General features: G+C 39.2%; 2 protein-coding genes and 4 pseudogenes across 23 annotated transcripts; 5 read left to right on the top strand and 1 right to left on the bottom strand.

The window, feature by feature from the left end:
* Positions 1-1,337: 1,337 nt before the first annotated feature.
* On the top strand, positions 1,338-138,053 carry CUL2 (cullin 2). Of its 5 annotated transcripts, none has more exons than XM_037131527.2 (22): positions 18,852-19,032; positions 36,365-36,421; positions 42,327-42,467; positions 54,281-54,383; positions 59,325-59,419; positions 68,607-68,712; positions 74,139-74,221; positions 88,694-88,790; positions 88,888-88,998; positions 90,912-91,074; positions 93,603-93,727; positions 95,435-95,542; positions 98,231-98,290; positions 99,448-99,576; positions 99,688-99,774; positions 100,236-100,388; positions 100,675-100,752; positions 108,529-108,595; positions 120,934-121,136; positions 123,361-123,462; positions 135,350-135,466; positions 136,441-138,053. In XM_037131527.2, exons 3-22 carry the CDS (start codon positions 42,349-42,351, stop codon positions 136,570-136,572), a joined length of 2,238 nt encoding a protein of 745 aa, XP_036987422.1. In that variant the 5' UTR covers positions 18,852-19,032; positions 36,365-36,421; positions 42,327-42,348; the 3' UTR covers positions 136,573-138,053. The 5 variants fall into 5 exon arrangements, with proteins under 5 accessions (XP_036987450.1, XP_036987442.1, XP_036987422.1 ...); XM_037131537.2 differs by lacking the exon at positions 36,365-36,421 and adding an exon at positions 19,210-19,315; XM_037131555.2 differs by lacking the exons at positions 18,852-19,032; positions 36,365-36,421 and adding an exon at positions 1,338-1,639.
* On the bottom strand, positions 64,175-68,575 carry LOC119038802 (ubiquitin-like protein FUBI; annotated as a pseudogene).
* A 9,417-nt stretch (positions 138,054-147,470) lies between the features above and the next one.
* LOC119038818 (peptidyl-prolyl cis-trans isomerase A-like) lies at positions 147,471-172,783 on the top strand (annotated as a pseudogene).
* A 1,106-nt stretch (positions 172,784-173,889) lies between these two features.
* On the top strand, positions 173,890-175,649 carry LOC119038789 (probable ATP-dependent RNA helicase DDX5; annotated as a pseudogene).
* Positions 175,650-235,801: 60,152 nt separating this feature from the next.
* LOC119038776 (ferritin heavy chain-like) lies at positions 235,802-236,351 on the top strand (annotated as a pseudogene).
* Positions 236,352-323,006: 86,655 nt separating this feature from the next.
* Positions 323,007-1,089,083, top strand: PARD3 (par-3 family cell polarity regulator). 18 transcript variants are annotated; one of them, XM_053668864.1, is made up of 25 exons: positions 323,007-323,433; positions 414,244-414,345; positions 582,414-582,594; positions 634,547-634,725; positions 669,282-669,413; positions 711,792-711,880; positions 714,034-714,117; positions 725,969-726,094; positions 727,421-727,803; positions 735,691-735,830; positions 739,193-739,321; positions 741,492-741,530; positions 759,055-759,243; positions 761,679-761,849; positions 772,633-772,783; positions 786,795-786,984; positions 792,657-792,808; positions 793,835-793,879; positions 799,060-799,287; positions 815,805-816,036; positions 851,093-851,203; positions 866,600-866,842; positions 1,070,797-1,070,917; positions 1,080,385-1,080,512; positions 1,087,082-1,089,083. In XM_053668864.1, exons 1-25 carry the CDS (start codon positions 323,314-323,316, stop codon positions 1,087,473-1,087,475), a joined length of 4,059 nt encoding a protein of 1,352 aa, XP_053524839.1. In that variant the 5' UTR covers positions 323,007-323,313; the 3' UTR covers positions 1,087,476-1,089,083. The 18 variants fall into 18 exon arrangements, with proteins under 18 accessions (XP_053524839.1, XP_053524838.1, XP_053524844.1 ...); XM_053668863.1 differs by having other exon boundaries at positions 1,080,382-1,080,512; XM_053668869.1 differs by having other exon boundaries at positions 772,633-772,792; positions 792,657-792,718; positions 1,080,382-1,080,512.
* Positions 1,089,084-1,153,433: the final 64,350 nt, after the last annotated feature.

Genomic DNA, 1,153,433 nt, shown 5'->3' with positions numbered 1-1,153,433 from the left:
AAAACTGAAGGAGAAGGGGGGAGAAGGTACAGAAAATAAGTAGCACAGACAGTAGATAGGAAATAGACAGGGGGGAGGGTAAGAATAGTAGGGGAAATACAGAATATAAAGAACCTGAGACACGTGTTCATGAATTAAAGGGGGAAATGGTGGGGGAGGGGTATGCAGGGTGGAGGGGAAAGGGGGGGAATATAACAAATGTAATGGCATAATCAATAAAAAATGTTTAAAAAAATAAAATTAACACTTTCACCACACACACACACAAAAAAAAAACACCTGAATTTCCTTCCTCACCTGTCAAAATCAGTCGTTAAACCTGTTGGTTTTAGTGACTAAATAGACCCAAATACAGAATTTTAAGAGGACCGGCGGTGCAAGTTTAGGATCCATTGCACCGTAGCGCCTGTATCGACGTGTGAAGGCGGCGCTCGAATACCCGCTCCTCCGCTCTTCCTCCACCCCAGCAGCCACCGCTGCAACTCGGCCTCGCCTGGTACCTGGTGAGACTGCGAATCCTTTCTCTGGTAGTGACAGCTGAAAAACAGGAAGCGAGACCACGACGTGAAACACCTTGAGGTGAAGGAAGAAAACACCCCGCAGCACCCCTCCCGCGGGAGAACCACCAGACGAACTGGTAGTGAGAGGAACACACGCACTCGCCGCTTCTACTCGCGCGACCCGGTCCTGCGCGCCCGCGCCCGCTCGCGCCCCGCCCAGCTGGAGCCGCAGCGGGGTTTAGGAGAGAAATGGCGGCTTCGCCAGCTGCGGACGGAGAGCATCTGCGACGCACGGACACCCACCCCGCAGCCGCCCCCCGCGACCCAGCCCGAAAGGAAAAGCCAATTTCCCCGTCGTGGAGTCTCTGCTGTTTCCTGACACGTTAACTCTCAGTGCACGACCTGCGAGGGTCTATCAGGAAGGGGAGACGCAGCCGGGAGAGGCGGGCGGGCGGGAGCACTGGCACCAGGGTCCGGTGAGCCCTCGGCGACTCTCTCCCTTCCCGGCGCCGGAGCTCCGGGGCCCTCTCCCTCCGGCTACAGCAGGCTCACTCTCAGCCCCCCGGAGCAGCCAACCTGGGGGAGGCGGGGCAACCAGGCGGGTCCCTTGGCGACTGCCTCCAGGCCTTCCTGCTCCTGCTCCGTTGCCTCCCACTCTCCTCACCCTTAGGCGCCGCTAGGCCCTGCTCCTCCCCGGTCGCCGTCGCGGCCGCCCCACCAACTCCATCCCAGCAACTCGGGTGCCGTGGACTTGGGCAAACCTCAAGAGTTTGCACCGTGCCCCTCCCTCCTCTGCCACCCTCAACCCGAGCAACTCCCAAACGCCGCCTACAGCAAACCTCGGCTCCCTCCGCTTTTCCTCTTCCTTTGAGGCCTGGCTCCCTGCGTCGTCGAGACTCGTCAGTTCTTTCCTGTTGCCGCTGCTCTTCTCACGCTCACACGGCCACTGCGGTCTCAGGTTAAGGAGACTCCCGCCCGGGGTCGGGGTGAGAGGGGAGGAAGTGCCTTGGGCTGGCGAGGGACTCCGGAGAAGCTCTCTGGGACTAAACAAGGAAGGTTTCGGCAACGGCGCCCGCACCGAGGATGGTCTGGCGGAGCGCTGGGGCACTTTTTTCGGACAGTGAGGATCTGAGAAGACGGTAGGTTATGTGCCCTAAAAACCATCTTAACATCTCATCTCAAGCATACCTTTTCATAAAGAGAAGAAAACAGTAGGTAAGGGATTTGGAAAAAAGTTAATTAGATAAGGGTTGCAGTCCAGGGCAAGTTTTCTAGTATTTCTTTACCTACTGATCAACAGTTCTGTGCCTGCATCTCAGACGTTTCCTCCCTGGAACACTGGCTCAGATACCTTCCCTATAGATAGCATCCCATTTGCTTGCAGACCCCTTGGAGCACAAAGGTTGAGTTTCTTGTCTCCCTGTCGACCTCCTGGAGTCACATAGGACACGTATTATAGTCCCTGGAACAATACCTTTCCACCTGTATTAATTACTGAAGTCTATCAACTATAACTAAATCTAAAATCTTTATCTCTTGAGTTCCTCTATCAGAGCTAATTGTATGTTGTGCTCTGTTGTGATCTGAAGCCCTCCACCAGGTGTCTTGGTTCTAGGGCTTGGGACAAACTGCAGTGCAGGCCAGTGTCATACTTTGCCTGTGACTGGCCTTAGTCTACCTGTTAGGAGCTACAAAGCAAACCACAGTTGAAAGTTGCCTGTGCTATGCCTAGGTGTATTTGCAGGTAGAACCAAGCTGTGAGTCAACTATGGCTTCCAACTGTACCAGGTCTGGGGTAAGTCAGCATGAAAAACCCAAGGTACTCTGAGACCTCCCATCACCTGACAGCTGACCACAAGGCTCAGACACTAAAAGAGCTTCAGAGAGTACTCGACTTTTGTGAGGGAGATTCTCAGAGAGTAACCAGGGTCTGGCAAGTGGTGTTCACTAGGTTCATACAGATTAAAACTCAGTTTCAGTGCTGGGTCTGAAGCCACTCTGGGTACACAATGACAAGCTGCCACCCTTCTGGGACTTGCAGACCCAAGCAGTGGCACAGGGGTCTCAGGATTTCAACGGGGTGGAGCAAGTAGAGTTCATAAGGCTAATGCAAACCAAGATTTGGCTGTGTGAAAGGGGGGAGGGAAGAACAGGATAAAAGAAGGTGAAGGGATTAGCCAAAGGATATAGATGCAAGACCCACAGTTGCAGACAAGTGTGATGATGGCCAGAGGGAAAGGAGGGGTAGGGGCTGCGTGGAGATGGGCAAAGTGGGGCAAAATGGGGACATGTATAATAGTGTCAACAATAAAAATAAAAATAAACTGTAGAAAAAATTTGGCTGTATGGAATGAGGTCTCAACCCAGGAATGACGACAGCGCCTGTGAGCCATGTGGGAGCATGGCCCTTGTCTTAAAGCCACGCAATTCAGATTCACCCACTGGGCTTGACTGGAATAACTCTTTTTTAAAAAGAGTTTTTCTTTTTAGACAGACTACAGTGCTGGCACAGACTGGTTGCTATTGAAGGAGCCTGGGATGGTGTGCAAATTGGGTAGGATGGGGCTTTAGGGAGTCATCAGGGTAGAGCTGGTATAGTTTGCCAGGCTAATGGCTGTGTGATGGAAAGGGCACCATATACGAAAGTTGGCCCTTGTCCACCATGCAGGAAGTCAGTCCTCGCCCTGAAGCTGCACAACTCAGTTTCTCCCTGCCTGTGTTTGGCACCCCCTGAACTTGACAAGAACTCTGACTCTGGTCATGTTTTAGTTGGGTAGGGTAGAGCTAGTGTACCTCACTAGGCTAATGCCTGTCTGGGGAAAAGGCCTAACCTAAAAAAATGGTGTCACCTTGGCCAGGTGGCTCAGTTGGCTGGAGCATCATTCTGTCACAGAAAGGTTGCAGGTTTGATTCCCAGTCAGGGCAAATTCCTAGGTTAATGTTTCTTTTTCACATTGACACATCTCTCTCTCTCTCCCCCCACCCCACCCCCCACCTTCTTCTCTCTCTAAAAGCAACAAACACCCTCAGGTAAGGATTTTTAAAAATGTTTAAAAGAAAAAAAAAACATGGTGCCTGTGGGGCCATGGGGGAGGAGGACTCAACACAGGGAAGTTGGAGACTGTTCCATCAGCCCTTGCCCCAAAGCCACACCACTCAGTTTCTTCCTGTATGTCTCTGGCTCCCACAAGCTATGGTCTCTTTGCTGGAGCCCAAGGTAAGTACCTGGCAGCATTTGTTTCTTGGCCTTTTAAGAGGATGCCTGGGTTTCCAACAGCCTTCCTTATCACCTGGATGGATGAAATCTCTGATTTTCACAGCCTCATATTATATGGATTCCTCTCCCAAGCATTGGTGCCTTGGGCTAGGGAGCCCAGTGTGTGGCTGAGACTCCTTGCTTTGAAGGGGAGGCATCTGCTGCTGAGATATTCCTCCAGATTCTCAACTGCCACTTGTAGGTGTTAATCAGGCAAGCCTGTTTTCACCATCTTACCATTCTCAGTGTGGCTGCTTTATATCCTTAGTTAGAGGACTTCTGTTCTGCTGGTCTTCATGTGGTTCTACAGGTTGCTTGCTCTGTGATTTAGTGGGAAGAGGTGAGTGCAGCTTCCACCTACTCCACCATCTTGACCAGAACTATTTTAGTTTAAATTGAAATATCTAAGAAAATGTGACTGTAAAGAGTATTGAAAGTTTTAAAGGGTCTGATTTAGTAAGCTGGTATGTTTAGACATTGATTTATAATAGTGTTTATATCCTAAAGATTTGTTACTATTGCTTTGCTTTGTTTAGAGTGTGAAATACTTGAAAATGTTTGACATATTGCATTTGTGATTGTGGTTTAAAAATTTAAAGGAAATTACTTAATAAAGCTTGTATATGTTTGGGAAAGATTTAAACAAATTTAATCTTTAAGTGTTATAAACTGAGCATTAATAGCAAGAAGAAATGAAGACATATTTTTAATATTTTAATATAAAGTATTGTATGGTTGTATAAACAAACTAACATTTGTAATTCGAGCTTAAGGGCTTATTACAAATTTGGCTTTTAATTTTAAGTTTAGTAAATTGAATATGAATTTTAAAAAATTAATATGTTTTCTTTTTGCTTAGTTAATGTCTAAATGCTTCTGGGTTTCAGGTTGTATACCTTTCTATAATGAAGGCTTCTGTATGGGTTATAATTGCATTTGACTGGGAGTAAAATAAAATCAACAGTGGCTTAAACATCTAATGGATTTATTTGTCTCACAAGATAACAAATGCAGAGATGATATAGTAACTTAAAGATATTTACATGGACCCAGAATTCTTTTATGCTTCTGCTATATTATCCTAAAAGTGTAGTGTGGCTTTTGTCCTTATGGTCACTAAGATGGCTGTTATATCTGAAGATATTGTACCAAAATTCAGGCAGAAAGAAAAAGACCAGGGACAAAGGGCAAAGAACAAAAGCCTTCTAGTGAGACTTTATCATTTTTACTCAGAAAAGATAGTTTTGGCTGGTGTGTCTCAGTGAATTGAATGCCAACCCAGGAACCTTTGGTTCACCAAAGGTTCCTGGGTTCCATTCCCAGTCAGAGCACATGCCTGGGTTTCGGGCCAAGTTCCCAGCAGGGGGTGTGCAAAAGGCAACCATGCATTGATATTTCCCTCTCTCTAAGACTACATTTTTTTAAAGGAAGAAAAGAAAAGATAGTGTTCCCCTGTAACTTTTGGCCAGAAATGTGTCACATGGCCACCTCTAGCTGCAACAAAGTATTTGCTGTATGTAGACTAAGTCAAAGGAGAAGTGAGTTGGAATTGGTGCTGAATGAACCAATGTCTCTGATCTCTAAGACTGGGTTAGATGCCCCCTTTATGTGCCTCATATTTCCCTGTAAATGAGGACACCAACTAGAATACCTTGAATACTATTGTATAATCAGTGCCAGTTTGAAATAGATATAAAAATGCAATGTGTGTATTCTGCCTATTGTTTTTTCCTACCTTGTATGCTGCCCATATACATTGATAAGTGACTGGATTAAAAACTCCTTGACAGCAATATATTGCATATATGATGGTTGCCCAGAACCTTTTCTTAAGGAGCTTGCTGCTGCAAGTATGGTCCTAGACTGGCAGCTTCAACATCAGTGAGCAGCTTGTCAGAAATGCAGAATATCAGGCCTTTCCCAGATCTATGAATCAGAATCTGCGTTTTAACAAGATCTCTAGGTGATTTGTTTGAACATTAAAGTTTGAAAAAAGTACTGCTTTACTGAATCAAGTTATGCCAGCTCACCTTCTGGACTTTGTAGTTATATGAACCAATACATTCATTTTGTGCCTGAACTTGTTTTTTCCATTTGTAGTTGAAAGAGTTCTCACTTGTCCAGGCAGTAACCATATATTATTAGGTGCTTAATTCTCTACAGTGATTCATACATTTTTGTTTAATTTAATTTATAATTGAATCAATCATCTTTTCATATGCATGGATCATAAAAAAATACATCAAGAACAACAAATGAATTCAGCTCTCATGTTAACCCTGGTCAATTGTTAGTGGCTCCTGGACATTCTCATTGTGTTGAGGAGTGCAAATTAGCATAAGGTCTCAACAAGAAAGAATACACTTACTGTTGACTGATAGCATGTGGTGACACTGATACCACCCTCCAATCTCAGAGGCAGATTCACATTTCATAGTGAAGGTGATGGGCAAGTCAACTCCAATATTGCTCCTTAGTTACTGATTCAACAATTACTTATTAAGATTTACTGTGTTTCAAGCACTGTACTGGAGGCAAGGATAAAGTGATACAAGACACATGTGGTCTCTGCTCAGCCAAAATTTATTGTTAATTGGGGGAGACAGACATTAAATAAACACTAAATGTACAAATAAGTACTTGACTAACTGCTAAACTGTGATAAAACTTCGAAGAAAAAATGCAAAAAGTTACAGAGACATGAAATAGAAATCCAATAAAGTCTAAAGAGCAGATTGGCTTCCATGAACAAGAAGCTTTTTAGCTGAATCTTGAAGGATGGGTAAGGAGTTAGCTTCGAGATGAGACAGTATAAAATTGTCCTGGGCAAAGAACAGCTTATAGAAAAGCTCTGCATTTAGAAGGAGTTTGGCATTTGAGGAAATAGAGGACCAGTATGGCTGGAGCATAGAGTACACACAAGACTGAGAACTCAAGGCTGGAAAATTAAGCAGGGGCAAAGCTCAGAGTCTCCTTATAACTATTACTAGGGATTATAAATCCTGAAGAGAGACTGGCCAGATTCACATGAAACCCATTTCTAATTAGAAAGTCAACTTAACGATTGATCCCAAAGCTTACCTCCAACATTATGAGCATTAGTTGCTGAGGAAGAAAATGGAACTAGAGAGACAAAGATGTCTACCATGGAAATATGCAAACCCACGTGGCCCAGTAATTTCCTATCCATTCAAATCATTCATGCAATTAATATTTATTATTAATCATCCAATGAGACATATTTCAGTCTTCTTATATTTTCTAGTGTTTTGTACACAGTAGCTGCTCAATTGCTTCTCAGTCTTAGTGTTGGCAGATAAATGCCCCATGGGTGTCTCATATTTCTGCACATTTTCCAGACATGCACTGATTTTTTTTGTTCCAGACTATTTTTCAAGAATGTTATATAACAAACAACTCTTCTAATGCAGCTGATTATTAAAATTGAGATTATTTATGAGCTCAGGGTTCCTCAGCTATAACAAACCCACTGTGTGCTCAACAATCACCTGGGCTGCTCCATTTCACCCCTCTGACACTTGGGGACTGTGGCAAGGGAAACAAGTGTGAACATGAAGTTGGTGCTTCCTGCTGTGCTGTAAGTAACAAAGTTTTGTCTCCAACCTGGGAGTTCCATGTCTTCTGCCAGCACTTAAGAAATTGTGGCAACTTGTCTTCTTGCAAGTGTTGTCAATTCTCAGGCCCTTCACAGTTCTTTACAGCTAGTTAGGGAGTCCAATATGTGAATACATAAGTTAGAGTATGGAAAGGAAGGTGTTCTCATACAGAAGTATGAATTTCAATACTAATTCAGCTTGGTCATAGTGGTTTAGAGAATAAAGGCTGTAGGATGAGTAGGACTTTACTCATTTACAAAAATATTACTGATAAAGGGTCAATGTACAAGAAGGCAAAGAGCCATTAAAGGGACCTGATTTATCTAGGGACAGTAAAAAGTTTGGTGTAATAACAGAATAATACATTGGGTGAGTACCAGGAAATAATATTGGAAAGTATTAACCCATTAAAGAAGGGTATGTTCAAAACGATCTAAGAAGGGTGGAATTGCAGTTTTCTAACTTTATTATCAACCAAATTAGTATTCTGGGAAGTAAGGATGTGTCTTTGAGCAAACTTGACTATTCTGGACAAATTTCAAATTCAAGTAGTGTTATTATTTTTCTGATAAAAGGAGACTTTAAATGTATGTTTACTTTTTTAAAACCTTGGAAGACAAAGAAGTTAATGTGGATTACAAAATGGTGGATTTTATTGTCTCTTTTTAACACATAAAAGTTATTGTTTGTAATGTATATATACTTATAACATATTTCAAAGTATTTGCAAAATATCTATTCTAAGATCAAGCGCTGTAGCTTGGGTTTTTTTAAAATATGAATTTTCATCTCTCTGTTTTATATATTCTTTCCCAGCACAGATAGGTAAAGCCTATACATAGAATTGTAAATGTGGAATCTGGAGGCTAAACTTGACTCTTCTAGGCCCTGGCTGGGTAGCTCAGTTGGTTAGTGTCCTCCCCATATGCCAGGGTTGTAGGTTCTATCAGAACACATACAAGAAGCAAGCAATGAATACATAAATAAATGGAACAACAAGTCCATGTCTCTATCTCTCTCAAATGAATTTTTCCTTCCTCTCTTTCTCTCTCTGTAAAATTAATTTTTGGAAAGACTCTTCTAGACTAGAATTCTTCAGTAAGCTAGTCTAGGTGTAATTATTCTATCACTAAAGGTGAAAAATAGTTGTTTTAATAAAAACCATTAGGCTAGTAGGCATAATATTCAATTCTTCATTTTACTTCAAATTTTCACACAATTTTTGCCTTGTATTATATATTTTTTAAACAGGAGAAAACTAAATTCAATATGTGTACATAGGAGAATCACAATGTGATGCTCATATCATAAAATAAGGCTCAAAGAAATGATCAAACCAGGTATTTTAAAAACACTATTTAGACAAAGAAACAATACATTTTGTTAGAAATTGGTAGGACAAAGAAAGTTAGTGCTCATTAGAAATGACCCTAAGCAAGGTTTGGGCTTAGGTGATAAATTAGTAAAAGTGTTAGAAGGTTTACTTACACAGACTTTTTTGACTCTGGATTTAAAAAAATATCTTGTGATAGGTTATCTCTCAGCCTTGAGGAGCAATGAGGGTGCTTACCACGTGGAGATTTATTTGCTGAATTTAGAGAGACAGAGGAGAGTCAGGCAGCTTCTCCTACTCTTGCTTGATTTATTTTATTTAAAAATTGATTTTATTTTTTATTTTTAGTTTTTACAATCTTATTTATCTTTAAATCATTTTTATTGATTATGCTGTTGCAATTGTCCCATTTTCCCCCCCTTTCACCCCTCCACTCAGCACACCCACTCCCTCAGGCAATCTCTACACTGTTGTTCCTGTCCATGCATGGGTCATGAATATAAACTCTGGCCATTCCATTTCCTATACTGTACTTTACATCCCCATGGCTATTCTTTAACTACCTATATGTACTTCTTAATCCCCTCACTCATTCACCCATTCCCTTACAACCCCCTCCCATCTGGCAACCATCAAAACACTCTCTGTATCCATGATTGTCTCTGTTCTTGTTAGCTTAGTTTGTTTTTTAGATTCAATTGTTGATAGATATGTATTTATTGCCATTTTATTGTTCATAGTTTTGATCTACTTTTTCTTAAATAAGTCCCTTCAACATTTTATATAATAATGGTTTTCTGATGATGAACTCCTTTAGTTTTTTCTTGTCTGGGAAGAGTTTTATCTGCCCTTTGATTCTAAATGATAGCTTTTCTGAGTAGAGCAGTCTTGGCTGTAGGTCCTTGCTTTCATGACTTTGAATATTTCTTGCCAATTTCTTCTACCCTGCAAAGTTTCTTTTGAGATATCAGCTGACAGTTACAGGGGTGCTGCTGTAGTAACAAAGTTCTTTTCTCTTGCTGCTTTTAAGATTCTCTCTTTATTTTTAACCTTTGGTGTTTTAATTATGATGTGTCTTGCAGTGGGCCCTCTTTGTATCCATCTTGTTTGAGATTCTCTGTGCTTCCTGGCTTTGCATGTGTATTTCCTTTGCCAAATTAGGGGAATTTTTTTCATTATTTTTTCAAATAGATTTCCAATTTCTTGTTCTTTCTCTTCTCCTGGCACCCCTATGAGACAAATGTTATAACACTTGAAGTTGTCCCACAGGCTGCTCAAACTATCTTCATTTTTTTGGATTAGTTTTTCTTCTTCTTGTTCTGAATGGTGGTTTTTTGCTTCCTTATCTTTCAAGTCATTGATTTGATTCTTGGCTTCATCCACTCTGCTGTTGTTTCCCTGTAAACTGTTCTTTATTTCAATTAGCGTATCCTTCATTTCTGACTGGATCTTTTTTATACTGTTGATGTCCTCAGTGTTTATCAGGATGTGTAAGTTCCTTGCACATCCTTATACCCAGTGTTTTGAACTCTGCATCTGATAAATTGTTTATCTCCATTTTGCTTAGTTCTTTTGCTGGAGTTTTAATCTCTTCATTCGAGCCATGTTTCTTTGCCTCCTCATTTTGGCAGCCTCCCTGTGTTTGTTTCTATGTATTAGGTAGAGCTGCTTTGACTCCCTTCCTTGGTAGCATGACCTAATGTAGTAGGTGTCCTGTAGGGTCGAGTAGCATAGGCTCCTCTCTCACCCAAGTGCAGTACTTGAGGTGTGCCTTTTGTGTGGGCTGAGTACACCCTCCTCTTGTGGTTGAGTCTTGATTGCTATTGGCAAGTCAATGGAAGGGATTTACCCAGGCCAGTCAAGCTGCAAGGACTGGCTGTGACCACTGACCATCAATGTCCACCCTTTGTGGAGGATCAGCTGTGCAGGGGCAGGGTGGTTGTTCTCTTACTCAGTGTGTAGTTGTCCACTGGATGTGCAGGTTCTGGGATTTCCCAGGTGGTACAAGCCAAGTTAAGTCCCCACTTGTGTTCTGCCCAGGGCCACTCTGCATGATCTATAAAGCAGTCTGAGATGGCTGCTACTTGTACTGGGGTTGGAGATTCCTAGACTAAGCCAAATTTTTAATCTAGGCTGGCTGTTGCTAGTGCCATGCCTGGGGCCACTTATCAAGAGGTAAGGGGGGGTTGGGGATCAGTGAGGCCTGCTGTTGCTTGTTTGAGAGGATTTAGGTAATTATGAAGCATAAACCAAGACCAGCCATTTATATGGTAAAGTCATGGTTAACCATTTGAGTGGGCCTGTAAGTTGGGTGGGACAGACTCTCCAGGGATTTCCAGGGTGAGACAAACAGTGTTAGCCAGGTTGATAGAGTCTCAGGGCAGCAGCCTGTCAGCCCTGTGGCTCTGGGGGAAAGGAAGGGCTCAGAAAGGGACAATGGCCTCTGCCCACCTTTCTATCTGGGAGAAAACTATACCCAGCTCTCACTTTGATGCCAGATGCTTCAGTTCCTTCCAATGTGTTACCAGTGCCTTGTAAGCTGCTACCCCAGTGCTGGAGCTCAGAGAGAGTGAATCTGAGTAAGTCTGTGTGTGGGTTCTTTAAGAGGAACTGCTTGGTACTCTAGAAGTTTCTTCCACCAACTCAATCCCCACTGGTTTTTGTAGCCAGAAGTTATGGGGACTTGTCTTCCTGGCAGTGGAACCCTGGGCTGGGGGCTTGGTATGAGGCTGGGACTCCCCTCTCCCATGATATCTCTCCCAAATTTTTATCTATCACATGTGGTTGTGGGACTAGCCCATTCCACATCTGTGCCCCTCCTACCAGTCTGGATAGATGTGGTTTCTTTAATTCCATAGTTGTTGGATTTCTATTCAACTTGATTTCTGATGGTTCTGAGTAATGGTTGTTCTGTATTTAGTTGTAATTTTGAGTTGGTTGTGTGAGGAGGCAAGCCATATTTACATATGCTGCTGTCTTGACCAGAAGTCCCTTTTGCCTTGTATTAAAAAAAATAGTATCTAGTTAAGATAGCATCTGAATTAGAATAAAATTATACTAACTGTTAAAATTATAAAATAATCATTTTACAGTATTCCTTTAGGAATGTCTTGATCCGGGTACTGTGTGTCTTACATGAGTTTAAATTCTCCAAATCCTACTTTCATAGATGAAGGACCTGAGACTTCCTTGAAGGTTATGAGACTTGCCCAGATGAAAGACTTGGAATCCCTGTGTTATGAATAAGTTCCCCCGCTTTCCCATTACCCTGAAGTCCTCTTCTAGGATCTTCTCACAACCAGGTACCCATCCACAGATACAGGCATTTTTCTTACTTCCATTCTTTCATGGGATCTATTGGTTAGAAATGGCCAGGAAGAAGGGAGAAAAACTTAAATGGTAAAGAACATGGATGTGAGCCCATGTTGACATGGAAAGAAAATAAAGTGATATTAAGGAACAGCAAGAAAGACTTTGTTGGGTGCCAGAATTCTTCTTAATCCTAATTACAGTGGTGGCTACACAGATCTATATATGTGTTAAGATTGATGGAACTATATACCCCTCTCCCAATAAATTTTACTTTATTATAATTTAAAATAAAAGTAAATACAGAAAACAAAATGTAAACCAGTGCAAGGAGGTCATGCCTCCAAATTTTCTTACCTTCCACAACAGTTCGAAGGGAAATGTGTTGAGGATCTAGGCTTTGAGTAACTTCTTATAAATTAGGTAGGTTAAAGATCCATCAGATATACACACATGCTGATTTCTAAGACTACATTGTGAATGTTTTACTTTCTCTCTCCCTAGCAAAAGACACCTTTTGGGAAGCAAGAGGTTGTTAACAATTTTTTTTTAACATTTTTAAATTGATTATGCCATTACAGTTATTCTATTCTCTCCCTCCGTTCCCCTCCACCCTGCACACCCCTCCCTCACCAATCCCCCCCTTTAGTTCATGAACACTTGTCTCAAGTTCTTTAGATTCCGTATTTCCCCTACTATTCTTACCCTCCCCCTATCTATTTTCTATCTACTGTCTATGCTACTTATTTTCTGTACCTTCTCCCCCCTCCTCCTACTCCTCTGTTGCTAATCCTCCATGTGATCTTCATTTCTATGGTTCACTCCTGATCTAGCTGTCCTCTTAGTTTGCTTTTGTTTTAGGTGTGGTTGTTGATAACTGTGAGTTTGCTGTCCTTTCACTGTTCATCTTTTTTATCTTCTTTTTCTTAGATAAGTCCCTTTAACATTTCATATAATAAGGGCTTGGTGATGATGAACTCCTTGAATTTGGTCTTATCTGAACTTTATCTGCCCTTCCATTCTAAATGAAAGCTTTGCTGGATAGAGCGATCTTGGTTGTAGGTCTTTGGATTTCATGACTTGGAATATTTCTTTCCAGCCCCTTCTTGCCTGTAAGGTCTCTTTTGAGAAATCCACTGACAGTCTGATGGGAACTCCTTTGTAGGTGACAGTCCCCTTATCTCTTGCTGCTTCTAGGATTCTCTCCTTCATTTTAATCTTGGGTAATATAATTATGATGTGCCTTGGTGTGTTCCTTCTTGGGTCCAACTTCTTTGGGACTCTCTGAGCTTCCTGGATTTCCTGGAAGTCTATTTCCTTTGCCAGATTGGGGAAGTTCTCTTTTATTATTTGTTCAAATAAGGTTTCCACTCGTGACTGTTCCTCTTCCCCTTCTGGTACCTCTATAATTCGAATATTGGAACGTTTAAAGATGTCCTGGAGGTTCCTAAGTCTCTCCTCATTTTTTTATATTCTTGTTTCTTCATTCTTTTCTGTTTGGTCATTTTTTTCTTCCTTCTGGTCTACTCCCTTGATTTGAGTCCCAGTCTCCTTTCCATTACTATTGGTTTCCTGTGCATTACCATTCATTTCAATTAGTTTAGCCTTCATATGTTCGTCTAATTTGTGACTAAAATCAACCAGTTCTGTGAGGATCCTAATCACCAGTGTTTTGAACTGTGCATCTGAAAGTTTGGCTATTTCTTCATCGCTTAGATTTATCAGCTCTGGGGCTCTGAGTTGTTCTTGAGCCATGTTTTTATCTGTTTGTGCCTGTTACCCATGAGGAGCAGAGCCTTAGTTGTTTACCAGTGTGGGGCCACCCAGGTCGCTGGTTTGTGATGCTGTATGTGGGGGCAGGGTCAGAGAGGGAGCAATGGCAGTCCTCTCCACTCACTGAGTCTGTCCCACCGCTCGCCCCCACCTGTTTATCTGAGTGGAAATGTGGGAGCCAGCCGCCCTTTGCCCTTTGCCCTGCGGTCTCAATGCTTGCCTCTTCACTGGTTTATCTGCACGCAAATGCTCAACTGACCGCAGACAGCCAGCCACGCCTCTTCCCTGTGTCCACCCATAGCTAGCCCATACCTGGGATCCACGCCTTCAGCTGCTGGCGCACCACCCTGGTCGGGGATCTTTTTGGCGAACCCGATCCGCTGCTGGCTTCGCCCCTCTTACTGGTTTAGCTGAGCATTTCATTGTTTTCGGACTCGGTATTGTCGATTTTCTGTGTGGTTTGGTTGCGTTTATTGTTGTTAAAACTTTGTTGTTTTTAGATTTGGTTGTGCGTGGACGCAATGTGTTTCCACCTAGGCCTCCATCTTGGCGGAAGTCTGTTAACAAATTTTTAGGTTGGTATAAAACATGAATACTTGTTTTATTAAGTATTAAACCATTGTACAATTCTAACTATATTATTAGTCTTATTTGCTTTCCCACAGATACCCAGCTGAGTAAACTATAAGGTTAACAATGGTTGATTTTTTTTGGAGGGGGGCTTACTGAAAAGTATCTTCTGCTTATTAGAAAAAGCATTGGTACCCAACTGAATCTCCTGTCCTTGCCATATGTAAATATACTGTTTTAGAAATCTGGTTACATAATTTTATACATTCCTATTCTCAACATTAATATTGAGCATACTTAAATATTTAAGACCTTCCTTTGTCCAGGGACTGTGTGGGTTTTTTGGGGGGTGGGACTGTGTTTTTTAGCCCATTTATCCTCTCTCTAATTAGCTTTCTTCCAGACTTGTTACATTTTATTTTCCCTGCTTTCTTTGTCCCTGTCTCCGCAAATGGATGGCCTACATTGCTTATTTTTATTAAGTTACAATCTCCCATCTTCTCTGTCATCACATTTATCTGGATGGATCATGATTCACATTATACTCGTAGTGATACACATACTTTTAATATGACATAACACTTAAGAAAAATGTCATCTCTCCTTCTTTCACATATCACATGGTATTTATTGTAATCCTTTGCTCAGATTCACTCCCTATTCCCAGTTCTGAGAAATCATCTTCTAAATGTACTATCTCAAATGATGTGAGTATTGGTATTTCTTTAAAATGAAGTTTCTTTGAACACAGCTTTGGTCTTGTTAAATTACCCGTCTGAATGTGACTGCAAAGAAACATAAAAACTTCATAGGTAATTTCTCTTTTATTTGAAAGAGAATACCTTTTTTTTCTTTTAAAATAGCTTTTTGCCAGAATTGTCTAGGAAAGTCAAAGATATAACCTCTTCATTTGGTTCCACTTTCTAATATAGAAAATCTTATGGGCTCCTAGCTTTTCTGATTAGAGACCTTATGCTTTTTTTTCCTCTTAAGTGTACAGTGGGTGATTTAAAAAAAAATGAGCATTTTTAGAATAGTTTTATATTTACACAGAAATTAATAGTTAATGGGGAGTTCCCATATACCTTCTTTGCCCCCCACTCCACCCCCATTTTTCCTATTAACATCTTAGATTAATATGGTAATCTGTTAAAGTTCATGAACCTATTTTGATACGTTGTTGTTAACTAAAATCTATATGGTTCAGATTTCCTTGTGTTTTACTAATGCCCTTTTTCTGTTTTAGGATCCTGTCCAGTATGCCACATTACTTTTAGTACTCAGGTCTCCTCTTGGCTTGGACAATTTCTCAAACATTTTGTTTTTGATAACCCTGATAATCTGAGGAGTACTGGTCAGTACTGGTCTATTTTGTAGAATGACCCTCTACTGGAATTTGTCTGATGTTTTTGTCATGATTTGGTTTGAAGTAGGACGATCACATAGGTAAAGAAAGTATCATTCTCAGCACATCACAGCAAGGGCACATATTATCAACAATGACTTATCATTATCACTGTGGATTATAATCATCTGGTTGAGGTGGTATTTGTTAGGTTTCTCTATTGTAAAGTTACTCCTTTAAAATTCCCTTTTCATGTTGTAGTTTTTGGAAGGAAGTCACTCTTCCTGGTCTACACTTAAAGAGTGAAGAGTTATACTCCCCTTTCTTTGCAGTAAAGTATCTACATAATTTATTTGGAATTCTTCTGCATAAGACTGTTCTCCATTTATTAATTTTTCAATCATTTATATTAGTGTGTGCCATGGATATTTATTTTATACTTTGGGTTATAATCCACCACTACATTATTTTCCTGACCAAGTTGTTTTAGCTTTGACCATTGGGAGCTCTTTCAGCTGATTCCTGTGCCCTTTGGTATAACTGCTGTCCATGTTGACATTTTTATTTCTGAGCACTTCCTTACTTTCTCACACTACAGCGTTCTCTAGGCTCATCCTATGTATTCCTGCTCAGCCCTAGAGTCAGATATTTTTCCCAATGGGAAACTTCCACTTTCATAAGCATAGAACAGCTCTTTAATTAGATGCTCCAAACATGAAAACTATTCTTCGATACCTCATCTTTGTTAGTTCACTAGAAACAAAAGTTGGGAAATGTTTAATAAATGGTATAACCAGGAAATGCAAATTCACAGTAAAGATTCAAGAAATGAAGATTCAGGTTTACTGTATAGAATATAAAAATGAGATAAATTATTTAAAATCATAAATGTTCCACAAAAATTAGGGCTTTTTTGGTCTTATGTCTGTATGACAATCTTATAAGGACATAAAATGATTCTGGTTAGGCTCTTCAAATAGTAGGTACAGGGAGATTATGAAATGAACTTGGAAAATTTTAAAGAAAAAATTATGTACATTCACAAGTAGAAAATGAATAGAAGTGAATATACATGCACATTGCATGCACATTATACATGCAATATACAGTAAGTAATAATACAGATATATTCTAAGTGTAGATATTCCTTTCTGACATTGCAGATAAATTGACAAGTGGTTGTTTTTTAACAGTTATAATGAGGAATCTAAAAACACATCAAGGAACCTTTGTATTCTGCTTTTTATGTGTGCATACACATGCATACAAGGTGGTACATGCATATTTATCTATTCATTGGTCTATCTTGCACTTTGAATGGATCTTTTATCTATGCATGATTTTGTAATGTCCTACACTAGTCATTTGGAAAATATTGGTTCATTGTGTCACATAGATGATCCATATATTGACATACTTCATACTATATCAAAAAGTAATATTTATTAAGAGCATTACAGTTTCATTAGAAAACTCTTAAGCTGTCAAACTGATGGTGGTGAACACGTTTTCCAAATTTCCAAATTTTACTTGAAATCTATAAAGTTTATCACTGGCAACAAATACTGTCAGCTGTTTTGCTGAAGTGACAGGCTCACTGTGTTCATTTTGCAGAAATATTTGTCAGTTCCCCAGTCAGAGTAACATTGGTTTGTCAATTGTTCTTTCAAGGAAAAATGGTGTTCCATCAAAGAAGCAGATAGTTCAGCTTACAACTCTGCCACACAGGTGTCTTTCTTCCACAGCCATCCTATCATGTACTTTCCATTTCTTCTCAGAGAATATTAAAAAGATGTGTACACAAGGGCTGACATTTACAAAATTAATATTTTTTTACTACTTCATCAAGGATATTTCTAAATCAATTTTAAAAAGGGGGAGGGTGTGGCAGCAAATAGTAGGAGCATTTTGTGCCATCCTCTCGATTCCTGATAAGGCAGTATCAGCAGTGTTACTATTGTTTGGAACACTGTCAGTACGAATGCCAGCCCAATAAAAAAGGACAAGGAACTTGTGTAAGTATGAAGATTGTTTTTAACCTCAGGACTCCAAATAGGCTTGCAGATTTCCTGAGTCTTGCGAACCACCATTTGATAATTGCAGAATTAAAACAGGGAGAACATGAGAAAGAGGTCATATAATGGAAACGAATGGTTGAATTGAAATCAGTATTTAATTTTATTAAAACAAAGAGTACAGACTTCAAGAGCCATGAGAAACAGATTAGGAGGAGGACTGGTGGGGTTTTATCAGATCAGGAGACAGGATTTCAAATAGGCCTTGAAGGATTGGTACAAGTCATTTGAAGAAAGGGGTGGAAGGGAAAACGCTTGCTCAAGGCGCGCAAATGAAGAAGAACTGACCAAAACTCTGGCAAGACTTACCGCTGGGATCTCATGGGTGTGAAAGGCAAATAAGGAGTAACGCCAGGCTTTTCCATTGTGGTCTTGTGTTTATAGGTGACAGGTAATACGTTGTCAACATTACTGTTTAAAATTGTGAGGGAGGAAAGCCCTTCACACTGATACGATGATGGAGAGGTGGCCAGTCGGTAGTGAATATTCAATTTGTCTTTAGATAAAAATGCTCTAGAAAAGGAGTATGTCAGAGGGAAAAGTAGTTTTGCTAATATATTTCTGATTACTTGAAAAGCCGGTGGAAGTGTGTGGCAGGGATATGGTGGTGCCCGAAAATATTCACACAGGTCTGAAACAACTCAAAGGAAAGTACTTTTGTTGAAAACACGTTCCTGAAATATTATTACAATGTCGGATCCAAAACTCGGTAGGTTCTGAGTCTCTCGAGCTCAGCGAAGGGGGCAGCACAAGCAACGCCTTCAGACTGGGCTTTCTGCGGCCTGTCGCAATCACACTAAAGCAGGCTCTTTGCGCTTGCCGTATGTGGACTGTACCACTGCTCTCTGAGGGGTGTTTGGCGGCGCCTGTGGAAAGGGAGCACGAGAGTGTGTGAGGGGGAAAGCAGGGTGCTAAAGAAGACTAATTTCACGGATCCTTAACCGACCTGTCCTTTTCCCCTCCGTACCTCCCCTCCGCCCCTGTGTAGTCCGGGCTTCTCTGTGTCTCCGCGCGGCCGCAGGTGAGCGTGGAGCGGCAGGCTCTCAGGCTTCGCAGCGCACCCCCCTGCCTCTGGGACGGGTGGCGGCGGCCCGCCGGGGAGGCGGCCGCGGGCACAGTAATGGCAGCGCTGTGAGCAGGGGAACGCGACTGACAGCCACTGCCGCCCACCCTCTTCGCCGGGGCTTCGTCTTTCATTCCTTCAGGCGGCCTCCCCTCCCCTGTCCCCTGCCCCTTGTCCCGCTTCTGCAGAAGGTAACCCCGTGGAGGGTCCGGGAGCCGGCTGCAGACGCCGGGAAACTTCCCTTCCCGGTTGATGGGTGGCGGGGATGGGGCGGAGGAAAGGAGTTAGGGGCGAGGAGGGGGAGGGGAGAGGGGGGAAAGCGGGTTCCCTGGGAAGATGGTGTCCCGTAAGTGTCCCTGGCTCCCTAGAGCGCTGTCTCCTAAGTCCTGCCACCCCTTGGACTGGATTCCGGGCCTCCCCCACCTGGCCTTGGCCGCCCCTCCCTCAACCCCATTTTCCTCCGAAGGAAGGAAGGTGAGAGTGCGTGTATTCATCTGCTTACTTACGTGCTCACGGGGACACACATCTCCTTGTATTTGGAGGTGGGGGTGGCATCAGTCTCTTACATCCTTACCACAAGAATTTCCACTTTTGTTTCCGCAGACAGCGAAGATTGATAGCTATGGGGAGAAGTGCCTAAGTGCGTGCTAGCCTGTCTCAACACTTAGGGTCAGGTGAAATAAGATCCTTAGACTCTCTTTAGAGCATTTACACACTAGGGAGTCAGGACCATTCTTTACCATCCCACAAATACGTGCGTGTAAATAAAACATCTGTAAATTACAGACTTATTGTTAAGTCCTCTCCTTTCCCCTCAGGTTACTGTTACCAGTTGAAAGGCAGTACTTCAGAAATTTAAATTTTGAAGCTAATGAGAACGTAAACTGTTAACATGCGCTATAGACTCTGTCTTTACATTATAAAAATCTTTTAACTAGACCTTTCCCAAACCTACATTAATAATAAACTATAGGAAGTTTGTTGAGATTGACTACTGACTTCATAATAGGTATTTTAAAACACCTGAAAGATTCTTATTTCCCACTCATTTCCAAGACAGATAAATGAGTAAATTGGTTATAGTTTGCCTCTTTTACTTAATACAGTTTGAAGAACCAAAAGAATCATAGGTGAAATAACAGATGTGCACATTGTTTTGAGTTATCCTTTTAAAAGTTTTTTTTAGATGTTTACAGGTTGCAGGAACATTTCTACAGTGTGCATGCACATGGTGTGTGAAAAATGACCTTTTCTATGTGTTTCAGTGTTCACATGCATCTGAAATACTCTTGCTTCACCGTCTACACTCTAGTGATTTTCAGTGTTTTAAAAGTGTGAAGTTAGTTTATCCATATCTTTTATTCTCACTAGTCTGTCACTACATTAAATGATGTACAGTTCTTTAAAGTCAGTTTTGTCTTGTCTATCAGTTAAGTATTTATTAAGCACCTAGTTCTTAAGCCAAACATAAGACTCTGAAATTCCTGCCCTCTGGAGTTTCAGCTGAGGAGATGGAGAGAGAGAAAGACAATAAATAAGTAAAAATAGCCCTGGCTGGTGTAGCTCAGTGGATTGAGCACGGGCCTGCGAACCAGACAATCGCGGTTCGATTCCCAGTCAGGGCACATGCCAGGGTTGCAGGCAGGTTCCCTGCAGGGGATGCACGAAAGGCAACCATACATTGATGTTTCTCTCCCTCTCTCCTTCCCTTCCCCTCTAAAGATAAATAAATAAAATCTTTAAAAAAAAAGTAAAAATAATTTTAGAGGATTGTATCATAAAGGAAATAAAACGTGGAGTTGTGGTAGTGACTGGGAGACTACTTTTGATGCTGTGGTCAGGAAAGACTTGTCTGAGATGAACTTTGACCTGATATCTGAAAAGTGAGGGGATATTTAGCCTTTGGAAATGTGAAAGGAGTGTTCCTGTCAAAGGGAACAACAAATGGAAATGCTCAGCAGTAGTATCAAGCTTGGGTTCAGCCAATTGAAAGAAGCTCAGAGAAGGAAGACCCTGTGAAAGATCACTGCCAGAGACCAGACCGTGTCAGGTCTTATTGTCCAAAGGCATCTGGCTTTTATTTTTAAAGTACATTGAAAAGCTGTTGGGATTATTGCAAAGCTGGGAGTGATAGGGTCTGATTTACAATTGGACTGTGGAGGAGATGGGATAATGGGGGAACAAAAGCGGGGAATTTGGTGAGAAGGCTTTGGCAGGCAGAGTAGTGACTGGAGTGTTAAGAGACCAGTAAAAAAGGTTTCGAGATACATTTTGGAATTAAAGGTATTTATTGAACTGGTGTTTGGATGAAAGTGCAGTTGGCTGGGACAGGTGATTCCTGGGTTTTGGGCTTCAACTGGAGGATGGCGATGTTGTGATTTGAAATGGGGAAGAAGTGAGGGAAGAATGGAGATAGGGTAGAAGTGGACGTGTTAAGTAGAAACTTAGATGTTCAAGCAGAGATGAGAAGTAGGCAATTGGATATACATGCCTAGAATTTAGTGGAGAGCGGTTAAGGAGTCATTTATTCAACAAATTGCAGTGGGGTTAGAATAGTGAGAAAATAGATTTAAAAAAATCTCTGCCTTAATGGAACTTAAATCTGGTGAGGAAAGAGAGATGAGGAATCATCAGCATTTATCTGTTGGCTTATTTATGTTTTGAATAAAAACTACATTCACATGATTCAAAATTAAACATGTTTGATGGGGAATAGAATAAAAGTCTATTTTTTTTTTTGGTCTTTTACCACACAGTTTGGGTTGGAGACAATGTTAGTGTTTTCTTACATGTAGTGCTTCCAAAGATATTCTTTGTGCACATACAAACAAGTATGTGTATATATTCTCCCTATTTGAAAAGTAGTAGCATACTTCACCTGCTTTGACAGAGTACATTTTAAGAGGATTAAACAGTATTTAAAAGTTATGAAATGGGATGGGACCACCTAAGTAAAGAATGTAGAAAGCAGAGAGGAAAGTCATGGGGCATGGCAACATTTTCTGACTTGGCCTTTGCCCAGTGACCTGCATATGTGCAGTTGTTTAAAGAGCTTTTGTGACACTTTTTTTATTTTTTAGATTTTATTTATTTATTGTTAGAGAGAGGGGACGGGAGGGAGAAAGTGGAGGAGAAACATTGATCAGTTGCCTCTCATATGCCCTCAGCTGGGTATGTGATCTTCAACCCAGGCATTTGTCTTACTGGGTAGGGTATGGAACCAGAGACCTTTCATTTTGTAGGGGGACACTCAACCCAGTGAGCCAGATCAGTCAGGGCTTGCAAGACTACAAAAGTTTGCATAGTTTCTTTTGTGTTCCCTGTTTCTTATCTGCCTGTTCTCTTTATATGCTAGAAAAGTATTTGATATTATTGAAGGCAGTGTTTTCATGTATGTACTGTCAGTTAAAATCAGATAAATCAATGATGGGACCAGGCCTTGAATTTTAATATTTTGAAGACTTTTGACTAATGTTAAGTCTTGGAGAAACAAGCAGAAATTTGGAATGTTATCATGAGATTTATAGTAAATTATTGCTACTTGAAATGTGTGACTGATTCTCAGTTAACGGTTAATCACAATATTTGTTCAGAGTGGTCTGGTTCCTTGCTTGGGTTTGATCCTTAACAGTAATGTTTCTACTACATAGCAGATGTTAGCATCATTCTTTTGTTGTTCATTTCATTTTATGTTGCTACTTTGATTTATAAAGACCTGTTAGAGATACTGGAACCTTGCAGTTCCTTTGATTGTTCAAAGTTTTGCAACAACAAGCAGTGTTAGGATCATGATATTAACATCTGCAACAACTTTTGGGGTGCAGTTGAACCCTGTTGATTGAGTTACCTGGAGGAGGGGAGATGGAATATTTTCTCAAAGTTGCTTCAAGCATTATTACTTTGAAGAATTAAAAATATGAACTCATATTGTGTTCTTCAGTGAATTTATAATACTTTCTGTATTAGTTAGCATTGTGATTTTCAGTTAGCAGTGTTTAGCCAGGTCCTCTCTATATGAGTTGATCTACCTGTTTTTTTGCTGGCATTGTTCTTGGTTTAGGAACTTTAGTTTGATTTTTGTGGTTATTTTTATTATTGTTACCTCTCTTATTTTTTGCCTGAGGTTAAAGTAAGTAGCTAGTTTCTACATTGGAGAAATAAAATCTTTGATAGAAAATATTTAATAGTACTTTCTGAAGCATTAGGCACTAATTTTTACGTATAAGACCACTGTATGAAATATGTGTAGTGAGTTTGTTAAGTTTACTTAAACTCTAAATGTCCTATTTGAATATTTAGTTATTCAAAATATTTTAATTTATATACTTTTACATTGTAAGTGATGTTACTGTTGTTACTTAATCATTAGATTATAGTTTGTGTATGTGTCAGAGTTTTTCATTAATCAGGTTAACAGTTTATCATTTTTGTTTCTTTTATCAACTGTAAGCTTCTTGAGGGCAACATTTCTAGCACCTGGTAGAGGTCTGGAATATAGGCAATGTTTAGTAAGTATTAACTCAGTGACTTAAGTCTTGGTTCTAATGTAGGTAGCTTTTAAAATGATGAAATTTTGGATTTACGCTGTATAAGTAGTTTTTGAATTTCTGAACTTTTTAAAAAGTTCAGAATGCAGTTGAAGGAGAAAAAGTACATAATACCTAAAGCATTAAAAAAATTCTTTTTGAAATAATTTTATACTTAGAGATGTTGCAAAAACTGGTACAGAGAACTCATGTGTACCCTTTATCCAGCTTTCCTTAATGTTAACAATTTATATAACCAGAACACAATGATGAAAACCAGGAAATCAACATTGGTACAATACTATTAACTAAATTACACACCTTGGTTGAATCTCACCAGTTTTTCCACCAGTCTCTGTTTTCTGTGTTAGGATTTGATCTAGGATCAGACATGGCATTTAGTTGTGTTTCCCTAGTCATCTCTTCCAATCCATGATAATGTTTTAACTTTCATGACTGCCACATCTGTGATGAATGTGATCAGTTATTTTGTAGAATGTATCCTAATTTGAGTTTGATATTTTCTCGTTATTAGATTGAGGTTACGCATTTTTGGCAAAAATGCGCAACATCACTACACAAGTGATGTTGCGTCCTCAGTATATCATATCACAGGGTACAGGATGTCATTATATTGTATTAGAGATTATATTAACTCTCATTTAGTTAAGCTCATGTCTGTTAAATTTCTCCCCTTATAAAGTTATTAAATATTTTTCTCTTTGTAAATACTAGCTATCTTGGGGAAATTCTTAGTAACATTGCAGATATCTTGTTCTCAAACTTTTACCCAGTCCTGACAGCATTCTTTGGTAGCTCTTGCCTGTAAATATTATAGTGGGGTTCGCCTGATGGTGACCTTATATTTTTCTCATTTCCTTCTATACTTAGTGCAATTTTTCTGTAAGGAAGAACTGTCCCCTTGCCACATTTATTTATTCAGTAATTTGTTTATATCAGTACAGAGTTATAGATACTTATACTTGTTTTATTCTGTGGTTTATAATCTAATACTATAATTGCTTATTTTGTTCAGATTGTGCTCGCTATAGCCTTCAGGTTGGCTCTTTGTCTTTTTAGTATGCTCCATCTTCTTTAAGTCTTGTATTTTCTCTGCTGCAGGCTTAGAATCAGTCATTTTTTCAAGGAGCTCTGATTCCTTCTATTGGAGAGTGGTAGTTAGAAACCAAGATCTGGATGTTGTGCGTAGTCATTGTCTCTGAGATGAGGCCCTTAGGACTAGAAATATATTTATGTATACTAACCCCTAACCCATGCACACATAAACATCTGTATTTCTGTATCTTTTATTTTAAAATTTGTAAAAGATTTTGTTTATTTATTGTTACAGGGGAAGAGAAGGAGAGAAGTATCAATGTATGGTTGCCTCTCGTGTGTCCTCTGCTGGGAACTGGCCTACATCCCAGGCTTGTGGCCTGACTGGGAATCCAATCTCAGTGGCCATTGTTTGGTTCTCAGGCCTGTGCTCAATCCACTGAGCTACACCAGCCAGGGCATATATCTCTATCTTTTAATCTGTGTGTTTGTGTTAAAAACCATGGGTTCATGCTGATAACTGTCATGGTGGTCAAACACTATAGTTTATGCTACCCATCCAGCTTTCTATATAACTGCTAGTTTCTGGTAGCGAGACATAGAGCATACTTTAATAATAGTCATCATAACTATGTAAGTAGTAGGAAGTTACCAGATTAATGAGTGATGTGACAACAAGGAAAAGATCTTCAAGTAGTCCTCAGTCTTAAAAAATTTAAACTATATCACAAAATTTTTTGTTTTATTTGGTGTGTCTGAACTAAAAATAATGACATTTTGTCTTCATAGTTCTAAGTATTGTTTTGATTAGTAAGTATACATTTAAAGTTTTTTAGAGAGCACTTTGCACTGAAATTTAGATATTTTTGCATCAAAACTTTATTGTCCATTTAAGCACTTACAATAAGGACAGTTACAAAAAAAAAAGAATAAGGACAGTATTGTTTGTTTTATAGTTTCTTAAATTGTGATAAAATACACATAACATAAAATTTACCTTTTTAACCATTTTAAGTGGACAGTTCTCTGGCATTAATTGCACTGACAATGTCTCCATCACCATTATATGTTTCCAAAACTTTTTCATTACTCTAAATAGAAACTGCAACTATTAAGCAGTAACTCCTTATTCCCCTTTTTGCTAGCACCTGACAACTTCTAGTCTACTTTTTATCTATATGAATTTGCCTAGTCTAGGTACCTCATATAAGTAGCATCATAAAATATTGGTGCCTTCTGTCTTGGCTTATTTGAATTGACATAATATTTTCAAGGTTTATCCATGTTGTAGCATGTACTAACTCTATTCTTTTTTGTGTGTGTGACCAAATCATATTCCATTTAAGTATATGCCACATTTTGCTTATTCATTCTTCTGTTGATGGGTACTTGAGTTGTTTCTACCTTTTGGCTATTGTAAGTAATGCTGCAGTGAATATTGGAACACAGGTATCTTTTCTAGTCTGTGCTTTCAATTCCTTTGGGTAAATACAGTGGAGTGCAGTTGCTGTATGCATCTGGTAATTTTATCTTTAGCTTTTTGAGGACCTGCTAAAGTCTTTGCCTTAGTGGTTGCACCATTGTACATTCCTGCCAGCCATGGGCAGGAGTTCAAATTTTTCCATGTCCTCTCCAACATTAGTTATTTTCTACTTTTTGTTTGACTTCATAATAGCTGTTTTAACTGGGTGTGAATTGGTATCTTTGGGGTTTGGATTTGCATTTCCTGAATTACTCCTGATGTTGATGATCTTTTCATGTGCTTATTGACCATTTGTGTATCTTAGGAGATGCTATTCAAGTGTTTTGCCCATTTTTAAATTGGTTTTGTTGTTGTTGAGGTATAGTTCTCATATACTCTTATCAGATATATGACTTGCAAATTATTTTCTCACATTCTGAGGGTTGTCATTTTACTCTCTTGGTAGTGATCTTAGACGCATGAAAGTTTTAAATTTTGTTGAAAACCAATTTATCTGTGTTTTCTTTTTTTGCCTGTGCTTTTGGCATTGCATCCAAGAAATTGTTCCTGAATCCAATGTCACAAAACTTTTCCTTGGATTTTCTTCTAAGAATTTTATAGTTTTAGCTCTTACCTGTAGACCTTTGGTCCATTTTGAATTATTTTTGTATATAGTGTAAGTAAGGAAAATATTTTACATGGATTATTCATAGATATGTTAATGTTCGCATTTATACAGATAGATATATCTGACTAGTTTGGAATTTAATTTTTAGAGGGCTATAAGCGCAATTACTAAAAAGATAAACAAAGATGAAGGAACTTGTATGGTTTTATGATGGAAGGGATTGCATTTTTTCCTAACACAGATAAACATTAAATAAACTGCTTATGAGAAAAATGGAATGAAAGAAAGCCTTTTTAATGGGTAACATGGGAATGAAGTATGAGAAAGAGTGAAGGTATAAAAATTTCAGCAGCATTACAGTTTTGGTCTTTACTTGGTTCAAAAGAAAGGATGGAAAAGTAAAATTACAGTGGAGAGGAGAAAATAGTGCTAACTCATCTTAGCATTGTCTAGCACACCTGAAATATATTTATAAATATTGTCCTCTATACTGGGTTTATGTTGTACAGATGGAGAAAATGAAATAGCAGATAGCCTAGGATCACATTGTCATTGACAGAGCCAATTTAGAGAATTAGTTTCTTTCTCCCTTTTTTAAAAGTATTTTATTTATTTATTTTTAGAGAGGGGGGAGGGAGAAAGAGAGGGAGAGAAACACCTAGGTTAGTATGGTTGCCTCTTGCACGCCCCCAACTGGAGACCTGGCCTGCAACCCAGGCATGTGCCCTGACCGGGGATTGAACTAGCAACTCTTCCATTCACAGACCAGAATTCAGTCCACAGAGCCATACCAGCCAGAGCTAGAGGATTCATTTCTTGACTCACAAACTTTTCATTTTAAGACCAGAATTTTTTTTGGGGGGGGGAGGGGCAATATATTGAAATCTAGAAGAAACTTCCTTGGCCACCCTGACATTCAGCTTTTAGATTGCAACTTGCTGTCCTCCAGAAAGCTACACTTGCACTGTCATCCATCCATTTCCTCTTTCTTCAATGGCAAATAATAAAAATGCAGTAGAGAGCAGTGAATAAGAGCTTTGTGTTGAAGCCAGATAGATCCAGTTTAAATTCCAGGTTTGGTAGTTCATAATTCTGTGTATATTACCCTAATTTTCTAAATGTCAGTCTCTCGTCTTTAAAACAGGGCGAATAGTAGTGATTTTACGGTGATTCCAAGCAATTAATGAGATAATGTACATAATGTAATATGTTTAGTGTTTTCCCACAGGAGGGACACTGAACAGGATGTACTCTGCCAATTTTTTACCATTACCGTAACAACATCTAATTACAGAGTTGTAAATAAAATAATAATAATTTTTTATTAACTGCATAATTTTTATGTGCCAATCTTTCACTTTGCTTAAATTTGTTCTTTAGTATTCTCTTTGAGGCGATTGTAAATGAGTTTTTTTCTTAATTTCTCTTTCTAATGTTTCATTATTGGTATATAGAAATGTGGTTGGTTTTTGTGTATTGATTTTGTGTTGTGCAACTTTAACAATTTTTTTGTGGAGTCTTTAGGTATTTTTGTATATAATATGTCATCTACAGATAGTGACAGCTTTACTTCTTTCTTTCTAATTTTATACCTTTCATTTTTCTTGCTTAATTGCTCTGGCTAGGATTTTCAATATGTTGTTAAATAATAGCGACAAGAGTGTAGAATATGAATGTGGGTGGGTTTGTCATGTATGGCCTTATGTAGAGGTACATTCCCTTTATAGCTGCTTTGTTTAGAGTTTTTATTATAAAGGAATGTTGAATTCTGTTATGCTTGTTCTGCATCTGTTGAGATGATCATTGATTTTTATTGTTCCCTTTGTTAGTGTGGTATATTACATTGATTGATTTGTGCATGTTGAACCATCCTTGTATCCCTGGAATAAATCCCATTGGATCATGGTATATGATCCTTTTAATGTTATTGAATCTGGTTTGCTAATATATTTTAGAGAGGGGGGAGGGGAGGGAGAAAAGAATAGAAACATCAATCTGAGAGAGAAACATTGATAAGTTGCCCTAACCAGGGACCAAACCTGCATCAGAGGCATGCCCCCTGACCAGGGATTGAACCTATGACCTTTCAGTTTGCGAGAAGATGCTCAAGCAACTGGACATGTTTGCTAATATTTTGTTGAGGATTTTTGCATCTGTGCTCATTGGGGATATAGACCTATAATTTTCTGTTCCTGTGGCATCCTTGTTTGATTTTGGTATCAGGGTAGTGCTGGCCTTAAAAAAAAAATTTTTTTTAAGATTTTTAATGTTTTTTTTTTAGAGGTAGGAAGAGAGGAAGAAAGAGAGGGAGAGAAACATTGACATGGGAGAGATACATTGATCAGTTGCCTATCACACACCCCCAACTGGGGACTTGGTCCACAACCCAGGCATATGCCCTGACTGGGAATCGAACTAGCGACCCTTTGGTTTGCAGGCTGGCACTCAGTCCACTGAGCCACATCAGCCAGGGCAGAGCTGGCCTTATGAAATGAGTTTGATAGTGTTTCTTCTACTTCTTTTTTTTGGAAGAGTTGAAGAGGATTGGTGTTAACTTTTTTATTTGAATATTTGGTAGAACTCACCAGTAAAGCCATCTGGTCCTAGATTTTGTTTGTTGGGAGGTTTTTGATTCTTGATGCAACCCTCTCTAATAATCTGTTTGTTCAGGTTTTCTGTTTCTTCGTGAGTCAGTCTTGGTAGGTTCTGTGTTTCTAGGAATTTATCCATTTCTTCTAGGGTGTCAAAATTGTTGGCATGTCATTGTTTGTATTTCTGTGCTATCATTTGTAATGTCTCCTTCATTTCTGATTTTATTTGAGTTCTCTCTCTCTTTTGTTCTTGATGAGTCTAGCAAAAGGCTTATGAGTTTTGGGCCAAAGGGTTGTCAATTTTGTTTATCTTTTCAAAATAATAGCTCTTAGTTTCATTGATCTTTTCTATTGTCTAATAAGTCTCTATTTCATTTATTCGTACTGTGATCTTCATTATTTTCTTTCTTGTATTAACTTTGGGCTTTGTTTATTCTTTTTCAAGTTCCTTGAGGTAAGAAATAAGGTTTATTTGAGGTTTTTTGTTTGTTTGTTTCTTGTTGTAGGCATATAGCACTATGAACTTTTCTCTTAGCACTGCTTTTGCTGTATCCCATAAGTTTTGGTATATTGGATCTCCATTTTCATTTGTTTTAAGGTAATTAAGATTTTTTTCCTTTGTCCATGCTACTGGTCACTGAGTAGCATGTTGTTATAATCTCCACATAGCTTTATTAACTCAAAAGAATAAACTATGTATTTTTTCTTTTTAAATTTATTTTTTGTTGTTCAAGTACAGTTATCTCCATTTTCACCTGTACCACAGCCCTCCACTCCCCCCTTCCTCGTCTTCCATCCTCAAACCTACCCCCTTTGGCTTTGTCCGTGTGTCCTTTATACATGTTCCTTGATTGCCCTTCAGCTATTTTCCCCCATTATCCCTCTCTTCCCTCCCCTCTGGTTACTGTCAGTTTGTTCTTTATTTCAATGTCTTTGGTTGTATTTTGCTTGCTTGTTTGTTTTGTTGATTAGGTTCCAGTTAAAGGCGAGATCATATGGTTTTGGTCCCTCACCACCTGGCTTATTTCAGTTAGCACAATGCTGTCCACTTCCATCCATGCTGTTGCAAAGGGTAGGAGTTCTTTCTTTCTGCTGCATAGTATTCCATTGTGTAATTGTACCATAGTTTTTTAGTCACTCATTTACTAGCGGTGCTTAGGTTGCTTCCAACACTTACTTGGCTTTTGTAAATTGTGCTGCTATAAACATTAGGGGACAAAACAACCCAATTAAAAAATGGGCAAAGGACCTGAACAGCATAAACTACATTTTGCATGCTCACAACTGTCAGCCTACCTTTGCCAACCATGTGTTACCAACACATGGTTACCAACAGGTTGCTACCTTTGCCAGCCTTAGTGTTTTCTTCTTGTAATTCATTTCTAGTTTCCTACTACTGTGGCTAGACAAGATGCTTGATATGGTTTTGGTTTTCTCAAGTTTTTAAAGACTTGTTTTAGGGCCTAATATATTATCATCTGTCCTGGAGAATGTTCTGTGTACATCTGAGAAGACTATGTATTCTGTTGCTTTTTGATGGAATGTTCTGTATATCTGTTAAGTTTGATATAATGTGTTATGTAAGGCTGATGTTTCCTTCTGATTTTCTGTCTGTATGATCTACACATTGATGTAAGTGGGGTATTAAAGTCCCTCCTCATATTATATTGCTGTCTATTTCTTCCTTTAGGTCTGTTTTATTTTCTTTATGTATTTAGGCATTCTTATGTTCAGCAAATAAATATTTGAAATATGATATTCTCTGTTTGAATTGGCCCCTTTATCATCAAGATCCCTTATTTGTCTCTTACTACAGTGTGTTTCAAAGTGTACTTTTTTCTTATAGAACTCTAGCTACTACAGCTTTCTTTTGATTTTTATTTGCATAGAATATTTTTCCATCCTTTCACTTTTAGTCTGTGTATGTCCTTATGCTTGTAGGCAGCATATAGATGAGTGTTTTTTTTTAAATCTATTCAGCCACTTTATACTTTTTGATTAGAGAATTTAGTTCACTTACATTTAAAGAATTATTGATATGTATGTTCTTACTGCCATTTTGCTTACTGTTTTCTGACTGTTGTTTAGTTCTGTCTGTTCTGTTACTCTCTTCCTTTGTGGTTTGATGATTTTCTTTTTTCTATTTTTTATTTTTTAATATATTTTATTGATTATGCCATTACAGTTCTATTCCCCTCCACCCTGCAAACCTCGTCCTTCACAATCCCCCCCTTTAGTTTATGACCATGTGTCTCAAGTTTAGATTCTATATTTCCCATACTATTCTTGCCCTCCCCCTATCTATTTTTTACCTACTGTCTATGCTACTTATTTTCTCTATCTTCTCCCCACTTCTTCTCCTCCCACTCCTCTGTTGCTAACCCTCCATGTGATCTCCATTTCTATGGTTCTGCTCCTGATCTAGCTGTCCTCTTAGTTTGCTTTTGTTTTAGGTGTGGTTGATAACTGAGTTTGCTGACCTTTCACTGTTCATCTTTTTTATCTTCTTTTTCATAGATAAGTCCCTTTAACATTTCATATAATAAGGGCTTGGTGATGATGATCTCCTTGAATTTGATCTTATCTGAGAGGCACTTTATCTGCCCTTCCATTCTAAATGATAGCTTTGCTGGATAGAGCAATCTTGGTTGTAGGTCTTTGGATTTCATGACTTGGAATGCTTCTTTCCAGCCCCTTCTTGCCTGTAAGGTCTCTTCTGAGAAATCAGCTGACAGTCTGATGGGAACTTCTTTGTAGGTGACTGTCCCCTTGTCTCTTGCTGCTTCTAGGATTCTCTCCTTCACTTTGATCTCGGCTAATGTAATGATGATGTGCCTTGGTGTGTTCCTTCTTGGGTCCAACTTCTTTGGGACTCTCTGAGCTTCCTGGATTTCCTGGAAGTCTATTTCCTTTGCCGGATCAGGGAAGTTCTCCTTTATTAGTTGTTCAAATAAGTTTTCCACTTGTTGCTGTTCCTCTTCCCCGTCTGGTACCCCTGTAATTCAGATGTTGGAACGTTAAAGATGTTCCTGGAGGTTCCTAAGCCTCTCCTCATGTTTTTGAATTCTTGTTTCTTCATTCTTTTCTGTTTGGTCATTTTTTTCTTCTCACTCCCTTGATTTGAGTCCCAGTTTCCTTTCCATCACTAATGGTTTCCTGTGCATTTCCATTCAGTTCAATTAGTTTAGCCTTCATTTGTTCCTCTAATTTGTGACTAAAATCAACCAGTTCTCTGAGCATCCTGATCACCAGTGTTTTGAACTGTGTATCTGATACGTTGGCTGTCTCTTGGTCACTTAGAAGTGTTGGCTCTGGGGCTTTGAGGTGTTCTTCTTGAGTCATAATGTTTTGGTCTGTTTGTGCCAGTTACATACGAGGCGTGGAGCCTTGGGTGTTCACCAGGGAAGGGTGACCCAGTCACTGGGTTGTGACACTCACTGCACGTGGGGCGGGGTCAGAGAGGGGCAATGGCGCTTTTTCCACACTCTCTCGGATTTCAGCCTCCTCTACTGCTTCCTGCAAGCAAAGCGGGCCCCCCCTGCTGCCGGATCCTGGGTGTGTGGACCTGTGTACCCTTTAGGACCCTGTGGGTCTCTCCAACAAACTCTCTGTGAGCCTGGGAGCTTCTCCTGGCACCTCGACCCCAAAAGTTTTTCCAGTTGGTGCTTTTAGGCTTTAATTTCTGTCACTGGGGCCCTAGCCTGCTCGGTCTGTCTCACTGCTTGCTCCTTGGCCTGGTTTATCTGAGTGTGAATGTGTGACTGTGGTCAGCCAGCCACCTTGCACTCCCACTGAGTCCGCCCGTTGCCACCCCACACCTGGGATCTGCCAACCGCTGCCTGCATGCCTGGGTGGGTCTGGCCACTTTTCCTGCACGACCCACTCCGCCAGCCACTGACTTTGCCCCTCTTACCAGTCTGGCTGAATGGTTCGTTGTTGTCGGACTTCCATACAGTTCAATTTTCTGTGTTTTGGTTGCGTTCTTGTTACTAAAACTTTTTTGTCTTTAAACTTGGTTGTGTGAGGAGGCACAGTGTTAACACCTATGCCTCCATCATGACTGGAAATCTGCCCCTTTGTTTTTCTGTGTTTATCTGGACGGCTTTGTTTTTAAAATCTGTATAACTGCTGTTCTGAAAAATTCCTGTGCCTTTCTCCTGTTTCTGGGATCACAGATCTTTCTTGCTTCATTCCCTCCTGATAAAGAATATATTCTATTGTATTTGCCTGAGGAAAAAAATGTTGCATTGGAAAATTATTTGCCATCACTCTTGGTAGAGAATTCTAGGTGATTATTTTCCCTGAGAATTTTAAAGGAGTTGCCTTATATTACCTTTTAGCTTCCAGGATTGCTATTAGGAAAGCTAAAGACTTCCCAATTTCTAATCTGTCGTAATCTGTTTTTCTTTTTTGGAAACTTTTGGAATCTTTATCCCAAGTATTTTAATATGTCAGAAGTGCCTTGTTATTTATTTTTATGATAAAAAAAACTCTGGGTATTGAGTAGGCCCTTTTTATTTTAAAAAAAATATTTATTTATTTTTAGAGAGGGGATAAGGGAGGGAGAAAGGCAGGGAAAGAAACATCAATGTGTGAGACATGCATCTATTGATTGCTGCTTGCATGTCCCCACCTGGAGACTTGGCCTGCACTGGGAATCAAACCAGTGACCCTTCAGTTTGCAGGCCAGCACTCAATCCACTGAGCCACATCAGGTAGAGCATGAATAGTTTCTTTTTAATTGGAAAACTCATGTTCTCCAGTTCTGGGATATATAGATGAAAAAGAGGTTTCTATGAAAAGTGACCTCATATGGTGATCTAATCATAAATTCCTAACTGGGCAGGTCATGATAGGTAGTGATGCCCTAGGCATATAACTTCTTTACTAAAAGGCTTATTTTTACCTTAAGTAAGCCCTGTCTGTTGTTTCTGTGCATCTAGATTAGCATACCTTTGAAATGTCCCTTTTCAGACCCCTTATTCTAAAGCATGCCCTCCCTCAAGAGAGCATATAATCTTTTTTTTAATAATTAAAATTTTTCAATGACAGTTAATATATAATGTTATATTAGTTGCAAGGGTACAACATAGTGATTAGACATTTATATTACATAAAAAGTGATCACCCCAATAATTCTGGTGCTGATCTGACACCATGCATAGTTATTACATTATTGTTAATTATATTCCCTATGCTGTACTTTACATCCCTGTGAATTTTTTTATACTAGGCACTTTGTACATTTTAAAGAACATATAATCTTGAAGTGTAATCTAATAAATGCCTTGCTTTCTCCTGCATTAATGTAATCTTTCTATGTTCCCTCTTAATCTCAACTGCATAAAAGAAACTGTAAAATATTCTCTGAAGCATTTTTTTTTTTTTCAGTTTCTTGAGATCTTGCTTCTAGGTATATCCTCTGTTCAACTCACATAAATTTCTGTAGAAATTTTCTATAGGTTTGAATGTGCTTATGTTGACATATATTTTTAGTAATACTGTCTCTAATTTTCTAGAATGCTTATTGATTGAATGTTAGACCTCTTAGATTAATACTCTTTTCTTAGCTTTCTGATTTTTCCTGTACTTAATTTCCCTCGTATTTATGAAACTATTAATGATTTTTTTTTTACCCTTTTACTTTGGAAAATCACAAAGCTATTACAAAAAATTAGTAGTATAATAAATCCCTATGTACTTGTCACTTATCCCCAACAATGATCTATTCATAAGCAAGTCATTCAGTTTTAAAGCAAATCTCAGATAACGCTCATAACATTCTTAAACATTTTAGAATGTGTTCCTAACAGAGAAGGACTCTGATTTAAAATAAGACACATTTTATAATTATCATTATAAAAATTTAATTCTTTAGCCATGATTGATGTGGCTGTATGGGTTGCGCATCACCCCGCAAACCAAAAGGTTGCTTGTTGAAATCCAGGTCAGGGTACATGTCTGGGTTGCAGGCCATGTTCCTCCTGTTGGGAGCTTGTGAGAGGTAACTTATAGATTTTCGCTCATACATAGATGTTTCTCTCTCTCTCTCCTACCTTCCCTCCTCTCTAAAAATAATAAATAAATAAAATCTTTAAAAATTTAATTCTTTAAAGTCTTCAAATACTCCCATCATTGTTAAAAATTTAGGGGTATCAAATATTTTTAAAAGTGTTAAATCTACATTCAAATAAGATCAATTGCAGTGATTGATGAAAGTCCTTTTTTATTCTGTTCTGATTCCCCCTTCATACGTCTCTTCCTCCCTCCTTTTCTCTTCTCTTTGTCTAATACATGTGTGCATAGTTTATTGAAGAAATCTGATTATCCAGTAATCAGTTTCCTACAGAATGAATTTTGCTGACTTGCATTTTGGGCATTAGTAATGCTTATATATATGCTATGTATAGCATGAAAGGCATACAGAAGGCATTTATAAATGGTAAAAATAATGATAAGATTGCATTTTCTATCATTAATAAATATGTATAGCAAATGCAACTTAAATTGTTATCAAAGTCTGTAGAAGGGAACCTTGTTAATGTCTATGTAAAAGAAATCTACTGATAATCCATTGTAAAAAATCATTTAACTCAAAACTCCTGATATTAAACTAGGCATTTTAATTTTGGAGAACTCATCTTATGTCATATCAAACATAGTAGACTGGATCTAGATACAGGGAAACAGTAAAATACTACTAAGATTAAAGAAATCCTTATTTATTAATGTGGAATACTTCCCAGATACACTGTTCAGTAAATATACTATTGAGTAGTACACTACCATTTATATAAAACAGATGAAAAAGATCGTGTGAATAAGTAATTTATATAAAAGGGAGGATAACAAACCATATATATGTGTAAAATACACCCAGACATAGTCAGTATTGCCTCCAGTGGTGAGAGCTGGTGACTAGAGCACAGGAGTGAAAGGGAGACTGAGATTTCAGAATTTACAGCCATGTAAATATACCTTTTCTTCTCTTCCCTCATTAAATCGCCCTAAAATTTTTGACAGAATTTTTATTTCAGTTTTTAAATTTGTAACAGCTTTATTGAGATATATGCAAGTACCATCCAGTGTACCCATTTAAAATGTAAAATTCATTGGTTTTTAGTACATTTACAGAGTTGTGCAACCATTATGACAATCAATTTTAGAACATTTTTATCACCTAATTTAGCAGGTACTTGCCATTTCTCCCCAAGTCCCCTAGCTCTTAAGCAACCACTAAAACACTTTCTGTCTCTACAGATCAAGCTAATGGAATAATACAGTATGTGTTCTTATGTGACCAACTTCATTCTCCAGGTATAATATTTTTGAGGTTCACCCATGTTGTAACATCTGTTAGTACTTTATTCCCCATATTTCAGAATAGTAATCCTTTCAAAGGAATAAACTACATTCTGCTGATCCATTTATCAGTTGATAAGACATTTGAGTTATTTCTACTTTTTGGCCTTTATGAATAATGCTGCTATGAACATTTATTTGTGTATAAGTTTTTGTGTAAACCTGTTTTCTCTTGGGTATATACCCAGAGTTTGAATTGGTAGGTCATATGGCAACTCTATGTTTATATAAATCACTTTTGTAATTATTTAAGTTTCTATTATTGACTATTTAGAAATGGTGCTCTAATCTACAAGAGAATATCTAATCTACAAGCCATTTTCCAATATGAGGGAAAATGTCAAAATATAATTAACATTGACATGTTATCTGGAAATGTAATTAAATGCCTATTTTTATTTTGTCTTTTAAATATATTTAGGCCTATGATTTATTTTCAGAGCGCATAACACTCATGTGCCTTAGTAGTACCTATGTGTCTACGTGTTAAAAACCCAAATGTCACATGAGTGTAACTCAAAAGAAAGCTAGAGGAAATTGTGGTAATGTGAGATTTGAACTATATTTTTTAGTTATATGTGCTTTCTTATTGGGCAAGCAGAGTTTTAATAGACGATTTCTGCTGTTGGTTTGTTAGATTTTAGTGTGTTTCACTAAGCTTATGCTTCTCTCACCTTGTCTTCCACGTTTCATTGAAGAATCACTACACAGGTACCCCATCCTACCATAAATCTGTTGGTGTCAGCAGAGAAGTCAGTGACAGTGATTAATCTCTGCAGCTATTAAAACAATTTTAACTAGTGTGTATAATATCCCATTTTTACAAGGAGAGAAAAGTAATGTAAAGGGTATATTGCCAACATTTTGTTATATTGTTACACAATAGTCCCTGCCCTTAAGAAAAGCTCAGATAATTACAGTAGATGTAGGCACAGAGTTATGTAATATGTAAGACAGGTTACCTGGCCTAGCTTAAGTTGGCTCAATAAAGTTTCTTTTAAAAATATTTTATTGATTATGGTATTATAGTTTCAATTTTCCCTCCTTTATTGCCCTCCACCCGATAACCCCATTCCCTCTTGCACTCCCCCCCCCCCGCTTAGTTCATATCCATGAGTCATGCATATAAGTTCTTTGGCTTTTCTATTTCCTATACTGTTCTTAATGTTTCCCTCTGTAATTTGTACCTGCCAATTTGTACTTCTTAATCCCTGCACCTTTTCCTGCTTTCTCCCCCTTCCTACTGATAACCCTCCAATTGATCTGCATATCCGTCTATGATGATGTACCTGTTATGCTTGTTTGCTTAGATCTGTAGATTCAGTTGTTGATAGTTGTGAATTTGTTGCCATTTTAATGTTTAAACTTCCTAGTGCTTATATAGTTCCTTTAACATTTCACGTAATAATGGCTCGGTAGTGATGGACTCCTTTAGCTTTTGCCTTGTCTGGGAAGAACTTTATCTGCCCTTCCATTCTAAATAGTAGCTTTGCTGGACAGAGTAATGTAGGTTGTAGGTCCTTGCTTTTCATTACTTTGAATACTTCTTGCCAGTCCCTTGTAGCCTGCAAAGTTTCTTTTGAGAAATCAGCTGATAGTCTTATGGGAACTCCTTTGCAGGTAACTATCTGCTTTTCTCTTGCTGCTTTTAAGATTCTTTCTATCTTTAACCTTTGGCATTTTACTTATGATGTAAAATTCATTGGAGGTTTACATTATCAGTCTGGGTATGGACATCTTTGGGTCCAATTTGTTTAGGATTCTCTGTGCTTCCCAGACTTGTATCTTTATTTCCTTCACCAATTTAGGGAAGTTTTCTTTCATTATTTTTTCAAATAAGTTTTCAGTTTCTCCCTCTTCGTCTTCATCTTCCGGCTCCCCTATGATTTGGATTTTGGTATGTTTGGAGATGCCCCTGGGACTCCTTATTCTATCCTTGTGTATTTTAATTCTTTGTTCTTCTGATTGAATGCTTTTTTTCTTCCTTATGTTCCAAGTCATTGATTTGATTCTTGGCCTCAGCCCCTCCACTGTTAGTTCCCTGTAGATTTTTTTCTTTATTTAATTTAATGCAACCTTTATTTCTGCCTGACTCTTTTTTATACTGTTGCAGTATCCAAAGAGTTATTTGAGCATCCTGATAACCATTGTTTTAAACTCTGCATCTGATAGGTTGCTTATCTCCATTTTGTTCAGTTCTTTTTCTGGAGTTTTGTTTTGTTCTTTCATTTGGGCCATATTTCTTTGTCTTCTCATTTTGGCAGTTTACTTGTGTTTGTTTCTGTGTATTTGTTAGAACTGCTTTGACTCCCTGCCTTAGTAGCATTGCTTATTGTAGGAAAAGCACCTATAAATTGTGTTGGGTGGGGCCTTAGGTAATTGCCAGGACAGGGCAACCTATGTCATTACTTTGTGGCTCTATGTTGGGGGAGGGCTCAGAGAGGGGACAGTGCCACTGCCAAGCCTCTGGAGATTCGCCCAGGAGGAAGCTGTCTCCTGACACTAACCCTGTTGCCATCATTTCACTTTCTCCCCATATGCCACTTGTGCCCTTCCATTTGTGGTCCTGGTGCTGGATCTCAGAGGGAGTGGGTCTGTATACGTCCTGAGACCTTTGCAGGCCTCTTAAGAGGAGTCTCCTGAGCATCCTGCAGTTTCTTCTACCCTTTGCACCCCCACTGATTTTTGCAGCCAGAAGTTATTGGACTTAGCTTCCTAGTGCTGGAACCCTGGGCTGGGTGTTCTGGATTGGGGTTGCGGTTGCAATCCCAAGGTGGTATCCCAATTTTTTTTCTACCATGTGTGAATGTAGGACAGCCTGTTCTGCCGCCTCTCTGTGCCTCTCCACACATCTCCACCCCTCCTACCTGTCTAGATGAATGTGGCTTCTTTAAATCCTCAGTTGTCAGACTTCCATACATCTGATTTTTCTGGCAGATCTGGGCATTATTTGTTTTGTAGTCTAGTTGTAATTTTTGCTATGAGGCAAAGTGTGAGGAGGTAATTGTGTGAGGAGGCAAAGTGTGTTTACCTGCACCTCCAATTTGACTGGAAGTCTCAAAGTACATTCCTTGGGAAAGTTTCTTAAAAGCAAATGTACTGGATGGACCAAGGCTTTAATATTGGTAATAGTTACTTGAATGGGTGGAAAGTGGAGGTAAGGAAAATAAAATAATTTTAGGTATAAAAAACAAGGGTAAAGGCAGGTTATATGAATCAGTTCACTGACCTCTAAGCAGAGAAATTAATGGATTATGATGTCAAAGAATTCCATAGGAAGAAGCTGGAGAGGTGCTTAAGTCTAAGGTTAATCATGGAAGCTTGGTATACCATGTAGTCATTAAACTAAATGTTGTGCATAGTGGAAAGCATCAAAACAAAAGAATGACATGCTTAACTTTTTGGTTTAGATAGGTTACTTTTGTCCTTGAATACCTGATGTGATATTCTAATCTTTTTGATGGTCAATAACTTTTCTTTGTTGCCTGCTGTATCCTCAGAGCCTAGAATAATGCCTGGCAAATATTTAAATGTTCACTAAAAATGTTAGTAAGGTAGTATAGTTGTATATAGCAGTTGAATGCTTGGGCTCAAGTACAGATCTGAATCCTGATGCCACCAATAGGTAACTCTGTGGTCTTTTTTCTTTTTTAAAGATTTTATTTATTTATCTTTAGAGGGGAAGGGAAGGAGAGAGAGAGAGAAACATCAATGTATGGTTGCCTCTCATGTGTCCCCTGCTGGGACCTGGCCTACAACCCAGGGATGTGCCCTGACTGGGAATTGAACCGCAATCGTTTGGTTTGCAGGCCCACGCTCAATCCACTGAGCTGCACCAGCCAGGGCATGATCTTAAGCAAGTTTCTTAATCACCCTTTGACTTAGCTTTCTTATCTAGGAAACGTAGAGAACAGTGAGACCTACCTAATCAGATTAAATGAGTTTATATAAAGCTCTTAGAGTATCGCCAGGCTCATAGTAAGCACTATATAAATATTGTTATTATTATTTCTTTTATGAATGAAAGATTAATACAAACTAGAGCTGCTAAGGGCCTGTCTCAGAGCATATGAAGGGTTACAGAGGAAGGGATGGATTTAAGAAATACTCAGAAACACAGTTAGATAGGATATGGTAAATAAGGATGAAAAGGAATTAAGGTTAATTCCCTGGTATAAAGGTGTAGAGCGTTAGGTTCTCTCTCCTCTATAGTGTTCTTGCCCCCATCCCCCACCAGCACCCAACACACACGCGCGCGCGCACACACACACACACACACACAGTTAAGTTATGACCAATTCATTCCTGTTAGTATAGGAAATTTAAGGCTGGAGGTGGGGTCTCTGGTATGTGGAGGAAACCGCTAATGAATTGTGGTACTCCCTCTTCTTGTGGATTTTTGTTTGGCTTCTCTTTGATTCCTTTTCTTTTTCTTCTTTAAATCTGTTCCTTGGACTCCTCTTGAATTCTTTTCTCCATAGGCCAGAAACATGAGAAGGACTAGGGTCACCTCAGGTTGTGGGTTGAGAGTGTTCAACTGGTTTCCTTTGCCTTGTTTTCTTTTCTTTTTAAAAAATATTTTTTTAAATTTATTTTTAGACAGAGGGAAAGGAGGGAGATAGGGAGAGAAACATCAGTGTGTGGTTGACTCTCACACACCCCCTACTAGGGACCTGGCCTACAACCCAGGCATGTGTCCTGACTGGGAATTGCACTGGCAACTCTTTGGTTCACAGGCTGGCGCTCCATCCACCAAGCCACACCAATAATGACAGCTCCTTTTCTTTCTTTATGCTTCCCTCCCCACCCCATTATTTTTCTATCCCCCTTTTTCCCCCAGTGACAGAGCAGAGAACACATTTATCCTCCTTTTCTGGCCTGGCTACAGACTAGCTTGGTGTTTCACACTCCCAGTAATAAGGGAAAAGGAGGGAGAATATTAAAACACGTGCCAGAAAAGTATTCCCTTGTGCACTTAAATTTAACTTTAAAAGATAAATTTAAAATTTAACTGTAAATTAAATTTGTTTTAATTCTGGTGTGATATTGAGAAGGATTTGAATGTAGTCAGTGAAGCAAGTTTCTGTAGCCTTGGACCTTTTTGTTCTAGAAATCAGCTAACTCCCAGAGTACAGCTTGTCTGCCGGGCAAAAGGAGTCTTGTTGTTCACTACCATGCTGGTCAAATTCTGAGCCAAGGGTTTCACGCTAGTTGTACTTTTCATTAGAGTAGTGGGGCTGGATACCCTAAGAATGCGAGAAAGAGCAGCCCTGATATTTCTTTGAAATCTTTTACTTTAACATAATGATTCATGTGAATTTTGTATTCTACTCTACAATTCATCTTTGTCTGTTTTAATATACATTTCCTTCCTAATTTTTTTTTTACCTAAACCGATGCTCCAGGAAGATAAATTCTTCCATTTTCTTATGTGTTCTTACATTCCCCTGCATCCTACCTCATTCTCCAGAATAAGGATTTGCAGCCAAACCATTTTATTGAGTGTTTCTTGCATATTTCTCGTGATAGAAGATAACTTTTGGCTATTTGGATCACAGCTCCTTTTTCTTAATGTTTTAAATGAGGGGCTGCTAATTATTGGGAATAACACTCCTGATTATAAATAGTTTGTACTAAAAGCTTTCCAGTTCCTAGAGTTTGTAAAGAATGCAAATATTCTGTGGAATTCCTGTATGGATAGTCATACAAAGATAATAGCCAGTGTGTATTGTGCTCTTACTGTGTTCCAGGTTCTGCTCTCACACTTTCCGTCTGTTATGCTGTTTAATTATATAGTGCTTTAAAATCGAATAACTGATCGTGTAGAACTCATGCTAATGTGGCTATTTATAATCAACAGATTTCAACACTAAACTTGCACAATGTCTTTGAAACCACGAGTAGTAGATTTTGATGAAACATGGAACAAACTTTTAACGACAATCAAAGCTGTTGTCATGTTGGAATATGTCGAAAGAGCAACATGGAATGATCGCTTCTCGTATCCTTTTATTGGCACCGATTAATGTTCTTGTATTAATAATGATATTATATTGATAAATGTATCAGTGAACACTAATACATATTTTAAAGTTGATAAACTTGTTAAAATGTGAGAACACGTTTAAGCTTATATAAATGGAAGAATATTTTAGTATGACTATTTTCAAATATATTATCTTTTACATCTCCACCTTTATCACCTACATGTGGCAATCATTAATCTCTGCTAACTCTTCGTTCAACAAATATTTAGTGAGCACAGGTTCCCCATTCTTCTGGCAGTGCTGGCCCTCAAATAAACCACTTTCCTTCTCACCAGCACCTGTCTCACAGTTTGGCTTTCATTGCCGCAGACAGTTGAAGGTGGGTTTGGTTTCATACTTACATGTCAGGTACTATTTTAGGCGTTGGGAAAACATTTAAAAATACATAAAGTATACTACTCCTTTGCTCTAATAAGGGAAACAGACAATAAACAGATATTTTTAAAATAAACAGATATTTTTAAAAATCTAATGCCAGTGCTTTTAATAACAGGTAGTGATAAATACTGTGGGGGAAGTAAAGCAGGGTAAGAGTCAATTCCAATGGAGATGTGTCTAAGAAATGAAGAGAATGCTGAATTTTGGAAGGGCAGCAATGGAAAAGTTAGAAAATACCATGAGGAGTAAGGATGTGTCATTATAGACCAGGTTGAGGTGATTCACACCCTCATATTCCCAGTTGCTATGTATAGATGCAGAAGCTGCACAATGAAGAAGGCTGGTAGGAAAAAAATTGATTTACTTAAAATATGGTATTAGAAGATAGCTGTGTGGATACCCTGAATTGCCAGAAAAGCAAACAAGTGGGTCCTAGAAAAAAAAAATTAAGCCTGAAACATCGCTGGAGGTAAAAATGACAAAATTGAAGCTGTGCTACTTTAGGCATATCATGAGAAGGCAGGGTTCTTTGGAAAAACTAATAATGCTGGAAGGAACAGAAGGCAGTAGGGAAAGGGGAAGACCAAATATGAGATGGATGGACTCCACAAAAGAAACCACAGACATGAGTCTAAAGCAACTGAGCAGGGCTGCTGAGGACAGACATGAAGGATATCACTCATATGGGGTCAGGAGTCAGAGCCAACTGAACAACATGTAATAGATACACAAAGGTGTAGAGAGAATGGCTGAAGTACCCATGTGAATGGCTCTCTTAGCAAGGGATGTCAAGGAAGGCCTCTCTGAGGAGGATATTATTTGAGCAGAGATGGAACAAAGTGAGGGAGCAAGTCCTACAGATACCTGGTGAGGAGGGAGTGAATAGCGAATTCAATAACTGAGACAGAAACATGTTTTTTAATTGGGTGGTTTATATTTGTGAATTAGGAATTCCGTATGAAGAAAAAAAACAAAATGTGGTTGCCCTAGGACTATCTGAAACCTTGGTGTCCTGCATTTCTACATGACAGCAATCTTTAAAAAAAAAATATATGTATTATTAACTTCCGGTCAAGATGGAGGCGTAGGTGTTAACACTGTGCCTCCTCACACAACCAAGTTTAAAGACAAAAAAGTTTTAGTAACAAGAACGCAACCAAAACACAGAAAATTGAACTGTATGGAAGTCCGACAACAACGAACCATTCAGCCAGACTGGTAAGAGGGGCAAAGTCAGTGGCTGGCGGAGTGGGTCGTGCAGGAAAAGTGGCCAGACCCACCCAGGCATGCAGGCAGCGGTTGGCAGATCCCAGGTGTGGGGTGGCAACGGGCGGACTCAGTGGGAGTGCAAGGTGGCTGGCTGACCACAGTCACACATTCACACTCAGATAAACCAGGCCAAGGAGCAAGCAGTGAGACAGACCGAGCAGGCTAGGGCCCCAGTGACAGAAATTAAAGCCTAAAAGCACCAACTGGAAAAACTTTTGGGGTCGAGGTGCCAGGAGAAGCTCCCAGGCTCACAGAGAGTTTGTTGGAGAGACCCACAGGGTCCTAAAGGGTACACAGGTCCACACACCCAGGATCCGGCAGCAGGGGGGCCCGCTTTGCTTGCAGGAAGCAGTAGAGGAGGCTGAAATCCGAGAGAGTGTGGAAAAAGCGCCATTGCCCCTCTCTGACCCCGCCCCACGTGCAGTGAGTGTCACAACCCAGTGACTGGGTCACCCTTCCCTGGTGAACACCCAAGGCTCCACGCCTCGTATGTAACTGGCACAAACAGACCAAAACATTATGACTCAAGAAGAACACCTCAAAGCCCCAGAGCCAACACTTCTAAGTGACCAAGAGACAGCCAACATATCAGATACACAGTTCAAAACACTGGTGATCAGGATGCTCAGAGAACTGGTTGATTTTAGTCACAAATTAGAGGAACAAATGAAGGCTAAACTAATTGAACTGAATGGAAATGCACAGGAAACCATTAGTGATGGAAAGGAAACTGGGACTCAAATCAAGGGAGTGGACTAGAAGAAGAAAAAAATGACCAAACAGAAAAGAATGAAGAAACAAGAATTCAAAAACATGAGGAGAGGCTTAGGAACCTCCAGGACATCTTTAACGTTCCAACATCTGAATTACAGGGGTACCAGACGGGGAAGAGGAACAGCAACAAGTGGAAAACTTATTTGAACAACTAATAAAGGAGAACTTCCCTGATCCGGCAAAGGAAATAGACTTCCAGGAAATCCAGGAAGCTCAGAGAGTCCCAAAGAAGTTGGACCCAAGAAGGAACACACCAAGGCACATCATCATTACATTAGCCGAGATCAAAGTGAAGGAGAGAATCCTAGAAGCAGCAAGAGACAAGGGGACAGTCACCTACAAAGAAGTTCCCATCAGACTGTCAGCTGATTTCTCAGAAGAGACCTTACAGGCAAGAAGGGGCTGGAAAGAAGCATTCCAAGTCATGAAATCCAAAGACCTACAACCAAGATTGCTCTATCCAGCAAAGCTATCATTTAGAATGGAAGGGCAGATAAAGTGCTTCTCAGATAAGGTCAAATTCAAGGAGATCATCATCACCAAGCCCTTATTACATGAAATGTTAAAGGGACTTACCTAAGAAAAAGAAGATAAAAAACATGTATAGTAAAACGACAGCAAACTCACAGTTATTAACAACCACACCTAAAACAAAAGCAAGCTAAAAGGACAGCTATATCAGGAGCAGAAGCATAGAAATGGAGATCACATGGAGGGTTAGCAACACGGGAGTGGGAAGGGGGGGGAGGAGGTACAGAGAATAAGTAGCATAGATGGTGGGGAGAAAATAAACAGGGAGGGCAATAGTAGTGTGGGAAATGTAGAAGTTAAAGAATTTACGACACATGGGCATGAACTAAATGGGGGTGTGTAGGTGGAAGGGGGTGTGCAGGGTGGAGGGGAATGAAGGAGGGAAAATGGGACAAGTGTAATGGCATAATGAATAAAATGTATTAAAAAAAAGAACAGTGCTTGTTATACAGAAGGTACTTGGCTATTACTATCCTAAATTCTAACTGAAATAAATATTCATGGGTTTAAAAAAATATTATTATATATTATTGTTTATATAATATAGTTATGATATAATACACTGTGAGTTATATAATATTATATGTGTATATAAACTACACTGGCAGCCTAGCACCTAGGGTTTATAAACTGGCACCAAGAAAAACCCAAAGGAGTCCTTGAGGACTGGATAGGCATTGGAGGAACCAGAAATCCTTTCTCAGAAAAGTGAGGTAAGATGTATGAACCAGCATGTGTATGGAGGTTTAGAGTTCTTTTGAAGTCTGCTGCCTGTTCTAGCAGTCTTTTGGGGCTAAAGGATGGCTGCCCTCCTTATGTGGAGCATACTTTTTAAGAAACACTTGAATTCTGGAAGACAATGTGATTCAAGTTATTCTCAAAGCTTAAGTCAGTTAATGTTAAGCTGAATGTTGATGTGAGAACAGTTCTTTTAGACCAACAGGAAAACATTTAATTCATTACATGTACAATTGTAATTTTAGTAAGAAATCTTTGTTAGGCTACCCTGTGTTCTAGGCAGTAATGATACATAAAATGATGGTAATGTTCGTAGAAGGCTTCATAGTTTGTAAAGATCTTTTACACTTTTAAATGTTATTTGCTACCTCAAACAAGCCTATTAGATTGGTGAGGCAGCAGTTATTGTCTTTATCTAACAGATAAGGAAACTGGTACTCAAGGGTAAAGGAACTTGCAGTTATTGTCTTTATCTAACAGATAAGGAAACTGGTACTCAAGGGTAAAGGAACTTGCCCAGGGTCATGCAGGTAGTACCTGATAGAGCACAGACTTGAATGCAAGATTTCTAACATCTGATTCCCTACACTTTTCAGTATATCTTAGGATAATTGACAGGGATTTCTGCCATTGAAGAGCCTTTTATTGAATTAGTTTTGTATGTCTTTATATGGATCATTGTGGGTTTTGGGGTAGGTATCTTAATCAAAATGGAAAAAAACGTTAATGAGATCAGCAAAGCAAGTGCTAAGGTACTTTTAAGGCTATTTTAACTAAAATGAGCAAAGGGAAGAGAAGGAATTGGTGATAGAAGATTGCAAGAAAAGGAAAAATGAGTATAAGGTAAAGAAAAAGAAAAGGGTAAATGTGTTCTTTAATACTGTACAGAATATGTACTTAATTGCTTGGTTTGTAAATGGTTTTTGAAATAGCCCTTACCTGGAAAGAGCTCTTTCAGTCACTTATTATTTCTAAGATCTTTGTTGTTTGATCCATCTAAGATGGTCCTGTTATTCTTGACCTGATAATAGCTTTTCTCCTCCCTTTAAAAAAAAAGTCTGCAAAACCAGTACATTTAAAAGTATAATCTCTCACCTTGAAACATTTTTTAATCCTCATCTAAGGTTATATTCACTGACTTTATTTTCATTTTAAGATTGTATTTATTTTTCATTTTTAGAGAGTTGAGAAGGGAGAGAAACATCTACATGAGAGAGAAACTGATCAGTTGCCTTCTCTTATGTGCTCCAACTGGGGATGGAACTTGCAACCCAGGCATGTGCCCTGACCAGGAATTGAACTGGCAACCTTTTACTTTGCAGCATGATGCCCAACCAGCTGGGCCACAGTAGTCAGGGCATGTTCATTGACTTTAGAGAGAGGAAGGAAGAGACAAACACTGTTATAAGAGCAAAACATCTATTTTTATAAAGCATTTTTTGGGGTGTGTGTGAAATATAATTCATATGTGGAAAAGTTTGAACAACATGTAGAGTTGAATGAATAATTATAAAGAAACACCTGTATAATCACCACACAAGCTGGTTAAGAACTAGAGCACTATTAGCATCTACCAACCCAGTACCACATGTCCCTCTCAGTTCACTAGTCTGCTTCTTTTCCTTGGAGGTACCACTATCCTAACTTTTGCACCTATTTTCTGTTTTTCTAAAAACAGTATAGCTTCTTATGTATACAACCCTGAACAATATTGGTTAATTCTTCCTGTGTTTTGAACTTAAATGAAATCATACAGTGTACATTTGTCGTTTTCTTTCACCATATGTGTGTATAATTAATTTTTTACAAATGACCTCGTAAAATATGTATTATTAGTTGAGTTTTACAGTTGAGAATTTGTGGCCCAAAAGGGGTAAGATGACTTACTATATTGTATGATAGAATGCTGGGGTGAAAATGCCAAAGTTTTCTATACTTTTGCAGTCAGCATTAAGGAAGCTTGGCTGCCAGTAGAAGTGTTCAACATGTACAAAAAAAAGCATGGAACTTATTGAACCCTTGTCTAATAAAGGTTCAATAAGTTCCATACTCTTTTTCCTAAATATAAGCTTCACAAGGGGAAGGTTCTTGTCTGCTTCATTGACTGCTATATTCCCAGCACCTGGTACTTACAGACACCTAGCAAATATTTGGTTATTGAATAGCTACTGTCAACCAAATACCATTAAAGTAAATAGTATAGATGAAACAAATAACATCAGAATTTGGCTAGTTCTCTTACTGCATTGAAAAGTGGGCCTTTTAACACTCATTACTCATAAATGTACTGGGTCCGAGTATGTATGCAGGTCATTCTGTTTGATAATTAATGTAAATAAAAAAATCAGTGTTTTTTGATGCATAACAAATTATCACGAATTTGCCAGTTTACAGAAACACTCATCTCACAATTCTGTTGGTCACAAGTCCATGGTGTGACTGGGTTCTTTGGAATCTCATAAGGCTAAAACCTTTTCTTCTAGAGCTCAGGGTCCTCTTCCTAGTTTTTCCTGTTGATTGGCAGAATTCAATTTTTTGCAGTTATGGGACTGAAATTCTTCCTGCTTGGTTGTTGGCCAGGAGTTGCTCTCAGTGACCTGTGGTCACGCTCCAGCCTTGGTAGGTAATCCCCCTCTATCTTCAAAGCCAGCAGTGGCATATCTAATCTTTCTGTGTTTTGATGGAAATCATTATGTGTGTAGCTCCTTCTGCAGCTGCCAACAGGGGTGGGAAATGGGAGGTGGAGGGATCTGCTTTTAAGGGGCTCTTGCTATTAGATTAGGCCCACTAGGAAAGTCCAGGGTAATGTCCCTATTTTGGGGTCAACTGATTAGTAATTGTAATTGCATTTGAAAAGTCATTTTTGTATGTAAAGTAACTTGGGTGTGATATTTTATATTCACAGCCTTGGGTATTAGGGTAGGAAACCTGGGAGTCCATTTTCAGAATTGAGCCTAACACAAGTAATAATGATGCTTCATAACAAAAGTTTTATGACAGCTTTGGAACAGTAGGGTGGTGTGGAATTTACACTTTATCAGGTGCTTTCCTATGGTAAGATAGAGACTAAGTACAGATCTATAGTATTTGTTTCTCTGGTTTGGAGTTCTTTGGTTGTTTTGGTTTACTTCTGTGGGTTTTGTTTGTTTGTTTTTTGCCTTTTGGTAGCTGTTAGAACAATTCCCAAACCCCAGCAGTGTAATACAGAAGTTCTGCTTAAGGGTAAGTCAGCTTTGAAGTGGTTGTATATAAATTCAGGGGGGTTAAGCAAGAGAAGATACAAGACTGCTTTCTCTGAATGTATTTTTTCCCCACCCAGGAAATCTGGGCTTTTCACAACGAGTTATACTATTGTCCTCCCTCATTTCTCATTTGTATTCCGTTAGGCTGTTTTTCAAACATAGATAGATGAGTTTTGAGTACACTGAAGAATGTTGTAATGATCTTCACAAGAGAAGGAGAATTTAGTAACCTTGGCAACTTCACTTAACCCCCTTCACTCAGATTGTGCAGTTAGAAAAAGGTTTTCTCTATAGTCATCTCTGGTTGGTGCACCAGCAATAGTTTCATTCTATGCTTCTAAATTAAATCGAATCAATATTTGATGTTGATGCTGATTTTAATGAATTATTTTATAGATTTGTTAAGATTATTTTTTATTATTTATTTTCAGAGGGAGGGAGAAAAACATTGATGTGAGAGAGACACGCCCCAACCAGGGACTGAACTCACAACCCAGACACGTAGCCTGACTGGACTCAAACTGGTGGTCTTTCACTTTGCAGAAGGGCACCCATCCAGCAGAGCCACACCAGTCAGGGCTTTCATTGCCCTTTCAAAACTAATTATTTGTGACCCACCACACAATAGAGTTAATAGTGTTAAAATTCAAAATTAGATAAAAGGATAGAAAGCACCTTTTAATGGAGAAAACGAACTAAAATAATTTTGCTGCTGGCCAACACTGTCTTGGTTTTAACAGTTCAGAGCTTTTGCTGTGGAAGTTTCTGACAGAATTTTAAGTGGAAAGTTCATAAGTAGATGAATTTTTACATTCTGGTTTCAAAAACAGTGATATAAGGAAAAGATGACTCTGGGGAAGAGAGTATTTAAATCTAAATCACCTTCTTCAGTTATTTCCCATTTTTAGCCTTTTAAAGTGAAAAATGCCCTTTTGGGTGTTCTAAGACGTAAATACTTCCAGCATGGTTGGATATTTGAGTAAGTTAAAGAAAAAGAACATATTTAGGAATATATTTTAGGCAGTTGAATAAAATTAGATGGTGGTTAATTCAGACCCCAAACTATGGTGAGTAAAAATGTTAATTAAAAAAAAATTAATTTTCCTGGCTGGGGTGGCTCACTTAGCTGGAGCATTGTGCAATTGACCAAAGGGTCATGGGTTCAGTTCCCTGTCAGGGTACATGTCTGGCTTGTAGGTGTGGTTCTTTGTTGGGATGTATAGGAGAGGCAACCTATTCATGTTTCTCTCTCACATGTTTCTCTCCCTCTCTAATCCCTCTGTCTAACATCAATGAGCAGGTCTGCCAGTGAGGATTTTAAATAATTTATTAAGATACATCCATTTAAAAAAATGAATACATTCTCACTGAGGAAGACAATGGAATAAAATGGGAAAGTCTGCACAGTTCTTTTTTCCTAAGCAGAAAGAAGGGGAGCCCTGAAGTGTAGTAGTAAATTTTGTGTACATGTACATGCACTGGCTATATTGAGAAAACATTTAGGCATATAAATAGCATAGTATGCTGAATTTATGGTATTGAATAATTTAAATTTTTCAGTATCAAGTAAGTTGTATATTCTAGAAATAAGTGTGTATCTAGCTTAAGAAGTAGGTTTTTAGAGCTTCATGATATTAAATACATCACACCTTTTGCTGAAAGGATTTTTGGTCTAGATTATGGCTGAATTTAGTATTTTAAAAAACCTTAATACATACTCACGAAAAATGCAGTAAAATTTCACAAAGCGAACATACCCATGTATTCAGTAAGTAGAACACTCTTAGCACCCCAGAAAAGTCTCTTTTCTTTTCAGTAACTAAAGTTAACTACTATCCTAACATCAATTGGGGTGTCCAGCCCATGGCCCAAGATGGCTGAGTGCAGCCCAACACAAAATTGTAAATTTACTTGAAACCTTTTTTTTTGCTCACAGTTTTTGTTAGTGTTTGTGTATTTAATGTGTTGCCCAAGACAAATTTTCTTCTTCCAGTGTGGCCCAGAGATACCAAAAGGTTGGACACTTGATTCTAATACATTTAATTCAGACAAGTCTTTTGTATCTGATTTTACTAGGGTAGTTTGTGATAAATAATTGAGATTTATTATAACCCTTTATGGTAAAAGAAAACAGGATAAAACATTTAGAGACTTAAATTATGTAGTGAATTAAGACTTTTTTTGGTTAAGGAATTTATAGCTGAAACCCAGAGGGGCACCAAGTAGGATCCAGAAATTCATATAATACATTATTCTGAAGCTCTTTCCTTTTCTGTTGATGCTTTTGTTTCATTTCCCATCCACCAAACCATTATAAATTCTCTATGGAATTTGTGTCTGGGTAAATTCTTCTTTCTTAAGTGGTATATATTAAATCTGTACATTCTTTGTAATGTAGGTTAATATTTTGATATGTTATTGCTGGGAGTTCATCTGTAGTATTTTACTTGGATAATCTAATTTGTTATTTTATCTAAGTCGATTTAAAACACTTGTAGGTTTCTTATTGTATATAGATATATATGTGTGTATATTTGTACATATATATATATATTTTTTTTACAAAAAAATCTGGCATGGTGATGTTATTGTATGGATGATATTTTTGCTTCACCTTGTTTATTTTTTTAAAAGAAAGAAAATTATTGTTTATATTTAATAGACTAATATATTTAAGAATATATATGTATATACAAGATATTTTATTAGTTACTAATATTAATTTAAAATAAATGAAAGGATTTAAAAGGAACATGGGGAAATCTGACAAATATCTACCAGACTTCCATGTGAAGAAGGCTCATATAAAGAGGGATGCTTGCTCTTTCAGGAGTAATTAATACTAGGTTAATAGGCAGAGAATATGAGGTTTGATTCCTATTTTTTTGGCATTCATCTAGAGTTCAGTGACAGTGAGTTCATGTTACATGCCAGGAACTATGTCTGGGCACTGGGAATATAGATTAAGAACAGGCTAGTATGGATAACAAAGATACAAATAATTTCTATTGCATAAAAATATATTCTACAGAAGACATATATTGGGTTGGCCAAGAAGTTCTTTTTGTTTTTTCTGTAAGGTGGCTGTGGTAGCATCTAGTTGTCTTTAACTTCATTTGAAACATTTTTGTTAGACTGTATTGTGACAACTGTCATATCAATGTGCATTTAAAAAAAATCAAAATTGGTGAATTTTTGTGTAGGCATTTTAATTTTGAAGATGGAAAAAATATGCAACATTTTCAGCATATTATGTTTTATTACTTCAAGATAAGTAAAAACTCACCTGAATTGCAGAAAAAGATTTGTGCAGTGTATGGAGAAGGTGCTGTGACTGAGCCAATGTGTCAAAGTGGTTTGCGAAGTTCTGTGCTGGAGATTTTTCACTGGACGATTCTCAATTGCGTAGACCAGTTGAAGTTGATAGAGGTCAAATCAAGACATTAATTGAGAACGGTCAACATTATGCCATGTGGGAGAAAGCTGACATACTCAAAATATCCAAGTAAATAGTTACTGGTGAAAATGAAAAATGTGTTTTTTATTTTATGGAAAAAAACTAAATGGACTTTTTCACCAACACAATGTGAAATGTTGTGGGGACTATAGAGGGGGAAGAACTTACATCCTACCTCTGATATATTTTTAGGCACAAATTTTTATTTTATAATATTTCTTGATCCTTATGTTCAATATAAATACTTGACTCCACCCAAAATAATCAACCTTATTTTCAGTTTTTATCTGTATCTTTAATTAAGCTGGTCTCAGATTGCTTCATGTGTGTTTTATTTTCCACATTTGGTGAATGATGCATAAATTAAAAAGTACTTTAATGTACATGAGCTTATTTGGATCCTACAGATATGTTAGGAGAGGGTTTATTATCCTTATCTTAGAGATAAGAAAATGACAGTTGCAGAGAGGTTAAGAGATTTGTTTAAGATCACTGACTAAGAGAACAAGGGGACAGTGACCAGAGGGGAGAGGGAAGGGAATTTAAGGGAGAAAAGGGGGAGGGGTCTTGAGGAACAAGTATGAAAGACACAGGGATGAGGACTAGGGGGGGAGGAAATGGGAGGGAGGTGGGGAGCACAGGGCTGGGGCGGGCTGGGATGGGAGAAATAGACAAAAAAATGTACTTGAAAAATAACTAAATAAAAAAAAAAATCACTGACTAGTAAACGCCTGAAGCAGATCCCATTTCCTCTGACTCCTGATTAAGAACTCTGTACGGTATACCACCTGTGATACCTAGCAAGGTATGTAGTGGGTGGTCAAAAAGTTAATTGATATATACTATTCATACTATAATTCTTCTAATAGAATAAATTGTGAAGGACAGTGGGTAGGTTGTAGAAGATTCTGATGAGTACTGTGGATATGGGAGAATATGTCAAATGAGTGATTTTTGTAGCTTTTGCTTTTCAGGATTGCCTAGTCACATCTGCCTCTTGTGATATTCCAGAGCCCTTTGTTGGTATTATGCTTATGTTCTTTTTAAAATAAACCTTATTTTGTAGGTGTCTAGGTAACTTGACTTCCCAGAATGCCCCTCCGAATTTTAATCTTTCTAAGAGTAACGATTTTTCTTAAAGTGCTGTCAAATAATTCTGAATAAATATTTGTTGAATGAGTAAATGAATGTATCTTCTACTGCTTTTTAAAATTAAGCATGGTTCTATATTTTATCATTTATTATATATCTGTATATAATCCTAAAGCACAAAAATGAAATAATGATTTTGCATTTTTTATGTGACACTTGAGTTAAATCTCATTTGTTTTAAAGAATATTTCCAATGAATGTGAAAACCTTAACAGTTTTTAACTAGAGATATCTATGCGTTATGTGTGGCCTATCCTGAACCTCTTGGAGAAAGACTTTATACAGAAACTAAGATTTTTTTGGAAAATCACGTACGGCATTTACACAAGGTAAGGAATGATACATACATGATATAAATACGTTTTAGCTGCAGAATTATTTGTTTATTAGTTCACTGTTTTTCAGCCCAGAATTTAGATCAAGTAAAGGCATATTTGTTTTATTTCTTAAATAGCATTTTTCTAGTTATATATATTTAAGATCTATGAATCAAGCACTGTTCTGTTAGGTTTCACAGGGGAAATTAGTATAGTTGTTCAAGATCATATAATCAGCAAGTGGAAAAGCAGGGTTTCAAATCAAGGATTGTTCACCTTTAAAATGTGCTCCTATGTCCTCTGGATAGAACCAGGTTTTCTCTTACTGTTGCTTTCTACCTCTTGGTTAATCTCTCTTTATTATTTTCATCTTTTTGCTGCCTCTTCATATCCTTTGTAAAGTCTTATAAAAACCTAAAATTAAAAAGGGAAATGCTAAATTTAAAAGCATGAGAGAAACTGTTTCTGACCATATTTTTGGCTAGTATGCCATATGTACAGGGGCAACATCACAGACTTGATCTGTGCATAAACGATGAATTTGCAGTATTTGACTGTAGACAGCATTTCTAACTTAACATACTGATCTTTTCAAGGAGCTAAATGAGATCATTTATTGTCTGGGCTAGCGACTCAGACTGTACCTTTTAATAGACCATGGACAACTCACATAATCTATTTTAAGTATCTTTATCTATAAAATGGAGATAAAACAACACAATTTAATGCTTAACTTTGAACAAGGCTTAGAGGATAGTTTTTAAAGTGGCAATAACTCATAAGTAGTGCTTGATCATGTGATAGTTTCTTTCAAACATTCAGAGGAAGTGCTGTACTTTTAGTTGTATATGGTAGATAGTATTCTGGTATGTACCTGTATAGTTCATGAAAGCAGTGTTGGTGACATACTTTAAATTGGTTTTAAAGTTTTAAAGTTAAAGTTCTTCTGTCATGAGCTAGTGAGCTTTGGTTATACTATAATGGATAGGTATGACGCATTTATGAATTTTACAGATTTATATTTTAGAATAAGTTGTAAGTGTAATTGTTTAAAAGCTTTGAAGTAATCTTAGATTTATAGAAAAGTTGCAAAAATAGTATAGAGAGTTCTTATGTTCTCATATCCAGTGATAAAAGAAGTTGGCTCAAGTGTAGATGACAAAGGAAATTGTTAATGTAGCCAAAAAAATCAGTTTCACCTGTGAGAAGAAATTTGATTGGGGGAGGGAACTTTTTAAATTAATGAAGTACTTACTACATTAGCATTATAGATAATTCAGTATATACAGATAAACAAAAAGAATAAAATAAACATCACCAATAACATAATTCCACAATTAACCATTGTTAATATTTATGATATATCTATATTGAAATATATCTCTTTTGGTACATATGTAATTTGATTTGATAATTCCTGTAATGCATACTTTTGCTTTGTGCAGACTTCCATTTTTTATTAGGAAATTGAGTCATGTTATACACTTTGTAGCCTGCCTTTTGTTTTTAATGATATTGTGAGTCTCTCTTTATTTGTCAGTAAATAGACTTTTGTAGTCCTGGCAATGACAATAAATTTTTTTGGGCTGTGGAGATACTATAACTTGTTTAAATGTTTTATATTGCAGGACATATACATTATTTCCAGTTTATATAATTTGTTATTATCAATAATACTTCTGTGAACATTCTTGTGACTAAATTATTTTTGCATAACCAAACTTTTTGTAGGATAAATTCCTAGACCTGGAATGTACTGGGTTCTAAGTCAAGACTTTTTTACTGTTTTTGACATATAATAACAAATTTTTCTTGGATTTAAATTGTTTCAAACCAGAAACAGTAATTACTAAGGGTACCCTACTCCCCAGGATTATTAATAGTTGCTATTTCTAATTTATTTACCAATAGGATTAGGAAGAAAAGCATGATTTATAGGTTATTTCTATTGTCCTAAGTCTTAATTGTTAAAATTCCAAGTTTAAAGGCTTTGCACTAGATAATTAGTTAGATGAAAGTTGAGGTCAAGATTTCTTAAGGTTATATGGACAGTTAGTTAATGAAAGAACGGAGAACTTCCGGCCAAAATGGAGGTGTAGGTAGACACTGTGCCTTCTCGCACAAATAAAAGAAGGACAACAACTTAGAAACAAAAAACGACCAGAACTGCAAGAAAATTGAACTGTCCGACAACCAAGGAAGTTAAAGGCCACACATTCATCCAGACCTGTAGGAGGGGTGGAGTCAGGCTGGGTAGACTTGGACAGCCAGGGAGGAGAGGGCTCCCAGTAAAGCAGCAGCTGGTGGATCCAGCAAGACAGGGGATTGTGGAATGGGGCACGGCAGGCAAGGCGGCTGGCAGACCAGATGGTCCCACATTTGCACGCAGATAAACCAGGCAAAACTGGGGAGCAAGACACACCACACAACCTAGGATCCCAGTGTAGGGAAATAAAGCCTCAAGTCACTGATTGAAAACACCTATGGGGGTTGAGGTATAGGGAGAGACTCCCAGCCTCATAGGAGAGTTCACTGGAGGGACCCACAGGGTCCTAGAATGTATACAAACCTACCCACATGGGAATCAGCACCAGAAGGGCCCAAATGGCTTTGGGAAGTGGAGGAAGTGACTGAAATCCAGCAGAGAGCAGAGCATGCACCATTGTTCCCTCTCGGATCCTTGCCCAAAATACAGTGTCACAACTCAGCTACGTGGGTTACCCTACCCAGGTGAATACCTTGGGCTCTGCCCCTCACTATGTAACAGGCCCATCAAGACCAAAAAAAAAAAAAAAATGGCCCAAATGAAAGAACAGATCGAAGCTCCAGAAAAAATACAACTGACCAACAAAGAGGTAGCCAGCCAGTCAAATGCACAGTTCAAAACACGGGTGATAAGGATCCTCACAGAATTGGTTGAATTTGATTGCAAATTAAATGAAAAAATGAAGGCTATGTGAAGTGAGATGAAGGAAAATGTACAAGGAACCATTAGTGATGGAAAGGAAACTGGGACTCAGATCAACAGTGTGGACCAGAAGGAAGAAAGGAGCATCCAACCAGAAAAGAATGAAGAAACAAGGATTAAAAAAAAATGAGGAGAGGCTTAGGTACCTCCAGGACATCTTTAAACTTTCCAACATTTGAATTATAGGGGTACCAGAAGGGGAAGAGGAACAGCAACAGGTGGAAAACTTATTTGAACAAATAATAAAGGAGAACTTTCCTAATCTGGCAAAGGAAATAGACTTCCAGGAAATCCAGGAAGCTCAGAGAGTCCCAAAGAAGTTGGACCCAAGAAGGAACACACCAAGGCACATCATAATTACATTAGCCAAGATTAAAATGAAGGAGAGAATCCTAGAAGCAGCAAGAGACAAGGGGACAGTTACCTACAAAGGAGTTCCCATCAGACTGTCAGTGGATTTCTCAAAAGAGACCTTACAGGCAAGAAGGGGCTGGAAAGAAGCATTCCAAGTCATGAAATCCAAAGACCTACAACCAAGATTGCTGTATCCAGCAAAGCTATCATTTAGAATGGAAGGGCAGATAAAGTGCTTCTCAGATAAGGTGAAGTTAAAGGAGATCATCATCACCAAGCCCATATTATACCAAATGTTAAAGGGACTAATCTAAGAAAAAGAAGATAAAAAACATGTACAGTAAAACGACAGCAAACTCACAATTATTAACAAACCACACCTAAAGCAAAAACAAAAGCAAACTAAGCAAACAACTAGAACAGGAACAGAACCACAGAAATGGAGATCACATGGGGGGTTATCAACAGGGGAGTGGGAGGAGGAGAAGGGGGGAAAGGTACAGAGAATAAGTATCATAAATGGTAGGTAGAAAATAGACAGGGGGAGAGTAAGAATAGTATGGGAAATGTAGTAGCCAAAGAAGTTATGGCACATGGAAATGAACTAAAGGTGGGGAACGTGGGTGGGAGGTGGAGTGCCAGCGTGGAGGGGAGTGAAGGGGGGAAAATGGGACAACTGTAATAGCATAATCAGTAAAATATATATTTTTAAAAACTGACATAGGAGAACCTGAGATCCCCCAAATATCAGTCCAATATATTTTTATGGTTAGACTAGACTTTCTTAAAAAATAATGTTTAAAAAATTAGACCTCAATTTTTGGTTCGATTTTCATTTAAAAAAATAATAGCTTTTGCCTTGGCTGGATGGTTGAGTTGGTTGAATCGTCATCTGTATACCAAAAGGTTGCAGGTTTGCTGCCTGTGGGTTTGATCCCCAGTTGGGATGTGTGCAGGAGGCAACCAGTTGAAGTTTCTCTTTCACATTGATGTTTCTTCCTGTCTCTGTCTCTCTCCCCTCCCCTCCCCTCCCCTCCCTTCCCTCTGTCCTTTTACTCCTGCCCTTCCTCCTCCCTCCTCTCTCTGAAAATCAATAAACTTATCCTCAGGTGAGAATGAAAACAATAAAAAATAGGTTTCTTTTAAGTAAATTTTTAGAAACTTGGGGAATGTAGAGAAGTCAATTTGCATAAAAAGTTATTTTCATAGTAATTTGGAATAATATAATTTTATCAGGCTGATTTACTAATATACTTAGCAGGTCGATCAGATGTGGTGGGTTTAAGGAAACACACAGAGACATGGCAATAGAATTACGTTCTACGTGAACTAATATTAATATATTTTAGCCCCAAGAGAGAATCACACCATTACATTTTGTCCTTTTATCTTAAAGAATAAAACAATTTACTGTCTAAAATGGATACTTCACTTTTATATCAAAGACTCATATTGTTTTGTAGTTGTTTCATTGTTACTAAAGGTAGTTAAATTAGAGTGGAATTTATAAATGCAATTTATAATGCTTAAATTATGTCAGTTACTTTATAATATTAACTTTTGATAAATTTACAGTTTATAAGTGAAAATGAGTAGTTCTTTAAGTAAAAATATTTTTCTTCCTTATATAGAGAGTTCTGGAGTCTGAAGAGCAAGTACTTGTTATGTATCATAGGTATTGGGAAGAATACAGCAAGGGTGCAGACTATATGGACTGCTTGTATAGGTAAGTATGCTTTTTTAAACTCTGGTAGTCTAAACAGTATTACTTGTGTTCATAATGGAAGGGTTTCAGAAAAAAATAGCTACCTGCTACCCATTGAAATGCACAAGATTAGAGCATTTCCTGCCATATAGACTTCTCAGCTATAGAAAAGATCTGCAGTATGGGTCAAGTGGGTATTTGGGAGCTAGGCCGTGTGTGGGAAGTCATTCTATGACAAGTGTATTCTATAGTATAGCTCTGTTTCTTCAGTTTATTTGGAACTACATAGTACATGTTAAATCTCAACAGAAATCTAAAGGGAAACCTTAGTTCAGATGAAACTTAGCAGAGTAAATAAGCCCGCATTCCCTTTCAGTAGGCTCTTATTTGACTCTAGGATCCAGTGTTTTATGTCATGGAAACACTATTAGTCAAACTACTTAGCAGTTTTCCTTTTCAATTTCCACCGTCTCTAGGCATTTCGAATTACCTCCAGTGTCATAATGCCCCATGGCTCTGTCTTCCTGCCTTTCCTCATGCTATTCTCTCTGTCTCAATTGCTTTTCTTCCTTTTTTGAATGACTAATTCTGATGTATTTTTCCACATTCCCCTCTCTGGACTTCCTTCCCCACCTCTGCCCAGTCTCCTGCTTAGATGTTTTACGTTAAGTGCCACACCTGCGAGTTCCATGGTATCTGCCGGTCCTCTTTAACCTGTTCGTGTAGACAATGGAAACAAGTACTTAGGTATGGAAGGCAGAGAACTATTTATTCAATAGTGGATAAATAAGAAATAGTACCAATAGCACCTGGGCCTTTCACATTTGAATGTGGGGTATGTGCTCTTGAAATGGTTGTAGCTGTGATGCATGCAGTGATAGTTCGCCCTGTGCGTGCCACAGACATACCTTTGCCTCATTTTCTCACTGGGGAGATGCTGAAGAGTAGAGCTGGTCTCAAAGCATTATCTGCACAGTTATACCATGCAGAAATACCACACTGGGGCCAAGGCTTGTTTTTCTTGGTGTGTTTGTCCTTTGCTTGACTGGTTCATGTTCCCTTAGGTTTTTTAACACTACTGGAGTTTATTCACTATCAGTTGCCTATATTAGAAACTGGAGCTTACTTCTAATGGCCAATACCTTTTATTTCTTCTTAGAAGAGCAAAATGTAATAAAACCAAAAACCAGCTATTGCTGAGAAGCACAGCATTTACTGTGGCATTGGATTTTATAAAACAGTATATTTGTTAAACATCCTGACATTTGATGTTTTTTTTAACTCATCCACCAAAGTAATATAGTCATAAATAGAACTAACAATTCCCCAACTAAATTGTGGGAGAGAGTTGGGGGAATTTGAAGGAGAAGAGCGTGCATGCCTTTGCCTTTGCTGGGAGTCTTGGGCCACTCTGTGGAAATGACAAGAGTATTTAAGGTTGCATGCCATGGAGTGGGATCTCTCTTTAACTGAGACAGTTCAGTAAAGATTTAAGTTGTTTTTCTATTCTTCATTTTTTAGGACATAATTCTCTTGGTTTTCCAGTATTTATGTTTTGATTTACCAAAATCAATTTGATACTATTTAAGTTAAAGCTATTAACTTAGTACATTAATGCGTTATTACAAGTTGCAGTCTGTATGATATCCATGCATGTGCATATGTATATAAAATAGTATGAGGTAGTTAGATCTCTGTTTTTATAGGTGAGTAAACTGAGAGTTGGAGAAGTTAAATGACTTTGCTTAAGGGCTCAGCTAAAAAAAAAAGCACAAGGGCAGGATATAAACCCAGATCAGTCTGATTAAATCCATTTAACTTATTTATTCTGCCCTACTCTCATTCTAGATGCTTTTTTAGTTACTTATGTAAATTCTAGTCTCATCTCTTTTCTCACACTACATTTTTTTTTAGGATGCTCTCAGTTACTCCTGGTTTTAGCTACAACCTACCTATTGATAACCACCAAAATATTTATTTATCCCAGGCAGTTTCAGAGGAGTATTTTTACTTAGTTCTTTATATCTCCAGGATGTTCTGTGAATATGAACATTGTATTACTGCAGGTTTTCAAAACTGAGCTCATTATCTTTTCCATGTACACTGTTCCAGCATGACTAATTTTAATGAATAGTAGTACTGTATGCCTAGACATACATGCCAGAAGTCTCAGTTTTCCTTCAGTTAGGGTTTTCCTCTCCACCCGACCCCTACTGGTTGACTTCTCCAGATATCTCTGAAATTCATTATTTCCTTTGCACTGCTATATAGCTCAAGGTTTTTATCATCCCTCACCAGGACCGTTAATGATAAAGTCCCTGTAATTAGCTCCCATTTTTTAATTTCTAATTTATTCTATTGCGTAAACTTCTGTTATCTAAAGTGCAAATTTGATCACTGTCTAACCTCTTCTTCACTCAGATTTAATTTATAAAATGGATGTACATTAGCATAAATGACTTAAAGAATTTGCTTTTAAAGAAAAATAATGAGCCCTGGCTGGTGTAGCTCAGTGGATTGAGTGTGGGCCTGCAAACCAAAGGCTCACTGGTTCAATTACCAGTCTAGGGCACATGCTTGGGTTGTGGGCCAGGTCCCTAGTTGGGGGCGCATGGGAGGCAACCACACATTGATGTCTCTCTCCTTCTCTTTTTCTTTTCCCCTCTAAAAATAAATAAATAAAGTTTTTAAAAATAAAGAAAAATAATATTTGTGCCCCACCTTTCCCAATACTACATATCTGTTTAGATCTTACTGGCCCTTGAAGTACAGTACTTAAAGTATTAGCTTGAGAATTAACAACTCTTAAAATCCAGTAGGTATTAGCATGAGAATAATGGAATTTTCTAAGATAGGTCAAAAAGCCTGATTTCTTAGAGTAGCACAATTTTCTTAGCAGTAACACAATTCCATTGTGTTATTGCTCATACTCCAGAAAAGCAAATATACTTACTTACTAACCACTTTCTTGACAGAATAAATTGTAAGAACACGTACTTTGCATTATACCTAAGCAGAACAAAAAGGTATTATCTGTTTGGTAGACTAAATTATTTTAAGAAATTATCATCTAATAATACATTATCTAGCAATTTTCTTTTATGATTTTTTACAACATGTCTTTAAAAAACAAGTATGTAGTTAATATTGTAAAATACCACAGTGACTTAGAAGTTAAGAATGGTATCTATATAAAAATGAAAATTGCACTATTTACATTTTAAATTATTTAAAGAATTTATTTTAAAATAATTTTCTTTAAATTATTTTAAAAGGTTGTATATCAAGCTAAACCTATCAAGAGTAGAAATCTGAAATAAGAAAGATATATTTAGTGTTAGTTTAGATTTTATTCCATGAAGGGGAAAAAATAGTGACTTGTCCTATCAGATATAAGCATATAAAGCTTCATTGAAACTGTGTCCTGGCCAGGAACAAGCACATGGTCTTTGGGACAGATTAGTGAATTCAGACCTGCAGAACTAGCAGCTGCTGCTTCAGAGCTAACAAACCACTGTTCTGAGAAGTTTACACTTACTATATAGGTATAAGGGAGCTACTGTAGGATTTTGAATGGGGAAGTGACATTGTGAAAACGGAATGTTTAGATGAGTTGGAGATGCCACAGACTGGAAGTAGAAACCAGTCATGAGAATGTTATACATGATCCAAGCAGAGAGTACACAAATGGCATTGGAAGTGGAAAGGAAACTCAAGGAGATGATGAATAGTTTAGTAGAACTATTGGTTAGTCCTACTAACCAATAGTTTAGTAGGTTTAGTTGGTCTTTATACACCAACTGATTAAAAAAGGCAAACTGGAAGGATGAGAAAAGGATGAGAATACTGGGATGGCCATGATATCATTGCCCCAAAAAGAAACTGGCTTGGAGCAAAGGATCCACAGAGAAAGACACATGTAAATGATAAAGATGGGACACTTAAGTTCTCTCGCCTCAGGGCACATATGCCATTACTGAAATATTATATTTATTGATGTTGGTATAGTCTGCCAGATGTGCAAGCTCTGTGTGGGTGGAGACCACATGTTTGTTTTTCGTTTCTGTCCTCAGTGCCTTGCATAGTACTTGCCATAAAGTATACCCTCAGACAGTACTTGTTGAATGAGAGTGGGAGAACTCATGAGTTTCTGTGTTCTACCACTTATTGGCAGATTGACCTTGGCAAGTTCTTTAAGCTAAGCTACAATTTTCATATATATGATGTTAGGATTGTGATAGTTCTGTGTGTGTGTGTGTGTGTGTATATATATATATATATATATATATATATATCTCATGGTATTCAGCTGTGTAAAATGCATAGGGCTATGTCTGACACATGATATGTACTCAGTAAATGTTAGTGATTATTTCTATTTCCTGTCATCCCTAGATCTTATGATCTGGCTCCAGGCTGCTTTTCCAAGTTTGTGTTCTGGTATTAGCTTTTGCTTTCCCTGCTATCTGAAACGTTACCCATTTATTTTGTCAGTAAATCACTGAAGAAGTAGTTTGAGAACTTCAGAGTTGCCTGTCACTGTTCTAGGTGCAGTGTCCAAGACATGCAGATGTATTCCAGAGGGGAGAGGGATGGCTAGAATGAGCAGACACATAGCAGAACAGAATTATTTCACACAGTAACAAGTACTATGAAAAAAATAGAACAGTTGTGTGTCAGATAGTTCTTTATTGGGGTTGAGAAGTTAAGGGTTTTGTTTTATTTGTTTGCCTGGGCTAAGTGGCTTTATTAGAGAAAGCTGGGATTACAAAGCACTTAAGAGTTGGTTTGGGGGCCCTTCTTGCCAAATATGGGCACAAAATTGACAAAGCACTGGTTACACCCTATCTGCTGCTTGGCCTAACCAGTCTTCATTTTCTTTTGTTTGGCCACTTTGGGAGTCTTACCTTTTTCCCAGCACAGGCCAGGGAACCATGGACTTTACCTCCAAGCATGCAGCTGGCTACTTCCAGAGTGGTCAGAACCTTCACCCCACACTGGCTTAGGGCAGTGTCCTTGTCTAGGGTGTGTGCCTGCCAGGAGCACAACTTGATCTGGAGCCATTCCCTCCAGAGAGGCCGTGTGAGCCTTGATCTGGGTGACCATCTCCTGGCTGATCACCTCCAAGGTGTGTAGTTTCTGGGTGAGAACAGAGAGTTGAATGGCAGCAGCCACTGCAGTTAACTACCTTCAGGTAGAATCAAGACAGAGAAAGGAGCGAGGACACATATGTCCTTGCTGCCTGCTGTGTGCCACGTCTCTCGGGGTTAATTTGGATTGGGGTCAGGTCAGACCTGAGAGAGGGGTGTTTGAACTGAGACCTAAATGACAGAGGCCAGAGATGAAGATATCTGAGATAGAGCATTTTAGGCATTTCATGTCCTATCCCAGATACTCTATTTCAGGTAAAAAAGCAATTCTCTTTGCCGTTTACTTCTGTCTTTCTTTTTTTTAAAGATTTTATTTATTTATCTTTAGAGGGTAAGGGAAAGAGAGAGGGAGAGAAATATCAGTGTGTGGTTGCCTCTCATGCACCCCCTGCTGGAAACTGGCCTGCAACCCAGGCATGTGCCCTGACTGGTAACTGAACCACGGTTGTATGGTTCGCAGGCCTGTGCTCAATCCACTGAGCTATACCAGCCAGGGCTACTTCTGTCTTTCAGTCCTGTTCTCCTTTCCCCTGCTGGAAGGCATGGTTGGAAACCCTGCATGAAACTATGAGGGTTACATAATGAAGGAAAAATAATAATGTGACTTTGTTAATGTATGGGCAGAGGAGACTAAATGTGAAATGGAGCCACCTAGGTTGTAAGCTTTGGAGTACAGAGGCTCGAAGTTAGTGCATATGGGAGTGGAACCTCTGCAAATAGTTGTGGCTGTGCCACTTTGGAGTTAATTCCAGGAATTATATTTTTCACACTTCTTCAGAATTGTTGGTGGAGGTAGGCAGTTGAAATTTTTGTCGTCTTTACTTTCAGTGTTGGTAAGTACTGACAATAAATGTTGTCTATAAATGTTAAGTGGGCCTTCTGTTTTTATGCAGTGAACATTAGAAAGTACGTGTTTTAGTATGGGATTTCATCGTTGTTGCCTAAATACTTGCATTGTCAATAGCTATTTAGTATATTGGCAGAACCTTTGAGGTGAATAGTTTTTTTTTGGTTGTGAACATCAGAGACACTGTAGTGAAATCTGGGATGGCAAAATGGTGAATGTGTGAATATTACAGGCTCTTCTTACACATTTTATTTAATTTTAGAACTCTGTTCATCTCAGTCTTAGAATTTATCACAGTATTTAGTCTTAGCATATATGGAAACAATTTCTTTTTTTAAAGTATATTTTATTGATTATGCTATTATAGTTGTCCCAGTTTTTTCTTCCCCTCTATCCCCCTCTGCCCTGTGCTGTCCCTCCCTCTAGCATTCCCTCCCTTTTTTTGTTCATGTCCATGGTTCATACAAGTTCTTTGGCTTCTCTACTTCCCAGACTGTTGGTAACTTCCCTCAGTGTAATTTGTGCTTACCAATTATGCTTCTTATTCCCTGTAGCTTTCTCCCCCTTTTCCCTGGCCCCTCCATGCTGATAACCCTCCATATAATCCTCATTTCTCTGATTCTGTTTCTGTTCTACTTAGGGGGTCAAAAATAAACTAATCTTAGTTTATTTTGTTTTTGTTTTTATTTGTTTAGGTTCAGTTGTTGATAGTTGTAATTTGTCAGTTTACTGTTCATTTTGATCTTCTTCTATTTCTTAGATAAATCCTTTTAACGTTTCATATAATAAGGGCTTGGTGATGATGAACTCCTTTAACTTGACCTTACCTGGGAAGCACTTTATCTGCCCTTCTTTTCTAAATGAAAGCTTTGCTGGATAGAACAATCTTGGATGTAGGTCCTTGCCTTTCATAACTTGGAATACTTATTTCCAGCCCCTTCTTGCCTGCAAGTTTTCTTCAAATCAGCTGATAGTCTTATGGGAACTCCTTTGTAGGTAACTGTCTCTTTTCCTCTTGCTGCTTTTAAGATTTTTTCTTTATTTATAATTTTGGGTAACTTAATTATAATGTGCCTTGGTGTATTTCATCCTGGGTCCAGTTTCTTTGGGACTCTCTGAGCTTCCCGGACTTCTTGGAAATTTATTTCCTTTTATAATTTTGGGGAATTTTTTCTTCATTATTTTTTCAAATAAATTTTCTATTGCTTGCTCTTCCTCTTCTCTTTCTGGTACCCCTATGATTAGGATGTTGGAGTGCTTAAAGTTGTCTGAGAGGTTTGTAAGCCTCTCCTCACTTTTTAAAATTCTTGTCTCTTCATTCTGTTGCGGTTGAATGTTTATTTTGTTCAAAATTATTGATTTGGTCCTGGTTTCCTTCCCTTCACTGTTGGTTTCCTGTGTATTTCTTTATTTCACTTTGTGTGGCCTTCAATTCTTCCTTCATTCTCTAACTGAGCTCAAGCATTTCTGTGAGCATTCTGATTACCAGATTTTGAACTCTGCATCTGATAGGTTGTTTATTTCCTTGCTGCTTAGTTCTTTTTTCTATAGTTTTGATCTGTTCTTTCACTTGGGCCATAATTCTTTGTCTCACTGCACCTGTTACATTGTAATGGGCAGAGCTTTAGGTATTTTCCAGGGCAGGGCAACCCTCGTGGCTGCATTGTGGCGCTCTCTGTGGGGGAAGGGTCAGAATGGGAACAGTGCCACTTGCTCAGTTTTCTGTCATTTCCCTTGCTTCCCACAAGTGGATTATTCCCTTCCTGGTGCTAATTCGCAGGTGGGTGGGTTTGTGTACCCTGTGTGAGACTGGGAGTTTCTCTCACCTTCTCAAGCCCTACAGGTTTTTACAACCAGAGGTTTTGAGTCTTTAGTTTACCATGCTGAAACCCTGGGCTAATCTGGGCTAGAATGTGGGAGTGCCCTGTCTTGCTATCACCCCCTTAACTGCATAGTCTGCAGCCTTGCTGTGCATTCTATGCCTGGCTGCCTGGCTTTGTCCCTCCTACCAGTCTGGATGAACATTTCTTTTATTTCCTTGGTTGTTGGAGTTTTATTGCATATTGATTTTTCTGGCAGTTCTGATCGCTTTTTGTTTTTAAATTGGTTGTTATCCTTTTGGTTGTGTCAGGAATTGAAGTGTTTCTACCTATGCCTCCATCTTGGCAGGAACTCTGAAACAATTTCTTCATAAAGCTCTTTTTCTTAGGTAAAGTGATCTTGCCTTTTACTGCCTATAACAATCAATTCCATGTTCTTACCCACTAATTGTGAAATTCGTCATTTGTTTAAAACTGAAAAGTTATATTTTTCCTGGGGAAAAGTATAAATTAGAGAACAGACCTAGGTAAGATCTTTTAACCATTTTCCGTTTAATTCTTTGCAAAGTAAATGTATCTTGACTTACTGACAGGAATCTGGGAATGAACAAATGAGTTTGTTGAAAGCTTGTCTGTTGAATAGGAGCTATTGTGCTATAAGACTTGGAATTTTTAGAGCAAAACCTTGGAGTTTAAAACAATTATTTATTCATTTTAGAGTGAGAGAGAGCCATTGATTTGTTGTTCCATTTATTTATGCACGTATTGGTTGCTTCTTGTATGTTTTCTGACCGGAGATCAAACCCTATAACCTTGGCATATCCAGACAATGCTCTAACCAACTAAACTACCTGGCCAGGGACCATTGAGTTTGTTTGTTTGCTTGTTTGTTTTAAGTGAGACTGGGGTAATAGGGTTTTTTCCACTAGTCTAGAAGTGGTGTGTTTTTTTTTTTAAGATTCTATTTATTTTTTAGAAAGAGAGGAAGGGAGGAAGAAAGAGAGGGAGAGAAACATCCATCTATGTGAGTGAGGAACACCAATTGGTTGTCTCTTCCATGTCCCCAAGCAGGGACCTGGCCCATAACCCAGGCATGTGTCCTGACTGAGACTCAAGCTGGGGACCTTTTGTTTCACTTCTCAGGCCAGCGCTCAATCCACTGAGCCACAGCAGCCAGGGATAGAGGTCTTCTTTGTCTCTTGGGGCCTTGTAGAGAAATTTGAGCTGATAATTTTTATTTTTTTAATTTGTACTTAATTTCTTTTGGATATATTACATAACTTGTTCTGTAGTTTATTTATAATCCTAAAATTATTGTTCCAGAGTTGCAAGTTACTTGTTTTCCTACTGGTTTTGACATACTGTCAAATGATATTACATTTATTTTTCAGGTATCTAAACACCCAGTTTATTAAAAAAAATAAATTGACAGAAGCTGACCTTCAGTATGGCTATGGTGGTGTAGATATGAATGAACCACTTATGGAAATAGGAGAGGTAGGAAATTCCTTAAATTACTGGCAAATATAAGAGTGTTTTTACTTAAGTAATTTGATTTACTGTCCTTTTTTTAAACTGAGTTGACTATCAAAATTGTCAAAATTAAAAAAATAAATGTTAAGTAAATAAAATACTTTAATGACTTCCTAAGAATATTCAAGTAGATAAGAAAAGCAGAAAAGATATGATGAGTATTGTTTTAATAATTAAGTTAATGACAGTTTAATGGTTTTATTATGTGGCAAAGCTCGTGAAAAGTATTTAGAAATGTTGAGATAGGTAGAAAGTGCAAAGGACATGGACATGCAGAAGAATCTGAAAAGATAATAAATGCAAATTTATGGGTATAGCCCGCCTTTTTTAACTTCTAAAAAGTAATAAACTCAGAGTAATACAATGAACTGTGCAGTTTAATTAACTCGGAATTTTGAGGTACAGTGCAAATTTAAATGTTGAAAATTACTTAATGTGTATATTTATTATGAAAGAAATATTGTAGTATAATGTTTGTTTATCCATGTAATACATTTATTGAGCAACCAGACATTGTAGATTTAGTGGTGAACAAACAAGAATGTTCCTGTCCTCATAGGGAAGCAGATGTCACATATATAAAGAAATCAATTTTAAATTGTGATGAGTGTCAATGAAGGGAACAGTAAGATACAGCATTAGTAGAGATTTAAATTAGAGCAATCTTTTTGGAAACAAATTTGTTAGTGTCTTTCAGTAAACTTTAAAATGTTTAGTACCTATTGATTGACCGTGTAACTCCAGGTCTAGGAATCTGTACCATGAAAATAATAAGTATGGGGGGGAAAAGTGTTTGAAAGCATTCCTTGCAATCATTGCTAATATGTATGAATAATGGGTAAGAAATCTAAATTTCCGATAGCTCACAATAAAACTCACACATAGAAGAATATATCCAGTATGATTTTGTTACAAAGGCAGACAAGGAATAAATTAGTAGTAGAAAATAGTTCATAGGCACTTTTAACGAAGGGGAAAATGGTTTATAAAGATAATTGGGCATAACATTTTATATTTAATAGGAATATAACTATACAGGAAAAAAGGATAGTCTGAAGCACATCAGTCAGAAATACCAAAATCTTAACAGTGGTTGTTTTAGTTATTAGGCTTATAAATGAATATTTTACTTAATGTTTGTTCCTTATTACCAACACTATCAAGCCTGCTCCTTTTCTTAGAGGAAATCATTATAAACAGTTTGGTTTATATCTTTTCTGAATGTTATGTGTACATTTGCATATAAATACTCATGTATACATAACATAATAGATTTTATTTTAAACACTGGTTTTATACCATATTAATAGTCCTCTGACTTCTATTATATACCTTTTTTGTTAACATGTTGAGTTCTTTTTGCTTAAGGTTACTTTTTCATGAGAGCTTAATATTCTACATCAGGGAAACTTCCACCAAGATGGAGGCGTAGGTGGAAACACTGTGACTTCTGCACAACCAAGTTTAAAAACAACAAAGTTTTAGCAACAAAAACTCAGCCAAATCACAGAAAATTGAACTATACTGTAGTCTGACAACAACGAACCACTCAGCCAGATTGGTAAGAGGGGCAGAGCTAGCAGCAGAGCGGGGTCAGGCAGGAAAGATCCACCAGACCGACCCAGGAGCACAACCCAGGCGCGCAGGCAGCCGAGGACAAATTCCAGGTGTGGAGTAGCAATGGGTGGACCCACTGAGGGTGCAAGGCTGCAGGCTGATCTTGGTCACACATTCGCGTGCTGATGAACCAGGCGAAGGAGCCAGGAGTGAGACAGATCACGTAGGCCCCAGCGGCGGGAAGCAGCAGAGGGGATGACCACTATCATCCCTCTCTGACCCTGCCCCCACATACAGCATCACAACCCAGCGACCTGGGTGGCCCCACCCTGGTAAATACCTAAGGCTCCTCTCCTCATAAGTAACAGGCACAAACAGATCAAAACATGGCTCAAGAAGAACTCAGAGCCCCAGAGCCGATAAATCTAAGCAAACAAGAAATTGCCAATTTATCAGAGGCACAGTTCAAAACACTGGTGATCAGGATGCTCACAGAACTGGTTGATTTTAGCCACAGCTAGAGGAACACATGAAGGCTAAACTAATTGAACTGAAGGGAAATGCACAGGAAAGCAATAATGATGGAAAGGAAACTGGGACTCAAATCAAGGGAGTGGACCAGAAGGAAGAAAAAAATGACCAAACAGAAAAGAATGAAGAAACAAGAATTCAAAAAAATGAGGAGAGACTTAGGAACCTCCAGGACGTCTTTAAACGCCCCATCATCCAAATTATAGGGGTACCAGAAAGGGAAGAGCAAGAGCAAGTGGAAATCTTAATTGAACAAATAATGAAAGAGAACTTCCCCAATCTGGCAAAGGCAGTAGACTTCCAGGAAATCCAGGAAGCACAGAGAATCCCAAAGAAGGTGGACCCAAGAAGGAACACACCAAGGCACATCATAGTTACATTAGCCAAAATTAAAATGAAGGAGAGAATCCTAGAAGCAGCAAGAGATAAGGGGACAATCACCTACAAAGGAGTGCCCATCAGACTGTCAGCTGATTTCTCAAAAGAGACCTTACAGGCAAGAAGGGGCTGCAAAGAAGTATTCCAAGTCATGAAATCGAAAGACCTACAACCAAGATTGCTTTGTCCAGCAAAGCTTTCATTTAGAATGGAAGGACAGATAAAGTGCTTCTCAGATAAGATCAAGTTAAAGGAGTTCATCATCACCAAGCCCTTACTATATGAAATGTTAAAGGGACTTACCTAAGAAAAATAAGATAAAAAAGATGAACAGTGAAAGGACAGCAAACTCACAGTTATTAACAACCACACCTGAAACAAAAGCAAATTAAGAGGACAGCTAGATCAGGAGTGAACCATAGAAATGAAGATCACATGGAGGGTTAGCAACAGGGGAGCGGGAGAAGGAGAAGGGGGGAGAAGGTACAGAAAATAAGTAGCAAAGACGGTAGGCAGAAAATAGATAGGGAGGAGGGCAAGAATAGTAGGGGAAATATAGAGTCTAAAGAACTTGTGACACATGAACATAAACTAAAGCCGGGGGGAATGGGGGAGGGGAATGAAGGGGGGAAATAGAACAACTGTAATGGCATAATTAATAAAATATATATTAAAAATATTCTACATCACGGATATAACAATAACTTCTTAATTATACCAGTCCTCTTTTCAGTTTTTTGTTATTACAAACAATACTACAGTGAACATCGTTGTTTATTAAATGTTTTTTGAGCCCCTCTATGTGTCAGGCACTGTTTTATATGTTAGGAATATATAGTGAACAAAGATGAAAATGTTACACTCATGGAATTACACATTTATGTTTATAACTCTTTATATACAGGCAGAAACTTTCACAGAGTGGGTACCTGGAGTTGATTTTCTGCCAACTTGTCTTTCAAAGGCTTTACCAATTCAACCACAACTATAAAAATCTCATTTTCTTATGTACTGTTACCTTCTGTTTTTCCCTGTTCATGCTATTTAAAAAGACAAAAAAGAAGGCAGAACTTGAAGGATGTTCCTTGTAAGAAGACTTGCTTTCACTTATTTGAAATGGAATTACCCATGGATCAGAATAGAGTTGCTCCAGGGAAACCGAATAGAAAAGCTAAAGACAGACTTATACCGCTGTGGATGTACTTCACTTAGTAACAGGAGCAATCAGTTTTTGATGCTGGAATAATTTGTATGGAAAAAAATACATTGGACTTTAAAGGCTGAAATGTGAAAGGAAAACTTTAAAACTTTTGGGAAACAATATAGAAGACTTTAAGATCCAATGACCATATCATTATGACCTTAGGGTAGGGAAGGAGTTCTTAAAAGACACACACAAAAAAAACCATAAAGAAAAAAATTGAATACATTAAAATACAATATGTTTTTACTAAAAACTACTGTAAAGAAACTCAGAAGTTCACAAACTGTGACAAACTGCAATATGTAAAACTGTCAAGGGATGAATTTCTACAATATATAAAGAACTCCTAGGCTGCATTAAGAACAAGACAAACATTAATGGGATAATGGGCAAAAGAAATGAATTTCACAGGAAAAAACTGAGATGCACAATAAACATATAAAAAGATGCCCAGTTTTATTTGGGAAAATGCTAATTAAAATTACAGACAGATGATGACATTTTACATCCGAGAGATTGGCAAAGTCTGCTAAAGACTGTCAGTCACACATGTTGTCAAGGAACTCACATTCATTGCGTATGCCCACGTAAATTACAAAACCACTTGACTCAGTAAAGGTGCATGTATTTCTAACCTTGTAGGGCATCATATCCACACGTAGGTGTATATCTGGGAATTTCTTGCTTATATTCACCAGAAGATATATATAAGAATAGCAGCATTTTTTTTCTCATTAGCCAGAAAACTGGAATCAAACATATCAGCAGTAAAGAGGAAAAAAATCATGGTATATTTATACAATAGGATACTACATAGCAGTGTCAATGATTGAACTATATATAGCTATATTTTTCAGTTTAGATGGAGTTCAATGACATGGTTAAAATTTTAAAAATTATACATAGAAGAGTATACAGCATGATTTTGTTATCAAGGTCAGAAGTGGTCAAATTCAAAATGATCCCCTCCCCTCTCCCTTCTGGTCACTGTCAGGGGAAAAGGGAATGAGTTTACAGGAACAGTATGAAGGACACATGGACAGAAACTAGGGGGGGGGTGTGGAAATGGGAGGGAGGTGGGGAGCACCTGGGGGAGGTGGGCTGAGATGGGAATAAAACAAAACTGTACTTGAACAACAATTAAAATAATTTTTTTCAATTAAAAAAATTTAAAACTATATGGGAATACTTGCACATTTGGTGGAATTATAAGCCAAGGAAAGAAGTAACACAAATTCAGGATTGCAAAAACCTGAGGGGCAGTAGTAATGGTGAAGTTGTATTTCATAAACTGCTGGGTGGATACAGGGGTGTTTTATTTCATTATTCTTTAAACTGACATTCTCTTATGTTTGTATGAGAGGCTTTATAATTTAAAAGTTAGCTAACAGCCAAATTATATTATTTTATTTAATATAATTAATTTTGTTACAATCTTGACATTTGTAATGGCTCCATAATATCGAGCATTTGATAAATAAGGTTTTATAAAAAACAATTATTTCTGTAAAATTTTCAGCTTAATTCTGTTCTTTGTACAAGTCTTATATAATGTCATTTATTAGTAGAAATTAACTTTTCTTACATTTACTCAATATTTATTTGAATTTTTAAATATTATAGATACTTTTTTGGTGGATTTTTTTTAAGTCTTAAGCAAATGTTAAGAAAAAAAAAACTTAAGTAATTTAGCCTTGATGGGTTTTATTTTTCTTGGCAGCTAGCATTGGATATGTGGAGGAAATTGATGGTTGAACCACTTCAGGTCATCCTTATCCGAATGCTGCTTCGAGAAATCAAAAAGTGAGTTCTGACATTTATCTTGTTGAGTCAGTTTTAATTTGCTATTTGGTATGGTTTAAAATAGTATACAGTTGCTTGGATTTTGACCAGACATAGACCTTATTTTCCTGTAATGAGCCTCATTTTCCATCTTAATAACAACACTTTAAAATTGTTTTTAAATTTTTTGGGGAGGTCTTTGGTCTTTACTTATAACTTAAACATTCATAGTAAATAAGTAAGTCCCTGAAGGAAGTGACTTACTTGTTTTCAATTCTGAAACTTGTTGGACCATCTAAGACAGTGCTGAGTTCTTTTTAAAAAATGTCTTTTCTTTTTTTTTAATTGATTTTACACAGAGAGATGAAGGGGGAGAGAGAAACATCGATTTTATTGTTCCAGTTATTTTATGCATTCATTGGTTTCTTCTTGTATGTGCCCTGACCTGGATCAAAACTGCATCTTGGACCTATCTGGCCACGGTCATGAGTTCTTTGAACATATTCTTTCAATTTAAATTCTGATGAGGATAACCTATTCAAGAAAGCAGATTATTGTAGTTAGTTGCTTACCTCTAAGGCCCACTGTTAACCCATAACTTGCCTGTTATTTTCAGGTAAATTTATGGGAAAACAGCTTCCTACTCTATTCCTGGCCCAGGGTGGTTGACTCTTTACCTGATTGTTGTGTTAATAGAGTTTGGAACAAAGCACATTTTCCTATGGAGTCCAGAATAGAATACCCTTGAGTCAGCTCTGGTTTAAAGGATTCTTAGTAATCTTTGGAAAATCAAAAGAACTCAGTCAGCTTTGGAGAATCACTAAAAAGTCAGTTATGCTGACCTACCATATATTTGGGGGCCATAAGACACACCTAGGTTTTAGAAGAGGAAAACAGGAAAAAAATTTTTTGAAGCAAAATATGTAGTAGAATATTTAATAACATAAATAACATAATATTTCACCAATGTAAATGTAAAGCTACATTTGGACTATAAGATGCATCCCCATTTTTCCTCCCAAATTTGAGGGGAAAGTGTGTATTATAAGTCTGAAAAATATGTATAATAAATTTTAGGTTACTGGAATTGATGTTATAGGAATTACTTAGACCAGTGAATTGTTGCATGATAATGACCATAGCATTTGAAATTGCTTTCTTTTTTTTTTCTTTTATTTTTAAATTTTTATTTTATTTCCAATTACAATTTATATTCAATATTATTTTGTATTAGTTTCAGGTATACCAGCATAGTGGTTAGTCAGACATACACTTTACAAAGTGTTCCCAATATTTTCAGCACCCACCTGGTACCATGCATAATTATTATAGCATTATTGACTAAATTTCCTAGGCTGTACTTTATATCCCTGTGATTATTTTGTGACTACCAATGTGTACTTCTTAATCCCTCATCTTTTTCTCCCAGCCCCCTATCCCCTCCCTCTGTAGCAACCACAGTGTGTTCTCTGTATCTGTGAATTTTTTCTGTTTTGTTTGTTTTGTTCTTTAGTGAATCTGCTTTCTTTAAGAAGACCCAGTTGTAGAGTGTTTTTATGTGAGGAGCTTCTAGTGAGAAGTAAGGGGTTTAAAAAAATAACAGAAGAAGATAGCAGACTATTTTAAAGTAAATTGATTTAAAAAAATTGTTACTCATCCTTTTAGTGATTGCACTGTTTTCAAAGATGACAAGATTGAGAGAAAGGGCAGAATTAAAGCAGTGGGTGAAACAACTTTTTTGCTTTCTTTTTTCACTGCGAAACTTATGACTAAAAACACTCCCAACAAGATTTGTAGGTTCTAACATAATTTCTTTTGCTAAGAATACTAACTTTTTTGACCTGGAATTCAAGTCATTTTTAAATTAAAAATATAATGAAAATATTGTTAACAATTTTCTAAGTATACTTTTATGAAAGATTTCTTAATATAATTATGTTCCAATCTTGTAAATTTTTCTTAAGTGTGATTGTTAGCTTGTTAAAAATGAATTTGGTGAAAAATTAAAATCTGTAATAAAAATAACAGAACTATAGTACATTAATTCTGGAAAAGACATATATATATATAGTCAGAAATGTTAGGCCAGCTTGCTTTAGTTTTATTGTAATCAGCTTCCATTAAAGTATTGTTTGACATGCTTTACTAATACTTTATTTATTTTTCATGTCTATTTGGTTAGATTGGTGTTATCTCACATTTGACAACTAAGCAAACTTAAGGGTTAATAATAATAATAAGATTATGTATGGGAAATATGTTCCAAGCATCATTTCATTTACTCCTCACAACCCTAGGAGGTCGACATTATTTTACAAATACAGAAGTGAGTGATGGTTCCCTAAACAAGGCTCATTTGACTTCACCCCCCATCTTCTTAATTCCAAGGATTGAAATCTGGGGTTTTCTGACTCTAAATCCATTATGCCTATCTTCTTAATCCATGGAACATTTCTTCCATTCTTCATTCTAATAGTTTAGCTTAGGGATGAATATATTTTAGTTTTATAATGCCTTAAGGATTCTAGTGTTTTTATACGTATTTCTTTATTTGATCTTAAGGAGCCAGGGCAAATTTTTTTTTTTATAAGTAAGTTGAACTTCAGCAGAAGTTCAGAGAGGGAGAGAAACATCAATGTGTGGTTACCTCTCATGCATCCCTTACCGGGGACCTGGCCCATGACCCAGTCATGTGCCCTGACTGGGAATCGAACCAATAACTGTTTGGTTCACAGGCCGGCATTCAATCCATTGAGCCACATCAGCCAGGGTCTTTATTCTTAACATGGCTTATTTTCATCTTTCCTTTCTTGATCACTTTTTGTTAGAGGTTTATGTGTTTGGTTGGATTTTTGTAAAGAACCAACTTTGTCTTAGTTGATCTTCCCTGTTGTATCTTTCTTTACTTTTTCATTATTCTGCTTTTAATTTTTATTCCTTGTTCTTGGAGATGAGTGGTTTTTTTCGCTGGGCTAGAATGAGTGCAGAATCCTTAGGAAAAAATGTAAAAATTTTTAGCCAAGTATTTCTTTTTGCTGTAATCTGACATATTCATTCATTCTCAGAATTACGGTATGATTATATAGTGTGGAGGCTGAGACAGTGTTTCAAAGATGAGACTGCTTTTCTCGTACAGTGACTAGAAATTCTGATACTTTAAAAAATACTGTTTCCTATGTGGTAATATTAGTTAAAGGAAATAAAGACAGCAATTTATTTAGCTCATTGTAGGGCTATTAGAGCTTCATCTGTAATTTATAAAGTTATTCAAGAAAAACAAAGAGAAATAGTAGTTGAATAACTAATTATACTTCCTACCCCAAGTACTGAAATTTTTTATAAAGAGAGCAGTTAGGAGTACAAAGCAAAATAAAGTTAAAATTGACCAAAAATTACTAGTTTTTCACTCACTAGAGTGGAGTAATTTATTCCTTAGGAAATAACTTTACATACTTATGTGATATGGAACTGTAGCTATTTTTTGTTTGAGGCCAAAAGGATTTTTGTCCATGTAGTAAATCAAGTTAAAACAGGTTCTTATGAACTCAGCCTTTTGACAGTTGCTAATGATGTGGTTAACATATCTGTTATTTCTCAGATAGGCAATATATTTATTAGGTCTTTCAGTAGGAACAAGTTTTTATACCCTTGGGGTTTATGCAATTTTACTTTCCTACGACTGATTGCAGACTTTTTTTTTTTTTTTTTAAGATTTTATTTATTCATTTTTGGAGAGGGGGAAAGGAGGGAGAGAGGGAGAGATACATCATTGTGTTGTTGTCTCTCCTACACCCCCTGTGGGGCTCCTGGCCCACAACCTAGGCATGTGTCCTGACTGGGGATTCAACTGGCAACCTTTCGGCTTCCAGGCTGGCACTCAGTCCACTGAGCCACACCAGCCAGGGCTGATTTTAGACTCTTGACACAGTATTCAGAGATGTATTAAAAAAAAATTCTCAGCCAATTTGTGTTTTCTCTGACACATTTATATGTTTTTCTTAATTGCTAAAATATTAGAATTTCATTGGGGAAAATATAATCTTAGGTAAAAATAAAACCTAACTTGATAGTCTTTATTCTTTTGTATTTCTCACTTTCTGAGAGGTATGTTTTGAAATCTAGCTTATTTTCGATTTATTGATTTTCTTTCTTATGATTCTTAGTTTTTGCTTTATACATTTGAGCTTCTGTTGTTAGCTGAATATCAGGATTATTATCTCCATGGTTAATTATTATTTTTAAATATTTTTCTTTTATTTATTTTTAGAGAGAGGGGAAGGGAGGGAGAAAGAGAGAGAGAGAGAGAAAGAAACATAACTGTGTGGTTGCCTCTCTTGTGGCCTGCACTGGGGACCAGGCCTGGAACCCAGGCATGTGCCCTGACTGGGAATCCAACCAGCGATGCTTTGGTTCACAGCCTGTGCTCAATCCACTGAACTATACCAGCCAGGGCATATTTTTATTGTTATATAGTAACTTTATCCATCTTACATTCTTTTTCCTTGTCTGTCACATATTTTTTAACTATATTTTCTTATGCTATTACAGTTGTCCTATTTTTTTCTCCCTCTTCATTCCTGGCTGCCCCGCATCCCCCAGTCCTCCAGCATTCTCCTGCTTTAGTTCATGCCCATGGGTCATAAATATAAGTTCTTTGGCTTCTCCACTTTCTATACTATTCTTAACCTCCCTGTCTATTTTGTACCTACCATTTATGCTTTTATTCCCTGTACCTTTTCCGCCAGTCACCTCCCTCCCACTTCCCACTGATAACCCTCCATGTGATCTCCATTTCTGTGATTCTGTTCCTGTTGTAGTTGTTTGCTTAGTTTGTTTGTGATTTTTTTTTAGGTTCAGTTGTTCATAGTTGAGTTTGTTGTCATTTTTCATGATCTTCTTTTTCTTAGGAAAGTTTTCATTGTCTTCTTTTTCTTAGGACAGTCCCTTTAACATAGTTTTTTAAAAATATATATTTTATTGATTATGCCATTGCAGTTGTTCTATTCCCCCCTTCATTCCCCTCCACCCTGCACACCCCTCTCCCCATTCTCCCCTGCTTTAGTTTATGTCCATGTGTCACAAGTTCTTTAGATTCTATATTTCCCCTACTATTCTTGCCCTCCTCCCTATCTATTTTCTGCCTACTGTCTTTGCTACTTATTTTCTGTACCTTCACCCTCTTTCTTCTCCTCCCACTGCCCTGATGCTAACCCTCCATGTGATCTTCATTTCTATGGTTCGCTCTTCATCTAGCAGTCCTCTTAATTTGCTTTTGTTTTAGGTGTGGTTGTTAATAACTGAGTTTGCTGTCCTTTCACTGTTCATCTTTTTTATCTTCTTTTTCTTAGGTAAGTCCCTTTAACATTTCATATAGTAAGGGCTTGGTGATGATGAACTCCTTGAATTTGATCTTATCTGAGAAGCACTTTATCTGTCCTTCCATTCTAAATGAAAGCTTTGCTGGACAGAGCAATCTTGGTTGTAGGTCTTTCGATTTCATGACTTGGAATACTTCTTTGCAGCCCCTTCTTGCCTGTAAGGTGTCTTTTGAGAAATCAGCTGCCAGTCTGATGGGAACTCCTTTGTAGGTGACTGTCCCCTTATCTCTTGCTGCTTCTAGGATTCTCTCCTTCATTTTAATCTCGGCTAATGTAACTGTAACTATGATGTGCCTTGGTGTGTTCCTTCTTGGGTCCAACTTCTTTGGGACTCTCTATGCTTCCTGGATTTCCTGGAAGTCTATTTCCTTTGCCAGATTGGGGGAGTTCTCTTTTATTATTTGTTCAAATAAGTTTTCCACCTGTTGCTGTTCCTCTTCCCCTTCTGGTACCCCTATAATTCGGATGTTGGAGCGTTTAAAGATGTCCTGGAGGTTCCTAAGCCTCTCCTCATTTTTTTGAATTCTTGTTTTTTTATCCTTTTCTGTTTGGTTGTTTCTTTCTTCCTTCTGGTCCACTCCCTTGATTTGAGTCCCAGTTTCCTTCCCATTACTGTTGGTTTCCTGTGCATTTCCCTTCATTTCAGTTAGTTTAGCCTTCATTTCTTCCTCTAGTTTGTGACTAAAATCAACCAGTTCTTTGAGCATCCTGATCACCAGTGTTTTGAACTGTGCATCTGAAAGTTTGGCTATTTCTTGGTCACTTAGAGTTATGGGCTCTGGAGCTTTGAGTTCTTCTTGAGCCATAATGTTTTGATCTGTTCGTGCCTGTTATGTTAGAGGAGCGGAGCCTTAGGTATTCACCAGGGCGGGGCCACCCAGGTCGCTGGGTTGTGATGCTGTGTGTGGGGGCGGGGTCAGAGAGGGTCTATAGCCCCTCTGCTGCTTCCCGCCACTGGGGCCTGCACGGTCTGTCTTACTGCTCACTCCTCACTCCTTCACTGGTTTATCTGCGCGTGAATGTGTGACTGCAGTCAGCCCTCAGTGGGTCTGCTGCTGCTACTCCACACCTGGGATCTGCCTACGGCTCCCTGTGTGCCTGGGTCATGCACCCGGGTAGGTCCAGTGGATCTTTCCTGCCCAACCGTCCTCCGCTGCTGGCTCTGCCCCTCTTACCAGTCTGGCTGAAAAGTTCATGTTGTTGAACTTCCATATAGTTCAATTTTCTGTGGTTTGGCTGCGTTTTTGTTACTAAAACTTGGTTGTTTTTAAAGTTGGTTGTGCAAGATGGCAGTGTTTCCACCTACGCCTCCATCTTGGCAGAAGTCCTGTTTTAACATAGTTTTCATTGTCTTCTTTTTTTCTGTTCATAGTTTTCATTGTCTCCTTTTTCTTAGGAACGAAAAGTTTTCATTGAAAACATAGTTCATAGTTTTCATTGTCTTCTTTTTTTTTTTAGGAAAGTCCCTTTAACATTTCACATCACAATGGCTTAGTTATGATGAACTCCTTTAACTTGACCTTATCTGGGAAGCACTTTATCTGCCCTTCCATTCTAAGTGATAGCTTTGCTGGATAGAGTCATCTTGGATGTAGGTCCTTTCCTTTCATGACTTGGTATACTTCTTTCCAGCCTCCTCTTGCCGCTTTTAAGATTCTTTCTTTATCTTTAATTTTGGGTAACTCAATGATGATGTGCCTTGGCATATTCCTCCTTGAGTTCAATTTCTTTGGGACTCTCTGGGCTTCCTGGACTCCCTAGAAATCTATTTCCTTTGCCAGGTTGGGGAAGTTTTCCTTCAGTATTTTTTCAAATAAGTTTCCAATGTCTTGTTCTTGTTCTTCTCCTCTGGCACTCCTGTGATTCAGATGTTGGGAAGTTTAAGTTGTCCCTTAGGTTCCTAAGCCTCTCCTCATTTATTTGAATTCTTGTTTCTTCATTCCATTCTGATTGAATGTTTATTTCTTCCTTGTGCTCTAAATCGTTGATATGAGTCCTGGTTTCCTTCCCTTCGCTGTTGGTTCCTTCTATATTTTTCTTTATTTCACTTTGCATAGCCTTCAACTTTTCCTCTATTTTTTGACCATACTCAACCATTTCTGTGAGCATCCTGATTACCAGTATTTTGACCTCTGCATCTGATAGGTTGGTTCTCTCTTTGGCACTTAGTTCTTTTTTTGGAGGTTTGATGTATTCTTTCATTTGGGCCATATTTATCTCTGCAGCTGTTACATTGTAAGGGGCGGTGCCTACGGTATTCACCAGGTTGGGGCAACCCTCTTTTCTGTGTTTTGACGCCGTATGTGGGGGAGGGGTCAGAGACTGAACAACGCTGCTTGCTTGGCTGTCACCCACCTTCAGTCCCTTCTTGCACTACCCACAAACAAATTGGGCCCTTCTGGTGCTGATTCCCCAGGTCAGTGGGTTTGTGTACATTTTAGGACCCTATAGGTCTCTCTAACTAACTCTCCTGTGCAGTTGGGAGTTTCTCCCACCTCCACAACTCCCACAGATTTTTATAACCAGAGGTTTTGAGGCTTTATTTCCCTGTGCTGGAACCCTGGGTTGGGTGGTCTGTCTGGCTCCTGTGTTGTTCATCCTGCTTTATTCACATGCAAATGTGGGACTGCCAGCTGTTGTCTTGCTTTCCCAGTCCTCCAGCTGCTGCTGCTTTGCCCCACATTTTCCCTGCTCAGGCTGCCTGTCTCCGCCCCTCCTACCAGTCTGGATGAATGTTTCATCTTTAACTCCTTAGTTGTCTGACTTCCATACAGTTTAATTTTCTTGCAGATATGGTTGTTTTTTGTTTTTAAATTTGTTGTTGTCTTCCTTTTGGTTCTACAAGGAGGTAAAGTATATCTACCTACACCTTCATTTTGGCCGGAAGTTTTATACCATAGTGTTTAATTGTGGCATATTATTATGTCATGATTTTGTGTTGGATTTTTGAGATTTTTTTGTGTATTAACCATTTTAGTGTAAAATAAAATATAGATACAGAAAAATATACAACACACTTGTGGCGCTTAATGAATTTATTATAAGACTTGTTACTATTTAGGAAGTAGAATTATACCAGCCACTCCTGGAACCCTGGCGTGTGTCCCATGTCCTCTCTGCAAAAGTTGTTACTATCCTGGCTTTTAGGGAAATCACTTTGCTTTGTTTCTGTGTGGTTTTATTACTCATGTGTTTATTCATAGACTTGATGGTTTAATCTTGTCCATCTTTAAAAAACCTTTGTGTGTCTTTTAAATCTTTTAATCATCCTTCCTTCCCCCATTGCTTTTTTCCCTTGTGATTTATTTGTTGATAACTTTTCCATGGTCTGTATTTTAATGATTGCACACATGAAGTACAGTTTAAATATGTTCCCCTGCCCTCTCTGTTTATCTCAAAGCTTACTCAGACTCCGGTTGGTTCCCTCAAGCTAAAGTATAGATTTTTTAAAATATGTTTGATTTTTCACTTTTTATGATGTAAGCAGCCTCTGATTTTAAATACTGAAATTTTTTAATCTAATGAGGTTTGTAAAATTGTCACTTTAATTGTATCATTTTGTTTTCATTTTTTACCTGGAATAATTTTATGAAGAAATGCTTACCCTCACCTACTGGTTGGTTATCCAGTGGTAAACTTTATATAGGAGCGAAAAGAATGGGTTGTTTAAATTTTCTTTCCTCGCCTGTCAAGATGAGTTGGTTTGTTGTTAGGCTTTTAAAGTGACAAATTAGTTTTTTTTCAAGGTATCATGGTGAGCTTTTAGACTTAAATATGTGCACTATTTAAATATGTGCACTATTAGGTTGTTTCAACTCCTTGTCTATTTTATGAAAATTTCAATTGCCTCATTTTGGTTAGAAGGCTTAAGTTTTTTGGCTGTGACCTGTGGCAGCTTTCTTACTCTCTGGTATGTCAGGAAGTTCCAGACCAATGTTTTACATTTTTTTCTCTGGATGTGGTATCAGCTACTCAATGAAAAATGTAAATACACAAATGATAGATAAATGCATTCTTGAAAAACTTGGAATATTCTAGATTATTTCCTCACTCTTTCTTTTCACAGAGGTAATCTGTTATCATTTGGTTAACTGTCTTTTAAAAATCTTCCTAATCTATTTGTTGAATTTTGTATGTCTATATACAGAAATAAGTACTAAACAGAATGTTGGGGTTTTTTTCCTTCTTTTACTGAGGCATAACTTAAAAAAAAAAAAAGATTTTTCCATTACTGTTTATTCTCCTTATACCTTCTTCCACCTGTACCCACCTCCCTGCTCTGCCCTGCAATCATCACACTGTTGTCCATGACCACGTCCCTGAGATGTTTTGTTGTTTTTTTTTTTTTGCTGGATCCCTACCCTCAACCCCCTGCCCAGACCTGACAGCCTGCTCTCTATCTGTGAGTCTGTCTCTTGCTTGTTAGTTCATTTTGTTCATTAAATTGCACAAATGAGGAAAATCATATGGTATTTGTTTTTCTCTGGCTGGCTTATTTCATTTAATATAATGTTCTCCAGGTCCATCCATGCTGTTGCAAAGGGTTAAATCAATTCCTTTGTGTGGCTGGGTAGTATTCCATTGTGTAAATGTAACACTCTGTCCTCCTTTTACTGGAGCCTAGAGTAAGTGGCTGCAAACAAAAGTTTTGTGTTGGCCTTTTAGGAGGCTCTCTATATCTCTTACCATCTCTCTCTGGCAGACAGAAATTCAGCTGCTTTTTGCAGCCAGATGTTATTTGGGTTCCTTTCCTGGTTCTAGTGCTTTAGGCTTGGGAGCCCAGCTTGGGGTTTATTTTAGATCCTACAGTTCTCAGGCGGAACCCACCCTCCACTGAAATATCCCTTCAGTACTTCAGCTGCAGCCCTTGGGAGCCCAGCCAGAGCTCTGGTGCCTCTATTTCCTGTCAGTCTTATTCCGCGATGTGGTTTCTTCTGTAAGCCCTTTGGTTACAAGGTTTCTCTCCAGCTAGTAGTCTTCAGTTGGTTATTCAAGAAGATTTTTCTATAATTTAGTTGTAGTTCCAGTTTGGTCCTGGGGGGAGGTTAGGGTAGCATCCATTTAGTTTGCTGCCATCTTGGATCTCTCTGTTTTCTTTTTTAATACGAGTTTTTCCCCTAGTTTTTGAAAATCGTAAGTAGTATTTATTCTTATTAAGTACTTTTTTATTCATGATATATCTTGGTAACTTTCCTATGTAAGTACATAGAGATGTACCTCATTCTTTTTAAACTGTTCCATACTATTTGGTATGGTTCTACCTCATTTTATTCAATGCTTCTCCTAGTGATATATATTAGGTTGTTTCCAACTTTTCCAATAATATAACTCTTGCTTCTGTGATGCACATATGCATGCAGTTGTTTGTCTGGAGCCATAGAGGCTATATTTATATTTTTGATAGTTTACCTTCTAAAGTACCTGTTCTTCCACTGCAGAGTCTGAGAAGACCTGCTTCTGTACCAATCAATGCTTGATATTATATATTTATTTCTCAGTGCCTTTCCAAGGTGACAGTGGGAGTTCTGGGTGGTGCTCTCAGATAAGTGCTGCAGCAGTCTTCAGGGTGCAGAGGTGTACCTCAGGCACCACAGTTGCTGCTCTTGCAGGACACAGACAGCTGCTCTTGTTGCTCCAGAGAGCAGCTGGTTCTCCTGATGATCTGGCTGGTTTTATTTACCTTTGTGCGCTCTCCAGATTTCAGTGTTTGCCACTTCTTGCCTACCTTCCTCTACTCTCTCTCCTTGTAGCAATTCTTTGTCTTGTGCATATTGGTTTGTAGTTTTATTTTTCTATGCTATCCCCTCTTCTTTCTATCTTTATTCACTTTCTACAAGTCCAAGGGCTAACTGCCAACAGTGGAGTATTAAAAAGTATCCCTCCTGTCATTTTTCAGGTACAGGAGGGAGCAGAAGCCTGCATTTAGTTTGCTGGATCTTTCTTCTTATTTTAAGCATGGAAATAAATGAAGGTTTCACTAAGAGATTAATTTGCCTATTGTCACATACTGATATCAGAACTTTTGAGAGCTCTAGCCTAACTTTTAATGGCACTCACCAACCTGGTCTACTATATTGAGTTAATGCCTAGTTAGTTGGCTTTAAAAGCCTTGATTTAGCAATCACAGTCAAGGTGATACTTTATGGGTCTCTTAGCTCTATTTTGTTCTGGTTGGTACTTAAAGCACTAGCTAATGTGTCTTCTGATTGCTTACTCATGTACCAGGTACTTTGCTTTGTGTTTTCTTGGCTTATACTTAATTTTTACCACATTCTCATGAGGTAGGGACTTTTATTATGTCCACTTTACAGAACAGGAAATCTCTGAGTACTAACAGATTGAGTGTCTACATGAAGTGTATATTTATTAACATAGCCAGAAATCGAACCCAAAAGTCTGACTCTAAAATCCCAGTCTTAAGGGCTAGACTTTTTCCTGTTAGTCCCCACTATCCAGATGAGTTTTGTTTTCTATTTTCTTGGGAATTTCATTATGATTGTCATAAGGTATTTTCTATATAATACTGTTATGGTCAAGTAAGTTGTATTTTTAAAAAATTCTTTGTATTCTTTTCTCAATACTCATCTCTTAGGACCACTGTTCTTAGATGAGACTAGAGTTTATTCAGATAAGCAGTTTAATCAGTGCTTTTGTATATTACCAATTTAGCATGATTTCACTGTTTTCAATCTGTGTCAGCCTAATAGAAATGAAGTATATTTATATTGATTTTGTATAGTATTTTTTGTGCAGTTATAAAAATATGTGGTGATCTTAAAGATTGAATACTTATGTCTAAGGGTTTCTGAATTTAGATGTTATTCTAATAGGGAGGACAACTTAGTTATTAAGCTCTAGGAATATCAGTGTTTTTTCTAGGCAGTAACTTATCTGAATCTAGCTTATCTGGGCCTTTTGTGATGAGAATCAAATGTCAAGATTGCTGAGAATAGTAGGAGTAGAAGTTTTCCTAGTGATGAACAGGGACAATAGGATTTGGTCATGAAAAGAATCTTAGATCACCTGATTTTCCAAACATTCAGGTACTTCTCATTCTTAGATGATTTTCATTTCATCCTAGGCAAAGTTAAGGGAAAAGAGTGATGTGTTTTAAATAGATAAGATGGTTAGATCATTATGTCACCAGACTTTCTTTGGGCTAAAGAGGAAACTAACTAAGGTGAGCAAAGGAAATGAGCTCACTGTGTGACCATATTGTTCTTATTAATGATATCAAAATGTAGGCTTTGTATCTAATATATGACTGACAGATTTACTGTAGCCATATTAATTCATGTACAAAACTTTCCCCAGAATATCCAGATAATTTAAAGGAAGAATGAAAGAGGATTAGAGGGATGCAGAGGCAGGGAGGGACATTGATACATTAAAGTATTTGCCTCAATACTGTCTTTAAATGTTAGAAAATCTTTATATTCTACTACAAAGAACAAAAAGCATTTACTAAGGATGATACTAATATATTTTCTCTTGCTCTTTGTAAAGTAATTATTCATTAAAAATCATTTTAAATTGAAGTGGAAGGTTGCCAGTTAAAAGGTAAACCTTTAACTGTATAATAGTTTGTACTGAGCATAGTATTGGAGTCATAAACTCCCAACTTAGGGCCAGACTGTTTTACTGTGGCTTTAGGCAAACATTTTTTTTCTGTTTCATTTCCCTGTTTCTGTAATTATAAAGGCTAATATTCACCTACATTTTTAATTTTTTAGATTATTTTTTCAAATTGGTAGAAGTTTGTTTACTGATTTGAGAGAGAGAAGGGGAGGGAGAGGCAGAAGGTGGGGGGAGAGACAGATAGACAGACAGACATTGATTTGTTGCTCCAGTTATTTATGCATTCATTGGTTGATTCTTCTATGTACCCTCGCCAGAGATTGAACCTCAACCTTGGTGTATCAGGATGACACTCTAACCAACTGAACTACGCAGCCAGGACCACCTATATTTTTAAAATCATTAAGATTCATATCACAGTAGTGCTAAGAAGAACTTACCAAATGTCAAATGATTAATTGAGATGATTAAAAATTTTTTTTATGTTTACCAGTTTATTATAAAAGATATGATAAAGGATACAGTTGGACAGCAAGATGAAGGGGTACATAGAGTAAGGTCTGGAAGGATCTGGAACACAGGAGCTTCTGCCTCTGGAATTTGGATGTGTTTGTCAATCTAGAAATGTTCCAAACATTGTAGTTTAGGGATATTTATGGGAGCTTCATCATGCACTCATGATTGATTATTAACGATTAAAATGATTTTAGATCCCTTTACAATTGTAAAGGAATATAGAAATACTAGAACATCTCACTGCACTTCTAAATAAAGAAATACCTTTGTGCTTGAATGGAAAGCAACTCAAGCAGTTCTAGCAGATCTCTTACAGAAAAAACACAGCTCATCAGTGAGTGATATCTGAGGGACACATACCATCAAGTTACTATAGGCGTACTTGTAATTGTTCAAAGGCCGAATTTCTCAGATCAAATCTAATAGTGTTTAGGGTGAGTGAAATGCAATTGTTTTTAATCCTTACTAAGGACATGCTTACTGATTTTGGAGAGAGGGGAAGGGAGCGAGAGAGTTGGGAGAGAAGCATTGATTAGTTGCCTTCTCATACGCTTGCACCCCTGACTAGGAATCAAACCTGCAGCCTGGGTACATGCCCTGCCTGGGAGTTGAACCCATGACCTTTTTTGGTCTGTGGGACAATGGTCCAACGAACTGAGCTGCACCAGCCAGGGTGAAATTCAGATATCCTTAACCACCAATATTAAAGTCTTGACTTTAATATGATGAGCTGATAACTACTCTAAAATTAAAGTATTTTAGTATCAACAGAATATGTTTAATTTTATAATCAAGGCTTTTATTTATTGAAATAACATCTGATATGTACATTAAATATTGAAAATAAATTCAGCTGTTATATGAACAGATTATTTTTAAACATTATGTATGCATTGACATTTAAAATGTTTTACAATTTGATTAGACCAATAGAATAAGCAGTCATATTTTGGCATGCTTTGGGATATTTCCATAGATAATTTGTGTTCTTAAGAATATTTTGTGTCACACCTTCTTTTAGTGATCGTGGTGGAGAAGACCCAAACCAGAAAGTAATCCATGGGGTTATTAACTCCTTTGTTCATGTTGAACAGTATAAGAAAAAATTCCCCTTAAAGGTAAAAAGCCTCCTTTAAAAACATGAATAATCAGACCTTTAATTTCTTAAATAAGTTGTTTTAATTTCTTCAATATGATTTTAATTGACTTATTTAGTTTTATCAGGAAATCTTTGAGTCCCCCTTTCTGACGGAAACAGGAGAGTATTACAAACAAGAAGCTTCAAATTTATTACAAGAATCAAACTGCTCACAGTATATGGAAAAGGTAAAAAAAGAAAATTTATGTTAAATACATCATCTATTATATATCAAATGTGGTTTTATGTAACAGTTTTCTTAGTTAATATATTTTTTGGTGGTAAAAGATTCTGTTTGGTCATCATCCCGAGTTATAGTTAATGTATATAACCTATTGATAAATCATTTTTCTTGCTATAGCATTTTCCATGAGAAAAAGTACTATTCCAATTTTTATCATGGTTGATGCTTTTTGATCAATCCTGATTGTTTGATTTGCTTGTATTTAAAATAATATGATTCACAATCTGGGCAAAATAGTCTATATGCTTAGTGGATATATGTTTAGGGAGTAGGATAAACATAACTGTAGGTGTTTGGGTTTTTATCTTTCTTCCTTTAACATGGAAGAAAAATAAGGAAAACTATAGTACTTCTATAGATACTTAGATAAGTCATTCTTTTTGTCTCTTAGGTTTTGGGAATACTGAGAAAAAATTTAATTTTACCATAAGAAATTTGAATTAATCATTAAACCAATACATACTGATTACCATATTTAAAATTTGTATATTTTCTCAGTAAAAGAACAGTCATAGTATAAATTCAGTAATCTTACAAGATATATTAGAAATTTTAATGAAGTTTTTTTCATCTGTAGTGTTGGATTTCAAGCTTTTTGTTTCGAGATCTTTATTGCTTTTTCTTAGTGTTGATCAATTACAGTTGTCCCCATTTTCAAGCAATTTTTAAAAGATTTTATTTATTTTTAGAAAGAAGGGAAAGGAGACAGAGAGGGAGAGAAACATTTCTGTGTAAGAGACATTGACCAGTTGCCTCTCACGCACCCCTAACCAGCAACTTGGCCTGCAATCCAGGCTTATGCCCTGCCTGGTGACATTTCATTTCATAGGCCAGTGCTGAATCCACTAAGCCACACTAGCTAGGGCTCAAGCATTTTATTATAGGATGATACGTGTTAGCTAGTTTAGCCAAGAAAGATAAAATGTAAGGAGAATAGCTATACTGTTTTTCCATGGAACATAGGACAAGAAATATCATTACTTTCTGATGAACTATTAACATATTTTATAAAGCTCAGGCCTAGAAGTCTGAGCTGTTTTTCTTCCTGCTGTTTTTACTCATTAGCTCTGGGACCTTGAGTAAGTCAACTAGGACATTTTCCTTCATCTATTAAGTGCCAGTTACACTAAATCAGTGATTCTCAGCTCTTATCTCTTTTTTGAATGAGACACTTTTTAAAGGATTTAGATTTAGTCATGAAAAGTACTCAAAGTGATAACTGAAACATCTACTCCTCATCGTATCTGACTCTCACAAAGAGGCCATTGACGAAAAATACTACATGGTTCCACTTATATGAAATATCTAGAATAGGCAAATTCTTAAGAGACATAAGTAGATCAGAAGTTACTGGGAAGGGAGGATAGGGAGTTATTGCTTAATGTTTATATAGTTTTTTTTTATTTAGTATGATGAAAAAGTTTTGAAAGTACAGTTGTACGTTGTGGATATAATTAATACCAATGAATTATACATTTAAAAATGGTTAAAATGACAAATTTTGTTATGTATTTATCACAATTTAAAAAACACTAATAATGTATAATATACCAAAAACTATTGAAGTGTATACTTTAAATGGGTGAATCATATATGTGCATTATATTTCAAACTATTAAAAGGAAGGCCATTAGAAATTTTTTATAATATAATTTCTAATGGTGAAATGTAAGTGACAGTAGCTTAAGTAAAAATTTGAAGTGATTTATGAAGTGTGGGTTTCAATTTGTTATGTAATGCTTATTGGTTACCTGGCCATGTTTAATTGAGCCATTAAAATTAGGCTATCTAAGTTATTTGCTGATAGTACAGATTTTTCTCATAGTAGTTTATGACTATAACAATATATTGCTAAAGGTTCTAGGTAGATTAAAAGATGAAGAAATTCGATGTCGAAAATACTTGCACCCAAGTTCATATACTAAAGTGATTCATGAATGTCAGCAACGAATGGTAGCAGACCACTTACAGTTCTTACATGCAGAATGTCATAATATCATTCGACAAGAGAAAAAAAATGGTAAGTAATTCAAAATGTAAATAAAAATTAAACTGTAAACCACTTTTTATGTAGTTTTCAAGTTACCTTAGATTTCAAGTATATTTTAGTCACACTCTCTAAAATATTTGAAGTGCTTTATTAATAATCTATTAAAAATACAGTTTTAGAGAAATATATTCTCAAAGTGTATTCTAAAGTAAAAAAAAAGACTGTAGGAAAACATGGCACGTTTTTATGTATCACAAAGGCTGATTTCTTTAATACATTAAAAATTCTAATAAGTAATAGGAAAAAAGCAAAGAATATGAAAAGGAAATATAGGTAAATTTTAAATATATAAAGATGCACAATCTCTCTCAGAATAGGTGCAATACAAAATAAAAATACCAGTGAGATGCTAAATATGCAGTGAAAAATGGAATTTTTTTAGAAAAAGAAAATAGCATTGAGAATTTTCAGATAGCAGGGAATAAACCTAATAATAAGATATGTGCCAGCCTTACACTGCAAATTAAACATTGTTGAAAGTAACAACATTGTTGTATAGATCCAGGGAAATCTACGTAAAACCAAATTGTTTTTTTTTTTTTTTTTATTCTGAATTACACTTTTAGACTAAGAACAGTCAAGACAGTGTTAATGACTACGATGCAAAAACTTTGCAGGATAGAATGACTTATCATAAAGCCACAGTAATTAAGACATTGAGGATAAACAAGTAGACCAGTGGAATAAAATAGCCTAGAAATAACCCATGCATACTAGATGCTCAAGACAAAAGGGACACTACAGAGGAGTGGGTGAAAGCCGATAGTCTTTTCAACAAATACTGCTCAGTCCACTGGATAGTCATTTGGAAAAAAGTGATATTTAATCTCTCCCGCAGATACTATATTCAGAATTGGTCAAGTCATTGTAGGCTTTTGATCTAAATATAAAACAATAATAATTTTAGGAGGTGATATTGGAAAATAACTTCATGACCTTGAAGTAGGAAAAAATATTTTAAATAAGACACAAAAACACTAACCACAAAGAAAAGATAGATGAAATGACTGCATTAAAATTAAGAACTTTGGATCATCAAAAGGTAGTCATAGGGTGGAAATATATTTGCAGTGACTAAAAAACATTCATGTCCAAATATAAAATGGTCAAAAAATTTGAATAGGCACAGAGCAGTAGAGAATATCCAAATGGCCAATAAACATAAAAAGGCACTTTATCTCATTAAAATAGGGGAGTGCAACTTAAAACCATACTAAGATATCAATACTTAAATAAAATTTTGAAGACTAAAAATAATAAATGTTGGGAAGTATGTGAAGTAGGGGGAACTTGTTATACAATGGGCTTTGGAAAACTGACATTAACTGCTAAAGCTGAATATATGCATGTTATTATGATCTAGCCATTCCTCTCCCATATATATAACTCTCTGCCAAAAGAGCATGCATGTACGTACAAAAACGTTCATAGCAGCATTATTTGTAATAGCCCCAAACTGGAAACAGCTCAAGTGTCCTATAATGGTAGAATGGATAAAGTATAGTATATTCATACAATGGAATAGAATAGAAGAGTGAAAATAAACAAATTATATCTGCACACATCATACATATATGAACCTATAGACATGTTGAGTGAAAGAAACTGAACATGAAAGAATTACATGATTCCATTTTTATAAATAGTTCAAAACAAGCAAAACTAATCTGTGGTTTAGTACTTATGACAGTGATTACCTTTGCAGAAGAGCAAGAGGAGTAGTGATTGGGAATAGGTGTGAAGGGGACTTCTAGGTGTAGGTAATGTCTGTTTTTTACCCTGGGTGGTAATTACATGGGAGGGAGGGTGTATATCCACTTGTGATATTTCATTGAGACATACACTTTTGGTTTACACGTTTTTTTGTATGTATACTTTAATAAAAGTAAAAAAAAAATCTTTACACCAACACATCATTTTTCACCTCTCAGTAGCAAAGATCAAAATGTTTGATAACACATTGTTTGTGAGGGAGTTAGCTCCATGCTTTTGGGAGCTCTGTTTAGAAGGATTCTTCTTGAAGATTAAGCTTTGACACCGCAGTCCTACTTCAAGAGGTTTATACTTTAGATATTCTTGTCTATATGCAGGAGTATTAATTATAACATTGTAATATCAAAAGATTGGAAACAGCCAAATTTCTGTCAGTTGTTAAGTAATCGTAATATATAATGGAGTGCTGTACAGTTATAAAATACAAAGAAATGCTCTGTATACTGATGCAGAAAGATCTTTAAGTGACAGTGTTGTGTTCTGTAGTTGCAAATAATACCCAAAATATACTACACTATTTTATAAAAAGGGGCAGAAGGAAGAATATGTGTATTTGCCTGAATGTGCATGACATAGCTTTGAAAAGATATTAGCCACAATATTTCTGTGGGGAGGATGACTGGGTATTTGGGAGGCAGGTGTGGGGGACTCTCTGTATTTTGAACTGTGTATTACCTAATATATTAAAATATTTGGAAATCTAATAATCAAATTTTCCCCCTCAGACATGGCAAATATGTATGTTTTACTCCGTGCTGTGTCCACTGGTTTACCTCATATGATACAGGAGCTGCAAAATCATGTTCATGATGAGGGCCTTAGAGCAACCAGTAATCTTACTCAGGAAAATGTGAGTTATATAAGGAACTGGAAAATTTTTCTCTTAATCAGATTGTCATGGAGTTAGGTTTTTTGTTTTTACTTTACTGTCTTAGAGAAATCAGTTTTACCATGCCAATAAATGCAGTATCTTTATTGAAATGTTTCAAGCCTAGAGTTTATTGGACACATTTTGGAATTATCAGAAAAATCACTGAACGAGGTAAACTTCTTAGTTACTTTGATGTGTTCATTTAGCAATTGTTAATTAACCTCATAGAAAAATATCTTTGCTATTTTTAAATATTTGTATTTCTATGTAACTGGCACTAGTAGTTAGTTGTAGAAGTAATGGAATTAATCAATGGTAATTGATTAATTATCATTGAGAACTCACAATTTGGTTTCTTTATATATGCTCTATATTTGGTAGTCCATGAAGCAAATTTAGATTAAAGAAATCAACTCTAAGTACATGCTTTCTACCCAAAATACTCAGCAGTGTCCATCATGTCCTATTAGCCATCTTTCTTAAGAGTTCTCTGACAATCAGATGCCTATTTACAACAAGGCATCTTTCCTATTAGTATATTTCTGTCATCAAAACTGATTGGACCACCTTGTTTTTACTAGTGATATTTGATAAACAGAGTAGACATGACCTGAAATATTAGTTCTTTTTCCTAGGTAGAGCTATTTACTTGTCATCTGTAATATGGTAATTTATGAATAGACAGCATTATTTAGGGGCATTTAATATATGCTCATCACTTTAGTTGTAGATTTATTTTTGTCTTTGGCAAACCTTAGATTTTATGTCCTACTACAGTATTACATACATTTTCTATTAAAAAACAATTAGTTTATATTTTTGTTTATTAGTCTGTTATTAGGTTTATTAATTTATGTTATTTTCTTTATAGATTCAGGTTATTAAATGACATTAGGCAAAGAGGTATAGAGTTTGATGTCAAGGACCAGGAGCCAGAAATACAAGAGAATGCATTTGTAATAAACTCAAATAATTTTAGTTGACTTAACTCTTAGATACTAACTTTTCTTTTAAATTGATTTTTTTTAGACAGAAAGTCATTGATTTGTTATTGCATTTACTTATGCATTCATTAGTTGCTTCTTGTTTGGGCCCTAACTAGAGAGCAAACTTGCAACTTTGGCATATGGGGACAATGCTCTAACCAACCGAACTACCCAACTGGGGCTAGATACACACTTTATCTCCATTATAATAAAAATTCACATTTGTTTAACTAAGTTTTTTCTTCCTTCTGAGGTGTGGGGAATTGCCCAGCCTCAGTTTTCACAGATACAGGCTTTTGAACTCTGCTCTCTGTCTTAGCCTTCAGTGGCTTTGAAGGCAGTTTTTGTTTATATAATCCTCTGTGAAAGTGATAGGCCTAGCTTGGTGGTTCAGAGATTGTGTCTTGTTACTCTTAAGATATAGTATTCCAGCACCAGAGAGAAGTGTGTTTTAGTGGGTTCTTTTGGCAAAGAAACTTGAGCCCTATATTTCTGGTGTTGAGTGATAATTAATTTCAACATCAAAGTTTTATATTTTTAAGATAATTTTTAGCTAAAATTTTTTTTTGAGGATGTGTGTGCAATGTGTAACATTAATTTGCATGGGGAAAACCTTACTCTTAATTAAATGGCTCTAATAAACCTAATTGTATCCTCAAAACTTCTTAAAGTATGTTTTTGTACTTACTTATATTTCTAGATGCCAACACTATTTGTGGAGTCAGTTTTGGAAGTACATGGTAAATTTGTTCAACTTATCAACACCGTTTTGAATGGTGATCAGCACTTCATGAGTGCTTTGGATAAGGTAACTTTAATAATATCTGTATCTACAGATGCTTTTCAACATATGATGGGGTTATTCCCTGGTAAAACCCCCCCATAAGCTAAAACTTCCATAAGTCAAAAATTCATTTAATATACCTAACCTACCTACCAAACATCATAGCTTAGCTGAGCCTGCCTTAAACATGCTCAGAACACTTAACTTTTGCTATTAATAGGGCAAAATCATCTAACAATAAATATAATTGTAGAGTATCGGTTGTTTACCATTGTGATCGTACAATTGACTGGGAGCTGTGCCCCACTGCCACTGCCCAGTATCATTAGAGAACATTGTATCACATATCACCAGTCTCAGAAAAGATCAAAATTTAAAATGCCAATTAAAATTTTTATTGAATACATATTGCTTTCTCACCTTCGTAAAGTCAAAAAAATTATAAAAAGCATTCTGAGTTGAGGAATGTCTGTATATAGTTGACCCTGGAACAATGCAGGGGATAGGGGTGCTGATACCCTGTAGTCAAAAATCCACTTAGAACTTTTGATTTTCCCAAAACTTCACCAGAAGCCTTACTGATAACATAGTCAATTAACATGTATTCTGTGTGTTTACTATACAAGGTCTGTCCAGAAAAAGTCCAGCCATTGTTAGTATAATGAGAATGGTTTGTGTGACATTGATATAACCTGGCAGCCAAGGAAAGTGGACTGAAATATGCATGCTTGAGCGATGACGACTTCACTGTACTAGTCAGTGGTGGTGAGTGAACAAGTGTACTGTGTGGTCATTGCATCCAGAATGAGTAGAGCAAAGAATCTGCTACAAATTTTGCATGAAGCTTGGACAGTCCTCTGCAGAAACTGTTCAGATGATTCAGAAGGCTTTTGGGGACGATGCAATGAGTGCAGTACAAATGAAAATTAGGCACAAATGCCTCAAACATGGTTGAGAATCTGTTGGAAGTGATCCATGTTCTGGAAGGCCTGTGACAAGCAGAACACCTGAGAATGTTGACTGTGTATGGGCTGCAATCATCAAAGGTCAGAGACTGGCAGTGAGAGAGAGAACTAGAAGCTGATCTGGAGATTCCAAAACTACTGTGTCCAAGATTTTGATGCAGCATCTTATGAAACATGTCATGGCAAAATTTGTTCTGGGGCTTCTGCTACCAGAGCAGAAGGAACATCGTGCTGCCATTGTTAATGACTTGATTCAAACCACAACCAATGAACCACATTTCCTCAAGAAGGTGATAACGAGAGATAAATCATAGGCTTATGGTTATGATCTGGAGACCAGGACCCAGGCATCCTAATGGAAGTCATCTGGTCCTTCCTGCCCAGAGAAGGCGAAAGAAAGTCACAGCAAGATCAAGACCATTTTAACAGTGTTTTTTGGTTGGGAGGGTGTTGTCCAGCATTAATACATTTCTCCAGGCTGAACAATTAATGAGTACTACCGCAATGTTCTTTGGTGGTTGAGAGATGCAGTAAGATGAAAAACAGTCACTGGTTTGGGCAACTGGGGATTGGCAGCTCCATTGTGACAACACACCTGCTTATGAGTCATGTCTCATGTAGAGTTTTTTGGTGAAACATCAAATTACCCAGGTGACTCAGTGCCCACTACAGCCCAGATTTGGCGCCCTGCAATTTTCCTGCTTTTCCCAAAACTAAGATCACCTTTGAAAGGAAAGAGATTTCAGACCATTGATGAGAATCAGGAAAATATGAGGGGGCAGCTGATGGCTATTCCAAAAAAGGATTTTTGCAGAGTGTTTTGAACAGTGGAAGAAATGCTGGAAGAATTGTGTGAGGTCTCAAGGTGCCTACTTTAAAGGGGACTGAGGTGTCATTGTCCTATGTACAATGTTTCTTGTATCCTTTAATGAATGTCTCTCGTAGTACATGGCTGGGTACTTTCTGGACAGGCTTTGTAGACTATGTTCTCACAATAAAGTAACCTAGAGAATAGAAAATGTTATTAAAATCTTAAGGAACAGAAACTCCATTTACAGTATTTAGAGATAAAAATCTAGGTATATAACCTGTGCAATTCAAACCCATGTTGTTCAAGGATGAATTGTTAGTCATTCTTCAAGGTGGTTTCAGGATTGGGGCTTCTAATTATGAGATTTCTGATCCCGACATGGAGATTAACTTTAATTTCAATGTGAAAATCAAAATAATAATAACTTTTAAATAATAACTGAATGGTTAAATTGCATGTTTGAATTATATGAGAATTGAATTTTCCATGATTATGCTATATAATAGGAATTGAATTGTTAATAAACTCATATGTTCTGAAATACATGTATAATTTTAACTTTTAGTGCTGATTTTCTTCTTTGAATATAATATGTAGGCTCTATATCAGAAAGAAAAATAAATATATCTTACAAACTTGAATTTCAGTATGCTCTAAAGGAAATTTGTGTACATGGTAATAAGATGTTTGAAAGTGTAGTCTTATCTGTTTTCAGATATCAGTAATGAGCTATAAAGAATAGCTTACTCTAGGAATAGGATATGTAATTGTTCTACAATTCTCATGAGGCATATAGTTAGAAACATTTACCCTGTGTTTGAAATGAAAATAAAATTAACAACCATCAAGATGCTGTTTTGTGTGGTGTAATAATTTATGGATGTACAGATTATACCCTATTGCTGGTGCCTAATTACTAATCTGTTTTCTCTTTAGGCTCTTACATCAGTTGTAAATTACAGAGAACCCAAGTCTGTTTGCAAAGCTCCTGAATTGGTAAGTATGGTGATTGCTTAAAAATAATCTTATAAAACATCAGTATTAGAAAAAGAACCTTGGCTGGCATAGCTCAGTGGATTGAGCGGGGACCTGCGAACCAGAGTATCGTGGTTCGATTCCCAGTCAGGGCACATGCCTGGGTTGCAGGCCAGTTCCCAGCAGGGGACGCATGAGAGGCAACCATACATTGATATTTCTCTCCCACTCTTTCTCCTTCCCTTCCCCTCTCTCAAAAAATAAATAAATAAAATATATATTAAAAAAAAAAAGAAAACTGAGGAGAATGTCAAATTAACTTGTTTCTGTAGCATTTTTCAGAAAAAAAGTACATGAAACTAAATTATTTTTTTAAATGATTATATATAATTTGGCATTTATTTAAGAAATGCAGTAGACTTTATATACTATACTCTTTTCTTAAGAAATAATTGAAGGAGCCCTGGCTGGTATGGCTCAGTGGATTTGAGCGCCAGCCAGCCTGTGAATCATATAGAATCCCTGGTTCAACTCCTAGTCTAGGTAGGGCACATGCTTGGGTTGCAGGCCAGATCCCCAGTAGGGGGTGCATGAGATGAACCACACATTGATGTTCTCTCCCTTTCTTTCTCTCTTCTTTCCCCTCTCTCTAAAAACAGATTAAATCTTTAAAAAAATAACTGAAGGAGAAAAGACTCCATTTTATAAAGTTCAGTTTTAAAGAACGGCTGGTTTGAAATTATTTCCATTACTTCTCAGAGATATCTTATTTTACATGAAATTGAAAAGAAATTTGGTGATTAATTTTTTATAACCATTAGAGGAAATTTAATTATAAGGTTGTAAAAGTTCAAAAATGTACTTGTTTACTGTCAAAAATTATAGAGCTATGCTAAAGTCTTCTAGGTGCTCTTTTGAAACTTCTGTTACTTATATCACTGTTTTATTTTTCACTGAGTATTGGTTAGATGTTTTTACTTGTTTATAATTTTTTAATTAAATTTGCCTTTTTGACATATTTTAAGCTCTTTAATGCATGTTCATAATTTTCGAAAGATAGGCTTTAGGATCTTAAGGACCCTGTTCATTGATATTTTGAATTGTCATTTTACCTCTTTTGAGGCATGATATGTGTAGAAGGGCTTTTTTATAACATTCACTATCTGTTTCTATTTGAGCTTGCTAAGTACTGTGACAATTTACTAAAGAAATCAGCGAAGGGGATGACTGAGAATGAAGTGGAAGACAAACTCACCAGCTTCATTACTGTTTTCAAATATATTGATGATAAGGATGTTTTTCAAAAGGTAAGATGTAAATAGAGAAGTTTAATTTTTTTTTTAGTCAGATTTGATTTATTTTTTACCCTTAAGTCATCAGAAAGGAAGTAATCTTTAGAAATTTTTTTTTAAATATAGTTCTACGCAAGAATGCTGGCAAAACGTTTAATTCACGGGTTATCTATGTCTATGGATTCTGAAGAAGCCATGATCAATAAGTTAAAGGTAATGTATGCCTTTGATCTCATCACGTCCTAGAAATTATTCACCTAGCACATAAAAATGTTCATTGCAGCATTATATATAATAACAGGAAATAATTCATCCACAGGTGACTGGTTAAATGCATAATGGTACATTCATATGGTGGGATATGCAAATAATGTATTAAAGGATAGATCTTTCTGTATATATTGATATGGAATTCTACAAGATAAATAATGTTAACAAAAGATTTGTATTACTTGTAAGTGTAATATTCCTTTAAGTACAAGTTTCGTAGTGCAGTTGAATTTTACTTTATTTTTGAATCATTGTAGCTTACACATTGATGAAATAAGTAATAGCTAATTGATATTTATATTGAGTTATTCAATGGGCAGATCTTTGACCGTAGACCTAGCAACAGTAATATGTTTTATTATTTTCCTTTTTAAATCATATATTTTCTAAAACTGTCTTTACAGCAAGCATGTGGTTACGAGTTTACCAGCAAGCTACATCGGATGTATACAGATATGAGTGTCAGTGCTGATCTCAACAATAAGTTCAACAATTTTATCAAAAATCAAGACACAGTAATAGATTTGGGAATTAGTTTTCAAATATATGTTCTACAGGTATGAATGTGTTTTATTGTAGGCATTTGCTAATTTCAAATAGTCTGATATAAAGGATTAACAAATGAATGGCTGATTACCTTTCTTTTAGTCAGTGGATTCTAGCTTCTAATGTTACATTGATTTGGAATGGAATGTGTCCTGATAGTAATACTGATGAATTTTATCAACATTTTGAGGAAAGAAAAAAAGAAGTGCTTTAGTTCTTTAAATTATTTTATAAATATTTACTTTCAAGTTAGGTCTTTATCTGCGTAACTTATTTATTTTACTTTTTTTTTTCTAGGCTGGCGCATGGCCTCTTACTCAGGCTCCGTCATCTACATTTGCAATTCCTCAGGAATTGGAAAAAAGTGTACAGATGGTAAGTTTTCAGGATATGTATTAGAAGAACTAAGGAATTTTAATAATTGTCTCCATGTTATATCACTTTAAATGTTTTTCCAAAATCTTAACAGCTTGTGTGATATGAAAATATATTCACAAATTATAGTTAATCTACCTTGTAGGAAGACTGTAAAGTATTATAGTCACTAACATTAAAACTCAAACACTAAGGTTGTCATAGAGTTTTTTGTCAAGACATGTCTATTACTCTTAGTTAAATCTATTATCTACTCTTACTAGTTTTAAATTACAAAAAATTTTGATTTTAGAACCTAATACTGTACAGTCATTTTCTAATTTTTCATTTGAGTTTTGAGCCATTTTTATAACTCATTTATCCTTTGTAGTAGTTACACTTATTTTGGGGGTATAACTTAGATAAATATATGTGGAATATGAAGTACTGTAGGAAAATGGATTTAAATTGGAAAATTCAAGTAAAAATTGCCTTAAAGTGTGATTGAATAGAAAACCTTAGAATGTTTACCAAAAGCTTTTGAAGAGATTATAGAGACTACTGTATCTTTAACAGCTTTAAGGGGATATAATTCATATACCATATTGTCTTAGTCTGTTCAGGCTGCTATAACAAAATACCACAAACTGAGTAGCTTACAAACAACAGAAATTTTATTTTTCACAGCTCTGGAGGATGGAAGTCCAAGATCAGGGTCCCGTTTATCAGGGCCCTTCTCAGGTTATAGACTTATAATATTCCCATTTGGAAGAAGGGGCTAGGGAGCTCTCAGGGTCCCTTTTATGAGGATACCAATGCCATTCATGAGGGCTCCAGCCTCATGACCTAGTTACCTTCCAAAGGCTCCACTTCCTAATACCATCACATTATGTATTAGGAGTTCGACATATGAATTTGAGGGAAGACAAACATTCAAACCATAATACTCTTGATTCACTCATTTAAACTGTAGTTTTAGAGATTTTTAGTATATTCACAGAGTTATGCAACTATGATCATCACAATTAATCGTAGAACAGTTTTATTACCCCCAAATTACTCCAAAAGTAATCCCCTATGCATTGGCTGTACTCCCTATTTTCCCCCAACTTTCCCTGCCACCCTTCTCCCAGCCCTATCCAGTCCGTAGATTTGTTTATTCTGGACATCTCTTGTAGAGTCATATCATATGTGGTCCTTGGTAACTGCCTTCATTCACTTAGTGTAATGTTCATCCATGTTGTAGCATGTGCTGGTAGTCCATTCCTTTTTATTGCCTTTTAACTGGAAATAATATTACATGTATGGATATACTACATTTTATTTATCTTTTCATCAGTCGATGGACATTTGGGTTGTTTCTACCTTTGTGGTATATGAGTAATGCTGCTCTGAACATTCATGTACAAGTGTTCGACTGGACATGTTTTTATTTTTCAAGAAAATGACCTTTCAATTCTCTAACCCACCAAAAGATGCTTCTTATTTCATGATTGGATAGAAGTATGGGTAGCATTTTCTGTCTAGAGAAATCTTCATTATCTTTTAAAAACTTCTAGTGTGGAAGTGATGTGAGGCTGTGAACCAGTGAGTTATATATACGTTTATGAAATTTAAAATAAAAATTGGTATTTGACTACACTATTTCCTAGAGATGTTCAACAATGGGTAGTTTGAGTTATTTTTTATAGTCAGTGTATTATTTTTGTTTCTTTCAAGATAAGGATTATGTATGAAATAACAATGTGTTTTTTGGTAAAAGGTGAAAGATTTATACAGTCTGAAGAGAAACCAGAGTATTAGTCTTTGAAATCATAATTCCTAGTTTCAAATATTTCTTACCCCATTTACTATAATCTTTGTATTTGAGCAATTAAAATTTTTTTAAATTCTCACTTGAGGACATGCTTATTGATTTTAGAGAGAGGGAAAGGTAGGGAGAAAGAAGGGGAGAGAAACATCAATTTGAGAAAGAAACATCTATTGGTAGCCTCTTGTATGTGCCCTGACCGGGGACTGAATACACAACCTACTCAGGTGCCCTGACCAGCAGTTGAACCCATGACTCTACAGTCTATGGGATTAAGCTCCAATCAACTGAGCCACACTGGCCAGGGCTGAGCAATTAACTTTTTAATTTTTTTAACTTATAATAGTACTACCTCAGAATGTTGATAGGAAGATGAAATGAAATCATGTAAAGCACTAAAGTACTTGGCCTGCTATATAGTAAGTACTCTATGAATGGTAGTGGTAATAGCAGAGTATGGTACTATAAACAGCCAGATATATTTCAGAATACCAGGCATTAGGTGGGTTTTCAGAATAGGAATATAATTTGGGACTTTTTGCATCTTCTTAGAAAAGTCATTCAAGTACAAGCCATAGAAACTGTGAAGAAGAGTATTCATTTGGATGGGCAGATTATGAGCCCAGACTAGTATGAATTTTGCAGAAAGAATAGATGCAAGTAAGAGCAAGGGATTGGGTAGCCACATAAAGCATTTTGCTATATTTGTGGTCAGGCAAGAGAAACTGACAGTTTTAAACATTTCTTCTTAGGAGCCTGTTTTTCCAATTGAAATTTAAGGCAGAATGAGGGATGGCAGAATTAGTTTCCTTCTAACTTTATGTTGTTATTCTCTCTTTCCTTGCAACAATTATTTTCCAATAGTGATTTTTTATTTTTTGGAAAAAATATTTTTATTTTTCAATTATAGTTGACATACAGTAATATATTACCTTTTAGGTGTACAACCCAGTAATTAGACATAATTTACTAAGTGACATCTGATAAGTATCATATCCATCCGATACCACACAGCTATTATAATATTATGGACTATATTCCCAGTGCTGTAGTTTACATCCCTAGGACTGTTCTGTGGACTGTTCTGTAACTACCAGTAGGATTTTTACTTAATTCCTTTACCATTAAGACCCAGCCTATCACCCCCCTCCTATCTGGCAAATGCTCTCTATGTCTGTGATTCTGTTTTTGTTTTACTTTACGTTATTTTTTTTTTAATGTAATTGTTGACATATATTTAAGGGAGGGACAAAAATAGATTTACAGTTGTTGATGCAGAAAATAATACAGTAATTAATAAAGAATATAGGAATAAACTGTTTTGCATACACCTGTAAACCAACTTTTGTCCCACCCTGTATCACCATTTTATTACTGAAATTTTTCATCTCTTTGGGTTTTTTTCCTTTTTAAAAAAGACCTGTAAACATTTCATGTGATACTGGTCTGATGGACATGAACTATTTTACCTTGTTCTTGTTTGAGGCTCTTTATCTGTTTTTTCTGCTTCCTTAGCTTCTAAATCTCTGATTTGATCCTCTGCTTTATCTACTACACTATTAATTCCCTGTAATATATTCTTCATTTCAGTTAATGTATTTTTTTATTTCTGAGTGGGTTTTTTTTTATGTTTTCTATTTCTGTTTTTATGTTTCCTATTTCTTTGTTGAAGTTCTAAGTTCATCTACTCTTCCCCTAAGTTCATTGATCATCCTTATTACCAGTCTTTTCCGTTTTGCTCTGATAGATTGCTAGTCTCCATTCTGTTTAGTTGTTTTTTTTAGAGCTTTGTTCTGTTCTTTCATTTGGGACATGTTTCTTTGTCTCCTCATTTTGGCAGCCTCCCTGTGTTTGTTTCTGTGTATTAGGTAGAACTGTTACCTCTCCCAGGCTTGGTAGAGGGGCTTTATGTAGTAGGTGTCCTGTAGGGTCCAGTGGCACAGCCTCCCCATTCACCCCAGCTGGACACTTCAGGTGCAGCCTCCACCATGGGCTGTGTACTCCCTCTTCCTGTAGTTGAACCTGGATTTATGTTGGCATGTCAATGGGAGGGATTTACCCCCAGGCCTATCAGCTGTAAAGATTAGCCGTGACCACTGGAGTAAAAGAATCAGCTGTGTAGGTTGCCTACCCCACAGAGCAGGACTTAGTTCAGAAGAGTTCTGGTACCCGCTGAGTCCACCCCTTGAGTGTGTCACTTGTGGAGGTGACTGGGTGGTGCTTTGACATGGTCTGAAGCTTTCTACAAGGCCCCCTGGCTCTTGGGCCTCATGGGAATTACAGGCCAATATCAGCTTCCATCTGTGTTGTGCTCCAGGAGTCACTTGGCATGAGCAACAAAATCTGCAGGTGGCTGCTACTTGTGCTGGGCTTAGAGGTACCCAGGAGAGGCCAAGTTGCAAACCAAGGCCTGCTAGTACTGTTGCTGGGCCTGGGGTTACTTAGGAAGAAGTAGGGGGTACACCAAGGCCAGATGCTGCTTGTTTGAGAAATTTTAGGGAAATTAATACTTTTTCAATACTATAAACTTTGTTAATGTGTGACCTTCATCAGGTTTCAGTTTCCTTATTTACGAATAGGAAGTAGGTTTCTTTCCTACTATAAAATTGTACTTCTAACAATACTTTTCTTTCCATTTGGATTTTTTAAATTACTAGTAGAGGGAATTTGTCCTCATATTTTTTTGCTAAAGGAGTTTTCAGTTACATAAGAATGAAAATCCATCGTGTTTACTTAGTAGTATACATTTTTTACATGCAAATTAATTCATTTTAATGATTGTTATATTTTTATCTTAAATATAGTTGTTCATCAGAAATTATTTTTATTTTACATGTATGTATCTCAAAACTATGGAAATTAAGCTTTAATTGGAAAGTAACTTATTTTGCACATTAGCTCAATAAATTTTCTTTTATTTCTTTTGTCTCCCTAATCCACAAACGTGAATAATAATAATGATCCTAAAGGAATATAAAGTTTGGTATTAGTGCAGCTCTTGATTAGATATGAATAAATTTATTGAATATGAATGACTTATTTTTAAGGCCTTTGCGTTCTAATTATTCCATCAAGTGAAATGTGAAATATGCTGAAGTTTAGTCAAGGTATATTTCTTACTAATTAACTTTGAAAATGATCAATGATATAGTTAAGCAAGGTTTCATAGCCTTTCTATTTTAATACCAGGTAAATTTATAATATTCTCATTTGAAACTAAATTGTTTTGTTATTACTAGCTAACCAGATTCTAAATTTCAGGATAACAAATAGGGTGCTTTGGGAGTGTTTTTGGTATATAGATATCATCATCAATAAAACTTTACTGGTAGTACCAGTTGCTAGGAAAAAAAAAAAGAGGTAAAACATGTGCCTTCACATCTTTGAGTATATATTTTAAATCTAGTTTTGCTTTAAACAATGTCTAAAGAGCCTTTTACACATTGGTTTTCTCAGTTTTAGAAATGTTTTATTTTGCTTTTGTCCACCAATTTATTATAAATGTTGCATAATTATGAGTTGTATAGTATTAATTGGAAACAAAGCCTCAAAACCTCTGGCTGTAAAAACCTGTGGTAGTTGTGGTGGCGAGAAAAGCTCCTAGCCTCACATGAGAGTTTATTGGAGAGACCCACAGGGTCCTATCTAGAACGTACACAAACCCACCCACCTGGGAATCAGCATCAGAAGGGCCCAATTTGCTTGTGGGTAGCACAGGAAGTGACTGAGAGCTGGCTGAGAGCCAAGCACATGGCATTGTTCCCTCTCGGACCCCACATACAGCGTCACAACACAGCAAAGAGGGTTGCCCCACCCTGGTGAATACTTAAGGCACTGTGCCTTACAATATAACAGGTGTGGCAAGACAAAGAAATATGCCGCAAATGAAAGAACAGATCAAAACTCCAGGAAAAAAATACAAGTGACAAGGAGATAGACAACCTGTCAGATGCAGAGTTCAAACATTGATAATCAGGATTGTTCACAGAAATGGTTAGGTATGGACGCAAAATAGAGGAAAAAGCGAAGACTATGCAAAGTGAAATATAGCAAAACATACAGGAAACCAATAGTGATAGGAAGGAAACCAGACTCAAATCAACAATTTGGAGCAGAAGGAAGAAATAAATATTCAACCAGAACATAATGAAGAAACAGGAATTCAAAAAAATGACTCTGGGACAACTTTAAATGTTCCAACATCCAAATCATAGGGGTACCAGAAGAAGAAGAAGAGCAAGAAATTAAAAACTTATTTGAACAAATCATGAAGGAGAACGTTCCCCAGTCTGGTACAGGAAATAGACTTGCAAGTCTAGGAAGTTCAGAGAGTCCCAAGGAGGAACACACCAAGACACATCATAATTAAATTACCCAAGATGAGGAGAGAATCTTAAAAGCAACAAGAGAAAAGGAGACAGTTACCTACAAAGGAGTTCCCATAAGACTATCAGCTGATTTCTTAAACCTTGCAGGCAAGAGAGGCTGGCAAGATATTCCAAGTCATGAAAGGCAAGGATTTACATCCAAGATGATTCTATCCAGCAAAGCTACTACTTAGAATGGAAGGGCAGATAAAATGCTTTCCAGATAAGGTCAAATTAAAGGAGTTCATTATCACTAAGTCCTTATTATATGAAATGTTAAAGGGACTTATCTAAGAAAAGGACGTTGAAAACTGTGAACAGTAAAATGACAGCAGACTCACAGTTATCAATAATTGAACCTAAAGAAACAAAAACAAACTAAGCAAACAACTAGAACAGGAATAGATTCACAGAAATGGAGATCCTGTGGAGGGTTATCAGTGGGGATTGGGAGGGGGATGAATGGGGGAAAATGTACAGGGAATAAGATGCATAAATGGTTGCTACAAAATAGGGAGAGGTTAAGAATAGTATAGAAAATGGAGAAGCCAAAGAACTTATATGTACAACCTATGGACATGAACTAAGGGGGGGATGCTGGCAGGAGAGGGTACAGTACTGAGGGGAATAAAGGAGAGAAGAAAAAGGTACAATTCTAATAGCATAATCAATAAAATATATTTTAAAAGGTTAGATGTTCCTAACTGCTTTATTTAATCTTCATTTTGAAAGTACAGAAAGTAGAGTTTGATATAAAAACAAAAGGTTTAGGTATGTTACATATGGCACATCATGCCAAAACATCTGTGTACAATTCCAAATAGTGACATGATGCATTTGTTTATTTTTCAATTTTGTAATAAAGTTGAGTTTTTAATCTTTTAATAGAGGCTTTTCAGTATTTTCTCACTTTGTATTATATAACAACTCTTTAAATGTTATAAACTGTGTTTTGGACTTGTGTTTTCCAATTAAATGTTAAATCTAATAAATGAATTTTTTATATTTCAAAGTTACAATAGTAGAATGTTAAATTTCTTTTTTTGCAATATCAACAAAAGGAGATACAAAAACAAGTACTCTGAAGCTTTTCTTGAATTAGTGTTTGACTGGATATGGAAGTTACATCTTAGATATCACTTTACGGGTAATGACAGATATATTAATAAACCTGCCTTTCAGCAAAGGTATACAGTGGCAAATAGATTAAAAATAAAGGTTGACTGGTATTTTTATATTGAAATTTATATGATCATGTTTTATCTACTAATTAGTATTTATGAACCCTAAATTGATAACTTTCAAAAATGATATGAATCACTGTGATTTCTGAATTTAGACAAAAAGTCATTTTCCTTCCAAAGGATTGCATTTTAGTGGACAGAGTATGCTGGGCAAGGTTGTGAGTGAAAAGAGCTGGAGCAGTATTTAATGATGTTGTTTAGAGACTTGCATGGATACATTTTCTCATCTGTAAAACGAGTAGTTATATCAGAAGGGCTATAATGTCTTTTAAACTAACATGAACATATTTTAACTTTTTAGTGTAGTAATATATTACTACACTAAATATATTATAGTAGCTGAAAATAATTTGATTTTTTTTAACTTTTTTTACAGTTTGAATTATTTTACAGCCAGCATTTCAGTGGAAGGAAACTTACATGGTTACATTATCTCTGCACAGGTAAAATGAACTTAACTATATCTAGTGTAACAAAACTTACCTGCTATGATTATGTTAATAATTTAGAAAAATTTCCTGTAGCCTAATTGTAGTTTTTTTTCTGATGATTTTATTAAACCTTTTCTCCTCTACCTTTCTTTTTGGTTGCCATGACAGCAACTATTAATGAAATTGAAGTGCAGCACTTTCTAATAGTATTTTATAGTTATGCTGCTTATTTTAAGTTTTTCTGAATTTTATAATGGCTTATTACATTTCTATGACATTGTCATAGATACTAGGATTTTATTTAGAAACCCAGACTTGATGAGTCAAATATTCTAAAATCCCTGTTCTCTCTAAATATGCCACATATTCTTGAAAAATTTATAAACTATTATAGCTTCATAAGATACAAACATTTGGTTTTTATTTGTGGCTCTATTAGTGAACAGCAGTAATAGATGCTTTTTCCAGAATGTCCAACTTAATTTCCAGCAGTTTCCAATTTTAGAAAACTTAGAATCTAATAATTTCCTTTCCTTTGCTTCTTTCTGGAACAGTAGGGGTTGCTGTTAATTATTATTATTATTATTAATTAACAGTAATAATAATCATTATTATCTTATGTAGGGGTAAAACCTGAATGATTATAGACTATATGCTCTAAGTTGCCTGAAGATGTTAGCTAAAGCAGTGACTCACATATTCTGTATTTTCACCTTGAAAAATGCAGTAAATTAACTTTCCTTTTGTATAAGAAGGAAAAGGTGTGTGTGTGTGTGTGTGTGTGTGTGTTAATATGTCCTAGAAATGATACAGGAAAGTGTGTCTCAGAAATGGCAGAAGAAAATCTAATTAATTGCCATAAACTTTATTAGGAATCTTTCTATTCATTCACCTAAGAAAAATTTTACGAAAGTAATTTAAGTGCCGTTTATTTGACATTTGGAATGTGATCTCTCATGTTAGTAATATTAGGTCATAATAATTAGTACATAATAATGTATATTTATACAAGTATACATTAAACAACTTGGGCATTTGAATTTTTTCAATAGTTTGTGAAATAGAGATGTTTATTGATGTTTTAATGTCATTGGACTTTTAATTTTACATCTGTCGTGAATATTTTCTACTCCCATTTAGTACATATAATTGATTTTAAGGAAAAAAATGACTAGACTAGTATTTCAGATAACTAAAAAGCAAATATATTTTAACATACTTGAATTTCATTTACTTCTATTCCTCTTTATATCTCTTTACCTTATTCTCTTTACCTTAGCAATAATCAACCTGTCTTCTAAAGTAACTTTAATGAGAAATGTACTTTTTTGGTGTTTGGCAACTAGTTGTATACAGAAAGAAAGGAAAAAGTACATACATAGTTTTTGCGATTGGAATTTGGCCTGACAATTGTTATCAATAATATCTAAGTAGGAAAGAAAATAATATTCTTTTTCTGTTTTTTAAGTCTATACTAAATTTCCAAGCAGGTCCATAATAACCAGATTTTTGGAGGTCTTTTGTCTTGTTTTACCGTGTTGTGTATTTGTATCTTTATTAAAGTCAAATAGTTTCTTGCTTTGGAAAGAGGTATTAATTAACCTTATAAATTTGTTTCTTGTTCTGAGTCACTGAAACCATTGGGTAAAGTTTGCTTTTGTTTTGTTAATAGAATTAAACACCTACACTAAACAAAAAGTTTAGTATCTTATCTTAAATAAGATACTTGTTGTGGCCCCGGCTGGTGTGGCTCAGTTGGTTGGACTGTCGTCCCATGGACTGAGGGGTTACAGGTTTGATTCCCAGTCAGGGCACATTCCTGAGTTGTGGGTTCAGTCTCCATTTAGGGACATATGTGAGAAGGCAGCCAGTCATTTCTCTCTCACATTTTTGTTTCTCTTCCTCCCTTCCCCTCCTCCCTTTCCCCCCCTCTAAAATCAATAAGCATTTCCTTGGGTGATGATTTTTTTAAAAGAGATACTTGGTTCTGGAGTGCCCAAAACATTGGCTTTGGTCCTGGCCTGATTTATTCAGAGTTATGTTTCTTGAGAACTACTATATTTTGTATTTACACAAATACAATTCCTCTTTAATAGTCCATTTCCACATACCCAGGTATTTTTATGTTATAAGCTGAGAGCCTTCACAAATTGTTGGAAATGGAGTATAAAATGGTATTTGAAGAGATTCAGAGTCAGAAGATGTAGGGTTAAGTACTAGCCTTCTGGCTTTGTAACCTTGAGGAAGTTACTTAACTTCTCTGAGTCTGTTTCTTCATCTTTTATTTTTGTAAAATTCATTGATCAAGTCAGAGAAAGTCTTCTGTGTTCCAAATACTTCTAAAACAAAGTATTCAGATACTCAGCCCTCAAAAAGCTCACATCTATTTGGTGGATAGACAAGTAAATACTTACAATATGATGTTTGGAATGTTGTAATGGAGTGGCAAGCCCAGGGAATTAGATATCACACAGAATGGTGGTAGCAAACAGCTAATGGGTAGATAACATCTAAACTTGATTTTCGAGGATGAATACAACTTAGCTGGAACAAACATAGAAGAGTGTTGAGAGTGTATGACCAACAGAGGTAAAAGTTTTAAGAATTAAGCAGTCTACAGCAGCTATTTTCAACCTTTTTCATCTCATGGCATATATAATTTAATTACTAAAATTCTGTAGCATGCAAAAAAATATATTTTTTGCTGATCTAACAAAAAAAATAGGTATAATTTTAATTCATACCTGATAGCTATTATTGCGTTGGCTGTCATTTTTATATTTGACAATTTAAAGGGAAAGAGGTCATTGCTCCTGACTAAATAGCCAGGTATTGAATGTTTTTTTTAAAAAATTCTTGCTACACACCCATTGAAAATCATTGATCTCTACAATATCAGATGTGACAGTTACTGAGAGAAAAATGAAAATTCCACTGGATTTATGATGAGAACATTGGATAGAATTATTATGAGAGAACAACTTGATGAGGACCAATAACAGAACCTGGAAGCTATTCCACTGTCTGGTTATAAGTAAGTTTCAGTTGTGGCAGAGCAAGAAGTTACAAGAGTCCCTGGTCAGTTGTGGAAAGATAAGTTGAGGAAAGATGAACTCAAGGGATGCAACTTTATTGCATAATACATAGACATGTAGGTAATACGCAGATAATACATATGATTAGCTCACATTAGCACATACTGAACTGTAAATCATTATATGTGTTAGTAGTTAATATTTGCTACTAAGATGAAATCTGGCAAGTCTGACAAAGTGAAGGTCACACTGTATTGTTGCACATATCTTAAAAGTGATTGGATCAGTGACTAAATTCTTCTCATTAGCGATTTCAAGTATTTCAGCAGCTAAAATGGCAAGGGGTTTTAATATTATCTAATGTCCAGTCCATGTTGAGATTTTCCTGATTTTCCAGTTACTTTGATGGCTGTTATTAATGTAATCAAATATTGTTAATTGCACTTGGTTTTGGTGTCTTCCCTCTTCCTTATGTTACTGAGCGCAAGTGGTTCACCACTTGGGGAGCTCTATTTAGGAATGAGATGTGGTTGTTGCAAGGTAGTTTTATTTACTTGCAGCAAGTAGAGGAAACAAGATTCATATCCAAAGCCCACTCTCTGGGAAGGGAGGCACAGTCATTACTTATATACACTATTTGTTCAGTTACTTAGTGATTACTTCCATCCACTTTAGTTCCTGTCAGGCTCATCATGTTTACAGCTGGTTTGCAAATACTGTGCTACAGTCTAACATTTAGCAAGAATAACATTCAGAACTGCCCAGACCTTGAGACAATTCGATTCTGTCAGTCCCCCTGAGATTTTTCACTCATCTTTTTTGAGGGAATAGGGACGAGGGTCATACTTCTGTAACTGCTCCCTACGGAACGTAGACTGAGCATATCTTTGAGTTAGAGGACTGAAATTTTTACCTATGAAAGTCTTAGGGCCCTTTAGGTTCTGGGATTCCTGAGAAGAGAAGTGTGTAATAGTTACTATTTCTTTTGAAGAGCAACTTGAGGTCAGACGGGTTCACAGGAGAACCATGGGTCTCATTCCTTGTTCTCACTGAGTCGTAGAGATGGCTTCAGTATAGAGTGATGTATCCAGCAAGTTATACCTTGTAATTTCAGAGAATAATGAGTTGTTAATAACACAGAACAAGGACCTGTCCATTTTGGGTTTAGTTGACCTTGTGGGGATCCTGATTTCCAGGTTTTTATATATACTCAGGTCCCTGGATCATACAGGCATAGCTTAGTATTTGATGGTGTGGGTAAAACCAGTTTGGCATATTCACTTAAGTATTTAGTTACCTTTCCTACTTGGATAATATGTGTAACAGCCTGTTCTATAAATGAGTCTGGGCATCCTAAAATTTGAGGGGAGCCCAAGAAGGGCCTACCATACATAATTTTAAAAGTTCTTAATTTAAGCATTCCTTTAGGTGCTACCCTGATCTGAGTCAGGGCAATTGGTAATAATTCAAGCCAGGTTTAATGAGTTTCTTGACACAGTTTGGCTAGGGTCTTTGTGAGCATCTGATTAAATCATTTTGTTTCTTCTGAAGACTGGTCTCCACAAAGAATGTTAAGACCCACCTAATTTGGAGAGCCTATACTACTTCCTTTATTGTGGCCACTGTGAAAGCTGGACCATAGTCACTCTGAAATGTCCTGAGGGATCCAAACACACCATTTTCTTAAGCTGGCTTTTACAACCTCATTGTGCCTTTCAGTTCATCCTGGTAACGCTTCAACCCATCCAGTAAATGTGTTCACTAACACTAATAACTATTTGAATCCTCCAGGAACACGGGGCACTACTGTAATGTCCACCTCCGCTCCTCTCTGGGCAGCATTCCCAGGCCAGGACAGCCTTACTCAAAGGTGGTACAAGAGGTCTAGTACATGCATGGTTCTTTGTGCATTGTACTCAGCTAGCCATACACTATTAATGATTCTTTTCATGTCCTCAGTCACTGTCACCCAAAGTAACCATTCCTTCCCATAATGTGTGGAATCATGGGCTTCTTTTACTATTTTCCAAGCTAACCCTTGAGGAACAAGTGTCTTTTAGTGTTCATGTGTCAGCCACAACTTGGACATAGGAGTCTCCTTAAAGCTTCATTCCTGGCAGTTTTTAGACCATTTCTGGTACACACAGGGGTGTTGTGATTAGAGTCAAACTGGGGAAGAGGGCCAGCTGCATTACTGTTTTGCTTAGAGCTGTTATTTTCCCTGTGGAATCTGCAAAGCTATGCCCTTTTACCAGCCCCAAATCTCCTCTCTGATGGCCACTGTGGTGTACCACTGCAGTTTTTTAGCTTTTGTATTGGCCTACAGTAATCTTAGAATCAGGGGTCCTAATTTACAGCTGTCAGCAATTCTGGCCCCTTCCAGGTAGCCCTGTGGGTGTGGAGTGAGCATATTTGTGAGAGTTTTGTTTCCTCCTCATTCAGGGTTCTGGGTCAATGCAATAAGCTCCACTTTTTGAGCAGAATTCCCAGGAGGTAGAGCCTCTGCTTCAGTGGTGTTGAACAAGGATACCACTGCGTATCCTACCCTTCTCACTGTACTGGTTATAAAGCTGCGCCCATCTGTACACCATATTCTTCTGAGTTGGCTAATGTACACTGTATTCTAGTAGAAATGACCTTACATGAATAATTTCAGCATAGTTAAGATCTGGGGCTTTGAAGGAGGTTGGCAGTAAAAAGTAGGATTGAGGGTGTGACAACTTTTTATAGTGATGTTAGGATCATCCAACAACCTGGCCTCCTGTTAACCAGTTATTTCCCTTAGTTTCAAGAACTGTAACTACCTGGTGTGAGGTCCATGTAGTTGGAGCTGTCTCATTGTTAACTTTTCTCTTTCTAACATTAACACACACCTTGCAGCCACTTCCCTCCGGCTGGTCAGCCACCCTTGTGCCACAGTTACTTGAGTCTCCTGCACTGACGATTCACAAGGCTTTTCCAAATCAAGCAAGCCCTAGGCAGGAGCTTCCTGTATTTTCAAAAGCATTTTGGTGCTCTTTGTCCTATTCCTGGGGAATATTCTCTTTTCCTTTCAGTTTATCATAGAGGGTCTTGGCTGTAAGACCAAAATTAGGTATCCAGAAAATTAGGTATCCATGTCCTACAAAGTCTTGTCATTCCCAAAAAAACCTCTCAACTGCCTCCAGTACCATGGTAGAGCTAGACTGGCTATTACTGCTTTTCAGTCTGTGGGTAGGCTTCTCTGTCCTTGAAAAATAAGAAAACTCAAGTACTCACCTTCTGGTTTGGGTGTCTGGACTTTTTTGTACGGTACTTTGTATCCCCTTTCTGCTAGATGGTTTAAGGTCAGAATAATATTTCCATCTTAAGTTTCTTTATCAGAGCCAGCAATTAGAATGTCACCTACATGTTGTAGGATAGTCTCATTTTCAAGCTGGACTCGAAAGGGCCTTTCCAAAGAGTGTTGGGGAGTTTTTGAAACCTTTTAGCAATTCAGCCCAGCAATACTGGGACTTATGATGGGTGTCAGGATCTTCCCATTCAAATGCAAAAATCTGGGACTCATAGTTCAAGGAAATGCAAAAAAAAAAAAAAAGCATCCTTTAAAATCTAGAATTGGGTAGTATTTGTTAGATCCTGGGGTATTGGCCAACAGGGTATACGGGTTAGGAACTGCAGGTAGAGTATAATATACTTCATTCACAGCCCTAACAAATCTATAGTCTTGTACAAATCTATATCCTCCTATGCCTGGTTTCTTAATGGGGAGGATGGAGGTGTTACAGAGTGACTGACAAAGCTGAATGAGGCCCTGTTTCAGAAGTGCTTTTAGGATGGGACCATTGCTGTTTTTGCCTCAAGTTTCAAGGGTATTGTTTAACCTTGTGCTGGTAGTCTGCTGTTTGAATACTACTCTAACAGGTAGGACATTCTTTGCCCTTCGACTTCTCCTTCTGCCCAAAGAGCTGGGTTAACCTGGTTGAAAATCTCTGGGCATAGGTTGCTGGTCTTTCAACACTCAGTGGAGAAGGACCATGAAATCTATTCCTTTATCCTTGGGAATCAGTAGTTCAACTTTTTCTTGGTTAAATGGATGGTAGCCCCCAATTTACTTAGTAGGTCCCTTTTTTAAGGGGAACTCAACACTCAGATACACTGAGGACAGAGTGTGACAGCTGTTTTGACCCTGTGTCACATGTCAGAGGCTCAAAGAATTTCTTTGTGTTGTCCTGACACTCCTTTAATATTACATTCCTTCTGAGAGAGGAGGCCTTTCTGGGTAGTAAGAACAGAGTAAGTGGCTCCAGAGTTTAATAGAAATTCATCTTTTTTCTCCTTTACTCTAAGTAACCCAAAGCTCCTCATGGGAGATTGAAATGTTACCTTTGGAACCAAAAAGGAGCTCTCAGTTTTCATCTTCTTTCTGAGGTAACTGCTCCTAATTTCTGAGAATTAGGAGCTTCCCTCCTTTATTCCCTGAGGACGCTTGGGGCATTCTTTCTCCCAGCGACCCTTTTATTTGCAATATACACGCTGACTATAGACTCCAGCTTTGTGGGACATCTTTGCTTGGTCTCATGGTGAGGGCTGGGGTTACTTACCCAGGGTGGTCTTCTGCCTCCTCCAATTACCCAAAGCCTACAAGGCAACAGCCAGAAAAGCAGCCTGCTCTTTCATCTTTCCTTCATCCTTCTTTTTTTCTGTCACATCTCTGTCGTTAAAAATCCTAAAGGCCACCTCTACCAATTGGGGGTGGGAGTGGTAGTTCCCACCTCTCGTAACTTCCTATAGGTATCTGGAACACTCTGGGATGTGAAGTGGGTGTTCAGGAGAGCTTCACTCCCTGGCTCTTTGGGATCTGCTGTGGTGTATTGTAAGCATTTAAATTTTTTTTCCTAAGAAGGCCAAAGGGTTTTCATGGGCCTATTGTTGAATATTTCTAACTTTGGCCCAGTTTGCAGGTGAGCAACCAGTGTCCTTCATACCCTTCAGCAGTAGGTTCCTGTAATACAGTGAGCCCAGGCTCTTTGGTCATTGGGGTCCCACTAAGGATTAGCATTAGGAACTTAACACATGTGCTGGCCACCAGATCTGCTTGTTAGGCCGAGTAGTATGTTGTTTATCAGTCACTTCCTTGATTTTTAACAGTACAGTAGGTTTTTCCTCGGTAGTGATAAGGATGATTGGGATTGAATATCTTCCCCAGTGGGATTATAGGTGGTGAATATACCACTAATCAAGCTAATAAACCCCTCCGGATAAGCTTGAAGTCCCTTAGTATTTCCCTTCCAGTATACACATCTGATGTCAAGAAAGGACCATTCCCCCATCCCTGTCTGGAACCTGTCTGAAGGGGCATAATTTAGCTTCTGGGCTGGGTAAAAACTAGTATCTTGATAGGTAGTGGACTCAGGTAGCCAGGGATACAGAATTGAGTATTAATTTCCTGTTCTGGAAAAGTTTTCAAAGGCATTCTTTTTTTTTTTTTTTTAAGATTTTATTTATTTATCGTTAGAGGGGAAGGAGAGAGGGAGAGAAACATCAATGTATGGTTGCCTCTAGTGCATCCCCGGCTGGGAACTGGCCTGCAGGGAACTGGCCTGCAACCCAGGAATGTGCCCTGACTGGGAATTGTCAAAGGCATTCTTAACAGATTAGAGGAACCAAAAGAGTCAGGAGGCTGATAGCTGGGAGCGGGAGCAAAAGGGATGCTGGAAGAGATAGGCCTTCCTGGGAGGGAGGCATGGTCCCCTAGCAAGAAATCAAGGAGGTCTTCTGGGAGGCTCTCAAGGACTTGGCAGTGTCTTGGCTGATGGCTCAATTTCCAATCCTTGGGTACTCTTTAATATATTTACCATTTTTCTTAAGAGGTGTTCCAAACCCCTCAGACAACCTGGACTGACTAGCCTACTATCAGTAACAGAACTAACTCCTAGCTGCCAGGAAGGAGAGTAACAACTCTAGGGTGACAAGCAGAAAAATATCCTTATATTTACATATCAGACAAATAAGGCAAATGCAAATATACACACAAGGAATGTAATCCAACTGTAGGGGATACAACCAGACCAGAGACTGTCACCCAAAGATGTCCTAGATTGCCCTGTGGGCATCCCTCAACCATCTAGAGCTAGACACCCAGAACAGAGACTGTCACCTGAAGATGGTCTTGTATTGTGTTACAGGCATTCCTCAACCCTCCAGAGTTAGACCTAAGATTGGCCCTGAATCAGGCATCCTGTGGACAGTTTCTGCCCAACCAACTGGGAACCAAACATGTACCAGAAATGAAACTACCTTTCTGACAACCCTATACCCAAAACAGATTAGAAACACTAATTATAGTGACCACAGAGGTTGACCTACCCACTGGCCTTTTTAAGCACTAAACAGAACAGGTTCAGGTGGCCACTCCACTTAACTGCCAAGACAGGCTAGGCACTATTTAGGTGATCCGCACTAAGCAGCCATCTTCTATAGAACAGACCCCTTATTCAGTGAAGACTTAGGTACGTAAGCCCTGTATGAGCTGCCACCGCTGACTGCTTCAGCAGTATCCACACCAGACTGAAATAGAAACCTTTTAAGAGTCTCACCTGGAGTCACCAAACTTATTACCTAACTGAAGAGGTTTGCCACTTAGGGAGCTCTATTCAAGAAGATGTGGTTGTCCCAAGGTAGTTTTATTTACTTGGAGCAAGTAAAGGAGATAGAATTCATATCCAAAGCTCTGTCTCCTGGAAGGGATGCTCAGTCATTGTTCATATACACTATTTGGTCAATTACACCTGATTTCTTCTTTGAGTTGCTGCATTTTTAGGCTTGAGACCCTGTCAGGTTCATCCTGTTTACAGCTGGTCTGTAAAGTACTGTGGTACATTTTAACATTTGGCAAGAATAACACTTAGTGGCACTGGCCAGGTAACTGAGAGCATTGTCCAGATACGCAAAGATTGTGGGTTCAGTCCCCAGTCAGGCCACATAAAAAAATCAATGAATGAGTGCATAAATAAGTGGAATGACAAATTAATGTCTCTCTTTCCCTCCATCCCTCCCTCACTCTAAAAATCATTCAGTAAAAAAATACTAACAGCATTTAGAACTGCCCAGAACTTGAGACCTTGTCTTATCTAACACTTTTTCCAACATCTGTCCCCTTCCCAACTCTAACCCTCTGGACATACCTTTTTAAAAAAAAGACCAGGCCAGTTGTCTTGTAGAATATCCAGAGAATATTCTGTATTTGTTGGAGTATTTACCTGTAATATATTTTGTTTGTTTTCTATTCTCTGTATTTTCTGTGAAATGGAAATTAGGTCTAAAAATGTGATTATACTCATATTAAATATTGTTGCCAAGACCACTACTTAGGTTATTCTCTGTTCTTCATATTACATTACAACAGAGGACAGGTAATGTCATATTGCTCCAAAGCAATATGTGTCACCACTATTAGTGACACTAAAGTTGCTCACTTGGTTAAGGTGACCAACAAATAGCTTCAGTGTAAAGACCAACATTCCCCTTTTCAGTTAACAGGTAATCTGATGGTGATACTTAGGTCCTAGTATTTTCAGCTGCGAACTGACCCAATAAGAGTGTAATGCTGAAAACCTGGGAAGAGGTCCATATACCTCTGATTTTGATAATTTATTGAAAAAAAAAATAGGAAAAGGCATAATACAATGCTCACTAGTTTACCCCCTTTTAAGGATTACAGGCTGTACTTAATAATGAGTGATACTCTGACCCCTTACTTGCACAATCTCCTCATGCTCTTTGGGTTCTAGTGATGGTGAAAGGCTGTTTGATGTGACAGAAGACTCATTCTGTTTCCAAAACCCATGGCAGCATGTTACAACATCAGGGACATATTGGCTGATGGTCTCATTCAGTCATAGAGGTGCTTGATGCATTGTTTTATACTTATTTCTGGCATATGATTAAGCAGTCATCGCACGAATGATGTAATGCAGTGTGTGTGGTGTTTTCCTCTTCATCACATTTTCTAAACTTAAATGTTGAGTATTCTTTATACTAATTGTTAGTAGTACATGCCTAGTAATAATTTCTTACTTAAACTCTGTGTGAATCAGATATTCTAATTAATATATTAAACCTCCTTTCATGAAAATTCAGAGATTAGGAATTTTTTCCTCGACCTGTTTCTATTCATAAAAATTTGAAAAGTATTTCTGAAGTAAATCAAGGTATGATGAAAGTTAGAGTAGGCTTCTGTATGATGATAATTAATTGAGTAGAATTGTATTCTTTAAAATATGTAATTACATGATGAATTAAAACACAAAATCTTGATCAGAGTTACTAATTCCCATGAACAAAGAGAATGCAGTCTCTTGGGTTAAGTTAATCTGAAATACAGCTTTCTTAAGTTAAAATATAGAGCTTAAAACCAAATTTCATGCTGGGTCAGTTTATAATTTATTGATAGTCAAGTAATGCAGAGTGTCTGTGTCTGTGTGTGTGTGTGTGCATTTGTGTGTGCACGTGTGTGTGCGCATGCATGCGTGCACTTGAGAGAGAGAGAATCACTATACCAAAACTTTATGCTTTAGGAAACAGTTCTTTGACTTACATTGACCTTTTTTTAACATGTAACAGAGTGTTACAGAATGTATACATGTGGGTCATAAGTTTACAATAAGTTTTTTTTTTTTAATGTTCTCCTTGGGATATGGCAGAGCAGCAGTACACCTCAATCTGTTGTATATTTCATAGCTCTTGGGGTGATGTAGAGAGCAGCACACTGTTACTCTACGAACTGTTTCAATACAATTTAGATGTCTGTCTCTCCTCCCATTCCTGTTTTCCCCTAGAAAATTGCTGGGAAGAAAAATGGTATTTTAACAATTTTGGCAGAAATTAGTTTAATCAGAGCTGCAGGATAAACATTTCCTGTGTGCTTATAGACAGACCTTTCTTACCTGGGATAGGCTAGATGGAGTTAGCAGATGAGTCACTTGCCAATAGCAAGCTGATATTCTCTCCTCTTTGTCTGCTTCTTTTTCTGTCCTCACCCCCTCTAACTAGTTTTTTTCTGCCTATATTTGTATTAGCATTCCAATGACTATTTAAATGCATTATTTAAACCCTGCTGGTAAAGTTCTAATAGCTTAATTGTGATTTATACTCAAAATAAATGGCCCTAACCCTACACAAACAAAAGGATTACATTGCTAGTGGAATGGCTTTGCAACAAATCAACAAGTCCTTACTTCAGGAGAAAATATCTGAAATGAAAAGTTATTTAAGAAATTTTGAAATGTTTCTTTGGATGATCAGTTTATTGTTACAAATCTGTTTTACTCGTAGGTGAAGTTAAAATGAACTATTTGGGCAAACCATATGTAGCCATGGTTACAACATACCAAATGGCAGTTCTTCTAGCTTTTAACAACAGTGAAATTGTCAGCTATAAAGAGCTTCAAGACAGCACTCAGATGAATGAAAAGGAACTGACAAAAACAATCAAATCATTACTTGATGTGAAAATGATTAACCATGATTCAGAAAAGGTATGGGAATTTAAAGGTCAAGGAATTTAAGCATTGTAAACATGAAATCTTTTTCAAGGGATAGTCACAGTATTGAAAGTAGATAATAATTGTTAATGCCCTTGGTACTTTGGAAAGCACTTGAATCAGTTACATTATTGCCAGCTCCTTATAGCTGTGAACTTGAGTCACAGAGAAGGCTGTGTAAGTTAGTGCCTATGTGCCCTTAATAGTTTGATTTCATTTGCCCTCTACTATGAGGGGAGGCATCTGCCCTCTAGTAGAGGAGAACTCTACTATGAGTTTACTGAAAAATGGGAAAAGAATTGCCATCGGGAGTACTTTGGTTAATTGAGGTTGAAAACTGTAGCTTATCGTAAAACTTTCCATTTTTTTCCCATGTCTTTAATTTATATTTAACTGCATGGTTCTGTAGTAGGAAATGACAGCCTTGTTGATGTTACTTGTATGATGTTTAAAATGTGTAACTTCTGCCCTGGCTGGTGTAGCTCAGTGGATTGAGCGCAGGCCTGCGAACCACACGATCGCGGTTCGATTCCCAGTCAGTGCACATGTCTGGGTTGCAGGCCGGTTCCCTGCAGGCCAGTTCCCAGCAGAGGACGCACGAAAGGCAACCATACATTGATGTTTCTCTCCCTCTCTCCTTCCCTTCCCCTCTAAACATAAATAAATAAAATCTTTTTTTTTTTAAATAAATAAAATCTTTAAAAAAATAAATAAATAAAATAAAAAATAAAATGTGTAACTTCATCCCAAATACTCTCATTCTCATCTTCTTTAATTTCAGGACTCAAATAACCAGCATATTTTTTAATATCTGTCACGAGAATAGCAAGCCAATAATAGTATATTCCTCTTTTTCTTTATAACTTTTTCTTTCCAGTAATAAGTTTTTGTTATTGTAGTGTACCTTGGATAGTTAAATGCTTAAAAAAAAAGCATCAGATGTAGGTTAAATCATCTACTTCAGATTATTGTGTCTATAAGAAAGAAATTCTTGTAAATTATATTTCATTTTTATTTTTTGTAAAGTTAATAGCCTATAATTTATTTCTTTCATGAATTCCTTTTGCTGACATCCCTAAGATTAACATTTTAAAATCAAAGTTTAAATTTTTAAGCCTAATTGTTATAGTTAGAAGTTATATAAATTTTTTAATTGTGTTATATTTGCTGCCCAGAAATGTACAAAATAAATACAGATTGCTTGTTTGCACATTAAATTTTAATTATGAATCTGCCAGTTGTTTAGAATTCCTTAGGTTAGTATTGAGAACGAGTCTATCCTCCAAGCGCTTCTTCTAGATCCTGCTGATAGAGAATGTCCACTATACGATGAGTGGCTTTCTTAAGCCTGATAGAATAAGTTGTGATTCTAAAAACTGACTTAAAAACTTTCAGTTGAGAAAAGGCTGTTTGCTTCTGGCAAAGTGAATAAAACATGAGCTAAAGAGCAAACTCTTATCAGAATCACACCAGGGTGATGGAGTATATCATTATACTTGTGTGCCACTGGAAAGAGCTTGCTTTTATACTTAGGTTATTTATAATTTGGTATTTTGTTATTGCAGCACTTAAAAAAAACTTGGTGGTTCGGTTTTTCAAAATGGGATTGATGGAAAAATTATGAGTGTAGGTATTTCATAAAAATTAAAATGTTAGCCCTGGCTGGTGTAGCTCAGTGGATTGAGCGTGGGCCTGCGAACCAGACTATCGCAGTTCGATTCCCAGTCAGGGCACATGCCTGGGTTGCAGGCCGGTTCCCAGCAGGGGCCAGTTCCCAGCAGGGGACGCACGAAAAGCAACCATACATTGATGTTTCTCTCCCTCTCTCCTTCCCTTCCCCTCTAAAAGATAAATAAATAAAACTTAAAAAAAAAAAAAAAGAACTACTATTAAAAAAAATTAAAATGTTAAATTCTGTTTACATCAGTGAGCTTGACTTCTTTTTGTCTTAGCCAAAGGTAATATATGTAATAATCAGGCCAGAAAATTGCTTATTTATTTAATTTAAACTGATTAAAATTCTATCAAGTGTAAAATTTAAAAAGAATTGTTTTTTACTTTGACAGAAGACATTTATTTTTCTCTTAAATAATTTTTATACTGTTAAAGATTATGAGAATTTAGGTTTTTTTCTTGGTTTTTCATAGCATACTATTGGTAGCAACTCATGTAATGGTTTTATGTATTACACGTATAAATGAGTTATTTTTAATTATAGGAAGATATTGATGCAGAATCTTCATTTTCATTAAATATGAACTTCAGCAGTAAAAGAACAAAATTTAAAATTACTACATCAATGCAGAAAGACACACCACAGGTAAGTGCTTTTCTATGTGATTTATTTTGGAAATATTTAAACATTGTACTTTGCAAGTAGTAACATTGAGATGATACAAAACTCTGCACATCAGAAAATAATATGATGCATTTTTTTTGGTTTATTCTTTGCATTTACTAACCTTACAAACAAAATCTGCCACTTTTTTAGATTTTAAAAATAATACTGTGTGTTTAAGGAAAAGGGTGTTGCATTGCTCTTAAATGTATGGCTCTACTTTGTATCTTTTCAAAAATTCCTTTCTTGAAGAGTAATATCTGATATTTTTCATTTGTAAAATAGTTTCACAACACATCATTTCAAAAGAAAAGTTGTTCAAAATGCTTCTTAAAATTCACATGCAATCGAACCACCGGATTATCTTGTGAAGATTCAAATTGTGATTTGTGAAGCATGGAATGGGTTCCAGATTACCAGATGAGCCAGTTTGCATGTGTACTGTTGATTCTTTTAACTTAGCAGTGATTATTGCTTAGTTCTCAGATAACTTGTCCATATCACTCATGTTTCCCTATTGCCATCTATGCACCATCCTGTCCTTGGACTTGGGACAGAATATAAAGGTATATAAGATGTCAGACTCTCTTCAGGATCTTTACCTTGGGGAGACAAACGTTAATGAAGTATTATAAAATTTGAACCCTTAAATGTTCAACATTCTCTTTTCCTGTCAACCAGTGAATAGTAACCTATAATATATGGGTTGTATTTTACCTTCTTTTTAAAATTTAATCTTTATTGTATTTTGTCCATTATCATTTAGTCCTCTTATAACCCTCCCCAGCATGTTGTCCATGTCCATGAGTCCTTTTGCTCAATCCTTCCATCCCCTACCCTCCCCAATCCTCACAGCTGTCATCTTGCTCTCCATCTATGAGGCTATTTTCATTTTCCTTATTAATTCAGTTTGTTTATTAGATTCCCCATATGAGTGAAATCATATGGCATTTCTTTTTCTCTAGCTTATTTCATTTAGCATAATGTCTTCCAGGTCCATCTATATTGTTGCAAAGAGTAAAATTTTCTTCTTTTACAACTGGGTATTACTCCATTCTATAAATATGCCATAGTTGTTTTAACCACTCAACTACTAATGAACACTTGTGCTGCTTCCATATCTTGGCAATTGTAGATAATGCTGCAATGAACGTAGGGTTTCTCATGTTCTTTTGAACTAGTGTTATGGGTTCCTTCAGATGTATTCCCAGATGTGGGATAGCTGCATTGAAAGGCAGATCCATTTTTAATTTTTTGAGGTATCTCTATACTGCTTTCCACAGTGGTGATACCAATCTACATTTCCACCAACAGTGCAAAAAATGTTCCTCTTTTTCCACATCCTCACCAGCACTTTTTCATTGATTTATTGATGATAAGCATTCTGACAGGTATGAGATAATACCTCATTGTGGTTTCAGTTTGCATTTCTCTGATGATTAGTGACATTTGAGCATTTTTTCATATGTCTGTTGACCATGTGTATGTCCTCTTTGGAGAAGTATCTGTTCAGGTCCTTTGCCTATTTTTAATTGTCTTGTTGGGGTAATTTTGGTGTTGAGTTTTATAAATTCTTATAAACTTTGGATATTAACCCCTTATCAGACATATCAGCAAATGTGTTCTCCCATTCATCCCACAGGTTGTGTTTTTATTTTGTTTGTGGTTACCTTTGCTGTGCAAAGACATTTTAGTTTGAGGTACTCTCCTTTGTTTATTTTTGCTTTTGTTTCCCTTGCCTGAGGACATATATATGATAAAATACTGACTGCTATAAGCAATGTCTAAGACTTTGCTGCCTATGGTTTTTTCTGCAGTTTTTATGGTTTCAGGTCTAACATTTAAGTCTTTGATCCATTTTGAATATATTCTTGTGTGTAGTATAAGAAGGTGGTCTAGCTTCGTTTTTCTACACATATCTGTCTAATTTTCCCAACACTGTTTACCTGTCTTTAGCTCATTATATGTGCTTGTTTCCTCTGTTGAATACTAATTGACTATAAAGGTATAGAGAGCCAGAAGTACTGGCTCTATTCCATTGGAATAGAGAGCCAGATCTATTCCATTGATCTGTGTGTCTGTTTTTATGCCAGTACCAAGCTGTTTTCATTACTATGACCTTATAGTATAGTTTGATCTTCAATAGTGTGATTCATCCAACTTTGTTCTTCTTTCTCAAGATCGCTGTTGTTATATGGGGCCTTTTGTGGTTCCATATAAATTTTTTAAATATTTGTTCTAGTTCTGTGAAATATGTCATTCGAATCTTGATAGAAATTGCATTAAATCTACAGATTGCTTTGGGTAGTATGGACATTTTAATGATGTTAATTCTTTGCATCCATGAACATGGTATTATGCCTCTACTTGTATCTTCTTCAATTTCTTTTCTCAGTGTCTTAAAATTTTCTGAATGCAAGTCTTTTATATACTTAGTTACATTTATTCCTAGATATTTTATACTTTTTGTAGCAATTGTGAATGGGATTGTTTTCTTAATTATTATTTGTTAGTTCATTATTGGCATATAAAAATGCAGCGATTTCTTGATATTAATTTTGTATTCTGATACTTTGCTGAATTTATTTATCAGTTGTAGTCATTTGATGGTGGAACTTTTGGGGTTCTCTATGTACAGTGTATCATATCATCTGCAAGTAAAGACAGTTTTACTTCTTCCTTTCCAATTTGGATGCCTTTTATTTTTTATTCTTGTCTGATTGCTGTGGCTAGTACTTTCAGTACTATGTTAAATAAAGGAGATGAGGGAGGGGAAGATGGCCGTAGTGGATTCCATCTCCTGTACACATGGGAGAAAATACTGGCAGATCTACCTGAGGAACAGCACAAAAAACCAACAGTTCCCCAGCATTTATGAAAATAAGACACCAGAGACTGTGACGGACACTGAAGGACCAGACAGCAGCAGCTGTGACTGTAAATATTATAAAATACTCTTTTGCTGTCATAAACCATTTTGCCTTCTTTTCCAACTGATCACACATACACACAAAAAGGAGTAGGTTGTAGTGGAGAAAATCAAGATACCTGAAGGACATTGCACCACTGAATTTCAAAGGTATTCTACAACAGAAGTTCACACCATAACCCCAGGGAGTCAGAACACATCAAGTTAAGAACCTGAGGCAAACAAGAGTCTCATAAACAATGGGAAGACAAAGAAACAGTCCCCAAATTAAAGAAAAGGAGGAAGCCTCAGAAAGAATGCTAAATGAAATAGAGGCAAGTCAACTATCAGATACTGAATTCAAAGTACTGGTGATAAGGAAGTTCAAAGAGCTCATAATGAGCTACCAGAAACTACAGGCGAGCTACAGTGAATTCACCACAAACTATATCAACATGAAAAAGGAAATGGAAAATATTAGCAAGGGCCAAAGAGGAAATGAAGAATACAATTTCCAAATTGAAGAACACAGTAGAAAGTTTCAAAAGTAGAATTGATGAGGCAGAGGATCGGATTAGCAAGTTGGAGGACAAAGTAGAAAAAACATCTCACAGAAAGAGCAAGAAAATGAAAAGAGGCTCAGAAAGAATGAAGAGGGATTAAGAGAAATACAAGACAATATGAAACGTAATAATATTTAAATAATAGGGATACCAGAAGGAGAAGAAGAACAAGGGATAGAAACCTATTTGAAAAAGTAATGAGGGAGAGCTTTCCTAATTTGAAGAAAGTGAAAATCACACAAATCCAGGAATCACAAACAAGAGGAACCCAAAGAGGCCCACTTCAGGACACAGCATCATTAAACTGGCAAAATTCCAAGACAAAGAGAGAATCTTAAAGGCAGCAAGGGAGAAAAAGGAAGTGACATACAAGGGAGCCCCAATAAGGTTAGCTACTGACTTCTCAATGGAAACGCTCAAAGCAAGAAGAGAATGGCAAGAAATATTCCAAGTAATGAGAACCAGAGGCCTGCAACCAAGGCTGCTTTACCCAGCAAGGCACTCAATCAAGTTAGAAGGCCAAATAGCTTCCAAGACAAAAGAAGTCTAAAAGACTATACCTCCACCAAACCAGCTCTACAAGAGATACTAAAAGGACTGCTTTAAGGAAAGGAAGGAAAAGAGGGAGACAGAGAGGAACACAGGTACAAAAATGGCAGTGAATAAGTACCTATCAATAATAACCTTAAACGTAAATGCGTTAAATGCTCCAAAAGACATAGAGTAGCTGAATAAATCAGAAAGCATGACCCACATATATGCTGCTTACAAGAGACCCACCTCAGGACAAAAGACTATCAACACACTAAAAGTGAAGGGCTGGAAACTAATTTTCCAAGCAAACGAACAAGGAAAAAAAAACTGTGGTAGCAATTCTCATATCAGACAAAATAGACTTAAAAAAAAGGGGCCATAAGGAGAGACCCAGAAGGTCACTTCATAATACTCAAGGGAAGAATCCACCAAGAAGACATTAACATTGTAAATATATATGCACCCAATATAGGAGCACCCAAATATATCAAGAAAATCTTAGAGGACTTCAAGAAAGATATTGACAGCAACACAATTATAGTAGGGGATTTTAACACCCTACTGTCAAAAATGGACAGATCTTCCAGACAAAATATCAACAAATATATTGTGGCATTGAACATTGCCATAGATGAAATGGACTTAACTGATATATAGAGTGCCCTTCATCCCAAAGATGCTAAATACACATTCTTTTCAAATGCACATGGAACATTTTCAAAGGCAGACCACATGATAGGACACAAAACGAGCGTCAGTAAATTCAAGAAAATTGAAATCATACCAAGCACTTTCTCTGACCACAAGGGACTGAAATTGGAAACCAACCCCAAAGGAAAAAACCCAAAGCACCCAGAATCATGGAGACTGAATGGTATGCTATTAAACAACGAATGGGTCAAGAATGAAATTAGGGAAGAAATCAAAAAGTTTCTGGAAACAAATGAAAATGAACTCACAACAACCCAAAACTTATGGGACACAGTGAAGGCAGTCCTGAGAGGGAAATTCATAGCAATACAAGCCTATCTAAAAAAGATAGAAACATTTCAAACAAATGACCTAACCCTACGTCTACAAGAACTTAAGGAACAAAAACAAAGACAGCCCAGAGCAAGTAGAAGGAAGTAAATAACCAAGATCAGAGCAGAATTAAATGACATAGAGACTAAAAGCACAATTGTAAGGATTAATGAATCCAGGAGTTCGTTTTTGAAAAGATAAACAAAATTGACAAGCCATTAAGTAGACTCATCAAGAAAAGAAGAGAGAGGACCAAATAAAGACAGCCAGACATGAAAGAGGAGAGATTACAACTGACACCACAGAAATACAAAAGATTGTGAGAAATTACTATGAAGTTCTGTATGCCAAGACATTTGAAAACCTAGGTGAAATGGACAAATTTCTAGGAAAATATAATCTTCCAAAATTCAGTGAAGAAGCAGCAGAAAGCCTGAACATACCAGTAACAGCAGATGAAATTGAAGCCGTAATCAAAAAACTCTCTTCACACAAAAGCCCTGGACCAGATGGTTTCACAGGAGAATTCTACAAAGCCTTTAAGGAAGAGCTAACCCCCTATCCTTCACCAACTATTCAAAAAAATCCAAAATGATGGAAGACTTTCACACTCTTTTTATGAAGCCAGCATCATCCTAATTCCAAAACGATATGAAGACACAACAAAGAAAGAGAACTTCGGGCCAATATTGCTGATGAACATAGACGCTGAAATTTTCAACAAAATATTGGTGAATCACATCCAACAATACATGAAAAAGATCATACACCATGACCAAGTGGGATTCATCCCAGGAATGCAAGGATGGTTCAACATTCGCAAATCAGTAAATGTAATACATCACATAAACAAAAGCAAAGACAAAATCACATGATCATATCAATAGATGCAGAAAAAGCTTTTGATAAAGTACAACACCCATTTGTGATAAAAACATTCAGCAAAGTGGGAATGAAGAGAGCATTCCTCAACATAATAAAGGCCATATATGAGAGACCTACAACCAACATCATACTCAATGGGCAAACTAAAATCCTTTTCACTAAGATCAGGAACAAGACACGGTTTTCCACTTTCACCACTTCTATTCAACATAGTATTGGAAGTTTTAGCCACAGCATTCAGGCAAGAAAAGGAAATAAAAGGCATTCAAATTGGAAAGGAGGAAACAAAACTGTCATTGTTTGCAGATTTCACGCAGCACCGTTTTTACTGATCTGTCCCCTAGAGCAAGGGACATAAAGTAAAGAATAAACAAATGGGATCTCATCAAAATAAAAAGCTTCTGCATGGCTAAAAAAAACAGTACTATGATAAAAAAGAACCAACCGTATGGGAAAACATATTTGCTAATGATACCTCAGACAAAGCTTTAATCTCCAAAATATACAAAGAATTCACACAACTCCACTCTAAGAAGACAAGCAACCCAATTAAAAAATGGGAAAGGTCTTGAACAGACACTTCTCCAAGGAGGACATACAGAAGATCCAGAGACACATGAAAAGATGCTCAATATAGCTACCTCTCAGAGAGATGCAAATTAAAACCACAATGAGATACCACTTTACACCAGTCAGAATGGCCATCATAAACAAAGCAACAAACAATTGTTGGAGAGGTTGTGGGGGAAAGGGGACCCTTGTTCACTGTTGGTGGGATTGCAGATTGGTACAACCACTTTGGAAAACAGTATGGAATTTTCTAAGAAAACTAAAAATGAATACTCCTTTTGACCCAGCAATTTCACTGTTAGGAGTATATCCTAAGAACCTTGAAACATCAATCCAAAAGAACCTATGCACCCAAATGTTCATAGCAGCGCAATTTACAATAGCCAAGAGTTGGAAGCTACCTAGGTGCCCATCAGCAAATGAATAATGGATCCAAAAACGATCGTACATTTACACAATGGAATTCTATGCAGCAGAAAGAAAGGAGCTCCTACCCTTTGCAACAGCATGGATGAAACTGAAAAACATTATGCTGAGTGAAATAGGCCAGGTGTTGAAAGACAAGTACCATATGATCTCACCTTTAACAGGAACCTAAACAATAAAACAGACAAGCAAAATATGACCAAAAAAACTGAAATTCAGAACTGGCTGACAAGTATAAAGGATACATGGAGAAAACTAAGGTGGGGCAGGTGGGAAATGGGAGGGAGGTGGGGAGCACTGGGGGGGGGTGGGCTGGTATGGGAGTAAAAGACAGGAAACTGTACTTGAACAAAAAATAAATTTTTAAAAAATGTAATAAAGGTGATGAAAGCAGATATTCCTGTCTTTATCTGAATCTTAAGGGGAGCACTTATAATTTTTGCCCATTGAGTATAATGTTGGTGGGTTTTTCATTATGACCTTTATTATGTTTAGGTATGTTCCTTCTGTTCCCATTTTGCTGACAGTTTTTTATCATAAATGGGTGGTGGACTTTATCAAATGCTTTTTCTGTATCTGTTGATATTATCATGTGGTTTGTATCCTTCATTTTGTTTGTATGGTAACTAACATTTATTGATTTGTGAATATTGTACCAATCTTGCATTCCTGGAATAATCCCTCTTGATCATGGTGTATGATCACTTTGCTGCTTTGCTGTATTTGGCTTGCTATTAATTTTTTGAGGATTTTAGCATCTAAGTTCATCAGGGATATTTACCAATGATTTTTCTTTTTTTGTAATGTCTTTATCTGGTTTTCAAAAATGTATTATATTTTATTGATTATGCTATTACAGTTGTCCCATTTTTTTCCTCCCTTTTATTCCCATCTGCCCTGCATGTCCCCTCCCACCAGCATTCCCTTTGCCCCCACTTGGCCAGAAGTCCTGGAATCCCTTTATTTGGCTTTGGAATTAGAATAATGCTGGCCTCTTAAAATGAGCTCGGGAAGCTTCCTTCCTCTTGAATGTTTTGAAATAGTTTGACAAGGATAGGTATTAGTTCTTCTCAGAATGTTAGGTAAAATTCCTCTGTGAAGCCATCTGGTCCAGGGTTTTCTTTTGTTGGGAGTTTTTGATTACTGCTTTAGTTTCATTATTCTAATTTGTTAAGAGTCTGTTTGATTGTTCCTGATTTAGTTTTGGAAGATTGTACATTTCTAGGGGTTTATCCATTTTGTGCAGGTTATCCAGTTTGATAGCATATATAGTCATTCATAATATTTTCTTAAATCCTTTGTATTTTTTTGGTGTCAGTTATTTCTCCTCTTTCATTCCTGATTTTATTTATTTGGGTCCTCTTTTTTTTTCTCCTCTTTTAATGAGCTTGGTATAGGGTTGTCAATTTTGTTTATCTTTTCAGAGAACCAGCTCTTGGATTCATTAATCTTTTGTATCATTTTTTTAGACTCCTTTTTGTTTTTTCTTCTCTGATGTTTATTCTTTCCTTTCTTCTACTCACTTTGGGCTTTGTTGTTCTTTTTCAAGTTCCTTTAAGTGTAAGATTAGATTGTTTACTTGAGATTTTCCTTGTTTTTTTAAGATAGGCTTGTAGTGCTATGAATTTCCCTCTTGAAATTGCTTTCCCTGTGTCCCACAGATTTTGGATAGTTGTGTCCTTATTTTCATTTTTTTCTTTGTTTCATGTTATCTTGTGATTTCTTCCTTGATCTCATTATTACCCCATTCATTATTTAATAACATCTTATTTAGCTTTCATGCCTTTGCATGTTTTTGTATGCTCTTGTGATTGATTTCTAATTTCATAGCATTGTGGTCAGAGAAGATGCTTGATATGATGTCAGTCTTCTGAAATTTATTGAAACTTTTTGTGTCCTAATGTGTGTTGTGTCCTACAAAGTGTTCCATGTGCACTTGAAATGTATATTCTCCTTTGGGGTAAAAGGCCTGATGATAATAATTAAATCCATTTGATCTAGTGTTAGTTAAGGCTGCTGTCTCCTTGCATTGATTTTCTGCCTGAAAGATCGATCCATTGAAGTCACTGGGGTGTTAAAGTCCCTGACTATGCCTGTATTTCTGTCGATCTCTCCCTTTATGTTTATCAAGATTTGCTTCACATATTTAGGTGCTATGTTGTGTGTGTAAATGTTTACTGGGGTTATATCCTCTTTCTTGTTGGATTGTATTCTTTATCATTATGTAGTGTCCTTCTTTATCTCTTACTATATAGCCTTGGTTTTAAAGTCTGTTTTGTTGCATGTAAGTATTGCTACCCCAGCTTTCTTTTCCTCTCCATCGGCATGAAATATATTTTTCCATACCTTTACTTTTAGTCTGTGTGTATCTTTAAATATGAGATGGGTCTCTTGGAGGCATCATATATATGGGTCTTATTTTCTTATCCATTTAGCTACCCTATGTTTTTTGGTTGTAGCATTTAAGACATTTATATTTAATATCATTATTCATAGATACATATTTAGTGCCAGATTATTGTTAGACTCTTTTCCTCTGTTTCCTTTTTTCTTCTTCCTCTTTCTTCTTCTTCCTCTTCCTCCTCTTCTTAGCCCTTTAACACTTGTTGTAGTACTGCTTTGGTCTTAACAAATTCCTTTAGTTTTTCTTGTCTGGGGAGCTCCTGATTTCTTCTTCGATTTTAAATGCTAGCCTTGCTGGGTAAAGTAGTCTTGGTTGTAGGTCCTTGCTTTTCATCACTTTGAATATCTCATTCCACTTCCTCTGGCCTGAAATTTTTCTGTTGAGTAATTATGTGACAGTCTAAATAGTGCTCCCTTGTATGTAACTACCTGCTTTTCTCCTGCAGCTTTTAGGATTCTCTCCTTGTGTTTAAGCCTGGTCATTTTAGTTATGTGTCTCAATATAGGCTTCTTTGGGTCCATCTTGTTTGGGATTCTCTGAGCTGCCTGGATGTGTGTGTCTTTTTCCTTCACCACATTAGGGAAGTTTTTGGTCATTATTTCTTCAGATAGGTTCTTGATTCCTTGCTTGCATTTGTCTCCTTCTGTATCTCCATGATGCGGGGGTTATTATGCTTCCTTTTGTCCCAAAGGTTTCTTAAGGTCTTTTCATTTTTTTAAAATTCTTTTTCTTTCTGCTTTCTGCCTGGATGATTTTTTCTACCTTTTCTTCTAAATCAGTGATTCCTTCCTCTTCTTCATCTAACCTTCTGCTTATTCCTTCCAATGTATTATTTATTTCAGATATCACATTCTATATTTCCGACTGATACTTTTTAATTGTTTCTATGCCTTTTTTCATGCTATTGAATATCCTTATAACCACTGTGCTGAACTCTGTCTTATAAATTTCTTGCCTTAATTTCTTCTAGCTCTTCTTCCTGCAAATTCTCTTGTTCTTTTATTTTGGGTTTGTTTTTTGTCTTCCCATTTGGGTGCATCTTTGTATTTGTTTCTATGTATTAGGTAGAGACTCTGCTGTAGGCCTTTGTCAGATGCTGCTTGTGGCTCGTCCTGGTCAATTAGTTTAAATTATCAGCCATCCACAGCATGTGGCTTCCTCTGCTGGGTTTGGGTGTTTGCAGAAAGAACCAGGCTGTGCACCACCGTGGTCCTTTATCAACAAATGGTACTGGAGAGGGTCAGGTGAAGTCTCAGAGCTCCCAGACATCTGATTTGGTTATTAAACTAATCAGTGATATAGCCTCCAGCTTAAGCTCCAGGGTGGGGCAGAGTAATTCCTGGGGCTGGGGCTATTTCTTCCCCTCAGGCTGATGCCTTTTGGAAAGGAGTGCTCTACCTGAGAAGGATTGTTTCTGTAATGCAGGGAATGACTCAGCACAGGTATCCTGGTGGCTGTTCCTTCAGTTCTCTCCCCAGAGCCACCAGTCCCAGGCTTTCCTCAAGTTCCTCCAGTCCCCTGTGCCTTCTCTCTGCTGGAGCCTTGGGTAAGTGGCTGCAAACGAAATGTTGTGTGTTGACCTTTTAAGAGGCTCTCTTGAGTCTCCAGCTGTCTCTCCTTGGCAGACAAAAACCCTGCTCCTTTTCACAGCTGGATAATATCTGGGTTCCTTTCTGGCTCTGTTGCTATAGACTGGGGAGCCTAGCTTGGGCTTTAGACCCCACGCTTTTCAGGTGGAACCCCCCCCCCCCCAGCTGTTTAAAGGTCTCTCCAGAAACTCAGCTGCTGCCCAGGGGAGCCCAATAGCCCTCTTATGTCTCCTCCACACTCTTCACCAGTCTTGTTGTGGGGAATGGGTTTCTACTCTCTGTCCTTGACTTCTTTCCAGCTAGTGTTCAGTTCGTTAGTAAGGATGATTTCTATACATTTTAGTTGTAATTCCAGATTGGTCCTTGGAGTTCATTAGAGTAGCTTTCACTTACTCCTCTGCCATCTTGTATCTCTCATGTATTTTATCTTTTAAAAGCTGTTACAAGGTCATATTAATGTGGCATCACTTCTGTGCCTTGCTTCTACTGTTTGAGCTGCATGGGGATGTTTTTTGTGGTTCATCATTCCTGGCTTCTCTGTTTGAGCCAAATAGAACCCTCCAAAGCTCTTCATCTTGAAGTCTTTTCCACTATGCACTTGGAGCCAATTACTAAAGCATCTAAAAGTATTGTGGTATAGTGGGTATAGTTTCTGCACTCATTGATAGGACAGTAGTCTTGAAAATTACTGCTCTGTGTCATTTAAGTTCTTTATTGTCTTATTTACATGGAATACAGTCTACAGTAGTGTTAATTTTTTAAATAATCTTCCAACTTTAACCCAATGAATTATGTATAACTTACTATAAGTATTCTTTTGGGAAAGGTTATGTGATATTGGGCACATTATAACTATAATATGATGTTCAGTATTGATCAGAAATTTATTTAAACTCACTGATAAAATTAATTAAGAACAATTTTTATGATTTAATGTCTCATTTGCTTTTTTCCCCCCGTAAAACAGGAAATGGAACAGACAAGAAGTGCTGTGGATGAGGACCGGAAAATGTATCTCCAAGCTGCTATAGTTCGCATCATGAAAGCACGAAAAGTACTTCGGCATAATGCCCTTATTCAAGAGGTAAAGGGGGGAAAGTCTTCAAAAGTTCTTAGAAATGTTTCTTTGTAAAGATAGTGCAGAAATAATATGATTCACAAATACCATAAAGAAATACTTCATTACTTAATGGGAACAGACCTCATTTATAATTTCAGTATTAAGTTCAGATTTGCTTTGGCTTGACTTTAGAGGTATAAATTTCACCAATTTATTGAGTCTTTTCTCCAGTTATTGAAGAACATTAACTACATTAAATACTCATTCCATAAATATAATGTGTATGATGTGGTAGTGCTGTGCTTGTCAATGAGGGTTTAATGCAGAGCAAAGCAAGATGTGGTTCCTGCACTTTTGGAGTTCATAGTCTAATAGGGAAGGAATACATTATTGAAATAATATGCAAGTATATGTAAAATTACAGTAGCATGCACTATAAAAAGGTATGCAGTACTGTGAGAATGTACATAAAAGTCTTGACTTAAGGCATATTGGGAAAAGCTTTCTTGAGAAAGGGTTACTTAAACTAAGAGCTGAAAGTTGAGTAGCAGTTAAATGGAAGCTTGAGAGTGTGGGTGTTTAGGTAGATTAATTGGTTTATAGTTTAATGTAGTTATCTGTGAACATTAGATTTGCTATATATGTCTTCTATATTTTATCCTTCACAACATAAACATTAGGTTCTTTTCTGACTTTGCATAAAAAATTATTTTTGTCATTATATCAAAATTGATCTAATTCTCTGTCTCCTATGCACTGCTGAGTTTAAAACTTTCAGTATTGTTAATGCACTTACTCACTTGACATATCACATGTATTCATTTAGGATAAATTTATTCAGTTTACTATAATTCCATAATTTTTAGTATATTTTCTTATATGACTTAGATATGCTTGATGAAACCTCGGTAAATATGAGACACCTTTATAGCTGGTTGTTTAAAATTATTTATAACTGATTACTTGACAGTAGTTTGACACCCATGTCTCTCTTACAGGTGATTAGCCAGTCAAGAGCTAGGTTTAACCCTAGTATCAGCATGATTAAGAAGTGTATTGAAGTGCTGATAGACAAACAGTACATTGAACGCAGCCAGGCTTCAGCAGATGAATACAGTTACGTAGCGTGATGTTGCTGTCCTCCTGTGTGGGTGTGAGAGGATCATTGCCATCACCATTTGGTGTGTTCCTGTGGGGTAAAAAAGCAGGCCTGTGCCTCCATAATTTGGTCATTCGGCAGCCCCTGTTTTCCTGCTGTTTACAACATCACCAGTGCCACGTCATGAGCATCAGAGAAAATGCCTAGAGATATTTCAAGCTCATGTCATTATGACATTTCTTAAAACTTTATTAAAGAATGAGTGAAGTATTGCTGAAATGTGGAAATTTGGTTGGGTACCATGCTTTTTCTCCCCTTCATGTTTGCAGTTGATGTGTTTTTTTTAATGTATCTTAAAGGACATAAAATAAAAAACTTAAATATTGTAATATGACAGATAACCTAATAATTGTATCTACATTAAATGACAAACATGATATTGCTGCTTGTCAAATAAAAAAATAAAGAAATAGAATGCCTTTTTTATGTGGATGGAGTATCACACTAAATAATATATATTAATGTTCATGAGTCATCAAAGCAGTAAATGCTGCTTTAGTTGCTTTTTATCTGAATGGTTTAATTCACTTGTACTTAAATCCTACTGAAAAAATGTCAATTATTGTTCTTGAGTGCATAAAAATGCATTCAACATAAATAATGTTTTCTTTTTAAGGATTGGGACAACATTGTATATAAGCATCTTGAATATGGAGGATTTAATTCCTTCAGGAGTTTCTGGTGATGTACTGTATACCATAGAGATGGTGTAAGGGAATATGTGGTTACTTCAAGTATGGCATAAGAAAGGGCCTTTCATCTAAAAACGGTCTTATGTTTTCATTGAATTAATTCTAACATAGACTAATGCCTATCTCTCTTGCCTTCCCCTCTACTTTTCTCTCCACTTTTCACAGGTGTAGGAGAGCCTGTGACACCAGTCTGTATGCCTGCCTACTTAAGACCCTTATACTTCTCTGACATTTCCGTGCTAGATGCACTCATAAGTCACAGCTCTGCCTGGCAGTGCATAACCTTAACAACTTCAGAAAAATCTGTATGTTGCATTATACCAGGTGCCATTTAAATAGACATGAAGTTCCATTATTTTGTTTATTATATATATCAACAAGCAGTATTAGAATACTCTGGTCTGTTATCATATTTATTATCTATTTAAACTGTTTTCCTTACCACAACACACATACATACACACACACAGTTTTTAAGCTGAATCTTTTAAAGCATATTCCACATGAATCACTTCACTTATAATACTTTAGTGTATATCTCTTAACGGATTAGGCTTTAGCAAAATAATAAAAACAAACAGCTTTTACAGTCGGTTTGTTTGACTGCACTTTTTCTAACTTATGTCTCTTAAGTGTTTAAAATCTCCTGAGCTTATAATGACTTATCTATTGTATATTTCATTGTACCTTTCTTCCTAGAGAGGAAATAATGGCAAACCATGTAATATTGTACATTTCACTGTCAAAAAGCAAACCTTTGTTTTAATAACTTGTTGATAAAGTTTTCCAAATTGGTTCCTTTTTTTCTTAAATATTTATATGTGTTAAATCAAGCCTTAGCCTGGTATCTGTCAAGAAAATACAGCATGGGGCAAAAATAAGGTTACAGTTATTTGTATGGAAAATAATAATAACTAATAATACAAGAATAAATTGTTTAATGTACTCACAACTGTAAGCCTACTTTTGCCCCACCCTGTATATTATATTGGAAAATGGGCAAAGTACTTGTGCTGAAGTCTATGAAAATGGCTGGCAAATTTTCTTCTCATCTTTTTCTCATTTTATCTGAAAGGGAATATATTTAAGATATACTTGTGCATGAATAAAGAAGAGGCCAGACCCATTTAACCAAGCTACCAGCCCAAAAGGGAGTAGTGATCAGAATGAATTTTAGACCTTCCCTCAGCCTCCTGAAATCCTTACTGCAGGAGATCTGAGCATACAGCCCAAAGTAGGCTATATGCCTTGTGCTTATAGGCAGGAAGAGTCAGAGTTTGAAAAAGGGAAGAGGAAGGAGAGGAGAGGGTTCTCTGCTTTATCTCAGAATAACAAAAATAATGTGAGTAAAATTTGCAGAGGTTTTAACAAGTACATTAACACTGAGGTGGTTAGCATTAGTAAGTATGCAATGTGTTTTACAGCTAGGGTAGCTCTTGTTGGCCATCCATTCTTCCCCTTTGAAACCAGGAATGTTAACTGCTACTGGAGATACAGATTTGTTCTAGGGTTTAGTCCAATATTGTATGACAGTTTGCTTTAATACAAACAAAAGAATAAAGAGTCTGGGATTTTTTTTTACTTTATGTATAATTTAGTATATCTACAGGATTTTTCAACCTTTGTAGTCTGCAGTGCCATAAAATTCCTGTTAATTTTTAAGCTTTATTAAGTGTAGACTGTGACAGGTGCTTCTATACATGTTACTTCATTTGATCTTTAGATAATCTTGTTAACTAGGCAGTGTTCCTGGTGTTACTGACCTGAAGCAGGTCTGGCCACTTGATAGGTATGAGCCAAGATAACTCTCCAAGTTGGTTCTGTTAGTAGGAAATGTATTGCAGGCCAGGGAGCAGGGAGTGCACTGGGGATCATTCCCTGAACAGTGCCTCCGCTCAGAGCCAAAAACAACGTGCTATTACAGGGCTCCTTGCTACATACAGAAAATGGCGATGTACTCTACTGTGGGCAGAGAGTTTAGTGTCATAATAGGGGTATAATGCCAAAGGTTATCGTCATTCAGTGGTCTCGTGGTCTGGGGAAGTTTTCTTATCTTTACCTTCTGGCACTGAAGGAAAATATCTTTGGCAAACTTTGTTAGTAATCAGTCAGTAAGCAAGCTTAGTAAGTGTTTAGGTCACTACATAGGTTTTCTTTTAGTTTTTAAAGCCCTTTTAAAGGGTTTTCTACCTGTATCAGCTGGAAAGCTAATACTGCCTTTCAGAGATGAGGAAACTAAATTTCTAGGAGTCATTGCCAGAAACTGCAGATCCTGAATTTAATCCCAGGCAAAGCTGTGCTAATAGTCTGTATACAGTGCAGTTTATAAGATAGATGAAAATTGCCCTGGCTGGTGTAGCTCAGTGGATTGAGCGTGGGCCTGCGAACCAGAAAATCGCTGTTCAATTCCCAGTCAGGCCCCATGGCTGGGTTACAGGCCAGTTCCCAGCAGGTGAAGCACAAGAGGCAACCGTACATTGATATTTCCCTTCCTCTCTCCTTCCCTTCCCCTCTAAAGATAAATGAATAAATAATCTTTTTAAAAAAATCTATTAAAGATAGATGAAAATAACTTCAATAGCTTTTGCTGACTTAAGGAAAAATTTCTAGTTAAATAATTTGTGGTAATACTCATTTTTTGTTTCTTCAGATACCTATTTAAGATGTAGATGAACATGGTTAAGTGACTTGGCTCACAGCAGATTTGTGGCAAAGGGTACTTACAAATATAATAGTTTACATGTACAACTATAGAACAGTTATTTCAAGTGTATATACTTAATGCAAACCTGTTTTCAGTTAAAATTTTTTTAGCTATATGTTAGGGTGGTCGGTGACACAGGCTATGAACGAATTCTCAGAGAAGAAAGTGTAGAGAATAAAGTTTTACTCACTCTCCAAGAAAGAGGGGCATGGTGTGGAGAGATACACCACCCTTGAGGGGTAGGGGCTTTGAGCTTTTATTGGATTATAATTGAGTTAAAAAAGGGTGACGGGGTGCTATTGTGTGGCCCATGGGCTGTTGGGGCATTGTAATGGGGCTGCAATTCTTTCCAATGTTATCTTCTGCCTGTGGCTATAGGGAGCAGTTAGTTCTGCTCTTGCTTCCAGTCATTGCCAATCCTGGGGATAAACTCAGAAGAGTAAAATTGCAGTAACATTTAACAGGGTTATCAGCCTGCTAGGCAAATGGTGCCACAATAGCAAATGGGGGTGGCTTTATCCTTATACTATATAATAGTAATGGATAATTTACTGAGCTCTTAATTTTTGGTTCCTAGGGAAAAGATTGATCAAGGTCAAAGTAAAGATGTGAACTTTTAAAATACTAGTCCTACCCTGGCTAGGTGGCTCAGTTGGCTGGAGTGTCATCTGTACACCAAAAGGTTGTGGGTTCAGTTTCCAGTGTGAGGCCACATACCTAGGTTGTGGGTTCAAGCCCCTGTCAGGACGTATACAAGAGGTAACTGATGAAAGTTTCTCTCTCACACTGATGTTTTCTCTCCCCCTCCCCTTCCTCTCTAAAATCAATAAGCACATCCTCAGGTGAAGAGATAGATACGTATGTCTATACATTTCATAAGGGTAGTTGTAAATGGACCTTTGCTGACTGGAAATTAATATGGAGAAGCCAACTAGTTGAAGGTTGATATATTCATGAAACATTTTTAAGGCTGAAACAATTAGGCAGTCCTTATAGGACATAAAACTGATAGGCTAGAATTAATTAAAGGTAGGATTCACTGATGAGAAGTAATTGTCATATGCAGTGACCACACTACCTAAGGTAATTGTAAGGTTCTTCCTTTTCCAGCCTTCCATCTGTAATCATGCAATTCACCTTCCTTTTGTCATCTAGCGTATGTTTACTGGTGCCTGTGTATTGTGGGAACAGTTACTGCAGTAATTGGCTGGAACTGTAAGGTCTGTGCCCACATGGGGTTTTTAGACTTGTCTCAGTCATGAATGTGTCTTTTCAAGGGTCAGCACTTGGGAAGGGAAATCCTAGGTAGTCTGAGGAGGGTTGCGTAAGAGAAGTTAAAGGGGCAGAAAATGAAGGTAGGAGAGAATATTTTAAACAGGAGTAACAGTGAAGATCTCAGGTAAGAAGCAACAGCCAGAACCTAAGAATCAAAGGAATTACACAGATTTTAAGCAGGGAAGTTATATTTGCATGAAGAAGTACTGATAAGTTTTTTTACTTAGGTGATGGCTGAGTGAATATTCATTTTTAAATTCTTTATAGTGTACATACATTTTTTTTCCTTTGGTGTTTGTGAACTATTTTATAATATTTGCAAGTTTTAGTGGAAAATGGATAGCCTGCATTAGGGTGAAGAATGGAACTCTAGATGCTAATGATGGATATGTGGGGTTAGACCTCGGAGAAGGTAAGCAGTTTACACGAGTGGCAGTGGTGATCTCTAGAGGAGTAAAGTAGATAAAATTGACATGGCTTAATAATGGGCTGGAATGGATTGAATGAGTGAGTGAGTGAGGGGAACCCTGGGACAGGACGAGGGTGGAGAAGGCACATACGGTCTTGGTTGTAGGTACCTGGGGCATTTGACCTGCTTTTCAGATAGTTGAGTGGAGTGGGCAGATCCAGTCTCTGCTGCATGGGAGCTCTGATCCTGAATCTTCTAAAGCAATTCATAGAAGTTTTTTTATCCATCTCATTGCTTTCATTAACACTTGTGGATTAATATCCAGGTGAAATGTGGCTAGACAGTAACTAATATTTAGCACATGAATATATTACATCGATTTTTAAGTAATAAACACAAGGATGGAAAGATTGAGAGTATTTAGTTTACAAAAGCTCTAGGATTTGGCTTAGAACGCAAGTGGATGTCTTTGCCACCCCACCTGCAGGCAAGGAAACATTTAAGAAGTCGGGTAAATGACCCAAATGGAAGCCTGCCATTTGATTACCTCTTATATTCCTGAGTCTTTGTTCCCTGTTGGTTGAGCACTGCCCTTGAGGGAGAAATACATCATTTGAGTTTTGTATTTTCATGACAAGTTTAACAATATCTTTTTTTTTTTCCAGCAAAAAGGGAACCTTTGGGAATCAACTTGTGGTAAAGAACTGGAATAAGAAAGGAAAGGTTTTAAAAAGGTTTTTGTTTATTATCATTTCCTTTTCCCCTGTTGTTAGTAACTTACTATTTATAGTTAAGAGTAGCTGAGAATTGCAGCCAGTGTTGAAGTTAGCACTCCTGGAGAGGGGGTAAAGTTCTTGGATTGCTAATTTTTTCCTGTATGGCCAGATTGATATTTTTCTTGGCAGAGCTTTGGTGTTACAGGAAAAGGATGTGAATTTTCTGTGGCTTTTATTACCAGCCTTGTTTCTGTATCTAGCTCACAGGAGTGCTCTCAACATAGCTGCAATCCTGTGCTGAGAGCCTTGGCTCCCTTAAGTGGGTGAGTTTATCTGGTCTTCTGGGGAAGAAGAGACAGATGTGGAAAGCAGAGATATGCTTTTAGCCGGTTTAGGGTAAAAATAAGCTGGTTTAGGGTAAACTGTTTAGCAGAGTATCTGCCCTAAAGAGGTCAATGAAATAACAGAAGCACTCTGGCATTAAAGGAAAAGTTGAATGCTGACTAGAAACAAAACAAAAAGCTGTTTTATCATTTAGTTTATATACAGCTGAAGTGACTAAATTCAAATCAATACTATGCTGTGAAGTAAATATCTGAGGTTTTTTGTCTAGATTGTACATTTTTAAATGACCATCTCTAAATGTTGACACACAAGAAAGATAATGACCTCCAGCCACTTGATAAGTGGAATATGGAGTGGAACTATGAGGTGCAAGAAATCTGGAAGCTGCATGCCCTTTCTGCTTGGCAACTATGTGCTTGACCCTGGTTGGGGCCACCTTCTCCACTGCTCCATGCTGCAAGGAAGGGAGGCACTCAGTGAGGATAAGGTGTCTACAGACACTTCACTTTGCTGCTCTCTTCCCACAGGCACTGGCCTGTGTCTAAACAGGGCTTCAGTTTGTGTTCCTTAGGAGGCTGCACATTTAGGAATACAACCTTGTAACAGCCTGTATCTACAGCCTGGCATACTAGCAGAGACTTTTTTATTAAGAGTTCATAACTTCGCTTAGATTAACCAGTAAACCCATTTACATCACCCTAGACATTAGGAAATTTATGTAACCATATCCTGTAACTTGCTAAGAGTTTTAATAGAAGGTCTGAGACTTAATTGGTTGAAGTTCCTTTCATACCTCCCCTACCTTTGACATCGACGAATGCCGGACCTGTCTTTTCAGAGACAAGCCCAGGAGGATTCGCAGGACCAAGGGGTTGAGCCGACTCAAGTTGCCTGGGACTGACCAAAGTGGCCTAAGAGGACCCTCTGCTGACCTCCCCATGAGCTTTTCTCATTATACGCTCAGTATAATACTAAAATCTCCCTGGAGCAGAGGTCTTCCACCATTTTTGAACATGTATATGAATAGTCATGTTTTCTAACTGCAGGCGCAGAAGTGTCCCCCCCATACATGTGATGACGAAGCTCACCTTGACGTTTATGCATGATTTCCCTGAGTAAAGACAACTCTAATACTTTGTTCAGGGACACAGTGTTTTTGGAAGTGGTCCCCACCCTCACCCTGAGTGCTAGAAATAAAGTTTGCCCCTTTTCCTAAAATCATCATCTAGGAGTTGTCTTTGGGCCGGCTGGCAACTACTGAGTCATAGGATCCAGTTCAGTCTGTTAACAGTCTTAGTTGCAGAAAAGTTGGGTTTACTGTTGACCCAGTAACCTAAATCCAATCTGATTAGGTCGGAAAGCTCTTGAGAGCCACTGGAAATTCTTGAAGCAAGCAATCTGGGATTCTCTGGGATGTGGAGATAAAGGAAGGGAAGGACCTAGCAGCCAGCTAATAATATACAGGGTCCAGCACAAATAACACCTTTTTTTGTTACAAAAAACTTATTACAAAACCTTTTATTACAAAATCATAAGCATGTAATTCTGTAACATAACAATACCACACTCAAGCACACCATATGATGTTTTAGGTGAAATGTTCAAATTAAAACTATATTACACCTATATTACCCTACCAACCACACCCAAGACTAGCTTTACTTCTGCTGGATCCTGTATTTTTGTCCATGCTACACCATCAAACCCACCAGGGATGACAGATAAAAGAACAAATATGTAGCCAACTGAGGAATTTCAGGGTGCATAGTGTAACATTGCTCAAATGCTGTGGTTTCTAAAAATACACGAGTAATACAGTGAAGTGTGATGTGAACTCAAGGTAGGTCCTTTTCTGTCTTAAGTGTTTAACTTTTTTGTTTTACAATTGGTATTAGATAATCATCTAATACCTTGTACTTAGTTACATATTGATTGTACATGGGCTTGACCCTGTTTGGGGCCACCCTATCTACTGCTCCATAGAACACAGAATTCAGTGACTGCGCTGGGTTGGATAGTGTCCCAGCCCCACACACCAAATGCATGTTCACCTGGAACCTGTAAGTGTGACCTTATCTAGAAATAGGGTCTGTGCAGATACAATCAGAGTCATAGGGTGGACCCTAATACAATGATTTATGTCCTCACAAGAAAAGGAAAATTTGAGCCCAGACATGTGGGACTGGAGGCTATGTGAAGACAGAGGCAGAGATTGGAGTAATGCAGCAACAAGCTGGGGGATGCCGGGGCTTGCCAGGAACCACTGGGAACTGAAAAGGCCCGAAAGGACCCTCCTCTAGAACTCTAAGGAGAGTGTGGCCCCACTAGCACCTTGGTTTCTGACTTCTAGCCTGCGTATCTGCAAGAGAATAAATTGTGTTGTATTAAGCCACCAAATTTATGGTGCTTTGTATTGGCAGCTCTGGAAAAACCAATACACTTCCCTTAATAAAGTTCTATAGATGGGATTGTTTAAAAAATTTGTGGGATTTTATATTTTAAATATTTTACAATTAGGAGATTATACTTGGGTATAAAAGCCAACTAAAAACAGTCATCTGGTTTTTCCTTAAAAAGACAAGAGAAAAAAGTTCCCAAAGAATCACCACTTACCAGGTGAAGAATATACATATAAATGTACATATATACATGAATAAAAAGCCAAAATCCCACCCACGAGTGTGACTGGTTAGCATATTTGGAGAGAGAAGATTGTTCTTGGACTTGGCATTCAGTCTCATGTGTGTCTGAACTGTACTGCTCATCAGTTGGTCTTCTCAAAGGCACACTGAGCCCACTCCTACCAGCAGAAAAGGAGGGAGATTTGGACCAAACTAAGCCTGCAGTAAAATCTATTCAGAAAGACCTGCTCATAGTGCATGTGTAGCATCCTCTCTGCATGTAAAGCAAGCACACTCCCTAGAGATGCTCAGAGGGAAATCTCTGAGTAGATCCCAGCACATGGATGTGGTCACTGCTGCCAATCATCTGCTGAGGAAAGCAAGCAGCTTCCAGTAAGCAGTCTTTGCTGATGTTTCCTTGTTTCCCCAGTCTCTTAACATGGGGCAATCTCTTGGTTCAGTGTTGAACTTTTTCTTTCTTCTCTTTTCATCAACCCTTTGGTGACCTCATGCAGTGCAAAGGCTTAAATACTGTTTACCTTCCAACAATATCCAAAATAACATCCTGTCCATATCTCTCTCCAACATTTAGGAAGTGGGCAGGGACCATCAATCTCCATACTTGGATGCTTAATAGACATCTCTAAGTTAGCATATCCAAAACTGAACTCCTAATCTCCCCAGCAACCCCATATGGGTCCTACTTACAGCTCCCCCCATTGTAGTTGATGGCAGTTCCTTCCGGTTTCTCAGGTCAAAAACTCGGAGTTTTCCTTCACTCGTCTTCCTCTCTTGTATGTGATGTGTTGTCGCTACTTTCAGAACATATTCACATCTGGCCAGCAGGTTGCCCCAGAGAAAGGGCCAGCAGCCTAGCGAAATAGGTATGTATCAAGAGGAGGCTACAGATGAGCAGGCCAGGACATGGGAGGCAAGGGCACTCAGCATGTGGACAAGTGGGAGGTCCCTCCTGAAGGAGTCAGCAGGTGCTAGGACAAAGCTACTGAGTGTAAGGTGCAAGCTGAGGCCCAGGGCTTCCCTAACGGATCCACGCATAACAAGACCAATCTCTAGTTAACTGCCATGGAGACTGAGTCTCAGAAACAGGTGGACATTGACTCATCAGAAATGCACACCAGACAAGTCCAAGTTAACAGTGCTGTATTACATATTTCTTCTCCTGTGCAGATTCGGTCTGGAGGCCACAATGGGGCCTGCAGGGGAAGTCAAAGGACCCTGATTTTGGAAAGATGCCAGATACTAGGGTCACAGTGGCCTGACGACATTTCAAAAGGATCACCAAGGAAACTTGTTTCTGAAATACTCTGATTACAAGCAAGAAAAACAGCAGACAGTTGTGTGTATATAGTGAGGGCCTGGGATGTAGTTACCAGGCTTTGTGTTATTGGCCCCCGTAGGATCAGTGCATTACAGTTGGATTGGGCCTTAAAGGACAGATAGTTAAAACTCTCACACTGAAAGGTGCCCTTCTGAGAGCCTTACAGCCTGGTCTCTGAACTATGTTATTTGCGTCATCACCGGCTCCTCAGATGGCCTCTCCAGTTGGCCCTGCCTTGCTGTCTCTGCCCCAGCTTCCCTAGCCTACCTAATTCCACACATGGTAGTCCATTCTCCAAACCCATATTCACTTCCAGACCCAGCATGCCTTGGTCCAGTGCATCCTGAGCCCATTAAATGACCTTAAACCACAGTGCTCCTTGTGCTTCTTCCTACCCCCAACCCCCATTTCACTGGCCAAAGTGCATGGGGCTGGGCTTTAACTAAGGGTCTCTTCCCTTAGTTTCTGGGCAGTTACCCAGTTTCACCTAAGATGGCTTTGTCCAGAACTCAGGTGCTTATGAGGGCCATTGTTCTGCCCTCAGGCTCCTTACCACTAGTGTTATGGTCCTTTGAGGAAGGATCTTGGCACTGATGCCTGGAACCCCTTGCTATTGTGCCCAGCTTGCTAGGTGGCAGCTCCTGCTTTCAGTGGCTGCCCAGATGGTGCTGAATTTACCATGCTCTCTGATATGGGGCTTTGAGGTAGCAAGAAGTCCGTGCTGGAGCCAGACTCTAGCTACACCTTTTTCCATTCCCTGCTTCCACCATGTCTCCAAAGACCTCTTCCCTACCTCTCTTCCCTTACGCCTTGTGTCCCAAAGCACTGCCGGGTTCCAGGTTCCAGGCTCTCTGGAGCAGCAGAAAGCACATCGGTAAGTTTTCACCACCCCTTTCATGCAAGTTGGGCATTCTTAATTTAATGTGCACACTCTTTTGCTCCCTACCATCCTGCTGAGAAGTCTGTTTGTTAGAACCAGACCAATTTATCAAGTGCTTACTGCTGAAGAGGCTTATGATTTATCTCGAATGACTACAGACAAAGAGTTTTGTTTTTATGAGAAAAGTTTACTTTTTAATTCAGTTCCCAGTTATGTTATTGGCTTAAATGAAAGAGCTTTTTCTCTCATGTGCAGCAGAAATGCCCAAGGAGACCCTTTCATTCTCCAGGTCAGAGTATAAGCGTTCTAGGTGTTCCCTTTGTGAGCCAAGTGAGAGAAAGGGTCTCTAGAGGAGCAGGGTATGTAAGACATGACAAATGCTACCTGTGTATCTAGAACAAAGAGGACTGAGGGCATCTTATTCCCTGACACTAGGCTGACATTGCTTGGAAAACCACAAATGCATTCTCCATAGGCTTCAGGCTTCTAAGCCTCTGTAAATTAAAGGGTCTGGAAAAACCTCAGACCAAAAGCACCTTGCGAACATTACCCTGATCTCAGTGTCTGAAATTTCTCTATTCAAGACTCCTTGGGGTTTAATTGTGCAACCTGGTTTGCTGCAAGCATGTACACATTTTGGAATATCTCTGCTTTCTCCCCAAACCAGAAAGCCAACCTCAGTCCACCTGAAGGAGTCAGGTCACAGATCTTGAGGTCTGGTGGAAATAAGACAGTCCGAAGGACTCTGGAAGTGTGAGGATCAATCAGCCCAGGGGATGGAGGAAAGTCTGAGACACTGAGAGGAAGCCCGGATTTGGGAAAAAACAAAACAAAACATTTTCCTCTGTTCTTGGCTGGAGCTCCTTGTCTCCCTCTGGTGGTGAGACTTTTGGCAAATAGAGGCATTCTTTGTAACACACATTCAAATGTTGGGGTGAGTGTTTACTCTTTAAAAAAATTTTGTATTCTTCAGCTGAGGACATACTTATTAATTTTAGAGAGAGGGGAAGGTAGGGGGGAAGAGAGGAAGAGAAACATCAATATGAGAGAAACAATGATTGGTTGCCTCTAGCACATGCCTCTCCCCATCACACCCTCCCCACCAAGTTGAGGACTTTTGGTTTATGAGAGGACACTCAATCAAATGAGCCACACAGGCCAGGGCTTTATTGTTTTTTAGAACATGAAGTTTTGTCCCCTCAATTAGGGTGGCAGCATTTTGTCACGTCATGACAACTGGTGTGCATATGCATGCATGTGTCTTGCAGGCTGCAGGAACTAACACTGCAGAACCTAGTTTGTCAGGAAGGCTGTGCTTCTGTCCCCAGCCTGAGGGTGAACTGCAGACCCTCTGAAGACAGTGGACAATTCGAGTTCCCCTAATTAGCTACCTGAAGTGACCCTGAGTAGGTTACTTTATATCTCCCAATGAACAATAAATGTAGCACTGTTGTGAGGGTTAAAGGAGATAAATTATTTGGAAAACATAGCACTAGGCTTGACATACCATTTTAAGTGTTTGTTAAATAATATTTGCCTGCTGATAGATTCAGTCTCCACAGGCAATAATAAATACTGTTCCAAATATTTCTCTGCAGTGAAGGAATAAGGTCTTTCATGGAAGTTGTCACGGTTTCTGGTACTGGATTACACCAATGCAATGATGGCAGCCTTTCCTTCCTAACTCCTTTCAGCCTTTCCTGATGTGGCAGAAGCTGAGGCCTGCATGCAGGTGAAGGGTGAGGCCTCCCGCCATACCCAGGGTGAAAAACTCAGGCCCAGGATCCCCCTGGGAAGAGCAGTAGGGAGCCCTGTGCAAGGACTAGAACACAGAACCTGAAGAGAGCTGGGCAGGAGACGACCTGTGCACCTGCTGCTTCCGCAGGCAGTGGCCCCAAGCCCTGAGTCTGCAGAGAGCTGGTTTTGCAGCTGAACAGAGCAGGGTCAAAAGAGCTTCCCTGGTCCTTGCACCCTTGCCACCTGCCAGCTGCCATAGCATCTGATATAGGGCAGCCAGAGCTGAACCTTTCACTGATCATGGGATTGCAACATGTCCCCTTGGAGCCATGAGAGAGAGCAGAGGAAAGTAGTAGCCCACCTGAAGGGATCTGGCCCACAGAAAAGCGAGAACCAAGGCAGACATTCAGCTACTTGAACCAAAAGGTAAAGAATATATAAAGTTGAAAAATATATATAAAATGACTCCCTTACAGCACAAAAATAAGATCTCAAAAATAAGAACTATGCCTTTGCATTTAAATTTTTAATTGATGAGTTGAAGCGGAGGATAGTTGAGATCTGCATTAGTGGCCCAGAAGATTCAACAAAAGAAAAATCTCAAAATTGAGAAAAATCTCAATTTTGCAGGAGAAAATTATAAGCAGATGGAAATATTGAAGGAACAGATAAAAATACTTGAAAGTTAGAGCCAGAAGACCTTCCATGTGAATGACAAAATTTCCAGAAAGAAATGCTAACACTTCCATTTCAGGAATGAATACAAGCATGAATGTCAGTTGGTTCTTGAGCCAGATTTGGGGCCATCAGAGCCTCACCATGGGAGCTGCAGGAAGGTGCGGGGCTGGAGCCCAGGCCTTCCTGAGTGGCCCCTCACATCCCTCTTTCTAGCTGGAAAGCCACTTGGCTGCAAATCTTCACATTAACAAGAAGGACAGGGGACACAAGAAAGGAGAATGTGATCACATCAGCAAACTCAAGGAAAAGAAAGATAGGAAACAAAGATATAAAATAAATAGTAAAGTAGTAGAAAAGAATTAAAATCAAGTACTCTATAATATTTGTTATATTAAATGTGAATCAGCTGAATGCCCTGTATATTAAAAGACAGAAATTATAACCTGTATGTTATTTCTAAGAAGCAATAAGGATAAGATGAACATAAACGAAGAGGCAAAGTGATCTGGGCAAACACTGGAGGAAAAAAAGAAGTGCCAATATTAACCTTAGATAAAGTAGCTTTTTAAGTTCTTTTCCTGCAACTAGATGGTCCCATCTGGGGGTTATAGGAAACAGTGACAGCTGAAATGTGTTACTAATTTTCAGTCTACTCCATAATCTCGTTTTGGTGGCTGGTCACTGCAGAAAACCCTGCTTCACAAAGATAGGATGCTGGAAATGGAAGTAGGCTATTTAGTGCTTTTGTAGTAATTTCAGAATATTCTTCCTTGACTTTAATCCAGAACATACGGAGATTTGCAATTGTCACAAATATACTTTTAAGGCCACCGTCATTTGCGATCTCAGGCATTTGATCCTCTTCTAGCACAAAGTCCATTCACCTGACTTATTCAAACATGGGTGATCCACTCCTTCCCCTTCAGGGATCTTTTGTCGTTGGGAAATAATGCTCAAACTCTTTTGAAAGCTGAGAAATGTGATCATGCACCAGCTGGGAAAAAGAAGGCCTTGGATCAGTCTCTTTCAGAATCTCTGCTAATGTTAGAAAAGTGTCAAGAATCCCAATGTTCAAGGCCTTGGATCAGTCTCTTTCAGAATCTCTGCTAATGTTAGAAAAGTGTCAAGAATCCCAATGTTCACACATAGCCTCCAAATTCCAGTTGGGCTTTGAATGCAGCCACGTTATCTGCCAACTTGAACACAGTTGTTCTCCCCTGAAGTGACAGATTGAGTTCACTGAGCAGGTTGAACATGTCACACAAATAAGCAAGATTTGTGATCCATTCTGTGTCACTGAATGTGCTGCCAGTGGTGACTGTTTTTCTAAAAGATGTCTCTGGAGTGGCTCTCATAACTCAAAAACTGGCCAGTGATCTCCCTTAGAAAGCCATCTCACTTCGGCGTAGAAGAGAAGATGAGTGTGCTCTGCATCCATCTCCTCACAGAACTACACAAACAGATGTGAGTTAAGGGCATGTACTTTAATGTGGTTGATAATTTTAATCACATCCTGCAAAACGTTTCAGGTGACATTTTTCTGCTAGCCAGCATTTCTTTGTGGGTGACACAGTGCATGGACTCACATTCAGAAGCCACCTCTTTGATTCGAGTTGTGAAACCAGAAAGCCATCCAGTCATGGCAGCTGCTCCATCCACATATATACTGACCAATTATACTGACAAAATGGCCGATTCAGTTTTCCTGATATGAAATCATTCAAAGACTTGAGCAGTTGTGCAGCTGTGGTGTTGGTTGGCAACAAAAGTGCACATAACATATCCTCATGCACATCTTCCTGAGAAATATGTCACACCAAAACAAGCATTCCTGCCTTGTCAACATCAGTAGACTCATCAACCTGGATTGCGTAACACAGTGACTCATTAATCTTCTCTAACAATTGTGCCTAAATATCTTCTGTTCTTTTATCACTTTGTCTAGTTATGGTGCTAGCCGAAACAGGAACACATACCACCTTTTGAAGTGCAGCCTCTCTTAAAAGTTCAAAACAAATGTCCTTAGCAGCAGGCAGGATCAACTCTTAACCAACAGTAAAGGGCTTCTTAGCTTCAGCAATGCAGTTAGCCACTTAGAATGATGCTTGCAGTGCAGATGCATTTGATGAAGTGGTGGCCTTCAATAATTGTTTCTGTTGGTTGTATTCATGTTTTTTTTTTTCTTTTGAAACATTCCAAAGGCATGTCTTGTAATGCAGGGTGCTTTCTCTCCATGTGGTGAAGCAGTTTTGAAGGTGTTATAGCTTTGTTGAATAGCTGGTTGCTAACTATTTTCTGCAAAGTGGGCTTAGAAAATGTGAATCACCTGTTCCAATAAACTCATAATTTAAGTAGGACTCTTAGTATTTTCTTTTAAATGCAGCTTTCTTTTTCTTGGCAGTCTTGGAGTTTTCTGCTATCTCATCATTACATCTTTCCCCCTTTTCAAAGAAGCTCTCTAGTGATGTATGTTTTTTATTCATTTTGGCTAAGGTTAGCATGTGGGCTTACCAAAACTGTGACTGAGACAAGTGGTGCAGCAGAAGTGGTAAATAAAATAATGGGCAGGCCATGTGTGAACTAAAATAAGCATCAGATTCTGACCTAAATCCTGCCACTAGATGTAGCTGTATAATTGAAGTACATCAACTCACTTACCATTGTAAAGTCTGCTACCAGATGTAGCTTAATTGTCACTTGCTAGTCACTGCTAGGGTTTTGATATGAGTTGGCAAGCAATTTATTATGGTCTATGTGCAGTCAAAACTCTCTGCTAATGATAATCTGTATTTGCAGCTGCTCCCCAGAGCTAGCATCACTGCCTTGGCTCCACCTCAGATCAGCAGGCATTAGATTCTCAGAAGGAGCACACAACCTAGATCCCTCACATGTACAGTTCACAGTAGGGTTCACACTCCTAATGAGAGTCTAATGCCGCAGTTGATCTGACAGGAGGTGGAGCTCAGGTGGTAATGAAAGTGATGGGGAGCAGCTGTAAATACAGATGAAACTTTGCCCACTTGTCTGCTGCTCACCTCCTACTGTGCAGCCCATTTTCTAACAGGCCATGGCCTGGTCCATGGCCATGGGGTTGGGGACCCCTGCTCTAACCAACTGAGCAACCTGGCCAGGGCTCTTAATATTTTTGAACCTGCATGGGGAGACCCCATTGGCTTTCAAGTCCAACACTTTCACTACTTGGCCACCACAGCCCCTCAAGCTCTTAATATTTTTAATATGGCAATACTTCCCAAGACAATATGCAGATTCAATATAACCCTTATCAAAATTTCAACATCCTTTTTTTTCAGAAATAAAAACTTGATCTTCAAATTTATATGGAGTCAAAATAAACAATCATGAAAAAGAACAAAGTTGGAGGACTCATACCTTCTGATTTTAAGTGTTACTAGAAAACTATAGTAATTAAGACAGTGTGCTACAGGCATAAGGAGAGACATAGAGATCAATGGAATAGACTTGAGAGTTCAGAAGTAAATTCATACATTTTATGGTCAATTAACTTTTGACAAGGGTGCCAAGATCATTCAATGGAGAAATAATAGTCTTCTGAAAAATGGTGTTAGGACAACTGGATATCCACATGCAAAAAAATTTTTGAATTTGGACTCCAACTTCACACCACTTACAAAACTAACTCAAAATTGATTAAAGACTTAAATGTAAGAATTAAAAGTATCAAATATCAAGAAGAAAACATGGAGGTAAATCTTTGTGACCTTGAATTAGATAATAATTTTAGGGACTTCCACCAAGATGGAGGCATAGGTGGAGACACCGTGCCTTCTCACACAACCAAGTTTAGAGACAACTAAATATTAGCAACAGAAAACACAGCCAGAACACAGAAAATTGAACTTTTCAGAAGTCTGTTAACAACAAATTCTTCAGCCTGACTGGTAAGGGGCGAAACCAGCAGCTGGCGGAGCCGGGTAGCACAGGAAAACTTGGTCAGATGGACTCAGGCGCTCGGAATCCAGGCACAGGGTCGGACCTAGTGAGAGACCCAGCGACCGCGGGGAAACAGCGAGGGAGCAGGGCTGCGGGTTGACTGTGGTTGCACATTCACGCGCGGATAGACAAGCGAGGGAGTGGGTGATTGGACTGGGACCCAGCGGGTCCCCACAGCAAGTGGCAGCGAAGGGCACCACCATTTTCCCGCTCTGACCCCACCTCCACATACAGCGTCACAACCCAGCGACCTGGGAGTCCAAGGCTCCGCTCCTCACACTTAATGGGCGTGAACAGACCAAAAATGGCTCAAGAAGAACTCAAAGCCCCAGAGCCTATAAATCTAAGCGATGAAGAAATAGCAAAATTCTCAGACGCACAGTTTAAAACACTGGTGATCAGGATCCTCACAGAACTGGTTGATTATAGATAATAATTTTAGATAGCATAAGAAAGCATAAGCATAAGAAGCCAAAAGCATAAGAAACCAAATAAAAATAGATAAATTGGATTTTATCAAAATTTAAAACTTTTTTTGTGTCAAAGAACACAGTAAAAAAACTGAAAAGTTCACCCACCAAATGGGGAAGAATATTTGCAAATCATGTATTTGAAAAGAAACTAATATCTGAAATATAAAAAGAACTTTTACAACTCAATACTGAAAAGACTATTAGCCCAATCAAAAAATGATCAAAGTATTTGAACATTTTTCCAAAAAACATTTCTATTTCCATACTAATGGTCAATAGTGCATAAAACATATGCTTAATATCACTGGGGAAATGCAAATCAAAACTGCCACGAATGTCTATGTCATGTGAATCAGGATGACTGTCAGAAGTGTTAGTGAAGATATGGAGAAATGGGAGCCCTTTGTTGATAGGAATGTAAAAATTTGCGCAGCTTCTCTGAAAAACTTGTTAGTTCCTCAAAAATTTAAAAATAGAATTACCATGTAATCCATCAATTCCCTCCTGGGTATATACCCAAAAGAATTGAAAACTGGGAGTTCTGGCCAAAATGGAGGCATAGGTAGAAACATTTTGCTTCCTCACTCAGCCAAAAGAGGGATGGATAACAACCCATCTGAAATCAATAAACAATCAGAAGTGACAGAAAAATCAAACTGCATGGAACTCTGATAATCAAGGAATTAAAGAAAAATCAACCAGACCAACTAGACCAGTAAGAACACATGGCGAGTCCATGTGGGTGAGGTGGTAGACTGTGTGGGCAAGGCTGGCTGAAGGTGAAACTGAGACTCAGAGCTGACTGGACTATTACAGGAGTTGCTGTGCTGGGAGAAACTCCCAGTCTCACACAGGAGTTTGTTGGAAAATGGGCTAGAGATGAGCAGGTGAGCTGCATTATTCCCTCTCTGGCTCCTCCCCTACAGGCAATGCCTTAGTGCAGCAAGGAGAGTTGCCCAGCTCTGGAGAATGCCTAAGGCCCTGCCCCCTTACATCTTAACAGGTGGGCCAAGACAAAGAAATATGGCCCAAATGAAAGAACAGAGCAAAACTTCAGAAAGAGAGCTAAGCAATGAGAAGATAGACAACCTATGTGATGGAGAATTGAAAGCCTTGGTAATCAAAACGCTCACAGATCTGGTTTTTGAGCTTGGTCAGAAAATGAAAAAAAAATAACGATACCAAAAATGAAATAAAGCAAAATATTCAGTGAACCAACAGTGACAGGAAGGAAATCAGGATTCAGAGCAACAATTTGGAACTAAAGGGAAAAATAAACGTCCAGCTGGAACAGAATGAAGAAACAAGAATTCAAAAAAGTGAAGAGAGACTTACGAACTTATGGGACCACCTAAAATGTTCCAATATCTGAATTATAGGGGTGCCAGAAGGAGAAGAACAGCAGCAAGAAATTGAAAACTTTTTTTGAACAAATAATGAAGGAAACTTCCCCAATCTTGAAAAAGAAATAGACTTCCAGCAAGTCCAGGAAGCTCAGAGATTCCCAAAGAAGTTGGACCCAAAGGGGAATACACCAAGGCACATCATCATTAAGTTACCCAAAATTAAAGACAAAGAGAAAATCCTAAAAGCAGCAAGAGAAAAGGAGACAGTTATCTACAAAGGAGTTCCCATAAGGCTATCAGCTTATTTCTCAAAAGAAATCTTACAGGCAAGAAGAGGCTGGAAAGAAGTATTCCAAGTAATGAAAGGCAAGGACCTACATCCAAGATGACTCTATCCAGTGAAGTTTCATTTAGAATGAAAGGGCGAATAAAGTGCTTCCCAGGCAAGGTCAAGTTAAAGGAGTTCATCATCACCAAGCCCTTATTATATGAAACATTAAAGGGACTTATCTGAGAAAAACAAGACCAAATATATGAACAATAAAATAAAAACAAACACAACTATCAACAAATGAACCTAAAAAGGAAAGAAAAACAAAGAAAACAAAAGCTAAGCAAACAATGAGAACAGGAACAGAATCAGAGAAATGGATATCAGTTGGAGGTATTCCAGTGGGGAGGGTGAAGGGAGGAATAGGGGGGAAACGTACAGGGAAGAAGCATAATTAGTAGGCATAAAGTAAATGGGGAGAGATAAAAATGGTATGGGAAACAGAGGACACAAAGAACTTATATGTACAACCCATGGTCATGAACTAAGTGTGTGGGGGGATAGTGGAGGGTGGGGGGCATAGGGGAGGGGGATAAAGGGGGAAAATTGGGAAAACTGTAATAGCATAATAAAAAATACTTTAAAGAAGGCACCATTGCATAGTAACAAAAACTTTAATGAATCTAGAAATAAACCTAATAGAAGATATGCCAGCCCTATACAGAGAAAACTGTATAACTGCATTAAAAAACATTGAAAAGACCCAGATAAAGATTAGACTTATATGGGAGGTAGGTTTAACTTCAAAGTGTTGTGATTCACATAATGATTTATAGATTTACTGCAACTCTAGTGAAAATTCACAAGTGTTTATTGTTTATTTTTGTGAAATGTATGAGGAAGAGTAAAGAATTTCTAAACAAAAAGGCTAAGGAGACACGGTAGATCTGCCAAACATAGAGACTGAGGATAAAGTTGGAGCAATTAAGAAAATTATATTATTGGCATAGAAAAAAAAGTAACCAACAGAGTGAAAAGGGAGCCCAGAAACAGAGCTATGCATACGAGGAATATTAATATATGACCACGGTGTCATGGCAAATCTTTGATGACAGAGAAAAGGTTCAATGACCAAAAATTAGTTATCTATGTGGAAAAAGGTGAATCTGGATCCCTACCATAAATAAGTCTTGAATAAATTAAGGAGTTGAATGTCAAATTAAAAAAACCCTGACTTTTAGAAAAAAACATAGATGACTTCTTCTAGCCTTAGAATAAGGAGTAATTTGAAAATAAGACCTAATCTACAAAATATTTGGCCAATACTTCTCAGAACTGTTAATGCATTAAAAAAACAGACAAACAAAAAAACAATGAGAGACTGTCCTAGGCCTGAAAAAACTAGAGAGACATGACATTTAAGTGCACTGTGGTTTCCTGGATGAGATCCTGGAACAAAACTTGCAAATATAAAATAAATCTGGAATTTAGTTAACATTAATGAATTAATATTATTGTCTTCGTTTCAACAATGTAATGTAAGGGTAGTGTAGGTAAACATGCCTTCTCTCAAAACCACATCAAAATCACAATTAAACTACACACACAAAAAAGCATCATTCAGAACCATCTGAAATCTGGCGGAATGGAATTCCTACAACTAGAGTATTAAAGAACAAGCCACACTGAGACTGGTAGGAGGGGCAGAGATGCAGTACAGGCTGGTCCCACACACACATGGAGCAGGGAAAAAATGAAATGGATATCATGGCTGTAAAGGTCCCCACTGGGGAGTGAGAGACTGCAGCCCTGTACCAGCCCAAGATTCCAGTGTCAAGAAAAGAAGTTCCCATAACTTCTGGCTGTAAAAAGCAGCAGAGATTGTGGCTGAGTGAGACAGAGGGCTTCTGGAGTCCCAGGCAGTTCCTCTTAAAGGGCCCCCACACAGACTTACTTGGACTCAATCCCTCTGAGCTCTGGCATCAGGGAGAGAGTTGGGGAGGGGATAGCTTTCTCCCAGCCCGAAGTGCTAGCAGAGGCCATTGATCCTTTAATGACACCTCCACCCACAAAGCAGGCAGGCAGGCACCATATCTGAGTTTCCATCAACCTCGACTAACACTTTGCCCCATTCTGGTGATTCCCTGAGACCCTGCCTCACCCAACTTGCACACCCACCCAAGCTGTTTCCACTGGCATTTCCATACAAATTGCCTGTCTTGGCTCATGCTTGAGATTTTCCTAAAATCTCTCAAACATTGCAGAACCTGGCCTCAACATGCCTTGTACCTCTCATTAAGTTGCCCAACCCTGGCACTAGAAGAAGCCAGTCTTGGTTTGTGGCTTGGCCTCTTTTGAACACCTTCAAAACCAACACGAGCCGCAGCAATCTGCAGATAGCTTTGTAGTGCATGCTGAGTGGACTGAGGCTGAACACAGGCGGCAGCTGAAGTTGGCCTGCACTTCCTGGGAAGCCCAAGAGCTAGTACACCCAGTGGAAAGCTTCAGACCATGTCACAGTACCACCCAATGACTTCCACAAGCACCACACACAAGGGGCAGACTCAGTGGGCACCAGAAACCCACTGAAGTAAGTCTTGCTCTGGGGGATGGGCCCCTGCACAGCTGATCCTCCATGATGATCTCAGGCAGTCCTTGCCACTGATTGACTTGGGGATAAATCTCTCCCATTGATGTGCCAATAGCAATCAAGGCTCAACTGTAATAACAGGGCATATACAGCTCACAAGAGGGCACACTTGGAGTGACCAGCTTGTGTCAGTAGGGAGGCTGTGCCACTGGGCCCTGCAGGACCCCTACTACATTACCTAGCCTGGGAGACATAGCAGTTCTACTTAATGCATGGAAACAAACAGGGTTGCTGAAAAATTGAGGAGACAAACGTGTCCCAATGAAAGAACAGAACAAAACTCCAGGAAAAGAACAAACAAAATGGAGGTTGGGGCACACAGGTTGTAAGCCAGGTTGACTGAGTCTCAGATATGGTGACTACCTGCTGGCTCTGTGGCTAGAGGGCTGATCAAAGGAACAATGGCTCTTGCTAGCACTTCTTTCTGGGAGAAAGCTGCCCACCCACACTCTCACCCCTTATGCCAGACAGCTCAATTCTTCCCCATACATTTTTGGTGCCTTTCAAGCTACTGCCCCAGACTGGAACTCGGAGTGAGTGAGTCCAAGTAAGTCCACGGGTGGGCCATTTGAGAGGAACTGCCTGGGACTCCAGTATCATTTGACCACACTCCTCACTGTTTTTTACAGCCAGAAGTATGGTATGGGGCTTCTCGGCAGTGGAACTTGAGGATGGAAGACTTGGTGGAGCCTGGGACCCCTTATTTCCGGACATTCCTCCTGATTTTTATCTGCCACACATTGGTGTGGAACCAGTATTTTGCTTCTCTGCCCCTCCTACCAGTCTCAATATGTCTTCTTCATCATATCTTCAGTTGTAGAACTCCCATTCAGCTAATTTTCAGGTGGTCCTGATGACGGTTGTTCTGTTGATTAGTTGTATTTTTGATGTGGTTATGGGAGGAGACCAGTACTGTATTTGACTCTGCATTTACCTACACTTGACCAGAATCCAACATTAGAAATTTGTTTCTCACAGTTTTGGAAGCTGGAAGTTCAAGATCATTGTGCCAGCATGGTCAGGTTCTGGTGAGGACCCTTTTCTTTGTTTCAGGCTGCCAAATTCTGGTTGTGTCCTCTTAGGGCAGATAGCAGAGAGAGAAAGCAAACTCACTTGTGACGCTTACATGGCGACTAAAGAGGGGTCCATCCTCATGACTTCAGCTATTCTTAATTACCTTCTCCAAAGGCCCCGCCTCCTAAAACCATTACATTATGGGGTAGGTTTCAACTTATGAATTTGAGGGGAAACCAATATTCAGTCTATAACACCACGTTATTACAGTGATCAAAGGTAACATCACCTGTAATGGGAGAACTCACAGTTGTGTCCTACCTGATGAAGTGCCATGAAGAGAATACACTTGTACAATATTCCTGCCAAAGATACATAATAACCAAAGATTCATCAGATGATGAAGAAACACCAGAATGTCCTCCAAAATAACGGGCCTAATCATCTTCAAACATGCTGAGGTCTTAAAGGTCAAGGAAAGACTGAGAAACTATTTCAAATTGAAGAGACTAAAAAGACATGACAACTACGTGCCCTACATGACACTGACCCAGATTCTTTCATTATAAAGGACATAATTAGAGCAAGGGGTCATTCTTAAGTGAGGTTTGCAGTAATGTATAATGTCAATTTCCTAATTTCAAGGGTTTTATTGTGATTATACAGGGAAATGTCTTCATTTATAAGAAATACTTGCTACCATTAGAGGTAATGGGGCATCAGATCAGCAACATATTCTCAAATTATTCAGAAAAAAAGAATTTTTGTAATATATTTAGTTTTCCTATAAATTTGAAATTTCTTAAAATACACCAAAAAAAAAGAAAAGAAAGAAGGAACTGAAGAAAGCCAGATCATACGCTTTGTCATGGTGAAGTGGGAGAAGGGATAAAAGGGAAAGCATGGTTGACAAATTATATTTACCATATAATTTTAATAATTTCATTTTGCCTCACATTCTGAGCAGTTGTGAAGAGTTAACTAAAGAAACCATTGTGGTTATTTCTCCTATTTTTCGTTGTTCATCTTGCAGTAGTTTCCACAAGGAGTAAAACCAAAAGATTCCAGGTGTTTCACAGATTAAGAATGGAGGAAGAAATATTCCTAACTCCTGCACTTAACCTGGAAATGATGGGACTTAATGATTGGTGGTGACAAACTTCCCCTGAAGCAACGGTCAGAGGTCATTGTGCTTTGACTTATGCACCTCTGAGTGGGGGAGGGTTCTCTAAACCTGAGTGCTGGGTTGCTCAAAGCTGGCCCACACACAGCTGTCCACAGGAATGGCTCTTCTTGCACATTCTAGCCCATCAGAGCTCTTAGGAGCCTCATACTTATAGTCTGCTGAGAGATCAGCATGATCTCCTCTCTCCAATCAGCTGCCTTTCCTACAAAAGCTCGAGGGGCTGAGTGACAGGAACAGACTCTGACCAGCTAGGAGACCTGAAGCTGGTCAGGGAGAATTCATGTGCTTCAGGCCCTCCCCATATGCTCTCCCTCATGTGAACTGGGTATACTACATTTCATTCATTTATTCTTCAGTTGATAGATATTTGGGTTGTTATCCTCCCCCTTTTTTGGTATTATGAATAATGCTACTATGAACATTTGTGTGCAAGGTTTTGTATGAATATAAGTTTTCCATTTTTTAAATTTTTTACTGATTATGCTATTACAGTTTTCCCAATTTTCCCCCTTTATCCCCCTCCCCTATGCCCCCCACCCTCCACTATCCCCCCACACACTTAGTTCATGACCATGGGTTGTACATATAAGTTCTTTGTGTCCTCTGTTTCCCATACCATTTTTATCTCTCCCCATTTACTTTATGCCTACTAATTATGCTTCTTCCCTGTACGTTTCCCCCCTATTCCTCCCTTCACCCTCCCCACTGGAATACCTCCAACTGATATCCATTTCTCTGATTCTGTTCCTGTTCTCATTGTTTGCTTAGCTTTTGTTTTCTTTGTTTTTCTTTCCTTTTAGGTTCATTTGTTGATAGTTGTGTTTGTTTTTATTTTATTGTTCATATATTTGGTCTTGTTTTTCTCAGATAAGTCCCTTTAATGTTTCATATAATAAGGGCTTGGTGATGATGAACTCCTTTAACTTGACCTTGCCTGGGAAGCACTTTATTCGCCCTTTCATTCTAAATGAAACTTCACTGGATAGAGTCATCTTGGATGTAGGTCCTTGCCTTTCATTACTTGGAATACTTCTTTCCAGCCTCTTCTTGCCTGTAAGATTTCTTTTGAGAAATAAGCTGATAGCCTTATGGGAACTCCTTTGTAGATAACTGTCTCCTTTTCTCTTGCTGCTTTTAGGATTTTCTCTTTGTCTTTAATTTTGGGTAACTTAATGATGATGTGCCTTGGTGTATTCCCCTTTGGGTCCAACTTCTTTGGGAATCTCTGAGCTTCCTGGACTTGCTGGAAGTCTATTTCTTTTTCAAGATTGGGGAAGTTTCCTTCATTATTTGTTCAAAAAAGTTTTCAATTTCTTGCTGCTGTTCTTCTCCTTCTGGCACCCCTATAATTCAGATATTGGAACATTTTAGGTGGTCCCATAAGTTCGTAAGTCTCTCTTCACTTTTTTGAATTCTTGTTTCTTCATTCTGTTCCAGCTGGACGTTTATTTTTCCCTTTAGTTCCAAATTGTTGCTCTGAATCCTGATTTCCTTCCTGTCACTGTTGGTTCACTGAATATTTTGCTTTATTTCATTTTTGGTATCGTTATTTTTTTTTTCATTTTCTGACCAAGCTCAAAAACCAGATCTGTGAGCGTTTTGATTACCAAGGCTTTCAATTCTCCATCACATAGGTTGTCTATCTTCTCATTGCTTAGCTCTCTTTCTGAAGTTTTGCTCTGTTCTTTCATTTGGGCCATATTTCTTTGTCTTGGCCCACCTGTTAAGATGTAAGGGGGCAGGGCCTTAGGCATTCTCCAGAGCTGGGCAACTCTCCTTGCTGCACTAAGGCATTGCCTATAGGGGAGGGGCCAGAGAGGGAACAGTTCAGTTCACTTGCTTGTCTCTAACTTGCTTTCCAACAGACTCACATGTGAGACTAGAAGTATCTCCCACCGTGGAAACCTTCATCTTGTTCCACAGTCAGCTATGAGTCTCAGTTTTCCCCTTAAGTCAGCCCCACCCCTCAGCCACTTAGCTGTGATTTTTCTGAGTTGGCTCTTGCAGTCAGCCTTACTGGTCTGGTTGTTTTGGTTGATTTTTTCTTTAATTCCTTGATTGTGGGAGTTTGATTTTGTGGTGCTTTTGGTTGTTTATTGATTTTAGATTGGTTGTTATCCTTCTTTTGGTTGTATGAGGAAGCAAAATGTTTCTACCCACACCACCATCTTGGTCGGAACTCTCCAATGGTGCCTTTTTAAAAATAACATTTTCTAATCAGTTGTTGCTAGTAAATAGATTGCAACTCTTGTTTATGTTTTTATATCCATCGTTCTGCCAAACTGCATCTCCTTTTTATATATACTAATTTATTTGTTAATTCTTTTTGGTTTTTATTTGTTTATTCTTTTCATATCATCATAAAATAGTACTATAATGTTATTTTCTTCCTTTTAGCTTTCATAACTTGAGTGTCTTTTTCTTGACTTGTTTTGGCTGGGATATGTTGACAGGACATGGTGAAAGTGGGCATCTTTGTCTTTTTTCTAGTCTTAAAGTTTGCTATTCCTACTAATTTTTAAATCAAAGTTACGCTTACCTCCTGAAATGAGTTTGGGTTAAATATTTTTCTCTATTCTTTAGACAAGTCTTTATAAAATTGGAATGACCTATTCCCCCATTTGGTAGACTTGTCTGTAAAACTAGCAGGGCTTAGGGTGTATTTTTTTGTTTCGTTTTGTGGGGAAAGAGTCCATTTCTGACAACCATTATACAGTTTAGCAAGACATTAATTTTACTTCATTTTATACATATTTTACACTAGAAAACTTTTTATTTTGTATTGAATTTATTGGAATGACATTTGTTGGTAAAACCATACAGGTTTCAAGCATGCAGCTCTATAACACATCATCTACACACTGCATCATACACTCACCACCCAAAGTCAAGTCTCTTTCTGCTACCATTTATCCCTTCTTTGCCCTCTTCCACACCCCTCATCAAATACACTACTTTATAAGTGAAAATTTATTTACGACACTATTTTGCTAGTAAAAAGACTCTCCTATTGAAACCATTGTAGTATCTGACAGCTGATTCTGCTGTGTGCCTTTTAGATTAAATGTTAACTGACTACTCTTGGAGAGCAAGTTCCTGATGAAAGAAACTGACTTCTGCTTAAGTGCATTTTAAAAGAACACACACAGAGATACACACCACAAACTCACAAATATATTTACATCATATTGTCTTTGCAAAAATATTTTGAAGAGCCCTGGCTGGTGTGGCTTTGTGGATTGAATGCTGTCCTGCAAACCAAAAGGTTGCCAGTTTAATTCCCAGTCAGGGCACGTTCCTGGGTTGTGGGCCAGGTCCCCAGTTGAGGGTGCACAAGAGGCAACCACACATTGGTATTTATCTCTCTCTCTTTCTCCCTTCCTTCCCCCTCTGTAAAAATAAATAAATACATATTTTAAAATATTTTAAAGAAAGTTACAGCATTTTAAATAAATGAATTTTTCGTGTGGATTTAAAAAATGTATTTTGTGATACTAGGCTGACTTCTTTCTGACACCAAGTTAATGTCTACTCATTTGCCACCTGACTTGCTGAAACATGAATCCTAGGAAAGGAAAGCTCTTAGTGAAGCAAAGATTACCTCTGTGAGAAAGAGGAAGAAAAACAGGAGTCTATAACAAGCCTGAGCAAGTTTCTCAAGTATTCTTTAAGTTTCAGTCCTTGAAGGACAGATTGAACTCTTATTCTCAAAGATAAAATCAACTTGTTGGAGGAAATGTCAAACATTTAAGAAATCAGAATAAAGCCTTTATTATTCATTCATTCATGTAGCAGTTATTGAATGCCTGTTATATACAAGGCAGCAAGATAGATACCAAGACTATGAAAAATAAATATGGAACAGTTTTTGCCCTCAAGTAACTCACAGCTTAAATTTATAAGATAATTAATATGCAATGGGTGAGGATGAGTGTTCAAAGACAGCTTTCTGGGGGAAGTGACTCTCCAAAGTATGAATTAAGCCTGTGGATGATCCACAGCATATAATGAAGACTTGGACTTTGTTTTCAGTAAAAAATAAATGAGGACTCCATTTTTATTATGAGGGCTGAGCCAAACTACCTAACACTCCAGTCCTCTTGCTGAAGCCAAAAAAAAAAAAAATTTAGACATATCATTAAAAAAAAAAGCCTCCCTGAGCATCAAAGACCTAGAAGATAGTGAAGAGTTATGTACATGGATAAGATCTGGGATGAGATTGCCCTGGCTGGTGTGGCTCAGTGGATTGAGTGCCAGCCTGTAAACCAAAGGGTCCTTGGTTCCATTCCCAGTCAGGGCACGTGCCTGGGTTGTGGGCCAGGTTCCTAGTAGTGGGTATGCGAAAAGCAACCAAACATTAATATTTTTCTTTCTCTCCCTTCCCCTCTCTCTAAAAATAAAGAAATACAATTTAAAAAAATAATAAGATCTGGGATGAGAGAGGAATCCAGAAAATTAAGTCCAGCACCCGGGACTCCTTTTGCCAAGAGGACATTTGCTATCCCAGAAGAGATGGCTAAGAGGTTGAGCAATGCTGTGACACCATCCAGGCATGTGAGGATGAACACTAGACTTGAGGGTTAGCCAACAAGGAGGACCTCATGTGCTTAGCACTGGGGCCTTCAGGTGCCGCACATTGAAAGTACAGAGAAACTGAAGTAACCATGACATCAGCTGCAGCTTGCTCTCAAGTGCTCTGAATTGTCCAGAAAATTTCAACTAATATATTGAGAGAAAGTTGGTTAGTGTGCCTAAGACCCTGGCAGTAACTTGAGTAAAACACCGTGGATGTTTTTTACATGAGAGTTAAATCATGCTTGGCCACAACTTATTTCTACAAATAATTGTAAAACTGTAATTAAGGATCAGCACAAAATCAAATATAAACCATGACATGAGGCGATAAAGCAAATAAATGAAAACCAGCACAAAAAGAAACACTAGGAATAGACTCACAGATAGTTCAATTTATTAGACACAAACTGTAAAATAACTATGCCTGTTACACTTATGGAAATAAAACCCAAAGTTAATTTTTCAGCAGGGAATTACAATTATAAAAAGTGATATGCTGTATTTGAAAAAGGTTTGTATCTGTCCAGATCCAAACAGGACAGAGAAGGCATAATAGAATTTAAAAAGGGGAAAGTTTAATATAAAGAATTGTGTTCTATAACAAATGACTAAAGTAATGAGGGATTGGCTAGTGAGAAGTAAAGGGAACTCTAAATAATATAGAAAAATCAGCTATAAAGAATAATCACTAGCCCTAGAACTGAAACAGTGCAACCAGGGAAGAGTCTACTTTCACCCCTGGGCTGACATTCTGGCCTTGTTCAGAGGCACTGTTCGGCATTGGCTCACTGGATGACAGAGATTGCTGTGGTCTTCACCACTGGAACTTGCTATAAATATGCACTCTGAAAATTCTTGGAAAGCTGCCCTTTAGTGTGTTGGGAAAGCTCTTCACAGGGAAGGGTTTCACTAGTAATGCTCTGCTGCACAACTGCTAGGACTGGTAAACCTGGGTGCACTGCTGAAGTTGAGTACTAGGGAGGCTGCACTAATTGCAGAACACTGACACTGGAGCCATGTGCTCTGCAGGAGCTCACCTAGTCTAATACACTGGAACTAGGAAGAAAAACCCTTTTCTTGCAGTGTCCTTTCAGCACACCCTACTGAGAAACCTCCAATGCCAGTTGGCATAGGAAAAAAAACTTAAAAGGACAAGCTCCATTTTCATAGAGCAGTCTGAAAGTGAACTTAAAGTTGAAAGGCAATAAGTTGATAACAAGTACCAAATAAATAAATAAATAAACAAACCAAGAAAAAATTACAGTTAAAAAATAAATGCAGCAGAAAATACAAAGAAGCAGCTAAACTAGGAAGACAAAGAAACAGACTCCAAATGAAAGGACAAGACAATGCTCCAGAAGAAATAGACGAAATGAAGTCAAGCAATTTATCAGATAGAGGGTTTAGAGTAATGATTATAAGGATACTCAACAGCATGAAAAAAGACATGGAAACAATAAAAAAGTACTAGTCAGAAATAAAGAATGCAATATCTGAAATAAATAACACACCAGAAGGAATAAAAAGTAGGTTAGATGAACCTGAGGATCGAATCAATTATTTGGAAGACAAGGTAGAAAAAATACATAAGTAGAATAGCAAAAACAAAAAAGAATTAAAAAATATTAGGAGAGCTTAAGAAACCTTTGCAACAATATGTGTAACAACATCCACATGGAGACAGGAGAAGGAGAGGTGAGCAAAAAGTGATCAAATCTTATTCGAAGAAATAATGACCAAAAACCTCTCTAATCTGGTGAAGTAAAAAGGCACACAAGTCCAGGAAGCTCTGAGTGTCCCAAACAAGTTGGACCCAGAGAGGTATTCATGGAACACATCATAATTAAAATGACAAGGCCTAAAAACAAGGAGAGAATCCTACAAGCCGCAAGAGGAAAGCAGTTAGTTACTTATGAGGGAGCACCCATTAGACTCATCTGATGACTTAACAAAAACATTTCGGGCCAGAGGGAGTGATGTAAAATATTCAAGCTGATGAAAAGCAAGTACCTACAACCAAGGCTGCTTTACCCAGCAAGGCTAACATTTAAAATTGAAGGAGAAATAAAGTGCTTCCCAGACAAAAAGAAGCTGAAGGAGTTTGTTAACATCAAACCATTGCTGAAACAAATGTTAAAGGTTTTGATTTAAGAAGAAGAAGAAAAAGAGAAAGAAAAAAAGGAACACAGTCTAACAATAAAATGGCACTACATCCATATCTATCAATAATTACCTTAATGTAAATGGCTGAAATGCTTTGACCAAAAGACATAGGGTAGCTGAATGAATGAGAAAACAAGACCCATATATATACTGCCTCCAAGAGACTGATCTCATATTGAAAGATACACACAGGCTAAAAGTAAAGGTATGGAAAAAATATATTTCATGGAAGTGAAAAGGGAAAAAAGCAGGGTAGCAGTACTTATATGTGGCAGAATAGACTAAACCAAGGCTATAGTAAGAGACAAAGAAGGGCACTACATACTGATAAAGGGAACAATCCAAGAGGATATAACCTAATAAACATTTGTACACATAACATAGCACCTAAATATGTGAAGGAAATCTTGATAAACATAAAGGAAAGATCAACAGAAATTCAGTCATAGTCAGGTATTTTAACACTACATTGACTTCGGTGGGTAAGATCTTCCAGGCAGAAAATCAACGAGGAGACAGCAGCCTTAAATAACACACTAGATCAAATAGATTTGATTATCATCTTCAGAACATTTCATCCCAAAGCAGCAGAATATACATACTTTTCAAGTGAACATGGAACATTTTCTGACAGACCACATGTTAGGACACAATAAGTCTCAAAAAATTTAAGAAGATTGAAATCATATCTAACATATTCTCTGACCATAATGCTATGAAACTAGAAATCGATCACACGAAGAACACTAAAAAATGCACAAAAACCTGGAAGCTAAATAACATGTCATTAAACAATGAATGGTTGTAGGGTGGAGGGGAATAAAGGGGGAATAGAACAACTGTAACAGCATAATCAATAAAAAAAAAAAGAAGAAAGGAGAGAGAAAAAAAAACAATGAATGGGTCAACAATGAGATCAAGGGAGATGTTCAAAGATACCTTGAAACAAATGAAAATAAACTCACAGAAATCCAAAACCTGGGGGACACTAGGAAAGCAAGCGGAAGAGAGAAGTGCAGAGCATTACAAGCCTATCTCAAAAACAAGAGAAAGCTCAAAGAAACAATATAACTTTATACTTACAGGAACTTGAAAAAGAACAATGTAGCCTAAAGTGAGTACAATGGAGGAAATAATAAAGATCAGAGCATAAATAAACAAAATAGAGTCTAAATAATGATACAAAAGATCAATAAATCCAAGAGCTGATTCTTTGCAAAGATAAGCAATATTGACAAACACTTAACTAGATTCATCAAGAAAAAAGGAGAAAGGACCAAATAAATAAAATTGGAAATGGAAAGAGGAGATATAACAACTGAAACCAAGGAAATACAAAGGATTGTAAGAAAATATTATGAACAACTATATGCCATCAAACTGGACAACCTACACAAAATGGATACATTCCTAGAAACATACAATCTTCCAAAACTAAATCAGGAATAATCAGAGAACTCAAATAGACAGATTACACCTAGTGAAATTGAAGCTGTAATAAAAAAAAACTACCAACAAACAAAGCCCTGGACTGAATGGCTTCACAGATGAGTTTTACCAAACATTCTGAAAAAAATGAACACTTCTCTTTCTCAAACTATTTCAAAAAAATTCAAGAGGAAGGAAACCTCCCAAGTTCATTTAAAGAGGCCAGCATTATCCTAATTCCAAAACCAGATGACGACAATGAAGACACTACAAAAAAGAAAATTATAGGCAAATATCCCTAATGACCTTAGATGCTAAAATCTTCAACAAAATAATAGCAAGCCAAATACAGCAATACATCAAAAAGATCATGTACCATGATCAAATGGGATTTATTCTGGGAATGCAAGGTTGGTGCAACTTTCACAAATCAAAAAATCTAATTTACCACATAAACAAAATGAAGTATAAAAACACATGATCATATCAATAGATGCAAAAAAAGCATTGGATAAAATCCAGCTCCCATTTATGATAAAAACTCTTAGCAAAGTGGGAATAGAGGGAACACACCTAAACATAATAAGGGGCATATATGACACATCTACTACCAGCATCATTTCAACAGACAAAAATTACAAGTGTTCCCTTAAGATCAGGAAATCTGCTTTCACTTCTCTTATTCAACATAGTACTGGAAGTCCTAGCCAAAGCAATCAGACAAGAAGAAGAAATAAAATACATCCCAATTGGAAATGAAGGAGTAAAAGTGTCTTTGTTTTCAGATGACATAGTACTGTATGTAGAGAACCCCAAAGATTCCACCAAGAAATGACTAGAACTGATTAATTCAGCAAAGAAGCATGATAGAAAATTAATATAAAAAAATTAGTTGCATTTTATGCCAATACTGAAAACAGAAATGGACACTATGAAAATAATTTTATTATCAATTGCTTCAAAAAGAATAAAATACTTAGGAATAAACCTAACTAAGGAAGTAAACACCTGTACACAAAAATTATAAGACACTGAAGAAAGAAATTGAAGAAGGTACATATAAGTGGAAGCACATACTGTGTTCATGGATAGGAAGAATTAATATTATTAAAATGTCCACATTACCCAAAGCAATCTGTAGATTCAATGCAAATTCTATCAAGATTCCAGTGATGTATTTCACAAAACTAGGACAAATACTTCGAAAATTTATATGGAACCACAAAAGACTCCCATAGCAACAGTGATCTTGAGAAAGAAGAACAAAGTTTGAGGAATCATACTAACTAATTTCAAAACTATAAGCCATCATAATCAAACCAACATGGTACTGGCATAAAAACATACACATAGATAAATGCAACAGAACAGAGAACCCAGAAAAAAACCCCATACCTTTATAGTCAATTATATTTGACAGAGGAAGCAAGCACATACAATGGATTAAAGATAGTTTATTCAATAAGAGGGGTTGGGAAAATTGGACAGATACATGCAGAAACATCAAATTAGACTATCTTCCTACACCATACACAAGAATAAATTAAAAAAAGATTTAAGACTTAAACATTAGACTTGATACCATAAATTCGTAGAAGAAAACATAGGCAGCAAAATATTGGTCATTGTGCACAGCAATATTTTATTGGATATATCTCCCCAGGCAAGGGAAACAAAAGAAAAAAATAAACAAAGGAGACTACATCAAACTAAAATGTTTTTGCACAGTGAAGGAAAACATTAACAAAATAAAAAGACAACCTACAGAATGGGAGAACATATTCACCAATACATCTGACAAGGGATTAATATCCAAAAATTATAAAGTACTTACAAAATTCAATGACAAAAAACCAAACAACCCAATATAAAAATGGAAAAAGGACTTGAATAGACACTTCTCCAAAGAGGACATTCAGATGGCCAGTAGACATATGAAAAAATGCTCAGTGTCACTAATCATCAGAGAAATGCAAATTAAAACCACAATGAGATATCATCTCACACATGTCAGAGTGGCTATCATCAATAAATTGACAAGTAAAGTGCTGGTGGGGATGTGATGAAAGGGAAATACTTGCACTGTTGGTGAAAATGCAGATTGGTGCAGCTACTGTGGAAAGCAATACCTCAAAAAATTTAAAATGAATCTGCTTTTCAACACAGCTATCCCACTTTTGGGAATATATTCAAAAGAACCCAGAACACTAATTCAAAAGAACGAAAACACCTCTATGTTCATTGCAGTATTATTTATAATTGCCAAGATATGAAAGCAGCCCAAGTGCCCATCAATAGATGAGTGAATAAAACAACTATGGGATGTTTACACATGGAATACTACTTGATTGTAAAAAAAGAAGAAAATTTTACACTTTGCAACAGCATGGATGGATGGACCTGGACAACATTATGCTAAGTGAAATAAGCCAGTCAGAGAAAAACAAATAGCATATGATTTCACTCATATGTAGAATCTAACAAACTGAACTAATAACCAAAATAGAGACAGACTCATAGAGAACGAGATGATGGCTTTGGATGGGTGAGTTTAGGGGACAGAGGAATCAAGCAAAAAGGTAAAAGGACTCATGGACATGGACAACACTGTGGTGATTGCTGAGGAGAGGGGTGTATAAGGGAATTTAACAGTAATAGGAAAAAGTGCAATAAAGATTAAATTTTAAAAATCTATGAGGCAAACACTTTTAAAACAGTTTACTTAATGACCTCAATCTGCTTTTCTTCCTATGAATCCTATAGGTCAGTGTTTGAACACACTTAAATGTAATTAGCACTAAATGAGGTTTTTGCATTCCCTTTTTAGCAGAGGATATCATTTCTAAATATTAACTCTTCTCACTTAATGATGAATACATGTGACTTCAGAGATAACGAAACCAGTTATTTCTAATGATATTTACTAAAAGTTTCTTAAAACATGATAAATTATTGTAATTAGTACATTTGAGTTTAAGCCTTATATTTTGGTTTATTGTGAGGGTACAGAATTGACAAGATAAAGTTAAAATTCAGGTTAGTTCTAGACTGAGGCACTGAATAGACAAAGGTAAACACAGTGTTAGTTTTATGTTTTTTAAAAAGTAAAATAACCAAAATTAAGAAAGTAGATGAATTTAATAATAGATTTAAAACAACTGGAGAGAGCTTGCCTTGTAGACGCAACTGCTGCCTTGGACCTTCCCACAACCAGCCTTGGTCAACTCCACCGTGTTCTTCCACATTGCTGCTGAGAGCAGCCTTCGGCTGCGTCTCCTTCAAGCTGTTTGCAGACAAAGTTCCAAAGACACAAGAAAACTTTCATGCTCTGAGCACCGGGGTGAAAGGATTTGGTTATAAAGATTCCTGCTTTCACAGAATTATTCTGGGATTTATGTGCCAGGGTGATGACTTCACATGCCGTAATGGCACAGGTGGCAAGTACATCTTCAGGGAGAAATTTCATGATCAGAATGTCATCCTGAGGCATATGAGTTCTGGCACCTTGTTCATGGCAAATGCTGGACCCAACACAAACAATTCCTAATTTTTCATCCACACTGCCAAGACTGAGTGGTTGGATGGCAAGCATGTAGTCTTCCGCCAGGTGAAAGACACATGGATGTTGTGACAGCCATGGAGTGCTATGGGCCCAGGAATGGCAAGAACAGCAAGAAGATCACCATTACTGACTGTGGAGAAGTCTAATAAATTTGACTTGTGTTTTATCTTAACCACCAGATCATTCCTTCTGTAGCTCAGGAGAGCACCCCTCAATTCCCATTTGCTTGGAATGTTCTATAATCTTTGTGCTGTCAACACAGTTCATTAGGTTCCATGTTTTCTTTACCCCTTCCAAGTCTAGCCGGTTTGAAGAATTAAGTTTATGATTATGAAATAAAAACTAAACAATGACAACAAAAATGAAACAACTGAAGAGAGAATTAGGAAACTGGAAGACAGATCAGAAGAACAGAATATACAGAGTAAGAGAGGATTGATAGAGTGGGTAGGTCTAAATCTACATTGTTCAATGTGGTGTGGCTATTTATACTTAAATTTAAATGAATTACAAGTAAATGAAGTTTAAAAATCTAGTTTCTCTATCACACTAGCCACATTTCAAGTACTCAAAATCCACAACATCAGTATTCAACATAAAGCCTTCATAGTGCCAGCATAAATATAAGACATTTCAATTGCAGCAGTTTCTGTTAATGATGGACTAAATACTTGTTTGATTGGAGTCTCATAAATAAAGAAAATGGGGCAGAAGCAATATTTGAGGGGGTGTGGCTGAAGTATATCCAAAATTATGAAAAGACACTAAGCTGCACTTTTCAGAAGACCATCAAATTCCAAAGAGGGAACTGAAAAAGAAATCTATAGCCAGACCTAGAAAATCTTCAGGAAAACCAAAGACTTAATGGTAAAGAATTGAAGGCTTTCCCTTTGATGTCAGGAACAAGGCAATGATGCCTGCACTGGCCAAGAAATGTTCTATGTGACATTTCTTGGCCAGTGCAGCAAATTTTTAAAAATTCAGAAACATAAGAATTGGAAAGAAAGGGCAAAATGTCATTATTTGAAGATAGTATTATGTATATAAAAATCTAAAAGAAATTGCACATGAATTATTAAAATTAATAAGTTGCTTTTAAAAAGTCAGTACCCCAAAACTGAGCCACAAATGGTTGAAAAGTGAATTTTAAAAGGATATTACCTATGAGCTCATTTATTGCCGCTGGTCTCTTGGCAAGCAGCTCTGGCTTCTGTCATTGCTGTCTCTACACTGTGGCCATTCCCACAAGTCTTTGTCACTGAAACCACCTCCAGTGGCTTGTTGCACCAGTTCTCTCCACTTTGTTTCCCACCAGCCGCATGCATCGATGCCATGTCAGGTTATTCAAGTGACCCAGACCATAACCAGGGTGGAAGGTTTGGGGCACTTCGGTTTGGAGGAGGTAGATCAGGGCCCCTATTAGGAAAAAAGTTTGGAACCCCTTGGGAGAAACTAATTTAAAAGAAGTGAAATCTTGATGAGCTCCCACACTTGAGAATAATTTTTATCAAGAACATCCTGATTTGGCCAGGTGCACTGTGCAAAATATGGAGACATACAGAAGAAGCAAGGAAATTACAGTTAGAGGTCACAACTGCCCAGAATCAGTTCTGAAGTTTTATGAAGCAAGCTTCCCTGCAAATGCCATGAATGTGATTGTGAGACAGACCTTTAGTGAACCCACTGCTGTTCAAGTTGCTCTAATTAGATTGGATATGGTTGGAGCAGCAAAAACTGGATCTGGGAAAACATGTCTTATTTGCTATCTGACATTGTCCACATCAATCATCGGCCATTCCTAGAGAGAAGTGATGGGCCTATTTGCTTGGTGTTGGCACCAATTCTGGAACTAGCCCAACTGGTGCAGCAAGTAGCTGCTGAATATTGTAAAGTGTGTTGATTGTAGTCAATTTGCTACAATGATGGCCCTCCCAAGAGACCAGAAGGACATGATTTGGAAAGAGGTGTGGAAATCTGTATAGCAACACCTGGAAGTCAATCAGATAAGACCTGATAGGCAAGCCCTAAGGTGGAGTGCGACTTGGCCAAAAGAAGTAAGAACTTGCAGAAGATTTCCTGAAAGACTGTATTTATATAAACACTCGTACACTGGAACTGAGTGCAAACAAACCACAAATTCCTCAGATTGTGGATGTGTGTTGTGCTGTAGAAAAGGATGAAAAACTCGTTTGAATGAAGAGATCATGAGAAGGGGAATAAAACCATTGTTTTTGTTGAAAATGAGAGAATGTGGTGAACCTACCACAAAAATGAAGAGAGACAGGTGGTCTGCCTTGACCATCCATGGTGGCAAGAGTCAACAGTACCATGATTCTATTCTAAATGAATTCAAATGTGGAAAACTCCTGTTTTGATTGTTACAGATTTGGCCTCCAGAGGGCTAAATGTGGAAGATGTGAACTTTGTCATCAGTTATGACTATCCTAACTCCTCAGAGGATTATAGTCATCAAATTGGAAGAACTACTTGCAGTACCAAAACAGGCACAGCATACACTTTCTTTACTCCTAATAAAATAAAGCAAGTGTCTGACCCTATCTCTGCTTCATGAAGTGCATCAAACAATTAATCTTAAATTGCTTCAGTTGGTCCAAGAAAGATGTTCATTCCAGGGGTAGAGGAGGCATGAAGGATGACCTCATGGATAGATGTGGGCAAAAGGAGTGAATTTAATACCTTCAGAGACAGGCAAAATTATGAGAGAGGTTACTCTAGTCTGGTTAAGAGACTTGGGGACAAAAGCCCGGAATGGTGTTCATAGTGCTGCAAATTACCCCAATAGAAGCCTTGGGTAAATGTGTTTCTGCTGGTATACAGCCCAGTTCTATGCCTAGTAATCCAATAGCAAAACCAGAATGGTTATGACAATTCAGTAATGTGGAATTAATGTTCAAAAAATGCAGTGGTACAAACCAACAGGCATATGCATGCCCTGCAGGTACAGCTGTGCTTATGATTGGTTATCCAATGCCAACAAGATATTCTCAATAAGACCTTACAAATATATGTAATGTCTTCTTTCTGTAATTGCTCCTTACATTGTGTATGATCAGACAAGACTGTTATTTAAGAAACCGGGGAAATGCAGAAATGACTGCAATGCAGTAGTAATTATGGTGCACTTCTTTGATATTTTTAAAAAATATATTTTATTGATTATGCTATTACAGTCATCCCATTTCCCCCTTTCATTTCCCTCCACCCTGCACACCCTCTCCCACCCACATTCCCCCCTTTAGTTTACATCCATACGTCATAAGTTCTTTAGCTTCTACATTTCTCATACTATTCTTGCCCTCCCCCTGTCTATTTTCTACCTACCATTTATGCTACTTATTCTCTGTACCTTTTCCCCATCTCTCCCCCTCCCACTCCTCTGTTGCTATCCCTCCATGTGATCTCCATTTCTGTGGTTCTGTTCTTGTTCTGGCTGTTTGCTTCGTTTGCTTTTGTTTTAGGCATGGTTGTTAAATATTGAGTTTGCTGTCATTTTACTATACATGTTTTTTATCTTCTTTTTCTTAGATAAGTCCCTTTAACATTTCATATAATAAGGGCTTGGTGATGATGAACTCCTTTAACTTGACCTTATCTGAGAAGCACTTTATCTGCCCTTCCATTCTAAATGAAAGCTTTGCTGGATAGAGCAATCTTGGATGTAGGTCCTTGCCTTTCATGACTTGGAATACTTCTTTCCAACCCCTTCTTGCCTGCAAGGTCCCTTTTGAAAAATCAGCTGACAGTCTGATGGGTATTCCTTTGTAGGTTACTGTCTCCTTATCTCTTGCTGCTTCTAGTGTTCTCTTTTTCATTTCTATCTTGGCTAATATAATTATGATGTGCCTTGGTGTGTTTCTTCTTGGGCCCAACTTCTTTGGGACTCTCTGAGCTTCCTGAACTTCCTGGAAGTTCATTTTCTTTGCTGGATTGGAGAAGTTCTCCTTTATTATTTGTTCAGATAACTTTTCCACTTGTTTCTCTTTCTCTTCCCTTTCTGGTACCCCTATAATTCAGATGTTGAAACATTTAAAGATGTCTTGGAGGTTCCTAAGCCTCTCCTCATTTTTTTGAATTTTTGTTTCTTCATTCTTTTCTGTTTGGTTGTTTCTTTTTTCCTTTTGGTCCACTCCCTTGATTTGAGTCCCAGTTTCCTTCCCATCACTATTGGTTCCCTGTGCATTTTTCTTCATTTCACTTAGCATAGCCTTCATTTTTTCATCTAATTTGTGACCAAATTCAACCAATTCTGTGAGCATCCTGGTCACCAGTGCTTTGAACTGTGCATCAGATAGGTTGGCTATCTCTTGGGTGCTTAGTTGTATTTGCTCTGGAGCTTTGATCTGTTGTTCCATTTGCGCCTTTTTTTGTTTTGTTTTGTTTTGTCATGCTTGTTATATATGAGGGGTGGAGCCTTAGGTGTTCACCAGGGCTGGGCAACCCTGTGGCTGGGTTGTGATGCTTTATGTGGGGGCAGGGTCAGAGAGGGAACAATGGTGCTTGCTCCGCTCTTCATCAGGTTTCAGTCCCTTCCACTGCTTCCCCCAAGCAAACTGGGCCTTTCTGATGCTGATTCCCATGTGGGTGGGCTTGTGTGTGTTCTAGGACCCTGTGGGTCTCTCCAGTGAACTCTCCTGTGAGGCTGGGAGTTTCTCCCTGTACCTTAACCCTCATAGGTGTTTTCAATCAGTGTTTTGAGGCTTTATTTCCTGGTGCTGGGCCCCTGGGTTGGGCGGTCTGTCTTGCTCCCCAATTTGTGGTTTATCTGCACACGAATGTGGGATTGCCCAGTTAGCCAGCTGCCTTGTGCATAGTGCCTACCTTCTCAATTGCTGTCTTGCTGGGTCTGCCCATTGCCACCCCATGCCCAGGGTCTGCCAGCCGCCACCTGTGAGCCCAGGGTCTGTCCGCCACCCTCTTGCACACCCTGGGTGCCTTGTGTGCCCAGTGCCACTGCTTCCTGTGCCACAATCCTTTACCGCTGGGCCGCCCAACTCTGCCCTTCCTATCAGTCTAGATGAATGTGTCTATCTTTTAACTCCTTAGTTGTCCAACTTCCATACAATTCAATTTTCTATCAGTACTGGTTGTTGTTTTGTTTCTAAATTGCTGTTGTCCTTATTTTGGTTTTGTGAGGAGGCACAGTATGTCTACCTATGCCTCCATCTTGGCCGGAAGTCCACTTCTTTGCTATTTTCACAAAAGTAAATGTACAGTAGCTTAAAATACAATGCATACCCTTCCAGTAAAAAATATTCAAAGACTGAAAAAAAGGATAACACTTACAGTGACATAAAAGTTATAAACTACCTAAAACCAAATCTTTCAAAACAAATGTAAGCTCTCTATGTAGAAAACTATAAAATATTTCAAAAAACCAAAAAGAACTGAATAAAGCAAGAGTTATGCCATGTTTATGAATTGGAGGGCTCAGTATTCTAAAGGTATCAGGTCTCTCTAAACTGAGGTATAGATTCAGTGTGATTCCATCTCAACAGATTTTTTTTGACAATCTGACTTAAAAGTTATATGGAAATGCAAATGACCAATATTAATTAAGTCTCTCCCTTGAAGAAAAGCAAAGTGGAAAATCTTGCTCTTTCAAGTACCAAGACTTAGTCTCATACAACGTTGTCAACACTTACTCATATAACAATCAGCAATAGAACAGAATACAGAGCCCCAAAACAGACACTTGAATATGTGGATATTGATGATAACAAAAGTGTCACTGCAGAGTAGTGGGGGAAAGCTGCACTTTTAAATAAATGGTCTCACAACAACTGGCCATTCATAAGAAAAAATAAAACTTCACTCTTACCTCATACTTCATATAAAAGTTAGCCCCAGATATGTAATGGACTAAATGTGAAAGGCAACACAATAAAACTTGTAGAAGATAATATGAAAGAATATTTTCATGACCTTCAGTTAAACACTAAATATTTTTAAAGACTAATATATTTGCCTACACTAAAATCAGGCTTATTAAAAGGCACTATCAGGAGAATACAAAATGCCGAAAGAGATTGGGAAAGAGCCTTGCAGCATTTTGAACTGATAAAGGGACTACATATGGGAGAGTAAAAGAAGTTCTGCAAATAACCCCACAGAATAATTGGCAAGAGATTGATTAAAGTTTATAAAAGTAGAATTCCAGATGGTCCATAAACATGAAATGATGCTCACTCTCATCAGTTATTAGGAAAATGAAAACTAAAATCACAATAATATACCATTTTCCACTCACCTGATTGGCTAAAATGTCAGAAAACTGACTGTTCCAGGATGTGAAGCTACTGAAAATTGTGTGCATTACTGGTGACCATAAATCAAAACAACCACTTTGGGAAACTGTGGTGCTGTCTCCCAAAATTGAAAATATGCATACTCTGTTTCCCAGCAATTCTACTCTTAGAGACATAGCCCCCAAATGTGCTTATAGGAATTAAATGAGATATATAAGAATGTACATACCAGCAGCATTATATAAACAGCCTGAGGCTGGATAGAAGCCAAATGACTATCAACAACAGAATGGATAGATTAGATTAGATTCACATAAAAAGTGCAATGAAAATGGTATTCTTTGAAGTGATGATAATGAATTACAGTTATGTGTTGTGAGATGAAAAAATGGGCTCAAGTAACAATGAAGTGATGAGGAGGAGCCTACCCTGAGCTGAAGAAAAGGGAACATGCCACACAAAGAAGCCCTGGGATGGAGGTGCCCTCCTTTGCTCGCCCCCAAACCGAAGTCCTGTCCGCTTCCCCACTCCCCCACTACTCCTCCTCTTCCTTGCAGTAAAGATGGTGTTCCTTTTCCCATCTGTCCTATGTTCTGGATCCCTTCTCATCTCTGAATCTTCAACTCACTGTCTTGATGGGAGCCTCTTCTCTCCCAGGGTTTCTCATTTGCTTATTGTCAGTCTCCCTACTAACATGCCCCTCAGGGCAAGTACCTCACCTGTGTGGACCATCTCTTATGGCCAGGGCCTGGTTTCACAGAGGCTCAGTGATGACAGTTGTCTACTTGAAACCTGGTCCCACATTTGCTTCGTGACAATGAGAGTGACAATGTGACACTTAACAATGATCTTACTCTTTTTGAGTTCCCATTTCTTTCCCTGTGAATGATCTACTCCAGATTCTAAGATTTCCTGACCTCCGGGATAGGCCTTTGTGACTGTAGGGCATTTCATGAAACCATTTGGATTCTCTAACACATACGGTTGAAGGTCTGACTCCAAGAACTTCCCAAAGACCTTACCCCTGGTCCTGCTCCATTCAGAGTCTAGCAGTGTCTACGAATCTCAGCTTTTTTATGGAGTTTCCACATCCTGAGGGATTGTAGCACTCAACAGGGAGCCTAAACGCAGTGCATCAGCCTCTATGCTCTTGCTAATCCTTTCTGCTTTCAGGGTCTTTCCACAGGTTTGATTCTATTTATTCCACGGAATCCCCTATGTCTGCCTGATTCTCTATACTTCACAAACTTTCTTGGCTCTGAACTTGGTTTCCCCGGTGGGCACTCATTTCAAACCAACAAACATTCCTTTAAATTCCAGAGATTTGGTCTCTGCCTTCAAGGAGTCTTTAACTTTGTAACTATTACTGAGCAAAGCTAGCCTGCCCACAGATAAATCCTAGGTGACAATTTTGAGAAGGAGCAAACTTTACTGCCAGCACACAGGGTGGTTTGGGGGAGGTTGTCGTGTAACCAAAAGCAGAACCAGCTGCCTGCTGCTAGAAGAGCCGATACTTGAGAGGCAGGTGCTGATGTAGAAGAAAGTGGTTTATTTTCAGATGCTAGCCATATGGAAGATGGGAGACTCATGTCACAAAGCCATGTCCACCTCTCATTGGAGACAGAGGCTTTTTTATAAGGAGGGAGAGGGGACCAGAACAAATAGATTAAAGAAGGGGATTGCAAAGTTCTCTATGTACAGATGAGCACAGTCCATTCCAATAGGGCAAGTGACAGTCTGGTGTGCACCATCTGGGTTTAGTCATCCTGGCTCTATGGTTGAAAGTCAGCAGATCTAGAGCTGAAGCTAGTCACCAGGCTGCCTTCAAGCGCATTCACTGCTAATGTACCACGCCTCCCACCCCTGCCCCCACAAACAGCCAGATTTGGTCTTTGTTAAAGTGCAAATCCAATCATTTCAATTTCCTGTTTTGAGACTTTCAAGAGATTCCCTTTACCCTTGGGATAAAGCCAAGATTCCTTTCTTACGCACACCTGTCTCCTGCTATTCTTGCTACAATATTAAAGGATCTGCAATTCTCCACTGCCTTTCTTAATGGGCACCTGGATGGACCTTCCAGGTTGGTGGGTCAGTTCAGGTCAGGTGTCACTGTCTCAGGGCACCAGGTCTGACTCCCACCCCATCCCCTGGCTTCTCCTGTTCCTCAGGCTTCCTGTTGTCTTAGCACTCATCACATAGTGTTGAAATGGTCTGTTGATGTGCTTTTCCCTGCTCTCTATTTTATTATATGGTCTGTGTTCCCACAGAGTAGGTACTTGGAACTCTAAATAAAATGTTCCCAAAAGGGTGATAAATGTTTGATTCCTCTCTGAATTGATATCTTCTGGCTCCCATAGTAGCCTCCATGCCCACTGGACAAATTTTTGCTCCTGTTTCTTCTCGTTTTCTTCCCACTGTCTTTCTGTCCCTAATTCTGTCTGCAGAGGTGATGGTGGTATAGTAGAAGAGTACACAAAGTTGTTTACAAACAGCCATGTAAGAAGGTGGGGTTAAATACAAGAAACTTAATAGAAGTTGCCTCTGGGGATGAGGACAAGAGGTGATATTTTATTCTTTTTATTTTACTTTAATTTATTAAATTTACTATAGTTTACAATGCGAAAAATACTTTTTTAAAAAAGAAAGACTACTAGACCAAGACTGAAAGAGTCTGGTTTCAGTCAAACAACGGAATCATATGTCTAAATAAAGAAAAGCAGAAAAACATATACTTACAAAATCTCTCTGAAGGGACCTATAAGAAATGGAGAATGTCAATCATCTTGGAGGTGAGCTAGGAGGTTAGGGCCTGGGAAGCCAACTTTATGCCATATCCTTAAGTACATTTTGGATTTTGAACCATGTGAGTATATTGCCTATGCAAAAAATAAATAAATAACTGAAATGTCAATTAAAAATAGCTGAGCTTGAATTCTAACCCACTGGGAGGCTTAGGAAGCCTTCCATTCTCCCTCTGTAAAATGGAGAAGACAGTCCCAAACTCACAGGGTTGCTGCAGGGAGTGGATGATGGAGTGGGGCAGACACACACGGTGAAGCTCCGCAGCACCACTGCGAGGTCAGGACAGGCGTCTGGCCTTCCAACACCCACCAGGCCTCCTCCTTCTCAGCCCTTATGGTCCTGCAAATGAAGCCGTCAAGGTCAAGCCCCATGTCTGCCAACACATCCCCCCAGAATTGCTGGGCCTGGCGCCCTGCCTGCTGGAACATAGCTCACAGCAGGAAAAGAAAGCTGCACTTGGAGGATCTGGGGCATTTCAAAGCAGCCAAAGAGCTCTTTTTGTTTCCTCAGGCTTTCAGCTTGCCAGCTAGTTCTGCACATTAGAAATATTTTGAGTCAGCACTAGAGTTTTCAACCGTAACAGATTCATTTTGTTTCATAATGACTTCCTTATAATAGCTCTGGGTAAAACTGCACTGGGCCTGTCCCAACCCTGATCCTGGCATAGCAAGGTGGGGGTCTTTGGGTAATAATCATAAAAGGAGTCAAACTGTCCTGCAACTCACTAGGATATGGTCGGGGAAAAAAGGACATTTGGGTTGAATTTCTTTTTTTTTTTTTTTTTTTTAAGATTTTTGTTTTTAAAAGATTTTATTTATTTATCTTTGGAGGGGAAGGGAAGGAGAGAAGGAGAGAAATATCAATGTATGCTTGCTTCTCATGTGTCCCGTGCCTGGAACTGGCCTGCAATCCAGGCATGTGTCCTGACTGGGAATCAAACTGTGATCCTTTGGTTCGCAGGCCTGCGCTCAATCCAATGAGCTACACCAGCCACAGCTGGGTTCAATTTCTTAAGGACTGTGATTGCCATGATCTTCTAGCTGTTTGAGAGAGCAAGAAAAGCTTACTTTACCATGTTTCTGCCTGTTTAGATATTCCTGCTTTTCTCTGCAGGAATATCCTGAACTTTTTCTCCCGTATGTGGATATTTACTGAGTGTTGATGAGAAGTGTGTGGCTGAAGGAGGTACCTTCTTTGTTGCCTAGCATAGGGCTGCCAGCATTGGCAAGTAAAAATACAGGACACTCAAACAGAAATTCCGGACAAGCAATGAACAGCTTTTTAGTTTATGTTCCATGAAATATTTTCATACTGATACTAAAAATTGTTCATTGTTGATCTGAGATTCAGATTTAATGGGAGAATTTTCTTTAGCTCTACAGAGGAGACAAGAGCTACCCATTTCTCTTGCTCTCTGGTGTGGTCCTGTTTTTTTAAACCAGTCCTCCAGCCTGGGCCACATATCAGGACCCAAAAGGGGTAAAGCCCCAGGATGCTCACTTTGTTGTATGCTCCCTCTGACCACTGTGCTTCACCTTGCCTGGCATCCCACTTTCAAAACAGTGTCTGCACTCTGGTCTCCTGCCTTAGCCCCTTGTTTCTCCACAGGTTCCCACTCTGCCTAGAACTCACCCTTTCCCCATACAGCTCACCTGGGTTGCCTCACTTCCCTTCAGCAAAAGACTCTGTCTTCTCAAGTGTTTTCTGTGTCAACTCTACAGAATAATCCAGCTTGAGCCAGAGTAGTCTCCAAAGCTTGCCCGGGCCCTAGACCCCTTCACCGCTACTCTCGCCAGTCCTCTTAACACGAATCTATCTGCTACCTCAGCATCTGGATCCAGCTCAGAAAGGAATGTGGTGAAATACTATCAGTCCAGAGGCCCTATTTTCATAAAGCCAGCTGCTTTTATTGAAAGCCTGTTATCCTAAGCTGTGAGTGAGTTAGAAAGGTAGGAATAACTCTGCAGTGGTTCTGGGCACCCCCTACCCATCAATACACCATCTCCACTGGGCTCAGTCTGCTTGGGGCAGGTGTTGATGGAGTTCATGTCCTGAGGTTTTGAGCTGGCCAGTAGGTAAGTCCCCAGTAGAGTCTGGGCCAGAGTCCTCAGAGAGAGCTGTGTCATCTAAGAAAACAGGATTCAAAATAAATTCTGAGTCACTTCTCATTGCCAGGTGCCCTGTTAACTCCAGGAGGCCCGTGCTTGGGCAGTGACTTTCTGCCCAGTTGTGCTTTGAATGTGGCCATGTGCTTCCTTTCACGGAGAGGCCATGTAACTAGAGCTGTCTTCCCATGGTAGTCACCAACATGGCGTTCAAAGACGTTGCCTCGTTGTGGCTTATTAATGTCTCATGTTGTGCTTCATGGCTGGTGTAAGCCAGAGAATATAATATACCAAAATCTGTGATGTTTTGTTAGGGCTGATGTAACAAAGTGCCACAAATTTATTCTCTGACCGTTCTGAAGGCTGAAAGCCCAAAGTCCAAGGGTCAAAGGGTCCACACTGCCTGAAAGATGTGGAAAAGGCTTTTTTTAAAAAAAAATTTGCCCCTCCCTGACTTCTGGTGGTTGTCTGGCTGTCTTCGGTATCCTGTGACTTATAGACATATTACTCCAATCCCTCATCCTCAGAGAGTCTTCTCCTTGTGTCTTCTGGTCAGCCAAGTGCTGCCACATGACATGCACTTCCACAAAAACTGATTGGTTGTGAATAAATAAAAATCGGAAAAATTTAAACAAAAGCCTGGATTACTGTATGCCTCTATAATTATGACTACAGTTTAGGCTTTGCTAGAGAGCAGGTGACAGTGTTGACACACACACGAGTGTCAATGAGTTTGTCATATATCTTTTTCCGAGAATAAGCACAGAAAAAGGGAGGGGGTGATAGGGACACCACTGTATGGAGCGGGGATGAGGGGAGGTTGACAGAAAGCCAAGGGATAGGTGGTGAAGGCAGTGTGCCCTTGGCAGTTTGGGACAGGGCAGCTCCACAGGCAGAGCTGGTGTGCAGACTCTGCTCCTGGTGTGGCACTGGGCAGTGGTCCAGTGCTCGGGTCAGCTGTACTCACTCCTCCCCGACCTCCATGTGCTTTTGATGCAGCCTCTAAGGATGTTTCATTCTCTGGCAATTTCCTCAGTCATTAGAAGAGGGTTTTCAAGGAGTATTTTTTGAGACTTTATAGTGCAGTTAAATTTTGGCTAAGAAAGTATTTGTTGCGATTCCTAGCTACACACACTTCACATGATCCTTGGGATGTCCTCACCCTTCAAGATAATTAGAGTTCTAATTTCCAGTGATATTTCTCACTTGCTCAGTTTTTGTACCATTCATAGTTTTGCTGAGAACAGTTCCACAAATTGTGTCTTTGTTTATTTTTCTGTTTCTAGGGCAGAGTGTGCAGTAATTTGTTCACATCCTTGCTCTAAGGCAACACCCAGCTAACATTCCTCTTCTTAATTTACTCCAAATTCTAACTTTCTTAGTCAACAACCATAACTTTCTTAATTTTTTTTTACTTTCATCACTGATATATAGCACATGGCTTTTTAAGGGCTATTTTCTAGAAAGCTATCAGTCTTTAAAAGTTTTTTTTAAGTATGATATATATACAAGCTAAAAGGTCATAATTCCTTCATGAGAATTGGAATGACAAGTGTTCTCTGAGCTTCAGCTGCTGGTGGTCAGCAAGGTGGGATGATTGGGACCCAGTATTCTGGGTTTACAACATACAAGACACTAGCTAGGTGTTTCACTTGGATGATGCAATGAGACAGACATTAGGAGCACACATCCATGGGCTGGAAAGAGGATGGCCAGAGCTCAGAGCCCAGGGCACTTGCCCAAGATCACTTAGCTACTAAATAACAGAGTAAGAATTCTAACTCGGTTTCCCTCATAGCAGGGCCCAATCCTTAACCACTGTGTTATTCTGCCTTCTACCCAGGTGACTAGCTGTCACAATCCACAGGAAAGTCTGGAAGTAAACACACCCTTCTCTGGGAAAAGTGGGGGGAGTTAACATTTGGCAATAAATATTAAATAAATAGTGATAAAATATTTACATTAATAAAATAATCAATGAGTAAAAATTAATATATTAAGGTTTCTGGCAAAGATGGAGGTATAGGTAGATATGCTTTGCTTCTTCCCACAACCCAAAGAAGGATAACAACCAATTTAAAAACAACAATCAACCAGAACTGCCAGAAAATCGAACTGTATGGAAGTCTGACAACCAAGGAGTTAAAGAAGAAACACTAATCCAGATTGGTAGGAGGGGCAGAGATGGGCAGCCAGGGCACAGAGGACTTGCAGCGAGGTGGCAACTGGTAGACCCGGTGGTCCCATGTTTGAGTGAGGATAAACCAAGAGGAATAACTGAGGAGCAAGAAGACCTCACACCAGGGCTCCAGTGTGGAGAAAGAAAGCTTCAAAACCATTGGTTGTAAGAACCTGTGGGGCTTGTGGTGGTGGGAGAAATTACCAGTCTCTTAGGAGAGTCCATTGGAGGCACCAACAGGGTCCTAGGATGTACACAGGCCCACCCACCTAGTTCTAAGCACCAGAAGGGCACTTGTGGGTAGCGGGGGAAGTGACTAAAAGCCAGTTGAGAGCCAAGCAAGCATGTAGCCCTCTCTGACCCCACACCCACATATAGGGATACAATGCAGTAAAGTGGGTTGCCCCACCCTGGTGAATACCTAAGATTGTATTCCTCCTTGGGTCCAGTTTCTTTGGGACTCTTGGAGCTTAAAACATAACATGAAAGAAATATGGCTCAAATGAAAGAACAGATCAAAACTCCAGAAAAAGAACTAAGTGATGAGGAGATAGCCAATCTATCAAATGCAGAGTTCAAAACACTGGTAATCAGAATCCTCACAGAAATGGTCAAGTATGAATGCAAAATAGAAGAAATGAAGGCTATGCAAGGTGAAAAAAAAGAAAAATATACAGAGAACCAACAGTGAAGGGAAGGAAACTGAGACTCCAGTCAACAGTTTGGAGGAAGAAGTAAACATCTAACCAGAACAGAATGAAAAAACAGGAATCAAAAAAATGAGGAAAGGCTTAGGAATGTCTTGAACAAGCTGAAACGTTCCAACATCCAAATTATAGGGGTGCAAAAAGGAGAAGAGGAAGAGCAAGAAATTGAAAACTTATTTGAACAAATCATGAAGGAGAACTTCCCCAATCTGGCAAAGGACGTAGACTTCCAGGAAGTCCAGGAAGCTCAGAGAGTCCCAAAGAAGTTAGATCCAAGAAAGCACACACCAAGACACATCATAATTACATTAGCCAAGAATAAAGATAAGGAGAGAATCTTAAAAGCAGCAAGAGAAAAGGAGACAGTTATCTACAAAGGAGTTCCCATAAGGCTATCAGCTTATTTCTCAAAAGAAACCTTACAGGCAAGAAGAGGCTGAAAAAAAGTATTCCAAATAATGAAAGGCAAGGACCTACATCCAAGATGACTCTATCCAGCAAAGCTTTCATTTAGAATGAAAGGGCGAATAAAGTGCTTCCCAGACAAGTTAAAGGAGCTCATCATCACCAAGCCCTCGTTATATGAAACATTAAAGGGACTTATCTAAGAAAAACAAGACCAAAAATATGAACAATAAAATAAAAACAAACACAACTATCAACAAATGAACGTAAAACAAAAACAAAAACGATCTATGGAAACAACTAGAACAGGAACAGATTCACAGAAATGAGATCACATGAAGGGTTATCAGCTGGGAAGGGGAAAGTTGGAGAAAAGGTACAGGGAATAAGAAGCATAATTTGCAGGTACAAAATAGGCAGGGGGAGGTTAAGAATAGTATGGGAAATGGAGAAGCCAAAGAACTTATATGTATGACCCATGGACATGGACTAAGGCTGGGGGGAGAGGGGTGCTAGAGGGAGGCAGGGCACAGGGTGGGGAGGAATACAAGGGAGAAAAAAATGGGACAACTTTAATAGCATAATCAATAGAATACACTTAAAATAGAAAAATAAATATATTAAACCTAAAGGAAAATGAAAGAAATTAGGAGCTCAAAAAATTGCAATTTTATATCACTGATTTTTTAATAATCATTTGAAAGTTGTGGAAACTGCCCTTAAATTAGAGAATATTTAGAGTCTGTGGTGGTAACTTAGATGCCATCAGCTTGTTTGAAAAAATTCAGATTTTTGTCTCACATGCTTAGTGATTACCTTGTTATTTTTTTTCATGGCACATATATATTAAAAATACACAAAAACTATATAGGTATTCATGAAAGATGGCAAGCCCCTCGGAATCTGGAAACTGTGTTCTCATTGTACCTGTGTAACAGGGTGCAGCCAAGTGGGGGAGCCCAAGTAGGAATTTGTAATGGGGTCCAGAATTCGGTGTCCAACTCTCATCATATATATATATGATGTTCTCATCCCCCACAAGTCTAAGTGGGGGGATGGGACACATGGAGCAAAGCCATTGAGAGCTGTTTTGAATAGCAACACTTTTGCAGTAACCTCTAGAATGGTCATTTAACATATCTATAACCTTTAACTGGTTTCATAGATGTATTAAATAGCTGTGGCCATGCTTTGAGCCAGAGGAATGGAAGTGACTTCCACCTAGGATGTAACTGGGAGGCAACTCCCCCTGGTTACAGAGCCTGGTAAGAGCTTGGAGGTGATTGGCTCCACACCACAGGGCCACACCTGCCTAGACTTACTGTGGCAGCCCAGTAAAGCTAGAAAAATACAGGAATGCTGGCAGCTATGGCCAATTGTGGGAGGAGTCAGAAATGGTGTGGCAGAAGAAGATTGGCACTGGGATTTAAATCCAGGCACAGCAGCCATGTAGCATCTTTTTGGGACCACTTGGCTTGGGCAGAGAAAAACCACTTCTATTTCTTTTTCTGAAATACAGTGCCCTGGACTAGGCAAAGGGGAAAGAAGGACTGTGTGTGTCTGCGGGTATTCTAAAGGACTTTGGGATCTCAATGAAGACATTAAGTCATTACTTTTAAGTTTGTATAACTCTTTAAATAAATAATCCCTTTCCTTTTCACCAACCTCTGGCACTGAGAGATGTCTTTCCCTGGTGGTGGGCAAGATGAACCTAGTACGGGCTGGGGGACCCTCAGAGCACAAGGGTAGGTCCATTCAGTAATAGTATATCATTCACCACCACCCCCTTCCCAGGTCTGTTCTGAAACACCTGTACCATCTGGGGCAAACTGTGCACATTCTCACCCTGGGTAGACATTGACAGTACTGTTGGAAATGAGAGCTGGACCTTATGTGGAAATGAGAGCAATAGATTATTTTGCTCGGAAAATTAACCATGGAGGTATGTTAGGAAAGTGAAAGAGAGAAATAGGAATAGATAGTTGTGTTAAGTTCACAAAACCTTGTGGAAACATTGGATCCAAAGTTAAAATATACCATAAGCATCAGCTAAACTGGTTCTAAGAGTTGCCACTGGAAGTGGGGCTTAGTGTGGGACTGCTGTCTTTCATAAAAAACACATAATCTATTATTGTTGAGGTTCTTGGTTGGGACAACAGAATCTACTCTAAAGAATAAAGGGGTTTGTTAAGGAATAGCTGTGGCTCCAAGAATAACAAGGAGCTCTGCAAGGGAGACTTGGGGCTGTGTTTCCATGACAGTTCCCAAAACATGACTGCACCAACAAAGTGCCTGCCTCTCTCCATGAGCACGTGGCTACCCTAGGTCCCTGCCCAGCTATCAAAGGCAGGCCCAGCCTCCCCACCACAACCGCATCTGCAAAACACACATCCACACTTGTCTCCTGTCCTGTTCACTCAGTTCCAAACCACAGGAGTGAAAAACTCCTGGGGATGGCAGAACCCACCTCACATGTCCCTGAGGGTGTGGGACCATAAAAGTTGAAACACTATGTTGGGAAGGTGTGTTTACACAACATGGGGCTGTTCGAATTTTATTTTTTGAAGCCGAGTAGACACATTACTGTGATAAAAATAAAAAGAATAAAAAAGAAAAGGGCTTTCTGATCTTTAAATGGAGCCAACTTCTAGCATTGTCAAGTACTTTTGTCATTTTCACATGGGATAGATAGAAAATTATTTGAAGGTTTGTTTTGTATTTTACTTCTTCATTTTAAGAGATGCAGAGTAGCCATTTTTCTGAGTACAGTTCAGCGAAGGTAGGCAATGGCGTTTGGGAGGTGGGTGCCTTCCTCTCCAGGGTCTTACTTTCAGCTCATATTCCAGATGTCCTTCTTCCTCTATTAGACCCAGATCTATATCGATATTTGGAAACCTGGAACTTGATTATCCTAAAAGCAGTAATCTGAAATTGCACTGTGTGCTTAGATAGCTGAGTGTCTTGCCAGGCACAGGTGTCCATGAAAGAAGTTGCAATGCCTAGGTACATATTTCTAGTAGTTGGAGCTAAACAAGAATACAAACAGCCTGACCCTAAAGCTCACACCAAACACAATGGTGTGAAGACCTCTGTGATGACTAAGCCTAATGGGGTGGGAAGAAAGGCCCACTCACCACAGAAAGCTCTAGGAGACAGCACTGGCCCAGTGGTCTGTGTTACCGATGAAAAGGGACACACAGAAGGTAACTGGCCACAGGTAGTCTGAGGTCTCTTTGCATACCTGGCTTCCCCTTCACTAGACCGTGGATAGTGGTGCACAGGGGCAGCCAGGAGCTGCAGAAACACTTTGAATGCCTTCTGGAGAGCCAGGGAGGACTTTCCAAAGGAACTGCACATATAATTGTTTTTTTTTTTAATTGAGATCTAATTGACACACTACATTATATTAGTTTTAGGTACTGACATCATAGTGATTTGATATATGTATATTGTGAAATAATCAACCACTGTTAGTTTAGTTAGCCTCTTTCATCTCATGGTTACTTTTTTATTCATAAATTAAAACATTGGTAAGTTTGTCACTGATGTACAGTGTGTCTTATCTGTTGAAATTGCACTTGTGGAAACAGATGGAACATTGGGGAAAACTGCTTCCACAGTGAAAACATTGTTGCAAATGATAAAACCACTTTCTGAGGAAAGAAAAAGGCTGGGAGGAGAAGCGGGGAGAATTCCTCTCTGCCTCAGATTGCCTTGAACCCAGTGCAGAGTGAGTACCCGGATGCAGCCAGGGACCCAGGTCCCAGATCTTGGAGGCTCTACCAGGCAGGCCTGGACTCACTGCACACACATGGCCAGAGAGAACCCCTGGGGAGGTGTCAGCTCCTGCTGCTTCCCACCATGGTCCCCCACCCAGGCAGTGAAGCTGGGGGCCTGTAGCCATGACCCTCATAGTGCAGGCTCAAAAAGGCGGACAGAACTGAGGAAAGGAAGAACTCACAGGAGCCGGGACTGACCAAGGAGTGCCCAGGGTGACCCACGCTTGAAATCACGAAAGAGATTTTTAACAAATCATGATTTGTTAAGAAGAGAAATCTGAGCTAAAAAAAAAAATACTGGCACGAAGCCTGGAACAACTGGACACAAGCCTCATTCCCTGGACATGTCCACTTTGTTGGGTTAATTACTCACAGCACTTGGGTTGTGGGTTTGTCAGCATATGTAGGTAGCTAGGTATTAATCAAGGAAGGAAACAAAGGGAATAGGACATTGTTGAGCTTAATGGGCTGGAGAGCTGAATCAGTCATTGAGCCTGTTTGCTTCCCTGGGAAGTTAGAACTTCACACACTCCCCAGGGAACCACTCATAGTTCCCCACAAGTCACTGGGGTAGGGATAGAGCAGTAAAGCGGGAGGTAAGCAAGTATGCAGTAGGAGCCAAGATAACTACCCTAGAGGCCTGTCAGTCTAGCCTTGGAAGAGGACTGAATTGGATAAATGGACACAGGACTCTGGAAAATCTAGGAAATAGATTGGTTAGGGGGTGGATCCATCAGAAGCCCTTGATAGCTTGGGAAGTTGAATGGTTAATTTAAAAAGCACCTAGTTTCTCCCAAGCCCAAGATAATATAACCTGAGCCTAACTAAAACAAAGCCCCTCACCCTGCTCTCTCTCCCTCACTCAATAATATGCACTCATCTGTGTGCTGGTGAGTTCTTTTTCCACACAAACTATATGAGTCAAGCAACCACCTATGGTCTGCAGCAGACCATGCAGATTCCAAAGGACCAAACTTTAATATGGTATGGAATCTCTGGATACTGGCTCTATTTCTGGGCCTGGTGCAGACAAAATTGGACTTTTTCCATGGTGGGAGGGACAGAGGGGATAGGACATTGGAAACCAGGGGCGCTCCATTGATTTTCCACCTGGCGCTACAAATATATCTTACCACACCCCACCTTCCTGTATGTGAGTCCCTGGAATGGTTTTCTTGACACTCCGTAAAAGTACATGAATTCCAGCAGCAAGAGGCTCAGGCTTTGCCTTGGGGAGTTGAGCCGTCACAGTTCTGAGGATTAAAACAAATAAAGATTGCACTCATGTGTAACTCTAAGTGGCTGGGAGGGAACAGACAAAGCAAACTCCCCGTCTCAAGCTGACAAATGGACTGAAAAAACATGGAAGAATTGTGTGTATCAAATTTCCTATGCCTTTGTTCCTAGGCCTCCAAAGCAAAACTAAAGTAAGCCAAACCTAACTAAGCCAAATGAACAAATACAAAAGTGGTGATGGTGGCTAGCTTATAAATACAGAGTTGTAAAAAAAATTCAAGCTAGATTTTCAAGTCTACCTGGATGCTCCTGCTTTATGCTACTTTCCAAGTGGTTAAATCAGTGATTCCCAGGCCTGGTTGTAGGACACCCCAGGTGTCTTTAATTATCCAAGGGCTGTTGTGAAATTCTAAAAATAAAATGATTTTAAGTTCTGCACTTTAAAGTAAGCTCACACCTTGTACTCTCTAACAGCACATACTTTTAGAGGGGAATGAGATTGTGAAACGCAGCAGACTGAGCTCATCAGTCATATTCCAATAGACTTGACACAATAATGAAATCACCTTATATTTGGGTAACACTACAGCTTTCAGAGCACTTTCTGATTGCTGGGTTGGTGACTAAGCGTATAAACTATTGCAAAATATGACTGTTCTAGCCTCAATGCTGCACTAGAGGCAGAAATAGAGACATGACCGTCCTCTGGCAGGAAGCTATTGCTATGTAGTAACTCATCTGTGAAACTGCAGTTTGTCAACCACACAGAAAGAGGCTGGTGGCATGACGTGGACTGCAGCAGCACAGTTTGAGCGAGGCAGACCGGGCAAGAAGGAACACTTGGGTCACTGTCAAAGAGAAGGAAGGGGAGACGCTCCAGGCTGGCTTTCCCACCAGCCGGAGCTTGTCTGGAAGTTGAAGTCCTGGGGAGCAGCATGAACGGCTGGTCAGGTCCTGAGGAAGGAGCCCCATTCTCGTACTTTCCCTGGCCAACAACAGAGATTTGGAAGACTGTTATTCTTTGTTTCTTAATAGGAGAGGGAAGTCATCAAGCCCCGTGTAAATAATGTCTTCATCAAGGGCTGTGACTGCCAGTGCTATTTTCTCTGTGGTTGTTTCTGCCCTCTATAGTTCCTAGGGATGCTGGTGAGGCCAGGGAATGAGCAGCCTTCTCTACAGGTGAAACCTGAGTCAGCATGCAGGATTGGAAGACCACTCAGCAAGGTCAGCTCCTTGGGGAAGCTGCTCTGGGCCTCTCATTCAAGGCGCTCAGAGGACTCTACACCCCTTGGACTCTGACGTTTTTCTAGATCAGGGCACTGAGCCTCAGGCCATCAGGTGGGAAGGCAGAGGACCCTGCTGCACCCCACCCCACCCCACCTCTGCCTCGGCTCCGCATCCCCAGAGCTGCTCCCCTCACTGCTGACAATGCAGGTTAACATCCTGTATTTGGGCATGATTCCTGGAAGAAATATGACATTTACTTGGGGACTGAAAGAGAAATTTACCCTTTCTGGGTTCTTCGCTTCCTGGCAGTCATAAAAGGTTGTTAATATAAAGTTCCTACTGGACTTTACAGTTTACAAAGTGCTTGTGCAAATGTCATTCAGACCTCTAAATGAACGTATGAGGCAATGACCTGCTAGTCAGGACACTTGCCTTGTGGCAAACACTGCAGTACCTTAGTTATTCCTCAAGTGGGCGTGGGTGGGTACTCCTTTCCTTGTTTTGCAAAAGAGGAAAAAAGAGTTCACATTAGTAGTGACAGGCTGAGACTGAGATCTGGGTCTACTTATTCTGAGCTCACATGCCCACCAACTCGACTGGCCACCTCTGAGGATAATTCTTAGAACTGAGTTGTGTTCAGAGAAACAAAGGTCTGCAGCCATGAGTTGATGTTTATTTTATAGCAATACTGTGTAAATCAGAGAGTGGAGAGCAAACTTGGTGGTAAAAAAATAGATAGCAAGACAAAACTGAGAGAAAATAATGTTTGTAATGGAAACACAACTTGAAGAGGTTCAGCAAGGCTTTCTGCTTAATTGAATCTTCTTTTTCCCCTCTAGGTCTACCCTGTTCACTGAACCCCAAGTGGCTGAAGTGAGTGTTCTGCTTGTGGTGTTAATGCCCTATTAGGACAGGGCAGCTCAGGGGCTCCTTGTAGGAGAGGGACAACTGATGGAGGAAGTGGCCAGGGCAGGGAAACCTGCTGAGAAGGCTGATAGACCAGCTAGAAAAAGCTAGTGAAGGATACAGTTAGTGAGGTTTGGGATATTTGTCGCCAGAAACTTAGTCCAAAGAGTATATTGAGAGTCTAAAATGAATTAAAGTTGGAAACATAAAAATGCATATTATATCAACAGTCCATGTGGCCACATGTGTGATATTCACATGTACTATATGCAATTGTTGTGGACACAATTTTCCAACCCAAAGATGAAAATAACTTGTCAAATTAGTAAGTTTGACCATCTATTAATGATACATAATCAACACATAAACCCACATGTGCTCCTAGAATTTAACATAGTTTATTTGTATTTTGGGAAGTCAGAACTAAAGCTGCAACAAAATTCACTTTATTAATTCAGGGACTACTATTGTGTTACTCTATATTTACTTTGAAAAAATAAAATTAAAATAATTTTAGGATAGCAAAACATTTAAGAAAAAATCTTTATTTCTTTTACTTCCTTTGTAAATTAACCATTTCTAACTGTATGATTTTAATTTAATCAACATTTTTACAATGTATTGTGAGATCTGAATAAAAATGTTATCATTCTCCAGGATATAATTACATTATAGGCAATTACTGTCATTCAGAATTTACACTGATAGACAGTTGCAAAGGGAAAATCTAGGATTTATATTCTACTTCATTTTCTGTAGTTGTCATAAAAATCAAATGTCTATTTTCACTTGGGAAATATGATACATTTAAAAAATCAGATTAGGTGTCTGGACAACATGGGCCTGCAAGTAAATGTGGTGCTCATATCCTCCCAAAACCACATCAAAATTAGAACTAAATTACGGAACAACCATCATTCCAAACTGCCTGAAAGGAAGTCTTACAACTCAGAATATAAAGAAGAAGGCACATACAGACTGGAAAGAGAGGCAGAGACATGGAATAGGCTAGTCCCATACCCACATATGGCAGTTAAAAATTGGGAGGGATATCTGAGCCCTGGAGGTCTCCCTTGAGGAGCAAGGGGTTCCAGACCCATAACAAGCAACCCAGGATGCCAGTACCAGGAAGAGAAGTCCCCATAGCTTCTGTCTGTAAAAACCAGTGCATACTGTGTCTGAGTGAGACAGAATGTTTCTGAAGTCCCAGGCAGTTCCTCTTAAAGGGCCCATTCATGGACTTACTCTGGACTCACTCCCTTTGAGCTCCAGCACTGGGGCTCAAGCTTAAAAGAAGCCAGGGCCATATGGGAGGAACTGAATTGTCTGGTACTATACCAAGAGCTGCTGTGGGAGCATCTTTCTCTCAGGCAGCAGTGCTGGCAGAGGCCATTGTTCCTTTTCTGACCCCTTCTCATACAGAGATCTCAGGTGGATGCCATATCTGTGTTTTATTTAACCTGGCCAACAAATTGTTCCATCCTTGTGATTTTCTGAGACACTGTGCCACCCAATGTATGAGCCCGCGCAAGCTATTCCCAGTGCTTTTCCATACAAATTGCCTGTCTTGTCTCATACCTCAGATTTTGCTAAATTCTCTCAAACAAGCAGCATCTGGCCTCAGCCTGCCCCATATCACTTGTTATGGGTCTGGAACCCCAGTTAAGTGGCTCCAGGCCCAGCACTAGCAGCAGCCAGCACTGGTTTGCAGCTTGGCTTTACCTGGTCACCTCCAAGCCCAGCACAAGTAGCAGCCATCTGCAGATAGCTTTGTGGCTCACGCTGAGAAGCCTGAGGCCAAACACAGGCAGCAACTGACATTGGCTTGCAACTCTCTGGAGGCCCCAGAACTAGCATACCTGGTATACAGCTTCAGATAACAACGAAGCACCACTCAAACACCTCCACAAACACCACATTCAAGGGGCAGATTCAGTGGGTACCAGAGCCCTACCGAAGTAAGTCTTGTTCACTATGGTGGCCCCTGCACAGCTGATCCTCTATGGTGATCTCAACTAGTTCTTGTAGCTGACTGAAATGTGGATAAAACCCTCCCACTCTTATGCCAATAGCATTCAAGGCTCAACTACAATAGGAGGGTATACACAGCCCACACAAGGGTACACCTGGAGTGTACACCTCAAGTAAATGGGGGTTGGTGCCCCTGGACCCTACAGGATGCTACTGCATTAGGCCATTTTACCAAGCCTGGGTGATGTAGCAGCTCTACCTGATACAGGGAAGCAAACACAGGGAAGCTCCCAAAATGAGGAGACAAAGAAACATGTCCCATATGAAAGAACAGAACAAAACTCCAGGAAAGAACTAAACAAAATGGAAACAAACAATCTACTAGATGCAGAGTTCAAAACACTGGTTATAAGGATGCTCAATGAACTTAGGGAAAAAGTCAATGAACTTGAAGAGAACTTCAGCATAAAAAAGGACATAGAAACAACAACAAAAAATCTAGAAATGAAGGATACACTAATTTAAATTAAGAATAATTTATAGGGAATCAACAGTAGAGCAGACAAAATTAAAGATTAAATCAGTGATTTGGAATCTAAGAAAGCAAGAAACAACCAATCAGAACAGCAAAAAAAAAAAAAAATGAATCCTCTCCAAATGGGAATAGTGTAAGGAGCATCTGGGACAACTTCAAGCATACCAATATTTGCATCGGGGAGGTGCTGGGAGAACAAGAGAGAGCAATAAATTGAAAACCTATTTGAAAGAAATAATGAAAGAACATTTCCTGGTGAAGGAAATAGATGTACAAGTCCAGGAAGTAAAGAGAATCCCAAACAAGAGGATCCCAAAGAGGCCCACACCAAGACACATATTTTAAAATTTATTTTAATTGTTGTTCAAGTACAGTTTTCTGTATTTTGCTCCCATCCCAGCCCCCCCCAGTACTCCCCATTTCCCTTCCATTTCCACCCCCCTTAGTTTTGGTCCATGTGCCCTTTATACTTGTTCTTGTAAACCTCTTCCCTTTTCCCCTGAAATTCCCTCTCCTCTCCCCTCTGGTCACTGTCAGCCTGTTCTCTGTTTCAGTGTCTTTGGGTTTATTTTCCTTGCTTGTTTGTTTTGTTATTTATGTTCCTGTTAAAGGTGAGATCATATGGTATTTGTTTTTTATCACCTGGCTTATTTCACTCAGCATAATGCTTTCCAGTTCCATCCATGCTGTTGAAAAGGGTAGGAGCTCCTTCTTTCTTTCTGCTGCATAGAATTCCATTGTGTAAATGTACCACAGCTTTTGGATCTGTTCATTTACTGATGGGCACCTAGGTTGCTTCCAGCACTTGGCTATTGTAAATTGTGCTGCTATAAACATTGGGGTGCATAGGTTCTTTTGGACTAATGTTTCAGGGTTCTTATGATATAATCCTAGCCGTGGAATTGCTGGGTCAAAAGGCAGGTTCCTTTTTAGTTTTCTGAGGAAATTCCATACTGTTTTCCATAGTTGCTGTACCAGTCTGCAATCCTACCAATAGTGCACTAGGGTCCCCTTTTCTCCACAACCTCTCCAACACTTGTTGTTTGTTGCTTTGTTTATGATGGCCATTCTGACTGGTGTAAAGTGGTATCTCATTGTGGTTTTAATTTCCATCTCTCTAATAGATAGTGGTATTGAGCATCTTTTTATGTGTCTCTGGATCCTCTGTATGTCCTCCTTGGAGAAGTGTCTGTTCAAGTCCTTTTCCCATTTTTTAATTGGGTTGCTTGTCTTCTTAGAGTGGGGTTGTGTAAGTTCTTTATATATTTTGGAGATTAAACCCTTGCCTGAGGTATCATTGGCAAATATGTTTTTCCGTACAGTTGGTTCTCTTTTTATTTTAATACTGTTTTCTTTAGCTGTACAGAAGCTCTTAATTTTGATGAGATCCCATTTGTTTATTCTTTTCTTTATGTCCCTTGCTCTAGGGAACATATCAGTGAAAATGTTACTGTGTGAAATGTCTGAGATTTTCCTGCCTATGTTCTCCTCTAGGACTTTAATGGCTTCATGGCTTATATTTAAATCTTTTACCCACCTTGAGTTTATTTTGGTGTATGGTGTAAGTTGGTGCTCAAGTTTCATTTTTTTGCATGTAGCTGTCCAGTTCTCCCAACATCATTTGTTGAAGAGGCTATCTTTACTCCATTTTATGTTACTGCCCCCTTTGTCAAATATTAATTGACTGTAGAGAGTTGGGTTGATTTCTGGGCTCTCTGTTATGTTCCATTGGTCTATGTACCTGTTTTCATGCCAGTACCAGGCTGTTTTGATTACAGTGGTCTTGTAATACAGCCTGATATCAGGTATTGTGATCCCTCCTACTTTGTTCTTCTTTCTCAAAATAGCAGCTGCTATTCGGGCTCGTTTATGGTTCCATATAAATTTTTGAAGTGTTTGTTCTATGTCTGTGCAATATGCCATTGGTACTTTAATAGGTATTGCATTGAATCTGTAAATTGCTTTGGGTAGTATGGACATTTTGATGATGTTAATTCTTCCGATCCATGAACAGGGTATATGTTTCCATTTGTTCATGTCTTCCTTGATTTCTTTGTTTAGTGTTGTGTAGTTTTCTGTATACAGGTTTTTTATCTCCTTGGTTAGATTTATTCCTAGGTATTTTATTTTTTTTGTTGCTATATCAAATGGGATTTTCTTCTTTATTTCTGCTTCTGCTGTTTCATTGTTGATATATAAAAATGCCTTTGATTTCTGAATATTGACTTTGTAGCCCACTGTTTTGCCAAATTCATTTATTACATCGCGCAGTTTTTTAGTGGAGTCTATAGGATTTTCTATGTACACTATCATGTCATCGGCAAACAGTGACAGTTTTGTTTCCTCCTTTCCAATTTGGATGCCTTTTATTTCCTTTTCTTGTCTGATCGATGTGGCTAAGACTTCCAATACTGTATTGAATAGAAGTGGTGAAGGTGGAAAACCTTGTTTTGTTCCTGATCTTAGTGTAAAAGCTTTCAGTTTTTCCCCTTTGAGTATGATGCAGTTCTCTCATATGTGTCCTCTATTATATTGAGGAATGCTCACTCTATTCCCACTTTGCTGAGTGTTTCTATCATAAATGGGTGCTATAACTTATCAAATGCTTTTTCCTTACCTATTGAAATGATCATGTGATTTTTGTCTTTGCTTTTGTTTATGTGATATATTACATTTACTGATTCGAGACTATTGTACCATCCTTGCATCCCTAGGATGAATCCCACTTGGTTATGGTGTATGATCTTTTTAATGTATTGTTGGATGTGGACTGCCAATATTTTGTTGAGGATTTTAGCATCTATATTCATCAGCAATATTGGCCTGAAGTTTTGTTTCTTTGTTGTGTCTTTGTCTGGCTTTGGGATTAGAATGATGCTGGCTTCATAAGAAGAGTTTGGGAGTCTTCCATCATTCTGGATTTTTTGGAATAGTTTGTGAAGAATAGGGATTAGTTCTTTCTTAAATGCTTTGTAGAATTCTCCTATGAAACCATCTGGTCCAGGGCTTTTGTGTGAAGAGAGTTTTTTGATTACGGCTTCAATTTCATCTGCTTTTATTGGTCTATTCAGGCTTTCTGCTTCTTCATTGAGTTTTGGAAGATTATATTTTCCTAGAAATTTGTCCATTTCACCTAGGTTTTCAAATGTCTTGGCATACAGTTCTTCATAGCAATTTCTTACAATGCTTTGTATTTCTGTGGTGTGAATTGATATGTCCTCTTTCATGTCTGGTTGTGTTTATTTGGGCCCTCTCTCTTCTTTTCTTGATGAGCCTGATTAAAGGCTCATTGGTTGTAACAATGTGTTGGTTAGTGTGTAACCAACACATTGGTTGTTACAGACTAATTATGGGGATGTAAAGTACAGCATGTAAACTATAGTCAATAATATTTTAATTGATATGTTTGGTGTCTGATGGTTACAAGATATACTGGGATGATTACTTAATAAGTTATACAATGTTTAATCACTGGGGTGTACATCTGAAACTAATATAATATGGTATGTCAACTGTAATTTAAAAAGAAATATGAAAAAATTATTTAAAAATGCAGATAGATGACAGTGACCTCAGCAGCATGGTGATATGAGAAGGCCTCCAGGTCTCTCACTTTTGAGTTACAACATGTTGGACAACTATAATTCAACAAGGGATGCTAGGCTCAGCAAACAGACATGTCTGAGAAACCCACACAGTAATCCATCTGAAAGTGGGCATATTGGAGTGTCAGGGGAGGCAGGTCAGGGGCATGGACAGAGGAGGGAGTTGCAGGCAGGAGCTCAGTGGATGTGATAGCATTCAGGGGCAGACAAGTGGGGCAAAGGGTGCTGGTAGGGAGTCAGAGACCATCACCAGGAAAACAAGTCGCATACACTGGAATTCATCATCTTTTACCCTCCCTCGCTGTCCCAGATATGCCTGGCATTACAACCATCACTTGGAAGGTTGTGAAGGGGCAAAAGCAACATTCCATCCTAGGAAGTCTATGCTCATTACAGCTGAACCCACCAAAAAAAACAGAGCCACAAACTGGTGAACCTGCCTCCCCTGCTATCCATCCCCTACCCATTGTGGTGGAGGCAAATAGCAGCCACTGTAACACCCCAGAGAGTGCTGCATGGATGGTGGCTTTTGGTTTAAGATAGAAGTGACAGAAACATACAGGCCAGGAATCTCATTGCCCACAATATCCCACCACAAGGAGAGAGTTGAATCCAATATTCAAAATATTGAAAGAGCCTTGGCTGGGCTGCTCAGTTGGTTAGAGTATCATCCCATGAACCTGGTTGCAGGTTCAATTTACAGTCAGGTAACTGGGTCATAAAGAGGGTGGCCACTTCCTCAGAGAATATGGGGTGTTTTCTATGGCCAAGGTGACATATTTGCAGAGGCTCCTGAAGTCCCAGTATTGCAGGTAAAAGAAAACAAAAGCTCATGTTATAGCAACATCTACTGGAAAACAAGGAAGACCTCTACTTAGCAGTGGGCTACACAGTCAAAAGCAGAATGTACTAAAAAAAAAAAGGTTTTATTCTCTCAAATGCCCAGGCAGAGAAATAATCCATCAAGTACCATGAATAACCAAGAGAAAAAGGTAGTTCAGAAAGAAAATGGAAAATCTCCAGCAATAAACTTAAAGACACAAAAGACTGTGATTTAAATGACAGAGAATTCAAGATTGCAGTTCTGGAAGGAACTTAACAAGATTCAAGAAAATTCAGGAAGGCAGTTCAGTGAGCTCAGGAATAAATCAATGAACAAAAGAAGTATTTTACCAAAGAGACTGAAACTATAACAAAGAACAAAAAAAAAAATTCTGGAGTTGAAGAACTCAATCAATGGGATGAAAATAGAGCAGAACAGATGGAAAAAAAAGAGTTAGTGATACTAAAGATAGAAATCTAGGAATGACTCAGGTGGAAGAAAGGAGCAAATTTAGAGTAGAAAAATGAAATAAAAGAAAAGAAGTCTACAGGAACCATCTGACTTCATTAGAAAGAAAAATGTAAGAATAATGGGGATTCCAGAAGGAGAAGAGAAGGAGAAGAAAACAAGAGAGTCTAGTCAATAAGAAAATTGACAAGAACTCCCCAAACCTATGGAAAGAGCTGGACCCTTGAATCCAAGAAGCTAACAAAACACCTAACTATCTCAACGCAAAAAGACCTTTTGAAAGGCACATCATATTAAAGCTGTCAAGAGTTCATCACAAAGAAAGAATTCTCAAGGCAGCCAGGTTGGGGTAAAAGGACTGAAACCTATAAAGGAAAACATTTGATTATTGGCAAATTTTTCAGCAGAAACCCTATAAGGTCTAGGAGAGAGTAGGATCCAATATTCAAAATATTGAAAGAGTCCTGGTTGGGTGGGTAAATTGGTTAGAGTGTCATCTTATACACAAAAGGTTGCAGGTTCAATTTCAAGTCAGGGGACATACCTGGGTCGTGGGTTCAATCCTTGGGGTGCATATGGGAGGCAAACAATTGATGTTTCTCTCTCACATTGGTGTTTCCTCCTCTTTCTCTCTCTGTTTCCCTTCATCTCTCTCTCTCTCTCAAATCAATAATAGAAAATATCCTCAGGTGAGGAAATATATATATATTGAGAGACAGAGAGAGAAGTCACCACGCAAAAATAATACATCCAGGCAAGTTATTATAAAGAAGAAATAAAGGCTTTTCCAAAACAGAAGCTGGGGGAATTTACTACCATATGATCTGTATTATAAGAAATGTTGAAAAGTGCTCTTCTGCCTGAAACAGAAAGACCGCCCCCCCAAAAAAAACAAACCCAGGACTTCCGGCCAAAATGGAGGCGTAGGTAAACACACTGTGCCTCCTCACACAACCAAAAGAAGGAAAACAATTTAAAAACAAAAACAACCAGAATTGCCAGAAAATCGAACTGTATGAAAGTCTGACAACCAAGGAGTTAAAGAAGAAATATCCATCCAGACTAGTAGGAAGGGCGGAGATGGGCAGCTGGGCAAAGAGGACTCCTGGCAAATCAGCTGTGGAGGACTGGGGCGGGCAAGACAGCAGCTGATGGACCAGCAAGGTGGTGGCTGGTAGAGCAGGTGGTTCCACATTCATGAGCAGATAAACCAAGAGGAACAGCTGGGGAGCGAGGCAGACCTCAAACCACTGATTGAAAACACCTGTGGGGGTTGAAGAGGCAGCAGGATAAACTTCCAGTCTCACAGGTGAGTTCATTAGAGAGACTCACAGGGTCCTAGAACATAAACAAGCCAACCCACTTGGAATCAGCCCCAGAAGGGCCCACTTTGCTTGTGGGTAGTGGGAGAAGTGACTGAAAGACGGCACAGAGCGGAGTAAGTGCCGTTTTTCCTCTCAACCCATTCCCCACAAACAGCATCACAAAGCATCTATGTGGCCTAAGGTTCTACCCCATATATGTAGCAGGTGTGCCAAAAAAAAGAGAAATGGTCCAAATGAAAGAACAAATTAAAGCTCCAGAAAAAATACAACTAAGGGACAAAGAGATACCCAACCTATCAGGTGCACAGTTCAAAGCAATGGTAATTGGGATGCTCACAAAATTGGTTGAATTTGGTTGCAAACTAGATGAAAAAATGAAGGCAATGCTATGTGAAATAAAGAAAAATGTACAGGGAACCAATAGTGATGGGAAGGAAACTGGGACTCAAGTCAATGGTGTGGACCAGAAGGAAGAAAGAAACAACCAAACAGAAAAGAATGAAGAAACAAGAATTCAAAGAAATGAGGAGAGGCTTATGAACCTCCAGGACATCTTTAAATGTTCCAACATCCGAATTATAGGGGTTCCAGAAGAAGAAGAGGAAGAACAAGAAATTGAAAACTTATTTGAACAAATAATGAAGGAGAACTTCCCCGTTCTGGCAAAGGAAATAGACTTCCAGGAATTCCAGGAAGCTCAGAGAGTCCCAAAGAAGTTGGATTCAAAGAGGAACACACCAAGGCACATCATAATTACATCACCCAAGATTAAAAATAAGAAGAGAATCTTAAAAGTAGCAAGAGAAAAGAAGACAGTTATCTACAAAGGAGTTCCCATCAGACTGTCAGCGGATTTCTCAAAAGAGACCCTACAGGCAAGAAGGGGCTGGAAAGAAGTATTCCAAGTCATGAAAGACAAGGACCTACATCCAAGATTGCTCCATCCAGCAAAGCTTTTATTTAGAATGGAAGGGCAGGTAAAGTGCTTCCCAGATAAGGTCAAGTTAAAAAAGTTCATCATCACCAAGCCCTTATTATATGTCATGTTAAAGGGACTTATCTAAGAAAAAGAATATAAAAATATGAACAGTAAAATGACAGCAAACTCGCAGTTATTAACAACCATACCTAAAACAAAAGCAAAAGCAAATAAAGCAAACAACTAGAGCAGGATCAGAAACACAGAAATGGAGATCACATGGAGGGTTATCAACAGGACAGTGGGAGGTGAACAAAAGGGGAAAAGGTACAGAGAATAAGTAGCATAAATGGTAGGTAGAAACAGGGGGAGGTTAAGAATAGTATAGGAAATGTAGAAGGCAAAGAACTTATATGTATGACCCATGGACATGAACTAAAGAGGGGGAATGTGGGTTGGAGGGAGTATGCAGGGAAGAGGGTAATAAAGGGGGGAGGAATGGGACAACTATAATAGCATAATCAATAAAATATATTAAAAAACAAACAATAAACCAACAACAAAACTATAAGATGACAGACAGAAGCAGGAATTTGCATTCTTGTTCAAAATAGGGTATCACACCAATAACTAATACAACTTAAAGGTTAAAGGAGGTATAAACCTTTTTAAAAAGACAATAGCTACTGAAATTTGAAAATGAAACCACAGCATAAAAAGGAATAATTTGCAACAAGGAAAACATAAAAGTGGAGAGGAAAAGGACTGAACTTGCACAGGTGTATGGAGATAAAACACAGCCAGAAAGGATTTTTGTACATATAAAACTTTTTTACATGAACCTAATTATAACAACAAAACATAACATCTAGAACCAAGACGTATAACATAACAAAAAGGTAGCAGAGAAAATAATCATAGGATACCATCGAACTAAAATAGCAGACAGAATCAAAAGGGGAAAGAAAAAGTGAAGACACAGAGTAACCAGAAAACAAAAGATAAAATGTCTATAATATATCCTCATATATCAATAATCACCCTAAATATAAATGAACTGAATTAATAAATGAAGAATGGGATGAAGTATAAAACAACACCCAAGTATATTTTGCTTTTAGGAGACACATCTCAGTTACAAAGACAAACATGGACTCAAAGTGAAGGGGTGGAAAATGATACTTTATGCAAATAGAGTATCCAGAGAAAAGCTGGTGTAGTTGTATTTATATCAGATGAAAGTTTACAAAATAAAAGAGGTAACGAGAGACTAAGTTGGACATTTTATAATGATAGAGGGGACAATACAACAAGAAGACAACACTTATCAATATATATACACTCAAAAATATATATATGGACTCAAATTGAGAACACCAAAATATATAAAACAATTGTTAACAGAATTAAGGGGAGAAACTGACAAAAATACAATTATAGAACCTTAGTACCCCACTGATAGCAATGGATAGATCACCCAAATAGAAAAGCAATGAGGAAACACTGCTTTTAAATGACTTAGATAAAATGAACACAGTTGATAGTTACAAAGTTTTTCATCCCAGAACACAGAACATATATTCTTCTCTAGTGCACAAGAAACACTCTCAAAGACAGACCAGCCCTGGCTGGTGTGGCTCAGTGCTTGAGTGCCAGCCTGTGAATCAAAGAGTCACTGAATCAACTGTCAGTCAGGGCACATGCCTGGGTTGCAGGCCAGGTCCCCACCAGGGGGTGTATGAGGGGCAACCACACATTAATGTTTCTCTTACTCTCTTTCTCTCTCTTCCCCTCTCTAAAAAATAAAATAAATAAAATCTTGAGCAAAAAGGACAGACCATATGTTGGTGCATAAAATTAGTCTCAATAAACTTTAAATGATTGAAGTTGTACCAAGCATATTCTCCAACCACGATGGCTTAAAACTGAAAATCAACTGTGAAAAGAAAGCTGGAGAAATCACAAATATGTGGGGATTAAACAACAGGCTACTGAGCAACTATTAAGTCAAAAAAGAAATAAAAGAAGAGATCAAAAGATACATAGAGACAAATGAGAATGACATATCACTATTTGAGGGATGCAGCAAAAACAGTACTAAGAGGGAAGTTTATAGTATTATTACAAGCCTAACACAAGTAACAAGTCAAGTTTTTAAAAAATATATTTTATTGATTATGCTATTACAGTTGTCTCATTTCCCCCCTTCATTCCCTTCCACCCTGCACACCCTCTTGCACCCACATTCCACCCCTTTAGTTCATGACCATGTGTCTCAAATTCTTTAGATTCTATATTTCCCATACTATTCTTGCCCTCCCCATCTATTTTCTACCTACTGTCTATGCTACTTATTTTCTGTACCTTCTCCCCCCTTCTCCTTCTCCCACTCCCCTGTTGCTATCCCTCCATGTGATCTCCATTTCTATGGTTCTATTCCTGTTGTAGTTTCCTTAGTTTGTTTTTGTTTTAGGCGTGGTTGTTAATAATTGTGAGTTTGCTGACATTTTACTGTACATGTTTTTTATCTTCTTTTTCTTAGACAAGTCCCTTTAACATTTCATAAAATAAGGGCTTGGTGATGATGAACTCTTTTAACTTGACCTTATCTGAGAAGAACTTTATCTGCCTTTCCATTCTAAATGAAACTTTTCTGAATAGACTAATCTTGGATGTAGGTCCTTGCCTTTCATGACTTGGAATACTTCTTTCCAACCCCTTTTTGCCTGCAATGTCTCCTTTGAAAAGTCAGCTGACAGTCTGATGGGGACTCCTTTGTAGGTAATTGTCTCCTTATCTCTTGCTGCTTCTAGGATTCTCTCCTTTATTTTTATCTTGGCTAATGTAATTATGATGTGCCTTGATATGTTCCTTCTTGGGTCCAAATTCTTTGGGACTCTCTGGGCTTCCTGGACTTTCTGGAAATCTATTTCCTTTGCCAAACTGGGGAAGTTCTCCTTTGTTCATGTAAATTTTTCACTTGTTGCTCTTCCTCTTCCCCTTCTAGAACCCCTATAATTTAGATGTTGGAGTGTTTAAAGATGTCCTGGAGGTTCCTAAGCCTCTCCTCATTTCTTTGAAGTCTTGTTTCTTCATTCTTTTCTGTTTGGTTGTTTCTTTCTTCTTTCTGTTCCACACCACTGATTTGAGTCCCAGTTTCCTTTCCCTCACTATGGGTTCCCTGTGCATTTCCCTTCATTTAACTTAGTGTAGCCTTCATTTTTTCATCTAGTTTGAGACCAAATTCAACCCATTCTGTGAGCATCCTGGTCACCAGTGCTTTGAACTGTGCATCTGATAGGTTGGCTATTTCTTGGTCACTTAATTGTGTTACTTCTGGAGCTTTTATCTGTTCTTCCTTTTTGGCCATTTGCTTTTTTCTTGTTTTGCCTGTTACATAGTAAGGGGTGGAGTCTTAGGTGTTCACCAGGGCTGGGAAACCCTGTGGCTGTGTTGTGATGCTGTATGTGGGGGTGGGGTCCTAGAAGGAACAGTGGCACTTACTCCTCTCTGTTTGACCTCAGTCCCTTCTGCCACTTCCCACAAGCAAATTGGGCCCTTCTGGTGCTGGACCCTGGGTGGGTGGGCTTGTGTGCCTTCTAGAACCCTGTGGATCTCTCCAGCGAAATCTCCTGTGTTGCTGGGAGTCTCTCCCTGCGCCTCAACCCGCACAGATATTTTCAAGCAGTGTTTTGGGACTTTATTTCCCAGCACTGGGACCCTGGGTTGTGTGGTCTGTCTCACTCCCCAGTTATCTGTGTGTGAATGTGCAACTGCCACCTGGCCAGCCAGCTGCCTTGTGGGCAGTTCCTCGCTTCTCAATTGCCACCTGGCTGGGTCCGCCTGTTGCCACCCTGCGCCCAGGGTCTGCCAGCTGCCGCCTGTGCACCCAGGGTCCTCCTGCTGTGTCTTGTGCGCCCAGGGTGCCTTGAGCACCAGGTGTCACCGCTTCCTGTGCAGCAACCCCTCTCTGCTCAGCTGCCAGACTCCACCCTGCCTACCGTTTTGGATGAATGTGTCTCTTTGGCTCTCCGACTTCCATACAGTTCAGTTTTCTGTCAGTTCTGGTTGTTATTTTGTTTCTAAATTGTTGTTGTCCTTATTTGGTTGTGTGAGGAGGCACAGTGTGTCTACCTATGCCTCCATCTTGGCTGGAAGAACAAGTCAGGTTTTTAAAAATAATTTAAAATATATATTTATTTATTTTTATAGAGGGGAAAGTGAAGGAAAAAGAGAGGGGGAGAAACATCCATGTGTGGTTGCCTCTTGTGGGCCCCCTACTGTGGACCTGGCCTGCAACCCAGGCATATGCCCTGACTGGGAGTCATATTGGCAACACTTTGCTTTGCAGTCCAACACTCAAGCTACTGAGCCACACCAGCTAGGGAGAAACAAGTCAAATCTTAAATAAGCAATCTACCATTTCACCTTAAAGAAGTAGAATAAGAAGTGCAAATAAAGCCCAATGTCAGTAAATGGAAGGAAATAATAAAAATGAGAGCAGAATTAAATGAAATAAAAAAACAAAAAGACATTAAAAATTAATTTAACAAAGAGACAATTCTGTGAAAAGATTACTCAATTTTACAAACCTCTGGCTAGACTCACTAAAAAACAAGAGAAAAGACTCAAATAAAGTTAGAAATACAAAAGAAGTTAAAATGGACACCACTGAAATATAAAGGATTATATAAAAATTGTATGAAAGGGTATATTCCACCAGATTTGATAGCCTGGAAGAAATGTACAAGTTATTAACTAAAAGTATATAACCTACCTAGCCCAAACCATGAAGAACTGAAAAATCTACTAGACTGATCAACAAGGAAATGGAAACTGTTATCAAAAACCTCCACTGAAACACAAGTCTAGAACCAGATGGCTTCACTAGTGAAGTCTCCCAAACAGTCAAAGAAGATTTAATACCTGTTCTTATCAAACTCTTTCCCCCCAAAAAATGAAGAAAAAAGAAAACTTCCTAACTCACTTTATGAGACCAACATTACCCTGACACCAAAACTTGGCAAGGAAAACACAAGAAAGGAAATTTTCAGGCTAAGATCTCTGATGTACATAAACACAAAATTCCTAAACAGAATACTAGTAAATTGAATACAATGCACTGAAAAGTAATACAACATGATCAAGTGGGGTTCATTCCAGGTAAATCAATCAATGTGGGACATCATATTAACAGAATAAAACATAGAACCATATGATCATATCCATAGATGCAGAAAAAGCATTTGACAAGATGTAATAGCCATTTATGATTAAAACTCTCAATATAAAGAGTATAGAAGGAAAGTGTCATAATAAAGGCCATATATGACAAACCCTTAACTAATATCAAACTCAGTGGTAAAAAATCTAAAGCTTTTCCTCTAAGATCAGAGAGACAAGGATGCCCACTCTTACCACTGTTTTTCAACATAGTACTAAAAATCCTGGCCAGAGAAACCAAGGAAGACAAAAAAATAACAGGCATCTAAATTGGGAATTGAAGAAGTAAAATCATCACTCTTTGCAAATGAAATGATTCTATATATAGAAAACCCAAAAGATTCCACTAAAAAATGATTAGAAACAATTAACAAAAATAGTAAACTTTCAAAATACAAATCAATGTACAAAAGTTCATTGTGTTCCTATATATTAACAAAATATCAGAAAAAAGTGAAGAAAACAATTCCATTTGCAACTGCAACAATACCTAGGAATAAACTTACTGAAGGAAGTAAAGGACCCATACACTAAAAACTCCCAGACATAATTATTGCAAGAAATTGAAAAAGACACAAAGAAATAGAAAGATATTCTGTGTTCAGAAATAGGAAGATATTCTGGATTATAAAAAACAGCATAGTTAAAATGGCTGTATTACCTAAAGCAATGTACACGTTTAATGCAATCTTCATGAAAATTCCAAGGTCCAAATTGTTGAGATTTACTTGAGTGCATTTTCTGTAACTGAGATTTTAATAGCTTACTATTTCCCAGAGACAGTGCTCCCTCACTGTGATCCAGAGCTGTGCAAGGAGGCTCCTTAGATTCCATTGAAAAAGAATAACCTGGACTTCCACCAAGATGGAGGCATAGGTGGAGACGCCATGCTTCCTCACACAACCAAGTTTAGAGACAACTAAATATTAGCAACAGAAAACATAGTCAGAACACAGAAAATTGAAATTTTCGGAAGTCTGATAACAAATTCTTAAGCCTGACCAGTAAGAGGGGCGAAACCAGCAGCTGGAGGAGCGGGGTAGCACAGGAAAACTCCGTCAGATAGACTCAGGCGCGTGGAATCCAGGCGCAGGGCTGGACCTGGTGGGCAACTCAGCAAGCGACCGTGGGGAAACAGCAAGGGAGCAGGGCTGCGGGTTGACTGTGGTCTCTCATCCATGCATGGATAGACAAGCGAGGGAGAGGGAGTGGGCGATTGGACGGGACCCAGCAGGCCCCAGTGGCGAGCGGCAGCAGAGGGCTCAGCCATTTCCCCGCTCTGACCCTGCCTCCACATACAGCGTCATAACCCAGCGACCTAAGTGACCCTGCACTGGTGAACCACCTGAGGCTCTGCTCCTCACCCTGCAGCAAGAAACAGCAGAGGGGGTCGCCATTTCCCTGCTCTGACCACGCCCCCACATAAGCGTCATAACCCAGCGACCTGGGAGTCCAAGGTTCCCCTCCTCACACTTAAAGGGCGCGAACAGACCAAAAATGGCTCAAGAAGATCTCAAAGCCCCAGAGCCTATAAATCTAAGTGATGAAGAAATAGCAAAACTCTCAGACGCACAGTTTAAAACACTGGTGATCAGGATCCTCACAGAACTGGTTGATTATAGCCACAAATTAGAGATACATATGAAGGCGAAACTAATTGAAATGAATGGAATTGTACAGGAAATCAATAGCAATGAAAAGGAAACTGGGTCTCAAATCAATGGAGTAGACCAGAAGAAAGCAAATAATGGCCAAACAGAAAAGAGTGAAGAAGCAAGAATTCAAAAAAATGAGGAGAGTCTTAGGAACCTCCAGGACATCTTTAAACATTCCAACATCCAAATTATAGGGGTACCAGAAGGGGGAAAGGAACAGCCACCAGTGAAAAACTTATTTGAACAAATAATAAAGGAGAATTTCCCCAATCTGGCAAACAAAATAGACTTCCAGGAAATCCAGGAAGCTCAGAGAGTCCCAAAGAAGTTGGACCCAAGAAGAAACACACCAAGGCACATCATCATTACATTAGTCAAAATTAAAATGAAGGAGAGAATCCTAGAAGCAGCAAGAGCTAAGGGGACAGTCACCTACAAAGGAGTCCCCATCAGACTGTCAGCAGATTTCTCAAAAGAGACCTTACAGGCAAGAAGGGGCTGGAAAGAGGTATTTCAAGTCATGAAATCCAAAGACCTACAACCAAGATTGCTCTATCCAGCAAAGCTTTCATTTAGAATGGAAGGACAGATAAAGTGCTTCTCAGATAAGATCAAATTCAAGGAGTTCATCATCACCAAGCCCTTATTATATGAAATGCTAAAGGGACTTATCTAAGAAAAAGAAGTTAAAAAAACATGAACAGTGAAAGGACAGCAAACTCACTGTTATTAACAACCACACCTAAAACAAAAGCAAACTAAAAGGACAGCTAGATCAGGAGTGGAAACATAGAAAGGAAGATCTTAAGGAGGGTTAGCAACAGGGGAGTTGGAGGAGGAGAAGGGGGGAGAAGGTACAGAAAATAAGTAGCATAGACAGTAGATAGAAAATAGATGTGGGGGCAAGAATAGTATGGGAAATACAGAATCTAAAGAACTTGAGACACATGGTCATAAACTAAAGGGGGGTAATGATGGGGATGGGGGGGTAGGGTGGAGGGGAATGAATGGGGGAATAGAACAACTGTAATGGCATAATCAATATAAATAAATAAATAAATAAATAAAAAGAATAACCTAAGCTGTGTCCAATGCCAAACAAGCCATGATTTGCAAGAAGTTTAAAATAACTGGGCAATGAAACTGAATCACAACGGGGAAAATGTGGTCACAAAGGAACAGGAGTCAGGATGCAAGTTAGTGGGGTGACTCCAGTGATGCCCAGAATGGGTGCCCAGCAGGCGGCACAAGCCCTCCTGCAGGCTGGGTGGACGGGCATTCCCATGGCAGGGACTGCTGTTGTTGTATCAAGCTGTCAGCCTAAGAAGGTTATCCCTTCAAGTGTGTTGGATTTCCTTTGTTCTGTCTTTATATTCAATAAGAAACTTACTTCATTTGCATTTTCAGGTGAGGAGAGACTGTGAAGATTGGTTCTAACAAGTACTGTAGTTATACGTGTCTCCCGTGGAATGGAGACATTTGCATTGGGCAATGCTGTGTTCCGTCTTGAGTGAGTTTGGATTTAGGGTCAGCAGCATGTATGAACTAACACAGGCTTGGAATAAGAGAAACCCAGCTTCCATTTGCAGCTTCCCTACTCATTAATGTGTGACCTTGACCTTGTTGCTTAACTTCTGAGCCTCAGGTCCCTCCTGTATAAAATGGAAATGACAAAGTTTGCCGGGCTTGGAAGTTGAGAAAGTGTAGGGAAAGTGCTTGAGATAATGTGAAATGATAGATTCAATAAGTAGTGCTCTCTCTATCTATATTTATATCTCTAGATTTATATATACATATAAATATTACATATACATAAAATAAATTACATATAAATAATGATAAACAAACTTCACATGTGTCATATTCATGACCACAGCTATGACACATATTATGAAGTCCCCTCACTGAGTTTCCCCAAGGAGCTGGATGTGCCAGCCACCTGGCTCTGAACAAGCCCAGCTGTGTGCAACACTCTCTGAGCACTGCAGGAATCAGAGGGCCAGCTCCCTATAGAGTTGATTTGGGTTTGGAACCTCAGGTAAAGCTCTGAAGATATGGGCCTGGGTCTAGGCCTGGTTCCACTATGAACTGGGTTGGTAACTGAGCAAGTGACAGTAGCTGTCCAGGCCTCAGCATCCTAATCTGTTAAATGGGAGAGAATTGAGCCAGATTAAATCTCAGTGTTTGCTTACACTGTACCTCGTTCCATGAAACACTTGAGATAATTAGTTTGGCCCGAAGATTTCTAAACTTCTTATGCTCTGAAATTAAAAATGCATTCTTTGCTACCCATGACAGAAATGTAAAAATGCACACACTTTATACATCCTTAGAGTACATGACCATAGATTTGGGAAGGGGTGGCGCATGACTCAGAGAGAGCAGGTATCTCCTCATTTGCTTTTTCTTCTTCCCGCCTGGAACTCTCATCCTTTTCTCTTGATAGTTCCTGGAGACAGGAGAATCTTAGGAGGGCCAGCCTCTCTCTTACTTCTCCTTCAGCATATCCTGGATACTGGTCCTCCTTCTTCTGTGTGTATCAGAACCACTCAGCTTGCTTTTCACATTGGAGATTCTGATCCTCCCCTTCTGGGGATTCTGTCAGCCTGGAGTGGGAATCAGGGATGCAACCAGGAGCCACCCTGGGAGTTCAGAGGTGGGTGGTCTATGGACACCTTTCTTTAGGTAGGTGTTCTCCCTGAGGTTCTTCATGCTGCTCCCTCTCTGATTCTGGTTCACAATGAAACTGAACAGAAGGCCCTTTCCGACTGCTCATGAATGAAACTGCTCACTATAAGGGGCTGATGGTGTCTGAATCAACACCAACACCCATTTTGTGATTTGTCAGCTGGGACACCTGCAAGAGAAAGAGAATAGCATTGCAAATCACAAAGAACAAACGGAGGGAGTAACGCAAAAGAAAAGGAATCAAGTCAAAGATAGGAAAGCGACAGGTTATACTTCCAGTCTCCCAGAATCCTGTTTTCCTGGATGCTGACTGACAACACCTGCAAGTGTGCCCAGCCTTGGGGGACAGTGCTGGAGCAAGTGCACTTGGTAGGGAGGGGAGGGCCTCCTGCGGATGAGTGGCAGATGGTTTTCAGGGCCAGGTTTGCACCTGGCCAGGAGCGCCTCTGAAGGGGATCACATAAGCTCCTTTCAAGTTGTCTGGTGAGGTTTTGAAAATGCTTTTCCTTGAAGGAAAGCCTGGCTTTTAACAGACAATATTTTCCTGCCCCTTAGTGGAATGCTTTGTATCAAAAGATGTAAATGTTACTGCATCATAAGGGAAAAATTAAATTCAATTTTACTCATTCACACAATCCAGTGAAGAGATTGCAATAAAAAGGCCTCAGGGTGGCTGTGATTCAGGCCTCTGTCCCCCAAAATGCATGAGCAACTAGGACATATCTGAATGGACAATAGTCAAAATGGCACATGACACTGATGCTGAGATACTGTTGGGAGACAATGTTACTCTGACATGGGTGGAGGGGTCTGAAGAAAGGGATAGAGAGATGGGCCTGAAAAATAAAGGCTGTTTCTTTTCCCTGAGCCAGTCAAGACTAAGACGATGAGCTTCAGAAACCACCTTCCTGGCTGAATCCTAGCTCCTGCAGAAACTTGGACACTTACCTAAACTCTCTGTGCTTAGCTTCCACTTTCATACCTGCAGCCAAAACCTGCCCCACACTTAGTGACCAACTGCCTAGTTGAACACGTACTCCTCAACCTTCCAGCTTTGGCTCCTTCCCTCAAAACTCGATACTCCTGTGGCTTCTCCTCAGTAAACACAACTCCAACCTTTCAGTTGCTGCTTTAGACTGAGTTGGGGCCTACCCCCGCCCAAATTCCTATGTACAAGCTCTAACCCCCCTTCCAACTGCGTTGGAGATGGGACCTTAAGGAGATGATTAAGGTTAAAGGAGGTCAGAAGGGTAGAACCCCTGCTGTCCATACAAAAAAATATTTAAAGAGACAGCAGGGAGCTCAGAATTTCAATCTTTTGAAACAGTATTTACCTTGCAAGGACACAGCCATCTGCAAGGCCTGAACGGAGGTCTCACCAGAAACCAGGGCTGCTGGCACCCTGATCTGGGATTTCCAACCTCCAGGCCATGAGGAAAGGTTCCCGTTGTTTAAGCTGCCAGCTTGAGGCATTTTGTTGTGCCAGCCTGAGCAGGTTAATGAAGTAAGTCCATCACATCTACAAACAGCATGGTCCTTGATTTCCTTTCTTTCACACCTACCTTCAATCAGTCAGCAAATCTTATCTAGTCTATCTTCAGAATATATCCAGACTTCGCTACTACCTACCACTATTGTGATTCGGCCACTGACTACTGAGATATGCTCTTAGCTGACCTCCCTGTCTGTTCTCAAATCAGCAACCAGAGCAATGTTTTTAATGCTAGAGCAGACTGCTACTTCTGCGTTGGACCACCTTCGAACAGCTGCTCAGAGAAAAGCATTATCCTTAAATGGCCTGTGGACCTTGTACAATGTGTACACTGCTCTCCCCTGCCACAGCCACCCACCACCCGTCTCCCCTCACTCCAGCTACTCTGACTTTCCCTCTGCCTGTCCCTCGGGTGCACGTGCACACGCCTGCATCTTTCCTACTTCCAGGTCTGGGCTCTCATGTGTCCTCTGAGCCGGGCCTTTCCTGGCCCCTATTTAGATTTGCAGGCCCTCTCCCCACATTCCTTATCCCTTCTAGGCTTCATTTTCTCCTCCACACTGTCACCATTTAACGTCGTTTTACTTGCTTGTTCGCTCCGTTTACTGTCTGTACTCTGCAGAGTGGGAGAGCCGTGACGCCTGGGTGGGAATAGGCCTGCCACAGGGTGACGCCTGTGCGCATTCACTGAGGAATGAGTGAATGAATGTTTCTTTACATTTTTCTCAGAAAGTTCAATCTTTTGAAACAAAAAAGGGAGTTATTTAATAACTCTCTTTTAAAATTATTTTTCTCTTTAAAGAGTTCAGGCAGTTCCAGCCGTGGGGCCCCCTTGTGGCAGCACTCTCTCCACTGCAGGCATAGTCCTGCGAGGGAAAGAAATGTCTTGAGTGCTGTGTTTATAAACCTTAAGGAAAAATAACATTATAGTAGTATTTTTTAAAAGTAAAGGTTGTAAGTATTTAAGGATGGATTTACATACAAATTAGTGGGAATACTCAGTTTATTTTGGAAAAACTCAACCTTTTTACCTTTTACAGACCTGGCACCTGAAAGGCTTCCTAGGAATATGGAAAGTTTCCACTCTTCTGGGGTTGTAACACCTCTTGGAGAAATAGTATGAAGGGTTCTAACCTTTTCAGTGGTCTTCTTGGGATTTATCTATAGGAAAAAGGGAAAATTACCCAGAAAGGCAAGGATGACTACTTCTTCCCTGTGCCCTGACTTGGGCCTGCTGAGAATGCTTGCCCAGAAGGCTTGTTGCTAGCAGTCTGGCTCAGGGCTGCTTCCTCTGTCCATCAACCTCAATCCCACCCCCAGGAGAAAGCCTGACAGCTCACAGTGGCAGTCAAGAACTGGTACCGGAACACCATGTTCTGAAAGAGACCTCCTGAAGGGACCACTGACATTTCTTGCTTCAGAATGCCTTCCGTTGTACCAAACATTTAAAATTATATAAAGTCACAAAAAATATTCTTTCTGGCAAAGAGGCAGGAAGAGTCAGAGGCTGCCTGACCTTTGGCCAGGGGTGTCCTCGACCCATCCAGCCTGAGCCTGTCTGGATTTGTGTCATCAGTGTGGGACTTGACCTTGGCAGTTTCTTTTTCTAAGGCCAGAAAGTCCAATGCACTAGGGATACTGAACCACGCACCTTTCCGTGTGCCTGACTGTAATTGGTTATAGAGAGGCAGGCAGGGTTTGCAGCTCTCCCAGATCTGCACTCTGAGCGCTGACTCTAGCTCACCCCTTCACCTCTCTGTCTCTCCCTTGTTTTTTTTTTGGTTTTTATTTATTTATTTTTACAGAGAGGAGAAGGGAGGGAGAAAGAGAGAGAGAAACATGGATGAATGAGAGAGACATCAATCAGTTGCTTCTCTCACACCCCTAACTGGGGGCCCAGCCCGCAGGCTGGTGCTCCATCCACTGCAGGGCACCATAGGGCACCCCTTCACCTCTCTTGATGAATGTCCAAGCTAGTTCCTTACAACTTTCTACCTTAAAAGGTAGAAAGGTTCCTTTCAACCTTAAATGAAAAGGGACAAGGACAAATATAATGGATGTTGATGTACATATAGCATGTCTTCATGAAACATAAAGCACTCTGTGTCCAGAGGAAGTCTTGACATGCCGTGCACACAGACTCCAAAGGCCTAGAGTGTCTTCTGTCTCTTGCTTTGGGACTCTGGATATATATGAATGATTTTTTTTTAAAGATTTTATTTATTTCTTTAGAGGGGAAGGAAAGGAGAGAGGGAGAGCAACATCAATGTATGGTTGCCATTCATGCATCCCCTGCTGGGAACTGGCCTGCAGGGAACCAGCCTACGACCCAGACATGTGCCCTGACTGGGAATCAAACCCCGATCCTGTGGTTTGCAGGCCCGTGCTCACTCCACTGAGCTACACCAGCCAGGGCTGAATGATTTTTTTATCTCTTTAGTATATTACTTAAATTTGTCACAGTAGTACATTGATCTGGTTTAAATAATTCCAACAGAGCAGAAGGGCTTCATGAAAAGACACAGGTTCCTGTTCAACATCTCTCCCTCTGACCCTTGGCTTTTGTCAGCATACTTCTAATTTTATATAGTCGTGGGTAACACCCATGTTGTCCTTTAAAAGGACAATGGAATATACTGTGCTCTATCTGTAGATCTATTCCCAACGTGCAAAACAAGTAAACAGGGTTTTATATGCAAATGTAAAGCCTTTTAAGATCCTTAAGGGTCTAACTCTCCGAAGGCTGTGTCCATGTGGGACCATGAAACGAAGCCCTGGCATGGCCCACTCCACTGTCTCCAATCCAGCCCCCCTGGGGGGCAGGAGTCATGCAGGCACTGGCTGGTCCACCAGGTAAAGAGTCTTCATTCTGCGTGGATTCCACACAGATCTGCGTGGCTTGTGACCATATTTGTGAGGCACACACAGATGTGTGCAGTACCTGAGAGGTAATTACCAACTATGCCTTGCTCGCTGCCTTGCTGGAAAAATCAGGGAGAAGAAATCCACAGCCCAACCTTGTTTGGGTCACCCGAAATCTGCTATAGACTCTGAGCATGAGTTTTAGGCTGGGAGAGCTGGCAAAAACAGAAATGCGGGTTTCTGTTTAGTTGTCAGGGCCTGTTGGCATCAACCTGCATAGGCAGCAAAAATAAATAAGATGAGGCCCTGGCTGGTGTGGCTCGGTGGATTGAGCGCAGGCCTGCGAACCAGAGGGTCATGGTTCAATTCCCATTCAGGGCACATGCCTGGGTTGCAGGCCAGTTCCCAGTAGGGGATGCATGGGAGGCAACCATACATTGATATTTCTCTCCCTCAGTCTTTCCCTTCCCCTCTAAAGTTAAATAAATAAAATCTTTTAAAAAATGAAAATGAAAAGATTTCCCAAAGTCCTTAAGAGTAAAGTAGTGTTTAAACAGATGCAGAAATCCTTCTCATCAAATATTGGTCACCCAGCACCCACCCTTAGTTAGGCCCTTGCACTGTGGATGCCGACAAAGCAGGAAGGCTCCTGCTCCCAGTTTCAGAGACAACTCAGTTAGACCCACGTCTGATTCTTGCCTTTGCCCCTCAGGAGTGTTGGCTGCTGTTACCTTAACCTCTGGAAGCTGGTTTCCTAAGGTGAAAAGGGTTCCTGCTATATGTTTCTTGTGGCATAGTGAACCTAACACACCCAGCATAGAGGGATTAACTAAATAGCTGTTCCTTCTGCTTTCCTACCTTTTCTTCTCTTATTCCACATAGGTTTTTCAGGGGTTTTACTCTAGCTGATCCTATTTCAGGCAGGCTTGGGCCAACAGCTGCAGACTGACCTTGCCTTCAAGTGCATTTCTTCAACTAGAGTTTCTGGAAAGAATTTCAGCTGTCTCTCCAGGTTTTACTGACTGGAATTTTTAACTCTCAAAATATTTTATCTTTTCTTGATGGGTTAAAGATAATTTCATTCTTTTTAATTTCTTGACATGCAATACTATAAGCACTTAGAGATATGTAAATCTCAGTCAGTGTAAGCTGAGTAAGTTGGAGGGAGATAGAGATGATAAAAATCCTGGTGTTTTTTGATTATCTAATAAGATGGAGATCCAGAATGTGTGTATAAGTTCCACATGAGAAAAGTCATACTATCTGCATTGGCCTCATTTTCATGTCAGGATTAATTCCTAGTCCAAGTTTTTAAAAAGTGTCCATGAGTAAGAAAACCTTTATACCATGATCTTGTCCATTAACATATAGCTATGTCTATTTAAATCACATAAATTTCTACTTAAATCTAGTGATAATAATTGAAATAGAGGAACATGATTGGTAAGTATGAATTAGACAGAAAATACCATTCAGAATTAATAGCAATGAAATTACTCTTTTGCTTTTTAACTCACTTGATATTTTAAAGTTTCATTTATATTTTTATAGACTCACCGAGATACTCATGGGAAATTTTTGAGGCATCTTCAAGCTTGCTTTCGTTATAACAATTAAGTGAAGAGTAAACAGCCAGTTACTCAGAGTTTAGACATCTAGGCACTGGGCTCGTTTCCTTTTATGACAATAGTGCAAATCTTTTTTTTCCTCAACAAACTATTATTTTTAGAAAGTTTTAAATTTACAGAAATATTGCAAGTAGAGTACACAGAGTTTCATATACTTTATCCCTAGTTTCCTCTATGATTAGTATCTTACATTTAGTATATTTTTTGCAAGTGATGATCCCACAGTGATACATTATTATTAAGTGAAATCCTCACTTCATTCAGCTGTGCTTATTTTTAAGCTGATGTCTTTTATGCCTGTCTTGGACCTCATCAGGATACTGTGTTATATTAGTTGCCATGTCTCCTCAGGCTCTTCTTGGCTATGGCAGTTTCCCAGACTTACCAGGTTTTACATGACCAGGCAGTTTCGAGGAGGACTGATCTGGTGTTTTGTAGAATTCCCCTCTGTTGGGGTTTGTGTGGTAGTGTTCTTACAATTAGACTGGGATTAGGAGTTAAGGGGAGGGAGGCAAAGTTCCCTTCACATCACATCACATCAAAAGTAGATACTATGGACTTGGTTGATCACTGCTGCTGTTAACCTTGATCCTCTGGCATGGCATAGTTAGGGTTTGCAAGCTTTTCCATGGCAATATTATTCTTTCTTTTCCTCTCTTCTATACTCTTTTTATTTTTATTGGAAGAAAAACATCTCTTTCCTCACTAAACTCATCCACAGCATTGCTTCTGCCCACAGGTATTTATTATGCTGAGGTTCTCTTACAGAGTTAGGAACAACGTCTCTGGCAATCCCCGAGAATAATCTCTTTTAATACCATCAGTGTGTCTTTTAGCATCTTCTGCCTAAAATCTAGTTGGTAGTAATGGTTGTATTTTCATGGAAACATCATGAAAAAATTTCTCAACGTAAATATTTACCAAGTATGAAAGACATTCCTGTGGTTCTTTAAGATTACAATTATCATTATAATTTTCTTCCTATGTTACAAGTGAGTTCTCTCATTGTAAAAAGAAACAATTAATTTTCATCAGTAATTAAAATGTTATTTAAATAGCCTTCTGTGTTCTCCTCTGTTATATAGATCTTCCAGATAATAGCTGCTGAACGCTTACAATGTTTTCATCCTTGTCTGTGTAACTAGACTACCTGGTGTGGCCCTGCATTTTCTGAGAGTGGAGTCAGATCAGATGGAAAAGACAACAGGAAGGTAACTAGGAGTTTCCCATGACTGCACCCTGTGTCCATCAAGTTCTGTTGCAGTTTAAGCAGAAAGAGTTTTGTCAGAGAGCAATGAGTGACTGAAAGAGGCATTGGGAGGCTGGAAGTACCAGGCTCTATGCTGAGCTTCTAGCTCCTGAGGCCACATTCCAGCTCACGTGAGTACCAGGGGAACCATTGGTCCCACACATCAGGAAGTCATCTGCAAAACTGAGAGTCCTCCTCTGAGTGGTTGGCACCAGAACCACCTGGCTGGACAACAATGCACACCAGCATTTGGAAGCCTTGTGCCCTGCCTCTCCTGTCAGGTAACTCCATTCTAAATTCAAGTACTGTATGAGTGCCTCTACTTAGTTGAACCTAAATCTCATCTAAAATCTTAGCTGCTAGAGAGCTTGTGAAATGTCCTCTTCTGTTCTAGCTTCCCGTAAGGGAGGCATAGAGAAGGGGTTGGAATAGTACAGAGTGAGCAAATCCCAGTATCTGCTACACCCACAGCTCTGATAACACTGTTCCTCTAGTGGGTAGGGCAACAGGAGAACATGACTTTCTAGGGGAGGGAGATGGAACCTTCCAGAAGTCAAGCCCAGAAAACTTTTTGAGAAATGGAAGGTGGGAGCTAGTAGGCAAAGTGAGTTACACAGTCAAGGTCATAGGTCAGTCACCAAGGGTGAAGTGCTAAGCCGAGGACCAAGTGTCTGGGCTCCATGCTGTGGGAATCTGAGTCAAGTGAAGAGTAGATGGTACCTTTTCTTTTCTATGTTCCCTGTGATTAATTGGTAATGGCTTAAGGATTTCAAGGTTCAATGGAGAAAAAAGTTGTAATTTATTAGTAATATCTACTATAGACATGAGTGTAAAGTATTTACCATTTTTTGATGGTCCCAGGACATCAGCACCAAAAAACAAGCTTTTGACCTTCCAGCAACTTGCTTGTCTCTAAGAAGGAAGAAGTGGGGTGGAGTGCACTGAAGGCTGGGGGTAGTCAGAGATGACTCATCAGAGCAAGAGAGCAAGGAGGGCAACAAGAGGTCATGCCCAAGGAAAGCAGTAGTGCTTGAGGGATGTCTGGATATTTTAACTTCTCAAAGAATACCATAAATGTCCTACAAAATAATATGAAACCATTTATCTTCAAGTCAGCAACTCAAGGCATTTTCCGTTTGGCAAGGGATAACTGAACTATTTATTTATTTAAGCACACACATAAAAGAAGAGTGATGGTAACTGACTTAAATAATAGAAATATCCATTCTGAGTTAATTCATGCTCTCAGATGATGTCAGCAAATGACAAAACTATGCTGTCCTTGTTCTCAGATCCCTGATGGCAGCAAGATGGCTGTGTGGCTCTAGTTTCATGTCCTAAATAATTTTATGCGATGCTCAGTGAGTTCAGAATTCTGCACACACCAATACTACTTTTAAATTCAATTAAACAAAAGAACAATGTAATATAAATTTTTTAGACATCTAAAAAATGACTAAAACTAAAGTATCCCAAGTCAGGGCACATGTCTGGGTTGCAGACCAGTTCCCTGCAGGCCAGTTCCCAGCAGGGGACACCCGAAAGGCAACCATACATTGATGTTTCTCTCCCTCTCTCCTTCCCTTCCCCTCTAAAGATAAATAAATAAATAATAAAAATATTAAAAAAAAAAAACTTTGTTGTAAAACTAAAGTATCCCAGAAATTGTTCTACAGAAAGTAAGTCTAAACAATTATTAAGGATAATGATAGCTGAGTATTCAAATTATGTTAGGATGCTTGAAAATTTGTCCTCTAAAGTGGCTGCAATAACCCACTGTTAACCTTATTTTTACTCTGTCTTTTCTCTTTTTTTCTCAGTTCTCTTCACTTTTTCTGTCTTTCATTCCCATATCACATGATCACAATTTACAACAGAAATATATAATATCACTTTCAAAATACCATTTTCATTTCAAAATATACAATGCCATTTTCAAATACACACTTGGGACAAAAATATCAAACTATAGAAATAAATAAAGAAATATAGAAAAAAGTATATAAAAAAAAGCAAGGACCCTCTTCCCCATACTCATTTCCAGGGCTACATACTTTAAAAGAAGTGCAGTTTTTTAAAAAAAAATTGTCTATAATGAATAAAGCTTTATTTTTCTTCTTTTGATACAGAATTTACATTTTTATCTCAAACAAAAATCATCTCAATCTCTTTGTTATATTAACTAAGAACAACCCAGTAAGTAAAAGAATACTTTTAAAAAACTCAGATTTATTTTTGTCTTTCTATCATCTATCTATACAAAGATATGTACAATTCAACCTTTAAAATGATCTAATTCAAACTTTTTTATGAGGAGAGAAGCAATTACTAAATTATAACGTACTATCACAACTAATATTACTAGTTATCCTCAGTAATCCCCCCATACAGGGTCACCATCATTCACATTCCTAAATGAGCACGTGCCAGCTCAGGTTATGGAAGAAGACTTCATATTTCTTGATGACACTGCTATTGCTATCTGGTGTAATACGTACTTCTTAATAACGTGTTGTTACTTAAGCAAATAATGGTTTAAATTAAATTAAAATTGCCTCTTGAATTCCATTTTGAAGAAGATTCCAGTGAGTGAATGATAGTGTAATGAGTCCAGCTCCATGCATTGCCCAGGATATGCCCCAGGCAACAGCACGGCCATAAGAAATGAATGTCCTGTGTTGTACCACTCATAACCTGGAGTCCTGTCTGTTTTCTGTACTATCCTGAGTGCCTTGCCAAAGTCCTGGAAATGAAAAGCAGTATATAGCTCAATCCTTGAAAGTTCTCCTAGATCACTATAATTAGAGTCCCAGCGCAGCTTTGCCTATTCTTAAGGCTCTGGATGGAGAATGACCTTATCCATTTACAGGGATCTCCATGAGGTTGCTTCAGCCCACAGTGCCTGACCTCCTTGCACTTGTTCACATCTAACACAGTCATGTGCAGTTCACAGTCAGCCTGCCTCTAGGTCAGATCAGGAATATACTTCAATAGCAGAGCATTTTGAAAATTTGAGGGCCAGTTTCTTAGTAACAGAAATTGGTCTGCAACCTCCAGTCAAGATGACAGAGTAGGTAAACACTATGCTTATCTTCCCATGACTATATCAGAATTAAAACTAATTTGTAGACCAACTATCATAAAGAAAGACTTGAAGACTAGCTGAACAGAAGTCCTATAACTAAGTATATAAAGTAGAAGCCACCTTGAGAGTAATAGGAGGAACAGAAATATGAAATGAGTTAGTTCCACACCCATGGATGGCAGTTAAAAATTGGAAGGGACATCTCATCTGTGGAAGTCACCCCTGAAGAATGAGGGGTCCCAACACCACACCAGGATCTCTAGTCCAGGGTTCCAATGCCAGGAAAAGGAGTCCTCAAAACACCTGACTGTGAAAACCAGCTGGGATTCCATCCAGGTGAGAGGGAGGATGCTGGAGTCCCAGGGATTCTAAAGGGCCTACGTATGGACTTACTCATCAATGGACTCACTTGCTTTGAGCTTTAGCACTGGGCCAGTGGCTTGAAAAGTAAAAAAAAAAAAAAAAAAAAAAAAGTGCCAGGGATGTACAGGAAGGAACTATACTATCTGGTCTCAGGGTGGGGGCTTAAGAGGGAGCATTTCATCATTTTGTTCCTTTGTTCAGCCCTCCCCCAACACAGCCAGCAGGCAGGCACTATTATTCCTTTTCTGAGCTTTCCCCGAACCCAGCCTACTGGCTCAGGTGGGCACCAAATCTGAGTCTTCATCATACTCACTCCATCTTGTGATTGCCTGAGAACTTACCTCACCCGACTGGTGCACAGGCTGCAACCTCTTTCAGTGGCTGTTATTCACCAGCAACTGGCTTTGGCACATGCTGTGGATGTTCCTAAAATCTCTGAATGGACCACAAACTCCAAACAAGCAGCAGCTGGTGTTAGCATGCCCTGTAACTCCTGCTAAGAGGCCCCCAGCCTGGCACTAGTGGCAGTGCCTCAGCCAGTACAGCTTTTCCCAGGTGCCTTCAAGCCCATCACAGGGAGCTATAAACTGCAGATGACTTTATAGTTCCTGCCAGGTAGCATTGGGTCAGACACAGGTAGTGGCTGGCCTGGGCTTGCATCAGAGTCCCTCTCAAGAAGTCCCAGATCCAACACACCTCCTGACCAGCTTCAGACCATTCTAGAACACCACTCAATTAGCTTCACAAAAAACACACCCCAAAACTGGAATCCCACTACAGCAAATCCCTCTTCATGGGGTCAACTCCCACACAATAGTTTGTCTGCTGTAGTCACAGCCATTTTTCACAGCCAGTCAGTCTGAGTGTCTGTTTCACCCACTGACATGTCAACAGCAATCAAGACTCAACTAGTTGTGTGAGGAGGGCACACACAACTTATACAAGGGACATCTTGGCTCAGGTGGCCAAGGAGACTGTGCCGCTGGGCCCCACTGGACACCTGCTACATAAGGCCACCTTGCCAAGATTCAGAGACGTAGACTACCTAATACAACACAAGAAGGCAGTCAAATGAGGAGACAAAGAAACATGTCCCAAATGGAAAAATAAAAAAAGCAGGACAAAAATCCAGAAATACAATGAAATAAAATGGAGGCAAGCAGTATACCAGATAGAGTTAAAAATATTGGTTATAAGGATGTTCAAGAAACTCAGTGAGAACGTCAACAAAGACTTAGTAAGAATAAAAGAGGACACAGAAACTATAAAAAAGAACAAGTCAGAAATAAAAAATACAATAACTGTAATGAAGAATACTCTAGAAGTAATCAATAGCAGATTAGATGAAGAAGGAGATTGAAATAGCATTTTGGAAGATAAAGTAGAGAAAACACCCAATCAGAATGGCAAAAAAAAAGAATCCAAAAAAATGAGGATAGTTTAAGGGACATTCATGACAACATTAAATGTAACAACACTCACATCATAGGAGTACCAGAGGAGAAGAGAGAAAGCAAGAAATTGAAAACCTATTTGAAGAAATAATGACTGAAAACTTTCCTACCCTGGGAAAGGAAATAGATTACAAGTCCAAGAAGTATAGAAAGTTCCAAATAAGATGAACCTGAAGTGGTCCACACCAAGACAGAGCATAATTAAAATGCCACAGGTTAAAGTCAAGGAAAGACCCTTAAAAGCAGCAAGAGAAAAACAGTTAGTGGCCTACAAGTATGCTCCCATAAAACTGTCGGCTGATATCTCAACAGAAACACTTGGGCCGGAAGGGGTTGGCGTAAAATACACAAAATGATGAAAAGTAAGGACCTACAACCAACACTACTCTACCCAGCAAGGCTTTCATTTAAAATGAGAGGAGATGGGCTTCCAGTCAAGATGGCCATATAGGGGGACATTGCTTGCCTCTTTGCACAACAACATCAAAATTACAACAAAAATATGGAACAAGCATCACTTAGAACTATCAGAAATCAAGCTGATGGAAGCCTGACAAATACAGAATTAAAGGAACCACATCTATCCAGACTGGTAGGAGGGGTGCCGATGTGGAACAGGTTGGTCCCACATCCACATGTGGTAGATAAATATTCAGGAGGGATAGCTCATGAGTGAGGAGTCCCAGGCCCAGACCAGGGTTCTAGTGCCAGGAAGATAAATGACCACAATCCCTGCAAAAACCAGCAGAATTGAGTCAGTGAAAGAAATTTCTGGAGCCCCAAGCAACTGCTTGGGTACCAGTGGTGTACAGGGGGAGGCTGAGGTATCTGGCATCTGAGTGATCAGAGGCTATTATCTCTTTTCGAAGCCCTCCCCCTGCAGAGCCATGGAACCAGAAGGCTTGTGCATATTTGAGACTCCATCAATCTGGCTAAAACTGTTTGATCTGCCTTGGAGATCTCCAGAGACTCCAACCCATCCAACTCACAGGCACACCAAAGCTGTTTTACCAAACGAATGGCTGGTCTTGGCTCATGCTTCACAACTTCCTAAGTCTTATCAAACAAACAAAAGCTGGCCTCAGTGAGCTCCAGGCTGGGCACCAGCAGCAGCCAGATTGGTTTCACAGCTTGGCTTTGCCTGGGTATCTCCAAGTCCAGCACAAGTAGCAGTCTTCTCAGATTTCTTTATAGTTTAGGAAGGGCGGCTCCAGGCAAAACACAGGTGGGGGCTGACCTGGCTTGTACCACCCAGGAAACCCCAGGGCTGGTGCCCCCAGTGGGTAGCTACAGACCATGTCGGAGCACCATAAGCCCTCCCCTGTACAACCGATTCTCTATGGAGGGCAGAGTTTGGTGGTTAAGTGGTCACAGCCAATCCTTACAACTGACTGACCTGGGTAAATCCCTCCCATTGATCTGCCATCAGCAACCAAAGCTCAACTACAAGAGGAGGTTTACTCAGCCCATGTAAAGGGCACACCTAGAGTACCCAGCTTGGGTGACATACGGAAGCTGTGCCATTGGACCCCATAGGACACCTACTGCATTAGACCACACTACCAAGACAGAGTCAAAGCAGCTCTACCTAATGCATAGAAACAAACACAGGGAGGCTGCCAAAATGAGGAGACAAAGAAACATGGCCCAAATGAAGAAACAGATCAAAACTCCAGAAAAAGAGCTAAACAAAATGGAGATAAGCAATCTATCAGATGCAGAATTCAAAACACTGGTTATAAGCATGCTCAAGGAACTCAGTGAGGACCTCAGTAGCATAAAAACATATCCAGTCAAAAACAAAGGTTCACTAACTGAAATAAAGAACAATTTACAGGAAAACAACAACAGAGTGGATAAAGCTGAAATTCAAGTCAATGATTTGGAACATAAGAAAGAAAAAATAACCAATCAGAACAGCAAGAAGAAAAAAAGGATACCCCCTCCCCTCCAAAAAAAACTCTCAATGAGGGTAGTATAAGCAGCCTCTGGGACAACTTCAAAGAGGTCCAACATTCACATCATAGAGGTGCCAAAAGCAGAATAGAAAGTGCCCAAAATTGAAAATCTATTTGAAAAAACTAACAAAAGAACCCCCCCCCCAATTTGGCAAAGAAAATAAACATGCAAGTCCAGGAAGCATAGAAAGTCTCAATCAAGTTGGACCCAAAGAGGACCACACCAAGACATCTCATAATTAAAATGCTACAGGTTAAAGATAGAGAGACAATTTTAAAAGCAGCAAGAGAAAAGCAGAGAGTTACCTGCAAGGAGTTCCCATTAGACTATCAGCTGACTTCTCAAAAGAAACATTGCAGGCAAAAAGGAACTGGGAAGAAGTATTCAAAGTGATGGAAGGCAAGGAACTACAACTAATCAATAAACAGCATAATCAATAAAATATACTTAAGGGCTTTTGGCCAAGATGCAGGCATAGGTAGACACACTGTGCCTCCTTGCACAATCAAAAGAAGGACAACAACAATTTTAAAAACAAAAACCAACCAGAACTGACAGAAAATCAAACTGTATGGGAGTCCAACAACCAAGAAGTTAAAAAAGAAACATTCACCCAGACCAGTAGGAGATGGGAAGCTGGGCAGAGAAGACTCTAGGCAAGGTGGTGACTACAGAACCAGACAAGGGGGCGGCTGGCTGAGCAGGCAGTCCCACATTTGTGTGCAGGTAAACATGGAGGAACAACTGAGTAGCAAGACAGACTCCTCAACCCTGGATTCCAGTGTGGGGAAATAAAGCCTTAAAACTTCTGACTTAAAAAACCTGTGGGGGTTATAATAGTGGGATAAACTCCCAGCTTCACAGGAGAGTTTGTTGGAGAGACTCACAGGGTCCTAGAACATACACAAACTACCCACCTGGGAATCATCACCAGAAAAGCCCAATTTCCTTTGAGTAGCAGTGAAAGTGACTGAAAACCAGCAAAAAGCTGAGGAAGCAGCGCTGTTCCCTCTTGGACACCTCCCCCACTGAGAGCATCACAATATAGCGACTTGAGTTTCCCTGCCCTGGTGAATACCTAAGGTTCCACCCCTTACTATGTAACAGGCATGCTGAGCCCCGCCCCCCCAAAAAGGCTGAAATGAAAGAACAGATCAAAGCTCCAGAAAAAAATACAACTAAGCAATGAAGAGATAGCCAACCTATCAGATGCACAGTTCAAAACACTGGTAATCAGGATACTCACAGAAGTGGCTGAATTTGATCACAAATTACATTAAAAAAAAATGAAGGCTACACTAATTGAAATAAGAAAAATGTACAGGGAACCAAAAGTGATGGGAAGGAAACTGGGACTCAAATCAACAGTGTGGACTAGAAAAAAGAAAGGAATATCCAACCAGAAAAGAATGAAGAAACAAGAATTCAAAGAAATGAGAAGAGGCTTAGGAACCTCCAGGACATCTTTAAATGTTCCAACATCTGAATTATAGTGGTGCCAAAAGAAGAAGAGGAAGAGCAAGAAATTGAAAACTTATTTGAAAAAAATAATGAAGGAGAACTCTCCAATCTGGCAAAGGAAATAGACTTCCAGGAAGTTCACAAAGCTCAAAGAGTCCCAAAGAAGTTGGACCCAAGGAGAAACACACCAAGGCACATCATAATTACATTACCCAGAATTAAAATGAAGGAGAGAATCCTAGAAGCAGCAAGAGATAAGAAGGCAGTTACCTACAAAGGAGTTCCCGTAAGACTTCCAGCTGATTTCTCAAAAGAAAGTTTGCAGGTAAGAAGAGGCTGGAAAGAAGTATTCCAAGTCATGAAAGACAAGGACCTACACCCAAGATTGCTCTATCCAGCAAATCTTCCATTTAGTATGGAAGGGCAGGTAAAGTGTTTCTCAGATAAGTTCAAGTTAAAGGAGTTCAGCATCACCAAGCCCTTATTATATGATATGTTAAAGGGATTTATGTAAAAAAAAAAAGAAGATAAAAAATATGAACAGTAAAATGACAGCAAACTCACAATTGTTAACAACCACACCAAAAACAAAAACAAAAGCAAACAAAACAAACAAGTAGAACAGGAACAGAACCACAGAAATGGAGATCACATGGAGGATTATCAATAGGGGAATAGGAGGGGGAGAGAGGAGAAAAAGGTACAGAAAATAAGTAGCATAGATGATAGGTAGAAAATAGACAGGGGAAGGGTAAGAATAGTATAGGAAATGTAGAAGCCTAAGAACATGTATGTATGACCCATGGGCATGAACTAAAGTGGGGGAATGTGGATGGGAGAGGGTGTGCAGGGTGGAGGGGAGCAAAGGGAGGAAATAGAACAACTATAATGGCATAATCAATAAAATATATTTTTAAAAATTTGTCTGCTTAACTTAATACTTTATTAAGACATTTGATCCTACTTACACATTTTGTTAAGGAAGTAGGCTCTACCCACCAAAAAGTTTAATCTGTGGCTAATCCACATAGTTTAAATGAGCTGTCAGCTTTGGCCTCTGTAACTACTTTGCTCCCCTGCATACCCCGAGAAGTCATGAAAAACCTGGCTCCTCTCTGACAGCTGTTACGGTCGGCGGGTCAGCTCTAACAAGGAACAATGGCCATTAGAGCCTCCATCATGGAATCATGCTTGTTTGCTCTGGGTCCACTTTTAATTTGGACCTTAAAGAAAAGGCAGAACAAGAAATATATACAGTGCAAGCAGAAAATTTGGTTGTTTTGCTTTTAAAAAAAGTTGGTAAGATGGAAATAAAATCAGATTTTCCTAAGATTTTAAGAATATAGTTTAAAACCTCACTCTGTTTCTTTCTTAGAACAGATATTTCAACAGAGAACAAGACTAGGGATGGAGTTGGCTGTAAACGTCACTAGACTTCAGACTTTACCTTGCTGCTGCAGGTTGCTCAGAACCTGGGTGACCACTGCACAGGCAGTGTCTGGGCACACTTAGGAGCAGGGCTGAATCTGTTTTCTGCTGCCTTCTCTGTATTCCACTGAAAAATGGCTGCTGTTAGTTGAGGCCAAACCAGCTTTATGCCATGCTCTTGCTAAGAATTTACATCTTAGGAACCTGCAGGCTAGCAGGACTAATCTTTCATTCAGCCTGTTGATCGAGAATTTTGAAAAACAGATACTACATCTTTGCCTACAATACATGCAAATTAAAAGAAGGAAGCTGTAAACCTACTGAACTTGGAAACTGCTCAGGGAATCTATCCATGAGAAATTATAGTTCTTGAAGGAAAGACCATCTAGCTGTCCACTTCCCACACAATACGGCCAATCAAGTGTTTAGAAGGGACCACTTCACATTTCCATGTGGTCTATTCCAAGGAGCTGCTGAAATAGGAAATGCTTTTTGGCTGGTTAGACTGTTTCAAATGAATTCCAGCAGCAAACTGAAAAGCCAGTGCTCTCTTCTAGGTCTGCAGCTTTCTCTGACCCCTTAGCCCAGCCTCCAGCCTCTCTCAGAGCAGAGCTGCTGTGTTTTTCAACACTGCTTGAGAAGGCAGCTGCCAGGCTTTGGGTGGAGCCCTCTCAATGGTGGGGAATTCCACACCATCGAGCTTTCTCTGGGGTTTCCTAGGCACTTTGGAGAATATGCTTTAAAAGCACTGAGGTGTGGCCACAGGAGGGTAATATTAAACACGCAATTTTTGTTAGTCTATATTTAGAAATCACATTCGCTAGCTGTCACCTGGAGAAGCAGGGAAGCATGCAGGGAGCACCTGCTTCCTGGTGCTCAGACACAGGTTCCCATGTGAAGTGCTGAACGGGGAAACAAACAGAATGTTGGGGAGAGACTCCCAGAAAGAGCTCATGGCGTTGGTGGGTCTCCTTAGCAATAATTTTCTTGCTTAATTTTGCATAAGGCTTCTAAATTATAAAATATAAACTGTCAAATTTCTAGAAGAGTTGCTGTTACTGTGATATAATTCATTCTTTAAAGATTCTGCTAGTTATAGTTCAGTTCAAGTAGGATTCAGCTGCTCAACTATTTGCTGTTAAAAGTGTCACCATCTTAATATTCTTGAAGTTGAAGGAAATAAATCCTGGGTCCTGAAGGTAGATAAACAGGGTGGTTTGTGTACAATTTCTTTGGTTCAAGTTCAAGGGCTTTGTGACTGCCTAATAAAACCCATGAGGTGTTTTCAGCTACTATAATAAGATGTTGATTTTCCATTTAATCTGCTATAAAGAAATTGAGAAATTCAACATCTTTATTTTCTTCAGAATTTTTATACATAAAATTTAATTATATGGTGCCCACATATTTTTAAAAACTGGTCACTGTAATTATGTCTAGTTGTTGGATTCCAGGTGTAGAAATAAATAGGGTCAATATTATGTGGCATTTGCACACTAGCAGAGTGTGTGCTCAATAGTGAAGAAAACGACATGATTGCTGTTTTGATCAATGGATCAATTTTCTTGAATGGTAATAATGAAATGTGTCTTCTGATCTGAAAACACACATAGGAAAACAAATAGGAAAGAGTCTTGGCTTTGATACATAATGCCCAAAGGACAATGGTTGATTTTTTTAATTCCAATATTCTTTCTTCAAAAACCATTTAAAAAAGAGTTTTGCAATCAAAGTGTTCCCTGCAGTGAGGTTCTTCCTGCAGGGGATGATACCTCTGATCCTGCCCAGCTCCGTGGCTTTGTCTCCCCATGACTTGATCTGGGCCTGCAAAGGCCACACAGGCCTCTCCGGGTCAGTCCCAGCAGGCTGGCTCTCACTCTCACTGGCATGTGTGCTGTGTTCAGATGCAAAATAATGCAGGCATTCATGCACCAGTAGTGTGTATGCTGGGTGAAGAGTGGGGACATTAGAGTTCATGAACTTGAGGTTACTTTTTCATGGGACAGTGATCACTGAGTGTCTATTTACTGTCTATTTGTTGAGTAGCAGGCACTTCCTAGGCACTGGGGGTTGTCTGTAAACCAAAGAGAGAGAATGCTCCTGCCCTCATGAAGCTTACATTTTAGTGAGGAGAAAACAAACAAGAAAGTAAACAGAAGAGGAAAAATACCATGGAGGGCAGAAAAAGGTTTATTGAAAGGGGTAATGATATAGGCTTGCATTTAATAGCAAACAGAGTTGTTTAAACAGGCATGACCACTTGTCCAGCCTGCTTTATGATGAACAGGTAAGTCTACAAGCACTGGGGTCACAGCACTGTCTTTGACTAGCCTCTGGCCACCACAGGAGTGTTGGGGGTACCATCAACAGATTAGTTCCATTTGAACTCTGGGGACGTTAATTTAAAAGGTGCAGGGGAAGGTAACAGAGTAAGGTGAGTTAGGACACAGTAACTAGGAAATCCTGTGTCTGTCAACACTAGAAAACCCAGCCACATTTGTGGCCATAATTATGCATATTTTCTATAAGATAGTAGTCTCAGAATCCCACAGAGAGCGAGACCCCCATATTGAAAGGCAAATGGGTTGGTCTTAGACCTAATCCTGTTTCATACCACAGCACAGGTGTGATCAGGGAGGGCTGGTAAATGTATTATAATCAGCTTTCCAAAAAAAATTGTATATGTAAAGACTTCATTACAAACTTTACTTATACAAAGGATATGTAGCACATATTGTCAAATAATAATAATAAAATATCAATTTTTAACAATATTGACAACTTTAATTATAAATTGCATACAACTGATTAATTCTCACAGAATGGCTTCATTGATTGTTTTAAAGATTTTATTTATTTTTTTAGAGCGAGGGGAAGGGAGGAAGAGAGAGAAACAACCATCAGTTGCCTCTCACATGTGCCCAGACTGGGGACTGAACCTGGCATCCAGGCATGTGCCTGACTGGGAATACAACCCATGAGCTTTTGGTTCACAGACCAGTGCTCAATCCACTGAGCTACACCAGCCAGGGCTGAATTTATTATTTTTGTTAAACTCTTGTGTTTGTAGGTAACCTAAGGTTATAACAAATTAAAAAATATAGTTCCATTATGAATGCTGGTTGTATTTCCTTTCAGTTAACAGACAATGGAAGTGAAACAATGAAGATGTATGTTGGAACCCCACTCACCTGTTCTTCAGTGGCATAAGTGACTTATTTGCTCAATTGAATAGTAGTTTCTGAAAACTGAAAAAATATTTCCTCGATTTTCTGTGCTTTTGACAAGGTGACAGTCATTTTCTTAAGTCTAACAATCAATAAAACAATAAGTCAAATCAAGCCCTAAATTATAGTATTTGCCAGTTTCTGAGTTGAAAATACTCTTACCATGGCTGATATCAAGCTACCAAGTGACCTCACTGAACATGAATTTGAGAAAAGATGTAGAGTAGTAATACCAATATTCAGGGTGGGGCAAAAGTAGATTTAGAGTTGTTCATTTGGAAAATAATACAATAATTAATAAATAATAACACAAAAATAAACCCTGTGTTTTGGGTACTCACAACTGTAAAACTACTTTTGCCCCATCCTGTATATTATTTCCACCACATAAACACAAGAAATATAAATAGCCTTGAGAGAATTGCTTTTAGAGGGAGAGAGGGGGTGGGAGAGAAACATCAGTGTGAGAGAGAAGCATTGATTGGTTGCCTCCCAGCTGTGCTCTGACCATGGATTGTATGTGCTGAAACCAGGAATTGAACCCACAGCACAGGTAGTGCTCTGACCAGGAATAGAACACACAATCTTTTGGTTACAGGACAATGTCCCAACTGAGTCACACCGGCCAGACCTTTCTACTCATTCTTGATGATCATGAAAACTGGCACAAACACAGGTCTGTCTAATTCATCCTTCAGAAAAAAGCCTGAGACAGCTTCTTCTTACCATTTCCACCAGTATGACCACAGTCCAAGCATGGTCACCTTTTATTGGCATTATTTCAGTCACTTCACATTATGCGTGGTATTGCACTTTCCCAAAATGTTGAAGTCCTAACCCTGTGAAACTGTATTTGGAGATAGGGCCTTTAAAGAGAAAGTTAAATTAATGTTAAATGAGGTAATAATGCAATATGACTAATGTCCTTATAAGAAGAGGATAGATACCAGTGATGTACAAACTCGAAGAAAGGCCACGTGAAGACACACAGAGAAGTTGATTCTCTGCAAGCCAATGAGAGAGGCCTCAGGAAGAGCCAAACTGCCAACACCTTGACCTTGTACATCTAACCTACAGAACTGTGAAAAAATAAATTTCTGTTACTTAAGCCACCCAGTCTATATATTTTGTTATAGCAGCCCTAGCTGACTAATACACCCCTTGACTGGTCTCTGCTTCTGCCTTTGCCCCAGTTGTCTGTTTGCAACACGGCAGCAAGGTGAGCCTGTTGAAACATGACCATGGCCAGTCTCTCCTCTGCTGGAAACCCTCTTGGTTTCTCATATAGCTCAAGCCGTAGCTCACATTCTCACACCAGCCACAGGCTGTGTTAGTTAGCCCTTGCTCTTTGACCTCATCCACTAAGCCTCCACTCTTTTACCTGACTCCCATCACTGTGACCTCTTTGTTCTTTTCCCTCATATGATAAGTATGCTCCTGTCTGAGGACTCTGGTGGTTGCCCTTCTATCTAGAACATTCTCCATCCAAATATTAGCATGACTCACACATTTCTCTCTCAAGGGTGTCCGTCACTGTCATCCTTTCAGGTGGGCATTCTGCCCAAGCAACATAAAACAGCTAACTCTACCCTCAGCCCATCACATTCTATCCCCTTGTCCAAATTTATTTCTCTTCATTATTCTTACTGCCTTCTGACAATATACACATTTGCTTCTCTATCGTTTATTGTCTGAATTTGTTTATTGAATGAACAACAGAATGAAGAAAATTTCTTTTTGTTCTTTTTACCTGTAAATATTTTCCTGTGGTCTGTTTTTATTCCAAAGAACTTCTGATGCAAGTCTAAAGAACAGGCTCCATTAATTTTAATGGGGTTTTACAAGACCCTGGGGGCTCTTAGGACCTGGGATGCAGCAAACGATAACAGATTGTGTTACCACCTTCCCAGTGTTTAAGTCAGACAAGCACAAGTCAATTGAAAACCGCTCCAGACAGTCTTCTCTGAGAGTCACTGTGGTTTCCTGCTTCCACAGTGTTTGGACAGAACCCTGCGCTCACGATCCCCATCCCAGCCAATTGCCCAGATCCATCCTTCTGCCACCTCCTAACAGCGCCCTTGGACCACCCCAAGGTCCCCACCACCGCTCCAGTGCCGCAAAGCTGCCTGTCCTCAGCTGCCATCATGACCGTGTCCATCTCGCAGGTGAACCAGAACCTACCACAGGACTCAGAGGCCGCCATCAACCACCAGGTCAACCTGGAGCTCTAGGCTTCCTACATCTACCTGTCCATGTCTTAGTACTTTGACCGCGATGATGTGACTTTGAAGAACTTTGCCGAATATTTTCTTCATCAATCTCATGAGGAGAGGAAACACACTGAGAAACTGATGAAGGTGCAGAACCAATGAGGTGGGCAAATCTTCCTCCAGGATATCAAGAAACCAGAACGCAATGGCTGGGAGAATGGGCTGAATGCAATGGAGTGTACATTACACTTGGAAAAAAGCGTGAATCAATCACTACTGGACTTGCACAAACTGGCCACTGAAAAAATTATCCTCATTTGTGTGACTTCATTGAGACTCACTACTTGAATGAATGGTGAAATCCATTATAGAACTGGATTTTACCAACTTGTGCAGTTTGGGGGCCCCTGGATCTGACATGGCGGACTGTCTCTTTGACAAGCATACTCTGGGAGACAGTAAAGAGAGCTAATGAACCTCAGGCTGCCTTCCCACAGCCACGTGCATGACATCCCTGGTCACCAAAGCAGTACGTGTATGTTGGAATTACCTTTGCCTTTCCATAACTTGTACCAATCATCCACTTATGTCCTTCATTTGTACCATTTCTTCAAATAAAGTAATTTGGTAACCACCCCCCCCCAAAAAAAAAGAAAAGAAAATCGTGCCCTCATCTTTGGGTAAGAAATAAATATATGTGAATTACATATCTTTAACAAAAAGTTGATTGTGAATTGGGATACCAGCTGCCACTGGCCATAATTAAAATGGAGTGTTATGGTGTTGTAATTCTGTTAAATGCAAATCCATCTTGCGGCAAGTGGGAACAAATGAAGAATGGATATGCAACTACTTACTCAAACTGTTCCATCCAATACAAAGAGGCAGAGGCCACTTACTGTGAGTCTGGGAGATGAGGGTGGAATGCCACCTCCTTTGATGTATGTCACAAAGAGGCAGCTGTACAGAGTGAAACGAAGCTCCTAACCCATCCTATTTTCAGTGATGATAGAACATGAGGGAGGATGCATGCAAGACACAGCTGTATTTCTGAGCAGTGGGTATTTAGCAGCATCTTAAAGGGGGTTGTTTGCCTCTTAAACTCATTAGTGTGTTCATATGACTGACTATGCAATGATTATTGGGGAGATCTGACTCCTTAGGAAAATGGAATAAGAAGAAGGTATAAGGAGGGCTTTTTCCTGGAGCAGCTTGGGAGTACTATTAGGAGGTGTACACCCTGGAAAACAACTGATTATACAAAGGAGAGCAGCTGAAAGGAAGCCTCTGGGGGCCACTGTCCCAGAGAACCACCAAGCTGGCAAGCCTTTAATGACCAGGGCTCCCCAAGCTGAGCTGACAGCTGCAGCTGAGCCCCAGCCCCAGCAGATCCCCACAGGGTCATTTTCCTAGCCTGGAAAAGTGTGAATGGCAACCCTGGTTCAGCTGTTCGAGTAATTCTGAGCACTTGGCATCACATCTGGTGTCAATGATTTTGTTACTGTTTTATGTATTTCATTTCATGTTGAATATTAAGTGATGAAGCTAGTCACCCACAGAAGCAGAGAGTGTGGAGAAAGAACTCACTTCTGAGCAAGTCCTAGGGTCACGAGGATAACATGCTTTTGTGGCTCTCATAAAAACTCTGCTAATTGAAGCATGGCTCAAGCCCAGGAACACAGGAATCTCCCTTCCTCTAGTTATCACTGTATTGTTCCAAACACTTCGTTTAGCTCCTCCTGGTGGTGACCCCCTCATCCCAACAACTTCCATGGATGCTACCAAGTGCCAGGAAGTGGTTGTCTATCAGAACATTACATCCTTTTTTCTGTCACTTGCCCCTAATTTAGTTTTGGCTCTATAAAAAGAGAAAGTCTCAAATACTTAAGTTGCATCCAAGTAACTGACATGTGATCATTTCAAAAGAGCAGATGGATGAAAGACAGTTAGTAAACATGAGGCACCACTGTTTTATTACTAGACTCCACATGGGAAAGGGGGACTGTGTGATCTATAAGCAGTGGGTCTTAGAGCAAAGAATGTGGAATGTGGGCCTGGGTTTGCATTCAGGTTCTTCCTCTTAAAAGCTATATGACTGTGGATGAGTCCCGCTGCCCATGTTCTCACCTGTGAGAGGGGTAACACTGGACCTCAGATGGCTGATGTGGGGCCCAATGAGATGAGCTATGTGAACGTCTGAGAGCTGTTCACACAGTACAAACAGGTGGCTTTTCATCCTAGAGACAGTCAAGGCTCTCCTTAACAGGGGTGCCTGTGATGTCTCCCCTTTTCTTCCTTAAACCCTGCTCCTCCCCATAACTCTTCTTTCCCACCTCGTCTTTCTTTTCCCAGCTCCACACTCTTCCTCACATGATCTTCCTCACCTATCCTCTGGTCACCTTCTAGATCCTCTTCTTCCTGCAACCCATGCCTCCTGGAGAGTTCTCACCAATGTTTTTGAATTACACTCAGGAGGGACAGCATAGCTTCTCTACCTACCACTGTGCCATAGTCCAAGTCTCCCAAAGTAGATTCTTAAGTTCCCCAGCAGCAGAATCAATGCTCAATGTACCTCTATGGCTGCAGTAGCCAGTGGGGAGGCTCAACAAACACCCAAGCATCTACTTTTCTGATGATGGCATGGAAATGGTTTTATTGAAATTATATAATGGTTCCACAGAGTTTCCTGTTACTCTCACCCAAGTTGGAATTAAAATGACTACCTGGGTGAGGTGGTGGGACTATCACTCTCTGGAGAAAAGAGGAAGCCCCAGGCTGGCTGTGTGCAGGGCTATGGAGGCTCCTTTGCTGCTCCTCCACTCCCAGCCACTGTTTGCAGAGCACCCCCAGGATGGGGAGTGGGGTAGCAGAAGCCAGAGAGCTTTTCTTTCCAGAAACAAAGGACTTATTGTGACTTTTCTTCTAATTCTAAAATATCTATTAAGCTTTCACAATGAGCCAAGTACTATTTATAGGGTATCTAATAAGATGGTTCTTGCTCTCAGAGTTAGTTTTAAAAACACAGTAATCATAGCTTTTTAGATAGTAAAGAAATTTATTTACCCAAGTTGCAAATGGCTGAGCCCTTCCCATGCTGTATTTTCAGGGGGTTGGGGGTCAGGGTAGAACCCAAGGGTTGCCTTAGGTAAAGTGGGGGAAGGGAGCCATGTGGTCTTCCCTACTGCATGCCTAGCAGCCAGCTGTCCTTCCTGTTAGTGCCTGCTGCTGGCCAGGTAGCCCCACCCTCATCATGCACAAGCCTTTCTTCCCTTGAGAGTACTCTGCATCCTTCTTTCTCTAGATGGTTTTGTGGTTATATTCTAAAAGATAAAGCTTTTTACTACTAGGATGAACTAAACAAAATACAGGACAAAATGGTCACATATCAGCAATGTTATACAGTTTACCCAGTGCATGTCAGATTGAAAGAGATGGATAAGTTTATTTCGATTGATGGCATAAGGGATCTGAGCTGCTGAGCTAGACAGGCCTGAGCTCAAACCCTGCTGCTGCCTTTCTGGCTGTCCAGCACAACTGTCCTGGGCTGTTAGAAAATGGAGATAGTAATGCCTGCTAACTGATGTGATGATTAAAATTCCAACTGAGAAGAAGGCTCTTAATAACTGGTAGGCTTCGACCACTCATAAGTGTTGATGATATATTGGTGATGGAGCCAGTTTCAGGCAGTGAGTCTTCCTTTGTTTGAAAGTCATGTTGAATGCTGAATGTATACATACACATCAAGACTGTTCTTTTTAAAAATTACATGGTATTGATCGTGCTAACACATGTTCCAATTGTTCCCTCTTTGCCCTTCCCCACCCAGCCCCCCAACTCCCTCAAGCAATCCTACCCCATTGTCCATGTCCATGGGTCATGTATATATGTTCTTTGGCTATTCTATTTCCTGTGTTGTACTTTCCATTCCCATGACTATTCTGTAACTACCAATTTGTACTTCTTAATCCCTTCCTCTTTTGCCCATCCCCATAACGTCCCTCCCACCTGGCAGCCATCAAAATGTTCTCTGCATCTATGATCCTGTTTCTGTTCTGCTTGTTGATTTTTTTTAGATTCAATTGTTGATAGATATGTATTTGTTGCCATTTTATTGTTCATATTTTTAATTTTCTTCTTCTTAAAGAAAACCCTTTAACATATCATATAATGCCGATATGGTGATAATGTACTCCTTTAGTTTTTTCTTGTTTGGGGAGCTCTTTATCTGCTCTTTGATTCTAAATGATAGCTTTGCTGGGTAGAGTAATCTTTGTTATAGGTCCTTGCTTTTCATAACTTGGAATATTTCTTTCCACTCCTTTTAGCCTGCAAAGTTTATTTTGAGAAATCAGCTAGCAGTCTTATGGGGACTCCCTTGTAGGTAACTAACTTTTCTCTTGCTGCTTTTAAGATTCTCTTGTTGTCTTTAACCTTTGGCATTTTAACTATGATGTGCATTGGTGTGGGCCTCTCTGGGTTTCTCTTGTTTAGAACTGTCTGTACTTCCTGGATTTGTTCATCTATTTCCTTCACCACTCTAGGAAAGTTTTCTTTCATTGTTTTTTCAAATAGTTTTCCAATTTTTTTCTCTTTCTCTTCTCCTTCTGGCACCCCCATGATGCAAATGTTGGTGTGCTTGAAGTTGTCTCAGAGGCTATTTATGCTATCCTCATGGGGTGATTTATTTTTCTAAGGTTTTATTTATTTTTAGACAGAGGGGAAAGGAGGAGAAAGAAAGGGAGAAAAACATCAATGTGTGGTTGCCTCTCACATACCCCACACCAGGGAACCTGGCCTGCAACTGAGGCATGTGCCCTAACTGGGAATCGAACCAGTGACCCTTTGGTTCAAAGGACGGTGCTCAATCCACTGAACCACACCAGCCAGGGCTAGATTCTTTTTTCTTCTTGCTGTTCTTATTGGTTGTTTTTTTGCTTCCTTATATTCCAAATCACTGATTTGATTCCAGCTTCATCTCCTCTACTTTTGATTCTCTGTAAACCAGGGGTGTCAAACTCATTTTCACTGGGGGCCACATCAACCTCATAGTTGCTTTCAAAGAGCCAAATGTAATTTTAGGACTGCATAAATGTAACTACTCCTTAACTAGGGGCAAGAGGTTGGCACTGCTACTGGGTAGAAACAAGGTGCCAGGTTGGATAAAACAAGGTAAAGGGCTGGATTTGGCCCACAGGCCATGTTTTCCACCTATGCTGTAAACTGTTCTTCATTTTATTTAGTGTATCCTTCATTTCCTACTGGTTCTTTTTTATGGTTTACATGTCCTTTTTAATGCTGTGGAAGTTCTGTCTGAGTTCATTTGCTCTTCCCCTAAGTTCACTGAACATCCTTATAACCAGTATTTTGAACTCTGCATTAGGTAGCTTACTTATCTCCATTTTGTTTAGTTCTTTTTCTGAAGTTTTGTTCTGTTCTTTCATTTGGGCCATGTTTCTTTGTCTCCTCATTTTGGCAACCACCCTGTGTTTGTTTCTATGTGTTAGGTAGAGCTGCTATGTCTCCCAAGTTTGGTAGAGTGGCCTAATGTAGTATGTGTCCTGTAGGGACCAGTGGTACAGCCTCCTCTATTATGCAAGCTGGGTACTTGAGGTGTGCCTACTCTTTGATCTGTGTACACCCTCCTATTGTAGTTGGGCCTTGATTACTCTTGGTACATCCAAAGTCAGCCACCACCTGTCTTCTGTCCAGGGTCATAGAGCATAAGCTACAAAGCAATCTGCAGATGGCTGCTACTTGTGTTGGGCTTGGGAGGTGCCCAGGTGAGACCAGGCTGTGAACCAAGGCTGGCTGTTGCTAGTGCCAGGCCTGGGGCAACTTAGAAAGAGGTATGAGGTTTGCTGAAGCCAGATGCTTGTTTGAGAGAATTTAGGAAAATCTGAAGCATGAGCCAAGACAAGCCAGTTGCATGAAAAGGACACTGGAAACAGCTTGGGTTGGTCTGCAAGTTGGGTGGGGCAGGGCCTCAGGGAATCACCAGGGTGAGGCAAACTGTGAGCCTGGTTGGTGGAGTCTCCGATATGAAGCCTGCCTGCTGGCTCTGTGGCTCTGTGGCTCTGTGGCTCTGTGGCTCTGTGGCTCTGTGGCTCTGTGAATAGAGGGCTCAGAAAAAGAATAGTAGCCTCTGCCAGCACTACTGTCTTGGAGAAATTAGCCCTGAGCTCTTGCCCTGATGCTAGCCGGTCAGTTCTTCCCTGTATATTTCTCTGGTGGCTTTCAATCTCCTGCCTCTGCACTGGATCTCAGAGTGAGTGAGTCTGAGTAGTCTGTGTGTGGGCCCTTTAAAAGGAATTTCCAGTGATTCCAGCAGTTTCTGTCTTCCAAACCCTCAATCCCCACTGGTTTCTACAGTCAGAAGTTATGGAGATAACTTCTCCATAACTCCAAGTTGTGGTGCTGGGATGCTTCATCGTGAGATATCCATGCTAATTTTTATCTGCTACATGGGGGTATTAGACCATCCCATTCCATATCTCCACCCCTCTTACCAGTCACGATGTAGTTTGTTCTTTAATTCTGTAGTTGTAGGACTTCCATTCAGCTCAATTTCTGGTGGTTCTGAGTGATGGTTGTTCTATAATTTAGTTGTAATTTTGATGTGCTTGTGTGAAGAGGTGAGCTGTGTTTACCTGTGCCTCCATCTTGACCAGAAGTCTACTTGGCACTGTTCTGAGTACCTGCAAGTATTAATGTGTATAACTCTCACAGCAGTCTTCAAAGTTAGATGCTGTTATAATTATTATTCCCATTTTAAAGATAAAGAGATGGAGACTCAGAGGCAAGTCACACAGCTGAAAAGGGGTGGGTATGGGATTCACATCCAGGCTATCTGCCTCCAGAGCTCATACATATAGCCCCCTGTACCTGACTTCTCTCTTGTGCCTATAACCTACTAGGATATGAACTAGACTTTGAAAACCCTCACCAAAGAAGATATACAGATGGTAAATAAGATCGAAAGGTGCTGAGCATCAAATGTCATTAGAGAGCTACAAATTAAAACAATGAGATACCACTATGTATATATTGGAATAACTAAAATACAAAACACTGACACCAGCAAATACTGGTGAGAATGTAGAACAGGCATTCATTCACTGCTGGTGGTAATACAGGATGGTACAACCACTTTGAGTAACAATTTGGCACTTTCTTAAAAAACTAAACAGACCCTTACCATTTGATCCAGCAGTTGTGCTCCCTGGTATTTATCTAAATGAATTAAAAACTTATGTCTCTCCAAAACCTGAATATGGATGTTTATTACAGCTTTATTGATAACTGCCAAAACTTGGAAGCAATCAAAATGTCTTTCAGTAGCTGAATGGATGAATAAACTGTAGTAATTTCAGATAATGGAATATTATTCAGTGTTAAAAATAAATGTACTATCAAGCCATGAAAAGACATGAAGGAGTTTAAGTGCATGTTATTAAGTGAAAGAAGCCAATTTGAAAAGGCAACATACTGTGTGATTCCAACTATATGACATTGTGGAAAAGGCAAAACCATGGGACTTCCAGCCAGGATGGATGCATAGGTAGATACACTGTGCCTCCTCGAACAACCAAAATAAGGACAATGACAATTTAGAAACAAAATAATAACCAAAATTGAGAGAAAATTGAACTGTATGGAAGTCTGACAACCAAGGAGTTAAAATAGAAACATTCATCCAGACAGGTAAGCGGGGTGGAGTAGGGCGGTTGAGCAGAGAGGGGTCGTGGAACAGGAAGCAGTGACATTGGGCATGCAAGGCACCTTGGGCATGCTAGACAGCACTGGGAAGACCGTGGATGCCCAGGTGGCAGCTAGAAGATCCTGGGCATGGGGTGGCAATGGGCAGACCCAACAAGGTGGCAATTGAGAAACAGGGCACTGTGCGCAAGGTGGCTGGCTGACAGTGGGGTTTGGGGGCGGGCAGTCCCACAATCTCAGGCAGATAACTGGGGAGTGACATAGATCGTGCAACCCAGGGTCCTAGCCCCAGGAAATAAAGTCTCAAAATGCTGATTGAAAATACCTGTGGGGAGCTGAGGCTCAGGGAGAGACTCCCAGCCTCACAGGAGAGTTCATTGGAGAGAACCACAGGGTCCTAAAATGCACGTAAGCCCACCCACATGGGAATCAGCATCAGAAAGGTCCAGTTTGCTTGGGGAAAGCTGCAGAAGAGACTGAGGTGCAGCACAGAGTGCAGCAAAGCACCATTATTCCCTCTTGGACCCCGCCCCCACATACAGTGTCACATCCCAGTGACCTGAGTTGCCCTGCCCTAGTGAACACCTAAGGCTCTGCCCTTCATATGCAACAGTTGCGACCAGACCAAAAAAAAAAGATGGCTCAAACAAAAGAACAGATCAAAGCCCCAGAGCCAATACATCTAAGCGACCAAGAGATAACCAACCTATCTCCAACTTCTCCAACTATCTCCAACCTATCCTCAACTGTGCATCTCCAGATGCACACTTCAAAACACTGATGATCAGGATGCTCACAGAATTAGTTGGTTTTAGTCACAAATTAGATGAACAAATGAAGGCTACACTAAGTGAAATGAAGGGAAATGCACAGGGAACAAATAGTGATGGGAAGGAAACTGGGACTCAAATCAAGGGAGTGAACCAGAAGGAAGAAAGATTCACCCAGAACAAAGTGAAGAAACAAGAATTCAAAGAAATGAGGAGAGGCTTAGGAACCTCCAGGACATCTTTAAATGTTCCAACGTCAGAATTATAGGGGTACCAGAAGGGGAAGAGGAAGAGCAACAAGTGGAAAACTTATTTGAATAAATAATAAAGGAGAACTTTTCCAATCTGGCAAAGAAAATTGACCTTCAGGAAGTCCAGGAAGCTCAGAGTCCCAAAGAAGTTGGGCCCAAATAGGAACACACCAAGGCACATCATAATTATATTACCCAGAATTAAAATGAAGGAGAGAATCCTAGAAGCAGCAAGAGATAAGAAGGCAGTTACCTACAAAGGAGTTCCCGTAAGACCGTCAGCTGTTTTCTCAAAAGAGACCTTGCAGGCAAGAAGGGCCTGGAAAGAAGTATTCTAAGTACGAAAGGCAAGGCCCTACATCCAAGATTGCTCTATCCAGCAAAACTTTCATTTAGTATGGAAGGGCAGATAAACTGCTTCTCAGATAAGGTCAAGTTGAAGCAGTTCATCATCACCAAGCCCTTATCTTGTGAAGTGTTAAAGGAACTTATCTAAGAAAAAGAAGATTAAAAAAACATGTACAGTAAAATGACAGCAAACTCACAATTATTAACAACCACACTTAAAACAGAAACAAAAACAAAAACAAACTAAGCAAACAACTAGAACAGGAACAGAGCCACAGAAATGGAGATCACATGGAGGGTTATCAACAGGGGAGTGGGAGAAGGAGAAGGGGGGAAAGGTACAGAGAATAAGTAGCATAAATGGTAGGCAGAAAATAGACAGGGGGAGGGTGAGAATAGTATGGGAAACGTAAAAGCTAAAGAACTTAAGTCACATAGACATGAACTAAAAAGGGGGAATGTGGGTGGGAAAGGGTGTGCAGGGTGGAGGTCAATGAAGGGGGGAAATGGGACAACTGTAATGGCATAATCAATAAAATATACTTAAAAAAGGCAAAACCATGGAGACAGTAAAAAAAATCAGTGGTTGCTGGGGGGTGAGGGATGAGGAAGGGGCATGTAGAAGGCTAAGGTAGCACACAAAGGATCTTTTGGGGCAAGGAAACTATTCTCTATGATACCGTGATGATAGATATCTATCACTGCAGGTTTGTCAAACCCATAGAATTACAACACCAAGAGTGAATCTTGAGGTAAACTGTGGACTTTGAAACTTTGGTAAACTGAGGATGATGTGTCAATGTGGGTTCATTGAGTGAATAAATGCACAATCTGGTGAGAGGTGTTAATGGTAAAGGAGGTTTTAGGTGTGTTGGGAAAGGGGTACACGGGGGATCTCTGTACTTTCTGATCAATTTTGCTGTGAACCTAAAACTGCTCTAACAAATAGTTTATATTTTAAAAAACATGTTCTTTGGTGTGCAAAGAAAAGTTTGAATTAAGTTTTTCTTTAAATATCCTAGGATCTAACTTCAACACTCAGAAAAATAAATCCCTAACCCTCAGCTTAGTGTTCACCATACAAACACAAGGCCTTGCCAAAGCTATTTGCATGTTGATAAGGGAGAGCTCCTTGTTAACAGATGATATTGAAACATGGAGCTGAGAAATTAGAAAGTTTAGAGATATTAGTGTGGCCAGAATAGTTTTCTGGTCGTCTAGGCCCAGGATTTTCATGCCTACGCTCTTGGAGTATTAATTAGGTCTTTGACAAACTTGTGAGCAAATGTCATGTGGGCTTGTGTCAGGCAACGATGTGTGAGTCATCAGAAAAAGTTTTAAAGAACCCAAGCTATGTGTGAAATCTAGACATTAAACACATGTAGAAACATCAACACTGTGCCACTCAGAGGTTTAAACACATCTGATATGGAACTAATAAACTCAGATGCTGAATGCTGAAATATCACTCTGCCCTTGATTTCTTTCTTATATTACAGTATCAAAACTCAGACCATGTAAGTCTGCTCAATAAATTGATTTTGACTAAAAGTTTTAGGGTCTGAATGTAATAAGGCCAACTTTAAAATAACTCAGATTTGAATAAAAGTGAAAAATACCACTTGCGATGTAGATGGGGTGGTTTTCAGGCATCACCTCTCTGCTGTCAAGTGTGTCTTCTGTTGTACCTGGACTGGACAGGGAAAAAGAGCTGGCCATAAGAGCAGGTTTATAAGCTGAAGTTTTTAAGTTCTGTCTCTCATATTCTGAGAGCATATTACATAATACGTTTGCTGAGGAAAAGCTCTTTCATTGCTGTGTTGGAACCCTGGTAATCAATCAGAGTAGAGGATAACTCACTTTGTTATCTTCCGGGTTTCTATTTTCTTTAAAGAGTACTTCTTCCTTATCTTTCTCCCTTTGTGAGGTGGTCAAATACTGATGTAGAAATAAACTCACCATCCAAGACCCAGCTCTGTTTTTTTGCTTAGAGAAGATAACAAGAGTACCCAAAAATTTTGAGGCTTTTTTTCCTGATTTTACAATTGCTTTAGATGTAAATTACTTGGGAGCAATGCTTGCTCTCATTTTTATCCACATTTTACTAAATTTTTTCATGTTGACATCTCTAGTGCTCCTTAAGAACCATTATATCTTGTTGCCATGAATAATTAGTTTTGGGAATGGAAAAGAATGTATAGAAGTAACTTATATCCTTTTGACTTATTCAAGAAATACTAATTATCTGTAAGAAGTTCCTTGTTTTGAGTACAGAGGGTCATTTTGTCTCAGAGAGTTCGTGGCAGGTAGAGCAAGATACTGCATTAGGACATATAAGAAACTTTTTTTTTTTTACATATTCTTCAATAGGAAAAGTGAAACAAGCTTTTAGTCTGGCATAAAGAGGCAAGTGGACATCAATAAGGTAACTTTCTTAAAAATTTTATTCTATTTTCTCTAGATACTACATTTCTTGCTCTATGATTCTGCTAAAGAGATGCTCAAGGAAATGTTTATCATTTGAACTATTTTATCATCTCAAAGTGATTTAAAAAATTGACTTTTTGGTGAGGCCAGATAATGTTGTTCTCTGTGTACACTTCTTTATCCTGCTAAGTGATTTGGACATATGGAAGCTAATGTTAAAATACATTAAGATGAAACTATGAGATGATAATTTTTAAAAGACTATTTCTTTTTAGAGAGAGGGGGAGGGAGGGAGAAAAAGAGGGAAAGAAACATCACTGTGTGCTTGCCTCTTGTACGCCCCCAACTGGGGAACTGGCCTGCAACTCAGGCATGTGCCCTGACTGGGAATCACTATTGAAAGGGACAACTAAGGAATCCTGACACGTGAGGCGGGTGGTCACATATCAGGACTGTGGTTGCATTAATGAGAAGCTGAAGGTCCAGCTTTCCACGCTATAATTGCCGATGGCAGTGTAACACATTGTCCCTGTGAGTTCCATCCGAGGCATTTAATTAATGTCAGCCAGACAGCTTCATTCCATAGTTGGAATGAAACTTCTCAGTTGTCATCTTTCCTAGAAGCTCATGGTTGTGACTCCTCTTCATCAGGGTTTACATCCAGATGTTACATGGATCCCACTACTCCGTGGCACAGGGCAGAGCTCCCTAAGTCTCTCCTGGCTGGGGCTGGTCTGGAGAGTGGGGCTTTGAGGTGAGAGGAGACTGGAGAGGCTGCAGCTCCTGGAGCCCGCAGTCAGGAGGGCCTGGGCTCTGCCCAGAGTTGGGGGAGGTCTGTTGCCCCAGATCCACTGACTCTAAGCTGTAGCTGCCCCTGACAAGCTGTATCTACTCACTCTCATTCTCTGAATGTTTACTTTTCCCAGGATATCTTCCTCACATTGCACTCTTTTGTGTTATTTTTGAATTAGGCTGTTGGCAGTAAGTCAGCAAATACTGTTATTTATTGTTTGTTTTTTTTCATGGTGACACAGTAGACCCTCTGTTCTGTTCACTAATCTTATACCTTTAGAGATGATATTTAGAGAACAAGCACTGGGCACTTGGCAGATGCTTAATAAACACAGATTAATTGATTGATTGGCTAATTGGTTGAATAATTGTAGACCCTGCCCTTTGCTTAGGTTACTGCAACACATCCCTTTGAAAAGAGGGTTGTGTGCAACTGTTACCAAAAAGAGGTCGGGGGGGGCAATATTTGGCCCACTGAGGGACACCAAAACTGCTACAGAACAACAGGGGTCTCTCCCAAGGACGGAATACTAATACCTACTGGGCTCTTCTGTCCGCCGCCATTGGAAAGACATCTCTCAATGCCAGAGATTTGTGAAACAAAACAAAACAAAACAAAATGTTTATTTAATGCTACTTAGGCCTAACACCTCCATTAAAATATCAAAGTACTTTAGGATAACCACACATGCCCACAGCACTTGCTTCCTTCCCCTCTGCCCTAATTCGGGGTACCGTATCTCAGGAAAAGAAGCACACGTCTGTGTTTCAGGGCACTGGCACCATCAGCTGTGTCACCGTCCCAGCAGAATCTCCAGTTAATCCAAAGTCGTGTGGCACCTTCTCATGACTCACTGGTAGGAGTTCTTCGTACCCATTTTTCCAGTCAAAATCTCTCCTGCTTCCCAGGCCACGTGGTCAAAGGGAGCACCCCAAGGCCACGTGGGCCTCTTCTACCAAAGCTGCAGGGGTCAGCACTCTGACCAAAAGCATGTGGCTTTCTTCTTCACCTGGCTACAGGGATCTGCACTCTTCCAAACCAGCGTGGCTCTCTCTCTCACCTGGCCAAGAGGGGATCCTTACTCTGTTGAAACCTTGTGGCTCTCCTCAATGGCTGCAGGGGTCTGTACTCTGGCCAAAACTTCATGGTTCTCTCTTTCATGGCTGCTGCGGCTGGAATTAAATCTGCACGCCCATCCTCCTTTGCAGCCCCATTTCCGACTCCTCCTACAATCAGTTATACCTGCCAGTATTTCTGTATTATTAAAAGTTTACTGGGCTGCCATAATGAGTCTGGGCAGGTATGGCCCCATGGTGTGGAGCCAATCAACTCCACGCTGTCACGCAGGCACTGTAACTCAGGGGACCAGCTCCCAGTTACATCCTGGGTAGAAGCCACTCCCTTCTCCCTGGCTCAAAGCATGGACACAGCTATTTAACATATCTATGAAACCAGTTAAAGGTTATAGATATGTTAAATGACCATTCCAGAGGTTAGCTGCAAAACTGTTGCTATGCAAAACAGCTCTCAATGGCCCTGCTCCATTTGTCCCTTCTCCCAACTGACACCTGGGGGAGGGGAGTGAGGACATCTTAATATTTTTTGGACACCCTGAGCTCTGGACCCCATTCCAAATTCTTTTTTGGGGCCCCCCTACTGGCTGTGCCCTGTTACACAACTAAGGAATGGGCTGTGCAACTCTCTGAGTCTAGAAAACCTCTTTGTGCAAGAGGTCCAGCTCTGAAAGACCCATATTTGCATGATTAAACCCAGAGGGGACTTAAGGAGCTCAAAGCCTCAGGATGAAAAAGTCATGGGGAAAAGAGTTCATGCATGGCAGGCCCAGACTGCTTACAGTTTTTTGTGGCTCGAGGCCATGTGCAGCAAAATAAAAACAAGTGTTAAACAGGCCTGGCTTCTGGCTGAATGAGCTGGTCAAAAATATGCAGGATTTTTTTTTCACTGAGTCTCCTACTACAAGGACTAGCAAAAATATCTATTTGAACAGCATAGAGAAAATATAACTCCACTGGTATTCTTAAAGTTTCAATGTTTATCTTTGTCTTTAGCTTTAATGTTAAACATTTTTAGACACCAGTCCTAGGCTCAAAGCTGACTCAGTGACTGTATGGGTTTTGATTTTTGTATTTCCGATGCTTGGCAAAGATAATCATACAGGGGAATGTCTTTTGTTATGATTTTTCATATAATAAAGGATAATGTTGGTCAGGCTCATTGTTAAATTAAGCTTTCCCTTAATCAAGCTCAGCTGATTAATTTTCAAGGCAATTGACTATAAACATTTTTAGGGGTTTTTAACCAAGCTAATACATACTTTTAAAATAGAAATCTTGTGCGAACCACACTTGAAGCCTAATAAGTAAAAATACGCATTGTAAAGCCCCACCCATTATCCACAAAAGGAAAATTATAGACTATATATGTACATATATACCTCCTCTTAGCTGAAATCTTATAATTTGTTGTATATGATTATAGGAAAAGAACAAATGAGGAAATGGGTTAGACTCTGATGAAACTAGAGCAATAAAATATGTTACAGTGGCCTGTAGCTTATTTAAATAAAATTTTTTAAAAATGTCCCCCCTCAGGTATGTAAGTGATGTAAATACACACTCTCTGTTTTACTGTTTTTGAAGGAATAAAATCCAGATGCACGGGGCTTCATCTCTAAATTAGCCAAAGCCCCCTTTAGCTATAAAACTATGTATGGTCTTTTTGCCAGAAGATTTCAAAACCCATGTCATATATACCTGAAGAACATGAATGCTCAATTGGCTGGTTTTCCTTATGTTATAATAAAAAGATTTGTTCTGTAACCTCTCATGTCTATCATTGGCAGGAATGTATACTCTAACCAGAAGGACATCTGTTAGCAATTTGCAGAATCTGCGTAGCCCATGGTTTTATAGGAGCTTCATCAGAAACTCTGATTCATTTGTTAAAGAGTCAGCTAGTGTAAGTGGGGGTCGGACAGTCATCTCTCCCCTGCGGATCTGGGAAAGAGTCTGGTTAGAGTTCTGGGCTCTTCCTCACAGCCCATGTTGTGATGAGCCCAGGGTTTAGATAGGTAGTGAAATTGCCCACGTTGGGCCTGAGGTTCGATGTTGAGAGTTTGGTCTTCATCTTATTATCTTACTTCCTCTAATCTTCTCTTACTCTCACAGAGGGATATACTCTGACTTGACATAAGAATGTTTCTCAAGTCATAAAATTGTGAAACGTTCCACTGTGCACATATGCCCACTGGAACTAAATGGAGAAGCCCAGCTCTTGGGCCCTCAAAGGCCTTGCTTCAAATCCAGGTTCAATTACTCTTAGCTCTGTGACCTTAGAAAAGTTAATTTATTTTATTATTTACTTATTTATAAAATGAACATAATAATGCCTGCATTGATGGAGATGACACATATTATGTTCCCGGAACAGAAAAGGCCTTACTTTATAAGGCCTGGTTACCCTACCCCTCACTGCGCTGCTCTGTATCAGAAGGTCTATTTTAGGCCCTGGCATTTTTGCACAAACCCTTTCAGAGGATAAACTTGGAAATTAGGGCTAAGATTTCTGGTTACTTCTCTTTCCTGATGCTAGTAGAAACACAGACAATAAACCTGTTTTACATTTTGTTAATCATGCAGTTGCCTTTCCACCTAAATAACTGTACAAGCTTAAAGGGAAAAGAGGTACTTGGCTGAAGTGCCCACCGCCACAGGAGTTTGAGAGAGTTGCTGGATTTCTCTGAGCTCAGTCTGTTCACATGTGAACTGGGGAGATTAGTGTTGAACTTGCAGGATTGTTGGATGTGATATATAATGTAACATGATGGCTGCTGCCGTCAAACCCCACATTGCTTGACGTTTCCAAAGACAGCCAGCTGTGCCTGGAGAATTTGCCCCAAGAAGAGAGAGCAAACTGGTCGGATGCAGCAGGACCACCTCCACAAAGAGAACAAATACAGTGTATCTGGTCACCTGGCACTTTTCCAGGAACAAATATTTCCAAATCATTGTATGATCCACTTTTGTTTTTGTCCTCTGCTCTATGGGGCAATGAGGAATCGGAACTCTGAGCCATACTCCTCTCCCCCAGTCTCCTGCATCTTCAGAAAATAAAAACACATTTGAATAAGCAGATTATTACAGGAATAAAAATATATATCAAGGCTAAATATATATTGTTTTAGGATTATTTGATTTTTAATAACATTTTATTTATTTACTTTTAGAGAGGGGGGAGGGAGAGAAACATTGATAAGTTGACTCTCACATGCCTCCAGCTGGGGACCTGGCCCACAACCCAGGCATGTGCCCTGACTGGGAATTGAACCAGTGATCCTTTAGTTCACAGGCCAAAGCTCAATCCACTGAACCACTCCAGCCAGGGTTAGGATTATTTGATTTTTGTTGACTATAGTTTTATAATAGTTTCCTCTCTCCTCTCATTATATTAACCTCTTGATAGGTTTTATAAACTTAGGACAAATCATAACGTTCCTTCTGGGGAGAGAGATGGGGTGAAGTGATTTTCTGAACAGTTTGTTAATTCATCATAGGCATGTACACCTCTCCCAGCCTGAACGCACTCAGGGAAACTGCATGCCCCTAGCAATCTGTTGGGACTGGCCTCCTGGTCTGTGCAGCCAGCTTGTGATACCCTTGGCTCCTCAGACCAGAGGTCAGCCATACCTATTTTGTATTCAGATATCCCACCACCAGAGGGCTTGTAAGAACAAAGTCCACCCCTAAAATCACTCTGACACCCAGCAGATTCTTCTCCCAACTCAGCAGTTTCTCTGACTTTCATCTGCATTTGACCCTGTTAGGAGGAATACTAGGTTAGGCTCCTACAGAGGGAGATTTGCCATTCTTATCACTGTAATGAAAACAAATTCTTAAGTTCATCTCTTCTTTCAGAGTAAAGCCAATAAAACATTCAATGTCTAGTAACATTATATTTCATTTTCATCTTTCTCCTCAGTGCTTTCCTATTCTTCTCCCTGTCCCCAATGCCTATCCTTCTTCTCGTTCATGTTAGTTTAATTTCCTCTATTCCTTCTGTTCAATTCTCCTATTCCATTCAAACTCCCCCAACTCTGGGCTATGAAACTGCCTACCAACTCTGGCCACAGCCACACGTGCCCACCAAGCTATCCTCACAGACATCACACTCTTCTCACTCTGGTGCAGCCAGCTCCCTCTTTCCTGGTGTCTCTGGCAAGGAGCCCCTGTTGTCCATTCCCCAGGGGTAAACACTGCAGTTTCTTCTAGTATTTAACTAGTTAGTATTCAATTACTCAACAGAGTACCTAACTCTGCTATTTTAAAAATTCATCAACTTTAGACATTTTTTGAGTTCTGATTCCTGAAGTAGAGTATTTTACTAAAATATGTTGCTTGTCCACAAAAAGTCCAGCCATCGTGAACATAAGAAGAATGGTTTGCACAACATCAGTGTAACCTGGCAGCCAACGAGAGTGGACTGGGATGTTCATGTGTGAACAATGACAACTTTACTGTACTAGTGAGAGTGGTAGACACCATTGAGTGAGCATAAGCACTGTTTGGCCAACACATTCAAAATGACTGAGTGAGTACAGCAATGAATCTACATCAAATTTTGCATTAAGCTTGAACATTCTTCTGTGGAAACTATTCAGATGACTCAGGAGGCCACAGCTATGAGCAACTGGTGATTGGCAGCTTCATCACAACAACATGCCCACTTATGCATCATGTCTCGCACAGAGATTTTTTGGTGAAACCTCAAATCACCCAGGTGACTCAGCCCCAGTACAGCCCAGATTTGGTGCCCTGTGACTTCTGGCTTTTCCCAAAACTATAATCACCTTTGAAAGGGAGAGATTTCAGACCCCTTCCCTTTCCTGAACCTCAAGATGATCTTCAGGAAAATATAACAGGGTAGCTGATGGTGATTGGGAGATCTGTGTGAGGTTCCAAGGTGCCTACTTTGAAGGGGACTGAGGTGTCATTGTCCTATGTACAATGTTTCTTGTATCTGATATCTTCTTCGATAAATGTCTCTATTTTTCATATTATATGGCTGGATACCTTCTGGACAGGCCTCATGTAGCACTTTACCCCCATGCAGTTGCACGGGAAGAGAGGGGTATGGAAACAGTCTGTGTTGGCATTATTAGGACCTTTTAAATACTGTTTACTGCTGAACCATACAGTATGTTATAATTACTTTTCCTTTTTCATACGACTTTTCTATTTTTACTGGAATTATTTTTTTTTTGCCTTTTTTATTGCTTTTTTATAAACTTAGCCTTAATTTGATCCACCAGCTTCATCTAAGATTTAAAAGCATTTCAGTATTATTTTCCAAATGATCAAATAAACCAGTTAACCTGTAAATCCCAATCTTCCTGCCCTTCCCACCACAGCCCCCTAGGAAATCTCCCTCCCAAAGCCCTCACTCTGCCATTCTGGTCCGTACCAGCCTGGACTGGAGCTGTCACCATAGAAATTACCTTACTGCTTACTGCTCTCTCATGCTGATTCCCATTTCCTGGGTCACATGTAGTTTTGCTTCATTTATGCTCTTGATTTAGAGGGGAACATCCTTTGTTCTTGAGAAAGAATGCATGGAAGGTAAACTTGAGACCTTGCAATATTCATATTGGAAACTTTTCTTGAGATGCTATCATGCTCCTTGCCTGCCCATTCATATTTAAAAGCAATGCAACTTAAAAAGTCCTTTGGAAGTTTTCTGTATGATCATGGAGATGGTCTACTCAGGATCTTTCCTGTTGGATAACTAGGTGGCTTTTTCATTGGAGATGCCCTAAATGTCAGCATATTCAGTGTATCAGGAGAATAATCCTGCAGCCTCTTGCTCTCCTTTCCAGGGGTCCAGAAGGCATACTGCTGATGTTTTGAAACAAACTAAGAAAGAGGGGAATCAGTTTGGAGAATTTCACAAAATATCCCTGTGTTCAAACCTAAAGCTCACCCTGCTTTTTCTCTAACTATCTCTTCCAAAGAACAGACCTGTGGTCTCTTGACATTTGAGATAGTTAGGATGGTGGCTGGGTGGAGGTTGAAGCAGGCACCCGATTTCTGGGGGTTGGTAAGTGAACTTCACCTTTCACTTTGTTGTCTTCAGGTTCTGAGCCTTTCAGGATCCCATGGAACGAATTGGTGGTTGCATTAGTAATCCTTCTGCAAACCCAGCTATTAATCAAGTTTGTCTCTTTCACCCTGCTAAATTAGCTGACATTTCTTTATTGGCTCTCATAAGTGGGTTAAAATCTTTCATCCTCTGATGTCTCCTGTACCAAAACATATAAATCTTTGTGGCTTTATATATTTTTTATTCTAAAAGGAAAAAAGATATCTGTATGTCACTAACTCATTACATTGAGCCAGCAGCTACAGCTCCATCAGTCTTGCTGAAGAAATCCCTCCAGCACCGATGACAGAAGGGAAGAAACATAGGCCCCTCCACTTTAGGGTAGGGTGTCTGCCCAGCCCCCTGCTGAGCTGGAGAGGTTGCTCTCCAGTTGAGGCAGGACAAAATTTGTTTCTGGAACTTCCTCTCACTTTTCAGTCAGCCGCATTCATGGCTTGGGCAGAGATGACTCAGTGGAGAGGCAGAGGGAAGTCTTCAGACACGGTTTCTTAATGTGGGGGCCATGGACTATGTGGGCATCAGTAGACAGTATTCAAAGAGTCCATGAAGCTGAATGGGAGAAATATCATACATTTATTGTCCATAAATAGCCTCTAACTTAAATTTAACACTTCATTATTTATGTTATAGCAGACCACAGAGGCAATGGCATTATCTGTGACTTTGTCACCAATAGAAATCACAGGTGTGGTCGTGTCACAAAAATAGGATTTATGGATACCTCCCATTATTATTTATACTCATTGGAAATTGTAGTCATTAGACATGTTGCTAGTTTTTTTTTTAGGCTCGTCCACGTTCTGGAGGTACGACCCATGCCAGGTCACTGACCTACCACTAGGGGACTATATCAAACTAGGAAGTTTTGCTGATGGCAGAAAATATTTGCCAATGATACATCTAATAAGGGGTTCATATCCAAAATTTATAAAGAGCTTCTACAACTTAACACCAAAAACAAACAATCCCATTAAAAAATAGGCATAGGACTTGAATAGACACTTCCTCAAAGAGACATACAGATACCCAAAAGACATATGACAAGTTGTTCAACATCACTAATCACCAGATAAATGCAAATTAAAACCACAAGGAGATATCACCTCATACCTGTCAGCATTAAATTAACAAATAACAAATGCTAGCGAGGTTGTGGAGAAAAGGAAATGCTTGTGCACTGCTGGCGGGAATGCAGACTGGTGCAGCCACTGTGGAAAGCAATATGGAGTTATCTGTTGATAGGTCTTACTTTTAAAGAGCATTATGTAGCCAAGACGGAGACGTAGGTGGAGGAACCACCTTGCCTCTGTGCACAACCAAATCTAAGAACAACTATTTTTAACAGCAGTCACAACCAAGCCACACGGAAAATCGACAATACGGAGTCCAAAGGACAACTAGATACTCAGCTGGACCGGTACGAGGAGCGAAGCCAGCAGCAGAGCAGGTTAGCAAGAAAAAATTCCCGGGTGGTGCGCGGTGTGTGCGCAAGCAGCCGGAGGCGCTGATCGCGAGCGAGCTAGCTACGGGAGCGCACAGGGAAGAGGCGCAGCGGGTCAGTCGGTTGCACCTCTGCGTGCGGAGAAACCAGTGAGAAGGGAAGCCTGCGCGGGGCAGAAGCCTCGCACAATTCCGATCGGATAAACAAGCCCGAGGCGTGTGGTGTGACTGGACGGGCTGGGCTAGCGGAGAGGACCGCCATTGCTCCCTCTCTGACCATGCCCCCACACACAGCATCACAAACCAGCGACCTGGGTCTCCCCGTCCTGGTAAACAAGTAAGGCTTCGCTCCGCTTACTTAATGGCACGAATAGACCAAAAATGGCTCTAGGACAACTCAGAGCCCCAGAACCGATAGATCTAAGCGATGAAGAAATAGCCAGTCTTTCAGATGCACAGTTCAAAACACTGGTTATCAGGATCCTTACAGAACTGGTTGATTTTAGTCACAAATTAGAGAAACATATGGAAGCTAAACTAATTGAAATGAATGGTAATACAAAGGAAATCAATAGTAATGGAAAGGGAGATTGGGACTCAAATCAAGGGAGTGGACCAGAAGGAAGAAAAAATGATCAAACAGAAAAGAATGAAGAAATAAGAATTCAGAAAAATGAGGAGAAGCTTAGGAACCTCCAGGACATCTTTAAACGTTCCAACATCCGAATTATAGGGGTACCAGAAGGGGGAAAGGCACAGCCACCAGTGGAAAACTTATTTGAACAAATAATAAAGGAGAATTTCCCCAAGCTGGCAAAGGAAATAGACTTCCAAGAAACCCAGGAAGCTCAGAGAGTCCCAAAGAAGTTGGACCCAAGAAGGAACACACCAAGGCACATCATCATTACATTAGCCAAGATTAAAATGAAGGAGAGAATCCTAGAAGCAGCAAGAGCTAAGGGGACAGTCACCTACAAAGGAGTTCCCATCAGACTGTCAGCTGATTTCTCAAAAGAGACCTTACAGGCAAGAAGGGGCTGGAAAGAGGTATTCCAAGTCATGAAAACCAAAGATCTACAACCAAGATTGCTCTACCCAGCAAAGTTTTCATTTAGAATGGAAGGACAGATAAAGTGCTTCTCAGATAAGACCAAATTCAAGGAGTTCATCATCACCAAGCCCTTATTATATGAAATGGTAAAGGGACTTACCTAAGAAAAAGAAGATAAAAAAGATAAACAGTGAAAGGACAGCAAACTCACAGTTATTAAGAACCACACCTAAAATAAAAGCAAACTAAGAGGACAGCTAGATCAGGAGCAGAACCATAGAAATGAAGATCTCATGGAGGGTTAGCAACAGGGGAGTAGGAGGAGGGGAAGGGGGAGAAGGTACAGAAAATAAGTAGCATAGACAGTAGATAGAAAATAGATAGGGGGGAAGGTAAGAATAGTAGGGGAAATACAGAATCTAAAGAATTTGAGACACGTGTTCATGAACTAAAGGGGGAAATGGTGGGGGAGGGGTATGCAGGGTGGAGGGGAATGGAGGGGGGAATAGAGCAAATGTAATGGCATAATCAATAAAAAAAAGTTTAAAAAGTAAAAATAAATAAATAAAAAGCATTATGTAACAACTTAATATTTTGATAAGTATAATTCTATGTATTTGGCTTATTTTAGAATCCCATGCATTTTGTTCTTACATTTAAAACCATATTCTGAGAAGCAGTCCATAGGCTTCATCAGATCCCCAAAGTGTTTAAGAACCTGCTGTAGAGTTCCAAATGCTTAGCATTTGGGGTTGTAAGAGTCTAGGCTCTGAAGGGGTGTGAACATAGAGAGTGCATGATGACGTAGTAGGAATGGGGGCTCCGATTAGAAATATAAAAGGTGTTACATTTCTTAAACATCTGAGTTAGCAAATGCAGTTCACATACAATACTTTGGAAGTAGTGACTTTGGTTCAAACTGTACAGGTTTGAATGTGTCTGAAAAACAGACAGGGAGGCCTACAAATGTGTCCTTTAGCTCAAGATTTGCTTTGGGTCTTTTTGTTTGTTTATTTTGCTTTTTGTTGTTGTTGTTGTTGTTAATGAGCAAAATAAACAAGAGCAGCCAATTGGCAAGCAGAGACCTGGGTTCTGCTTCCAATTCTGCTTCCAGAATAGGTGGGCTTATGGAATTATTCAACTTCAGATGCGATGTTGGACTGGATGACTTTCAAAGTTCCTTTCATTTCTCTGGATCTGCGAGATTTTTTTTTAAATCCCTATCCAAGGGGGCATGCTTACTGATTTTAGAAATAGGGGAAGGGAGGGAGAGAGAGAAAGAAATATTGATGTCAGAGAGAAATATTGCTTGGTTGCCTCTTGCATGTGCCCCTTCTGGGGTCAGAACTACAGCAACCTATGTAATATGCCTTGACTGGGAATTGAACCTGTGACATTTCAGTTTAGAGGGTGATGCTCAAACCAACTGAGCCACACTGTCTAAAGTATGGATCTATGATATTTTAACAAACTTTCTTACCTGGGTTTTAGAATCTTCTGAGAAACAGATAAATAACATATAAATGAGCTATGACAGTACTGTGAAACTCAGAGTTCCTTGATTCTCAACAGGAAATGGTTTTTAGCTTTCTGATTAAAAACCATTTAGTCAGAGGGAATAATTCTTTATCTGCTTTGACATTGCCCCACAGACTATGTGCTGACTATCTGGCTGATGAATAACTATTGATTCATTGAGAAGCAAAATCTTCTGCAAGATATTAATTTTATTTACAGTAATTTATCCTAGTTGCTATAGAAGATGTAAGTCTGAGACAGGAATGAAAGCTCAGTGAGGGGGACACCATGTTTCTATTTCCCATGTTACTGGACTGAAACATTTGCCTTCAGTAGTCTGTACTGTTACCTATAGGTGAGATAAGCATTCCTGAAGGCACCCTTTCTTCCTTTCTCCCTCCTTCTTTCCTTTTTTCATGTCCTTATTTCCTTCATGTCCTTATTTCATGTACTAGGTTAGAATATTTTTAATACAAATAAAAGAAAACTCAACTTAGCTGTCTAAAACAATTGGTAAAAAATAATATTTCCTAACGTAACATGAGATCTAAAGGGTGTTGTTGGCTTTGAGTTGGTTAAGTTAGTGGGTCGACAGTGTTATTACCAGCCCCATTCTTTCCATCTTTCCACTCTTCCAGCCAATGTATGAGCTCTTGCTGCTTTGTCTTGTGTTCACAAGATAACATGCTTGGAAGAAAAATGATTCTTCCTTCACTCATGACTCTTTTTATAAATAAGAAAATGTTCCTTAAAATTCTCCCTCCCTAACCACTATGCCACACATATGAAACCAGTATAAAATAGTATTGAATGTAAACCATAATTGAAAAAGAAATCCCTTCCTTTGCAGAGAAAACCTCCCCTTGCATCACATGTGGCCAGAAATGGGCACAGGAACATCCCTAGATAAATTACTGCCATGGAGACAGAACCACTGGAATTAGCTTAAAACTCAAGTCCCAGAGATACATCGTCACTGTCACAAAATTAGTGCTTTCCTGGTAAAAAAAAAGAAATGGGGAGTGGTGGTTGATGGCCAAGCAGCATTGTGTGTTGCACTGGGTGACACTTCCTGATTTTTCTTCCAAAGCCTTCCTGAGCTTGTTGAATTGGTGTTGAGGGACTTCAACAGCACCACTTCCACAGAGTGAGCACCTCATCCCTGTTATCTCACAAGTCTCATGAGGGACACGCTGGGGCCTCTTCAATCCTAGGCACATGAGAGCTGTTTTGGAGGGCCTCCTCTGGTCCACTGGCTGTACTGTGTCACCTGACACCAGCCTCTTCCTCTTTGACATGTCTTATGCTCCCTGCTCAGGTGGTGGGGTGTAACTTCCGCTGTACTCCAGTGCCACGGGTTGGGTTCCCGTGCCCGTGAGAGTGTGCAGCTCCAGCACTGGCAAAGGATGCCAAGATGCTTCATAAATGTGTCTCAGGTGGACAAGGTTTATCCTAAATCAGGTGGTTCCCTATGTTTGTGAATTGTACTTGGGATGTTCCAGTGAAATAAAATCAATTTTAGTTATATTTGCTCTCATGGCTTAAACTCGGGTGAACTTTTCTCTATCTTGAATATGTTGATGAGATGAAGACAGCAGGGTTTATGACACATACCCACAAACCCTAAAGTGTCTTTGGATTTTGTTATAAAGGTGGTAGGAACCAGGAAGTACTCAGACATAAAGCCACTCTCCTGTTGGAATTGTTCCCTGCCACAACCCTAACTGTTATGATGGAATAATAATAACTCCAGTTTACATACAAGATTCTAAAAAATTGATGTTCTAGCACAGCTATTTTCAGCCAGTGTGCTATAAAAAATTTGAAACATGCAATATGTAAAATAAATTAATTAATTTTAAAAAACATGAAATACCTGATTATTTAGTCAGGGGCACTGATCTCTTTTCCCTTAGATCATCGAATTAAAAAAAAAGACAATCAGCCAACACAACAATAGCTATCTGGTGTGAATAAATCAGAATTACACACATTTTTTGGTCAGATCAGCAAAAAATATCTTTTTTGATGTGTTGCAGAATTTTAGTAATAGTTTATGTGTGCCATGAGATGAAAAAGGTTGAAAATTGCTGTTCTTGGATGATCTGATCTGTTTTTCTAATTTGCCTGTCTTTCTTCTTCCACCCCAAGTGGCAGAGGCTGCTGTCATCTGGCAGCATCCCCGGGGAAGGCCCAGCGGGTCTGGGCTTGCCCTTGCAGTCTGGCTTTCAGCCCTCGTCCTGCCTGGCCACAGTGAGCAAGGGTGCACCTTCTCTCCTCCATTCCAGGCATCACTGGATCTAATAAAAGATTACAGCACAAGGCTGAAATCTTCCAATTCTTTATTTTCTCATTTGTTTGTATTTTAAACCTGAAAATCCCACCCCACACCCAAAGAATCTCCAATGAAACTACATCCTTCTCTCTTTCCTCCTGTCTGCATTGCACACAAGTAACTCTGCTTGCATACTTCATAAGAGCCCATAACCTCAGTAAGAGAAGGATGAACAGAATAACTTTGAACCCAAACATACAAATCCAAACACCCTTTGATGGTGAGTATTCAAATTTTCAGCCTTGTCTACACCAATGCCTGGAAGAGGGTTGACACCTGGGTGATAGCACTTCTCGAAGCTGGAACCAGCCCAGCCAGGAGCAAGTCCAGCCTGAAACAGAACTGCTTGAGGAAGCTTCTTCCTGAGAGGAGTGACTGCTCATTCTGTCTGCAGGGCTCCCTTCTGAGCCCATGGGACACGTGAAGCAGGTATAGGGCGAGGGCAGGGCAAGGGCTAACCGGTGACTCTTGGCAAGGAGACCTAGGCTCACAAGCATGTACTCACCCAGGTACACCTGAAAAGGGGAGAATTCCCTGAAATACTGGACAGGCAGGTATGGACTAAAAACCTGGCGGTGCTGATTAAGATGAGCTGCTCCTAAGACTACTGATTTTACCACTACTTTCAAATAACTTGAGGTGGAAATACCGAGCTACATCAACTCATGGACCCCTGCCTGCTAATCCTGAAGAATGTCACTCGCTCTGTGTAATGCAAGGGATACCAACTGCTTACTAGGCTCCCAAATGTCCTTCTCAAGGTCACAGTGCCTCAGATGTTTAAATCATTTATTTGACTTACAAAGTCAAGTAAATCCAAAATTAAAACACAAATATGTTACCCTGAAGGGCACTGTGATGCAGACAGCATGATCACCCATATTAACCCATTACAGAAAAGCTGTTTGTTTGAGTAGGCAGCCTGTCAGAGGAGGAGCCTGGTGAATGAGGGCCAGTTTTGAGGGAGAGCAGTGGAACTGTCTAGAACTACCTGATACCACCCGAAAAGAGTCAGTAAGAGCAGTGCTTTATGCTGCCTGACAAGGAGCAAGCCAAGGAGGGAACGTGGTTCATGAGAATTTAATTAAGGGTCTAGTGTTGGATCAGGCTCTTGGGAGAGCAGTGGTCCATCAGCTGTGTCCACACTCAACACTCCGGGCAAACCTGTTATCTGGTTCAGAGTGGAGCTGGTGCCAGGTTGCATTTTCTTAAGAGTTACTACAAAATCATCCCTAAAAATTTTTATATGTTTAATTGTTTAAGATATTTGTTTTTATATCTTTGCATTAATAAATAAGATTAATTTAAAATTTTCTTTATGAAAATTGATTTCTTCAAAATCAGTGTTATATTACATGAAATAATTCCAGAGTTTTCCTTCTTTTCTAACCTTTGGAACAATTTAAGCAGAATTAAATACTACCTGCTTTTTAAAAATTTGGTAGACTAGCCCTATGAAATTTGTTGGGTATTATTGAGGGCAGTCTTTAAAAGCTTTCTTTGTTGTATAAAAAATCAGCCTGTTTTGATTTGCTTTCTTGTCTGGGGGTCACTTTTCTCAAATTAAATTTTCTAAGAAAATTATGTTTTATTTAAGTTTTCAAACATCCTTTCATGGAGTTAAGTAGTTTCTTTTTTTCTTTTTAAAAATATATTTTATTGATTATGTTATTACATATAGTTGTCCCATTTCCCCATCTTCACTCCCCTCCCACTTGTATATTCCCCTGCTTTAGTTCGGTCATACTTATAAGTTCTTTGGCTTCTACCTTTCCTATATTGTTCTTACCCTCCCTCTTCCTATTTTCTACCTACCATTTATGATACTTATTTTCTGTACCTTCTCCCACTCTCTCCCCCTCCCTGCCATTGGTAACCCTCCATGTGATCCCCATTTCTGTGGTTCTGTTCCTGTTCTACTTGTTTGCTTCATTTGCTTTTGTTTCTATTTTAGGTGTGGTTGCTAATTATTGTGAGCTTGCTGTCATTTTACTGTTCATATTTTTTTATCTTCTTTTTCTTAGATAAGTTCCTTTAACATTTCATATAATAAGGGCTTGGTGATGATGAACTCCTTTAACTTGACCTTATTTGAGAAGCAGTTTATCTGCCCTTCTACTCTAAATGAAAGCTTTGCTGGATGGAGCAATCTTGGATGTAGGTCCTTGCCTTTCATGACTTGGAATACCTCTTTCCAGCCCCTTCTTGCCTGCAAAATTTCTTTTGAGAAATCAGCTGACGGTCTTATGGAAACTCCTTTGTAGGTAACTGCCTTCTTATCTTTTGCTGCTTTTAGGATTCTATCCTTCATTTTAATTTTGGCTAATGTAATTATGATGTACCTTGGTGTGTTCTTCCTCGGGTCCAACTTCCTTGGGACTCTGAGCTTCCTGGACTTTCGGGAAGTCTATTGCCTTTGTCAGATTGGGGAAGTTCTCCTTCATTGTTTGTTCAAATAAGTTTTCAATTTGTTGTTCTTCCTCTTCTCCTTCTGGCACCCCTATAATTCTGATGTTGGAATGTTTAAAGATGTCCTGGAGGTTCCTAAGCCTCTCCTCATTTCTTTGAATTCTTGTTTCTTTATTCTTTTCTGGTTGGATGTTTCTTTCTTCCTTCTGGTCCACTCCATTGATTTGAGTTCCAGTTTCCTTCCCATCACTGTTAGTTCTCTGTACATTTCCCTTTATTTCATTTAGCATAGCCTTCATTTTTTCATCTAATTTGCAACCAAATTCACCCAATTCTGTGAGCATCCTGATTACCAGTATTTTGAACTGTGAATCTGATAGGTTGGCTATCTCTTCATTGCTTAGTTGTATTTTTTCTGGAGCTTTGATCTGTTCTTTGGTTTGGGCCATTTTTTTTTGTCTTGATGTGCCTGTTACATAGTGAGGGGTGGAGCCTTAGGCGTTCACCAGAATGGGGCAACCTGCATTGCTGAATTGTGACCCTGTCTGTGGGGAAGGGGTCTGAGAGGGAACAATGGCACTTGCTCAGCTTTCTGCCGGCTTTCAGTCACTTTCCCTGCTTCTCACAAGCAAATTGGGTACTTCTAGTGCTGATTCCCATGTGAGTGGGTCTCTCCAAGGAGCTCTCTTGTGAGGCTGGGAGTTTCTCCTGTTGCCTCAACCCCCACAGGTGTTTCAGTCAGTGGTTTGAGGCTTCATTTCTCAGCACTGGGGTCCTGGGTTGTGCGGTCCATCCCGCTCCCCAGTTGTTTCTCCAGGTTTATTTGCACATCAGTGTAGGACCACCCAGTTTGCAATCTGCTGCCTTGCCAACCACCTGCTGCTGCCTTGCATCCAGCTGCAGCCTTGTACACCCTGCTCCATAATCCACCACCTCACTGGGTCCACCAGCCTCTGCCTTGCCAAGAGTCTTCTCTGCCCCTGGCTGCCCAACTCCACCCCTTCTACCAGTTTGGTGAATGTGTCTTCTTTAACTTCTCGGTTGTTGGAACTATATGTACCATATAGTTCGGTTTTCTGTCAGTTCTGGTTGTTTTTTGTTTCTAAATTGTTGTTGTCCTTCTTTTGGTTGTGTGAGGAGGCACATTGTGTCTACCTTTGCCTCCATCCTGCCTGAAGTCCAGTTTCTTTTGATTGTTTTTTTTTTTTTTAAATCTTTAGAGGAGAAGGGAAAGAGAGAGGAAGAGAACTATCGATGTATGCTTGCCTCTCATGTGTCCCCTGCTGGGAACTGGCCTGCAACCAAGGCATGTGCCCTGACTGGGAATTGAACCATGATCCTTTGGTTTGCAGGCCCGTGCTCAATCCACTGAGGTACACCAGCCAGGGCTGATTATTTTAATTTACTATATTTTTGTGGTTATTGTGCTCTTATTGCTTCTTATCCTGTAAATTGATTTCTAGTTTTCTTCCTTACTAGGTTAGCTAGTGCTTTATCTATTGCTTTGTTTTTGTCTCCAAAGATCTAGATTACTAACTTATTTTACTATTTTTTTCTTTTCTAACTCAAGTGAGAAAGTTTTGCATTTTCTCTAAATTTCTTCTTTTCACTTTCCTTCAGAATATTTTGTTATTCTTTTTCTAAGATATATACTTGATTCATTTGGTTATTTCCCTTACCTATCTACTTAAACCTATGAATTTTAAAGCACTTAGATTGCTACTTTAGCAATCTCTTATAGATTCTACTATGTAGGAAAATTTTTAATTATTTCTTATTATTGTCATTTTCTAAGAGTTCTGTAATTTTTATCCAAAAATATAAAAAATAGCCGTGGCTGGTGTTGCTCGGTGGTTGAGTACCAGCTTGTGAACTGAAAGGTTGCTGGTTCAATTCCTGGTCAGGATACATGCATGGGTTGCAGCTTCCATCCCCAGTTGAGGGTTGCAAGAGGCAACTTATCAATGTTTCTCTTGTACACTGATGTTTCTCTCCCTCTCTTTCTCCCTCCCTTCCCCTCTCTTTATAAGTAAGTACATAAATAAATAAACCACAAAATGTTAAAATTCATTTAAGACAATTTTTTAAAATTTCCAGGTGAAAGGGAATTTTTGTTATCTAATTTTTTAAATTACTCTATAGCTTTATTACATAACAATCAGAGAATGTTGCTTATGCTATTTCTACTTTTGGAAATTTTTTGGTTTTCTTTGTAGCCCAATGTGGTCAATTTTCCTGAATGTTTTATTCTTAAATATTCTTGAAAATAAAAACACTCTCTAAGAAAGTTTGATATATATATTAATCTGAGCTATTGTATTTAACATGTTATGTGAGAGTTCTACATGATTTATTCTATACACTTGATTTGTCATAAACCATAGACACAGGAATGAATCCAGTGTATTTATGTTTATTTCTTTTCTTATCTCCTATAATTTCAAGTTTATGAATGCTATTGTTTTGTTATTTGGTGCTTAGCAGTTTATAACTGTTGTATCTTCACTGTTATACCTTTTACACCTTTTATGCCTATTTTAATATTATAAGATGTTTTCTTTTAAAGATTTTATTTATTTTTTAGAGAGAGGGGAGTGGGGAGAGAAAGAGGAGAGAAACATTAATGTGTGGTTGCCTCTTGCATGGCCCCCACTTGGGGATCTGGCTTACAACCCAGGCATGTGCCCTGACTGGGGATCAAACTGGCAACTGCTTGGTTCATAGGCCTGTGCTCAATCCACTGAGCTATACCAGCCAGGTCATAAGATGTTTTTATTGGTCATGCTTAATCACTTTTTTTAATCTAAATTTAACTTATACCTAAAACCCATAAACCCTCTTTCTTTCTCTTTATTTTTTGGTGTATTTCCCCCAAATCTATTTTTACTCATTCTTTTATTTTCAATATTCTGATTTGTTATAGTTGTGTCCCATGTATATAAAATTGGGTTTTGCTTTATAACTTCATCTGAAGAGTTTTTGTTATTAGAACACTGACTCCATTTGTGTTTGTTGCTGTGACTAAGATATACTCAGTCTTAGTTCTGCTATATTGTTTTGTTATGATTTAGTTTTAGAGTTTCTTTTTAAGTCAACATAACTCTATAATGTTTGTCTGCTTTTGCTTTGTTTCTTAACTGGAGTCTTTCTTTCTTTTTTATTTTTTTAATTTAATTATTGTTCAAGTACAGTTTTCTGTCTTTTACTCCCATCCCAGCCCACCCCCCAGTTCTCCCCACCTCCCTCCCATTTCCACCCTCCTTAGTTGTTGTCCATGTGTCCTTTATACTAGTTCCTGTAAATCTTTCCCCTTTTCCCCCTGAAATTCCCTACCCTCTCTCCTCTGGTCACTGTCCCCTGTTCTCTATTTCAGTGTCTTTGTTTTTATTTTGCTTGCTTATTTGTTTTGTTGTTTAGCTTCCTGTTAAAGGTGAGATCATATGGTATGGACAAATTTCTAGAAAAACATAATCTTCCAAAACTCAATGAAGAAGAAGCAGAAAGCCTGAACAGACCAATAACAGCAGATGAAATTGAAGCAGTAATCAAAAATCTCCTGAAGCACAAAAGCCCTGGACCAGATGGTTTCACAGGAGAGTTCTACAAAGCATTTAAGGAAGAGCTAACCCCTATTCTTCACAGGCTATTCCAAAAAATCCAAAATGATGAAAGAATCCCAAACTCTTATTATGAAGGCAGCATCATCCTAATCCCAAAACCAGATAAAGGATACAACAAAGAGAGTCTTTCTATTGTCTTTCTAATATTTAGGAAATTAACTTTTCCTGAAAGATACCTTTATAATGATAACTTTATATAATACTTTCAGCCTCCTATTTAGAAAGTATCTATTAGTTTCCTACTATAAGCAATGGTTAAATTAGTATGGTTTTTTTCTTCCTCTTCATTTTATCACCACCTAATTTTAGACAATAATATGATATTTATTACCATTAATCTTTGTTATTTTTTTTAAATATTTATTTTTTTTATTTATCTTTAGAGGGGAAGGAGAGAGGGAGAGAAACATCAATGTATGGTTGCCTCTAGTGCATCCCCTGCTGGGAACTGGCCTGCAGGGAACTGGCTTGCAACCCAGGCATGTGCCCTGACTGGGAATTGAACCTCGATAATCTTTGTTCTTTTAATAGGTGTAGAGTTTTGTTAGTTGAGCCATCGGCTGCTTTGTCAGTCAGGGTCTAGGGAAACAGAAAGCATGCTAAAATCTTTGAAAGAAAGTGACTTTAATTTGAGGAAATTGTTATGCAGGTGGTAGAAATGCTAAGAAGCCAAACAGGACTCAGGAAACCTAGAGATAAGTAATAGCAAACACTGCTACTTCCCCTCGGTGGAGAGGTGCTGTTACTGAGTTTGGGGATAGGAGTTACCTGGGGGTGACTTCCCCTATGGAGAAACTGGTGGGAGCTCCAATGGAGATGAAGCTACAGCTAGAGATGGTGCCCAAGGCTTCTCCCCTCCTCCCACCCTCCATCCTTCCCCTAGGGCCTTCCCTGGCTGGCCCAGAGGAGAGCCAGCAGGCACAGGAGCATGCCCCCGCCCACCTTGCAGGGATCAGCCCTCTTGTGATGCTAAGCAGAGCACCAAAAGGTAAGGGTTGGATGGGAGAGCCAGCAAGCCAAGAGCAGCACCACTCTCATGGTGTCCTTGGATCACTGGTTACCAGTAATCCAAGATTACTGGTAGATTACTGGTAGATTCCTCTGAGAATTTATTCTGCTTTCCAATGATTTTTCCATCCCCTCTCCATGTGTGTTGGTGTCACTTCCACAGGGTCAAGCATGTAACATTTGCGGTCTGCCCTGTTACCTCACCCCCTACAGTCAGTTTAGTCTTAGTTCCACATTCCATACAGCACTAAGTGCTCACTGGGAGCCCACCTGCCCTCGTTTCCCAGTCATCTGTTACTCAACCAACACTGTATTCTTCATCAAGTGTGGCTCAGGCAACAATATATACCCTGTTGTTGTTTTTTTTTCATATTTGAAACTGTGTCTCTTGCCTCATGCTTGAGTTAGGAACAGGCTGCATGTAGCATTATTATCCCTTTCCTTCCTCAAATGTCTTGTTGTTCTGCTGTATAATGGCTTGAAATACTGCCACTGAGTAATCCACTGATTTGTTTTTCCCTATGTAAGTGATTTGGATTGCTTGTGCCAAGCTATCCATAGGAGTCTTTTACTTCATTAAAAGTTGAATAACATTTTTAGGATATTTATTTAGGGTGACTGTGCTGGGTCAATTTTCTGTGCTCTATTGTTTGCCATTTCAACATACATTCTTGTTTATTTACTTGTTTAATATAATTATGCTATTTTTTCTTTTTTTTTTTTCTTTTTTTTTATTTTATTTTTTTTTTATTTTATTTTTTTGAATTGTTTATGCTGTTACAGTTGTTCTATTCCCCCCTTCATTCCCCTCCACCCTGCCCCCCCAACCCCCCGATTACCCCCCCTTTAGCTTATGTCCATGTGTCTCAAGTCCTTTAGGTTCTGTATTTCCCATACTATTCTTGCCCCCCCATCTATTTTCTATCTACTGTCTATGCTACTTGTTTTCTGTACCTTCTCTCCCCGTCTTCTACTCCCACTCCCCTGTTGCTAACCCTACTTGAGCTCTTTATTTCTATGTTTCCACTCCTGATCTAGCTGTCCTTTTAGTTTGCTTTCGTTTTAGGTGTGGTTGTTGATAACTGTGAGCTTGTTGTCCTTTCACTGTTCATGTTTCTTTACCTTCTTTTTTCTTAGATAAGTCCCTTTAACATTTCATATAATAAGGGCTTGGTGATGATGAACTCCTTGAATTTGGTCTTATCTGAGAAGCACCTTATCTGTCCTTCCGTTCTAAATGAAAGTTTTGCTGGGTAGAGCAATCTTGGTTGTAGGTCTTTAGTTTTCATGGCTTGGAATATTTCTTTCCAGCCCCTTCTTGCCTGTAAGGTCTATTTTGAGAAATCTGCTGACAGCCTGATGGGGACTCCTTTGTAGGTGATTGTCCCCTTAGCTCTTGCTGCTTCCAGGATTCTCTCCTTCGTTTTAATTTTGGCTAATGTAATTATGATATGCCTTGGTGTGTTCCTTCTTGAGTCCAACTTTTTTGGTACTCTCTGGGCTTCTTGGATTTCTTGGAAGTCTGTTTCCTTTGCCAGATTGGGGAAATTTTCTTTTATTATTTGTTCAAATAGTTTTTCCACTGGTGGTTGTGTCTTTCCCCCCTTCTGGTACCCCTATAATTCGGATATTGGAGCGTTTATAGATGTCCTGGAAGTTCCTAAGCTTCTCCTCATTTTTCTGAATTCTTATTTCTTCATTCCTTTCTGATTGATCATTTTTTTCTTCCTTCTGGTTTACTCCATTGAGTTGAGTCCCAGTTTTTTTTTTCATCTCTATGGGTTTCCTGTGGAATTCCATTCATTTCCCTTAATTTAGCCTTCATATGTTTCTCTAATTTGTGGCTATAGTCCACCAGATCTGTGAGGAAGCTGACGACCAGTGTTTTAAACTGTGCGTCTGAGAGATTTGCTATTTCTTCATCACTTAGATTTATCTCCGGGACTTTGAGGTCCCCCTGCGACATTTTTGGTCTGTTCTGGCCCTTTAAGTGAGAGAAGCGGCGCCTTGGAGTCCCAGGTCGCTGGGTTGTGACGCTGTATGTGGGGGCGTGGTCAGAGCGGGGGGGGGGGGAAATGGCGCCGCCGCCGGTCCCCGCTCACTCCCTCACCCGCGCGTAACCGGGCACCCACAGTCAACTCGCTGCCACCGCCTCCCCACTGACTCCTCCGCAGTCACTCACCCGGTGGGCTGCTCACTAGGTCCAATCCTGGGTTTGGAACCCGTGCGTCTGGATTCGCGCGTCTGGGTTCCGCACCCGCGCCCGGGTCGAACGAGTTCTCCTTTGTAACTCCTCAACCCGCCGCCGCCGGTTTGCCTCTTACCGGCCGGGCCGGAGAATTTGCTGTTTGCGGACTTCCGAAAAGTCGCGCGTCTGGGTCCCGCGCCCGCGCCCGGGTCGAACGAGTTCTCCTTTGTAACTCCTCAACCCGCCGCCGCCGGTTTGCCTCTTACCGGCCGGGCCGGAGAATTTGCTGTTTGCGGACTTGCGAAAAGTCGCGCGTCTGGGTCCCGCGCCCGCGCCCCGGGTCGAACGAGTTCTCCTTTGTAACTCCTCAACCCGCCGCCGCCGGTTTGCCTCTTACCGGCCGGGCCGGAGAATTTGCTGTTTGCGGACTTCCGAAAAGTCGCGCGTCTGGGTCCCGCGCCCGCGCCCGGGTCGAACGAGTTCTCCTTTGTAACTCCTCAACCCGCCGCCGCCGGTTTGCCTCTTACCGGCCGGGCCGGAGAATTTGCTGTTTGCGGACTTCCGAAAAGTCGCGTGTCTGGGTCCCGCGCCCGCGTCCGGGTCGAACGAGTTCTCCTTTGTAACTCCTCAACCCGCCGCCGCTGGTTTGCCTCTTACCGGCCGGGCCGGAGAATTTGCTGTTTGCGGACTTCCGAAAAGTTCAGTTTTCCGTGTTCTGGTTGTGTTTTCTGATGCTAATATTTAGTTGTCCTTAAACTTGGTTGTGAGAGGAGGCAGGCACATCCACCTTAATCCTCCATCTTGGCGGAAGTCTAATTATGCTATTTTTTCCATTGCTATTTATCCCTCTCATGCCCTCCTCCTCCCTCCACCCAAGATCACCACCCTGTTGTTCATGTCCATGAGTTCTTTTTTTCCTTTTTGCTTGAATTTAAATTCTTCTTTGTTTCAGGAATGTTTTTGAGTTTGTCTCTAAATATTTATTTCTTCATATTGTTTTGCTTTTCTTTCTCAGGAATTTTACCCTTGTGTCAGACTAATAGAGCGGTCAGAACAAGTCACACTTCCAGAACTTGGCTAAAGTTATATATTCCTATGGATGTAAGTAGACATTGCTAAAGGTTCATTGGTGAAAGCCATGTCTTAAGGACCCATCCCAACAGTCTGTCTGTGACAAATAAGTCTAAGTGGGGGAATGCCACTAGATTTGAGAATTCAGAAAGAAAGGGTCCTAAGTGGCCAATTAAGTATGAATTGCCTGCTCCAATCTGCATCTATCCCAGATTACAAGGGCGGGAATCACCAGCCACTTTTGCCTTCTCATTGATGCCCATCCTAGAGGAGACTGGGCAGCATGGTGCATGGGAGGAGAGAAGATGTGGTAGAGAAATAATAAAGAAATAATCACCCCCATCTTCAGTGCAAATTTCATAGATGGAATCAGGCTCCAGCTGTGGGGGAGAAAATAGGTTTTTAATTGGATGATATATTGCAGAATTCTATTTAATTTTTTTGCTTTATGGATTTTTAAAGTATTATTTACAGACAAAAATGGCCATGGTAAGTATACAGTTTGATGAATTTTGGTACTTGTGTACAATCTTGTCATCGTAACCACCATCAAGGGGTAGAATAATTCCCTCACCCTAAAAAGTTTTCTCTCTCCATTTTGTGATACCCCCTTCTCTCACCTCTGGCCCAAGGCAACCACTGAACTGCAGCTATCACTATAGTTTTCCTTTTCTATAATTTCATACAAATGGACCTGTCTCCACACATCCATAAACATTTGTGCCAGACTTCTTTTACTAAAGATGTTTTTGAGATTCATCAGTGTTGTTGCATGTTACTGAGTAGTGAGTGTTCCACAGTGTGAATATAGCACTATTTGTTTATCCACTCACCATTGGATGAACACTTGGTTTCCTTTAGTTTACGGTCATTATGAATAATGCTACTCCAAATACATCGTGCATTGCTTCACCGCTTTCCAAAGTGGCTCTACCATTTTGTATTTTCACCAGAAATATATGAGATCTCAGTTATTTCACATCTTCACCAACATGGCATTGTCAGACTGTAACTTATGTCATTTTAGTGGGTGTGTTGTATTAGTTTCTAGAGTTGGTAGGACAAACTACCACAATCTGGGCAGCTTAAAACAATAGAAGGTTATTCTCTCACTGTTCTAGAGGCTAGAAGTATGAAATTAAGGTGTTCCCAGGGCCACAATCCCTCCGGAACCTCTAGGAGAGGAGCCTTCTTAATCTCTTCTAGCTTCTGGTAACCCCAGGAATTCCATATCTTGTGCTAGCATAACTCTGACCTCTGCCTCTGTCTTCACATGGCCACCTTCCCTCTGTGTCTGTCTCTCTGTCTCTTCTCTTCTCACATAGACACAAGCCACATTGGATTAAGGGTCCATCTTATTTCAGTATGACTTCACTTTAACCGTGACAACCATATCACTGAAGCCTGAAGTCCTGGTAGGTTAAGGTAAGACTTCATCATATTTTGGGAGGGAATACAATGCACCAGCAATGATTTATCCATTCTGTTGCCTTGCATTTTTTTCTTAACTATGTCTTTTGAAAATCAAGTTTTTAATCTTGAAATACTTTTCATCAAGTTTGTTCTTTTATAATTTGCGCATTTTGTGCTTTGTTTGAAAAAATTTTGCCTGCCTTAATGTTACAAAGATTTTCTTCTAGATATTTATTAGTTTTGGACAGGATTTAGTTAGGATTTAGCTTCAGTCAGAAATTCTCAACACTGGTGCTATTTTCACTTCAGGTTGGATCATTCTTTATTGTGTGGACTGTCCTGTGCATTGTGGAATGTTTAGCTGCATCCCTGCCCTGACCCACTAGATGCCAATAGCCCTTCCCCACTTATAACAACCCCAAATGCCCAAAGACATTGAAAAATGTCCTGTGGGAAGCAAAATTTTCTCAGTTTGAGGACTGAGAACTCAGTTTGACTTAAGTCTGTAGTACATTTAAGGCAAATTTTTGTGCATGTTGGGAGGTAAGAATGGAGGATTTTCTCTCCATGCCGATAGCCAGTTGTTTCAGAACTGTTTGTTGAAAAAATTGTCTGCTCTGCATTTAATTACTTTGGCATCTTTGTAAGAAAGAAATTGACCTGGTCTACCTGAAAGGAGTTTGGAAGTTGTCACTTTATCCTCACAACATGAAGATGGCTGAACAGACAAAACCAACAGGTCTTGTTAGGTCCATCAGAGAAGTGAAATCACAAGGCAGATTGCTCATCACCACACTGGAGATGCAGACAGACAAATATAGAGAATCACATGTTACTGGAGAAGCCCAGAAGCTGAAAATGACTCTAGAAGCCATATACAGGTAAGAAAAATTTAAATGTAAATGATGACCTGCTGGAGACCCAGTGTGGACAAGTTTTGAGACTTAAAAACTCTGGGGTCCAGTCTGGGAGGGGACACACTTACATGAGCATTATTTCCAGTGAAGATCAGAGATAAATCCCTTAGGACTTCTATCAGGGGAGGGGAAGAGTAACCATTATGAAATATGCACAGAGAATTCTGTTTGTTTTTTACAAGATCTTCCCTCAGTGGAAACTAACCAACTAACCAGAGACTAACCAGTCTGAGGGAAGAAAAATACTCAACTCCAGGTTTCTATCAATACATGGAGACCTTACACCCCTGCAAAAATTAAATAAAATAGATCATAGACCTAAGTGTAAAATGAAATACATAAAACTCTCAGAAGATATCACAGGAGAAAATCTAGATAACCTTGTGTTTGGTAATGACTTCAGATACAATACCAAAATCATAAATAAAGAAAAAAATGGTAAGCTGGACCTCATTAAAAAACTTCTACTATGAGAAGGTCACTGTTAAGAGAATAAAAAGGCAAGTCACACCCTGGGAGAAAATATCTGCAAAACAGATAAAGGAGTGGTATCCATAATACATAAACTCTTAATATTCAACAATAAGAAAATAAATAAGCAAATTTAATAAGGAGCAAAAGCATGAACAAACACCTAACCAAAAAAAATATATACAGATGGAAAAGAAGCACATGAAAAGATGCAAACATAATATGTCACCAATGAATTGCAAATTAAAACAGAAATGAGATATCACTACATGCTTAGTAGAATGGAACACTCACAACACCAAATGCTGTCAAGGATGTGGAACAATAAGAACTCTTATTCATTGCTGATAAGAATACAAAATGGGACAGATATTTTGGAAAACAGGTGGAATTTTCTTACAAAATCAAACTCTTAACATATGATCCAGCAATTGTGCTTCTTGGTAGTCACCCAAAGGAGTGGAAAACTTATGTCCTCATAAAAACCTGAACATGGATGTTTATAGCTGCTTTAATCATAATTGCGAAAACCTGGAAACTACTAAGATATTACTCAATAGGTGAATAAATAACTACCTGTGGAACATCTAGACAATGGGATAATATTCACTGCTATAAAGAAATGAGCTATCAAGCAATGGGTAGACATGGAGGAAGCTCCACCTGCATGTTACTAAGTGAAAGAAGCCAAATTAAAATAGCTACATACTGTGTGATTCCAATTAAATGACATTCTGGAAAAGGCGAGACTATGGAGACAGTAAAAAGATTGATGGTTGCCAGGGGAAGGGAGAGAAAGAGGAACAAATAAGTGGAGCACAAAGAATTTTTAAGTCTGTAAAACTATTCTGTATTATTATGAAGTGTATACATGTCATACATTTGTCAAAACTCATAGAATGTGTAACACAAAGAGTAATGTAAATTGTGAACTTGAGTTAATAATAATGTATCAATCCTAGTTCACAGTACCCCAGCTTCAGGGTGGATAAGAAGTTTCATTACCTTTTAAGTGGGACCAGAGGACTCTATCATGAAGGAGAACAATGGACCAGGTTTAACATCCACAATTTGGGAAGAGCGAATGTTTCTGGGGATGAGAGTAGACGTTGTCTCTCCTTACGGCATGCCAATTTCTGTTGCCCAGAATACTGGGGCTGTACAGGAGTACTGAGAGATCCAGGAAGCAGTGCCCTGTGCTGTGTGGGTTCTCTTTGTTCTTGTACCTCAAAATTGTTTGACTATACTTATCCTTTGCATTTTCATATAAAATTTAAAATCATCTTGTGGATTTCTTTTAAAAAGTATATCAGGGTTCTCGATTTAGGGAGGACTAACATTTTAACAATACTGAGTTTTCCAAAATATTAACATGGCATGTTTCTCCATTTATATAGATCTTGAGTAATTTCTCTTTGCTGCGTTTTGCAGTTTTCAATGTCCATGTGTCTCATATATTTCTTTACTTTTATTATTAAGTATTTTGTGATGTTATTTTATAGTTATAAAATTTCATGTTCTAATTATCCATTGCCAATTAACAGTAATACAATTGAATTTTGAAAATTGACATTGTATCATGCAATCTTTTATGTCACTTATTAATATAGCTGATTTTTAAAAGAGATTTCTTAGAGTTTGCTTCCTTTTCATTCTCTGTGTTTTTTTAGTGTGTGTGTGCACCTCATTTTCCTATATAGGATCTGCAATACAATGGAGAAGTCTTGACAATAAACATCCTTGCCTTGTTCCTGATCTTAGATAGAAAGAATTAAGCTTTTCACTACTGAATATAATGTTAGCTGTGGGTTTGTCACACATGCCCTTAATCAGGTTGAGATGAGTTGCCTTCTACTGCTAGTTGGTTGAGAGTTTTAATTTATTATTTTGCAAAATCTTGAGTGTATGTTGAATTTAGTGAAATGCTTTTTCTGCATCTGTTGAAATGGTTGTGATTTTACTCTCAATTGTGTTAAAATGATGAACTGTATTGATTTTTTAAAGTTTATTTATTTTTAGAGAGAGGGGAAGGGAGGGAGAAAGAGAAGGAGAGATACATCAGTGTGATTTCCTCTCACATGACCCCCACTGGGCACTTGGCCCAAAACCCAGGCATGTGCCCTGACTGGGAATTAAACCAGTAACCCTTTGGTTCACAACCAGCACTAAATCCACTGAGCCACACCAGCCAGGGCTATTGATTAAATTTTAGATGTTAAGTGAACTTGAACTCCAGAATAAACCCCACTTGGGTGCAATATAGTATCTTTTTTAAATATATTGTTGGATTCAAATTACAAATGGATATTTTGCTCAGAAGATTTGTGTCTATATTCAGGGAGGACATTGGTCTGTAATTCTCTTTTCTTGCCTGCTGATATTTTCATTTGTTAAAAGCATGTTTCTTTTACTTTTTTGACAACAGTTATGATATCTGCTTTAAAATACTGCCTGTGAATTCCAGCTTGGATTCATGTTGGGCTATGGCTTAACTGATTTTCTTTTCTCTTAAGAATGAGTTCTATTTTCTTGATTCTTCATATAACAGGTAATTTTGGAATGATTGTGACATTATGATGGGTTCCATTTTTTTAGTATATTTTATTTATTATGCTATTACAGTTGTCCCATTTTTTCCTCCTCTTTATTCCCCTCCACCCTGCACCCCATTCCCTCCAGCATGCCCCCACCTTAGTTAATGTCCATGGGTCGTATATATAAGTTCTTTGGCTTCTCCATTTTCCATACTATTCTTAACCTCCCCCTGTCTATTTTGTACCAACTATTTATGCTTCTTATTCCCCGTACATTTTCCCTCATTCTCCTCCCTTCCCCCTCCCTGCTGATAACCCTCTAGGTGATCTCCATTTCTGTGGTTCTGTTCCTGTTCCAGTTGTTTGCTTAGTTTTTGTTTTGTTTTGTTTTTTAGGTTCGGTTGTTGATAATTGTGAGTTTGTTGTCATTTTACTGTCCATAGTTTTGATCATCTGTTTTTTTCTTAGATAAGTCCCTCTAACATTTTGTATAATAAGGGCTTGGTAATGATGAACTCCTTTAACTTGACCTTATCTGGGAAGCACTTTATCTGTCCCATTCTAAATGAAAGCTTTGCTGGATAGAGTAATCCTGGATGGAGGTCTTTGCCTTTCATGACTTTGAATACTTCTTTCCAGCCCTTTCTTGCCTTCAAGGTTTCTTTTGAGAAATCAACTGATAGTCTTGTGGGAACTCCTTTGTAGGTAACTGTCTCTTTTTCTGTTGCTGCTTTTAAGATTCTCTCCTTATCTTTAATCTTGGGTAATGTAATTATGATGTGCCTTATTGTGTACTTCCTTGGATCTAACTTCTTTGGGACTCTCTGAGCTTCCTGGACTTCCTGGAAGTCTATTTCTTTTGTTGGATTGGGAAAGTTTTCCTTCATTATTTTTTCAAATAAGTTTTCAATTTATTGCTCTTCCTCTTCTTCTGGCACCCCTATGATTCAGATGTTGTAACATTTAAAGATGTCCCAGAAGTTCCTAAGCCTCTCCTCATTTTTCTGAATTCTCGTTTCTTCATCCTATTCTCTTTGAACGTTTATTTCTTCCTTCTGGTCCAAACTCTTGATCTGAGTCTCAGTTTCCTTCCCATCACTGTTGGTTCCCTGTACATTTTGCTTTATTTCAGTTTGCATAGCCTTCACTTTTTCTTCTCTTTTATGACAATACTGAACAATTTCTGTGAATATTCTTATTACTAGTGTTTTAACTCCACATCAGATAGGTCAGCTCTCTCCATCTCTTAGGTCTATTTTTGAGTCTTTGATCTATTCTTTCATTTGGGCCATATTTTTTAGTCTCCACATGCCTATTACATAGTAAGGAGAGGATCCTTAGGTCTCCCTCAGTGTGGGGCAACCCACTTTGCTGCATCGTGGCCCTGTATGTGGAGGAAGGGTCAGAGAGAGGTTAGTGCTGCTTGCTCTCCTCTCTGCCAGCTTTCAGTCACTTCCCCCACTACCCACAAGCAAATTGGGCCCTTCTGGTGCTGATTTCTGAATGGGTGGGTTTGTGTACATTCTGGAACCCTGTGGATCTCTCCAATGAACTTTCCTGTGAGGCTGGGAATTTCTCTTGCTACCACAACCCCCACAGATTTTTACAGTTAGAGGTTTTGAGATTTTATTTATCTACACTAGAATTCTGGGTTGTGCAGTCTGTCTTGCTCCCCAGTTGTTCCTCCTGGTTTATCCTCACGCAAATTGGGACCACCCCATCTGCCAGCTGCTGCCTCACCTACCTGGTCCTCCAGCCACCACCTTGCTGAGTGTCCTATCCATCCCGGATGCCCATCACTGCCCCTCCTACTGGTCTGGATGAATGTTTTTTCTTAAACTCCTTGGTTGTTAGACTTCCACACAGTTCAATTTTCTGGCAGTTATGGGTTTTTTTATTTTAAAATTTATTGTCCTTTTTTGGTTGTGCTTGGAGGAAAAGTGTATCTACCTACTTCCATCTTGACTGGAAGTCTGAGTTCCATTTTCTCGATTCTTCATATGACTGGTAATTTTGGATTGATTCTGGACATTATAAATGTTAAGTTGTGAAAATTCTTGGTTGGTGCTGTATTCCTCCCATGTGTGTTTTGTATTATGTAGGGATTGTGTGAAACTTTGTGGGGTTTATTTATTTATTTATCTTTAGAAGGGAAGGGAAGGTGAGAGGGAGAGAAATATCCATGTATGGTTGCCTCTCATGCATCCCATGCTAGGAACTGGCTTGCAACCCAGGTGTGTGCTCTGACTGGGAATTGAACCAGGATCTTTTGGTTTGTAGGCCCACACTCAATCCACTGAGCTACACCAGCCAGAGCTGAAACTTTGTTTCTAATGTCAGCTCTAGTCTTGGCTAGTCTCTTGGCTCAGATCATATTCTGTAGCTGAGCTGATTTAAATTGTTAGACATATGTGTGGTGCAGGGGTCTGTCAGAGACATGGGCAGAGAGAGTGTGAGCATCTCATCTCTGAATTTCTTTTGGGCTCTTCCAACTCTTATCAGCATTCATGATTTCCTGGCTTCACCTTTTTGGGCTACTCACTTTATTTCTCTTGTTTCCCAGGCCAGAAAACCTGTAGGTTCTCCCACATATGCCATCACTGCTGTTGTGCATGCTGTGCAGACTGTATTTCACCGCAGGCAAAAGGCTACTGAGATGGGAATTGGCTTGTATGTCTTGCTGTCTTACCTTTCCTTAGCAAATGTGCCTTCCTACACAGGTCTGTCAGCTTCTATTCTCTCTCCAGTGCTTTTTTTTTTTGTATGTGTTCAAGCTCCATAGTTGTTTCCTGGGGGGTGATGGCAGTAGGGGGTGGGTATGTTCTAGTGACCCATCACACCCAGAAGTAGAATCCTTTTTTTATTTAGAGGAGAAGACATTTTATGGAGACTTTGCTATATGGACAGCCACAGGAAACTGAGAGGACTGAAGGGAGCAGCTGTTATCTCATTCTGCACAGGTCAGTAAGGGACCCACGGGGAGGGGACCTAGGGAAAGGCCTGGTAACAACAAGAGAGGGCCCCTGAATCTTCTGACACAAGAATCACAGGAATCTGACATGAGAGAGAAATGCAGAAAAATAGAGAAATAGAGGAGACTCTTGAGTGTCGTTTTGATATCAGAATGAACAGTGGTTAGAGTTTCACTAACCAAAAAAGAGACTTCTTGCTATTACCTGAAAGTGACTATGGAACCTGCATGACATTGTTTCCTGAGGTAGGAAAACATGTTTCAAATGGAATGTGTTTGAAAAAAGGTCAGTGATTTGAAAAAAATGCAGTTTCTTTGTGCTAACTCAATCAATACACCAGCTGCAGTAGAAGAAAAAGATTTAGTTATTTTTCATTCTACACACATACTATTTTCTACCCAGCCCCTCTTCTCAATAAGATTTAGATCACAATTTTTTATTAAATTCATATTAATGTTTATATTTTATAATCATGTGAAATATTATTCACAACAGATCCACCATTGTACTAAAATATATTTCTTTCTTGTACTATTTTTCCCTAAGCATAGTAATTGACTTGGATATTTTATTGTTGTTTATACATTTAGGTTTTTTGTTCACTTAGTTTTATTTAGCTATTGCTAACTCACCTTCTAACTTTCTTGACGGTATAATAAACCTCTCAGTGTATTAGGAATCACAAAGCAATCCATTGGTTTTATGTTTGTCTTTTCCCCCTTGAAGACTGGTTTTCTGGAACCTGCTACCCCCGTCAGTTCTGAACTTCCCTACAATTGTTCTCTGTGTAGTTGTCATCCTGGCATGTCCCTTCCTCCTTATCCTAGGAATTCCTTTTTCTCCCTCCTGTGTTCTTAGCCTTCCTGTTTTCTGAGACTTATGTCTTCTTCCTTTTGGTTTATTTCCTCATTTGCATGAAGCATATCCTCTAGGATATTCCTGAGAAAGAATGTGTGGGAGGTCAATTTAGTTTGAGACTTCACATGTCTTAAAATGTCCTTATTTTACCTTACAGATGACAGCTTGGCTGAACAGATCATTAACCATTGAGCCCCAACTTCTTTTATTATGGAATAATATTTCAAATTAACAAAAACAAATAAGTGTAAAAAGGATTAAAGTTATAGGAATAAGGAATGTTTAGAAGGTGTCTCTCTCCCACTCCAGCAGTGGATTTTATGTTTGCCTTTGTTGAAGTGGTGGTTCGGGGTCTGGTGTGACCACATTGAATCTGTCTGAAAGCCCCCCTTTCTCAGGGAAATTGCATGTCTCACTTGTGGATCTGGTCAATCAATGACCTTCTCCATCTGGCCACAGAGGTAGGCATGGGACTCAAGCAAAGCCAATCAAATTTCTGTCTTGTGTTTTGTAATAGATCTGAGAGGGAAAAAGTCCTCTGTGTTGGTTACCTTCTGATTATGTCTCCAGACACATTCTTGCCTGTGGTTACCTGCTTGGCATCTTGGGAGCCTCCCTTCACTTTCAACTTCTCATTGGACTGACCACTGGGGATGCTGCCAGGAGGTCAGTGAGTGGGCAGGTGGAAGTCAGGTCACTTGGATTCACTGTGGCCCTCCTGAAAAAGCCACAGCTTGTGTCAGGAAGCTCTCCCCTCAGTTCTCAAGAGCTGCTTCTTCCTCTGCCCCTCAGGCCTGGGAACATACCCTCTCCTGTGGTTCAGAGCACCAGGCAGTACATCAGCTTTTGCACTCACCACTGCAAATAGCCCCTTTATTAAATTATCCTCACTGCATAATTTTGAGTGTGTTTTTTTTCCTCCTAGGACTCTTGTTGATATATTACCTTTCTCCTAAAAGGAAGTGAGGTTGGTTTTGCTAGCCACTAGAGAGGTAGGCAAAGGAAGAACCACAAGATAGAGATGAACCTGATAACATCCTTTGTGCATCTGGACTCAGCTTGGTCTGTCACTGGCTGTATTCCAGTCTTCCCAGGAGTATGAACTAATAAACCATCATTTATTGTCAATCCCATTTGAGACAGGATGTATAGAATTTTAGGGGAGTCTGCTGACTTCCTGTGAAGAACAATGTAACTCACACGTTAACTATGACATTGTGTGGCTAATAGCAGATTATTTTCTTTCTTGATTTCTTTATCTCTACCTTTATAACAGTTCACCTGCCCCTCCTAGCCACCTATCATGGGGTATATTTAATTAAGGTCTTCAAAGCACAGTATAAAGTCTTATTTTGTGTTCAAGATACTGGCAACGTAGTACAAGGTTCAAAAAATTATTGGAGAAGTATCGCTGTTATTCCTTCAAGAGATCTAGAACATTGCATAGAGATTTCATGTATATCTCCATGTGTTGGTTACACTAAGGCTTAGGAACAGAGGACTTGTTAAAAAATGGAAAACGCTCTTGATGTGGGTCCTAGAAGCTGGTTAGATCTTCTTTGATATGCACCTGCGGCAGAAAATGTGGTTTGCTTACCCAGTATTGATTCCCACCATCTTCCTTACTAATAGAACTCTAAATTTTTTTGGAAACCAATATGTCCACCCCAAGATCTGGGGCATCAGAGACTGAATCTCATCATTCCCATCAATGTTTACAACTACTCTAATCTCCCTGGAAGCTAGGAATGGCCACATGCCCAGAACTAGCCAAGGACATCTAAGTGAAAGTCTGCAAGGTGGTTTATAGCAGAGTTTCTCAACCTGGAAACTTTGGACATTTTGAAGCAGATAATTCTTTGTTGTAGGGGGCTATGCTATGCATTGTAAAATGTTTAGCAGCATCCCTGTCCCCACCCGCTAGATGCAAATAGCTAGAATACCCCCTCACCCATGCTAGAATACAAGCTTTTATCTAGGTGCTTTTGTCCCTTGTACCTGGCACATAGATGGTATCAGTAACATAATAATAGATGCCCACTTGTTACCTTTTTTGTTTCATTTTTCCACTGGTTCCAAATTCAGAGGGAAAGACGGGATTGTTCTTTGTCTCCTAAAACTCCAACTGCTTTTTCCTCCTACTGAAAATATTTACAACACACAGTAATAAAGCATACATTGCCCAACATTTATTGGGTGTTTACTTTGTACCAGGTTTACTATATGTGAAAATGCTTGTCAAATATTATTATCTTTCAAACCTCAGAATATACCAATAAGATAGGCACTATTTTTATTTGCATTTTGGAGTTGATAAAATCAAGGTGTGGAGAAATTCAGTAACTCACCCATAGTCACACAGTATGTGGCAGAACTGGGTTTTGAATCCAAGTAATGGGATCCCAAAATGATGGCCTTATCTATAGCTGCCTCTGTTCTTGTCTGGCTCCAGTAAACTGTCCACATAACAGCTTAAACTATTTTTTAAGGTACATTTTATCAGGTCAGCTCTGCTGTAACTTCTTCAATGGCTCCTCATGACCCTTAGGAAAAAGTATAAACAAACAAAAACAAAAAACAAACAAAACCTTAATATGGTTCATAGCGCCCTGTGTGACCTGGCTCCTGCCATCATGCTCACTTACCAGTCCAGAGTCACACCCTCCTTAATCTAGCCATACTTATCATGTACATCAAATGGTTTCCTTTGCATATGTTATTTTCACCACATGAGAATCTCTCCCCCACCCTGTACCTTACACCATTGACTCCTCAGGCTTTGTTGAAATACCATATTTTTGGAGACACTTCTCTGACCCCATCTCCTCCAAATCCAACCATATATCTTAATTATTCCCTCTCATTTTTATCCATACTTTATAGCTATTTCACTTTCATAATTTAAAATTATTTTTCTATGTATGTATATAACTGGTATGACCTGTTCCCCAGCTTAGGGTGAAAAGTAAATCACAATACTTTATTCTTCAAGTCAGAACTAGCTCTACTTTCCACTTGCCAGATTTCTAGAGAGCTTACTCCCTTCCTGGGGTTGTGGGGAGGTTCTTCTCCCATCATACTGTCCAACAACTTTAGGAACTTACACTCAACTGTAAGGGGCCAGTCCTGACATTAAACACCTTGACAAGAATAAGCTGGTGCCTCTGAGGAGTTCAGTAGTTCACTCTGTTGTTTTTTAAACAGCTGTTGCTTCCCTTAGTTCTAAAAACTGATGCTGTAGCTGTGATGGATCAATGTCCATTGGCCTTAGTCCACCTTTCTTGGTCCAGAGTTTACTCTTTGAGGCTAACTGTGCCAGGGTGGGCATGTCCAGGGTGGTCCCTTGGCTTAGCCCCAGACTGGGTTAAGATTTGCTCCCAGACCCCAACTTCCTACATCCAACCTGTGACCATAGGTCCTAGTATTATACACTCTCACCAGCCAGCCCAGACCGTTTGTGGCATTTGATGATAGGATTGTGCTGGTATTCATTAGAACCATCCCTCCCACTTCAGAGTCCCCTGTGGAATCCGATAAGGTGCCCTCTGGGAATTCTGCTGGGAGCACATCCACCCTTTCCTCATCAGTCCTGTTCCACCACCCTGAATGCCTTTCCCGAAGGACAGTGTCCTCAGTTAACCACATACTGATGACTCCTCACACACCTCAGGGTCTACTTCTGGAAGTTATTGAAGACATCCCTCTACCACTGAGTCCCTCTTTAGCACCCAATATCCTCTCTCTGCCAGCAGTCCTCTTGAAGCCATTGCCATCTTAAAGGATCTCAAACTTTGCACCTACCTCAAAGACTCCTTCCTTTTCATTTTAGGGAGTTCCGTGGCCCCTGTCTGAGCCAGCCCACCACTCTTGCTGGCCTAGAGAACTGGGAACAGCAGTTTCTGTCAGGCACACATACAAGTGCCTTTTTATCTCCTTGTCCTAGAAGAATGGGTAAAACTCACTTTCCCATCACCAAGCAGGACCACTCAAGTGATTCTTTCCAACACAAAGACAATTTGCTGCCCCCTTCAAATTGAGGGTTTTCCTAGACAGAAACTGTGTGACTTTTATGTAGAAGCTCATTTCAGATTTAAAAAAAATTAGAATTCCATCCAACTGCTTTCTATCCATACATTTGTTTCCCTGTTTAAGCCTTAGGTTCTCTACTTTCCTGCAAGTCCAAGGCTTCCACCACTCCTGGCATATCAATCTGTGTTTGTTAAATAAATGAATGAATCACCAACTCCTGAATAAAACAGTATCTATCAGTAGAGTAAGATGAAGAGTTTGAGAACCAAAAAATTAACAGAAATTATCTAATTATCCTATTAAAACCTGATCATTGGTACATATGTATATGCTCATACATAGGTGATTTTATACAAGTTTTCTTCTTCTTAATTAAAATAAGAGCCCCTCCTTTTAAAACTTTCAAGAAAGATTTCAGACATTCATAATGGTATAAAAAAGTATATAGCAATACCATGAAATCCGCCCTAGAGTTTCAAAAATAAGTCAGAAGTAAAGTAGTTAAAGCCATGTAGGTACCCCTTCCCACTTTACTTTCCACAAGAGACAACCATTGTCCTGAATTTAAGGGACTTGCACACTCCTAGAACAATCATATGAGGCATGGGCTCGCCCCCACCTCTCCAGTCACAAGTGATGAAACAAAGGTGGCCTGACACACCTAGGACCATCAACTGCTGCTTAGTAATTCAGAGTAGAGAGCCCGAGATAATTTGGCATGATGGGTATGACTGACAGTTAATGCCAATTTCAGGGCTTAGATTTTTTTGGGGGGGTGGTGGCCATGATGAGCCTTGTGCAAGAAGAATGGTGTGAAAAGTGTGGAGGGATAAAAAAACAGAGCATGGCTTCCAGTCAAGATGGAGGCATAGGTAGATAGGCATTGCCTCCTTGTGCAACCACACAGAGAATTACAACTATTTCTCAAAATAAACAGCAATCAGAACTGTCAGAGAATCGAGCTGTATGGAAGTCCAACAACCAACAGTTTAAAGAAGCCATATACATCCTGAAGGGTGCCTTTTACAGGGAGCCAAAGGAGCTCTATCTAATACACAGAAACAAACACAGGGAGGCTGCCAAATTGAGCAGACAAAGAAATATGGCCTAAATGAAAGAATAGAACAAAACCCCAGAAAAAGAACTAAACAAAATGTAGATAGCCAACCTATCAGATGCAGAGTTCAAAACACCGGTGATCAGCATGTTCAAATAACTCATTGAGTACAGCAAAACATAAGGGAAGAAATGAATGTTACACTAAGTAAAATAAAGAAAAACCTGCAGGGAACCAACAGTGGAGAGGAGGAAGCCAAGAATCAAACCAACAATTTGGAACACAAGGAAGAAAAAAGCAGTAAATCAGAACTGCAGGAAGAAAAAAAAGGAGTTAGAAAAAATGAGGATAGGCTTAGGAACTTCTGGGACAACTTTAAATGTACCAACATCTGAATCATAAGGGAGCCAGAAAGAGAAGAGGAAGAGCAACAAATTGAAAACTTATTTGAAAAAATAATGAAAGAAAACTTCCCAAATTTGGTGAAGGAAATAGACAGGTAAGTCCAGGAAGCAAAAAAGAGTTCCAAACAAATTGGAAACCAATACACATCATAATTAAAATTCCAAAAGTTCAAGATAAGGAGAGAATCTTATAAGCAGCAAGAGAAAAGCAGAGAGTTACCTACAAAGAAGTTCCCATAAGACTGTTAGTTGATTTCTCAAAAGAAACTTTGCAGGCAAGGAAGGACTGGCAAGTATTCAAAGTGGTGGAAAGCAAGAACTTACAACCTAGATTACTCTAATCAGAAAAGTAATAATTTAAAATGGAAGGGCAAATAAAGTGCTTCACAAACAAGGTAAAGCTAAAGGAGTTCATCATCACCAAGCCATTATTACATGAAATGTTAAAGGGACTTATTTAACAAAAAGAAGATCGAAACTATGAACATTAAAATGGTAACAAATTCACAACTATCAAAAACTGAATCTAAAAATACAAAGTAAGTAAACAACCAGAACAGGAACAGAGTAATAGAAATGGAGATAATTTGGAGGGTTATCAGCTGGGATGGGGTGGGGAGTGGCAGGAGGAGAAGGAGGGAGAAGCATAAACAGTAGGTACAGAATAGACATAGGGATGTTAAAAATAGTATGGGAAATGCAGAAGCCAAAGAACTTATAAGTATGACCCATGGACATGAACTAAAGCAGGGCAATGTTGGTGGGAGGGGGTGTGCAGGGCAGAGGGGAGCAAAGGGGGGGGAAGTGGGACAACTGTAATATCATAATCAATAAAATATATATTTTAAAAAATTGTTAGTGATCCCTACTAAATGTGGCTTCATTAGTATGGCATCAATTAGTTTAAGTAATTCTTTTTCATCTTAGGGAACCCAGGAGGTTAGTACTCCCTGTAAACCCTTCCCTCTGATGTTTCATCCAAATTCTTTCTTCTACCTCTACTGAGCCTCTTTCTCCTAATGCATTGCCATCAGCTCTCCTTGAATCTATAGACCCACCTCCTCTGTGATGCCTTCCCTTTCTTGAAGGTAACAGCAGAGCTCTCACTTCCCAAACAACCTCTCCCCACTTCTCCACTCAGCCTCTGCCTCCCCTGCCTTTTGAATTTCATAAACAACAAGTGTTGGAAGGATGTGGAGAAAGGGGGACCCTAGTGCACTGTTGGTGGGATCACAGATTGGCGCAACCACTGTGGAAAATAGTATGGAATTTCCTCAAAACACTAAAAATGAAACTGCCTTTTGACCCAGCAATTCCACTGCTGGCATTATATTCTAAGAACTCTGAAACACCAATCCAAAAGAACTTATGCACCCCAGTGTTCATAGCAGCACAATTTACAATAGCTAAGTGCTGGAATAGCCAACCTAGGTGCCCACCAGTAAATGAATGGATCAAAAAACTGTAGTAGATTTACACAGTGGAATTCTATGCAGTAGAAAGAAAGAAGGAGCTCCTACCCTTTGTGACAGCTTGAATGGAACTCAAAAGCATTATGCTGAGTGAAATAAGCCAGGCGGTGAAAAACAAATACCATATGATCTCACCTTTAACAGGAACCTAATCAACAAAACAAACGAGAAAGCAAAATATAACCAAAGACACTGAAACAGAGAACAGGCTGGGATGGTCAGGAGGGGTGCTGGGAAAAGGCAGAAAACTCTATTTGAACAACAATAAAAAAAGTTAAAATAAAAAAACCAAGAAAAATCTAAACAAATAAATAAATAAATAATCTGGGGGGAAAAAGAGTAAAATGTGCTGCTATGACCATTGGGGTGCATAGGTTCTTTTGAAATGGTATTTCAGGATTCTTAAGGTATAATCTCAGCAGTGGTATTGCTGGGTCCAAAGGGACCTTCCATTTTAAGTTTTCTGTCTCTCCTTATTGTTAATCTTGGTTAATGTAATTATAATGTGCCTTGGTATGTGCTTCCTTGGGTTCAACTTCCTGGGGATTCTCTGAGCTTCCTGGACTTCCTAGAACTCTATTTTCTTTTCCGGATTGGGGAAGTTCTCCTTCACTATTTTTTCAAATAAATTTTCAATTTCTTGTTCTTCCACTTCTCCTTCTGGTACCCCTATGATTCAGATGTTGGAACGTTTAAGTTGTCCCAGAGGTTTCTATGCCTCTCCTCGTTTTTTAAAAATTCTTGTTTCTTCATTCTGTTCTGACTGAATATTTATTTCTTCCTTCTGCTCCAAAATTTTTATTTGAATCCCAGTGTCCTTCCCTTCACTGTTGGTTCCCTGTGTGTTTTTCTTTATGTGACTTTGCATAGCCTTCACTTTTTCCTCTATTTTGTGACCATACTCAACCATTTCTGTGAACATCCTGATTAGCAGTGTCTTGAACTCTGTATTTGATAGGTTGATTATCTCTTTGTTTTTTAGTTGTTTTTCTGGAGTTTTAATCTTTTATTTGGGCCATATTTCTTTGTCTTGGCACACATGTTACATTCTAAGGGGTGGAGCCTTAGGTATTCACCAGGGTGGGGCAACCCACTTTGCTGCATTGTTCTGCTATATGTGAGGGAGGGGTCCAAAAGGGAACAATGCCACTTGCTTGGCTCTTGGTGGTCTTTCAGTCACTTCCTGCATTATCCACAAGCAAAAGCCCCTTCTGGTGCTGATTTGCAGGTGGGTGGGTTTGTGTATGTTGCATCCGCCGTCACAAGAAACAGAGGTTCGGAGACTTTCAGAATTTTCAAGATGTTACTTTATTGGCCAAGTTTTACCGGTGCAGGGGTGAGCTCTCTGAGTGTCCGAGGACACTATGCTCAGGAGAGCTGCAGATGAGAGCCGCGCCCAGCGCTTACAGCTATGTCCTTATATAGGGGTATGCAAGCAAGCTTTGAACAGAAGCAGATGTGGCTGTTAGCTATTGGCTAGCTCTAAACAGCTGATTGCCATTGGCTTATTAGGAAAATTCAAAAGGCTCTTTGTGTAGTTGGCAGTTAAAAATTTCCCTGTTCCTGGTCAGCCTAACTTTAGTTCCTGGTCAGCCTAACTTTATCCGGGGCTCGTTCGGGATTGTCCCTCTTCAACATCTGTTTTGGACCTCAACAGTGTACATTCTAGGACTCTGTGGGTCTCTCCAACAAACTCTCCTGTGAGGCTGGAAGTTTCTCTTGCAGCCTCAACCCCCACAGCTTTTCACAGCCAGAGTTTTGAGTCTTTCTTTTCCCTCATTGAAAATCTGGGTGTGAGGTCTATCTCACTCCCCAGTTGTTTCTCTGGGTTTAACGTGGGACTACCTGGTCCACCAGCTGTCATCTTGCCCACTGGGTCCTCCAGCTGCTACCTTGCTGCACATCCTCTCCACCCCTGCTGCCCACCCCCACCCTTCCTACCTGACTGGATAAATGTTCCTTCTTTAACTCCTTGGTTGTTGGACTTCCCTACAGTTTGATTTTCTGGCACTTTTGATTATTATTTTTTAATTTGTTGTTGTCCTTCTTTTTGTTGTTTGAGGAGGTGAAGAGTATCTACTTACATCCATTTTGGTGGAAAGTCCAGGTTCCATAAGATTTTGATAGTGGGCATGTGGGTGTCTGAAGAGAGCCTCCCTCATGAAACAGTGGTCTTCAGTGGTTCTCAGAGCACCCAGAGTCTGGCTGTGCTTTCCTTGAGCACTCTGCCTATGGATACATGGCTTATGTAGATCCAGTTATGGGAAAACACCCCTCGGGTCTTAGGATAACTGTGCCTGCTCTCACACTGCCTGTCTCCCTGTGTGTTTGTGAGAGTCAGTCTTGTCAAATTTTAAGCTCCATGACTCAAAGTCTGAAGACCTCACAATACTTGGAATTTTCCTTTTTAAAAATAGCATTGTACTGACCTAAAAACAGACATATATAGATCTGTGGAACAGAATAGAGAGCCCAGAAATAAACTGACACATTTATGGTTAATTAATATTTGACAAAAGAGGCAAGAATATACAACGGAGTAAAGACAGTCTATTCAATAAATGGTGTTGGGAAAATTGGACCAATACATAAAAAAAAGTGGAACTTACACCACATACAAGAATAAACTTAAACTGGATTAAAGACTTAAATGTTAGACTTAAAACCATATAAATCCTAGAAGAAAACATAGGCAGTACAATATCAAACATTTCTCATTGCAATATTTTTTCTGATATATCTTCTTGGGCAGGGGAAATAAAAGGAAAAATTAAAAGAAAAAAATTTAAAAACCAATAGTAAGAATGATTTTAATTATAGTTCTCAAAAGTCTTCCACTCGCTTGTGTGTGTGTGTGTGTGTGTGTGTGTGTGTAAGTCAGGGCACTAGGGATCTGACTGGGATCAAATCCCATGCTTAGTTTGCTCATCTGTAAGTGGGGGTAGTAACAGAACTTACGTCACATGTCGTGATTGCAGTGAGGGCAAGTGAGTTAATGCATATAAAGCATTTACGATGTTGTCTTCAACTAAGCATTAAGTGCATTTAACATTAATTTATTAATTTTTTCTTTTTTTAAAGAATTTATTTTTATTTATATTTAGAGAGAGAGGAAGGGAAGGAGAGAAACATCAATGTGTGGTTGCCTCTCATGTGCTCCTAAGTGGACATCTGGCCTGCAACCCAGGCATGTGCCCTGACTGGTAATTGAACCAGCGACACTGGTTTGCAGCCCGTGCTCAATCCACTGAGCTATGCCAGCAAGGGCTAATTTATTATTATTAATATCATTCATTTGACATGGGGTGTAAAACCTTTTGCTCTGCACTGTCTTAGTATACTCTGTTGAGAAAGAGCCACAGCTAGGAATTGTTCTGCATTTTCCCATAGATTTGTTTTCAAGGCCTCACTTTGTTTCACTAAAGCTCTGAAGTAGCAGGAAATCTTGCCTTTTATTGGGTCAGCACAGAGCTCCAGACTCACATTACATAAAAACCTAAGGCTGTAATATAGCCGACCCTTCTTGTCAGATGTTCAAGGGCTTGGTCCCCATGCACAAAGCCAAACAGAGAATTAAGGAAACTTTCATATAGTTTAGTTTTGCAGTGTGAGATTTACCTAGAAATTGTTTCAAATCTCTGGAAATTTGCCTTGGGAAAAATAACTATTTTCTACTTTCCCAGAATTCTAGGTCTTGAAACTGTGGAATTCTAGGTCTTATCCACAAGGAAAAGAAGAAAAAAAACCTCTAGCGTTCACTCATTTACCCACTCATCAAATATTTATTGAGAAGTTACTATGTCACTTGCTAGGAGTTGGATGTCAAAAGATGAATACAACAATTAGGGGAAAAGCTCCGTGAACATGTTCACAGAGGCCATATATTTCTTGAAGGATGAATAAGTGTTTGTCAAGATGAAATAGGAGAAAAGGCTATTCCAAAAAGATGGCATAGCACATGCAAAGGATCAAAAAGCAAAGACTCTGGATTATTGAGCAGATGGGTAGGAAGTTGGGGGTGACTATGGAGTGGTATCCTTGTTCTCTCTGAGGGGTAGGTTCGTACGCCTGAGCCACACTCCTCGAGGCTGAGTAGAAAGTGAGAGCACTGACACCCACACTCTGATGCTCAGACATAGAGGGGGGCACTAACTCATTTCCAAGAGGGGCCAACATGAATCAGGCCCTAGAAGGTTGTAAATGGTGAGTCTATACAAGCAGCCACAGCATAAACTGCCTGGCCAAGGAGATGGTCAGAATGTTCTCCTTGTCTTCTGTAATTTGAAGTTTGTTTTCTCAGCTGACTGGATTTGTCTTGGGTACCCTAGAGGTGTGAAGGGATATCACCATCTGATTAGCATCTGAAAACCTGTTGGCTAATTTTAAAAAAGAGATTTTGAATGTGCTCTCAATTATATTTGACCATTTAAGCTTGCTGCATGCAAACCCTGAGTAGACAGCCTGTTCTGTCATTTGTTTTTAAAACAAGCTCTTCAGCCTTGTGGGCTGAGAGGATCCTGTTTAGGGAGTGTACTCTGTGAATCACAGTTTCAGAGGGAGATGACAACACAAATCTCAGCCAAGCAATTTGTAAAATTGGATTGCTGACAGAAATCCAGGAAGCAGCAGAAAAACAACCAAACACAAGAAACAGTCAAGTGCCTGGATGGAAGTCGTAGTAACCACATGGAATGAGCCAGGGATGAAATGGATGACAGAGCAACAAAATTCCAAAAGGCAGTCATATTTTGAAAAACTTACCGAGCACAGTGATCTGAGCCTGAGCGCATGGGAAGTCCAGGGTGAGAGCTCCCCTGCATTTGTTGCACAAGCTCCCAGTGTGTGCTCAGTTCACTGCGGGAACAGGCAATGAAGTATTTCTTTGATTAGATTCTTCACTTTATTATTTTCATTAACTCATCAGTACAAATCTCTTTACATGATTACTTTCATGTATTTAATGGTCTTTTTAACAACAACTGGTACTTACTGAGCTTTCTACTTTCAAAATATATCAGTCTCTCTATTCCTCACTTGAGTATAAACTCCACAAAGGCAGGGAGTTTATCTATTCTGTTCACTAATGTATTTATAGAGTCTAGAATAGAACCTAGCACATAGTAGATGCTCATTAAATGTTTCCAGACTCCACGTCTTCACATTGCTGGTCTTCAAGCTTCATATTGTCACTTTTAGTTTTCCCTCCATCTGTGTACGTTTAGTTTCTTATAATGCTCTTCTTGTTATTTGTTTATGTTTTATTATTATTTTATTGTAAAAACTTTTATTTTTCAATTGCAGTTTACTTTCAATATTATTTTGTACTGGTATTCAGTGTGCAGCTTAGTGGTTAGACAATCACATACTTTATAAAGTGGCCCCCCTGTATTTCAAATACCCTTTTGGCACCATACATAGTGATTACAATATTATCAACTATATTGTCTGTGCTGTACTTTAGACAGCATGATTATCGCTGTCTAAATAATCCCCATGATTATTCTGTGACTACTAATTTGTAGTTCCTAATCCCTTCACCTTTTTCATCTAGCCCCCCTAGAAACTTTCAGTCTGTTCTCTGTGTCTATGAGTCTCTTTCTATTTTGTTTGTTTGTTTATTTTGCTCTTTGTATTCCACATAGAAGTGAAATCATATGGTATTGTCTTTCTCTGACTGGCTTATTTCACTTAGCATCAAACTTTCCAGGTCCTTCCAAGTTGTCACAAATGGCAAGGTTTTATTCTTTTATAAATGGCAGAGCAATATTCTATCGTATATATGTACTACAGCTTTTTAAATCCATTTGTCTTTGAAAACACTTTAGGTTGCTTCCATATCTTGGCTATTGTAAGTAATACTGCAATGAACATATGATGCATATATTCTTTCCAAATAGTGTATTGGGTTCATTCAGATAAATTCCCAGAAGTGGGATCACTGGGTGAAGTAAACTATATCACTGGGTGAAGAAGCTATAACTCTCTTCTAACAGATCAAAGTATTTTGTACTCCAGCCTTCTTTACATGCAAAAGAAAGCCTTTATTTTGCTCATTTTGAAGCATACATTATCCAATATTCTTATTGCTTATGCCACAGGGCTTCAAATTAATTTAGATGTAGAAAAAAATTAAGACCAGAAAGTGAAAATATTATCTAGAGAACTTTATATTTTCTTTTAAGAGACTATTACAACTATTTACATAAGTTGTAATGATTTGAAAAAAATAAAAATTCACTTATACTCACATTTTTCTGTGGCACAGTATAAAAAAATCATTTTTAACAAGTAAGCAGTATGAGGCAAAATTACCCCAGCCATGAAATTATAAACTTAAGTTTTCAATTCTTAATTCATATATAGTCTTCCCAGTTCTTCAGGGGAATTTTATCTCTTTAAAAATAATCAAGCCCTGGCTGGTGTAGCTCAGTGGATTGAGTGTGGGCCTGCGAACCAGACAATCACGGTTCGATTCCCAGTCACGGCACATGCCTGGGTTTCAGGCTGGTTTCCTGCAGGCCAGTTCCCAGCAGGGGACGCACAAAAGGCAACTGTACATCAGTGTTTCTCTCCCTCTCTCCTTCCCTTCCCCTCTAAAGATAAATAAATAAAATAAAGTAAAAACTTTAAAAAATCAGGTATATGTAAGTGATACTGTGTTTAGAGAAGTACAGGCTCACCACTAAAGAAATAGAAAAAAACATATTATGTTAACTAAAATTTGAAGCTTGTGCTGAGTGACAGACCTAGGTAGGCCTAGGAGGAATGGAAAATCACCAGGCAAGAAAACTGTGCTGCAGGAAACTGTAGCCTGGGAAAATGCCTGTCTGGGAAACTGCCTGCTGACCCTACAAACAGATGCCCTCTAAGATTGGGGTCTGGGGTCAGCCTATCAGGCACAACAGGATGCAGCTTTAACTTGATCCTGACAAGATGTATCAAGAACAATGGTCAGCAGAAATGGCACCCAGCAACCAACTCTAGTCAATCAGACTCTGACACCCTAACCAGTCACCCTTTGCGGGTTTTTGCACTTAAAAACCCTGCCCTAAGAACAACCTAAGGAGTCCTAACCTCCCTTGATTGGCTCCTCTTTCCCTCTTATTCCCGCCAATAAACCCTGCTTCTTGGCTCCCTGTGTCCGTCTGGTTTCTTGAGTGACTCCAACCTAACACTGAGCTGTCATGTTCTCATGATACTCATTATAAATTGGGTATGTTGAAGTTTTCTTGTTAAAGAAAGGCAAATCAAGGGCAACTTCTGTTTTACCACTGTATTCTGTTAGCTTGCTTAAGTAATTTTTCAGTTCAATTTTTAACACATCATTAATTTACAACATTAAAGCTCCACATACTATGTGAAAAAGCTCTACCCTCCACTGTCTCCAACTTCTCCACCTATTTCCTGTCATGTCCTAACCCTGGAGCCTGCCCAGTCCATGATAATCATTCTCCAGCTGTCACCACCACCACATACTGATTCTTTTTGTATTTTAGAAGAGAGAAGGGAGTAAAACTTTGCTGAGTGTGGGACCATCTTCATGTTCCTTGGGTCTTCTGACTATATTCCAGTGGCATTGGAAGTAAGGAAGGACCATATTTAACCTAAGCCCATAAAGGATATATTAATAATAATTTTTCTAAGTTAACCTAATTGTTCATTTATATTCCAAAGCTCCTGGGAATATAAATCCTCATGGTTATGTTTTATAAATGTTGTACCTTGCAAACACCATCAATATCATTCATAAAAGATGGTGATGATAAAAGCTAAGAACAAAGTTCTATTCTATTCAGCTGTATTCTATTATCAGAATTATTCTAATAATTCTATACAGATTAAAACAAATTTAGTTGACCATCTTGTGATATTATTTGTTTAATTTAATTTAAGGTGTTTTTCTTTATGTAATCTTTCTGGTAGCACACTGTCACCATACATAGAATCTGAGTGGGGAAACATCCTTGATTCTTCCTTTTCTCTCACCCTTTTAACCTAACAAATCTCAAGGCTTTCATTTATGTCTCTAACATGAAGATGAGAAGGGAAGAAATAAACATCTTATTTATTGGTGACATTATTTATTGGTGACATTGTCAACATAGAAAAGCCAAAAGAATCCAGAGAATGGTTTTGAAAGTTAATACAACAGCTTGGCTAGGTTGCTGAATACAAAATCAAAGCATGAATGCTGATAGCATTTTTATGCACCAGTAGAACCAGTTAGAAAATATAATATTGAAAAAAATACCACTTACAGTAGCAGCAAAAGTATAGAGGAACAAGAGAAAATTTTTCTAGAATAAGTGAGCTCTTTAATGAAAAATATTTTAAGACTTTGTGGACTGACATTAAAGAAAGACTAAACAAATACAAAGACGTATTCGCAGATGGAAAGATTCAATTTCAACTGTCTCCATGCTCATAATTCATTTTTTAAAAGATTTTATTATTTTTAGAGATAGGGAAAGGGAGGGAGAAAAAGAGGGAGAGAAACATCAATGTGTGATTACCTCTGGCATGCCCCCTGCTGGGGACTTGGCCTGCAACCCAGGCAGCACGTAGCCAGACTGGGAGTCAAACCGGCGACCTTTTGGTTCACATGCTGGCACTCAATTCACTGAGCCACACCAGCCAGGGGCATCAGTTCATTTTAAATCAAGGTCCTGGGACTTCCACCAAGATGGAGGCATAGGTGGAAACACTGCTTCTTTGAACAACCAAATCTAAAAATAATAAAGTTTTAACAATAATAAACGCAACCAAACCACAGAAAATCCAACAATACGGAGTCCAAAAACAATGAACAGCTCAGCTAAACCGGTGAGAAGGGTGAAGCCAGCAGCGCAGTGGTGGGGCAAAAACAATCCCCTGACCCCTGCAGCGCGCAAGCAGCCGAGCGCGCAGATCCCAGGTTCAGGGTAGCAACTGGAAAGGCTCGGGGCATGGCTGGCTGTCTGAGGTCGTGCATTTGCTCACAGATAAACCAGTGAAGAGACGTGCATTGAGACAGACTGCGCAGGCCCCAGTGAAGGGCGCAGGGCGCAGGGCGCAGGGCGGTGGACTCCCACATTTGCGCTCAGGTAAACAGGCGGAGGCAAGTGGTGAGGCGGACCAGGCGAACAGAGAGGACTGCCATTGCTCCCTCTGTGACCCCGCCCCCACATACAGCATCACAAACCTGTGACCTGGGTGGCCCCGCCCTGGTGAACACCTAAGGCGCCTCTCCTCATAGGTAAGAGGCACAAACAGATCAAAACGTTCCTCAAGAACAACTCAGAGCCCCAGAGCCGATAAATCTAAGCAATGAAGAAATAGCCAAACTTTCAGATGCACAGTTCAAAACACTGGTGATCAGGATCCTCACAGAACTGGTTGATTATAGCCACAAATTAGAGGAACATATGAAGGCTAAACTAATTGAAATACACAGGAAATCAATAGTAATGGAAAGGAAACTGGGACTCAAATGAAGGGAGCAGACCAGAAGGAAGGAAAAGATGACCAAACAGAAAAGGATGAAGAAACAAGAATTCAAAAAAATGAGAAGAGGCTTAGAAACCTCCAGGACATCTTTAATGTCCTCCAACATCTGAATTATAGGGGTACCAGAAGGGGAAGAGGAACAGTCACGAGTGGAAACCTTATTTGAACAAATAATAAAGGAGAACTTCCCCATTCTGGCAAAGGAAATAGACTTCCAGGAAATCCAGGAAGCTCAGAGAGTCCCAAAGAAGTTGGACCCAAGAAGGAACACACCAAGGTACATCATAATTACATTAGCCAAGATTAAAATGAAGGAGAGAATCCTAGAAGCAGCAAGAGATAAGGGGACAGTCACCTACAAAGGAGTCCCCATCAGACTGTCAGCAGATTTCTCAAAAGAGACCTGAAAGGCAGGAAGGGGCTGGAAAGAAGTATTCCAAGTCATGAAATCCAAAGGCCTACAAGCAAGATTGCTCTATCCAGCAAAGTTTTCATTTAGAATGGAAGGACAGATAAAGTGCTTCTCAGATAAGATCAAATTCAAGGACTTCATCACACCAAGCCCTTATTATATGAAATGTTGAAGGGACTTACCTAAGAAAAAGAAGATAAAAAAGATGAACAGTGAAAGGACAGCAAACTCACAGTTATTGACAACCACACCTAAAACAAAAGCAAACTAAGAGGACAGCTAGATCAGGAGTGGAAACATAGAAATGAAGATCTCAAGGAGGGTTAGCAACGGGGGAGTGGGAGGAGGGGAAGGGGGGAGAAGGTACAGAAAATAAGTAGCATAGACGGTAGATAGAAAATAGATGGGGGGGGGCAAGAATAGTATGGGAAATATAGAATCTAAAGAACTTGAGACACATGGTCATAAACTAAAGGGGGGGAATGGTGGGGACGGGGGGTAGGGTGGAGGGGAATGAAGGGGGGAATAGAACAACTGTAACAGCATAATCAATAAAAGAATTAAAAATAAAAAATGAAAAAAAATCTCATAGAGTATTTCTAGCACATGTGCACCAGGATACCTATGTAAGAAATCCGTAGCAGCCTCACACCTAACAGCAGAATACTGGAAACAATCCAAATGGTCATAACTGGTAGGGTGGAAAGATGGCAATACAATCGTATAATGGTCATACATATCACACAGCATGAAAATGAACTACAGCAACATGCATTAACATGCTTGAATCTCAATAACATGTGCATTGAAGAAAGCATGTCATATACTATCCAGTATACTGACATTTCTATGTGTACTAATGGGGTAAAACACAGTAAAAGTGGGGGCAAATTTGACATGCCATTCAGGAAAGAGGAGTGGAAGCCATTGAGAAGGGGCTTACCTAGAAACAAAGTAACTTGAAGAATCTGTTTCTCAGGGAGCAGGTACATAGATTGTTATTGTTATTCTTTAAACTATATCTATACATACATTTACAGAAAATAAATAGAGAAAAAAGAATGAGATAGCCTTTTCATATGCTCAGCAGCATTCTTGTCATGGGACATCCTTATATCTTTACAGTAATATTTCCTTTTTGTTTTCTAGTGTTAGGACTGAATTGTATCCCCTCAAACTCCATATGTTGAAGTTCTAACCCCCAGAATCTCAGAATGTGATTGTATTTGCAGATAGGATCTTTAAGGTAAAATAAGATAACAAGGGTGGACCCCAGTCCAGTATGCCTAGTGCCTTTATCAGAAGAGGAGATTAGGACACAGACAGTCACAGAGGGAGGACAATGTGAAGATACAAGGAGATGGACATATAGAAGCTAAAGAGAGAAGTCTCAGCAACCACCCCTGTCCACACATTCATTTCAGATGTCTAGACTCCTGAATGGTAAGAAAATACCCTCCTGTTGTTTGAACCATCCTGTCTGTGGTAGTTTGTTATGGCAGCTCTGATCAACTAATACAGCTCTTTGCGTTGATTCTGTTATTTGCAAAATACTTTTGGTGCACCTGCTGTGTACTTTAATTCTCAAGTGCTCGCCATTTCAGGCCTGGCGTGCCTCTCACTCACTGGCCTCCCCAGATCATGCCCACAGAATTGGCCTTGTTGTCTCCCCTCCAGGAAGCCTTTCATGGACACTATTAGGTGGAGTCTAGGTGGCCCTGCCTGGGACTTCAAAGTTATTCTGCACCTGTTTCTAGCATTATAAGGACCTTTGATTGGAACCTTTTGTTTCTATGTCTCAGTTCCCTAGACTCTGAACTCAGTGAGAATAGGCAGAGAACATTTTTCTTTGCCTTCTCAGTAAGTGTTAGGCACACAGTAGGTGCTCAGCATCTGTTTTCTGGGTGCAGCAGTAGAAGAGTACAGATCGTACGTAACTAGGGTAGGCTGTTTGAGAAAACGCTAACGAGATCATCCAAAGCAGTAAACCCCTGTGTCATTCACTGCAGCTGTATTTATTTAACATTACCTTGAAATGTTGTATAAATTATGAGGGAGGGAAGAGGGACATATAGTACTAAAATGACTTTGCATTTTTTAATATATTTTCCTTAAAATGAAAAGCATTTGTCACCACTAACACCTTACATTCCACTTCCCCACAATAAAGGACAGGATTAAAATCCTGTGACTAATAACATACGAACAATGTATCCTTCACAGACATTTGACAACTGGCTGTTAGGTGATGTTCTCATTCAGCAAATACTTGTACTTAGAAATGCCTACTCTGTGCTGGGCACTGGGGACAGAAAATCAGACATTTTTCCCCTTGGCTGTCATTCTTGTGAGGGAGTCAATGAAGAAGAAACTAGCAGATACTAATATGTATGTGCAATGCCAATACATAACATAGACTATGGGGGTTCCTCAGACTGGGTGGTTGGGGAAGCCCAGCCTGAGGGGCTAGTATTTGAGCCTGATTGTAACAAGCAAACACATTGGGAAGAGCATTCCACATGGAAGGGCTAGAAAGTGCAGGGGCCCAAGGGGCTAGAAAGTGGGGGGTGGGGAATAAATGTGAGGAGAAAGTGGGCAGGGACTAGATCTTACACAGTCTTTTGGGTCAAATGAGGCTGCTCTAGGTGGGGTGGAAAGTCATTTGAGGGTTTTAAAAAGAGGAGTGGCACAATCTGACTCATATTTTTAAAAAAGATCATCTGGCTACTATGTGGGGAATAGAAAGGGTGGGGTGGAGAGAGTGGGTGTGAGAACAGGAGGACTGAGATGGTGTTGCTCCCAGTGACTCTGGAGCAGGCTGAGAAGATTCAGGGGGAGCCTTGCAAGTGGAGTCTGTGCACCATGGAGGGTAGGGGAAGTGATGCAGAAGTTTTCAATTTCATGGCTTGAGCACTGGTGGGTGCTGCTGCCTTTCACTGAAATTCAGGAGCCTGGGGTAGTAATGAATCTGGAGGTAGGGCGGGATGTGTTATCCAGGTTCTTTTTTAGATTTCAAATGCCTTTTCTGCACCCAGGAGACCATGTCTTGTGAATAGATGGAAATAGGAGCCTGAGAATCACAGGAAATGTGGGGCTGGGTAACTATTCCCATCCTTCTATCTACCCATCCATCTGTCTCAATCAGAGTCAAAGTCATGGAGGCCATTTAAGCCCAGGGGACTGGATAGGGTTATCTAGGCAGCTGACATGGATAAGATAATGGGGTTGATCCTTGTGGTACTCCAACCTTTAGTGATTCTTCAGATGTGAGATATGCAGTCATGTGTACAACATCATGGCAGCCCAGAGGAGAAATGGTTCAGGGAGAAGGAACAGTATGAAGTGTTGCTGAATGGCCAAGTAATACACAAACATGCAACTTATGTGTGACCCTGACAAGAGGATTTCAGTGGAATTGTGGAGGTGGGAACATGGTTGAGAAGGTTTATAAGAAAATTGGGTCCTGGCTGTTGTTGCTCAGTGGATTGAGTGCTGCTCTGCTAGCTAAAGGGTTGCCAGTTTGATTCCCGGTCAGGGCATATGCCCCCGTTAGGGAGTGCATAAGAGGCAACCAGATATTGTTGTTTCTCTCCTGCTCTTTCTCCTTCCCTTCCCCTCTTTCTAAAAATAAAACTACAGGACTTCCGCCAAGATGGAGGCATAGGTGGATAAGCCGTGCCTTCTCACACAACCAAGTTTAGAGACAACTAAATATTAGCAACAGAAAACACAGCCAGACACAGAAAATTGAACTTTTCAGAAGTCTGTTAACAACAAATTCTTCAGCCTGACCGGTAAGGGGCGAAACCAGCGGCTGGTGGAGCAGGGTTGCACAGAAAAACTCGGTCAAATGGACTCAGGCGCGCAGAATCCAGGCGCAGGGTTGGACCTAGTGAGAGACCCAGCGACCGCAGGGAAATAGCGAGGGAGCAGGGCTTTGGGTTGACTGTGGTCCGCATTTGTTCACAGATAGACAAGCAACGGGAGTGGGCGATTGGACGGGACCCAGCGGGTCCCGCGGCAAGCGGCAGTGGAGGGCGCCGCCATTTCCCTGCTCTGACCCCACCTCCACATACAGCATCATAACCGAGCAACTCTGAGTGGCCTGGCCCAGGTGAACCACCTAAGGCTCTGCTCCTCACCCTGCAGCAAGAAACAGCAGAGGGTGCCACCATTTCCCCGCTCTGACCACGCCCCCACATATAGCATCACAACCCAGCGACCTGGGAGTCCAAGGCTCCCCTCCTCACACTTAAAGGGCGCGAACAGACCAAAAATGGCTCAAGAAGATCTCAAAGCCCCAGAGCCTATAAATCTAAGCGATGAAGAAATAGCAAAACTCTCAGACGCACAGTTTAAAACACTGGTGATCAGGATCCTCACAGAACTGGTCGATTATAGCCACAAATTAGACAAATATATGAAGGCGAAACTAACTGAAATGAATGGAATTGCACAGGAAACCAATAGCAATGAAAAGGAAACTGGGACTCAAATTAATGGAGTGGACTAGAAGAAAGCAAATAATGGCCAAAAAGAAAAGAGTCAAGAAGCAAGAATTCAAAGAACTGAGGAGAGTCTTAGGAACCTCCAGGACATCTTTAAACGCTCCAACATCCTAATTATAGGGGTACCAGAAGGGGAAGAGGAGCAGTCACGAGTGGAAACCTTATTTGAACAAATAATAAAGGAGAACTTCCCCATTCTGGCAAAGGAAATAGACTTCCAGGAAATCCAGGAAGCTCAGAGAGTCCCAAAGAAGTTGGACCCAAGAAGGAACACACCAAGGCACATCATAATTACATTAGCCAAAATTAAAATGAAGGAGAGAATCCTAGAAGCAGCAAGAGATAAGGGGACAGTCACCTACAAAGGAGTCCCCATCAGACTGTCAGCAGATTTCTCAAAAGAGACCTTACAGGCAGGAAGGGGCTGGAAAGAGGTATTCCAAGTCATGAAATCCAAAGACCTACATCCAAGATTGCTCTATCCAGCAAAGCTTTCATTTAGAATGGAAGGACAGATAAAGTGCTTCTCAGATAAGATCAAATTCAAGGAGTTCATCATCACCAGTCCTTTATTATATGAAATGTTAAAGGGACTTATCTAAGAAAAAGAAGTTAAAGAAACATGAACAGTGAAAAGACAGCAAACTCACAGTTATTAACAACCACACCTAAAACAAAAGCAAACTAAAAGGACAGCTAGATCAGGAGTGGAAACCTAGAAATGAAGATCTCAAGGAGGGTTAGCAACGGAGGAGTGGGAGGAGGAGAAGGGGGGAGAAGGTACAGAAAATAAGTAGCACAGACAGTAGATAGAAAATAGATGGGGGGGGGCAAGAATAGCATGGGAAATATAGAATCTAAAGGACTTGAGACACATGGACATAAACTAAGGGTGTGTAATGGTGGGGACAGGGGCGTAGGGTGGAGGGGAATGAAGGGGGGGAATAGAACAACTGTAACAGCATAATAAATAAAATAAATAAAATAAAACTACATACATACATACATATAACAAAATTTTAAAAAAACAAGAAAATAGGGGGAGAGTGAGGATGGCAGGACCAAGCAAAACCTTCACAGCGTCTTGCTCTTAAAGGATAGCAGAGAAGTGGGCATGCTTTCTGAAGGGAGATGTGAGGACAAAGGATGGTGTTCAGGTTTTTGTTTTTTTTTGTTCAAGATGTAAGATTCTAAAACTTGTTGTATGCTAATGAGAATGATTTGATAGAGAGGGAACTGTTAAGGATGAAAATTGGGGAACCAAAGTTCTTGAGATAAAAGGAGATAGGGAATATAGAATAAGAGTTATTGTCAACAAGAGTGTTCCTAGAAATTCCTTTTGAAAAAAATCAGTTATTCTATCACTCTGGACTATAAAACAAATAATAACAATGATAATAGCAAAGTAACTATTTTTATTAAGAGGGTTTTATTAAGCTTACCTACTAGTCAGGTACTCTGCTGTTAATTTATTTTATTACTCATACAGCACTTGGATAAAAAATTAATTACTTTTTACAGGTTTTTGCAAATGAGGAAGTTGAGGCGCAGAGAGTTTCACTGGCTCACGATGAATAAGTGACAGATCTAGGATCCAAAGCCAAATCAGTTGATGCCCAAGTGTTTCTGTTGCCCAATGATGCTCAGATTCACACCTGGAGAGCCACCCTCCTGGTGTCCCTCCACCCAGAACCCCGCAGGCCCTGGGCTTCTGCTGCAGAACACTGTGGGCTTAGTTGTGTGTGACGATTTCCAACATACTGGGAACCTGTCACACTGTTCTGTTTAGAAATGGTGTCATATTTTTTCATTTAAAATTCTTATGTTTTCTTTCCCATGACTAAAATGGTTACCACTGCTAATGCAAGTGCTATTTTCAAACACCAGCCATTGCCTAAGAACAAAAAGTCCCACAAAAATAAATGTGACCTGTTTAGGACAAGTTCTAACAAGCTGTGTTTAAGGTTATTTGTATTTTCTAAAGACTCTTTATTTGCACTTAATAAATATGTATATTTGTATTGCATCTGCCTGAGAACAATAACTGTGTTCTTTACTACTTTATATATTTTTTATAATTCTCTAAGTGCTTGGTTGCAGAAGAGATGTTCAGTAGCAGAACTGCTACCTTGCTGATGGAAAGTGTTGGTGGAAAGCTCAGACACTCACTGGGTTTCTTCCTATTCAGGTCATGAAGAGCTCCAGGAAATGGGAGCTTACTGTATTGGACCCTTCACTTAAAAGCCTTGCTTCCATTTTTAGCATCAACCTGGGAAATTATCAGTCGCTCAGCTTTGAGACTATGTTCTTTTTTGTACACGTATGCCATTTAAGAGACCATCATTATCTGTGCATAAAAAGTTATTTATAGCCCTGGGCAAGTAGCTTAGTTGATAAAGGCAATGTCCTGATATACCAAGGTCATGGGTTCAATCCCCAGTCAGGGCGCATTTGAGGGGAGATGCCCCCCAAATCAGAATTATCTTCCGGAAGGTGGGCCCCTTGTAATACAGGCTTCCCTCTGCTAGGTGACTGTTCTAGGAGCCCATCTGTATCAGTGTACCAGTTGGTGTTGTTATGACAGGCCACTTTAAGCTTCAGTGAATTTTTTTGAAGACTCAACGCATTTGCCCATTTCATGATGGATGATTCTCAAGTGCACCTGCTCTCTTTTCAGGTGCAGAGTGAACCACTGAGTGCTTCGCAGTTTTTGACCCAAAACAGCATCACTCTCACAGCCCATTCTCCCCACTCACCCAGTCTTGCCCTGAGAGACTTTTTTTTTGTTTGTTTCCCTGGATGAAAAAAGTCCTCAGAGGGAACCGTTTTGCCAGTGTGGAAGAGGTAAAATAAAAACAGCAGAATCACTAAAAGGTGTCAAAATCGATGAGTTCAAAAGCTGTTTTGAACAGTGGAAAAAGCATCTCAATAGGTGTATTGCATGAAATGGAGCATGCTTTGAAGGTGACTGACATTTAAACGTGTAAGAATAAATACATGTTTATACAATTTTTTATAAATAAGTTCCAGATTTTTTTGTGTCCCCCCTTGTACAAGAAGCAACCAATGAATGCGTACATAAGTGGAACAAATAGATGTTTCTCTCTCTCTCTCTCTCATTCCCTCCCTCTCTTTAAAATCAATAAGTAAAACATTTAAAAATAAAAGGGAGCACCTTGGGGAAAGCTACTAAAATAGAACTCACTTCCAACAGGGAAGAAACTGTTGTATTAATTAATTGTTTAGATGTTTAATTTGGATTTATTTGGAAAATGAAACTACGTAATATGAAAAACTCTGAAATTTTAAAGTTTATATTAAGAAAGTTTATGTTATATCACATTATAATATTTACTAAGGATTAGAATAGACTATGAACATGGTTTATTTATTTGGGGTGGGGTGAACTTACCTGACACAACTCTATAACACAGCATCTTTTGCTTCATGGCCAATTTTACAGTCTGCTCATAAAAAAGAATTTGTTTTTCAAAAGTATCCTCTAGCTTTATCAGTTTTTCCAAGGGCTTTTCTTAATGCTTTGGTAGCCAAATCATTGTTACTTGAAGCACCTACCTTGCATTACCCTTGTAGGTTCTTTCCTCAGTTGTAAGTAGCCCAACATTAGCAGGTCCTCCCTGGTCACAGCTTTACCTGTGACAAGAGCAGTTCTCCAACATTGTTTCCATGAAAAGCCACCTATTTCATGAGGTTGCTGTTCCACTCTGTGCACATCGGCATCAGTGTTTGCAATCTAGGCAATTAGATAATGACTCTGACCTTGATGAGTTGCATGGCGAAAGAGATATGAACCTTTAATAGAAGGAGATGTTATACTGGTCATGCATGGTACTGCATTCTTGGCCTATTTTTCTGTTTGTTTGTTTTGCTTTTTTAAGCTATAAAATTTGGGAGTTAAGATAAAAACATTTGCCCATCCCTGTTTGAAATTTTGGGGTAGATGGAGAGGAGGAAAGGAAGGAAAGAATCAGAATAATTTAAAGAATTTTCTTTTGCTTCCTTTCCCACTTCACCCCATTCAGTTCTCTTCATGTTCCATATTTCTCCAGAATAACATTTTCCCTCCTACTTCAACATCAACCACAGCAGTAATATTTCCTATCCACCTTCTCTTCTTCCTGACTCCAAATATTGACAGGGAGAGAAAGAGAGAATCCAAGGGCCTGGGGGATAGAACTGCTTCTCCAAGAGGCATTTGGACTATTGAACAATGGTGAGATGGATTCAAGTCCTGAGAGAAGGTAGGGGGGTTACACCTTTATTCCCCATCCCACAGTTTAAATCCTCAATGTGCCACAGGGGCTAGGATATGGATCTGTGGAGCAGCTAATCTAATGAAGGCTTTTTAGAGATGCTATCCAGCTACTTCCTGCCAATCTCCCTCTTCACCGTTTACCACCTACCACTCCCCACCCACACATTCACCAAATCCACTGCAGCCTAGCCGGGCCCAGGCCTATAGCCACCATGTCAATCACTCAGCCAAAGCTAAAACCTAGGTTAGACGATCACTCTGGTCCAGAAACATTGCCTTAAACCACAACAGAATTCTTTCCCATGTGTAGGTTATATGCTGTCTAGACTGCAACAATCTATGTTAACAAGGTGGATTATTTGTACTGACATGAAAAGGTGTCCAAGATAAAGTAAGTGAAAAAAATTGCAAAACCGTATCTACAATATGAAAACATTTTATTATACAATTTATATTTACTTATATATTAATTCAATATCAACTCTGCTGTGGTTGATGTTGAAGTAGGAACTGGTTGTTAAAACAACTTTCAGCTGAATTATCCAGGTGTGATAGATATCAGATACCACATGGCATATGACACAGGCCACCCTGGAGGAATCTTCCAAGTAAATGCTGAAAACTGGTTCTGGGATCCTCTCACCCATTTTTGAGAATATAAGAAGGTGGAGAATAGTGGGCTTTGTGAGGAAATTTATTTGAAGAGTTCTGCTACTGTGGGTCAGGAAGGAGAAAGTGCCAGGTCTTCTGAAGCCTGGAGAAGAGGGTTTCTATAAACGTAGAGCTTTGTTTGTATTCCTTAAAGCTGGGGTCCATCATGCCTTGGTGCCCGATCCACAGCTGAGAAAGCAGAGGGGGCTCATGGCAAGGCAGAGAGAGTGAAAGTTGCATTTGAGAAGTAACTATACTTCTGTTGATCGTGTTCACGGGCAGGGAATGGGTACTAGTTTCTCACAGGTCATAGCCCAAGAGGGGAAGAGAGCCAGGTTGCAGATCCTTAAAGTCCATTTTAACTCCAAAAAGAGTGCAGAGGAGGATGAGGGGTCTCTACCAGTGAGAGACCCGAGCAATGAAGTGGGCCTAGCAAGTTGGAGAAGAGGCATTGCCCAAGCCTGAGGGCCTAGCAGGAGTCCTCCATGTTGCCTCAGAAATACCTTGGAGGAGAAGCATTGGCTCTAAGCATTTGTCTGCTCAGAGAATGCAAGTCAGCAGCCAAGTAAGGATCCCCTTACCTTTCTTCCCCAACCCCATGACTTTGCCAAGTAAGCAAGTGAGAAGAGGAGAAAAGAGAAAGAAAACCAGACCCCACTAATTTCAGGAAAGAAGAAAAAAATCTTTATTTTGAACAAAGGTTGAATCAGTAAAGAAAATGTTGGGCTGGATACCAATTTTTTTATGATTGCATGATAGTCTAGTACCTAAAAACTGAGCAGGAAAATTGAGGAGCCTGCTACGTTTTCAGCCAATGGCAGAAGAAAATTTCCGTACTGAATAAACTTTAAAGAGTAGAGGGAAATAAAACACTATGGAGTTTCTCTTACATTACTTTGCTGTGCTTCATGGAAGGACTAGTTTCACAAACCAGGTAAGATGTCCAGAAAGCGGATGCACCAACACCGGTTATTTCAGGAGATGGAGACATGGGAGGTGTTCGCCTTTTCTCGTACCTATTTCCCTTCTGTTTGAATTGTGGAAGCAGAACATGGTTGCTTTTGTAATCAAAAGCCATGATGATAAATGTACCCATCTAAAATATTAAGGGGGAGAGGGAAAAATGGAGACAACTACTTGAACAACAATACCAAAAAAATATTAAGGGAAAGAGATCATTGCCATGAGTGAAATATTATTGATGAGGAACAGAGCAGGCTGAAAAGCAAAACAGCAATCATCAAAGCTGACATTTGTAGACTGCATTGCATTTTACCAAACATTTTCATTTTAATGATCTCATTTAATTGTTGCAGCAACCATAAAGTTATGCATTTGAATTATTCACACTGTGTACTGGTAGTAACAGAGTGTCATAACTAGGGGTTAGACTGCTTGGTCAACAACACTACTAGTGAAGAGAAGGCTCAAGTTCTGGCTCTAAGTTCCATGTTCTTCACATTTCACAATACTGAGCGTTGCGTCATGCAGGTATTTGGTTGTTAGGAAATATGATCTGGGTCCCCTCCCAATGCACTGTGCTCAGTGCCCACCAGGACACGATATGAGACAGCCATGCTAACACCGCCTTTTCGGAACCACGTTCCTCTTCCCTCTGCAAACACTTTCCTCTGGACACGTTCAGCCCCTCACCTTCTCCCTTACCTTTGAACAGATAATCCTGCTAAATTCCAAACCTGTCAATGATATTATCACTTATTTTAGTAGCGTAGGCTTAGACTTCAGTTTTCTTTAATTTCTCCTTGTTATTTTATTCCATACTTGGTCATTTTTAAGTCTTGTTGCTTCTCCCCTGTAGAAACTCATACTTTTTCCCCATAGTCCTTTTTCATGGACTGGACCCCTCTCCCCAACCTTGATTCAGTGAATCACTGCCAGACGTTCTTTTTTTTTTTTTTTTAATCTCTTTCTGGGAGGTTTGTCTGAGCACCTCTGATCATAGAGGTTCCTAGCCTTTATGTTTCCATGGGACCTGCGCACTGAATTATGATGGCGTATTTATACCACTCTCCAGCCACCACACCCCACCACCAAGAAAAGGGCATCTTTGAGGTGGAGGTTACATCTCACCTTCTCATTACCATTATTTAGCACAGTGCTTGGCAAAATACTAATTTCCCAAGAAATTTGAATGAGTAAATCCATTTTTTCACAAAAACTGCAAGATCTGCAAGTACACCTTTGGAACATGTGAAATAGGTTGTGCAGAACTGGGGTCAGGGATACTGACACCAAGGAGAGGCACCAGGACCCTGGGCTGTGATCCAGGGTTGCTGAGGAAGAGCAGGGGCAGTCCCAGTATTGAGTATCGCTCCTGGGACACTGAGGCACAGATACTGGGAAAAGGAGCTGCTTCCACGGTAGTGCCCTGCCCCCCGCCCCCACTCCTCACCCCCCCCCCCATTTCTGACTCTGACAGCCCATGGGAACACCCCTGAGGGACCTGGGAGAAAGCAGGACTGCCACGTCTCTACCTACCTGGTGAGCAAGCTCTGTGCTCACTGTAGGGTTGGAGGAACATCAGGATTGGGACAGGTGAGCTGCAGCAGGGCAGTGGGGACACTGTGGTCATGTACCACACACAGTGACCTCACGTGACTTTGCCTGAGAGACAGCAGCAGAGGCCCCCAGAGAGCCTGAGGCCCAGGCTGCCGCTGCTCCCTAGCAGGCACTCACGGCTCAGGGCAGCAGGCTCTCCCAAGTCCTAGGGACAGTCACTTCTGGTTACCGTTTGTCACGGTGGCGAGACGGGAGGCAAACCCAGCTGATCTGCCTCCTTTCCCCACCGAGCATTGTCACTGTCCCACTCCTGTACTCAAAATCCTCCCCACTTTTCACTGATGACAGAATATAAGGGAAAGTTTAGCAAGAAAGGGCCCCGGTTATCCAGTGCCCCAAAACACCTTCCACCCTCTCCCTCCAGCCACTAACTCCCAAGAATCCTCCACTTTCACAGGCTTGTCTGGTCCTCACTGCTTCACAAAAAGGCTGCTGTGGCCCTGCCTCCTGCTCTTGCTCAGTGGGACCCCCACCTGGGTGACTCAGAAACCACCTCAGGATGCAGGGAAGGGAGGTGCCAGCTGTCAGAGCTGAGCAGACCCAGAGCAGCACGGGGAGGTGGGTCACACATGCATGAGCCACAGAGATCCCACAGACTCTGGCATGTCCAAAACAAGGAGGCCCCCTCTCCACCTTCCGACAGCTACCTCTCAGGTTGTATTCAATGTTCATCTTGAAACTTTTGAGAGGCTTTACATCTTGACATTCATTTTAATTTTAACCTGATTTTACTTATATAAAACTGGGGGGGGTGATTTATTTTGGATTGGTTCTTCAGTACTATGGCCTCATACCACCCTAAGATGACTCTAAGTTCAATCACCCATTATGTAATTTATTCACCACATAAATGAAGAACTTTTTTTCTGCTGTTTTCTAGGGGTTAATGCTGAGTAGGATTTGCAACACACTAGACATCCTGGGTCTAACTGGGAACAGACCTGTTAGTAAGTGCTTCTCAAACTTCCATGTGCATCAGAATCACTAGGAAGGCTTTGCAAAACACAAAACAGCTGGGTACCAATGCCAGAGTTTCTGATTTGGCAGGTCTGGGGTGGGGCCTGAAAGCTTGCATTTCTAACAAGTTCCTGGGTGAGGCTGATGCTGCCGGTCTAGGAACTTCATGTGGAGAACTGAGGCTATAAACTAACGCTCATTCTAAGAGTCTATTTTGAGACACTAGAACCTTAGCTGAGTAACGGGATGGGTTTGTGCTCATTTTGTTCATGGCCTGGTAGACACATAGTATGCACTCAATAAAAAGTGGTTGAATGAATGATAGAACTGCATACAAAATGTAATGGAGTGGGAGAAGTGTCCTCACCTAGGGATTTTGATGATGGCTTCACAGAGAAGGTTGTATCAGAGAATGAACAGGAATTTTTTAAAGGTTTATTTTATTCTCATTTGAGACAGAGAAGGGGAGAGAGGGAGAAAGAAACAATAATGTGAGAGAGAAACATTGATCAAGAGCCTCAACTGGGGGTTGAGTCCTTGAACCCAAAACCTAGGCATGTGTCCTGACCAGGTATTGAACTGGCAACTTTTCAGTTATAGAACAACGGTCCAACCAAGTGAGCCACACTGGCCAGGGCTGAACAAGAATTTTTAATTAGAGGAGCTTGTTGTAAACAGAGAATACAGCATGTGAATGTGGCCTGGTATGAAGGTGTGGGCACCTTGTGGGTTTGACGCCCGTTCCCCATTCATCCATCCCCTGGTCATTTCCGTTCTTACCACTTCAGGCCACAGTGACATTTCCTCTTTCATGTTTGTGACAGCTAAGTTAGTGCTTTGTAAACTTAACTAGTGATAAGAATTCATCAGGATTATGGTTAGAAATACAGACTTCAGAGCCCCACCTACACCTACTGAGTCAGAATCTGAGAGTCAGGGCCATGGGACTCTCTACCTTAAGACATCAAGACACATCCTAGGTGATTCTTAGCATCAGGACACTCTTCTTAAGCGGCACCTTAGAATTTCAAAGTATTTTAAAACACAATCGAAGGAATTCATTTTTATAGAAGTATTAGTTTTCTATTGTGACGTCATAAATTGCCACAAAATTACTGGCTTGAAACAACACATATTCATTACTGCACAGTTTCCAGGAGTCAGGGGTCCAGGCCCAGCTGAGGTGAGCTCAGGTCTCACAAGGAGTTAGCAGGGCTATGTGCTCCCCAGGAGGTCCAATTAAGGAAGGACCTGTTTCCAAATTTACTCATCGTTGGCAGAATTCTTTTGCTTCCTGGTAGTTCTGTGACAGAGGGCCTTAGCTTCTCACTTGCTGTCAGCTACAGGTGACCTCAGGTGCAAAGGGGACCCACAGATCCCTCTCTATAGACTGTTATATACATGAAAGTTTGTTTTCTCAAGGCCACTTGAGAGTCTTGTGTGCCAGGATGGAGACACATGATGGCATGTAGTTACAGAAGGGAAATCCCATTATATTTGCCATGCTGTATTGATTAGAAGCAAGTCACAGGTTCTGCCCACCTGCAAGGGGTCAGGATGACATGAAGGAGTAACTCACTGGGGTTACTTTAGGGTGCACCTGCCCAATACATAAGGAAATGGAAGCTCTGAGAGATTAGCTGGTCAAGGTCCCAGAAGAAGGAAAGGCGAACATGGAAGGGGAAATCCTTCCATGTTTCAGCCACATGTTATGTCTGCTTTACACTGCTTCTCATCTTCTAATCCATGTGCATTGCTTTAAATCATGGTCAACAAATGTTTTCCCTGAAGAGCCAGGTAGTAAATATTTTCAGCCATTTAAAGTCACCTGGTTGAAGATGGAGGTGTAGGTGGAAATACTGTGCCTCCTCACACAGCCAAAATTAAGGACAACAAAGATTTAAAAACAAAAACACAACCATAATAGACAGAAAATTGAACTGTACAGAAGTCTGACAACCATTCGACCAGATTGGTGAGAGGGGTGGAGTCTGTGGCTAGCAGAGAGCGGTTGCGGCAGGAAAAGGAGGTGGCTGCCAGACCCAGGAGCACAGGTGGAGAGGGATAGACCACAGTCACACATTTGCATGCAGATAAACCAGGCGAAAACAGGCAGTGAGACAGACTGCTCAACCCAGGGCTCCAGCACCGGGAAATAAAGCCTAAAGTCACCTGGTTGGAGCACTGTCCCAAGCACCAAAAAAGGTTGCAGATTTGATCCCCAGCTGGGGGGGGGGTATGGGAGACAACTGATCGATGTTTCTCTTTCACACTGTTGTTTCTTTGTCTCATGCTCCCTTCCTTTCTCTCTAAAATCAATAAAAACATATCCTTGGGGGTGGGGAGAATTAAAATCAAATCAAATCAAATCAATAATCATATCCTCAAGCGAGGATTAAAAATAAAAACGACTCCCGTACAGAGGATCAGCAGGGCTGGCTGTGCACTGGTGCACACGCCTGAATTATTACATAGAATGCAAGGAGCCCTGGGCACTGGACTTCATCTGGAAGTAGCCTCACCACCGCTCGCCTCTTTCTGTTGTGAGCAGGTCTGGCTCTGGGGGAAGAGGATTTATCCTTCAGCTGCATGAAGGTGGTGGGGACCCTGGAATGGTCTCAGTCTGGTAACCCAGGTAGGCCCATAGTCCCGGAGGCACTCTGAGAAGGTCCTGCATGGTTTCTTTATTCTACCACAGCCACTTCAGTTAAAGTTTTTATCTTTAGTCATCCTTATTATTTCAGGATTTGACAGGGTCAAGAAAATTGTTCCAATTCTCAATGCATTTTTTTCTTTTTTCTCTTTACTGAATGGAAATGCTTAATCATATTTGTTAGGTAGTCTTTATTTTTATGTTTTTAAAAATTTTATTTATTTATCTTTAGAGAAGAAGGGAAGGAGAGAAGGAGAGAAACATCAATGTATGGTTGCATCTCATGAGTCGCCTGCTGGGAACTGGCCTGCAATCCAGGCATGTGCCCTGACTGGGAATGGAACCGCGATTGTGTGGCTCGTGTTAAGTAGTCTTTAAAAACTGATTCATATCCCCTCACCACAGTCCTTTAGAGCTCAAATTTATCTGCACGTTGATGTGAGGTTTTATGTTAATTCATTTCATCTTTTTTTCTTTTAATTGTCAAAGGTTAAATGTCCTCTGGGTGAGGAGAATTTCACTTCTTAAGAAATAATTAGAATAGCCCTGGCTGGTGTGGCTCAGTGGATTGAGCACGGGCCTGCAAACCACACGATCACGGTTCGATTCCCGGTCAGGGCACATGCCTGAGTTGCAGGCCAGTTCCCAGCAGGGGACTCACAAGAGGCAACCATGCATTGATGTTTCTCTCCTTCTCTCCTTCTCTTTATCTCTAAAAATAAATAAATATAATCTTAAAAAGAAAGAAATAACTAAAATAATTTTCTTGATCTGCTTCTATTCCTCCCTCATTTTCTCACATAGCTTTAGAGTAAAAAAGCAAAAACAAATGTGCACACACAAAAGACTCAGTACTTTATGTTTCTGGTAAAACCCTGCAGGAATTGTCTTCTATATAGCAGAGAAGTCTAAATTCAACCTCTGGAATTCCACAGTTAGCAGTAATTTCACTAATTACACTTCTACTTTCTCCAGCAAATTGGAAGGTCAGCACTCTAGGCCTCACTGGAGAACTTGTACCTGACCTTTGCTCTCAAAGGTTCAAATGAAAGAACTGGCATTTATAAAGAACCTTGTGGAAACACCTCTTCACACCACTGGAGACTCCAAATCCTACTGTGGGATTTAGAGAGCAAGTGGCTTAGCTGCTCGCTTGAACCTCCTGAAAATTTGTCTTCAATGGAGTTGAGTTTTAACATTACCACCTGTGCCAGTCTACACCCTGAAAAAGGTGGGCTCTCTCAGCAGGGTAGTGCTGCCAGTCCTCTCTGTCATTTCTGGGAACTGGAAAAGGAGAACCAAAATGTGGGGGACACTTGGTGACTGTAGCTGATATATTGATAAAAGCAACCCTGGAATATTTGGAAGGTGGGGACTTGGATACCTATGGTTGGGTTATGAAGGTAAATTCTACCCCTTCCTATAATCACCAGCTGCTGAGTCAGGCGCTGCTGGAGTACATCAGCCACTCCCGGGAAGATAGTGTGGGATGCAGGGGAAAGGAGATGGTCTGAGAAGTCTGTACTGTAGGTTCACTCTTGTTCTGAACCGTCACTCCTGTCTGATGATGGCTTTCGGCTGGATGGGGGATCATTAAGGCTCCTCCTCTCTCTTCTTCTTTTCCTTTCTTTTTTCCCTTCCATTGACATTACTCTGATCCATACAATTCATATAGGCTCATGCTTCATTAGAAAAACTACTGCTTTTAGACTTAGGTTTAGCCTTACACAACAAGGAAGCTCTGCTGAGCCTGGGTGCAGTTCTTATTTTTCTCTGTCTTTCTGTGATATCCTCAACACAGCTATACTACTATATGATTTGTATCTGTGTCAAGAAGTCACCTTTCCCCAGCCCTCAATGTTCATTCACTCAAGCATTCACTTATTCACTTCCTGAGTAACGAGCACGTGTTGGACCTTGTGAGAGCAATTCTGGGGAAATGCTATGAACAACAGTGATTGCCCTCAATGAGCTCAGTGTACAGATTTGTGAGTTCCTCTGCACTTCATGTGGCTTCCAGCCATCAGCAATTGCATCCCCAAGAGCAGCAGTTTTCAATGGGTGGGCTGCAAGAATTTTTAAAACACGCAATACTAAACCTGACTATATAGTCAGAGGCACTGTCCTCTTTCCCTTAGATTGTCAAATAAAAGAAATGACAACAGCCAACACAACAATAGCCGTTTAGTGTGAATACTCTGTTTTGAACCATAAATATATAGATCATATAATAAAATTGCACCTACTTGCTTATGTTACATAATAAAGTTGCATCTGATTGGTCAATTCTTGGTACCGGAAATCCTTATATACAAGTATATACAAGTGATTTTTAAATTTAATTTAGTTTCATCTTTCCCATTACCATTTATCCCCCTGTAGCCTCTTCCGTCTTCACCCTCTTTTCTCCCCTCCACGATCACCACACCACTGTCCGTGCCCATGTATAAACCTGACTTTTTAAAAAGCCCCTTTGGAGCAGAAAAGGGTAGGTTGTTATTAGTATTATTATTATTTTGTAAATTAATCAAAATTGTACTTTTTTTCAGATTGGCAAAACAGATATTTTTTGGTATGTCGCAGAATTTTAGTAGTTTATGTATGCTATGAGATGAAAAAGGTTGAAAATCGCTCTCTGAGAGCTGTGCTGTCCACTACGGTGGCCACTAGCCATAAGCAGCCATTGACCTCACATGGAGCGTTTGACAAGTGAGTGCAGGAGTGAATAATATAGAGGGCTGCTTCCCATTTTGATGTGCAGTAAATACAAAGTGCACACAAGTTTATAATGAATTCATTGGAAAAAAGGATGAAGAACATTTATTAGTATTTTTAAAAACTCGATTACATATTGAAATGATAATATTTAGGATATCAGCGTTTGGCAAAAGTATATTTACAATTGTTCATATGGAAAATAATACAATAATAAATAATAATATGAGAATAAACTGTTCCACATACTCAAACTATAAACCTACTGTCCCACCCTGTATTGGGTTAAATAAAATATATGATTAAAAGCAATTTCATCTGCAGTTATCAGAAGATTGGAGGTTACCAATGTGATTCACTTAATGTTTCTCTTGAACAACTCTACTCTCTATGGCCTGCTTCCACCTCTCTCCCTCTCCAGGGTCCAGAAGGACTGAATGCCTCCGTAGGGGATCAGCACTGTCCCTAACATACAGTACCTGTCACAGTCGGTGGCTGCCTACTCACAGCTGAAACACTTGCCAGACTGGGCCCCTTTGGGAGAAGGAACTTAACATATCCAGGCTGCAATGCGGTGCTTATGTAGGCAAACGTAGGCAAACAATAATTATTTGGTGAATAGTGATGCAGTTCTCCTACTAGACGGAACCTGTTTGAGGCTAGGCATACAAGATTGTTAACCCAATCTTAAGTATAACATTTATGACTAGGCATTCATCCATGTGAAATGTCCCGTAGATAACTCCAATTTTCAAAGTATGACAAAAATTTAAAAACTATAAGGGTAAGATGCTGGGCAATAATGGCATTCCTGCATATGTGGGGTGTGCATTTATTTCACAGTGCACATGAATGCCACTGGATGGGGTTAAAATTATAGTCTGTGTGGTCACGCCTGCTCATTTGCAGGTAGGCACAAAGGCCCGGTGGATCCAAATTAATTCTTGGAATGTCCTGGGGTTTTCACAAGCAGTTGAACCAATCAACTGAAAAAGAGAAATACAAGTAAGATAAAGAATACAAGTTTTTACCTGAAAAATGCACAATTTCAGAAAGTATACACGCAAGAAAATATTTATGTAACAACTGACACTTAACTGCCGTGATTTTGCTTCTCATTGGGACGAGGGTTGCTTTTATGTTAAGCTCAGGCCAGAAGCAACTTGGTTAAGCTGAACACTTTTGCAGATGTGAAGGTAACCTGGCCCTGTGGCTTTATAGTTAGATGTTGGGTGAGTGTATTAGTGAAAGTAGATTTCCTGTGAGGAAATTTTATGAATTTTACTCAAGACACCAATGTGTCTGGTATCTATAATTAAATGCCATTAGTTTTTCAATTATTAATATAGAGGGAATCACTATACCTAGATAAACTAGGGTGATTTGCATAAAACTGTAAAGGCTTTATCTGGTTAGTTGGATATTTTAATTATTAATTCTATGGATCATATTTTTAAAAATTGTCTAAATCTTTATTAACTATTGAATAGTGGAAGGAACTTAAATAAATAAGTGGTATATATATATTCCTTTTTCAAATTGTATTCTTTATTTTTCCTTTTAAATTATATTTTAATTACGCTGTTACAGTTGTCCTAATTTTCCTGCTTTGCCTTCCCCACGCCACACCCCCCACTCCCTAAAGCAATCCAACCTCTTTGTTCATGTCCATGGGTCAAACATTTAAGTTCCTTGGCTACTCCATTTCCTGTCCTGTATCATACACCCACAAGGCTATTCTGCAACTACCAATTTCTACTTTGTAATCCTCTCACCACCTCATTACCCATTTCCCCAAAGCCACCTCCCATCTGGCAATCATGAAAATGCTCTCTGTATCCATAATACTTTGTTCCTCTTGTTTGGTTAGTTTTTTAGATTCAATTTGTTGATAGGTATGTGTTTATTGCCATTTTATTGTTCAATTTTGACATTTTTCTTAAAAAATGTCCCTTTAAATTACATGTAATAGCTCTGGCCGGTGTAGCTCAGTGGATTGAGCATGGACTGCAAATCAAAGGGTCACCCGTTCGGTTCTCAGTCAGGGCACGTGCCTGGGTTGCAGGCCAGGTCCCCAGTGGAGGACATATGAGAGGCAGCCACACACTTATGTTTCTCTCCCTCTCTTTCTCCTTCCCTTCCCCTCTCTCTAAAAATAAATAAATAAAACCTTAAAAAATAAAATTTCATATAATAATGGTTTGATGGTGATGAGCTCCTTTATTTATTTATTTATTTATTTAGATGTCTGGGAAGCTCTTTATCTGCCCTTTGATTCTAAATGATAGCTTTGCTGGGTAGAGCACACTTGGCTGTAGGTTCCTGCTTTTCATGACTTTGAATATTTCTTACCAGTCCCTTCTAGCCTGCAAAGTTTCTTTTGAGAAATCAGCTGTCAGTTTTATGGAAACTGCCCTGTAGGTAACCAACTTCTTTTCTCTTGCTGCTTTTAAGATTCTCTCTTTACTTTAAACTTTAACGTTTTAGTTATGATGTACATTGGAGTGGTCCTCTTTGAGTCTATCTTGTTTGGGACTCTGTTTCCTGGACATGTCTGTTTCCTTCACTAAATTAGGAAAGTATTCTTCCATTACTTTTTGAAATAGATTTCTATTTTTTGCTCTTTCTCTTCTTCTGGTACCCCTATGATGCGAATGTTTGTATGCTTGAAATTGTCCCAGAGGCTCCTTACACTATCCTGGTTTTTTTTTTTTATTCTTTTTTTCTTCTTGTTGTTCTGATTGTTTGTTTTTTGTTCCCTTACGTTCCATGTCACTGATTTGATTCTTGGCTTCATCCATTCTACTATTGTTTCCATGTAAATTGTTCTTTACTTCCATTAGTATATCCTTCATTTCTGACTGGGTCTTTTTTATGCTGTTAATTTTTTTAAGCATCCTTATAAACAGTGTTTTGAATTCTATATCTGATAGATTGATTGTCTCCATTTCATTTACCTCTTTTTCTGGAGTTTTCATCTGTTCTTTTCATTTGGGCCATGTTTCTTTGTCTTCTTGTTTTGGCAGCCTCCCTGTGTCTGTTTCCATGTGTTAGGTAGAGCTGCTATGACTTCCTGTCTTGGTAGCATGGCCTAATGTAGTATGTGTCCTGTAGGGTTTTGTGGCACAGCCTCCCCTATCACCCAAGCTGGGTACTCAAGGTGTGTCCTCCACTCAGGTGGGCTGAGTACACCCACCTTTTGTAGTTGAGCCTTGATGCTTTTGGTGGGTCAGTGGGAGAGATTTACCCAGGCCAGTCAGCTGCAAGTACAGCTGTGTCTACTGACTACCAACCTCCACCCTTTGTGGAGAATCAGCTGTGCAGGGACAGGGTGGTGATGTCCCAACATGGTCTATAGCTGTCCACTGGATGTGCACGCTCTGGGTTTCCCTAGGTGCTGCAGGCCAAGGTCAGCCCCAACCTGCATTCTGCCTGAGGCCACCCAACATAAGCTACAAGCAATCTGCAGATGGCTGCTACTTGTGCTGGCCTTGGAGATTCTCAGGCACAGCCAAACTGTGATCCAAAGTTGGCTGCTGCTAGTGCTGAGCCTGAGACTGCTTAGCCAGAGCTCCGTGGGCCAGGGGCTCACTGAGGCTGGTTGTTGCTTGTTTGAGAGGATTTAGGAAGATGTGAAACCTGAGCCATTCAGATGGAAAGCTACTGTTAATGGCTTGGGTGGGCTGCAAGTTGGGAGGGGTGGAGCCTCAGGGATTCCCCAGGGTGAAGTGAACCCTGTGAACCAGGTTGATAGAGTCTGAGATGTGGCACTCTTCTGCTGGCTCTGTGTTGCAACTGCTCAGAAAAGGAACAATGGCCTCAGCTCTGCCTGAGCTGTTCCGCAGCTCTTGTCCTGATGCCAGCTGCTTCTGTTCTTCCCTATATGTCTCCAGTGCCCCTCAAGTTGCTGCCTTTATGCTGGAGCTCAGAGGGAGTGAGTCTGAGTAAGTCTGTGTATAGGCTTTTTAAGAGGAATGCTTGGGACTCCAGTAATTCCTTTCACCTACTCAAATCTGCTGGTATTTACAACCAGAAGTTATGGGGACTTATCTTCCTGGCACTAGACCCCTGGGCTGGGGTGTCTGGTGTGGGGCTGGGACCCTTCATCCCCAAAATATTTCTCCTTCATATTTATCCACTAAATGTGGATGTTGTACCAGCCTGTTCTGTGTTTCCATATCTCCTATCAGTCTGGATGGGCGTGGTTTCTTGACTTCTGTAGCTGAAGTTCTGTTCAACTGGGTTTCTGATGGTTCTGTAGTTTAGTTGCAATTTTGATGTGGCTGTGCAAAGATGTGAGCCATGTTTACCTATGCGGCATCTTGACCAGGAGGCTGTATATGCTCTTTTATGAAGGTAGGCCTCCCTCCCCAGAAGTGCCATTAACATTTTGCTGGGAGTTAGTATTTAATGTCTTGAATTACAGTCATTGAAGCTATCTTATTCTAACCTCTATTTTGTCATTTTCTTACTGACTTTTATAATTCCGTAGTACTTAGCTAGTGCTTTCCATGTGGAAGGTCTAACTGCATGTGGAATCTAATTGAAGTGATTTGGTACTGGCCTGATAGTCAATAGCACTGGTCTAGTTACTCAACGCCTTTATCTCCAGTCCATTCATTTCTCCAAGCTTTGACTCCTACTCCTCCTGTTCTCTCTTCCCTTCAGCATCATAATTTGCTTCCCTGTCCTAATTTTTTTATTCTTAACCTACATTATGATAATTGGACTGACTCGACTACATGTACTAAGCGTCTTAATAACATTATTTTACTTAACCTCATAATTTACGAGATGAAGATCATCAGCTCCACTTTTAAGCTGCTAAAACTGGGGTTGGGGTGAGACAGAATGCCATGTCTTAAGGCACTAGTAAATGGTAGAATCAGGATCTGAACCTAGACCCATGTAATGTCTGGCTACTCCTGAACTTGCCTTTCAATCAGAATTTTTTGAAAAAGCCCCACTTTAAACTTAATATACTCCTTCCTCCCCAATGCATTGAAACAAACATGTATAATTATCAGCAACTGTCGTGAATCCAAGTATTAACATAAGAAGCAAGAAGATGTCAACAGGAGTTGTCATAAACTTAATCATTGGGTAGAAAGGTTGAACGTTACAACAACATGGAAGTGTGATGAGCCTTTCCCCATATGAATGTGTGGAAGAAAACCTGGATTCTATTTCTGTGTTTCTCTCAAGCTTTCTCCGTGGTCTTGGGAAAGTGTCTTCACCATTCTGTCAATATTCTGGGGTAAAATTGTGATGGTAACACACAGTGCCTACTTATTGTACTGGTTTGGGAGGACTGATAATTGAGTAGATCAGAGAGGTATATTTCACATGATAACTTGCACTGTACCAGGTTAGGAGGGAAGCTGCAGCGATTCTGTGGGAGCAGATGGATCTCTTTGTCCTGTTTTCTTATTTTAAAATGGGAGTGGGATGGATGTACGGTCAACAGCTCTTCCTACTCTAAATGCTAAAATTCTACTTGAGCTCACAGGAGCTGCTGGCTGCTTTCACATATTCTAGAAATAATTGGCAAATACGAGTTTACTATCCTTTTGGTCAAACATGGGCCAACAAAGGCTCTACTGACATTTGTCATTCTTTAAACATAATAGCATATTATGAGGAATATGCTTACACATAATAGCATATTATGTTTAAAGAATGACAAATGTCATTCGCAGCTCACAACTACAGCAGAGATGAACTCCAGTCACTTTTCTTGACTTGGTCCACATGCTTTTGCAATGTCCTAGGTCCTGCAAGCACGTATTCACTGTAGAGTCCTTTTTAGTGGGAGTGGGGCGGGGTTCACCGCCAGTGTAAGCGCTAGCGCATCGTGGGGATCCCCTGGCACTTTCCACCGCGGCATTTCTGGTATTTGTGCATAAATTTGCCTTAGGGTTGCTTATGTTGCATAGTTTAAAAAATAAAATGATTTGAATTGCTGATGTTTAAAGTCTACCTGTGGAAGTGCGTGGGTCACCACGAGGTCACAAAAAACTTGAAGATAAAAAGTGGCCACTAGAGAAAGGCCGGGTCGAGTCAAAGCTTCACCTCAGAGCAGACGAGTAATTTTCGCATTTAACGTACAATGAGATCTGCCAGGCCTTGCAGCTCAGCGAGCCAGCCAGTGTGAAACCCTGCCAGACGGCGGTCCCCGCGAGGGTGGAATCGCCCAGCCCAGCCCCGTCCCCACCTTCCCGGAGGACCGGGTGACCACTGCTCTCCAAAAATCTTGGTGCATAAACAAGTCTCTGTAGAAGCTAATTGACCCGGAACCCTCCAGTCCTAGGAAGGGGATTAAAAGTGACAAAGAAAGGGGCGGGAGTGGGGCTCCGGAGAGTCGGGGGCGCAGAGCGGGCATCTCCAAGGAGGGTTGGGGGTGTCGAGTGCAGCCCGCCGCACGCTTGGGTAGCGAGAGGCTAAGCCGGGGGGGACGCGGGGCCCGCCCGGGGTCAGGGAGAGGAGCGGAGGCGCCCGGGAAAGGACGGACCGGGCAGAGCGGCTGGAGTCCCGGGTCGCGCTCCGCCCTGCGCGGCGGCCGCCGCCTCCTGCCGCACGTGCGCGGTGTTGTGCGCTGCCGCCCCTCCCCTCTCTCCCTCCTTCCCTCCCTCCGCTCGCCGCCGTCCCCTCCCCCGCCGCCCGAGCGTGAGCGCCGCGCTGCCCGGGCCGTCGCCACCGCCGCGGAGCGCGCCAGACGCCAGAACAGGTGGCCGGAGCCGGAGCGCCGCGAAGGGAGAGGCGAGGCGAGCGCAGGGAGGTGAGGGGCCGGGCCGGGCGTGCGAGCCGAGTGGCTCTCCGGCTTCGCCTGCCTGCGCCCCTGGCTGCTCCCCGGCCAGCGGCGCCGCCGCGCCAGCCTTCAGCACCGGGCCCCGGCTGCTCTGCTGCGGTCAGCGAGGGGCGCGGGCTGGCCCCGGCGGCGTTGGCGGCATGAAAGTGACCGTGTGTTTTGGCAGGACCCGGGTGGTCGTGCCGTGCGGGGACGGTCACATGAAAGTTTTCAGCCTCGTCCAGCAAGCAGTGACCCGCTACCGGAAGGCCATCGCCAAGGTGAGGGGCCGCGGCGCGCGGGGAGGGGGAGGGGGTAGGGAAAGCTCCGGGATCAATATGGCGCTTCCTGGAAAGGGGAGGAGGGAGACTCGGGAGGCGGGGAAAGGGAAAGTGCGGCGGCCGCGCGGGCCTCCCTGCACCCCTAGTTCCGCGCCCAGGGCTGCTGGCTGCAAAGTTCTCCACTTGGCCCGGCCCTCGAGCGCAGCCGGGTGGACCGCGCCGGACCCCGTGCCCTGGGGCCGAACGCCTCTCCTCTGAGCTTCTGCCTGGGGCCGGCGTGGTGATAGGCGGTCCTGGAGCGGCCGGAGGAGCGGAGCCGAACCCGGCGCTGGCACAGCCCGCCTGGACGCCTCTCTCCGGTCTCCTGCAGCGGTTGAAATCCAGCCCCAGGCCTCTCACCATTCCCAGGCCTCGCGGGCAAAGCTGGGAGAGGGAATTTTTTTTGTTGTTGGGAGGAGAGTTTAATCATTCCACACACGCCGGAGAGTGGTTGCGTGTCTGCTCCTTCCACTCCCTGGTCCCATCGGGGAAGGAGCCTTTCTCCCTGCCCGCGAGTTGGTCTCGGGGTTGTGGGCTGCTGTGTGGGGGTCGCGGGCCAGTGGTCGGGAAGGCTGCAGGAGAGGGACGCGCGCTCCACCAGCTCGCGTGCGAGGCTGAGCTCAGGAGCTTGTTGACGCAGAGGCTCGGGAGCAGGGCTCCCTTGCAAAGCACAAGCCTGAAATCAGTCACTAAATTAAAAGTTTTCTTGCCAAACCCCCAGTGCGGACCTATCTGGAGCTAGCTCCATATGGTGTGGAGGCTGCGGAGCCTGGGCCTGAGTTTTCTCTTTTTCTTGGTGGACCAACAACATTGTCCCCACTTAACCGCATTCCTGTACAATGTGTCAGAAGTGAAAAGGCATTTTGTTAAATTGTTTTATCTGCTGTGTCTGTGTTTGACAACAGCCCAGCTCCGAAGTTTTCTCTCAAGCACCTGAGGGTATTTCCTTTGAAGTATGAATAATGTTTTGTGGAAAGCATATTCACTTAAAAATTTTTCCATTTGTTCCCCATAGTGTGGTTGCCTGGCTCCTGTGAACTTTGGGACATTAGGTGAGGGGGACGGTGGCTTTGTCAGCTTGAGTGTGTACAGAATGCGCCAGGTGGCATCCCCCAATTTTCTCTGAAATTAAGAAAAAAAAGCTCTTTTACATATTATTGTTTTTAGTATATGTTGGGTTAATAGCATAAGGTTAGCCTTTTAAAGATAGTGTTGGGGACGTTGAGGAACCTGACACAATGAAGGAAGGTGTTGACTTTATTTAATAGCTCTGAAATGTGCCTTATAGTTGATCGAACTCATTGAAAATCAAATAAAATTAGCAGAAAGTAGATACCTGTTTAAGTTGCAGTGCCAGTGGTAGGGTAGGAGAGGAGGAGTGGTGGTGGTGGGTAGCAGTACCCTCCACACCTATGTTTACTTTTTAATGGATTGCTTGTGAATGATAGTTTATGATTTAAATGTTCTAAAACAGTCATCAGGTTGCACCTGTGCCCTGGAAATGAACAAAATAAATCCCGAAAGAAAAGTGGAATATGCCCTGGCTGGCGTGGCTCAGTGGATTGAGTGCTGACCTTTGAACCAAAGGGTCACCATCCAGGGCAGTGCCTGGGTTGCTGGCCAGGTCCCCAGTAGGGGGTGTTTGACAGGCAACCACACACATTGACATTTTTCTCCCTCTCTCTCTCCCTCCCCCCTTCTCTAAAAATAAATAAAATCTTAAACAAAAATCTATAGGAGGAATATGATATACATTTTGCAGTGTGCCTAGGTTTCTGAGTAGGAAGAGGTGATCCACATTTCCTTGTTTACATGTTTGAAATTTCCATGCTTAAATTAGTTATTTACATGCATAAAATTAGTCATGTTTCATTTTGCACACAATACACATTGGTTGGAATAGTCTGTTTCGGAGATAAAACATGTAGTCCTCTGAGCCATTTGTTCGTTACACAGAACTTCTTAAGCATTTGCTATTTCCAGCACACTGTTCGAAGTGCTGGACATGTAGGGGACCCACTGGCTGCTTTTTGGAAATTGGACTGTAAGAATCTAGGACAAGAGACTCCATGGCCCTTCAAGTGAAGGAGGCCTGTGGTGTGGTCTGGACTGGCGTGTTGTTCCCTGGCTAGAAGGGAAGGCCTCTAGATGTTAGGTAAATGGAGTTGAGAAGCCTCATTGATAGATCTGGACCTTTGAAAAAATATTAATGGTGGTTGTTTCACAGTTACCTGGGAGCACAGAAAAGGAAGTGCATTTTTCTTAAAGGAGTCTTGGAAGCTATCCCAAAGAGAAGGAGCATAGGAGCCGAGTTTTGAAGGGAAGTTTATTACTAGGTTGGGAAGAAAGGAAGGGTTATTCTTAGGGTGATGGTAGCATTGGAGTTGGAGAAAATGAGAGGGAGGAGTCAGAAATCATTCAGGGGTTTGCAAAATTATGCAAATGCTCTTTAAGTGCAACTCAGCTACAGTAGGTGAATTTTTTTTTTAATTTATTTATCTTTAGAGGGGAAGGGATGGAGAGAAGGAGAGAAATATCAATGTATGGTTGCCTCTCATGAGTCCCCTGCTGGGACTGGCCTGCAACCCAGGCATGTGCCCTGACTGGGAATCAACTGCGATCGTGTGGTTTGCAGGCCTGCGCTCAATCCACTGAGCTACACCAGCCAGGGCCAGTAGGTGAATTTTAAGATGGGCTTTGCAGTATATACGTAGTTCAGTCATTGGATCGCACGTTTGGATCGCACGAGTGTTGACTCTCAAATGTTTCAAGAACCTGAGTATCTTCTGAGTCTCTTTGTATTTTTTCCTAAGTTACCAAGCAATGGTTACAATTAAACTTTAGTCCTTCCCGTTTCTCCAACTTTATTTAAAATACTGTAATTATGAAGCAACACATATTAACACTTGTTTCAACTTTTATTCTTTAGTTCTTCCTTACCCCTTATTTAGCACAACAAGATAATTTTGTATTGGGCATCTGGGAAGCTGGAGAGTGGTGTCTAGGTTGCTAGGTGACATGTGGCAGGACACAAACTCCCATCTGGTGGGGAAAAATGTGGGAAGATCATATTTATGGCTCTGTATAGAAGCTAACTAAGCCATAGGGGGGGAAAGGATAAGAGAAAGATCTCATGTCACTAAAGGCTTTCTCTGCAGCAAGCATTTTGGGGTGTGCTGGGGCACTTTTGGCATTATACTTGAGCTATTTCCTCTTCAGGTTAAACAAATCAATTTTTTCTGACAGTGGAGTGGTGTGACTTAATACCCAAAATATCCTCAATAAGCAGATATTTAAAGGCTTACACTCAGTTATAGCATTTTTTTCCCCCTCCAGTGAAAAAGCTGTTTTTTTTGCTTATGATGGATCACTGAGTGGTAACAGCCTTTTGGCTGTTCATTCCCACCCACCTGTCTTCATCCAGATCCTCTCTAAGAAGGGTGATCTGCTACCTGTTGAGAACCGTGTTACATGGACTTTTCTAAAGTGCTTAATGTTGGAGGACTGACTGCCTGTGTATGTGTCTGTTCTTGTGCCCTTGTTCTGACTCATCCGTGGTTCCCGATGCAGTGCAGAGCCCCAGCTGCAGTGGCTTTTTAGTTTAGTGTCCTTGGTTCCTGAGGGTTTTGCTGGGCACGCCTTCATTCTGAGTGAATCAAGGGTGGCCTTGAGTGAGGCTTCCTATTTTTCCTGTTGTGCTTCCAAACTGGTTATGAGATAGCTCTAAGAAAACCTCTAAGCTTGTTTAAAAATGTCGTGCTCTGTGAAGAAATAGACTAAATTTGTGCATTCAAGACATGTGATACAGGAGACAAGACAAAGAATACTATGAATAACAGTAGGTGTTAGCATTAATTGACAACAGAACGGTACTAATTGCTCCCGGATTTTAGAGATGGGAGTGGTCATTATGGCACTGGGTTTGCCCTGGGTCTGTGGAGTGGAATGTCTGGCCTTGGTTTAGGGCAGTGCTTCCTAAGTGGGCTGTGGAGTGGCCTCCGAAAGCACATGCTTGGTCAGGGCGTTTTGGCTCTGTAGGTGCGCAGTGGGGTCTGGGCATGCGATGTGGAGACTGTTTGCTTTGATTCTGAGAAGCAGGAGGGAAGACGTTGTAGGATGAGAAGCAGGGTGAACAGAAGTGTTTCAGGCTTGTAGGGCTCTTTTGACTCCTGTGGAGAACATGTGTCAGATGGTGGGAGAAATCCAGCAGAGGAGGACTGTGAATGCCAGGGTAAGATGGGATGGTTCAGGAGGCCTGGGGTGTTTGGGCGGGGCAGTAGTGTGGACAAGTGGACTCTTGGCAGGGAACTGGAGCAGTGGTGTAAGATATGTGGGGTCTGCCTGTGCTGCTGAGTAACATGAAGTGTGACGTGGAGGGAGGGACTGGAGGCCAGGAGGAGGCTGGGGGAGAGTTATGGGAACCTCCTACCTCACTGTTCTCTGGGTTGGGTGTGGAGACCTAGGTTTGTTCACCATTTAACCTCTGGCAAACCAACCCCATAGAACCTTATTTTCATCATCTCTAAAATGGGACCATCCCTTGCAGGGCCAAGGTGAGTACTAAACAGGATGATGAATGTGAAACTCAGTCCTGGATCCAAATCTCTCTAATGTCCTAACTCATCAAACATCTTTAGTTGCTGGGAAACTTTCCCTAGTATCCTCTGCCTGTTTTGGTTTTTCCCCCTTTGCTTAAGAAGGTAGTGTGTATTTTAATTAAAGAACAGGTGAGAATGTTGCTGGCTGCCTGGGTGCCATGGTCACAAGCACAGGTTAGGTGTGTGGTGCATGCGTGAGGCAGGGAGGGCCACAGCTGCAGATGTTGGCTGTATTCTAGCTTGATTATCTGGGCCTCTGGTTTTTGGGCCACTGCTTCTGTCCCTCAAGTGTGGAAATGTTAGACTTATTTAATAATTTGTTATATTAAAAAAAGTGACAACTTGAGATTATGGACAGTAAGTTTTGAAAATGTGTTCTCTCCCCCTCCCCCCCCCTTTTTTTGGGCCAGGAGAGGACTGTTGACTACTAAAATCATGTAAATTATGGTTGAATGAAAAATCTTGTGTCTGGTGTGAGATTGTCCTGTGAATAACTGCATGTTTCACACTTAAAAGTTTATTGAAACTTTCAGGAAAATACATTATTTAAGAGTTTGAATTACTAAAGAGGCAAGCAAACAATAGCGAAATGAAATAAATTTCTTTATTTTATTAACATTTTTTGTCTTCTCTCAAAAAAGAAAGAAGAAAGTAAATATGTTTGAAAGGACAGTCTTTCAAATGTAAATCTCATCGTCCTCTTCTGCCTAAGTGTCTCTTCCCCTTTTCCCTAGAGTCAAGTCCTGCACCTCAACTTGGCCTGTCCTTGTAGGAACCCCTCCCGCCTGCAGCCACTTCCTCTCCAGACTCCTTCACCCCCCACACTTGGACTTGCTAGCATTTTCCTACCTTTGCTCTGGCATTTTTCTGTTTCTTCTGCTTGGAAAGCGTGCTTGCTCCTCCCATGACTGCTTATCTGTTGAACCTCATCTCAGACCAGCAGTCTCTGCTCCTGAAGCCAGCTGGAATTCTCCCCTGCTCTTACTTCTCCTGGGGACTTCCCATGGTGCCTGCGCTCACCTGAACATGCTCTACTGTGTGGTACTCTAGTGTGTTTGTCTGCTGAAGAGAAGAAATGTGCTCCTTCTTCCTTCAGGTGCAATGCATGAAGGCCATGGCCCTGCTTCAGTCTTAACTCATATAGCCAGTATCTACCACATTGTCATCTTAGAGGCTGAAAAGGTTGAGTAAATACCAAGTTGGGAATAAATACATTACACATATTTTTACACTTTTATTTAGGAGATTGTAAGTAGCACTTGCTAATTTTAAGGACTTTAATGTTTGTTGCCCTTGGCATATTGCCACAAAGAACTTGTAATCGAAGCTAAGATTTAGGGTGATTTGGGAGTTCCTGGAATTATTCTTTAGTGTCAGCTATTTTGAAGGAGCTTGGTCTGTTTTTTCAGACCAAGCAGAGGTTAGTCCTGGGGTTTGCATTAGGTCAGGTTCAAGGCAGTTTGAATAGTGTGGTGTAGAAATCTGGTCTGAAACACACCTGTGCTCTGTCTGGAGCCTCAAATTCTGTCAGTTAGTGTCCTTGGGAAATTGCCAAGAGTAAATAGAAAAGTTTAGCATCTAAGATTTGCAGGAAGAGTCTAGCTGATGTGAAGTGCTTCTAGGCTCATGGTGAATGTGGATGAATTGGTCACAGAGGTAACATTTAAAGTCCCACCTGTACCACTAACCCATTGACAGATCCTCCATCTGTCCTGGGAGCTTTTACCTCCCTGTGGAGTTGAATGCAAGTTGGTGATGGTAAACACTCAGTAGATGTTGCATTTGGGGTGGGGGGGGAGGAGGGAGGGAGGGAAGGGAGAAGGGAAGAAATGTGTAAAATTGGTCCAGAAAGGTGCTTTCCATAGGTCATTTTTCAAGGAGAGGAGAAGAACTGGTAGGTCAGGCCCACATGAAGTGATTTCTTCCTGCTTGGCCATTCATGTAGCAGTCCTGGGTGGGGCCGAGGTCAGGCCAGTAGCATCTGGGAGTCAGTAAATTTATACAGTTTTACCTATTTTTGGTAAATCTTTACTGTTTTGCATGGAAAGTAGAAATGCAGAGTTTTGTGAACATAGTACAAATGTGATTATATTTGTTTTTTTGGTCATTATTTTATCCTATTTGAAATTTTTTGCATTTGGAAAAATTATGTAAAAATGACTTTCTTTCATAGCTCTGTGTCTTCATGTGTCTGGCCTGCTATCTTTGTGTGGTTTATGTCAGTAAATATTTTTGTTTATTCTTTTTACCTCCATTAAATGATATTGGAACTTAGAAATAAAGCTCAAACTTCATATTCAAATTATGTGAAATGTGTTATTTATTTTTTCTCTTAAAAATAGACTATAAAAAACATGTACAAGAGAAATGAAAACACTTATGTATACACAAAAAAAGTGCATGAATGTTCATAGCACTATTATTCATAATAGCCAAAAACGGGAACAACTCATTTGTCAATTGAACAAATGGTGGTATATCCATACATTAGAATATTATTCAGCCATGAAAAGGAATGAAGTACTGATACATGCTATAGTGTGGATGAGCCTTGAAAACAAGAATACGAAGAAAGCCACATATTCTGTGATTTCATATATACAGAATGACTATTACAGGTAAATCTATAAATACAGACAGCCGAGTAGTGGTGGCCCAGCACTGGGGGTAATAGAGTGAGACTATTGATGGCTGTTGGGGCTGCTTTAGGGGGATCTACATGTGGATTGGTGGTGGTTGTATGACTTTGTGAATACACTAAAAATCATTGAATTGTGTATACTTTAAGTGGGTGAATTTTATGGTATGTGATATCTCAATAAAGTTGTTTTAAAAAATACACTACATAGCCACTGTGAATAAAACTCCATTTTTAGGTATTTTATAGTTCTGAGAATCCCATAAAATATGCATTTCTATGCCAGAGACGCTCAGAAACCTCAAATGAAAACTGGTCATTTTTAGGAGTTTTCCATACAATGTGTTACCCCGCTTTCTTTGGCCTGCCCACTCTCTCCTGTTGCTGCCTGGCGAGCTCTTGACTGTTGAACCGCCAAGTTCTCTGTCTCCTTACTGTCCTTCCATGCCTTAAAGGCTGAAGCCAACTGTTTACCTGTTCTCTTAGCCAGAGATTCCTTCCTCTCCAGTTCATCAGCTGACTTTGCTGAATGAAGGTTGATTAGGAAGCTCCATAATGGAACAGCTTTTTTCTTTCTTTTTTTTTGAAGGGAAAAATATTTTAATTTTATTCTTTTTTTTAACTTTTTTTTATTGATTATGCCATTACATTTGTTCTATTCCCCTCCTTCATTCCCCTCCACCCTGCACACCCCTCCCCCACCATTCTCCCCCCCTTTAGTTCATGAACATGTGTCTCAAGTTCTTTAGATTCTATATTTCCCCTACTATTCTTGCCCTCCCCTCTATCTAAATGCGTGACCCACTGCAGACAGCCAGCAGCACCTCTTCCCTGGGTTCTGCCCATAGCTAGCCTGCACTTGGGATCCACCCCCCCCCCCCCCCCCCCCGTCCGCCTGTGCACCGCCCGGATCTTTTTTGCTCGACTGGCTCTGCTGCTGGTTTTGCCCCTCTCACCGGTTTAGCTGAGTCGTCCGTTATTTCCAGACTCCGTATCCGATTTTCTGTGTGGTTTGGTTGTGTTTATTGTTAAAACTTTGTTGTTTTTAGATTTGGTTGTGCGAGGACGAAAAGTGTTCCCACCTACGCCTCCATCTTGGCGGAAGTCCCCGGAACAGCTTTTTTCCAGTTTTTGGTAGTTTTGAGCTTTGGCAAATATCATACGCTCTGTGAGCCTCTGTTTCCCTGTCTTCATCTTCCCATATCCAGAGGTCCCGGGCTGGGCTCCTGCGATCAGTCCCCTGAGGACAGACATTCCTAGTGTGCTTGGTTGGTTATGGTGCTCATGGGCCTCTGAGGGTTGAGTGATGTGCGTGGCTTTTCAGGGGAGCTGACAGGGCACAGGGTCTTACTCCACCTACCCTCCCGGTGAGAATATTTTGCTTCCCTTAGTTTGAAATGATGGAGATTTTCCTCCAGGTCAAGCATATGCTAGTGAAACTTGTATATTTTGCCTGGAGGCATCCTTCAGAATTCTTTACTGCCTCAAGATAAGTATCTTGTAAGATAAATACATGCTCAGAAGTATTCCCTTTGTGAGGTATAACTAAATGTATGATGTGTGCATACATATTAACACACATATTCATGAAGCAAATATAAGTGGTTTTAGAGGTGACAGGTAGTATTATTTCTCCCACTTTTTATGTCTTTAACATTCAGACACAGTAAGACTTAATTTTTTGGAACTCAGATTTATTTTTTTCTGTTATATTGTTTTTCTTATTTGTATTGCATCTCTTTAAATTAGGACACTAACCTAATTATAGGGTTTATATTTCTGAAAAGGTCTTTTTGAGACATTTTATAATAAAAATGGATGTTTCTTCTCTAACACTTCAGAAAACAGCTCATTATATATCTGAAAAGCTTAAAATTGCTAACTAGTAAAAATATGTTATAGTAACATTAAAAACACTAAGGTGATAAGAGAATGAGCTTTTTATTCTATTTGTTTTTAAAAAGATTTCGTTTATTTATTTTTAGAGAGAGGGGAAAGCAGGGAGAGAGAGAGGGAGAGAAACATCAAATGTGTGAGGGAAACAATGATCGGGTGCCTCCTGTACCCCCCAAGGGGGGATCCGGCCAGCATCCCAGGCATGCGCCCCTACCAGGAATCCAACTGGGAACCTCTTGGTCCACAGGCTGGTGTTCAGTCCACCGAGCCACACAAGCCAGGGAAGTTCTACTTCTTTTAAGTATACAATGAAAACAAAACATTGTCCATGTTTCTGTTTTAATTTTCTAAATTCAATTTTAAATCCAGAAACAAAAAGTAGCCCCGGCTGGTGTGGCTCAGTGGATTGAGTGTTGGCCTGTGAACTGAAAGGTTGCTGCTGGTTCAATCCCTGGTCAGGGCACATACCTGGGTTGTGGGCCAGGTCCTCAGTTGGGGGCATGTGAGAGGAAACCTATCTTTTGCACATTGATGTTTTTCTCCCTCCCTTCTTTTCTTTCTAAAAATAAATAAATAAAATCTTTAAAAATATAGTAAACTGTTTTCTTTGGAACCTACTTTCTTAATCCACAGGGGCATTGTAGTTTATAATTCTGAAGCTCACTGTGCAAAGTCATGTGTGGACAATAGCCAGGTTCCTGCCCAGCAGCATCATACTCTGCAGTGAGATTCTTATGCAGACAGCAGTGCCTGCAGAAGAGGGAGGTGGACCATGCAGGGTATTGCTGGTTCCTGACGAATCACCAACACAGCAGCTAACTGCCAAATTCATTCAAGTGGAATGCGGGATTGGTATCTTTACCACTTGGTTTGGGATGTGGGAAAAAACTTTCAGACAGATTGAGAGTTTCTGAATGAGAAATGAAACTCGTTTAAATTGATAACTGTTTAAACAACCATGTCTGAAAGACAAATGCTTTTTCTGCATTTGTACTGTCTGAGGAATAGGAAATGAGTAAATTTTAAATTAGGAGGGCACATACGATCAGGAATTCTTTTTTTCAGGAAAAATCCTGAGTTTTCTATGGTGGGTCAGTATTATCTTTCATTTTTTATGACCCACGTCTTAAAACACAGATGCTTGCAAAAACACAATTAGCTGAAGATGGAAAGTTTGATGGTGGATTTTATTTTTCTCCTAGGAAGCAGGCAGGTAAGATGACATGCTCTGGACTGGGGTTCAGAAGAACAGATTTCTATCATTGGTGTGTCTGAGAGCAAGTAGGATGACGCTATAAGCCCAGGATCCTTGGCTTCTAAATATCTCCTACTTCATGGGATGATTTTAGGGTTCAAAGAGAGGAAGTAAAAAAAAAAGCATTGTAGTAAGTAAAAAGGAGTTGATGTTAGCTGTACTGTTCCTTTGTTTTTGGTTGCCAGTGATTTAGTGTCACTCAACATCTTTTAGGGTCACAGAACATCTTTTGCTTAGGTAGGTGGTTGTAAGGGTTGACAGATTGATGCAGCTTTTCATACCGTAGTTCAGCTAAAGGCACCCAGTGCCAGTCACTTGAAGGCTTCACACCCTAGAATCAACCTATTCATCATACTAAAGTAGGGAGTGTTGTGTTGAAGGCTCGCTTGGGTTCTGGGCATGGTGGTGTTCATAAGTCAGACTCTTGAAGTTATCAACAGTGCATGGTGTTGTGTTCAAGAGGGCCACTCTTCTCATTCATACTTTCCACACCAAAATATTGAAAGTTGTTTTCATTTCTTTGAGGATCTTAAACATTTTGTCATTAAAAATGTCCCCCCCCCCATTTGTGTTTAGGGAAGTTGCTAAGTAGCTATTAAAATAATAAAGCTTATCTAATTGTGCAATGTTCATAACTTGACTTTGATACCTTCCAGTATTTGTTTTTAAACATTGTTTCACATGAGTGCATTTGAAATTCAAAGCTTTTGGGACAGGACATGAGAAAGAGCATTATCAGAATCTGGAATTTATATGCAGCTCTTCCCTTTACAACTTCCTGTGTTTTTTTGTGCTTTGCTAATGAAAGTGATGATTGATGCTTTCAAAACTTTCCAGAGTGTCCCAGCAGTTTGGAAAACTCCCCAGAGTTTTTCTTTCCAGCTTTATTGAGGTATAACTGAGAAATAAAACAGTGAGATATTTAAAGTGTGCAATGTGATGGTTTGATACACCATAGTATATCAAAACTTTTTCCCCAGGTCTGTTGGGAAAAAGTCCAACCATTATTAATATGACAAGAATGGTTTGTGCAACATCCATGTAACCTGCCAGCCAAGGAGAGTGGACTGGAATGTGTGTGTGTGAACAATGATGACTTCACTGTACTAGTCAGTGGGGGTGGTAGACACTGTTGAATGAGCATGTGTACTGTGTGGCTGTGGCATTCAAAAGGACTTAGCAAGTAGAACAATGAATCTGCATCAGATTTTGCATTAAGCTTGAACATTCCTGCATGGGACCTATTTGGATGATTCAGAAGGCTACGGCTATGGGCAACTGGTGATTGGCAGCCTCAGCATGACAGTGCTCCTGTGTCACGTCTCCTGCAGAGGTTTTTTTTTTCTGTGTGTGTGAAACATCAAGTGACCTAGCTGACTCAGACTCCTACAGCCCAGATTTGGCACCCTGTGAGTTCTGGCTTTTCCAAAAACACAAATCACCTTTGAAAGGGAAGAGATTTCAGCTGTTGATAAAATTCAGGAATATGCAACAGGGTGGCTGCTGGTGATTGGGGGATTTGTGTGAGGTCCCAAGGTGGCCTCTTTGAAGGGGACCATGGTGTCATTGTCCTATGTTTCTTGTATCTTCTTCAATAAATGTCTCTTTTTCATATTACTTGCCTGGATACTTTCTGGGCAGACCTCATTTATACATACATTGTAAAGAGCTTCTTCCTCCATTGAGTTAATGAACACATGTATCAGCTTACATATTTACCTTTTTTTTTTTGTAAGAACATTTAAGTTCCCTCTTCTCTGGGAGCGTTTTAGACACATCTTAGTCTGTTTTTATATGTGGGATTTTAGTCTGATGCATAGAGTTTTTGGTCCTGGAGGAGCAGTACTTTTAGTTCAGTTTTTGCTTTTGGTGCAGTTAAGCTTTTTGGGTCAGGATGGATGACTGAAAGCTCTTGCACAAGAGGTGCAATATTAGGGGCATTGTTTATCTGCCTATAAGGTTGGGAGGTTGTTGAGAAAGTACCTTTAACAGGGTGCCTTTTGTGTTTTCTCAGTCTCAATTTATTGAGGGGTTTCAGAGAGGTTGAAGGAGAACCTAGAAATAATGGTGTCAGGAAATAGTAGTGGCAATCCTAATACTATTGGTAATGGTTTACATTTACGGGGTATTTTGTGTGTCAGGTCATAAGTGCTGGGCTCAGTGCTTTATGTGTACATTCAGATCCCATGGGGGCGGGTGGTGTTGATGTAATCCCAAGTTTACAGGGGAGAACACTTGGGCTGAAGGGAATAAGAAAGCTGCATCTGGCGCATGGCTTGGTCTTCTCTGACTGCAGAGCCTGTGCTGTGACCACCATACCGTGACACACTGATTGTTGCAGCTCCATAAGAACAAGTTCTGTTCTCACTTGGGTTTGGTTGAATGGCTTGTGGATTTAGAGAAGAAGCGCACCTTTGGGATGATCAAGTTGGTGAGGGTGAACAAGGCTGGGCTGGCCTTTGAAGACCCTTGCTGCTCAGGTGTGGTTCGTGGACCAGCAGTGTTGGCATTACTTGGAAGCTAATTAGAAATACAGAATCCTGGATCCCATCCCAGACTCTGTATTAGAAGTTGTGTTTTAACCAGATCCCTAGACTACAAGTGAGGAACACTTGGAAGTGCCTTCCAAAATGGAAGCCCAGTCTCCTCACAAACCAAGGAAGGTAGATCTCCAAGTAGGGGTTGGGTATTGGTATTTCTACACAGCTTCTCAGTGGCTGTCTGTGCAGTCAGGGCAGTGACCTGCTGGTCTGGAACAGCGTCCACACCCTTTGGGGTTATTGTGTTACGTGATGTGGGACCCTGCTCCTCTTTTTAGCTGTACACAGAAATTTTCAGAATACAAGTTGAGAGGGTCAGCCAGGGTGCCCTGGGGGTGGTCACTTTTATGATAATAGGCCAGTCTGTACATTTTTATTTCTACTTTTGAAGTCAGTTCTTCTGCCTGTTTACTTTGAGTTTTATTTGCAGAAACAGCAGCTGTATTAGTTATTTCTTAGGATTTTATGTCAAATCCTTTTTTAAAAGGATTTTCCACTAATTATCAATCAATTTTTTATTTACTGGGTATATATGATTTTTTAATGTAAGATTTTATTTTTATTTATTTTTAGAGAGAGGAGAAGGGAGGGAGAAAATGTGGGAGAGAAACATTGAACAGTTGCCTCTCTCCATACACCCCAACCATGGATCTGCCCATAACCCAGGCAGGTGCCCTGTCCTTGGTTTGAACCAGCAACCTTTTGCATTTTGTAACAGTGCTCAACCAACTGAGGCATGGCGGTCACAGCCTATCTGTTAATGACATCTAGTGTGAGTTTAATTACCATTGTACTAATAGAAATGCATTCAGGGATCCAGGAGAGGTAGTAAAAAAGAGCAGTGGGATGGTGGGGAGGTGGGGAGGGAAGATCAAGATGACTAAGATGCATGAGTGGTGGTCTGAGTCAGGTCACAAATATCCTCTGGGTTCCCATGACATAGAGAAACAGGACAACTAAGATCTTTCTTTGGTTTGAGGTAGAGCGGGTAAGAGGGCTTGTGAGCCGTGGACTAAATAAATAATCCTTTGGCTACAGTTTCTTTTCAGCCTGTTTGTGGATATACATCCTTGTTTCGGGGGAACTGTACTGTGAGAGAAGACTGTAGGCACTCCTTTCATAAAGCCAGAGGGGAGTGCTTTTACACACATTTTCGTTAGCCTTCTTAGAACATTTCCATTTAACAATTTCTACCCCCACACCAGGTCACCAAGGGCTGCCTGGCTGATGCTGGCAGCATGTGCTTGTGGTCTGAGGCCTCCTGGACCTGAACATGGGTGAGAGGATTCATTTGACCATGGATTAGTTCTGTCATCTTCAGCAACGCATTGTCATTTTTGTTTCTCCTGTCAACATGGCTCCTTACACATTTTATGTATTTCTAAACGTAGGGAAAAGAGGACAGGTGACTCAGCTGCCATTCTTGCACTGTCAGCCTGGGCTCAGGTAGCCACTCCTGTGCAGGTCTTTCCAGTTCTCTCTCCCAGGGCTCCTGTGGTGTTGAGCACACCGACCACACTGAGCACCCTGCACTGTGCTCCCAGGGTTTGTGTCAAAACTGGCCAGAGGTGATTAAAACAAGAAATCACTTCCTCAAGGGCGTTTTCAGAGCTGCAAAGTACAGTTCTTGGTAATAATAATATTTAAAACATTGTCTTCAAATATACTGTAGCTAAAAGAACTTAACTAGTACTGAATTTTATAGACCTGATAGAGATGTCCATGTAAGAATTTTCGTTCTTGTTTGGCAGTTTCAAACAGCACATAACCTTGAGTTGATATGCAAAATTGTTGCTTGGAAATTAATGTATATATAAGTATTGCCGCCTGACAAGCCATCTGAAACTTAGTGGCTTATATCAACAACTATGTAATGATACCTCATGATTTTGTGGGTCAAGAATGTGGGCAGAGCTCAGTTGGGGGATTCTTTTGCTTCACTGTGGGTTGCTGGGAGATTCTCAGCTGGCAGATGACATACATACTCTGAGGGACCTCCCACATGTCTGGTGCTTAGTGGGGGGTGGCTAGAAGCCTGGGTTTAGCTGGGGATGTTAACTACAGCACCTGCATGTGGTGTCACCAGCATGGAAATCATCACAACATAGTTATCCCTATCTTCTATGTGCCAAACCAGTCAGTGAGTGACCCAGGCTCTGGGGGAGGGGACAGTAGCTCTACTTCTCAATGCAAGGACTGTCAAAAATCTCGTGGCCACCTTTATTTTGACATTGGTATTTATGCATGCATGTGTGTGTACTGCATGTAGCCTTGAACATTTAATCTTTTTATTTCGTGTCATGTTTTAAAATTGTCCTTTTCTTGAACTAGACATGGGTAATGAAATGCATATCCTGAACTTTTGAAGCTATCAAACCTAAGAAGTAGTTGTAGTCATAATTCACGAGTCCTAAGATCTGACTGCGTTCCCAGGCTATGTAGTCGAAAGAGATAATGATAATAATACCTTAGGTTTATGTGGCATCATCTTCTCAGAGGTTCAAAGTGATTGTGCCACTCATGTTCCCTTTATTGGAATGTCCTGGGAGGTAAATAAGCCATAGCACCCCTGAGTTTATAACATGGACAAAGAAGTGGGGTGGTTCCATCAGGCTGCTAATGAGCAGGGTTTGGAGGGCAGCTCTTCTGATGATCAGAATGAATATGTACTGATCAGAATACGAGTTCTTAGGTAGGATTCCGGAAAACAGTGGAGGTCAACTTTAGTATATCCAGTGATATTTTAAGTTCTATACCATTTGCCAGAGAAGTGTTACGTTTGAAGGACAGTTATTTTTCTGATGTGTGTGTGTCTGTGTTTTGTAGATGATTATGGGTATTATGTCGCAGCAGTGCTTTGCTGCAATGGATTGAGTTTTGGGTGCTCAGCAGAGACAGAGATGGTGGAAAGGGTAAGGCAGTTATTGTGGCTGCCCAGTAGTGAGTGTGTGGTGTGGACCGAGGGCAACATCGGAAGGGGGAGCCCTTGTCTACTCTTGTTCCTCAGTCCCCCCATCAGGGAGCATCTCCTTGTATTTCTCAGTGATTATGTGGAATTTTCAAGGAGAGTTTAAGCATACACTACTCTACCCCTGCTGTTTATAGCCAGACTTTTGAGTAAGTTGCTACTCCACTGTAATACTCCAAATGCAGTCTTGCTTACATCTGTTCAGTTCTGCTTAAAATGAGCTAGTTTACATGTCATTGAGAGGTATCTGGTCTGGGAATAAACAGCTCTAGTCCCCATTTGTAATGGCTGTCTCCTGGTTCCTGAACACCTACTGCAGGTGAAATGACTCACCCTACACGTTTCCTAAGGACAGCTTTCATCACAGACTCTCCAGGACAGAGAAGTCCGTAGTTCTGCATGGCTTTCCAAGGCCCATGCACACTTACCAGCCTGACACTGGACCCAGCCCACCTTTTCCTGTTGCTGTCCCATTGCTGCTCTCCACTCTGCCCTGAAGAGTGACAGCACTGACCCCAAGGTCATGCTGACTTTTCCAGCTCCCATCACTGTGTGTGTGTTGTCCCCTTACCTGGAATTCTCTTCCTTATTTTCTCTCTCTCACCTTGGATTTTCCACCCTTTCCTCTGTACTGCTGCCAGGGCTGAGGGTTTTGTTTTGTTTAGAAAGTTTCAGAGGCCTTTTGTTGCCACAGACCTGTTGCGTCTCCGTCACCCTGCCCAGTGGCAGTCAAGGCTGTGCTCTGGCCGGGCTTTTCTCTGCCTGGGCACCACATGCCATTGCTTGAGCCCACACTGGGTCATCTCTCCACAGCCTTAGGCATAGCCCAAATTGTGCCTTTCCTGCCTCCCCACCCACAATCCAGAGATTCAAAAATAGGTACTCTGAGTTAAAGGGATATAAAGGTTCACTATGTAAACACGTACTTTTTCAAAGGAAGTTACCTAAATAATTTTGACTATATTGTTACATGTATTATTACTTGGAAATAAAAGTGGATGAATTTTTAAGAGACAAGAAGCTGATACTGTTGTGAAGGATTTTTAAAGTGTTTTTCTTCAGTGTGTGATTATCCCAGCAGCCATCTCCACGAGAAGCCCACAGTGTCCTCTGCCTTACACTGCTGACAGCTGTGGCTGGATTTCCTGTGCTCAGGTGTCACCAGACAGATTATGGGCAGATAACGCAAGTTCCAGATGGTGGATGACTTGTCCATAAAGTGGGTAAAAGAGGGTGAAGTGTGTCCTTTGTGGAAAAACAGGGTCCTTGAAAATTGCAGGGTAGCTATGACTAATGGTAGAGTTAATGAAGAATATTCCTCTAGCTGTTTTAGCCAAAAGTTTTTAAAAATATCTTTAAAAAATATATATTTTATTGATTATGCTATTACAGTTGTCCCATATTTTTCTCCCCATTATTACCTTCTGCCCTGTACTCCCCACCCACCACCCCTACCATTATTCTCTCACCTTAGTTCATGTCCGTGGGTCATACATATAAGTTCTTTGGTTTTCCATTTCCCAAACTATTCTTAACCTCCCCCTGTCTATTTTGTACCTACCATCTATGGTTCTTAATCCCATACCTTTCCTCCCATTCTCTCCCTTTCTCCTCTCTGCTAATAATGCTCCATGTGATCTGTATTTCTGTGAATCTGTTCCTGTTCTAATTGTTTGCTTAGTTCATTTTTGCTTTTGTTTTTTAGGTTCAGTTGTTGATAGTTGTGAGTCATTTTCCTATTCATAATTTTGATCATCTTTTTCTTAGATAAGTCCCTTTAACATTTCATGTAATAAGGGCTTGGTAATGATGAACTCCTTTAACTTGACCTTATCTGAGAAGCACTTTATCTACCCTTCCACTATAAATGATAGCTTTGCTGGATAGAGTACTCCTGGATGTCCTTGCCTTTCATGACTTGGAATACTGCTTTCCAGCCCGTTCTTGCCTGCAAGGTCTCTTTTGAGAAATCAGATGATAGTCTTATGGGAACTCCTTTGTAGGTAACTGTCTCCTTTTCTCTTGCTGCTCTTAAGATTCTCTCCTTATCTTTATGTTGGGTAACTTAATGATGATATTTCTTGGTGTGTGCTTCTTTGGGTTCACCTTCTTTGGGACTCTCTGAGCTTCCTGGATTTCCTGGAAATCTATTTCCTTTGCCAGCTTGGGGAAGTTTCCTTTCATTATTTTTTCAAAAAAGTTTTCAATTTCTGGCTTTTCCTCTTCTCCTTCTGGTACCCCTATGATTTGAATGTTGCAATGTTTAAAGATGTCCTGGAGGTTTCTAAGCCTCTCCTCATTTTTTTGTATTCTATACTTCATTCTTTTCTGGTTGAATGTTTATTTCTTCCTTCTGCTTCAAATGGTGGATTTGAGTCTGGTTTCCTTCCTGTCACTGTTGGTTCCCTGTACATTTTCTTTTATTTCACTTTTCATAGCCTTCCCTTTTTCCTCTGTTTTGTGACCATACTCAACCATTTCTGTGAGTATCCTGATTACCAGTGTTTTGAAGTGTGCATTTGAAAGGTTGACTATCTCTTCATTGCTTTGTTGTATTTTTTCTGGAGCTTTGATCTGTTCTTTTATTTGGGCCATATGTTTTTTTGTCTCTACATGCCTATTATGTGGTAAGGGATGGAGCCTTAGGTATTCTCCAGGGTAGGGCAACCCACATTGCTGGGTTTTGGCAATGTATGTGGTAGAGGCATCCTAGAACGAGCAATACTGCTTGTTTGGCTCTCACCCACCTTCAGTCACTTGCCCTGTTACCCAGAAACAAATTGGGTCCTTTTGGTGCCGCTTCCCTAGGTGGGTGGGTTTGTGTATGTTCCAAGACCCTGTGGGTCTCTTCAGTCAACTCTACTATGAGGCTGGGAGTTACTCCTGCTGCCTCAACGCCCACAGATTTTTTCAGTCATAGGTTTTGAGGCTTTATTTCCCTGAGCTGTAATTGTGGGTTGCACGGTCTGTTTCCCTTCCCAGTTGTTCTTCCAGGTTTATTAGCACGCAAATGTGGGACCGCCTGCTCTGCCAGCTGTCGCCATACTGTGTGTCCTCTCTGCCCCAGTTGCCTGTCTCTTCCCCTCTTACTGGTCTTAATGAATGTTTCTTCTTTTATTCCTTGGTTGTTGGAGTTCCATACAGTTTGATTTTCTGGCAGTTCTGGTTTTTTTTTTTAATTTGTTGTTCTCCTTTTGGTTGTGGAGACAAAGTGCATCTACCTATGCCTACAGCTTGGCTGGAAGACCTAAAAACATCTTTCATAATTAAGTGTGAATGACTGTTAGGGTTTTTTTTTTCATTAGCTATACTCTGGGGAGTGTGAAAGTTGATGATGGAAAAATAGGTGCTGCTATATTAATGGAAACATTTTTGGATTGAGTCAGGGAAGAGCACTGGAGGCTGGAAATATTCCTCTTTCTATATCTTCCTTCTAAGAACTTGGTAGGCCCTTTGGACTCCTATCTGTCATCACAGGTTCCCTCACTCCTGGTGTTGGTGTTGGGCTGAGCAGGAGATCCCTGCAGAGCAGATGAGTGCAAATGCACCTTGCCCTGAGGTTGGCCCAGCAGTTCTGCAGGGGCCTGCAGAGGCTATGGGCATTTGGATGCAGCGGAGAGAGCGGGCAGCATGGGATCAAGTTGGTTTGGAGCCCAGGACGGCATTGTTGCGTGTGCAGCCCGGGAGTCAGATCCGGTGGCATCACCATCTTAGCTCCCCCAGGGGGTGCTGGGCGGTCACGGACAGGCAGGAACTTGTGCTCTCCTGTTTCTTGCTGCCCCACCTCATCTCGTGTCCCTCATTCTTGTCTCTAACCCAGAAGGAGAAGCAGTTCTTTTGAAGAGCTTGTCCTTTCCATCAGAGCACAGCATTGGCTTAGCCCACAGCTTCCTGAGAAGTGTCAGGCTGGGCCTGGGTGGTCTGTGCTGACATTTGCCTGTAGGGAGTGGGGCTGGCTGCTCTTGGCACAGCCCCTGCCCTGAGGCCTGCGTGCTGTGGCTGGAAGCAGGCTCCATGTTTTGGGAGCTGGGCAAGCCTTGGTTTGGTGGTTGCCAGCAGCCCAGTGGAGCATTTCCTCAGTTTGTGAAGTCTCAGGGAAATGGCTTTTGCCCGTGACTGTCCAGGTCACCCAGACTTAGCTTAGGGTGGTCTGAATTGTCTGGTGGCCTCTGTGTGGCTGCTGCTCTGTGGTGGCAGATACCACAATCTCTTCTTTTCATTCAGAGTGGTGTAATGTCATAAAATGATAATGTTCGTCTGGCCAGATTTAGGACTACTGTTGTAGTTGTATTGTGTGTTGCCTAACTGAGTAGAGGAAGAAGCATCCTAAAGTAGTGAGGCTGTCATTTGCCTTTGTTCCTGCAGTGGAATTATCTTCACCGTGTGCACTGCTTCTGCATGCATGTGTGCTCGTGAACGTGTGTGTGTGGAAGGCTGACATGGAAGGGATTGTTGTTAGTGAACTGCATGAGTTTTCCAGTGAAAGACTTGAGATTTATTTGACAGTCACAGGCTGTCTTTTGCTGTCTTTCAAATAATAAGTAATTCTCTTATGTAATACTATGGGTTAAAGAAAGTGTGTTTTTGTATGGCTCAGCAAATCTTTAAAAACATTCATTCATATTGGGATACATTGCTGGAATATTTACAAAAAGTTTACGACAAAATTTTCTGTCCTTTTCATTTTGGGGGGATTAACTTGGCTACCACTTCATTTTTCCTGATTCCTGTTAAGGATACGCACTGTCCCCCCCTTTCCTGGTATCCCCTCTTCTCATTTCTTCACAATCCACTGGATGGGTGTTGGCTGTGCAGAATTGAGCGTTTGAAATGAGGGCAATGAGGAGCTGTGATGTTAGCCATATCACAGAGAGGACACAGCCTCTTAAGTTTTTACTCTCTGTGACTTTTAGGTAATCTATATTGGGTGCGCTGTGCTATTGCCAGGGAAATTATTTCAGTGTCCTTTCCCCCTTTTGTTGATGCAGCAGCATCATTACTGTGCATGTCTCCTTGGGGACCTGCCTGATTGGTAACTGAGTGCCGACAGAGGAAGTGGAAGGCAGTGTGCAAGTGTTCTATTTAAACAGACACAGTCTACAGTTTATTTTATTGGATTTCGTCCTCTGAGTGAGAACACCACAAGAAATCGTATCACAATTTAGAAACTGCTTGCTCACACCAGATTACAGGCTTCAGACTGTGTTACTGTTACCTTTGAAGGCATGTCTTTAATAAATGAGGCAATTTCCTGATCTATCAGTGATTCATCAGGAAAATGACCAGTTTTACCCTGACCCAAAGCTGCAGTGTGGCAGACAGTCTGCTTCTGCAGGTGAAATCTCTCTGTAGTTCTGGAGTCAGGTGCTGGAGCAGAGGTTCTTCCAGATCCATCAATGATTCATCAGGAAAATGACCAGTTTTACCCTGACCCAAAGCTGTGCAGTTTTGTAGACATTCTGCTCCTGCAGATGAAATCTCTCTGTAGTTTGAGTTTGATTGAGCCTGATGAACATTTTCTTGAAAAAATGTTAAACATTAATTGTTTACAATACAATAAATACAATTTCATTACAGGAAATTTGGAATGTACAAATGATTTTATAGAAGGTAAAAAGTCACCCATCATCTTGCCACCTAGGGTAATCTAAAATTTGAGTATTTATTTTTAGTGTGCCTATGTTTTTGTGTGACTGTAGATGCTTTTTTAAATAGTTGTGGTTGTGATTCATATACAGTTGTTCCTACTTACTTAATTCACTTAACTTATTTGCATTGTGTCATGTCTTTTAAAAATTGTCATTTAAAAAACTGTGTGGAGATAACACAGGGTCTGACAGGAGTAATGCCTGCTTGAGTGGGGTTGGGAGGGCAACAATATGAATGTACTAATTTATAGTTTTAATTGGAACATTTCACCTAAAATGTTATATGGTGTGCTTCAGTGTGATACTGTTGTGTTACAGAATTACATGCTTATGATTTTGTAATGCAAGATTTTTAAGTAATAAAAAGGGGCATTATTTGTGCCAGACCCTGGAAACACACACATGCACAGACACACTTATCTGTCTATTATTGGAAATTTAGTTTGTTTGCCCATTTTCATCATTTAAAAACATTGTGATAATCTTAGTATATGACATGTGGTCTACGGCCTTGGCCGGGTGGTCCCGTTGGTTGAAGCGTCACCGTATATGGTGAAAGGTTGTAGGTTTGAGCCCTGATCAGAGAACATACCTTGGTTGCAGGTTCAGTCCCTGGTTGTGATGTGTACAGGAGGCAGCGATTGATGTTTCCCTCTCTCAAATCAATAAACATAACTTTGGGTGAGGATTTAAAAAAATTGGTTCATAGTTTGATTTATTTATTTAAAGTAAGTGTATAACTATTTGGTGGGAAGTCATGAACATTTTGAGGCTCTCAGTTTATGCATTTTGCCAGTTTGCTTTCCAAAAAAGTTGCATCAGTGTACACTTGGCCTGCGTGGGGATCTGCTCCCTGTTTTTGCCAGGGAGACCTCCTGTGTCAGTGGGTGGCAGTGCTGCTCCTGCTTTGCAGCTGTGTATCCCTGGGACCAGGAATGAGGTCTTCAGCCTCATTTTGATCCTATTAGCTTGTTATACCTACTTCTCCTTGATGATCAAATGAGAGGTGTGTATCTAAAAGGCCTGACCTAGAGCTTGGCCCAAGGTAGGCAGTTGGTGCAGGGTACTTCTCTTGACTCATCTTATGCCCACTGCTTAGATTTTTCCATGCTAATGATTCAGGGGAATGGATTGGGAGCTAAAAGATGACTACATCAACTTGTTCTATATTTTCAGGGAAACACACAAGTGCTACTTTGAACTGGGATTCTGTATAAAACAGTTTGAAAACCAACATCTAATACTCAAACTATCCACACCAGGAACGTCACATGGAGTGGAATTCAAAGGTTTCCTCATCTCTAGATAATTTCCCGTTTGTCCTCATGGCTGCCTGTGTCTTAAAAGACTCTTTGATGAGTCTGGTGGTTGGGGCTTTGTCAGCGCATGTGAGCTGCTCCTTCTGCTCTGTGCTTTGGGTGTGGGGTGACATTTTTTTTCTCAGCTGGATTATGAGTATGAAGGTTATCTCTGTTTTACTTTAAGATATATTTCATTGGATCTTCAGGGATTTTTTTCCATCTTTAATGTGATAAAAATGCTAAGTGTCTGCTGCAACATTGTTAATCCAGCTGCTTAAATGTCCCCGCTTGATTCAGACCAGTTGCATGTACATCTAATCCTAGCAGTTTCTGGGACAATTCTTTCTTATTTGGCGACTCGCCCTCTCACTGATGTGATAACGTCATCTGGTTACCTGATCAACATCTGTCTTTTGTTAAGATTCTGTCATTTTGGAATCATTATTATTTTGTTTTCCTTTTCTTTTGAGTGTGTTATGTTACCCTCATTATACACGATGAGGGTGTCCTTGTTACCTGATGTGCTGGGATTAATCTGTGTTTGTTATGAACTGGGTTTTATCTTTGTAGTCCTGAAGGGAATGATAGGTTTCTAGTGATTTTTGTCAAGTCTCTGAGGATTAAGGAAGGATGTGAAAGACCTATAAGTTGTTTTGATCACCTGGCTCTGAGCTGGATGTGGTGCTAATTTTTAGACCAACCGCTTTAGAGAACTTTTAAAAAGGTTTGCAGCTGCGAATATCCGTTTTTGGTGTTTAATCTACCTTAACTAATGATGTGTATTAGTTTCTTTGCTTTGAAGTCTGCATGACATATTTGGGCTTTTACAAACAAATGTATATGTCCATATTGGAAAATAAATATGTGGAGGACCCTAAAACTCATTTTTAAATTTTTTAAATATTTATAGTAAGCAGTGAGTGAAAAATTTTAAGTGGATCTTCAGAGCATGTTATGAAAATAGAAACATTAAGTGACTTGGTGTGTGGATCTCATATGTTGGCCCCTGTCATGTGCTAGCAGGTGAGCTCCCTTCCTTTCTAATTCTCACATATTATGAGACGCTGCTGACTAATTGCCATTCATAAGGTTGTAGGTCAGTCCTCTGGTGGCAGTAGTGTTTAATGCCTTTGGAAATGTCAGAGGACTTTTGCCATTCCCTGGTAAGCCTATTCGCTACTTTCCTTATGAGGCCCATACTACCAGAAATGTTGTATTTTAACATCCAGCGGGGTATTGTTTATTTATTTGGACTAGTACAGCATCAAATGCTGTGCTGTCACTTGGCTACTTTTAGTCTATGATTATGGGTCAGAACTTGGGCCAGAACTAAGAATAGTTGCCAGAAAGGAATCATTTGGGTCATCCTTAGCTTCTGCAGGAGGTTGTATTTCAAAGCAGAAAAATAAGGAGAAAATTATTAAAGTCATGGATTTTGATTTCTGGGATTTCAGAAGCATAACTGTGATACTTGAGCAAGATTGAGATTTTAAAAACTATTTACTGTGAAAAGGACAAAAATCACTCCTCATTTTAGTGTATAAGTAAAAATGAAGGCTAGCATCCCAGGTAGCTTTGCTATGTGTACTTGAAAGATTGACAGCTTCCTATGAAGCATTAGCAATTGCTTTCCTCATAAGAGTCCTTAGAATTCTTTGTCTACTATTGAACAGTTTCATTTTTGTTCCTATGATTAATTTAAATAAATTTCAGTATCTACTTTAACCATTTCCAGCAGTTCTAAGGCAGTGAGGAAATTTAGTTGGTGGTTAGATTTCTTACACAAACTTGTTAAAGAGGGTGTTGAGAATTGAACATTGAAAGGAATGGATATTATTAGCAAAGCTACTCTGTAATGCACTTGAGGGTTTTTGATTAGATAGAAGTGAAGAGACAGGAAGAGAGAGGGCAGAAAAAGCTCTAAAATGCTGTATTTGAAAATACCAGGAGAAAGCTTATCTCCCTTTTGACTTACTCTTGTATTATTATTCAGATATTCACTGGGTAGAGTAAAACTATCCAAAATCAGTTGCATCATTTTACTCCTATCATCTCACAGGGGGCTAGAGTTTTCTTTCTTTAATTTTAATATCTTGCTATGTATATTGTATAACTTAGATTGCTATAAACTTTTTAGAATACTTCAAATATTAGAATGAAAGCTTTGACAGTTTCAAAAACACATGATGTATGTGTTATATATAGCATGCTTCCAAAGTGCTTAAAAGAATGCAGTAAAATGATTTGGAAATATATTAAACCATTATTAGTATTTGTTTTACACTGATGGGATGTGGTGGGTCTGTTTTTTAATCCTAAAGTTTTAATAATGTGATTGGTCATATTTTTGTGATAAGTTAAAACTGTATAATCTCTTGCTTTTACTTTAAATGTGCTGGAGGAATTACTATAGTCTCAAATAATAACATACATCCTGAGGCATTTATTCCAAATAAAAATTGAAGTCAGTCAGAAATATTGAAAAGTTAAGTAAATTTATTTTAGAGAAAATATTTAGAAACCAGAATTTCTGTATGAGAGTTTCATCATTTAATCTGTTATATTGCCAAATTGGTGCTTTTATACTTACTGTTTCTTGGATTTGGTTGAATTTCAATATAATTCAACCAAATGTTCAGTATTAACACACTGACAAAGGCGGTATTTTAAAAAATGGTTTAAACTAACTAATGTATAAATGCTCAAAAATATTTTAAACTAAATGAGGTATAAATGCTCAACATTAAGTCCTTGGAGGAAAGCTGGCACAAAGGAGGAAGAATGAGTTAACCTTTGCGTACACTGTTAGGTAAAGAGAAGAGCAGTTATGTGTAGAGAGTCCTCCTGGTACTGCAGGTCTTCTGGTGAGTCAGCAGTGGGGTGCTCAGTCCTTGTGTTTGTGTTTGATGTTATAGTGAGAATTACTATTTTTATTATAAAGAGCAGACATGAAGCTCGTGTTAACATTTTAAGATTATGAAAAGTGGAGAGGTTCCTCGGTGAAGATTTTTCGGTGTGCCCCCAGCTTGGTTGAGTACATCAGGCCCTCCAAGATTCCATAGGTAGCCTTTCCAAAACTCGACTCCAACACTCAGTGGAGGAGCCTGGGTGCTGCCTCTGCTCTCCTACAATGTCTCAGAATTCTCAGTACAAGTGTAGCTCTTCTCACACTGCTTGATCAGAATGTGTTTGGGTTATATACTGTCCTTGAATTAGGCGTGCATAATTTGTTGATGACTTCTTGTGCTGTGATGCTCTGGGTCCAGAAGCAATTCAGGATGATATTTGAGGGAAACTTACATGGTAATAGTTGAGTCAAGGTTCATTCTATTACTGTATTCTCATTACAAGTAAAAAATATCTAAAAATTAAAACAGTGTGTCACAATTTCTCAGTAGGTGCGCCAGATATAGGTGTCACCTTTTAGAGTGCTTAAGCATTGTGAGGAGACAATTCCATTAATTATACAGTTTTGTTCTTCTACAAAGTTCAAAACATCTCCACTGCAATCTTGTGATTGTTCAGACCACACAGTTCGGTTCTGGACTGTCTGGTGTTGTTCAGTGTCCTCCTAGTGGTTCAGATGTTGACTTTCCTCCCCTGCGGTCCGGGGGTGATGCTTTACATCTTTTACACTGTGTATGGTATATATGGTGCTGAGCACTGTACAATTGAAGTGGTTAATTTCTGTTCTGCGCCCCACCCTTCCCCTTCCCCAGTGTTTTCTCCCAGAAATACTGTTTATTCAAGAAAAAATAATTGGAGTTAAATGTCTCAGGAAAAGGCATTCTGTATGTGTACAGAATCAGACCAAACTTTGTTTTAACATTCTATTTCAGAATCATACTAACCTATTCCTAAAAACACTGTCACACTCTTGGTTCTGTGAAGTTTTGCTGGTTAATTTTCTTTTCGAATTCAGTACTAAGCTGTGAAATGAAGTGGGTCTGAAATCTGGTGGCCTCTTTATTCTGCTCTTCCCCCATCCCCCAAGTGTGGGAACCACCAAAACCAATAAAAAAGAATGGGAAGCGACTGAGGAGCCAACAGGAAATAAATACCATTTCCCTTCTAGAAGCTCCACAGCTCATCCGAGGACTGTGGTTCTGGGTGGGAAGGGCAAGTGAGATACCACTGCTGCCTTCTGCATAGGGTGTCTACTCCCTGACTAGCAGCGACCTCTGCAGCTGTGTAGGCTCTCAGACATGCTCCATGTCACCCAGATTCCTTGATTGTGTGCTCACGTGAGCCTCTGCACAGGGCCCTCGGGCAGGCTAGGGGTGCTCCAGTCCCCAGGGGTTGGGCCTTTATTTGGATACTGAGCTGAAACTGATAACCTGGGCCAGGAGACTGAACTGCTTCAAGTTCAAGAAGAGTGAATGCATAGTAATGGGAAATACCTCCCTTCCAATAGAGGACCCCCCCCCCGCCCCCATTGTTTTTATCTTTTCCTTCACAGCTGTGTGAAATATCTTGCAGTTTAGCCTTAACATTAGGTTTGCTGCTTTTATGTGTGCATGATGAATGTTAGTTTTCAGTATTTCCTTACTACGGTGCATTTTATCTCACATCTGCTTTGATTATTATTCTTTGTTAGTTTACGAGTCATGTCTAACCCAGAGAAACAGAGCAGAAAAATAAAATTTGGAAATGCAGCTCTCCCCTTGTTATTTTAAAAAATACAGCTTCTATGGGAAGTGTGGCAGGAGAAGAGACATACTGTTGTTTCCGGGGACAGCACAGGCACGGGACCAAAGAAGACGACATTCCCACTTAGCAGGGATTTCACTGATGGATTCCTGTAGAGTTTTAACAGCAGGATTTCCTCCCAGTGTGATTCTCAAAGACTTCCAATAAATAAATGATACTTAGGATAGTACTTATATGATGTCTTTTTGATTATAGACCTATCATAATTAGATGTTTAGCCCCAGATAATATTGCCATAAAATTTATTATCAGTGCAAGGGAAGTAAGTGTTTGTGTACTCTATTATGTAATTGTTATTGTGTAGTCTACATCATTCTAAATTGTTGGGAGAGGGCTATTCCCTAAGAGTTCCACCATGAACCAATATTTGGACTTAGGCAGAGAATACGCTCAAAGCACTTATTAACAAATTATACCTGCACTTCCATTGTTGAAAAGCACCCAGGTCTGCTGGAAAAAATGGAAAACCAGGTAACTATTTGAAGGTGATTCAGACCAGACTGATGAACCAGACTTCCTGCCAGCGGCTTCAGCCACTGCCCTGTAGCAAAGAGGTGTGGTTGTCCTAGAAAATGCACCAAGGGCGTGAAGCAGTGTTGAGCCTTACTGCTGGGACGGCAGGCCTGGCTGTCTCTCAGGGTTGTGCCTGCCATGCCGAATGGCTTCAGCACCAGCAGTTTTTGGTCCACATTTTAATCACAGGAGTGTAAACATTTAAAAAAATTGTAAATTTATTTTTGTGTAGTTTCCTAATGAAAATCACGAATGCTTGCCTGTTTGAAAGTGGCAGATTTTAATACTAGGTCTTCCTTCCTTACTTGTTTCCCTTTCCCCTTCTCTTCCCTTATCATCTCCCAGAGGAGAAATTAAACTTCATTCCAGAACAGCCTCATAGATTTGGGGGTTTTGAGTTCCCAGATGAACATCACAAAACCTCCCCAAATCTAATGGTGTTAAACCTTAAAGAGCACAGGGTCTGTGATGGTAAATCCATGGCCTCACGTTACCCAGCTTTCCAGTTTGTGGTGGATCCTGAGAACAGGTCATATTCTCTGCCGGGAGTCTCCTTGTAACCCTAGTCAGTATAGGTAGTCACCACCAGGGGACTGGGACTACGACTTGAGAAACAATGTAGTTGCCTGGTTTTACTCTTACAGCAAACATTCTGCATTAGGTTCCTGTGGTCTAGTGTAGGGGCAGAGGCTGTGAGTCATCACCTGGTATGCAGCAGGTGAGTTTGGACTCCAAGTTTAGTCTTGTTACTGTGGTAGGCCACCTTGATCCCTTAGAATGCAGTTCTGATCACATGATTCATCTGCTCAAAACTGTCCTGGCTCCCTTCTTCCTGCACATTGTTCCTCTTGACACTCGGGGTCTCTATAATGAGAAATTGGGTGATGGGATGAGTCATATTTCAAAGCTCTGTCTTCAGGAGTTTACAAGCTGGCTAAGGACCAGAGGTATAATATTAGTTCAGGAATGATTAGAATACTAAGCAAAAAAGTGATACTTCTAATCAGAGGTAGGGAGGGGTTTTGAAGTCCAGTGCCATCACAGATGATCATTGGTGATAACCAGGAAAGACTGTGGCAGGAGAAGGCATTGCGTGTATTTTAATGCAACAGATGTGGTCGGTCGGCTGGGACAGCACGGGGAACCACAGAGGGGCGAGATGGCTGATGTTTGAAGTGCGGGAAGTATTTGGCTGGATAATGTAGCTTCGGGGAAAGGTAAGTCTGGAAATGACTAGCATCATATAATGGAGGGTTTTGAATGTAGGACCTATAAGCTGATATTTCTCAATTTAGGAAGTAATTGGGAGCCATTGAAAATTTTGAGTACGAAAATTAAGTGATTGGGGGTATATTTTAATTAAATAAAGCTGGCTGTGGTGGTGAGCGTGGAATTGAGCAGGTGACCCCCCACACCCCCTGCAATTTCTGAATTACTGTCATTTTAAGGAAAGACTCAGCTGCTGGAGGTTTAGCTGATGAGGCAGTTCGGGGTCGCAGGCAAATTCAGGCACAAATGATGTGGTCAGCCTGGTGAGCACTGGATGTATTGGAGAAAAACTAGTGTTCTTTAAAATCAAATGATAGCAGTCGTGACCAATACAGCTGGCATCTACCATGTTAATCAGAAAGCACATTAAAGGAAATTATTTTCATGACATGGAATGGTTATGGGGTGTGTGTGTGAGTTTGATACACGTGTGTAACTGAAAACACTGGATGCAGTTTCATACAAAGAAAATCTTCACACTAAAGATTTTGGTTTAATGTAATTTTTTCAAATTTTATTTTTTATTTTATTTTTTCCATTACCATTTTCCCCTGTGTACCCCTTCCCCACACCGTTGCAATCACCACATTGTTGTTTGTATTATTGAGTCTTTTTTCCTTTTTTGCTGCTCTAACTCCACACCTCCGCACCTCCACTCTCTAACCACACCCCCCATGGCAGTGCTGTTTTGTGTCTGTGCGTCTGTCTCCATTTTGCTTGTTCTCAGTGTAATTCTTACTTTTAAAAAGATTTTATTTATTTATTTTTAGAGGGGTGAAGGGAGGAAGGGAGGAGAGAAATATCAGTGTGGATGTCTCTTGCATGCCCCCTCCTGGTGACCTGATCTGCAACCCAGGCATGTGTCCTGACTGGGAATCAAACCAGTGATACTTTGGTTTGCAGGCTGGCACTCAATCCACTCAGCCACACCAGGCAGGGCTCAATGTAATTCTTTAAAATTCTTAGTAATCAGTCTGGCAGGGCTAATGACTGTGCTGAAGTATAACCTTTTTTTTTTTTTTTAAATTAAAAAGACCTTTGAGTTACTTGGAACATTTTGGTGGATTTTTTTATAGTATATAAAGTACTAAAAGTATTGTTCTATTTTTAAGATGAGAGAACTGAGCAAAATTGATTCCTGTTTATTTGTATAAATCTTTTAGAACTGAAATACTTTAATGGAGAAGAGATCGATTGCATATGCTGTTATTGCTGTTTTCCCCAGTTAATGTCCATAACTTGTTTCGTTAAGAAGTCTTTTTTGACTTGATCCACCGTTCCCAAATGCCCAGCTTTCTCCTTCCCTCTCTTCAGACACACACTTACTCTGTCTTTCTCACTCTCCCTCACCTAGCCCTGTTATTCTTTAGTGATCCGATAGCATTTCCAGTGTGCTTATGACATGTTATATGCATTTAGCTTCTTGAGAACAAAGCTCCAGCACTCTGCTGTGTGTGTGTGTGCTCAGCAAATGTCAAGTAAATAGATGAACTATTACATGTCTACAGTGAAGTTTGGGTGGGCTTTCTGGAGTAAAATGAAAACTGTTGTAATTACTTTAATATATGCAAACAGCCAGCCTATGAGGGAGATAGAGGCTGTTCTCTTATTCCTCCCTCATTTTACAGATTAGAAATGGGAGGCCTAATGAGGTGAAGTAGCTGGCCCACTTCACCCAGAAAGTGGCAGAGGGCCCTGGAAAGGGTGCTGATGACCTATTCATTTTAATGCCTTGTGAAAAGCCTTCAGGTGCATTATTTCAAAGCACTCATTGGGTATACAGTGCTGTGTGAAGCATCTGAGAGTCCGACAAAGGTTAGTCATATTGTGGACTTCAATGGGCTTTAATTGAAATGGTAGCAGCGTATACAAATACAGAACCCATAATAATTACAAGAGTTGTCTATGGTTGAGACAAAGTCTGATTGAAAAGTAGTTCTGGAGTTTTGGATGGTGGGCAAAAGTGGACCTTGTTCTCGTTCTCCAGCACAGAATGGAGGCTGTCAAGCTGGCTGTGGTGGGAGAGGGCAGACTGCATTATTTGGTGATGTTAAAATTGTGTCCCAGTTTCTGAGACTTTCAGTTAAGCCAGTTGAAGGCAGTATTTTAGGCAGTATTTGTTTGTAGTGGTGGGTCATTAAGTGGTGACAGATTTCTTTAGGGTGGTGGTCTGTGATCAGTGGCTGTGTAAGTGGTGCCATGGGAAAGTCTGCCACCATCAAGCAACGGAAGTTCTGAGATTCCCCTCTGCCCTCATCACCTGTCAGATTGCTTCAAAGCATGGCTCAGAGCAGGATGTGGGCCACCATGGTTATGTGGAGCGTCAAGGTTTGTTGATGGAGACATCAGTTTGAAGTTGACATAGGATGGGGTACTGATATTCATTCAGCTCTAGCAAGAGGCAGAGGTCAAAGGAATTTATTGATGGAAGCCTTCAAAGGGAAGGTGGTGAGCACGAGTGAGTATTCTCAAGCGAGTTGAACAGTGATGTATGTGCACTGAGGTTGACAGTGAACTAGAGTTTAGTGCTGGGAACGAGATATTTACCTGTTTATATCCATCAGAACTCTGTCAGCTTGCCCGGTTTGGAGCCACACCCTAGCTATGCTCAGCAGGTAGTGGCATGTGTGTAGGGCTTTAGCCAGGCCTGGCAGCAAGGGACCAGGCATTTGCCTGGCTTCATCATCTAGTGTTCAGAGGGTGAAAGTAGGCCAGTGCCAAGCAGGTCTCCTTTTTCTTTTCCACTATGTTGGTTGACATTCCCAGAGTAACAGTTGTGGGCCTATTAGTTGTATGTGGTATATGTGGGTATTCAGAAGATCCTTAGACAGAACTGATAGCATAGGAAGACTAATGAGAAAAAATTTGCTTATGTGTTTTAAAAAGAAGTGAATGCTTCTATAGAGACACTGGAATCTTATCACTTAACATGCATATTTTCATCTTACTCCTCTCATAGTCTTATTATTTTGGAGGTCATACTAAGTATGATCATTTCCTACTTTTAAAAACATTTGTAATTGAAAAGTAAATAAAAATAATAACATTTTTTTGTTACTATTTCAGACTTTCTAAATGGCTTACATGTGTCTTTGTATGGATATATGTTTATATAACTTTTCTTCTTAGGTATTTATTTTTTTGAAATAACCCTACACTGAACTTCTTTATATATAAATAGTTATCTAAATATCTAATTTAGATTCCAAAAGAGGAATCTTTTGATTCCCAAACAGAAATTATTGGTTAAAAGAAAATGAACTTTATGTATCTTGCCATTTTGCTCTTTAGAAAGGCTATAATTTTATATTTTCACCAGTATATTAGCATTGTATGAAAGTATACACTTCATTCCATATTTGTCTATTTAATGAAATAATTTTTAAAATTTTGGTAAATTTGTTTAAAAGTTGCAATAAAAAAGTCTGCTCTCCTCCTTTGCTCTCTGGAACTTTACTGAGGGGTGGCGTCGCCTGCTGAACTTGTATCCATCAGTGTTTTGGATTTTGCTACAGTAACAGCATTGAACTATTTGTCAACCAGAACCCCTAGGAGAACTCCATGCCACTTTTTAAGATGCTTCTACTTGTATTAACAAGAAGTTGTTATTGAAGTCGCCTTTCATTAGCTCAGTTCATGGGGTTGAATTTAAAAGACACGGGTCACTTGAGCCTTTTGAGGCTGCACAGGTGTTCTGGAGCACCTGTGAGGGCCTGTCAGTGTTGCGTAGGTCTCCAGAGCTGTGTTCTTCTCTTCCCAGTTCTGTTAACACACCTTTCCACAGGAACAAGATTTGGCAGTATCCAGCTGCTGTGGGGGCTAAGGGAGCAATACTTACCCCTCTCTCTCTTGTTACTCTATTTTTATTTTTTTTCAGTGCACTTATCATCATCTGAAATTACCTTACATCTTTGATTCTGTCTTGTTTACCTAGACTCCAGGTCTGTTATAACAAGCACTCGGTTTTTCTAATTCTTGTTGTCTCTCTAGAATTTGGCCCAGAATAGGTCCTAAGTAAATGTCCATTAAATGAACTCCAGAAGCTTTCTGTTGCCTGTGGAAAGAAGTGCAAACTTTCACCCCATCTTCAGTTTGCCCTGTGCTACTTTCTCAGATCGACTTTGTGATTTAACACTGCCCTGAACCCATAAGGTAGCTGTCCCTTGGTCCCAGGTGTGCTGCTGTGTGGGGTGGGCACGGGGGGCCTTTTACTTGGAATACCTCCTTTCAAATTGAGCCTTAGTCTGAGGAAATGTTGAGTCTTTAGTACTCAATTCAATTTTTCACTTGTCTCCTCCACAAAACCTTTTCTAACATCATAATTGGCTCTAGTAACCACTTTTGGAAAAGTGGTTACTTTTCCAAACCTCTGAAAGCCCTGTTAGTTATCTTATAACCCTGTGTGTAGTTCTCCCTTTGCCCTCTGAGCCCGCACTGGAGCTGTTGGGCCAGCGCTTGACCCCTTCAGCTGCTGAAGGGCAACTGAATCTTTCACTAAAAGGCCTTTGTTTCCCAAAGTCATTTTTAAAAATCTTTTGCTGTGTAAATGTTTTCAATGTCTTTCATCTTGTGTATATTTTTGTCAATTAAATACTTAAAATATTACAGCCAGTAGAAATCTTGGCCAAGACCTAGCCTCGTTAGAATGTGTACCTGGCTTTTTCCATTAAGATTTGCCCTACGAGTTTCAAATGAACTTTGGAGCTACTACTGTTTCCCGATTAGGAGTCAGATTGACACTTCCGATTGAAATATTTTGCTGTTTCGGTATTGAAGAAGATGGTGCCTTGTGGCACAACAGATGTCTGTGTTGAATCAGAGCATTTTATTCTGTGTTTGTGCCCTGAAGTGTTTCCCTTGGCAGCTGAGGGTGATTACTCCTTACTAAAGAGTTACCTACATAGAGCCTTACAAAGAAATCTGACAAAAAAAATAGGGTGAATAAAACATAATTAATTGGAGGCTGTTTAATCAACATGCTTATTCCACTGTAAGCACGATATTCTCAGTGACTAGGTAAGCTGTGATTTCTTAATAAACACAGTTAACATGAACTACTGGTTATAATTAAAAAGGTAATTTCAATTAAATGTAGTTTGATTCTTCAGATTATCAGTGGTTAAAAGCAAGGACTGTAGGTGGGCTGCCAGATTTGGAAACTCCTCTGTCAGTTAAGACCTGTGTAACCTTTAGGCAAATGACTTAACATTACTGTGCTTAGTTTCCTTATCTGTAAAATGGGAGTGGAGGAGAGCAGTAATAATGGTATTTGCCTTTATGATTGAAGTGAGGTTACATGAGTGGACAGGTGAAAAGTCCTCATAATCACTACAGAAATGTTAGCTCTGTTATTGATGTTGTTAACGTATTGTCATCATTGCTGCCATCTGAGAAGTAAGAGCTCTCACTGCCCACGTACAAAGAAAAAGGACTGGGGAAAGTGCTCAGTGTTATTAAGAAGTGCCTGCTAAAACCTATGCAGGGTCTACCTGATATGGGTTCGTTTCTCTTTCCTAGGAGTTGGTTGAACCAGCTGCCCCTGGGATGCGTGATGTCTGTGGACTGCTTTATTTTAAAATTATAAATTTTGGATATTTTGTTTAGATTTGAGTGATTACACTCAGATGATATGTTATTCTTTGAGAATAGAGATGTTGAATAAAGGTTCTAGAAAAGCAGTGTTTTGAAGTTGATCTGTACTTTTTTGGAGTGGCTATCTGTCTTTTGTAAATGCTAGGTGACTCCCTTGGACCTGTGTAGTACCAAACACAGGGGAGGATGCAAAAGCCTTGTAATTGGCAAATCTGTGTTTTTCATGCTGTGCATCCTACTCAGAACAATGAAGCCTAAACTCACCCTCCCAAACTTTTTAACCTGATTGGAAGGATGAACTGCAGTCTTGATGATGCTGGCTGTTTAGGTAGATAAATGTGGTTTATCTGACAGTGTTTCAAGTCAGTGCTGTGTGCTGGGCTAAAAAACGTGACAGTGAGGCACTCCTCCAGAAGTGTCCTGTCTCTGGGGTGAGGTGCCCAGCTAACTTGGAGAAGGAGACCCTGTCCCCACCCCCAGTGTCATTTTTGTTGTTTTCTTTCCAGCAGTGGTTCCTACCATTTACTACTTCACATGCTACCTTCCAGGTACTCACAATTTTTTTGGTAACTGTTCATAATGGAAATTTTCAAACATGTAAGTAGGGAATAGAGTAATGAGCCATCAAGTATCTGTCACCCAACTTCAACAGGTGTTAGTGGAGGATGCACACCATTCTGTTCATGGAGGTTGCTGTAGCATGGCAAGTGGTTCTATAGTTTGGGGATCTTGTACTTAATGAGCATCCTAGGTTTAGATGCCCACCTTCAGAAGTTTCAAAGGAATCCTAGGTTGCTCATTCTCCTGAAAGTTTAGCAGATGTCTAACCCTGTTGATAAAGACAATTCTATTGGCTTCTTGAGAAGTCTAAACCTGCTGTGATATAACTGGGGTAGCTCAGAGCTTCCACTGGTCCTCAGGGAGGCCAGATATGAGTAGCCTCAGTGTGCTGTACAAATTCTATTTTTAACATATGAAATGGAATGTGAAGGGTCATGAATCATGGCCTACTGGTGATAGCTGCATGAACTGACAGCAAGATTCCTTTATTGACAATTTTTTTTGATCTTGTAAATATGTGGCTGGAAGGGATGAAATCAGTGACATTTATTTAAGTTTTGAAAAGAAGGTTCTACTTGCCTACTACTAGAATTTGGGAGTAGTCCTGCAGAGTAAGGAGAATGAGCAACCTAGGATTCTGGGCTGGGGCAGGAGTGAAAGCACTGACTCAGGACGGGCAACAGAAACCCTCCTGTCGGGGAGCAAGCTGAGTGAGCACAGGCCCTGCACATCTTTTCTGATTGATTAAATTTATATATAGTTTTTCTTTGAAGTTAATAGGACCATCTGAAAGGTTTTCTTAGGCTCTGCCAAGGAAGACATGTCAATCAACCACAAAATTAGGCAGTATAGGGCTTTATTGGGGTTTGTGCACCCTGGTGAAGTTCTCCGGTCCACAGAGTGGGGCCCGGGAAGTCGAGCCCAGGCAGGGAATGTGGCGGGGTTTTATTTTGGTTGCTCTCTTCGTGGGAGCTGGGGATTGGTCCCCTCTGAACAAAGCGGCGATACATCATTGGTGGTTTTCTTCAGGCTCAGGTTGCTATGTGGATATCCGTTTTCGCAAAGCCCACCCTTTCGGCTCTGGTTGGATGTCAGCCGTCTTTTCCGGGTTGTAGTTCAGCCGCCACTTTGTCCTACCCCGCCCATCCTGACACCATCTTTAAGTTCTAAGTTTAGAGATTTCAAAGTGTGACTAAAGTCCTTTGCTAAACCTACGCTTTGTTACTTTCCTATGCAAGTAGTATACTTCTTTTCATTTCTTATTTAAAAAAGAATATTTTAGTCTTTAATATCCAAAGATCATTGAGTTATTTCTGTTTTCAGTACTGAGATCGATTAATGGAAGCAGTAGTATTTTCTCTTCATTTATTCTAGTTTTCATTTATCTTCAGTGCCAATGAGTTTATAGCTTTTCTTTCCTCTTTTTTCTTTTCTGTTCTTCCTGGGCTGGAGTGAGTATCAGAAGTCATCCTTAGTTTATCCTTTGATAACCTGTTCTGCCTGATGCAGCCTTTCTCCTGACTTGGTGTGGCTGTTTCCGTCACGCCCATTACATCTTATACAGTGTGGGCTTTCTAGTGTTAAGCCTTCCTTGTCACCTGGAGTGGGGCTGGGACTCAAGTTCTTGCATTTTTAGGTAGGGCATGTTCTTGGGGATTTTTTCTGTTGTGAATGAGTAACAGTGAAGTTAATTCAAATGCCAGGCTCCTAGGATTGAAATGTATTTACATATTACACCACCTGTGAGTTCAAGGTCCATAGTACTTGATTGCCTCAACTAGAAAATAATTCGTCTGTAGAGAGCATGACATGATAGAGGAAAAGGAAATTGCAGGTGACACTGACTTACACTTCGCTTGGCTCTCCTGACAGCCTTTATTTCAAAGCTCCTGTCCTGCAATTGTAGGATACAGTGTAGTGTGGTGGAGAGGCTTTGGAACGATGCTGTGCTGCTTTCTAGATGGATAACTTGGGAAAATTACTTAATCTTTGTGAACCTAGGTTTCCTGGTCTTTAAAATGGGAAGAGTATCACTTTTTTTGAGATTTGCTACAGGTGAATAAGAACATGTGAGGTCACATGTAGCACATGAGTGGTGATTGGTGGACACTCCAAGGCAGTCAGTGGGTTTTAAATCCTCTTCATTCAGTGGACATTTCCAGGCCAAGCCTTTTCACTTGTCAGTGCTCAGCCCTGACTGTGTAAGGTTATGTCGAAGTGGTCCATGTAGCTAATAGCATTTTCTAACGTTTCATACTTCAGGTACATATTGCACAACAGAGAAATTGACAGAAGAAGAGTCAGAAACAGATGCAGTTCAGGAGTGATGATTAAAAATGGGCTGTTAATTGAGTTGCCAATAAGGAGGTTGGTATAGGAAATTAAATTTCATGTCTAAAAATTTCATGTCCAAAAAGGCAGCTTTGTTTTAAAAGAGAGAATTTTAGAAAAACAGCGTAGTAAAGCATTTTCAGGCAAGCTCAGAGTGCAAGGACTGACCGAGGTACCATTTATTTTATAACAGTTGCCAGAAAAGCCTGCAAGGTTAACTGGGGACCGGAATCTTGGATCTTGGTCATTACATTACTTTGAGTAGAATTTTCATTTATTTCCAGACTATATTGCTTTCTTAGAGATATTTTCTTAGTGGATAAGGAGGCAGGGAGGACAGGCAGTTTGTACCATGTCTGTGTTCACTGCTGATGAGAATTTCATTAACCAGATATTGAGTGAGATTACAGTGCAGACTAACTTAGGTATGACTGCTAATAATGACAACTGCATTTGAATCTATCATGCAGATATCCTGCAAATATGTATTTTAGAAGTGACAAAGTTTTAATGTAAACAAAGACTCAAAGTAAAGGGTTCAGAATGGCATCACAGACTTTGAAAATGGCTTCGTATTAAAAAAAAACAAACAATAACATTGTATTGGGTTTGCCAAAAAGTCTGCTTTGTTTTTTTCTGTAACATAAAAGACACATTTTTTACTTTCAACAATGGCTTTATTGATTTGGCTATTTTGAGTATGTTGGATCTTCCACATGGTAATGTTGACTGTTCTCAATGTTTTGATTTGATTGCTCTCGAAATTTCCACTGGTCTACCCAAGTGTGAAGCAGTGTCCAGTGAGAAATCTCTAGCTTGAAACTTCACAGATTACTTTTGATACGTCTGATCAGTCACAGCACCCTCCATACACTGCACAAACGGTATTTTGTGTTTCAGTTGCATTTTTACCTTTCTTGAAATAATAAAGCATAATAATGTGGAAAATATTGCATATTTTCTTCTATCTTCAATATTATTAAATTGGCTACACAAAAATTCGCCAGTTTTGATAACTTTCTAAAAAAATGCATGCTGATATGACAGCTGCCACAAAAAAATCTAACAAACTTGTTTTGAATGAAGTTAAAGACAACTAAGCACTACTAGCACCATCTTATGGAAAAAACCAAGTGAACTTTTTGGCCAACCCAATATATATTGAAGGATTCAAAGAGAAACATTTTTTCCTCCACAGATATTCAAGAAAGTATGTAATTTATGTTGCTTAGAAGCCTCCTATTGGGAGAGTGGCAGTGCCTTTTAGAGACTTGAGTCTAAAACTTTAAGATGAATGCAGAAAGGCAAGAAGGGTAACATTTCAATAGGAGGAAACAATAGATGAAAATCCAGTCCAGGTGTTCCCATCTGTCTTTTCAGCCTGACAGTGCTCCAGAAACTAGGAGTTTTATACCGTAACCATTTTATTTGTTGAAAAGATCAGAAATTGTTTTTAAAAAGGTGAATTTGGAAAGGGGAACAGGGAAGGGAAGGTGTAGGGGGAGAGAGTACTGTCTACTTGTACCAGGCTGCCAGTCCAGGTTAGGACCCTTGTTCCTGTGCTGTTTCTCCCTGGCATGTTACTATCAGTTAGGTGCTCCCCCTGTGAGCGCAGGATGAATGACCATGATCATGTCCTTGGTCATGGGGAAGCTCTCAATTCTCAGGACTAGAGCAGCAGGGGCCAGTGGATACAGTTCTCACTGTTCTCTTAGAGGCAGGTAAACACAGCCTGTCTTGGACCTTAGGGTTAATGCCAGTTTGTGCCAGTTAATTTGTCCTTATTTCAGTTAATTGATCAGGACAGAAAGGGGAAGATTGACAAAAGCATGCTATATGTGTTTATAGTGGAAATGTGTTCTTCTTGTTCCTCATCTCAGGTCTCATTGTGATTTGCACCTTCCATTTAACATCCACATCCTTGAGGAGAGACTGTTCTTGGGAATCATTTGATTAGAAAACTGCTGACCTCAGAGATCAGCTTAGATTTTCTGTTATCACCAGAGATGCAGGTCCAGGCTGCAGTGGCCCTGAGTCCAGACACCCTGTTCAGTTAGGACCTCACAAGCTGCCGTGTGCGCCTCATGAGGGGAGGGTTCCCTCCCTGTGTCAGGTGTGCCCTTGCACCTGGCCTCTGGGGCTGGGCCCTGTAGTTCCGTATGGAAACTGTCAGTTCCTCCTTTGTCTCTGAAAACTATTGTCTTTTGCCTACTATACTTGGTTTATGGACCTTGGAAAAATGATAGTACCACCATGATCAAAACCCTCAATTTCTTCATAAGCTCAAGGGATTTCTTCCACGTGATCCTGCGTCTTTGCTAATTAACTCAATCTATGTCCTTATCACTATTGACATCTGTAATCTTTTATATATATATTTTATTGATTATGCCATTACAGTTGTCCCATTTCCGCCCTTCATTCCCCTCCACCCTGCACACCCCCTTCCCCACCATTCCCCCCTTTAGTTTATGTCCACGTGTCACAAGTTCTTTAGATTCTATATTTCCTATACTATTCTTGCCCCCCCTGTCTATTTTCTACCTACTGTCTATGCTACTTATTCTCTGTACCTTCTCCCCCCTTCTCCTCCTCCCACTCCCCTGTTGCTAACCCTCCATGTGATCTCCATTTCTATGGTTCCGCTCCTGATCTAGCTGTCCTCTTAGTTTGCTTTTGTTTTAGGTGCGGTTGTTAATAACTGTGAGTTTGCTGTCCTTTCCCTGTTCATCTTTTTTATCTTCTTTTTCTTAGATAAGTCCCTTTAACATCTCATATAACCAAGGCACATCATAATTACATTAGCCAAGACTAAAATGAAGGAGAGATTCCTAGAAGCAGCAAGAGATAAGGGGACAGTTACCTACAAAGGAGTTCCCATCAGACTGGCAGCTGATTTCTCAAAAGAGACCTTACAGGGTCAAGAAGGGACTGGAAAGAGGTATTCCAACTCATGAAATCCAAAGACTTACATCCAAGATTGATCTACCCAGCAAAGCTTTCATTTAGAATGGAAGAACAGATAAAGTGCTTTTCAGATAAGGTCAAATTCAAGGAGTTCATCATCACCAAGCCCTTATCATATGACATCTGTAATCTTAACACAGTCTGAAATCGTTTTTGGAAGTTGGCATGGTTTCTGTTTAGCCTAACTTGGTCAGAGATACCTAGAATTAGTAGATGCTACTACAAGATGGAAAGTATGCCTGATTTTGAACTCAGTGACTTTTACCAAGTGTGCATGTATGATATGAAAAGGACAGATTCATTGCAACAGAATATTCTTTATTGCAAATAAGGTATTTGAGTATGTCATGTGCAGCCATATGGATGCATAGAAAATAGGTAAATATAAAATGTGGTCTTTGCTTTTTAAGGAACTTGGCTTATTTTGGGAAGTATGGAATAAGGTACAAGATATCACCTAAGACAGGGTTGTAGGAATATCCTTTATCACTTGGAAGAGTTTTTATTGCTTTTGTGCTTTTATTGCTTTTGCTTATATATTTCTCAATAAATCAAAGATCCAGAGCATTAAAAAACACATATGCTGTCTTTCCTTTGACAGCTGATTTTTGTTTAATTTTTCCACAATATCATAAACACCACTTAGAGTAAACACCACTTCCCATTCATGGGAAGCCATTTTTGAAGGTTTTTGTTGTCAGCATGACCATTTTTGTTTTCTTAACATGCAGTAAGTCTAATAAACATTCCTGTCTTCACATATGTTCTAACACACAGTGGAAATTTCTGCTACATTTGTGTTTTTAGTTTTTTTCTCTCCTTTGCCCACCCTCACATCCCCTACTGTGCCCCACTCTTTTGGCACACTCTGAGGTCACATCTTTGCACCGCACCCCCTCCTCCCAACACACACACACTTTGTTTTCCACAGCATGCTTTCCCTGTGATTTTCTGCTTCTCTCTGCCTGGATTTCCTGATCTAAAGATAGTAGAAGAGGATTTGAAGGAAACGTCCCTTTGGATTTTATTAATCAAACATTGGAACTCCCAGAGTTAACACAATTTTTTACTGTGCCCTGTGGGGACCAGCTGGCTGCTAGGAAGATGTTCTTTCTTCTCAGGGAGTTCTCAGGAGTCTGGGACCAGGCTGAGGTACTCTCCATGGAAAACCAGAAGGGGCACTGAGGGGGGAGGGGAAATATTCTTGTTTTCCAGTGAAGTGTGCCACCACATAATTCAGCCCACACCACATCAATTAGTAGAGGATTTTGTAGGTTGGAAACTAAAAATGCCCATTTAGGGAAATCCATAGACTTCAAAAGAATGCTTTAACCACAGTCAATAGGACTTGAATTGTATGGTGTGAAATAACTGGTATAAATACTTCATTCAAGTGGGTCAAGATTTAAGGGAGAGGAGAGAAGAAAACTTACTATCAAAGTAATGTAGTGAAAATGAAAAATTTCATTTTAACTTTTAAATCTTGATCTAAAACTTTACTTCCAGTCCTCTGTGAAAAAGACATCATGCTTTGACTGGTCTCATGTTATAGCTATTGTAAATAGCTATATGTTTACTTTTATCTCAATTGCTATTTTGATAGGCAGCAATAAAATACAAAATTGTATTGTTTGACCACAGTTGTGAGTTACTTTATGTAAGTGCTGGGTTCTGAGGACTAGTCCTGAGGACACGTCCTTGGGGTTGGAGATGGCAACAGTCTGAGGGTACCCAGTGTGTCGAGGAGGGGGTTTACTGTTATTTTGGCTATTTTATTCCATCCTCAAACATCTCAGGGTGGAACTTTTGGAAAAATCGGTAGTGGTAGAAGAAGAAAGAATTTCCATGCATTCTGAGACAGTTCCTGTTGACATGTTGGGGTAATAAGGATAGGCGTCCTGGAAACAAGGTTTTGGCTGAGATCTTCTCATATGACTGCTGGCTCTGCATTTGGAGAGAGTAGTGCAGATCAAACACTGCCTTCTGGCAGGTACTGAATAACTGTCTTTTCATTGTGAGAGGTGATAATAGCACCCCTTTTCATTAAGAACAGGTATGTTTTATGAGATATTGAATGCATGATCTGACACTTGAATTTTGTTTGAGTTTTTTGGAAAGAGGTTCCATTGAGTTGAGGGACAGTAAGTATTTGATGTGACTGATGACACTTGATCACATGAAACACTCTAAAATGCCAAGATTGGTCTTCCTGTCAGTTAGCTTTATTGGTTATCTTTATTCACTTTTTTCTGTGGGTTCAGGAGCATTTACACGACTCTTCTTAAAAGGTTACCACATGAATAATAAAGGGCTGATTTATGTAAGTAGTGTAGTGATTGGTGCTTATTCCCAAATTGGGGATACATTCTGCACAACATGCTGACTTGGTTAAGCTCTTTTGAAGTCTACTCATTAAGGTTTGAACTTTGGGTGGAAAGAAGATTGCCTTTATCATCTACTTCTTCTGGAAATAGAGGATGAGTAGTTTTCTTCCTGTTAGCTCATTGCCACTAGTGCATTATAGTTTATAGGCAGCTTAGAAGCTGGTTATCTTTTGTTTCACAGGAAAATTCCCCACAAAAATAAGTTATCTGCTGGGAGAATATGACTAAAATATAGTGTTCTGGGAAAAGCATTATATTAATAGATTAGGAGAATTACATATGTCTGATGTATATCCAACTTTACCTTCCTGTCTTACAAGCAGAATACTATGCAGATTGCAGGTGGTATTGCTATTTTAACCATAGCCATGCTCTGTGCTACAACCACACTATCTATTATGGAATTACGTGCCAGGTCAAGGCTGAGAATTTTTATTGCATCTAATACAGCAGCTCAGCGAAGGTATCGTTTTGTAGTAGATAATCAGCTTCCTGAAGGTAATGTCATTTGAGTGGCAGTGATGGGTTTTCAGCCTGGTTTGTCTGACAGCAAAGCCTCTTTCCTCTCTGTGTCTCCCATCCCCAGTTTACGGTGCACAAGAGTATAAATAAGAAAAGAAAAAAGATTCTTCTATCACTTCCAAGAATAGTTCAAATTGACATAGAAAGTGTATAAACATTTAGACAACTTAATCAGAACATGTAAGAAATAAAGACCGTGCCCCCTGTGCATCTCTTCTACATGGAAACTTGTTAATTGTGTCTTCTTTATAGCCTTCCCAGTTTTGTTATCTAAAATTTTAGGGTTGTGTGTGTGGTGGTATTGGGGGGATAGGGAAGGAAGGGAAATAAGTAAAGGAGGGGGAGGGAGGGAGGGAGAGCGAGGATCTGATTCTGGTTTGGGTCAAGTATGTCTGTAGCTTTCTAGAGATGGGATTGCTGGGTGACTTTTTTCTTAGTCACTCTTTCTGGCTTTTGCTTGAGGTGCCATATCTTTTGTACATTAAGACACGTTTTAACATTTCTGTATTCTATCCTATTTATTATTTTTCTATTTTTCTCTCTTCAGTCCCAAATCGTTTTTTAAGTCTCACAAGGCACCTCCACATGGCTTTTTGTTCTCAGAATTTTTATGAACTTTCTCTTTGTTTTTAAAAATTATAACTTTTGACTCATTTTGTTAAAGCTGATTCATTCCACAAAAATAAAACAGAAATCCTGTTAAAATTTTAATTTGCAGTGCATTTTAATTATAACTTATTTGAGGGGGTGTTCATATCTTTAAAATGGGTTATTCTAATTAACCAGGCAAAAAGCATATGTACACTTTCCTTTTACTTATGTCTTTTTGTCACTTCTAAGATTTTTTAAAATTTAAATTTCATAGAAGTTCTATACATTTATGCTTCCTAGGTACTTAGTGTTTTTGATTGCTCTTGTCAGCTTTTTCTCATTGCATTTTTAGACAGGCTATAGTTTATATATAGAAAGCCAATTTTATGAAAACAATTTTTATAATCTTTATGAATTATCTTAGTTTTATTGTGATTTAAGTTAACTCTCCTGTTTTCCAGGTATACAATTTTATTACATTCAAATAATGATAATTTGGCCTGTTCCCTGTATTTATAGTACATATTTACTTTTCACTCCAGAATCATGGTAAATAACAGGTGTCAGTAAGCATCTAGCTGCTTATATGCTAGACTACATAATAGTGTTTGGGTATAAGGATCTCCAGGTCTACCATAAAAACACGTGACTGTCATATTTACAATTTTTGGAGCAGACAGAGAAGATAAATTAAAAACAAAAGTACGTGGGGAGGTAAGAGAACAGGACTAGAGGTTGTGGGGCGTAAATAATGGGAAGATCAGGTGGAAGAACAAAGTCCTCCGATGGATAGCCTGCAGTAGATGTTGTGTTGCTACCTGTTGATTCCATTAGTGCTTCATAGTCTGTTAAATGTCAGGCTCAGTATATCTGGCAGGTGTTGTGAAGGTTGGGAAGGTAACATCCTTTGATGAAGTGCCTGTGACACAGTGGGTACTCTGTAACTGTTTCTGAAAGGATAAATGAAGGAGGGATTCTTGGTGATGGGTGCAGTAGAAGCCTGGATATTGTAAATGTGTCATAGAGGCACACTTGTCATAGGATTGTACAACAAGGTACTTTGTCCTCCTTTATGGCTGCATTTCTTGCAATCAGAACAATGCCTGGCATAGAATGGATGCTTGGGTCTGAGTTAACAAAGGGTAGAGATTACTGCTCATGGTGGTTTTGGCCATTGTCATGGAAGAGGGGAGAGAGTGGAAGGAGAGGGAGAGGCAGTTCCTTGAATTAGAAGAGTTTGATGTGAGTGGACTATCAGAAACAGGGTGGAAGGGCAGATCCGCATTGTTGCAGGTAAAGGATATTAGCAGAGGAGCCAACAGGGGAGGGGAGGGCACAGAGTGGTGGAGAGTGGAGCTCTCTAATTGGCGCGATGTGAATGCTGTCTAGTGGTCAGGGTCTCGGTCTTTGTGTAGCTGGCTGGCTGGCTGGCTTAGGCACTTGTTCGTACATTTTCTGTGTGTCTCAAGAGAATTGTCCAGGTGGTACCCCTACTTCCATTTCTGCACACTGGCCCTGCTGTTTGACTGGGTGTGCTTTATGTTTCATTGGTTAGAGAACTGTTTCATGTGGCCAGCCCAGCTCCAAGGGATCCTGGACAGTTGAGTAAGGGATTTTGCCTTTTCCAGCACCTCAAGCAAAGCTACCAAGGGCCAGACGGGTGTAGGAATAGGTGTTGAGCCATTCAGTTGCAGTGTCTGCCACAGAACCACCCTAAAAAAAGCTGCTTTCATAACTCATGTCCTTCACCCACTATATTGCAAACATGGTTCACTGTCTTTCAGGAGTAGTTTTTTATTAGTCATTTTGGTCATGGAGCCTTTGATTAAAGGAATCCTTATGGGGGACCATGTTACGATGGACTATGACAAAAATAACTGCTTTGAGTTTGGGGAAGGTATTTGGAGGAAAAGAGCCAAGATCACCTATTTGAGCCCCAAACTCTTTACCATAATATCTCCTCTCTGGGATCAGTCAGGTTTGAGAGAGATGAGGGAGATGGGCTAGGTATTGTGGAAGCCCCTTAAAACTCAGTGAGAGTGTTAGCAAAGAGTACTTGTGACAGGAACATTTTCAGTTTTAGTTAAGTTACCTACAAAGTGGCAGTAGAAATTACTACTGGGGAGATTTGACTTTGCATTCACAACTCCCAGTACTTTGGTAATTTTTTATATATATGTATTTTAAGATTTTATTTATTTATTTTTAGATAGAGGGGAAGGGAGGGAGAAAGACAAGGGGAGAAACATCATTGTATGATTGCCTCTTGCATGTCCCTAACTGGGGAACTTTCCTTCAACCCAGGCATGTGCCCTGACTGGGAATTGAACTGGCAATCCTTTGGTTTGCAGGCTGGCACTCAATCCTCTGAGCCACACCAGCCAGAGCTGATTTCAAAATCTTAAGAATCATCCTGTGAGTTTATAAATAAAACCAATCATTATTTTTTTGATTAAAGCATTTTAGTTAACTTTTGTTACATCTCTGTGTTGTATGTGTTTCACTGACTTCTGTGAAACTACAAGAGATTTCTCAGTGAACTGCATAGCACGTTGATTTCATATGTAATCAGAGGTAATGTCATCCCAGAATCTTTCCCTTAAGGTTAAGGATACCGAGCACCACGATGACACTGACCAGCGTGGAAAGAATTTCTCTGTAGACAGTGGGTATTCTGCTTGGTCTCTGGTCCACTTGCTGTACTCATCTGCACTTGGGCTGTACTTGGGGCTGTTCAAGAGTATTCGAATTTTCCATGTCAGAAAAAGAAAAGAAAAGACACAAATGGGAATTAGCCATTCTTCTTGTTCATAAAAGATTCTATTTTAAAATGTATTTGCCTATAAAAGCATAGCAGTAGGCTTTTCCACAGGCACTATTCTTATTTCTAGGTTTGTTGTTTTATTGCGTTTGGAAGATGTGGTCAGCCCATTTGCAAATACATCAGTTTCACTAAGCCATGATGTTCACTTTTGGGAAAAAAAGTTTTTTGTGAAATAATTTACATTTACACTTCCATGTGTTTTGTTAAAGTTGAATTCCAAAGTCAGTGATTTGTGATGTCTCCGATATTTAGTGTCCACCAGATTGTCAGTGTGGTGCTGTTTCTGTATAGACTTTTAAAGTTGTGTCATGTTTTAAACACTTTAAGCCACTGTTTACCAATTATACTTGGTATAATTGGTGACTTTATTGATTTTGTTTTTTTTGGTGAAGTCTGGTTCTAAAAAAAATATGTCAATTTCTTAAAAAATTTTGAATACAGGTTTTTTCTTTGAGTCACTAGGAGAGGGGAGGGAACATGACAGGCTGGTGGCAGAGATATTTTGAAGCTTCAAAACAGATTGATGTGGAAATGGGGGAGACCTGGGGAAATAACAGGTAGAGGGAGTGGGAGGTGTGAGAATGGGGGAGCCAAAAGAACAGTTCAGCTCTGAACATGCTTTTTTGTAGTCCTGTCAGAAACTAATGATAAATTTCCATTCTGTTTTACTTGGCAGAGGAGATTGACAAAGAGAGCCATTTGGTGTCACTGCCACTCATTCCAAAGGCTGGTGACTTTGAAATACTTGGGTCATTAAAAAGTTGAATGCTAGTGGTAACTTTGTTTGTAGGTATACCAGATCCCTTGATACTTAAAAAAAAAAAAAAAATCAGACTTCCAGCTACAATGGAGGCATAGTTAGGTACACTGTGCCTCCTCTTACAACCAAAATTAAGGACAACAGAAATTTAGAAATAAAAAAACAACCAAGACTGACAGAAAATTGAACCGTACGGAAGTCCGACAACCATTTACCCAACCATTCATCCAGACCGGTGAGAGTGGCGGAGTCAGCGGTCAGCAGAGACGGGTTTCGGCAGGAAAAAGTGGTGGCTGGTGGCCCCCGGGGGGTCAGGCGGTGGTTTGAAGAGCCCAGGCTGGCAGACCCCAGGCCCGGGGTGGCCAGTGGGCAGACCCAGTGAGGTGCGCAAGGTGGATGGCTGACTTGGTCACACATTTGTGCGCAGATAAACCAGGTGAAAACTGACAGCGAGACAGACCACACAACCCAGGGCTCCAGTGTTGGGAAATAAAGCCTAAAAGCACAGACTGAAAACGCTTGTGGTGGTTGAGGTGCCGGGAGAGACTCCCAGCCTCACAGGAGAGTTTGTTGTAGAGACCCACAGGGTCCTGGAACATGCACAACACAAGCCTACCCACCTGGGAACCAGCACCAGAAGGGCACAATTTGCTTGTGGGAAGTGGCAGAGGGGACTGAAATTCAAGAGAGAGAGTAGAGAAAGTGCCACAGTTCCATCTCTGACCCTGCCCCCACATACAGTGTCACAACCCAGCCACAAGGTTGCCTCGTCCTGGTGAACACCTAAGGCTTTGCCCCTCACTACATAACAGGCTCACCCAGACCCCCATCTCCCCCAAAAAAGGCTCAAACGGAAGCACAGATCAAAGCCCCAGAGCCAATACATCTAAGTGACCAAGAGATAGCCAGCCTATCAGATGCACAGTTCAAAGAATTGGTGATCAGGATGCTCACAGAATTAGTTGACTTTGGTCGCAAATTAGATGAAAAGATGAAGACTACACTAAGTGAAATGAAGGAAAATGCACAGGGAACCAATAGACTTCCAGGAAGTCTGGGAAGCTCAGAGAGTCCGAAAGAAGTTGGGCCCAAGTGGGAACACACCAAGGCACATCATAATTACATTAGCCAAGATTAAAATGGAGAGAATTCAAGAAGCAGCAAGAGTTTAGGGAACAGTCACCTGCAAAGGAGTCCCCATCAGACTGTCAGCTGATTTCTCAAAAGAGACCTTGCAGGCAAGAAGGGGCTGGAAAGAGGTATTCCAAGTCATGAAAGGCAAGGACCTACATCCAAGATTGATCTATCCAGCAAAGTTTTCATTTAGAATGGAAGGGCAGATAAAGTGCTTCCCAGATAAGGTCAAGTTCAAGGAGTTCATCACCACCAAGCCCTTATTATATGAAATGTTAAAGGGACTTAACTAAGAAAAAGAAGATATAAACATGAACAGGGAAAGGACAGCAAACTCACAGTTATTAACAACCATACCTAAAACAAAAGGAAACTAAGCAGACAGCTATAACAGGAGCGGAGCCACAGAAATGGAGTCTCATGGAGGGTTAGCAACAGGGGAATGGGAGGAGGTGAAGTGGGTAGAAGGTACAGAGAATCAGTAGCATATGCAGTGGGGAGAAAATAGACGGGGAGGGCAAGAGTAGTGTAGGAAATATAGAAGCTAAAGAACTTATGACACATGCACGTGAACTAAAGGGGGGTATGTGGGTGGGAGGGGGTGTGCAGGGTGGAGGGGAATGAAGGGGGGAAATGGGGCAGCTGTAATAGCACAATCAATAAAATATATTAAAAAACATCATTTTTCATTTACAGTGTCTGTGTCTCCTTGAATTAACTACTATCAGACAGTGGCAATGGGGACCTTTTTCTCTTGGGGCCTGGCTCTCAACAGCTGCCATCTTTTAGTTTTTCTGGTTAGCTGAAGTGATTTGACATCTTTCCTCCCTCCCGCTTGCTGGTCTGTGAGCGAGCAGGCTGTGTCAGCAGGAGGGGTGTGAGCAGATGGGACTGGCGTTAGTACCCCTGCCTTCTGTGATTACCCCATACCCATTCTGAGGTCTTGTTCTGCTCTTTTTCCAGTTTCTTTTAAAGAAGATAGAGAATGTTTCTCACTCAGGGTCATGAAAATGTTATGTGTTATGTGTAAACAGGCCCTCAGTGTGTCAGTTCCTGTGTAGTTCTGGGATACCATTTAAGAGAACAATGCATGTACTTTGCATTTTTTTGCTCTCACTTCAGCATCATAGCACTAGTGAAATCACCTGTTCAGGGCACTTCCCTAAGTCCAAGAAAAGCTCTCAGAAATGATGTTGGAAGCAGTGGAAGGGGGTGCTTATACATTAGTCTCCAGGAGTCTGGATGCAGGAAGATTGTCAAGGTGATTGTGGATCTGGAGTCGAGGCTCTGAGATCTTCCAGCACAGTTCCTTCACTTCCCCACTCTTTCCCTCTCTCCCTGCACCTGTGGGATTTTAGCGTTTTAATTAACACAAGGCCAGTAGACACTTATTTGGCTAGATTCCTCAGCAGTACTTAGACATGGATGATTACTTTCTCTTTCTTGAACAGCCTCAGTCTAGTATTTATTAACTGCATTTTAAAAATGAACTGTGACTGGTGTGGCTCAGTGGGTTGGGTACCTTCCGCAAACTGAAAGGTGGCTGGTTCAGTTCCTGGTCAGGGCACATGCCTGGGTTGCAGTCAGGTCCCTGGTTGGGGGGCGTGGCAGAGGAAACTGATTGATGTTTCTCTCACATAATCGATGTTTCTCTTTCGCATTCTCTTCTTCTTTCTCTAAAAAGAAAAAAGTAAACTTAATTTTGGAATGCGTTCAGATTATAGAAAAGTTGCAAAGCTTGCACAGAGAATTTCTTTATACCCATCATCCAGACTCCCCTTGCATTAGCATGGTGCGTTCATGAAAACTAAGACACCAACAACAGTATGTTACTTAAACTCCAGACTTTGTTTAGCTTTCACCAATTTTTCCATTAATGTCTTCTTTCTATTCCAGGGCTCACTCCAGGATATCACATTACATTTAGCCGACAACTGCGTTTTAATAAAAAACTTACGTACATTTCAGTGATTGGTAATTTTGTTTAAAGGATTGGAGGGGAGAGTGAGATATCTTCTCCTAGCTTTAGTGTTTCCCGAGTTCTGTTTGTAAATATTTATTTCAGATATATCAAGCATAGCCATTTGCCGAATAGCCCCATTTGTACTTGTTCTGGTTTTATGTTCTGTTGTACTGTGCATATTAAGCACTTTAGAGTTACAGATAAAATTAGCAGTAGGTTCTCTTTCATTTCAGGAGGTTTTGAATACATAGTAGTTTTGATGTGCCATAGAGTTTATTAAAAATAGTATTTTACCTGTCGGTATAGGTGAGTCTTGTACCAGCTTTCCCAGTGATACTTATAAAAGTCTGATTGTTTCCTCCAGCTATCTAATAAAACTATTTTTCTTAAAGTTATAGATGTGTGTATCACATAGGATGATTAGTCCAGTGTGCGGGGATGGTGGTGGGGGAGGAGAGGGTAATTCTTAGTGAGTTAAAACTGGCATTAAAAAAAGAGAATAAAATAGAGAATATCGGAGCACATTGCAAAAGTAAGACTGGTAGCTTCCAGAGAAAGAGCAGAATCCCACCTTGTTCAACAAGACGTCACATCTGGTCTTGCCTTCCTCCTGGGCCTTTGTTGAGGTGCATCCTGTGTTCTGGGTGCTGTACTTCAGTCAGTATCCTGCAAACCACCTGCTGTCTGTCCCAGGCTTTCTGGCCATGACATAGCTTGTTTTGGGGTCCTGTTTCTTGGATGTATCAGGCTGCCTTGCTGTGGTTTTACCTCCCCAAATATAAGCTGCTTGAGGAACAGGAAATGACTTTCACCTCTTTGGCCCTGAGGTAAATGCTACTCAGCAATGTTTTTGGCAGATGTCTTCCCAGTCCATGGTGGGGCCAGGGTTAACTGCATGATTTCACCTACCCCTGAAGGCAAAATGGAGCCAGTCCCTCCAGAAGAGCTTTCAGGTTTTGACTGTTGGAAGTCAAAATAGGAAATAGGAATAGGAAATAGGAAATCCTCCTTGCTTGCCCTTATAATCACAGAGTAAATCGTGGCCTCTGTTAAAAAGTGAAAAGCAAATTGTATGTGTGAGATACCTCTGACTTCAAACATGCATTGTAAGATGAATTCTTGGAACCAGGTCAGCACCTGGCCCCCCTGTTCCTGCACCTGCCTCCTTCCCGTTTACCGTCCAGGTCTCCGTGACCCAGCTGGGATGGTGCAGTATCTCAACAGTAAGGGGGGCATGGGTGGGGAGAACTCAGTGCCTCCAACCTTTTGTAATGTGTAATGTAACATTTCTAAAGTTTCAAAATAGTGTCTAGACTTTCTTCGTAATTGTCACTTTTTAGTGAATATAGACAATAGTGCGGAATTACTTATTTAAACAATCTGTTTGTCTTCCTTTTTAAAATTAACACTGTTAATGAAAAAATCAGCTCCAAATTGAGTTTAACCAAACACATATTTTAAATTCATGGGGGTGCTTGAAAGGTGGACTCAACCTCTTAGAGGAAAACATTTATCTATTTATTCATTCACCAAACCTTTATTAATCACACAGTCTGTGCTAAGCCCCATTCTAAGCTGGGCTGTGGCAGTGGACAGGAAACACAGCCCCTGATTTTCGCACTTGGTTGGCAGTTTAGCTATGTGGATGGTGGTGCCTGTCACTGAAGTGGGGATGTGTGGGCAGGAGCAGGTTTGGAGAGGATTAGAGAGCTACATTTGGCAACATTGAGTTTTGGGTGCCGGTAGTATATTTTTTATTTTTTTAAAGCTCAAAACCCTGTACTCATTTTCTCAACAACCAAAGAAAATCATTACATTTTCCGTTTTTTGAGTTTTAAAATTTTGCTATTGTGTTGCAATATAATGGTCATCTGTTTTTCTTCAGTCATCACATATGTATTAAATAAAAATGAATATTTTTTTTATCGTTCTCTTTACCCCATTGGTGAGGGAGACATTCCTGCTCTGGGCTTGTGGGGATGGCCAAACACAGGGCCGCTGACAGAGCAGGTAGATGCTGCCCCTCCGATAGTCACCCTCACAGCCCAGTGGGGAGAACGCAGCACATCACTCATGGGGCCTCCACGCAGGAGCAGGGTGAACAGCAGGGGCCGTGGAGCAGGCTTTGTAGTAGCTTGTTTGAGAAATTCATAGGCTGTCAGGGAGCTGAAGGCCACTCCTCAGGGATAAACAGAAACTGTTTATCCCTAGTCCCTGTGGCAAGGAGGATGGTTTGGCTGGATGTTGCTTTCCCCTGAACAGTATGGGTCATTCAGAGACCCTCCTGGTTTTCCGGTGTCAAGGTAGCAGCACATAATATTGGGCCTTAATTTTAGGCCTTTACCACACATTTGAATTGAAACAGTGCTTTATACTTATTGAGTGCTATAGAGAATCATTCCCAGATTTTAGAAGGCATTAAACTATTTGAGAAGATAAATGCACAAATAATTACAGCATCACAAAACATGCATCTGTTGTGGGAGTGACATAAACTAGTGATGAGCAGCAGGCGGCCCATCCACCTTCTTGTGATGGCATGGCTTGGTTGGGGGCCAGAGGACTGATTGTTCGCCAGCAGCTCTGTATGGCTGAATGGAAGGCCAGAGCTTAGGTGGCCTCAGGGGAGCAGCCCCTCAGTGTGCATGGCTGACTCCAGATCTCTAAGGGCTGCCGTCTGTTCTGTTTTTCCAAGGAGAATGCATCCTCCCAGAGCCAGCTCTGTTATGCAGCCAAGGGACTTCTCTGTCTGCATAAATTTTTGATTCCTGTTATGGTTCTTGCTAACATGAAGAAACATGCCTGAATAAAAACCTTAGTGTTTCAAATGTTGAGTGTTTCAAATGTTGATCTTCAGTTAATGATTGCATGCTGAAGTGATGACAGAAAAAGTATACTGATCTCTGAGACTTTGACGTGCATCACAGAATAAGATGGGATAATGGGTGTGTAGAGGGATGGATAGATGGGTAGATTTGTGATAAAAAGGAAATGATGGCACACTGTTAGAGTAGAATGTAAGTAGTGAGTACACAAAAGTGTTGATGATACAGTTCTTCCAACTTTCTGTATGGTTGATTCATTTCTTAATGCAGTAGTGGGAGAAAATGTTTCAAAGTAAATGGGATATGCTTCATTAGTTGATAAAAACTAGCATTAGAAAAGTCAGATGTTTGCATGCACATATAGTAACACTGTTCAGTAAAATTGTAACAGTTTGTGTTTGTGTGTAAGGCTATAAAATGTATGTATTTTACAATGTGAATACAGTAGCCTCTGGCATGTTCTGTGTGATGAAGAGTTCAGTAGTGGTGTGAGGCCCTAGAGAGATGTCTGCTCCTCTCAGCCTCCAGGTAGTAAGGGAGAGCTAGAATAAGTAAATGAGATTCAATGTGTCTGACTTAATGAAGTTTTGTTCAAGGCATTAATGTTGTTCAAAAACTTAGCATAAGAATTATCTCATACTGCCCTGGCTGATGTAGCTCAGTGGATTGAGTGCAGACTTGTGAAACAAAGCATCGCCGGTTTGATTCCCAGTCAGGGCACATGTCTGGGTTGCAGGCCATATCCCCAGTTATGGGGTGTGCTAGATGCAACCATACATGATGTTTCACTCTCTTTCTCTCTCCCTTCCCCATCTCTCCAAAATAAATAAATACAATCTTTAAAAAAAGAATTAGCTCATACTGGCAGTACCAACAATTTTTGGTCTTAATTCATTTTTACTTTCAGGCAAAAGAAGGGGAAACTTTTCATTAATGGGTAAAAAGAACAAAAAAAGCAAAAGAAAAAAACCTCAACAAGAAAAGAAAGCAACTGTAGGATTATATTTTAGAATATTCCTCCCTTCAAAATGACCAATTTTGAGTATAATTTAAAAAGTCTTATTTGTGTAAATTATTTGGAAAACATATGAAGAAAAATGTATAATTTTATAATTTCAAAAACATTGTTATTACACGAATGGGGTGTATACCATATATAAAATGTTTTATTTAAAAACAGTGGGATTGCACTATGTGGGGGCGACTTTCCTTGCAAGTCCCCCCAAGTGCCACAGATGGAGAGTAATCATGGCAGAGACATGATGTGATCTGCTTAGGGAGGAGAAGTGAGCAGTGGCCAGTTGTTCTGAGGAGAAAAAGGCCTGGAGCCCCCTCCTCCAGGGCCATTTATTGGGTTGTAATACACAGGAATACAGGGCGGCAAGGATCATACAGTAGATAACATTTCAAAGGAATCTGAGGGCTTCAGGGTCTGTCAGGAATAGAGTTTTAGGGTTTCCTGCTCGAACCCTTAACATATGAATGAAAGCACTCTTAGCAGAGCAGATTTCACAGGTTTATCAGGAAGTTTTTGTGATGCCAGATTTTTCCCCAGGACATGCTCTAGCAAGGCAAGGAGCTGCACCTCTCCCCATCAGATATTCAGGCTTAAGAGGATTAGATCCAGGAAGTGCTTCTCCCAGAGAACATGGGGACTCGGTATGTCAAAGCCAGGGCGAGAGAGTCCATTGCTCCTTGTTGCAGCCCCCCGAGTCCTTCCATGAAGGCCTCCCAACTGATTGAGTCAGGCTTAAGTTGCCCCCTGCTGTGAGGGGTCTGTCATCGACTTCAGGCCAAGCTTTGGGGGCAGGGAGAGGAAACTGAGGCAGCATTTGCTACCAGAGACAAGCTTTGTCTCCTGCAACTGGCACTCTAAAGGTTGTCCCTGGCCCTTAGCCACAAGGGGTCAAGATACAATTCCTAGAACCAGGCAGAGCGGTCTACAACAACACTACACATATTGCATCAGTGAATTCCAGCAAAGTATACTGCATCTGCCACTTACTTAGAAATGGATAAGGTGGATTAATTAGTTCATTTTTCTACTTTGAAGGATGTGATGAGATTTTTTTCTGAATAAATAATTATACTTATTTAATTTCTTAGGCAAAAATCTTTGACCCTTCTTTGGTGAGGTTAGATAGCATTTTGGTAGCAACTTCATTGCTGATGAAGTTGGGAAGATAGAATGCTTAAGGTAGAAGCAAGATTTGGGAGCTGACAGGCAGGTTTGGTTGGTTCGGAGCAGGTCCTTTGAGGAGGAGAAAGGGTGTAGGGGTAATGCAGAGGATTGAGATGTGGTTTGTTACACTGGGGTTCAGTGTCAGATTGAGTCTGGATTTCAGGTTGCATCTAGTGAGCAGTTTTCTATAATCATCACTACATACCCCATGTTACTAATAATACAGAGATATCACAACTTATGTAACCATCCCTATTATGATAACAATTAACATTTTAAAAATAGTTTTTAAAAAATAACTGCTGCTACAGAATCTTTACACATCTATTTGTGGGAGTTTTTCCTATAGAATATAGTTGAATTACTTGGAACAAAGTAAATGCACATTTTTATGTGGAAGATATTGACAGATTACAGTAAAAAAGACAATCTGTGCTCTCCACCTTTAGTGAGTATTAAGTTATCCTAACTTTTTTTGTTCATTTGGTAGTCAAAGATTGGTAAGTTGTCATTTATTTCCCTTAATACTTGTGAGTCTAGCTTCTTAAATGTTTGTATCTTTTGTTTAGAATTTCCTATATATCTTTTTCTTTTAGATTGTCTATCTGGAGAACCATTTATAATAGTAACTTTCTCATGCATATTGAAAATATATTTTCTGTTGACCTTTATTTTGGGTTTTGTACTGCACTCTAGGATATTTTAATTAACTTCGGGCTTTTTGGTTTTATATCCAGAATCTTGCTTGAAAAGGCTGTATTTGCCCCAAATGCAAAAATATTATATGTATCTAAATGTAATACTTTAAAAATCATAAAACAAAGCATTTAGAATCTAATCTTGATTTAATCTGGAATTGAGTTTGTGTTGGGTAAGGAATCTGAATTCTTCCCTGCATTAACCCTTCTTTCAAGTGTGGAGCCAGCTGTTTTAATTTGTTGATGTCTGTGCCATCTGGAGTGCAGAGGGCCCCTCCAGAAGGAGGTGTATCTCACGGGCGTCAGTGACATCCTCATGCAGTGTGATGCCAAGAGAAAAGCAGCTCATGCAGCCCCAACTGTCAAGCATGGGGCTGGGGCAGAGGTCTTCACTGTCCATCCTGAGCAGTATGCTACACAATGCCTGGATTTTATTACCAATACTTTTGCCTAAGAGATTTGTGGTGACTGCTGCTTTATATAAGTTCAAGGTTGTGGTGTTCTGAGAGGTTTGGAGGAATATAGATATTCTGGTCACTACTACTCTTTTTCATCATTGCTAAATCCAGGTTACAGGATTCTTCTATCCAGGTAACTCCATCTTATTGAGTAGGTTCTTCCAGGTCCGTAGAAATACATCACCTTTTCTCTTCTTTGTCCAGTTTTCTTCCCTTTCTGCCTTCAACAAGTCGACTTGCTTCATTAGCATGTTACTGTTGATTCTTTCCCAAGTGCCTTGATTTTTTCTAAAATGTTCTATAGTCTGACATGGGAGGAGCTGGGAGGAGTGGATTGTTTACTGTCTTCATGACTCGACTGGACAGATGGAACTGGCTCAAATAACTGCTCTGGATGCACTTTGCTCTGTGGGATGAACTAAGAGTGAATTTTGCTGATAACTTTATAGAACTCACAGTGGCATACTTCCTTCCTGGTATGCTCTGGGATGGAAGAGTTTTAAGATACTACAGATACAGGTGCAGGCATGCACACATGTGATGGGATATGGCTAATCTACACACAGGTGGGGTGGAGAATGGTCAGCAGGCTCACGCTTCATTGAGGTGGGAATTAAGAGGACTCTAGTGATTATGCAGGGAACTAGAATCTGTCTTCCTCACTCCACTTCCACCCTTATCTCTGTACTTCTGGGCACAGGAGCCCAGAGATGGTTGGCTGGTGTTCGAGCCAGGGTGAAGGCATTTGTTGCTGCTCTTCCCCAGGACCTCACACCCCTTCTGGCACTGGAACCCATCACTGGGGTATGGCCAGTTCTGGAGGCTGGGATTGATAAGACAGGGGTATAAGGTTCATTCCTCATGTTAAATTTCCTTTCTTCATGTCTAGCCATCCCTGAGGGTTTATTCCCAGCAGAAGGGAATATGTCTACCTCGGTCAACCCTGGTTGTTTCAAGGGGATGGAGGGTTTCAAGTATGAAAACCTCCTCTACCCCCTGGAGGTGTGTGCCTAGCATACTTCCTTTACCCAAACCCTTTTTCCAGTTGGATTTGTTATTCTGTTCTCTTCTGTCCCATCTTATTGCCACTGTGTCTCCCAGGGGACAGGTGGCTTTGTCATCTTTACTCTCCACCCCCAGGGAGGAGCCAGACCCATAACTCAGCCACACAGCCTCCTCCAAAGATAGCTGAGCTGATGTATGATATTCTCAGAATGCAGAGGACCTTGATGAGCCCACATAATGTCCTCCCTGCCCTTCAATTCCTTTGGGGTAGAGGCAGCCATTCTTCTAGCTGTCCTCCATACCCCTAAAGCTTCTTTATTTTTGAAAAATATAGGCACTAGCCACTGGCCTGTGGGGATGCAAAGATTATTTGCTCTGTGTCTGGTTGGACTGATCTGTCTCATGAGGCCATAAAGAAGAACTCCTTTCTCTTCTCCATCTTCTGCTTCAAAGGAAGTAACAAGAGAAGTTGTAGTTAAGGATTATAGCCCTTCTGATACCTTCCTGTCCAGAGCCTAATAGATCTTTTTATTCCAACCATCTGCCTTTCCTCTGTTGAATGCCATAAAACTCCATAACACCAGCAACGGTTGTACTTTGGAAATGGGCTTTCTGACCATGTGGCTAATGATGTAGCATGAGCAGTATGGTCTTCATTTGTTGCTTCTGATTATCATCTTTCCTGTCTGCCCTGCATGCCCTTACCCCTTAGTTCATGTCCATGGGTCATATATATAAGTTCTTTGATTTCTACATTTCCTATACTATTCTTAACCTCCTTCTATCTACTTTATAACAACCATTTATGCTTCTTATTCTCTGTACCTTTTCCCCCATACTCCCCCCACCCCTCCCTGCTGATAACCCTCCATGTGATCTCCATTTCTGTGATCTGTTCCAGTTCCGGTTGTTTGCTTAGTTTGTTGTTGTTCAGTTGTTAATAGTTGTGAGTTTGTTGTGATTTTATTGTCCATAGTTTTGATCTTCTTTTTCTTAGATAAGTCTCTTTAACATTTCCTACAATAAGGGCTTGGTGATGATGAACTCCTTTAACTTGACCTTATCTGGGAAGCACTTTATCTACCCTTCTATTCTAAATGACAGCTTTGCTGGATAAAGTAATCTAGGATGTAGGTCCTTGCTCTTCATGACTTGGAATTGAAGAAGGGGCTGCTCTTCCCAGCCCCTTCTTGCCAGTGAGATTTCTTTTGATAAATCAGCCCATAGTCTTATGGGAACTCCTTTGTAGGTACCTGTCTCCTTTTTTCTTGATGCTTTTAAGACTCCTTATCTGTTGCTACCATGCCCAAGCATTTCTGTGAGCATCCTGGTTACCAGTGTTTTGGATTTTGAATCTGACAGTTTGTCTATCTCCTTGTCACTTAGCTCTGTTTCTGGAGCTTTGATCTGTTTCTTTCATTTGGGCCATATTTCTTTGTCTCACCATGCCCGTTACATTGTAAGGAGTGGAACCTTAGGTATTTGCCAGGGTGGGGTGACCCATGTTGCTGTGTTGTGACACTGTGTGTGGGGGAGGGGTCAGAGAGGGGCCAGCCGAGCTGCTTGCTTAGCTCTCCGTCGGCTTTCAGTCACTTCCCTTGCTACCCACAAGCAAATTGGGCCCTTACAGTGCTGATTCTAGGGTGGGTGGGCTTGTACACATTCCGGACTTGTGGGTCTCTCCAAGGAGCTCTCCTGTGAGGCTGGGAGTTTCTCCCGCTGCTACAACCCCCACAGATTTTTACAGCCAGGGGTATTGAGGCTCTATTTTTCCACACTAGAATCTCAGGTTGCATGGTGTATCTCATTCCCCAGTTGTCCCTCTTGGTTTATCCGTGGGCAAATGTGGGACCTCCTGGTCTGCCAGCCTTCAGCCTTGCCATCATCCTCTCTGCCTCGGTTGCCCATTTCTGCCCCTCCTACTGGTCCAAATGAATATTTCTTCTTTAACTCCTTGGTTGTTGGGCCTCCATACAGTTCAATTTTCTGGCAGTGCTGGTTAATTTGGGTTTTTAAATTTGTTGTCCTTCTTTTGATTGCGTGAGGAGGAAAAGTGTATCTATCTACATCACCTTTTTTGTTTTATTAGTTAATATAAAAAGTCTTGTGTATTTGCTCCCATTGCTATCACCGCGTAGAAATGACATTATTGAGTCCAAAAAAACCCCACAGTACTTAAAATTTTTCTTTTGTGTTTTATTTTTTTAAATTATTTATTTTTAGAGAGGGAGGGAGAAAGAGAGGGAGAGAAACATTGATGTGGGAGAGAAACATGCATTGGTTGCCTCTGGCACACCCCCAATAGGGGATCTGGCCCGAAACCCACATATGTGCCCTGACCCTGACTGGAAGTTGAACCTGCAACTTTTCAGTTTGCGGTGGAAGCCCAGCCTGCTGAACCACACCGGTCAGGGCTGTGTCTGTTTTATTTTCAAAGTGCCCATGTATTTCTTATGTACAGCCAGGAAAATACTTTTAAGTGTAGAAGTTTATTATCCGAGAGCTTTTTTGAAGTATTTTGTTGATAATAGTATGTGGCATGTGTTACCTTTTTTTGGTTGGATAGTTCTCGTGCATTGCATTATGATGAAAGTTTTTAAAAGGAATTATTTTTAAATGTGAGAAAAAAATAGAAACTTTCTAGTTTCTGTTCATAAATCATAACTTAGAGATTAGGAAATATTTTGCAACTTGTTCTTTATTACTTAGTTCATTCTTTCTTAATGTTAAACCCACATGGTTGGCTTACTTGCGCTACACTTTTTTTCTTCCTAAATAAGTGATGTTTTTGCTATTTATGGTGTTCCTTTAGTTGGTGGAGAAAATAATTGGAGAATAACTTTGATATTATACCTCTATAGAAGCAACGTTCAAGAGTATTAATCCACTCTTTTTTGTGGATTAATACTGGTTTGATAGTAGGGATTTTGAGAAAAAAAAAACCCCTCTGATTATGCTTGACACTGATTTTTTTCAAAGCTGGATACTTTTTCTTAGAGACACCATGGAAATATGCTTGCATTAAAATCTTAGATACCTAGTAACTAAAGAAAATGCTCCCCAAGTGTTGTCATACAGAGAAAGAACCCTGTGAGGAGTGGTTGGAATGGGCCTTTTCAGTAGCAGCAGTGAGACCTGGGAAGGTTTACCTTCCATGAGAAACCAGAAACTGCCTTGTTAGTAATGACAAGGGTGGTCATGCCTTTGCTTAATCATCAGTTGTCTCTGAATGAGGGTGTAAAGTCTGGTAAAAGGAAGCAGGTGCTGCATTATGAGACTATCTATGTTTGCATTTGCTAGCGATACTGGTATATTGCTGAGAACCTGTGTTTTTCTTTAGAAACTTTGTTTCCTGGTCTGATCCTGGCATACTCCTTTATTGCAGGGTCACCCACTTTCCTCCAGAGGGAGAGACAAAGAATAGGCAGGCGTGGGGGGCAGGGACTACGCCAGGGTCTTCTAGAAGAACCCTTTCCCCAGAGGCCCTCGGCCCCCTGCTGCCCAGGGTGGGGCTGCTCTGCCTTCCTGTGGTGAGTGCTGGTCCGCACCTGCGGTAGGAGGACTGCAGGGGAGGGCTGGGCGTGGTGGGATGCTCGTCGGTTTGTCCCAAGGCTAGGGTTTGTTACTCAGACACGTACAGATACTGTGGGAGTAGGGGTAGTTTATATACATTTTAATGATAAAATCAAGAGACTACAAAAGAGACTTAAAGACATTTTGTGCCGAGGAAGGGGAGATAAAAAAGACTGTGCAGTTTACTTCAGACCTTCTACTGCGGAATGTCCTGCACTTTACAGCTTTACTGCATTTTCTTGAGAAGAAAAATGAGATTGCAGGCTTGACTGCACTTTTGTAGATACCGAGGGCAACTATTCTACAGTGGGACAGTTTCATAGGCTTGCGGTCTCAGGAGTGGTGTGATGTGCTGCTTACCTCCAGGAGCTCTTTGGTGGGGGTCTGTAGAGGTAGAGAGTCAGGGAAAATACCCTGCAGCCAATTTTAAAGGGAGGAGTAATAAGATTAAATTCTTTCTGAGATTTAGTCCTGAAATTTTTTTTCTTTTCCTTACATTCTTAATCTCTCATTTCTGAGCAGCTGAGAAAACTGTTTTGCTGCTATTTCCCATTTTACTTGTCTCATTTCATTGAATTTAGTAGGTTTACTTCTTTGCTCCTCTCTTTTAATTTTTGTAAATTCATTACAGTATTTACTTTTCCTGTGGTTTAATTTTAAAATAAATATTTAGCAAAATGTGTAGCGCGCTGAAAAAAATATTGGACTAGGAGTTAGGAGATGGAAAATTTCAGATCTTGAGGACTTCCGGCCAAGATGGTGGTGTAAGTGGAAACACTGTGCCTCCTAGCACAACCAAGTTTAAAGACAACAAAGTTTTAGTATCAAAAACACAGCCAAAACACAGAAAACTGAACTGTATGGGAGTCCGACAACGAACCATTCAGCCAGACAGGTAAGAGGGGTAGAGTCAGTGGCGGAGTGGGGTTGGGCAGGAAAGGTCTGCTGGACCCACCCAGGGGCGGAAGTCGGCAGAACCCAGGCATGGGGTGGCAATGGGGCGGACCCAGTGAGGGCGCAGGGCAGCTGGCTGACCATGGCCACACATTCGAGTGCAGATAACCAAGCGAAGGAGCGAACAGTGAGACAGACTGCTCAGGCTAGGGCCCCAGTGACGAGAATTAGAGCCTGAAAGCACCAATTGGAAAGACTTTGGGGGTTGAGGTGCTGGGAGAGTTTGTTGGAGAGACCCACAGGGTCCTGGAGGGTACACAAGCCCACACACCCGGGAACCAGCATCAGAAGGGCCCAGTTTGCTGTGGGAAGTGGCAGAGGGGACAGAAATCTGAGAGAGAGCAGAATAAACACCATTGCCCCTCTCTGACCCCACATACAGTGTCACAACCCAGTGACCTGGGTTGCCCCGCCCTAGTGAACACCTAAGGATCCGCCCCTCATACGTAACAGGTGCGAACAGATCAAAACATTATGGCTCAAGAACAGCTCAAATCCCCAGAGCCAATAATTCTAAGCGACCAAGAGATAGCCAACCTTTCAGATGCACAGTTCAAAACACTGGTGATCAGGATGCTCACAGAACTGCTTGATTTTAGTCACAAGTTAGAGGAACAAATGAAGGCGAAACTAATTGAAATGAAGGGAAATGCACAGGAAAGCATTAGTGATGGAAAGATGTGGGGGTGACTTCTTTCCTGAGGTCCCTCCAGTGCCACGGACATGCGTGAATGAGTAAATATGTCCAAGACATGATGAGATCTGTTTGGGGATGGAGGAGTGGGCTGTGGCCAGTTTCTCCAGGGAGACAAAGGCTAGCAGCGGCCAGTTTCTCCGAGGAGAAAAAGGCCCCGAGCGCTCTCTTCCATAGTGTTTTATTGGGTTGTAATACACAGGAATACAGGGCGGCAAGGATCAAATGTAGATAACATTATAAAGAGGTCTGAGGGTTTCAGTCTGAGTCAGTGTCTGTCAGGAAGAGAGTTGCAGAAACTTTGGGAGACATACTCATTTCCTCTTGGACCTTTATCATATGAATGAAAGCACTCTTAGCAGAGCAGATTTCACAGGTTTATCAGTCTTCGTGGTGCCAGATTTTTCCCCAGGGCACCCTCTGGCCAGGCAAGGAGCTGCACTTCTCCCCAACAGGTATCCAGGCTTAAGGGGATTAGAGAGCCAGGAAGCACTTCTCCCAGAGAACATGGGGACTCAGGCTTTGACAAAGCTGGGGGGGGGCGAGAGTCCATTGCTCTTTATTGCAGCCCCCCCCCCCCCCAGTCCTTCCATGAAGGCCTCCCAAGTGGCTGAGTCTGGCTTAGGTTGCCCCCTGCTGTGAGAGGTCTTACCCATCATTGACTTCCAACCAAGCTTTGGGGGCAGGGGTAGGAAACTGAGGCAGCTTTTGCTACCAGAGACAGGCTTTGTCTCCTGCGGCTGGCATTCCAAAGGTCGTCTCTCACCCTTAGCCACAAGGGGTAGAGATACAATTCCTAAAACCAGGCAGAGCGGTCTACAACAGAAAGGAAACTGGGACTCAAATCAAGGGAGTGGACCAGAGGGAAGAAAAAAATGACCAAACAGAAAAGAATGAGGAAACAACAATTTTTAAAAAATTAGAGGCTTAGAAACCTCCAGGACATCTTTAAATGTTCGAACATCCAAATTATAGGGGTACCATAAGGGGAAGAGCAAGAGCAAGTAAAACTTATTTGAACAAATAATAAAGGAGAACTTCCCCAGTCTGGCAAAGGCAGTAGATTTCCAGGAAGTCCAGGAAGCTCAGAGAGTCCCAAAGAAGTTGGACCCAAGAAGGAACACATCAAGGCACATCATCATTATATTAGCCAAGATTAAAATGAAGGAGAGAATTCAAGAAGCAGCAAGAGATAAGGGGACAGTCACCTACAAAGGAGTTCCCATCAGACTGTCAGCAGATTTCTCAAAAGAGACCTTATAGGCAAGAAGGGGCTGGAAAGAGATATTCCAAGTCATGAAATCCAAAGACCTACATCCAAGATTGCTCTATCCAGCAAAGTTTTCATTTAGAATAGAAGGACAGATAAAGTGCTTCTCAGATAAGTTCAAATTCAAGGAGTTCATCATCACCAAGCCCTTATTATATGAAATGTTAAAGGGACTTATCTAAGAAAGAGAAGATCAAAATACGAACAGTGAAAGGACAGCAAACTTACAGTTATTAACAACCACACCTAAAACGAAAGCAAACTAAGAGGACAGCTAGATCAGGAGCAGAACCATAGAAATGAAGATCACATGGAGGGTTAGCAAGAGGGGCGTGGGAGAAGGAGAAGGGGGGAGAAGGTACAGAAAATAAGTAGCATAGATGGTAGGTAGAAAATAGATAGGGGGAGGGCAAGAATAGTATGGGAGATATAGAATCTAAAGAACTTGAGACATGGGGTCATAAACTAACGGGGGGGGAATGGTAGGGGAGGGGTATGCAGGGGGGAGGGGTAGGCAGGGTGGAGGGGAATGAAGGAGGGGAATGAAGGAGGGGAATAGGACAACTGTAATGGCATAATCAATAAACTATATTTAAAAAAGAGAAAATTTCAGATCTTTATTTGATTCTGAGCCTTAACTTGACTCAGTTGTTACAACTCCCAGAGTCTTTGCGTTTACTTCAAGTTCATTGATTTTAATGGCAGGTGATTGCTTTCTGTTCTTTTATGGCCCATAAAAGCGTTGTTTTACGAAGAATCTTAAGTGTATGTAACATATAGCTATAGGTTTTTGTGTTCCTTCTAAGGAAACTGAGAGCAATAGTTTAAGTAGTGTGGTACCTGCTTGGTACCTACTGTGGTCAGCGCCAGAGCAGTGAGTGTGACTTTAGCAACAGTCAGAGTTAGTGATTAGTGTAGGGGACTACTGTGAAAGACTAAGGTAGAACAACAGTTCTTCAAATAAGAGTTCAGTGAAATTTATAAGGCAACCGAGGAGGGTCTCATCCTAGATTACACCCAGCTTAAAACTCAGCCCTGATATATAGATGAGTTCCTAAAAGAAGATGATCACGTATAATCAGTATTTTGACATTTTTCTGGATCAGAAGGCAGAGAAAGCAAAGAACAAATACAGTAATATAGAGAAGTAGGTCACTGCTTATCATAATGATGTCATAATCATGTATACATTCATGGAGATACAGATATCTTTAAAATGTGGAGACCCTACCTATGGAAATTTGTAGCTGTAAGGCTCTTAAGTTTGGGGAACAAAGTTGCACAACTTACAAAACTAGAGCTGCGTAACAAGATCAAATTGTGGTCATGTAGCTGTCTCTTCCTCCATTGCTTTTTGCATGAGGTCATTTCCCTTTAATGAGGACATGCTAAAATTAGCATGCCTTTGAAACTCTGTGCTGTATTTGTGAAAAAGTAATATTGAGAACATGGTTTACTACTTCTCACTCAGTGTTCTCTTGAGAACTCACAAGATAATTTTCTTCCTCGTGGTTCTCTTAAGTGTGTGTGCTCCATGAATGGGATCCTCTCCCTGCCTAGGCCGCTAGTCCCCTCGCAGCCAGATGGAGACCTCCCGGAGTGCTTTGTGAAGATCGCCTTTGGCTTTATTTTATTTTTCTAAATTCAGTTTTTCTTCTTTTGCTATCCAGATTGTTCTTAGAAAATAATCATCCTGCATCATGTAGATACATGTAAATACAGCATAATGTTAGGGGGAAGTTTTCAGTCTGCAAAGATTTTAACAAAAAATTGTTGTCCATGTATAGTTGTCTCCATTTTCCCGCCACTGTTACTGAACAGAGGCCCAAGGTGGGGGGGGGCAATATCTGGCCCACCCAGGGATGCCAAAAACTGTTACAGAACAGATACACCAGGGCCCCAGACTCCAGAGGATGGTACACTAATACTGTCCGGACCCCTACTGGGCCTGATCCTCTCTTGCCAATTGGAAAGACATCTCTCAATTCCAGAGATTTGTGAAAAGGAAAGGAAATGTTTATTTAATGCTATACAGACTTAACATCTTCATTAAAATATCAAAGTCCCTTAGGATAGCCACCTACACACACCCACACACACCCACACCCACTCACACACACCCACCCCTCTCCCCCCCCGTCCTAACTCTGGAACATATGTCCGTCAGCTGTGTCACCATCCAGGCAGGATCTCCAATTAATCCAAAGTCATGTGGCACCTTCTCACAGTCCACTGGCAGGAGTTCTTTGTACCCATTTTTCCAGGCAAAGTCTTTCCTGCTTCCCAGGCCACATGGCCAAAGGGAGCACCCCAAAGCCTCATGGGCCTCTTCTACCAAAGCCGCAGGGGTCCGCACTCCACCAAAAGCTTGTGGCTTTCTTGTTCACCTGGCTTCAGGGTTCCCCCCTCTGGCAAAGCCGTGTGGCTCTCTTTCACCTGGGCAATAGGGGGTCCTCTGCTAAAACCATGTGCTTCCCCTCAAATGGCTGCCATGTCTGGCTTTTAAATCCCCGTGCCAATCATCCTCTGTACCCCTATTTCTGACTCCTCCCACGATCAGTTACACCTGCCAGTATACAAGTTTACTGGGCTGCTGTCTGAGTCTGGGCAGGTATGGCCCCATGTCCTGGAGCCAATCTTCTCCAAGCTCCCATGTAGGCGCTATAACTCTGGGGACCTGCCCCCTAGTTGCATCTTGGGGGGAAGTGACTTCATCTGGCTCCAAGCCTGGCCACAGCCATTTAACATATCCAAGTGACCCGCCAAAGGCTATAGATATGTTAAATGACCAGGCCATGGATTACCCGCAAGGCTGTTGCTGTACAGAACAGCCCTGCATGTTCCTGCTCCATGTGTTCCTTCCCCCAACTCACACCTGTGGGGGAAGGGGTGAGGACATCTTGTATGTCTCTCCAGTAATTCCTAGACACTGAGTTCTGGACACCGTTCCAAATCTTTTTTGGGGCCCCCTTCTTGGCTGCACCCTGCATCACCACTACTTTCTAAATCTGCAAGCCCATTTCCAGGCCCATTTAATTTTTTCTTTGGAAAACAAACAAAATATTTGGATTTTGGGGAGGGAGAGACAGGAACTCCTCAGAGTTGTGGTGAACAGAATGCCTTCTTACCCCCCACTGCTGCTTTTCATATATTGCTGGATTTAATTTGCTGTTATTGTGTTAAGGGTTTTTTTTGCCTGTGTTAATGAGGGAGAATATGAACATTATTACCCTTTTCATATCAGAATGATTTGTAGTGATGTCTCTATTGCATTCCTAATACCATAATTTGTGATTTCTTTTTTTCTCGATTAGTTTACCTTGAGGTTTATCAGTTTTATTTTTATGGACCCAACTTATGGTTTGGTTGATATTCTGCATTTTTCCATTTTGTATTTCATTGATTTCTCACTTAGCTTTTATTTTTTTCTTTCTACATGTTTTGGTTTAATTTGCTTGTCTGTCCTTAAAACTTCTTAAGGTAGAAAGTAAATGATTATTTCTGAACCTTTATTTTTCCAAATATAAATATTTAGAGCTATATACATTTCCCATCAAACTGTAGCTGCAGTCCACATATTGTGATGTGTTGAAATATTTTTACTCTTCAGTTCAAAATATTTCTGCCCTGTGAGGGGGAGCATCAGCCTGTTCCCCAGGATAGTGTGTGTGCCGACCGCGCCACGCCACCGGTCTCTGACAACCTGAGTCTGTTTACGTAGCTGTCTCCTCAGCAAGGGTTAAGACGCAGGATGGGAGAGAAAGTTCAAAATATTTCGTGTCACTTGTGAAGAAGTCTGTGTCTTTATTTTCAAATACCAAACATTTAGAGATTTTCCAAACAGCTTCATTATTGATTTGTAAGTCAGAGGCTAGGGAACATGTGCTGTATTGTATCAATACTTTGAAACTTGAGACTTGTTTTATAATGCAGCATGTGGTTATCTGGGTGAGTGTTCCATGTGCGCTTGAAAACCTTTTTGCCTCTTATTATATAGCTAGAAAAGGAAAGACCATGTGGGTTGAGAACAAAAAGGCATTTTTACCAAATTGAGGTGTAGGAGTGCTGCAGGCTTGGTGTGGTGCACTGTATGTGGGAAGGGAGTCCTTTTCAATGTGTGATCGACTGCAAAGCTCTGATAATGAAACAGGAGGCATTTGTAGTCTATAGACAGAAGATTACCAACTGGTTCCTTCTGCCAATTACAAATTCACTGTCTTTGGTAAACTCAGAAAGTGATAGAAATATGATGTCTTACTCAAATTATACTTTTCAGCAGTAGTCTTACTGTAATATGTATACAAATTTAAGGATGATTAGAGGTGGCTAAACTAATTTTATTGTGAAATGACAATTTCTGTACTATCCATTTTCCTATTAAAATAGATATAAGCTTTTGCTGCCTCCAGCCCTTTCTGTCTTAACTTACAATTTTATAGCAATAGGCAGGTGGGATACGACACCCTGGGATAATCAGGACAAAAATTGTCATCACATTCCCCCGTAGAGCTTAGGTCAGCAAATGACTATCAAATAACACAACTATTTGGCAATATAAATTAAATTTTGTTTTCTAGAAACATCAGACCCAGCTGAATTTCTCTAATTCTTAAACATTGGACTTACAAAAAGTACTTTCCTGGTACTTGATTGCCATAGATTTCAAATCAGGACAAATCACAACCAAAACCAAAGATTATCAGTCATCTCAATTCCAATAATACTAATATTTTATTCAGCACACATTAGGGCAAAAAAAGAGGAAAATACACACTTCTGTGAAAATTTGATTTCAACCATTCATTGATTTATAAAGTAGTTGAAAGTTTTGCAGTATTTATTAAATCTTTTGGAAAGTTTGGGAACTGAAGTTTTTATTATCTTTTGGTGTATTTTTCATGCTCAGAAAATTTCACTTTCAACAGTTTGGCATTCCTACACCTGTACATTTATTTTTCCAAAAGGGCATAATTTTTAATGAGCTAAAAGGTCAGAAATATCTCACATTTCATAAGCTAAACCATGACATTTCTGTATGTTATAAAGTGCTCCATGAATGATGATACTTAGGTTAGGATATAGCCCTGAGAAGTTATTTTATTGAGCATTTTAAGAAACACTAACATTGTTACCGAATTGCTCTTCAGTTCTGATTCAGGCAACAAAACCTATTAAAAATCTCTGAAACGTATATTGAGAAGCCCCTGATTTTGACAGAAGAGAGGCAAGGAGGATGATGGATGTAGTTTTTATCAAAAGAATTTTTTCCTTCTTTTCCCTATTTTTAAAAAATTTCATTTCTCTCTGGGGATGGATCATAGATGAGTCCCCCACAGCCAGAAGGGAAGCACAAAAAGCTACTTGGGCTGCCGTCAGAGTACTTTCCGGTTCCTCCAGGAGGACGTTCATTGCATAATGAAGGCACTTTGTTGTGTGTATCTTCCTTAGTGTACTTTTAATTAAGTGGGATTGTTTTTGTGCATGCAGGTGTCAGACCGGCTTATTGTAGGAGATCCTTTTATATGAAATCAAGATAATACTACTTGAGGATGTTTAGCTATACTTTTATGTGTAGAATACTTCAGATTATCAGTTGGTAACATTATATCTTTAAAAAAGTAGGTTCCTTTCAGCATTTTAAGGATTTCCATAGGAAGAGATTTTGATAATTTTGCGTAATGTGGAAACCCATAATATTACACCAAATATGATAAACTATTTTAAGTGTTAATGAAATTAATGTTTGTCCTGAGAATTTGGAATCTTTGATTGCTGCTTCTAAGTAACGAGGAAAAAAAAGCAACTATACAAATGGTTGCCCTGGCTGGGTAGCTCAGTTGGCTAGAGCGGCATCTTGTGTGCCAGTATTGTAGGTTTGATCTCCACTCAGGGCACATACAAGAAAAAACCAACAACCAGTGTGGAACAACAGTCCTGGCTGGTGTAGCTCAGTGGATTGAGCACCAGCCTCCAACTCTTTGGGTCGTTGGTTTAATTCCCAGTCAGGGCACATGCCTGGGTTGTGGGCCAGGTCCCCAGTAGGGGGCATGTGAGAGGCAACCACACGTTGATGTTTCTCTCCCTCTCTTTCTCCCTCCCCCCCTCTAAAAATATATATATACATGAAATCTTAAGAAAAGTGGAACCACAAATTGATGTTTCTCTCTTCCTCCCTTTTTTCTTCCCTTTTTCCTTTTTCTTCTTCCTCCCTTCCTCTTTAATTTAAAAATCAATCGAAAATACATAAAAGAAATGGTTGTATTCTGCTGAATAATAAAAACACTGTACTATAGGCTTCAATGACATTATCTGATTTGGGAGCACTTAAAAATAGGCAGCAGTATGACATGTACTGTCAACTGGTTAGTTGTACTACAAAAAATGGAAGTGAAATTTCTTTTATTATTCACCTTTTACGTTATGTTTAGGATGGGGAACTAGCTGGCTACTAACGTGATTATTTTTCTAGTCTGTGAAAATGTTTAGAACGACATTGATTCTGTTAGAATGTTTTGGAAATTTTATTTGGTGCATTTTAAAACACAAGTTTCCTAAAGGGTATTTGCATATATTTGAAGCACTGTATAACTTTGTTAAGTTTTTGAGATTAAAGTTTGGGAACTTTTTTAAAAAACTGTGTTTTATTAGTTATGATAAATTCTTAACCAGCCGGAGGAAAATGGAGTAGGGAGGCTTGTAATCTGCATGTTCCTCACCTCCAGATCCATCATACATATCACTAAGCCTCAGAATGCCTAGAGTCTAATAAAGACACTGAATGAATTTGATCTTTGATCCAGAATGCATTGCAGCGGTTTCAGGGTTAATATAGTTGAACATCATTTGTCAGATGTCAGGCGCTCATGAACTGTGCCCAATAAATGGTAGTGAGTGGGTCTGGAGGGGTGGGATGGTGTGGTGCATGTGTGTGTAGGGCGGGACTGAACACTTTTGTCATACTCAATGAGAGACACTTAATTCTCAAACAAGAGTGTGTTTAGCAACAGGGCTGAAAAGAACTTTATTCTGGCAGTTTTATCTGGGCTCATACCCCTGCAAGCTGCTCCTGGAAGTTGCATTTTGCTCTCCAGTGTATGGGAGACAACCCACGCGTGCTGCCCTGTTCCTTTGCTCTCTTGGCTCCACAGGCGTGTGAGCTTCGGACTCATGTGCCCAGGTATTAAACTTGACTTCTCAGAATGATGGAGTAGCTGGCCACACTGTGTGAAATGCAATGGGTAGTCTGGGTTTTGTGGGCTCAAAGGCTGGTACAATCATAGGGGGAGTGGGGCCCTTAGATCTTGTAGTGCCCCTTTACTATTACAGGTGGAAAATGGCCAGAGCTTTTAATTGCCAAGCTCACACAGCTAGTTACTGCCCAAGAGTTGATTCCCAGTTGGCAGAAACTCGTGGAAAACTGCCTGCCATCCTGGGCTCTGAAGCACTGTGTGGTTGGAGAACCCCCTCTTAGATCTGCTCAGGGAGGAGAGAGTTCAGTTGCAGTGATGGCCTTTACTATGCATCTGAGAGGCAGGAACTTGTTCTGGGAACTGCTGCACTCAGTAGCCGTCACGGAGAGCTTGAGGAGGTGATGCTGCACCTGCCTTTGAAACAGATGCCTCTTGATGGTTCAAACACATTTAGGCAGAAATCACGAGGTGCCAGTGGATTACCTGCCTGATTCCTATCAGCTGGAAAGAACTTTGACCCAGTCCTAGTCTAGAGGAGTTCATGCTTAGATATTGTTTTTACCTGCTACATGGCTTAGAACAAAAGTTTTTTGTTTCTTAAATCCAAAGTGTACTAATCTAAGAGAATCGGTCCCTATCAGCACGCATTTTAGGTGTAGAAGCCTTTGCCTGTTGTCAAAGCAACTTGTCTTTGAGTTCCAGTCCTGGTGTAGGAGGCAGAGCTCCCACTGCTGGCTGCTTAGCAGCCTCACCAGGGTTTCGAAGGAGTGGGTCTGAGTTGGGATGGTTGCAGGTAGTTAATGAAGCTCCCCAGGGGCTCCTGATGAAGTCAGAAGTGATAATCACTGCTATAGACCCTCATTCCATTTTCAGATAGACACTAGGTAATTGTGCCCCCCAAAGAGTAGATTTTACAGTGTACAATACTAGTCTATACAGTTGAGGAAGGGAGCATTTTGAAAAAAACCTGGCTAATAATAACAGGCTAGAAGCAGGGAAGCTCATTATATATACTTTAATTTTTCATTAGTAAATTTAGAAATGTGTGAGCTTTAAAAAACACCTTGGCATGTAAGAGGACTGAAGGGAAATGACTTGCTGTGATCACAAGACAGTGGGTGCTGGCACAAGCTGTTGCTAACAGGCACTGCATTGGGTTCTTTCTTTTAAAAGGTATTTTATATAAAAAATATTTTAACCAATATAGGATTAGTTCAGCACCATTTTTAAATTACCTGTTCAGTTTCTCATGAACCCTTGAGTTTATTCTAATATCAAATAAAAATGTCCCCATCCTGGGTGTGTGGTTCCAGTTGAGGTGCTTTAACCTCCCTGCTCACACAGCACTCTCCACTGGCCCCTCTGGGTGTTACCTGTGGTCACAGACCCATCACTGTGTGAGTGTAGAGGGAGGAACATGAACTTGAGAGTCAAAGGACTTCTAAAGTGTCACTCCCAGCCACGGGACCACTCTGTGGTATGGGCCAGAGAGTAAGAAGCCTGCCAGGGAAAAAGCTGGCCCCCAGCCCTGGTCCTGTGTCCCTGCAGAGTCATCGAGCCTGAGGGCCTTCAGTCCTTGTATATCACTGTGATCAATACTTGAGCACATTTTAAAACACAATGTACTAGAATAATGCAAAATTTATGAAGTGGTTGGGTTTTTCTCCCAAGCAGAGAAGTAGCTGTGGAAAATGAGAAGTTTGAAAGTTTTCTGGCATATAAAAACTGAGATTAATTACTGTGATATGATCAATATCTTTACATTTTGGTTTTTAAAAGATTGTTTGAGATACAGTAATGAGCTGGAAGAAGTTCATTATCTTGTGATAGGCAGGTACCATGTTCCTTTAAGGGGAAATAAACCCCTAAAAAATCATAACAGGTGTCATGGCTTCTGGGAGTGGGGTGAGAAGAGGAGAAAGAGAGAGAGGGAGAGTGTGTGTGTGTGTGTGTGTGTGTGTGTGTGTGTGTGTGTTTCAGCTGTCATTGAGGACTTGTTCTCTGAAGGCTTTATTTGATATATGTGAGTCAAACAGCATCCTCTATGGCCAGGGGTGTCCGGCCTTTTTGTGTCTTGGGGCCACACTGGAAGAAGAGTTGTCTTGGGCCATACATTACATACATTGCAGCATGTAATCACAAAAGTCTCATAATGTTTTAAGTACATTTACGATTTTGTGTTGGGCCGAATTCACAGCGATCCTGGGCTGCATGAGGACCACAGGCCACAGGATAGACACTCCTGTGACGTCTTCAAGTGATGGTGTGTGTTTGGCAAGTGGGAATATTGAATCAACACTACCTGTAGTCATCCTTTGTGATGATGATTCTGTGTTTTGGAAGGGGGTTTTAAACATGCTGTATGATATCCTAAATGCAAAAACAAACAATGAATTTAAAAGTTTTAAAAATGGACAGCTTTTAGAGCTTGGTCAAGGAGATTTATGCAGCGGGTTTGTATGGGAAGTTTGAGGCCACATGTGTCCTGTAATGAAGAGGGAAATGAAGGACCGTTGGAACTCCATTATGAATATCAAATTTAAGTTCATTGGCTCCCACTTGAGATTAAGCAGCTACTCTGTTCTTCCGTCCTTACTAGTCATAGGACCCTGGATGCTTCTTAGGGCTATAGCTTATACTGACCTTGTGCAAAAGCATTGAATTAATTTACTGTTAAAACAAGAGCAGGTAAGCTGTCATTTGTTTTCCGTGTAGGTGATGTCCAGTGCATAGTGCAGTAGTGAATGGCAGGATGGTAATGTGTGAAATCTTATTATTACTATTTAGAAAATAACAAAGGCAGTGTTTCCAGAGTTAGAGTTTGTGTATTTGCAATTTAATATATGCTTAATTGAAAGTATCGGTACAATCCAAATACACATTGTTCTCTTGTAACTCAGATTAGCAGTGGTGATTAACTTATATCTTCTATCAGATACTGAGTCAACCTACTGTGAGATCTCTTACCTTCTCCTTTAGTTTTGTTCTAATTGGCAAAAGCTTGGAATCGGACACCTCAAAGGGATGCTGGTCCAGCAGTATGTCTGTGATTTGAGGTGAGGAGCAGTGATGCCTCTCTCCTCTGTTGATCCTGAGAGTAGCAGGGAAAGCTCCTTCCTTACTGTCCTGTTCTCAGTGCAGCCCAGTGTCAAAGAGGTGCCCACCAGCTGTGGTCGGTCGGGGGTAGGGAAAGGCTCAGATCAGCTGTGCCTCTGAAGCCTTCCTGCGTTTTAGTCTCTGTTGTTTTTCTTCTTTTCACATGGTTTACTTTGCAGTCTATTCTTTCCACAGTTGTTTAATTCTTTTCAAAGACAACATGGAGATAGAGGAAAAAAGTAGCTTAATTTGAAGGTTGGAATTCTGTTATTTTTAGAATGTACTCTCAACTCTGGATTGATTTCCTTAGCTTGCCATAGTCTTTGTAAAGAGTGGGATGTTGCTTAAGACTTATATGTATGCACCTCAATTTTGCTTCACTATCATTTCCCTTGGGTGAGCTTTTCCAAAAGTACTTTGAATACTTGGTATAGGTTTAAATAAACTAATTGCCTTTTAAGGTTTTTGTATTGCCTTTTTAGTATTATGCAGCACAAAGTTTTATCAGATGCCTTCTAATTAGTCAGGAAAGTGTTTTAATAAGAATTTTAATGATATTGTGGCTTCTCATCAAATAAAAGTGGCAATTCTTAATGGCAGGTTATTGTATTTAAAATGTGGTGGATTTTGTTTTACTAAATAATTTGGAATACTTCAGTTACATTAGTTGAGAAGAAATCTTGACCCAATGCAAAATGCCATTATTTCCAAGGCATTTTCTTTTTCAGCAGTAAGAAATAACACACCCTGTACCATGAACTAAAATTTTGGTGCCAATCTCCATGTTTGTCAGTCCATCCAAAATAGAGACAAGTTTGTGTGGGCAGTGCCAGATGCCTGTGGGACAGGCCTGTGCTGGAATGAGACTAGAGGCTTTGCTTCAAAACACATTCTCACCTGAACCACATGGGCTTTGCCTCTCCTGGGGCATCATGGTTGTTTTTTTTTTAAAGAATGGGCTCTGGTATTATGTTTCACATATGTGGACATGTTACTTTTATGCTAGTTAAATCATACACACACACACCCTATGCATTAGTCAGCTGTGATGTGAAAGTTGAAAATCTCGAACCTGAAGTTAAATTCTTTGTCCAAATTGCAAGTTGGCTTGAAATGTCTTGGCAGTAAGGAGAAGGTGAGGGCGTTATGTGGCAGTACCTGGTTGCTGAAGGGCATCAAGCAGGTCCAAGAAGGTGGGTCGCTGTTTTGCTTGTACTCATGCTAACTATGTAGTGGCCTCAGCTGCCAGACAGGTTTTGTTTTTCCTTGTCTAGTCCTGTTGATCTAATTTCTATTTTGGGCTTTTGATAAACAGGAAGAGCTGCTTTAAAACTCTGAGTGAATGTTTGAAAAAACTGCTAAACAAATTTGAGGAATGAGAGTTTTTTAAAAATGAGTTTTTATTTATTTTTATTATTTTTTAAATATATTTTATTGATTATGCCATTACAGTTGTTCTATTGTTCTATTCCCCCCTTCATTCCCCTCCACCCTGCACACCCCTCCCCCACCGTTCCCCCCTTTAGTTTATGACCATGTGTCTCAAGTTCTTTAGATTCTACGTCTCCCCTACTATTCTTGCCGTCCCCCCTATCTATTTTCTACCTACCGTCTATGCTACTTATTTTCTGTACCTTCTCCCCCCTTTTCCTTCTCCCACTCCCCTGTTGCTAACCCTCCATGTGATCTTCATTTCTATAGTTCTGCTCCTGATCTAGCTGTCCTCTTAGTTTGCTTTTGTTTTAGGTGTGGTTGTTGATAACTGTGAGTTTGCTGTCCTTTCACTGTTCATCTTTTTTATCTTCTTTTTCTTAGGTAAGTCCCTTCAACATTTCATATAATAAAGGCTTGGTGATGACGAACTCCTTGAATTTAATCTTATCTGAGAAGCACTTTATTTGCCCTTCCATTCTAAATGAAAGCTTTGCTGGGTAGAGCAATCTTGGTTGTAGGTGTTTGGATTTCATGACTTGGAATACTTCTTTCCAGCCCCTTCTTGTCTGTAAGGTCTCTTGAGAAATCAGCTGACAGTCTGATGGGAACTCCTTTGTAGGTAACTGTCCCCTTATCTCTTGCTGCTTCTAGAATTCTCTCCATTTTAATCTTGGCTAATGTAATTATGGTGTGCCTTGGTGTGTTCCTTGTTGGGTCCAACTTCTTTGGGATTCTCTGAGCTTCCTGGATTTCCTGGAAGTCTATTTCCTTTGCCAGATTAGGGAAATCTCCACACCTGGGATCTGCCCATGGCTGTTGGTGCACCTGAGTCGTGTGCCCGGGTCAGTCCGGTGGATCTTTCCTGCCTGACCCTGCTCTGCTGCTGGCTCTGCCCCTCTTACTGGTTTGGCTGAAGGGTTTGTTGTTTTCAGACTTCCGTGAAGTTCAATTTTCTGTGGTTTTGGCTGTGTTTTTGTTGCTAAAACTTTGTTGTTTTTAAACTTGGTTGTGGGAGGGGACACAGTGCTTCTACCTACACCTCCATCTTGGCGGAAGTCTCAAGCAGTGCTTTTAGACTTTATTTTCTGGTGCTGGGGCCTTGGGTTGCGTGGTCTGTCTTGCTGCCCATTTTTACCTGGTTTATCTGCGCGCAAATGTGTGACCACAGTCAACCAGCCGCCTTGCTCGCCTCACTGGGTATACTCTTTGCCACCCTGCACCTGGGGTCTGCCAGCCACTGCTTTTTCCTGCCTCGACCCCTCTCTGTTGGTTGCCAACTCTGCCCCTCTCACCAGTCTGGATGAATGGTTGTCAGACTCCATACAGTTCAGTTTTCTGTCAGTTCTGGTTGTTTTTTTGTTTCTAAATTTTTGTTGTCCTTAATTTTGGTTGTGCGAGGAGGCACAGTGTGTCTACCTACATCTCCATCTTGGCAAAAAGTCCAAATACAAAACATTTTTCATTTTCACCATTAACTTTATTGACTTGTATAATTTGAGTATGTCATCTGTCTCCTGCTATTGCCTTCTGGTGGGTAGAGGCCAGGAATGCTGCTAAACATCTTCCAATGCATAAGACAGCCCCAGAGCAAAGAATTATTTGGCCACAATGTCAGTAGTACCAAGAAACTTTGCATACTACTTTGGACATGTTCAGTCAGTCACAGCACCTTTTCCATGCATTGCACAAATCTTTTTTTTTTTTTTGCATTTCAGTTGTGTGTTTACTTTTCTTGAAATAATAAAGCATAACATGCTGAAAATGTTGAGTATTTTCTTTGATCTTCAGTATTAACATGGCTGCACAAAAATTTGCCAATTTTGATGTTTTAAATTGCACATTGATACAACTGTCACAATCTAACAAATTTGTTTTTGAGTGAAATTAAAGATAATTAAACACTACTAGAGTCATCATACAGAAAAAACCAAATGGCACTTTTTACCAACCCAATACATATATATGAATATGCCCTTTGTCTGTATTACTCCCTTCTTTGCTGACAGTCTTTCCTAAAAGGCCCATTTCTGCATCATTGGTAATAAGACTCAGGTGTGCTGTGGTCGTTGGCAAATATTTTGAAGACATTGTCATGTATCCTTCCATGGTTGATAGTAGGAGTGTCCTGAGAGGACAAGGGAGCCCCGCTGCTGGCATCAGCAGTTCTGAGGAGACACTGGGGACAGGCCCCTTCACCCTCCCGAGTGGTTGTGGTCTGAGCCATATTCTAAGCACTGCTGTGTGGTGTTCACTGCCTTGGGCCGCACTAGTGTTGTGATGTTGTGGTGCTGTGGAACTCTCAGCCAGACCCCATGCAGTGTGGAACGTGCTGGATTTGCACATAGGAGCCAGAGGGTAAAGCAGGGTAACTGTTTGCCCAGGCTTCCAAAGATGAAATTGGAGGTAGGTGCAAGCTCTCTGTCGAAATTCAATAATTTCTTGCAGTTTCCTCCTGTGTATGTGTTTAGAAACATTTCGTCTGATGTGGTCATGTTTAGTATTACCAGGTATAAGGAATTACTTGTGTATTTTTAAGTAGTTTGAGGTCATTTCTTTAAGAAAAATTGTTAGGTAGATTAGGTAATAAGAGTGCAGAGCTGCTTTGGGGTCAAATTTTGTTACTTTGTTTTAAAATTCTGAATTATTTACAGTTTATGTTTCAGTGAGGTTTTCTTTCCAGGTCAGAGAAATTCCTTTTGGTCTGACCCGCCCTTTCTTGTTTGCTAGTTGCAGATATAAATATGTGAGGGCAGGTGTGTCTTTCGTGAGGCTAGATGGCTAAGCTTAGGGATTTCCAATTTTCAAGGGGTGGCTGTTTCTTTTGTAGCTACTGGTAAAATATTCAGCATTTCAGGTAGATTTAAAGGATCTCACACCATCGAGTAGTTAATGTCTTAGCTGCACATTGTGCTTTGTGCTGCTGAGGCCATGGGGGAGGTTTGTACCTTCATGTGTCCCAGGCTCTGTCTTAATGCTCACAGATTGTGTTTTCTACAGTTTGAATCCAGTGCTGCCTGGTGCAGGGCTGGGATGAATGTTTCTTACATCTGTGTATCTTGGATATGTAATACAGTGTAAGTTATTATTTCCTGATACTCAAGTTAGTCAGATATATTAACTAGTGGGTGATATATTTTTCATTATACTTTTATTCTACTTTAAGCAAAAATAAAAAAGGGACTTTATCAATTTTTTTCCTTTCAAATTTGTACCTCGGACAAAGCTGATCCTCTTGCAGTAGGAAATACATCAAAATGGCATAGCGTGAATTTAGAAGTCGGAGTAATATCTGAGCAGACACTCTTTTTCCTCTTCAACTTCAATTACATGTGTGATGATCCCAGACAAGTTTCCTGTTCTTTAGTCCTCTCATCTACAAAATGGAGCTGAAAACATTCAGCTGCCATGATTTTTGTGAAACCAGGCACGTGTGAATGTGAGTGGAAACAAGGAAGTCCTCGGTAGCTGTTCCCCCTACTCCACCCCACACAGCCTTTTTCCTTTCCTTTGTAGCCAAGGGTGGAAGGGTGCAGGGATGGAATGGGTCAGGAAGAGGGTATAGTGCCAGGTACCTACTTTCATGGTGCTGTTGTTATAAAGCTTGTAGGGATTTTGAGCTCTGCAGCAGAATATCCTGTAGGTCCATCTTGTATTTTAGGGCCTTGGGCTTAGATGGATTGTGTGTTTATCCAGGCTCAAAGTTACTTCTGCCTGGCATTCCAGATTCCTGGAGACTCGGCCTCTGTGGATGGGAATGAGAGTGTTTATCCTGGAATTTGGGTTCCTTTTCATTGCAAGGGAATGATATTTGGATGTCTTCTTTCCCCACCTCTGAGATGTGTGGAATGTCAGCGAGAATAATCGCACGTCATTTCTTGAACTAGCTCTAGGAGTAGAGGAGAGGGGTGAATGGCGCAGTGGGCCTGGGGTGTCTCTTGTCAGGCGAGCACAACAAGCCTGTCTTTATTGATTATAGTCTCTGAGAAACTCTTGTCTTCCTTTTTATCCTTTATGCGATAAGTTTGTTACTTTTGTTTTCTTTTTTACACATTGTTTATAGAACACAGTGTTTTGTTTTTTGCTATGTGCTCTAAACCACAGAGGAATGGTCCCTGCCTTTGGAGGACTTATGTAGAGGTAAACAGAATGCCACACTTGTAGAAGGACATAGGCTCTTAAGTGACAGATATATGGTATAGATACATACTTTGGGGTTGGAATACATTTTACAGAGGATGTGGTTTTGGTCTAGATTTGGAAAGGTTCATACAGTTTGGGTAGTTGGAACTGTAAGGATAAGAGTGTTCTAGATGTGTGGAATACATTCAACAAAAAAACATAAGGATTAATTAATGCACAGAGCCATACCGAGAGCATCTGCTCTGTCTCAGGCACTCTTCAGTGAACACAGCAACTGAAGACCCAGATGTGCTGAGGCAGCATTGAGGCCTCTCTGGGAGGAAGGAAGAACTGAGCTGGAAGCCAGGGAAAGCCAGGGAAAGCAGACTTGCAAAAAGTGCTAAGTACTTGGCCAAAGATGTGGGTTTTGACCTTTAAAATGTTAATGAGTCACTGAAAATGATTAATATTTTAGGACAGTGACATGATGGAATGGGTATTTTGTGAATATGGATGCACCAGAAACATGTAGGACCGGGTTAAAAACATGTCTTAAAACAAGTCTTGGAAGCGGTACATGAGTTACAAAGTAATCACATTACTAAGAACAAGAGATGAAGGAAAAAGAAGACATGTATTCACTAGTTACTTATTTAAGATGATAAAATTTAAAAAATAATCATATATGCTTATTATGGAAAATCAGAAAGTATAGACAGTGATGCCATTTGTGCGTCCATGCCTGTAGGTAGTAGCGTCTTCAAACTGAAGATGACACCTTACTTAGATCTGCGCACAACATTTAAATGGCTGTATAGCGTTTCATTATTTGATCTATTCAATCAATTTCTTATTGTTGGGTATATACCTGGTTTTCTGTTCTGTGCTGTATTGTTTATTAAAATGCCTGATTTAGTATATATGTCTTAACTGGGTTTACACATATTTTAAGTTCCTGGGTCAGTGGATCTGTTCACTTTTAAGCATTTTGATGTATGGTATCAAATCCCACCTTTCTGTAACCCTACACCCCTGGGCTCCAGTCAGCATGTTTGTGACAACTTAGAACTCAGGAGCAACATGTGAGAATGCTGGTTTAGTGTACTGTTATGCATTCTGGGTCATTAAATTTGTTTTAAATTAATCTGTTTTCCCAGTTTGTTATGAGAAACTCCAACATTGGTTGAGAGAATTGTACAAAATACAGCTCTGTCAGTTGACCTGTGGTTGGATTTAGCCAGTAGGAGGTAAAATGGGAAATGGCAGGCCCATGATGAGGTAGTCTTGGAATAGATTCTGCTTCCTCTCTGCTTTGGACTATGTTGCTGCTCCTGTCTCTTTCCAAAGTCCAGGTCCTGACCAGAAGGACTAGCTTCTGCCCAGCCATGGCTCTGGGCCACCTCTATTCCTTTAGCCAGGGGGCAGTGGTAGCTTCCTGGTTTGGTTGATCTGTAGCTTGTCCCCATCCTACTGCCCTCCTTGTTTGAATCTCAACTCTTACACCTTTGTAACTAGTTTCTTATATTAATTTCCCTCTGTGTAAAAATAGTTGGGATAAGCTGTACTTTCCTGGTTACACTCTGAATGGTAGATACTTATTCATTCATGCCTGCACACACAAGGTGGGGCAAAAGTAGCTTTACAGTTGTGAGTATGTGAAACCGTTTTTTCTTGCATTAGTATGTATTGACTATTGTGTATTTTCCATATGAACTGCAAATCTACTTTTGCCCTACCCTATATACACACACCCCCTATACACATGCAAACATACAAACACCCAGTCTTAAAGGACATTATGACACTTTTTAAAATACTTCAGTGTGCACCCTCTAATAATAAGGATATTCTCCTACGTATTCACAAAACGACATCATACCTAGGAAAATTTAGAATCATTTCCTAGTATTATCTAACATCTTATCCATAAGCATTTTTCCAGTCTGTCTTCAAGATGTCTTTTATACTTTTTTTTCCAAACTCAACAAAGATTCAGTCAAGGCTTACACCTTGAATTTAGTTATGCTTCTTTAGTCTCTTTGATCAGGTGCAGTCCCCCAATTGTTGTTGTTTTTTTTAATGACATATTCTTTTTTAACTTTTTCTTTAGAAAAATTTCTGAACTACAGAATAGTAAATTACCTACATTCACCAATTTTTAAAATTTTGCTATGATCGATTTTCTCCTATGTGTGTATGCGTGTGTGTGTGCATATGCCAAAAAGTTTGTTTTTTTCTGGTAGATGGGTCTAGTAGCACTTAGTTGTATTTAACATCATTTGAAATAATTTTGTTAGATTGAAATTGTGACAGCTGTCATATCAATATCCATTTAAAAAACTTACCAAAATTGGTGAATTTTTGTGAGCCATTTTAGTTTTGAAGATGGTAGAAAATCTACAACATTTGCAGCATATTATGCTTTATTATTTCAAGAAAAGTAAAAGTGCAACTGAAACAAAAAAAGATTTGTGCAGTGTGTGGAGAAGGTGCTGTGACTGATGAAACACATCGGACGTGGTTTGCCACATTTTGCGCTGGAGGTTTCGTGCTGGAGGTTTTGTGCTGAAGATGTTCCACTGTTGGGTAGGTAGACCAGTTGAAGTTGATAGCAATCAAATTGAGAAATTAATTAAGAACAGTCAACATTATGCCATGTGGGAGATAGCCGACTACTCAAAATATCCAAGTCAATAAAGTTATTGGTGAAAATGAAAAATGTGTCTCTTATTTTATGGAAAAAACTAAATGGATTTTTTGGCCAACGCAGTACTCACATACATAAATGCTAGTAATAATACTAATTTCTTTTTTGTGTGTGTGTTGAGCCATTTGAGATTAAACTATAGACTTTTTATGACACTTTGTAACCATGAAAAAACTTCAGCATTCATCCTCTGAAAACATAAATAATTCTGTCACCTAAGATGACCTTTTTTATGACCTTTTTTTTTCCAGTTGCCCCAGTACTGTCCTCTTTCACATCCCCCCCCCCCCCCATATGCAGGACTAGAGGGTCCTACATTGCACTTAGAATGACATGACTTCTTTTTTCAGGGATTAGTGCAGTTGTGTTGCTAAAAGTCTCACACTTTGGCATTGTCTGATTACTTCTTTGTGGGGTCATTTAACCTTTTCTCTGTCTGCTGTATTTTTCTATAGAGAAGAAGTTAGGTTTATGACTTGATTGGGTTAAATCAGAGGAGAGAGGGGTTGCCAGTAGCAGTGAAGATAGGAGGTTGGTTTCAGGGGGAAGATAAAGGAAAATAAGTTTAATCAGTTTGCATTAAATAGGACTTGATAAAAACATTGTCTAATATTTGTCAAGATAAGTCTTTTTGTATGTAAGGTATACCTCAATAAACTTTAAAGAAAAAAACATTGTCCAGTTATCAGTTATTCCCAAGTGTTGGTTTACTCATCGCATTAAAATTTCCTGGCAGGCTCTGCAAACACGCTCCGAAGGTGATGTGCAGTGAAAGGTGGATGCCCGAGGCTGGGGTGTTGGGAGGGCTTTGTTTAGAGTTGCGGTTTCTGCCCGCCTTGGAGTCAAAACAGTTATGAAAAGCAGACTGCAAGTAACAGTCAACACTGAAATTTATCTACATGGTTATCATGGAAGACAAGTACGGTCATACCTCAGTACTCATCAGCTTTAGAACTAGTCTCATTTTGACAGGAAAAAATTGTTTCAGCTCTTGGTGCTTGCTCTGGACACCTTGCACTTGCTACTACTGACGATGTCGCCCCTCAAGAGAAAAAGCTTCATCGTCTGGTATTTGTTGGCTTGGTACTCTCCAAGTCTTGCAACAAATTAACAATCAGTACTGAGGTACCACTGTGTATGTGTATATATATATATATATATATATATATATATATATATATATATATATGTTCATGGCAACCGTTTTTAAGGTGTCTAAATATACTAATTACTAACATCTCCTTGATTTAAGAAGTGTGGGTGAAAGCACTGAAACTATGAACTTATGAGCTAAAATGTAATACATAATACGTAGGAAAAATGCTGAGTATTTCAGTGAACTCCCCTCCATCCCCCAATCACAAACTTTGCTGTCCATTAGGATCACCTGAAGTGGTGTTTAAACGCAGATATTGGGCCCCTCCCTCCTTGACAGATTTGGATTCAAGTTCGACTAGGGTATGTGGAGCTCAGGCATTAAAATTGCTGACTAGTTCTCAGGTGATGCTGATGTTGGACTGGAATGGCACTTTGAAAACCACTGCTCTAAATAATGGATGAGATGAGAACATGTAATATTTGGGTGAATGACTGGTTTTTCAAACTTGATTTTTCAAGTCAACACCTTTTTTATTAAAAGAACTACTTTATGTATTGCATACCTCCCCATTGTGGAAAATATGAAGACAGAAGAAGGGGCTACAGTGAGAGGACAGGCAGCTCTGACACTATTGCAGACCCTTCGTATGGGTCTGAGGAAGGGTGGGAAATGAATTTGTAAACCTAGGTTGGCCTCCTAGATGACAGCATTTATTAACTGTGACCTACTCAGCAACTTAACACTGTCTGAGTCTGTTTTCTCGTCGGAAAATAGGGATTATAAATCTTTCTACCCTATTAGTGAACATGAATACATTTTTTAAATTGTAAAAGATAATGCAAATGTAACTGGTGGGCACAGTTCTCATTTCTGCCTTGGCTCTCTCCTGAGCCAGCTCTGTGGTCCGAGGCCATCCCTTGATTTATGTGGAATGGTACAGGAATTGGGGTGCATCCACGACTGAAGTGATCTCTATGTTATTATGAAAGTTAATGCAAAGGTAGAGGTCAATAATGGACTGATTGCCCACATTATTAGGCCAGTGTGTGACCCTATGAGAACTTTCATGCTAGTTGTAATAAAACAAATTGCCTGAAGGTTATTTTGTTCAGGTGGGAATCCAGCTATGGTATTATGCCACATTTTTCTTTTTTGATTGATGTATTGCATGAAGCTACCCTCTCTTTAAGGGAGGCAGCACGTTTGTGGTTTGCTCTTTGTTATGTTGTGTTACTGGAATGGGGGATTTTGGGTATGGTTTGGTGGTAGAACAATGGGGGGCACAAGAGTGCACTTATAGTGACTTGTCACTTCTGCATGGTGGTAGAGGTCATTTTTTATTGTCGTACATCAGACATGATTTCTGACCACCTGTTTTCTGCCTTTATTCAGAAGTCCCTCGACCTGTTTAATGTTCAACAGTGTTGCTGCAACAACATTGAGTAAAAATAGGCATTTTTGAAAATGAAATTGATTAAAGTAGGCGAAGTTAAAATTTTATGTATCATATTTATCTTGAAGTACCAATTACTAAAAACACTTAAAGTGTTTTGATTTTGGTTTAAGTAAATTGGAGAGAGAGAAGAGAATGTAGAATGAGTCACAATTCCTAATGATTGTGCTCTTCCATTGACTTTAAAAATGAAATGTTCTCTATTTGTGATGTCATTGGCAATGACTTAATTTGCCCTGGCAACATGTCCCAATTTTCCTCTGGGCAATTGGATTCACAGATGCTAACATTTAAACTGGCATGCCTGCAAATGTAAGGAATTTTCAAGCTATTCCTCTTCAATCTTACTGTTTCTTACCATTATGTATGTGCACAGTCATGCATACTGTATGGAAAAAGCAGTACCCTGAGAGGTCACCTTTCCTAACACTTTTGCCTGATTCTTTCAGTATTTACTTTCATATTTCTGTGTGAATTGCTTATAATGTTTCTTTTTTTAAATGTAGTTTCTTGTCCCTTTTTACTAATGTGGAAGTCTCTTTCTCTGCCCTGTGCGTGCTTTGCCCCTGCTTCTCTCACAGCCACTTCTTGGATGGATCTCTCTCTCTTGACTTTTTAGACCTCTTTCCCGCCAAAGTAGATATAATTTTGATTACATACTTGATGTTCCCATTATTTTCATTTTTAAATGTTCATACCTGAGCCATGTATTTTAGATGCCTTGATTAATTTTTCTTTCCTTTACAAGTTTTATGTTGTCCCTGGAGTGAACAGTGTTTTTTCCTTTGGTCTTCTGTGAATGTACGATTAATTGCACCACAGCTCTTCTAGTTGTTAAAGTAGCATCTTAGTATGTTAAGTCACATTAAATGCCCTCTGGATTTAATGTGTCTCCTCATCTTGGAGACATCCCTTTGGAGCTTCTGGCCCTGCTCCAGTCTGGAATGGTTATCTTCCACACCTGTGGCATACCCGACAACCTGGGGGTTTTGGGAATTCTCTTCTGTGTTATGTGCTTGTTTTCATATGCACCATCCCCACGCATTGTTTTCTTGTTTTATTAAAAGCACATCTTCCATTACTAACCCAGAAAAGGTACAGAGAGGGTAACTTTTTTGGAGACATTGCATTTCTAAAAATGTCTTTTTTCTACCTTCATTCACAGTGTACTGATAGTTGTTGGGTGAGGTGTACAATTCTAAGATGTAGACTGTTTCTTTTAGGAATTTTGAAGTCAGTATTCCATTATTTAGGTTTCAGTGTTACCCTCGAGAACGTCAGGCTCATTCTGAATCCTTATCCCTTTATTGTGGTGACTTGTTTTTGCCTTCTGAGATTTTTTCCCCCCTATATTCTGATGTTTTGATGAGTCTGCTCAGTCTGTTTAGCTGTTGGGATCTCCTGCTAAAACCTCATCACAAACCTTTCCTGTATCTTTCTTTTCATGTGAAAATGATGTTCCCCTTTTCTGAACTCACACAGCATTCTGAACTCACACAGCTTTTTCATGTCTGTTTTTCTTATGACATGTGGTTTACATCTTTTAAATTATGTCTTAATCAGATAAAATTTAATTTCTCAGAGTAGATAATGAATGCTGCTTTTCCTTTAGTCAGTGCTTTGCACATAGTAAATATACTCTGTTTTTTCTTCAGCGTGGATTTTCATTTAACTTCTGTGGCCCTGCGTTCACATGTATATATCCACTTGAAGTTTGGACAGGATATAGACCATTGCCATATGCCATGGTAATGCAAGAGCAGGGAATTATTTCTAATTGCAGATACTTTTCTTGAAACTTGGTTGGGCATAAAATATGCAGAGCTTTTGTGTTACCCAAGTCACAACTCACAAAAACTCGTTATCTTGCTGCACAGTGTGAGGATTGTCTTTATGGAATATGAGAGCTTTCTTGAGGATGATGTAGGAATTATCTTGCATTAGGGCTTTTTCTGTCATGCAGTAGAGTGGGCATTAGCATACCTTCTAACCTGCAGCTTGTCAAATCCCTATGGTTTCCTTCTCAGCGGGTCTTAGAAATCTTCCCTCCATCTTTTCCCAGCTTGTTCTTTATCTGAGGAGCAGTGTTCTTTGATGATTTTGTGCCCAGATCCACTCTCTGGGCTCTGGCCCATCTTTGGGGAACCTTACCTGGCTGGGACGTTTGCTTCTTGGCATACTTCTCTCCAGGTACTTGATAGATGACCCTCTTTCCTCATTTGTTGCTTATGTTTGATGGATTTTTGTTCATCATAATGTAAAATCATTGTTAGCATTCAAATATTTTAAAAAATATTTTATTTATTTATCTTTAGAGGGGAAAGGAAGGAGAGAGGGAGAGAAATATCAATGTCTGGTTGCCTCTCATGCATCCCCTGTTGGGAACTGGCCCACAACCCAGGCATGTGCCCTGACTGGGAATCAAACCACGATACTCTGGTTCTCAGGCCCGTGCTCAATCCACTGAGCTACATCAACCAGGGCAGCATTCAAATCTTTGGTTATTTTAAATGTACATAACCTAAGTGAGAAACATTTTTTTCTAAATTGAGTGCTGTGTCATTGTAACCAAACAAAACACAGAGGTTTGACTGCCTGCCACCACAAGAGCCAAACTTGTGAGGCACGTGCTGTTCCAAAAGGCAAGAGGAGGTTTTATTCAGGTGCCGCATAACCTGGGAGAATGGTGGACTCCCATCCCAAAGACATCTCTTTCTGCCAAAGCCTGTTGTTCTTCCAGAGATAGGGAGTGGAGGGCTTTTTTTTTTTGTGTGTCTATCCAGTTATCTTGCTGGCTTTTTGCACGCTCAGGCACTATCTTTCTGGGTTTGAGTACTCGGTGGAAGAACCTCCCCCTGCCACCATCTTGGCCAGTGGGGGAGACTCCCTGGCGCCTGTCTAGGTAACATTATTTTCGTTTTTTACCTAATGACAAGTATACTGATTGTAGAATTAGTATTTTGGCATTTTTAAAAGTGACTTTACTCTTGTTCAGTTACATTTCTAAGTTTCTATAGCTATTACGGCAATGATTGTACTATTCAGATTTTTTAGTGTAAACTACCATAGAAGTGCAATCAACAAGTATGCTCTAATTTGTGTAGAAAACAGTTTTCCCTGATGGATACTTGATTGTTTCCTTGAAAATACAGCAAGTCCTTTATCTATTTAGAGAAAATTGCATTAACAAAGGCTGCTAATTAAAATCTCCTGTTCCAAGGAGTATATTTCTCACTGGCATAAACATCCTACTTGGTTTTTATCCTCTTGTGAGAGGAGGTCATTTTCATGTGGCTTGCTCAGATCTGACTTTTTCGCATATAGTATGTTCATTGGGGATTACTGATGATTTCCTTATCGGTTCCTTCTCTCCAAATAGTTGCTTCCTTCCATTCAGCGTGAATTATGGAATGACATTTAGTATGTACCAACTTGATAAGTGCTTTCACATGGTCTTGTCATGGCTACTGGGCATAACTGACCAGTGAATCAGGTTCCCTCAGAAACTGAATCTTAAAATTAGATAATCCTCGATCAGATAGTTGAAGGATTATAAACCAAGTTTATAGAATATCTCAAGGAGGAGGGAATGGTCAGTGGGGTCAACTTCTGTGGTGCAATGGTCCATACGCAAGTAAGTTTTGTGTATGGACCATTGCATCAAGCAACATGGATGCTATTGGTGGACAGTTCTGGGGGTGTGGTGGGGAGGAAGCCTGATTGGCATGGGGTTATAGGAGAAGAATCTGACAAGAAATCTTTAAAACGTTTTGCTGTAAAGAAGATCAGAGAATTGATATAGTAACTAGATGGTGAAGTAGGGTCAACAGAAGGTGTTGTACTGTTACTTTAGCATGTGTAAAAGTGAAATACTAACAGCTTTAATGGCTCAAATTGACATCTGAATGCTATTTTCCATATTGTAAAGTTGGAGATGGACTTCTAACCTGTCTTGGGGTGTTCTGGTCAGGTAGAGCTCTTAAAGAAGCAGATGATTGAGTAGCCTTGATGAATGGGGAAGGTTAGCCTGGAAGTTAAGGTGGGGCTCCAGGCACTGGAGGCACCGGGCCTGGAGGGGAGGCATACAGCTAGGCAGGGCTTAGTACAGCCATGACAAGGGAGGTGATGGGGAAAAGCCTGGAGCATAGGTTCTGAAATACACAGTTAAGAGGGTGTGAAAATCTGTATGTGGAAATTTATTTCAAAGGAGTAGCTCCAAATCTTACATAAAAGCTGTAGGATATGATCTCATATGGAGAGAGTGAGGAGGATTGGGAAGCTTAAAGGTTTTCTTTTAGGCCACATTTTAGAGGTCAGTCTGCTTCTGTGTGAATCAAAGTGTTTTAGAATAAAAGTTGATATTTAAGTTGATTAGATCATCCACCTTGGGGGGAGGCAAAGAGCAGGGTGATGTATTCTAAGTGGCCAGGAAATGATGGTTAGGGTTATCTTTTTTTTGTTGACCCCCAAGATATTGATTTCCTTTTCAGAGTTAATATCATTTGGTACAGAAGAGTAGGAATATAGTTTCTTTGGGCCTTTGTTTTTTTGAGCTTGCGTTGTTCACTTATGGTCTTGTCAACATTATTCCATGTCAGTGTATCAGGCCTGTTAGAGTACTTTGAGTAACCAGGGTATGCCGCCGCCTTTTATTCTGATATGCTGTGACATTAGTTTTTCAAACATATGCTATGTTACTTGCTTATTAGAATATTTCTGTGAATTGGCAGGTGGATAATAGGAAACCACGAAGTCAGAGAAATCAGTATATCTGATGCAGTGCATTCAGTTGGTTTCTGCAGTTTCTGTCATAACAGTGTATCAGCATGTGAGCCAAAGAAAAGAGTATGTGTATGAGTGACTCCATCATAAAAGAACAGGAAAATTGATTCAAAGCAGAGATAGGGAGCGACTTGAATTTTACATTACTTGCAATAGGTTTGATGGGGCCAATTCTTTTTTTTAAGTGGGAGGTTATCGCAGTTTAAATTATTGCCTTTCCTTTCAGTGATGCTAACTTGGTGCATTTGTTTTTGTTCTTTTGTACAGGATCCAAGCTACTGGATACAGGTACATCGGCTAGAACATGGAGATGGAGGAATATTGGACCTTGACGACATCCTCTGTGATGTAGCAGATGATAAAGACAGAGTGAGTTCACATCCAGAGGAAGCTGCTTTGAGTGCCTCTTGTAAAGACTGGGTAGGGAGTGGGTAGGTGGGAATACTCTCCTTCCTGTTTCTTGTTTTAGACACATATACTTTAAAGAACATTCAGGCCACTCACTGTGATATGTGTGTTTTATAATAAGTATTGTGAATCTTCACTGCCCTAAATCCTAGGGTATAAATGCTTTCTTTCCTTGATACCTGGGAGTCAGTGCTAAATTTTGGAAATTTAGGACTGCAACTTTTTAAATGGATATATCTTTAAAAGGTGTCTTTTTTCAATTTCCTCCTTTATTTTAACAAAACATAACATCTTTTCCTGACAGTTCAGGTTCATCATTATGATGATTACATGTTTCGGTGTGCCATATGCAGGTTTCTGAGTTCTGATTCGCACTTTGGCCCATTGCAGCAGCTGGTCTGTGTGATGCAGCACCACTTGGCTCCAAACCCAGTGCACATCCTGGCAGCTCCCTGTGTCCTGGGCTCTTGGAAAGCCATCTTTCCCTCCATGTTGTTTGGGGGCTTTTACCGGAAGGCCTGCTTCAATGCAGCCTGTGATGTTTGTGTCATGAATGTGGGCACCTACAGGCACTTCAGTGATTGCTTGTCCCCAGCCTTTTGTCTGCACTCTTTGAGGGAAGGAGGGGGAGGAGTAATGGCTCTCAATATTTTAAGAATTTGTGAGAGGATATTTGTCTCTGCATGTAGAAGTCAGCAAATTCTTCATTGTAATGAGGTGATGAGCCTTGAGCAGACTTTGGCCACGCTCTCCTGTGTTGACTTATAACATAGTTATGGAATGGCTTGACTGCATGCACAGTTGTACATCATGGCCAAGAAGTAGCACAAGGTAGGCTGAACTAGCACAGTTATGGCCATGGGTTGGAGGATTGTAAAATCATCTGGGCATGGTCCTGCTGGGGCTTTCTCTCATTGCCCCCCTTTGCCTCATCCATCACCAGCTCCTCCTCTTGGTGAGCTGGGTAAGCACAGCTCTTGTGTCTTGTTTACTCCTAGCATGCATGGTTCCTGCCTCAGATTTGGTGCATGTCTTATGTTTTCTTGAAATCTAAAGAGAAAAGGATAACTTTCAGCTACCATATATTATGTACATTGAAAGCTGTATGATTTACCACTACCTGCTATTGTGGGTTTTGTCTTTTGTAGCTACTGTGGGCCAGGAACACATTGGGTCAAAACTGCAGAACTTTTCTGCCCATTTATGATTTGCTGCTATTTTTCTTGATGCCATTTATCTGTTTTGAGCTTTCCAGTGAGCCAGGAGTAGGTGACTCTCAAATTCTTTTCCTGAGGTCCACACGAAGAGTACCATCTAAAGATTTGAATTATACTGATTTTATTGTGTGGTTCAGCTCCAAAGCTTAAGGTACTACAGACATCTATGGAGTTTTAAAAAGCCATAATATGTATTAATAAGGGATGAACTAATGTTGTATTAATCTTTCATTACTTTCCTCTTCCTTGTTCAATCTTTTTTTTTTCAAGATTTTCTTTATTTTTAGAAAGAGGGGAAGGGAGGGAAAGAAACATGGATATGTGAGAGAAACAGTTGGTTGCCTCTCGTGCACCCCCTAATGTAGACCTGATCCACAACCCAGGCACGTTCCCTGACCAGGAATCAAACCAGTGATCTTTTGGTTCACAGGCCAGCACTTAGTCCACTGAGCCACACCAGCCAGGACTCCCATTCTCTCCCTCCCTCATTTCTTTCTTGGATTTTTTCCTTCTATGACAATTATATAGCTACTTATGAGGAAAAGTAAACATACAAAGAAGGAATTAATCACCTGTAATGCCATTGTTGCTCTGAGTTCATTACTGTTGCATTTGAGTGGCCTTTGCATCCTGACCCCTCTTTTTCTTCAGATATAGACACATACATACTTTATGTTTTAAAGAAAAAGGATTGGATAGTAGCCTGTATTTTGTTTATGAGTTGATGATAAATAATTTTCATGTCCATCAACCATAGCACATTGAAGTCACATGGATCTTCATTTGTACTTGCTAACATGCCGGCATGTATTTTTGTTTTACGTATCTGTGTACTCTCTTAATGCACTTGCTTGGTATTGCACTTACTGTGGAGACAGCTGAGGTGTTGTCTGAGGACTTGCATCATCGGATCTGTGCTGTGAGCAGCTGTGATGAGCACTTGTTTCTCTCTATCTGTGTTTCCTATTTGATGGTTCACAGACATAGCTTTCCCTTGAGTTGGTGCCATCCCACTTTACATACTGACTTTCTGCCCTTCAGTAGAGGGAATGAGAACCAGTATCTAAGATTGCCTCTGAGGTGTTTCCAGCTCTGTGTGTTGTTTGGAATAACCCACTGTGGATATTGAGTTGTTATATGAGTAAGTTTGGTGGGACTGTGACATGTACTTTTGGGAACACTGCGCTGAATGGATTCATTATATTTAGCACCATATAATAATGCCTTATAGGTTTACAAAATACAGATTTTGCTTTCTCACTGTTCTTTCCTGCACCCTCAGTCAACAAACACACTCTAAACAAATTCCACATGGTAAGTAGGTAAAATGCTAAAATGAAGACATGTACAGTATAGTTAGAAAAAATATTCTGAAATGTATTGAAACTTATGCCCCATAAATGGCATTTTTTGGTGGATGTTTCATCATTTGAAAATAATGTATATTTTACAATTGTTGGATTAAGTGTTTTATGAAGATCAGTTACATTAAGGTGGTCAATATTTTTGTTAGATCTTTGGGGTAATTTCTTACTCAGTAACTTCAAATAACACACTCTAGCAAATTAACTATGAGATCACAAATAAAAACCAAGGATAAGGCAAACTAAACTGATCTTCTACAATTATTGCATATTAAATTCATAAGTTATTTAATAAATTATGTTTTAGATTTTGCTTTCTTGTGCAGATTTGATGATGAATAAATTTTCTAGAGTCTCTTGTATTTCTTACACAAGTTAAAAAAATCTTTTAATCTAACAAAAATGTTTTAAATAGTAAGTGAAATAAATTTTTAGATAATTTTATATGATACAGTTTTTAAATTCAGTTTTCAGGTAGAGAAGTACTAGACAGTATAATGTACCACAGACTGAGATACCTTTAAATTTTATTTGTCCAGAAATACTTTAAAATATATATATGATTATTTAAAATGTTTTGAATGAGCTTTCGAGATTAAAGGGTTCATTTTATGCTGTAACTGTGAAACATTCTATGAATAATGCAGAATTGCAATGTCTGATTCCCTCACGTATTTTTTAGGTGAGGTAATTCACACAGTGTATGGTCAGTTGCATGCCTGTTCCATGGCTCTGAAGTTTGATTGTGATCTAATCACACTAACAATGTTTTTAATTCTTTTGGTCAACTACAGTGAGTAAAGATCTCGACACCTGCTTTTAGGCTAAAAAAACATTATAGATCTCCTAAACAATAAAATGCCTCTAAAAACAGTTTTCTGTTTTATGAAAAACCCTTGGCCACTTGTTTAAAGCCCGGATACCTGGCCCAGGGTGGTAGGTTGTCTGTGGGGCAGGCCTGCATATCTGTAGTTTGTAATCCTCCAGGGGCACTGAGGCTCACTAAACTCTGTAACCATGGGTTTAATGGCCTTGTAGTGAAGAAAATTGTCTCATAGTGAAAATCTTATGGTCACTGTGACTTTGTGAAATTCTGAGAAATTGGGTTTAAGAGGCAATTGAAGTATTTAACCTTAATCATAATTTTGCTCTAATAATCACTTTTTAATTATTAGGATATTATTTTATTTTCTTTTACTGACAAGTGACATAAACAACTTTGAACTGTGAAAAGACCAGAGTTGAACCCAAAGAGGGGGCACCCCAACAGTAGAGACAGAGAGACAAATTTCACTTTGCTATAGCAGAGAAACTAAAAGTTACTCTATACTTGTGTATTTTTCATTATTCTCACATCTTTTATATTTTAATAATATCTTTGTATTCCTCATTTTTCTGTATAGGCTTCTTTGCCTTGGCGGGTTATATTGTATCATTTGACAGGTTTCCACTGTTCTCTCTTTCACAGTGTATTGTTAATTTTCTATACTTCACGTTACTTGTGTTACCTTAGCATACTGTTCGAAGGTCTATACCCCCTATTCATGTTATCCAGATCACATAGAGTCTGTCATATGATTGTTATGACAGACTGTCTAATATTATTGTAAATAATAGCTGTTCTATACAACTGTAAATACTTCACAACACACCTCCTGGATCTTAGCCCACTTCACAGTCTCCTGAACTCTATTACTGTAGTGGTTAACTCTATTTGTTTCCACAGTACACCTGTTTACTATCCTTTCCTCTCACCTTACCTCAGAATCTGACCTCCCGCAAGCTTATTGCTGTCTATATCCAACTCACCAGCATTCACTCCCCAACAACACACTTATCTTTTGTCCATCCTTTCTTAAAAGTGGCTAGTTGGGTTGAAGATTATGGTTAACACTATACACAGCCTAAAATCTTCTATCTCTTCTCTACCAGATGCTACTGTAAATAGCACAGAATACTCTCCTGCTGTCATAAACCATGTTGCCTCCCCCTCCAACTGATCACACACACACAAAAAGGAGTAGGTGAACTCCAGGATACCCACTGGAAGAGGAAACCCAACAACAAAGGAACCACCAACATAACAACATAAGAAGGCAAAGGAGGGAGTAGAAACCACACAAACCTCAATCCAAGACCTATCTGGAAATACATCTAAACAGCGGATAAACCTACCCAGTACAAACAACTGAACAAGAGCAAAAGAGAATCCTTAAAACCTTGTAGACATGGAAGAACTAGCTTCAACACAACCTGCCCTAACCAGTACAACAAATTAAAACAGGTGGTGGCCATAGGGACCATCAGTTAACCAGGTGGTGGGAAGGACCCACAAAAGAAAGACCCCAAAACAACCAAAACCCAAAGACAAACACACAGCCAGCTTAAACAACAGACCAAGACAAGTGACCTTGGGAGATCAAGGAGACTACAGCACCAAAGTTCACAAGTATTTTACCACAGAAGTTCACATCATAAACCCAAGAAGCCAGAACAAATGAATTTAAGAAGCTGAAGCTGACAAGAAGAGTGTCACAAACAATGGGAAGAAAATGAAACAATCCCCAAATGAAAGGAAAGGAGGAAATTCTCAGAAAGAACAAGGGATAGAAAACCTATTTGAGAAAGTAATGAGGGAAAACTTTCCTAATTTGATGAGAGAATAAGTCACAAATCTAGGAATCACAGAGAGTCCCAATCAAGAGGAACCCAAAGAGGCCCACTTCAAGACACATCATCATTAAAATGGCAAAATTCCAAGATAAAGAGAGAATCTTAAAGGCAGCAAGGGAGAAAAAGGAAATAACATACAAGGGAGCCCCAAGAAGGTTAGCTACTGACTTCTCAATGGAAACACTCCAAGCAAGAAGAGAATGGTAAAAAGTACTCCAAGTAGTGAGAACCAGAGGCCTATAACCAAGGCTACTTTACCCAGCAAGGCTCTCAATCAAGACAGAAGGCCAAATAAGGAGCTTCCAAGACAAAAGAAGTCTAAAAGAATATGCCTCCACCAAACCATCTCTGCAAGAGATGCTAAAAGGACTGCTTTAAAGAAAGGAAGGAAAAGAGGGACACAGAGAAGAACACAGGTACAAAAATGGCAATGAATAAGTACCTATCAACAATAACATTTAACATAAATGGATTAAATGCTCCAATCCAAAGAGAGAATAGCTGAATGGATAAGAAAGCATGACCCACACATATGCTACCTACAAGAGACCCACCTCAGGACAAAAGACCATCACAGACTAAAAGTGAAGGGCTGGAAACAAATTTCTCAAGCAATGGATAGGAAAAAAAGGCTGGGATAGCAATACTCATATCAGACAAAACAGACTTCAAAAAAAAGGGCCATAAAGAGAGACCCAGAAGGTCACTTAATAATACTCAAGGGAAGAATCCATGAAGAAGACATAAATATTATAAATATATATGTACCCAACATAGCAGCACTCAAATATATAAAGAAAATCTTAGAGAACTTCAAGAAAGATATTGACAGCAACACAATTATAGTAGGGGATTTTAACACCTTACTGTCAAAAATGGACAGACCTTCCAAACAAAATATCAACAAAGATATTGTGGCATTGAACAGCGCCCTAGATAAAATGGACTTAACTGATATAAATAGAGCCCTTCATCCCAAAGAAGCTACATACACATTCTTTTCAAGTGCACATGGAACATTTTCAAAGATAGACCACATGATAGGACACAAAACAAGTCTCAGCAAATTCAAGAAAATTGAAATTGTACCAAGCACTTTCTCTGACCACAAGGAACTGAAACTGGAAACCAACCCCAAAGGAAAAAAACCAAAACACCCCAAATCATGGAGATTGAATAGCATGGTATTAAACAATGAATGGATCAAGAATGAAATTAAAGAAGAAATCAAAAAAATTTCTGGAAACAAATGAAAATGAACTCACAGCAACCCAAAACTTATGGGACACAGCAAAGGCAGTCCTGAGAGGGAAGTTCATAGCAATACAGGCCTACCAAAAATGATAGAAACATTTCAAACAAACAGCCTAACTCTACACGTACAAGAACTGAAGGAACAACAACAAAGACAGCCCAGAGCAAGTAGAAGGAAGGCAATAACCAAGATCAGAGAAGAGTTAAATGATGTAGATACTAAAAGCACAGTTCTAAGGATCAATGAATCCAGAAGCTGGTTCTTTGAAAAGATAAACAGAATGTACAAGCCTTTAAGTAGGCTCATGAAGGAAAGGAGACAGAGGACCCAAATAAACACAATCAGAAATGAAAGAGGAGAGATTACAAGTGACACCACAGAAATACAAAAGATTGTAAGAAATTACTGTGAAGAACTGTATGCCAGGAAATTTGAAAACCTAGGGGAAATGGACAAATTTCTAAGAAAATATAATTTTCCAAAACTCAATGAAGAAGAAGCGGAAAACCTGAACAGACCAATAACAGCAGATGAAATTGAAGCAGTAATCAAAAATCTCCTGAAGCACAAAAGCCCTGGACCAGATGGTTTCACAGGAGAGTTCTACAAAGCATTTAAGGAAGAGCTAACCCCTATACTTCACAGACTATTCCAAAAAATCCAAAATGATGGAAGACTCCCAAATTCTTTTTATGAAGCCAGCATCATCGTAATTCCAAAACCAGATAAAGACACAACAAAGAAAGAAAACTTCAGGCCAATATCACTGATAAACATAGATGCTAAAATCTTCAACAAAATATTGGCAAATCGCATCCAACAGTAAATTAAAAAGATCATTCTAGAGGTTGTGGGGAAAAGGGGACCTTAGTTCACTGTTGGTGGGATTGCAGACTGGTACAACCATTATGGAAGAGAGTATGGAATTTTCTCAGAAAAATAAAAATCAACCTGCCTTTTGACCCAGCAATTCCACTGCTAGGATTATATCCCAAGAATCCTAAAACATCAATTTCCAAGAACCTATGCACCACAATGTTCATAGCAGCACAATTTACAATAGCCAAGAGTTGGAAGCAACCTAGGTGCCCATCAGTAAATGAATGGATCCAAAAATTGTGGTACATATACACAATGGAATTCTATGCAGCAGAGAGAAAGAAGGAGCTACTACCCTTTGCAACAACATGGATGGAACTGGAAAGCATTATGCTGAGTGAAATAGTCCAGGCATTGAAAGACAAATACCATATGATCTCACCTTTGACAGGAAGCTAAAGAATAAAACAAACAAGCAAACAGAATAAAAACAAAGACACTGAAATAGAGAACAGGTGGGCAGCGACCAGAGGGGAGAGGGAAGGGAATTTAAGGGGAAAAAGGGGGAGGGATTTTGAGGAACAAGTATGAAAGACACAGGGATGAGGACTGGGGAGGGGGGAAATGGGAGGGAGGTGGGGAGACAGGGCGGGGGGGGGCTGGGATCGGAGAAATAGACAAAAAAAATGTACTTGAAAAATAATTAAATAAAAATTAAAAAAAAAAAAGATCATTCACCATGACCAAGTGGGATTCATCCCTGGGATGCAAGGATGGTTCAATATTCACAAGTCAGTAAATGTAGTACATCACATAAACAAAAGCAAAGACAGAAATCACATGATCATATCAATGCATGTGGAAAAAGCTTTTGATAAGGTACAACACCCATTTATGTTAAAAACAGCAAAGTGGGAATAGAGGGAGTATTCATCAACATAATAAAAGCCATATATGGGAGACCTACAGCCAACATCATACTCAATGGGCAAAAACTAAAATCTTTTCCACTAAGATCAGGAACAAGAAAAGGTTGTTCATTCTCACTACTTCTATTCAATATAGTATTGGACGTTTTATCCACAGCTATCAGACAAGAAAAGGAAATATAAGGCATCCAAATTGGAAAGTAGGAAACAAAACTGTCTTTGTTTGCAGTTGACATGATAGTGTACATGGAAAGTCCTACAGACTCTACCCAAAAACTGCTCGACCTAATAAATGAATTAGGCAAAACAGTGGGATACAAAGTCAATATCCAGAAAAAAGGCATTTTTATATACCAACAATGAATTAGCAGAAGCAGAAATCAAGAAAAAAAACTTCATTTGATATAGTAAAAAGAAAAATACCTGGGAATAAACCTAACCAAGAGGTAAAGGACCTGTACACAGAGAACTACACAACACTGAAGAAAGAAATCAAGGAAGAGACAAACAAATGGAAACATATACCTTGTTCATGGATTGGAAGAATTAACATCATCAAAATGTCCATACTACCCAAAGCAATTTACAGATTCAATGCAATACCTATTAAAGTACCAATGACATATTACACAGACATAGAACAAACATTTCAAAAATTTGTATGGAACAATAAAAGACCCAGAGTAGCTGCTGCAATTTTGAGAAAGAAGAGCAAAATAGGAGGGATCACAATACCTGATACCAAACTGTATTACAAGGCCACTGTAATCAAAACAGCCTGGTACTGGCATAAAAACAGGCACATGGACCAATGGAACAGAACAGAGAGTCCAGGAATAAACCCAAGCTTCTACAGGCAATTAATACTTGACAAAGGGGCAGCAACATAAAACGGGATAAAAATAGCCCCTTCAACAAATTGTATTGGGAGAACTGGACAGCTACGTGCAAAAAAAATGAAACTCAAGGACCAACTTACAACATACACCAGAATAAATTCAAGGTGGATAAAAGACTTAAATATAAGCCGTGACACCATTAAATTCCTAGAGGAGAACATTGGCAGGAAAATCTCAGATATTTCACGCAACAACATTTTTACTGATATGTCCCCTAGAGCAAGGGGCACAAAGGAAAGAATTAACAAATGGGATCTCATCAAAATAAAAACTTCTGCATGGCTAAAGAAAACAATATTAAAATAAAAAGAGAACCAACTATATGGGAAAAGATATTTGCAAATGATACCTCAGACAAAGGTTTAATCTCCAAAATATACAAGGAAGTTACACACTCCATTGTAAGAAGACAAGCAACCCAATTAAAAATGGGCAAATGATTTGAACAGATACTTCTCCAAGGAGGACATCCAGAGGATCCAGAGACATATGAAAAGATGCTCAATATCACAACCTATCAGAGAGATGCAAATTAAAACCACAATGAGATACCACTTTACACTGGTCAGAATGGCCATCATAAACAAAGCAACAAACAAGTGTTGGAGGTGTTGTGGGGAAAAGGGGACCCTATAGAGTGCTGCAACCACTATGTAAAACAGTATGGAATTTTCTCAGAAAACTAAAAATGAATCTGCCTTTCGACCTCGCAATTCCACTGCTAGGAATATATCCTAAGAACCCTGAAACACCAGTTGAAAAGAACCTATGCACCACAATGTTCATAGCAGCACAATTTACAATAGCCAGGAGACGGAAACAATCTAGGTGCTGGTCAGTAAATGAATGGATCCAAAAACTGTGGTACATTTACACAATGGAATTCTTTGCAGCAGAAAGAAAGAAGGAGCTCCTACCCTTTGCAACAGCATGGATGGGACTGGAAAGCAGTATGCTGAGTGAAATAAGTCGGGTGGTGAAAAACAAATACCATATGATCTCACCTTTATCAGGAACCTAAAGAACAAAATGAACAAGCAAACAAAATATAGTCAGAGACACTGAAATAGAAGACAGGTTGACAGGGAGCAGAGGGGAAAGGGGAGGGAATTCCAGGGGTAAAGGGGAAGGATTTACAGGAACTAGTATAAAGGACACATGGACAAAAAGTAAGGGAGGTGGCAATGGGAGGGAGGTGGGGAGCCTGGGGAGGGGTGTGCTGGGATGGGAGTAAAAGACAGAAAAACTGTACTTGAATAACAATTAAAAAAACAAAAAACAAAAACAAAAATAAGTAGTCCATAATAAACATGGCCACAAAAGCTGCTTTATGGTAAATTGCATCTTTAAAGATGCTTATCTTAACTTTTCCTTTTTCTCTTATCTTGAGTGAAACATGTAAAATCTAACATGTATATAGTAAAGCATCATCATCACACAAAGGAAAAAAAAGGATGGTAGATGATTGTTGGTTTCTGCTTCATTAATATTCCCCGAAGAATTGTGTAGAAGTCATTTTAAGTGACCCATGGAATCATCCCATCCATTCATTCACACATTTATTCATAGAGGACAGAAATCATGTAGAAAGTAGCAGATCTTTTTCTCCTGGATTTTTAAGGAAAAGGAGCATATTTGGTATCCTCTGATGCATCTGTGGGTCTGTCCAGAAAGTATTCAGTTGCACAATTTGAAAAATAAGGATATTTATTGAAGAAGATAAAAGCTGGAAGACATATTGTACATAAGACACAATCCTCTTGAATGTTGGCACCTTGGGACCTCACATGGTTCTCCTGATTGCCATCAGGTGCCCTGTCTTATTTTCCTGATTCTCACCAGGAAAATCTGCTCTGAAATCTCTTTTCTACCAAAAGTAATTTTAGTTTTTGGAAAAGCCAGAAGTCTCAGGGCACCGAATCTGGGCTGTAGAGGGGCTGAGTCTCCTGGGTGATTTGATGTTTCATCAAAAAACTCTTTACAAGATATGATGTATGAGCAGGTGCATTATTGTGATGAAGGTAGCAGTCACCAGTTGTCCTTAGCTGCAGCCTTCTGAGTCATCCAAATATTTTCTGTGGAGGAATGTGGAAGCTTAACACAAAATTTGATGCAGATTCATTGCTCTGTTCACTTAGTCATTTTGAATGTGATGGCCACACAGTACACCTGCTTACTCAATGGCATCTACTGCCCCCACTGACCAGTACAGTTAAGTCATTATTGTTCACACATGTGCATTCCAGTCCATTCTCCTTGGTTTCCAGGTTACATTGATGTCACACAGTCTGTGTTCATTATATTAACAATGGCTGGACTTTTTCTGTACAGACCTTGTATAATTTCAGAATAAGCCAACGAATATAATAAGTAAATTTTTATTCAGTCTTGTGTGCTATATATTGTGGCACGTTATGGCCACACCTTTACTTCACCTCTGCAAGGTAGATGGTAGTGTCCCCATTTTAAAATAAAGGGAGAACCAAATATGTTTTCTAAAGTTACAGATCTTTTTTGTAACTTTGGTGTACTTCCTGTACTTAAATAACAAACATTTAAATTGTTGGTTGGGATTACAGAAAGAGGCTATTTTGGCTAGTAAAATATGTGGCTTTTAACTTTCATTTCATCAGATTGGTGTGTGTTTTTACTACTATTAAAATTTCAAAAGTTTAGTGTCATATATAATTCTACCACAGTTTATATTTATTGATACCCCTTGCTCATATATCATACTAAAATTATAGCATTTGTTAGAGCAAAGGTTAAGCATATCTTATGGATTCACTCATTTCTTCATTCATTCCTTTCTTCTGATAGTGTTTCGACAAGTGCGTTTCATTCCCCAATATACTTGAGAAACATTGGGAGGTGCTGAGGATGTTTGGAGGCTGAAAGTTCTCTCATATGCAGGGGCGTCCAACCTTTTGGTATCTCTGGGCCACACTGGAAGAAGAAGAGATGTCTTGGGCTACACATTAAATACACTGCAACATGTTATCACAAAGAAAAAATATCTCATAATGTTTTAAGTAAATTTATGATTTTATGTTGGGCCGCATTCAGAGCCATCCTGAGCTGTATGTGGCCTGGAGGCTGCAGGTTGAACACCCCTGATAGTTTTCCTTAAAGTGAGGAAGATAGACTGTGAAGTGTGCGAGTCTGGGATGCAATAGAGTACAGGTGGGTGGGTGGGGTGGTACTCGAAACCTGTTGAAACGGACCTCTCTGACGAGACAGGAGGTGTGAACTTCTTTGGATAAGAAGGAGCCAAATCTACGAACAGCTGGGGTCAGAGGAGTCTAGGCAGAGGAAGCAGCTTGTACAACAACCTGAAGTAGATACATGGTTGAGGTTTGTTCATGGATTCAAAGGGGATACTGTTGCTGATGTGCAGTGCACAGCTGGAGGAGGGAAAGAGGTGGGGTTGCAGAGGAAGTCGGGTGGGGGGGGTGTTATTAATGGTGATATTAAGCAATTTTGAGGTTTGAAACTAAATACAAAAAAAGCCACTGATTATTAATGGTGATATTAAGCAATTTTGAGGTTTGAAACTAAATACAAAAAAAGCCACTGAACCGTCAAACTGTGGAGTGACATCATTAGATGTATACTTTTAGAAGATGTATACTTTTAGAAGATGTATACTTTTAGAAGATGTATACTTTTAGAAGATTGCTTTGGAAAGAATGCATTGTAGATGGGCAAGAGAGGGGAGAAAGACCAGTAAGCGGGTTGTCACCCAGGGAATAGATGCTGGTGTTTGAGCCTAATATAGACTTGGGGATATATGAATGGAGTTGAGGTATGTTTTGGAGTTAGATTTTCCAGGATTTCAAGCTGTGAAGAATGAGGATAAAGAAGGTGTGAAGGGTGACATTTAAAGTTTTAACCGGAGCAAACTGGGTGTGGGATATAGAGGTTCCATTTATTATTGATGGGGGTAGGAAGATTCTGTTTACTGTCGGGGGTTCATTTAGGTTGAAGAGTTAAGGAATGGGATAAGGGTTGGAGATAGTCAGTGTCCTTCCTATTGGGACATTTAAACTAGTTTTGAATGCCTTTAAGACATCCAAGAAGAGGTGTCAGTGAGTCATTGACATATAAGTCTAAAGCTCAAGGGACAGATAGAGTTGGAGATACAAATTTGTAAATCATACTTTAGGAGTGGGCAAGAGTAGGTTAATAATAATAAATGACAATACAAGAATAGACTTTTGTGTACTCACAACCGTAAACTTACTTTTGCCTACCCTGCCTGTAGAAAAGATGGTAAAGATATGCCAAAAACAGTTTTTGCACATTGCAAAAATTTGTAATAATCCTGACCTAGAGTAATCTTTATTAGTTTCTCTGATGGTGTACATCCTTGACTTAATACATGCCTTGACTGTGATGGAAAATGGTAATACATTTTAATTAGGAAGTTAGTATAAAATGTGGAAAAGTTGTCTTGCATCAAAACATTTGAATGAGAATGTCTCAAAATTTAGATTTTGAGGAAAAAAATGAATTTAAAAGACTAAAAAGTGCCAGTGAAGGGAGATTACTTTTTAGACATTAGACAATGGTACTATTATTTCTAAAATGTGTACAGAAAACCACAGTCAGAGAGTCTCTAGAAATTTATGAGTGTTAAAACCACTTGACATTAGATGGCAAGCACTTGACTGCCACCTAGGAAAAAAGCATTTATTATAACAGGCATTTAGTATAAAATCAGAATTCTACATGGAATAGGGAGAATTCTGCCATGGCTTGCTTTGAAATGTCTAGTACATTGCTTGACTTTTACAAAAAATTGATAAGCAAGACTTTTTAAGAGGACGGTCATGTGATGACTTTGCTATCAGGCATTTTGTCATAAGATTTCTCAGTTCTAGGAAATTCAGACTGAAATAAACCTGCAGGTAACATTTTTTGTAGCAGCATCATTTTCTTTAATTTAGCCCACACATTCTTGTTGAGAGTCTTTCTCATTACAGGCAATATTTTAGGCAATCTTATTTTTTTTGAATTCTTGTTTCTTCATTCTGTTGTGATTGACTGTTTATTTCTTCCTTCTGTTCCAAATTGTTGATTTGGGTACTGGTTTTATTCCCTTTACTGTTCCGTGGACATTTTCCATGGACATTTTTCTTCATTTCACTTTATATAACCACTTCTTCCTTTATTTTGTGTCTATACTCAAATAATTTCTGTGAGCATTCTGATTACCTGTGTTTTGAACTGTGCATCTGATAGATTGGCTGTCTCTTCATCGCTTAGGTTAGTTCTTTTTCTGGAGTTTTGATCAGGTCTTTCATTTGGGCCATATTTCTTTGGCTTGGCACACCTGTTATATTGTAAGGGGCAGAACCTTAGGTCTTTGCCAAGGCAGGGCAACCCACTTTGCTGTGTTGTATCACTGTATGTAGGGGAGGGGGAGAGAGGGAACAGTGCTGCTTGTCTGGTTCACTGCTGGCTTTCAGTCACTTCCTCTGCTACCCACAAGCTAATGGGGCCCTTCTGGTGCTGATTCCCAGGTGAGTGGTTTTGTGATTGGTTCCATTCTAGGACCCATGGGTCCCTCCAGTGGACTCTCCTGTGAGACCGGCAGTTTCTCCCATGGCTGCAACCCCCACAGGTTTTTACAGGCAGAGGTTTTGAGGCTTTATTTCCCCCTGCTGGAACCCCGGGTTGCATGGTGTGTCTTGCGCCTGAGTTGCTCATCCCAGTTTATCCACGCATGAAAATGGGATCATGGGTCCGCCAGCCATTGCTCTGCTGTGCGTCCTCCCTGCCCTGGCTGCCTGTCTCCACCCGCCCACCCATCTGGGTGAATGTTTCTTCTCTCACTACTTGGTTGTCAGACTTCCATTCAGTTTGAGTTTCTGGTAGTTTTGATTGCTTTTTGTTTTTAAATTTGTTGTTGTCCTTTTGACTGTGTGTGGAAGGAAAGCATATTTACATATACCTCCATCTTGCCTGGAAATTGCTGGTTCTTGAGAACTTATATGAATGCCTCGTATTGTCATTAAGGGTTTCATGGCATTGTTTATAGAAGTAGGGTGTTAACCTACAGTTTTCTGCCCAAATCCAATTTGTTTAATTAAATTCTGCTGATAATTTTGGACTCCCTGCCCCAAACCACTTGTAATTGCTTGTAGTTGCAGTGGTGGTAATAACAGTGATGATGTCTTGTTCTTGTAAACATGCTTTTAAATGTCAAAGTTGGGAACTGTTAGGTAAATTGATACTTTAAGGTGAGATAGGGTCCTTTGGAGGATGCATGAGGACACGGCAAGGTAGAAGAGCTAGTTAGAGCTGTACCAAGTGCCTTGGTCATTTTGTATGTGGCTGTGTGATACACTGATGAAAAGGACACTTTTTTTTTGCCCCCTCAAGCAAGGCACATGTCCTCTTTGGAGCATTGTTTCTGTGCTACAAGCTAGCACATGACATTTAGGCAGCTATATAATTTCAGTTTTCTGCATCAGTGCTTGAGGAAAGGTTTCCATAGAAAATATATTTCAAAACCATTGTTTTGTATACTCTTTGGGAGTAAGGGGGATGATAGAATAAGAGTATATTGTTACCTCTACAAGTTGTGAGGAGAATTGATATAATGTACTAAATGAAAAAAAATGAAGCTGAAATGTTATATATCGGGCCATTTGCTGGCTTAAGGCAAGGGATTCAATTTAAAGTCTGTATGATTAAAATGAAAGATCTGCTTCAGCAAAAACACAACATGGTTTTTGAAATAAATGGTTGGAATTCATGCATCAGGATGTGTTCATGATTCAGTGTGTGGATTTCAGTCATTTTCTTCAACACCAGCAGTGTGATTACTTACTATACAACTGTACCATGTGCTGACTGCTCCATCTGGGTTACATGAAAATCACCATGTACATATCAGCAGAATGATACATTATGACAAGGATTCTTCGTGGTGGGCACATTTTTTTTTAATTCAACATAAAGAAACCATATGAGATTTAAGTTAGATGTACACTTTATATTTTATCTGTTAAAAAAGCCATTGTAAGTAGAACACAGCAGAACTCGAAATAGCTGCCTTGATCTTTTAGGGCCTAAAAGACAATTACTTGAACCCCCTTGATAGTTGTCCTTAAGTAAGACACAAAGGAACTTGGGTTGATTTTGTATTTAAACCGTCTAGAAATTGGTAGGACCAACTATGTATGTGGGTGTGTGTGTGTGTGTGTGTGTGTGTGTGTGTGTGTGTGTGTGAGGATAGCATACTAAGATTTTTGTCTTATGATTTTTCATATATTCTATTAAGAGCCTTACGTAAAATTAGAATTTAGCTCTGTATACATTAGGTGGTATTTTTATACCAGTCATCCTCTCCACTGTAGAGAATGATACTTCTAATCAATGAGAGAATGCCAATATATCTGTGATTATGTGAAGTATAAGACCTTATTAAAAACTACTTTTACAATATAGGTTCCTGTTAAGCGATATGCTAGAAAACTACTTAAGAGTATGTGACAAGTTAGGAATATATAACACTTCTCCTGTTTTTATAATTCTTTTTATAATAAAAAGATTGTAATTCTTTTTCTTTTTTTCTGTTACAATAAAGAATGACTTAGCTTTCTGAATAGAAAGTAGAATGCTGTATATGTGGATAACTTGGAGTAATTTTTTTTCTTTGTTACCAGAAAAGTTTCCTGATCATAACAGAAAAGATGTCGGTTGGTAATGATGTCATCCAGACATAAATAAAAATGCATTCATGACAAGTTTTGTGACATTACTTTGATGTATAGATATTAAAATATCAAGGAATTTGATTTGTTGTTATTCTTGTGTTGTAAAAGTTGTATATTCTTGTTTTTTTTTTTACAGCATCATTTAATGAGAAGTTCCTAAACTTAAATACAATTCATGTTTTCAAGAGTAGGTTTAATTTTTTAAATATTAAGTTTAGCTTTACCCTATGTAATTAGGTAAAACTATGCATATTATAGCTCTCAAACTGTTAGTTAACAAAATATAGACCTTAAGTATTTGCTGTCCCAGGGGGTATAAATTTTATTTCAAAAACATGCTGTGCCTGGGTTGGGAAAGCCCCAGTTTGGCTTGTAGCAGGGGTGCGGGGCACGCACAGGCCCTGGGCATGGGTTGGGCTTCTCTTGTCTGCTGACATTTCTGTGTTACCATGGTGCGGTCTGAAATCACAGCCAAATTTACAGTAGGCCAGGATTATTTGGGGTTTAAGAATAGATTAATCTAGAACATTTAATAGCTATATATTAAACGAAAGCAAAGTTCATATAGGGATGATTCCTATTTATCATTCTGGAGCTATTCAGAAAAAGACATCTGAACACAGTTGTTTGGAGAGAATCAGGCAGGGTCAAGTCTTTAGCTGTATTCTCTTCTATACTCTAGATTGCAATTTTACCACATCACAATGTTAAGTCAGACAGGCACTGGCTACCCAAATTCTGAAAGACCAGCATGAAACATTGCTCATTTTCAGTAAAAAACTTTAGTTGCATAGTTGGAGGATTAATACATAGAGTATTTTTTGACAAGCAACAATTCTTATACAAGGGAGTATGTTAAACAGAACTGGTACAGTGCAGTTGCTTGATTAGATGTTGGGAATCGCTCTACCTGGTTTCAGGAATTGTAACTACCCCCCATGGCTAAGACTGAGTGAGTGACCTCCAGAATGTGAGTTACAAAGAGACAAAGCTTGACTCTGGTAGCAAATGCTGCCTCTGCTTCCTCCCCCTACCCCCAAAGTTTGGCCAGTTAGTCCATGATGGGTACGACTCCTCAGAGAGGGGGGCAACTAAGCCAGACAGTCACTTGGGAGGCCATCAGGGAAGGAGGGAGCAATGGACCCTTGCCCGGCACACAGGAGGTACTCAATTTTGCTTGAACTGAGAAGCATTTTTGCTTTGAGAAGGCCCTATCGTGCAAATAAGTTTTTCTTCTTTTGCTAATCTATGATAAGTAAATATTGCCATTGGATTTAAGTAGAGCTTTACAAAGAATTCTGGAATGTTATGTTCAACCAGTATTCAAAGACATTTGTATTGTGTTAGTAACAACAATGACATTCTGTAAAGTCGTGTATGGAAGAAGAGAACTCTTTGCTTTTTGACTTTTTCTCTCAGGTCCTCTGGGATTTCAAACTCTCTGGAAGCTACTCAAATGGGTGTGTACAGTGGTAGGTACTCTTTAGTTCAGATCTTATACAGAATGTAGGGGAAGTGTAATTACAACAAAGCAGTTAACTTTGGCTTGAGCAAAAGAGCACCTACAAAATACTCCACTTATAATACTGTAATGCACAAGTGGCAAACACAAGGCCTAAGGGCTGAATCTGGCCCCCACCTTGTTTCATCTGGCCTGCATCTTGTTTCTACTTGGTGGTAGCGCTGAGCTCCTTGCCCCTAGTTAAGGAGTCCTAAAACATTTATACAGTCCTAAAATTACATTCAGCCCTTTGAAGGCAACTGTGAGCCTTGAAGGCAACTGTGAGGCTGATGTGGCCCTGGTGAAAATGAGTTTGACACCCCTGCTTGAGTGGAAAGGTAAAGGTTTGTATTTTTTAGTAAGGTATTTTTATGCTAGTAGAAAAATAACTTGTTTGATATTGCCAAGAAACTTCAATGCAGTTAAACTAGGCACTGGCCTGGAGCGGCATTGTAGTGGTAGGTGAGGACTTAAATATTTATTTGTTGCTCAGCTGCTTTATTGCTTTTTATTAAAATCCTCACCTTAGAATATGTTTCTATTGATTTGACTCAGAGAAAGAGAGAGGGAGAGAGCGAGGGAGAGGAAGTGGGGGGGGAGAGAGAGAGAGACATTGATCGGTTGCCTCCTGTGTGTGCCCCAACCAGGGTTCGAACCTGCAGCCTTCTAGTGTATGGGATGATGCTCCAACCAACTGAGTCATCTAGCCAGTTCTTTTCATCTATGAACAAGTAGGAATTACTCTTAGATTTATCTTTCTACCTTAATCATCTTGGAACACCTGAGGAATATGTATATCCATCACTAATCCCTCCAGGAAGTTAAAGGATGGAGGAGACACACGACAATATTGATGTACTGTGTATCTCGTTCCTTCCTTGGTTTTCAGAAAATCTTCGTTCCTCATTCTCTTCTATATGAGTGAGCACTAGAACATTAAACAGCAGGTGTTTTGTCTCTCAGGCTCAACAAATGACAATAGAGCTTATTATGATACATTACTTTAAACAAAATTATTATAGTATATTTAGTATGTCTGGTGGAATTTAAGAATAACATGAGCCCTATTAGTTGATATTTATATTTTAATTTACCAAGACCAAGCCCATGTAAGCAGGACATTCAGCTGTCAGTCTTTGGTCTCATCCAGTTGGACTGGGCTAGATAGATGAGTACCTTGTGTTTGTCCCATGCTACTCATGTATGTATGAGTCCTTTAATGCTGACACTTACCTTCTGCAAATCTTTCTCAAATTTGGCTAGGTGCAAAATCATCTTAAATCATTATGCATTTTCAATGCAAAGGCTGTGAAATTAAAATCTTTTTTTTTTTTTGCACAATATTTTCATGGCTCAGTGATGAATGAGGTGACCATGTTGTAGCCTTCCATTTTTGTGCTGCTGTTGGTGTAGCCATAGCGACTGCCATTGCAGAGCAAGGCACCGTCCATCTTCTCACTGAAGCCTCTGGGTTGCCTGGACATTGATAAGTGCATTTTGTGAAGCACTACAGAATGATGTTTCGAGTGCAGTCTTTGTTTAGAAGTGGTATACTTATTTCTGACTTATATCAGCATTTCTTTAACAGTACTTTAAATGTTTGAACTTTCTTCTTTAAAGCAGTTTCTCAGCCTGTCAAGAATCGTGTTATGAACTAAGGTATTTACAATGAAATTTGGAAGGATACTGAAAGATCTGGAATGTTTTTGCTTGAGGGTGGAGGATTCAGTATGCAAATAAAGGTTTTGTATACAAATTTGGCTTCCAATTAGGTCCAAACAAGGTCTGAATTAAAAGTTGCATTTAGTTTTTTGAACCATCAGTCCCCATATTATTATGTGTTTGTGCCCTTCTTTCCCCCATCATGCTTTTAAGGATCAGGGAAGGTGATCCAATGGAGAAGCAGAAGTAGGACAAGTGAAGAGATGCCTTTGAGGACAGCGGAAGAACTGGAAAGACCTCAGTTAATCTAGTACTGTATTGATTCTTGAGCCATGGCTGTAGTGCCACCTAGAGTCTGATAGTAATACTGAATTAGCTTTTAAGCTTTGACAAGGAGCACAGAGAAATTGAGATGCTTAGATAATTTATATTGTCTTGGGAATCAATAATAACTGAAGTCAGTAGCAGCTTTTTGCTGCTAGGTTAGCCACATAATTAGCCAGCACATACTGTGTGAATATACATGCTAGGGATTAAAAAACAATCATTAATGCCTCCATAGTATACTTGTTTACATGAGTCCTTATGTTCAGTTCACTGTCATGATTTCAGTTTGCCTGCCTGGATCTGAACTGTATTTTGGGTATATTAAATGATATTTAGGATTAAACAAATCAGGTAATAAAATGATTTTGGTAAATTTATTCTAAGTAACATTATTAATTTAAACTACTATCTAGCTGTTAATTAGTACTAGTACACATTTTTACATACTTACCAAAGGTTATAAAGTCCAAACAATCTTTTAAAAAATTTAAATGATGCCTCTTTATTGAGCCTGAAAAAGGTAAATGAAGCTGAAAGGGGGAGGTAGTCATGATGTCTTAATTAATAAAATCTTGTGGCTTTTGGGAAAGATGCTGATCTAATTAGAATAAATGGATATTATTTGATTCAGATGACATCCAAGTAGACATTTTTTTTGACAAAAATTTTTTTGTTACCAAATGATTTTCAAACAATCACAACCCTCTTTGTCTTAATACCTCCCTTTCTGTCCCTCTTACCCCCAAATTGCGGGAGCCATGAGGTGCTGCTTGAAAGTATGTACTTTAATGGTCTTCTGTTGCTTCTTCTGCTGCCAAGGATCTGAAAGACCTGTCATTATTTGCAATTGCATTATTTGCATTATTTGCATTGTTACAGAGTAAAATGTGACCGCTCGTGCCACCTTCGCATGCCCCCTTCCCCACAATTTTTAAATGTTTAATAAAAGACTGTTTTCTTGCAACATACTGATCCAGCTTGCATGCAGCATTAGCTTGGTGCCTTTGCCATTTTCATGTAACATCTGTTCTTCAATCTGAGAGTACTAACAAGGTGTCGGTACACATAGCAGTCAGGGCAGCAGGGAGCTCCTGTTATGGGCTGACTTCTCATGGCTGTTGACTATTGATGATGTACATTCTGTCAGTTCCTAGCATGTACATAATTAATGGAAAGACTACCCAAGGAAGTTCAGCAGCCACAAGTAGGTCAGCATTACCAGATGTTTAATTATTGTCATTAGGAAGCATTTGGAAATACCTGGTGAGCCTTCTAAAAGAATAACAATAAGCAAACCCCTTTGGATTTTGATGGATTGGTACTTTTGTAGTGAACGATGATGCTTAAAGTGATTTACAGTCAAGTGCTCGTGTCTTCTTTGGAACCTCTTTATAAAAAGAGGTTATAATTATGTTACATTCAATATAAAATAGATGTCATATTCCTTTTTGTTTGTTCCTGATTTTCATCAGTTGTGCCAAGTTTTAATTAACGTGCTTCAATAGTATGAAAACTTGATCATCCATACTTAGCATCTTTTAGTAGCAGTATTTAAATATTTACTGAATGTATTTATCATATAACATTTTCTGGAATTAAGGTCACTTTTCTGGAACTTTAAGGAAATATGCGAATGAAATGTGTTCCAGATTTTGTTTTTTGGAAGGTTAAAAATTAAACAGAACAGGCCTAGAGAAATCTCATGTTAGAGAGTAGAGAATGCATTTACAAGCACTTGCTAACACGTGGGGGCAGTGGTGGTAAGTAAATTTGACAAAGGGAGGGTATTTTACAGAAAATGCTCTTGTTTCTTTTACTTGTTTCTTTAGCTTCAAATTTATATTTTATGTATGTATGTATGTATGTATGTATATATAGAAACTTTTTTGTACCATGTGAGAGGACTGTTTTCAAGCCATCCATCTCACGTATCTGTTTTTGAGCTTGCATTGAAGATTACCATAAAAAATGCTTTCGGTTTTTGAATTTATTTTTCCTTCCGTTTTGAGGAGCATTGGGAATGTCTGGGTCTCTTATTCTTTACTGCTTTCTCTCACTGCTTCTCTTGTTACTCTTCATCTTTGTTCATTCCAGTTCTTGTGGTTTGCCTTAATGGAATTTAATGCTTCTGTTAAAGCATTGGTTTTTATACCAAATTTCCTAGTCTCCAGTAACTTTAAGATGGACCCACTGGCTCTCCCTTGTATCTGCTCTCTGAATTGTCTGTCATTCCCAAGGCTTTTAGTAAAACAGCGCATACTGTAACTTCATCAGTGGTTTTAAGAAGTGAGACTAGTCCTAGTCTTCCGAATTCTCCCCTCTTTTGCAGGTTTTGTAGTGCTGTCCTACACGATACCCTTCTTCAGTTCTGTTCTGCGTGCTTAGGACAAACACAGCTGAGGGCAATGTCTGCTGTATTTTTTTACAGATTAAAAAAAAAAGAGTAATAATTGATGTGAACTAATATGTTGGAAAGATTTGTAGACAAATACAGTGCAGTGTCAAAAAGTTAAACAGGAGGCCCTAGAAGAGATAGTCACATAAATTCAAATTCCACATTTTAGGAGTTGGTAACGGTTGATAAAAAGCTAAGTTCACTTTTTTTAAAACAGTGTAACATAGGTAAGATTGCAGAATAAGCATGTTAAAACATGCAAAAAAAAATCCCTTGATTATATAAGGGAAATAGTTGTTTTCTTAAACAGGTTTGGATGGTAAGTATTGTTCAAACTAGAGCTCAACAGTTGTTGGGTGGAGTGTTAGGCTCAGAAAAAGCATTTGTCATGTGCTCTTCTATTTTCATAATAAGAAAGAATACAATATGATTTTTAAGCACTTACTAGTCAACTGGCATGTAGAAGGGGGAATTGGATATAGGTATGAGAAATCAGGGACAGACTGATTTTAGGAAGAAGAGCGATGAGGGTCAAAAAATGTTTGAGACATTGCCCCTGGTCAGTGTGGCTCAGTTAGTTGGATGTTGTCCCATAACCTGAAAGGTCACGGGTTCGATTCTGGTCAGGGTACATCCCTAGGTTATGGATTCAGTCCCTGGTCGGGACATGTATGAGAAGCAACTGATTGTGTTTCTCCCTCATACTGATGTTTCTCTCCCTTTCTTTCTTCCTCCCCATCACTAATTTCTGAAATCGATAAGCATTTGCTTGGGCGAAGTTTAAAAAATATTTTAGACATTAGCATTAAGGAAGGCATGGATGTGGAAATGGGCATCATATGCTGGAAAAGAGCAGTGTCTTCATTAGAGAATAGCTGGGGAAGAGTCATAAAATGGAAGGTCTTGAAAGCCAGAGTTGAGATTTTGGGGCACCATGTACTAATAAGATGAGTGGTGTGAGAGACATGGAGAAAAGGGGAGTAAACAGATTTTGTGATTGGATTTGGAGAACAATTTGATATATCAGTAATTTAGCAATATAGGAGTTGTCATGGAACCATGGAGCTCTATTTCTGTTTTTTTTCTTTTAATATGTGGGACATTTTTTTTCCCATTGAGAATCATAGATATTTTTTCCATAGAAAGTCAGGCTGTGCATCTTGGACTCTTAGAACACAGAGCGTGGGTTCGGATGGTTTGGGGTCAAATGCCTTGGGGCTATTTATTGTTTATGTGACCTTGGGCATGTTACTCAACCTTTCAGTGCATCTGTAAAATGATGGTAATTGTTTATTGTAGTGGTGTGCATAAGAATTTATAAATCATGCAATACCTGACTACTTTTCCCTTATATTGTCACATGAAAAAATGATAATAGCCAACACAACAATAGTTGGTGTGAATGCCTTGTCTTGAACATTAAATATATAGGCCATATAATAGAGTTGTACCTTATTGGTCACATTACCTAATAAGGTTGCTCTTGATTCGCTAATTCTTGCTACCAGAAATCCTTATATAAAAGTATAGGCACCTATTTTTTCTTAAAGAGTCAGTTTGGTGCACAAAGGGTAGATAATTACTATTGTTATTTTTTTTTGATAAATCGATGAAAATTACAACTTTTTGGTCATATTGACAAAAATATTTTTTTGTGTGCCACAGGATTCTAGTAATTAGTTTGTGTGTGCCATGAGATGAAAAAGGTCGAAAATCACTGATTTATTGCATGGGGTTATTGTGAGGGTAAAACCAGTGTTTGGAAGATGATGTCACCTTAGACATGTTAGCTGCTGCTGTTGTTGCTTTTTGTATGTGCATATCCTTTCCCAGAAGCCAGTAGGGTACTAATCTTCATGAAACTTCTTTGAACTGTTTTTCAAAATTTTACTGGCACCAAATTTGTTCATCTTCACATAATCCTTAGTAGGGCCAGGTAAATCACATTCATATTTTTATAAAGTTTAATAATAGAGTATCTAATAAAGATAAGGTGCGACTTGTTCCAACTCCATATCTGTATTGATGTGAAACAGTTGATAAGGATCCTTTCATAATAATTGAGTGTGTACCTGTCTGTGTACATTGGCAGAAATGTTTCCCTTCCAGATTTTTCTTCTCTCTGCCCTGTAATCGCCTCTCCAAGCCAGCGTGTCGTGGAGAGAGCAGAGTCTTCCTCCACAGGCCTCGTGCCCTGTGGACACCAAGGGCTGTCTGAGGATGCTGTAGGATTGCTCAGGCCAGAAATTCAGTCTCCATACACATTTTCTTTCCTTTTTTAAAAAAATTATTATTTTTTGTATTTCCATTTCCGATTCCATTTGAATTTCCATTCATTACCATTTGTCCTCCTCATACCTTTTTCCATCTCCATGCTTCTCTTCCCAATGTGGACATTTTCATACAGAGATGTTCTGTTGGTGAGGCTCCTCTGGTGTCCCTTCCAGACCTCTGTTCATTTTGTCAAGCTATTCATGCTATTTTCATGTTCCTTTGTGGGAGCATTTTCTTTTCAGAGAAGGGGAAGTTTGTCAAAACAGGGAAAAAGATGAAAAGATACTATTTTTCAGTCCTGAAACATGGCGAACATATCTCTGTAAGGAACTGAGGAAAATGTGTTAAGAATGTATGAGGGAAAAGGCTGGTAGGATTTGTCTGCCAATGAACTGTCTTCTGACTGTTTCTAGTCAGAAGATGAAGTTGTTGGTGTTGTTGTTTCACATATTATTGCTGGTTGGGTGATCTCAGTGTGGTGCCAGTCCCAGAGCCTGAGGAGCTGGAGGTGCTCCAGCTAGTGTGTATGCTTTGTGGAGCAGACATGTGCTGAAGAAGGACTTACTGAGTCACACACATCAGACAGGCTCTCCAGGTCTACCCCGGAGACTGTCACCATCCTGGGGTTTGGCTGAGGAGAACTTGACACTCCGTTAGGATGGGGTATCAGTGTGAATGCTGCCCTGTCCAGAGCCTGATGGGAGATATGTCTACATCTGATGCCTGGCTCTAGGGCAGGGAAGGGACTTCACTGAGTCCTTGTGTCAGCCTTCTTTGTGTATGTGCAGGCTACTCCTCTGCCTGTAGGCCCTTGTATGCTGGTGATAGAGCTGTTTTGTGAGAGGAACGTGTGTGAACAGAGAGGAGTAGCTGGGAATACACGCTTATAGGCAGGAGTACCTAGGGATTGGCAGTGCTCAGTGCATAATAGAAAGACTGATCATAAGAGAGTGTATGTCATACTCTGCTCAGACCACCACCACCACTACCACCACAATACATGGGAAGTGTTTGGCTTTATTGATTTTTGCCATTTGGGACAAAAATCCCATTTTCATGAGAGTGCTTCCAGGAGCATGTTATCTTCCCCAGTTCCCTTCACTCTGAGAGACAGTGCCTGGCTGAGTCAGTGGGCTGTCCCTGTGCTTACTCAGCTGCTGTAAGGTTGAGTTCCTTCAGAGTGTGGTCAAGTGTGCCGATTTTTACCTTTTTATTTTTCATTTTAGTATTCTTTTGTGCTCTCTGACCTGAGTGCTGGCAACATCTGCATAACTAATGAGTGAATTGACTGTGAAGATAATTTCTAAGAGCATACTCAAACACTCAGTTTTTGCAAAACTTTTCCTGATCACTTAAGCGACTTAAAAAATTTCATTTCACCTTTAGGCTTCTTCTTCTGCTCCCTCAGCTCCCACTACACTAACTTCTGGGCTTTACAAGCCATGTTCAAATACAAGTGCTCACACGCCTTTGCACACTTGTGCGGTCCTCCATCAGACATGACTTGTTGGAGGCTGTAACTCTTAAGAGTCTCTGGAATCTGCTGTATTTGGTCCATTTAGTGCTTCACATGCACAGTTCCTCAGCCATATTTGAGGAGGATTCATGGGTAGTGACTATAGTAAGTTTATCTTGGCTGTTTCCTAAAGGGCAGCAGGGATCTGTCCCATCTAGGAAGTATAAAAGGATAGGCTGTCTGAGATAACCAGGCCTTCCTCTTTAAAGCCATCACTTGTAGGGATATAGATTTTCAGGTTTGCACAGTGTTCTTTAGATTCTACAGCATCACAGGTGCTCTTGGTCTTATCAGTGACTCCTCACAGCATCACCAACATGGAAAGAGGAGCATTCATAACGGCTCTTGGGTTTGTTTTAAGACAAAATACATCAATATTAAAAAATAAACCATAAAACATGCATGAAAGTTTTTGGAGTTACTTTTAAGAATTTCTTTTGAAGCTGACCTAACATTGTTGCATCTATTACAGTCACTCTGCAGCTCTCAACTTGGCTTTATAAAAGGTTTTTAATCTTGGTTTCACATGTGTGTTTTAACATTGTATACCATTACATGAAGCTTTAGTACGTTTATAAAAATCAGATGCAGTCCTCAGACCCATGTGCATGCCACATGGCAATATTAGGATGAAGAAAGTGTTTCTATTTATAAATTATGTATTCATGAGTATTTAAGATGTGATTTGCATACTGAGTTTCTACCTAGGATTTGTATATCTCCACATGCACAGAGAAGAGTAAGGAAACATTAGGGTCTCATTCCACACTATGCTTTGACCCTATTCTTCGAGGTTTCATTTTAGACTACTGAAGCTGTTCTGAAATGCTCCTACCCTGGCGGCCAATTTCAGACTCTGCGAAGCTAGGATGTCAAATATGTTTGTCACTTCTTCTTTCCTTTTTGTAGTTTTTAAAATATATTTTATTGATTATGCTATTATAGTTATCCCATTTATTTCTCTCCTTTATTTCCCTCTGCCCTGCAACCCTCTCCCACCAGCATTCTGTGCCCCCACCTTGCCCTTGTAGCTCATGTCCATGGGTCTTCCATGTAAGTTCTTTGGCTTCTCCATTTCCCATTCTATTCTTAACTTTCCCCTTTCTATTCTTAACCTTCCCCTTTCTATTTTGTATCTACCATTTATGCTTCTTATTCCCTCTACCTTCCTTCCCCATTCTCCCCTCTGCCCCTCCCTGCTGATAACCCTCCATGTGATCTCCATTTCTGTGGTTCTGTTCTGTTCTAGTTGTTTGCTTAGTTTGCTTTTGTTTTTGTTTTAGATGTGGTTGTTAATAACTGTGAGTTTGCTGTCATTTTACTGTTCATTTTTTTATCTTCTTTTTCTTAGATAAATCCCTTTAATATTTCATATAATAAGGGCTTGGTGATGGTGAACTCCTTTAACTTGACCTTATCTGGGAAACACTTTATCTGCCCTTCCATTCTCAATGAGAGCTTTGCTGAATAGAGTGATCTTGGATGAAGGCACTTGCCCTTCATGACTTCAAATACTTCTTTCCTGCAAGGTAGTTTTGTTTTGTTTTTTGAGAAATCAGCTAATAGTCTTATGGGAACTTCTTTGTAGGTACCTGTCTTCTTTTCTCTTGCTGCTTTTAAGATTCTCTTCTTATCTTTAATCTTGGTTAATGTAATTATGATGTGCCTTGGTGTGTGCTTTCTTGGGTCCAACTTCTTTGGGACTCTCTGAGCTTCCTAGACTTTCTGGAAGTTGATTTCCTTTGCCACATTAGAGAAATTCTTTTTTTCATTTTTTTGTTCAAATAAGTTTTTCATTTCTTGTTCTTTCTCTTTTCCTTCTGGCACGCCTATGATTCGAATGTTAGAATATTTAAAGTTGTCCCAGAGGTTCTCTAAGCCTCTCCTCATTTTTTTGAAGAATAAATTCCCACTGCAATTCCCACAGACTTTTACAGCCAGATATTTTGAGGCTTTATTTCCCCACACTAGAACCCAGGTTTGTGTGTTCTGTCTTGCTCATCAGAGGGACTGCCTGGTCTGCCAGCTATCATCTCACCCACCTGGTTCTCCAGCTGCTGCCTTGCTGCATGTCCTCTCTTCCCTGGCTGTCTGTCTCCACCCATCCTACCAGTCTGCATGAATGTTCCTTTTTTAACTCCTTGGTTGTCAGATGTCCATACAGTTTGATTTTCTGGCAGTTTTGGTTGTTTTTTGTTTTTAAATTTGTTGTTGTCCTTTTGGTTGTGCATGGGGGCAAAATGTATCTACCTACTCCTCCATCTTGGCTGGAAGTTCTCTGTTTATCACCTTTTGGTTGAAAAGTTTCAAAACCTGTCATGTCGTAGGATTTCTCTCACATAGGTGTTAGCAGGTATTGACACTGACTAGAGGCCAAAAAGTAAAACTATGTTGAGTCTGCTTGCATAATGAGGGAGTTAAGGCTGCAAGCCCGTCTGTACACTGATTACAACAAGAAAAGAGGAATTTTCACAGTTTTTGATTTTTCTTTCAGGTATAGATGTGCTCCCATGGGCTTGAAGAGAAGTCTTTAAAGTTTTCATTTTTACTGCCCTGGTACTATTTATGTCAACACAGTTAAAGTTTGTGGAATTGTATTGGTAAGATTGCTGACTTTGTGAAAGTCACCTTCATTTATTCATCTCTCTTCCCTTTGGGAAATGCATGGTAAATGCTTATGATGAGCTCTCCCAGGTGTTGGACACAGAGTGGGTGAGGACAGGTCTGGCCCCAGGAGCCTGCTCCTCAGCTTATTGAACACAGTAAGTTGTGGGCAGTGTGAGGGTATTCACAGGAAGGGCTGAGTAATGGGTGGTTGTTCAAAGAGTGATTCCTGTTAGGTTCAAACTGAAGTTTGGTGTTTAAAAAACTGCCTTGTTTTATTGGAAGCACTTTAACCTCCCCTCCTTACTTATAAAGTGAATAATAGCTACCAAGATTAAGGAATAAATTAATAAAGATCTTTGCTTAAATAAAATAAAATGTTTTTATATATCTAAAAAAAATAATTACTTACATGTGAGGCCATATCAAAGAAAAGAGGTACATGGAAATTTGGAGAGGAGGACAGGCATTATAAAAGAACATGCAGTTACGGAATTGGAGATGTGACACGGGCAAGATTCCTCTCTTAGCAGCTACACGTGCTTCTGTGAAGGCTGTTCCGTAATTGATATAAAGTGCTAGGAAGACTTTTCTGTCAGGCTCTGAGTGGATGATGATTATACTTTGTTTTATTGCCCAGTTACTGTTATGGTCTCCGAAGTGTGAAGTGATGTTAATGACCATTTTCAATGAGAAATAACATTTTATAGCATTGCTATCATTTAAAAATATTAAAAAATACTGTAATTGGGAAGAACATTGAGGGGAGAGAGATGGAAACTGAGGTGTTTAATTTGAAATGCAGCTGGAAAATTATTTGGACAGCGGAGAAAGCTTTAGGGCAAAATTTCAATGAGAAAGAACATTGTTTTCAGAACTGTTCAGAAAGGAGGAGAGTCCTTTCTGCTTTTCCTGTACCTCCTGGACTTAATTATGGTTCCAAATGAAATGGTTAGCGAATTTTAGTCATTTATCTGTGCTAATCTAAAAACAGTTATTGATAATGGTTATTTAGGAAAAACAAAATTTATTTTCTGATTGTAAGCATTTAGAAATTATAACCACATTCTTCGTATTTCTAACATGCTTCTTACATAAAAGCTCATACTTTTGCACTGTTACTATGTTTTGGGGGGTTATGTCCTTGTTCCCATAATGTTCACTTTATCAAGGTTCAGTTGTTCTAGTGATTTCTTGAGAACTAGTCAGTTAAAAGAGAATTTGTTTTCCATTTCCTATTTTAGTTTAGTAGTAGAATATTATCTAACTACATAACAGGAAAGAATTAGAACTTGTCATATAGAAGAAACACATTTTTATAGTTTGTTCAAAAATCTATTAATCAGTTGTAACCTCCCCCTACCTGTATTTTGACTTTTTTCCTGTTTCTTAGAGTTTTTAATCCATTCATTGATCCAGTATTTACTGTGGCTGCAGGAATCAGGCTGTGCTCAGTGCAGAGAGAGGTGTGTAGCTGTCTTGCCCGTCAGCTCTGTCCACTCGTACCACCCCCGCCCCCATTCCCCTATACACAGTGATAAAGGGCCTGTCTAGATCCAGTTCAAAGCCATCTGGCAGAAGCCCTGGGGCTGTGTTTGACGCCTGAGCTCCAGAGGCAGTGCTGGGCTCATTACTTTTTGGCATCAGGCCCTCTGAGAACATGGGGCTCCAACTGGTTGTCTTGGTCCTACGCTCCCCCCCCACCCTGAGTCTGTTCCTTGCAGAGGCTGAGGAAGCTGGTGTGGCATGGAGAGCTGCATGGTGGTGCCAGCATTCTCTCTTCAGCCCTGTCTCTGCTGTCCCTAAGGGTGGTGACACTGATGGGTGGGACAGAGGTACCTTAGAGTTCCAGGTTCCAGGGATAGAGCCTCAGAGCCCAAGCAGTCTTGTTGCCACGGCCACTGTTTCTACTCTTTTAAAACTAGGTTTCTTAGTGTCTTAGTGAACACACACTTACAAAAATTTTTTAACTTTTTTTTGGTGGTGGCGTTGACTCTGGAATCTCATTATCTTTGTTCTTCATTCAGTTTAATTTTCTTTAAATCATACTGTCTGCTTGTCTGGCACCTCTGTTAGAAAATTAGGTGAGCATTCCAGCACCACAAGGAAACTTTGCGTAATACGAGTCTTCATTTTACCCACTTAAAAATGTAGTTTTTTCCCTTACCTATCAGCAAATCAGTTTATTAAAATTCATAAACTGTGTAAGAAATCGAACTCCTCTTTCTTTGTCCCTGAGAATGCTGTTGCACCAGCTGAGCTGCACATGCTGAATGAAGGTCTGATCCTTGTCAGCCGGGGGGGGTTTAGTGTGGCCGCATGCAGACTACATAGTTGTCAGGCCCCTTAAATAACTTCCCCCGGAAGCTGGAGTCAGACTACCAGGGGGCACATCTGTTATCCTTATATTGGAGATTTGTTCTGGAAATAAGCTGCCAGGAAGAATTCCAGGATTCCATGTGCATTAGTGATAAGTGAAGCACTTAGTGTATGTAGAACCTTGAAGACAACTCTTCTCTCCAGCTGCCCTTGGCCATGTCATCCAGTGCCAGCCACACCATGGCACCAGAGAATAAACCTGCACTCATGTTACAGCATTCAGAAAATTGTAGTGTAGAGCTAGGCCCTCAGGACTTAGGTGCTACTTGTATGAAGCAGTTTAAAAATATCCAGCTTGTCAAACTCCCACTGAGTAGGGTAAAGACTTTGGGTCCTTCCATGTTTTATGGGTTTCCAAATATAGGACATATGACTCCTCTGGGCTGCATTCTTAGGCACTGGGATGTGTAGCTGGCAGACTTGACTCAGAAAGCCCCAAAAGGCACAGAGAAGTTGTTTTTGAATATTGTTTGTCTCAGAGTTCAATATCCGGGCACTGTGACAGCTTTGCAATGTTTTGCTGCCTAAAAAATTATGCGGGCAGTGACTGGAATAAAACTCTGAAACACACACACACACACACATACATGCACACTTCCCCTCATGGAGTCTTTTACTTTTGCATGTTCCGTACTTCTCTTTTAGGTTAAAATAGAGACCCCTGAATTAAGGACTTTCCAGTGGTACTATATCTATAAATGTCAAACCACAAACAGATTTAGAGAAGGCCTTTGTGCCTACATGACTTATTTATTTAGACTGTGTAGGGCTATAAAGCACATAGAATGCCTTATATTCTCACTGTACAGAAGTTCTTTGAGCTCTTTCTCCCCCCGCAGCTTAACTGAGATATAGTTAACGTAAGACATTGTGTAAGTCTAAGGTGTCCAACATAATGATTTGATACACACATATATTATGTAATGATTACCACACAAAGGTTAGTTAATACAGTCCTCACCTCACAGAATGACCTTTTTGTGTGTGTGTGTGTTGACACCAGTTTCAGGGGGAAGTCCTTTAGGGAGTACGACAACCATATATATAGTCTTTGCTTGTGGCCACATTATACCCTCCCTGGCCACATTTAAGATCTACTCACTCAGCAGACTTCAAGTAAACAGTGTAGTAGTGTTAACTGTGGTCACTGTGCTGTATAGTACGTTATACCCCAAGAAGTTACTTGTCTTATAACTGGAGGTTTATATTCTTTCACACATTGCCCCTATCCCTCAGCTTCTGCAATCATCAATCAAATCTCTGTTTCTGCTAGTTTGCATTTTTAGATTTTACATGTAAGTGAGATCTTTCTCTTTCTCTATTGGGCTCATTTAGCACAGTCCCTGAAGGGTCATGTTTTTGCAAATGGCAGGATTTCCTTTTTGTGGCTGAATAATATTCCAGTGGGGTGTGTATGTATGTGTATCATATTTTCTTGACTCACTGACAGGCACTTAGGATGTTTCTCTATCTTTGGAGATACACACAGGAGTGGAATTGCTGGATCACATGGTAGTTCTAGTTTTAATATCTTGAGGAACCTCCATACTGTTTTCCATACTGGTTGTAGTAATTTTTTATATTACCACAAACAGTGCACAAGGCTTCCCCTTTTCTATAACTTCACCAGCCTTTGTTATCTCTCTTAACAAGCAGGTATGAGGTGAGGCCATGTTGTGATTTTGGTGTGTTAAGCACCTTTTTGTGTACCTGTTGGTCATTTGTACGTCATCTTTAGAAAAATGTCTGTCTTTGTCTTTGGTCTGTTTTTTGATCAGATTATTGGTTATTTTTTGTTACTGACTTGTATTAATTTCTTGTATGTTCTGGATGTTAACCTCATTATCAGATGCATGCTTTGCAGATACCTTATTTTTTGTACATTGCCTTTTTCTTTTGTTGATTGTTTCTTTTGATGTATGGAAACTTTCATTTTGATGTAGTCCCACTTGTTTTATTATTATTATTTTTTGCTTGTAATGTCAAAAAAAATTTCCAGGACCTATGTCAAGGAGACTTTCCCTATGTTTTCTTATGGTAGTTTTAGGTTTCAGGTCTTACATTTCAGTTTTTGTTTTATTTTGAGTTAATTTTTGTGAATGGTGTAAGACAGGAGTCTAGTTTCATTGTTTTGCATGTGAATATCTGTTCTCCATTGTGTATTCTTGGCTTACCTTGTCAAATATTAATTTGACTATGTATGTATATGAGGGTTTCTTTCTGAACTTTTGATTCTGTTTTATTATTCTTTGTGTCTGTTTTTATGTAGGTACCATACTGTTTTGAATGCTGTAACTTTGTAGTATAGTTTGAAATCAAGATGTGTGATGCCTGTAGCTTTATTCCTGTGTCTCAAGATTGCTTTAGGGTCTTTGTGGGTCCAAATAAATTTTAGGGTTGTTTCTTGCACTTCTGTGAAAGATGCCATTGGAATTTTGGTAGGAATTGCACTGAAGACTTTGGGTAGTATGGACATTTTAATAGTATTAGTTCTTGTAATTTATTAGTGTCTTTGATTTCATTTATCACTGTCTTAGGGTTTTCAGTGTATAGACCTTTCAACTCCTTGGTTAAGTTTCTTCCTATTTTATTTTTGTTGCTATTGTAAATTGGATTATTTTCTTTATTTCTTTTTCAGGTAGCTTGTTGTTAATGTATAGAAATGAAACTGATTTTTGTGTGTTGATTTATATTCCTCAACTTGACTGAATTTATTAATACTTTTTTTTTTAAAAAAGATTTTATTTATTTATCTTTAGAGGGGAAGGGAAGGAGAGAGGGAGAGAAACATCAATGTATTGTCGCCTTTCGTGCATCCCCTGCTGGGAACTAGCCTGCAGGGAACTGGCCTGCAACCCAGACATGTGCCCTGACTGGGAATCGAACCGTGATCGTGTTGTTCTCAGGCCCGTGCTCAATACACTGAGCTACACCAGCCAGGGCCTATTAATACTATTTTTTTTGATGAAGTCTTTGGGGTTTTCTGTATATAGTATCATGTCATCTCAGGCAGACATTTTTTTTTCTTTCCAATTTGGATCTTTTATTTCTTTTTCTTTCATAATTGCCCTGAGTTCTTCCTATATACGACCTGTGTGTGAAGAGGGGACAACAGGCGAACCCCAGTCAGTAAGAAGGACACACATTACCCCTTCTGTAATGGAGCCACTGAGACCATCGCCCAGCCGAATGGCACTGAGGTGGCACTGAAGCTGTACAATTAGGGCATGTACCATTGTGCGTACTTGACCTTACCTTGGCTCATCAGCAGAGCTGTCCCCAGGGTTGCTGTTTCTAAACCAAAGAAATGGAAAGTAGTTGCCAGGTGGAGGACAAAGGGAAGGAAGGCTGGCAGAGGGAGATGGCCAAGGGAAGATGGGGGTGGGTTCTGTTCTCCTGCTGGGGCTGGCAGCCAGCAGAACTGGAGGCTCTTGATGAGGCAGTGATGGTGGCAGGGCTCTCCATCCACGAGTCAGACATCTGACTGAGTGCCTGCTTTGTTCAGCACCATTCTAAGCTCACTAAAAAAGCCAAGGTAGTGTGCTGGTAGTCTTTATATTATAGAGATGGACAGTGGGGTAGTTACTGACATAGATGTAATAGCATGTCAGGAGGGGATAAGTGTGGACGAACTGAACAAACAGAGTGGGGACAGAGTGGCCAGGGTGTACTCTTGGGGCAGGTGGGAGAAGTGTTAGCCTTGCTTGCTTCAGGGTTTCTGGCTGGTACAGCACAGGAGGGTTATCATGAGGGGGGTTTAGACACACTGAATAGATGTGCTGTGGGGCACTCAAATTGCTGTATTGAGTAGGTCATCAGATTTGGGGCTCAGAGAAGAGATCTGGGCTGTGGAGATGACTTTGGGTGTGACTGAGGAGCTGAAGTGATTTTCTAGGGAGAGTGTAGGGGGTGTGAAGGTAAGAGGGCCTCTAGCATTCAAGGTCAGCTGCTGAGGGTGGGCACCTGGGCTGGGTGACATGGGAATCCAGGACCTGTGGAGAGCTGGGTTCTCCTCACCTGGAGGACAAGCTCTGTGGGAGTGGTGCAGAGGGAGTGGTAGGTGAGGAATTTGAGATGGCAGAGGAGACTTTGGGTTGGTAGGGTTGTGGCTGAAGAGGGAAGAGGATCCAGGGTGGTTCTTGGGAGGGAGTAGAAAACGAAAGAGCATTTTTAGGAAGATTGGTGGTAAGCTGAACGTGTTTTCAGGGTAGTTAGAAGGATGGGTGTAGAGAAACAGGGAAGGATACAGAATTGGTGCCAAATTCTGACGAGGCAGGAGGGCTTAGGACCCTGTGGGTACATGTAAGGGTCTAGGCACAGGGGTCTGGTGCTGCCCCTCAGGAAACGATTGGTATTTGTTATTTGCATGGACCCATGTGCTGTTCCACTTACCTTTAACAGCTGTGTGACAAAGATCTTATGTATGCTTGACAGCGAAGGAGGCTCTTGCTCCTAGAGGTGTCTGCCCAGCTGGTAGGTGGGACCTCAGTGCTTCTCTGTGTCTGTTAAACACTTGACTAGCAAGTCTCACCCTCCTTTCCCCTCCTGTGAACACATCATGTACATACACTTAATGGTACACAGGAAAGGGTTAAGGTTCAGTGATTATATCTTGAGCTGTTCCCAGGAGTCACCTGCCTCTGAGCAGGTGAGTCATTGTCCAGTGTTGTAGATGAGGGGACAGTCTCAGAGGTGGGGACTTGTATCCGAGCTTGCCCAGCACTGGTCACAGCCCTGGCACCGATGAGCAGGCCTTGTCCAGGGACCTTGGAGCCAGAGTCGTGGGAGGGAGAAGAAGGGCAGGGACCTGTTCTGGATGGTCCTGCTGTGCCTTTGTCCTCTGTTTCCTTTGCATACCCAGTGTCTCCAGGATATAATGCTGTAAGGCACAGGTGTTCAACCTGCGTGGGCTGCATGTGGCTTAGAATGGCTGTGAATGCAGCCTAACACAAAATCGTAAATGTACTTAAAACATTGTAAGATTTTCTTGTTTTCGTTAGTGTTTGCATATTTAATGTGTGGCCCAAGATACCTCTTCTTCCAGTTTGGCCCAGATATACCAAAAAGTTGGACACCCCTGCATGAAGGAGAACCATGGGGCCATGAGACTTGGGTGGTACGTGTTATCATTACTTAATTTGCTAAGTAATGATTGGACTAGAATGAGAACTCAGATACTCTTAGATTCCCGCTGTTCAGAAGTTAGCCCAGGGAGGCCTATGCCTTCCTGCTGCAGAGGCAAAGACCAACCCCAGCCTTACTCCTTACCCCGGGCAGGCCTGTCCGGGGTCCCTGCTGGTCCCAGCCTCCGGCAGGCTGAGGACAGCCGGCCGACCTCATAGCTTGGCAGTTTTGTCTTCTGCGGTTTCCTCTCGGCTGTCAGGTACGTGTTTAACACAAGAGCTCCATTTGGAATTTGTTTAGTTATAAAATACAGTGTGCTCATGGTGAGGAAGTCTTACATCATAGGAGAAGGTGAAGGAGAAGATAAGGTGCCCTACTGTCTGCATCGCAGTGTCACTCCCTAGCATTAGGTGTGAATGACACTCAACTTCAATGCATAATCTCTATCTCTTTCTTGATGAGCACATTAGATCCATTCCATTCTTTTTAACGATTGCAGAGTATTCCGTGTTTACTCATTTATCAGGGTTTCTGTCTCCACAGTTTCTGTCTTTCTCATTCTTTTCCATAAAATAACACTGCATTGAACTTGTTTGAATGTATAAGATCTGTCCAGAAGGTATCCAGCCATGTAATATGAAAAGTACAGACATATATTGAAGAAGATACAAGATACATGAAACATTGTACATAGAACAATGACGCTTCAGTCCCCTTCCGAGCAGGCACCTTGGGACCTCACACAGTTCTCCCAGACTCCATCAGCTGCCCTGTCATATTTTCCTGAATCTCATTGATGGTCTGAAATCTCTTCCCTTTCAAACGTGATTTTAATTTTAGGAAAAGCCAGGAGTCACAGGGCACCAAATCTGGGCTGTATTGGGGCTGAGTCACCTGGGTGATTTGAGGTTTCACCAAAAAATCTCTGTATGAGACATGATGCATAAGTGGGCATGTTGGTGATGAAGTGGCCAGTCACCAGTTGCCATAGCTGTGGCCTTCTGAATCATCTGAATAGTTTCACAGAGGAATGTTCAGCCTTAATGCAAAATGTGGTACAGATACATTGCTCTATTCGCTCAGACACTTTGAATGTGATAACCACACAGTACACGTGCTCTACTGCCCCCACTGACTAGTAAGTACAGTGAAGTTATCATTGGTCAGGCATGCACATTCCACTCCACTCTCCTTGGCTGCCAGGTGATATGAATGTTGTTCAAACCATTCTCATTATGTTAATAATGGCTGGACTTTTTCTGGAAAGTTTTAATATTTTGCAGCATGTATAACTGACAATAGAATTGCTGGATCAAATGGTGTGCGCATTTAAAATTTGGATAGGTATTCTGAATTGTCTTCATTACGAATGTCTTTTAGTGAAGGCTTTTGAGGGCACCTAGAATTTTGTAGCCTTCCAGGACAAGGATGGAGCAGGGGTACTGCTAAGCTGCTGTGGGCCCCTCATTGCCTTGTGCAGCATCTGTACTCATTGCAGCAACTCTTCTTCTTTCTTAAACTGGACAAGAGGAAGGCTAAGAATGCTAATCTAAGAGGTTGGGCTTACTTGCACCCTTAACATAGAACCTTGGAAGATTTTGTAGAGGGAAGGTCTGCCATGTGTCTTCCTTCTCTATGTATGTGTTCCTATAAAGTCTAGTGCTTATTGAATTTGCAAAATGTGCTTTACGGGGTACATTTGTGGATTCTCTTAACAACCTGCTTTGTCATTGCTGTTTCCCCTGCCATGCAGTTGAGGAAGTGGAGGCTCCAGGCCACTTTCCTGCTAAGGAGTAGCAGAGAGCTGATTCTCAGTCTGCATTCTGCACTCACCCATGCTGGTGGGGAGACCTACTCCAGGGGCTGCTTCGGTCCTGTTTGTTTAAAAATAGTAATTTTCAAATGGTGTGCCACAGTAATTTTTAAAGCATGCAATACCTGACTGTTTAGTCAGGACACTGATCTCTTTCCCCTTAGACTGTCAAATTAAAAAATGACAGGAGCCAACATAATAGCCATCCAATGTGCCTGAAATCAAATTATACCTATTTTTTGTCAGATTGAGAAAAAAGTATATTTTGGGGTGTGCCAAAAAATTTTAGTAAGTAGTCTATGTGTGCCATGAGATGAAAAAGATTGAAAATTGCTGTTTTAAAAGCATGTATTATATTTCTTCTTGTATGTTCCTATGAGTATTAAAAGAGCGGTGGTCATAATATATACTGTATTTTCCCATGCTCACTTCTTCAAGAAGAGGTTTTGTACGATCTTTATTTAACCATGCCTAATTATGTCTTTTTTTAAATTAAAGTTTTTGAGGTGACAGTGGTTAATGAAACATTATAGGTTTCCAGCACACAATTCTACAACACACCATCTGTGCACTGTATTGTGTGCTCAGCAGCCCAACTCAAGTTTCTGTCCATTACCATTTATCCCCCTACACCCTCCTCCACCTCCCTCTACCAGTCACCACATTGTTGTCAGTGTCCATGAGTTTTTATCTGTTATGTTTTTCTTTTTTGCTCAGTCTCTCCACACCCCTCACCCAGTCCTTCTTCCCCATGCAGCTGTTAGGCTGCTGTCCATCTGAGTCTGTCAGTCACTATTTTGCTAGTGAACTTGTTAGTTCATTAGATTCCACACATGAGTGAAGTCATTTGGTATTTGTCTTTATCTGATTGGCCTATTTCACTTAGCACAATGTTCTCCAGGTCCATCCATGATATTGCAAAGGGTAGAATTTTCTTTATTTGCTCTGGCTAGTGTAGCTCAGTGGATTGAGTGTGGGCTGTGAACCAAAGGGTCATCAGTTCGATTCCCAGTCAGGGCACATGCCTGGGTTGCGGGCCGTGTGAGAGGCAACCACACATTGATGTTTCTTTCCCTCTCTTTCTCCTTTCCTTCCTCTATCTCAAAAATAAATAAATAAAATCTAAGACAAAAATTTTCTTCATTTTTATGGCTGAGTGGTATTCTATTGTGTGAACGTACCACAGCTTTTTTAGCCACTTGTCTACTGATGGGCACTTGGGCTGTTTCCAAATCTCGGCTATTGTAAATAAGGCTGCAATGAATATAGGGGTGCTTATGTTCTTTTGAATTAGTGTTTTGGGCTTCTTCAGATAAGTTCCCAGAAGTGGAATTGCTGGGCCACATGGCAGTTTCATTTTTAATTTTTTGAGGTCTCTCCATTCCAGTGTGGCCTTGCACAGTGGCTGCACCATCCGCATTCCTACCAACTGTATAAAAAGGTTCTCCTTTCTCCACATCCTCACCAACACTTGTTTGTTGACTTATTGGTGATAGCGATTCTGACAGGTGTGAGATGGTATCTCATCGTGATTTTAATTTGCATTTCTCTGATGATTAGTGATGCTGAACATCTTTTCATATGTCTATTGGCCATGTGTATGTCCTCTTTGGAGAAGTGTCTATTCAGGTCCTTTGCTCATTTTAAAAATTGGATTGTTTGTTGTTTTTGGTGTTGAGTTTTTAAAATTTTTAATAAATTTTTTATATTAACCCTTAATCAGGTATATCATTGTGTTCTAGCATACAGTGGGTTGTCTTTTCATTTTGTTGATGGTTTCCTTTACTGTGCAAAAACTTTTTAGTTTGATGTAGTCCCATTTGCTTTATGTTTATTTTTTTTGTTTCTCTTACCAAGGAGATATGTTAGAAAAAATATTCCTGTGAGAGATGTCTGAGATTTTACTGCCTATGTTTCATTCTAGGGTTTTTATGGGTTTGAGTCTTTAATTCATTTTGAATTTGTTCTTGTGTATGGTGTAAGAAGGTGTTCCTGTTTTATTTTTTTGCATGTATCTGTCTAATTTTCCCAACACCATTTATTGAATATGCTATCTTTACCCATTGTATGTTTTGCCCCCTCTGTTAAATATTAATTGACTATAAAGGTGGTTTATTCCTGGATTCTCTATTCTGTTCTATTGATCCATAGGTCTGTTTTTATGTCAGTATATGCTGTTTTGATTACTGTGGCCTTGTAGTATAGTTTAATACCAGGTAGCATGATTCCTCCAACTTCATTCTTCTTTCTCAAGATTGCTATGGCTATTTGGGGTCTTTTGTTGTTCCATATAAATTTTTTAATACTTGTTCTAGTTCTGTGAAATACGTCCATAGTATTTTGATAAGAATTATGTTGGATCTATAGATTGCTTGGGGTAGCATGGACATTATGGACATTTTAATGATGTTAATTCTTTTTATCCATGAACCTGCTTCTACTTACTTATATCTTCAATTTCAGAATTTAGTGTCTCACAGTTTTCCGAGTACAAGCCTTTTACATTGTTGTTTATATTTATTTCCAGACACTTTATTTTATTTGACACAGTTGTGAATGGGATCGTTTTCTTAGTTTCCCTTTCTGATAGGTAATTATTGGCATATAAAAATGCAACTGATTTCTGCTATTTATTTTGTAGCCTACTACTTTACTGAATTTATTTTTTAGTTTTAGTAGTTTTTTTAATGGAATATTTAGGGTTCTCTATATACAGTATCATGTCATCTGCAAATAATGGCAGTTTTACTTCTTCCATTCGAATTTGAAGTCTTTTATTTCTGTTTCTTGTGTGATTGGGTTGCCTTGACTTGCAGTATTATGTTGAATAACAGAGGTGAAAGTGGAAATCCCCATCTTGTGCCTTATCTTAAGGGAAATGCTTGAAGTGTTTGCTCTTTTAATGATTTTGGCTGTGGGTTTGCCATGTATGCCCTTTACTATGTTGAGGTATGTCTCTTCTACTCCCATGTTGCTGAGAGATTTTTATCATAAATGGGTGATAGATTCTATCAAATGCTTTTTCAGCATTTATTGATATGATCATATGGGTTTTATCTTTGATTTTGTTTATGTGGTGTATCATGACTCTTGATTTGTGGATATTGTACTAACCTTGCATCTATGGAATAAATCCCAGGTGATCATGGTGTATGATGTTTTTAATGTATCTGGATTCAGTTTGCTAATATTTTGTTGAGGATTTTAGCATCTATGTTCATCAGGGATATTGGCGTATAATTTTTTTTTTTTGTAGTGCCTTTATCTGGTTTGGAATTAGGATAATGCTGGCTGTATAAAATGAGCTTAGGAGTCTTCCCTTCTCTTGAATGCTTGGGATAGTTTGAGGAGGATGGGTGTTAGCTTTTCTTTGGATGTTTGTAAAATTTACCTGTGAAACTATCCTGTTCAGAACTTCTGTTTGTTGGGAGTTTTTGATGAGTGGTTCAATTTCACTAGTAGCAATTTGTGTATTCAGATTTTCTGATTCTTGCTGAATCAGTTTTGGTAAGTAGTATGTTTCTAGAAATTTATCCACTTTGTCCAGATTGTCTGATTTGTTGGTGTATAGTTGTTTGTAATATTTTTCTTACAATCCTTCGTATTTCTTTGGTGTCACTTGTTACTTCTTTTTTATTTTTGGTTTTATTTATTTGGGTTGTCTTTTTTGTTGAGTCTGGTTAAAAATATGTCAATCTTTTTTATCTTTTCAAAGATCCAGCTCTTGGTTTCAGTGATCTTTTGTATGTTTTTTAGACTCCATTTTGTTTATTCCTATTCTGACCAGTATTATTTCTTTCTTTCTATTTTGGGCTTTGTTAATTTTTTTCCAATTTCTTTAAGTGTAATATTACATTTTTTAATTTTAGATTTTTCTTTTCTCTTGAGATAGGTTTATAATGCTATGCATTTCCATCTTAGGACTGCTTTCACTGTGTCCCATTGATTTTGGATTGTTGTGTTTTAATTTTCATTTCTTTGAAGGTAATTTTGAGGTTTTCCTGAATCTCATTGTTTCATCCACTCATTGTTTAGTAACATTTTATTTAGCTTCCATGTTTTTGTGCATTTCAGTTTCTTTCTTGTTATTGATTTCTAGTTTCATAGCATTGTGGACAGAGATGCTTGGTATAATTTCAGTCTTCTGTAATTTATTAAGACTTGTTGTATCCTAATTTGTGGTCTATCCTAGAAACTGTTCCATGTGCACTTGAAAAGAATGCACAATATATTCTGTTGCTTTGGGGTGAAATGCTGTGATAATACTAATTAAATCCATGGGATCTAGTGTGTCATGTAATGCCAGTGTTTTCTTGTTCATTTTCTTTCTGGAAGATCTATTCTTTGATGTCAGTGGGGTGTTAAAATCCCTCACTATGGCTATATTACTGTCAGTCTTTCTTTATGTCCATTAAGGTTTGTTTTATGTATTTAGGTGCTGGTATGTTGGGTTCATAGATGTTTACTAGGGTTATATCCGTTTTTGGATTGCTCCCTTTAGCTTTACGTAGTGTTCTTTGTCTCTTACTATAGATGTGGTTTTAAATTCTATTTTGTCACGTGTAAGTATTGCTACCCTATCCTTTTATCCCTTTCCATTTACGTGAATTTTTTTTCCATTTCTTTTATTCGTTGTGTATCTTGGCAGGTATTTACTGCCATTTCATTCTTTAGCTATCTCCCTCCCTCACTCCTTCCTCTCTCCCTGTCACCCTCCCTCCCCCTTTTTATTGTTCTTCCAGGCCCTTTAACAGTTCTTATAGTACTGGCTTGTTGGTAACAAACTTTTCTATCTTTTTCTAGTCTGGTAAGTTCTTTATTTCTCCTTCAGTTTTAAATGATAGCATTGCTAAATAAGGTAGTCTTGGTTGTAGGTCTTTGCTTTTCATAACTTTTGACTATTTTTGCCCTGAGTTGTTTCTTTTGAGAAATTAGCTGACAGTCTTATGGGAGCTCCCTTGTTAGATCACTGTCTTTCTCTTGTAGCTTTTAAGATTCTCTCTTTACTTTTAACCTTTACCATTTTCATTATCAGGTATCTTGGTGTGGGCCTCTTTGTGTTCATCTTGTTTGGGACTCTCTGTATCATGGACTTGAGTGTTTTTTTCCTTCACCAAGGTTAGGGAAATTTTTGGTCATTATGTCTTCAGATAGGCTCTCAATCCCTTATTCTCTCTTTTCTTCTGGTACCCCTATGATGCGGATGTTGTTATGCTTCATGTTGTGTGAAGCATAACATGAAGCAAAGGTCCCTTAAACTATCATCATTTAAAATTTTTTTCTGTTTGCTGCACTGATTGGGTGTTTTTTCCTACACTGTCTTCCAAATTATCGATTCAGTCCTCTGCTTTATTCAACCTAATGTTTATTTCTACCAGTGTATACTTCATTTCAGATATAGTATTCTTCATTTCTGACTGTTTTTTTAATAATTTCTTTGTCTTTTTCCATGCTGTTGAGCATCCTTATCACCATTACTTTGAACTCTGTATTTGATAAATTACCTGTATTTCAGCTTTTTTTTTCTGGAGATTTTTCTTATACTCTTATTGTTTCATTTGTGGCCTGTTTCTTATCTCCCCATTTTGGTTGCCTCTTTGTGTTTGTTTCTGTGTATTAGATAGGTCTGACATGACTCCCAGTCTTCTTGAGGTATCCTCTTGTAGTACGTATCTTGTGGTGCAGCTTCCTTGATCACCTGAGATGGGTGCTCCAGGAATGTCCCTCATGTGCATTATATGGCCCCCCTGTTATAACTGAGTCTTGATTGCTGTTGTCCTGTTTGTGTGTGGGATTGACCCTCTCAGGCTGGCCTCCTGTGATGATCAGCTCTGACCCAAAGTATATGAACTGCTGTGCAGGTGCTGACCACACAAGGAGGAATTTTCCTCAGCAGGGTCTGTTGCTTGCTGAGATCTCACTTTGGATATGCTACTTGTGAAGCTTATTGGATCCTGCTCTGCTGTTGTCTGGAGCTGGCCACTGGGTGTGTTGGTTCTGGGACTTCTGGGAGGGACTCTGGTGCATGCCAATGAAAGATGCCTGTTAATGGCCCTGGGTAACCTATTTGGAGCTACAAGTTATCTACAGTTGTGGTTGCCTCTGCTGAGCCTGGGTTTGCACAGGGAGGATAAAGCTGCACACCAATGCCAGCTTTTACCAGAATGGGGGCAGGTGAGCAAAAGTCCGAAGGTACCCTGAGATCCCCTCTGCCTCTGTCTCCTCCACTTGCACACTGCCTCTTATGCTCAGTCACTGAAAGAGCCTCTGGCTGTATGCCTCAGCAGCCATAAGCTCCGCAGGGTAGGACAGAAGGGAGTTCATAGGTGGGGCTATTGCTTTCCCCCTAGAAAGATGGTGTCTGTGGTATGGGAGACTGACTCAGCACAAGTCAGTCTTGTGGGATCCAGGGATCCTGGTGACTGTTCCTTCAGGTCCTTTTCCAGAGTCACAAACCCCAGACTCTTCACATGTCATTCCATTCTTCTCTGCCCTCCCTTTGCCTGAACCCAGGGTGAGTGGTTGCGAATGAAATTTTGTGCATTGTCCCTTTAAGAGGGTGCCTCTCAGTGGATTCCTGCTTCCCTGGTAGACAGAAACCTTGCTACTTTTCATAGCCAGATATTTTGTGGGCACCTCTTTCTGGCTTTGGTGCTCTGGATTGGGGAGCCTAGCATGGGGTTTAGATCTTATGTTTCTCATGAAGAAACTTGGCTGCTGAGGTGTCCATCTATAAATCCATGGCCACTTAGGGGTGGGGCCAGCCCTTTTTATGTCTCTACCCTACCAGTCTTGGTGTGACTTCTACAAATCCCTGGTTGAAAGACTTCTCTTCACCTAGTATTCAGTTGGTTATTCAAGATGATTGTTCTGTAATTTAGTTCTGATTCCAGTTTGGTCCTGGAAGGAGATGAGCTTAGCTTCCACCTACTCCACTGACATCTTGGATTCCCTAATTATACCTCATTTAATAGACTAAAATGAATTTGAAACCAGAGAAAATGTTAAATATTATGGTAAAGGCATGAGGACCTAATCCCTAGTAATAATAGTTGAAATAACCTTGCATAACCATGTTTCATATTTTATATTTCTCTTCTAAGAATTGTGAAATTTATTTTCCCTGGGAGGAAAACTGTGAATCATACAAATACAAAGAAAAACATGTTTATTGATGGTTGGACTCTGTTTATAACTGATTTTTCAACTTAAAGAAAACCTACTGAAAGCCCAAGCTTTTCAACTATTTTGTAAAACCAGATTGAGAAGGCTGTGATAAGCCTAAGTATTTGAGCTGTTTTGTGGTATTTTTTTTTTTTTCAAAATACTTAGGAATGAAAGTTTATACTTTTGTTTTTAGGATGTGACTCCCGGATTTTCCAGCAGAGGTCATTGCCAGTTTATGGTTGAGCATAACGCCTGCCACCTGAGCAAGCCTGTGACTGCAGTGCTTTCCAAAGGAAATAGGTCTGAGTGTGATGTGAAAGTAGATTTTATTTGAGTGCTCTCATGAAAGCTGTTATAGGTGTCATAATAGCATGTGTAAGGTGTCTCAGAAGATAGAATTGTTTGCTGCTATCTAGATACACTGAAAATTTTAGTTAGCTTCTTATCAACATGGGTACTAACCCTAAAACATGGCTTGGTTTTTTGTTTTGCTGTCTCCCCCAAATATGATTTGAGTTTTATAAATGAAATTTTACTAGGTATGAAGTTAGGGTACAGATTTATGCAGCAAAAAAGTAAGTATGACAAATCCATATCCGTAGCTTCATGACTTCATGTCGAGTTTTAATTGTTCTTAAATTTCAAGTATTTCTTAACCGGCACGGATTCCTGGCAAATAACTTCATTTTAAATGAAGAATCAGACCGCCTAGTGAAGTTCATTCTTCATCCTCCTTCCTCCCCACAGTGTACGAATTGCCTTTCTGTGTTGTTTGTCTACCAGACTGATACAACTATTAGATTCTGTGGGCTTAGAATTGCCACTGCTTTCTTCAGTATAAGAAGGGGGGGTGCAATTAATATATGTATGTGTATGTATGTATGTTATAATAGGTACACATAGATACAGATACATTTTTGCTGGTTTTTCAGTATTGAAAAATTTTAGATATGGTATAGCTAGACGCTTCCCCATTTCTGATATTTTATATTTCATGCATGCAGACTTTGATTATTTGATGTCATAAAATACCATTGAATTTTTAGGAGAAATCACTTTATATTTTCTTAGGCTAACTTTTTTTCTTATATTAATTTGTGTCAGGCGTTTTCTCTCTTATTTCACATCTTTTCTCCCCCTCTGTGCCAGCTGTTTCTTTGAAAGTGCTGTGCTAGCACCATCCACTAGAGGGCAGCACTACGCAGCAGAGGTCTATGTGGCTTTCTTTTTAAGTTGGCAGATGCGAGGGGCACTTGTGAGAACAAAGCACATTATTACTGAAGGTAGAAACCCCCATTGACAAAGTATTGTGGTGAATTCAAATACATAATTGGGAAATTCTCAGAGTCCTGGTGACTGGTCTCCACCTCAAGGCCTGATACACACGATCACTTGTAATTAAAACTAACTGTTGTAGATGGGGATAAACTACAGGTTGGTGGATGCTTAATTGTGGAACTTCCAAAAAGTCTGTGGCAGGCCTTTGGTAGTGAGTTCTTTTTTATTGCTTGGATACTCAAGAGACATAAACATAAAAGTTATTGGGAGAAAGGTTGCTTTGGCTTCATCTTTGTTTTTGTGCAAATAAAGGCATGTGAATTATTTTGTCTGTCTCACGAGAAACTTGCTCATAGCACCTGAATGAATCCTTGCTAACAGGTTTATTTTATGTATTGGTTTCTGGAAAAGAGGTGGCACAAAACTGGAACATTTAACTATTGAATTTTTGTAGGGTTCACTTACACAATTCAGTTTGTTTCTATATCATTTGTGTAACTTGTATCTTAGACTTTATCTTGATTTTTAAAAAATTATTTTTCAATTACAGTTGACATTTAATATTATTTTCTATTAGTTTCAGGTGTACAGCATAGTGGCTCGACAATCCTATACTTTACAAGGTGTCCCTCTTGTACAGACTTTATTTTGATTTTAAGTTCCTTTTGTTTGGGTTTCTTGCCTTACTTTCAACTTTCTTATTGCATAATACAGGGTTTTGAATGTGAAAAGGCTAGGCAAACCCGTCTAATAGGTTTTTATAATATGAACAACTGCAAAATTCTTCCACCCTCACTTTTTATGTTTAACACACTTTTTTCAAACCCTGCCTTGCTGCTTCTACCCTTGCCTGTCCATCACAGCTGCCATGCCAGCCTGCCCACCTTTTCTTTGTGTACTAATCCTCTACTCCAGCATGCAGGCGAATTAACTCCGGCATACCCCATTATGAAGTAAGTCTGTTCTGCTAATTGGTTGACAACATTAGGCTTGATGGGAACTAGCACATTATTTTCAGCATCACTATTTCTTTGACCCTTGGTGAGATTTTTATTTCGTATTCTGCCTCACAGGAGCACTTGTGTAGTAACTGTCTCAGTTATTGTCTCAGGCTTTCAGAGCCTCTCACCAGCATCCTCTACAGATTGGGTGGTGACATCAGACACATTCCCAGCAGGGAATGAGAGGAGTTGGACTGCCAGCAAAGGTCATGAGGAGAGGAGGTGTTGGCCACAGGCTCTGATGGAGGAGTGGGTGCATGTGGAGTGGAGTGCAGGCTGACAGGGACCCAGGATAACTGAGATATGGAGGTGCCTGTTCCCGGGGAGTGGTGTGGACAGATTGTGTGTGGATGTGCAGGGACCTAGGGCTGGCTGTTAGTTTGCTTAAACTACTGAAGGCCTTTAATACATGCAGAGGCTTAGGTCATCATTCAGGCAGAGTAAGAAAAGTCATTGGAATTAAAAAAAATTTTTTTTAAAGAAGAGCAAGTAAACTTAAAAAAGTAATCCTTACTATCAGTAGAACCAAACTGATAGACCGTGTTGTGGTATGGGTATGTATAGACTCTGTACCCATCAGATCTGGGTTTCACATTCCACTTTGCCACATGTCATCACATCGGCGGCCTTGGGTACCTCCAGAACCTTCCCAGACTTGGCCCACTGATCTGTCTTCTCACACAGCTCATGTGAACATTGTTAAGTTGTATTTATAAAAGCCCAGCACAGTAGCTGGTACATTCCAGCAGGTCTCACACATTGTTTTTCTTTCCACACCATCCTCAACAATTGAATTAATAGGAAAAAAGAAGAATGAAAACAAATATATCTACTGTTGCCTACATGTTGGTTGACTGACCTCAAGGAATGAACAGTGTAGCAGACTCGATGGATGTGTTGATGGATGTGCTCAGGGTAATAGGTGATAATGCTTTCGAGACTTGGCTCTGTACCAGGCTGTTCTAAGTGCTTTGTAATCTCGTTCGTTTTAACAATTCTGTCAAAGTTGGGGGACTCGTAACCACTGTTAGACTCAGTTTACCACTGAGGTCTCTAGGAACAGTCAGAAAGTGTTAATAACTTTCTCATGTTGGGAAAAGAAAGAGTTGGAACTCATGTTCACTGTCTGGCCCCAGTGCCCAACCCTAACCATTGTGCTCAGAGCCTCTCACTCACAAAGGTAGACCAGAGCTGACCTTGGCCGAAAGGGACTTACTAACACTTCTGCGTGTAGCAACTTGAAATACTGTGCGTGCCTTTGGCATTTTTTCTACGAATGTAATGAATATGAGCAATGTGGTTGAATACAAGCACCCGTGAGGGAGAAACCTTTATTTAGTCCATGACACTTAAGCTTGAGCAAATCATGTCACAGCTGTTCCAACCAACTGAGCCACCAGCCAGGGCACCATTTAGGTTTAGTAGGAAATAAAAAGATGCTCAAACAATCCTTTACAAAAAATCACAGTCAAAATTATAATTGTCATCTTATATTTGAACCAGTATAAATATTATAAATGTTTTGATGATATTACAACTTGATAGGTTTATTTCCTAGAATTCTATGCCACCAACAATTTGTATTTGTGTATAATCATCATTAGCTTTTAACTGCATAAGCTTTTTATTTTCAAAGTGTGTACCTTTACCAAATGCATTTCTAATTTCTCTCTAAATTAGAAGCAGCATTTCTGAGTTTTTTTATCTGCTGTAAATGCCATAGAAGCTGGTGTTGGTGGTATTATCTATGATTATCTGTGTCAAATGGTGCATATCCCACTTACTCCCTTATGTTTCCTCTAAGTTTTGTGTCAGCACTGTGAAGCCAAAGGTAATTTCTTCATGCTGAGTAAGCCTAAAGCATTTCCAGGGACAGCAGCCCCTTAGCCTCCTAACGGATGTGTTGGCTGAGATGGCTGTTTGGCACAGATTATGGACTTAGATTCTGGGTGTGGGCAGTTGGGGGCAGGAGGAGACCCAGGAAGTGGAACAAGTAAAGTTAACAAAGAGCCAGTTGCTGTGGTCTTAATAGGTGAGTTTATTTTCTTTTTCAGCTGTCAGCATTGTGAATTTTTAAGTCTGTCATTGATGTTTAAATAAATATAAGTGACTGACCATTTCGAGCCAAGCGCCAGTTCTGTGTTACGTGAAGTCAGAGCAGTAGGATTTGTTCTGTGCTTTGGCAGTTCCTCTGATGCTGTAGGTGTCAGTTACCTGAGCAGACGCTGGGGGAAGACAGGGGATGGTCAGGCCCATCACTGGCAGCCTGCAGATAGAGAATGAGGCTCTCAGACCCGATACCACCATCACTCCTCTCCTAAGGGTGAGGCTGACTGTTGGTAAGGGGGTGTTCTCACCTTATTCTGATCAGTGTGCTTGTCTTGACACCATTTTCCTTTTCAGGCCATATATACTTGTGTGTGCCATATTCAGAAGAAAACATGTTGGGCTGATTGTTGCAGGGCAGCAGGAGAAGGTGGTCACATGGACATCTTGCCTCGGGGTTTTCAAGCAGTTACGAAAACCTGTGGGTTTGTAATTTTGGGAAATAAAGATACCGGTTCACAGAGATCACTGGGTGTGTGTGCTCATGTGCGTGCTTTTCCTGGTGCAGCCTTGCAGAGAGAGGCTGCGTGTGTTTGGAGGTGCCCAGGCTGGGCTGGTGCCTGTGGCTGGTCATGTAAGTGGCAGTTGGGAACCAGGGCAGAGGAGGGCGCAGCTGCCACTACTGGGGCCGAGGACAGCCTTGGTCAGGGTGGGCTGGCCACCGTTCAAACCTTTATGAAGCCAAACAGGACCTGGAAATGTGTGGAGGAGGGAGTTTGTTTTTCCAGTTTTGGTGATTGGGGACCAGCATAGGGAATGGAAATACTTTTATTTTCTACAACCTTGAATTATCATGGCTGTGACTGTCATTTTAGATCTGTCCCATCTCCTCCCTCCCCATAGTCTTCTAGTTTGATGGGCTGTATGTTTAGGTAGCTTAAGTACGAGCTGCTCATTTATCTATGGAATACAGAGCAAGCTCAGCTGACCACAGTGGGGGCAGCTGCGTGTACCCTCATGTACGTTATCTCATGCATTAGATATTTAACTAAATATCTTCATACTAAATATACTCAATATTTAAATAACATCCTCTATCTGTAGTATTTGCTTAGTGAATAAGTAAGCACTATGGACTATTGACCTTAGGAAAATGACAAATTATTCATAAAGTAGTCTTAAAATCACATGACAAAAGCTGAGGGTGCTGAATATTTTGGTGTTTGTTGTTTTAAGTCACTTAATAGGGGGCATGACAATCAGATGAGGTGTTTTATGTCAGACATTTGAACTACTGGGTGGTCTCTTTAAAGGGTCCCCAGTAATGCAGTGCAATATTAATTTTGATCAGTCCTTGTGCATACGTATGAGACAAGGGCTCATAGCTGGGCTGTTTGAAGGCTTTCCTCCAGCAGACCGGGGGCAGTTTTCTTTCTGGGGCTGTGGTAAGGAGGTGCTCTGAGCAGCACAACAAACATACTGCTGTATCTGTACTCACTGACTGTAACTCATGTGAGTGTGTGTGTAAATTAAGAAGGGAAACCCCCCTTTGTGCTTTTGGATTAGTACTTTTGTACACGAAGACTGAAAGACTTCCTCTGTTTTTTGGCAAGGGCTATAAAGAGAGATCACATTAGTATAACCTTTGCCTCCTAAGGTGTGGATGAATGCCTTTCGGTTGGAATTTAATTTTAACAGGTTTTATCAAACTGCTACAAGATATTGAAAATGTTTAATGCGAGCATCAGGGGCAGTAAATCACACGCAGGCTTGTTAAAATAGACGTACGCAGTGCAGGGGTGCGTGGAGTGCGTGTTCCTGCCCAGGGGCTCCTCGCGGCTGCGCCAACTGGGTCTGTCACTGTCACCTCGTAACTCTGCGTTAGGAGATGGCTGGTGGAGCAGTGCTCAAGCAGGGAGTTCACACCCTCTCCCCGCCTTTTGGGGCAGGGTTTAATGACCTGTTCTTTTACCCATTTGTAGGTTGCTTGGCTTTCCACAGGGATTTAAAAAAAGTTATATTTGAAGTACATAGTTAAATAATATTAGTGTCACCTGTGACATTGAATGTTGGCTTGTGAACCCTACCATCTGTGATGCATTTTTCTTTCTGGCTTTTCATTTTTTCCTTCCCTTTCCAGTTGTTTTTGCTGTCCTCCAATTTCTCACTGTCTCCTTTGCAAAGGTCATATGTTTAGAACGTTGATACACCCCCTCCCTTCCCCCCCCCCGTCATCTGAGGGCCCTGTCTCACAGGCCTCTCTGTAGGGCTGGGCTCCATATACCCCCCTCATTCAAATTGGGTTTGGTGGACTTACGGCCCTTACGCTAAATCACACCTCCCTCCCCACTCCCATTCCTTCTCTCTGTGGCTGGCATTCTTTGTGGCTGCTGCTCTCTGCGGAGTAGTGGTGACAGTGGCTAAATGGCCTCTAAAGCCTCAAATACGTACTATCTGGCTTTACAAGAAGAGTTTGCCAACCCCCGACCTAAATCATTGCAGGTGTTCAGGAAATATTTACTGAATTAATATATGACAAGTTTCCCAAACAGGTTTTACTTAATACGGGAAGAAAACACCAGGGCCTGGTGCTTGGGCTCCTTGTACATCTTCCATGTAGCAAAGGTACATCAGAGTGTGCACTTGAACTCAGCACATATGAGTAGATGATCCCATCGCCTCATTACTATATGCAAACATTACGTGAACCCCCACACAGCACCATACAGTGTCTCTCAAGGAAAGGAAAGAGTTGGGGAAAGAAGGTGCTGGATTTTGAAAACATCCCCAAGGAGCATGGACTCTGTGTTCGGTGATGCTTAATTTGGTTGTGCCAGTCCTGGAGAGTTGGGCACTTGAGGGCAGGGCATGTGAGCTCCTGTACCCTGTCCTGTCTGGGCTTCAGATTGAAAGGTGCTGTTATGCCCAGGTAGAGAGCTGGCTAGTATGTGTCCTTCATTTCCTCCTGAAATCAATGATCTTATTTTTCACATGAAACTTAAAAAGTACTTTCAAAGTGCTTATAGATGTGCTGTTAGTTTTGTAGGGATGCCAAAAAAAAAAAAAAAAAGGACCAAGAACTGGGTGGCCTGAACAACAGAACTTCATTGTCTCACAATTATGAAGACATTGTCTCACTGGGAGGGCAGAAGTCTGCAATCAGGGTGTTGGCAGGGTCTTGCGCTCTCTGAAGTCTCTAGAGAGGATTACTCCATGCCTCTCTCTTCTCAGCTTTTGGTAGCCCCACGTGTTCCTTGGCTTGTAGATACATCACTCCGGTTCTCCATCTCTTCACATGGTGTTCTCTCTGTGTGTCTTCCCATTATTTTCCCTTCTGTGTCTGTCTGTGTGTTCAAATTTCCCCCTTTTGTAAGGATACCAGTCACATTGAATTAGGGTTCACACCTGTGACCTCATTTTAATGTAATTACCTCTGTAAAGTTCCTGGCTCCAAGTACCGTCAGTCATGTTCCGGGGTACTGGGGCTTCAACCTATACTTTTGGGGGAGAAACACAATTCAGTGCATAATACAAGGTATTGAAGATCAAAATAATTCAGAAGAGTGGCCTCAAAGGTGGGTTTTATAAAAATATGGCCCATGGAAGGCAACATGTAGACAGTCTTGGACATGATTGCTTAGGCTTTCTAAGTGACTCACGTGTGGGTTACATTAGTTATGACGTCTCATTTTGAATGTGCACTTTCAGTCAGTCCTGTTTTTGGATGTGGTTATTAAGGAGGTTTGAAAGCTTGCCCTGAAATTTTAGTAGGCACAAATATGTTCTCTGTGAGTATCAGAATTGTATTCTTTTCATGTGTTTTGTCATTTTCTTGGCTAATTTTCAGATGTTTATATTCAAGTATGAGTTAGAGCTCTCAAGCCAGTTAGAATTTTCTTTTTGATTTTATATTTTAGTCATAACATATATAATGCACACTCTGTGAGTATTTGCAGAGAGTCTTTACTGCCAAGTGTAGAGGTATAAGTTAATCACAAAGTAATGTCTAAGTATTTCACTCTGTTTCTGTTTCCTTACCCTGTCCTCCCTGGACAGAGAGATTAAAAGGGACAAGCATTCTTGTCATAGAGATGGTTGAGAGTAAGAGAGGTAAGAGGGACAAAGAAGACACTTCGCTCACACAGAGAGGAGGAGGAGAAAGAAAGGAAGCACACACAAGGAGAAGGAGAGAGATCTCAGAAGGGCTGCCAGTGCACCTGCCATCCTACTCAATGGACATGTCTGATAAGGAGCCTTCAGAAGAGGTTTGTGTCTGCTCTTCCCTTGGACCCCACTCATGGTTCCCCAGTGTCAGCATCTTGCTGAATGCAATTCCAATGTTTACACGTCTCCTCTCCCACCCCCCAGGTTAATTTTTTTCTTAAATGTAAGATACGTGTCTTCTTTTGAATGTGTGTGTGATGGGTCTATTAATGATCCTTCAGCATAGGCCAGTGGAAAAATGTTGTAGACAACCAAGTCAAGAATAGTCTGTTCCATTGCTGGTCAGTTTTTAAGAGTTTTAGAAAGTTAATAATGCATAGACAAGATCTTAGCCACATGTCCTGATTTAGGCTTAAGAACTTATCCCCAAATTAAGGTAGGGTTCTGGTAAAGTTGACTTAATCTTAACTTTGAATCTCCTCACTGTTTTTGAGATTTGAAGTTAAGCCTCCCCCTATCCCTATTGAGGTCTCATCAAGGGGCAGTAACTAAGCTTGGATTTCTCTAGTGTCAGCTTGGATATTAGACCAAAGCACCATCTCAAGCCCCGACGCCTTGTATGGGTCTGTACCTGGAAAGGGACTCTCCCTCACCTGGGTTTCACTAGTGAGCAAGGCTTACACCAGCAAGTGTGCAGGTAATGTGGTCTTTAAACTCCTTTCTGATCTTCATTTGCCTAATTTTGTTATGTGAGAACAGTGATTCCTGGTGCCCTACCCTTAAGAGTCATTAGGAGCCTCTAGGAACTGTAAAATATCACATGAACACGAACCACTTACCAAATTTAAAGCACAGAAAGGCCTCTGTGGACTCTCATTGTTGTACATTGCCAAGCACTGTCAACTCCGTGCAGTATAACCCTTCATGGCTCTCATGCATCTTTGCAGCCCAGAGATGAGAGCTGTTGACTGACATATGTTTGCTGAAGGCTGGTGGCCCACACCCTGGTTTGAGCCCTGAAAAGCTGGTGTTCCCAGAAGGTGCCTTGGGCCTCTGCCAGGTTGGCGATGGGATAATGTTATGTGGGAGACTTGTCCCCCAGCCTGGTGGAGTGTTGCTGTGCAGAGTGGAGCATGGTGCCTAGAGGTTGCAGTGCCCTGGTGGCCCTCACCTGGTTTGACATCAGTCAGGTGAGCAGCCCCTGCACAGGGGGTCTATTTTAGTGCCTGCTTCCTAGATGGGCCTGCTGGGGGCGGGAGTCAGCCTCTCAGCCTCTTGTCTGCTGTCTACAGAGGGCCCAGAGGAGCAAGTATGATGAAGATCCGCCCTCCTTCCAGGCTGCTCTGGCCAGCCTCACAGCGCCTGTCATCACAGACTGGGTCCTGCTGACTGTGTTGGCCTCTGCATGCACACGTGACATCTCAGAGGTCTCACTTGACTCTGGGGTGACAGGGCTCACTCTGTTGCTGCTTTGGGTATATGAACTGGGGACTGTTTATTTTAATTCTTTGAGCAGAAATAAACCTGCCCTCCCATAGTCTGCCCAGAATCACCACAGGCCCTTTCCTTTGTGCTTTCTACCCAGTTTCTTTTGAAAAAATTCTTTTTTCCTCACAGTTGTGGGACAGGGATCAAAATATAATGCTTATTATGTAAAAGCTGCAGCTTATTTCCAACTGTTAGTTTCCCAACAGAGAGGGCCTTTTTACACATGTTTTCTAACTTAAAACAAGAGGACACCAATATTACAAAGGGAAACACAGAAACTCATGAAATGCACTTTCTCACTGGACTGCGTGTTCACACGGGAGGTGACAGAAAACACCGATGGACAATATTGTGCCTACGAGAGCAGTGGGCAAGTGGTAGTGGGCCCTGTCTGTGGGCCAGACAGTGTGTGGCAGGGAGGGCAGGAAGGACACGTGGATTTGGCCGAGGCTGTCAGCAGGCCTGTTCGGAGGAGATAGAGCCATGGGTTTGGGTGTTGAAGAGAAGGCTGGGTTATTAGTTTTGCTAAGATGTGCCCATTTAAGATTTTTTCTAGGCCCTTTTGGTTAACTATGGGAAATGTAGTCTTTTAGTTTTTCTTTTAACCCTTGTTTTGTTAGGATGGTAAAACACTCTTGTCCCAGAGGTTTTAAATTCAAAGGCCTTGGTTTTAATGAAAGTTGAAGATTTTAAGTTACTTAAAACTGAACATAAGTAGTTAAGGGAAAAAGTGTCATCATTGCCTGATAAAAGATGTGTAGAAAATTCCCATTTAGGTTCAGTAGAACCGTTAAATAATGCATCTCTGGTGTGTGTCAGTAGTCATGCCTGGAGAAATCGGGTCTGCTATAAACAGACACTGGCAGATGTGGGGAAACGCAGTTCCTTTGCGGTGGGAGCAGCCTCCGGGGGTCTTCTGTGGCTCCTACTATATGTGTTATCCACACGGTACGTGCAAGTATCAATTTTCAGTTTTGGGCTGTTGAAGCTCAACTTATATCCCCATATGCTTTTTGTGTGTGTTTAGTAAAGCACTCTTGGGGTAGATTTTTTGCTGTTCTATCACTTTTCTTACTCTGCCTTCAGGGGCCAGAAACATGAGTTTCACATGTGACCTGCAAACTCTTGAACCTCTCACACACGGTTGAAGGGCCAGAAGAAGACTACCACCAGCCCATCTGCCAGGAAAAAAGGAAATAAATGGAAAAAAGTTACTGAAAAAGCTCATTTACACTCCTCAGTGATCATTTGGGAGGGTTATAAGAAATAAACCCAATGTGGAATATGCCCCGTGTACAGAAGTCACAACCCAGGCAATGCTGTCCTGTCGTGCGTTATTTTGTCCAGCAAAATAATCTTGTATTTCAAAAGCTTTTTGGGGGTGGATAAAGGAAACAAAAAAGCTGACTGAGCTGACTGAAGTTTATCCAATAGTTCATTCAACCACAATTTATTTATTTTTTTATGTATTTTGATGGGGTTAATTATAATTGCTATCTTTATAGATACAAAATCATTTTTATCTCGTGACTTCTCCCCCAGTCACAGAAGGGGGAAAATATTCTCTTCTAGTTTACCTTTTTTTAAAAAATATTTTATTATTTATTTTCAGAGAGAGGAAGGGGGAGAGGGAGAGGGAGAGGAAGATCGATGTTCCAGAGAGACAGAAACATCAATTGGGCCACAATGCAGGCCTGTGCCCCAGTGTGGAGTCAAACTGGTGACTTATCAGTTTGCAGGCTGGCCCTCAACCCACTGAGCCACACCAGCCAAGGCTGTAGCTTATCTTTTTTTAAATCTTTTTTAAAATTGATTATGCCATTACATTTGTTCTATTTCCCCTCCTCCGTTCCCCTCCACCCTGCAAATCCCTCCCCCACCATTCTCCCCCCTTTAGTTCATGAACACGTGTCTCAAGTTCTTTAGATTCTATATTTCCCCTACTATTCTTGCCCTCCCCCTATCTATTTTCTATCTACTGTCTATGCTACTTATTTTCTGTACCTTCTCCCCCCTTCTCCTCCTCCCACTCCCCTGTTGCTAACCCTCCATGTGATCTCCATTTCTATGGTTCTGCTCCTGATCTAACTGTCCTCTTAGTTTGCTTTTGTTTTAGGTGTGGTTGTTAATAACTGTGAGTTTGCTGTCCTTTCACTGTTCATCTTTTTTATCTTCTTTTTCTTAGGTAAGTCCCTTTAACATTTCATATAATAAGGGCTTGGTGATGACGAACTCCTTGAATTTGATCTTATCTGAGAAGCACTTTATCTGTCCTTCCATTCTAAATGAAAGCTTTGCTGGATAGAGCAATCTTGGTTGTAGGCCTTTGGTTTTCATGACTTGGAATAGTTCTTTCCAGCCCCTTCTTGCCTGCAAGGTCTCTTTTGAGAAATCAGCTGACAGTCTGATGGGAACTCCTTTGTAGGTGACTGTCCCCTTATCTCTTGCTGCTTCTAGAAATCTCTCTTTCATTTTAATCTTGGCTAATGTAATTATGATGTACCTTGGTGTGTTTCTTCTTGGGTCCCAACTTCTCTGGGACTCTCTGAGCTTCCTTAATTTCCTGGAAGTCTATTTCCTTTGCCAGATTGGGGAAATTCTCCTTTATTATTTGTTCAAATAAGTTTTCCACTGGTGGCTGTTCCTTTCCCCCTTCTGGTACTCCTATAATTCGAATGTTGGAGCGTTTAAAGATGTCCTGGAGGTTTCTAAGCCTCTTCTCATTTTTTCTGAATTCTTGTTTCTTCATCCTTTACTGTTTGGTCATTTTTTTCCTCTTTCTGGTCCACTCCTTTGATTTGAGTCCCAGTTTCCTTTCCATTACTATTGGTTTCCTGTGCATTTCCATTAATTTCAATTAGTTTAGCCTTCATATGTTCCTCTAATTTGTGGCTAAAATCAACCAGTTCTGTGAGCATCCTGACAACCAGTATTTTGAACTGTGCATCTGAAAGTTTGGCTACTTCTTCATCACTTACATTTATGGGCTCTGGGGCTCTGAGTTGTTGTTGAGCCATGTTTTGATCTGTTGGTGCCTGTTATGAATGAGGAGAGGCGCCGTGGTGTTTTCGGGGCGGGGCCACCCAGGTTGCAGGTTTGTGATGCTGTATGTGGGGGCAGGGTCAGAGAGGGAGCAATGGCGGTCCTCTCCTCTTGCCCAGTCCGTCTCACCGCTTACCCCCCGCCTGCTTATCCAAGCGCAAATATGCGAGTCTCCTGCCCTGCGCCAGTTGCTGGGGCCTGCGAGATCTGTCTGGATGCTCACCTCTTCACTGGTTTATCTGCGTGCAAATGCGCGACCCACTGCAGACAGCCAGCAGCGCCTCTTCCCTGGGTTCCGCCCGTAGCTAGCCCGCACCTGGGATCCGTGCCCCTGACTGCCTGTGCACCACCCGGATCTTTTTTGCCCGACTGGCTCCGCTGCTGGTTTCACCCCTCTCACCAGTTTAGCTGAGTCGTCCGTTGTTTTCAGACTCCGTATTTGATTTTCTGTGTGGTTTGGTTGTGTTCATTGTTAAAACTTTGTTGTTTTTATATTTGTTGTGCAAGGACGAAAAGTGTTCCCACCTACGCCTCCATCTTGGCGAAAGTCTCCTGTAGCTTATCTTTTGTGATAATTTTTAAAAATAATTTTAGAGAAAGAGAAAGGAAGAGAAAGATCAATGTCTGGTTGCCTCTTGGCCTGCAAGCCAGGCATGTGCTCCAGGCATGTGCCCCAGATTTGGAATTGAACCAGCAACCCTCTGGTTTGCAGGCTAGTGCTCAATCCACTGAGCTATACTAGCCAGGGCTCTTTTTGTGACAATTTAAAATGACTAGCTTTTGAGGTAGAAGTTATAATGTAGAATTATTTTCAGAAATTTCAAAGAAGGAAACATAATTTCCTTCCAAACATATAATTTTCTTATTTGATACCCCCATATTTAATTCATGGTATGTGGAGGCTTTGGGTTTTAATTTAAAACAGCTCTAGCCTGCAAATTTGAAATAGATGTTTATATACAAATTATGGAAAGCATATACATCTGAAAAAATGAAGTTCTTGAGAATAAATGATGATCTTGGATTTTTATTTCTGGAGTGTTTTCCAAATTAAGTTCAATAAATGCAAAACCTTATATCTTTAATATATCTTCCATATAGCTCTAATAAGTGTGTATATATTGCCCTGTTGGAGGAGTTCTGTTTTTTGTTTTCAATAAGGAATATGGTCAGATAGAATATGACTTTGGGGTAAAGTAAAATTTTCTAACTGAATCAAATGTAGGAATGTCCACCTTTTGAAGAAGCTAGTTCTTCTACTGAATTTTATGAAATGTGTGAAAATTAAATAATGAATAAATAAATGATTGAAATTCATGTATTGATTGAGAACTTTCTTCACCTGGCACAGAAAGTTATGTAAATCTGTGCACTGTGGGTTTGTACTTATTTTATCAACATGCATTTTAAATTAAAATATATTTAGGTTCACATCATGAAGTAAGTAAAGAAGAGAAAAATCTGACATCAAAAATTAAATCTGTGTACAATATGACTATATCTGTCCTTATTGTAATAGCCTGTCACAAAAACTTCTAGAGAACACAAACATTATGCCTGCTTCTTTAGAAAGTAAAGTGTTTAAATAAAAGTTAGTATAAAGTTTGTGTGTAGAGGTGTGATGACAGTAGAGGGCTCCTCATTTCAGGTGGTAGTGTGGAGTGAGGTGTCAGGGGTCCTCAGTGTGTCCTGGATCTGCTAAGGATGTACAAATATGTCATGCCTCTAGTGTGAAATGTTGGAAACTACCAATTCTTCAATGTATCTTGCTAGATGAAATCTTCTTCTGTGCAGACCTTAGAATTTGCATTCTTCACCTGCCATGTCTGCTCAAAGGTTCCTTGTTGGTGCATCAGGAATGTGCATGGCAAATGGTGATGTGAGTTTTCCCCTCTTCTAAGGTTTGAGTGCTTTGCAGCTCTTATAGTTTTCATAAGGAATGAGAGCTGGTTTACTATTAGTGATTCAACTTTGAATCAGAAATTTCCCACTTGCATTTCAAGCTTTTGAATCTGTTTAATTAAAGTGTCCTGTAATTGCAAGTTTTATTTGTAAAAGTTTGAAGCTGATAATGTGCAAGCAGAATAGAAATACAGAAACAGATTGGATTTTGAGGTTGATATACTCATTCCCAATTTTATTTTACTGTTTATTTATCAAATGGCCCCATTGTATTGTTTGATTGTCTTTTTTTTTTTTTTTTGGTACTTGTCTTTCTCTGTCAGATTTATTTTTTTAAATTTTTATTTTGATTATGCCATTATAGTTGTTCTATTCCCCCGCTTCATTCCCCTCCAGCCTCCACTCCCCCACCCCTGCCATTCCCCCTCTTTAGTTTATGACCATGTGTCTCAAGTTCTTTGGATTCTGTATTTCCAATACTATTCTTGCCCTCCCCCTATCTATTTTCTACTTACCGTCTATGCTACTTATTTTCTGTACCTTCTCCCCACTTCTTCTCCCACTCCTCTGTTGCTAACCCTCCATGAGATCTTCATTTCTATGGTTCTGCTCCTGATCTAGCTGTCCTTTTAGCTTGCTTTTGTTTTAGATGTGGTTGTTAATAACTGTGAGTTTGCTGTCCTTTCACTGTTCATACTTTCTATCTTCTTTTTCTTAGGTAAGTCCCTTTAGCATTTCATATAATAAGGGCTTGGTGATGATGAACTCCTTTAACTTCACCTTATCTGAGAAGCACTTTATCTGCCCTTCCATTCTAAATGAAAGCTTTGCTGGATAGAGCAATCTTGGATGTAGGTCTTTGGATTTCATGACTTGGAATAGTTCTTTCCAGCCCCTTCTTGCCTGTAAGGTCTCTTTTGAGAAATCCACTGACAGTGTGATGGGAACTCCTTTGTAGATGACTGTCCCCTTATCTCTTGCTGTGTCTAGAATTCTCTCCTTCATTTTAATCTTGGCTAATGTAATTATGATGTGCCTTGGTGTGTTTCTTCTTGGGTCCAACTTCTTTGGGACTCTCTGAGCTTCCTGGATTTCCTGGAAGTCTATTTCCTTTGCCATATTGGGGAAATTCTCCTTTATTATTTGTTCAAATAAGTTTTCCACTTGTGGTTGTTCCTTTCCCCCTTCTGGAACCCCTATAATTCGGATGTTGGAGTGTTTAAAGATGTCCTGGAGGTTCCTAAGTTTCTCCTCATTTTTAAAAAATTCTTGTTTCGTCATTCTTTTCTGTTTGGTCATTTTTATCCTCTTTCTGGTCCACTCCTTTGATTTGAGTCCCAGTTTCCTTTCCATTACTATTGGTTTCCTGTGCATTTCCATTAATTTCAATTAGTTTAGCCTTCATATGTTCCTCTAATTTGTGGCTAAAATCAACCAGTTCTGTGAGCATCCTGATGACCAGTATTTTGAACTGTGCATCTGAAAGTTTGGCTACTTCTTCATCGCTTAGATTTATGGGCTCTGGGGCTTTGAGATCTTGAGCCATTTTTGGTCTGTTCGCGCTCATTAAGTATGAGGAGCGGAGCCTTAGGGGCTAGGCGTGGCCTGAAGGGCGGGGTTGCTGGGTTGTGAAGGTGTATGTGGTGGCGGGGTCAGAGTGGGGAAATGGTGTCCCCCTCTCCTGCTTCCATCCGCTGGGTGAGGAGTGAAGCCTGAGGTGTTCACCAGGGTAGGGTTGCTCAGGTTCCTGGGTTGTGACTCTGTATGTGGGGGCGGGGTCAGAGCTGGGAAATAGCTGCTGTCTCTCATTTCTGGGACCGGCTTGGTCCGTCTGACCGCCCACTCCCTCGTTGGTCTATCTGCGCAGGAATGCGCCAGCACAGTCAACCCGCTGCCCTTCACCCTCGCCGGATCCGCCGGTCGCTCACTGGGTCAGCCCTTTGCAACCCCACACCTGGGATCCACGAGCCTGAGTCCATCTGACCGAGATTTCCTGTGCAACCCCGCTCCGCCAGCTCCTCGTTTCACCCCTCTTACCGGTCAGGCTGAAGAATTCGTTGTTATCGGACTTCCGAAAAGTTCAATTTTCTGTGTTCTGGCTGTGTTTTCTGTTGCTAATATTTTGTTTTCTCTAAACTTGGTTGTGTGAGAAGGCACGTTGTCTCCACCTATGCCTCCCTCTTGGCGAAGTCTGATTGTCTTTTTAATAAGTTAGTTACATTCCAAATTAAAGGACAAATTTATGCTAATGTCGATTTAAGTTTGTTTTTGTGTGAGGGTTCTATGAAAGATTTTGTTTGCAGAATGGGTTCTCCTGATTTAGACAGTGAAATGGAGGAAGAGAGGAAGCTTCTAGTTAGTTCTCAAGTTACAGGACTGAGAAGAAAGCCTTGGGGGAGTGGTGACTAGTGGGTTCACCTTAAATATTGCCCTGGCATTGAGGTATGTGCCCAGTCATTGAGTATGGAGGGAAAGGTGTATGTGGTGCAAGTGGATTAGAAAGTGAATGCCTCTGCCAGACAAAATATTGGGTGGGTGAAAATGATGCAGTCTTAGACATAAAGGAGTCAGTTTTTTGGAGATCCAATTGGAAGTAGTCAATTAGGTGATAATGTAGCTAAAAAGACATTTGAAGTTTTGAAATGTTGTACTTTAAGCTGTCTCATCTCTTTGTTGATTTAAACATACCTTTGGTTCATTTTGTCTCTGTTCTTTTTCAGGTCGATTTTCTTTTAAAATGGGATCACGGGCATTTACCAGAGTTGTATTTTTCCTTTTCTGAGTTGTTACTTTGTCATTTCTATGCTAATTGTGACTTATTTTGTCACTGTTTTGGATGTGTTTTTACATGCTGGCCTCATTGGTGTAGTAGTTGAGGAGAGCTATTTTTAGCGGGGTGGAAAATAAAAGTATATCAGTTTTTAAAGATGTTCCTGAATTTTCAGACAAAGCTAAGAATTTCTAAAGAACTTGGACATTTGTGCATTCTATAATGTTGGGAGGTCTTAGGTCAAAAGGCTTAGGGTTTTATTCAGGTTCTTTCTTTGTTCATAGGTCATTGTTATTGACCTATGAACAAAGTGCTTAATAAATCCATGTAATTGTTAAGTTATTAACATTTTAAAGTAAAGAGTAGGAAATCAGAATTCCAGAGGAAGTGATAGAAGAGTTGAGCTTCTTTTTTCTTAAAGCACTCGTGTTATGGTTTACAAAGGTCATAGTTTTGAGGATCCTCTGTTGTTGTACTAATAAACTTTTTGCAGCAGAGAATATAGGTGAGTACCAATATTTAGAGATAGGCCATAACTAAAATGCTAAAATGTTTTCATTTTTTAAAAAATTCTAACTAAATTGTGTTTCTTTTAAATTTTACTTCACAGTTTTACCCAAACTAAGACATAAAAATAAGTTAAAATTTTAAGATATGACTTTGATTTCTTGAGTGTCTCTATGTCCCTGGAATATAGCCCTTTATTCTTTCAGGGTAGCTCTTTTCTAATTTAAATTTATAGAACTGGTACTATCCCCTTCCCCATGTGTGAAACAGTGAGTTGATTGTGGTCTATTGGGTTGGATTACCAAGTTATTTATAGACAAATTGAAATATACATGGTCCCCCACAAGTAATGTCCCTTTTTTATTATAAAATCATAACCATGTAACTATGACATAACAATATCACACTCAAGGGCACTATATTTGGATTTTAGGTGGAATGTATAAATGGAAACTATAAATTATTACACACATATTATTACCTACCAATCACACTCAAGCATGCATTACTTCTTCCAGACCCTGTATTTTAAAAAACTTATTTTTAAAAAATTATGTGAAAATGTCAACTTGTATTAATGTTTGTTTTAAAGATTTTACTTATTTATTTTTAGAGGGGGGAAGGGAAGGAGAAAGAGAGACATCAATGTGTGGTTGCCTCTTGCACGCCCTCTACTGGGGACATGGCCCTGCAACCAGGGCATGTGCCCTGACTGGGAATTGAACTGTGACCCTTTGGTTCGCAGCCCACACTCAATCCCCTGAGCCACACTAGCCAGGGCAAAATGTTTTAAATTCATATCAGGTATTATATTTTGAGTATGGTTTAAGGAAAGAAATGATGTGGGTATAATTAGATAATCTGTTAGTAAATGCTATCATTCTTTGTTTTGTTACCTTGAGCAGTAAACCTTTTTTTTGTTTGTTTCACCCCCATTTTCTTTGAACTTTATAGTTTTTTAATTACCCTTCTTTGTCTTCCGACTACCCATTGTCAGAGAACTTGATGTTCTGAAGTTTGCTATCTCCAGAGCTTCAGCTCTTACTGTCTCCTTCAGAGTCAGTTCCGAAGTAATTCTCAGCGTCTCCTGTGCTTCCCTGAGAGACTAAGTCCTCTTTCCCAGGCAGTGGAGCCAAAGGAAAGAGAGTCCATGGACTCAAATGACCTAACATTGGTTGACTTTAAATACCAGGAGCACTGTTTCCAAGAAGAAACAGAATTTAAACAGAATTTCCGAGAAGAAACAGAATTATTTTCTTTCCTCCACATTAGCTCTTTGCCTCTGAAAGTTAGGTCCACACATGTTAACACACACACATACCAGTATGTGTGATCTACTGTGCATATTTTTACTTTTCTGTGTTTGTATACTTTTCTGGTAAGGGTGGCCTTGTATATTCCTAGCAGTTGCTGTACTTTAGTAATTTGTATAAATTTTTTCATAAAAGAGTCTGCTGATCAGTGGAGCTTGAATTATAAATTTGCAGCTTGTGATATAAAGATATAAGCATATTTAAAATAAAAATTTGACAAAGCTTCTGGGAAAGGATGCAAAATGGTTTTTGCACATTGATCTGAAATGGTTTCTTTCATAAATTTGGAACTCCAGAAACTTGGAAGGTGATCCCTGGAGAATGTTGGACTGAAAACTGTTTTTAAACCGTTTTTTTCATATAGGAAATGAATTTGTTTGCCGTCTTCCTGTGGTGCCATACTGTCTGAATTTTCTTTCTGTTCTTATAATAGGCAGAAAAAAAATAAGGTTGTTTGCTAATCCTCTGGATGCTTTGTGGTACTGTGTTGTGGGGTTGAATAATTATGATTAATTATAAGCTGGACCATGTGCATTTCAGAGAGTAGATTGTAATGAAATAAAGTCTAATGATTTTTATGTTGTGCTGCTGGTATGTATTTATGATACATAGCTCTGTTATTCCTAGAAGATGTACTCTGTAATTGTGCAGATGTTGTTGAGCTCAAATTTTAAGTGATAAAAATTTTGGGGGTTGCTTTCTAATGAAAATGAGTTTTATATTTATTTGTATTTCACAGGCTATATCTAAGAAAGGTGAGAAGTAACAGCTGAGTCAAAGAGAAAGCAGGTGATGAATAGCACACCTGTGTACAGTTTAATCAGGGTGCATACTGGCTTTTTTTGTGTATTATTGTTCATTTTACATGTTATCTTTTTATTTTTTAAATAAAAGTGCAAAAATAATTTGTTTTTAAATATATTTTATTGATTATGCTACTACAGTTGTCTCATTTTCCCCCCTATACTCCCCTCTGCCCTGCACACCCCCTCCCACCCACATTTCCACCCTTTAGTTAACTTATAGGTTCTTTAGCTTCTACATTTCCCTTACTATTCTTGCCCTCCCTGTCTGTTTTCTCCCTACCATCTATGCTACTTATTTTCTGTACCTTTTCCCCCTCTCTCCCTCTTCCACTCCCCTGTTGATAACCTTCCATGTGATCTCCATTTCTGTGGTTCTGTTCCTATTCTAGTTGTTTGCTTCATTTGCTTGTGTTTTTGTTTTAGGTGTGGTTGTTAATGATTGTGAGTTTGCTGTCATTTTACTGTGCGTATTTTTCATCTTTTTTTTTAGATAAGTCCCTTTAACATTTCATATAATAAGGGCTTAGTGATGCTGAACTCCTTTAACTTGACCTTATCTGAGAAGCACTTTATCTGCCCTTCCATTCTATGAAAGCTTTGATGGATAGAGCAATCTTGGATGTAGGTCCTTGCCTTTCATGACTTGGAGTACTTCTTTCCAGCCCCTTCTTGCCTGTAAGGTTTCTTTTGAGAAATCCGCTGCTAGTCTAATGGGGACTCCTTTATAGGTGACTGTTCCCTTATCTCTTGCTGCTTCTAGGATTCTCTCCTTCATTTTAATCTTGGGTAATATAATTGCAGTGTGCCTTGGTGTGTTCCTTCTTGGGTCCAACAACTTTGGGACTCTCTGAGCTTCCTAGACTTCCTGGAAGTTTATTTTCTTTGCCAAATTGGGGAAGTTCTCCTTTATTATTTGTTCAAATAAGTTTTCCACGTGTTGCTCTTCCTCTTCTCCTTTTGGTACCCCTATAATTTTGATTTTGGAACATGTAAAGATGTTCTGGAGGTTCCTAAGCCTCTCCTCACTTTTTTGAATTCTTATTTCTTCATTCTTTTCTGGTTGGATGTATCTTTCTTCCTTCTGGTCTACTCTATTGATTTGAGTCCCAGTTTCCTTCCCATCACTTTTGGTTCCCTGTACATTTTCCTTTATTTCATTTAGCATAGCCTTCATTTTTTCATCTAATTTGTGGCCAAATTTAACCAATTCTATGAGCACTCCGATTACCAGTGTTTTGAACTGTGCATCTGATAGGTTGGCTATCTCTGTTGCTTAGTTGTATTTTTTCTGGAGCTTTGATCTGTTTTTTCATTTGGGCTATTTTTTTTTTTTTTGTCTTGACACAACTGTTATGTTGAGGGGTGGAGCCTTAGGTATTCTCCCTAGGTGGGGTAACCCTGCGTTGCAGTATTGTAATGTTGTAAGTGGGCAGGGGTCCGAGAGGGAACAGTTGCTCTTGCTCTGCTCTCTGCCGGATTTCAGTCACTTCCCCTGCTTCCCACAATCAAATTGGGCCGTTCTAGTGCTGATATACTAATGATTTAAAATACTTGCAGTGATCGATCAATTGTGGATCGGTTCTGAGCATGCCTTTAAATTCAGGAAAAAGCTTATTTTATGTGTTGGATGTTAGGTTATATTTATTAATATTTGTACTAGAGGCAGTTTTGGTTGATTTATTGCTACCCATGAGAGTTTAAAATTTTGTAAAGCAAAGCTGCTTTGAAATTAAATACATTAACTGAGAAGAGTTATTACATTACTTTTTATACTAGCCTGAACTGGCTGGCTAGCTGGCTTGCTTGCTTATTTATTTACTTGTTTGTTTGTTTGTTCGTTATGCTATTAAGTTGTACCCGTTCTTTCTTCCTTTTCCCATCTCTACCCAGCCCTACCCTCTCCCATCCCTTAGTCAGTCTCCATATTGTTTTCTGGGTCCATAGGTCATGCATACATATTCTTTGGTTAAGCCCTTCACCATCTTTCATCCAGTCCTCTCCTCTCTGGCAGCTGACAATCTGTTCCATGCGTCTGTGCTTCTGTTTCTCTTTTGTTCATTAGTTTATTATGTTTATTGGATTTCACATATAAGTAAGATCATATGGTATTTGTTTTTCACTGACTGGCTTATTTCACTTAGGATAATAATCTCCAGTTCCATTTGTGTTGTCCCAAATGGTAAGAATTTCTTCTTTTTTTACTGGTGCTTAGTATTCCATTGTATAAATGAACCACAGCTTTTTTTTATCCACTGTACTACTGATGGGCACTCAACTTACGCTGTTTCCAGATGTTGGCTATTGTAGATAGCACTGCCATGAATGTAGGGGTATGTTGATTTTTACTTAAGACTCATTAGTATTGTGTGCTTGATTGGCTGATTAAGTAGTTTGTTATCTCTCTGCTAGTTGTTTTCTAGCCCACAATTACTCAGTCATTTCACTGGCAAATTGCTTGCGTGTTACACTCTTACTTTTCCCAGAATGAGAATGGTACCCACCTTGCAGTGTTGGTATGAAAATTAACAATAATAATTTCTAATCATTATGTCCAGTACTAGAGGTTAGCATTTAGACACTGTCTGTATCCATTATCTCATGAAATGTTTTCTAGAGCAGAACATCAATCGTCAGAGTTGTCCTTGTATTGACCGAGGTTGCACACAGCTCTTGGTAAGCTGAGTTAGGACAGTGCACGGAGACCACCCAGCACAGTGCCTGCCTCTCACACTATTGCTGTTGTTACAAATGCATAATGCTTGTTTGGGGAATGAGCTAACTAAGGAGCTGAACACTTTTTTTTTTTTTAACATTACATTGCCTTATGCTTTAAAAAAAATCATGGATATATATGTGTGTGCATCCTGAGGGATAATTTCTTTTTGACTAATAGGGAGAATATGGATATAATTAAGGATATGGGGTGTATTTAAAAAAGGGTTTTATGTTTTAAAATTGTTTTCAATTTTTGTATTTTAATGCATAGCTTAGAACACTTGGGCCTATACGTACAATCACATACACATATTTCTTGCTTATACCCATGTTCATGTATAGCTTACACAGTATATTTGTAGATGCATACTGTATTTAAACTACTTTATTGTAAATGTTAGTCATTGAATTTGTTTTCCATCTTCATGTACAGGGATTAAAATAAATTTTATCAGTTTTTAGTGCCCCCCACTATCTCATTATGAAAATCTGTGTGTGGAACCTTAGGAGTGGTGGGGTTCTTGTGGTCTGTCCAAGATCCAGATTTTATTCAGAACCTTCTATAATTTTATTCTGATTTGCCTTCTTAGAAGTTCATAAGGAAGAAATTCTGAAAATGGTATTAATCTTGTGATTTGTCTGGTCATATTGGCACCAGGGAGGGGATTCTTGCTACTTCTCAGGATAGAAATCAGAGAGGAGGCCAGACAGATTCAAAGGAAGAGATTCACTGAAAACTCGGTGGAGAGAAAGGAGATGGGAGGGACCATCTTAGCACCTAGGTAGGTGCTGAGAGCTCTTCCTGGAACTGCTGTTGGGTCTGGTTGTATAGAGCTGGGTTCTTCATGCCAGTTGCAGTATCCATCTCTTTGCCTTCCAGGTTCCTGCCCCGGGCAGGTGTCTGCGGCGCAGGCATATGGAGAAGCTCTTTGGGGAGTGCCTGAAGAGAGAATGTAACTTATCTAAGGAGAGACTTAAAAAAAAAAAACAACAAACCTGAAGAACATTCTCATCCATTTAAGAGAGGCTCAGCTTGTCTCAATATTTGAAATTAAATTTGGTAGGGCACTAGGAAAACCTAGAATTACTCCCTTATGTTTCTTGTCCTTGCCTTACTTAGGATGGGAGTACTCTCTGCTCCTTTTCATGGTGTGGTTTTCCTCCAGTTCTGTCAGTTTTGTTCAGATAATGCCTCTGAGTGTTATACTTTCTTATAAAGTATTTCTGTTATTTCCACAAAAATGTCGCATTTGAATAGTGTATTTGTTTTCCATTTTTATTTTGAGGACTACAGTTGTATAATAGGAGACTAACTTCACTGTTAGGCAAGGTCATGTTTCTAAAATATTTACTCTAAGGTACAAAATTGTGATGGAAAATATTAATGTTTGTATTACCTATATTTTGTAAGTAACTAGTAAACACCCAATACCTCTGAAAACAATTAATTTTCTTAGTCACAACAGAATTTTTTAATGTAAACTTTGAGGCATTATGAATGTAAGAATAAACCTATCCTCACTCTGCCTAATTCTAGAATCATGATTTTCTTCCATTTTTAGGAATAAATGAGTTTGTCAGGTATCATGAAAGTATATTGATTTCAGCTCTAATGAATTGTTCAGGGACTAGCATGTTTTTAGCAACTAGTTCTTGTTAAAAGAGAAAAGAAAACCATACTTTTTTAAAATTGGTCATTCCATGAATGTATTTCCCTGGGTGCTGCTTACTTTCTTAAATCAGAAAGAGTTAAAAATCTCCATGTATACTATCAACAGACACATACAGCTTACCTAAGTCAATTAAATTTCCAAATATAAATAAGCTATGGGTATTTTCTAATTGTTCCATTGGGTAGCACAGTTTATGAAGCTTAGAGTTACTCATATACAGTGTTCAGCAATTTCACTTTATTCAGAATCAATAAAGATTATGAACTGAAAAAAAACACAGTCAAGGAATAATTTCTGACATGCCTAGCATATTCTGGGAACTCCATGAATATTCTTTAGTCGGTGAACATAGTTCAACCATGATCATACTGATTCCTTAGAATTTTCCTCCCATTCATTCCTGGTACAGACATGTTTTTCCTTTGATGATGTAGCACTTTTTGATATATTTGAGAATTCTCCCAGAGGTTCTCTAAGGCTGGATTTCTGTTAATATTGTTTGCGTAATGATTTAGTTGTTTGAAGAGTGCCCTGTTTTTCCCACAATGCCCAACTAGTTTTTGATGAATTCTGTCCTTTTCTGCTGTTTTTCTCACAGTGACACAATCTGGCATGTGTAGCATGTTAGCTGGTAGAAGGGTTTGAAGAGCAGCCAGTGAGACAAACCAAACTCTTGCTTAGGAGCAGCCTCATAATTTGCAAAGCACAGTACAAAGTAATGTGTGCACCCTTTGTTCATAAATCAAGAATTTCAAGCCGTTGACCACAGAGCTTAAACCATGTGGGAGGCTCTGTGCTAGTGCACAGGGATGGCCTGTACCCTGCTCATATTCTCAGACAAATGAAAGCAGCCCTCCCTGAGTGTTTCTCACAGAGCTTCGATTCTAGTGTCGGACAGCCGATCAGGGAGGGTTAACCTAACTCTGTCCGTTTTAAGTCTTTGGAGTTTTCCTTGCTAGTTCATCCCTGGCCCTCCCACTGAGTGCAGAATGAGTTCTGAGGGGTGCCAGGTGACACACACAGAAATGTCTGATAGGTACCCGAAGATGAATACACCTTTTCCTCCTTTTCTTCAACACATTTGGAACAGAAAAAGGATTAAAAAAAAAAACAGATATCACCTATGGTCAGTGCCATTCAGAATCTGTCATTTCCATTCATACGCCTTTCCTTCCCAATATCTAGATACTTTATTCAAACTGTTTTTTCTTTTAGCTGTTAGACATTAAAAATTCCTGTTGTTAGCACAAAATACATCAGATGAGTGTCATTTTGGGAGTGCTCTCAACTTTATTATTTCTGATATGATGCTGAAATGGTGTGCGGGTGTTAGCACAGTTGTATGTCCCCTGGAGGATTGTTTGTAAATATGAGCTGCTTGTGTTGTGAATTTATCTGTAAGGTGATGGAATTTTTATGGTTGTAATGTATCTGGAATAATGACTGTGTAGGTGGGATAGGTTAAAGCTTTTTTCATTTTTTTTTGATGCTTTTTATTTTTTTATTTTTATTTTTTTTACTTTTATTTAGTTATTTTTCAAGTACATTTTTTGTCTATTTCTCCCATCCCAGCCCCCCCCCCCCCCCGCCCTGTTTGAATCTCTATTATTAGGTGCATTTAAATTTAGAGCTTTTTTCATTTTGAAATCTATAAAATGCAGAAAAGTTGGTCCTGGTTTTTAGGAAACTTAGATTGTCCTCTAAAGAGTAAGCTTTGTGCCAAGGTACATTTGTCAGGTTTGCCTGTCATCTTTCTGGATAACTCCTTACATATCCCAGCTGTGTTAAGGCTGTACTATTGACACTGTTAACTTTTACAGAAATGTAACTCCTTTACCACTGAAGACCCACAAAAAACCAACCATCCAAGACAAATCTTGCAAAATCATGTTCCACAGCATTCTAACTTGATGAAGGGAATAGATCAGGCATGTTTTCTTCACTTCTACCCTCATCTTTCTCCTCCTCCTCCTCCTCTCTCTTGGTTACTCTGCCTGTTCGAGGTACCCCCTATTCCCACACTGCCTTCCCCTCCCACCCCAAGCATATACCTTTAGACACCATGCCCACATATGTGGACATGTATGATTTCTCCTATGAAAACTGGCCAGATAAATGAGAAATTACATGCATTTGTTGTTTGACTGGTTAATTTCATAACTCTTACTGAGGTCTGTTTCATTTAGGCACATGTACATTTGCTTTTCTCTCTTTGTGAAATGAGGGAGTTAAGGGAAAGCCCCAAAAGTCCAAATCCAGGATCGATTCGGAAGAGCTGACTTAAAGCCTTATTCAAATTCATAAGAGCTTTAATAGGAGAAACCGATAGGGGAACCCAAGAGTTAAAGATTTCAGATTCAGTTACAGTTGATAAGCTTAAGTGATTAATGCATGTGGAGAGCTGTTATTCCAGGAACTGCAATGCATGACCTAGAGACTCCAGGAAGTTGACAGCAGTTCAGTGTTTGTGCCCCATGAGGTCTGCAACCCATGTTTGTGATACAGATAAAGAATTGTTGATCAACAGGAAGGGTGGTGTGGCTGGAGCTTTGCCAGTGTCACTGTGTCTGCCATTTTCAGTTTTCAGAGACTATTGACTATAATCTTGCTGCTTATGTGTACCAGTACTTGTATCTGATCCTTGGCACCCAGTCTCCTGGACAGAAATAAAACTGGATTGTTGTGTATATTTTGGAAGTGCGCCAGAATGGGTGATCGGAACGGTCCTTATGTTGCACTAGGCCGTACAGTGATGGCCTTCTGTATCCTCGTCACACAGTAGCTTGGAAAAACACCTGAATTTAATTCCCAACAGATTTTAATATAAAAAGGGGAATTATCTCAGAAAATAATGGGAAGAATGGTTAACTTTATCTCTGAACATTGAATGAGATAAATTTCCAGCTGCTGCTTTCTATTTTGTTATTGGACCAGTTGTTACAGAACGGATCCAGGAGGTGGGGCAAGATACTGTTCCTGAATGGACCCCCTGTCCTGGGGTCCTCTTGTACTAGGTTTGCATTGCCTTCCGCCAGGGAATTATAGCTCACAATGTCAAGAGATTGGTGAAAAGGAAAGGAACTATTTATTCGAAAGTTATATAGACTTAGGATAATAACTTAATGTCTTTGTTAAAATCCCAAAATCCCTTAAAACACCCATGAACACACAGTCCTTCCTTCCCCCTTTGCCCAGTCAGGGGTACTGTATCTCAGGAAAAGAAATAGAAGTCTGTGGCTCAGCTGGCCCCTGGTTCTTCCTAGTAATCCGTGCTTGGCTGGTCAGCCTCCCATGGTTTCCAGCACCATCAGCTGTGTCACCTGGATCTCAGGTTCTTAATCCAAACCCACATGGCACCTCCTTATGGCCCACCAGTAAGAGTCCTTTCACCCCTTACCTTCCTGCAACGTCTCTCCTGCATTCCTCCAAACTGCTAAGAGACAGAGCGCTGCATCGCTGCTACATCTTGCTTTCCTACTTCCTAAACCATGTGGCAAAGGGACTCCCAAAACTGTGTGGTTCCACACCTTGCCAAAACTTCGTGGTTCCAACCCCAGTGGCTGCCATGCCTGAGTTTAGATCCTGGCATGAATCTTCCTCCTGCAGCCCCATTTCTGACTCCTCCCACAATTGGCTACACCTGCCAGCATTCCCATATTTTTCCGCTTTTCTGGGCTGCCACAGTAACTTCGGGCAGGTGTGGCCCTGTGGATTGGAGCCAGTCATTTGCAAGCTCTCATAGGCGCTCTAATCAGGGGGAGTTGCCTCCCAGTTACATCCTGGATGGAAGTCACTCCCATCTCCCTGGCTCAAGGTATGGCCACAGCTACTTAATGTATCTATGAAACCAAAAGTTACAGATATGTTAAATAAATAACCATTTTTTGCCATTATTTGTGAAACTGTTGATATGCAAAATAACTCTCAATGGCCCTGCTCCATGTGTCCCATCTCCCAGTTCAGACTTGTAGGGGTGAAAGTAGGGGTGAAAACATCCTGTGTTTTTAATATTTCCTGGACACCCTGAGTTCTGAACCCCATTACAAATCCCTGTTTGCAGGTGGGCTGGCTGCATCCTGTTACACAGTGTTCTGTATAATTAGGGTATAACCATTTAATATTCAGAGAGTTTGTAACAATCATTTTCAGTACTGTCACTACAATATTGCATTCTGTAAATGTCATTTTGTTGTGTCTGATACCAGTTTTAGTGAGGTATCTCTAAGGCACATAGGAGAAAAAAATTGGTGAATTATTCAAGTTCCTTTCACTGTGATTTGGAAGTGATACATTTTTATAAAATGAGATTGTATGTTGGACTAGCTTTTTTATTAGGAAAAAAGTTCAATTTGTGTTGATAAAGATTACATTCATATTTAATAATACTTGCTTTACCTCTGGCCACACCATTTTGAGCATTAACCAAAGTACCTCTATTCTTAATGAACTCTGTGGTTTATTACAAGCTTTTAAACTATTTAAGGCAGCCCGTGCAGTTCTAAGGAGGAAGGTAAATGAGATATGACTTAAGAGTAATATTGGGAAACTGTTCACATTTAAGAAGAGCTGACTGGTGCAGTAGCCTCTGCAGTCTCTCTGGTTAAATATGGACACATGTCTCAAGCATAAGTTTGACCAGGTAACTGTCATTCTCTAAATAAAATTACATTCTTAAAATGAAAAAAAACATCCATCAATAGATATAGAATTACTAGGAAAATTACTGCAGAACTGCAGCTCTTATTTGATTAACCTTTTTTCCAAACCTTACCTACCCTTTCTTCTCCTTATGAAAATGTCAGCTGGAGATGAGACGTTAAGACTGTTTTTGAGGGTACTAGCTCTACCACCTTCTCAGATTGCTGCCATCTGAATAAAGTGCCCATAAAGATTCAATCCTTGTTTCTAGTTATTGGTTCTGTTAGTGACAGGCAGCATGAACACTGACTTTTCTGTTTGCATAACTTACTTGCATGGGACAAAGCAGTTGTTGCTCCCAGTGGTGGCCAGCCAGGAAGAATCCACACCCCTCCCTGGACAGCGCCCCTTTGTATAGGGGGTTAATAGTAAAATCTTGTGATGGGTAGTCATGTGGACGACCAGAGAGAACAATGCATTACTAAGTCAACAGATAACATCAGGCAGTTATCACAATTTGTACATTCACTAACCTCCTTCCTGGGGGCATGATGTTCACTTTTGGGCAGCATTCTGGTTTGCTCTGTATTCAGCCAAGCCTGAGGCTACAGAGGGTTAAACTGAGAGTCCAACATTTCCCAGACACCTTAGGTGCTGGATCCTAATCGCAGCTAAAGTGAATTTCCGTACAGAGGGAATCAACCCTTTTGATTTCAAGGTAGCCGTTTTGGTGGGAAAACCAGATGGGTTTTGAATTTACCGTTCTTAAAGGTGTTAGGGAGTAAACACACCTTTGACTGTCACCACCCTCCTGCAGCATTTGGGCGTAGAGCAGATGGGGGCATATTGGAATGCTTTCCTTGTGCGTAGTGTGTCCTCTTCTTGTTGTCTTCCATTTAGCTCAAAGCAGTGGCCTAAAGAAACTTAGCATCTTCCCACCTTTCTCTTTTTCCCATGACTCTGCTTGTATATTTTATGTTTACTTTACATTTTATGGTTTTCTGTATGTTTATGTTTTTTGTATGTTTTTATGTTTCCTTCCTCAGTTTCTTACCACCATCCCCTCTACTTTCTATCTTGCTGGAATGGAAGATTTCAGCTTCATATATTATTTACATACTTTTGGTTAGGAAGTCTTTGATAAAGAAGTGAGTCATTGGGATCCTTCCTCTTTGCTAATTGCTTTGATAATTGAGGTTCCTTTCTGAGTTTTGAACTCTGATTGACGTGGGAGCTCTGTTCCCCAAACACATGGGTGAAATCCCCATCCTCAAATGAGTAGCTACTTTTCAATGTGTTTCTTTACTTTTTGCCTTCAGTTTTGTGTTATTTTGGGGGGAAATGGGCCGAAGGGGCAATCTTTGCAGATGAAACCCAGGCAGGTTAATTTTGTGATTGGGCAAAGAATATTAATTTTGTGATTGGGCAAAGAGCCCCCGCTGGGGCTCTTAGAATGTGTCAGGTCTTTTCTGCCAAGGGCAAGATGCCATCAAGGACAAAGATGATCTCTTAAGGGGAACAAGGATGCAACTTTATGAACACCAGAGCTGCAAAGCACTAGGCATGTGGTCCTTTCTAATTTAAATTTGCAGTTTTCCAAGGCACCATTGCTTCACTGACAAGCTGCCAGCAAAGAGTCATTTTAAAAGGACAACATTCATTTTCCTGATCTACTCCCTTAGGTCTCATATCTTCTATATAATGTTGATACCCATTCGCTACTCTATCTTTGCCTGTACTTCTTTCCATTAATCTCTCTCTACCAAGTATCTGTCATATTAAGGGTTGCAACATTTGAAATTAAAAAACCATGGCACTACTTTTTGTCAACTGATTTTGACTACATCTAACCATTTTTAAGTACTAGTGATCTGGTATGCATATTTGCATGTTTTGAACTTCAGTGTTTTTTCAGTTAATCATGGCATATATAGACAGTAGAGAAGGCCTTTAAAAAAATCAAAGTGTGTATGCAGTGAAGGACTGACTGAAGAATTTGTATGTGTTTATGAGCCCTAGAAACTGCTGTCCAGATTAAGATATAGAACATTTCCTGTGCTCATTTTGCCAGTGGGCAATCAGTACTTCTGATTCATCACTACAGATTGAAGTTTCCTGTTCTTGAACTTCACAGAAATGGGATAAAAACATTCTTTTGTTTCTGACTTCATTAGCTCATTATCATGTCTATGAGTCTTATCCATGTTGTTGGGTATGGTAGTGATACAGGGTGCAGCCAAGGCCCCCCCCCCAAAAAAAAAAGATTTAGAATGGTGTCCAGAATTCAAAGTGTATAGGAATATTGGAGAGACATATAAGATGTCCTCACCCCTTCCCCCATAGGTGTGAGTTGGGGGAAGGGACACATAGAGCAGGAACATGCAGGGCTGTTTTGTACAGCCACAGCATTGCAGCTAATCCATGGCTTGGTCATTTAACATATCTACAGCCTTTGGCGGGTCTCTTGGATATGTTCAATGGCTGTGGCCAGGCTTGGAGCCAGGGGGATGAAGTCACTTCCCCAAGATGTAGCTGGGGGCAGGTCCCCCAAGTTACAGTACCTGTGTGGGAGCTTGGAGAAGATTGGCTCCAGGACATGGGGCGATAACTGCCCAGACTAATGATGGTAGCCCAGTAAACTTATATTAATACAGAGATACTGGCAGGTGTAACTGATCATGGGAGGAGTTGGAAATGGGGGTACAGAGGAAAATTGGTGCGAGGATTTAAAAAGCCAGACAGGGCAGCCATTGAGAGAGGGAGCCACGCAGTTTGTTTCAGCAAAGTAAGGGTCCCCTCTTGGCTAGGTGAGGGGAGAGCCACGCGGTTTGGGGCAGAGTGAGGACCCCCTCTTTCCCAGGTGAAAGGGAAAACCACGCAGCTTTGCCAGAATAGAGATCCCTGCAGCCAGGTGAAGAAGAAAGGCACATGCTTTTGTTGGAGCGTGGACCCCTGCAGCTTTGGTAAAAGAGGCCCACGTGGCTTTGGGGTGCCCCCTTTTGCCGTGTGGCCTGGAAAGCAGGAGAGACTTTGCCTGGAACTTGGTACAAAGAACTCTTGCCAGTGGACCGTGAGAGGGTACCACAGTACTTTGGATTAATTAGAGATCTTGCCTGCACAGTGACACAGCTGACGGTGCCAGTGGCCTGAAACACAGACGTGTGCTCTTGTCCTGGTTTATGGTACCCGGAGTTGGGACAGTGGGAGAAGGGAGAGCTGTGTGGGTGTAGGTGTATACCCTAAAGGACTCTGATATTTTAGTGGAGGCATTAGGCCTAAATAGCATTAAATAAACATTTTGTTTCCTTTTCACGAATCTCTGGCATTGAGAGTTGTCTTTCCAATTGGCGGCGGACAGAAGAGCCCAGTAAATACTAGTGTTTTGTCCTTGGGAGGGGCCCCTGTTGTTCTGTAGCAGTTTTTGGCATCCCTGGGTGGGCCAAATATTGCCCCCCCAACCTCTTGTTCGGTAACAGGTTCAGTCATTTTGTGTACTGGTTATTGTGTGACTATGCCACAACTGTATATTCTAGTACTGACGGACATTTAGATGGTTTCCAGTTCAGGCCACTTCCAGTCAGTGGTGTACCTGATGTATTTAGACACAAGCATGGACTGTTTTTACTCCATCCGACTGTTCAACAAAATTATGGTACAAAAATGGAAGCAAGAAATGGATGAATAGTTCTCAGCTGTGTTTAATTTCTTTTTTCTGAAAAGCAAACAAGGCATAGCACTGGTCTGTCATAGTAAGGAATAACAGCATGTGGTTTGTTTCTGCGTCAGTTTGATCAATGACTTTGTCAAAATTTGTGTTATATACCAGATCTGTGACTGCATCTTTGTATATAGTTCAAGAAAGGACACTTTTAAAATATATTTTTAATTAATTTTTCTTTCATATAAAACAACCTCTATATAAGGAACTAGTTAGGAAACATCTTGAAGATACGTTTGTGTTAGTCGTAAAAATCCCATTTCATAGTAAATTACCAAAAAAAATTGCAATGTCTATGTTTTTTTGAGAATCATTCTTGTGAGTTTTAAATGTCCTCACAGCTGAAAATTTTTAAGCAGAAAAAAAAGCCCAATAGCCCACATAGAATGATGGAACTGAAGTAATTCAGACTGTATTTCTTCATTATTGCAACCACTGTGCTGTAATTTTTTAGTTCAAGTCTACCCTCTAACTGAAGGAACATGCGGTACAGCAGGCACCTACTGCAAAGCAGTGTCTGTGGCTGGGTGCTGTGGTGGTGGGCCTTGTGCATTGTGGGGCAGCTCCAGCACTGGAGTTTTCGGAAGTTCACCTCCATGTGAAAAGCATTGTCGACTAAATCAAAGTCAACAAAAACGTTCAAATTTGTATTTTAAATTAAAATTAAACTTGGCAGTAATCATAACAATTATTTAAAATTTTGACCAAGAAAAGGGTTTTTAGGGGCTTTATCATTGACATTGTTTGAAATTACTAGTACTTGGTGACCATAAAAAGGAGCCTAACGTTTTAGTCTTTAAAAACAAATTATTTTCAAGGTTTTTTTAAAAGTCTAGACTTGTGTCTGTACCTGGGCAGACCATCCCTGCAACCCCTGCCCAGGCCGTGTTTGCATAGCTCCTCTGGATGCGTCTGCTGTGAGCTTTCTGGTCCATGTCTGCTGGAGGACATGTGGCTGCTCTTCCCTTCACACCCCCAACACGCGGCACTGTTTCATTGTAGGCATTTCACGCATTTTCTGTTATAACAACACTTCTCTCTTCATTTCCAATCCTTATACTTTCTGTTTCTTTTTTATGCCTGTTCTGCTGGCCAGGACCTGTTACCATGGCGTTGACTACAAATGCTGATAGTGAGTGCACTCTCCTCTCAACTTTAAAAATAAAGGCTTTTTTTGTGGATACCATTTATCAGATTAAAGAAGTTCCAAGAAAGCCTTTTTAAAATTGATTTTTTTATTTTTTAAAGGTCTTATTTATTTACTTTTAGAGGAAGGGACAGAGAAAGACAGGGAGAGGAACCTCATTGTATCGTTGCCTCTCACACATCCCCTACTGGGGACCTGGCCTGCAACCCAGGCATGTGCCCTGACTGGGGATTGAACCAGTGGCTCTGGTTTTCAGGCTGGCACTCAATTCACTGAGCCACACCAGCCAGGCAAGAAAGCCTTAAAAAAAAGTTAATTACAGTATAGTAAAGTTAAAACATGGTTTTATTGTGTTTTTTTTTAATGAAGTTGTAGTGGAAAAAGAATGGGCTTTGAAGTATTGTAGACTTCAGCTTGAATTTTGGTTTTACTATCTGTAATCTTAATTTTTGTACCTGTAAACTAGAAAAGTAATGCTGTAGTAAGGCTATTAAAATCATTGATGTATTGATAAGGTTAGATAATGTACTGTGTGCCTGGTACTGTGCTTGTTATACAAGTGCATTCAAGCAGCTATTATGTACCCTTCATTGTTAGTTACTTGTTTCTGACATTAGTTTGAAGAGAATCATAAAGTTAAATTTTCAAAGTTTATTTTTAGGCAGACTTGGGTAATACAGACACTTGAAGATAATAGTTCATATTCCTAGTATGAAGTATCTCTTGAGATTGAGTGGGATTAGGTTTTCTAGTTCCATACCGGCAGTCTAGGTGTTAGTTACAAGTGCCTGTTCTGGCGTAGCCTGCTGATGGGTAGAAGTGAACTGTTGGTATTCATTTGTGGATTTATATCCATTTTTAGGTTACTAAATAACAGAGGCTGAGTGAACACTGGCATTTGGATCATGGAGTGAGCCTCTGGTCTAAATGAAGACTAGCGATGGTTTGTTTAAACCTAATGTTGTCAGACCCTGCACTGAGACTGGAGTGTATCATGTTGAAGAGCACCGGAATGTAGTGATGATGACAGTCATGGGGTATTTATTTAATTCAGCCATGTGTGGGTTTTGTTTTGTTTTGTTTGTGGGAGTGTGTGTGTGTGAGAGGGAGGGAGAGAATATGAATGAATGAGAATGGTGGTGAATGGGGAAAGGTTTTCAGACTTGACCCCTGCATGTTGACTTAGTTGAGCTTCAGGGACAGTGGCAAGGACTGCCCTGGCAGTAGGGTATAGTGTTTACACTGGTTGAGGCTATGACATGGTTTTGTGTTGGTAACTCTTAAGCTGGTGTGCAGTTCTGAGCCATAAAGGGCAAAGTAAGTAGAGAGTCTGGCTGGGGTATTAGGTGGGGCTGGGGCCTGCAGGCCTTTCTTCTTCTCTGTGCTGAGAAACTTGGGCTTTCCATTTTTGGGCTGGTTGGGGAGTATTCAGACTAGCAATTTTAGATCTCATGGCAGTAGCATTGCCCCCTTTATTAGAAGCTGTTCATAACTCTTTAGTCTTGGTGCCTACTGGTTTTGATGGCTCATGATCTTTGCCTTATGCATCACAGTTTGCAAATGCATTTGGTGCTGGAGTACAACCCAGTTTACTCCTGAAGTCCTGGTGCAAATTGAAGCATGCCAGATAATAGTTCAGTTTAATAAATATTTCAGAAAAGGAGCGTCGTTTATGGACATCCTCTTCTCCCTCACTTAATTTTTTTCATTTTTACATTATCAAAAAAGTTCTCTGAAAACATTATGTAACACAATGGAATGTTCTGTTTATTTTTACCTCTGAATAGTAAAATATGTTATTCCAGGATGGACAGTTCCTTGTAATAAAGCTCAAAGTTTAATTTCAAACTGATATCTGGTGCCAATTTTATGTTCCACTATTTTATTTATGTTAAAACCCCAATTTTCCAATATTTGTAATGTCTCTTTTCATAATTATATATTAGTCTTTCCTTTCAATAGGCATTTTTTTAAAAAGATTTTATTTATTTTTAGACAGAGGGGAAGGGAGGGAGAAGAAGACACACACACACACACACACACTATATATATATATCTATCTATCAATGTGTGGTCCCCTCTCTTGTGCCTGCTACTGGGGGACCTGGCCTGCAACCCAGGCATTTGCTCTGACTGGTAATTGAACTGGTGACCCTTTGTTTTGCAGGCCGTGTTTTGCAGGCTGACATTCAGTTCACTGAGCCATACCAGCCAGGGCCCAGTGGGCATTATCTATAAGTCTATCATTCTGCAGGGACTTCCGAGATGCCTTTTTGCTCTTTAGAACATATTAGGATTTCTGTTTTTCAGTATCTTTAGTAAATTTGCGAATATGTGCATAAATTAATACATTCTGGAGTTCTTAACTAAGGATTGCTTTTTGACTCTTTCAAGCAGACATTGATGGGTAATAGTTGTTACTTTTGTAAGTTCATTTTTAAAGTATATGAGTGTCTTGGAAGTTAGTTTGTAGATTATGGTTTGATAGATGTAGGATCTTCAAGAAAGCCACTAAGTTGGAATCATAAGTAAAAAATAGTAATTGACACCCAAGAGCAGAAACTGGAATCTTTTTTCTGAAGAACAATTATTTAAGACTAAGTGCTGACTGAAAGTATCATCATCATGGAGACAGGGATTGCTTTGCTGCGGTGCAGCAGACAGTCAGTAGGGGGGGCAGTGCTCTCCCTGGCCTTGCACCAGCAGGCTTGGTTTTCTCCTCTCCGTGCGTGCCACACGCAGAAGATTAGGATATTTCTTAGAATTATTTTCTTTGAGAAACAATGTTCAAATCATAGTAAAGTGAACATTGTTTTCCTAAATAAATAGTTTTTCCTAAAATTTGCTGGGGATAATTTTAAGGAAAAAATATAATGTATAAATATTCACATATACTGTATTATATAACAGATAACATCATATTGTTATATATTACATAATTATAAGCAAAACCGGAAAAAATTACAAATGGTAGACATAGCAGAGGGCATACATTCATGCCTCTGAGGAACATCGTGCTCTCTTAGCCATCTGTGCTGCCTGTGTGCTGCTGAGAACACCCAGGTTTTCCGAGCTGCTCTGACTCCATCCAGTCGAATCTGGATGCCCGTCAGCTACTCACTCACTCCTTGCTCTTGCTGAGCATGCCTGGACTTCTTCTTTGACCATTCTGTTAGAAACCTAGAAACTGGGGTTTTCAGTGTTTCTCTGCTAAAGCAGATCCTTGAAATTTCTTTGGCTCTGGAGATGGGGGTAAGGGTGTAAAATTTACCCTCACTATTTAAGCTCCACACCTGGGAACAATTTATTATTTATGCCCCTTAAGCTAGCTAAACCCTATATATTTTAGTACTCTCTCTAGATTTATATAAGATCGAGACAGTGTATTTATAATTGTTAGTTTCAGCCTCTGCTGCTCTTTGAGATTGTTGTATTAGGAGTACACAACCCCTTTACCTTCCCCTCTTCTTTGTCATCTTCCCAAATCTAGAATTGGGTCCCCCAACTGTAGTGTGTATTGGCATTTTGTACAAGGTTTGAAATTTTTTGTGCAGTATTTCCCCTTTATCATGATTTCCATTTCTGTGGTTTCAGTTACCCATGGTCAATCACAATACAAAAATATGAAATAGAAAATCCCAGAAATAAACAATTTATGAATTTTAAATTGCACATTGTTCTGAGTAGTGTGATGAAATCTTGTGCCATCTTGCTCTGTCCTACCTGGGAGGTCAGTCATCTCTTTGTCCACTTTGTCAACACTACAGACACTTCTGCCTGTTAGTTACTTAGTAGTTGCCTTAGTTATCTTGTTGATTTTCTAGTATTGCAATGTTTGTGTTCAGATAACTCTTATTTTACTTAATAATGGCCCCAAAGAACAAGAATAATGTTGCTGGCATTTCAGATATGCCAAAGAAAAGCCATAAAGTGCTTCTTTTAAGTGAAAAAAACATATATAATATGGGAAAAACATAGTATCTGTAGGGTTCAGTATTATGAGTGGTTTCAGGCATCCACTGGCGGTTTGGAATATATCACCCATGGATAAGGGGGGACAAGTGTATATATTTATTGGAAGGAAAGTCCATATGCAGTAATGTTCAACTAAGCAAGCATTTTTCCCAAAAAAGGGGTAAAAATTAGGGGTGGATAAATATTGCTTGCAAAACTTGAATGCTCCCAAGTCATCTGCGCAGGTGTGCCATACCCCCGTCCACAGTGACTCTGTCCTGTGTGACTTGTATTGGAACTCAGGAGTGAAAGCAATAACGGGAACAAAATTTTATTTTTAAAGGTAATGTGGTACCCACTCCCAATATTTTCCATGGAAAGCATTAGTATGTATCATAAGATTAAAGTAAAGTTCTTTTCTTCATCATTTATTTGACATTTGAGCATGACTAGAAAAAAGAAAACCAAGATTATTCTATTGCATAAACAGATCTTTTTAACCTAAATAACGAGTGTTTTCTACTTGAAATAACTAAGTGAAAAATAAAATTTTACTTTATGTCGGTTTCAATGGAAAAACCTTAATATATTATACTATAGAGCACACATAAATTTTATTTTTGTCTTAAAAAGTTATTTAGTTATAGTATCAAAGCCCTTCTTCCTTAAACTAGTTTAGATGGAGGAAACTGAAAAGTATCCTCATAATTTCATTTGCAATGCCATTGGGTACACCTGAGGATAATTAAGAAAATGTAGAGAGATCTGGCAGGGTGGCTCAGTTGGTTGGAATGTAGTCCTGTACAGCAAAAGGTTGCAGGTTCTATCCCCGGTCAGGGCACATACATAGTTTCCAGGTTTCATTCCTGGTATGTGAGGCAACAGGTCAGTGTTTCTCTCCCCTCCTCCTTCTCTCTCTAAGATCAGTAAACATATCCTTGGGTGAGAAATTAAAAAAAAAAAGAAAATGTAGTGAAAATGTGAAATTGGAGGCCTTGTACCATGTGAGGTGCTTTTTAGACTATAGTCATGTTTTGTTATACTTTGTACTTTTTTCTACTTGTGAACAAAAGGTCTTCATTCTTGGTTTCCTAAGGATTTTTTAAAAACTCTGAATGAGTGTTCAGTAAGCATGTAATGGCAATGCAATATAAATTTCTATATAATATCTTTTGTATTTTTAATTTATTAATCTTTGCCATCAGAGAGAAAACACTTATCCTCTCCCTCATTGCACAGAAATGATTTAAAAATTTAATCAGAGGCTGATTCAACTTCTCTTAAAGCTAGAACAGAACAATGAAGACAGACTTTCACAGACTGTAGTCTGAGCTTGACACCCTGATTTTCTTAGGGAATATTTTGATTTTTAAGCCTCAGGAAGATCTCAGATATTCCTGACTTGTGAACTCTAACTTCAAGTGTACTGTTTTTGATAAGCAAATCAATACTGGTAATGATAATAATCCTTTACTATATTTCTGCTATTTGCTTAGCTCTGTCCTAGGTGTTTTAAGTTTTGCTGTCTTCAAGGCAGATGATGTTATGGTGTTGTTATGAAGAAACTGAAGCTCTGAGAGTCACTTTACCAACTCCTGGGGCGACTTACTCCCCCTTTTTGAGTATTTTCTGGTCTTCAGCAAAGCCATGTGAGAAGAGAGTTGAGCTTTTATAAGGGGTACAGTGAAATGTATATTTGTGTAAGTGGATCACAGAGTTAAGAGAAAAATCTTGGAGAAGTCCACATTGCTCACTTCTTCATAACACAAATGACTGTACAATTTTATTAAGGCTTTCTAGTAGTTGGAAATATCAGATTAAATGTAGTAAAAGTTTTAATGTAATTAAATTAAGTGTAGATTGTGGGTCATTTCAAAGACACTGTTCGTACAAATTGATTACATGCATACTAGGTCCTTCAAAGCACTAGTATGCTTTGATTGAAGAGGAAGTCTTTGCTAACAGATCGTGTCCCCTGTGCTCTGTATTGTCCTTAGGGCATATGGTTGTCAACATAAGTAATAAACCTTTTCTTTGCTCTCTCTGAGGGAGAAAAGGGTGCTGTAGTCTGAGTGCTTGGGACAAAGCATGTCATTATTATAGGCTATAATAAATGTAAATCTATGAAAAATTGTTTAGCTTCAAACAGCTAAGTAGCAGAAGCTTTAGAACCATGCCCCAGTATTCCTTTCTAGGGCCTGAATCATAGAAGAATTAGCCATCTCTTTTAGCTGTGAGATTTCTAAGGATTCTTTTTCAAAATCTCCTGTCTCTTGGCTTCTAGCAAGAAAACACTATCAAGTGTTAAATGATAGCCATGAATTTCTAAGTAAGTTAGACTGTTTCAAGTGTTTACTGAGTTTAAATAATAATGCTCATAGATAACTCAGCTGTGTCACTGGTACTGAACTAACATTCTAAATTTGAAATGGCAGGCTCTCTGTTTCACATCTGGGTAATCGCTGATAAAACATTAATCACTCAAGGTTCTGTTCAAGTCCATTGATGGAAATTTTGAAATGTAATTTAGCTCAAGGAATTGAATTAATATTTTCTAATAGCTCTGAGGTATTCAGTGATTTATAGGCTCCCTTGCTGGAAGGCATCCTGTGTGCACATGCATGCTTCTTTGTGGGTGCACACATCAGCTCACCTGAATAGGTGACTGAAAGTGCTACATACTCTGTAGCATAAACTGTGTATGTTAACGCTGTGACTGTTGAATATTAGTGTGGTTTATTTGTGCCTGTCAGTGTCACATTCATTGTTTTATATACCTGGTACAAAGTAGTGCTCAATTAAGAACTATTTGTTGAATTTTAAAAAAACCTTTAAATTTACATCTGTGTATATAATTTAGACTAATACATATGTGTGTATATTATTTTCAAGCAGGTTCAGAATTTATTTTAATTTGATTACTTATACTATGAACCAGTATCATTCAGTTTTCCCACCATTTCCCTGCTTTAGAGCTCTTTTTTCATCTTCCAACCTCTACTCTCTACCCCATAGCATTTTTGCCTCAAACCCACATTAGTAATGTACTTATGTCTTTCTCATTGCTCATTTTTTAAAAAGTTACAGTAGGATGCAGCTTTCATTTGTGTTTCACTTTGTTCACTTTTGCATTTGTAGAATCTGAGCAGTTTCTGGCCCAGGGTAAGTACTCAGTAACCATTTGCTGAGTGAAAACAGAAGAAGCAAGAGGCAGTGTCTCCAGATCTTATAGAAGAATAATTCTGTTGACTCTGCCTTTCTGGTGCCAGTTTGAGCTAGTTGCTTCATTTCTCGAGAATGTATTTATTTATTTATTTTGTAAAATGTGTATTATTATACCTATGTCATTGAGAGATTGTGTGAGTGAGTTTTTTTATGTACGGCCTAGAGCAAAGTACATTTGCTTTGAAGGCTCTGTACTAGGTGCTGTGGGAGCACCTCAATATAATGGTAATAGAATGGAATGCGTCCTAGTCTAGTAGACAGACTGTAGTCAGCTACTCATTCTGTATGGTAACTTGTGTCCTCGTGTTAGTTGTCACCTAGAGAGATAAAATTAATGTCTCAGGGGATTCAAAGTTGGGAGGGTTCACCTTCTATTGTCATAGAATTTGTTGCATCTATTCTATTACAGGCAAGTAATAGAATGCTGGAAAGTTTTGAGTATTATGAAAAAATGGTGAGTGCAGTGCTTCATTGGGGATAGTGCATTATGAATCTGAAAAGTAAGTTGGGTATATATTGTGGAGGAGCTTGAATTAAGCAGTTTCTTTTTAACTTGGTAGATAGTTTGGAGTTCCTGAAAGTTGGGTCTGTGGTAGGACTAAGGTTTAGGGAGAGAACATTTGGAATCTGGGAGTGAAGAAGGTTAGAATGATGTTGGTTACTGGAGCATATAGTAAATCTTGGGCTGTGTGTCTCCCAAATCACTGCTAGTCTTCCCTTTGGCACAGTGACACCATGGCCTCTCTGAGGGCTGTTGCCATCCACTACTTAGGCCTGATCTAGTGTGGGGTAGAGTGCCTTATGATTATGACTGTACTGGTTTGCCCCTAAGCAAGTATGTTCAGGTTTTAGTCTTGGGGACACTGACTTAAAAAACTCTCAGCCCTGGCCTGAGTCCCTCAACTTCTCTTGCACCAACACTAAACATCTTCCCCACCTCTACATTTTAACCACGTGGAAGGAAAATTTTTATTATTTTTTTTGCTTGCTCCTTGAGACCACCGTGGTCATTTATAGACTATGCCCTTGCCCTTATCTCCTGCTGGGAGTGCTCTCCCCCAATTTTAGAATGATAGAGTATCCTTGTATCAGGGCTGATCTTCATTCATGACACTCAGAGACATCTTTTTTGATAACAAGTCAATCTCCATCACATCCTCTTATTTTAATTCTTACTTTAGTATTTGATACTACCTTGTTAGTGTCACATGTATTCATGAGAGTGGTCTTGGGCTCTCTGCTGTATCTCTTGTGTGTGTAGAATAGTGTTTGACATAAAATAGGCACTCAAATGTTGGGTGGATGAGAGAATGAAGAAATGAAGGCATTTAAGCCTCATATTCTATATCTCTTTCACCTTCTTCACCCCATTTATAATTAATGTGAAGGCAGAAAGACAGCGTTAATTACAAAACACCTCTTGAATGCTTGGCATTGGACAACCATTGGCCACATATAAAGTAAAATTTATTTTTGAAAGAAGGCCCTGGCTTAAAAATGGGTATTTTGTTCCTGGAGGTGGATGGAAAGAGTACAGCCAGGTGGGGATAGCAGAGGCCTGGGGTGAGCTCATCCTCATGACCTGGTGGGGCATCGGGATGGGAACAGAAGAATGGTGTGTGGGACTTATTTTCTCTTGCTCCTCCTTCTTGTTCCTGTTTTGCATCTGTCCTGTAAACACAGACCAGTCTCTGGGCCAGAAAAAGTTTTAGGCGTTGATAATGTCTGTAGTAGCAGAGGTTTAATAAATGGCCACAGGAATGACAGGAAGATTTTTTTTGTTTAGCCATCTGGGTACTTTGCCTGAAATGTCTTCTCCTCATCCAGCTGCTCTTGAATATAGGATTTAGGAGGTTTGTGTACATTTTCAGAGTCAGGATTTCTGTTGGGGAAGCCTTAAGGAACACATTTAGATTCTGTGGACATTCCTGTGTATAGCTTGCTTTTGGGATGGATTCTCTTTGCAAACCAGGAAGGATGTCTAAGATCAGACCTTGTTGGGCAGGGATCTTTAGTTTACAGAAAAAGGAGAGCTGTGGTGTTCATCGGGGCCTCTCCTTTGTCTAACAGAAAAACCAAAGCTGTGCTTTCCTTGTTCTTTGTTAGCTGAGTTTCGAACTACCATACCTCCTCCCCCCAATTTAACAATTGTAAGTAACAGAGTTGTACTCTGAATCCATGAAAATACGATCACCTATGGGTTATCAATTATGATAATTTTCAAATAAATGTGTCTCTTCTTTCTCCTTTTCCACCAAGGAGGAGATTAGAAACCAGGGGGAAAACAAAGGAAGAAATCACCCAGGCAGAACATACTTCATGTGTCCTAAAAGGAACACAGATGCAAAATCACATTTGATTTGTCATTATGTCTAGGACTCTTTGAGTGGATGTCCTGAGTCTTGTTCCTCCATTAGCTCTGATTTCGAATTAGATTTGAAGAGTAGTTGATGAATAGCCCCGATTGCCATGCGCATATGAGCCTGTCTGGCTAATGTTACCCACTACACCTCTGCAGTGAAAGGGAAGAGACTAATGGAAGACTAGAGAATGATACTTTGCTTAGATTTTTTTTTAATATAAGGGATAATTATATCCATATTAGCAAAACCCTGAGACTGGCAATTGGCTTTTTGTGGAAAGTAAGTGTATGAAATTTCATAGGTGTATCTATACATTTCATAAGTGTATGGAATGATTTTTGTTGGATGACGTTACAGTCTTTATATAAATAATGGAAATAGAGGTCAGTATTGGTCATCTGAAGATGACTTACATATCATTCTCTTGCTTTCGTCCAGCTTGCAAATTCTAGTGTGTTTAGTCATAGGAATTATGTGGAAATACTGCATATTACTGACCTGTCTTCCTCTTTACATGGAATCACTTGGATATTCTGTGGTCAGGCCAGTTGGTGTAATTTTAAAAAGCAACACTTGATACCATTTCCTTCTTAATGGAATTTTGAATAGCAGGTTGACAACCAGCAGTTAGTTCCTGTATGTTGTCAAGAAGAGGAAGAAGCTGTATTTTAATGTGCTTTGGTTCTTTTTGAAATGTACTTGTATTAGTTTGCTAGGGCTACCATGACAAAGTAGTGCAGAATGGGAGGCTTGAACAACAGAAATTTACTTTCTCCAAGTTCTGGAGGTTGGCAGTCTGAGATCAAGGTGTTGGTTTCTTCCTGAGGCCTCTCACCTTGGCTTGTAAATGGCCATCTTCTCCCTGTGTCTTCACATGGTCTTCCCTGTGTTTGTGTGTCTTACTCTCTTTTTATAATGGCACCAATCATACTGGGTTAGGGCCCACTCCAGTGGCCCATGTTAACTTAATTACTACTTTAAACACCATATCTCCGAAGACAGTTACATTCTGAAATACTGGGAATTAGGTTTTTTTTGGGAGGGGTACTGGGGGAACACAGCCTTTCATTGTATTATAACAGTACAGACTGGTTTTTGGCCATTTGGTGCCTTTTTATCTGACTCAACAATTTGTGTTGAAGGAAACTGGTTTTTATGAACAGGGTTCCAATGCTGCAGGTGCTGAGAGCACTCCTGCTGAGTTGTCCTCTCCCATGAGACCCAGAGCCTCCCTTGCTCCCCAAAAGGCTGCAAGCCAGAACCAACCCAGAAGTACCCTGTGTCCTTATCTGTCCATCAGCCGGTCTCTCAAACAGATCTCCATCCTCTCAGGAATGTGTGCTGTGGGCTTCAGAGTCCCCATCCTCTCTCAGCAGCTGTCCTTCAGGATCTGGGGTGTTCTGTTCTCAGCCTCCATGTAGCAGTCCCAGAAACAGTGTGCCCTGCTGCGCTGCCCAGAGGGTGGAGCCCAGGGAGGCACATGTCCCTGAGTGGCACCCTGCCTCCAGGTGTGGGCTCCCCACCTCTGCAAGGTCTAAGCCCCTGGTGGGTCCTGCATATCCTAGTCTCATGAGTGCTCTCATCTGTGTGGGGAGCAGGGCCAGAGGCCCAGAATGTCCAATGTCCAAATGCCAAAATCCCAGAGGGAGAGAGCTTGTACCAAACTGCAAAAGTCCTGTACGAAGAGGGCAACTTTTCTGTACTAGGTGCGTGAGAGACACAGAGTGCTTATTCCTTTCTGCTGTAAAGTCCTGCTCCCTTTAAAAACACCCCAAAATGAATAGCCCTGCCTCCCTCTGCCAAGCCAGATGAGTTTCAGAATATGCCACTCAAAAGTACCATCCTTCAGAAACACAGAAGTCTGCGGCTCAGCATTCCTGGTCACAGTTCAGCTCCAGGTATCTCTCCTGTGTGCGTGCAGCAGCCTGAGTCCTTCTTGCAGTGTCTGTTTCTCTCCTCCAGAGCTGCCTTTACTCCAGCCATCAGGTCACCAGTGCATTTGGGTGCTTGGCTGGGCAGGCCCCCCCGCAGTGCTGCCAGCTCTGTCATCTGTCATTGTGTGGGAGAGGTGCTGAGTATGTTTCAAGTGGGCTTCCAGACCTCCATCCCTCCAGATGTTATAGAACAGAGGTCCAAGGGGGGGGGGCAATATTTGGTCCACCCAGGGACGCCAAAAACTGTTACAGAACAACAGTCCTCTCCCCCTCACCCAAGGACGGTATACTAATACAGTCCTGACCACCTACTGGGCTTGTCTGTCTGCTGCCAGAGGAAAGACATCTCTCAGTGCCAGAGATTTGTGAAAAGGAAAGGTTTATTTAATGCTATATAGACTTAAAGTAGTGACCCAATGTCCCTATTAAAACATCAAAGTCCTTTTGGATACCCACAGATGCTCACAGCGCTTCCTTCTCCCCCAGCTCCTAATTCAGGGTACTGTAACTGGAAAAGAATCACACGTCCATGTTTCAGGTTGCTGTCACTGTCAGGTTGCTCTCCTGTGTCGCCATCCATGCAGGATCTCTAAGTACTCCAAACCATGTGGCGCCTTCTCACGGTCTACTGGCAAAGAGTTCTTTCACCCTTTTTCCAGGCAAAGTCTCTCCTGCTTCCCAGGCCACATGGCCAAAGGGGGCACCCCAAAGCCACGTGGGCCTCTTCTACCAAAGCTGCAGGAGTCTGCACTTTGGCCAAAACCGCTTGGTTCTTTCCTCTACCAGAGCTGCGGAGAGGGTAGGGTCGCTTACTCTGCCAAAGCCTAGTGGCGATTCTCTGGTAAAGCTGCATGGTGATTTTCTCTGTCCCCAGCTGCAGGGGTCCTCACTCTGCCAGAAGCGTGTGGCTTTCTCTCTGCACTGCCACAGCACGTGGTTCCCTCTCCTTCTCACGTGCCTGCAGGGGTCTCCACTCTGGCAAAGCCAAGTTCAGTGGCTGCTGTGTCTGGGTTTTAAATCCCTGCTCCAGTCCTCCTTTGCAGCCCCACTTCCGACTCCTCCTACAATGGGCTACACTTGCCAACGTTCCTGTATTATTCTGAGTTTACTGGGCTGCCATCATGAGTCTGGGCAGGTGTGGCCCCATGTCGTAGAGCCAGTCCCGTTCAAGCTCCCACACAGGCACAGTAATGGGCTGGCAGTTGCCTCCCAGTTACATCTTGGGTGGAAGTCACTCCCTTCTTCCCGGCTCAAAGCATATTTAACATATCTATGAAACCAGCTAAAGGTTATAGATATATTAAATGACCATTCTAGGGGTTATCTGTGAAACTGTTGCTCTGCAAAACAGCTCTCAATGGCCCTGCTCCATTTGTCCCTTCCCCAACTCACACCTATGGGGGTGAACGGGTGAGGAATCTTAATATTTCCTGGACATCTTGAGTTCTGGACCTCATTCCAAATCCCTGTTACACTGTTTGAGATTCCCCTCTGTGTCAAGAGTCATGCTGCTGAGTCATTCTGCAGTTCTCACTCACATACATAGTTTGCCTCTAGCAGCAGCCTTCTTCCCGAAGCTCCTCCCTTTTAAAGGGGGTCTGTTACTCTGCCTTTGTTATGCAAATTGCCTCAAAATTGGTTCCATCCTTTTTACTTCCTGCCTGTCTTGCAGGATTGGGGCAAGGGAAGCTTCCCCTGTCTCCATGGATTTATGCTCTGACCTACCCCATTACAGTACTATACTTCTTTTAAAGTGATTGTGTTACCGAACAAGAGGTCTGGGGGAGTGGCAATACAATATTCGGCCCACCTAGGGATGCCGAAAACTGCTATACAACAGGGGCCCCTCCCAAGGACAAAACACTAATATCTACTGGGCTCTTCTGTCCGCCGCCAATTGGAAAGACATCTCTCAATGCCAGAGATTTGTGAAAAGGAAACAAAAGGTTTATTTAATGCTATTCAGGCCTAACGCCTCTACTAAAATAGCAAAGTCCTTTAGGGTATACACCTACACCCGCACAGCTCTCCCTTCTCCCACTGTCCCAACTCTGGGTACCGTAAATTAGGAAAAGAGCACACGTCTGTGTTGCAGGCTGCTGGCACCGTCAGCTGTGTCACTGTGCAGGATCTCAAGTTAATCCAAAGTACTGTGGTACCCTCTCATGGTCCACTGGCAAGAGTCCTTTGTACCCAGTTCCAGTCAAAGTCTCTCTTGCTTTCCAGGCCCCTCGGCCAAAGGGGGCACCCCAAAGCCACGTGGGCCTCTTCTACCAAAGCTGCAGGAGTCTGCACTCCACCAGAAGCATGTGGCTTTCTTCTTCACCTGGCTGCAGGGATCTCCATTCTGGCAAAGCTGCGTGGTTTTTCCCTTTCACCTGGGAAAGAGGGGGTCTGCACCCTGCCAAAACCACGTGGCTCCCTCTTTCACCTCACCAAGAGGGGGTCCTCACTCTGCTGAAACCGCGTGGCTCTCTCTCTCATTGGCTGCCGTGTCTGGCTTTTAAATCCCAGCACCCATCTTCCTCTGTACCCCTATTTCCAACTCCTCCCAAGATCAGTTATACCTGCCAGTATTTCTGTATTAATACAAGTTTACTGGGCTGCCATCGTTAGTCTGGGCAGTTATCGCCCCATGTCCTGGAGCCAATCTTCTCCAAGCTCCCACACAGGTACTGTAACTTGGGGGACCTGCCCCCAGTTACATCTTGGGGGAAGTGACTTCATCCCCCTGGCTCCAAGCCTGGCCACAGCCATTGAACATATTCAAGAGACCCACCAAAGGCTATAGATATGTTAAATGACAATGCTATGGATTAGCTGCTAGGCTGTGGCTGTGCAAAATAGCTCTCAATGGCCCTGCTCCATTTGTCCCTGGGGGGGGGGGTGAGGGCATCTTATATGTGTCTCCAATATTCCTATACACTTCGAATTCTGGACACCATTCCAAATCTTTTTTTGGGGGCCCCACCCTTGGCTGCACCCTGTATCAATTGTAAAACAGTTGTTAAATGAATATAAGAGGATAGACCAACTCTGTTTAGCCAAACTTCCTTATAGTGACTTTTGTAAAACAAAATACTTCCTTAGTTCCTGTTAAATCCCAGATTGCTTGATTTTTGACCACTTGTTATGGGTCCTCTACAGCATGGTGTTTTTGAAGATAGTTTGTATTTCAATGGAGAATGACTTCCAGTATAGCAGTATTTCTCAGGCTTTCATATGCATATTAATATTGGGATTTTGTTAAGATGCAGATTTCGATTCAGTAGGTCTGGGATGGAACTTGAGACCCTGCCTCTAACATGTTCTCCAGGTGATACTGATGCTGCTGACCCTCAGACCACACCCTGAGAAGTAGGGCCAGGACTGGCTGCATAATTTCAGGTACCAGTGCAGAATGGGTCCCTTGTTCAAAATGATTAAGAATTTGTGGGGAAACAACAGCAGAACATTAGACCAAGTGTGTGGGGCCCTGTGAGAATAGACCAGTGGCACCCCAGGCGCCAGCCCTGAGCTGGTGTCAGAGTGCTAGTTGCTAATTTCCATTAGCATCTAGGTTGCTAAAGGAAATAAACGATCAGAAGACACTTGTTCACTCTGATTTGTCAAGTGATTGCTTTTATTGGCCAGTGATAAAATCTTTATACTTCCGACTCATTATGGCTTTACACTATGTTCGCAAAAAACTCCCCTTAGAGCATGGGTAAGCAGGAAGCATTAGCATGCAGGAAGTATAAATTAAAGGAGTTCCTCCTAACACTGTACATATCTTTGTGTGTAACACAGAATATCACCACCAACACCACAGTGATTATAATATATAAATTGTCCTTTCTTTGGAAAATTTCAAAGGAATCTATGCCGTGACGTATGAATTCCTCTGCCAAAATGATGAAGATTCTCCTTTGCTCTTGAGATAACAACGTGCCTGCTTTTTCATGGTAGTATTTAACTCTGGGAGCAAAACTCATTCCATCTTTCCAAGGTGAAGATCATTATGATAATTATAATTGTACAGAAATTTATTTTAAAATGCTTCAGTTACACATACATATGGATTTGTCATTTTCTTCTCCACAAAAAAAAAACACATACTCCTATATACTGAGACATGTATCTTTAGATTTGTCTCCCATTTCCTCCACTGTCCCTCCCCACTCCTTCACATTAAGACAGGGGTGTCAAATTCATTTTCACTGGGGGCCCCATCAGCCTCATGGTTGCCTTCAAAGGGACAAATGTAATTTTAGGACTGTATAAATGTAACGACTCCTTTACTAGGGGCAAGGAGCTGTACATTCGGCCCTTGAAGGCAACCATGAGGCTGATGTGGCCCTGGTTAAAATGAGTTTGATACCCTTGCATTTAGGGCACTGTATAGGCAAATAATTTTGGAGGCAAAGGAAATGTTTTTCATTTGCGATAAGCCCAAGGAGAAACCTGAGGTCTGATGAAAATAGTCTGAGATGTATTCCTACTCACCATACTAGATTTCTTCCTGGTGCTTTTCCACGTTTTTTTTTGGGGGGGGGGGTATTTATTTATTTATTTATTTATTGTTGTTCAAGTAGAGTTGTCTTTTTTTAAAAATTTTTATTTAGTTATTTTTCAAGTACAGTTTTTTGTCTATTTCTCCCATCCCAGCCCCCCCTGCCCCATGCTCCCCACCTCCCTCCCATTTCCACCCCCCTTAGTTCTCGTCCCTGTGTCCTTCCTATTTGTTCCTCCAAATCCCTCTCCTTTTTCCCCCTTAAATTCCCTTCCCTCTCTCCTCTGGTCACTGTCCCCCTGTTCTCGATTTCAGTGTCTTTGTTTTTATTCTGCTTGCTTGTTTGTTTTGTTGTTTAGCTTCCTGTTAAAGGTGAGATCATATGGTATTTGTCTTTCAACACCTGGCCTATTTCACTCAGCATAATGCTTTCCAGTTCCATCCATGTTGTTGCAAAGGGTACTAGCTCCTTCTTTCTCTCTGCTACATAGAATTCTATTGTGTATATGTACCACAATTTTTGGATCCATTCATTTACTGATGGGCACCTAGGTTGCTTCCAACTCTTGGGTATTGTAAATTGTGCTGCTATGAACATTGTGGTGTACAGGTTCTTTGATATTGATGTTTTAGGATTCTCAGGATATAATCCTAGCAGTGGACTTGCTGGGTCAAAAGGCAGGTCGATTTTTATTTTTCTGAGAAAATTCCATACTGTTTTCCATAATGGTTGTACCAGTCTGCAATCCCACCAACAGTGAACTAAGGTCCCCTTTTCCCCACACCCTCTCCAACATTTGTTGTTTGTTGCTTTGTTTATGATAGCCATCCTGACTGGTGTAAAGTGGTATCTCATTGTGGTTTTAATTTGCATCTCTCTGATAGCTAATGATATTGAGCATCTCTTCATGTGTTTCTGAATGTTCTGTATGTCCTCCTTGGAGAAGTGTCTGTTCAAGTCCTTTTCCCATTTTTTAATTGGGTTGGGTGTCTTCTTAGAGTGGAGTCGTGTAAGTTCTTTGTATATTTTGGAGATTAAACCTTTGTCTGAGGTATCATTGGCAAATATGTTTTCCCATACAGTTGGTTGTCTTGCTAATTTAATACTGTTTTCTTTAGCCATGCAGAAGCTTTTTATTTTGATGAGATCCCATTTGTTTATTCTTTCCTTTATATTCCTTGCACTAGGGGACATACCTTTAAAAATGTTGCTGTGTGAAATATCTGAAATTTTCTTGCCAATGTTCTCTTCTAGGACTTTAATGGTGTCATGGCTTATATATAAGTCCTTTATCCACCTTGAATTTATTTTGGTGTATGGTGTAAGTTGGTGCTCAAGTTTCAGTTTTTTGCATGTAGCTGTCTAGTTCTCCCAACACCATTTGTTGAAGAGGCTATCTTTACTCCATTTTATGTTACTGCCCCCTTTTTTGAATATTAATTGAATGTACAGAGTTGGGTTGATTTCTGGGCTCTCTGTTCTGTTCCATTGGTCTATATGCCTGTTTTTATGCCAGTACCAGGCTGTTTTGATTACAGTGGCCTTGTAATACAGTTTGGTATCCGGTATTGTGATCCCCCCTACTTTGTTCTTCTTTCTCAAAATAGTAGCTGCTATTCGGGCTCGTTTATGGTTCCATATAAATTTTTGAAGTGTTTGTTCTATGTCTGTGAAATATGCCGTTGGTACTTTAATAGGTATTGCATTGAATCTGTAAATTGCTTTGGGTAGTATGGACAGTTTGATGATGTTAATTCTTGCAATCCATGAACAAGGTATATGTTTCCATTTGTTTGTGTTTTCCTTGATTTCTTTCTTCAGGGCTGTATAGTTTTCTGCATACAGGTCTTTTACCTCCTTAGTTAGGTTTATTCCCAGATATTTTATTTTTCTTTCTGCTATATTAAATGGGATTTTTTCCTTGATTTCTGCTTCTGCTAATTCATTGTTGTTATGCAAAAATGCCTTTGATTTCCGGATATTGACTTTGTAACCTGCTGTTTTGCCTAATTCATTAATTAGTTTGAGTAGTTTTTTGGTATAGTCTATAGGATTTTCCATGTACACTATGATGTCATCTGCAAACAGTGACAGTTTTGCTTCCTCCTTTCCTATTTGAATGCCTTTAATTTCCTTTTCTTGCCTCATTGCTGTGGCCAAAACTTCCAAAACTATATTGAATAGCAGTGGTGAAAGTGGACATCCTTGTCTTGTTCCTGATCTTAGTGGAAAAGCTTTTAGTTTTTGCCCATTGAGTATGATGTTGGCTGTAGGTCTCTCATAAATGACCTTTATTATATTGAGGAATGCTCCCTGTATTCCCACTTTGGTGAGTGTTTTTATCATAAATGGGTGTTGTACCTTATCAAAAGCTCTTTCCGCTTCTATTGATATAATCATGCGGTTTTTGTCTTTGGTTTTGTTTATGTGATGTATTACATTTACTGATTTGCAAATATTGAACCATCCTTGCATCCCTGGGATGAATCCCACTTGGTCATGGTGTATTATTTTTTTGATATATTGTTGGATGCGATTTGCCAATATTTTGTTGAGGATTTTAGCATCTATGTTCATCAGCGATATTGGCCTGAAGTTTTCTTTCTTTGTTGTGTCTTTGTCTGGTTTTGGAATTAGGATGATGCTGGCTTCATAAAAAGAATTTGGGAGTTTTCCATCCTTCTGGATTTTTTGGAATAGTCTGTGGAGAATAGGGGTTAGCTCTTCCTTAAATGCTTTGTAGAATTCTCCTGTGCAATCATCTGGTCCAGGGCTTTTGTGTGATGGGAGTTTTTTTGATTACTGCTTTGATTTCTTTTGCTGTTATTGGTGTGTTTAGATTTTCTGCTTCTTTTTCATTGAGTTTTGGGAGATTATATTTGTCTAGAAATGTGTCCATTTATCCTAGGTTTTCAAATTTCTTGGCATACAGTTTTTCATAGTAATTTCTTACAATCCCTTCTATTTCTGTGGTATCAGTTGTAATCTCTCTTTCATTTTTGATTGTGTTTATTTGTGTCCTCTCTCTTCTTTTCTTGATGAGCGTACTTAAAGGCTTGTCTATTTTGTTTATCTTCTCAAAGAACCAACTCCTGGATTCATTGATCCTTAGAATTGTGCTTTTAGTTTCTATGTCATTTAATTCTGCTCAAATCTTGGTTATTTCTTTCCTTCTCCTTGCTCTAGGCTGTCTTTCTTGTTGTTCCTCAAGTTTTTGTAGGTGCAGGGTTAATTTGTTTGTTTGAAATGTTTCTATCTTCTTTAGGTAGGCCTGTATTGCTATAAACTTCCCTCTCAGGACTGCCTTCACTGTGTCCTATAAGTTTTTGGTTGTTGTGAGATCATTTTAATTTGTTTCCAGAAACGTTTTGATTTCTTCCCTAATTTCATTCTTGACCCATTCGTTGTTTAATAGCATACCATTCAGTCTCCATGATTTTGGGTGCTTTGGGTTTTTTCCTTTGGGGTTGGTTTCCAAATTCAGTCTCTTGTGGTTAGAGAAAGTGCTCGGTATGATTTCAATATTCTTGAATTTGTTGAGGTTCGTTTTGTGTCCTATCATGTGGTCTATCTTTGAGAATGTTCCATGTGCATTTGAAAAGAATGTTTATTTAGCTTCTTTGTGATGAAGGGCTCTCTATATATAAGTTAAGTCCATTTCATCTAGGGTGTTGTTTAATGCCACAATATCTTTGTTGATATTTTGTTTGGAAAATCTGTCCATTTTTGATAGTGGGGTGTTAAAATCCCCTACTATAATTGTGTTGCTGTCAATATCTTTCTTGAAGTCCTGTAAGATTTTCTTGATATATTTGGGTGCCCCTATGTTTGGTGTATATATATTTACGATGTTAATGTCTTCTTGGTGGATTCTTCCCTTGAGTATAATGAAGTGACCTTCTGGGTCTCTCTTTATGGCCCTTTTTTTGAAGTCCATTTTGTCTGATATGAGAATTGTGACCCCAGCTTTTTTTTCTTGTTCATTTGCTTGGAAAATTTGTTTCCAGCCCTTCACTTTTAGTCTGTCATGGTCTTTTGCCCTGACGTGGGTCTCTTGTAGGCACCATATGTATCGGTCATGCTTTCTTATCCATTGAACTATTCTGTGTCTTTTGATTGGAGAATTTAATCCATTTATGTTTAAGGTTATTATTGATAGGTACTTATTCATTGCCATTTTTAAACCTGTGTTCCTCTCTGTCTTTTTTCCTTCCTTCCCTTAAAGCAGTCCTTTTAGTATTTCTTGTAGAGCTAGCTTGGTGTCAGCAAATTCTTTTAGACTTCTTTTGTCTTGGAAGCTCTTTATTTGGCCTTCTATCTTGATTGAGTGCCTTGCTGGGTAAAGTAGCCTTGGTTGTAGGCCTCTGTTTCTCATTACTTGGAATATTTCTTTCTATTGTCTTCTTGCTTGGAGTGTTTCCATTGAGAAGTCAGTAGCTAACCTTATTGGGGCTCCCTTTTATGTTACTTTTTTCTCCCTTGCTGCCTTTAAGATTCTCTCTTTGTCTTGGAATTTTGCCATTTTAATGATGATGTGCCTTGAAGTGGGCCTGTTTGGGTTCCTCTTGAATGGGACTCTCTGTGATTCCTGGATTTGTGTGACTTCTTCTTTCATCAAATTAGGGAAATTTTTTCATTACTCTTTTAAATAGATTTTCTATCCCTTGTTCTTCTTCTTCTCCTTCTGGTATTCCTATTATTTGGATATTACGTTTCATATTGTCTTGCATTTCTCTTAATCCCTCTTCATTTTTTCTCAGCCTCTTTTCATTTTCTTGCTCTTTCTGTGAGATGCTTTCTACTTTGTCCTCCAAGTCGCTAGTCCTATCCTCCGCCTCATCTGTCCTACTTTTGAAACTTTCTACCGTGTTCTTCAATTCGGAAATTGTATTCTTCATTTCCTCTTGTCCCTTGCTCATATTTTCTATTTCTTTTTTCATGTTGATGTAGTTTGCGGAGAGATCATTGTAGTTCCCCTGTAGTTTCTGATAGCTCATTGTGAGCTCTTTTACCTTCGTAATAACCACTGCTTTGAATTCAACATGTAATAGTTGATTAGCCTCTATTTCATCTAACATTCTTTCTGAAGTTTCTGCTTTTTGTTTTATTTGGTGATTGTTTCTTTGGTTTCCCATTGTTTGAGACTGTTCTTGTTAGTCTCAGCTTCTGAAATTGATCTGTTCTGATACCCTGTGTTTAAGGTGTGAACTTTTGTTGTATGATACCTGTGAAGTTCAGTGGTGCAGACTCCTTCAGATATCTTGATGTTCTCCGTCTCCACCTACTGTCCCGCTGGTCCTTGGGCTGGTCCACGTGCTGGTCGCCTACCACTGCTGAGTGTCCCGGCTCCCGTAGTCGACTCCTCTGGCGCCCAGGTCTGTCACTGGGGCTTGGAGTGTCTGGCTCCATTACCTGACTTTCCGGCTTTCAGCCCCGTTGCTATGGCGTTGGCCCAGGGGTTGCCTGTGTCCCAGCTCCTGTAGGTGACTCTGCCGCTGTCTGGTATTTCAGGGTTTGTCACCATCTTTGGTCTTTTAATTTCATAAATGCTAGGTAAACGATGGTTTATTGTGCTGTTTCTCTATAGATCTGCCAGGATTTTCACCCACGAGTACAGGAGCTAGAATCCGCTCTGTCCTACTCCATTGCCATCTTCCCAGCATCCTTTTCCACATTTTTGATACTGAGTTCCTTTTATCCAGTAATTGTTTTAAGGAAAATGATGAAGTTATTACTTCTTTTATATTCTTATGTTTTAATCTTATTTCCCATATCTTTATTTCCAGTTGTTTTGTTTCTGTTTTCTTCCATAGGGGCTGAAAACTAATGTGTGTTATGGTAGTAATTGTTACTTGATATTACTATGTATTTTCATGGATATTTGAATATCATGGGATTTTAGGTAAAAATTTTTTTAATGTTGATAAACAAGTGGAGGATTCTTATCCTCTAGGTCTGTAATGATAAGCTGCATTTTAAAATAAGTGATGTATTCTCGTGGTTCAGAATTCAAAGTATAAGTAACACTACCATCTTCAAGTCATCTCCAGTTTCTTCCTTGGAGAAACTCCGTGGTGTGTGTGTCTAGAGGTAGTTCAGGCCTGTATTAGCAAATGCACGCATCTCTCCTTCATTTCACACAAACAACAAACTAGTTTTACTGTTTCTCACCTTTAAAAAATTACATGAACTATAACGTTATGGCATTTTACAAAAAACCTTCAGCGTGTAATCAGTAGAGGCAGACAATTTGAATAGCAGGGAGTATGTGTGCTCAGTGACCTGCAAGCATACTTGCGGACATACTTATCTTCTCTTACTTTCCATAATTTTGGTATTATCTGTAAGCTTCCAAAGTTTTAGAGAATTATTAGAGAAAGTGGTGGGTCTTATTAATAAAAATCTAGAAATAATAAAGTCTTAGCAGGGGAAATTTAATAGATTGTTATTTAAAAGAAAAATTAGCATTCAGTTAGTTTAATTTCAATTCCTAAAAGACTTACAGATTAACATTAGGAAGAATGTGTAAACCTCTGTAAGGTAATGGAAGCAGGATCAAAGACTTTAAAGTAGTAATCATCATACTAAAACCTGATTGCTTTCCTTGATAGCTTGACTTAAAACAAAAGGCTATAGGTGTTAAATGTCATGATTTTATGAAAGGGGTTTTTTTTTGAAACCTTACATACCAAATTAACTGAATTGGATAAAGAATTAAAGATTATTGCAAAATATTGAATTGAGGAGAACCACAGGATAATGTGTGTATTTATATTTAATGATCTGGAACCATTATTTAAGCGGTATATTAAGAAAATGTCCAGATAATGGTGAACAGAGTTCTTCTTTTAAAAAATGATTTTTAGTGACAATGAAACAATAGGGTCAAACATGCAAGCTTAGTGCATTAGCAGAAGATGAAATAGACTTCTTTGCAAATAGCTAACTTATAGTGTGTCTGTGGAGAAATACTCAAGTCCATGGGATCAAAGGAGGGACAAATCTAGTGACCGTGTGACTGTTTTAGGAGGCACGTAGTAAAGTAACAGTTGATTATTTTATGAATTAGATATGAACTTGGGGTACACTTCACCTAAAGATTGTTGGTCTATATGATGAAAAAACTTAAGTTGTAATCTAGGAATACTGTTACATACTTTGTCAGTCTAGTTCCACATCTATCATTAGATGGTGTCATGATCGGACAAATCAAGAGAATTGATTATTATCGTTGCAATAAGGAAATTTTCAGTAAAGGTGCATCTCTCAATTGAGAAAATAAAGAAGTAGACATACAGTGCAGAGACATGTGAAAATTTGTAGAGTCAGATGACATTTGTTCTCATGTGGGTATTGGGATATTCAATTTGTTGATTAGTTGGTCACCATGAACCTCTCTTCCTCAAGATATAAACAGCTGCTTGAGAAGAGATGAAATGGGACCAAGGAATCAGCATCTGAATGCCCTTTACCACATATATTGTCCCTGTTTTATACTTGTTTAGGCTTAAGCTTACTGTACTTGTAATATCTCACCAAGTATGATATTGATAGTAAAGGAATTTACTGAAGTGGAATTGAAACCCACAGGACTTTACTCTCTAAGCACAGAGCTCGTTCCTTTTTGCAACACCAGAAAAACCTTTATATTGGAGCATTCTGACCCATTATTAGTAGTTCAGTCTTCATTTTAGGCAGCTGTGAGGGATATTATGTGTACATGGACAAAAACAAGGATAAGACTTCAATGTCTGATGCAAAATGATGGGTTGCCCCTTTGACTTAAAGAATCTCACATCAACAAATGCATGTCTGCTTTAGACCAAGAAAACGAATGGTCTGAAATATCATTATGGCATGCCAAGCATCTTCATATCTTTGAGTGATGCTAAGAATGTCATACATGATTTATGTATACCAAATACTAGTAAATAAAATACCTAGAGATGCTAGCATTTTTGATATGAATTAAATAGAGATGAAGGAATTAAAATCAGTTTTTAATTTGCATTAATTTTTTTAAGTACCAGTTTTATAGAAACTTTTGAAGAATTTAAGGGAGAAAATTGCCGAGCACATTCTCTTTCTCATAGGGAAAATGTTCTGTTTTCCTTTCGTGATTATTTTAACATAGAATCAATACTAATATCAGTTGCATGGTACTTTAGTGTTTACAAAGTGGATTCACATATAGTCTCATATTTCATGTCTGCTGTGACCTCTGGAAGATAAGATTTCCTAATTATATTTTTAATGTCTATTTCTTGACTGTGTCTGAAAGCAGATTGACTGAGCTTCATTTCCTCAATTTAGAAGGCTGTTTGATGGAACATTCAAGAAGGCAGAGGAAAAGAAGAGGCAGGGATTCTAAGAAAACTGCTCCTGAAATGATTTGAGCAGCAATCTTACTCATTTTTCCAAAACTGGGAACAGAACAAAACCGAAAGATAACAGTGAAAGCAGGGAGATTGTATGTCTCTGATCCTGTCACTGAACTCAGCTTTCTTGACCATTTCCTTTTGAAAACAGGACACTTTGGATGTCTGCTTACAGGGACAGCTGTCCTCAGTGTTTTGTTGCTTTACTGGCTTATGCTTAAACTTAATTTAAATTTCATGGCATTAAAACAAAAGCAAATATACTTATATTTGCTTTTCAAAATATTTTTAACTATTTGATAAGTACTGTCTGGTAAATCTTTTACTTTATTAGTTAGGATTAAGTATGGCAGTTTATAACTCCAAATCTTTCAAATAATAATAACAGCGGCTTAAACACTCGAAAAGTTTCTTTCTTCATGTGAAAAAGGTCAAGGAATTATCAGTCCAGGACTGGTAAATGAAGTCTCAATGTCAGAGAGCCTGATGCCTATCTTACTGAGGTGTCATCCCTAGCACATTACCTGATGGCCCAAGATGGTGCCTGAGCTTCCAGCATCAGTTTCACATTCCAGGCAGCAGAAAGGAGAGAAGGAGGGTACCCCATTTCCCTTTTAGGTTGGTTTTCTGAAGTACTAAATAGCATTTCTGCTTTTGTTATGCTTTAGTTGTAGGACTAACGCATATGACAGCGGTTGCCTCAAGGAAGCACATTGCTTCCTTGGACAGGAATTTCAGGGTTTCCTAACTGAAGAGGAAAAGTGAAATTGATGTTGGTGTAAGCACCTCTCTGTGCCTGTCACGTGGAGTGCATAATACAGCAGGTCAGTGGTGAGGATGCTTCAGGGTTATCACTTGTTTTGGGCTGTTACAGTGTTTTATAATGGTTAAGATTTTGTGAACGACTAACTACTCTTCATTTGTAGGTACACATACATCAGAAAAGCACTTTATTCATTTAAACAAGTGGATGCAAAAGGATAGTGAAGAGCACATTTATTCTCACAAGTCATTTTTTAACCAGTAACACTAACACTAGATTTGATACTGCTTCTAATTTCGACACATCATTTCCATGGTCTTCAGGAGGAAATGGAAGCAGCTTGATGCTAGAATAGTTTTCTGTGTGCTTTTGCCACCCTGCACCCCCCTAGTCGTTAACAGAACTGAAAATGACTTAGAGACAAATGGGCCAAATGCCAGCTCACCATTTTTTTTTAAAGGAGCTAAGATTAGACTTTAGAGAATAGAAGAGAATTCCAGAAACATTCTTAATAACTTTGTTATTTCTGTCAAATGTGTTTTGGAACAGCAAGGGACAGTACGTTTTATAGCACAGCTTTTAAGATAAGTGAAATGGTAATAAATTCACATAATGAAACTTCCAGCAAGTATTTATATTTCTACTAGGAAATTCTTTGTTTCTTTGTATAAATTTTTAATTAGTCAGTATCAGCTTTCTGTTCTTTCTATGACTTTAGGTGTGGACCTCATGTGAAAGCAGCTTGCTGTGTTAACAAAAGAGTGCTGTCTAATTGGCCAGTGCGTGATCTCGTGTGTCTTTCCATTGCTATCAGGCAGGCTCAACAGTATCTTTCAGGCACTTGAGGGATTGACCGTAGCACTGTTACTGAGTTCTAGTTCTCTAACCAGTGAGATCCCTTCTTTCTACCACTGCTTCTTACAGGTTCTCCAGCATTTCTGGTTCTTCCCCACAGTTTGTTTTCATCAGGCTCAGCTCTGCACAGGGAGAGCAAGCACTGCTTTCTCAGAGACCTAAATTTTAGTTATAGTTTTCCTACAAAATGTAGGAAGCATAATTACTGTGTAAAATCAGGTAAGTTGGTGTATCTTTTGAGGTCTTGGTAGCTCCACATTAAAACAAGAGATTGATTTAAAATACTATTTTCTTCCACTTCTGAAATTCTGCAGTTCTGCACAGAGGCATTTGTTTTTTTCAATTAGCCGAAACATTTTCTAGAACACATTTGACCAAGAATTCCCCCTAAAATGTTAATTTACATTCAAAGATGCTATATTTAATTTAATCATTCAATGATTATTAGATTTTAAAAGGAACTTAAGTATTTGATGTTGAATATTTATTATTAATTCAAGCATGTAAGCTAATTTTTACTGTTACTTATATTTTGTGGGCAAAAAAGAACCTGAGTCAGAGAACTGTTATTCCACACCCTGGCCATGTTCTACATATTTTTGTTAGAAATTAAATAATAAATGTATTTGATCATTTAAGTCAGACAAGGAGGGGTGGAAGTGTCACTGTGAATTAGCAGATATCATGGTAGCCTTCTGGAAACATTCCATTTAATTTGTATTCCAACAGTATGTTTCATTTTACTGGCAGCCATCATTCTTCTGAAATTATGAACTGTCCTGAACACATGCCTTTGTATGTGCCTCTTCTATTTGAACTTGGTTTACTCCTTTAATTATGGTGCAGTCCTGATGTGCCTGGCCTGGATCATGATTTTAAGCTTAAAGAATTTACATGTGTGAAATCCCAAGTTTTTAAAATAGGTTTTAAGGGTAACACTCAGGATTAGTTTTTAAAAATGTGTGAAATAGATACAACCTTTTAAGAAAATCTTAGTTTACAATTTTTAGCAAACAGTAAAATGGTTCTTGAGATTTTATCAAGAATATTTAAATGAGAGATTTAAAATTATTTTCTTCAGTGAAATTGGTACTTAATATTTACTTAGTGTCTACTGCCTGTCAGTGGAATAGTCTCTTTACAGATACAGTTTTTTCCATTTAATCTTTACAAACACTCTCAAGTAGAACCCATTTCACAGGTGAGGATCTCAAGGTCAACCAGGGAAGTGGTGGGAAGGCAAAGTACAGGTATCAGTATGACTCATTCTCCTGTGAGATAATGCTGAGAGTGAGAGATGGCTAGGGTTTATTGGGAAGGATGTTTCTAAAGTGAATTAAAAATTTGCATTCTTGAATAAGCAGATCCTTAGAAATTGCATATGCTTGGCATATCTTCCCTCTACTCTCTGCCTCAGTGTCTCTCCCCATAGATAGTATAAATTCAGCTTGAACTAATTTAAAAAATCATAAATTAAAAATGTTGCCCACATAAAAAACTGATTAGTGTAATTCAGAACATGCTAATAAATGCCAAGTGTTAGCAGTGTGAGAAATGTGGGTTACTTCAGCAACTGAATGCCTTAGGAAGCCTGGGAGTGCTGTGTGAGCAGATCTTGTGTTGGGATCTTGCCTCCAGGTAGTTGGTATGTGACCAACCACTTAGAGCCTCAAGCGGTATTCCAAGTGGGCTAATAGAACTCATCTTAAAGTTGTCAGGTTAAAATGAGGTAAATAGATCTGAATGACAAGCATAGTGCTTGGCGCAATGTCAGTTGCCCTTGTTATTTTAAAATGTATTCTTTGATATTGTTTTTGTTCACTGGCATGGGAACACCTCACATAAAATGGCACATTTTAAGAATTTTAAAAACAAGAAATGATAAAACATCTGCAGTACTTTTACAGTTAGTTTGTAAAAATTTCTGTAGAAGTTCTCTAAATAGATTTGTTCGGTGTACCCAGAATATAATTTCATTAAGATTTTTTTCTTTAAAGATTTAAAAAAACTTTGTGATAAAAAAAAAATTAAGTAGTAGTTGAAGTATTTTGAGGAGGTGTCACATCTTCAAAAGTTTATTCTAGTTTCAGTGGACACCTTAAATAAATGATTTCTATTCCTGGAAAACATAAAGCTTTGACTAGAAAATTTTAAAACTATAAATACATTTATATTCTTGTAGTTTATGCAGTTTTTATTGGGAAAAAGTATTTCTCATTCCACTTTACAGGCAGGGAGGACGAGTCATGATAACTCATCTCATTACAGCAATAAGGTGATGGATTTGGGCGGGGAAGGCAAAGGGTTCGCTGTGTCTGCTGTGCTTCGTGGTGTTCAGCAGTGAGGCCGCCATTTGAGACATTTTTAATTTTGATTCTTGGTTGTCATAAGTGCACATGACTGGAAAGGTCTCTTGGGCAGAGATGCTAAGTTCAGAATGTTGTCAGTTTAAATATTTCTGAGAGGATTAAAAAAATTCTACAACAAATAACTGGACATGTTTGGAAGGTTTTTCCCTGAGGTAATTTCCAGAAAACATACACAATTCACTTATTAACTGAATATGCCGGTATATTAATGGGCCTAGCTCAACGGATGGACAGTCTCTAAAGGAACTTCATCTGTAAGCTTGAGTCCAGCTATAGGAGCTGCACACTAAGCTTTAATTAGAATTTATTTACAGCTGGAAACTGACTCCCAGAGTCAGTAATGAAGCATTCCTTCTAGCCTTGTCATTAGTATTCAGGCCTCCATCAGCCTGCAGTTCAAACTCTTTTCTCCTGTTTTTGTCAGAGAAGATGATGGAGCAAGATTGCATAGAAACATTTAGCCACATTCTCAACGGGAATTATCAGTCTTTTTGGTATGTTTACATGTACGCATGGGAGAGAAAATTGACTTTTGCTGCTGAAAATGTTAATTGATTGCAAGTTGTTTTAATGGGAGTATGATGCTGAAAACTATGATACAGTGACACATTCTGTAGTAACTAAAACCTGTATTATCACAGAGGTGTCTGAATTTGGATTTGTGTGTTTTAGTATCATCCTTTGTGATAGTATCAGATCTTGACACTGGTCAGTTTACAGGGTCATCTGTGGGTGTGGGAGACTGTTTCTGTAGTGATTTCTTGGGTTTCCAATAAATGCACGTACCTGTCTCCTTCAATCAAGTTCTCAGTAGTACAGCCTGGGAGTGACCCACAAAATTCAGGGTGCGCAGAGGGTGCGATGAAAGCAAGCCACCATCTTGTGACCTCAGATTTTGTGTGGCACAGAAAAGGCCTTTGCCTCTTTTTTCTCCTCCCCTCCTTTAGTCAGATAGTTGTCTTAAAAAATTTCTTGCCCTAAAATGCAAAGTAATGAATGCAGTGTGTTATTTGACTTGAATTGATTTTTAAAGATTCTCTGATTTGGCTATTTCATCTCTTAAAAGCTGAAAGAAATGTGAACACTGCAAATGAGAGAAACTTAAGATAAACAAACAAACAAAACCCTCTGAGATAGGGAAGGGTAGATTTGGAGTAAGGAATAAAGGCCAGAGGCAAGCAAACAGTATTATTCTGTTTTTTTATCTGTACCTCTGGTCCTCCATAGCACCAAGCTAACTTGTGTGTTTAAGACATAGTGTCTCTTGTCATAATATATTTAACAGGGACTCCCATTGAAATGAATGGATTGAGATTTGGGGCAGCCTTATCTTTTACTCTCTTAATTCTGGTTCTTATTTACTCAAGACTACCTATAAAAATCACCTGCAGAGTTTGAAAAAACACTGCTTATTCCCTGCTTGGTTCTTTGCAGATTCTGACTCAGTGGAAAAGAAAGCTGCCCAAATGTCCCAAGTCTACTTATTTAGAACCTCCTGGGAAAGATCCAAATTTCTTCTTCTTTTTTTTTTAAACAAGTGCTACAATGCCTACTTGGTTTAGAAGCATAGCTTCTTCTATAAGATAGAAGTGTTGAGATATGTGTTCTTGAGTCAGCCTGGGATTTCAGATCACACAATTTCATGGAGTGTATATCCTTATTGTATATGATTAGAGGATGATATCCAAAATCATTTCTGTGTCTACCTAAGTTCTCCATTAAAGCCAATTTAGAGGAATAGTCATGGGGGTATAAAGTACAATATAGGAAACAGAGTAGCCAAAGAACTTGTTTGTATGACCCATGGACATGAACAATAGTGAGGGGATTGCCTGAGGGGGTAGGGGTGCTAGGTGGAGGAGGGCAAAGGGGGAAAATCAGGACAACTGTAATAGCATAATCAATAAAATACAATTTTTAAAAAGTCTACTGAATGACTTACTATATTTTGTTGTGCATAGTGCACATCTTTTTGCCCAAATTTTTGAGGGAAAAAGAAGGCTGTGTATTATACATGGGTGTAGTGATTACATACCATGGGTATAATAATGGGTATAATAATCCCCTGCATAATGCCCACAAAAACTGAGTACACATTATACATGGGGGCGCATTACACACAAAAATGCAGTGTGTCCTAAGAGTTTAAAGTCTGTTGGAGAACATATATAAGATCTCATAAAAGAAATATTCTGGGATGTCGAATTCAGTTGGTTAAGAATTCATACATTGTCACAATTCTGTTTCTTTTAGATACATTTAAGTCAGTTATCCTTTCCATTCTGTGGATATGTCTGTATAAGGACTCTGGTAGGTACTGTCAGTGTCAGCGGCACCAGAATGGCTGGCAGCTCTGAATGGCTGCTCAGGACATTTTTTGCCAACAATCTCTGAAAGTGTTTTTTCTGTTTCAAAGTTTATGGAGGTCATCTAGGCTTATTCCCGTTCTTTCCTGAGAGCATTTGTGTGGAAGGGAGAGGGAACTTCCAACTCTGGGTTCTATGATTCCCTGTCTAAGGTTGTCACTGATGTAATATTTTATTCATGGCATGATAGTTTAATAAAGCCCCAAAAAGTCTTGTAGCTAATTGGGCTTAAACTCTCTTACTTTTTCTTTAAAATATGTTTATTGATGAGAGAGACAGAGACAGAGACATGGATGTGAGAGAGAAACATCAAGTGGTTGACTCCAACTGGCACCCCAGTCAGGGATCAAACCAGCAACCTAGGTATGTGCCCTGACTGGGAATAGAACCCCCAATCTTTTGGTGTATGAAGTGATGCAACAACCAAATGACCCACCTGGCCAGAGCTAACTTTATCACTTTTAATTTGTGGAAACTATGTTACTTGAGTAAGTCCTCCAAGCCTATTTTTTAAATGTGGTTTCAGCCACAATATAACATCATTTCACTAGGGGAAGTTCCTCTTTTGGAGTCACATTACTTTGAATTTTGCATGTATGCTTTGTTCTTGGAAAATGCTAAGGACTTCCAGCCTCCTTGTAATAGGAGTACTGATTAGCGGATTGTGCTATATTGTGTGTTCAAGGGCCCAGTGGGCACGTGAGGAAGTGGGGACAAATACCTTGATCTGATGATGATCAAGTCAGTATCTTAGAAGAACAGATGTGTCTACTAATGTAACAGTGAATTTGAGGAAGGGATTTTGGAAGGTTTGGCACAACTGAGATTGCTAAGTATATGATTTTTATTGTTTCAAGTAGAAGTTTTTAACCCTTAGACCCCTTTTATAATATTTTGTAACTTCTCTTTAGTATCTTGAGATGAAATTCATAGAAAAGATTACCTAACTATCAATGTAAGAAAATAGAAAAATTAAGTATTTAAGTTCTTTTAGGATATATATCCATAATGTTAATATTTGTAGGGTTTATTATAGGTTTATTAGGGACAACAAAATAAAAGGTAAATACAAAGGTAGTAACTTGCAATAAAAATATCATTCTAAAATGTCAATGTTCAGGTATAACTTACCTGGAAAACAAATGCCTTCATCATGTCAGGAGGTGGCATGGCTCCTCTTGAACAACACCTTGTTTAAGGTCACACTTCCTCATGCCATTTTATGCGAAGTGTGTACATGAAGCAGATACACTTCAAAACTATTATGAGGGTGACTGCGAATTTCTTCTAAGCCACACCTATAACAGGTCATTGAACTTGATGTTAACTATAGGAGCTATTTTAATTTGTAATACTAGTGTATGATATAATGTCCCCCCCAAAATATGTTAAATAAGTAAGAAAATTCTAGTGACCCAAGTTATAAATAGGATATAAAATAAATCATTATTTAAAAAATTCTGCTACCAAATTTTATATTACATCCACCACTAAGTTAGACAACTTCTGATACTAGTAATAGATTTTATTCAGATTACATTCTTACTTGTAAAAATTCCTGTATCAATTAGTTATGTTACTAAAACAAATCTTTTTTTCTTACTTAGAGCATTAGTAATATTTTAAGATATTAAAATTTATAGCAAGCATTTAGAGTTAATAGTTGCTTGCTATAGTAATTCATAGTTCTACATATTCATATTTATCACAGTTGGAGAAATGTTTTTTTTATGTGTGGAAATTCTCAATGTGTAATTCATGGGCAAGTAATTTCTTACTGGATACAGCATAGTAATATTGGTTTGCATCCTCTCACTAAATCTAGAGTTCTGTATTATTTTTCCTATTAGTTAATATAAAAAAATGAAATAAATGTTGTTTACCTAAATAGCTAACCTAGTATAAGTGATGCACATCAAATTGGTCCAAATACGAATTTATATATTAAATGAGAGGGTAATTTCACAATCCAGTGTTCCAAAAAATTTGACTCAATGGTTCAATTATATTAGAGACATTAGCATTCTTAATTGAATCAGTCATTGCTTTCTTCAGTGTAAGTTTTAATTCCACCTGTTCTTTTGGTTTATTATTCTTTGGTGTGTCATTTGCCTTGTTTCCCAAATATATAAGATTTTAGCTTTTGTTGTTTAAATATTATTGTGGGTTTTCCTACCTTATGCTAAAGAGGAATACTTGTGACTGTTTAATGTTTAATGGTAGGTGATTTACAATGCTTACTGCTACTTCACAGGTTGGTTTATAAAGACCAATGAATTATATACATAAAAGACTTAGAACAATGCTTGGCCTATACTAAGTTTAGTATATATGTTAGCTGCTTTATCATTTTCATCATCATCAATCTGTTAATGCCATCATCTATATTAATCATTATTCGTGTAGCTACTTAAGGAGAATTTTCATATTCTAAATATAATTTTTTTGCCAAACTTTTAATCAGTTAAAATGCTTTTAAAAAACATTGCTATTAATTAATAGGACCAAAGGAGCTTCATATGTCTGCTTTTGCTCCTGTTACATATTAATAAAGGAAGGTGATTTTAAGTGGCTGGTGAGCTACAAGACATTGATTCTGCACTCCTGTGGTTCTCAGTGTAGACCCCAGTTGTCTCAGTGAGGAACTCAGGTTACTGGTGAGGGTAGATGGGTGGGGATGGGAAGGCAGGGAACAAACTTCAAAAAATATTGGATTCAAATTATTGGTATAATTGGCTTTTCATAATTTTTCCCATTTTCTAAATGGCAAAAACAAAAACATGTCATGATTCAGCTGTTTTTCCATTTTATGAAAAGGAAGATTTCACTCTTCATATTTCAATGATTAAAAGGTAGTCCAATGAACTGACTAATGATAACCCAACATTGCATTGATCCCGGCGTCACCACCAGGATAAAGCAGGGAGGAGGCTTGTCTCCTCCTTGTGTTCCCAGGCTCGGGCAACAGCCCCCTGCGGTGGGGGTGAGGAAAAATGACCAGCCCTATCAACAACATAGCAAATAATATCTTGTATTTTGCAAAAAAGTTTTGCATTTCTTTGTTTTTAGAGATTGACAGATAAAACTTGTATGTGTTCTGAAGGAATGTGAAAACAACATGAAGCTCCTCAGTGGGACATTTCTGTATAGGTCCTTGTAAAAGCATCTGCAAAAAAAGAAAAACAGACATCCTTTCAGAGGTTTAATCATACAGCAAAACACAGATTTTGACTAATTTCAAAAACAGATTAAAATCCTTAATAACTAGGTCAGAGCCATCACTGGGTCCTTTCTCTCAGGCATGTGCAAAGATATCTGGGGGGCCTGAGGCTGTGGGACACAAGGCAGAGACTTAGGTATAAAGAGTGAGTGTATGGTAAGCACATTACTCAGGAAATGCAGTGAGAACATCTAACCAAAAATGGGAGAGAAAGTGCAAAGAGAACTGTAATGCAAAATTGACTGTGTGTTATAAAAGAAAATAGGTTCTAAATACAAGTTGTGAGGGGGCTCTTCCCTAAGTACATTTTTACTTTTACAGTGGAGAATACCACATATTAGTCTCCTAGTAGTCTATTAGTCCCCTAATAGACAGACATATTAATCCCCTAGTAGTCTGTCTACCTATTAACTAAGCAGATTAATCCAAGTGTTTTTACAGTTGGCAACACATTCTCTCAGCAGGCCAAATACAGCACATGATGCTGATCTGATTGCTGCTAAAGCCAATGTTACTTTTAGACAAGAACATATATTTAAATGTTATTATTAAAGCTTTTTTTAAATGTACCACTTTAAGGGGAAAACATTTCTAAAACTGCTCAGATACCGGCAGGATTTTTTAAGAAAATGTATTTTAGAATAAAATTTTACTTATCTGACTATTTATAGTCACTTCCTCTATGAAGACTTGTAAATAAAAGAGTGGTATAGACTAGTTAGGTAAGGTTGCTACACAGGAAACTAATAACAGGAAATGCAATTTACTGCTGTTAGTATAATGCACACTTAAAGAAAACACAGGTTAGTGAGATCTTGTTGAGCCAACCTTCCCTGAAAGAAGGATTGCTACTTAATGTGTGGTACAGAAAAAGATAGTCATCAAAGTGTGAATATCAGCAGCTATAACATATTTTTATTCCACTATGTATTGATTTAGTATGTATATTGAAAGTGAAATACAAATCTAAATTTTCTAAAATGTCAGTATAGACAAGCACTTGTTTCAAAAATAATGGTAAGGAATCAAGGATATTTTAAATTAAAATATTCACTGGATATGTATGTGTGTATATGTGAATGTTTGCTTGGGTGTGATGTGTATTATTAGTATAATAAAAGTTTGAGTCATTTCTGAAATAGTTTTAAACATTAAGAAAACAGTGTCCTTTGGCAACATTTTCTTTTCACACTGATTTGACTTAACACTAAGCACCTGGTCCAGTCAAAATTTCAAACATTCAGAGGTTTAATTCATTCATAGAGCACTTCTTCCAAATAATTAATTAACACAAGTACAGAGGGATACAAACATCACTTATGCACTTTGACAATTTAACCTAATTTAAAATTTCTCATTGGCTTTCAAAATAGTAGTGGCATTATTTATTTAAACAATAAGATAAAAACAGGAATAGCAGGAATGAGCAGTTACAGCTGGACAGTAAACTACCAATATTTTACCAAGAAGATTGACATTAACATCTCCAGATTTATGCTCCAGCCATCCATCCTCAGAATCGTGTGGTGTGTGTAATTGTTGTAGGATCCAGCTAGCAAGGATGATTGGCTTACTACAAGGCATGTGACACAGTTCTGTATCCAACAAAATACAATCAATTTCTGTTCCTGAGCGAACTACTGGTAGGTGGTTAATAAGGAAGAAAAGCAACTGTCCTCCACTGGCTTTGTGTTTCTCCCACCGTGAGTTAATAAATGCTCTGGCTCCCTCATCTTTCCCTTCCAGACTCTGTCTGTAAAAACCCTGATCCACACTCCAGTCCGTTATCTCTTGTTCAGTGAACAGAGAAGAGTTTTAGTAACGGCCTTCAAATAATTGCAGTTAATACCGCTGGGATTATGACTGGACATAGGAGTTAAATCAAAACTCAGCCAACTGAAGTTATTGTTACAGCTTCATAGTGAATAATGTCAACTGGTCGTATAATAGTCAGATTTTTATTATTGGCAAATTAGACACTGTTGTAATTCATTATGACATTATGAACTTGTTACGAGGCCTTATTTAATTCATCATGACTTTAAATACTTTTGTTGTGAACCAAAACCTTATTCATTTTGAACGTATCTACAATTTTTGAAAACTGGTTTCTCTAATAATTATTAAAATATCACATTTAAGAGATTTCAAAGAAGATAAAAGATAAAAATTTTATTTAAAAACAGATTATTTTAGTAATTAACAAAACTGAAGTCTTAAGAATAGTACTGCAATAGTAATATAATTAATAAATAATAATAGTTACACAACTAAAGGTTGGCAGAGCCAGGGGGATGACTCACTATCTTCTCAGATGGAGGAATTTGCAAGTTGAAGAGCAGAGACACTGGAGGCAGACAGATGAGAGCTAGAATCTTGCTCCAGAACTTTTGCTGGCTGTTGGGCTACAGACAGTTAACCCCTCTGAGCTTTCAGTGTCCTCAACTATGAAAAGGATACACTCAAATGTCAATTGCCCGATTCCCTTTCCTAATTTTTTTCCTAATGGTATTGAATGTGAAATACTTCAGCTGATACAGATTTCATTACATATAAGTGTAATGAAAGTGTTATTATTTCCAAATTGCCATCCAAAGAGTTACTCCATAGTGTGAGTAATAATTAATAGGTATTAATATTTAAACCTAAACTCAGATAATGTTCCACAGTCCTCTTAATATTACCTAAAAATATATGAAAAACTTCGAAAATGACACATATTTAGCAATTTACAAGTAATAATATAAGAATTAACTATACTTCAAAAAATCATTTGTAGTGTTCTGAGTAGGCAAAGACACAACATTAGCAAACAGCTAAATAAAAATGTTTTTGCATTAAATTTTAATGCATCAATGTATATAAACATCAGGTTATGGAACATGGAGAGAAAGGCAAAATCATTCTAGAGAAGAATGGTGCTTTGGTGAGGAGCTGATCTGATTACTACCAGAAATCTTAATAAGACATTTAATTTGGTTTTGATTTTTAAGTATATTTAAATTATGAGAAAAAATGAATCAATAAATTTGCAGATTTAAAAAAATGTGAACACATATCAACATCACTAAGTGTTATCAAAACTTTGAGAAAAATTACCTGTAAAAGATAATGAAACTAAGGCCATCCATAGCTGTTTGAGTGAGGATTAACTGGTCATTGCTTAAGCAAGCCTTTTTTACTTGGACAGTTAAGAGTAAGATGAGAGATACATATTTGTAGTGTTATTAGAGATCTTGCTAAGATTAAATTAGAAATAGGTGGTCTCAATACCATCAATAAAGTTTATTTCCCTCAAGCAGAGATGAATAATAGTCTCAGTTGAATTTTTCTAAAAATAGAACAGAATGAAGCTCATGTGTTTAATGCTGTAATCAGTAAAGTGTCTTCAGTTTTGAATTCCAAAAGTTGTTTACCCTCCTAGTTTTAGCCAACATACTCAAAAGTATATTCATATTTATACCTGTTTGAGTTATTTTGTGAACCTCAATTATGATGGTTCACAACAGTGCTTAGCAGTGAGTTTCTTCTCAATGGTGAATATGAGTTTCAAAGGATATTCAGAAAAAACTAAAATGTGATGGACTCTTCTTGTTTCCAGTCAAAACTCTAGCAGCTAATTAAGTCCCATATTGTGAGGGGGCATAGTAGTTTATTATTATAACTAGATAAATGTGCATTTGAAGTGGTATTCCTTTTTAGATATTAAAATGTTCATGTCTGTGATTCTATGAAAGGTAGGTAGGTAACAGCACAAAAACATGTTTTTAATTTTTTTCCTAATGCCTCAGTGAGCAAGCTGAGTTTCTGACCTCAGCCTGCATGTGGCCTACTCCTCACCAGTTGAGACTGATGTTTAGATGTTTCAGGAGTCTTTATGCTCTTCAAAATTACCGAAAATTCCATAGACCTTTTGTTTATATGGACTGTGTCTATCAATATTACCCATTTCAGAAATTAAAACGTAGAAAAATTTAAAACGCAAGAATAGATAAGCACGCGTGGTCATGGCACACTGTCAGAGCAAGGAGGCTACAGCTTTTAGAAAAATGCATTGTGCACGAGAGAGAGAGAGAGAGAACACACAAAATGTAGTAATTCTTAGGAAAATAGTTGTGACCCTAAGAGCTCCTACAAGAGACCCCCTCAGGAACCCAGATGTCCATGTATGTCCACATGGACCCAGATATAGGCCAATTAGTGTTGTAATCATAAAGGGAAGGGCCCCTGTCCTTTACATTTAGAAGGTGAATGCCAGACTTCAGTCAGTATGTCAGTTGGTTGGAGCATTGTCCCCTAACTGACAGGTTGCAGGTTTGATCCCCAGTCAGGGCACCTACCTAGATTGTGGATTTGGTCCCCGATCCAGGAAACTGAGCCATGTGATGCTTCTGTCTTGAGTAGATGTCTCTCGTTCCTCCTTTTTCTCTAAAAGACAGTGAAAAAATGTCTTCAGGTGAGAATTTTAAAAAAAAGTAGTAATTAAAAAGTGAAGGCTAAAAGCACATAATAGCTTATCGCCTAAAGGAGAAGATCCTGGGCACGGTATGCATCAGGTCAGTTCTAAAAATTCAGATTTTAAAAATTGGGAATAAATGACCTAACGCATCAAGTTGTTAGAGAGCAAGTTGTTTACTGGCTTAAGAAAACTGTAAATCTTTTCATTGTTGTTGTTGTTAAGCTTTCTAAACGTTTAGTCAAGAAAATATTAAACTTAACTTTGTTCAAGGCTTACTATCATGTAAGAGTGACACCTTGCGTCCTAGAAAAGGTAAATAGGATAAGATAGTAAAACTCATCCTGGTATTTCCATCTCCCCTCCCCAACCCATTTTTTTCCCCATTGGAATTTGAGCATCTTGAGGTCAGAGATTGTGTCTTATTCCCACTTATATTATTATATGCCTAGCCCAAAGTCTAACATAATAATACTGATAACACTTATTGAACACAATTTTCAAAAGACTCCTGTGCTATAGGTATGTTATGGTGCCATATTTTACATGAGGAAATAGGTATTCAAAGACCAAAGACCATCTGGGTTGTCATAGTGAGTATAGAGTAAGCACCACCTCATTCTGGGAATAGACAAGGAAGGCGTTCAGGATGAAATGGTACTTTTGCCAAAGCATGGAGCTGAGGAAGGAAGGGCTGGGGAGGGATGATCTCTGGCAGAAAAAAGGAATGTGTGGATTCTTGAAAGGGTGGGGAGGAATCAAGGTGGGCATGCTTGAGGACCAGGTACAGGATAGTCTCCTCAGAGCAGGATTGGGTTTACAGAAAACTGTAAATCTTTTAATATTATGTCTTTTATTTGGTGATATGATCTTCACTAGTGATGAGATGAACTGTCTTGATATAATTAAACCAGCTCTTATAATTGGGTATAATTGGATAACAGTATCTTAGGTTTCTGGTCAGCAATTAATATTGCTAATGGCCTAAATTTATTTTAATATTATTCATTTGATAGACCTTATTGCTTAACATGATGTAAGTGGGTTTTAAAGCCAGTTTGCCTGAACTTAATCTTGGGTCCCCAAGGTAAAAATTCAGTGCACTTGGACATGTTATTTGGCTTTTCTGAGCCTCAGTTGACCTAAACTTTAAAACAGGAATAAGAGAGATACCTACCTTATAAATATGTTGTAAGAAATTAAGGAATTGCAGTGAACATTTGAAAAGTATTATTTTTATTTCATAAGTACATGAAAATTATCATGTTAATGGCTTACAATAATATACTGAGATAATAAAATGTGTTTATGTATTTTCACAAAACATGAGTATTCCCAGTATCTACTCAGTCACTGGGTACGCACTATATGAGTGTAATAGAAGATTCAGTGGAGAGATTCACACAGTATGGAATCTGTACTTCGCATAATCACTGATCCCAAAGTGTGGTGTGAGGTTTTGTTAATTCTTCCTTTTCTCTCTGTCATCCTCAGCATGTAGTCAAGTTCTTCTCAGAATCAGAAAAGGACTGTCACAGGCCCATCACACACTTTCCAGTTCTGAGGTGGAATAAAATCCTTAAAATCACCTGATGACTTGTGGGCTAAAGTTGAGTTTCTTGGCTTCTTAAGTAAATCCCGAAAATAAAATGAAGTCATCATGAATCATATAGTCAATCAGAGAAAAATATATACCTGAAAAAAATAGGGATTCAGTTAGTATGGAAGGAGGATAAAAAGAATGTTGAGGTAATTAAAGTCTGTTGTATCATTCATATGGACAGTTTTAAATAGAAAAATATGTTTATATATCTATGTATTATGTAAGAGCTAATGTTTCTGTAAAAATAATCTATTAGCAAATGATTTAATTGTAAATGTATATAATTTCTCCTCATAAAAACCCTGTGAGGTAGAAATTATTAACCTCATTTCATGGAGAGAGAGAGGGTCAGTTGCCCATGGTGCTTAGACAGGTATGTGAACCTCCCAAGTTGAAGCTTTTTTCTTTATGACATGCAATTTCTTATTCCTGTTGGGCATCATGATATTAGATTGTGCTCTTAATGTTTACTTTATTATAATACTGACTTCAGGTATTTTTGAAGATGGGTATGAATTTTGTGTGAACAGATTATGTATCTTAAGACACAGTGTTCCATATTCTCACATTAGCAAAATTTTCCTAATGATTAACTGCTTTATTAAATATAAATTGGATGTGGCATCTGTGAAATGTTTTATAACACCATAGGCAGTGCTATGTAAGTACATCTGTTAGGCCCTGGGACTCACTCCATCAATTCATTGTAATATACATTTTAAACTCCAATTTTTAAGGTGGTAAAATAAAAATCCAAAGAGAGTTCATTTTTGTCTATACTTAATACATTATTAAGTTTATAACCCTAGTAACTGAAAGAAGGAGATACAAAATATGGTTGTATTTAGAAGGATGAATGATTATAGTGTTATGGTTAGTATAGAGTAGAATTAACTGTTGTTCATGGATTAGTTCAAAGATGGATTAGTGTTTTAAAAATTAAATAAAAATGACTACTATTAGTTAAAAGATCATATTCCCTCTATGTCTCTTCTCTCACCAAAAGATAATTCATGTGCATAAAACTGTTCCATGTTCTGCTTGGTTTTAAAAAATTGTTTTAACATTTATAGAAATGACATACTAAGAAATTAAAATGGTAATCCTTCCATAAAATTGATGATAAAAGACTTGGAAGACAGACAACCAGAATGGACTATAGGGTAAACATGTTTGAGCTGGTGCTGCCGTGGATGCCTGTAATGAGAGAAGAAAGAAAGCAGCTCTAGTTTCTGGTCCTCAGTGTGCTTCACTGTTGGCTACTGTGTCTGCCATGGACAGTGACATTTTAACTGGCTTTCTTCACACTACCTGGTTTTAATGAATATGGTTGTGGATAAGGGTACATGGAAATTGGAACTGATAATTCAAAATACTGAGTGTTTGAAATTAGAGGGAAAATGCAAAGCAATTGGTAAGGTTTTAGCAAGATAAAATTCCCATCATTTCACCTTTATAATTGCCATGCTGAAAGCTCTCTCAGACTGCAGTAATTTAATTCCTACCACACAAAATGTTCTGGGGCTGATGGTGAAGGGGATTTCTTGTTATTCCTCACACCACATCACCCCTGGTATTGGAGACAGCATGTAATTTGCATCAGATTTGGAGTGATCAAAGTACTATTTCCTGGCCCCTCTTCCCTCTTAGGATTGGAACCTTGGCTTTTGTGCAGTTACTGTTGAGTAGCGGTGACACCAGTTCTCACCAATAGGAATTTTTTGGCTTCAAAACCTTACCTCAAATACTGGTTCGAAGGAGCCCTCACCTTCAGTTCATGTCCACAGGGAAAGGAGAGAGACTAATTTGACCTAAAATTTTGTTAATTTTGCATGCAAATGCTGGGTCTGTTCCAAATGCCTCAACAGATAAAAATGAGGTCCTAACACTTTCTTTACTTCCCAAGCCATCTTTTAGAAATCATGAAAACTCATGAAAATGATCACATTTAGTTTAACACCATTGTCTCAGATGAAAAGAAAAAGAACTTAGTGCTGTGCTTTCTGCACTTTCCTGAACACTCCCTCTCCCCAGCCAGTTTACAGGGTGGAGGCTCCCATCTTGAAATGGTTTGGTTCTCTGGAATTTTTAAAATAACATTCTTTCATCTGTTGACACTGACTTTCAAACATAGGAATTATTGTTAAGACTAGAGTCATTTATCAAAATAAAATTTATATTTCTTGTATGTGATCAAATATCTGGAGATACTTTTGGAAGTGTTCCATATACCTTTAGGGAATCGCTGGTGAATTGTTCCTCATATGCTTAAGCACGTGGCTGTATTGAGACTGAGTTAGTGTAATTCACACAAATAAGCTACATTTATTTTGATAAGAGTAAATTGTATGGCCAAATGTTCACTGACTTTATGTTGTTTTAAAGTATTTTTTACTAAAATATATCTATAGTTAATACTATTTTGCTGTGCTGTCTAGTAAAGTAAATTCAGTGTAGCTGATGTATTACTGACTTATGCATGCATATATAACCTTACATATTAAGGGCAGTGCTTTTTTTCTATCCATGAAAAGCAAAATGTTGTCCTTACTGATTCAAGAATTAAAATGATAAATTTTTAAAAACTCATTCACTGAGGTAGGTTGGGTGTTGTGACATGAGGCCAACGCAGACTTTGGTGTAGCTGGTCCTCCCACTCTACATCCATGGAGGGAGAAAGCTGACCTCTGGGATGTGACTGAGCACCAGAGAATAACCAGTTAGAGGGCTGAGATGTTGCCCAACTGGAGGATGTTTGCACTGAAACAAGAAAATATGCAGCTTGCACATTAATAATATGTGTTACTGTAGGATAAGAGCAAGTTTAAAAAGAATAAGGTGACATGTGCCTCTTGGAGGAAACTTCATTTTCCTGCATGACAGTAGGAAATGATATTAAATCCCTTTATTCTACCATCAATCCTCCTATAGCTAAAATTCATAATATTGCAATTATGGCTCATATTGATGCAGGCAAAACTACTACCACAGAAAGAATATTGTAATGTTTTGGATACACAAGATCACTGGGAGGTTAAAATGGATTCATGTCTCCCCACTCTCATAAGCAAAAACATCACAGGAAAATATTTTTTAATCTTTTTTTAAAGATTTTATTCATTTATCTTTAGAGGGGAAGGGAGGGAGAGAGGAGAGAAATATCAAAGTATGGTTGCCTCTTGTGAGTCCCCTGCTAGGAACTGGCCTGCAACCCAGGCATGTGCCCTGACTGGGAATTGAACCATGATCCTTTTGTTCTCAGGCCTGTGCTCAATCCCCTGAGCTACACCAGCCAGGGCACAGGAAAATATTTTGATTAAGAAGTCAACCTAGGGATCTTGAGTACGGCATTGAGACACTGATGTCTAAACCATGACATGAAAATAAGGTAATTGCAACACCCACTAAAGGACCTACCTAGGTTCAACTAAACATTGAGACTGGCAAGATTATTTTAGGCTGAAGTGGGCACTGGTCTACTCAGGCTATACGACAAGAACCATAATTTACCAGCAGACAGTAACAGGTCTTTCTATAAGAGTTCTTTTTACAGCCTGCAGGGCTATCTGGGAACTATTCTTTGACTAGCCAAAGGTGATATAGGTCAGTTGCATGGTAACAAGATTCCCAGGAGCCACTCTGGCTTAGAAGACTCATTCTGCCTAGAAATGAACATCTCTTGTTACAGCTCCATGGACTACCTTCAGGGTTTCCCACAAAGGACATGCCTTGCCCTACTTAGGGAACCCTAAACTATGTATTTCTGTTAGTTATTTATAACTCATTTATAGTTTTTCCTGATTCAGATGTAGCTGACCAACACATAAGATGTGGTAGATAGGTATCACAGGTGATATAGTTGACACACTTCTGTTTGCTGGTTTCTAGGAGAAAAGAACCAGGAAGAGAACTAGAGGTCAAATTCTCATGCAGAGAAAGAAAGAATTTTGTTAATTTTTACCCCACAGTAGTGATAGTCATTACCTAAGATTTGAATTTATTTTTAGATTATAACATGTCAGAAACTGTCGTTCTTGACCAGGAACCCCATGTAGTTTTTGTTGTTGTTGATGTTTTGTTTTTAAGTGACCAGCCCTTGCTCCATTCTGGGAATTAAAATTCAACAAGTCTGTGGTATGGCCTGGATGTTTAGCAGGTCTCTGGTATGATGCTTGGATGGTGTCATGTATTTTGAAACTCTGTATTTGACTCAGATGCATTTATGATTGTTGTATTTCTTGGATGAATTAACCCTTTTATTTTTATGAAACGCCTTCCTTTATCTTTGGCAAAGCAATTTGTTGTGGAATTTAAAGTGGAGGTCATCAGGTTTATAATACCAGAAGTGAACATGAATTTTTTTTTTCTGAAGCTCCACAGTGATTTTCAAATGAGCTATATTGAGAACCATTTGTCTGGATTTTTGGAGCTGGCTTTCACCAGAGTGCATTTCAAGTTAAGATTCTAATCCTGGGTGTTCTTTTTCTTCCCACAGTTATAATTTTCATGATACAGGTTTCTAAATGTAAAGCACAAGACTTTCTTGTAGAATGATTGCTATGTAAGTGGGAAGATCATAGGCATCAAAACATGGGCCATTGTTAGGCTTCCTCTGTTGTGTCACAGATCTGATATTAATCCTTCCCTCACATCCCTAGATTGTATTCCTAAAGCAGGAGTCCAGAATAATGGGAGCCTAAACTACTTTCAAGTTTGTTTGTTTTAAACTTTATTTTAATTAGAGAGAGAAGAAGGGAGGAGAGAGAGGAAGAGAAACATCTGTGTGAGAAACATCAGTTGGGTTCAAGTTATATATATACGCTTTGTTCTTCTTTATTTTATTTTTATTTTTTAAAATATATTTTATTGCTTATGCCATTACAGTTGCCTTATTTCCCCTCATTCATTCCCCTCCACCGTGCACACCCGTCCCCCACCATTCCCCCCTTTAGTTTATGTCCATGTGTCACAAGTTCTTTAGATTCTGTATTTCCCCTACTATTCTTACCCTCCTTCCTATTTTCTATCTACTGTCTATGCTACTTATTTTCTGTACCTTCTCCCCCCATTCTCCTTCTCCCACTCCCCTGTTGCTAACCTTCCATGTGATCTCCATTTCTGTGGTTCCACTCCTGATCTAGCCGTCTGCTTAGTTTGCTTTTGTTTTAGGTGTGGTTCTTAGTAACTGAGTTTGCCGTCCTTTCATTGTTCATCTTCTTTATCTTCTTTTTCTTAGATAAGTCTCTTTAACATTTCATATAATAAGGGCTTGGTGATGATGAACTCCTTGAATTTGGTCTTATCTGAGAAGCACTTTATCTGTCCTTCCATTCTAAATGAAAACTTTGCTGGATAGAGCAATCTTGGTTGTAGGTCTTTGGTTTTCATGACTTGGAATAGTTCTTTCCAGCCCCTTCTTGTCTGTAAGGTCTCTTGAGAAATCAGCTGACAGTCTGATAGGAACTCCTTTGTAGGTGACTGTGCCCTTATCTCTTGCTGCTTCTAGAATTCTCTCCTTGATTTTAATCTTGGCTAATGTAATTATGACGTGCCCTGGTCTGTCTCACTGCTTGCTCCTTCGCCTGGTTTATCTGCGCACGAATGTGTGACCGTGGTCAGCCAGCCGCCTTGCACCCTCACTGGGTCTGCCCATTGCCACCCCACGCCTGGGATCTGCTACCTGTTGCCTATGTGCCTGGGTCAGTCCTGCTGCTTTTTCCTGCCCGACCCCTTTCTGCCAGCTGCTGACTCTCCCCTCTTACTGGTCTGGCTGAATGGTTCACTGTTGTTGGACTTCCGTATAGTTTAATTTTCTGTGTTTTGGTTGCGTTTTTGTTACTAAAACTTTTTTTATCTTTAAACTTGGTTGTGCAAGGAGGCAGTGTTTCCACTTACACCTCCATCTTGGTCAGAAGTATCAAGTTATGTAGTTTTTAAAATTGTCGTTGCCCTGACCATTGTGGCTCGGTTGGTCATTGTCTTGTAAAGTGAAAGGTTGCCGGTTTGATTCTTGGTTAGGACACATTGCCTGGGTTGCAGGTTTGGTCCCTGGTTGGGGCCAAGTACAAGAAGTAATGGATAGATGTTTCTCACATCCATGTTTCTCTTCTCTTTCTCTCTCCCTTCCCCTTTAAAAATAAATAAATAAAATCTTAAAAGTAAATAAAATTATGGTAAAAAGCACATAATACAAAATTTACCATCTTAACCATTTCTAAGTGTGCAGTTTAGTAGTGTTAATTATATCCATATAGTTTGCAGCCAATCTCCAGAACATCTTGCAAAACCCAGATGCTGTACCCATGGAACAACTTCCCATTTCTCCTTCTACCCAGTCCATGGAAATCACTGTTCTGTTTTTCTTGGTATAGATGTGACTATTCTATATAAGTGGAATCATATATTTGTATTTGTCTTTTCATGATTGGCCTACTTAACCTTTAACACATGTTCTCAAGGTTCATCTGTGTTGTGGTATATGCCAGAATTTGCTTCTTTTTTTAAAGGCTGAATAATAAGTCCAGTGTGTGTGTATGTGTAGCATAACATGGAAGGAAACAATGAAAGAATATATTTTATACTTTTGGTTTTCTGTGACATTGTGCTAGGCTTATGTCCTTTTTTTGTGATCAAGTTCTGTATGTATAGTAACTCTTAAACGCTTTCAGCAGGTGTGAGAATAAGCACACAAAGAAGTGTCTGCTTTTTTCTACGTGGCATCTGTAACTTTTTGTGCATGGCCTAGTTTTGAGCAACAGCTGTTCTGGGTTTGAGAGATCTCACCAAAATGTGCCTATACTTAGCCTTCTTAAAAAACATTCTGAAGCCCTGGCTGACGTAGCTCAGTGGATTGAGTGTGGGCCTGAGAATCAAGGGATCGCAGTTAGATTCCCAGTCAGGGCACGTGCCTGGGTTGCAGGCCAGTCCCCAGCAGGGGATGCACGAGAGGCAACCATACATTAATATTTCTCTCCCTCTCTCCTTCCCTTCCCCTCTAAAGATAAATACATAAAATCTTTTATTTATTTATTTTTTAATTTTATTTATTTATTTTTCAAGAGAGGGGAAGGGAAGGAGAAAGAGTGGGAGAGAAATATCAATGCATGGTTGCCTCTCATGCGTCCCCTGCTGGGAACTGGCCTGCAACCCAGGCATGTGCCCTGACTGGAAATCGAACCGCGATACTCTGGTTCACAGGCCCAAGCTCAATCCACTGAGCTACGCCAGCCAGGGCCATAAAATCTTTTAAAAAATTTTTGAGTACAATAAAGTCAGCATTTTAAGGTCAATGAAAAGTCCCCCAAAATACTATTTTGGTGCTCTGATTCCTTCTTCAGAATCATGGTTTGATATGATGTCTTATATTTAAGTCTTAAAAATTGTTTTTTTTCTGGGAAGAAAAAAATTACCAAAATTACCAAATTACCAAAATTACCAAAAATTTACCAATATTTTGATTTACTCCAGAATTGTATGCTTAGCATGATATATAGATTTTATGATTCACATAACTAAGGTACATGACCTATGTCAACTTCTAATTTAAACTTTTAAAATTATTTATGAGATATTTTGTTAAGTAAGAAAATTCTCTCTTCAATGACTCATTTTAAATGCCCTTTTCTGTATAACATGAACAATCTTAGTTCAGTCCCAAGGATCATTTTAAATTACATTTATTGTACTCTTCACTTTGACAAGTGGTACCATTGTAAGCTCTTAAGTGCATTTTTGTTTTTATAGTCACTTCCATTCTCATCAAGTAAGTAAGATGAAATTATATTGCTTTCCTGGGAGTCATCCTTTTTATCAGTTATTGTATGTCTTTCTGTCGAGTGAGTAACTCTATTTATGAAACTGTTAGAATAATGATTTACAGAGAAAATTGTGGCATTGATGAGTGGGCATTCACTTAAAGAATTTTGATTTTCTGGAATGTTAAAAAGGTAGCAATCTCGTTTTCTCATTTCCTTGGTATATGTCTATTTGGTAAATAGTGTAACTTAGTGTTTCACTTTTTATTTTTTAGAAAGTATTGTGAAAGCTCTAGAAGCTCAGTTTAAATAAAATTGGGCTTAAAAAACATCTTTGGCTCATTCTCTATTGGGACACTTGCCTAAAAATGGACAGGTAATTTTAGGTGTTTAGCAGTTACAAATAATAGGCCAAGACATTCCAACTAAGGCATGGGTTATAGAAAATCACAAGTTTGTATTAATTAACCTACAAGCCTTTTAATCTTGGATCAGTGAAAATTACTACTTTGCTGATAATATCAATTGAGTTACACTGAGCTCTTGTAAGAGGTGCACAGTTAACTGAAATATAAGGCAGCGTACTTATATTTGGGACCAGTACTAAAAAGGCATGCGGAGGAAGGACAGAGGAGTTAAAGAGGGAGCGCTTTGGCATAGGGGGCTCAAGAAAACTCAAGACTTTGAAAAAGCAGAAGAAAAGAAGTCTTTTAATTCTAAGGGAGGAATTTGCCCCAGGCAGAAGGTATAGATGTGTGGGTTTGGAAGCAGTATGCTTTTACATAATTAATATTTGGTTCAACATAATTGGAATAAAAGGTGAGCTTGCACATTTTGGGAGTGGGCATCTCACAGTAGAGCTGAGGCACAGACTCTTTGTAGTGGCATAGCTTTATGCTATTGCTTAGTATTAAAGAGTCCAGCGGACTGTCAGAGGGGAGATAGAACTCATTTCCAAATTAGGTATGACTTAACATTTTGAGGAAATGAGTGAGTAGGATGATATTATTTCTTCAGTTGTTTTAAAGATCAAGGCAGTTATGATAGCTTATTATGTGATTTTTGCTTATCATTCTGTATGGTTAATACAATGCAGTGGAATTTTTGTTATATGGTATAGTTACCAACACCTCGTAGCAGCATCCACTGCAGTTAGTTTTTGAATGAGCCTCTGATGTGGCAGTACTGGTCGTTGGCATGCAGCAATGAGAGATTTAATGGCTCACTCAGTATTTGAGCAAAGAGATGTGCAGTCCACAAGCAGCACTAAGTAGAAGCTGAAAAATGCTTGGTATCTTCTACAGGGAAATGTATGGACACTACGGGGAAGCTCTATGGACACTTATGTTTCTTCCTTATCATATCTGTTGTAAATAATGCTGCAGTGAACATTGAGGTGTGCATATATTTTTTTAATTAGTGTTTTGTTTTCTTTGGATAAGTGCCCAGAAGTGGAATTGCAAGTCCTTCTTTGTCTCTTGTCCTTTGTTTTAAAGTCTATTTTGTCTGATGCAAGTATTGCTACCCCAGCCTTTTGTTTTTGTTTTCATTTTCATGTTCATGGAATATCTTTTTTCATTTGTTTACTTTCAGTCTTTGTGTCTTTCAGTCTGAAGTGAGTCTCATTTAGGCAGCATATGTAAGGGTCTTATTTTTTTTTATCCATTCAACCACCCTGTATTTTCGAGTGGAACACCTAATTCATTTACATTTGAAGTAATTATTGATAGGACTGTACTTATAGCCATTTTAATTGTTTTCATACAAACGTTTTAAGTTGTTTGGCTACTACTTATGCTATATGTTTGCCTTTACTAGTGATATTTTTTCATATATTTTCTTATTTCTTGTTGTGGCCTTTCCCACTTAAAGAATTCACTTTAAGATTTCTTGTAATGCCAGTTTAGTGGTGATGAACTCCTTTAAGTTTTCTAGGAAACTCTTGATCTCATCTTCAATCCTGAATAATAATCTTGCTGGGTAGAATGTTCATGGTTGTAGGTTTTTGCCTTTCATCATCTTGAATATATTGTTCTAAGGCCTCTGGCCTTAGAAGTTTCTGTTGAAAAGTCAGCCGATAGTTTTATGAGTATTCCCTTATATGTAACTAGTTATTTTTCTCTTACTGCTTTGAAGATTTCTTATTATCTTTAACTTTTAACATTTTAATTATGACATCTCAGTGTGCGTCTCTTTGGGTTCGTATTGTTTAGGAATTTCTCTGCTTCCTGGACTTGGATGTCAGTATTCTTTGCCAGGTCAGAAAAATTTTCAGCCGTTATTTCTTGAAATAGATTTTCTGCTCTTGATTCTCTCTAGAGTATATTTCATTTCAGTTGTTTTATTCTTCAGTTCTGATAGGTTCTTGTTTTACAATCTTAAAAAAATTTTTTTAATTTGTCTTTAGAGGGGGAGAGAAATATCAATGTATGGTTGTCTCTTGTGCGTCCCCTGCTGGGAACTGGCCTGCAAACCAGGCATGTGCCCTGACTGGGAATCTAACTGCGATCCTTTGGTTCTGAGGCGTGCACTGAATCCACTGAGCTACACCAGCCAGGGTCTTGTTTTACAAGTTTTATCTTTGTTTACATTCTTACTGAGTTTATCCACTTGCCTGCAGTGTTTTATAAACATCTTTATGATGTTTATGACTATTACATATTTATGACTGTTACTTTGAACTCTTCATCTAGTAGACAGCTTACCTCCATTTCATTTAGTTCTTTTTCTGGGGTTTTGTCTTGTCTTTTTGTTTGGAACATATTCTTTTGTCTCTATTTTTATGTCCCTCCCATGTATTAGGAAGATCAGCTATGTCTCCCAGTTTTAAAAAACTTGCTTTATTTAGGTGTCCCGTGGGGCCCAGTGGTAGAGTCCCCCCTTGTCACCAGAGTGTTCCAGTGGCATTTCCTGTGTAGACCATTGTGTTTTCCTGTTGTGGCTGAGTTACAACTGCTGTGAACACACTGGTAGGCAGCGCTGGTCCCTGACCCAGGTTTGTGAGGCCTTGCCACAGTTGTTGCAGGTGTGCTGGTGGACAGGGCAGGCCTTCCACGTGGCTGGCCTCGAGGCTCATCTTTGCCTGTTGTAGACACACTGTTCTGTGCGAACTGAGGTCACCTACCAGCTTTGGCAGGAGGAGAGCTGCTTTGGAGGGATGCCAACCTAGATGGATCCTCAGGGGAATTCAGGGATGGAATGAACATTGTTAGCAAGTATAATGCAGTGTCAGAAATGGGGCCTGCCAGCATCATACCAGCAAGGTGGAAGGAGAGTATAGAAAGGGGGAAAGAATTGTCACCCACTAGCAATTCTGACTCTGGAGAAAGTTACAGCAGATACATGTTTCTCTAGTACATACCCTAAATTACTCAGTGTACCACCTTCATGTATGACCCAGGCGCAGTCTTGGTTTCCTACAGCCCTTTGGCTCTCCCAGGTATTAGCCCTGCAGCTTTTCAGATGGGTGCTCTTCTTCCTGGTGCACATTCCTCAGGCTGGGGCTTGGATCCTTGGTCTTCAGGAGGGGGACCTCTGTTGTTGTGATATCCCTCCCACATGTTGGTCACCACACAGGGAGTGTGGTGTAGGCTGGGTCTGGCTAGACTGAGTCTCTGTCCCTTCTACCCATTCCTACTTGTACAATAGGAAATCTGCTCTGCTATTCTTCAGGTCATTTTCATAGGTAGCTCTTCTATATGTAGTTGTGGTTTAGGTGGCAGTGAGAGGAGGTAAACTCAGGATCTTACTACTATACCATCTTGAACTTGAAATTAAGAGCTTGCTATTGAATGTCAACTTACCTTGTTTGTGAAATGTTATTCCTTGCATTTGGTGCATTGTCACCTCAAGTAGCACAGTTTTTTATGAAATTTTTGTTGCATATAGAATGCTAGGGTTCATTCAGTTGAGTTTTATGGTGTTCCACACAATAATAGTTAAATCAAGTTAGTTTAAGCAGAAAACAATGAAACTGTCATGATACCGATATTATGGGATTCTTCATAACCTTAAGTAGTGTAGGAAGTTAATTCAAACAACCCAGAAGTCATTAGGGACCCCAAAGGAACTCCTGCTGAGTTCCTGGTATCTTGCTTTCTTCTGGACTTTTGCTTTATTTTTCCTTCCCTAGAGTAGCTTTCTTCATCTATTTCCATATTATATTTGTCTATCTCATGTCACTAAATTTTTCTTTTGATAGTTCTAGCCTCTTTGGTCCCTTAGTCCCACCTGCAAGTTCTCTAGAGAGAGAATGCAGTTGGTCCAGTTTAGATCAGATGTCCAGCCCTGTCCTTATCACTTGTGGCAGGAGGTAGAGAGCTGGTGCAGGGTGGCAGCAGTGATGATGGCAGTGCCAGTGGGTGGTGAAGTAGAGTCACGCAGAACACCTGTGTCTACCAAGGGCTTACCCCTTTGAGTGTGTGTGAAGTAGGGAGGTAAGTGTGAGGATCAGCGGAGGTATTTCTCAGAGAATGGGGGAAGGAACCTGAACTTGGATGGATTGGCCTTACAAGATTATGTGATTATAAAAGACTAAAACATATTGAGGGCATTAGAAAAAAATAAGGACAGTTAAGTAATAGTGTATGATAAGCATTCAGGTGTGCAAGTTACATGATCCAGCTACTTGGTTCAAGGCTTTCTAACAGATAAGATTAAAGTATTCAGTATTCTTAGATTCTACATATTTTCTTTTTTGTTGTTCCGCAGTTATTTGTGTCTTAAATTTTCCCTAGCAGGTCATATTCCCATGTATGTAATATACATGATTTTGTCTTCTAATTGGATTTTAAAATATAAGTAAAACTTTCCAACATTTTTGATAAGTTTAATAGTGGCAGAATCATTCTATTTGAATGGATTGGGACCACATAGGCCAAAGCTAACATGAATTATTGTGCTTAAAAGACTACGTATTTATTTATTTTGAACCAATTGCTAGAATTGTAAATACTTTACTCAATGCCTTTTAAATGTCCTAATACTAGTTTTCTAGCTCATCTATATGAACGAATACTTTTGACTACTTTTTTTTGATTGTGAAGAGTTGGTGTAGTTTCTAATAAAAGTCTGTCAACTCCTGCTGTTAAGAGTTTTAAAGCTCAATAAGTAAAAAATGGCCCCAATACTGTGAGATTCTGATTTATGATGAAAGACTATCGAGTTGTCATTGGGCCTTAACTGTACCTAGGTAACTTGGTATATTGTTTCTTTCAGTTTGTATTATTTTTTTTAACTTCAAGATTATACTGTTTAGAATGTAAAGTCTTTAAGTTCTGAGGAGTTGATGTTCATCTTTTGAGATTACATAAGAATAAAGCTTGACTTAAGCCATGTTCTAGAGACACCAACTTTTCCTGTTTAAAAAAGGCAAGCATTAAAAAGTACAAAGAAAGATCGTAAGCTACCTTTATTCAGAATTTTTCACATTCTTAGTTCACTGAAAGCATTTGTTAACACTTTATTACTAACAAGGAGTATAAGTTAATGATGCACAAAATTTAAAACCTCTTACTCAATTAGAGGATCTACTGGCTTTGAAAGCAGTAAATAATAATTGGCATTTACTGAATTTTAAATAGGATCTACATGTTGTATTTTGGTTTAGAGTGTATATACCATTTTGTGTTATGCTGTGAAACTTGATGTTCTGAGATTGCAGTTTCCTTTTACCATTTAACCTATAGTCTCTTCCTGATTTTAATGTGGAATATTTCCTTCCTTTAATTGCTAGCATGTTTTTCAAATATTTACATATGATTTTTAAGGTGCTAATTGGTGCTGGAGTAGCTGATAGATGGTAAACTGTTGGAATCAACATTAACTTAAAGCACATCTACAATAAATTTTTGTATCCTGGCCTGGAATTTCTGGCATTTGTGCATTAAATGCATCACTAGTCCAGCAGTAAAATACATTAAAACAGCAGTAGGCAATTTTAGTATTTACATCATCAGAGCCTCAGGATGCCAGCTTCTGGGTCTGCTTGAACAGAATTTGACAGTCTTTTGAACTATAGTAAATGGTGTGGTTAGGGTCTTAACGTTCTTTTTGAACAAAGCATTGCCTATTTATGTGTTACAGCTCATGTGGTCCAGTGGGGTTAAAAAAGAACAACCCCAAACCCTTTCTTCTAAAATGCAAATATTTGATTAATGTAAACTTTTGTACCTTATGCTTGGTTTTTTTTGTCTTTCTTTTTCATTTGAAATCACTCTTGTGTTCCATAAAAAGCATACATTGTGTTCCACTGAGCCAGTCCTCTTTACACTCACCTGTTTATCCTCCCTAATCTCTTGTTTTCTCAAGATTTGCCATTTATTGAACAGCATTTTACAATTCTGTTGTTCAAAGACTGTTTTCTCTAAATGCAAAACCCAGCTGGAAATCAGTCCCTAGGCTACTTGGGATCATGCTCTGGTAACTTAAAGGTCTGTGGGTAGAGAGGAAGCCTGGGAGCCCCCCCCTTTCAGAAGTTCTGATCCTGGCACTGTGTCTGGCAAGCACTGTTTCTCATGGTTAGTTATTTCCGCCATTTGGAGTCTGGCTGCTGCCAAGGACTGAAGGTTGATTAATGGTGATTTGCCCACTCTTGTAGGTCATTACCAGGATCTTACCCAGCATATGTTTAAGTTTGTTTTAAAGTACAGCCACACAGTACAGTGGTTTAGTTGTATTATATAGAGTCATTTTGTGGATATTTTAGTTTCGAAGTGCTGTTTTACCTATGGGCATAGTCACAGCAAGTCATCATTGACAGAATTTTTCAGTGGGTTTCACTCTTATATTCTAATGGTAGTTAGTTTGACCCTTTAAATGCTTTTTTAGTCCATTTACTAAAGCCTCCTTAAAGCTTAAAACCAGTTGTATGTAATAGTTAAAATATTTGATTACTGAAAACTATACTTAGATTTATTCATTCATTCATTCATTCATTCATTTAAAATATTTTATTTGTTTACTTTTAGAGAGTGGAGGAGGGATGGGGAAAGAGGGGAAGAGAGTGGGCAAGAAACATCAGTGTGTGAGAGATACTTTGATTGGTTGCTTCTTGTACATCCCAGGCTGGAGACCTGGCCCACAACCCAGGAATGTGCCCTAACTGGGAATCAAACCAGCAACCTCTGGTTCATAGACCAACACTCAGTCCACAGAGCCACACCAGCCAGGGATGTGCTTAGATTTAAATGATAATTTACTTGAGGATTTTAGCTGAAATTTGATTTGTTTTTGAAACAAGTTAAAAATGTGGTTTTAGTTGTTTTTAGAGCTACTGCTCATGAGAATTTTGAACATAGGTAGTTATATGGTGTCTTTCTTTTATCTCCTGTCTTGATGGGCTCTTTTTTGTAGCAAGGCCCAAACCAAAAAGCAAGTGGGGTGAGAATAAAGTATTTCTGCTATGTTGCACTAAGAGATTTTTATCTTTTTCAAATTCATAGAATATGTGAATTCTCTTGTGAGGTTAGGGTTCCCTTGGCATGTGGTGTAGGTGCTCTGCCTTGGAAGGGCCTTTGGGGGCAAACTGGTTTGGCCTCTGCCCTCTCTTGTGGCTGGTGGCCATGATGCCCATCATCCTCGCCTGAGCAAAGCCATCATTAGAACATTTGCCTATTTGGGGGATGCTCCCTCCACCACCACTTACCTCTTTTGGTTCATCTTGATGGGTGGGTCTTGCTTGGTGTCTGGGTCTCAGTCCAGAGCCTGGGCAGGTGGGCTCTCCCACCTCATCAGGCCTTCATGCCCAGCACTTCTCCTTGATGTTTGGGTTTAAAATGTGTGTGCAGGTGTATGGGACAAATTTCTCAGCCCTCTTGATACAGCTTAAGTCTAGGGCTAGAGGAATTGAAAATCACAGTGGGGCAGAACTCTTAGCTCTTTCATCTTGAAATGACCCATGTCATTTTGGTGAGTGAACATACTCAGTGAGTTAAAAAATGACTTTATACATGATGTGTGTAACTTTTAAGGTATTGCAGATATTAGATTAAGTTAGTCAGTTAAAAATAATTAAGGTGCATTGGGCGGAGCTATGGGTGCTGTTGTCCATGATCCTGTCATCATCCCTGTAGGCTTTGGGAAAACCACCTAGTCACCTGTATGCCTCAGAATGTGAATGTTTCTCTCTTACCCCTTCGAGATGTGTGTGTGCAAAGTAATGTGACATTGAAATTTTTTAAGTTATGTAATTTACATGGGGCTTCCTTTTATAACTTCAGTTGATTCAGACTCACTCTTTTTTTACATGCATTTTGAAGAAGATATTAAATTCTAATATGTTTTTCTATAACTGAGTCAGGAGCAATAGATACATTTGGGAGAATGTCTGTAGTCCTCACAGCATTACATTGGCCTGCGTAAGTAGAACTTTCTTTGTGTTTTAAAATGAAGGGCCACTGTTATACAGTAAGTCATCCCTGTAAGTCATGGTTTAGATTGGAGTTGTACAGACATGGTGTCCTTAAGAATAATGAAGAGGTGAAAAATTAGTAGATTGTGTAAATAATAAAAAAACATTCTGTTTTTGAAGTGAAACCTTTTAATATTGTTCTCCTGCTGTTTTATTTTTAAATCTGTAGTTAAAAGAGTACAGCAAAGATTTCTGTTTTCTGAGTTGGAAGAAAATCCTAATTATCTCTAAAAATGGAGTGAATTACAAAATATGTAAGCCCTGAGCAGTGACTTTTGTTTTTTTTTCTTAAGCCTCTGTGGACATGATTTTCTTGAAGTTTTTTATGTTGCATTGTAATATATTTTTTTAAAGGAAGGATTTAGTTTCTCTTTGGCATATGTTTCAATACATGTAGATGTACAGTGTTCGGCAGTAATCTGCGTGTTATATTGTGACATGCAGAGACTGTCTCTTTTCCTGTGAGCATCTATGTTATGTGTCCACCCATAGCTGGACATATGGGTGCTCCATCTGTCCATTTAAGGAATCAACAAATGAACCATTGTTTATTTCACAGAATTTGTGGGATTTTTAAAAAACTAAGTTGGCTTTGCCAGAAGGTCCAGCAAAGTCCTTGCTTTATTAGTACATTATTGGCAATATTGATTGAAGGTGGTGTGATCATAGTTGGCAGGAGTGTACTTTGTATGGATAGTATATGCTTATTGAACTATCTGGGCATGTCATTCAGAAGTGAAAGTGTGGCCTGGCTCAGAGATTTGTTCTATCCAGTCTCCATCCCCATGTCCCTTCTTCAGAGTGCCGTAGCCTCTACCCACTGAAGGAGAGTGGAAGAGCATCCCCGTCAGAAGATGGAGGCACAGCGATTTTACTTTCTGAAATAAAATTTCTGACTGTAGTGTTTCAGTGAAATTTATTCCTGTTTGAGGACAGTAGGATGATAATTTTAAAAGAACAAGAAAACCCAAGTACATTTTTAACTAGTGTGTAAATTCATTGTGTTTTGGGAGGTATATTAAATAGTTTTGCTAAATGGTCACCAATGTAATGAAAAAGCAAAACTGTACAACAGGGTCAAGGATTGGTCAGCTTACCACACAGTGCAGAAAACACATGCAAGCAACAACTCACCCCATCACAAATCATTCTGACTGTATATTGTGGAGTGTGGGCTCTTTTGTCAGGATTCAGAACAAAAGAGTCTCACCTCTGTGAAGTGAATACTGGGGCTGTGGATAAGAGAATGTTTTGTTTGATTTTGACTTGTTGGAGTACATCATAACATCTTAGCTTTCAGAGGAGAAAATTATTTAAAGTAGATTTTGTTTATAATTTAGTAAGACTTTGTTGTCAAGTGACCCAAGTCAAAGGCAGCCATCAGAGTTCTGTTGAGGTATAAACCCATAGCATGCCCCAGTAAAGCTCACAACACAGAGGGTTTCTCATTTGGAAATCAGCAATATTGCAGGCAGTTTCCAAGGTGCTGGATTTAAAAGATATCATAGTTGTGGCTCTTTCTTTAGATTTTACCATTGCTATAGGAAACAGAACGAAGACTGGCACTTCTCATTTAGGGAAGTTCCCATCTAGGGTGTTGTAGAACATTGCTCATAAATCAGTTCATTGAGTAACTGCTGTAGGTAAAACTAATGCTCCTTGAATAGTGAATTTCATACTAGTTTACATAGTAGAGAAACTTTTTTAGGAAATGGAATATAAAACTGAAAAGAATGAAGAAAGGTTGTTTTGACTTACAGAACCCTGAGTTGTGGCATTAATAAATGTTACTACTTTCACATAAGTTTTTAAAGTGCACACTGGTTAATTGGTATAACCTAACAAATCACAAGGGAGAGACTGTGCTTGATTGATAGAAATTGAGCTGTCTGTAGTTGTGAGCCCCTCTGGGTATCTTGTTTGTCACCATCTTGTTAGCTTTTGGAGCCCACAGAAGCACAACTCTTGTGAAGTCATGGGAAATTTTTTATGTTTAATGTGGGCTAATTTTTTAGTACTTACTTGAACTGATGGTCAGAATCTGCTGGTTAATTAGCCATTTTAAGCATAATCACTGCCTGAAAAATTATTTTTTGGCAGAACAATGCATTTTTTTTCTGATAAACAGTGTTACAATTTGAGTTGCCACTGGAGCAAGAGATGCCAGTTTGTGCTGAACAAGAAAGTTCTTAGTAATAATCCACCCAAGTGCTTACTATCTCCTCCTCCAACTTGATCATCATTTCAGTGTAATATTGGGAGCTAAGCATATGATTTCCTTCCAGAGCTTAAGGGCTGTATGTTTCAGTGTAATAATCTCTGGACAGATTATTGGCAGTGATGCACATGTTTTATGTGTGCTGTGATTATCTCCAGTCATAATTATTTAATTCTTTAATGATATATGTAACATTTATAATTTTCCCAAGGGGAAAAGTGATGTGGCATAATTCTGGAAGGTTATTTATGTTGTTTGTGCTTAAAATGTGCAGTTGAAAAAAAATCTCTGTATCTGACTATTAACCCCCCACTGTTCTGTTTTTAAGTGGTTGTGTGAGTATAGAGAAACGAAGCAGAGCACGTAACCTTGTTTCACATTTTTTTTTCTTGTAAATGACTGTAAATTGCTAATGTCCATTGAATTGACCTGCTAATGGAAGTGACTGGCGATAGAAACTTCCCTCTAATTTTTTGATTAATTGTTCAATAATGTCACCCATTCCATAAATTTGCATGGGGATTTGAAAGTTTCATTAGCCATTGTAGACTAGAAAAATTTCTGTGTTCTTATTATCAAATATTGAATAACTAATTTTCTTTTTTTAATTTACTTTTTTTTATTGTTCAAGTACAGTTTTCTGCCTTTCCCCCCACCCCAGTCCTCCCCAACTCCCTCCCCCATTTCCAGCCCCATCTTGTTATTGTCCATGTGTCCTTTATAATTGTTCCTGTAAACCCTTCACCCTTTTCCCTCATTATCCCCTCCCCTCTGTTCACTGTCAGCCTGTTCTCAATTTCAGTGTATATTTCTCATGGTTGTTTGTTTTGTTGATTAGGTTCCTGTTAAAGGAGATAAAGTATGAGTAACTAATTTTCATTAAAATATCTTTTTTGAGTAAGGTAAAAAATTTTTAAGAATATTTTCTGCATTTGTGTGTTTGAAAACTAGATGGCAGGTTAATAATTTCTTGCGTTTTCAGATTATTTCATTTGTGTTCTGACAGAAAAGACTGCGTTTTATCTGGCTGTCAGGGATGCTTCTACCATGGTCTTACATTGTAATGTGCTTATTCATTGTGCTGCACCTAAAGAATACAGAGGTAGGCGAAAGTAGGTTTACAGATGTGAGTATGTGAAACAGTTTATTACTGTATTATTATCATTTAGTAATTATTCTATTACTTTTCATAGGAACAAGTATAAACCTACTTTTGCCCACCAGTGTACATTAAATATCAGTATATTTAAAACAGTGTGAAAGAGTAGGAAAGTCAGCTTAAGTTAGTTCCAGTGAAAATAAAAACAATGCATTTATTCTTAGTGGAACCCTGAAACTTGATGAAATAAGTATTGGTAATTACTGTCATCTACAAAGTACTTGTTTTTCTTCTTTGTGCAAAAATGTATTTATCCAGTTAATTCAGTGTTTTGCAATAGTGAGTTTACTAAAGTTGCCACATTTTAACTGTTAACATAAAATGTTAACTTTGAAATTTAAGACAGCTTTTTATTACTATTTAATATAAACATATGCTGAAAATGTGCTCTTTTCTAAAAGTATAAAACATTTTATTGCATTCATTTCTAACATTTTTTGTTATAAGTACACTTTTAAAAAATATATTTTATTGATTATGCCATTACAGTTCTATTTCCCCCCTTCATTCCCCTCCACCCTGCACACCCCTCCCCCTCCATTCCCCCCTTTAGTTTATGACCACGTGTCTCAAGTTCTTTAGATTCTGTATTTCCCATACTATTCTTGCCCTCCCCCTATTTTCTATCTACTGTCTATGCTACTTATTTTCTGTACCTTCTCCCCCCTTCTCCTCCTCCCACTCCCCTGTTGCTAACCCTCCATGTGATCTTCATTTCTATGGTTCACTCCTGATCTAGCTGTCCTCTTAATTTGCTTTTGTTTTAGGTGTGGTTCTTAGTAACTGAGTTTGCTGTCCTTTCACTGTTCATCTTTTTTATCTTCTTTTTCTTAAGTAAGTCCCTTTAACATTTCATATAATAAGGGCTTGGTGATGATGAACTCCTTGAATTTGATCTTATCTGAGAAGCACTTTATCTGCCCTTCCATTCTAAATGAAAGCTTTGCTGTATAGAGCAATCTTGGATGTAGGTCTTTGGATTTCATGACTTGGAATACTTCTTTCCAGCCCCTTCTTGCCTATAAGGTCTCTTTTGAGAAACCAGCTAACAGTCTGATGGGAACTCCTTTGTAGGTGACAGTCCCCTTATCTCTTGCTCCTTCTAGAATTCTCTCTTTCATTATAATCTTGGCTAATGTAATGATGATGTGCCTTGGTGTGTTCCTTGTTGGGTCCAACTTCTTTGGGACTCTCTGAGCTTCCTGGATTTCCTGGAAGTCTATTTCCTTTGTCAGATTGGGGAAGTTCTCCTTTATTATTTGTTCAAGTAAGTTTTCCAATTGCTCTTCCTCTTCCCCTTCTGGTACCCCTGTAATTTGGATGTTGGAATGTTTAAACATGTCCTGGAGGTTCCTAAGCTTTTCTTCAATTTTTTGAATTCTTGTTTCTTCATCCTTTTCTGTTTGGTCATTTTTTTCCTCTTTCTGGTCCACTCCTTTGATTTGAGACCCAGTTTCCTTTCCATTACTATTAGTTTCCTGTGCATTTCCATTCATTTCAATTAGTTTAGCCTTCATATGTTCCTCTAATTTGTGACTGTAATCAACCGGTTCTGTGAGCATCCTGATGACCAGTGTTTTGAACTGTGCATCTGAAAGTTTGGCTATTTCTTCATTGCTTAGATTTATCGGCTCTGGGGCTCTGAGTTGTTCTTGAGCCACATTTTGATCTGTTTGTGCCTGTTACGTCCGAGGAGAGGTGCCTTGGTGTTTACCGGGAGGGACCACCCAGGTTGCTGGTTTGTGACGCTGTGTGTGTGGTCGGGGTCAGAGAGGGACAATGGCGGTCCCCTCTGCCACTTCCCGCCACTGGGACCTGCTTGGTCTGTCTCACCGCTTTGCTCCTTCACCGGTTTAAATGCGCACAAATGTGTGACCATGGTCAGCCCTCAGTGAGTCCACCGCTTTGCGCCCTTAGTGGGTCCATCCGCTACTCCACACCTGGGATCCGCCTATGGCTGCTGGAGTGCCTGGGTTGGGCGCCTGGGTTGGTCTGGTGGATCTTTCCTGCCTGACCCCGTTCCACTGCTGGCTCTGCCCCTCTTGCCGGTTTGGCTGAAGGGTTTGTTTTGTCAGACTTACGTGTAGTTCAATTTTCTGTGGTTTGGCTGCGTTTTTGTTGTTAAAACTTTGTTGTTTTTAAACTTGGTTGTGTGAGAAGGCACAGTGCTTCCACCTACGCCTCCATCTTGGCAGAAGTCCTGTTATAAGTACACTTTTTTTTGTATTACAAACATGCTCATAGTGTGTAAGGAACTGAAAACCAGATGAATGCATAGCAGAAAATATATCCCCTATAATTGAACACTTTTAAGATTTTATTTATTTATTTTTAGAGGAGGGGAAGGGACGGAGAAAGAGAAGGAGAGAAACATCAATGTCTATTTGCCTCTTGTGTGCCCCCTACTGGGGACTTGGCCTGCAGCCCAGGCCTGTGCGCTGACTGGGAATCAAACTGGTGATCCTTTGGTTTGCAGGCTGGCACTCAGTCCACTAAGCCACACCAGCCAGGGCTGGTTGTATATTTTAACAGATATATTAAAGTAAGTTTGAGACAGCATGAGTGTATGGTGATTAAAATGTCTCCTAAATTCAAGGGTGTTTTAAAACATTTTAAATAAAACTATTATAAATATTTTTTCTTTCAATATCCATGTTGATGGGTTCTTCCTGACATCTTGTCTCTACTGACAAGTGCTTTTGGGTAGTGGTGGTGTTTGGCCTCTCCTTTCCATGAGTTTGAGGAGATGCCACTTTAAATCTTGAGTGTGAGTGCCTGTTAAGATCTGTCTCTCCCACTTGGTCCCCTTCAGGTTAGAGAAGTTGGCATTTTGGTTCTAGGTGAATCTGTTGTGGAAACTTTGCCTTTAGTCAGGCAAAGGGGATCAAATGGCAAAGATGTTGAGGTGGGCTACCTAAGTTATTCTTCAGTCAAGCAATTAAATAATGATTTGAGCAGCTGAAAGAGGAATCAAATGCCATCTAATATTAACACCCTGCCTATATATATTTTTTTTGAGGCATGGATTAACGTTAATGCCTGTGTGGTATTGAAGCACGTGTAGTAGACACTGAAATTATGCCCTATTTTACATTTAGGAAATATTCATTTTTTAAAATGTTATATCATTTATTGGGTGGATGAACTGTGTACTATGAGAACAGAAAGAGAGAGAGAAACACTCCTGGGAGTGTTGGAGCATGGACAGTGGTTAATGGTGAACTTTGGCTTCATACTGCCTCTTAGTCTTGGCTTAGTTCTTAATATCACAAAGCCAGAGATGCTCCCATGTATGTGAGAATAACCGTTCCTCTGTCATAAAATAATGATTAAATCAGATAAATCATGTGTGTTGTTTAGTACAAATACTCTAATTAGTCCTTCTTGCCCTCAGGCCTCATTTTGTCAGTTTTAGAAGGTGAGGGCAGTGTTTCTCAAACTTGGGTTTGCCACAGAGTTGACTGGAGGGTTTGTGGAAACAGATTTCTAGGCCTCAGCCCAGAATCTTTGACTTATTTAATCTAGGGTAGGGTATTTGCATTTCTAACAAGTTTCCTGGTGATGAAGCTGCTGGCCAGAGACTACATTCTGAAAACCTCTGGGTTAGGGCAGTATAAGAGCAGGTGTTATTTTGAACAAGTAAGTTATATAACCTTTTCTTTTTAACCACCATGTGGATAACATTTAAATCATTTCTTGGGTAAACTTATTATCATCTAGTTACATTTCCTTTAAGTAGTCAACTTTGAATTCTTTCAAATTATTATGGAAATTTAATTCAGGATACTTCACTTATTTAAGAATGATCTAGATTTTTGAGGATTTTGGTAACATTTAACTATATACTTAAAATACAAGTACTGCATTTTTTGGACCATAGGATACACCTAGGTTTTAGAGGAGGAAAATAGGAAAAAAAGTTGTGAAGCAAAAGATGTGGTAAAATATTACATAACAACATAATATTTCACCAGTGTAAATATAAATGGAGCTCAACAGCAGCATTATTCCCCTCAAATTTGGGGGGAGTTGGGAGGGGAAAGTGTGTCTTAGAGTCTGAAAAATACGGTATATAATATTGGACTAATTTTAATGAAAGTCTTTTAATAAAAGTTATTTTCCTTCTATGTAAACTCTCTTTAAAGAGTTTCTTTTCTTTTAAAGATTTAATTTATTTATATTTAGAGGGGAAGGGAAGGAGAGAGGGAGAGAAATATCAATATATCGTTGCCTCTCGTGCATCTCCTTGCTGGGAACTGGCCTGCAACCCAGGTGTGTGCCCTGACTGGGAATCGAACCGCACTCCTTTGGTTCTCAGGCCCACACTCAGTCCACTGAGCTACACCAGCTAGGGCTCTTTATGTTTCTGATGGATCTAATTCATTTGAACATGGGTTTCTTTTCCAGAATTTTAAAATAAAACAAAAGTTAAAATAGTATTACACTGTGAGCTTTAATTTCTTTTTTAACTTGTGAAAGATCTGTGGAAACTAAGTCTCTTGTAATGGTATTATTTCTACCAGATGTTTAAAACAACTGGAATGGCCAACCAAGTATTGTTATGAGTTTCCAGTGATCTGCTATCACCTGTGAGAGGGAAGCTTCATTTATGTAATTTTCTTGATGGGTGCGAGATAGGGGCAGTCACTGAATAGATGGTGTTGACACAATTTAGTATTCCTCCCACAATACTATTAAATGGACTATTTACTGATCTTCCAATGAAACTCATGCTTAGATGAAAAAAAATGCATCCTTGGATACTAGCTGCTGCTTCTGAAATAATTCATGTGTTCTGAGATCTTACTTGTGACAGAAAGAATATCCACTTTTCTTTCAATGTAATTAGGATTCCTTTAAATATAATGGCTGTGACTTATCAAGCTATGATTTAAAATATTTTTAAGAAAATCCTTAGAACTTTACAGTTTGTACTCTGTTATGTAGTCTTTATTTCTCAGCAGTATGAAAAAACAAAATAGGACCTTGTCTACATTTAATCCTTCACTGTTTGTGGTTCTCCAGAGTAATAATGGCTGTGTCTATGAACAGGTTGCAGGTGGGAAGTTTCAATAAAAAGTTAATTTGCGCCCTGGCTGGTGTAGCTCAGTGGATTGAGCGCGGGCCTGTGAACCAGATATTGCGGTTCGATTCCCAGTCAGGGCACTTGCCTGGGTTGCAGGCCGGTTCCCTGTAGGCCAGTTCCCAGCAGGGGATGCACGAAAGGCAACCATACATTGATATTTCTCTCCCTCTCTCCTTCCCTTCCCCTCTAAAGATAAATAAATAAAATCTTTAAAAAAAAAAGTTAATTTGCATTGTGGTTTAAGAAACACACGTGGTGAATAGGAAGTAGGTTTCTGCCTGTGTTTTCCTGGTTTGGTCTTTCTTCATTTTACTTTCTGTTCCTCCCTTTCTCACCATTTTACATTTTAGGGTTTTTTTTCCCCCCTCAACTTTACTCAACTCTGGCATTTTCTAACATGTGAGTGAGAGTTGTCTTATTGTTAAAGTTTTGTGGGAGAAATGATAAAGTACGAACAAAAAGAGTTTAAAACCCAACAGTTTATTCACAATATATCTAACATAGGAAGTAATTACTTTTCTGGTAAAAGGTTTACATATTATGAGACTATCCTGCCTTGCTCTTTTAAAAAATTGTCACAGAATGCCTAATTCTCTTTTTAGTTTCAAAATTCTTTGCAGTAAGGAGCTATAATTTATATAATGAGGAGAAAAATCAACTTTTGATAGTATTGAGAGGCTATTGTTAAATTTACTTTTTAAATATTAGCAGACTTTACTTAAGACAATGGATATGTAAGTTCATGTATGTCCTAAGGGGTGATCATGAGATTGGGTATACTACAGAGTCACTTACTAGCCTTTAAACTTTCAAGAGTCTTTTTTAACAGGATTTCTCAATGTTGGCACTAGCAACATTTTGGGCTGGTTTGTTCTTTCTTCGGAGGACTGTCCTGTGCATTGCAGGGTGCTTAACAGTTTCCTCAAGATATATCAACTAGATGCTAATAGCACCCTCCCTCATTGTGACAACCAAAAGTGTCTCCAGGCATGACCAGTGTCCCCTGATTGAAAACCATTGCTCTAGATAGAGTAAGTACATTTGAGTTGGTGGCCCAATGAGCAGATATGTAAATGTACATGTCCCCTACTGTCCCAGACAGCCTCACTGCTTGAAATGTGTGTTGATGTTTTTATATTCTATTTTGTTCATTCCATACTATTTTATTTAAAATTATTGCAGAGATTTTTTTTTCCTGGATCCAGTGAGTCCCTTTGGCACTTAGGGACTCACTCATTCAGCTAAAACTCTGTGTACAGTAAAGACAAATTGTTGGGTTGGACAAAAAGTCCCTATGTTTTTTCCTTTAAAAAGACACATTTCATTTTGACTCATAACTTTATTGACTTAAATATTTTGGGTATGTTGGCTATTTCCTGCTGGTATACATTGATTATTCTCAGTTAATGTCTCAATTTGATCACCATCAGCTTCAACTGTTCTACCCAACCATGGAACATCATCCAGAGAGAAATCTCCAGCAGGAAACTTTGTAAACCACTTTTGACACATTTGATCAGTCACAGCACCTACTTCATATACAGCACAAATCCTTTTTTGCATTTCAGTTGTGTTTTTACCTTTTTTGAAATAATGAAGAATAATATCCTGAAAATTTGCTTATTTCTTCCATCTTTTATGTTAAAATGGCTACACAAAAATTCACCAATTTTGATAATTTTTTAAAATGCACACTGATATGACAGCTGTCATGATTATAAGGTAACAAAATTGTTTCCAATGAAGTTAAAGACAACTAAGCACTACTAGAGTCATCTTAGGCCAAAAAACAAATGAACTTTTTGGCCAACCCAATATTTTCATATATATGGAATTTCTTAGAGTGAGGCACACCAAGGTTGAGGAACATTATTTATTCCGGGGTTCCTGTAGATGCATGTATAATGATGATTCTGAAAAATAGCTGCTGTTGAGTCCCCAGAACTGCCAAATGGCCCTCTTGCCTGTGATGTGACACCTAACACACAAGACAGATGTCAGTGGTGTGGTCTGAACTTGTGGATTCCTTTGTTTAGGAGATAAGAAGTTCTGCTATCAGTGTGAGAAGATTGTGCAGTCTTGGGCTGCAGGAGGCTCTATACAAGATGCAAGTGGAAGGTTTTCTGTGAATCCAGAATTCACCTGTAGAGGATTCATAGAATGAGAGAATTTTGTTACCTCTTTAGGAATAGAGGTTGGATTTTGAGACATAAGGTGTTTTGTGTCTCAGTACTACAATTAGAGTTTTAAACTTTCATTTCTCTAAAGAAAGCTTTTCTAAAGTTAGGTGCTTAAGCACTGGGAGTCCTTTCCTTTTCATTTGTTTTTTTCTTTATGCAAAGATTATATGTGAAATATCAATTATACTGCAGTATGTATAGAGTGAAGTTTTCTCTTAAGCAATAAATAAGAAATCTTCTGAATGCCTTCTAAATATTGTGATAACAGAGAAAACATTAACTTTATTGTCTAAAAATCAGCTTATGAATTTACTTTATCATTTTGAATATGTTTTATGGAATGTTTTGAGTATTTAATTTTTTGGATTTTTTTTTTTGTTGAAAATTTTACGTATGTCTTAAATGAAAGCTATGAAAACTCCAGAAAAAATTTTTGTGGTAAGTATGTTTTTAGGCTTCATGTCTCCAATGTAGGAAAGGGTTTATGCTTTAAAACTTCATTTTAAAATTAGTTATTTGGAACTTGGTTATTTTTTCATAGAAATAATAGCTCAAGTAAGTTAGATTTCAGATTCATTAATAAAAATAACTTGTTTAAGCCAGAAAGTAAAGGAATATGATGAATATTTATGAATATAATAGAATACTCGTTTTTTCCCCATGAATTCTCATACTAGAGGAAATTTAGCAGATGGTCTGTTTCACTGGCAATTTTTCTTACCTATGTTATTTGAAGTATAATGTGTATTGAACCACATGGTGCTTTGGAAGGTTCATTCATATCTTCAGTAAATATTTATTCTGTTCCTGGCATGTGCCAAGACACTGGTCTAGACCCTGCACATGTAACACTGAATACAATGGACAACAGTTCCTCCCCTAATGTGTGCTAGTGGAGGGGATCTTAACCTCTATTTCAGTGCACGGGAAATGGAGTAGAAGGCAGCGTGGAGAAGCCCACCCATGTAGGTTGTCTGATGGCAAATAAAACATTGGTAAAGGGCATTATGGTTCCTGAAGCTTCTGCTCTCCGTGGACTCTGGCTCCTAAATTCTGACCTCTATACAATCTGTTGTGCATGGGAACACCTCTTCTAAACTCTAAGATCCTAAAAGCAGTAATTTTGTATCCATAGTTTCAAGAGATCCTGAAATATTAATGGGCTTGTAAATATTTAACAGTCCACTAATTTGTAGTGTTTGCTGATTTCTGTGGTGTAAATATTCCACCATGACCAGATTCAAGAAGCCAACTTGTCATCATTGTATGTGGAGCTTAGGAACACACCATACAGATGCAATAGACATAAATAACTTCTAGACCATACATGGCAGTGGAATGCAATGAAGTAATGAGGAAGTGGTGAGTTATAAGTAGTTATTACCTTTGATTTTAATTTATTTATTGCAAGTTTGCATAATTTAACTTTTAGTAATGACTGTGTTAGCAGCGGCTTTCACCATTCCTGAAAATTTAGCAGTCAGTCTTTTTTGGTTTCAGCACACCACCCAGACCACTACAATATCTTGCCTGAAATCCCTGTGGCCAGATATTAAAATCCATTTTTTCCTCGTTTTAGAAAGATAACATAGTATATAATAGCTTAGCTCTGTTCCACTCTGCTCCACTCTGTGTGAGTTTGCCTCTGTGCTCCTCTGCTGGTCTGCCACACCCTGGTGAGACGTCTTCTGTGTTTCAGCTCTAGCTGGGGAAACACAGTTTTCAGTTTTGGGTAAAAAGGAAATTGTGCTTTTAGAATCAGAGGCGAGCTGGCTTACATGAATAGTATTCCCCTGCCCCGTCCTGATTGGTGAATCCTCATGCAAATGAGGACTACAGATCCTTGCAGTTCGATTTGTCCAAAAAGTACTGTCATGATTGGTCAGAGGAGAGCTGCTGTGAATGGAGCTCTACAGCTTGGATCCGATGGGGGAAGCCAGTGCTGTGGATTGAAATAGGATTGCAGGAATTCCTTTTTAAAGGACTGGCTCAGACAGCAGGAACACAGTGCAGGCAGGCAGTTCAGCACAGACTTCTTCATGAAGTGCAGTTTATGTGAAAGGCTTCTGTGTAGAAATGGCTACTAGGCTTCTGCTGTTGCAGCTCCTTCTCCTCTTCCTCCTCCTCCTCCTTCAAGACCAGTTAGCTACCAGGTGCCCTTCTTAATTGATGTCTTTTTTCCCTTCAGTGTTTATAGTAATCAAAACATTGATATTTATGCAGCAAATCATGTGATTAACTACATATTATAAGTAATTTTGCCTCAGTTTAGGTTAGGTTTTGCCAGCAAATGTGTTTCTTACAAACTTACTGAAGAAATGTTCCTTTTGGAGCATTTTGATTTTGGGATTGTAGATAAGGAATTGTGAAGATTCCTTATTTTTTGTTGCAAATGAAGATTTGTTATTCCAGGTCTGGATAAACCTGTGTGTTTGCTTTCTCAATATGGAAGAGACAAAAAACTCAGCATGCTCTCCTACTGGCATCATAGCTGCCCTGAAGACGAGAGAGGCACAAGGTCCCTTGCATTTATGCGCCGAGATCCTCTTCCTTAGAAGCCTCCTTCCCTGTTAGTCCCTTCACCCTTCCAGACTCATCCTGTGCTTCATTCTTTCTGCTCAGCTTCTTGGCCCCACTTCCCAGAGTGCTTTACCCCTGTAGATCTGATTCATCCTCCTTCTACACAACCTTCTATTGCTGCTCTTTTCATCCCTTGTTGGGGGTATCCTGCCAAGTACTGATAATACTGAACTCAACACACTCCAGGAAAGTGGAATGAAACATACAGTTACTTCTGAAGCAGATTCCAGCAGTGGATATGCATTTCCCAAAGTTCTGAAGTTATTGACATTTAGACCTTTGCAAAAATTCTGTTCTTCCAAGTCCTATAATTGAGACAGCTTCAGTTAGACCCACGTCTTTGCACACCTGTTATGTCTTGATTATTAAGGAGCATATATCTAAGGGACTTGTACTGTTTTTAGAATCCAAACGAAAATGGAGACTTGTTAGGGAACAGGAGGCAATAAGCCATTCTTTCTGGATTGCTTGGATATGCTCATTTTTAAAGCTCCACCAGGAATATTTGACACCAAGAACTCTGAATTACTAATTCCAGTGATTTCCCATTTATAGTATCTTTTGAAGAGGGAGAACTAATAAGTGAACTTACATTTTGATCACATTACATAGAAGTTTAACTCAGCCTTTCTTGATGAAAGTATTACATGTGAAAATTTTATATCTCGAGCAATATTCTTTTTAAGATTTTATTTTTATTTATTTTTAGAGAGAGGGGAAGGGAGGGAGAATGAGAGGGAGAGAAATATCAATGTGTGGTTGCCTGTCATGTGGCTTCCACTGGGGACCTGGCCTGCAACCCAGGCATGTGCCCCAACTAGGGATTGAACCTGTGACCCTTTGGTTCATAGCCCATGCTTAGTCCACTGAGCTACACCAGCCAGGCCAACAATATTCTCTCTCTTTTTTTTTTCATTTATTACACCTAGAGATATCATAATTTGTAAAGCCAATTTTTCCCCTCATAATTTATCACTTGCCTTAAGTGTGTTTTCACTGTCTGACAGTACTGAATCAGGTTAGTTGTTAGGTGGCAGCAATTTATAAATATTGCTTTCTTTTTAAAGATACAACAACAACCTGTTAATAGTTTGCTTACATGGTTTGCTTTTATTTCTGGCAATGTTGGTGTTAACTGCCTAATCAGATTCGTGTTTTACATTAAACACTAGTTAAGGCCAGTTGTTGAGTTTCTATTTTCCTTTCTTTTAGGCTAGTATGTAAAGATGTAGGAAATGTGTTTAAATGCCCCAGCAATGGCCTTCTCTTGCATTTGCCATTGTGCCTCTTTAGTAGCCGTGTCTGTGGTCTCTCATGTGAGAGTGGTTTCATTGTCTGAATGGTTTCCAGCTTCTGGGTCATTAACACGTTTTCAGCATTTTCCGTAGTTTCAGAGATAAAGCTGTCGCTGAGGAGTGTGGCCCCTGCCGCAGTCACGGTCTGAGCTGGTTGGCCCTTTTAGCTGTGAGTGCCCAGCGTCTCCTTGGCTTTGCTGGTGCTTCCGTGTTGTTAGTCTCCTGGTACTGCTCTTACTTTCTGTTACACTAGTGTTTCTCTTGTTTCAAATCTTTGGTCATTCATACTATTAATGTTTTAAATTTGTTGTGTCCTGTTCAAGGTGTTGACTATGTTGACTTCTTCAGAGGGGTGCAGGGTGATGTGCTGAGACTGCTGTGCCTGCTCACAAAGACCAGAGGGGTCACTGCAAAGGCCAACCAAGAACGATGGAATCTAGAATTCAGAATTTTACAGTGGTGGTTGGTTTTCTGGCATAGACACTGTCTAAAAGATTGTGTGATGTTTTTAGGACCATCTACAAAGAAATGTGATGATCAGTAAAAAACAGTGGGGCCTCTACTTTTGTTACGAGACAGGGGGCCTGGTCCTGCCCTGTCTGCCTAGGAACAGCTGTAGTGCATGGGTTCATAACTTTGCGTAGGAAAGATTTTACCATGCAAATCCAAGTAACTATGGGGGTATGTTTATTACAGCTGAGGACTGAAACAAGGAAGGGCTCCGCATAGAAGAAGCAACAGGAAAGCCTAGGCTGGGCTGCCTTAGCTCATTGAGAAGTTAGAGAAAAGGGGGCCTTGGAGACAGGATCACGGGGTTACTCTGGGATGAGCTGCTACTGCCCATTGCTCTCCTAGTTATAAGTCTTATCAGGGAAGGAGAGGGTAAAAGGAATGATACAGTCTGCTACCCAGAGGGAGAGTGTGTGGGTGCATGCTGGGTTCTTAGTCTTGAGGGTTTTTTTTTAATCTCTCTATTGCAGGTAGGAAGGAGCCTTAGGGGAGGTCTCAAGGGAGGGTTTCAGTGGAACAGCATCGGTTCTCCAGGTGTGTCCTTTCAGGGCCGGGATATCCACTGATTGATTGGTCAGTGACAGGGCAGGGGGTTGTTAGTCATTGTAGCTGGTCCTGGCATTGAACACTTGGTTTTGCTGCTTTTCTGGTCCTGGAGCTGAAATACAACAGAAGCCTAGATATTATCTCCAGGGACTTGACCTTGTACATCTGGCTATAAATTCTTCTACCAGTTTGTTCAGCTATGTATCTATTTCCCCATTCCACTTGTTCTGGTTTACTGGCCTGTTCACTTTATTTCCTTAAAATGTCTTTATACAGTTTTTAGAAAATTGAATTGTCACATACCTACAGAGTTTAGTCTGCTTGGATCCTTGACACGATTATGGTATTGGAGACATACTGGTGCTGGGAAGAAGCGCTGTGCCATCCGTCACTCCTCAGTGGATTGTAGGAGTGATTATGAACATAGCCTTGACTTATCTCTTTATTTTATGCTTGGTAAATTTGTGAGTCACTGTAGAGTTGGAGACATAATAACACTCAGTTGTTTAAATACCCTTAATGTATGTTTATATATTTAAAAAGGAGTGGAAACTTTAAATATTTTAAATGTTGTCGTACTATACTGAAGTCCTTTTCCCTGGCTCTAATTTGTGGAACTACAGGTTGAGATGAAGAGTATGATACACACCACAGTGAATTAGTGGTGAGGAACTTGGGGTGAATTGTCTTTGGAACATTACTTTCTCTTTTCTTTGTAGACTGTGAAAAGAGCTTGATTTTCTCTATGAGATTAGGGAAAAATGCCCAGAGGATCTATACAAAATAGACCCTTTCACAAGAAAACCAAGAACTTTTTACAGAATCTGCATTTGTTAGGCTAAAAATATTGGGAAGATGAATTTATCTGCTTGCCGTTAACTTGAACAAATATTTGAGTGTCTAAAAATTAAGTTCACTCATATTCTTTAATATCGATCCTTTTCTGACGGGAAGAGAACCTGCCGTCTCAGCTCTATCCAGGGTTTGGTGCTGATATCCATATTCGATCCAAATTAGACTGGAGGACTTTTCTAAACTCATAGCTGCAAGACTACTTGCAAGCTGCTGTTGCTGCTCAGTTATATTTCTTTAGCCTTGAACTCTTTTTTACCCCATAGACTCCTATCTTCCATTGTCTACTGGGAATTGCATACTAGGTAGATTATAGTTTTACCTTGAACTGAACACATTGTTTTTGTCCCAAACTTCTTTGTCTTGTGCTTGTCCTCTGCCCAGCCACCCACGCCACAAACCTAGATGTCTCAGATTCATGCGCTCTGTCACTGTGCCACTCACCTACCCAGGTACACCCCTTGAAATAAGTCTCAGTCTGCGTTTAATAATTTTAACTCCATTGGCTTTCCATTAGTCTAGGTCCTTATGACTTCTTCATTATTGGACTTCATTAGGAGTGTTTACCTTCTAGTCCTTTATCCTTACTTCTTGAAGTCTTCAGCAGTATAAATATAAGTTTAACTGGTGTGCATTCAAGGGTGCCCACACTTTTCAGGATAAAGTTTATATGTCTTAACTTAATCCCAATGCCCTTTATGTTCCTCTTTTGTTCAACCTCAATCTCTTGAAATTCTCTCAATAATAATAGTAATAGTTAACATTCATTGAGTATTTGCTATTTTTAGGAACTATTCTGAGCAATTTGTTATAATTAAATAAGATCACACCCACAGCAATCTTTCGCAGTATTGAGACCTAGGCTGTTGAGTTACCTCTGTGAGCCTGAACTCCTCTGGGGAGGAGTTTAACAACCTCAGATTCACAGCCTCATGGTAATGAGTGAGTGGAAGGCACTGTAGGGGCAGGAGAAATGTGCCTCCACCTCCACTTTTCGAGGTCATCTGTGGAGGTGTTTGTTGTGAGGAGCAGATGACAGGAAAGCACAGGCTTTGGCTTCCCTCAGTATATATTTTCTCCCAAAATCAAGTTTCTAAAGTCTTTGTGCTTAGCTAAATCCATTAGATGGCACTGGATTTAAAAAGATTTGTATTAAATTTCAGTGTTAAAGTGATTTGTGGATTGGGGGAAATGTTTAGCTTATAAGTTACTTCTTTTACCTGTCATGACTGACACCACCCAATCAGTATTTATTCTGTGTTTTTTTAAAACATTGCTAAACATGTTATACAGATGAAGAGTTGTTATAAAGAATTTTATTATTTGCTTTTTGAGTAAACCAGCCAGCTGATTAAAATTAGCCTAATTTAATCAACATTGTACTGCATACTGAAGGTAATTTAGGCTGATATCAAGGTTATCTCTCCTTTGTAGAAGGTATTGAAATAGTGAGTGTCATAAAAAGGAGTTAGAAAATGTTTGAAGTTTTTCATCTCTGCTCAGGGTGGATATTTAAAATCATTCTTTTCCTTTTTGCATGCATTATGTTATACAGAACAAAGTTGTTGAACTTTGATCTTTTGCTAATATTGGCAGGTGGTTGTCAGAATGAATAGTGACCTATTTTAAAAAGATTTTATTTATTTATTTTTAGAAAGAGGGGGAGGGAAGGACAGAGGGAAACATCAGTGTGTGATTCGCACGTGCTCCCTACTGGGGACCTGGCCTGCAACCCAGGCATATGCCAAGACTGAGAATCCAGTAGGAGACCCTTTGGTTTGCAGATTGACACTCAATCCACTGAGCTACACCAACCAGGGCTGAATAATGACTTTTTATTGTATTGTGTATCATTGTAAACTGAGCTCATTCACAACGTGGAGTAAATAGAAGTGCATAGTGCTTTTGATGCATCTTCATTGGAAGATAAGTCACTGGTAAGCAGCAATTTCCTGTTCTTCCACCCTGCTTTTCTTAATCCAGTTTTTTTCCTCTTTCATTCTTCTCACTCTAAAAGACTTAACAGAGCCATCTGAATTTCTTTTGTATTTTGAAGCAGTTAAACAAGTTTTTTTCTGAATATGCTTATAGATGGAATATAAAGTACTAGTGGGGTCTAGTTCACCTTGTAAAGTCAGCAGTTAAAGGGATTACTAACTCCCAACTGAGCCCCTTATACAAATGGCAAGTTGCCTTGGGAACAGGTAGTTTTTTGAGTTGAAAATATTATCTTGTCTTTAAATGCCACAGATGATGGTTTGCTTATTATCTCTTTTGCATTGTCTTTAGATCTGGCATTACGCTGTTTTCTGTTTAACTGCCCTTCTAGTGCCGATTGATTGACTGGAGGCATAGCCATATTTTCTTTTCTTGTGCTTTTAGTTTTAAACACAATTTACAAAATTTAGAGCTAAGGAAGTAATCCTTCAAATATCTATTTTAGGCCTTGGCTGATGTAGCTCAGTGGATTGAGCTCCAGCCAAGCTAACCAAAGGGTTGTGAGTTTGAGTCCCAGTCAGGGCACGTGCCTGGGTTGCAGGCCAGGTCCCCAGTGGGGGGGGTATGAGAGGCAACCACGCACTGATGTTTCTCTTTCTCCCTTCCTCTCTCTCTAAAAATAAATAAATAAAATCTTACAGAAACCCCAAATATCTATTTTAGGATGGGAAGTTTTCCACTACTGATTAACAAAAAAAGTATCCTGGTTCTCTAGATTTCAGTGGCAAGAAACTTCAGTGCTGGATGATTCATCACATGTTAACAGTGGAATTAGTGATGCTTCGGTAGGTGCATCTGTGAGTGCCCAAGTTCTGTGAGATGGTGTTGTTGCCGAATAAGAGGTCCGAGGTGGGGGTGCAATATTTGGCCCACCCAGGGATGCCAGAAACTGCTACAGAACAACAGGGCCCCCTCCCAAGGACGGAATACTAATATCTAGTATTAGTATTCCGCTGCCAATTGGAAAAGACATCTCTCAATGCCAGAGACTTGTGAAAAGGAAATGAAATGTTTATTAATGCTATTTAGACCTAATGCCTCCACTAAAATATCAAAGTCCGTTAGAGTATACACCTACACACACACACAGCTCCCTTCTCCCACTGTCCCAACTCCAGGTACTGTAAATCAGGAAAAGAGCACACGTCTGTTTTTCAGGCTGCTGGTATCGTCAGCTGTGTCAGACAGGATCTCTAGTTAATCCAAAGTACTGTGGTACCCTCTCATGGTCCACTGACAAGAGTTCTTTGTACCCAGTTCCAGTCAAAGTCTCTCCTGCTTCCCAGGCCACGCGGCCAAAGGGGGCACCCCAAAGCCGCGTGGGCCTCTTCTACCAAAGCTGCAGGAGTCAGCACTCCACCAAAAGCATGTGGCTGTCTTCTTCACCTGGCTGCAGGGATCTCCATTTTGGCAAAGCTGCGTGGTTTTCCCTTTCACCTGGGAAAAAGGGTGTCTGTACTCGGCTGAAACCACATGGCTTTCTCTTCACCTGGCCAAGAGGGGACCCTTACTTTGCTGAAACCGCATGGCTCTCTCTACAATGGCTGCCCTGTCTGCGTTTAAATCTCCGCACCCATCCTCCTTTACAGCCCCATTTCTGACTCCTCCTACAATCAGTTACACCTGCCAGGACTCTCATACTCTCCTAGCTTTACTGGGCTGCCATCATTAGTCTGGACAGATATGGCCCCATGGTGTGGAGCCAATCAATTCCAAGCTCTAAAAGCAGGTGCTGTAACCTGGGGACCTGCCCCTAGTTATATCCTGGGTAGAAGCCACTCCCTTCTCCCTGGCTCAAAACTTGGCCACAGCTATTTAACGTATCTGTGAAACCAGTTAAAGGTTATAGATATGTTAAATAATTATTCCAAGCCCTTGCTGGTGTAGCTCAGTGGATTGAGCACGGGCCTGCGAGCGGTTCTATTCCCAGTCAGGGCACATACCGGGGTTGCTGGCCGGTTCCCTGCAGGCCAGTTCCCAGCAGGGGATGCATGAAAGGCAACCACACATTGATGTTTCTCTCCCTCTCTCCTTCCCTTCCCCTCTAAAGATAAATAAAGAAAATCTTTAAAAAAAATATTCCAGAGGTTAGCTGCAAAACCGTTGCTATGCAAAACAGCTCTCAATGGCCCCGGCTCCATTTGTGCCTTCCCCCAACTGACGAGGGGGGAGGCGGTGAAGACATCTTAATATTTCCTGGACACCCTGAGCTCTGGACCCCATCCCAAATTCTTTTTTGGCGGGGGGCCCTCCTGGCTGCGCCCTGTTACAGTGTTACTTGATGAAAGACCTTGGCTGATTTCTCCTGTGTGCATGGAAGAGCCCGATACAAACTCCAGCACAGAGCTCTGTGATTCACGCTGGTAGGAGAAGGTGGTCGTTCTTCAAGGCTTACCTTCCTCTCATGTAAACCTACCTTACTGTCATGGAAACATTTATATCTTGCTGGAAGGAGGAATTGGACGTGGGGTGGGCATACGGAAACAGGGTTTTCAGATCAGTATAACTGATCTTGTTGCCTGGCTTGTTGCCTGGCTGGCCGAGGAGGTACAAAGACTCAAAGGGGCCTTCCTAACCAAGGGGCTTAACTCTGCCTTGATAGATGTACCACATGGAGGCAAGAATCCAGATATCTGAGAGCAGAGTGTGATCCTGCCTGTTGGAAATTATGGTGCTGTGTTTCTGGGCTGAGCAGATATATTGGCAGCTGCTCATCTGTGGGCCATGGACTGGGGGGAGTTGAGGGTGGTGACATGGACTTGGGAGTCAAGGAGGCAAAGGCGTGTCTCTTTGTTAGACAAAGATGAGAAGTATCACTCACTCATTCTTGCTCATTAAAGATCAGGAGACATCATGACTGGTGCCATGGGCTTTGGTAGTGTACTTTTAATTATAGTTTAGAGTAAGGCATTGAAAGGGTGTGGGGTGTGCATGTGCGTGTGTGGTTTGGCTTGTGTCATTATACCCTACCCTGTTTCCTACATGATGTTGGACTTTTGATTGATAATTTTTTAACTTATATTCCCAATCTCTAGACTGTAACATTTGTTGGAACAATTGCACTGGAGGGAGTCTCTTTAATGCTGCTTATTTCTGAATATTAATCCTGAATAGCTATTCCTGAGTTAATGCTATACATATTGATTGTCAGGCTAAGTTGTCTGCAGGTTACACACATTGTTGAATCCTATTTCTGCATCTCTTTCACTTTTAGAGAGATAGGTGTCTGAATGCTGGCAGAGTGGCAGGCTAAAAGACTGACTGCCTCTCACATCTCAAGCCTGGCACTAGAAGAGTAGTAGATCTGCTATTGAGTCTCATAGTGCAGTGTGGGAAAGGATTCCTTGCTGTTTCCATCTTAAGTTTAGCTTGTAGAATAAGGGGCTAGCCTTCAGTGTGCTCACAGCCTTTTAGAGTTCCTTTGTAAGCTTTAGGTGTTTTTAATTTATTTTTTTTAGCAATGAACAAAATATACTAAATTCTTAAAATACTAATGAAGCACAGAATTAATCTTGCATATGCAGCATTTAAAGTTTTTCTGTGGCAAGCTTGAGATTCTTCTGTGGTGAGTGAACTTTTATTGGTATAGTTTGAGTTGCTGCTATTATAAAACATCATTCGCTCCAATATATTCCTTTACTGCTGTTTTGCTTATTTGTTTATTGAAACAGTGGCTGCTTTTAAATGAGTGTGTAATAAACCATTAGAGCAAGTAAAATTCAGACAGTGACTAAGGATTTAGTATTGTCGTTATGTCATTAAAACAAGCTCAGTCATCAGAAAGCTTACAAATTAGTATTTAGTTATTACATTGTTACATTTGATTCTGAGGTTCATTCCCCGTCTTTCCCAGTTTTACCTTTGTCTCTGAGTGAAAGCTCTGAGTTCATGATAAAACTCACAACAATGCCACCTCCAATTTGGAGTCAACCCATCCATATGTTATTAGCCAATTTTAGAATTATTTTGTTTTATGTTATTGTACACTTTTATTTTTTATTAACACTTAAGCAGTGGTATAATGCATTTGTAACCTCATGGATAGGTTACATGAGGACATTGCACTTGGTGATGGGGAAGGAAGGGAGAGGCATTTATCTTATATCTGACAAGTGGATGGGCTAGCGAATGGGTGTAGCAATTACATGTTTTCATTGTGGTTTGCAGTTGACACACTCTGAAGCCGAGTTGAACGTAACTCTTAAATTTGGAATCTAATCAGTCTGAAGGCTGAATGGTTACAGTGTTCCACCCTGAGGGACTGCAGAATTAAATCGCAGCTCTAAACTGTAAGCATCAGGCTGGGGACTGTTATAAGTGAATATTTATCACTATGGTTTCCACAAGAAACATAATTTATTAGGGATCTGTGACCCAATATTATCTTTTTTAAAGGATGCTGCAAACTCTTGTGGGACAGGTAACCTTTGACTCAAAACAGGTAGTAACTTGTGATAGCGAGGTGGTGGTCTGCTGGGTGGTTCAGGCGGCCTGTTTACCCTCCTATGAGATACGTTGTTTGTAATGGCACCGGTAAAGATCTGTTGCTCATCTAGATAACCAACCTAGTACCTGTTAATTTTCACACCCCGAATTAAAAGGGCAGAAAAATGTAAAAGTATTGATAGATGTGATCCTAATGATAGAAATGTAGAGTTTGACTGAAGGGAAGGAAATGCCATTTTTTTTTTGAATACTGAAAGTTTAGGATATTATGTTATGGAACAGCCTCGCATCAATCATAAAGTAATTGTGTCTTTTTTTAAAAAAGATTTTATTTATTTTAGACAGAGGAGCAGGGAGAGAGAAAGAGGGAGAAAAACATTAGTGTGTGGTTGCCTCTCGTGTTCCCCCCACCAGGAACCTGGCCAGCATCCGAAGCATGTGCCTTAATTGGGAATCAAACTGATGACCCTTTAGTTTGTAGGCCAGTACTCAGTCCACTGAGCCACACCAGCCAGGGCAATATAGTTGTGTCTTTAATGCTTGATTTTTACTTTTAATTTTTCAGAACTTTATTGCACTATGCTGTAGTTCTCACATTTACTGCATTGTCTTTCTGTTGAATTTATTCTAACTCTTTAAAATAGATTTTATTTACTTATTTGAGAGGAGAGGGAGAAAAAGAAGATGAGAACCTTTGACATGTGAGAGAAACATTCATTAGTTGGCTCCCCTTTGCATCTTGACCAGGGACTGAACTGCAGTCCAACCATGTGCCCCAACCCAGAATTCTTAGCTTTGCCAGGAGGCCCCCAACAGAGCCACACAGTCAGGGTTGTTACCTATTTATCAATAAGTTTAAATCCTCGAGGGGTACAGCACTACACAGATTCTGTGTCCAGTGGCCTTAGCAGGAAGATTGCTTCGGAATTGAACACAGACCATGCTAGTGTTTTCATGAGTACGTGTTACCTTTCCCCAGATTACTCTAGTTTAATTGGTTTGCCACTAGCAGTCACTGTGTTGCTCTTTGCTTTGTACACATAAGCACATCTCTTGCCTAGATAGAATTGTTTCATCTCAAGCCTAAACACTTTCACTTTTAAGAAGAGCTGTGTACTCACCCTGGTTCCAGAGAGCCCGTTTATAGCCAGCAAAAATGGTCTTGGACCACAGCCTTCCAGACATATTTGTCATTGTAGAAGTCCTGTTCCTGGCAGGCTTCACAAGCTTCACCATGATGAAAAAGTGAATTTATTCTTTATAGGTAGATCTGTCCATGGCATCTCCCTGCCATTTCTCAGAGGTGTATGTTATGTCATGCAATCACTATTTGGGGGTTCAAAAGCATAATCATTGTAGTATTGTGTTAGCCAGAATATTGACAATATGGCAGACACAGTCAGTTCCCTGCCAGAACTGCAGTCAGGTGCTCTGTCTTTTTTATGTTTCTCACTGATTGCATTTTGATGTTGTAGATCAGATGATTCAGTGGAATCTGCAAGAGAGGGTCTTAAATGTATCTTCAAGTTTATTATGTTTTTTTGTCTTTTTTCCACATGCATTGGACTTTTTTCAGGGCCAAAAATGTGAAGCCTTTCTAGAGTTATGCCTTTATTTCAAAGTCAAACAATTCCATATATTATGTTGAGTATGTAAAACATTCATGTGACCCATAATAGCTTTCCTCTAGATCTGTTTAGCCTGTACATGAAGAAATTAGCTGAAACAGAAGGAAAGATCACTCAAGGGTGATGTCAGCAAAGTGGCTTTTGAGGTGTGGGAATCTCAGCCTAGAGGTCTTGAGATCTCACTTAGGCAGTTACTTGACTTTAGTCACCTGTCCTTTTCTTGTATAAAGACAGAATCTGTAAGATATTTTGATTCTTTCAAGAAGCTCTTCTGATACCACTAGCATTGAATTGTTTGTATTTGTCTTGGTTACCCTCAAATATGTTCAGGAAATTTTAGATGGTGGTAGCAAAATTACATGCCTTTGGACAGGGGGGTTATTGCATTTGGTAAATCAAGAATGAACAGAATTCTGTTCAAAGATTTGTGGATTCACAGCCTACAGCTTCCCAGTGGCCCGTGCTGTCGTTATTTTCAGTGTTCCAGGGCCAGGACCATTGGGAGAAGGTAGATGTGATGTGATTTCCAATCTCAGACTCATTCTCTACTTATTTATAGTTCAGCTCTGGTTAAATTAACATGCGTCTCAGTTTCCTGTAAAATGAAATATAAAAGGTGCTTGGATTTTCTCTGAGTAGTTGGAATGATGTAGTCCATTTTTGAAAAACCTTCATTTTGTGGTTATTGGAATGTTGGCTTTTTCTAGCAAGGCTTCTTCTTTCCTTTTCCTGTTTCTCCCCCTTATATTATTGGTGTGCAGAAGTTTTGTGTCAGTCTTTAGTTACTATTGAAACAGATGCTCAAATTTACAAAAGTGTGTATTTATCAACCAACCCAATGTAAGTTAGTACTAGCTAATATTAAATGTGCACTTGTGTTCTAAAAGTTGGCATATCTTATCTCTATATTTGAGTCAACTAGGCGAGAGGGTAGGCATTAGTTTTCTATTGCTGATGTAAGAAATTAAGGGATTAAAACATCACAAATTATTACCTTACAGTTCCATATGGTACAAGTCTAGCAAGAGCCTCACCAGGATAAAATCAAAGTGTGAGCAAACTGTGTTTCTTTCTGGAGGTCCTGGCAGAGAATCCATTGCCTTTCCTTCTAGAGAGGCCCTGATGTTTTTGGCTCATGGGTTCCTTTCTTCATTTTCAAAGTCAGCAATGTTGTATCTCCCTAACCATTGTCACACCTCTCTTGGACACAGAGATTCTCCACTTTTCCACTCATATGATTAGATGGGTTTGGCAGATAATCTTCCCTTTTGAGGCTCTTAACTTGAATCCCATCGTCAAGTCCCTTTGGTCATGAAAGGATAACACCCACAGGCTCTCAGGATTTAGGGGTGGACAGCGGGCATCATTCTACCTGCCGTAGCCACCAAACTCTTTTTTGAGATCAATAAAGCAAGGCTTAGAGTTGGTAGGAGGCCACTGAAATTATCAATAGCCATCCAAGAAGTAAGATCAAAGCTGTTTTTGAATGTAGTTTTTTTTTTTTATTGTAGCCACTTTGCTACATGCAGTTGTGGGCCTTCAGCTCATCACTTTACCCATTGAGAAGGTTCTTTGATCGAAGTGGTTTATAAGTGTTTGAGTGTGATGTTTGTAAACCAGGTTTTCTGTCGGAGGGTTCTGATGTTTCAGAGAGTTAAAATGGTTCATCCGGAGGTAGGTGGGAAATGTGTGGCCAGGTCTGGAGTTTATATGCAGATATTCATGGGTGTTATCCTAAACGCAGCCTGTCTTTCCTCACAGAGACTTGCTAAAATGAAAGGGTCACAAGGGAGTAAGTAGTAACTATTGGAAGTAAAAATGAACTTTCAAAAATATTCTACTCTGTGGACAGCAATGAAGAATCCATCTGTTAAAATATGGATTTGAGTCATGTTTCATAAATTTAAAATTAGACATTTTCTTTGTTTTTTGAAGGGTATGATAGAGGTTAATACGTGATGTGTATGTGAAGGTCTCATTTTCATTTGCTGTGTTACTATATGTGTGCTTGTAAAGAAGATTCTCTAAAATTATAGCCTTCCTGGTTTAATACAAAATTACTTCATATCTGCTCCTAGCACTTAAATTTTGGTTTAAAAGAAAGCTTATAGAATTGTGTGTTATTGGCATATTGCAAATCACCAACCGTGATTTGATTCTGCCACTGCAATTCAAACTGTATTTATTCCTGACATAGTCTAGACTTCATAATACTTGCACTCTAAAAATACTGGCGATAGTTACTGAAACTAATATGTACATAGAAATTCTTCCATCATGTATTACATGTTCTTTGCAAATTGTAGTCTTTATTTTCAGCTTACATAAAGGACTTGATTCTTAAGAGCACACATCGCTGGGAAAAAGTTAATACCAAATCTTAATTTTATTTGATTCCATTTAAGCACCAGAATATCAAAACTTAGTACCTTAAAAATGCATTTTAAGCCATACATCTTGGGAGAGTCTGATGACATTAAAATCAAGTATAGAAATCTAAAATCCCAGTGATGAGCCTTCAATGAATATTGTTAGCCTTATCAGAGTTGCCAGTGTACCTTACTTTTAGTTTTATTTCCCAGATTGAAAATTACTAGAGGGATGAGCAGATTAGTGCCGATATCAAGCCAAACATAGTTATGCTTATTTATTTATGTATTACTTATGGCTGTTTTCATGTTACAGGGGTGGGGTAGACTTGTTGTCCGAGACTATATGAATTGCACAAGCTTCAAAAATATGTACTACTTAGCTCTTTTCAGAAAACACTGACTGACTCCTGATGTGGTGGAATATATGTATGACTAATATAGGGAAATGCCAGTCATTGGTTAGATACCCAGGGTGATTTTATTATGGTATATGGAAACTTCTGTGCATATGTATAAATGCCTTTCCATTTTTTATAAGTGCTAAAGAGTTCTTTTCCCACTTACGTTGCCTATTATAATGTTAAATGTCCCAACCATTCACCCTATCTTGATTTCTTCCTACCACTTAGCTTCCTTACAGGTTGTTTCATCAGCTCATCATATACAACACCACAACAGGGTTCTGTGCTTCTTGTTTGTCTGCATGTCTTTATGATCTTAGTATGGCTTCCTTTTTTTGTCTTATGAATTGTTTGATAATATATTGATGGAAATGGCATTTGTTCAAAATGACAAAACTGTATGAAATGAGGATTGTAATTATAAATACTTATCATTCTGTAATTTTATCTTGTTGTCCTTTATAACTGATAGGAACATTGGCATTGAAAAAGCTTGAACTGGAGGCAGAAAGCATGGCTGGTTTAGGCAACGGTCATGGTTCTTCTTTTCTTGGAATGCTAAGCTTAGTTTTCAAGGCATAGGATTGTAGGGTGAATCACCAAGGTGGTATTGTTCCTTCAAACTTTATTACTTTTTTATTACTGTTTGACATTTTAGAGAAGTTCTGCCACTGCTTAATTATAAGAGAAAACTAATTTTTAATTTTTGTGGTACTCTGTAATACTGCATTATGAAATTAAAACATTTTTAATTTTGAAATAATTTTATACTGGAGAAAAGCTGCAAAAATAATACAGTATGTTTCCCTATATCCATTATCTATGCCTTCACACCACAGAACCGTAGTACAGTATTCTGTGTTGTACAGTAGTTCTGTGACAGTTCTTGCTGTCTTTAGCTGTACATTAAACAGTGAAAAATCTTCCCTACCACCTTCAGTTGGTTGTATTTTTCATTTGTAACATAGTTAGATTTATTTGTGTTTCATTTTAGATTCTCTTGCCCCCCTGGTGGATTTCGATGATTTATTTGTTTTAGGTACTTGGATTATTGCTATGGTTGTATGAGTCAGTTATAGAAAAATACTGAGAAAAGTGTCACTGTTCCATTATCTTCATTATTAATTCCTATTCTCTCTCTCTTTCAACCCTGTTTTTCTAACTCCCTGTAGACAACCAGTTTCATTATTTTTTTTATCTTTTGTATATTCTTTTGCATAAATGAGCAGATACATGTGTAGGTTTTAGTATCCCTTTTTTTAAGGTTACCTTATCTTTTGGTATATGTGCTATATATCATATATAAATATGCATTGTATGTACACAAATACATTTTTGTTTTCCATGTATCATTTACAGAAAGATTTAAATCAACCCCATGTCCCTTAGCATTCGGTGATATAAAACCATTCTATTATTTTCATCCATTGAATTTTGAATATGAAATTCACAACTTAGTAGAGGTAGCTTTGCATCTGGTAGAACTAAAACTGAGAAACCAGCCTAATCAAACTTAGGTTCTTAATATTAAATCAGTACACTCAATCAAGATGGAACATGGTCACGGAGAGAAGCCCAGCCATATATGTCTGGGTGAAGGATTCAGAGACTATTTCTTTTAGCATCACAGTCCATGTCTGATTTGGCATTGCCCTCGCCTCTAAGAAACTGACATCCAGTCAAGATGGAGCATGGGTAAACATGGCTTGCCTACTCAAACAACTACATCAAAATTACAACTATACTATAGAACAATTATCACTCAGAACCATCAGAAATCAAGTTGAGTAGAAGTGACACCTACAGAATTAAAGAACCACATCCACTATGTAGACTGGTAGGGAGATGCGGAATGGGTTGATCCCACACCTTCCTGTGGTGGATAAAAATTCGGCAGGGATATCTCAGGAGTGAGGAGTCCTAGCCCCATATTAGGTCCCCCCAGCCCAGGGTTCCAGTGCTAGGAAGATAAGTCCCTATAACTTCTGGCAGCAAAAACCAGCAGGGATTGATCCATGGAAGAAACTTCTGGAGTCTCAAGCAGTTTTTCTTTTTTTTTTTTTTCCCTCACATTTTTTTTTATTTACCTTATTTTTCACATACAGTTTTTTGTCTATTTCTCCCATCCAAGCCCACCCCCTGTCCCGCGCTCCTCCCTCCCCCACCCCCCAGCCCTCCTACCTGTGTCCCTCTCATTTGTTCCCCCAAATCCCTCCCCCTTCAAGCAGTTTTTCTTAAAGAACCCACAACAGACCTTACTCAGACTCACTCCCTTTGAGCTCCAGCACTAGGGTAGCAGCTTAAAAGACACCAGTGCCATACAGGTAGGAACTGGAGTGTCTGGCATCAGGCAAGGGCTGGAGGACAGCTTTTACCCAGACAGAAAGTTTTGCAGAGGCCATTACCCTTTGCTGAACCCTTTCCCTATAGAGCCAGCAGGCAGGTAACATAACTGAGACTCTATCAACCTGGCTAACACTGTTTGCCCTGCCCTGATGTCCCAGCTATTTTACCAGCCCACCCAAGCATTTAACAGTGACTTTTCCATGTGACTGGCTCATGCTTCACAACTTCCTAAATCCTCTCAAACAAGCAACAGCTGGCCTCAGTAAACCCCCAGCTTCCATACCTTTTGCTAAGTGTCCCCAGGCTCAGCATTAGCAGTGGCCAACCTAAATTCATGGCTTGGATTTGCCTGGGGATCTCCAATCCCAGCACAAGTAGCAGCCATTTCAGATTGCCTTATAGCTCATGCAGCATGACTCTGGGAAAAACACAGGTGAAGACTGACTGTGGTCTGCACCACCTGGGAAAAGCCAGAACCTGCATACCCAGTGGACAGCTACAGACCATGTTGGACCACCACCACCCTGCCCCTGCATAGTTGATCCTCCACAGAGGGTGGTCAGTGGTCACAACCAGTGCTTGTAACAGACTGGCCTGTGTAAATCCCTCCCATTGACCTTCCAAAAGCAGATAAGGCTCAACTACAAGAAGAGGGTGTACTCAGCCAACATGGAGGGTACACCTTGAGTACCAAGCTTGGGTGATAGGAGAGGCTGTACCACAGGACCCTACAGGACACCTACTATATTAGGCCACACTACCAAGACAAGGAATCATAGCAGCTCCACTTAATATATAGAAACAAACACAGGGAGGCTGCCAAAATGAGCAAAGAAACATAGCCCAGATGAAGGAACACATCTAAACTCCAGAAAAAGAACTAAATAAAATGGAAATAAGCAATCTATCAGATGCAGAGTTCAGAACACTGATTGTAAGGATGGTCACAGAACTAAGTGAGGACCTGACCAATGTAGAAAAGATGCAGTGAAAAACAGAGGATACACTAATTGAAACAAAGAACTATTTATAAGGAAACATCAATAGAATGGATGAAGCCGACAATCAAATCAATGATTTGGAGCATAAGGAACCAAAACACAACCAGTCAGAACAATAATAAGGGAAAATAATTAAAAAAAATGAAGACAGTATAAACAGCTTCTGGGACAACTTCAGGCATTCCAAAGGTGCCAGAAAGAAGAGGAAGAGCAAGAAATTGGAAATCTACTTGAAAGAATAATGAAAGAAAACTTCCCTAATTTGGTGAAGGAAATAGACATGTCGAGGAAGCACAGAGAGTCCCAAATTGGACCCAAAGAAGCTCATTCCGATGTATGTCATAATTAAAATGCCAAAGGTTAAAGATAGAGGGAATCTTAAAAGCAGCAAGAGAAAAGCAGTTAGTTACCCACAGGGAAGTTCCCATAAGACTGTCAGCTGATTTTTCAAAAGATACTTTGCAGGCTGGAAGGGATTGGCAAGAAACATTCAAAGTCATGAAAAACAGGGACCTATAGCAAAGATCGCTCTACCCAGCAAAGCTGTCATTTAGAATGGAAGGACACATAAAATGCTTCCCAGATAAGAAAACCTAAAAGGGTTCATCAACACTAAATGATTAACATATGAAATGTTACCCTGGCTGATATAGCTCAGTGGATTGAGTGCAGGCCTGCGAACCAAAGGATCACAGTTCAATTCCCAGTCAGGCCACATACCTGGGCTGCAGGCCAGTTCCCAGCAGGGGATGTATGAGAGGCAGCCATACATTGATATTTCTTTCCCTCTCTCCTTCCCTTCCCCTCTAAGATAAATAAATAAAATCTTTAAAAAAATGAAATGTTGAAGGGACTTGTTTAAGAAAAAGAAGAAAAACTATGAGCAATAAAATGGTAATACATACATACCTGTCAACAATTGACTCAAAAAAAACAAACTAAGCAAACAAGAAGAACAGAGACAGAATCATGGATTGTGGTTGTGGGGGTGGGTGAAGAGGTGAGGGGATTAAGAAGTACAAATAGGTAGTTACGGAATAGCCATGGGGATGTAAAGCACATTCTAAGAAATGGAGAAGCCAAAAGAACTTATACACATGACCCATGAACATGAGCAATGGTGTCAGGATTGGCTGAGGGAGAGGGAGGTGTAGGTTGGAGGGGGGCAAAGGGAAAAAATAGGGATAACTGTGATAGCATAATCAATGAAATACCATTAAAAAGGAAATGAAAAAGTGAAGCAATATTTAGGGAAAGACCATTTCTTGAAGTTTTGCTTTCTAAAACATAACATTCCTGGGTGCCTAAATATCAGTACTATTTCTGTTTTGATGTAAGTCAAATACGGTATAGAGTTTAGGGTAGTAATTTTAAATGCCTTTGTTTTTAATTGCAAATTTACCGTTTGTTTGCAGCTGGTAGCAGTGTTTGATGAGCAAGATCCACATCATGGAGGTGATGGCACCAGTGCCAGCTCCACAGGCACCCAGAGTCCAGAGATATTTGGCAGTGAGCTTGGCACCAACAATGTTTCAGCCTTTCAGCCTTATCAAACAACAAGTGAAATTGAGGTCACCCCTTCAGTCCTTCGTGCAAGTAAGTGAAAGTTCTTCTGTTCACATTTCATCTTAATTTACAGGGACGCCAACTTATAATATCTAGGCATACTTCTGCCAATGCAATTCATTATCTTTTTATCAAAAATTGATTAAGGTTAGGACCTGGGCTAATGTCTTTTGCAAAAGAGGCAAGATTCTTTACATTTTAATTGATTGGACTTACTTTACATTGATAGACTTTTAATTGCTCACTGATGGTAAGTGAAGATAAGAATTTTTCTTTTCCATATATTTCATCCAAATATAGAAATAATCAAAGGGCTTTACATTAAAATAAAACTTAGCATCTTTGATTGCCAGTCAACTTGGTTACAACCATTAATTAAACTGTATCTGAAGAGCAGAAGATATCTCAGAGCCATAGTCATCTTCATGGATTTGGAAGAGTTGCTATGAGATACCATCTCAAGGAAAGAAATTGCAAGTGTACCAGTACTCAGGTTCTGGTACACTTCCCTGAAAATTTCTGTGAGCCATTTCTAGAAGGTTTACTCAGAAAAGTGAGGAAGTTTGCTGGAAATCAAATTTGGTTTTTATAATTGTATGATCTTATAATTGAGCTCTTGTTAAGACTAAGAAGGTTCATTTCAAGAAATTCTTTTTGAAGTGGATAATTTAGTCTTTTGCAGTTTTAGCGTTATTCTTAGGTAGATCTTCATATATAGATAGCTAATAATATAATATATCTATAATATATAAAGATAATATAGATTATAGGTAGGTAATATTTGGAATACATAGTTTCTCCTATAATGCATCTTTATTTCTGCTTTTTGCATTGGTAATATCTGTAGCATTTTGCTAGTGTACTCCTACATGTACATGAACTGTTTGTTTCTTCTTGCACTGTCCCTTGAAGGTATATGTGAGGAGAAGAAGAAAGAACATCAGTGTAGGTAGCAGCTACCAAATGTGATGATGCATTAGAAGTCACAGAAGTGTGCCATGTAGAGATGAAAAGCATTGAGAAAGCACACTTGCCTGATGGGATGTGTAAGGGATGCCCTACAGGATCATATATGGACACAGGCCAGTGTTAAACACTTCGTAAAATTGCTTTCCATCATCAGGAGAAGAAAAAATTATGAGTGAGAGCTAGATTCAGTGAAGGTTGGAATGGAATCGGACATTAGAGGTGTTTTACTTGAACATTTCCTGATATCCAGGATATTTACATTTGTTTGTGTACATGTACAAATAAATATATTTTAAAGTAATTTTGAGAAAATAGCTTATTATTATTACACGGATATGCTATTTAAAAATGTTATGTTGAATTTACTTTGAGCAATTATTTTATCATTGTTCTATTACAGATGTTACAATTTTCCCCAGTTGCCCTCCCCTGCCTTGCTCCACCCTGCTCCCACAGTCATTCCCCACCCTGTTGTCCATTACCGTGGGTCCTTTACCCATGTTCCTTCATTAGTTCCTTCCCTGTTTTTCCCCGTTATCCCCCTCCCCCTTCCCTTCTGGTCCCTGTCAGTCTGTTTCTTGTTTCCATGCCTCTGGTTCTATCTTGCTCGTTTCTTTGTTTTGTTCATTATGTTCCTCTTATAGGTGAGATCAAATGGTATTTGTCTTTTACCACTTGGCTTATTTCACTTAGCGTAGTACTCTCCAGTTTCATCCATGCTGTCCTGAAGGTAGGAATTCCTTTTTTCTGCTGCATAGTATTCCATTGTGTAAATGCACCACAGTCTTTTGATTTCACTCATTTATTGCTGGGTACTTAGGCTATTGCCAGCACTTGGCTAATGTGAATTGTGGTGCTATGAACATTGGGGTGCTTAGGTTCTTTCAAATTAGTGTTTCAGGATTCTTAGGGTATAATCCCAGCATTGGAATCGCTGGCTCAAAAGGCAGTTACATTTTTCATTTTTTGAGGAAATTCCATTCTGTTATCCACAGGGGCTGTACAGTCTGCGTTCTCACCAGCAGTGCCCCAGGGTGCCCTTTTCCGCACGTCCTCACCAGCACTTGTTATTTGTTGATTTGTTTATAATGGCCATTCTGACTGGTGTGAAGTGGTATCTCATTGTGGTTTTAATTTGCATCTCTCTGATTGCTAGTGATGTTGATTATCCTTTCATATGTCTGTGGGCTCTCTGTATGTCCTCCGTGGAGAATGTCTGTTCAAATCCTTTGCCCATTTTTAAATTGGGTTGTTTGTTTTACTGGAGTGGAATTGTGTGAGTTCTTTATGTATTTTGGAGATCAAACCCTTTACTGAGGTATCATTAGCAAATATGTTTTCCCATACAATTAGTTCCTTTTAACTTTGCTGATGTTTTCTTTAGCCATGCAGAAGCCTTTTAATTTGATATAGTCTCATTTGTTTATTCTTTTCCTTATTCCCCTTGTCCTAGAGGATATATTGGTGAAAATATTGCTGGGTGGGATATCAGAAATTTTCCTGCCAATGTTTTTCTCTAGGGCATTTATGTTGTCACAGCTTATGTTTTGGTCTTTTATCTGTTTTGTGTTTATTCTGGTGTATCGTATAAGTGGATGGCCTAATTTCATTTTTTTTGCGTGTACCAGTCCAGATCTCCTAGCACTGTCTGTTGAAGAGGCTATTTTTACTCCATTTTATGCTTTTGTACCCTTTTTTGAATATTAACTGACCATATTGACATGGGTTTATTTTGTGGCTATCTATTCTTTTCCATTGATTAATCTATTCTTATACCAGTACCAGATTGGTTTGATTACAGTGGCCTTGTAATATAGTTTTATATGAGGTGTTGTCATTCCTCTTCCTTTGTTCTTATCATTGCTGAGGCAATTGGATCATTCTTGGTTGCATATAAATTTTGAAATACTTGTTCTAAATCTGTGAAGTATGTCTTTTTTATTTTAATATGAATTGCACTGAATCTGTATCTTGTTTTGGGTTATATGGACATTTTCATGATGTCGGTTTTTCCAGTCCATGAACACGGTATGTGCTTCCATATATTTGTATCTTCCTTAATTTCTTTTTTTAGTATTCTGTCGTTTTCCAAATACAGGTCTTTTACCTCCTCGGTTAAGTTTATATTCTTAGGTACTTTTTTTTGTTTGTTGCTGTAGTGAATGGGAATTTTTTCTTAATTTGTGTTTCTTAATATTTTATTGTTGGTGTACAAAATGCCTTCAATTTCTGAATACTGACTTTATACCCTGCTATTTTGCCAAGTTCACTTATTAGGTTGTAGTTTTTTTGGTGGAGTATATAGGGTTTTCTATGTACTCTATTATGTCAGGTTCAAATAATAGTGTACTTCTTCCTTTCCGGGACAGTTTTACTTCTTCCTTTCCAGTTTGGATGCTTTTCACTTCTTTCTCTTATCTGATTGCTGTGGGTAGGACTTTGAATACTATGTTGAACAAAAGTGGTGAAATCGGACACCCTTGTCTTGTTCCTGATCTTAAGGGGAAAGCTTTCAGTTTTTGCTTGTTTAGTATGATGTTGGCTGTAGGTCTCTCATATATGGCCTTTAGTATTTTGTGGTGTGCTTACTGTACTCCACTTTGCTGAGTGTTATAATCATATGTGTGCTGTACTCTATCAAATGCTTTGTCAGCATCTATTGATATAGTCATGTGGTTTTTGACTTTCATTTTGTTAATGTGGTGTATTATGTTTATTGATTCGCGAATATTATACTGACCTTGCATTCCTGGGGTGAGTCCCATTCGATCATGGTGTGTGATCTTTTTAATGTATTGCTGTATCTGGTTTGCCAATATTTTGTTGAGGATTTTAGCATCTATACTCATCCACGATATTGGCCTATAGTTTTCTTTCTTTGTTATATCTTTACCTGGTTTTGGGATTAGGGTAATACTGGCCTCATAAAAAAGAGTTTGGGAGTCTTCCCTCTTCTTGCATGTTTTGGAATGGTTTGGATGAGATAGGAGTTAGCTGTCCCGTAAATGTTTGGTAAAATTCACCTGTGAAGCTGTCTGGTTCAGGGGTTTTGTGTGCCAGGAATTTTTAAATTACTGCTTCAATTTCACCAGTTGTTATTGGGCTTTCTGAGGCTTTCTGCTTCTTTTTGATTCGGTTTTGGAAGATTGTATATTTCTAGAAATGTATCTATTTCACTCAGGTTGTCAAATTTCTTGGCATATAGTTGTTCATAGTAATTTCTTACATTCTTCTGTGTTTCTGTGGTATTGGTTTCTCTTCTGTTTCTGAGTTTATTTATTTGGGTTCTCTCTCATTTTCTTGATGAGTCTAGTTAAAGGCTTGTCTGTTTTTTAAATCTTTCTAAAGAACCAGCTCCTGGATTTATTGATCCTTTGGATTGTTCTTTTGGCTTCTATGTCATTTAAATCTGCTCTGATGTTGATGATTTCTTTTCTTCTACTCGCTCTGGGCTTTATTTGTTGTTGTTCCTCTAGTGCTTGTAGATGTTGGGTTAGTTTGTTCATGTGAAATTTTTGTATCTTTTTTAGATAGGTCTGTATTGCTATGAACTTTCCTCTCAGGACTGTCTTTGCCTGTGTCCCATAAATTTTTGGCTCTTGTGTGTTTTCATGTGTTTCTAGAAACTGATTTCTTCATTTATTGTTAACTCATTTATTATTTAATAGCATGCTATTCTGTCTCTATGAATTTGAATATTTTTGAGTTTTTTCCTTGAGGTTGGTTTGTCATTTCAAGCCATTTTAATCTGAGAAAATGGTTGATAGGATTTCAGTTTTCTTGAATTTGTTCGGGTTTGTTTTGTGACCTACCATATGGTCTGTCTTTGACAATGTTGTATTTGCATTTGAAAAGAATGTATATTTCATTTCTTTGGGGTGAAAGTTTATATATATAAACTTATGTATAAACTTAATTCATATATATATATGAATTAAGTCTCTTCAATCTAGAGTATTGTTCAATGCCATAATATACTTGTTATTATTGTTTGTTTGGAAAATCTATCCATAGTTGACAATGGGGTGTTAAAATCTTTTAGGATGAATATGTTGCTGTCAATATCTTTCTTGAAATCCTTCAAGATTTTTGTTATATGTTTGGGTGCTACACAGTGACATACCACTTCACACGGGTCAGAATGGCCATCATTAACAAATCAACAAACAACAAGTGCTCACAAGGATGTGGAGAAAAGGCAACCTGAGTGCGCTGTTGGTGGGAATGCAGACTGGTGCAGCCACTGAGGAAAACAATGTGCAATTTCCTCAAAAAATCTGTGAATGAATTCAGTTATTCCCTTTCCTCCATAAAAAATTGATAGAAACAGAAAAGTATACAATTTTTTTTCCCAGTTGAGTGAATGTTAAGTTTTGGTAATAAGATAAAGCTTAGAATCTTGTCTCTACTTTTTCCTTGAGCTTTCTTATAGTAGATACAAAGTTAGTTAAATGTGTAGCTCTCAACTGGGAATGATGTTTTTGCCCTGAGGGACATTTGCTAATGCTTGCATGTGTTTTTGGTTGTCCCAGCAGGTAAAGTTGAGGGATGCTGTTATCAGCTGATTGAGGGCAAGGATGGTGCTAAAACATCCTTCAAGCACAGATCAGTTCCTTCATATGTAAGAACTGTCTCTCTTAAACTATAGTAGGGGTGGGGTGGAGAATCCTGAATTGTCATTGTCTTTAAAATCAAAATAGCATTTATCTCAGAGAAGCTAATGTCCTGAATAATAATACCCTTAAACCTGAAGGGCTGGTAACAACATAGCGCATAGTAGGTAGCTAGTAGACCATAACAACCAAAAAGAGGGCATTATGGGTAATGTTGTACAAAAATAGTAGTATAAATATAAATTAATAGAAAAAGAAAATTTCTTTAAAAGATTTCTAAAAATTGAGAAAGTAAATAAAATAGACCATATAATGAAAGACCACTTATATAAATGCTTATGTTGAAGAAATAAAATAAAACAGGGTACTAGTTTAGCATTAACCTATTTTACATAAAAAATGAATACCTATGGGGAAAGGAAGGCATAGGGTGGAGGAAATCGGGTAGAAGCTAGACTTATAATTTCATCTTTTGTACATTTCATATTGGAACCATATCATATTTTTCATAATTATAAGATCATTATTTTCATTTTTTAAATAAAATTTCTAATAATAATAATTATATAAATGTTAATGATTGAAATAAAAATATTACACAACAAATTAAAAGCCCAGTTCAGTTGATGGCTCAGTCATCCAATAGTACCTTTCAAGGAAGTGTAAAACATCATAATTTGTACACCCAAGAAGAGATGGAGAGAGAACTGCCGACCAAACATGAATCCCAAAACTGTTGTTGATATCGTTTAGATTGATTACATGAAATGAGGAATTAGAATAATATTTTTAATTATGTTACTTTTGTTACTGTTGAGGACCCAGGAACTTTAGTATAGAAATGAAGAGATAAAATATAAGTTAGAGGAAAATAACTGAAAGTATTATAAGCCTCAATTTGAATAGGGCATGTCTTAGTGAATCCTGGTATATTTTATTTCACATACTAACACACACACACATCACAAATAAGTAAGGAAGAAGGAAGGAAAAATCATGTATGTGTTCAATGAGAATATCTAGCACCAACTGAGCATCTCATATCTAGACTGAGCTCTGGAAATAGCATTTCCCAGTAAAAGGGGTCAGAGCTTCTTGGAAAATGGCTGAATTCAGGTCTAAGCACAAAGTATATGAGATTGTCCTGATTATCATGTTGTGTTAGAAAGTGAGGAAGCTATGAGTGGTTCCTAGAGTTACATACAGGCTTCTGTACTCAACTTGTGGCTCCCTTTGGCCCAAGGAAGACGATTGGAACATCAATAAAGATAGTAAGAGCAGTACGTTTGTACATTCATAATGATAAAAAATGTAAGCAAGCAAAAAATATAAGGATGCTCATGAACCAACTTGTTATTTGGAAAATTGATAAAAATCAGTATTTATCCTTCATTTCCTTTATAAATGCTGTCAATGGGCAATCAAATGGTAGACGAGGGAAAGTTTCTCTTTATAGAAGTATTCCAGCTAATAAGTAAAAAAGTAATGATAGATTTAGAATATTACTCTTTTGCAACCCCTCTTGAAATAATGGACCTAGGCATTGAGAAGTAACCACGGCTAATGTAAAAATGTAATATTAGTAAGTTAAGGTGAGTCCACCATGCTTTGTGCCCTCCTGCTAGAGGAATACAGCACTTCACAGAAAGTAGTCTTGACAAGAGAAATAAAGATCTTATCAGACATCTAGACCGAACTGCTGATTTATAGGGAATACAGAGCTCTGGGATGTACATTGTCACCACTGGGATGCAGTCGGCCATCAGGACTGTGGAAACTGGAGAAGGCAAATGACTCAGGTTCTTGAATAGATCACAGGGCCTTGAAAAGCCAGAAGTCACAGGGCACCAAATACGGGCTGTAGCAGGGCTGAATCACCTGGGTGATTTGGTGCTTTTCCAGAAGCTCTGCATGAGGCATGATGCATGATGCACAAGCAGGTACATTGTTGTGGTGAAGCTCTCAATTACCAGTTGCCGATAGCTGCAGCCTTCTGAATCGTCTGAATAGTTTACATGGAGGAATGCTCCAGCTGAAATTTTGGTGCAGATTTCTTGCCTTACTCACTCAGTCATTTTGAATGCAACGGCCACACAGTGTACCTGCTGACTCAGGGTATCTGTTCCCACTGACTAGTACAGTGAAGTCATCATTATTCACACATGTGCATTCCAGTCCACTCTCCTTGACTGCCAGGTTACATGAATGTCACACAAACCATTCTTGTTATATTAACAATGGCTTGACTTTTTCCTTATAAATTAAAAAAAATATTTTTATTATAAATGTTTCTCTTTAACATGACCTTTCTCTCCTAACTACTCCTATTTAATAAAGCATATTAAGTATTTCTAGGATAGGAAATTATTGTCTGAGAAATTTTATTTATAGTAATAAGTAAAAGGAAGGAGTTGGGGTTTTGTTACAGCAGTACTGGACATTTCTTCTGACTCCCACCAAAAGGAATACCAAGCATCAGTTAGTGATCCTTCATCAAAAATCATTTTTATTGATATAGCAGAGAACAGACAACTAACTGGCTGTCTTCCTTGCCTTGTGTTGTAAGGAATGGACTGGAAACTTAGCTGAGTGGCAAAAGGATTTGTTTTCTGCATCGGCAACATTGAGGCCACTGTATTGAAGGCCAGGGTTTTCCTTTCTGCTTTTAAAAGAAATTAAAACATTTGGGTTTCTTAGAGTACTGTGGGCCCTGGCTGCGGGCCATGTCTGTATCATGGAGACATCAACTTCAGGCTTTTGACAATGGAGAAATGGAGAGGAGGAACCAGCGTTTTACCTGACCCATTTCTTTTTAGGCCAGTAAATCCAGAGTAGGGAAAGATGCTTGTGGAAGGTGTAGGTTTTGACGACGGATTTCTAAACTTCCATGTTCCCACATCTCTTGGAAGCTCTTTTCCTCCTTCCAGGCATAAACATATTTCAATTTAAAGATAATTGGTTGCCAAATAACCTACCTAAATGTTCTTATTTTTCAACTAGACTTTTCTTTTTAGAATATATTTTATTATTGGATCTTTAGTATTCGATTTCAAGGAAATGATTTATTTTTATTTTTATATTTTAAATATATTTTGATTATGCCATTACAGTTGTTCTATTTCCCCCTTCATTCCCCTCCACCCTGCACCCTCCCTGCCCCACCATTCCCCCCCTTTAGTTTATGACCATGTGGCTCAAGTTCTTTAGATTCTATATTTCCCATACTATTCTTGCCCTCCCCCCTATCTATTTTCTACCTACTGTCTATGCTACTTATTTTCTGTACCTTCTCCCCCCTTCTCCTTCTCCCACTCCCCTGTTGCTAACCCTCCATGTGATCTTCATTTCTATGGTTCTTGCTCCTGATCTAGCTGTCCTCTTAGTTTGCTTTTGTTTTAGGTGGGGCTGTTAATAACTGAGTTTGCTGTCCTTTCACTGTTCATGTTTTTTTAACTTCTTTTTCTTAGATAAGTCCCTTTAACATTTCATATAATAAGGGCTTGGTGATGATGAACTCCTTGAATTTGATCTTATCTGAGAAGCACTTTATCTGTCCTTCCATTCCAAATGAAAGTTTTGCTGGGTAGAGCAATCTTGGTTGTAGGTCTTTGGATTTCATGACTTGAAATACCTCTTTCCAGCCCTTTCTTGCCTGTAAGGTCTCTTTTGAGAAATCAGCTGACAGTCTGATGGGAACTTTGTAGGTGACTGTCCCCTTATCTCTTGCTGCTTCTAGAATTCTCTCTTTCATTTTAATCTTGGCTAATGTAATGATGATGTGCATTGGTGGGTTCCTCCTTGGGTCCAACTTCTTTGGGACTCTGAGCTTCCTGGATTTCCTGGAAGTCTCTTTTCTTTGCCAGATTGGGGAAGTTCTCCTTTATTATTTGTTCAAATAAGTTTTCCACTTGTGGCTGTTCCTCTTCCCCTTGTGGTACCCCTATAATTAAGATGTTGGAATGTTTAAAGATGTCCTGAAGGTTCCTAAGCCTCTCCTCATTGTTTTGAATTCTTGTTTCTTCATCCTTTTCTTAGAGGTCATTTTTTTTCCTCTTTCTGGTCCACTCCCTTGATTTGAGTCCCAGTTTCCTTTCCATTACTGTTGGTTTCCTGTGCATTTCCCTTCATTTCAATTAGTTTAGCCTTCATATGTTCCTCTAATTTGTGGCTATAATCAACCAGTTCTGTGAGCATCCTGATCACTAGTGTTTTGAACTGTGCATCTGCTAGGTTGGCAATTTCTTGTTTGCTTAGATTTATCGGCTCTGCGGCTCTGAGTTGTCCTTGAGCCATTTTTGTTCTGTTCGTGCCCGTTAAGTATGAGGAGTGGAGCCTTGGACTCCCAGGTCGGTGGGTTGTGATGCTGTATGTGGAGGCGTGGTCAGAGTGGGGAAATGGTGGCGCCCTCTGCTGCTGGCCCCTGGGGCCTGCTGGGTCCCGTCAAACTGCCCACTCCCTCACTGGTCTATCTGCGCACGAATGCACCATCACAGTCAAATCTCGGCCCTGCTCCCTTGCTGGTTCCCAAGGTCACTCACTGGGTCGCTCACTAGGCCCACCTGTTGCAACCCTGTGCCTGGGTTCTGTGCACCTGCGTCCATCTGACCGAGTTTTCCTGTGCCAACCCCGCTACGCCAGCCGCTGGTTTCGCCCCTTACCGGTCAGGCTGAAGAATTTGTTGTTATCCGACTTCCGAAAAGTTCAATTTTCTGTGTTCTGGCTGTGTTTTCTGTTGCTAATACTTAGTTGACTCTAAACTTGGTTGTGTGAGAAAGCCCAGTTGTCTCCACCTGTGTCTCCATTTTGGCGGAAGTCCAACTAGACTTTTTTATAATTTGGGAGCAGGAGTATATTTGACTTTATGCTTTTTAATATGAGTTTATTGTGTAGACGCTCCTTTCTAGGATGGTAGTATAGAGTATTTGTGGTTCAGAAAGAGTACTGGTAATGTCACATCAGCTGAACACTTGGGCAAGATTAGTAATCTTTCTCAGTCTCAATTCTTTAATCTCTCAGCACCACTTCATAATTGTTGTGACTAATAAGGAGATGTGTGGGGGTCTAATACATTGCCTGATGTGTGGTAAACACTGCATTAACAGGAAGTTGTAGAATCATGATGCTGATAATGTCTCTTGAGTGCAGATTCTCTTCTTATCGATGTTTGAGAGTTAAGAAGTTATAGAACCCAAATAACTAGGACATGTGTTCTCAAATTGTATGTACTGCTGAGGCATAGTCCAATGAAGCCATTTTTCTCTAATGATACAATTCTGTGATTATATGTTTAACTGTCTCCCTTTTTGGTGTTCACAAATTCAGACTTAGAGAAACCTTACATGCTCAGCGTACACATTTCCTGTGTAAAATCATTGAGTCTAAGTCTATTGAGTTTTTTTCACTCATTTAAAAAAAATTCTCAAGGTCTTTTTATAGAGGTCAGACATTTTGGGGTAACCTTGCCTTGGAGTGGTGGCTGGATTCCATTTATCCCCAGAACTCTGATTATTTAATGTTTTCTCTGGAAGATCCAGACTGCAGACTCAAGATTCCTTTGGACATGGCATATGCCCTTAGTGATGGTGAAATTTCTGGAAATGGTAATGCTATAAAAATTTTGAGGAATGAAGTATTTGATTTATTGTATTTTGACTATAGCAACCTTAGAGTTCCTGTTAATTTTTATGAATTATGGATAAAAATTTTCTAAAATGGTGCCATTTATCTAATGGTAAGATTTACTAGCTTCCTAACTTTTAGAACTTAAAGAGATATCAGTAACTGTTATACAAGGGTTGTGTTACAAAGTGAGCACCCTTCCCCTTTCTTTATCTTTTTATTATTTTTCTTCACCAAGAATATGCAGATTTATTTTGTTTTGATAGGATATTCAAGATCTTTGGTTTAGAGATCTATCCTGTTCACATTAACTGGTATTATAATAATACTTTCTGGATTTGATTTAAATATATATTGAAAATAGAAATAGTATTCCTATTGTATTTCCTTTTAACTTGTGAAGTGGAGCATGGCATACAGATGGTATTCTCAGTATTTCAAATAATTACCTTCTTACTGTGAAAGTTCTTTTCAGCATATAAAACCCATCCAGATTTGTTGTAGATGCAATCTGATTATTACATGTTGACAAGGTCATATATCTATTAATTGGATTGGAGATGGGATACAAAATTGCTGTAATTATTGTAATTTTCTAGCTAATTGCAGGATTGGTGGTGAATATTTTACTTCTGCAAAATGAAAAACAGTGTTCCATCAGAGGTTGTTTAATGGGGGTTCAGACATTTTGTTTTATATCTTTGGTGCTTTTTTGCCCACAAAATGGCTCTTTTGTTAATTTTTATTTTGTTAGTTTTGTGTATGAGTCTGCCTCTGAATGTTAGAGTACTCCTTGTGAGGGTCCAGTGGAAGCAGGCAAAGGCAGAGGGCAGAGTGGTACTCTCAGCTACCTCTTTGTTCTGGTTTCCACTTTGCCTCTGTTGTTTATTTTTTAAATTGGATGACTCTCTTTTCAGACCTGTAATAAAGGTTGGATGGGTCAGATCCAACTGGCAGAATAATGCTCTTCTCTGCTTTCTTGTCACTTGTGCCAAGAAATTTCTAAGTATTTCTACTTAGAAATACTCCCTGAAATGAACATTTTAAAATTAAATTTGGATTGTATTCTTTTTTCAAATTATAAATTAAGTGAATTATTGGTTAGCCCACTTAGTATTGTAATATGAGACTTATTTTGCATATTTTGTTGTATTTTTGGTTTTATTTAAGCTTTCAAAGCAGGAATATGAATTGACGCTTTAAAAATAATGGTATGTACACAGGTGAGTGTGTTAGAGGATTGCAGATGGGTGGGAACTGTGTTCCTATGGGAGGGTGGGAAGCTCACCGCAGAAGATGATAGAAGCAGACTGATGTTTATTCCCTGTTGAAGCATAGATTGGAGGTGCAGGTGAAAACTGCTAGACCTAATGAGCAATTTGGCAGATGAGACAGGCAGTCAGGAGGCAGCAGTCAGGAGGCAGCAGTCAGCAGCAAGCACACTGTCTACGGACTGAGTTGTTTGCTCCAGAGGATCACATTTAAATACTATACATAAAATCTTCTTTGCACTGATATTTGGTATCACAAAGAAACATGTTTTATCCTTCAGTTTTCCAATTAAATAATCAGCAATCAACTGTGGTGACTTTGGTTGTAAAATTATTTTTAAACCTGTCTTTTCACATGTTTCATCCATAAAAAAGTGAACAAAATATATTTCCCCTGTATTAGAATACAAGTAATATTAGATTTTAAAACACACTGATAAAGCATAAGCAATGACTTGCTTCATTGGGCTGAAACCTTCATCCGTGGTCTTTAGGTTGGAACACTCTGAAGCAACACTATAGTCTTTTTCAGTGCGCTGTGTCATTTATACCTGCGTTTCCTTACCCAAGAATCCTTTTTTCCCATTGAGAATATGAATTTTTAGATATGGACATGGCTACTCCCCACTGAAACTTTTAATGTACTGTATTCCATACGAGATACTTGGAAAAGCTTCTCATATCTCTGTAGATACAGCAGTCCCTTAGGAAACTTCCAGGTCCACCTCCTTTATTTTTACCATTGGGAACTTTGAGGCTGAGTGCAATAAACTAACAGTCTGTGCTTAAGGCATAACAACAGCTAACGTCTTTGTCGTCAAGACAAGGGGAGTTATTGCCAAAAATGTGTGAATACTTACTGTATGTCAAGATCCTTGTTTGGTTTCTTTGTGGCATATCCAAACACTTAGGGTCAAAGCAGTTCCTGTTTGGTATCAGTATTTTTGAGTTATGCTTCAGTGGAATAAGCATTTGCCCCTTGTGTTATTTAATTGCATCTATGTGAAACACTTAATTTTTAAAAATCTTCACACACATATATTTAGTATTTTACTCTTAATAATGGTTACTGTCAGTCCATTGGGTGGAAGAGTATTTCTTTCTTTTGTTTTTTATTATCTGCCCCATGTAGTCAGATGGGCTTGTGACTGTGGTTAGGTGGTCCTGGCACACTGTATTCATCTGAAATAGGTTGCCTGTAGGGGATTCCTAGTGTCACCAGTGCAGAATCTCCCCACCCTTGACATGTGGCATTTTGGGGTGGGATGAGTTACAGGCTCCACTGTAATTTGCCTTTGAAATTAAACCCAAACCAGGTGGAACTGGACTCCAGGTACATAGAACTCTCTGTATCATTCAAAACTCGCTGAACCCTTTGGAAGGACAGCTTTACAGATTCGTTCCTCTCTCCTTGCCAGAGATGTCCCCATAACCAGTCACTTTTCCCTTCCTAACTTTTTTTTTTTGTCATTGGCTGTTATGTTGTACTTGACCCTTAGGTCTTGCCTTGAGCTGTTGCTTTCGTATGGGATTATACCTTACTTGTCCAATTATAGTGTCTTACCAAATGCAGGAGTTGCCAGCAAATTTTTAATTATAATATAGCTATGAATATATTACTAAAGGTACAATTTAAACCAAAGCCATAAAGCCCACTTCCGAATTATTACATAGACAGAGTAATTGTATGAAAATGTTTCAGTAGACAAGATTAGATTGTAAACATTTCTTTTTCATTTTCATCTTCCATTCTAACCTGGTATTTAGGTTCTATTAGTGCATGTCAGAGAGAGACACAAATTATGGATGATTTTGTCAGCCTGAGAGCCTGGCAGAGAAAAATCTTCTCTTGCTGTAGTTGTTACACATCTCCTGTTAAGTTCCCGAGACTATGTTTGCATATTTATTTTTTTATTGGTTTTAGTGTCAGAAATGGCTTTGTATTCCCAGTTCTGTTTGTTCCTGCTTGGCTCTAGGACCCAGCTGGAAATGAGCTTCATACCTCAGAATCATTGTGTCAGTCCCAATGGGGGAAGGACCTAGAATGAGGGTGTCCAACCTTTTGGCATCTCTGGGCCACACTGGAAGATGAAGAGTTGTCTTGGGCCACACATTAAATACATTGTGATGCATAATCACAAAAGCACTGCATAATGCTTTAAGTAAATTTATGATTTTGTGTTGGGCTGCATTCACAGCCATTGTGGGCTGCATGCGGCTTATGGGCTGCAGGTTGGATACCCCTGACCTAGAGGAAGCACCAGAAAAGGCACAAGGGGCTTGGTAAATGTGACTCTGATTCATCCCCTTCTGACTTTACCCTTTAACTGACAATTAGTAGTCTTCATGAGACCACATTTTAAACAAAAATATCGTCTAAATTAGTATATGCATTATGCTCCTTTTAGTTTCTAAATTGATTTATATTGACTTAAAATGTATTAATTATTACTTACCAATTTATTGCCTGCATATTAGCAATTAGTTCTCCTTAATAAAGAATCTGGGTGCACCCTGGCTGGGTTGCATAATTGGTTAGAGCACTGCCCAGTGCAGCAGAAGGTTGCGGTTTCATTCCTGGTCAGGGAACGTACCTAGGCTGCAGGTCTGATCCCTGGCTGGGGCTCAGTGGAAGGCAACCAACTGCCGTTTCTCTCTCACATCAGTGTTTCTCTATGTCTCTCCCTCTGTAAAATCAATAAGCATATCCTCAGGTGACAAGTAAAAACAAGGACTCTGGGTGCTGCAGTGTGTTCCCAAAGAGTGTGCCTCGTGAATGTGTAAGTGCACGTGACTGTGTGTGCTTGAGGAACACATTTGAAAAAGGAGTTGATAGTGCCTTTTTACAAAGATTTTTTTAATTAAAAATTTTATTTGTTGACTTGAGAGACAGACATCAATTTGTTGTTTCACTTTTTGATTCATCCACTAGTTGCTTCTCTTATGTGCCCTTACTGGAGATTGAATTTAATGAACCATGGTGTATAGGAACAATGATCTAAGCAACTGAGTCACTTGGCCAGGGCCAAAGATACCATTTTTATGGAGCTCTTTCTACGACTTAAATGTGATGCTACCTTTAAATGCTTTCCTCATATTGGCATTTGGCAACACTTAAATAAATCTAGAGTTTTCATAACTCCAGGAAGCAGAGTATGTTTCCATTACTATTTCTCCCTCTTGGTCTCATACATGTAAGGCATTAACCATTCTTCAGTGCTCTCACACACTGCATCTGTGAGAAAGGCAGAATGGCGTGTCTTTCTATTTGCATTATCATTACAAGTTTTCAACGTCCCAGAATTTGTTGAAAGTTTTCTGCACCTTGCATTTTCTGCCCGTCCTAGGGATTAAACAATGACTATGTTATTTTTCAGCTCTTACATGCAGAGTCAGGGCAAGTGCAGCCATCACGACGGCTCATCACCTCGGTTGCAGAGATTTTTCTGCTACATTATACAAGCACCTTTTTATTGTCTTTAGAGTGGTACCTTGTAAAAATTTGAAACATATATGTATGTTTGTGTTAATGTAAGTCCATACACATAGCTGGCATTTAGTGAGGCTGTGTAAGAAATGACTATAAAAGTAGCATGTGACTTTAGGAAAATAAATCATTTTGTACAGATGATTCCCACGTTTAAAGATAGAAGATTACAAGTGAACCAGTCTTGGAAGCCTCAGACCAACTATAAAACGGAAAAAAACAGTAACTAAAGGGCATTTCGGAGCACTGCTAGATTATTCGATCTGTCATCACATTTAGTTAAAGTGTCAGCTTATGCTATGGCTGATCCATTGGGTAATTTGTTTTTTAAGTTAGCTTGAGAATTATTTATTTTAAATATAGAATTTGTGTTAATGCATTAGAAAAGATACTTCTGTGGCAGAGATTTATGACTTAGGACAACATGCCAACAGGTGATAAATTTGCATAAATAGTATGTATCTACTAATATTTGAAGGTAGCCACTCTTCTGTGGTCAGAGTGAGGTAGTGGCAATGGGAGGCAGAAACAAGGCCTGCCTTCTGCGCTTCACCCAGAGAAATTATAGTCTGCCTTTCTCATTTCTCTCCCTTATCCAAGGTTTGCCCCTTCTTCTCTTCAGATTTGGAAACTTAGCTTAATCTATCACAGTTAATACATAGTTTACCTGTCCTCAATTTTGAACAACAGGGTGTATGTAATTTTTTCTCTGTGTTTGTATATTAATGTATTATATGTATTAGTTTTCTGTTACCGGTATAACAAATTACTACAAACTTGGTGGTGTAAAACAACACAGATTTATTTCAGTTCTATAAATGAGCCCTTTGTGGATTTCAGTGAGCTGAAATCTAGGAGCCATCAGGGCTGTGTTCCTTCTGGAGGCGCCAGGGGAGCATCCTTTTGCTCTCTTGTCCAGTCTCTGGAGACTGCCTGTGTTCCTGGCTCATGGCCCAGTTCAACAAGGGTGCATCTCTGAGACCCTTCTGTAGTTCCTCCCCTCCCCTCCCCTCCCCTCCCCCCCCCTCCCCCCCCCGCCCATGATTATGTTGGGCCTACTTAGATAATCTAAGATAATTTCATGTCCAAAGTCTTCACCTTAATCATACATGCAAAGTCCTTTCAGCTATGTTAGGTACCGTAACAGGTTCTAGGAATTAGGATGGGACATCTTTGGGGGCCACTGTTCTGTCTGTCATGATGTAGATATATTTTAATATCGTAGTGTGAAAAAATACCACTTGTGTTGCTTTGTGATGATGGTCTTGTCTTCTCTGATCAGTGACCAGTCATGACAGTGAGCCAGCATCATTCATGGGATGCTCATTTCCATTTAACTGCTTTGGGAGGTAAAGAAATGAACAGTGTGGGACAAACCACTTCATAGGTAAATATTTCTTTGAAACTGCTTTTTATATAGGTGAGCCAAATGGAGCAATGTTTGTAAAAATAAACTCTAGTCATTATTGTATAATTCTGTTTATTTCTTTATACAATTAAAAGGAATTTTTATAGTTAATAACTTCAATGCTTATAAATCTAAATATTTGATCAGATACTAAAACATTGGATAGTTTTATTTTCTTTCATGTGTTCTCTCTTACTGCTCTTTTCTACTCTTCTTCATGATTTTACTTTATGTTTACTTATGTTCTAGACCTATCCATAAAGGATCTGAACAATGCCATCCAGGGTGGTTGCATAAATTGATAAAGTTTGTAAATATTACATGTAATTTTCAGTCTTGAAATTATGACAGTTTTCTATTCTTGAACTGTTTTAGGAATTTCTAATAAGTCTGCTTTCAACAGAAGCTTTAAAGTGACTGAAGACTAGTTCTAATAATTGTTCATGAACATTAAAGACCTTTTTTTTTGTATTATTTCACCTAGTTCTTTTCATTGTAAAGAAGTGGATTCTTGGGCATTTATCAATTTTTTAAAGAATAAAGTTTTCTTAAGTGTGGTACCCTTTTCTTTTGTGTGTGTTTTTATATTCTGATTTATTTTGTAGCTACTTGTGTACCTGTCTGTAGCATGTAAATTATTATAAAGCAAGCATCATGCCTTCATAATCCTTCTCTGCTTATAGCAGCTGGCTCACTGCTTTGCATTCACAAGGATACTCCCCTCCTTTCAGCCCTGTGAGAATGGCAGTGTGTGAACAGGAAGGAGATACAGAATGGCCTTGGTCAGAGTGCTTTAAAGGGTAGATAGTCTGTTGAATTCATGTTCTAGATAGTGCAGCATGATAAAAGACTATTCATATCTATCGAATATAACATTCAGCAGATCCAAGTTCAAAGGTATACTTGATCATTTATTTGCCAATCTGCTAGCATTCCTTTAGTAGGGATCTTTTTATACATACCCTGAAGAAATCTTTTCTATTTCACTGAACACAGTTTTACATATATTTCCCTTAGTGTACATTCTCTAAGATTGTAAATTTTTATGGAGACCTTGCAAATAACCTCTCAATTGGATATGCTTGATTAGTGTCCAATGCAGTACCGTTAGTGTAGAAAAATATTGAGATCCTTGATTAGAAAAGATAATTTCCTGAAAGCATATCTAAAGTGATTGCTGTCTGCCTTCTAGTTATGTCACCCATCATTGTTCACTTCCTTTATTATCGAGACATACTAAATTGGTGCATTTTTGTTAAGATCATAGTACAAGACTTGATTGCTTCAGGAGAGAAGTTTGATTTAGCTTTTTCTTTTTGATAGCAACAATATGGTTTTCTTTGACACAATACTAGCAGTATCTTAAGGTTCCCCTTCAGACACTTATTTAACTAGTTTTTAAAAATATATGTGCACATAATACAGATTTTAAGGAAACAAAAGAATAAATTTTATCCCCCACATTTTTATCCCTTCCTCAGAGACAGTCACTGTTCTTTTATATTTATTTCCAGACAAATTTCATGCATTTACAAATTATCCCCAACACTTGTGTGTGTAATTATAGGATATATAATTAAATATCCATTTCCCCCCACAGACAGAAGCATGCTGTATACTGTTTTGTACCTTACTTTTTTATGAAACCTTATATTGGAAATTGTTTCGTATTAGTAGATACAGGTCAACTTCCTTTGTCCTAAAAGTTAGTTTTGAACTCTCCATCTGGTAGGTTGTTGTCTCCATTTTCTTTAGATCTTTTTCTGTGGTTTTATTCCATTCCTTCATTTGGGCCATGTGTCTTGTCTCCTCATTTTGGCAACTGCCCTGTGTTTGTTTGTATGCATTAGGTGCAGCCGCTATGTCTCCTGGTCTGGTAGGGTGGTCTTAGGCAGTAGGTGTTCTCTAGGGCCCAGTGGCACAGCTTTTCTAGTCACCTAAGCTTAGTGCTGTAGGTGTGCCCCTGTGTGGGCTGTGTGCACCCTGCTGTAGTAGTTGAGTCTTGATTGCTATTGGCAGGTCGGTGGAATGGAATTACTTCCAGGCTGATCTGCTGCAAGGACTGGCTGTGACCACCCTGAAGGATCTGTTGTTCAAGAGCCCACCCCATAGGGCACAGGCACCCACTGAGTCCACCCTTTTGTGGGGGTTATTAATCGGATAAATTTAATACAGAATGAAGTCTCTCTATCCACATCTTACTGTTTTTTATAATTTGCTTTCAATTCCTGTGTGTTTTAAGCTTCTAGTTTTTAGGCATCTCACATCTTCTATTAATATACTTTAAGGACATCAAATGATATAAGAATAAATTTCACATTCTTCACCATTATTTAGTGTGTACCACTCCATTGTTCCTGAATTATATTTTCAGAAAAATCAACTGGGTAAAATGAAACTGCTTTATATCTCTTACTTGAGAGTCATTTAATTTGTGAGAAATAGCATTTTAGGAGGCTTGACTTAGCAAACCTATTCAGTGAAACTGAACCTCTTCTGCATGAATATTGTATAAAGTCAGCATACCCTGTTCTACAGAGATTTGTTGAACAGAAAATATAGAAAACATTTGGATCAATATGCAGCATTAGGCAACTTTCCTTTTAAAAAAATTTACTTAATTCTTATTGGGAAAAAACTATGATTTAGTATCATTACTTGCATTTTTTTATTTGTCTTTATACTTTTCTACTTTGTGAGTTCTGGCCAAGATGGAGGTGTAGGTAGAAACTCTTTGCTTCCTGGCACAGCCAAAAGGAGGATAATAACCAATCTGAAATCAATAAAACAACCAGAAGCGCCAGAAAATCAAACTGCATGTAACTGCGACAACCAAGTTATTAAAGCAAAAAAATCAACCAAAACAACCAGACTGGTTAGGCAGAGGACAGTGTGGGCCTGGCTGGCTCAGAAGAACAGAGGCGAGGTGGCAGACTGGGTGGGTGGGGCTGGCTGAAGGCGAAACTGAGCCTCAGATCTGACTGTGGACTAGGACAGTTGCTGCAGTGGGAGAAACTCTCACAGGAGAGTCTTGTCAGAAAGTGCATTAGAGCTGAGCCGGAGAGCTGCACTGTTCCCTCGCTGGCCCCTCCCTACAGGCAGCATCAGAGCCCAGCAAGGAGGGTTGCCCTGCCCCCATGAACATCTAAAGTCCCACCCCTTTACAACTTATCAGGTGTGCCAAGACAAAGAAATGTGACCCAAATGAAAGAATAGAGCAAAACTTCAGAAAGAGAACGAAGTGATGAGAAGATAGCCAACCTATCTGATGGAGAATTTAAAGCCCCAGTAATCAAAATGCTCACAGATCTGATTGAGTTTGGTTGAAACATGAAAAAACAAATGAAAGATGCCCAAAATGAAATAAAGCAAAATATTCATGGAACCAACAGTGACAGGAAGGAAACCATGATTCAAAGCAATGATTTGGAACAAAGGGTAAAAATAAACATCCAACTGGAACAGAATGAAGAAACAAGAATTCAAAAAAGTGAAGAGAGACTTAGGAACCTCTGGGAGAAACTGAACTGTTCCAATATCCAAATTATATAGAGGTGCCAGAAGGAGAAGAACAGCAGCAAGAAATTGAAAACTTATTTGAACAACTAATGAAGGAAAACTTCCCTAATCTGGCAAAGGAAATAGACTTCCAGGAAGTCCAGGAAGCCCAGAGTCCCAAAGAAATTGGAGCCAAGGATAAACACACCAAGGCACATCATCATTAAATTACCCAAGATTAAAGAGAGAATCGCAAGGGGAAAGGTAAGAGTTACGTACAAAGAAGTTCCCATCAGACTGTCAGCTGATTTCTCAAAAGAAAGAGGGGCTAGAAAGAAGTATTCCAAGTCATAAAAAGCAAGGATCTACATCCAAGATGACTTTATCCAGGAAAGCTTTCATTTAGAGTGGAAGGGCAGATAAAGTGCTTCCCAGATAAAGTCAAGTTAAAAGAGTTCATTACCGTGAAGCCATTATTATATGAGAGGTTAAACGTACTTATCTAAGAAAAAGAAGATAAAAAACATGAACAGTAAAATGACAACAACTTACAACTATCAACAAATGAACCTAGCAGGAAAGAAAAACAATGAAAACAAAAACTGAGCAAACAACCAGAACAGGAACAGAATCAGAGAAATGGACATCATCACATGGAGGGGTTTCAATTGGGAGAGGGAAGGGAGGAATGGGGGGAAAAGGTATAGGGGAGAAGAAACATAATTACTAGGCATAAAATAGACAGGGAGATATACAAATGGTATAGGAAACAGAGAATTCAGAACTTACACGTATAACCCATGGATGTGAACTAAGTTGGGGGGAATGCTGGAGGGTTGTAGGGGCAGGGTGAAGGGGGGATAAAGGGGGAAAACTAATAGCATAATCAATAAAAAATCACTTTAAAAATAAAATATGATAAAATATGTACTTTTCTACTTTGCAAGATCATGTCATTTGTTTTTTACTATAAAAAATTTCAAGCATATATAAGACTCAAGAGAATAATATAATGAAACTCTGTACTCACCTCTTACATCTAACAATTACCAGTTTATGTATGACCAGTCTTGCTTCATGTGTAGTTTCTCAAAAGGGATTATTTTGAAGTAAATTCCAGATCTCAAACCTTTTTTTCCTGAAAATATTTAGTATATATTTCTAAAAGTTAATTTTATATAGTCCCACCATGTTTCAGAAACAATAATACTTAATTCTATGTAATTATTTTAAAGTTACTCTGATTCGTGAATGTGGTTTTATATTTGGCTTATTTAAATTAGGATCTGAAGAAAATCTGTATGTTGCATTTGATAGGTATGTATCTTTAATATGTAGTGCATGCATACACAGTTTAATTTATTAATTGAAATTGGATTGTTTTTCCTGTGTGGATTTTGCTGAATCTATGTCTGTGCTATCTAGTTCTTATGTCCCTTATGTTTCTTGTAAAGTGGTAGTTATTGAATGTAGAGTCTTGATTTGATGCTAGTTTGAATTTTTGACAGTATTATCTCTAGGTAGTGTTGTACGGTTCCGTCACAACATGTGAAGAGCCTGGTTGTTTCTTTTTGTGATTAGCAGTATTGATGAGTATTGCCTAGATCCATTTTTTTTATGTTTCCAATATGTAGGTATTTTTTTATTAGCTAGAATATTTCTCTAAAGAGAAATTTTTTCTTGTCACCTAGTTGGCTAACCTGGAGGAACCTCTTGTGCAAAAAGGACAAACCAAATCCTAAGTCCATCTCTTTTTTTTAGCAGTTTTCAGTGTAATGAGTTAGTTTTCTAGGTTAACATCCTTCTTTTTTTTTCTTTTCTCTTTCTTTTAGAAGCAGTGTCATTAAGAACTCATAAACATTATCCGGGCCATTGTTCCAATCTATTGCATTATTATTCTTAGCGGTTGCTCAGGCTGCTTGTGTTTGTAGTCCTGAGACCTGTCTAAATGGGCTGCTGAGTGCTTTTGATAGTAGCTTCCTTTCTTTGTGCCATGGCAGTGTGTTTTATGCTCATCTTATATATTTTCTACACCACAACTGGAGTCAGTCGTTTGTCTTAGCAGTTGTGTCCTGTTAATGTGAAAACCCACTGTTGGGAACATTGGTTTTATTTTGCTAAGCTTAAAAGTAAGTTAAAATCAAGAGCATCTTGAGCTCTAATTTTCATTTTCTAAGTGATGTCTGAAAGTATAGAGAATCTGTAATTGATTATTTGCAATGAATGTTTTTTAAATTAATTTTTAAAAATTGTTGTTCAAGCCCTGGCTGGTGTGGTGTTCAAGCTCAGGAGATTGAGCGTGGGCCTGTGAACCAGATGATCACTGTTCGATTCCCAGTCAGGGCAAAGCCTGGGTTGCAGGCCGGTTCCCAGCAGGGGACACATGAAAGGCAACCATACATTGATGTTTCTCTCCCTCTCTTCTTCCCTTCCCCTCTAAAGATAAATAAATAAAATCTAAAAAAAAAAATTGTTGTTCAAGTAGTTTTCTGTCTTTAATTCCCATCCCATCCCACCCACCCACCCAGCCGTTTCCGCTCCCTCCCATTTCCACCCCCTTTAGTTTTTGTCCACATGTCTTTTATACTTGTTCCTGTAAACCCTTTCTCTTTTCCCCTAAAATTCTCTCCCCTTTCCCCTCTGGACACTGTCAGCCCATTCTCTATTTCAATCTCTTTGGTTATATTTTGTTTGCTTGTTTGTTTTGTTGTTTAGGTTCCTGTTAAAGGTGAGATCATATGGTATTTGTCTTTCACTACCTGCCTTATTTCATTCAGCATAATGCTTTCCAGTTCCATCCATGCTGTTGCAAAGGGTAGGAGCTCCTTCTTTCCTTCTGCAGCATAGAATTCAATTGTGCAAATGTACCATAATTTTTTGATTCATTTATTTACTGATGGGCACCTAGGTTGCTTCCAGCACCTGGCTATTGTAAATTGTGCTGCTATGAACATTGGTGTGCATAGGTTCTTTTGGATTGGTGTTTCAGGGTTCTTAGGATATACTCCTGGCAGTGGAATTGCTGGGTCAAAAGGCAGGTCGATTTTTATTTTTCTGAGAAAATTCCATACTGTTTTCCATAATGGTTGTACCAGTCTGCAATCCCACCAACAGTGAACTAGGGTCCCCTTTTCCCCACAACCTTTCCAACATTTGGTGTTTGTGGCTTTGTTTATCATGGCCATTCTGACTGGTGTGAAATGGTATGTCATTGTGGTTTTAATTTGCATCTCTCTGATAGCTAGTGGTATTGAGCATCTTTTCATATGTCTCTGGATCCTCTGTATGTCCTCCTTGGAGAAGTATCTGTTCAAGTCCTTTGCCCATTTTTTAATTGGGTTAATTGTCTTCTTAGAGTGGAGTTGTGTGAGTTCTTTATATATTTTGGAGATTACACACTTGTCTGAGGTATCATTAGCAAATATGTTTTCCCATACAGTTGGTTGTCTTGCTAATTTAATACTGTTTTCTTTAGCCACGCAGAAGCTTTTAATTTTGATGAGATCCCATTTGTTTATTCTTTCCTTTACATTCCTTGCTGTAGGGGACATATCAGTAAAAAAGTTGCTGAGTGAAATGTCTGAGATTTTCTTGCTGATGTTTTCCTTTAGGACTTTAATGGTGTCACGACTTACATTTAAGTCTTTTATCCACCTTGAATTTATTTTGTTGTATGGTGTAAGTCTGTGCTCAAGTTTCATTTTTTTCTATCCTGTAACAACTAGGTCCCTTGAATGATTTTCTTGGATAGGTGTCAGGCCTGCCTAGCTCCAAACTCTCAGTTTTCTCTGGTGTGGTAAGCTTCTTCTGTGTCCTTGTTGCCTACCTGGCTAACCTTTACTTATTCCTTGGAATAAGTAACCGTTTCTCTGGTAGGTGTTTCTTAATTCCATAGACTTGTTATGTGATCTGTAGTGCTTCATACATTTGTTGATTTTGGGAGAAGAGGGAATTTCGATTCTGTGGATCTGCTGGGGTACTGGTAAATGTTAAACAACTGAGTCTTTGAAAACCAGAAAGGACCTGGTTTTTGGCATTTGCTCATTACTATGGTGTAAACATTCTCACATTGGCCAATATGAAGTTTCCAGTGTCGTGTCACTGAATATAGTTGGTGAGAGATACATCGTAGCATACCATTATATGGTATTTCCAGCATACAGATGCAACAGATGCATCACAAGCATAGATACCAATAAAATGTAGTAAAATAATTGGCAAGTGAATTGTTTTGAATGTTGTCTTTGTTTTTAATATAATTTATTTAATTGTAAGTTTATATTACATAATTTTAATGGTGACTGCTTAATAACCCATTCTCAAAAATTCCTGAAAACTGAACCTGTTTTCATGAAATAGAATGAACTAGCTTTAGAAATCCTATGTGAGGACAAGTCTCATTTTCTTTTTGAATTGATAAAAAACAGTGGAATGAGGCAAATATAATAGGTAGTTACTACAAAAAATTTCAATTGTGAGGTACATGGAGTGATTAAAAATATTTATTATTTTTAGAGAGAGGGTAAAGGAAGGTAAAGAGAGGGAGAAAAACATTGACCAGTTGCCTCTTGTATATACCCTGACTGGGATAGAATTTGCAACCCAGGCATGTGCCGTGATTGGGAATCGAACCTGTGATCTTTTACTTTGTGGGTCAACCAATTGAGCTACACTGGTCAGTGCATATGTGGAGCAATTTTAAGACAAAGGAGTGGAGGAAGGAGGCAGAATTTAAAAGGTAGATTGGTTCGTAGGTTATTTGTATTTAGACACTGACTGGATTAGGTAAAGAAGGTAAGAGAAGAAAATGTTCAGACAGTTTTTGACTATTATTTTATTAAAATGGAGTATAATCTCCCTCCCTCTTAGTTATTCATTTTCATATCATTCTTGAGAGACTCTTCCTAGACATGTGTGAAATGGTGAAGATCAATGTGACTTTGTTATCTTCTCAGATGTTTTGGTGATTACCCCTTCTAGGATATTCATTGCTGGCTGTATGCAGCCATCTGAAATTTTAACCTGATGAGAAGTGAAAGAAGGATTCTTTTCCTGCTTGTTTGTTTTTAGTGAATTAGCTATCACGTGAAATTATTAAGTGATTATTTGTGATGCTTTAATTCAGTAAATGTGTTTTGACAGTGAGATGGCCCTCTGATAGCCTGTGTATTCTTAATAAATTTTATACTTAATTTATAGATTCTAAACACTACTTTTTTCCAATTGGAATTACTGTTTTATTTTAGATGTGTAAGCACAAAGAGTGTGGTTTGTCAAATCATTGTTTAATTCCTCATAAAGGTCCTCCATTAAGTTCATGATAATTTTTAACATTAATTTGCTTTAGAGTATATGAGATGATTTTGAAATTTGAAGTTAAAAAGGTTTGGAAGATTTGATGTTACTTTTATTTCTCATGAAGAAGACCGGTGTTGAATCCCAGGCCTATTGTGAAATGTGTGCTGTTCAACTGGAGGACTGTTTCTTGAAATAAATAAGTTTTCATTAATTTCTTCAACATATATATTTGACCACTTGTAAGTTCCAGACATGTTAGCAAACACCTCATATATATTCTGTTAACTTTGATACTTTAAAAGTTACTATCCTTTGTGTAAGTATTTGGTTGATACTATACAAACCCAATAATGTATGTGCTTTGATTATCTAGTAGACTCGGATATATGTTGATCTCTAAAATAACAAAAACAATAACTAGGAGCACCTCATTCATGAAAGGATCGCAGGTCCAGTGCAAGTTCGATGGCAGGTGGCTGCCTCTGGGGAATGAATCACAGTATATTATATTAATCTTGCTTTGTGGGGTAGGCAGGGTAGCAGAAGTATCGTGAGCTTGCTCTTTCCTGGGAACCTCATTTTGCTTAGTTCATTCCCTTAGTTCACCAGTCACTGAGAGGTGTACGATTAGAAAAGCACAACAGTGCTACTGGCCTGCAGGTACTAAATTGGTAGTTTTCCCTGAATTACTTAATTCACCGTGAATTTCTAAGCTGATGAAGCATTTGGTTGAAAATATAGACAGTTGTACAAGATTTGACAAGGTTGCAGTGACACATTTCTGTTCATTTAAGTAAATGTTCCTGACATAGATATTAGAACAAATGCTGTCGTGGTTAGAAAAGCTGATGTAGAGTGTACACATTTTAATAGCATTTTGGTAGGGCATTTCGAGCAATATTTTCTAAAAGTTAACTTTCAAAGTGTAGGACTTATAAAGAAAAAGTTTTAAAGTAGTTTAGAATATAGTATTTATAAGCAATGTTTGTAAACAAAACAGCCCTTCTATATTTATTTCTAAAAATCCAAAGCTGTTAGAGTCAGAAGGGTCTTTGAGATTGAATTCAAACTCTTGTAACAGATGAGGAAACTGAGGTCACGTGAGAATGTGGACAGCCCAGTACTGTTTTAATCTGTGCTTTGAAATGTGTGGTTTACTGTTGGAACTAAGACCTAAGCACAGAGGGCATGTCTCTGTAACAGAGAGTGCCTCATCAGCCTGGTGACTTGCTGCTTCTATATATTGAATCAGTGTATGGTCATATTTGCAGATAAAACTAAGGAGGCATATTAGAAATCTATACTAACATAGATAAATTTTATAAAATCCAACAAGATTGATTACTATCACTACTTAATGCAGAGCCAAGGAAAGGAATCTAATTTATTTATTTTTCCATAACTTCTTTGGTGTAAGGAAAATGACATTTTGCTTTGAATTATTTTCGCTGAAAATTTTTTAACAACTAAAAAATACTTTTAAGGTATAATTGATATAACATTAGATTTATTTCAGGAGAATAAGGTAAAGATTAAATATTTGTATGTAATAATTACTTACATAAAATATATTTTTGAAAAAAAATAGTTGACATATGATAATATCTTACTTTCAGGTATAAAACATAGTGGTTAGGCATTGTTATGACTTACAAAGTGACCCCCAATGAGTCTAGTACCCACCTTATCTCATGTATAATTATTGCAATATTGACTATAGTTCTATGCTAGACTTTACATCCTCATGACTATTTTGTAACTGCCAGTTTGTACTTAATTCCTTCATCTTTTTCATTCAGTCCCCCAACACCCCTCCCTCTGGGGGGAAAAAAGATACTGATTTTCAATATTGTTGTCTTTGTGACATTTTGACAATTAAAATTATTTTTCAAGCCTACCATAAATGTTGCTTATTTTTATTTTTTATTTCTTCTACTGGCTGTGCTTGTTGCCTAGGAAACTACTATTGCATTGAGTTCTGCTTTCTTGGTTGTCAAATTATCAGAGTTATGGGTGAAGTTCTTGGTTGTCTAGTTGTAAAAGTGCTTCTTAAATATTAGAAATGTTTTATCTATATTTAAGTGTTTTATTTCCTCAAAAAGCAGCCAAATAGTTTTTTGGTTTTCTTGACACAGTTCAAAAAAAAAGGATTTGTCCCCTTGATTACAATTGGATTTTGTTTTTAAGATTTTATTTATTTATTTTTAGAGAGGAAGGGAAAGAGAGAAGGAGAGAAATATCAATGTATGGTTGCCTCTCGTGCGTCCCCTGCTGGGAACTGGCCTGCAACCCAGGCATGTGCTCTGACTGGGAATATAATTGGATTTGTGTGTGTGTGTGTGTGTGTGTGTGTGTGTGTACAAATACACAGTAGAATTTGAATTGTCACACTGGGTTAGTTCCAAATATAGCACTTTAATTAAAAAATTATTATGTTATTTGTTTTCTTCTTTGGGAAATTGTAGACACACATAATTCCCAAAATGTGCAAATATAAACATAAAATATTACATAAAACATCTAGTGAGGTTTTAGAAAATGCTGATAAGCTGGAAAACTATTCTTTTGTATAACATTTTAAAATTGAAGTTGACGGAGAGGGGGAAGATGGCGACGGAGTAGAATGGAGCAGATTCCATTTCCCTGTACACATGGGAGAAAATCCTGGCTGATATATGGAGAAACACCATGAAGAGCCAACAGTTCCCCAGCATATATGAAAATAAGAGACCAGAAATCATAACGGGCACTGAAAAACCAGATGGTAAGGAGATGGCTGTAGGACAGTAGGGTCTCAGGGACCGGAGCAAAGACAAGAGCAGTAGTGGCCTTGGCGGGCACCTGGCACCCGGTGCCTGCTATGTCTACCACGAACTCTCTGGGAGCCCCAGGCCTGCTGAAGGGAACTTGGGAGAGAGCTGGGTTATCAGCTCCCTCCCTCCCCGGCCAAGCAGGGTTGGGCCCTGGGAGAGACTTATTTGCTAGAGTTTGCAGAGAGAGTACTAAGGAGAAAGGGCCAGGATCAACCATGGAGTCTGTGGTCGCCAGCTTGGGAGAGTTGGGAGGCTCAGTGTTGGACTCTGACTCTGATAGTCACTGGTCTGGCAGGGGGATTGGGCTGTGCTGAGCATCAGGTTTTCTTAAGGAGAAATTTTTTGGAAAGTAAACTGAAGGATTCTCTTGCGACAGCCTCTTGGCCTGATCCCCACCCAGCCCAGCAGCAATCCAGAGGCTGGGTGGAAGCCCTCGCATTCCCCCACAGAATTGGGAAGGTCCATGATGGATCCTGCGTGACCCAGGCAGCCCGGCTGGGGTGCACACACACCTCCTCACCCCCGCCAACAGCAATGACCCCCAGGGAAAGTGCTCTGAAAAAACCTAGATCCCTTTGTGGGGCACTGGGGAGAGGCACCAGATTAGCTCTTGGGAGAGCTCTTGCAGAAAGACCACAGAAAGACCACATGATTCGCTCCTCAGCCTGCTGCAGCCAGAAAACCAGTTTGAAACCAACAAGACATGTTTTCTTTTTTTAAAGTAATCTTTTATTTTTTTCACTTTATTACTGTTTTCTCTCTCAGTACTTTTTTCATCTCTTTTCTTCTTTCCGATTTTATTCCTTCTTTTCTCTCCAGACTTATCTCTTCTTTCCTTCTCCTACCTTTGTTTTTTCTTTTACCCACAAGTGACACAAACAAGTTAGAACTGTTGAAAAGACTAGACTTGAAAAGACTAGAGTTGGACACAAAGAGGGGGCATCTTAACAGTTGAGACAGAGAGACAAATTTCACTCTGCTATAGCAGAGAAGGTACAAGTTGCTGCATACTTGTGTACTATTTTTTTGATTATTCTCACATCTTTTATATTTTAATAGTATTTTTCTATTCCTCATCTTTCTGTATAGGCTTCTTTGCCTTGGCCGTTTATATTGTATCATTGACAGGTTTCCACTGTTCTCTTTTTCACAGTGTATTGCTAATTTTCTATACTTCATGTTACTTGTGTTCCTTTAGCATACTACTCAAAGGTCTATACCACCTATTCATGTTATCCAGATTACATAGAGTCTGTCATACGATTGTTGCTCTAATATTATTGTAAATAATAGCTGTTCTATACAACTGTAAATACTTCACAACACACCTCCTGGATCTTAGCCCACTTCACAGTCTCCCGAACTCTATTACTGTAGTGGTTAACTCTATTTGCTTCCACACTATACCTATTTACTATCCTTTCCTCTCACCTTACCTCAGAATCTGACCTCCCGCAAGCTTATTGCTGTCTAGATCCAACTCACAAGCATTTGCTCCCCAACAACACACTTATCTTTTGTCCATCCTTTCTTAAAAGTGGCTAGTTGGGTTGAAGATTATGGTTAACACTATACACAGCCTAAAATCTTCTATCTCTTCTCTACCGGCTGTGACTGTAAATAGCACAGAATACTCTCCTGCTGTCATAAACCATGTTGCTTCCCCCTCCAACTGATCAAACACACACAAAAAGGAGTAGGTGGAAGCGGAGAACATAAGGATACCCACTGGAAGAGGAAACCCAACAACAAAGGAACCACCAACAGATAACAAGAGAAGAAGGTGAAGGAGAGAGTAGAAACCACACAAACCTTAATTCAAGACCTATCCGGAAACACAACTAAATAGTGAAGAAAACTACGCAGTACAAACAACTGAACGAGAGCAAAAAAGAATCCTCAAAACCTTGTACAAATGGAAGAAGTAGCTTCAACACAACTTGCCCTCACCAGCACAAGAAATTAAAATAGGTAGTGGACAGAGGGACCACCAGTTAACCAAGTGGTGGGAAGGATCCACAAAAGAAAGGCCCCAAAACAACCAAAACCCAAAGACAAACACAGAGCCAACATCAGTGCAAGACAATTGAGCTTCAGAGATCAAGGAGACTATAGCATCAAAGCTCACAGGTATTCTACCAAAGAAGTTCACACCATAAACCCAAGAAGCCAGAACAAATCAATTTAAGAAGCTGAAGCTCACAAGAAGCGGCTCACAAACAATGGGAAGACAAAGAAACAATCCCCAAATGAAAGGAAAGGAGGAAGCCTCAGAAGAATGCTAGATGAAATAGAGGCAAGTCAACTATCAGATACTGAATTCAAAGCACTGGTTATCAGGAAGTTCAAAAAGCTCTCAATGAGGACTTCCGCCAAGATGGAGGCATAGGTGGATGTGCCATGCCTTCTCCCACAACCAAGATTAGAGAAAACTAAATATTAGCAACAGAAAACACAGCCAGAACACGGAAAATTGAACTTTTCGGAAGTCCGTTAACAACAAATTCTTCAGCCTGACCGGTAAGGGGCGAAACCAGCGGCTGGCGGAGCAGGGTTGCACAGGAGGACTCGGCCAGACACACTCAGGCCCGCGGAATCCAGGCGCAGGGTCAGACCTAGTGAGCGACCCAGCGAGCAACCAGGCGAGTGACCTCGGGGGAGACAGCTGGGCCCGGGGCTGCGTGTTGACTGAGGTCGCGCATTTGTGCGAGGGTGGACAGGCGAGGGAGTGGGCGGTTGGACCAGGCCGGCAGGTCCCGACGGCAAGCGGCAGTGGAGGGCGCCGCCATTTCCCTGCTCTGACCCCACCTCCACATACAGCCTCATAACCCAGCGACCCTGAGTGGCCCGGCCCAGGTGAACCACCTAAGGCACTGCTCCTCCGCACCCAGCTGTGAGAAGCCGCAGAGGGGGTCGCCATTTCCCCGCTCTTGAAATCTAAAGACCTACAACCAAGATTGCTCTATCCAGCAAAACTTTCATTTAAAATGGAAGGACAGATAAGGTGCCTCTCAGATAAGATCAAATTCAAGGAGTTCATCATCACCAAGCCCTTATTATATGAAACGTTAAAGGGACTTATCTAAGAAAAAGAAGTTAAAGAAACATGAACAGTGAAAGGACAACAAACTCAGTTATTAACAACCACACCTAAAATGAAAGCAAACTAAAAGGACAGCTAGATCAGGAGTGGAAACATAGAAATGAAGATCTCAAGGAGGGTTAGCAACAGGGGAGTGGGAGGAGGAGAAGGGGGAGAAGGTACAGAAAATAAGCAGCATAGACAGTAGATAGAAAATAGATGGGGGGGCAAGAATAGCATGGGAAATATAGAATCTAAAGGACTTGAGACACATGGTCATAAACTAAAGGGGGGTGATGGTGGGGATGGGGGGTAGGGTGGAGGGGAATAAAGGGGGAATAGAACAACTGTAACAGCATAATCAATAAAAAAAAACACACACACAAAAAACCCCAAAAAGCTCTCAATGAACTACCAGAAACTACAGGGGAGATACAGTGAACTGACTGCAAACTATATCAACATGAAAAAGGAAATAGAAACTACCAACACGGGCCAAGAGGAAGTTAAGAATACAATTTCTGAACCGAAGAACGCAGTAGAAGGAATCAAAAGAAGGATCGATGAAGCAGAAGATTGGATCAGCAAGGTGGAGGACAAAGTAGGGAAAAAAACACTGAGAAAGAGCAAGAAAAGGAACAGAAACTCAGAAAGAATGAAGAGGGATTAAGAGAAATGCAAGACAGTGTGAAACGTAATAATATTCAAATAATAGGGATACCAGAAGGAGAAGAAAATAACAAAGGGTAGAAAACTTATTTGAAAAACTAAAGATGGAAAACTTCCTTAATTTGATGAAAGAAAAAGCCACACAAATCCAGGAATCACAGAGAGTCCCAATCAAGAGGAACCCAAAGAGGCCTACTTCAAGACACATCATCATCAAAATGGCAAAATTCCAAGACAAAGAGAGAATCTTAAAGGAATCAAAAGAGAAAAAGGAAGTAACATACAAGGGAGCCCCAATAAGGTTAGCTACTGATTTCTCAATGGAAACACTCCAAGCAAGAAGAGAATGGCAAGAAAAATTCCAAGAAATGAGGACCAGAGGCCTGCAACTAAGGCTACTTTACCCAGCAAGGCTCTCAATGAAGATAGAAGGCCAAATAAAGAGCTTCCAAGACAAAAGAAATTTAAAAGAACAGGCCGCCACCAAACCAGATCTGCAAGAGATGCTAAAAGGACTGCTTTAAGGAAAGGAAGGAAAAGAGAGAGACAGATAGGAACACAAGTACAAAAATGGCAATGAATAAGTACCTAGCAATAATAACCTTAAACATAAATGGATTAAATGCTCCAGTCAAAAGACATAGAATAGCTGAATGGATAAGGAAGCATGACCCTCACATATGCTGCCTACAAGAGACTCTCTTCAAGACAAAAGACCTACAAAGACAAGACGTGAAGGGCTGGAAACAACTTTTCCAAGGAAACGGATGAGAAAAAAAAGGCTGGGGTAGCAATAATAATATCAGACAAAATAGACTTCAAAAAAAGGGCCATAAAGCTTTGGAGATCAAGGAGACTCCAAAGTGACCAGATCAAGTGACCAGAAGGTCACTTCATAATACTCAAGGGAAGAATCCACCAAGAAGACATTAACATCATAAATATATATATATATATATATATATATATATATATATATATATATATGCACCCAACATAGGAGCACCCAAATATATCAAGAAAATCTTTGAGGAATTCAAGAAAGATATAGACAGCAACACAATTATAGTAGGGGATTTTAACACCCACTGTCAAAAATGGACAGATCTTCCAAACAAAATATCAGCAAAGACTATGGCATTGAACAGTGCCCTAGATGAAATGGACTTGACTGATATATATAGAGATTCTTTTCAAATGCACATGGAACATTTTCTAAGATAGACCACATGATGGGACACAAAATGAGCCTCAACAAATTCAGAATTGAAATCATACCAAGCATTTTCTCTGACCACAAGGGACTGAAGCTGGAAGCCAACTCCAAAGGAAAAAAAACCCAAACACTCAAAATCATGGAGATTGAATGGCATGCTAGTAAACAACGTATGGGTCAAGAATGAAATTAGGGAAGAAATCAAAACGTTTCTGGAAACAAATGAAAATTAACTCACAACAACCCAAAACTTAAGGGACACAGCGAAGGCAGTCCTGAGAGGGAAGTTCGTAGCAATACAGACCTATCTGAAAAAGATAGAAACATTTCAAACAAACAACCTTACCCTACGCCTACAAGAACTCGAGGAACAACAACAAAGACAGCCCAGAGAAAGTAGAAGGAAGGAAATAACCAAGATCAGAGCTGAATTAAATGACATAGCAATTAAAAGCACAATTCTAAGGATCAGTGAATCCAGGAGATGGTTTTCTTAAAAGGTAAACAATTGACAAGCCTTTAAGTAGGCTCTTCAAGAAAATAAGGGAGAGGACCCAAATAAACACAATCAGAAATGAAAGAGGAGAAATTACAAGTGATACCACAGAGTTAGAAAGATTGTAAGAAATTACTATGAAGAACTGTCTGCCAAGGCATTTGAAAACCTAGGTGAAAAGGACAAATTTCTATAAAACTATAATCTTCTAAAACCCAGTGAAGAAGCAGCAGAAATCCTGAACAGACCAATAACATCACATGAAATCGAAGCAGTAATCAAAAAACTCCCGTCACACAAATGCCCTGCACCAGATGGTTTCACAGGAGAATTCTAGAAAGCATTTAAGGAAGAGCTAACTTCTATTCTTCACTGACTATTCCAAAAAATTCAAAGTGATGGAAGACTCCCAAACTCTTTTGATGAAACCAGCATCATCCTAATTCCAAAACCATATAAAAACACAACAAAGAAGGAAAACGTCAGGCCAATATTGCTGATGAACATAGATGCTAAAATCCTCAACAGAATATTGGCCAATCACATCCAAGAATATATTCAAAAGATTATACACCATGACCAAGTGGGATTCATCCCAGGCATGCAAGGATGGTTGAATATTCACAAATTAGTAAATGTAATTCACAGAAACAAAAGCAAGGAGAAAAATCACATGATCATACCAATAGATCTGGAAAAAGCTTTTCATAAGGTACAACACCCATTTATGATAAAAACACTCAGGAAAGTGGGAATAGAGGGAGCATTCCTCAATATAATAAAGTCCATATATGAGCGACGTACAGCCAACATTATAGTCAATGGGCAAAACCTAAAATCTTTTTCACTAAGATCAGTAACAAGACAAGGTTGTCCACTTTTACCATTTGTATTCAATATTGTATTCAAAGTTTTAGCCACAGCAATCAGAAAAGAAAAGAAACGGCATCCAAATTGGAAAGGAGGAAGTAAAACCTCATTGTTTGCAGATGATATCATAGTATACATGGAGAATGGTATAGACTCTACCCCAAAACTGCTGGAAGTAATAAATGAATTTGGCAAAACAGCGGGATACAAAGTCAATATCCATAAATCAAAGGCATTTTTGTATACTAACAATGAAACAGCAGAAGCAGAAATCAAGAAAAAAATTCTATTCAATATAGCAAAAAGAAAAATAAAATATCTGGGAATAAATGTATCCAAGGAGGTAAAAGACTTGTATACAGAAAACTACAGAGCACTGAATAAAGAAATTATTGAAGATACAAGCAAATGGAAACATATACTGTGTTCATGGATTGGAAGAGTTAACATCATCAAAATGTCCATACTACCCAAAGCAATTTAAAGATTCAATGCAGTAGCTATTAAAGTACCACTGGTATATTTCACCGACATAATACAAACACTTCAAAAATTTATATGGAACCATAAATGACCCCGAATAGCAGCTTCAATTTTGAGAAAGAAGAACAAAGTAGGAGGGATCATAATACCTCATACCAAACTGTCTTACAAGGCCACTGTCATCAAAACAGCCTGGTACTGGCATAAAAATGGGCACGTGAACCCATGGAACAGAAGAGAGAGTCCAAAAATAAACCCAAGTCTCTACACTCAATTAATATTCAGTGAAGGGGGCAGTAATATAAAATGGAGTAAAAACAGCCTCTTCAAGAAATGGTGTTTGGAGAACTGAACAGCTACGTGCAAAAAAATGAAACTCGAGCACCAACTTACACCATACACCAAAATAAATTCAAGGTGGATAAAAGACTTAAATATAAGCCGTGACACCATTTAAGTCCTGGAGGGGAACATTGGCAGGAAAATCTCAGATATTTCACTCAGCTACCTTTTTACTGGTATGTTCCCTAGAGCAAGGGACACAAAGGTAAGAATTAAGAAATGGGATTTCATCTAAATAAAAACTTCTGCATGGCTAAAGAAAACAGCATTAAAATAAAAAGAGAACCAACTGTATGGGAAAACATATTTACCAGTGATACCTCAGACAAGCGTGTGATCTCCAAAATATACAAATGACTTCCACAACTCCAGTGTAAGAAGAGAAGCAACCCAATTAAAAAATGGGCAAAGGACTTGAACAGACATTTCTCCAAGGAGTCGCACATCCATAGGATCCATAGACACATGAAAAGTTTCTCAATATCGCTATCTATCAGAGAGATGCAAATTAAAACCACAATGAGATACCACTTTACACAGGTCAGAATGGCCATCATGAACAAAGCCAGAAACACCAAATGTTGGAAAAGGTTGTGGGGAAAAGGGGACCCTAGTTCACTGTTGGTGGGATTGCAGACTGGTACAACCATTATGGAAAACACAATGGAATTTTCTCAGAAAAATAAAAATCGACCTGCCTTTTGACCCAGCAATTCCACTGCTAGGATTATATCCTAAGAATCCTAAAACATCAATTTCAAAGAACCTGTGCACCACAATGTTCATAGCAGCACAATTTATAATAGCCAAGTGTTGGAAGCAACCTAAGTGCCCATCAGTAAATGAATCGATTAAAAACTATGGTTCATTTGCACAATGGAAGTCTATGCAGCAGAAAGAAAGAAGGAGCTCCTACCCTTTGCAACAGCATGGATGGAACTGGAAAGCATTATGCTGAATGAAATAAGGCAGGCATTGAAGGACAAATACCATATGATCTCACCTTTAACAGGAACCTAAACAATAAAACAAACAAGCAAACAAAATATAACCAAAGACACTGAAATACAGAACAGGCTGACAGTAACCGGAGGAGAGAGGGGAGGGAATTTCAGGGGCAGAAGGGGAAGGATTTACAGGAACTAGTATAAAGGACACATGGAGAAAAACTAAGGGGGGTGGAAATTGTAGGGAGGTGGGAAGCACTGATGAAATTGGAGGGAGGTGGGGAAATTGGAGGGGGTTGGATGGGATGGGAGTAAAAGAAAACTGTACGTGAACCATCATTAAATAAAAAAAAAGAAATTGAGACAAAAGCAATAGGTCTGCCTTAGATTTTATTGTTTCTTAGTGACCAAACGTTAATAAAACTGAGACTACAAAATTAATGAATATTTTATATTTTTCTTTAGCCAAATTTAGCTTTGTATAAAATTGTTTATTAAAAATTTCAGAGGTGCGTATGCTTGCACACTATGGTAGCCACTAACCCCGTGTAGCTGTGGAGTCACTGAAGTGAGGAAGAGGTAATTGAGGAACTGGATTTACATAATCGTCATGGGCAGAGGCTACTGTACTGCACAGTATGGAAAGGGACCTTTCTACTTTAGTCTATGGCCTGGGGACTTGTTAGAATGCGGAGTCTCAGGCCCCATCCTGGACCTATACTGAATCAGAATCTGTGTTTTTAGTAGGATCTTTTAGGATTGATTGGAAGCTCTTGGGACTAGAGCAATGATATCTAATTTTGGCTGCACATTTAAATTGCCTGGATAGTTTATAAATATAATGTCTGGGACTCTTATCCTTTACCCATTTTTTAGTATTTTTGGGTGAGGGCCTGGAAACTGGCGTTTTACAAAGGATTATTTTAATGATGAGTGAAGAGATAGAACCACTTGTGTAACTCAAGTGTAGGCACAAGTGGAAGATGTGGATGGGAAGATCTTAGGTATTGACCTGGGTTTCTGACATTTTGTTAAGGCCAGATATAGGAGAGGTGTAGTTGAGAGAGAGCCCTTATTTAGTGTTTAGTATATGCCAAGTGTTATTATTCTAAATTGAGTAAGTATTTGATTGAAAAATCTGTTTTGGTGGAAATATAGGCTATTTTACAAGATTGAAGCATCATATTGTATGAAAATATAGTTTGAACCCTATATCCAGCACATTTCTATTAACCAAATATGTGTTCTGTGTATAGGGATGGAGTTTGAAGTATTTAGTTTCATGCGTGTAGTCCATGGGGTCCCTTTCTCCGTTATTGTGCCACTTTTCACTCCTTCCCTAGAATCCCTAATGATAAAGTAAAGTAGAGTGAGTTTACAGTTTTATTTGTTTTCTAGTCTGAGCTAAAGGGAACTTGTCTCATAATTTTTACATGACTTAAAAATTTTTAAAACAATGTCTTTTTTTTCTAAGATTTTATTTCTTTATCTTTAGAGGGGAAGGGAAGGAGAGAGGGAGAGAAACATCAATGTATGGTTGCATTTCCTGCCTCCCTTGCTGGGAACTGGCATTCAGGGAACTGGCCTGCAACCCAGGCTTGTGCCCTGACTGGGAATTGACCCGCGATTGTTGGGTTCGCAGGCCCGCGCTCAATCCAGTGAGCTACACCAGCCAGGGTAAAAAAAAATTTTTTTTACCCACGGAATATTACTGTAAAGTTTCAGGGAACCGATGAGTCATTAGCTAAGTGGCAGAGACTGTCCTTACAGCTCAGTCAGGGTCAGTGTTAGTGAGTTTAGCTACTAGGCAGCGACTGCTCTGTTACAATGCGATGACCATGATGGTGGATATTGATGAGAAGGTTGGAGATAAGTTTGAGTCCCTGCCTTTAAGTTGGCGTTTTAGGGTTCCACTTTCACCACAGAAGAGCATGTTCTCTGTGGCCTGACTGTTGAAGCTTAGACTTTGTCTCCACCAATTACTAACAGGTTAACTTTAGCCATGATATTTTATCCCTGTAACATCAGTTTCCCTACCTATAATATAGGAAGGGTAATATAACCTATTTCGTGGCCTTGTTCTGAGAATATGATCAATGAATGCATTAAGGTTCTTACCATATGTATGACCCATAGTAAATGTTCAGTGAATGTTAGTGATTACAGACTTCATTGGGTTATTGTAAATGATCAAGATCTGCGTACTTTTACATTACTTGTTGTTTAAAAAGAGTGAATGGATTCCATTAGATTAGCTATGAAATATCTTTGCACTTTGAAGCTAGTAGAAACCGTCATTCAGCCTTATGTCTCAGATCTGTGAAGTCTTATTGATGCCTTTGAGCAACCAGTTGGTGCCAAACGGCTTTATTGATACCCAGTTATGTACAGAGCTCTGAGGTAAGGAAGAAATTTCAACTGGAACACTCAAGACAGAAAAGTGGATAATGAACAATTTGAATTGAATGAACTTTTGAAATCCTTCTGTCATAGTCCCCCAATATAAAATAGCATTTCTTCGACTCTCAGCAGCCCGGGTCCTTATTTTTCTTCATAGTGATCACCACATGATATAGTCTGTAGGTATTTGTTTATTCATTGTCTTTCTTCATGGTGAAGAAACCTCATGATATAGTCTGTATGTACTTGTTTATCCATTTTCTTTCTCTCATCACTTCAGTGCAGAATCCCTGAGGATTACTTATGGTTAGCAACAAGAATACTGAGCACAAAGTACTATGTGTCAGTAGATATTTGTCTTGAATGAATTACTTTTGAATCATTCTTAGATAGCTTTTAGTACTCAATTGGCCAAAAAGTCCTTATGGTTTTCAATGTAAAACAAAAGACACATTTTTCATTTTTATCTATGGCTTTATTGATTTGGATATTTTGAGTACATTGGCTATCTCCTGCATGGTGCTATGTTGATTGTTTTTAAGTAATGTCTGTGTTTGATCGCTGTCAACTTCACCTGGTCTACCTGACCTTGGAGCATTGTCCAGAGAGAAATCTCCAGCACAAAACTTCACAAACTACTTTTGACACATTGGATCAGTTATAGCACCTTCTCCATGCACTGCACAAATCTTTTTTATGGTTTCAGTTGCATTTTTACCTTTCTTGAAATAATAAAGCACAGTATGTCAAAAATGTTGCGTATTTTCTGCTATCTTCAATATTAAAATGACTACAGAAAAATTCACCAACTTCGATGTGTTTTTTTAAATGCACACTCATATGACAGGCGTAACAATACACTCTAACAAAATTGTTTCAAATGAAGTTAAAGACAGCTAAGCACTACTAGAGCCATCTCATGGGAAAAAATACAAATGAACTCTTTGGCCAGTCCAATTCCATGAATATTCAAGTTCAAAGTGAAAAGTCTGTATATGAGTAAAATGAAATACAGAGACTGTAGTAGAAATTTAAAACCTGATAGTTAAAACATTTGCCATTGTGAAGTAGTTGGTGGTGGTTAATGTGCTGGTGAGATGAAGTTAATAATTTCAAAATTTAATTATATGATTGTTGAACTAAATTGGTATAGTGAAAGCGACATGAAGAATTTGTTCTAGCTATACATGAAAACTTATATGTGGAAAAGTAATTTAGATTTGCTACTACTCAGGTATTCTCATAAGTAAATAAACACTGTATGAAGGACAACTGTGGAAAATTAATAGTAAAATAAATAATAAAATTAGGATTCCTGACCAGAGAGTTTATCACCAATATGTGAAGCAGCAGTTTTTTAGTTTTTCCCAATGGAAATTCTATCTTTAAATTTCTCTGGACATCAATATCTATAATTGTTTCTTCTTTGCTGAAAAGATTGCCCTTATGATGCTTGAAATAATCAATTTGAACAGGATAGAGATAGGTGGATTGTTATATTCACTCGTGTTTTTTATTTTTGCAACAACACTTGAACAAACATTTTCTAGATGCCATTTGCTCAGGTAGGAACTAGGAGTGGAATCTCTAAAATTAATTATTGAGATAGACTAGAAAGCACCATTTCTAATCAGTGAAATTAACACAAGGCATGATGTCACTTTCACTATCTGAACCTCTTGGACTTGTTAGAGAAAGCAGTTCCTTCCAGGCTCCCCAGTAGAGCAGTGCAGAGGGGCTGGCAATAGCGAGTAAAGGGGAAAGGCCTGGAGGAGGCTGTGGTCCGGTTGCCTTGGATCATTTTAGTTGCATCTGAGCACAGAGTATTGCTCAGGCTGCAGGGGGTAAGTTCCAGGGCTTAATCTGTTCTATAGTGACCTGACTAGACCAAGAATTTTGAGTCATGACATCTGATTTGTGGTTTAGGAAAAGTGTTGCAGGTATTTTCTTGAGGATGAATTGGAGAGGGCCAAGATGGATGGAGAGGATAAACTGAGCTGATTAGAGTTCATGAAATAGGAAGACTAAATTATTGTTTTTTTCTTAGCACAGCTAAAGAATTTTTAGCATTGTATATGCTTGCTATCAGAGTCTTCAAGTATGGTAGTCAGTGCAGCAGCATGATTATCACTGGGACATGAGAAGGGTAGGGCTTGAAGTCTTCCATGACCCCTCCACCTATAGACTCATCTCACCAAGATCCTCTGGTGCACTGTATACAAGTTAAAGTTTGAGAATGTCTGACTGAAAGGACTCTATGTTGGCTCACCTCTCTTGCTTTCATCTTTCTCCAGTAATACCTAACACTACACTAGAGCCACACTGAATTTCTTGCAGTCCCTTTAAGAATTTAAGTGTTTGGCCTTTGCCTTGGAAGTTTTCTGTGCCTGAATATCTTTTTACCTCCCATTCCATTGGCCAAACATCATCATCACTACCCCAAACTAAAACCAAAAACAGACATCAAAAACTTTAGTTTTGATGTCTTATTCATGTTGTGGATCACAGACGGTTGTTTATTAAGTGCTTCCGCTCGGAGACTATGGCAGTTAAAAGTGCATTATTGTCCTCTAGAACTGCATGTTATTGGGAGGGAGATCCTAACAAATATGGGGGCAGTGTGGCAGATGCAATGACAGAAATAGGCAGGCTGTAAAAGGAGCACCTTGCCCATGTGGAGGTGGTGAGAGATTTTCTGAGAGGAGACTCAGTGAGTGTGAAAGGACAAGAGAAAATTTAACTGCCCCATCTCTCATGAAGTTCCTGCAGATGCTCTTTAGAAGGTGCTCTGTTGAGAGTACAGGTAATACTCTGTGCTTCTGAAGCACTTGGTCACACTGTAAAGGGCTGGGTAATTTGTCTGCCTCCTCAAGGACACTGGAGAGTTTCTCAGAGCAGAAGTCAGGTCTGTGCTTCACACTTGAGATCCCTGGGGGCTGGGGGCTGAGAAATATCCCTTGGTAAAGAGAAGGAGGTTTATGGTTCTCTTCAGCAAAAGCTGCATTAGTAGACTAGTGGGGAGGAATCTAAATAATAATAGGTTAAAAATTAGGGACAAGTAAGCAGCCAAGTCTGCTTGCTAAAAAATTGCTTATTAAAAGGGGAAAAAACAGTGAGAACCAGTATCCGGAGAGGAACCTGGAGGAGGAAGTAGTGGTTCTCTTTTAAAGATTTACGAGTCAATTAGTCATTGAACAAACACCTGTTGAGGGAGGGGCAGTTGAACCAGTCACTGTTTGTGGAGGTTCCCACAGATAGTGAATGGCCATTGTGCTAGTCCTAGTTGGAGTTGAACACGGGCCACTCTGCTTTTTGTTCCAGTGCACTTGTTGTAAACAGTGTCCTCTTTGTGGTCCATTTGGTACCATGGTTTTTACATTTTTGTACTTGCTTTGGGTGATTTTGCTATTTGAAATGAACCCTGAACATAAAATGTTGTTTTGGGCACTTAAGCATAACAAGCCTATGATGTGCCTTATGAGGAAAATGTTGGATAAGCTTCATTCAGGCATGAGTTTTAGTTCTGTTGGCCATGAGGTTAATGTTAATGAATCAACAGTCTCTATTGAATAAGGTGTCTTTCACCAGAAACACATATAAACACAGTTATGTATTGATCCAGTTATGTAGTTGATGGAAATCTTATGACCAGAGGCTCTAACCTGACCTTGTAATTCCTTTTGGAGCAGTGATGTTCAGTATTTGCTTAATTTGGGCTTTCCAGTGACTTTGTAGAGCACAACCGCGGCGGATAGTGATAATCAACTGTCCGTGCTCTTCCTGGCACTGTTCAGGGCCAGGAGGGTCCAAAGCGAGGGAGATAGATGTCACCTCTCCCCTAGTGGGTCTTATGCTCTGTAGGGATTTTTGGCCACATGGAAATAGGTGACACATACACTGCTGAACATACTTGGATAGAAAAATATTATCAATAACAATAATGTAGAACCACCCCCCAACTTTTGTTTTTTCTCATCTTTAAATATTTTGTTCCTTTGTAAAGGAAAATAGCTAGCTCTTGCCTGTTCACATGCTCCCACGTGCATGCTGTCACTCTGCCTCGTTCTTTTTCTTTCCATTGTTTCTTTAGTTCACATTCTCAACTTCAGTCCCCGCAGTGCTTATTAAGGTATTTTTCTGTAAGTACAAAAACAAACCAAAAAAATTCCCACCATATTCTTCCAAAGAAATGTCTAGTGCTAGCAGTTCTAATGGTTTGTTTCCTCCACCTGTACTGATTTTCATCTGGGTACCTTGTATTTAGTACTCTCCTCCTCTTTCTTTTACTAACATTAAAAAGAAATCTCTGTCCTGAGCTCATCCTGGGCAGGTGGTGGTGTGTTAGAGGACTTGTGCCCTTTTGAATGCTCAGTGTGAGATTGATTTGGAGGGATTTGGGGGCAATAGGTGACCCTTAAAGACACTTTAGCCCCATAGTCATTATTTTTTAAAAACCTCTACAATATTCGTAGTGTCTAGTAGATGTTCAACAAGTTTCTGTTGATACCATATGTCATACCTGCCACGGCCAAACAAAAAGGGAACCGACATGAGTGAGAAGGGAAAGGTCACCGGTGTGTAGCACTGCTGGCTCTGCTGTGTGACAGCTTGAACACTGCCTGGTGGGTCCTGGTAGGTGTTTAGGGTTCTGACTGACTGAGCATTTCTCCTGAGCTGTACCAGTATTAACAGAGGATTTGGGGCCAGTACGTTTTTCTGTAGGGGATTCAGTCACTGATTCCTATTTTTATAAGTAGGTGGTTATTTACATAACTTCCTCAGGCCTGGTCCTACCTGTTCCTCCCAGGAGACAGGAAGAGAAAACTGAAAGGCTTTTCACTTCTACAGCTTACTTCTTAAACACCTTAACCACTGATTTCTACCTTCCAGGGATTACAAGGTAGAAGCCCTGAATTGAATCTTTCATAATTGGGGAGTTTTTTGTTCTTGACTGATGCATATTAACCAGCTTCTAAATATTAGTTCCTGCTTGGTCTGTGTGTGTGTGTGTGCAGGGACGGAGAGAGAGTGGTGACAATGAATAGAGTGACTGAATACTTGTCCTCCAGTTAGTTAAATGACTGGCTGATACTATTAGAAGTAGAAATTAAGGGAGTGGGAGAAAGGAACAGAGAAATTTTACTAGCATCTGAGCTATGTAGATGCCATGTACTCCTCCAGACTCACTCTCCATTTGTCCCTGTGTGGTCAGGGCTGACCTCCCACGAGGCATCAGCCAGGCTCCATGCCCTCCTGCTTGTTCCTGGCTTAGCCTTGGGGATGCACCTGCAGGACACTGATGGAGACTGGGGAGAAAGCAAAGGCAGGACTCATTTATGGGCCTCTCGTTGCTTGGCTGTGGTTTGCCGGTAGCTGTGTCCCTGCAAACCACAGCCATAGCTCTCCTTGCCCCGGGGGTGGCAAAGACCTCACAGGGACTTCATGCCTTGCTGCCCTTTCTTAGTCATGCCATGTGTTTATAAACAGTCTTTCCATTAGAGTGTCCTCAAATACCCTTTTCTGTATTAGCCAACTGTTTGTTGCTAGGACACTAATATTGGAGCTGACAAATTGGTGGAATTAGTACCATTTGAGGAAAAACCATAGGGCATAGGACACTCAGTGTATAGTGAAGGCCGTAGGTGGTGTGGAGGGCAGATCCTGGCCAGTCTGTAGGTGTTGGGAAGGTGCGGAGTTGTCCTGTTGAGGGGCACGTTGAGAGAGCCAGCAGAGAGGATCTCGTACAGGGTTGCACACAAAGTGTGTAAATGCTGTTCTCGGTCAGGAGAAGACTGTTTTACAAGAAACAGCTTAATACCATTCTGTTCTCCTGATTGCCTCAGACATTGACATTGACTCTTCATCTGGGATTTTCTGTTTAACTCTTTGGATGGTTGTTTTTTTATTTTTTTAATTGAGATCATTGTAGAATTAGATACAGTTGTTAGAAGTACTACAGAGCTCTTTGTTTTATATTTTACTCAATGATAAGATTTTGAAAAACTGTAGTACAAAATACATTCTACTCCAACAATTTGTTACATTGCCTCAACTCACCAGTCTCATTCAGATTTCCCCACCTTTCCCTGTACCCATATGAATATTTGGAAGGCTTTTGATTGGGGGAAGGTTATAATTGCATAATGAGAATTATTGTGTTATAGGTTTAATATTCATCAGAAGTTCTTGGTTTTTCTTTGGAAACATTCATATGCCATTAAAGTATCACAAATGTATTTTCCCCTTGACTTTCTTTCCCCTCCTAAGTGTCTAAGATTCAACAGAATCATTGAAAATATTTTGTTATATATGGAAATATTTTAAACTCAACCTGCCCAAGAAATCCTGCCCAGATCACCTGTTATCTCTAGTGAAGTGTAAGCATATTGTAGATTTGACACATTTTAGCTCTTCCCAGACAGCAGTGTGGTCAAATCCAAATTGCAAGGGCAGGGCGTCTGTTAATAAGCAAGCACTCCCTTTACAGCTGGGTTGTGGGCAGTGTGACATGTGACCCAGCCCTTAAACTGCCTGTCTGGTCCTTAGTGCACTCATCTGTAAACGAGATCTTTTAGTTTATCTCTAGGAAACTTCCAACTACAGTATTATTTATTTATTGCTTGTATATACAATAAATAATAACAGGGTGATAAAATTTATTTTATATACTCTTCATGAGTCACTTGCTTCTTTATAAAGCTTATTTTCTTCCTTGTTTTCCACGAATTTCCATCAAGGATTTTACCTTGGTAAGTGAAATACTGTTAAGTACCTTTACAAAAAGGAGTGACATATATGGGATGGTCAATTTTGCAATTTGATGACACGTTTTTATCTCTTGGCATGTGTTAATAACTGGGTTCTTGTCACTGTGAGATTTGTCTTTAGAAATGTATAATTGCCCCAAAGATTGGGGAGGCATTCTTCATTTTGTGTAAATGTAATTATGCTCTTTGTATCATAAGTTCTAATAGAACATGTGTAACTGCATATTATTTTTATATTTGATTAAATACCTTGTCATCTTAAGCCTCTATTTTTGGAAAAGATTTGTTCATTACTTTGAGTGGTTAATTAATTTAGAAGAATGAAAGAAGAAAAGCAATGGGAAAACTGATTAGGAGTAGGGGGTGGGATATTTAACAGTTAAAAAAACTGTTACAGGGTCCCACACAAATAATGCCCCTTTTTATTATAAAACCTTTTATTACAAAATTATAAGCATGTAATTCTGTAACATGACAATGTCACACTCAAGCACACCGTATGGCATTTTAGGTGAAATGTTCAAATTAAAACTATAAATTATTATACCCATATTACTACCCTACCAACCACACTCAAGCAGGCCGTATTCAGTCAGACCCTGTATATCTTAGTTTTTGCTGTAATTCATTATTAGACTTGCCATTTTACACTTACTGAAAGGATATCCTACCTGGAGAAGCATGTCAATGTTTGCAGTGCACTAATGCCACAGAGAATTTTACATCTTGTGATGAGGGTTTGTTGCTTTTTCCTCCACTCTTCAAAGGTGCACGCACAGCAGTCTCCACACTGTCCTGGACCAGCAAGCTCGCGCCAGCACCTGTGTGCCTCAGCTGGCAGCTCGATTATTGAAGACCCTCATCTTTGAATTTTCTTTTTTAATAGTATAGAGGATTTACTTTGCCAATCTATATGTTAAATAAATTGCAAGAAAGAAAGTTTTATCATCATGTTTTTAAAAGCATTGATTTTCTTAAAGTTGAGGATGAGGAATTATGGTAATAATTACCAAGTTACCTTAAATGGGAAGCTCCTATTGATTTCAGTTGCTGTAACAACACAAATTGTATCAGATTTCTAGTAATACTGAAGTGCACTGTGGGCCCCAGAAACATGAATAAATCATAGGGGAAAAGACTGCATTCATATATTACTCCTCTGAAGCCAAGACAGTTTGCCTTCTTTATGTGGAATATGTATCATCAGGACAGTGAAAAGTGGGTAATCTGTCAGGTGTATCAGGCAGTTCCTTTTCATGATTCATTTTGTTGATTAAGGCCCAATGTTTATGTTATTATTTTTTTAAAGTCAGGCTCAACTTGTCATGCCGTTTGTGGCTACTTTTGCACCATTACCTACAGCTCTAGTGTATTTTCATTTTCATGTGTTTTTTGTAATCCTTAAACGTGTTCTAGGGCACATGATAATTGTTGCTGGTAAGACTTTGGAACACTTTTATTATTATTATTTTTAAGTTCATTTTTCATGAGTTTTTATAAAGTTCTCCTGGGATGAAGTTTGGTGAGTACCACTGGTTTAGGAGCATATGAGCTTATGTAGAATCACCCATGTTGTAGCATGAAAAAGATCTTATGACTCCATCAGTGCAACCTTTGGTTTTATAGATCAGGAGACTGAGGTCTGGAGAGGTGACCCAATGTGCCAGGGTTGCAACTCGAGCTGAGTGGTTCTTCACGTGTGGTCTCTCGGTCCTTTAGAGTCACTAAGACCATTTTATGAAAGAGTGATGGCAGGTGGTTTTCATAGGCTTACTATGACATATTTTGTCTTGTTTGCTGGGTTGCCATCTGCATCAATGAGACCCAGGCACCAAAGGGTAAAATGCAGGCCCCTTAGCATGTAGCAAAGCACCGGCATCAAATGTGTTCTTTACCCAGCACATGCACAGTTTTTTTTAAGCTGTTTTTATCTTTTGTCCTTAAGTAGCAAAAGTGACTACTTTTATTAATTCCTGACCCTTGAGTACACAGATTAATATTTTAAGTGACAAAATGGGAGGTAGGCAAACGCACTCGTACATATTGAAGATCAGAGGTTCTCTTCAGGAAAACTTTTATGTGACAGCTTGAGTTGTAATCTGAAGTACACATTTTGTAATGGAACACCATTTATATTTGACAAAGGACAGAAAAAACTTTAGCTGTGTAGCCTGTGGTATCTGGAAGAGTTTCTAGAAAATGAATGAAGTGAGACCGTCACTACAAGGTAAATAACTGGCAGTATTTGTTGCCAAAGACAAATATTATGCTTTCTAGTCAAAATTAGATTTTGGACAACTTGTATTCTGCTGTGAGCGTGGCAGCTTCCCAGTGCTTAATCAGTTTTCTGATGGAATTGGTAGTGGTGTTCACATATGTGATTTTCAGGTATGAAGAAATATATAAACATTTGGAATTATCTTCTGGATGGTGGGCCCTTTGTAGTACAGGTTCCCCCCCACTGGGGAAGTATTCTAGGAACCCATCTGTATCAGTGTACCAACTGGCATTGTTATGAGAGGTTGCATTAGGCTTCAGCAAAAAAAAAAAATTTTTTAAGGGACTTTCAACATGTTTGCCCATTTCATGATAGGGGATTTACAAACTCACCTACCTGCTCACACCACTTTGAGCGTTCAGCAGTTTTTGACTAAAAACATCATGACCCCATGCCCCACCTTCTCCATCACCCAATCTCACTCCAGGAGACTTTGAGGACTTCCTCAAAGGGACATGTTTTGCTAACATGGGAGGGGTGAAACAAAAAATTGGCAGAAGCACTAAAGAGCATAAAAATTGAGAAGTTCAAAAACTATTTTTAGCAGTAGGAAAAAAGTCTCTATAGATATATTGCATCAAATGGAGAGTACTTTGAAAGTGACTGAATTTAAACCTGTAAGAATAAATGCAAAATTTTTTATTAAAAAATTTCATTATTTTTGTGCCCCCTTCATATTCCAAATAACAGTTATATATTTTTTCATGTGTTTAAGATTCATTCAAAGTTTAACACAGACAAGTAGATTTTAACATAACGGAATGAAAAATTTATATTCCATATTGTGCCTAATCTTTGGGAAATTCAGTTGTCAAGTTTTGATGTGAAACCAAAAAAGAATATTCAGTTATCTAGAAAGATTAAAATACTATTTCCTCTTCTAGCTAAATATTTCTGATGTTTTTAAAAAATACTTTGTCATGTTGTAGCAGATTGAATCCAGAAGCAGAGATGAGAGAGCCCAGATGTCTTCTATTAATGTAAAACAGTGCTACACTCCTAAATTTGCTCTTTGGTAAAGTAGAATTACCATATAATTCTGTTCTTCATGTGAACATGTAAAAGATGTTACTGGTAACTTAAAAATGAATTAGTAAGTGTTTAAATTTCTAAAATTTTAATTTCTAATATGGTAACCGTTCTTAGCTGTATGCCACATAAACAAAAGCTTTTGGGGTCCTCAGTAGTTTTCAGGGTGTGAATAGATCCTGAGATGAAAATTTTAGACACCCGGGTCTAGGCACTTCCTCTCTGGAGTATTCTTTTTATCTTATACATTTTTTTCCCTTCTATTTAACCAGTAGGTGTTTTTTGTTTCTTTTTTCCAATTTCTCCTATTTTAACATTTCTGAAATTGGATTGCCTGTTGTTTGATTATGTATAGCTAACGTAATATTTGTTTAATTCACTTATATTAATTGATGCTATTAGTTAAAACCAGTATATGATTTCTCAGTGTATATAATTCTACTTTGAAATCAGTAAAAGTTGTCCCTTTTAAAAAATTGGGATGAATAGTTATTTGAAAGTAGCTAGAAATAAAGTTTGTTTTCCAGTGAATTGTTGAGTAATAGAACTAATTTCATAATTTCGGTAGTGACTGAGCCCTGACCCAGGGAGCCTGAAGTTCGGGCCAGGAAATTGTCTTTGTGCTCCTCTTGTAATCTCTCTGAGCTTCAGCTTAGTGGAGTCACATGTTTCTTCACTGTGACTAATGTAGGGACTCATTAAAACAAGAAGTTTTAGATTTCTCCAAGTTAAATCATTGGTTCAATTTTATTACTGAAGTGTGTGTGTGTTGGGTGTTCATGTGTGTTTGTGTGTGTGTGTATAAACTGGCTAAAAATGCCTTATGATTTTTATGTCATCTTAAAACCAAGAAGAAACTGTAAACCAATCAAAATGTTACTTGATTTAGTTTTTATTTGAATTAGTTATTCAAAATAACGAAGTGCCTCTGTTTTCTCTCATCATTTGTAATCTGTTTTAACGTCTTTGAAACTATTATTGGATTGATAATGATTTAACTATAACCTGCAGTACATGTAACTAGTGTGTCTTCAGTTTAGCGCCCTCAGGGATCTGTGCATTCACACCATTGGCCAATGCATTAGTGTTCTAAAAGTGTTTCTCATAGAGTAAATGATGAGTGTGGTACAAGTTTAAAGCTGTTTTATTAGTGCCTTTTTGTAAATATTTAAATTACATCCTGATTTTTTAACAGAATTCAATATAATTTTTTTTGTAATATGATTTTGAGTGATTTCTCTGAGTTGATGAATGGGACTTTTGGTTCTGATTCTTAATGTTAGACACTCATGTGTTTTTATTTTTCTCTATTTCTTCTCTACTATAACAATGACTATTATATCTACCAAAGTGTTCTCAGTGATACTGACACAAATGTTAGCCCGAGTGTGTTACTGATTTTATTACTGTAATTGCAAACTCCTCTCATGAATGTAGTTATTAAAACACTGTCTTTCATGTCATTTTGTATGTGTATATATGCCAGATACTACCTGATTATTAACATATTACTTTTAAGTGTTTTTAATCTATAGGACATGAAATATATTTGTGCTTTACACTCTGATAATACTTTATTTGAGCAAAAGAAATATTTATTCAATAGAATTCCTTAATAATCTAGCCAAACACTGTTTAGATTTTGTACTAAAAAAAAGATTTTATTTATTTATTTGTAGAGAGAGGGAAAGGGGGGGATAAGGAGAAAGAGAGAAGCATTGATGTGTGAGAGAAACATCATGGGTGGCCTCTTGCACACTCACAGCTGGGGACCTGGCCTGCAACCCAGGCATTTGCCTGGGAATTGAAATGGTGCCTTTTGGTTTGCGGGATGACAGCCAACCCACTAACCCACACCAGTCAGGACTGAATTCTGTATTTTTAATCCAGCAGATATGATTAAAACTTGGATGAAGTTTGTTTCATGGCTTAGATTTATTGTTTATATTTTTGAATATATATATAATATTTTATTTAGAAATATTAGGATAATAATGGCGGTAATGGTTATTGATACTCTCCATTGAGTGCACTAGGTATTTGGCACTGTTTTAAGCAATTTATTTTGTTTAGTCCTCACAGCACCCTATGAAAAAAGTACTTACTGTTTTTTTGCCATTTGCCTATGAATACAGAAGAGACTGAGACTAGTTAGGCAGCTTGCTCATAAGCACAAAGGGACAAGTGGTGAAGCACATCTTCACATCCATGCAGTCTCACTCAGAGCAGGTCATCCCTTACATACCACATTTCTTTTGCCATAAAGTGTTTCTAAGGAACTAATGGAATGTCTGTTTAGAATGCTGGCCCATCTTAAACTGTTATTCTCTTCTTTAATCTTTGGGATTTAACAAATTTTATCCTAATGTACAGTGTTCTGACATTAGTTATCTTTTTTCAAAAACATATGCTTTTTTGAATTTGTAGATATGCCTCTTCATGTCCGACGAAGCAGTGATCCAGCTTTAATTGGCCTCTCAACTTCTGCCAGTGACAGTAATTTTTCCTCTGAAGAGCCTTCACGAAAAAACCCCACACGCTGGTCAACAACAGCTGGCTTCCTCAAGCAAAACACTGCTGGTAGCCCTAAGCCCTGTGACAGAAAGGTAAACACTTCTATTTTGTGTCTTAGTATCTTCATGGTAGTCCTTTCTGTGTGTGCTTACTGACTTTCACTTCAAAGTTTAGAGAACTTTCTATTTTATATTGCCCTTGAATTTTCTAATAAAATTCATGCTATCTGTGGTGTACATTTATTTGTCCGTTTTTGAATAGATAGTATATTCATATGATTAAAAATCTTTTTGATATGAAGCATGTACATGTGAAGTACATGCCTTGTCTCCTGTCCTGTCCCTGTTTTTCTTCATGGGCAAGCCCCTTGTTAGCTTTTTCCATGTTTTTACAGGGATGTTTTACACACTTATAACCAGATACTTATTGGCTCATAAGATACGTGAAAGAAATTAGAGCATTATGGACTTAAAAGGATGAAAGTGGACTCCATGATCATTTATTCTAACTACTAATTGATGACTGTATCTCCCTCTAAAATGAAAGTGCATTGTAGTCTAGAAAATAAAATTTTCTCTTTTGACCTAATTTATTTTAGTCTGTGACCTAATTTTTAAAATCCGTTTATTTCATTTTTTTCTGTTTGTTTTGTTAATGTTCTTTGTCATATATTTCTCCAGAACACTTACCTTATGCCATTATACTTATAATCCTTTATCAATGAGCTTTAACTAGTGTTTTGCCTTTTTTGTTTATTAAGCTGTAGAAAAATGCTTGGTAAACATCTGTTGAGTTAATAAACTTTTTTCAATGTTAGCACAATACGTTATATATATATATATATAGAGAGAGAGAGAGAGAGAGAGAGAATATATTGAGAATGTGGAACTATGCTAATCACATATTAGTATTAAAATGTAGCTTGTACTTTGCTTTATTTATTTGTTGTATCTATTTGAGAATGTCTTTTAAATATTTCTTTTAACTTGGTTTTGTACTTCTTTGCACTAGTTCAAGAGATAAATTATATAATACATAAATTGACACTGAGAAACATGTACCAGGATAGTATACTGAAGTCTCTGACTTTTTTTTTTTTTTTTTTTTGGATTAAGGGTATAACTGTAAGGATGGCTCTTCCAAAAATTTTTGCTTTATGTGTGATGACAATTTGATGTATTTTCTCATTGAGATTAGCTTGAAATTTTTTGTTTTTTAGATTTTATTTATTTATCTTTAGAGGGGAAGGGAAGGAGATAGGGAGAGAAATATCAATGTGTGGTTGCCTCTCGTGTGTCCCCTGCTGGGAACTGGCGTGCAACCTAGGCATGTGCCCTGACTAGGAATCGAACCTCGATACTCTGGTTCGCAGGCCCGCGCTCAATCCACTGAGCTACACCAGCCAGGGCGAGATTAGCTTGAAATTTTAGAATGGTTTATCATGCAGCAGACTGTACAAAGAAGCAGAATCTAGTTTATGAATAACTATTGGGGTCTCTGTCCTCAGAGCCCCTCTGTCTTCCATGGATGAGAATAAGTCTACCAAAACATGATCTGCTTGGAGAGGAGAGGTTGCCACTCTTTCCAAGGAGAAGGGCCAAGAACCTCCTCCTCAGTGGCTTTTTATTGGGTTTAATTTGCACAGGAATACAGGTAAAGCTCAATCATTGTCAGGCAGTAAGGATCAAACAATAGATAGCATACAAAGAACTATGAGGGCTTATTCTGAGTCAGGGTCAGATAGCTAACGGGCTGTAAAACTTTGGGAAACAAACTCATTTCATGCTTGGACCCTTATCAGAAAACTGAGGGCATTCTTAACAAAGCAGGTTTCACAGGATTTTAAGTATTCTTTTTAGGCCTGATTGCCCCAGGGAATCTGCCCTTTCCAGCACAGGGCTGCACTGCCCTCTGTCATTATTTCAGGCTTAAGTCAGGCAGAGGAAGTAAGGCAGCCAAGAGATTAGGAGACTTCTTGCAGACAGAATGAGGACTCAGGCTATGTCAAAGCCGAGGGGTAAGGGTCCATCATTCCCTTTTGCTGTAGTCCCCCAAGTTGTTCCCTGAGGGCCCCCAGTGACCATGCCTGTCTTAGGTTGTCCCTCCCTGGAGGAATCTTATCTGTCATTGGCTAACCGATCATGCACTAGGGGCCAGGCAGGGTGAAGTAAAGTGGGCAGAAGCAGCAAAGTGGGCAGAAGCAGCGCCCTACCAGGGAGATAAGCTATGTCTCCTAAGTGGCTTGTGGTCCCAAGGTCTTCACTCAGCCTTAGCCATGGCGGGGGTGGTGACAGCTCCTGAAACCAGGCAGGGTGGTTCCCAACAAACAACCTTATGATATTACAAGTTACAATTTAACTTGTATTCAGTCAGAATAGACCTAATTTTTATGAATATTCACAAATATATAAAAAATTCGAATTGGCAATTAAAAATGTTTCACTACTTTTTGAAAAGGTTTTAATGTAGTTGAAGGATAGTGGGTCAGAAGTCATTGAGGTTAAGTCATTGTTGCCTTTTTAATTCATTTAACTTCTTGGGTGTGTGGTTCAGCTTCGGATGCAGCAAACAGAACTACAGTGGCCATTTTAAACATAAAAGGAGGTAATACTAGGAATTTGTTTCTCAGAAAATCATTGAAAAGGCTTGTAGATCAACTCCTAGGCTGAGCCTCAAGGATTTTCTGAACAATGTTATTATCCATCTGGGCTGCCCAGGTAAGAAGGTGGCACTGCAGGGCTGGGGGCCTGGGATCATCCCACATGCCTCTGGATGCTAAACTCTAGCACTCTGTTTCCAGGTATGCTCACCTTACCTATTGTCACCTCTGTGAAGCTCGGAGCTGAACCCTGATATGCCTTAGAAAACTTTGTCTCCATAGCTATGCTTGCCAGTACTAAGAAAATTTCATTTTACAACCATTATTAAAATCTCAGACTGTTGAATCCAAGTTGGCAGAATGTAAATTGCACTCGAAGCCTTTATCTGCTATGGAGTCTAGGCCTTTCAGCTTCTGAAGCAGGAGGAGATGCTGGACGAGGGTTGAGATGCTCATTGCCAATGAATCACATGTACTGCGCTGACTTTTTGTTTTAAATAACACATATCTATCATTGTAAAAAGAATGGGGAAACTAAAAGAATGGAACAAAAAAAATTCATAATTCCCAAATCCAGTGACACTCAGTATTACAATGTTAGGGAGTGTGCGTGTGCATGGAGTTGGGAGGCACACTGTGTTACGTAGTTGTTGCATCCTGATTATTTCTGCATTTTGTTCACATCTAGATTTTCCATGATATAAATTTCATTAGAAAAAATGTTTCCTTTCAATTGAATTTATTTGGGTGATATTAGTTAATAAAATCATACAGGTTTGAGGTATATAATTTTATATTATGTCAGTGTGCTTGGGGCTCACTGTCGCCAAAATTGAATTTTTAAAAAAAATTTATGTAACTCTTATCCAGACATGTTAGAAAATATCTTTAATACAAGGTATTTCATTTATAGAATCCACAATAATTTATTATTGTTGGACATTTATACTTTCTCCCACACTATTAAATATCACTGCTGTGAGGCAAATGGATATACTTTTATTTGTTGATGTCTGTTGGCCATCAGCATGTCCTCCTGGGAGAAGTCTCTATTCAGGTTCTCTATTTTTAATTAATTAATTATTTAATTAATTAATGTTTTAAGTTGTATGAGTTCCTTAAGTACTATGGATTTTAGTCCCATATCACTTTGTTGTGTTTTGTTTTGTTGATGGTTTACTTCACTGTGAAAAGACTTTTTAGTTTGATGTAATCCCATTTGTTTTTTGTTGTCTTTGCCTTAGGAGACATATCCAAAAAGATATTGCTAATACTGATTTCGAAGAGTTCACTGCTTATGTTTTCTGTAGTAGTGTTTTGGTTTCAGGTCCTGTAATCCATTTTAAGTTTATTCTTGTATATGGTATAAAGAAGTGGTCTAGTTTCATTTTTTGCATGCATCTTTCAGTTTTCTCAACACCACTTATTGAAAAGACTGTCTTTATTCCATTTTATATTCTTGCTTTCTTTATTGCTAATTAACCTTATAAATGAAGATCTATTTCTGGGCTCTCTGTTCTGTTCCATTGAGCTATGTATTTGTTTTTATGCCAGTACCATACTTTTTGATTATCGTAGCTTTGTAGTACAGTAAGATATCAGGGAGCGTAATGCCTCCCACTTTGTTCTTTCTAAAGATTTGTTTGGCTATTTGGGGTTTTTTGTGGTTCTGTGTACATCTTAGTGCTTTTTAAAAAGATTTTATTTACTTTTTTTTTTTAGAGAGTAGAAGGGAGTTAGAAAGGAAGGGAGAGACATATTGATATGCAAGAGAAACATCTATTGGTGGCCTCTTACATGACCCCAACAAAGGACATGGCCCTCAACCCAGGCATGTGCCCTGACCTGGAATTGAACCAGTAGCTTTCTGGCTTGCTGAATGACATCCAACCCACTGAGCTACAACAGTAAGGGCTTTATATATTTTAGGATTGTTCTAATTCTGAGAAAAATGCCATTGGTGTTTTGATAAGGATTGTATTAAATCTGTATATTGCTTTAGGTAGTAAGGACACTTTAACAATATTAATCAGTCCAACCATGAACAAGATTTAGCCATTCATTCATTTAAATCCTCACCTAAGTACATTTTTTTTTCATTGCTTTTAGGAAGGAGGTAGAGAAACACACACACACACACACACACACACACACACACACACACACGTCAGTGTAAGAGAGAAGCATCAGTTGGTTGCTTCTGAGAAGCTGTCCAATTGGGGATGGAACCTGCAACCTAGGTATGTGCTCTGACTAGGAATCAAATCTGTGACTTTTCAATGTAAGTGATGATGCTCCAGCCAACTGAACCATACCAGCCAGGGTCTTCCATTTACTTGTATCTCTTTTAATTCCTCCAGTGTGTTAAAGTTTTCAGAACATAGGTCTTTTACTTATTTGATTAGAATTATTCCAGGTAGTTATGTTTTTTAATGCAATCGAAATTGATTGTTTTCTTAATTTTTCTTTTTTGCTTGTTTACTATTGGTGCTTAGAAATGCAACAGATTTCTTTATATTGATTCTGTACCATGCATCTTTACTAAATTCATTATTAGCTTTAATAGTTTTTTGGTGGAGTCTAGGGCTTTTTATACATAGTATCATGTCATCTACAAATAATAAAGAGTTTTACTTTCTCCTTTCTGATTTAGATGCCTTTTGTTTATTTTTCCTGTCTTATTGCTATAGATAGAATTTCTGTATTTTCAATATTGAGAAAGTATGGTTGGAGGAAAGCATATATGCTGATCATTTTTAGATTTATTTCTGTTGTGTCTGTTGGTACTTAATGCTGGACAATTTGAAGATGTTATAATGCCTCCTCAGTTGTAATGATTTTGGTTTTCTGTATAAAGACATGGAAATAAATCAGTTAAGGATTGGTTCATAGTCTTTAAATCCAATGGTTAGAATAAGTTGACATTCTTGCATAACTCATGTACATAGTTAAGTGGTTTCCATTCTTCCTGTTTGAATGAGCAAAACAAACTGTTTTAGAATAATGCCACCAATGAATTAGAAGTCTCTTATTTCTGAGCAGGAAAGTTCCATTCTTGTATGTTGGAACACTACCATGTTGAATTCCCTTTTGTGGTTCAAAACTGAAGATGAGCATTAGAGTCTTCCTAGTTAAGATAATGGCAATAACTCATTTCAGTATTGTGTAGAGAACAATGTACACAGATTTTGATGCTATTAAGCTAGGTGGGAGCTTAGAGAGATTAAGGATTATATGGGCTTCTGGAGTTCATAAATTTTCATACTTTTATTTGGAGTTGAGATGCAGAGGGGCAAAGAGTCTTGGCTTTTTTCAGTGTTCTTTGGAACAGTTTTGTTTTTCAGCATTTTGTGACTGAGTGTGTTTTTCAACTTTTTTAGAGAACATTTTGCTTGTACTTTATATGGAAAGCCTTGAATATCTTGCTAGAAGATCTATTTTGATTTGAAATTTTACATGAACTTAATAGTATTTTATCTTGGGAATGAATATTTTAATCAGTGTGAATATTTAAATTATTTTGCTACCTCTGCAGTTATCCTTATTAAGTCATGTCCCTGTGAATATAGAGTTCAACTAGCACATGAAGAGCATTTGGTATATTCCATCAAGAACTATGTAATGAGGCACTTAACCAGAATCAGCCTACCATGAAGCTTCAAGTATAGAGTCTGTTTATTTTCATTGTGGAGTAGTTATAAGCCACTGTTTTTTTTTCTCTCATTAAAAATAATGAGAGATCTTGCTTTTGTTAGCTAAATTTGTCCCACCCCTCAAAAAAATTAGCATAGTAGATTTAGCATAAAACTATATCTTGACTAATTTCCAAGAGAGATATATGTCTTGTTAGGGAGTGTGAAAGAAAGTGATAAGAGAACATATTTCATTGCCATGGTTAGTTTTTTTGTTTGTTTTTTTGTTTTCCATTAAGAGGTCTATTTCTGATCTTCTAGGCTTATTATTTCTTTAAAAGTTTTTTAAAAATTTAATCTTTATTATATTTTTTCCCATTACCATTCTGTTTGATTTAGTGTGGCATTTTTGGTTTCTTTCCAGTACCCTTGATACATGCAAACTGTGGGAAGAGATGCTGTCTTCAGTATGTCTTTATCATTTTTCCTTCCATTCCATTAGAAGAGTTGAGATTTTTTCTTATAACTTTAGAAAATAATTTTATAAACATTTCTTGTATATTTTAAAATTTTCAAAGTAGTTTTTTTCTCCTAATAAGACTATTTGCTTTTTGCATTTATAAATACTGAAAGTATAAGGAAGCAGGTAAGTAATTTGTAATCTGGAAGATGAGTAGTATTGACAGTTTGAAGTGTTAACCTTCAGGACCACATAGCTCTGTACAAACTGTTTGCTATTCTTATTACCAATGGTGAATCATCCAACAAGTATAGTTTAATTTCCTGCATATTTTCTTAATTTGTGTTGAGAGCATTTTCCTATGTCCCACAAATATTGATAGCTTGCATAATGTTCTTTTATATCCCGATTTTGGGGGTGGTTGGTATTTATCAACTTCACTTGATTTTTATATCAAGCTTGATATTTATATCAAGCAACAAGCAAACTTTGCCAATTTAATTTGCTCTTATGAGTAATTTTTAGAAATATCCATCAAAAAGCTTATAATTTATATTGTCATTTCTGATTGTTTTCCTAGAATAAATTTCTAAAGTACACTTACTTGACCAAGGAAGTAAATATTTTTTTAACTAGTTGGATAATCATTTCTCATAAAATCATGAGTAATAAAATGATATATGAAGCACTGTGAGAAGACCTGCATGGGGTTAGCTGGAGGGGAGGAGGAAGAGGATGAAGAAGACAAGCATCTGGTACTATACTGTTTCTGATTTCCAGAACTTACTGGCTTACCACATAACTTAATGGTTCCATTTCACTTCATACCAGAATTACATCTGAACATTTAATGTGAAACACAGACACTCACATTAACAGATTTCTTTATCCACTTCAGGAAATTTGTGTGTGTTTATTTGAAGCTGTTGTGTTGATTCTGGGGCACACCTGGGGTTTTTTTGTCTGTTCGTTTGTTTTTTTTTGTTTTTGTTTTTTTAGAACTCAGGTGTAGCTGAAAAGGGAAAGTGTGCATGCCTGGTAAGAGAAAGCAAGTAGAGTATGATGGTTATTTGGATATGTTCTTCTTTTTAGTCCTTTTTTTTTTTTTATCGTAGCAGGATAGCATTTGGGACCATATTTGATTTTTGTGACACTGCATTTCTTTTCACAGTTAAATTGCCCAAATTTATCATTTTCAAATGAAAATCAATTAAAATGAGTTTTTTGAGTTTTAAGAGGAGTATTACAAAAACACTTTGAGGTATTTGACATTGTCCTATCAATGCAAAACTACATCAGCAAATATTTTTTCTGGACAGAAGTTATGAAACATGTTTCTGTCTGTTTTTGCTCTATGCACTCTTGCATCTTAATTTAAAGTACATTTGGAAACATAGGGTCTTGACACTAAATTCTCAGTATCATGTATATGATCACTAGTGCAAATTCAGAAACAGGGGACCTCCAGAAAATGCCCATTCATTCCGTATTTTATCGTGAGTGAGAAAACTTTGGCACTTGATGTGCAAACAACATATTATTAGTTAAAATTTACTTGTACCCCATGCTACCCTAAAATAGCTGCTTGCTTGTCCATTCATTCATTACATTTATTTATTCACTATAAAGTGAGTCTACATTTACCTCTTTCTTTGCTTCCTCATCTCCTTCTCAGCTCTTCTGCTTCTAGTCTGTTTTTTCTTTGATTCTTTTTAATGCGTATGGACAGTCATATTGATAAATTTGAATATACCATTTTATTTTTAAACTAGTATACTTGACCAGTTGGCTATTTAAAAAATTGTTTATTTCTTGATTATTTATGAGTCAAACTAGCTACCTGATAGTTACAGTAACCATCTTAAACTTCAGAGGATGAGCTAAGATAGTTAAAACCACCTGTTTCCTCTGTGAAAAACCTATAGCTGTGTTTAATTTTTCTGGGGCATTTGGTTCAGGGGAGATCCAACTGAGATCTAAATCTTAGACAATTTTGCTGAAATATTTGCATTTCCTGTATCAACAGCAGGTTGTCACCAAGAATTCAGTACCAACTGGAGCTCCCAGTTTGGGGTGTAGTGAAGAAGGAGACTTTATTTGTTGAAAACCACTTGATTTTGAAACAGGTCAGTTGTGATACAGCTCAATTGTGTAACAGGTAGGCAGTGGAAACAGCTTGGCTGTAAGACAGTTCAGTCATGAAACAGCTCAGTTTGCAAACGAGACATGTAGCCAAATGGTCCTTTGGAGGCAAAGGTGAAGCTGGCTTATATTGAGTAGAATGCCCAACCTCAGTTCATGATTGCTCATTTATATGCAAATAAGGACTCCAAATCTGCACAGTTTGATTGGTCCAAATAGCATTGCCCTCATTGGTTGGTTGGGATGGAGGTGCTCTGATTGGTTGGTAAAGATTTGAATGAGCATATAGTTGAGCAATCCTGATTGCACAAAGACAGTCTCAGACCTTTTGGTTGAAATAATGCTCCAGGAACTCCTTTGTAAGTATCTGCTCAGATGGTAGAGGCACAGTTGCAGGAGGCTTGGCAGCTCAGTCTGGGCCTTTTCCCTGAAGGCTGGAGAGCCTGAGAGAGCCCGATTTAGCTACCAGAAGTGCTTAACAGGCACATATATTCTTGGGGTTGACACCTGTTAAAGCACTCTAAAACAATAAGTTTTACCCTTCTATTTTGCATATTTAAAGATCCTAACTTGAATGCAGGGCTTTCAGTAAGAGATGGTTATCATCATTGCTGCAGTAGGCCAACTTCTCCCCTCAAGCCTACCTAGTTCGAATAGTGAATAACCTTGTCTCATCTAATTTTGTGCTGAGCCTGGATGTGCTGATTTTAGAATTCACAAGCCACTTAGGAATATAAATTCAAAATAATATCAGTTCTTATTACAGCACCTCAAAGTTACATGTAGTGCAGAGGTAAATGAGTGTTATGCCTGCTTTTGTTGACTCGGGAGAAGACCAAGAAATGGCATTGATTCCATCATATTGAACAAAAATTCAGTCACTTTACACTTAAAAAGTTTTGGCCTCCTTTCATATTTCAAGTTGATTTCTATTTTTAACTTTTGATATTTTAGTATATAAGCCTGCTTGCTTACTTTGAGTTACGAAGTTAGATCTACTTGCTTCATGTCCTGTCATTAACAAGAAAATGATAAGATAGGATTTGGGAATGGAGTACCTGCTATGTAGATGCAAGCTGCTCTGGCAACTTTGGATTTAGTTCACAAGTATTCTAGGTCCCATCATGTTCTGGACTGCCTTCAAAGAACTGCATTTCAGTCCAGTTTTTGTTGTTGTTGTTGTTTTTACAGTGTTGGTGGGAAAATAGCTTTATTCCATCTCTAAACTCTACCTGTTTCAGAGGTTTTGATAGCCAGCCTGTTTTGACTACTTGCTTCTTGCCAGGCAGGAACTATGCTTGGTGTGTTACATTTATATCTCATTTATTCAGTCTCTGAAGGGTACATATTGTTGGTATTCCCATGTTATTGATGAGGAAGTAAAGGCTTAAAGAGTTTAAATAATTCACCTAGTAGTTAAGTTAAACTGTTAAATGATAAAGTTGTGGTATAATAATTGTACACTGTAGATTGTACAGTTTCAAATTTTGTGCTCTTAACAAGTATGCCAACCACTGCCCAACAAATTTACATACTTCATATATGGCTCAACGTTCATTTAGCTGAATATTTTAAACTGTAAAATGTTATATAATAATCTCATTATTTCTTTATATAATAACATCATTATTTTATCTCCTCCAGAACTTTGTTAGGAAATTAAAATATGAATATAAGAATAATGAACATTTATTTATTATTAGAACTGGATAATTTTATAAAACCTTAAGATTTTAGTTTTAAAAATAAAAATATGCTAGCTTCATTAATATCACTACTAATAATTTTTTAATGTTAACTGACCTTCATTTTTGTCCCTCTTTTGGGAGAATTTTTTGTGTTTGTCTCTTTAATACTTGTGATTGATCTGTTATTTTTTAAAAATATTAATTGATTTTAGAGAGGAGAGAGGAAGGGGGGGAGAGAGAGAGAAAGAAATATTGATATATTGTTCTACTTATTTATGTGTTCATTGGGTGATTCTTGTATGTACCCTGACAGGGAATCAAACCCTGTTGGGATCATGTGCTAACCAACTAAGCTACCTGGCCAGGGTCTGATATTTTATTGTTGAGATATTATATGCCCAGCCCTGTTCCTGATTTAAAAAAATTTTTACTTTTCAGTTTTAATTGACATACATTATTATATTAATTCCAGATATACACCCTAGTGAGTAGACATTACATAACTTACTAAGTGATCATCCAGTTAATTCTTGTACCCATCTGACACCATGCCTCGTTACTAGAATATATATCATTGACTATAGTCCCTATGCTATACTTCACATCCTCATGACTATTATGTAACTACCAATTTGTACTTAATCCCTTCGCTTTTTTCACCCATCCTTCCCAATACCTCTCCCATCTAGCAACTGTCAAAATGTTCTCTTTGAGTCTGTTTCTGTTCTGCTAGTTAGCTTATTTATTTATTTATTTATTTATTTATTTATTTATTTATTTATTAGATTCAGTCATTGATAGATATGTATGTATTGCTATTTTTTGTTCATATTTTTAAATCTTCTTTTTCCTTCTCAAAGAAGATCCTTCAACATTTTATATAACATCAGTTTGGTGGTGATGAACTCTTTTAACTTTTACTTTTTGAGGAAGCTCTTTATGTGTTCTTTGCTTCTGAATGATAGGTTTGATTCTAAATGATAGAGTAATCTTGGTTGTAGGACTTTGCCTTTCATCTCTTTGACTGTTTTAAGTCAGTTCCTTCTGGCCTGCAAAGTTTCTGTTGAGAAATCAGACACTTATGGGAGTTCCCTTATAGGTAATTAACTGCTTTTCTCTTACTGCTTTTAAGATTTTTTTCTGTTTAATTTGGCATTTTAATTATGATGTATCTTGGTGTGGTCCTCTTAGATTCATCTTGTTTGGGACTCTCTGCACTTCTTGGAATTATATGTCTATTTCCTACAAAAGGTTAGGGAAGTTTTCTGTCATTCTCTTTTCAACTAGGTTTTCAATTTCTTTCTCTCTTGTCCTACTGGCATCCCCATGATGTAAATATTGTCATGCTTGAAGTTGTACTAGAGACTCCTTATACTATCTTCATTTTCTTGGATTCTTTTTTCTGTTATGATTTTTTTTTTTTTTTTGCTTCCTTATATTCCAAATTGCTGCTTTGAGTTTTGGCTTCATCTGCTATACTGTTGATTCCCTGTAAATTATTCAGTTATTTCAGTTAATGTATTCTTTATTTCGTGATGGGTCATTTTTATGCTGTTGATGTTCTCACTAAGTTCATTGATCATCTTTATTACCAGTGTTTTCAATTCTGCATTTAGTAGATTGCTTGTATCCATTTTTTTTTAAGTTACTTTTTAGAGTTTTGTTTTGTTCTTTTGTTTGGGGTATATTTCTTTGTCTCTTCATTTTGGCAGCTTCACTGTATTTGTTTCTCTGTATTAGGTCAAACTGCTACCCCTCCCAGGCTTTGTAGAGTAGCCTCGTGTAGTAGTGTTCTATAGGGTCCAGTGGCACAGCCTCCCCAATCACCCAAGCTGGGCACTTTAGATGTGGCCCCTGTGTGGGCTGTGTACACTCTCCTGCTATAGTTCAGCCTTGATTGCTGTTGGCAAGTAAATGGGAGGGACTTACCCCCAGGTAACCAGCTGCAAGGACTGGCTGCAACCAACTTAAAGGATCAGCTGCGCGGGGGACTTAGGTGCCCACTGAGTCTGCCCCTTGAGTGTGTCATTTGTGGAGGTGGCTGTGTCAGAGGTGGGCATAGGTAACCAGGTTCTTGGTGATTGGGACAAAGATTTGAACCGAACACCCAGAGTTTATAGCAGAGAACATGGGAGCAGGCCAACTCTGAGCAGAGAATGGTCTCATGGGCTGGAGGGACTCTATTCTTATAGGGCAGATCCTTCCCGGCTAGTTTTGGCAGGCTTTTACTGTGACAAGTAGTTGTAAAGCTACTGCATGGAGCCCCCATGGAGTCTCCCATGGTTTTCCCGGATTGGCCACCAGGGAAGGGGTCCCACAACTTTACCTAGTTGACCCCCCTTCTCCTGGGGTCCCCCTGTACTAGGTTCATCTTTCCCTTCACCAGAGAATTGTAGCTCTCCATGTTAGAGATTGGTGAAAAGGAATTATTTATTCAAGTTATACAGACTTAAGAGTAATGACTTAATGTCTTCATCAAAATCCCAAAGTCCCTTAAAACACCCACAAACATACACAGTCCTTCTTTTCCCCTTTGCCCAGTCCAAGGTACCGTATCTCAGGAAAAGAAATAGAAAGCCGTGTGGTGGTTCTCTGCTAAAACTGCGTGATGATTCTTCTCGTGGCTGTGGGGATGGGGGTCCCCCCACTCTAGCCAAAGCCACATCATTCTCTCTGCTAAAGCTACATGGTGATTCTCTGTCACATGGCTGCGAGAGTCCCCATTCTGGCCAAAAGCGTGTGGTTCTCTCTTTCCGATGGCTGCCGAGTCTGTGTTTAAATCCCTGTGCCAGTCTTCCTCTGCAGTCCCATTTCCAATTCCTCCCACAATTGGCTACACCTGCCAGACGTCCTATATCCTCCCAGCTTTACTGGGCTGCCATAGTGAGTTTGGGCAAGTGTGGCCCCATGGCGTGGAGCCAGTCATCTCCAAGCTCTCACATAGGCGCTGTAATGAGGGCTGGGGAATTGCTTCCCAGTTACATCTTGAGTGAAGTTACTCTCTTCTCCTTGGCTCAAAGTATGGCCATAGCTATTTAACATATCTATGAAACCAGTTAAAGGTTATGGATATGTTAAAAGACCATTCCAGAGGTTATCTGCAAAACTGTTGCTATGCAAAACAACTCAATGGCCCTGCTCCATGTATCCCATCCCCCCAGCTCAGACTTGTGGGGGTGAGGACCTCCCATATTTTCTAATATTTCCTGGAAACCCTGAGTTCTGGACCCCATTGCAAATTCTTCTTTTGGGGGCCCCCTGGCTGTACCCTCCTACAAATCCTGCTTTCAGATATACAACCCCTTTATAATCATATAAAGGGACAATGGGTGAAGGTCTTATCTTCTTGAAGGTACTTCCGGCTGGACATGGATGTAGTCCTACCTACCCTTGGGTCAGGGGTTTCCTGAAAGAGTGGAGGAGGGAGCAGCATAGAGGGCATCCTTCTTGTGAGGGCAGGACCTTACAGAATCCAGGTCATTGGGCTGTCACCAGGCACTTGCAGGCTTGATGTCCAAAGGCTGGCATTACTGGACATTTGGCATCTTCATCGTATTCTGGAGGTGGAAGGCACAATTAAATCATGACCATTAAATGACAAAGGCAGGGACTTAGGCAAAGAACGGCTTATCTGGAGGAAGGTGTACAAGGCATGCTATAACTGTCCAGAGCCCTTGTGGCCCACTATACTTCACTCAGTCTGAGGGGAATATTTTAGGATTTCCCCCCTTTCAGGTTTCTGGGCCCTTTCTGTTCAAGCCATTGGGACGGAAAAGGGAAAATCAGTTCAAGGTGAAGTCCACAGACTCCCCAACCTTTCACCAACCCAACCACTTAGTTCAGCCAAACCGTTGAGTCTCAAGGGGGCGATAATGAAGATGAGCTCCTTAAATGAGGTCTTTATTGCAAGCAGTCACTCAGGTAATGAGGTCATAGGTATACGCCCTATGAAATCAGAAGGAAGAACACACATGTCAATTCACACAATTCCCAAGCCAGTCTCTGTGTCTGTGAGACTGTCTTTTGGGAAAACATTCAGTTGCAAGGCCTTTGCTGCAATGACATCTAATAGTGGCAGTTAGATAGGTCCTTCATGCCTGTAAATTGAACATCTTTGGTATTACAAACCCAGTTTCAACTTCCAAATGAAAACAAACTTTCAAGTCAGTTAGCTGCGCAATTCTGACATCCAGTACTGAGCATTGTGATTTTCCTTGAACCACAGTTTTTCTTCCTGAGATCATTGTCATTGAAGAGACTACACTGAGTCCAGTTTTTAATTTTGCCTGTTCGTTTGCATAAACACACCAAGAGCAGTCTGAATCATCTATGTTCTTCAAGTTTGCTTTGCTGCAATTCACACAAGGAACTTTTAGATTGACTTTCCAGTTCACCCCTTGGGGCACAGAAGCAGAGCCACACATCTGCCATCTGGCTTCACCTGTACCAGTTGTTTCACTGATATCCTTAAGGTTTCTATTGTGCCTACAGGTGCCTTTTTAGCCATCTTACAGGAAAGCAACCTTCATTCCTTCCCTAGAAAGACTGCCATGAACCGCACAACCAACCAAAGTACCAGGCTTTTCTTGTGGGCTTTCACTAGCTTTGCAAGTCGATCCCAGTTCCTCAGGGCTTTCTGGTAACGACCAGAACACAGACATGCCTCCTTCAGGCGTGACATTTCAGTCAAAGTCTTGGTTAACAAAACCACTATTAGCAACTGCTCTTATTGGATTTATGCAAAGAAACCTTGTGTTACTACTCATTTCTTCCGAATGCCAAATTCTGGAGGAATCAGGTAGGGAGGAAAAAAAAAAACCACAAAGCTTGAAGGAAAAATCTTTCTCCTTCTAATACCCATCAAGATGCATCTCCATGCCTTATACCTTCTATTACTAACACCACATAATTTCTTTCCAAAACTTTCACATTTCCATTCATCTTTATAGCTTCCCACAGACCTTCTGCAATATTTACACACCTTCTATAGCCTTTTTACCCATCCAGATTTATAATTCACTTTTAATCATTGTTCTTTTCCCACACTGGGAAGGTCTGTGCTTAAACTCAGTCTCCGGCAGCTAAAAGTCCCTAGCACTATAGGCATCTTCCACTAAAGGTCCCTGGGTTTGCAGGGACATCTGCAGCTTTCAAACACACTGGAAATCAGATGGTCACCTTTGGACCCCAGTTCATGACCTTCAGATCCAGAGCCATCCTGTCAGAACCAGTTGCACAGAGAACCTGACAGGTGCAGTGCCCACACAACAGAAACACACAGCCCATAATCTGTAGAGAACACTTAGCCTACCACCTTGCCCAGTTCCAAGATGGTGGAACTTTCACGTGACTCATCATCCACGATGGTGATGCACATTCATGACCCATCTTTCATGGCATCACACCCACATGGCTTGGTGTCCAATCCCCAACATACATGCAGGCTGGGCTTACAGAGACTAGGGGTTCTGGGTATGCAGCTGATCTACATGTTTATGGCCTCTTCCCAGATCTGCTGTTCCTCATCTGGGGAACAACAGGTGGTCAGAATTATATAAATACTCCTCTATGACATACTAAAGACTAAAGTAAGAGTCTGGAAATTACTAGTGAAACAGGAAGGGTCCTCCAAAAAACTCCCTAGCCTGTCTTTACATTGTTGTAAATCTGTCACAGAGAAGGGCACTTGTACCCTTTTAGCGCCTTTGGTGCCTGCTACCTCCCTCGTGGGTAGGAGTGTAGGAGTGATGGGGAGATAAGAAGCACCACTCCAGTATTTCCTGTGGGGCCAAGCTTTTCCTCAGCTTGTAGCTTTAGGTCGTTCATAGCATAAGGTGATGGAGAGGTCGCTCCCTCTAAGGTAGGGGCAGAGACTCCAGAACTCTGGGGTTCCCTTAATCTCCCTTGAGAGACAGGTGGGGAACTAAGGAGGGTATCTTCTAATTGATCAAGACTTGGGCCTATAGGTTTTGTCAGGGTGGGGCTGGAACAAAATGATTGATCTTGGTACAGGCCCATAAATGCCTGCATGTAGGGAATTTCAGACCATTTGCCTCCCCTTCGGCAGAATAGATCCAGCTGTAGGATAGTATTATAATTCCCGCTCCCACTCTCAGGCTATACCTCTCCATCCCCTAATTTATATTGGGGCTAAACAGTGTTACAAAATAGAACTAATCTCTTCCTTTTGAAATTTTTAGGGTCAAATTTATCCCAGTTGCTAAGAATGCAACCCAATGGTGATTTGGAAGGGATGGAAGGTGTGGTCCCAGCTTGTCTGTGGTGATCCTAAATAGAAGAAAAAAAATACAGATACTCCCTTGCAATCTAGAGGCGTCCCTCCTTTCTTGCCTCAGGAGCTTCCTAGTGGGTACAGCGCATCCCCTGGGATCCCACCGACCTACTAGACGTCTCTGGCAAAAGAAATCCTACTGAGTGTCGGTCAACAGAAATCTAAAAGACCTGAGAGGATCGCCACAGTCTACGTCTGTTTCTTCCTCTGTTTAATTTAGAGATTTTGAGTTCCCTGGACACCATTTTCAGGAATCACGGTCCTATATTGAGTTTCCAGTCTGCAAAGAACTGTTGGGAAGGAACCAGTTCAGCATTCTTGAGCAATTGCCTATAATCCTGACAACCCCAAACTCACTGCCGTACCCTTGTGGCCCGAGTTCATTTCCATTTCTGTATTCTCCATCTATGGAGACCCTCATTTTCCTGTAAGCTTTCAGGTCTGGGGCAAAGGATGTGTCTTACTAGAAAAATATTTTCTGGCCCTGTAAACCATCAAGAGGGGCACTAAAATGATCTCATTATAAAACGACTCAAATCACAAAGAAGGTCCTCAAATATTCTAATTTTCCAGAGCTTTAAGAAATTATACCTGAGTCTGAAATTTCCCCAGAAAAGACCTCAAGAGGTGTCTAAAGCACCACCCTTCATAGAGGAGGCAAATCTCATAGAAGAATGACGGACTGAGAAGGGAAATTAAAATACCCTTATAGGGGCAAGTAAACCACCTTAGAATTCCAAATTCAATTAATTAGGTAAGAGTGGCTCCACGTGGCCATTCTAGTAACAGATGACCAGCAGGTGCCTGTTAAGCTGTTCTGGGCGATGTTGCTGTTTACAATGATAGCATATACATCCTGAAGATGCGACTGGCCCATTCCTACAACTGTACTTAGTGATGGGACCACTAGTGACCTGAGGTAGATATTCTTTGTGAAAAGACGGCAGGAACCCTTCATTCACAAAAGGCAAATGGGGTACGAATGCAGGTATAAAGGCCAAAAGTCAGTCCTGGAGGACAAGCATGAATGACTATCTGTGAACCTAATAAGGAGATTGCAAAAGGAAGTCAGTGCAGGAGAGGTGGTGACTGATACCCTGAATGGAAGGTCAAACTATGCCTATGAGGGAGCGGCTGAGGGGTGGGGCAGCATCCTGTGGTTTTCACAGTGTGCCTGACCGTTGTGCCGACATCTTCTTGTACCTGGTGGGGGCTACGGCTAACCCCCTTCTGCATCCAGGTTATCCTATCACAGGTGTCTTCAAGCAGCAGACGCCCTTGTAGCTTTTAACTGCCCAACCTGTGCCTGCAATTTAGTGGCCAGCCTTCCATCAGGGAAACAAACATAAGACTCACCGAAACAGAATAAATGGCAATGGAAAGTGGCATCCCAGGTGTCAGAGCAGCAAAGGGGGCTTACCACTCTGGCGTCTTCACTCCTGGCTGGCTTGCCAAAAGTTGGGTGGTACTTGGATTTGATCTGAATCTCTCTACTGGGTGTGCTGTCTCTGGGGCCTCCTTGGGGATGCAGGCCAAAGTCAGCCACCACCTGTGTTTTGTCTGGGGCCACGTGGTATGGGCTACAGTGTGATCTGTAGATGGCTGCTATTGGTGTTGGGGTTGGTGGTGCCTAGTTGAGGCCAGACTGTGAACCAAGGCCAACTGCTGTCAGTGCTGTGCCTGTAGTCACTTACAATTATAGGACTTTCTGAGGCCAGGTGCTGCTTGTTTGAGAGATTTTAGCAAAGTCTCAAGCATGAGCCTGGACAGACCATTTGTATGGAAAAGCCACTGAAAACAGCTTGGGTGGTTCTGAAAGGTGGGGGGGGCAGGACCTCAGGGAATCACCAGGGTGAGGCAAACAGTGTGAGGCATGTGCATGGAGTCTCAGATATGGTACTGTCTGCTTATTCTGTGGGGGTGGGTTCATCAAAGGACAGTAGTTTCTGCCAGCAGTTTTGTCTGTCAGAAAGCTGCCCCCAGCTTTGCCCTGATGTTAGACATTTCAGTTCCTCCCCATAAGCCTCCTGTGCCTTTTAAGCTGCTGTCCCAGCTCTGGAGCTCAGAGGGAATGAATTGTAGTTAAGTTTGCATGCCTTTTAAGAAGAACCACCTGGAATTCCAGTAGTCCTCTGTTTCACTCAGTCTCAATCCATGCTGGTTTTTACAGCCAGAAGTATGGGGACTTCTCTTCCTGCTATTGCAGCCCTGGGCTGGAGGGGCTGCTGTTAAACTTGAACCTCTTGCTCCCTAGGAAGGAACTCTGAGTCACAATATCGCTCTTGATTTTTATGCACCGTGCTCATTCCGTGCCTCTGCCCCTTTGACCAGACTTGATGTGGCTTTTTCATGTATTTTCCAGTTGTATGGCTTGCATTCAGCCAGATTTCAGGCAATTCTGAATAATGATTACTCTGTAGTTCAGTTGTAATTTTGATGTATTTGTGGGAGGAAGTGACTTTTGTTTTCCTATTCCACCACCTTGACTAGAAATCTCTAAATGGGGTCTCCTTTTGATATTTTAGGTGAGTTGCTTAAAAGAGCTTTATAACAGCAAAGCAAGCAATGATATAATTAGATTATTACCCAAGACCAAAAAATATTCATGAGATTATACTGATATTAATAAGTAATTGAACAAAACATAAATGGGGAAGAGGAACAGATTTCCTTACAGAAGAATTTGCAATAATATGTGTAACACTTCCTTCTCCTGAATGTGGAGCTTAATTCTCCTCCACTTCAGGAATGACCTACACTTAGTAATTTGTTTCTAAAGAACAGAGAATGAGGTGTGAAAAATACTAAATTTATAGAGGAGGAGTGGTTGACTTACCTTAACCAAGTGATCGAGGTTAATATGAGTGGTGTTATCCCAGTGATGTGAGGAGATGAGCACTTTTCACCCCAGTGGAATTTTCACCCCAGTGGAATTTTCACCCCAGTGGAATTTTCACCCACAGTGACAGCTCCATTGTAATCATTCAGGATTCTCTGGACAAATCAAAGTTTTGGGACATTCTACAAAATATTTGACTAGTTACCTTCAGGAATGTCATGGTCATAAAAATCCAGGAAAGACTGAGATTCTGTGACAGATCAACGGAGACTAAGGAGGAGGCATGATGATTAAATGCATTTTGGGATCCTGGAAGAAAAAACGACTGAGTAAAAAACAAAAACAAACCTTGTGAATTTCATGTGTCTTTAGTTAATAGTATTTTAGCAGCATTGATTTCTTCGTTTTGACAAATATACTGAGGTTATATGTAAGATGTTAATATTGGAGGAATTTGAGTGAAGAGCGCATAAGGGTTCTGTGTGCTATTTTTGCAACTGTCCTATAAATCCCTTCTTCCAAAATGAGAAGTTTTTAAAATCCCACCTTTATAAGTGAGAGAATCACAGGTGGCATTAATTGAATGTGTGGAACCACAAATCAGCCTGAGGGTTTGTATGAGCCTTTGGACATACCTGCTCATTCGCTGAAGCGTATTTTCTGTTTGTAAATAAGTTATATAAAAAATTTAGCTGACTTTATTAAATGCTGATTTATGCTTATCAGTCCCCCCATGACAAGCCTGAATTTGAGAAATGATTATTAGTTTTAAACATGCTGCATTCCAGTAGATGGGCACTCTGACTTTTGTCTTTATTTTTTGTTAAGACATCCTGGTGCAACAGCAGTTTTGCTTCCAGTTTTCTCCAACTGTTAAAGGTTTTTTTGCAGTGGCGGGGGGGGGGGGGGGAGGTGGAAGTTTTAACAGGAATTGTTTGTAATTTTTCCATAGTCACATTTCTATAAATTTTACTTTTCACTTAACACTTTGAAGAAAAAATAAATTTTCTGTGATATTTAATGTTCTGCTCAGAACATATGCTTTTTCTGCTGATGGGGTTGAAAAGGAATGAATTCTTTATAAGTTTTAGTCATTTCTTTCTGCTAAATGCCTCCCACATGGACATGGAATTCTCTAGAAAAAAACCTTATTACATAAGAATCAATAAGTAGGGTGGAATTATAAGTGAAAATAACATTTTCAAAAACGTATCTGTGGAGCTGGTTTACATGAGGAAGCAATTTCACAATTAAGGAGAAAACTTTAAGAAAGCTAAATTGTAGATTGTATCCAGGGACTTCATGGTAATTAGCCAGTTGTTCTGCTGATCCACTCAGTTCATTGAAGTTAAGATTGTGGATTGAAAAGGATAAGAAGGAAGTGCTAATATTTAATTGGCAGTCTACTTATACATGGCACAAGTTTCTTGACTTTTAAATTTTAGCAATTTATTTAAATGTATAACTTAAAATTAAGGTAAAAATATTTAGATAAATATAAAAAAATTGTATAGCATATTTAGATAATGTGTAGGAGTATAGTTATTTTGGAATTAGGCAACTACTGTAAATACTTACATTCTCTCCCTCACGCCTAGCATCTTTTCCCTTTTGGTATTATACAAATTGCTCCAGCGGCAAAATGCTGTTGTTATTTACAATCTCGGTTTTGAGTTATCAACATTTAGAATTATGTATTTTTGGAAGAAAATGAAATGTGGATGGGTATTTCCTTTAAAAGAAGAAATATGTGGCACTTTAAAAATATTTTGAAATTGTTTTGGTAAATCTGCTCTTTAGAGTCAAGCAGCATTACTCAGCAGTTGGTCTTAGTCTTTTAGTTTTAGAAAATGATTCAGGCTCTTTAATATGTCATCTGACCTGAATATTTATATTTTGTTTTTTCCTCACACCCTTGCCCTTGGTTGAAGGAGGAGGCTCAAACATGGTGGCCCATTTCTCTCTTCCTTATTCTTACTGCAGGTGGAATGCTTGTGGCTCTAGGACAGTGACGTGGGGGTGTGGGTTTTGTGAAGTGCTGTCAAGAAATAACGTGGCAGCTGTTCTCCTTGTGGCTTCTCTTCTCTCTCTCTGTTCTCAGTTTTTTCAGAATGCAGGTAGAGTTAACATTTTTGTAACTTGAAAAAATAATAAAATTTTCTCCCCATTTATCTTCTTCTCCCCACCACCTTATGCAAATTTTCATAGGATAAAGGAGATAATCCTGGTTATACCTGGCAAGAAATCATTGTAATATAAAACAAATATTTTATTCATGATTATTCATAAGACTATTTATTAGTGAGCCAAGTATTTCTAATATAAGTATAATTTGTGCTTTAAGATTAAGTAATGGCTTTGTCCTACTTTAGCTACAAGAACTCAGGAGATACTCAGGGATCACTGTATAGGAATGATTGGATATCAGAATGGACCCAGGAAACCATACTTCCTGGTCAGATCAGGAGTGAGAGGTTAGAAATCTCATTACTCAGAAACTGGGCATTCAGAGTGGGTGATAATAAAACCATGTGGACTGGTTAGTCATCCTAAGTTCTACAGAGAGTTTACCACAACTTCCCTGAACTGTTTCTTCTTTTAGACAGTAAGAGGTTGAGCTGAATGTTGTATAGGTATTTTCTTCCAGCTTGAAAATTCTGTATCTGAAGTTTTTCACTGCGTTTTCTCTGAACTGTTGAACTCTTAGGAACAATTGGGGAAATTCGTTCAAAGAAGTATCCTGAATGAGGCTGTTTTGCCAGTCTTTCTTCTGTCAGAATTTTCTGCTACATGAACAGATGTGGTGGCTTCAGCAGTCTGTGCTCTGATGATCACCTAGAAACATCCTGACCTTTACAAGGTGACCTGGTTCTCTGGGAGAGATGTGACCAACCTTTCTTTTTTTATCCTAATCCAGGGACATTTTTGTTTGCTTTTTTAAAAAAATTATTTATTTATTTTTCGAGAGAGGGGAAGGGAAGGAGAAAGAGTAGGAGAGAAATATCAATGTATGGTTGCCTCTCATGTGTCCCCCACTGGGAACTGGCCTGCAACCCAGGCATGTGCCCTGACTGGGAATCGAACCGCGATAGGCTGGTTTGCAAGCCCATGCTCAATCCACTGAGCTACACCAGCCAGGGCCTTATTTTTGTTTGCTTTTTGGGGGGCGGGGGGAGAAGGGAAGGGAAAAAACAGAGAAAGGGAGAAAGTGAAACATCAGTGAAAGAGAAGTATTGATTGGTTGCCTTTGTAGGCACCCAAGCCAGGGATCTGCACTGAGGCTTGCGCACATCTGCACCTGTACCAGGGATGAACCTGCAACCTAGGCATGTTCCGTGACTATAAATCAAACCCACAAACCTTCGGTTACGGGATGACACTCCTACCAGTGGAGTGGTCCACACCAACCAGGGCCCATCTCTTCTTTGTATCAGATTCCTTTATGTTTCTGGCCCAGTGCGGGTCCATGTACTTGGGATTTCATAGTTGATGTAAACACTGTTAACATGGTGCTGGCCAGTTATAGGTTGTGAGACAAAAACTAAAATATTATGCTTCTGGTTTTGTTAGCATATCAATCTGAAAGATTTGCTGTGTGACAGGAAACTTATTTGCAAAATTAATCATAATTCTCAAATATATATCTCTGTATTAAAGAGAGTAAACATGATTTTTTTCTGGCATATTGAATATTCTTGAGTTTAACACTGTTCTAATGTAGCTCTGTGATCTAGAAGATGTTGAGCATATATCAGAAAGACTGGAAAGACATAAGTTCAGATTTTTCAGGCCAGAATGACTTTTAAGAACTATGTGCCCATTTCAAAGGGGGAAAAAAACAATAAAATTTGATGTGTTTGGTAGGAGATTTTGTATATTAATAAAAAGAAAATTTGCCTGGGTAAATTATTTTTAATTCTTGCTACTAATATGTGTTCTAAACTTCAATTCACTTCATAAAGAAGATAAAAATAGAGGCTTAAAAATAAAATATTTTTTATGAAATTTGAGATACAGAGGTACTATAATAAATGTTTTGGCATTCACAATATCAGGATTTTGACACTTTTATCTAAAAATTTTTTAAACTTACTTTTTAAAAAGAATAAAATCAGTATAATCAGTGACTCATTGCAAAATCTGTCACACTTTAGTAAACTATATCACTATCATTAATGATATATAGTCTACTATTAGACAAAATATTGTTTTGAAAAAAATGTATGGATATTAGAATTTTCTCTTTGTCTTGTTTTAGCTTTGCTCAGAAGTATGAATAGCCCTGGCTGGTGTGACTGAGTGGATTGAGTGCCAGCTTAAGAACCAGGGGGTTGCCAGTTTGATTCCCAGTCAGGGCACATGCCCAGGTTGTGGGTCAGGTCCCCAGTAGGGGATATGCAATAGGCAGCCACACGTTGATGGTTCTCTCTTTCTCTCTACCTCCCTCCTTCTCTTCTCCCTCTGTCAAAAAATAAATAAAATCTTCAAAAAGAAGTATGAACAAATTTTGTAAATGCATATTCTTTGGCTCTTCCACCCTTTTCATTAATAATGATTAAGTAAGTGGAGAAAAACAAATAACAAGAAGCAAAGTGAGATGCATACATGTACCAGTATTTATACTTATTTACAAATAAGAGTTTCAGCCACTGTGGAAATTGCATGCCCTCAGATCAGTAACATCAGGGATTACATGTAGCAGCATATTGGCCACCATGGGTTTTAAATAATGCTTTTTGGGTCATTATATCAAAATAGCCACGTGTGTAGGTTAAGTGATGATAAATACTATGTTTATTGTAAAATCCTCTGTTTATTTTTTTTAAATGTCTTTATAGCCCTGGTTGGTGTAGCTCAGTGGATTGAACATGGACCTGTGAAGCAAGAGGTTGCTGGTTTGATTCCCAGTCAGGGCACATGCCTAGGTTGCAGGCCAGGTCCCCAGTAGGGGCACATGAGAGGCAACCACACATTGATGTTTCTCTCCTACTCTTTCTCCTTCCCTTCCCCTCTCTCTAAAAATAAATAAATAAAATATTTAAAAAATGACTTCATAGGCATTGGGTTAAAGAATAGGAACTGTCACACTCTGCCTTTGTTTATAACTTGGTTATTGAACCTGTTTTGTTTTGTGGGAGTTGATTTATCAACTCCCTTCTCCTTGTCTCTGTCTCTCTCTGTCTCTGTCTCTCTCTAGTTCTTAATTATTATTTAATGGGTGATTTGAAGATCAGGAAAGTACATTGACAGTAGTCCCCTTTACAGAACATTAATAGTTGTTGTTTTCTTCTTTTAAGCTTTTGTGTTGGCATTGCTTCCAAATTCATGCTCTGGTGTGGCCACCAGGAGGTACAAAACTCTTGCTCCAGAAAGGGGAATGGGTCTGCTACTTCCATCAAGCAGTGTGATTACTGATGATTTTAGCAAGCTTCCTGTAATTAAAATTAGCCATAGTTACTAATTTCACTTTAGTCTCATAGTTTCAGGTTAGACATCCTGAAAATGTGTCTTTGTTTTTTTGGGGAAATGATCAAGCAGCAAACTGGATTCTCTTTGGCTACAATTGAAGATTGAAACATATTGTGAATTTAAAATATGAAAACCTCATTGGAATATTTGAAAGTATAGTATACATAGAGGGTAAAAGTGAAATTTATATGCATTGAATATTTTGTATTTTAGAATATGGCACTATTCCTAATGATTTTCTAAAACGTGTTTGGAACTTTTGCATTGAAACAAAGTGAAAACGTAGTTGGATTTCTTATGTTAACATAGAAATATGCATTACTTCTGTAATGTTCATGATCTAAATATATCTCTGCAACATAGCAGTGTGAGCTTGCCAAGAAATCTGATCATCAGGTAGCTGTTTTGGAGAGATAAAAGCCTGGGAGTTGCATCTTAGCGTGCCAGGAATAAGCTTCTCTCCCAAGGCATTGGTAGGTTCTGTGTGATTTTATTGAATTGCAGTTGACTTGGGTGAGATTAGGAGGTAAGAGGATAGTTACTTTTCTATCAGTGAAAGAAATTTACTCCACACCCAGGATATTGTTACCAGGGAGAAGTGAATTAATATGCCTTTGTCCCTGATAGCTTGGGTAGCTTTTGGCCTCTGATGATGTGGCAGTAAGTTTTTAGATAATAAGAAAAATTCCTGCTCAAGGCAGAAACATCTCTCTTTTTCTGGTAAGAGCAAAAGTTTCCCATCCAGCAGCAAAACTAAGTGGGTCAGCCTCAGAGGTGGAGGGTTAAAGTTGGGGGGGGGAGGTCAAATGCATATGGGATATTTTGAAAGATAGACCACATGGTAGGACACAAAACAAGCCTCAACAAAATTGAAATCATATCAAACATTTTCTCAGACTGCAAGGGCCTGAAACTAGAAACCAAACTCAAGGAAAAAATTAAAAAACACTCAACTTCATGGAGATTGAATAGCATGCTATTAAACAGTGAAAGGATTAAGAATCAGATCAAGGAAGAAATTGAAGTTTCTGGTAGCAAATGAAAATGAACACCCAACAGCCCAAAACTTATGGACACAGCAAAGACCGTCCTGTGAGGAAGTTCATAGCAATACAGGCCTACCTAAAAAAGATGGAAACATTTCAAACAAATAACCTAACCCTATGCCTGCAAGAACTCAGGAACAACAACAAAGACAGCCCAGAGCAAGTAGAAGGAAGGAAATAACCAAGATCAGAACAGAATTAAGGGACATGGAGACTAAAAGCACAATTCCAGGGAACAATAAATCTAGGATCTGGTTCTTTGAAAAGATAAACAAACTCCACAAGCCTTTAAGCAGACTCCTCAAGAAATAAAGAGAAAGGACCCAAATAAACACAACCAGAAATGAAAGAGGAGAGATTACAACTGATACCACAGAAATATGAAGGATTGTAAGAAATTACTATGAAGAACCACATGCCAAGAAGTTTGATAACCTAGGTGAAATGGACAAGTTTCTAGAAAAATGTAATCTTTAGAATTTTGCATATTGACACTACTAATAAACTTTTATATCTAAAGGAAAAGATATCTTTTACTTTGAAGTTTATCAATATACAAATTGGAGGTATTAATTTTTTCATAGAATGAAACTGATTTAAAATCAAAATCTGGTACTTCCACCAAGATGGAGGCATAGGTGGAAGCACTGTGCCTTCTCACACAACCAAGTTTAAAAACAACAAAGTTTTAGCAACAAAAATGCAGCCAAACCACAGAAAATTGAACTATATGGAAGTCTGACAACAAGGAACCATTCAGCCAAACCGGCAAGAGGGGCAGAGCCTGCAGCAAGTGGGGTCGGGCAGGAAGGATCCACTGGACCCACCCGGGTGAGCAACCCAGGACGCCAGAAGCCGTAGGCGAATCCCAAGTGTGGAGTAGTGGGTGGATCCACTGAGGGTGCAAGGCGGTGGACTCACTGAGGGCTGACCATGGTCACACATTCTTGCGCAGATAAACTGGTGAAGGAGCAAAGCGGTGAGACAGACCAGGCAGGCCCCAGTGGCAGGAAGCTGCAGAGGGGACCGCCATTGTCCCTCTCTGACCCTGCCCTAACATACAGCATCACAAATCAGCAACCTGGGTGGCCCCGCCCTGGCGAACATCTAAGACTCCGCTCCTCATACTTAACAGGTGGGAACAGACCAAAAATGGCTTAAGAACAGCTTAGAGCCCCAGAGTGATAACTCTAAGCAACGCAGAAATAGCCAAACTTTCAGATGCACTGTTCAAAACACTGGTGATCAGAATGCTCTCAGAACTGGTTGATTTTAGTCACAAATTAGAGGAACATATGAAGGCTAAACTAATTGAAGGGAAATGCACAGGAAACCAATAGTAATGGAAAGGAAACTGGGACTCAAATCAAAAAGGAGTGGACCAGAAAGAGGAAAAAAATGACCAAACAGAAAAGGATGAAGAAACAAGAATTCAAAAAAATGAGGAAAGGCTTAGGAACCTTCAGGATATCTTTAATGCTCCAACATCCGAAGTATAGGGGTACCACAAGGGGAAGAGGAACAGCCACGAGTGGAAAACTTATTTGAACAAATAATAAAGGAGAACTTCCTCAATCTGACAAAGGAAATAGACTTCCAGGAAATCCAGGAAGCTCAGAGAGTCCCAAAGAAGTTGGACCCAAGGAGGAACCCACCAAGGCACATCATAATTATATTAGCCAAGATTAAAATGAAGGAGAGAATCCTAGAAGCAGCAAGAGATAAGGGGACAGTCACCTACAAAGGACTTCCCATCAGACTGTCAGCTGATTTCTCAAAAAAGACCTTACAGGCAAGAAGGGGCTGGAAAGAACTATTCCAAGTCATGAAATCCGAAGACCTACATCCAAGATTGATCTATCCAGCAAAGCTTTCATTTAGAATGGAAGGACATAAAGTGCTTCTCAGATAAGATCAAATTCAAGGAGTTCATCATCACCAAGCCTTTATTATATGAAATGTTAAAGGGACTTACCTAAGAAAAAGAAGATAAAAAAGATGAAGAGTGAAAGGACAGCAAACTCACAGTTATTAACAACCACACCTAAAACAAAATCAAACTAAGAGGACAGCTAGATCAGGAGCAGAACCATAGAAATGAAGATCACATGGAGGGTTAGCAACAGGAGAAGGAGGGAGAAGGTACAAAAAGTAAGTAGCATAGAAGGTAGGTAGAAAACAGATAGGGGGGAGGGCAAGAATAGTATGGGAAATATAGAATCTAAAGAACTTGAGACACGAGGTCATAAACTAAATAGGGAGGGAATGGTGGGGGAGGGGTGTGCAGGGTGGAGGGGAATGAAGGGGGGAAATAGCATATGGCATAATAAAATATATTAAAAAATAAAATCAAAATCTGTAATTTATTATAAATACTGTTCCAACTTGTTTCAAACATATTAATGGCAAAAAATTTATTGGTTTGGTTTCCCATTCTTTAGTTTATGAAATATAGGTTTTGTAAATACATTTAACCTACGAAGTTTGTCTTTTTAAAAATAGTTGACTCAAATTTGCTTTATGCAAGATGCAGCTAGTCTTACATAGGTATAGTGAAGACTAGCATTTTAAAAAATCATTTACACCAAAACAAATGCTTCCAGATTGAAAACAGAGCATAATGTATACATTTCAGTTAGAAACAGTTAATATCAAGTCATGTATTGTGAAGTAGAAAATATATTCAAGTTATGTTGAGTGATGCACTCATAACGTACATATAGGATCATAGCTTTATAGGACTTTACTCTCTGTATGTACTTGGTCCAAATGTGAGACAGAATTGTAAGTAAGATCATGGCTGAAAGGCTAGTAATGCCTGCATCATATTATCAACAAAATAATGTATATTTTGCATAGCGATTAATAATATATTTTAGAAATTCTTCACTTACCTGAAAATGACTGAAGATTATTACAATTTACTTTTCACATGTCACAAATAAATTAATATATGAATTCATTATTGATTTTACTATAACAGTATTGAATTAGGAAAACATTTTTGTTATGAGAATTAATGTCAATTTATTATTCTTTTCAATCAACTTCCCAGAATTGATTGTAAGACTATGAAAGTGTAGATTTCTTTAGTTGGAGTTCGATAGGACAGACCTTTTGCTGGATACCTGTTGCATTTTTGTGATTATCCTGTGGTGCCCTGCTGCATGAATTCTATACCTTGATTGATATAACTGAAACTGTTCCACACTGCTTTTTAGACTTTATTGGAAATAATCACATTTTCCTCAGACATTCAATTGAAATAGGTACACACCAGTGGTATACATCTGTTAGTGTAGATCTGAAAATTCTGTTACTGCATTTTCACTGAAGTTTATATTTATTTATTTTTTGTACATTTTAAAATGTATTATATTGATTATGCCATTACAGTTGTCCCATTTCCCCCCCTTCATTCTCCTCCACCATGCACACCCCCTCCCACTCACATCCCCCCCTTTAGTTCATGTCCATGTGTCATAAGTTCTTTAGGTTCTACATTTCCCACACTACTCTTGCCTTTCCCCTATTTTCTCCCCACTGTCTATGCTACTTATTCTCTGTACCTTCTCCCACCTTCTCCTCCTTCCACTCCCCTGTTGCTAACCTTTCATGTGGTCTCCATTTCTGTGGCTCTGCTCCTGATTTAGGAGTTTGCTTAGTTTGCTTTCATTTCTGGTGTGGTTGTTAATAACTGTAAGTTTGCTGTCCTTTCACTATTCATATTTTTTATCTTCTTTTTCTTAGATAAGTTCCTTTAACATTTCATATAATAAGGGCTTGGTGATAATGAACTCCTTCTACTTGACTTTATCTGGTCAAGAAAATGCTTATCTGGGAAGCATTTTATCTGCCCTTCCATTCTAAATGAAAGCTTTGCTGGATAGAGCAATCTGGGTTGTAGGTCTTTGGATTTCATGAGTTGGCATACTTCTTTCTAGCCCCTTCTTGCCTGTAAGGTCTTTTTTGAGAAATCAGCTGATATTCTGATGGGAACTCCTTTGTAGGTAACTGTCCCATTATGTCGTGCTGCTTCTCGGATTCTCTCCTTCATTTTAATTTTGGCTAATGTAATGATGATGTGCCTTGGTGTGTTCCTCTTTGGGTCCACCTTCTTTTGGACTCTGAGCTTCCTGGGCTTCCTGGAAGTCTATTTCCTTTGTCAGATTGGGGAAGTTCAAGTAAGTTTTCCACTTGTTTCTCTTCCTCTTCCCCTTTTGGTACCCCTATAATTTGAATGTTGGAACATTTAAAGATGTCCTGGAGGTTCCTGAGCCTCTCCTCATTTCTCTGAATTCTTGCTTCTTTCTTCTTTTCTGTTTGGTTGTTTCTTTCTTCCTTCTGGTCCACTCCCTTGATTTGAGTCCCAGTTTTCTTTCCATCACTGTTGGTTCCCTGTGTGTTTTCCTTCATTTCACTTAGTGTAGTCTTCATTTTTTCATCTAATTTGTGAGCAAAATCAACAATTTCTGTGAGCATCCTGATTACCATGGTTTTGAACTGTGCATCTGATAGGTTGGTTATTTCTTGATCGCTTATAAGTGTTGGCTCTGGGGCTTTGATTTGTTCTTCTGCTTGAGCCATAATTTTTGCCTGTTACATGTTGAGGCGGGGGCAGAGCCTTAGGTTTTCACCAGGGTGGGGCAATCCTCATTGCTGGTTGTTACACTATATGTGGGGGCGGGTCAGAGATGGAACAATGATGCTTTCTCCATTCTCTCTTGGATTTCAGTCCCCTCCTTCACTTCCCATGAGCAAATTGGGCCCTTTTTGTTCTGGTTCCCCGGTGGGTGGGCTTGTGTATGTTCTAGGGCCCTGTGGTTTGCTCCAACAAACTCTTCTGTGAGGTTGGGAATCTCTCCAGGCACCTTTTCAGTTGGTGTTTTAAGGCTTTATTTCCTGTTGCTAGGGCTGTTTGTTGGGCCATCTATCTCACTGCCCGTTTTTGCCTAGTTGATCTGCACATGAATGTGTGACCATGGTCAGTGAATCGCTTTTTGTACGTTGCCATTTTCTCTCTGCCCCCAGGGTCTGCTAGTCCAGTGCCCCCATGCACTCCCAGGTGTGGCAGCCACTGCCTTTTCCTGCTTTCATCCCTGTCCTGCCAACTCTGCCCCTCTTACTGGTCTGGTTGAATGGTTATGGGATTTCCATACAGTTCAGTTTTTTGTGTGTTCTGGTTGTGTTTTTGTTTCTGAATCTTTGTTGTCCTTAATTTTGGTTGTACGAAGAGGCACAGTGTTTCCATCTGCACCTTCATCTTTGCTGGAAGCCCTGTATTTATGTTTTTTTAAGGTATTCCCTCATCAATTTTTAAACAACTTATTGAAGTGTTCTTTTAAAGTATTAGTATATTGAAACCATGTGAAAGTAGAACATATATTCAAGAAAAGCTGTCTGCGCTGGCCACTGAGCCAAGTGCTTGAATGCAACGGTGAATGCTGATGTTTTGCCTGAGTTTCACTGTAATAGTAGAAATAGTAATTTTAAAAATTAACTAAATTATAACTTAGAAATATAATTAGAAATAAAATTAGAATATAGTGTGGTAACAAAAAGCATGATGTTATTAGTTCTATTGATAATCAGGGAATGCTTTTTAGAGAAAGTAACCTCTGAAATGGGGGTTGAAAAGTGGTGTTTTTATAGAAGAAATGTTTTTGGAGTTTTCTAGGTTGAGAAAGATGATTAGTGGAGATGAAGAGGCATGTGGCACACCAAGCACACTTGTCTGCAGTCTCTTCTGGTCACCCACAGTGCTCGTTCCAGTGTGATATGACCTAACATATATTTAGAAAAGTTGTCTGCAGACAGTGGCATAGAACACTGTAGGAGAGGGTAAGGCCGAGCCAGTGTCCAGGTAGAAGGCTGTTGCAATTTCAGAAGAAAGACTAGTTGATCTTGATAGCCAACGTAAAAAAATTTGACAAAGAACAGTAATTACCAGACCTAGCAACTGTGAGGTTAGAGAGGTAGGAAGTTAATGAAGAGGAATATGAATATTTTTCATAAGGGTACCAGGATTAATACATGAGTTTCATTTTCAGTCTATTGATTTTCAGGTATCTTTTGGACATCCTATCAGGAGATTTGGATCAAGAATTCAGGAAAAATTGAGTGTTGGTGACCTGTGGCTAGAAAGTATTTGTCAGGAGGCTTTGAAATGTTCACTTTTTGAGCTTGTCTGGGGAGACACTAGTAAGCCGATTTATACAGAGTCAAAATTAGAGCCATTTTGGGCAGAGAAACATTGACAGAGATCTAAAAGGAATCAAATGGAGTACCAGCAGCATGGTGGATTGTCTACACCAAGGAAAGTGAGAAGTTTGTGATAGCTGGTCTCTTCGTTTAAGAAACATATTCTTCTCTTTGCAAGTGGTATTTTGTCACTGTGCAAACACCCAGTTCAATATTAAACTTTTACCTAAACATTTAACATCCATTGATTATCTTTGCCTGAATGAATTAATTTCATTAGGAGTTGAAAATGGTGATTTTATTTATTATTCTGCTTTTACTACTTGGCATTTTTCTGAAAAGACAAGCTTCACCTAATTTACTGACACTGTTAAGAGTCTCTGAAATACAGTTTCTATTAAGTCAGAATATATTTTGAATGTGTTGTGTTTCATTATTTTCAAAGTAAGACGTTGGTGTTATAATCACCTTAGAGGAGGAAAATGAATAGAATCACCAGCCTCCTAGCCAGTGGTTGTTAGACCCAAGGTCTGTGACATAAAAATTCTACTTGTGTTTCTCCACACTTCCTATCCTTCTTCTGTTCATAGACACTTAAGGTTCTGTCATTAGTAAGATTATCTGCTTTTTATGACTTACTTCAATTTCTTGTCAGTAAGTTTATGGGTAATCATTTAAAACATAGTTTTGCTTTGTTCTTCAGTTATCTCATTCAGATTTTAAGGAGGGGCTCTTAGTATTTGGTGATACATGAGCTTTAGTTTTTTTCATTTGCTTCATTCTTTCTCTAGACATTGTTCGCATCCTCTGTTTATTTTACTATTTCCATGTTCCCATGAACACAGTGAGTCCCTAGCCTCCAGCCTGGAGTGACATCTGAATCTTACCAGCATGTCTCTGCCCTCATGGTTATTTGCCCTCACAGTTTCTTGAGCTGCACTGACCAGAAATGTACTGAGTTTACTAGTAAAAAGTACTTGCCACTAATGTTAAATTCTACTATTGAGTTTTAAAAGTTTGTTTTCTATAGGTTAATTAAAAAACTTAAAACATTCCATGCTAAACTTTATACTGGTAAATATATATAGCTTTTTCTATACTTATATAATTTGTTTTCATACATCCCAGCATAAATCCAAGGCTTTCAATTCATTTTTAAGTTTATTCTCTGATGGACCTCATGAGTGGGAAAAAAAAGACACTGTCCTGGCCTGTTGCTAAGGTCTACACAATGCAAGCCTATAGTATTGCACTTTTTTGTTTCTATGTTTATATTTGCTGCTCATGGTTTAATAAATGAAGAGTAAGACTTGATCATGTATATAAGATGTATAGTCTGTTTACCCTTAATAAAGTTATTAAGAAGAATGTTTTGCTACTTATCTTGAAGTGGAGCATTAATGTAAATGTGTTGAAGCCAGCTTAACCTTTTTCATGTGTTCTTGTAGGAAATATTTATTTAAATTTAGTTATTGAAATGTTTGAATTCTCCATTTTATCCTACCTTTCTCATATATCTTTAGAACATTAAAATTAAGTTTTACAGCTTGACAAGAAAGTTGTTTAGGCTGTTATTGAAAAGAAACATCCAATAGCATGCGGTTGCTCTGGGGCATTTAAAATAAATATTTACTAAGGTTTTTATGTAAAGATATCACTTCTCATAAGCATGTTGGGGTGAACAGTCACGTGTCTATTATGTACCATGTAGGGATAAACAGATTTTTTCTTGATATTTGAATTACTGCTTATGAATAAAATAGCTTGTGAAGTAGGTAATGAATGGAATATTCCAGAGGATCTTATGTCTCTTGCTCAAAGTGAGAAAACTACAAAGATCTAAAATAGGGAGCCAAATTCATTAGTCTTCCTTATTTTGTACATTTTTGCTAAACTCTAGAAAATACCTAACAATATTATTGTGAGATTGGAAATAAGAAGAAAACACCAGTAAAACTTTTGTGTGAAAATACATATTTGTGTACCCGGCTTGGGGAGATGGGTGGGGGAGGGAGTGCAGAGTATCTCCCTTTGTCTCCCATTGCCCACATGTGTGCTGTCTTGGTTGCTGAAGTCATTTGACTCCCTTATCCTCTGTGTATGGTTCCATTTCTCAGGTCTAATCTACATGAAATGTCTTCAATCAGCTACTTTGTATAAGCTTTTTAAAGTATTTTAAATATGTAGAATCATTTTTCGGCTACTTTTGAAAAACCAGATGCATTATTAATTTGCAAGGTCTGATTTTTTTACCAGAAAATTTTGTTTCTTTTTTAATAGAAAGATGAAAACTACAGAAGCCTCCCCCGGGATACCAGTAACTGGTCTAACCAGTTTCAGAGAGATAATGCTCGCTCATCTCTGAGTGCTAGTCACCCAATGGTGGACAAGTGGTTGGAGAAGCAAGAACAGGTAACATAAATGAATTCTTTTATATGTGTCTTTGATATAACTTCCTAACCTACACATCAGAATTTCCCCCTCCATTACAATCATGATTAAAGGTAAATTATCCTAACACACTTTAGTTAAGGCTCTAACACACTTTAGTAACAGGCTTTATGTCAGAGTCTCTCTAAAATTAATGTAGAGTATTTTGAACACAGATCTCTTATAAGCAGTTATAATAAACATTTGCTGTATATTCTGAAACATCACAACTTCAGGATTTGTTATGTGGCCAAGGCGTAGGTATTTGGAGTGCATAATGCAGATTATGAGTGGGCTTTCCAGGCTACTTATGGGTTCTTTTCTTCTTTTGTAGGTAGTAAGTCAAAGGATATGAAGAGGCAAATTAAATTTTGTTATATATGACTTCACTTTATGAGAGAAATATATGCCATAGTGTTGTTTCAGAATTTAGATTATTTGTCAGGTTTGGGGACTTATCCTTTCATACATGTCAAGGATCTGCTTTAGGTTTATACATTTTTAGAATTGCTTAGTTCACTCTGCACGGGAGCCACCTATAAATAGGGAAATCGGAAATGCTTTCTGCTCGTTATGAACAACCACCTCCTGTTGTGAGGAGGAGGGCTGCTTGCAGAATTGTTTTTGTCATATGAAGACGAAGAATTCATCTCATAACTTTTGTTGTGTAAAAACAAAGTTTTTTCAGGGCTTTTTAAAAAAGTCTTAATTATATTGTCAGTCACAGTGTTTTCTTTATAGTTGTAGTAGTTTTGATGTTAAAAATTCCCTTATTTGGTTATTTCATCACTTAGTTATTTTCTTAAAATGTTCACATGAGTGGGAGACTGAGTACTCAATGAGAGATTTTTTTTTGTTTATCTGTTTCAATAATTTTTAATATTAATAATTATGTTGCCTAGATACAGACTAGCTGGTTTCATTTGAGAATAATGATATCAATGGAAAGAAGTTCTGTTTTACTAATTAACCTCAGTTTGTTTTATGGCATAAGTCTTCTAAAATAATTTGGTATGTAGGGTGTTCTAATATAAAACTGTTAAAAAGGACAGTTTACCTTTGATACCAGTGTTGGTAAGGCAAATGCCCTAATTTTTATTCTGTAGTAAATGTTATCATGCAAAAACATTGTGTGATTGAAATAATTTTAAATAATTAAGAAACCGTGGAAGTTCTACTTAGGAAAAACAATTTTCTCAAAATAGTACACATTTTTAAACTAATTGGTGTTATTTCATTATCACTTTGAAGAAAATGTTTTTAAGATTTAGATAGTTTAGTATGGGCCTGGAGTCAGACCAGCTGATTACTAGCTATTTACCACATGTGATATTTGATACGAGATTTGGGCACATTCATAATCTTGTCCATCCTCAGTGTATTCATTTATCAAGCGGGATAATCGTAGAGTTTGCTTCACATAGTTGCTGTATCAAGTGTACAACACTTGCCAAGGAGCTAGAATCATGCCTGGTTAAAGTAGTCTGGTGGCGACAGAAAATCTCGATTGTAAAAGGAAATGTTACTCAAGAAGCCTGGAGGAGGGGAAAGCCACCCTGGGCATCAGGATTCTCTATCTCTTCCAGAGAAGCCTTTACAGAGCTCCTGGCTCTGTGCTCTTGAGCTGATCCTTTCTTGCCGGAGCTCCAACCATCATAGCTTGCACAGAGGAGAAGGAACAGTGCCCTTGCTTCTTTGTGGCACTTTTTGAAAGCAAGGTCCCCAGACAGACGTCCCTCTTGTTTTAATGAGGGGAATTGGATTACTTGCCTGCCCTGGTCTAAATCAAAGGGAGTAAGAGTACCAGTTTTGGTTTAGACTACCTCAGCTGGGCCTCCTGAAGTTGGGGGGACAGGGGCAGGGCATGGTGTGGTGTGGCCCTGGCACTTCTCTGAAACACAGCTCATCACTGCATGTAGTCAGACTCTGGTAAAGCGAGGAGGATGGCACAGTTAGGTAAATATGTGAATGTGACCATTTTTATCTCACAAGTAGGAGAAAAAAATAGCTCGGAGCTTTAAAAATATGATACATTTAATTCTAAGACTAAAAATTTTATTTAGCTACTGTGGTTATTGATCTGTTTCTAAGGAAGTAATATACTTTTTCTTTGTAAAGTTGTATAAAATGCTTTCTTTTTTAAGCCAAAGGGATTGCATATAGAAGCCACACACACACTTTTTCCCTGAAGACTGTCTTGATTTGTTTCTGTTGAAGGTATTTGAAGTATTTGTTCCATGATAAGTTTTGTAGAAATAAGTACTTCTTGGTCTGTGTAGTCTAATGTAGATGACATTAGCTATGATTTCTGAGCCTAAAACCATATTTTCCCTTGACTTAATTTTAACAATGATTATCCACTCACTAAATTCACATTAGAAAGATAATTTACTGGACTGAAATCTATTTAACCAGACAAGAACAACAAAAACTAATCAAACCCATGTTAAAGCTTTGGCTAAACGTAAGCACAGTTGTTTGGGCAGAAGTGATCTAATAAGTTAGGAACACACTGAAAATGTCTTCCAGCTCTTCCTGTTTAATTATGGATTTATTCTTGTAACTGTTCCCTATGAGTCATCTGAGTTTAAATGCCTGATGTCTTGTCTGTGGCTTTTTTTCTTGTTAGTTTTTGCCATTAAAATATAATGAGAATGGCATCATATACATTAAAGAATGTTTTATATGGTTAGAAAGATCGACCCTCTTTCTGCCTGTACGATTTGGGATCACCAGGGTAGAACTGATGGCTGTCTCCCTTGCGCCATTTGGACTAAGGAGGTCAGGAGAGTCCTAGAGTTTATATGCGTCCAATGGTTTTGGCTCTGCTCTGTTTCCTACTAGAGTGCTTGTCTCCCATTATCTTTGTTTGGTCTGTTTTTTGAAGGCAGTTATGACCACATCAGCTTTGCCAGTGGGAATAAACAGTAGGGAGGAAAAGGACAATAGAGTGTGTAGAGTGCTGACTTGGCAGGCACCTCTGCAAACTGAATGCGTGCTTTTCTTTTTGTGGGATTGGTCCTACATAAGGGAATATTGAATCTTCTGTTACTCTGTTGGAACTCTGCTAAGTTACACCTCTGTAACCAAAGGTAAGTTATGTCTCTTTATTGGAACTCTGTACCAGGAAGCACTTAGTGTCAAGTTCAACATTTTTTTTTTTACAAAAATAGTAGTCTTGCTTTCCAATGAGTAGTTCAACTTGCTCAGAATGGTGTATAGCTGAATCCTATACCAGGTTCATCTCAGAAGTCAGAGGACTGTGCATCTTTCAAAGATGTCCTTTCCTTAGGTCAGTCTTGTGACCTCAGTTTTCTGAGAGGTCTCAGAGGAAGCACAGAGGACTTGAAAAATAAATGGGTGGTTGTTGTGTTGCCTTGAAGAAGTGTTCATGCTTCTGACATTTTGATTTGGAGACCAAAGAAACAATAAAAGCAACAAAACCCTTAATTCTGATGTTAAACAATGCTTTAAGAAATCTGAATTCTTTTTAACCATTACTACTCCCCTGACTTTGTGTAGACTACGATTTAATGTTGGCAGTTAATAGATCATATACTTACTTGCTCTTACATCCCCACTGTTTATTGCAACTAATAAATTCCACAAAAAAGGAGGCAGTGATTTTAACAATATGTGATTGGAAGAATTTAGGACTGGAAAATAGAGGGACCTTGAGAGAAGTTAAGCTAATTGGAAGTCTGCCATTTTCACTACCTTGTCTTGGTGAGCATGCCTGAAGCCAATTAGCAGAAATAGTGTGGAGGAGCTAGGCGTGTTCCAGCCTCAGTGTGAGCTCTGTTGTAGGGGAGCGACTGCCCTGACCTTTAGAGAAAACTCTATTTTCTACAGTTTCTGTCACGCAAAAATCTTCATCTAATATGCAGATTATGCTGAAGGAGGCAGCCTGTGAGGAAAACTCCCTCACATGTGTGGTGAAGGCACAGTTCAAGTGGAATGTTGCACCACACCCTTAACCTTTGCACCTTGGCCTATGCACCCCACTGTTCAGTGTCAGCTCTCAAGAGTCTCAAAGCCAGGATTTTTAGGAGCGATTTGAGTGTCCTTTTTTCTTATCATTTTATGCACTTTTGTCACTGTCTGTAGCCATGATGCTTTTGCTTTATCCTTTTTCATGCCGAATAAAACATTCCTGACCTGCTTATTAATTCCTTCTGAAGTGAAGATGGCTAGCGTGGAGAGTGTGTCTATTTTCACATGAGCCTGTAATTGTTGCACCTCTATTAGGATGAAAAAATGCTGAATGTTAGATAAATGGAAAACATTTAAGTAAAATAGTGCTACAATTATTATAAAAGTATTATTCTGATACTATTTAAACCTTGGAAAATATTTATGTATTATAACTAATATTCACATAGTATATGATGAGTATATTCACAAATCATGGGAAAGGTATGATTCTATAAAAGTATTTTTTATTTTTTATTATAATTTGATCAAGGCCTCATTTTTGAAGATCTAGGGCAAAAGTAGATTTTTTAAAAGTAGAGCCTATTTTGGATGTGAGTAAAAAGATAGCAGTGGCCCAGGAAGAGTGCGGGAGACCCAGATCCCTCCTGTCTTGCTCACCTCCCGGTACTTTCCATCTTGTACATACACTGCCACCTAGACAGCTCTGGACAGACTGCTGGGGAAAAGGTGGCAATTTAGGCCACCAGGGGTGTGGCAAGGTTTCGGCTCTTGTGGCAGCAGTAGCAGAGTCAGCACTAGGGAGGAGGACGAGGGAAGATGGCGTCGGAGCTGGAGCCAGAGGTGCCGACCATCGACCAGAGTTTGCTGGAATGTTCGGCTGAGGAGACAGCAGGGAGTCACTGTTCTAAAGTAAGAAAGAACCCTTAAACCCATGGGATTGTCTCCCAAGAAGTGCTGTTTAAAAGAATTTAGTCTCTTACCTACTTGCATGAAGCTTCCATCCAGCCACTTAGCTAATGAAAAAGATTCTTACATTTAAGAAAAGTTCTGACTTCTGGCCAAGATGGAAGCATAGGTGGAAACACTGTACCTCCTCACACAACCAGGTTTATGAACAACAAATATTTAAAAACCAGAACACAACCAAACAGAGAAAATTAAACTGTACCAAAGTCTGACAACAATGAACCATTCATCCAGACCAGTAAGAGGGGCAGAGTCAGTGGCTGGTGGAGAGGGGTTGGCCAGGAAAAAGCAGCAAGACTGACCCAGGCACGCAGGCGGCAGTTGGCAGATCTCAGGCATGGGGTGGCAATGGGCAGACTCAGTGAGGGCACAGGCGGCTGGTTGACTGCAGTCAAATATTCGTGTGCAGATAAATCAGGTGAAGGAGCGAGCAGTGAGACAGACCCCGCAGGCTAGAGCCCCAGCGCCAGGAAATAAAGCCTAAAAGCACCAATTGGAAAAACTTTCAGGGGTTGAGGTGCTGGGAGAGGCTCCCAGGATCACAGAGAGTTCATTGGAGAGACCCACAGAGTTCTGGAGGGTGCACAAGCCCACACATCTGGGAATTAGCACCAGAAGGGCACAATTTGCTTGTGGGAAGCAGCAGATGGGACTGAAATCTGAGAGAGCAGAAAAAAAAGTGCCATTGCCCCTCTCTGACCCCACCCCCACATACAGCATCACAACCCAGCAACCTGGGGGGGCCCTGCCCTGGTGAACAACTAAGGCTCCGCTCCTCATACGTAACAAGTGCAAACAGACCAAGACATTTTGGCTCAAGAAGAAGAACAGCTCAAAGCCTTAGAGCCAATACTTCTAAGTGACCAAAAGATAGCCAGCCTGTCATATGCACAGTTCAAAACACTGGTGATCAGGATGCTCACAGAAATGGTTGATTTTAGCCACAAATTAGAGGAACAAATGAAGGCTTCACTAAGTAAAATGAAGCAAAATTCACAGGGAAACAATAGGGATGAGAAGGAAACTGGGACTCAAATCAAGCGAGTAGACCAGAAGGAAGAAAAAATTACCAAACAAAAGAATGAAGAAACAAGAATTCAAAAAAATGAGGAGAGGCTTAGGAACCTCCAGGACATCTTTAAACATTCCAACATTCGAATTATAGGGGTACCAGAGGGGAAAGAGGAAGAGCAGCAAGTGGAAAACTTACTTGAACAAATAATAAAGGAGAACTTCCCCAATCTGGCAAAGGAAATAGACTTCCAGGAAGTCCAGGAAGCTCAGAGAGTCCCAAAGAAGGTGGGCCCAAGGAGCAACACACCAAGGCACATCATCATTATATTAGTCAAGATTAAAATGAAGGAGAGAATCCTAGAAGCAGCAAGAGATAAGGGAACAGTCACCTATAAAGGAGTTCCTATCAGACTATCAGCTGATTTCTCCAAAGAGATCTTACAGGCAAGAAGGGGCTGGAAAGAAGTATTCCAAGTCATGAAATCCAAAGACCTACATTCAAGATTGCTCTATCCAGCAAAGTTTTCATTTAGAATGGAAGGACAGATAAAGTGCTTCTCAAATAAGATCAAATTCAAGGAGTTCATCATCACCAAGCCCTTATTATATGAAATGTTAAAGGGACTTATCTAAGAAAAAGAAGATTAAAAACATGTATAGTAAAATGACAGCAAACTCAACAGTTACTAACAATCACACCTAAAACAAAAACAAAAGCTAAGCTGACAGCTAGATCAGGAGCAGAAACATAGAAATGGAGATCACACAGAGGGTTAGCAGCAGGGGAGTAGGAGGAGGTGAGGGGAGAAGGTACAGAGAATAAGTAGCATAGACAGTAGGTAGAAAATAGACAGGGTAGAGGACAAGAATAGTATGGGAAATACAGAATCTAAACAACTCGACACATGGACATGAACTAAAAGGGGGAAATGTGGGTGGGAGGGGGTGTGCAGGATGAAGGGGAATGAAGGGGGGGAAATGGGACAACTGTAATGGTATAATCAATAAAACATGTTTAAAAAAGATAGTGAAGAAACATTTTCAACTTACCCAAATTTTGCCTGGGCATACTTCATAGTAAGTAGAAAGTCATTGTTGTGCCAGGTTTTGCCTGTTTTCCATGGTGTGATGAATGAATGGGTGTGGGGTGTTTAGGCCATGGGTTCTGCTCTCATATGTCTTGTCACAGTTAGTTTTTCCTCTGGTCTGCCTGCATAGGGGAAGATTCCCTTCCTTTCTTAAAGGATTAATAGCCTTTTGTAAGTTAAAAAAAATTCTCACTTTACTGACATTTAGAACCGTCTAGATTTCCAGAATATGAAATGTTTATACTTTCTTAATTAAAAAATTAGAAGATGACTTCTTCAGAAATCTGATTGTAACAGCTGCTGACCTGTTGGTGAAATGACTGCAGGGTTATCCTGCTAAACTGTGCAGAAGCTATCGAAGTTTTGAGGTAGGAACAAACGGCTTCAGTTGTATCAGACATTAATGGGATGTAAGGTTAGTTCTGGTGCTGCCAGACAGTAACTGTAATGGGTTTCATTTGTTTATTTTTATTTTATTTAGCCCACAGACACTGAATAACCAAATGACTATATGGGTTATCTGCTTAAAAATAAAGTGCCCTTGCCTCTAAATTCTAAAATCCTGCAGTTTTTTATTAAAAGGAAGGGGATTTGTTAATAATATTTAATTGGCAGACTTTTGCAGAACTTTTTCGAAATCTAGCAACAGCAAGTGTAGAAATTAAAAATATCAAGATTGTTTTAAAATTAAATCTGCTCTATTATAAAATGCCAGAGATTTTCTTTATATCAGAAATGTGTCACGTTCACAATAACACCAAAAATAAAACCAAAACACCCTTTAAAAGAGAGTTGTCATATCACCTTACTGTAATAATCTGTATTAACAGATTATTTTGTTGATTCTTGATAATATGACGACTGCCACATGTCTTACACTAATTTGGATTTTAAAACATAATGATTAAAGCATCACATATGTATGTGACACATTATTTTTCATAAGCCCTACATATTTCTACTTTTTCCTATCAAAGAACTGTGGACTAGATACATCAAGTGAAGAATAGGACTGGAAGGTAGGGGCCCTGGTGGACATTCTTCTGAGAAAGACACACTGATTTCAGCAGGAGCCTTACCAGCCACTGGCAGGGCCGCTGTGGGCAGTGTTCCCTCCTGAGAGCATCTAGCAGCGTTTCAGCCTCAGTAAGTTCAGCTGTGAAGACACCGTGCGAGTGAGCCTGGGGCGTGTGTGCCAGGATTGGAAACTGGCTCTCGTTCCCTCGCTGGCTGTGTGGCCTCATCCAGCTTTTGTAAACCCTGCAGACTTCACTTTCCCTGTGTACAAAATGGGAGCATAATGTGTGTTTGGCAGGTATTGGCTGTCTGTGTGGAAATGAGTGACATAGCACAGGTGAAACTGTGGATCCCATTTCTGGTGTAGTGTTAGAGGCACTTGTTTCACACTGCTTTCTTTCCGTCTTTACTTAGGTAACAGTAGACTTGAGTAACTAATTCTTTCCTTAAATAATATTGGGTTGGCCAAAAAGTCCATTACGTTTTTTCCATATGATTGCTCAAATAGTGCTTAGTTGTCATTTAACTTCATTCAGAACAGTTTTGTTAGATTGTATTTTGGCAGCTGTCATGTCAGCGTGCATTCTAAAAAAACCCATCAAAATTGGTGAATTTTTGTGTAGCCATTATAATGTTGAAGATGGAAGAAAATATACATTTTTGGCATATTTATTATTTCAAGAAAGGTAAAAATGCAACTGAAACACAAAAAAGATTTGTGCAGTGTATGGAGAAGGTGCTGTGACTGATCAAACGTGTCAGCATGGTTTGCCAAGTTTCTTGGCACTGTTGACATTCTGGCCAAACAGTTTTTTGCTGTGGGGCTGTCTTATGCATTAGAGGATGTTTAGCAGCACCCCAGCCTCTACACATCAAAAGCCAGTAGTGGATGTAGTTGACATATTAAAAAATATCTAAATTAATAAAGTTATTTGTGAAAATGAAAAATGTGTCTTATGTTATGGAAAAAATGTAATGGACCTGGTGGCCAATCTATTGTTTCTCCCTTGCTTATTGGACGTACATTTGGTATGCAGGGCTGGTTCATTGTCATCCCTGTTGTGTTTCTAATGTAATTCATCTTCATTCCCTTTTCAGAATTGGATTCTAGCTTCTATGGCATCTTATCAGAATTAGAATAAAACTTAATCTTTTAAATTATTTCTGGTTCTTTTCTGAAGAACATAATCTGACAGAAATGACATTAGTTTTAATCTCTGTGTCTGTGTCCATTTTTTATGTTCATTTTGGTTTTGGCAAGCATGTGATTTTAATACAATTAAATCTGAGGATGTCTTTGAAGAAAGCTGACTCTTAAGAAGGTGCTAGTGTTAAACATTCGGGTCCCTTTCTGCTATGAATGGCTTTTGGAGTGAGTTATGCAGGGCAAGGGAGTTCTCTGCAGTCCTGCTCCTTTATGCCTAGCCACGTGATTGCTTCTTTGGCCTGTGGCGCTGAAAGCTTGCAAACAGCAGGGGAGTGAGTCAGAAATTCTACTGAATGAAAAAATTTTGGGTGGTGTGTGGATTAATCTGCACAGGGAATCTGTTTGTAGTTTATGATTTTCTTGCTTGAAGATACAGTTGCTAGTCTGAGACATGTAGAGCTTGCACTGTGGATAACGATACATTTTCATTTTTAACTGTGACCCTCAGGTGCCTTTTTATATTTTCATTGCAGGCAGTCTTAAAGATTTTTGTTGTGAGCTTAGTGAGTGAATCTGATGATGAAAAGAATATATACTTAATATACTAACTTTGTTTATTCCCACCCATCTGCATGTCATTTTGCTTTTGAAATGCGTTTCTTTATTTTTGCATTCAGTGAGCAGTAGAACTGCTTATTCTTTAAAATGTACAGGTTGAGAAATTGCATTAGCATTTTCAGACTATAGTATGTTGTCACTACTCATTTCCAGAAGACTGCCTGTAGAAATAGTATCACTCATAAGCCACTTTCAGTTGTGGAATGATATGACCTAAGTAGATACACACTTTTTAAAAACATTTATCAGTACTACACAAGATTTTTTTCCATTTACCTTCAGCATGGTTCTATAATGGTCCTGAAAAATTGCTGTTTAAAGTGCTGAAACATTTTATCTAATGGTTGATAAATGTTTTGCACTTAAGAGAATTAGTGATTATCAAATGTATTAAGTTCTTTTTCCCCTCACTGATGCTGGGGTATATATGCTGTATAGTGTTTTCATTGGGTCTGTATTTCTAAGAGCTGTTATTTTTTTTCTTTTTTTTTCCTCTGCTCTTATGGCTGAAAGGAGACTGTAGATCAGCTTGAATAGCTGAACAAAGTATAAAGGAATTAAAGTACTGAAAATAAACATAAAGTTTCCATAGCAAACTCCTGATGATACAAGGGGATAGTTTGGGGTGGGTTTTTGGGTTCCATTTCATGTACTGTGTTTTCCATTCCTTTACAATAAGCATGTGTTACTACTTTGAAATGCTTTTAATTTTAGCAACTCTGACTTCATAAGATTAAAAGAGCAAGCAATTACTTTTCCTACAAATACTGTAATTCCCAAATTATAAGATGAAATACCAATACTGATATTTATTGGAATTAAGTTAAACCCTTTGAGAAGTATAGTCTCTTCCTACCTTTGATAATCCCTAAGTCTCTTAAGTAATTCATTAGCTGGCCAACTTTGTACTCCATTGAAAAATTGGAAGCAGTATTATAGAAGTATCTTCCTGTGCTCCCGCCACCAACTTTACGAACCCAGCTGGGCTTGTGCTCATCCTGTCCCTCATACCTGGAGAAGCTCCTCTGACCTCCTACAGGACAGCTATCTTTCCTGTGTTGTCTGCCATCCCGTTCTCAGTCTTAGGACTTGGCTCTTATCTCCATCTCCTCTCTGTCACTAGATGTGTTTGTGTACCAAATCTTTCAGATCAATAAATACGTAGTCGTTTAACACAACCACACTCCCCACAAGCCTTTGTCTCCCTGTTGCCTCTGCCTGGCTTGCTATCCCGCCCAGTTCACAGGTCTGGTTCCTTCCAATCTTTCCTGTAGGAAGCCATATACCAGACACCTAATCCTCCTATCTGAAGGAAGGCCTCTCTTCTCTCACCATCATTTCCTTTTAACATTTAAGAATTTGAATTTGTCTCTTCTTATGTCTCTTCCCATATGTTAAAATGGCACAGGAATTTTTTTTTAATTTGTTTACGGATGGTTTGTAGCTCTTAATAAACTCCCGTGTATTTTTGGGTGAATAGTGCTTCAATAAATTGAAAGGAAGAAGTCCATATAGTTTTTCTGATACCATGCAACGGATGGATCTTTGTCCAGTGGACAAGATTGACCATTTATTTTATAATGCTATGTGATATAATGTGGTTCTTATGAGCTAAAATCTGTGCAAAAAAAATCTAAGTTCAGTTAGTCAATGTAGAGCAGTGTTTGAGGTCAGATAACTTGATTATATGGTGGAAAGCACTCCCTTCCTTATCCAGAAGTTTATTTCATCACTTACGATCTTTCACTGAGAGTGTCTTGTAATTGAACATAGGTTCATGTGTTAAAGGTGAGCACTGTCAGTCTTTCCTAACAACTCACAGTATCCTCATGATTTCTGCTGGGTTCCAGTTGCTCAGGTAGCCCTGGGAAAGCCACCTGGGTCTTTTAAGGTTTAGTTGAGGAACTAACTGGAGGGTAGGTCCTGCTGTGAAACCCATAACTAGGTTTCAGTGGAACATGAGCAACAGAAGGCCCCCTTAATGTTTTCGGCTCAGCATCATCATGAATTCTGCTCTAAAATTATTTTATTACTTAAATATCTAAAATATTTACTTATAAAATATTAAATTATTCTTCGTATTTATAACTAAAATGAGAGATACATTTTTTTACTTGGAAAAACAATATTTAGGGAAACCATTTGATTATATTTAATATTTTATAAACGAGTTGAAAGTAATATAGTTAAAATGTTCTTTTCTGAGTATATTACATATTTCATTTTTTATTAAGATTTTATTTATTTATCTTTAGAGGGGAAGGAAAGGAGAGAAAGAGTAATATCAGTGTATGGTTGCCTTTCCTGGGTCCCCTGCTGGGAACTGGCCTGCAAACCCAGGCATGTGCCCTGACTGGGAATCGAACAGCTATCCTTTGGTTTGCAGGCCCGCGCTCAATCCACTGAGCTACACCAGCCAGGGCCATATTTCATTTTTTGAGAGCTGTTTTCTGCTTTATAAAAATTATTTTTTGTAGAGTTTCGAGGTTATTTATTTTTATTAGAATCAAGATGAATTATACTATTACTCTTGGAACCCCAAATGGCAAAAATTTATTTGCTGTTACAAATGAATTTTCTCATTCTAGGACAATGGAGTTTTGGTACTCCTATGTTCAATATGTAAGACAGATATTTTAAATTTTGATCTATTAGCATGTTATATGTAGTATTTATGATTTTGAAATTGTTTTTTTCGTTGAATGCTCTGAGTAAAGCTACTCTTTGTTATATATGGATATTGGGTAGAATTGGATATTCAATATAAAATTGAGCTTTAGAAATTATATTCAAAGAATAATATTCTTTGTTATGGAATTGTACAAAAAGTTTTTTAGTTAAAGCAATTTTTATTTTTATTTTTTATTTTTATATTTTATTGATTATGCCATTACAGTTGTTCTATTCCCCCTCTTCATTTCCCTTCACCCTGCACAGCCCTCCCCCACCATTTCCCCCCTTTTTAGTTTATGACCACGTATCTCAAGTTCTTTAGATTCTATATTTCCCATACTATTCTTACCCTCCCCCCTGTCTATTTTCTACCTACCTTCTATGCTACTTATTTTCTGTACCTTCTCCCCCCTTCTCCTTCTCCCACTCCCCTGTTGCTAACCCTCCATGTGATCTTCATTTCTATGGTTCACTCCTGATCTAACTGTCCTCTTAGTTTGCTTTTGTTTTAGGTGTGGTTCTTAGTAACTGTGAGTTTGCTGTCCTTTCACTGTTCATCTTTTTTATCTTCTTTTTCTTAGGTAAGTCCCTTTAACATTTCATATAATAAGGGCTTGGTGATGATGAACTCCTTGAATTTGATCTTATCTGAGAAGCACTTTATCTGTCCTTCCATTCTAAATGAAAGCTTTTTGCTGAGTAGATCAATCTTAGATGTAGATCTTTGGATTTCATGACTTGGAATACTCTTTCCAGCCCCTTCTTGCCTGTAAGGTCTCTTTTGAGAAATCCGCTGACAGTCTGATGGGAACTCCTTTGTAGGTGACTATCCCCTTATCTCTTGCTGCTTCTAGGATTCCTTCATTTTAATCTTGGCTAATGTAATGATGATGTGCCTTGGTGTGTTCCTTCTTGGGTCCAACTTCTTTGGGACTCTCTGAGCTTCCTGGATTTCCTGGAAGTCTATTTCCTCTGCCAGAATGGGGAAGTTCTCTGTTATTATTTGTTCAAGTAAGTTTTCCACTTGCTGCTCTTCCTCTTTCCCCTCTGGTACCCCTATAATTCGAATGTTGGAATGTTTAAAGATGTCCTGGAGGTTCCTAAGCCTCTCCTCATTTTTTTGAATTCTTGTTTCTTCATTCTTTTGTTTGGTCATTTTTTCTTCCTTCTGGTCCACTTGATTGATTTTAGTCCCAGTTTCCTTCTCATCTCTATTGTTTCCCTGTGAATTTTGCTTCATTTCACTTAGTGAAGCCTTCATTTGTTCCTCTAATTTGTGGCTAAAATCAACCATTTCTGTGAGCATCCTGATCAGCAGTGTTTTGAACTGTGACTCTGATAGGTGGGCAATTTCTTGTTTGCTTAGATTTATCGGCTCCGGGGGTTTGAGTTCTTCTTGAGCCATGTTTTGGTCTGTTCTTGCATGTTACTATGAGGAGCGGAGCCTTAGTTGTTCACCAGGGCAGGGCCCCCCCAGGTCGCTGGTTTGTGATGCTGTCTGTGGGGGTGGGGTCAGAGAGGGAGCAATGGTGGTTCCCCCCACTGGGGCCTGCAGGGTTTGTCTCACTGCTTGCTCCTTCGCTAGTTTATCAATCTGGGTGAGTAGTTCATTGTTGTCGGACTCCCTGTTCAATTTTGAACACAACTACAGTTTGGCTATGTTTTTTATTGCTAAAACTTTGTCGTTTTTAGACTTGGTTGTGGGAGAAGGTACAGTGTTTCCACCTATGCCTCCATCTTAGTGGAAGTAAATAAGTTAATTTTTATATCACGATGACACCACAGAGGCTGTAGAGAGTTTTGATATATTTTTTAAATTGATGGTGATAGTTGTCCCTTTTCATTCCTGATTATCCACTGGGCTCCTTAGAGATTTGTGTGAGATGAGTGATTAGATTTAGGGGATCTTTCCTGTTACCTTGGAAGACATCATACAGGGAATAGTTTGATAATGTGATTTTTAAAAATTTATTTTATAGAAAATGTTACTTATCTGGTTTTTGCCCAGTTAATGTATTCATAGTTCCAAAACAAAACATATGCATGGATATGCAAAGTACTGCCTTCTAGTCCCCAGCTTCCCTCTCCATTTGCAGTTACTAGCTTCTTGTGCATCCTTTCAAATAGCACGATTCTTTTACATGCAAGTGTGAAAATATATTTTTTTCACATTTTTACTTAAATGTTGTCCACTATGTTCTTCTTTTCTAGTTTCCTCCCCACCCCCTCCCTCCCTCCCCCTCCCCTCTTCCTTCCTTAATACGGCTTAGCAGTCTTTCCATATTGAAATACAAAAGGTGTCCACTTTTAAACTGTTTAATAATTGTCCTTTGCATGGATGGGCCATTGTTTGCTGGTGGGTATGTATATTACCCACCAGCGGTTTGCTGTTGCAAACAGTACTGCAATGAATAACCTTTGTACATAAACCATTTTGCATTGAGCATCTCGTGGATAGATACCTAAAAGTGAAATTATACATTTGTTGGATTTTACAAATTTACAATACATATTTGTAACTTTATTTAGGAAATATTTATTTATTTATGTTTTTAGAGAGAGCAGAAGGGAGGAGGGAAAAAGAGATCGATGCAGGAGAGAAACATCACATGCCCACAACTGGAGACCTGGCCAGCAACCCAGGCATGTGCATTGACTGGGAATTGAACTCTCATGGGCTAGGGCTCAATCCACTAAGCTATACCAATTGGGAATATACATTTGTAATGTCGATGGATGTTTTCAAACTGATGTTGGACAAAGTACACTTCCATCAGCAGTGCCCAAGTTCACTCTGTCATTTCACATTGAAACATGAAGTTCCATGAATCTATTAAACTGACTAGATGGGACTTTAAAATAGTTTCCTTTACATATTCTCTAAAGCAGAAGGCTGTTGACATAGTTGGCCAGCCTATGAGCTGAAAGTGGCTTACGTGCAAGCCATTCAATTCCCCTCTTCTTCTAAGGAAAAGGGAGAGTTTGTGTGTGTTGGGGGCACGGTGTGATTCTTGTTTTAGAGAGTTGAGTCCAGTTCTTTTGTATTTGCTTAGATGTAAGTCACTCAGAAATGCCTCAGCAGGTCTTAGTTTTTTCTTCCGTACTTAACTTTAATTTCTCTATTTTTTTTACTTTCAAAACTGTAAGTTATTTGGCAGGTGAGTGAGCGCTATCTGAGCTCGAGTGCAAGGGTGCGTTCAGACCATACATATTTTTTCACCTGAGGACACTATATTACTAGTAAATTTGTACCAGGAATCTTACAGGAACAAATTTATAAGGATGAGTTTAAGAAATATTTTTTCTTCAGTTACCATCTTTGGAAACTTTTAAATAACATTTTTGTTAATATTAAACATATGAAATTCACATGTCAGATGTAATTTTCTGAAAAATAATTTTCACCTTTAACATAAGTTTGTATTCTTTTTGTATTTTAAATATCAGATATTTTATAAATATTTTTTTTCTGTGATGAATTAGAATGACCGTCTCCCTGGAGTATCCCTCAACACTTCCTCCACAGCCTTCCCCATCTCCTAGTTGGGACTAACTGGTCAGTTATTATCCTTATTTCATAATTTACTAGAATGATTTCAGTGATGGGGTGGGAAAAGGACAACACCTTTTAAAAATAGGTGGTTCACTAAATGTTCTTGAAAGATAAGAGGTTTATGCTCAGTTTGCAATAGTAACTTGTTAATACAAATTCTCTTCAAGCAGAATCAACAGTTTTTCTTCTCTTAATGTACTTGAAGGTAAAGGGCTATTGGAATTTATTTCTACATTAACATTTCCCCCTAGTGTGCATTAAACTATACATAATAGCATAAAAACAACCTACTTGAAAGACTAAACTTCTCAAATTTAAACATGCTTTATTTCTTCAATCACTGGGATTTATTGAAGAGGCTCAGTGTCTGGAGATACAGGATTTGTGTTGATCAAACTGGTCTGTTTAGATTTTGAGAATTTGGATCAACAGATATTAGTGTCTCATTTACAGCCTTTCTTATTCAATGAAGGATAGTTGGCAGTTTAAATTCTGTTATTTTTTAAATTACCTATTAGGACCAGGTATTCTTTCCCTTTTTTTCCTTGTTTTACATTTCATAGTTTAGATGGGTGTTTGAGGAATCCTGACTGATCAGAATACTCTATCTGTAGATGCACTGATTACATACTTTACTCTGCAGAGTGACGGGTTGAGATTATCACTGTTATTTCCAAAACTCTCTCATCCTGGTTCTTAGTAAATTGAGATGTTACCTGCAATTTCAAAGAAAGTATCAGCAGTAGATACAAATGCAGTGATTACTTTCTTAATTTTTTCTTTTATTTATAGTATCAAATGGTAGATCAGAAATGGTTACAAGAACACACACAGTAAAAATTAGTATTGCATTAATTACAGATATCAAATATGAAATTTCTAAAATTGCTTTTAAGTATCCAGAAAGATGGAATATATGCCCCATTTAAATGTCCTCTACTATTCTATCCCATGTCTTCGGACACTTTATTTATGTCAGTTTTTCTACCTCTTAAACATAAAGTTATAAGTTTTTTTATTCCTTTATATGCCCTTTTTGACATATTGAATTATGTTAACATTTAATTATTTAATTATTTATTTATTTATTTTATTGATTATGCCATTACATTTGTTCTATTTCCCCCTTCGTTCCCCTTTACCCTGCACACCCCTCCCCCACCATTCCCCCATTTTAGTTTATGACCACATGTCACAAGTTCTTTAGATTCTATATTTCCCATACTATTCTTGCCCTCCCCCTGTTTTCTATCTATGGTCTATGCTACTCATTTTCTGTACCTTCTCCCCCCTTCTCCTTCTCCCACTCCCCTGTTGCTAACCCTCCATGTGATCTTCATTTCTATGGTTCTGCTCCTGATCTAGCTGTCCTTTTGGTTTGCTTTTGTTTTAGGCGTGGTTGTTAATAACTGTGAGTTTGCTGTCCTTTCACTGTTCATCTTTTTTATCTTCTTTTTCTTAGGTAAGTCCCTTTAACATTTCATATAATAAGGGCTTGGTGATGATGAACTCCTTGAATTTGATCTTATCTGAGAAGCACTTTATCTGTCCTTCCATTCTAAATGAAAGCTTTGCTGGGTAGAGCAATCTTGGATGTAGGTCTTTGGATTTCATGACTTGGAATACTTCTTTCCAGCCCCTTCTTGCCTGTAAGGTCTCTTTTAAGAAATCTGCTGACAGTCTGATAGGAACTCCTTTGGAGGTGACTGTCCCGTTATCTCTTGCTGCTTCTAGGATTCTCTCCTTCATTTTAATCTTGGGTAATGTAATTATGATGTGCCTTGGCGTGTTGCTCTTTGGGTCCATCTTCTTTGGGACTCTCTGAGCTTCCTGGATTTCCTGAAAGTCTATTTCCTTTGCCAGATTGGGGAAGCTCTCCCTTATTATTTGTTCAAATAAGGTTTCCACTCGTGACTGTTCCTCTTCCCTTTCTTGTACCCCTATAATTCAGATGTTGGAGCGTTTAAAGATGTCCTGGAGGTTCCTTAGCCTCTCCTCATTTTTTTGAATTCTTGTTTCTTCATTCTTTTCAGGTTGAATGTTTCTTCTTCCTTCTGGCCCACAACCTCGACTTGAGTCCTGGTTTCCTTCCTGTCACTGTTGGTTTCCTGTACATTTTCTTTTATTTCATGTAATATAGCCTTTATTTTTTCATCCAATTTGCGACCATAGTCAACCAATTTAGTGAGCATCCTGATTACCAGTGTTTTGAGGTGTACGTCTCTGATAGGCTGGCTATCTTTTTGTTGCTTAGTTGCATTTTTTCTGGAGCTTTGATCTGTTCTTTCATTTGGGCCTTTTTTTTTTTTTTTAGTCTTGGCATGCCTGTTACATAGTAAGGGGTTGAGTCTTAGGTGCTCACAAGGGAAAATGTATATAATTTTAAATATTACCATTTAAGACAACAGCTCAAACGGTGGAAGTTAATGTTACATGATGTTATAAATATACATTTTAAATTAGCCACTAGAGTCTGTTCTTTGAATCAATATACTTTCAAAGAAAAAATATATAGTTTCTTAATTGCTAACTTAAAATTTATATTACAGCCATCTAGTGCTCAAAAAGAAGATTCCTGTCCTGAAGGTCATGGCCGGGAAGGCACACTTGTGTGCTATAGATTGAAATATAGCGGATGAAGCCTTTTAGAAACTGTATTTGACAGTATCTATCTTTGATTTGTTAATTTTGCTAATGGTCATACACTTTGGTCCAGTGGGATTTATTCTGTGGTTGCATAGTTGATACAGTAATTGCACATTGATAAATGTGATTCAGCACGTAAACATAAAGAGAGATAAAAGCCACATGATCATATAGATAGATGCAGAAAATGCACCTGAAAATCCAGCACCCATTTATTATAGAAATGCTCAAAAAAGGGGGAATAGAAGGAACGTACCCACATAATAAGTGCCACATACGACAAATCCACAGCCATGATCATACTCAATGGGGAAAAACTATCAGTGTTCTCCCTCAAGATCAGGAACAAAACAGGGATGTCTGCTTCCACCTCTCTTACGCACCATTGTCTGGAGGTCCTAGCCGCAGCAATCAGACAAGAAGAAGAAATAAACGGCATCCAAATTGGAAAAAAAAGAAGTAAAAAGTGTTATTATTTGCAGATGGCATGATACACTATATAGAGAACCCTAAAATTTCACCAGAAAACTACTAGAACTGATAAATGACTTCAATAAAGTAGCAAGACATAAAATTAATGTCCAGCAATCAATTGCATTTCATTTAGTGCTTTCCAGAAGGCCCATATTAATTTACAGTCCAACTGCAGCATATGTGAATGCCTATCTCATTATACCTTAGTCAGCACTGTAATTTTTTCTTTATTGATTTAATCTTTATTGTATTTTTTTATTACCATTTAGTCCTCTTATATCCCTCTCGCCCCAGCAATCACCATGTTGTTGTCCATGTCCATGAATCATTTGTCCTTTTTGCTCAATCCCTTTACCGGCTAACCTCCCCACCCCTACTAGCTGTCATCTGTTCTCCATCTATGAGTCTATGCTCATCTTCTTTGTTAGTTCACTTTGTTCATTAGATTCCACATATGAGTGAAATCCTGTAGTATTTGTCTTCCTCTGACTGGCTTATTTCATTTAGCGTAATGCTCTCAAGGTCCAGCCATACTGTGGCCAAGTGTAAAATTTTCTTCTATTTTTTTACAGCCAAGTAGTGTCACATGGTGGTTTTATTTACTGCTTTATTGATTAACACTGGGGCTGCTTCTATATCTTGGCAGTTGTAATATATGCTGTAACGAACATAGGGGTGCTTACATTCTTTTGTAATTATTGTTTTGTGTTCTTCAGATATACTCCCGGAAGTGGGAGTGCTAGGTCAAAAGGCAGTTACATTTATTAATTTTTTGAGGTATTCCCACTCTGCTTCCCGGAGCGGCTGCACCAATCTTCATTCCCACCAACAGTGCACGTGGGTTCCCTTTTGTCCACATCCTTTCCCACACTTGTTGATTGTTAATTTATTGATGATATCCATTTCAACAGGTATGAGATGGGATGTTGAGACCATGGTGATTTTAATTTGCATTCCTCTGACAATTAGTGAATTTAAGCTACTTTTCAAATGTCTATTGGCAGTCTGTTTTTCCTCTTTGGAGAAATGTCTGTTCAGGTCCTTTGCCTATTACAATTGGGTTGTTTGTTTTTTTGGTGTTGTCTTGTAAGTGCTTTATAAATGTTGGATATTAACTGCTTATCAGATGTATTGGTGAATATGTTTTCTCATTCTGTGGATTCTCTTTATTTTGTTGATGATATTGTCTGATGTGAAAAAGCTTTTTAGTTTGATGTAATCCAGTTTTTAATCTTTCCTTTTGTTTTCCTTGTCCAGTGAGATATATCTGATAAAAAATTGCTATGAGCAGTGTCCAAGATTTTGCTTGCTTGTGTTTTTTTCCAAGTCTTTCATGGTGTTGGATTTAACACTTAAGTCTTTGATCATTTTGAATTTATTCTTGTGTGTGGTGTAAGAAGGTGGTCTAGTTTCATTTTTCTGCATGTATCAGTTCAATTTTCCCAGCAGCCATTTATTGAATAAACTATTTTTATTCCATTGTATGTGCTTGCTTCCTCTGTTGAATATTAACTGACTGTAAAGTTGTGGGTCTATTTCTGGGTTCTTTATTCTGTTCCATTAAACTATGTGTCTGTTTTTATGCCAGTACCAGTCTGCTTTGATTACTGTTGCCTTGAGGTATAGTTTAATACTGGGTAGCATGATTCTTCCAATTTTTTTCTTCATTTTCAGGATCACTGTTGCTATGTGGGGCATTTGGTATCCTGATAGGAAATGCATTGAATTTGTATATTGCTTTGGGTAGTTTGGACACTTTAATGTTAATTCTTTCTATTCTTGAACACAGTATGTGCTTTCACTTATTTGTATCTTCTTCAATTTCTTTCTTCAGTGTCTTACAATTTTCCACGTAGAGGTCTTTTACATTCTTGGTTAAAATTATTCCTAAGTATTTTATTCTTTTTGAAGCAGTGGTGAGTGGGATTGTTTTCTTAATTTCCCTTTTTGGTAGTTCATTGTTGGCATATAAAAATGCCACTGATTTCTGAGTATGAATTTTGTATCATTCTACTTTGCTAAATTCATTTATCACTTCTAGTAGTTTTTTAGTGAAATCAGATTCCAATGACATACTTCATAGAACTAGAACAAATATTTCAAAAATTTATATGGAACCATAAAAAACCCTCATGCACTGTTGGTGAAAATGCAGATTAGTGCAGCCACTATGAAAAGCAGTATAGAGTTACCTCAAAAAATTAAAAATGGAACTGCCTTATGTTTCAGCTATTTCACTTCTGGGAATTTATCTGAAGATACTTGAAACACAAAATTGAAAGAATATATACATCCCTATGCTCACTGCAGTGTTATTTATGATAGCCAAGATTTGGAAGCAGCACAGTGTCCATCAGTAGATTAGTGGATTAAAAAAAACTGGTACATTTACACAATTGAATATTGATTGTTAGTAAAAAAGAGTAATGTTTTTCCCTTTGGTACAGCATGGATGGACCTGGAGAACATTGTGGTAAGTGAAATAAGACAGTCAGAGAAAGACAAATACCATATGACTTCACTGATAAATGGAATCTAATGAAGAAAGTGAATTAACAAGCAAAACAGAGACAGACTCAGAGAGAGCAGGCAGACAGCTATGGGTCGGGGAGTTGCTGGGGGTGGTGGAGGTTTTGAGCAGTAAAGAAATAAAAAGAGAACGAACTCATGGACCTGTACAACAGTGTGATGATTGTAGGAGAGGAGAGAGTGTAGGTGGAAGAGGGTGTAGTAGGGATAAGTGGTAATGGAAAAACTACAATAAAAAATAAGTATCATCTTAAAACTTTTTAGTGGGAAAATAGTTACCGCACATTTACACATGAGTAATTATATAAATTCATGCAGTAGAAAAATAGTAGAGACAGGTTACTATTTTTTAGTAATGGAGGAGTGGCTCCTCAATTATTTTTATATCAAATATATGTATAATATATTTTATTTCCTATAAAGTTATATATCTGACTATATGGGCATTTATGTATATACAGTCATAAAATCATGGTTTGTAAATTGCAGCCATGATCACTTATAAAGAGGGATCTTGGAGTAGAACTGTAGTGGTGAAGTGAGACTTCCAAATTTTATTTTATATTCTCTGGCACTAGTTTAACCTTTTATGACATGACGTAATGGGAAAATGCTTTCTGTAACATTAAAAAAGTACTGGATGGACACTTAACATGTATTTCAAAACTGAGATGGGTTTGCTTTCTTTGGTTTAAGTGATCTTTCTTCACATTATTTCTCATTCTTCCTTCAACATCCAACATCTTTAAAATTACTTGATCCATTTAAAATTAATATATTAATGAAAAATTATTCCATTTTTTATATTTAATTTTTTAAATACATAGGGTTCTTTATTAAACAGTTTAGTGCATTTTCAGGGGACAAGGCTGTAATCGCTTCCCCCTGAAAATTGAACAGAACTTTAGAAACATCATGGTGTCTTATGCCATCATTTGAAGGTGGCCACTGAATAAAGACTAGTGAATTAAAGATTTCTAAAACAGATTGAAGTAATTTTCTGAAGATCAGTAATCATGGATATGTAAATGGCCCTTTAATTTGTTTGCTGCCATTTATGAAATAAAATATTAAGTGTGTTAGAATAACATTTATATACCCATTAAAATGGAGATAATGTGCAAAGTAGTGAATTTTTTTCATTTTTTAAAAATATATATTTTTTATTGATTATGCCATTACAGTTGTTCTATTTCCCCCCTTAATTCCCCTCCACGCTGCACATCCCTCCCCTGCCATTTCCCCCCTTTAGTTTATGACCACGTGTCTCAAGTTCTTTAGATTCTATATTTCCCATACTATTCTTGCCTTCCCCCCTAGCTATTTTCTACCTACTGTCTATCCTACTTATTTTCTGTACCTTCTCCTGCCTTCTCCTTCTCCCACTCCCCTGTTGCTAACCCTCCACGTGATCTTCATTTCTATGGTTCACTCCTGATCTAGCTGTCCTTTTAGTTTGCTTTTGTTTTAGGTGTGGTTGTTGGTAACTGTGAGTTTGCTATCCTTTCACTGTTCATCTTTTTTTATCTTCTTTTTCTTCGATAAGTCCCTTTAACATTTCATATAATAAGGGCTTGGTGATGATGAACTCCTTGAATTTGATCTTATCTGAGAAGCACTTTATCTGTCCTTCCATTCTAAATGAAAGCTTTTCTGGATAGAGCAATCTTGGATGTAGGTCTTTGGATTTCATGACTTGGAATACTTCTTTCCAGCCCCTTCTTGCCTATAAGGTCTCTTTTAAGAAATCTGCTGACAGTCTGATAGGAACTCCTTTGTAGGTGACTTTCCACTTATTTCTTGCTTCTTCTAGGATTCTCTCCTTCATTTTAATCTTGGGTAATGTAATGATGATGTGCCTTGGCGTGTGGCTCCTTGGGTCCACTTTCTTTGGGACTCTGAGCTTCCTGGATTTCCTGGAAGTCTATTTTCTTTGCAACAACGGGAAGTTCTCCTTTATTATTTGTTCAAATAAGGTTTCCACTCGTGACTGTTCCTCTTCCCTTTCTGGTACCCCTGTAATTCGGATGTTGGAGTGTTTAAAGATGTCCTAGAGGTTCCTTAGCCTCTCCTCATTTTTTTGAATTCTTGTTTCTTCATCCTTTTCTGTTTGGTCTTTTTTTTTTTTTTTTACTTCTGGTCCGCTCTCTTGATTGGATTCCCAGTTTCCTTTCCATCACTATTGGTTTCCTGTGCATTTCTCTTCATTTCAATTAATTTAGCCTTCATATGTTCCTCTAATTGGTGGCTAAAATCAACCAGTTCTGTGCGCATCCTGATCACCAGTGTTTTGAACTGTGCATCTGATAGGTTGGCAATTTCTTGTTCGCTTACATTTATCGGCTCTGGGGCTCTGAGTTCTTCTTGAGCCATGTTTTGATCTGTTTGAGCCTGTTACGTATGAGGAGAGGCGCCTTAGGTGTTCACCAGGGTAGGGCCACTCAGGTTGCCGGGTTGTGATGTTGTATGTGGGGGCGGCGTCAGAGAGGGAGCAATGGTGGTCCTCACTGCTCACCCTGCCCCCCCCCCTCCAACCTGTTTATCTGTGACCAAATGTGTGAGCCCGCTGCCCTGCGCTGGGGCCTGCAATGTCTGTCTCAATGCTCGTCTCTTCGCTGGTTCATCTGCGCGCAAATGCGCGACTGAAGTCAGCCATCCACCCTGCTCCTTCCCTGGGTTTGCCCATAGCTACCCTGCACCCGGGATCCACGCCCTCGGCTGCCTGTGCACCGCCGGGGTCGGGGGATCTTTTTTGTCCGACTGGCTCCTGTGGCTTTCACCGGTTTAGCTGAGCGGTTCGTTGTTTTCTGACTCAGTATTGCTCGATTTTCTGTGGCTTGGCTGCATTTATTGTTGTTAAAACTTTGTTGTTTTTAGATTTGGTTTTGTGAGGAGGTAAAGTGTTTCCATCTACGTCTCCATCTTGACAGAAGTCCTCTGAATATATTTTAATAAGCACCATTCATGGTGCTTCACTGTTTGAAGAGTTTCATGATAAAAAGTAAAAATTTAATTTCCACATCTTGATGTTCATTATCCATCCACTTGTAGATTTATACTTTTTTTGGATAACCACATCCAAATCTTTGAAAGCGTACAATTAAATCAATTAATTTTTAAAGACTTCAGAAAAACTTTTATAAGTATGCATTTTCTAAACAAATGTTGTATGTTTATTCTTTATTATTTGATATTAGACATGCCTTACTACTTTCACATTACTTGAAAACCAAACCTTTTTAGATTGGTCATTTTCCTCTGTGGAATCTTTTATAAAATTATATTATATTTTGTTAAACCAAGGATGTTTTCATTTCTACTTTGTTGAAAACTACCTGTGGAATATCTGGGTCTAAATTTTTAATCTTATGCAATTTAAACAATCTCCTTTCGGTCTGTTTCTCTCTCTAAAACATCAGAAAAGCTGAACAGAATAAATGCAGTTGCAAATTGAAAACCATTTGGACACATGCTCCCATCATTTCCTTACACATATTTCTTGAAATTAAAATGAACAAAGAAAATTGCATTCCGTTTTTCCTTTTTGAGAATATTTTATTATCTGCAAGTTACCTGTAGGAATATCTATTTGACAACTTAATCTTGATGGTTTAAGAATAAAACCTATAAGAGAGTGCAGAGAAATACTAGCACTTAGTGAATTTAGGTAAGTGTATATTAGGTTGATTATATTCAAATTTCTGGAGGTTTGAAATTTTTCAAAATGAAAATTTGGGAAGAAACAAATTGTATGTAATTTAAGTTCTCTCGATTTCCTTTAAATTGCAAAGTAAATAAACTTGTTCTTATGTGAAATTGGCCATTGCAGCTCATGAAATGAGAGTGTTTCACAGTCCTGTCTTAATGATCTCAAACTCAGGTGCTATTTCATCTGCATCCACTTCTGTTTGTTGGTAGTCTGTCTCCAACAAATACATGTAGACATTGATATCTGTCGGGGTCCAGCCATGGTTTCAGTTTCATCTTGCATCAGGTTATTACCTTATAATCAGTGCATTCTAGGAGAACTGAACTTTAGATTTAGAACACTGGAGTCCAGCACTGAGTGCACAGATGCCCGAGGAAAGCCTGCCCCGAAGTATTCCCACCAAGTCCACTTCCCGGATGTAGTTGTAATTTCCTCAGGTATCCCTTTTCTGACCTTGCCTCATTTTAACCAGGGAGTGCTTGTTGCTCATTAGTCATGATGGTCTCTGCAACTTCTTCCCCTGCCCTCCTTATAAATGTGTCAAGGATCACCAGGGTGGGGCTGTTCTCCTGGACCCCTTTTAATGGTGCAGCTCGTCTAGCTATGTCTGCTCAGAGCATAGCTGACTGAAATGACAAGAGAGGTGATTGTGGGTGATTTGCTCCTTCCCTACCGGTGAGAGCTTCTCCAGTGGACTTGATTTGCATTTTGACCTTGTGGTGCTGGTAACCTGTGTGCCTCACTCTTTCCAGGTCACCTGCCCTGGCTTGCTCTCAGGGAGCGCTCCTTTGAGTATGGTATGTTTATATATGTACTCCTGTTTCAGATAATTGTAGTTGTGTGGTAGGGAACAGTGGGTCACTTAACCCCTCCGGGTTGCAGTTCTGGAGTAACACATATGAGGTTCCTTGTATATTCATTAAGGTGTTAACGTTACCACCACTCTTGCTTTCTCTCTTTCTGCCCATCTTTATCGTCTGAGGCAATATCTCCATATAGATTTCTTTTTAATTTTTAATTAAAATATCTATAAGATATCCCTGGCTGGGTAGCTCAGTTGATTAGAGTGTCATCCCCATATGCCAAGGCTACAGTTTGAGCCCCAGTCAGGGCACATACAAAAGCAACCAATGAATGTATCAATAAGTGGAACAACAAATCAATGTTTCTCTCTCTCTCTCTCAAATCAATAAGAAAATCTGTAAGGTAAAATAAAATGCTTTGTTTACAATGTATACATTTAGGTGTAATTATTAAACACTGAAAAGACATTTTTAAAAAATATTTTATTTATTTATTTTAGAGAGAGAGGAAGGGAAGGAGAAAGAGAGGGAGAGAAACATCAATGAGTGGTTGCCTCTCATGTGTCCCCCACTGGGAACTGGCCTGCAACCCAGGCATGTGCCCTGACTGGAAATCGAACCTTGATCGCATGGTTCACAGGCCCACGCTCAGTTAACTGAGCTACACCAGCCAGGGCTGAAAAGACATTTATACTTTATGTCACTGCTTTTAGGTGTCTTGCTGAAGGGGAGTGTTGGGGTGAAATGCAACCTGTTCTCTGCACCCTAAGCTATGAGCCCTCCGAGGGGATGCTTTTCTGGTAGTCTTACTTATTCATCACAGAGTCAGCAGGTGCACTGCAGTGCTTAATGCCTGTCTTACTAGCCTTTTAAAATCCAGGTTCAGTTTTAGATAAGAATTGCTGTTAGAGTGGTTGCTGTTATAAATTCATGAGTTGTGAGTAATTGATTTGTTAGTTGATTCCAGTAATATTTAAGCATCTACTGTATGAATAGCCCCATTAAGATACAAAATAAAACTAAACAATAATCTGGTCTGGTATGATTACATGTTAGAAGTGGTTTTGATACTTTATATTCTTGATATCCTTTATTATTCTTCTCTTTTCTTTCTTTCTGATAGTATTCAGTACCACTTTAGTAATCATGCACATAGCTAAGGCCTACCTGATGGTGCATGTGTCTTCCTGAGTCTGTTCAATAACATTATGTCAGTAGCTTGAACCTGCCATGGGGGCAGGAGGAATTTATATCACAGGTGTTGGCAAGCATTGCAAAATTCAGTGCCGCGCCCCCCCCCCCCCCAGATACTATTGTTAGGCATTTGTCAGTGCAGTCCTGGTTGTATTAAATGTTCATGTTAGTTCCTAGAAGTGCCTTGTTATTCCTCTAAGTCACTGCTGTGACAGTCCATTCATTGCATTGGTTTCTGTCTTGAGCCAGATTGACCAAACTTCTGGTTCTCTGAAATGGACTTCTGCATGTCCATGGCTACCTGCTGTACTGGCCCACGTCCAGCCCTCTTTCTGTGAGCCCCTGGACAAATTGTGATTAGGAAGGATGCATTTTCAGGTTACATTTTTCCCAAGTTACATTTTGTTATTAACATTGCTTTTCTATAAATCCCAGGATTTTGACTTGAGAATGTGATTTAAAAGTTACCCTTTCAAAGCTTACAGTCCTATGAGACAGGCAAGGCGGGGCTGAGTGTTCTTTGGGGTGTTTTATTGTGAACAGTGTAACCGAGTTTTATGTGCACTGAGAAGACCCCTGCACCATAGAGGACTCTCTTTAGGCATGTGGTGTGCCATGTACGTGTTTCTGTTTTCAACTTGTGATTTATAGCTTGATGGTATTTCTTTGCAGTATCAGAAGGAGTGGGTTCTGTAACTGCATGTCTCTTCGTCTTAGACCAGCAGTTGTCAACCTTTTTCATCTCATGGCACACATAAACTAATTACTAAAATTTTGCAGCACACCAAAAAATATATTACATTTTTTGCTGGTCTGACAAAAAAATAGGTATGATGTTCACTCACACTGGATGGCTATTGTTATGTTGACTGTTGTCATTTTTCTATTTGACCACCTAAGGAAAAAGAGGTTAGTGTCCCTGATGAAATAGTTGGGTATTGCATGTTTTAAAAATTATTGCAGTGCAGTGGCTGAAAATTGCTGATCTAGACAATTGTGTGATTCAACTACCCAAACTTAGCAACATTATTACCAGTGTCACAAATTTTCCCATGGAGTAATGGTTCTTTTTTCTTTTTTGATGTTCCTACTTTCCTGAATGTGGTCTCTCTCTCTCTCTCTCTCTCTCTCTCTCTCTCTCTTTAAAGATTTAATTTATTTTTAGAGAGAAGGAAGGGAGGGAAGAAGAGAGGGAGAGAAACATAACTGTGTGGCTGCCTCTTCTGAGGCCCCCACCCAGGCACGTGCCCTTACTGGGAATCAAACTGGTGACCCCTGGGTTCAGAGCCTACGCTCAGTCCACTCTGCTACAGCAGCCAGGGCTAATGGCTTTTTTAAGAAGTTGTAATATTATTAACATCTGACGTGTTATCCTCAAGAAAACTTATAGGCACAAAAAAAAGTGTGCAATTCTATTTTTACAGATAATTTTCATATAGAAGTGATTTTCAAAATGGTAGAGAACACAGACAACATGGTGTGGCCAAATGAGAAGTGGGTTTTACATTTAATGTCCAAGAGCCTAAGAAATCTGTCCATCTGTTACAGAACCATGAACCAGGCAGTGAGGGATTAAAGAAAGAAAGCAGAATCAGGATGATGGAGCTGGGGGATTCACTTTAAAAATCACCTAATGACAGATTCCTGGTTTTGAAGAGAATTCAAAAGATTTCTCAGATAAGGGAGGAAAATGTTGCTCTGGCCATGGAAAAACTAATCTGAATAATAAAGGCTTAGCTTACTTTATAGGGAAAGTGTAAATGGCTTCCGAATATGTTTATCTTTGCTTTGTCATTAACTAAAGACATTTAGTTATTTTGTCATTAACTAACTAATTGTTCGTACACATTACACATGCCTGTTCTCTGGAGTGATGACATAAATGGATAGGTGTTGTGGCTTTTAAAAAATATACTTACTGTCTAAAAAGTAAAAATTTAGTTTGTTATTAGTTATAGAGCCCATTTTCTACCAAATCGATGTACTACCTGGCAAACTTTTTTAAGAGCAAAAATTCCTATTACTAATAATCCAGTTTAACCTGGTCCGTTATTTGAAGAACAAATAAGCAGACAACACAGTCCTAATTTCAGGAGTAAATATTTCAAGAGAAAAATGTTTCTATCCATAAATATAACCTCCATATAAATATTTCAAACCTTTTATTTTTGTATCTGAAAGTAATGAGTGTCTGTTGTATTTTATATTTTAAATTGGTTTTATATAGCATTTGTGCATTCATTTATACTCAAAATTGAAAGGTGTCTTTTACTCTGAAGACACCTCTTTCTGGTAAAATATTGATAAGACAGTCTTTCTTGTAAAATGAGCTGAGGAGTTTTAGTGCATTTGCAAGTCATGAATTCCATATTTAATCATATCCCAAGGGAACAACCTGAGGAAACTGAAAGTACCGTCAGATTGTGTAATCAAAAGCAAATGATGGGCTTAGTAAATCTAATGAAGTTGATTTCCCAGCATTTACCTCATTTCTCTGATTCAAGAAACTTTGATGATAACTGTTGAAATGGACATTCTAAGCAGTCACCACTTGCAAACAGTTCTTTCCTATCGATCATCATTTTTGGTTGGAAATGTGTGTGAAGGATAAATCTTAGAGTAGGTAGTTACTTCTTGGGCACATGACTGAAAGGGAAGGAGGCAGGAAATGAAGTGTGTGTCCTATTAAAGCCTGAAGAAAAGCAATGGAAGAAGCAAATTGCTTATGTATAGTACTGTTCTCTTGTATTACCATCTCTGTTTTACAAATAAGATGAAAATGAAGATTTCACATATGCGAGGATATGTTTAACCTCGCTAGTAATCTTAAATTCAGATGATAGAATATCAACAAGATTTCTTGCTGGTCAGATTAACTAAAGGGGGGAGGGAGGGAGGGAGGGAGGGAGGGAGGGAGGGAGGGAGGGAGGGAGGGAGGGAGGGAGGGTTTTGACAGCAGCCAGTCAAGAACCGAGACTATCCTATTCACCAGCAAGTTAGCCCGTCACAGTTTTATGGAAGCTTTCAGAAAATATGACACTACGGGGTCAGAGATTTTTTTTTTTCAGAACAGCCAGCAGGGCAAGCTTTAGCATTTTTGGTTCACTTGCCTTCATCTCCCCCCTCACCCCCCCCAAACACAGTGAAGTGTCACCAGTGGGCTGTATGGGCTGTGTTACAGGAGAGGAAACCTGAGCTGAGAAACTTGTCTCTTTGGTAATGGGCAGTTAAGGTGCCTGCCCTTAGTTTGAGATGTGGGAGGGGATACTGTTTCTGTTCTCAAGATGTGCAAATATGCAAGAATCTACAGACAGTGCATTTGTGAGATGGACAGTCTGATATGAGGCTGGCAGTGATACCAATTGGCTTGGTGGTCCTTTTAGAAAGTAATTAGGCACTAAGTACCTTAAAATGATCATCATTTAAAGCATTATGTTTTTTACTTTTGTCAAAGAAAATAACCTAAGTACTGAAATACTTTTATTTAGAAATTCATAATTACTGGATTTTTAAAATGTTATGATAAGTGAATTGATGAAATAGTAAATCATTTAAAAGTAGTTTCTGTAAACTTTGAAATAAAACCATTATATTAATTAAAATATTTATATTTTATTACTATATCTGTGTAAGCAAAGAAAAAAACCTGTATGATTTGAAAAGGTTAGAAAGGAATACCCAAGGTAAGGTGGAAAAGGTGGAAATCTTGTATTAGTACTTTATTAACTTTTGTTTAGTGTAAGTAGGACACAGACTTATTTTTTAAAACAAATATGTTATATATCAAGTTTTATATTTTTATTTATATAGAAGTAGTGTTGAACACCTATTTATAGTTGTGAGGCAGTGTTAAAAGTATTTTCTATGAATTAGCTCATTGATCCTAGTAGAAACTCAGTAAATATCATTATTCTTTGGAGTTTATAAATGACTAAACTGAGACAGACAGGTTGCATAATTTTTCATTTATTCTGTATGTAGAAGCCATTTTTTTTTTTTTTTTTTACCCAGGGCTAAGGTGCCATACCAAACAACACATTTCTACTTTAAATTAGTGTACTTGTTACTATCTTAATTTTTGTTAGACATTTGTATTGCATTCTGTACATTAAAGATAGTACAATAATGCATAGCAAATCAGTTTTATTAATATTAATCTCTAAATTTATTACAATATTTTGAGACATGATTTAAAATTTAGCATTCAGACTAATGATTTAAATTTGAGCATTTAGACTAATCATCATTGCTATATACTTTATGTCAAACACATTAATAAGTTTCATTTATTTGAGAGAATACAATCTCTTGTTACTCAGGAAATCTACCAACTGCCTTTGCTTCATTAACTAAACTAGAAAATTGAATGAAAGATTTTTTTGAAAGCACTTTACCTTATGCAAGTTATTGATTGGTTTCAAGTAAGTTAATGTCCGCATTTCAGTTGTAAAATTATAATGCTTCATTAAAAAGTAACAAACCAGTGCAAACTCTAATAAATATTTGCAAAAGTAGATTTTGGTATAGGCCATGTGTTCTGTACTTGTTTATTAACAGTCAAAATTAATGAGGTGTAGACTTTTTTTTTGGACTGCAAAACACTTTCTTATAAGGCCCTTCGTAATTAATCATGGTCAAATATGTTTTTATCATCAAGGAAACAGTACAAATCTGTATCTTGCTACTTATTGAAAGCCCCGTTAGGTTTAGGTGATTAACTTGCCTGTGTGATATTCCTTTACTCTTAACTACATTCTTTCTTTGATTCCGTTTTAATTGAAATTTCTTCTAGTTTCCTTATTTATTTGATATTGCATCTTATCAGTTTTTACTCATTTTAAACTTCTGCCTTTCAGAATAGTATACCAAAGCATATATTTTTTCTTTTTAATTATTCTGCTTGCCCTCTTCAGCTGATTAAATATGATACACATGAGTGTTAATGAACAATTCCATCTTCATAGTTCACTGTCATGTTCTGTTTTTTTTCTAGGTCCTTGATGCTTTGCAAAAGTTACTTTTTAGAGAAATTATAATTTGATGATATTATATATAAATGTATCATGGCTTTTAAAAAATAAAAATGGGTTTTCTTTATTTCTAAAAGATTTCATGCTTGATGTATAAGTACTAATATTATAAAGACATGGTCAAATAAAATGCCTTCTAGCTCTGCCACCCAGCCATAACCACTAAGAGGATTTTCTGATGTTTCTCCTAAAATTTAAACTTACAAAAAATATTCTAATAGTAATTTCTGCTCTATATGAAAGTACATTTATTATATGTTTAGTATTTAATATATTTTCACAACATAAATTTTATTATGTTTTCTTCTCTCACAGATTTTGGCCTTGACACTAAGTATTATAGTTGGCTAGGGTCACATTTGTTACTTGATGGACTAGCTTACTTTTCTGTGAGTAAAACTGAGTGAAACAAAGGTAGTGAAATGGAAGAACCACAAACCTTGATGGAATTTTCAAAATCGCAGCTATGACACTATGAAGGAATCTGAAATCTGTTTAAGGCCTGATTTTCTCATAATAAGAATCTCTAGCTTTTTGTGGTGATTAAATGGAATCGTGTATATGGTTTGTGGTACATTCTACATATTTTTTGAAATTGGTTCTTTTTCATTTCCATCAACATTTTATTTTAATATGTAAGGTGATTTGTATGTAGCAATATCCAGGAGTCCATCACAGCAAGCTTATTAGAAAGATCAGTAATGTTATTTTTAAAATCAGATTAAGAAATTAGGACTTGGTAAAATGAGTAAGAGGTGGCAGAGGCAACTTGTTCTTTATACCTCTGCACATACTGGGTGGGTCCAGTACATTTAGATGTAATTTCATGGAAAGATGTTCAGTAAGTGTGGTAAATGAATATATTGCATGTCAACAACACCGCTCTGTTAAAACAACACTGTGACGAAATCATTGGGAATATGATGTGTGGTTGTGTCGCTCAGTTATATTTAGGGGGAAAATCTTTGCACATATTCAGTTCAGTAACAATCCCATATGTGTTGTTTAATAAAAAATGTTTGAGGGTTGTGCTGAGGGTAGAAGCGAGGTTTTATTGAGGACTAAAGAAGTGAGTTCTTTAGTAATCAACACATCATATATCTGCAATATATACTAGCAAATGTCATTTATTTTTTGGTATACATTTTAAAGTTTGTATGTTTCTTGACTTTTAAAGAAGTGATTTGCAGTTATCACTAGCAGGAAATATTTTTTAAGTTTTTTATTTCTTATTGATTTAAATAAATGTTTATTTAAAAATTATTTTTACTTTAGTTAAACAGTTATTAATTTCAAAAACTTTTTTAAGCCAAGGGGAACTTGAATGAAAAGGTATGCATTGGTTTTTAAAAATAATGGTCTTTTAACATACCACTGAGGAAGATAAATATTGTTTACTTACTCATGTATTACTTATTCCACTTCAAAACTAAAACATTTTAAAATGTCACCCAAGTAAGGATTACAATGTTGTTAGAAAAGCATGTCTGATCACCTTACAAGCTCCGTAGATTTTAACAATTCAGAAGTCAGGAGTGTTTTTTTTAGGCATGTCCAGAAGAAAACAAATTGGTGTTGCTATAGTAAACAAGTATCATCTGAAAGAAGATTGACCAGACTGATTAAAACCATGTTATCTAATGGGTCCCACTTGGTCATTAGAGTGTGTTGGGGAACTGTGAGTAATGTAACAGGCACCTTCTGCCAAACAAGTGGCCATGGTATTGCTGCAATGATGATACTTGCATGCTCATATTTTGGGGGTAAATATGGAGCGAGACAGATGATGCCACGTGACCTGCTGGGGGTGGTTAGTTACTGAACTCAGGGATTCAATGTAAGGCTTCGTGCATCATGGAGCACAAGAAAAATGGAAGAAGAAAGGGAAAAAGGAGATTTTAGTGTATGATTAAATATTGGACTAGACACCTTCCTATGAGATTCCTCTTTGCTCCTGAAATTCAAATAATCTGTGAGAAGCAGGTTTACATTTTGGAACTTAATTTCATGATTCCATTCTGTGTTTAACAGGTGCAAAGATACATAATGTTTTTGTTGTTCTCTGTATTTAGATAGCTTTAATAAATCGGCACCATCTGTTCTTTTTTTAAAGACTCATCTCTTGGTTTGTGTGGAGTCATGTGTGCGTTTCAAGATAGAAAATGTTTCTTTTCTATGGTAAATGGAAATTACATGTACTGTGTTAAATACAGTGTCTTTCCATTTGATCATTATTAGCTTGAGATGAGAATTTAGGAATCCAGGTGAGGGGATAAAGCTCACACATAATGTTCAACATCTCAAGTACTGAGTTATTCTTCCTATAACCCAAAATTACTGATGTTGAGCTCTGGGTCCTGCAGAGCATAGTTAAGATATAATCAATGGCACTTCATTTAAAAGTATAACTCTTATAAATTTCCCTCTACATATTTTTATTTTAGAAAGTAATTTTTCATTTCAAAAGGTCTTGTTTATTATCTAGTTTTGTCTGTCCTTAAAGATATTTGAATTAAAATTTTTTCTAAATGTTTTTTACTGTAGTGGCCTGTAATCATCATGAAGGATAATTGCATTACACATTTCCTGATTTTATTTCTTTGATGTTTGCTATAGATGTATCATTTTCAGTTATCAAGTCCCCACACCCTCCCCTGCAGATATTTTTTCCCAGGTCTGATGGGAAATGACTTTTCCCTGGTGATTTGACCAACTAATCAAGTAGTGGCAACATGAACAGAAAAAGCTTTGTGAAATCCTGTTTGTGGTACTAAGGGGACTTGAAAGCTGATCCCCCTTGGAATTATTTTCCACCAAATGTGATCCTCCAGAGAGTGGTTTAACTTTTGCTGTTAAATATTTTCTCTGGGATACTGTAGCTCAGTAGTAGTTTACATGTCTCTCTTAAGTGTGGTAAATCTTGGAGATGCAGTTTTTAAAGATTGTAAAAAAGATGATTTAGTTGAGTATTTTTATAGCAATAAAATTGAACCGATTAAATTATTTTACTGTTAGTAATAAGACCCTTGAGGAAAAATACTTTTAATTTGTTTAACAGGGTACCATCAGAACTTTCATTTTCTCTTGTATAAAAAATTTTTAAAACTGAATGTAGAGAAGATATTTCATATTCAAGTAGAGAAATAAAACTACATAACTTTTCAAATTAAAATGATAAATAGTAGTAGAGTAAAATTTAATTTTTTTAAACATATGTGAGTCTGGAGATTTCAGAATGTATCATCCATTGGCATTTTCACTCGAAGGCTTTTCAGTTGAGGGTTAGCCTTTGTATTGTTAGTGTTATGGAAGAGCGTAAGAGTATTCATTTTTATTAGAAGCAGAGAACCAGCAGGTTCATATGATGCCTTTATGTCCACTTGTCTAACAATGAATTTCTAAGCTCATGTAAAACTAGCATGAGCTTCTGGACTAGCATGTCTATTTCCTTCACCAAATTAGGGGCGCTTTTGTTGATTTTTTTAATATAAGTTTTTAATTTCTTAATCTTTATCTTCTCCTTCTAGCACCCCTGTGATTTGAATGTTGGTATGCTTGAAATTGTCCCAGAGTCACCGTATCCTATCCTTGTTTTTGATTTTTTTACTTTTCTGTCTTGCTATTCTGATTGTTTTTTTCTTCTTAATGTTTCAAGTCATTGATTTCATTCTTGGCTTTATCCACTCCACTGTTGACTCCCTGTAAATTTTTCTTTATTTTACTTAGTGTAACCTTCATTTCTGCCTGGGTCCTTTTTATGCACCTGAAGTACCCAATGAGTTCCCTGAGCATCCTAGTAACTAGCACTTTGAACTCTGCTCTTGATAGATTTCTTATCTCCTAGAGTTTTGTTTTGGAGTTTTGTTTTGTTCTTTCATTTAGGTCATATTTCTTTGTCTCCTCAATTTGGCAGCCTCACTGTGTTTGTTTCTACATATTAGGTAGAACTGCTTTGACCCTGTCATAGTAGCATGGCCAAATGTTGAAAGCATACCATAAGTTGGATGGGGCAGAGCCATAGGTGATATCCAGGGAAAGGCAACCTGTGTGAACCAGGTTGATGGAGTCTCATATATGGTGTTGAGCTCTCTGGCTCTGTGTGGGGAGGGGCTTGGGAAAGGAACAGTGGCTGCTGTCTGTCCCCTGGAGTTTTGTCTGGGAGGAAACTGTCTCCCAGCACTTTCCCTAATGCCAGACACTTCAGTTTCTTACCATATGCCACTGGTGCCCCTCCAGCTGCTGCCCTAGTGCTGGGGCCCAGCAGGAGTGAGTCTTTTTAAGTCCTAAGTTTTCTGCAGGCTCTTTAAGAGATGCCTGAGAACCCCACGTTTTCTTCTGCTGCCCTAACCCACACTGGTATTCACAGCCAGAATTTATGAGGATTAATCTGCCTGACATTAGAACCCTGAGCTGGGTGATCTGCTGTGGGGCTTGGATCCCTTGTTCCAAGATAATTCTCCCGATTTTTATCCACCACATGTTTGTGTGGGACCAGCCCTTTCTGTGTCTCTGTGTCTTCACATCTCTGTCCCTCTTGCCTGTCTGAATGAATGTGGCTTCTTTAATTTCTTGGTTGTTGGACTTTAATACAGCTCGATTTTCTGATGGTTCTGGGTGATAGTTGTTTTGTAATTCAGTTGTAATTTTTTTCTTAAATTATATTATATTGATTATGCTATTACAGTTTTCCCAATTTTCTCCTCTTTCTCCCCCCTCCACCTGGTACCCCCAACACTCCAGCATCTCCCCTTAGTTCATGTCCATGGGTTGTACATATAAGTTCTGTTTCCTGTACCATTTTGACCTTACCCTGTCTATTTAATGCCTACCAATTATGCTTCTTCTTCCCTGTACCTTTCCCCCATTCTTCCCCTCCCCACTGAAAACCCTCTTAGTGATCTCCATTTCTCTGATTCTATTTCTGTTCTAGTTGTTTGTTTAGTTTTTGTTTTCACTGTTTTTCTTTCTTTTATTTTTTAGGTTCGTTTGTTGATAGTTGTGACTTTGTTGTCATGTTACTATTCATATTTTTTGTCTTTTTTTTTCTTACGTAAGTCCCTTTAACATTACATATAATAAGGGCTTGGTGATGATGAACTCCTTTAACTTCACCTTATCTGGGAAGCACTTTATCTGTGCTTTCATTCTAAGTTAGAGCTTTGCTGGATAGAGCAACCTTGGATGTAGGTCCTTGCCTTTCATGACTTCAAATACTTCTTTCCAGTCCCTTCTTGCCTGCAAGGTTTCTTTTGTGAAATCAGCTGATAGTCTTATGGGCACTCCTTTGTAGGTAACTCTTTCCTTCTATTTTACTGCTTTTAAGATTGTCTCTTTGTCTTTAATCTTGGGTAATTTAATGATGTGTTGTACCTTGGTGTGTTCCTCCTTGGGTCCAACTTCTTTTGGACTCTCTTGAGCTTACTGGACTTCTTGAAAGTCTATTTCCTTTGCCAGATTGGGGAAATTATCCTTCATTATTTTTTCAAATTACTTGCTCTCCCTCTTATCCTTCTGATATCCCTGTAATTTGGTTGTTAGAACATTTAAAGATGTCCTGGAGTTTCCTAAGCCTCTTCATTTTTTCTGGATTCTTGTTTTTTCATTCTGTTCCAGTTGAATATTTATGTCTTCCTTTTTTTCCAAATCGTTGCTTAGAGTCCTAGTTTCCTTTTTGTCACTGTTGGTTCCCTGAATATTTTGCTTTATTTCATTCTGGGTATCTTTCATTTGTTTGTTCTTCCATTTTTCAACCAAGCTCCATCAGTTCTGTGAGCATTTTGATTAACAGGGCTTTAAATTCTCCATCAGATAAGTTGGCCATGTCCTCCTCGCTTAGCTCTCTTTCTGAGGTTGTGCTGTTCTTTTATTTTGGCCCTATTTCTTCACTCGGGCCCTTGATAAGGGGGTGGGGCCTTTGGAATTCACCCAGGCAGGGCAAACCTCCTTGCTGTGCTGCAGTGCTGCCTCTAGGGGAGGAACCAGAGAGGGAACAGTGCAGCTCTTCTGCTCATCTCTAGCCCACTTTCTAACAAACTCTTGTGTGAGACTGTGAGTTTCTCCCACCGTGGCAACTGCCATAGTCCACAGCCACCTGTGAGTCTCAGTTTCCCCTTAAGTCACCCCCTCTCATGCAGCCTGCCTCTGCACTGTAGCCAGCCCTGCCCCCACGGTCTGCTGCCTCACCATGGTTTCTCTGCATTTGCCACCTTACCGATCTGATTGTTCTGTTCGACTATTTCTTTAATTCCATTGTTGCTAGAGTTCCAAGCAGTTTGATTTTATGGCACTTCTGGTTGTTTATTGGTTTTAGATGGGTTGTTTTTCTCATTTTGGTTGTGCAAAAAAGTGAAGGGTTTCTACCTACGCCTCAATCTTGACCAGAACTCTGTTGAAATCTATATCTCTAGTTGTACAAGGAGGCAAGCCATGTTTTCACACTATTGTTTCTGCCCCTCTCTTTCTTGACTCCTTCATCTTTTAAAAAAAATTTTGCTTAGATCAATAGAATATGGTATAAAGGGTTAACAAAGTCTCTTTCCTCTTCTGGATGAGAAATGAAGTTTTGATGAGCTTTTTGCTTCCTTTTTCTGGAGACCTGATCAAAGTTTCCATTAACTACCTTGGTGTGGTAAAGGTAACCTCTGATTGGTGAGTTGCATCTGGACTTGAAAAACTGTTAATGTCTGACAAGCAGCTATGGCTATGATGTTTTAACAAGAACTATTACAACTATGAGGCAAGAGGCTGGTCAGGCAGGTAAGTGCTTATAACCAGCTGCTGTGGGTGTCTTTCTTGGCCTTGAGCTGATACCTGGGAGACCTGCAAGCAGAGATCTTGCTCAGCTGTGCAGACTGCTGCTGTCTTGCTGGCAGTTTGGGTTTCCTGACTTATATCCTTTGAAATAAACTTGAGGCCAGGTCCCCTGTGAGGGTCTTGAGCATCTGAACATTTAGCTGGACCATAGATCCATCTGTATTACTGTTGGGATTTTCAAATATGTGGTCAGAATAAAAATAAATAAAGAAAAATAGTAGTCATCTTCTTTTGGCTTCCCATCCTCTGCCCAGAGGCTACAGATTTCAATTTATGCAGGTGTTTATTCTGGTATTTATACTTCTGCTTCTAAATAAACCATTTATGGCATTTATTGCATGTTATTATGAAATATGAGAGATTTTCCTTCTCTGCCACTTTGACTTTCCATGGTCCCATCCTCCAAGTTAATCAATAGCCAATATCACATAATTTCCATATGTAAGAATTGTTCACTGTGTAACCAAGTTGGCACTCTGATTAAATTTTCTCTCATGCAATTTCTTTTGTTGTTTCTGGAGCTAATTGCTTTGACTTTTTAAAAATTTGTTTTATTTTCTCTGTACATACCTTTACTTTCTCCAATACAACTCTCCACATTCTGTATCAGACTTGTCAAAGTATTTCCCAAATGTTCATAAATATAATACCAATTATTAATTACTATTTTTGTGGAAATTCATGTCCTACACCTCTCCATCTGATGTGATCTACTTTCTGCTTCTGTGGGTTGTCTTTTCACTGAATTCTGGGACATTCCTTGGGTTCTGTCTATTTTTTAATGTTATTTTAAAAATGTTATTGTTGACATTAATACAGATATCTGTTCATTGTTTTTATTGAATTTCCTGGGTTTTGCTGGAGCACATTGAAATATAGCTTTATATGAATGGAAGTGAAGACTTTGAATGTCTTAGAATTTTTTTTAAGTTTCACGTTTGATTTTTTTTTGTTCATTTGAATATAGATTTCTACACTGAAAGATAATTGCCTTGATATAGGAGTTATAACTTTTAACTAATAGGATTTAATGTTATTGTTAGTTACTTTATAACAATGAAGACATTATCTTAGGTCTTTTCTTAATGATATTCGTAGGTTTAGTTTGTTTGTAATCATACATGAATGCTGCTGTTTGGCAGTGCATAGGTTGAACTCTCTTGTTGGCAGATAACTCCCATGGTTTTCATGCATTTTTGTACTTTTTGTACCAGACTACCCTTTCAAGGACATGTGTATGGAAAACAGCCTTGGAAGCCAGGAGGTATCTCTCCCTCCATAGCCATGAGGTTGACTGTCTGTGTAAGAGACTTGCATTCTGTAAGCGCAGATTTCTTCTGTGTGCAGCATTGTCCCCGACCCCCTTCACTCTACCTTGTGAGAACTTTAGCTTGAGGAACGAGTGTATGAAAGAATGATATTCTAACTAATGCTGTTGCTGTAATAAGCTGTCCTTTGACTCAGGCCTGGCCATCTTATTTCTACTGCTATCATCCAGGGAGCCATGGCAGGCCGACCTAGGAGCTTCCAGGTGGTAAAATGTTAGACCTTTTGCAGCCCTTGACATCTCTTTTCCTCTTTGTCAATTCCCTCAACCAGTAACCAGTAATGTTTTCTTCCCCCTCTCATTGACTTGATTGTATACAGCACTTGGTGGTTAATATTATTTAGATGTGTGTTCTTATTCCAGAGGCATTTTTACAGTGAAATTGCTCTGTGTACAGAGAAGCACAACAAATAATCAGGTTTTATGGAAGTATCTAATAAGTATTGGCTTGGCTAAAAAGTCCATTTAGTTTTTTTTGTAAAATGAAACACATTTTTCATTTTCACCAATAAGTTTATTGATTTGCATATTTTGAGTATATTGGCTATTTCCTAGGTGGTATAATATTGATTGTGTTCAGTTAACACCTCGATTTGATAACTATCACTTTCAGCTGGTCTACTTGACTGTGGAGCATTGTCTAGGGGAAACTCTCCAGCACAGAACTTTGCAAACCACTTTTGACATGTTTGATTGGTCACAGCACCTTCTCCATACACTGCACAAATCTTCTTTTGCATTTCAGTTATGTTTTTACTTTTCTTGAAATAATAAAGCATAATGTAGTAAAATGTTGTTAATTTTCTTCCATCTTAATATTAACGTGACTGCATAAAAATTCACCAATTCTGATTTTTTTTTTTTTTTTTTTTTACTGCATGGTGATATCAGAGCTGTTAAAATACAATGTAACAAAATTGTTTTGAATGTGAAGACAACTAAGTGCTACTAGAGAGCCATCTTACTGGCAAAACCAAATGAACTTTTTGGCCAATCCAATATAAAGTAAGGCATATATTCTTGGGTGACATTTCATTTGTTTTTATGAATCATTACATTTATCTCACCTGACATCTTTTGGAGTACCAGCATACTCTCTGATCCAAGTTTGTACCACATGTTGTAACATAAGCTTTACAAAATACTGCCTTTGTTGAAGGAAGGATTCAAAGGCGGGTGTTGACCATGTCTCCGTGTGTGCCTTCCCCTTACTTGGTCCTTCACTAACAGAAGTAAACAAGTGGTTCTTTGTAACTGAGATCTTAATGCCTTTGCTCATAACTTTAAATAGTCAATTGGCTCACAATAACTTTATGTGAAATTTCATAGGATGAAGGATTTGAGTCAAAGATTTTACTTACTGCATACTTATTTTGTCAAGCTGTGTTTGTGGGACTGAGGAACTGACAAACATGATTTTGCACATTTGATACTCATTAAGGAGTGTAATGGTCTCAACTGTTTATATTAGGAAAAATTTTAAACATGCATCCTTAGTGTTATATACATATATTAGTATATTAAATATACACCAAACAGTGATGTAAAATAGTAAGAAAGGTAACATTAAGTGAAGTTTTAATGTTTTCTTATTACCGTAGTATCTTGTTCATCTCTTGGGTGCTAACTCAGGAGACTGTTTCTTTAAACTGCAACTTTTCATATACAGATACCCATCTTACGATTAAAGGTCGTCTTCCCTAGGGAAAGACCTAATAATATGATCATAGTGCCTCTCGGACTCCACTTTTACCCAGTTTTCTTCCACATTATAGAAAGAAATCTAACACAGAGTGCACTTCCCTTTCTGTCACCCTGTCTAGGATGAGGATGGGGCAGAAGACAGCAGTCGTGTTGAACCTATTGGACATGCCGACAGTAGTTTGGAGAACACACCCACCTTCTCTCTGGAGTAAGTTACTGACGGCTTTAACTACATGTGTCGTGTACATGCAGCATTACTGACAGCAGCAAGTGTTCCAAAACATACAGCATGTGTGGACTGTTAGTACGGAGTTAAAAACATGGCTTGCATTGGCTTGTGTTTTAGAGAGCATCTTTCATCTACTGTGTTAATTATCTAATGTAAAAAGAACAGCATGGAAATCCACATGTACCTGTTCTGTTTCATGCCTTGCCAAATACTATTACTTTATAATACAAAGTAGCATTTGATTGAAAATATTTGTCATGTTTAGAACACTGCAACTCTTTTCAGATTGTGTGTCAGTATTTTGGTCATTAGTTTGCTCTCTAAATTTGCTAAATTAAAAAAATGTATGCATGCTTATTCTACCTGAAAAAAAATAGTTGGTATTATGTAAACATTAGCCATTTTAATGTATATATTTTGATTTGAAAAACTAGAATCTCGAGATATTTGAAAAATTATAGGCCATAGGTTTGGGACCTTGAACATGATTTTAAGTATAAAAGCATAAAGTGTAAGACTTTATTATCAAAACTGTACATTTGTCTTAAATATTGGCATTTTTAAATGGGAGGGGTTCTCAGGGAGGGCAGTATTCTAAATTTTATCTTTGACTTTGGGTAGAAGTTAAGGGATCTAGATATTAACATTTGAACTGTTAATGCTGTCTTCTTTCAGCCTTCCAAGGCTCTAACAACTCGGCCAGTGAGACCAGGTGCTGGAATCAGATTATGTTTGGATATAGAGTAACCAGTGCTGTCTAATGTTTTCATTTAAGAAATATTTGCCATGGCATAGTTCAAAAGAAAGAATGTATCATAAATATCATTATTAAAGTAACCATACTATTCAGTTCACAACCCAGTCATTAAAAATATGTGAATGGTATTAATAGTATCTAAATTAGGATGTTATAAAATTCTACAAAAATATGAAAAATATACATTTAAATACCATTACTTTAGTATGGCAAAATTTTTATTTTGTCCTAATTAGTTTTTATGTGATTAAATCTGTGCACGTATTTTCAATTTTGTTTTGAATTGTGGGTATTCCTATCTTTAATTTCACTTAGTCTTTCTGTAACTGGGACAGTCATAGTACATAGGATAACCTCAGGTTTTTATTTAGCAAGTTGAAGAATTGTCATTTTCCATTATATAAAAACTATATTGCGACCTTTGTCAAATCCATTGCTAATCATTTATGGTTGCCTGGGTTGCTTAAACTAAATATTTAATTAAAATACTATTTCCAAATATGGATTGTTAGGTAGGTACCACTTACATTTCTGTGCAGCACACATAAATCTACAGAAAAGTGAAATCTTATTTAGTAGTTTAGAATACTTACATTCTTTAATTTACACCACTTTTTATTAACCCTGGGCTTATTACATTAATAGTAAAGTACTTTAGTTGTATAATAGAAGTAACTTCATTTTACTTTGCATAAATAGGTTCAGAACTTTAAAGTTCATTTGCAAATACTTTTATGAAAATGATTTGGTTTTTAGTAGAAATCTATTGGTTTTGAGAAAGGAATTTCATAACCTGTACATGCAGTGGTTTAAGCAATGGTGACTTTACGTTGTGTGGATGGTAAGAAGTCAGGGTGGCTGGGCCATGTCTGCACCGCCACCTGTCTAGAGGGGCAAAACTGTGGCCTTATTGGATTATTGGAAGGGTCAGTGATGTGACATATTTAGTAGCTCTTTGTAAATTGTAACATACTCTGTAGCTACAACACTTTTATACAGTTAATCTTCATTGTCCTTGAAGTAGATATTGAGATGAAAAATTTTAGTGGAAGTCTAGAAATTTGACTTGCAAAATGTGTGCTTGTATCACACAGAAGAGTGTAGTCTGAGAGAAATGTTCTGTGTCATGTTTAATGTAGCTGTTTCTGATGATTGCTCTCCCCCCATGCCATCAGACTAGTGTTCAGGTATGTAGTGTTTACTGTTGCCTTCATCACCATGCTTGTATTCCAGAATGTATATGTACACGCATGTGTGCTTGGTGGGGATTTTGTTTTATTTTGTTTGTGTGTCTGTTGTGTTTTTGTTTTGTTCTGCTCAGTTTGGTTTGTTTACAGTCCATGTTCATGCTCCCTCATTCATCATTGTCTCACAGTGACATGGTAAAGCTCGTTCACGTCCCCAACGACGGAGGGCCTCTGGGAATCCATGTAGTGCCTTTCAGTGCTCGAGGCGGCAGGTAACGTATTGCGGAGGTTTTTAATTGAATCATAATGTGGAGTGTTTTATCTTCATTTAAGCTCAGATACAGAGTGCTGTTGATTTAGCATATGCTTAATGGAAACATTTTCATTTGGGGGAAATGCCACTTCATCCATACGTATACATCATAATCACAGAAAGCACTTAACACTGATGAAGAAATCGAGCACTCAAATTATACTAATAATTTTATTGTTCATTACATCCTTGCAGACATTTTACTTTGATGATCGATATTTGAGTTAGAACTCCAGTTGAATTTGCAAAATTAAGGGAGAGAGATTAAAGCAATTTTCTGGGAAAAAATTATCTGGATGTCATATGTAATGATTCATTTAGAATTATTTTCTTGTTCGGGTCTTTAATTTTATAAGATGTTTATGATTATGTTTGACATTTTAAAAAGTTGGACAAGCTATAGATTTATTTCCTACCCGGTGGCCTGTAGCTCCTTCCCTTCAGTCTCTGCATTCAAATGTCAGTGTTTTGTGTCATTGGTTAGTATGACTTGATTACTTTATAGACCATACGTCCTTAAAACTTTCAATGGACTGTAAGTTTCTGTCATTCTGATGCTTTTCTTCCGTGAAAGAGTCAGATTTTGTTTTAATATTTAATACCCTGAAAGACCCATTATGAATCCACTTTGCAGTGAGTGGGCCGAGGCTTCTGCTGCAGACGGCGACCTGCGCCTCAGCATCCTTGGTGTGTCAGTGGTGCGCAGTCAGCTTGTTGGAATTTATCCTGTCCTCTTTTGTTTACCCATCTAATGAGTAGGTGGTGAAATATATTTATGAACTGTATGGCTTCATATTTTGAATGTTTTTATTTTACTGTTATCACTTTATTAACCTATTTATTTTAACTTTATTTACACTGGGAGGGGGGATGCTGAAAAAAAAAAACTTGCTTTAGAGCAGGGACTGAGACTTTAGAATAGTTTGTACTCTGGCCCAGAAATTACAAGCACTATGTTTTGTGAAAAGCAGGTGCACTATTAATGATAAGCATGTGATTAAATTATCTATTTAGATTTTTAGGTGGGTATTTGAATAAGTGTACTCCCTTCCTGGGATGTCTTCCTACCTGTGGCCAAGTGCAGACTCCATCTCTTCAGGAAAGCATGTACTTTTTGGGGGTTTGGATGCTGAAACTTAGATATACTTAGAACTCTTGCTGGACTGCAAGGTTTGGATGTTGGTGTTGTGTAACCACATGTGAAATTCACTTTGAATTTCAAAGTGATGTTGAATCACTTTGAAGGTGATGTTGTGTTTACAGAGTTATAGCTGCTTTCACTTCCCTTCTCTTCTTTTTAAAATGTTTAACTCTGGTGAAGCATTGAAATTTCTTCAGAGAACTTTCACTTAAACAAGCTTAGTTGTTTTCAGAATGTCTCTTGACCTTATTTTCTATAAAAATATAATTAAAAATACAATAAAGATTAAATTTAAATGTTAAAAAATGAAAGAATAAACATTTAAATGCTCTCAAAAGTTAAATCTGTTTTTTTTACTTATATGATAAATAGAAAAATGAGATAAAATGTGTGGATTAATAGATAATGATTAATGCATAGATAAAGATTAATGTCTTTAACTGCCTGTGGGCTACAATATAACTCATCACAAATGAGACTTAATTGTTTATGTACCCACTTTGAACTAGAACTAGTATTTCCATGACAAACATGTTATTTTCTGTATCACACATTTCCTACATCAGTGTGAACATTATTGGGATAAAATAAATTGATGAAAAGCCTTAAGCCAAAGGGGGATAAGATAGAACAATAAACCTACTCTAAAGTGACTCAGCGAAAGCATTTCACAAAATCCACCACAGTTACTGGTTACCATGGTGTTTACTTTGACATACAGAACACATGTAAGTAGACAAGTATCCCTTTGCAGAACTAGAAATTATTTTTCAGCTAAGTCATTTTTAATTCCTGTTGATCTGACACTCAATGAAGAAAATCTCGAGCAGCTGTCCTCTAAGGACAAAGAGATTAGTAAAGTCAGATTCTTTATTAACTCTTGGTAGGCATCACCCATTTTCATATTGGGAAACAGCTAATTTTTTCCCAATGCCCGTGTTGCATTTTTAAGCTTCCACATAGCCTTGGTAGGTGATGGTTCTTAGAGGTAGGTTGACAGTGGGAGAGAAACCCATGCAGGCTGCTCAGAACCATAGACACTAGAGAACCAGAGGTGCTAATCTTCAGGAGCCAGAAGCCACCTTCTCCCTTGTACTTGGAAATGGCTACGAGCGGGTGCTTCTCATTCAGTTAGATACCTTCCCTAGCATTTAGCCTGTGGCAATGCCTTTGTTAGGAACTAGGGAACAAAGATGAATAGGACTTAGTCTTTATCCAGGGACTTGCAGTCAAGGTGGAGTGATAGCCAAGAAATCACACTGTAATTATGTCTTAAATGTTGATATAGTCATATAGTAGCTACTCTGTGAGCTGATGAAGTGTTGTCAGAATTAGGTAACTGAAGCTGGCTGGTGGGGGAAGAGGAGCTTAAATGTGATGATAGCTTAGAAAGGGAACTATATCTACTCCATGGTGGCTGCAAGCACAAGTTAGGCACTGCATCATAGCATAAAGTAAAATTTAGTGGAACTTGTGAAGAAATTGCACATATATCTTAGTGGAAATACAGAAATGCATATTTGTGAGATGTAATTGAAATTTCCAAGAATAACTTTCCTTTTACAAAATTCCAATCCTACTTGGGCCATCTCAATTTTGGTGATATAACTAACTGAATCATTACAGGCATATAGCAGGTCCTTGGATAACATTGTTTCATTCAACATTGTTTAGTTATAATGTTGATGAGATATGGTGGGGAACTTAACACATATTTATATCAGTTAGACTGTGGTGAAATTGGTTGTGTTATACATTGTTTTCAACATAGTTCCAGGAACTTACTAATGATACTAAGTGAGGACTTACTGTATACCTCTTTCTGTGTTGAACTTTCTTTTATTGAGCTTTGCGGATACTGTCTTTCTTATAAATTGTACGTAAGACCCTCCACCCACAAAAATGTTATGACTTGCTGAAGGCTCAGATGAATGTTAGTGTTTATAATGGTAAAGTATTTTTAATTAATGTATGTACTTTTTAATAAATAATGCTGTTGCACACTTACTAGACTGCATACAGTTCAGTGAAAACATAACTTTCATATGGGAAGCAAAAATTTGTGTGACTCACTTTCTCGTAGGGTATTCACTTTATTGCATTGATTGTAATTGACCCTGCAGTTATCTGATGTCTGCCTACAGTTTTGTAAGAGTAACACGTATGTCAGTGTTGCTTTCTGGCTTAGATTTCAGAGTCAGCAAATCTCAGGAAAATGCAGATGGGAATTATGTATCATAAATAAAGCAACACAATGCAGAACATCTTGAATATCAAATATAACTCAGGAAAATAGGAAAAATGTGAAGTCAGTGGTAGAAAAAATTCTAAAGTCACTTAGGTCTAATTATGAGCTGAGGTATAATGAAGGTTTTTTTGGTAAGGTATTTGCTGGACCTACTTAAAAAGGCTGTTTTTAGAGTATGTTGGGTGGTGTTCCTTGAGTGGGGCATCAGTGACAATGTGCTTACTCGCCCCCAGCCAGTTATTCATATCTGCAGAAATGGAGACAAAAAGATAAACAGAAATAATGCATAGTCTTCCCTTTGATTACATTTCTCCTCAGTCTGCATCTTGTATGTTATTAAAAAAAAAGTTTATTTGTCCCTATCCAGAACTCTTTATTCAGTTTTATTACTTTGAAATCAAGTTTCACTTCATACATATAATTTCATTTCATTTTCATTTAAATGTCCAACATAACTTTCTTATTTAAATCACAGTGTTACTACTTTCAGAAAGTAAGTAATTGCCATTTTCTAGAGCAGAAACTCCATGGATTTTATATTTTTTATAATGGGTTGCCAAAAAGTTTGTTTGTTTTTTTCTGTAATATGGCTCTAGTAGTGCTTAGTTGTCCTCAATATCATTTGAAACAATTTTGTTACATTGTATTGTGACAGCTGTCATATTGGCACACATTTAAAAAACATCAAAATTGGTGAATTTTTGTGTAGCCATTTTAATATTGAAGACAGGAAAATAAGCAACATTTTCAGCATATTATGCTTTATTATTTCAAGAAAGGTAAAAATACAACTGAAATGAAAAGAAAAGGATTTATACAGTGCATGGAGAAGGTTCTGTGACCAATAGAACATGTCAAAAGTGGTTTGCGAAGTTTTGTGCTGGAGGTTTCTTGCTGGATGATCAAACTGAGACGTTAATTGAGATCAATCATTGTTATACCGTGTGGGAGATAGCCTTCATACTCCCACATCATACTAAATCTTTACCCCTGTGAAAACAAGTATGGCTGAAGCACATTATTCTTAAAGTATAGTCAGCTTCTCTTGGTCTTGACTATAAGGGACATTTCCCACTTATATATTCTTCTTTAAAGTTAAACCTGTTGCCCTGTATGTACTTTTTCTATGCAGATAGTAATTATATGTTTATTTCATTAAGCAAGTTTTAAAAAGATCTAGAATTTACCAGCACCATTCTTGATCTAGTCACTCTGTCAGGGGTAAGCAAACTCTCTCTAAGGGTAAGGTGGCCAGTATTTCTGGTACTGTGGGTTGCCCAGTTTTTATTGCAAGTGCTAAATCCTGTACTTGTAGCATGAAACCAACCACAGACAACATGTGACCAAATGAGTGTGGCTTTGTTTCAATAAAGCTTCATGTATAAAAATAGTGGTAGGCCTAATTTTGGCTAAGGAGCTATATTTTGCCAGCTCCACTTTAGAGAACCAAACAAAAATGTCTGCCATCATGGAGATTACATTCTAGTATTATTCATGTCTAAAATTTCCTCCCTTTTTTGTATTCATACTAATGGATGTCGGGAAAGAGTCTAAAACTTTATGTCTACTTACTGGATGATAAGAAAGTCTCTTTATTGTAGCCACATTTTATTTCCCACCAGCATACCCTCCTAATTCTGAAGAATTCCCAGGAGGAAAGGAAGTAGGAAAAACAACTTTACTTAACATTTTCTGTTTAGTAGTATATACTTACAGAACTCTTTTTCCTGTCTGATTGCAAATCTTGAGATTTAAGGAAAAATCTAAAGTCTTTAAGTAGGAACTAGCCCTTGGTAAGGGAGGGTATGTGCATACATATGGTTCTGTGAGTGTAGCCGCTCATGCTGGCAAATGTCTTATTAATCACTTCTCAACTTACCTTTTACAGATATACATCATCTGATTTGTCTGATTAATTTTTATCCTGAATTATTTTTTTCAACCATTTATCTTCAATTTGGTAGGTTAAAAGTCAACACCAAACTTTTAAAATTTCTGTATTAAATTGATTTTTCATGACTTTTCTCCCTTGATTGATTTTCTTCCATTACTGACTATAAATTCCATCATCCTAGCAGAAAAAATTACATACCTGAAAGAATATTGTATAATATTCAAGATTCGAGTTGAAATAAAAGCAGCCTCATTAGAAAATAGGTATTTGTATGATCAGATTAATATAGAAAATGATAGAAATATACGTTTTTGCTTCCTGCAGCAGATGCATATGTTGAATAATCTTCCTCTCAAATAAAAACTAAAGTTTCTGTAAAGTTTTTTATCTAGCCTGTCTGCAAAAGTAGGTAGTAAAATAAATATCTTTGGAAAGTCTTAAGAAGCCCATACTCATTTACTTAATTATTGAGTCAAAATCTGAACTTGGCATCCCCTCCTAAGATTTCAAATGCTCATAATTATTCTTAGTTATAACTTTTAGCTTATCTAACCTACATTTTATTAGTTTTTGCTCTCTATAGCACATCACATGCTTCTTTTTTCCAGAATTTCTAGTTAGGAAATATATTACTTCTCTGTGACAGTCAGTTAGTGACTTAATCACATGCTAAGTTTTCATGTTACTGGCAGAGGGATTGCTAAGAATAGTCCACATTTTGAGGCCAGAGATACCTTTGGATGGAGCTGGGTTCTGCCTTTTTAGTAAGTGTGGCCTGGGCAAGTTAGCCTCATTCATCTGCAGTGTTTCTGTATGAGGGATAAGAGACTCCTCTCACTTTGTGTGGTTTAAACAAGAATGTACATGTAATTATGAAATATACATAAAACACATTTAGCATAGTACTTGGCAATGGCAGCTAGTAAGAATGGTATTTTTCTTATTCACCACCAAACATCAATCTTCTTCCGTCACCATATATTTGACACGTCTATCAGATATATCATAGAACTGTACACTTGAAACCTTTATAATCTCATTCACCATTATCACTCCAATAAATTGAATTTAAAAAGAAAAAAGGAATATTTTTCATCTTTTCTTTATCTTCCTGAATGTTCCTTAAAATCTGTTCCTTACTGCTTTGTGGTCTGGTTGTCTATGTAGGTTCTGATTAGTGTATTTAAAAGCAGAAAATTATCAATTTTCTCTTCTATTTGTGCTGTAGATATGAGGTTTTACTGTTACATCATAGATTTGAGGATTCTAGTACATACTTGCTTAGTTAGTTGGATGCATATATTTAGTAAATAATACAGCCAATTTGGATTTTATGGTACGAGCTCAGGTGTTAAGAAAAGCTTTACTTGGGGTTTGTATGTTTCATTTCACTGTAGAGTTTTAAAATTTAGTATTACCTTTAAAAGGAAGACATATGCTCTTGACCTTTGAGCACTCAGTTTGCCTCCTTTAGTAAAAAACAATTTATCTTTACTCAGTTGTCTTTTGTCTGAAAGCTTTCACCTGTACACCTCAGCTTCAGACTTGTTTGTCCCAATAAAGGACCATAATAAATGAACATGTTCTGAAGGGAAAAGTTTGTTTTGCTTCTTTTTTTTTTTAAATTTATTTATCTTTAGAGGGGAAGGGAAGGAGAGAGGGAGAGAAACATCAATGTATGGTTGCCTTTCATGCGTCCCCTGCTGGGAATTGGCCTGCAGGGAACTGGTCTGCAACCCTGTTTTGCTTCTTTAAATCTAGTAATATGATGCCTGTCATTTCTGCCTTAATCTAAAGAAATTTTTCATTTTTGTTTACTTTTTTTTCTTGGTTTATTTCATCTTAGCCATTAAAGCTTTAAGAAAATCAAGATTGTATTTTAACCTGGAATTCCTTTAATTTTTTTTCTGTTTGTGTTGCCTAAGACTGTGACTGTGGTTCTCAGGGATCATCTGTAGGTCATTTTGACCCTTCATGTTTTGTACTTAGTGAGGTGAGAAGATCTGGTTGATGGGGTCCATTTGGTCTAGTCCTCCTCTGACTTCACTTCAGTTGAGGTTTTTATACCATGTCAGTTTTTATCAAGATGAATTGTAATCATTTCCATATAGCTGGATGACAGCTGTGGAAATCTCTATTATCAAAGCAAAACTGAGACTTGCTTAGTCAATTTAGATATCATTAAAACATTTGTTATTTATTTTCAGTTTTATCGTTGGTTGTACTTTATACTTGGAATTGAAAATGTTAACATGTGACTGAGTTGTTTTAATTAAGTGTATAATTAGGCTAGTGGAAAATGTTTTCATTGTAAAAATGAAATTTGTAGTGGTACACTCCTTAATATAATCTAAGAGGTTACATTTCTAATTGTGCATCCAAAACCATGTGCAAATATGTGTTATTTCAGTGGCTTGCTTTCTGTGACTCTATCCTTATTTTTCTATTTTGGCAGTTTCTTTTTTTGTAAGAAACATAATTCAGAAGCCATGAGTAAAGACTTAAAATAATTATGTGTATTTGCATTTTTTTAGGAAAGTTACTCAGAAGTGAGATTTGTACATGGTGGATATAGTATTCTCACCCTCCCAATTTTGAAAAAGGTATAGGAGACAGTAGAATAGCAGTATGTTTGAGATGTTTCAGATTTATAAGAAAAAATATTTATTTGCTCAAAAAGCATATGTGCCATGCTTAGATGCATGGAAGTGGGGTCAGGGAGATTGTGTTTCACATACCCCCAAAAACCCTTGGGACACATCTTGCCAAGTCTGCTGTGCTGCAGTAGTCATTGCACCAAGTCTTCTCCCCTGTGCGCATCAGCACAGCCCCCGGGGAGTGGGGTCTGATCCTGGGCTGTTGCCCCCAGCAGAGTGTGCCCAGCTCCTCTTTTCCCTCTTTCCTGCTATCTATCTGTCTATTTATCTATCTATTATTGTTGCAAAGTAGTTTCTTCTGATGTAAAATGGTTGCTTCTAATAAGGAATTCTGGTACTTGCCAAGGTGAAAAACCATTGTGTATTCTAGCACATTGACTTGCTGAAATGTTCTGAAGTTCAGTAGCTTCAGTTATTCTCTCCTAGAAGCGTGGCAAGGACCACAGCACTGTAGGTAGTCAGCTCTTTATGACTTCATAACAACTTCTGGTTGCAGATTGAATTTGCAAAATATTAACCTTAATTGTTCTGAATTACATATACTATTTGAGATGCCTTTAAATTGAATGCGGGAGGTATGGAAATATGCTTGCACACACATTTTCCAGGAAGATTAAAGGATTGTTATTACTTCTGTTGATTTCTCTTCAGGGGGTAGTTTTCATTCTTAGTCTAGCTGTTACCAGTTCAATTTTCTTGTGACGTTTTTTTGATAGTCCATTCCCATTCCTTTTGTAATCATTTTCACCTAGTGAAGCAAATGAGATAATTTTGCAGATTGTTCTACTTTTCTTTTAAATTAATCCATTCTTTTTGAGAGAATGATTCTGATAGTGTGGTCATGTACTTAGAAATCAGCAGGCTACTGACTTCTTAATTCAATCTGTTCATTGATTCCCTGATCACTTGCCCTGTCACTCAGGGTGAAATTCTTCCTCTTTTCCCCCTTCCCATACCCATCCCCCACCTAGTGCTGAGAAATGGGATTCTGAGATTTTTGTGACTACTTTAAGAACGTTGGATTCTAAAAGCCTCATTTAATAAACCTGTGTTATATTTTATATAAGTGTGGTAGTTTATTTATGATTAGTAGCATTTTTTTATTATGTTAGAATGATTGATGCATTTGGCCATTTACAAGGGCTTATTCAGAAAGATAAGCCATTCATTCAGTAAATGTAGCATGCCATTTTTTTTGTTTTGTTTTGAAACTTTGGATCATCATTCTAGAGTGATTTCTAGGAAAGAAAAGTGAATTTAAAAAGTAAAGTAATTCTCTGAAAAATATTGGTGCCACTTGTAGAGTTAAATGTCAGATTTCCAAGTTACATTAACTGTCATATATACTGAAATGATCTATCAGGAATAAATTTATAAATTTAAATTATCAGTGTTAAATTATCAGTTAACTGCTAAGTAATTTCTATTAAAGGTAGTCTATATTTTTTTTTCTAAAGATATTCTGTAGATTCTCTAGAATACACAAAATATTTCAGAATACATAAAAACATAATTATTACTCACTTTAGGTTGCAGAAGAGTTGTAACTATGAGTCCACCAATTACAAGAAGTAACTGAGTGACTCCTGGCAGCACGCATTTGTCCTGCAGGCACTGCGTGCATGCACTTTTTCACAGGGCTGGTCCTGGTCTGCTGGAGCCACTGGCAGCACTGGCGTAGCAGCCCAGGTGCGGTTCTGTCCCAGGTGCCTGTGAGTGGCTCAGTCACCTTTTTCTTTTATAGGAAAGTGGCTTCTACTTATTCCACTATTATCAGTAACTGTGATTTAATTTGTTTTCTCAAATTATTTTGTCCCATTCAACAGAACCATAAATACATGTTAATTTGATTCCCCTCATAGGGCACTGTTCAGTTGTGCATAGAAACAATAGTAGAAGCATAGGGAGGTAGATTGTGGACATGATGACATTTAACAGTGCTGTTATTATTGGTGTGACCTATTAAGAAATTTCTTTCTTCCGAACACAGACTCAGACAGTTAAGTTGCTCATGCAGCTATGTCAGTATATATTCTTTCTTTGAGCTCAAAGAATTCTTATATTTCTTTAGTTCCAACATATGGCAGTAAGTAAGTAAAAATCACACTATTGTTTTCATCAGTCACAAGATTTTTAGATTCTTACACAAGTAGATGCTAATCCTGAAATATGAAAATTACAAAGGGCAATTTAAATATTATCTTCTCTTATTATTCTTGCAAGTTGGTAGACTTAGCCCTACTAAAACAAAATATCTCTTTACTATATTTAATATTGAACATTAGAATGAAATTAAATGATTGCTCTGTAAACATTCATGAAAGAAATAATATTAAATGGCAGTGTAAGTGAAAAAGGACCATTGCTGCAGTTTAGTTTATGTCCGTTCAAATGTGTGTTTGGTATAAATGGCAGCTCCATGAAAAAAAGGATCTGAGTCCCAATTTCATTTCATTTGTATTCTGTTTTGCAGAAAGCTAATTAGAAATGAGACTAATTTGCCTTAGCTACACTCATTCATCCATTCATCCCATTGTCACTTATCAAAAACTTTCTGCTAGCTAAGTGCTTGAGCATATATTGCTGAATCCCATTTTCTCTATCTTCCAGGAGCTTATAGTGCAATAGTAGAGATAAGGTATGTCATCAGTAACAATAAGAGAGGAGTCAGATACATGGCCACAGAACAGATAACAATTACTGTAAAAGAAGAATCTCTTTGGGTATATGTGTACTGGAAAGCATATATAGGGTACTGCAAAGGAAAATATATATAGACTACTATAAATGATGGTGTCTTCAACTTTAATTTATGCAGGTTTCTAAATTATAGTATCAATATCGACATTTTTTCTCTAAATGTTAGGATTATTAAAGGAAATGCAAACTTTGGACAGACCAAAATAAGCTCATAAAAATTTCAGAATGATTATGATACAAAATATATACTAACGATCCAATAAATCACAGTATTAGAACTTGGGAAAGATTCCCATTCTTTATACTGTGATCGTAGAAAGTTCTTTGTGTTTGTTCTGAGGGGTGTATAATGTTCTTCCTGTCAGTCAAACAGTGTTCTAGACCAAGTATGTTAGTAACTTTTATTTTTATCTCCTCCATATTGGTCTCTTCAAGTTCATTCAGTATGAATGAACAGTCTGACGTTTAGGTCATATTAGTCTGACGTTTAAGTACAGTTGAAAAGATGAATGTGTGGCATTATTTGAATTTGTTATTGGTTTTCTTCTAGTTTCTTAAAATGGGAATAATGGCAACAAAGTACTTACTTTAGGGAGGTGTAACAAGTTCCGAAATTCAGAATGTTAGGCACTGTCAAATTCAGATGCCAAGAATGGTGCTTCTTCTGTTTTTAAATCTTTCCTGTTTTGCTTCTCAAATGTACATTGTACTGAGGTAGTCTTTTCTCCTCACCTTTTCTTTCCTGGTAAGATAAAGGTTGCCATCAGCCATGTACCAACTGGCTGAAGGCAGAAACCTGCCAGACCCGTGCACAGGTACATGCTTATCTCTGCCGCACACTGTAATAGCCACCAAACCATCAGGCAAGCTCTGTGTGAAGCATTTTTCAACATGCAGAAAAGTATACTGTTTGTTTCAGAAACATAATACTGACAAGCCAGAAATGATTTGTTACATTTTTTTGGAAGGATTCCTTTTACACACCATTTATACTGTTTTAGTTTTTCTGTCATGTTATTTTTTAAATGCATAAGTAGCAATTTAATATACCCCTGTATTAGGATGTCTATATACAGTATTTATAAAAATACTGTATAGCATTAAAGCAGTGGGGCATTGCACACTATAGAAATAATGCATGTGTAATGATTTGCATTCTTACTGTTCCAGAACCCTGGGGTTATTAGTGAAACGGTTGGAGAAAGGTGGGAAAGCTGAACAAGAAAACCTCTTTCGTGAGAATGATTGCATCGTCAGGATTAATGATGGCGACCTCCGTAACCGCAGATTTGAACAGTAAGTGCTGGTTGCACCGCTGACCATCCTCCAGTAGGCATGACAGAGAGCAGTGGTCGAAATGCTTTCCCCAACCTGTCTGTGGTCTCTGTCTTTGTCCTGAAGCAAAGTATTTTCTATCATTATGTAGCTTTTAAACATGTAATCAAACTCAGGATAATTATTACCATTAGACTGTGTTGTAAAATGCTCTCTGACTGGCAGCGTCCTTTTAAAAATATGGTCCCAATTTAGGCTTTACAATTTTGCTACTTCCTGACCTTTTGGAAAATTTACCAGGGTACTATTTGTATTATATTTTAATTCACATTTTCAGCTTTGTCTCACATAATGTCTCAGTACAAATAAGCAGACAAAGCTTCTTTGAAACAGTGTTATGGTCTGCTCAGATTTTCTTTATCCAAATTTAGGTATACTTACTCAATTCAAAAGGTAAAGTTGTCCAGTTCTTATAAAGCAAGGCAAGCCCTGACTGGTGTGGCTCAGTTGGATGTCGTTCTGCAAAATGAAAGGTCGCCACTTGGATTCTTGATCCGAGCGCACGTGTGGGTTGTAGGTTCAGTCTCCAATATGAGAGGCAACTGATTGATGTTTTTCTCTCACATTGACAGCATTGCTCTCTCTTTCTTCTTCCCTTTCCTGCCTCTAAAAGATAAATAAAATCTTTAAAAAAATTTAAAAAGACACAGGTGAACAGAAATCATAAGGTTTGGGGAACCAGCATGAGACAGAGCAGCTTCCCAGGCTGACATGGAACAGCACCAGACCATCAACACCTAACATTCTTTGTCATGGAGGCTGTGCTGGTGTTCTTAGGAATTTTGCACATACATACAAGAATTAATTTTGCAGATCCATAATGTGCTTTCTGTTTTTTCTGTATATTTCTAAGTATATATATTTTCTTAAAAACTCAAATGGGCCCCCTGTAAAGAAATATGTTATGATTTTTAAAAGTAGTATTAGATAATTTTGTGATAATTAGGTGATTGCATTTAATTTGTGTTAATATTGAAATTATAATATTGTCATTGTACTTAAAAGTATTATTTAATTATTTACAGTTCAGAGCACACTCTTTTACCTATACTTGTAATGATTCTGTTATTTTTATTTAGAGAATAAGAAATTTGTGTTTGGAGACACAGCTATGCTTCTATCAGAGCTTGCAAACTTAATTGATAAATGGGATATCAGAATTTTGTTTTTCAGTTTTAACAAAATGTGTCATTCTTGCTTCTTAATTAGTATACTTAATTAAGTTCATAATATCTTCTAATCTGCCAGTCTTAATTTGCTGATTTTTTTATTCATTCTCAAACTTAGAGCACAACATATGTTTCGCCAAGCCATGCGCACACCTATCATTTGGTTCCACGTGGTTCCTGCAGCAAATAAAGAGCAGTATGAACAACTCTCCCAAAGTGAGAAGAACAATTACTATCCAAGCCGCTTCAGCCCTGACAGCCAATATATTGATAACAGGAGTGTGAACAGTGCAGGGCTTCAGGCACTGCAGAGAGTACCCAAACCGACCCCCCAGGCCGAGCAGATGGACTCACACCCACGACTACCTCAGAGCTCACAGCCCTCAGGAAAACCACCAGCAGCTCCAGCACCAGCATCACAAAGTGTGTTTAGTACAAATGTAAGCAGTGGTTATAACACCAAAAAAATAGGCAAGAGGCTGAATATCCAGCTTAAGAAAGGTAAAACCTACCTTAACTTTGATGGATTTTATTCTTTTTTTAAAATTTTTTTCCTATTTATTTATATTTAGAGGGGAAGGGAAGGAGAGAGGGAGAGAAATAGCAATGTATGGTTGCCTCTCATGCATCCCCTGCTGGGAACTGGCCTGCAGGCATGTGCCCTGACTGGGAATCGAACCATGATCTTTTGGTTCACAGGCCCATGCTCAATCCACTGAGCTACACCAGCCAGGGCTGATAGATTTTATTCTAAAACTCCACTAGCTAAACCAAAGTGCCCTAAGTTTTATCCCTTTATGTGAAACAAGTGATGTGACTTTATTTTTATTTATTTTTAAAATATATTTTATCGATTATGCCATTACAGTTGTTCTATTCCCCCCTTCATTCCCCTCCACCCTGCAGATCCCTCCCCCACCATTCTGCCCCCCTTTAGTTTATGTCCATGTGTCTCAAGTTCTTTAGATTCTATATTTCCCATACTATTCTTGCCCTCCCCCTGTCTATTTTCTACCTACTGTCTATCCTACTTATTCTCTGTACCTTTTCCCCCCTTCTCCTTCTCCTACTCCCCTGTTGCTAACCCTCCATGAGATCTTCATTTCTATGGTTCTGCTCCTGATCTAGCTGTCCTCTTAGTTTGCTTTTGTTTTAGGTGTGGTGATTAATGACTGTGAGTTTGCTGTCCTTTCACTGTTCATCTTTTTTATCTTCTTTTTCTTAGGTAAGTCCCTTTAACATTTCACATAGTAAGGGCTTGGTGATGATGAACTCCTTGAATTTTATCTTATCTGAGGAGCACTTTATCTGTTCTTCCATTCTAAATGAAAGCTTTGCTGGATAGAGCAATCTTGGTTGTAGGTCTTTGGATTTCTTGACTTGGAATAATTCTTTCCAGCCCCTTCTTGCCTGTCAGGTCTCTTTTGAGAAATCCACTGACAGTCTGATGGGCACTTCTTTGTAGGTGACTGTCCCCTTATCCCTTGCTGCTTCTAGGATTCTCTCCTTCATTTGAATCTTGGCTAATGTAATTATGATGTTCATTGGTGTGTTCCTTCTTGGGTTCACCTTCTTTGGGACTCTCAGAGCTTCCTGGATTTCCTGGAAGTCTATTTCCTTTGCCAGATGAGGGAAGTTCTCCTTTATTATTTGTTCAAATAAGTGTTCCACTTGTGGCCATTTCTCTTCCCCTTCTGGTGCCCCAATAATTCAGATGTTGGAGTGTTTAAAGATGTCCTAGAGGTTCCTGAGCCTCTCCTCATTTTTTTTGAATTCTTGTTTCTTCATCCTTTTCTGTTTGGTCATTTTTTCCTTCCTTCTGGTCTGCTTCCTTGATTTGAGTCCCAGTTTTCTTTCCATCGCTATTGCTTTCCTGTGCATTTCCCTTCATTTCAATTAGTTTAGCCTTCATGTGTTCCTCTAATTTGTGGCTAAAATCAACCAGTTCTATGAGAATCCTGATCACCAGTGTTTTGAACTGTGCCTCTGATAGGTTGGCAATTTCTTGGTCGCTTAGATTTATGGGCTCTGGGGCTCTGAGTTGTTCTTGAGCCATGTTTTGATCTGTTTGCGCCTGTTAGGTATGAGGAGCGGAGTCTTAGTTGTTCACTAGGGTGGGGCCACCCAGGTCGCTAGTTTGTGATGCTGTATGTGGGGGTGGGGTCAGAGAGGGAGCAATAGCAGTCCCATCTGCTGCTTCCCGCCGCTGGGGCCTGCCCGGTCTGTTTCATTGCTTGCTCTTTTGCCTGGTTTATCTGTGCGCAAATGTGTGACCGCGGTCAGCCTCCCACCCTGTGCCTTCACTGGGTCCACCCCTCGCTACCCCACACCTGGGATCTGCCCTTGACTGCCGCGTGCCTGGATGTGGGGATCTTTTTTTGCCTGACCAGCTTCGCTGCTGGCTCTGCCCCTCTTACCAGTCTGGCTGAGTGTTTCGTTGTTGTTGAACTCCCGTAGAGTTCAATTTTTCTGTGCTTTGGCTGTGTTTTTTCTTGCTAAAACTTTGTTGTTTTTAGACTTGGTTGTTCGAAAAGGCACAATGTTTCCACCTCTGCCTCCATCTTGGCGGAAGTGCTCAGAAGTGATGTGACTTTAAAAAAATACATTTAAAATGTATTTTTTATGCTTCTAGATTCATTTTGATGCATAAAAATTCAAATGTTTGGAGATTAAGGCTTTAAAACAAACTTATGTGAAGAAGGTAGCAATTACTACTGCAGCAAGTTTTTTACAGTGAAGGGAAATAATTTCAGGATGTCACATTCAAACTCAAGAGTAAGGGTTTGACTCTTTTGATCACTCCACTCGATGAGGACTTTGGAGAGGTCCTCCATGTCAACCTCATTATTTTGGTGATAGTTTGCTTGACATTGTCAGTGGCTTGTAAAATGAGGAGAATCTAGGCCATTGTTCCAGAATATAACATTACCTCCATTTCTTAAGGTGACAGGGGAATTAATCATTGGCCTTGCTAACCTTTTATTACATATACATTATATCAGCTTATTTCTTTAAGTGTCTCTGCCCTCTACCATGACTTAGAGCAGATGCTACACTTGGTTTTCTGATTTCCAGTCACTGTCCTCTCCAGGCATTGAAATACACTTTTTGTTATCAGTCATCTATTTCAGCTGATCATTTTGATGTTTTTAAATTATGTCTTTCAAAATGGTGTCATTATACAAATATTTCTTTTTTTATGACCTCAACCAGTTGCTGCAGTTAGATGGAAATGAATCCAAGAGAGGTTGGCTGATTTCCACATGTCCCCTGGCTGCTTCTAACAATAGTTTCCCACTAGCACATTCCATAGCTTGACATTTAGACAATTTCTTTTTCCATTTGGTGTAGGGTTTACAAGCTTGTAAACTTTGAGATTCCTATTTCCTTTCCAAATTGTGTTCTTTCGTTGAACTTTACATGAACTACAAATGCAGTATTTCTGGTTACTAGTTTTTTAAGCTCCAAATACTTGGTTGACATGATCAGGAACTGACAGCTTTACTCCACTTTTGAAACCCCTTACACACACAGAGTCCTATCAGCATAAACCCCTTTTAGCTCTCTTAATTCCTAAATAAGAAATATAGCAGATCCTCTTTCTTTCTTTGTCTCTATTCAAATGGCAGGCCCTTGTTTTTAAGTGAAAACTTATCCAGCAGCACAAATAGAGTTGTATAAAAGACAAAATTCTGCTTGGTATCTCTCAACAAAGGACAAATGTTTTACTTGACCATTGTCGTAAAGATATTACTTCCTAAATATCTTTGCCTTTTTACACTAAGATTACAGTTTTTGGCACCATTCTTCTATTTCAGCAACTTATATCATGAACCATTTAAATAGTGAATTTTTATTTGCCTTTAAAAGAATAATTTTAAAATAAATTTTTATTTTAGTAGCATTTAAAGAGATGTAATTACATTTTATACAAGCTAATTTAGAAAAACTATGCTTAATTAAAATAAGAAAATTACAACCAATGATTTTCTTTAAAAACATTTTTCTACTTCTGGCCAAGATGGAGGCATAGGTGGAAACATTGTGCCTCCTCGCACAACCAAGTTTAAAAACAAAGTTTTAGTAACAAAAATGCAGCCAAAACACAGAAAATGGAACTGTATGGAAGTCCGACAACAACAAACCCTTCAGCCAGACCAGTAAGAGGGGCGGAATCAGCAGCAGAGCAGGGTTGGGCAGGAAAGATCGGCCTGAACAACCCAGGACTGCATGAAGCCGTTGGCAGATCCCAGGTGTGTGGTGGCAATGGGTGACCCAGTGAGGACCCAAGGTGGCTGGCTGACCACGGTCACACGTTCATGTGCTGATAAACCAAGCGAAGGAGTGAGCAGTGAGACAGACTGCTCAGGCTAGGGCCCCAGCTATGGGAATTAGAATCTGAAAGCATGAATTGGAAGGACTTTCAGGGTCTAGGTGCCCAGGAGAGGCTCCCAGGCTCAGAGAGTTTGTTAGAGAGACCCACAGGGTCCTGGATGGTGCACAGGCCCACACACCCAGGAGCAGCACTGGAGGGCCAGGTTTGCTTGCGGGAAGCAGCAGAGAGGACCTAAATTCGAGAGAGAGCAGAACAAACGCCATTGCCCCCTCTCTGACCCTGCCCCCACACACAGCATAACAACCCAGCAGTCTGGGTTGCCCCACCCTCATAAACACCTAAGGCTCTGTCCCTCATACACAACAGGCATGAACAGACCAAAACATTATGGCTCAAGAACAGCTCAAAGCCCCAGAGCTAATAATTCTAAGTGACCAAGAGATAGCCAACCTTTCAGATGCACAGTTCAAAACACTGGTGATCAGGATGCTCACAGAACTGGTTGATTTTAGTCACAACTTAGAGGAACAAATGAAGGCTAAACTAATTGAAATGAAGGGAAATGCACAGGAAACCAATAGTGATGGAAAGGAAACTGGGAATCAAATCAAGGGAGCGGACCAAAAGGAAGAAAAAAATGACCAAACAGAAAAGGATGAAGAAACAAGAATTCAAAAAAATGAGGAGAGGCTTTGGAACCTCCAGGACATCTTTAAACGTCCCAACATCCGAATTATAGGGGTACCAGAAGGGGAAGAGGAAGAGCAATTGGAAAACTTACTTGAACAAATAATAAAGGAGAACTTCCCTACTCTGGCAAAGGAAATAGACTTCCAGGAAATCCAGGAAGCTCAGAGCGTCCCAAAGAATTTGGACCCAAGAAGGAACACACCAAGGCACATCATAATTACATTAGCCAAGATTCCAATGAAGGAGAGAATCCTAGAAGCAGCAAGAGATAAGGGGACAGTCACCTACAAAGGAGTTCCCAGCAGACTGTCAGCTGATTTCTCAAAAGAGACCTTACAAGCAAGAAGGGGCTGGAAAGAACTATTCCAAGTCATGAAATCCAAAGACCTACATCCAAGATTGCTCTACGCAGCAAAGCTTTCATTTAGAATGGAAAGACAGATAAAGTGCTCCTCAGATAAGGTCAAGTTTAAGGAGTTTATCATCACCAAGCCCTTACTATATGAAATGTTAAAGGGACCTATCTAAGAAAAAGAAGATAAAAAAGATGAACAGTGAAAGGACAGTAAACTCACAGTTATTAATAACCACACCTAAAAACACAGCAAACTAAGAGGACAGCTAGATTAGGAGCAGAACCATAGAAATGGAGATCACATGGTGGGTTAGCAACAGGGGAATGGGAGGAGGAAAAGTGAGGAGAAGGTACAGAGAATATGTAGGATAGACAGTAGGTAGAAAATAGACAGGGGGAGGGCAAGAATAGTATGGGAAATATAGACTCTAAAGAACTTGAGACACGTGGACATAAATGAAAGTTGGGGGGTGGGGAAGGGGTGTCCAGGGTGGAGGGGAATGAAGCGGGGGAAATGGGGAACTGTAATGGCATAATCAGTAAAATATATTTTAAAAAATTTTATAAATGAAAAGAAACATTTTTCTGATATTGAGTAATCTAAATGTTATAGAGCTTTACAGATATATCTTGATTGTAATTTACAAACTGCGAGAATGTATGACAGAAGGCAGAAACTGTGCATTCTTGCCAATAAGTATAAATATTTTACATAAAAATAGTTTACTATAAATAATGGTGAAGAGTGCTGGTTGTCTTTGGTTAGTACTAAATACAGCTGTTAAATAATGATTGTATGAGAATTGAACAAGCTTTCATTGTACTTAACATAACATAATGATTTTCCCAATTATGTTACATTTAACATTTTTAATGAAGCACATCAAAAACCTAGGACATGGCAATGTTAAATTTTAAATTCACTTCAAAGTGACTTGACATGCTTTGATGGAACTGAGGTCAATTTCAAGGACTTGAAAAAGAGAAGCTTAATTGGTTAGAGCATCAACCCGATATGGCAAGGTTGCAGGTCTCATCCATGGTCAGGGCACATAGAAGAAGAAAGTAGTGAGTGGTAAATGCATAAATAGGTGGCCCAACAAATAGATGTTTTTCATTTTGTCTCTCATCTTTTCTTTCTCTAAAATCAGTGAATTAAAACATTATTAAATAAAGAGATAGAAGCCATCATTATAATGATTCTTAGGCATAATTTTAAAACTATGTCAATAGCATAGCTCCTATGTACTTGCTTCTGTAGTTATGATTTTGTGATATATATTGCCATTTTGGGATTCTCAAATGCCCTTCCCTTTTGTAGAAATTAGCTTTTTAGTAAAGTGAGAAGAAAAGATCAGTAATTTGTATCAGTCAGTGGAAAATATTTAGTTGGCTTTGCTAAGTGAAAGTTGATAATCTATGTATCTTTATTTTAAAGGTCATTGCCTGAACTTTTAGCTTACACGTTTAAGGGGTATTGTTGATATTTTAGTAGTATAAAGATTCAGTCAGTCTTTGTAGTTGATACAAATTAATATTGTAAAAGGAGGATAATTTAGAATTCTTTCTTAATAAATGTCATTACAAGTCATTAGCATTTCATGAAAGCACAGAGATGTATGGAAAACTCCCAGCAGAATAATTAGGGAAATTTTATACACCATTCGAGGCTTCACAGAAGACTTAAGAAATTAACAGTCTAGACATATTTAAGTAACTCAGTCTTGCAGCAAAAGAATGGTTTATTTGAACTCCAAATATTTACAGCTATAATTATTATTTTCTTCATTTCTACTTTGTTGCAAGTATCATTATTCTTCACTATTCTTTGTTTCTTCGTTAACACAATTTTTCATTCATATTTATTTGCCTATATGTTTGTTTACTTATAGAACATGTGCTCTCGCTTATAGTTTTGTGCTTATGGCTGCAGCAAATGAATAAGTTCTATACATTTTGCACCTTTATACATCTTTTTATTCATCCTGTAATGAGCAAATATTTGTCCTAATATAATTTTAACTGAAATGGAACCTGTTGTATCTTAAGTGCCATTTTAAAAAGCTTCAATAGAAATGAATCATTATTAGACACATAAAAATTCTCTCATACATTAGAAATTATCTTCCCATTATTTCTTGGCTTATTTTGGCCTATTGTGTGTCGATTCCGGTGACATATATCCTTTTTCTACACTTTATTTAGCTTTTAAGAGTGTCTGTCAAGAAAGCTGCTAAAGAACTTAGCATTTGATAAATGAAAACCAGCACAGTGTTTTAAATACCTCATTAAGTTCAGTACCTTTAAATATAATATGATGATTCTCAGACTTGGTAGCTACAATCTGTGATGGGCTCTTCAGTAAGATATTTTGCTTTCTATCTTTTGTTTTTTTGGTCATGGTCAGATTTAGATGAGTTAGAAGAGAGGTAGGCAAATGTAGTAGGTTTTGTCCTGTTAGTAAATAGCCGTGCCTAATTATAATTTGGGGAGATTCTGTTATCTGTCTCTAGAAAACTTTCTCTTTATTTTTTCATCACCCTGAACTTTTCCCTTCTATTTCCTACCTGTCAAATTTGATACCATTATTCCAGAATAATATTTGCTATTTGAGGTACTGTGGGTTTTAACAGAAGTTTTTTTTTTTGTCTTTTTGTCATAGAGAAGTTAAGTTTATTGTCATAATCAAAGGTTTAGACTACTTAAAAAACTTTAGTATCCATATTTGTGTATCTGTGTAATATCTTTCACTGGTCTTTAGGCAGATTTCCATTTCTTTCCATAGCAAAAATAATGAATTTTGCTATGTAAACCATTTAAACCTTTCAGAATTTGGTCTATTTTGAAAAACCTGTTACAACTTTTAAAGCATTAGAGAAATATAGGAAAGTTACAAAACGTCAAGGAATATTAGTATGAAGAATAATAACAGATTCTTTATGTATAACACGCCTGTAAATTTCAAGACATCTCATTTTATTTTATTTTTTTCCTGCTATATACTTAGGTACAGAAGGTTTGGGATTCAGCATCACTTCCAGAGACGTAACAATAGGTGGCTCAGCTCCAATTTATGTGAAAAACATCCTCCCCAGAGGGGCTGCCATCCAAGATGGCCGGCTTAAGGCAGGAGATCGACTCGTAGAGGTGAGTGGCTTCTCTAAGTCAGGCGTCCCATAATTCTTGAGATATGTTTTTAAAAGTATTGTTATGAAATAGGAAACATTTTAGCAGAAGTATTCATCACAAGACATTTCCTCTTTTTAAAAATTTCATTTTTTAATTCTTATTTATGCTGTTTTAGTTGTCCCAGTTTTTCCCCCTTTGCCCTCCTTTGCTCAGCCCACCCCCTGCTCCCACAGTCAGTCCCCACACTGTTGTCCAAGTCCATGGATGAGAAATACCTTTTTGGTTTGGTATACTGAAAATTTTAGTCACTCAGGCATTTGATTTATGAGGTATCATAACATTTTGTCATTATATAAGTACAATGTGTATGTATTAGTTTATGTTTCTAGATGGCTTTAAATTTATGTCTGGCAATATAGAAATACTATCTATTTTGTATTCAGAACAGAGACAAATGAAGTAAGTGAACCAGTGTGTCTTAATGAGAGGAACAATGAAATGTTCAAATGAAAGTGTAGAAAATGAATTGAGACATAAAAGTCAAATATCAGGGAAAAAAGAGTTTTTCAAAATTTCCTTTCTGTACCTCATGAGTTTCAATTCATTGATCTTTGAAAATGTCTTTGACATACATAAATATATAGAATTTATGTTTGTGTGAATGTTTATGCATATGGAAATAAAGGGGAGAAGTACTGAGTGAAAGTATACTTTATTAGCCATTTTTCTTAGTGTTTTCTTCACAAAACATAGTTAATATTGTAGTTCCTAATTATTTAACTAGTTAACATAAATTTTTATGACATTGCCCTTTTTTCATTGCTTGTATTTTCCTGTGTAGTTTTGAACTCTCCAGGTTACGTTCACCTGAAGATTTCTTCAGAAGTGATGAAGGAAAGAAATAAATTCTAGACTTTCTCATGTTCATATTTTGGGATTATATTACATAAATCATGCCTCTTTTTTGTTCTTCACATACCATTTTTAAAATAAACACTGATAAAAGAGGCTAAATGAAAGAAAAGGTTTTGAGTACAAATTACATTTAAGGTGTTTCTGAAATGGACCATTTTTTTCCTTGGGGTACACACTGTGTACCGTTGACCCTTGAACAGCACACAAACTGCTGTATGGTCGAAAATCTGAGTATAACTTTGACTCCCCATAAACTCACCTACTAATAGCTTACTATTGATCACAAGCCCTAATGACGTAAACAATTGGTTAACACACATTTCATGTTATATGTATTATGTACTGCATTCTTATAAAAAGTAAGCTGGACAAAAAAATGTTATGAAAATCATAAGGAATTGAAAATATATTTACAATACTGTACTAGTTTACTGAAAAAATATCTGTATAAGTGGATTTGTGCTTTAAACCCAGTCATTCAAGGGTCAATGGTAGTATTATTTCAAGTTGGTATTTGTTGCTTGTTTTATTTAGTGAGTCTCAGCTGGGCCTTGAATCTTTGCCTCTAAGTTTAAAACCAAAACAAAACAAAACACCTGTCCTTTTGTTTCAGATGTCCTTTTCTCCCTGAATTTACCCCAACTCCCTACATTCTTTCTTTTTAAAGCTCTTTACTTTATTTTTGAGTTGCGCTTTCATCACATAATTTCTTTTCTTTTCAACACATCCCAAAGACTTTTCTTTTAAGCAATGGGAGTGGCCTGCAGCCTGTATTTTTTTCAGTTAGATTTTATTTTCTACAGCTATTAAGCTTTCTCTTAAAACTGAAACTACATTTCACATGTTTTATATGTAATTACTAGCATCTATACTTGTATCTATGCAATATTGGTAATTTTGTGGGTTGGTTTTTATGAGTGTCTGAAAGCATACAGAAAAAATATCAAGATGTTTTCATTATTTAGAATTTTTTGCCTTTTTTTTTTCACTTTATTATTACTTACCTATTTCCTGAAATCACTTCATAGTGGTATATTGAGCTCTAGGAAATGGTTTTTAATACGGGGGAAGATTTCAGAACATTCTAACTACAGGAAGATTTTCGAGAGAGGGGAGGGGAAGGAGAAAGAGTGGGAGAGAAATATCAATGTATGGTTGCCTCTTATGCGTCCCCTGCTGGGAACTGGCCTGCAACCCAGGCATGTGCCCTGACTGGGAATCGAACCGCGATACTCTGGTTCACAGGCCCGCGCTCAATCCACTGAGCTACACCAGCCAGGGCACTACAGGAAGATTTTGATATTACAAGTTAAATAATGTACTTAATTGCCTTGGACAAAAATGTTATTTTTATCTAAAAAAATATGGTAGACTACTTTTTAAAAGTAAATTCTGCTCTCATTTCTGTTAAGTATATAGTGTTTTCTGATAACATTATTATACTTCATACAAAATAAAAATGATGAATTTGGTTGTTTCAAATCTCTATTTTGGTAGAATTTTCTTAAAACATTGAAAAATATTCAGGTGAAATATTGCTATTCCTCAGAAATATTATGATTATTTTTAGAGATTCTTCTTCATTGTTAGCCTTTCAGGGATTAAAAAGGTTATCTTCATTTTTCTTTCTTTGTTTTAATTTTATTTTTTAATAGGTTATTTATTATTATTATTTTTTAATTTATCTTTAGAGGGGAAGGGAGGGAGAAAGGGAGAGAAACATCAATGTGTGGTTGCTTTTTATATGTCCTTTGCTGGGAACTGGCCTGCAGGGAACAGGCCTGCAGGCCTGTGCTCAATCCACTGAGCTACCCCAGCCAGGGCTTTAATAGGTTATTTTTAATTGTATTTCTTTCCATTACCATTTATCATCCTTACACCCACTTCCACTTCCCCTTCCCCCACAATCACCACACTGTTGTCTGTGTCCATGAGTTCCTTTTCGCTTGATGCTGCCACCACTTATCCACCCCCGTACCCTCCAAAAAAGATTATCTTCATAAGTTTTGGTAAAATTTCATTGCAAGTTAAAATATACCAAAATATTTTTAGTGTATTTTTCCTGCCTACTACAAAAGCCACAGTCTTTTATTTTGGGGTAAGAAAACCTTATGCTATACAAGGCCATCAAGACATCTTACTTGAGAGCCACTAAGTTTTGTATTAACTTGACATTTTAGATATGTTTGTTTATTACTTGTTAGTTATTAATGCTCTAGTGGCTGTAGCTTTTGGTTTATTGATAAGCACTAAAAGATTTACTACTTCCTGTCTCATTTCTAGATACCTGGTCTGCATTTCTCTATTAAAAACCACAAAAGCCTGGTGATTACCAGATCCTTTAGAATTTACCATGAAATGAGTTATATTTTATTACAAATAATGATCAGTTCTAGAATGTCTTTTCTTCTGTTACCTGTTTGCATAGGATTGCAGCTGAAAACTTTTTTTTAAATTTGTTTTAGGTAAATGGAGTAGATTTAGCAGGCAAATCCCAAGAAGAAGTTGTTTCCCTGTTGAGAAGCACCAAGATGGAAGGGACTGTGAGCCTTCTGGTCTTTCGCCAAGAAGATGCCTTCCACCCAAGGGAACTGGTGTGTAAATTTAGAGCAGATGAAAGATTTCTGATTCACATGAGCTAGGAGTCTGGGCTAGCTTCCTGATAGCTAGTATTTCCTGAGACATTGTCCAAGCTGTTCCCATATTTTATGTCTTTCAACCTTAATACAAGCATTCTTTTCTCATATTTTCTCAGTTTTGGAAATAGATCTCTACAATGTTGAGTATAAGGATATTTAAAAATCAGATTGCGGACATATTTTCTAGGACAGTAAATGTTTGTTACTGAATGAGTTGAGAGGGACTGATTGAATACAGAGATGATTTCGTCACTGTCACTTCAAAGGCTATTGTTGAAAGCTTGCCATGTTCTCCAATACATGTGACAAATCTTTATATTTCAGATTTTCATAGTTCATGTAGCTAAACCAAATAAAGATGCTTGCTTTTTGTATGAAAGAGTACCATTGTTAAACATTATTACTGAAAATAAAAAGACTTGAGTGGCAGCCGTTAAATACCGATAAAGACATTATTTGGAATGACAAATCAAATGAAAACGCATTTGTGTGCAAACTGTTTTACTTTTCATGCATCTATCTACTAAATATTACAGGGGGTATTTATCTAGTATTGGTGCAAAGGAAGTATGTATATTAAATTGACATAATTCTAAGTGTTTTTCTGCAAAAAGTGCTAAGTTTTATTTATATATAAAATCAACATAATTGGAGGAATCTCCTTTATCTTTTGATGTGATGAGAATTGTTTTACTTCAAATACAAGTGATATTTAAATATTTCAAAATAGGTTCTAGTTGGGTCCTTTGATACCTTCTAGCTTTAAAAAACAATTCAGATACACTAGAGTGGCAAGTTTTAGGGGTACAGGCCCCAAATTTGTCCTATAGCCTTAAATCTCTTAAGCTAATACTTCAAATATGGATATGTCATGGTGAACAAATATTTCTTATTATAAGCCAGATAAATTTTAGTAGTAAGAATATCTCATCCCATGGTTACTAACGGTTCTGAAATTTTCTATGCCTTTGTGCAAATCAGATTTTGATAGCTGAAAAGTGAACACTTTTATTTCAAGAAGATTTTGAAAAATTATTAAAACTTTTTAATTTTTGTCTTAAAATGTTTAATCATTACTCCTCCCCCCACTGTTATCCAGTTTTGTATTTAAAATGCCACTCGATCATAAACCTTCAGATGTCTTAAAAGGTTGTAAATTAGTACATAAAACAAAACTGAGATTTAGATGCGATTTGAAGAAGCTTTGGTTCAATATAGGAGAACTGGGTAATAGCGTTGTCAGATTGCCGAATTTCAGTGCTGCTCGTAGGCAGCCTTTCCAGAGTTAGTGCCAGTATACAGTCAGCTTAAGTTATTCAGGTTATTCTTGTCCAATTTTGATTTTCCAGGCTTCTGTTTCTCCTTCTGCTGCCTACTTATTTTTCTTGGTTATTCAATTTATTGCTTGTGAGTTTTTCATTAAGGAGTGAGCCAGTAGGCTCTCAGTCTGGTACTCATGCTGCAGCTGCTTGTCAAGATTTAAAAGAATAAAATTCTGAAAACTTAAAGAGGGACATTTAAAATGATCTTTGAATCTAATTATCAAACTCTCTTCCTCTGTTTGGGGTATCTGTATATAATTTCTCTGCATAAAATGAAATACTTTATCAAGATGTGCCTTTTAAATAAATCAACCTTGTAACTACCTATAATATAAAGCTGCCTTACAGTATATGAAAAAAATCACATTTAAAATCTATGTATTGTTTTGATGCTTTTGGTTCACACTGCTATTATCTGGTCTAGCTATCAAATTATGATATACCTTCTAACTTAGTTTTAGTTAGGAAAATTACAAATAAATTAGAAACAGTGCTATGAATAGAAAAGCCATTTGGTAAGATTTCTTTTCCTCTGTATAATAAATTGATGCTATACTGTGAATGAGCAAGTAAAACTTACATCGAGACAGTTTTCTTAAAACATACACCCACACAAGAACTATGAGATCAGTGAAAGTTTACAAGACAGAATAATACATTATCCAGAATATAATAAGCACCCTCTGTGTATTGTGTGGATGTTAGAAATGAACAAAATTTCCCTTCAAGTAAAGCTTTGTGTCCCTGTGTTTTGAAGATGGCTTTGGTCAGTCTGTATTTATGTTTTTCTTCAATTCTTCTAGAATTCAGAGCCAAGCCAGATGCAGATTCCAAAAGAAACGGTAAGAGCTTTGTCTTTTGTAGGATACAGAGATGTTTGAAAGATAAATGGAACTAACTTCTTACTAATTAAATACAAAGTTAACTTGTCCTCCCTCTTCCTGGCTCATATAGATATTACATAAGTTTATTAAATTCCAAAATGGTCTTAAGGTGATTTACTGCTATTACTCCAAATATAAAATATTTTGTGATTATTTCTGGTCATACAGGGATAAAAAAGGGAGAAAGATTAGATTAGTTTTTTATTACCTACATAATAAGAGGGACCAAAAGTTGCTGAGCCTGGTAGTTTAACATATATGTTAAGAATTGCACTGCAAAGTGAAAAAAAGAAAACTTGATAAAGGCACAGAAAAAAATAGGGAGGGTAAAAGCACAATAAAAATATATCATAATCAGGAAAAATTAAAATGTCAGTAATTAGACTAAATATACTAGTCTTAACACATAAGTGTTTTATTTATTATAAAGTATTACAGCATATTGCAAGGGATGGGCTAATTTAATAAAAGTAAGAACTCACAGTTCTTAAATTAAAATGCATATCTAGTTTTGTCCTGTTTAGAAGACAAGTCCTAATACAGACTGGAGTTAAAGGAATAAGTGAGTTCTAGCATGTAATACTAACATAATAAAAGTAAGAATTGCCATATCGGTCTCTGAGAGTGTTAGTGTGGATGCACAATGTGGGGAAGAAAGACAGGGTGTTCTTATTGACATATAATATCATTTGGTAGAAATCATAATAGTTAGGACTTTTGCACATCAAACAATATCACATAAAACATATTACTCCTAAATTCTTGTAAGATGAAAGAAAATTTAACAAAACCTTAGCCACATGGGTGAGGCTAATACATATTTACAGAAATTGTCAAAGGTGAAAAATATGAAGAATTTGAGTAACATATTTAACAGATTAAAATTTTTTCTATGCATTCAAAACAAACAGATTTGAGCCTAATAAACAAATAAAATGTTATTTTCATTATTTCATAATAACAGACAAATCATCCCTCAGAGGAAAATCCAGAAACAACCTTGAGAACAGTATACATTCATAAGTATGGGTTGTAGAAAATTTGTAGTCTTAATTTTTTTTTTCTGAAACCAATGGGTTGGTGACAACTGATCAGAATCACAGCAGTATTTGTGGGTGTATTTGTGTGTGTGGTGGGTGAGTTGATAGGTGAGGGAAATGGAAAAGGTTGATTCTAAAAAATAATGTGGGCACAGGAGTGATTTATACTATTTTAAAAGACAGTAATGATGACAAACTACTATAAAGCTAAAATACTTAAAATAGCATGATATTAAAATAGCATGATATAGCATGATTGAAACAGACCTTATATTTGTATGTACATTAAGGATGGCATTTCAAAATAGTGGTACAGGATGGTTTTCTTTCCTTTTTTTTTTTTTAAAGATTTTATTTATTTATCTTTAGAGGGGAAGGGAAGGAGAGAGGGAGAGAAATATCAATGTATGTTTGCCTCTCGTGCGTCCCCTGCTGGGAACTGGCCTGCAACCCAGGCATGTGCCCCCACTGGGAATCAAACCACAATCCTTTAGTTGTCAGGCCCGCACTCAATTCACTGAGCTACACCGGCCAGGGCAGAATAGTTTTCTTAGTGTTTTAAAACAGCCATTCACTTTTAAAGGTTAGGTTACTTCTTTCTTACCATACACTAAGGTAAATCCCAGTTGATTATGAAATTAAAACTAAGAAGAGAACTAAAACATATAGAGAGAAGATATGTGAAAGTCCCTGTGTTAACTTTGGAAAGTGAATGCTGTGCAGGAATGAAGCAGTCGAGATGTCGTTAGTAATAGACGGGTGTTCAAGAATTTGTGTGATTGTGAGGGTTTGTATACTTCTGTAGAGAAATAACCAAACCATGAAATAATTACAAGATAAATGCGAGATGAAGTCTTTTACAGTGTGATCCCTGAGTAAAGACTGCTCCTTTGTTGTTATTCTGTTGGAAAACAGAATAACATCATATATAAACTACATCTGTTAATGCCTAACACTGTCTGAGGTGGAAAATGATGCTATAAGCAGTATAGATATGTATGTTCTTCTAAAAATTTAGTCAGTCCTAGTGAGGACACTGATGAACTTTTCAATCACCGAAGGGGACCAGCAGCATGGGCTTTTAAGTGTGGTATTTATTCTTTTGAGAATTGCAAGGTCCATTCCAATGCACTCTGCCTCACGCTCTAGCCCTGTGTGCTCATGAGAGCATGCCAGAGCACATGACAATTCAGACACCTTGACAGCAGAAGTGCTATATGTATGCATACTGTCTGATTTCCAATTACAATTGGATTTTTTTCTGATGAGAATTTTCCCAGTAAATTCAAAAGGCATAGACTCTTCTTACAAATGTTTTCTTTTGAAAATACATCCTTGCATCTGTGGCTTTCTTTTATTTCAAAACTTTTAGTTAAATTTCTTGGGGTGACATTGGTTAATAAAATTAAATAGGATTCAGGTGTACAATTCTATAATACATCATCTGAATATTGTATTGTATATTCATCACCCAGAGTCAAGTCTCCTTCCATCACCATTTATCCCTCATACACCTTCTTCTACCCCCACCCCACCCTCCTTTCCCTCTGGTAATCACTGTACTGTTGTGTCTGTGGAGGATAGCTTTTTTTAAGTTTTATTTTATTAATCCCTTTACTTCTTTTATCCAGCACCACAACCCCTATTTCCTCTGACAGCTAGGAGTCTGTTCTCTATCTAGGAGTCTGTTTCTGTTTTGTTTGTTAGTTTATTTTCTTGATTAGATTCCAAAAATTTAATGAGATTGTATGGTTCTTGTCTTTCTCTGACTGGCTTATTTCACTTAAATAATATTCTCTAGGCTTACCCATGCTGTCACAAAGGATAAGATTTCCTTATTTTTACGTCCGAGTAGTATTCCATTGTGTATGTGTACCACATTGTTTTTATCTACTCATTTACCAATGGACACTTTGCCCCAAATCTTGGCAGTTGTAAATAATATTGAAATGAACACAGGACTGCATGTATTCTTTCAAATTAGTGTTTCGGGTTTCTTTAGATATATTTTTAGAAGTGGGTACACTGTCATAAGGAAGTTCCATTTGTAATTTTTTGAAAAAACTCCATACCGCTTTCCACAGTGGCTGCACTAATCCGCCTTTTTACCAACAGTGCACAGGGAGGTTTCCTTTTCACCAGGTTCCGTTTTCCACATCCTCACCAGGACTTGTAGTTTATTGATTTATTGATTATGGCCATTTTGACCAGCATGAGGTGATACCTCATTGGGGTTTTAATTTACATTTCTCTGATGATTAGTGATGCTGAGCATTTTTCATATATTTATTGGCCCTCTGTTTGTCCCCCTTGGAAAAGTGTCTGTTCAGATCCTTTGCCCATTTGTTAACTGGATTGTTTGGGTTTTTTTGGTGTTGAGTTTTATACGTGCTTCACAAATTTTGGATATTAAGCCCTTAACAGATGCATCATTGGTGAATTTGTTCTCCCATTCAGTGGGTTGTGTTTTAATTATGTTGATGATTTCCTTTGCTGTGCAAAAACTTTTTAGTTTGATGTAGTCCCATTTATTTATTCTTTTCATTTCCCTTCCCCAAGGTACTATATCAGAAAAAAAATATTGCTACAAGCAGTGTTTTAGATTTTACTGCCCATGTTTTCTTCTATGATTTTTATGGTTTTGAGTCTAACAGTTAAAGTCTGTAATTCATTTTGAGTTTATTGTGTATGGTGTAAGAAGTCAATCTAATTTTAATTTTTTTTGCACGTATCTGTCTGGTTTTCCCAACACCGCTTATTAGACAGGCTATCTAACCCCATTGTATGCTTTTGCCTCCTTTGTCAAATATCAAATGACTGTAAAGGTATAGGTTTATTTCTGGGTTCTCTCTTCTATTGATCTATGTGTCTATTTTTACACCAGTGTCGTGCTATTTTGATTACTGTGTCCTTGTAGTATAGTTTAACATTAGGTAGCATGATTACTACAAATTTGTTCTTCCTCATGATTGCTGTTTTTGTTTGGGGTCTTCTATATAAATTTTTTGTGTTATTCTATATAAATTTTTGGAATATTTGTTCAATTTCTGTGAAATATGCCATTGGTATCTTGCTTGATTGGAAATGCATTTAAAGTGTAGATTGCTTTGGGTAGTATGGGTATTTTAATGATGTTAATTCTTCCTATCCATGAACGTGGTACATGCTTCTACTTATTTGTATTTTCTTCAGTGTCTTTTAACTTTCCAAGTCCGGGTCTTTTACATTCTTAATTAATTTTATTTTTAGGTTTTTTTTTTGAAGCAATTGTGGATGGGATTGCTTTTTAAGTTTTCCTTTCTGATAGTTTATTATTGGCATATAAAATGCAACTGATTTCTGGGTATATATTTTGTATCCTGCTACTTTACTGAATTTATTTATCAGTTTTCAGGGGGTGTTGGTGACTGAGTTATTTGGCTTCATGTTGGGGGCCATTCCCCCTGCTTTCCTGTGAACCTAACTGGCACTTCCCCCTTCCAGGAGATTTGCTATAACCACCTCTGGGCTTTGGGGGACTCCCCTGCCTGGCTTCTATTTCCTCCCTCCTGCCAAGGGTGGGGCAAAATCTGGGACAGACTAAGTGTTGTGTCTCTGGGGTAGGGACTACACCCGTTCTCTTCCCTGCCTGACCAGCAAGCACTTCTTTCTCATTGGAAATCTACTAGCCTCATCCTCCCAACTTCTACAGAGTTTCTTACAGTGACTGGGTCTAACAGGCAGCCAACAGATGAATGCAGGTAGGGGTGAATCTCAGGGTGCCTTGGGACTTTTGTTGACTTGACCCTGGGCCTAGTGCTGGTATTAGTTGGCCTTGATGCACAGATGGTTCTTCCCGTGCCCAGGGGAGGCAGCCACAAACTATCAATCACCTGTAATGCAAAATATATTGCCCAGGGCAAGTCACAGGGAACATCTGTCATAGGCCTGCACAGAGTCTCTATAATGAAGCGCAGAGCCAACATACAGAGCAGGATCCAGTACACTTCACAAGTGGTACATTTATTTATTTATTTATTTATAACATTTTTAAAAATTGTTGTTCAAGTATAGCTTTCTGCCTTTTCCTGTGACCCCAGCCCTCCCCACCTCCCTCCCCTGTTTCTACCCACACTTGTTATCGTCCATGTGTCCTTTATAATTGTTCCTGTAAACCCTTTACCCTTTTCCCCTATAATTCCCTCCCCTCTCCTTTCTGCTCACTGTTAGCCTGTTCTCAATTTCAGTGTGTTTGGTTATATTTTGCTTGCTCATTCATTTTGCTGATTAGGTTCCTGTTAAAGGTGAGATCATATGGTATTTGTCTTTCACACAAGTGGCATATTTAAAAGGAGATTTCAGCAGGCACCAGAACTTGCTGAGGTGAATTCTTCCTCATGTGGTCAGCACCTGCACAGCAGCTTGCATGCCATGGTTAAAACTGGATTTCTCAGTCAGCCAGCCTGAGGGTTGATCTCACACACGAGTGGGCCAATAGCAACTAAGTAAGACTCAATTATAAGAAGAAGGCCATATAACCCACACGAGGGACATTACTGGAGCACCCCACTCAGGGGATCAAGGACACTGCTCCACCAGACCCCACAGGACATATACTAGATAAATCCACTCCACAAAATTGGGAGTCATAGCAGATCTACCTAATACATAGAAATAAACACAAAGAAACAGCCAAATTGGGGAAGTGAAGAAACAAGGCCCAAATGAAAGAACAGGAGATATCTACGGAAAAAGCTAAATGAGATAAAGGCAAGTAATTTCTCAGATACAAAGGTTAAAGGCAGTGGTTATAAAGATGCTCAACAGCATAAACAACCAGTCAGAAGTGAAGTTTATAATATCTGAAAAGAAGAATGCACTGTAAGAATTAAACAATAGGTTGGGTGAAGCAGAGGATGGAATCAGCTATTTGGAAGACAAGATAGAAAAAACACTCGATAAGAATAGCATAAAAGAAAAAAGAATGAGGATAGTTTAAGGGACCATTCAGACAACATGCAGCATAACAACTTCATCATAGGGATGCCAGAAGGAGAAGAGAGTGAGAAAGAGATAAAGAAACTATTTGAAGAAATAAAGACTGAAAACTTCCCTAACCTGTTGAAGGAAAAAGACCCTGAAGTCCAGGAAGCACAGAGAGTCTCAAATAACATGAACCCACAGAGACCCACACCAAGACATCATAATTAAAATGCAAAAATTAAAGACAAAGAGAGAATCTTAAAAGAAACAAGAGAAAGACAGTTAGTTACCTACAAGGGAGCTGCCAGAACTGTCAGTTGATTTCTCAACAGAGACTTTTTAGGCCAGAAGGGACTGGCATGAAATATGTAAACTAATGAAAAGCAGGACCACAACCAAAGCTACTTTGCTTTGTGTCTTTCTTTTTGCTCTTGGTCTATATGCAATACCATTATGGTTCTTAAATATTTTAAAATTTTAATTAAAAAAGTTGATTTCTTGGGCCTCTGCCATTCTTTGTACTTTTTGATGACAGATCATTACATCTTAAAATTCTCTGGTATTATTTAAATGTCATGTGATTGTAAGCACCTTGAGAACAGGCATGCCCTGAAGCTCAGTTGTTTGTTGGTTGGTTGATTATCACAATGATCAACAACTGATTTAGTATGAGAAATCTAAAACATTAGGGTAGGTAAGTAGGATCAATAGCTAATGACCTTTTGAATTTTTGTGATACAGATTTTGGGTGCATTTTTTAAATATTGTAATCATTAATGAGACTGGGAGATTAGAAACTCTGGTTTATGGTTACCTATTTAAAATGGGACAGAAAGCTGGATTTTTCTGCAGTCTCAAGATCACTTGTTTCATGTCCAGAGCCAACAACTCCTTTGCCTTTGAAAAGTTTATTCACTTTATATAAGGCAATCTCATGTGAATGGCCAGCTCAGACAAGAAATTCATGTATGTGTTAGGGTTCTTCAGAGAAATGAAACCAATAGGATGTGTGCATATATAGAAAGAGATTTTTTTTATAATGAATGGGCTTGTGTGATTATGGAGGCTGGCAGGCATTAACCCAGTAGAGCAAATGGTGCAGATGAAGACCAAGGTCAGTCTGACAGTTCACCCCTTGCTCAGAGAGGTTTGTCTTTCTGTTCTATTTAGGCCTTTAACTAACTGATTGGATGAGGCCCACTCATATGGTCAAGGACCATCTGTTTTATTCTTAGTTTACCAATTTAAATATATTAATGTCATCCAAAAACACCCTCCAAGTTCACATGTGAAACTAACATCATAATGAGATAGTCAAATTACATAGTAGGAACATACCTGGGTTGCGGGCCCAGTCCCTGCTTTGGTTATGTGCAAGAGGTGACTGATCAATGTTTCTCTCACACGTAGATGTTCCTCTAACTCATTTTCTCCTCCCTTCCCCTCTCTCTAAGAATAATTTTTTTTAAAAAGGCAACCTGTGGAGGAGAACATATTTGCAAATCATATATCTGATAGGAGATTAATCTATAATTTATAAAGAACTCATACAACTCACTAGCAAAACAAATAATCTGGTGGAAAATGGGCAGAGGATCTAAATAAATATTTTTCCAAAAAAGATGTACTCTTGGCTACCAGGTTATGAAGAGATGCTTGATATCACTAATTATCTGGGAAATACAAATCAAAACCACAAGCTGTCTCACATCTGTTAAAATGAATTTCATCAAAAAGTATAAGAGATAAGTGTGCAAAATGGTAGGAAGGTTTCTCATGAAATTAAAAAACAGAACTATCATGTATTCTAGCAATTCTACTTCTGGGTATATATTCAAAGGAAGTGAAATCAGGATCTTGAAGAGATAGCTGCACTGCTATTTTTGTTGCAGCATTATTCACAATAGCCAAGTTATGGAAACAGCTTAAGTGTCTGTCAACAGATAAATTGGTGAAAAGATGTGATTTGTGTGTGCATATATGTACAAACACACACAAGTAGAATACTATTCAGCCATGGGAAAGAAGGACATCCTACCATCTACAACAACGTGAATCAAACCATAAGGGCATTGCTAAGTGAAATAAGTCAGATAGAGAAAGACAAATATTCTATGATGCCATTTACATGTGGAACCTAAAAAAGCTAAATTCAGAAGCAGAGAGTAGAATGGTGGGGGTTGGGGGGAAAGGGGAGATGTGGTCAAAGAGTAAACTTACAATTATATGATGAATAAGCTCTGGTCACTTAAAATACAGCATAGTGATTGTAATTACAAATGGTGGAACACATACTTGGTTCAAAATAGATCTTAAATATTCTTACCACAAACAAGAAATGGTAATTATGTGATGTGATGGAGTTGATAATTAATGCTATGGTGGTAATTATTTTTCAGTATATAAGTCTGTCAAGTCAGCATACTGTACACCTATAACTGACATTGTTATATGTAAGTTATATCCCAAATAAAGACAGGGTAGGGGACTTCCACCAAGATGGAGGCATAGGTGGAAACACTGTGTCTTCTCGCCCAACCAAGTTTAAAAACAACAAAGTTTTAGCAACAAAAACGCAGCTGAACCACAGAAAATTGAACTATATGGAAGTCCAACAACAATGAACCATTCAGCCAGACCGGTAAGAAGGGCAGAGCCAGCAGCAAGGCAGGTCCAGCAAAAATAATCCCCTGGCCCAGGCACACAGGCAGCAGAGGGCGGATCCCAGGTGTGGGGTAGCAACAGGCGGACCCAGTGAAGGCGCGCAGCTGGCTGACTGCGGTCAGACATTCGCACACAGATAAACCAGCGAAGGAGTGAGCAGTGAGACAGACTGCACAGGCCCCAGTGGTGGGAAGCAGCAGAGGGGACCTCTATTGCTCCCTCTTTGACCCCACCCCCACTTACAGCATCACAACTGAGCAACCTGAGTGGCCCCGCCCTGGTGAACAACTAAGGCTCCCCTCCTCATACTTAACAGGCGAGAACAGACCAAAACATGGCTCAAGAAGATCTCAAACCCCTGGAGCTGATAACTCTAAGTGACCAAAAAATTGCCAACCTATCAGATGCACAGTTCAAAACACTGCTGTTCAGGATGCTCACAGAACTGGTTGATTTTAGCCACAAATTAGAGGAACATATGAAGGCTAAACTAATTGAGATGAAGGGAAATGCACAGGAAACCAATAGTGGTGGAAAGGAAAGTGGGACTCAAATCAAGGGAGCAGACCAGAAGGAAGAAAAAAAAGACCAAACAGAAAAGAATGTGGAAACAAGAATTCAAAAAAATGAGGAGAGACTTAGGAACCTCCAGAACATCTTTAAACGCTCCAACATCTGAATTATAGGGGTACCAGAAGGGGAAGAGGAAGAGCAATTGGAAAACTTATTAGAACAAATAGTAAAAGAGAAACTTCTGGAATCTGGCAAAGGAAATAATAGACTTCCAGGAAATCCAGGAAGCTCAGAGAGTACCAAAGAAGTTGGACCCAAGAAGGAATACAACAAAGCACATCATAATTACATTAGCCAAGATTAAAATGAAGGAGAGAATCCTAGAAGCAGCAAGAGATAAGGGGGCAGTCACCTACAAAGGAGTGACCATTAGACTGTCAGCTGATTTCTCAAGAGACCTTACAGGCAAGAAGGGGCTGGAAAGAAGTATTCCAGGTCATGAAATCCAAAGACCTATAACCAAGATTGTTTTATCCAGCAAACCTTTCATTTAGAATGGAAGGACAGTTAAAGTGCTTCTCAGATAAGATCAAATTTAAAAAGTTCATCATCACCAAGCCCTTATTATATGAAATGTTAAAGGGACTTACCTAAGAAAAAGAAGATAAAAAAGATGAAGAGTGAAAGGACAGCAAACTCACAGTTATTAACAACCACACCTAAAACAAAAGCAATGTAAGAGGACAGCTAGATCAGTAGCAGAACCATAGAAATGAAGATCATATGGAGGGTTAGCAACAGGGGAGTGGGAGAAGGAGAAGGGGGGAGAAGTTACAGAGAATAAGTAGCATAGATGGTAGATAAAAAATAGATGGGGGGACAAGAATAGCATGGGAAATATAGACTCTAAAGAACTTGAGACACATGGTCATAAACTAAAGGGGGGAATGGTGGGGAGGAGGTGTGCAGGGTGGAGGGGAATGAAGGGGGAAAGAGAACAGTTGTAATGGCATAATTAATAAAATATATTTAAAAAAAGACGGGGTGGGGATACTTGAGTACTTGGGTCAGACAAAGCAAATGGGGAGCCTACTGAGAGAGTGAGTTGTGCGTCATGACATCTTTACCAAACCTTTGTACACATTCTTTGGGATAAACTCATCATCAAACACTTTTTTAAGTGTAATTTATGTAAATTAACTTGGATAGTCTAGAGAACATAGGGAAAAGTGTACAAAACTTTAGAATTCGAGATTTTTTTTGAAAATTTATACTATCATATGCTAATTATATTGACTGTATTGGTTTGGTTTGGAGCATCTAATGTTACTATCGTCACAAAGAATTTTATAAAATGTTTGTTATTTCCAATGCTTTAACTACTCAGACTTCACTTAGCCTTGTAATTAATTGAAATGTTTTAAATGATTTAAACTTATTTTAAATAGATTAATATATTAAATATATTAGTATTTTCACCCTGTCTGGTGTAGTTCAGTGGATATAGCACAGGCCTGTGAAGCAAAGGAGTGCTAGTTTGATTCCCAGTCAGGGCACCTGCCTGGGTTGCAGGCCAGGTCCCCAGTAGAGGACACATGAAAGGCAAGCACATATTGATGTTTCTCCCTCACTTTCTCTTTCCTTTACCCCTCTCTAAAAATAAATAAAGTATTTTTAAAAATAAATACATTAGTATTTTTATGATCTTACAAAAATACTAATTACTGTAATAGTGAATCTGAGTGTTTAAGGACTTTGTTTGCAATTGCTTACTATATTTACAGTAAGATTAGGATTTCTTAATGTTTGGTTATTAGTTATTTTTTATTGTCCTTTTGTGGTATAGTGAGAAAATTAATATCTTTAAAATTTAATGTGTTTTTTTGATGTTGAAAGATTATTTTAAGGATTATATTGGTAGTAATGTCTGATTTAAAAATAAAACTTTGTTAGATATAGAATATTCTGAAATGTCAGAGTTTTCAGGAAAATTTTAAGAATTGTAAAAGAACTCCAGTACCCTTCACCCACATTCTCCAGTTGTTAATGTCTTCCCACATTTGGTATATAATTTTCTTCTATTCTTCCTTCCCCCACTTTTCCCTCCTCCCAGTACATTTTTTTCTGAATTGAGAATAAATTGATGAAATAATTGCCCTTTATCTTTAAATTTCAGGGTGTATATTCTAAGAACGAGGATATTTTCTTATGTAACCACATTACAGTTAATCAAAAATCATAAAATTAATATTGATTTAACAGTGTTGTATTATCACTTTTCCCAATTCATGTCCTAATAGCATGCAGAAATGGATGGATGGATGGAGGGATACATAAGAATTAAAATTGGGTCCAGATTCCAGTTCAGGGTCAAGTATGAGGTTTAATTATGTCTCTTGAGTCTCCCTCAGTCTAAAACATATCTTTTAGTTTATATTTGCTTTTCATTTTTGAAGAGCAGATTGCTTTGACAATGTCAATTCGGGTTTGTATGACATTTCTTTGATTGGATAAGTGTCTTTCTGCCTTAATATTACAGATTAATAAGTGTATGAAACATTTTTTCAGTATTTATATTAATCAAGGAACATATTTTTTAAATTCTCTAAATTTTACTTATTTTACATACAGTGTTTGAATTAGAAAGGAGCACAACAAAGGCAGATGTGACTTTTGAGGTCACATCTAAACTTCTTTGGTCACAGATTTTTTAACTTTGCCAATAAGAATAATTAGCCCTGAAATATCATTATAAATTACATGTATAAACATTCAGGTCACATATAGAATAAGTTAATAACTTAAAGCATCTTTACTGTAAGACTGGAGGGTTATTGTCTTATGTAAAAATTCTAAAGAACCTCTATGTTTAAAATTTTTTCCTCTGGATTATAAACAGAACTGCTGTTTACTATTCGTGATGACTGCATATTTACTTTTTGTATGTAGAAGAAGTGTGTTTACTTTTATAAAATCTTTTGTTAGGTGTGGGAATGTAATGGTTGCCACCATGGCACAGTCGTTTTATGAGAGCTGCCATGAAGTGCCCACCGCTAGTCAGTCTTCCCCTCCCAGCACCAGCCCCTGCCCAACATCTGCAACAGTACTCTTCTTTCCCCTCTCCTATGCTGCTTTTTCGAAGGAGCGTTAAAGAAATGGCATGCAATAGGGTTTTATAATACAAAAAGTAACATGTTAATGGTAGAAGAGTCGGTCAAGCACAGAAAAAAAATCAGTCACCGGCAATATTTTTACTTCAGCGCCACCATTTTGATGTGTGTTTCTTCTTCCCTTTCTTTCTTATCTATGTAGCTGATACATATTGCATCTTTGGCACATACCATGTAGCTAATAAAAGTTATGTCCCAAGCAGAAGGAGAGACTTGTATGTTACTTTCTTGTGAAGTGTTCACTGATATAAAAAGACAGTAAACAAATGATAAGAATAGGATATAAAGGCTGAGAGTTGGTGTTAAGTACTGGAAATTATGAGAGCCCACAGAATCAAACCCAATTTCTTAGTCATAAATGTTTTTCTATCTCACCAAATGATTTTTAAAGATACTTTAATAGGCGAGTGGTATTTCATTGTGTAGTATATCTTAATGTACATGATACATATGTGTAACTGGTCTTCAATTTTTAGCTGTTGTGATTAAAGCAGTGTACATCCTAACAATTAAATCTTTGTTCCTGACCACAATTAGTTTTATAATGACATAATACTAAAAGTTTTACTTTTGGGGTAATAAGCAAAATATAGAGTCTTTTGATAAGCATTGTCAAGTTGGCTTCCATAAAGAATGTACCTCTTTGTATTTTTACCAGCACTGAGTGAAGAAAGTGCCCTTTTTTTTTTTTACCAGCACTGAGTGAAGAAAGTGCAGTTTTGAATATAATTACTTAAAATAAAATTTGTTTTAGCAATTTGATAATTTGTCGATTGCATGTCTTTTGTTGCAAATAATATTGAATCTTTTACTTATTTATTGTGCCACTCATCTTTAATGAATTACTCGTTTACATCTCTTTCCCATCTGTTGTGGGAATGTTCATATTTTATTAATTTACCATGACCTATGCAATAAAAATACTAACTATTGAGAGGGAGTGAGAGAGAAATTGTAAGTTACAGTGGGGCAATGAGGAGGAACAAACTCTACTGTTATTTCTCTACTCAACACCTTTGACACCTTCTATACCAAGCAATTCTGACATTAAGCCAGAGTTAGTATAGACCTACAAGTTATGGACTTAATTCCACAAAACTGTCATGCCCTTCAGATGCCAGTGTCAGGCAGTGGGTCCCCAGGTTACACACTATTTCTGACTTGGCTACAAATCAGAAGTTCCCATAACCATCTCCTTGGGTTCACTAATTTGCTAGAGCAAGTCACCAAACCTAGGAAAACAGTTTACTTACAACTGTTGATTTATTATAAAGAATATTTTAAAGGACACAAACGAATAGTCACTTGAAAAGATATTTAGGATGAAATCTGGAAGGTCCCAAACTCAAGAACTACTGCTGCTGTGGGAAGGATTGTGTCACCCTCCCGGCGTGTGGATGTGTTCATCCAACTGGAAGATCTTTGAACCCTATAGTTTTGGGATTTTTTTGAGGATCCATCTTGTAGGCATGATTACTGATTGACTTCATTTCTATCCCCTCTCATCTCTAGAGAGTGGGGGTGAGACTGAAAGTTTCAAGCTTCCCAACATGACTTGGTCTTTTGCATGACCAGCCCCCATGCAGGAGCCTATCAAGAAGCACCTCATTAGAACAAAAGACGCTCCTATCACTCAAAAAATTCTAAGGAATTTAGGAGGTATGTGTCAATAAGTAGGACCAAAGACCAAACTATTAGGAAGAATCAGATTTTACAAGTGATAAAACATTTATTCCTTTTCGGAGTCCCCATATCAACTATTGTACTCACATCTGTAATTTTATGAACTCAGATGTTATGTATCAAATCCTATTTCTTTTGCCTCTTGTCACAATATTTTATGCACTCATCAAAATTTTCATGTTTCGAGGCTCAGATTTTTCATGATTATTTTTCTGCTGTTGAATACATTCAATGTTTATTTCCTCTTTCCAATCCACCCATTTAGCAGAGGCACCACCGACTCAGAAGGACCTGGTGTCAGAGTGTTGTTGGGGAGGAGGGGAAGGGGGGCCGTGGTGTTGGGATTCGTGGCTGTGCCTGCTGTCTCACTGCAGATAGACCAGTGTACCTTTTCTGTTCTTCTGAGGATGGGGAGAGAGGCACTAGCTTCTGTACTGGCCATTCTGTTGGTTCCCTGCTTTTAATATGCTCATTAAAAATGCTCTATTTTTCTGGATATAAAAAGGGCAAAATGCCAATAGAATAAAGAGCAAAGGAAGAACTGATAGATTGTATCTGTGGGATAAAGTCACTCTGTGAGTGTCCATACATGTGTGTATGTGAGGGGTATGATTATGTACGAATGACTTGAGCAAATTCTGTAGAAACAATTTGACTTAGGAAAGTTGATAAGTACAGAATCTGGATGAAATAATAATCAAGGTGATAGAAAATTGGCTTCTCCTTTGTATCTGAATGAAGCAATCCTTATACTACGAAGGCTTTGTAAAAGTTGTCTGTAATGAAGCATGTAAATGGTATTTGAAGAGCAAATAGCATACTAAGTGATCAGACCCAAATGTGCCCAGCTGTGGACTTTTCAGTTTCCATGTCCTTTCAAATGCAGCTTTTCCAGGAATATCAGTAGTGATTGACAGAGTACATTTTATCTTTCCATTGCTTCTAAATTGAAAGTAGAAGGGGACTGTGGTGTGTTTTGATGCTATTTGGTATTTTAAACAAGAAAATTAACCTATATATCATGTTTTATGACATTTTATATTGATATAGCTGTATTCATTCATAGTCATTCTTTGTTAGTATTCTTTGTTTTGAACCATATGGGTAAAAAGAGTTTATAGAGCAAAATAAGTATGTAAAGGTACTTTTCAATAATAAATTTGTGATAATGATGTCAGTGTTTTGATGAGTACTTGGTATTTATTTCTCCCTGGTACATTGGTTTTATTTAAGCTGTAATTATTGTCCAGGGATGTTTTAAATACAAGAAAGTTTTTATAAAGAGCCAACTGAGGCTTTCTATTTACTGTGATACTGACACTGTTTGCTTTGTTTAGTTAACATAGCCATTGCCTTGTGTCTTACAAAGCTGTTCTTATTTATATTTTCATTGTGTAGTTTTTCTGTTTTAAATATTACTGATTTTATTTTTTGAAATGTTCCTTGTTCTCTTGCCTATGAGGCTGTTATTTGAGCTGGCACAATGGATTTCATACCATAAAATGTTAACATTGAGTCCTGGCTGGTGTGGCTCAGTGGATTGAGTGCTAATCTGTAAACCAAACAGTTCCTGGTTGGATTCCCAGTCAGAGTACATGACTAGGTTGTGAGCCAGGTTCCCCAGTAGCTGGTGCTCAAGAGGCAACCACACATTGATGTTTCTCTCCCTCTCTTTCTCTCACCCTTCTGCTCTCTCTAAACAAACAAACAAATAAATAAATAAAATCTAAAAAAAACTTTCAAAATGTTGACATTGAATATTATTAAATTAGGAACATCACTTTACAGATTACATTACTATGGAGTTATGATGTAAAAATAGCATATCTCTTTGTATTAAGATAATAAAAAATAATCTCTTACTGGTTAATTCTGTATTTGTAAAAATCATTTCATCTAATTGAGATATTTTAGATTGCATGTTAAATCCCTAAATTCCTTTAAAAATTACTTTATAATTATGTTAATTTTGTTATTAGAAATTTTAAAAAATTTGTTGGGTCACAAAGAAAAATATTTCAATCTACTCATATTTCCATCACTCTGCACTAGCCTGCTTTCATGTATATAATTGAACCATTCTTTAAAAGCACAATCTTTAAAGGGAGCATTATCTTCTAGCCTAATTATGTACCACTATATATGTAACCATTCTTCAATTATAATTTAAAGATTCTACCTTGAGTGACTAGGTGGATGCTGGGCTAATATTTCAAAATTGGAGAATGAGGAGGAGAAATGGATTGTAGCACTAGATGAGGCATATAGTTGTGAATTGAAGAGTCCTGCCACATGTCCATTATGTGCTTGGAAATATTCAGTTTGAAACAGAAATCTGGCCTTCCTCATGTGGAGAGATCTCAGTGGTCAAAGTCTTGGTTATGTGGGCAGGGCTACTGAGCAGGGGTTGAGGTTGGGGGTGTTCAGGAGGCACACTGCTTTCTCCTGTGGCATACGTTTTCATTCATGGAATGAATATATCACCTCACTGTACTTAGTTGGGTTATACTTTAAGCTTTTATTTCTATACTGCTGTGTTAAAAATGGGCAAGAGTTTGTATAATTTAAATATGTTGTGTTCTAAAACAGTATTTTATGCCTTGATGCTGCCTTAAATATGTTGTGTTCTAAAACAGTCTTTTATGCCTTGATGCTGCAATTATGAAATTGAAGCTTGCATATGCAATTAATTAATTAAACAGTATTGATTGCTTAAAGAATACTTACCATCTGTATTATGTATGGTTCAGTATTCTGAAAGTTTTCTCTGGTATTATCTCTGCTTTGTCTCACGTATTGAAAGTTAAAACTCTATGGCTCTAAAATGAGTATTTTTTTTGCTGACTGTATCATTAAGATTTGTTATTGTTTTGTGAGTAAAATTATGTTCTGTGAATATTAATAACATTGAAAATTCCTAATGAAAAAAAAGGACAAATTAGTTGTATTTATTTATTTTGATTGATGCTGACATTGTTTTTCTTCTGTGGTTTAGAATATGTACAGGGTGGGGCAAAAGTAGGTTTCCAGTTGTTTGTATTGAAAATAATATAATAATTAATAAATGATAAAAGAATAAACTGTGTTTCACATACAACTATAAACCTACTTTGGCCCCACACTGTATAAAACCTTTTCCACCAAAAAACATAATTCCAAACTCTAGAGGTCTGCATGTCTTCAGTCCTTTTATTGCGTTTCCCTCTATCTTTCTGAGAATCTGGTTTTGTTTGGTTTGAATACTGAAGCAAATACTGCATAAAAATAGTAACAGCTAGCCCCAGGAATCACCTGGAAGGGAATATACTGTTATCCTGGATCTTGTTGGGGAACTGTGGTGGAGATTCTGTACCTGTGATGATTAAGAACTACTCATTAGCAGACTTTAAAAATATCTGTAAGAAAGAAACATGGAAACATAATGTGCTGCACAATTTTGTTCCCTATTAGAAAGCAGAAGAGGAGGAAATTGTTCTCACACCTGATGGCACCCGGGAATTTTTGACATTCGAAGTTCCACTCAATGACTCGGGATCAGCAGGTCTCGGTGTCAGTGTCAAAGGCAACCGGTCAAAAGAGAACCATGCGGATTTGGGAATCTTTGTCAAGTCCATTATTAATGGAGGAGCAGCATCCAAAGTAAGTAAATGTCAACTTTATAAAGTTTATGCCCATTAACAAAAATGTTTAATCCAGCCCTATATGCCTGTTTAGTAAGCATATACACCGTAGGGACAACAGATTTTCCGTTGCCTTGTAGACTCTGTTTCTGAGGCCTGTGAATTAAACTGACAAATGACAGATTAACAGAAGATAAAAGTTACACATTTTACTGAAGCTATATTTTAAATTTTACATGTACTGGGGCTCCACAGAAAAGAAGTAGAAGCTGAAGAAGCAAGTTGGAACTGACTTGGAAACTTATAGGTCATTTAAGCAAAGGGCAATACATTGTGATAAACTGTTCGAAAAAGGAAAAAGGGCATCTTGGGGCTGTAACTTTTGTGAAGGTAAATATGTGAGGGTAAATATGTGAAGGAAACTAGTGATAGATGAGTTTCATTTTATAGGGTTTGTTTATGTAGAGAAATCTCAGTGCCACCTTTGTGTCTGGTGTTGAACATTGTCCTCCCTGCTCTGGTTTGGGAGAGGCAAGGGTGTCACAGGTGGGCACAGGTAACCATGTTCTTGGTCATCAGGACAAAGAATTGAGCCGAACACAGAGAGTTTACAGCATAAAGAGAGAGAACAAATTTATTAAGCGATAGTACACTCTACAGATCATGGGAGCAGGCCAACTCTGAGCAGAGACTGACCTCAGGGACTGGAGGGATTCTGTTCTTACAGGGGAGATTCTTCCTGGCTAGTTTTAGTGGGCTTTTATTGCACATGTTCAAGTTGTATTACTTTAAAGCTACTGTGCACGTGGTCTCCCATGATTTTCCTTGATTGGCCATCGGAGAAGGGGTCACACAGTGTTACTGAATGGATTCCCCTTTCTCCCGGGGTCCCTCTGTACTAGGTGAACCTTGCTTGCCACCAGGGAATTATAGCTGAGAGATTGGTGAAAAGGAAAGGAATTATTTATTCAAAAATTATACAGAGTTAAGACAAATGACTTAATATCTTCATTAAAATCCCAAAGTCCTTTAAAACATCCACAAACACTCATACTCCTTCCTTCCCCTTTTTGCCTGCTCTAGGGTACCATATCTCAGGAAAAGAAATTGAAGTTGGTGGCTCAGGTAGCTCCCAGCTCTTCCCAGTAATCCACTGCTAGGCTGGCAGGCCTCCCTCGGATCCCATCACCATCAACTGTGTCACCAGGATCTCCAGTTCTTAATCCAAACCCACATGACACCTCCTTATGGCCCACCAACAAGAGTCCTTTCACCCCTTTCCCTGTAGCATCTCTCCCGCATTCTTCCAAACTGCTAAGAGTGATCTCTGCATCACTGCTACATCTCGCTTTCTGGCTACCTAAGCTGCATGGCAAAGAGAGCCCCAAAGCTGTGTGGTTCTCTGCTAAAGCCGCATGGTGATTCCCATCATGGCTGCTGTGCCTGGGTTTAAATCCCAGCACCAGTCTTCCTCTGCAGCCCCATTTCCGACTCCTCCCATAGTTGGCTACACTTGCCAGAATTCCTGTATTTTTCCAGCTTTTCTGGACTGCCATAGTAAGTCCAGGCAGGCATGGCCCCATGGCATGGAGCCAATCATCTCCAAGCTCTTACTCAGGCTCTGTAACCAGGGGGAGTTGCCTCCCAAGTTACATCCTAATTGGTAGTCACTTCCATGGCCCTGGCTCAAAGCATGGCCACAGCTATTTAACATATCTATGCAACCAGTTAAAGGTTATTAGATATGTTAAATGACCGTTCTGGAGGTTATCTGTGAAAGTATTGCTATGCAGAACAACTCAGTGGCCCTGCTCCATGTGTCCCATCCCTCAGTTCAGACTTGTGGGGATGAAGACATCCCTTATTTTTAATATTTCCTGGACACCCTGAGCTCTGGACCCCATTACAAATCCTTTTTTGAGGGCCCCCTGGCTGCACCCTCTTACATATGCAGAGACTTAGTTTAGGTTCTGGCACAGAGCTGTCATACAGTAAAGGTTAATCTTTTCTCTTTCCGTTTCCTGCATATGGATCACTTGTCCTATTTCTGGGTTTAGAGACACTTTCCTGGCAGTTTGTTAAGGGGGCACTTCTCTCTGCACTTGTCTTATAGCCTTGAGCTGTTGCATGTCTTGGGTTGTAAATAACCTATGGGTGTCTCTGGAAGCAAGAAAGTAATCACTTTGTGTCCTTGGAATTAGCATGCTATTTTGGTAAACAGATTATGATAATGACTTGATTTACAAATATATAAATGGTCGAAATGGACAAAGGCTACAGTGACTACTTAGACATTATTATGCTAATGTTCATTTTTCATTTGGGAAAATTCATTAGCATTAAACCACCCCCTCTTTTTGCTTTGTTTTTATTTATTTTTTAATTAAAAGGAAAGCCACTTCTTTTATTAGACTATTTAATTATAGCACTTATTTTCACCTGTTTGCTTGCCAGGACGGAAGACTTCGGGTGAACGATCAGCTGATAGCAGTGAACGGAGAATCCCTGTTGGGCAAGACCAACCAAGATGCCATGGAAACCCTTAGAAGGTCTATGTCCACTGAAGGGAACAAGCGGGGAATGATCCAGCTCATCGTTGCGAGGCGAATAAGCAAGTGCAATGAGGTAAAGAGTAAAGAAAAAAAAAAGACAAAAGGCATTAGCATTTGAAATTGTAGCAAGACTTAAGTTTCAGTCCTAGTATTGGACAGAGAATGGCAAGTCTTGAGACTTTACTGGAAACACTGTAAATTATCTTTGCTTGCTGCATAGTTTATGCACTTTTCTGCTCAGAGCTGACAGTTCTCTTCTATTCAGCTGTGTTGTGGCTGGGAGTGATAAACCGTGAAACAGCAGCTGTTCATTTGTTTATCTGAAATGGTTGCCTCTAACAAAGGTCCTGAAGGGAGTGTCTTTAGGTGTTGAGCCTCCCTCTACTCTTACCTCCTATCTCCACTTTCTCCCTCACAGAAGACTGTGTCCCCTTGAGTGCCTGCTTTTGCAGTGATACCTATTGTGTCATACCACCATTGGTTCAAAATATATGGCACTGTGTCATTAGGGGTGAGTAGGAATTGTGTGATTATGTTTTACCAATTAAGGGGTTTTGAAAATTAAAGTTAAAAAGAAATTTTATATATCCCTGACTGGTGTGGCTCAGTTAGTTAGGTGTCATCTCCAAAAAGCAAAAAAAAAACAAACCCAAAATCCCTCAACTTGTTTGATTCCTGGTCCAGGGTACATGCCTGGGTTGTGGGTTTGGCCTCCAGTTGCGGTGGCCCTCTTTCTCCCTCCCTTCCCCTCCCTGTAAAATATAAATAAATAAGATCTTTAAAAAACTAACAGCAAAAAATTAAGTTGTATATATATAAAATTAAAAGTTAATGTTGGAACCTGAAAAGAAAACAAATTTTATAGATTTATTATAAATTATGTATCATCTATAGAAAATAGTTGGGACCTGACAATTTACAAAAAACAAAAGTTGTTCAAAATGTAAAATTTGTTTTTGTTTTTATTGATGCTCAAATACCCACATTTTTAAATCAGCTAAAAAAAATTGCTAGCAAAACATACAAACTGAAAATGCTATCCAAATTGTTTATGTTTTTCTTAATTTTGAAATCCATGTTTAGTAAGAATATAAAGCAAGCTTTAGATTGGGACAGTTAGTCAAACAATTCTCCAATACTGTTATATTTTGCAAAAAAAATGTGCTCTTGAAAAAAAAATGTGCTCTTGAGCTCAGTGGGTCATTAGTGTGGAGGTGACCAGGTTTTGAAAGGTTATTGACCATTGACCTTTGTATTATTTGTAATATCTAAATGTAGAGTGACTTAATAGTAATTAAATTAATTTTCACACCAATAAGAGAACTGTGTAACTGTTACTAAAAATCTCAAGAGTGGAAAACAGTGTGATGTAGAAGTATTCACTTTTATAATATAACTATAAATGCTAATCCCGCATACTAGGCTAATGGATTAGTTTTCTTGAATAATAATTTTTATTGGTTCCCAAATCATTAACTGATCTTTTTAATGAAAGCCTTTTAAAGTGGTACCTGAAAAATTCTCAACAGTAAGTTTACATGATATATTGGTTTTTGTTAGTTTTTTCTGAAACTGAAAATTTCACATCCTTCAAATAGTACATATTTATTAAACAGATATTTATTACATATCCATTGTATTCAGAAAATTTGTTAGGTCTGGAAGATGTGGAGGTGAATAAAACAGATGTGGTCCTTCTCTCACAGAACTTACACTTAGATCATGCTCTTAGACTCTCTGAAACAAACTGAAATTAGTAATGCCTTTCAAAGTTCTTCTTCATAGGAAAACATGGATTGTTCTAGGGAGACTGAAAATGTAAGAAATGTGCTAAGGTCAGTGTCCTGAGTCCAGATGTGCTTTTGTCTGATTCAGATGTTCCCTACTGTTCCCCAAACAGTAGTGAAGCAAACGTGTACCAGCTTGAAGCTGTTCTGAGAAAAGTGCTGATTTTATTCCCTGTTGCCCTATGAAAGACATGGAATTGGAATCCCGTTGAAATGTCTGTGCCTCATTCACTTCTGCATATGAATTTATGTGAATGAAATTATTTATGCCAGGGAGCAGCTGCAATAGACAGTAGTAGATTTTAATATTCAATATTCCTTAGATATTATTTTCATACATTACTGGTTATTGCTATTTCTTAGAATAGAGTAAACTTATAAAACAATGCTATCAAAAGATCTTATCACTTTATAATAATAGTGAGGAGCCTTTTGTGCTGAAAGGGTTTAAGTAAAGAATTATATGAAGACAGAAGAGCTCTATTCAGCTTCCCATTTTGCTGCTGCTGTACTTGTATTACCTTTGGAAACATTTCCTTGAATTAATGGGAGGGTATGTATGTATAATTTATGTTATAGTAACTATTAATGTAAGCATAGTATATCTTGTCACGAATGAACCTCAAGCTAAACAAAGTGTTTGAGTTCTCTTCTTCCAGATCAATTAGTAAGTCATATAGTCCAATCTTTGAAATATTATAAAACTATATTTTATAAACACATCTTTAAATCAACCATTTGCATACTTAATTTCAGGCTATAGAAGATGAGGATTTATAAAAGAAGGTCTTCTGTACTTTGTCACATCTTTCCCTGCCCTCAATATGTGGGAAGTGCTGTGTATTATTTTAGTATTTTTAAAAATAAACTATTCGTCGTATCTCCATACTAGATATCATCCTACCCTGTGTTTCATTAGTATTTATCCCTGTATAACACATCTGAGATTTTCTCTGGAAGATATTTCTCAGACTGTCGTACTTGACTTTGCAGGTGTCTTTGAACACCACCTCATTCTTAAATCATTTGATATCTGCTCTCTCCATTTTTCTCCTACTTTACTCTGACTCTTCCCTCTCTCTTCTTTTCTGCCTGTTCCTTTACTGTTGATCTTCCTCAAAGCTCTTCCTGGGCTGTTTCTTCTTCCTGTACACAGGTCCCTGGGTGACTTCCATTTCCTGGTATTATAGGTAGCACATATTATGATGAGGACCATAACCCTGTCTCCAGCTCAGAACTCTATTCTTGTTTCAACTCACCATAATATGTGTATTCACTCATGTGTTTCTCAGGCCCCGAATTCCAGGGTGCCCCAAACTTTATTTACACTTTTTCTAAAAGCCACTTCCTCCTTGAGGCACCTCATCCTCCCTAGTCACCCCTCTCCTCCCCATAAATGACACCACCATTCCTTAAGTTGTTGAAGCCAGAGATCTGGGACCACTCTTGATCTCTCAGAAGCCTTTTACCATGTCTGTAACCTCTGCCTGCAGCATCTCTGTCTTCTCAGCACTTCACCATCCCTCCAATGCTGCCCACATTCATGCCCATCATTTCACCGGATTCACTGCTGCTGCTGCTGCTGCTTCTGAAGGCCCTCTCTGTAGTTAGGAGTTCTCTCTCATGTCCTTCTCTACTCAGCTGTCTTGCAAGTTTTTCTAAAAATACAAGTTAATCATGTCACTCTGGTAAAAAACCCTTCAGGAGCCTTTTGTCTTCTGTAGGACTGGTGCCAGTCTTCACCTCAGTACCCACAGGATGCGCAGAACCTGGCACCTGTGCCCGGCAGCTGTCCCTCTGCACTGCTTGGCATTTCTCAGATGTGTATGTGCTGTTCTACCTCCAGATTCCCCACAGGGGTTCGTTCTGTTCCTTATCCTAGCAAAGACATCTTTAAGGTTTTCATATTGTCTCTCTAAAGTATTTCCCTAATCCTGTGCACCACCTCCACCCAGCTGCTACCACACTATCACCATTTCCTTCTTGGTTTCCTCTTGTGGGAAGAAAACATTCAGAGATGGCTGGGACCTCGTCTGTCTGCCATGTCCCTGTTTCTGGGTCACTGGCGTCTAACCCACAACGGCCCCATGACCATGGACTGAGCAGTGAGGGAAACAGTCCTAGAGAATATGGCAGTTTTAGAAGTAAAAGGTAACTTAGTTACTACTAGAGATTGAAGTTCTGAGAAAACCATCAAACCGGTAACAGAATTAATATTTTAACAGTAATTTGAATTTTATTTTGCTTCTTAGATCTAATGTTCTTACTGAAGTGTATGTTCAAACATTTCCTAAGCAATGATTGTTTCTTTTATAAAAACAGAGGAAAAAAATGACTTCCCCTTGTTTTGTGCCCCTGAAGGATAGATTAACTTTCTAGAGACACATTTCTGAACTTCTGGCATTCTTTTCCATTGACAAGAACACATTAAGCAGGCTTCCAGTCAAGATGGTAAACAGTACTTGCCTCCTCCCACAGCCACATCAATATTACAACTAAACTACAGAACAACTGTCATTCAGAACAGCCTGAATTCCAGCTGAAAGGAAGACCTACAACTGAGGACATAAACAAGAAGCTACATCAAGACTGGTAGAGGGACAAAGACTCCTAATTGGCTGGTCCCACACCCCCACATGGCAGTTAAAAATTGGGAGAGATGTCTCGGCTTCAGAGGTTCCCCCTGAGAAGAGGGGGTGGTCCCACGCTCATACCAGTTGTTACAGCTCAGAGTTCCAGTGCCAGGAGGAGGAGTTCCCATTACTTCTGGCTGTAAGAACCTGCAGGGATTGAGGCTGAGTGAGATGGAGGGCGTCTGAATTCCCAGGAGTTCCCCTTTAAGGGCCCCCCCCACACACTCACTTGAATTCACTCCCTCTAAGCTCCAGCACTAAGTAGCAGCTTGAAAGGAACCAGGAACATACAGGGAGAAAATGAATTGTCTGGCATCAGGGAAGAACTAGGGGCAGCTTTCTCCCAGAAGAGCTGCCAGAGGCCATTGTTCCTTTGCTGACCCTTCCCCTACTCATCCTGCACTTGCAGGTGGGCACCACATCTGAGTCTCCATCAACCTGACTAATACCATTTGGCCTACCCCGTTGATTCCCTGAGACTGCACCCCATGCAACTTGCAGGCCCACCCACACCCCTTCCAGTGGCTTTTCCATACAAACGACCTATCTTGGCTCTTGCTGTGGACTTTCCTAGTATCTCTCAAAGGTTCACAAATCCCAAACAAGCAGTGTCTGGCCTCCCTGTGCCTCTACCTCTTGCTTGATGACACCAATCTCTTCACTAATGGCAGCAGGACTTGGTTCACTGCTTTGCCTCCAGTGGGAACCTCCTAGGCCAGCACGAGTAGCAGCCATATGCAGTTTGCTTTGTAGCTGGTGCTGGATGGACCCAGGCAGGGTTACAGATGTCTGACCTTGAGTTGTACCAGAGCTACTTCCAAGAGGCCCGAAATCAACATATTAGGTAGCCAGTTTCAGACCACACCAGAGTACCATCCAACTACTTCAAAAAATAACACTTCCAAAGTGCAGATTCAGTAGGCCTCAAGTCCCACTAAAGTGAATTCTGCTCTGTAGGGTTGGCCCCTTTGCAATGGCTCCTTTGCAGTAGTCACAGCCAGTCCTCAGGAGTTCATCACTACCAAACAAGTCTTACAAGAACATTAAAGGAGCTTCTTTAAGAAGATTATATATATAGCCCTGGCTGGTGTAGCTCAGTGGATTGAGCATGGGCTGCGAACCAGACAATCGCGGTTCAATTCCCAGTCAGGGCACATACTGGGGTTGCAGGCAGGTTCCCTGCGGGCCATTTCCCAGCAGGGGACGCATGAAAGGCAACCATACATTGATGTTTCTCTCCTTCCCTTCCCCTCTAAAGATAAGTAAATAAAATCTTAAAAAAAAGATTATATATATGTATACACACACACGAACAGTAAAATAGCAGTAACTATATATGTACCAGCAGTTACTTTAAATGTAAATGGATTAAATGCTCCAATAAAAGACATAAGGTGGTTGAATGGATAAGAAAACAAGACCTGTATATATGCTGCCTACAAGAGACCCACTTCAGATGAAAAGACATATATATAGCCTGAAAGTAGAGGTGGAAATGAAATGAAATGAAAGTAGAGGTGGATATTTCATGAAAATGGGGTGGGGGGAAAGGTGGGGTAGCAATACTTATACCAGACAAAGTAGATTTTGAAACTAAGGCTATATAACAAGAAATAAAGAAGGACCTAGCAATTTTACTTCTGGGTATTTATCTGAAGAAACCCAAAACGCTAATTCAAATAGTCATATGTACCCATATGTTCATTGCAGTGTTATTTACAATTGCCAAGCTATGGAACCAGCCTAAGTGTCCATCAATGATGATGGATGAAGAAGTGGTGCACATACACAATGGAACATGACTCAGCCATAAAAAAGATTGAAATCTTGCCATCTGCAACAACATGGGTGGGCCTAAAGGGTATTATGCTGAGCAATGTAAGTCAGACAGAGAAGACAAATAGCATATAATTTCACTTATATGTGGAATGTAAAAAGCAAGCAAAACAGAAACAGATTCATAGATGCAGAGAACATTTTGATGGTTGCCAGATGGGAGAGGGTTGGGGGGGATGAAAAAGTGAAGGAATTAAGAAGTACAAATTAGTAGTTCCAGAATAGTTATGGGGATGTAAAATACAGCATACTAAAATAAAGAATACATATGGCAAGAGGCAGAAAAATAGGTGTCACCACAAAGGAAGAATTTTTTGAGTATGTACCTTGAAGTAGAGTAGAGGGAAGTGGGAGCCAGCACCTGATGTGTGAGGATAACCTGTGTGTGAGATTTATGCTGATTTTAAATGTTCCAAGGAAATTAATATTACAATAGAAATGATTGTAATTTAACAAAGCTTTCAGACATTTTATTGTATCTCTTTAGATGAGATTACATATACAGGCTTGTCTTTGTACCCAAAGAGAATGTGACCAGGTGAGCTTTTGTCTTAGCCCCCATTTTGAAGGATTTAGTTGTCAAGCATTGCTCTAAATATCTAGGGTTAGTCCTCTTAGAATGGGAAGGAACCTAAGACATTGTTTTATGGCTCTCTTCATTTTCTGTATTAAGGAATAAATGTGGAGAGGTCAAATGATTTGCTTAATAGCTACAAAGCCAGCGTAGTGACAGAGTAATTTAGAAGCAAAGTGTTCATTCTTCCTGTGCATGTGAGTGGGTCTGATTGATTGTGATTGTGTTCTTCAGGCAATTTGTACTCTAGTTGTATTGGGAATTAGTGTACAACAATTGTATTGGGAAGTAGTGTACAACAAAAGAACAGGCTCTGTTATCTGATAAAGTCTGTGATATTTGGGGTCTGCCACAAGCAGGCAGAATGAGTGGGGAAGCTTTCTGTACTTCTCAGATCCTTACTGTTGTCCTCATTGGGAAGGAAAGAAAATTGTGTGGTCCTGCATGAAAGCAAAACCTGAAACTGGACCCTAAAATTGCAGCCCCTGTTCTCCAAAGCTAAACTCCGTCTTCTTATTCATTGTTTTGTGTTCACTTGTCCTTTGGATATGAGCACTTTCCTAATGTGCAGTTGGAATCTAGGTCAGTGTATGTTTTCTTTTTATTTCAGCACTGTGCAGTTTCATGAATTTTAAAGGCCTCCTTTGTTGTGGCCTAATGTGAATAAGATCTCTAAACCATTTCAAGGAAACTCTGAGTCATTGGCTTAGAAATAAATGTATTCATCTAACTGTTCACCCAGAGTGTGCTCTGTGCGAGGCACTGGGAATAACATAGATTAAATAAGTCCATGACCACTGAAGTATTGAATAATGAGATCATGTCAAATACTAAGTAAGACCCAATTCCAAGTTTGTGAGGGGGGAAGGCCATATGTATGATAGCTTTTCAGTGTTCGTAGTTGAGATGGTGGGATACATTTTCATTATGTGAAAGACATCATTTGGCCCACTAAGGCATAATTTAAACAACATGAGATTTTACTAAACTCCATAGAAATTGCATTAGTTTTATAAAAGAAAGATAGATTTTTAACTTTTCCGAAGAAAAAAGAGAAGGCCAAGTACATAATGAAAAGCATATTCATTATGTTGGACATTATCCAGTTTTTTGTTATTAAATAGCATTTGTTATTTTCTGATTGTAAAAGTGATATAAAATCATTTGCATATTTTAAAGAGCATATTGTTTACATTAGTTTTAGAGATTGAGATAATTCCCAGTTTCTGTGTCTCTGTAAATAGTTATGATAAATATTGATTCACTTGAATCTTAATTCACTTAGCTTATTATTTCATGAGGATAGTGACTACAAAGGGAAATAAATGGACTGGTCCAAGTGTATAAGGTACTTTTTGACACTATCAAAATGTAAATGGATATACACAGTGTAAATGGATAGACATCACCATGATGTTTTAGAAAAAGATTGTGTTACTGTACACTGCTACACAGTGTGTGTGTCTTGCTGCAACCTGGAGCTTGTTTTCTCCAGGATGTGTCAAGTCCTTCCTGTTTCTGTGGGGACGGGGATGAGAGATGTGGCATAATACAGTTGCTTAGAACTGAATGAAGCTGGATTGAAGAACATTTCAGCACTTTAAACAACAAACACAAAGTGAAAATTGTAGTTCATTTCCTTTTTCCCCCCTAATTAAGCTTAATTTTTATAAAGTTTTAATATAAGGAGATTGAAATGGCCTGGGAGCAGCCTAAATTGTAGAAGGTGGGGCGGCCCTCCTAGGACCACTGTTGCTTGGCTACCTTCTCCATTTCCGTGTGCCAGAGCATTACTTACCCACTGCTCCTTTCCTAGTATGCAAATCAAGAGATTTATAAGACCTGCCCTGGCTGGTGTGGCCCAGTGGATTGAATGTTGGCCTGTGAACCAAATGGTTCGATTCCCAGTTAGTGCACATGCCTGGGTTGCGGGCCAGGTCCCCAGTAGGGGGAGTGAAAGATGCAACCACACATTGATGCTTCTCTGCTCCTTTTCCCTCCCTTCCCCCCTCTCTAAAAATAAATAAAATCTTAAAAGATTTATAAAACCAGGTTTGGTTTGGTTTTGGAAATAAAAAGGCATTGAATCCTATGTCAAATGTTTATTTAAGCAGTTGATGTCTTTATTTAAATCTGTCTTTTGAGATGTGGATTAGATATGGGCAGGGAGGCGGGGGAGGTGCACTCTCTTTTCCAGGAAAATGGTGAGGTTCTATCCGAACAGGCATCTTACTGTTTTTTCTTTAGAAATGCTGCATGTATTGTTTAAATCTAATTTTTATTTAACTTTATGAAATTCTAAAGTAGCTTCTTGGGATATTTAGGGATTTCTCATGAAGGAGCTTTAAAAAATTTTATCATCTAGAAAATTGCGTGTACATAGTTCAATTAAATGTAGTCAGCAAACTTAAGGATGTCTTATAATGAAATAAATTGTTGCATAGCAAGCAGGTCTTGTGTGTGGAACCTTGCACAGCAGGTCTTTTTAGTGTGTATGCTCATTTTAAAAGTTCAAATACACTTGCTTTTAAAAGTGTAGGGTATTTGTTTTGTTTGTTTTTGTTTTTATCTCCCTAAAGTTCCTTGGGGTTTAGACATAATATTATTTCAGAAAATGCCCTTTTATTCTTATACATCAGAGACCTGGAATATTTCATTTACTTTTCAGTAAAGCTGTCAGTTGTAATCTGCAATTTTAAAAAACTAATAAAACAAATCCTCATTTCACAATTTAAACCTTATTGAGTGTAATTCACTGGTGCTGCGAGTTTATTATTTTCTTGCAGTTTCACAGGCCTCCAATTGTAATTGTGTTGACCCTTCAACACATTAAGTCTCCCCAGTGCTTATCAGACTGGGAGAGATAAGTCTGCAATTCATAACTTCATTAAATATCTCATTTATATTAAACAGATGATAGCTTCTTAGAGAAATCAAAATTTGTTCAGGCAGAAGAACGGTGATAGTGGTGGTTTCATCTGTGGCAAGTATAGTCTCCTCCCCAGCGTGGCTGGGCTGGGCCAGGCTGCTCTGTGCCCCAGTACTCTCTGCCTCTGCCTGAGCCAGTGTCATCATGTGCTTAAGATATTAGTCCATGGGGCTAATCTCAGAGCCTGCATTGTGGGGAGTGTCGTTGAGTGTGCTTTGTTCCACCTTGAAACAGATTTGTTTCAGGGCTTTACTAACATAGGTTTTTATTCATATTGTTTTTATGTAGAATATAACTTATAAGACACTGCTATTCTAAAGAATGTCACATACTGTTTTATTCATGATGATAGAACTTGACCTATATTCTTTGCTTATTTGGTAGATTGTGTATGTTTGTGAAACATGCATCTTTGCCTGCTTTATTAGAATATTTGGTTCTCACTTGTGTATTGTTTGCATACTATTAAAGTGCTTTTCTTGGTTATTCACTATCTCATTCTTAAGATTACAATCAGAGAACAGTGATTATTTATAATGTCCAGCAGAAGAAATTTAGGCTCAGTGTGTTGTCCAGGACACCTGAGCTGACAAGTGGTCTTTAAGTCTTACAGGGTGGATAGTAAATTTACCAGCACGCACACGCAAATGTGCGCTTATTATTTTGTGCACTTACATGCTGGAGGTATAAAAGTACATTAAGTTCCAGTTTCCATTCTGATAAAGTATGCCTTGTCAGAGCAGCATCTTGTGAAGAATTTTGAGTTAAATCATAACTTAAATTGACTTCAACAGACACTAACAGTCAGGCTGAAAAAGTAAGCAACAAGGTAGGTGTTTTTTTTTAAAGCTTTTAATATACATATTTTTCTTCTAGTGGTTGAAAACTGACAGAACTTCATGGGAGGCACAGTGTAAAGTGGCATGGAAAGTGATCATTAGGCAGAGCTGCCATCACAAATTACTGTGGTCCAGGGTGAAAAGTTCTAGTTCATTTGGTACCCAGTTGGATACAGGCCTTGGGCAAGTTGTTATAATCCCCTCACGCTGCTAATGGGCCTCTAGTCCTGACTCTCCGTTGCCCCCCTTTCTCTATAGCTGAAGTCACCTGGGACCCCCTCTGGACCTGAGTTGCCCATTGAAACGGTGCTGGATGACAGAGAACGAAGAATTTCTCATTCCCTCTATAGTGGGATTGAGGGGCACGATGAATCCCCCACAAGAAATGCTGCACTCAGTAGGATAATGGGTGAGTCAGGTAAAACTTTATCACATTTTAATGCTTTTATTGGTTTAATAAGAGGTTATTATTTTAATGTAAAGGAGGGCCATGTTTTGAAGAGGAAATGAGAAGATTCATTGTAATCACTCAAGAAGTGTTAATGTGAAGAGAGGAAATCAATACACTGATCCTTGTTAAGTAAGTTTCAGATCCTGTGACATGGGAAGAAAGAAAAAGAAAGGAATCCCATAGAAATATTTTCCAATGATCAAGATATCTTAGCTTGTTCAAGATAATAAATGAAGTCGTATTTTTTTTTTTAAATTAAAATTCAGTGGTTTATGGCAAGGGGGCTTCAAAAAATTGAAGCATGTCATTCACAGTAGCGCTGTTTGGAAGGCAAGAAAAAATCCTTACCTACTTATATATGTGTGCATGAAATACTCACATTTATTTGGTTTGTGCCTAATAGGAGAGCCCCATTTTTAGTTGCATCTCTGAGCCTCCATTTTTAAATCCTGACATGAGTTTTTTGCCTCCTTTGTTTGGATTGCATACCGTGCATGCTGTGTGCACAGCTCCCAGTGGGTAATGAGGGTATTCGCACTTGCTCAGTATCAGAGGAGCTTCTACTGACAGATCCAGTTAATAAAGACTTGCTTTGCCACAGGACTGTTTGCATGTACTGAGCTGCTCATCTTGGAAAACTCTGGGAGAGTTTTCAAATTTAAAACAGCAAGCTGTTTTGATTAAAATAGCACCTGACATAAAACATTTTTATTGCTGCTATGTTTTGCTAATATAAAGTAAAACCCTAAATTTTACTCCATTTTGATTATATTAAGTATAGATTTAGTACATTTAAATTTTCCATTCTGAGGCTTCACTAGAGGAAGAATTTACTTCATTCATCGGTGGTTGTTTATGGAAAGCCTTCGATTGACCAGGCATTGTATACACTTTTCTTGTAGATAGAAAGATGAATAGGAACATCCTCTGTCTTCAAAGAACTTTCTGCTGGGCATGATAGGAAAAATACATAAACATTACTGTAGATAACGCATTTTCTGCTGAATAGCACATTTTCTGTGTTATTCCTCAAATTCCTGTAGCTTTCTCGTTTGGAAAAAGTGCTAGATTCTCAATTATCTTGTTACATGTAGAATTTAGACATGCCAACTGTAGTTTTATTTTATCACTATTCTTCCGTTTGCTTGCTTGACATAGCAAAAGCAGGGGAGGGATGCTAAAGATATTGTGCCCCTGTTAGGTGATAGGCTTCACACATAATTATCCCATTAACCTCTGTTTATTAATGATCATTCTCTTCACTGCTGTTGGATTTCCCATATTTTCTTGGAGTTGGTATAAAACTTTATCTTTGTTAAATACATTTTATCAATGAAAACACAGAGCCCTTGAGAGAGAGAGTGCGTGTGTCCCTGCGTCTGTGTGTATACAAAGTGATATGCTGTAATTTCCCCTTTATTATAGGAACATAGGACTTGCCATACTGAATCACACCATTGGTCCACCAGTTCCTGTAACCGGCGTCCTGCCTCCAATCCCTGATGCTTCAGAGGAAGGCGAAAAACTAAAACTATAAAACCAAAAAAAAAATCATCCCAAATTCACCTTTAGTGACCTTTTGAAATGCTGTATATATGGGTGGCGGATCCCTTCACTTTCTTTATAGCCTGTTGCCTGATTTTGTTAGCCATGGATTTATTAGTCTACTCACATTTGCATTGTAGTTGGCACTTTTTTCTGTTCCCTCTGCTACAGATCTAATGGACTTTTAAAACTCTAGATGCTTCTCCCAGGGCAGTAACTTCCCTCCCAGCTGTTTGCTCTGTGATGTACTGTGCATGCTCTTTTGGGGTAGGGGGTGGCAGACTCTGTACATTGTATGATAGGTCATATTGATGTTGAATGATATTTGAGTATTTTCTTGAGACAGTTTCTTTACATGTTGTACTGGAAACTAGGGATCCATATTGTTTTACCCTGAGAAATTCATGTACTTAGACTTATCTTTAGTTTTGCAAACATGAGAATTCCTCAGTCTTTGTTAGTTGCCATTCCAATATCATTGGCCCTAACACACAATACTATTTGTTAAGTAAGTTCCCCCTTAAAGTTCAAATCCTACAAAAGATGTTACCTTACAACAAAAAGCCAAAACAAGGTACCAAATATAAGATATAAGAGCACTGAATTTCTATCTATAGTAATAGTTATTTATTTGCATAGTATCTAGGTACATGAAAATTTCTCAGACAGATCTTGTTTGGTTAATGGTTGTCTTCTACGCTTTTAGGATTACTCATGTGTAGACAGTAGTAGAGGTGGTGGTATTTACTCCCTGATCTTAGAACTTAGTATTGAAATTCCAACTGACACGTTAAGGAATGATTTATTTCATGCAAGCAGGGTAAATTTTCATGTAAATTATTTCTCACATAGACTGAAATGAGCTTTGAGGCATTCTGACTTATTTATATGGGAGCACATTCTAGGAAAGAAGCTTCTAAAAAATAGATGAGAAAAGGAAGGGTAGTTGGAATTGGAAGGATGGCCGATGTCATCAGCCACACTTCCCCACTTAACAAATAAAGGAACAAAGTCCCCAAATCCCATGGTGATTTTTATTTTGTTTTATATTATTTCCTGTTTCTTAAAATAGCCTTCTCTGGGAATTGCTGAGATCACACAATTTGTGATATTCATTCTTTCTTACCATCATTTTATAAGTATGCACATCTTTAAGAAAAAAGCATTAGGCAGTCTTTAGAATCTAGTCCATTCTGGCAACCACTGTGGTCTATGAATCAAAGAAGTTAACCTTTGGAAACATCCTTAGAAATTATGTAGACCAACCTCCTTATCTTCTGGTCAGGGGAATTTTAGAGTAAAGAAATTAAATGACAAGTGTGAAGCTGCAGAGTTTCTGTGCTTCTGAACCAAAATTATGATGTATATTTTTGTGAGTCCTGCTTCCTCCATTACTCAGACTATTCCATGTCTTTAGCTTTTGGTGGGGGACAGCCACATTTGTGACCAAAAGCTGAATGTCTCCAAACATCATCCCCACTGGCCAGCTTTCCACCATCGTGCATTTAAAAGAGTCATCCTGGACATTCATCAGAAAGAATTCTGTAGTGAGTCTGTATAGGATTTCTTTCTTTTAAAAGTCTTAAAAATATTTTACAAATTGTTGGACTGTCTTAACTAATAATGGTTAACAATAACAGTACTGGGCATAGCTTATTTAAACCAACATGTTCAGTTCATAAAATTACAAGCTGACATTTGGAAGCACTGAACTTTAAATTTTTTCAAACATTTTAATTTGAAGAATTTTTCTGTTTAAAAAAGCAAAACCACAATCAGTTGTACCCATTTTAGAATTTAACCTTCATAGCTTTTATATTCATATATTTGTGGTGACTTTAAAAGTATTTACGTTCATACTATATTAACTTGTTAGAAATTAGAAAAATGGAACATTAATATTTTTATTGTGAGACAAATCACTGGAAAAAGTTTCCTGATTTCATCTGTTTTTAGTGTCACATGCAGCATCACTTTCTGTGTAAATGTGCCAATGAATAAATATTTAGTAAAGAATCATTCTGCATCTCATTGTTTCACTTTTCCACAGCACATTAACTGGTTTAAATCTTAGTTTGTAGTTGTTGGTTAACTAGTTGAGGACAAAGGAATGTTTATCCATGAAAAAATAAATCAAAGACTTCTCTCGTCATCCTCTGAAAGTTCACATTTATGATGAGCCACACACAGCAAACACTGTTAAGAGGTATGACCAAGCCCCAGCTAATATAGTTCAGTGGATCGGGTGCAGGCCTATTAACCAAAAGGTCACCAGTTCAATTCCCAGTCGGGGCACATGCCTGGGTTGCAAGCCAGGTCCCCCTGTAGTGGGGGTATGTGAGAGGCAACCACATATTCATGTTTCTCTCCCTTTCTTTCTCCCTCCCTTCCCCTCTCTCTAAAAATAAATAAATGAAATATTTTTTAAAAGGTATTGGCCAGATAGAGTTCGGCACAGTATATAGTTAGACAGTTTAGCCATCCATTACCCCTATGTATTCCTGGAGGCAGATACTAAAACTGTACTCTTAGTAAGCATGTTAAGATGTAGAATATTGATAGGAAGTATGAATTCTCAAATTTTTTTAAGATGTTAACCTCCAGAATCATGGGTGAAAGGAAAAAGATAAATTCTTGTCTTCCTGTTAGCAAAATTTCTTGCTATTTACGTATAATATTTTGGAAAGTACAGTATTTGGAAAGTACAATGTTGGAAAATACCACGAAAGTACAGTATTTCTACTCAAAACATCTGATGAAAAAGGATTTTTGAATGAAGATTCATTCAGGGTTCTCTATTGCTTATTAGGCTGTCTCTCAGAATATATTGTGTAAACCTCAGGGTTTTAGTTTTGTTAAAAATGAGTGCACTATAATTACACTATAGTATTTCCTTCCAGTACATTTTGGCTGTTTGAGGAGTTGGCATTTAATGCTTTGACACATGCTTTGTCAGTGATAAGCTGTCAAGGAAAAATTCTGTTTTTGTCATTCTGTACACTTCTGGGGAAACAGTATGTCTTGAGAAGGAAATATTTCTTTGGATAGTAGTGCTAGAATGTCTGACCTTATTTACAAATGATATTTTATTGAATAGATTGCTATCTTTGTATTCTAATATCCTAAAACTCTAGTAGAAATAAATGAGTGACTTAAATTTAGGAAAGGCAAATGATTAAGTATTAAATTTGATGTACATTTTTATTGTGAGCTTTTATAAAAAGTTGCGAGTTTTCATAGTTTGTCAAAATGTATGCATTTCAAATCAAAATAGTGTTTTTTTTTGATAAAATGCTGAATAGACATTTTAATGAACATGTTTCTTTAATAGAGTAGTTGATGCTAAATAATGAATGCATTTGAAATTTCTAGCACAGTTACTTTTGTGGGTTGTCCTAAAAAGATACATATAAAATTAATTTTTGCTCCTTGGTTGTAATGTCTAGAATAATTTATATTTTTAGAAGTCATTCAAGACCATGTATTTGTCATCTCAAAATTTCTCTAATAGTGTTAAAACAAGGATTATCACTTATTTTTAAAATTAAATCTTTAAATTGATGCTGAAATGTTCACAGACTTTCTATACATTGCCCTTGTGCTATTTTAAGCAATACTTTATAAGACAGGGAAAGTGCATCTTGTGCACAGTGGTGGCCGTGTTGGAACAGTGCTGCAATCCTTTTTTAACATATTTGGACATTGGACTCAAAATGAGAGTTTTTCCATCTTCCTGTAAGGTGAAAGGAAATTATCACTTTTTCTCACTTTGTTGGGAGAGCCAGGCCAGTGGGCCCATGTCACACCATGCTGCAGACTTCTGTGCACATGGCCTCCTACAAGGTGTTCACATGGATCAAAGCTCCATCCACAGTTCTTGCTCAGGAGGTTTTGGGAGTTAGCCAGAAGAATTGTAGGCACTTTGCGGAAGGAGATGGCATCATTTGGACCCCAGCTTTATTGTTAAGGATTCAGTGCCTTGAATCAACATTTTGCCTCAAGAAACATAAATGCCTGTTATGCTGATCCTTGAACCTGGGCAGACTTTTCTGAAAGAAACTCTTCAGTGAGACAGTTCTGGGTCTTTCTGTACTAAGAACATTATATCCTAATTGAGTAAATACAAATTTATTGGCTCCCCTGTCTTGGGCTGAAAAGTCACTGGGTAGTCACATCAGTTGTGCCATCTACCTCAAGGTCTTCCCCCTCCCCATTCTCTTTACTCTTAAAAATTTTTTTTTAATCATTATATTACAATTGTCAAAATTTTTCATCTTTTGCCCTCCTCCACCCAGCCCACCACCGGCTCCCCCAGTCAATCCCCATACCATTGCCCATGTCCGTGGGTCATTCATACATGTTTTTGACTAGTCCTTTCCCCTTCTGTCTACCATTACTGCTCTCCTCCCTCCCTTCTGGTCACTGTGAGTCTGTTCCATGTTTCCATGTCTCTTGTTCTGTTTTGCTCATTAGTTTATTTTCTTCATTACATTCCCCTTTTAGGTAATATATAGTATTTGTCTTTCACCAACTGGCACATTCCACTTAGCATAATACATCCAGTTCTATCCATTCTGTCACAAAAGATAGGAGTTCTTTCTTTCTACTGCATAGCATTCCTTTCTGTAAAGGTACCAATGTGTTTTGATATACTTATTTACTGATTGGCACATAGTAAATTTCCAGCATTTGGATATTATGAATAACTCTGCTTTGAACATAGAGGTACTTAAGTTGAATCAGTGATTAATGATTCTTAGGGTATGTTACCTGCAGTGAAATTGCTGGGTCAAAAGGCAGTTGCACTTTTCAGTTTTTGAGGAAATTTCATTCTGTTATGCACAGGGGATGACCAGTCTGCATTCTTACCAACTAGGGCTCATATGAAGTACACAAGGGTTCCCTTTTCTCCACATCCTCCCCAGCACTTGTTTGTTGATTTATTAATGATGGCCATTCTGATAGGTGTGAGGTGATACCTCATTGTGGTTTTAATTTGTATGTCTCTGATGGCTAGTCATGCCGAGCATCCTTTCATACTTCTATTGGCCCTCTCTATGTCCTCCTTAGAGAAGTGTCTATTCAGGTCCTTTGCCCATTTTATTAATTGGATTTCTGTCTTTCTGGTGTTAAGTTGTGTGAGTTCTTTATATATTTTGGAGATTAAATTCTTGTCTAATGTATCATTGGCAAGTATGTGATATGGTTGGTTCCCTTTTTATTTCAATGTAGAAGCATTTTAATTGATGTAGTCTCATTTGTTTACTTTTCCCCTTATTTATCTTTCCCTTGGAGATGCATCAACAAAAACATTGCTGTGTGGGATATCTGAAATTTTACTGCCCGTGTTTTCCTCCAGGACATTTATGGTGTCATGGCTTATATTTATAAGTCTTTTATCCATTTTGTGTTTATTGTGGTGTATGCTGTAAGAGTGGTGGTCTAGTTTTATTTCTTTGCATTTACTAGTCTAGTTCTCCCAACACCATTTATTGAAGAGACTATTTTTATTCCATTGTACGCTCCTACCCCCTTTGTCAAATACTAATTGACCATAGAGACATAGATTTATTTCTGGGCTCTCTATTCTGTTCCATTGATCTATGTTTCTATCCTTATACAAGTACCAAACTGTTTTGATTACAGTAGCCTTCTGCTATAGTTTGATATCAGGTATTGTGATACCTCCAACTTTGTTCTTCTTTTTCAAGATTGTTGTGGCTATTTGGGGGTCTTTTTTACTTGCATATAAATTTTTGAAATATTTGTTCTAGATCTGTGAAATATGCCATTGGTATTTTAGTAGGAATTGGGTGGAATCTGTAGATTGCTTTGTGTAGTATCGGCATTTTATGATGATAATTCTTCCAGTCCATGAACACAGTACATGCTCTCATTTATTTGTATATCCCTCAGTTTCTTTCTTCAATATCCAGTAGTTTTCTGAGAACAGGTCTTTTATTCCTAGTTAACTTCATGCCAAGGTGCTCTATTTTTCTTGTTGCTTTAATAAATGGGATTCCCCCCCCCACAGTTTCTCTTTCCAGTACTTTGTTGTTGATACACAAAAATGCCTTTGATTTCCAAATACTGACTTTGCATCCTGCTATTTTTCCAAATTCACTGAGAGAGTATAGGGTTTTCTGTGTTCACTATCATGTCATCTGCATATAATGACAGCTTTATTTCCTTCTTTCCACTTTGAATGCCATTTATTTCTTTTTCTTGCGTGATCACTGTGGCTAGAACTTCCAGTACTATGTTGAATCAGAGTGATGAAAGCAGAATCCCTTGTGTAGTTCCTAATGTTAAGGGAAAAGCTTTTAGTTTTTGCCCATTCAATATGATGTTGGCTGTAGGTTTCTTATATATGGCATTTATTATGTTGAGGTATGCTTCCTTGATCCTCACTTTGCTGAATGTTTTATTATAAATGGGTGCCAGACTTTATGAAGTGCTTTTTCAGCATCTATTGATATGATCATTTGATTTTTATCCTTAATTTTGTTTATGGGGTATATTACATTTATTGATTTGTGAATATTGTACCATCCTTGAATCCCTGGGATAAATCCCACTTGATAATGGTGTATAATGTTTTTAATATATAGCTGGATTCAGATTGCCAATATTTTGTTGAGGATTTTACCTTCTATGGTCATCAGGGATACTGGCCTGTACTTTTCTTACTTTGTTGTGTCTTTACCTGGGTTTTAAATTAGGATGATACTGACCTGTAAAAAGAGTTTGAAACTTCCGCCAAGATGGATGCGTAGGTGGAAGCACTGTGCCTTCTCACACAACCAAGTTTAAAAACAATAAAGTTTTAGCAACAAAACGCAGCCAAGTCACAGAAAATTGAACTACACGGAAGTCTGACAACAACGCAACCTTCAGCCAAACCGGTAAGAGTGGCAGAGCCAGCAGCAGAGCAGGGTCAGGCAGGAAAGATCCACCGGACCAACCTGGGTGCACAACCCAGGTGCGCCAGCAGCCATGGGCAGATCCCAGGTGTGGAGAAGCGGGTGGACCCACTGAGGGCGCAAGGCAGTGGACTCACTGAGGGCTGACCAAAGTCACACAGTCGAGCGCAGATAAACCGGTGAAGGAGCGAAGCGGTGAGACAGACTGTACAGGCCCCAGTGGCAGAAAGTGGCAGAGGGGACCGCCATTGTCCCTCTCTGACCCCGCCCCCACATATAGCTTCACAAACCAGTGACCTGGGTGGCCCCGCCCTGGTGAACACCTCCTCCTACGTAACAGGCAGGAACAGATCAAAACATGGCTCAAGAACAACCCAGAGCCCCAGAGCCGATAAATCTAAGCAATGAAGAAATAGCCAAACTTTCAGATGCACAGTTCAAAACACTGGTCATCAGGATGCTCACAGAACTGGTTGATTTTAGTTACAAATTAGAGGAACATATGAAGGCTACACTAATTGAAATGAATGGAAATGCACAGGAAACCAATAGTGATGGAAAGAAAACTGGGACTCAAATCAAAGGAGTGGATCAGAAAGAGGAAAAAAAGGGCCAAACAGAAAAGAGTCAAGAAGCAAGAATTCAAAGAAATGAGGAGAGTCTTAGGAACCTCCAGGACATCTTTAAACACTCCAACATCCGAATTATAGGGGTACCAGAAGGGGGAAAGGCACAGCCGCCAGTGGAAAACTTATTTGAACAAATAATAAAGGAGAATTTCCCCAATCTGGCAAAGGCAGTAGACTTCCAGGAAATCCAGGAAACTCAGAGAGCCCCAAAGAAGTTGGACCCAAGGAGGAACCCACTAAGGCACATCATCATTACATTAGCCAAGATTAAAATGAAGGAGAGAATCCTAGAAGCAGCAAGAGCTGAGGGGACAGTCACCTACAAAGGAGTCCCCATCAGACTGTCAGCTGATTTCTCAAAAGAGACCTTACAGGCAAGAAGGGGCTGCAAAGAAGTATTCCAAGTCATGAAAATGAAAGACCTACAACCAAGATTGCTCTATCCAGCAAAGTTTTCTTTTAGAATGGAAGGACAGATAAAGTGCTTCTCAGATAAGATCAAGTTCAAGGAGTTCATCATCACCAAGCCCTTATTATATGAAATGTTAAAGGGACTTATCGAAGAAAAAGAAGATAAAAAAGATGAACAGTGAAAGGATAGCAAACTCACAGTTATCAACAACCACACCTAAAACAAAAGCAAATTAAGAGGACAGCTAGATCAGGAGTGAACCATAGAAATGAAGATCACATGAAGGGTTAGCAACAGGGGAGTGGGAGGAGGAGAAGGGGGGAGAAGGTACAGAAAATAAGTAGCATAAACAGTAGGTAGAAAATAGGGGGAGAGCAAGAATAGTATGGGAAATATAGAATCTAAAGGACTCGAGACACGTGATCATAAACTAAAGGGGGGGAATGGCAGGGGAGGGGTGTGCAGAGTGGAGAGGAATAAAGGGGGGAAATAGAACTGTAATGGCATAATCAATAAAATATATTAAAAAAAAAGTTTGAGAATCTTTCCTCTTGTTTTTTTTTTAATAGTTTGAGAAGGATAGGAATTAGTTCTTCCTGAAATGTTTGGTAACATTTGCCTGGGAAGCCATCTAGTCCAGGGCTTTTGTGTGCCTGGGATTTTTGACTATTGCTTCAATTTCACTAGTTGTTATTGATCTATTTGGGCTTTCTGCTTTTTCTTGATTCAGTTTTAGAAAATTGTATGTTTCTAGAAATGTATCCATTTCAGTCAGGTTGTCCAATTTCTTAGCATATAGTTGTTCATACTGATTTTTTATAATCCTTTGTGTGTCTGTGGTATTAGTTGTAACTTCTCTTTCATTTCTGATTTTATTTGGGTCCACTCCCTTTTTTTTCTTGATGAGTCTGGTTAAAGGTTTGTTAATTATGTTTATCTTCTCAAAGAAGTAGCTGCTGGATTCATTGATCCTTTAAATGCTTTTTTTTGGGGGGGGGTTGTTTTTTTACTTTCTATGACGCTTAAACCTGTTCTGACCATACTATTTCTTTCCTTCTACTCTGGGTTTTGGTTGTGTTGTCTCTCTTGTTCATGTAGATGTAGGTTTGGATTGCTCATTTGAAATTTTTCTGTCTTCTTTAGTTAGGCCTGCGTGACTATGAACTTTCCTCTTAGGACTGCCTTCATTGTGTCCCATAAATTTTGGACTGTTGTGAGTTCATTTTCATTTGTTTCCAGATACTTTTTTGATTTTTTCCTTGATCTGATTGTTAACCCATTCATTTTTTAATAATATGTTATTCAGTCTGCACCTTTTGAATGTTTTGAGTGTTTTCCTTGAGATTAGTTTCTAGTTTCAAGCTGTTTTAATCTGAGAAGATGCTTGATATCTATCAACTTTCCTGAATTTGTTGAGGCTCGTTTTGTGTCCTACCATGTGGTCTAACTTTGAAAATGTTTTATGAGCACTTGAAAAGCGTGTATATTTTGCTTCTTTGGTGTGAAATATTCTGTATATATGAATTAAGTCTAGTTGATCTAGAGTGTCATTCATTGCCATGATATCTTTGTTGATTCTTGGGAAGATCTATCCATTGTTGAAAGTGGTGTGTTACAATCTACCATGATGACTGTGTTCCCATTGATGTATTTCTTGAAGTCCTCTAAGATTTTTATTATATGTTTAGTGCTCCTATGTTGGGTGCATATATGTTTACAAGGGTTATATCTTGTTGCTGGACTACTCCCTTAAGTATTATATAATGATCTGCTTTGTCATTTGTTATGGACTTTGTTTTGAAGTCTGTTTTGTGTGTTATATGTATTGCTATCCCCACTCTTTTTTCCTGTCCATTTGCTTGGAATATTTTTTCCATCCCTTTACTTTCAGCTTGTTTAGATCTTTTGTTCTGAGTTGGGTCTCTTGTAGGCAGCATATATGCAGGTTGTGTTTTGTTGTTATCCATTCAGCTACCCAATGTCTTTTGATTGGAGCATTTAATACAACTACATTGAAGATTATTATTGATAGGTACTTATTCATTGCCATTTTCCCCCTTGCTCCTGTGTTCCTCTCTCTCTCTCTTCAGGTTCTTAAAGGAGTCCCTTTAGCATGTCTTGTGCTGGTTTCCTGGAGATGTTCTCTTTTACGTTTTTTTTTTTTTTGGTCTGGGAAGTTCATTATTTCTTCTTCCATTTTAAATGAGAGCCTTGCTGGGTAGAGTAGTCTTGGTTGCAGGTCTTTGTTTTTCATTATTTGGAATATTTTGTGCAATGCCCTCTGGCTTGTAGTGTTTCTGTTGAGAAATAACCCAATAGTCTTATCAGAACTATTTGAATGTTACTAGCTCTTTCTCCCTTGCTACCCTTAAGATTTTCTCTTTGTCTCTAAATTTTGCCATTTTTATTATCATGGGTCTTGGAGTGGGCCTCTTTGGGTTCCTCTTGATTGGGATCCTCTGTGCTTCCTGAACTTGTGTGACTTTTCCTAAGTTAGGGAAGTTTTCTGTCATTACTTTTTCAAACAGGTGTATCCCTTGCTCCTTTTTTGCTCCTTCTCATCCCTATGATGTGAATATTATTACATTTCATGTTGTTCTCCATTTCCCTTAAAGTATCTTCATTCTTTTTGAGTCTTTTTCCATTTTGTTGCCCTCTCTGGGTTTTATTTATTTATTTATTTATTAAATTTATTTATTTTTTGAATTGATTATGCTGTTACAGTTGTTCTATTCCCCCCTCCATTCCCCTCCACCCTGCCCCCCCAACCCCACCATTACCCCCCTTTAGTTTATGTCTATGTGTCTCAAGTCCTTTAGGTTCTTGAGACACATAGACATAAACTAAAGGGGGGTAATTAAAAGCAGGCTAGATAAAAGAGAGGACTGAATCAGCGAGTTAGGGGAACAAGAAAAAAATAAATAAATATAGAACCTAAAGGACTTGAGACATATTTATTTATTTTTTTCTTGTTCCCCTAACTCGCTGATTCAGTCCTCTCTTTTATCTAGCCTGCTTTTAATTCCTTCTAGTGTAATTTTCATTTCAGATACTATATTCTTCATTTCCTCCTGGCTCTTTTTATAATTTCTATGTCCTTTTCCATGCTGATATTGTTTCCACTATGTTCCTTGTAGCTCCCATAACATTCCTTGTAGTTCTCACTGAGCTCCTTGAGCATCTTTATATTCACTATTTTGAACTCTGTGTCTTATGATAAATTGCTTCCTCAATTTCTTTAGCACTGTTTCTGAGGATTCCTCCTTTTCTTTCAATTAGGGATTGTGTCCCTATCTATTTGAGAGGACTCTTTTTGTTTGTTTCTGCATGTTAGATTGATCTGCTTTGACTCCCTGTCTTTCTGGCATGACCTTCTGTTTTAGGAGACCTGTGGGATTTAGTGGTGCAGTCTCCTTGATCTCCTGAGTTGGATGCTGTTGGAATGCTCTTTATACTGTTTATGTCGCCTCCAGTTTTGTAACTGGGTTTTAGTTGTTGGTTCATTCTTTCATGGGTTCTTCCTCTGGCTGGCTGACCCTGAGAATCATACCATGTAGGACATCTCGTATGCTGTTGCATAAGTGTAGATGGTAGAAAGTATCCTCTGTACCCTTGCTTAAGAAATTCACTTTGCTGAGGTTCCGTTGATTGTTCAGGTCACTTATTGGAAGATCAGCTGAAAATTCATGCTGGTGGCATAAGCAAGTGGGCTCAGCTTCCAGTTACTCTGCCACCATCTTTCCAATGCTACCCCCAAGGTCCTTCTTCTGCCTGTACTCATTGTTAATGTGCCACGTGAATGTTCTGTGGGCTTTTCCCTATCATGCATTTATGACAATGCTAATGATGTCTAGAATTAATGTCATCATTTCTGTAGTAGAAAAGCCCCTACTCATTATTCCAAACCCAACTCAGATGTTAACTTTTGTTAAGATTCCAAGCTTCCTCTGTCTCTAGCTATCCAGGCATAACCAGCACTTGGGAATGAACATCACTCACAGCACCAGTGCGTTATCACCTTTTATATCTATGTCTCTTTCTCTAGAGTATGAGATATGAAGGGCCAGAGATTAAGTCTTTCTTTTATACTTGCTACATGAATGAATGGGTGAGTGGTTGATCTAAGTCTGCAGGGCTTCCCACTAAATTTCCTGGTAAAAAAATTCAAATTACTTTCATAACCTAGAAACTAGGTAGCATTTTCATATTAGAAGACATTTTGGAGATCATCTGTGGCTTTAGGAAACTTAAAACCAGAGAAATTTAATGTTCCTCCTAGAGCTACATGGCTCTGCTGGCAGCAAAAGAAATAGATTTGAGGTCTCCATTTGACATTCATTTATGAAAAATACATTTCCTTAATTCTGTTCCTGACGTAGCAATGTATTAATATTAACTCTCTGAGCAAGTCTAGAATTTTTTTTTCTCTCTCTCTCTCTTTTTTTTTTTTTACTGGACAGGTAAATATCAGCTGTCCCCCACAGTGAATATGCCCCAAGATGACACTGTCATTATAGAAGATGACAGGTTGCCAGTGCTTCCTCCACATCTCTCTGACCAGTCATCTTCCAGCTCGCATGATGATGTGGGATTCATGACAACAGACCCTGGCCCCTGGCCTAAGGCTACCATCAGTGATTCTGCAGACTGGTAAGATCACACTCCAAGGTTGGAAGACATTAGTCAGTTATTGGGTTCGCAAAAAGTTTGTTTGTTTTTTCCATAAGATGGGTATAGTAGCACTTAGTTGCCTTTAACTTCATTCAAAAAAATTTTGTTAGATTGCATTGTGACAACTGTCATATCAATGTGCATTTTTAAAAAAACATATCAAAATTGGTGAATTTTTATGTGTCCATTTTAATATTTAAGATGGAAAAACATGCAACATCTTGGTACATTATGCTTTATTATTTCAAGAAAGGTAAAAATGCAACTGAAATGCAAAAAGAGATTTCTGCAATGTAGGGAGTAGGTGCTGTTACTGATCAAGTGTGTCAGAAGTGCATTGTGAAGTTTTGTGCTGGAGTGGATGGTGCTCCATGATTGGGTAGAGCAGTTGAAGTTGATAGTGATCAATTTGAGACATTACTTGAAAATAATCAATGTTGTATCACATGGGAGATAGCCAACATGCTCGAAACACCCAAATCGATAAAGTTATTGGTGAAAATGAAAAGTGTGTCCTTTTTTTTCATGCAAAAACCATACAGACTTCTTGGCCAACCCAATTCAGGCACTGTTTATCTTTTCGGGCGTCCAACCTTTTGCTGTCTCTGGGCCACACTGGAAGAAGAGTTGTCTTGGACCACACATTGACAATCACAAAAAGAATATCATAATGTTTTAAGTAAATTTAGTTTTGTGTTTGGCCATTTTATAGCTATCCTAAACCTGGGCTTCGGGCTGCAGGTTGGACACTGGGGATGGTCTATCACTGAGCAGTTAGTCAGTTTTTTGTTACAGCAGTGCTTTGTTGGCACGGTTTTAATGCTCTTAATTATTACTCTTTTAAGAAAAGATTCTCTCCAAGGCCCTAAACTTGCCCAATTGCTTTAGCCTTTCCAGGGTTGTAGTTAATAATTTAGCCAAAATAACATCAAAACTTCCACTAACCAGAAAACCCTACTCCTTTTTTAATTCACCATTAATTACTTTAGATCCATGTCAACTTGATGAATTGTTTTTCTATTCAATTAATAAATTCTAAGCAAATTGTTAAGGTGACTCAACGTTTATCACAATTAGATGACTTTGGCCAAATTAGTAGTTGATATGTCCTGGGAATAGTATTTTTTTTTGTTTTCTTTTGTTTTTAAGAGTGGTATACTATACTATTTAAAATGGTTTGTACTTCCTCCTAGCATTGTGACTTTGGGGTCAGTGTAATGCTGATTTTTACATCTTTCAAAATTGAAGTAAAGTTTTGACATTACTGAGCCAATTTGTGGCCCATGAATGTGTATGTGCACTTTAATTTACATACCTAGTAATTATAGGTAAGCAATAAGCAATAGGAAAGGGATCCCTAGTGATGACCTTGCAAGGTTGTAGTGAGAGTTAACACAAACCATGTGAAACATTATACCAGAATTTTCTTACTGCCCTTTCTTTGGGGTCTTTTATGAATACATCAGCAATGTTGTATTTAAATGTTACAGCATTGTTCCTTCACCCTCATCCATTTCTGTTTCCTGTACTTCCCCAGACCTGTGTGAACATTAAAAATTAGATTGGAGGAGTCCAGGGGACTGGCATTTATTTGTGTTAACATTTTAGTGATGATGTTAACAAAGTAAACCACCCATACAGTCCTCTTCCCCCACTCCCTCATGAGCACAGCAAAATACAGCCCTGGCATCAGTGAGTTCTGCAGGTCTTCTCTTCAAACAATCTCACCTGTTACTTGCACCCTTGAAAACTCCCTATTTATTTTGTTTTCTCTTCCCTTCCTCTTCCTGCCCTTCCCTGCCCCTCCCTACTCCTCCTCTCCCTGCCTTCCCCTCTCTGTACTTCTCTTAATGAAAACAAGATTTAAAAATAGAGCTCCACTCAAGCCTGCATGGTAATAGCTCATCTGTGAATGTGTGTTTTGGTTCAACCTAGAGGGCAAGTTCCAGTGTAAACAAATGCCCATCTGAACTCTGAAGATGACTATACATTTTCTGCTGCAGATTTTCTCTCTTTTTGAAAGGAAAACAACAACAACAGAGAAAGTAAGGGTTAGATACTTGCAGCATTCATCTTAGGAACAAAAGCCTTTGAATCTCCACCATGATGAGAAATTATGCAGCTGGCCAGAGGGATAGGTCTGTTGGGGGCCTGGTGAAGGGGTGTATTGGTGAAAATAAATAAATAACTAGCAGGGATGGTTGTGGCATTAACTACCCTAAGGGGATTCATGAACTGGTGAGGACGTGTATGACTGTGCTATGGGGAGTGTGAGGCAAGGAAAGCAATATGAATAAAGAGTTATCAAAACAAGAGTGGCGGATGTTCTGATTCACAGCAAAAAAATGTAAGTTTTTTCAGCCTGAGAATGTCACCCTGATCCTGGGTGAAAATGTAATGGAAACAAAAGGGCAATAAGACAGGATTAATAACTGGAATTTTAATAACATTAGGGGTCTGGATTTGGTTACATTCTTTAAGGGATCAGCTGTCAGTCCTGTAGTCTAACTTACTATTTTAGATTGCTGTTTATTGTGTCTGAGTTAGTTTAATGGGTGTATTGATAGGGATGAATTAATATGTCATGATTTAAAAATAGTTATTTTAATACTCCAACTAAGTCACAAACTCATTTGACATTTAAATTATGTATATTTATTGTTCACTGTACTGGAAGGCTAAATATAGCAAATGGCTAAAATTTTAATTTGTTAACTAATAGAATGTACTTTTTTATAATCTATTAATTGATTCAGGGAATATTAACAGTGTTTGGGGGGGAAAATAAAACAGATTCTAATTTTAGTGAAAAGATAACTTTAAGGAATATAAAATTAGTTTATAAAAATATGGCAATATGTGGTTTTCAGGTAACAGCAGCAACAACAGTTTGTATTTCTTTGAAAATTATTTTACCCGTAATTTCTATTAAAATTGTATTTGAAATTCATCTTGTTCACCAATTTTATGCCTTACTGGAGTTCAGGTTTTAAAATATTTCACATAATACAAAAAAAGGTTGATAAACATATGCATAATGGTTGAACAGATCAACTTTCAATATATAGAAAATTTGATTTTATTGAAAATATATTATTCACAGTTTTCTAGTACAAATCAGATCATAGTTCTCATCATACAGGTTTTAGTTTTTCACTTCTAGGAGTGTGTATTTGAATTGGGGTGTATGTGCTCTGGAAATTACAAGCATAGTAATATATGAATACTACTATATAAGCATAATATACAAGCGTATATCTATTCAGGAAATATGTATAAACAATATGTAATTCTATATAATGTACACTATTGCTATACATACTTACATACATAGTACAGTTGACCCTTGAAAATCATGAGACCACTTATGTATAGATATTTTGCAAAAAAACACCTGTACTGTTTTCCATCTGTGGTCCAGGGTCCGCAGATGTGGAAGGCAGACTGTGTGCACTGATATACACTGCTTTTTATCGAGGACTTGAGAATGCATGGATTTTTGGACTTGAACCAAAGCCTTATGGGTACCTAAGGGCAGCTTAAGTTTTGAGGAAGTCAGAAGTTACATGTGGATTTTTACTGTGTTGGGGGCTGGCTCCCCTAACCCCCATGTTGTTCAGGTATTGTGTATAAGCATCATAGGATGTGAATGTGCACTTTTGACTTTAAGATAAATATGACCTTGCTTTTTTCTGGAACATCAAGTTTATTCAAAGTTGTATTGGACAAATTTGATAAATTAAAAATGGAAATATTTAGTGTAGAGTGCAAACAAAATAACTGTATTAGAACATAAGACTGATTCTGTTTTACCAGACAAAAAATTGTTATCACCTTGAGTTAAACTCCTAGTCTGTGTGGATACATCCTTTCCCAGTGGCTGAGGGGTGTACATGGGGCAGGACTAAGGTGAGGCAAGGAGGTCCCAGGTTCAAAATGTGAGGAGCCACTCACCTCAGGTGCCCGCCCAGAACTTGCAAGGACCCTGAGAGTGAATACTTTGTTACATTCTGAGCCCTAGTCACTTACTTACCTTGCCTCATTCTGGGGCCCTGCTCTATGTTTGGTGGACAAGATTGAAAAGGGATTATACATTTCCTTTGTGTGGTTTTTAAGGACTCTGTTTTCATTATCCTAATTTCTATTACTTTGATGATTTGAGGAAGAAAGTCTTTGTTGGGTAATAAGTTATTTCACGTAGTGGTTTGCAATTTACAAAGGGCTTTCTTTCACCTGTGTCATTGAAGTCTCTCATGGGCCTTGTAAGATAGATGAAGCAACTAGTGTTCTTTTTATTGAGGGTTGTAAGACAGTTCAATCCATTGCAGGTCACTTAACCTGACATGAAAGCATTTTCCTTGATGTCTTCTCACCATTTTTGGTTTAGCTACTCTGTAGGAGCCAGTTACTTTATGGTCAGTAAATTGCAGCTAAATTTCTGATACATATCCAAAGTAGATCACTGTTCTTGACCCAACCAATGTGGAGGGTAATTTTCATAAAGGTTTTGAGAAGCTTGCTTCCATCAGAGTGTAAGGAAGCCTGCCATAGACCCAGCTGACAGAGTGGAAGTGTTCCCTCTAGTAGGTTGTTCCATTCCATTAGGTAGTTAGCTGGGAAGGGACATTCTCCTACATGGCCAGATAGGCAAGGTGGCACAGTGCTGATATGGGGGAGCTATTTATTTCTCAATTGCACCCACTGCAAAGAAAAATGATTTTCATTGTATGTGCTGTGCACAGAACACCTGATATGCATTTCAAAGTGTTTATAGGTTTATACAAATAGGAGTGATTTTGTGTCATCCTTGGCTGCTTCGATTGGGAAAACACTTCAGACTGTGTCCTTTACTAATGATGTGCCATGTGCTGCAGTCATTGTGTTGGTGTGCCCACATCACAGGCCAACTGGTCGGAGTCGTTCTGTCCCTGACTTCCTCAAACACTGTTACCCTTCCATCTGTGCACCTACAGCTTCTGCTATAGACTTCTGCTTTGATATTTTTCTTAGGAACTCGTAGAGATCAGAGGTCTTTTCTTACCATTTTGACTTTGACCCAGCATAATGCTTTAATCAGAATAGGTTGTAATGCAGATTTGTTGAGCTGATCTCAGCTAAGTATTAGAGAAAACAACATCCTCACGAAACTATGTGGCATAAAGGTGTATGTTTTTTCTTTTCTGAAATACAAGATAAAGGATAAGATCAGAATATACCCTTTCTAACACTTCTCTTCATTTTCAATTTATTATAGTCACTTGTTCGCTGACAATATTTATATCAGCATATGACAGGTTTCCTCAAACTTCCAATCATTCCAATGTCTGAAAGATATGAGGCTAATTATTGATAATCATTTAGAAATAATTCTGTGTTGCCAAGCAGAGTGAGGTCACTATGAGAGAGAGACAGGAGGCGAGAGCTCCTGTGCAGAAAGAATGACTAAGTGTAAATGAATGTTGTATTTTTAATCACTTCCTGTACAGCCACAGTTTTTTTTAATGAATTGCATTTCTGTTATATAGTTTAAATATTTCTGAGGAATATACATATACAAACATTCATATACACAGTTATATGAACTTCCCTAAATTGGATGTCTGCTATTTTTAGTAACTATTTTTATGTTTGTCTTTTTTTTTCCATACCAGCTCTTTGAGTCCAGATGTTGATCCAGTTCTTGCTTTTCAACGAGAAGGATTTGGACGTCAGAGTATGTCAGAAAAACGCACAAAGCAATTTTCAGATGCCAGTCAATTGGATTTCGTTAAAACACGAAAATCAAAAAGCATGGATTTAGGTAGTGAGTACAATCTCCATGAACCTTTATCTGAATAGATGCTTTCAGATTAAAACTGATGGTCCTGAACACACGTTTCCGTACTTTGAGCAGTAGAGAAAATAAGTGTGAAATGTGGTGATTTGGCAAAGATGTTTTTCTCTGAGTTTGAGATAACCATATTTCTTATAAGTGGCATGTTTATAAGTGTGCAGTATGTTAATATATATGCTTTCTGATGAGAAAGGAAACAAACATGTATATCATTTTATATTCATGCATCTTTATTTGAAAAATGAAAAATTTTAACACTGGCTGTTTAAAACCAATTTCATTGATATAATATTTGTTCAGTTGTGGCATTTTGAACTAAAAGAAAAAATTTTGGAGAAAAATCATTATCTCAATCCATGTCTAGAATTTAGTTAGTTTATATTTTTCTTTTATTGCTATTCTTAAAGGTTTATTTAATAGAAATTCTTATGTGTTGATAATTAAGGCATTTAATTGAAGAAATAATTTGAGAGGATATTTGTTGTAGAAAGCATTTGAAGCAAATGAGAGCAGGAGAGTAATTATAGTTGTTCAATCAAACACCAATCAGGTAGTGTCTCTTTTTGAATCCAAATCCACCAAAAGAACAAACAGACAAAAGTAAAATAATTAATCATAGCTGTCTACTGAGTGATTTTTAAAACCTTTGTTAATCAACTATAACCTATTTATGCTGTTCCCTGGTGGCTGTTTGTACTTCAAGACTAAAAATATTAATTTATCACATGTGCAAAAAAGAAAAATTTGGTGATGCATTGCCTTGGCTAATTATGATGTGCTAACATACCATGTCTGTGAAATGAAACGACTGGCATATTGCATGGAGACACTGCTTACCCTCTCCTTTTGATTATAAATATTTGCTTGAGGTTTCATAATATTTGCATGAAATATTACCTGAGAATTATCACATAACCTGAAAGATCTGGGAATTGTTGAAGCATGTTGGGCTGTGGGACTAACTGGGCTAACCACTATACATTTACCTTTCAACAGTAGCTGACGAGACTAAACTCAATACAGTGGATGACCAGAAAGCAGGTAAGGATGGACCGTTAGACTGTTGCCATAGAAACTGTGGTCCAAGGAGCTTATCATAATTACAGAGCTGCCAATCATATTACATGTACACATAAATATTCTAGTCTTGCATGGATGTTTTTATTGTAGGAAATCAAATTGTACAAGGAGAGAAAATTTTCTGTTAGAAGACATTTATCAGTGTAGTAGATCTAAATAGAAATATAATTAATTCAGTAATTCAGAAATGCTTAAACAATCTAGATTTTCTTTATTTGTACAGGAATGTTTTGTCACAATCTAAGAAAAATCAAAACCCTGAAAACATTATCTCTTGGGTAGACTTTTGTTTTTCAGTTATTTCTTTGATGCCTAGGTTAATACCCAAAGCAGCTTCTCAAAGTGGCAACTTTGATTTCAAGGGTAATAATAGCACAGTTGCCAATACTTTTCACTAAAGGACAATGTCCAGTAATTGCTATCATTAGTCACTCAGAAAATCTGTTTCTTTTTCTAATGCAAGAATTAGCTCATAGTTACCTGACATTGAAATTAGACTATATAATGCCTATGGCTCTTTATCTTCACTTTGAACCTGTTCAAAACCTTTTGTTTTGTTCATTTGTTTCCTTTCATTAACTATTTAGGGCTGGCTTCTAAAATGCTGCCTAAATGATTCCATAGAAACAGTAGATCATATTGAACTGGGTTTTGCATTATAGCATATTTTTCTTCTTATTTTACTAAAAGAATCAAAAAAGGAGAGTTTTTATGTGTAGTTAAAGTAATGTGCTTTATACAATTGAGCATTTATGACTTATTATTATAAGTTTGGAATACTGTTTTATTCTAGGTATAGTATGATGTAGTAGTTATACTGCTTACCACTTATTAGCTTCAATTCACCTTTTTAACCTGTAGTAGTAATTGGTTTCATAACACTTGAAAAATGTGTATCCCACACACATATGTAAAGATTATTGTGATCATGGTTGGAGTTTCACACTCTGCAGAGTAAAAGGTAGATCATAAAAATTGCATTTGGCACATCATAGAATTAATGGTAGTGCAAGGCAATTGACTGTAGCCTCAGCCCTTATTAAACAGTTATTTTTCTTATCAAACATAAAACTCATTGAAATTTTGAAATGGTGCTAAAGAAAAATATTTTTTGATAGTTTTAGTTACTGGCTTTTGGAGTTATTAGTGTTCAGTTCTTTTAAGAAAGTAACTTTTGTCCAAATTCATGTTCATAAAAACCAAACTGAACTGCTGAGTTTAAAGAACATGAATTTATATACTATACTTATTAGGTAAAGTAAGGAAAACATTTAATTTAACCAACTCACTACTGCTAGAAAGAAAAGAACAATTCATTGTGATTAAAAAAATGTTATCCAGATTTTAACTGGTATCATTTTTAACCGAAAAAATAATGATACTCAGATTTAACTGAAAACATTTAAATAACTCATGGTGAGAAGGGAAATTTTTGTTTTTACTTTGTTTTTATTGTTGACATTATGACAGGTGCACCCCTTCCCTCCTGCTTTGCCTGCATCCAGGCAGCCCCTGCCCCCTCCCTCTGGCTGTCACCATGCTGTTGTCCGTGTCTGTGGGTCATGCGTATGTGTCCTTGGGCAAATCCTTCACCTTCCTTCATCCAGTTCTCCCTCCTCCCTTCCCTCTCACAGCTGTCAGTCTCTTCCATGTGTCCGTGCCTCTGTTTCTGTTTTATTTGTCAGTTTATTTTGTTCACTAGATTTTATAATCTAATTGGATATTGTTTATGGTGTTTTAAACATCCTCAAAATAAAAGAGCAGTTTTTTTCCACTATGTGCAATCTATTCTGCCAAATTACACTGGAAAAATTGGGGCAAAAAAATTATTCCATAGATGCCAAATATTTAGCTATTTTCATTTGAATCGTTTAGATTATCATGATTTAACACTTCAATGCAATGGTTTTTGTCATATTCATAGGGCATTTTAGCATAGATTGCCCCTCTAGCCATAGGCGTTTCAAAAAGAGAATTGAATGCCATTTGCCTTTGTCCTTGTAAAAGACATATCCTCTACTTCCTTTTTATTTTTTATTTTTATTCAGCAGGAGGAGTAGGAATAGAAAACTATACCTAGGGAAAATAGTATGATTATGGTTTTCATTTAATTCCTGGCTAGGGCTCTTTTGTGATATTTGGGGGTAAATTTACTTTCTGAAAGAACAGAACAGGAATAAGAAGAGAATTGGCTTTTTAACAGTTTAATCCTTAAATGTAAAAAAAAAAAAATAAAGTATCCTAATGACCAAAAAGATTTACATAAAGATCTTTAAAATATAATTTCAAAAAGAAAAGATACTGATTTTTGTATCTGTGTAAGTACAGCTAATTTCTTTGTGCATACTGTAATAGAGAAACAAAATTTCGCTCTTTCTTGTTAGTGAATGCTGAGTTGTTAATGTTAGGGACCTTCGTAGCCCTCATTCAGGAATCTTACTACTTAACAAACCTTCGTTCAAATTTCTTTGACAAATATTGACGTGGTTTCAGAAACCACACAGTCTCTGTAGCAATTACTTAATCCTGATGTAGTGGGAAAGCAGCCATAGAATATGTGTAAACACTCTGCATGGCTGTGTTTGAAAAACATTTTCCAGATTTGGTCCAAGGTTTGCTGATCCCTGTTATAGATTTACAAATTGTAAACGTTGTCTTTTTTTCTTTTTCTTTTTTTTATTGCTGTTCAAGTACAATTGTCTCCGTTTTGATGTTGTCTTTTTAAATAACATTTTATTATGGAAATTTTCAACCATATATATCTATAGAGACAGTAGTTCATTGATCTCTCATATACCTAGTACCCACCATTCATAATTATCAGCATTTTGCCAAAATGTTATTATGCAGTAAATTACACTTATAAAATATCTATTGCTTGTTTAGTCATACTTTCATTGTTTTTCTTCCCAAGTTTGCCTGCCTTTATGTATTTTAATAAATATATGTATTTATATGCACATCTATACTTACATATACATATAAGTATTTGGATGTGTAAATATATATATAGATTTACTTTAATAAATACACATGCCATTTCTGAAATTCATTATTAAAATTTTAGTGCTCTGAATAAATACATAAAGTCAAATTTCAGCTAACTTTTCATAAACAAAAGCTTAATATATATATAGCTTATGTTTTATGATAATCTTTACTAGAAATCTGAAATATTTATTGCAGATAGATAAGACAGACAGCCAGAATAAATATACATATACTATACATATGCAGGGGTAAGCAAAAATAGGTTTACAGTCATGAATACATGAAACAATTTATTCTTGTTGGGTTATATACTAGAGCAATAATCATAACCTGCTATTGCAATAATCATAACCTGCATGACAACTGTAAAACTACTTTTGCCCACCCCAGTATACATACTAATGTCCTTTATGAATCCAAGAAGTTATCAAATATTTGCCTTTTAAATGGTTAAAGAACCTAAATACAGCTGGCAACTTATCAAAATTGATAGGTATGATTCACTCAGAAAGAGATCTTCCCAATGCTAATGCTAGGACATGTAAAGGTAGATGTCCCTGCCTAGAAATGATTTTTTCCCACTCTCTTTGGTTTCCCTATTTCTTATTTTTTGTTCAGTTACTTGTAACGAAATCTATTTTCCTTCCTGTAACATGACTTTTATGGGTATTCAGAACATGAACTTTCATAAGTTAATAATTGCTATCAAGAGAAAAAGTAATATTGGTCTTGAAAAGAAAGAGTTTATGTGCATTTTTTGTCATAACATAATCTATATATATGCAAACCTGCATTGCGAAAGTTAAATGAATCATCTCTTTCTGCCATGCACAGTAATTTATGGAATATTATTTCTTCGTTGGAATCATCTGTCTTTCTGCCTGTATTACATTTTTAACATATTCCTTCTAACCTAAAACTGCTACCTCATTGTGAACATTAGGTGAAAGATGTAATCTGAATGAATCTTAAAAGGTAATTGTTTTGACTATCTCAGTTCATTTTTATTTTGGTTCATACTCTGCACCGTGGGAAGCCCATGCCATAACTGTGTGTCTGTAAGTAATAGCACACATGGCCCCTCCATAGTTATTGACCTGTGTATGGGCTGATGATCTCAAGCACAAATTGTCTAGTCTCTTCTACCCTGCCGTATTTTTGCACATGTCTTTTTAACAGTATGTGTAAAGCACTAGTTCTATAACTTAGATTGCCCAGGTAGTAGTAGAGGCTAAATTTGTCTGCTTTTAAGCCCCAGGTCAGGCGGTGATGGATGACACTGTCTCACCTAGGCAAAGAAATCTGTTTTGATTGCCGTCTAAAACCTAGTATGCTATTGGTATTATCTTAGGCCTTTCTGCCTGGATCCTCAAGAAATGGAGCCAAATTTTTAATTCCCTGAATTCTTCCCTGCCATCTTACTGAATTTTTTTTTGGTAATGATTAAGTCTTCTTCCTTGTATTTATTATTTGTTTCTCAAGCAGTTATTATTCCCAGGCCTGGAAGTTTAAGTCAGCTCTTTAGTCTCTCTTTCTTTATGTCTCTTTAGAGAGAGCCTTGATGTAGTAATTTGTTTCTGTTCAAATCTTCTATCACTCTTTCTATAGAATGTTAATATTGCCCAGAATTAGGTTTCTGCCTGGTGTCAGGGTGCCCTAATGGGACTGATGACATTCAGTCTTTTGTGTTCTCTTTACTTTGTGAGCTCACGCTATCATGAGGAAGAGACTTGATAATGCTTATGGATATGAAAGTTTAACTTCTGTTAAAAGTAATTTTGAACTGTCAAAACCTTACTCTTGATTGCTTACCTTACCCTTCTTATTATTTCTGCTCTGCAAATGCGTTTCTATGTTATTCTGTTTCTTTTAGGTTATTTACATAATAACATGAAGCAAATAATTTGACAAAAACTTTATTGGCTAGGAATGGAAACTTATAACTCAAAGCTTAGTTTTCCCTCATGAAAATAAAGAAAATAGACAAAATGTAAATATATTTGGGAAAAATAGAAACTAGTTACTATTACTTCACTTTTATATCTTTTCATCTATTTATGGCCATGATTTTTTCCATCATTTAAAAATGTTCAATAATATAAATTTCACCACTGATTTTAACAAATATTTTGTTTTTATAAACCTCCAAGGTTCCCCCAGCAGAGATGTGGGACCTTCCCTGGGTCTTAAGAAGTCAAGCTCCTTAGAAAGTCTGCAGACAGCAGTTGCTGAGGTGACTTTGAACGGAGATATCCCTTTCCATCGCCCACGGCCACGGATAATCAGAGGAAGGGGCTGCAACGAGAGCTTCCGAGCTGCCATCGACAAGTCTTATGATAGACCCACAGCAGACGACGATGATGAAGGCATGGAGACATGTACGTTTATAGTGTTGGAAAGAAAAGCAGTTACAAACAGGTGTATAAAGCATCAGTTTTAAAGTGTGCTTCAGGGAACCCTGGGACTTCCCAGTACCCTTTAAACTATTTTCATAATAATAATAATTTATCTTTTGACTCTCCTCTCACAAATACACACTGTAGTTTTCTAGAGGCAGCATCATGTGCTACTGCAATAGACTGAACGCAGAGCAGATAGGAAAATCTTTTTTTAGCCAAGTTTTAAAGAGATTTGCTAAAGTATAAAATAGTGCCATTGTTTTCACTAATTGTTTTTTGGAGAACACAAGTATTATTGTCAAGATAAAATTTCTGTTACCATGAAATTTATTTTTATAAAGTAATGTTTTTAAACATCAGTTTTAACTCAGTTTAATTAATTATATTGATAGATATACTCCACATAATATTTTTATTTTGAGCTCTTAATAATTTTTAGGAGCATAAGGGTATTCTGAGACCAAAATGTTTGAAAACCACTGCTATATAGTTAATGTGATATTTCCTGTGGCTACATGTAATGATCTGTGATTTCGAAAACATATTTTTGTTTTGATTTTATAAATTACTCTTGGTTTCCTTGAACTGAGCTAGCACGATACATTTGTGTGCATGTATTTCCAAATTTCAAAATATATTAAGCCAAGATAATTAAAAGTCAAAGGTTAATATGAATGAGCAATGCATTTTCCATAGTATATTGAAAAAAATGAATATTTATAAATATGTACAAATTTATACTTCAGAGACTTATTTATTAGACATTTATAGTATAAATATAACCATTCAATGAAAAATAAGGAAAAAACTCTACTAGTCTATTTACTTAGAAGAGAAAGGGCTTAGGAGTAGTTATAGTAAAAACTGTTGATTAGCTAATATTGTTCATAAGTACTAATTAACATTTTAGTTTTTTAACTTCAAACGTGACTCTAACGATTGTAAGCAAAGTCAGAGACACCATAGCTAGAAGTTAAGGTGGAGACCAGAGAGAGGTAACTGAAGTGGGTTGTAAAGTACTTGTGTAACTTTTGGGTGGACCATTTCTCTCATACATAAGAATACTTGTGGTGAGGAAGAAGAGTTTCAAATAAAAGTCACATTCTGAGGAGATTTTAAGCAAAATTGTAGAATTTTGCCTGTTGCGTGTGTGTTTGGGAAGACGAATATGGCTGCCATAGAGTAACAGGCACAGCAACACTCAGAGGAAAGATTGCTGCCCCTCCTCCCTTCCCAGTTCTCTGTCTAAATCTGAACAGTTTTTTCACTCCACCCAGCCAGTGATTTCAAATATATGCAGCCCATTTTGTCAGATGAAGAACATATTTCCTACTTTTGCTGCCAAGCCTAGTCTCCAAGATCCTGAGTCATATCTTGAACCTTCTTGCACTGTCTCTTGCTGTGCCCAGGGTCCCTTGCCATCCTCGCAGGTATGACTTGTGCAGCCCTTCCTGGGAGGAACCCTGGTACCTGTGGACGTTGTCTGGGTCTGTCCTGGGTATATATTTAGTAAGAGATGAATTCGGCCCCTTGCTATTTATTTTTTAAGCATCTGCAATTTATGATGCTTTTGAACTTGTTCTTGTTAAAATGTTATTTAAATCCCCTTATAAAATGCAGGGGTTTTTCCCCCAATTATGTTACTCATTTCAGTGCAACAGGGGATGGAATCCTTATCAACATGGGGCATGTACTTAATTCTATAGGGACAGCCTCCAGAACTTCCCACCAACGTGGACTTCTAACTTTGTCCCTCGGCGAGCTTAGTTTCTTTTTTAAATTGGAAATAACAAGTTTAAGAATATTATATTAAAACTTATTCGTCCAACTGTCATTAAGACAAAACAAGTGGATAGACTAATCACAGTTCGTAAGGCATAAGTAAAATTCTGGACAGGAGCTGGCAGTGACCCTCATGGCATGTGCACTTACAAGTACAAAGTACTGAGTTTCCCAAAGTCCTGATTTTATTTATTTTTCAGACCAGTTTGCTGAACTTCAGATGTTAAATGAAAGGCAATTGTCATACATTTCAAATATTTGCTGTTTGAATTGTTGAAATTTAATTAATAAAGTGCAGCAAACACTAACTTGGAGTTTAGATGATTTGCATTCTACTCCACATTTTTCTAACCAGTTGGGATTTTGGTCAAACCACTTAAAATCCTCCAGCTTTAATTTTCTCAATTGTAAAAGTAAAGATTTGGACAACTAGCTCAGTGATTTTCACATCATGTGCACTGATATCTGGTCAGGAGGGTTCTCGGTGGCAGAGGGAGTCAGAAGCAAGTGGCAGGCTGAGCAGGCGGGACTCTGAGGAGACTCCTGGCCACCCTGCCCCTGATGTCACTGCTTCTGGACTTGGCAGTTGTGGGGTTTTAATCACTTTAAATACATTGTGGTTCTTTGCAAATTTTAATTTTAATGAAAGGTAGTTTGCTGTTACTCATGAACAGTTTGAAAGGCTGTGGTTTCGATGGTTTCTCATATCCCTTCTAGTTTTCATATTCTGTGATCCTCTGTGACATTGCAGTTACCTCCCTAAGTCCTGCCTGCTTCCTCTCTCACCTCTGTAAAGTCCAGAGAGGAAAACTCATCAAGTCTGTGTCACTCCTGCAAAACTAGCACAGGACTTGGCGAATCATCGGATTCAGTGACTATGTGTTGTATCAATAAGCGTGTGCCTGAGAGAGAGGGAGAGACAGTTGTAGCAAGTGGGGTAGTTGTGACCCCACTGTCCTTTTGATATCCCACACTGCACCTATGTGTACTAGACCTTACTCCCTCAGCAAACTTTTTGTTTTTCTAAAAAATATATACATATATATTATCTGTCACATATATACTATATATAAAATATATCTATATAATCTGTCAAGGCTTGTGTTACTCTGGTGGTCAGTAGAATGTCACCTTTGCGTATGACTAGAAGCAAAAAGGTGTTTTCTGGCTCCAGTCTTGAGAAAGCAGTCCTCCCAGCCAGCTCTTCCTTTAGTTATCTCAGCACTGTCTTTTTCAGAGTCTGGCTCATGGATCCTCAGGGCACACTTGCTGTCGTTGCCCCTCCCCTTAGTCCACATTCTCATCGCTGGTTGTGCTTCTGCCTACTCACCTTCCGGCACCAGCCCTCTCTGTGTGTGCTGCTGTTGTCTGTGCTCCTGGGCCTGGGGAGCGGGGCTTTCTTGTCTGTGCTGTGTATGCCTCAGCCGCAGCCGCCTGCTGAAATGAAAATGCCAGGTCACTACTGAATGTGGCTTTGAAAAGGGGACCAACTGTCTAGCTGAACATTTTTTTCCATCATCAGCATATTTTGTAAGGATGCAGTGAGTGCTCCTTAAAAATGCTGGGATGGGGAGGGGCCATTGTTGAAAAGCTGCATAAGAAGGGACCCCAGGCTGGGGGTGTGAACAGACTTTGCTGTTTTCTTCCCTCACTGAGCCCGTTTCATCTTTGGCACCAACACCTTGATTGCTCTTGTCACTTGGGGTTGAGCCCCTCCCCAGTGGCTCCATTTCTTGGCTCTAAGCGGGCTTGCCTCTTCTCATCAATGTTGAAGTCCTGACACCAGCACACACTGAGGGCCAGGGACTGGGCCGGGCCCATGTGGTATCTGATGGCTGTCATCTTTGGCAACACTTATGTTCTTCCCGTGGAGACAGCAGAAGCCAGCGTTTTTGTCTCTCATTTAATCCATCTGGCCTCTCCATGTTGTGTGTCTGGATCAAGATGGAGCTCTGTACTCTGGGACCCATTATCTCCAAGGTCCTACCTGTGTTTGACAGGTCAGGGCATCTACAATCTGCTCCCTCTTGTATGCAAATTACATGCTCTCAGCAAGTGGCTTCTATAACCTCCCCTCCCCCATCAGGCAGTTTCTGTTGCTGCTGAGAAAATGCATACAGTAATATTTCTTTCTTTTTTGAAAAATACATAATTTCACTTTTTCCTCAATTAAAAGTTGCCAAATTGTAAGCCTTACTATCAATTTAGTAACAGCTTTTTGGGGGGTTAGGGAGGAGAAACAACCAAACCAAATGCTATTCTTTTACTTGTGCCTATTAATTTTAAGATATATGTAGTTTAGAATTTTAAATGTAAACACCTGTAGGACTTGAAAACATAAAGACAAAATGCTTTTGAGTAGCTTACCTACTTTGTTATGGTACTTTGTAAGTCTTAAGAAAAAAAGCATTGCTCTACAATATACATAACTTAGGTTAGCAGTATGAGATTTCAAGAAACTAAATTTAGGTTAGTATATCAGATAATATGAGAGCTGATTTACCAACATAAATTTATTCCAGAGGAATTACTGTTTTTTTTTTTATTAGCTTCAAAATACCTATTGCATTTTTATCTCAGATTTTCTACTTGGCATTCTATACACTTCCAGCCACCTTTCATCACTATGTTTTGAGCAAAAATAATGCAAGCTAAGTTTAATTTTACTTTAAGCAGAACCCTTTGATTACAGCAAATATGTGAAAGAACTCAGGGTGTGAGAATTAAAGTTAAAGAACTTTGTAAAAGATTTTCTGTTTGTTTGACGTTCTAATGGGTAATTGGATATTAATCTATAAAAACATTTTTTCTGAAATGCTAGAAATAAGAGTAACCTATTTTATCTTTTTATGCCAATTTGTATACTTCAATAACACCTGCAGTTTAAGAAGAGGAGCTTTTTTTAGGAAGCTTCTAAATGCAGTATGTAGATTATATTCTTTTTGCTGAAGCTAAAAAGGACAAAGAAAAGTCACATGTGAAGTGTGTCAATTAAAGACTTCTCATTTTAATCATTTTCTTGATAAGAAAAAAGGAATTTAAATAGTTGACCAAGATCTTACTTAGAAACTGAATTATAGAATGCATACCTTCTAGTTCTCAGTCCTGTGATTTTTCTAGAATATTAAACTTCCAAATGGGAAAACCCATTACATTAAAACCACTTTCAATTATTTAAGTGTGTTTGAATGAGTGTGGCACCTACAGTGTGATATTTAGGCTGGGGTGGTTCAACCCAGTGGGTGAAGGGACACTGAGAAGCGGTTTAGTTAAGGGCTGTTGTAGTGCACAGGTTACCATGGCACCAAAGAGCTCTGTGCCTACTTAGCCTGTGGAATGAAGTGGAGAGGCAGGTAAGGGGAAGGCTTCCTAGAGAGGAGAGCCGTATGGCTGAGATGAGTGATCTTCAGCAGGGTGCACAGGGAGCATGGAGCACAGGGGATGTATGGAATGGGATCATCTCCGGACTGCTGTATCTCTGTTTGGTTGATGTGTATAGAGCAGGTGAAGGCATAGCGAGGAATGGGATTTAAGATATAGGCCACGGGTGACAAACACAAGGCCTGAGGGCTGAATCCAGCCCTCCACCTTGTTTTATCCAGCCTGGAGCCTTGTTTCTACCCCAGGACAGCTCTGAGCTCTTGCTTAATAGTTAAGGAGTAATTACATTTATACAGCCCTAAAATTACATTTGGCCCTTCAAAGGGAGCCTCAAGGCCGATATGGCCTCCAGTGAAAATGAGTTTGACACCCCTGATGTAGGCAGCAAACAGATCACTGACAGCAGTAGTTTAAATTATTTGTATTCTACACTAAGGACCTTAGAGAGCATTTGGAAAATATCAAGTAAAAGAATATGACTGTTGGGGCTATGAGATCAAGGACGGTTATCAAGGACGGGTGGTAGCAAGATCAGTTATGTGATGGTAATGCAGTGATCCAGGTGAGTGGTGGTGCTTGGCAGTGCCAGAGGAAGGGAAGGAACTGCATTCACACACTTAGCAGCTCACACACAAAGGTGGATGATGATGATGGGATTTTTCTCATTAGCATTTCCATGCTCAGGAACTTCCTCACTGTGTAATCACCCCCTTACCAAGTTTTTAAAAAATTTTATTTGATTTTATTGATTATGCTATTACAGTTGTTCCAATCCCCCCCTTCATGCCCCTCCACCCCCACCGCCACCATCCCCCCCTTTAGTTTATGACCATGTGTCTCAAGTTCTTTAGATTCTATATTTCCCATACTATTCTTGCCCCCCATCTATTTTCTATCTACAGTCTATGCTACTTATTTTCTGTACCTTCTCCCCCCTTCTCCTCCTCCCACTCCACTGTTGCTAACCCTCCTTGAGATCTTCATTTCTGTTTCCACTCCTGATCTAGCTGTCCTTTTAGTTTGCTTTTGTTTTAGGTGTGGTTGTTAATAACTGTGAGTTTGCTGTCCTTTCACTGTTCATCTTTTTTATCTTCTTTTTCTTAGGTAAGTCCCTTTAACATTTCATATAATAAGGGCTTGGTGAACAGTGAACATATAATAAGGGCAAGGATGATGAACTCCTTGAATTTGATCTTATCTGAGAAGCACTTTGTCCTTCCATTCTAAATGAAAGCTTTGCTTTCTTGGAGCAATCTTGGTTGTAGGTCTTTGGTTTTCATGACTTGGACTACTTCTTTCCAGCCCCTTCTTGCCTGTAAGGTCTCTTTTGAGAAATCAGCTGAGAGTCTGATGGGAACTCCTTTGTAGGTGACTGTACCCTAAACTTTTGCTGCTTCTAGGATTCTCTCCTTCATTTTAATCTTGGCTAATATAATTATGATGTGCCTTATTGTGTTCCTTCTTGGGTCCAACTTCTTTGGGACTCTCTGAGCTTCCTGGATTTCCTGGAATCTATTTCCTTTGCCAGATTGAGGAAATTCTCCTTTATTATTTGTTCAAATAAGTTTTCCACTGGTGGCTGTGCCTTTCCCCCTTCTGATACCCCTATAATTCATATGGTGGAGCGTTTAAAGATGTCCTGGAGGTTCCTAAGTCTCTCCTCATTTTTTTGAATTCTTGTTTCTTCATATTTTCCTGTTTGGTCATTTTTTCCTTCCTTCTGGTTCATTGCCTTGATTTGAGTCCCAGTTTCCTTTTCATCACTATTGGTTTCCTGTGCAATTCTCTTTATTTCAATTAGTTTAGCCTTCATATGTTCCTCTAATTTGTGACTAAAATCAACCAGTTCTGTGAGCATCCTGATGACCAGTGTTTTGAACTGTGCATCTGAAAGTTTTGCTATTTCTTCGTCACTTAGATTTATAGGCTCTGGGGCTTTGAGATCTTCTTGAGCCATTTTTGGTCTGTTTGCGCCCGTTAGTTATGAGGAGCGGAGCCCTAGGTGTTCACTAAGGTGGGGCCGCCCAGGTTGCTGGGTTGTGATGCTGTAAGTGGGGGCAGAGTCAGAGCAGGGAGATAGCGGCCCCCTCTGCTGCTTCCCACCTCTGGGGCCTGCTCAGTCCCATCACTGCTCACTCCTTCGCTGGTCTGTCTGCACACAAATGTGTGACCACAGTCAACCTGCTGCCCTGGGCCCTCGCTGGGTCCACCCCTCGCTCACTGGGTCCACCCGTTGCAACCCCACCCCTGGGATCAGCGAGCCTGAGTCTGTCTGACAGAGTTTTCCTGTGCTACCCTGCTCTGTTAGCTGCTGGTTTCGCCCCTTTTACTGGTCAAGCTGAAGACTTCGTTGTTATTGGACTTCCGAAAAGTTCAATTTTCTGTGTTCTGGCTGTGTTTTCTGTTGCTAATATTTTGTTGTCTCTAAACTTGGTTGTGTGAGAAAGCACGGCGTCTCCACCTATGCCTCCATCTTTGCAGAAGTCCAGCTTTCTTAATTTTTCCTCAGGAAGTCTCCTAATCTCACTTCTTCTGTCCAGTCTGTCCAAGTTCTCATTATTGAATATCTGAGGTCATTACTAGGATCTGCTGACTGGCCATACTGTCTGCAGACTTGCTGAGGAAGCTCCATAATCACCTTCCCAGGCTCACAGCTCCCGTGCCCACTTGGGCAGCGTGGTGAGGGGTGTCTCCTTGCTGCCAGGCCCGGTGTACATTACACGGTCTCCCTTCTTCATGAAACTTTTTTCCTGAACAACCTGGTTTTCCCTTGACTTTCTAAAGTCCTAATGTATTACGTAGAAGGTTTCTGAGACTTACTAGTATAAAGTATTTTTTCAACATCAAGAAAGTGTTGTGTGTACCCCAGTGTGGATGGTGTTGCATGGGACTAAAGAGCACCAGCCCCAGGGAAGTAGTCTTTTTCAGTTTTCAGTAAATGACCAAACTAAGGTATTGCTAACCATTCGCTGTTTTTCCATCACAGTTGCAAATTTTTGTTATTCTTATTTTGTTTTCCATTTAAAAAGTCGTATCAGTGTTTTGTGTATTGTTAAAATATATACTGGACATCAAGCTCACTCCTTGATTAAAATAGAATTTTAGTGGCAGTTTCAATGGCAGGGTTATTATGAATGTTACCATCTTATGTAACCATTCTGTGTGTTGAATGGAAAGCCCTAATTTCAATATACATTGACTACATGGACTGGAAACAGTATCCAGTGCGGACCATCACTGAGTATAAAAATCAGTTGGATGCTGAAAAGAAATGTGAAAGGGCTCAGAAAATTGAGGCTGTGACCCCCATTGCACATTGGCTGCAGCACTCTGTTTCTACTCGGGAAAGGTGGAATAGTGGAGATGACTTTGTACCAATCTCTTCACAAGCATTTTACTTGCTTCATTTAGAGGGAGCATTATAGAGAAGGTTTGAATGTAGAGTAGAAGTGAAGAATGTTTTTTGGTAATCAGTGTTAGATTATTTGGGAGAGTGATCTTATTGTTTTTGTCTTCCCACACACTTCAACCCCGACATAAACTGACAGCTTTTACTTTTTTTTTAAATGAAATAAACATGCTTTTAGAACAGACCATTTTAGGAATCATCTTTCTTAACTTCCCTCCAACTCCTGAAACCCCTTCTATAATGCTACTGATAAATGTTACCTGATTCTTTCACATCTTTTCTCCTTTCCTGTCCATACTTTTGGTTCTTAAGTTGTTATTTCCACTGCACATTTTAATATGAGACCTTCTTAATTCTTCATACTTCACTCCTGCTTTGTATGTGTGGGTTCTTTTTTTAAAGTGCTCTAAAACAGCTAAGTTTTCCCTTGACAAGAGCTTATCACTCTAATGTTAAAAGCCAGAGTCCAGAAAAGCAGATCCTGTTACTCGACACCATCTGTATCTCTAGCTGTTCATTTCCTACATCTTTCTTCCTTTTCCAAAGTCAAATACTCAACTAAAATAAGAAACAAAAGTAATATTTATGTCCCCACAGTTCTCAAATTGTACACAGGACTTTTCATTCATTGCCTGGAAGTCCAGTCCTCACTCGTTTTTATTACATTGCCTTTTACTTCACATTCATCAGTAGACATTGACAGCAGTGAATGTATTTGCTGAGTCTTCTGAAGTCTTCCCTTTCTAATGTCTTGTCTTAACTTACTTATTTCCTGTTTGGTTTTATAGAGATGGATTCTGAAGACTGAGTCATCAGGTGTGCAATTATCATGTTTAATTCTTTTTTACTGAGGAATGCTTTATTCTTTTTAATTCTTTTAATTACTGAGGAATATTTGTTTCTATCATTAGGTATTTCTAATACCAGGGGTAATTCTCTCTAAGTAGGAAGCAGTAAAGGACAGTTTTTCACATGGTTAGCTCTTCCTCTTTCACTCTGTTATTCACTCAACAAATATTTACGATGCTTCTTTGGACTGTGCCCACAGAGACGAGTCTTTGTTTACCGGCAAAGAGGAAGTGCCAGTCATATCAGTTTTCTTTTGTATTCCTCTGTTTATACCCATTTAACAATTCATTTAACTCTAGTAACAAGTCTGAACAAATCCTTTAATTATAATAAAATTGTCAGAGCTGTCTAACGTGACAATCCCTGTTAAATCTTACACTTCTGAGAAATAGCAGTTTACATATTTCACATTCGCTCTAAAGTTTGATTTATATAATGTACTCATTAGGATGCTTTTAGCTGTATTTAATAGAAAATTCAACTCAGATCTCTTCAAACCATTAAGAAATAGTCTTATATAACTGAATTTTAGAGCTAGTTTGGCAGTTTCAGGCATTATTGATTCCTCAGTGTTGTTATTGAAGACGCACCATTTTTCTGCCCCTTTGCCTGCACTGTCCTCAATCCAGAGGTAATTGCAGGGCTCTGAGCATTTTACCACACTTTCTCGTTCATAACCAACAGAGGGGTGTGAGCCATTCTCCTAAGCATGGAATATGTCTGTTCAGGATAATAGGGTGGTTCTGGGACTAATAACATTGGACTAATAAATCAACATGGTAGCCACCTGTAGGTTCATATAAATTTAATAATAGATATACCCCTTGGAGCTAGCTGCATTCTGAACACAGTTTCATTGGGAAGCAGGAAGGGAGAAAATGGGTTTTAGATAAGCACCCAGCAGAGATCAACAGTAGCACTGCTTCTCAGTGGGGAAAAAAAGACCGATGACCATGGGGCTTAGAGTCAACTTTTGACAATAAAATGTTTGTGATGATTAGATAGAAATATTTATTTCTGACATAAGGTACAGAACTTTGAGTTTCAGTTGAAATCTCAAGTCATTTTCCCCATAGTCATTAACATACAAGTACCCAATTTTTTCCAAACTTACTGGTGACTCAGTCGTAACAAGATACCTTGCAGAATTGAGTAGAGTAATTTGTAACTTGGACTAGAATTTTAATTGAACTTTATTTGCATTTGTTGAAAACATGGTAATTAGATATGTCTTAATTGTAGAATGACTGTGCCAAATTAAAGAGAAATAAGCAGTTTCAATTATACCTTCTTTAAAAAGAGAAACTTGAGAGTATCTGTATATGCAATCGTGTGAGAAAATAACTGATAGTTCCGTGCGTAGTTGGTTAAAATAGGTGTAAATGTTTGGCAAAAATAGAAATTTCTTTTTGGAAGGAGATAATCATCTTCCTTTGTGCAGGCTTTCTGCACAAGGAACGTGAATAATCTGTAAAGATGAGCAAAATTAAAGAGAAAATAAAAAGTATATATTATTTAAAATAGTAAATTATCTAAATGTAGGTTTAAGATTAGTTCTCACACTGTAATTTACTGTGTGAACACAATATATTAAACCATTTGCTGCTAATATATTCCTGTACTTTTCTTACTTGAAAAATTAATGTATATGGTTTTTTATTTCATTTTATCAATTTATGATTTTATTAGTTTTGAGTTGTACTTTATTATAAAGCTAGTATTAAATGTACAAAGATTGATTTTAAAACTTTAAAAATAACCTGACTAGTATATCAGTGACCTTGACTATATTATGTATGTTAAAATTAAGCATGTGTAACCAATTTATTTAAGTTTTTAAAACCACAGTAATCTTGCATAGGGATGGGGCAAACTAAGATATTCTTATTTTTCCCTATCAAATAATTTTAGTGTTTGAAACATATATAATGTAATACTTTAAAAGAGCATCTTATGTCTGTACATATGAAGCTACATTTTGCTAAATAGTTTTAATTAGTTGGCATCAGAAAGATTAAAGAAATCAGTACACCTCAGAAGAATTTCTGCAGTAATGCATTATCTAAATTAGAATAATTCAAAATAAGCATAAAGAATCCTCAAATGTGCAAGTATCATCTTAAATAGTCTACTTGCTTGGGGCAGGAATCTTAGCTAGAAATTTTTATTTTATAAAATGAGTTTACAAAACCCAAAGTGAATAAATGATTTAATACTAATTTTCTGTTTTATCCAATTTAGAAAATAAGTGGTATTACATACACCAGAAAATTCCTGTGAATATGAAAAGAATTGGCAACAAATGTGACTTCAGTGTATAGTTAGTTGTCAAGGCTTTGCCTTTATTCTGTTACCGAGCCAAGTGCAGGCATATGCCCCTTGTACTTCTGCCAACTATCAGGCAGAGGACTCGCAGAGTTGCCGACACTGCCATTCATGAGTTATGGTGACGGCTGCTGTGGATGACAAAGGCATTTACATGTACTGGGCTCATTTTTTCCTTTATAGTTTCAGACATTTGAAGGGGGTATGCAATTTATTAGACAACACATACAGCACTAACAATAATAGCATCAAAATACAACAGAAACTGATGAGAGCCATACCAAGTATGGTGGACCCTTGAACAACACAGGCATCAATTGCACAGGTCCACTTACTTGTAGACACTTTGCAGTAAGTGAGTACAGTACTGTAAGTATATTTTCTGTTATGATTTTCTTAATGACATTTTCCTTCCTGTAGTTCATTTTATTGTAAGAACATAGTATGCAAAATATGTGTTAATTGGCTGCTTATCTTATCAGTAAGGCTCAGTGAACAGCAAGCTCTTGGTAGTTAAGTGTTGGGAGAGTTAAAAATTACGTGTGGATTTTTGACTGAATGGAGGTGGCACCTCTCAACTCCGCATCATTCAAGGGTCAGCTGTATAATGGACCTTCCTGGTGCTACTGCAGTCGGGGTCTGGCTGGTTGTTTCAGGCTTGGTTAGAGGAGAATAGGCATTGTTCTAAAGCCAGAGGAACAGTGGTACCAGGACTGGATGAATGCTTATGTGGTGGGATGAAGCCATGAGCCAGGCTCACCAGTCATGTTTCATGTAAACAGCCATTTATGAGCAGCTGAGGTTTGCCTAGCATTTCTTGTTTCAGCAGCCTAGAGAATAGGAGACAGTCATATGAGAAGAGCAATAATGAAACTTTGTAGAAAGGGGTGTGGAAGTTTTGCAGTTTGGAAATTTTAGAAAATCCACCAGCATCCATCTATTTTATTTGAGTATACAACAGACCTAGGTTTGTAGCTCCTGAGAACTTTTGAGAATTGTTTTAAAGTGATTTGGTCAATTACCTCAAAGTTGAGGCCACAATTATTTCCCAAAGGGTTGAGGCAGTGCTTGACAGTTAGGGCACAGTGTGTCATGGGTGTTGCTACACTGTGCTACAGCCCCGCGAAAGCTATTTTTACATTCTCTTGGAGGGGCTGTCATTTGAAAAGGCTTCACATAATTAGCAAGCCCTTGGGAGAGTATGCTAGGATATCCTTTCCCTGGTTGATTGTGACCACAGAAAATTACAGCCTTAACTCAGCATTTATTTGCAAGGCTTTGGATTTTCACTAGCAAAGGCCATCTGAAACTTGTAACTGGCTTCCTCTAACAAACCTGCACATTCCCTATTTATATGTGGAAGAGGGGAGTGGCCCACAGTTAGATAACTTGGCATAGAGGGAGGTGAGCATTTCTGAGATCATGGGTGTAGTTGCTAGCCCATCTTAGAGCCACTGCACATTTGACCTAGCTTTTTCTTCTTTTAAGTATATTTTATTGATTATGCTATTACCGTTTTCCCAATTACTTTCCCCTTTATCCCCCTCTACCCTGTCCCTCAACCCTCCAGCATTCTGCGCCACCCCCCCCCCGCCTTAGGTAATGTCTATGGTTTGTACATATAAGTTCTTTTGAGTCCTCTGTTTCCTATACCATTTTTGTCTCCTCATCTATTTTCTGCCTATTAATTATGCTTGTTCTTCCCTATACCTTCCCCCCACTGGAATTTCCACCCCCCCACTGGAATTTCTCCATGTGATGTCCATTTTTCTGATTCTGTTCCTGTTCTGCTTAGTTTTTGTTTTCATTGTTTTTCTTTTCTTTTAGGTTTATTTGTTGATAGTAGTGAGTTTGTTGTCATTTTACTGTTCATATTTTTATCTTTTTCTTAGATTAGTGCCTTTAGCATTTTATATAATAGTGGCTTGGTGATGATTAATTCCTTTAACTTGACCTTATCTGGGAAGCACTTTATCTGCCCCTCCATTCTCAATGATAGTTTTGCTGGATAGAGCAATCTTGGATGTAGGTCCTTGCCTTTCATGACTTTGGATACTTTCCAGCCCCTTCTGGCCTGTAAGGTTTGTTTTGAGAAATCAGCTGATAGCCTTATGGACACTTCTTTTTAGGTAATTCTCTCCTTTCCTCTTACTTCTTTTGGGATTCTCTCTTTATGTCTAATCTTGGGTAACTTAATGATGATGTGCCTTGGTGTGTTCCTCTTTGGGTCCAAGAGGAACCCAAAAAGGTTCTTCTTTGGGACTCTCTGGGCTTCCTGAGAATACTTTCTTTGCCAGATTGGGGAATTTTTCCTTTATTATTTGTTCAAATAAGTTTTCAGTTTTTTGCTGTTGTTCTCTTTCTGGCACCCCTATAATTTGGATATTGGAACATTTCAGGTTGTCCCAGAGGTTTGTAAGATTCTTCACTTTTTTGAATTCTTGTTTCTTCATTCTGTTCCAGTTGGAAGTTTTTGTGGGTTTTTTTTTCTGTTCCAAATTGTTGCTTTGAGTCCTGGTTTCCTTCCTGTCACTGTTGGTCCCCTGAATATTTGCTTTATTTCATCTTGGGTACCTTGCATTTGTTTTTTTATTTTTGACCAAGCTCCATCAGGTCTGTGAGCATTTTGGGCTTTAAATTCTCCATCAGAGAGGTTGGCTATCTCCTCATCACTTAGTTCTCTTTCTGAAGTTTTGCTCTGTTTTTTTCATTTGGGTCATATTTCTTTGTCTTGGCACACCTGATAAATTATAAGGGGGGGGGGCTTTGGTATTCCCCCGGGCAGAGCCTCCCACATTGCTGCACTGCCTGTGGGGGAGGGGCCAGAGAGGAAACACGGCAGCTCACCTGCTTGTCTCTAGTGTACTTTCTGTTGGACTCTTGTGTGAGACTGGGAGTTTCTCCACTGTGGCAAATATCCACTATAGTTCACAGTCACCTCTGAATCTCAGTTTCTCATTCAGTCGACCCCACCTGTGCAGCCCACTGCCTCCCAGGGGCCAGCCCTGCCCACCTGGTCTGTAGTCTTGAGTCAGTTTTTCTGAGATGGCCCTTCTTTAGTGATTTCATCAATGTGAGCCACAAGTCACAGCCTCCAGTGACCACACAGGATTGACAGGTTTTTGAAATGTATTTCTCGTTGCTGTGATTATCTTCAGGGCAGACTGTGTAATGACTAGGTGATAGACTACTGGAATACATGCTGTGTGAAGCATGGGACCTAGCAATAATGAACAGAGTTGACCAAAAATGCATGAAGGTCTTGATCAAGTACAATAGTACAAGGGTATAATATGGAAAGGTGCCCAGATTGGCAGTGTGCTGGCCCCACATCTTCCTGTTTCCTCAGCATTTAGTAGAAGAAGATGGTTTAAATGACTTCCAGAGTATCACCTAGATTTAGACTTAGTGATGTTTTTACTGTTTGCAGGACCTAGGGCATGACCTGCTGGAATGGGAAACATGTTGGCTCATGTTTTTAACCAAATGTGTCAACAAAAAGAATTATACACCTATTTTTTAGTGTTATGGAAAATAGATGGCATTTTTTAAAAAACTATCACTTGGCTGTAGTCATGTCATCATTTCATAATCTGAGTTTAGTAGCCAGACACTAAGATATTGAGTTTGTTTAATATGTCTAATTATACTTGTGATGTTGTGTATTGCTAACTTAGGTACCCTTCATTTACTGGCAACACTGAACTTAACTTGTAGAGAGGCAACACTAAATTCACTTGAAGATCTATTAACTTGATTTAGAGGTCTGTTCTTCATGAAAGATTGGGAAGAAACCTAACTAACTGTTCTATTTGGTTCTCCATTAGAAGGAGCTTAAAAATACTGATTTGTACTGTATTTGGTAATGAAAAAAAGTAATCTCAGAATTCAAGGGTATAACTCGAAGCCCCAAACCTTTGGCAATTAATCTCAGGAAAGATTTTATGAGAATGGCTGTTAGTATGTACATCTATTGCTCCCGACTTAATATAGAAGTTCTGAAAGTTTTTTTAGTAGGTGGAAACCCACTCTAGTTACTTGTCATTCTTTCACGTGCAAACGGTTTGGGGCATTGGACTGTGTGCTTATTAAATTTTTGTTCAAAGGATGGAATCTTGTTATTACTAAGTAGAACTTTTTAAGGTAATTCAATAAGGTTATTGAATTATACATTTTCATGTGTCCATCTGCCTCTGTGTACCTTCCATTGTGTAGACTGGCCTTATTTTATGGCAGTTAAGGCAAAGTTACAGAGACTGTGCAGATGCAGTTGTCTGTGTGCGGAAATCACAAGTGGACATGTTTGGGAGCCGGAGGAAAGGAACTGTGCCAACGTTGGTGTGCTTACTAAAGAATGGCATAGTTTAACACATTAGCAAGGGGCCAGAGTGGATCCATTTCACCCTCATCCAGGAGGAGAGGAAGCACTTGGGGAGGAGTAGCTTGTTTTCTTTACATTTTGCAAATATAGTGAACAGGACCCTTACGAGTCTGTGCTATGAGGAGGGCCAGCTAGTTCCCACAGCAACATGTGTGCATAGCAGTCATCCACATGACAGGGTCTGTTTTAACTCCACATAAAAGTAGACAGCATTGCAGCCCATGTAATGGCAGGATCTAACAGTAGAAAACTGAGGAAATAATATCCTCACATATATTTTAGATTCCTTAGTTTTGTTCCTTTGGTTCACTATATTCTTTATCTGGTTTTTTTTGTTGTTTGTTTGTTTTTGCTTTTTGTCCTTCTAAGTGGAAGAAGACACAGAAGAAAGCTCAAGATCAGGACGAGAGTCGGTGTCCACAGCCAGTGACCAGCCTTCACATTCTCTGGATAGGCAAATGAATGGGAACCCAGAGAAAGGAGATAAGACTAATAGGCGAAAGGATAAATCTGGAAAAGAGAAGAAGAAAGATAGAGATAAGGAAAAGGATAAAATGAAAGCCAAGAAGGGAATGCTGAAGGGCCTGGGAGATATGTTCAGGTAAGTCTTCACCTACCCAAACCAGGTCATCCCTCAACATAGGTATGAGGCTGATAAACAATACTGAAAGCACAGATTTGAAAATACCTTTGAGGTCAACCACAACTCTTTTCTAATTTCCAGCCTCAGCTACTTCATTTTTATATTCTTGAGAATTTCACTTCAGTTTTTTTAAACCTTTATCGTGCAAGCCATGGACAGGGCTGTTGAGAGGATGGAGGGCAAGCCTACATTTTAGACAGGCAAAGAGTGACAGCTCCCCGGAGACAAAGGGCTGTTAAAGCAGTGTTTGTTCTTTTGTGAGTGGGAACAATGGTTCATTATTTAAATTTAACATAGTTCAAGTTAGCAGTAGCATTTATATGTTCATTACAACAAGTCTACTAAAAATGCTACAAATAGAGCTTCAATTAAGCCATGTTGATTAATTTAACATATGTTACTGCCGGTCTGTAAAGATTTCATTAAATGCAGTCTCTGGTTGTTTTCTGACAGCAGTTTTTGTGTCCCTAAATTATATTCCAGGATTACTTAGCGTATCATCCTTCACAAATCATTGCTACACAATACAAGTGACAAGTTGTTAAGAAGTTGCACTGCAACTCTTCCAGAAATGCTCATCTAAGGTGACTTATAATACTCAGTTATTTAGTGTGTAACAGAAAGATTACTTGATTGTTCCATAAATTATACCCCAAAACATATTGTGATGATGGTTTAACTTTGAAAACATGCTCTTCACAAAGTAGTTATATTACAGTATGAAACCTTTCCTTTTACCATTTTTAAAGTGGCACTGTGAATGAGTTTTTATTTTCACAGAATTTTTAAATTGATGATACCAAGGTTGACCTCAGTAAGTCAGGAGTTATGGATTTGTCAAGCCTGCAAAGTTGAGGACTCAGGGTCCAGCCTGCAGGCCACACAGCACAACAGATGTGTTCTGTAGGTGTCTGATTAAGTGCACAGAAGACATGAGCTATAGATGGTGATAACACACAATCTGGCCCGTTAACTGTGCCAGCTTTAATTTAAATACAATTGGGTTTCCATCTCCAGTGCTTCAGAACATTGGGATTTTCATAGTTTTACATTAGAGTTTTTCTTGTTTTTATAATGATCCTACTGAATGCATTTTCACTCAGATCATCGTTTTTCATTATCTCCACATCCAAGAATGCTTAGGGTGAAATTGCTCTAATCACGATTTTATTTCAGGTTTTATGTTAGCCAGGGGCCTTTCCATTCTGTATATGCAAACTGACAGCTCATAAACAGGCACCTATATAACACACAGAAATAAGGCTGTTGCCTATCAATTAAAATTTGAGGACTTTGTACAACTGTATTTTCCAGAGTAGAGATTGTGGAAGGGGAGCAAGCCTTCCCTTTGACTCACTGGACCCACTTGGAGCCCTGTCTCATTTCCAGGGTTTCTGCTGTAAGTTATTGAAAGATACCAGCTTGTTAGCTTCCCTTCATCAGTTAACATCTAGTTGATAGATACAGCACTCTGTTCTTCTCATGGACTAGAGAATAAATTTGTAGTTTGTTTATAAATTATTTTAATTGTAAATTATTTGTTTTGTAACTCGTAACTTCAGAATAAGAGAAGCCTTGTGGTAGAGATTTCTTCCGGGGCCAGAGGAGGGGAGAGCATGGGGACCATAGGGAAGTAAATGTGTATTGTTTCAAAGGGGCCCTGAAGTACAACACAGTCTGGCCCCTTTTTTGCTACAAGTTCTGTGAAATACATGATGTTTTTTCTAGGCCAAATTCTGTAGCCTATATCTGTGACCATCTTTATGACAGAGAAGCGGACCCTTTTATAACTTTGAGTGGCTGCATATTCTTGTAAATCAACTTTCATATTTAGGTGTAGGGGGTAAAGGTTTTTGGTAAAACTTAAGTTTATATTCTTCCAGTATTAAGAATGGCTATTAAAATCAGAGGCATCTACACTTTTCTGAGTGTATGCTGTATAAATGGTTTGTTAAAGTCAGCCCACACTGGTTTGTGAAAGCCAGTTCAGTTTTTAGAGATTTTGCCAACCACTTGTTAAACACAACCAGTACTAAGAATTAAATGTTCTATAAAATACTCGGTATTTGTTACTTTCTAATTGTTTTATTTCATTTTACTATGATCTCTGCTTCTGAGGTGCTTTGCACTGATTGTACTGGCATGGTGCTGGTGCTGTGTCCTGGGGCAGCTCCTCTCAGCCTCACCTCCCCGATGCTGTGCCACCAGCTCCAAGTCAGCCGTGGTGGGTGGGCAATGCCCCATGGAAGTGCATGGATTCCATAGAATAGCTTTTTCTCCCAGGAGAGTACCGTACCACTGTGGAGGAGGAAAAATAAATTTCCTCCTACCCTTCTAAATTCTTCCAGCTGGACAAATAATCAGGTTAACACGAGGCAGATTAACAAGAGAAAATGACCAAATGTATTATGTATGGAGATTCCCTAAGGATGTGGAACCTGCCATCTTTAACAGTGGGACACAGAGAGGACTTTGAGTGGATGGGCCTTACAAGGTTCCCCCCTGGCTGTCACACTAGTTCATATTGAAGTAGAGTTATCTTTGATGATGGCTCCCTTCCTGGAGCAGGCCCTCTATCTAAATTCTTTTAGGCAGTTAGGGGGAAGATTAAAGGTTTTCCTTGAGTCTTTCATTCTTTAAAAATAGCCAACTTAAAATAATATCTAAAAATGGGCATATTTTTGGGTGGCAGACCCGGCCTCCCTTCACCACCACGTGCAGAATGTAAGTCCTATGCAGAGTTGTGGGAGCTTGTGTCGATCTCCTGATCATGACCCCCTTCTTTTTGACTGCAGAGCAGTGCTCATTCATCCCTCCGGGAAGTGGTGAAGCTTACCAAATACTGCTCCTTGAAAATGAGTTTCTGTTGGCTCTCAATCACTTCTTCTTATCATTAGTGTTTCTTCTACATAGTGTTTGAGAAGATTCTTAATGTGTTGTTAGGTTTTTCAAAACATTTTTTAACTTCTTTTATATCTTCTGAATCTAATTATTTGAGACTCATAAACTCTCAGGTTGATCCTGTTATTTTAATAACATAGGGAGTATAGGAAGACTTTAAAGTTAAAATTAAAAATAAAATTCCTTTCTCTTTGTTCTTAAATAGGATGCAGTTTTCTTAGCAAGGTTGCTTTTATTTTATTTTTATTTTTTTAAAGACTTTATCTACTTATTTTCAAAGGGGAAGGGAAGGAGAGAGGGAGAGAAACATCAGTGTGAGGATTCCCTCTCACACTCCCTGCTGGGAACTGGCCTGCAACCCAGGCATGTGCCCTGACTGGGAATTGAACCGTGACCCTTTTGTTTGCAGTCCCACAGTCAATCCACTGAGCTACACCAGCCAGGGCCTAGCAAGGTTGCTTTTAAATAGCTTAGTAAAAATGTGTGCATGCACATGCATTTCTTAGGACAGTTTGTAAGGAGATTCAAGTATGACTTGCCTATTAGGTTGGCCGGAACTGTGGAGCAGGGGTGTGCATGTGCACCCATGCATGTGTGTGTGTGGCATTGTGATTTTATTTCTGCCTTTTGGTTCATATAACAGAAAACAATGGCTAGGGGAAGGGACATTAGACGTCAGCTGTCTAATTTTCTAGGCATATGAGGTTTTTCTTTTTAGTTGCTTAAGAATGTAATAATATGTTTTTTTTTCAAAGATAGACTGGCAAGATCTTCTTCCCCCATATCACCCACCCAAAAAACAAAACCACATACTCTATTTCTACCCCTACAGGGCGTCTGTGATTTTTGGGCTACCTTTAATGAGGGCCACATAGGTGGGCCATATTTTTAGAGCCTTACCAGCGGAAGCTGTGGCACATTGAGCAGGTACTTTAATTCATTGGTATAAAGGAGTGACTGATTTCTGTTTCACACATGAAATAGTGGTCACTTTAAAAATGATGTAATTATTGATACACAACTCTAGGGAAGAATGTTGTGTTATATGAATCACTGTTCTTCAGAGTTCCCTTAATGTGAGTTTGAAATCTATAAGGAATCAAATAACAGATGTAAAGTGTGTCATGTTTGTATGAATTTGTCCTTGTATATACAACGTCTTCTTTTGCACATAAGGAGCTCCCATTGCCTTAATTAAAGTGGCTTTGTACCTCAGAAAGCTGCATGTGCTCACTGAGCCTGTGAATGCAACTTGTTAATGCATTTGTTCCTTGTGCAATGTGTAGAGCAGGGGGGTGGGCTGAAATGTTGAATCCGTACATGTTTGATTCTCAGATGCTTGGGTACTCAAATTTAGTACTGTAAAATGTTTCTGAGAATTCTGCAATTGTATGAAATTTTCACCAAGGAAGTAAGTTTGTACTTTAGAAGGAGAGAGGTCTGCTGTGTAATGTTTTAAATGTGTTCCTTTTTAAATCAAAGCAACAGCATTATTAAGCAACATGTTTTTGCCTTAGTTTCTGTGTCCAACTTGAAATAATTAACGCAACATTATACATTTAAAATTACTTATTCTTCTATTTCCAGCACTGGTGTAAGTGCAATTTGATACTGGTTTTTCTGAAAGATCAGAATTATTATCATTCGAGTGTCCTAGAATTGTCCATACTCTAAGGCTGAAGATTCTTAGACCTGTCTGTCCTGTGCTCATCTCAGTTCTATTGGTGCTGTTGTCCATCTGTGGCAGTTGACAGCCTGTCACATTGGAAGCTAAAGCAAAGTGATGTTGCAGCATTACCATTATTAAAATTGAATCTTCCGGTTACAGTCAAAATGATGACCTAATCTCTACAGCATTGTTTTATTCAGTCTGTAAGAGGAAATAGATAATTTAGTTTGAAACCTTGTTTGGTTGAAATCAGATGTACTGCTCTTTCCCTTTTTAGAACGTAATAGTTTGAAGAACACAGTGAACATGGTCACATTTTAAAACTTAATGTTGTAGTTGGATCACCTCTTTCAGGCTGTTGAAAGAGTAACAAACACGATTGTTGCACTTCCCTTACCTGTACGTACTAACTGTGTGTCTATACCGTGTTTCTCGTTCAGCCTTGCCAAACTGAAGCCTGAGAAGAGATGAACAACAAACCAGATTCAAAAATGGCTTGAGAAGCACATGTTGCACAGTTGTTTTAAAAAATACAATAAATTTACTTTTAATAAATTCTTAGTGGCTGTTGACGAATTTTGTTTATGACATCAGCAGTTTTGATGGTTTTAGTAATTCTATATTAATCAATTTGGAACTTTTTGATCTTGATTTCAAGCTTGGGGGTTTAAATTACTGCTTGAAAGGGCAGAGAAGTGTTTTTTCCTACCTTTTTTATTAGCCCCTTTCACAGTGGAAAACCATGGTCCTAGCTGCTGGCGTATTCAGAAATCATCAGCACATACCAATTGGATGTTGGAATCGATGCTTTCAGGATTATGTAATGTACCAGTTTGATTTCATCGTGTAGCTCAGTGACTAGAGACACAGGCAGATGTCCATTTGGATAGTCACCCATCAGTTGATGACTACGTAGGCCAGTTTGAGAACTTTGAAAATAACTTGGGCAAAGAAAAGTACCTTCATGGGTTACAGAATTTAGATGGAAAATGAAAGAATTTAGATGGATTGGGAAATAAATGTATTGCTCAGGGATGGCTTAACCAGCAATTTCTTCCAGTGGGAAAAAAGTAGAGATACTCTGGTTGGTAATCCTGAGGTTTGCTGAGACCATGGGGAATGAGGGCACATACTCTCTTATAGAATGTTTCTGGAAAGAGTCTGTCTGGCTAGGTGTTCCAGTCACAGATCCCAGTGCTGGTCCAGGTGGGTCTCTAAAGCTTCCTTTAGAATGAAGCTTTCTTCCTGAAAGAAGACTTGTTTCTCATGGCCCCAGGACTTCCACAAAGATTGTATGCAGTAGTTCTACCTTCTGAAAATTCTGGGGTTGCTTTCCATTTAAAAATGAATGTGATCATGAAAATGAAAGCCATTTATTGGAAGGGTGTTGTGGAACTGGGTTGTGAGCTGTGAGAAGGTCTTCACTCTGCTGACATGGTAGCAGCATGGCTGTCCCATGCATGCCCCCAGCTCCACCAAGCAGAAGCCCTCACCTGTATTGTAGGAAGGATGGATACAGAACGGGGTTTATTTGTTCATGTCAGAAGTATCAGGGCTTGTGGTTCTTTTATGACCCAGGCCTTGTGGATTAAAATGACCAGTTTCACAGTGGTAAAATTACATGGTATACGGTGCAGCCTGCTGGGATTTCGGGAATGCAGTTACACTGAGTATGTACAAACCACCCTGTCCAAATGGTACAGGAGCAATACTGTGTCATGGAAGAGAGAGAACTTGAAAAAAGCAATGTTACATAATTTTAATTGTTTTCCTATTTGTCATCCTGTTTGTCCATATTGTTCTATAAGTACATATATCAGATTTCCTTGGAATAAGTTCCAAATTTGTAAATCTCAAGGACTTAACTGTATGCTTTTTTAAAAATTTGAATGGAGACAGAGGTTCCCCTTTTTAACACAGGAGAGTGGGTGTCAACCTGACCTGTTAGCAAAGACAAGGCTAGGGTAGCTGATGTCATATTCTTTGAGTATTCTTCTTTTCCTTGTTAGCACTTCTCAGTAGAGAGCCTTTGATGACATCTGCAGCCCTGATGCTGACTGCAGAGGAAGCCAGAGGAGGCTTGGAGAGTGACAGCTAGGCCTTTCCAAGACCTTCCTGACGGTTTTAACATTTCTTTTCCGTAGACCTGCAGTGTGACTGTAGAATGCAGGTGTCAAGGATGACACTTACTTTATAGTCTCTGTAAAGCAGACCTTTTTGTAAAAGAAATTTTTGACAGTTCTGAGGTGCTAAGTCAATTTCAATTCCAGACTGGGTGGAAATGGAATCTTTTTTCTGCAAGTGATGTGAAAATTGAAGGCTAGTGACTATTCACTTTCCCATAACACAGGGTAAATAAATACTATAACACCATTGAAAAATACAGTAGAAGACAGGCTCAGCTAATGACATTTACCACAACATACACTGGAAATATTACATCTCATGTTTTTTAAAAATTTGTTACCATTAGAGTCTCTGTATCTTTTACATGAAAAATAATGGATCAAGTACACGTTATTTCTAAATGTATTTTTATCAAGCCACAAATTATTACATGGAGGTAATTATTTGATTCTTACAGTCTTTTAAAGAATTCACTGGGGAAGTGACCTCTTTCATAATTGAATGTAGTATGTTTTTTTTTTACATATGTTTAATAATAGCCAATTTAGAAATGGAAGGCTGGAATTGGGTTAAATTTCATATCATAGTAAAATAATGATGTCTCCTGTTAACCTTTCTACTTAATATTTTGTCTTAGGGTGGATGAGCTAGTCATGCTTTATGCCAGTGATTTTAAAATTCTTTTCATCTCATGGCACACATAAAGTGCCAAATTTTTTGCAGCACACCAAACCATACATTTTTTTTTACTGATCTGACAAATAGGTACAATGTTGATTCATTCACACCAGACTGCTGTTGCTATGTGGCTGCTGTCATTTTTTTATTTGACAACCTAAGGGAAAAATGGTCAGTGCTCCTCACTAAATAGTGAGGTATTGTGTGTTTTTAAAATTTGGGGGGATATACCTGTTGAAAATTGCTACTTTATGCTAAAGCCAACCCCCAAAGATGTTCTGATCCTTTCTTGCCTATCCCAGAGCTTTTGCCTCTCCCCGGGTTGTCCTTCTCTTTCCCATGTCATCAGTGACACCCTTCTCTACTGGGTCATTTTCCCTTTGTCCTTTACTAAGCTGTTATTTCTTCTGTCTCAGAGAAAAGCCTGTCTCCCCCTCCCTGCCCTTTCAGTTGCTACCTCATTTTCTCTTCCTCTCTTCAGAGCAAACCTTCAGATACATTAGTACCTATTGTCTTCATTTTCTGTTCTCTCTTAAACTCCCTTCAGTGAAGCCTTCATCCTCCTCGGCTCCACAAAACCTGCTCTCACCAGTGTCACCCGTGGCTTTCTCATGGAAGAGTCTCCCCCGTACACTCTCACTCTGCCCCTGGAACTGCAGAGGCACTGGGTCTATCTCGCTTTCCTTTGAGATCGCCCTTGCCGTGTCCCCTCCTTCCATTCAGCCTGCTGTTTCCATGTTTCCTTGGCCAGTTCTGCATCAAGCTCTGTTCTCCCGATGTTGGAGTGCCCCAGCACTCAGTCCTTAATTTCTTTCTTTTTCTCATTTCAGTAACATAGAATTTTTATATTCTTAAGAAACAGCCTCGGGGCTCTAAATACAGCCTATGTGCAGATGGCTCCCAGCTTCACATCTCCCATTTGGGTGTCTATTGTGAAGTCTGAATTTGGAGGCCCAGCCATCTTCTAGACGTATTCACTCAGGTGTTGAGCAGGCTCTGGAACATAACATGCCCCAGCTCAGTTCTGGATAGTTTGCCCAGAATGTCTGTTCTCAGCCTTCCTCTGCTCGGATAATGGTGGCTATGTTTTCAGTTGGTCAGGTCCAAAACCTGGAGTAATCCTTGACTCCTATTTTTTTCTTATATCTCACATTTAACTTATTAATGTTCAGAAGCTAAAGCCCATCCGATGTGATTTCAACACATATCTGTAATGCTAGCACTTTCAGTGTCCTGCCTGCTGCCCCCATAGTCCGGTGATGAAGTCCTCATCCTTCCTCTCCCTGCTTCCACACAGCCCCTTAGCACAGCGGCTGCAAGTCACATCGCTTCTCTCCTCCTTTCAGCAAGAGTAGGAGTCTCCTGTTGGACCCTACGGGACTTGCCCCAACCTCTCTGACCCCATTCCTTCGGTGCTTCCTTTGTTGACTTCAGCTATACTGGCCTTGTCTTCTCCGAATGTGTCAAGTCCACTACTGCCTTTCTCCTTGCTCACCCCTCTACCCAGAATCATCTTTTCTCAAATAACCACAGGGTCTCTTTTGTGCCTTTAACATCTTGACTCAAATGTCACCCTTTCAGGGGGTCAATCCAATATTGCAGACTTTGCTCCCTCCCACTTCGTGGATTCTTCCTGCTCCACTTTTTGGCATTATTTTCCTCCTCGGCACTCATCACCACTGGACCTATCCTATATCCCATAGACTTGGGGTAATAAGTCAAGAGTGGCAAGGTTTGCTAACCCTCTTTCCCTTGTTATGTCCCTAGCAGACTGCCTGGTACATAGTCCGTGCCCAGTAACGTAACAGATATCATCGTCTAAACCCTTTCAGCGCACCCCCGACTTCCAGCGGCCAGTTTCAGCTCAGTGCCTGTGGCCTCTCTGGAGTCTTGGAAGGAAGCTCTTCTTCTCTGTGCAGGGTGGCCAGGAGTACCCGGAGTAGCACCTTTTCAGAGCAGCCCTCAACCAGTGACCCAGGAAAGCCAGTGTAAAAGCACTCCAGTCCCTGGGGCCCTTAAGAACATAAACACTAAGGCATAAATCTGTACCCTGAGCCCTGAAAGTATGGTCCTTAGACCAGGGATATGGCAGTACCTGGTACCTGTCAGAGATGAGGAATCACAGGCCCTGCTCCAGACCTACTGCAGTGCAAATCTGCAGTGTAACAATCCAGGCTAAGATGCCCTGTGGTACCTGCTACCCCTGCTCAACAGCTGGCCTCTGGGCCAGCTTTCCAGGCCCACAGTGGTAATAGGCTGAGGACACTTCTGGGCTGCGTTTCTCCTCTTTTTGTCACTTGAGCCTTTCCATTAAACCACTGCTCTGAATCCCTGTCTCAGGATTGCCTTCTAGCAAAGTCCACGTGAAGATAAGTGTTTGTGGAGCAAAAAAATAAAGAATAAAATTTCTAGAGTCAGAAGTCGTGTATATGTGACCAGTTTCTACACATTGTCACACCAGGATGACTTGTGTGGGTGTTATTCTCATCTTTGAAAGACCATGTCACTTCCAGACCCCCTGTGACTGAGGAGGCAGTTAGTTCCTGGAGAGCAGGCCTGCTCATACACCTTCAATTTACAGCATGTTCTTTGGTTTGTTGTTGAAGTTACTATTTTCTTGGCTGTTTTTAGCTGTAAACGACTTAATTATTTTTCTATTACAGCGATTTGCAAAAAAAAAAATACGATTTCCGAACTATATTCATTTTGGGCAGCTTCCAACCTTTAGGCTGGGGACTGTATAGTTGAGGTCAAGCCAGGAATACTTGTTTAAATTGCCCTGTTTGTGTCTTTATAAGCCTCAAAATGTCATCCTCCATGAGATGTGTAAGATTCTTCCCCTTAAAGAAGTCAGAACCTTGACTTTACTCTTCACAGACTTTAAGAGCAGCTGAGGCCTGGGACAGGCCATTTCTCTGAAGGCCACGCCCTGGCATTTGCAAACTGCCACACCCGTAGGCAGTACTCTGAGCACCTCGTTCTTCCCAGCAGCCCTGGGGGACACTGCTGAGCACCAGGGGCCTGGCCTCCCCCTGGAGCCAAAAATCCTCCTGATTTCTTAGGTGTGGCTTCCCTGGGAGCAGGGGCAACTTCTCCTCCTTAGTTTCTTTTTCTGTAACATCTGTACTATTTTGTTAGGACATGAATTTCTTCTGTAAGGAGAAATTTCATTATTTCTCTCTCCTCTTTGATTATTTAACAGTTCCAGTACTTTAAAAAAGAAAATAAAGGAATAATTTTACATTCTCTGTCCACACAAAGAAACTTCACTTCAGACTTTGAAGTGAACTAAACTGACACAAATTAACTGCAGAATATCCCTACTTACTGTACTAAGGTATCTTTATTACTGCTACTCCAGGTGACCTATAAGGTTCCCCATTATCACTCCAGTTCCCATTTCTGGTCGTGTTGGGTAATCACTGGTCATTATGTCTTCGCTCATGTAGTGACTTCTACCAATACTATGGCTAGTGGCTAGCAGCTAGTGTTCACTGAATATTAGCATGCTGGCCAGTCTGCTGAAACTGTTATTCTTGATTACCCACTTAATGTATGTAATAGATAGTATATATAATCTTAGCATATGTAACATATATAATGTATATTATATATATAATCTATGATCTGTGTAATAACCCCAATGTAGGTGCCCTTTTAGCCCCATTTTATGGATGAAGAAACTAGACACAGAGGTTCAGAAAGGTAAACTAATAACCAGGCTCCCACAGCAGCCATGTGGTGGAGCCACATTGAGCCCACTTCTGGTTCAGAATAAGGATCCACTCCTAAGATGTGTGCCCACGCCTCTGCTGAAACAGCCGAGCCTTCCTGGCCTCTCCCACTGCTGTTCTTCTGCATCCACACCTGAGGGGGAGCCAAGATGGCTATGAAGCTAAGCTCATGAGGCAGCAGTGCTCTGTGTGCTATGAAAAAATACAGACCCCTGTTCCTAGCTGGGAAATGTGGAAGTTTGTGTTTTTTGAACCTGACTTTTCATTTGTGTTCTGCCCTGTTTGATTTCTGTAGCTTTCTGTGTCTGTTCTCCTTTTTTTTTGTTTTCTTCCCCAAATGATTCATAAGGACTCAGGAATTTCATTGTTAATTTAAAAACTACCAAGTGCCATGTGTCTTCCCCAAAACAACTGACTCTGAAACTTGCCTCTGCCGTATCAGGAATGCTGTGGACATTAAAACAGAAAAGTCAAGCTTCACTTCTGCTCTTTTCTCAGATGGCTAATGAGTCCTGACTGCTTCTGTTTGGACAGCTTACTTCCCTTCCCTTCCACATACCTTCTTATACCTTAGCTCTGCTCCACCACTGCTGTTTCTTTTATTTTTCCTATGAAGATAATTGTGAGGCCACTGTTCCTCAGGATGTGTTCAAAGTCTATGCTTGTCTGCTAATCGCCTGAAGATTTGGGGTCTGCTCTCCCTTTAATCCTGTCAGTGCTGCCCAGATCAGCAAGCCTGCCAACCTGCGGGTGCCTCTGAGGCCAGGCTGCCTCGGGGCCCCCGTGCATGGAGCCTGCTTGGTCGGTCGGAGTTGCTCCCTCTGCCCCTCTGCTCCTGCATCTGTCTGATACCTCAGACCTGGCTGGGATGAATTTCCACTGCTGCTTGTAGGGAAATAACTTACCTAATTTCTGTTTTTATAATTGGTTTTAGTCAGGAGGAAAATAAGTTAGTTTACTTTTGAATTCCTAGAATTTCAGGTTTCTTTCCTCTTTTATCTCCTTTTAGAATATGGTGCTAAAAACATTTTTAATTGAGAAAACTGTATCATCTACTTACGTTATTTCAGTGTGGGTTGGTTCTGAAACAGTTGTAGGGCAGCAACCGTTAGACCAGCTGGTGATAGGGGCTCTCACAGGAAAGGGGTTTCCCTTGCGTGTTCTTCCTGGAGCACAGCAACAGCCACTTCCTGGTGTCGCTCAGGTTGCCGTGGGGAGGCAGGCTAACCGTCCACACAGGGCACTCTGCTGCACACTGAGTTGTCCAAGACACACTGAGGTGATGGCAATTGCCCTGAAATAACCTTGGTTTGCTCTGTCCAACAGTCAGGTAAGTATAAATGACCAGTAACCTCCTGATAGGCCATCATATTTTAGCACTTAATGATTAGTATCCTTTAAAGATGAACTCTGCCTGCCCCTGTACCAGGTGATGGGTGAGAGCTGAAGATCAGGAGCCAAGGAAGTCTATGTACAGCTTGTGAAGTGTAGCCTCTTCTGCATTCCCCATCCCAAAGCTGGTGGGAAAGGCCAGCAACCTGCTGTGGGTGGGGTTGGGCTTCTGGTCTTAGTTACTCTCAGGAAACAACTTCACTCCCTTCTGTCTCTCTGTTCACTGTAGTGTTATGTGACTCAGAGACACTCACAGTACATATGTGCATCTGTGTGCCTTACACAAAGAAGCACCTGCACAATCAAGTAAGTTGAGGATTTTACTACTCACCAGGCAAGAATTGTTTCTAATGATGACCAGGTGGACTTTTTCAAGTCTGGTTTTGGAACATATATGATTCCTGAGTAATGGTAAGGTAAAACCATTAATTTGCATCTTCTACAAATATTTACTGGGGGCCTGCTATGTGCTAGGCCTCATGCTGGGAGAGGACTTCAGTGGTGGGTGTAACACAGTAAGGAGGAGCTGAGAAAGGGACTGTGCAAGGAAGAGCAAGTGAGCTTTGCCCAGATTCAGAGAGTGAGCCTTCCTCCAGAAGCTGATGTGGAAACTGAGATCTAAAAGTTGTTGAGTTCTGTATCTGAAGAAGACTCTAGGGAAAGGAGAGTTTTGCACCAGTGGGATTCCAACTCTTGACATGATCCACCTTGCAACCCCATGTGGACATACGTACACAAGTCCCTGAAACATGGCACGAGGTAGCGCTTGCCCCTCCTCTCCCTGACACGCTCTGATGGGTGTTGCTGAGAGGCAGCAGTTTAAGGACCTGGTATCTGAAGATAGATTGCCCATGTCCAAATCTCAGCCACACACTCATCAGCCTGGTCTTTGGGCAAGTTAACAAACATCCTGGTGTTTTATTTTTCTCACTTGTAAAGTGTGAATAGTAATGGTACCTGCTTCACAAGGTGTTTTGAAGCTACAGTGAGTTAATAATGTACAAAGCACTGAGAACCACTCCTGGTACAAAGAATGCATGATACAGATGTGAGTTACTATTATTATTCTGTAATTCATTTAAAAATACTAGATGTAAAATTAATTTAATTTCAGGGGTGTCCAGCCCATGGGCCGCATGTAGCCCAGAATGGCTATGAATGTGGCTCAGCACACAATCATAAAGCTACTTAAAACCTTTTTCTTTTGCTCATCACTTTTTGTTAGTGTTTGTGTACTTAAATTTGTGGCCCAAGATAACTCTTCTTCTTCCAGTGTGGCCCAGAGATGCCACAAGCTTGAACACCCAGGGGAGATGGTGGAAATCCTCTAGGTTTGCAAAGGGTAAAAGGGAGGAGGAGCCTGGACTTGTTCGAAAAACATCGTGGCCTAATCTTAGGGACAGGTGGAAGTCATTCAAGAGAATGGCTTGGTAACATTTACATTTTCTAGAAAATTTAAAGATTTCTGCAACAAAAGCATACAGAATGAACTAGAGAGCTGAGCGAGAGTGAAGGCCAGAAACTCAGAGGGGTAGCTGCTGTGAAAATCACAGCCAGCAGTGGTGGTGGCTGTGGGCTCAGACTGCTTGCGTTTCTCAAGAGGAATCTGGGGGAGTTGGTTAATTGGTCAGATTAAACAAAAAACAAAACAAACCTAGAGGGAGGGAACAGTGGGAAGTAATTCCCATGATTTTGGCCTCATTGGTGGGGTAGATAGTCACGCACAGGGTAGAAAACAAAGGAGGAGGGCCATATTTGAGGAGATATGGTTATGTTGAATCTTGTACTGGTCTGCCATCTGCCCAAGGGCACATGACTTGTGGACAGAGGGGTGGGAGGGGCTGGCCCAAAAAGCTTGTATTTGACACTGTGGCAGTATTTGTGGAGGGGACATCTGGGAAGTGTGTATAGGGAAGAGGAGCAGGCCAAACCCTGAGTTCTGAGGATCTTCAAATGTCGGGAGCAGCTCAGGGTGGGGAAGATACTGTTGATTATTGAGAGGAAGCCTCTGTAGAGAGAGGAGAGAAACTACAAGAGTATGGTCTTTAAAGCCAAGGCTAGAGTGTGTTTTTTAATTAATTATATAGAAGAGTATGGTCAACAGTGTTCCTGCTGGAATAGGTCAAAAGGCACTCACATTCTCAGCTGCATGGGAAGGTCAGTGGACCAATTTTGAATGGTTACCCCTTGTTACGTGACATATTTCAGTGTTTCTGTGAGGTGCCAGTACTGACAGTCTCTGATGCTGATGCTTGGTCCAAGTTAAGGACATCATATATTAATTCCTATTTGAAGAAGAAAAGCTCCCCCCACCAGCACTCCCTGTACAAACACAGAAACCTGTGTCAGGTTTCTGTATTTTCAAGTTACAGAAGTGATATTTAAGTGACATTAACCCCTATTGTAGGTTTTCACAAAAGAGTGTAGAAATTAGGGTATGAAGAATTAATTGGCCCTGGCTGGTATAGCTAGTGGATTGAGCACAGGCCTGTGAAGCAAAGGGTTGCAGGTTCGATTCCCAGTCAGGGCACATGTCTCTGGGTTGCAGGCCAGGTCTCCAGTAGGGGACACATGAGAGGCAACCACACATTGATGTTTCTCTCACACTCTTTCTCCTTCCCTTCCCCTCTCTCTAAAAAATAAGTGAAATATTAAAAAAAAGAATTAATTGTTTAAGTAACTTATTACCAATGTGTCACCTGGAGAAAAGGTAAATTCAATGACAGTTTTACTGGTGTGGTGCTACTCCTTGGCTGCATTGCTGAGAGATGGCATCTTCTCTTTTCTCTTTTGTCTACTGTGGTGACAGTTGTGGCATTGACCAGAGTGGGTGTACATGCTGATGACATCAGCCATGCTGAATTATGATAGGACTTTCTGTTTTTGCTTATGTTTATAAAACAAGAGAGTACTTAGGTCTGCCAACTAGCTTGTTTAGTCAAAGTGCCAGGATCAAATTTACCTTTTTTGAAAACCTTTTTTTTTTTTTGCAAATAAAAAATGTTGTGGCTTTTAACCATTATAACACATGGCCCAGAATCCTCACTCTATACTTAATTTTCAGACTGTGTTTTCCCAGGACCTATTTTTTCAAGGTTCATGGGTGTTTCCATTCCCATGGCTTTAAAAAAAATCAAGAATAAACTGTGATTTGCAGATGTTCTTGTTTTTCAAGGCAACACTGTGCATATTCTATGTTATATATAAGGGGATATAAAGTGTTGGGTATGTCCAAGCTATTAATGCTTTGCAGAGTCTATTAAAATTGTTATATTGGACATGCCCAAGATTTTAGTTTGCTGGCCTTTTCAGAAAGGCTCTTAGCTGTGCTCTGCCTATGTGCATAATTTAAAAAAATCTTTTTATTTTTACATGCATTTTATTTATTTTAAATTGAATGGATTGGGGTGACGTTGGTTAACAAAATTATATAGGTTTCAGGTGCCCAGTTCTACAACACATCATGTTTACACATCATTGTGTGCTAACCGCCCCAAGTCAAATCTGTGTCCACCACCATATACCCCACTACTACCTCCTCCATCTCCCTCCACCCCCACTACCCCAGCAATTACCACATTGTTGTCCATATCCATGAGTTTTTTCTTTTTCTTCTTTTTTGTTCAATCCCTATACCGTCCCCCTGTGCTCCCCTCACCCACTAAGCTCTCCCTTCCTGAGAGCTATCAGCCACACTCTCTATGAGTTTGTCACTGTTTTGCTTATTTATTTATTTTGTTATTAGATTCCACATGAGTGGAATCATATGGCATTTGTTTTCCTATGAGAGGCTTGTTTCACTTAGCATAATACTCCCAGGTCCACCCATGCTGTAGCAGAGGGTAAGATTTCCTTCTTTTTTTATGACCAAGTAGTGTTCCATTGTGTGAGTGCACCACAGCTTTTTTATATACTACTCATCTACATATGGGCACTTGGGCTGCTTCCATATCTTGGCTATTGTAAGTAACACTGCTGTAAACTTAGGGGTGCTGCATATATTCTTTCAAGTAGTGTTTTGGGTTTCTTTGGAAATAATCCCAGAAGTGGAATCACTGGGTCACAAGGCAGATCCATTTTTAATTTTTTGAGGTGACTCCATACTGCTTTCCACAGTGGCTGCACCAGTCTGCAGTCCCACTAACAGTATAAAAAGGTTCTCCTTTCTCCACATTCACACCAGCACTTGTTTGTTGATTTATTGTTGATAGCCATTCTGATAGGTCTGAGGTGGTATCTTGTGATTTTAATGTGATTTTCTCTGATGATTAGTGATGTTGAGGGTCTTTTTGTATGCCTATTGGCCATCTGTATGTCCTCTTTGGAGAAATGTGTATTCAGGTCCTTTGCCCATTTTTCAATTGGATCCTTTGAGTTTTTTAAGTTTCTGATAAATTTTGGATATTAAGCTGTTATTAGACGTTATCATTGGCAAATATGTTCTAGCATGGAGTGAACTATCTTTTAATCTTGCTGATAGTTCCTTTGCTGTGCAAAATCTTTTTGGTTTAATGTAGTCCCATTTGTTTATTCTTTTGTTTCTCTTGCCTGAGGATATACATAAAAAAAAAACTGCTAAGAGCAATGTGTGAGGTTTTTACTGCCTATGTTTTCTTCTAAAATTTTTATGGTTTTGAGTTTTTAACATTTAAGTCTTAAGTTCATTTTGAGTTTATTCTTGTCTGTAGTTTAAGAAGGTGGTCTAATTTCATTTTTTGAATGTATCTGTCCAGTTTTCCCAACACCATATATTGATTAGACTATCTTTACCCCATTGTATGTTTTTGCCTCCTTTTTCAAATATGAATTGACTGTAAAAGTGTGGATTTATTTCTGGGTTCTCCATTCTGTTCATTGATTGATATGTCTGTTTTTATACCGGTACCATGTTGTTTTGATTACTATGATCTTGTACCATAGTTTGATATCAGGTATCACGATTCCTCCTACTTTGTTCTTCTGTTTCAAGATTAGTGTGGCTAGTTAGGGTCTTTTGTGGTTCCATATAATTTCTTTTGAATATTTGTTCTAGTTCTGTGAAATATACCATTGGTATCTTGATAGGAAATGTGTTGAATTTATAGGTTGCTTTGGGTAGTATGGACATCTTAATGATACTGATTCTTCCTGTCCACGAACACAGTATGTGCTTCTACCTATTTGCATCTTTCTCATTTTCTTTCTTTAATGTCTTATAATTTTGAGTATGGATCTTTTATATTCTTGATTAATTTTTTTCTGAGGTATTTTAGTCTTTTTGAAGCAAATGTAAATGGGATTGTTTTCTTAGTTTCTCTTTCTGACAGTTCATGATTGGTGTATAAAGGTTCAACTGTCTTCTAAATACTTATTTTGCGTCCTCCTACTTCACTGAATTTATTTATCAGTTCTACTAGTTTTTTAGGGGAATCTTTAGTGTTCTCTAAGTTCAGTATGTTGTCATCTGCAAATAATCACAGTTTTAGTACTTCCTCCTCTCCAATTTGGATGCCTTTTATTTCTTCTTGTCTGATCACTGTGGCTAGGATTTCCAATACTATATTGAATAAGAGTGGTGGAAGGGGACTTCCCTGTCTTGTTCCTGATCTTAGGGGGACCACTTGTTGCTGTTGTCCATTGATTGTAATATTAGCTGTGAGTTTGTCATATATGGCCTTGATTATATTAGGGTATATTCTCTTTATTAACACTGTTCTGAGATTTTTGAAATCATAAATGGTACTGATTTTTATCAAATGCCTTTTCTGTGTCTATTAATATGAATATGACCATACGGTTTTTACCCTTCCGTTTTCTTATATGGTGCATCACATTTATTGATTTGTGGATATTCTATCAACATTGCATCCATGAAGTAAATCATATTTGCTCATGGTGTATGATCTTTGTTCATTTATTGCTGTATGCACTTTGGTAATATTTTGTTGAGGATTTTAGCATTATGTTCATCAGGGATATTAGCCCATAATTTTCTCTTTGTTGTAGTGTTTTTAACCTGTTTTCTGAATTAAGGTAATGCTGGCCTTGTAAAATGAGCTTGGGAGTGTTCCTTTCTCTTGAATTATTTGGAATAGTTTGAGAAGGACAGATGGGTCTGTGGGTTTTGTTTTTGTTTTTGTTTTTTATGTTTGGTAAAATTCACCTGTGAAGTCATCCAGTCCAGGACTTTTGTTTGTTGGGAATTTTTTGATTACTGCTTCAATTTCAGTAGGTATAATTTGCTATTCATATTCTCTGATTCTTCCTGATTCATTTTGAAAGGTTGCACACTTCTAGGAATTTATCTGTTTCATCCAGGTTGTCCAGTTTGTTGGCATATCATTGTTCATAATATTTTCTTACAATCATTTGGATCTGTTTGGTGTCAGTTGTTACTTCTGTTTCATTTCTGATTTTATTTATTTGGGTCCTCTTTCTTTTTATCTTGATGAGTCTAGTTAAAGGTTTGTCAATCTTGTTTATCTCTTCAAAGAATGAGGTTTTATTGATTTTTGTTTTATTATGTATTATGTACTTCATGTTCATTGTTGCATTCAAAAACATTTGCACTAGTTTTTTTATGGGAATATATTTCCCAGGATAATGTAGAATTACATGTATTTTATGCTGGGACACAATTTGGGTATCTTTTATATTTTCAATAATAAAATAGTATAGACAAAGTATTATTTTTTATAAAGTAGAGAATGTTACTAGATAGTAATATTGTTTGGTCTTAGTCAGATACTGTGTATACTTTAAATTACTAAGATTTTAGATCTGCCATATCAACTTCAGTAAACAAATACAAAAGTAAAATATGTATGTTTTTGTGGAACTCTTTTTTAAAGGTTCCATATTTAAATATGGTTTTATCCATATGGGTTTTATTATTTTTACTGTGAAAGTTCAGTGCATGTACTCTTAGAGTAAAACCCCTGTCTATTTAGTCTGGCTAAACTCCTTTGAAGAGTATTTTTCTTGTGAGGTGCAAGTCATGTGATTCATTAAAGCACAATTTTTATTCTGTTTTCAGTCTTTTAGATATGTCCTCTGATCTTCTGTATGTATGCAGCTGATAGGCAGCCAAAATAAAACAAAGCGTGTGAAGCCATGTCTACTCCTCAACTGGGCGAGTCCCCAAGTAGCATCAGAAATAGCGGAGAGAAAATTAAAATCATTTCTGACTCATAGAGCATTGTTTTCTTGTCTTCATACTGGAAGTCTTTGTCAGCTAGAATGGCATCATTGGCCTGAATAGGTGGGACTTCACACCGGAGGTTATTTTTAGTTATCTCAATTAGTTCTGCTCTTATATCCCTGGAATGCTGTTGCTGGCTCCACCTTGCCCTCTGTTGCCCCCATGATCGACTTTGAGGGTGACATCTTAAGGAGAAAGTTAGTTGCTGGAAACTGTAGGGCCGAACTGGTGAAGTATCGATGTGAAATGGGATCATTTACAAATATCTCACAAATAATATAGTCTCCTTTTCTCTGTTTGGGAATCCAAATATATAAAAGAAAACACTTATTCTTGCCTTTTTATCTCCATGATTTAATCTATGAGAAATTGTTTAGCTGTGACAGAGCTGAGCAACTGTGGTTTGAAGATGACTTTGTTTATTTTTCTGTGAGTTAAAAGGAATCTGGAGACTGGCTTGTATGGTGACCCCAGAGCATCACCCACTTCACTACCTCCTTGTGATCCAGCCATACATAATATGTATGCCTTTATTTTTTTAAATTGTGATAAAGTACACATGACATAACATTTACCACCTTAACCCTTTTTAAGTGTGCAGTTCGGTGTCACTAAGCACATTCACATTGGTGTGCCTTCACCAACTGGCCATCTCCAGAACTCTTTTCATTTTGCAAAATAGAAACGCTGTGTCCTATAAACACTAACCCCATGCCCTGTTTTTACCCCTTTCTATGTTCATCTCTCTGAATGTAAATGCTCTATGTACTTCATGTAATCATACAGTAATTATCTTTTTTTGGTCACTGGCTTATATCACTTAGCACAATGTTCTCAAAGGTCATCCATGTTGTACTAAGGGTCAGAATTTCCTGTCTTTTTAAGGCCAGGTAATAGTTCATTGTATACACACACACACACACACACACACACACACACATATACACACACAACACAGTATTTAGTTTATCTGTTCATCCACTGATGAACACATAATTTACTTCCACCTGTTGGCTGTTGTGAATAGTGCTGCTGTGAACATGTCTTCACAGGTATTGCTATCTTCACTGTTATTTCATGGTTACAACTCTAACCATCTTGTCAGAAGTCTAAGCAGGAGGGGAAATGGCAACTTCTAGTGGAGTCCGCCCCACTTTTAAGGATCTTTCCCAGAAGTCTCATCATCAATTTTATGAACTAGAAATTAAGAATAAAAATGATAATAATATTTATTCAATGCCTGTATTGCCAATACCCGGTGTATAACTCATATAATTCTCAAAATAAACTTGTAATAGTGGCTATATTTTATCAAAGAGGAATTGAGGCTCAAAGAGGTTGAGTTGTTCTACAAAGGAAAAGGTCACCAGTTTGATTCCTGGTAAGAGCACATACCTGGGTTGCGGGTTGTTCCTGGGTCAGGGTGCATACAAGAGGCAACTGATTGAAGTTTCTCTCTCATACCAATGTTTCTCTAGCTCTCTTTCTCCTTCCCTTCCTCTAAATAAATGAAATATTTTTTTAAATAAAATCTTTTTTCAGTGTCCAAGTACATTGAGTCACATGTCTGTACATCACCTCGCTAGTTAGAGGCAGAGCTGGGACTTTGACTCAGGAATCTGTGTCTGCCTTCTGTTCCTGTTTTCATAGAAGGCTGGCAAAAGTAGTTTTATCTCAGCTAGACATACCTCCTCTCCCTACCAAATCAATGTTCCACTTCTACGGAAAAAGAGGAGTGGGATATTGGATAGGCAACTAGGAGCACCTGCTGTGTAGTGCCTTCTCCAGGGAACTGAGTCTCCAGCTCACTGTTTCTGAAGCCAGGTAGCCCCAGGCTACAGCTGCTTCATAGCACTGTGCTGCTGTCCATAGTCTCTTGTGCTGTCTAAGATCAACTACCACTGGCCAGATCATTTTGACTTACCTGAAAGGACAGGGAGTAGACCACCAATACTATACAACATATGCTCTTTCCAACTTAGGGAGCCTAGAGGGGCTATTTGGAAATGGAGGAGGGGATATAGGTATTTTTAATAGAAAATTGTATCAATTTTTTAGAGTGAGGATTTCTGCAGTGTGCTTCATGTTTAAAAACATGATTATATTTCATCTTTGTAACTTTTTTACAGCTAGCATTTTTATTAGTATTTAAGACTGACAGTTATACATCAGATAACCAATGTCTTTCTGATTTTTTAGTACAAGCTCTTAATCAGTGTTCTAATATTGATTGTACTAACTTTGGTGCCTTTTTAATATACTGGGTCTTATGGTTATATTCCCCAAATGTATTCTTGGGTTATAGCAGGCTAGATCTTGTCCTCTAAGACTTAGGTGGTCATCTGCATACAAACTTAACCATCTCAGTAGGAACTTAATTCTTCAGGGTTTGGGAGATAATAAGTAGAGTTTTGAGGGTGAAGACTAATGTACCTTCCACTGTCCTTTGAATTCTTCTTTGCAAATAAGGATGATAGGACGTTTAACTTACTGGTCTCAAACCCTAACCCACTGGGGCTCAACCACCAGAGTTTTGCCCCACAGGGGACCTTTGGCAATCTGTTGTGACTTATTTGGTTGTCATGAGTGGGGAGGGGTGCTGCTCCCCTGTACATACTATGGTGTTCCAGAGAGCTCTGTACTCTCTCCCCGCTACACAGGATTGTCTGGCCCAAACTTTTTAATGACGCCAAGGTTGAGAAACTCCCCTTTCCCTCTCAGCTGCTGTGTGTCATATAATTTTGTTGATCTTCAGATAAGTTGCTTGAATTGTTCAGTGTTTTGTATCTGAATGTCCTCAGGTGCATCCAGCAGCAGCACATCTCCATTATCATTCTGCTGGAGGAACACCACAGCATGCATTTGGGCAGACGCTTCAGAATTAAAATCATGTGGACCACCTTCAAGTGTTTTACAGTCTACTTGTTATTCCCCCATTTAGGATACTTCCACAGTGACCTTTCTTAAAGTTTATTTTTAATGTGATTTCAGTGTGTAATAAATAAGGATTTTACTTTAATTCATTAACTCTTAACATGTAAAGTAATATGAAGAACCTAAGAGGCATGTGAAGAGGTTGACTTCAGTCTGAGATGGAGAACAGTGTTTTGTCATAGAAAGAATTTAGGATTTAGAGTTTGAAGCTCACTCCTCTCAACCCAGCTCCACACCTGACATTTAATTGGCCAGCCTCAGTTTCTTCATTTCCATGTTCTTCATGTTTCATTTTAAGAACTTAATGAAATAATGCATATGGGAGACTTTTTGAAATTTAAAGTACTGTACACATCTGTTAGCTTGTTATTTGTTAAGTTCTTTTCTCATGGGCTTTCTGTCCTTAGATTAATTATTTCCGTATTAGTTCATAAATAGAAATTCTGCATGCCTTTGATAAAATAGATATGTATATGGGTTATTTCTATCCTTAGGAATATATACATATTCCTCAGCGAAGTGAGGTTTCCTAATACACCATGATTATATACACTAGCTTGGGCCAGACAGTTGCAAACTTTAGCCAAGGAAAAGCAGCCGTTACTGGGGAGACTTGGGAATGTAGAGTGATGTTAGTGGTATTAGCTCCAGTTCCAAAACAGCTTATTGGAAAAACACGTCCACTCTTCCAGAGCTCCACTTTTCCCAGCAAGTCAGTAGAGCCTCAGACCACAAAGCAGACAGTGCAGACATGACGGTTCTTAGGAGAAGGAATGCATTGGGATGAGAGGAATTCCAGGCCAGTGCATGCATCACCAAGTTCTATATTTGAGCACTTGGTGAACTATTTAGTCAAATAAGGAAGAATGTGGTGGTTTGCCATTTGTCAAGTTTCATGTCCCCTTCACATGAGGGGTGTGCTGATTGGAAATTAGACACTAGACAGGTCTTCTTGTTTTAGGCCTGGTGTCACTCAGTCCCTGAAACCATCCCAGGATTTTGGATCCTCATCACCAGCTGCATTCTAACCTTGGTCGAGTCCTAAGTATTAACATAGAGCTGTGCATCCTGGTAGAGTAAAACTGCAGCACAGAGGCACAAAGAATCTTTTCTGGCAAAGAGCAACTGCTGTATCTGGAGCCACATAATCATCTTCTCCATGTGTCAGACTTACCAGGACCCAGGTGTGCTGCAGGAACACTGAATTTAGCCAAACACTTAGTCCCTGCTTTTTTTTTGAAGGCTCAGGCAGACAGGAGCTTGGTCTGGAGGTGGGGGCGGGGACCTGCAGCCTCTGCAGGATGCTGCTTTCAGCTCTAAGAATTAGGGGCAGCCTCACACTCTTGGCAGTTTGCCCCAGAGCCCAATATGCAAAGCAACTGAAAGATAAACCACTGCAGTCTGCATCTTAAGTTACTCTGTAGAGAACATTCCACAGGAAACTGTTTCCTGTCATCTACAGACAAAAGTGCTGACTAACACCTTAACTTTACAGATAATGAGATCTTTGGGGAAATTTTAATCATTCAGAGTTTCCAGGAGCTTTACAAAAGGTCTGTGCCCTCACGTCCCACACTTCAGTGACTATATTCCGCCTGTTTTTGTCACTTCCATTGCTTTGGAGACATGTAAGCATAAGATCATATTTAAGCTATACCTGCTGAGTAGGTCTTCTATCAGTAGTTAGAACATTGAATTTGAATCTCAATGTGTATTTAATTGAGGGTGAATGTTTGTAACTCAAAAAAGGTACCCATAAGTTATGCACGTGTTTGTATTACCTCATAAGCATTTACAACCAGGAGACCAATTTGGGTATCAGATTGGCAACTATAACAGAAATTGTCAGAAATCTTCACTACTAAATACCCTTGAATCTTTGTCCCAATAGGACAGACGCTGAAGTAAAATATTTTTCTACCTTTTTACTTTTTTTCCCTTTCAACTGCCCTTTAAATAGATGTGTTTTTTGACTTAGGCCTTGTTAGCATTTCTCACAGGGTCTGCCTTTGGGCCAGGACGACTTACTAAATTGTTCTGATGCTTTAGAAAAGGGAAAACCATGGTAACCAGATGCAGGGTATGATTATTTGCCTCTGACCTGGCAGAGTGTTGGGTTTAACAAAAGAAGCTTAATAGAAATGTTCAAATTGACCCTTCTCATTACTTGGACTCCTTAGAGCTCAATCAATCTCTCATTATTATCAGAGTTATTTGAGCAAAGGCAGCAGTGATAGTATTTTTCATAATCATTCCTTGAGCCAAGTGTAATTTGCAATTTGTAGTATTGTGTTATGAAACAATAATGTATTAAAACGAACAGAGCAAGAATTAGGAGTATAGTAGTGAAGGAAGATGCCAGAGAAGTAGTTGTGTGAAAGGCACTCTCGACTTCATTTTAAGTGGACATGGCTCATTTCAATGTTAAATTAAACATTCAAATAATCAGTTATGTATTGTTTTTACTGTGTTTAAATGTGTGTATGTATTTAATTTTATATACAATATTTATTATAAAGTCAGAGTAGAGGGGAAACAAAAACAATTTGCATATTTACTTACATTTGCACATTTGGCTTTTCAGGGATTATTAGTGTGGTTTGATTATTTATGTGGGTATGCTTTGAAAAAAATAGGGTATACCAAGCCTTATAAAAGTCCCGTATGGAGCAGTAATTACTAATCGACCCCTTTCACAAAGAGGGAATGTGTTTGTACAGAAAGTATGTCATGTATCTCTGAGCTGGCCAATGCCTGAAAACCTGGAACAGCATAATTAAGATATACCGATACTCATTTTCTGTCATTTTACTTGAATAGCTCTAAGTATAGATTATAAATGTTATTTTTAGAATTATTTAGGCATTTATCTTGTGTTTTGAAGGATGACTGTGTTTGCTTGCGTTTTTTTTTCCTTAAGTCATCATGCCTGATCCCAGTTTGTGTGTGTGTGCATGTGTTTGGTTTTGTTTTGTTCCGTTTTTAAGATGTTTGGAGTTTACCATGATTCCTGTAAAGACAAAACTGATAACGTGTGGTTTGGTTTAATTGTTGTTTAATATTCCCTTGTTCCGTGGCTTTCTAGGGCTCCTGAAATGGAGGGTTGCGAGGCATGTCAGCACACCCTTAGTTAGATGACACAGGGTGCACGAGGACACGTGCTCTTAGAAGGTCATTGAGTGGGAGTCCTGAGAAGGATGTGTTGCTCATTGAGTGTGTGTTGTACATCCGAAGGCTATTCTAGTTTGGCTCAGTAGTAGCTATTTTTTCTTTAGAAAAAGTCACTTCTTTTTCCCTGGATGCCAGGCAACACAAATTTGTTTATTAAATCTAATCAGACTGGCACTGATGAAAACTGCACACAATCAAATAATGATCCTCAAGTTTGTGAATTTCCTTTTAAAGAGAACCCCTGCTAAACTCCACCTCAACATAAAGCCGCATCCTTTTTTGCAAAAGTACTAGCAAGTTGTCATGTACCTTTTTTCAAGGCTCCATCCTCATTATTGTTGATTACCAAGATATTTTTTTTTTTGCCTAAATAGGAGCTTTCTGCTTTTTATAATCAGTCTGATCTTCCCTGATTCATTCAGCATTGCCACAATCTACTGCTGAGCAAATTAGCATGCTATCATGGTGTAGGTTTCTTAAAATGTTTCTAAAATATGTAAGATCTGATATAGGAAGAACATATTAGAGATGACTGAGTTTTTTCTATTTCTCGTTTATAAGATGGAGACCGAGGAACACACACACACATAAAAAATAGGGCCAGAATCCACGAGTACATCATTATGAAAGATAAGTGCATGTGGTGGATTCTTGTTCTTTTGTTCTGTGATTCGGTTGGGCAGTTTGACATGTTTCCGCTGTTGCCTTGGAGAACTTGCATATGTCAGAAAGGACAGTTTTGACTTTTGGAATGTCATTGCATTTAAAACATTGGTGATGTTTGGAAAGGGGTTTGTGGGCAATGTTTACTACTCTTTCTGATGGTTAGGGTCAGTTGTGTTCAAGTCCCTGGACTTTATAGACAGTTCCAGTTGAGAACAATGTCCCCTGTACCTCATTGCTGCAGGCAGTGCAATATCTATTTCTTTTATGTCAACGAAGATGTTTTAACTATCTGCTCTCAGTAAAAAGAATAGAGTAGCTGACTATCTTTGGTTCCTTAAAAGTTTTGAGGTGGCTGGGTGTGGTAAAGACAATCTTGGATCTGAAATCTATCTTTGTGACTTCTCACTGTTTGATCTGGTAAATCACTAAATTCCCCTCTGCTCCCTGAGGTGGCCCCTAAATGGGAGGATGATAACACTCACTGTCTGTGGGAAAGAGTGAGATCAAGTCCATAATAAGAATTTAGTATGTTCTAGTGAAGTATAATTAAATAAGCAAAAGAGCATTCAACAGGTATCTCAGGATTTACAGAAAGTGAACTTAACAGATCTGGGAATTTCATTTTCTCTAGGAGTATCCAAGTTCAGAGCCACTGAGATATCTTACACTAGCCATGAGGTGACCTGAATGCTATCTGTAGCTCACATTGTGACTTTGGGCACTTGTATGCCTCCTGGGCCTCATTTCCCTGTCTGTTAAAGACACTGGCCAAGGTGACTAACCTCTAGACTCTGATTTTTAGAAACATGCACATATACCTTTAGTCTGCATGGAGATAAGTGCAATAGAACAAGCTACAAAGATACGTGGCTAGGTTTTTTTTTCTTTACATAAAATTTAGAGTAGTTATCTTTTAGGGATTTAAGACAAAATAAGTTCATCACTGTGTTAGAGATAGATGAGAACGATGGGTTGAGGGGAGTGAAAGCTCATACCAGGAATGTGGAACAAGACTGCACCAGAATCAACTGAGTAAGATTTTCTAGAGAAACTTGGGTCAGAAGCCACTTATGACAACTATATGACTCAAAAGATCAAAGGAGAATGACATTAAAGGCTCATGATACTGCTTTGATTTGAGTGAACAGTGTGCTCCCAAGGCATGCAGAGGGGTTGGGACTCAGGCAGGACACAGTACAGAGTATGTGATTTTGCTGTACAGGATCTTGAACTCAGATCACTGGGCAGCTTGTATCTCAAGGATCTTTAGGGCAAACAACAGCATTATCACAACAGACAGTAGTCAAAGATGGGTTAACATAACAGCCATACACACACACATGTGTGCAGCAGAAGCAACTGGAAGGTTCCAGGAAGAGGTAAAAGAAAATCATGGAGAAAGGAAATGATTGAATCACGTGATGTTCAAATGTGAGGAAAGAAGGGATATCACTCAGAGCAGTATGATATGGAGTTCCCTCACTGTACTGGCCTCGCCAGTGCAGGAGCTGGACATTGGGGGAGGATAGATGGCTTCTGGTAGCTGACACTGAATTCTCAGTCGACCCATTCAGTTCCCTTCCTTAGCCAAGCAATATCTTTTAACCTTTATGTCTGAGAGTAAAAAGTAAAACAGTGTCTGAGATTTTCTTACCTGTTTTCTTCTATGATTTTTATGGTATCGAGCCTAACATTTAAATCTTTAATCCATTTTGAATTTATTCTTATATATGGTATAAGAAGGTGATCTAGCTTCATTTTTCTGCACATATCTGTCCAATTTTCCCAGCACCATTTATTGAATAAACTATCTGTAGCCCATTGTATATGCTTGCTTCCTCTGTTGAATACTAATTGACTATAAAGGTGTGGGTTTATTTCTGGGCTCCCTATTCTGTTCCATTCATCTGTGTGTCTGTTTTTATGCCAGTACCAGGGTATTTTGATTATCATACCTTATGTGCAGTTTAATGAACAAACTGAACCAACAAGCAAAATAGAGAAAGACTCATGGATAGAGAGCAGGATGACAGCTAAGGCGGGGGAATTGAGCAAAAAGGAAAAAGGGCTTATGAACGTGGACAACAATGTGGTGATTTCAAGGGGTAGGTGGGCATTAGGGGACTAAATAGAAATGGCAAAGGACTTCCGCTAAGATGGAGGCATAGGTGGAGACGTTGTGCTTTCTCACACAACCAAGTTTAGAGATAACAAAATATTAGCAACAGAAAACACAGCCAGAACACAGAAAATTGAACTTTTCGGAAGTCTGATAACAACAAATTCTTCAGCCTGACCGGTAAGAGGGGTGAAACTAGCAGCTGGTGGAGCGGGGTTGCACAGGAAAACTCGGTCAGACGGACTCAGGCACGCGGATCCCAGATCCCAGGCCTGGGGTTGCAAAGGGCGGACCCAGTGAGTGACCTGCGGATCCAGCCAGGGCGCTGGGCAGCGCGTTGACTGTGGTGCAGCATTCCTGTGCAGATAGACCGGCGAGGGAGTGGGCAGTGAGACGGGACCAAGCAGGCCCCAGCGGGCCCCAGTGGCAGGCGGAAGCAGAGAGGGCCGCCATTTCCCCGCTCTGACCCCGCCCCCACATAAGGAGTCACAACCCTGCGACCTCACCCTGGTGGCCCTGCCCCACCCCTAAGGCTCTGCTCTGCATACTTAACGGGCTCGAACAGACCAAAAATGGCTCAAGAAGATCTCAAAGCCCCAGAGCCCATAATTCTAAGTGACGAAGAAATAGCAAAACTTTCAGATGCACAGTTCAAAATACTGGTCATCAGGATGCTCACAGAACTGGTTGATTTTAGCCACAAATTAGAGGAACATATGAAGGCTAAACTAATTGAAATGAAGGGAATTGCACAGGAAACCAATAGTGATGAAGAGGAAACTGGGTCTCAAATCAAGAGAGTGAGCCAGAAGGAAGGAAAAAATGACCAAACAGGAAAATATGAAGAAACAAAAATTCAAAAAAATGAGGAGAGACTTAGGAACCTCCAGGACATCATTAAACGCTCCACCATATTAATTATGGGGGTAGTGGAAGGGGGAAAGGAACAGCCACCAGTGGAAAACTTATTTGAACAAATAATAAAGGAGAATTTCCCCAGTCTGGCAAAGGAAATAGACTTCCAGGAAATCCAGGAAGCTCAGAGAGTCCCAAAGAAGTTGCACCCAAGGAGGAACCCACCAAGGCACATCATAATTACATTAGCCAAGATTAAAACCAAGGAGAGAATCCTAGAAGCAGCAAGAGCTAAGGGGACAGTCACCTACAAAGGAGTTCCCATTAGACTGTCAGCTGATTTCTCAAAAGAGACCTTATAGGCAAGAAGGGGCTGGAAAGAACTATTCCAAGTCATGAAATCCAAAGACCTACATCCAAGATTGCTCTATCCAGCAAAGCTTTCATTTAGAATGGAAGGGACAGATAAAGTGCTTCTCAGATAAGACCAAATTCAAGTTCATCATCATCACCAAGCCCTTATTATATGAAATGTTAAAGGGACTTATCTAAGAAAAAGAAGAAGATAAAAAAGATGAACAGTGAAAGAACAGCAAACTCAGAGTTTTTAACAACCACACCTACAACCAAAGCAAACTAAGAGGACAGCTAGATCAGGAGCAGAACCATAGAAATGAAGATCTCATGGAGGGTTAGCAACAGGGGAGTGGGAGAAGGAGAAGGGGGTAAAAGATACAGAAAATAAGTAGCATAGATGGTAGGTAGAAAATAGATAGGGGGAGGACAAGAATAGTAGGGGAAATATAGAATCTAAAGAACTTGAGATGCATGGACATGAACTAAAGGGGGGAGATGGTGGGGGTGGGGGTGCAGGGTGGAGGGAATGAAGGGGGGAATAGAACAACTGTAATGGCATAATCAATAAAATAAAAATTTTTAAAAAAGAACTGGCAAAATACAATAAAAATATGAGTTTAAAAATTCCACAGGAAAAAGAAGTAAGACAAATATTCTAGAAAAGTCCTTCTTACATATGAAGACCTTGGTAATACCAGACTAGGTGACATTTCAGTGAGTTTGTATTTTTTTATTGAAGAAAATCTTTTTTTTTTTCATGTTGCTGTTTAGTTTGGGGTGACTTTTTAAAAAGATTTTATTTATTTATCTTTAGAGAAGATGGGAAGGAGAGAAGGAGAGAAATATCAATGTATGGTTGCTTCTCATGTGTCCCCTGCTGGGAACTGGCCTGCAACCCAGGCATGTGCCCTGGCTGGGAATTGAACCACGATTGTGTGGTTTGCAGGCCTGCACTCAATCCACTGAGCTACACCAGCCAGGGCTAAAGAAAATCTTAATTTTAAATATTAGTCCACAAAGTGTATAAGATAATTGGTTCTAGATATTCTGTTCATCTATTTTTAAACATGGCAGCAGGTTTTTAAAATTTTCTTTTTACTGTGTTTTGTTTTTAACTATGGTATTTAAAAAAGCCCTTTCATTATACAACCAGTTGTATTTTTTTAATTCAGCATATTTTTCCTAAATACCTTTGATTTTGTTAGTATAAAATATAGTAAAACATTTCTATATCATTTATACTGCAGAAAGAATTAGGTTTACTAAAAACCGAAATGATGGTTTAGCATGCAACTCTTACTCATAGTTCACTTTTGATGACAGTTCTATCTGTATAAAAAGACTAGAGTTTGGTCACAGGCCTTTGCTGCTGTGGTGTTTGCTTTGGCTTCCCTGTGTGCCCAAGCATGGTTTGCCCCTCGTTCTTCACTGTAACCATGCGTGTGGCTGGCCTGGTGGATGGCAGTTATCACACTTGCGAGACATCACAATACAACCCCTTTAGCAAATGGCTTTGAGATTTCTTTGACTGAATAAAACATTGCTGTATTCTCTATGAAGAAAGCCATGTGGTTAAGGTATGCTATAATCAATTATGTTCTGATGAGACATGGCTCATCTGGAACTTTCTGTGAATGAATCTTCAGTGCCTTTTTGACATTTTTCAGTGACCCTCCTATTTCCATGCAGCAGTCCCATCAACTTTTTCTCAAGCTTTCTGTTTTTCTTTGTCTTCTTTCTTTCTTTCTCTGTTTTTACTCTCAGTCTCATTGTCCTACAACATAAGCTTCATGAGAGCAGGGATTTATTTTTAACCCTTACCCGAGGACATGCTTCGCTAATGTTAGAGAGAGCGGTAAGGAGAAAGGACGGGAGAGAGAAACATGGATGTGAGGGAGAAACATCCATCAGTTGCCTCTAGTGCGTGCCCTGACTAGGGATCGAACCTCAACCGTTTTGGTCTATGGGATGATGCTCCAACCCACTGAGCCAGCCCCACCAGGGTTTTTTCTCCTACTTTTTTAAAAGGTTGTGAGGCGTATGTGGGCACTTCCAATTTCGGCATCGTAACTGCCAGATGACAGTTTCCCATGTAAACATTTGTGTGGGTTAGTCAGGAGGCAGTTCAGAAAATCCATTCTCCAGGACATATTTGCTTTCCAGACCTACTATTAGTTCAGAATTTTTTCTGCTATGCTGTTCCTTAGAAAGTAACCCATTTGAAATTCTTCAGTGGCTTTTAGAAGAGAAAATAAATGTAACTGATACCTTCCAAGTTTTTAAGCACCTGGTATTAAATGATTGTCTTCATAGGTTGGTTACTGATTCTAGCTGTGAAAGTAACTTTTTGAGTAGTGTAGCTGAAATTTTTCATGCCCCTCCCCACCTTTGGGGAAGAGTTAAGCAACTATAAATTAAGAAGAATGCTAGAATATATTGGGAAATACAGTGAATTAGGGTTTAGCTACTTAATTTTTGTTTTTTATTTTTAGAATGGTTGGTATACTTTGTTTACTTAGTCTGCAGCCATGATATTATAGTGTACCTTAAAGAAATCACATAATTTATTAACTAAAGCAAGTAATAGGAAAATGTTCCAATGCTAGTCCACATTTTATCTGTGATTTCTTTACTTTTTCATACAATAATTGAATCTATAATTTACAAAAGGAAAATATACTGTAACAGTTTGGTAACTTATAAATAATCAAATAGATTAGGGAATAGTCTAGGAAACTAATACTTTAATTTCATTACAATGAGAAAAATGTAGTTCTTAAATATGAGTTAGGATTCTATCCTCTCTTTTTCTTTTTAATCTTGTGTGCTTAAGATAAAAAGCTGGAAATCGGTAGACTTAGATATAAAATGAAAAATTTTTTTACAAAGTAGTAGGACCAAGACCATTTTACAAAAAGATTTAATATAGCTAATTAAACTCATTGTTAGGTTGAGAGCTGAAAATATCTAAACTGTTTTGAAATATATAAAAATCACTTTCACTTATTCCTTTTATTATTAACTCGAAGGGCATATATACATGATCATCCTATAAGACTGAACTGCACTATTGCTACAGATTAGAACATATCTTGTGTCAGTAACCAGTGTTCCTCAAGTATGACATAGGGTGACTGTGTGTAGTCCAGAATGTGAACTGGCATAATGTCTTTAAAAACAAAATAAGTTAGTATTGGCAGCATTGTATCATTTGAAGAACATTTATGAACTGAAAAAGTAAATGCTTAAAATGTTTTACCTTTAGGAGTACCTAATTATAAATAAATATCATGTATTAAGATTTTAACTTATACTTTTCTTAAAGTGAGAATTGAATACATTTTATATTTCCAGGTGGCCCATTGGTCCAGAATGTTTAGGATGGGAATTCACATGGGCTTTAAGTGCAGTCTGCATGCTGATGACACTCAAGTTAATCTGTCCTCTACCCTGAACTTCTTTTTAAAAATAAAGGTTTTATATTTAATGCTCTGTAGATGCTCAATAAATTTTTGTTAAATGGATAAACATTATGTTTTAGATGTTGGCTTCTACTGAGATGTATCCATTTTTTTTCCAATATATTGCACGTTTGTTCTTTCACTTTTTAATTCATTCTCTAAACTCAATTACTATGCTTAAATTTAAGCATTATTAATATAACAAAAATTGGGCAAGAGAAAATATTTATTTTTCATGTTTTGTGTTTAATAGTTTTAAAAGCATTATATGTATTTCATCCCTTGTGTGAAATGGTCAGATGCTGGACTTAAGTTCTTGGGGATTATTTCCTTTTTCCCTTTTTTGTCCTTTTTGCCAATTGAAATTATCTTACAATTTCTAAGTAACATTGAAATTTAAGGGTAGACTTGCTTTATAGAAGTTAATTTTACAGCCTGTTTTGAATGCTGTTAGTAATATACATAATTTTTAAAGTAATGGTGGTGTTAGTGTTTAATTTCACTATTTAAACTTTCACTAGTAAACATTTTACTACGAATACTTTAAGGATACTTTTTCTTCCTTATGTGCCTCTCCAGACATGATACTGTTTCACTTTAACAGATGATATATTCCCATGCACACTTCATATGCTGGCCAGTATTTGACATCAGATTTGTGTTAATAAAATAATGACCTATGCTACTAACCAAGCCACTAATTGAAGTAATTTTCTCTCTTTCATTTCAACTTTGAACCTACTCTTTTATCGCTCTGTCATATAATTGTCACCAAAAGCCAAGTTTCTACTTTGACCTCGGATAGAAGTACTCGGCATACATTATGTATTTATGAATGCTTAGCTGAGTAACTGTTTATAAAATATTTCTTTTCTGAAACATCTGGTGACCAAATCACTATAGATGAAGATTATTTGAGGATATGTAGTGCATGAACTCTAGACAACATGGCCTTTTATGGAGAAAATAACAGAGTAGGAAAAAAATTTAATACCAAGTCTGAAGTTTCTGAGATATTTTTGATGTAGAAGGTACTGTTAGTGTTTTCTTAGCCTCAAGTTCAATGTCCACCTGTGGAAGTTTGTGTGGACTGCTTTTGTATCATGCATGTGTTTGTTTTTTATGAGTGATAAATTTCCAAGTCAAAGAGTCTATTTTCGACAATTGCTTTCCATCAGATTTAGGAATAGTAAAGCTTTCAATTTTATAAGCTAAAAGTATAGCACTGTAAATTATCCTTTGTACTTGAAACCTGGCAAAAATGGCCTTGTCAGTTTTTAAACTATGATGAGTGTTTTCTATATACCTGACTGTGAAAATAAAGCATAGTTGTTCATGGAGAAGTTATAAAGCCAGTGACTGTCAGTTATCATTTCTCAGTCTGAATAGAAACCCACTCCAGTGAAGACTTTAACCCTCCAGCATCTAAGGTGTTTGGCTCTCAGTTCTACACATTGATTAATTATTTGTTTAATAAGGATGAACTCAAGGTTTCTGTTATTGTGTCACTGTTTGTTTGTTTGTTTTTTGTAAAAAAAAATGGGTATCGAGTCCATTTTCCAAAAGGATTTTGCCTGGAAAGTTTTAATTAAAAGGGAATAAAGTAATTCAGTTAAACATATTCATACTGTGCAAAACTAGGGAACTGTAGGATGTGTTTTGGCCCTTATTTTGAAGGAGCTCACATTTCCTTGGGTACATATGTCTTTATCACAAGAGGAGAACTCATTCTGTATATATTGACAAGTTAGAATTTTTTGTTGTCAACAGGTTTGGCAAACATCGAAAAGATGACAAGATTGAGAAAACGAGTAAAATAAAAATACAGGACACCCTTACTTCAGAAGAGGAGAGAATACGAATGAAGCAGGAGCAGGAGAGGTAGACTTCAGTTATGTGATTTAACCTCATTAGACAGAGGCTCTTTTTTCTTTCTATTCTTTCATATTTTTTACATATAAAGAATTTGCATTTAATTGATTTTTATTTTTTCTCTGTGAATCCAAATACTGATGGTTATGGAATGAATACAACATAAAGAAAGATTAAAAGAAAAACCTTACATTTATTTGAGGCATTAAAATGAATTTTATTGATGTAGTTAAGATATTTTGCAGAGGAGATAGTAAGGCATTGGATGCATAAATTAAAACTGAATTTATGATCACTTTTAAAATCTCAAAGAAATATTTAGAACCTTGTCTCATTCATCTTTGAGTATATAGTATGTTATAATAATTTTAAAGAAATACTTATCTTGAAATAAAACTATTTGAATTTTTATATCATTTAAAATATTTTGACTTACAATAAGAATTGAGGAGGCTGTTAATTTTTACTGTGTTGTGTTGCTTTCAAACCCGAGACTTATTTCTGTCTTATCCCTCTATATTACTCTCCTCTAGTTTTGTAACATTTTTTACTTAGATTTTATTCCATCTCTTCCAGAAAGATTGTTATTGGTAGGAAGGAAAATTTTCTCCTATGTCTTCCTAGGTTCTTCTGGCTAGTTGAAGAATTAAATTGACATAAGGCAGATTAACAGGAGAGAGTAAAATTTAATTCCATAAGTATGGGGGCTACATAAGGATACGAGGCCCCAAGCACTCAGGTGATCAAGGTTTGTGTGCTATTCTGAATAAAGGAGAAGGGATAGGTGTCTGGGACATCAAAGGGGAGGAAAACAGTTTACTGGAAGGTGGAAAAGCAAATGTTTGGTAAACGAATTTCTCCTGCACCAATCAGAGACAAGGGGAAACAGAGAGGATTTTTTTCCACCCAGTTTTCCACATCTGGCTCATATTCTTCAGTTATTTCTGGTGACACTTGTGTTCACCAAACCTTGGACCAAACCCTGTACCTAAATTCTTTTAGGAAGTTAAGGGGGATGTGCAGGGTTTCCTAAATTTGGGGGGCCTCAGTTGTCCTTAGCTCAAAATAATCTGCATGCCAAAGTGGCACATTCTGGAGAGACTGGTTCTGAACCCCTATATATCTATTGTTGAATTATTCCATGTTGAGAACCCAAAGACTAATGAAATGACTGAAGAGTTACTTTCAGCAGACATTTGAAAACCATTTTTTTATTAAGTGATGAGAATTTTTTCTTGTAATCCCCAGGGGATGAGAAAGGCCATGTCACACTTTGGTTGTGGGAGTTCACAGGCTTGCAGTGAGCTCTTCTGTCATTATGTCTCATTTCCCCAGCTGCCACAACACCAGATACTATGTCTTTTTTAATCTCAAATAATCTGGGTTATAAGGGAGTTTCTGGTGCCTTCATCAAAGTTATAAAGTAAAATACTATCCATAGCTAGGATTATAGCCCAGCATCTTGACAAGTCTACTACAATTGTAGAATTGGGCTACTCGTACAAACAATGGATGAACCAAAAAGGGTATCCTACCACAATTTTCTTTAAAAGCAGTTAATATTTGGATGTTTCCTATTGCTCCAATACTTCAGAGGTTTCTTTTTTTGGTGGGATACTCTGTAGGTTTTCAAAGTATAAAATATAAAAGTGGGGGAAATATGGGCTTTTAATCTATGGTACAAGTCTGGGTTTGTACTTATGGTTCTTTTCCAACTTTTATTTTCTATTTTGTTTTTTATTGAATTTATTGGGGTGACATAGATAATAAAATTATATAGGTTTCAGGGGTAGAATTCTGTAATACATCCCTAATTTTTATTTTCTTAAAGTCATTCCACCTTTCTTGATTTCTAGGACTCTCTCTCTCCCTCATCAATCTGGGTTCTTCAGCTTAATAAAGTCACTGTTTTTCACCTGGGGAGCACAGTGTTCCTTAGTGAACTATAGCATTTAATCGCTTGGTAGTAAAGACTTCTATTTGGAAAGACATTGTTGTCCTTAAAGGAAGAGTATATATCAGGTAAATTTAAGAACTCAGATTTATCCACAGGCAAACCTGTAATTTAGTTAAAGAACAATCCTACTGGTGGAAAGAAACATTATACTTCTCCTCTGTGTGATGCCAGCCAAAGGGGATAGCTTTCCTTCACCATTTTTTATATTCTAAATATTCCTTTTTTGGTAGTTGAAGATGACTGCTGTGTTTTAGTGTAGAATTCTATCAATATTTTCCAAAATACTTTTATCATGCACAATCAAATAATTTCAGACAGACAGTGATTTTTAGATAATGGTTTCACTTGTATCTAACTGTGCCTAGGGCACAGTTCACTTCTTAGTTTTGCTTTTAATCTGTATCTCTGTATCTCTAAAGGTGCAGTAATTCTGGGAGCTTGGTAGATTATGATGAATTTACAACATATGGGAGACCTAAAATAAAAATTTTATAGGGTGAAGGAGCAAGTGAATGGTTCATTAAAAAATTGATTAAGTTCATAATTTTAGAAAGCTAATATACTTTGTATTTCAATAACAATTTTTACAAGTATGTTGCATTTAAACCCATGGGTCCTATAATAAAAGTGAATGCATGGATTACATAAGTGGAATGTGTATAGTGGTTCTGATTTTGATAGAGCAAGCCTTGTTTTATAAATCCTTTCTATTCTGCTTGTTTGCATTAGCAAATCTCCTTTTGATATCGGAAACTGCATCTCCTTTGGAAAGACTTTGGAAAAAAAGATAAAAACAAACAAGCCATTGATTATATTCTCTCCACAGTCTTTACTTCAGTGCCGATTAGTAGTGAAGCATATCTAGTAACATTGTTTACCACTATAGCTATGATTTCCAAAGTTATTTTGGCTGGTTCCATACAGAAAAAACTTGACATTCCTTGGTTACAGCATGGTCATATATGAATTTGGAGTTGACATGAATTCAGTGCTTGTTGGCTCTTTCTAGTTCCTCTTTCAGGGGTGCCTAGGACAGAGTCCCTGTTGTCTCATTTCCGCTACACAAACGGACTGGGCTCCAAGCCCTACATGGAACATGTGCAATGGGATGATCTGCGTAACTGCAGGTCCACTCACTCGGTTTCTATTATGAAGCACGGGGTGGTTTCTCTGTTGCCCAAGCGTCAGAAATAACATTTTGTCTCTTGTGTTTTTCCTCCAGTGATATCTCCACTTAAACTTTAATGGTTGGTGTATAACAGTGTGGTGCATGGCTTCCCAAGAAAAGTTCAGCAGCAGAAGAGGGTTCCATGTACAAATTTGTTTAAGAAATACTTGGTTAAACCAGTGTATGCATATTTGTTTGCTCCATTATTTCTCAAAACCCTATTATGTTAATATACATTATGAGTCACCAAAAAGGAGTAGAGAATCAACCCCTGGCTCTTGGTTCAGCTATGTCTATCCCCCTCACTCAGGCAACTGGTGGTAGAAATCGGTTGATTATTTCAGAGAACCATGAGCAAGTTTAGAGCCAGTGTTGTGACCAGTCTCTACTTTGTTGTGTGTGCTAGTGAATCCTAATCCTGTTCCATCTGTCTCTTTCCATTTTCTCTTTCCCATGAGACTCTCACCTATTTAAAACATCTGTCTATCTATCTATCTATCTATCTATCTATCTATCTATCTATCTATCTATCATCATCATCTATCTATCTATCATCATCTATCTATTCTAACTCTAAATCTGAAGAAAACTTGGAAAAAACCTCATACAATTAAAACAGAAAAACAAAAGTTTTATCTATAATACTACCACTATAACATACTGGTCTCTGCCTTTCTGATTTTCTTCTATTAAATAGATTTTTTTTCACATACAACTTTGAAAAGTTAATATCTATTTTTATTCTGACTTAATTTAGAATTTAATACAGTATTTTCTGGAACAAGACTAAACCTGACTATTAACGGATAAGTGGCAGGAAGGGCAGACAGAAGGGAAGAAGGTCTGAAAATGAAACATTAGTTGTGATAGCTGGTCACATTCCCCAACCCAAGTAATATTTATCTTATGTATTCTCTTTCTTTTAAATGAGATTTATAATGTTGACTGGCTTAAATTTTTGTAGTTACCTAGCAAGGGATATCTATGATGATATTATTATCTATGTATACTGTTCTTTTTGGTTGTCTTGTAGTTTAAATTTTATTCTGCCATGAATTTAGGTTTTATATGATGAATTTTTGTAATACTGATTTTTAGAGACAGGAAGTACTTATGGGGAAAGATTGAGGAACTTTGTTTCCAGAATTAGGTTTCTGGGTGGCGGTACAAGTTTTGGGGTAAAATGTTTTTTATCGCAATAGTCAATTTCTGTTTCTTAGGGTGTTTTAAAAAATGTGACATTGGTAGTTTTATGTATAGAGGCTTCATAAGCTCAGGAGGTTAAAGTATTTTGGGTATAATGCATCAATTTAAATACACTGTTGAATTTTCATCCTGAGGAGTTGGTCATTTAGTAGTGATTCTCATGCTTTGTATCTTTTGGGGTGTATATCTAAACACTTTACTTCATAGTCATAAGAAAGTTATTTTCATCTTATTATACTGCAGTTAGCCATAAAAGCCACTTACTATAAGAGCAAAAACCCTAATGAATAGAAATGCTACGAGGACAGAGTCTTGTTTTGTCTTCATTGTGCATCGTCCACCTTAATTAGAGGAAAGGGTGGGGAACACTGTGACAAGGGTCTGGAATTACAGTCATTAATTGATGTCAAGCTGAAGAGAGACTATAAGTATGAATTTAGTGACAGCAGGAAAGAAATTAACCTTATTTCTCTATTTAGTATATTACATTATTTTGTCTATTATTTTTCTCTGCAGGTTCAAGGATTTTCATTACCATAATGGAAAAGACTTTTTTTTTTAGCAAAATGAAAAGGTGTGAATATTTATCTTTCCAATGATAAATTCTTGGCTAGCTTTTTTTAAGTCTTAGTAAAAACTTTTAAAAATCTTATTGCTATTATTATTGTTTAAATTTCAGGGCTAGGGAAGTAGTCCATAGTGACGCTTCCCAGCAATACCAGTCAGTGCAACTGTCTGTGACCACTCAAACCTCAGAACAGTTCTGTCGTTTGCAACTAGGAAGGACTTTATGAAGTGCTTAAAACAATATATATATATATATATATATATATATATATATATATATATATTTAATTATTTTGCTAAGTTTGGGTCTAATCAGTTACTTCTTTCATTGTTGGTGTTTGGCCTGAGATAAATGGGATGAATGCTACACAACCATCTGACTTTTCTGAAAAAGCCATGACTTTGCATAATGCACGTGATCTGTGGCCTCGGGTTACAGGGCGGGGGAGAGGGAGCCTATGTGCAGCACAGACCATCTGCAACCACATGGGCGCAACTGCAAGATGCTCACTGTCTTTTTAAAGAGTTTTCCTAAGAAACTGTGCTATTTTTATTAGGTAACCAAAAATATTTTCTCCCCTGGCCAATTACTGCTTTCCTAAAATAACTTTCTCCACAAAGAATGAAAACATATAACATGTCAGAAAAATTATTTGGTTGTGCTACAAAGTACCTTTTGTCAAATAACAATAAGCAAGATATTCGGGTATAAAAGTATATAAGAAAGAAAATCATTTATGTATTTTGCCACTAAAATTCTTCTAACCCACAATTCACTCCTAGTTTTTATAAATTTAATCTTTATGTATTTTTCCTGTTGCCATCTATCCACCTTGTACCTCACCCCCCCCCAGCAATTTACCACCCCGTTGTCTATGAGTCCTCTTTCATTTTTGCTCAATCCCTCCAGCCCCTACCCTCCCCCACCCTCCATTAGCTGTCATGTATGGTCCATCTATGAGTCTGTCTCTGTTTTGTTAGTTTAGTTTGTTCATTATATTTCACATATGAGTGAAATCACATGGTAATTGCCTTTCTCTGTCTGGCTTATTTCACTTAGCATAATGTTTTCCAGGTCCATTTATACTGATGGGAAGGGTAAAACTTTCTTCTTTTTTTACAGCTGAGTAGTATTCTACTGTGTAAATGTCTCCTGCTTATTTTATCCACTCATCTACTGATGGGCACCTGGGCTGCCTCCATTTCTTGGCAATTGTAAATAACACTGCTATGAACATAGAGGTGCTTATGTTCTTTCAAATGAGTGTTTTGGGACCCTTCAAATATATTCCCAGGAGTGGGATTGTTGGATCAAAAAGCAGATCCATTTTTAATTTTTTGAGGTATCTCCATACTGCTTTCCACAGTGGCTGCGCCAATCTGCATTCCCACCAACAGTGCAAAAGGGTTCCCCCTCTCTCCACATCCTCGCCAGCACTTGTTGTTTGTTGATTTATTGATGACAGCCATTCTGACAGGTGTGAGATATCTTATTGTGGTTTTAATTTGCATTTCTCTGATGATTAGTGACGTTGAACATCTTTTCATATGTCCATTTGCCATCTGTATGTCCTCTTTGGTGAAATGTCTGTTTCATTCCTTGGCCCATTTTTTACTTGGGTTGTTTGTTTTTTTGGTGTTGAGTTTTGTAAGTACTTTATAAATTTTGGATATTAACCCTTTATCAAATATATCAGCAAATATGTTCTCCCAGTCTATGAGTTGTCTTTTTATTTTGTTGATTTGATTTCCTTCACTCTGCCAAAAACCTTTTTAGTTTGATGTAGTCCCATTTGTTTATTTTTTTTCTTTTACTTCTCTTGCCTGGGGAGATATAGCCAATTAAAAATTGCTAAAAGCAATATTCCAGACGTTGCTGCTTATGTTTTCTTCTAGGATTTTTATCATTTCAGGTCTAACATTTAAGTCATTGATCATTTTGAATTTATTCTTGTGTGTGGTATAAGAAGGTGGTCTAGTTTCATTTTTCTACACTTATCTGTCCAATTTTCCCTGATCCATTTATTAAATAAACTATCTCAAGCCCATTGAATGTCCTTGCTTTAAGGAAAAAATAAAATTGTCTTTACTTGCAGGTGACATGATATTATACAAAGATAACCCCAAAGATTCCACCAAGAAACTACTAGAACTGATCAATGAATTCAGCAAAGTAGCAGGATACAAAATTAATATTCAGAAATCATTTGTATTTTTATATGCCAGTAATGAACTAACAGAAGGGGAAATTAAGAAAATAATCCCATTCACAGTTACTTCAAAAAGAATAAAATACCTAGGAATAAACCTAACGAAAGATGTAAGATTCCTGTACTCAGACGATTGTAAGACATTGAAGAAAGAAATTGAAGAAGATACAAAGAAATGGAGGCACATATCCTGTTCATGGATAAGAATAATTAACATCATTAAAATGTCCACATCACTCAAAACAACGTATAGATTCAACACAATTTTTATAAAGATTCCAGTGATGTATTTCACAGAACTCAAACAAATATTTCAAAAATTTATATGGATCCACAAAATGCCTTGCATAGCAACAATGATCCTGAGAAAGAACAAAGTTGGAGGAATCGTGCTACCTAATATCAAATTATACTATAAGGCCATAGCAATCAAAAAAGCATGGTACTGGCATGTAAACAGACACATAAATTAATGGAACAGAATAGAGAGCCCCAAATAAACCCTCACCTTTATAGTCAATTAATATTCAGGATTCTTTTTTTGAAATATATTTTACTGATTATGCCATTACAGTTCTTTTTTTCCCCCCTTCATTCCCCTTCACCCTGCACACCCCTTTCCCCACCATTCCCCCCTTTTAGTTTATGACCACATGTCTCAAGTTCTTTAGATTCTATATTTCCCTTACTAGTCTTGCCCTGCCCCTATCTATTTTCTACCTACTGTCTATGCTACTTATTTTCTGTACCTTCTCTCCCCTTCTCCTTCTCCCACTCCCCTGTTGCTAACCCTCCATGTGATCTTCATTTCTATGGTTTTGCTCCTGATCTAGCTGTCCTCCTAGTTTGCTTTGGTTGTAGGTGTGGTTGTTAATAACTGTGAGTTTGCTGTCCTTTCACTGTTCATCTTTTTTATCTTCTTTTTCTTAGGTAAGTCCCTTTAACATTTCCTATAATAAGGGCTTGGTGATGATGAACTTCTTGAATTTGATCTTATCTGAGAAGCACTTTATCTGTCCCTTCCATTCTAAATGAAAGCTTTGCTGGATAGATCAATCTTGGATGTAGGTCTTTGGATTTCATGACTTGGAATAGTTCTTTCCAGCCCCTTCTTGCCTGTAAGGTCTCTTTTGAGAAATCAGTTGACAGTCTGATGGGAACTCCTTTGTAGGTGATTGTGCCCTTATCTCTTGCTGCTTCTAGGATTCTCTCCTTCATTTTAATCTTGGCTAATGTAATTATGATGTGCCTTGGTGTGTTGCTCCTTGGGTGCAAATTCTTTGGGACTCTCTGAGTTTCCTGGATTTCCTGGAAGTCTATTTCCTTTGCCAGATTGGGGAAGTTCTCTTTTAGTATTTGTTCAGATAAGTTTTCCACTTGTGGCTCTTCCTCTTCCCCTTCTGGTACCCCTATAATTTGGATGTTTAAAGATGTCCTGGAGGTTCCTAAGCCTCTCCTCATTTTTTTGAATTCTTGTTTCTTCATCCTTTTCTGTTTGGTCATTTTTTTCTTCCTTGTTGTCCACTCCCTTGATCTGAGTCCCAGTTTCCTTTCCATCACTGTTGGTTTCCTGTGCATTTCTCTGCATTTTAATTAGTTCAGCCTTTATTTGTTCCTCTAATTTGTGACTAAAATCAACCAGTCTGTGAACATCCTGATCACCAGTGTTTTGAACTGTGCATCTGATAGGTTGGCAATTTCTTGGTTGCTTAGAGTTATTGGCTTTGGGGCTTTGAGTTCTTCTTGAGCCATGTTTTGGTCTGTTCTCGCCTGTTACATATGAGGAGTGGAGCCTTAGGTGTTCACCAGGGCAGGTCCACCCAGGTCACTGGTTTGTAACACTGTATGGGGGGGGGCGGGGTCAGAGAGGGAGCAATAGCGATCCCCTCTGCTGCTTCCCGCCACTGGGGCCTATGTGGTCTGTCTCGCTGCTCGCTACTTCGCCTGGTTTATCTGCGCATGAATGTGTGACCGCTGTCAGCCTATTGTCTTGTGCCCTCACTGGGTCTGCCCCTCGCAACCCCACACCTGGGATCTGCCAACCGCTGCCTGCTCGCCTTGGTCAGTCTGACCGAGTTTTCCTGAGCAACCCCACTCTGCCGGTCTCTGGTTCCACCCCTCTTACCGGTCTGGTTGAATGGTTCGTTGTTGTCGGACTTCTGTATAGTTCAATTTTCTGTGGTTTGGCTGTGTTTTTGTTGCTAAAACTTTGTTGTTTTTAAACTTGGTTATGCGAGAAGGTACAGTGTTTCCACCTATGCCTCCATCTTGGCGGAAGTCCCAATATTCAGCATTCTTAGTTTTTAAAAACTACTTCTCAGTGCAGTTTGCACAGGAAGCTTCATCAGCATTAACTTGTAGAATGAACTTCCGAATGCCTGGTAGCTCAGGCTGGCCATCATATTTGATAGCCTGCGCAGCACTCTCTCAACTCTGTGGGCTAGAGGTGTGCTGTAGTTCTATTTTAATATTTTTATCACAAGTGTGAGCCACCAGGGTGGGGAAGAAGAATACAAACAGCTTTTCTAACTTTGGGGATATATTCATTGGTGATGAAAAGGTTAACGATAAAAATATAATTTCTTTTGTTATTTAAACTTAGAAAAAAGTAGTGTTTTTTAGATGTTACCATGGATGTGACTGTAATATTTATTGGATTCAGTGATTAATGGCAATTACTAATAATGTTCCAATTTAGGTAGAAGAGCAGTTGAGAGCTGGGCTTTATGAATAGTACCTCATGCTACTGAGCGTTTCTTCTGAGCAACTGACTTGATAGAAATTGACCCTGGTGAACATTTGTTTCTGAGTGATTTGGAACAAAATAACATTCAAATGCAGAACCCATCAATAGTATAATGACACTGATGTTTAAGAAGTTTAGGGAGATATTTAAAGTTCATGCTTCCCTTGGAAAGAGATTATTTCTATATTCTTTTTTGGATGTCTTCCTTTCTTAACAGGACTGCACTTTTCAATGTAAATTAGCTAGATTGTCTTTACTTTTAATGAAGCAAGTTTCAAGCTTCATAGCGTTCACTCATTTATAAACCAGTCTAAATCTCTCCCTTTGATTTCAGGGAGTTCTCCAGATTCAGAGTTTTTGGCTTTATTTCTGTTGTAGTCCTCCATGTTTCTACAGGTTCCCAAACTTTTATGACTTATGTGAACGCCTGGTTACCCTGGATACCTATAATATTAGGTGATTGGCTGATATAACCAAATACAGGTTGAAGAGAGAAGTCATTTCCCTTTCTCTGTTGTTTTTCTGGCTGAGTACAGAGTCAGAAAGACAGGACAGTGCAAAGAATAAAGTTATCTCTCAACTTACTGTATATGAACTTTTTATGATGGACATATATAGTATTTGTGGCAGTCAGCTTTTATAATAACATCCTTGACTGTCATCATTGCTCCTAAATGAGTAAGTAGACTATAAATTAAAAAAAACTATAACTTTAGCTAAAGTTAACATTAGAATTTCAGTTACTATTTCTGTTATAGATATTATATCTGTGGGACTGATATTTATTAGAATCTAGGGCTCTCCTGTTAAAAATTTCTAACTTTCTAACACTTTCTTATGAATTAAGGAAGTCATTGGTTTTCAGTTAAGGAAATAAGGCCCCTCTAAGGAGGTTTTGGGGATATGTGATCCACTGTTGGTTGCCCTCAAGGCTAGGGGATACTGCTGGTGGTAGGTGACTGGAACCAGCTGTGCAAGGAGTCCAGCACAACAACAGATTGCCCTTTCTCATTGGACCCCTGTGGAAATACTCTGAGCTGAATGAATTTAAGTACTTATGTTTTATAGCTGGGGAATTAGAGAAATTTGACCTAGTGGGTCCAAAATTTGGAAAACAAGACTGGCGTGATACTGATAAAAGAAAGCAAGAGAGTAAAATGCACGTTTTGCCTGCAATCCTATGTGACAGTTTTCTGCCATTTAAAAAATAGACACAAGCTTTTTCTTTTATAATTATTTAGGTTTATAGGAAGTTGCAAAGATGGCACAGAGAGGTTGTGTGTACCCTTCATTCAGCTTCCCCCAACACTCAAAACTCACACATCATAACCAGGAAGTTGACATAGATGCCGTGTGTCATCTGATCACATTTGTAAATTTGCATACCCACTGCTGCAATCAAGAAACAGAACTGTCCCAGCACAAGTCCTCCCTTGGGCTGCTCTGTATAGCCACACCTGCCCCTCTGCTCCCACCGTGGCCAACCTCCAGCAACCACCTATCTTCTCACCACATCTGTGCTTTATTTTGAGAATGTTATATCAGCAACATCACAGAGTATGTGACCTTTTGAGATTGACTTTTTTTTTCACATAGCATAATGATCCTGAGATTGATTCAAGTTGCTTCGTCTATCAGTCTGTTCATTTGTATTGATGCACTCTATGATATGGATGGGTTAACCATTCACCATTTTGGTTATTTCCAATATTTGACTATTAGAAGTAAAGTATGAACAAATGTGTATAGGTTTTTGTGTGGACTTTAGTTTTCTTTTCTTTGGGATGCATGCCCAGGAGTGCAATTGCTGAGTGGTATGATGATTATATGTCTAGTTTTGTAAGAAACAACCAGACTGTTTTCCAGGATGTCAGTGCCATTTCACATTCCAACAGCAGTGTGTGAGAGGTCCCCTTTCCTGCATTCTTGACGGTAGTTGATATTATCCTTTTTTATTTAAGCTAATCTAATAGCTTGTTGTGGTCTTAATTGGCATTTCTCATATGGCTGGTGACGTACAACATATCTTTATGTGCTTATTTGTCACCTGAATGTTTTTTGAGAGAAATATTGCTTTATGTCTTTTAGCCCTTCTAATTGGATTGTTTTCCTATTAAGTTTTGAGTGTTCTTTATATAAGTAGGGACAACCCCCAAAAAGGAATTTATTTATAAAAATTGTGTATTTATTCTTACATGTTTAAACTTCAGTCACCTTCAAAGTACTCTCCATTTGAGGCAATACACCTATTGACTTTTTTTCCCCACTGCTCAAAACAGTGTTGAACTCGTCGATTTTCATGCCTTTTTGTGCTTCTGTCTTTTTTTGTTTCACCTCTTCCACATCAGCAAAAACTTTCCCTTTAAGGACATTTTTTATCCAGCCAAACAAAAAAACAGTCTCTCAGGGCGAGATGTGGTGAATAGGGAGGTTGAGGTACGGAGGTCATATTGTTTTCTGTCCAGAGCTGCTGAACACAGTGCAGCGTGGGCATGTGCACTCCTACCTCACCCATCATGAAATAGGCAAATGCATTGAAAGAGTCTTCAAAAATTTCACTGAAGCCAAACAGTCTGTCACAATGCCACCAGCTGGGTCCCTGAAACACTTAACCTGGCAAAGGAGTTAAGTGTGGCAAGTGGCCTGCCCTCTGGAAAATAATTCCATTTTTTTGGGAGGGGTTCCCTTGTATATACTGGACATAAGTGTTTTGTCGAATATGTGATTTACATTTTTCTCCAAGTCTGTACCTGTCTTTCCTTTCTCTTAATATAGTTTTTCACAGAGAAAGTGTTTTTAATTTTTATGATGTTCTATTTATCTGCTTTTTATTTTGTGGATTACTCTTTTAGTATCATTTCTAAGAATTCTTCACAAAGCACTAGGTCTTTTATGATTTCTTCCAAAGTTTTATAGGTTTACATTTTACATTTACATCTTGATCTATTTTTAGTTAATTTCTGTATAATTTAGGGTATGTGGCTTTGTTGGGGTTTTTTGTTTGTTCTTTTCCTGTAGACATCTAGTTGCTCCAGCACTATTTGTTGAAAAAGCCGTTTTATTCTATTGCATTGCTCTTGCACAATTATGAGAAGTCAGTTGGTCATATTTGTTGGCTGTTTCTGGGTTCTTCATTCTGTTTCATTGACCCATGTCTCTGTCCCTTCACAGTGTTGATTAATTTCTATACCTGTATTTCTCCCACTTTATTTTCACAGTTCTTTTCCATAATTGTTTAGCTACCCTATCCTTTGCTTTTTATATAAATTAAAAAATAATCTTGTCTATATTTACAAGAAACTTTCTGGGGTTTTATAGGAATGACATTAAACCTGTGTATCAGCCTCGGGTGAATTGGCTTCATTACTATGTTGAGTATTTCATCCATGGTCACAGTGTGTCCCTCTCCTTTTCAGGTTGTCTTTGATTTCCTTCATCAGCATCATGTGGTTTTCAGTACATAAGTCATGTACATGTTTTGTTAGATTTACATCTTTATATTTTTATATACATCTACAAACCAGCCTTTGTTTATATTATATATCTGTGTGTTTCATTGTTAGTGATTATAAATGCAGTCTATTTTTTATTTCAGCTTTCATATTCACTGCCAGCTTATAGAAATTTAATGGATTTTTGTACAATGATGATGTATCCTGTTACCTTGTTGAACTTGCTTTTCAGTTCTAGGAGATATTTGTAGATTCCTTGGGATTTTCTGTGGAGATAATCATATCATCTTAAAATAAGAACGGTTTTATTTCTTCCTTTCTAATCTGTATGCCATTTATTTCCTTTTGTAGCTTATTGTCTGGAGTGTCCAGTGCTACTTTGAATTGAAGTGGTAGGAACACAAACCCTTATCTTTTTCCTAATCTTAATGGAAAATACTCCATGTTTCTTCAATATGTACGATGTTACCAATAAGTTTTATTTTTGTAGATGCTCATTATCAAGTTTAAGCAGTTAGTTTTTCTCTATTACTAGTTTTTTTAAGAGTTTCTGTCATAATCAATGTTGAATTTCATCAGATGTGTTTTCTGCCTCAGTTGATAGACCATGTGGTTTTTCTTCAGCTTGTGGATGTGGTAGATGACATTGACTGACTCTCCAATGCTGAACTAGCTTTGCATTTTTGCATAAATACCACTTGATCATGGTGTATAATTCCTTTTTATACATTGCTAAATTCTGTTTGTTAATATTTTGTTAGTGATTTTCATATGGCTAACATTTTCATGAGGGATATCAGCCTGTAATTTTCTTTTTCGTACTTGCTTTTTCTAATTTTTATATCTTTTCCATATTCTTTTGAATATATATTTAGTATCATTTATGCAAACAATGGTCTATTTTACATATGAAAGAAGTAAATAAATTTGCAGTAAGATATTTAATTCAGTCTAAAATATTTTTTTGTTAAATAAGATTTCACTTTTAAATAAACATTTATATTTGTAAGTATTTTCCTCATCAAATATCAGAAATATTTTTGCATCAAACATTATCTAAAATCATCAAAATTCTATTTTTAGAATTTTGACTTAAAGATTGACTTAAAATAAATTATATCAATATATTATTAGTTGCAGAGAACTTTGTACCAAGTAGCTTAATAAAATCTTAGAAAATATTTAAATACATCTTAAATGAAAGTCAGTTTTTTGTTATAACACAGGCAAATTTTGTTTTAGAACTTGATTGAATATGTGCTTTCTTATCCTTAATCTCAGGACTTGCCAGTTCCTTGTACATCACATAAAATCAAAGTCGATGTCATTAAACTGGTATCTTCTTCTTTTTTTTCTTTTAAATGTAATGTGCAGTATTTTTTTTAAGATTCTATTTATATATCTTTAGAGGGGAAGGGAAGGAGACAGGGAGAGAAATAGCAATGTATGGTTGCCTCTCATGCATCCCCTGCTGGGAACTGGCCTGCATCCTAGGCATGTGCCCTGACTGGGAATCGAACTGCAATACTCTGGTTTGCAGGCCCGTGCTCAATCTACTGAGCTACACCAGCCAGAGCTTTCTTCTATTGTTAATAAAGAATTATGATGTGGATTCATATTTAAGCTTGACAGTATGTCAAATGTATATGGTATATTTTAATGAGTAACATACATTATCTACCTGTGTGTAAATGTATACATATATAGTATGTGTGTAACTGGGGTAACTTTTTAAAAAATTACTTCTTGCCTTTAAAAAGCTCACAGGGAAAACCCAATTAAATGCCTTGTGACTTTTTAAATCTACTGAATAAGTGACTATTTAAATTAAGACACAACTCATGACTGTATAATATTAATAACTATACTACAGTTGTATAAACAGCAGTATAAACAAATGCTATCTGAAATAATTATTTTTGACCATCTATGACATTACCTCGATAGTCTAAAATGAATGTAACATCCATTTATGACATCAATTTCTTACAGCTAAATGAAATAAAATGTATTTTACAGTAAATTTGGATGAATGTTTCTAAATCAGTTATTAGAGAATACATAGCTTCTCTTATTTCAACTTTGTTCTAATTTTACAGGATTCAAGCCAAAACTCGAGAGTTTAGAGAGCGACAAGCTCGAGAACGTGACTATGCTGAAATTCAAGATTTTCACCAGACATTTGGCTGTGATGACGAGTTGACATATGGGGGAATTTCTTCTTACGAGGGTTCCATGCCTTTCAATGCCAGACCCCAGAGCCCAAGAGAAGGACATATGATGGATGCTTTGTATGCCCAAGTAAAGAAGTCAAGGAGTTCCAAAACTTCACCAATAGACAGGTAGGCTCCAGAAGCAATCAGAATATTGCTTCCAAATCAATTTGATATAGTTTTTGACATGGGAGTAGATTGTTCTTCAGTCCTTCAAACAGGACTGGCTTTTATTAATGACCTTTAAAAAGCCTTTGTCTCTAAAATACTGGGTTTACACAAATTGAAGCTTAGTGAAAGGAGCAGGAGAGGATTTGATAGCTTTTCTAATGATTCAACCATATTTCATCTTGCTCTGAGAGTGGCTTTAGACCAGAGAACTAACTTTTAGCCAATAACCAAAATCGAAAGCAAACTTGAAATTATGGCTCTTCCACTTAAGCTGGATTTCCTTTTGTTATTAGGAGAGGTTCTTGTTGTGGTGTTTAAATAGATGAGGACTGACGTGATTTGTTGTGATCGTGATTTATCTAGAAGGGCTTTTTTGTGACGTGATTTTATATGATGAAAGAATCAATGAATGACATGTGTACTATAGCCAGTTTTCAACTTACTTTTTAACAGCCACAGACACAGGTCTGATTATGTATCAATGTAGCACAAAATAGTGCAATGTGAACTCTATGTTATGGCTGCATACTGATTTCAAATTTTAACTGAAACAGTTCAAACAGATCTTTTTCTACCTCTTCATTTATATATTTAAACACCCTCATTTATATATTCAAACATCACATAAAGTTTAGTTCACAAAAAATTTCTCGTTTTTTTTAATTTGAAACATATGCTCATATGCATAAACATGCTATTGTCATAAACAGTATGCTAATCCCATCACATCTTATAATGGTTTTTGTCATCATTGCTCTGTAAGGAAGCTGGGCTTTGAACAGGTTTCACTTGGAACTAGCATTTCTAGAACTTTAGCATGCACCAGAATTACCCGAAGGACTTGTTTAAGGACAGATTGATTAACCCTACCCCAGATTTTGATGCAGTAGGTCTGGACTAGAGCCTGAGATGTCTGATGCTGGCACAACTGGTCTACAATACCCTTGCAAGGCCTGAGATGTCCTGGAATTATATCTTCTAGAGTACCTATATGTTTGGCTGCTACATTTTGCAAGTAGCCTGTCCTTGTTATTTACTGCCAGCTACTTTTAATAGAGGTTTGCAAAGGCAACAGGTGACCCTCACTCAAACCCAGGAGGAAGTATTTTAAAGACTAGCAGAAAGAGAAGCAGATCTTAAGGTAAAACTCTGATCCGATATTCGTTGTTGTTCCCTTTTTTTAGGTTTTGTTGAGTTTTAGGTTTTCTTTGTTGTTTTGTGAAAATCTCTTTGATGTTGACTATACTGAGTGTTTAATGTTCATTAACATAGGAGTCTTATGGTTTATTTAAACTCCTTTTCTGTGATCACCTAGAAGGTTCAGAGAACTTATTAACTAACACAGATGTGTCAGGTTTACTGGGCTTTTGCTCTTTGTAGAGGTCAAATAGCATTTGAAGGCCATGAATGTCCATTGAAAGTTGTTTTCTTGAGAGAAAGTTGCCAGCAGAAACCCTGGCAACTTGGAAAAAAACGAAAAGAAAATTAATGTGTTATTGATCATTGATAAAAGCATTAATTGTTTTTAGCACTTTCCACATTTTAATTCAAGTCTAAAATACAGTGAATATGCTTGTAGTAGTTCACAAAGCACAGAAGTCCCACCTGACGTGAGAGATGGTAGTCGAGAGGGATCTTTCCAGCTCCTCAGGGCCAAAAATAATTACTTTAAACCACAGTTTAAATCCTGGTGCCCTACAAGAATCTACATATCTCCTGAAGATTTGTGCAAATTTTCAAAAAGGCTCACCTGCTTAGAGACCGTCTGCTAGCGGGCTCTGCACCCTACCTGCCTCTCTGCTCTGCACCATGCTGACCTCACGTTGACCTTCAGCCTCCTCTCTCATTTCCATCACTAACCCACTCAGCAAAACATTCCAGAGGAGACTTAAGGCATGGGAATGAGTAACAACAAGCAGTGAACAGCTCAAAGTCACATCATATATGTACTGATGTGTTCAGAATCCCCCTCAGGCACAGCCTAAAATGCTGTCTGCCAGTGATTGTACAGTTCTGTGCATTTGAGCCTCCAAAGGGTGTTTGGATTTTAGCGTTTCTAAGATACTTCCAACTCACAGGAGAGAAGTTTAAAAAAAAGCATCAGAAAAATGTATGCTTAGTTGCTTTTTAAAAATTTTTTTATTTTCAGAAAATAAGATGCTCCTTAAACAGTAGGCATATTAATTCAAAAAGTTAGGACTTCTAATTCCTGTAAAGTACTTCTTCACCAACTAGGAATTAAATATGAATTTGGCTTAGAAATAACAGTTTCACCTCTGTTGTCTTTTTCTGTCAGAAAACTAGAAAAGTGTTTCTTAGACTTAAGTAATAGAGAGACTCTTTTAAAAGGAAGGACCGTCTCTTGATATTGCAATAATAGTGTAATAGAATTACATTACTTTGATTATAATGTTACTTAAATGTAAAAAATAAAATAGGACTAAATTTCTTCTGTTTACAGCCATTATACAACCATAAAACCAAACATCTTTACAAATTAAACATAAACAATTAGCAAAACCATTACATTCAAATGAACAACATTAATCTAATGCGACCAATAATTTTTTTAAAACGAAACTCTTGCACAAACCATGAACGTGCAAGATTGGATGCTGCGTGGCAGGTTCCTTTGAGTTTATTTGCTTCAGGGGCTGATTCAGTGCACCCTCTACTTTCTCAGTCAGCTCTCTGCAGTTTTTGTGGGTCTGTAGGCAATGGTCTTTGGCCTATATATGCCTCATCGATGCATTGTTATGCTGCAAGTCCAGCTTGCTTCTGTTATCATTAATAGACATGGAAGTGAACAGTGAAAGTAGCATTTCTTCGTTCTTTTATATTTGTAAACCTAAATTCAGACAGTAAAATAACCTTTTATGATGACTTACAATATGCTTCTGTTAACTCCTGAAGAAATAATCATTCATAAAGTTCATGAGAAATGTTCAGGAGGAATATAAGCAAAATTAAAAGAATAAATAAACAATTTTCAAATGTTAAAAACAATCATTCAAATGAAAACATGAAACTTGAAACTCCTCAGAGAATATAGCTTATGTGAAGAATATACCCAATAAAGAAATTCCTATCAACTAACTTCTACCAAAATTTGCAATTGGTGTCCAATGAACTTTACTATTGAAATTTTTTTATATCATGGGTATTGGCAGTTAGTTGATGATCTGAAGTGTAAATTGCATTTTGGGGGGGATTTTTTTTGTTCAGTGAGAAAGCAGTATTCTGAATTTTATCAATCATTTTGATGGATCTTATTGTCAGAAATGTGGGTCTGGTAGCCCCATGTGGAAGTAGCCTGGCATAAGTTAATAAATGCTGTGAATTTCATGTTGAAATAAAATCCTTTTCTCAATTTTTATGTATTATAAAGGGCTTTTTATAGGAGCGCCTTATGCTATGTCTAGAAATATTTTCATGCCTGTTTAATCTTATTGACTCATAAACTATCATCTGACTATGCTTCAGTCACAGTGTCATCGTTACTAGTATTTATTAATGCCCTTGGTAATATTTTGATTTTTCCAAGAAAAGCTAACCCTACCCTTCTGTTGTATATGAAAAACAAGGCTTAAAAAGTTACAGGAATGTTGGTATACTTATTTTTTATCTGCATATCAGTAAAATCTCAAAGATTTAGCTATTGCAAATGATTCATAATTCTACATTCCTTTGGCAATAGCATATTTCCTGTTTGCTTGTTGTGTTTTCAGCTAGCAAAAATACTTCTATGTCTGCGGCATTGTTCCTTGTGTTCCCACCTCCTTCTGCGCTGTGGAAGACACTTGTAGTTGCCTAACTAATATCTAATTCTCTCTTCTTCTTTTTTAAAAATATATTTTATTTTTAAAAAAAGAAGAGAGAATAGACAAAAAAACTGTACTTGAAAAATAACTAAATAAAATTAAAAAATAAATAATAAAAAAAGAAAGTTAAATGAAAAATATATATATATATTTTATTGATTATGCCATTACAGTTGTTCTATTTCCCCCCTTCATTCCCCTCGACCTGCACACCCCCTCACCCACCATTCCCCCCCTTTAGTTTATGACCACATGTCTCAAGTTCTTTAGATTCTATATTTCCCTTACTAGTCTTGCCCTCCCCCTATCTATTTTCTACCTACCGTCTATGCTATTTATTTTCTGTACCTTCTCCCCCCTTCTCCTTCTCCCACTCCCCTGTTGCTAACCCTCCATGTGATCTTCATTTCGATGGTTCACTCCTGGTCTAGCTGTCCTCTTAGTTTGCTTTGGTTGTAGGTGTGGTTGTTAATAACTGTGAGTTTGCTGTCCTTTCACTGTTCATCTTTTTTATCTTCTTTTTCTTAGGTAAGTTTCTTTAACATTTTCTATAATAAGGGCTTGGTGATGATGAATTCCTTGAATTTGATCTTATCTGAGAAGCACTTTATCTGCCCTTCCATTCTAAATGAAAGCTTTGCTGGATAGATCAATCTTGGTTGCAGGTCTTTGACTTCATGACTTAGAATAGTTCTTTCCAGCCCCTTCTTGCCTGTAAGGTCTCTTTTGAGAAATCAGTTGACAGTCTGATGGGAACTCCTTTGTAGGTGATTGTGCCCTTATCTCTTGCTGCTTCTAGGAATCTCTCCTTCATTTTAATCTTGGCTAATATAATTATGATGTGCCTTGGTGTGTTCCTTTTTGGGTGCAACTTCTTTGGGACTCTCTGAGTTTCCTGGATTTCCTGGAAATCTATTGCTTTTGCCAGAACAGAGAAGTTCTCTTTTATTATTTGTTCAAATAAGTTTTCCACTCGTGGCTGTTCCTCTTCCCCTTCTGGTACCCCTGTAATTCGGATGTTGGAACGTTTAAAGATGTCCTGAAGGTTCCTAAGCCTCTCATTTTTTTGAATTCTTGTTTCTTCATCCTTTTCTGTTTGGTCATTTTTTTCTTCCTTCTGGTCCACTCCTTTGATTTGAGTCCCAGTTTCCTTTCCATTACTATTGGTTTCCTGTGCATTTCTCTTCATTTCAATTAGTTTAGCCTTCATATGTTCCTCTAATTTGTGATTAAAATCAACCAGTTCTGGGAGCTTCCTGGTCACCAGTGTTTTGAACTGTGCATCTGAAAGTTTGGCTATTTCTTCGTCACTTAGATTTATTTGCTCTGGGGCTCTGAGTTGTTCTTGAGCCATGTTTTGATCTGTTCGTGCCTGTTATGTTAGAAGATCGGAGCGTTAGGTGTTCACCAGGGTGGGGCCACCCAGGTCGCTGGCTTGTGAAGCTATATGTGGGGGCAGGGTCAGAGAGGGACAGTGGTGGTCCCCTCTGCTGCTTCTCACCACTGGGGCCTGTGTGGTCCATCTCACGGCTCACTCCTTCACTGGTTTATCGGTTTGGCTGAAGGGTTTGTTTTGTCAGACTTCCATATAGTTCAATTTTGTGTGGTTTGGCTGCATTTTTGTTGCTAAAACTTTGTTGTTTTTAAACTTGGTTGTGCAAGAAGGCACAGTGCTTCAGCCTAAGCCTCAATCTTGGCGGAAGTCCTCCTATTCTCTCTTCTTCTTTGCTTAGCAGAATCCTAATTTTGTTCAGGCTGGCAATGCATCCCACTAAAAATTTCAATATTCCACAATCTCCTGTGGTAAGAGGTAGCCACATGACATTGTTCTCACTAATGAGTAAGAAGCGGGTCTAGGCCCTGGCCGGTGTAGCTCAGTGGATTGAACGCAGGCCTAGGAACAAAGGATCGCAGTTCAATTTTCCCTCAAGGCACATGCCTGGGTTGCAGGCCAGTTCCCAGCAGGGGATGCATGAGAGGCAACCATGCATTGATATTTCTCTCCCTGTCTCCTTCCCTTCCCCTCTAAAGATAAATAAATAAAATCTTAAAAAGAAAAAAAAAGAAGTGGGTCTAGGATGGGACTTGGAGCAAAGCTAGTGTTTTCCTGGTCAAAGTAGATCTGGCTCAGCTTTTTCCCTTTGCCCTTATTCCTTCTCCATCTCTTGGACTTTGATGGGTCCTCCAAGGTAGGGTTCATCGAACAACCCTGACGATGAAAGCCACATGGAGGGACAGGGAAACAGCTAGTCCCTTGAGCAGCTGTCCCAGTCCTGGTCTGCCCACCTTCTGGTCCTCATTATCTATGGAACTGAGCCCTCTGTGGAGCCAGGACCATTCCGAGTGCAGTGAATCAGGAACACAGAAGCCCAAAGTGTGTCATCATTTTTAGATAAAAAATCATCTACGTATTGAAGAAGTATCCCCTTTTCAAATCATTTCAACAGTATTGTATAAAATTAAGTAGTGGACAGAATTCTCCATTCTCACTCAGTTAGCTTTTCTTGCTTTTGTTTAGCTTCTAGTTAAAGAAGTATTACCAATCAAATGTTTGCTAGCATAGAGCCTTAACTCTGATAATACTACTATCTGCAGGCAACCTGCTAGCTGCAGTTCTGCTCTGAAGTAGGAGGAAGTTGAGTAGGATGTACATGAGTATCTACTGTGGAACCACACTGCCTGCACCACCAGCTGTGGTGAACTCTATGCTCTATTTTCCTGATCTGCAAAATGGGGATGATATTGGTGCTGACCTCTTGAGCTTAGGGAGGACTGAATCTGTTAGCATGGTACCTTGCCTGCAGACAGCACTAGTGAAGTGTTCGATGTTGCTGTTGTCAGCTAGGGAATGGGCATTTGCTCTTGGGAAAGCACAACACCCTCACCTGGATGCAGAAACAAGCAAGGAATGAAATTGAAATGAATAAAAGTAGGTTTTATTCCTTATACTTAGCATGCGTATAAAAGTTTGGGGGTGTAGTTCTGCTGATTCAGTATTAAATAGTTTGGTTTCTAAATATTCTCCCCAAAGCACACCATTTCATGAACAGTTTCTTTTAAATTAGGATTTACTGAGCTCAGTAGGACACATTCCACATTGCTTCTACAGTAGAAATACTTGGAATAGAAGTGCGACAAATGGCTCATCTGAGAGTGAGTAGGGGGATAATGGTGTGAAATTGTGGTCTCAGTTTCCTTCTGAGGAATTTGACAATTTGAAAGTCTCCATTTTTTACTTTCATGGGATTCTTTGAAGTCTTTGTGTTCTACTGGCATGAAATTCTTGCTGATTCTAAGCTTGTAATACTACATGGAGAAGTGGAGGCTTGTACTTCTCAAACCTTGTCTAAAATTTTGACATTTCTCTTCATGTTGTTATCTCCAGGCAGGGCAGGCAGGTAGGAAACTTGATTTTTTAAAAGATAAATATATTGTAGTGACATTGGTTAATAACATTATACAAATTGTAGATGTACAACTTTCTAATATAATATCTGTGTACTCCATTGTGTCTCCCACAACTTAAAGTCTAGTCTTTTGTCACCATATATTTGACCCCTTTTGCCCTCTTTGTCCATCCCCCATGCTCTGGTAACCACCACAGTATTGTCTATAAGACTTCAGTTTGTTTGTGTATGTGTGTGTGTGTGTGTGTGTGTGTGTGTATGTGTGTGTTCATTTGTTACTTTTTTGTTTTATATCCCACGTATGAATGAAATCCTACAGTTCTGGTCCTTTTTGTCTGACTTATTTCTTTTAGCACAGTACTCTGAAAATCCATTCATGTTGCCATAAATGACAATATTTTTTCTTTTTTGGCTGAGTAATATTCCATTGTATATATGGCCCACGTCATTATCCAATTATCCATTGAAGGATATTTAGGTTGTAAAAGTGTCACTATTTGCAGATGACATGATTCTATATATAGAAAACCCTAAAGATTCTACCAAAGGACCATTATAAACAATAAACAAATATAGTAACATTGCAGGGTACAAAATCAATGTATAAAAATCCATTGAGTTTCTGTATACTAATAATGGAATATAAGAAAAAAGAAATGGAGAAAATGATTCCATTCACAATTGCAGCAAAAAGGATAAAATACCTAGGAGACCTAACAAAAGAAGTGAATGACCTATGTACTGAAAATTATGACATTGTTGAGAGAAATTAAGGAGACACAAAGATATGGAAAGATATTCCATGTTCATGGATATGAAGAAAAAAACATTATAAAAATCACAGTTTTACTTAAAGCAATGTACAGATTTAATGCAATCTCTGTCAAAATCCCAATGACATTTTTCACAGAAATAGAACAAAATAAAACTCTCAAGTTTGTATGAAACCACAGAAGACCCTGAAAAGTCAAAGCAGTTCTGAGGAAGAAGAACAAAGCTGGAGGTACCATACTCTCTGGCTTCAAACTATACAACAAAGCCACAATAACCAAAACAGTACGGTTTTGGCAAGAATCATGATCTTAAGAATTGTCACAGACTGTGTTCCAAACAGTGATTTTTTAAATTTTAGCATGTATACAAAGGGCCTGGAGTGCTTCCCATAGATGCAATTTTTGTTGACTTCCCCTCAGGAGAAGTATTCTGATTCAGTAGATCTGGTTGGCGACTAACAACTCACATTTTCAACAAGTACCTCAGCTGACTTTTGCTAGCAGTCCATATACCCTTTGAAAGGCACTGGGCTTGCACTAATGAAAAAGCAAATTGGAACTCCAATATAAGTTAGTTTATTAAGGTCTCTTAATAGCAAAGCCTGCATATATGATATTTGTAAACTTTATTCAGTGTTGCTTGACACCAAAACATTTCTTTTCATGTAAGTTACTCAATTTCAATTTAAAAGTTTAGGTATGCTTTGAATTCTAACAAAGAACTGATTAAATAAATGCTGGTCAACAATTTTTTTTTACTCAAGGACACCATACAATTCATATTTTTATACTCAGTTATCAGAATCTATAGTTAAAAACTCCACAGAAAATCAGCTCTAAAGACATTTGCTGACTGTCACCATGCAATCATTTGCCACCAAGAGCACATTGTCCTCAAATATAATTGAAATAAAATAGGTACTGTGCTGCTAGAAATTTAAATAGCAGGAAAATAGCAGGCTAGACTCCCCTGCTTGTTGAGGACACCTTAATGGAAGTATAAATACTGTAATCATATGCTTTTTGCATGCATGTTACCACTAAAGGGAAAATGGCAATTTTAAAAGAAAAGACCTTTGTGAACTTGTTTTTCCACCATTAAAACTGGAATCCAGTTATGTCAAAAGGAAGCCTGGCAAACACAGAACAAAACTCATTTTCTTAGATCCAGGCAGTTATTAAATGTGTGCTGTTTTAGAAATGGTGGGTCATATAACCAAGTTGTATTTGCTCTTTAAAAAATCAAATACAACTTTATTTACTTCCATTTACTTGGTATTATTTATCTCCGCTCTTCTTGAAATGTGAGAAAGTAATTCTTAAATGTAGTGAATTTCATTGTTTACATGAGTTTTGCAAGTTGGTGCTGCTGCCATTGCTAATGAACTGAACGTGGCCCATCTCCAGGTCCTTAGCTTTCCATTTCTTAACTTGGCCAGCTCCATTCACCTCAGCAAATGTTTCAGACTTCGTTGTTCCCTTCAGCATACCTTGCATCTTCACACCTACCTACATCTGCACCTGGACTACACCGTTCCCTCCTTGCTGAGGCTCTGCTTTTCTTGTTCCAGGCTAGCTCTGTAAATTCTCTGCCAAGAGCCAGCCCTACCTGGCAAGGAGCCTGCTCATCAGTCTCTCGTCTTAGTCCTTGCTTCAGCCAGTGCCTCTCCTCTGTCAGTTCCACAGAGCTGGTAAACATACTAATGTCTTTATCATCTGTTTAAAAAACAAAGCCTTTTTTTACCCTCTAGCTATTTTTCTCCATTTTTTCCTTCCAGCTTTTTCTCTTCGCTTATAATTCAAACTTCTTGAAATACTGATCTACATTCGATATTGACAGCTGTCTGTATCTTCTTTCCCACATCTTGTTTACTCCATTTGTAGGCAGAATGATGGTTCCCCAAAGATGCCTACACCTTAGTGCCTAGAACCTACGAATTGCTTCACACAGCAAAAAGAGTATTGTGGATCTGATTAACCTGAGGATCTTAACATGAGAATTTCCTAGAATATCCGGATGGACCCAGTGGAGTCTTTGTAAGTGAATAACGGGCAGAAAGTCAAAGTCAGAGAAATCTGAAGATGCCAGGCTGCTAACTTGAGACAAGGAATGCAAGTGTCTTCTAGAGGCTTGAAAAGGCAAGGCTTCCCTAGAGCCTCCAGAGGGAACGCAGACTCACCAACATCTTGATTTGGACCCAGTGAAACCCATTTTAGACTTCTAACCTCCAGGACTATAACATAATAAATGTGTGTTACCATAAGCCAATAGTTTGTGGAAATTGGTTACAGCAGCCATAGTGTCAGTTTCTTAGTGGCCCCCCGGATTCCTGATTCGGTGAGCACTTTAGTTCTTTTCATTGCAGATCACTCCATGGCGTTTCTGAAACTGTTCTCTTAGTTTCCATGTATATTACTGCTATCTCTTGCTTCCTCCTTCCTTTCTGATCATTCCTTAACTGTCTCTTTAAAGATTCTCTTCTGTTGATACTTGCCGCCTAATTTTGTGTTCCCTAGAAAGATAGATGTATAGCACTGCTACACCCTAGGTATTCTCTTTGGTTAGTTTTAACTACTGTGCTAAGGACCAACAGGGAATGTGTACTTCCTGTGTTTCTCAGGCATCTAAAACCAACTTATCCAAAGCTAGGTTCATCATTTTTCATGCCAAACCTCCTCTAGTTTTATGAGCCTAATATGGGAGAATGCTATCACCACCCACACATCTGCTCCAGCCTCCTTTCCCACATATTAGTCAATGACAAGGCCTACTGATTTTTACATTCTAAATCTCTCCAAATCTTTTCTCTCCTTCCATGCCACCACGTATGGATACTGGCAGTAGTCTCTGAATTCTTCTCCCTGCCTCCAGCCCTGTTCTCCTCAATTTCCTACTTTAACTAATAGTTGAAATTTTATATCTAAAATAAAAATCTGACATCTCATTCCCCAGTTCAAATTATCCTTTGGTTGCCCTGGCTGGTGTATGGCTCAGTGGATTGAGCCCCGGCCTGTGAACCAAATGGCCCCTGATTCGATTCCCAGTCAGGGCTCATGCCTGGGTTGCAGGCCAGGTCCCCAGTAGAGGATGCTTGAGAGGCCACCATGCATTGATGTTTCTCTTCCTCTCTTTCTCCTTCCCTTACCCTCTCTAAAAATAAATAAATAAAATCTATAAATATAAAAATAAAATTATCCTTTGGTATTTTCTTATCTCCACGATGCAATCTAGGCCTAAAGCATGGTGTCTGTGGACTCTAAGACCCCTGCTTCTCAGCCTCATCCCTAATTATATCAGACCATGTCCTGTTGGTTCTTGTCACACTTTCCTAGTAGAGCACCAATCTTAAAGTATAAATCTATATATTCGTGAACTAAGTGGCTCTTTGGTGTGATATGTTCTGCAAATGTTAAATCTTGGTGAGTAAAAACAAGCAATCACCATTCATTAAGCTATTCTAATACAGTCGGAGATGTAGCAATTAAATTAAGGGCTGAGGTGACATAGCCTGACAAATGAAATCTTGAAAATAATGAAGCCATTAATAAGGTCATGGCTAATTTTAAAGCCTTCTTGTTTAATTCTTTTTTGTTGATTAACATTGCCTAAAACCACAGTTTGTTTGTAGAAGTAATACGTAATGGGGTTTTTAATTAATTAATTAATTTATTTATTTATTTATTTTAGTTTTAGAGGAAGTGTAAATATTCTGTAGAAATATGAGGGTAGGTGAAAACTGTTTCAGACCTTGGTTGTAGTTACCAGGCAGATAGTCTTCCAGCAGAAGGTTTTCATTATTGTTTTACTGTCATTCCCTCTGTGGGGCACAGAACTTTTGGGGGTTTTTGGGTGGTGAGCTGGACACACTGTGTTCAAAATTTCCTTGAGCTGCTTGGCATTTCATCTGATATTAGCCTTCTAACAGAAGCTCCAAGATCCTGCTTTACCTGAAGCTTGGCATGATGACTCATCTGACTCTCTGACCCAATCACCTGGTTCTTCTGTCCATCAGATAGTCCAAACCCCATGTATCAAGTACCAATCTTACTGATTTTGTGGTCTTAGGTTGGTGTAATTTTCTTTCTTGTTCCTGCACAAGGATGAAATATCAGTCAAGTATGACTATGAATTCATGAGGGTTTATGTGAAGCCTTATTATAAAATGCATTATCAACTTCTTGGGAGATTTTATCTAGACTTGAATCCATAATCCATTTTTAAGTTAACATTTCAGATATTCTAGAGCTTTTGTTTGAGCACCTCAGTCCTCAGTGTAGATAACTATTTGATTAATCCCTATTTATTGCTTTATTTATTTTCCTTCCATCAGTTCCCCATTGGTTGATTTTGTGTGACTTAGGGAGAAGGAGTAGTTGATTTACAAAGATATATATTGTCCTTTCTAATTAAAGAAGTAGTTGCATAGCTTCTTCCACTAAAATAGATGTCCAACATCCAACAACGCAGATGAAGGGCTAACAGTGTTTTAATTAGCAAGCCTTTCTATTTTAAACATGAATTATTTTTATTCTAATTTAGATATAAATCAAATTGCTTAAATTTTGTTTAGATGAGACTCATTTGTTAAGTCTAAAATGATTTTGTAAATCACCTGTCTAGGACTTAATCTAATTCTGGAATTATGAAAATATATTTTAAAAATAAAAGTATATTGTTGTCTTCCATGAAAGAAAATGTGACTTAAAAGTTTGCCATTCCAAAACTTACTAATTATCTTGACTTGAAAACAATTCCCTCCAAATAAATCTGCATAACAATCAGGTAAGAGATACATTTGCCTCTTTCTCTGGTCTTGCTTTGATACTGAAAGTATCATTCAGTGCCAGGTACAAAGTATGAAAAGCAATAGGTGCATGGTCTTTTGAAGCTCATATAATGAATGAGTCCTGCATCTGTCATTTAGAGAAGCAGTAAAGTAAAATTTGCGCTGCAAGTTTGCTTTAAATTCAAGTGCTACTTAGAATTCTTAAAGAAGGTTAGGAGAGGGGCTGGGTAGGATGCTAATGGAATTGGGACGTGCTTGGGGACATAGGGTATCAGTTGAACAAGTCATGGACTATACAACTCCAAGGATTTCCATAAAACTACTAGTTATTATGGATTTGGACAGTTATGGTGATTTTTGTGGCAGATGGAAGTCAGTGAGGGTTTCCTACAGATTTCACCAAGTCATCATCTGGCTTCTTGAGGAAAGGAGGAAAACCTAGAAAAATTTTGTAAAATCTATATAATTACAATTCTGGTGCAGAAGAGCTTTGTTTTTCTTTCGCAAGCTGCAGCAGCATAACTTTAAAAAAGCACCTCTTCTGTAACAAACCGAGGCTGAGGATAAGTACTTATTTTTAATTCTCTTTTTCTTCCATTTCCTTCTTTCTTTTGGTCTGTATGTTTAAGCTTTTTGAAACATTCAAAGGCTTCAGCTCTTTGAACAAGCCCAAAGTTCTTGTGCATCTTTATCTTCCAGCTTCTGTGACTGTCCATTCAGCCCCTACCCCAGGGAGTTATTCAGTAGCTACTCTATACCAAGGACTGTGGAAGGTGTCTGGGACACAGAAATAAGCAAGACCTGATTTACCTCCCAAGTTCCTCTCACAGTATCACATCAGGGACCACACACAATATGTTGTACAAAGAGTGATAGGAATTGAATAGGATTCTAAGAGTGAGTCATGTTGGGGAAGGAGGGGCTTCTAAGAGGTAGTGTGCTAGAGCTACATGTCAGTGGGTCAGAGCTATATTATATAGATTCTATTAAAAATGTGGGTGTGTGTATATATACATAAATGTATATATAATGTATAGTGATGTAGTTTTGACTTTTGACTGACACTGCACTCTAATTAAGGTGCTGGATTTTTATACTCCTGGTGAATATTAAATGTGGTCAACACTTCCCTAATGGAAGTGTATATTGGGGAATGCACATTCCCTAATACCTCCTGCCCCTAAAAGCCACTGGTGGAACTGGTGACTTTTCTCTGAGTCTTCTGATTCTTTGAAAAGTTTTATGGGATTTCAGCAAGTAAGGTATGCTCAGCTTCTAGGGCTGTTGGTGTCAAACGTTCAAGAAAATGGGACATTGAGGCATATAAGATAATGAGGAAAAACCAGACAGGAGGAGATGCTGCAGACCCTATTAGTTAGCAACCAGGTGGTTTCTGGGGGATGGGGGAGGTGGTGGGCAGGATTCAGGTGCCATGCATGAGTGACAGCTGTGGTTGGTGATACTGACTTTCTAGATCGGTTTTAAAGTAGGCCTGTGAAGATATTAATGTCTTTAATATGGTATCACTTTCAGCATTTGAGGAATTTAAAATTCTTGTTTTGGCTATTCATGCCTATGAATGACATGTGATTTGCAGTATTGCTAGGGCATATGGACTTTGCTGGAGCAACATGGAAAGGGAACTACATTATTCACTGGCAGTATCCACTGAGCATCTACTAGACACAAACTGTCTCATGAAGCCAGTTCAGAAACACTGGTGGAACTCAAAAAATCGTGATTTAGTCAACCTCTTCCTTCTAATATTAGTTTCAAGGCATTATATATTTGCATCTGGGAGAGTCCCATTAGCCTACTTTGTAATGAATGAATCCCAAATGCACTACCCTGTTTTTTTTTAAAGATCAGAACATCTGAATTATGTTGGGTATTTTATAAAATTTTCAGCTTTTTTACTAGGTCAAGGCAAACTGGTTGTAGGTGTAGTTGACCTTCACTGGCTGAGGGGTTTATGATGTCCAACAATTCTGGCACACTTTTCAAAGTTCAGGCAGTGCTCAGATTGTTTACTATTATTGCATGAGAGTATTACTTCCCCACTTTTATATCTGGATACTGATAGAATTATTTCAAGCTACACAGACTGAAACTGTTAGAAATCATAACAAGAATATGGCCTACAGACAAGAAACATTCAATATACCTCCCGATCTTCAAAAAAGGAGATGTCAAGGAGTGCAGTTATAGGACCATTGCTGTAGCTTCCCACATAAGTGAAGTGATGCCAAGGTGATGCAACAAAGTCCTCTGCCTTGTAGGGGGCAGTGCCGGACATTCAAGCTGGATTGAGAAGAGGAAGAGGCACTCAAGATCTGATTGCAAATATTTGCTGGATACTGGTGTGCTCCAAAGAATTTCAGAAGGAAGTTAGTCTACTTTTTATAGAGGCTTTGCATGGATCATGAAAAGGTCTGGGTTGCTCTGAAAGAAATGGGTGTGCCTCAGCACTGGATTGTCCTGATAGGTAACCTGTATTTTGGACAGGAACTCACTGTCACAGAATATAGAGACAAAATGTGTCAGACAAAGGTGCATTTTATCTCCCTATTTGTTTAATCTGTACAAAGAACATACAGGAAAAAACTGGGCTAGGCTCAGAGGAAGGAGAAATGAAATTGGTGGAAGAAATATCAATAATGTAAGATATCAATAACTTAAAATATGCAGATTACACTATCTTACTGGTACAAAGTAGCAATAATTTGAAATGACTTCTGATGAAAGTGAAAGAAGAAAGTGCCAAAGCTGGACTGCATGTGAACATCAAGAAGACAAAAGTCATGACTACAGAAGGTATATACAACTTTAACATAGACAATGAAGATACTGAAATTGCTACAAAAGATTTTGCTTACCTCGGTTCACTCATCAATTCCAATGGAGACTGCAGCCAAGAAATAAAGTCAAGTCTGAGACTTGGAAGGACAGCAATGGAAGAATTAGGAAAGATCATGAAGAGCAAGGGTCTGTCATTAGAGAATGAGGCCAAGATCATACACACCCTCGTATTTCCAATTACTATGTACAGATGCAAAAGTGAGACAGTGAAGAAAGCTAGTAGGGAAAAATTGATTCATTGAAATGGTGCTAGATGGAACTCTACAGATAACCATGAACTGCCAGAGAAATGAACAAGTGGGTCCTAGAGCAAGTTAAACTTGAAGCATTGCTGGAGGCCAAAATGACAAAAAGGAAGCTGTCCTACTTTAGGCACCTCATGAAAAAGCAGGGATATTTGGAAAATACAATAGTGCTGGGGGAAAAAAGAAGGCAGCAGGAAGAAAGGAAGAACAAATATGACATGGATTGACTCCATAAACAACCTCTAGGCTGAGTCTGTAGGAGCTGAGTAAGGCCATTGAGACAGGACATTGTGGACGTCACTCATAGGGTCTCCATGAGTCAGAGCTGACTTGACTGCATGTAACCTACATGGATGAAGGGGTTGGTCGAGATTGTGCTCCTAGAGAGATAGAAACTGCAGTGAAAAGTAACAAAGCTTCCTGCAGGCACTGGCGATAAGGTCCACCAGCCATTTTCCCATCACTATAGGGACAGGCATGTGGAGCCAGATGTCGTCTTCTTATGCACTGATGCCCTTCCTGAGTGCTGTCTGGGCTCTGGCCCATGCTTGTACGTGGCGTGCGGGCTTTCTCCTTTTTCTTTCACACTTTAAATTTTTTGTTTGTCAGTCACCTTCAACAACTACAATGATTTTCCGTTTTAAAGTAGGCGTTTTTGTCTCCTTTGTCCAGAGCTGTATTCCAGAACATGACGCATAGGCAGTCAGATATGTTAATTAAATTAGCAAGTGAGTAAATCAGAGTCTTCATTGGCACAGCAAAGTCAGTATATGGAGTGTGGTATATGATAAGGAAAAATGGAAGCTGTATGTAAGTAGAGACTGCTTGCTTTAGAAAAGAAATGTGGAATTTCAGCAAAATATAATTAAACAGTTAACTGTTTAAATCTCTTTCACATATATGTCAAGCCCATGATTTTTTTAATAAGGAAAAATTATCTAATGTACTGGAGTGACATTGGTTAATGAAATTGTATAGGTTTCAGGTATACAATTCTATCATACCTTATCTATGTATTGAATGGTGTGTTCACCACTGTGTGTGAGGTTTTTGTCTTTGTTTAATCCCTTCATCTTTTTCACCCAGCCCCACAATCTTCCTCCTTTCTGACAGCCACCAGTCTGTTCTCTATGAGTCTGTTTTGATTTTGTTCATTAATTCCATATATATGTGAGATCATGTGACACTTGTCTTTCTCTGGCTTATTTTTGCCTAACATAATACACTCCAGGTCCATTCATGCTCTTGCAAAAGGTAAGATTTCCTTCTTTTTTATAACCAAGTAGTATTCTGTTGTGTAAATGTAACACAACTTTATTTACTCCACTCATCAACTGATGGCATTTGGGCTACTTCCACATCTTGGCTATTGTAAGTAATGCTTCAGTGAACATAGGAGTACATACAAGGTCTGTCCACAAAAAGTCCAGCCATTGTTAATATAATGAGAATGGTTTGCACAACATCAGTGTAACCTGGAGCCAAGAAGAGTGGCTCGGAATGCACATGCATGAACAATGACAACTTCACTGTACCATTGAGTGAGCATGTGTGCTGTGTGGCCCTCACATTCAAAATGACTGAGTGAATAGAGCAACAAATCTGCATCAGATTTTGCGTTAAGCTTGAACATTCCTACAGGGAAACTATTCGGATGATTCAGAAGGCCACAGCTTTGGGCAGCTGGTGACTGGCAGCTTCATCACAATAATGTGCCCACTCATGCATCATGTCTTGTGCAGAGATTTTGGCAAAACATCAAATCACTCAGGTGACTCAGTCCTCCAACAGTGCAAATTTGGCACCCTGCGATTTTTGGCTTTTCCCAAAACCAAAATCGCCTTTGAAAGGAAGAAATTTCAGACCATCAGTGAGATTGAGGAAAACACAACAAGGCAATTGATCAAGATTGGGAGAACTGTGTGAGGTCCCAAGATGTCTACTTTGAAGGGGACTGAGGCATCATTGTCCTGTACAGTATTTCTTGTAGCTTGTATCTTCTTTAGTAAATGTCTCTATTTTCCATATCACATGGCTGAGGTCTTCTGGACAGACCTCATTTGTTCTTTTGAAATATTGTTCCAATTTCTCACATAAATTCCTAGAAGCAGAATTTCTGGGTCATAAGGCAGTTCCGTTTTTATTTATTTATTTTTTTTTTGAGGTAACTACATACTGCTTTCCACAGGCAGTGCTCTGGTCTGCATTCCTACCAATAGTGTATGAAGGTCACCATTACGCCACATCCTTGCCAACACTTGCTGTTTGTTAATTTATTGATGGTAGCCATTCTGACAGGCATGAGATGATATCCTATTGTGGTTTTAATTTGCATTTCTCTGATGATTAGTGATGTTGAGCATCTTTTCATTTGTCTGTTGGCCATCTGTATGTCACTTCTCTATGGAGAAGTGTCTATTGAAGCCCTCTGCCCATTTCTTAATTGTTTTGTTTTTTTGATTTTGAGTTGAATAAGCTGTTTTAAATTTTGGATATTAAGCTCTTCTCAGATATATCATCCTAGCATGCAGTGGATTATCTTTTTATTTTATTGATGTTTTCCTCTACTGTGCAAAACCTTTTTACTTTAATGTAGTTCCATTTATTTTTTTCTTTTGTTTCTCTTGCCCAAGGTTATATATCAGAAAAAATATTACTATGAGAAATGTCCAAAACTGCACTGTCTATTTTCTTTCAGGACATTTATGATTTTAAGTCTAACATTTAAGTCTTAAATTATTTTTAGTTTGTTCTTTTGATTAGTATAAGAAGGAAATCTAGTTTTATTATTTGCATGTATCTGTCCACTTTTCCCAACACCATTTATCGAACAGACTATCTTTATGCCATTGTAGGTTTTAGCCTCCTTTGTGAAATATTAATTGACTAAAAAGGTATGGGTTTATTTCTGAGCTGTCTATTCTCTTTTATTGTTCCATACGTCTGTTTTATGATAGTACCATGATATTTTGATTACTATGGCTCCTAGTATAGTTTAACATTAGGTAAGTTATTCTCCAAGCTTTTTTCTTCTCAAGTTTGCTAAGGCTATTCAGAATCTCTTGTCATTACATATAAATTCTTGGAATGTTTATACTTACTAGTTCTGTAAAATATGCCCATGGTGTCTTCATAGAAATTGCATTGGATCCGTAGGTTGCTTTGGGTAGTATGGACATTTTAATGATGTATATTCTTCCTATCCATGAACAGGATATTTGCTTCCACTTATTTGTATCTTTCTTAACTTCTGTTTCAGTGTTTTATAATTTTCTGAGTATTTTACATTCTTGGTTAAATTTACTCCAAGTTATTTTATTCTTTTTGAAGCAAATACGAATGCCATTGTTTTCTTTTTTTAAAATATATTTTATTGATTATGCCATTATAGTTGTTCTATTTCCCTCCTTCATTCCCCTCCACCCTGCACACCCCTCTCCCTCCATCCCCCCCTTTTAGTTTATGACCATGTGTCTCAAGTTCTTTAGATTCTATATTTCCCATACTATTCTTGCCCTCCCCTATCTATTTTTTACCTACCATCTATGCTACTTACTTTCTGTACCTTCTCCCTCCTTCTCCTGTTGCTAACCCTCCTTGTGATCTTCATTTCTATGGTTCTGCTCCTGATCTAGCTGTCCTCTTAGTTTGCTTTTGTTTTAGGTGTGGTTGTTAATAACTGTGAGTTCGCTGTCCTTTCACTATTCATCTTTTTTATCTTCTTTTTCTTAGGTAAGTCCCTTTAACATTTCCTATAATAAGGGCTTGGTGATGATGAATTCCTTGAACTTGATCTTATCTGAGAAGCACTTTATCTGTCCTTCCATTCTAAATGAAAGCTTTGCTGGATAGATCAATCTTGGTTGTAGGTCTTTGGATTTCATGACTTGGAATACTTCTTTCTAGCCCCTTCTTGCCTGTAAGGTCTCTTTTGAGAAATCAGTTGACAGTCTAATGGGAACTCCTTTGTAGGTGATTGTTCCCTTATCTCTTGCTGCTTCTAGGAATCTCTCCTTCATTTTAATCTTGGCTAATGTAATGATGATGTGCCTTGGTGGGTTCCTCTTTGGGTGCAACTTCTTTGGGACTCTCTGAGCTTCCTGGATTTCCTGGAAGTCTATTTCCTTTGCCAGATTGAGGAAGTTCTCTTTTATTATTTGTTCAAATAAGTTTTCCACTCATGGCTGTTCCTCTTCCCCTTCTGGTACCCCTATAATTCTGATTCTGGAACCTTTAAAGATGTCCTGGAGGTTCCTAAGCCTCTCCTCATTTTTTTGAATTCTTGTTTCTTCATATTTTCCTGTTTGGTCATTTTTTCCTTCCTTCTGGTTCACTCCCTTGATTTGAGTCCCAGTTTCCTTTTCATCACTATTGGTTTCCTGTGCAATTCTCTTCATTTCAATTAGTTTAGCCTTCATATGTTCCTCTAATTTGTGACTAAAATCAACCAGTTCTGTGAGCATCCTGATCACCTGTGTTTTGAACTGTGCATCTGAAAGTTTGGCTATTTTTTCGTCACTTAGATTTATTTGCTCTGGGGCTTTGAGCTGTTCTTGAGCCATAATGTTTTGTTCTGTTCATGCCTGTTATGTTAGAGGAGAGGAGCCTTAGGTGTTCACCAGGGCAGGGCCACCCACGTCACTGGTTTGTGATGCTGTATGTTGGGGCGGGGTCAGGGAGAGACAATGGTGGTCCCCTTTGCTGCTTCTCCCCGCTGGGGCCTGTGTGGTCTGTCTCACTGTTCGCTCCTTCACTGGTTTATCTGTGTGCAAATGTGTGACCGCAGTCAGCCCTCAGTGGGTTCGCTGCCTTGCGCCCTCAGTGGGTCTGCCCGTTGGTACTCCACACCTGGGATCTGCCCACGGCTGCCTGTGCAGCTGGGTTGTATGCCCAGGTTGGTCTGGTGGATCTTTCCTGCCCAACCCCACTCTGCTGCTGGCTCTGCCCCTCTTACCAGTTTGGCTGAAGGGTTCGTTGTTGTCAGACTTCCGTATAGTTCAATTTTCTGTGGTTTGGCTGCATTTTTGTGGCTAAAACTTTGTTGTTTTTAAACTTGGTTTTGTGATAAGGCACAAGTGTTTCCATCTACGCCTCCATCTTGGCGAAAGTCCTGAATGCCATTGTTTTCTTAGTTTCCCTTTCTGGTAGTTCATTATTGGTGTATAAAAATGTAACTCATTTCTGGATATTTATTTTGTATCCTGAAGGTTTACCGAATTCATTGATCTGTTTTAGTAGTTTTCTGGTATAATCTTTTTAAAAAATATTTATTTATTTATTTTTATAGGGTGGGAAAGAGAAAGAGAAAAAGGGAGGGGAAGAAACATCAATGCGTGGTTGCCTTTTGCATCCTCCCTACCAGGGACCTACCTGGCCTGTAATCCAGGTATGTTTCCTGACTGGGAAGCAAACTGGCAACCATTTGGTGTACCACCTAGCACTCAGTCCACTGAGCCACACCAGCCAGGGCTCCAATAGAATTTTTAGGGTTCTCTATATATAATATCATGTTATCTACAAATAATCATAGTTTTACTTCTTCCTTTCTAATTTGCATGCTTTTTATTTCTTCTAATTGTCTGATTGCTGTGGCTAGGCCTTCCAGTACTTTGTGGAGTAAGAGAGATGAAAGCTGACATACCTTATTCCCATCTTAAATGAAATGCTTATAGTTTTTGCCCATTGAGTATGATGTTGCTGTGGGTTTGTCATATATGACCTTTTTATGTTGAGGTATGTTCCCTCTATTTACATTTTGCTGAGAGTTTTTGTCATAAATGGTTGCTGGATTTTATCATATGCTTTTCTGTGTCTATGAATATGAATATGACCATATGGTTTTTACTCTTCCATTTGTTTATGTGGTGCATCACATTTATTGACTTGTGGATATTGTACCAGCGTTGTATCTCAGGAATAAATCCTACTTGATTACGGTTTATGATTTTTGTTAATGTATTTCTGTATCTGCTTTGCTAATATTTTATTGAGTATTTTAACATCCATTATTTATCAGTGATATTGCCCTGTAATTTTCTTTCTTTATAGTGTCTTTATCTGGTTTTGGAATTAGGATAATGCTGGCCTCATATAAGGAGCTTAGCAGCTTAGCAGTCTTCCCTCTTTTTGAACATTTTGGAATAGTTTGAGGAGAGATACTATCTATTCTTAGAATGTTTGGTAAAATTAACCTGTGAAGCCATCTGGCCCAGGGCTTTTGTTTGTTGGGAGGTTTGTTTTTTTTAAATTTATTACTGCTTCAGTTTCACTAGGTGTAATGTGTCTATTCAGATTGATTCTTCTTGATTCACTTTTGGAAGACTGTATGTTTTTAGGAATTTATCCATTTCTTCCAGATTGTCCAACTTGTTGGTATATAGTTTGTAATATTTTGTTACAATCTTTTGTATTTATTTGTTGTCAGCTGTTACTTCTCTGTCTTTCCCGACTTCATTTATTTGGGTCCTCTCTCTTTTCTTCTTGATGAGTGTGGTTAAAGGTTTGTCAATCTTGTTTACCTTTTTCAAGAAACAAGTCTTGATTTCATTAATTTTTGTATTGTTATTTTACACTTTATTTTTGCTCTAATATTTATTATTTCTTTATTTCTATTCATTTTGCATTTTTAATTGTTCTTTTTCAAGTTCTTTTAATTTGAAAGGAACTTGATTGTTTATTTCTAACTTTACCTGAAAGTAAAGTTAGATTGTTTATTTTAGATTTTTCTTGTTTCTTGAGATAGGCCTGTGATGCTATGCGTTTCCCTCTTAGGACCACTTTTGCTGTGTCCCATAGATTTTGGGTTATCATGTTTTCATTTTCATGTGTTTCAAGGCATCTTGTTTTTATTTCATTGTTAATGTATTCATTGTTTAGGGTCATGTTATTTAACCTCCATTACTTTGTGAGGAATTTTTTTCAGTTTTTTTTTCTTGTGTTTGATTTCTAGTTTCATAGGATTATGGTTGGAGAAGATTCTTGTTGTGATTTCAGTCTTCTTAAATTTATTGAAATTTGTTTTATATTCTAACATGTAATTTATACTAAAAAGTATTCCACGTGTGCTTAAAAATAATGTATATTTTGCTGCTTTTAACTGAAATGCTCTGAAAGTATCAATTAAATCTGTCTGATCTAGTATATCATTTATGGCTGCTGTCTTCTTGTTTATTTTCTATCTGGAAGATGTATCCTTTGATGTCAGTGGGGTGTTAAAATCCTTTGTTGTGACTGTATTACTCTTAGTCTCTCCCTTTATGTCCATCAAGATTTGCTTTATGTATTTAGGTGCTCCTATGTTGGGTACATAAGTGTTTATCAGGGTTATTTCCTGTTGTTTCCTATTTATCATTATCTAGTGTCCTTCTTTGTCTCTTACTGTAGCTTTTGTTTTAAATTCTGTTTTGTCTGATATAAGTATTGCTACCTCAGTTTGTTTGGTTTTTTGCATGAAGTATATTTTTTATACTTCCATTTGGAAGTATACTATTACCAAATAGAAGTAGTGTTTTCATTTGCATGAAGTATATATACCTGTCCTTTTAAATGTAGTCTGTGCGTGTCTGTTGTTCTGAGGTGGGTTTCTTGAAGACTGCGTATGTACATGGGTCTCTCTTTTGATTAGAGCATTTAAGCCATGTATATTTAAAGTGATTTCTGATAGGTATGTATTTATTGCCATTTTATTTTTTTGTAAAATTTTTGTTTATTCTTTAATCCTCACATGAAGATTGTTTACTGCTTTTAGAGAAAGAGGAAAGGAGAAATGTCAGTGTGAGAGAGAAATGTTCATTAGTTGCCTCTTGTACTCCCCGTAAGCAGTCAAACCCACTATTGAGTTATGTGCCATGACAGGAGATCAAACTCTCAAACTTTTTAGTGTACAGGGTGATGCTCGAACCAATTAATCTACCCTTTCAGGGCATCAATTTATGTTTTTTAATTATGTTCCTATGTTTTTTCTTCTTTTTCTTCTACTTCTTAAAGCAAGCCTTTTAACATTTCTTGTAATATTGGTTTGGTGGTAACAGACTCTATTTTTTTCAAGTCTGATAAGCTTTTTATTTCTTCTTCAATTTTAAATGATAGCCTTGCTCGGTTAAGTTGCCTTGCTTGCAGGTTCTTGCTTTTCATTACTTTCATTATATATTTTTTAAATTTTAAGGCGTTGATGTATTTTTTAAAACATTTTATTTATTTTGAGAGGAGAAAGGAGGGAGAAAGAGAGGGAGAGAAACATCAATGTGTGGTTGCCTCTCATACATCTCCTACTGGGAACCTGGCCTGCAACCCACACATGTGCCTGGACAGGGAATCAAACCAGCGATCCTTTGGTTCATAGGCTGGCACTCAATCTACTGAGCCACACCAGCCACGGCTGCTTTGAATATTTCATGCCAATCTCTCTGACCTGGAATGTTTCTGTTGATAAGTCAGCTGACAGTCACGGGAGCTCCCTGGTAGATAACTGACTTTGTCTCATGACTTTTAAGATTCTCTATCTTTAATCTTTGCCATTTTAATTATGATATGTCTTGGAGTGGGCCTGTTTGGGTTCAGCTTGAGTTTGGGACTCTGTGCTTCCTAGACTTGTGTGTCTTTTTCCTTCACCCAGTTAGGGAAGTTTTTGGTCATTATTTCTTCAAAAGGTTTTCAATCCCTTGCTCTTTCTCCGCTCCTTCTGGTACCCCTATATTGTTATTCTTCATGTTGTCCTAACAGTCCCTTAGTAAACCTTACTTGTAGTCTCCTCAGAAATTCAGTGAATTTTTCAGGAATTGGGTTAATCCTAGAGATAATGTTTACTGGTAGAAAGATACAGTCTCAGTCTTATAGACCCATTTTTCCTTTTTTGTCCTGACATTTACTAGTTGTGTTAGAATTGAATGATTTCAAGGAAAATCATCTTGGCCTTCTGGAGTCACCTTGCATAAGTGACTTAGCATCTTGGAATCTACTTTCTTATATATCCAATGGAGAAAAACAATATATCTGTCTGTAGAGCTGGCGGTCACTATTAAATGTGGAAGACACCATATGTGAAAGAGTAGTACAGGGCTCAGCAAACATTTGTTCCCCTGAGTGCTAGTTCTGTGCCTCTTCCAACCTAGCTCTGGGGTTATTTCCAGGACAGGAAACCACCACCCTCTCGTACTAACTCCTCAAATCACAATTTCAATGAGATAATGACCATTATGCCACCAAGGTCCAGTGAAAACCTTCTTGACTGTAATTTTAAAATGGCAGGGGGTAACAACTATCTGTAATCCTGTTAATTTTTTTTCTTTTTGCTGTTCTGATTGCTGTTGTTCTACTCGTCCTCCAAATAGCTGATTCAGTCCTCTGCTTCATCCAGTGCACTGTTTATTTCTTTTAGTGCATTTTTCATTTCAGGTATTGTTTTCTTAATCTCTGAGTGGGCCTTGTTTATTGTTTCTTTGTCCCTTTTCATGCTGTTGTAATTCTCAGTAAGTTCCTTGAGCTGTTGTAGATATCAGTAAGTTCCTTGAGCATCCTTATACCCATTACTTTGAAGTTTATATCTGTTAAATTGCTTGCCTCTATTTCATTTAGCTCTTTTTCTGGAGAGTTCTTCTGTTTTTTCATTTGGGCTGGATTCAGACATCAGAGCAGGATCCATTAAGCTTTATGAGTGGCATATCCAAGAGGAGATTTTGGCAGGCACCAAACCCTGCTGAGGACAATTTCGTTTTGTGTAGTCAGCACCTACAGAGCAGCTTGTACTTTGTGGTCTTGGTTGAGCCTCACAGTCAGCCAGTCTGAGGGTCGATCCCATGCAGGAACATGCCAATAGCAATCAAAGGTCAATTACAGTAGGAGGGTCCACATAACCTACTCAAGGGATATTTCTGGAGCACCCAGCTCCAGGCAATGGTGCTGCTGCCATGGGACACCTACTACATGACTCCACCGAATGAAGTCTGGGAGTCTAATATAAACACAAAGAGGCCATCAAAATGGAGAGACAAAGTTCATTTTTCTTATAGGTTTTCTAGAGCTAATATAATTTTGAGAGGGGGGAGAGGTGCAATAGGACACCATACAAAGTGACATGCTAAGGTGTGATATAGGTATAGTTAAGAGGAAGGGCTCTGGAGCTAGCCTGAGTTTACAGCCCAACTGTACTAATAAACCTTCTGTGCCCTACTTTTTGTATCTATGAATAGAGATAATAGTAGTACTTCCTTACCTCACTGGGCTTTTTGTGAGGATTAAATGAATTACTACACATAAGTCTCTTTCAATACTGCCTCGAACATAGGGAGAAGTCAGTAGATATTAATGGCTGCTATTATTATTATTATCATTATTATTTCACCACCACCCCCATCATCCGTCATCTGTTCTCAAGTTGTAGGACATATAGAAGCTAAAGTCTGCTGCATAAATTGTTTTTACATGCATATGATCCTTTATTTGTGTAAAAACTTATTTTAGGTTTCGCAACTTTTTATTTTGATGGTAAAGTCAATGTCTGAAGCTTTTTACATTATATACTGATTCTAAAATGTGTGCTGCTGTGGGCATTTGATGAACTTCTGTAATTAAGAAGCAATGTAATCCTCAGTAATTTAGTGGAGTGATTAAATTCAACAGCCACAGATTCATTTCCAAAGCAGGAGACAACAGTGAATGAGGGTTGTGACAGTAGAGGGCATGAATGGAGATGGTTCATGCCTGGGGCTGCAGTCACAGCTCTGCAGCGTGGGATGCAGTCTGGGGCTGTTCCTGCCTTTGGGGGGACTATTACTGCTTCCTTCTAGGAAGCCTGGGGTTGGGAAATGAGGCCACTTTGAAGAGATCAGTGATATATTAAAATAAAAACTGCCATGTAATTGTATAATGTTAGTATTATAAATGCCTTGTATCCATTATATGATAATTAAAGTAAGGTTCATTGTTAATAAATATGTAGTACAGAGTATTATTGATATTATATTTATGGTAAACAATAAATAATTCAATTTTTTTTAAATTCTCAGCTTGGACATGATAGATCAAATATTTGAAAGAGGGTAGATTTTCATCTTCTATAATGTCTATTTCTGGCACATTTTGTCCTCTAATGTGGGATCAACTATATACATACCTCACAAAATGAAGTCTCATTATCCCAAAATAGCTAAATGCCCGTCAGGAATAAATGAATGCATTTGAGTTGTTTTAATTAGCTAGGTGTGATTTAAAGTTTGCTGAAATCAAAAGGGCTTATTCATTTTTCATCAATAATCACTTACCTTAATATTTCATTAGAACCCGCTGATTTGCAGACCTCCTTCTGTGCTTTGATTCATTATGACTGCAGACATAATTTAACATAATTTAACTTCCCCCCTTTTTCTCGTTCTGTATTATACTCTTTCATCTCTGAGACACTGTTAAGATGTTTCCAACATTCACAGGGTTGCTAATTGACCCAGCTTTTTTTTTTTTAACTGTACTTAAAGCTAAGAGTTCTAGGCTGTGGAAAGGGGTGTGTGTGTGTGTGTGTGTGTGTGTGGTTTAGGCAGTTATCTTTCATCATTTGAACAGCTGGTAATGTGCACACTTTATGTTTCACGTGTTCTCAGAGTCAGTACTGATTTATCATATGCAAAAGTCAGGAAGTAAATAGACTGGACACATTTTTAGACGATGCCATCCATTTACAAGAACAGAGGATCTTATGTGTGGCATACTCAGCAGATGAGATCACTATCTGTGTGTGTGCCTCATTTTCAGAACATTTCTCTGGTTGCTTTAGATGCAGACTCACACTTGTCCTCAGATGTGGAGTTCTGTGTGTCCTCAGGTAACATTGCTGTCCCAGGCTTCTGTGCTGCCGTCTGGGGAGCGCTGCACTTCATAGCAAAGCCCAAGTCTGCCCTGATGCCTGTGCAGCAAAGAGCCATTTCTCTTCTGAGATTTTGCACTGACTGAGTGTGAATGGCCATAGGCAGAGAGAGCCCAGGCAGGGCAGGGCACCTGATTGGAACCTATGCCAAACCAAAACTCCAAGCACCTCTTCTTAAATGCATAGATCTATCCTTTTTTGGAAGTAACTAATCTAGAACATAGAAATATACCCAGAGATCTGACAGCTAATGCTGGAAGTGAAAAAGATGAATAAATAGATATTTTCATTTTTTAGATTATAAAATACCATGTGTGTCTTCTATAGCCATCTTAAACTGTTAGTATAAAGTGCATATTATATTAACGTTCACTGGCTATACCAGTGTTGATGCTGAGTAAACATTGCTAAATATTTAAAAAAATTAAAATTTGTACACTTAAAAATTTGGAAAATGTGTATATGTTCACAATTGTATAAACCGTTCTTCTCTTTTTAATATTTCCCAAAAACTTAATGTTTACTTTCTTCATGCCCCAAAGTTTCTACTCCAGAAATGTGTCTAAAAAATTAATGAACCACCGATAGATAAATAGCTATCTACTTATGGAGAAATAAAAGATCACTAATGTGTAAGGGAGTATTAGCCACCATTAAAAATTAAAAGTCCTCCTCGTTCAACAACATCTACTCTTCACATTTTGCTCAGCTTCGGAATGTATGTTGATAACTCTTCCCACTTTTTGTTACCTATTAGGGTTACCATGACTTGCTTTCTGTGAGTATGTGTTTCTGTAATTCTGTTCTTTGTTTATGATACTCTTCAGGATTCAGGAAGAACTTTTAAAACAGTATATAAATCTCTTTACTGGACTTCTTCTTTATCTAATTGTGACCTCAGCAGCCTTGTTCTAGCATAGCAGCAAGAGCACTGGGTGACAGAAGAGACCCGTGTGGCTTTACATTCACATCTTGGCTCCGACACTTATTTGGATGTTTGGCAAGTTATTCAACCTCTGTGAGCTTCATTAAATTCATTCGTATTTTAAACTTTTTGTCCCATTGTTAGACCATATGCCACCTGTTTTCTGATTTTCGTATGCAGGAAATATGTTCTTTATAACCATGCTTCATTATCTGTGATAGAAAGTATTGGGGCTAAAAGAGAAATACAGATCCAGTCTCTGAGAGTAGTGCTCTTCCAGTCTTTTGGGAGAATAACAGACGGAGTTAAATAACAGGACCAGTTTTATTGACCATGCTGTTTATTTTAATAGCTAGACCAGAATGGTTTGATTGACTTTTTAAAAATCTGGTATGTTTTTTACCATATGGACAAGGCCATATCTAGAGTGCCAAGCTAATAAGCCTTCTTTTCTCTGCCAGTGAACCATGAAAATTGTTAGCAAAATGTTTTATTTCAAATTGATCCATTATCCAAACTCTTGGTGGTATAAATACCCATCTAAGGGATAAAGCTTACATTATCATTCATCAGTTATTTGAAATTTGTTGCACCAAAGAAGTATAGGCAACCAGTATGTGAAATGAGCTAGAAAGAATATGTGTAATACAGTTCAGGGTGCCTAAAATTGTAATAAAACTACCGCCAATCAGTTGATTGTGGGTATACAGGACAGGCTGCTTTCTTTAAATGGTGTCGTAACACTTGAAGAATGTAAAACATGGGGGGTTAGTAGTACTTAGCAGTAACATTTTTGAAAAAATAGTTAAGACTTAAAGTAGGAAGATTTTGTGTTTTTCTCATTTTTATAAAAGGCACAGTAGACAAATCATTCTGAATCAGAATACCACTAATTCCTGTGTATAGTAGCCAAATACTGTAACAGCAATAGGCTGTCTGCTAATGTAATCAGTTTTTTTAAAGTGTTTATTGCATCCTTAGCTTTCTTAGTAAAATCAAGATCTGTGCACCTTTCATTTCTCCCCTCCCCACTTTGGTGTTTTCCTTTACATCATTTAGCATATGAATAGAATCTAAAGTAGTGTCTCAAATGTCCTTTTCCCTCTTAATTCCATCCTCATTACCTTCTGTGAATCTTTTCCATTGACTTATTTTTCTCCTGGTCGTGGATCACATTTTTCTCCTTCTTATGTCTGTTAATTTTTTATTGGATGTCAGGCAGTTTGAATTAGATGATATTGAGCTGGATTTTGTTGTGTTTTATAAGAATGTTGGGTCTTGGACATTAAATTACTGGCTAATTATTTGTTATTTTAGGGTACTTTTTCAATCTCTTCTAGGACAGGTCCAGAGTAGCCTTCATGCTAAGGCTTAATTCATCCCCATTTCCAAGATGTGCCCCTTCTTGACTGAATGAATACCCAGCGTTCTGAGCCTCTGCATTCCACGAGCCTCTCTCTCTGCCTCTAGTGGGATGGGACATGCCCAGGTCTGGCACTGTCACAGTGCCCACAGTTGCTTTTTCACAGAAGCTGTTCCTGTCCAGGCTGGTAGGGTTTTACCTTACATTCAGCTTGGTGATAAAGACTAAATTAGAGGACCCTTGCAGATTTTTGGATTTTCTCTGTGTAGATTCCCCCTCTCAGATAATCTGTCCCACAAATTCTGACCACCTTAACCTCTCCAAATTCAGAATTCTGTGTCCTCACCTTTGAGCGACTACAGTGCTGTTTGGTTTTCCCCTCCCTGCACTATACTCTGGGAATTGACACCAGAAAGAAAGTGTAGTGATGGTAAAGATCACTTCATTGTGTCCCTTTTGGATATTACATTCCTAGACTCCTCATCCCCCATTTCTGAAAATAGTTGTAGCCTGTATTTTTCTAGTTTTTCTAGATGCTTGTAGTAAAAAGATAACCTAGACTACATTATTTTCTCATTGCCTCAAGTGGAAATCTCTTAAAAATTATTAGAATACTTGTTCTTTCTGTCAAGGGCTTCTTCATGGAAGAAGAACCCAACAAAACCTCATTCTTACTCCAGAACCACTCCAGTTGGCTTCAGCTCCTGTCCATTAATGAAGGCTCTTTTCATGTGACCAAATTGCCAGATCTAGAGATTTGTACTTTCTGAAATACTTAGTTCTGATGCCTCTTCCTCCATACCATCTTGGAAAGGTGTCCATATTTGATTTACAGGACCCTCTTCTTCCTTGGGTTCTTATGCTCTTATCTGTTTTTTGTTTTATGTCTTTTTTTCCCCTTTTTGTTCGTTGACCTCCACCTTCTTAGAGGTTTCTTTTGTCCCCTACATACTGCAATTCTTGACACCTGCTCTCTCATCTAGTTTTGTAAGTAGAGCTAGTCTATTTCTGAGTGCTGGACCTACTTTGTGCATATGTCTTTGGGGATCCTGACAGTACCACAGACTCAACAGGCCAGTATGACCAGCCTGTTTGGTATGACCTCTATTACCAAAACTGTGGCCACCACATTGTCCCTTGTATCTGCTGTTTTCAACATCCTCCTGACTATCTCCTGTGTTCTTCATCCCTGTACTAGTCACTATTCTTCTTCTTGACTGTTTGTTTATCATTTCATCATGACCTATTTCATGTTGCTGATTTAGGGGTGCATTATCCCTTGTCTGGTGTAACAACATAACAACACAAACATGTTCACACCCTGTCAACTACCTGTAGTCCTCCTACATGGCCCTGTTCTCATTACCTCCCTGGAGTTCAGTTTGGATGGCATTACTCCTGCTCACAAAAGTGGACTGCAGAATCAAGTCCAAACTTTTTTGGTTTAGTATTTTTGTAGAAAACCACCAGATTCTTACTCCTCTGTACTTGTCCTCATCAAAACTCTAGTCACTCAGGTTGTTTCCTGTCCCAGAATATGTCAAGCATTTTTCTACCCCAGTCCCCATTATGAGTGGGTTTTTTTTTCAGTCAGTTGGGACTGATGCACATAGCCTTCTATACCCCTATTGTTGAAATCCCAGTTCTCCTCTGCACATTTAGTACATCTTGGTGGAATAACTCTCTCCTCTTGCTTGGCTTCAAAGCAGTTTGTGTGCCTACTAAAGATTTCCTGTATAGGATAGTATCGCCTCCACTTTTTTGCGTGATTTATGTTTTTCCACATGTTCTTCAGGACATCTTCTTTGGTGAGGATAGGAAATCATTCAGGCCTCCCCTGCTTGCAGTAGGACTTACACTGCTGCTAGAAAGCAGTCGCACACACTGACCGCTCCGGAAGGAGATGAGAACTCACCTCTGTGGAAACGAGGGTGAGACCCTGCCTTATTCACTCTTACACCCTCCAAATTTGTACATTTTTGAGAATTTGAAGATGAGTATGTAAGATGAATAAATGAAAAAAATTGACTTAAACTTGTTGAATGTCTTAATTTATTTATTTAAGAAGATTCCATAATGTATCATATGACTTCAACATGTAAAGATAATTTAGTGTATGAAAATTAGGTACGTATAACTTTAGTAACTTATCAGTGACATAGAACAGAAAATATTGCTGTATAAATCCATTATGACAGTAATCTTTTTGCCAGGTCTTCCTCCGCAAAAAAACCTATAATTCAGAAATGATAAAGTTGCATTTCTTTTCCCTTGGTAAATTTCTTAAGCCAGTGATCATGATAATGTTGGATTGAAGACCAGGCATCAGGGAAGATGAAGGACATAGGTGGTTTCAGGACCCTTCAACGTCTTCACTCTTGTCTGCTTTCTTTCTCTGCAGCTACTCAGATACCACTGGGCACCATGTTTAACTTAGCACAACATTTTCCTGATTTCTTTTAAATGTTTCTTGAGTAAGAAACATACTATTTCCTAATCAGCTTCTTTTGAGATGTCTGTTTACACTAAACAAAATCCTATTCCAATTAGTTTCAAATTCTAAGGAAAAACTCTGGTAAATAAACATTGTCTGATGGAGCATCTTGTTAATGTGTCGCAATATTGAAGTTGAGGTAGAGTGGAAATAATATTAAACTTACTAGCACATTTATCAATTTAATTGATCAATCACATACAAGGACTTTATACTGACATAAGGAACTTTTTTTCCTCTCAAGCTGAAACACTGTGAATTTGGGAAGCTTAATACCTCTATTTCCTCATTTGTAAAATGAAACAACTATATGCAATAAAAGTAATCACTATCTTGTAGCTGTGTATAGGATAAATGAAATAATATAGGTGAAAATTTGGCATAGTGCCTGCTCACAGTATTATAAATAAACTTCATTGTGGTGCAGGTGAAATCTCATGACAAAAATATGTTATGATCAAGAAAATCCTTCTAGGCCTTGCCAGGTAGCTCAGCTGGTTAAGAACATCATCCCAGTATGCCAGGTTTGAGGGTTTGATCGCTAGTCAGGGCACATTGTAGAATCAACTAATGAATGCAGAAATAAGTGGTACAACAGATTGATGTTTCTCTACCTCTCTTGACCTTCCTCTCTCTCACTCTAAAATAAATAGGAAAAGAAAATCCTTCTAGTGAGTAGATCTTGAAAATTCAGTGAGTAGCACAGTTAGTTACCTGAAAAAGCATTCAGTTTTAACACATTGTAAAATTTTGAACAACTTCTTATACTTAATTTTAAATGCAATGTAATCTGTGTAAACCGCTGGCCAAACTGTGGAGTGAGTGACATGAAATAACCCCTGAACGTGATGTGCTGACATTGCACTCGAGTTGCACATGCGTAGCAGCCATTCATGTCCACCTGGATCCTGTGCTGTGCGTGTGGGCACCGGCTGGGCGAGAGCATTTCAGATGTGTTCTGTCTGTAGGGGGCTACTGCAGCATTAATCAGCAATAGAATTTGTTTCATAATATGTGCAATCTGTAGCAGCGGTGAAATAGGTTATTTTTAGATTCTATATAAAATTGTTTTCTCACTAGATAATGATAGTTGGCTGTGTATAACATAAATTTTAAATACTTATGTTATTAGTAACATCAGTATAACACAGGAATTAAGATAGAAATGCAAGTATATTTTATTGTTTCTTAGGCTGTGGCCACAACCTGACAGTTGGTTCTGTAAATTATTTTTAATATGCACACTTTTTAACAAGGTCCTTAAAGTGGTAATCATTACTCAGTTTCCACTGTCCAGGTAGCAATGTGATGTTGCTTTTGTTGGTGATGAAATATTGGTTTTCATTAAATTTTATGTTACAAAAACTAATTTAAAATCAGAGTTTCCTACCATGTTACAGCTGAAAGTAACGTGGTCTAACAGCCCTGCCTTACAGAGGCAGGAATGGGGGGCCTGGGCCCAGGGCAAGGTGGGGTGCTGCTTGTGCAGGCTTTACACTGAAGGAAGTCTTCGTACCATGGCGAGGGCGCCTGGCAGAGAGTCAGCCCACCTCAGGGCCAGGGCGGCCACTGGCTTCCAATAGAGGTGCTGCCTTGTGTGAGCCGCCCGATTGTCAGTAGCCTCTTTACAAAGCTATAAAACAGGAATGAACATGCTTGATTGCTCAGTTATAGAAGAAAGAGAATACTGATCAACTATAGTATCTATATGAGCGCATACTTAAAAATAGAAAGCTGTACCAGGTGTTGTAGCATTGTGTTCTAATTACCTCTGCCTGTGGACCTCTTCCCAGACCTGTAGAATTGTCAGGTGCGTTCATTCAAAGAGGAGAGGTTTGTAATAACGACTTTGAGAAGCAGAACATGCCATTCCATGCCAGCAGGCTATTGGAATACTAGATGTTTCTGTTATAAGCAACGTCCAGGTCAGGGTCTTAATGGACTTCAGATGAGAAGGGATTTTTACAAAAAGACCTCAGATGCACAATATAAGTAGTTGTAACCAGATTTAGCTTAAAGTTTAATTGATAGAGCTCTTTGTGAGTAAACAGTACAGCATCATTTTGGTGTTGGCCATCCTCTATCATTTAGAACTTGGGAAGGGTGCTCTGGCCTGGGCCGTCCGCGTGCGTTTGCTCAGAGCTCCAAGCCATCCTTCCTTACTACGGTTCTTCCACCGGCCTGCCGGGTTGTGGCGCCCTCAGCAGTGTCTGTGTGTCTCCATTGTTCAGTTTGTGACAGATTCTTGTGAAGCATCTCCATGTCCCTTCATTGTAGTGATTACTGAGGCACGTTGACCCCATTCTGCATTAAGTACTAGCTTTCCCTGCTTCCATCACGGGGACTGGCCCTGGGGCCCTGCCTCCAGCACTCTCTTTGTCCAGCGACTCTAGTCTCCTTGGAGTGTCCTCATGTCAGTGGCTCTGCACTTGCCATCTTATCTGCTGGAGGCCCTGCACTGGATCCTGACATGATGGCTTCTCCTGACACCCAGACTCAGCTCAGAGTTCACTCTGCAGGGCAGGTGTCCTGGGCATCCACTCAGCAGCAGCAGGCTGCCCCTCCCCCCAACCCTCCTAGCTTGTTCCCTTCCTCAGTCCTTTGAATACATGTATCCCTATCTCACATTGCCCTCTTCATTCATGTGTGTTATTATGTCTGGTTCTGCCTCTTGGATATTACTCTACAAACAGCAGAGATGCCATCTGTCCTGTCTACCTGTGTGTCTATAAACTCCTAACAGTGCTTGTCCAGCAGTGGGTGCTAGTTGATTTTAGTTTAATGTATGTCTGCATATGTGTGTGTGTTCAAGGATATTTGCACACATGTGTGTTTATGTATGTATGCCTATGCATGTTTGTATTACATTAATGTGTGTTTGCATGTATATTAGCAGGAACATATGTTTATGTGCATGTTTGTGTGTGTGTTGTGATTCTATGTATATACTTGTATGCATGTAGATATATTTGTGTGTGTGTTGGTAAGTATGTGTGTTTGTATGTGTGGATGTGTGTGTACATGTGTCTTTGGGGCCTGGGCTCCTTGCCTGTGCTCCCCCTCCTTGGTGGGTGGGCACTCTCAGGCAGTCCTCTCTGTGTGCTCTCTCCTCTAATTCCTCACTTACAGCTTTGAACTCTGCCTGGCGTGAAGAACCGTGTGCCCTCAGAAAACCCTGCCGGGTTGGGGGGCCTGACTGCTGGGCGTGCCACCAGGAAGATACCCCTTCATAAGCAAAACAAACACTCTGTGGTGCTTTCTGTTTCTGATTTGTAGAGTACGTCCTGTTCACCAAATCCAAAATCCTGTCTTGCCTTAAGGAAGCTATATTTAAATGTTATTAATAAAAATTCTGCTTTTAACCTTTCACGAATGTCTTCTAAAGAAATTCTGTGTCATAGTTAGCGGAGAGCTTCTGGAAACTGTTAGTGAATTAACATGCATTAATAGAAAGATTCCTTTTACTAAACCTCAAAATTATCTCATATTAAAGTCATACTTTTAAAATAAAACTTAGAAAATATAGAAAAGGAGAAGATCATCCCACCCCAAAGCAGTAATTGTTATGATTTTAGAGTATATTCTTAGACACACACACAGTTTAATGTTTGCATGCCATGCTTACTCACAACTAAAATAGAACTGCGCCGTCTCCACCCTCTAGTAACCTGTTTCTTATGTAATGTGTCACAAATGTCTTTTCATGCCAGTAAGCATTCTCTTATGAGTATTTTTTAAATGGTTGTGGTATTTCATTTTATGGAGTTATCTTGCTCAAATTGCTTAACCACCTGATCCTCAGTTTTTTCACCTGTGAAAAGGCATAATAATCCTGCTTTATATAATCTTAGGGGATTAAAGGAGCCCATACTTGTGCAGTGTCAAGAGAACAGTGCCTGTCACGTAGTGAGTGCTCAGTGATTGTTACCTGCTGGTTCCATTTATCCATTTCCTACCGTCCTTTAATGACTTAAATGCAGTGATCTAGCCTACTGTGTTTCTTGTACATCCAAATGTGTAATTGTATTTTATCAGTAAAACATTTTAAACTCTAAACATAAATATTTTTTTATTTTTAAATAATATCAAAATATAGTAGAGCGTTTTTAGTTAAGGCTAATCCCAAATTAAAAACACTCAAATTTTATAAACAGGATTGCCTCACAGGTTTCCATGCAAGAGTAAAAGTTCTGCCCACTCCCCCACCTCTCTCATCCTTGGCTTCCACTATATCTCCTCCCCAGTGACTCAACACACTCTTCTTCTGGTTCTCTTCTTTTTTTAAATCCTTACTGAGGATATGTTTATTAATTTTAGAGAGAGAGGAAGGGAAAGGAAGGGGGTAGAGAGTGAGGGAAACAGCGATGTGAAAGAGAAACATGGTTTGGTTGCCTCCCATACATGGCCTGGCCCAGGATGGAACCCACACCTGACTTATGTGCCCCAAGCAGGAATCAAACCCGGAACAGTGTGGTCCTCCAACCAACTGCACCACCCTGCCAGGGCTGGTTCTCTTATTTCTTTTCCTTTCTCTGGGCTCCTCGGGCTGCCAGTCTCAGGGTGGTATTAGACTAAAAACACTGTTAGTGTTGTGTAATTCAGGGGTCCGCACCCTCATTCCGTGGACCAGTATGGGGCGGGTGCAGGGCCTGTTAGGAACTGGGCTGCACAGCAGGAGGTGAACTTGAATGTAAATCACTTGAATCATCCCCAAACAGCAGTCGCAGGTGTCAGAAAGGTCAGGGACCACTGGATTCACCAATAGTATTTAAGAGTGAACGTGACTGTAAATAAAAATTTGGTTTATTTAAAGTGAAAACTTATTATTTTGAATCTTTTCTCTCATTGGGTTTAGCATGTAAGTAAATGAACTTAGAAATGGTGACCAGCTTCTGTTATGTTGCATTATTTTTTTAAAAACACCCATCTTTATTTCTAATAAAGGTCTCTTCTCCTTTTAAAATGTGTCAGAGTTAAAAATCTAAGGGACGGGGGAGGCTGGGATGGGAAAAATAGACAAAAAACTGTACTTGAAAAATAACTAAATAAAATTAATTTTAAAAAATCTATATTCACAGTTGCATACTAACTGCTAAGAGATGAAAACAAAATGTTGTTTAGGTTTGAAGTTGATACAGTGTATCTGTTGATTTTTCTGTCTTAGGAGTTCCTCAGATCTTTCTGAGAGAGGGTGGGGTAGGATGGAGAGAGTATCCTTCACCACACAGTCGGTCTCCAGTGAGCGTCTCCGCCCTTGATGCGGTTCCTCAGATTTAAAGTGCTCTGCACTGCATAGTATTTTTAAAAGCATTTTATCTGCTTTTGAAAACAATTTCATATGTTTCCCTTTAAAATGCCACCTCATCTTTTTTCATATTTCTCTTTCTTAGTCTAAACCCATTGTTGACTGCCAGCCTCTTTGTCCTGGGCCGCATGTATGGAAGATATTTGGGACTGAAGCCTGTGTTAGTCCGACTGACATTTGTATTGTTTAAGTAGAACTAGCTATTGAAAAATGCTAACACAAAACCTCAGCCATTCCTTTATTAATGCATTAAAGATCTTGACCAAATTTAAAACCCAGGAGAGCCTTGTTGAGCCTGAATCTGTTAGGCTCCGAAATACACCCTGGGTTTTGAGAAAGAAGTGAGCACATTTATAGCTTTAATTACTCATTTGGGATACTGCAGTCTGTTGCCAAAGCCAGTTATCATCAGCTTTGATTAGAAATCAGGAAAGACAGCTGCTGAAATGCAGAGTGAAAAGAATTGTATTGGATTAGAAAGCCGTTCTTTTGAATCTGAAAGAGAAGGAAAGGATCTTTGGGAAACGTGAATATGCATTTATTTTAATAATTGAATGGCTGGAGGTAGAGCACAGTATATTGTAGGTGGAAGTGGTTTTATTATGAAATTAAGTGCCTTTGTTCAGCTCATCTGGGTTTTCCCATTGGCTGCCGTAGTCTTTGTCCTCTTTTAGCTCCATTTTGATGCAGTGTTACATCCCCGTTTGTGGGTTCGAATGCGTCAGTATTCATAAACTAAATTCATGAACCATCTTCCCAATTATTTGGCCTGATGAAACACCATTTGCCTGTGTGAAGCCAAGCCAGGAGAGGCACATAAAACCATGCATTCAAATGCTAAGTGCGAAGAGGCGGGGCTCTTCGTCCCTGCACCGTGTGTGGGAGCACTGCTCTGAGCCTTGGTTCCACCGTGCAATTTCGGATTACAGTGAGCAGCACACTAATGTCATGTGCAGATGCTCCTAAGTTAGTCAGAATTTCAGAGTTAATTTCACATTTATATGTTCACAGTTTGTAAAATCAGAAGAGTGTCAGGAAGATTTGCCTTCTGCACTGGAAAGCTCTTTGAAATATTGTGCAGCAAATTAAATTAGGCTGCGTCCTCCTATCTTTAGTTAAACTCTGTTCAACATCACCATTTCTTCTATTTCCACAAAAGATGAATCCAGCTGCTTAAAATATATATGTAAACAAACAGGATGCGTAAAAGTATCTCTGTCCCTTAAAATAGGGATATAAACTATAGGAATGGCTGTATTTATAGTCTTATTTAGAGGAGAGTAATAAATACAGCAAGAAAAATTATCAAACACTTTCTCTCCATGTGGTTCTCTAGCTTCAAAGTAAAACTGAGAATTTTCACTCCATTATTTAACTTCAGTCAGTGTAATGCTTAAACAAAACAAAGATAACATTCTATACCTACACAATGGATCAAAACAACTTCCTTCATCAACACTTTGGACCATCTGTTTAAAAGAAACTAAGAACCCTCAGGATCTTAGCCTCTAATCTGTGCTTAAGAGTTTAAAGACACAGGCTCCCTCTGACAATGAGCACTGGCGCAGCGAGCTTTGTAGGTTGGGATCAGCCATAAAGGGCGACGTGGCTTGACCTCGTGTCTGTCAATTATAGCGTCTCTGTTCTCAGTAGGAATTTAAAAATTCTTTTTCATAGTGCATCTAATTCTACTATTTTAACATCAACTATTATACACTGGTTATAATTTTCAGGATCTAAATGATTCTTGAAGTTTCCAAGTGCCTTAAGAATCATACTTCTCAGCCCTCTCCCTGCCCTCTCGATGAAAGGAGCCACAGACCGGCACCAGTGACTCCTTTGCATGATGGGACTCTTTCAGGCTTATTGGAGAACGGGCTTGACTGGCACTTAAAGAGTGGTGAAGACCTTTATCCCACAATATTCCATCTTAATTCCCACTAATACTTTTGAAAATTTTACCTTGGTTCAAAGATTTTGGCATCAGTGACCATTTTCAGCTTGAGCGTCTGCATGGGACCAGAGTTGCTTTTTCCTGTGAAGTAGTGTGGCAGGACAATTTCTGCATGATGTTAACAAGGAAAAACAACAAAAAGGTCCCTGTTTTACTGGAGGTGAAAGGACATTTTTCATAGTTAAAGCTTTTAATGTATCATACGCTCTTTATAGGAAAGTGCCATTATTTTTAGTCTTGTATTTGACACAGTTTAATAAATTATCGGTTCTTTATTATAATTGTGGGAAAACTCCAGTAAAAGTAGCAATAAAACTACTGATCAGGCAGCCCAGAAACTGAAGTGGGGTGGGGTCGGAGGGGAGAAAAAGTAAGTTTCAATGTCTGAGTGGAAAAATAAATATAGTATCTATTACTCAACAGTTTTCTTTGATTGATCTGTCACTGAACCATAGTCTGTGAAGATGTGGAATCTAGTTATTAACCTTCCAGAAAGTGCTCTCTCTATTTCTCTAGATCATAAACCATAGATTATTTATATGCTAGCCATCACAGATTCTAGCCCCAGCCATGCACTTGACTAAATGGTTGAATTGGACACAATTCCCAAGGTGTTCTCTAACTCTGATTCTAGCATTTAATATTCACCAATTATGAAACAGATGACATGGTCATACTGAACCCTTTAGTTGTGCAGGATTTCCTTGGTATATTCTGTCTCTATTGATGCAGACACCTTCAAATATATAGGAATGTTCTTATCTGGTTACATACTTTGCAAGGAGAATACTGTATTTGGAAGCATTTCAGCTGAAAAATGCATTGAAGTGAACATTGTCATTTTCTTAGAACAAATCAGTCATTTAGTACTACGTAATAATATCAAAGACATTCAAATGCAAAAGCAATTATTACAGTCTTCACTTATGCAAGTAGGCATCCATCACTGACTCATTCTTGGACCAATAAGACCTCAAATGAATATCATTAGTCAGAACTTGGCCAGATTTGACTTTATGCCTCTCTCTCTCTCTCTCTCTCTCTCTCTCTCTCAGACACATACACACATGTTCCTTTATGACAGACCTCAGAACTAAATGGCAGTGGTAGTAAATGTGGCATTTGATAAACACCATAGATGAATTACAAATAATGAATAGGGACTTGTTGTAAATAATGCCATATCATCACAAAAATATCTGAGTAGGAAAGAGCGTGACAAAGGCAAGCAATTTGGTAGATTCCGGAAGGACACCTAGACTCTCAGCAGCACCGGAGCCAGTTCTGCCCCGCTCATCTCTGTGCCCAGCAGCAGCACTAGCCCAGCTGCAGTTGTCCTGTCTCCAAACAACAGACTTGACATTTTCAGGAAAGCTTGTGACATTCCAGCCTATGGTATTATGGAGTTTTTATAGTCTTATAGCATAATAATCTTACTTTAAAAAATGAATGCAGAAAATACAGCAAATGTTAATAAATTCACATGAAATTGGAGAAAGACCTAACTAAATTAGTGATCTGAATTATAGAATCTTAAAAGAAATTAATAGTAATTTAATTACTTTCCAATGCATGGAGTTCTTTGGAGAAATTGCTTTGGTAAATAAAAAAGAAAAATTTACAAAGAGCACATCAGTCTGTAAATAAAGCAATATTTCTTAAGAATCTACCACAGACTGATATTTTTAAGTGCTTATCTCCCTGCAGTATATGTATGTTATTAATATGCCTTACAGAGTCTCTCTTTATAAGAAATAAAGAGAAATAGTTCCGCTTTTTAAATTATGTGTGGTGTTTGGAAGTCACTCATCTACAGAAGCATTGTAGTAATGGTAGTCATTCATTTATTTAACTCATTCATGCTCTTATTCATTGAACAACAACAACAACAATATATATAAAGTCATTTTTTTACTGGGCACACAGTAGTAAGTTCAACAGAGCCCCTCCCTGACTTTTATATCCAAGGGGTGGGGTTAACTATTCATGTTAAAAGAGGAATCAGTATTTCATTGCAGACTATGATAAGGATATAATCAGGGTACAGGAATAGTTTCACAGGAAAGAGATTTTTTATTAAGAAGATGCCATTTGTACTGAATCCTAAAGGATGTGAAGGAAAGAGCAGTTTAAGCAGAGCAGCTATGTGAACTAAGTGAAGGGCGAGGAAAAGTTAAGCATGTTCCAGAAACTTAGAAGGGACCCAGTTTGGTATAGGATGAAATTGAAGAAAAATGTGGAAATTGAACCCCCAGGCAAAGCTTACAAGATGAGTTTTTTCAGGGCATCACGGGGGAGCCATTACAGTGTTTCTTTAGATTGTAAGCACAATCTGGTGTATGATTTTAAAATCCCAATGACTGCTGTGTAGAAAATAGATTATAAGATGGGCATGTCAGCAGGAGAACAGAAACTACACTAGGAATTTCAGACAGGTGGAGCTTAGTATGGGGCTTGGTTACAGCGGGCCTGAGAGAGGAAATAGGTAGCACAGAAGTACATAGAGATAAGTGTGGGAAGCAGCTCCAGCAACAGAATGGAGCATGAAAGGGTGGCTTTGGAGTTGAGAGGTGACAAACATTCAGCCCCGTGGGCAGTAGCAGGCACAGGACAGTGTTGCCCTGGTCTAGAGATGGAACAGCAGGCTGGGACTGGGTGGTGGAATGGAAATTAATGGATTTGTGAGAGATTTTGGAGACAGACTCAAGAGGACCTGCTCTGAGATAGGGCCTGGTGTGAGGGATTGGTTTTATTGAGCAGGAAATCAAAATTAACTGACTTAAACAACTGAATGTAAGGAGACACCTCTTATTGAGGTGGGAAAACGATGAGGAGCAGGTGTGGGAGAAATGTAAGTGGTGAGTTTAGAACATGAGAAGTGCGAGATGTCCAGTGAACCATCTGATACATGAGAATGGAGGTGAAGATGTGTAGGTCAAGGCACAAGTGCAGGAATCACCATCTTTTACATGGCATTTAAAACTACGGAAATGGTGCTAGCATCTAGGAAGAAGATAAAGAGAGGGGGCTCTTTTTGAGCAGGGTGGGAGGGCGCACAGGGAACTGACACAGGATGGAGAGATGGTGGGAAAGAAGACCAGAGAGTGTGAGACTGTGGAGACCAAGACAGGGAGGGTCAGGGCAGCAGTCAGCAGTTCTAAAGGTGCTGAAAAGTGGAGTGAGAAGTGGACAGGGTAACGACCACAGATTTCGCCACGCGAAGACATTTGGCTACGTCCCAGATGGAGTGGAAGGCGGAAGAGCTCACAGAAGCCAGGGGCACTCCACCAGGACAGAGTCCTGATTATCTCCTTAACTCAGGGCCTCGTGCAGAGCTGACAAAAAAACATTCTTCATGTTTAGCCCTAATAGTTTGCATTCTGATAGTGGCCCCGGCCTGTATTCTGTGCCTTCCTTGGTCACAGATCCCGTCTGCCCTTTCAGGTTGCTTTCTCTAGGTTATAGTGTGGGGACTAAGTGGTTGTTCACACTGCCCAGCGTCCATTACTTAATTCTTTTTATGTTAACTTTCTTCAGTCATACTGCTCAATAAAAGGAGGAAAATTCCATTTCCCTGTCTAAAAGTCATCTCATTTGAAAACCTCAGAACATATTTGTTGGGACTTCATTTCTTTCAAGTCTGAAGAAAGGCTTGCCAGTTCTAAGTGCCAAAGTGCAGCCTGAACTGCAGCATTTGCATGTTTCATAAACTCTGTAGGTCTCCTCTGGGATGCTAGAGATCAGGTGGTAGGGTCGTTTTCTGAGCCTTCCTTCCTGTCTGTCATACCCGGGGGAAGCCCTCTGGACTGAATAGAGAGGGTGTTAAAACTGCAGTAGATTGGAGTCTTTGGAAACCAACATTTTCTCCACCTATCAGTCACCAAATAGCCTGTGTAAACTAAAACATACCTTGCTATTGTCTCCATAGAACACAGTTTTTTTCTAGTGATGTTGTCTCAGTAGCAGTAGCATCTGTGTCTGTTCTCGAGTCCAGGGTTGGAAAAGGCAGTGTTTGCTAAATGATTAATATTTGAACCTTTGTTATTTCCATGGAATGCCTAACATAGCACTGAGAGGTTCAGACTATAACCTCTTCTTACATAAGTTATCTTTCAGTTTGCATTGCTCTACCATATAGAGAGAGATAAGAACAGAAACTTTATTTTTTGGTCAAAGTGCTATTTTTGTACCAGGACAAAACATGCATTGTTTTACTTTACTTATCGCAAGGCCACATTGGAATTCACTAAGATTGTGTTTAACAAGGATGTTCTGTTGGGCCAGAATGTCAAATCTGCCCCTAATGAGTTCAGTGACATCAGTGAGCATGCTCTTGTTCCTTGCCAATAATCGGCATTGTTGGAGCAGATGACATTAGCTGTTGTTCAAGCACAGATGCCAGGGTCAGGGCACTAACAAGCCAGACCCGCAGAGAAAAGACGAAGATTTAAAGCAAAGTCTGTCCATGTCAGAGAACAATGGGCAACTGTGTGGAGATAGTGGCAGAGACTTTCCAGAAAATGCCTTTGCCTCAGACACTCTCTCTGTGCATCTCTGCCCATGAAACTGTATGAGTCAGCAATGGACATGAGACGTGATTCTCTATAAGCCACAGCTGCTACCATGAATGTGGGGTTTTGGAATATGCCACAGCCAGCCTGACATTCTAAAATTGGTTGAAATTTTATGACCTTCAGAGGTAACTAATATATTTCCAGCTAGTGTGACTTCAGGGAATAATAAAGGTCAGCCACCAAAAGTTGATTGTTCAGAGCAAATAGTTCACAAATGTAGTTCTTTTTTGTCTTAAAACACTAAAACATATATGAAATAAAAGGGAAAAACTCATAAATATTTAGAATTTATAATTTCATTTATTCTAAGAAATGTTGTTATTCATTTGTGTATATGTGAATGTGTAATCTAATTTGACAAACCTTGTTAAATTTTTGTGGCAGGGATGAGCCCCTCCTTTTGGGTCCAGCTAGAGTAACCTAAGGAAGGAAGGAACCATAGGGAGGATGGGGTTTTAAATAATTGTTCGAACACTTTCCCTTCTGCTTTCTGACCTTGTCATTTCAAGGAGGTGACTGGTTTGCAATGAGAAGTAAAAGGCCAAAATGGGGCAAACCATCCCCGGCATTAAGTTGACTAAAAGACACATAACTTGATTGAGATAGAGCTGTTCCAGATCTACAAACAGGTATACAGAGGGAGTTGCTAAGCACACAAAGCTTCCAATCTATTTCTTCCTTAAGCGAACACCTAGATTTTGGCTATACTAAAATGTTGTTTTATTATTTCTTTTTGACCACTGTAAACAGAATGCCCAGCCTGACCAGCAGGAATTTAGAGGAAACCCGTCTTCAGGTGGTGTGTGGCGTGGGGAGCTGCCTACCCTGGAGGTTCTGTAGCACTTCCGGCTACAGCTGGGCTGTAGTCTGGGCTGGGCCACAACCCCTGGGTTTCTCTCTGGTCAGGAAATTGACAGCTTGAGGCTTTCCTGCTTTCTGTGACCTTGTTGGTTTATGTTCTGTTGTATGTTTTTCTTTACTAGTTACAGTCTTTGATTTGTGGTCACTTAATGTATTAAATAGAGCCAAAAGGCCAAATTGTTTCCTCAGCTCAGGGCATGCCCAGAGCTGTGCAAAGGAAGTTATTCATATCTGATATTAATGTATTTGAGTTTTGTCTCACCTCATAGCTGACCAAAGGAATAAATGTGAACTAAAGCCATGGTGTTTGCAAACTACCCAAATGTGGGTAGCAGTTCACATCAGAGTCACATGGTAAGAAAAATCTAGGGGATGAGTACGTAGTTTGCACTGAAGGCTTTTCTCATGTAACCAAAAGTATTTAAAATGGCGAATTGGATGAATCATTTAAAATGAAAGACATGTTTCTTTGCTATATCAGCGATTCATCCATTCATTCCTTTGTTCATTCATTCATTTATTGTCCAACAATATAAATAACAAATATGGATTAAGTGCAGGGTATTGTTTGTGATCTTGAGTTTTTAATCTGGTTGTACACACATACACACACACACATATCCCAACAAGAGAAGACTGACAAAGGGACATATGAATAAGGAATATTGAAGAGGCATTTTTAGGCTTAATAGTTATGAGATGTGTTTTGACAGAAGAGTGTGCCACCACATTTGGAGAAGCAGACATAAAGTACAGACGGTTCTGTAGCTGATGCCCAGATGCCAGGCTTGGGACCCTACTCACTAGTGTGTGAGTCAGAGGGACTCACTGTCTGCTTTAGACCAGAAAGGTACAGGAGGGCTGGCTGCTGGAGGTCAGGAGAACGAGGAAAATGGTCAGGAAACACCCATCCATCTCATCTGTTTCACGAGAAACAGAGACCAGGTGACTGGGGTCCTTTGTGTATAAAGAGCAAGAAAGCACAGTCAAAAGTAGGATAAGGTTAGACTGTAGAAATGGAAAGCAGAAAAGAGAGAATTCCAAATAATTCACAGTTACTCTCCAAGCACAAAAGCACATGTTTCTAACAAAGGCAAAGGCGAAAAGAGTTTCGCACAATAGGAAGTCTTTGTCAGTTGGGGGCATGATGTTCCTTCTTTATTCATTTGTTTCAATAACTTTATCATGTACCAGACTAATTCAACTACCATGCTGCCTAAAAATTCTTATCTTTCTCTCCTACTTTCATCCTAATTAAGAATATTAACAGCTTTATTGAAATATGATTTGTATACTATAAAATTTATCTTTTATGTGTACATTTCAGTTATTTTCAGTACATTTATAGCACTGTACAACTATAATACAGGTATAGACAATTTCTATCGCCCACCAAAGACCCCTCGTGCCTAGTGACAGTGATTCCCCGTTCTCTCCCAGACCTCAGGTGGACACTTATCTGCCTTCTGTCTTCATAGACTTGCTTTTTCTATGCATTTTGTATTTCATATAAGTTGAACTATCAAACATAATTTTTCATTTGGCTTCTTTAATGTTTTTAGGTTCATCCATGTTACAACGTATATCAATAGTTTCTTTTTATTGCTTCATAGTATTCCATTGGGTAGATACACCAAATTCTGTTTATTCAGTCACCAGTCTATGGCTATTTAGACTTTTCTGCTGTGGGGCTGTCATGAATAGTGCTGTTAAGACCTTTGACATGAAGGTATTTATGTGGACATGTTTTATTTCTCTTGGGCAGGTATGCAGGAAAGGATTGCTGGGCTATATGCTAAGTTTATGTTGAACTTTTCAAGAAACCACCACACTGGTTTTCAAAGTGGCTGTATAATTTTGTATTTCCACCAGCAATGTATGAGAGTGCTTTCTATTTCATTCACATCCATATCTTATTATCTTAAATTGCCTAACGATGTTGGGCATATTTTCATGTACTTATTGGCCATTTGCATATATTTCTTGGTGAAACATTCATATCTTTTGCCTGTATTTGGAGAAGATTGGTTGTCTTGTTATTGAGTTATAAGAGTCCTTTGCATATTCTGGATATATGAGATATATCCAGATATATCTTATATATCTCATAGATCCAGATATGTGAGACACCACAGATATATGAGACACCAATATTTCTCAGTTTGGCCTGTCAGTTTTCTGAATGGTATCTTTTGAAGTCCAAAAGTTCTTAATTTTGATTGTTTCAATTTATTAATTTTTCTTTTCTTGATCATGACTTTGGCATCATATCTAAAACCTCTCTACCAAGACTATGAGTATTTTCTTCTAGAACCTATGTTTTTAGCCTTTATATTCAAATCTTTGATTCACTTTGTGTGTACTTGTGTGTCAGGTGAAGGAAGGAACCGAAGTCACCTTGTTTGACTGTGGGTACCCTCAGCAACAGTTAGATCAGAAATAGACAAAAATCTGCCTGGCAACATTTCACTCATCCTTCATAACCCATCTTGGACATTTAAGTTCTCGTGACATTTTCCATCTCCTCATTCTCCACTCTGATAGAACTTACTCTTTTCTTATGCCTCTGTACTCTGTTGTTGAATGTAAAAACCTGTATTGTCATGATGTGTTTTTGTCTGTCTTCCCTGTTACAATATGAGCTTCTTCATCTATATATCCTCGGTACTTGAAACATAGTAGGACCTAAAATATTTTTGGTTGAACTCCCTTTCTCTCTCTCTCTCTCTCAATGTAGAACATGCTAGCATTTGAAACAACAACAATGACAAGAGTCCAGGGAACCAGCTTATTCAGGAAAAGAAATTAATCATTCTGGCTGACAGTTCCCCAATTTCTGCAGAGTTGCTTTGTTGCTTTTTGAGAGAGAGGTATGAAAAGGGACAGTGATTTGATGGGACTTGAACATGCTGATGGATAACTGCCCTGGTCCTAATGAAATAGCATAGCTAAGAAAACCTGGAAACCCGCCGCAGATGACAGCAGACACGCACCCCGTTCCGTCCCTGATATTTACTTGCAGTCTTTCTGTGCTTCGGTGCTTTATTCTGCTCAGGGCTTTCCATGTCCCTACTGACCACAAAGACATTCCCCTTTTCTTCTCCCTGTGCTGCTTAGTTCCTGTTGCGGCTCCTGAGACAGTTTTCTTAGTCCACAAGGTGAGACAAAAACCAGTGTCTTGGGATTTATTTTAAATTTGTTCCAACAAAGATTTGTTTATAGTATTTCTTCATAATCAGGTGAGAAAAAATTTAGCTTTTTCCACAGATATTAATTGAGGATTTATCAATGATATGCATTAATCTCTTCACCCTGTGCCGTGTGGGAAACACACACACACACACACACACACACACACACGAATTGACATCTGGCCCTTACCCTGGGGTGGGGAGTTCAGTGTGTTCAAAGCATTAATAAAAGAGAAAGGAATTTTGCCCTAATTCCCCCATGTGCCTCTGTAAAATCTTGTGAGATTTTCCCTAATCTAACTGAGGAATAATCTCTCCATATTGTCAACTTAAGCAGATTCAGTGAGTGATGTATGTGGATATTGACCTTCTTAACTGTGTCTTATGAAAAGCTGTAAGCCAATCTCTTAAGGTTGTTTTGAGACCGGAATATAAGGGCAGCAATGATTAGAATTTGGCTTGGGCTATCTAAATCAGACTTTTCCCTTCTGAGGGATCAAATAACATTCTTAAGGTTTAACCACAAACACTTGTTTATCCACTTTTATTTCCTTAGCTCTCATCTAGTTTAAAACCTGGAGTTTGGAATAATGCTTAGGCTGAGTCTTGGAACCACAAAGACCTCCTCAGTTTGAGTCTTGGGCTGTGTATCCTTGACTATAGTACATGACCTCTCAGAAGCCCAGTTTTCTGTTCTTTGAAGATAGTGTTCACACCTATCTCACAGAGAGGTTATAAGGGATAACTAAGGAATATACAGAAGGTGTGTAGCTCTAAGCCTCACAAATAATAAACTCATAATAAATGACTGTCTTGACTAATGTTTTTAAACATTTCTGTGCTGACATGAACTTATGTTGAGCCTGTATAATCTCTCCAAAGCGTTCTCTGCCTTAGTGAGTTTCCCTTATTTGATTTTTTTTATGCATTAGATTTCTCATTAAAGAAATCATGTATTACAGATGTGGTCAAATTTACATCCCATTCCATTCATCTTCTTGCCTTAAAGAGGTAAGCTCTCTTCTGAAGTATATCTTTCTCTTCCTGTTCATTTTTAAAATACTTAGCCCCTAGTAAGTTAATATTTATTCACTGGTATCTAATATAAAATCCATAGTCAAGTTCCCTTATTGGTATAGTTTGTTTTTGATCTAGGATGTAATTAAGTTTTATGTATTGCATTTGGTTGCTATGCCTGTTTTCAGTTTCTTTTCATCTGGAACATTCTTTCTCCCTCTCATCCCCTTTGTACATCTTTCTTGATGGTTCCACTATGAGGAGTGCAGGCTAATTGCTTATATACTGTCCCATATTGTGTGATGTGCCTTGTGACCACAAGTGCTGTGGCAGGACAGGCAGGTATGGGCTGCAGACACAGGTGCATTTCCCACTTTACCCTTGTCTCATGCAGGAGCTCCAAGCAGGGCACTGCTTAAGTATTTGTGATATTTGAAAAAAAAAACTACCCAGAGGACCTGCAGATGTGGACCATTTATAACTGGCATTGCAGGGGAGTGCACTGCTGGCGGTGGATCCATGTGAGAGAGACTGCACCCCGCCACCAACTTCGGGGCTCCTTCCAGGGTTAAGGAGGAAGCTGCGGCAGCTGGGAAGGAGCCATGGCAGTGTGCAAATGTTCCAGGGTTGTGATAAACACAGGGGCCTTGAGAAGGCTGACAGGTTGTTTTCCTTGTTCCTTACGGCTGCTGGCCAGGCAGCCACCTGTTCTCTGAGGTGGAGGGGCCACATCTTGAGCTACCCCACACCCTGCTTCAGCAGTGAGGTGACATGTACTACTGATCTCTCATCTAAAAGGGGGGTGTAGCTCAGTGGATTGAGTGCGGGCCTGTGAACCAGACAATCGAGGTTCGATTCCCAGTTAGGGCACATGCCTGGGTTGCAGGCCAGTTCCCAGCAGGGGACGCCCGAAAGGCAACCATACATTGATGTTTCTCTCCCTCTCTCCTTCTCTTCCCCTCTAAAGATAAATAAATAAAATCTTAAAAAAAAAAAAGATGGGGGATTTATACACCACAGAGGATGGCCATGAGCTCCTAGTGAGATGATTTATGGAAAGGCCTAATGCAGACACGTGGTAGACCAACAAAGAGACATGAGACAGCAGAGGGCTATTGTGTAGGGAGAGGACACCAGGCTGGGCAAGGACAGGAGTAGAGAGAGTACATCAACCACAGTAGTCAAGGGTAACAAGCACCTAAGAGAACTGGATTTTTTTGTTTGTTTGTTTGTTTGTTTGTTTTCCTTTTGGGCGTTTACGTGCTTCCTTGGCATCCAGAAGGAGCAGCACAGCTGAGGCAGTAGAGCAGGAGACTGAGGCAGCGATTCTGAGGAGCCACCAGGGTAGAAAAGCTCCTTTGGAGGTGGAAGGTCAATAAAGACATTGCTGGTGCTTTGTTCCCAGAGCTGAAATTCTGCCCAGTTCTGGCCCCTTGTGGGCCCAGCAGGTGCTTACAGACCTAGATAGGCTGCAGTGAGTGAGAAGTACTCTGTCTCCCTTCACCACCACCAGGTGGGTCTCTCCCTCTCTCAATGTGTTGTTTTCCTAGTTATGCCAGGAAGCTGTTGCTTCTGTTAGCACATTGATTGCAAAAGCAGCGGGGTATTCGGAGGGCTCCTAAATCTTCAAAGGGCCTCCCCATTTGGAGCCTCCTATCATCAGTCCCTAGGAGTGCTCTTATTTATGCTGCTTTTTGCAAGAAGGTGAGCTCCTGGTCCTTGTGGGGCTAGCCTCAGTTTTTCTTAGGTCACACAAAGGACAAAGACTTGCAGTCAGATACCTGACTTGTACTCAGTGACAGCTGCATAGTTCACAAGGTCCAGTACAAAATGAGAAGGCCGGCGCCTGGTTCAAATGCAGGGAAAAGGTGCCATTGAATGTGCAAAAATAAAAAGACAATTCCTGTCTTCTGTAGTCTCTTTTCTGGTCTGTCATGATGTTTGATGTTTTCAATTTATTTTTGAATTTTGCTTTAAGTAAAGAAACATTAAAACTTTAGGTTTTTGGCACAAATTTACCATTCATCTTTAGATTGTATAAAGCCAGTCTTTTTATTGTGGTAAAAACCTCATAAAATTTTCCATCTTAGCCATTTTTAAGCTAAGTACAGAATGGTACCTAGTACATGCACATTGTTGTGATCAGTGCCAGTTTTAATTTCAAATGTAAGAGCATTGAACTCATTCATAATTTGTAGTAACTAATACATGTGTGTGTGTGTGTGTGTGTGTGTGTGTGTGTGTGTGTGTGTGGTGTTGTCAACAGAAGGGGAAGCACTCTAGAGAGTTAGTGCTACTGTTTTTATCTCATCATGATAGTCACAATGTCTACCAGCTATCTCTGCCTTCATCTCACCAACGAATAAGGCCTCACAGGAAAAGGAACTCGGGCTTTTTCTGTCTTCCCCTTTGCTTCTGTGCCATCCTTTACAAGGGGAGACCCCCCCAAAACAGAATTATCTTCTGGAGGGCGGACCCCTAGTAGTACAGTCTAACCCCTCTATGTGAGTGTTCTAGAAGTCCATCTGTGTCCGTGTACCGGCTGGCATGGTTGTAAGAAGCTACCTTCAGCTGCAGTCAACTTTTTTTTAAGATAATTTTCAACATGTTTGCCCATTTCATGATAGGTGATTTTATGAGCACACTTGCCCACACCCGCTGAGGGTTTGGCAGTTTTTGACCAAAAATGATATGAACCCCTTGCCCCACCCTCCCTGTTTACCTGATTTCTACTTGAGTGATTTTCTTTTGTTTCCTTGGATGAAAAAAGTACACAAAGGGAAACATTTTGCTGACATAGGACAAAAAAACAGTAGAAGCACTAAAAGGCATCAAAATTAATTTGTTCAAAAACTGTTTTGAGCAGTAGAAAAAAAGTTTCAATGGGTGTATTACATCAAATAGAGGGTACTTCGAAGGTGACTGAAATTTAAACATGTGAGAATAAGTGCACAATTTTTATAAATAAATTCCGGTTTGGGGGGCTTCTCCTCGAACATCGTGTGTTTGGCTAATTACGGGAATTCATGTGAGTGAGAAAGGGCACAACAGGGCTGTTCAGTCTTTTCTGTTCCTTAGCATTGCCACTGCTGCTTCTGCATTTGAAGCAGGCTCTGGTTGGAAGAGTGTCCTCTGGGGTTGTCAGCAGCTCCACTGAACCTGCACGCACTGCGGGCCCTCCTGAACCCTATGCTGTGGGCATCCAGGATGGAAAATGCAAATGGACTAAGAGGAGGAAGGTGCTCAGGGACTGCTTCTCCTCACACCTTCTCCATTGTCTCCTCAGACATCACATCAGACTCAGATAAATTAGTGAGATTTCAAGAGTTTCAGCACATGGGGCCCCGTGTGACTGACCACCAGGTTGCACTCCATGGAGTTGGCCCTGCTTATGGCGGGTGCTTTACACAGCATTGCAGAAGGGAAGGCACTAGAGACAGCACCGCTTTGAGAGTCCCACAGTCAAACCGCTTGGAGTCTTGCAGTACACCTTCCAGAGTCCGTGCTGTGCCCACCCTCCCTCCTTCCCTCAGGTGCAGTAGCCCTTCCCTGGTGTCCCAGAGCTAAGGTGGCAAGAGGTGGATTTGCTTTATTAATCAGAATACATTTAACTCATCCAGACTGTTTTGTAAATCAAAGAACTATAATTTTATCAATTGTGTAGAGCATTAGTTACTCAATGAATATTTTATTGAATATGTACTGAGAAGGGCAGAGCATATTCACAGCTGTGATCTAAGAAGAAACTATTGCCAGCCCATTTTACAGCTGATGAGACTGAGGCCCCCAATAGGTAGGGTGGAATTTGGCATTTTCCAGCCACATTACAGGCCCTGGATTCTGTTTCAGAGTTTTTTCCATCATCCTCTAAGCAAAGGGCTGGAGAAAACCCCATTTCTGCCAAGAGTCACCAGACCCTGTTTAAGTAGTTCATGTCCGGGCATAAAATGTACAAATAAAATGCACTCTAGGAGGTACAAACTGCCATTCAAGGGGAGGAAAGTACTCATTATTTGGAAGGTTGCAAATGGATTTCAAAAGTGGGACTGCCCCTTTTGCTTACTTCTGGAAATGAAAGTGCACAATTTTCACAACATATTTTTTCAAAAGCTATCAGAAGCATCATATTTTAAAAAAAGCAGTATGTCACTCTCTATCATCTCTGTAATCCCCCTGTGGTTTAGCATGTTAATCAGCTGGTTTTGTGCTTTAAAGGTTTTTCATTTGATTTACAACTTGCAGGAGTGGAGTTGCAATGAGTAATCAGGGAGAACGCCATAAAGAGGACAAAAGGAAGGTGAAATGCAGTGTTAATAATTTAGTTTCAATAACCTTAAAAGGTTTACTGTTCACTTTTAACCTTGTATCCCAAAAAGCAAGCTACTGCAGTGAATCATAAAAATGTTTCTTTTAATTTGCCAGTCATTTATTCAAGTTCGCTACAGGGACTGCTGGTTCCTTAGCAGAAAGGTCAGGAAGCACAACAGCTGCTCTGTTCCACTCTGCGTTTTGAGGTTGCTCTGCCTATGATGGGCAAGATCTTAGGGCTTCTACTTTGTAGAGGCTTGTTTTCAGAATATATGGATTATTGTCATGTCAAATTATTAATTTAATAACACTTTAGTTCTGAGCAAATCATAAAAAAAAATATCATGCTGGCATAGAGGCAAGGAGAACATAGAAGCAATTTTTTTGATAGGGACAAATTGACTAAGATTTACAGGTGATATTTAAAACCTAAATCAAAACTAGGGGGCAGGCTGGGGTCATGCTTGGAGAGGAACTTCAAAACACTTGCGGAGTAGAATTTTAAAGTATCAGGAGGACTGCTAAATTAGCAGAGAGTTTTTTCACCCAGATCTCATTACCAGCTCTATTAAAATAATCCCTGTTGAATATTAGACTACACCATTGCATAGGAAATCACCAGGTGCGTAAGGTGAGCTTCGTTTCATGATCGGGGGGAGGGGGACTTATTTCAGCTAATGCGAGAGAGCTAATGGAACATTTCTTCAGAGTTCTTTCTTGTCCTTAATTAAGAATATGTACCATAATAAATGGAATCATTTTTTTCTAAAATTTTAATTTTACTCCTGGTATTGGGATTTTTCAGTGCAGTAAGTCCTTGCTTAATGATGGCAATGGGTTCCATGACTATAAGCAAAACAACATATAAGGAAACCAATTTTACCACAAAAGGTAAGTTCCTAGGCCATGCCATAAGCATTGAACTGAATGGTGTTATTTGAGGACCTGCTGCATTTGGTTTCTTGGTTTCTCAGCTTTTCAGGAAGTGTCCTGCAACTCTTCCTGCTGCTGGGACCTCCCCCAGCAGGAGAGAAGCTCCAGGACTGCATTGTGAAATTAACCTTGGGTAACAAGAGAGGCCAAATGATCTAGAAATCCAGAAGAAGGGTTTCTAGATCTCAGTTTAACTTTAGTATTTTAAATGGACAGACCCAGTTGAGAAGGGGAAGTGATAATTCCTAAGCCATCAATGCATTTGATTTTTAAGGTGAGCATTCAGCTGGGTTATCTTTCTCCTGGCCTGTGGGAGTGCCCACTGGACCACACCTGGCCTGCAGCTCCTCCTGCAGTGACGTGGACCGCTTGTTCCATGTCAGTGCACACACTGGAAATCTCGGCTAGACTGGGAACTTGGGTGGCCACCGAGCTTCACTGTGGGTGCCCTGGGTCAGTTCCATTGTTTAACCTTCTGAATGAGGTAAGGCCTCCAGGAACCAACTTCACACTTCTGTACCAGCCAGAAAAGGCATGCCTTCCTCCAGAATCGTTGTGTCCTCTCTCTGTGGCATTTTATTAACATGGGACACTTATTGTCACGTGCCAGGAAATTTGCACCACAACTGTGGATGGAGACTGTTGTGACAATGCCCACTTGCTTGGTGACAGCACCCATGTACAATACGCAGCATGGCAGCTCTCTGAAGACGACCTGAAGGAATTGTGGGAAAGGCAGGGTCATGGCTCTGCCACTTGCTAGTCATGTGGCCTTGAGCAAACCATTCACCCTCTGAGACTCCCAATCTGTTAGGAATGAAAATAGCACGTCCCTGTCAGGTGGGTGGCAGTGCCACACACACACACACACACAGTGACATTCGCTTCTGTCCTGTTGTAGGCCCCTGTCCTCTTTGCTCACTCACCTCATGAAACAAGAATTTTGATACCTTCATGAATTTTCACACGAATGTACTTATGAATGAATAAAGAATCTTTCAGGTTGTGATGTGCCCCATGGGAAATGAACATTTTTTTAAAAATATTTTTGCTGTTGATACCTGTAATAGAGAGGTTTTTGTTATTCTCAGTGCTTCCTAACTTGCCACCATATTCTTTTATGATTAATAAAAGTGAGGTTAAAATAAAATTTAATAAATGAAATTTTTAAAAATATCCATCTTAAAATAGTGAAATTCATGCCCTGGCTGGTGTGTCTCAGTGGATTGAGGACCAGCCTGAGAACCAAAGGGTCGCTGGTTCAATTCCCAGTCAGGGCACATGCCTGGATTGTGGGCCAGGTCCCTAGTACGGGGGTGTGTGAGAGGCAACCACATATTGCTGTTTCTGTCCCTCTTTTCTCCCTCCCTTCCCCTCTCTAAAATTAAATAAATACGTTTTTTAATTTGTGAAATTCAGGCACCCATCAAATAAGCAAAATTCTTTACAATCGGTGTCCATGGTTCAAAAGAGTCACTTCATCACCGTGGACTAGCATGTGTTAAGCCAAGGCATAGCCTTGTGTGTTAACATGAGCTACAGAATGAGGCCCCCGAAGACTAAATTTTGGGGAATAGGTAGTGCACATGTCCCCTTCCCCGTGCACACTCTGCCCTCAGTGCAGTGCTGTGGAGTCTCAGTGCCTAATCTCCGTTTCTCAGCGCTCTTGCCTTTGGGCACCAGCACTGACTTCAGTGCTTCCAGCGCACCCGCATCCCTTTGCTGGAAATTTCCTGGATGCTTTTGTTCTTCTGTGAGCTTCCCTTTCTGCCTGTATTTTCCGCACATCTTTCTCATTGTCTTGCCTTAGAAAATGTTTGGCTAGTTTCAGTTAAGTAGAGGAGAACCTCAACTAATTTCCAGAAGCAGTCCTGATCTTAAAATTACTCCTCATGCCATTGATTGCAGAATGAATCCCGGTTTGTCCTTCCCCTCCTCTGTCTACTGCATCCTACTCTTCCATGTCGTCCTCCCCCATATCCTGCAGGCCCTCTGTGTTTGGCCCCACCCCCCATGCCTTCTGAACCTGTAAAGTGGGACTGAATCACCTGTTACACCTCTGTGAAAGGTCATATTAAGGATGAGTGATAATGAATTGTCCTTGCCAAAGGCTTACAGAAGTATTGAGACTTTTACATGTGGAATCTTTCTTTTTCTTTTTTTTAAATATATTTTATTGATTATGCTATTACAGTTGTCCTATTTTCCCTTCTTTATTCCCCTTCACTCTGCACACCCCTCCCACCCACATTTCCCCCCTTTAGTTCATACGCATGGGTCAAACATAGAAGTTTTTTGGCCTCTACATTTCCTATACTATTCTTAACCTCCCCCGTCTGTTTTCTGCCTACCATTTATGTTACTAATTCTGTGTACCTTTTCCCCCTCTCTCCTCTTCCCACTCCCCCACTGATAACCCTCCATGTGATCTCCATTTCTGTGATTCTGTTCCTGTTCTAGTTGTTTGCTTACTTTGCTTTTGTTTTTGTTTTAGATGTGGTTGTTAATTATTGTGAGTTTGCTGTCGTTTTACTGTACATGTTTTTTACCTTCTTTTTCTTAGATAAGTCCCTTTAACATTTCACATAATAAGGGCTTGGTGATGATGAACTCCTTTAACTTGACCGTATCTGGGAAGCATTTTATCTGCCCTTCCATTCTAAATGATAGCTTTGCTGGATAGAATAATCTTGGATGTAAGGCCTTGCCTTTCATGACTTGGAATACTTCTTTACAGCCCCTTCTTGCCTGCAAGGTTATTTTATTTATTTATTTATTTATTTATTTTGAGAAATCAGTTGCTAGTCTAATGGGAATGCCTTTGTAGGTAACTGTCTCCTTTTCTCTTGCTGCTTCTAAGATTCTCTCCTTATCTGTAATGTAATTATGATGTGCCTTGGTGTGTTCCTCCTTGGATCCAGCTTCTTTGAGACTCTCTGGGCTTCCTGGACTTTCGGGAAGTCTATTGCCTTTGCCATATTGGGGAAGTTCTCCTTTATTATTTGTTCAAATAAGTTTTCCACTCGCTCTTTCTCTTTCCCTTCTGGTACCCCTATAATTCGGATATTGGAGCATTTAAAGATGTCCTGGAGGTTCCTAAGCTCCTCATTTTTCTGAATTTTTGTTTCTTCATCCTTTTCTGTTTGGTCATTTTTTTTCTTCCTTCTGGTCCACTCCCTTGATTTGAGTCCCAGTTTCCTTTCCATCACTATTGGTTTCCTGTGCATTTCCCTTCATTTCAATTAGTTTAGCCTTCATTTGTTCCTCTAATTTGTGACTAAAATCAACCAGTTCTGTGAGCATCCTGATGACCAGTGTTTTGAACTGTGCATCTGATAAGTTGGCAATTTCTTGGTCGCTTAGAGTTATCAGCTCTGGGGCTTTGAGTTCTTCTTGAGCCATGTTTTGGTCTGTTCTCACCTGTTACATATGAGGAGAGGAGCCTTAGTTGTTCACCAGGGCAGGGCCACCCAGGTTGCTGGGTTGCCATGCTGTATGTGGGGGCGGGGTCAGAGAGGGAGCAATAGCGGTTTCCTCTGCTGCTTCTCCCCGCTGGGGCCTATGTGGTCTGTCTCACTGCTCACTCCTTTGCCTGGTTTATCTGCCCACGAATGTGTGATCGCAGTCAGCCTGCCGCCTTGTGCCCTCACTGGGTCCGCCCATTGCTACCCCACACCTGGGATCCGTCCACGGCTGCCTGCGTGTCTGGGTTGGGGGATCTTTCCTGCCCAACCCTGCTCCGCTGCTGGCTCTGCCCCTCTTAATGGTCTGGCTGAACGGTTCGTTGTTGTCGGACTTCCGTACAGTTCAATTTTCTGTGTTTGGGCTGCATTTCTGTTACTAAAACTTTGTTGTCTTTAAACTTGGTTGTGCAAGAAGGCACAGTGTTTCCACCTACGCCTCCATCTTGGTGGAAGTCCTTAAATATTTATTTAAAATTAGTTTTTTTGTTTGTTTTTTCAGAAGAATGCCATTGGATGGTTGGTGGGTAGCCCCCCCTTTAAAGGTGAGAGTAGCTCAGAATATGTGACCCAAAACAGTTTCTTCTCACAGGGGTGTCGAACCTTTGGATGCCTTTGGACCACACTGGAAGAAGAAGAGTTGTCTTGGGCCACACATTAAATACATAAATAGTAATGAAAACTGATGAGCAAGAAAAAAAAGATTTTAAGTAAATTTCAGTTTTATGGTGGTCCATGTTCATAGCCATCCTGGGCTGTGGGTTGCATACTTCTGCAAGTGTAATAGGCTGTAGTGTTAATCTTGATGTCCTTTGTCAAGGAAATCACCATTATAGTTTTCTTGTGCGAGGAAAGTAAGACATGCCTTGTTTACATCCCTGCCATTTATAAAACATTTAGAACAGCTCTTCTGCTGAATATACTTTCAAGAGCCTGAAGGATAAGAATATCATTTAAATTTCTTAAGACTAAACTTTCCAAATCATTTCCTACCAGGGGGACCCAAAAGCAAAACTGCAAACTCTGTACCCCAAAATGAGATAGGCCAAATTAGATTAAGCAGTTTACAGTCGACATGTCTATTGATCTGGGTTCAGTGCAGCTTCCTCTGTCTGCCAGCAGTTGGGTTGCTGTGTACAGTAACATAGTGGCCTAGTTTATGTAGAATTGTGGACTCCAAGCATCAATTACTCTAGGAGGCAGTGGCACTGGGAGTTAAGGTTAAGCTGCTTGCAGTGTTTAAGACTGCTAAAATCCAAGCAACATATTTGCTGTCTAAATTGTTGCTTATAAATTTGACAGTGTTCCATTTATAAAATTCCCAAAGAGATCATCCACTGTTATTCTCTGCTAGTACTAGTACAAATAGCATTAAGGATCTTATTGTTAAAGCAGTATAACCCACTTAATTTCATGTGTGTTTCTTAAATATTTGCATAAAGATACTGATTGGGTGGCAGGACTTCATGAATGTTGCAGAGCCATCTTAGATCATCAGCTGTGCCCAAATGAGAATATAGCAGTTAATGTAAGAATAATGTCAGGCATTTAACTCAGATACTTTGTTTTCTTTTTTCTGAGACCAATTAAATAGATTCAGTCAACTTCTGTCTTTGTAGTTCTAACACCCACCCATGTTTCTAGAGAGTACCATATTACTAAATACAAAATACTACATCTTTAGTGCAAAATCCATGCAAAAATCAGAAAAGCACAATGAGGAACACAAATTTCACCACCCAGTGATAATTATATGCTTTTGGATACGGGTATTTTAGGTGTTTTAAATATGTATCTCCCCAACACCCCCATATACACATATGTATATGTTCCTTTTCTTTACTAAATATTTAATTGTGATTATAATTTATTTGTTTGTTTATATTTGGTTAAAGGAAATATGCCTTTTCTTAGGAAGTTCTTACAATTTTCTTTACTTCATACTTTGTAGAAAGAATAGAAGTGGAGCCTGTACTTGTATACTTCCGTACTGATGAAAAGAAAGGCATTTTTATAATCCAGAGTTGGAACTCCTGAGTTTTCAAGCATCTGCTCTTTAGGTCTGTTCACACAAGTTGTTAAGTTTCATGCTTAAAATGTAACTTCTTTTATTTCTATAAGAGACGTTCACAGTAAATTCCATACTTTCTGATGAGGCATATGAGCTATGGATAAAGGGATGAATTTTTGAAAGTGACATTTCATCTTGCGTATCATGACATTTTATGTATTTTGCAATACGCATTTATCTCCGAGATATCTCCTTTGTCAAGGAAGGAGATATCTCTAACTTTATTACTGGTAGAAGTGGAGCTTCATGTAAAACTTAGAAAGTTTCTTAAATAGTGATGGAAACCAGACCTGGAAATTTGGCAAGTCTGAGCACATTTTACTAATTTAATCATCTTTGCCAAATTGACCTCCTGAGATTGGTACTGTCCTCAATAAGGCTTTGTAACATTCATGCCATTCTGTCTTTTTAAGAGTGATGCAAATTGAATATATTTAAAGTGAAGTTAGCATTTATTGGCATAGTTTTAGATTTTATCTTTAAATGAGATTGTTATTGGTCTTATTGTAGGATTTATGTAAGGTGCCTAGAACTCCAATAGGCAAGAGGGATGGGCCATTACAACTAATGCTAATATGACATCTGTTAGCAAAGCTAGCATGGTAACTTCCTGACCAGTTCTGATCCAAAAGAAAACCAGGCCTGATCATTTTAGGCTTGAAAAAAAATTGTTTTACAATTATATTTTACTGATTATGCTATTATAGTAGTCCTGATTTTTCCCCCTTTGCACCACTCCACAGGCATCACCCACTCTCTCAGGCAATCCTCCCCACCATTGTTCGTGTCCGTGGCTCATGTGTATGTTTTTTGGCTACTCCATTTTCTATACTTTACCTTCTTATCCCCCTAGCTATTCTGTAACTACCTATTTGTACTTCTTAATCCCGTTATTTCCTCACCCATTCCCCTATACCCCCTCATCTAGCAACCATCAAAATGCTCTCTGTGTCCATGATTCTGTCTGTTCTTGTTTGCTTAGTTTGTTTTTTAGATTCAACTACTGATATAGTATATTTTGCCATTGTGTTGTTCATAGTCTTAATCTTCTATTTCTTAAGTAAGTCCCTTTAACATTTCATATAATAATGGTTTGGTGATAATAAAGTCCTTTAATTACTTCTTGTCTGGGAGCTCTGTATTTGCCTTTCAATTATAAATGATGGCTTTCTTGGGAAGAACAATTTTAGCTATAGGTTCCTGCTTTTCATGACTTTGAATATTTCTTGCCAATCTCTTCTAGCTGCAAAGTTTCTTTTGAGAAATCAGCTGACAGTCTTATGGAAACTCCCTTGTTAGGTAAACTAACTTCTTTTCTCTTGCTGCTTTTAAGATTCACTCTTTATATTTAAGCTTTGGCATTTTAATTATTATGTATATTGGAGTAGAACTCTTTGCCTTCCTGTTTGGTACTCTCTGTGCTTCCTGGACTCCCATATCTATTTCCTTCACCAAATTAGGGAAGTTTTCTTTCATTATTTTTTTAACTAGATTTCCAATTTCTTGCTCTTTATTTTCTCCTTCTGGCACCCTATGATGCAAATGTTGGACCTCTTGAAGTTGTCTCAGAGGTTGTTTATATTGTCTTCATTTTTTGGAATCTTTTTTTCTTCTTTTTGTTCCAATTGGTTGTTTTTTACTTCCTTATGTTCCAAAACATCGATTTGATTGTCAGCTTCATCCACTGTATTCTTGTTTTCCTGTAAATTGTTCTATCAGTTACTGTATTCTTCATTTCTGACTGGATCTTTTTATGCCTTTGATGTCCTCACTAAGTTCCTTGAGCATCCTTGTAGTCAGTGTTTTGAACTTGGCATCTGATAGATTACTTATCTCCATTTTATCTAGCTCTTTTTCTGGAGTTTTGATCTGTTCATTCATTCGGGCCATGTTTCTTTGTCTCCTCATTTTGGCAGCCTCCCTGTGTTTGTTTCTATGTATTATGACCTAATGTAGATGTCCTGTAGGGGTCCAGTGGCGCAGCCTCCTCTATCACCCAGACTGAATACTTGAGGTGCATCCTTCATGTGGGCTGAGTACATTAAGCCTTGGTTGCTGTTGGCAGATCAGTGAGAGGGACTTACCCAGGCCAGTTAGCTGCAAGAGTCGGCCTTGCCCACTTACCACCAACCTCTGCCCTCCATGGAGAATCAGCTGTGCAGGGGCAGGGTGGTGAGGCTCTAGTGTGGTCTGTAGCTATCCACTGGGGACACAGGTTCTGGGGTTTTCTGGGTGGTTCAGGCCAGCGTCAGCCCCCACCTGCGTTTTGCCCGGAACCACCCTGTCTGAGCTATAAAGCAATCTGAGGTTACTACTTGTGCTGGGCTTGGAAATTACCAGCCAAAGCCAAAACTGTGAAACTGGGCTGGCTGCTGCTCATGCTGGGAGTGGGGCACAATGACACCAGCTTGTTTGAAAAGATTTAGGAAGTTGTGAAGCTTGAGCCTAGAAAAGCCTTTCATATGGAAAAGGACTTTGGGTGGGCCTATAAGTTGGGTGGGGTGGAACCTCTGGGGATTTCCAAGGTGAGTCAAACAGTGTTAGTTAGACTGATGGAGTCTCAGATATGGCAGCAGTTGCAGACTCTAGGGGAATGGTTTAGAAAAGGGACAGTTGCCTCTGCTCACCTTGATGCCAGACACTTTAGTTCTTCCCTCTATGCCACTGGTGCCTTTCAAGGTGCTACTCCATTGTTGGAGCTCAGAGGGAGTGAGTCTGCGTAGGTGAGTCCATGTGTGTATTCTTCAAGAGGAGCTTCTTGTGGCTACAGAATTTTCTTCCACTGACTTAATCCCCACTGCTTTTGACAGCCAAAAGTTGTAGGACTTATCTCCTGGCACTGAAAATCCGGGCTGGGGGGCCTGGTGTGGGACTGGGACGCCTCACCTCCTGAATTTTTATCCACCACACATAGGTGAGAGACCAGCCCATTCCACATCTGCAACCCTTCTACCAGTCTAGATGGATGTGGTTTCTTCAATTCCATAGTTGTCAGGCTTCCATTCAACTTGATTTTCGACGGTTCTGACTGATGGTTGTTCTATATTTCAGTTGTGATTCCGACGTGGTTGTACAAAGAGATGAGCCATGTCTGCTTCTGCTGCCATCTTGAGTCAATTTTAGGCTTTTCAAGTGGTCTAGAGTCTTTTTTAAAAAATATATTTTATTAATTATGCCATTACAGTTCTATTCCCCACCTTCATTCCCCTCCACCCTGTACACCCCTGCCCCCATCCCCCCCTTTAATTTACGACCACGTTTCAAGTTCTTTAGATTCTATATTTCCCCTACTATTCTTACCCTCCCCTTATCTATTTTCTATCTACTGTCTATGCTACTTATTTTCTGTACCTTCTCCCTCCTTCTCCTCCTCCTTCACTCCCTTTTTTTTTTTTCTTTTTTTTTTTTTTGTGCCCTTTTTGAGTGGATGGTTTTCTTTTCGCCCCTTTTGTTTTTTTTTTTTTTCCTTTTTTTTTTTCCCTGTATTAGGTCTCTTTTGAGAAATCAGCTGACAGTCTGATGGGAACTCCTTTGTAGGTGACTGTCCCCTTAGCTCTTGCTGCTTCTAGAATTCTCTCCTTCATTTTAATCTTGGCTAATATAATGATGATGTGCCTTGGTGTGTTCCTTCTTGGGTCCAACTTCTTTGGGACTCTCTGAGTTTCCTGGATTTCCTGGAAGTCTATTTCCTTTGCCAGATTGGGGAAATTCTCCTTTATTATTTGTTCAAATAAGTTTTCCACTGGTGGCTGTTCCTTTCCCCCTTTTGGTACCCCTATAATTCGGATGTTGGAATGTTTAAAGATGTCCTGGAGGTTCCCAAGCCTCTCCTCATTTTTTTTGAATTTTTGTTTCTTCATTCTTTTCTGTCTGGTCATTTTTTTTTCTCTTTCTGGCCCACTCCTTTGATTTGAGTCCCAGTTTCCTTTCCATCACTATTGGTTTCCTGTGCATTTCCATTCATTTCAATTAGTTTAGCTTTCATATGTTCCTCTAATTTGTGACTAAAATCAACCAGTTCTGTGAGCATCCTGATCACCAGTGTTTTGAACTGTGCATCTGAAAGTTTGGCTATTTCTTGTTCACTTAGATTTATCGGCTCTGGGGCTCTAAGTTCTTCTTGAGCCATGTTTTGATCTGTTCGTGCCTGTTAGGTATGAGGATCTGATCTTTAGGTGTTCACCAGGGTAGGACCACCCAGGTTGCTGGTTTGTGGGTCGCTGGCTGTCGGTGGGAACAGGGTCAGAGAGGGACATTGGCAGTCCCCTCTGCCGCTTCCTGCCACTGGAGCCTGCCCTGTCTGTCTCATCGCTCCCTCCTTCACCGGTTTATCTGCACGGAAATGTGTGACCATGGTCAGCCTTCAGTGAGTGCACCTGCTTCTCCATACCTGGGATCTGACTACGGCTGCCGGTGCACCTGGGTTGCACGCCCAGGTTGGTCAGGTGGATCTTCCTGCCCGACCCTGCTCTGCTGCTGGCTCTGCCCCTCTTATTGGTTTGGCTGAAGGGTTTGTTGTTCTCAGACTTCCGTGAAGTTCAATTTTCTGTGTTTTTGGATGCGTTTTTGTTGCTAAAACTTTGTTGTTTTTAAACTTGGTTGTGGGAGGAGGCACAGTGCTTCCACCTACACCTCCATCTTGGCGGAAGTCCCTTCAAGTGGTCTAGAGTCTTTGAAGTGCTGAGAACTCATCTCATAGTCTTTCTTTACTAAAAAGTCTTTGTAAAGTTTTTATTATTTTTAATTTTTTTTTACTTTTTAAATTGAATTTATTGGAGTGACATTGGTTAATAAAATTATATATGTTTCAGATGTACAATTCTATAATATATCAGCTGTATGTTGTTTTGTGTTCACCACCCCAAGGCAAGTCTACTTCTCATCACTGTTTATCTCACCATGACCTGTTCTACCTTCCCTCACCCCCTTTTCCCTCTGGTAAAGTTTTTAATTGTCTTCATAACATTACTTTCTAATGTTCGACTTTTCTTGAGAAAGAGTTGTTAAAGTCCTCTTTCTACATGATACTTTCAGGCATTCATTATATGACAAGCTCAGTATAAACTACCATGCTTTTTTTCTGCTTTACACAGAGGTAGTACCAACCAGAAGGAAGGGCAGGTGGGAGATCTGTTCTTAATTCTTTTCTTCTCTGCACAGAACAGTCACAGAACAGGACTTGGAACTGTAAGGCCTTTGTGGTTACTTGCCTTGTTGGTGACAGTAAGAAATACTAAATTCTTCTACCGTTGTTGCATGTATAGCCAGATTAATAATGACAGGGACTTAATGATAGCTCTCTGAAACCACAGACACCCAACTGCACCCAATCTGTGGACCCCAAAGAGCTATAAATTAAGGTACTCTACTTAATCAATAGTGCAGATATAAAAATTAACATGAAAAGTTACTCTTGTACAAAAATCAAAATAGTTGAAATATGTATAACAGAAAAAATTTAATGTTTTTTGTCATCAAATAAAACAGTTATAAATTTGGAGCAGCATTGGATGCTTCCCCTCCCATCCTCTGGGCTGTCTGGTGCTTGCTTGCCCCTCATCTCTGTTACCTAATAACCATCGTATCTCCACTGCAGGATGAGGAACCTTCTGAAGGTCTTTCTCTTTATATCCCCCACACAACCGAACAGAATAGAAGGCCATACACTTATAATCCAAAGTGAATGTGTATTTGTTCACTGACTTGTGAACGAATCATTTAGACCAGTAAGTTCTCTAGGTCTGAGTAGAATGTGGGGAGTGAGGATGAAATAAAGTTTGGCTTCACTGGAGAAAAGACCTAAGGAGTTTTGTAAAGACCTAAGGTAGTATGAAGAACAAAGGGAAGCCAGTGAAGCCTGAAGTTGATTTAAGATGATTTTAAGAGTGTAATAGAAGAGGAAAGATATTGGAGATGAAGGGACTGTCAAGAAGAATGTCCTGATGATTCTTATGAGCCTGAGGTTGGTGGAAGTGTTGATGAAGTTAAGACATCTCTTTTCTAGACTCTTGCAAAAGCTTCTTAACTGGTTTTCTTGTTTTTAATTTAAAAAATTTTTATTTACAGATTTGAGAGAGAGAGAGAATGATTGAGTGTATGAGAGGCATTTGTTGTTCCATTCATTTATGCATTCATTGGTTGCTTCTTGTATGTACCTTGACCAGAGATTGAACCTGCAACCTTGGCATATCAGGCTCACACTCTAACCAGCTATGCTACCTGGCCAGGGCTAACTTGTTTTTCATCATTAGTTTCTCCTCTCTCCAATCCATCCTTTATATGAGGGTTTCAAACCAGATCATACTCCTGGTTTATTAATAGCCTTTCTTAGTGCTCAGCACCCCCTATTAGCTAACTGGTCATATCCAGGCATCTTACAATCTTACAATGAACTGAGGTCCCTCGACCATCCTCACTCCACTGCTGCAGCCTCAGCACTGATACCTCCCAGGCCCTCTGGCACACCATCTAAACCCTCACATCAACCTTCCCATTGTCTCCTGCCCCATGGTGGGCTTAAGGACTGACAAAACATGTCTTGGTCTTGTCTCCCTTGTATTTTTGACATTTTATGGTTACACATTGGGATTTATTTCTGTAAGTGAGGCCTTTTTCTGAATATTTCTCTGAGTAGCCATCACAGACTACCAGAGTGTTCTGACTTTGGAGTGATGGAAATAAAGTTGGGGCCAGGGGGCAGAAAACAAAATAATTATGCTAACTTGAGCTGCAAGATATTGCCATCAGGGGTCAGGCTAAAATGATGTGAAAAATGGAAGGCTGACAGCCACAGGATCCAGAGGATTGGGCCTGGATAACAAAACTTCAAATTCTGATGTGAGTTTATTAGAGATGTTTTAAAATATATATTGATGAAATGGTGGGAATATAAGGAAATCAAAGTATGGGGGGAGGGACAATAATAATGAGTGCCAGATTTTCCAATATATGGTTTATCCGATACCATCATAAATTTAGTTGGGCTGATAGTGAATTGAGCACACTTAAAGAAGTGTACAAAGAATGGGAGGAATGGGCAGATATACACATAGGAGCAATATATAGAACAAAAATACATGGGAGAAAAAAGAAAGGTAGTCAGATTCTAAGAATACATGGTACCCCCAAAGCGGCCTTTTCTGTTGATGGAAAGGAGGAAAGGCAATGTCTTCAAATGCCTGACAGCAGGAGCCATGGGAGAATGTGGAGGAAAGAGAATATGGAGATGCTCATATGCTGATAAAGAACAGGCTCTTGATGAAAGGAACACACATCTCAGTTTCCTATCTGGCACTTCACTTCCTGCTCTTCCTTATTTCTATCTCTGTCTTTGCCTTCATATTCCCTCCTCTTGGCTTATGCCTTTGCCATATTCTGAATATTCCTAGTGTATAGTCCTTTTCCATTTTCATGACCCCCATTTTAAAGGGGAAACACATTTTGTAGGAGGTGAATGGCAGGGTGAAAGGGCCTGTGCAGATTTTGGGTCAGATTGATTAGAACTGGACCTATATCTTCTCTTAGCCAAGCCCAGTCTTAAAACCCAAGACATAATTTCCACATATGTTGATTGGGGGTGGTTACACTGGCCTTTCGTAAACATAAGAATTAAGAGTTAAGGGAAGAGAACCAACATTTGTCAGTGCTTATAAAATGCCAGTCACAGGCCTAAAGGGCTGTGCGTCCATTCTCAGGTCAATTCAGTGAGGCAGGTATGATTAAATGAGATGACACCTATGCATACCTTGATACAGTGCATAGGAAGCAGTTGTCACCTTCTCTTAATATTGGGGGAGGGGATCACAACAGGGTGTGACACTGTACTCCTTACCAGCACTATGTGTTGAAAACTGAAGTCAAGAAGAAATCGTCTGAGTAGCAACTGTGGACTAAATTCTAGTTTTCTTAGGAATCAGGTGCTTCAGATTATCCCAGACCACCATATGCCCTGGGAAGTGAGTCTAGGCTGTGACTGGGATGGCAATGAGGTTGAGGTAGCAAGTTGGTGGTAATTAATACCTGTTACGTCAGTCAAGAGAATAATAAATTATTTCTACTTTGTTCCACTGGTATATCCTTTCCTCATTGTATGTACAAGAACCATAACAGCTTGAGTTGTTCAGGTGCTACAGGGGCATTCGGCTTCAGTATACAGGTGTGTCCTACAAGAAATACTTTCCATCACCACTGGTTTTATCAAATGCCTCATCCAACATTTATAGGCAAAATATGTGAGACAGTCCTGCTGTGTATATAAGTGTGTCAACAAAACCTAAGCCATGAACTTACTGAACAGAGGACAGAAGTAAAACCAAAGATGCCTCATAGTCTTCTAATTGGTCTTCTCTCCACCACCTACAACACACGCACATTTGTGAATGCACACATACACAACTCATTTTTACATCATGGTAACAGTGGAGATACATGACATATTTTCTTATATATGGTGAAGTCCTTAGTCCTGGCCTTGTACATATCACAAAAGGACAGTATCATGCAAATGTTCACATTTTGATATGAATTCTAAAAACATCTTTCTATCTTTGCAGTCCGTGGATATATTTTTACTTTAATTTTTATTCTTCAATTACAGTTAACATACTATATTATATTACTTTTTAAAAATTTTATTTAGTTATTTTTCAAGTACAGTTTATATTACATTACTTTTAGGTGTACAGCCATGTGATTAGACATTTATATAACTTACTAAGTGATCATTCTGATAAACCTGCATAGTTTTTAGAGTGTTACTGACTATATGTCCTATGCTGTACTTAACATCCCCATGACTATCCTGTAACAACCAATTTGTACTTCTTAATCCCTGCACATTGTCTAAATGTACCACAATTCTTTAATCTACTCATATACTGATGGACACTTGGGCTGTTTCCAGCACTTGGCTATTGTAAATGTCACTGCTATATGCCCTTCAGCATCCATATGTCTTTTGACTGGAACATTTAATCCATTTGCATTTAAAGTAATTGTTGGTCTGTAGTTATTGCCATTTTATTATTCATATTTTATCAATTTTTTCTTCTTAAAGAAGACACTTTAACATTTCTTATACAGTGATCCCTCACCTATTGCAGGAGTTAGATTCCAGAGACCCCCACAATATGTGAAAATCTGCAAAGTAGTAGCATTATATTTATTTTAATATTTATATATATTTAAGGCTTTATAAACCCTTCCCACACTCCTATAAACCTTTCCCACTCTCTTATTAACCTTTCCCACACTCTAATAAATACTTCATATGCTCTTCAACACTTTCTACACGCTTAAACCTATGTAATTTTTTTATTTTTACTTTTTAAATTTTTTATTTATTTTTATTGATTATGCCATTACAGTTGTTCTATTCCCCCCTTCATTCTCCTCCACCTTACCGCCCCTCCCCACCATTACCCCCCCTTTAGTTTATGACCATGTGTCTCAAGTTCTTTAGATTCTATATTTTCTATACTATTCTTGCCCGCCCATCTATTTTCTATCTACTGTCTATGCTACTTATTTTCTGTATCTTCTCCCCACTTCTCCTTCTTCCACTCCCCTGTTGCTAACCCTCCTGGAGATCTTCCTTTCTATGTTTCCACTCCTGATCTAGCTGTCCTTTTAGTTTGCTTTTGTTTTAGGTGTGGTTGTTAATAACTGTGAGTTTGCTGTCCTTTCACTGTTCATCTTTTTTATCTTCTTTTTCTTAGGTAAGTCTCTTTAACATTTCATATAATAATGGCTTGGTGATGATGAATTCCTTGAATTTGACCTTATCTGAGAAGCACTTTATCTGTCCTTCCATTCTAAATGAAAGCTTTGCTGGATAGAGCAATCTTGGTTGTAGGTCTTTGGATTTCATGACTTGGAATACTTCTTTCCAGCCCCTTCTTGTCTGTAAGGTCTCTTGAGAAATCAGCTGACAGTCTGATGGGAACTCCTTTGTAGGTGACTGTCCCCTTAGCTCTTGCTGCTTCTAAGATTCTCTCCTTCATTTGAATCTTGGCTAATGTAATAATGATGTGCCTTGGTGTGTTCCTTTTTGGGTCCAACTTCTTTGGGACTCTCTGAGCTTCCTGGATTTCCTGGAAGTCTATTGCCTTTGCCAGATTGGGGAAATTCTCCTTTATTATTTGTTCAAATAAGTTTTCCACTGGTGGCTGTGCCTTTCCCCCTTCTGGTACCCCTATAATTTGGATGTTGGAGCATTTAAAGATGTCCTGGAGGTTCCCAAGCCTCTCCTCATTTTTTTTGAATTCTTGCTTCTTCACTCTTTTCTGTTTGGCCATTATTTGCTTTCTTCTGGACCACTCCATTGATTTGAGTCCCAATTTCCTTTTCATCGCTATTGGTTTCTTGTGGAATTCCATTCATTTCAATTAGTTTCACCTTCATATGTTTCTCTAATTTGTGGCTATAATCGACCAGTTCTGTGAGGATCCTGATGACCAGTGTTTTAAACTGTGCGTCTGAGAGTTTTGCTATTTCTTCATCACTTAGATTTATAGGCTCTGGGGTTTTGAGATCTTCTGGAGCCCTTTTTGTTCTGTTCGCGCCCGTTAAGTGTGAGGAGGGGAGCCTTGGACTCCCAGGTCGCTGGTTTGTGACGCTGTATGTGGAGGCGTGGTCAGAGCGGGGAAATGGCGGCCCCCTCTGCTGTTTCCAGTGGCTGGGTGAGGAGCAGAGCCTTAGGTGGTTCATCACGGTGGGGCCACTCAGGTTGCTTGGTTATGACGCTGTATGTGGAGGCGGGGTCAGAGCAGGGAAATGGTGGCACCCTCTGTTGCCGCTGGGGGCCTGCTGGGTCCCGTCTAATTGCCCACTCCCTCGCTAGTCTATCTGCGCAGGAGTGCACGACCATAGTCAACCCACAGCCCTGCTCCCTTGCTGTTTTCCCGAGGTCGCTGGATGTGTCGCTCACTAGGTCCAACCCTGCACCTGGATTCTGTGCGCCTGAGTCCATCTGACCGAGTTTTCCTGTGCAACCCCGCTCTGCCAGCTGCTGGCTTCGCCCCTCCTACTGGTCAGGCTGAAGAATTTGTTGTTATCAGACTTCTGAAAAGTTCAATTTTCTGTGTTCTGGCTGTGTTTTCTGTTGCTAGTATTTAGTTGTCTCTAAACTTGGTCGTATGAGAAAGCACGGCGTCTCCACCTATGCCTCCATCTTGGCAGAAGTCTTAAACCTTCGTAATTTAACAACATATAAAATTCTATATGGGTACTCACCAGTGAAGTATACTACAGCTTGAATGATGAAGATCATGAATTATGTAGCTGTGCAGTACTGATGGCGACAAAGGTGATGATGATGAGGTAAATGTACTACACAGCCAAGAAGAGCATTAGAGCTCTTCTGAAGGCACCACTTCATCAGGTGCTTCATCAGGCGGTGCAGTATCTTCACCCTGTATCTTCTATTTTCGTTAAAGGTGTAGATGTAACTTATCTCTTTGCCTGAGTAATGAACATAGTTATGGGGAGTTGCTGGCCCTGCTTTTTATCCACAGAGGCAGCTTCACCATGCAGAGAAATGCTCTTGAGTCCAAAGCATCTCTGAAATTTATCAAACCAGCTCTTGCTGGCACTGAATGGGGTTGGTCTGGTGGGAGAAGCACTCGACAGTCCTGCTTCTGAGTCTTCATCCTCATCAAAGTTATGAATGTTCATGCTTTCCAAAAAACTATCAAAGTTTCTTGGCCTTTGTCTGGATGGTGTTGGTATCCAGCAAGATATTCTTCCTGCAGTCATTTATCTACAGGGCTAATGCAGACTCCATCCTCACAATGGCCTTTTTGCGGGAAGCAAACACCCTCTTTGCAGTCTTGTTAAAAGTCATTGTTGCCATAGACCTACTATTCTTCTCATCTTTCTTTATGTAGCAAATAGTAGATTCATTGATCCCATAATAGCAGCCTACAGCCACGTAACTTTTACCTTCCTTTAACATGTCAAGAAGTTCTACCTTTTCTTTGATGGTAAGCATATTCCTTTGGCGCTTGGGTTCACTGGCAGAAGCCTTAGAAAACACAGAATGTCTGGGTAGCATTGTAGGGCTTGAAATAAATTCAGACTTTTACAAAAATTTCACAAAAACACAACACTGCAGAGCAACACTAAGTACAGTGATCAGACATCATGTGAAATAGATAGACAAGGAGAGATGCTGAATGTATGGGCACAGTGCTGGAGAGCAAAACAGACTGATGCTACAGTCCCTGAGCCAGTCAACGCCCAGGGTACAGAACACAGTGGTGTGGTTGGTCACCTTCCATTTCATCAGCCAGTAGTGTCCTGTGTACAATCTCATGTTGGCAAACTTGCGCAAGCAGTAGTGGCATACTGCATTTCCATTGTGTACAGTAAGGTATTCATCCACCAATGAAATACATACTGTATTTTATTTTTATTTAATATTCTTTTAATATGTTTGAATCGACATTTTAAATATTTATATTTTAAAATTTTTAGGCAAAAATAATTAAAATCATAAATACTATATAAATTCCTATATACTGCAAAATCCCACAATATAATGAAAATTCTGTGATACAGAATTAGATATATTGTTGTTAAAACTGTGATATAGTGAAGCCACAATAAGTGAACCACAATATAACGAGGGACGACTGTAATACTGTTTTGGTGTGGCAATGAATTTTTTTACCTTTTGTTGTCTGAGAAGCTCTATATCTGTCTTTTGATCTAAATGATAGCTATGCTGGGTAATACTGGTTTGAGGTCCTTACTTTTCATCAGTTTAATATTTCTTGTCAGTCCCTTCTGGCTTGCAAAGGTTCTGTTGAGAAGATTGCCAACAGTCTTTTAGGAGCTCCCATGTAGGTGATTAACTGCTTCTCTCTTGCTGCTTTTAAGATTTTCTCCTTGTTTTGAAATTTTGGTATTTCAGTTATGACATGTCTTGGTGTGTGACACTGTAGTGTCATCTTGTTTAGGGCTGTCTGTACTTCCAGAACTTGTATGTCTATTTCTTTCACCAGATTAGGGAGGCTTTCAGTCATTTTTTCAAATAGGTTTTCAGTTCTTTTCTCTCTCTCTCTCCTCCTTCTAGCACCCATACACTGCGAATGTTGGTATGCTTGAAGTTATCCCCGAAGCTTCTTACACTATCCTACTTTTTAAAATTTTTTTAGCTTTTGCTGTTATGATTGGGTATACTTTGCCTCCATGCCTTCCAAGTTTCTGAATTGATACTCTGCTTCAGCTACTCTGTTATTAATTTCCTGTAATGTTTTTCATTCCAGTTAATGTATTCTTCTTACTAATTCTCTTTTATTTAATTGGTTTATTATTTTTATTTTTCCATTACCATTTAACTTCCTTTTACTGTATCACCCCTGCATTAAACAACCACACTGTTGTTTAATGTCCATATGAGTCCATTTTCCTTGAATCCTCCATTCCCTAACCTATAACTGCCCATAGCTATCACCCTACTCTATCTATGAGTCTGTGTCTATTTTGCTTGTAGGTTCAGTTTGTTCATTAGATTCCACATATAAGTGAATTGATATGGTATTTGTCTTTCTCTGACTGGCTTATTTCACCTAGCATAGTGTTCTCCAGGTTTATCCATGCTGTCGCAAAAGGTAAAATTTGCTTCTTTTTTATGGCCAATTAGTATTCCATTGTGCAAATGTGCTATAATTGTTTTATCCACAGATCTACTGATGTGCACTCGGACTGCTTCCATATCTTGGATATTGCGAATAACGCTACAGTGAATACAGAGGTCCTTATGTTCTTTCAAATTAGTGTTTTAGGTTCCTTTGGACATATTCCCAAAAGTGGGTTAGCTAGGTAGAAGAGCATATACGTTATTAATTTTTTCAGATACCTCCATACTGCTTTCCACAGTAGTTACACCAATCTGCATTCCCACAACAGTGCAAAAGTGTTCCCTTTTCTTCACATCCTTACCAGCACTTGTTGTCTGTTGATTTCATGATGATAGCCATTCTGACAGGTGTGAGGTGATACTGCATTTTGCTTTTAATTTGCATTTTTCTGATGATTAGTGACATTGAGCATCTTTTCATATCTACTGACCATCTGTATATCCTCTTTAGAGAAGTATCTATTGAAGTCTTTTGCTCATTTTTTAATTGGATTCTTTAGGTTCTTTTGGTGTTGAGTTTTGTAAGTTCTTTATAAATTTTGGATATTAATGCCTTATCAGGTGTGTTGGCAAATATGTCCTTCCATTCTGTAGGCTGTCTGTTCTGTGGGTTGTCTATTTTGTTGCATGTCTCCTTTGCTGTGAAAAACTTTTTAGTTTGATGTAGTCCCCAATTGTGGTTTTTTGTTTGTTTGTTTGGTTGGTTGGTTGTTTCTCTTGCCTGAGGAGATATATAAAGTATTGCTGTGAGTAATGTCCAAGATTTTACTGCCATTGTTTTCTTCTAGGACATTTATGGTTTGGGGTCTAATATTTAAGTCTTTACACCACTTTGAATTTATTTTGTGTGTAGTGTAAAATGTGGTCTAGTTTCATTTTTCTGCATGTATCTGTCCAATTTTCCCAACACCATTTATTAAATAAGTTATCTTTAGCCCATTGTATGTGCTTGCTTCCCATGTCAAATATTAATTGATTGTAAAGGTGTGGGTTTCTTTCTGGGCTCTCTACATTCTGTTTCATTGATTTATGTGTCTGTTTTTATGTCAGTACCATGCTGCTTTGATTACTATGGCTTTATAGTATAGTTTGATAGTAGATAGCATGGTTCCTCCAATTTTGTTCTTCTGTCTCAATATCACTGTTCACATGTGGGGCCTTTTATGATTCCATATCAATTTTTGGAATATTTGTTCTAGTTCTGTGACATATGTCATTGAAATCTTGATAGGAATTGCATTGAATCTATAGATTGTTTTGGGTAATATGTACATTTTAATGAAGTTAATTCTTTCTATCTGTGGACATGGTAGGTGCTTCCATTTATTTGTATCTTCTGTTTCTTTAGTTTCTTATTATTTTCAAGTACAGGTCTTTTACATCTTTGGTTAGGTTTATTCCTAGGTATTTTATACTTTTGAAGCAATTGTGAATGGCATCGTTTTCTTAACTTCCCTTTCAGTTAGTTCATTATTGGCATATAAAAATGCAGCTGATTTCTGGATATTAGTTTTGTATTTTGCCACTTTGCTGAATTCATTCATTAGTTCTAGTAGTTTCTTGGTGGAATCTTTGGGGTTCTCTGTATAGAGTATGTCATCTGCAAATAATAGCAGTATGATTTCTTCATTTCCAATTTAGTTGCCTTTTATTTCTTCTTCATGTCTGACTGCTGTGGTTAGGACCTCCCGTGTATGTTGAAAAAGAGAGGTGAGAGCAGACATCCCTGTCTTCTTACTGATCTTCAGGGGAATGTTTATAGTTTTTGCCCATTGAGTATGATGCTGGCAGTGTACTTGTCATGTATGGCCTTTATTATGTTAGGTATGTTCCCTCTATTTCCACTTTGCTGAGAGATTTTATCATAAACGGGTGCTGGATTTTATAAAATGCTTTTTCTGCATTTATTAATATGACCATGTGGTTTTTATACTTCATTTCTTTAGGTAGTGGATCACATTTACTGATTTGTAAATGCCGTATCATCCTTGCATTCCTGGAATAAATCCCACTTGACTATGGTTTATGATCTTTTTGATGCATTGCTGTATTCAGTTTATGAATATTTTGTAATTTTCTTTTTTTTATAGAATCTTTATCTGGTTTTGGAATTAGGATAATGCTGGACTCATAAAATGAACATAGCAGCTGTCCCTTCCTTGTTATTGTTTTTGAAATAGTTTGGGAAGGAGAGGTGTTGGTTCTTCCCAGAATGTTTGGTAAAAATTCACCTGTGAAGCCATCTGTTTAAGGGGTTTTGTCTGTTGGGAGTTTTTGATTACTGCTTCAATTTTACTACACGTTCTGTCTATTTGGGTTCTTTGATTCTTCCTGATTTAGTTTTGGAAGATTGTATGTTTCTAGGAATTTACCCATTTTGTCCAGGTTGTGCAATTGGTTGGCATATAGTTGTTCATAATATTTTCTTATAATCCTTTGTATTTCTGTGGTGTCAGTTGTTATTTCTCCTATTTCTGAGTTTATGTATTTGGGTCCTATCACTTTTTTTCTTGATGAGTCTGGTTAAAGGTTTCTCAATCTTGTTTGTGTTTTTAAAGAACAAACTCTTGGATTCATAAATCTTTTATTTGTTGCAAGGTATCTTTTGATTTCTTCCTTGACCTCATTGAGACCCATTCATTGTTTAATAACATATTATTTAGGTTTCATGCCTTTGAATGTTTTTCAGTTTTGCTCTTATGATTGATTTCTGGTTTCATAACATTGTGGTCAGAGAAGATGCTTGATATGATTTCAGTCTTCTTAAATTTATTGAGATTTGTTCTGTGTCCTAACAGCTGGTGTATTCTAGACAGTGTTCCATGTACACTTGAAAAATATGTGTGTTCTGCTGCTTTGGGGTGAAACATGCTGAAGATATCAATTAAATCCATTTGCTCTAGTGTGTATTTTAAGTCCACTGTCTCCTTGTTGATTTTCTGCCTGGAAGATCTATCCATTGAAGTCAATGGGGTATTAAAAATCACCTACTATGACTGTATTTCTGTTGATCTCTCTTTTTATGTCCATCAAGATTTGCTTTACATATTTAGGTGCTCCTGTTTTGTGGGCATATCCTCTTGATGGATTGTTTCCTTTATCATTAAGTAGTATCCTTCTGTGTCTCTCCCGATAGCCCTGGTTTTACAGTCTATTTTGTCAGACATAAGTATTGCTACCCCAACTTTTGTTTTCCTTTCCAATTGTATGAAATACCTCTTTCCATTCCTTTACTTTTAGTCTGTGTGTATCTTTCAATCTGAGCTGGGTTCTTAGAGGAAGCATGTACATGGGTCTTGTTTTCTTTTCACCTTATCTTTTCAGCTACTCTGTGTCTTTTGTTTGTAACTTTTAAGGCCTTAACATTTAAAGTGATTATTGATAAATAGATATTTAGTGCCATTTTATTTTTGAACTATTTTCCTCTCTGTTTCTTCTTCATCTCCTTCCTCCTCCTCTCCCCCACCCCCGAGTTGGTATTAACAAGTTCCTTTACCTTTTTCTTGACTGAGAAGCTCTTTATTTCTCCCTCAATTTTAAATGATAGCCTTGCTGGGTAAGGTAGCCTTGTTTGTAGGTCCTTGCTTTTCATCACCTTGAATATTTCTAGCTGTCCCCTCAAGTTTGAAATGTTTCTGTTGAGAAGTCAGATGACAGTGTAACTGGAGCTCCTTGTAGTTAATACCTGCTTTTCTCTTGCTGCTTTTAGGATTCTCTTCTTGGCTTTAAGCTTTGCCATTTTAATTATGATGTGTTTTGGTTTCATTTTATTGGGTCCATCTTGTTTGGGACTCTCTGTGCTTCCTGGATTTGTATGTCATTTTTTTTCACCAGATTAGGGAGTTTTTGGTTTCTTCAAATAGGTTCTTGATCCCTTCCTCACTCTCTTCTCTTTCCTGTATTACCATGATGCAAATGCTGTTAGTCTTCATGTTGTGTCAAAGGTTGGTTAAGTACTCCTCATTCTTTTTTTTTTTTTTTTGCTATTCTGCTTGGGTGTTTTTTTTATTTTTTGTCTCATCACTCAAATCATTGATTCAGTCCTCTGCTTCATCTAACCTACTGTTTATTCCTTCATTCCTTCTGGTGTATTATTTATCCCAGATATTTATTTATTTATTTATTTATTGTCTTTTTTAATGGTTTCTATGTCCTTTTTAATGCTGTTTATTCTTTTTTTTAAAAGATTTTATTTATTTATCTTTAGAGGGGAAGAGAAGGAGAGAGGGAGAGAAACATTAATGTATGGTTGCCTTTTGTGTGTCCCCTGCTGGGAACTGGCCTGCAGGGAACCAGCCTGCAACCCAGGCACGTGCCCTGACTGGGAATCGGACCTCGATTGTCTGGTTCGCATGCCCGCGCTCAATCTACTGAGCTATACCAGCCAGGTGTTTATTATTCTTATAATCATTACTCTAAACTCTGTCTGATCAATTGCTTGCCTCTATTTCATATAGTTCTTTTTCTGGAGAACTCTCTTGATCTTTTATCTGGGGTCTGTTTCTTTGTCTTCCCATTTTGGTTGCCTCTTTGTCTTTGTTTCTGTGTATTAGGGACATCTGCTAAGACTGTGGTGTAGACCTTTGTTGGACACTGTGACTGACCTTGGGCAACCTATTTGGAGCTCTCCATGATCTACTGCTTGTCTCCCTCTGATGGGCCTGTGTGTGTGGAAAAAACTAGGCTGCCCATCAAAGCTGGCTTTTACCAACACAGGGCCCCGGGGAGGGCCAGCTAAAGTCTCATAGCTCCCAGATATCTGCCTTTGTTGTTAATTTTAATAAGTGATATAGACTCTAGCTATATTTGGCATCCCTGTTTAATCTCCACAGTGTTGGGCAGAGTAATCCTGTAGGTGAAGCTATAGTTTCCCTTCAGGCTGGTGCCTCCTGGAGGGGAGTGCTTTGCCCAAGAAAGACGGCCTCTGCAGTTATGAAGAATGACTCAGCACGGGGATCCTGGTGGCTGTTCCTTCAGTTCTCTCCCCAGAGCCAGCAGCCCCAGACTCTCCTCATGCCTCTATAGTCCACTCTACCCTCCCTCTAGCAGAGTCTAGGGTAAATGGCTACAAATGGAATTTTGTGCATTAGCCCATTAAGAAGCTCTTTGCTTCTCCAGCCATCTGTCCCTGTCAGAGAGAAACCCTGCTGCTTTTCACACCTGAATGTTATCTGGGTTCCTTTCCGAACTCTGGTGCTATAAGCTGGGGAGCCCAGTTTGGGGTTTAGACCCCACACTTCTCAGGGGGAATCCCCCAACTGCTGAAATATTCCTCTGGAAGTTCAGCTGCTACTTATGGGAGCCCAGCCAGCCCTCTTGCATCTGCACTGCACTTCCTACTAGTCATGTTGTTCTGACATCATTTCTTCTGTCTGTCTGTGGTTATAATGCTTCTCTCCAGCTAGTGTTCAGTTGGCTATTCAGGCTGCTTTTATATAGGTTAGTGTTAATTCATTCCATTTTGGTCCTGGGAGGAAGTTAATGTAGCTTCCACTTAACTCCTCTACCATCTTGGGTCTCCATTTATTGTTTTTTTAACTACATTTTTATGTTTTCTATCTATTTGTTGAAGTTTTCACTAATTTCATCTATTCTCATTGATCAGCCTCATAACCAGTGTTTTAAAGTATGCATCTGGTAGACTGCTTATCTTCATTTTGTTTAGTTCCTTTTCTGGAGGTTTTTTTTTTGTTCTTTACTTTGAGACATGTTTCTTTGTCTCCTCATTTTGGCTGCCTCTCTGTTTCCATTTCTATATATTATGTATTGCAGCTACCTCTTCTGGGCTTGGCAAAATGGCGTAATATAGTTGGTGTTTTGTAGAGTCCACTGGCACAGGCTCCCCAGTAGCCCAAGCTGTGCACTCCAGGTTTGCCACCCATGTGGGCTGTGTGCACACTCCTGTTTTAGTTGAGCCTTGATTTTTGTTGGTAACTCAGTAGGAGGGATTCACCCCCAGTCCAGTTGTTTGCGAGGACTGGCTACTACTAACGTGGAGAATCAACAGTTCTAGGGCCAACCTCATGGAGCAGGACTTACTTTGGTGGGGCTCTAGTGTCTGCTGATGTTGCTCCTTAAGTTGTCATGTGTGGAGGTGTTTGGGTGGTGGTGCTCTGATGTGGTTCAAAGCTGTCCACTGGTGCCCTGGTTCTGTTGCCTCCTAGGAGGTACAGGACAAGGTCAGCCACCACCTGTGTTTTGCATGGAGACATCTACTATGAGGTACAAAATGATCTGCATATGGCTGCTACATGTGCTGGACTTGGAGGGGCCTGAGAGAGGTCAAGCTGTGAACCATAGTCAGGTGTCAGTAGTGCCAGGTTTGGGGCCATTCAGTAATAGATATGGGGCACACCAAGGCCAGATGCTGCTTATTTGAGAGATTTTAGGAACATGTGAAGCATGAGCCAAGATAAACCACTTGCATGGGAAAGTGACTGGAAAGGGCCTGGCAGGCCTGCAAGTTCCGTGGAGTTTGGAGTTTGGTCTCAGGGAATCACCAGGGTTGGGTAAACAATTTTAGATTATGTTGATGGAGTCTCGGATTTTTCATCCACCCTCTGGCTCTGTGGGGGAAGGCTCATCAAAGGAACAATGCCTTCTGCCTGCTTTTCTGTTTGGGAGAAACCTGCCCCTCCAGCCCTGGTCCTCATTTCGGACAATTCAGTTTTTCTCCATATGTCCCTAGCTCCTTTTGAGCTGCTGTCCCATTGTTGGGTCTCAGAGGAAGTGAGTCCTAGTAAGTTTGTGTGTGGGCTCTTTAGGAGGAACACCTGGGACTCCAGAAGCCTCTGGATCACTCAGTGACAATCCCTGCTGGTTTCTACAACCAGAAGTTATGGGGACTTCTCTTCCTGACACTGGAACCCTATGCTGGGGTTCCTGGTATGGGCCTGGGACCCTTGCTCCTCAGAGAAGACCTTCTCAGATAAGATATCTCTCCCAGTTTTTATCTGCATCATGTGGGTATGGGACCGGTCCCTTCCTTGTCTCCACCTCTCGTAACAGTCTCAATGTGGCTTCTTCTTTATATCCTTAGTTGTAGGACTTAAGCTAGATTTCAGGCAGTTCTCAATGCTGCTTGTTCTGTAGTTTAGTTGTAATTTTGATGTGCTCATGGGAGGTTCCAAGAACTGCATTTACCTGTGATGCCATCTTAACACCAGAGCCTCTGTGGATCGTGTTATAAAAATATGCATTAAAAATTCAATGAATTTAATCTTCACTAGGTAGAATTTTTAGTGACTAAGAATGAAGTTTAAATATGAGTGATAATCAAATTGGGTACCTTTTCCACCTGATATAGTTTTACCATTCCACAATTTTGTTATAAAAATAACAATATTGATGATAATTAATAATAGCTAACATTTAAGTGCTTTCTCTTGCAAGAATATGCATGCATTGTTTCTTTTAGTTTTCACAGCATCTCTGTAAAGTGGTCACTTTTTTTAACCACTTGATAGCACACAGAGTTTACAGAGACCCAGAGATGTGGCTGAGCCAAGATTCCAAAGCTAAGAAGTGGTAGAACCACCAATTAACCCATGTCCCTCAGACTCCAGTTTCTTTGATCTTGGTTAAGAAAACTGAATTGGGAAATATTTTTCCTATTTATAAAGAGTGTTAAATTTGGACTCGGGAGTTTCTCCACAGCACATTAATATTTTACATTAACTTTAATGTCACGTATCTCACAAAGAACAGAACTAGCTATGCTTTGGTTCTTCATTTACTTGCACAAATTCCAATGCTGGCACTGATGACATCTCTGGGTCAGTTCTGCCCCTCTTTTATCTCCAGAGTACAGGGTATGATATGAAAAGAATTTAAGTGCTGTTGGATCCTTTGGGTTCCTGAAAACCAAATAATTCTCCTACTAAATATTCTGCTAGACTTTTAATGAGAAGATGTTACCTGTAAAATGAAGTTTGCTTCTCATTAAAACAGCTAGTGGATTCATATGTTGTTCATCTCTTAGCCTAGAAATGGAATTTAAAGGAATTAGGGATTGTTAGATTACAAAAGTAGAAAAATATAAAGTCATTTTCCCTTCTGTCTAATTTTAAATAACAGAATTGAAGCTTGCTTTCTTCTATTTTTATGAAAATGTCATTTAACACATTTAATTTGTGTTAAAATGGTCATCCTCAATATTACTTTTCCTCTTTAGTCAGAATATTCATATATATATATGTATATATACATATATATGTATATATACATATATACACGTATATATACATATATACGTATATATATGTATATATGTATATATATGTATATATGTATATATATGTATATCAGACAAGCATATTTCTGAAAGTTTAAAGAACTTGAGATATTTAAATTTGAGGGGATAGTTTTAAGATGTCTTTTTTATTAAGGTTCCCAATATTCTGTACTTATTAGAGAATTGTGGACTTCCTTTATAATGTTTTTAAGGGGAAACCTATAACTAAATGTCTGCGAGGTCCTCAGAGACTGTGTCCTGAACCTGGCTAATATTTCAGAGCATCTGGGGATCCTGACGGCCTTTGGATCCTGGGGGATTCTGCATGAAGCCTGACATGGCCATTGTTGAAGGTCTATGTCAGGAAGGCACCCATTGCTGGGTACATAGCTCTGACTCTCTGTGCTATTACCCTGATTGCAAAACCACATTTGCTCTCTCACTTCCCTGCCTTATCTACTATCTTTGAACCTGTGCAAAGTGAGACTCATGAGAGATTGGCATAGATATGTCTACTGCATGAGGTGTGGTATATTGCCAACAGCCTTATTAAAAATGTATTTAAAGGTCTGGCATCCCTCTGGTAGTATTGGTAAGGATTTTGAAGGTGGAAGACAGAAGGGATATGATATCATTAGTAATGTTGGGTGAAAACTCATATTGGAATTCTCATCTTCCAATAACTGAATAGTCATCAAAACCTCTGTCATTTAGTTCCATTTCTCGCATTCAGGCAACCTGCAGGCAACCTTCATGTCCTTATTGTCAGTTACTTTGCTAAATAAATACTTCTTTAATGAATGCTACTACTTGTCCTTGACTTGTGTCCATGACAGACTGATTTTTTAAAATGATACATACACGAAAAAAAAAGTAAATATTATGTTCATGGTTGTGTGTCTCTAAAAAAACATGATTCTGTTGACTTATGGTTAAAAGCCAGCTCATTGATTAGAAAAAGTACTTAAAACTGTTTTATACCAGAGATAATATTCAAGCTTTGAAAAACTGGAAAAGTATGTTCTTTCCTTGAACAAATTCCAGACACATTTTGTTCAGAGAAAGCTTATTACTTTTTCTTATGAGAAGTAACATCACTGCCTCTTTCGACATAAAATTTCCATGTTTTGAGGACAGGAGGCGTACTTTTTTTGTTGTTTTAAAATCATCCATTTGAACTTTTCTAATAAAGCATCTCCATCTTAAAAAGTAGAATAATAATGCTCATTTTTATTTAAAGTTGGGATTGAGAAAGTTAACATGAAACCCATTTGATAAATATTGATTGGGAGTTCCCATAAATACTTAGCTTTGCATTAAGACCAGGCTTTCACTTCCTTCATTGCCCAGGCTTTCATCTTCTCTGAAGCTGAGCCCACTCCTCCTGTCACTGACCTGGGCTGGCCACCCCTGTCCACGTCCCAGCCCCTGTGCTTGCCTTTGTGTTTGACACCTCTCGAGTGATTGCACTTCATGAATTCACTTCTGAAAACTGATCAAGAGAATAGAGTTGCAAGAATATTCTTTGAATTTTTTTAAAAATTAAAAAGACAAAAATTTTAAAAATTTTAAAACTACAAAATGGTTTCAATACTTTAAATAAACACTTTATTAGTGTACTTCAGGGGGGATTTGTAAAAAGGGGTAAAATCATCTTTTCTTGGTAATAGAAAAGATGGTGTATGCATTTAACCCTTCAGTGACTCTAGGCCTTATTTATGTAACAGCTTTGTCAGGAGTGAATGAAACTCAACCCCTGGAGTTCTTGCCTGCAGTGACCTCTGACCCTCCATCTGCAGACCAGAGGGCAGTTGTGCTTCACACACTTTGGAAATGCTTTTCCTAGGAGCCCCAAGGCTGGGGCTTTCCTTTTTCTTCATCCTGATTTGTTTACATTAAATTAGCTTGCAGGAGAACAGCTACATCTCCCAGCAGTTAGTGTAAGGGCTGCTTATTGAAATCACTTCCTGCTGTGCTTATTTTTATTTATTTTATCACTTTATTTATTTATTTTTTACTCGAGAGTTACCAAACAAACAACCATTTGAATGGGAGATAATCAGAAGAGTGAATCTTAATGAATTACGAGTCCCTCTATAAGATAAAGGAGGAATATATTTTAGAAGCAGATTACTGCTGTAAGCTTAGTAAGTCTTGTTTCTTCATAAAATTGTAAACAAGGGAGCATTCCCTGCCCTCAGCACACCACACACAGAGAAGAGTGAACCTGCAGGCACACACACCCATGGCAGATGGTGGCTTAAGGCTGGGCACAGGGTAAGTGACAACCAGATACCTGTTGGTAAATGAAACTGTGTACAGTCCAATATTGTCCCTTTTGAATTATAAGGAGATAACATTCTCCAGAAACATACAAATGGGACAGGCCTGAATCTGGCAGGCATGACAAGCCTTTAGACCAGAAGGGCCATAAAAGGGGTATGTGGGGGGGGTCATTCAAGGCACATGTCATATGTTTGGATTTCCTGGGACTGTCATGATAGACACCTGAGACCTATAGACTATTTTCATACCCCTTTGTGCTGAAGAGCTGGAATTAGTAGCTAGGGGGCAATAGAGCTCTTGACCTCCCAGTGGGTTATTCTTTCCCTCCCTGTCTCTGTGCCTCGTGTCAGGCACAGTTCTGGCTCCAGCATACACAGTAGCCACCTCTCACACCTGCACTGGAGCTTCCCCTCACCCTCTCTCTTCCATAAGACTGAAGTGAGGGCCCAGGGAAATAATGCACGGTGTTGACCATCCAGTTGTATGCCTGTCCAAGAGTTCTTTACGCCCTCCATTCCTCCCTCTCACCCTTCTGCCTCACAATGTAGCTGCCCCTCCTCCCACCTTGAAGCACCAGTCCTCATCCATGATCCACTGGGTTTTGGTGACAACAGCCAACAGGTGCCCAGTCCCAAGGGTTGTGGGGACCCTGTGCAGAGCATGCCACCATCATGTGCTGCCTGCTCACGGTTGAAATAGCCATGGCAAAAACAAGCCACAGCAGCTATGTGATTTGTGGTGTTGACTGGACCCCAGATGAAGTTTAAAAATTGAAGTGCCCCGGGGAACAGTGTCAGGAGGTGAGTCTTAGCTTTGCATTAAGACCAGGCTTTCACTTCCTTCATTGCCCAGGCTTTCGTCTTCTCTGAAGCTGTGCCCACTCCTCCTGTCACTGACCTGGGCTGGCCACCCCTGTCCACGTCCCAGCCCCTATGCTTGCCTTTGTGTTTGACACCTCTCTAGAGTGATTGCACTTGATGGATTCACTTCTGAAAACTGATCAAGAGAATAGAGTTGCGAGAATATTCTTTAAATTTTTTTAAAAATTAAAAAGACAAAAATTTAAAAAAGTTTAAAACTACAAAATGGTTTCAGTACTTTAAATAAACTTTCTAATACATTGACAAGTTTTTTTCCTCATTACACCTGGCCTATGTAGCATTTTCAGAGAATTTAGGCCAGCATAGGGATATTTTGAAATTGGGTTCAGATAGTAATGCAACAGACTAAATATAGTCCGATTAGGCAAGTTTAACATCAGGTATTAAGATCTCAGCTCCTGCTGATTCTCACCTAAAAGTTCCAGTGACTTCTGCGTCAGCTGTTTCTTAGTTGAGAAACACAAAATCAAAGATTTTTTTCCATTCTTAACTGTGTAACATACCTAATTAATTTCACTAGGGCCCTCAGGCTGCTATTGACGAAATGTGCTTATGATGCAAAGGTTTACGATGTGTTGTTTTCCAATTTTTTTTAAGATGATCGTCCCCAGACTCAAATTACGCCTTACATTTGCTGTAATGATGCAGTACAATTATTTTGCTTAATTGTGGTTGACTGTCTAAAACTACTTTTCCCTTGAGTCACTGAGAGTTTTATTGGAGTTATTTAATATGATTATAAAAATTAATGAGCCTGTAATTAGATATAAAAGAAGCATCCAAAGTTTTCTCAACAATTGTACTTATAAAGTTAAACATTTCTGACCATGATGCCCTAACATAGATGGCACAAGTTGAAAAATCTTACACTGGCTAATGGCTACATCAAGAAACATAATTTGAAAATTAATTCACATTCTTTCTTAAAATATATTTTATTGAGTATGCTATTACACTGTTCCCATTACCCCCACTTTGTTCCCCTCTGCCCTGCACAGCCCCTCCCTCTTGCATTCCCTACCTTAAGTTCATGTCCATGGGTCGTACATATAAGTTCTTTGGCTCCAACATTTCCTATATTATTCTTACCCCCCCTATTTTCTACCTACCATTTATGCTACTTATTCTCTATACCTTTTCCTCTTCTCTTCCCTTCCCCCACTGTTAACCCACCATGCGATCTCCATTTGTGTGATTCTGTTCCTGTTCTACTTGTTTGCTTAGTTTGTCTTTGGTTTTTTCTGTTTGTTTGTTTGTTTGTTTTAGGTTCATTTGTTAACAGTTGTGTTTGTTCTCATTTTACTGTTCATATTTTTATCTTATTTTTCTTAGATAAGTCCCTTTAACTTTTCATATCAAAAGGGCTTGGTGATGATGAACTCCTTGAACTTGACCTTATCTGGGAAGCACTTGATCTGCCCTTCCAATCTAAATGATAGCTTTGCTGGATAGAGTAATCTTTTTTAAAAAATATATTTTATTGATTATGCCATTACAGTTATCCCATTTCCCCCCTTCATTCCCCTCCACCCTGCACATCCCCTCCCCCACCACTCCCCCCCTTTAGTTTACGTCCATGTGTCACATGTTCTTTCTTTTTTCTTTTTTAAAATTTTATTTAGTTCTTTTTCAAGTACAGTTTTTTGTCTATTTCTCCCATCCCAGCCCCCCCGCCCCGTGTTACCCACCTCCCTCCCATTTCCACCCCCTTTAGTTCTCATCCCTGTGTCCTTCCTACTTGTTCCTCCAATCCCTCCCCTTTTTTCTCCTTAAATTCCCTTCCCTCTCCCCTCTGGTCACTGCCCCCTTGTTCTCTATTTCAGTGTCTTTGTTTTTATTCTGCTTGCTTGTTTGTTTTGTTGTTTAGCTTCCTGTTAAAGGTGAGGTCATATGGTATTTGTCTTTCAACACCTGGCCTATCTCACTCAGCATAATGCTTTCCAGTTCCATCCATGTTGTTGCAAAGGGTAGCAGCTCCTTCTTTCTCTCTGCTGCATAGAATTCCATTGTGTATATGTACCACAATTTTTGGATCCATTCATTTACTGACGGGCACCTAGGTTGCTTTCAACTCTTGGCTATTGTAAATTGTGCTGCTATGAACATTGTGGTGCATAGGTTCTTTGATATTGATGTTTTAGGATTCTTAGGATATAATCCTAGCACTGGAATTGCTGGGTCAAAAGGCAGGTCAATTTTTATTTTTCTGAGAAAATTCCATACTGTTTTCCATAATGGTTGTACCAGTCTGCAATCCCACCAACAGTGAACTAAGGACCCCTTTTCCCCACACCCTCTCCAATGCTTGTTGTTTGTTGCTTTGTTTATGATAGCCATCCTGACTGGTGTAAAGTGGTATCTCATTGTGGTTTTAATTTGCATCTCTCTGATAGCTAACGATATTGAGCATCTCTTCATGTGTCTCTGGATGTTCTGTATGTCCTCCTTGGAGAAGTGTCTGTTCAAGTCCTTTTCCCATTTTTAATTGGGTTGGGTGTCTTCTTAGAGTGGAGTCATGTAAGTTCTTTGTATATTTTGGAGATTAAACCTTTGTCTGAGGTATCATTGGCAAATATGTTTTCCCATACAGTTGGTTGTCTTGCTAATTTAATACTGTTTTCTTCAGCCACGCAGAAGCTTTTTATTTTGATGAGATCCCATTTGTTTATTCTTTCCTTTATATTTCTTGCTCTAGGGGTCATATCAGTAAAAATGTTGCTGCTTGAAATATCTGAGATTTTCTTGCCGATGTTCTCCTCTAGGACTTTAATGGTGTCACAACTTATATTTAAGTCTTTTATCCACCTTGAATTTATTTTGGTGTATAGTGTAATTTGGTTTCATTTTTTTGCACGTAGCTGTCCAGTTCTCCCAACACCATTTGTTGAAGAGGCTATCTTTACTCCATTTTATGTTACTGCCCCGTTTGTCAAATATCAATTAACTGTAGAGAGTTGGGTTGATTTCTGGCCTCTCTGTTCTGTTCCATTGGTCTGTGTGCCTGTTTTTTATGCCAGTACCAGGCTGTTTTGATTACAGTGGCCTTGTTATACAGTTTGATATCAGGTATTGTGATCCCTCCTACTTTGTTCTTCTTTCTCAAAAGAGCAGCTGCTATTCAGGGTCGTTTATGGTTCCATATAAATTTTTGAAGTGTTTGTTCTATGTCTGTGAAACATGCCATTGGTACTTTATTAGGTATTGCATTGAATGTGTATATTGCTTTGGGTAGTATGGACATTTTGATGATGTTAATTCTTCCAATTCATGAACAAGGTATATGTTTCCATTTGTTTGTGTCTTCCTTGATTTCTGTCTTCAGGGCTGTGTACTTTTCTGCATACAGGTCTTTTACCTCCTTGGTTAGGTTTATTCCCAGATATCTTATTTTTCTTTTTGCTATATCGAATGGGATTTTTGCTTGATTTCTGCTTCTGCTGATTCATTGTTAGTATACAAAAATGCCTTTGATTTCTGGATATTGACTTTGTAACGCGCTGTTTTGCAAAATTCATTAATTAGTTCAAGCAGTTTTTGAGTAGAGTCTATAGGATTGTCCATGTACACTATCATGTCATCTGCAAACAGTGACAGTTTTGTTTCCTCCTTTCCTATTTGGATGCCCTTTATTTTCTTTTCTTGCCTGATCGCTGTGGCTAAAACTTCCAGAACTATATTGAATAGAAGTGGTGAAAGTGGACATCCTTGTCTTGTTCCTGATCTTAGTGGAAAAGCTTTTAGTTTTTTCCCATTGAGTATGATGTTGGCTGTAGGTCTCTCATATATGTCCTTTATTATATTGAGGAATGCTCCCTCTCTTCCCACTTTGCTGAGTGTTTTTATCATAAATGGGTGTCCTACCTTATGAAAAGCTATTTCTGAGTCTATTGATATGATCATGTGTTTTTTAATTAACATTTTTATTGATTCTGCCATTACATTTGTTCTATTTCCCCCTTCCACCCTGCACACCCCTCCCCCACCATTGCCCCCCTTTAGTTCATGAACGCGTGTCTCAAGTTCTTTAGATTCTGTATTTCCCCTACTATTCTTACCTTCCCCCCATCTATTTCCTATCTACTGTCTACGCTACTTATTTTCCGTACCTTCTCCCCCCTTCTCCTTCTTCCACTCCCCTGTTGCTAATCCTCCACGTGATCTTCATTTCTATGGTTCACTTCTGATCTAGCTGTCCTCTTAATTTGCTTTCGTTTTAGGTGTGCTTCTTAGTAACTGTGAGTTTTCTGTCCTTTCACTGTTCATCTTTTTTATCTTCTTTTTCTTAGATAAGTCCCTTTAACATTTCATATAATAAGGGCTTGGTGATGATGAAGTCCTTGAATTTGGTCTTATCTGAGAAGCACTTTATCTGTCCTTCCATTCTAAATGAAAACTTTGTTGGATAGAGCAATCTGTTGGTTGTAGGTCTTTGGTTTTCATGACTTGGAATACCTCTTTCCAGCCCCTTCTTGCCTGTAAGGTCTCTTTTGAGAAATCCACTGACAGTCTAATAGGAACTCCTTTGTAGGTGACAGTCCCCTTATCTCTTGCTGCTTCTAGGATTCTCTCCTTCATTTGAATCTTGGCTAATGTAATTATGATGTGCCTTGGTGTGTTCCTTGTTGGGTCCAACTTCTTTGGTACTCTCTGAGCTTCCTGAATTTCCTGGAAGTCTATTTCCTTTGCCAGAACGGGGAAGTTCTCTTTTATTATTTGTTCAAATAACGTTTCCACTAGTGACTGTTCCTCTTCCCCTTCTGGAACCCCTATAATTCGGATGTTGGAACGTTTAAAGATGTCCTAGAGGTTCCTAAGCCTCTCCTCATTTTTTTGAATTCTTGTTTCTTCATTCTTTTCTGTTTGGTCATTTTTTCCTTCCTTCTGGTCTGCTTCCTTGATTTGAGTCCCACTCTCCTTTCCATTACTATTGGTTTCCTGTGCATTACCATTCATTTCAATTAGTTTAGCTTTCATATGTTTCTCTAATTTGTGACTAAAATCAACCAGTACTGTCAGGATCCTGATCACCAGTGTTTTGAACTGTGCATCTGAAAGTTTGGCTATTTCTTGTTCACTTAGATTTATCGGCTCTGAGGCTATGAGTTGTTCTTGAGCCATTTTTGGTCTGTTGGCGCCCATTAAGTATGAGGAGAGGAGCCTTAGTTGTTTACCAGGGAGGGGCCACCCAGGTTGCTGGTTTGTGATCCTGTATGTGGGGGCGGGGTCAGAGAGGGAGCAATGGGGGTCTTCTCTGCTCGCCCAGTTTGTCCCACCACTCGCCCTGGCCTGTTTATCGGAGCGGAAATGTGCAAGCCCACCGCCCTGCGCCCTGCGGTCTCAATACTCACCTCTTCACTGGGTTATCTTCACGCAAATGCTCAACCAACTGCAGACCGCCAGCCGCACCTGTTCCCTGTGTTCACCCGTAGCTAGCCCGAACCTAGGATCCACGCCTTTGGCTGCTGGCGCACCACCCTGTTCGGGGATCTTTTTGGCCAACCCACTCCGCTGCTGGCTTCGCCCCTCTTACCGGTTTAGGTGAGCATTTCATTGTTTTCAGACTCCGTATTGTCGATTTTCTGTGTGGTTTGGTTGCATTTATTGTTGCTAAAACTTTGTTTTTAGATTTGTTTGTGCGCAGACGCAAGGTGTTTCCACCTATGCCTCCATCTTGGCGAAAGTCCTGATCATGTGGTTTTTGTCTTTGCTTTTATGTTATGTATTACATTTACTGATTTGTGAATATTGACCATCCTTGCATCCCTGGGATGAATCTCACATGGTCATGGTGTATGATCTTTTTGATAATATTGTTAGATGCAATTTGCCAATATTTTGTTGAGGATTTTAGAGTCTATGTTCATCAGTGATATTGGCCTGAAGTTTTCTTTCTTTGTTGTGTCTCTATCTGGTTTTGGAATTAGGATGATGCTGGCTACATTAAAAAAATTTGGGAGTTTTCCATCCTTCTGGATTTTTGGGAATACTCAGTGGAGAATAGGGGTTAGCTCTTCCTTAAATGCTTTGTAGAATTCTCCTGTGAAACCATCTGGTCCAGGGCTTTTGTGTGATGGGAGTTTTTTGATTTCTGCTTCGATTTTTTTTTTGCTGTTATTGGTGTGTTTAGATTTTCTGCTTCTTTTTCATTGAGTTTTGGAAGATTGTATTTTTCTAGAAATGTGTCCATTTCCCCTAGGTTTTCAAATTTCTTGGCATACAGTTCTTCAGTAATTTCTTACAGTCCCTTCTATTTCTGTGATATCAGTTGTAATCTCTCCTGTTTCATTTCTGATTGTGTTTATTTGTGTCCTCTCTCTTCTTTTCTTGATGAGCCTACTTAAAGGTTTGTCTGTTTTGTTTATCTTCTCAAAGAACCAACTCCTGGATTCATTGATCCTTAGAATTGTGCTTTTAGTTTCTATGTCATTTAATTCTGCTCTAATCTTGGTTATTTCCTTCCTTCTGCTTGCTCTGAGCTGTCTTTGTTGTTGTTCCTTGAGTTCTTGCAGGCATAGGGTTAGGTTGTTTGTTTGAAATGTTTCTATCTTCTTTAGGTAGGCCTATATTGCTATAAACTTCCCTTTCAGGACTGCCTTCGCTGTGTCCCATAAGTTTTGGGTTGTTCTGAGATCATTTTCATTTGTTTCCAGAAACGTTTTGATTTCTTCCCTAATTTCATTCTTGACCCATTCATTGTTTAATAGCATCGCATTCAGTGTCCATGATTTTGGGTGCTTCGGGTTTTTTTCTTTGGGGTTGGTTTCCAATTTCAGTCCATTGTGGTCAGAGAAGATGCTTGGTATGATTTCAATATTCTTGAATTTGTTGAGGCTCGTTTTGTGTCCTATCATGTGGTCTGTCTTTGAAAATGTTCCATGTGCATTTGAAAATAATGTATATTTAGCCTCTTTGGGATGAAGGGCTCTATATATATCAGTTAAGTCCATTTCATCTAGGGTGTTGTTTAATGCCGCAACATCTTTGTTGATATTTTGTTTGGAAGATCTGTCCATTTTTGATAGTGGGGTGTTCAAATCCCCTATTATAATTGTGTTGCTGTCAATCTCTTTCTTGAACTCCTGTAAGATTTTCTTGATATATTTGGGTGCCCCTATGTTTGGTGCATATATATTTATGATGTTAATGTCTTCTTGGTGGAGTCTTCCCTTGAGTATAATGAAGTGACCTTCTGGATCTCTCTTTATGGCCCTCTTTTTGAAGTGTATTTTGTCTGATATGAGAATTGCTAGCCCAGCTCTTTTTTTCCTTGTCTGTTTGCTTGGAAAACTTGTTTCCAGCCTTTTACTTTTAGTCTGTGATGGTCTTTTGTCCTGAGGTGGGTCTCTTGTAGGCAGCATATGTGTGGGTCATGCTTTCTTATCCATGTAGGTATTCTGTGTCTTTTGATTGGAGCATTTAATCCATTTACATTTAAGGTTATTATTGATAGGTACTTATTCATTGCCATTTTTGTACCTGTGTTCCTCTTTGTCTCCCTCTTTTCCTTCCTTTCCTTAAAACAGTCCTTTTAGTTTTTCTCGTAGACCTGGTTGGTGGAGGCATATTCTTTTAGACTTCTTTTGTCTTGGAAGCTCTTTATTTGGCCTTCTATCTTGATTGAGAGCCTTGCTGGGTAAAGTAGCCTTGGTTGTAGGCCTCTGGTTCTCATTACTTGGAATATTTCTTGCCATTCTCTTCTTGCTTGGAGTGTTTCCATTGAGAAGTCAGTAGCTAAGCTTATTGGGGCTCCCTTGTATCTTATTTCCTTTTTCTTCCTTGCTGCCTTTAAGATTCTCTCTTTGTCTTGGAATTTTGCCATTTTGATTATGATGTGTCTTGAAGTGGGCCTCCTTGGGTTCCTCTTGATTGGGACTGTCTGTGACTCCTGGATTTGTATGACTTTTTCTCTCATCAAATTAGGGAAATTGTCTCTTATTACTTGTTCAAATATGTTTTCTATCCCTTGTTCTTCTTCTTCTTCTGGTATTCCTATTATTCGGATATTATTACGTTTCTTATTGTCTTGCATTTCTCTTAATCCCTCTTCATTCTTTCTGAGCCTCTTTTCATTTTCTAGCTTTTTCTGTGATATGCTTTCTACTTGGTCCTCCAACTTGCTAATCCTATCCTCTGCCTCATCTATCCTACTTTTGAAACTTTCTACTGTGTTCTTTAATTCGGAAATTGTATTCTTCATTTCCTCTTGTCCCTTGCTGATATTTTCTATTTTTTTTCATGTTGATGTTTGCAGAGAGATCATTGTAGTTCCCCTGTAGTTTCTGGTAGCTCATTGTGAGCTCTTTGAACTTCGTAATAACCAGTGCTTTGAATTCAATATGTGATAGCTGAGTTGCCTCTATTTAATCTAACATTCTTTCTGAAGTTTCTGCTTTTTCTTTCATTTGGGGATTGTTTCTTTGTCTTCCCATTGTTTGAGACTCTTCTTGGTAGTCTCAGCTTCTAAAATTGATCTGTTCTGACACCCTGGGTTTATGGTGTGAACTTCTGTGGTATGATTCCTGTGAATTTCAGTGGTGCAGACTCCTTCAGGTATCTTGATGTTCTCCGTCTCCACCTCCTCTCACAATGGTCCTCGTGCTGGTCCCCACCATTGTCACCTACCACTGCTGAGTGTCCCGGCTCCTGTAGCCGACTCCTCCAGCGCCCAGGCCCGTGGCTACAGCAGCGGCACAGGGGCCTCTAGTGTCCCAGCTCTGGTACTTGACTCCCTGGCGTCCAGTTCTGTCACTATGGCAGCGGCACAGGGGCCAAGAATGTCCCGGCTCCCTTAGCTGACTCCTCTGGCGCCCAGGCCCATTGCTATGGCGGCAGCACAGGGGCCACATATGTCCGAGCTCCCATAGCTGACTCTGCTGCTGTCTGGTGTTTCAGGGTCTGTCAGAATCTCTGGTCTTTTAATTTCATAAATGCTGGGTAACCGATGGTTTATTGTGCTGTTTCTCTATAGATCTGCCAAGATTTTCACTCAGGAGTACGGGAGCTAGAATCCGCTCTGTCCTACTCCATCGCCATCTTCCCAGCATCCCCTCACAAGTTCTTTAGATTCTATATTTCTTATACTATTCTTGTCCTTCCCCCTGTCTGTTTTCTACCTACTGTCTGTGCTACTTATTCTCTGTACCTTTTCCCTCTCTCTACCTTTCACTCCCCTGTTGCTAACCCTCCATGTGATCTCCATTCCTGTTATCTCCATTCCTATGGTTCTGCTCCTGATCTAGCTGTCCTCTTAGTTTGCTTTTGTTTTAGGTGTGGTTGTTAATAACTGTGAGTTTGCTGTCCTTTCACTGTTCATCTTTTTTATCTTCTTCTTTTTCTTAGATAAGTCCCTTTAACATTTCATATAATAAGGGATTGGTGATGATGAACTCCTTGAATTTGACCTCATCTGAGAAGCACTTTATCTGCCCTTCAATTCTAAATGAAAGCTTTGCTGGATAGAGTCATCTTGGATGTAGGTCTTTGGATTTCATGACTTGGAATACTTCTTTCCAGTTCCTTCTTGCCTGTAAGGTGTCTTTTGAGAAATCAGCTGACAGTCTGATGGGAACTCCTTTGTAGGTAACTGTTCTCTTTTCTCTGGCTGCTTTTAAGATTCTCTTCTTATTTTTAATCTTGGGTAATGTAATGATGTTCCTTGGTGTGTTCCTCGTTGGGTCCAACTTCTTTGGGACTCTCGAGCTTCCTGGGTTTCCTGAAATTCTACTTCCTTTGCCAGATTGGGGAAGTTCTCCTTCATTATTTGTTTATATAAATTTTCAACTTCTCGCTCTTCCTCTTCTCCTTCTGGCACCCCTATGGTTTGGAATTTGGAATGTTTAAAGATGTCCTGGAGGTTCCTAACCCTCTCCTCATTTTTTTTTGTGAATTCCTGTTGCTTCATTCTGATCTGGTTGAATGTTTCTTTCTTCCTTCTGCTCCAAACTATTGATTTGCATCCTTGATTCCTTCCTGTCACTGTTGGTTCCCTGTAGATTTTTATTTATTTCACATAATGCAGCCTTCATTGCTTCCTGGGTGTTTTTATGCTGTTGAAGTACCCAGTGAGTTCCTGGAGCTTCCTGATAACCAGTGTTCTGAACTGTGTATCTGATAGGTTGGATGTCTCTTTGTTGCTTATTTGTATTTTTTCTGGAGCTTTGATCTGTTCTTTCATTTGGGCCTTTTTTTTTTTTCTGTATGTGCCTGTTATGTAGTAAGGGGCAGAGCCTTAGGTGTTCACCAGGGTGGGGCAACTCACCTAGCTGCACTGTGACACTGTACATGGGGGAGGGGTCAGAGGGGGAACAGTGCCACTTGCTCTGCTCTCTGCCAATGTTCAATCACTTACCCCAACAAGCAAATTGAGCCCTTCTGGTGCTGATTCCCAGGTGGGTGGGCTTGTATATGTTCTAGTATCCTGTGGGTCTGTCCATTGAACTCTACTGTGAGGCTGGGAGTTTCTCTCACTACTGCCTCAACCCCCACAGGTGTTTTCAGTCAGAGGCTTTGAGTCTTTATTTCCCAGAGCTGGAACCTTGGGTTGTGTGGTTTGTCTTGCTCCCTAGTTGTTTTTCCTGGTTTATCTGCATGCGAATATGGGACCATCCAGTCCACCAGCCACTGCCATGCCCACCCCATTCCTCCAGCTTCTGCCTTGCCAGGAGTCCTCTCCACCTAGCTGCCCATCTGTGCTCTTCCTACCTGACTGGATGAATGTTTCCTCTTTAACTGCTTGGTTATTGGACTTCCATACAGTTCAATTTTCTGTCAGTTTTGGTTGTTTTTTGTTTTTAAATTTGTTGTCCTTGTTTTGGTTGTGCAAGGAGGCACACTGTGTCTACCTTCACCTCCAGCTTGGCTGGAAAGTCCTAATTCAAATTCTTCTTATAATTTTCATTGGAAAGGTGACATGATTTCATTATTGAAATCAGTGCTGTCAATAAGTGTTGATATGCTTACCATTATATCCCATGCTTCCATTTTCTTCCAAGCCAAGGGATAGAACAGAACATTCATGAATATTCCAACTACAATGTGTAGTTACCATTGATTTGAATCATAAGTTGAGAGGCATCTTGGATTCATTCAGAACATTCCTTACCATAGATCATACATCCCCTGAAGTTCTCTTGCACATAAATAAAATGTCTCATGTATCCCAATTTCATGACTTGAGAATATTTTCTACTCCAGCAAAACCATGCTTTGACATATCAGCAGCAGAACTCAGGTGCGTAGATTCTCTACTTATATTTGGGGACACTCCTCCGAAGCTTTGCTGAAATGCCAACAGCTAGGAGTCTTTTAGACACGGAGCCAACAGCAATCCATGTCTAAAGTGAGAGTTTCTCTGTAGGAGCTATTGGTGATTCATCCATTTTGCCTCCCTTCTTCAATTGCTTGGTTTATACATGGAAGTTTCTTATTGTTCTATCTCATGGCAAAGGCAGAGAGAAGCAGCTCTTTTGCATTATACCCACCACAAAAATTATCTTCACAATTAAACTGTCAGGATGTCTCAGCATAAGCAGAGGGAGAAACTTCGAATGTGTACACTGGTTTCAGATGACAGCAGGGCCTGGCTGGTGGGAAAGCAGTGTTAGCAAAAGGTAACCATCCTCACTCAGCTGTATTCAAAAACAGAGCACAGTAGATTCAAGCTCTGGCCCCTCGATACCAGACATTTTCAGTAACATCCAGCTCACAATAGCCATTGTTGCTGAGTGGATTTACTATTTTTGTTTCCTGGATCCAAAGCACTTGTCTTTCATGTGTGTAACACAGGAGCTCCAAGCTGGGGAGCTGCACTTGTGTTTGTGATGTTTTGAAAAAATCATCTGTAGAACCAACAGATGTGGAAATGCCATTGATTATTCACATTACATGGCAGAGTACTAGTGGCAGTAGATCAGGCAGGAGACCACACTCCGCCTCCAGGTTGTGCTATTATAGGGTTGGGAAGTTTGTAGCAGCAGTCGGGGGAACAGCAGCGGGGTGTGAAAGCTCTACATTTCTGTGATAAACACAGGGGCCTTGACAGGGCTTGGACATCCAGATACAAACTGTTTTCCTCGTTTCTTATTGCTGCTGGCCAGACAGCCATCTGTTCTGAGGTGTTGTGGAGGGACCATGTTCTGAGTTACCCCACACTCCGCCCTCACATTGTTCCTCTATCTCACAATCTTTGTGTTAGTTCATCTGGACATGGAGTCCCTGGGTGGTGAGAGCGTTGGCGCATTGTGTCCATATGCCATCAATACAGTATAGGCTTCTCCCTCAGAGGAGGAAAAGAAGGCAGAAGCTGACAAGGCCAAGGAGGATATGATGCCACCAGCCTCACAAGGAATTCCACCAGGAGGTGAAGGGGTACGAGGCCCAAGCTGAGACGTGTATGATTTCATCACCCAATGTGGCCAGGGCCTGAGTCACATTATAGGAGTTATCAGGGGTGTAGACACAATGTTCAGTATGTAGGATGGCACAGGTTTCTTCCTGGGCTGCTGTAAAGAGGTCTAAAGCCATGCAGTTTTGCAGAACAATTTTTGTTATTTGTGAGACTTCCTTGGACACTAGGGATACAGCACTTCCAATGTGGTTAAGCGCTAAAGCAGTATGATTTGCTAAAGTGGTTATGGCAGTGTGCAGTAGAATTGTTCCAGCAAGGGGTACAAATATGGCAGAAGGGTAGCACCATCAATTTTCTTGTTTGACTAGGAGGTGGGCCTGAAAGAAGTCTTAGTTCTAAGGGATACCTAAGAGCGTCTGGCACTCAACCCTGGATATAGGGCTTTCCTCAGGTACAGTGTCCAGTCCAGTTGTAGTGCAGGTAGGACCACTCATAGGGTCCTCAAGGCCAGAGGGTTCCCCATGGAATAAGGTGTTCTAAGTGAAGCATTCTGTTTCCCCCTGGCTTCTTCTGCTGTCAGGATGGTAATTTGTTAGCAGAGGTCTCTGGGGGACCATCCCATTATTCAGGCAGTTTCATTGGTAGTTCCATTGCGGCACTAAATGCACAGTGGGACAGAAATGCCACAGCTATGTTGTAGGGCTGCCATCTACCCCAGGCCATCCCTAACTGTGTAACTAAGCCACAGTTTGGTCAGGTTTCATATACATGGAAACACTGAGGCAAGAGTGTGATTGTAGAGGGGATTGGAGTTCCAAGTTTGCAGCCATTTTCATTTGGTCTGGTTGGTGGGGTGAATCTGCAAGAGAAGTCCTGTAGAGGCAGCAGTCAGGGACTGTACAGACCCAAAAGTATGAGTGGTTGTCCACAGTGACCAGCATTCCTACCTAGTGGAGGAAGGTGTTGGTTCTACAGAATTCAATCAGACAACCCCCAAAAATTTGACAGAGAAAGCAGGTAAACAAGGTCAAAGTATACATTCTATGAAAACAGAACACAAAGGTTAATAAACACAGCAAATCCTAAACCAGTTTCTGAGTCTGCAAGAGTGTCAGATGAGACTTCCAAATGCAAGGCTTTTGCTGGAATGAAATTAGGCAGCGACAGTATGACAGGTCCTCTTTATCTGTAGTTTAAATGTTTCTGGTGATATCAGGTGCTTAGGTAAATTCTGTATGGTTGACACTACTGCATCAGAAGTTTTCAGTAATTCCAAATTAAAGGATACAAGTAAAATAAAGCATTAATTTGAAAGAAAACTAGAAAAATCCAGGATACAGTTTAGTTTGTAGGTGAAACATAAAACTTTAACTAGAATCTAATATTTATAACTATGTATTATAGACTTCATTGAAATACAATTTTTCTCCCTAAATTATTCTTATTTTTTATTAAAGAGACTGTGTTTAAGCTATTTTCAATTTGGCCCGATTATTTGTTTAAACACAAGAACAGCAATTGATTATATAGTTTTTCTTAAATCTACTTTAATGGCCTGTTACAAGGAATTTTCAGATTGAAATTTAATTTGCCCCTCAGGGCAAAGAAGCCAAGCTATACAATTGCCATCAGGCTCTGCCTGCAATACCTATTTGGTTGAGTTTCTCAAGTACTCAAATTCCCCAAAATGTCTTCCTTGCTATCTTTCAGGAAAGCAACCTTCATTTCTTACCTGGAAAGACTTCCATGAACATTTTGAATAAGGAATGTATGAGGCCATTTCTCCAAGGGGATTTTATTGGCTCAAAAGTCCATCTTAATTCCCTAAGGCTTTCTGGGGACATCCAGAGTCCAGGCATGACCATTTTGATCATGATAACCCAGACAAGGGCTTGGTTAATAAGACCATAATTGGAAACTGGTCCTATTGTAAGGAGAAGAGACTCTTATTACATTTATGCCATAGAAAATATTGCCATGGAAAGAATAATACTCATTTAGAGTTTCCAAATTCCAGAGGGATCAGGTAGGAGAAAAATATAAATACCTCAATACCAGGGAGACCCCCCAAAATGGAATTTATTTATTTAAAAAAATGGTGTATTAGTTCTTACATGCTTAAACTTCAGTCACCTTCAAAGTACTCAGCGTTTGATACAATACACCTATCGAGAAGTTTTTCTCTACTGCTCAAAATAGTTTTCAAACTCATCGATTTTGATGTCATTTAGTGCTTCTGCCATTTTTTTTGTCACCTCTTCCATGTTGGCAAAATGTTTCCCTTTGAGGACTTTTTCATCCAGGGAACCAAAAAAAGTCACTCAGAAGAATAGGGAGTGTAGTGATTGGGAGTCATGCCATTTTTGGTCAAAACCTGCTGAACACTCAGCACAGTGTGGGCAGGTGCACTTGTAAATCGCCCATCATGAAATGGGCAAACACATTGAAGAAGTTAAAAAGAAATTCACTGAAGTCACAGGCAGCCTCTCACAACAACTCCAGCTGGTACATTGATACAGATGGGTTCCTAGAATATTCACCTACCAAGGGAAGCCTGAACTATAAGTGGCCCACCTTCCAGAAGATAATTCCAGATTTTGGGGACCTCCCTCACATATTCTTATGAAAGTATAATTTACCAAATTACTTTAACAAAAAAAAGTTTTCTTATGTCTGAAATGCAAAAGATTAAAAAGCAGCAATGATTTCAACAAAAAGTTACAAAACCCACAATTATTTTCATTTAGTGTGTCCTATAATTTCTTTCCATCCTGATCATCTCCATTAATTTCTATAAAGCCACTTACTTCATAGAGCTCTAGTAACCTTCTTTCCATTCAAAATAGGAACCAAAAATCCATTCTCAGAAATACGCAGTCCACAACAAGTCAGAGTCTTTTCGAACCAAAAATCCATTCTCAGAAATACGCAATCCACAACAAGTCAGAGTCTTTTCCAAGAGCCTTTTCAAAGACAATACATTGTTGCAAATGCATTGCAGTGAAACAATGACTGTTTATAAATGACAAACCTCAAATGACATGGTTATAGGCTTGATTATAATGCAGTTGATAAAGAACTTTACTTTTTTGTAAGATATAACATTCCAAGATAACAATTTGTTGCTAATCTATAATTACTATGAAATGACTTAAAAGAACAATGCAAAGCCTACATTTTTAGATTTCACACACAATCTCAATAAAGAACAAATATGTGAGACTTTAAAATGCCATACATGACTTATTAGAAGTGTATACTGAGCATTGGAAACAATTCATCAACTCCCAATGTGTGGACCACAAACACCTTGAGTACCATTGCTTGATGTCCCCACAGGGAACCATCACTCTTGGTTTGTCCCGTGTTACTGACAGGATACCTGCTACCCCTGAGAGTTTCCTGTTTGAACTTGGCTTTGAGTTTTTATAAGTTTCTTCTTAGCTCAGACTAAAATCTCTAGAATATCTGTTTTAATAAAAATATATGTATCCAAATAAAACATAGTTATTATTTCATTTGGTGAATCTTCCCATGTAATTTGGAGCATATTAAATAGGTTTGATTAGTTAAAAAACTTCTCTTTTATAGAGAGATCAAGTCTTTGAGATATTCCAGGGGCCCATTGGAATAACTCAAAGTCATTTCTCAGCTAAAAAGTCTCTTAAAATTTGAACTCCGGGAAGGTTGTCAAATAAACTTAACCAAAAGATTAAAATATAAACTTTTTGTAAAACAACACATTTTTATGGCAATAACTTTAAAAGACATCATGTAAACTTAAAATCTGTTTTACTATCAAATAATTTGTCCAGACCACAGTACCTGCTTAATTTATATGTGTTTACTTTCTTTGGGCCAATAAAATATTACCCCCTAGGGTGCCACCCAGAGGCAGAAGACTTAACCACATGCAACACACAGATGAACTCACATCACAAAAAGACCATACACACGACAACTGAACACATAAAGACTATACACATAATGTGAATTACTAATTTTTGTAGAGGAAGCACAGATTTTCTCATTCTCTTGACCTTGACAACTTGAAGGAGGCTTGGGTGGAAAGTGGCTTGAGTTCAAAAAGGCCATTTTTTTCCTCTCCACGTTGAGGAAGGGGAGTTGCTTTTGCTGCTTCCACATTAATTACCCTATTGTCCCAGGACTTTAGCACCTCCCAAACCTCCAGGGTTCCTCTTTATGATTTTTATCTCTTTGTCTGACTCAGTTTCACTTTCTGCCCTGGGATCCCACTTACAGGGATTCCAGCCTGAGTGGGCTCTGACTGTCCCCACTCTAGCCTTTGTCAGCTTATGCCCACTGATGTGTGCACACTGGGAGGCCAGATCCTGCAACTTCTCACTGGTCTGCTCCAGCTGTCACCCCAGGGCTTCTTTACAATCTGCCTGTGTCCACCTCATGTGCCTCTCCAACATAAGTTCACCCTCTAAAGTAAGGGAGTTGCCTTACTTTCATTTGGGCCACCAGCTTCTTGGTAATGCAACACTGCTGATAAGGCAGCATGTGCTTCTTTTTCTTTCCCCAGTGCCATCATTCTTCCACTACCTTTAAAGTTCTGAAAGGCTGGCAGGAGTGTTGGGGGTGTACCTCTAATCTTGAGGAGGGCCCCAGGAACCTAATAGGCTTGCCACCTCATACCACATTGAACCAGTGGACCACCCTGGGATTCCCCCAGTAATCTCCCCAGATCCCCCTTGGTGTTCTCCCCAGGAAACCCCCAGTAATCTCTCCTCTGGATTGTTCCCAGTTATCCTCCACTTGTCACTCTCCATGGGCACAGCAAGGGTACTTTCTGGTCTATCCCGTTCATGACACCAATTTTAATGCAGGAGCTCCAAGCTGGCAAACTACACTTGTGTTTTTGATATTCCAACCAAACCACCCAGAGGACCAGCAGATGTGGACATGCCATTTGATTACTCACATTGTTATAGGAAAACGAAGCAACCAGACACCGAGGGATTCTGGAGTACGAGGTTTATTAACGTGCACGGGCCCAGAGGAGTCAATCTCCAAATTCTGAGCCCCGAACAAAGGATTCTTGGGGTTTATATAGCCTACAGGGTCTTCCTGCCTGCGGAGCAAAGTGGGATACAGAAGCGGAATGCGGTAATTAGGTCTATCTATGGGGGCAGAAGCAGAGTACAAAGGCTAAATGTGAAAATTGGTTCTATCAGCGGGGGTGCTAGCCCCAGTCCTTGTGACTATCCTGCTGTTTGCTTTTCCCAGACGGCCTTATTGTTCTCCCAGGGCGCCTAGGGTTTTGGGTGAGCAAAGGTTTTCCAAAGCTTCCCACATCATTCCCCCCTTTTATGCTAAACAACACTAGTGCTTGTTTTAGCATAACAATATTCTTATAGGAATAAACAAGTCCCCCCTTTTCCTGGATTCAGAGTATTAATGAGGTTTCTTTATCATTTTTCTCCTCCTGTGATCTATCAGGGAGGGGTTCTGAGGCCTTTTTCTCCTTTTGGACTATTATATACTTTTTTGTAGAACTACTTACATAGTTCTAACAAAGCAACCAAAAATTTAGAACAAAAAGAATACAGATGGTGTAAAGACGAGGTATTTCCCTTGCTGTCACCTATAATTCCAGTTCTATTATTGCAAAAGAGCAGTCAGAAACCAAGTTTTTCAACCTAAAATACTTTCATGTCCCTACTTTGCTCCCTACTCGCACTTTGCTTTGCTTTGCTCCCTACTCGCACTGCCCCAACTCCAGGTACTGTAAATCAGGAAAGAGTACACATCTGTGTTTCAGGTCGCTGGAACCATCAGCTGTATCAGGCAGGATCTCTAGTTAATCTAAAGTTATGTGGCATTCTTTCACAGTCTACTGGCAAGAGTTCTTTTGTACCAAGTTCTAGTCAAAGTCTTTCTTGCTTTCTAGGCCACGCGGCCAAAGGGGGCACCCCAAAGCCGTGTGGACTTCTTCTAGTAAAGCTGCAGGGGTCCGCACTCTGCCCTAAACCACGTGGCTCCCTCTTTCACCTGGGTAGTTATCCCCTCATGTCCTGGATCCCATCTTTTCTAAGCTCTTATACAGGCCTCCCCCCTCGGGCTCTGCTCCTAGTTACATCCTGGGTAAGTGACTTCATTCCCCCAGCTCTAAGCCTGGCCACACCATTCAACACATCCACGAAACCAGCCAAAGGCCACAGATATGTCAAATAATCACTCTAGAGGTCAGCTGCAAAACCGTTGCTATGCAAAACAGCTCTCAATGGCCCTGCTCTATTCGTCCCTTCCCCCTGGGGGGTGAGGACATCTCAATATTTCTTGGACACCTCGAACTCTGGACCCTATCCTAAATTCATTCTGGGGGTCCCCCCTTGGCTGCACCCTGTATCAATATTCCTCCTTTCATATTTACACCCACTTTACAATCATATAAAGGAAAATGGACGAAGGTCTTATCTTCTCGTAACTGCTTCTGGCTGGAAATGGACGCTGTCCTACCTACCCCTGGGTCAGGGGTGCTCTAAAAGGGGGTGCAGCATGGAGAGAGTCCTTTCTGTAAGAGGAAAGACCTTACAGGGTCTTGGTCAGTTGGCTGTCACCAGGAAGTCGCAGGCTTGGCATCCAGAGGCTGGCATTACTGGACTATTGGCATACTGGTCAGGTTGTATTCTGGAGGTGACAGATTAAGCAAGAAATTGGAAGTACAATTAAATTATAACTGTTAGTTGACAAAGGCAGGGACTTCAGTAAAGAATGGCTTATCTAGTGGAAGGTGCACAAGGCATGCTATGCCTATCCAAGACTCCTGTGGCCTACTATACTTCACTCGGGCTGAGGGGAATACATTAAGATTTCCCTCCTTTCAGATTTCTGAGCCCTTTCTGTCCAAGCCATCAAGGCAGAAGAGGGAAAATCAGTTCTAAAGTGAAGCCTACAGATTGCCCCAACCCTTTATCAACTTAACTACTTAGTTCAATCAAACCGTTGAGTCTCAGGGGGGCAACAATGAAGATGGGCTCCTTAAGTGAGGCCTATATTGCAACCAATCACTCATAGGCATAGGCAAGTCATAGGCATACGCCCTATGAAAATAGAACACACAGGTTAATTCACACAATAATCCCTAAACCAGTCACTGTGCCTGTGAGACTCTCTTTTGGGATGACATTCCATTGCAAGGTCCTTCCTGCAATGATATTTAACAGTGGCAATTTGACAGGTCCTTTGCACCTGTAAATTGTACATCTTCAGTGACATCACAAACCTGGTTTCAACTCTTTAATGAAAAGAAACTTTCAAGACAGTTAGCTGCACCATTCTGATGTCCAATACTGAGCATTGTGATTTTCTTTGAACCATAATTTTTCTCCTTAAGATCACCCTCACTGTTATTACAGGGACTACTTTGGGTCCCACTTTTGATTTTGGCTGTTCGTTTGCATAAACACACCAAGAGCAGCCTGGATCACTTTTGATCCTTAAGTCCACTTTGCTGGAACTCACACAGGGAACTCTTAGATTGACTTCTCAGTCCGCCCCTCAGGGCACAGAAGCAGAGCCACACATCTGCCATCTGGCTTTGCCTGTACTAGTTGTTTCACTCAAATCCTTGAGCCTCTATTGGGCTTACAGGTTCATTTTTAGCCATCTTTCAGGGAAGCAACCTTCATTCCTTCCCTGGAAAGTCTGGCATGAACCACACAACCAACCAAAGTACCAGGCTTTTCTTGTGGGCTTTCACTAGCTTCACAGGTCAATCCCAGTTCTTCTGAGCTTTCTGGTAACGACCAGAACTTATATATGCCTCCTTCGGGGGTGACATTCCAGTCAAAGTCCTGGTTAACAAAACTACTATTAATGACTGCTCTTATTGGTTTTATGCAAAGAAACCTTACATTATCATTATTCTTTCAGAATGCCTAATTCTGGAGGGTTCAGGTAGGGAGAAAAATACAAATCATAATGGAAAATCCTTTTCCTCCTGATACCCACTAAGATTGCATCTCTGTGCCTTATACTTTTTATTACTAACTCTGTATAATTTCTTTCCAAAACTTTTGCAAACTTTTATAACTTTTTACACACTCTCTTCTATCTGTACAGCTTTCTATAGACCTTCAGCAACATCCCAAAAACTTTTACATCTTTTCATATATTTCTTTATTTACAAATCTTATACTTTCTATTGTTTATTTTCTTACAGAGTATGAAGTTTCAAATTTTTCTGTAATCCTCAATTTCCTTTCTCAGAGTAGATACAGAGCAAAACCCAAAACACAGGGTTCTGAAACAATACACAGTTAGAGGCATTCTCTTGCACTAATGCGTCCACTGGTGCCTCGCAGAGACATCTCCTTCAGGCCCGGTCTCATGGCAGAGACATGCTGCTTTGCCTCAGGCTGAAGCACTCGTCAGCCCTTAATGACCCTTCCTGGGTCCCGGGTGGCAAAGGCATCCTCTCCAACCGGCTACAGTGTCCTTTTCTAGGTCTTCAGGTACACAGGGTTTTGATCAGAAACAACCAGTGGCAGAGAAATTCGCTCTTTTCCCACAAAACCAGAAAACAAGTAGTTGAGGTTTCCTTTACTCTAGGTTTAAAACTTTCATATCCTTTATACATATTTCTACTCATCTAGATTTAATCATCATTCTCTTTTAATCTTGGTTCCTTTCCCACACTGGGAAAGACTATACTTAAACTCAGTGCTTAAACTCAATATGTGACAGCTACAAGTCCCTAGCACTATAGGTATCTTCTGCTAAAAGTCCCTAGATTTGCAGGGACATTTTGCACCTTTCTGAAGCTTAGACATTGTAAATATCCAATAAATCAGGTGGTCACTCTTGGACCTCAGTTCATGACCTTCAAAACCAGAGCCATTACTATTAGAACCAGTTACACAGAGAACCTGACCGCTGCAGTGCCCACACAGCAGTAGCATGCAGCCTATAATCTAAAGAGAAGCCTTATCCAGGTTCAAGATGGCAAGGCCTGTGCATGTTCTGTCCTCCAGGTGGGTCACTCACGTGGCTCATCTATTTTACCTACAATAGCAGTACCCCAACTCTGGTTCCTCCCACCTGTGAAGGTCCCAGGGCTCTAGTTTCAGGAACGCTGGAAGCCCCCAAGGCCCCTTCTACCTGTGGGTGTGGAGGCACCACAAAGCCACCCTCCACCCATTGGGGTGGTTTACTGAGGCTGCAGTCACCAGTGTAGGCAGGGCAGAGGTCCCACCCACCTCTGAAGGTGGGTACCCTGTGGCTCCATTTTCAGGAGCCAAAGCAGCTCCTCACAACCCCTGCTGAGGTAGGTGAGCAGAGCCTACTTGCAGAGGCTGCAAATCTATGGTAGAGACTTCTCCCACTTGCAGAGCAGGAGAAGCCATAGTGGGCCTCACCTCCCTAGAAAGCAGTGTCACCACGCGAGTTACTTCTGTCTGGGGTCCCCCATTATCTATTCTGAGGATGGGAGGAGGTCTCCTAAAGACTAATTCACACGGGGCACAGCCCGAAGGGCTAGGGGCACTCCCAACCTTAAGCAGCACCAGTGGCAGCAAATTAGTCCAAGGCAGTCTAGCCTCCCAGTGGAACCCAGCCAGAGCTTCCCCGAGAGTCTTGTTCATGTGCTCTACTTTTCCCAAGCTCTGGGGTCAGCACGCAGTGTGCCCACCCTGCCCTGACCTGCGCCCCTTCTTCATGGACACCCAGCACTCTGTCTTCATTAGCAGTTCAAACAGCTGGCAGGGGCCCTCCCAACACCAGTCTCAGGTTGATGTGGCTGAAAGGAGGTTATCTACACACCGATAACACTGGGTCAGTCTCCTTCTCGGTAAATGATTTTAGATCTCTGGCCTGGGCCTCTCCTAAGGGAGTGGGAGAGTTTCTGAAGCCCTGTGGCAGTCTGGTCTGGGTCTAAGCCAGCTAATCTGAGGACTGTAGGTGCCTGTAACCCTGGTCTTTGTCACCCACCAGTGGGCTTTTCTTTCCTTTTGGGGCACTCTCTTTTCTAGTACCCCTTCTCTCTGCAGTAGGCTCACTGGTCTCGTCCCATGCACCAGTGTGCCGGTCTGTTTCTTTTCTTAGGCAATCTGGTGGTTCCCTGCTCCCGGGAGGTATCTGGTTTCCTAAAGGACCCACTGCCAGGGCCGCCAGCACAGGCCCAGGAGGTCTTCACAGCTCACTCCTGGCTCAATCACGGGGCTTGGCTGGGGCTGCCCTGCTTGTCTTCCTGGCAACCCGTTTAGCAGGACTAGGTGCAGGGGACCATGTGGGCCTCAGCCACCTCCTGTCCCTCCAGCGGGGGCGGGGGGGTCACTGCCTGCTGCCTCACTGCTTTGTTATATAGGGGAGGCAGACTGATAGGCAGCTCTTCCTCTGGCTCTCCTTTGAAAATGGGGGGCAGCGTGTTCCTCTTGACTGGGCCACTAAAACACTGGATTGCGCCACTTTTCGCCTACCACCAGCCTTTCCCATTGTCTTAGGCTTCTGACCTGCACCCTGACAGCATGTCCTGCACTAATTCCTGCCAGTGGTCTATATAAACATACTGGTCGGGGTGTCCTGGCTTGCCTGTTACTATGAGGTGGACTGTCCTAATTATACCTAAGTTTAGTGTTCCTTCAGGGGGCCAGCCTACTCCAAATGATGGCTACTCAGAGGCGCAAAAGACCTCTTAACTGACTGGCATCTATGCTCAGTTCCTGGCCCCGGAATCAGTCAGAGTTTTGCAGCATGCAATCTAACACAGTGGAAGGTCCCCCGCCCATGGTGATCCTCCCAGAACGACTCAGACAAACAAAGGGAAGGGGGTTTCATTTCGCCCGCCTGGTCTGCTCCCTCGTGGGACAAAGTCAATTTTGGCTAAGGTTGCCCCAGCAGAATTCGGGGTTAGCTGCCAACCGTTATGCCGTATGACCTGACACAGGAACCACAGGTTGGGGCCCACTCTTGCTCCATAGGACCAGCCCGTGGAGCCACAAACACAGTCACTCACACTTTCACTCTCACGCACTCTGAGTTTAAACAGTCCCTCCCCCAAGTGAGGATCAAGCGGTTGGACTCAGCATGAATCCTACCCAAATTCAGGTCCCTCCACGGGTGAGGGTCAAGCGGTTGGACTCAGCATGAATCCGACCCAAATTCAGGTCCCTCCACGGGTGAGGGTCAAGCGGTTGGACTCAGCATGAATCCGACCCAAATTTCTGATTTGAGGTGATCAGCCTCTTTCCAGTCTTGGGTCAAGTCTCCGGGGCTCTTACCAATTTGGCGCCTCTGGTCTCGGTCAGGTCGTAGTCCGAAACCCTCGCTTTTCACCTGGAGTGCGGGCCAGCAGCCGTCACCCCAACCCGACAGGGCCTGAGAAATCTCAGGGCACGTGCACCCCCGCTTCCCCAGTTGGACCTCCGGCTGCCTCCCTGCTTATCCAGTCGGCGGCAAGTTGACCCGAATTTGTGTGAGGTCGCTTCTCAGTCAGGGAACCAAATGTTATAGGAAAACGAAGCAACCAGACACCGAGGGATTCTGGAGTACGAGGTTTATTAACGTGCACGGGCCCAGAGGAGTCAATCTCCAAATTCTGAGCCCCGAACAAAGGATTCTTAGGGTTTAAATAGCCTACGGGGTCTTCCTGTCTACGTAGCAAAGCGGGATACAGAAGCGGAATGCGGTAATTAGGTCTGTCTATGGGGGCAGAAGCAGAGTACAAAGGCCAAATGTGAAAATTGGTTCTTTCAGCGGGGATGCTAGCCCCAGTCCTAGTGACTATCCGGCTATTTGCTTTTCCCAGACGGCCTTATTGTTCTCCCAGGGCGCCTGGGGTTTTGGGTGAACAAAGGTTTTCCAAAGCTCCCCACATCAACATTACACAGGAGAGCGCCGATGGCAGCAGATCCCACAGGAGACCACACCGTGCCTCCCACCTTGCGCTCGTAACAGGGTTGGGGAATGTATGACAGTGGTGGGGTGTGACAGCTCCACGTTTCTGTGATAAACACAGGGGCCTTCAGAGGGCTGGGACTTCCAGATACAGACTGTTTTCCTTGTTCTTTTTGGCTGCTGGCCGGACAGCCATTTGTGCTCTGTGGTCGTGGAGGCCATGTCCTGAGTCACTCAACAATGTATGTGTCTCAGTAAGAGAAGTAGATTCATGTACTGTGCCTTAAATATTGCCAGGAAAAGTAACATATTAAGCACATATTTAAACCTATTTTCCTTTTTTCTTCTGTTATTAACTTGAAGATAAACTCATAAAAAGAGTGACATCTACCATGTAATTTCACCGTATCAATGCAATGAGGAATGCCAGCATATGCAGAAACCTCACTTGGAATGCTTGAAAGAGAAGGCTTATCCAAATGAGCTCCCAGCTGTGCTGAGAACTAGTTTTGGCCTCCTGCTCTGGCCCTGGTTCTGAATCTGCTGTGTGACACGGTGAAGTCACTTGGCTTCTCTGTCCCTCTATTTTAATTTTCACTCTTACAAGGTAGTGTTTGCTCTACAAAAGACCCTTTCTTCTTCCAAAGAGTGGATGTCTATCTTAGTGAGCTCTTCCATACTTCTCATCTGTAAAATGATGGAGGCTCTATTATCTTCCTTTTCAACAGCACCCAGGCTCTGGGGGAGGGTAGTCAGGAACTGGACCTCAAGCTTGGTCTCTGTTGTTCCCTGGCACGCCCGTCTGCACCAGTGGGCATCCGTCAGGTGTTTCCGAAGTAGAGCCACACTTCTCCCCTTTGGTTTTTATTGATGATGGAAGTTCAGCAGCCTAATTGTGGGATACATACATGAGTCTCTCGCATTAAAATTCATTTTTTAATTAATTAATTATACATGTTTTAAATTTATTTTATTTTTTAACAGTAGAGTTGACATATTTAGTGTATAGCTCTATGGATTTTAACACATAGAACCACAAAGTCAACTTTACTCTACGTTGCTTTAAAATTAAAATTTTAAAAAATGTCTCCCCTTTTGCAAGTCACTGTTGGCACTCTGAGGAGATGAACCAGCAGCTAAAATTTCTCCAAAGCATGCTAGCCCTCCCAGGATAAGTAGCTTTTCATTTCTTTCTAATATTTAATTATATTTATCTTTGATTTTCTAATAAATTTTTAAAATAAGCTTTTACTTATGATGTGATAAGGATCTTGTTACAAAATGTTATTTTTATATAATGAGAGAATATTTGTTTTATTCCAAGAAGGTCCTCAGCATGGAAATAAAATATGGGTGACCAGTATTTCCTGAGAAGCAGCTGTTAAGAGTAGTATTAGTGAATGGCATAACTGAGTGTCTCATGTACCAGGCTGCTGGCTCTGTGACCTGGGTCACTGCACTTCATCCTCAGAATTCCCTCCAACGAGGTGAGCATCTCCTTCTCTGACAGATGAGAAATGAGCCATTCACAGAGAGAGAGAGACAAGACTGGAACCTGGCTCTCTCTGTCTCCAAATTCCACACCGTTCCCATCCCAGACTGATTCCGTATGAATAGATACAGTTTATAAAGGTAGTTTGTCCCGTGTGTGTGTGTGTGTGTGTGTGTGTATGCACTGGAGGGTATAAACCTCCCCAGGTTTGCCAAGAAGGTGCCGAAAAGTTTGTTCAAGTCGACCCTGTGTTAGAAATAGTGAAGGCTGATGCAGGGATGGCCACCACCATCCTCTAGGTACCTGTGCTGAGCACCGCAGCTGCTGACAGCCACCCACTCTCAGAGTCCTGGTGTCTGTGCATGGAGCATTTGTTCTGTGATGCAGCAGTGGCCTGGTGTGGCAAGAGCCCACAGCCTGGGAACTAAAGCTTTGTCCCTTCTTTCCTCTTGTCACTACTTCATGTCCATTGATGCTCAGTCCCCAGCACATCCCAGCCTGATGAGCTGCTTACCAGAAGTTAATAAGTGCTAAGCCCTGCGATGGATGGGCAGAGTGCAGTTAACAGTTTCTTTTGATGACCCAGACTGACTCCTCCATGACTGATGAGCAGTGGGTAGGGTGATTGCACAGGCTGCCACACGTTCATTTCCTGATGTGCTTCTTCCCTCTTGTGAGGATGTAACTCCCTTAGTTTTCCACAGGGCAGTAGCTGTCTTCTTCTAACCTCCTTCTGTGATTAGCAACTATCACACATCCCTAAATAAGTTAGCTATCTGCAGAAAATCTGTTCTGTTTTCTGTTGTGAATAGGTTTTGGCAGTCAACACTCTTGGGGGTCTTGCTCATCCTGACTCTAACATGCTAGGTGACATTAGGCCAGTCACTGCCCCTCTCTAAGCTGGACTTTCTACAGAGAAGAGTCATGTTGCTCTTTCTCTCCCGGGGATGGCTTTGGAATTGAGTGAGACAATGAATACAAACTGCTTAACGTAGCTAGAGCCCAGTTCGTTTTGATCACTATTTGTCACAAATGTCTGTATGATCATAGCCTCTGAGATAGTTAATTTATACAGTCCCACTTTTTCTGAGCAGGCCTTTACTTAGCAGTCCTCTTTCACAGGGAACGACATGCAGTATATAAATAAATGAGGGGGGACTCCCCCAAATGGAATTTACTTATAAAAATTGTGTATTTATTCTCACATGTTTAAGCTTTAGTCACCTTCAAAGTATTCACCATTTCACGCAATACACGTATTGAGACATTTTTTCCACTGCTCAAAACAGTTTTCAAACTCCTCAATTTTTGAGAAGTACTAAAAGAGGTACTTTTAGTACTTCTCCAAGTCTGTTAGTACTTCTGCCATATTTTGTTTCACCTCTTCCACATTGGCAAAATGTTTCCTTTTGAGGGCTTTTTTCATCCAGGGAAACAAACAAAAGTAAGTCACTCTGGGTGAGATCAGGTGAATAGGGAGGGTGGGGCACAGGGGTCATCTGTTTCTGGTCAAAACTGCTGAGCACTCAGCATGGTGTGGGCAAGTGTGCTCGTAAATCACCCATGAAATGGGCAAACACATTGAAAGAGTTAAAAAGAATTTCACTGAAGCCAAATGCAGTCTCTCACAACAGTGCCAGTTGGTACACTGATACAGCTGGGTTCCTAAAACACTCACCTATTGGGGGCAGTCTGTACTACAAGGGGTCTACCGTGCAGAAGATAATTCCAGGATTTTGGGGGGTCCCCCTTGTAATGTCCTGGAATCACTAGACCATTTTTCATGGATATGGAATTCTGCGTATTGTTGGACTATGCAGTCACTACTCACATTTGAAGAATAGTCTTTGCTGTTAAACCACCTAGGGGAGTGCCAGGTAGAGTAGACTAGAACTAAAAACTCTCTCCTTCCTTGAACCCAGCTTCTTATTTTGTGCTGAGTAGCTACTCAGAAGTGGAAGGTTGCATCCTTATTCTTCTAAGTGGGAAAAAGGAGATATTGCTGTGCACTTGGTGTGAAGGTATATTTTTAATACTCCAACTTGCTCTCTTTTATTCATGTTGTTATTTGTCCTTCCTTAACACAACAGGCCAGCCTTTGCTGACAGTACCTTGAGTTGGGGGCACCCCTCAGTGGCCGTGGAGCAGAGCAAAACTCCCTAGTCACCCCTGAAACCCTGCCCTTGACCTCGTTATTTCTGGGCTGTGCCTGTGCTAACCAGCCACTGGGGACTGTCAGCTCAGAGCACATTTTGTTCCCTCTCAGACCTCACACAGTACTTCTGGGAAGGTCCTCTCTCCAGGTCTGTGTGTGACATGTCTGTGACTTCTCCAGGTGGTGGTCAGTCCTCGTTTAACTGAAACAGTCCCCCCACACATTGGGCAGAGTGACATGCACATTAGTACAGAGTGGGGGTAAAGTAGGTTTACAGTCGTGAGTATGTGAAATACAGAGTTTATTCTTAATTTTTAGTTATTAATAATAAAATAATATGATTATTTTCCATTTGAACAACTGTAAACCTGCTTTTGCACAACCCCGTATATATCGCAAAGCTGTCAAGTCACTGCCCAAATCAATTCAAGGCTAGGCTTTAATCTGGCCTTTTAAAGGGCTTTTCCCTTTATGTTTGCCTATTTTATGACACCTTTTGAAGGCAACGACTGCTTCTGACAGTTTTCTGATCTACAAAGAGATAGCAGGGTGACCTTGTGGTTCACTTGACTATCATAAAGCAAAATGACAGCCAGTGAAAATTATCAACCAAAATAGAATAATTTTATTTCTTAAAATAATATAAAAAGGAATACAGTTTATTATTAAAGAACTCAAAAACACAAACAAGGATTTCAAAAACGTAAAGATGGTTCCATGTCCTGTCAACCTTCCCCTAGTATTGTTCTTTCAAATTCAAATATCTCTTTATGTGTATGTACCTCTGCCAGTCAGTGGTCTCAAATGGGCATTCTTCTAGATATTAGGGTAATTTTAGTTAAAATCAGTACTCAAGTGGAACCTACTGTTCTAAGATAAATCTTTCACTGAGTTGCTAATTGAATGTTGACTATAAAAAAAGATAAAACAATCATAATTGATGGGATTCTCAATGATTTTTATTTATTTTTTTATATAGCTGTATTATCTAAATTTATTCTGGTTCTTTGCCTTGAAAAACTAGTTTTAAAATTTAAGTTGAATAGAAATTATGCATTTGCTTAGCTTACAGTATTTATTCTCAGTTTTACTTACTGTACTATTTCTACAAACTTTTTGCTATCATTACTAATTTTAAGAGCTATATTTTGAGTATAAGGTCTAGGAGCATTTCTCATCCTTTTTATTAAATAAAAACAGGTTCTAGAGGTGGAGCTAAGATCACACAGTAAACTATAGTAGAAAATTCAAGCAAATAACTAGTGAATTTATGTAAGAAAATACTTTGATATGTTAACCTGAAGTCCTGAATTTGCTCATTTTCTCAGTATACTCCTGGTAAGAGAGAAGAGCTACAGTGATTTTTATGACCAAAAGTAATTAAACACAAACTAATGGTGTTTGCATTGTTCAGGGTTTGATGAAGGAATACATGCCAGGAACTTGGAGGCTGGTGGATAGGGGTTTGGTGTGGTTTGGTTTGGTTTATTTAGAGGTGGGCAGGTGGTCTGTGTTTTGGGGGTTTTTTTCTTGGAGGAGAACAGTGAGTTCATTCTGAACTGAGTGCTGATGGGACAAAATGAGGAGGTTGAAGATTTCATTCCACCTCTGGTCTAATCAGTCCCTCAGACTGAGTAATTAAACATTAAAACCATCTGTGAAAACTCAGAAGCCAACTAAATCTTAAAAACAAGCGTTTTTGCTAAGAATACATACATAGTCACTAAATAGATTGTTTAAGATTATGAGCTAGATGTCTGTGTGTGTGCATGCTTATTCCTTTAAACTGGGAATAAAATACATTGTTTAAGGACCTTAAGCTATCCAAATTAATTTAACTTAGCTTGGAGTTGAGTGTTTTCTAATCTAGTGAATGCAGATGAGAAAGAACAGGTGATAGTGTAATGTCTACCTGCTTCCAGACACAAACAGCCGTTTCATAGAGATGGCTGTGCAAAGCCCCCTGCTACATTGTAACATCAGTAACCAAAGAATTAGCCTAGGGAGGCACACATAGGATGTCACACTGATACTGGTTTTAGCTCTTGGCTTCCCCTCTTTTTTCCCCTCAGACTGTATTTATTTTTAGAGCGAGGAGAAGGGAGGGAGAAAGAGAGGGAGAAAAACATGGATGTGCAAGAGAAACACTGGTCGGTTGCCTCTTGCCCACCCCCAACTGGGAAGTGTAAACGAGGGGGCTCTCAGGCCAGTGACCAGACTGGTTAAGGGGAATGGGAAGAGTCATGATGAGAACAAATTCAATGAACAAAGTCAAATAAAAGGACTACTTGAACTAAGAGGGGGGTGAGGTAAGATTAATGTAAATTAGCTCAATTATAGCAAATATTACTTGAAAGTGTAATCTGTTCACCAGGTACTGTGTAAGCACTTCGTGTGGATCCAGTCATTCTTTACATTTCGCTTTCACAACTGTGAGTTACTACTCTTATCCACATGTCAGGAAACTGAGGTGTGAAGAGATGGAGAATAAGCACGCCCAGGGTGTCGCAGCAAGCGAGTGGGCAGCTTTTCCGTGTGTGGGTGATGCGAGTATATGTTTGTGTGTATGTGTAGAACCTCTCCTGCTCTGTTTTCTGACACCATGCACTCTTCCTAAAAATGTGTTTGCGATGTTTATACCCATTGACATGGCTAAATACCTTTTAAGTGTTTCTTCTGAGTTTTCATGTAACATATGATGCCTTATATTCTCAGTTACATAAGTATATCTTGTGTCCTAGGCTAAAGCTAATTTCTTAGGAATGATAAATGTGACTCCTGTCTCGATACATAGATATTCCATGAGCGTTTGTTTTTGATGAATCTGTTTTAAAGGGTTTTTCTCTGATAAGCACCTAGCATGTTGCTGTGTACTCTCAGACAATATTCATTTTAGAACCTTAGTGTGTGTGTGCTCACAGCATGCATTCTGTGAATGTGTGCATTATTCAGCATGTTCACAGAATGCCTGTTCTAAATGCCAGACACTTCTTGAACACAAAGAGCAGACACCTTGCTCAGTGTGGTGAAGGAAGTCCACTGTCGGTGTCAAGGATCTTATTATTTAAGTGGGAAAATGGTCACATAAAAAAATTAAGTTTTTTATGATGAAATGTAAGGAGGAAACCACAGACATTGGAGATATTAACTGTTTTGCAACTTATTGTATCTGATTCATTATTGATATGTTTTTCCTTAAGAGACATTGTTTGTCATACTCATTTGTAAAATAAAATAATTTGGATTTTTTCATTAACTTATTATACAGTTATTCTGTATGATAAAAGTAGCAAATCTGTTTAACAAATAAGCATATGTGGAAATTTTAACTCAAAGATGAATTCACCAAATTTTAGTATCTCTAATATATGTAATCACATCTGCTATAAAACTTAAGTTTTCAAAGACAGTGTTTCTTTAAGCACTTGGATTAAAAAAATGTTTTTCTTTTGCTACAGTTCCATTGGGGTGACCATTTAGATGCATTTAATCTTTAATCCACAGCCCATCCTCTGTCACCCACCTAACAGTGCCTTGACAGTGGAAGGGGAAAAGATGTTTGCTTAAAAAACAAAACAGACAAACAACAAAACCAGTGATTTAGTGAATTATTTTAGGAAATTCATTTCTCACTGATTTTCAGAGACCATAGTTGACATGTAAATTCTCTAATTTGTTTACTTTAGAGAGATCAGCCCAAGAGCAGCGTCTGTTTTTGCCTTTTCTGTGAGATCTTGGTTTTTCATCAGGGGGGCCTGAGGCACAGGGAGCCACATGATTGGCTGGGCCCAGAGGGGAAGCTCCTGAAGGTGCCGAGTCGGACTCCCTCCAGAGAGCTGGGCCTGGGCCTGCCTCCTTCCTGCTCTGCAGAGGCAGCTTTCATATTGGGCTTTACAACTACTAATCAAGGATAAACTCAATCAGCCAGGTAATATTATTTTACAAGTAAAACAATGTCGAAACTCTAATTTTGCTTAGGTGTGTCTTATTTTAGACCAGCAGCTTTCTTCTATAAAGCTCAGAGCAGTAACCTAAGATTACTTTACATTTGTAGAGGGAGAGCCATTATAAGTGCAGTGGTTTTTTGTGAAGCTTGAGTGGTAAGGATCTCCCTGCATTCATGGTCCAGTGAAATCAGAGAGATAAAATTTTAACCTTGAAGGTGATATGGGAAACTTTGAAAAACCTCTGTTTAACCTTTATTTGCCCAGGCCCCAGGCGCCCTAGGGAGAATGATGGGGCCGTCTGGGAGGGCGGGTGGCCGGATAGTCAGGACTGGAACTAGCACCCCCACTGATAAAACGATTATCACATTCTGTTTCTGTACCCCACGTTTGTCACCCCGCTGGGAAAGCAAATAGCCGGATAGTCAGTAGGACTGGAACTAGCACCCCCACTGATAAAACGATTATCACATTCTGTTTCTGTACCCCACGTTTGTCACGTAGACAGGAAGACCCCTAATCTATATATTCCCCAAGAATCCTTTGTTCAGGGCTCAGAATTTGGAGACTGACTCCTATGGGCCCGTGCACGTTAAATAATAAACCTCGTACTTCAGAATCCCTCGGTGTCTGGTTGCTTCATTTTCCTATAACAAAGGCACCTGTATTTTTAAGCGTTTTCTACCATTTTGCTCCCTCTGTAGCCCTTGCCCAAAGGGCTGCTGCAGGCATTCAATTCCCAGAGCCCTGATGGAGCCCAGGCTCAAGGTCCCAGGGAGAAGAGTACCTGTATCTTGTGATTTTAGGAGAACTACAAGGCATTGAAAACCAGGGAGGGATCAGCAGCTTACGTCTCTAAAAAATAGCCAACTGAATTGTGTCACATAAAGAGTGTACCAACTGGTCTTCCAGTTTCAGCCAGTGTTCTTGTGGGGATGGCAGAATCACTGTGAATATAAATTCAAGCTCAAGAGAAGAGAAGAACGTGAAGAAAATCCAGTTAACTATAGTAAGAGTCATACAGAATAAAACACCTGTCCCTAAAAGAAATAGTTTTTAGCCCTGGCTGGTGTGGCTCAGTGGGCCGAGCACCAGCCTGCTAACCAAAGTGTCAGAGGTTCAATTCCCAGTGAGGGCATGTGCCTGTGTTGTGGGCCACATCCCCAGCAGGGGGCACTAGAGAGGCAACCATACTTTGATGTTTTCCTTTGTCTCCCTCCTTCCCCTCTCTAAAAATAAATAAAATATTTTAAAAAATAGTTTTTAAATTGGATGAATCTTTAGATTAGAATTGATAAAATGTCATTATTGTGTGAGAAAGGTACACTTTCCAAATGTTTGTCAGGTGGCATCATTTGCTGGAGGATGTTTCATGTTCTTATTAAGAAGATGATTAGACGTTTGGAGCCTTTTTCGTGGTTGTTATTAATATGCAGGAGAAAGGCTTCCTATTGCAATGTCCATAAAATGGAGTTTTCTGTGTGTACAAATAATAAATGTAGCCTTGAAAGTATATAGGTTAACAAGGAAAAACTGCATTGTTTGTTTCTTCATAGAAATGACATTTTTGTTTAGGGGGTAAAAGTTATGAATTTAAAATCTCTCCCTTTCTCAGTTTTGCAAATTGTGTGTAAATGAATGCACATAAGCAATTTTTTCTAGCAAGCTTCTTAGAGGTATAAAATGAGTAAAATTAAGATGCTGAGAGAAACATGTATCTAATTAAGGAGGCATGTAAAGAAATGTTTAAATTCAAATTAGGTATTTCAGTGGAAAATATTAGTTGTTTAATTCAAAAGGTGCTCTGTATAATTCAGGGAAGATTCATCCTTAGCAGTGGTCCCATTTCCTTCAAAAATCAGTTTTGGTAGCTTGTACTGGCTCCATTAAACTTAAAACTGAGTTTAACCTAAGAGTTAGAATATAATAAAAGTGCAGTCTAGTTTTTAATGCTTTTACCACTAACACACACAGACAGGGGAGGTAGGAGCGATCATTTGAGAGTGAGGGTGGTGGGTATAGGGATCGGCTTCTGTCTCAGTCACATGAAGCACCCGTGGTACTTTCATGTACATGAATAGAAAGCCCTCAAACACAAGACCATAGCCAGCAAATTATCCCTAGATCCTAAGAAAGTTTTCTGCACAAGATAAGAAGGATGCCACCCACACATGTCCAGGTGGACACCTTCATCTTCAGGGCAGCATTAGGGATCTTCCAGCCCTGCCAGGGACAAAAGAAGAGAAGAATTTGCTCTCCAGGTAGAAGCTTTTACTTTAAATAAATGAAGAACATTCTCACAAAACATAAAGCAACAAGGAAATTATTATATGACTTAAGATCTATGTTGAGTAGATGTAAACTATCTTGTAAGATTGGTGCTATTTCTGAACCCATGAGATCCTAAAGGGTGGCAGAAAGACATCCGGGCAAGTAGTTTATGCCAGCTTTCCAAATGCTTGACTTTGAAAGTGTTCCACAAAAGTCTTCACATGGAGAGAGTTCTTGCTTTCTACCAAATTGTGTATTCAGACCGAGTTTCCTGATTTCAACAGAGCCCACATTTTAGCACAAAGTATTTTTATTTCCTGGCTTCAGAGATAAAATAGTTCATTCTTACGAAACAGTTTGGATCACAGGTAATGTACAAAACCTTCTCTTAGACTTGGGTTCCCTCATCTGACATGGGGAATTAGAAGGTAATGCTGATACAACAGTCGTTTTTTATTTGGAAGGTTGGATCTGTCCTTTCTTTCCAGCAGAGGCAGAAATCCTACTGAGAAAATGCCAGTCTTTTTTCCTCCTTCCCTCCCCTCTGCCCCCAACCCTGTCCCACCCCAACCCTGACTGAAACACGTACCATACGAACCTCTAGATTTTAAACTGAAAAATATCTTTTGACTATTAGTCTGTTTTCAAATATCCAAAAGGGCAATTTAGGTTTAATTGAAGTGGACATAGTAGTTGCCATTTCCAGCTCGGGTCAGAGGATGTTTCTTATACGGACCTCGAAGCACACCTTCCTCTGTGGGAGCCCTCTCCTTCTCCTTCAGGGACTCCCTGGCACTTTCAGTGACTGCCTCTTGGCCACCTCGTTCCAGTGGCTGCTATACAGGATGGGCAAAAGTAGGCTTATAGTTGTTTATATGGAAAATAATACAATATTTAATAAATAATAATACAAAAATGAACTCTGTGTTTCATAAACTCACTACTGTAAACCTTCTTTTGCCCGCATTGTATTCATAAAACAAAATATATCCAGCTGTCTATCTGTAGTCTTTTACGTGTAGGTCCCACATTCAACACAGAATATCCCAGTTCACCCAGTAGCTTGCTTTCAAACTGGCTCATTTCCTATTCCAGCTCTCCTGGTAATGATGCCATAATTTGGCCTCCTCTCCTTTCAGTTGCCAGTGCGATAGCTTAGACCTTTTTTATTTCTTACCTAAACTTATTGCAGCAGCTTCCCAACTGTGCTCCCCAGCTCTCATCACACACCTCTTCACCCCCTTTTTCCTACTGTTAACAAAACAAATTTTTCCTAAAACATCGATCTCTATGACAGCCTCAGTTACAGGCTTCCCGATACCCCATCACCCACTTTATGGTATGGAATGGTCTGGGTCCGCCAGGCACCTCTCTCTGTTTTCCCACCCTTGTTAAATACAGGACTTGCAGATAACCCTGTCATTTCTGTTTTGGGGCCTGTTTTCTCAGCCTGAAATGCCCTCCCACCCCCGCCCCTTGCCAAGTCTTCCCTGTCTGCTGGGAAACTGCTACTCAGCTTCCTCCTCCCCCGAGAGTGTTTTCTCCTCTCACCCTCCAGGCTGAACTTGTCTTGCTGTCTCGATTGCATTCCAGGTCTCTGGTTACAGCATCCATCACACATAATTCTAAATTCCTGTTTCCTGGTCTGTCTGCCAGTTAGGCTCTGAGCTCCTGAGGGCAGGAATTGTGTTTGACGATAAGCCCAGAGTAGTCTTCTAGCTTTTGGTCTCAGGATCCTATTACACTCTTAAAAATTATTGAGACCCCAGAGAGGTTTTTTATTTATCATGTGGATAATTACCTACTAATATTCTACTATATTTAAAATTCAAACAGAAGTTTTTAATTTTTGTTTACTTTTTAAAGTCAAGCACAATAAATTCATTTATGTACTACTATAAATGATATATTTTTATAGTAGCACATAACTATTCTTCAAAATAAAAAAATGCAGTGAGAAGATTGACATTGTTTTACATTTTTAGAAAGCTGTTTAGTGTCTGGCTTATTAAGAAAACAGCTAGATTCTTACAACTGCTTCTATATTTAATCTGGTTCAGTGGGTTGTTTTGTTTAAAGTATGTGAAGATAGTACGCCCAGATTATGGCTAGTTTTCTACACCAAAACTTGATAAGTGGTAGTTTCTTACATGCTGTTGTAATGAGAAACCCGGAACCACAGAGATGAGCTTTCTCACTGTAACCTGCAAGCCACTGCTGTTTCCTGCTTTCAGAACCTTTACCCGTGTGATTCCAGTGTCCCATGCATTGGGCCCTGGGAAACGTGGGTCCACTGGGTTCTAAACATTTTCCAAATGATGAATCTTTTATACGATAAGAAAAGGGAACAGAAATTTGTGTTAGGAAGCTATCAAATTCATGACAGTAGATACAAGTTTTCCAAAGCCCTGATTTTTACTTAAAAGCTCAAATTTTGTCATTACCAATGAATATTATAAGTAGCTTTCCTCAAAGGGACAGGACCCCTTTGTTCATTTTCAGGAAAATACCTTTTAAATACTTAACTGTGAGAAACAGGTTTTTGTCAGTTATTCTTTTCAAGTAAAAATGATGTTTTGGGAAAAAAACATGGCTGGATCAGCTGCAATCCAAGCACACCAGTGCCTTCCCTTCAGGCAAATGTAGGACTTCAGTATGTGACAGAACTGCTCCATGCGTCCTCGCTTTCTTGTGAGATGATACTATTATAAAGATGTGTACTCCGGGTCAGGATTTATTACAGTGATTATTTACTGCTTCATCAACAGCGTGCTGAGGCAAAACTGATGTTTTCCTTCATGTGCTTGGAAAGGAAGAGTACAGTGACCATCAGTATCATTTGGGGCCAAATGCAGCTATTTTCCCACTTTCTCTGTACCATCACTGCAAATGTTAATCTAGTGAAGAAGGCAACTAATGTCTTAGTATTATTATAAAATAGTTCTGACTGGGGGACCCTTTGAAAGGACCTTGGAGACCTCTAGGAGTCCACAGACCACACTTTGAGCACCAGAGGACTAGAGGGTCAGGCAGAGGTCCCTTGCTCAGGCCTTAGAGTTAGTCGCTGGTGTGCCAGGAGGCTGTAGGGAAGAATGGCATGGCCAGATTTGTGCCTCAGAGTGACAGTGTTGGCAGCAGAATGGCACTTCTGGGAAACTGCAACTGGACATCATTGCCCAAAATTAGCCTTGTTGCTTTGAATTGCCAGATGGATTTATGAGATGGAATAAGCCACAAACTCTTAAACTCAACTGCATGGATATAGTAGGTTGAAGGTATTTCTGGGGGTTCTCATTTCCGCTCCCTGGGGGGTGTTCAGGAGATGACTCTAGGGCACATCACACATAAATCTATGTAAACTTTGAATGTGCACACACCATTGGCTCATTGGCCTCCCAGGTTGATACTTTCTGGCCCAGTTTGTCTTTGTGTTTTATCTTCAGCAGTACATTTCCTGGATTGTACACATTCATCCTGTATCTTATGTGGGAAACATTCGTTTACCGTGGAGACCTCCCACTTAGTAGAAGCATGGGAGACTCATTACTCAGTTAGAAGGTCTAAGTCAATATGATATTCAGAAGTGATCACAAATCATTCTGACCAGGCTAGCAGTGCTTGCTTACAACTCCATTCAAGACCTCTGCCTCTCTGTTGATCTCTTTAAAAAGTACTAAGCAAAAGACAATGAATCTTCAAACTCAGCTCATTTCATTGTGATTGATCCGAGCCAATTTTTAAGATAATTGATGATACTGCCTTAGTTGAGTCTGTTAGTGCAAATAATTATGAATCAATATGCTCTCATCTCTTCAGGAGATAATTATAACATATGATTTATGCTGAACATTTCACTTGGGCTACCTTTACAAGAGGAAAAATCAGTGGACAGGTGATCCAAAGCACTCTGTCTGCAGGTCCATATTCCTTTTCTCAGCCATATTTACCCAGGTATCTTGCTGTCCCTTTCTGGCAAAGGTGACAGGAAGCTTTTCATTGCCTTAAAAGAAAGAGTGTGTGTGTGTGTGTGTGTGTGTGTGTGTGTGTGTATTCTCTTTGATTGACTAAGTTGATTTACAGTGATGTAGTTAAATGCCTTAAAAACGAAGTGGTGTGACTTTACTTTGGAGTACAGTTAGTATTTCCCTGGAAAAGGAGCGTATTGCCAGTGTGAAAGCAGTTCACTGTTGCGGATAGTGACTGTCCCGTAAGGCAGATTACTACGTGGGTTGTGAGTGTTCGGTAAGGCCATTTACCCTGAAAACATGGGGGGCCAGAACAGCAAAAGGATGTCAGGTGTGAAGTGCTGCAGGGCTCAGGTAATAGTGCCCCCACACTGTTGCTCTTGTAGAGGATGCTTTCAGTGCCCTTATGCTAAAGGGTTCCCACCTGGGATTTGTTGTTCTGCCCCATCAGGCAATGCCTTGATGAAAGTTGGGGTTTGATTTTTTTTTCTGTAAGAAATGCAGAAGAAAATAATCAGCACCAGAAATGATCCTTCCTTTGTTCTTTAGTGGAGCGTCCAAGCATCTGTTTTTGTTGTACTTGCAGAGGGTACAGGAATGTGTGGGCCTTGGTGTGAGACTTCCAGATATGATAATAACAGATGGGAATTTTAAACAACAGTTCCCTGAATTGTCATTGTAGAAGCCCTTCAGCCAGCATTGAGATGTTCTGTCACACACTCGGTCAGAACACTATACCTCTTTCTATTGCAGCAGATCAAAATGGGAAAATGTTAAGGTATCCTGCAGCCTTAAGGGCCCATTCTTTACTGCCTTCACTTCCAACCCCTGTGCATTCCCAGGACACCCAGAGCTTGGGCCTAAGACGTCAAATACCAAGAAACTAAAATTCCAGCTCATTGTTAACAGCTGGCCCAGTTTCGTGTCTCCAGAAGGTAATGTTCTTAAATGTTGAATAGAGTTTATACTACCAATGAAACAGTGGGAGAGAGGAAAGGTGGGTTCCAAGAGGGCTTGGGGTTTTACAGAGCTAATTTAGTGGTCATTTTCTGAAACGTCTGGCTTGAAATTAGTACTACAGGAAAGACCAAGAAAACGAAGCCCTTTTTCTGTCTGTAGGAGGTCAGAGTCCTTTCAGGGAGGATTGGAGTAGAGAAGTGAGACATCAGACACTAAGAATACAGTAGAGAAGGGGCTGCCACCAGAAGGGTCACGAGAGAAGGCAGGTGGACAGGCCCCTCATGTCCAGAGAAGGAGAGGCTGATGGACAGAACTGGCCAATACCATACATGGGCTCCATGGTTACCATTGAAGTATCCCTTCTCCACCCCGCCCCCATCCACTCGCCTCAGTGTTCTCTGGGAAGAGCAGCTCATTCTAGGTTGATCGGAGAGAAACTGAGGCATAAAACCTGGGGCTGGCCATGGTCTTTGTGATGACCTGTCTTAGAGCTGCTGACACAGTCCAGGAGACATTGTAACAAAGAGGTGTGACTGAGAGTTGGAACAGTTTGCGGGGTAACTCATATTCCAGCTGGTAAATGCAAATCTGACCAGAGGAAATTTTTCTGACCAGGGGTGACTTTGGAAATTGATGTGCTTCTAAGAAAGTTGTGTTGCCTTTTACTGGAACATTCCTCCCACCTGATTCCCGTATGTCTCCTCTCACCAGTCACCTCCCACTTTGCTCCTTAGCAGAGTTAAAATGGTGAGAAGGGCTGACCTTCTCCATGGCTGGCAGCTCCCTGGACTCAAGTGCGAGTTGTGCGCTTTGACTCTGTGAATCTTGGACACGTCACTCAACTACTTTAAGGCAAAGTTTTTTGTCTGTAAAGTGGTCATAATACTTCATTCACAGAATTGTTGTGAAAATGCAATGAGACAAATATTAAAGCAATTTCTAAAGAAAATATAAAATTTTGCAATATAATATATAGTACATATACACGTGTATGTATATGTAATACGATAGGTAAGGTGTTATTTTGCTTTATCAATGTTGTTATTCCTCCTTACCTACTACCTGCTCTGGGGCCTGTCAACATTCCTAGAACTGTTTCAGTTCAGAGAGGAAGCCCTGAGTCGTTGTCCTTTTATTACCAAGGTGACTTAAATGTTCTAGAGCTGAAATGTGATAGATAAAAAAGTATCTGGAAAACTAATGCCATATCTTGTGTTGCATATGGTATGTCAACAAATACCTAGTAAATGAAGCACTTATTTAAAATGATTTCTTCTTTTCCTTTTGTTTCTGTTTTTAATATAGAAGAAAACTAATTTAAAGTATTTCTTCTTCTAAGTATGTTTGGAGAACTGTAATGCAACTTTGCTCCTAACCTTTTGTCACACTAATGACTTGATATGAAAGACACTATTCTTTAGGACAAAGGAATGGAGTTCTCAAAGACCAGTAAAAGTTGCCAAAGATGTATATGGATCAGGACCCAGGGCAATGCTTGCATAACCTCCCAACTGCTTTCCCAGGTTTAAAATGAAAATAACAGAGATAAAAGCAGAAACTACGTGTCTAAGCATGATATATTAGCAGCTGATCCAGTCTACATAACAAAACAAACGAGGTGTGTTAAGTCTTAAAAGTGATAGTCTTGGTGTCGAATGTCCTATTCCCCTTTACTGCAGAGGACAGGGCTATGGCAGTTGAAGCACAGCATTTGTTTGAACAGAGTAGAGGAAGACTGCAAAACACTCAAGGGTAGGAAGTGGCAATGAATAAATAAGATATGCAATTGGAGCAGCAGGACCTTGAGGTGAGCTGAGTGCAATCATTAAAAGTGGAATTGGACCAGGGTCTCCTGAGTCCCATCAAGGGACACAGTACACTTTCTAAAAGTCAGGACTTCTATCTTATCTCCTCTCAAGAGGAGAAAGTGAGATGCGAAGACCCTTTCTGGACATGGAATTTGTTTTTAATGATAGGTTCTGATCTCTTTTGCAGGCTTTGAACATTAGAAGCAAGGGTTCAAAAATAGCTCCTTGAAGGGGAAAAGAACAGTCCTAAGGCTTGGAACAGGGGCTGATGTGCAGGCATTGGTGATCTGAGGTTGTAAATTGATAATCTCTTTAACAGAGGAAGATTTGGGTGTTCTTAGAAGGCATAAGTGGCCCTGGGCTGTCTGCCCCATCAGAAAACAAAATAATGCTGATAATTTGCATTTATATAATACCCCTTGGCTTGTGGCTCTCCAGATGCTTTGTAAACATTAATTAATTCTCTAAACCCCCTGTGAGTCAGGGGTGTCACTACTCAGGAAGGCAGGCCAGTGATCCCTGCCAGAGTGGCTATGCAAGTTAGAGAACATGGCTGGCTCTGGAGCCAAGGAGGTTGAGTGGAATTTTTATGAGAAATATTAACAAAGATAGAATGTTAATCAGCCTGATCATGGATGAAGATCTAACACCTGATGATTCAGTTTGTCTCCTGTGACCCCAGACATTTCTCATGAAGTGCGATCTATGACTCTTTTGTCTCTGGTTTTTCTCTCTTCATTTTTAAAGCTCTGCTTGAAACCCCAGTATAAAGATCTGGCCCCAGTGTATGAGGACACGCAGCAGTCGGACCATACCATTTTATTAAACAGCTACAAAAATTCTGATTTCCAGTAGGGTCCTGCTGCTGCAGAAATGGTCAAAGATTCATCCATTCATTCATTTACATAATCATGGCTTCATTTGACAAGCACAAGGTTTTGAGTGTTTGCTCCCTGTTAGACCTTGAGACACCTCCAAGAACTTTGTGTGAGAGAACTCTGTTTTGCCCTGCTAGTGTTCTAAGGGGCTCAGCTCTGTTTTCTTTATTCTGTTCACATTATGTGAACATTTTCATTTCCCCAGTTGTTTATCTGACATAGATGTTAGGATCACTGGAATGGTTTTGCAATTTGCATGTAATTTACAGATAAACATTATGTACTTGAATTTCTTATGAGACAGACACACTGCATAGAACATAGTCATGATGTGGCATAAAAGAACCCACTTTCAGGTAGAGTTAAATCTCTTACCACCTGTTGGATAGAAGGCCTGTCAGAATTGGTAAAAAGTTTAAATTTTAACTTTTTTTTGAAGAAAGTTTTTTTTAACGAAAGATAATTTGAAGCTTGACCACAAAGTGCTACTTATTGGTGGTACTTAGGGAATTTGCTTATGTTGAGTAGGTAAGACTTGTGCATGGTTTGGCCCGTGTCACATCGAGAACGCAGTCCTTCTGAAATGCTGAGAACTGGTTATAGCAGTTGTGTCGCATACGAGATTCATGTGGTGTTAGATTTTGAAAAAAATCAAGTAATTTGCACAAAGACCCTTAATTAGTTCAAAAGCCAACTTCAGTCTACTTCTTTCCAAGTTATATGAATTAGCAGTATAGGAATTCTTGAGATGTGTTCTATGTTCACATATATTTGAACCTTTATCAGAATGGATGAATCATTCTCGTTACTTTCAAGTTAACTAGCATAGGGGAGAGAGCTACTTGAGAAAACAATGCGTATTGGTAGTTCTTTCAAAGAGTTTGGCACTCTAGGAAAAAGAATGAGATTATGCCATTGCTCCCAAAGTCTTAGCTGGAGGTGGCTGTCAGGACATTCGTCAGGCATGGGCTCAGGAAGGGACTGCCCTGTTTGGTATGTGCGAAAGATCAAATGCACCAGGGCTGGACTGGTCCCGGCAAGACACACACTTTCTTTCAGGCTGTTGCCAGCTGATTTGGCTGTTCTGTAGTGTTAAGCTTTGCATATAGAGTAGTATCTGAAGTAAATTCACCAAAATCTTGTTGGACACATTTAGTTGACCTTAATGTAATAAATTGGGGCAATTTCTGAGGATGAATCTTGTTATCAACTGTGCAATTGTTCTCTTCTGTCTTTACCCTGCCTTTGGAAGTATCTTCATTTTAAAATACGGACCTAAGCTTTTATTTGAAGCTTTCAAATGCAATGTCAGTAGTGATTTCTGACATTGGTACGAAGAATTATTTCCAGAGAGGTCACACACAATGTTTCCTGTAGGAACTTCCTGAATTAGGAAAATTCAGAGCAATCCCTTTTAACCAGATGTCAGCAGGTTCCAAAAAGGACTTGTGACCTGTTGCTGTTAAGAGGAGTAGACATCTGGTGTTAACTGATTTCTGAGGAAAGAAATAAAAGAAAGTGTGTTAATAGTAAGAAAATTGTATTTGCCTACTAGACACAGACTGAGAAACAAGTACACATGACAGTGCTGGGACTCCTGGTCACATTCACCTTTTGAAAGCACCCTTTATAATTTCGTACCCCATTTCTTCTGCAGCACTTTACATTGCATAGTAGGGAAATTTCAAGACCAATTAATTCTCCCTCTGACTTTGTCAAGAAATGTTTTTTAAAATGCGAAATGGACATCACAGAGAGTCATATTTTTGAGCAGCAGTATACAAGCCAGACGTTTATTAATTGGACCATAGCTTCTCACTGAGTTAAGACTTCAGAGCTGACCGATCGGGTGTTTATAATTGGTCGGCTGTTGTCATTGGTATTAGCACTTTAGCTTGAAGTGCTTCAAGAAGTTAAAGGCCTGTCAAAACAAAATCTACTAGAGAAAGTTTTTCTTAAAGACACTGGGAAAGCCAGGACTATTTACATTGTGTCAGCAGTAATTCTGCACACCTGTTATGTTCCAGGTGTATATCAGCACAATATGGTATCAAGATAATGGTAATTATCCTCATTTTCCACTGAGGCTCAAAGAGGTAAAGCATGGGCTCCAGGTCACACAGGTAGTAAGCCCCCCCCCCCCACCGCCACCGTTCCCCTGGCCAGGGAAAGCAAAAGTGTGTTGGAGCCTAGGTAGTAACCTGGATTTTTCAGCTGAGGCCCTTCTCCATATCCTGAATTGCTCAGAGAATAGAAAAGGAACTAATATCCTTGAGCATGCAGAGTGGTATACCAAACACTGGGCTAGACACAATTCCTCTTGCTAATGTGCTTTAGCCACTGAGGCTTTTCTTCTGATCCACAATTGTTTTTACATTTGTTGTTGCCTCAGGGCCTTTGCACTTGCTATTTCTTCTGTCTGCAGTTTGGTTTCCCCAGATCACCATATAATACTCAAATACTTTTTCTCATTTTGAACTCAACTTGCCCCTCCTTAGGGAGCCATCTAACCATGTTGCCTCAAAATTACATCTCAGACCACTCAAGAGATTTGACTTTCTACAAATACTGAGATTAGCCTTGCTCAGTTTTCTGTCTCTTTAAATTATTGGCATCCTGTGTTATTAACCAGTCTGGCCTGTATATACCTACTCCTGCACATATGTCGCTGCTTTCTTTTACATATTCCTTAAGGAAGTAGTTGAGAAACAGGCCCTATTAAAAATGTAATTGGGTTCTGTTTGACGAATATTGCACTTTCGTTGCTTTTTACCTTGCACTTAACCTTCCCCTTTCATAAGCCCGAATGTGTGTTGTGTGTAGTTTTGCTGAATTAGAATTAGATATCAACTACAGATAATTTCACTTAGAACAGATGCAGCTCAGCATATGGTATTTGGTATGAGTTATGTGAAGAAAGTCAAGTTGCATTATGAACAAATGAGTTCTGAGGGGTTTTATTTGTTGTTTTTTTCTTTCAGTTTTTGGTTTGTCTTTTTTTTTTCCCTCTGGGGAACTTTTATTTATCTTGGATTGTTACAGAGATTTCCTGGACTGCTTTTCTATAATTACCTTGATTAATATTTAAGTGGGATATTTACATTTTGAGTAGATTTATATGAAGCTTTGCTTTTCCACCACTAAAAACACACAGGTTTCTTGTGATACCCCAGTGTTAGAAACCATTCTATCTGCCCCATACTGTCCACGTTCTCAGGCTTTCCAAAGTTGGAGAATGCTGGTGTATCCACCCATATTTTGCAAAAATGGCAGAATTCACGCAGCTGAAACGTTCCACCAGAGGACTGTGCTTCCAGACCTCATACTGGGTATGGATATGGATACTCGGGACCTCTGTGACCTGCATCAAACCATGAAGTAGGGTCTTTAACTGTGTGTGTGCCTGTGTGCTTACTGCACATGAATTTGCTTTGTGGTATTTCTGGGTTAGAAGGACAGGGAGAAATATCACCATCTCCCTGTGTCCCCATCTTGGTGTTTCCCTCGCTTTCCCCTTCACAGTTCCTATAAGAGGTCGGCTTCGGGGCAGCATCAAGTGTTTGCCCGGCTGTCTGGGTGACATGAAGAAGCCATTGCCATTGTCCAGCTTCAGACAACAGCATGGAGTCCTAACTCTGATGTTTTTTTCCTATCACCTTGTAACCAAATCATTTATTGTCTTTGAGCCTCAATTCCCTTACTAGTAAAACTTTTGTAATAATACACTGAGCAATTCTAAAAATTATAAAATCACTATATTAGCTGATCACTATGCAGATTGTGGAAGTTCAAATTATTGTATCTATTATCACCAAAATATTTCCCCTCAGTCTACCACAAACAACTCTTTTTTGAAGTTGGCAAATGTTTGTGTCTTTGCAGACCCCACCCCCACACCTCAAGGCCCAGCACTTCATGCGAAGTGCAGAAGGGGGCAGGGCTGGTGCATTCCACGAGGTGACTGCAGGGATGCAGTAGAGGCCATTTAGTTAGGAGAATCTGTGTTTTTCCTTAGGAGAAATTCTCACAGTAAATGTCAGTGTTGGTAAAGCATGCTTTCTCTCATAGGTTTCTTTATTTTACACAGATATTAAAATTCATTTTCTTGTCTTAAAAAGAAAATAATGTTGTTAACAACATCTTTGAGGTCTGATGGAAAGTGGGCTGTGAGCTGTCAACCTAGCTGATTTGTTCCCAGAACACCTTGACTTAAATTAATCTCCCCTTTCGATGCTGAAATTGTAGGATTTCCATTTGCTGAACTTGGGTTATAAATAAAAGAAGCCAACTCTGCTCTAGGTAATTATGTTTGAAGAAAGTTTACTAGAGTCACGGTTCATTTAATTTGAGAAGCCCCAGCTTATTCACAGTTCCTCTTTTATTCCCTGACTCTATCAAATACAGTTTACAGATTTGCAGCCAAAAATGTGTTGTTCTAATTAGATCACTTTTGTCAAACATAAAAATTTCATATGTGTTATTTTTTTAGCAGAGACACTAGAGAATACTTCTGCAGACATTGATATGTATACTTAAGGTTATACTTATTACTATAGTATGCCTCAGACGGTGATAATAATTTGTGTAAATTAACATTATACTGTCTGAATATCTGAGGGCTAGAAGTCTGCATTAGGGAAAAGAAAGGCAGCAGGCACAGATTAAGTGGGGAGGGCTGTGGACACCAGCGCTGCTTCTCTCTGGTGTTGCTCTGTTAACTGTGAGGGCGGATATCATAGGGTGTTTAAAGCCGCTGTGATGTAGTGCTGGCTTCCTGCCCTTTCAAGGGAACTCCTTGATCAGGCGCTCGCCCGACTGAAAACGAGGTGGCTGGAAAGCAGTTCTTGTGTTCTAATTGCCCAGTGGGTTGAGGTTTGGGGACAATGAGTACATATCAACGAAGGGTCAAGCTTGAAAGCTGGCAACCCAGTGAGCAGACCAAATCAGAGAGAATGAAAAGTGACTTTAAAAAAAAAAATTTGTCTAAGACAGAGCTTTTCTTTCTTAAACATTTTTGAAATCTGGATGTTGAATACTTGTCAAATTGATTTGCAGGTGTTTGTCTTACCTTTTATCTTACTCCATCAGATCATTAATGAAAATCACAGTTCTAAAAGGCGTTTAGACCAAGCATTGTCCCACAAAAGGGATAATAAGCACAGGAGCGGCGTAGGCAGAGAGGGTAAGAGGAAGGGTGCAGGGCGGAGCAATGTTGGTAGCTCGTGGTCTTTTCCACTGCTGCTTCCAACATCTGCTGTGCTGGGGTGCGATTTTGAATATTTGGTATATTGTTTAAAAACCACAAGACCTTTTGCTATTTTCTTGCCTTCAGCATGTGTGTGTGTGTGACTTAGATTTTAAGATCAAGACATTTATAATAACAACGAACAGTAGAACAAGTTCCTTCAACCAAACCCCTCCTAAGGAAGGATTTTTAAAGAGGAAAAAACAATTTTGATTGTGCACAATTGTAGATCACTTCCCACTGACACCTTTTAAACCCAGGAAAGCTCTGTGAATTCAGTTGCTTTGTCATGTAGGGTTTTATGATTGGTTGAATTTATTAATCCCTCTAGCAGGATTTACCATTTGCAAGCTTGTGTGTGTGTGTTTTAATTGTAGTGATTTTCAGATTGAATTGCACCAGCCTTTGAACACCCAAGACCCTTGTCCCAGAAGTCCAGGCAGAGCTCTTCCAAGGCTTCTGCTAGTGCTGCGGTGCAGTGATTGGCAAGCCAGAACTGGGTAGGGAGGGGCTTGCAGGGACTGGTACAGGTGGCAGGAGCTGCCCAGGAGACAAAACCCAACACCACTGGACCCATTATTTTAGTTCAAATACATAAGAAAACCTTTCCTCAAAGTGGAAACAATAAACAAATTATCCACTTCCACAATCTGCTAATTGAGACTATCTCTCAATAAACAAGTGGCTTTTCTACTAAAAAGCATTTTTATGAATTTACTCTGCAGTGTTCATATGCTCTTCCCCCATTTTACTTATTCTCTCTAAAATTTTATGAATTACATACATTACATATTAGTAATACTTAATATCCCTATTTTTGCAACTTCTTGGTTTGTAAGTCCATGGCTCATTTGATTGCAGGGCACAGTTGTTGTTTTTAATTAGAATTAAAATTAAATTGACTCAACTCATTTTATTTTCTTGAATGTAATAAATCAAGGAAGGGAAGTGGCCACCACTGCAGCCCATAGGCAAACAGACCTAGTCACTTCAAGAGCAAGGCAATAGCCTCTTTTTTTTTATAATAACAGCTTATTTTAAAATTATCAAATTAAAATTATTATAAATATGAAATAAAGTTTTAGAGAAACAAATTTGTTAAATATTTGAATTACCTACTATTTATCTCATTCTGGATTGTTTTAAACCAGTGTATGAAGGAAGCTTAGTGACTGAAGTCACTGTTTGGGAACCATCTGGATGCATTGAGAGGAGAGAAGGCTACTTAAACACTTGTATTCTGTTTGGCAACATAAGGGTTTTCGGTGAATCGATATGGGGGAATTTAACACTTAAATTGATAATATAATTTTACCTTAAAATTCTCAACCATCCCATAAAACTGTTTTAAAGTCCCTTTCTTACATCTCCTATATCGTTCACTCTGTATTTTTAGTGCTTTATTAGGCTTCTTAGAAACCAGAACATTCATTTGTTGTAAATTGTCTGATACTTCAATATCTAAATAAAATATCCCATTGCTTGCCTGAAGAATATTTTTCCCAGGTGCAAATACATTTTATTTTATGTGATTGTGGTGATGAAATTGCTTGGTACTCTTTCTGAATAAAAAAATCCTTGTACACAGTTTAAATGTGCAAATTTATGATAAGTCTCTGGGGCCCCTGCACTGGCATATGGAAGCATACTTAAGTTTATTTTTAATTTCCTTTATGACTGGGCATGATTTCTTTTGGTTCAGACCCATCCATATTCACTTACATTAATGTGCCCCTCCCCCACCACACACACACAGAAAACACAAAAGGGCTTTTCCAGGCTATTGTGACAATTTTCTGAATGAGCTGCAAAAGTGAATTTAATACCTTTGTTTAGAATCATCAAGGCCAGAAGCCTGTCATCTGCTGTCCCTACCTGATGTTTAACTCTCCATGAAGTTAGTGTGTGTTTTGTACATAAGAGCATATGATCAGGGTAAGCAAGTGATTCTTTTGACCATGTGCAGCTCTGATTTAATGAGTTCTCTTCGTATAATGTAATGTAGCCAGACTGATATAATAAATAATGGTGATGCTGGTAATAATTCCAAGTGTCAAGTATATTGTTTTAAAGATACAGTACATTTTAAATTAATTTTGAAATGAATTTATATTAAACATAAAATAAGTACTTTAAATTAAATCGTGTTTCTCTTTTCTGCAATAACTAAGAAGGGAGCTCTCCATTATCAGTATCATTCTTTTTTTCCTCAATAAAATTGTGTGTAGAACCTCAGCATATAACACTGATCAAAACAATTTTATTAGTATAAACTTAGGTTTAGGGTCAAAGGTGTTACATTTCTTAATTCTTAATATAAGTCTTTGAGAATATTGAGTCACTTCTGTGAATCTTAGCTTCCTGAAAAACGTTGTTTGGAAAAAACATCCAGCTACTGGGTGGTGTCCAAGCTCTTTGAGTTGAAGATTTTCTTACTTTATCCACAACCTAAATTTCTGATGTTGTCCTTTTTGCACCAGCCAGACAGGTTGACCCACTGTGCCCTGAGCATCAGGGTCTCCTGATTTATAAACTGGAAGGCTGTCCCCCTCCTGTCTTTACATACTTTCCCTAACCTTCAGGACACACCTGCCTCAAGCACTTCTTTCTTATAATTGCTGCTGTTTCCAAGCATCTCTTGTATTAACACCTTTGGCTCTGTAAAATTGCTTACATGTGTACCTCTTCTATTCCCAACTAGATTGCAAATTTCTTTGCTTTAAAAATAAGGAAAAAAAGTCAGCACTGTCCCCTAACTTAGTCTAGCATAATGCTATGCATATAGTTGCTGTTCATCTAATAATGCTTGAAGGATAAGTTTATGACAGTCATATCTTTCAAAATATCTATTTTGAGCAGTCCTACTTCAATAGATAGCACTTAAGTTTATTTCTGTTTGGCCCTATGTAAGCCTGGATACATTTTCCTAGATGGCATTATTATGCTTGGTGATTGATATTCCTGACACAGATCTAACAGTCAACCCACCCAACCAGCATGTATGACATTGCTTTTACAGCCAATTATGTAATGTGCAGATAGGAGGAAACTCTGTCTTTCCATGCCTGAGGGGAGGAGCAGAATCAACTTTGTGGGACTCTCTTGGTGATAAGGGCAATGGCCTTTAATCCTCCACTGCAGATCAACTCAGAGCCGGGAGAGGAGCTGAGAGCAAGGATGCTTGGGGCTGCATCTACTTCACCTTCTCCATTGGCTGCGATAAGAGGACTTTCTATGTCTGTTTGCCCAGGTGCTCAAACATAGAAAATGAAGGGCAGTGACTGGGTGGCTGTGTGAATGGGCTTTTCAGAACCTGAGAATGACCTTACCCTTTGAGAGGCAGTCAAATATATGTCTTCCTTCCAGAAAGTGAGAATAATGGTGTAGAAGTTGGACGGTTTGATAAATCCTTTCTTAGCCTTGCTATTGTGCTGGTATGTGGACGGTATACGTAAAGCAAGCTGCTCCTCTGCTTTCATGTACCCAAGGGGAGATGGTAGCATTCTTCTTCTTAACCAGTTTCCTGTAAAGCTGCATATATAAAAAAATGGGTCTATTCAACCCCTGGGGAAGGGAAGACATTCCGAATGTTTTATCAGTCCTCTTGGACAGTATTGAATGTTTTCTCGGAACATCGGAGGTTTCCTCACATAACTCTACCATCCATCCATCCCCTGCCCTCAGCCACTACCTCCAGTGACAGGAGAAGTGGATTTGTTACACTTTGAACAGCATGACTTTTAACATTGTGTGAGTGAGTGAGTGTGACTGTTTCTGTGGCCTTGGTCGGCCAAGACTTTGCATGGTTATGCAGAGCAGGCAGTTTATCCGTAGTCAACTAAGAAAGCATTCCGAGGGACTCTGGGGGATTTGGAAGGAGGACACAGTCCACACCCTCAGAGAGATGAACATTTAATTGTGAAAAATTAATGTGTGTGATATGACTAGACATTCCTGATTAATTAGTCAGGGGGTAAACAAAAAAGTGTTTGGATTCAAAATAGGCCATATCTTTGAAGCCTGCAGTGATTTGGAAGATTTTTCTGAAAGAATTCCCAGTGGAGCAGGATATAAAGTAGTTTGCAGAGCTGGTATCATGAATATTTATTGTTTCTTATTTGTTTTCTTGTTCATTTGTAATAATGAATACATTACTCATTACTTCTAATCAGTGGGTATTGTTAGGTAAATTTCACAGCAATTATCTATACCTTTTTAGCAGAGTATTTAAATTCCCGTTGATGTAATTTTACTGAGATTATTGTTTTTCTGGTCATCAGACAAGTTGGAATCTCAGGATGCTCAGAGATATGTAACCTGGTGTAAATGACAACGGGTGTGAGTGGTGAGAGCAGATAGGTGAGCGCAGGGCTGGCCTCTTAGATGTGGCCTGTGTACCAGCAGCGCTGGCATCACCTGGGAATTTGTTAGAAACATAGCTGAATCTCAGGCCCCATCTGAGACCTGCCGAATCAGAATCTCATCTTCATAAGATCCCCAAATAATACACGTGCACATTCAGTGGTAGGAAGCACTCTTCTCAGTTATTCACACTGGACGCTTAATGTTCCATTCTTATCCGGTCCCGTTGGAGTTCTGTTCCAGATTTCGAAGGTGTGTGTTTAATCACCATATAAGTAGATTTCCCTGAGCATGACACATTCTTTAACAGAGCACGTTTTGTAGCATTAGGGATGAGTCTGGCTATAGTTAAAAGTTAAGCAAATACCTCAACTATTTTCCCAGCACTCAGAGTTTTTCAAAACTCAAACCATGTTTTGGGAAACACTATTTTCCCTTTTATATCTAAGTCCATATGAATTCAATTTTGTGGGAAATTTAAGCCACATGTTTCTGATTCATTTACACTTAACCCTTGAGGAGGTTGTGTTACAACAGCAATTGCCTGTCCAAAAAATCTGAGTCTTCTAGTAAATCCTTCATAAGGGCAGAGAGATGGGGAAAAGAAAAATGGGGAGAAGGCGTTTGTGAAGATTCCATGTGTGGACGGCTTCTTTTCACACATCTTTGGCAGGGGTGGGGAGGGTGACTGTAAACTCTCACGTGCTGAAAAGAAATAGCGACATGTGTGGGCATGCAGCATAGACAAATGCTGTATTTTGACTTGCCATACTTCAACATTCCTCTTCTTCTACGCATTGTATTTGTATCACTTTGTAAAATTTCTGTATTTTGACCCCCTCAGAGACCTTGTCTATGTTAGTATCGGCCATTGTCTGCGTGATGCGGACGGAAGTTGAGAGGATGAAATGCTGCGTGTTGCTGCTGGGAAGGCCTCCCTGGGGGTGATGAGTTTAAAACAGCAACCTCCATTGTCTGTACTTTGAGTGTGGTACTGGAACTGATGCATAACCAGACAATTAAAAGTTCATCAAGCTTCTTTTTGTCTCTTGATATAGCTTGAATTCTAGCTTGTCAAGTCATATATTCAGTGTGACACTTTTCATATTGATCAATGGATAGAATGTGTAAATACATGTATATACATATGAGAATCTAAGTCATGAATAAAGAGTGAGGGTTTATGGAGAAAGAAGACAGTGATCAAATTAATAATGTTTTCTATTTAGATATCTATCCCTACATCTAAGGGTGTTTAGGTAAGAACTTGGCTTGATTACAGTTTTTAGTAGCCATTGGTAAATCAAAGGGCATTGGAATTCCATGTCTAACACATTATCCCAGACAGCCAGTAAATACATATTCGTATGACAGATGCTCTAATCAAGGTTGATGGTCTTACTTAAGAATTTTGAAAAGCAACCTTAATGCTAGAGGGCAAATAGAATGCTAGCAGAGATCATGATTTTGCCAGCCTTCCCCTGCTACAGGCTTTGCACGTTCACCTTTTGTTGTGGCAGGTAATGCCTTCAAACACTTCATGCCCTTTGTATAGAGAGAAAGCCTTTCTCCTCCATCATCATTGCCTGACTCTTTCCTCCCAGGATCACCCAGTGTCCGCCTTGAGTCTTCCCTGTACCCTCTGTCTGGGGTCAGTGTCCACCATCCATGCTTCTCACTCATTCTGGGCTTACTTCTGTCCTAACATTTGTCACTCTGATGCATAAATAACTGTTTATGTGCCTCTCTTGCCCCAGGGTAGTGGCTATGTCTCATGTCGCTGCATGCCTCCACCGAACACAAGAGTAAGGATTCAGTGAAGTTGTTGAGTGAATAAACTTGAAACTGACTTACATAGTATTCTAAACTATCTCTTAAAATCTGAACATTTTCTAATGATGCCAAACTTAAAATTTGAGCATGTGAATTGAATTTGTTAAGGATTCTGTGAATGAGTCCAATGTAGTTTTTTGTCGCACAGAAGCTAACTCTTGCTTCTCAGAGTATAGTCTGAATTCCTGTTGGCTGGCCACCTCTCAGATGCCTGCCAGGGATCAGTCAGCAGAGGCTTTGTGAAGGAGCAGGATGGCTCACTGTGACCATCGAGGCCAGAGAGAGAACCCAAAGCAGATGCACCTAGAAGCCTTTGTTGATTCTTTGGACATTCATGCACCGTGGCTTTCATGGCTAGTATGTGCCTCATGTCATTTGCTCCATTCTTTAGTCTGTTGAAATTACAACCCAGTTTTAAAGATTTTCACAGATGACATTTTCACGGTTTTCTTCTCTAACCTATTCCATTATTTATTTATTAAGTGCCACTGTCAGAATTGTATTCCTTTTCTCTTATCTAAATCCCAAAATGCCCAGTTTCTTCCATTCAGTCCCTGAGAAGGTAAGGGGAACAGCTGGCACCTCAGAGATTTCTTCTCTATCTCTTGGATCATATATCATCTCCTTGGGGTTTCCAAAAGTGCCTCATTATGTTTGTAAGAATAAAATCTGTATGTTCAACTTCAAGTTTATTACCAGAACATCCAGCTTCCTTTGTCACCTCCTACTCTGCTCTGCATCTTGTACCAGGCTTTGTTCTCCTTGCTTTCGTCACCACCATGGGAAACCCAGCTTCCTCTTCCCTACATTCTGTTCTGGATTGGTCTTCCTCGGTAGTCGTAAGCTTCTTTTTTTAAAAGATGCTCATTATTCTCCTTGTAAAGATTTTATTTATTCATTTTTGGAGATGGGGAAATGAGGGAAAAGGAGAGGGAGACGTGGATGAGGGAGAGATCAGTTGCTTCTTGCACACCCCAGACTGGGGACCTGGCCCATGACCCAAGAACATGCCCTGACCAGGAATCGAACTGATGACTTTTTGGTTTGCAGAATGACATCCAGCCTACTAAGCCATACCAGTCAGGGTGGTCCTAAGCTTCTTGAAAGCAAAGATGCATGGTTTTTCTTTGTGTTTCCTGCAATGCATGGTACTTATAAATGGAATTTTCAACAGCTGCTCCTTTCTTTGGCATACCTAGCCCCAGTTTGTTGGAAATTGATGGCAAAAATGTAGCTGGTGAACTTAATTCCTACTCATAGGGAATTATTTGTAGGTGAAGAAACATTTTAGAAAAAGAAGTTCAACACTAAAATTGAGTTTGAAAAACATGTGAAACAGAAAAGATTCTGTAGTATACATACATTTGAGTTCTTTTATCTACAAGGCAGCAGACATTCTAGGTAGCATTAAAGCATATTCCATTAACTGAATTTCCATGGTGCAATCTAATATAGAAAATGGATTTGTCAGTATTACAGATAATTAGGATAATAGTAACACCAATAATTACTGTGAAAGGATTTTGTATGGCATAATTAATGCCCTCCAGCTATTTAGAAATTCTTGGTTGAAAGAAGATACAGAAGCATGAGTTTTGGTGTTGAAAAGATAAAAGCAAACTGTGTTTGAAAGAAGTTACCAAACATCATGTTTTATGAGCACAGATTGTCAAAACATCAGGACGCAGCTGTTAGTGGTAGATGCTCTTTTCAGTAACTACCTCCAAGTCAATGAACCCTGTGCAGAGAGAGCCTGTCAGGACAATCAGAGCAGAACATGTTGCCCTCACAGTGACTTACCAGATCACATGCCTGTCCTGGAGATTTCCCCTAATGTCTCAAAAAGTATGAGGCTAAATGGAACCACATAGCTGTTTGTGCCTAGTAACTTAACATCAAAATCAAGCTTTGGCAAGATATGCTGGCATAGCTCAAAAACATGCTTTCCATTCTCTGGATTAAGGGGAAAAATTAAAAATCAGAAACCCACTTTAAAATTAGTGTCTATTATGACATGTTTTACGCTAACATAATTTTGCAGAAGAAAAACATTTTAAATCAAAGTATGCAGCCAGGGAATTACCTACTAAGCTTTCATACAAATACAAAAATACTACTAAATAGCTGTTTCTGAAACTTAGTGTATAGTCTATCATGTATTAAATTATTAACATTTCTGTTGGAGGAGACATTTTTCATAAAATATTTAAGCTACACATCTCTGAACTTCATTTCAGCGACTGATACTAATACTATAAAATGTCTTCTACAGTGGACATGTTACAGTTCTATCAAATATTTAGTCTTTTCATTAAGGAAAAAAGAAGAAAAGAGAAACCCAGTATCAAGCCATTACTAGTGGCATGACATTTTCTCTAAATGATCCATGTTTCAATGTAACACTCTTGCCCCTCTGGGAGCCATAAAGGCCAAAGGGCAGCCCTCTCTGTTATGGAACATGATTTCAGGGCACAGCATCAGTGGATGTTTCAGTTACTACCGTGAGTCTATTATCATACCAAAGTACACAAATAAAGCAGCTATAGAATTAATTAAACTAAAACATAAAAAGTTCTCTAAGACCAGCTTCCATTCTTACAGTAGAGACATGTTCAAGTATAAGCAAGTTGTTCTGTTTGAAGTTAGTAGGATAAGTTTAGAATATATCACAATCTCCCCTAATAAGGAAGACATTTTTATTTGATTCTGCTTTTTATTCACTTTCTAATTTTTTTCATATCAGAGGATATTCTTTTCACTTTACCTGAATATTCTTTTTCCTATTTTCTACTACTAACCATAGAAGTAATTTCTTGACCTGAGGTTTTAAATATACATATATATTATATTAAATATTATATATTTAAATATATAATATATATTTAAACATAATATATTTAAATAGGTTTTATATATTTAAATATATACACATTTGTTTGTTTGTTTGTTTGTTTGTTTTAGAGACTGAAAAAGTCTTGTCACTTATGGAGCACCTTTTCCTGGAAAGCACCTAGTCCTGTGCCCGGTATGGACTTGTTATAGTGAAGAGGCATTCCAGGGAGCCTGGCTGTGCATGCTGCTGGTGCTGTTCACACATGGGGACGTGTGGGCAGGCCACACTGAACAATGAGGGATTGTGTTCACAGTGACCTGAGGACTTCCGTATAATTTGGGGCTGAGGATATTTAATTGTAGTAAAACTTTTTGGAAGGAAGATCTAGACAAATAATTATTAGAGAACAAAATTTAATTGGTTGTTGTGGATAAGCAGGAGGTTTTTGCAGTGAAGCTTAGCTGCTCTGGTGTCCAAGGTTGTTTCCTCAGATTGACACCCAGACAGACCCTCTAGCAGCAGATTTAAAGAGGACTGGAAAACCAAGCTGACGCTGTAGCAGGTGTAAATCTTCGGTGGTGGAGCAGGTTTACATTGTTACTGCCCAGACAAATTGGCCATGCTTATTTTATTTGTTCTTGCAAATCACTTTCAATTAGCTTAATAGTTTTCTTTTGCAAACAGTGACCCAAACAGAGTATATCAATTCAGATGGATTATTAAAAATGTTCATATTGAATTATACCAGCCACTCTTCCTTAACTAGAAATGGAGAAACACAGGATACAAATATATTTAAGGTTTATTTTTAGTTTATTTTTTTAAGTATTGATGGAGAATTATAGGTTGGAGGGTGTGTGTGTGTGTGTGTGTGTGTGTGTGTGTGTTTCAAAGGATGCTTGTATAATACAATTGAGCCTTCGACAACACGGGTTTGAACTGAGCAGGTCCATTTATATGCAGGGTTTTTTCTTTCAATAAATACTATAAATTTTTTCTCTTCCTAATATTGTTAATAATGTTTTCTTCAGCTTTGTTGTAAGAATACAGTATATAACACATATAACATACATAATACGTTTAATGAACTCTTCATTATTGCTTCTGGTTAACTATTAGTAGTTAAGCTTTGGGGGAGTCAAAAGTTATCTGCAAGTTTTCATCTGTAGGGGGAATGGCACCACCAGTGCCCGCATTGCTCGAGGGCCAACCATATCATGTGAGTGGCCTTTCCTCTAGAGGAACGAAGGGGCCTCAGGCTCTCCCAGGCATAGACTTAAGAGTCCTTAAGGCTTTCTGAGCTCTTTTTAATGCAAGTGAAATTTCTGTTTTTTTTTTATTGTATTTTTCCCATTATCATAAGGTTGCCTTATACCCCTCCACCCCTGTAATCACCCCACTGTTGTCCATGTCATTGTACTCTTTTTCCTTTTTGCTCAATTCCTCCACCCCCTAACCTCCCACCCCACTTTAGCTGTTAATTTGCTCTCCATCTATGAGTCTAAACCCATTTTCCTTGGTAATTCAGTTTGTTCACTAGATTCCACTTATGAGTGAAATCATATGGTATTTGTATTTCTCTGGCCAGCTTATTTCATTCAGCATAATGTTCATATTCATCCATATTGTCACAAAAGGTAAAATTTTCTTCTTTTTTATGGCCAAGTAGTGTTCCATTGTGTAAATGTCCCATAGTTGCTTTATTCACTCATCTACTGAAGGATATGGGCTACTTCCATATCTTGGTGATTGTAAATAACACTGCAATGAATATAGAGATGCTTATGTTCTTTAGAATTTGTGTTTTGGGTTCCATCAGATATATTCCCAAAAGTGGGATTGCTAGCTCAAAAGGCAAATCTATTTTTAATTTTTTGTGGTATCTCTATCCTCCTATAGTGGCTGCACCAATCTGTCTTTCTACCAACAGTGCAAAACAGTTCCCCTTTCTCCATACTCTCACCAGCATTTGTTGTGTTTTTTATTCATTGATGGTAGCTGTTCTGACAGATGTGATATGGTATATCTTTATGGTTTTCGTTTGGATTTCTCTGATGATTTGTGACATGCACATCTTTTCATATGTCTGTTGGTCATCTATATGCCATCTTTGGAGAAGTGTCTGTTCAGGTCCTTCGTCCATTTTTTATTTGGGTTGTTTGTTTTTTTGGTGTTGAGTTTTGCAAGTTCTTTATAAATTTTGGATCTTAACCCCTTATCAGATGTATCTGCAAATATATTTGCCCATTCTGTGGGTTGTCTTTTTATTTTGTCGACGATTTCTTTTGCTGTGCAAACATTTTTAGTTTGATGTAGTCCCATTTGTTTATTTTTTATTTTTTTCCCTTACCTGGGGAAAAAATATCTGATAAGAGCAATGGCGGAGATTGTGCTGCCTATGTTTTCTTCTGCAATTTTTATGGTTTGGGGTCTAACATTTAAGTCTTTAATTTATCTTGAATTTATTCTTGTGTGTTGTGTAAGCAAGTTTCAATTTTCTGCATATATATGTACAATTTTCCAAACACCATTTATTCAATAAAGTACCTTGAGCTCATTGTGTGTTCTTGCTACCTCTGTGAAATATTAATTGACTACAAAGGTGTGGGTTTATTTCTAGGCTCTGTATTCTGTTCCATTGATCTATGTCTCTGGTTTTATACTGGTACTGTACTGCTTTGATTACTATAGCTTTTTAGTATACCTTCATATTGATTAGCATGATTCCTCCAACTTTGTTCTTGTTTTTCAGGATCACTGTTGTTATGAGGGGCCTTTTGGAATTTCATATATTTTTTAAAAATTATTTGTTCTAGTTCTGTCAAGTGTGGCATTAGAATATTGATAGGAATTGCATCGAATGTATAGATTGTTTTGGGTGATGTAGGCCTTTTAATGATGTTAATTCTTCCTATCCATGAACATGGTAGGTGCTTCCATTTATTTGTATCACCTTTAGATTGTTTCTTTAGTGTCTGATAATTTTCCAAGTACAGGTCTTTTACATCCTTGGTTTATTGCTAGATATTTTATTGTTTTTGAAACAATTGTGAATGGGATTGTTTTCTTAATTTCCCATTCAGTTAGTTTATTTTTGGCATATAAAAATGCAACTGATTTCTGGATATTAGTTTTATATCTTGCTACTTTGCTGATTTCATTTATCGGTTCTGCTAGTTTCTTAGTAGAATCTTCAGGGTTCTATGTACAGTATCATGTCATTTGCAAATAATGACTGTTTTACTTCTTCCTTTCCAGTTTGGATGGCTTTTATTTCTTCTTCTTGTCTGATAGCTGTGGCTGAGACTTCCAGTACTGTCTTGAATAAGAGAGGTAAAAGAGGACTTCCCTGTCTTGTTCTGATCTTAAGGCAAACCCTTGTAGTTTTTGCCAGTTGAGTATGATGCTGGCAATGGGTTTATCATATATGGCCTTGACTATGTTTAGTTATGTTCTATTTCCACTTTGCTGAGAATTTTTATCATAAATGGGTGTTGGATTTTATCAAAAGCTTTTTCTGCATCTATTGATATGATCATATAGTTTTAATCCTTCATTTTGTTTATGTGAATCACATTTATTGATTTGCAATTGTTTTACCAGCATTGCATTGCATTGCCAGAATAAATCCCACTTGATCATGGTATATGATCTCTTTGATGCATAGCTGTATTCAGTTTGTGAATATTATATTAAGGATTTCAGTGTCTATATTCATCAGGGATATTGGCCTGTAATTTCTTTTTTCTGGAGTATCTTTATCTGGTTTTGGAATTAGGATAATGCTGATCTCATAAAATGAGCTCAAGAGCCATCCCTCTTCTTGAATTTTTTGAAATAGTTCGAGAGGAGAGGTGTTAGTAATTCTTGGAATGTTTGGTAAAATTCACCTGTGAGACCATCTGGTCCAGGGCTTTTGTTTGTTGGTAGTTTTTTTATTACTGCTTCAATTTCACTAGGTGTACTTTATCTGTTCAGATTTCGTAATTTTTCCTAATTTAGTTTTGGCAGATTTTATGTTTCTAGGGATTTATCTGTTTCTTCTAGGTTGTCCAATTTGTTGGCAAATAGTTGTTCATAATATTTTCTTGCAGTTCTTTGTATTTCTTGGATGTCAGTTGTTATACTTCTCTTTCTGATTTTATTTATTTGGATCCTCTTTTATTTATTTTTTTTAAACCAATACCTTTTTTTTTAGATTTTATTTATTTATTTATTTATTTATTTATCTATCTATCTTTAGAGGGGAAGGAGAGAGGGAGAGAAACATCAATGCATTGCTGCCTTTCATGCGTCCCCTGCTGGAAACTGGCCTGCAAGGAAGCAGCCTGCAACCCAGGCATTTGCCCTGACTGGGAATCGAACCACAATCCTTTGATTCGCAGGCTCGTGCTCTATCCACTGAGCTACACTAGCCAGGGCTGGATCCTCCCTCTTTTTATCTTGATGAGTTTGGTTAAAGGTTTGTCCATTTTGTTTATATCTTAAACCAGCTCTTGGATTCATTGATCATTTGTATCATTTTAGATTCTATTCCATTATTTCTGCTCTGATCTTTATTATTTCCATCCTTCTACTCACTTTGGGCTTTGTTTGTTATTTTTTTCAAGTCCCTTTATGTGTAAAGTTAGATTGTTTATTTCATCTTCTTCTTGTTTTCTTGTGATAGACCTGTAATGCTATTAATTTTTCTCTTAGGATTGCTTTCACAGTGTCCCACAGTTTTTGAATTGTTGTATTCTTATTTTCATTTGTTTCAAGGTATCTTTTGATGTCTTCCTTGATCTCCTTGTTGACCTACTCATTGTTCAATAATATGTTATTTAGGTTCCATGCCTTTGTGTGTTTTTCAGTATTTTTGTGATTGTTTTCTAATTTCATAGCATAGTAGTCAGCGAAGATGTTTGATATGATTTCAGTCTTCTTAAAATAATGTTGTTATGCTTCATGTTGTCTAAAATGTTTTTTAAGCTCCCCTTTAATTAATTAACTAATTAATTAATTATGCTGCTTTGCTTGGGTGTTTTTATCTACCTTGTCTTCCAAATAAGTGATTTAGTCCTTTGCTTCATTTAACCTTTAGTTTATTCCTTCCAGTATATTATTTATTTCAGATATTACATTGTTTATTTCTGACTGTTCCTATTTTTATGGTTTTGAGACTTGTTTTGTGTCCTGACATGTAGTCTATCCTAGAAAATGTATCATGTGCACTTGAACAGAATGTATATTCTGCTGCTTAGGGGTCAAGTGGTCTAGGATACCAATTAAATCCTTTTGATCTAGTGTGTTGTTTAAGTCCACTGTCTCCTTTTGATTTTCTGTCTGGAAAGTCAAATCCATTGAAGTCAATGGGGTGTTAAAATCCCCAACTATGACTGTGTTTCTGTCAATCTTTCCTTTTATGTCCATCAAGATTTGCTTTACGTGTTTAGGTGCTCCTATGGTGGGTGCATATATGTTTACTTGGGTTATAGCCTCCTGTTGGACTGTTCCCTTTACCATTATGTAGTGTTGTTCTGTGTCTCTTACTATATATAGCCTTGGTTATAAAGTCCATTTTGTTGGATATAATATTGCTGCCCCACCTTTTTTTCCTCTCCATTTGCATGAAATATCATTTTCCATCTTTTTACTTTTAGTCTCTGTGTATCTTCCAATCTGAGGTGGGTCTCTTGGAGGCAACATATATGGGTCTTGTTTTCTTATCCATTCTGCTACACTGTGCATTTAGATGGAGCATTTAAGCCATTCATATTTAAGGTGATATTGATAGGTACATATTTAGTGCCATTTTATTGTTAGACTGTTTTCCTCTTTTTTTAAATTATTTTTTCTTTTTGGTGCTAAAATATACCTTGTCTTCCAAATAACTGATTCGGCCCTCTACTTCATTTAACCTTTTGTTTATTCCTCCCAGTGTATTAGTTATCTCAGATATTGCATTCTTTATTTCTGACTTTTCCTTTTTTATGGTTTCTGTGTCTTTTTTCGTGCTGTTGAATGTCCTTATAATCATTATTCTTAACTCTCTGATAAATTGCTTGACTCCATTTCATCTAGTTCTTCCTCTGGATAATTCCTTTGTTCTTTCGTTTGGGGTTTGTATCTTTGTCTTCCCATTTGGCTGTTTCTTTGTATTTGTTCATATGTGTTAGGTAGATCTGCAAAGATGCTGGTGGAAGCCTTTTTCAGACACTGCTTGTGACTGACCCTAGGCAACATCTTTGGAGCTATTAGCAATCGATAGCTTGTGGCTTCCCATACTGGGCCTGAGAGTGTGCAGAAAGATCAAGCTGCCCATCAAGGCTGGCTTTTACCAGTACTAGGCCTTGAGGAGGGCCAGCTAAAGTCTCAGAGCTCCCAGATACCTGCCTTAGTTGTTAGTCTTAATAAGTGATATTGCTTCATGCTGTACTCAGCAGCCCAGCTCAAGCTCTACAGGTTGGGTCAGAGTAATTCTTCTGAGAGTGGTATTTCTTCACCTCAGGCTCATGCCACTTGGAGGGGAGTGTTCTGTATGAAAAATATGGTCTCTGAAGTCTGGGGAATGACTCAACACAGGGATCCTGGCAGCCGTTTCTTCAACTCTGTCCCAGGGCTCCAGCCCCAGACTCTCCTTATGTGTCTGTAGTCCACTCTTCCCTCCCTCTCCTGGAGCCCAGCATAAGGGGGTATAAACAAAAAATTTTTGTGCTGGCCTTTTTAGAGGCTCTCTGTATCTCCAGCCATCTCTCCCTTGCAAACAGGAACATCACTGATTTACACAGTTAGATATTATCTGAGTTTCTTTCCTGGCTCTGGTGCTATAGGCTGTGGAGCCCAACTTGGGGGTTTAGATCCCACACTTCTCGGAGGGAACCCCTAGCAGCTGAAATACCCCTCTGGAGATCAGCTGCCTCCTGTGGGAGCCCAGCCAGCACTCTTGTGCCTTCTTTGCACACCCTACCAGTGACGTTGTGGTGAATTGGTTACTTCTGCGTGCCCTTCATTATAATGCTTCTCTCCAACTATTGTTCAGTTGATTATTGAGGATGATTTCTCTACAATTTAGTTGTAATTCCATTTTGGTCCTGGAAGGAGATTGTTGTAGCTTCCACTTACTCCCCTACCATCTTGGGTCTCCTCTCTGGTATTTTTATCTGTCAGAGTCAAAATGTAATTTTATCTTGAGGCGGGAAGAATTAATATCTGTCTGTATTTCTTAAGGAAACATATAGTCCATGCTTTGGAACATACCAAGCTTCATTAATAAATTTAACTTAGTGCTCCAATTAATTTTATTCAATAGAACAATTGTTTTTCAAAGTTTAGTATTTTATCAACAATAAAGTAACTCCCTTAAACCCATTTCATTTCTTTGAGTCCAGCTTGTTGAATTTGAGGGGGGATTAGGGAAAGAGAGAAAAATGTGGCTGATTTTAAAGACAGAATGGTGATAGCATTAACCAATATAGGGGGGAAATAAGTAGGGGAAGCTTTGGGGAGAAATATTTCATTTTTATATATAACAGGATTACAGTGTTGCCAGAATATCCAGGTGAGATGCCATCAGGCAATGAGAATAATGGATGTGGTCTTTAGAAGAAAGGTCTGAGCTGGATCTGAAGGTTCCACAGCATGAAAATGATTACAGGTGTTAAGAGATGGGCTAGCCTGTACATCAGCGGTGTCAAACTCATTTTCACCAGAGGCCACATCAGCCTTGCATTTGCCTTCAAAGGGTCAAATGTAATTTCAACTCCTTAACAGGTAAGGAGTAGTTACATTTATGCAGTCCTAAAATTATTTTCGCCCTTTGAAGGCAACTGTGAGGCTAACATGGCCACTGTGAAAATGAGTTTGACAGCCCTGCTATAGATGCAGCAAACAGAGAGATAAAAAATGATTAATAATTTGGGGGCACTCCTCAACAAATATGGAGAAGTCATGTTTTAGCTAAGGGATGAGAGTTGGGTCAATTTTTGCAAGAAATAAGAAGACCAGAAAGAAGCCTCTCATTGCCTTAAGCTCTTAGATCATTTAAGAATGCAGAGAGAGTTACTGAAGCCAAATTGTTGGATGCTGAGAAGACAGTGTGAAGTGGGTGTATAATGACTCTCAGGTGATGCTGGGTACAGAAGAGTAAAGAGGGAAGTTGGTATTTATAACTAGATTGAATAGGAAGGTCAGTGAAAGGTTATTAAGCTGAGATAAACCAACCAGCAATGAAGGAAACCTTGATGAATAAAAGAAAAATAATTCAGGCAGTGAAGTTCTAATGACTCAATGACTCATCCAGAATGAGCGAGGGTAGAAAGGGAGGTATGGTGGGTGGAGGAGGCTGTAATATTAGAGGAATAGAAGACAGAGTTAGCCTTGTGAAAAAGCAAGAACAGTTTTTCCTCTTGGAAAATTTGAGGGGGGATTAGGGAAAGAGAGAAAAATGTGGCTGATTTTAAAGACAGAATGGTGATAGCATTAACCAATATAGGGGGGAAATAAGTAGGGCCATGATAGAGTTTCTCCCCATATATCACCTTGCAAAATGCTAAGTATTCAGTAAAATTCCAGGACACATGTCCTGTATCTGTTCAAGGCCAGGCAAGTTTACATAGGACTTGGGCAGATGGAAGAAATGCATGGAACTGTCAGGATGTCTGACATGCCTTTATTCTGGGGTGGGGCGATCCACGAAAGCCGCAAGTTGCACCACCAGAAGTCTCAACACTTTTATATACTAAGTGCACACAAAGTCAGCAAGGTACCAGTACTGACCTTCAGTTATGTAACAGCTTCATTCTAGGCATGTGGGCCCTCACTCAAAGCCACATGAACACTGCCAAACTGTAGTCACCCAGATATCTGGGTGAGAAAGCCTGACTGACACCATTTTCCCTGCAATCCACCCCTTCAGGGTTCCTCACTGTACAATTTGTGTGAGGGTGTCTTCTGCGAAGGTCCCTTGGTAGGGAGGGCAGAGCCCTGCACCCACATACCACAACAGCAATAAGATTACAGCAATGAGTGACCAAAACACAGGCTATGAAGCCACCCCCAAATATAATGGCCAGTCCGGTTTCCTGAGAAGTAAGGCCACCCCTGTGAGCTTCACACCCAGAGGGCCCCAGTGGCAATTGCATCCTACACATTATTCCATGCCTCCCAGTAATGCTTAAGAGTACGAGTCTGACACAGAGCTGTGGGAGTCCAGCCCACCTGGGCTTGTCCTTTAGGGTTCTCAATACAAAGAGGGGCTGGTCCAGCCAGCTACATGGTCTCAGCCGTGAGCCATCCTGAGTCACCTGACTACCCATATGCAGTAGTGAACTACCAGCTGGGGCCAGTCATAACGCTGCTCTGCTGCAGTGTAGATGTTGGTCCAGGTCACATTCCACACTGGTGTTGTAACCAAGTCCAATTTGAGACAGAAAAGGGAGAGGTATGGGAGGCCAGCAGCCATGCTCAGGGGTATTCAGTGCAGACCTAGCATGCTGATTGGTTAGCCACTGAGGCATTTGTATGAACCTAGTCCACTAAGGTGTTATTTACACCCTAGGGGCAAAAAGACAAAGCAGTTATTGGAACTAACAATGGTAAATCACGACCCTCGAGCAATATACAAGTAAATTTCTGGTCCATCAATAAGTGGTGACTGGCAGAGGGCACCTTCCTGTGTGCAAATACCAGGCCTTTTGTGCCTCAACAGGGTATTCAGCATCTATTTGCAACAACAGTGGAGAACTCATAATGAGTCGTAATGATATCACAAAGGTGCCACGGAGAACCATTTCATGGTCTGCTGGCTCTGGATATGTTACCCACAAGATTAGGAGCCATGTCCCAATCACCCATAGCACTATTTTCAAGTTTAGAGAAACTTCACTCTTTGTTCCCAAGGGGCAACAAAAGCCACCCAATGCATGTGGGGGGCTTTTATTTTTCAGACCATGTCCAAGTGGCCATTTGCCCTCACTAAAGGCCCTCAGGTGCAGGGAACAGAGTGTTTTCTTGTTTCCGTGTACCTGGTTTCAGCAAAGTACCCTTAGTCTGTAGTTGTAACTGAATTGGAGTGTCAGTCCAGTGGAGCAGAGCTTCCACCCATGTTGGGCCCACCTCTGACTCATCTCAGAGTCCAGAGGATGGTCCAGAAGCATTTCATCCAATCTCCCAATGTACAGATGGTAGCTGCAGCTCACAGGCCCTGCTTTAATAAGCCATTATATCATTCAGTCAACCCAGCAGCTCGGGGGTAATAAGCCACATTGAATTTCCAATCAGTCTGCATGTTGCTGGCCCATTGTTACACCAAGGCCCCAGTAAAGTGCTCTCTTGATCATTTTCAATGATCAAGGGTCACCCGTAGGCATTGCACAAGCACTCCAGCACAGTGACCACCACCCTTTGTTTCAAGTGGCTGTACCCACAACATGTGACTGCGTACTTACATCCCTCTGAACTAGGCAGGGGCCCAGCCATGCCAACCCACCATTGGGTCAGTGGTACTCATCCCCCCATCACCCACCCAACAGACCCCGCAGGCCTCCAGGGATACTCTCACAAGCAGATAACACAGGCCTCACAAGCTTCCTGTTACATATGCTAAGGTGATAGTTAACCTCCAAGTTTTTATAGTAGACCACATGGTCTTCTACTGCTGTCACCCGTAATGGAATGGCAACTGATGGCTGGTGCTCAGCAGGTCCCTGCAAAATAGCTTTTACCACTCGTGGTCTCAAGCAGAACTTCCCCATAAAGGTTTGAAGCCATAACCCTTGGAGCACGTTAATGCCCAGGATATACTTAGGGGGACACCTAAACAGTGTATTCACTGAAGGTGAAGGGGGCAAATGCCTGATACCAGGGAAAGCTGCACCACCTTCACCTTTACCCTATACATCCCCCTGCCCCTGGTACCATCGATAGAGTCCTCAGGCACAAGAATCTTCTCAGGGTTTCTGTACAGGAGCCTACACTGTGCCCCAGTATCTAGAGCCAGGATTTGCTGGACATTTGTAGGGGACCACATGTAGGTCCTAGTCATCCGCACAGGTTCACTTTTTGACTGAAGGGTGGAGGGGCTGGAGACACTGTCCCTTCCACCTGCTGCTGCATCCCCTCTGGCTACCCTGCTGCTGCTGCTGCTGCTGCTGCTGCTGCTGCTGCTGCTGTGGCCCCGGCCTCTGCAGCTGAAGCTGCCGCCTCTCCCCATCAGTGCGCCTGGAGCAGAGCTTTCCAGGCATCAGCACTGCTGCGGCCACAGCACCAGACCTAGGCTGCAGATCTCCCACCCAGTCGCCCTGGGCAACTTTGTTCACGTTCTGTAAAGGGCCAGGGAGGAAAGGGGGAATCAGTGATTTGCCTGCTCTTCCTCCATATCATCCACTATGCTTGTGGAGGGGGACTGTTGCGGCTCTGCCATTCGGAGGTCTTCCTCCAGGGCACGGACCCCAGCCTCTGAGGCTGCCACTCCCTCTGGGAGCTCTGGTAACTTCCCTTCGCATCGCAAAGTACTGTCTCCTCTCCCTCTGCCTCCAAGGCTTCTGCTGCCTCATACAGCTCTCCTAGCCAAGTGCAGTCTCCACAGCTGGAAAAGCTGTAAGAAACACTCAGTGCATAGGCCCCATGGACACCTGGGTGCTAGACTTGTCCAGTGTCTCCCCTGCCGCCTGCAGGTCCTCTCTACCATGCCAGGCGTACCACTAATGTCGGGCCAGTCCTTGGGGGCAGGGACCCAGACTGCCAGGAGCAGTGGTATCCACTGATACCACATACTGGTAGCATGCCACTGCTCTAATCCCTCCTCTGGGGGTCCCAATGGCTCCTTACGGTACTGCGATGAATCCTACCAACACCACCAATTATCTTGCAGCTGTTCAAGGCCCGGCAGGTTTACACAGGATTCAGGCAGAGGGAAGAAAATGTGTAGAGCAGCCCAGTTGTCCTCCAAAGGGTGGGACAATCCATGTGGGTTGCGAGCTGCCAGTAGCACCATGGGAAATCCTGACTCCCTTATATACTAAATGCACACAAAGCCAGCAACACTGACCTTAGTTATGTAACAGAGCTTTATTCTACACTGGCGGGCCCTTATTCAAGGCCATGTGAACACTGCTAAGCCACAGTTGCCTGAACATCTGGGTGAGGAAGCTTGACTGACTCCATTTTCCTATAACACACGAGTGGCTTTTAAATTCTCCAATTTTTCTGATTTTAATATTTGTAAAACTTGGTATCTGCATATTGAAAGGAAGATGGAGGAACACTGGCAGGCTTAGCAGGCAGTGCTGAAGGATGGAAAAGAGGCTCATGGATAAGTCAGAGATTTGAGATCTACTCAACTTCTAAAACAGGAAACTGGATGGAAGCCTAGTTCTTATTCTTTAAAACATGAAGGGTTTTATGAAGAGGAGTCTGACTAGTTTTTCCCCTACTCTTCTAGAGGCCAAATAAAGGGAAATGAATTTAAATTAAAGGAGACTATTTTGTCTGTGTTTCAGAAAGAATTTCATAAAATGTTAGGATGGTATTCTAATAGGGGCAATGGTGAATCTTTAAACAAATGACTCGTCATCTATTTTAAATAACTTACATTCAATTGGCTGAAGTCAAGGATCAAGTCCAGGTGATTTCTTGAAAATTTTTCAGTTAGTGACTTGATAACATCTCTCAATGAATTCAGTCCGTTTGTTTCAGAAGTGCTACCATTATAATTTGCTTTTTAAAACTCAAACAAAGGACTGTGAAAGTAAATTACTCTGTGTGTGCCTACCCAAATAGGAGGGAAACTAAAAGTAGTATTTGCTAAATTCTGAAAAGGAGCAACATCTTTAAACATAAGTGAGTTTTAAATTGTTTGCATACAGTAAAACTACAACTCATTTTTGACAGTGGTTACAGAACGAGTCTACAGATGTAGTCATTGGAATTTGCTTCAATGTTCTCAAAGTCAAAACAAAACAAAACAAAACAAAAACTAGTCATTAGTTCATTTAGAACTCTGCTCTGACCATGCCTCTGTTGTCTTTCATTCTCTTACATTCTGGTGAGAATAATTTACCAAGTGCTATTCTTCATTGGAACCTTTTAAAATACTATTTTCCAGAATATGCAGATACATTATAGAATATAATAAATATATTATAAGCATTTTCTTCTGGTTTTGAATGACCTGAAATTGTCCATTTTTGGTTAATTCCTGGAGATTGCAGGAATTACAGCTGTTGCAAGCAAAAGCCATATGCACTTGCCTGTTGCAAAAGTAAATTGTGATCATTCTTTGACGTGTTTAATAATAGTGGTTCAATGAAAAATGTTCACATTTGAAAAAGCAAAGTTTTCTACTAAAATTTTACAAGTTGATCAAAAACAAAATGGATTTTTTATGTTCTTTCTTTTATTTATTATTTGGTAGTTCTTTTGTTCAAATTTCCAGCCTTCCATGAAGCTGTTGACCACACTGCTTTAGGCCAAGGCTGCGTTAGTGATTGGTTATTCATCGCCCTCCACAAAGCTGACCGCCATGTGTGGTGTTTTAGTTAACCACTTTTTGGTCTATATTTATTTACTCATCATGTATTAAGAAAACAATAATTATGTAAAGTAAAAAATGGAATAATAACTTATTTTAGTTACTGTGCTCCTTGATACTTCTTTTCCCTGGGTATTTATTGTTTTGGGAACCCTTTGGTATGGATAAGAGGAATCCATTACTTCAGAGTGTTGATGTTACCTTTTTGGACTCCCTGTCCTCCAGACCTTCAGCTGGGGTTCTGCTGTCCACGTGCTCCCCCCCACTACAGTGCTCGAGCAGATCATATCTTTTGGAAATCCTCTAAAACAGGGGTCTGTACACTGTGGGGTCTGAACATGGGGGCATGCAAACTAAACTGGTTTGGCACTGTCTGTTCTGTGCCTGCTTTTGCACTACAGAGGCAGAGTTGAATAGTTAATACAGAAAATAGCTGCTAGTTGGCCCTTTATGGGCAAAGTTTGCTAGTGGTTCTTCATCCCACCTAATGTTATTTGGCTATTTCTTTACGGTTTCATTTCCCACTCTTTGGTTGGGTGTCCTGTGTCCCAGCCAAAGTGATATTACTTTTTAAAAAAATCTAACCATAGCATCTTTCCTATGTTATCTTTCATCTCCTGTCCAGATCTTTTCAAATTTTACTTCTGTTTTAAGGTCTAACACACATGCTTCCTCAATTAAGTATCTGATCCCACCAGCATGAATTACTCTACTTTTGACCTAATTTTTTGACCTGCACTTTGTGGGTGCTTCCTCTCCCAGTCTGTAGATTGTCCAGAAGCACAGGCCTCTTTTTCAGACTTAACTTTCCAGATAAGTGTGCCTCCATGAGAGCCTGAGCTTACTTCTGCTGTGTGCCAGGCACTCCCTTAGAACTCTGCTCTCTGGTCTTACGAAGTGTTTCCAGCTCTGAAATGATTTCAGATTCCCACATGGTGGTGCCTCTGTCCAAGCAGCACTCTGAGAGTTTGGGGGATGGTCTGAATTCTTACAGTCCTGTCACAAGTTTATGGCCAGGCTGGTCACTTTCAATGCCCATCAGAGGGCACTCATTGCTTGTGGCATCCTCCTAGCCTATCAAGTCAACTTTCAGAGGAGTTTCTTATCATTTCAATTTCTTTTATGAATTCAGTGAGTGTTGCAAGCTTAACTCAATCCAGGTGCATCTCATTTTCCTCCACCCCAGCATATAACACAGTGCTAGTTAAAACTTATCGTCAGCACAGTTACTCCATGAGGACAGGAAATGTACCTGTCCTAGTCATCACTTTGTGCTTAGCACATGGTGTAATAGGCTCACCAAAAAGCTGTAATAACATACATATGATTGTATGTCTCTCATCTCTCCTAGTTTAGTGACTATCCTATTCATCTCTGTTGATAGGTGTGGCATAACTCCCTTCACTCACTGTACACTGTAGAAATGTTTGAGTAAATCCATTTCTCCCTGTCTTGCCATTGAATTTTAATTGAATACTCCCTTCAATTCACACTCTCTTCATTCTCTCTTTAATGATGCTCCTTCCTAGTTTGTACTAGGAAGGGGCATCAAAAACCGAACTTCCTGTGAGATGAGGAAGCCTTCCTCCACGTGTCCCCTCGGTTGGGCCTATGTACTAGAGACAGGCACAAGGCACTTGACTCCTTTTCTGATGAGTGTTGCTGTAAATTACTGACTATCCTGTCCTTTAATCCCGTTGGTCACTAACTGTACGCCGTGAATGGTCAGAGTTTACATGTTGGCAAGAAATCTGGGGATATGCACCATGTTCTCTTGCTTTCTTTTTCTGCTGGAGAGGAATTGCTTAGAACACCAAAAAATGATTATAAAAGATTATACCTTTTAAAAGCAATCTCTGCATCTTGTTCAGTGTGTGAACACAGTCTCTAAAATGTAGTGTGACTTGCACAGTAGTTACTCACCTTATTAGGTCTAATTTCAGAACATTAAATTGCCTATTATTTTAGCACATTTTTTTGTAAATGTACCCAACAGCAGTGTTGAAACTGCAGTTTTCTTAGACTCTGTTGTGCTGGTGCCTACTGATTGCACCAAGATGTGTATTCTTTTTTTAGTCTAAGATTTCGAGGACACTGAGATCAATTTGTTGTGTTTATTGTAGCTTTGTTAGTTCTGCAAAGCTATGTCATGTGTTCAATATAGTGTATCTCCCAAATAACCAAAACTTACTACTTTTAAGAACCAAAATTTCTTCTTCTATTATCTTCAGTATTTAATGGGAATTCTTTTAAAGTATACTTAATTATTCTGTAACTTCTTCAGCAGTGTATTCAAATGATAATTAAACCTTACTTGATGGTTCTAAGTCCTATATTTGCATTGATCATTTCCTTGGGTTATGAAGAAACAAAGAACAGATTGTACCTATGACTTAAGATTGTTAAAATATTTTAGTCTGTTTTTATGAGACTTTCTCTCTAGTCATCTGTGATTTTTCACTTCTACTCTTGTCGCCTTGATACTTGTGAATATGGTACTGTATCTTAAATACTAGTTACTGAGTGAGCCTGTTAAAATAAGTGTACTCTGTGTGGACGCCCTTGCTCATGCACAGACCATGTGTGCAGTGAAGGAAGTATGCACTTTGTTTGAATCCCATTTCTACTGCCCACAGGCTGCTGATCATGGGCATGTTACTTAATCCTTCCATTTCTTTCCTCACTTACCTCAGCTATTAAATGGGAGTAATAGTACTCATTTTCTAGAACTGTGAAGATTAGGTACATAGGGCAGCGCATAGTGAATGGAAAGGGCCAAGTAGCTGTACTCTGTTTTGTTGTGGATACACCAAAGAATAAACTAGCTCACAGACTTGAATTTGGCCTGCCATGTTTTAGGTTTGGGGATTTACCAATAGTGTAGGTTGTAAACTGGGGTTTTATTATCAGATTATCCTATTTCCCACAATTTCTAGATCACCCTGTGATTTTCTAGGAGTTACACAAATATAGAATAAATTCAGCCTTCTCTCTACCTGTGTGATTTAACTGGTGGTCATCCTGAACTATGGTAAAAGTTGTTTGTGGATCTGCCTATACAGACACTATGGAGTGTCTACCATATGTACCTACCTACTGTGGACCAGCCGCAGCAGGGTCTAGGGATTCCCAAAGGTGGGTAAGGAGTTGGCAAAGGGTAGCAGACGACAACACTCCTCAAAGGACAGTGAAGCTCTGTTCCGTTTATTGCAAGTACAAGCAGGTTTTTATATTTTCATTTTAGGTAGTGATTAGCATTTGCAGTATAGCATGATCAGTTAAGCAGAAAAATCAATACAAATATAACCAGGAAAAATATGAAAGTTCCCATAGATTCAGTTATAATAAACAAAGATTATTTTGACCAGGAGAGCCATAAATCAGACAATTAGAAATAGCTGTATGTACAGAATTTGAATGTCTTACTGTGTATTAAAGGTCTTAGAATTTAACATGGGGCAAAAAGGTATGCTAGATTGAGAAGAGGTAATAGGAAATTTATTATAAGGCCTTTGTGATGTCTAACTTAGCTATCTATTTTTTCTGTCTAAAATGTTTCTCTGTGTACTATAAACTGACTCTCTAGTAACTGTTTCTACGTGTTTAGTTTGTAATAGTTAACCAGCCTTTTTTTATTTCTTTGCCTGTCTGATTGATATATATTCTTATTCAGAGTAAAGGTGGGGCTATTACTGTAACAACTTTTAGACATTCAGGAGCTATTTTATTAGAGGGGATTTTGTTCTCTGGTCAAGAAATTATTTTGTACAGCTTCATTGGAATTATGCTAATCAATGAACCTGAAATACAAGTGTCTAACAATCCCACCACCTTTTGATCACCCAAACATGTAAGGAGAGACAGGAAAATCCAGCCACAGTTGCCTCTGCGTTGCAGATGCATCTCAACCGTCCTGACCATATCCCTGGGCTGTGGGTAGGGGTCTACATAGTTTTTACTTGTTTTTTTGGAAGACCCTTTGTATCTGTGAATAAGGAACAGTTGTGGGAAAGTCTTTCTAATTTGTTCTTCCAATCCCTCAACTGTGTGCAGCACAACCTGTGTTTGCAACAACAACCCGATTCTTTATTAACTGGTTTTAACTGTTGATTTAAGAGATCTAACTTGTTTTTCTTATTTCTGGTACACCATGGCCGTCCTGATCACTGTAAGTTGCTCAAACCAGGGTAATTTATACAACTTGACGTGTTTTCCCTTATGGTTAACAATTCTGTTACCCTGGCTGTCGTACTCTCCTGTATAAGGGAGAGGGGAATCTGTGGGGATTTTTCCATCCTTTCAGGCAGTTCCGTGGGGGATACCAATGTTTTCCCCTGAACTGTCCCTTCCTCTTGGGTGATTTTCACAGGAATAAGTAAGTACAGTACAATGTCTATATTCAGTAGCAAGAGTAAAATAATTAAGATAAAACAACCAATTGTTAACCCATTTTGGCTGCCACATTCTCTTCCGGAGAGACGAATTCCTTGAACTCGACTCCTCCAGGCCTGGACCTTGTCAGACAACATGGTTGGAAGAGGATGTGGCACCTACCCTGAACCTCAGCACTAAGTGCTGCCCTTACAGCAGCTCATTTGCTGCTCAGAGGAGCTGTGAGGGCTAAAAGAGATCACTTGTAACTTACTTTAGATTTTAGGGCAGAGCAGAATCTAAGCTTAGGCCTTCCCAAACCTTACAATGAACTAGATTTTTGCCTACTCTACCCCTCAAAGAACATAGAGCTGTTTGTAACAACACCTTTCACCAAAGATCTAGTTTGAAGAGATTGCTTATTACCACTGGCAGAATCCCACATGAACCTCTGTGGTGGTTTGTTTCCATAAATTCTGTTCTTCTTTTAAGATTTGAGAATGCCAAAGGCTACAATTCAATCCTGAATCTTGGAAATATCTGATGGGATAAAATAGTTGGGGTTAGTATCTCCAAATTCTTATCTATGTCAAAACCTTCCAACTCCATCTCTCTTCCCATCTAATAGGTTTAAGGGCTAGACTGTTCAGGATGGAAGCCACTGGACTTATTTGGCTCTTTAATTTTCAATCAATTAAAATTAAATCAAATTATAAATTCAGTTTCTACATTGGATTAGCTATATGTCAGGTATTCACTAGAGCCATGTACCTAGTGGTGGCCACACTGTCCTGTGCATGTAGAACATATGACCACATGTAGCTGGTGGTGGCCACATGGTCCCACATATGTAGAACATGTGGCCATGCAAAGCTGGTGGTGGCCACACTGTCCCACACATGTAGAATACTTCCATCATGGCAGCAAGTCCTATGTGACAGTGTAAAGGGATATTCAAAGAGACCCATGCCATACACTATGACTAGCTAAGGTTTAGGACATTGTCTTTTTGCTGGTCCTCTGTGGGACACAGGATAGGATCTCAGGTGAGCTCTGAGGCGTCCTCTGGCCTTTCCGAATGGAGCCTGGGCTATAACCCAAGTAAGGGCTGAGCAGGACCTACTTTTCTGTTTTTTCTGGGCTCTGCTGGCTTCCTGCTGTTCTGAACTATACAGGCAACATGAAATGGATGAGAAAAGAAAATCAAAGAAACAGAAGCTACCCAAAAGCCATGGAGGTGGAGATGCAAAGAGAGAATAAACCTGAGAGTGATTGTCCCTGAGGTTCTAGGTTCTTTAGCTTTTCTCATGAAAGTTCTTTTCTTTTTTTTAAACTTTATTGTATTTTTTCCATTATCATTTATCCCCCAGTACTCCCTACATACACACAATCACCGCACTGTTGTTATTTTCAGTCATATGGGATTTAATTATTCTATTTTGCCTTTGAACCACGTCAGAATTTGTCTCTCGAAATGAAATGACAGACAACTTTGAGGTTTTAAACCATGAATCACCTCCTATTGTCAGGTTATGAAATCATCTTAGAAGGTTGGCAGCAACAGTTTTTAAAGAGAATAATGTAGAATAGAATAGAAAAGAAAATATTAGAATTCATTAGAAACAGAATTGGTTTTATTTCATAATCTCTATTTGAGTTATATACTTATGTACATTTATACTGATTGCTATGTAAAACATACATTTAATGACTTTTTTCTTTTAAATTTATTTTTATCTTATTTATCCATTACCATTTCTTCCCCCTGTACCACTTCCCCACTGCAATCACCACACTGTTATTCATGTCCATGATTCCTTTTTCCTTTTTTTCTCAAACCCTCTAGCCCCTAATCCTAACCCACCCCAGAGTCAGCCTGCTCTCCATCTATGAGTTGTATCATGGGTTGTAGTCAAAGTCTGACTAATACTTGGTTAGAGTTGTAGTTAACACAATAAATAGAATTCCTTTTCTAATTTTCCAATGCCTGTTTCCTTAATAGTATTCAGTATTATCATGTTTTATGTCATCCTTGTATGGATTTCAGAATGAAAAATTAGTGCTTCATTTGAATGTGTGTGGTTAGGAGAAGGGAGGAAGATGATGGTTTCAAGTCTTTAAATATGAATCACAAGTAGGAAATCTTAGAAACATATGGCGAAAAGAGTTTTATTGTGAAATTTGTAGGTTTCAGTAGTGGGAATCTGTTCTGATTGGTTTCATGGGGGAAATGTTTTGTAAGTACTCCTGAGAGTCTGTGTTGGGAGGTAGAGACATAGAATATAAATTGTGAGCCCTGGCTGGTGTAGCTCAGTGGATTGAGCGCAGGCCTGCGAACCAGAGGATCGCGGTTCAATTCCCAGTCAGGGCACATGCCTGGGTTGCAAGCCAGTTCCCTGCAGGCCTTTTCCCAGCAGGGGATGCACTAGAGGCAACCATGCACTGATGTTTCTCTCCCCCTCTCCTTCCCCTCTAAAGATAAATAAATAATTTTTTTTAAATTCTTCCTTTAAAAAAAGAATATAAATTGTTAGAAAAGTTTTAATATATTTTATTGATTATGCTATTACAATTGTCCCATTTTTTTCTCCTCTTTATTCCCCTCCACCCTGCACACTCCTTCCACCAGCATTCCCCCACCTTATTTCATGTCCATGGGTCATGTATACAGTTTCTTTGGCTTCTCCACTTCCGATACTATTCTTAACCTCCCGCTTTCTATTTTGTACTGACTATTTATGCTTCTTATTCCCTGTACCTTTTCCCCCACTTTCCCTGCTCCCTATCCCCACTGCTACCCCTCCATGTGATCTCCATGGGACATGTGATTCTGTTCCTGTTCTACTTGTTTGCTTACTTTGTTTTTGTTTTTGCTTTTTAGGTTCAGTTGTTGAGAGTTGTGAGTTTGTTGTCATTTTGCTGTTCATAGTTTTTTATCATCTTTTTTTTATCTTTTTAAAAAATATATTTCATCGATTACGCTATTACAGTTGTCACATTTTCCCCCCTTTATTCCCCTCCACCCTGCACACCCTCTCCCACCCACATTCCCCACCTTTAGTTCATGTCCATGGGTCATACATATAAGTTCTTTGGCTCCTACATTTTCTACACTATTCTTAACCTCCTCCTGTCTATTTTCTACCTACCATTTATGCTACTTACTCTCTATACCTTTTCCCTCTCTCACCCCTCCCACTCCCCTGTTGATAACCCTCCATGTGATCTCCATTTTTGTGATTCTATTCCTGTTCTAGTTGTTTGCTTAGTTTCCTTTTGTTTTTGTTTTAGGTGTGGTTGTGAATAACTGTGAGTTTGCTGTTCATATTTTTTATCTTCTTTTTCTTAGATAAGTCCCTTTAACATTTCATATAATAAGGGCTTGGTGATGATGAACTCCTTGAATTTGACCTTATCTGAGAATCACTTTATCTACCCTTCCATTTTAAATGAAAACTTTGCTGGGCAGAGTAATCTTGGATGTAGGTCCTTGCCTTTCATGACTTGGAATACTTTCCAGCCCCTTCTTGGCTATAAGGTCTCTTTTGAGAAATCCTCTGACAGTCTGATGGGAACTCCTTTGTAGGTAACTGTCCTCTTTTCTCTTGCTGCTTCTAAGATCCTTTTCTTATTTTTAATCTTGGGTAATGTAATTATGATGTGCCTTGGTGTGTTCCTCCTTTGGTCCAACTTCTTTGGGACTCTCTGAGCTTCCTGGACTTCCTGGAAGTCTGTTTCCTTTGCCAGATTGGGGGAGTTCTCCTTCATTATTTGTTCAGATAAGTTTTCCACTCGTGGCTGTTCCTCTTCTCCTTCTGGCACCCCTATAATTTGGATGTTGGAACATTTAAAGATGTTCTGGAGGTTCCTAAGCCTGTCCTCATTTTGTTGAATTCTTTTTTCTTCATTCTTTTCTGGTTCAATATTTCTTTCTTCCTTCTGCTCCACACCATTTATTTGAGTCCCAGTTTCCTTCCCTTCACTGTTGCTTCCCTGTACATTTTTCTTTATTTCATTTTGCATATGCACTTTGTTCTCTATTTTGCAACCAAATTCAACTAATTCTGTAAGCATCCTGATTTCTAATGTTTTGAACTGTGCATCTGATAGGTTGGCTATCTCTTCATCACTTAGGTCTATTTTTGGAGCTTTGATCTGTTCTTTCATTTGGGCCATATTTTTTTGTCTCTGCAAACTGTTTACATAGTAAGGGGTGCAGAGCCTTAGGTAATCGCCAGGGTAGGGCAGCCCACAGTGCTGCATCATGGCGCTGTATGTGGGGCAAGGGTTCGAGAGGGAACAATGCAGCTTGCTCAGCTCTTGGCTTGCTTTCAGTCACTTCTCCCACTACTTACAAACAAATTGGGCCCTTCTGGTACTGATTTCCTAGTGAGTGGGTTTGTTATTCCCTAGTGGGTGGGTTTGTGTGCATTCTAGGACCCTGTGGGTCTCCCCAGCAAAATTTCCTATGAGGTTGGGAGTTTCTCCATAGCCACAATCCCCACAGAATTTTACAGCCAAGGGTGTTGAAGCTTTATTTCCTTACTCTGGAACCCTGGGTTTCATGGTCTATCTCATTCTCCATTTGTTCCTCCCGGTTTACCCACATTCCAATGTGGGGCTGTCCAGTCCACTAGCTGTTGCCTCACCTGCCCTGGTCTTCCAGCTGCCTTGCCATGTGTCCTCTCTGCCCTGGCTGCCCATTGCCACCCCTCCTACCAGTCTGTCTGAATGAATGTTTCTTCTTTAACTTCCTGGTTATCAGATTTCCATACACTTTGATTTTCTGGCAGTTCTGGGGGTTTTTTGTTTTTAAATTTATTGTTGTTCTTCTGTTGGATGTGCAAGGAGGCAAAGTGTATCTACCTATGCCTCCATCTTGGTTAGAAGTGTATAAAAGAAAGTTTTATAAATGGGAGAATAGAGGAGCACACACCTGGAAAGTGATCAGAGGTTTTCATTCATTCAGCAAATTCATGGGGTACTTAGTCACCTTGCCTAGGGATCAGGGCTAAGGAATCAGAGATAAGTATGACAAGATTCCTCAACTCAAAAAGCTTGCTGCCTAATCCAGAGAGAGATAAGTCCACCTACACCTACAAAACAGTGTGAGTGTAAGACAGCCAAGCACAGAGGGCTGGTAGCCAGGGATACAGCTTACTTGGGCCTTGGAAGAGTATTTTTATTCTTGGGACCTTGTCAAAACCAGAATCGTGTGCCCCACATCACCCTCGCTGTCCACACCAAGTCTGAAAATCCTGTCTTGGTAATGTATATTCTTGTATAAGATTCACGGAGATTGATGATATTTACAGGATTTATAAGTAACTATAAAATGAGATTTTTAAACTCAGTTTGAATGTTTTTGTATTATAATTATGTTCATAATTCAGCACAGATTTTTTATGTTGCATTCATACTCAGGTTTTGTGGTGGGGGGTTCCTCCTTTTTTTCCCACTGACTGATGCTAACAGGAATAAATTGAGTAGTGTGAGACTTTATTGTCACCTGTTTGTTTCACTTAGGTATTTACAGTAAGAAGATTAAATGTGCAGAAGCTATTCTGCCTAGTCATGTAACCAAAGATATATAGGATTTAGCAAGTGCCTGGGCAATGCTTTTATCTAGTGAGAAGAGCTTGAAGCTGGTACACTGGAGCCTGGCTCAGCCTTGCCTCCACCGTCCTGGGACGATGCTCCTCACAGACCTGGAAGGGGCCAATTCCAGCAGCTGCCTTCCTGCCAAGGACTGTGTGGGGGCTGGAAGTCAGCAGGACCTTTGTAGGCAGAACCTTAAATGGCAGCTCTCACTTGTCACTTCTGAGTTTTCCTGAGGGAGCACTAGAAGTTAAGCCCTTCCCTTTGAACTCCTTACCCCATGTTGACCATTTAGTTCCAACTGAAAAATTAGGCGCTATAGTTTGACCATCAGTGGTGTGTCATGGGTATAGGCTATTTGAAAGTGTGGATGTCCACCAGAGTCCAGGACTTGTGACTGCACTATGAAAATATTAAATTTAGTCATCCATTTAATAATTTTGTGTTGCTTCTAGATCATAAGTCTTGCATAACCTTGTCCCCTTCCTGTTCAAAGTACTCTTTCAAAGTTGTCAGATTGGGAAGCAGGTTCCAGGGCCAAGCCATAAGCCACAACACTATTGGACTCCATGCTAAACCACTTTCATTACACAGCTGAGCAGCTCATTTTGAATGGGTGGTGTCTCCTCTGCTCTTGCTCTGAGCATCATGGTCAGTCCATGCTCCCAGTGTGAAGATGCTCAGTTCACAGAGGGCCTGTGTGTCAACTAGTGCCCACCTTCTCCACTGAGCGCTCCTTTCACTGCCCTGTGATGTTATGAGAGCCTAAAATTAATATGTAGTACATACACTCAAGTATGCACATATATATGTGCACATACCCACCTATTCTTAAAAGGTTCTTGGTATCTGGAGATGGAGAATCTGAAAAATTGTGTAAAGCAAAAATCCCCAAAGAGTCATCTTCTGTTGTAGCCCACCTGTGTCTGTCTGTGGATTTTCAGTTGTTCCTGTTCCCAATTCCTGAGTTGCTGTTGGGCCCTGCAGAACTGACACTGACTCTCAGCATCTTCCCCTGATGCAGGCCTAGGGTTCTACCTTCTCCAGAATGCTAAGTCTCATCCCTTAACCTTCCAGCTTCTAAAGTCTTGTCTTTCATTTACTGTGGCCTCCTCTCTTGTCATTCTTTTTACCCTAGTGATTTAAAGACTCACTATTTCTTTGTTTATGCATTAGTGGGGTTTTAGAGGTGAGCTGAAGCATGTATGTGTATTTAGTCTGTCATTTTCTTTGCCTCTGGTAGTCTTAATTTTAATTGAATTTATTGGGGTGACACTGGTAAATAAAATTATATTGGTTTCAAGTTTACAATTCTATAATACATTATCTGTATATTGTGTGTTCACCACCCCAAGTCAAGTCTTCTTTCATGGCCATTTTCCCCCCTTGACCTCTTCTACCTTCCCCTACTCCCCTCTCCCTCTTGTAATCACCATATTATTGTCTGTGTCTGTGAGGTTTTTTCCATAATTCCGTCACCTTTTTTACCCACTCTCCCAACTCCTCTCCCTCTGACAGCTGTCAGCCTGTTCTCTGTATCCATGAATCTGTTTCTATTTTGTTTATTCTTTTTTTAATTTTTATTTAATTATTTTTCAAGTACATTTTTTTGTCTATTTCTCCCATCCCAGCCCCGCCACCCCGTCTCCCCACCTCCCTCCCATTCCCCACCCCCCGCCCCATTCCTCATCCCTGTGTCTTTCAAACTTGTTCCTCAAAATCCCTCCCCATTTTTCCCCCTTAAATTCCCTTCCCTCTCCCCTCTGGTCACTGCGCACTTGTTCTCTATTTCAGTGTCTTTATTTTTATTCTGTTTGCTTGTTTGTTTTCTTGTTTAGCTTCCTGTCAAAGGTGAGATCATATGGTATTTGTCCTTCAATGCCTGGCCTATTTCACTCAGCATAATGCTTTCCAGTTCCATCCATGTTGTTGCAAAAGGTAGTAGTTCCTTCTTTCTCTCTGCTGCATAGAATTCCATTGTTTATATGTACCACAATTTTTGGATCCATTCACTTACTGATGGGCACCTAGGTTGCTTCCAGTTCTTGGCTATTGTAAATTGTGCTGCTATGAACATTGTGGTGCATAGGTTCTTTGATATTGATGTTTTAGGGTTCTTAGGATATAATCCCAGCAGTGGAATTGCTGGGTCAAAAGGCAGGTCAATTTTTATTTTTCTGAGAAAATTCCATACTGTTTTCCATAATGGTTGTACCAGTCTGCAATCCCACCAACAGTGAACTAAGGACCCCTTTTCCCCACACCCTCTCCAACATTTGTTGTTTGTTGCTTTGTTTATGATAGCCATCCTGACTGGTGTAAAGTGGTATCTCATTGTGGTTTTAATTTACATCTCTCTGATAGCTAATGATATTGAGCATCTCTTCATGTGTCTCTGGATGTTCTGTATGTCCTGCTTGGAGAAGGGTCTGTTCAAGTCCTTTTCCCATTTTTTAATTGGGTTGGGTGTCTTCTTAGAGTGGAGTCATGTAAGTTCTTTGCATATTTTGGAGATTAAACCTTTGTCTGAGGTATCATTGGCAAATATGTTTTCCCATACAGTTGGTTGTCTTGCTAATTTAATACTGTTTTCTTTAGCCATGCAGAAGCTTTTTATTTTGATGAGATCCCATTTGTTTATTCTTTCCTTTATATTCCTTGCTCTAGGGGACATAATCAGTAAAAAAGTTGCTGAGTGAAATATCTGAGATTTTCTTGCCGATGTTCTCCTCTAGGACTTTAATGGTGTCATGGCTTACATTTAAGTCTTTTATCCACCTTGAATTTATTTTGGTATATGGTGTAAGTTGGTGCTCAAGTTTCATTGTTTTGCATGTAGCTGTCCAGTTCTCCCAGTGCCATTTATTGAAGAGGCTATCTTTACTCCATTTTATGTTACTGCCCCGTTTGTCAAATATTAATTAACTGTAGAGAGTTGGGTTGATTTCTGGGCTCTCTGTTCTGTTCCATTGGTCTATGTGCCTGTTTTTATGCCAGTACCAGGCTGTTTTGATTACAGTGGCCTTGTAGTACAGTTTGATGTCAGGTATTGTGATCCCTCCTACTTTGTTCTTCTTTCTCAAAAGAGCAGCTGCTATTCAGGCTCGTTTATGGTTCCATATAAATTTTTGAAGTGTTTGTTCTATGTCTTGAAATATGTCATTGGTAGTTTAATAGGTATTGCATTGAATGTGTATATTGCTTTGGGTTGTATGGACATTTTGATGATGTTAATTCTTCCAATCCTTGAACAAGGTATATGTTTCCACTTGTTTGTGTCTTCCTTGATTTCTTTCTTCAGGGCTGTGTACTTTTCTGCATACAGGTCTTTTACCTCCTTGGTTAGGTTTATTCCCAGATATTTTATTTTTGTTTTTGCTATAGCAAATGGGATTTTTTCCTTGATTTCTGCTTCTGCTGATTCATTGTTGGTATACAAAAATGCCTTTGATTTCTGGATATTGACTTTGTAACCAGCTATTTTGCCAAATTCATTAATTAGTTTGAGCAGTTTTTGAGTAGAGTCTATAGGATTTTCTATGTAGACTATCATGTCATCTGCAAACAGTGACAGTTTTGTTTCCTCCTTTCCTTTGGATGCCTTTTATTTCCTTCTCTTGCCTGCTCGCTGTGGCTAAAACTTCCAATACTATATTGAATGGAAGTGGTGAAAGTGGACATCCTTGTCTTGTTCCTGATCTTAGTGGAAAAGCTTTTAGTTTTTTCCCATTTAGTATGATATTGGCTGTAGGTCTCTCATAAATGGCCTTTATTATATTGAGGAATGCTCCCTCTATTCCCACTTTGCTGAGTGTTTTTATCATAAATGGGTGTTGTACCTTATCAAAAGCTTTTTCCGCATCTATTAATATGGTCATGTTTTTGTGATGTATTACATTTACTGACTTGCGAATATTGAACCATCCTTGCATCCCTGGGATGAATCCCACTTGGTCTTGGTGTATGATCTTTTTGATATATTGTTGGATGCAATTTGCCAATATGTTGTTGAGGATTTTAGCATCTATGTTCATCAGCGATATTGGCCTGAAGTTTTCTTTCTTTGTTGTGTCTCTATCTGCTTTTGGAATTAAGATGATGCTGGCTTCATAAAAAGAATTTGGGAGTTTTCCATTCTTCTGGATTTTTTGGAATAGTCTGTGGAGAATAGGGGTTAGCTCTTCCTTAAATGCTTTGTAGAATTCTCCTGTGAAACCATCTGGTCCAGGGCTTTTGTGTGATGGGAGTTTTTTGATTACTGCTTTAATTTCTTTTGCTGTTATTGGTGTATTTAGATTTTCTGCTTCTTTTTCACTGAGTTTTGGAAGATTGTATTTTTCTAGAAATGTGTCCATTTCCCCTAGGTTTTCAAATTTCTTGGCATACAGTTCTTCATAGTAATTTCTTACAATCCCTTCTATTTCTGTGGTATCAGTTGTAATCTCTCCTCTTTCATTTCTGATTGTGTTTATTTGTGTCCTCTCTCTTCTTTTCTTGATGAGCCTACTTAAAGGCTTGTCTATTTTGTTTATCTCCTAAAGAACCAACTCCTGGAATCATTGATCCTTAGAATTGTGCTTTTAGTTTCTGTGTCATTTAAGTCTGCTCTAATCTTGGTTATTTCCTTCCTTCTTCTTGCTCTGGGCTGTCTTTGTTGTTGTTCCTCGAGTTCTTGCAGGCGTAGGGTTAGGTTGTTTGTTTGAAATGTTTCTGTCTTCTTTAGGTAGGCCTGTATTGCTATAAACTTCCCTCTCAAGACTTCCTTCGCTGTGTCCCATAAGTTTTGGGTTGTTCTGAGATCATTTTCATTTGTTTCCAGAGAGTCTTTGATTTCTTTCCTAATTTCATTCTTGACCCATTGGTTGTTTAATAGCATACCATTCAGTCTCCATGATTTTGGGTGCTTTGGGTTTTTTCCTTTGGAGTTGGTTTCCAATTTCAGTCCCTTGTGGTCAGAGAAGATGCTTGGTATGATTTCAATTTTCTTGAATTTTTTGAGGCTCATTTTGTGTCCCATCATGTGGTCTATCTTTGAGAATGTTCCATGTGCATTTGAAAAGAATGTGTATTTAGCTTCTTTGGGATGAAGGGCTCTATATATATATCAGTTAAGTCCATTTCATCTAGGGTGTTGTTTAATGCTGCAATATCTTTGTTGATATTTTGTTTGGAAGAACTGTCCATTTTTGATAGTGGGGTGTTAAAATCCCCTACTATAATTGTGTTGCTGTCAATATCTTTCTTGAAGTCCTCTAAGATTTTCTTGATTTATTTGGGTGCCCCTATGTTTGGTGCATGTATGTTTACAATGGTAATGTCTTCTTGGTGGATTCTTCCCTTGAGTATAATGAAGTAACCTTCTGGGTCTCTCTTTATGGCTCTTTTTTTGAAGTCTATTTTGTCTGATATGCGAATTTGCTAGCCCAGCTTTTTTTTCTTGTCCGTTTGCTTGGAAAACTTGTTTCCAGCCTTTCACTTTTAGTCTGTGATGGTCTCTTGTCCTGAGGTGGGTCTCTTGTAGGCAGCATATGTGTGGGTCATGCTTTCTTATCCATGTAGCTCTTCTGTGTCTTTTGATTGGAGCATTTAATCCATTTATGTTTAAGGCTATTATTTATAGGTACTTGTTCATTGCCATTTTTGTACCTGTGTTCATCTCTGTCTCCCTCTTTTCCTTCCTTCATTTAAAGTAGTTTTTTTTAGTATTTCTTATAGAGCTGGTTTGGTGGAGGCGTATTGTTTTAGGGTGTTTTTTTTTTTGTCTTGGAAGCTCTTTACTTGGCTTTCTATCTTGACTGAGAGCCTTGCTAGGTAAAGTAGGCCTCTGGTTCTCTGTAGGCCTCTGTAGGCCTCTGGTTCTCATTACTTGGAATATTTCTTGCCATTCTCTTCTTGCTTGGAGTGTTTCCATTGAGAAGTCAGTAGCTAACCTTATTGGGGCTCCCTTGTATGTTATTTCTTTTTTCTCCCTTGCTGCCTTTAAGATTCTCTCTTTGTCTTGGAATTTTGCCATTTTGATGATGATGTGTCTTGAAGTGGGCCTCCTTGTGTTCCTCTTGATTGGGACTCTCTGTGATTCCTGGATTTGTGTGACTTTTTCTCCTATCAAATTAGGGAAATTTTCTGTCAGTACTCATTCAAATACGTTTTCTATCCCTTGTTCTTCTTCTCCTTCTGGTATTCCTATTATTCGGATATTACGTTTCATATTGTCTTGCATTTCTCTTAATCTCTCTTCATTCTTTCTGAGCCTCTTTTCATTTTCTTGCTCTTTCTGTGAGATGCTTTCTACTTTGTCCTCCAAGTCGCTAGTCCTATCCTCCGCCTCATCTGTCCTACTTTTGAAACTTTCTACGGTGTTCTTCAATTTGGAAATTGTATTCTTCATTTCCTCTTGTCCCTTGCTGATAATTTCTGTTTCCTTTTTCATGTTGATGTAGTTTGCAGAGAGATCATTGTAGTTCCCCTGTAGTTTCTGGTAGCTCATTGTGAGCTCTTTGAAATTCGTAATAACCAGTGCTTTGAATTCAACATCTGATAGTTGATTAGCCTCTATTTCATCTAACATTCTTTCTGAAGTTTCTGCTTTTTCTTTCATTTGAGGATTGTTTCTTTGTCTTCCCATTGTTTGAGACTCTTCTTGTTAGTCTCAGCTTCTAAAATTGATCTGTTCTGACACTGTGGATTTATGGTGTGTACTTCTGTGGTATGATACCTGTGAAGTTCAGTGGTGCAGACTCCTTCAAGTTTCTTGGTGTTCTCTGTCTCCACCTACTCTCATGCTGGTCCTCGCACTGGACCCCGCATTGGTCACCTACCACTACTGAATGACCTGGCTCTAGTAGCCGACTCCTCCAGCGCCCAGGCCCGTTGCTACGGCAGCAACACAGGGGCCAAGAATGTCCCAGCTCCCGTGGCTAACTCCTCTGGCGCCCAGGCCCGTCACAGGGGTTTGGAGTGTCTGGCTCCGGTAGCTGATTCCTTGGCACCCAGGCCCCTCTCTATGGCAGCGGTACAGGGGCCTCCAGTGTCTCAGCTCCTGCAACTGACTCTTCTTTTGCCCAGGCCCGTAGTATGGCAGAGGCACAGGGACTGAGAATGTCCCACTTCCGGTACCTGACTCCTCTGTTGCCCAGGGCCGTCACAGGGGCTCGGAGTGTCTGGCTCCTGTACCTGACTCCCCGGCTCCCAGGCCTGTTGCTATTGCGGCAGCACAGGGGCCGCGTGTGTCCCAGCTCCAGTAGCTGACTCTGCCGCTGTCCGGTGTCTCAGCATTGGTCACAGTCTCTGGTCTTCTAATTCCATAAATGCTGGGTAACCGATGGTTTATTGTGCTGTTTCTGTATAGCTCTGCCAGGATTTTCACCCATGAGTACAGGAGCTAGAATCAGCTCCATCCTACTCCATCGCCATCTTCCCAGCATCCTCCTGTTTATTCTGTTCATTAGATTCTACATACAAGTGAAATCATACAGTTCTTGTCTTTCTCTGGCTAGCTTATTTCACTTAGCATAATGCTGTTGCAAAGGGTAAGATTTCTTTTTCTCTTTTTTTACAGCCGAGTAATATTCCATTGTGTAAATGCCCCATAGTTGTTTTATCCACTCATCTACTGATGGGCACTTGGGCTGCTTCCAAATCTTGGCTATTGTAAATAGCAATTCATTGAATATAAGGGTGCATATAGTTTTCAACTTAGTGTTTTGGGTTTCTTAGGGTAAGGGTAAGATAAATTCCTAGAAGTGGAATTGCTAGGTCATAAAGCAGTTTTATTTTTAATTCTTGAGGTATCTCCATACTGCTTTCCACAGTGAGTGCACCTATCTTCATTCTCACCAACAGTACAAAAGGGTTCCCCTTTCTCCACATCCTCACCCATACTTTGTGGAATTTGCATTTCTCTGATGAGTAGTGACATTGAGCATCTTTTCATATGTCTGTTGGCCAGGTCTATGTCCTCTTTGGAGAAGTGCCTATTCAGGTCTTTGGCCCATTTTTTAACTGGTCAGCCTGTCATGTTTGATTGGAGGTTTCAGCAGCCTTCTATTAGGAATAATTAGCATCAACTCAGGGACCCCAGAACTACTGGCAGCTTCTTAAACCTGCCTCCCCTATATATGTCCTGTCTCTCAACCTGACTGACCCCATTCCTCACTCCAAGCCCACCTTAAAAATTGATCACACCTCCTTATTTTCACACAAAAAGGTATGCTTTACGTGTATCAACTGAAGACCTTATTTATTATTGTGTTATCTCACTGTTGAATGTATCTCACTGTTTACAATTTACATAGTACATGGCACTTAATAGGTGCTTAATAAATAATAATGGTAATTGTCACTACATATTACAAATTACAGAAATGTTTTATAGCAGTTTTAAGTCTCAACTAATCTTGAACTGGAAAAAAAGATTTTCAGCCACAAGCAATGAGTGGGAACAGCTGAGGTGGCTACTTCTTTGGTGGGTGTAGTGCTGTTTATGTGTTGTGAGGGGGTAATGCAAAGAAATAGCCACATTCACCTGCCTCCGCAGTCACTCTTTCGCTCTCACATAAAAATGAGAGCAGGTGTGTGAAAGATGGGGGTGCTTGCTGTCTGGGAAGAAGCAATCCTTGAGTAAGTGTGCTTTATTCTCCTACAAGGCAAGTGTGGCCTGGACAGCCAGCCATTGGAAATAGCTGACTGCTCACCTGTCTGCTGTTGTTCCTTATTTATAGGACAGTCAGGTGGTGCTGTCTCAGAGTGTCTGTATCACCCTCTGCTTAGGGTCCAAGCAGGCTGGGCTGCAGGCTTTGCTCAGTGAGTTCATTGCCAGGAAAGACACAGTGTGGGTGCCGAAGGTTCTCACTGTGGCTATAACGTTTCTAGCATTTTAATTTTAAATTCATTGAAGAGAGCGTTTAACTCGTATTCGCCCAACATGTATTATTATTTTATGTTTCCAGAGAGAAGTTTTCATTGAAGCCACACATTATAGTTTCCCATCTCACAGGCTGTCCCCACCACAATACACACTGTCATTTCAGTGACAAGTCTGTTTGTCAGAAAACTCTAATTGCTTTATATGTGAGAACATTTACCACAATAAATTTATGTTCACAGCTGCTCCATTACTGAAGACCAAGTTTTATCTCCTAATAAATTGATGTTTCTTTTTAATGTCAACTAAAACCAAAATTTACACTCAAGGAAATGAACCTTAACATTAAATAATTATTTCAATGCCACTGGTGGTAAGAAAGGGTACTCACCACCCACCTTCAAAAGGGTTGAAGCAAGGGAAATGGTTTTTCCTCTGTTAATTGTTTCTGGGAAGCATAAAAGCATAATTGCACAGTTACTTTAATTGAAATAGCAGTAGAAGCTCTGCCTTTTTAAAGCAGATACTGTAAATAGTGTCATCATTCAGAATGAATTATACCATAAGGGGAAAGACTAAAATGCTTACTTATGTTGAAGGGTAAGAGAGAGAAAAAAGATTTGCTTTGGTGGTTTGTCTAGAGTTACATTTAAGATAAGGCAATAAACGCTTAAAATTCTCTGGACTTTCATATTTAATTCACCTTTTCTATTAGATTTTGAATGAAACTGACTGCTAATAAAAGGTACTTCTTGGACAAGGAACTTATTTGACTTACTTTTAGAGGATCTGAATTAACATGGCCAAAGGCAGGTTTTCTTATTAATACTTCAAATATGCTGTTCTTTTAGGAATAATATACATTAAAGATTTTGATTGCTAAATATAAAATAGTATCATGTTTACTTCAAATTCACATTTATTTGAACTGAATGTTTATTATATACATGTGTGTCTGGGAGAGAAAGACAGACAGGCAGATGGGGGAGTGCACTCTCTTGACATCTCTTTATTCAAGTGCACCACAGAGGGAAACCCTTGCCCTCCAGAATCTGTGCAGCAGGAGGATGCAAGCAAGCAAGGGAGTGATCACGCACATGCTGCCCTGCAGAAGAAGCCCTGGGCTAAGCCTTGCATTGTCTTAACCCTGCCACCCCCTACTTTGTTTACCCTGGCATGTCATTTTATCTCTCTAAGCTTCAATTTCCTCATCAATAGAATGGTGAGATTGGTCCCAATGATCTCAAAGATCTCAAAGCTACTTTATAATTTGAGTGGTTTTTAGTTCTAAAGGATATGATTCTATGATCATGGAGTATATGATCACAAGATTTTCTTTAGTCATTCATTCCATTCCATGTAATTGACACTCGAATTTCCCTTTTCTTTCACCTTTAATTCCATGTGCTTCACAACCAGTTTCTGAATGAGAAGAGAGAAAAGTGAACAGGCCAAAAACAGATTGGATATTAGCCTATGCCAGTTCTATCAATGATCTGAGAATAATTGAACATTTTTTATATTAAAGCCAGTTTTTTAATGACATTTGAATAAAATATTAAATGCTGTGATAGAAACATGCACTTAACTACTTCACTGAACAATCTGTGATATCCTGGTCCTAGCATTTTGGAAGAGTTCTGACATTGACGAAATGATTTTCTGAAAGACCCTGGTAGCTACACGGAAAGTTTTTCAATTTTTTTTCAAAAATTAAAAAAAAGGATTCTGTAAAAAGCATGTTAGGTCTCCAAGGTAAAAAATTAGTATCAAACAAGAGGATACCCCTCTTCCTCTTCCAAATATTTGGCTTTAGCCATTTTAAGTTAAACAAAAAGAGCAAAAGTTTTATGGTATTTAGTTGGCATGTTCATTTCATGTAATATTTTTAATAATTCCTTGTCACTTGATAAATTGTGTAGAATCTTGTGTTCTCTTGTATAAGAAACATATATACTATATTTAAACCTACTTTATAGTACTTGCTGTCTACTTTTATTATGAGTTATTCTTCCTATGCTCACAGGAGCCATTGCTGCTAGCTGTGCATGGACCTATCAGAAGCCAACACTTGGCCAGGAGCATGACCTCCAATTATAACATTGTTCCTATGGAAAAGTGTCATCCACTTATGATGTGGTTTCCAGGAACATGCTGTGGTGAAAAGAAAATGCCTACATTTTCTAAATGCAAGCTTTTCAACTCTTTATGTTATCATTTATGACTTTGTAAGACGTGAACAATGTGTTTGGATCGAAGGGTTTCATGGATTGGATTTGAGCAGTCTCACAGCCCCTCCCCCAAGTGCACACAAAAGGGATAACAAATGTGGTATGTCAGCCGCACACTTTAATTGGAAAGTTGGCTGCATGTGCACATATACACTCATGTTTTCAGAATGAGAATTTTATTTAAACTGTTGTAAAAGATCTCTCTTCTCTGCATTGCCAAACATCTTGATCTTCCAAACATGACTAGAGTCATAATTAGTGATAAATCCTAGCTTTTCTCTTAAAAGTTCTAAAGCTCATTGTCTTTTCGTGTTCCTTTTTTTCATAATCAGAATTACATTATTGCTGAAATCTTTAACTTAATGTCTTAATTACTCCTAAGATTCTGCAGAGAACCATGATTCTAAGTTACAAGGACAAACAATAAGTTTTGTTTTAGAAAGTATTTAAATAGACTTCCGCCAAGATGGAGGCATAGGTGGGAACACCTTGCATCCTCACACAACCAAATCTAAAACCAATAAAGTTTTAACAATAATAAACGCAACCAAACCACACAGAAAATTGACAATACTGAGTCCGAAAACAATTAAATGCTCAGCTAAACCAGCACAAACAGATAAAAACATGGCTCAAGAACAACTCAGAGCCCCAGAGCCGATAAGTCTAAGTGAACAAGAAATAGCCAAACTTTCAGATGCACAGTTGAAAACACTGGTGATCAGGATCCTCACAGAACTGGTTGATTTTAGTCACAAATTAGAGGAACATATGAAGGCTAAACTAATTGAAATGAACTGTAATGCACAGGAAACCAGTAGTAATGGAAAGGAAACTGGGACTTAAATCAAGGGAGCAGACCAGAAGGAAGGAAAAGATGACCAAACAGAAAAGAAATGAAGAAACAAGAATTCAAAAAAATGAGGAGAGGCTTAGGAACCTCCAGGACATCTTTAAATGCTCCAACATTCGAATTATATGGGTACCAGAAGGGGAAGAGGAAGAGCAACAAGTGGAAAACTTATTTGAACAAATAATAAAAGAGAACTTCCCTGTTCTAGCAAAGGAAATAGACTTACAGGAAATCCAGGAAGCTCAGAGTCTCCCAAAGAAGTTGGACCCAAGAAGGAACACACCAAGGCACATCATCATTACATTAGCCAAGATTCAAATGAAGGAGAGAATCCTAGAAGCAGCAAGAGATAAGGGGACAGTCATCTACAAAGGAGTTCCCATCAGACTGTCAGCTGATTTCTCAAAAGAGACCTTACATACAAGAAGAGCCTGGAAAGAAGTATTCCAAGTCATGAAAACCAAAGACCTACATCCAATATTGCTCTATCCAGCAAAGTTTTCATTTAGAATGGAAGGACAGATAAAGTGCTTCTCAGATAAGACCAAAGTCAAGGAGTTCATCATCACCAAGCCCTTATTATATGAAATATTAAAGGGATTTACCTAAGAAAAAGAAGATAAAAAAGATGAACAGTGAAAGGACAGCAAACTCACAGTTATTGACAACCACACCTAAAACAAAAGCAGATTAAGAGGACAGCTAGATCAGGAGTGAACCATAGAAATGAAGATCACATGGAGGATTAGCAACAGGGGAATGGGAGAAGAAAGAGGGAGAAGGTACAGAAAATAAGTAGGGTAGACAGTAGATAGGAAATAGATGGGGGGAGGGTAAGAATAGTAGGGGAAATACAGAATCTAAAGAACTTGAGACACGTGTTCATGAACTGAAGGGGGGATGGTGGGGGAGAGGTGTGCAGGGTGGAGGGGAATGAAGGGGGAAATAGAACAAATGTAATGGCATAATCAATAAAAAAATAAATAATTTCTGAGGATCTAATGTACAACATGGTGATTAAAAAAAGAAAGTATTTAAATAAATTGAAGATATCCAATCAGCTTTTTTTAACAGAAAATATGTCTTTCATAATAATATCCACTGGGAGTTAGAAACTATGTAGACTAAATAGTTCATCTGTAAAGAAATATTGAGCAAATAGGAAATGATAGATTTGGTCAAGAGAGCAATACACCTGTACTCATTTTTTACTCTTTTTATGAGAAGAGTTAGCCAAATTATAGATGGGACAAAGAACATATTTACTATCAGATATTAATCTAACATCAAGAAACTAAGACTTGGACTTAGGGTAATCATGACAGTAATATATCATGGCTGGCTGTCATATTTAGTTAATATAAACACATTTTTAATTACTTTAGAGTTTTCTTCAATTAGTGAAATTATAGAGCTCATGAAAGGAATTGGGTCAACAGCTCCTGAGAAGACTCTTCTTTGTTACCAGCAAAGCCAATACCACCTGCCAGGAACTAGGTATCACAAGCCTGAGTCCAGCTCTGAGGGAGCAGAGAAGTTTGTGTGGGGACCTTGCAGGGAGCCCCTGCAGTGATCCTGTAGTGGCAGAGCCCAGCCACTCACTTGAGGTACTGCTCTCAGACACAGGACATTTAGTATCCCATGGGATCTCCACTTCATGAACAACCCCATCTTCCTGTTGCTTCTCTACTGCTAATACACAACACTGTGAAGAGTAGGAACAGCCCTCTCCTAAGAAAAGCACTGGTTGGTTTTATCACATACACTCTGCCTTCTCCTCTCTGTATTCTCTGGGTTATCTCATCCAAATCCACGGCTTAAGCTACGCCTGTGTACATGTTGAGGATCACAAAAGTGATAATCTCATTTCTTTCCTGAGCTGTAAGTCTAGACTTACAATGACCTCTTCTGTGTCTACCTGGATATCATGATTCATTGTGTTCAGTGTTTAGAACTGCCTGTTCTGTGCTCCTTATCGGGTTAGAGGCTTTCTTATACTTATTTCGTATTATTTACATACACATAAGCCAAATATTACTACTACTAGAAGAATCAGAAGAAATAACTACCTAGGTTTGTATTCCATACTCAGCAGAGTGGGCATTGTGGTGCTCTAGGAACTGTGGTGAGTGATATAAAATTTATTTCTACAGGAGTCACACCCACCTAATTTCCAAAAAATTGAAGCAATTTTTACAAATAGCTATTGAAACAAAGTTTAAAGAGACACAGATAAAAGATATATTAGGAAATTGGTATGAGGGAGTAAGTATAAGCAGACTTTAAATTTATCTCAGAGTTTCCTGGTAGCAAAGACAACATAAAAATCTTACTCTGTGGCAAAAGGAAGCATCTGAGTTCACCTGGAGCAATGCCATCAGGAGCACTGCATTTCAGGGGGCATTTTGAACATACACTGTGCTTCTAAAATGGAAATTGTGTGACAAAATGACCTTTTTCAAATGCAGGGTGTTTAACATTCATGCATGAGTGTTCTTATTATGATCAATTGTTGGTGTAATAAATGGAAATATATGAGATCATCTGTAGAAATACCTTCTCTGGCATTAAATTGTAGGAGTAATTTTTTACGTATGTACTCTATGAAATAAAACTATATAACAAATTAAATTATGTTTGCAAAATTGGGTTGTAAAAAACAGAAATGTTCATATTATGACTTTAAGTCACATGACTTTGGACCAAAATTGAAGATAATACATTGTAAAGTTATTTTGGGAAATTTAACCTAGGAGAATTAAGCTTTCTGGATCAATATTCTTGATCTCATTATTGATAGTAAATGTTCATAGAAAATTTTGTCAATCCAAATGAAAGGGGAGACTACCAGGAAAGGAAGACTTTTTTTTCAGATCCCTCCCAGGAAATTCATCATCAATTTCTACCTAAAACTGCAAAATCACTTTAAGATTTATATTTTTATTCAGTGATTTTTTTAAGAAAGAAAATAAACTATCATTGATTATTCTCATTCCCATTATTGGTAATATTGGTCTTATCAAATGTTAGAATACCATAATTTTCACATTTTTTCAGTTTAAAATCTCTGATATCAAGATACTTATTATAATCAATATCAGTTTAATTGGCAACATTTTCATTCTCTCAGGGAAATATAAAATGTCATGATCAACAGTTTTTTAAATTTAAGAAAATGCAGTTATAATTGTATACTCCATACACATTTCTTACATTTTCGTTCAGTTTACAACACACAAAAAAATCAGACCATGTAAATTTTTTAAGGAACCTGATTCTGAAAACAAAGGGGTATATTATTAATTCTCTGAACTTTTTGATGTGTAAAGGGCCTATTATAGGGTTTCATTTTGTTGGAAAGATGGAGAATTGACACCTTGACTGAATCCATAAACACTAGTGACTCAATGGACACTGTTTTTGCAAATTTTATATTGTGTCATATCTATTTATGTTTATCAACAGCACCCTCAAGTTTATTAAACATTCTGCATTTTACTCATAAGGTTCTCTGGATAATGTGCCAAGACCCTGGAGATGGTGTTCTGATGGAGTAGAAACCTGTGGAAACAGTGTTTCAGTGACAGTATGAAATGTCAGTGGAGGTCTCTTGTAGCATAGTGTCACAACAAAATGTCAGCCACAATCCACTATTATGATATCAAAATGAAAGAATGCCAATGTCAGTATGAACAATATAAGAAAAGACAAAACAAATATCTGAAGAGGCCTGTGACTTCTGAGTCCAATGTAGCTTCATGTCAGATAATTGGCTTGCAACTAACATGAGTAAATTTTCAGTATATATTTTCTAAATTGTTCTTTTGTGATTCAAGGGAAAAAAATCCTAAATCAATTGTTTCATATAAATGTCTGTGTTAGAATGTTGCTGATCTCTAAATTCATGCCTATGTCTACATCTAATGGCTGTATCTGTTCTAGGCTTCTGTTGCTACCACGTACGTAACTGGTTCTATTTGGTCTTGGCTTAGCCTCCTTGCACAGTAGTACTTGCACATTGGTTGCATGTAAAAGTACAGGAAAGACAGTGTTACAATCTGCTTGGAAAGGATCACACAGAGCTTTAACAGATGCTTCGCCCCCTTTTTTTCTCCTCTGTCCTAAGGTACAAGTGGGCACAGACACAGCTTTGGTGAGCCTTCAGGCATCAAGGCTGGTTTTGAAATATACACCTGATTTCCTGTGACCTCTGCTGCTTCTACTCATGATTCAGTAGCAACTTAGCTGGGTGTTACTCTTCCTGTTTTGCAGTTCTTTGATATTAATGGAAAGATCAAGAATTCTATGTTTATTGCTGAAAAATCTTTATTAAAATCTATAATCATGATAAATTAAGACATTTTCCCCCAAAAAAGTTGTTAGTAAAATGTAAAATTAAAGCCTTTAGCCCTGGCTGGTGTAGCTCTGTGGATTGGGCTTTGGGATTTGATTCTGGGTGGGTACACATGCCTGGGTTGTGGGCCTGGACCCATGCTGGAGTCATGTAGGAGGAACCGTTCAGTCTTTCCCTTTCACATCGATGCTTCTGTCCCCTCTCTTTCTCCCTCTCTTCCCCCTCTCTAAAAAGAAACATACATTTAAAAAAATTTTTTTAAAGTCTTTGAACAACATTTTAGACAGACATGTGAGAATATTACCATATCAATCAATTTATAAACTTCAAAAGGCTTTTAATCTAAATTTTAAATAATTTGTGTCTGGAATTCAATATTATTGATTGTGTTTTTTAGAAATTTGAAAGTCCTTGAGATTGACAGAAAAAAATCAAACTAGAGAATAGAATCTCTTATGTGAATATTATGCCTACAAAGAAGTCAAGATTTTTTCCTCATTTCATTCAGCTATAGTTTAGTTTTTAAATTATGTTTAAGCAATATGATTCAGTACAGTCTCAATGAAACAGAAGCAAACCAGGCAAACCCACAATGAGCTGATGTGTTTAAAAATTAATTAAGGGCTTTGGGATGATATCCTATAATCAGCAGAGTACTCAGCTTACTTTCTTCCTTTTTTTTTATTCAGTACTCAAAAATGAGAAGAACTAAATGTCATGAAAATCTTAAAACTTTTTAAAAAAATAAATGATATCTATTATTCCTTCTTTCCAAGATGAAAAAGACTTTAGTGATTTCTAGAAGGCTTTTCGAATACAAGGACTGAAACAAATAAACAAAGGAGCTTTTGGTAAACTTTTAGGTAATCAGAGTATCATTTGCTTGTCTAAAACTATGATTTTTTTAGTCTTATTCCAAGTTCAGTTTGCTTATATTAATTCACGTGCACTAGCCACAAAAATTCATCTTTTAGAAAATGACACAACTTTGTATGGTGGGATGTGCTGGAGTTGTATTCTCAAAGCACTCTCTATAGCTGTGGCCAGACTGCACCATGGGAAAGTTCCGAAACAGTCTTTACTAGAAGCACCAATGCAATAATTTTAAGAGATCCAAATGGGATGTGGTCACTACTTGGCATAAGAATTAAGAGTGGAAAAGCAAAATTGAAACAGAATTAAAAATTATTCATCATAATCACTACATTGACCAGTGGGAATAAACTTGTATAATAAACATCTAAAGCCAAACTGTGAATTTCATAACAGGTCAAAGAAAAGAAAACTATTTGAAGTATATTGCCAAAATATATGTTTGGGGGCAGAGGAAACGTTTGGAGATTACATATATATATATAATTCTGTCCAGAAGGTATTTAACCATGTAATACAATAAATAGAAACATTTAGTGAAGAAGATACAAGATACAACAAATATTTTTTTAAATTTCATTTAGTTATTTTTCAAGTACAGTTTTTTTGTCTATTTTTCCCATCCCAGCCTCCCCCACCCCTTGCTCCCCACTTCCCTCCCATTTCCACCCCCCTTAGTTCTCGTCCCTGTGTCCTTCCTATTTGTTCCTCCAAATCCCTCCCCCGTTTTCCCCTTAACTTCCCTTCCCTCTCCCCTCTGGTCACTGTCCCCTTGTTCTCTATTTCAGTGTCTTTGTTGGTTTTTTCTTCTGCTTGCTTGTTTGTTTTGTTGTTTAGCTTCCTGTTAAAGGTGAGATCATATGGTATTTGTCTTTCAGCACCTGGCCCATTTCACTCAGCATAATGCTTCCCAGTTCCATCCATGTTGTTGCAAAGGGTAGTAGCTCCTTCTTTCTCTCTGCTGCATAGAATTCCATTGTGTATATGTACCACAATTTTTTGATCCATTCATTTACTGATGGGCACCTAGGTTGCTTCCAGCTCTTGGCTATTGTAAATTGTGCTGCTATGAACATTGTGGTGCATAGGTTCTTTGATATTGATGTTTTAGGGTTCTTAGGATATAATCCCAGCAGTGGAATTGCTGGGTCAAAAGGCAGGTCGATTTTTATTTTTCTGAGAAAATTCCATACTGTTTTCCATAATGGTTGTACCAGTCTGCAATCCCACCAACAGTGAACTAAGGACCCCTTTTCCCCACACCCTCTCCAACATTTGTTGTTTGTTGCTTTGTTTATGATAGCCATCCTGACTGGTGTAAAGTGGTATCTCATTGTGATTTTAATTTACATCTCTCTGATAGCTAATGATATTGAGCATCTCTTCATGTGTCTCTGGATGTTCTGTATGTCCTCCTTGGAGAAGTGTCTGTTCAAGTCCTTTTCCCATTTTTTAATTGGGTTGGGTGTCTTCTTAGAGTGGAGTCATGTAAGTTCTTTGCATATTTTGGAGATTAAACCTTTGTCTGAGGTATCATTGGCAAATATGTTTTCCCATACAGTTGGTTGTCTTGCTAATTTAATACTGTTTTCTTTAGCCATGCAGAAGCTTTTAATTTTGATGAGATCCCATTTGTTTATTCTTTCCTTTATATTCCTTGCTCTAGGGGACATATCAGTAAAAAAAGTTGCTGAGTGAAATATCTGAGATTTTCTTGCCGATGTTCTCCTCTAGGACTTTAATGGTGTCTCGGCTTATATTTAAGTCTTTTATCCACCTTGAATTTATTTTGGTATATGGTGTAAGTTGATGCTCAAGTTTCATTGTTTTGCATGTAGCTGTCCAGTTCTCCCAGTTCCATTTATTGAAGAGGCTATCTTTACTCCATTTTATGTTACTGCCCCCTTTGTCAAATATTAATTAACTGTAGAGAGTTGGGTTGATTTCTGGGCTCTCTGTTCTGTTCCATTGGTCTATGTGCCTGTTTTTATGCCAGTACCAGGCTGTTTTGATTACTACAAGTGGCCTTGTAATACAGTTTGATGTCAGGTTTTGTGATCCCTCCTACTTTGTTCTTCTTTCTCAAAAGTGCAACTGCTATTCTGGGTCATTTATGGTTCCATATAAATTTTTGAAGTGTTTGTTCTATGTCTGCGAAAAATGCCATTGGTACTTTAATAGGTATTGCATTGAATGTGTATATTGCTTTGGGTAGTATGGACATTTTGATGATGTTAATTCTTCCAGTTCATGAACAAGGTATATGTTTCCATTTGTTTGTGTCTTCCTTGATTTCTTTCTTCAGGGCTGTGTAGTTTTCTGCATACAGGTCTTTTACCTCCTTGGTTAGGTTTATTCCCAGATATATATATATTTTTTTGCTGTGTTGAATGGGATTTTTTCCTTGATTTCTGCTTCTGCTGATTCATTGTTGGTATACAAAAATGCCTTTGATTTCTGGATATTGACTTTGTAACCAGCTATTTTGCCAAATTCATTAATTAGCTTGAGCAGTTTTTGGGTAGATTCTATAGGATTTTCCATGTACACTATCATGTCATCTGCAAACAGTGACAGTTTTGTTTCCTCCCTTCCTATTTGGGTGCCTTTTATTTCCTTTTCTTGCCTGATCGCTGTGGCTAAAACTTCCAATACTATATTGAATAGAAGTGGTGAAAGTGGACATCCTTGTCTGGTTCCTGATCTTAGTGGAAAAGCTTTTAGTTTTTTCCCATTGAGTATGATATTGGCTGTAGGTCTCTCATATATGGCCTTTATTATTTTGAGAAATGCTCCCTGTTTCCCCACTTTGCTGAGTGTTTTTATCATAAATGGGTGTGATACAACAAATATTGTATATAGGACAATGATGCCTCAGTCTCCTTCAAAGTAGGCACTTTGGGACCTCGCATGGTTCTTCCAAACTCCATCAGCTACCCTGTTGTATTTTCCTGAATCTCATCAGCAGTCTGAAATATCTTCCCTTCCAAAGGTGATTTTAGTTTTGAGAAAAGCCAGAAGTTGCAGAGCACCAAATCTAGGCTATAGGAGGTTGAGGTCACCTGGGTGATTTGATGTTTCACCAAAACACTCTGCATGAGACATGATGTACAAGCAGGTACACTGTTGTGATGAAGCTGCCAGTCACCAGCTGCCCATAGCTGCGGCCTGCTGAATCATCCAATTCATTTCCATGGAGGAATGTTCAAGCGTAACACAAAATTTGATGCAGATTCTTTGCTCTACTCACTCGGTCATTTTGAATGCAACGGCCGGCCACACAGCACGCATGCTCACTCAGTGGTTTCTACTGCCCCCATTGACTAGTACAGTGAAGTCATCATTGTTCACATACATGCATTCTAGTCCACTCTCCTTGCCTGCCAGGTTATATGAATTCACATAAATTGTTCTTGTTATATTAACAATGGCTGGACTTTTTCCAAACAGACCATGTTTGTGTGTGGAGAGAGAGACACTAAGACTAAATTTCACATATATGTATATGTATAAAATGCACATATATGCATACACATATATGTATTTACCTATATAAACATCTATTTTTAAAGTATATGTATATTTTAAAATATATGTAAACATTTCAAAAGTATTTATGTATATACAACATATAACCCAAAAAATGGTATATAAGTAATTCTAAAGTTTGCTGGGGAGGGGTGTGTATTATCCTGTTATTATAACCAATAAGTAAATATTTACATCAATGTCTTTCATCTACTTAAAAACAAATAATGCAACTATCCATATACCTGCTTTAATCTTGAAAAGACATCTTATCTATTTGAAAATAATTGAGAATTAATAATAATACAAACTAGAAAATCAAGTTTCAACAGACAGAATAAAATATTTCTTGAAAAAGAATAAGAAAGAGACATATTATTTCTCTTTTTTGAAATGGATATATCTTTTTTTTACTGTATAATGACAGAATAACTCCAAAATTTAGGAACCAAGTTGATGTTCCCCAAGCCAAAGATTGGTAGATTATACTCTGAAGAAACCGGTGCTTCTCTGGAGAAGGAACTCTCACATGTGTGGTGATCCCCAGCCCATAGAAGTGGTTCTCTAAGCAGCCTTTCTAGAGTAACATCCACCCATACACACAATGACTAATTTGCCTTTTAGAGCCTCCAAACATTTTAGAAAAAGCCTTAATTGTGGAAGTCAGTGAGAAAAACAAACTTTAGAATTAGGAAAACACAAAAAATACACGAAGAGAAGAGAAAATACTTAAAACTGTATACCCGCCATAAAATAAGAAACTGTAATTGCTAAATATGAATAAGAGGCTATTGGAAAGGATTATTAATAAAATATGGCCCTGGCTGGTGTGGCTCAGTTAAGCGCAGGCCTGCAAAGCAAAGGGTTGTGGGGTTCAATTCCCAGTTGGGGCACATGCCTGGGTTGCAGGCCAGGTTCCCCAGTGAGGGGCACGTGAGAAACAACCACGCATTGATTTTTCTCTCCCTCTCTTCCTCCCTCCCTTCCTGTCTGTCTAAAAATAAATAAATGAAATGTTTTTTAAAAAAGAGTTCATTTTAAAAAAGAAAATGTGAAAGAACTCTTGGAAAATAATAATTATTATTATTATGATAGCAGTATTAAGAAACAATAGAAGGCCTGGGGGATAAGATTGAAGAAATTCTGAAAATGTAATAAAACACAAGACATATACAAAGAGTAATATAGTGTGAAAGAAAGTCAAAAGTTCATTTTGGGAGGTCCAGCATATAACTAGTATGCTTTTTAGAAAGAGAAACCAGGCATAATGAGGGGAGAAGTTATTAGAGAAATAACATCATAAATTTTTCCAGAACTGGAGAACTTAAGATTCTAGATTAAAGAATTACCTACTGCCCAGAAAAATTAATTTTAAAAAGAAAAGAACACTGTGGTTTCATAACAGCAAAAATAAAGAGATTATCCCTCTTAAAGGGATACAATAAAGGGCTGGGGACCAGAATGTTAGGTTTCTCAGCAGCAGCGTTGGAGCCTGAAGACAATAGAGTTCTACCTTCAAACACTGAAGCCTCATGTTTTCTAACCTGTGATTCCACACCTAACCATGCTGTCAATGAGTGGTGGTGCTGGGTAGATATATGTAAGTATGCAAAGATACAATGTACTTTTACTCATAATGAACTCCTTTTAGGAAGCTCTAACATGTGTGCTCTAACAAATCCCAAGACGATAATGAAGGGCTTCTCCTGTGCACAAAACTAGAGAATTGGCACATTGGAGGAGGTGGAAAAACCAGAGAACCGGCACTTGAGGTTGGGGGGCTTCAAGCAAAACCTGGGAATTGATAAGCTATGATGGGTTTGGTCTTACAGAAATTTGTGCTAAAAATAAAAGTCCATAGAGAGGGAGAAAATATTTGCAAAAGACATGTTGGATGAAATACTGTTATCCAAAATGAACAAAGAACTTTTAAAACTCAACAAACAGAAAACCAATGGCCTAATTTTAATAGGGGCCAAAGACGTTAACAGGTATCTCGCCAAAAAAATACACTGATGGCAGATAAGCATGTGGAAAAAGCTTCACATCATATGTCATCAGGGAAATGCACACGGAGATAATACTACATGGATTAGAATGGCCACAAATCAGAATGCTGACACCAAACACGGGCAAGGATATGGAGCTGCAGGAACTCATTTACTCCTGGTGGGGATGCAAAATGGGGCAGCCACTTTGAAAGACAATTTGGCAGGTTCTTACAAAACTAAACATACTCTTACCATACAAATCCAGCAGTTGTGCTCCTTGGTATTTGCCCAAAGGAGTCGAAAACTTATGACCACACACAAACCTGAACATGAATGATGTTTACAGTAGCTTTTATTCAAAATTGCCAAAACTTGAAAGTGACCAAGATGTCCTTAAGTAGGGGAATGGATAAACTGTGTTATATCCAGACAATGGAATATTATTTAGAGCCAAAAAGAAATGAGCTATCAAGCCACAAAAAGACTTGGAAACAAGTGAAGATTACTAAGTGAAAGAAACCTATCTGAAAAGGCTGCATACAGTATGATTTTAACTATGTGACACTCTGGAAAAGGCAAATCTCTGGAGACCATGAAAGGATCAGTGGTTACAGGGGGGTACAGAGGGGATACAGAAGGATAAAGAGAACAGAGAGGATTTTTAAGGCAGTGAAACTACACTGTATGATACTATAATGCTAAATAAATTTGATTATAAATTTGTCCTAACACATAGAGTGTACAACACCAAGAGTGAACTCTGATGTAAACTGTGGACTCTGGGGGACAGCATGTGTCAGTGTAGGTCCATCAGTTCTAACAAATGCACCATCTGGTTGGGGGTTTTGATTGCAGGGAAGGTGGTGTATGTGTAGGGGCAAGGGGGCATATAGGAAATATCTGTATCTTCCTCTCAGTTTTCCTATGAATGTAAAACTGCTCTAAAAAAAAACGAAGTGTTTTCTAAAAGGCTATATAGGGTGGAAAATAGAGACAGGCCCTAAAAAACTAAGCAAAAGGAAAACCAAGAATGCCATAGAAGAAGGGAAATGCAATCGTAGTGGTTCACTTGAATTAGCAGTTAACAATGTTTATACGATTAATATAATAGCTAAAAAAATAATGTAAAAGCTGTGCTATAACTATATTGGGAGTAAGGGCAATGAGAAATGGGGACAGAAACTGGGATTGCAGAGCTAACAATCCCAACTGAGAGCTATCATTTCATCTAACTTCACAGAAAGTCAATGGATAATGTGTAAAATTAATGCGTCAGGAGGTAGTGGTATAAATATGTTATTTGGAAATAGATGCAGATTATTGTTAAATCCCTAAGTTTTGTTTTTGTGTAATGGATCAAACTGATAATTTACTTTTAGTAATATTGAGTATTGAGCACTAAAAATGACTAAATGAATGAAAATGAGTAACACAGGAATCATCAATGAGAATCTATCACAAGCAGGAGTTATGATTGATTCATTTTGAGTACCTCTGGTTGAGTTAAAAAGAAATAGCCTTAGAAAACAGCTAACAGCCTTAAAAGTGTTTTTCTTGTAATTGGGTAGTCAGCAGGACAATACCTGATGAAGCAGGAGATTCTTATATTTTAAACCTTTTAGTTAGCATTTTTAAATATAAATTATACATAGTATTACTCTGAAAAAATATGATTTACAAACAAATAATGTAAGCCTCTTTCCAAATCTATCAAAGAATTCCAAACTAATATGGTCATACATTTTGTGTTTTCTCATAATTTAGCTCAACATGAAATGAGAAGTTAATGGACTGACTTTTCTAACTTATTTATTTCTTCTGTCCAGATAGGTTATTTGTAAGTTGAGACATGGCCAAATTGTAACTAGAAACCTAGAAAATTATTAATAATTACAAATTTAATTAGTAGTGTAAAGAAAGTTAAAAAATTATCAGTCAAGGAAAATATCCTAATGATCTTTAAAAGGTTTAAAAATCAGTAACACATATACCAACTTTTCATTTGGGCATATTTGTCATCCAGTGGTCATTGCCATCAGTTCAGCACCAACAGGAATCCCCCAGTTGGGGTGTGGTGAAGAAGGAAAGTTTATTCAGTGCAAACAGCTCAATTGTGATACAGCTCAGTTATGAAGTACTGAGTGAGTGCATCATGGCTGTGAGGCAGACCTGGAGCCAGGGGCCAGGTAGTCTGGCTAGATAATGCTGTTCTGCTCTGCTCTGGCAGACTTCTTTGGTGTTTCAGCTCCAGCTGGGAAAATGCAGTGTTCAGTCTTCTGGGAAAGGAAAGTGCACTTTCCAAGCTACAGAGGAATGGACTTAGAAGTCCCTGGATCCAATTGGTCTGTCCAAATGAGGACTTAAAATCATCACAGTTTGATCCAAAAAGCACTGTTTTGATTGGCCCACATGAGGCTGCTCTGATTGGTCAGTGAAAATACTGATGGTAAAATAGTGGCACAGTGCTGATTGGATGGGGAAAGCCTCAGTCCTATTGGTTGAAATAGAATTCCAGGAACTCCTTTATAAGGGCTTGCTCAGATGGCAGAAACAGTGCAGACAGGCAGGCAGGCAGTACACTCTAAGAGGCAGGCAGCTCAGCACAGACTTCTCCATGAATTGTGGTTTGTGTGACAGGCCCCTGTGTAGAAATGGCTGCTGGGTTCTGGGTATTTTTGTTTATTTATAAATTTAAGCCCAGTTGGCCACTGGGAGCCTTTCTTAGTAGGTATCTTCTTTCTCGGGCTCCATACATCCAATGTTCTGTTTTGTTTTGTATTTAACTAATCAATCTATGTCCCTAGTTTTATTCTAGTTCTCAAAAACATTTCAGATTAGCCAGTCATAAAACATACATTATTTTTCATTTTAAGTCATTTCAGAACAGCCATATAGATTTTAGCCAAATTTACAATTATGACATGAGCATAAAGTACTGCATTATATTGGAATTTTTATTTTTAAAAAACATAGCTTAGTTTTGTGTAGGGTACTTTTTGTTGCAGTTATTGTTGTCATTAAAGACAGAGAATGCAAAAACAAAGAAAATGTTAGCCTTGAATTCCATAATCAGTTCAAGATAAATGAATTAAAATAACGGTTCTACAATTACTTTCTATGCTTGTATATGATAAAGCCTCTGTAATTTGAAAAAGAACATCATAAGCATTTTTATTTTGTCATCTAAACCTATCAGGTTTTATCATTTAATTTCCACTGCTTTTTATTTCACATTTTTATAATATATTCCTGATTTTCACTTTTATTTTAGCTCTTCAAGATTTTCACGTCTAATATTAAATTCCTTTACCTCTTTATTCAGACATCCAAATGTATATTTTCATTTGAAGCACAGGCTTCCACTAAGGGTCAAAACTGGCTAACCTTTATTTCCAGTGGTTTTATTGAATGATTAGGACAATGCATAAATTTTCATCAGCTCTCTAACCTGTTAGAATGCCTTATATATCCTTGCCATTTATCAGACATTTCGTGAAAGTCACACAATCTACAAAAAACTAAGTGCACTTTGGCAGTAACCCTAAATTATGACTGCTTCATGCATTGCTTTTAGAAAATAGCATGTGGTTTCTTATAGGCAGTAACATTTTATTTTCAAGACTGCATTTAAATTCATAGATATACCTGGAAAACATTTTCTCTCCCATCATTTATTCGTGTAAAGTTATGCAGAGTTGCCAGCTAGCAAATCAGGAAGACCCAGGAGGCTTGGAACCCTGCTTCTGTTCCTGTCCTTTGCCCATGCTCTTCACAGGGGCCTGTGGAAGTTCAACCTGGATTTTCCACCATCTTAGGTTTTAGGCTCTAACATTCACTCACACGATATTCAAAGGTCATTTGTTTAAAAAGTTTTACTAGAATGTGATTTCTGAAACAACTTTGATACTCAGTTATGTAATGATAGATTTTCAATAAATACCACTAAATAATACCACTTTTGTGCTGTCTTGAAACAGTGCCTCACTGGAAGTGTGACTGCTATAGATTTACAACCCTTTTGGGTAGAAAATGACTTGGATCATTTCTGTGAAATTTACTAGGCAGGAAAAGCTACCTCAGGCTTACAACAGAATGCCTTGTGTGTGTGTGTATGTGTTTATTGGTGCATCCTAAAATTATGTATATTTGTGCAAGCATGTGTGTTCTTTGTAGCTGGGGAAATTCCCCTCAAAAAAGTAAAGCTAAATTTCTCTCACTCATGCCTGAGACCAGTGACAGGCTAGTAAGGAAGAGTGATGATAGTAATAAAATGGACGAGCGGTGCATTCCTGAGAATCTGCTGCTTATACAATGATAGCCCTGTTACTAAATGACCACAGAGGGAGGGGCTGGATGAGATCAAGCCCCAAGTCTTTCTGACGGAGAGAGGTGACCCTCCCTGTGATTCATCACATCAGAAGCAAACTCAGCCTTAACAGTTTAGTGACTACCTTTTTAACCCAGAAGACATGGCTGTATGTTTTTAATTTGTGATGATTTATTACACTGAAATTGGTGTGAAATGGACAACAAATCTTGGGTGTCAGACACTGAAAATGAATTTTATCAGCTGAGGAATGTGAGTGCCTTTGGGATTTGCATAAGTTTCTCATAATTCTTTTCATGGTATAGATGATGAGTAAAACTGTGATGATAAACTAAAAATGACATATTTCCTAAGTCACTAATTTCACATGTACACATAGACACTTTATAAATATAGCATTTAGTTTCACTTTAGACTTTTTCTATAATTGAAGGTCATTTTTACATGGCCACAAGAATGTTTGTCTAAAAACATTAAAGTAAATATTAATACCATTTGTTATAGCTAAAAAATATCTGGGGTTATCTATAGAAAAAATGCAAACATAGTAAGAAGGTTTTTACACACTTTATTTTTTCACTATTCAAACTGGGAAGAATTTATACCTATATACTAATATAAAAGTGCTAAGAATGATAAAAAAAAAAACTACCCCTGTTGGAAACTAACTTTGCATGCATAATTATTTGAGCACCACATTCCTACTTCACAAGCAGGAGAGAAATTGAATTCAGGTGTTTGGTGAACATATGGGAGCTTTACTGTGAATTTATGACCTGTGGTTTAAGTGTAAAACCCCAAGATACTTGCTGATAAAACTTAATGAAGCTTGTGCAGAAGAGCTATTTTTATTTGTACTTTGGTAATTGATACATTTTTTGGTTTAACCCTCCCACCCCTTCCCTTAGTGCTCATAAATCTTTCATTCTGAGCAATCCATAGTAGCACGCCCCAGTGTAAGCCAGGTTGCTCTAATGCTTACAAATCTGAAATTTCAAAGTCTGCTTTTCCACGGCATTTGAGTCTGTTCCTTCTTTCTCTTTTAATTTAGCAATTTATGCTTCCTGCCTATGTGGGTGACAGAAGGCAACCCATGAACCCTGGGAGGAAGCACTCCAGGTCCTTCTAAGAGAAGCAAAAGCTTTCTCTGGGAGACACCACTTCTCTGTGTGTTAAGCAAAGATGGAGGCCCAGTGTAGCTCACTATAAAAATTTAGGCAACAAATTCCTTACAATTTAAAGGTTTTATCCCCCAGAACACACACCTCTTCAGGAAGAAGAACCTGTAACACACACCCTAGCACTATCTCTCTGCTTCTTTGCACAGGATTTCACAAAGAATGTTCCTGATTTGAGTGCCAGGAAAGAAAACGCCATATGACAAGTGCTCCATTTTAACATACGGTGTAATGGGTTTAAATGAGAAACCTGTGTTTGCTCACTAATTTGCAGCAATTATGAAGTCATTTCTGACATCTGTAGATTTTAGCTATTTGGCGATTACAAGATCAGCAGTATTTTATGGAATTGCTAATCAGTACAGAAAACATCTAAGTGAGAAGAATGTTGTTTACCTAGCATCTCTGGCTAGGTCCCCGTGGCTGTGCTGGCATCCCTTTTCAGTTCAGTGACATTCTCTCCCCAAAGCTTGAGTTATCCCTGTTCAAGGACTTGTTTGTATCTACTTTTATCGTGCTGACAATCTGTTTTGAAAGGATTATAGTTCTGCATATCCATGCATGACATCACAGTGAGACATTGCTTAATGATCTAAGACACTTGTGGTCACTGCCAGCTGCCTGGTCCTAAAGCTGCCTGCCATGGCTGCCCTACCTATGTTTTTTACAATGTCACTTTTTGCCTATTCTAATCTTGGTGTCTGTTTTAAGTGACATCTATGAAATACTTGAATTTTAGATTTGCCATTGGTACAAATAAAGGGATGCAAAGAATTAGTAATTGGGCAAGGAAAGGAAAGATGCTCTAATTTTCCTCCAGTGAAAATATTTCAAAAAAGACTAGCGCTCTGGAATAGTGGGCTGTTTACATAATGTGCTGGATCTTTAGATTTTCCATTTGAGTAACTACCAAGGAAATCAATAGAGATGCCATTTCCTCAAATAAGTGATGAAAACATAGGAACCTCGTATGAAGGTTGCATCATCACCTAAAGGCTTCATCCAGCCTTGGGAAGTCAGGGTCTCTGAGCATAAATGGAGTCCTGGAAGCTTTGCTACCTTCTCCTTTCTAAGTGTGCTGGGATACAGACTGCAGTGAGGTTTCAGAAGTCCTGACTGTGAAATCCTGGAACCTGACACACTGGCAAGTGGAGAAGAAAGTTCTGTAAGTTGAAGAGTTGGCAGTTAGCATAGCCCTAGCTTTGTCCCTTTGGCCTATGTGTGGAATGCCCAAGAAAGCCATAGAAGTTATTGTTTCCAATATCTTAAAATACAATTTGGAAACTTACTTTTGTATGTTTTAATTGGGAAAAGGAATAATGATGGCCTTTTGCATCCCCAGTAATTGGATGCCAAGTGCAGGTATAAAATTCAATAGCATTTGGAATAGAATTTTGTACTTAGGCCCAAAAGTAAATTACTAGGGCTGAGACTTAAATGGCAAAAATGAAAAGGCTGAAGCTATAAACTAGTATGGGTACCAAAAGTCTTCACTGTGTACCTAATCTTCTGTAAATTCAGAATTTGAAGGATATCTGTTAATTCCTGGACCCTTGGCAAACTAAGTAAAATCAGTTTTAAAACAAACTGTTTTGTGGACCCTGAGAAAGAAGATATGTACTAAAAAGGGCTCCTGGTGGCTATCTGGTCTCAAATTAAAAAAAACCAAAAAAAAACCCAGAAACAAAAATGAGCTTAGCAGCCATTTTTGCAAGGGACTCTCATGCAAACTGCACTTTTTAGACAAGTCTGCACTGGTCTGCCCACCTCTGCACTGAACTGCCCGCTTGCCCTGTGCTTCTCATCTGAGCCAGCCTTTATGAAGAAGTTCCTGGAATTGTATTTCAACCAATAGGACTCTGTCTTTCTCCATTCAAGTGGTGCTGTGTAGCTGTATAGACGTTGCATCATTATCAGCCAATCAGAGCAGCTCATTTCTGACCAATCAGGACAGTGCCTTTTGGACTAATCCTAAGTAGGAGGATTTGGAGGGTCCTCATTTGCAGGGAAACAGACCAGTCAGGGACCCAGTGGCAGGCACTTCTATCTACATAAGTCAGCTTCACTCTGGCTCTGGGAATATACTTTCCCTTTCCACAGAAGACTACCTTTCTCAGGCCGAACTGAAACACTGAAGATATCTCATGGAGCATAGCAGAGTAGCACAGACTAGAGCAAGACTAGAGCATAGCAAAAAAGCACAGTGCAAGGGAGACCAGCACGGAGCATAGCTGTCTAACCGCAGAGGGGCTGCCTCATATCCATGCTGTATCACAATTGGCTTGTTTTCACTGAATACAGTTCCCTTCATCATCTCACCCCAAATTGGGGATTCCTTTTGGCACTGAATTGGTGCCAGTGACCATTGGTTTAACCAGGAATGTATCCCCTTGTGAGTCGTGTGTTGACTCAGATTCTAGCAGGTCACCAATCTACCAGAAAGTGAAACTAGGAGTGAGCCCTTCAGTTTAGTTCTGCCAAATGATCTGGTTGGCAGGTCTGTTTCTACTTCACTCTTGGAAAACGTTTCTGCTTTGGTCTCATGAAGGCTGGTTTTCAGAGGTCCCAGAGCCAGACCAGTGTGTTCTGGGTGAAGTGAGGGGAAAGTTGACAAAGGGAGTCACCTCCTTGATTTTCATGGGGTGTTTGTGGCTATAGTTCCTAATGTTCAGTCAGATATATCTAGTGGAAGACATATTTGATTATTTTCATCTGTTAAGTTCTAGAAGTTATCATTTTTCAGTGACATCTTCTGCAACAGTACAGGCTGGGGCAAAAGCAGGTTTACATTTGTTTATATGGAAAAATACAATGATTAATAAATAATAACACATGAATATACTCTATGTTTTGCATATTCACAACTGTAAACCTACTTCTGCCCCACCCTGTATTTACTTTGTACAGTTTTCTCCAAGACCAAAACTTTGGTATAACTAACTACATAAATGACAATGGTAAAATTGATTCCAAAAATGTGGTTCCTCTCTTTTATTCTGCTCTTCTCAGCAACATGGTTTTCCAACAGACAGTATTTCTTTGGTTGCAGCTGTGGGCAGCGTATAAGTCTGTGTGCTTCTAGACCACTTTATTTCATTTAGCAAGTATGTATGACCTCCCTAAAATTGTTTAAGGTAATGTGGTAGTGGTAGAGTAGTATAGTGGTCTGTGTGTGTGCGTGTTTAAGGAAGGTGGGTTTAGGGAGTTTGTTATCTTCTGTTGCAATAAAACACAAGAGAGCAGACCCACTGTACAGTAACATTTTAAACTCCTATTTACATTTCCATCCACTGACATCCAAATCAAGTCATCTGGCCAACCTTGGCATCAGTGGGTGTTAATTTTCTCTTGCTGCATAACAGATTAACATAGATTTAGCCACCTAAAACAACACACATTTATTACATATGTTTCTGTGGGTCTGGAGTCCAGCAATGGCTTAGCTGTATCTTCTGCTCAGGGTCTCATCCAGGTGCCAGCCTGTGTGCCCACTTGGAGGTCCCACTGGGCAGCACTGTTCCCTGCTCCAGGACTTCCTGGCAGCAAGTCTTTGTGGATTTGCTTGTTTGTTTTGCAGCTGTAGGGTTCATGGCAGCTTTCTTCTTCAAAGCCAGAAAGGAGAGAGATGGACTATCAAGATAGACACAGTTCACATATAATCACGACAGTAGAATCACATACATTCCTTGACTTTTGTCTACTTTTACTGCAGAGAAGCAAGCCACAGCTGCCCACACTCAGGGGTGGGGGTTTGCACAAAGGTGTGATTACCAGGAGGCAAGGATCAGGGGCTCACTTTAAAGTCTGTCCATCACAAATACCTGCTAAACAACTTACTCTGCCCCAGGGACGAGGCATACAAAATATACACATGTTAAATGACCGCGATGAAGCCACAAACCTAAGAAAGAGAAGCACTGTTAAAGATTATTTAGGTCTGAGGACAATTATTATTGAAGATTTGAAAAGAACAGGTAAACATGGGCTGGAGTAGTTAGGAAAGGCTTCTAGGAAGTGGAATTTGATTTCTTTAACTTACTCTGAAGATGGATAGGAAAGGAGAAGCTATCATAGGAAGAAAGAGAGGAGTAAATTTATCTTCCTCTTTTCTTTGGTAGCTTCTCTTGTGCTAGAAATTATCACTATGTCCCCTATGAACACCATGGAAAGCCTGACAGGATTCATTCCCTCCCTTCTGTCTACCTCCCTCAGCCCTTTTTTTCTGTGGGGAGGGGAGTATATACCAAGATGGTACCGCTTTTTCTTAAAAAAAAACAAAACAAAACAAAAAAAACGAATGGTTGTTCTCCCTTTCATTAAATTCTGGATTATAAAGCTATGCTCTCTATTCCAGGTTTCTCAATTTCCTTTGCATAATTAAAATGTAAATGTTAAAGTATTTTTATTCCATAAAGAATTAGTCATGTCACAAACTCCTTTCAGCTTGTGCTGGTCTAAAAAAATAGGTCAGCACTCAAGCTTGCAGGGCGGTCAGTACACTCAGGGTTTGACAAACCAGCGGGAGCTGATGCTTTAGAAGAGGCAGGGATGTATGCACAATGCCCAGTCATTGTTGTTTTTAATATTTGTTTCTTGGGACAGTGAGCAGGGGACCACTGGCCTTGTCTTATTGCAGTGAAAGTAAATAGCCTGGAAAAGCAAAATGTGAAGTAGGCAGCAGCTGCAGAATGTCAAACACAGGTTGCGAGGTAGCTAACAACAGACTTTTGTGTGTGTGTGGCTCACCTAGGATTAAAAAAATAAAATAAGCCAACATTTTAAATTGGTGGGGGGTGGACTATACTTCTGACTTCTCTTTTAAAAAAAAGTAAAGGGCATCACCAGTCCTGGATCCTTCGGAGCAGCAATTTCCTGGAACCAAGTAAGAGCCTCCCCTCTTGCCCAAGCATATTACTCCCATTTGTCACAGAATGTCTGTGGTGCCTCCAGGGCACTGGGGTCTCCTTCACTCTTTAGTTAGTTGGTCTTCAGGCAGTGGAAACTGTCCCAACTGTGACACCTGTGGGTATTGTTTGCGGAGTATTCGCCATATAAGCACCTGCAGTGTTTTTTAATACATGCGAATTTTTAGGCTCTGCACTGGACTTGCTGAATCAGAAAATCCCCAGGGTAGTCTGTCAGTCAGCATTTTTTAACAAGCACTCTGGATGACTCTCACATACAATGTGTGTCTGTGAGGACCACTGTGTAAAGTTTTTCTCATTCACTCTACCTGAGGAGATATTTGGACTGTTATCCATGGAGCAGAGGTGCAGGATGGGCTCCAGGCCCACCTGCCAGCAGCAGCATGGTGCACTAAGCAGGAGTGGGATGTTCAGCTGCTGCTGTGAAGCACACTGGAGTAGTCCAGTCTGAAGGTCCTAAAGCCTCACACACTGTGTTGTTGGCCTCTGACCAGAGAGGATTCATCCAATAGTCATTATGCATTTTTTTACATGAAAGGCACTTTCATAATTCTCCTTCTTACCACTCTTTTGTGTAGACTTTTGTTAAATTATGATTTACTGACTTCTCATTAAGAGTGTTACTGTCTCACATACCCATCGGATTGACTCAGGTGGTATATTTGTTACATTCCTCTCAAGAAAAATGATCAACTTTAAGTTGTCAGTGAACCTACATGTAAGTTGATTGGGGTGTGTAGCCACTATTTCTAGTAAGTATTTAAAATTTTCTTTGGCCCCCACAGCAGAAGAGCTAACCAACAACACTAGAAGTCTCTGTGAATTATTGGGTCATTATAGACCAGCCTGGGAAGCAGGCCGGGGCACTGTGGTGGCTCCATCTCCTGAAGCCAGGATCTCACTTTCAGATGCCAACTGTTGTTCCCCAAGGATGCTGGACAGTCAAGTCATTGGAAGTTACCATCAATCATGAAAACCATTCCAATTTCAGCCCATAGAGTGGCTTTTCTAGTCTTAGGCAAGTTGGTTGGTGTTCTCTAGAGCACAGGAAGACAGGAAAAAAAATATGCGACAGTAGTCTCACCAGCTGCTCAAGTTTGGAAATAAGGGAGGAAGTAACTTCCGGAGCTCGTCTTATACTATGAAAAACATTGAAGTCACCAGAATTTAAAATTAAGGATGGTGGGTCAACTTCTTCTGTTGGCAGATACACTTTCCATTAATCACAAATAGAAGGAAGTCCCTTTTTATCAATGGTTTGGAATTCATGAACCTAATAATTAGGGGATTAAAGCTGTGCAACATGAACATGATAGAGAAATATTTCTAATTAGATTTGTAAAATACTCCGTCAGTCAGGCCTACTGGAATTCTGCTATTAAAATGTATGAAGTATGCCAGGACCAAAAATGGTAAAGCTTGAAAGATGGCCCTGAGATTAAAGAATGCTCATTTTTCTGTCTCTCTGTTTTGTGAGTGTAACGATCCTCATGCCTGCACCATCACAGTTTCAAATACAATCCAGAGTAAGGAGTTATGGCCTAGGCATCACACTGGAAAGCCAGTACAGAAAATGCATCTGTTCGAGCAAATATGTTTTGAAAGCCAGTAGGAGTAGTATCCTGCCTGGCTCACCAGTGTGGAGGGCAAGTTTTGAGGCTATATCTACATAGAGTCCGAAGCCTTGTGTTGAGTAGCACATTTTACAGACCCATTAACCTTTACTACTTGTTCTCAGGATAGTCAGTTCCAAAGATTTGTCAGGAAAAAAAAACATAGGGAAGAGAAGCTTTTATTGACTGGGAAAATAATCAAATTGAATATATTAACAAGATAGTCCAGAAACTAATTAAATTGATAGAAACATAAAGTGATAGGGACCTACCCCGTATATTAAATAGTGAAAGACTATCCTATGTTCATGGAATATGTTAATACTTTGGTCCTATAAATGAACATTTTCATTTCAGATTTCTCAGCCTTTGGAATGCTTCAAAATATACTTTGCTATGGCCAACTTGCCTTTTTTACTATATTTTATTGATTATGCTATTGCAATTGTCCCAGTTTTTCCCACTTCTCCTCCTCCACCCAGCACTCCCCACTCCCTCCAGCAATTTTCCCCACCCATTGTTCACATCCATAGGGTACCCATGTAAGTTCTTTGGCAACTCATTTCCTCTACTGTTCTTAGCATCCTCCTGCCTATTCTGTACCTACCAATTTTTACTTCTTAATCCCTTCACCTTTTCCCCCATTTCTCCAAACCTGCATCTCCAAATGATCTCCATATCTATGATTCTGTTTCTGTTATGCTTAGTTTTTTTAGCTTCAGTTGTTGTTAGTTATGTATTTATTGCCATTTTAATGTTCATAGTTTTGGTCTTCTTTTTCTTAAGCAAGTCCCTTTAACATTTTATATAATAATGGCTTGGTGATGATGATAAACTCCTTTAGCTTTACCTTCTCTGGGAAGCACTTTATCTCCCCTTTCATGCTAAATGATAGCTTTGCTGGATAGAGTAATGTAGGTTGTAGGTCCTTGCTTTTCATCACTTTGAACCCTTCTTGCTAGTCCCTTCTTGCCTGCAAAGTTTCTTTTGAGAAATCAGCTGCCAGTATTATGGGAATTCCTTTGTGAGTACTATTTGCTTTTCTTTTTTTAAAATTTTTAAAGGTTTTATTTATTTTTATTTTATTTTATTTTTTAAGATTTTATTTATTTATCTTTAGAGGGGAAGGGAAGGAGAGAGGGAGAGAAACATCAATGTATGGTTGCCTTTCATGCGTCCCCTGCTGGGAACTGGCCTGCAGGGAACTGGCCTGCAACCTCGGCATGTGCCCTGACTGGGAATCGAACCACGATTGTCTGGTTCACAGGCCCGCACTCAGTCCACTGAGCTACACCAGCCAGGGCTATTTGCTTTTCTTTTGTAGCTTTTAAGATTCTTTATTTATTTTTAACCTTTGCACATAAGACTTATTATGTGTTTTGGTGTGGTCTTCTTTTCACCCATCTTATTTGGGACTCTCTGTGCTTCCTGGAGTTGTATGTCTATTTCCTTCACCAAATTAGGGAAGTTTTCTTTCATTCTTTTTTTCAAATAAGTTTCCAATTTCTTGCTCTTTCTCTTCTCCTTCTGGCACCTCTGTGATGTAAATGTTGGTATGCTTGAAGTTGTCCCAGAGGTTTCTTACACTATCCTGGTTTTTTTTTTTTTTAATTCTTTTTTCTTACTGTTCTGATTGGACATGTTTTGCTTCCTTATGTTCCAGATCATCAATTTGATTTTCATCTTCATCTACTGCACTATTGATTCCCTGTAAATCATTCTTTATTTCAGTTAGTGTATCCTTCATTTCTGATTGGATCATTTTTATGTTGTTGAAGTACCACTGAGTTCCTTGAGCATCCTTATAACCACTGTTTTGAACTCTGCCTCTGTTAGATTGCTTATTTCCATTTTGTTTTGTTCTTTTTCTGGAGTTTATTTTTTTCCTCTTTTATTTGGGCCATATTTTTTTGTCTCCTCATTTGGGCAGCCTCCCTGTTTATGTTTCTATGTATTAGGTAGAGCTGCTTTGACTCTCTGTCTTGGTAGTGTGGCTTAATTTAGTAGGTGTCCTATTGGGTCCAGTGGCATAGCTTCCTCCATCACGTAAGCTGGGTACCTGAGGCGTGCCCTCCATGTGGGCTGAGTACTCACTTCCCTTGTATTTGAATCTTGATTGCTGTCAGCTGGTCAATGGGAGGACTATACCCAAGCCAGTCAGCTAGTAGGACTGGTTATGACCACTAGCCACCAACTATCTCCCTCCATGGCTTGTGGAGGTGGTTGGGTGGTGGTGCTCTGACATTGTCTGTAACTGCCAACTGGGTACTCAGACTCTAGGGTTTCCTGGGTAGTACAGGCCAAGGTCAGCCCCCACCCGTGTTCTGTCTAAGGCAACTTGGAATAAGCCATAAGTGATCTGCAGGTGGCTGCTGCTAATGCCAGGCCTGGGGCCACTTAGTAAGAAGTACAGGGGCTGGGCTAAGCTGTTGCTTGTTTGAGTGGATTTAGGAAGGTCTGAAGCCAGGGCCAAGCCAAACCATTAATGTGGAAAAGCCACTGCTAACAGCTTGGGTGGGCCTATAAGTTGGATGGAGCAGAGCCTTAGGTAATGGACAGGGTGGGGAAAACTTTGTGAGCCAGTATGGTGACTTCACACTGTGGCTCTGGGTGGTGGAGGCTCAGAAAAGGAACAGTGGCCACTCCATGCAGTTCTGTCCAGGAGGAAGCTATCCCCCAGCCCTCTCCCTGATGCCAGACACTTCAGTACTTCCCATATGCCACTTGTGCCTTTCTAGCTGCTGTCCCAGTGCTGGAGCCCAGAAAGAGTGAGTCTGAGTAAGTCCACGTGTGGGGCCCTTTACAAGGAGATGCCTGAGACTTCTGCCGTTTCTTCCACTTACCCAACCACCACTAGGTTTCCAGTCAGAAGTTATGATGACTTATCTTTTTGGCACTGAAACCTTGGGCTGGGTGGTCTGATGTGGGACTGAGATCTCTTGCTCCAGAGATATCCCTCCTGATTTTTATCCACCATCCACAGGTGTGGGACCGGCCCTTTCCGCATCTCCACCCCTTCGCTCCTCCTACCTGCCTGGACGAATATGGATTCTTTGATTCCTTAGTTGTCAGACTTCAGACAGCTTGATTTTCTGTTGGTTCTGAGTGGTAGTTGCTCTGTAGTTTAGCTGTAATTTTGCTATGGTCATGGGAGGAAGCAAGCTGTGTTTACCTACACCTCTGTCTTGACCCAAAGTCCTGGCTTTTTTTTTCCAAGCTACCTCTCCTAAATTTTATCACCCAGGGGTATGTGCAGCCAAAAGGTCTCAGATACACACTGAGTTACCAGGGTAATTTTTTCAATGAAGGGGCCTCATCTTCTTAGTAGTTTACAGCTTCCTAATCTGATAGCAGCTCAAGGGAATATATGATAAATATAACGCTTGGTCCTTGTCCTCAAGAGGTCTGAAGTCTCGTTGGGGAGACACTATATGCCTAATGTGCTTGAATAGCTTTACTGATAGGATGCAACTTAGTGCTCTGGGAATGGAAGAAACCAAAAGTGGCATGAAACTGAAGTTTGATTTAATTTTGGTCATGTCTATTATTCTTGTAAAGTATTGTCTTCAAAATTTGTATGATTTCATTAAAATGGCTTTAGAGTACAGTGTGTTTTATTAAGTGACACAATATGGCATAGTGGAATGTATAGTGGGCTAGAATCCAGAAAAATCTGCATTCTTGTCTTACTTTCCCCACTGTGCAGCTTGGAGGCTTCTAAAAAGTCACTAGCCTCCTTTGGATGACAGTTTCTACATTGGGGGGGGGTGTGCATGTGTATGTGTGTGGAATTCTGCCTTCTGAACCTATCTTACAAGCTTTTGTGAGGATAAACCAAATTCAGTGCTAGAAAAAAGAAGGCAACATCATTATGAACTGATTACATCAAACTAGCACCTGAAGTTATTTTTAAAATGCTTTTCATTTATACTGTGAAAGCTGCATTTTGTGCATGGACCTCCAATAACTCATAAATAGGAACTTCACATAATGAAATTATGAAAATAGTGCTCTGAGACTATATTGTATGGTGTTATCTCACTTGATTGTTACCAGTACAATATTTAGAGCAAAAATTTTATATATATATATATATAGAAACTGCAGGTCAGAGGTACTAAGTGCCTAAGTCTGAGAGGGTGGGAGAGCTAGGACTGGACCCTGGTATTTTTGACTTTTAATGCAATGTTCTGTCCCCAAAAATTTTGCTGCCAACACCTTGCTAGATTATAGAAAGGAAATGAGGCTTTTATAGAACTGCATAAAAAAGGAATGTCTGAGATTCAAGAATGCTCACCCTCTTGAATATCTGTCTGAAATAACTTCAATGAGTCTTAATCAAAATGAAAACATATTTTTAATGCCCTGATACTGGTTTTAAAATTCACATCCTCTTAAATAGCATCATTTCCCAGCAAAATGCCATTTTTTCCCTAGTAACTGCAAGTCACAGATTGTATTTGTGAAGGGTGTTCATTGTTGCCCATCTCTCTTTTAGCAACAGAGCAACTCCTAGTAACCATGATCGGATACAGCGTCTGCGGCAGGAGTTCCAGCAAGCAAAGCAGGATGAAGATGTAGAAGATCGGCGACGTACCTATAGTTTTGAACAACCCTGGGCAAGTATTTGGTTCATCGGTACAATGGATATTCCTACAACTTTCTGCAGTAACAGAAAGTCAGTACAGAAAATGCACAGCCATTAAGCTGTGACATCAGTCTTTTATGAAATGAGACAAGATGGAGCCAAATTCCTTTGACCTTTAACATAATAACCTTTTCCCTCATTTCCTTCTGAGTTTCATCATTGCTAATTTCATTTTACATCTTATTGCACCATCTGTTCATTGCACAATAGGTTTCATTTGCCTTATAACAAGACATAGCAAAATATACTTGCTCTTAATTATGCATGTTTTTAAGTTCAGTAAATATTTTTCTATATATATTTTTCTCAAAATCAGAACCAGAATAAATTAGCTCAGCACATGTCCATTGTATATCTACTCTTCCAATATATGAAAGTACAGTATTTAGTAATTCTTTTTTTTTTCATTCTTCCATGGCCCCTTTTAAAAAAATATTTTATTTATTTTTAGAGAAAGGGGAAGGGAAGGAGAAAGAGAGGAAGAGAAACATCAATGTGTGGTTGCCTCTTATGTGTCCCCCACCGGAGACCTGGCCTGCAACCCGGGCATGTGCCCTGACTGGGAATTGAACTGGCAACACTTTGCTTCACAAGCCCATGCTCAATCCACTGAGCTATGCTATCAGGGCTCCATGGCCCCTTTGTGTATTTACTGAATCCCTCTTGTTTGTCTGCCTCTATCCCTATTCTAGTTCATCCTCCACACAACAGCCAGAGTGATCTTTCTAAAGCAAAACTTTGAAAGTCCTCTCAATACCCACAAGATACAGCCCAAATTGCACAGCATGGCATGCTAATCCTCCTCAGACTTGCTCTAGACTCATGCTTCTGTCTTGTGTTTAGCCTTAGGAAGGATGGTACTTTTGGGGATGGGAGGAGTTGGAGCAAACTTGGGGCTTCAAGATGATGGGAATTTTGAACAATGTCTCTGGAAGCTTGAGAGACAGTCAATTAGGGGTGAATAAATGGGCTGCCTCTCAGGTAGGCAAGAAAACCTACCTGAGATTGTTAGTAACGTCTCATCACCACATGTGACCATAACCAGTGATGCTTAGAAGACTGGCAGTAGAAAAAACAATTTTTAGATTAACTCTATGACAGGGGTTGGCAAAACAGTTATCACAGAAAGTCAAAGAAGGTACTGTAGAATTCTGGTGAGGACACAGGTGAGGGTGTCACCCAGTCTGGGTAGGGTGGTAAACACAGCTCATGGAAGGATTACCCTGATTGCCCAGGAGGATGGGAGAATTATCAGCAGTCTAGGGGATCATGAAACCTAGAAGGCTATCATCTTGGGAGTTGAGGATCTCGGAGGTGGCCCAGTCCTGGGTGATGAAGTCCAAGGTGTGACATCCATGTGTGTGAGTTCCTGAAGTATAGTAGAGAACAGGGTGAAAAAAGTTAATGAGCCTTGGACAGGTGGCCCATTTGGTTGGAGTGTCATTCCTTACACCAGGTGATCATGGATTCAATCCCTAGTCAGGGCATATACCTAGGTTGCGGGTTGCATCTCCGGTTGGACACATATGGGAGGCAACCTATTGATGTTTCTCTCTTACGTTGATGTTTTTTATCTCTTTCTGTCTTCCTCCCCCTCTCTCTTTAAAATCATTAAGCATATCATCAGGTGAGGATTTTTTAAAAAGTGAATGAATTCAGTTCAAAGTGTTGAAAATTTAATTATAGCACATATTTGCAAGAGTAGAGACTGCAAGAAGGACAGTGTTAGGAAAGACTTGAATAAAAACAAAATGATCCTACTTTGGTTGGGGGGAGTTAAATGACCCACCTAACACAGAAATGAGAGATTAGTGAAGTTGCAGAGAAGAGAGAAAGGTAGAAATGTGGTGTGAGCTTTTAATGTGAGATTGAAGTAATGAAGAAGGACGGAATCAGAATAGAACACTGCCAGGTGACCAGCTCTCCAGGCCTCAGTTGCCTTGTTAGTGGATCAGCACAGTTAAAACAGGTGACTGAGTATGTTATTCCATCCTTTGTTAGAGTGCACACATTAGAGGAAGCCCAGTGTATAGAGTAAAGTGGATGGAAGTAGAACTTCCTTAAGTGTGGTCCAAGACCAGCACCTTCCCAGCCCTGGGAGCATGTTAGAAATGCACCTTCTGGTCATGCCTCAGACCTACTAGATCCACACCTGTATGGGTGGGGCCCAGGAAACTGCATTTTAACAAGCCCTCCCAGTCCTTCTGAAACATGTTCCACTTTAAGAAGCACCACTGTAAAGTTTATATCATTTCTGAGATTCTCTTTGGTCTTAAAATTCAACTCCCTCTATACTTTACACAAGGCCAGAGAGTTATAAAGGTTTTTGATCATTGGATTTAGTTATCAAATTGGAGTTGATGGAAGATGAATTTGTAAATGAAAGGAGAAGACCAAACAATGGGAGAACCATTCCTAGTGTGGCGAATTTCACTGTAAGTCAAGTGAGGAAGACTTGGCCTAGAGCAGGCAATTGGTAATATGAGGCCGACACCCACTAATGTAAACTCCTTCTGAAACCAATCCTAAACCCAACTTTGGGATGTTCTGGAACAAGGCCAGCACAGTTAATATCTAAGAAAATCTCTAATTGTCCTCTGCAACAGGATTACTATTAATGACATTTTTAATAAAGTATGTAGCTTATTTTTCTAGCTGATCAAGTAAATCGAGTCATTTCCATGTAATAATATAACAGAATTATTTTAATCCATTTATGTTGTTTGGCATAATTGACTCAAGTAGGCTTCTCTTGTTGCATGTGGAAAAACATCTTTAACTGTGTATTTAAAAAGAGTGATGAGTGCAGGGTAACGTGAAGAAAAGAGCAACTGCATATGAAAAGGGTGCTCACACACACTGTTTCAACTTGCAGAATCCCCCGTGGGCCTCTCATTCCCACCTCCTGCCAAGAGGAGCAGTGTGATACCGCTTCACTTTACCCGAGAGTGTGGATTTCAAACCAGCATATTCACATCATTTATACTTAATTATTTAATTCACCAAGTTTCTTCAGTGCTTCCTATGTTGTAGTCATTGGGTTTGGTGCTGGAAATAAAGATGAGAAAACCAAGAAGGCCCTTAGAACTCTACAGTGGAACTGGTATGGAAGAAAGGAACCTGTTCAGTTGGTGATGGGGGTATACATGGACTTTTGAGCACAGAAAACCACACCCAAATCATTTGTTAGCGGTCAGGAAGGCTTCAAAGAACACCTCTTTGAAATTGGAATATATTTTAAATGTAAAAGGTTGAGAACCAAGATTGATGTGATGTATTTCTTGTTGACAACATTTCTTGTTATCCACATGCAACACCTCCAAGTTTGTTTGAGGCTAAAGGAGCATTTCCTACTTTTAGCTCTTGTGGTTTTCATTGGGAGATGTGGAAATGATTTGATACTCATTTTGTTTTCTTTATTTTTTTGAATGGGGGCCATGAATATTTTGGCACATGTTTCTGTATTATCTACTTAATATGAACCATCATGTTAGGAAAAATATTTGACAAAATCTTCTGGGTTTAGAAACTCAACTACTGAAGGTTATAGATCAAATTATTGTATAGCAAAATGCCATAGCAACTTTAGACAGGCAACTTGGCTTGTATTATCATTTCCTGTAATGAGTGAGCCAGGAATTATTAGGATGGCAGGCTGATTGCTTTAAGAGTGGAATAACTTCCTAAATTGTGGGTCAGAACTTAATCTTTACTTTGTATTTATTTTATTTTCAAACAGTTGCGATTTTTCTGTATACTCTCCATTTCCTGGTCATGTAAATAAGCTGAAAGTGACTATAATTCTACTTAGCATATTAATTTTCATACCAATTCTCATTGTTACCCTAATAAGGGCTACCTGCTTATTCCAACTGTAGCTTTTTATTATGTTTTTTACAAACTGAGCTTTGAGTACTTTGAAATCTTTTCTTTTCCTGTATATATTCTGACCTTAAAAGGTCACTGTTTGGAAAGGATGATACCATGAACTCACCCACTGGAATGGTTTGTGATCATTTTAGTTTTAAGGAACTACAAGCTCATCTTCCAGCTGTGTACAGCTTAGACCATATTAGTCAAAATTGCCATCCTTATTAGAAATGCCCACACACAAAGTGCATCCAGATGTATCATATAGAAAAATATCCAAGCCAGTCACTTTACATGCAGAGAGAGGCTGCAGAAAATTAATGCAGGTAGCTCTTTTCAATTCATCCATTTTCAGAATATTCTCTTTAAACTCTAGCAGCACCAAACGGACCTGTTTCTGGATGGGTGTTTGTTCAAAATAATGTCTGGGCCTGAGGGAGCACAAAAGGTCTTTAGATAAGCAGAGGCCCAGAAAATTTTCTTAGCTCTATAATTGAACTGAATTCTCTCTGCAGTTGAGTAAAGAAGAAGCAAAAAAAAAGGGGACTTCTTTGCCACATAGTGCCAGGTGCAACATAAATAAAGCAGCAAGTTGCTTTAAATCTTCCCTAAGATAATGGAACTATAGCTGAGGTTAGGGTTATTATCACAGAGCTCAGATATGGACAGGACTTAGAGTTGCTCTTAAAAGATTTAAATTGCAGGCTGCCAACATAAGTATAGAATGCTGTTAAAACTTTGAAGATACCCGAGTGTTGTCCACAAGGAGACTTGCTGGCTGAGATGACTGATGGATGGGATAATGGAACCTTTAATAGCAATATCACTAAATCCTTCCCATCCCAGGTTGATAGTGACTGAGAGTAGTTTAGTTCTTCAGATAGAAAATTGGTCCTCTGTGATGTGAATATCCTCTTCTCCTCTAAACTTTTTCCAAGCTGTCTTTAAACAAATTTTTAAAAAAATCTGCCTGGGACTTTTAATGGCTCCTGTACCATTGTAAGGTTTTGCCTGCTTTAATTAGAGAGTCAATTTACAGTACACAGCCACCCTGCTGCACCCCTCATTGTGCATGTCCATAATTTGACTCAAAAAATGCCTTCTTAGTTAACAGCCTTGCAGTAGTGGTACTCTAGTTCAGTTTGGGTGGAAGTCATCTCCTTTGGAAATTGGCCTGGAGAAAGCCATTTTCACAGCAAAGGGGTACTCTTTCCTCATGGCAAAAACCTCTGTGCTTCTGCGAAGTAGGCTCCTTTTCTTCTAGCCCCTACCCCATACTGCTAGTCAAAGTGACCCATGGGCCATTTTACCGGCCGGGGCCTATGGTGGTAGAGTCTTGTAAGCTGCCTTGGCTGTGTTGAGCCTGCAGCACTGCAGCAGTCAGGGCTTGTTTTGAGAGCCACCCTTTTGTTTTCAGTGGAGCTGCTGCTTAAGATGGGGGAAAAATAGGGCCAAATGCAGGTTGGGAAAAATGAGATGAAGACAAATAGTATGTTAAAACCCAGTCATGTATTTGTAAAAACTTTATGAGGGAAATTGGCATGCTCTGCAAATTTTTCAACCATTACTCACATTATTAGTAGCAATTAAGCTTTTCAACTTTCAGAATCTCCAAGAGTTCAATTGATAGTTGTCTAAGTGTAGCAGGTGGTGGGGTAGAGGTGGAGGACTGGGAAGGTAGGATTGATAGACAGAGTTAACTTTGGGCTAAAGGTATAAATAAGCCTGCTGTAGAAGGTCGTTACCTGTGTTAGTAATGTTCACTCTTAACCATAGTAAACTGTTTACGCTCTGTATGATTTGGTGGCATAAAAATTATTTTGCCCTCTACCAAATCTTTAAATTACACTTATGTACCAGAATATGGAATTCATATTCGGGTCACAGCACATTTGATGTGCTCAAATAAGGATTTTAAGTCCTAAGACGATATTGTTAGTCTCGTTCTTATTGTCACTCTCATCATGCTCATCCTCAGCCTCACCACAGGCTCATCCACAGGATGCACACTTGTGTATTCTGGTTTTCTTTTCCACATACCTGGCACGCATATGAAAATTGGAAAATTTGTTATTCATAATTTAAGTAGAAAACTCATTTAAATTATCATTTATAAGAATACTACATATGTGTGTTTATGTGAGTATATATAAGTGTACAAATATGTGCTTATATTTTTTTAATCTATATGAAGGAAAATTAGAACATTGAAAAATTATTGAGTGGTATTTTATGTAAATATTAATAAAACAGTAGTGAATTTTATTTCATAAGTGATACACTTTTATATTAACCTCTAAAAATTGTATATTATTATACCTAGTTCTCATTAGTACTGAAACTTTGTACTGTATGTATATTTTTGTTCTTTTTTAGTCTATTAACTACTAGAAGTTTTGGTTTTATCTATTTTCTATTGTCTATTTTTATTTGGGAAAAATAAGTGATTTTATTTAATTGAGAGACATGCTTAGTTAATAATCCAATTTAGTGAAACACTATATAGAAGGTATTTTTTATTTTGCTTTACACTAGTAAGTGATACCAAAATTGTATAGCTTTCCCAAGCTTTATATTATCTTTACATAGTATAAATAGTATCTCTTTAATAATCAGTATAAAGACCAGTAGTTTTAGACCAGCTCATTTACAGAAGCAATGTGCATAGTTTTCACTTGGGGCTTAAACATCAGCCCTGGAGGTAGTCACTTATCATGGCCCTACAGCTCACTGTGTAATAGATACCCATGGTCTGTTTCATTGTACAACCTCTGTCATACAGCCTTGGCAACTGGGTGATTTTTTTTTTTTTTACTTGAAAGGTCATTGCTTGTCACCCGTATCATCAACAAGAAGGCCAGAGTTATTGCCTTATTATTTGATGAATCTCCAGAATTATTTCAGTTTTGCTTTACCTGCATGTTTCTCTGTATAGATGTCACTTTGTTGTAGCTGTTGATGCTGTTTTCTTTGAAAACATGCACTTCTCTCTGGAGATACCAGTTATATCGTTCTTCATTTATGTCTATGTTTTTGTAATTTGGGACACTTGATACATTGTTCTATTTCTGCCATAGGATGGAAAACCACATACTTAAAAATCAGGATTGTTGATTGTAGTTTTGGTCCCACAATTTACATTTTTATGAGATCATCATTGATATCATGAATGAGGTTATTTTTAATTTAGGCCAAGTATAAAACTTTCGAGATGAACTTATTTAGTTGTTGCTTTAAGCTGATTATGTATATAGTCTTCCTTGAAATCTATGGGCCAGTAAAGTTTCACCATAAAGGTATGGGTGATTCCTTTTAATAAGCAATCTTTTTGTATGCTCTGAAATTGAGTAAAATATTAATGGTAAGCCTGAGATTCATATTTTGTCATACTGAGCATAATAGTGTGAAATATGTCAATATGCCGATACCAAACTTCTTCACTCATTTTAAGCTTCAGAGGCCATCTGATGATCATTTCCTTGTTGGAGTTCATCAAGATGCAGTTAGACCATTGCTGCTCACAAGGTTTGAGGTGAACAGTGTCAGGAAACATGCGTTTCTTTGAGGCAGTTGAGGAAACAGAGCCCTTCAACATTTGTCTTTCTCTGCACGAATGAAATGTTTAGGCTTCTTGAAGAAACAACTTGAAAATACCCCTGAAATTTCTACAAGACCTTGCATTTTCTTTTTACATGTCCGCAGCAGTGTGTCACAGAACAGCATGAGCCTTCATAGCTGGTTATGAAATCTTGCTGCAGAATGCCAGATCTTTCAAGGCAGCTTGACACATGTACATAGCTTATTCTGAGTGAAAAGGAAGGGGAATGAAGACGTGAAGAAAGTTGCGTAGTGTTTTCTTGCTTTGCTTTCCCTGTGTCCAGTGGCTTCTCTCAGAAGTCCCTGGCTCACCATGAAACTAGAACAGCTTGGTTTCCTGTTCGGCCACCCTCATCTAGTGTAATGGAAGAAAATGTCTGTCTTCTTTAATGCAATTGATGAACACTTGGTTGATGTATTGTTTGTATAAGCAAACTCACTTAGTGAAGTGCCGTCTTTGCTAAAGGCACCATTGATGTGTTATTTGACCGGTGTTGTGGAGAGGGTCTCTAAACACACATTTGTTCCAATGAGTGTGGCTATAAACACCCACTACTAGAAACTAGGGTATTGTAAACCCTAATCTCTTCACACATTATTTTTGCATCAGGATATTTTTAATATGTTCACTAACTATGCCCATATGCTTTGAAATTTGTTTCCTATATATTGCCATGTTATTGCTTACCAACAAAGAAGATAATGCTGGCCAGGCAGAAAGAGGGTAATAGATAATGATTGCTTGCTGTTCACACAAAAGCCAACTACAGGAGCCATCTATAAGTAACAAGCCCACATGTTTTCTTGCAGCTTCTTCAAATGAATGCTATGACTCTTATTATTCAGAAAATGATCATCAAAGTCTCTGCCGTTTGCTTCCAACTCTAAAAAAAAATCATTAACTTGTTTTTAACAGACATTCTTCACTCAGGATATGCCTGTTGCACAATGTTGCATAACACCAAGGGGAACAGAGGTTAGCATGCACCAAAAGGATTATTTAAGAGTGTGTGCCAGTGATGCTGGGATAAACTATTGTGTATCCCAGTGATGTTGGGTATGTGTAGCATTAGAGTCATTGGTGTCTATTTTGAGCAGAGCTACTTTCATTTCAGAAGGCCAGATCTGGAAGGTAAGCTAAAACCTGTCACTGAGAAGCCAGAGCATTCACAGGGCTTGAGCTACGCAGTACAGTGTGCACATCCAGTATCCGATCTGGACAAGAGGCCATCAGCAGAAGACCTGCTGACCAAAGTCTTTAGTCAACGGGATTGAGCATTTCTCTATAGGATATAGTTAACCTAGGTAAAAATGCCACTCCCTAGTCACTAAGGCAGAAATGTCTTCTCTCATAACCAATTCAAGGCGCTGTTAGCTTTCAGGTTTATTCTTTTGATAAGCATTTCTATTCCCCATTTGGCTACCATCTGTGGACTGGGGGAAACCTGTACATGGCTAACAGTGGCTAGTTTCAACTAATCTTGGTTCAATAATCAGCTGTCATTCTTTACAAAAAGGGGGATCAGCTCATATTGTATGCTACTGTTAAACTAAAATATGTAACTATCAAAAACGTTCACCACCACAGCTAACAAGTATCCACCCCATGAAGTTTTCCACTTTTGTGAATTAGTATAGCCAATTTATATTTATTTACTTGGCATCAAATTCTTGTTTGCTCTGTATACGTGGATGTAAACTGGCGTCTGATTTCAGGATTTGCCAAACTTCATAAGGCAAATTTAGAAAGGCCGACCTTTCTGGTTCCAGCCCTTCTAAAGCTATAATCAGAACGTAAGGTTTTTCAGTTTGGGGGGCTCATGAGAGCAATTAGACGTCTGCTTTCTCAAACGTAAGAAAAATTGCTCTTGATTTTTTTAAATTTCGCAGAATTTGCCAAGTTTGTCTAAGTCAGTCTGTAGGAATCCATGTGATTCCCTTCTCGTGATTATTTTGCATTTCCCCCAGCAGCCCAGCTCCCGACCCTCGGGGCCCAGTGGCCGGCACTCGGTGTCTGTGGAAGTGCAGATGCAGCGCCAGCGGCAGGAGGAGCGTGAGAACTTCCAGCAGGCCCAGCGCCAGTACAGCTCCCTGCCTCGGTGAGTTCTTACGTCACACAGCCCTTGCAAACTTTCCCTGGCCTCTCCACCTTCCACATGGTGGCCAGAGAGGAGCCGAGTGATGGTGGGTTGCTGCCTGGCTTAGAGGCCATCTTACTATGTGGCAAGAGACTAGAAAGAAAGATGGCTCAGGAGATGCCAATATTATCACTCAGAAACTCCCTAATGGAAAGCAGGTTCCCGGCCCCTGAGAACAGGGGCTTACAGCTGGACCCGGGTTATAGTATCAGTTCTACTGCCTCCCCTGTGGCCATGGACAAGAGAGCTTCCTTATCTGAAAATGGAAAGATAACTCTGCTTTTGCTTAATTCATAGGGTAACTAGAGTAACTGGTACTGTGTACACCTAGAGCTCTGTAGAACGGTGAGGTGTTTGCTCCGTGCTCAGCCCTTAGCTGAGCTTTGTGCTCCCTAACCTCCCTCTCTTGTTGTTCTGCCTGCTCTGCATTTGCTTGCATTTGATCCTCAGAGGATTCCAGGGATCCCCTCTATTTAGCTGAGAGCCACGTGGGAGGGTGTATCTGCTGGGCTCTAGACGTGGAGCTCCCTCTGCTACCAGGTTCTCTGTCGGGCCTGGAAAGCACTCAGGTGACTGGGCCTAACACAGGCAACAATAACCACTTTTCCATCTGAGTATTTTTTCTATTCACAATAAAAATAAAAGTATTTAAAAATATTCAGCTTTCCAAACTTCCCCAAACAAGTCACTCCTCTAATCACAATTCTTACAGGAATTTGTTTTTTTACTTCACACCAGGTGTCAAAATCAAACCAAGTGACAAAAACATTTTGGGTAGGAAAATAACCCACTTACCATATTTTTATCAAGTGTTTCAAATATGAGCAAAACAACTTTTACTTGGCGGGGGTGGGGCAAATCTGTAGCCTAACTGACTAATATAAAAGTGAGCTTGATTCAAGTTCTAATAAAGATGAGCCTCTTTAAATGTTAAATGGTCACTGTCATAACCATGAGGGACTTGACCACACTGCCCTGTGCCACCAGGGGGATGTGGCTGTGGATGAGAGGCTGTACCGGGATGAGCACCATTACAATGGTAACTTGTTCATTCAGTTGTTCTTTTCTCAGTTCATAAAATTGTATTTCCTTGGAGGAATAAATTATTTTTTTCTTTTACATAGAATTATCTTTTCTTTTAAATAGGAGGATAGCCAGAGGGGAGGGGGGAGGGAATTTCAGGGGAAAAGGGGAAGGGTTTACAGGAACAAGTATAAAGGACACATGGACAAAAACTGGGGGGGGGTGGAAATGGGAGGGCAGTGGGGTGGGCTGGGGGGGTGGGCTTGGATGGGAGTAAATGACAGAAAACTGTACTTGAACAACAATTAAATTGTAAAAAAAAGAATGAGGTGAAATATCAAATATAAAAAAATTAATAGGAGGATAGCTAACAGTTATTTAGCCCATTCTAGGTAAATGGCATTGAAGGTTAGGGCTGGGCAGGGCCTGGAGATATATTATCTAACAAGGAAATGGCTCTTGAAAGGTTAATTAACAAGCAACTTTCTCAAGGTCACACAGCTAATACAAATTCTGTCAGAATTCAAACCCAAACTTGCCCGCGCTCTCTAGAACCATTATTTTTTATGGCTCATTGCTACCAAGAGCTTTTATTTTCAAGTTTTGAATATTGACAGATGTGAGTGTAAAGCCCCCCTCTGTGCTCTAATGCCCTTAGCATTTGGAAGGAGGCCACTTTATGAATCAGCTCAGTGCATCAGCTGCTGGATGCCTTGGGGATTATACATACGGCTTCTTCCATGCCAGTGCCCTTCTCCCAGCCCACTGGCTTGCAGTCATCAGAGACAGGAGCATGATAATGTGAGTGAACTGACACAGTGGGCTTGGCCCTGCTGCCGCAGCCACATGGGGGCCCGTGGCACATCATGGCCCATGTGAATTGTTACAGTATGCTGTGGGAATATGCTCTTAGTCCATTGGCAGATTGTGTGGCTTTGTGTATTTTAACTTGATGGAGAGTATTTATAAGAAATGGAGGAGAAATATTCATAAAGAGGAGTGAGTTGACATACACAGGAATAAGGAAGGGACGTGGGGGAGAGAGAGTGGCTGGAGGGCCTGGAAGGGCAGATGGCCCGGTGAGAAAGAGGCAAGGGTCCTGAGTCGCAGGAAAGAACAGTGTCAGAAAACACGCATATTGGAGGTCAGCCTTTCCATGGAGTTTTTCCTGGTCTCATTCCATAGGAGCTCAATATTCCAAAAAGTCCTTTTGTCCTACACATCTCCCCTGTTCTTCACTCTCCGTCGTCCTTTCCCATACCTCTCTCTGCCTCCACCTGAAGCACTTGTAGAAGAATCTATACTTCCATGTAGAAGAGGGTTGCTGCTATTGGTACTACTGGTACTACTGGTGTTTCTCAGTGTTTCCCTAAACAACTGAAACTTTCCCTCTGGGGAATTGTAAAATTCCCTGATTATTTTTCCTTCCTATTCCCCTATTTTCCTTAACAGTCTTCTTTATTATTAGCCATTTTATTCTGGGCAGGTATCAGAAAAGCAAAAAACCCAAAATGTTAGACTTGTGTACATATAGGCAAGTGGGACTTGACATGTTCTCTTCTTGTAGAGGCTCATTTCTTCATGTGAACCTCCCACGTGTGACAACAGTTAGGTGTGTGGAGCCCGGCCCCCTGCAGAGTGGCTGCACTGCGCCGCAGGCTGTGTGCAGAGCCTGAAGAAAGGCAAAAAACCACACAGGAGGGCGGAGGGGGTGGCAGTGGTCTGCTTGAGCTGTAGAGCAGCCCACGCCTCTGACATCCGATATTCTTCAGGGACACTTGACCTCTGCTTTTCGGATGTTGACAATTAGCAGCGTTTTATCTAAACAAGTTTGTACGGCATTTGATACCAAAAAGAGCTCATACACAAAAAATAGCTCAGTTGCCAAGTAGAGCATAAAATAAAACAAATGGTCAAGACTTTGTCTCAGTCACACTAGATAAGGTGGTTTGAATTAGAGGGATGTCTGTGAGCCAGAGTGGCTTGAAATCCTAACTGTAATTAAGGAAGCCTATAGGCAGAATTCCAGTTTCATTTTGAAATGTCAGTAGGAAACATTAGCCAGGTGGTAACATTAGTTCTGAAGGAAAGGGGACCTCAGTGGCCCCACATTCGATTGTCAATCAGTTAAGGTTTCTTTTTTATTTTTTAAATTGCTGAATCAATTTTTTTATTCTTTTTTTTTTTACTTTCTTTTTTTAAAATCTATTTTTTAGTCCTAAATTAGTTCCTTTATTCAGTATCCAAAAGGCAACACTCAAACTGAGAAGTGCATTCAGGCATAGTCACTGATAAATTAAGTACCTAAGGTCCTTTATTAATTTTTTTAATGTTCCTGCTCATTTTTATTTTTATTTTTTTTTATATTAAATTTTATTTAGTTACTTTTCAAGTACATTTTTTTTCTCTTCCCCCCCCCCGCCCGGTCTCCCCCCTCCCTCCCATTCCCCCCCCCCAGTCCTCATCTCTGTGTCTTTCATACTTGTTCCTCAAAATCCCTCCCCCTTTTTCCCCTTAAGTTCCCTTCCCTCTCCCCTCTGGTCGCTGCCCACTTGTTTCCTGCTCATTTTTAAATGTCTCCAAATTTCTTCTTGATTTTTCCCTCTCTCTCAGGTTCACTCGGTTGGTGTCTCACTCTTCTCTGCTTTGTATGTCTTACTTCTCCACTTTCTTCACACCCTGACATGGTCTCCCCCACAGGCCCATTTATTATGCCTCTGGGCTGCTTGTCTACTTGTTAGCTTTGGTCTTTACAACTTTCCTCATACTCCTGCATCCTCCTCACCTCGGTGGCTCTCTGCCAGCACCAGGTCTTTGCTCTGAGACCTCTGTGCTGTGGTGGCCTGTAGACCACATCAGAGATTGTTGTAATCACTGAAAGGTAGTTGCTGACAAACCAGGGTATGTGCTCTCAGTGAATTCAAAAGTTTCTAGTGGGCTCATTCCAAGACCAGACAAACCTGCGTGTTGGTTAGAAGGAAATTCAGTGGAAGGAGATTAACATTTTCTTGCTGCCATTGTTACTGAGTCCTTTGGGTTCTCGTGGCACAGCCAAGAGCTTCCATCTCATCTCTGTGGAGCGCGTGGACTTGCCTTCACTGAGGGAGGGTTTTCAGTTACTCTCTAGTGCCTGTCTCTCCTTCCTATCTCTACTCAATTTCTCTGACAAAGGAAGAGAAAGCCAATATTTTTAAAATATTTTTATTGGCCAGAATGGTGTCCCCAAAACCCAGAGCCTACTCTTTGAAGGCAAAGTGACTCTGCCTTCAGACTCCTTCTCCAATACCCAGTAGTCAAACATTTACTCTGTGCCCCACTTTTCTAAGCATTTTACTTGTGTTATTTTGTTTATTTCTGCCCCATAACGTTATGAGGTTACATATTATACCTACTTCACAGACAAGGCAAGTTGGGCCTGGAGAGCATAACCCTCCCAGTGTCACTCAGCTGGAAGGCGGCAGATTTCAGATTTGCACCCATGTCTGTCTTGATCCTAAGCCACACTCCCATTGTGCCTACTACCCAGAAGACTAGTTTCCTAATGCAGGAAATTCTTGCTGTCCACTGTGCTCTTTTGTTTCTCTGTGATCTGCTCACTTCCTGTGTCTTAAGCAGAAGCTATGATACACTAGCTTTCTCACCAAGGGTGTGTGTGTATGTGTGTACATGCGTATGTATCTATGTATATGTACTTTCCTCAGAAGGTCTGCTTACCTCTCTCTATACTGACTAATTTGAGGAAAATTTTAGCTAAAAAATTCTCCCACATCATCATAGTTTCCACCCCTATCAAACCTTTAGTGAATTCTCAATGTATTCTGGAATAATTCAGAATTCAACATATGATGCATGACTTCCATAGAGCTTCCTGGACTGGGAGTGGGGGGGATGGAGAGAGTTAGTGGGGCACTGCAGGCCAAGGGTGACAAAGAGTGAAATGTCTGCAGCCTATTTCTGGTTGTCTTTAGATTGATAACTAACTCATGAAGAAGTCCCACTTTTGTTGCTGTAACACCAGTAACAAGTTCTTTGTTTTAATTAAAGTTTCATGATTAATGCCAAATCTCTGGTTTCATGCTGGCACTTTCCATCATTCCTGTCTCTGGGCAGATTAATTTATGACTTTTCAAGTGCAGATAATCAGTGCTTTAGGCAAATAAACTATCCCATCAAATGTAAGGATTCTCATCTGGGCCGATGGTACAAAAAGTCTGATTCCCTTTAAAAGAAAACCAGATAGATGTACTGTAGCTTGCTCAGTTAATCATAGTCATGTCCAGAGATGAATATATCTTTGAATACATTTTAGGCCATATGGAAAACAGGCGGGTTTCATCCCAAACCATATTGATCGCACTGCCAAATGTTCAAAAATTTCAGTTGCTTCCTCTCTGTGGGAGACCCAGTGACTGCATAGCCTAGTTCTTCTCTGCAGGGGCCCTTTTGCACATTCCATTGTGTGTGTGCTGATGCAAATGGCTGAGCAATACATACTGTCACCAAATGGTTTTCTTATTGATAAATGGAGCAATAGATTTTGTTTTACTACTCAATTCTCTTTATGTCTCTTCCATTTCCAAGGTGAAAAATTAGGGCATGTCTTCCTTCCTAGCACAAAATTGTTTTACTTTATCATAGCCAATTTTATTGTAAATTCATAAAAGCATCTAGAGACTTGATAGTAAATTAAAGATGTTTCAAAACAATAATGTTTCCAGAAAATGATGTGCAACTTGATTGCACAAATGATGAGAATTTGAAATCTCTGTGTGACTGATTTATTCCCCTAGCATGTAGAGACCAAGAGGGAGTTTGGTAAGTTGTCCTGGCCTTTGGTGAGGTGACAGTGCGCGGGCAGACTTCAGGTCTACAGTTGTAATGAGCGTGAGTTCTGGGGGGTGTCAAGTGCTGACATACACAGCTCCAAAGCCCAGCTGTAAGGGACTACCTGTTGCATTTTTAGTTATAAAGGAGTCTAGACTTAAGTCTTTCATAACTGAACTCATGTTGTAATCTATTACATGTACTTCCTATTAGCTCGCATCTCTGGCATCATGGTGGCAGCTGTGTAAAATATTTGCTTTGCTTGTTTGAACTGAATTATAATGTTCTGAAGCAAGCAATTATTGCTGGGTTAGCTGCTGCCAAATCACTAATCCTCCTCTACAGCATCTTGCCAATGTGTCTAACTTGTAGGAGATACATGTTACCCTGAACAGAGCAGACAGTACGTCCCCAGGCACAGAAGAAGGACCCTGTTTCTGAGCAGCTAAGTCTCTTAGTTCTCTGTCTTGTTTAGCCCTTGTTATTCAGTGGTCTAAGGCTTGTGCTTGCTGAGGGCAGTCATGTGTTCTTCCTCCAGCCCCCATCACAGTGTCTGGCACATGAATGGAGCACAGTACTATTTGTTGAAATATTAAAATGCATATCTCCCATCACCCATTCCTTTCTCTTTTCCCTCTCCCCTCCTCCCAATCTTACACTGACCTTTGGGCTTTGCTTTCTAGCCAAAGCAGGAAAAACGCCAGCTCTACCTCCCAGGATTCTTGGGAGCAGAACTACTCTCCTGGGGAAGGCTTCCAGAGTGCCAAGGAGAACCCCAGGTACTCTAGCTACCAAGGCTCCAGAAACGGCTACCTGGGTGGGCACAGTTTCAATGCCAGGGTGATGCTGGAGACCCAGGAACTCCTTCGCCAGGAACAGAGACGGAAAGAGCAACAGATGAAGAAGCAGCCCCCTCCCGAGGGACTCAACAACTATGACTCATATAAGAAAGTCCAGGACCCCAGTTACACTCCTCCTAAGGGGCCCTTTCGGCAGGACGTACCCCCCTCCCCTTCTCAGGTCGCTAGGCTGAACAGACTCCAGACTCCTGAGAAAGGGAGGCCCTTCTATTCCTGAGAAGAGTGGATGCTTCATTAATGCAATAAAGGACATTTTCCTATAAAGACTTGTATTTTAGGAGTTGTTTAAAAACCTCCATGGTACTATGGGATATATCTGTTGTTGGTATCAGTGCCTTTAAGCACCATGGGCAGAGATGGAAAGCCTTATTCTCTTTGCCATATGTCTCAAGTGTGTTTCATGGGAAGATTTCCCATCATCTGACAATCATCTGCTTGGAGCATTCATACACTCTGCATCTCTCTGGAGGACCAGGGATTCTGAGACCGACTCAAGGGAGGTTCATGGCTTTGTGTTACAGCTACGTTCAACTAGTGGTGACAAATTACCTTGTGGCCAAGGTGATGTTGATTTCTCTTTATTACCTTGAAGTTTCCTGAGATGTGAGGTGACATCTCAGTTTCTGGTGGATGAAAGTGGGTGACATACTCCAGAAATTGAGTCTTTACAGTACTTCACATCACAGTCATATATAACCAGTGTGTTTCCCCTTTTCATTCTCAGCTCCTATAATAGGAAGGTTCCTTCATGTTATAAAGAGGCTAAGCCATATTTCTACATTATCTGATTATGATGGGGCTCCATTTGTAACTGCCTTATAACTCAACATTACCAATAAAGTGATCATTCTATTCTGAGATTATAAATACACTTGTTCGGTCATGTTCCAAACACATGTGGTAAGTCACCACAGCTCTGGGTAGGGAAGGTGGGAGACGGGAGGGACCCCTGGTGGGGAGGGGCTGGGCCTGCCCATCTGCAGGCCCAAACATATATCGCAATGTGGGAAGTGGTAGCTAAGAAAATTCTGCCAGGATAAGCTTCTGGCCCAGTACATTCAGGCAATTATTTTAATTAGTTTTTGATTGACAGGTTGGCAGGAAGTGCATAAAGTGGGGCAAAGATAGGTCAGTCATTTGGACATTCTGGAAACTCATCTGCTTTCTGCTGCTTCTCATGTGGATCGGAATTAACGTGTGTCGAGTGCATCCACTTGCTGTATCTGCCTGGTGGTGCCATCCATGCTACTGAATAATTCTGCCGTGAAACAGGAAAGACAAATAAGAGAAAACCCACCACATGTCACACAGAGAACATTCTGGTGTCCCTGAACAGTGGTGGCAAAAAGTGCTCCTCATGTCAATATTTTAATGCACATGTGGGTCATTAGGACCTCAGTTGCTCTTGTGTTTTCATCTGTTGGTCTCAACATCATGTATTGTAAACCATGGCCAGGTTGCTAAAGTGCCTGCAAATCCCAATGTGAAAACGCTTGAGATCAAAGCTCAGTATACCATATATTAACAAGGAAAGAAAAAACAAACACCCTGTACTGCTATGCCTATTTTTTTAATGGCACATTGTATTTTGTGTCCACTTGTTTTTAGAAAATGTATGAAATGTCCATACACGTACCTATGTCTCTTTTGCATTTCTCTATAATGGTTCTATTTGTTCATAATGTGTGGTGACGTTTCACAATTATGTTAATGTAAACATGGTGACCTTCGATGGCAGGGCTCTTTCTCACAGCCTGCCCTGAGCTGCAAGGAACAGCTTCCTCTGTACATATGAGACTTATAATAAAAGGCATATTTCTTCCGTTGGTGGTGTCTGTAATATTCTTATGGAAACTCTCCTAGCTGGGTTTTTTAAGTATATTAGCACATGTGGGTTATTTTTTAATATTTAGTGAAAGTTGAAAGTTTCCTCATGTCTGTCTGTGCAAACACAGAAATGGGTGATTGATTGCTTATTTGAACACCTCAGGAAAGGAGGACCTTCTGAATGAGTCCATGAAAGGCCCAGGCTGCTGAAAGAAGCCTGGGTAATTCTGAATTGAAGGAGCCAATATGCTAGAACTAATTGGAAAAAAATAAGACAGAGAATAAATGTTATTATTGCCCTTTGCTCCCTTTGGATCATTTGAGCAAGCCAAGTGTTTGGATTGAGTTCTATCTATCCTTGAATGTGGTGAGCCCAGAAAATGTCCAAATTCTAGCTCACTTTTAATACTAACCTGGCTCTTATTTCCCTGATTATGAAATAAGGCTTTACTAAATCTTGCAGATGGACACTCATTAGTATTTGCACGATGCTTTGATGGTATGAAGGCAATACATCCTATGTATGTCTTTATGCACAAATATCGTGGTCCCCACCCAAAGGTTTTGCTAAAACCTGTCAGAAATGTTTTTCTTGTGGGGTGCCTGCCTTCTGCTGGTTGTCATAGCAGCCCTCATTCTGTCACTAAATCCAAATTCACATCAGGATTCTAATAAGAGTTCTATAGCAAGCCAAGTAAGTAACACGTCTTTGTTTCTTATATGCATGCACGGTGTGGAAAGTAGAAAAGGAAGATGGACAGATTTGTTAATTTTCTCACTGAGCAGCAAGCCCATTGCAAATGCCGAAACTTGCAGGTTATTTATCTCAGCTGACAGTGAGAGGTAAAGCAGGAGAGGTAATCTTAAATGTTGAGGGGACGCAAATCACAACAGAATTTGTAGATTAAAACGGACAATTTGAGCTGTACCAAGAAGTAGGAATAGATATGGGTCCGCACAGAAGTAAGAATATGCTCCATGAAATAATTTTGTTTGAATAAACTCACCTCTGGCTGCTCCAGGACACCTCACAAGGTCTTCCATGGGTCACTGGAAGAGCATGTCCTAGGAAGAGCCAAGCTGGACTCTGCCCAGTACCACAGGGGGCATCTCAAGGCACAAAATGGGGCAGGCAGCCCCACTTGGATAGGGATGGACATGGAGTAACTCAACTGTCCTTCAGAAAAAAATGCTCCACTATTATATTACCACTTTAGTCCATTATTAGTATATAGTCTGCCCTGGCCAGGTGGCTCAGTTGATTGGAGCATTGTACCGTAACGGAAAGATAACAGGTCTGATTCCCAGTCGGGGAACATATGAGAGACAACCTTGATGCTTCTCCTATATCAATTCTTTTTCTCTCTCTCTCTTCCTCCTCTCTAAAATCAATAAACATATCCTCAGGTGAGGGTTAAAAACACCATAGTCTTATAAAGATTAACATGTAAATATAAATTATAAAAATATTATATAACGTCTATATTGTATGTAACTTAAGCACCATCCCTCCACCCCCTCTCCCTGTGGGCAGTTAGACACAGACTACTACTCAGAGGTCAAAGCACCCACAACTGCCTGGGCTGTCCCATGAATGGGAAGGAGTGTGGGACCTGGGTTGTTCAGGTTTTCTGCCAAGGAATTTGAATATATCACATCAGATAGAGTAAACCAAATGAATCTTCTGTTTCTTTGAGTGGGAGAAATTTGTTTTATTGGAAATCGTTTCTGAAAAGGGGCAGAAATAGTTAAACTGAGCTGACCACTTTGTCAGCCACGGGCTTGGTGATTGTCTGCCACCATGAGTCCAAGACCAAGGAAAGAGACTGGGGCTGCTGAGGCTCCTCTGTCCATGTTGTTCACTGTTAACCCGGATGTGCTGATCATCTTTCAGACTGCTCCCTCCCTTCAGTAGTTTTTATTAGAGTACATGTTTGTGTATACATATACAAGCATACGCAGCATATTTCTGTAATTCTATATGTGTCTATATTTGTCTGGTTTAGTGTTCCTCATTTCATCCTCTAAGTCCTTCAAACCCTAGTCTTACCCCCAGTCAGAACCAAGCTTTGGTGAAGCAGATGAAGCAGGCAGTCCTTTGTTTCTGGCTCTGCTGGTCACAGATTATGTCACTAAGGTTGAGCCACTGCTAAGTATATGTACTCCATCATGGACGTCCTTCTTTGATGGCAGAGTGTGCCATAAATTTTAATGTCTATTTCACAGTCATTTTTTTCCCCACAAAGATTACTCTGATGATGACATGTCAGATAAGGAGATAATCTTTCTTTCTTACTTTAGAGACAGGATATCATCTTAATAAGGCAGCTAATAAGCACATTCACAGGTCAGAAAGAGAGGGACGGAGGTGCTTTAATGGAAAACCACCTTCAGCTTTGAGTAATGATTAGATCACAAAGCTTGTTGAATTAAATTGCTTTTTGTTTTTAGTGTGCAAAGGATGAAGGTTGTAATTCTGAGCACAAGCTTTAAAAAAACAAGAAACTTGTTTTAGTTTAGGTCTCATGGCAAAAAGGGAAGATAGTCATTGCATTCCTCATAGAAGGGATTTGTTCCCCATCAGCTATGCTCTTCCTTCCAAAGCCCATCATCTTCCCAGCCAGTGCTCATCTCATCTCCCCTCCTCTTTCTTGTCTCTGTTTTCACATCCCACTCAGCAAAGTAAAAGCCTAAAAGTATCCTTTAGCCTTCAGTTCAATTTCTTCAGGTTAAACCCTATAGTAGAAAATTTCATTTTTAAAGGATTCTGTTTGGTCCTTTTGATCAATCATTCTTTGTTAAGGAGGATAATTGCCTTTCCTCACAAGTTTTTCTCTTCTGAGTTTAGAATTAAATAATTGCTTTTTTCCTCATTTTTAATTTTCTAAAGCAAGTCATATGCATATTAGCACACCCCTCCCAAGATGGGTTTGTTCCATACTGGACACAGGAGACCAGTGCAAGAAACAAGACAAAGTCCTCCTTCCATAAGGTTGAACAATTACTCACCTTCCCTCCTTAGCACTTATTTGCTCACAGGATCAATTAAATGTGTGAAAAACATGCTATTCTGAATTGCTCAACTAACTGCTGAGTCACTTCACACTGTTGTTGTGAAAGCCATTTGGAGTTTGTCTCCAGATATGGCAACCTGTCTCTTGAGTGTCACTAGCCTGTGAGGACCAACTACTGCTGTGAGGTAGTGCTGGTGGTGGGGGCCTCGACCATGAGGCTACTTCGCTGCTTGCTGGGATGACCCCTCCTGAAACTGAAATTTGGCTTCTATGAGGAGTTTTATGATGCAAATATTTTAAGTAAAACTTTGAAGATTGTGCCATTAAAAAACAGTCTCACATGGCTCAGAGCCCAGCGGACTGCAAAGTACAAGGGGAAAGAGTGCCGCATATTGCTGGCAAGAAACAGGCAAGAAAACAACATTAATTTTCAAACCATCCATGACATTGGCTAATGACCCAGTTTCAGGGTTCATTTCACATCTGGCTTGCTTTTATTCAGCTCTAGTTGTCAGTGGCAACATACTATCACAGTTGTTTATCTTAGAATGAAATGGGTGAAAACATTGGCCCAACAACCCAGAGATGGGTCAGCTTAGGACTTGCCAGTGTTTGTGGGGTATTTTGGAATATTGCAAACCTTTGAACTTGTCTTGTGAAGCCTCAGAGGGAATTCACCCTGCACATGCCCTGATCTGCAACTCCATTTCCAAATGTTCCTTAACTTTATCTGCTTGGCTTGCCTCCTGTCTGAGCCCAGGGACTTCACACTCTGGTCTAAGCAACTGCAGCTTCTCACAAAGCCTGAAATCCAGGTAAACAGCTGCCCCTGGCTGCTTTATTCACAGAGCACTTTACTATTTGCACAACATCCTCTCCTTTTCTTTTTGAACCCCTAAACCCTGTGAGGCAGGTTACAGAAATGATAGTCTAATTTTACACACAAGGAAATGGACACTCCCAGACTTTGGGACTTACCAGTCAGTGAGCAGCTCAGTCAGAACAGGACCACCTGTTGTCCTGAGTGCAGCCCACACTCATGGTGTGAAGGTTCCAGCAAAAGAAAAGATCTTCATTTACAATAATTTTATTAGTTGATGGTAATTTATTGATTGGGAAACAATGCAACATAATGTACAAAGTTATGAAAACTGTAAGTCCTTGAAAATAAATTTTACTTTATTAATCAGTACTATTTACATATACTAGAAAATTACCCATATATATTACATACTATATATACTATGCAGTATGTAATGTAAGTGTAATGCTTCATTCACACTTTAGGCCCAGTGTGTTGTAAATTTAAAGCACCTATTGCAGTAGCTGGTGCCCAGCTTCCCGCAGGTTTGCACACCCTCTGGGCCCTTGTTGGTGAGCACTACCCCATGCTTTAGATCCTTTGCTTCACTATGTAAACCTTTTAGACCAGAAGGTGCTTGTTTCTAAGCCAGGTGTTCATGTTGAGGAAAGAGTCATGTGAGATTAAAGACAGTGAAATTTATAAACAGTGAAAGTGTGCGAAAGAGCAGGCTCTGGAACACGAGGGAGGTAGGATGCAGCAGATGAGGAGAGGCCACAGCAGTGAGTGGTTCTAGCACTTCAATTTCCGAAGCAGGTGCAGAGACCCCACATGTAATACAAAACAGAAAAGATCACAGGGAGATTGTGAAACAATAAACATTTGCATTAAATCATCAGCTGTATTCAGCACAGATGGAAAAAGCCTGTTACAAAATGTTGGAAGACACTTGCAGCAGGTTTCAAGCTAGATGTGCATTAAAAACATTCATAAGCTTTTCACCTTGGGAATAAAAATGTAAATTATTTTTGGTAAGGATTTTTTCTTTGCCTATTATTTTTCTATGTATTTTATTTTATTTTATTTTATTTGGGGGAAGGAGACGACCTAGTGCTAGCTGCAGGAGAATGATCCGTTTGCAGAGTTGTATGGATAATATTGAGAGAGGCAGAATATGAATTAAACATGGAAAAAACTTTTAGCTTTGAGACATTCTCTGTGAAACGGGTGGTTTATTTCACTCAAGATCCTAATCAAACACAATTACAGTATCCCAGAGAGAAACACTGGCAGTTACTGAGTGTGTTTCGTGTCTCCAGAGCCCCAGGCAGAGTTTGGGCAGTTCAGGAGGACCAGGCAGGCCCTCCTGGGAAGCTTTCTTCACCGTCAGGACTGTGAGCATCTTCTGCTGGCGCAGGTGCATCTAATGCCGGCGGCTCCTTTAAGTGGACTGTGGGGTTGTGGAGCAGAAGCCAGCACTGATGCTCCAGGGCCCCCTCCGCTGATCTCATGCCCCCAGAGAAGAGACGCAGACAGTCACAGACGCAGAGTCTGCAAGACTGGCTCACCTAAGGAAACAAGTTTCCAATAACGAATCCAGCTGAATGAGGCACTTCGCTTTCCCCAGCTCTCCTTCCCGTAAGCCAGGAAATGTTCTCCCCATTCATTAGGAGATGGCTCATCAGGGACTTCTACTCTCTGATTGGTTACTGCATATATTATGCCGATATTTTTTGCTGCCTCACTTCAGTCCTTTTACATTTCCCTCTGGATTAATTGAAAATCTTGGCTTTCCTGTTGTGTGATTTGTTCAAGGTAATTGTAAGGCCATGAAGAGGCTGATATTGATTTTTCAAAGATGCCACTTTGTAGGACCTGAAATGTACAATGTTGAATGTGGAGTCAGTGTAGAAAAAATAATGATCTCTTATTTATGCATTCATTCATTCAATCGTGTCTTCCACTGTAGGACAAGTGCTGTACTAGATGTTGGGAATACTCCAGGGAATACAGTCTTAAGAATAAACAGAAGAACCTATATAACAGTCAGAGGGTGATACTTGGCGCAACGAAAACACAGTAGGTTTGGGGATGGAAAGTGAAAACGTGTGAGGGGACTGCTGTTTCAAGCAAAGTGGACAGAAATCACAGTTGTCCAGAGCTCTGAAGGGGGAGCAGCTGTGCATTATTTGAAGGAAGAGCAAGCCTAATGAAGGATTGGCAGGTGCAGACACCTGAGGCAGCAATGTGCAGGGTCTATTCAAAGAATAGTGAAGAGGCCAGGTTTAGCATTTTGTCAAGTGAATGCAGCTGAGGAATTTGAGAAACAAGAGCCAGATAATAACCAGAGCTGGAAAAGGAGAAAAAGTAAAGGCAAGAGTCAGGTAAAGACACAAAACAATGGTCAAGGAATTGAAGTTAAAGAGTAGCTGGAGTTGGGGTATTAGAATGGTCAGTGGGTGAGGTGCTCTAACCTGAGATTATGGGGGAATCAATGGGCGTGACTGCAGGAAGAAGGTGGCTGAGGTGAGGCTGAACACAAGATTAATGGAAGTGAGCAGTTAAGGAACAGAGAAACCAGTGTGTTCGGAGAGTCTTCTGTAAAACAGTGATTCAAATGCTAAAATCCTCACAAAATAATAATCTATATAATACTGCAAAAAAAGAGTGAAATAACAGATTTTATATTAATTAACAGCTTCAAAAAGTGAGGGGGTTAGGGACAATGGAAGAATGATGTCAATAAAGAGTGAGACACCTACCCCATTTCAAGACTGAGATTTGTACTGTACAAGCAGAAAACAGCCACCCTGGGGGGCTGTGGGTGCTGCTTTGAGCAAGAAGTGGGTGGGGCATGGGGAAACCCCTTTAAGGATGTCAGACCATATAATGAGGGTGACCTAGAGGTTTTGGGCATCTTCTGGGGTCTGAAGTAAAAAGGGATACAGAGCATGATAAAGTTCTGTGGTCTCTGAGGGGGACCACAGAAATTCAGTTCTAACCATTGCCTGTCGCTTACATACTGAGAGGCAACCTTGTAAGAACTTGATGGGCCCTTTGCCTATGGCCAGGCTGCTATGACTTCCTGCATCACAACAAATTTCCCAAGCTCACTTCATGCCATGTGTGTCTATGTCTCAATGATAGATATACTCATATTTTCATTCATTCTTCCAGGGGCTAATACACTCCAGACTATGTGCTGTCACTGCTCATTTAGTGGTAGACTAGAGACATCAATGTTCACATAAAAATTATTATCCAAAGGCGGAAGCAAATATTAATTAAATAAACATACTAATATAGGCATACTTCACTTTATTGTGCTTTGCAGATACTGTGTTTCTTACAGACTGAAGGTTCGTGGCCATCTGTGTGAAGCAAGTCTATCTGCTCCATTATTCCAACAGCATTTGCTCACTTTGCATCTCTGTGTTGCATTGTGGTAATTCTCACAAGATTTCATGCTTTATTATTATTATTATATTTGTTATGGTGATCTGTGATCAGCGATCTTTGATGTTACTGTTGTAATTTTAGGGTGCCATGAACCACTCTCATATAAGACTGCAAACAGTCAGTTAAGGATTGTGTGTGTTCTGACTGCTCCACCCAACTGGCCATTCCCCATGTCTCTCCCTCTCCTCAGGCCTCCCTCATCTCTGAGAGAGAACAGTATTGAAATTAGGCCAATTAATAACCCTATATAGCCTCTAAGTGTTCAAGCAAAAGAAAGAGAGTCATATCTCTCACTTTAAATCACAAGCTGGAAATGTTCAAGCTTAGTGAAGAAGGCATGTCGAAGTCAAGACAGGCTGAGCCTAGGCCCTGTGTGCCAAACAGCCAACTTGTAAAAATAAAGCAGTGGCAGGGTTTGAGAGGATTGACTCCAATTCTGAAAGAAGCTTCACTGTGGGTAAAATGCTATCAAACAGCATCACATGTTACAGGGAAATCATATGTGAAAGTCGATCAATGCAGCAAACTTCACTGCCATATTATTTTAAGATATTGCCACAGTCACCCCAACCTTCAACAACCACCACCCCAAAGGTCAGGCTTTTGAGCATCCACTTATTCATCTGTTCACCACCTGTTTGTTGACTGGATCAGGCATTGTTCGAGGAGCTTGGGATACATTAGTGAACAAAACAGATAAAAACCCTTGCCTTCATCAAGCTTACATTTGAGGGTGTGTTGGAGAGTACAGGGGGCAGTGTGAGGAGACAAGACAACAAGTAACCAGTTCAACCAGTAAATGTTCTAACATGTGAAAAGTGATGCTTTGCTGTGAAGAAGCAAGCAGGGTTAGGATGAGCAGGACTATAGTTGGAAGACACCACGTTGAGGCCTCATTTGTGCACAGACTAGAAGCAGGGTGGTGAGACGTGTGGAGAGTAAGATTAAGGAGGGGCTGAAATGATAGGATATGACAGGTCTTGGAGTGATGGTTAAGGTATGTGAAGGATAACTGGAAGATAGGTGTTTAACAAACAGAGAAGCAAGGATGTTATCATTATGAACACTGAGATCATTGCCAATGATGACAAGAACAATACTAGTAAAAGTGACAGCAAACCAGGACAAAAACCCCTAAGCAATGAAGAAGAATAGTGTGATGGGATGGATACTAAGATGATGGAGGTGGATCACAGAGTCTGTGGCACGAGATTCAAGAAGAGGAGAGTTTAGCGAGAGAAGAAAGACCTGGAACTGTAACAGGACAAAGGAAGATATCCACTCTAGCCCTGGGCCTAGCACTATAAGGACCGTGGAAGACAAACAGCCACCACACATGCTGGCTGGAAGATGAGGCTGAGAATACAGAGGCTTTGTTGCTTTAAGTATGGACACTGCAGTTCTGAAGCCCTGGGGAGGAATTCTGGAACTAGGGAATGGCCAGACCAAGAACAACATTGGGGAATACTCAGAACTTTACAGGAATTAGAGTGTTAGGGATCTGGGGTGCTATTGGAGTCTATGGCTTCTTGTGATGACTGCCAAAGACAGGGAAAATGGGCACAGTAGTGGCAAGGCCATGATATAGGGGAGAGGAGAGAGGACAAGTTGTCTATGGCTCTTAACCCCTGTTCATGTAGACAAAGAGATCTGGGGCCCTCATACTCTAAGCCCGGGGCCGCCTCTTGATTCCCAATGAAAGGACGAAGGCTTGGGAGCAATGGCCTTCACATTGGGCTCACTCTTGAGTCTTGTGAGGAGTTCCCAGGTTCTTTCAGGTGCCAGAGGATTGATTTGAAATGTCTGGGGAAGTACATCTTGAGGATTAAGCAAGGGAGAGATAAGAGCAACATTTCAGGAAAATTCCCTATACCACAAATGCACCTAGAATGAACAGGAAGATTAGCTAAAAGATAAGAGGCCATAAGTATCAATAAGTGCACAAACCAGAAGCAATGCAACTGAAGTTCTTGGAAGGTGACTTGGTTTATCTTGAGATTTAATGAATTACCTGCTATTTGGTGGTGGCGATGGCGGTGGCAATGGCATCTGTGTACTTTGTCTGGAGTATATGGACAGTTTCTCAGTAGAATAGTGTGTGCATTAGTCTGTGTTTCTGAGAAGCAAGCACCAAGATGAGATTGGATGTACAGATTAATTGGCAGAGTGCTGGTGAGAGGTAATAGGGATGGATATGGGAACCTGGAAGAGACCTCAGATCTTCAGGCAATTCTGACTGCTGTGCAGAGAGAGGGAAGAAAGAAAGACTACAGACTAAAGTGACTTTAAGGAAGTTTGATAAGGTCCAAGAGGGGTCCTTGCGCCAAAGTCCTTCCTTACAGAAGCCTGGGAAGAAGTCTGCCTTAGCATGCTGGCTGAGAGAAGGTCATGTAAAGCACAGTCTTCATACAAAAACAGCAATGGCCTTCAGAGGGCAGCATTCAGGACCCTCAGTCAACTACACTCACTCTGTAGAGGATCCTAGCAGCTCTGCTAATAGTCACCAGGTCTTGGCTTAACTCTCCATTCACTATGATAGCCTGGAGCAGGTGCATCCTGTCATCCCATCATAGGCTGTGAAGACCTAACCACAGCCTCATGGCTGGGGAACTTCCCACCCAGTTCCCACATCTTAGAACATAGTTCGGACTGGATAAAAAACGTAGGGAAACTGTCTTACCGTGTATAACTTTAGTTTTTTGAAAAATATTTATATTTTATATAAATTTTACATTATAGCAATACTTCAACTTGTGTATAGGAGTTTAACTTTTCCTTAATGAGTCACACCACACAGATCATGACGATTCTGACAAATGAATATCTTTTCTCTGATACACTTTACTATGCCACTTAATATTAAGGGTAATAATCAAAGTTGGAAATATTATTGGTGTGGAATGATAAAAATGTGTCGCATTTTAATCAGTCCCTTTCCTTTAGGGTATACACCTGTTACCGAACAAGAGGAGGCGGTCCGAGGGAGGGGGGCAATACAATATTTGGCCCACCTAGGGATGCCCAAAACTGCTATACAACAGGGGCCCCTCCCAAAAACAAAATACTAAAATCTACTGGGCCCTTCTGTCCGCCGCCAATTGGAAAGACATCTCTTAATGCCAGAGATTTGTGAAAAGGAAACAAAATGTTTATTTAATGCTATTCACGCCTAATGCCACCACTAAAATATCAAAGTCCTTTAGGGTATACACCTACACCCACACAGCGCTCCCTTCTCCCACTGTCCCAACTCCGGGTACCGTAAATCAGGAAAAGAGCACACGTCTGTATTGCAGGCTGCTGGCACCGTCAGCTGTGTCACTGTGCAGGATCTCGAGTTAATCCAAAGTACTGTGGTACCCTCTCATGGTCCACTGGCAAGAGTCCTTTGTACCCAGTTCCAGTCAAAGTCTCTCTTTCTTTTTCAGGCCCCGCGGCCAAAGGGGGCACCCCAAAGCCGCGTGGGCCTCTTCTACCAAAGCTGCAGGAGTCCGCACTCCACCAAAAGCATGTGGCTTTCTTCTTCACCTGGCTGCAGGGATCTCCATTCTGGAAAAGCTGCGTGGTTTTTCCCTTTCACCTGGGAAAGAGAGGGTCCGCACTCTTCCAAAACCACGTGGCTTCCTCTTTCACCTCACCAAGAGGGGGTCCTCACTCTGCTGAAACCGCGTGGCTCTCCCTTCACCTGGGCAGTTCTCCCCTCATGTCCTGGAGCCAGTCTTTTCCAAGCTCTCACCTAGGCACCTCACTCAGGAGCGCAGCCCCTCGTTACATTCTGAGTCCAAGCCCTCTCACTCCGGAGTGCAGCCCCTAATTCCATCCTGAGTCCTAGCTACTCCCTTCTCCCTTGGCTCCAAACTTGGCCACAGCTATTTAATATATCTATGAAACCAGTTAAAGGTTATAGATATGTTAAATAACCATTCCAGAGGTTAGCTGCAAAACTGTTGCTATGCAAAACAGCTCTCAATGGCCTGGCTCCATTCGTTCCTTCCCCCTTGGGGGGGGGGGGGTGAGGACATCTTATATGTCTCTCCATTATTCCTATACACTTTGAATTCTGGACACTATTCCAAATCTTTTGGGGGGCCCCCCTGGCTGCACCCTGTATCACACCTACACCCACACAGCTCTCCCTTCTCCCACTGTCTCAACTCCAGGTGCCATAAATCAGGAAAAGAGCACACGTCTGTGTTGCAGGCCACTGGCACCGTCAGCTCTGTCACCGTGCAGGCAGGATCTCTCTCTAGTTAATCCAAAGTACTGTGGTACCCTCTCATGGTCCACTGGCAAGAGTCCTTTGTACCCAGTTCCAGTCAAAGTTTCTCTTGCTTTCCAGGCCCCGCGGCCAAAGGGGGCACCCCAAAGCCGTGTGGGCCTCTTCTACCAAAGCTGCAGGGGTTCACACTCCACCAAAAGCATGTGGCTTTCTTCCTCACCTGGCTGCAGGGGCCTCCATTCTGGCAAAGCTGCGTGGTTTTCCCTTTCACCTGGGAAAGAGGGGGTCCGCACTCTTCCAAAACCACGTGGCTCCCTCTTTCACCTCACCAAGAGGGGGTCCTTACTTTGCTGAAACTGCGTGGCTCTCTCCTACATGACTGCAGGGGTCCTCACTCTGCCCCAAACCGTGTGGCCCTCTCCTCACCTGGACAGTTATCCCCTCATGTCTCAGAGCCCATCTCTTCCAAGCTCCCACGCAGGCCTCTCCCTCAGGAGCACAGCCCCTAGTTCCATCCTGGGTAGAAGCTACTTCCTTCTTCCTGGCTCAAAACTTGGCCACTGCTATTTAACATATCTATGAAACCAGTCAAAGGTTATAGATATGTTAAATAATCATTCCAGAGATTAGCTGCAAAACTGTTGCTATGCAAAACAGCTCTCAATGGCTCTGCTCCATTCGTCCCTTCCCCCTGGGGGTGGTGAGGACATCCTATATGTCTCTCCAATATTCCCAGACACTTCGAATTCTGGACACCATTCCAAATCTTTTTTTTGCCCCCCCCCTTGGCTGCACCCTGTATCATTATTATACCATGGTAGGTTACAAGAAACTCTAAAGAAAGAGTAGTGTTATCACTATCCCCACCTGAGTGACCTTTGACAAAAGGTTAAGATTTTTTATAGACTGGGAGTAGTAGATGGTTTCATTTACTCTGCACCTGTAACAGCCCCCTCACTGCTCCACCCTATCCCGAGTTATTGCCCATTGGCTCCTGGCTGGGAATAATTTGATCGCTTCCTAACTAGTAACAATTCCATGTTCTTTGGGTAAGTAAAATTAACCAGAATTACTTTGATTGCTTTGCAAATCTACTTTCTCAGGACTGTTCATATTGACCAGAGAAACTACATGCCACCGAGTGTGAGTGAAAGAGATTTGGGAGAGGTTTTTGTGTTTGTTTTTTTTTTCCTGTATTAAAAAAGATGGGAGCCATAAAGAGGAGCCCAAATGTTCAGGTTTATTCATAAACAAAAGACTTAAACATTCTGTTTGCCTCTTTTCTTAATTAATCATTGATTCAGTAAGTAGAACAAGTTTTCTTACAATGATAAACTCTCGGCCTGACTTTTTATGACTGGCCATTATAGAAAGATTTTAAAGTTTAATTAGCGGAAGAATTGTTTAAAAGCTCAGCTTTTGCAAATACCGGAAATGAGAGTTCTCACTAAGCTGCTGGGTGACCTCCCGGATGAAGAGCTAGTACTCAAGTGGAGGAAGCATCGCTGAACTTCCCTTGAAAAACAGTGGTTCTCTACAGTTCAGAGACCACCCAAGAACTCTCTCCACAATGGGCCCGAAAGGTGACTATTTTGCACTGGAGCTAAAGTTGATGGTGAGCCTGAGACACAGAGAACTCATGTAACATTCTGAAATCTGGGGTACAAGATTTTAGCTCCTCCTTAAGAGGATAAGAGAGATGGAATAAGGATTGGGTGCCAGGCACTTATGCAGTCCTTTGGCTCCAGAGATGACATGAAGCTGAGGAGTCTAGAGTAATATGATTACTATTTAATAATGTTGGCCATTAGGAGACCATCAAAGATTCATGTTCTGCTCAGGAAAGCCAACTTCCTTTTGAGTACTGGAGAGACTGGCAGCAATGCTGGCTCAGGCCGAAGGCCTCTTGGCACAGGTGGGAGTATTGATCACCCTTTAAGGGTAGAAAATGCTGCTCTCTTTCTGATTAAAAGTTTCTTACAAAGGAGAACAAAGGCCTAAGGTGGTAGGCATGGTTAACAGCCTACATTAAGAAAATCTCTACATTAAGGAATATCTGTTGCCAGAGTGCATATTCTGATTACTTCCATGGTGGAACTTTAATGGATCCACTTTTGCTCTTCTTTCCTTTCAGATGCCGAATCCTTCTTTAGGCTGTCTTTATCATCATGCATCTTCTCTTTGCCATTGACTTTATAAACTTTTTTTTTGCTAAGCACTATGGCTTTGCCTGAGAAGATGAAAACATCACCTGGAAAAAAACATGAATACTAGAATTTTTAAGGGACACTCATGTTAAATTCCATTTTAGTTAATCTTCAGGTAAGATTCCCAAACACGTATTGCAGCACCTTACAGAGTGATTCATCCACATGCTGTAGTACTCAAGTCCATTTAAATCCACATGAGACTTTAGCCCAGTGTTTAAAAAGTAATCTGAGCCCTCAATAACCCCATTAGTGCACCCTGAATCCCTGATCTCAGGCTAGCTCTCAGGCACAATTCTGATGCTTAACATGTGTATTGATCCTTTCAACAGTTAACCTCAAGGATTTGTTTAATCCTAGTATTGTGTTTTAGGCTTACTTCTCACTTTGGTTTTACAATACTTCAACCCTACCCAAGTCCCGCTTTGGCAACTTAATGTTCCACTCTCCTTTGGTTTGACCAAACTACTCAGTTTTATCTTTCCAAATGTGCTTCAGGCTTGGATCACACTCTACTGTCCCCAGATGGCACCAGGGACACTACATCTATTATTTCTGATAGGTTACTTTTGTGAAAATAATAGACCATGAAATTAATCTGGCTCCTCTTGGTTGTTTTTTGTTTTTGTTTTTGTTTTTCTTTGTAATAGTAGGCACAAAATAAGTGTTTGTTGAGTGAATGCTTTGCATGGAACTTTATTTAAAGAAATTAAACTTTTTTGCTGTGCTTGCTATTTTGTCAATTAAAGCAAACACACAATATTTCTGTAAACAATGAGAGAGAGAAAAGAAAAGAAATGTTGATGTGAGTCTGAAGTATAACTTTAAAAAGGAAAATAGTTCTAGATTCTTGAATGACTTTATTTGGGAATTATCCCCAATGAACTTCAACATGTTTTAATAAAATTGGATTTATGAAATATTGACCCCCTGCTTCTTGGGTCTGATTCTGTGATTCCTTTGTTAATCCTTGAAATGGTGTTCCTCTGATATCTGCTCTGGGCCCTCTTCTCTCACTCTGTTCCCTTCCGTCACAGTTTCTTCCACCGCCATCTACACATTGAAGACATCCAGCCCCAATGTCCCAGGCACCCTCCATTCTCTCTTCATCTTCAGTCTGGCCTGCCTTGCTTCTCTCTGTAGACCAAGACACCACTGCCTCTGCTGTTGGTGCCTTCTGTGAATGTCCCCATATCCATCCTTCTGTGGATGCCACAGTGCTTCACTGGAGTCCAGAGTCTCTCCCACTGCCCTGTGTTCTCAGTAGTATTGTTTTCAGCCTTATTTATGACAAAATTTAGAGCAGTGTCAGGAGCATGGGCTTGAATCAGCTGACCCGGGTTTGAATCCCAGCTTTGTCACTTCCTCACTGAGTAATCCTATATTTTAAACCTCTAAGCCTCAGTGTCCTCATCTGTTAATTGGGGACTATAGTAGTACCTATCTTATAGAATTAAGAGAATTAATTGATAATGCAACTGCTTGGTTCCAGGCTTAGAACAAAAGAATTATCCCCCAAATACTAGCTGTTCTTCTTTACTGATTTCTTTGTAAAAGCATCTCCTTAAGTTCTTCTTGGCAGTCCCCATTAGTCCACAGGACTCAAAAGGGAGTTTATAGGGATGTTCAGAAAACTATACCTAAACAGATAGACTGTGCTCTTCACCCCTGTTCACTGGTGCTGCTTTCCTATTCCCTCCCTGTTCTCTAGCAGAAGGTTTTTATGTAAATTGACTATTAGGAGTTTGGGTCTCTAATTCATCACACACTCAGGGCACCTGCAGGCTGGGACCCTGTACCCAACAATATTTAAGTGTTGTGGATTACACTCTTACTCCATGAGCAGAGACTACCACCCCTGTTCCCCAGAAAAGCGTGCTCACCTTGCCCGCCTTTTGATGACTGACAGCATCATTGCTCCTTGAGGACTAGGATCATATGCTCAGGATATTTCCTTTGACTCCTTTATAGGTTTGTTAAATTTCTGAGGGAATTTCCCAACATGTTTATGTGGTAGTTGCTTAAATAACTTTGGAATTGTAATTTGTTTTGAAGCATGTTATTCTCTTTAAGTTCCATAAATTATGAAGATTATCTGGCTTCTTGGGAAGCAGTTGTGTTTTAGAACAGTTTAATTCCAAACTGTGGAGAACAAGTGGGAATTGTTTGGAGTGGGGGACACACTGAAAAAACCTATTAAGTCTGTTCATTCTGTAGTTTTCCTGATTCTGCAGATCAGTGAGGCTATGGTTCCAGGTATGAGAAAATTTGCTCATTACCAGCTTGCACTGATATTGTAAGACTTCCCAAATGATTGCTTGCTTTTGTTTTTGTTTTGTTTCTTTGCAACAAGAAGGGCTCCCTTCATGAAAAAACCATGTAGAAGCAATGCCCAAATACGAGGGAGGAGTGCCCAGTGTAGGTGGAGACATAAGGACTGAGAAACACTGCTACTCTGACCCTGAATAGTCCTTGTTGGTCAGGACCAGGTTTTCCTGGGGCCAATGGGTGACTTCCTATTCAGTGCCATCTGCACTTGAAGTATCTATTTTGGGCTGTACCCTGAAACCAAACCAACCTCTCTCAGAGCCAACATTTTTAAGTCATTCTGCAGTTCAAGAGTGTTACAAATCCTAATGGTCTGTGACAAAATGTCCAACTTCTTTCACTTGGCTCTGAGTATCTTCATGACCCAGCCTTTTCTCTGCCATGTCTCATCTTTAAACTTCTATCCAATCACATATTGCCTTCATGTCTGATTCTTGGGTCCACAACAATACTCTGGCCTGAAATGTCTCTCTCCCCACTCTCTTCACCATCAACCTAGAGCCCATTCACCCTTCAAAGTCTGACCCGGTTTCTATTTCCTTCCTATAGAACATCCTCTGGCCATACTAGCCTTGTGACTTCTTTCCACAGAGCTCTTCAGTTATATATTTTACCCTGTGAGCACTTCTCATGTCTGGTTTTTTATTATTAATAATGCTTTTGTGTGCTTATATCTTACTGGTATCACTGGTCTGTCAGTACAAAGACCAAACTTTGTGTCTCTTCATATCCCCCTCAGTGCTTTTCTCATGATGGCTTCCCTGAAGTGTTATGCACTCATTGGTTGATTGAAAGCAAGTCCAAATTCTTCGGGAACCTGTCAGATGTCAATCCTGTAATTCCTTGCTAACAGCAGTGCAGAATCGATTTCATTCTTATTAAGGGATAAGAACTAATTTAAATCCATTCAGTAAGTACTGAGCAAGTACTATGGGCTGAACATCAGGCCAGATATTTAAAAACAGAAAATAGTTTGGGCACAGTTTCTACCTTCAAACAACCAACTGTTTAGGAGATGCCATTTCCAAAATGACAGAATTAGGAAACAACTAAGCCCAAATAAAAGACCATATCCATTAAAGTGCTAAATTAATTGAACTTCAAATTCAAGATGTGTGAAACAGGTAGGTAGCAAGTAAGATGGAAATCAGAGAGGGGACCACAGACTCAGGGGTTTATGGGCCCAAAGAAGTTTTAGGGAAGAGGACGGGATGGCAATTCTTTTTGTCAGAGAGATAACAAATACCCTCAAAACAAAATGGTCAATCAGGTGTTGTGTTTCCAACTCATTTGTTCTTCAAAATCTCTGCAAAGTGTGCCTTATCTCCCTTAACACAGAAGAAGGCTCAATGAGAGAGGTTAAGCAACTTGCCCAACACACAGGTCACATGTGCAGCCCAAGTTTCAAACCCAGAGAGATCTCACACTCAGACCACCTGCAGGCCAACTGGGTGCCAGCACAGGAGCAGCCCCCAGGTGTCTGGACTCACTCTTCTCATTTCCTAAAATGCAGTTGAGGAAGAGTGTTCAACTGAGAAAGGAGACCTGGTTTAGCTTGCTTACACAATGCCTGCAGGGATCCTTACTTCTTGTATTCATTCCCAGTGTGAGCCTCCTCTTACCTGCAGGCTATGTCTAGTGACCTGTTTCTAATTAATAAATCACAGCACAAGTGAAGGAGGTTTCTTCTGCTATGAGGTTACCAAGAGACTGTGGCTTCCTTCTTTCTGGCACTCTCCCTTGCTCTCTGGTTCACCCTGCATATTTGCTCTAATACAATCAGCTGTCTGTTACATGGAGGGATCCACAGGGAAGGTAACTGGGGCCACTTTAGTCCAGCATGTGAGCATGAGAATGCTGCTGGTAGTCTTATGAGGGAGCAGAGGCACTCCCAGGTCTGCTGTCCTCTGGGAGCCCAGCCTCTGCAGATATCAGGACAGCAGCCTGTTGAGACCCTGGTATAGAGAACCCGGATGAGTGTCACTTAGATTCCTGACCCACAGAAACTATGAGATAACAAATATTGCTCAAGAGGACTTTGTTATAGAAAAATATTTAAATGCTTTTCTATATGTACATTAAGTACCAATAAAAAGTTTACTTTAAAAAGTTTTCCCAGAAAAAGAATTGTTGCCAGTTGCTGTTAGGGTGCACCATATTTGAGATTCATCAATCTGTATAATTATCATTTAAAAAGAATAGATGAGAATAACTAGACTTCCAGCCAAGATGGAGGCATAGGCAGATTCACTTTGCCTCCTTGTACAACCAAAAAAGGACAACAAAAAATTTAAAAACAAACAATAACCAGAACTTCCAGAAAATTGAACTGTATGGAAGTCCAGATACCAAGGAGTTAAAGAAGAAACATTCATTCAGACAGGTAGGAGGGGTAGAGATGAGCATCTGAGTAGGAGAAGATGCAGCAAGGTAGTGGCTGGCAGACTGGGCAGTCCCACATTTGCATGTGGATAACCAGAAAGAACAACTGGGGAATGAGACAGACTGTGCAACCCAGGGTCCCAGTGGGGGAAAATAAAGGTTCAAAACTTCTGACTGAAAAAACCTGTGAGTGTTGTGACTGCAGGAGAAACTCTCAGATACACAGGAAAGTTCCTTGGGGAGATCCACAGTGTTCTACACATACACAAATCCACCCACCAGGGAATTAGTACCAGAAAAGCCCAATTTGCTTGTGGGTAGAAAAGGAAGGATGGAAAACCAGCAAAGATCCGAGCAAGGGACATTGTTCCCTCTCTGACCCCTCCCCCACATACAGCACCACAGCACAGCAACCTGAGTTGCCCTGCCCTAGCAAATACCTAAGGCTCTCTCCCTTACTACATAACAGCTGAGCTGCAGCAAATAAATAAATAAATGAACAAACAAATAAATAAATAAATTTGGCCCTAATGAAAGAACAGATCAAAACTTTAAAGGCACAACTTCCGCTAAGATGGAGGTGTAGGTGAAAGCACTGCATCTTCTCGCACAACCAAGTTTAAAAACAACAAAGTTTTAGCAACAAAAACGCAGCCAAACCACAGAAAATTGAACTACGTGGAAGTCTGACAACAAACCCTTCAGCCAAACCAGGAGGAGGGGGCAGAACCAGCAGCAGAGTTGGGTCAGGCAGGAAAGGAGCGAGCAGTGAGATGGACCAAGCAGGCCCCAGCAGCATGAAGCGGCAGAGGGGACCACTATCGTCCCTCTCTGACCCCGCCCCCACATACAGTGTCACAAACTAGCAACCTGGGTGGCCCCGCCCTGGTGAACAACTAAGGCTCCGCTCCTCATACATTACAGGCACGAACAGTACAAAACATGGCTCAAGAACAACTCACAGCCCCAGAGCCTAAAATCTAAGCAAACAAGAAATTGCCAACCTATCAGATGCACAGTTCAAAACACTGGTCATCAGGATGCTTACAGAACTGGTTGATTTTAGTCACAAATTAGAGGAACATATGAAGGCTAAACTAATTGAAATTAAGGGAAATGCACAGGAAACCAATAGTAATGGAAAGGAAACTGGGACTCAAATCAAGGGAGCAGACCAGAAGGAAGGAAAAAATGACCAAACAGAAAAATCTGAAGAAACAAAAATGAGGAGAGGCTTAGGAACCTCCAGGACATCTTTAAACGCTCCAACATCCGAATTATAGGGGTACCAGAAGGGGGAAAGGAACAGCCACCAGTGGAAAACTTGTTTGAACAAATAATAAAGGAGAATTTCCCCAATCTGGCAAAGCAAATAGACTTCCAGGAAATCCAGGAAGCTCAGAGAATCCCAAAGAAGTTGGACCCAAGAAGAAACACACCAAGGCACATCATCATTACATTAGCCAAGATTAAAATGAAGGAGAGAATCCTAGAAGCAGCAAGAGATAAGGGGACAGTCACCTACAAAGGAGTTCCCATCAGACTGTCAGCTGATTTCTCAAAAGAGACCTTACAGGCAAGAAGGGGCTGGAAAGAGGTATTCCAAGTCATGAAATCCAAAGACCTACAACCAAGATTGCTCTATCCAGCAAAACTTTCATTTAGAATGGAAGGACAGATAAAGTGCTTCTCAGATAAGATCAAATTCAAGTTCATCATCACCAAGCCCTTATTCTATGAAATGTTAAAGGGACTTATTTAAGAAAAAGAAAATAAAAAAGATGAACAGTGAAAGGACAGAAAACTCACAGTTATTAAGAACCACACCTAAAACAAAAGCAAACTAAGAGGACAGCTAGATCAGGAGCAGAACCATAGAAATGAAGATCACATGGAGGGTTAGCAACAGGGGAGTGGGAGGAGGAGAAGGATAAGGGAGGAGAAGGTACAGAAAATAAGTAGCATAGATGGTAGGTAGAAAATAGACAGGGGGGAGGATAAGAATAGTAGGGGAAATATAGAATCTAAAGAACTTGCGACACGTGTTCATGAACTAAAGGGGGGGAATGGTGGGGGAGGGGTGTCCAGGGTGGAGGGGAATGAAGGGGGGAAATAGAACAAATGTAATGGCATAAGCAATAAAATAAAAATAAAAATAATAATAAAAAGTCATTTCCAGCATTGCAGAGCTGAAGAGTGCTACCAACCATTTAGTCTTCAATTTACATACAACAAATGCTATAATCTGACTGAGGTTTTTACACAAGGGTGGCTACAAGCAATTACATGGGCAAAGAAATAGTTCAGTCCAGAGCTGTGTGTTTTGTTCATTTCCTCTGTTGCACTCCCATTGAGATTTCTCCTATTGTTAAATAGCCTACTGATGTGGATTTGGAGAGGAAACACCACCAAGTAAAGCAATTCGATGTTATAATGCTGTTTGTGCTCTAATATTTTCTTTTTAATTATACTTTGGGAAATTAGAGTTTATTAGAAAGAAAAGAAGGCATCATACTGGAATAATTTGTTCCATATTTCCCCACTCAGCACCAGAACTTTATATTCTCCAAGTAAAGCATTGATTTGGAAAGGCCTGCAAAAAAGTCCTGATGTCACAACATTGAAACAGAGCTCTGGAGTTGACTGGATCTGTTGATGCCTGAGGAGGAAGCATGGGGTTTGACCACTGGCCTGGGAGTACTCTGGCTATTGAGAAGTTTCAAGAGGAGATTTCAGAAGCTAATTCCAGGTCAATGGGAAATACAATCTCAAATGCTACAGGCTCAAGTGTGGTCAGGCTAGTGGATCCTTTATCGAATGGTGAACATATATTATGTCCCTATTTCAATATCTAATGTTCTAGATGATGCAAAGTAAATATTTTAAATTCTTTCATTATTCATTCATTCAACACTCATGCAACATTGACATTCCTCGGTACTATAGTAGGTGCCAAGGACACAAACATTAAAGATGAAGCCCAATTCTTCAAGACCACATGAGCCAATCAGTCCTTACAAAACACCCTATTTGGTATATTATTGAGGGATGGTGAGCACAGAATAGGCTAAACAGAGTGCATATGTGGAAGAGGGAAGGAGTAACAGCTAGGGAACCTCCCAAGTGAAAGTGATAGATGTTTAAGTTGAATCTTCAAGGATAAACAGGAGGAAGTTCCAAGAAAAGAGTGAAAGACATGTTTTTAAAACAGCTTTATGGAGGCATCATTGACATACAGTAAGTGGCACATATTGAAAGGATGTCATTGCTAAGTTTTATCATATGTTTACATCTGTGAAATCACCATCACAATAATGATAATGGACATAACCATCTCCAGAAGTTTCTTCATATCCCTATGTAATCCTTCATGCTGTTCTCACCATCCCCAGGCACTGAAATACTTTCTGTCAATATACATCAGTTGCATTTTCTAGAATTTTATATAAGTAAAATTGTATAGTATGTATTCTTTTTCTTGTCTGGCTTCTTTCACTCAGCATACTTATTTTGAAATCCCTCAATAATGTATGCATCAATGGTTCACTCTTTTTTTTTTGGCTGAGTACTATTCCATTGTATGGGTCTGATATTTATTTGCTTATTCAGTTCTTGATGGACAATTGAGATCTTTCCAGTTTTGGGCTATAATAAATAAAGCTGCTGTGAACACTCGTGTACCAGTCTTTGCACAGAGATTTCTTTTCTCTCGAGTAAAAACCTAGAAGTGCGGGGGCTACATTTTATGGTAGGTGTGTGTTTAACTTTTTAAGAAATTTTCAAGCTTTTTGCAAAGTGGCTGTACAATTTTGCATCCCCACCAGCAATGTAGGGGTGTTACTGTTCTTCTACATCCTTGAAAAAAGCATGTATTTTTGTCTAACACTGAATGTGAGGAACCTGAGTTTCTGATAGCAGAGTCACTGGAGCAATCGATCAGTCACAAAGCCTCTGCCTGGCCACCAGGTCCCCTGGCTTTTTTTCAGCTGGGTAAACTTAGAACAGAGTAGCCAACTAGGTGTGCTGAGAGCCTCACTGAGCTCGCTGGCAACAGAGCAGTCATACGTGAAGCCCCAGCTGGTGCTTTTGTTCAGTGCTCTTCTTAGAAAAGCTGGTGAACTGTAGACATTGCTCTTTATCATTTTTCCTCGGGAGAGGTTTCAATTCTATCTACCTCGCAGGATTCAAATCCTTCCCAAATGCATGTGTCCATCATTGAGGAGGATTACAGAAAATAGATCACATGATGTCCAGGAGGCTGCCCTGCATCCGTTTTTCCCTTTACACTGGCCAGCCACCCACCTTGCTTTGTCTTGAATCCGACTGCATAATCACACTCCAGTGGTTTTTCAGAGCAGACTGGCAAATAAAGGACTCCTGCAATTTCTCTTTGACCAGGTTTTGCTTCAGAAAGCTTTTAAACCTAATTCTTCTTGACATTTTCTATCAGCATTTGAAAATGTGGTGATTGAGAGAGCATATGTGTGCTCCACAATATACCTTCAAAACAGGGTAGATTTTTCTATCTACTCCCCACTCTTAGGCCCAGCCTCAGAGCTGACGGGCAGGAACAGCCATACCAAAGAAGACTGAGAAGAAAACACTGCCATGCCAATGTGTCTGCCCAAAAAATGCCATGGTATGATTTGCCAACAAACTGGACATGACTTTCCAAGCACTGACCAGGGAGCAGTGTTCTATTTTCACAACCACCCAGAGCAACCTGTATCACTTTTCTTGGTATTCTCTCCACAGTTCCCTGGCTTTCTTCTGGGGAATTTGGTTCAGCTTGTGCTTTTGTCTTTGTACCCAGTGATCTCCAGAGATTACACTGAGGAGAAATATGCTAATAGAGGAAATCAGAAAATTGAAAGTTGATGTTTGCAATCACACACCTCCATGGTGTGGTATCCTTTTGAAATTTGGTATGTTGGTCTCATAGCCGACATGGAGATGCTGGGAAAGTAACCCTAGCCACTCCTTGCCAGGTAGAGAGCCAGGAACACCAGAGAAGGGCCACCTGTAATGCAGATCAAGACCAGAGCTAGGTTTGGGTCAGGGAAGCCAAGGGACAAAATAGTCTGATACTGTCAGGGAAAGTAGATGTGATCTCTAAATCATATGCCTTTCTTCAAGTTTTATAATATCTGTCTTCTAAGGGGTCTAATCCTCCTGAAGAGTTTTCCTGTATTTCTTCATGTCTAGACACAATGAGGAGGAGAAAGCCTTGGTGAAAATCACAATGACAGAATGTTAGCACTTGAAAAGACCTCAGTGACCCTCATTCCACCCCCAATCTATGGATCTGAAAACAACTCCAGTGATAGGCTCATCCATTTTCTTTAGCTGGTTGATTCACAAACTATGCACATAAGACTTGGCATTAAATAACTCTGAGATAAGAGCAAATCCACCATCAAAGAGAAATATGACACATTTGGGCCGACAGAATACATCTCCCTAAAGGACAACCCCAGCATTGTAGCTGTGGCAGAAGCATTTGCAGGAGCATGGCCTTGACCTTGCAACTGAGCTGCTGTGTTGTCCACTGGCTCTGTACCTTTGAGTTCCTGCTTTTCTAGAACTGGGCTTACCATGACCCCAACTCTGCCTCCCTACTTGCTTTGTCCTCTCAGTAAACATGTGAAGCTCTGACTATTCTGGGAGTGTTCTCTTTGCACCCTTTCAGATACTGTTGCTAACTTGATTCAGTTTCACAGTTCAGATTTCTCACACACAGAACTTGATTAGCACAACCCATATTTTTTAGGCAAACAGCAGAGCTATTGGCTTGCCTGCGGATTGATTGTTGACTGATAGTCAAATATGATGTGACTGCAGAGAGGGACTGTGTTCCTTAACAAGTGGTTGCCTAGGGACTTCCCTCAGTGGGTGCTGTGGGTGGGGGAGGCTCTGGAACAGGTACCTCCAGCAGTGTTATGTGTCAGATAGCTGGACAGCATATCTGATATCTTCCCCCAAATTTACAAAATGCCTAATTTCTTTGTAAAGAAAACAGAGAGAGACCCACTCAAAGGCATTTGTCAAAGTCATATAGTCTTTGCTGAGGGATAAAAATCTAATATTTCAATCTGCTGTTTAGTTTTGGTTGGGTCTGTCTGGTTCTCAAACATGACCCAGATTTTTATTCAATTCTTTATTTTTCTCATAAAACAAAGATTCTTAAAGTTACCAGCAATCTCTATTCAACTATTGAATACCAACTACATGTGCACCTGCATTGCCTAGATGATCCTTAACAGATGACAAAGAACATTTCCCTATGTCATCTCAAAGGACAAATATCGAGTGATTCTTTTTTGGTAGAGGTTATATCTTTCTTTGCAAAAGTAGATTTGATTTCAAATGGTAAATGCTTGTGGTTGCTACACAAATCAAACAGACCTACATACTTAAAGAACTTAAAAGGAAGATACAGTCATATTAAATAATACCATGGCCCATTTTTTGCATTTGGGATCTTCCTATCCTGCTCTCTCCTGGGTATGAATGGCAAAGGACAGAGAAGCAGAGAGTGAATTGTTCTTCCTGGGGCTGTGCAGTTCCCATGGGTCCATTCCCAGCCTCTGTTCCATCTCACAGGAGAATTTTAAGAGGATCACGGCAATCCCATGCATCTTGTCAGGTTGACAAGGAAGGGCTCTGAGACTTTATTCTAGCCAATGAAACTTGAAGCAAAGTCTTTTGGGGGCAGAATACCAAGGAAGAGAGAGTGCACCCTCTGTGTTTCTGGGCGTATTTATGTGTATTAGTCTTGCAGGGCTGCCATAATCAAAGAACAGACTGAGTGGCTTAAACAACAAACATTTGTTGTCTTACAGCTCTGGAAGCCTGAAGTCTAAGTTCAGGCCTTGGGAGGGTTGGTTTCTTCTGAGGCCTCTCTCCTTGGGTTGTAGATGGTGGACTTCTCTCCATATCTTCATATGGTCTCTTTTATGAGTTCGTGTCCCAATCTCATTTTCTTTTTTTAAAATATATTTTATTGATTATGCCATTACTTGTCCCATTTCCACCCTTTCATTTCCCTCCACTCTGCACATCCCCCCACATTCTCCCCCTTTAGTTCATGTTCATGTTCATGTGTCACAAGTTCTTTAGTTTCTATATTTCCCATACTATTCTTGCCCTCATCCTATTTTCTACCTACCATTTATGCTATTTATTCTCTGTATCTTTTCCCCCTTTTCCTCCTCCAACTCCCCTGTTGCTAACCCTCCATGTGATCTCCATTTCTGTGTCTCCACTCCTGATCTAGCTGTCTGTTTAGTTTGCTTTAGTTTTAGGTGTGGTTGTTAGTAACTGTAAGTTTGCTGTCCTTTCACTGTTCATCTTTTTTGTCTTCTTTTTCTTAGGTAAGTCCCTTTAACATTTCATATAATAAGGGCTTGGTGATGATGAACTCTTTGAACTTGACCTTGTCTGAGAAGTGCTTTTTCTGCCCTTCCATTCTAAATGAAAGCTTTGCTGGATAGAGCAATCTTGGATGTAGGTCCTTGCGTTTCATGACTTGGAATATTTCTTTCCAGCCCTTTCTTGCCTGTAAGGTCTCTTTTGAGAAATCAGCTGACAGTCTGCTGGGAACTCCTTTGTAGGTGACTGTCCCCTTATCTCTTGCTGCTTCTAGAATTCTCTCCTTCATTTTAATTTTGGCTAATGTAATTATAATGTGCCTTGGTGTGTTCCTTCCTGGTTTCACTTTCTTTGGGACTCTCTGAGCTTCCTGGACTTTCTGGAAGTCTATTTCCTTTGCCAAATTGGGGAAGTTCACCTTTATTATTTGTTCAAATAACTTTTTCACCTGTCGCTCTTCCTCTTCCCTTTCTGGTACTTCTATAATTCAGATGTTGGAATGTTTAAAAATGTTCTGGAGGTTCCTAAGCCTCTCCTCATGTTTTTGAATTCTTGCTTCTTCATTCTTTCCTGGTTAAACGTTTCTTCCTTTCTTCTTGTACACTCCATTGATTTTAATGTCAGTTTTGTTTCCATCACTATTAATTCCCTGTGCATTTTGCTTAATTTCACTTAGCTAGCCTTCATTTTTTTCAATCTAATTTGCAACTAAAATCAACCAGTTGTGTGAGCATCCTGATCACCATTGTTTTGAACTGTGCATCTGACAGGTTGGCCATCTCTTTGTTGCTGAAAGTATTGGCTCTGGGGCTTTGAGCTGTTCTTTTGCTTGAGCCATAATGTTTTGGTCAGTTCAGGCCTGCTATGTATGAGGGGTGGAGGCTTAGGTGTTCACCAGGGAGGGTCTATCCAGGAGCTGAGCTGTGACTGGGGGCGGGGTCAGAGAAGGAGAAATGGTGTTTGTTCCGCTCTCTCTCGGATTTTGGTCCCCTCTGCCGCTTCCCAGAAGCAAATTGGGCCCTTCTGGTGCTGGTTCCCAGATGTGTGGTCTTGTGTACATTCTAGGACCCTGTGGGTCTCCCTAACAAACTCTCCTGTGAGACTGGGCACCTCAACCCTGGAAAGTTTTTCCAATCAGTGCTTTTAGTCCTTATTTCCTATTGCTGGGGCCCTGGGTTGCATGGTCTGTCTCACTGACTGTTTTTAAACCTGCCTGGTTTATCTGCATGTGAATGTGTGTCCAAGGTCAGCCAGCCACCCTGCATGCCTCACTGGGTTTGCTCGTTTTCTCCCTGAGCCTGGGTCAGCCACCACCACCTCTTCCTGTCATGACCCCTCTCAGCCAGCCACTGACTCCACCCCTCTTACTGGTCTGGATGAATGGTTTATCGTTATCAGACTTCCGTACAGTTTAATTTTCTGTCTGTTTTGGTTGTGTTTTTGTTTCTAAATCTTTGTTGTCTTTAAATTTGGTAGTGCGAGGAGGTACAGTGTTTCCACCTATGCCTCCATCTTGGCCAGAAGTCCCCAATATCATTTTCTTATAAGGACACTAGTCTGATAGATGCCAACTTTAATGACATTGTTTTGCCTCAATTGCCTCTTTAAAGACCCAATCTCCAAATATAGCCACATTTTGAGATACTGTGGGTTATGATTTCAACAGATTAATTTGGGCTTTGTAGTTCAGCCACAGATGAATTGGGTTATACAGTTTGGCCCATGCATCACATCTGATGTGCTAGCCAAACAGTTGCAGCCACTTTGCAGCAGCCCAAGGATGAATCCAACATAACGAGTGAGAGAGATGAGCAGGACAGGAGCAGAGCCAGAGCCAGAGCCAGAGCCTGAGGTGCCTACAAGGGAGAAAGACATAGAATATCAAATATAAAAATTTAAGGAATCGGTGTGCACAGAGCTCTTTGGTGGGAAAGAGGAGCACACTAGGCTTCTCCTTGTTTGGGAGGCTCTGTTTCTTGTTCATGCCAACACAATAGCCTGGGTCTGCTGACTCCTTCCTCCCTGTGCAGCATCTGTGGCACCTCACAGTGCTGCCACGTCCCCACCTCTACACTGGGCCACAGGCCGTTTTCTCTCACACTACATGCTTTGAGAGGGCAAGGACACCACTGTGTCCCAGCATTGGTGTTATTGTGCTGGGTATGAAGTGAATGGAATTTCCTTCACCTTCTTTTTCTTTCCTGCCAGGCACTGTGTTATATGGCAGGAACAACACTGACTAAGACAAGTTAGCCCCACAAAGCAGAGATTCTGGGCATTTTCAATACATGTGCAGAAGTAAACCCCAAAGTTCCTCCTCCCAGACAGAGTCATTCCCAGATTTGGGAGAGCTCTAAGGACATCATGTTACACCCACTAAAATGGTCTCGAGAAACACAAGTGGGAGGTAGGTGCTGAATCAGAGGAAGTACGTGGGGGCTCAAGATGGGCCAAGGAATCTGGGCTCTCAGGTTGCTCTGTGACAGTGACTGTGCTGCAGGTCCCTAGGGACAGCACCTGTGGGCTCCTTACCCACCTCTACCTTGGGCTGTCTTCCAGTGTCAATGGTGGTGCTACCCTGGCACCCACCATGTGGGGCACCTGCCATTCTGTGTCCAGAAGGGAAGCCCATGTGGAGTGTTAGCCTTGGAGACCTATTCATGTCAAGGGCATGTGTCTGACAGGAAGTCCTGATTTGGAACTTGGATCTGGGTTTTCTGCTAATCCAATGCTTTTTCTTTGGCTGCACAATCATATTGTTTTGGTTGCTAAGAAACTCTCTTGTATTGACCACTGGATTGAGTGGCTACGCTACAATAATATACCACGCAGGTGTCAAGAGAATAGCACAGTGCCCAAGTGACAATCAGGCCCTTTCTCACAATGAGCTTGTCATAATACACAAATGTCTTTCCAGATTTCCCTCATAGGGTGCTGAGACACTGATTTTTTATTGCAAATGCAGGACTTCCTCCCAGGTCTGTGACCTGGCCCTGCACTGTACTTTCCGTGCCTATAACCAAAATCAGCTTTGTTCCAGAGGCTGATATTTTGTGTGTTATTAGTCTAAATGAGCCACTTTCCTAATAATCAGATTGTTATGTTGGGGCATTAGTTTGATGCAGGGTAATAAAAGATTGTTACCTCAATAGTGCTGACTGTCTTTTATGGACCTGATCTCATAATCCCTACTCAACAGAGGCATTCTTGGTTTCTTTTGTGCTAAAGTAAGAACCTGATCTCTTTGGAGAAAGGACTTTAGTGTCATTTAAAAAGCTAAGATTAAAGTTTAAGATTCCTAATAGTAGTTGCTTTCCATTATGTTTTTTACAACCAAGAAACATTGTTGGGCTCTATCTCTATGGGGAGGCAAGAGAAGCAGTCAAGTAGTCCCAGCTCTGAATGCCCTGATAAAATAATGTGGTCTTTTACTTAGACTCAGAAGGAGGTTTAGGTACCGCTCACCAGGCATTTCTCTAGCTCGCAGATGTAGTGGTCTGGAAGATTAGGTTCATATCTATTTGCTAAGAAGTCAGCTATAAGCCCGGATTGAGTTGAGGCTGTCCATTAGTGCAAGACCTCAAGTAGCTGTTTTGTTAACTGGGACAACAAATTGGTGTTTCTCTCTCTCTCTCTCTTCCTCTATCTCTTTCTCTAAAATCAATCAATAAAAACTAATAAAATAAAGCAAAATGGGAGTTATATATGATCTCTATTCCCCTGTGAGCAGGTGGTATTCCATCTGTGGTACCCTAATAGAAGTTCTTTGATTGCAAACAACAGTAACTCTGCTGATCTTCATGTGAAAAGCTTATTGAAATGATATTAAGGGGCTCATATATCTAAAAAAATCCCACAGTATTTGAACAACCAGGGATCCAGAAGAACATGGACTAGGGTACCTATGAGATGCCTAAATCTGAATCCAGTCGCATCTGACATTTCCTGCATTTTTATTACCTTGTTTGAGATTCAAATATCAGGTAAAAGGATGTTCAGTTGCTCTCAAAGACACTCCAGAATTTCTATGTAGGGAGGGCTTATGAGGTGATATGGCCAGAATGCTCTAGAGCAGCACATGATTTGCGGTGATTCTGTGGAGGGCAATGGGGGGAGGCTGATGAAAGAATTTTTGAGTGCCTTGTAACACCTGAAGTCACTTCTTAATAACAAAACCTTATGCCAAAAACCTTATGCCCAATTCTTTCAATATTGGAAAAGAAGAACAACAGATTCTTCCTATCCTACCTTCATTAAGCATTTTGGTAAATTCTCGTGATTCAAATCTCTAGACAGTTTCTAAGGCCTCAAATTATAAGGCCTCTGCTTTCTAGAGCAGAGCCTGCTGTCTCCATAGAGCAATACCATTAGTTGTTTTTCAACACCCACTCCTAACAAAAGACTAAAAAAAAAGCCAAATATTTATTTTGGCCTTCTGTCCTGCAGCCAGGTAATATGATCTAATCCTGGCCAATTAAAGACAAGTGAAATCTGAGAAAGGTTTTACTCTAAAACAGATATGATCTTGCAAATAGCAGTGGCCCATTTAGGGCTGTGGGGATAAGGGTGGAGAGGCAGTAAGCTGAGCATGGCAGATTTAAGTCCTTGGTGACTTATTGTCCTGTTAAATAACTAACCTGAAACAAATTATCTCTAGGCCTTTTTTTACTAAGCCTTTAAAAAAATACATTGTATTGATTATGCTATTACAGTTGTCACATTTTCCCCCCTTCACTCCCCTCTACCTTGAACACCCCCTCCCACCCACATTCCCCCCTTTAGTTCATGCCCATGGGTCGTACATATAAGTTCTTTGGCTTCTACATTTCCTATACTATTCTTACCCTCCTCCTTCCTATTTTCTACCTACCATCTATGCTACTTATTCTCTGTACCTTTTCCCCCTCTCTCCCTCTCACTTCCTTGTTGATAACCCTCCATGTAATCTTCACTTCTGGGTTTCTGTTCCTGTTCTACTTGTTTGCTTAGTTTGCTTTTGTATTTGTCTTAGGTGTGGTTAATTGTGAGTTTGCTGTCATTTTACTGTTCATATTTTTATCTTCTTTCTCTTAGATAAATCTTTTTAACATTTCATACAATAAGGGCTTGGTGATGATGAACTCTTTTAACTTGACCTTATCTGGGGAGCACTTTTTCTGCCCTTCCATTCTAAATGAAAGCTTTGCTGGAGAGAGTCATCTTAGATGTAGGTCCTTGCCTTTCATGACTTCAAATACTTCTTTCCAGGTGCTTCTTGCCTGTAAGGTCTCGTTTGAGAAATCAGCTGACAGTCTGATGGGAACTCCTTTGTAGGTAACTGCCTCCTTTTCTCCTGCTGCTTCTAGAATTCTCTCCTTAATTTTAAGCTTGGGTAATGTAATGATGATGTGCTTTGGTGTGTTCCTCCTTGGGTCTAACTTCTTTGTGACTCTCTGTGCTTCCTGGACTTCCTGGAAGTCTATTTCCTGTGCCAGATTGGGGAAGTTCTCCTTCATTATTTGTTCAAATAACTTTTCCACTTGTTGCTCTTCCTCTTTTCCTTCTGGTACCCCTCTAATTTGCTTGTTGGAACATTTAATGATGTTCTGGAGATTCCTAAACCTGTCCTCATTTTGATGAATTTTTTTCTTCATTCTTTTCTGGTTAGATGTTTCTTTCTTCCTTCTGGTCTACACTGTTGATTTGAGTCCCAGTTTTATTCCCATCACTATTGGTTTCCTGTACATTTTCCTTTATTTCACTTAGTGTAGCCTTCATTTTTTCCTTTAATTTGCAACCAAATTCAACCAGTTCTGTAAGCAGCCTGATCACCATTATTTTGAACTGTGCATCTGATAGGTTGGTTATCTCTGTGTCACTTAGTTGTATTTTTTTCTGGAGCATTGATCTGTTCTTTCATTCAGGCCACTTTTTTTTTTGTCTTAATGGGCCTGTTACATAGTAAGGGGCAGAGCCTTAGGTGTTCACCAGGTCAGGGCAACCCATGTAGCTGTGTTGTGATGCTGTATCTGTGGGAGGGGTCTGAGAGGGAACAATGGTGCTTGCTCCACTTTCCACCATATTTCAGTCACTTTCCCCACTTCCCCCAAGCAAATTGGGCCCTTCTGGTGCTGATTCCTGGTGGATTGGCCTGTGCACATTCTAGGATTCTGTGGGTCTCTTCAACAAACTCTCCTGTGAGGCTGGAAGCTTCTCCTGGCTCCTCAACCCCCATTGATGTTTTCAATCAGTGATTTTTAGGCTTTATTTCCCTGTATTGGAGTCCTGGGTTGTACAGTTGTTTCTCCCAGTTTATCTGCATGTAAATGTGGGACCGCCGGGTCCACAATCCATCGTCTCATCAGGTCTGGCAGTCGCTTTGCCCGCCCCAGTCCTGCAGCTGCTACCCTTTCATGAGTCCTCTCCACTCAGCTGCCTGTCTCTGCCCCTCCTACCAGTCTGGATGGGTCTTCTTTGACTCTTTGGTTGTTGGACTTCCATACAGTTCAGTTTTCTGTCAGTTCTGGTTGTTTTTTGTTTTTAAATTGCTGTTGTCCTTCTTTTGGTTGTGCAAGGAGGCACGGTGTGTCTACCTATGCCTCTATCTTGTCCAGAAGTCTTACTAAACCATTTTAATCAGGTATAGTATTATGTGCAACAGAAGCATCTTAATTCAAATGTTGGGAAAATGTTCAGCTACCCTCAGGGGGACTGGTCCTCATGAAAATCAAGCACAAGAGGAGGACAAGGTTAATAGGTGTGGAGGTTCCTCCATGGGTCCCCCAAGAGCAGGGGCCATGCACAGTCAGCAGTCTCCCCTTCTTCAGGACTCTCTCTCTGATTCTTTCTCCCTAAGCAGTTGGCAGTTTCTTGCTGCATACCTACTCTGTCCTAGTTCTCTTTGAGAGGAGGGATCAGCTGGGAATGGGGGTTGAGGGAGATTTTCAAGGGAGGGGATGTTGTGGATTTGATTGTGAGTGCAGACCTAGCTCTTCACTGTCCTAGGAGGGTGAGAGGAAGGCAGCTCTTTGGCCTGGCTTGTTCCTTGGCTTCAGGTCCTGCCTCACCTTTCATCATAGGTAAAGCCACTCATCATTTGCCTTCACACTGACCATCACCCTGGCCTCTGAGCCAGTCCTGATTCCAGACAGGAGGGGTTTAAAAACTTGGCATCACATTCCTTTTGCTATTCATACAGCTTTAACCTTGGGCCGGATCTGGTCCTGATAACTATGCTTTTATTTTCTCCTAAAACTCAGTTCTGGTTGTGTATACAAATTATTGAAAAGGGATGCTGTGTAGCTGCCTAGACTAAGTTCCATCTGGGCAACATGACTGGAAGCCGAGTTCCTGAGGTCTGCCTGGGGGAGCCCTAAACTGCATATAGGATGCTGGCTAAAGCCAGCTCTGACTTACCTTCTTACTTCCTCTGACAGTTATAACTGCTTCCTTGCTTGGGCTTCTGAATTTCTCCTGTCCCTCTGTTCCTTCTTCCTCATGGTACGTGTGAATATTGTTGGGCTAACAGACCAAAATAAATGGCATTAAAAGATGACAAGTTCACTCACATAAAGAAAATGGAGGTAAGCAGCTCAGGACCCCAATAGTGTTTTCAGAGTTGTGGAGGACTCAAGCTTCGTATGTCTTTCCATTTGGCTTTACTATGACTCTGAGGTCTTCAGCTTTCTTAGATGGCCACAGGATCTCCAGCCATTTTGACCATATTCTAGCTAAGAAAAAAAAAAAAAGGAAGGGACAAGTGCCTGTAGAGGGACTCTTAGAAGTCCATTCAGTGTTTTTCACTTTTGCATCCATTGCCAACTCCTAACTGAATAGGGTTGGTGTGCTGTTACCAGGGAAGACTGGGTTAAGCACCCAGCAGTCTCTGTGGCATCTTACTCTTCTCACCTGTTGGGACTGATGCCAATAGCTGGCAGGAGGACTACCTGTGCCCTCTAGTTGCATCCTGGGGACACTGTGCTAGCCGGTTTCCTTCCTCTTCCACTTTTCCAGCTGGTTATGTGGCCCCCTGAGCCTGTTGCACTGTGGTGGGAAGACCTAGTTCCAGGACTCAGTCCCCTCCAAAACTACCTCTTCAACAGCAGCCCATTGGGCTGTTTGACCAAGACAGCTCTGAGCATCTCCGGTCTGAAAAGCACCTGACTCTGTGAATGGCAGCAAGATATATTTCTACACATACGAGACTGATATTTAACTGTACAGATAGTCATGAAACTTGACATCACCTAGAAATAGCAGATGGGTCTTAACGACCAAGGCTTCTGGGGAGGATCACACAAAGGCTCTGAAGTGACAATGGGTCTTCTCATGCATCAAGCTGGGAAAGTTAACCTGATGTAGTAAAACCAGCTTTGTAATGGATGTTTCTGTGTTACTGGTGCCTCCCATGAGCTCCACTCTGTGATCTCACACTGGTATAGAAGAGGAGCAAGAGCCACACTCCCTATTCACACACAGCTGATGATCCTTCTTGTTTACTAGTCATCAAATATTGATAATAGTTGAAGCTCTCCTTTGAGGGAAGTAAGATGCTGTCCCCAAGAATACTGACAGACTGTTTTCACAAGTTTTCGAAAATATGCATTACATCATTTGTTTGGGAAATGTGGACCTCATTCAAAACAAATGTGTTATTTTCTAACTACTTCTAGTAAATGTTTTGTTTCTAACTGTCTAGAGTCCCAACCTCCCAGTGGTGTGAGGATGGCTGTGATGTAGGGCCTCCTTTCTGTCTGAGAACATTTCAGGGCCTTATGTCCATTTCCCCCCATTTCCTGGCAAACAGGGTGCAGTTTCAGGACTCAGACTTGGCTGTCAAGCACTCTTGCTTTGGCTCTGAACTGTGAGGAAGTGAGTCAAAAACAGGGCAAGAACTGAAAAAGCATCTATGGTGGTGGGAGTCCAGTGACTCTGGCCTTACCACAGAGCCAGCCATGGGGCTGAGAATCTCCTGGTGGTGCTGAGGGCTGATGGGAGCACATAAGGAGAGGGCCCTGCTTTCTGCCTTCCAGTCCATTTTCCAAACACCTTGTTCTGCTGTTTTCATCATAGATTCTATAGTTTGTTGATAATCTTTTATTAAATCCCTTTATAGCTTAAATTGACTAAAGCTGTTATCTATTTTTTGCAACCAAGAACTGTCTGGGCATATATTACATTAGGCTTCTTATATTGAGACTATCTTTCTCAGCTGCCCTTCCCCATGGATTGTGGTCCTCCAACATTATGTGTCTCTAACACTTGTAAAGGAAGTGGAAGTTGTCCAAGTCTTGGAGGAGAGAGAGGAAAGGTGTAAGGACATAAAAGCACTGTAAACAAAGCCATGATTGCAGGGCCCAGCAAGGTGAGTGGCAGGTATGAGGTGTATAAAAACAAGGAAAGGTTATGTAAGGAGCCAGGAGAGAAATAGCAGCAGAAACTGAAGAGCCCAGGAAGATTTCTAAATGTGGAAATGACCTGAAGGGAAGTAAAAGTAAAAAAGATAAGTCAGGCAAGAAGGTTTTTAAAATTTTTTTACTTTTTAATTACATTTTATATTCAGTATTATTTTTTATTAATTTTAGGTGTACAGCATAATGGTTAAACAATCATATATTTTACAAAGTGTTAACCCTGATATTTCCACTACCCACCTGGTACCAGACCTAGTTATTACAATATTATCAACTATATTCCCTATGCTTCACTTTACATCCCTATTCTGGGCTATTCTGTGTCTACCAATTTACACTTCTTAATCCTTTTACCTTTTTTACCTAGTTCTCCAAAATTCTCCCCTCTGGCAACCACCAGTGTGTTCTCTGTATCTATGAGCCTATTTCTGTTTCATTTGTTTTTTAATATTGTTTTTTAGTTTCCATATAGGGAAACTAAAAACATGGTAGACATATGGTATTTGTCTTTCTCTAACTTACACCACTTAGCATAGTATCCTCTAGGTCCACTTATGCTTCTGCAAATGGTAACATGTTATTCTTTTTGTATGGCCAACTAGTATTTGATTGTGTAAATGTACCACTGCTTTTTTATCCACTCATTTATTGATGGGCACTTGGGCTGCTTCCATATCTTGGCTACTGTAAATTGTGCTGCTATGAACACTGGGGTGCATATAGTCTTTCAAATTAGTGTTTTTGGTTTCTTCAGATATATGTGTATACCCAGGGTGGAATTGCTGGATTCTAAGGCAGTTCCATTTTTAATTTTCGGGGCGGGGGTGGGGGTAACTCTATATACTGTTTTTTACAGTGGCTGCACAAGTCTGCATTCCCACCAACAGTGAAAAAGCGTTCCCCTTTTGCCACACACTCACCAGCATTTGCTGATTTATTGATGATAGCCATTCTGACACATGTGAGGTAATATCTTGTTGTGGTTTTAATTTGCATTTCTGTGATTAGTGATGCTGAGTATCTTTTCATATGTCTATTGACCATCCACTCCTTGAAAAATTGTGTATTCAGGTCCTTTGCCCACTTTAAAAAATATTTTATTTACTTTTTTAGAGAGAGAGAATGGAAAGAGGAAGAGAAACGTTAATGTGTGGTTGCCTGTCACATGCCCCCTACTGGGGACCTGGCCTGCAATTCAGGCATGTGCGCTGACTGGGAATCAAACCAACAACCTTTAGGTTCAGAGACTGGCACTCAATCCACTGAGGCATACCAGCCAGGGTGTCCATTTTTAAATCAAATTATTTGTTTGTTTTTTCCATGTTGAACAGTACATGAGTTCTTTATAAATTTTGGATATTAATCCCTTATAAGATGTATCATTGGTGAATAAAATTTTCCATTTAGTAGGTTGTCTTTTCATTTTGCCGATGGTTTCTTTCACTGTGAAAAATCCTTTTAGTTTGATGTAGTTTCATTTATTTATTTTTCTTCTGTTTCCTTTGCCCAAGGAACTATATCAGAAAAAAATATTGCTGAGAGAAATGTCAGAGATATTACAGGCAGTAGGTCTTCTAAAATTCAATTTCTAAGCCTCAGCCTGGGAAACTAGATGACAGAACCATCCCTAGTGAGACATCCATGGTGTCATACTGCTGTCATGAATCTTGGTGCAGAGTTAATAATTATGGATGGCACATAGGGTAGTATGTTAGTTCAGGAGAATGAAGGGCCCTCCCATGGATTTGATCTACACCATGGAACTGGCCTCCTCACAAGGCTGATTCTCATTACTCGGGATGTGTAAGCCAGCCTGGACAGCTAGTTTCTCTGTCACATAGGTGTTGTAAGGGCAAAGCTACTCTGGAAGGAAAGATGGAATTGATTTCAAAGCTCAATTTAACTACTGTGAATCTGTGAGTTCATGAAAAAGAAGCTATCCATATTTTAAAACATGTAACAAAACACTATTTGCATATAATAAAATATTTGTGCATAAAACAATGTGCACTTTGTGAGAATATATATTTTGTAAGATTATATACACATCAAATGCAATAGAATATAATAATCCTTAAAAGGCTGTGTGTCAAATTATACAGTATTTTTGATTCTTTTAAAAGGGGAGGAAAATTCTTTTTCTGTCTTTATTAAATGAGATTCACTCTTTCCTGCCACGTAGGAATAGCTGGGTTGCAAAACTACTTTAATAAGCCACTTCAGCTAATTCAGCTTCATCTCATTTAAAAGGAGATATGAAATTTTCCTGTGTAAAATTAGACATTCAGATTCCTTACTAGTGTGTCTTCAACAAGGTCAGTCACTTTGTTGCATTTCAGACAATCCATATGGGACTACTTTCCTTCTGCCTAATGTGCATTCGTGAAAGCCGTAAGTGTGGTTCACGGAATGGTTGCCATCTACAAACTGTTGGTGACCAGTCTACCACAAGAAAGTAAGATTCTAAAACTTGTACAGCTGTTCAATGTTGCATGATTGGAGTACTAGACTTGATAAGCAAGGTATAAACCAAAGGTACAGTACATGACAGATTGGAAATAAAAAAAAATACAGGAACAAAGACTTGGTCCTTCAGCACAGAAGGTTTGAGGAGTATTGCTTTAGAATATCTTTAATGAAGGTATGCTGTGCACAAGTTCTTCATTTTTTATCTTACTTACATATGTGAAAGTTGATGCACAGACTACAGAATTTTACATTGACAGTAATTTTCTTCGGTACATGAAAAATATTTTCCATTGGTGTTTAGCTTTTAGTACTTTTTTTGGAGAAGTCATCTGTCAGTTTAACTGTACCTTTTTTATTCTCTTACTGGTTTTAGATTTTTTTTTGCCTTTAGTTTTCTACAGTTACACTGTGATGTATGATAGTGTGAGTCTCTTTATTTGCTGTACTTGTGATTTGTTGTACTCCTTAAATCTCTAATTTGACATCTTTATTATTCTGGAAACTATTCAGTAATTTCTTATAATATTGTTTCTTCTTTCTTCTCCCCTGTTGAAGTATAAATAAATATAAATATGAATATAAATGATACTATCAGTCTGTTCAATATGTCTCTTAACCTTACTTCTCTGTTTTCCATCTTTTGATATTCTATTGCTGCATTTTCCTGATTTTTAATATATGAACATGCTCTGTTGATAATTACTGTCTGATAATTCCAATGTGTGAAGTCTCTTTCTGATGTTTCTTGCTTCTCTTGGTCCCTGCTCATGGTGTCTTGGCTTCCTTGTTTGTCTTGTTATTTTTGATTGATTGCCAATTATTGCTTGTGAAAGTTATTTTTAGGGCCATGGCTGGTGTAGCCCTGTGATGAAAAGGTTTCCAGTCAGGACACATACCTTACTTGCAGGCCAGGTACCCACTGAGAGCACATGGGGGGTAAACACACATTGATATTTCCCTCTCTCTCCTCCTCCCTTCTCTCTAAAATAAATAAATAAAATATATTTTTTAAAAAGAAAGTTATTTTTAAGAATCATTTGAGGTCTAGCATGAAGGTACCTTCCTCCACAAAGAGTTTATATTTGTTACTTCTAAGTGCTTGGGTGCATTCCCAGTCTCAGACTTTTCTTTTTTGAAAAATATATTTTATTGCTTATGCCATTACAGCTGTCCTATTTCCCCTCCTTTATTCCAGTCCTCCCTGTACACCCCCTCCCACCCACATTCCCATCCTTTAGTTCATGTCCATGGGTTGTACATATGAGTTCTTTGGCTTCTACATTTCCTATACTATTCTTAACCTCCCCCTGTCTATTTTGTACCTACCATTTATGCTACTTATTCTCTGTACCTTTTCCCCTTTTATTCCCCCTGACTCCCCCACTGATAGCCCTACATGTGATCTCAGTTTTTACGGTTCTGTTCCTGTTCTAGTTATTTGCTTAGTTTGTTTTTGTTTTTGTTTTTAGGTTTGGTTGTTAATAGCTGTGTTTGTTGACATTTTACTGTTCACATTTTTTATCCTCTTTTTCTTAGATAAGTCCCTTTAACATTTCATATAATAAGGACTTGGTGATGATAAACTCCTTTAACTTGACCTTATCTGGGGAGCACTTTTTCTGCCCTTCCATTCTAAATAATAGCTTTGCTGGATAGAGTAATCTTGGATGTAGGTTCTTGCCTGTCATGACTTTGAATACTTCTTTCCAACCCCTTGTGGCCTACAAGTTTTCTTATAAGAAATTAGCTAATAGTCTGATGGTAACTCCTTTGTAGGTAACTGTCTCCTTTTCTCCTGCTGCTTTTAAGACTCCTTATCTTTAATCTTGGGTAATGTAATTATGATGTGCCTTGGTGTGTGCTTCCTTGGGTCCAACTTCTTGGGGACTCTCTGTGCTTCCTGGACTTCCTGGAAGTTTATTTCCTTTGCCAGATTGGGGAAGTTTTTCTTCATTATTTGTTCAAGTAGGTTTTCAAATTTTTGCTCTTCCTCTTCTCATCCTGCCACCCCTATGATTCGTGTGTGGGAATTTTTAAAGTTGTCCTGACCTTCCTAAGCTTCTCCTCATTTTTTAAAATTCTTGTTTCTTCATTCTGTTCTGGTTGAATGTATATTTCTTCCTTCTGCTCCAAACTGTTAATTGAGTTCCAGTTTCCTTTCCATCACTGTTGGTTCTCTGTACATTTTCCTTTATTTCACTTAGCATTGCCTTCACTTTTTTCTCTATTTTGCAACCATAGTCAACCATTTCTGTGAGCATCCTGATTACCAGTGTTTTAAACTTTGCATCTGATAGGTTGGGTATCTCTTCATTGCTTAGTTGTATTTGTTCTGGAGCTTTGATCTGTTCATTCATTGGGTTATTATTATTATTATTTTTTGGTCTCAGTGTGCCTGTTACATAGTAAGGGGTGGAGCCTTAGGTGTTCACCATGCCGAGGCAACCCATGTAGCTGCCTTGTGATGCTGTATGTGCGGAAGGGATCTGAGAAGGAACAATGCCATTTGCTTGGCTCTCTGCTGGTTTTCAATTGCTTTCCCCACTATTCACAATGAAATTGGATCCTTCTTGTGCTGATTCCTGTGTGGGTGGGTTTGTGTACATTCTAGGACCCTGTGGGTCTCTCTAGCGAACTTTTCTGTGATGCTGGGAGTTTCTCCCACTGCTGCCTCAACCCCCACAGGTGTTTTCAGTCAGAGGCTTTGAGGCTTTATTTCCCCACACTGGAACCTTGGGTTGTGAGGTCTATCACTCTCCCTAGTTGTTCCTCCCAGTTTAACTGCATGAGAATGTGGGACTGCCAAGTCTGCCAGCTGTTGCCTTGACGAGAGTCTTCTCAGCCTGGCTGTGGTCTCCACACCTCCTACTGGTCTGGATGAATGTGTCTTCTCTAACTCCTTGGCTGTCGGACTTCCATACAGTTCAATTTTCTGTCAGTTCTAATTGTTTTTTGTTTTTAAATTTGGTGTTGTCCTTTTTTTTGGTTGTGTAAGGAGGCACTGTGTGTCTACCTACACCTCCATCTTGTCCAGAAGTCCCACTCTCAGACTCTTAAGGCAAGTGTAAGACCTAAGGATACAAATCAGTAGGTTTTGGTTACTTCTGGTTGACTTTTACCCTAAGATACCAGCTAATTTTGGGCCACCTATACTGCTTGTAAACTCTGGACTATGATTTGTGTCCTCCTCCATCACAAACTTATCAGAATGAATTTTCATATTTGCCCAGATTGGCAAATGCCCTCAGAGCCAAAGTGCCTCTGTTTGTCTTCATCTCTGTGTTACAGATTCTTTTCTAATCACATTTTTGAAGTGGCAGTTTTTTTTTTAAGTTTTAGTCAGAAAATTTTGGTTGCCTTCAGCAGAATGATTAGTCCAATAACTCACCATTACTTAAAATATTTGTGACTTGCAGCAGGGAAATGACTAATGTCAGAAGTGCTGCCAGCAGGAGAGAAAGATGCTGGAGTCAGACACTAAAGCCAGTGATGTGGAAGAGGAGTTTTACTTACCCCTGTTGCTTCACAGACACAAAATCAAGACTCATGACTCTTTGTATTACTTGAGTATAATGCCACAAATGTAATATGAGGTGGGTAAAATTCAATCCATCAGTCCATCTAGGAAAATTTAGGACAGACACTTTCAGTCTGTCCTAAAAACCATTAAAAACAATTTAGAACTTCTTGGGCTATTAAATCAAAACCCTCATTTTCTTTAGAAGCCTCTATCTAAAACAGGGGCACCCAGGTCTTCTTTCCCATACTTAAGACTACTAGCTGCTATTGCAGGCTATATGGCTAGTTTATTTGCAATTTCAGCATTGATTCTTTGATCAAACAAACTTGCTGAAATGAGAGTTGCCAAAGTGTTATATTACATAAACACTGGCACTTTACAGCAATGTTTCTTTAAGGTTAATTCACTTACAAATCACAAAGAGATATTGTTAAAATGCAGATTGTGATTAAGTTGGGGCCAGAGATTTTGCTTTTTTAATGAGCTCCCAGGTGGTTTGGTAACCAGTGCTGCTGGTTACCAAACCAGCAACAGCAGCAGCAGCAGCCAGGGCTTCTTAGGAATGGAGGTTTTCAAGCCTTACCCCAGGCCTCCTGAATCAAGATCTGAATTTTAAGAAGATGCCCTGGTGGTTCGTGCGCACATTAATGTTTGAGAAATGATGACTAACAAGGAGAGAAGTTGTTCTAACTGAAGATTTCCTTTCTCAACCAAGTGTGGCTAACTGCCCCTGTGGCCTAGCCAGGAAGGCAGACAGGGCTCTTGATCAGCTCTCTCCTAAGATAGAAGGACCTCTCCAGGGCATCCGAGGCTCTGGACCAACACTGTTGATATGGACTCATTCTCATTCTCCAACCTGTGACTTGCAGTTACCAGAATTTTGCACTTTGATATAATGAGATAAATATATGGTTTTGGATTCTCTTACTCCCTCTTCACTAGACCATTCCAGAAATAGTCATCCTTAAGACATAAGAGTTGAGATGAAAAATTTTGGAACATAAAATTTTTGGAACATGTTACTAATTAAGATTCTCTTCAAAATTCAGTCAACCCCATGCTATTCACTTGGCAGTGTTTTGAGAATCCCTCTGTAAACACGTGGTGGCTTGTACAGACAAGGAGGCTTGACTTTTCCGTCTTAGAGAGGGCCTGAAATAAATCCCAGACCACTTGACAAATTTGTCTTTGCTATAAAAATAGTGGAACTCACTGATAGCTGCCTTACTGCAGCAAGGTAGGACCCAGGCTTGCCAGCTAATTGGCTGTGGGCACCAGGTGATAGTGTTTTCACTCAACTCTAACTGCAGACTTAGCTTTGCTTTCAGAGGTTTGAAGATATACATTTAGGTGATGCTAGCATTCATCTAGGGTAAAGGAGACAGTACAGTTTTCATTTATGAGTCTGGACAACTCCTCTGTAGTTACCCCTCATGAAAATGTCTTTCTGAGCTTTACAGGGCTGAAGCCAAGTATCACTGCACCTCTCTGTGAGTCAGAAACCCTGATCATTAGTTCCTGACTATGGAAGCATCGCAAGTGTTCATCAATAGATGAGCTGATAAAACAACTATGGGACATTTACAAAATGGAATTCTACTTGGGCATAAAAAAAATTTACCATTTGAAACAGTATGGATGGGCCTAAGAACATTATACTAAGTGAAATAAGCCCCTCAGAGAAAGACAAATACCATGTGATTTCACTCATATGTGGAATCGAATGAACAAACTTAACTAACAAGCAAAACAGAGACAGACTTATAGATGGAGAACAGATGACAGCTAGTGGGGTGGGGACTAGGGAGTGGGGCCATTGAGCAAAAAGGAAAAAAGACTCATGGACGTGGACAACAGTGTGGCAATTACTGGGGATAGAAAGATATGAGGGGACTAAATGATAATGGAAAGAAAACACAATAAAGATTAAAGTTAAGAAAAAACAACCAATCAGAACAGTAAGAAGAAAGAAGAATCCAAAAACATGAGGATTAGGTAAGGAATCTCTGGGATAACTTCAAGTTTACCAACACTGACATAATAGGGGTGCTGGAAAAAGATAGAAAGAGCAAGAATTTAGAAACCTATTTGAAAAAATAATGAAAAAGAGTTATCTCACTGGTAAAGGAAATAAACATACAAGTCCAGAAAACACAGAGTCCCAAACAAGGTGGACTCAAAGAGGCCCAAATCTAGATATATCATAATTAAAATGCCAAATGTTGAATACAAAGAGAATCTTAAAAACGAGGAAGAGAAAAGCAATTAGTTACCTTGCTGGGTATCCCCATAAGACTATCAGCTGATTTTTCAAAAGAAACTTTGTAGGGTAGAAGGGATTAGCAAGAATTATTTAAAGAGATGAAAAGCAAGGACTAAAACCAAGATTACTCTACCCAGGAAAGCTATAATTTAGAATAGAAGGGCAAATAAAGAGCTTCTCAGACAAGGGAAAGTTAAAGGAGTTCACCATCACCAAACCAGTATTATATAAAATGTTAAGGGGCCTTCTTTAAGAAGAAGATTAAAATATGAACAATAAGTATATATTGGCAATAAGTACATCTGTATCAACAACTGAATCTAAAAAAAATTAACAAGTAGAACAGAGACAGAATCATAGACACAGAGAATATTTTGATGGTTGCCAGATGGGATGGGTATCAAAGGAATGGGTGAAAAGGTGAAGGGGTTAAGAAGTACAAATTGGTAGTTTCTCCAGTGTTTGAAGAAAAAAGTTTGAGCGTCCCATCTTTCTTTTTTTCTCCCAACATCATAGAGCTTCTCAGACACTGGAGGGTGGTCCACAGATTAAAAAGCCACAGAGCTGGGGTGAAAAACAAACTACATTAACTGAGTGCTTTGTTAATTTTTTTGAAGAAAATCACTTTATTCTAATTTATTCACAAATAATAATATCACAACAGCTGGTTTAAGGAGGCCATATAAACATTTGCCCAGCATAAAATTTAGTACCATCTCAATGAATGTCTATACAGTAAAAACTCCCTCTTCCATTGCAATTCAGAGGCAAGGGAACTATTGATGATAGAAGAGAGGTTTAACTGGTAGTTTTACTTTTTAATTATATTTTATTGATTATGCTATTACAGTTGTCCAAAGTTTTCCCCCTTTGCCCCTCTCCACCCAGTACCACCCACTCTCTCAGGCAATCCCTACACCATTGTTCATGTCCATGGATCATAAGTATACGTTCTTTAGCTATTCTATTTCCTATGCTGTACTTTACACCCCCATGACTATTCTGTAACTACCAATTTGTACTTCTTAACCCCTTCACCTTTTCACCCATTCCTTTGATACCCATCCCATCTGGCAACCATCAAAATATTCTCTGTGTCTATGATTCTGTCTCTGTTCTACTTGTTAATTTTTTTTAGATTCAGTTGTTGATACAGATGTACTTATTGCCAATATATACTTATTGTTCATATTTTAATCTTCTTCTTAAAGAAGGCCCCTTAACATTTTATATAATACTGGTTTGGTGATGGTGAACTCCTTTAACTTTCCCTTGTCTGAGAAGCTCTTTATTTGCCCTTCTATTCTAAATTATAGCTTTCCTGGGTAGAGTAATCTTGGTTTTAGTCCTTGCTTTTCATCTCTTTAAATAATTCTTGCTAATCCCTTCTACCCTACAAAGTTTCTTTTGAAAAATCAGCTGATAGTCTTATGGGGATACCCAGCAAGGTAACTAATTGCTTTTCTCTTCCTCGTTTTTAAGATTCTCTTTGTATTCAACATTTGGCATTTTAATTATGATATATCTAGATTTGGGCCTCTTTGAGTCCACCTTGTTTGGGACTCTGTGTTTTCTGGACTTGTATGTTTATTTCCTTTACCAGTGAGATAACTCTTTTTCATTATTTTTTCAAATAGGTTTCTAAATTTTTGCTCTTTCTATCTTTTTCCAGCACCCCTATTATGTCAGTGTTGGTAAACTTGAAGTTATCCCAGAGATTCCTTACCTAATCCTCATGTTTTTGGATTCTTCTTTCTTCTTACTGTTCTGATTGGTTGTTTTTTCTTAACTTTAATCTTTATTGTGTTTTCTTTCCATTATCATTTAGTCCCCTCATATCTTTCTATCCCCAGTAATTGCCACACTGTTGTCCACGTCCATGAGTCTTTTTTCCTTTTTGCTCAATGGCCCCACTCCCTAGTCCCCACCCCACTAGCTGTCATCTGTTCTCCATCTATAAGTCTGTCTCTGTTTTGCTTGTTAGTTAAGTTTGTTCATTCGATTCCACATATGAGTGAAATCACATGGTATTTGTCTTTCTCTGAGGGGCTTATTTCACTTAGTATAATGTTCTTAGGCCCATCCATACTGTTTCAAATGGTAAATTTTTTTTATGCCCAAGTAGAATTCCATTTTGTAAATGTCCCATAGTTGTTTTATCAGCTCATCTATTGATGAACACTCGGGATGCTTCCATATCTTGGCAATTGTAAATAATGCTGCAATGAACGTAGGGGTGCTTACATTCTTTTGAATGAATATTTTGGGCTTCTTCAGCTGTATTTCCAGAAGTGGGATTACTGGATCAAAAGTCAGATCCATTTTTAATTTTTTGAGGTATCTCCACTTTCCAGTGGAGCACTGGAGTGGCAGCACCAGTCTGCATTCTCACCAACAGTGCAAAAGTGCTCCCCTTTTTCCACATCTTGGCCAGCAATTGTTTTTTTTATTTATTGATGACAGTCATCTGACAGGTGTGAGGTCATGTCTCATTGTGGTTTTAATTCGCATTTCTCTGATGGCTAATGATGTTGAGCATCTTTTCATATATCTATTAGCCATCTGTATGTCCTCTTTGGTGAAGTATTCAGTTCCTTTGCCCAGTTTTTAATTGGGTTGTTTGTTTTTGGTGTTGAGTTTTGTAGGCTCTTTGTACATTTTGGGTATTAACCCCTTATCAGATATATCAGCAAAAAAGTTCTCCCATTCTGTGGGTTGTCTTTATACTTTGTTGATGATTTCCTTTGCTGTGCAAAAATTTTTAGTCTCACATGTTTATTTTTTTCTTTTGTTTCTCTTGCCTGGTAGTCCAATAAAAAATTCTATGAGCAATATCTGATATTTTGCTGCTTATGTTTTCTCTTACGATTTTCATGGTATTGGGTCTAACATTTAACTCTTTGATCCATTTTGAATTTATTATTGTGTGTGATGTTAGAAGGTGATCTAGTTTAATTTCTGCATGTATCTGTTCAATTTTCCCAACACCACTTATTGAATAAACTACCTTTAGCCCATTTTATGTGCTTGCTTCATCTGTTGAATATTAATTGACTATAAAGGTGTGGGTTTATTTCTGGGCTCTGTATTCTGACCTATTGATCTATGTGACTGTTTTTATGCCAGTGTCATGCTGTTTTGATTAATGTGGCCTGGTAGTATAGTTTGATAGTAGCATGATTTCTCCAACTTTGTTCTTTCTCAGGATTGCTGTTGCTATGTGCAACCTTTTGTGGTTCCATATAATTTTTTTTCTAGATTTCATTTTGTTTGTATTGTTCTTTAACTGTTATCTCCCATAGTAATCTCCGCTGCCTGCCCATCCCTCCCCCACTACTCACATGGTCGATCTCCACCCTATTGTCCACATCGATGGGTCATTTATGCTTGTTCTTTAACCAGGTCCTTACCCTTCTTCTCTACCTTATCCCCCTCTATCCTCCCCTCTGGTCCCTGTCAGTTTGTTCCTTGTTTCCATGTCTCTGGTTCTATTTTACTCATTTGTTTGTTTTGTTCATTACGTTCCTTTTATAGGTAGGTCATCATATAGGACCTCCTATAGGAGCCTTTCACTGCATGGCAGATTTCACTTAGCATAATACTCTAATACTCTCCAGCAGAATACCCATTCATGCTGTCTTAAAAGGTAGGAGTTCCTTCTTTATTTTTTAAAAGATTTTTACTTATTTATTTTTAGAAAGAGAGGAAGGGAAGGAGAAAGGGTGAAAAACATCAATGTGTGGTTGCCTCTGAGTGCTCCCCTGCTAGGGACCTGGCCCTCAACCCTGGCATGTGCCCTGATTGGGAATCAAAGTGGTGACCCTTTGGTTCACAGGCCGGTACTCAATCCACTGAGCCACATCAGCCAGGGCGAGAAGTTTCTTTTTCCTTTCTGCTGTGTAGTATTTCATTGTGTAAATGTAGCACAGTTTTTAGATCCACTCATTGAGTTATGTGCACTTGGGCTCTTTCCAGAGCTTGGCTAATATAAATAATGCTGCTGTGAACATAGGAATGCATACCCTCTTTCGCACTGATGTTTCAGGATTCTTTGAGTATAATCTCAGCAGCAGAATTGCTGGGTCGAAAGGCAGTTCCATTTTTAGTTTTCTGAGGAAATGCCATACTGTTTTCTACAGTGGCTGCACCAGTCTGCATTCCCACCAACTGTGCACCAGTGTTCCCTTTTCTCTGCATCTCTGCCACCACTTATTGTTTGTTGATTTGTTAATGATGGCCATTCTAACAGGTGTGAGGTGATATCTCATTGTGGTTTTAATTTGCACCTCTTTAATACCTAATGATGTTGAGCATTTTTTCATGTGCTAATGGGCCCTCTGTATGTCTTCCTTGGAGAAGTCTCCATTCAGGTCTTTCGCCCATTTTTAATTGGATTGTTTGACTTCCTGTAGTTGAGCCATATGAATTCTTTATATATTTTGGAGATCAAACCCAAATGGGTGCTCTACCAAATGCTTTTTCAGCATCTGTTGCTATGATTATGTGATTTTTGGCTTTCATTTTCTTTATGTAGTATATTATGTTTATTGATTTGCAAATATTATACCATACTTGCAACCCTGGGGTGAATCCCACTTAATCATGGTGCATGGCCTTTTTAATGTATTGCTGGATACCGTTTGTCAATGTATCCAGCTGTTGAGAATTTTAGCATCTATGTTCATCGGTAATATTGTCTGTAGTTTCCTCTCTTTATTGTGTCTTTATCTGGTTTGGGAATTAGGATAATACTGACCTCATAAAAAGAGCTTGGTAGTCTTCCGGCTTCATGAATTTTTTTGGAATTGTTTGAGGAGAGGAGTTAGCTCTTTCCTAAATATTTGTTAAAATTCACTCGTGAAGCTGTCCGATCCTGGGCTTTTGTGTGCTCGGAGGTTTTTGATTACTGCTTCAATTTCACAGATTGCTATTGGTCCATTGAGGCTCTCTGCTTCTTCTTAACTCAGTTTTGGAAGAATATGTTTCTAGAAATTTGTCCATTTCATCCAGGTTGTCAAATTTCTTGTCATATAGCTGCCCATAGTAATTTCTTACAATCCTTTGTATTTCTATGATATTGGTTGTAATTTCTCCTCTTTGTTTTCTTTTTAATATTTAATTTAATTGTTGTTCAAATACAGTTTTCTGCCTTTTACCCTCACCCCAATCCACCCACCCATCCCTCCCCACCTCCCTCCCATTTCCACCACCCCTGGATTTTGTCCATGTGTCCTTTATACTTGTTCCTGTAAATCCTTGCTCTTTTCCCCTGAAATTCCCTCCCCTCTGGTCACTGTCAGCCTGTTCTCAATTTCAGTGTCTTTGGTTATATTTTGCTTGCTTGTTTGTTTTGTTGTTTAGGTTACTATGAAAGGTGAGATCATATAGTATTTGTTTTTCACTGCCTGGCTTATTTAGCTTAGCACAATGCCTTTCAGTTCTTTTATTCTTGATGTTTCAGGGTAAAGGTTTGTCGATTTTGTTTATCTTTTCAAAGAATCAGCTCCTGAATTCATTGATCTTTTGAATTTTTTTTTTTTTAGTCTTTATGTCATCAATTCTGCTCTGATTTTCATGATTTCCTTTTTTTCTGCTCACTCTGGGCTTTGTTGTTGTTCCTCTAGTTCTTGTAAATGTTGGGTTAGTTGAATATTTGAAAATTTTCTCTTTTTTTAGGTAGGCCTTCATTGCTATGAATTTCTCTCTCAGGACTGCCTTTACTGTGTCTCATGGGATTTGGGCTGTTATGTGTTCATTTTCATTTGTTTCCAGAAACTTTTTGATGCTCATTGTTAACCCATTAGTTATTTAATAACATATTATTCAGTCTCTGATTTGAATGAGATGCCCCCCCCCATGGTCAAATTCATTTGAGCATGATTTCTCCAACTTTGTTCTTTCTCAGGATTGCTGTTGCTGTGTGCGACCTTTTGTGGTTCCATATAATTTTTTTTCTAGATTTCATTTTGTTTGTATTGTTCTTTAACAGTTATCTCCCATAGATAATCTCCGCTGCCTGCCCATCCCTCCCCCACTACTCACATGGTCAGTCTCCACCCTATTGTCCACATCAATGGGTCATTTATGCTTGTTCTTTAACCAGGTCCTTACCCTTCTTCTCTATCTTATCCTGAAGGTACCTTCTCTACCTTCATTTGACCATGAATTTGAATGTTTTCAAGTTTTTTCCTTGAGGTTTGTTTCTTGTTTTAAGCAATTTTTATCTGAAAAGATGTTTGATATAATTTAAATTTTCTTAAGTTTGTTTAGCCTTTTTTTGTGTCCTATCATATGGTCTATCTTTGAAAATATCCCATGTACATTTGAAAAAAATGTGTATTTTGCTTCTTTGCAGTGAAAGTGTCTGTATATAGCAATTAAGTCCATTTGATCTAGAGTGTTGTTCAATACCACAATATCTTTGCTGATTCTTTTCCTGGATGATGTATTCATTGTTGACAATGGGGTATTAAAATCCCTTACTATGAATGTAATGCTATTGATATCTTTCTTGAAGTCCTCCAAGATTTTTCTTTTGTTGTTGTTGTTGTTTTTTATATTTTTATTGATTATGCCATTACAGTTGTTCTATTTCCCCCTTCATTCCCCTCCACCCTATCCCCCCATCCCCACCGTTATCCCCCCTTTAGTTTATGACCATGTGTCTCAATTCCTTTAGATTCTATATTTCCCATGCTATTCTTGCCCCCCCCCATCTATTTTCTATCTACTGTCTATGCTACTTATTTTCTGTACCTTCTCCCCCCTTCTCCTCCTCCCACTCCACTGTTGCTAACCCTCCTTGAGATCTTCATTTCTAGGTTTCCACTCCTGATCTAGCTGTCCTTTTAGTTTGCTTTTGTTTTAGGTGTGGTTGTTAATTACTGTGAGTTTGTTGTCCTTTCACTGTTCATGTTTCTTTAACTTCTTTTTCTTAGATAAGTCCCTTTAACATTTCATATAATAAGGGCTTGGTGATGATGAACTCCTTGAATTTGATCTTATCTGAGAAGCACCTTATCTGTCCTTCCATTCTAAATGAAAGTTTTGCTGGATAGAGCAATCTTGGTTGTAGGTTTTTGGATTTCATGACTTGGAATACCTCTTTCCAGCCCCTTCTTGCCTGTAAGGTCTCTTTTGAGAAATCAGCTGACAGTCTGATGGGTACTCCATAGTAGGTGACTGTCCCCTTAGCTCTTGCTGCTTCTAGGATTCTCTCCTTCATTTTAATTTTGGCTAATGTAATTATGATGTGCCTTGGTGTGTTCCTTCCTGGTTCGACTTTCTTTGGGACTCTCTGAGCTTCCTGGATTTCCTGGAAGTCTATTTCCTTTGCCAGATTGGGGAAGTTCTCCTTTATTATTTGTTCAAATAAGTTTTCCACTGGTGGCTGTGACTTTCCCCCTTCTGGCACCCCTATAATTCGGATGTTGGAGCATTTAAAGATGTCCTGGAAGTTCCTAAGACTCTCCTCATTTCTTTGAATTCTTGCTTCCTGACTCTTTTCTGTTTGGCCATTATTTGCTTTCTTCTGGTCCACTCCATTGATTTGAGTCCCAGTTTCCTTTTCATCGCTATTGGTGTCCTGTGCAATTCCATTCATTTCAATTAGTTTTGCCTTCATATATTTGTCTAATTTGTGGCTATAATCAACCAGTTCTGTGAGGATCCTGATGACCAGTATTTTAAACTGTGCGTCTGAGAGTTTTGCTATTTCTTCATTGCTTAGATCTATGGGCTCTGGGGCTTTGAGATATTCTTGCGACATTTTTGGTCTGTTCTGGCCCTTTAAGTGTGAGAAGTGGTGCCTTGGACTCCCAGGTTGCTGGGTTGTGACGCTGTATGTGGGGGCATGGTCAGAGCGGGGAAATGGCGACCCCCTCTGCTGTTTCTCATAGCTGGGTGAGGATTAGCATCTTAGGTGGTTTACCTGGGCCAGGCCACTCAGAGTCGCTGGGTTATGACACTGTATGTGGAGGTGGGGTCAGAGCAGGGAAATGGCGGCGCCCTCCACTGCCACTTGCCTCGGGGACCCGCCGGGCCAACCGCTTACTCCCTCGCCTGTCCGCCCGCACACAAATGCACGATCACAGTCAACACGCAGCACTGCTCCCCCGCTGTCTCCCCCACGGTCGCTCGCCTGGTGGCTCGCTCAGTCGCTCACTAAGTCCAACCCTGCGCCTGGATTCTGCGCGTCTGGATTCCGCGCCTGAGTCCGGCTGACCGAGACCTGTGCAATCCCGCTTCACCAGCCGCTGGTTTCGCCCCTTATCGGTCAGGCTGAAGAATTTGTTGTTAACGAACTTCCGAAAAGTTCAATTTTCCGTGTTCTGGCTGTGTTTTCTGTTGCTAATATTTAGTTGTCTCTAAAGTTGGTTGTGTGAGAAGGCATGGCACATCCACCTATGCCTCCATCTTGGCGGAAGTCCTCAAGATTTTTCTTACATATTTGGATGATCCTATGTTGGGTGCATATATGTTTACAAGGTTTGTATGTTCTTGATGGATTGTTCCATTAAGACTTTTATGGTGTCATTCTTTGATTCTTTATATGGTCTTTGTTTCGAAATCTATATTGCCTAATGTAAGTATTGCTACCCCAGCTTTTTTTCCAGGTTTGTTTGGTTGGAATTTTTTTTTCTTTTCCATCTCTTTACTTTCCATCTTTGTATATCTTTTGTCTGAAGTGGGTTTTTTTGTAAACAGCATATATGCAGGTCATGTTGTATTATGCATTCAGCTACTATGCGTCTTTTGATGCATAGTGGTGCATTTAATCCATCTACATGTAAGGTTATTATTGATAGGTGTTTTTTCATTGCCACTTTTCCCTTTGTCCTTATGGTCCTCTCTCTTTCCTTTTCTTCATCTCCTTAAAGCAGTCCCTTTGGCATCTCTTGCAATGCTGGTTTGATAGAGGTGTATTGTTCCTTTAGCCTTTTTGTGTCTGGGAAGCTCCTTATTTTGCCTTTCATTTTAAATGGGAATTTTTCTGGGTAGAGTAGTGTTGGCTGCATGTTCTTTACTTTAAATGATTTTTACTTATTTTATTTTTAGAAATAGGGGAAGGAAGAGAGAAAGAAATATCAGTGTATGTTTGCCTTTCATGTGCTCTCTACTGGGGACCTGGCCTGCAACCCAGGCATGTGCCCCGAGTGGAAATTGAACCTGTGACTCTTTGGTTCACAGGCTGGCACTCAATCCACCAAGCCACACGAGCCAGTGCTGCCTTTGCTTTTCATTAGTTGTAATATTTCTTGCCATTCCCTTCTGGCTTGTAGTGTTTTTGTTGTGTAATTGGCTGATAGCCTTATTGGGGCTCCCACTAAGGGAGTTACTACCTGTTTCTCCCTTGTGGCCTTTAATATTCTCTCTTTGTCTTTAAATTTTGCCATTTTTATGATGATGTATCTTGGAGTGGGCCTCTTTGGATTGATCTTCATTGGGCTGCTCTGTGCTTTTTAGACTTGTGTAACTTTTTCTCTCATCAAGTTAGAGATGTTTTCTGTCATTAGTTTTTCACACAGATTTTTCTATGCCTTGCTCCTCTTCTCCTGGTGGTCCTATGATATGAATATTATTATTGTTTCATATTGTCTTGTAGTTCCCTTAAAACGTCTTCCTTCTTTTTGAGTGTTTTTTTTTTCATTTTGTTGCTCTGGAAATTTTTTTTCTACCTTGTTCTACAGCTTGTGGATTCAATCTTCCACTTCATCTAGCCTGCTTTTAATTTCTTCTACTCTGTTCTTCAATTCAGAAATTGTATTCTTCATTTTCTCATGACTCTTATTGATAGTTTCTATGTCTTTTTTTATGCTGATACAATTCACAGTAAGGTCCTTGTATCTTCCCTGTAGTTCTTTGTAGTTTTCACTGAGCTTATTGAGCTTCCTTATAACCATTATTTCAAACTCAGTGTCTGAGAGTTTACTTGCGAGAGTAAGTAAACTGAGAGTTTATTTCATTGAGCGCTCTTTCTGGAGATTCCTCCTTTCCTTTCAATTGGGGATTGTTTCTTTGTCTCACCATTATAGGTGACTTTTCTTGTTTTTGCTCTTAGTTTTAGCTTCACCCTGTGTTCATGATGTGACCTTCTATGGTAGGAGACCTGTGAGATTCAGTGGTGCAGTCTCCATGATCTCCTGACTTGATGCTCCTGGGATGCCCTTTATGCCATTTATATTGGCTCTCTGGTTGTAATTGGGTTTTAATTATTGTGGTGTCATTCTTTAGTGGGTCCTTCCCTCTGGCTGGCTAATTAAAAGTCACCCTACTCACCATATCTTGTGTGCTATTGTACAGGTACACTGTTTTTTCTTTCTGGATCCACCTCTGATGATGTTAGATGGTGTCTCAGTCTGGCCCTAGGCACCCTGTTGAAACTACTAGAGATCTACCCTCTGTGGCTGACTCCTTCAGTTGTTAATCTATTCACTCTGTAATCAGCAGTCAGGTTTAAGTACCATAGGTGTGGCATAGTAATTCCTGCTGGGGGTTATTGCTTCTCCTCAGGCTGATTCCACTTGGAGGAGGAATGATCTGCTTCAGCAAGATGGCTCCTGAGGTGTGGGGGATGAGTCCAAACCAGGATTCTGGTTATTATTATTATTATTATTATTACTGCCTCAATTGGCTACTCCCTCAGTTCTCTACCAAAAGTCACCATCCCCAGTCTCTCCTCAAGCATCTCTAGTCAACTTTGTACCCTCTCCTTTGCTGGAGCCCAGGGTAAGTTGCTCCAAATGAAATTATATGCGTTGGCCCTTTAATATGCTCCCTGAGTCTCCAACTGTTTGCTCCTAGAAGGGAGAAATCCTGCTGATTTTTCAGCTGGATGTTTTCTGGGTTCTTTTCGGGCTCTGGTGCTATAGGCTAAGGAGCCAGGGTTGGGATTTAGACACCACATTTCTCAGGGGAAAACTCCTGGCCACTGAAATATGTCTCTGGCACTTTAGCTGCCACCTGTGGGAGCCAAGACTGCCTTCTTGTGTCTCCTCCACACTTCATACCAGCCATGTTGTGGTGAAGCTCTTTTTCTAGCTGTGGTCATAATTTCTGTCCCACTACTGTTCAGTTCTTTATTCTGGATGATTTTTCTACTATTTAGTTATAATTCAAGGTTGGTTCTGAGGGGAAGTTAATGTAGCTTCTACTTAATCCTCTGCCATCTTGGATCTTTCCATATAAAATTTAAAATATTTGTTCTAGTTATGTGATATATGTCATTGGTATCTTGATAGGAATTATATTGAATCTATAGATTGCTTTGGGTAGTATGGACATTTTAATGATGTTAATTCTTCCTATCCTTGAATACAGTATGGGTGTCCATTTATTTGTATCTTCTTCAGTTTTTTCCTTCAGTGTCTTATAATTTTTCATGTACAAGTCTTTTACATCCTTGGTTAGGTTTATTCCTAGGTATTTTTTTGAAGCCATTATAAATGAGATTATTTTCTTTTTAAAAGTATTTTATTTATTTTTAGAGAGAGGAGAAGGGAGGGAGAAAGAGAAAGAGAAACATCAATGTGTGGTTGCCTCTCATGTGGCTCCCACTAGGGACCCGGCCTGCAACCCAGGCATATGCCCTGACTGGGAATTGAACTGGCGACCCTTTGGTTCTCAGTCCACACTCAATCCACTGAACTATACCAGCCAGGGTGGGATTGTTTTCCTAATTTCCTTCCTTTCTGTGAGTTCATTATTGGCATATAAAAATGTAACTGATTTCTGGATATTTTGTATCCTGCTACTTCACTGGAATTTCTTGGTGGAATCTGTGTGTTTCTCTATGTACAGTATCATGTCATCTGCAAATAATAAGAGTTTTACTTCTTCCTTTCCAATTTGGAAACCTTTTATTTCTTCTTCTTGTCTGATTGCTCAGGCTAGAAGTTCCAGTATATGTTGAATAATAAAAGTGAAAGCAAACATTTCTGTCTTGTTCCTGATCTTAAGTGGAATGCTTGTAGTTTTTTCCAGTTGAGTATGATGTGGCAGTGTGTTTGTCATATGTGGTATTATGTATATGTATGTTTCCTCTATTCGCATTTTGCTGAGAGTTTTGATCATAAATGGGTGCTAGATTTTATCAAATGCTGTTTCTGTATCTATTTATATGATCATGTGGTTTTATCCTTCATTTTATTTATGTAGTGAATCACATTTATTGATTTGCAATTGTCGTGCCAACCTTGCATTCCCAGAATAAATCCCACTTGATCATGGTTTATGATCTTTTTGATGCATTGATGTATTCTGATTGCTGATATTTTGTTGAGGATTTTAGCATCTATGTGTATCAGGGATGTTGGCCTATGATTTTCTTTCTTTGTAATATCTTTTTCTGGTTTCAGTATTAGGGTAATGCTGGCCTTGTAAAATGATTTTGGGAGCCTTCCCTCCTCTTGAATTTTATAAAATAGTTTGAGAAGAAAAGTGTTAGTAGTTCTTGGAATGTTTAGTAAAATTTACCTGTAAAGCCATCTGGTTCAGGGCATTTATTTGTTGGGCGTTTTTTTGTTTACTGCTTTGATTTCATTAGGTGTAATCTGTCTGTTCAGACTATCTGATTCTTCCTAATTAGTTTTGGAAGATTGTATGTGCTAGGAATTTATTCATTTCATCCTGGTTGTCCAGTTGTTGGCACATATTATTCATAATATTTTCTTAAAATTCTTGGCATTTCTTTGGTGTCAGTTGTTACTTCTCCCTTTCATTTCTGATTTTATTTATTTGGGTCCTTTCTTTTTCTGTTGATGACTCTGGTTAAAGGTTTGTCAATCTTGTTTATGTTCTCAATGAAAAACCTCTTGGATCCTTTGATCTTTTCTATTATTTTTTAAGACTTTATTTCATTTATTTCGGCTCTGATCTTTATTATTTCCTTCCTTCTACTCACTTTGGGCCTTTTCTGTTGTTATTTTTCAAGTTCCTTTAAGTGTGAAGTTAGATTGTTTATTTGAGCTTTTTCTTTCTTCCTTTCTTTCTTTCTTCCTTCCTTTCTTTTTTTTTTTAAAGATATGTCTCGTTTTCTTATTTTCTTGAGATAATGCTGTGGATTTCCCCCTTAGGGTTGCTTTCCCAGTGTCCCAAGGATTTTGTATTGTGTTGTCCTCATTTTCATTTGTTTCAAGGTATTTTTTGATTCCTTCCTTGGTCTTGTTAGCTTCCATGTCCTTTCATGTTTTTCACTGTTCTCGTGATTGATTTCTAGTTTCATAGCGTTATGGTCCGAGAAGATGCTTGATATGATTTCAAGCTTCTTAAATTTATTGAGACTTATTTTGTATCCTAACATGTGGTTTATCCTCGACAATGTTCCATGTGCACTTGAAAATTATGTATATTCTGCTGTTTTGGGGTGATATACTCTGAAGATATCAATAAAATTCTTTTGATCTAGTGCTGCTAGATCTAGATTCTTTTGATCTAGTTGTTTAAGGCTGCTGTCTCCTTGATTTTCTGCCCGGAAAAATCTATCTTTTGAAGTCAATGGGGTGTCAAAATCCCCAACTGTGTTTCTGTTGATGTCTCCTTTTATGTCCATCCAGATTTGCTTTACATAGTTGGGTGCTCCTATGTTGGGTGTTAAAATATTTGGTAGGACTATATCCTCTTGTTGGGTTATTCCCTTTATCATTATATAGAGTCCTTGTTTATCTCTTACTTGGTTTTAAAAAGTATGTTTTGTTGGATATAAGTACTGCTACTTCAGCTTTTTTTTCTTTCTCATTTGTATAATATATCTTTTTCCAACCCTTTACTTTTAGTATGTGTATATCTTTTGATCTGGCATAGGTCTCTTGGAAGCAGCATATATCTGGGTTTTGTTTTCTTATCCATTCAGCTACCCTATGCCTTTTGGCGGAGCTAAGCCATTTACATTTAAAGTGATTATTGATAGATATGTATGTAGTACCATTTTATTGTTAGACTGTTTTCCTCTGTTTTTTTTTTTCTTTCTCTTTTTCTTCTTTAAAGCCAAACCTTTAACATTCATTGCAGTACTGGCTTGGGGTTAACAAACTTCTTCAGCTTTTGCTTATCAGGAAAGCTCCTTATTTCTTCTTTGATTTTAAATGATAGCCTTGCTGGGTAAAGTAGTCTTTGTTGTCAGTCCTTGCTTTTCATCACCTTGAATATTTCACACCACTCTCTTCTGGCCTGAAGTGTTTCTGTTCAGTAATCTGATGCCAGTCTAATTGGTGCTTCCTTGTAAGTACATTTGGTTTCCTTTTGTGGCTTTTAGTATTCTCTCCTTTTCTTTAAACCTTGTCATTTTACTTATGATGTGTCTCAGTTGTAGGCCTTTTTCTGTCCAACTTGTTTGGGACTCTCTGAGCTTCCTGGACTTGTGTGACTTTCTTTTATCAGACTTGGGAATATTTTGGTGATTATTTTTTAAAATAGTTTCTCAATCGCTTGAGCACTCTCTTCTCCTTCTGGTATTCCCATGATATAGATCTTATATTTCATGTTGTCCATAATGTTTTTTAAGCTCTCATCATTTTTCAGAATGAAAGCTTTTTTCTTTTTAGTGCTCTGCCTAGGTGTTTTTTTTTTACCTTGTCTTCCAAATTGCTGATTCAATTCCCTGCTTCATCTAAATTGCTTTTCTTCCCAGTGTATTATCTGTCTGAGATATTGCATTCTTTATTTATCAATGGCCTTTTTTATGATTTGTCTTTTTTCATGATGCTTAGTATCCTTTTAATCATTACTCTAAACTCTATCTGATAAATCACTTTCCTTTATTTCATCTAATTCTTCTGGAGAGATCTCTTCTTTCATTTGGAGTCTGTTTCTTTGTCTTCCCGTGTTGGCTGCTTTTTTGTATTTTTCATCTTAGATGTTAAACTAATCAATCTCTAAACTAATCAGTTGGTCTAATCAGGCTGTAATCAGCTGTCTATCTTAAGTGCCACAGGGAGGGGCAGTATAATTCCTGTGGGCAGGGCTATTGCTTCCTCTCAGGCTGATGACACTTTGTAGTGAGTGCTTTGCTTGAGAAAGATGGCTCCTGCAATTTGGGGAATGACTCAGCACTGGGACCCTGGTAGCTGTTCTGCCAGTTCTCTCCCCAAACCCATCAGCCCCAGACTCTCCTCAGGTGTCTCTAGTCCTTTTTGCCTTCCTCTGCTGGGGTCTAGCATAAGTGGTAGTCTTATTTTGGTGAAGTGGTTTCATCTCTCTGTGCTTGGTTATAAGGATTCTGTCTTGCTAGTGTTCAGTTGGTTATTCAGGATGATTTTTTTTTTTAATTTAGTTGTAATTCCAGTTTGGTTTTAGGAAGAGGTTAGTGTAGCTTCCACTTACTCTTCTACCATCTTGGACCTCCCTAAGATTATATAGCAAATTGCAGGAGCAGGTCTCAAACACAAATTATTTGACTCTGAACAGAGACTTGCTTGGTGGAAACTACTTTTGATTGGTTGTTTTTTTGCTTACTTATGTTCCAAATCACTGGTTTGATTTTCAGCTTCATTTACTCTACTGTTGATTCCCTGTAAATTGTTCTCTATTTCAATTAGTGTATCCTTCATTTCTTTTTTTTTTTATACAATTTGTTTGCACACAATGCCAAAATCATTAATAATTGCACATACTTTTTTTCCTAATGCAAACATTTGAAGTAAAAAAGAGTACTCTAGACTGGATCTTTTTTTATGCTGCTGGGGCCCTCACTAAGTTCCTTGAGCATCCTTATAACCAGTGTTTTGAACTTTACATCTTGTAGATTGTTTAGTTATTTTTCTGAAGTTTTGTTCTGTTCTTTCATTTGGGCCCTGTTTCTTTCTCTCCTCATTTTGGCATCCTCCCTGTGTTTGTTTTTATGTATTAGGTAGAGTTACTGTATCTCCCAGGCTTGATAGAGTGGCTTAATGTAGTAGGTGTCCTATAGGGTCCAGTGACACAGCCTCCCCTATTACCCAAGCTGAATACTCAGATTGAATTTACCATGTGGGCTATATTCACCCTCTTCTTGTAGTTAAGCCTTGATTGCTGTTGGTATGTCCCAGATCAGCCACTGCCTGTGTGTCATGTTCAGGATAGGTGTCCAGGAGAAGTCAAGCTGTGAAACAAGGCTAGCTGCTGTTAGTACTGGGCCTGGGGCAATTTAGGGAGATGTAGGGTACTCTGTGAAGCCAGATGATGCTTTTTTTGAAGGAATTTAGAAAAATCTGAAGCATGGGCCGAGGCGAGCCATTCATATGGAAAAGCCATTGGTATCAGCTAGGGTTGGGCCTAATGTTGGGTAGGTCAGGGCCTCAGGGAGTCATCAGGGTGGGGCAAATAGTATGAGCCAGGTTGATGGAGCCTCAGATATAGTGCCCAACTGCCAGGTCTTTGAGGGTAGCACTCAGAAAGAGAACAATGGTCTTTGCTAGCACTTCTGTCTGGGAGAAATATGACCCCCAGCTCTTTCTCTGATACTGGACACTTCAGCTCCTCCCTCTGTGCCACTGGTGCCTTTCAATCTGCTGTCCCAGTGCTGGAGCTCAGAGGGAATGAGTATGAATAAGTCTGTGTGTAGGCCCTTTAAGAAGAACTGCCTGGGACTCTAACAGTTTGTCTTCCACCGCCTCAATATCAGCTGTTTTTTTCCAGCCAGAACTTATGGGGACTTCTCTTCCTGGCACTAAAACCCTGGGCCAGGGAGCCTGGTGGGGGGTTTTGACCCTTGCTCCTGAGATATCCCTCCTGGTTTTTATCCATCACATGTGGTCTGGGACCAGACCATTCCATATCTTTGCCCCTCCTACCAGTCTTGATGTGGTTTCTTCTATAAATGCATAATTGTAGGACTTCCATTCGGCTCAACTTCTGAATGATGGTTGTTCTTAGTTTAGTTATCATTTTGTTGTGATTGTGTGAGGAGGTGAGCTGTGTTTACCTAGACTACCATCCTGACTGTAAGTAATTAGCTAAGTGCTTTGAATATTGTGCAAGCAAATAACCATTTGTCAGATAAGTGACTAACATTGATTCTCCACAAGGACAGAGATTTTTGTGTAACACTTATCTCTGTATACTCAGAGGTAAGACCAATGCCCAATATGTAACAGATTTTTGATAAATATTTGTTGAATGTTTGAACAGATTGGAGCTCTGGGAGGTAACTGTTGAAACTGAGTCCATTTTGCTTACTTAACTTTTTACATTTTTGTTCATTTTATACTGCCCACAAGTCCCTATTCTTCTTTCCCCTGCTAACCTGATGGGGTCAGTTCAACACCTGAACTGATCCAAAAACTGTTGTTTGTATTGAGGGTCATTGCTTATCTTTCAAATAAGGACATGAAGATAGAAGCTGAAATTGAATTATACTCAGTTTACAGACTTCTTTTAAATAATAGGTATTAGGCATTTTTCCTTTAGAAATTTTCTAAGAGCTAATGTAAGTATAAGTATATTTCAAAATTGCATGCAGTTTAACCTAGCTACTCAACACTGATCAGGTGCTATGTAAAAACTCATGTGCTGAGGCTTTAGAATTGCTTGGATAAGGAAGACATAAAAAGGTGAGCACCTCAAAATCTGCCCAATCACATTTACTCTGGAGCAGTGGCATTGGCTGGGGCTGAGTGTGGGAGTTAGAGAGTGGGTAGAGTGTATCCAGCATGGGCAGTGGAAACAAGTGTCTTTCTCCCTGATACACACAGTCTGGAAAGCAGGCAGAACTCAGATTTCCACCAGTGTCGTGATGTGACTCCATTAGCAGGAAAGGGGAGAGCTGCAGCCTTGTCTCCTCAGGTATGGATAGTGATGATGTGTCTTGACACCAAATGACTTTGCTCAATTTAGAGGTCATCTGATGGGAGAAAGAATTTTTTTGACCCTTGAGACACTGAAAATCCCTCCAAAGTTTTCCTCTAGTTCTTGCCTAATGAAGAAATGGGGCTTGTTCAATTGAGTGAAGGGTACCTGGGAGGGAGGCTGATCTGGCTTCCATCCAGGATTAGGAAAGAAAGTACTAAGAACAGTCCTTAGTACTTTCCAAGTTCACTTTCAAGCTGTGTGAACTCCAGCAAGAATCTCAGCTGTTCTGAGACTCAGGTGGACAGGTTATTGTCACCTAGGGGATAATTTTTTTCCTTAATATATACGTTACTGTGTTATTGTGAAAATTTGGAACAGCAACTCCAGGCATACAGTAATGACAACTGCAGCCATTTATTGAGCATCTGCTATTATTCTGATGTAAACTTTGGGAATTAACCATACATATTACTGTTGACGTCCAAAACAGATGTTGAAAATGGACAATCCCGAACGAGCCCCGGATAAAGTTAGGCTGACCAGGAACTAAAGTTAGGCTGACCAGGAACAGGGAAATTTTTACTTTCTAAAAGGGCTAACCGCCAACTACACAAAGAGCCTTTTGAATTTCCCTAATAAGCCAATGGCAATCAGCTGTTTAGAGCTAGCCAATAGCTAACAGCCACATCTGCTTCTGTTTAAAGCTTGCTTGCATACCCCTATATAGGACATAGCTGTAAGCGCCAGGGCGCGGTTCTCATCTGCAGCTCTCCTGAGCATAGTGTCCTCGGGCACTCAGAGAGCTCACCCCTGCACAGGTAAAACTTGGCCAATAAAGTAACATCTTGAAAATTCTGAAAGTCTCCGAACCTCTGTTTCTCGTGACGGCGGATGCAACAATTACACAGAGAGTTATCATACTTATGTGCTTGTCTGGGTATCATATCAATGGAAGGGGATACAATGCATGCTGCTTTGTACTAACCCAACTTTCTTTTGAACCCTTTACTTGTGAAGTAGTAATAGGCACACATAACCACAGGTAAGCTCTGTGGCTCAGCATTAGTGCCTTCTTTCCAGAGCCGAAATAACTAAGATCAGTGGCTAAATTTGGATGATCTTCTTTGTGTTTGTGTGAGTGTATGTGCATGTGTTTGTGCATATGTATTTTTGTGTTCTAAAAGATGACCTGGTGATTCTATTATGCTTGTTGGCTTAGAATCTCTATTCAGAAAGCCCCATTGCTATATTAATTTATACCAAGTCTTTGTAGAATTTACCCTTTCCCTACATGATTCTTTAAATTTTTTTGAAAGGATCTCAAACTTAAAGAGAAGTGGCAAATATATATATATATTTTTTTTAAAAATATATTTTATTAATTATGCCATTACAGTTGTTCTATTTCCCCCTTCATTCCCCTCCACCTTGCACACCCCTCCCCCACCATCCCCCCTTTAGTTTATGGCCACATGTCTCAAGTTCTTTAGATTCTATATTTCCCATACTATTCTTGCCCTCCCCCTATCTATTTTCTACCTACCATCCATGCTACTTATTTTCTGTACCTTCTCCCTCCTTCTCCTTCTCCCATTCCCCTGTTGCTAACCCTCCATGTAATCTTCTTTTCTATGGTTCTGCTCCTGATCTAGCTGTCCTCTTAGTTTGCTTTTATTTTAGGTGTGGTTCTTAATAACTGTGAGTTTGTTGTACTTTCACTGTTCATGTTTTTTAACTTCTTTTTCTTAGATAAGTCCCTTTAACATTTTATATAATAAGGGCTTGGTGATGATGAACTCCTTGAATTTGATCTTATCTGAGAAGCACTTTATCTGTCCTTCCATTCTAAATGAAAGTTTTGCTGGCTAGAGTAATCTTGGATGTAGGTGTTTGGATTTCATAACTTGGAATACCTTTTTCCAGTACCTTCTTGCCTGTAAGGTCTCTTTTGAGAAATCTGCTGACAGTCTGATGGGAACTCCTTTGTAGGTGACTGTGCCCTTATCTCTTGCTGCTTCTAGGATTCTCTCCTTGATTTTAATCTTGGCTAATGTAATGATGATGTGCCTTGGTGTGTTCCTTCTTGGGTCCAACTTCTTTGGGACTCTCTGAGCTTCTGGATTTCCTGGAAGTCTATTTCCTTTGCCAGATTGGGGAAATTCTCCTTTATTATTTGTTCAAATAAGTTTTCCACTGGTGGCTGTTCCTTTCCCCTTTCTGGTACCTCTATAATTCAGATGTTGGAATGTTTAAAGATGTCCTGGAGGTTCCTAAGTCTCTCCTAATTTTTTTGAATTCTTGTTTCTTCATATTTTCCTGTTTGCCCATTATTTTCTTCCTTCTGGTTCACTCCCTTGATTTGAGTCCCAGTTTCCTCTTCATCACTATTGGTTGCCTGTGCAATTCTCTTCATTTCAATTAGTTTAGCCTTCATACGTTCCTCTAATTTGTGACTATAATCAACCAGTTCTGTGAGCATCCTGATCACCAGTGTTTTGAACTGTGCATCTGAAAGTTTGGCTATTTCTTCATCGCTTAGATTTATGGGGTCTGGGGCTTTGAGATCTTGAGCCATTTTTGGTCTGTTTGCACCCGTTAATTATGACGAGCTGAGCCTTAAGTGTTTTCCAGGGTAGGGCCGCCCAGGTCGCTGTATGTGGGGGCGGGGTCAGAGTGGGGAAATGCCAGCCCCCTTTGCTGCCTCTTGCCACTGGGGCCTGCTCGGTCCCATCGTCTCATGGCCCAGTCCCTCGCTGGTCTATCTGTGCATGCATGTGGGACCACAGTCAACCTGCCACCCTGCACCCTCACTGGGTACGCCAGTCACTCACTGGGTCTACCCATTGCAACCCCACACCTGGGATTCACACACCGGAGTCTGTCTGACCAGACAGTCTGTTTCCTGTGCAACCCTGCTATGCCAGCTGCTGGCTTCACCCCTCTTACCGGCCAGGCTGAAGAATTTGTTGTTATCAGACTTCTGAAAAGTTCAATTTTCTTTGTTCTGGATGTGTTTTCTGTTGCTAATATTTTGTTGTATCTAAACTTGGTTGTGGGAGAAAGCACGGCATCTCCATCTATTATGGAGCTATTTTGGGTCAAGTTGCCAACATTGCTCCATTATTTCAGAATGCTGTAGTGTGTATTTCCGACAAAGAA

Source organism: Artibeus jamaicensis, unplaced genomic scaffold, assembly GCF_021234435.1.
Source record: "Artibeus jamaicensis isolate MK-2021 breed Jamaican fruit bat unplaced genomic scaffold, CSHL_Jam_final contig_515, whole genome shotgun sequence".
Classification (NCBI taxonomy): domain Eukaryota; kingdom Metazoa; phylum Chordata; class Mammalia; order Chiroptera; family Phyllostomidae; genus Artibeus; species Artibeus jamaicensis.
The sequence above is the reverse complement of the archived record's forward strand: the minus strand, read 5'-3'. Positions and strand labels throughout refer to the sequence as shown.

Coding starts and splice junctions, on each gene's coding strand:
- CUL2 (XM_037131555.2), top strand. CDS start 42,349: ATGTCTTTGAAACCACGAGTAGTAGATTTTGATGAAACATGGAACAAA. Junction 100,389..100,674: donor TTCAAATATATGTTCTACAG/GTATGAATGTGT, acceptor TTTTTTTTCTAG/GCTGGCGCATGGCCTCTTAC. Junction 135,467..136,440: donor ATAATGCCCTTATTCAAGAG/GTAAAGGGGGGA, acceptor TCTCTCTTACAG/GTGATTAGCCAGTCAAGAGC.
- PARD3 (XM_053668860.1), top strand. CDS start 323,314: ATGAAAGTGACCGTGTGTTTTGGCAGGACCCGGGTGGTCGTGCCGTGC. Junction 792,809..793,834: donor AAAAAGCATGGATTTAGGTA/GTGAGTACAATC, acceptor ACCTTTCAACAG/TAGCTGACGAGACTAAACTC. Junction 1,080,513..1,087,081: donor CAGTACAGCTCCCTGCCTCG/GTGAGTTCTTAC, acceptor TTTGCTTTCTAG/CCAAAGCAGGAAAAACGCCA.